Source organism: Somniosus microcephalus, chromosome 3 (assembly GCF_052327205.1).
Source record: "Somniosus microcephalus isolate GS21.2 chromosome 3, FLI_Smic_1.0, whole genome shotgun sequence".
NCBI lineage: Eukaryota > Metazoa > Chordata > Chondrichthyes > Squaliformes > Somniosidae > Somniosus > Somniosus microcephalus.
This window is the reverse complement of record NC_140989.1, coordinates 325,355,967-326,360,350: the sequence shown is the minus strand read 5'-3', so window position 1 is coordinate 326,360,350 and position 1,004,384 is coordinate 325,355,967. Positions and strand designations below refer to the sequence as shown.

The 1,004,384-nt window shown below is 45.5% G+C and overlaps 4 protein-coding genes across 7 annotated transcripts; 2 read left to right on the top strand and 2 right to left on the bottom strand.

Annotated features, from left to right (window-relative positions):
- Positions 1-109,212: 109,212 nt before the first annotated feature.
- On the top strand, positions 109,213-697,109 carry b4galt2 (UDP-Gal:betaGlcNAc beta 1,4- galactosyltransferase, polypeptide 2). 2 transcript variants are annotated; one of them, XM_085983110.1, is made up of 7 exons: positions 109,216-109,652; positions 180,190-180,596; positions 423,034-423,269; positions 576,956-577,143; positions 608,153-608,275; positions 674,426-674,530; positions 696,237-697,109. In XM_085983110.1, the coding sequence occupies exons 2-7, from the start codon at positions 180,284-180,286 to the stop codon at positions 696,385-696,387; spliced, it is 1,116 nt and encodes a 371-aa protein (XP_085839236.1). In that variant the 5' UTR covers positions 109,216-109,652; positions 180,190-180,283; the 3' UTR covers positions 696,388-697,109. The 2 variants fall into 2 exon arrangements, with proteins under 2 accessions (XP_085839238.1, XP_085839236.1); XM_085983112.1 differs by lacking the exon at positions 674,426-674,530 and having other exon boundaries at positions 109,213-109,652.
- On the bottom strand, positions 210,567-215,933 carry LOC147122204 (protein NYNRIN-like). Of its 3 annotated transcripts, XM_085983109.1 has the most exons (3): positions 211,934-215,933; positions 211,292-211,346; positions 210,567-210,964 (listed from the first exon to the last, which is right to left on the bottom strand). In XM_085983109.1, the coding sequence occupies exon 1, from the start codon at positions 215,931-215,933 to the stop codon at positions 213,909-213,911; it is 2,025 nt and encodes a 674-aa protein (XP_085839235.1). In that variant the 3' UTR covers positions 210,567-210,964; positions 211,292-211,346; positions 211,934-213,908. The 3 variants fall into 3 exon arrangements, with proteins under 3 accessions (XP_085839235.1, XP_085839233.1, XP_085839234.1); XM_085983107.1 differs by having other exon boundaries at positions 211,292-215,933; XM_085983108.1 differs by having other exon boundaries at positions 210,567-211,346.
- A 58,741-nt stretch (positions 697,110-755,850) lies between the features above and the next one.
- LOC147122202 (von Willebrand factor C domain-containing protein 2-like) lies at positions 755,851-784,411 on the bottom strand. Its single transcript, XM_085983106.1, has 3 exons — positions 783,523-784,411; positions 760,783-760,912; positions 755,851-759,576 (listed from the first exon to the last, which is right to left on the bottom strand). The coding sequence occupies exons 1-3, from the start codon at positions 783,841-783,843 to the stop codon at positions 759,392-759,394; spliced, it is 636 nt and encodes a 211-aa protein (XP_085839232.1). The 5' UTR covers positions 783,844-784,411; the 3' UTR covers positions 755,851-759,391.
- Positions 784,412-808,180: 23,769 nt separating this feature from the next.
- On the top strand, positions 808,181-952,750 carry ccdc24 (coiled-coil domain containing 24). The gene is made up of 9 exons (XM_085983105.1): positions 808,181-808,306; positions 815,883-816,144; positions 850,063-850,235; positions 875,799-875,966; positions 896,848-896,940; positions 916,141-916,195; positions 940,071-940,140; positions 941,336-941,450; positions 951,809-952,750. Exons 2-9 carry the CDS (start codon positions 815,974-815,976, stop codon positions 952,533-952,535), a joined length of 1,572 nt encoding a protein of 523 aa, XP_085839231.1. The 5' UTR covers positions 808,181-808,306; positions 815,883-815,973; the 3' UTR covers positions 952,536-952,750.
- The last annotated feature ends 51,634 nt before the right edge of the window (positions 952,751-1,004,384 follow it).

Sequence of the window (1,004,384 nt, the reverse complement as noted above, 5' to 3'; positions counted from 1 at the left end):
ATTTTGCTGTGTGTCCCCAGATTCGGTTTAGAAAATATGGTCACCCTATCATATCTCCTCCTGTCCTCTGTTTAGGACCAGGACATGCCTCTCCTAATCTCTGCCATACCTATCTAACCTGAAAACCCTCTGTGCCCATTCGCACACTCACTAGTGACAATGTGAGGCCTGAACCACTTTGAGGCCTAGGCCGCTTGGCAAACCGTTGGCCCCAAGCATGGGCCGCGGCTGCAATTCGTCAGTTCTGGGAGGGTGGGAAACTGGCTGCTCCCACATTGAGCCGGCCAGCAGGACAGGCCTGGGAAAGGAAAGGTGAACCGGGAGGGTGGGGGTGACGGTGGGTTTAGGCGGCCACAGACGGGCCGGCAGCGGGCCATAGTTTTTGTGGCCCAAGAAGACCAGGATTGCTCCTCCTGGGCCGACCAAAGAAATAATTGAAAGCTTCCTGAGCTGTTTTCTGACAGGCTTCCAGAGGCCCCTTTTATGGAGCATTGGTTAGTCTGCTCCACGCCTGGGAAAACTGGACAGTGTTTGCACAGCACATATTTTGCCCATTTGTACCTGAAAATTGCAATTAGCAGCCGACAACCAGCATACGGCACTGGTTTGCATATTTAAGCAGCCTCCTGCCTGTTTCAGTCAGACAGTTTGCTCGCCCATATACAGGCCCACCTGAAAATGACATCCTACGACCCCTGGTCATCAGTGTGGCCGCCAAGGTGCACTCTCCCTGATTTTCAATTTCTGGCTGGATGTTTTTCAGGTGAGAAATGGGGAGCTGGCAGTAGAAAATGCCCCCTTATATCTTTATGATGGTAGGCAGGAGGAAGACAGGCACATATCTCAGAAGCAGTCTGCTTAAGGAGGCAACAGTTCAGTAAGGAGACATGGAAGGAACTCTGCTTCTCATTAAAAACTGACCCCAAAACATCTTCTCAAACACAAATTGCAAAGAACACCATGCTTCAGCACTCTGGATTTCATATCACAAAATGGATATATTGCACGCTTTTTATTACCAACCTGCCTACCTCAGTGCCTCGCGGTACCTATCCCGATATTGCATCAAGGAGCTACCTGAAGGCTAGTGGTGCTTGGCTATGCTGTGGTATCATGAGCCTCTTTGGACCAAGATGACCCTTGTCTTAGGGCTTCTGAGTCCTGGGAAGACTGCAACACCACTGCAGGTGCATTTGCAGCATGCTCCTGTATCCTGATACCTGCATGACTAGGCAGCTGAGGGAGCTGGCTAGAAAGATCACACGAGATATCATCAGGCAAGAACATGGCATCATGAAGGTAGGCGCTAGCTAGACTACTTGTGCTGGGGCCTGGATCTCGCTGCCCACTGATCAGCAGAAAGGCAGACCTGATGGTATCAGTTAGATGTTGCAGATTCTGAGAGATGTCACCCTGAAGCTCTTGGAAACTGCTTTCCATCGTTCTCTTTAAACGGTCCTTGAAGGTCTAAAGGACAGTGGTCAAAGCATCCACTTTGGATGTGCTGCATGGTCTGGATGCAGATGTTTGCGGGGCCATCACCTGCTCCAGATAGCATTGCATTATGCCAAATACTTCTTGGATATTAGCACTGAGGCTTGCATTGCACTTCGTCATGACCCCTGCCATCTATTTACATGCAAGTGTGATGCTCATCCAAAGAAATGAGTGCTGGCTTGAGAGCCAATGGTTGATTTCTACAGAGCCTTCGCTTCTCACTATCAGATTCCACTTTCACCTCTGTCTCCTCTGCCACTGGGAACGTAATGCATGGGGGAGTGCCACACACCTAAAGAGGTTGCAAGGAAAGGTCAAGGGAAGCAGGTAGCTTACCTTAACTGCTCTGGTAGGATTATTAAACTCCTTTCTGCACAACAAAAGAGTCATTGGGTTCAAGGAAGTGGCACTCACTGTCACAGCTACCTCCCTCCACATATTGCATACCACATTCTTGGTGGGTCTTCAGTCCCAAACAGACTGTCCCTCCTGCTCTGTATCTCCATTACAAGGACATGCAAGGCCAGCTCCCTGGTTTACTGCTCAGTTCTTTGACCTGGCTGCCATCCTTGTTAGCTATGTTCTCTGCTTCCTCCAGTGCTGCCATTGCCCCTTTAAGCAGTAGTAAATTTTATATCCTGCTGCTGCACCAGGTTTCTGTGTCTTCTCCAGGTTTATACGACAATGCAAGTGTGGAACTGGTCAGGACTTACACTATATACAGAGGGAAAATATATTTCTGTCTGTAGAGATCCAAATATAATAAAATTTCCATTGATCGATTAATGAAACAATCCACTTAGATATTTGGTTTAAAAGACTCTGCCTTGTTTTTAATTAAAAATCCAATATGCAATTCAAAAATAAAGACAGGTATTAAAGTAGACTCAAATATAATTTATACTGCTATAAAATTAAATATTCTTGTATTGTTATTATTGTGTAAACAGAATATTGAACAGTAAGCAAACTGCGTATTCAATAACATGCCACTAAATAGCATTAGAAATACACTGAATGAAAGGTAATGGTTCTGTCCGAGTCTTGCACGTATTGTGTGCTGTAAACCCAGTAACATGTACACCCACTGACACTGTAACAAATGAACTGGTATTTTACAGCAGAACAAACTGTTTGGATGGAGGAGCTGGTATTTTACATATTGGCCCAGATATTCCGATCCCTATGGGTGGGTATGTGCCGTGTTCCCACCCGTAGGGACATCGGAAATGCCAGTTTCAGTCATGCACTGCACATGCGCTGAAAACTGGCATTTCCGATCTGTCAAGAATGGTCTTGACAGAGCCTCCGGCTGCCCTGGAGAAGGGCCTCTGCGGGCGGATAGTTCCGCTTTTTGGAGACCCTCCGCCCGCAGAAAACCCTTACAATTCTTACACCTGGTAAAAGCAGGTGTAAGGCCTGCTTTTACCAGGGTAAGAGTTCAAAAAAAGTAAAAAAAAAAAATTTCACTGATTTATCATTTAAAAATACTTAAAAAAAAGTACGTTTATTTTTAGCCCCGTAAAAAACTTCAATTATTTTTTCCAAAAAATTAAATTTTTGTTTAAAATACTTAATTTATTAATTTATTAATGTTTTTGGGGTGATCTCCATTCATATATTTGACAGGTCTTCCTGTCAAGTGTATGAAGGGAGATTCCCTTCTTTGATTGGCTCCCCATGGCCCACGTGATCCCAGGGACGCTGCGAACTACCTGCGCCTCTGGGATACGTGGGCCCTGCGCACTTGGAGTTTGGGGAGACCGAGGATTGGAAGTGTGTGCATCCCGGGAGCCCTCAGGTAAGGGCGTAGATTTTTCCAGATCGCAGGCCTCCGTCCGCGGAAGGCCTGCGATCGGAAAATACGGGCCTTATCTCCAATAAGGTCCAGCAGCATTCTTCTAAAGAAGTGGTGACAAATTGTGATTTATAGGCACTTCATGAGTGGTTACCTCATTTTTAGTAGATTTACAACAGAAAATAAAATAATTTAGTTTTAAGTTACTTCCTGGTCTGATTGATATCGTGCTCTGAATTTGCCACACTTGACTTGTGGCGTGGATTCACAGTATCTGCTGCGAAACTGAAACAACTGTGCTTAAACAAGATGTACACACACACAAGTATTTTGTTGAGTCTGAGTGTCCCAGATATGCTTATTCTAAATCACTGGACACAGACAACAAGAATAACTTAAACAGGTCTTTACTAATCGAAGGTCAGGGCTGAACTGCTTAGCAAATTACTACACAGAGTTTATATACCGGTGTGGTCACCACCGGTACTACAATATACAGTAGCCAAGAGAAAGTAGTCCATCTCTTAAGGTAGTCTCTTAAGGTGGTACAGGTTACATACACCACAATTCCTCCCTTTTTAGCTTAACAGTGTACATCCCAATTTAAACATAACATGGATAACATATATACAACTTCATGCAAAACTGTTCAAAGATTCAGTCTCTGAGGAGGCCTCCTGATCCGAGTTGGATAACGCCTTTCAGGGGTCTCTGATTCTCGTTGCTGGGGTGACTCATCTAGTTGATCTCTTATGGGTTGGACATCATCAGATACATTGGCGTCTGAGGTAGATGCTTCAGGTTCACTAACTTCTTTCACTGGTGTCTCTGTCGTAGTCATGGGTTCGACCCTTGTTCTTGGTTCTACAAGTTGGTCAGCATGACGTCGTATTACGTTTTCACCAATATCTACCGTGTACATCAGGGGTCCTTGTCTGGCACGAATTGTTCCAGATTGCCATTTCTCATTCTTATAGTCCCGGGCTAACACTGGTTGTCCTATTTTGAAACTCCGAGTGGTCTTGTTATTTATATGCTGGAACTGTTTGTTTTCGACTTCCCTCCGCACATTTGGTTTTAACAAGTCCAACCTGGACCGCAACCTCCTGTTATAGAACATCATGGCAGGGCTTTGATTTGTCACTGCATGAGTGGCGTTTCGATATGCCATTAGGAAATTGTCCACCTTGTGTTGTAGTGGAATCTGGTCTTCGCTCATGGCCTTTATCGCCTTTTTGAACGTTTGTACAAATCTCTCGACCAACCCATTTGTAGCCGGATGATATGGGGCAGAGGTATAATGTTTCACCCCATTCTTCTTCATGAATTTCTGGAATTCTTCTGACACGAACTGCGGTCCGTTGTCTGAACATATTTGTTCTGGCAATCCATTTCTTGCAAATATCGTTCTTAGAACTGCGATCGTCTTTTCCGAGGTAGTGGTCGCCATCTTAATCACTTCTGGCCATTTAGAATGTGCGTCTACCGCAATTAAAAACATGGAGTCCATGAATGGACCTGCGAAGTCAATATGTACACGTTGCCATGGGGTTGAAGGCCATTCCCATGGATGCAGCGGTGCAATTGGAGGTGCATTTTGAACTTTTTGGCACCCTGAGCAGCTTTGTCAGATCCTCTATTTGTTGGTCGATACCTGGCCACCACACATAAGCCCTAGCAAGGCTTTTCATCTTGACTCCCCCCAGATGACCTTCATGCAGTTCCTTTAGAACTCTCTCCCTTAATTTAGGAGGAATAATCACCCTTGTTCCATACATCAATGTTCCTTGACAGACGGACAGCTGTTCTCGTCTGGCTGAGAATGCCAGTAACAGTGGTTCACCATGAGCTGGCCATCCCTTCACTGTCAATTCGTAGACCCGAGACAGTGTCGGGTCGTTCCTGGTTTCTCTCTCAATACTTGCATTGGTGACTGGTAAACATTCGATGATGGTCGAGTGAAATAACTCAACAGGGTCAACTGTCGGTGCCTCTTCCGCTGTAGGTAGTGGCAGGCGCGACAGCCCATCAGCATTACCATGTTGCTTTGTACCTTTGAATTCGATCTGACATTGATGTGCCCCTAGGAAAAGGGACCATCTCTGGAGCCTCTGCGCTGTCATCACCGAAACACCCTTCTTAGGGTTAAAAATGGAAACCAACGGCTGGTGGTCTGTCAGCAGCGTAAACTTTTGCCCTTGCAGGTAATGATTAAATTTTTTTACTCCCCACACAAGGCTGAGAGCCTCCCTATCTATCTGAGCATAGTTGCGCTCAGTGGAGGTCAATGATCTGGATGCGAATGCGACTGGTCTTTCCAAGCCATTTGGCAACTTATGTGAGAGCACTGCCCCAATACCATATGGAGAAGCATCACAAGCTAAATGAATAGGCAGCGTTGGGTTAAAGTGAGCCAACACTTCCTTAGAGGTGATCAATGCCTTGCTTTTGTGAAAGGCCCGCTTACAGTCCTCGCTCCACTTCCATGGCACTCCCTTCTGCAAAAGAGCGTTCAGCGGGTGTAGCACCGTGGATAAATTTGGCAGAAACTTATGGTAATAGTTAATCAACCCTAGGAACGACCTCAACTGGGATACATTTTCCGGAGCGGGAGCCTTCACAACAGCTTCGATCTTGTCAGGTGACTTGTGAAGCCCCTCCTGGTCAATGATGTGACCACAGTACGAGATTTGCTTCTGAAAGAACTCACATTTCTGGCGATTAACTCGAAGTCCATATTCTTTCAATCTGGTGAGCACCTGTTCCAAATTTGCAAGGTGTTCCTCATCATCATCTCCTGTAATCAGAATGTCGTCCAGGTAGCATTGTGTGCCTGGAATTCCCTGTAATACCTGCTCCATGGCCCTTTGCCAAATCGCTGGAGCCGATGCCACTCCAAAAACCAGTCTATTATACCGATATAAGCCCTTATGCGTGTTGATCATGAGATACTGGCGTGACGCTTCATCAACTTCCATCTGTAAGTACGCCTGCGCCAGGTCTATCTTGGTGAAGTGTTTCCCGCCAGACAACGAAGCAAAGATATCCTCAATCCGTGGAAGCGGATATTGCACCGTGTGAAGCACCGGATTAACAGTGATCTTGAAATCGCCACAGATGCGAACCTTCCCCGGTTCCCCCGGCTTGTTACTCGATGAACGCTTCATGACGGGAACAATGGGCGTGGCCCATTCACTCCAGTCCACCTTTGACAGTACTCTGGAACGTTCTAGTCCTTCCAGCTCAGCTTCCACAGCAGGTCGTATCGCATAAGGTACCGGTCTAGCTTTGAAAAATTTTGGGTTTGCATGTTCTTCAACCTTGATGTTTGCCGTAATTCCTTTCAGTGTTCCCAGTCCCTGCTGGAACACCTCTTTAGCATCGTCCAATATTCTGGACAGTCGTTTAGGTTTGACATGGTCCTTTTTACCAGAATCTACAGTTAGTGCTTTTAAGGAATGCCAGTCCATATTTATTCTCCTGATCCATTCCCATCCCAGTAGTGGTGGACCTCCCTCAGGTAACACATATAAGTCCATTCCTCGGCTTTCTTTACCCTTGTGGACCACCTTTACCTTTATCTTTCCAATGGGGTATACTCTTTGCCCCGTGTATGTTTTCAATACAATCTCTGTATCCCTTAGGGGAATGTGTGGAAATAACCTTTTGTAATCTTGCTTATTCATGACCGTCAATGCCGATCCAGTGTCCAATTCCATCTTCACTTGGACTCCTGCTATCTGAAGTGTGACCCAGATAGTTTGGTGGTCTGCTGTGTTACCCACATTATGTATTCTTAGACAACCCAGTTCCTTACTGCTGGAGTCTGAATCCGTCTTCTGTTCATCCGAACTGTTCTCTGTCACCTTGTGTACCTTTTTGCACTTTTCCTGCGGTGACTTTTTGTTGCTGGTCTTCTTTCCTGACCGGCATACTTTAGCTATGTGACCGAGCTTGCCACATTTTCTGCATTCCTGATTTTTGAACCAGCACTGCTTCTGATCGTGGGTTGTCCTTCCGCAACGATAACACTTTACTGCACCCAATGCCATTTGATTGGTGCTGAGTTCCGATGACCTTAGCTGCATTTCCGCGGTGCCTCTTGCCGCGGCCTCGTGCGATGCTGCAATGGTGACAGCTTTATCAAGCGTAAGGTCCTTTTCCTCTAGCAGTCGCTTTTGTGTTCCTTCTTTTAATAATCCACACACGAATTTATCTCTCAGAGCATCTGCTAGTCCTGTACCAAACTGACAGTACTTTGATAGCTTGCGCAGTTCAATTAAGAATTCAGCGTTGCTTTCCTCTTTCAGCTGCGTTCTTCTGTAAAATTTAAATCGTTCCGCTATCAGCAGCGGTGTGGGGTTTAAATGTTCTTGCAGGATATTAACAATATTCGCGAAAGTCTGATCCGCCGGTTTATCTGGTGTTACAAGGTGCCTCAATAACCCGTACGTCTTCGCACCCATTGAGTTTAATAAGGTTAGTGCTTTCTTATCATCTGGTACCTCATTTACTGTACAATAAACTTCAATGCGTTCTACATACGTGGCCCAATCTTCAGCATCGCTATCAAAAGCAGTGATGTTACCGTGTTTAGGCATCCTTGAGAGTTTCTTTAAATATTTTATTTTTCCAAAATGGCGGCTTCCCGCGCTTGTCTTCTTCCCCCGCCTACTAAAATGGCGGCTTCCCGCGCTTGGCAGCTTTTCCCGCGCTTGTCTTCTTCCCCCGCCGACTACAATGGCGGCTTCCCGCGCTTGTCTTCTTCCCCCGCTGGCTACAATGGCGATGACCACGCTGTTGCCGTTCTCGCCTCCCAGCGGTTCTTAATTTCCCCGACACTGCTTTTGCTCCCCCGCGGTTCTCGTGGGCATTAACGCCTCCCTCGTTGCTGCGCCTCTCAGCCCCGATTGCAGCCCGGCCCTTTACACCGGCTGCGGTCGAGTTCTCCGCGGTTCTCATGGCATTAACGCTGCCCTTGTCGCTGCGCCTCTCGGCCCCAATTGCAGCCCGGCCCTTTTCACCGGCTGTGGTCGAGTTCTCCACCCTTTTTCCTCCGGTTTCTCTCCCCTTCTCCACTGACAACGCGGCCGACTTTCTGCCCGTGTTGCTAGATTGGCTTACCCACCACCGTGGTAGAAGGATGATCACTGCCTGTCGCTGATGGAGGACTTCGTGGTCAGTAATTTCAACCCGGGTTCTCGATGCCTCCCGTGCGATGCGGTGCTCAGCAGGATGATGAGGGCGGATGCCTCTTCTCGACGCCCGTTCTGAGGACGAAGCTGCCTTGGATGCAAAACTGCCGCAGGGTAAGATCGGACTCGTCGCCACTGTTGAGTCTGAGTGTCCCAGATATGCTTATTCTAAATCACTGGACACAGACAACAAGAATAACTTAAACAGGTCTTTACTAATCGAAGGTCAGGGCTGAACTGCTTAGCAAATTACTACACAGAGTTTATATACCGGTGTGGTCACCACCGGTACTACAATATACAGTAGCCAAGAGAAAGTAGTCCATCTCTTAAGGTAGTCTCTTAAGGTGGTACAGGTTACATACACCACATATTTCAAAAGCCGTGATTGTGATTTTAAGTTTCAGTGATGGCGATGTCAAAACTACTCTGGTGATCTTTGCTACCAGAGGCCCTTTAGAAACCCACTCAGTCAGGTGCGTCTTGAGTCTCCGCAGACATGCCTGTGCGACCTGATTTGTGATATTTGGAGGTACTGCTATGCAAGCAGCTTCTGAGCAGGTACTGACCAAAACATGAGCTGGTAAACAAGAAGAATGGCTATTAGATTAATCCTGTTTATGCAAGCAGGATCAGGGAGAGTAATCAGTGATTAATTATTTAGGCAACTAAATTGGATTCTGTGACAAATCTGGTGATTTATTTATTGTATTCAGGAAGTAATTTATTTAGAACAGTTGGGAATTTATTTATTCCAGGCAATGAATTAAGTATTTATTTGTCTCAGTCAATTGATCATTCATTTATTTGTTTCAGGCAATTAATTATGTATAAATGTCAATCGATTGTTTAATTATTTATTTAAGTCAGTGGAATGATAATTTACTTGAGGTTTGCCAGTTGTTAAGTGCAAGGGCTATGAAATTCCTTCAAAAATGTCTGTGTAATCGCTGCATTTGCACAGCAACTTACTTATTGAACAACCTCTGCCAAGCCAAAACAAAAACAAAAATTGCTGGAAAGACGCAGCAGGACAGCCAGCATTTGTAGAGAGAACAGGCAAGTTAATAATATTTCAGGTGTGGTCCCTTTGTCAGAACTGGAAGATATTACCGATAAACATTTAAAAAAAGGAACAGAATAAATGGAAGGGGGAAGAGAAAGAAACACACGCACAAGAAAAAAAATAGAAATCGACATTGCAAATGGTTCCCTCTCCTCAAATACTTTCAAAACCTCTGTCATCACTTCTGAAAAAACAAACACCCTTGATCCCCCTACTTGCAAACTACTGCTTCATCTGTAGCCTTGCTCTCCTCTCCAAAGTCCTTGAATGTGTTGTCGCCTACCAAATCCATGTTCACTTTTCTCACAACTCTGTCTGAAGCTCTCCAATCAGGTTTCCATCCCTACCACTGCACCAAAACGGTACTAACAGGTCACAAATGAGAACCTCTGAGAGTTAGCATAATGCATCTGTTAGAGATTGTTTTTATTTATGATCAGGTGTTCTATCTGCTCCTCAAATCAATAAGGTTCTTACACGTTGAGATCAGCATTCATAGTTTATTAATCATACAGTACATGCAATAGCACTTAACAGATAGTACTTAGAACTGCACTAGGACATGGATAGGCTGGGGACTCAAACACTTGACAGTTCCAATTTCAGTATACAGGTTGATTAGACCTTTATCGAATCCAAGATATCGGTACAAACTGCCACTTATACATTTCTCTCACCCCCTTTACGTGACAATCCACATACTTCTGCATTGCACGATTGTACAAAAGTTTGTTTCAGGAGAATTTAATTGAATTTGTCCCTTATCAATAGCTTTAGTTAATAAACTAGTTTCCTTACTTAACAAGTTATTTTTCTGTTGGGCTAGCTGATTGGTATACTCCCTTACTTTGTTACCTTATCAATAGTTTTCATTCTTGTTACATTTAATTGCTATTCCACCAAGTGAAACCTTTACTTATAAGTCTGTCTTTGACCAGTACCGAATGATACAGAATCAATCTCCCGATTCTACAGAAACCCCAATTAAAAAGGATTATGTATACCTGGATGTTTCCCTTTTACAGGGCTAACTATTTTCCCTGAAACGTATCGATGATTACAGCTCCCTGAAACTTAGGAACCAGCATGCAATGGAATGTAGCGGTTCGTGTAGATCGCCACTAAATAAGAGAGTTTGACTTCGACGAACTATAAACAAGTTGTTTATTTACTGGAACAGACTAATTACATCAGGTAAGATGGCAGGTAAGATGGCTGACTGTAGGAGCACCGTGGTGTAGGTCTTGTCCCAGTGGGGACTCCACGAGGACTGAGTTCGCAGTCCTGTGGAGAGCGTGATGACGTCATCACGCTCTGCTGTGTGTTCCCGCGCTTTGGGCGTCACGTGACCGCGTCGTGGCGTCAGCACGTTCGCGTGCGCTTAGGCGGTCACGTGACCTGCGCCGTTGCATCGGTGCATCTCCCCGGTACGGAGGCTGGCCGTTGAGGCCGAGGTCGCGAGGCCAGGCTGTGCCGGTGCTTGTCGCGGGAGCGGGAGATCGCGTCGCTCCCGTCGGCTGGCCGATGCGGCCGAAGTCGCGGTAGGCCGGGCTGTGCTGGCGGCTGTCTTGGAAGATGGAGTCGGGCCGGCGGCCGGCGCACGTGCGTCACGTGATGCGTGACGTCAGCGCGTTAGGTCGCCTCTTAAAGGGGCAACGGCCGAACAGGTAAGTTAAAGGGGCAACGGCCCCAACAGGTAAGTTATACATACATAAGTAAGTTAAAGGGAATTATGTGTCTCAATGTAAGGGACAACCAGTGGTACCGCCACAGGAACATCTTTAAGTCCCTCATTACTCAGATGATTACTTCATCTTGAAAGTGACTATTGCTGTAGGGTCAGCCTTGATTCAACAGCTCAGTGGTCACTACTTTATATTGACTTGTACCTTCCTGGTTCTGACTGGTCATCCTTTTGAATATTGGCACAATAAGACCCTCACTCCAATTCTTGAGAACAGTCCCTAACCCTACCCCTGAACTGTTAAACATAGAAATAAGGCTCTCACTGAGCAAAGCTCCCAGTTCTTCGAGTACCCTGGGGTGAATGCCATCAGGACCAGTAGCCTGATCTGTTTTGAGACTTCTCATTCTATCAAAAGAGGTAATTCTAAACTACATTAATTGGTTAGGCCACAATTAGAATATTGTATCCAGTTTTGGGCTCCTTACTTTAGGAAAGATATCCACACCATAGAGAGTGTAGGAGACTCTGTAAGATGATACCAGGATGAGAGATTTTAATTATGAGGAGAGACTAGAGAAACTGAGATCATTTACATTAAAACAAAGAAGGTTAAGATCTGATTCATAATTCCAAGGAGTTTTGATAAGGTAAATTGGGTAAATTATTTCCACTGCTTGGTGAGTCAATAACGAGAGACATAAACTTAAGATCACCACCAAAAGAACAAAGGGAGAGGTTAGGAGATTTATTTTACACAGATGGTTGGTAAGCAAGACTTACCTAAAATAGTGGTAGAAACAGAGTCCATAATAGCTGTTAAAAGGGAAGTGGATAAATATTTGAAAAAGAGGAATTTAAAAGGGCACGGGGAAAGGGCACAGGCATGGGATTAAATGATTATCTGTTTCAGAGAGCAGGCAGAGGCATAATGAGCTGATTGCACTTCTTCTGTACCATAGAACTCCATGATTCTATGAACAACACTCTCTTTTAAACACTTTGTTATAGTTTGTACAAAAGCAAAAATACTGTGGATGCTGGAAATCTGAAACAAAAACAGAAAATGCTGGATATACTCAGCAGGTGAGGCAGCATCTGTGGAGCGAGAAGCAGAGTTAACGTTTCAGGTCGATCACCTTTCATCAGAACTGGAAAATGTTACAGATGTAACAGGTTTTAAGCAAGTACAGAGGCAGGGAAAGGTGGGAGGGGAGGAAAGAACAAAAGGGAAGGTCTGTGACAGGGTGGAAGGCAGGAGTGATTGAATGACAAAAGGGATGATGGTGCAAGACAAAAGGGGATGGTAATGGGACAAGTAAAGAAACTAAAGATGGGTCTAGGAGAGGTGTAAATTTGAATATCAGAATCAGCACCTGCTGTCCAAAGATATATAGGCAGAGGTTATGGTCTGAAATTGTTGAACTCAATGTTGAGTCCAGAAGGCTGGAAAGTGCCTAACCGAAAGATGAGGTGCTGTTCCTCGAGCTTATGTTGAGCTTCATTGGAACAGTGAAAAAGGCCAAGGATGGAGAGTGGAGTTAAAAAAATAAAAATCTGAGGGTTTCTCTTGGCTCTTCTTGCAGACATCCTGACAATCTGCTAGAGTGGCATTGGCATAGATCTGAGAGCAGATCACGAGTGCATTCTTGGCCAGAGAACGATGTGTGCTGAGAAGGAAATAAAGTCAAAAATTAAGTGAGACAAGAGAAAGAGGAAAAACAGTATACAAATCATTATATTACAAAGTACCCCCTTCCTATCACATGGCAAATGCAGGGGCTGTTCAACTAAATGTTCAATGGCTTCAACAAATTCAGGATTAGGACAGTGTTATGGCTGCAACACCTTCTTTAGATTCAATCAAATATCTCAGTCAAGTAAAATCTTAAATTTTTTTTTTTTAAATCGTTACCTCCCTGAACCTTCACTTGTTCCTGCGCCTTTATTGCCACGTTATTATTTTTTTCATTTCCTGAGTTCCCTTTATCAGATGATTCTATTGCTGAGTGCCTTTTTGGTTGGTTTACCCAGTCTCTATTCTTGTGTTGAGAGTAAATCAGCCATATACTGGAGCCTTTATCATCACTTTCAGCAATTTTGTAACAAAAAAACCTGGGAAAAAGTGCAGGGTAGGGTCGCAGAAGACAAATGAATTTGGAATACCTGTGTAAAGCAGCAGGTCACTGAACTAGTGTCTGATCATTTCAGTTAGCATGTATGCAGAGCTGTGTAAAACAGAGTCTGTACAATGGATGCAGGAGTGTTTGAATGATGTAGAAGAGGGCATCACATAACCTGTGCAGTCTTTTAAAAAATATATAAATTTATCAAGGACAGGCAGAATTGACAACAATTGCAAGCAGCCAGTAATGAGGGGACATAGTGGGCGGAATAGGGAATAGCGGGTGTGGCAGGAGAAATGGAATAAAGGCAGCTGCATAAATACACCGTTAATATTGGATTGCCTCCAAGTGTTTCTGGCATGAAACTTAAAACCAGAGCTGGTGACACTTTATGCCACAATTTGTTGGTCACACAAAAAAAATCCCCACAGATTGGTCCAAACCTACTTCAAATTTCTGGTATAAGATTAAATAAAGTACTAAAGTTCAGATCCTGGATTGTTGACCCGATGCTGATACAGGTACAAAAGTTGGAATATTTTTTATTCTTTGGATGGACATTTCAGATTTCAGTGCAGAATGGAACAGCAATTTCAAATCACTTAGTACAATTCTCAACAGAATCAACAAATTCCCATAGTAGGATTCTACTAATGTCATCCCTCCATTGGATTCCAATAAAGCCATTCCCAAGAGTGGGTTTGAATAAAATGAATCCCATCATTGAAATTTAATAAAAATCAATCCCATTTTTCAATTCTGCTAAAGCCAATCTCATCATAAGTTTCCAACAAAACGAATTCCACCACTGCATTCTTGTGATGTCAATGTTACTAATTTAACAATAACCTCATTGGAATTCTAATAAAGCTGATCTCATAACTTGATTCCAAAAATCAATTCCACTGTTACAATATTGTGTAGGCAATCTCAACACTGGTGGCTGATCCTTGCGTTCAAATCCCTTAATGGCATCACCCCTCCCTATCTCTGTAACTTTCTCCAGCTCTATAACCCTCTGAGACCTCTGCATTCCTCCAACTCTGACTTATTGTGCATCCCCAAATCCCTTTGCTCCATCATTGGCAGCCGTGCCTTCAGCTGCCTTAAGCCCTGAACTCAGGAGTTCCCTCCCTACATCTATCTTTCTCCTCCTTGGAGACCCTCCTTAAACCCCACCTCTTTGACCAAGCTTTTAGTCACCCCTCCTAATATCTCCTTCTTTGGCGTTGAGTTTTGTCTGATTACGTTCGTGAAATGCTTTGGGACCGTTTTCCATGTTAAAAGGGGCTACACAAATGCAAGTTATTGTATTCTAATAAAGCCCATTCAGTTGTTAGATTACGTAGGCAATTACCTTATTGGTTCCTAATGTAGCCAATCACACCGTATAAATTTAATAAAATCAATCCCATCATTATATTTTAATAATCCCCATCCAATTTCCCCACTGATTTCTAATAAATAAGAAAGCCAATCCAATACAAAAGCAAAATACTGCGAGTGCTGGAAATCAATAACAGATAATGCTAGAAATACTCAGCAGGTCAGGCAGCACCTGTGAAGAGACAAACAGAGTTAACAGGCTGGATTTTGCAGGGGTCAGCGGGCACGATTGGTGGTGGGTTGGGTGGGAAAGTGTTTTTTTCCCCCCAGCGGGACGGGACCCCGCTGTCAACCCGCCGCCGTGTGCCTTTACCAAATGTCGGGTCTGTCAGCGCTGAGCAGACCCGACACGCAGCGGCAGGGGAGGCAATTAAAATCATTAGTGGCTTGTTTACAGCCAGTTATCAATGATTTTTCCCCAGCTTTTTGGATTTGACAGGTTGCCCACCAGTTTCCCGCTGTGCCTAGACCTCGTCTATGAAGCTGAGGCGGGGAGTCAGTGGCAATTGAATCAGCTGATGAGTTGACAGCTTGAAATGTCAAGTTAAAGCTCCCAGCTGATTGAGATTACGCAGGATTACATAGGATATATGGCACAGAAACAGGCCATTTGGCCGAACCAGTCCATGCTGACGTTTATGCTCCACTCGAGCCTCCTCCCGTCTTCCCTCATCTGAATCTATCAACATAACCTTCGATTCCCGCCTCCCTCATAGGCTTGTCCAGCCTCCCCTTAAATATCTTTCACTTCAACCACTCCCTGTGGTAGCGAGTTCCACATTCTCACCAATCTTTGGGTAAAGAAGTTTCTTCTGAATTCCCTATTGGATTTCTTGGTGACTATCTTATATTGATGGCCTCTAGTTATGCTCTTCTCCACAAGTGGAAACATTCTCTCTGTATCCACTCTATCAAAACCTTTCATCATTTTTAAAGAGGTCACCCCTCAGCCTTCTTTTTTCAAGAGAAAAGAGACCCAGTCTGTTCATCCTTTCCTGATATGTATACCCTCGCATTTCTGGTATCATCCATGTAAATCTTCTCTGTATCCTCTCCAGTGCCTCTATATCCTTTTTATAATATGGCGACCAGAACTGCACGCAGTACTCTAAGTGTGGTCTAACCAAGGTTCGATACAGGTTTAGCATAACTTCCCTACTTTTCAATTCTATACCTCTAAAAAAAAACCTTAGTGCTTGGTTTGCTTTTTTTTATGGCCTTGCTAACCTGTGTTGCAACTTTTAGTGATTTGTGTATTTGTACTCCGAGAACCCTTTGTTCCTCTACCCCACCTAGACTCGTACCCTCCAAGTAATAAGTGACCTCCTTATTCTTCCTACCAAAGTGCAATACCTCACATTTATTTGTGTTGAACTTCATTTGCCAATTATATGCCCATTCTGCAAGTTTATTAATGTCCTCCTGTAATTTGTTGCAGTCCTCCTCAGTATTGACTATCCCCCCCCCCCCAATTTGGTGTCATCCGCAAATTTAGAAATTGTGTTTTTGATTCCAAATTCTAAATCATTAATATACATTGTGAACAACAGTGGTCCCAGCACTGATCCTTGAGGAACACCACTACCCATCTTCTGTCACTGTGAATAGTTACCTTTTACTCCTACTCTCTGCTTTCTGTCTTGAAGCCAGCTAGCTATCCATTCTGCTACTTGTCCCCTGACTCCACATTCTCTGACCTTGTTCATCAATCTATTATTGAGTACCTTATTGAAGGCCTTTTGAAAATCTAGATAAATTACATCTACTGCATTACCATTGTCTACTCTCTCTGTTACCTCTTCAAAAAATTCAACGAGGTTGGTCAAGCAAGACATTCCCTTTTGAAATCCATGCAGACTATTCATTAGTGTTTCTGGTTTCTCGATATTCTTCTATTTTCTCCTTTAGTAGGGATTCCATTATTTTTCCGACCACTGACTGGTCTATAATTCCCTGGACATGTTCTATCCCCCTTCTTAAATATAGGTATTATGTTAGCTATCCACCAGTTCTCTGGCACTATACCTTTTTCTAATGAATTATTAAATATGTGTAGTATAAAGATGCCTCTGCTATCTTTTCCGTAGATTCTTTTAAAATATGTGGATGCAATCCATCCGGGTCAGGGGTTTTATCCTCTTTGAGTTTGATTAGTTATTTTAATATAGCTCCTCCTTTTATTTTAAATGCACTTATCTCATTATTAATCTCATCATCCAATATCATGTCCACTTGTTCTGTCTCCCTGGTAAATACTGAAGCAAAATAATTATTTAATATTTCTGCCATCTCTCTATCGTTACCTGTGGTATTACCCTGTCTATCCCTTAATGACCCTATTCCCATCCTGACCTTCCTTTTTTATTGATGTGCCTGTAAAATATTTTACTATTTTGTTTTATGTTCCTTGATAATTTAATTTCATAGTTCCTCTTTGCCTTCCTAATTGTTTTTTTGACTTCTCACCTAATCTCTTCATATTCTCCCTTATCATGCTTTCTATGTACTTAATGTATACCTCTTTCCTTACCCTGAATTGTTCCCTTATGGCTTTATTCATCCATGGAGTCTCATTAGTGTTTAGTTTGTTCTTTCCTTTTAGCGGAATATATTGTTCCTGTACTCTATTGAACACCATTTTAAATGTTTCACATTGCTGTTCTACATCGTTGTTTGCCAATATTGTTGCCCATTTTATTTTCCAAGTTCTATTCTCAGCCCCTCAAAATCAGCTTTTCTCCAATCTATTACCCTGGTTTTCGTCATATTTATGTCCTTCTTAATTATCACCTTAAAGCATATTCTATTATGATCACTATTTCCTATATGTTCCCCTACATTTACTTTTCTTATCTGCTCTGGTTCATTCCCCATTACTAGATCCAATAGCGAATCCTCCCTTGTTGGGCTTTTTACATATTGGGTTAGAAAGGAGTCTGTATACATTGTAGGAACTCCATTCCCTTATCCCTTTTACCTACCTCTTCTGTCCAATTAATATCTGGGTAGTTGAAATCCCCCATGATTATTATTCTTTTTTTTTACTCATTTCCCTAATTTGTCTGCATATTTCTTCCTCCACCTCCCTTCCACTATTAGGTGGCCTGTAGACTACACCTATTAGTGTGATTGATCCTTTATCTTTTATCTTTATCCATATGGATTCTATTTTTGTCTTGCTAATAGTTGTGTCACTTTTTTCTACTGCCATTATGTTATCCCTAATAAGTACAGCTACTCCCCCTCCCCCTTTCCCCCTCTATCTTTTCTAAATATGTTATACTGTGAAGGAATATGCCATATTTCAAAAAGATACACCATAATATGAACAGAATACTGATATTAATACATTAAAAATCTAAAGCCTCAGAGACACAGGCTGCAAACAGAAATACAGGCTTCTGAGATAAAGATCAGTTGTTTAACAAAGTTGTAAAAACCAAACAAGCTTTGAAATGGGAATTAGTTAAATATATTAAAACAATTACCCTATTGAAATGGCAGTTTGGCGCTTCCGAAAGGTCTAGAGTTTGGAGGGAACACAATGAAAATGCCCAGTTTAAAGTGTTAAGAACTAACACGTAAAACAGAAACACAAATATTAAAAGAGGCATGTGCCTTTGAAAAGATAACATCAAGTAAAAGAAACACCTGCTGGTCAAATAGTTTTTATATTAAACTTGGAAGACAGGAAACACGATTAAATATGCAACCAATTGAGATAGTTGGAAATGCATGAACCACCCTAGTTGAAGTGTCTTTAATATATACATAGTAAATATGATACCAACAAGAACACTTTGAAGATATGACTTCAATAGATGCACCAAGCAATTACATTGTTTTTGTATTGAACTTGGAACACCACGGAGTCACAATGTCTGCTAAAAACCAGTAAAGCCACTATTAAGAATTGAATGAAAGTATTTTGTAAGAATGGCATCAAACAGAAACCATAGCTGTCATATTGTTTTTATGATGGTTTTTGAAACACCTAAAGGTAGAGACATAATTATGCATGCAATAGTTGAATTGACAGTAAGATAGAAAGCATTCAAAAGAGAGAATGAATAAGTCAATTAGCTGACATCAGCAGAGAACTTCAAAGAATAAACCACTGCAAAAAGGGTATAAACATAGACCTTTTCAACAGAAAGGCAGAACTCGCTGAATGGGCCAAGCGTTTCTCAACTTCACAGGCACGATCTGTAAGTTTTTAACTTTGAGTCTCAGGTAATCAAAGTAATTGATTTTGGTGGATGTTCTGAAGTAAAGATTTGAGAGTAAGAAATAAGAAATGTAATGAAGTAAAGATTTGAGAATAAGGATCTCTGAGAAATAAGAAATGTAAGCTATCTGTATTTGAATTGTTAATGTTGCGACTGATTCAGCAGCTGTTAAATGAATGTCGGCTCTTAAATAAAACTATATATTGTTAGAATTGTCTCAGAGTATTTCTGTATAAATTCTCAAACCCAATTTCTATACACTCTTTTGTAAGGAGTTGCAGAATTCTCGGGGGTATTCCGGACCCTCATAATATCCGGAAGGTTACAGCCTAATTAAACTTATTAAAAATGCTATCTGGAGGATGGTAACATCTTCAGTCATTCCTTTCCTTTAGGGAGAGATAGCCTGAAACTTTAGACCCATATTAAGCGTCTTATAGAATTCGGCTATCTCTAACTTAAGTTGAAGGTGAACGTCTGGGGAATACACCTCATCTGGGGTAGCCTGGGAAGGGCTAGGACTTGTAATTATCCCTTCAATACCCTGCAATGTTTAATTCCTAGTCTTGATTTTTCTGTAGCCATGTCTCAGTAATCTCTACTATGTCTGGTTCCTCCCAACGCATGATTGCCTCCAGTTCCCCTGTTTTATTACGGACACTGTGTGCATTACTGTACAGACAGTTTAACTCATTTTTAATAGGATTTCCTCTCACTTTATGTTTAAGCATCTTTTTAGACTCCTGTTCTATAATTCTTTTCTCCCTTGCCATCAATGTCTTCCCTTACTTTATTCTTTCCTATGCTCACTTTTCCTGTTTTGTTTATAATTAGGCTGGTTACGTTTCTTGTAGATCCCTCACCCCATCTTACTAGTTTAAAGCTTTTGCCACCTCCCTATTTACCCTTTCCGCTTGGATACGGGTCCCATCCCGGTTCAGGTGGAGCCCGTCCCATCAGTACAGATCCTTCCTGTCCCAGAACTGGTGCCAGTGTCCCATGAAAAGGAACCCCTCTTTCCCACACCAGCCCTTTAGCCTTGTGTTATTTCTCCTGATCTGACTGTTTCTATGCCAATTTGCACGTGGTACGGGCAATAATTCAGAGGTTATTACCCTCGAAGTCCTGCTTTTTAATTTAGAGTCTAACTCCTGATACTCTTTCAGCAGGACCTCCTCCCTGTTCCTACCGAAGTAGTTTGTTCCAACATGGATTTACCCCCTCACTTTCCAAGTCCCGCTCCAGCTGCCGTGAGATATCTGTTACCCTGGCACCGGGTAGGTAACATAGCCTTCGGGATTCTCTATCCCCCTAATTATAGAATCCCCTATCACTACCACAGTTCTATTCTGCTCTTCCTCCCCTTGGACAGCCTTCTGAGCCAGGGTGCCTTGGTCTGCATTGTGGCTGTCCTCCCTGCAGTCTTTCTCCTTGTCCTCACAGGTAGCGAATACTACGTACCTGTTGGACAGGAACAGTGTCTGCGGGATCTCCTTCTCAACCTCTCCTAAATCCCCACTACCCGGCTCCCTAAAAGTCACAACCTTCCCTTCCTGAACATAGAAACATAGAAGATAGGAGCAGGAGTAGGCCATTCGGCCCCTTGAGCCTGTTCCGCCATTTAATGAGATCATGGCTGATCATTCAAATTCAGTACCCTGTCCCTGCTTTCTCCCCATATCCCTTGATCCCTTTAGCCTTAAGAAATATATCTAACTCCTTCTTGAATATATTTAATGAATTGGTTCTCAACTGCCTTGTGTGGTAGAGAATTCCACAGGTTCACCACTCTCTGGGTGAAGAAATTCCTCCTCATCTCAGTCCCAAATGGCTTACCCTGACGAAGGAGCAGCGCTCCGAAAGCTTGTGACTTCAAATAAAGCTGTTGGACTATAACCTGGTGTTGTGTGACTTCTTACATTTGTCCACCCCAGTCCAACTCCGGCATCTCCACACCCTTATCCTTAGACTGTGACCCCTAGTTCTGGACTCCCCCACCATCGGGAACATTCTGCATTTAGTCTGTCTAGTCCTGTTAGAATTTTATAAGTTTCAATGAGATCCCCTCTCATTCTTCTAAACTCCAGCGAGTATAAGCCCAATCGACCCAATCGCTCTGCAGACATTATTCCTGCCATCCCAGGTATCAGTCTGGTGAATCTTTGCTGCACTCTCTCCATGGCAAGATCATCCTTCCTCAGATAAGGTGACCAAAACTGCACACAATGCTCAAGGTGTGGTCTCACCAAGGCCCTGTACAACTGCAGCAAGACATCCTTGCTCCTGTACTCGAATCATCTCACTATGAAGGCCAACATAACATTTGCCTTCTTAACCGCCTGCTGCACCTGCATGCTTGCCTTCAGCAACTGGTGCACAAGGACACCCAGGTCTCAATGCACTTCCCCTTTCCCAATCTATTGCCGTTCAGCTAATAACCTGTCTTCCTGTTTTTGCCACCGAAGTGGATAACCTCGCATTTATCCACATTATACTGCATTTGCCATGCATCTGCCCAATCACACAACCTGTCCAAATCATACCTGTGCTTTCCTCTGGGGTGTGACTGTATTCTGGATAAAACTGTCCAGAAATTCCCCCCCCCACTTATGTTTCGGAGTGTCTCCAACTCGCACTCCAGCTCAATGAATCTGAGCCGGAGAGATTAGTGATGGAGACATCTCCTGCAGACGTGTTCACTCGGGACAGTCTTGCTATCCACAAACTCTGACATACTGCAGTCCAGACACAACCTGCCCTGCCATATCTTAGTCTAGCCTTATTTTATTTATTTAAATAGTTAAAGTCTTTATTCAATGATTATTTATAGTTATATTAATTAGTGTAACTAGTTAAGCTATACATTTAATACAGTGCTTTGTAGTTTCCCGCACCTAATTTAAACAACTGTCCTAGGTTAGAGAGAAAAGAGAGAAAAAAACCCTTAATACTCACCAACCAATTACCTACCTGCTGTCCTGTGACCCGAGCGTGGGTAGGCCTCAGTGCGGCAGCGGCGGGAATCCGAGCGGCAGCAGTATTTAAGTGAGCCCGAGCACGGGTAGGCCTCAGTGCAGCAGCGGCGGGAATCCGAGCGGCAGCAGTATTTAAGGTGAGCCCGAGCGTGGGTAGGCGTACTAATCTCCAATCTCAGAGGAAGAGAAGTAAAAAGTAATCGAGGTGTGATGTCACCACAAAGCAGGTAAGTGATTGGTTGGTGAGTATTTCTCTTTTTTTAAACTTTAACTGTTCTGGACCATGTTTACATGCAGATAGCACCCTCTGGTGGTGGTTATTGTGTTAGCAGTGTGTTTGTATGAAGCAGAGATCATTTGACCTTTGTTCCTTTCTTCCTGTGTGAGGTCATTTGACCTTCGTACCTTTCTTCCTGTGTAACCCAGGAAGTAGAATCCCAGGAAGAACCTGGCAGTAATGGAGGATTCCATAAGGGATGCACAATCCTATGTAATCTGATTTCATATGTTAGGCCAAGCGCAATATCTGTGAGTATCTTTGTTTGTTAGCATAATAGCAACATTGTCAGAGTAGTATTTTGACAATAATATGTTTATAAAAGGTTAATATTTGATAGTTACAGAAGTGAGTCCAAATGTTAGTTAGTTATACAATTAATCTATTCTACTGTTGTAAATATGTTTATATCTTATGTAATATCGAATGTATAGTACTCAGTTTATGTACAAAACATACTTTATCTTTGTTTACAGTTTCACAAAATTTGTTCAAGTAAAGGCTTCAAACAGCAAATGGCTTCACGAAGAATTATTTTGAATAAGTGTTTAACTTGCTGGATAACTAGATAGGAGCACGTCTAGCACGGCCAGTACAGTGAAAAGATAGCAATACGGCTAGCTGTGATGAGCGGAGAAGGAGGAACCCAGAGTAAGCCTTAACCCCATAGAGCACATCTACCTCACATCAACATGCCAGAAGATAATAACGAAAATGCTTTGCAGCGAGGAGAAGACCTTAAACAGGCAGACAAAACTGTAGAAGCTGACAATCGGTCTATAAGCTCTGGTTACGTCAGATCGCAAGCTGGTTCACGGTCATCAGGTGGTTCTAGAGTAAGCGTGACCATCACCAGAGCACGAGCTAAGCTAGTGGCAGCTCAAGCCAGAGCTGCGCATGCGAACAGTGAAATAGAAATAAAAGTAAGACAGGCCCGACTCCAAGCTGAATCATAAGCCGAACAGGCCCGACTCCAAGCCGAACAGGCCCGTCAGCAAGTTGAACGCCAGGCTGAACAGGCCCGTCACCAAGTTGAATGCCAGGCTGAACAGGCCCGCCTCCAAGCCACATTAGACGCTCTGCAGCAACAAAAAGAGATAGATGCTGCATTAGCCGAGACACAAGTGTTCGAGGCAATTTTGGAGGGAGCTGATCCCGAGACAGCTTACAAACCTTTAATTCCCGTTTCGTGGCAGAGTCCACGACAGCGCACCATAGATTACGTGAGCGACCATGCCGACATACAGTTTACATGTAACCCCTTCACGGTTCTCTAGATATATGTGAGATGTGGTCTCTGTTGTAGACAGTATTCTATAGTCCAGTAAGGAGATCACTACTACAATGGCTTAATTCTAATTATCTTACTTTATAGTTTTAACGTCAGACAGTATAAGAAGATTACGGGTCAATGACCTAAATTAGACATTTGCATACATTAGAATGAATCTAGACGTAATAAACATACATTCTCCATTTATATGGATTCAAAGGAGAATCTGTCCCTGTGTCCAAATTCGAGTGCGCTCTTTCGTTGGCGCGCTTAAGTTGGAGCTCATGGTATGTATAATGTCTGCAAAACTTACGACTCCGAACCCCTTCGTTGAATTCTCTTCACGATCACTGAATCCCACTTTGAGTTCTGGATGCAGAGCTACTAATACGAAGGGCGGCGGCCGAGTTTGGAAGCCCAGGACGGGATGCGGCAGCCATTTGCCTCCTGAGCCCTCTTTTCAGAGCTCCTGCCCTCTTCTTCCAGTCGCTCGTGTTTCCCGCTCGAAAAAACCCGACTCCACCCCTTCCTCCTGGGGTTTCTGCCTGGAGACTGCGCAGCCTCACTGTCTGCAACAGTTGATACTGGTGCAGAATTATGGAAAGTCTGCTCTTAGTCACATTGTGTCCTTAAAAGTTCTTGGCGTACCTTCACATGGGCAACTTTAACCCAGGGATTTATAACAATGATAATACAGTGTCTAAGTTAAAGATTGATAACCATACTTAGCGTACATAACATTTCCAGTGGGTATTACACCCCCCCCTACCAAATATAGGCATGTCCCCATGACTAATGAACTTTACACATAAGTGGTTGCATGCTTCCCAACCATGTATAAAGGGAGGTAACATATCGAACCGTAGGGGCTATCATTACACTTGGCACTCCTAATGTACTGTATGTCAATCTTTCAGGAACCTTCTTAACTCGCTGTGAGCTCCTTATTTCGGATACCCGGTCTTCAGTTCCTTCAACTACGTTGGAGGCGTTGGTTCCTTTGTTATCATGCCTTTCAGTCTCTTTTATCTCCTTCTCGGAAGCATCTGGTTCTTCCCAGACCATGTCCAAGTCTGAACTAAATGGTTCAGACAATTCATCCAGATTCTGTCTTATGCGTCTTTCTGGGAGGTCGTACCATAGATCCCATTCTTCATCTTCCGACTCATCAGGTTCCTCATGATCCACACACTGTGTCATGGGTTTTCTGTCTTCTGGAACAAAGTTTTCCTGGTTTCTCGTTTTTTTCCTTCTTCTTCTCTGCAGGGTTCTCCTACTAGGTGTCGGCTCATTATCCGCTGGCGGATCCAGACGCACTTGCTGTCCCAATGGCAGGATATGATTCCGGTGCAGTATTTTTATGGGTCCATTCCCACCTGCAGGTTTTAGCCGAAACACAGGTAGTTGTGACATTTGACTTTCAACAATGTAAGGTGTAGAAGCCCAGCGGTCTGCTAACTTATGTTTCCCTTGAAGTCCTAGGTTCCGTATGAGAACTCGGTCACCAGGCATGAGTTGGGAAAAACGGATCTTCTGGTCATACCTCTGCTTATTTCCTTTATTCTGTTTGGCAGAAACAGACTCGGCAAGTTCATAAGCAGCTTGCAATTCCTTTCTCATGTCAGATACATACTTGAGGTAAGTTCTCTGTGATGTGCCATCACTGGATAATCCGAAACACAAATCCACCGGCATCCTCGCTTCACGTCCAAACATGAGGTAGTACGGTGAAAAACCAGTAGCGTCATTTCGGGTACAATTATAAGAATGAACAAGATGTCCAATGTGCCGACTCCACTTGTTCTTTCGCTTCGAATCCAGCGTTCCAAGCATGTCTAACAAAGTACAGTTAAACCGCTCAGGTTTAGGATCTCCCTGAGGATGGTATGGAGTTGTTCTTGACTTCTCAATCCCGAGCATGGACAACAACTCATGTATAAGTCTACTTTCAAAGTCTCTACCTTGATCACTGTGTATTCGCTTTGGCAGTCCATAGTGGATGAAGTATTTCTCCCACAACACTTTGGCAACGGTGGATGCTTTCTGATCCTTTGTGGGAAAAGCTTGGGCATAGCGAGTATAATGATCTGTAATGACCAAGACATTTACGGTATTGCTGGAATCGGGTTCGATGGACAGAAAATCCATACAGACAAGGTCTAGAGGTCCATCACTTTGCATGTGAAACAGAGGAGCAACTCTTTTAGGTAAAGTCTTTCTCTGGACACAACGTGCACAGGACTTGCAGAACTCCTCAACCGCAGACTTCATACGCGGCCAATAGAATCTGTCCTTGACTAACCCATAGGTCTTATCTACTCCCAGATGACCTGCGTCATCATGCAAAGACTTCATCACTATTTCCCTGTACTTTTCAGGCAGGACCAACTGTGAATGACATGGTTTAGTGGGTGGGTGAGTGATTCTACACAACACTCCCTCTTTAATTTCCAAGTGGTCCCATTCTCTTAGGAGCAGACGACAGTCAGGATGTTTTGATTTGTCGATCTGTGTAATATCACCCAGACGGAGAGCTGAAAACACCTCCTGAATACAGGGATCCTCCTGTTGTGCTTTGGATATTTCAGATGAACACAACATGGGTAAGTTTTGTACATCCAAACTGGAAAGGTTGCAAAATGCCTGGGGAACAGCATGCATTGACGCTCCCAAGTGGTCAATCTCTCGGGCATGAAATGAATTCTTTGGTCCAGATACCACGGACATCTGACACATTACTTTCACATCTGCTGAAGCAACATCTTTCCACTCTGGTTTCTGGTAGTGTGGGCGACGAGACAGAGCATCTGCGTCAATGTTCTGGTTCCCAGGTCTGTACCTGAGACTAAAGTCGTAAGCAGATAGTGCAGCAAGCCAGCGGTGGCCGGTGGCATCAAGTTTTGCCGAAGTCAACACATAGGTTAATGGATTATTGTCTGTCCTCACTTCAAACTTCGCTCCATACAGATAATCCTGCAGCTTATCCACCACCCCCCACTTCAACGCCAAGAATTCTAGCTTATGAGCTGGGTAGTTACGCTCTGATGGCGTAAGACTGCGACTGATGAACGCTACAGGTCTCAGTCCTGCTCCTAGGTCCTGATACAACACACCACCCAACCCTTCTTGACTGGCATCCACGTGTAGCACATATGGCAGCTGTGGGTTTGCAAAAGCCAATACGGGGGCTTGAGTAAGACTTTGCTTTAAGGTGTGGAAGGCCTCTTCGCATTTCTCATCCCATCTAACACCAAAAGGCTCAGAGGGTTTGAAGTAGTCCTTGTTCTCTTTACCTTTAGCCTTTTTCTTCCTCTCGGCTGGTGGGAGGTAACCAGCCAGCAGCTGATTCAGAGGATGGGCCACTTTGGAGTAATCCTGCACAAAGCGCCTGTAATATCCGCAGAACCCAAGAAATGACCGCAAGGCAGTCACTGTGTTCGGTTTGGGCCATGTGGTAACAGCTTCGATCTTGGATGGATCTGTGGCTACTCCATCCTGTGATACAATATGCCCCACATAGGACACGGATGTTTGGCAAAACTGACACTTGTCCAATGATAGCTTGAGACCTTCATCCTCCAGGCGACCAAGCACTTTCAGCAACTGAGCTTCGTGTTCTTCAAGGGTTGCCCCAAACACAATGATATCATCCAAGTACACCAATACTTCGAGCAAGTTCATGTCCCCAACTGTTTGTTCCATTATTCTTTGAAAAGTTGCTGGAGCGCCTGAAACTCCCTGTGGCATCCTTTCAAATTGGTAGAACCCAACTGGACATATAAAGGCTGTCTTTTCTTTGTCCGATTCACTCATCGGTATTTGGTAGTATCCACTTCTGAGATCCAACACACTGAACCACTTGCTTCCATTAAGACAAGCCAGTGCATCCTCAATTCTTGGAACGGTGTATTGGTCGGGAATAGTACGTCTGTTAAGCGTCCTAAAGTCCACACACATCCGAATCTTTCCGTTCTTTTTCCTCACCACCACTATAGGAGATGCATAAGGACTCCTGGACTCGGTAATGATCTCAGCTTCTTTTAACTGCGACAGGTGCTGTCTCACTGCTTCGATGTCAGCTGGTGCCAGCCGTCGAGACCTCTCCCGAAAGGGTTTATCCTCGGTAATTCTGATAGAATGGCGAGTACTCTTACTACAACCAACATCAAACTCATGAGTAGAGAAAACTCCTCTCCGCTCCATCATCTTCCTGACTAATCGGTCCTTCCATTCTTTAGGAACGAATGAATCTCCAAAGTTGAAGGAGGAGGGTGTCAGATCTCCGGTTGAGTTAACTTTGGACTCTTCCTTCACATGTGACGACAGTACATTTACAGGAAACAGATGCGCAATCGCCATTCCTTTCCTCAATGTGATTCCTTTGCCTGACATATTCCTCACGGTCACTGTAACTCTCCTTGACATCACAGCTGTCGGGGTCTGCAACTCTGGTCTCACCAGAAGCTCGTTTGGAAACCGTGACTCTTCTGCAGGATCATCAGGTGACTCTGTCAGAATGGCTTCAGTACCTGGCGTTCCAGGGAATTTTGGTATCCCAGGGATTCTAGCCACTCCTCCAGGACGCAGGGTGATAGGTTTGGCTCGAACGTACCACACAGTTCCTCTTTTGCTATCATCTACATCGGAAGAAAGTTCAGGCAGTTTCTCAAAAGCCTTTTTGAAAACAGGGTGAATGTGTCTGGTGCTCAAGAAGTTTTCACCTCCCTGCTCTTTGCAGCTTGTCAGGAGTCGTCTCACTATGGGTGTATTACTGCCAACCAGTATGGAAACCTCACCTTTCACCATGGGGTCAGGGCAAACCAACACAAGTGCATCAATGGTCTCAGTGGTCCCTACATCAGCTTCCAAGAACTCCAACCTCAGCGACAAATAGCCATCATATGGGTAATCAGCAGGACTAAGGCCCCAGATCTGCAGAAGATTGATTGGGGTTAACGGCAAATGCGTCAGGTATCGGTCATAGAAGGATCTGTACAGTATGATAACCTGAGAACCCGTGTCGAGGATAGCTTTAGTATAAATGCCTTCAATCTGTATTGATACAGCAGAACTCGGCCCTACTAAACCTTCAGGTATGATGTCTTTCATATCCCCTCGTCTATTATTGCACTTAGCGGAATGTGTCTTAACTACAGGGACAGCAGGCCGTTCCGTTACTGTGCCCCTTTGTAGTTTCCTGACTTCTTGGTAAGTTTTATGAGACGGTCATTTACTTTTTTTAGATTTTCCTCACCTCTACATTCTCGCTTGAAATGTCCATCCTTTCCACAGTTATAACAAAAGACTCCAGGTCTATCTCCTTCATGGGGATATCCTTTAGAGGAATCATTCATTTTGCTGTTAGACTTCGCAGGGTGTTCAACCTTTTGCACCCGTGCGTCATCCCTTTCTGTGTTGGGCTTAGACCGAAAATATGTCATCTCGGCTCTCATGACATTTATTTCCTTCTTCAGCTGTTCCATCTCAGGGTTGACATCACCCTTAGGAGTAGGAACTGTAACAGGAGTCACAAGCTTGGACATCACAGCACTCTTTGCTACATTCCGGGCCTGAAGCATATCCTCCTCCTCTCTGACTTCCCTTAGCAGCTCAGTGAAGGTAGGTGGATCTCGCAACTTATGGGTCATGCGTATGCGAAGAGCAGTCACGTCTTCGAGCAATGCACCTCGCACAACCTGTTCAATGCAGAACCGATTCATTTCAGGCAACTCAATCCCTCTTTTCCGTAACATACAATGCAGCAGTTTGTCTATTCTCAGCAGATAACTGGACAGCTTCTCTCCCTCACACTGGAATGTGCTTCTGAATCTGACCGCCTGCTGCACCTGCATGCTTACCTTCAGCAACTAGTGCACAAGGACACCCAGCTCTCAATGCACTTCCCCCTTTCCCAATCTATTGCCGTTCAGCTAATAACCTGTCTTCCTGTTTTTGCCACCGAAGTGGATAACCTCGCATTTATCCACATTATACTGCATTTGCCATGCACCTGCCCAATCACACAACCTGTCCAAATCATACCTGTGCTTTCCTCTGGGGTGTGACTGTATTCTGGATAAAACTGTCCAGAAATTCCCCCCCCCACTTATGTTTCGGAGTGTCTCCAACTCGCACTCCAGCTCAATGAATCTGAGCCGGAGAGATTAGTGATGGAAACATCTCCTGCAGACGTGTTCACTCGGGACAGTCTTGCTATCCACAAACTCTGACATACTGCAGTCCAGACACAACCTGCCCTGCCATATCTTAGTCTAGCCTTATTTTATTTATTTAAATAGTTAAAGTCTTTATTCAATGATTATTTATAGTTATATTAATTAGTGTAACTAGTTAAGCTATAAATTTAATACAGTACTTTGTAGTTTCCCGCACCTAATTTAAACAACTGTCCTAGGTTAGAGAGAAAAGAGAGAAAAAAAACCCTTAATACTCACCAACCAATTACCTACCTGCTGTCCTGTGACCCGAGCGTGGGTAGGCCTCAGTGCGGCAGCGGCGGGAATCCAAGCGGCAGCAGTATTTAAGGTGAGCCCGAGCAGGGGTAGGCCTCAATGCAGCAGCGGCGGGAATCCGAGCGGCAGCAGTATTTAAGGTTAGCCTGAGCACGGGTAGGCCTCAGTGCAGCAGCGGTGGGAATCCGAGCGGCAGCAGTATTTAAGGTGAGCCCGAGCACGGGTAGGCCTCAGTGCAGCAGCGGTGGGAATCCGAGCGGCAGCAGTATTTAAGGTGAGCCCGAGCGCGGATAGGCCTCAGTGCTTCAGCGGCGGGAATCCGAGCGGCAGCAGTATTTAAGTGAGCCCGAGCACGGGTAGACCTCAGTGCAGCGGCGGTGGGAATCCGAGCGGCAGCAGTATTTAAGGTGAGCCCGAGCGCGGGTAGGCCTCAGTGCAGCAGCGGCGGGAATCCGAGCGGCAGCAGTATTTAAGGTGAGCCCGAGCGTGGGTAGGCCTCAGTGCAGCAGCGGCGGGAATCCGAGCGGCAGCAGTATTTAAGGTGAGCCCGAGCGTGGGTAGGCCTCAGTGCAGCAGCAGCGGGAATCCGAGCGGCAGCAGTATTTAAGGTGAGCCCGAGCGTGGGTAGGCGTACTAATCTCCAATCTCAGAGGAAGAGAAGTAAAAAGTAATCGAGGTGTGATGTCACCACAAAGCAGGTAAGTGATTGGTTGGTGAGTATTTCTCTCTTTTTTTAAACTTTAACTGTTCTGGACCATGTTTACATGCAGATAGCACCCTCTGGTGGTGGTTATTGTGTTAGCAGTGTGTTTGTATGAAGCAGAGATCATTTGACCTTTGTTCCTTTCTTCCTGTGTGAGGTCATTTGACTTTCGTACCTTTCTTCCTGTGTAACCCAGGAAGTAGAATCCCAGGAAGAACCTGGCAGTAATGGAGGATTCCATAAGGGATGCACAATCCTATGTAATCTGATTTCATATGTTAGGCCAAGCGCAATATCTGTGAGTATCTTTGTTTGTTAGCATAATAGCAACATTGTCAGAGTAGTATTTTGACAATAATATGTTTATAAAAGGTTAATATTTGATAGTTACAGAAGTGAGTCCAAATGTTAGTTAGTTATACAATTAATCTATTCTACTGTTGTAAATATGTTTATATCTTATGTAATATCGAATGTATAGTACTCAGTTTATGTACAAAACATACTTTATCTTTGTTTACAGTTTCACAAAATTTGTTCAAGTAAAGGCTTCAAACAGCAAATGGCTTCACGAAGAATTATTTTGAATAAGTGTTTAACTTGCTGGATAACTAGATAGGAGCACGTCTAGCACGGCCAGTACAGTGAAAAGATAGCAATACGGCTAGCTGTGATGAGCGGAGAAGGAGGAACCCAGAGTAAGCCTTAACCTCATAGAGCACATCTACCTCACATCAACATGCCAGAAGATAATAACGAAAATGCTTTGCAGCGAGGAGAAGACCTTAAACAGGCAGACAAAACTGTAGAAGCTGACAATCGGTCTATAAGCTCTGGTTACGTCAGATCGCAAGCTGGTTCACGGTCATCAGGTGGTTCTAGAGTAAGCGTGACCATCACCAGAGCACGCGCTAAGCTAGTGGCAGCTCAAGCCAGAGCTGCGCATGCGAACAGTGAAATAGAAATAAAAGTAAGACAGGCCCGACTCCAAGCTGAATCATAAGCCGAACAGGCCCGACTCCAAGCCGAACAGGCCCGTCACCAAGTTGAACGCCAGGCTGAACAGGCCCGTCACCAAGTTGAACGCCAGGCTGAACAGGCCCGCCTCCAAGCCACATTAGACGCTCTGCAGCAACAAAAAGAGATAGATGCTGCATTAGCCGAGACACAAGTGTTCGAGGCAATTTTGGAGGGAGCTGATCCCGAGACAGCTTACAAACCTTTAATTCCCATTTCGTGGCAGAGTCCACGACAGCGCACCATAGATTACGTGAGCGACCATGCCGACATACAGTTTACATGTAACCCCTTCACGGTTCTCTAGATATATGTGAGATGTGGTCTCTGTTGTAGACAGTATTCTATAGTCCAGTAAGGAGATCACTACTACAATGGCTTAATTCTAATTATCTTACTTTATAGTTTTAACGTCAGACAGTATAAGAAGATTACGGGTCAATGACCTAAATTAGACATTTGCATACATTAGAATGAATCTAGACGTAATAAACATACATTCTCCATTTATATGGATTCAAAGGAGAATCTGTCCCTGTGTCCAAATTCGAGTGCACTCTTTCGTTGGCGCGCTTAAGTTGGAGCTCATGGTATGTATAATGTCTGCAAGACTTACGACTCCGAACCCCTTCGTTGAATTCTCTTCACGATCACTGAATCACACTTTGAGTTCTGGATGCAGAGCTCCTAATATGAAGGGCGGCGGCCGAGTTTGGAAGCCCGGGATGGGATGCGGCAGCCATTTGCCTCCTGAGCCCTCTTTTCAGAGCTCCTGCCCTCTTCTTCCAGTCGCTCGTGTTTCCCGCTCGAAAAAACCCGACTCCACCCCTTCCTCCTGGGGTTTCTGCCTGGAGACTGCGCAGCCTCACTGCAACAGTTGATACTGGTGCAGAATTATGGAAAGTCTGCTCTTAGTCACATTGTGTCCTTAAAAGTTCTTGCCGTACCTTCACATGGGCAACTTTAACCCAGGGATTTATAACAATGATAATACAGTGTCTAAGTTAAAGATTGATAACCATACTTAGCGTACATAACATTTCCAGTGGGTATTACATACAGGAGAAAGGGATGGAGGCCCGCACATCTCTTCAGACACAAGCACTTCGTATAACATGCCACAAATTGCCAATCAAGTTCAAAGCAGATGGCGTGCCTCAAGCCGCAGAGTCTCCCCCAGCAGAACGGAAGACACGGTGCAGAGGAATAGGATGCCGAATAGAGAAAGTCAGAGGCAAATCCCCTCTCGGTTCCTTGAGACCCCCAACAGAGCCCCTAGCCAAGGCAACCCTGGCACAGGTCCCAGCACCTACGGCCTCGCCAAATACCTTGCACGCACCCAGCTGGTGACTTCGGGGTTAATTAAGTTTGATGACAGGCCAGAGAATTATCGAGCTTGGAAGTCCTGCTTCCACGATGCCATATCGGGCTTAGACCTGTCGGCAGGAGAAGAGCTCGGCCTCCTTATCAAATGGCTCGGCCCAGAGTCCACCGGACAGGCCTGCAGGATAAAAGCGGCCAATGTGGGACAGCTGCCAGAGGGGTTGAAGAAGGCTTGGGCGAGGCTGGAAGAAAGCTACGGCTCGCCCGAAGCCATTGAAAGGGCTCTCTTTGACAGGTTGGAGAACTTTCCGAGGTTGACGAGTAAGGAACCCCAGAAGATCCGCGACCTTGGAGATCTGCTGTCGGAACTCGAAGCCGCAAAGCAGGACGGCTACCTACCCGGTCTATCGTACTTAGACACTTCCAGAGGGGTAAGTCCCATCATTAAGAAGCTTCCATTTAACCTGCAGGAGAAGTGGATAACGTTTGGATCAAAGTTCAAGCTAAAGCACAACGTGGCGTTCCCACCATTCTCTGCGTTCGTTAAATTCATCCGTAAAGAAGCCAAAGTCAGGAACGACCCCAGCTTCAACTTCTTCTCCTCCCACCCAGCACTTGCCAGAAGAGACAAGTTCGACAGACATGGAAAGACACCAATATCTGTCCACAAAATGCAAGTGTCCTCAACTGAGCACATAAAGATTCAGAAGAAACCTGAGGTAATGAGCAAACAATGCCCTATCCACAACAAGCCCCATCCTTTAAAGAAGTGCAGAGGCTTCAGGGAGATGTCCCTGGAAGATCGGAAACAATATCTTAAAGAGAACTCTATGGCCTAGAAATTCAGTTGGTTGCGCCAGCCGGTAGCGCCTTAGGAGGAGTAGATGTTGGGCGCTAGGCGGCTAGCGGCCGGGCGCAGCGCGATCTGCGCTTCGCCCCAACTTCACTCAAGATTTAGCGGCGGCGCAAAGTCTTTGCGCGCGCTCAGCTGCGCGCGCAGATCCTGACGTCATTTCCTCGTGCAATGCCCTTTGTGCGCCCCAAACCGGAAATTCAGTCGCTTCGCCCCATTGTGCGCTTGGCGCCCCTAGCGACTGTTACAGTGGAACGGTGCTCAGTCGATGCGGGGCGCGGGGGGCGCAAATTAAAGGGCACTCCTCCTGCACTATAAAAGGCTGCCATTTCGCAGCACTCCTTCTTGAGAGACGGATCTTTGCAGAGAGACCAAGGTAGAGAGCTTGCTGCTTTGGCTCATCACTCGGACCGGTACTTGTGGCTTCAGGCCACAGCTTTCCACTTGTCTTTGCCTTCATTGACATCTCATTGTTTGCCAGCATATTATGGGGGCTGCAATGGGTGTAAACGCTGGCTTTCTCAATTACATCCAAAGGGCTCACAGACGCCGTGAGAGAGTGGCAGCCCTGGCTAGACGGAGAGGGGGCAACAGGCGTCGGTAAAGGAGGCCTTACCCACCCAGGGTATACCGCCAGCAGTTCTCCTATCTCAACATGTCTGAAGAGCAGTGTGTTCGGAGGCTGCGATTCCGAAGGGAGGTGGTCACAGAGATCTGCCACCTGCTTGGCGGTGATCTGCAGCCACAGCTGAGGTGCAGGACGTCTCTGTCGGTGGCAGTGAAGGTGACGGTGGCTCTCAACTTCTATGCCACCGGCTCCTTCCAATCCGCTGCTGGGGACATTGCCAACATCTCCCAGTTCGCCGTGCATTGCTGCATCCGCCAGGTCACCAATGCCCTTTTCAAAAGGAGACGTCAGTTCATCTCCTTCTCCATGGCCCTTGCCAAGCAGCAACAGCGTGCAATGGGCTTTGCAGCATTCGCGGGCTTCCCCATGGTGCAGGGCGCAATTGACTGCACGCATGTGGCTTTGCGGGCACCTCTGGAGAATGCAGAGGATTACCGCAACCGGAAGGGCTACCATTCGCTGAACGTCCAGCTGGTGTGTGACCACAGGCAGCTCATCCTAGCTGTCAATGCCCGCTTTCCAGGCAGCAGCCACGATGCCTTCATCCTGCGACAGACTTCTGTGGCAGACATGTTCCAGGCCCAGCCTCACCCACGAGGATGGCTTATCGGGGACAAAGGCTATCCTTTGTGTACCTGGCTGATGACCCCGCTCCGTGCGCCCAGCACCCCTGCTGAAGAGGGATACAACGATAGCCATCAAGCGACCAGGAACATCATCGAACAAACAATCGGCGTCCTGAAGCAACGGTTCCGCTGTCTGGATCGTTCCGGTGGAGCCCTACAATATTCACCGGAGTGAGTCTCCCATTTCGTGGTCGTTTGCTGCATGCTGCACAACCTGGCTATCCGCAGGACTCAGCCACTGCCACCAGAGATTGGAGGAGGAGGAGGAGGAGGACCAGCACAGGAGGGAGGCAGAAAGTGCAAGGGCCGCCCGTCGGCGGCTTATTGAACGTCGGTTCTAGGCCCCCTCTCAGGGAATGGCTTGTGCCAATGTCAGCAGATGAATGTAGCCGCTCCACAAGCCCTCAGCCGAGCAGGGCAACCAGGACTTTACCAAAAAACCATGCACAGTGCAATTTAACAACAATTTATTGAAAACCTCTGTCCTTCCCACATTACATCCTCATGTGGAGAAGCCCCCTCCAAAAACACAAAACTACCAGTCTCGGCCTTACAAAAAGAAAGAAAGACACCAGTCTCGGCCTTACAAAAACACAACTGCACCAGTCTCGGCCTTACAAAAAGAAAGAAAGACACCAGTCTCGGCCTTACAAAAACACAACAGGCATTTGAGCATACCTTCTACTTTTTGCCCTGCAAGGACGATGCCTTTCGCATCCTTGCCTGGCCCCTGCCCGCCCTGCAGCTCCTCCTCAATGGGAGCCCAGTGGCTGCAGCAAGGCTGGGGGAAGGCTGCTGAGGGGCAGATGGCGTGACGGCAGATGCCCTTGGGGGTCGGCCTGCACCAGCTCTGGCCTTGGAGTGGCCAGCTGCTGACTGCTCCAACTCTGGCTGGGTGGCAGCAGTCTGTCCAGCGGCTCGTAGCAGCTGCAATGGCGGAGTGGCAGTGTCGGCTGCAGGAATGGTGCCAACCTGGCAGATCGCAGGTGCTCGCTGGGCGCCTGATAGTGGCACTCGCACGGGCCAGCACTGCAGCATGCGCAGCAAACAGCTGAAGGACAGACTGCTGGGCTGCTGCTGCGCGGCGGGTGCCGTGGCGATGCCTGGCTGATCCAGCGAGGGTGGCAGCAGTTAGTGCCCGTGTGGCCCTGGTCTGTGTCCGCATGACAACAGCCAGTGAATGGACGGCACGACTGAGCACTTGGCTCGAAGCCGCCTGTGCTGCCGCGAAGTCCTGCAGACTCCTGGCCTGTGCTGCTCCAAATTGCTGCACACTCCTTGACAAAGACTCAATGGAGTCAGGCATCCTTGCCACTGCAGCCATGAGCTCATTGTGCCTGCGCTCAGCCTGGACGGCCATTTCCTCCAGGAGCCGCACCTCCTCTGCGCTCACCGTCGCAGGACTGGAGGCCGCACTCACCCTCTGGGGAGAAGTCCGCCGAGCTTCCCCACCCCTCCCGCGTTGCTGCAGGCCGCTGTTCCCCGGAGCTTCACTCTCCTCCGACCCTTCCCCCCCGGCTCCCCTCCAGGGAAGACGTGTCCCCTACATCGCCATGGGCTGGCGCGGCTGAGGGTGACACTGATGGACCGGCTTCCTCTTCCTCCTCCTCGTCTTCCGAAGGGCTGACAGTGGCAGCTTGAGGGCCCGCCTCCTCACCTGATGATTCACCATCTGAAAGCAGGAAGGCACAAGAGTAGCTTTAGAGTGAGGACAGGGCGGCAGCGAGGGAGGCATGAGTGCTGCCATTCACCGCATTGGTCAGACAGTGGCAAAGGATGCTGATCTCATGCGCAAGTGGAACGAGAGAGGTCCAAAAGGTGATGCCCTTACCATTGGTGCCCAGAACAGGGTCGGCATCTCCACTGGCGACGGGGCCAATCAGCCGGCCTGCCATAATGCGCTCCACACGCTGGTCGAGGTCGGAGAGCTCTTTGAGGTCAGGACGGCCTCCCCTGGTCTCAGTTCGGTTGCGCCGGTTGTGTGCCACCTTGGCCTGCAAGAGAAAGGACGGCCTCTAAGTACAGTGTGAAGCCCTGATCTTGTCTGCACTGCCTCCCATGGTCGAATAGCTTGTACAGTGTGTAGCCCTGATCTTGTCTGCAATGCCTCCCATGGTCGAATAGCTTGTACCGTGTGTAAAGTGCTGAATGTGCAAGTGATTTTCATGCCAGTCCCATAGCTGCTGGATGAGGGCTGGCCATTAGGGCTTTCAGGTCCCTTTGCCCATAAAGTGAGGTGCACATGCAAGGATGAGGAGGACACTGGAAAGGGTACTCACCCTGACAACCCGAGTGAGGTCGTTGAACTTCTTCCGGCATTGCACAGGAGTCCTGGCAACCACGCTGTTGGAAGACACCCTGTTGGAGACCTCCCTCCAGGCTTTCCGGTAGGCGCTGGGCAGCGGCCTCTTGCCACCTTCTGGGAACAGAACATGGCGCCTGCGCTCCACTCCGCCAACCAGCAGCCTCAGGTCACCGTCGCTGAAGCGCTGCGCTCTCTCCCTGGCCTTCTCCATAGCCCTGGGCGTTGTGCAGGTGAAGCTGAAGTGGTCAGGCCTAGGTTGAGGGCTGCAGTGTGCAGGGCGTGGCAGGCAAACAAATCCACCCTCCCCCTTTAAGAGCTGACCGGAGCCAGAGTGTCTGCCGTCAATCAAGAACTCGCCGCACCGGTGCTGCGCCCGGCCTCGGGGGTATCGCTCAGCACCGCCGGCATAGCACCTAAAGATAGTCGTGCATCGCCTGTTTTAGCGCAGCAGCAACCTCTTGGGGCTATGCGACTGAATATCGGCGAAGGGGGCGCGACTTTGCGCCGGGCGCAAACTTTAGCGGCCGCCCGACTTTACCGCCCCAAAAGTGGCTATACTGAATTTCTAGGCCTATATGTTTCAAGTGCTGCTCTTCCACGAGCCATCGCGCCAAGAACTGCAAGGTAGATGTAAAATGCACAGAATGTGAAAGTGATCGGCACATTTCAGCACTCCACCCAGGCCCAGCTCCTTGGGAGTCAGAGTCGCCTCTTCCCGCTTCAGAGCACGGTGGGGAGAGAGAGGGAGCTGCTGGTCTGGAGATTACATCCAGGTGCACCGAGGCGTGTGGAGAAGGAGTGAGCGCAAGAGCATGCTCCAAGGTATGCCTCGTTAATGTGTACCCTGCAGGATGTCGCCAGAAATATGAAAAGATGTATGCCATACTAGATGAACAAAGCAATCGTTCTCTAGCAAGATCCGAGTTCTTCAACATCTTCAAGGTCAAAGGAAGTCCGTCGCCTTACACGCTGAAGACGTGTGCTGGACTTTCAGAGACAGCCGGCAGGAGGGCCTACGGTTACGTTGTTGAGTCAGCCGATGGGAAGATTAGTCTCCCCCTTCCTACACTCATCGAATGTAATCAAGTCCCCGACAACCATTCTGAGATTCCCTCTCCGAATGCAGCTCGTCATCACCGTCATCTGAGATGCATTGCAGACGAGATCCCACCTCTTGATCCAGATGCAAGCATACTTCTGTTGTTGGGAAGAGACATCCTGAGGGTACATAAGATAAGGGAACAGATCAACGGTCCACATGACGCCCCTTTCGCCCAAAGGCTAGACCTCGGCTGGGTCGTTGTTGGAGATGTGTGCCTCAAGGGCGCTCACAAGCCATCTCAGGTGAGCACACTCAAGACTTCCATCTTGGAGAATGGTCGTCCAAGCTACCTTACCCCATGCAGTAGTCAGATCCGAGTGACAGAGAAGTTCAGTCATACGGCTCAGCCTCAGAACCCCCCAGCGCTGATCTCCGCAGACAGCACACAGATGATGCTCACTGGAGAGAACCCGGGTCAGTCAGTCTTCTGTCGCACCGCCAATGACCACAAACTTGCTCCATCGATCGACGACATGAGGTTCCTCCAGATTATGGAAAATGAGGTCTCTCGTGACAGCTCTAACAGCTGGGTTGCATCCTTACCCTTCCGGAACCCCAGACGACGGCTGCCAAACAACAGGGGGTATGCCTATAATCGTCTTAACTCACTCCGTCGCACACTAGAGAAGAAGCCAGAGATGAAAGCACACTTCCTAGAATTTGTCAAGAAAATGCTTGTCAACGATCATGCAGAGATAGCTCCTCCACTCCAGGAAGGCCAAGAGTGTTGGTACCTCCCTTCCTTCGGAGTCTATCACCCCAAAAAGTCGGAACAGATCCGCGTGGTGTTTGACTCCAGTGCACCATGTCAGGGAGTCTCTCTCAACGACATACTCCTCACAGGGCCTGATCTTAACAACAGCCTCTTGGGAGTGCTCATGAGATTCCGGAAAGAGCCCGTCGCCATCACTGCCGATATCCAGCACATGTTTCATTGCTTCGTAGTGAGAGAAGACCACAGAGACTTCCTCCGCTTCCTGTGGTATCGGGACAATGACCCCAATAGAGACATTGTGGACTACAGAATGCGTGTCCATGTCTTTGGGAATAGCCCATCCCTTGCTGTCGCCATATACGGACTAAGGAGGGCTGCCAAGGAAGACGACGACTTTGGCAGTGATGTGAGAGGGTTCATCGAACGAGAGTTCTATGTCGACGACGCACTGAAGTCATTCCTGACCAAAGCAGAGGCCATCAGTACCCTCGGACGAGCCCAGGAACTACTTGCACTATCCAACCTCAGGCTGCATAAGATAGCCTCTAACAGACCAGCAGTGATGGAGGCATTCCCCCCTGAAGATCGTGCTAAGGACGTCAAGGACCTAGACCTCTTCACTGATGACCTCCCCTTACAGCGTAGCCTAGGGGTGTCGTGGAACATAGCAACAGACACGTTCACGTTCCAAGTCTTAGATGTCAAGAAACCCTTCACACGTAGAGGAATGCTCTCTACAGTCAACAGCCTATACGACCCTCTCGGCTTCTTAGCCCCTGTCACCATACAAGGCAGGCTGCTCCTCAGGGAACTCTCCACACGTGCTGAAGAGTGGGATTCACCTCTCCCTGAAGAGATGGAAGCAGAGTGGGACAGATGGAGAGACTCACTCCAAGACTTACAGGAGATCTGAATACCTCGCTGCTATTCATCTTTCTCTCCTTTAAATGCCCAATTCAAAGAGCTTTGCGTCTTTGCAGATGCATCCGCTAAGGCCATGGCAAGTGTGGCTTATCTGAAGGTCACCACTCAAGAAGGACAAAGCAAAATGGGCTTCGTCTTTGATAGAGGCAAGTTGGCACCCCAGCCAGACCTCACCATACCCAGATTGGAACTGTGTGTAGCAGAACAAAACCTATCCCCTCATAGCAGTCCAAGGAAGCTGCATCCTATCATCGACACCGACGGACCGTCTCCGAGGTGGTTCTTCTTTTGTCGCCAGAGGACTCCAGTGACAAGTAGAGTTCGGACTATGTGGAGTCGTTAACGACCCCAGACGGGGAGTGTTCTGGATCATGTTTACATGCAGATAGCACCCTCTGGTGGTGGTTATTGTGTTAGCAGTGTGTTTGTATGAAGCAGAGGTCATTTGACCTTTGTTCGTTTCTTCCTGTGTGAGCTCATTTGACCTTTGTTCCTTTCTTCCTGTGTGAGGTCATTTGACCTTTGTTCCTTTCTTCCTGTGTGAGGTCATTTGACCCTTGTTCCTTTCTTCCTGTGTGAGGTCATTTGACCTTCGTACCTTTCTTCCTGTGTAACCCAGGAAGTAGAATCCCAGGAAGTAGAATTCCAGGAAGAACCTGGCAGTAATGGAGGATTCCATAAGGGATTCACAATCCAATGTAATCTGATTTCATATGTTAGGCCAAGCGCAATATCTGTGAGTATCTTTGTTTGTTAGCATAATAGCAACATTGTCAGAGTAGTATTTTGACAATAATATGTTTCTAAAAGGTTAATATTTGATAGTTACAGAAGTGAGTCCAAATGTTAGTTAGTTATACAATTAATCTATTCTACTGTTGTAAATATGTTTATATCTTATGTAATATCGAATGTATAGTACTCAGTTTATGTACAAAACATACTTTATCTTTGTTTACAGTTTCACAAGTAAAGGCTTCAAACAGCAAATGGCTTCACGAAGAATTATTTTGAATAAGTGTTTAACTTGCTGGATAACTAGATAGGAGCACGTCTAGCATGGCCAGTACATTAACTCTGTGGTTTATAGTTTTTAAGCTCTCTGTGGTGTAGTGGGGACAGTTTGTAAACCAGGGCCCTTAAATATATCATTTAACTGTCGTGAAATTGGTGGGATTCATTTGTATAATTGAATTTGAATTAATTAAAGGGTAAGTCATGGCAGGACAGCCCGGTGCCATGGTATGCTCCTCCTGCGCTATGTGGGAACTCGGACACTTCCTGTGTCCCTGACAACCATGTGTGCAGGAAGTGTGTCCAGCTGCAGCTACTGGCAGACCACATTATGGTGCTGGAGCAGCGATTGGATACATACTGGACCATTCGCGATGCTGAGGACGTCGTGAATAGCACATTTAATCAGTTGGTCACACCGCAGGTAAAGGTGGCACAGGCAGAGAGGGAACGGGTGACCAACTGGCAGAGTAGTAGGTGCAGGCAGGTAGTGCAGGGGTCCCCTGTGGCCATTCCCCTCTCAAACAGATATACCGTTTTGGATATTGTTGAGGGGGATGGCTTACCAGGGGAAGGCAGCAGCAGCGAACTTCCTGGCACCAGGGGTGGCTCTGCTGCACAGGACGGGAGGAAAAAGACTGGGAGAGCTATAGTGATAGGGGATTCTATTGTAAGGGGAATAGATAGGCGTTTCTGCGGCCGCAAACGAGACTCCAGGATGGTATGTTGCCTCCCTGGTGCAAGGGTCAAGGATGTCTCTGAGCGGCTGCAGAACATTTTGGAAGGGGAGGGTGAACAGCCAGTTGTCGTGGTGCATATAGGTACCAACGATATAGGTAAAAACCAGGCTGAGGTCCTAAAAGCTGAATATAGGGAGTTAGGAGGTAAATTTAAAAATAGTGTAGGAGTGCTTGAAGTCCTAACGAAAGTACTGAGACTGAAACTAGCAGTTAACCAAATGTGGTTTAATGCACTAGTAAAAGTTACAAACAAAAACGCAGGAGAAACTCTATACAGGTCTGTACACCAACTGGTTCCACGAGGACAGAGGGGGAACGCCTCTCCCCTCTGACGTCATGACGTTTCCCGCCGTTGGGAACGTCACGTGACCTGCGTGATGACGTCATCGCGCTGGATCGCCATTTTACCGAACCCGCGCTGTTTATACAGAGCAAACACTTAAAGGTAACAAGCCCCTGTTAAAGGCAATTATATACATTATTACTGCAAGAGTCTCTTGGTGGCTTTGTCACATACGCCCCCCCAGAATTGTCTTTAATAAGGAAAGTCAATCGCAGAGGAGGTCGGACACGCCTGTTTGAACGACTCCTAAATTCCCGGAGAGGAAAACGCTGAGCAGCTGGTGAGCTGGAGGGGATAGCGGCCTGGTCAGGTGCGGCAGCAGCCGGCGGTCGACCCCTACGCGGTGGCTGAGCGGGCTCGACTGGCTGTTCAAGGTCCAAGTGCGCGGGCTTGAGGCGATCAACGGAGATGTGGTCCGGCCTGCCCCCGAGATCAACCAAAAAAGTCTTAGCCCCTGTCTGTAAAACCCGGAAAGGACCCGTATAGGGAGGCTGGAGCGGGCTGCGATGGGCGTCTTGACGAACGAACACGAATTTGGCCTTCATCAACTCCACTGGAATGTGGGAGGCAGGAAAACCGTGTTGCGACGTCGGAACTGGGCGGAAGCACTGGGCCGCTTCCCGGTGGGCTTCCCGCTGAGTGGCTGCGGATCACAGCTGTGTAGGGGACAGCAGGAATTCACCTGGTACCCAGAGCGCTGGCCGTAAACCATTTCCATGGCCGAAGCCTGCAGGTCCTCCTTTGGCGCCGTGCGCAACCCCAGCATAACCCAAGGCAGTTTATCGACCCATGCCGCGTCCAGGAGGTTGGCCCTGAGCGACGCCTTCAATGAACGATGAAAACGCTCACACAGCCCATTCGCCTGCGGGCGGTGCGATGGAGTTTGGTGCCGAAGGCTGAGGCCACCGCGTTCCGAAGCTCGGATGAGAATTGTGGACCGCGGTCGGACGAAATATCCATCGGAACCCCAAAGTGTGCTACCCATGATGAGATAAAGGCTCGAGCGACATCCACAGAGGTGGTAGGCGTCAGGGGAGCCACCTCTGGCCATCTTGTGGTGCGATCTACCATCGTCAGAAGGTGTGTGAAACCCCGCGACGGCGGGAGTGGCCCCACAAGGTCGACGTGGACGTGGTCGAACTGACGTTCCGGTACCTCGAAGGTGGCCAAGGGGGCCCTGACGTGTCGTTGTACTTTGGCTCATTGACAAACCACACATGTGTTCGCCCAGTCGCGGATGTCCTTGCGCATCCCTCTCCAGACGAATTTGGATGCTAGCAACTTCTGCGATGCCCTCACACCAGGATGCGAAAGTTCGTGTATGGCGTCGAAAACTTTCCGACGCCAGGTGGACGGAACAATCGGACGGGGGTCTCCCAAGGAGACGTCACAGAGTAAAGTGGTGCCCGCCGAATGGAACGGCACATCCTTCGGTTGAAGGCTGGCGGAGTCAGAACAAAAGGCTTGAGTGTCCGGGTCGGCAGCTTGGTCGGCCGCCATTCTCGCATAATCGATCCCCAACTGCACGACTTGGACGGTGGTGCGGGAAAGGTAATCCATTACCACGTTGTCCTTGCCGGCCATGTGCCGGATGTTGGTGGTAAATTCAGAAATAAATGTAAGCTGTCGCTGCTGTCGAGCCGACCACGGTTTGGCAGTCTTGGCCATCGCGAATGTCAGCGGTTTGTGGTTGACAAACGCAGTGAAGTGGCGCCCTTCGAGCAGAAAACGAAAATGGCAAATGGCCAAAAACGCCAACAGCTCCCTGTCAAAGGTACTGTACTGGCGTTCGTGCTGTCGCAGCTGGCGGCTAAAAAACGCCAGTGGTTGCCACGTGCCGTCGACCCATTGCTCTTGGATGGCCCCTATGGCGTAGTCCGACGCGTCAGTTGTGAGAGCGATGGTAGCTCCTGGCAGGGGGTGTGCCAACATTGTCGCATTTGCGAGGGTGGTCTTCGTGTCCCCGAAAGCGCGGTCCATTTCCGGCGTCCAAACTATGGGCTCCTTTCCCGGCTTCCCTCTGAGGGCCTCGTAGAGCGGCCGCATGAGCTGTGCAGCCCTGGGAACAAAACGATGGTAAAAATTTACCATACCCAGGAACTCCTGGAGTGCCTTCACGGACTGCGGCCGCGGGAATGCGGCAATCACCTCCACCTTAGCCCGAAGCGGCATTGCCCCCTCTGAAGTGATGCGGTGGCCTAAGAAGTTGATTTGCTGCAGGCCGAACTGGCATTTGGCCGGGTTGACAATGAGGCCGTGCTGCTGAAGGCGACGAAAGAGAATGCGCAGATGCTTGAGATGGTCCTCCTTTGTGGCGCTGGCGATCAGTATGTCATCCAGATAGACGAACAAAAATTTGAGATCCCGCAGCACCGAATCCATTAGGCATTAGAATGCCTGCGCCGCGTTTTTAAGTCCGAAAGGCACGCGGAGGAACTCAAACAGGCCAAAAGGGGTGATGACCGCTGTCTTTTGGACGTCCTGGGGATGCACCGGTACCTGATGGTACCCACGGACGAGGTCGACCTTGGAGAAGATCGAATTCCCTGCCAAATGTGCGGAGAAATCCTGTATGTGCGGTATGGGGTACCGGTCGGGGGTTGTGACATCATTGAGGCGGCGGTAGTCGCCGCAGGGCCGCCATCCACCCCCGGGCTTAGGGACGATGTGGAGGGGTGAGGACCAGGGACTATTCGACCGGCGAATAATCCCCAACTTTTCCATGGTGGCGAACTCTGCCTTAGCAGCCGCGAGCTTGCTGGGCTCTAGCCACCGTGCCCTGGCATAGACGGGAGAGCCGGTCGTCGTTATATGGTGCTCCACCCTATGTTTGGCGGTCGAAGCCGAGAAGGTGGGCTTAGTCAGCTCTGGAAAGTCCCCGAGGAGGCGGGAGAAAACGTCGGGGGGTGGCCGAGCGCAGGAGACCGAGACCGAGTGCGGTGCAACCGTGCCGCGCATACAGGGAATGCAGTCGAACGTGGCGGCGTGAACGAGCCGATGATTTTTTAAATCAACCAACAGGCCGTTGGCGCATAAAAAGTCGGCGCCTAGGAGTGCCTGTGAAATTTTGGCGGTGATGAAGTCCCATATAAAGCGTTGGCCACTGAAGCAGACCTGGACCCGCCATGTCCCGCAAGTACGAATCGCACCCCCGTTGGCAGCTTGGAGGGGAGAACCACGCCTGCTGGACCGAAGGTCGAGGACTGACGCGGGAAGGATGCTGCACTGCGCCCCTGTGTCGCACAAAAAACGACGGCCCGAGATGGAGTCGGTTAAATAAAGTAGTTTCCCGGAATCGCCGATCGCCATCGTGGCCGCGGGGCACGCCCCGGAGTCGGCGTTTTTGACGCGCAGTTGCTTGTTCGGTGTTTTGGGCACGAAACTGCAAGGTGGACGGCAGCTTCTGGCCTTCACGCCAAACCGAGCGTGGTAATAACAGAAACCGGTTGTTGGAGGCATCGAGGCATGGCCCTTTGGGGCGGGGCATCTCGCGACGGCGCAATTTGTCGTTGGACCGCATATATTTTATCCGCCTCTTTGGCGCGCACTATGCAATCCCCGGCGTCCGATCTGGCGAGGGCCACCTGCACCTGTTCGGGCAGTTGACTGAGGAACAGTTCGCGGAACAGGAAACATTGCGGTTCAGACCCCAGGAGTGTGAGCATCTGGCTCATCAACTCCGAAGGTTTGGAGTCTCCTAACCCGGGCAGCGTGAGTAGGCGGCGTGCGCGCTCTGCCTTCGTAAGGCCGAATACCTGCATTAGCCGTGCCTTAATGGCGACATACTTGTCGGTGGCCGGGGGGTTCTCTAGTAGGCTGATGATCCTCGACGCCGTCGAGCTGTCGAGTGTGGAGACCACGTAAAGATAACGGGTCTGATCCTGCACGACGTGGCGGAGCTCGAACTGCGCCTCCACTTGTACGAACCAGGAGGCCGCCTCAAAGCCACTGCGTTGGCTTCCATCATGGCCCTGCGTTCCGTTTCCGCCGCGAAGAACGTCCACGAGGATTCGGGGTCACCAATGCTCAAAGTACTGAGACTGAAACTAGCAGTTAACCAAACGTGGTTTAATGCACTAGTAAAAGTTACAAACAAAAACGCAGGAGAAACTCTATACAGGTTTGTACACCAACTGGTTCCACGAGGACAGAGGGGGAACGCCTCTCCCCTCTGACGTCATGACGTCATAAGAACATAAGAACATAAGAAGTAGGAGCAGGAGTAGGCCATACGGCCCCCCGGGCCTGCTCCGCCATTCAATAGGATCATGGCTGATCCGAATCTAGACTCACGTCCACTTCCCTGCCCTCTCCCCGTAACCCCTAATTCCCTTATCTGCTAGGAAACTGTCTATCTCCATTTTAAATTTATTTAATGTTGCAGCTTCCACAGCTCTCTGGGGTAGCAAATTCCATAGATTTACTACCCTCTGAGTGAAGAAGTTTCTCCTCATCTCAGTTTTGAAAGCGCAGCCCCTTATTCTTAGATTATGCCCCCTAGTTCTAGTCTCACCCATCAGTGGAAACATCCTCCCCGCATCCACCCGATCAAGCCCCCTCACAATCTTATATGTTTCGATAAGATCGCCTCTCATTCTTCTGAACTCCAATGAGTAGAGTCCCAACCTACTCGACCTTTCCTCATACGTCAACCCCCTCATCTCCGGAATCAACCGAGTGAACCTTCTCTGAACCGCCTCGAGAGCAAGTATATCTTTTCTTAAATATGGAAACCAAAACTGTACGCAGTATTCCAGGTGTGGCCTCACCAATACCCTGTATAACTGAAGCAAGACTTCCCTGCTTTTATACTCCATCCCCCTTGCAATAAAAGCCAAGATTCCATTGGCCTTCCTGATCACCTGCTGCACCTGCATACTAACTTTTTGTGTTTCATGCACCAGGACCCCCAGATCCCTTTGTACTGTAGCACTTTGCAGTTTCTCTCCATTTAGATAATAACTTGCTCTTTGATTTTTTCTGCCAAAGTGCATAACCTCACACTTTCCAACATTATATTGCATCTGCCAAATCTCTGCCCACTCACTTAGCCTGTCTATGTCCTTTTGCAGGTTTTTTATGTCCTCCTCACTCATTGCTTTCCCTCCCATCTTTGTATCGTCGGCAAACTTGGATATGTTGCACTCGGTCCCTTCCTCCAAATTGTTAATATAGATTGTAAAGAGTTGGGGACCCAGCACTGACCCCTGCGGAACACCACTAGTTACTGATTGCCAGCACGAGAATGAACCATTTATCCCAACTCTTTGTTTTCTGTTAGATAGCCAATCTTCCACCCATGCCAGTATATTACCCCCAATCCCGTGATTTCTTATCTTGATCAGTAATCTTTTGTGTGGAACCTTGTCAAATGCCTTTTGGAAGTCCAAATACACTACATCCACTGGTTTCCCTTTATCCACCCTGTATGTTACATCCTCAAAGAATTCGAGCAAATTTGTCAAACATGACTTCCCCTTCATAAAACCATGCTGACTCTGTCCTATTAAATTATGTTTATCCAAATGCTCTGTTACTGTTTCCTTAATAATGGACTCCAACATTTTGCCAACCACAGATGTTAGGCTAACTGGTCTATAGTTTCCAACTTTTTGTCTACTTCCCTTCTTAAATAAGGGTGTTACATTAGCAGTTTTCCAATCTGCCGGGACCTTTCCTGAGTCCAGGGAGTTCTGGAAAATAATCACCAATGCATCCACAATCCCTACCGCCACTTCTCTCAAGACCCTAGGATGTAGGCCATCAGGTCCGGGGGATTTATCCGCCTTAAGTCCCATTATTTTACTGAGTACCATCTCCTTAGTGATTTTAATCGTCTTTAGCTCCTCCCCCCCCCATTGCCCCCTGTTTGTCCAGTGTTGGGATATTTTTAGTGTCCTCTACAAAATATTTGTTCAGCGTCTTTGCCATCTCCATGTTCCTCCCACTAGTTTCCCGGTCCCATCCTCTAAGGGACCAATGTTCACTTTAGCCACCCTTTTTCTTTTTATATAGCTGTAGAAACTCTTGCTATCTGTTTTTATATTTTTTGCTAGTTTACTTTCATAATCTATATTCCCTTTCTTAATTAATCTTTTAGTTATTGTTTGCTGACTTTTAAATGCTTCCCAATCTTCTATCCTCCCACTAGATTTGGCTACTTTATATGCCCTTGTTTTCAGTTGGATACTATCCTTTATTACTTTTCTAAGCCACGGATGGCTGTCTTTTCTTTTACTCCCCTTTTTCCTCAGTGGAATATATTTATCTTGAAAGATGTGAAGTATCTCCTTGAATGTAGACCACTGCTCTTGTACCGTCTTACACTTTAATCTGTTTTCCCAGTCCACTTTAGTCAATTCTACTCTCATACCTTCATAGTCTCCTTTATTTAAGCTCAGTATGCTGGTTTGAGATCCAACTCTCTCACCCTCAAACTGAATTTGGAATTCAACCATATTATGGTCACTCATTCCAAGGGGATCCTTTACTAGGACATTTTTTATTAATCCTGTTTCATTACACAGGACCAGATCTAAGATTGCCTGCCCCTTGGTTGGTTCAGTTACATACTGCTCAAGGAACCCGTCCCTAATACACTCTATGAACTCTTCCTCAAGGCTGCCATGCCCAACTTGATTAGTCCAGTCAATATGAAAGTTAAAATCCCCCATGATTATAGCTGTTCCCTTATTACAAGCCCCAACTAGGGGGATTAAATCTGTGGGGTTACGGGGATAGGGTGGGATATGTGTTGGTACAGGGGTTACGGGGATCGGGTGGGATATGTGTCGGTGCAGGCTCGATGGGCCGAAATGGCCTCTATCTGTACTGTGGGGTTTCTGTGATTTCTGTGATTTCTGTGAACTATTTCCTGATTTATACTCTGACCAACAGAGTTGCCACTGTTAGGAGGCCTATAGACTATGCCCACTAGTGACTTTTTCCCCTTCTTATTCCTTATCTCCACCCAAACTATTTCACTATCCTGATCCTTTGACCCAATATCATTTCTGACTATTGCAGTGATTCCATCCTTGATTAACATAGCAACCCCACCTCCCTTTCCTTCCTGTCTGTCCTTCCTAATTGTCAAATACCCTTGTATGTTTAGTTCCCAGTCATGATTATCTTGCAGCCATGTTTCCGTAATGGCCACCAGATCATACCCATGTGTAGTTATTTGTACCGTCAACTCGTCAATTTTGTTACGAATGCTGCGTGCATTCAGATAAAGAACCCGCCGTTGGGAACGTCAAGTGACCTGCGTGATGACGTCATCGCGCTGGATCGCCATTTTACCGAACCCACGCTGTTTATACAGAACAAACACTTAAAGGTAACAAGCCCCTGTTAAAGGCAATTATATACATTACTGCAAGAGTCTCTTGGTGGCTTTGCCACAATAGGACCTCAAAGGTAGTAATCTCAGGATTGCTACCAGTGCCACGTGCTAGTCAGAGTAGAAATAGAAAGATATTTCAGATGAATACGTGGCTAGAGGAATGGTGCAAGGGGGAGGGATTCAAATTCCTGGGACATTGGAACCGGTTCTGGGGGAGGTGGGACCAGTACAAAACGGACGGTTTGCACGAGGGCAGGGCCAGGACCGATGTCCTAGGGGGAGTGTTTGCTAATGCTCTGGAGGAGGGTTTAAACTAAAATGGCAGGGGGTTGGGAACCTGAGCGGAGAGACAGAGGAAAGGGAAACAAGGATAAAAGCAATAGACAGGAAGGAGAAAAACAAAAGTGGCAGGCAGAGAAATCAAGTGTTTAAATCAAACATGGCCACAGTAAATAACGATTATGGAAACATGGCTCCAGGGTGGCCAAGGCTGGGAACTCAACAGCCAGGGGTATTCAATATTCAGGAAAGATAGGCGAAAAGGAGGTGGGGTAGCATTGCTGGTTAAAGAGGGGATTAACACAATTGAAATATTAGATCTGATGATGTGGAATCTGTATGGGTAGAACTGAAAAATACCAAGGGGCAGAAAACGTTAGTGGGAGTGGTATATAGACCTCCAAACAGTAATGCGGAGGTCAGGGACGGCATTAACAGGAAATTAGAGAAGCGTGCAATAAGGGCACAGCAGTTATCATGGGTGACTTTAATCTACATATAGATTGGGCTAACCAAATTAGTAACAATACTGTGGAGGAGGAATTCCTGGAGTGTATACAGGATGGTTTCCTGGACCAATATGTCGAAGAACCAACTAGAGATCAGGCCATCTTAGACTGGGTATTATGTAATGAGAAAGGATTAATTAGCAATCTTGTTGTGCGAGGCCCCTTGGGTCAGAGCGATCATAATATGATAGACTTCTTCATTAAGATGGAGAGTGAAATAGTTGACTCAGAGACTAGGGTCCTAAATTTAAATAAAGGGGACTACGATGGTATGAGGTGCGAGTTGGGTAGGATTGATTGGGGAATGACACTCAAAGGGTTGACGGTGGATGGGCAATGGCAAACATTCAAAGATCACATGGATGAACTACAGAATTTGTTCATTCCAATTTGGCATAAAAATAAAACAAAAAAGGTGACTCAACCGTGGCTAACAAGGGAAATTAGGGATAGCATAAGATCCAAGGAGAGGACATATAAATTGGCCAGAAAAAGCAGTAAACCTGAGGATTGGGAGCAGTTTAGGATTCAACAAAGGAGGACAAAGGGATTAATTAAGAGGGGCAAAATAGAGTATGAGAGTAAGCTTTCAGGGAACATAAAAACTGACTGTAAAAGCTTTTATAGATATGTGAAGAGAAAAAGATTGGTGAAGTCAAGCATAGGTCCCTTGCAGTCAGAATCAGGGGAATTTATAATGGGGAACAAAGAAATGGCAGACCAATTAAATACATACTTTGGTTCTGTCTTCACAAAGGAGGACACAAATAACCTCCCAGAGATGTTGGGGAACATAGGGTCTAATGACAGGGAGGAACTGATAGAAATCAGTATTTGTAGGGAAATGGTGTTAGGGAAATTGATGGGATTGAGGGCCGATAAATCCCCAGGGCCTGATAATCTACATCCTAGGGTACTTAAGGAAGTGGCCCTAGAAATTGTAGATGCATTGCTGGTCATCTTCCAAAATTCTATAGACTCTGGCACAGTTCCCATGGACTGGAGGGTAGCTAATGTTACCCCACTGTTCAAAAAGGGTGGTAGAGAGAAAACGGGGAATTACAGACCGGTAAGCCTGACATCGGTAGTGGGGAAAATGCTAGATTCCATTATAAAGGATGTAATAGCAGAGCACTTGGAAAAAAGTGAGCGGATCGGACAAAGTCAACATGGATTTACAAAAGGTAAATCGTGCTTGACTAATCTACTGGAATTTTTTGAGGATGTAACTGGTAAAATAGATAAGGGAGAACCAGTGGATGTGGTGTATTTGGATTTTCAAAAGGTTTTCGATAAAGTCCTGCATAAGAGCTTAGCGTGCAAAATTAAGGCACATGGGATTGGGGGCAAGGTATTGACTTGGATAGAGTACTGGTTGGCAGACAGAAAGCAAAGAGTTGGAATAAACGGGTCTTTTTCCGAGTGGCAGGCAGTGACTAGTGGGGTACCGCAAGGATCAATCCTTGGACCCCAGCTATTCACAATATATATTAATGATCTGGATGAGGGAACTAGATGTAATATCTCCAAGTTTGCAGACAACACAAAGCTGGGTGAGTGTGTGTGCTGTGAGGAGGGTACCGAGAAACTCCAGTATGATTTGGACAGGTTGGGTGATTGGGCAGAAGCATGGCAGATGCAGTATAATGTGGATAAATGCGAGGTTATCCACTTTGGTGTCAAAAACAGGAAGGCAGATTATTATCTGAATGGCAATAGATTGGGAGAAGGGGAAGTGCAACAAGACCTGGGCATCCTTGTGCACCAGTCGCTGAAAGTAAGCATGCAGGTGCAGCAGGTGTTTAGGAAGGCAAATGGTATGTTGGCCTTCGTAGGGAGAGGGTTTGAGTACAGGAACAAGGATGTCTTGCTGCAGTTGTACAGGGCCTTGGTGAGACCACATCTGGAGTATCGTGTGCAGTTTTGGTCGCCTTATCTGTGGAAGGATGTTCTTGCCATGGAAGGAGTGCAGCGAAGATTCACCAGGCTGATACCTGGGATGGCAGGAATGATGTATGAGGAGAGATTGAGTCGATTTGGCTTATACTCTGTTATGTCTGACATTTGGTGACAGGTACTCGATTGCCTTGGCCTGAGCACATGGAGTTTGATAGTGCTGTGATCATTGTATTGTGTATAGGTATTCGATTGCTTGTGCCTGGAAGTGTGTGTGTGTGGCAGCCATATTAAAAGCAGCATGAACTGAACTCACTGACGGTCTCTGGATTATCTTTGCAAACGCAACATTTGCCGACAAGGATGGCTGAAATCTCTCTTCCACCGCCTCCTCCCTTCCTTGCAGTACCCGGTGAGCCCCCGATCCCATGGGTTCGCTGGTTACAGTCCTTTGAAACCTACCTCATTGCTCTTGGACTAGAAACTGTGAGTATGGCTCGGAAAAAGGCACTGTTATCCCATTGCTTGGGAGCGGAGGGCCAGCGTGTTCTTGGGACATTATGCACAGCAGACTCAATCCAAACATATGATGAGGTTGTGGCTCTGTTAAGCACACACTTCTCTGCCCCACTAAGTGCCCTCCTGCGGCGATTCATTTTTAGACAGCTTCACCAACTCCTCGGCGAGTCAGTGCGTCAATACGTGGCTAATTTGAGGGGGTTAGCTAGCTCGTGCAAGTTCGGTGCATTACAAGATGAGATGGTGTGTGATCAACTAATAGAGCACACAAACAACGTGAGAGTGCGTGAAAGACTGTTACTCGAGTCCGACGATCTGTCGTTGTCACAGGCAGTCAACATTGCCTTTCAAGTGGAGTCTGCAGCCGAATGTGCAGCGAAACTAGCACACACACCCAGTGACAGCGCCCTCGGCCCCGACAGCTCTGACACGGTAATGCTCGCGCGACGGCAGCAACGCGCGCTACCGCGGCAACAGTGTGGAAACTGCGGATCTCGTTCACATGCTACCAGAGTGCAGAATTGCCCCGCGCGCGGCCAAGCCTGTCGCAATTGTGGAAAACAAAATCACTTTGCCAATGTCTGCCGCTCTGCCCCGGTTGCTACAAATGAACACTCTCAGTCCTCAAGCACTATAATTCACAACGTGAGCTCTGGGCCAGTAGTGGCTTTCAAATCATGCACAATTAACCTGAATGATGTGTGCATCCCGCTGTTGTTGGAAACGATCACCAGGCTCTCACTGCCCTGCTGTCGACATCCGTCACGGGCCACAGACCACTGCGTCTACACCGCTGGTCTGACCGCCTCCGCCAATACAATTTCAGTCTCCAGTTCACACCAGGACGTGACAATGTTGTTGCAGATCTGCTCTCCCACACTGTCTCTGCCCCAGCCCCACTTGTCGGGTCTGAACAAGTGGAACAGGACATCATCCAAACCACAGTCTCTCTCCAGGAGCTCAAAGAGGCCTCTGAACAGGATCCGGCCCTCTCCCAGCTGTGCACCTTCATCAGAGATGGCTGGCCTCGCAAGGTGCCTGAGGAACTGTCTGCCTACTCCAGAGTTAAAGAGGAGCTCTCCTACTGGAATGACTCCTGTGTTGCACGTGGGCTCTGCATTGTGGTCCCAAGTGCCCTTCGTGCGTGTGTTTTATCCATGGCGCATGAGGGCCACTTGGGCATAGTGAAGCTGAAACAACGATGCCGAGACCTAGTGTGGTGGCCGGGTATCGACAGGAAAATCAAGGCCCTGGTCAAGGACTGTGCAGCCTGCCTTGTAAGTGGCAAAACTGGCCACCAAGCTCTCCCACCCCTGCAACCCCTTGCCTGGCCCTCTCAGCCCTGGGAGCACCTGCAGCTGGACGTCTGCGGGGAGATCCATGGTGTCCCCCACCATCAACGGTTCCTAGTGGTGACCTATGACCTGCACTCAAAATGGCCAGAGGTCACTGCCGTGGGCTCCGTCACCTCTCGGGTCATCATTGATATCCTTGAGTCCCTCTTCTCCCGCTGGGGGCATCCAAAGGCCATCACCACAGACAATGGCCCCCAAATGGTCTCTCCGGAACTCTCCTCTTACCTTGAGAGCAAGGGCATCCGTCACATTCGCACAGCGTACTACCACCCCGAGTCAAATGGGGGGGGTGGAGCGTTTTAACCAGACACTGAAAAATGGCCTCAGAGCACACCTATCCCAGGGGTGTGCGTTTGACAAGGCCCTCCTCCACACACTGCTGCACTACAGAGCCTCCCAGCATTCCACTACAGGGGTCTCACCCGCATCCCTCATGCTAGGCCGTGAGCTCATGCTGCCCCTTGGCAGGCTCCGCCCCTCGCTAGCTCAGAGCCCTGCTCCACCGGCTCAAGCCACAGTCGCTAGACAGCAGGAGAAGATGAAACTCCGCTTCGGCCAGTCGAAGAGGGCCAAGGCGCCCAACATTTCAGTCTCCGATTGGGTCAGAGTCCACAGGCCTCACCGCAATAATAAGATGGCGTCATTCTGGTCCTCCCCTCTCCAAATCAGCCGCCAACTTGGACCAGCCACTTTCTGCCTCACTGACGGCTCTCGGTGGCATGCCAGCCGCCTTCGGAAGGTGCCAGCACCCCCTGATGCGGGATTATACGGACCTAACCCCCAAGCCTTACCCCCAGAGTGGCGGGATGCACATGTGGCTCAGCCAGCTAACCCTCAAGCAGACGTTGTGCCTCAGCCTGCTCCTCACCAGTCCACACCTCGGCTTGTTCGTACACGTTCTCGCCCTGGCCACCTACAGGACTTTGTCACTACATTTCATGTTTGAAATTCTGTGAGGGGGGAGGAAATGTTATGTCTGACATTTGGTGATAGGTACTCGATTGCCTTGGCCTGAGCACATGGAGTTTGATAGTGCTGTGATCATTATATTGTGTATAGGTATTCGATTGCTTGTGCCTGGAAGTGTGTGTGTGTGGCAGCCATATTAAAAGCAACATGAACTGAACTCACTGACGGTCTCTGGATTATCTTTGCAAACGCAACATACTCGCTGGAGTTTAGAAGAATGAGAGGGGATCTCATCGAAACTTATAAAATTCTAACAGGACTAGACAGACTAGATGCTGGAAGGATGTTCCCGATGGTCGGGGAGTCCAGAACCAGGGGTCACAGTCTAAGGATAAGGGGTAAGCCATTTAGGACAGAGATGAGGAGGAATTTCTTCACCCAGAGAGTGGTGAACCTGTGGAATTCTCTATCAAAGAAGGCAGTGGAGGCCGATTCATTAAATATATTCAAGAAGGAATTGGATATATTTCTTAAGGCTAAAGGGATCAAGGGATATGGAGAGAAGGCAGGAACAGGGTACTGAATTTGGACGATCAGCCATGATCTGATTGAATGGCGGAGCAGGCTCGAGGGGCCGAATGGCCTACTCCTGCTCCTATCTTCTATGTTTCTATCACTCCTTGTTTTTTCTAAATCGTCGAAGGTTCCGCCGCCGCTGATACCGCCTCCAATTATGTTCCCTTAAGCACTAGCTTCTCTAAACTGTGTTTCCACTACAGATTCAGGATGCTGCAAGTCTTTACACAAATCTCCATCCAGTCTGACCTCAATACCTCTCCCACCATTGACAGATCGCTTCTGTCATCTCTACTTCACTTGCTATCTATTCCATCAGCATGGGTGCCCTTGAAACTCTCTCACCTTGGTCCTCAGAATCCCATCGTGTTCAGCCCCAACAACAGCATCACCAGGCACACCAGCAGCACCAGGCACACCGGCAGCACCAACAACAACAACAACAACACCAACCTTCTCCGCAATCAACTGATACTGTACAGGACACAGGGTATCAGCACCCGACCACATTGCTGCCTGGGAGGCCAGGGATGGCCTCACCATGGCCAGCTTTACTTCACTTGATGCTGTGCACCCTGGCTACCACGTGATGCGCCAGGTTGGTGCCACCCCTCACCAACACCATAAAGCATCTCTACAATGCCCAAGCCTTTCCTTTCACAGTCATCACCATTGCGGGGGTACTGTTATGTCTCATCATTCACTGCAACTCACTAAGCCACTTCCAATGGCGCACACAAATCAGTCCAAGAACGCAAAGTGTTGAAAATAAAGGTTTCAATGTTTGACACCACATTAAAATAAACTTTACATGAACATTGCATAAAACACCCAAGTGCCTACTCTTGTGTGTTGTTAGTTGGTATGATTACACTAGGATGAGGGTGAGTGTGAGGGGTGGCTAGTGAGATGGGGATGTGATAATATAGATAGAGAGGGACGAGTGGAGGTGCAAGGTAAGTTGGTGTGAGTAAGGATGTGCAGGAGTAGGGTAGGGAAGGCAGAGTGATGAGGATGTGATGAGAGGCACAGCAGGATGAGGTTAAGTGTGGCTTTGTACTAAAGTTTTGTGATCTATTGAGATCATTGAAATGTTTGCGGCACTGCACCCAGGTCCTCCTGACCACATCCCTGCTTGTGACTTCCTCTGCAATGTGCAACCAGTCTGTGTTGATCTCCTAGGGATGTCTCTTCCACCCATGGGAAGGGAAGAGGACCTCCCTGTGTGCTGTGACTCCCTCCATAAGCATATGGAGAGAGTCATGGGAGAGCCTGGGTGCAGCCCTGCACCTCTGTGCAGTGATTGTCAGTGTTTGAAGCACCTCAATGCTGTAGAACACTGACAGCATAAATGTCAAAAGAAAGTTGGCCATGGTCCCTTGAAGGAAACCGGCTGATGAACATAAGAACATAAGAAGTAGGAGCAGGAGTAGGCCATACAGCCCCTCGGGCCTGCTCCGCCATTCAATAGGATCATGGCTGATCCGAATTTAGACTCACGTCCACTTCCCTGCCCGCTCCCCGTAACCCCTAATTCCCTTATCAGCTAGGAAACTGTCCATCTCCGTTTTAAATTTATTTAATGTCGCAGCTTCCACAGCTCTCTGAGGTAGCAAATTCCTTAGATTTACTACCCTCTGAGTGAAGAAGTTTCTCCTCATCTCAGTTTTGAAAGGGCAGCCCCTTATTCTAAGATTATGCCCCCTAGTTCTAGTCTCACCCATCAGTGGAAACATCCTCACCGCATCCACCCGATCAAGCCCCCTCACTATCTTATATGTTTTGATAAGATCGCCTCTCATTCTTCTGAATTCCAATGAGTAGAGGCCCAACCTACTCAACCTTTCCTCATACGTCAACCCCCTCATCTCCGGAATCAACCGAGTGAACCTTCTCTGAACTGCCTCGAGAGCAAGTATATCTTTTCTTAAATATGGAAACCAAAACTGTACGCAGTATTCCAGGTGTGGCCTCACCAGTATCCTGTATAACTGAAGCAAGACTTCCCTGCTTTTATACTCCATCCCCCTTGCAATAAAAGCCAAGATTCCATTGGCCTTCCTGATCACCTGCTGTACCTGCATACTAACCTTCTGTGTTTCATGCACCAGGACCCCCAGATCCCTTTGTACTGTAGCACTTTGCAGTTTTTCTCCATTTAGATAATAACTTGCTCTTTGATTTTTTCTGCCAAAGTGCATAACCTCACACTTTCCAACATTATATTCCATCTGTCAAATTTCTGCCCACTCACTTAGCCTGTCTATGTCCTTTTGCAGGTTTTTTATGTTCTCCTCACTCACTGCTTTCCCTCCCATCTTTGTATCGTCGGCAAACTTGGATATGTTGCACTCGGTCCCTTCCTCCAAATTGTTAATATAGATTGTAAAGAGTTGGGGTCCCAGCACTGACCGCTGCGGAACACCACTAGTCACTGCTTGCCAACCCGAGAATGAACCATTTATCCCAACTCTCTGTTTTCTGTTAGATAGCCAATCTTCCACCCATGCCAGTATATTACCCCCAATCCCGTGATTTTTTATCTTGTGCAGTAATCTTTTGTGTGGCACCTTGTCAAATGCCTTTTGGAAGTCCAAATACACCACATCCACTGGTTCCCCTTTGTCCACCCTGTTTGTTACGTCCTCAAAGAATTCGAGCAAATTTGTCAAACATGACTTCCCCTTCATAAAACCATGCTGACTCTGTCCGATTAAATTATGCTTATCCAAATGTCCTGTTACTGCTTCCTTAATAATGGACTCCAACATTTTACCAACCACAGATGTTAGGCTAACTGGTCTATAGTTTCCAGCCTTTTGTCTACTTCCCTTGATCAAATGACGTCACCAGACCCGCTTTCTCTAATTGGCCAGGAAACGCATTGGGCGGGCTTAACAAGCCCAATGAAAGGAAATTCATTTCAGAGGCCGGGATGGAGCCAGCAGCGGGGTCGGGACCCGCCACCGACGTCGCCCGGCATGGACCCGCCAAGGTTCGTAACATTGCGACCATTGTTTAAGGTCAATGACCTTTTATCAGAACTGGAAAAAGTTAGAGATGTAACAGATTTTAAGCAAGTGCAGGGCAGTCCTGTTTGTGGATCTTGGGAAGGAGGTAGAAGCAAGCTGCACATGGTTGGGGAACTGTGAGGTTGGCGGCCATGGAGGGAAGAGCTCCAGATAAGATGAGGCCAGTGGCAGCCTTGGAAAGTATGGCTTCATGTTCGGTAGTGGGGTCATGGTCCAGAGGGAGATAGGAGGAGTTCAGCATTCTGAAGGGACTGTTCCATCCACGGCACCCTGGTCCACTCCTCAATCACCCCCAATACTCCCTCCTCTTCCCTTTCCCATGGCACCTTCCCGTGCAAGCGCAGGAGATGTAACACCTGCCCTTTTACCTCCTTCCTTCCCACTGTCCAGGGCCCCAAACACTTCTTCCAGGTGAAACAGCGATGTACTTATACTTCTTGCAATTTAGTATACTGTATTCGCTGCTCACGATGTGGTCTCCTCTACACTGGGGAGACCAAACACAGATTGGATGACCACTTTGCGGAACACCTCCGTTCAGTCTGTAAGCCTGACCCCGAGCTTCTGGTCGCCTGTCACTTTAATTCTCTGCTCCATTCCCACTCTGACTTCTCTGTCACTGTTCCAATGAAGCTCAACACCAGCTCGAGGAACAGCACCTCATCTTTCGATTAGGCACTTTACAGCCTTCCGGACTCAACATTGAGTTCAACAATATCAGATCATAACCTCTGCTTCCATTTTTTCAGACAGCAGGTGCTGATTCTGCTATTCCCATTTATACCTCTTCTAGACTCATCTTTTGCTTCTTTACTTGTCCCATTACCATCTCCTTTTGCTTTGTACCATCATACCTTTTGTCTTTTAATCACTCCTGCTTTCCACCCAGTCACAAACCTTCCTTTTTGATCTTTCCTCCCCTCCCCACTTTCCCTGCCCCTGCACTTGCTTAAAATCTGTAACTTTTTCCAGTTCTGACAAAAGGTCATCGACCTGAAATGTTAACTCTGTTTCTATCCCCACAGATGCTGCTGGACCTGCTGAGTATTTCCTGCATTTTCTGTTTTTATTAAAGCCAATCCAATAATTGGAAACTTACAAAAAGTCAACCTCAACATTATAACTGCAATTCCCTCACTGGATTCAAATAAAGCCAGTCCCATCACTGGGTTCTAAAAGCCAATCTCAGTTTTGGATTCTATTAACATTTATCCCACTGTTGAGAACTAATGAAGTCAAGCCCTTTGTTGGATTCTGAAAACATCAATCCCATTATCATATTCTAAGAAAGCCCGTATTACTATTGAATCCTAATGAAGTTAATCCCTTCAATGTATTCTGATCATGCCAACACTATTACTGAATGCTAATGAAGTCAATACCTTAAATGGATTTGAATAAAGCTAATCCAATCCCTAAATTCCATTAATCCTATAGTAAGATTCCAATAAAGCCAATCCGATCATTGGATTCCAATTAAGCCAATCCCATCACTGGATGTGAATAAAGTGAATTCCATCATTAATTTAACATAACACCAATCCCATCATTAAATGCTCAAGTCCCACTCCAGGGACTTGAGCACATAAATCTAGGCTGACACACCAAAACCAATCCCATCACTAGATTCTAATAAAACCAATCCAATCACTAGATTTTAATAAAGCCAATCTCTTCACTTGTTTCTAATAAAACCAGTTGTAGGGGGGCATCCTTTACCTGGTTTATGGTAATTTACCTGGTCAGGCAGCCTTGCCACTGCACTGTGACCAATTCCAATCAGCGGTTTCGAATCGCTAAACCCCTCCTTCCAGTTCTGACTGGAGGAACTTATAATTAATGATATATTAAAATGGACAAATGGTCTGGATGCAAGAAAGTCAAATTTTATTAAAACTAAAGAAACTACACCACACAATCAAAGTAATCACGGTAAAATTGCTTGAATAGGGGAGGAAAAACGGACACAACGAGGGAAAATGACTAAAATCACAATTTCTAATGAAATTCCCACTTTACTCCCACCCTTATGCCTCTCCTAAGTTGCCTTGTGGAAGGCCAGAAAAATATATGCTCACCACTGCAATGCCAGCTCCGTGCCCTACGAGATCTTCACTGCCCTGAAGTAAAGAAACACCCAGGCCTAGAAATTCATTAAGGCGCCGGCAGCTTTGCGGCCAGTTACCGCCTAAAGAGGGCTTCTGCGCCAATACAGGAGTTTGCGCGGATATTCAGCGCAGCGGTAATGGCGGCGGTAGCCATTAGCGCTGCGCCGGCACCGATGACGTCATCGGTGTGCGCAGTGCCCCGGTTCTGCCCCGATACCGGCCCGATCCCCATATTTAGTTGCAGCCGCCTCTTCCGCAGCGGCCGCAAACAGCGACCAGAAAACGGGGCCGTACTGTAGCCTTAGTGGGGCGCTTTAAGGTGGAGGTGCGGCCGGCCGCTTTTTCGGCGGCCGCCTGCCCGCACCTCCTTCCCCGGCCTCCTCCACCCCCCCCGCGGCATTGCCGGCTGCTTTCCGCGAACCCGGCACTTCTCCGTGGTGCTGGGCTCATTTGCCGGCACTATCCAGCGGCGATCTCCCCGTGGCAGGCACCTCCCCCTTAAGAGAAGGAGGAGGCCTGCAGTACCGCAGCCTGCCGCTTCACAGCGGGTGGCGCAGCAGCGCCTAGAGCGCTGAAATTCAGTTTCAGCGCCCCAAGCGGGGGCGGGCACACCCTGGAATAGCGCCCGGTTCCGACTTGGGGTGCAAAAACTGAATATCTGACGGCCACAACTGGCTCCGCACCCAGCGCTAACTTTTGGGCGCTAGCCAGCTGGCGGGGCCATAGTGAATTTCTAGACCCCAGTGTTTTAAAAGTAAACTGCTGGTGTTTTACTTCTTCAGACAGACTCCCATGCTGTAGAGGGCACATGGAGGCAGGCCAGAGAGAGAGAGAGATGCTTCTGGGAAGCTATCTCTTATACCCCAATTTTGGGGCCGAAATGTTCCCGCCCAGATCCGGAGGTTTCTGGGCTAAAACAAAAGGGATCCAACTGCCCTATTGTCCAGTAATGGGTGATTCATCCAAACCCATTCAATTTTAAACTGTTCCTTTTCTCAGTTTAAGTGTCTCTTTTCAAATGTTTGTGCTGAGCCTTGAATGTAAAGCTGCAGTTTAAACAGCTTGGGAGGAGTGTAAACAGAAACCCATTGTCTTGTGGTCGGTTGAAACTGCAGTCTGAAGTGGATAATCCTTTGTGTACACAAAGTAGCAGTTTCTGTAAACAAACATCGATTTCCTCTGCAGGGAGGGAACTTCCGAACTGCCTTTCATTGGCAGTTTAGTCAGCCATCTTTGATCCTCCCCTTTTCACAGACACACATGAGCTGCTTCCAAGTCCTTTGTCCTTGGCCATGCGGTAGGATGGCCATTTTTATTCCTGGGCAATTTAAACCGTTCAAAACTCAAGAGTACATCCTTTAATAAAATGTACAATCTTAAAGTGTGCGATTTTCACAAAGTTCTTTGATTCCAGTGTCCAAGCGCTGCCCAGCCCACGAGCTTTTTTTTTAATGCAGCCTTTTTTTTTCCCGTTCTGGGTATGTTTTAAAACATTGTCCAACCCAGAGACAATTTAAATCCCACAAGTCTTCGTCCACGATGTGGATTAATATTTCCCGATCTTTGGGGGCTGAGGGGATTTTGTGACCCCTACATTCCACCCTTGGATACTTCCAACTTGCTTGTAGTATCCTCTTGAAGAAGTGAGCAAAATTTTCTGGCTCCCGACAAACAACCATTCCCTGTATTTACCTATAGCTACCTATCACTGATCCCCCAACCTGTTTATTCCCCTCAAATCCGAGAAAAACTGTGGTACAGTAGGCATGTACAGATACATCAATTGCAAAATGTTACAATAGGGGGTCTCATACCCCTGCACCACTTATTACATTATAGCATATTACAAAGTGTTGCAATCTTGGTTCTACAATGTAATCAAAATGATCCCAAGCACGGAGAGGGTCCTACGCCTCTGCACCGCTTGGAACTGTAAAACAAAATACAAAATCTTCATTAAACATTTGAAACAAAATGCTGAAACATTTGAAACAAAATGCTGAAATAAACCCCGACCATCACGTGCCAATGATGGGTCACGAAATTCGAGTGGGTATTGCTCCTCCCACCCGGGCAGTAAATGTTCCTTCCACCCCCCCTTTTAATGGTCTTAAATTTTTAAAACATACAGAATGGATTTTACAGAACAGTCTGATCTGCCAGCCCCGAGCCATTCCCTTGTCCCTCTGTGGAGGCGGGGTACCCCTCATGTTTCACAGACCAAGACTGGGGAGTATGGGATCACGACTCCCAGTCCCTCCCCCTCCCGTCTTCCCTCGACTGGCTGCAGAAAATGATGGGTGCCTGTGTGGTGGCTCTCACTGGCTCCACACTCAAACTTGGATCCCAGATCCGGCCACCCACTCATCCTTCCCAGCCACACTTACACTCTAACCTTGCCCGTGGGCCCCGGGTGAGTTCCTCCCTTCCCCGAACGCACCCACGCGACTCTTGGGTGTCCCCCTCCCCTTTACAATCTTTCCCGGGCCATCACCACCAACTCCCGGGGAACGCGTCCCTATCTGACAAGGCGCCCGCACTTCCCCACCATGACTCCTCAATAGCGAGGTCTCCCACAAGTGAAATTCGGTCAGGATAGTGCTGGGTTGGGGCCGTGCTGGGGCCATCTCTTCCGCGTAGGATGAGTAGGCAGGTTCCTCCAGACCCTGTCCGGTTTCTCCTGAAGGTCGCTGCGGGGTCTCCTCCTGGATTTGTCCAGTGGCGAGGTGATCCCCAACATTCTGTATAACCATATCTTCATTCGATGCCCAGCTCAGGCTGGGCGAAGAGGGCTGCTCCTTTATCCACTCTCCTGCAAAAGAACTTAAAAGGACATGCAGCCAGGTCATTCACTGACCTGCTGCCTTAGGTGGAGACATGGTCGGGTCCCTCGACCTCGGACCAAACTACAAGCATTTGGCACACTTATAAACTTAAACTTTAAATAAACCGAAAACTACTAGTTACATTCTAAACTTAAAATTTAAACACCTTCAAAGCACGCTATAAACATTGGTAACAACACAAAGCTATAATACAAATGCCGCCCGTCTCCGGACGGCCAGGCTAATCTCTGGTGTCACTGTTGCAGATTACTGCTGCCTGCAGCAAAGCTGGACTGCCTCCTGCTTCTAGTTCCTGGCAGCTTATGGCTGCTAGTTGGGGACCTCTGTGATCTGTTTCCTCCCGGGCTCGGGAGATTGCCCTTTGTGGCGGGTACTCTGGTGACCATCTTATCTTGGGCTTGCGGACCCGCTGAGACCTTCTGAGGGGCGTCTCTGTGGGGGAAACTTTGGCTGACGGACCCAGAGCCTGGGTCATAGCCCTAGCTGGCTGGGAACCTTCTCCCCCTGATGCAAACAGCCCGCACTGTTTAATATACCTGGCAGCCTACCAGTAATCTGGGTTTGTCTCCTTTTTCCTACCCACTCCTGTACTGGGGGCAGGTATCCCCTCACCACCCGCTGCTGGTGGCTGAAAATCTTCCTCTCCAGTTCCAAAACCTGGTACCGGCTCCTTCCATATGTCCCCTGCAAGATGAATTGCTATCCCTTCCTCCCCAGAGTCCCACACCATAGGGGGAACCACTCTAGAAGCGGGCTGGGAAGCTTGTCCCTTTAAACAGGTGACTGCACCTGCGTGAACCTCCTCCCCAGAGTCCCACGGCAGAGGCTGTGAAACCTCTGTATTCAAACAGGCGACTGCGCCTGCGCAGGAAAACTGAAGAGGAGCCGCTGTGGTCACGGGCTGGGGAACTGCGCCTGCGTCAACAGACCATTCAAAAGACTGGGGAATTCCTGTCTCCAGACCAGCGACTACGCATGCGTGGGCAGTCTCTTCACAGGGCGGCTCCTCCCTGGGGCCCCCCAAGCGATTTTCTGTGAAGGAACTCGCAGCAGCCTGCAGATTTCTACTCTTAGGCTGCGGTTTCTCTGTTTCTGAACTAAATAAATGGTTCAAATTTAAACTTTGGCCAAAACTTAGGTCCCACTGGGGTGGGGAAGTGTCCCAATTGGTGGGCTGGACAACTTTTCCCTTGAAACAAGCCACAGCGCCTGTCTTTACAGCCTGTGAACTTGAACTTGTATGGCCAGATTTATACAATTTACATTGGTTGGCGTGTAACCACTTTGTGCACCGGGGTAGTTTTACTGCATAGACCATGGGGCTGGCCCTATCAGCTATACTATAGGGTCCCATGTAGAGTGGCTCTAAACTTTCCACCCAGGCATAGTTTCTTACCATCACTAGGTCTCCTATCTCCCACTGGTGGCTCTTGCTAGGCTCGAGCAGCAGCCGATTATTCTGATGCTGCTTCCCCATGCTGTCTGCTGCCTGCCCATAAATTCGTACCCCCGCCTGCTCCTGACCGGTGAATCCCGATAGTATGTATGGAACCCTGTTAGACAGAGGTGAGGTGGTGAGATTATCCATATGGATCATGGTGCATGATGCCCCCGTATCCAATAGATAAGTCCCTGTAACCTTCCCTACTTCCATCTGTACGAGCGGTCTCTTCCATTCATCGTACCGGAGATTACACAGACGGACAGGCTGCGCGGGCTCCAGTCATAGTGGGGAGGCAGAGGTGGGCGAGGGGGCTGCAGCACCACTGATGGCTGCTACCTTTCCCTGATTGGCCCTGAGGAAAGATTTTATCGACTCCATGACAGACTCGACTGTAGCGGGAGGAGTTTCTGTCTCTGCCTTCTGAGTTGGGGCTGCGGGGGTCCTGGCTTTATCGTCTCTCCCAGGCTTTTTACAATCCCTGCGCCAGTGGCCATCCTCCCCGCACCTGTAACAAGTGACCTTGTTCTGGGAGGGACGGCTCCCCTCCTGGTACCACTCTTTCTTGTATTGAGCCCCAGGTTTAACCTCGTGGACCTTACCCTTTTGCTGGGGGGTCCCACTATTCCTACCATTCCTATATGCTACCGTGAGCTGCTGGATTACAGTCTCTTCGGTTGCTAGGGGGTCTCGGTGGTCAAACCAAGTATCAGCCTTTGCTTTTATCTGGGGCAGGCAATTGGACACCAGGCAACGAAGCCATTGGGTCTGCTGCCGCTGGTTCAGGTGTGCCCTATCTTGTCCCCCTGTACACGCGCTGTTGTAGACTGGCCACAGCCTGTCTGCAAATGCATGTGGGGTCTCCCCTTCCTTCTGCAGTGTTTTCCCTACGCGATCGAACGGACTGCCGTTGTTCGCACCCATGGCTTCCAGTATTTCCTCCTTTAGGTCCTCAAAACCCTTCTGCCCTCTCTTAGCCTCATCTGGAAGGGTCTGATAGAGCTTACTATCTACAGAGAAAAGCAACATTTTGACTTTCTCTTCCTCATCACAGCCATTAACACAGGCTGCCTGTTCTATCCCTTGGAAGTGCATTGAGGGGTCTCCCTTTTCAGAGAGCAGGGGAATATGTTTCACCAGGCCTCTGAGCTGTTGGGTATCATAGGGTACCAGATAGGTATGCTGAACAGCCCCTGAGTCATTATTGTTCACGGGCGGACCGTACCTCCGTTGTCGGAGGGGGTACACTGGTCCTGGACCCCGCCTGCCTAGCGGGACCTGCTGGCGTTCTCCTACCACCCCATTGTCCACCCCCTCTTGCTGCCAGAGCTCCTCAAAACTCGGAGCTGTGGGCTGCGGTCTTGGGATCTCTAATTCCCTAGCCAGCTCTTTTCTGGGTGCTGCCTGTGGGGCGGTTTGATTTGGGCTGCTGGTACTGTCCGACGGACTTCCCTTCGGACTTATGAGACATACCATCCCTTTAGTCCTTCTTAACTCCATACCCAAACTCTCTATCTTTCTGTTACATGGGGTATGATCTGCTCCACTAAACCTTTGGTCGCAGGCCAGCTTATAAGCTGCCTTTACCTCCCTAACCTTTTCCTCCTGCTCTGTTACTTCTGAGATGAGGCGGGCATTCTCTTGCCGCAGTCTCATCTCATTACTCTTTGCTTCTGTAATTTGGCACTTTAGGAACTCTATCTTGTGCCTCGCGTGGCTTTTGCCCTCGCTAGCTTCTCGGGTGAGGTGTGCGTTTTCCTCCTGTAGCCTCATCTCACTGTCCCTGGCCTCTGTGACTTCCTGCACAAGGTGCTCTATCTCTGCCTGGTATTTCGTGACCTCTAATGTGAGGCGTGCATTTTCTTCCCGCACCCTCATCCCACTATCTCTGGCCTCATTCACCTCTCTTATGAGGCGTTCTACCTCCACCTGGCATTTTTCAAACTCTGACTCCCGATTCTTGGCCTCTGTAACCTCCTCCCGCACCCTCATGTCACCCTTCTTAACCCAGCCACCTATACCATAATAGGTCAGCTTACATGCTGCCGCTAAATTCTGCAGGGCTACCCACAGACTGAAAGCAAGAAAAGCAAGAACTGATGCTTTCTCCAGATCCAGACCACTTAGCATATCAAAAACTGCCTCCAGTCCCTTTGTGGTCGCCAATTTGTAGGGGGGCATCCTTTACCTGGTTTACGGTAATTTACCTGGTCAGGCAGCCTTGCCACTGCACTGTGACCAATTCCAATCAGCGGTTTCGAATCGCTAAACCCCTCCTGCCAGTTCTGACTGGAGGAACTTATAACTAATGATATATTAAAACGGACAAATGGTCTGGATGCAAGAAAGTCAAATTTTATTAAAACTAAAGAAACTACACCACACGATCAAAGTAATCGCGGTAAAATTGCTTGAATAGGGGAGGAAAAACGGACACAATGAGGGAAAACGATTAAAATCACAATTTCTAACAAAATTCCCACTTTACTCCCACCCTTATGCCTATTCTAAGTTGCCTTGTGGAAGGCCAGAAAAATATATGTTCACCACTGCAATGCCAGCTCCGTGCCCTACGAGATCGTCACTGCCCTGAAGTAAAGAAACAACCCAGCGTTTTAAAAATAAACTGCTGGTGTTTTTCTTCTTCAGACAGACTCCCACGCTGTAGAGGGCACACGGAGGCAGGCCAGAGAGAGAGAGAGATGCTTCTGGGAAGCTATCTCTCATACCCCAATTTTGGGGCCGGAATGTTCCCGCGCAGATCCGGAGGTTTCTGGGCTAAAACAAAAGGGATCCAACTGCCCTATTGTCCAGTGATGGGTGATTCATCCAAACCCATTCAATTTTAAACTGTTCCTTTTCTCAGTTTAAGTGTCTCTTTTCAAATGTTTGTGCTGAGCCTTGAATGTAAAGCTGCAATTTAAACAGTTTGGGAGGAGTATAAACAGAAACCCATTGTCTTGTGGTCGGTTGAAACCGCAGTCTGAAGTGGATAATCCTTTGTGTACACAAAGTAACAGTTTCTATAAACAAACATCGATTTCCTCTGCAGGGAGGGAACTCCCGAACTGCCTCTGATTGGCAGTTTAGTCAGCCAGCTTTGATCCTCCCCTTTTCACAGACACACACGAGCTGCTACCAAGTCCTTTGTCCTTGGCCATGCGGTAGGATGGCCATTTTTATTCCTGGGCAAATTAAACCGTTCAAAACTCAAGAGTACATCCTTTAATAAAATGTACAATCTTAAAGTGTGCGATTTTCACAAAGTTCTTTGATTCCAGTGTCCAAGCGCTGCCCAGCCCATGAGTTTTTTTTAACGCAGCCTTATTTTTCTGGTTCTGGGTATGTTTTAAAACATTGTCCAACCCAGAGACAATTTAAATACCACAAGTCTTCGTCCATGATGTGGATTAATATTTCCCAATCTTCGGGGGCTGAGGGGATTTTGGGACTCCTACACAGTCCCATCACTAGATTCTAATAAAGACAATCCTATCATGAGCTTCTAATAAAAACAATCTCATCATTAGATACTAATAAAGACAATCCCATCACTAGATTCTAATAAAGACAATCCAATCACTAGATTCTAATAAAGACAATCCCATCACTAGATTTGAATAAAACCAAATGCATCACTAGATTCTAAAAAAGGACAATCCCATTACTAGATTTTAATAAAACAAATCCGATCTCTAGATTCTAATAAAACCAATCCCATCACTAGATTCTGATAAAGACAATCCCATCACTAGATTCTAATAAGGACAATCCTATGACTAGATTCTAATAAAGACAATCCCATCACTAGATTTTAATAAAACCAATCTGATCTCTAGATTCGAATAAAACCAATCCCATCACTAGATTCTAATAAGGACAATCCCATGACTAGATTCTGATAAAGACAATCCCATCACTAGATTCTGATAAAGACAATCCCATCATTAGATTCTAATAAAACAATCTCATCATTAGATTCTAATAAAGACAATCCCATCCCTAGATTCAAATAAAACCAATCCCATCACTAGATTCTAAAAAAAAAATCCCATCACTAGATTCTAATAAAACAAATCTCATCACTAGATTCTAATAAAACCAACCCCCTCAATAGATTCTAATAAAACCAATCACTTCACTAGATTCTAATAAAAGCAATCTCATCACTAGATTTTAATAAAACCAATGCAATCACCAACTTCTAATTAAATGAATCCCATCACTAGATTCTAATAAAATAATCTCACCTCTAGATTCTAATAAAACAATCCCATCACTAGATTCTAATAAAACAATCCCATCGATAGATTCTAAAAAAACCAATCCCATCACTAGTTTCTAAAAAAAACAATCCCAGCAGTAGATTCTAATAAAAACAATCCGATCACTAGATTCTAATGAAACCAATCCCGTCACTAGATTCTAATAAAGACAGTCCCATCACTAGATTCTAATAAAACAAATCCCCTCACTAGATTCCAATAAAAACAATCCTATCACTAGAATCTAATAAAATCAATCCCATCACTAGATTCTAATAAAGAAAATCCCATCACTAGTTTCTAATAAGGCAATCCCATCATTAGATTCTAATCAAGACAATCCCATCACGACATTCTAATAAAGACACTCCCATCAATAAAGACAATCCCATCACTAGATTTTAATAAAAACAACCCCAGCTCTAGATTCTAATAAAAACAATCCCATCACCAGATTTTAATAAAACCAATCCCATCACTGCATTCTAATAAAGACAATCCCCTCAATAGATTCTAATGAAACAAAACCCATCATTAGATTCTGATGAAGACAATCCCATCACAAGATTCTAATAAAGACAATCCCCTCAATAGATTCTAATAAAATAAAATCCCATCATTAGATTCCAATAAAGACAATCAATCACTAGATTTTAATAAAACCAGTCCCATCACTAGATTCTAATAAAGACAATCCCATGACTAGATTTTAATAAAACCAATCCCATCACTAGATTCTAAGAGAATCCCATCACTAGATTCTGATAAAGACAATCCCGTCATTAGATTTTAATAAATACAATCCCATCACCAGATTCTAATAAAGTGAACCCCATCAGTAGATTTTAACATAACCAACCCCACCACTTGATTCAAATAAAGACAATCCCATCGCTAGAGTCTAATAAAGACAATCTCATCACTAGATTCTAATAAAACCAATCCCATCACTAGATTCTAATAAAGACAATCCCATCACTAGATTCTAATAAAACCCATCTGATCTCTAGATTCTAATAAAAGCAATCCCATCACTAGATTCTAATAAAGACAATCCCATCATTTGATTCTAGTAAAGACAATCCCATCACTAGATTCTAATAAAGACAATCCCATCACTAGATTCTAATAAAGACAACCCCATCACCAGATTTTAATAAATCCTATCCCCTCACTAGATTCTAATAAAAACATTCCAATCCCATCACTAGATTCCAATAAAGACAATCCCATCATTGGATTCTAATAAAACCAATGCCATCACCAACTTCTAATAAAATGTATCCCATCACTAGATCCTAATAAAATAATCTCATCTCAAGATTCTAATAAAACGAATCACATCACTAGATTCTAATAAACCCAATCCCATCACTAGATTTAAATAAAGAAAATCCCATCACTAGATTCTAATAAAGACAATCCCATCACTAGATTCTAATAAAACCAATCCCATTACTAGATTTTAATAAAGGAAATCCCATCACTAGATTCTAATAAAGACAATCCCATCATTAGATTATAATAAAATAATCTCATCATTAGATTCTAATAAAGACAATCCCATCACTAGATTCCAATAAAACAATCTCATCATTAGATTCTAATAAAACAGTCCCATCACTAGATTCTAATAAAGACAACCCCATCACTAGATTCCCATAAAACAATCTCATCACTAGATTCTAATAAAACCAATCCCATCACTAGATTCTAATAAAACCAATCCCATCACTAGATTCTAATAAAACAGTCCCATCACTAGATTCTAATAAAGACAATCCCATCACTAGATTCCCATAAAACAATCTCATCATTAGATTCTAATAAAACAATCCTATCACTAGATTCTAATAAAATAATCCCATCTTTAGATTCTAATAAAACCAATCCCATCACTAGTTTCTAATAAAACCAATCCCATCACTAGATTCTAATAAAGACAATCCCATCACTAGATTCCAATAAAACAATCTCATCATTTGATTCTAATAAAACAATCCTATCATTAGATTCTAATAAAACAATCCCATCTTTAGATTCTAATATCATAATCCCATCTTTAGATTCTAATAAAACCAATCCCATCACTAGATGCTAATGAAAACAATCCCATCACAAGATTCTAATAAAATAATCTCATCACTAGATTCCAATAAAACAAATCCCATCATTAGATTCTAATAAGGACAATCCCATCACTAGATTTTAATAAAACCAGTCCCATCACTAGATTCTAATAAAACCAATCCCATCACTAGATTCTAATAAAGACAACCCCATCACTAGATTCTAATAAAACCAATCCCATCACTAGATTCTAATAAAGACACTCCCATCACTAGGTTCTAATAAAGACAATCTGATCCCTAGATTCTAATAAAGACAGCTCCATCACTAGATTCTACTAAAACCAATCCCATCACTAGATTCTAATAAAGACAATCCCATCACTAGATTCTAATAAAGACAATCCCATCACCAGATTTTAATAAAACCAATCCCATCACTAGATTTGAAAAAAATAATCTCATCACTAGATTCTAATAAAGACAATTCCATCTCTAGATTCTAATAAAACCAATCCCATCACTAGATTCTAAAAAAACCAAACCCAGCGGTAGATTCTAATAAATCCTATCCCCTCACTAGATTCTAATAAAAACATTCCAATCCCATCACTAGATTCCAATAAAGACAATCCCATCACTGGATTCTAATCAAACCAATCCCATCACTGGATTCAAATAAAACCAATCCCATCACTAGATTCTAATAAAACCAATCCCATCTCTAGATTTTAATAAAACCAATCCCATCTCTAGATTCTAATAAAACCAATCCCATCACTAGATTCTAATAAAACCAATCCCATCATTAGATTCTAATAAAGACAATCCCATCACTGGATTCTAATAAAGACAATCATATCACTAGATTCTAATAAAGACAATCCCCTCAATAGATTCTAATGAAACAAAACCCATCATTAGATTCTGATGCAGACAATCCCATCACAAGATTCTAATAAAATAATCTCATCTCTAGATTCTAATAAAACGAATCCCATCATTAGATTCTAATAAAGACAATCCCATCATTAGATTTTAATAAAACCAATCCCATCACTAGATTCTAATAAAACCAATCCCATCACTAGATTCTAAAAAATCAAACCCATCACTAGATTCTAATAAAGACAATCCCATCATTAGATTATAATAAAATAATCTCATCATTAGATTCTAATAAAGACAATCCCATCACTAGATTCCAATAAAACAATCTCATCATTAGATTCTAATAAAACAGTCCCATCACTAGATTCTAATAAAGACAATCCCATCACTAGATTCCCATAAAACAATCTCATCATTAGATTCTAATAAAACAATCCTATCACTAGATTCTAATAAAACAATCCCATCTTTAGATTGTAATAAAATAATCCCATCTTTAGATTCTAATAAAACCAATCCCATCACTAGTTTCTAATAAAACCAATCCCATCACTAGATTCTAATAAAGACAATCCCATCACTAGATTCCAATAAAACAATCTCATAATTTGATTCTAATAAAACAATCCTATCATTAGATTCTAATAAAACAATCCCATCTTTAGATTCTAATATCACAATCCCATCTTTAGATTCTAATAAAACCAATCCCATCACTAGATGCTAATGAAAACAATCCCATCACAAGATTCTAATAAAATAATCTCATCACTAGATTCCAATAAAACAAATCCCATCATTAGATTCTAATAAAGACAATCCCATCACTAGATTTTAATAAAACCAGTCCCATCACTAGATTCTAATAAAACCAATCCCATCACTAGATTCTAATAAAGACAGCTCCATCACTAGATTCTACTAAAACCAATCCCATCACTAGATTCTAATAAAGACAATCCCATCACTAGATTCTAATAAAGACAATCCCATCACCAGATTTTAATAAAACCAATCCCATCACTAGATTTGAAAAAAATAATCTCATCACTAGATTCTAATAAAGACAATTCCATCTCTAGATTCTAATAAAACCAATCCCATCACTAGATTCTAAAAAAAACAAACCCAGCGGTAGATTCTAATAAATCCTATCCCCTCACTAGATTCTAATAAAAACATTCCAATCCCATCACTAGATTCCAATAAAGACAATCCCATCACTGGATTCTAATCAAACCAATCCCATCACTGGATTCAAATAAAACCAATCCCATCACTAGATTCTAATAAAACCAATCCCATCTCTAGATTTTAATAAAACCAATCCCATCTCTAGATTCTAATAAAACCAATCCCATCACTAGATTCTAATAAAACCAATCCCATCATTAGATTCTAATAAAGACAATCCCATCACTGGATTCTAATAAAGACAATCATATCACTAGATTCTAATAAAGACAATCCCCTCAATAGATTCTAATGAAACAAAACCCATCATTAGATTCTGATGCAGACAATCCCATCACAAGATTCTAATAAAATAATCTCATCTCTAGATTCTAATAAAACGAATCCCATCATTAGATTCTAATAAAGACAATCCCATCATTAGATTTTAATAAAACCAATCCCATCACTAGATTCTAATAAAACCAATCCCATCACTAGATTCTAAAAAATCAATCCCATCACTAGATTCTAATGAAGACAATCCCATCACTAGATTCTGATAAAGACAATCCCATCACTAGATTCTAATAAAATCAATCCCATCACTAGATTCTAATAAAACCAATTTCATCAAAAGATTCTAATAAAGACAATCCCATCGCTAGATTCTAATAAAACCAATCCCATCACTGGATTCTAATAAAACCAATCCCATCACTAGATTTTAATAAAATCAATCCCATCACTAGATTCTGATAAAGACAATCCCATCACTAGATTCTAATAAAATCAATCCCATCACTAGATTCTAATAAAGAAAATCTCATCACCAGATTCTAATAAAATCAATCCCATCACTAGATTCTAATGAAGACAATCCCATCACTTGATTCTAATAAAGACAATCCTCTCACTAGATTCTAATAAAGACAATTGCATCACTAGCTTCTAATAAAGCCAATCTCATCACTAGATTCTAATAAAATCATTCCCATCACTAGATTGTGATAAAGACAATCCCATCACTAGATTCTAATAAAAACAATCCCATCACTTGATTCTAATAAGACCAACCTCATCATTAGAGTCTAATAAAGACAATCCGATCACTAGATTCTAATAAAACCAATCCCATCACTAGGTTCTAATAAAGACAATCCCCTCACTAGATTCTAATAAAAACAATACCATCACTAGATTCTAATAAAGACAATCCCATCACTAGATTATAATAAGACCAACCTCATCATTAGATTCTAATAAAGAAACTCCCATCACTAGAATCTAATAAATCCAATCCCATCACTAGATTCTAATAAAACCAATCCCCTCACTAGATTCTAATAAAAACAACCCCAACAGTAGATTCTAAAAAATAATATAATTAGATTCTAATAATCCAATCCCATCACTAGATTCTAATAAAACCAATCCCCTCACTAGATTCTAATAAAAACAATCCCAACAGTAGATTCTAATAAAATAATATTAGATTCTAATAAACCAATCCCATCACTAGTTTCTAATAAAACGAATCCCATCACTAGATTCTAAAAAATCCAATCCCATTACTAGATTCTAATAAAAACAATCCCAACAGTAGATTCTAATAAAATAATATCATTAGATTCTAATAAACCAATCCCATCACTAGATTCTAATAAAATGAATCCCATCGATAGATTCTAATAAAGAAAATCCCTTCACTAAATACAAAAAAAACCAACTTCATCATTAGATTCTAATAAGGACAATCCCATCACTAGATTCTAATAAAATGAATCCCATCACTAGATTCTAATAAAGACAATCCCATCACTAGATTTTAATAAAACCAATCCCTTCACTAGATTCTAATAAAGACAATCCAATCACTAGCTTCTAATAAAGACAATCCCATCACTAGATTCTAATTTAAAAAATCCCATCACTAGATTCTAATAAAACGAAACACATCACTAGATTCTAATAAAGACAATCCCATCACTAGATTCTAATAAGGAAAATCCCATCACTGGATTCTAATAAAGACAATCCCATCACTAGATTCTAATAAAATAAAACCCATCATTAGATTCTGATAAAGACAATCTCATCATTAGATTCTAATAAAACCAATCCCATCACTGGATTCTAATAAAGACAATCCCATCACTAGATTCTGATAAAGACAATCCCATCTCTAGATTCTAATAAAACCAATCCCATCACTAGATTCTCAAAAAACCAATCCCATCATTAGATTGTAATACAGACAATCCCATCACTAGATTCTAATAAAGACAATCCCATCACTAGATTCTAAAAAAACTAATCCCATCACCACATTCTAAAAAAATGAATCCCATTACTAGATTCTAATAAAATAATCTCATCTCTAGTTTCTAATAAAACGAATTCCATCACTAGATTCTAATAAAGACAATCGCATCACTAGATTCTAATAAAAACCAATCCCATCACTAGATTCTAATAAAGACAATCGCATCACTCGATTCTAATAAAAACCAATCCCATCACTAGATTCTAATAAAGACAATCGCATCACTCGATTCTAATAAAACCAATCCCATCACTAGATTCTAATAAAACCCATCTCATCACTAGATTCTAAAAAAAACCAATCCCAGCGGTTGATTTTAATAAAAACAATCCCATCACTTGATTCTAATAACACAATCTCATCATTACATTCTAATGAAGACAATCCCATCACTAGATTCTAATAAAACCAATCCCATCACTGGATTCTAATAAAAACAATCCCATCACTAGATTCTAATAAAGACAATCCCATCACTAGATTCTAATAAAACCAATCCCATCACTAGATTCTAATAAGACCAACCTCATCATTAGATTCTAATAAATCCAATCCCATCACTAGATTCTAATAAAACCAATCCCCTCACTAGATTCTAATAAAAACAATCCCATCACTAGAATCTAATAAATCCAATCCCATCACTAGATTCTAATAAGACCAACCTCATCATTAGATTCTAATAAAGACAATCCCATCACTAGATTCTAATAAAACCAATGCCATCACTAGAATCTAATAAATCCAATCGCATCACTAGATTCTAATCAGACCAACCTCATCATTAGATTCTAATAAAGACAATCCCATCACTAGATTCTAATAAAACCAATCCCATCACTAGAATCTAATAAATCCAATCCCATCATTAGATTCTAATAAAGACAATCCCATCACTAGATTCAAATTTAAAAAAATCCCATCTCTAGATTCTAATAAAACCTATCCCATCATTGGATACTAATAAAACCAATGCCATCATTAGATTCTAATAAAGACAATCCCATCACTAGATTCTAATTAATACAATCCCATCACTAGATTCTAATAAAGACAATCCCATCACTAGATTCTAAAAAAACTAATCACATCACCACATTCTAATAAAATGAATCCCATCACTAGATTCTAATAAAATAATCTCATCTCTAGTTTCTAATAAAACGAATTCCATCACTAGACTCTAACAAAGACAATCGCATCACTAGATTCTAACAAAAACCAATCCCATCACTAGATTCTAATAAAGACAATCGCATCACTCGATTCTAATAAAACCAATCCCATCACTAGATTCTAATAAAGACAATCGCATCACTCGATTCTAATAAAACCAATCCCATCACTAGATTCTAATAAAACCAATCCCATCAATAGTTTCTAATAAAATGAATCCCATCGATAGATTCTAATAATGCCAATCCGATCACTAGATTCTAATAAAGACAATCCCATCACTAGATTCTAATAAAACCAATTTCATCAATAGATTCTAATAAAGACAATCCCATCACTGGATTCTAATAAAACCAATCCCATCACTAGATAGTAATAAAAAAATTCCCATCACTAGATTCCAATAAAACCAATCCCATCACTAAATTCTAATAAAACCAACCTCATCATTATATTCGAATAAAGACAATGCCATCACTAGATTCTAATAAGACAATCCCATCGCTAGATTCTAATAAAGACAATCCCATCACTAGATTTTAATAAAACCAATCCCATCACTAGATTCTAATAAAGACAATCCCATCGCTAGATACTAAAAAAGACAATCCCATCACTAGATTATAATAAAACCAATCCCACCACTAGATTCGAATAAAGACAATCCCATCACTAGCTTTTAATAAAGCCAATCACATCACTAGATTTTAATAAAACCAATCCCATCACTAGATTTTAATAAAACCATTCCCATCACTAGATTTTAATAAAATGAATCCCATCACTAGATTTTTTAAAAAACAATCCCATCACTAGATTCTAATAAAACCAATCTCATCTTTAGATTTTAATAAAACCGAACTCATCACTAGATTCTAATAAAACCAATTTCATCAATAGATTCTAATAAAGACAATCCCATCACTAGATTCTAATAAAACCAATCGCATCACTAGATTCTAATAAAGACAATCCCTTCACTAAATTCTAATAAAACCAACCTCATCATTAGATTCTAATAAAGACAATCCTATTACGTCCGTGAATAATTGAGACACGGACTGCAGGAGTGGAACAAAATAAGTCTTTACTGGTGGAAGTCAATAGTGAAACTAAAAACAGAGGCTCACTAGTGCCTTTTATACAGGGATGGTCACTGCCGGTACTGCAGTCTGAGACCAGTTATTCTCTTAAAGGTACATACACAACAATTCCTCCCCTTTTAGATAAACAGTACATAACATTCATTTACAACTAAATGATAACTAATTACAATCACAATTACTGTTGCTAGATACATCGGTTAAGTTTAAGCAATTATAAGTTCAGTCTTTGAGGAGGCTTCCTGATTCTGTCTGGATAACGCCTCTTTGGGGTATCAGGTTCTTCTGGCAATGTTGAGTCGGGATCAAGGCCGTTGTTTGGTTCATCTTCCAATATTACCGGTTCTGCGGTAGCTGCAATTGGAACGTCGATTTCATTACCAGGTGTATCAAATCGTGGTGTGGAGTTGACGTTTTCCAGTGACTCTAGAATCTGGTCAACATGGCGTCTTACAATGCTCTCCCCAATGTCCACGGTATACATGAGAGGTCCTTGTCATGTACAAATCGTTCCTGGCTGCCATTTCTCAGTGCGGTAGTCCCGGGGCAAAACTGGTTGACCTATCTTAAAACTCCTGGTCGGCCTTTCATTCATATTCTGAAACTGCCTGTTCTCCACATCTCTTCGGACGTTTGGCTTAACCAAATCCAAGCAGCATCGTGGTCTTCGATTGAAGAACATCATGGCTGGAGTTTGGTTGGTAACCGCATGTGTCGCATTCCGGTAGGCAAACAAGAAGTTGTCCACCTTGTGTTGTAGGGGTATATCTTCATTACACATTGCCTTGATAGCCTTCTTGAATGTTTGGACAAACCTCTCGGCCAATCCATTAGTGGCTGGATGATATGGGGCAGATGTGTAATGCTTAACACCATTGTTCTTTAAGAACCTCCGGAACTCTTCAGACACAAACTGTGGTCCATTGTCAGAGCAAATCTGTTCAGGCAGCCCATTCCTGGTGAATATGGTTCGTAAAACTGTGATAGTTTTTTCCGTGGTGGTTGAGGACATTTTTATTACCTCTGGCCACTTTGAATGTGCATCCACCGCAATTAAAAACATCGAGTCCATAAAGGGACCAGCAAAATCAATGTGCACCCTTTGCCATGGAGATGAGGGCCACTCCCATGGATGCAGAGGAGCTTGTGGTGGGGCGTTTTGGACCTTCTGGCATCCTGCACAGCTCTTGGTCATCTCTTCGATTTCTCTATCGATTCCCGGCCACCACACAAACGCTCTGGCTAAGTTCTTCATTTTTACCCCACCCAGATGACCCTCATAAAGCTCATTGAGCACTCTACCCGTCAACTTAGGTGGAATTACTACTCTGGATCCACACATCAAGGTTCCTCTGCACACTGACAACTGTTCTCTTCTCGGCGAGAATGCTGGCAGCAATGGTTCGCCATGTGCTGGCCATCCTTTCACCGTTAAATCATAGACCCGTGATAGTGTCGGGTCATTCCGTGTTTCCTTTTCTATGTTTGCATTCGTCACAGGGAGACATTCGACTATGGTCGAGTGGAATAACTCCATTGGATCCACTGCAAGGTCTTCTTCCACCATCGGCAACGGTAGACGTGACAATCCATCAGCATTTCCATGCTGTTTAGTTCCTTTGTACTCGATGTCATATTGGTGTGCCCCTAGGAAAAGGGACCATCTCTGCAGCCGTTGTGCTGTCATTATCGGTACGCCCTTCTGAGGGTTGAAAATGGAGACAAGAGGTTGATGATCGGTTAGTAGAGTAAATTTTTGACCGTGCAGGTAGTGATTGAACTTCTTCACCCCCCACACTAGGCTGAGGGCCTCTCTGTCAATCTGGGCGTAGTTACGCTCGGCAGAAGTTAACGAGCGTGACGCAAAAGCTATCGGCCTCTCTAAACCATCAAGGAATTTATGTGACAGTACCGCCCCAATGCCGTAGGGAGATGCATCACACGCCAGTCTGATCGGCAGTGCTGGGTTGTAGTGAGCCAATACTTCCCTTGAAGTGATTAAGTCCTTACTCTTCTGAAAAGCATGCTTACAATCATCACTCCATTTCCATGCTACCCCGATTCGTAGCAGGGCATTCAGTGGGTGTAGAATTGTCGACAAATTCGGCAAAAACTTATGATAGTAATTCACCAATCCGAGGAATGACCTCAGTTGCGACACATTTTCAGGCGCTGGGGCCTTAACAACTGCTTCAATTTTGTCAGGGGACTTATGTAACCCCTCTTCATCAATCACGTGGCCACAATACGATATCTGTTTCTTAAAAAACTCGCACTTGGGGCGGTTGGCTTGAAATCCCCACAGATGCGAATCTTCCTTGGCTCCCCGTACTTATTGCTTAACGTTTTCTTCATGACAGGAACGATGGGTGTCGCCCACTCGCTCCAGTCGACCTTAGACAACATGCCCGCCTTCTCCAGATTCTCCAGCTCTGCCTCGACGGCTGGGCGAATTGCATATGGTACCGGTCTTGCTTTGAAAAACTTGGGAACTGCATTCTCTTCTATTTTTATCGAGGCGGTTACGCCTTTAAGCGTGCCCAGTTCTTGTTGAAATACCTCTTTGGCGTTAGCTAAGATTGTTGACAATCGTCCAGGAGTGACGTCTTCATCTTTTTTACCGTCCACCGTCATTGCATGAATGGCGTGCCAATCTAAGTTTATCTTCCTGATCCATTCCCGTCCCAATAACGGTGGTCCACCATTTGGCAGTATGTAGAGATACAATTTCCGTATTTTCTTGCCATTGTATTCGACAGGCACCCTTATTTTTCCTCTGGGGTATACTTTTTGCCCTGTATACGTCGTCAAGATGATGGATGTCTCTCTCCAGGGTATGTGTGAAAATAGCCGCTCATAGTCTCGTCGATTCATGACGGTTAGCGCTGATCCTGTATCCAATTCCATTTTACTTGGGACCCTGCTATCGTGAGGGTGACCCAAATGGTTCAGTGATCCTCTTTTGCGATTACATTGTGAAGTTTGAGACAGCTTAGTCTCCTGTTCCCGGATTCACTATCGCTCATCTGGTCTTCGGAACTACTGTCCATCATCTTTTGTACTTCCTTGTACGATTCCTTAGTAGCCTTTTTGTTGTCGCTGGTCTTCTTCCCAGACCTGCAAACTCGTGCAATGTGTCCCATCTTCCCGCATTGCCTGCATATTTTGTCTTTGGACCAGCAGTCCTTCTGGTCATGGTTAGTTCTGCCGCAGCGATAAAATTTTGCAAATCCCCGTGTCATTTCGTGGGTGCCGTATTCCTGTAGTTTTTGTTGAATTTCTGCAGCTCCCCTGGCTGCTGCTTCATACGATACTGCCACGCTGAAAGCCTTATCTAGCGTCAGCTCTTTCTCTGCGAGTAACTTCTTCTGTGTTCCTTCACTCAGGAGTCCACAGACAAATTTGTCCCGTAGGGTATCTGCCAGTCCTGCTCCGAACTGGCAGTGCTTTGATAGCTTGCGTAGTTCCGTAAGATACTCAGCATTGCTCTCATCTTTGTGCTGAGTTCTCCTGTGGAATTTAAATCTTTCTGCTATCAACAGAGGTGCAGGGTTTAGGTGTTCCTGTAGGACAGCAACAATTTTGTTAAAACTCTTCGCCTTCGGTTTGGCTGGAGTAATCAGGTCCCGCAATAGGCCGTACGTTCTAGCGCCCATTAAGTTTAGCAATATCGATGCCTTTTTCTCCTCCGCTATTTCGTTTGCCTCGAAATATACCTCGACTCTTTCCACATATGTGGTCCAGTCCTCTATTGTATTATCAAAAGCAGTGATACAGCCAGTCTTCGGCATCTTGCAAATCTAAAATGGCGCCTCCCGCGCTTTGCCTTCTTCCCCGATTTAACAAAATGGCGCCTCCCATGCTTTGCCTTATTCCCCGCTGTTGTTAGCGCTGCTTTACACGGTTTCTTGCGCGTTTAATATTTTTAAAAAAAAAATGATTTTCCCGTCATGGAGCGGACCCTCTGGGATACTTTCCTCCCTCTTCTTAGGTCCGAACGCTGCCCGGCTTCGAAGCACCCTGTGTGCTCCTCCCTCTCTCTCTCTCTTTGCTTCCCGACTCGCTGCCCGGCCCTGTTACAGAGCCACCCGATCGAGCTCTAGCCCGCCGCAGCCCAGGAAGGATCAGTGCACTACCTGCCACCAGCCCGATTAGCTGGGAAACCACAGACTGGGGAACCAAGCCTGGCTCTTGACAGTCTCTCCTGCAAGTTTTCAATCCGACGATTTGGAGGGCGGTTGCCCACGGTCGACGCCCGTTTCTCGAGTTTCTTTGGATTCTATTTTTTTTTCTTTCTTCTGGCTTCGACCTTCAAAAACGTCGTCTGAGGTGCTGCCGAGTTGCAGGTAAGTTTGTTTCTTACTCGTCGCCAGTATTACGTCCGTGAATAATTGAGACACGGACTGCAGGAGTGGAACAAAATAAGTCTTTACTGGTGGAAGTCAATAGCGAAACTAAAAACACAGAGGCTCAGTAGCGCCTTTTATACAGGGATGGTGACTGCCGGTACAACAAATCCCATCAACAGATTCTAATAAAGACAATCCAATCACTAGCTTCTAATAAAGACAATCCCATCACTAGATTCTAATAAAATCAATCCCATCATTAGATTCTGATAAAGACAATCTCATCATTAGATTCTAATAAAACCAATCCCATCACTGGATTCTAATAAAGACAATCCCATCACTAGATTCTAATTGATACAATCCCATCACAATATTCTAATAAAGACAATCGCATCACTAGATTCTAACAAAAACCAATCCCATCACTAGATTCTAATAAAGACAATCGCATCACTAGATTCTAATAAAACCAATCCCATTCGTAGATTCTAATAAAGACAATCGCATCACTGGATTCTAATAAAACCAATCTCAACAATAGTTTCTTTTAAAGACAATCCCATCACTAGATTCTAAGAAAACCAATCCCATCACTAGATTCTAATAAAACCAATCCCATCACTAGTTTCTAATAAAACGAATCCCATCGATAGATTCTAATAATGCCAATCCGATCACTAGATTCTAATAAAGACAATCCCATCACTAGATTCTAATAAAACCAATTTCATCATTAGATTCTAATAAAGACAATCCCATCACTAGATTCTAATAAAACCAATCCCATCACTAGATTCTAATAAAAACAATCCCATCACTAGATTCTAATAAATCCAATCCCATCACTAGATTCTAATAAAACCAATGCCATCACTAGATTCTAATAAAACCAATCCCATCACTAGATTCTAATCAAATAAATCCCATCACTAGAGTTTAATAAAACCAATCCCATCACTAGATTCTAATAAACACAATCCCATCACTAGATTCTAATAAAACCAATCCCAGCAGTAGATTCTAATAAAGACAATCCCATCACTAGATTCTAATAAAACCAATCCCATCACAAGATTCTAATAAAAACAATCCCATCACTAGAATCTAACAAATCCAATCCCATCACTAGATTCTAATAAAACCAATCCCATCACTAGATTCTAATAAAGACAATCCCATCACTAGATTCTAATAAAGACAATCTCATCACTAGATTCTAATAAAACCAATCCCATCACTAGATTTTAATAAAGACAATTTCATCAATAGATTCTAATAAAGACAATCCCATCACTAGATTCTAATAACGAAAATCCCTTCACTAAATTCTAGTAAAACCAACCTCATCATTAGATTCTAATAAAGACAATCCCATCACGAGATTCTAATAAAACCAATCCCATCACCAGATTCTAATAAAACGAATCCCATCACTAGATTCTAATAACAAAAATCCCATCACTAGATTCTAATAAAACCAATCCCATCACAAGGTTCTAATAAAACGAATCCCATCACTAGATTCTAATAAAATAATATCATTAGATTCTAATAAACCAATCCCATCACTAGATTCTAATAAAACGAATCCCATCGCTAATGGGCAGCATGGTGGCATAGTGCTTAGCACTGTTGCCTCACAGCACCAGGGACCCGGGTTCAAATACGGCCTCGGGTGACTGTCTGTGTGGAGTTTGCACTTTCTCCCCGTGTTTGCGTGGGTTTTCTCCGGGTGCTCCGGTTTCCTCCCACAGTCCAAAGATGTGCGGGTTAGGTTGATTGGCCATGATAAAAATTGGCCCTTAGTGTTAGGGGGGATTAAATACGTGGGGTTACGGGGTTGCGGGGATAGGGCTTGGGTGGGATGGCTGTCGGTGTAGGGACCGGGTGCTCGGGTTTGGATGATCAGCCATGATCTCGTTGAAAGGCGGAGCAGGCTCGAAGGGCTGAATGGCCTACTCCTGCTCCTATCTTCTATGTTTCTAGAACCAATCCCATCACTAGATTCTAATAAAGACAATCCCAACACTATATTCTAAGACAACCAATCCCATCACTAAATTCTAATAAAACCAATCCCATCATTAGATTCTAATAAAGAAAATCCCTTCACTAAATTCTAAAAAAACCAATCCCATCACTAGGTTCTAATAAAGACAATCCCATCACTAGATTCTAATAAGACAATCCCATCACTAGATTCAAATAAAGACAATCCAATCACTAGCTTCTAATAAAACAATCCCATCACTAGATTCTAATTTAAAAAATCCCATCACTAGATTCTTATAAAACCAAATCCATCACTGGATTCTAATAAAGACAATCCCATCACTAGATTCTAATAAGGAAAATCCCATCACTGGATTCTAATAAAGACAATCCCATCACTAGATTCTAATAAAATCAATCCCATCATTTGATTCTGATAAAGACAATCTCATCTCTAGTTTCTAATAAAACGAATTCCATCACTAGATTCTAATAAAGACAATCGCATCACTGGATTCTAATAAAACCAATCTTAACAATAGATTCTAATAAAGACAATCCCATCACTAGATTCTAAGAAAACCAATCCCATCACTAGTTTCTAATAAGACAATCCCATCGATAGATTCTAATAATGCCAATCCCATCACTAGATTCTAATAAAAAAAATCCCATCACTAGTTTCTAATAAAACCAATCCCATCACGAAACTCTAAAAAAACCAACCTCATCATTATATTCGAATAAAGACAATGCCATCACTAGATTCTAATAATACAATCCCATCACTAGTTCAAATAAAGACAATCCCATCGCTAGATTCTAATAAAGACAATCCCATCACTAGATTTTAATAAAACCAATCCCATCACTAGATTCCAATACAACCAATCCCATCACTAGATTCTAATAAAGACAATCCCATCGCTAGATACTAAAAAAGACAATCCCATCACTAGATTATAATAAAACCAATCCCACCACTAGATTCGAATAAAGACAATCCCATCACTAGCTTCTAATAAAGCCAATCACATCACTAGATTCTAATAAAACCAATTCCATCACTAGATTTAAATAAAACCAATCCCATCACTAGATTTTAATAAAACCAATCTCATCATTAGATTCTAATAAAACCAATCCCATCACTAGATTCTAAAAAAGACAAGCCCATCACTAGATTCTAATAAAGAAAATCCCATCACTAGTTTCTAACAAAGACAATCCCATCACTGGATTCTAATAAGACAATCCCATCACTAGATTCTAATAAAACAATCCCTTCATGAGATTCTAATAATGACAATCCCATCACTAGATTCTAATAAAGACAATCCCATCACGAGATTCTAATAAAGCCAAGCTCATCAATAGATTCTAATAAAACGAATCTCATCACTAGATTTTAATAAAACCAATCTCATCACTAGATTCTGATAAAACCAATCTCAACATTAGATTTTAATGAAACCAAACCCATCACTAGATTCTAATAAAAGCAATCTAATCATTAGATTCTAATAAAGACAATCCCATCACTAGATTTAAATAGAGCCAATCACATCACTAGATTCTAATAAAGACAAACCCATCACTAGATTCTAATAAAACCAATCCCATCACTACATTCTAATAAAAGAAATCTCATCACTAGATTCTAATAAAACCAATCTCATCATTAGATTCTAATAAAGACAATCCCATCACTAGATTCTAATAAGACAATACCACCACTAGATTTAAATAGGACAATCCCATCACTAGACTCCAATAAAACCAATTCCATAACAAATTCAAGTAATGGCAATCCCATCACTAGATAATAATAAAATGAATCCCACCTCTAGATTCTAATTAAACCAATCCCATCACTAGATTCTAATAAAACAATCTCATCATTAGATTGTAATAAAGACAATCCCATCACGAGATTCTAATAAAGACAATCCCATCACTAGATTCTACTAAAACCAATTCCATCACTAGAATCTAATAAAACCAATACCATCACTAGATTCGAAAAAAACCAATCACATCAATAGATTCTCATAAAACCAATCCCATCACTCGATTCTAATAAAACCAGTCTCATCATTAGATTCTCATAAAACCAATCCCATCACTAGATTCTAATAAAACAATCTCATCATTAGATTGTAATAAAGACAATTCCATCACGAGATTCTAATAAAGACAATCCCATCACTAGATTCTAATAAAACCAATCCCATCACTAGATTCGAAAAAAACCATTCCCATCATTAGATTCTCATAAAACCAATCCCATCACTAGATTCTAAAAAGACAACCCCAACACTAGATTTAAATAGGACAATCCCATCACTAGATTCTAATAAAACCAATCCCATCACTCGATTTGAATAAAGACAATCCCATCACTGGATTCTAATAAAACCAATCCCATCACTAGATTCTAATAAAACCAATCCCATCACTAGATTCTAAAAAAACGAATCCCATCACTAGATTCTAATAAAACCAATCCCATCACTAGATTCTAATAAAACCAATCCCATAACTAGATTCTAATAAGACAATCCCTCCACCAGATTTAAATAGGACAATCCCATCACTAGAATCTAATAAAGGCAACCCCATCACCAATCTCTAATAAAACCAATCGCATAACAAATTCAAATAAAGGCAATCCCATCACTACATAATAATAAAAAGAATCCCATCACTAAATTCTAATAAAACCAATCCCATCACTAGATTCTAATAAAGACAATCCCATCACGAGATTCTAATAAAGACAATCCCATCACTAGATTCTAATAAAACCAATCCCATCACTAGATTCTAATAAAGACAATCCCATCACTAGATTCTAAAAAAGACAACCCCATCACTATATTCTAATAAAGACAATCCCATCACTAGATTCTAATAAAACCAATTCCATCACTAGAATCTAATAAAACCAATACCATCACTAGATTCGAAAAAAACCAATCACATCAATAGATTCTCATAAAACCAATCCCATCACTCGATTCTAATAAAACCAGTCTCATCATTAGATTCTCATAAAACCAATCCCATCACTAGATTCTAATAAAACAATCTCATCATTAGATTGTAATAAAGACAATTCCATCACGAGATTCTAATAAAGACAATCCCATCACTACATTCTAATAAAACCAATCCCATCACTAGATTCTAATAAAACCAATCCCATCACTAGATTCTAATAAAACCAATCTCACCATTAGTTCTAATCAAACCAATCCCATCATTAGTTCTAATCAAACCAATCCCATCACTAGATTCAAATAGAGCCAATCACATCACTAGATTCTAATAAAGACAATACCATCACTAGATTTTAATAAAACCAATCGCATCACTAGATTCTAATAAAACCAATGAATTTGTTCATCCCAGTTTGGCATAAAAATAAAACAAAAAAGGTGACTCAACTGTGGCAAACAAGGGAAATTAGGGATAGCATAAGATCCAAGGAGATGACATATAAATTGGCCAGAAAAAGCAATAATCCTGAGGATTGGGAGCAGTTTAGGATTCAACAAAGGAGGACAAAGGGATTAATTAAGAAAGGGAAAATAGAATATGAGAGTAAGCTTGCTGGGAACATAAAAACTGACTGTAAAAGTTTTTATAGATATGTGAAGAGAAAAAGATTGGTGAAGTCAAGCGTAGGTCCCTTACAGTCAGAATCAGGGGAATTTATAATGGGGAACAAAGAAATGGCAGACCAACTAAATTCACACTTTGGTTCTGTCTTCACAAAGGAGGACACAAATAGCCTCCCAGAGATGCCGGGGAACATAGGGCCTGATGAAAGGGTGGAACTGAAAGAAATCAGTATTTGTCGGGAAATGGTGTTAGGAAAATTGATGGGACTAAAGGCCGATAAATCCCCAGGGCCTGATAATCTACATCCCAGGGTACTTAAGGAAGTGGCCCTAGAAATAGTAGATGCATTGCTGGTCATCTTCCAGAACTCGATAGACTCTGGAACAGTACCCATGGATGGGAGGGTTGCTAATGTTACCCCACTATTCAAAAAAGGTGTTCGAGTAAAAGCGGGGAATTATAGACCGGTAAGCCTGACATCGGTAGTGGGGAAAATGCTAGAATCTATTATAAAAGGTGTAATAGCAGAGCACTTGGTAAGCAGTGACAGGATCGGACAAAGTCAACATGGATTTACAGAAGTTAAATCATGCTTGACTAATCTACTGGAATTTTTTGAGGATGTAACTGGTAAAATAGATAAGGGAGAACCAGTGGATGTGGTGTATTTGGACTTTCAGAAGGCTTTCGATAAGGTCCCACATAAGAGATTAGCGTGCAAAATTAAGGCACATGGGATTGGGGGCAAGGTATTGACTTGGATAGAGAACTGGTTGGCGGACAGAAAGCAAAGAGTTGGAATAAATGGATCGTTTTCCGAGTGGCAGGCAGTGACTAGTGGGGTACCACAAGGATCGGTCCTAGGACCCCAGCTGTTCAAAATATATATTAATGATCTGGACGAGGGAATTGGATGTAATATCTCCAAATTTGCAGACGACACAAAGCTGGGTGGGAGGGTAAGCTGTGAGGAGGATGTCGTGAAACTCCAGTACGATTTGGACAGATTGGGTGATTGGGCAGAAACATGGCAAATGCACTATAATGTGGCTAAATGTGAGGTTATCCACTTTGGTGGCAAAAACAGGAAGGCAGATTATTATTTGAATGGCAATAGATTGGGAGAAGGGGAAGTGCAAAGAGACCTGGGTGTTCTTGTGCACCAGTCGCTAAAGGTAAGCATGCAGGTGCAGCAGGCGGTTAAGAAGGCAAATGGTATGTTGGCCTTTGTAGCAAGAGGGTTCGAGTACAGGAACAAGGATATCTTGCTACAGTTGTACAGGGCCTTGGTGAGGCCGCACCTTGAGTATTGTGTGCAGTTTTGGTCGCCTTACCTGAGGAAGGACATTCTTGCCATGGAAGGAGTGCAGCGAAGATTCACCAGGCTGCTACCTGGGATGGCAGGAATGACGTATGAGGAGAGATTGTGTCGATTGGGCTTATACTCACTGGAGTTTAGAAGATTGAGAGGGGATCTCATCGAAACTTATAAAGTTCTGACAGGCCTGGACAGACTAGATGAAGGAAGGATGTTTATGATGGCCGGGGAGTCCAGAACCAGGGGTCATAGTCTAAGGATAAGGGGTAAGCCATTTAGGACTGAAATGAGGAGGAATTTCTTCACCCAGAGAGTGGTGAACCTGTGGAATTCTCTGCCACAGAGGGCGGTGGAGGCCAGTTCATTAAATATATTCAAAAAAGAGTTGGATATATTTCTTAAGGCTAAAGGGATCAAGGGATATGGAGAGAAGGCAGGGACAGGGTACTGAATTTGGATGATCAGCCATGATCTCATTGAATGGCGGAGCAGGCTCGAAGGGCTGAATGGCCTACTCCTGCTCCTATCTTCTATGTTTCTATGTTTCTTTCACTAGATTCTAATAAAACCAATCCCATCATTAGTTCTAATCAAACCAATCCCATCACTAGATTCAAATAGAGCCAATCACATCACTAGACTCTAATAAAGACAATACCATCACTAGATTCTAATAAAACCAATCTCATCACTAGATTCTTATAAAACCAATCCCATCACTAGATTCTAATAAAACCAATCTCATCACTAGATTCTAATAAAACCAATTCCATCACTAGATTCTAATAAAGACAATCCCATCACCAGATTCTAATAAAGACAATCCCATCACTAGATTCTAATAAAGACAATCCCATCACTAGATTCTAATAAAGACAATCCCATCACTAGATTCTAATAAAGACAATCCCATCACTAGATTCTAAAAAAGCCAATCTCATCACCAGATTCTAATGAAGACAATCCCATCACTAGATTCTAATAAAGACAATCCCATCACTAGATTCTAATAAAGACAATCCCATCACAAATTCAAATAAAGACAATCCCATCACTAGATTCTAATAAAACCAATCCCATCATTAAATTCAATAATGACAATCCCATCACCAGATTCCAATAAAACCAATCCCATCACTAGATTCTAATAAAAACAATTTCATCTTAGATTCTAATAAAACCAAACCCATCACTAGATTCTAATAAAACCAATCTCATCATTAGATTCTAATAAAACCAATCCCATCACTAGATTCTAATAAAACCAAACCCTCACTAGATTCTAATAAAACCAATCTCATCATTAGATTCTAATAAAACCAATCCCATCACTAGATTCTAATAAAGACAATCCCATCTCTAGACTCTAACAAAACCAATCCGGTCACTAGATAATAATAAAAATAATCCAATCAACAGATTCTAATAAAACCAATCCCATCACTAGATTCTAATAAAACCAATCCCATCACTAGATTCTAATAAAGACAATCCCATCACGAGATTCTAATAAAGACAATCCCATCACTAGATTTTAAAAAAAACAATCCCATCACTATATTCTAATAAAGACAAGCCCATCACTAGATTCTAATGAAGACAATCCCATCACTGAGATTCTAATAAAACCAATCCCATCACTAGATTCTAATAAAGACAATCCCATCACTAGATTCTAATAAAACCAACCCCTTCATGAGATTCTAAAATGACAATCCCATCACTAGATTGTAGTAAAGACAATCCCATCACTAGATTCTAATAAAGACAATCCCATCACGAGATACTAATAAAGACAATCCCATCACGAGATACTAATAAAGACAATCCCATCACTAGATTCTAATAAAACCAATCCCATCACTAGATTCTAATAATAAAGCCAATCTCATCACCAGATTCTAATAAAGACAATCCCATCACTAGATTCTAATAAAGACAATCCCATCACTAGATTCTAATAATAAAGACAATCCCATCACTAGATTCTAATAAAGACAATCCCATCACTAGATACTAATAAAACCAGTCCCAGCATTAGATTCTAATAAAGACAATCCCAGCATTAGATTCTAATAAAGACAATCCCATCACAAATTCAAATAAAGACAATCCCATCACTAGATTCCAATAAAACCAATCCCATCACTAGATTCTAATAAAGACAATCCCATCACTAGCTTCTAATAAAGACAATCCCATCACTAGATTCTAATAAAGGCAATCCCATCACTAGATTCTAAAAAAGACAATCCCATCACTAGATTCTAATAAAACCAATCCCATCATTAAATTCAATAATAACAATTCCATCACCAGATTCCAATAAAACGAATCCCATCACTAGATTCTAATAAAGCCAATCTCATCACCAGATTCAAATAAAGACAATCCCATCACTGGATTCTAATAAAACCAATCCCATCATTAAATTCAATAATGACAATCCCATCACCAGATTCCAATAAAACCAATCCCATCACTAGATTCTAATAAAGCCAATCTCATCTCCAGATTCTAATAAACACAATCCCATCACTAGATTCTAATAAAGACAATCCCATCACTAGATTCTAATAATAAAGCCAATCTCATCACCAGATTCTAATAAAGACAATCTCATCACTAGATTCTAATAAAGACAATCCCATTAGAAATTCAAATAAAGACAATCCCATCTCTAGATTCTAATAAAACCAATCCCATCATTAAATTCAATAATGACAATCCCATCACCAGATTCCAATAAAACCAATCCCATCACTAGATTCTAATAAAGACAATCCCATCACCAGATTCTAATAAAACCATACCCATCACTAGATTCTAATAAAACCAATCTCATCATTAGATTCTGTTATGTATTGTGTGTTCTCCTCCCACCTATGGTGGCGCTGTCACAGCAGATAAATGGTTGGGTGTTCTCTTGGTTAAGTTTAGCTCTCTTTGTTCAGAACTTGCCAGAACTTCATTTCCTTCCTGAATAAAGCACGTCATGTTTGAATCTCTGAGTTCTGAGTCCTAAATTGTGTTTACGTAGAACAAGTGACGACGAGGATCGGATGAATCTGCGTTGTGGGAACTTTCTTGTTTTCGACTACAGAACACTCGGAACAGAGATTGCAGCATCACATTAATGTTACGGCAGTGAGTAAACAGAAATTTTAATTTGAAATGTGAGATGGCTACTATATTAGGAAACATCGGTGATTTTGATGAAAATGTGGGGCAATGGAGCGCATATACAGAACGTTTTGACTATTTTGTCTTGGTGAATGCGGTGGCAAAGGAAAAGATCGTGTCTATCTTTTTGAGTGTAATGGGGCCAAAGACATTCAATTTACTTCGCAGCCTCGTGCAGCCAGATAAGCCAAGAACTAAAACATATAAGCAACTAGTGGAAATTATTGGAGCACATTTTTCACCAAAATCTCTGGTTATTGCTGAGAGATTTAGATTTCACAAACGGAATCAAGAGGAGGGGGAATCAGTGACGATGTTTATTGCTGCTTTAAAAAGGTTGTCGGAACACTGCCAGTTCAAGGAGGTGCTGAATGACACCATTAGAGACAGACTCGTGTGTGGTCTGCAAAATGCAGCCACACAGAAGCACCTTCTTACTGAGGACAACCTTACTCTTGAAAAGGCCATTGAAGTTAGTGTCTCCATGGAGATGGCAGAAAAGGAGGCTCACCAGTTGAGTTCAACAGGGAGAGTTCACAAGGTGTCATCTGAGCCTAAAGGTGCGCGGAACGGCACATGTTACCATTGTGGGAAAAAAGGCCATCACGCTAATGACTGCTGGTGTATGGAGCTGGAATGACGAAATTGTGGCAAAAAGGGTCACATGGAACACGCCTGTAGAGGTAAAACAAGAACAGACAGAGCTGGGAAGCATGAAAGCAAAATGTCTGTATTTGGACAAGAGAGGAAAAGGAGTGTTCATTCAGTGCAGTATGATGGAACAAGCAAAACAGAGGGGAGCGACACCTCTGAGGAGGAAGAGGTGCACATACTGACGGTTGCAGGTGGTTCAAATGGCTACTGGGTGTCACCACTGGCGGAGGGACAATCAGTGCGGATGGAGGTAGACACAGCCGCGGCTGTGTCCCTTGTTTCAGACACTGTCTGCAACAAAATGCTAAAGCATCTTACCCTTCAGCCAACAAACATTGTGCTAAAGATGTATACCGGCGAACCTGTGGCCATGAGAGGCGCCATTGAGGTGACAGTTAAATTGAACGGACAGACTGCAAAACTCCCACTATATGTGGTAAAGGGAAATTACCCATCGCTACTGGGACGTGCGTGGCTAGAGAAAATCACACTGGACTGGCCTGCAGTCCGCATGATGTCAAAAGGGGAGTCAGGTCTGACTGCAGTGTTAAACAAACATGCAGAACTCTTCAATGGGGAACTTGGGAGCATGAAAAAGATCAGCATGAGACTGGACATTAAACCTGACAGCAAGCCGAAGTTTCATAAAGCCCGACCTGTACCCTATGCAATTAGGCCAAAAGTTGAGGCTAACTTGGAGGCCTTAGTCGAGAATGGAGTCCTGGAGCCTGTGAGCGTGAGCAAATGGGCCACACCCATTGTTCCTGTCCTGAAAAAGGATGGATCTGTTCGAATCTGCGGGGATTTTAAACTGACTATTAACCCGGTGCTGTCTGCGGAACAGTACCCTCTTCCCCTTATTGATGATCTTTTTACGGGCCTGGCCGGAGGGCAAAAGTTCAGCAAAATAGACTTATGCCAGGCTTATCTACAAATGCATGTCGATGACAAATCAAAGGAGCTGCTGACAATTGTGACACACAAGGGGCTATACAGGTACTGCCACCTTCCGTTTGGAATTACGTCGGCCCCTGCTCTATTCCAAAGGGCAATGGATCAGATTTTGAGTGGACTGCCAGGAGTCCAGTGCTACCTGGATGACATCCTTGTCACTGGGACAAATGAGGAGGATCATCTTCTGAACTTGGATGCGACACTACAACGACTGAAAGAGTATGGACTCAGAGTTCGTAAGGACAAATGTGAATTCTTTCAGTCTTCAGTTGAGTACCTGGGGCATGTGATTGACGCTACTGGCCTGCATAAGGCGCCGTCAAATGTCAAGGCGATCGTGGAGGCCCCAGCACCCCAGAATATGAGCCAGTTACGTTCATTTCTGGGGCTACTTAACTACTATGGGAAGTTTATTCCAGACTTAGCAACATTGCTGAAGCCGTTACATCAGTTGCTATGTCAAGGCAAAACATGGAAATGGACTGAACTGTGCAACGAAGCTTTCGCCCAAGTAAAGAAAGCATTGCTGAAATCGGAGGTCCTGACACACTTCGACCCAAAGCTACCCATGCAGCTAGCATGTGATGCGTCACCATATGGTGTGGGAGCAGTCATATCCCACATCATGCCTTCTGGTGAAGAGAAACCTATCGCCTTCGCATCACGCACCTTGAACAAGGCCGAGAGTAACTATGCACAGGTTGAGCACGAGGCCTTGGGAATCGTTTTTGGAATTCGAAAATTTCATCAGTACCTGTTTGGGAGAAGGTTCACACTTCTGACGGACCACCGTCCATTGACTTCAATCTTCGGGCCCCACACCGGAATTCTGTCTCTTGCTGCAAGCAGGATGCAAAGGTGGGCTTTACTGTTGTCAGGACACACATACGACATCAAATATCGCAAATCAGACTTGCACGGCAATGCAGACGGTCTCTCGAGGCTACCCTTGCCTGTTACTCCCCCAGAGCCTCATCAGATAGACATCTTCTACTTTAGACAAGTGGAACGAGCACCTGTCACGGCAGTTCAGGTGCAAAAGTACACCTGCAACGATCCAGTCCTGTCTGAGGTAATGGACAATGTCATTTGAGGGAGAGCTATAGGAGATTCTCCTAGTGTGAAACCTTACGTTTCAAAAAGAAATGAGCTCTCCGTCCAGGCAGGTTGTCTTCTTTGGGGATGCCGTGTCATCATTCCGCCAACTCTGAGGGAACCTATACTGCAACAACTTCATACAGGCCACAGTGGGATGGTTCGGATGAAGGAAATGGCAAGAAGCTACTTCTGGTGGCCAGGTCTTGATGGAAATATTGAGGAGAAAGCCAAAACATGTTCCCCATGTCAAAGGGTCCGGAATGTTCCACAGTTGGCAATCCTACACCCCTGGGATTGGCCTGCAGAAGTGTGGCAGCGAGTACATGTGGACTTCGCCGGTCCTTTCGAAGAGAAGATGTTTATGGTGGTTGTGGACGCACGTAGCAAGTGGCCGGAGGTCGCTGTGATGAGGATTACCACGGCAGAGAAAACAATTGAGAAACTTGGTGAGATGTTCAGCCGTTATGGCTCACCGGAACAACTCGTAAGTGACAACGGTCCACAATTTGTATCACAGGAGTTTGCAACCTTCCTGCATGTGAATGGTGTCCAACACATCAGGTCTGCACCCTATCATCCCTCTACTAACGGCCTGGCAGAAAGGTTCGTGCAAACTTTGAAGCACGCCTTGAAGGCATCGCAAGGTCAGGGCTCCATCCACCAACATCTGAACAGCTTCCTGTTGTCCTACAGGAACGAACCGCATGCCACAACCAAAACTTCCCCCGCTTCGCTCATGATGAAGAGGCAGTTGCGGACAAGTTTTGACTTACTCAAACCTCCAAGGGCAGAACAGGTTGTCCATTGTCAACAACAAGCTCAAGTTGAAAAGAGAGAGAAAAGAGCCAAGGAGAGACGGTTTCACCCTGGAGAGCACGTCCTAGCTCGAAACTACAACACTGGACCAAAATGGGTTCCTGCTACGGTGATCACGCATACAGGCTCTCTGTCTTACACGGTTGAGACTGCCGAGGACGTCATCTGGAGAAGACACACAGATCAATGTTGCTAGGAGCAGAGACAGCCACAGAGGCTCCAACAGCTGGTTGGCCTGAACTGTTTACGGATGATACCGCAAACCAGCATCCTTTGCCACAGTGCTCTTCTCCAACACAGGAAGTCATAGAGACTGTTCCACCTGTGCAAACTCCTGACTTTCAACTGACACAGGCACCTTCTCCATCCAGGCCTGTGTCAATACCTACTGCTGTGGAAGCCAGCGATGACCGCCGGTATCCTGTCAGAGAGCGGCGGCCTCCAAGACACTTGGATCTGTAGGCTTAGTGACTTACCCACAAGACTGGGGCAGAATAAAACCCAGGGTAAAGTCAGGGTTTGAGGCAGTCTACCTCTACCCTTGGTTAGTTGAGTGCATTGAAAGTAATTACCTGTTGAGGAATAATGTGGACCTTTCATTTAAGAGGGGAGGAATATGTTGGGCCAGAAATTCCAGAACGGGGCTTGCAGCGCGTGCAAGCCCCGTATTTGCACTTACCCCGCGCTCCTGCCGATCAGCTCCAGGGACGCCTGCACTTGCAGAAACTGAAAGAAGAATCCCGGGCAGCGTATGACGTCACGCCGCCCAGGAGTGCAGCCAGCGCGGAGCCAGGAGCGTGCAGTGTAAGTGAGACACGCCCCTTGAGGTCTCAGTTTCACTGGACACGCCCCCAATGTTTCTGTCAAGCTGCTTTGCTTTTTTACATGCAAAGCAGCAGTTTAAATAGGTTTTTGGAAGTTTTTTGAAGATTTTGGTAACTTTTATAAACTTTTTAAAATGTTTACATTATTTTGAGTAATCTGAAGTAGTTTTAAAGAGAATTAAAGCAATTTAAAGACTTTTAAAAGCCCTAAAAGAATTTTTTAAATTCCATTTATTTATTTAGCAATGTCGTCGTCATACGTGTCTTCACACTGTTCCCTTTGGGGAACTGTATGAAGTGGTGGAAGGATTTATGGCCGTGATTAACGCTCATTCCGTGACCGTAACCATCTTTGAACCAGCCATTAGGGCAGTTAGTCCTATGGCGGGAGGGTTTTACGGGCTCCCACAAGCTATACAAGGAGGGGGGGCCACCCACACCCACGGACGCAAATATCCCACTGGATGTCAACCCAGAATTTAGAGCCGGAGCTCCGACTCCACTTGCCGGGACTGTCTGGAGCGGGGTTCGAAACCCTACCCTGATCTGGCCCAGCGGCGGGGATCCTACCGCTATGACAAAGGCCCAATCCGATTAGCAATGTGAAATGGCAGCATAGGGCTCCAGTCACGGGGAGGGAAAAGGCGCAGGAAACGTATGGGTGTCACCTTTTGTGCGGAGTGGGCCTTTTGCGTAGCAGTAAGCATCCCCGCCGCTGGGCCAGAAGGAGTAGGGTTTTGAACCCCACTCCAGACAGTCCCGGCAAGTGGAGTCGGAGCTCCAACTTTAAATTCTGGGTGGACATCCAGCGGGATACTTGCGTCCGTGGGTGTTGGTGGCCCCCCCCCCTCAGATGGGTTGTGGGAGCCCGTAAAACCCTCCCGCCATAGGACTAACCACCCTAATGGCTGGTTCAAAGATGGTTACGGTCACGGAATGAGCGTTAATCACGGCCATAAATCCTTCCACCACTTCATACAGTTCCCCAAAGGGAACAGTGTGAGGATACGTACGATGATGACCTCTTGCGTAATGCACCTCCTTGGACCCTCAGTCGCAGATGCGAGGGGGCAAGTCGTGCAATTGTTAAATTTTTTATTTTATTGACATGTAAAATGTTGGCCCAATAATTCCCTTCCAAATGCGCTAGTACGGTCGGGGTACTCACGCATCAGGCCGGATGAAATGCCGGTTTTCAGCATGCACAGTGCATGTGGGGAAAACCGGCATTTCCTGTCCTCTGAACGAAGGGGTTCAGAGGCAGAACGCGTGCGACTGCACAGGCAGCGCGTGCGCAGTATAATTCGCCGCTTTCATTAATGCTTTCAGTGAGGTCCAGTCATTACAACTTACACATGAAAAAAGCATGGGTACAGTTGCTACAGAGGCTGCGGAGGAAGATATTCCTTATCGTGGAGCTTCTGAAAGTATGTATGTCTGTATATATTCCTTTGCGTGTTATGTATATATTCCTTTACTTATGTGTATGAATGTATTATTTAATTATGACTTTCAGAGAAAGTAACTTATTGGAAAATCATAATTAAAAACATACATTCATACACATTAGTAAAGGAATATAAAACATACATACATATACGTAAAGGAATATATGTGGACATACATACATAACTCATTCTCACATTCCATTCACACAGCCACAATTGCTCCTTCTACCTACCGTTCTGAAAACCCTTTTAAAAAAAAAATTTAAACTTTTAAACTTACTTAAAATTTCTTAAAATAACTTCCCTCCCTTTCCCAAACAAAAATATTGCATTTCAAAAGCTCCACGATAAAATATATCTTCCTCCGCAGCCAATTAACAACTTTACACTTGCTTTTTTCAAGTGTAACTTCTAAGGACTTAACCTCACGGATTTCATGAATGAAATCCACGAAGTTCACTGCGCAAGCGCTGCCTGTGCAGTCGCACGCGCTCGAGGTCTGGAAATGCCGGCGTTCCCCGCATGTGCTGTTCATGCTGAACGCCGGCATTTCCAACGGCCAGAAGCGTGAGTAAGCCGACCGTACTCACGCTTCTGGCCTGGAATTTCTGGCCCGTTATGTATTGTGTGTTCTCGTCCCACCTGTGGTGGCGCTGTCACAGCAGATAAATGGTTGGGTGTTCTCTTGGGTAAGTTTGGCTCTCTTTGTTCGGAACTTGCCAGAAATTCCTTTCCTTCCTGAATAAAGCACTTCATGTTTGAATCTCTGAGTTTTGAGTCCTAAATTGTGTCTAGGTAGAAAGGTACCGACACAACAGATTCTAATAAAACCAATCCAATCACTAGATTCTAATAAAGACAATCCCATCACTAGATTCTAACAAAACCAATCCCATCATTAAATTCAATAATGACAATCCCATCACCAGATTCCAATAAAACCAATCCCATCACTAGATTCTAATAAAACCAATCCCATCACTAGATGCTAATAAAACCAAACCCATCACTAGATGCTAATAAAGACAATCCCTTCACTAGATTCTAATAAGACAATCCCATTGCTAGATTCTAATAAAACAATCTCATCATTAGATTCTAATAATGACAATCCCATCACAAATCCAAATAAAGGCAATCCCATCACTAGAGTATAATAAAACAAATCCCATCACTAGATTCTAATAAAACCAATCCCGCCACTAGATTCAAAGAAAGACAATCCCGTCACTAGATTCTAATAAAATCAATCCCATCACTAGATTCTAATAAAGACAATCCCATCACTAGATTATAATAAAATCAATCCCATCACTAGATTCTAATAAAGACAATCCCATCACTAGATTCTAATAAAACCAATCTCATCACTAGATTTTAATAAATCCAATCCCATCACCTTATATTCTAATAAAATGAATCCTATCACTAGATTCTAATAAAGACAATTCCATCACTAGATTCTAATAAAGACAATCCATCACTAGATTCTAATAAATCCAATCCTATCACTAGATCCTAATAAGACAATCCCATCACTAGATTCTAATAAAGACAAACCATCACTAGATTCTAATAAAACCAATCTCATCATTACAGCCTAATAAAGACAATCCCATCACTAGATTCTAATAAAAGAATCCCATCACTTGATTTTAATAAAACCAATCCCATCACTAGATTCTAATAAGAAAATTGCATCACTACATTCTAATAAAACCAATCCCATCACTAGATTCTAATAAAGACAATCCCATCACTAGATTCTAATAAAGACAATCCCATCACTAGATTCTAATAAAGACAATCCCATCACTAGATTCTAATAAAACCAATTCCACCACTAGATTCTAATAAAACAATCCCATCACTAGATTCTAATAAAGACAATCCCATCATTAGATTCTAATAAAGACAATCCCATCACTAGATTCTAATAAATTCATCCCCATCATTAGATTCTAATGAATCCAATCCCAACATTAGATTCTAATAAAATCAACCCCATCATTAGATTCCAATAAAACCATCTGATCATTAGATTCTAATAAAGACAATCCCATCGTTATATTCTAGTAAAGTCATCCCCATCATTAGATTCTAATGAATTCAACCCCATCCCTAGATTCTATTAAAATGAATCTCATCACTAGTTTCTAATAAAACCAAACCCATCATTAGGTTCTAATTAAAACAATCTCATCACTTGATTCTACTAAAATCAAACTCATCATTAGATTCTAATAAATCAATCTCATGATTGGATTCTAATAAAGCCAATCCTATCATTAGATTCTAATAAAACCAATCCCATCACAAGATTCTAATAAAAAGAATCTCATCACTAGATTCTATTGAAACCAATCCCATCATTAGCTTCTAATTCTCTTCTCTTAGGCAGTCCCTCGGAACCGAGGATGACTTACTTCCACATTAAAATGAGCTCTCAGGTGACTGACGAGTCCAATGCGGGACCTACAGTCTCTGTCACAGGTGGGGCAGACGGTGATTGAAGGGGTGGGTGGGTGGGGTGCTTGGGTTGACGTGTGCGGCTTGCGCTTGGCTTCCGCTTGCTCCCGGCGAAGAGACTCAAGGTGTTCGGCGCCTTCCTGGATGCTTCTCCTCCACTTTGTACAGCCTTGGGCCAGGGATTCCCAGGTGTCAATGGGGATATTGCACTTTTTCAAGGAGGCTTTGCAGATGTCCTTGAAGCGTTTCCTCTGCCCACCTGGGGCTCTCTTGCTGTGCCGGAGCTCCGAGTAGAGCGTTTGTTTTGGGTGTCTCATATCAGGCATGCGGACGATGTGACCCGTCCATCGGAGCTGATTGAGCGTGGTCAAAGCTTCGATGCTGGGAATGTTGGCCTGAGCAAGAACACTGATGTTGGTGCGCCTATCCTGCCCATGGATTTGCAGGATCTTGCGGAGGCAGCGTTGGTGGTACCTCTCCAGTGCTTTGAGCTGCCTGCTGTACATGGTCCATGTTTCTCTGGCATACAGCAGGGCGGGTATCACTGCTGCTCTGTAGACCATGAGCTTAGTGCTGGGTTTGAGGTCCTGGTCTTCAAACACTCTCTTCCTCAGGCGAACGAAGGCTGCACTGGCACACTGAAGGCGGTGTTGGACTTCGTCATCGACATTCTAATAAAACCAACCTCATTAGATTCTAATAAAGACAATCCAATCACTAGATTCTATGAAAAGCAATCCCATCATTAGATTCTAACAAAAGCAATCTCACCACTAGATTATAATAAAATCAATCTGATCATTAGATTCTAATAAAACCAATCCCATCTTCAGATTCTAATAAAACCAATCCCATCTTCAGAGTCTAATAAAAACCAATCCCATCACTCGATTCTAATAAAACCAATCCCATCATTAGATTCTAATTAAGCCAATCCCATTTTTCGATTCCAGTAAAGCCAATCTTATCATTGGACTGTAATAATGCAAATTTCATCACTGAACTCCAGTAAAATCAAACCTGTTTTTTGGTGTTTTTACTATCAGTATCCCTCAATGGATTCCGATTTAGCCGCTCCCATTATTGGATTTTACTACAGCCAATTCTGTCATTGGAATCTTATGTAGCAATCCCATTGTTAATTGCTAATAAAATCAGTTTCAATTTTGGATTCTAGTAACAAAGTCGAAAAAGTTGATGTAGTTACAGTGCTGTGTGTACATTTGACTAAAACAACAAATATGTACCATCATCAGCCATTGATCACACTACCCCATTTAATTCAGACATGGCATTATGGAACTAAAAATGCTCCTTTCAGGATACGTGCTCTCTTGAGGGATATATGCTCCTAATTATTTCAGTTATTAGTACTTTCACTTCTGAGTCAGAGGCTGAGTTTAAGCCTATTCCAGGACTGGAGCACTGATCTAAACTGACACTTCAGTGCAATACAAAGGGAGTGTTGCATATTCAGAGGTGCAGTCTTTTGAATGAAACATTAAGCTACTGCCCCATTTGCTTGTTTCTGTGGTTTAGGTCGCTGTAAAAAAAATCCCATGGGATTCTTCAAAGAAGGACAAAACGTTCTCTGGCCAATATTCCTTTCTCAACCAATGCCATTAAAAATAAATGAACTGGCCAGTCAGCTCAATTGCTGTTTATGGTATCTTGCTGTATGCAAATTGACTGACAAGAGGCAACGTGTAGATGAGAAACAGGAAGGAGTCCAAGATAGAACTCTGGGTCACTCAATTCAATTCAATTCAAATTGCTTTATTGGCATGATGATGACAAGATACATCTTATGTTGCCAAAGCACAGAAATACATGTATGATTGACCACATAAACACAGATCTAGACATACAGTGTATAGACAAGTATACCCATGTATACATAGATATACACACATATAATATGCATATAATCTTTTCTTAGATTTAATGGTCACTGGTTGTCCCTCTGCTTGTGGCAAGCTGTAACATAGTTTGCCGCTATACTTACACATTTTCTCTGTTCCCCCAATAGATATGGGAGTTTTTGGTGGTCATTCAAATTTTTGAATTCAGGGCATATTTTTGTGAATTTTGGGTAGAAATTCTCCCTTATGTCCTGATAGTTTCCATAAGTTGTGAGGAAGTGCATCTCTGTCTCCACCACTCCCTGACTGCAGTGAGAGCATATCCTGTTCTCTCTGGGCAGCCAGGTCTGCCTTTTTCGATGGCCAGGCTATGTTCACTAAGTCTGTACATTGTCAAGGCTTTTCTCAGTTTGCTATCCTTTACCATGGTCAGGTATTCAGCCATGGTGTATTGTCTGTTTAGGGCCAAATCGCAATCGAGTTTGTTTTGGGTTTTTGTCGTTTCTGTCCAATAGGTCAAATATTTTTCCTTTTGTTTAGTGATAATTGTGTTGGGTCAAATTCTCTGTGCTAGGATGTCACTGTCCTGGGGCTGATTATTATTAGTAGTGTTGGTAGTTACTTCACTGAGTCCCAGGGCTAGTTGACTGAGGGGACTCTTCTCTATGATCATCTCTTGGCATTTCAAGGCTTCATAATGATAGCAGTGGGGGTTGCTCATTTTTAGGTGTTTCCAATATTTGATGGCTCTTTTTTGGATATTAATTAGTACAGGTAGACTATCCTTTATCCGAAAACCTCGGGACCAGCCGTGTTTCGGTTTTCGGAAAATTTCGGATTTCGGAAGGTATTTTATAAGACTGGGAAATTTGTCAGGGGTGGGTCGGCGGGGGGGTTGGCGGGGGTCCGCGGGGGGGTCGGCGGGGGGTCGGGGGTCGTCGGGGTCGACGGTGGGGGTCGGCGGGGGTCGGGGTCGGCGGGGGTCCGCGGGGGGGTCGGCGGGAGTCGGGGTCGGCGGGGGGGTCGGCGGGGGTCCGCGGGGGGGTCGGCGGGAGTCGGGATCGGCGGGGGGGTCGGCGGGGGTCCGCGGGGGGTCGGCGGGGGGGGTCAGCGGGGGTCGGGGTCGGCGGGGGTCCGCGGGGGGTCGGCGGCGGGGGTCGGGGTCGTGTGCATGACTTACGCTGACCCTCTGCTCAGCGTAAGTCGTGCGCCACTCTGGTCATGTCGTGCGCACGACTTACGCTGAACGAAAAAACCTTCGGTTTTTAGAGGGTTTCGGTTTTCGGAAGTTCGGATAAAAGGTAGTCTACCTGTAGTGGATATTGGCCTAGTTCTGCCCTGCATGCATTGTTTGTGGTTTTCCTCTGAGTCCAGAGGATACTTTTACAGAATTCTGCATGCAGGATCTCAATTGGGTGTTTGTCCCATTTTGCGAATTCTTGTTATGTTAGCGGACCCCACACCTCACTGCCATAGAGTGCAATTGGTTCAAGTACTGATTTAAAAATTTTGAGCCAAATGCCAATTGGAATTTCTATTTGGGTTGACTTTTTAATGGCATAGAAAGCCTTTCTTGCTTTCTCTTTCAGTTCATTCACAAGGTAACTGTGCTGGGTTGGGTGTAGAAGCCACTGCAGGAAATGTGCTGGCTGCATTCAGACAGATAAGAGTGGAACCAAATGAGGGTGGTGAAAAACAATTAAGCAGTAGTTTTGTACATGATGTTTAAATCCTTCTCCCTATTGGCTGTAGGTGGAGCAGTGGTTCAATAATTCACCAATGTGTTATAAATCAGAATGCTGCTCCTATTGATTAGATGTACTGTTTCTGACTTCACAAAACAATCTTATTGCACAGAAGATGCCTGGAAAATTTACTCTCAATTGGAGGGTGTCTTGTCTGCCTGGCATCGCCTCTTACATTCCAATACTTGAGACTGTTTGTTATTCCATTATAAATTTTGATGTGCATATTTAATTTGCAAGAAAAATATCAACAATGAATGCGTCAAAATGTAGGATTTCAATTCACTGTTCTATTAGCTAAATAATGGAAGTTCATTTGAATGAAGTTGTGGGTTCAAGTCCCACTCCAGAGATTTGAGCACATAATTGAGGCTGACACTTCAGTGCAGTACTGAGGGAGAGCAGGGGAGTTCTCCCGGTGTCCTGGTGAATATTTATCACTCAACCATCATCACTAAAACAGATTATCGGGCCATTATCTCATTGCTGTTTGTAGGACTTTGCCGTGCGTAAATTGGCTGCTGCGTTTCCTACAACAGCAAGTTACATTTATATAGCTCCTTTAACGTAGTAAAACATCCCAAGGCGCTTCACAGGAGCGTTATCAAACAGAAGTTGACACCAAGCCACAAAAGGAGATATTGGAACAGGTGACCAAAAGCTTGGTCAAAGAGGTAGGTTTTAAGGAGCGTCTTAAAGGAGGTGAGAGATAGAGAGGTTTCGGGAGGGAATTCCAGAACTTTGGGCCTAGGCAGCTGAAAGCATGGGCACCAATGGTGGAGTGATTAAAATACATTACAACAGTGACTACATTTCAAAAGTATTTCACTGGCTGTAAAGCACTTTCAGACCTCCTGAGGTGCTATATAAATGCAAGTTCTTTCTTCCTTTCTTTACTTAAAACACTACTTTTTGTTTCTTGTCAGAGATCAGACTCCCTCTTCTAAGTTTTATTCATTCCTATTTTTTGTGCCCTCTGTGCCACATAGCATTCGTATACTTGAAAATGAATGTACAATCCTCTTGCAGGCTGGTGCCAATGCCACTGTTTGATAGGAGGAGACTCTCCCTGTGGATACGGATCTCACTGAGGTGCTTCTGCTGGTGGTATAGCTGAAATCAGGACTCAGCTTGTCGGAGATAGTGGGTGTAAACACAAGCCACCACTGTGTGGCTCTGCACATTTAATTACAACAGCATATGTAGATTTTCCATCTTGAGAATCCCTCCTCAAGGCTCCCTAAATGCCTATGCCTCACAGATCCAAATAGCGAGAAGGCACTCTTAAAGCACGTGTTTCTGTGAGCTGTTATCAAATTATTTAACTCTTGTTGTGGAATTGTTTAAAAAACACCTGTGTAGGAACTGACGAGGTGCTGAGTTCCTGTTGCACTATGGTATCAGTATTATTGTCAAGCGGTCTGGCTAATATTTTATATCAAAATCAATCACTTAACAATTGAAAGTTCACTTTTTCTAATTTCTCCCCTTGTCTGCCCTCTTCCCCTGAAAGTTGTTGACTCCGACTGTGGCGTGGTTTATGGATACAGTACAGGCAGTCCTCCAGGGCCTTGTCCAAATGGTCACTCTTGCTGAGTGATTCTAGACACTGCGGCTGGATTTTGTCAATCTTGAGCGTTTGGAGGCGGGACTCCCACTTGTTGGGTTTTAGTCCCGCCTCCATCGACTTGTGGCCAACCCACGCTATTTTCCCTGGATTGACCTTGTTAAGCCTGCCCAGTGGGTTTAGCAGGCCAATTAAGGGAAAGCCAGTTACAGGTGACGTCAGCAAGTGCCGTTTCATCTGTCAAGAGCTTTTGACAGATGAAATGTCATCATTTGACAGCTCTGTGAAGCTGTCAAACACTGACAATCTGTCTTCTAAGTTGGGTCTTTACTCAAGACTCAATTAGAAAGCCTTCCTGACCAGAAAGCAGAAGGCTGCAGCTTTTGACAGTTCAGCGGCCATTCTGCTTTCTGTGCCGGTGAGCTGAGGGACTCCCGAGACCTGAAGGGAGGAAGTCTGCAGGAAGAAGTAAAGGTAAGTAAAACTTATTGAAACACTTTACACACACCTCACACACTTACCTCTGCACACATGCACCCATTACTCACCTGCACAGCGGACATCTCGGCCCCTCTGACCCCCGCAGACTGACAGCCCGCCTCGCTGACTCAGGCGAGGTTCGGAGCCGTCGGGAAGCCCACACTTCAGGGCTCAAAATAGGGATTAGCCAAAAAACTGCCTGTTAAGTACCTGTTAACAGGCAGTTAATTGGCATTAATCCACTTCCCGCTTCGAGGAGGCGGGACCCGGCGCAGGTCGGCTACCCGCCTCCTGGCAAGATGGCATGGAGGCGGGTTGGGGGGCGGGTTGGGCACCCACTCCCAAATTCTGCCATTTTCCCGGCAGTCCCGCCTCCAAACCCGTCTCCCCAGGGCTGGCAAAATCCAGCCCTGTGTGTTAACATGGTGTGGAGGGCATCAGACCTGGTCTCAATCTTACTGAACTGGGGGGCCCAACAATTTTTATATAGGTCTGACTTTTATTTTGTTGCTAAAATTAGCAAAGACAGAAAAATCAGCCCCCCAATATCCACTTTCCAACAGACATCATTAGATAGCAACAAGGAGCAGGACCCCATAGATTAACTAAACCATTGATTAACTTTAACAATAATGCACTGTGGAGACCATTTTAAGTAGTTTTAGATTAAAAACAATTCACATATTAAATCCAGTAACCATAGGCATTCACATTTCCAGTCTGAAAAACTGAAAGTTCAGAAATTAATTTCAGTAAGATCACAGGCCATGGCGAGTCCTATTCCTGTTCTCCAGGCTAAACATACCAAGTTGCAGAAATTAATTTCAATGAAAACTAATTCTAAAACTCTCTTCAATCCAGTAAAAAAATAAGACCTGCATTTATATAGGGCCTTATCCCTTGAGAAATGTCTCAAATTGCCTCTCAAAATGAGTTTTGAAACACAGTTACTATTTTTACATAGGCAAGAATTGGCAGCTAATATGCACACAGTAAGATCCCATAAACACCACTGCGATAAATAACCAATTAATCTGTTTTGATGATGCTGATTTAGGGAAGAATCTTCACCAAGACATGGGACAACTTAATCTACTTCAAATAGTGCCATGGGATCTTTAATGTCTACCTGAACAAGCAGAGTCTCGCATTATAATCTCATCTGAAGGAGAGGCTAAAATATTTTATTGGGTTATTTGCGTGATGATAATGTTAAATTTTATACATCGGCGGTTAAGAAGGCAAATGGTATGTTGGCCTTCGTAGCGAGAGGGTTCGAGTACAGGAGCAAGGATGTCTTGCTGCAGTTGTACAGGGCCTTGGTGAGACCACATCTTGAGTATTGTGTGCAGTTTTGGTCGCCTTATCTGAAGAAGGATGTTCTTGCCATGGAGGGAGTGCAGCGAAGATTCACCAGACTGGTACCTGGGATGGCAGGAATGACGTATGAGGAGAGATTGGGTCGATTGGGCTTATACTCGCTGGAGTTTAGAAGAATGAGAGGGGATCTCATTGAAACTTATAAAATTCTAACAGGACTAGACACACTAGATGCAGGAAGGATGTTCCCGATGGCGGGGAAGTCCAGAACCAGGGGTCACAGTCTAAGGATAAGGGGTAAGCCATTTAGGACAGAGATGAGGAGGAATTTCTTCACCCAGAGAGTGGTGAACCTGTAGAATTCTCTACCACAGAAGGCAGTTGAGGCCAATTCATTAAATATATTCAAGAAGGAGTTAGATATATTTCTTAAGGCTAAAGGGATCAAGGGATATGGGGAGAAGGCAGGGACAGGGTACTGAATTTGGATGATCAGCCATGATCTCATTAAATGGTGGAGCAGGCTCGAGGGGCCGAATGGCCTACTCCTGCTCCTATCTACTATGTTTCTATGTCAATATGTAGTATTTTCTTTTTAGGTTTGGAAAATAGAAGGCCAGATCACAAGGATTCACAATCAAGTACAAAATTATGTTTCATTTAAAGTGAATTAATCCATGAAAATGTAGGGAGGGAAGGTGAACAGACTATCCATTTACATATTATGATTACACCCCTGTGCAAGCAACACAAAATGTTGTCAAACAACAACAGAAAATGCTGGAAACACTCAGCAGTTCAGGCAGCATCGTGGAGAGAGAAACAGGGTCAACGTTTCATGTCGATAACCCTTCATCAGAACTACCAGTCAGAACTTCGCCAGTTCTGATGAAGGGTCCTCGACCTGAAACGTTGACCCTGTTTTTCTCTCCACGATGCTGCCTGACCTGCTGAGTGTTTCCAGCATTTTCTGTTCTTGTTTCAGATTTCCAGCATCCGCAGTATTTTGCTATTGCAAAATGTTCTCATTTGGATTTTTTAAAAAAGAAAATGCAAATTATATATTTGCAAAACTAAGTACGTCTCTCAGTCCTTGTGTTTAAAAGACTTGCATTTATATAGCGCCTTTCACGACCATCGGACGTCTCAAAGCGCTTTACAGCCAATGAAGTACTTTTGAAGTGGAGTCACTGTTGTAATGTGGGAAAACAAGGCATTAGAGAGAGAGAGAACGCTATGCTGTATACTTTTCAGGAGTGACTATGCTTCTTCCCATTTAAAAAAAAGAGACTTAAAATAAAAGTTGAGCCAAAGTAAGGAAAGGGTTAAGTGGAACAGTCTTACTCCCCTTACACATCGCACCCCCTGGTGGCAGATTTGGGTTTGATCCTTGCAGGATTCCGTACCCTTTTTGCGGACAGTTATCTATCAGCTCCAAGGCAAATGGTAACATTATAACCAGCCGCTGGGAGTGAGCCCTGGCTTCAGCTCCGCGCTGATACAATCACTGCTCCTGTTGGACAGCGCTTTGCTGTTCCTTCGTTTCTCCTTCCTCGGCCGCAACCTCCAACCAATACAATGTAGTGGATTATAGCAAAGATTTTTTTTTACGTGGAATGTGTAAGATTTTATTTTCATGCTGTTGTCCTCCACCCCCCTCCTCATTTCTAAATGCCTTGTGTCTTTTCTGTCTGAGTGCCTTCGTCTGGCGGCGGATGATTGCACTGGGTGTTTTTATTCACGCTGCAATCTCTATCTAGTTCATCTTGATCAATGAAGAGGTGAAGACAAAGACTGAAGATTTATTTCTTGTAGGAGATGTATCGGTGCTACATTTTACAGTGGGAAAACAGGCGAGTTAATTTTTATATTGTATACGGGTCTATAAATATATACGCATGTTATTTTTCTTATTTATAAAATGAATATAACATATTACAACCCTTGGGAACCCCCCCGTTCCCAGATTTATGAGGGCCCGATGAGTTAATATCGGGATGTTTCACCTTACTATTTAGATAGCATTGATCCTGTTAAATGTAACTCAATTTTCATTAAGTCTGTTTCAGGTGTCAGTTTCACATCAATAGTGTATTTGTTCATATATTTTTCTGCTACCAAAATTTTTGCATTCAATTAACTATTGTTTTATTTGAGTGTTTTTTGCAATCCTACTTCATCCATTTTAGTTTATTTACTGTTGCCTACAGTGTTTTTTCTGATTAATATTTGCACCAGTACAATGAATTTGTAGCCAGGTACCCGTGGTCCAATCATTAACAGTATGTTAGACATATCAATTTTTTCAATATTTTCTCTACATTTCTCATACCTATAATTATTTTTCCAGCTAGTAGATTTTTTTTTAAATGAACAATTTAAGTGAGCTTTCCTCCTAGTTTTTGGTAACTGCACTGCTTTGTTGGTGCAAATGGATTTATTTCATAATTTGTTGCATATAAGTTCTACTCATTGCTTTTGTTCTTGGGCTTCTGTAGCTATATGTATTTTGCATTGGATGACATGGTGACTATGTGTAATTTAAAATGATGATTAATATATTTATCAGACCGTGTCAAATGTCTGCTGGTGTTGCATTAATTTGCAGACTTCTTTGTGCTGTTGTCCAGTGTTTTGTTTTATTTATTTACTCAGTCACCATGATAGATTTGACATTTGCTATGGAAGCTTTCTCTTGACATGCAAGAGGTGAAACCATGTGTTATGTTTTTAAGTTTTAAGTGGAGTGTGCTGCAGGGGTGAAGGAAAGGTAAGGTAACTCTCAAATTAATCTTCCTTCCCCTGCCTCACGGTTGGAAGAGTCACCAATCTCTCAACAGTTGCGATTCTTTGACACTGCTCCACCACTGCAGTCCAAGTGAGACAGGGTGGATGCTATCATTTTGTTCTCTTGCCTCTCCATCACCCTACCTCTTGACACCATCTAATGGCGAAGCTGAGAACTGATCAGTCTTAAGTTCCTTTGTTTTTGCTGCGGTTTATTTACTTTCAGTGAGATTTGTGATGGTTCTGTGTTAAATGGTTGTGTTGTCCCACGTGGAACTGTGCAATTGAGACAGAAGAGTGTAAAAAATATAGCCTCATCGACAAAATAATCACAATGGAGTGTGCTGCTGGGGTAATCACAATGTATTGTATTGGTTCTGGGACTCGCACTGTTAAACTGCCAGATTTTTAAACCTCTCTTCGTTTGAGAAGTGAATGGTATGAATACTGTAACTCAGTGCTTTCTGCTGTTCATTCTCTATTTGTTTTCTTTCCCACCACCCAATCCATAGCGCATCACTTATGCTTCACAAAAGATAAGGTTTTCAAGTTCATTCAGGAACTCGGAGAAATAAACAATATAGTGATGTCCTTCTTTAACTGAAATCTCAACCTCTCTGGTTAGTTTCCTTCCTTAAACACAACACAGCAAGCTACTTAATTGAGGGCTTGAATATCCTAGGGTAGGGACTACCCATTTAATTACACATGCATCACAAAGCTCCCATAATTTAGTCACTGTTATATATGACCAGCATCAATGCACCCAACAATTATAATCATAAGTCGCCTTACAAAGCCCAGGGAAAAACAAACTGTTGGAAGCAATTCTACGGCAAGGTCCTTAATTGGTCACATGGGATAACTGAAGTCAAGGCTTCAATTAACAAAACACTTTGTGACTGAAGTAAATAACAAACCCCGTTTTAAATAAAATGGAACAGCTTTTAAGCATTTGCCTCCAACTGCAGTAACACCCCAGCTCACCTCCCGCTGGGTGCATGCTACCTCGTGAATTCACCCGTGAGATAGATGAATTTGACACTGCTGGTGGGAGTAAAATAAAATAAAACTGTAATTTTATACTAAATTTCCAACACTGGTGTTTTCCCTTTGGATATACTAGTCAGCTGTTGGTTTGGGTGTGGGCTGTGAGTGCTCCGACATTACTTGAATACTAGCAGCTTTGTGACTACTTCAATATTATTTGAATACTAGCAGATCTGTCATGCCGTTGCTTACGATAAGACAGGAGTGCTATGTAAAGTAATATTTTCATGGTCACTGACATATTAGCATGGGAGCAGCTCTAGGATCTGACCGTACTGGGATGAGGTATCATGGCTTAGCAGCATCCTGAGGTGGACTCTCAGGACCTGGGAGCATTGGGAGGGGTGTCCCAGGGATCCAGGAACACTGGAAATGGAGGTTATACGAACACCGAGGAAAGTCCTAGGATCTAGAATTTCTGCGGAGGGAACTTGGGATCTGGGGGGATTGGCCTGGGAGTTCATCAAGGTCCAGGAAATTGGAGCAATTCTGGGATCAGGGAGCACTGGAATTATGGTAAAGGGTTTATGAGCACTGAGATGAGAGGGGGTCATGAGATCTAGGGGTGGGAGGGAGAAAAACAGCTCGATTTTCCAAGCCCCGAGGAGGCGGGTTTGGAGGCGGGAGTGGTGGGAAAATTGCAGAATTGGGGGCAGGAACCCATCCCGCCCCCAACCTGCCTCCGTGCCAATGTCCCAGGAGGCAGCTACCCGACCTGTGCTGGGAGCCGCCTCCCCAAGGCGGGAAGTGGATTAGTGCCAATTAACTACCTGTTAACAGGTAGTTAACATGCAGTTTTTTACCTAATCCCTATTTTTAGCCCTGAAGTGTGGGCTGTCCGACAGCTCCGAACCACGCCAAGTTAGCGAGGCGGACCGTCGGTCTGCAGGGGTTGGAGGGGTCGAGATGTTCGTTGTGCAGGTGAGTGATGGGTGCATGTGTGCAGAGGTAAGTGTGTGAGGTAAGTGTAAAGTGTTTTAATAAGTTTTACTTACCTTTACTTTCTCCTGCAGGCTTCCTTCCTTCAGTTCTCGGGAGTCCCTCAGCTCACCGGCACAGAAAGCAGAATGGCCGCTGAACTGTCAAAAGCTGCAGCCTCTGCTTTCTGGTCTGGAGAGATCTCTAACTGAGTCTGAGTAGAAGGACTCAAGTTAGAAGACAGATTGTCAGTGTTTGACAGCTTTACAGAGCTGTCAAACGCTGATTTTTCATCTGTCAAAAGCTCTTGACAGATGAAATGTCAATCGCTGGCGTTACCAGTAACCAGGTGTCCCTTAATTGGCCTGCTGAGCCCGCTAGGCGGGCTTAACAAGGTCAATCAAGGGAAAATAGCGTGGGTTGGCCACAAGTCGATGGAGACAGGACTACAACCCAAAAAGTGGGAGTCCCGCCTCCATCACGTCCCCATTGACAAAATCGAGCCCAAAGTCTGAGGCGCAAGATCCTTGGGTGCAGTAGACCTCAGATTGAGTTTTGGAGCGTTGGTGGTTGCTAAGGTCTTCTAGTATTGGGGGAAGCAGGGTCCCCACTCCCTTGTGGGGGTGGGGCCCAGGAAAATGGGACCCAAAATGCTGTTTGCCCCATTTGAAGCATTGGGCCCCAACCCCTCACATGTTTGGTACCACCACTTTCCTGATTGTTGGCCAGTTCCTATCTATGTTTTTGCCTTAAAGCATTTAAGCATAAATGTTTTGCTTGTTAAAATTAATAGAAGGAAAATCATAGGCTGGCAGTGTGCAATTTCTTGATATGCACTTGGTGTGCAGCTGGAGTGGATTATTAGTGAGTTTGCCAATTTATGCAGTCTTTAATAAACATAAATTTCCATAAACAAATAAAAATGACCTCATAGAATGCTCACTCGTTTTTATGTGTAAAATATTGTTAAGCTCAAAAAATGGTTCAGGAGAGATTTTTGTCACTGAATGTATGCAACCAAAAGTAACTACTGCCATAAGAAAAATCAGTCAAAATTAAAATGGGCCATGGGTGGCGCTGGCAAGAGTGCGGTTATTGCTCATACCTAGTTGCCCTGAGAGGGTGATGGTAGACCATTCCTTGAACCGCAGTAGTCCTTCTGATTTTGGTGCTCTCATAATTATATTACATAGGATATTGACCCTGCAACAATAAAGGAACGATGATATATGTTCAAATCTGGATGATGTAAAAGAAAGACTTGCATTTATATAGCGACTTTCACGACCACCAGACGTCCCAAAAAGCTTTACAGCCAATGAAGTACTATTTGAAGTGTAGCCACTGTTGTAATGTAGGAAACGCGGCAGCCAATTTGCGCACAGCAAGCTCCCACAAACGGCAATGTGATAATGACCAGATGATCTGTTTTTGTGATGTCGATTGAGGGACAAATATTGGCTCGGACACTGGGGATAACTCCCCTGCTCTTCTTTGAAGTAGTATCATGGGATCTTTTACGTCCACCCGAGAGAGCAGACGGGGCCTCGGTTTAACGTAACATCTGAAAGACGGCACCTCCGCCAGTGCAGCACTCCCTCAGCACTGCACTGGAATGTCAGCCTGGATTTTTGTGCTCAAGTCTCTGGAGTGGGACTTAAACCCACAACCTTCTGACTCAGAGGTGAGGGTGCTACCAACTGCGCCACAGCTGACACACGATGACTTGGAGTGGAATTTGGAGGTGATAGTGTTACCTACCACTTACGTGGCATGAATGTTACCTGGCACATGTCAGTCCAAACCTAGACGTTATCGAGGTCCTGCTGTCAGCTGGTGTGGGCTGCTTCATTATCAGATGAGTTGTGAATGGAGCTGAACACTGTCGGATCATCAGTGAGCAGCCCCACTTCTGACTTTGACATATAGAAGGTAATTGATGAAGTAGCTGGACTCTCCTTGAGGAAATTCAGAACATTGTCCTGGGTCTGTGATGACTTGCCGCTGACAATCACAATCATCTTCCTTTGCGCCAGGTGTGACTCCAGTCTCTGGAGGATTTCCCCTCTTACCTTGATTGAAGGCTCCATAGTGCCATACTTGGTTAAATGCTGCCTTGTTGTTGAAGGCAGCTACTCTCACCTCTCCTCTGGTACTCAGCTCTTGTATCTATGTTTAGATCAAGGGTGTGATGAGATCTAAAGCCGAGTGGTTCTAAAAGAACCGGAACTTTGTATCACTTAGCAGGTTATTGGTGACTAGGCGTTGCTTGATGGCAGTATTGATGACTCCTTTCGTCACTTTGATGACGGTGGCATAGTGGTTAGCACTGTTGCCTCACAGCGCCAGGGACCCGGGTTCGAATCCGGCCTCGGGTGACTGTCTGTGTGGAGTTTGCACATTCTCCCCGTGTTTGCGTGGGTTTTCTCCGGGTGCTCCGGTTTTCTCCCACAGTCCAAAGATGTGCGGGGTTAGGTTGATTGGCCATGATAAAAATTGACCCTTAGTGTTAGGGGGATTAAATACGTGGGGTTACGGGGATAGGGTGGGATATGTGTTGGTGTAGGGGTTACGGGGATCGGGTGGGATCTGTGTCAGTGCAGGCTCGATGGGCCGAAGTGGCCTCTATCTGTACTGTGAGGTTTCTGTGATTTCTGTGATTTGGGAGGGGTCTAAAAGGGTAATTAGCTGGATTACATTGATCTTTTTTCCATATAACAGCAACTTGCATTTATATAGCACCTTTAACGTAGTAAAATGTCCCAAGGTGCTTCACAGGAGCGTTATCAGGCAATAGTTGACACCGAACTGCATAAAAAGATATTGGGCCGTATTTTCCGATCGGAGGCTTCCCGCGTGAGGAGGCCTCCGATCTGGAAAAAATCGACGCCCTTGCCTGAGGGCTTCTGAGGTGCATCTGGTTCTGATGCTGGGCCTCTCCAACTCCAAGTGCGCAGGGTCTACGTATCCCAGAGGAGCATGCGGTTCGCAAGCGTCCCTGGGATCACGCGGCCATGGGGAACCAATCAAAGAAGGGAATCTCCCTTCATACACTTGACAGATAGACCTGTCAAATATATGAATGGAGATCACCCCAAAAACACATTAAAACATTAAATAAATGTAAACAAAAATCACATTTTTAAAATTAGTTGAAATTACAATAAATTAAATATTTTAAACAAATTTAAATTTTTGAAAAAAAATTAAGTTTTTTACGGGGCTAAAAATAAACTTACGTTTTTTTAAAGTATTTTAAAATGATAAATGAGTGAATTTAAAAAAAAACTTTTCTCAAATCTTATGCTGATAAAAACAGGCCTTGCGCCTGCTTTTACCAGGCGTAAGATTGCTAAGGGTTTTCTGTGGGCAGAGGTTCTCCCGAAAGCGGAACTCTCCCCCCGCAGAGGCCCTTCTCTAGGGCAGGCGTCCTGCGCTGTGCATGCCTGAAACGACATTTCCGATGTCCCTATGGGTGTGTACACAGTGCGTACACACCCGTAGGCATCGGAATATCTGGCCCATTAGGACAGGTGACCAAAAGCTTGGTTAATGAGCTAGGTTTTAAGGAGCGACTTCAACAACAACGACGTGTATTTACATAGCACCTTTAATGTAGTGAAACTTCCCAAGGACATATGTGAGCAATCTTCCACTTTTGTCAAGTAGGTGCCACTGTCATAGCTGTACTGTACTCCATAAACAATCTTTTTTTTTTCTAACCAGCAAGTAAGATCGCACAATTACAGCTGCTCCTGTTTCCACGTGCAGGCTCTTAGACAATAACAGCTGTTGTTGTTCATAACAAGTCTGTTTTTCTGTGAGGCGTTCACAACAGAACCGCACAATTATAATACAGGAAACTTTCGTTTAAACGGCACCTAAATATCCGGAATTCTCTATTAACCGGCAAAATTCTCACTCCGAAAACAACACCTCAATAACCAGCAATGTTGCCGAGTCCGAGTCTCCCGCGGTGGCTGAGCTAGTCAGTGGGGGTAGTTCTCCAAACTGCCACTACTCGGCTTCTTGGCGCTGTCGGAAGTCGGAACACCTCAATACCCCTGCAACAGGAGTCTGACTCTCCTGTGCTGTCGGTAGTCTCTTCTGATCTTCCATTTTACAGGGGTACTGTGTGTCTCCCACGCTGCTGGTAGTCATTGCATTGCATTACCCTCAACTGGCAGTACTGTAGTACTGGCAGCATCTTCCACCATTCATTTAACACAACATTCTGCAGGTGAGTACCCAATTACTGTATATTGCACATTTCTTGATTTAAAAAAAATGTTCTTTGTTAAAAATAGCCTTGGTAGATAACCCTCTCCATCATCCGGACTTTTTGATCAACCGGCATACCAAAGAGTTTCCTGTATATTGATAGAAACTGATCACTTGCTTGAAATAAAAACTTTGATGATTCAACCTCCAGTTTCTTTTGGGGGAGAAAAAAACGAAGAAAGTTGCAAATCCTCGCAGGATGAGGGGACATTTCTTTCCATCCTTCAACTGCTGCTGATGCACATGTTAGGAACTTCAGCAAGTGGCAAATGCTCAGAATGTACAGCTACGATTGAAAGCTCTCAACTGTTGTAAGGTAGCAAATATTCATTTAAAGCCCAGACTTTTGGGACAGGCTGAGGCGTTCAGTGCAAACTCTAATGAAGGCGTTAAAAGACATAAGAAAATGTTACTTCCACTGAAGATGGGGTCTGATTACAGCGTGACAAGTTTAGATAGCCAATTTCCATTATAAATGTGTCCGTACAAATTTATAATAGCAAAGGTTGACAGGAGGTGGTTGAGGCAAAGACTCTTGCATCTTTTAAGGCAAAATTGGATAAATATTTGAAGCAGACAAAATATACAAGACTGTTGGAAGAAAGCAGGGCAGTGGAATTAGTTTTAATTGCTTTAGCAAACTGTACTTTTCAAAGAAATAGCACTGAGAAATATCAGGCAGAATAATTTGCTAGTACATCCCCACCCAGTTATACTGCCCACACTTATGGCGAGCAACCATCTATACTAGGCAATTGACAATAACAATTTTATATCACTATAGAAATCAATTACATAGGTGCCACTTACAATGTAATTTCATCTTCCACATTGCTGATACGAGACTCCCAAAACAAGCGCTCTACTCGGAGCTCCGACAGGGCAAGAGAGCCCCAGGTGGGCAGAGGAAACGCTTCAAGGACACCCTCAAAGCCTCCTTGAAAAAGTGCAACATCCCCACCGACACCTGGGAATCCCTGGCCCAAGACCGCACAAAGTGGAGGAGAAGCATCCGGGAAGGCGCCGAACACCTCGAGTCTCTTTGCTGGGAGCAAGCGCAAGCCGCACACGTCAACCCAAGCACCCCACCCACCCGCCCCTTCAACCACCGTCTGCCCCACCTGTGACAGAGACTGTAGGTCCCGCATTGAACTCATCAGTCACCCGAGAACTCATTTTTAATGTGGAAGCAAGTCATCCTTGGTTCCGAGGGACTGCCTAAGAATTAAAAGCGCCGGCTATTTGAGGCAATTAATTAAGCTCTTCGCTCCTCGTTGGCATGCAATTACCTTAATTACTTAATCCTCTGTATTTACCATGTTTAAAAATTCTGCAAAGCAAACATTTTGTTGTTCTGGTTCTGAGCATGTATATCCATCTAGTACCTTAGCTATGGGCTTTCAGACTCCTTGGAAGAGGTATCGTAAACCTAAAAATAGATATTTAACGGCTTGTACGCGGAGCTCTTACAATAAGATAATTTTGGTGCCATTTCCTTCAAAACAAACTTTTCGTTGCATTTGGGGTCGGCCACTTAGGACTGAGATGATGAAAAAATGTCTTCACTCAGAGGGTTGTGAACAACGTTCTCTCTGAGCTGCATGGCCCTGCAGCTGTCTGCCGGTCTCGCACAGCCTGGGACCAGCTTTTCCAATGTGAAATTTCATGCATGCGCGAAACTCTGAATGGGCCGCACAGCCTGTTAAAGGGACTGCGTATCCCCTCCAAAAAATTAGGGAGAATATTGGTTGTGAATCTTTGGAATTTTCTACCCCAGAGGGCTGTGGATACTCAGAGTATATTCAAGACTGAGATGGATAAAATTTTGGGCACTAAAGGGAATCAAGGGATATGGGGATAGGGCGGGAAAATGGAGTTGAGGTAGAAGATCAGCCATGATCTTATTGAATGGCGGAGCAGTCTCCAGGGGCCATATGGCCTACTCCTGCTCCTATTTCTTACGTTCTTATCTACACACTATTCCTGAATACCTGTTAAAATTACTTCTTGGGTCTTTTTTTCGTGCATTTGTATCTCCTCCTTTGCTTAACTTGAGAAATTTCAGATACATTGTCCACCGCTTATAGCAGGCAAATTGTGTTAACAACAATGTTATAAGTAGTGGGTACTTTATTACCAAGTTCAGACTATTCGAAGTAGTGAGGTTGTCAGAAAATTAACATGGAATATAAATGCTTTCCAATGAATGAAGTGCAGTTATTTATTTTGTAGTGCACAGAAAGAGTTTACACTTTTTTTCCCTTACAAAAATCTTGTGACCATCAGGACTGACTCTATATTGTTGTATTTAAAACCTACTTCACTAACTCAGGGACCATTTTGTTCTTGTATATCATTGTGTTTCAGTTCATGTACACACTGAATGCTTGTCAGTTTAACAGATTTTTAGTCTGTAACCTCCCTCGTACAGGAACCTGTTGAAAGTAGTGAGGTCCGGTATTCTGCACTCAAGCTAAGGATAAAATGAATCAAGGTGTATATGGCAAGTTTTTATTTCACTACCAGTTTAACATGAGACCGAATCCAGTGCAGGAATGAAACTGATATTGTAGAGTCCTAGATTCTAACCACCACAGACGTGCAGCTCTTCAGAAGTAGGTTTTATGCCAATATGCCCTAATAAGTGCAATGGTGCAAATCGTTTCTGGGCTTCAATCCAGAATTTCTGTCCCTGAAGACATCGTTGTTACCTGGCAACACAGATGCAGACAAAAGGTGATGTCAACTGTGCCACATGCTATCTTGTTGGCATCTATTGGAATAATTTCTCAATATCTGAGCTTACAATGTGCTGTTATCTGGCAATAGAGATGTTGATAGATGTGATGTTAGTTGGTGTCACCTACTAAGAGTCAATTTGCTTATTATGTTTATTGTGTAAATAGGGTAACATCTCTATTCAATCTCTTCCTTCCCAATTAATGCGTTGTTTGCTCCCATATGTTTTTGACACCTGACCAATTACTACAACGAGTGCAGGTAACCTTTACCAGGCTTCTGGCAGTGACGATCTGGAACTGTTTACTAGGAGGTTTGTCAGTTTTTTTTTTGCAGGTTGCCTCTTTCTTTCCTCTCCTTTGTGGGAACTCAACTTATGTGGGGTTGAGGGGGAGAACTCATGTCCCTGCATGGTGTGGTACGTCACTAGGCTGACTCCCAGGATGAGTGGGTTGCTCAATGCAATTAAAGTAAATTTTACAAATCATTCCAAGTATTGGTACTGGTACAACAACTTTATATAGCACCTTTAACGTAGTAAAACACACCAAGGTGCTTCACAGTAGTGTTAGCAAACAAAGATTGACACCGAACCAAAGAAGGAGATATAGGACAGGCGTGGTTGAAGAGGTAGATTTTAAGAAGTGTACCAAGGATAGCGTTGCAGAGAACAGGAACCCAGTAAGGAGCTGCCAGCACAGGAGCCATCTTGTACCAGCAGTCAATTAATTTAATAGTTAACCTGTTCTGTCCTGCTTACTGATTTTGATTACCCAGAGTATCTTGCTCCCTCTGTAGAGATTTTAACTCCCACGTGAAATCGTTAGTTGCTGGCATTTAGAGTTAGACTGCACCATTTATCATTGCAGTCGATGAAAATTGACAAAGCTCAATTTCTCAGTGTGCTGCTGGCAGATTGCATTGCTGCTGCAATCGGGTGGCACTCAATACAATGCATTCAATCTTTGTTCAAGGATGAAGGGCACTAATGACTTGGGGCACTTTTGTTTGAGTGGTCATTGGTTCACAGTCGAAGGGTGTATAACAATCTCAAACATGCAAAGCAGTGCCAGTGTAGTAGTCAATCAAATGTGGGGAGGCAGCTGTTAGTATCAGGGCCCTTTTTAAACTCATTGCCATAAATAATTTTGATTAACTTTATTCTTCTTTTGTGTTTGTTGATGAGATTATTGTTGCAAGCAAGCTGAATTAACACACACGAACACCCACCCTGAAATGATGCGGCACTGACATACCCCATGTTATTGGTTTCATGTCTATTGATGTTCTAGAGGAAAGTATAGTTGGTGTAGATGTAAATATTAGAAATAATGAGAACTTAATGTAACATAAATCCTAGTCAAGTTAAAATATTGCTTTCTTCTTTTAAATCCATTGTTACCAAAATAATCTTAGTTAGAAAGTTCCTCCAGGCAGCCAAATGTTCACTCATTTCAGAGGAGTGAACCTGCTGGAGTGATACAAGGCAAGGCAATCCTGTTGCTTATTACCATTTATCTCAGTAAAATTGTTTTTTTTTCTCTTCAGTCTTCATTAGGTGGTTATGCTACATTGGTGGAGACGGTTATTAAAGGGGAACCTTCTTGCTGAAAATTTGTTTTGCAAACCATGGGACACGGGCAAATCATACAGGAATATGTCACTGCATCACCTTTGTGTGGTGTCGCCACAATGAAAATGAGACCAGAGTCATGGAATCATAGACTGATGCAGCAGAGAAGGAGGCCATTCGGCCCATCGTGCCTGTGCTGGATCTTTGGTAGAGCTATCCAATTAACCCCACTCCCCTACTCTTTCCCCATAGCCCTGTAATTTTTTTCCCTTCAAGTATTTTACCAATTCTCTTTTGAATGGCACCATTGAATCTGCTTCCTCCACCCTTTCAGGCAGTGCATTCCAGATCAGAACAACTCGTTTGTAAAAAGAATTTTCCTCATGTCGGCTCTGGTTCTTTTGCCAATCACATTCAATCTGTGTCCTCTGGTTACCGACCCTTCTGCCACTGTAAATAGTTTCTCCTTATTTATTCTTATCAAGGAGTGTTACAAATAAGATTGATGAGTTACAGGCACAAATTGCCACATGGGGTTATGATGTAGTGGCCATAACGGAAACCTGGCTTAAAGATGGACAGGAATGGGATCTGAACATTCCTGGCTACAATGTATTCAGGAGGGATAGGGAAGGAAAAAAATGGGGGGCGGTGGGTGGTAGTATTGATCAAGGGTAATATTACAGTTCTACAGAGGGACAACTTACTAGAGGGTTCAAAGACTGAATCTATTTGGTTAAAGTTAAGGAACAGAAAAGGAGCGGTTACATTGCTGGTGTTTGCTATAGACCCCCAAATAGTGAGAAGGAGATAGAAGAGCAAATCTGCAGGCAAATTTCAGAGAAATATAAAAGTTATGGAACAGAAATAGTAGGGGATGTCAATTACCCTAATATAGACTGGGAAGAAACAGAGTAAAGGACAAGGAGGGTGAAGAATTCCTAAAATGTGTACAGGAGAACTTCCTTAATCAGTATGTTTCTAGCCCAATGAGGAAGGAAGCAGTGTTGGATCTAGTTCTGGGGAATGAAGTAGGGCAAGTGGAGTGTGTTTCAGTGGGAGAACATCTGGGTAATAGTGATTATAATATAATTAGGTTTAAAGTAGTTATGGAAAGTGACAAAGAAAAATCAAAGGTGAAAATACCCAACTGGAAGAGAACCAATTACAGTGATTTGAGAACGAATTTAAAAGGGAAAAAGGAGGTTTTTCACAAATGTCAGGTACAGAATACAGTCGAAAACCAGGCAGAATATAGAGAATGCAGGGAGAAACTGAAGAAGGATATAAGAAGGGCAACATCTTTTATAAACATATAAAAAGTAAAAGGCTAGTTAAAGGAATGGTGGGGCCCATTAGGGACAGAAAAAATAAATCTTTTGGAGGCAGAGGGCATGACAGGTACTGAATGAGTACTTTGCATCTGTCTTCACAAAAGAAGAGGATGAAGTTAATGTTAGAATAGGGGATATTGGATAGGATAAAAATAGATACAAAGGAGGTGCAAAATAGGTGAGCATCACTCAAAGTTAACAAAGCACCTGGTCCAGATGGGAAGCATCCTCGGTTGCTGAGGGAAGCCAGGGTGGAGATAGCAGAAGCTCTGACCACATTATTTCAATCTTCCTTGGATATGGGAGTCCCTGTTCAAAAAAGGGGAAAGGAATACAGGCTAACTACAGGCTAATTAGTCTAACGTCAGTGGTGGGGAAAAATGCTGGAGATCATTGCCAAGGACAAAATTAATTCTCACTTGGAGAAGCATTGGTTATTAAGGGACAGCATGCATGGATTTGTTAAAGGCAAATCATGTCTTATGTAAGAATTTGCAATAATTTACAGCTCCGAAGATTAATTTTTTTTGAGTAAAGAATCCCTGGGTGATATACCTTTAAATATTTCAGGGATCAAAAATGGCCATCAGACCGCATGGCTGAAGACAAAGGACTTGGAAAACAGCTTTCTGTGTCTGTGGAAGAAAGGTTCAATGGAGCTGCCAATCAAAAGGGAGTTCCTACCCCCCTGCAGCAGATAATCGATATGTCTACAGAAACTGCTACAAGATGTTTGCATAAAGGATCAACCACTTGACTGCTTTCAGCCTGACCACAAGAACAATTAAACAATGGCTTCTGTTTACTATAGCCTCCCAAGTTGTTTACATAGTAATACAGCTCCATTCAAAACCCATCAGGATGAATGGAAATGGTTCAATAGCCCATCACACACAATGAAGAGACATTTAAACTGCAGCTTCATTCAAAGCTCAGCACAGACAATTTGAAGAGACATTTAAACTGAGAAAAGGAACAGTTTAAAATGTATGGGTGATTCATCCAAACCCATTACTGGACAATGGGGCAGTTGGATCCCTTTTGTTTTAGCCCAGAAACATCCAGATCTGGGCGGGCCCCAAAAGGGGGTATAAAAGATAGCTTCCCAGAAACACACTCTCTCTCTCTCTCTCTCTCTCTGGCCTTGCCTCCATGTCCCTCTACAGCGTGGGAGCCTGCCTGAAGAAGTGAAACAACAGCAGTTTACTTTTAAAACACTGGGGTGTTTTTACTTCGGGGCAGTGAAGATCTAAGTTCACAGGGCACGGAGCAGGCATTTCCAGTGGTGAGAATATATTTTTCTGGCCCTTCCACAAGGCAACTTAGGATAGGTATAAGGGTGGGAGTAAAGTAGGAATTTTGTTAAGAACTGTAATTTTAGTCGATCTTCCGTCGTTGTGTCCGTTCCTCTTCCCCTATTTAAGTAAGACGGTGTTGCACTGAGCAGAGGAAGTGCTTCAGTTGGACACTGAATTCTGTATTTAAAACTATTAAAAGGGAGTAGCTGTTTTAAAGTACTGTATTTAAAACTATTAAGAGGGGTGTTGCATCAAGCTGAAGTGCTGTGGTGAACACTGTAGCTGTTTTAAAGTACTGTATTTAAAACTGTATTAAAAGGGGTGTTGCACCTAGCAGAGAAGTGCTGTGGTGAACGCTGTTGTGTATTTTGAATGTGTATTAGAATTGTCCCACATGGGATACCGTAGTGGTGATTTGCAATGCACTATGGGAAATGCAGTTCATTGAGTGAAGAAGCACATTGTAAATAAAATAGCCGTTAACTAAACTCTCCACCCCGGAGTCCTTCTTAATTGTTATATAGGTAAGGGTATAAAACCCCTTGAGACACAACAAAACTGGCGATGAGGACGATGGACTTGCGCATCACTTTGCACTGGAATCGGCGATGTTTAAAGTAAGAAGTTCCTGTCTTTTCTTAATGGCGTGCCCGCAGTTTAGTGCTAATGCAATCACCTCATAAAGGTGGCGGTTCATGTGTTACACAAATAAGAAGGGGGAGAGTAACGATACAGTGAAACGAAGTGGAGGAAAAGGACTGTAAAGAAAAAATAAAAATAAAAAATGGCTAGCTAACCGGAGAGTTTGGACCATTTGATGAAACGGCGGAGCAATGGAGTGCTTATACAGTGCGTTTCAGATTTTTCGTGACTGCAAATGGCATTAAAGATGACGTGAAAGTGGCAACGTTCCTCAGTGTGATCGGAGCAAAAACATTTGGCTTGTTACGGAGTTTGATGCATCTGGATAAGCCCGGCGCTAAGACATATGATCAGATTGTGGAAGTTTTGGAAACACATTTCGCACCCAAGCCGCTGCTGATTGCTGAGAGGTTCAGGTTTCACAAACGAAACCAAGGGGAGGGTGAGTCCATAGCCGAATATGTTGCAGTGCTAAAGAAGCTAACTGAGCATTGTGAGTTTGGTGAAACTCTAAATGACACTGTCCATGATGGGTTTGTGTGTGGATTAAGATGTGAAGCAACACAGAAGCGCTTGCTCACGACTGACAAACTGACGCTTAAATCAGCAGTGGAGCTCGCTGTGTCTATGGAGTTAGCAGCTAAAGATGCACAGCTGTTGGGCACTGCAACAAGAGTGCACAGGGTAGCAGCTACACCGGATAAGCATGCAAGGGGCGCCAGAGAGCGTTACAGATGTGGAAGCTCAGGTCATCAGCCATCTGACTGCTGGTGTAAAGACCTGACCTGTCAAAAATGTGAAAAGAAAGGACACATTGAACGTGTATGTAAAGGGCAAAGCAAACAATCCTACACAGAGACACACAAAAACAAACAAGGAAACACATCCAACTGGCGTTCTAAAAAGAAAAACCTACACATGGTGAAACAAGAACAGGAAGACAGTGACACAGACTCTGATGGGGAGCTGAATCTCCATGTGTTAACGGTGAATGGAGGCTCATCAGGCTATGGCGTCACTCCACTATTAGAGGGAATACCGGTCAAAATGGAGCTGGATACGGGGGCCGCTGTCTCCTTGATTTCAGTGAAGCTATTCAAAGAAAAACTGAACCACCTATCACTGATGCCGGCCAAGCTCATCTTAAAGACCTACACTGGGGAAACAGTCCCAATGCTGGGTAAGACGGAGGTCAAGGTGGAGCTTAATGGACAAACCGTGATGTTGCCAGTTTACGTGGTCAAGGGTGACTATCCATCCCTGATGGGCAGGCCATGGTTGGAGAAAATTCATCTGGATTGGAAAAAAGTGAATGTGGTGTCCGTCGAAGAGGCGGGGCTAGTGGCAGTGTTGACAAAGCATGCAGCTGTCTTTGACGGAGAATTGGGGAGTATGAAGGGGATTACGGTCAAACTCAAGGTGAAGCCTGACAGCCAGCCACGATTCCTGAAGGCCAGGAATGTTCCCTACACCCTCAGACCAAAGGTGGAGGCTGACCTGGAGCGTCTGGTCAAGATAGGGGTCCTGGTGCCGGTTTCGCACAGTGAGTGGGCCACGCCCGTGGTACCAGTGATGAAGAGTGATGGCGCGGTTCGCTTATGTGGAGCTTTCAAAGTAACAGTGAATCCTGTGCGCTCAGCTGAACAGTACCCCATCCCCATTATTGAAGATCTTTTCGTGGGTCTAGCAGGCGGTCAGAAGTTTAGCAAGATTGATCTATGCCAAGCCTACTTGCAGATGCACGTAGAAGAGGACTCGCAGAAGTACCTCACCATCACCACCCACAAGGGCCTCTACAGGTACTGCCGCCTACCCTTTGGTATAACGTCAGCACCAACATTGTTTCAGCGGGCTATGGACCAGATCTTAAGCGGCATTCCAGGGGTATAATGTTATGTTGACGATATCCTTGTCACAGGAAAGGACGACAACGAGCATCTGCAGAACCTGACGAAGACACTGGGAAGACTTGAAGAATATGGCTTACGCGTTCGCAAGGACAAATGCGAATTTTTCAAACCATCAGTGGAGTACCTAGGCCATGTCATCGACGTGGACGGCCTACACACAGCACCGTCGAAAGTGAAAGCCATTGCCGACGCTCCTGCACCTACAAATGTCAGCCAGCTGCGGTCATTCTTAGGTCTCCTGAACTATTACAGAAAGTTTATTCCACAGCTGGCATCACTGTTGAAGCCATTACATGAGTTGCTGTGTCAGGGCAAGGCCTGGGCATGGACGAAGGAGTGCGAAGCTGCATTCAAGAAAGCCAAAGCAGCTTTGACTGACCCCAGAGTGTTGACGCACTTTGACCCATCGTTGCAGATTCAGCTGGCCTGTGACGCGTCGCCTTATGGTTTCGGCGCGGTCGTGTCCCACATCTTTCCCTCAGGCGAAGAGAAGCCGATTGCATTCTCGTCAAGGTCCCTGAGCAAGGCGGAGTTGAAATACCCGCAGATCGAAAAAGAGGCTTTGGGCATCATCTTTGGAATCAAAAAGTTCCATCACTACTTGTTCGGAAGGAAATTCACCTTGCTGACGGATTATCATCCTCTGACATCGATCTTTGGTCCACACAGGAACACCCTCCCTGGCAGCGTGCAGGATGCAGCGCTGGGCGCTGATGTTAAGCGCTCACAATTACAACATCAAATACCGGAGGTCAGCAGCACATGGCAATGCGGACGGATTGTCAAGACCTCCGCTGCCTGTGCCCTCTGAAGGCTGTGAGCAGAAGATTTTCTACTTTGACATGGTGAGCAATGCCCCTGTCACGGCCCGGCAGGTCAAGAAAGAGACCAGAGTGGACCCTACGCTATCCAAGGTGCTGGATAGGGTGATGCGAGGAGATGGATCACGGGTGTCAGACGCACCACCTGAGCTCCTACCTTACCTGTCAAGAGGGAAGGAGTTGTCTGTCACGTCAGGATGCCTCCTTTTGAGGCATGCGAGTGATCATATTACCAAAGCTGCGGAAACATGTCCTCAACGAGCTGCACTCAGGACATTGTGATATTGTCTGGATGAAGGAGCTGGCACGAAGCTACTTCTGGTGGCCCGGTCTGGATCATGAAATTGAAGTTGAAGCGAAATCATGCCCATCATGCGAGACAACCAGGGATACGCCAAGAGCAGCGCCACTGCATCCATGGGAATGGCTGGCGACACCGTGGCAACGGATCCATCTGGACTTCGCGGGACCAGTGGAAGGAGCGATGTTCCTGGTCGCGGTGGACTCCCATTCCAAATGGCCGGAGGTTGCAGTAATGTCCACTACCACTACGGAGAAAACCATCGAGACTCAGATGTTCGGGCGATTTGGTCTGCCGGAGCAGATCGTAACCGACAATGGAACACAGTTCACATCCCAGGAGATGGAGGAGTTCCTCGAGCAATGGAATCCAGCACACGTTCTCCGCGCCTTACCATCCATCCACGAATGGATTGGCGGAGAGATTTGTCAGAATGCTGAAATGCGCGTTGAAAGCGGCAAGAAGTGATGCTCCTCTAAAGCAGCGCCTGAATGCTTTCTTGCTGAAATACCGAAACACGCCTCATGCTACGACTGGAGCATCTCCTGCTTACCTACTCATGGGAAGGCAGCTACGGACACACCTTGACCTGCTGAGGCCAATGTCCACAGAAGCAGTGGTGCACGCCAATCAGCATGATCAAGTCAGCAGACGAGCTCAGAGGTCCAAAGAACGACACTTTGTGGTGGGGGGCAAAGTCCTCACGCGTAACTACACCACCCCGGAGCGGTGGGTCCCGGCTACGGTCATTCAAAAGACGGGCCCCGTTTCATACCGAGTCCGCACCGGAGATGACCGAACATGGAGACGGCATGTAGACCAGTTACTGCCAAGACAGTCGCCACAGGTAACCCAAGAAACAGAGGATCAAGGACCTGCTGGGGGCTCCAGCAGGGACTGGTCGTCCGACCCTGAGGCGGTGGCACCATCCACTCTTGTGTCATCGAGGGAGGAAGCCACGCCTGCAGGGTCACTGGCGAGCCAGCCAGAGCCTGCTCCTGAGACTAGGCGTTACCCCGAAAGAGAAAGGCAGCCTCCAGAGCGCCTTAGTTACAGTTAGTGCTAACCTGTGTGCATGGGGCAGAATAATCCCCAGGGTTAGTGGAATGTAGAGGCAGTCTACCCTCGCTTCCAAAGTTATAGTCATTTTCAGTTATTCTGTTTTGTGGACATTCTATTTTAAGGGGGAGGAAATATGTTGTGTATTTTGAATGTGTATTAGAATTGTCCCACATGGGATACCGTAGTGGTGATTTGCAATGCACTACGGGAAATGTAGTGCATTGAGTGAAGAAGCACATTGTAAATAAAATGGCCGTTAACTAAACTCTCCACCCCGGAGTCCTTCTTAATTGTTATGTAGGTAAGGGTATAAAACCCCTTGAGACACAACAGCTGTGTTTCGATATTTAAAGTATTGTATTTAAAGGAGTGTTGCGCTAAGCAGAGAAGTGCTTCAGTGAACACTGTACAGCTGTATTAAAGTGCGGTTTTTAAGTAGAAGCCACTAAGCTAAGGTGCTGTAGTGCGCAAAGGGTTTTTAAGTAAAAAGTGCTGGATTTAAAATAAAGGAGTGTTGCACTGAGCAGGGAGCGCTCTAGTGGACACTGAGGGTACTGCATTAAGCAAAAGTGCTGTACCAGGCATAAGAGCTATATCGATTATTTTAAGTTGTTTCTTTCTTTTGTTTTCAATAAATACTGGTCTGTTTTGCACCCAAACCATGAGTCACGTTTTTTTCTGTCTACATCGCTACCGAAATAAGTCCGGCGGTCAGAACTCAGGAATAGGGGAGCGCTTTGAAACCGCAAGGGGGTCCCTGGAGCAGCTCAGAGGCTTCTGACTGGCCAGAGACAAATAACCCCAACCCTGCTAGCGTGTGCTAATTCCTTACACTTACTAACCTAATTAAGTTCTTTGAAGGAACCGACAGGGTTGAATTAAGAGTGTGTGTGTGTGCTTTCAAAAGGCATTTGCTTAAGTATCACATAACAGACTTATTCGTAAAATAGAAGCACATGGTATTAAAGGGGCAGTGGTAACTTTGGTACGTCATTGGCTGAGGAACAGGAGGCAGAGAGTAGTGATGAACAGATGTTTTTCTGACTGGAGAGAAGTATGCAGTGGGGTCCCCCAGGAGTCGATATTGGGACCATTGCTTTTAATGTTATATATAAATGACCTGGACTTCGGTATAGGGAGTACAATTTCAAAGTTTGCGGCTAATGCAAAGCTTGGCAATGTAGAATATAGTGAGCAGGATAGTAGCAGACTTCAGGAGGACATAGACAAATTGGTGAAATGGCAGACACATGGGAGATGCAGTTTAATGCAGATAAGTGTGAAGTGATGCACTTTGGGAGAAACTACATGGAGAGGCAGTAAAATCTAAATGGTACTATTTTGAGGGGGTGGGGTGCAAGAGCAGAGGGACCTGGGGGGGGCATATTCACAAATCCGTGAAGGTGGTTGAGCAAGTTGAGAAGGTGGTTAAGAAAGTGTATGGGATACTTGGTTTTGTAAATAGGGGCATTGAATACAAAAACAAGGAAGTCATGCTAAACCTTCACAAATCACTGGTTAAATCAGCTGGAGTATTGTGTATAATTCTGGGCAGCACTCTTTAGGAAGACCTTGAGAGGATACAGAAGAGGTTTACCAGTATGATACCAGGGATGAGTGACTTCAGTTATGCGGAGATCTAATAAAGGTATTCAAAATTATGAGGGGTTATGATGAAGCAAGTAGGAAAGAAACTATTTCTTCTGGCAAGTGGGTCGATAACCAGAGGTCACAGATTTAAAATAATTGGCAAACGAACGAGAGGGGAAATGAAGAAGGTTTTTTCACACGGGGTTATGATGTTCTGGAACGCACTACCTGAAAGGTTGGTGTAATCAGATTCCATAGGAACTTTCAAAAGGCAATTGGACTTGTATTTGAAGAGAACTAATTTGGGGAAAAAGCTGGGTGGTGGGACTAAATTGGACAGCTCTTTCAAAGAGCTGGCACAGATATGACTGGTTGAATGGCCCCCTTTTGTGCTGTAAGATTCTTTGATTCTATGATTCTACCCTAATGAAATCAATTTATCATTTTAAACACCTCAATTAGATCACCTCTCAACTGTCTAAACCCAAGGGAATGCAAGCCTAATTTATGCAACATGTCCCCATAATTTATCCCTTTAAGTTCTGGTATTCTGGTTAATCTGCACTGTAACCTCCTCCAAGGCCAATATATCTTGAAGTTCAGTCTCCAAAACTGAATGCTGTGCTCCAGATGGGGTCTGACCAAGGTTCTGTACCTCTGAAGCATCACGCCCTCGCTTTTGTGTTTCAATACCCTTGAGATAAAGGCCAACATTCCATTAACCTTTTTGATTACTTTTTGTACCTGACTTAGTGATCTGTGCACATGGACACCGAAATCCCTTTGCGCCTCCACAGCATCTCACTATTGAGGAATTATTCTGATTTGTCTTTCTCGGATCCAAAGTAGATGACCTCACTCTTCCCACATTAAACTCCATCTACCATAGTTTTGCACACAAACTTAGCCTGGCGATGTACTTTTTATAATTTCCTACTTCCATTTATACAACTTATTGTGCCACGTAACTTAGTGTCATCTGCAAACTTGGATATACAACTCTCTCTTCATCCAAGTCATTGATATACGGTGAAAAGCTGAGGCTCCAGTACTCCACTTGTCATATCCCGCCAATCGGAGAAGGTTCCCTTTAGCCCTATTTGTCTCTGTCTCCCAACCAGTTACAAGTTTACCTCCCAATTCCATGTGCTTTCATTTTTGCTAATAATCCCTTGTGCAGAACATTATCAAGTGTCTTGTGGAAGTCCATATAAACACTCCCTTATCCACCATGCTAGTGGTTTCCTCAAAAAATTCAACGAGATTCATCAGAAATGAACTACCCTTCACAAATCCATGCTGACTCTTTTTGCTAGCTCGTACTTGTCCATGTGCTCTGTCACTGTGTCTGATGATTAGTTTTTTAGAGGGGGTGCAACAAAGGTTCACTAGATTGATTCCTGGGATAAGTGGATTGCCCTATGAGGAGAGATTGAGTAGAATGGACCTACCCCTACCACTTCACCCTAACTCCATGTCAAGGAACCGTCTGGGGTTCATCACCCAGTCTATGCCTAAGAGTGAATGACACTAAAATTTGGCTCACCAAACTGCCTTGCATCAACCAGTTTGGATTATATTAGCATGTACATGACTGACCTCCCACCAGGATCCACACAAGCTACTGAGTAAATGAATGAACTCTTTCTTGTCAGTTATCAAAGAAGGAGCCAGACAACAAAGTCAAGAACTGATAATTCTTTATGAATTTTAAAATCAGAGTTAGCAGCGCTAAACAGTCAGCATGTAAATAATTAGTAGTTGAAATAAATTACAAGAACAGTTAGTTATGTTAGTAATTCAGCATTAACTGCTTGCTGATTATGAATTTACAGTTGAGATCAGTTTCCGAGATTGATCTAAATTGGTGAGATTAATTTAGGATTAAAGTCCTTGAATAGCTGACAAGTTAATAGCGTTAGAGAGACAGTCTATTTCATACATTAAACTCTGTGGCCTAGAAATTCGGTTGTGGGTCCGCCAGGGCTTTAGCGCCCGAAATTTTGCGCCGGCGTTAATGCCGCTGCGCCCGACGAAAATTCGGTTGCCCCGGGCCCAGACGGCAGCGGGCGCTAATGGAGGGTTTTAGCGCCTCACTATGGGCGTTCAGTGCAGTTTTGAGGCGCTAATCCCCCGCTGCGGCACCCGAGGCGGTGCGGCAGGCTGGGGTACTGCAGGCCTCCTCCTTCTGTTAAGGAGGAGCTGCCTGCAGCCGACCGCTGGCCGGTCGATTCGCCCGACAAATGAGCCCGGCACCTCGGGGAAGAGCCGGACTCGCGGGCCACACACATCAGTGCCGCGGGGGGGTGGTGGAGGAGTCCGGGGAGGGAGGTGCGGGCAGGCGGCCACCGGGAAAGCGGCCGGCCGCCGCTCCACCTTTATGCGCCGGCGCAAAGGAGTGTAACATCCCGTTGAACAATCGTTGGTTGCGGCTGCCACGGGCGAGGCGGCCGCAACTGAATTTGGGCTTGGGGCCGGGTTACCACGGCAACCGGGACGCTGCGCACACCGATGACGTCATCGGTGCCGGCGCAGCGCTACCGGCTAATGCCGATGGTAGGGCCCAACGCAATTTCGTTACCAGCTATAATTCCGGCGCAAGACCCTCTAACGCCTCTAATTGGGCGCTAACCCCACCGAATTTCTAGGCCTATATACCTATAGTTAGCAATATTTCCAGATGTTATACAAGCCCGTCCTTATGGGTTGGCATGGAGGAGCTGTTTGCCTCGTCTTCCTCTGGGAGAATAGTGTTAGCCTTCTGAGGCATCAGAGTGAACCTCTGTCTGTAGAGGTGCTACCTGTTTCCTCTTAGATCCTCTGCTCCTGGGTAAATTCACCTTCTGTGCTAGTAGCTGAATTTGGAATAGCTAGCTTAAATCTCACCTCTCAGGGAAACTTGTACATCTGTGAGAGACACACTTGTAACTGGCTGGTATAGCCATACAATCTTAACTTCTATATCCTCTTTCTCTGTTGGAGATGCAATTTTCGATTTTACAGAGACACCCTTCTACATGTAATAGACAAAGAACTGGCACACCTTCTACTACAACGACTACTACAGAAAGTAGAATTAAACTAACGATGGAGGAGTGAAAATAGAAGACTTTTTAGTGTCAAAAGCACTATCATACATCTCTTCAATTTCCAAAGAAACCACTTCAATTCTATTGAGCAATCTGAGTAACACCAGAAGGGCTAAACTCTTCTAGCACGTATCAGTTACCTCATACAGTCCTGTTGCCACCCCTAATAACCTCCAAACCAATGCAGCATTGGTACCTAGACATGCCAGGCTGCTCATTTACTCTTTAGCTTCTCGGGCCTTTGTTAACAAAAAGAGTTCACACAGGTCCAGATAAGGCAGGACATCTTTATGTCTCCCTTAACAAGCCATCTGAGAGCTTATGGTTTTGATGGCTTGTTTACTATCCTAGGTAAGGAATGTTTTGATTACGCAATTCTTTGTGGTTTACTTGTCATTAGCTCTTTCCCTTTCCAGCATTCAGTCTGTCTACTAACTCCATTCTGAGGAGGCATTTAAGGCAATTCTTGGGGCGTTTCTCATACAATTCCCAGCATTTTCTGTGTCCGTTCTAAATGTAACGTTTATTTATATGCTTAAATTTAAAAATTGTCTCTCCATTTCCAGACATCTGGTTGGTCCATGGAAACCCATGTGGCCAGCAACTCCCTTATGATTGGTCCATGCTAATTATGTTGGGGGGGTGGCTGGCCTACTCCTGTTCTTATCTTCCCCAACATGTAGCTGGCTGAAGCTATTTTTCAACAGGATTTATCCTATTTGACATCACATGTCTTCACAAAGGAGGACACCGGTAACCTCCCAGAGATGTCGGGGAACATAGGGTCTGATGAAAGGGAGGAACTGAAAGAAATCAGTATTTGTAGGGAAATGGGGCAATTGACGGGATTGAAGGCCAATAAATCCCCAGGGCCCGATAATCTACATCCTAGGGTACTTAAGGAAGTGGCCCTAGAAATAGTAGATGCACTGCTGATCATCTTCCAACATTCGATGGAATCTGGAACAGTACCCATGGATTGGAGGGTAGCTAATGTTACCCCACTATTCAAACAAGGTGGTAGAGAGAAAATGGGGAATTACAGACCGGTAAGCCTGACACCGGTAGTGGGAAAAATGCTAGAGTCCATTATAAAAGATGTAATAGCAGAGCACTTGGAAAACAGTGACAGGACCGGACAAAGTCAACATGGATTTACAAAAGGTAAATCGTGCTTGACTAACCTACTGGAATTTTTTGAGGATGTAACTGGTAAAATAGATAAGGGAGAACCAGTGGATGTGGTGTATTTGGACTTTCAGAAGGCTTTCGATAAGGTCCCGCATAAGAGATTAGCGTGTAAAATTAAGCCACATGGGATTGGGGGCAAGGTATTGGCTTGGATAGAGAACTGGTTGGCAGACAGAAAGCAAAGAGTTGGAATAAGCTGGTCTTTTTCCGAGTGGCAGGCAGTGACTAGTGGGGTACCGCAGGGATCGGTCCTTGGACCCCAGCTATTCACAATATATATTAATGATCTAGACAAGGGAACTAGATGTAATATCTCCAAGTTTGCAGACGACACAAAGCTGGGTGGGCGTGTGTGCTGTGAGGAGGATGCCGAGAAACTCCAGGATGATTTGGACAGGTTGGGTGATTGGGCAGAAGCATGGCAGATGCAAAATAACGTGGATAAATGCGAGGTTATCCACTTTGGTGTCAAAAACAGGAAGGCAGATTATTATCTGAATGGCAATAGATTGGGAGAAGGGGAAGTGCAACGAGACCTGGGTGTCCTTGTGCACCAGTCGCTGAAGGCAAGCATGCAGGTGCAGCAGGCGGTTAAGAAAGCAAATGGTATGTTGGCCTTCGTAGCGAGAGGGTTTGAGTACAGGAACAAAGATGTCTTGCTGCAGTTGTACAGGGCCTTGGTGAGACCACATCTTGAGTATTGTGTGCAGTTTTGGTCACCTTTTCTGAGGAAGGATGTTCTTGCCATGGAGGGAGTTTAGTGAAGATTCACCAGGCTGATACCTGGGATGGCAGGAATGACGTATGAGAAGAGATTGGATCGATTGGGCTTATACTCGCTGGAGTTTAGAAGAATGAGAGGGGATCTCATTGAAACTTATAAAATTCTGACAGGACTGGACAGACTAGATGCAGGAAGGATGTTCCCGATGGTCGGGGAGTCCAGAACCAGGGGTCACGGTCTAAGGATAAGGGGTAAGCCATTTAGGACAGAAATGAGAAATTTCTTCACCCAGAGAGTGGTGAACCTGTAGAATTCTCTACCAGAGAAGGCAGTAGAGGCCAATTCATTAAATATATTCAAGAAGGAGTTAGATATATTTCTTAAGGCTAAAGGGATCAAGGGATATGGGGAGAAAGCAGGGACAGGGTACTGAATTTGGATGATCAGCCATAATCGCATTGAATGGTGGAGCAGGCTAGAGGGGCTGAATGGCCTACTCCTGCTCCTATCTTCTATGTTTCTATGAAATACAGGTGTCCCTTTAGTTGCCATACATAATTCTCTGTGGTAGTTAGAAGATAAGGACAGAGAAAGTGTGTGAGAATTATACAGAGAGAATGAGAGACACGGAGTAGACAAAGTGGAGCAAATGGAGAGATTCTTGTGTTTTATTTTATGTGATGTCAGATAGTCAGGGTAAATCCAATTTAAAAATAGCTTCACAGATGTATAAAAAGAGGGAGGTAGTGAGAAATAGATACAGAAAGGAGAATAACAAGAAGTGTGGGAGAGGAGACATAGGGAGGAAAGAAACTGACAGAGAAAAATGAAAAGAATGAAGCGTGGGAGACGAGCAGAAAGAGTTACAGTAAAAGAAATATTAAAATTTCAGTATAGTCATGGAAGATAAAACTGTTATAATACAGTAATAGAGCTACTCTTCACATCTTGGTAGTATTACTGTAATATTGGGTGATTCTTCATCACGGAGCATGAACAGACATTGCATATTTGTTGCTCATGGTACCACCTTGATTTAGTCAGGGTTGACTTTGGTGAACGTATCTATTTTGTCTTGCTGGCTTCTTTCTGATTTCCATGTGGCTTGGCACTTCTACCCCTCCCATTCTCATCCTGACATTTCCATCTTTTGGCCTATAACACTGTTCCAACCAATCTCAATGCAAACTTCAGTATTTCTTTTTCTGTCTGGTTACTCGGCTTTGAACATTGATGCCTTAATTGTCACCCATATAATATCCCATTAATATTCCACTTGGTCTATCTTCTATTTTGGAATAATTTAACTCACTGTCTTTCTAATGCATTTTCACAGTTTGACTGAGATGAAACTTTACATATCATTTCGTACTTTTCACCTATTGCCGGCTTTCTACAAAAATCCATACACCTGCTATTAGATGTTTCTTTCCCTCCCCTCACACCTTTTGTTCTTGTCAATCCTGTACAGGAGCTTGACTGCTTTCCTTCCTTCAGTTCAGGATCTCTATTTGTAATATCATCCTGTCTTTTCTCCTTTCAGATGCTGACAGACCTGCTTTGTATTTCCAGCATCGTATTGTTATCATGTTTGCCAATATTTGTCTACAAAATTTGGACCACAGGTGGCTGGGTGAAAATAGGCAAAAGCAAGACTGGGTAATGGTTTGAGGGGTGGTAATCATCCACTTGGTAAGATGAACTCAGTGGTAGCAGTCTCGTCTCTGAGTCAGAAGGTTATTAGTTCAAGTCCCACTGCAGCGATTCGAGCACATAACCTTGGCTGATACTTCAGTGCAGTACTGAGGGAATGCTGCACTGTCTGAGGTGCTGTCTTTTGGATGAGACGTTAAACGGATGAGACGTTAAACTGATGCCCCATCTGCATGACATGGCACTATTCGTAGAGAAGTGGGGTAGTTCCCTTCACCCCCCACCCCACCTCCACGGGTGTCCTGGCCAATATTTATCCCTCCGCCAATGTCACTCAAACAGATGATCTGGTCATTATCTCATTGCTGTCTATGGTAACTCGCTGTACACAAAATGGCTGCTGCGTTCCCTATGTTACAACAGTGACTGCATTTCACAAAGTACTTCACTGGCTATAAAGTGCTTTGGAACGTCTGGAGGTTGTGAAAGGCGCTATACAAATGCAAGTTCTATCCTTTGTTTTCCTTTCCCATTACAAAGTGCTTCTCCTCTCTTTCTCTCTCCCTCCCCCGCCCCCAGCACCTCTCCTAACCTTTCCTGTTTTTCTTCCTCCCTCTTTCCCTAAGGCCACTGTTGCTCACTTCCTTTCCCACCCTAACCTCCCAAAGTCTCTCCTGCTATCTTCTTCCACCCTCCTGAAATTGCCAGTCCCAGTTTCTCCCCTCTACTCCTTTTCTACCAAGGCATGCGATTTGGCTCCTGCCCTTTCTTTCTCCCCCCATTCCACCCCCCCCCCCCACCGCGGCTCCCAGCGTCAGCCCTCTTCATATTCTGTTTCTCCTCTCTTCTCCCCCAAGTAGTGCTGCTCCTACATAAATCTTGCTGCTGCTGTAAGTGATTCTGGTTGTTGTGTACTGTGGGTAGGATTCCTGATCTCTCAAATGTCTATGCAAAATGTCTAGATTCACTTGCATTAGCAGCACTATTTGGGTAGTAGTGACATGGGGGAAGAGAGGGCCTGGTTTGTGCTGACTTTCATCTATACATGTAGACTGTGGCCCCAAGGTACTTACTGCCCACATCAGTCATGGACAGCTGACGAGTATAGATTCCCAGCCCTCCTCTCATTAAATCATTGAAGCCATGGTGAGCTGTAGTTTCATGGGCTTCCTCTGGTAGCCTGCTCAAATGGCATTATTCTGATAACATTGGCAGATGATTTGACTGTTCCGCTGCAGGGGCAGAGGGTGAGAGGGGTCTGCAATTCCAGCAAGGCACACAGGATAATGACCAGGAGTGGAAATCCTCGCTGATTTATTTATTTTTCCTTCTTTTCACCCCCTTCCTAACCCAGAGCACTGAAGGCAATTGCAGTACCATCACCACTGCCCCGGCTGACATCAGCTAAATCAGCACAGATTGTGATTGAGCCTGGGCCTTCCTGATCGATATGGCTCAGCTACTCACCGAGCAATTGGAAAAAGACAGCGTTGGATGGACCTATTCCTTTATTACAAAAGCAAAATACTGCGGATGCTGGAGATCTGAAATAAAAACAGAAAATGCTGGAAATACTCAGCATCTGTGAAGAGAGAAGCAGTTAATATTTCAGGTCGATGACCCTTCGTCAGAACTGGAAAATGTTACAGGTGCAAGTACAGAGGCAGGGAAAGTGGGGAGGGAAGGAAAGAACAAAAGGGAAGGGCTGTGATAGGGTGGCAGGCAGGAGAGATTAAATGACAAAAGGAATGAGGGTGTAAGGCAAGACAGGGTGGTAATGGGACAAGTACAGAAACAGAAGATGGGTCTAGAAGAGGTGTAAATGGGAATATCAGAATCATCAGCAACAGCTGCCAACCGAAAAAATGGGGACAGAGTTTATGATCTGAAATTGTTGAACTCCATGTTAAGTCTGGAAGGCTGTAAAGTGCCTAATCAAAAGATGAGGGGCTGTTCCTCGAGCTTACATTGAGCTTCATTGGAACAGTGTAGGAGGGCCGAGGTTAGAGTGGGAGTGGGGTGGAAAATTAAAATGACAGGCGACTGGAAGCTCGGGGTCACGCTTGCGGACTGAACGGAGGTGTTCCGCAAAGCGGTCGCCCAATCTGCGTTTTAGTCTCCCCAATGTAGAGGAGACTGCGTCGTGAGCAACGAATACAGTATACTAAATTGAAAGAAGTACAAGTAAATCGCTGTTTCACCTGGAAGGAGTGTTTGGGGCGCTCGTCAGTGGGCAGGGAGGAGGAGGTAAAAGGGCAGGTGTTGCATCTCCTGCGCTTGCACGGGAAGGTGCCGTGGGAAGGGGAGTGGATATTGGGAGTGATAGAGGAGTGGACCAGGGTGTCGCGGAGGGAACGGTCCCTTTGGAATGCTGAAAGGGAAGGGGAAGAGAAGATGCGTTTGGTGGTGGGGTCACATTGGAGGCGGCGGAAATTCCTTTACGTTAGTAGAAGTGAATGCAGAGAGTGCGGACAGAAATCCATGTGTGATTTTTGGATTAACATTCACCTAATAAAAGTTTGTTTTAGTGGATGTAACTAAGAGGACTGTATTCTAAATTATTTTTTAAGATTTATTTTGGAACAAGTCTACAGTAATTTGAGTGGCTTACAGTTTCAGTGGTTTGTGTATGGGCGGGGGGCGGGGGAGGTCCAAATCCAAGTGAATGAATTTCATGCAGTCTCACACATTGAAATTATGAGCTCGACCCCTAACCCCTAACTCCTGAATGCTCAATGAAGCATGACGTGAGATTTTTAACTGGAGATGACAATTTTCCTTCACTCGCCTGTAGCCTTTAACAACCGGTTATTGAGACTTGAATCATCTCAGCAGCTTCCTCCGTCTACTCCAGCTGTCACATAATGCTCTAATATTTCAAACAAAATTTAATTATCAGAGATAATGACAGAACTGGAAAGGTCACCACAACCATAAATTACTTTTTAAACTAAATTACTTTGAAGTGATACAATGACATTTTCATATTGCTGGATTTCACAGTGGGCATATCACTGTGTTCAAATCCAGCTCAGACAGATGAAAGTCATCTCTCTTTCTGGGTGTCAATTTTAAAATGGTTTGCACAGTCTCAATACAGTTCATTGCAGCCGTGAGTCCACAGCACAAAACTGCTCATACTTCAGCAGTAATTGGCATTAACTTGAAAAGCTAAGGTGTTGGAAATGGGGAAAATTCACAGGAGTGCAATTGGAGTTTGTTGAGTCAACCTGATTGGGCTCTTGAAATGTGGTTACGTGCCTCAATTCCCAATACAGTAGATCATCATTGCTTTTCAACTACAGTTAGGCTACTTTAAGAAGTTGACCTGATGTGTCACAACTTGGGAGAGACACATTTCTATGTCCAGTCAAAGGTTGATGAAGCTAAGTGTTTTATTCTGGGTTCTCAGACTATGATCTATATTTCAAAAATTTTCCTTTGCTTCTTCCAGATTGCATTATTACTTAATGCTCTTGGAAAAAGTAACAAGTTGTCCTCAGATCAGCTATGATCTTATTGACTGATGGAGCAGGCTCCAGGGGCCAAATGGCCTACTCCTGCTCCTATTTCTTATGTTCTTACGCGTCAGTTTTGTGTCATGTAATAGCAACGTATTAATATATCTAGATATTTGTTTACAAGATATTTGATGGATTAGTATCTGCTATAAATGCATTTGTGTTTTGTGCTCCTGTTTTTTTTAAATTTGTTTACGGGATGTGGGCGTCGCTGGCAAGGCCAGCATTTATTGCCCATCCCTAGTTGCCCTTGAGAAGGTGGTGGTAAGTCACCTTCTTGAATCGCTGCAGTCCGTGTGGTGATGGTACTCCCACAGTGCTGTTAGGTAGGGAGTTCCAGTAATTTGACCCAGCAACGATGAAGGATCGGCGATATACTTCTAAGTCAGGATGGTGTGTGACTTGGAGGTAGTGGTGTTCCCATGCACCTGCTGCCCTTGTCCTTCTAGGTGGAAGAGGTCGCGGATTTGGGAGGTGCTGCCGAAGAAGCCTTGGCTAGTTGCTGCAGTGCATGTTGTAGATGGTACATGTTGTATCCGTGTGTTAATGGAGACACGGAATGCAGGAGTTGGTTTCACAGGTGTTTACTGAACAAAGTCTGGAGGTGAACTAATAGATACAAGACACTATATAGGCTTATATAGCCCGAGTGGCCATTACCGGCATTACAGTACACAGGGGGCTCTTAAAGGCACATACACCACAATTCCTCCCCTTTTAGACAACCAGTACATAACATTTTAAGTAATCATTAATCAACATATTACAAGAACAATAATCTACACATTTGCTGCAGTTAATCAATTATAAGTCAGTCTCTCTGGAGGCTTCCTGACTCGGTCCAGATAACGCCTCGGTGGTGTAGTAGTTTTCGGTGGTGTAGTAGGTTCTTTTGGCAAGGTCGATTCGGCTTGAATGCCAGTGTCGGGTTCATCTGGTTCCAGTATCACCGGATCGGAGGTAGATACTATGGGTATCTCTGCTTCATCATTAGGTGTATAGAGTTGTGTAGGTTGTCCCTTTTCGGATGACTCTATGATCTGGTCAGCATGGCTCCTTATTATGCTTTCTCCAATGTCCACGGTATACATCAGCGGTCCTAGTCGTGTGCCAATAGTTCCAGGCTGCCATTTCTCGGTACGGTAGTCCCGGGCCAAAACTTGTTGACCTATCTGGAAGGTTCTAGTTAGCCTTTCATTCATGCCTTGAAATTGCCGGTTCTCCATGTCCCTTCTGATGTTTGGTTTGATCAAATCCAGCCGGCATCTTAGGCTTCCATTGAAGAACATCATGGCGGGAGTTTGGTTTGTAACCACATGTGTTGCATTCCTGTATGCAAACAAGAAGTTATCTACCTTATGCTGAAGATTTATGTCTTCAAGAAGGCCATAATGGCCATAAAGGCCATGGGTAATGAAGGTCTGGACAAACCTTTCAGCCAATCCATTGGTGGCGGGATGGTATGGGGCGGACGTGTAGTGCTTAACCCCATTGTTTTTTAAGAACTTCCTGAATTCTTCGGACACAAATTGCGGTCCATTATCAGAACAGATCTGTTCCGGCAGCCCATTCCTGGCAAATATGGTCCTTAATACTGTGATGGTTTTTTCCGTGGTGGTGGAGGACATCTTTATTACCTCCGGCCACTTGGAGTGTGCATCAACCGCGATTAAGAACATTGAGTCCATAAATGGACCAGCAAAGTCGATGCGTACCCTTTGCCAGGGAGATGAGGGCCACTCCCATGGATGTAGAGGGGCTTGTGGTGGGGCGTTTTGGACCTTCTGGCATCCTAGGCAGCTCTTGGTCATTTCTTCGATGTCTCCATCGATACCTGGCCACCACACAAACGCTCTGGCTAGGTTCTTCATTTTCACTCCACCCAGATGCCCCTCGTGAAGCTCCTTTAGCACTTTATCCTGGAGTTTGGGTGGAATCACCACTCTGGATCCACACATCAAAGTTCCTCGGCACACTGACAGCTGTTCTCTTCTTTGCGAGAATGCTGGCAACAGTGGTTCGCCATGTGCTGGCCATCACTTCACCGTTAAATCGTAGACTCGTGAGAGAGTCGGGTCATTTCTCGTTTCCTTTTCAATGGCAGAATTTGTTACTGGTAGACATTCCACTATGGTTGAGTGGAACATCTCCACTGGGTCCACTGTAGGTGCCTCTTCTACCATTGGCAACGGTAGGCGCGATAAACGTCAGCATTCCCATGCTGTTTTGATCCTTTGTATTCTATGTCATATTGGTGTGCCCCTAGGAAAAGGGACCACCTCTGTAGCCTTTGCGCTGTCATAATGGGAACACCCTTTTTAGGGTTGAATATGGAGACGAGGGGTTGATGGTCAGTCAACAAGGTAAATTTTTGTCCGTGTAGGTAATGGCTGAATTTCTTCACTCCCCATACCAGGCTGAGTGCTTCCCTGTCGATCTGGGCATAGTTACGCTCAGCTGAGTTCAATGAGCGTGACGCAAAAGCTATCGGCTGCTCCGAGCCATCAGGGAATCTATGCGATAATACCGCTCCTACGCCGTAAGGGGATGCATCGCACGCCAGTCTGATTGGCAGTGATGGGTTGTAATGAGCCAAAACTTCCTTGGACGTGATCAAGCCTTTGCATTTATGGAAGGCACGTTTACAGTCTTCGCTCCATTTCCAAATTACTCCCGTTTGTAGCAGTTCGTTAAGAGGGTGCAGAAGAGTTGACAAGTTCGGTAAAAATTTATGATAGTAATTTATCAATCCCAGGAACGATCTTAATTGTGAGACATTTTCAGGTGCTGGGGCTTTTATGACCGCTTCAATTTTTTCAGGTGACTTATGCAACCCTTCCTCGTTAATTATGTGGCCACAATATGATATTTGTTTCTGGAAAAATTCGCACTTGGGGCGATTTGCTCGTAGGCCCCGTTCTCTCAGCCCAGTGAGCACCTGCTCCAAATTGGCAAGGTGCTCGTTGTCGTTTTCTCCTGTTACAAGGATGTCGTCTAGGTAGTATTGAGTCCCCGGAATCCCTTGCAGGACTTGCTCCATAGCTCTTTGCCAGATAGCTGGAGCTGATGCTACTCCGAAAACCAGTCGATTGTACTGGTACAGGTCTTTGTGTGTATTTATCGTGAGATACTTTTAAGAGGCCTCTTCAACCTCCATCTGTAGATATGCCTGTGCCAAGTCAATTTTGGTGAAAATATCTTCTATCCTCTGAAGAGGATACTGTACCGTGTGAAGGACCGGGTTTACAGTCACCTTGAAGTTCCCACAGATGCAAATTTTTCTCTGTTCTTCAGATTTATCATTATTCAACGTTTTCTTCATGACCGGGATGATGGGTGTTGCCCACTCGCTCCAATCTATCTTGGATAATACGCCTGCTTTTTCCAAATTCTCCAGCTCTGCCTCGACTGCTGGACGAATTGTGTATGGCACCGGCCTTGCCTTAAAAAACTTGGGAATTGCCGCATCTTCCACTTTTATTGAGGCGGTGACACCTTTCAAGGTTCCTAGTTCCTGTTGAAACACTTCCTTGGCGTTGGCCAAGATGTCTTTTAATCGTTCAGGTATGACGTCATCATCATTTTTTTTCTTACTGGTCACCGTCAGTGCCTGACTGGAGTGCCAGTCTAAACGTATCTTCCTGATCCATTCACATCCCAACAGCGGTGGACCACCATCTTGCAGAACGTATCAATACAACTTCTGTATTTCCTTGCCGTTGTATACAACAGGCACCTTTATTTTCCCTTTGGGGTATACTTTCTGCCCCGTATATGTTTTCAAGATAATGGATGTGTCTTTCAAAGGTATATGCGGAAATAGCCGCTTGTAATCCCGTCGACTTATGACGGTCAGAGCTGATCCTGTATCTAGCTCCATTTTAACTGGGGACCCCGCTATCGTGAGGGTAACCCAAATGGTCTGGTAATCTTCTTTGGCAGTTACATTATGTAATTTGAGACAGCTTAGTCTCTTGTTTCCGGAGTCGCTATCGCTCTTCTGGTCTTCGGAACTACTGTCCGTAATCATTTGTACCTTTCTGTACTTTTCCTTATTGATTTTTTTCCTGTCCGTGGATTTTTTGTGTCCAGATCGGCATACACGTGCAATGTGTCCAATCTTTCCGCATTGCCTGCATGCTTTGTCCTTGAACCAGCAGTCCCTCTGGTCATGGGTGGATCTGCTGCAGCGATAACATCTCTCGAAACCCTGTGTCATTTCATGGGTGCCGAAGTCCTGTGGCTTTTGCTGTATCTCTGCAGCTCCTCTTGCGGCTGCTTCGTATGATACAGCCATACTGAAAGCCTTGTCCAGTGTCAAATCTTTCTCAGAAAGTAGCCTTTTCTGTGTTCCTTCACTTAGGAGACCGCAGACGAATTTGTCTCGAAAAGAATCTGCCAGTCCTGCCCCGAATTGGCAGTGCTTTGACAGCTTCCTTAATTTGGTGAGGTAATCAGCGTTACTTTCATTCTTGTGCTGATTCCTCTTGAAGAATTTGAATCGTTCCGCTATCAGCAGCGGTGTTGGGTTTAAGTGCTCCTGTCGGGTATCAACAATCTCCTTAAAATTTTTGTCCATCGGTTTGGCTGGAGTGATTAAATTTCGTAACAGCCCGTATGTCCTTGCGCCCATTAGATTTAGAAGTACTGATGCCTTTTTATCATCTTCTATTTCATTTGCTGTGCAATATACCTCCACTCTTTCCACATATGTGGTCCAATCCTCTATATCGCTATCGAAAGCATTAATATTGCCAGCCTTAGGCATCCTGAAAAAAAATGGCGCCTCCCGCGCTTTCCTTTCTTCCCTGCAGAAAAAAATGGCGCTTCCCGCGCTTTCCCGCCACTGCTGCTGCTGACAACGCTGTTCTCCGCGGTTTTTATTTACATAGGTTTTTTTTTCAATAGGTGGAGACTCGTTCCCGCCGGACTCTCTGGGACTTTTCCCTCCCTCTGCTTGGTCCAAACGCCGACCTGCTTTGCAGCGCCGGCCGTCTCCCGAGTGCTCCCCCACTCTGTCTCTGTTTGCCTCCGCCTTCGCTGCTCGGCCCCGCTGCAGAGCCAGCCGATGGAGCTCCAGCCCGCCGCCCAGGAAGGATTATTGCAGTACCTGCCACCAGCTCGGCTAGCTGGTGAAACCACAGTTTTTTTTTCTTTCTTGTTTTTCTTCGATCTCCTTGAGGTGCTGCCGAATTGCAGGTAAGTCCGTTTCCAATTCGTCGCCACTGTTGTATCCGTGTGTTAATGGAGACACGAAATGCAGGAGTTGGTTTCACAGGTGTTTACTGAACAAAGTCTGGAGGTGAACTAACAGATACAAGACACTATACAGGCTAAAGGCACATACACCACAGTACACACTGCAGCCACGGTACGCCAGTGGTGGAGGGAGTGAATGTTTAAAGTGGTGGATGGGGTGCCAATCAAGCAGGCTGCTTTGTCCTGGATGGTGTCGAGTTTCTTGAGTGTTGTTGGAGCTGCACTCATCCAAGCAAGTGGAGAGTATTCCATCACACTCCTGACTTGTGCCTGGTATATAGTGGAAAGGCTTTGGGGAGTCAGGAGGTGAGACACTCGCTGCAGAATACCCAGCCTCTGACCTCTTGTTGCCACAGTATTTATGTGGCTGGTCCAGTTAAGTTTCTGGTTAATGGTGACCCCCAGAATGTTGATAGTGGGGGCTTCGGCGATGGTAATGCCATTGAATGTCAAGGGGAGGTGGTTAGACTCTTGCTTGTTGGAGATAGTCATTGCCTGGCACTTCTGTGGCGTGAATGTTACCTGCCACTTATCAGTCCAAGCCTGAACATCGTCCAGGTCTTGTTGCATGCAGGCATGGATTGCTTCATTATCTGTGGAGATGTGAATGGCGCTGAACACTGTGCAGTCATCAGCGAACATCCCCATTTCTGACCTTATGTTGGAGGGAAGGTCATTGATGAAGCAGCTGAAGATGGTTGGGCCTAGGACACTGCCCTGAGGAACTCCTGCAGTGATGTCTTGGGGCTGTGATGATTCAACCATCTTCCTTTGTGCTAGGTATGACTCCAGCCACTGGAGCGTTTTCCCTCTGATTCCAATTGACTTCAGTTTTACTAGGGCTCCTTGATGCCAGGCTCGGACAAATGCTGCCTTCGTGTCAAGGGCAGTCACTCTCATCTCACCTCACCTCTGGAATTCAGCTCCTTTGTCCATGTTTGAACCAAGGCTGTAATGAGGTCGGGAGCCGAGTGGTCTTGGCGGAACCCAAACTGGGCATCGGTGAGCAGGTTATTGGTGAGTAAGTGCCGCTTGATAACACTGTCGATGACACCTTTCATCACTTTGCTGATGATTGAGAGTAGACTGATGGGGTGGTAATTGGCCGGGTTGGATTTGTCCTTTTTGTGGACAGGACATACTTGGGCAGTTTTCCATATTGTCGGATAGATGCCAGTGTTGTAGCTGTACTGGAACAGCTTGGCTAGAGGCGCGGCTAGTTCTGGAGCACAAGTCTTCAGCATGATAGCCGGTATGTTGTCGGGGCCCGTAGCCTTTGCTGTATCCAGTGCGCTCAGCCGTTTCTTGATATAACATGGAGTGAATCGAATTGGCTGAAGACTGGCTTCTGTGATGGTGGGGATCTCTGGTGTATGCCGATATGGATCATCCACTCGGCACTTCTGGCTGAAGTTGGTTGCAAATGCTTCAGCCTTGTCTTTTGCACTCACGTGCTGGGTTCCACCATCATTGAGGATGGGGATATTCTTGGAGCCTCCTCCTCCCGTTAATTGTTTAATGGTCCGCCACCATTCACGACTAGATGTGGCCGGACTGCAGAGCTTTGATCTGGTCCGTTGATTGTGGGATCGCTTAGCCCTGTCTATAGCATGCTGCTTCTGCTTTTTAGCATGCTTGTCGTCCTGTGTTGCAGCTTCCCCAGGTTGGCACCTCATTTTTAGGTACGCCTGGTGCTGCTCATGGCATGCTCTTCTACACTTGTTGTTGAACCAGGGTTGGTCCCCTGGCATGGTGGTAATGGTAGAGTGAGGGATATGCCGGGCCATGAGGTTACAGATTGTGGTGGAATACAATTCTGCTGCTGCTGATGGCCCACAGTGCCTCATGGATGCCCAGTTTTGAGCTGCTAGATCTGTTCTGAATCTATCCCATTTAGCATGGTGGTAGTGCCACACAACATGCTGGAGGGTCTTAATAGAAATGTAGAAATTCCGCTTGGCAGGGCAGAACTTTTTTAAAATTTGTTCCGGGGATGTGGGCGTTGCTGGCAAGGCCAGCATTTATTGCCCATCCCTAACTAACCATGAGAAGTTGGTGGTGAGCCGCCACCTTGAGCCGCTGCAGTCCCTGAAGTGAAGGTACTCCCTCAGTGCTGTACGGGAGCGAGTTCCAGGATTTTGACCCAGCGACGATGAAGGAACTTCCGCCTGATATCTTGACTCTATCGTGGCCCCGTCCCAAATTCTGGGAATGCCGTCCCAAATCGTGGGAACGGAGTCTTTATTATATTAGGGGCAAGTGCCCATGCCAGCAGCAGTATTACAGGGCCGCCCACCCTGCTTACCAATTGGAATGACACGCTGCCGCTCTGAAGGGGAATGTATCAAAGTCCCACAAGCAGCAAATGAATGAATTTTTTTTGGTGGTGCCTGTTGAGGGAAGATTGTCGGCTAGGACATCAGGAGAGCTCCCTGTACTTCTTCAAATGGCGCAGTGGGACCCTTTATGTCCACCTGAGTAGGCAAAGGGGTCCTCCGTTTAAGATGGCTTTTCCAACAATGCAAAAATCCCTCGGTACAGTGTTGAAGTGTTACCCCCGTTTATGTACCCACATCTGTAGTGGAGTTTGAACCCACAATCTTCTGACTCGAAGGTGAGAGTACTACTAACTGTGCCAAGCTGACATCTGGTTTAGTTGGTGCAACTTAAAACCTTTGCAATTCCAATCATAAAAGTTGGATATCTTTACTCACAAAAGGGCTTCATTCAGAGAATATTGTTTATTGAGAAATGTTTCCATGGTTTGTATAGTTACCTCGACTGTTAATTGAATTCTATGTTTGCACTATACTTGACTTAAAGGTGCCTGATGTTGATTCTGGATGTAAAAAGTAGCAAAATATGTTGTAACCTTAGGAGGATACTATTTAAAATAAAAAGTTGTTGTATACTGCACTCGCTGAAGATACGTATGTCAGTATTTCGATAATTTTGACACCAAGTCAGCATCAAACACCTCCAACTCAAGTATAGCACAACAGAATGCAATTAACAATTGACAATTGTAAACAACCCACAGGAACATTGATGCTTCACGTTACCTCCAGATGCTGCTCCCTCGAAGTTTGGCCCAGAATCAGAAGGCAATTACTGTTCAATTCCTGCTTGGTGAGGCTCGCATGTAGCCCAGAACGGCACCTAAAACTGTTTTCTGTAGATACAGTAGTAACTTTCAAAATGGAATTGGATATATAGTTGAAGGGGAAAGACTTGCTGGGCTATGGGGAAAGAGCAGGGGAATGGGACGACTAGGACAGCTCTTTTAAAAGCTGTCACAGGCATGAATGGCTTCCTTCTGTGCTGTAAGATTCTAGATTTGGAAGCATACTTAGTAGATTTCTAGGATAGTCCGGGAATACCTCCAGACCCATGCTCAAACTGCTCTAAGGATGTGGGGATGGAGGAAGAAACCTACATGACCCCACATTGGAATTTTCAGTGGCTGAACTGAAGGGGTGGACACACAGGTCTGCCCCAACTGCCAGTCCCTCCATCGAGCCTGCGCCTGAATTCTGCCACAGGAGAAAGGAATTTAACATAAGAAGTAGGAGCAGGAGTAGGCCATACGGCTCCTCGGGCCTGCTCCGCCATTCAATAGGATCATGGCTGATCAGAACCTAGACTCACTTCCCTGCCTGCTCCCCGTAACCCCTAATTCCCTTATCAGCTAGGAAACTGTCTGTCTCCGTTTTAAATTTATTTAATGTCGCAGCTTCCACAGCTCTCTGAGGTAGCAAATTCCATAGATTTACCACCCTCTGAGTGAAGAAGTTTCTCCTCTTCTCTGTTTTGAAAGGGCAGCCCCTTATTCTAAGATTATGCCCCCTAGTTCTAGTCTCACCCATCAGTGGAAACATCCTCCCCTCATCCACCCAATCAAGCCCCCTCACAATCTTATATGTTTCGATAAGATCGCCTCTCATTCTTCTGAATTCCAATGAGTAGAGGCCCAACCTACTCAACCTTTCCTCATAAGTCAACCCCCTCATCTCCGGAATCAGCCAAGTGAACCTTCTCTGAACTGTCTCGAGAGCAAGTATATCTTTTCTTAAATATGGAAACCAAAACTGTACGCAGTATTCTAGGTGTGGCTTCACCAGTACCCTGTATAACTGAAGCAAGACTTCCCTGCTTTTATACTCCATCCCCCTTGCAATAAAAGCCAAGATTCCATTGGCCTTCCTGATCACCTGCTGTACCTGCATACTAACCTTCTGTGTTTCATGCACCAGGACCCCCAGATCCCTTTGTACTGTAGCACTTTGCAGTTTCTCTCCATTTAGATAATGGGGCAGTAATTCCTCCCCAAACGCGTGAGTACGGAAGGGGTACTCGCGCGTCTGGCCGGAGGAAATGCCGGTTTTCAGCATGCACAGCGCATGCGCTGAAAACCGGCATTTCCTCTCCTCTAACCCAAGAGGTGAAGAGGCTAGCGCGTGCGCTGTAGGGGGCAGCGCGTGCGTCTTGGATTTCCTCTGTTTTGGGGGATTTGCGCATGTGTAAAGGCCTCCGGTCTTTACGCTTGTAAAAAGCACACGTAAGTATTTATTTTTACAGGTAAGTGGTGTTTTAGTGCAATTTAGAATTTTTTTTTCCCCACAGGTTTATTATTTTAAAGAATCTACAATAAGGTAAGTTTAGTTTTAGACCCTTTTTATTAAAAATTTATTTTTTTCAAAAAAAATAATTATTGTTTAAATTATTTTTTTAAACTTATTTATACTTAATTTAATGATTGGGATATTTTTTTAAATTTTATTTAAAATTTAAGTAGTGTTTTGGGGTGCAGTACTTTTCATGAGTTTGACAGTTCTTACTCTCAAACTTATGAATGAAGTTTCCCCTCCCCTGATTGGCTGCACAGTGCTCACCTGATCCCAACCGGCACATCGCACTAACTACGCCACTGGGTCAGGTTAGCACAGCGCGCTGACATCAGAACCGGGCCACTGAAAGGAAATCAGATGTCGGCGCGCCGGGTAAGTGCACATCGGGGGCTTGCACGCGCGGCAAGCCCCCGACACCAAGTTCTGGGCCAATAACTTGCTCTTTGATTTTTTCTGCCGAAGTGCATAACCTCACACTTTCCAACATTATATTCCATCTGCCAAATTTCTGCCCACTCACTTAGCCTGCCTATGTCCTTTTGCAGGTTTTTTATTTTCTCCTCACTCACTGCTTTCCCTCCCATCTTTGTATCGTCGGCAAACTTGGATATGTTGCACTTGGTCCCTTCCTCCAAATCGTTAATATAGATTGTAAAGAGTTGGGGTCCCAGCACTGACCCCTGCGGAACACCACTAGTTACTGATTGCCAACCCGAGAATGAACCATTTATCCCAACTCTCTGTTTTCTGTTAGATAGCCAATCTTCCACCCATGCCAGTATATTACCTCAATCCCGTGATTTTTTTATCTTGTGCAATAATCTTTTGTGTGGCACCTTGTCAAATGCCTTTTGGAAGTCCAAATACACCACATCCACTGGTTCCCCTTTATCCACCCTGCTTGTTACGTCCTCAAAGAATTCGAGCAAATTTGTCAAACATGACTTCCCCTTCATAAAACCATGCTGACTCTGTCCGATTAAATTATGCTTATCCAAATGTCCTGTTACTGCTCCCTTAATAATGGACTCCAACATTTTACCAACCACAGATGTTAGGCTAACTGGTCTATAGTTTCCAGCCTTTTGTCTACCTCCCTTTTTAAATAAGGGCATTACATTAGCAGTTTTCCAATCTGCTGGGACCTTTCCTGAATCCAGGGAGTTTTGGAAAATTACCACCAATGCATCCGCAATCCCTACCGCTACTTCTCTCAAGACCCTAGGATGTAAGCCATCAGGTCCAGGGGATTTATCCGCCTTTAGTCCCATTATCTTACCGAGTACCACCTCCTTAGTTATTTTAATCGTGTTTAGCTCCTCCTCCCCTATAGCCCCCTGTTTGTCCAGTGTTGGGATATTTTTAGTGTCCTCTACTGTAAAGACTGATACAAAATATTTGTTCAGTGTTTTTGCCATCTCCATGTTCCCCACCACTAATTTCCTGGTCTCGTGCTCTAAGGGACCAACATTCACTTTAGCCACCCTTTTTCTTTTTATATAACTGTAGAAACTCTTGCTATCTGTTTTTATATTTTTTGCTAGTTTACTTTCATAATCTATCTTCCCTTTCTTAATTAATCTTTTAGTTATTCTTTGCTGGCTTTTAAATGCTTCCCAATCTTCTATCCTCCCACTAGATTTGGCTGCTTCATATGTCCTTGTTTTCAGTCAGATACTATCCTTTATTACTTTACTTAGCCACGGATGGCTGTCTTCTTTTATGCCCCTTTTTCCTCAGTGGAATATATTTTTCTTGAAAGTTGTGAAATATCTCCTTGAATGTACACCACTGCTCATGTACTGTCTTACACCTTAATCTATTTTCCTAGTCCACTTTAGTCAACTCTGCTCTCATACATTCATAGTCTCCTTTATTTAAGCTTAGTACGCTGGTTTGAGATCCAAATCTCTCACCCTCCAACTAAATTTGGAATTCAACAATGTTATGGTCACTCATTCCAAGGGGATCCTTTACTGGGACATTTTTTATTAATCCTGTCTCATTACACAGGACCAGATCTAAGATTGCCTGCCCCCTGGTTGGTTCAGTAACATACTGCTCAAGGAACCCGTCCCTAATGCACTCTATGAACTCTTCCTCAAGGCTGCCCTGCCCAATTAGATTTGTCCAGTCATAATGAAAGTTAAAATCCCCCATAATTATAGCTGTTCCCTTATTACAAGCCCCAACTATTTCCTGACTTATATTCCAACCAATAGAGTTGCAACTGTTAGGCCTATAGACTACGCCCACTAGTGACTTTTCCCCCTTATTATTCCTTATCTCCACCCATACTGTTTCACTATCCTGATCCTTTGACCCAATATCATTTCTCACTATTGCAGTGATTCCATCCTTTATTAACATAGCCACCCCACCTCCCTTTCCTTCCTGTCTGTCCTTCCTAATTGTCAAATACCTCTGGATGTTTAGTTCCCAGTCATGGTCACCTTGCAGTCATGTTTCTGTAATGGCCACCAGATCATACCCATGTGTAGTTATTTGTACCGTCAACTCGTCTATTTTGTTACGAATGCTGCGTGCATTCAGATAAAGAACTTTTAAATATGTTTTGTGACAATTTATTCCTGTTTTTACCCCCTTTACTACTTTACCTTTATCTTTATACATTCTGTCCCTTCCTGACACGCTCTGGTTTTTAATTCCCCCACTGCTACCTTGCTCTATTGCCTTCTCCGCTGACATTTTTATTTTTCCTCTCTTGAAACCTTCCCCCCACTAATTAGTTTAAAGCCCTCTCTACAGCCCTAATTATTCGATTCGCCAGGATTCTAGTCCCAGCACTGGCCAAGTGAAGTCCGTCCCAACGGAACAGCTCTCTCCTGTCCCAGTAATGGTGCCAGTGTCCCAAGAAGCAAAACCCATTTCTCCCACACCAGTGTTTGAGCCACACTGTGGTGTATGTAACCTGTTCCACCTTAAGAGAACTTAAGCCTGGTCCACCTTAAGAAAGGTACTACTTTCTTTGGCTGCTGTATACGTAATACCGGTGGTGACCACACCGGTATATAAGCACAGTGTAATAATATTGTATTCAGTATAGTCCGACCTCCAACCAGTAAAAACCTGTTGAATTTACTCTTGTGGTCTGTGTAGTAATTCTCACTATAACACACAGACTTAACAGTGGCGACGAGTCCGATTCTTACCCTGCTCCAGTAATTTCCACGGCGACTTCGTCCACAGACAGGACGTCGAAGAGAGGTTTCCACCCTCATCACCTACGGGAAGACACGTCGAGCGGCAGGCATCGAGCAACCGGAGTGCAGAAGACATTCCGACCTCGAAGCCTCCATCAGCGACTGTCAGCTTCTTCTACTACCTCGTGGTGGGTAAGCCGGGCAGCAACGTGACAGAAAGTCAACCGCGTTGGCTGTACAGACGGGGCTGGGAAGACGGAGGAATAAGGGCGGTGAGGTCGATCGCGACCAGAGATAAGGGCCGGGCCGCTTTCGAGCAAGAGGCGCAGCGCGGGACATCGATCGCGACCGGAGATAAGGGCCGCATTCGGGCTAAAGGCGCAGCGTCTGGGGAAAGTGAAGGCGCGAGAGCCGCGGTGAAGCGGAGACAGCGTCGGGGGATGGGTGAAGACCGCCAAGCGCGGGAAAACCGCCATTTTGTGGGCGGAGGACGACGGCAAGAGCGGGAAGCCGCCATCTTAGATAACATTAAAAATCCGATAAATTGCTACGATGCCTAAACATGGGAACATTAATGCCTTCGACAGTGATATAGAAGACTGGGCTATGTATGTAGAACGCGTACAAAACTATTGTAAGGCAAATAAAATTCCTGAGACAGATAAAGCACTAACATTACTAAACTTAATGGGTGCGAAGACATACGGGCAATTGAAACACCTGTTATCACCAGATGAACCGGCGGATAAGACGTTCGAACAGATTGTTACTGTCCTAAAAAACTCATCTTAGCCCCACGCCGCTGATGCTAGCGGAACGATTTAAATTTTACGATAGAAGACAGCGGCAAAATGAAAGCAATGCTGAATATTTGATGGAATTACGTAAGCTAGCAAAATATTGTCAGTTTGGAACGGGACTGACAGAGGCACTTCGAGATAGATTTGTGTGTGGTTTATTTAAACAGGATTCACAAAGGCGACTGCTCGAGGAGAATGAACTGTCTCTCGAGAAGGCGGTCACTATGGCAGCAGCACACGAGACCGCAGCGAGAGGCACGGCAGTAATGCAGCTACGGCCACCGGAACTCGGTACAAACAAATTGGGTTTGAGTTCTGTCAAATGTTATCGTTGTGGAAAGACAACACATGATCAGAACCAGTGTTGGTTTAAAAACCAAGAATGCAGAACGTGTGGCAGGTTTGGCCACATAGCTAAAGTATGCCGGTCAGGAAAGAAGACCAGCAATAAAAAGTCACCGCAAGGAAAATATGCAAAGGTACACAAGGTGACAAAGAACAGTTTGACTGAACAGAAGTCAGATTCAGACGCTAGCAGTAATGAACTGGATAGCTTAAGAATACACAACGTTGGTAAGGATACAGACCTCCAGACAATTTGGGTCACTCTTAAGATAGCAGGAGTCCAAGTAAAAATGGAATTGGACACTGGATCGGCATTGATGGTCATGAATAAGAAAGATTACAGAAGGTTATTCCAACATATTCCCTTACAGGATACGGAGATTATACTGAAAACGTACACGGGGCAAAGAGTGTACCCCATCGGAAAAATAGAGGTAGAAGTGGTCCACAAGGGCGAAGGAAGCCAAGTAATGGACTTATATGTGCTACCTGAAGGAGGTCCACCACTACTAGGACGGGAGTGGATTAGGAAAATGAATATGGACTGGCACTCCTTGAAAGCAATAACGGTAGATTCCGGGGAAACAGCTGTCAAACCTAAACGATTGTCCAGAATATTGGATGAGGCTAAAGAGGTGTTCCAGCCGGGACTGGGAACACTGAGAGGAATTACGGCAAACATCAAGATTGATGAACATGCACAACCAAAATTTTTTAAAGCCAGACCGGTACCCTATGCAATACGACCTGCAGTTGAAGCGGAGCTGGAAGCACTAGAACGTTCAGGGGTACTGTCTAAAGTAGATTGGAGTGAGTGGGCTACGCCCATTGTTCCCGTTATGAAACGTCCTGCGAACAATAAGCCAGGAGATCCAGGGAAGGTTCGCATCTGTGGAGATTTCAAGATCACCGTTAATCCGGTGCTTCACACGGTGCAGTATCCGCTTCCACGGATTGAGGATATTTTCGCTTCACTGTCTGGCGGGAAACACTTCACCAAGATAGACCTGGCGCAGGCGTACTTGCAGATGGAGGTTGTAGAAGAGTCACGCCAATACCTCACGATCAACACGCATCGAGGGTGGTTTTTGGTGTGGCATCGGCTCCAGCAATTTGGCAGAGGGCCATGGAGCAGGTATTACAGGGAATTCCAGGCACACAATGTTACCTGGACGACATTCTGATCACAGGTGATGGTGATGAACAGCATCTCGCTAACTTGGAACTGGTGCTCAACAGACTGAAAGAGTATGGACTTAGGGTAAATCGGCAGAAATGTGAGTTCTTCCAGAAGCGGATCTCATACTGTGGTCATGTCATTGACCGGGAGGGGCTTCATAAGTCTCCTAACAAGATAGCGGCAGTTGTAAAGGCTCCCGCTCCGGAGAATGTCTCTCAGTTGAGGTCGTTTCTAGGATTAATTAACTACTACCATAAATTTCTGCCAAATCTATCCACGGTGCTGCATCCATTGAACGCTCTTTTACAGAAAGGGGTACCATGGGACTGGGGCGAAAACTGTAAGAAGGCATTTCGCAAAAGCAAAGAATTGATCACCTCAGAGGAAGTGTTGGCTCACTTCAACCCGACACTGCTTATTCGGTTGGCTTGTGATGCTTCTCCATATGGTATTGGGGCAGTACTCTCACATAAATTGCCAAATGGCACGGAAAGGCCAGTCGCGTTTGCATCCAGATCATTGACCTCCGCTGAGCGCAACTATGCGCAGATCGATAGGGAGGCCCCTAGCCTTGTATGGGGAGTGAAGAAGTTTAATCATTACCTACAGGGCCAAAAATTCACACTTCTGACGGACCATCAACCGTTGGTGTCCATTTTTAACCCTAAGAAGGGTGTTTCGGTGATGACAGCACAGCGTCTCCAGAGATGGTCTCTTTTCTTAGGGGCACATCAATATCAGATAGAATTCAAAGGTACGAAACAGCATGGCAATGCTGATGGCCTGTCGCGCCTGCCACTACCTGAAGATGAAGACACGACGGAAGTTGACCCTGTTGAGTTATTTCATTCGACCATTATCGAGTGTTTACCTGTCACCAACGCAAGTATTGAAAGAGAAACCAGGAACGACCCGACACTGTCCAGAGTCTACGAGGTGACAGTGAAAGGATGGCAACACGGGGTGATCCTCTGTTACCGACATTCTCGGCAAGGCGAGACCAGCTGTCCGTCTGCCATGGTACTTTGATGTACGGGACAAGAGTGATTATTCCTCCCAAGTTAAGGGAAAGAGTTTTAAAAGAACTACATGAAGGTCATCTGGGGGGAGTTAAAATGAAAAGTCTTGCTAGGGCTTACGTATGGTGGCCGGGTATTGACCAACAGATTGAGGAGTTAACGAAAAGCTGCGCTGGGTGTCAAAAAGTGCAAAATGCACCTCCGATAGCACCGCTACACCCATGGGAATGGCCTTCAGCCCCATGGCAACGCGTACACATTGACTTTGCTGGTCCATTCATGGACTCCATGTTCCTAATTGCGGTGGACGCACATTCCAAATGGCCAGAAGTCATCAAGATGAATACCACTACTTCAGAAAAGACAATTGCGGTGTTAAGAACAATATTCGCAAGGAACAGATTGCCAGAACAGATCTGTTCGGACAACGGACCACAGTTTGTATCGGAAGAATTCCAACAATTCTTAAAGAAGAATGGAGTTAAACATTATACCTCTGCCCCATATCATCCGGCGACAAACGGGTTGGCTGAAAGATTTGTCCAGACATTCAAAAAGGCTATTAAGGTCATGAATGATGATCAGATTCCGCTGCAACACAAGGTCGATAAGTTCCTGATGTCATATAGAAACGCCGATCATGCCGTGACTAACCAAAGTCCTGCTATGATGTTTTATAACAGGAGGTTGCGGTCCAAGTTGGACTTGTTAAAACCAAATGTGCGGAGGGAAGTGGAAAACAAACAGTTTCGGCATATTAACAGCAAGACCACTCGAACTTTCGACGTAGGACAACCAGTGATGGCAAGGGGCTATGGAAACGACAAATGGCAGTCCGGAACAATCCGGGCCAGACAAGGACCTCTGATGTACACCGTAGATATTGGTCATAATGTGATAAGGCGTCATGCGGATCAACTGGTAGAGTCGAGAGCAAGGGTCGAACACATGGTTGTGACAGAGACAGCTGTGGAAGACGTTCATGAGCCTGAAGCATCTACCTTGGCCGAGAATGTATTTGATGATGATGACACCCAATACATTGGCAACCAACTAGAGGAGGCACCTCAACAACAAGAATCAGAGACCACTGAAAGGCGTTATCCAAGCCGAATCAGAAAGCCTCCTGAGAGACTGAACCTTTGAACTGCTATACCTGAAGTTATATATGTATATATGTTATGTTTATTTGGGGATATGACTGTTAAGCTAAAAAGGGAGGATTGTGGTGTATGTAACCTGTTCCACCTTAAGAGAACTTAAGCCTGTTCCACCTTAAGAAAGGTACTACTTTCTTTGGCTGCTGTATACGTAATACCGGTGGTGACCACACCGGTATATAAGCACAGTGTAATAATATTGTATTCAGTATAGTCCGACCTCCAACCAGTAAAAACCTGTTGAATTTACTCTTGTGGTCTGTGTAGTAATTCTCACTATAACACACAGACTTAACACACACATTTAACACTCTGATTTTATTTACCCTAGCCAAATTTGCTCGTGGCTCAGGTAGTAATCCAGAGATTATTACCCTTGTGGTTCTGTTTTTTAATTTGGCCCCGAGCTGCTCATACTCCCTCAGCAGAACCTCTTTCCTTGTCCTATCTATGTCGTTGGTACCAACATGGACCATGACAACTGGATCCTCCCCCTCCCACTCCAAGTTTCTCTCCAGCCCAGAGGAGATGTCCTTAACCCTGGCACCGAGCAGGCAACACAGCCTTCGGGACTCTCGCTCTCGGCTGCAAAGAACCCTATCTATCCCCCTAATGATACTATCCCCTACCACTACAACATTTCTTTTTACTCCCCCCACTTGAATGGCCCCTCGTTCCATGGTGCTGTGGCCAGGTTGCTCATCCTCCCTGCAGTCCCCGTTCCCGTCCTCACAGGGAGCAAGAGCCTCGAACCTGTTGGACAAGAGCAAGAGCTGCGGCTCCTCCAACACTACCTCCTGGATCCCCGTAGCTGCCTCACTCATAGTCACACCCTCCTGTCCCTGACCACGGACTACATCTGAATTAGTTAATCTAATTGGTGTGACTACTTCCTGGAACACAGAGTCCAGGTAACTCTCCCCCTCCCTGATGTGTCGCAGTGTTTGAAGCTCGGACTCCAGCTCATCAACACGGAGCCAGAGTTCCTCGAGCAGCCAACACTTACTGCAAATGTGATCACTGTGAACATCAATGGTGTCCACCAGCTCCCACATATTGCAGCAGTAACACATCACCTGCTCTGCCATTCTATGTAATTAATTTAATTTATTATTATTTTTAAATACCCTCTGCCCCGATTCTAGATGATGAATATCACACCTCTATTTAATTGAACTTACCAACTTATAAAGGTTTAAAAGGGAAGGAAAAGTACTCCCCAACCAGCCAATCACCTACCAGCTTGGCTGTGATGTCACTTTTGAATTCTGACCTCCCTGTCGGGAATGTTGCCTGTGCAGCCTGTTTAGGCTGCCTCGCCTCGCTGCTCCGGCTCGACACCCGCTGCTGCTCCGGGCTGCCTTGACTGGGCCTCGCCTCGCTGCTCTGCCTCTGCGATGTTTGCTAATCCTGAGGCTGGCAGGAAAAACAAGACGAAAACAAAACAAAAAGCAGCACCTCACACCCCACTTGCCCAAACTCTCTCACTTGCCCACATTTCTTGCCTATAGTGTGTTAGTGGGTGCTTCTGTGAAGTTGGGGGGTAATATAGAGGGAATATTACCCTTTATGTTGTTCTGCTATACTTGACCTAGAAGTGTTTAATGTTGCTTCTTGGTGTAAAATACTGAAACAGTTATCTTTCACTTTGTTGAGCACATGATTCACCAAAACAGTTTTTCCATTTTAAAATGATCCTGCCACGGGTACAGTACATAACCCATTCCGTTTCAAAAATACTTAAAAGCATTGCAGTTTACACCATGTAAACCCATGTCCTGCACATCATTACTGTATGTAAGTGATTAATATATAAACTTCACTTGTGTCTTGCAAATCTCAATTGTGTAAATAATATATCAATGTGACAGGTAATCTCCATTGGACTGTTTGTTACTTTATACAAGGAAGATTCTAATAGGTTTTGAGATGATAAGTAATTAAATATTATTAGCACAGGTTGGCACATTGGTAAGAAGGGGCATAGACTCCGGAATATCATTGGAAGAACCAGAAGTTAGAAGAATTTATTTGAGTCTTAGTCGAACATGGAATGCTTTACCACAAGTGGTGATTGAGTCACCATTTGTAGCATCATTTTGGATAAGTATTTGAAAGGGGAGGTTGCAAATGGATACAGAGAAAGGGCAAGGAACTGGCAGTGTGTTAGGCCAATGACCTCCTGCTGTGCTGCAATTCTATTTCAGGTAGAGGTCGCGGGTTTGGGAGGTGCTGCCGAAGAAGCCTTGGCGAGTTGCTGCAGTGCATCTTGTAGATGGTACACACTGCAGCCACGGTACGCCGGTGGTGGAGGGACTGCATGTTTAAGGTGGTGGATGGGGTGCCAATCAAGTGTGATTGGTGTCAGCACCATTCATGTATGATGATCAGGATGGTGTATGGACCCAATATAAGTGGCACCCGCTTCAGTGAATCTGATATGAATTTGGCTGATGGATGGTACGGTATCAACTGTTGAGTATAATGGTGGGGAAGTGGTGGGCATGAATTGACTCCTGGATTTAGAATCCAAATCTATTTGTACTCCATCCATTTCTGTTAAGATGCTGTAGATTAAATGCCTGCAGAAGAATTTCCATTTCTCCGTTTCCGTGAAGAACTTGTACTAAAATGACACAGGCAGGCCCTAGGAAGAGTAAAGCAAAACAAGAGTCTTGCAGATAAAAGGCACTGCTTCAGAACCCAGTTACAGCTCTAATGTGTTATCCTGTCGACTGTATTGACATCCACATAAGCAAATATAAATGCTTATTGATGTTAAGTGATTATTCAGCCTGTCAATGTCTATGCCCCTGGGAATTAACCCTTTCTCTGACTTTGACCCAATCTAGTTCATCCTCATTCACTTTATTTGTTCAGTGTGAATGCTTTTCAGTAGGTAAGCTACTTGAACTTTCAAAGCATGATTCCATGAAAGTCCTGAACTGACAATATAGTGCTCATCACAACTGATACATCAACAAAGAAAGACTATTGAACATGGATACAGTACAGTAGGTTGTATTGATATACACATTGTGATACTGTGTTAGTCATAAGTTGTTGGATGTTAAGCTGTCAAGTGCAATAGTTAATAATCTTTCATTTAGGATATGTATTTTTCACATTTATTTCACCTTTGTAGTCCGGGAGTTCTGTAGGAGTATTGTCTTGTTTATGTAGGATTTTGTTCTGAGTTACCTTCCTCCAGTTACTTTAGCTTTGAACTACTTAAATCTGTCTCTGCACTACAGTCAGATTCATAACAGAGCTGGAAAGCAGTGGAGTTGGTGAGTTTTACTATTGGGATCTTTTTAAAAAGAAATGGTTTCGAGGTTTTCTCCCTTTTTCTCATCTTGAAGTTTACCTGCACCACACATCTGCCTGCAAGTTGGCGCCTCGCTCCCCTCTCCACTATGGGAAATAAAAACAATAATTTAAATCGAGTGGCATCATTAGGGTCACAAAGAAACAGCAACACATTCACAGCTGAGCAGTAACAACAGGAATCAAAACCCAAATTTACAAGTAAAGGTGACATTTATAACAACACAAAACTACGAAAAAGTTAAATTTCATTTTCTTGCCAATAGACCTACTTCCATAGTCTTCTAGATCCATGGGAAATGTTTTCTCCGAGGTCCACTGCTCACTTTGCATTCTCACAGTTTACTGATGTTTTTGTTCCTTCCCCATCCCAGTCTTTGCTCTTTCTGGCCACCCTCCACTCCTTCCATGCGCAGCTGGAGTCCGTTCTCCCTTCCACCACATGTCCATGTTTAGGCCTGCCGAACTCGCTCTTGCTGACGCCTGACCCCTGACCCCAGCCTTCCCTGCCAACTGCTTTTGACACTGTCCTTCCCCACCTGGGTTTCTCTGCCTGCTGCTCTTTTATTGCCATCCGATGCCTTTATGATTTATGCACCTGTAGTTCTTACAGCCCACCTCACCTCTAGCCCGCCCCCACATTGGCCAACCGATCCAGACATCTTCATAATCTCATTTTGGGACAAAACCTTTTATTTCCTGTAGAGTTGCTGCATTGTTTACTACTTCTACGCTTTCCAGTTATTCAATTTATACAAACTATTCTGTGTTCCATGATATCCTCCTATGATATAAATGTGTAACCTCTGATTCACCATAAGCAGCTCCAGGGAAGATTTGCTAGTACCTATATTTTAAGAACAGTACTCCTGAGTGCATAGATGTAACAGTCCAGGTTACCAATGCAAAAATCTTGGTGCTTCTGATCTGCACGTTGAACCTCCAGCTTGAAGCTAACGTATTCCAATCTGCAAAGTTTCCTGATCAAACAATAATTGAACTATGGACAACCTGAGCTTCTATTTACTGAACAGTGCTCCCAGATCCAAGAACTTTCCTCTTTCGTGTTTCCAGATTCTGAGTTACTTATTCCACCCTATGCTGCCAGACTGATGCATCTCCCCAGCACTGCCAGATATTGAAATCTCCTCCAGTGCAGCCTTGCTGCTGAACCCTAGGACCCCCCTCTCCCCCTTTGTCTGTGTTCCATACATGACACTATCCCGATACTGATGCCTCCTGTGATCCTGTGCTGCCAGACACCAGTACCTCCTCCCACAGTTCTTCTTTCCAAGAAGCCCTTGCCCAATACTGCCAGACTCCAACAATCACTCAATGGAATCTTGGCTTTTATTGCAAGGGGGCTGGAGTATAAAAAAAGCAGGGAAGTCCTGCTGCAGTTATACAGGGTATTGGTGAGGCCACACCTGGAATACTGCGTGCAGTTTTGGTTTCCATATTTAAGAAAATATATACTTGCTCTCGAGGCGGTTCAGAGAAGGTTCACTCGGTTGATTCCGGAGATGAGGGGGTTGACGTATGAGGAAAGGTTGAGTAGGTTGGGCCTCTACTCATTGGAGTTCAGAAGAATGAGAGGCGATCTTATCGAAACATATAAGATTGTGAGGGGGCTTGATCGGGTGGATGCGGTGAGGATGTTTCCACTGATGGGTGAGACTAGAACTAGGGGGCATAATCTTAGTGTGATGAAATATTTCCATTCATCACTGCCTGTGACTGAGATCGGTTTCAGTGTCATTTCCCTTCCCCCAGACCTCATTGTATTGTGTACTGGAATGTGCTGTATTGTATACTGGAATGTGCTGTGTGTAGGGCTCCGCCCATACCTGGCCCCGTTTGTAAGCTAGCTTTCAGTCTAGCCCCAGTCTCCAGAAGGACGACATCTCTCTCGCTTACGTGTTTCGTTCTAAGTTAATAAAAGCCTTGTTTTGTTCTGCTACCTTCGAGTCTCGGAATTATTGAGGCACATCAATTTTATTAACTTATTTTCAACACTATGGATCAACTCCTGAAACCCGAACGTTTGGATTTGGATCAACATGCTCCGGACGCATCAGCACGCTTCGGACACTGGTTTGAGTGTATGGAATTCTTCCTGGACAATTCCGCAGCCGTCAAAGACGCTACGGACGCTGCAAGGATGAGACTCGGAATTCTGCGGAATTGGGTAAGCCACCGGGTTTACCCCCTCATCCAAGACGCCGAGACGTACCTGGCCGCCTGCGACATCTTAAAGGCGCATTACCAGCAGCCTACGAATGAGTTGTATGCTAGGCACCTGCTCGCCACCCGCACACAGCGACCTGGGGAATCGGTGGAGGAGTTCCTAAGCACCCTGAAAATGCTTGGCAAAGACTGCAAGTGCCGAGATGTAAAAGCCGCAGTGTACACTGACGAGCTTGTTCGCGATGCCTTCATCACAGGCCTCAGCTCCACTTACATCCGGCAAAGACTGCTGGAAAAAACGGGGTTGGACCTGAAACAGGCTGCGGACACCGCGCGATCCCTGGATGTGGCCCAGAGAAACTCGGACGCCTACTCTTCAGCCCGCGCCGTCCACGCCACCACGTGTGCACCGAGGGCGCCGCCATCTTGGAAGGCATCTTCCCCGCCCGACAGCCCGACACCGGCTGGGCCCCGCTCTCCCCCCAGAAGCCCTACGACAGCCGCGACGCGTCAGGGACCCAACTGCTACTTCTGCGGGCAGCCAAAGCACACCAGAAACCTGTGCCCGGCGAAAGGCACCACCTGCTTTAAGTGTGGTAAGAAGGGGCACTTCGGGAAGGTGTGCAGAGGGAACCCTGCCGGAAAACCAACCGCCGGAAAACCCGCCACCGCCGCGTGTGCGCCGTGGGAGCAGCCATCTTGGACGCCATCTTGCCCAACCTCGTGGGGTCCGCCATCTTGTGAGCAGACAGCGTGGACGCCATCTTGTATCGATCAGGGCCCTACAGTGGCATCGGTCACAGTGGACCAGACCAGGCCGCACCCGCTATCCAGATCAATGGTGGACATCGAGGTAAACGGGTGCCGGGTTAAATGCATAATTGACAGTGGAAGCACGGAGAGCTTTATCCACCCAGAACTGGCACAACAACTCTCCCTAAAGGTGGTCCCTACTCAGGGTACCATCTCTATGGCTGACAAAACCCAGACATCGACCATTCTGGGTTACTGCACGGTACAATTGTGCGTTAACGGAACTGTATATGATAATTTTAAAGTATTAATCATGAAGAACCTATGTGCGAGTGTGATCTTGGGCCTGGATTTCCAGTGCAACCACCAAAGCATCACGCTCAAGTACGGTGGGTCCCAGCCGCCCCTCAGTGTGCGGTCTGGCTACCCTGAAGGTAAAGCCGCCTTCGCTATTCGCGAACCTTACCCCTAACTGCCGGCCAATAGCGACCAAAAGCAGGAGGTACAGCTGGGAGGACAGGCGGTTTATCGCGACCGAGGTAGACAGGCTCCTGAAAGAGCGCATTATTGAACGCAGCAACAGCCCGTGGCGCGCCCAAGTGGTAGTGGTAAGGGGTAGCGAGAAGAAACGGATGGTGATCGACTATAGTCAAACGATCAACAGGTACACCCTACTAGACGCCTACCCGCTACCCCGCATATCAGAAATGGTGAACCAAATCGCCCAATACTGGGTGTTCTCCACCATCGACCTCAAGTCAGCGTACCACCAGCTCCCTATCAGACCAGAGGACCGCCCGTACACCGCCTTCGAGGCGAACGGACGCCTCTACCAATTCCTCAGAGTCCCCTTTGGGGTGACGAATGGGGTCTCGGTCTTCCAGAGGGAGATGGACCGCATGGTCGATGACCACCACTTGCAGGCAACCTTCCCCTACCTCGACAACGTCACCATCTGCGGTCACAACCAGCAGGATCACGACTCGAACCTCGAGAGGTTCCTGAAAACCGCACAAAAACTCAACCTCCCCTACAACGAGGACAAGTGCGTTTACAACACCACGCGCCTCTGCATACTAGGCAGCGTGGTGGAGAATGGGGAAATCGGACCAGACCCCGACCGATTGCGTCCCCTACGGGAGCTGCCCCTGCCCAACACTCCCAAAGCCCTGAAAAGGTGCCTGGGGTTTTCTTATTATTCCCAATGGGTCCCCAACTACTCCGACAAAGCCCGCCCCCTCTTGAAAGCATCCTCTTTCCCGCTCTCTGCTGAGGCCCACGCCACCTTCAAAAGCATTAAGCAGGATATTGAGCGGGCCACGCTACAGGCAGTGGACGAGAACACTCCATTTCAAGTGGAAAGTGATGCGTCTGACTTCGCCTTGGCGGCCACCCTCAACCAGGCGGGGCGGCCCGTAGCTTTCTTCTCGAGGACCCTCCAAGGGCCCGAGATCAGACACTCCTCCGTGGAAAAGGAGGCCCAAGCCATCGTGGAGGCAGTGCGCCACTGGCGCCTCTACCTAGCCGGCAAACGCTTCACCCTACTTACCGACCAGCGGTCGGTAGCGTTTGTGTTCAATAATAAACAGAGGGGGAAGATTAAAAATGATAAGATTCTTAGGTGGTGGATTGAGCTCTCCACCTTCGAGTACGACATCATTTACCGGCCAGGGGCCCTTAACGAATCCCCTGACGCCCTCTCACGAGGGATGTGTGCCAGCGCCACCGGGGATCGGCTACAGACCCTCCACAACGACCTCTGCCACCCAGGGGTCACGCGGCTGTTCCACTTCATAAAGTCCCGTAACTTACCCTACTCGATTGAGGAAGTTCGGTCCCTGACCAGGAACTGCCGAACTTGCGCTGAGTGCAAGCCTCGGTTCTACCGCCCAGATAGAGCCCACTTAATCAAAGCTACACGGCCCTTTGAGCGGCTCAGCTTAGATTTCAAGGGCCCCCTCCCGTCCGTCGACCGCAATGTTTACTTCCTGAACATTGTGGACGAATACTCCCGTTTCCCATTTGCCTTCCCCTGCCCAGACATGACCAGCGCCACGGTCATTAAATGCCTCAACAGCCTGTTCGGTATGCCGAGCTACATCCATACGGATAGGGGGGCGTCCTTCATGAGTGAAGAGCTACGCCAGTACATGCTGTCCAGGGGGATCGCCACGAGCCGTACCACCAGCTACAACCCCCGGGGTAACGGCCAAGTGGAGCGAGAGAACGGGACAGTATGGAAAGCAGTCACTCTAGCTCTAAGGACCAAGGGCCTCCCTATCTCCCGCTGGCAGGAAGTCCTCTCAGATGTGCTCCATTCGATACGGTCGCTATTGTGTACGGCCACTAATACCACGCCTCATGAGCGAATGTTTGTCTTTCCCCGGAAATCCACCTCCGGCGTATCCATGCCGTCATGGCTCTCCACCCCAGGTCCGGTACTCGTGCGAAGGCATGTGAGGGGCCACAAGACGGACCCTCTCGTGGAGCCAGTACACCTACTCCACGCCAACCCCCAATACGCATATGTCCGGCACGCCGATGGAAGGGAGGACACCGTGTCCATTAAAGACGTCGCCCCAGCCGGCATCGACAACAACCACGGCAATAGCGGCAACAACGATCACAGCAACTCTTACCCACCCACTACTCTTTCATCACCCCCGGAAGAACACCGACCAACGGCACCCCCACCAACTACCCCTTCAACAACCCTGGCGGCACCCCCGGCAGAGACCCAGGAGGCTACCGGGGACACCCAGCCGACACCCGCGGCACCGCAACAGCCACGTCGGTCGCAGAGGACTATCAAACCCCCGAACAGACTAAATCTATAGAAGGGGTGAATGTGATGAAATATTTCCATTCATCACTGCCTGTGACTGAGATCGGTTTCAGTGTCATTTCCCTTCCCCCAGACCTCATTGTATTGTGTACTGGAATGTGCTGTGTGTAGGGCTCCGCCCATACCTGGCCCCGTTTGTAAGCTAGCTTTCAGTCTAGCCCCAGTCTCCAGAAGGACGACATCTCTCTCGCTTACATGTTTCGTTCTAAGTTAATAAAAGCCTTGTTTTGTTCTGCTACCTTCGAGTCTCGGAATTATTGAGGCACATCACTTAGAATAAGGGGCTGCCCTTTCAAAACTGAGATGAGAAACTTCTTTACTCAGAGGGTGGTGAATCTATGGAATTTGCTACCCCAGAGAGCTGTGGAAGCTGCAACATTAAATAGATTTAAAACAGAGATAGACAGTTTCCTAGCAGATAAGGAAATTAGGGGTTACGGGGAGAGGGCAGGGAAGTGGACGTGAGTCTAGGTTCGGATCAGCCATGATCCTATTGAATGGCGGAGCAGGCCCGAGGGGCCGTATGGCCTACTCCTGCTCCTACTTCTTATGTTCTTAATCACGTTCCCTTGAACCATCCCGCAATGTGACCAAAACCTCACTTCTGCAAAAACTCACAACTGTTGTACGTTGCCTATCATCTTCCTAGGATTGAAAGAGATTTTTTTTAAAAACATGCTTACAGGTAAAGGAACATAAAATGAAGGCCACTCATTCATGGTTTTCGTGCAAAAAAGAGTTGTGGAATTTAATCTTCAAAGCACTGAGAAAAATGCAGGAATCTTGTATAATAAAATTTGAATTTGATTTGTTCAGTCATTGGAAACTAGTAGCCTTGGTGCTGCAGTGTGTAATATTGCTATAGTTACAAAACAACACATCCCTTGACTAACAGTGAACAGTGTCCCTGGATCCAGGTTTCCACTGAGCACACATCCATCACACACCAGATGTCACATTATGTTGAGGATGCAAAGCACTCCCTTGATAAAGAAAGATAGTCATTGATCTGGAAACTGATATATACAAGCAATTACAGCTGCCCCCGATTGACCTTTTATAGTTTATAAGTAGCTGTGATTACTTGAATTTAACCATTGGCCCATAAACTGGCAAAGGCGTACGCCGCTGGTCCTGAAGAAAGTTGCCCACCGAGATCTTGTGATCTCTGTGGCGAGAAGTTTGCTTTTTTCAATGTTCAATTGATTGCAGTGCTGTGAATAGGGGATTCCTAGTACGATGCTGCAGTGATGTCAGCAAGCTGTCTAAGCAGACAATCACATTGAAGAGTTCTCACAGACAAGAAACCAGGAAATGAGACGCTGCTTTTATCCAGACTTTTAAAAAATGTTACAGGGAGTGAAATAAAAATTGGGACATTCACATGGGGATAAGGTAGAAGCTGAAATATCATGAACAAACTTTAAAAAATTTAGAAAGTTTAAAAAAAATTGTAATTTTTATCATAGTGGAGAAATTTGACACTCCACAAATATAAAATTAGTTTTTCAGGGCCAGAACATTTGTTTACCAGTCAATACGCTGTTAAAACCCCAGTTACATCTATTCCACCAAGGCTTAACATTTAATGGGATATTTAACAGCAATATTACTGTAGAAAGCTCAAGTTTTTGTCAGTTTCACTGATTTCACTGACTGCCGGCTATGCGGGGGGGAGGTCCACAGTGCAGCCTGTGTCGGGGTCCACAGTGCAGCCTGTGTCGGAGCAGTGAATGACCGACCGCAACTTCAGGATTTCCACGTTGAGATGCGCATGCGCTAAATCCTGAAGTTGCGATCTGTTTCAGAGGGGTAAAGACTGCGAAAGCTTACAGTTCGCCATCATTACCCACCGCAAAATCCATGCCATTGTCTTAAAAGCACAGGCCAGATTTGCAGCTAAATAACAGTTGTGCTCCAGATTACAGGCTGGCCATTGTCAATGTCTTAGTTAGAGAAGAGACCGAGGATAGCTATGATCCAAGTCTTCAAAATGCTGAAGGGAAATGATTCCTCTAATTTTTTTTGTACTGAGCGGGCCATGAACTCCTTTGAGCGCAACCTTTTCGTCTGAGCAAATTTAAAAAAAAAAAAAACTTTTACTTCAGCGACATCGACAGAAACCACTTAAAAGCATATATTGCCGTATTGCCACCCCACTGTCTCAAATCATGAGACAATTTGACAAGGTTCTGCACAAGTTTAACATAACTTCTCTGCTTTTGAATTCTATTCCTCTAGAAATGAACCCCAGTGCTTTATTTGTACTTTTATGACTTTTTTTAACCTTCGTTGCTACTTTTAATGATTTGTGAATCTATACCCCTTGATCCCTTTGCACCTCTACCCCATTTAGATCTTATTTTAGGTCGCCTCCTTATTCCTCCTACCAAAATGCACCACCTCACACTTATCTATATTGAAATTAATTTGTCATTTACATGCCCATTCTGCAAGTTTGTTTACGGTAGAATTAATTAAAAGCTTTTGGTTTGTCATGTACAAACTCTAATAAAAAATACTTGTCAGAAATGACTGGGATATAAAAGAACTGCATAATAATGCATTGAAACTTCAGAAACGTCACTCACTTACACGGTTATGCATCGACAAACAGTCCAAATGCCCAAGATGAGCTGAAAGAAGCATATCTATTCATGTAATTTGTATTAATTTTAAAGTTTTCAACGCATTAGCCCATCCCACATGTCACTATAGCAGTGGCTGCACAAGCAGCAGGAGCAGCGGCTTTCCTATGGCGCTGATGTGCTGGACGTCCACATAAGTAATTAGAATATTAATCACAATGCAACTAGACAACCAACAACTATAAAGTGCTTTAGTTCACAGTATTAAAAAGAATTGAACAAAAACGGGTATCTGTATTTCCAACTTCAATCACTTCCATTAATAAACATTGTCTTGAACCAGCACACTCCCCATGTACCGTAACATGTCAGAAATGCAGCACTTATTCACAAGTGCAGAAAAACACACACAATTTACGTCACCGAATTAAAAACAAAAAGCAGGAAAAGCTATGATTTAACAGAAATAAACATTCATCTTTCTTCCTGGACAGGAAAACCAATCAGACTGACTTGGAAATGTTTACTGATATGTTGACGTAAAGATGTTAATTTACGAATTTCGCTTCTAATGTTTTTCTCTCAAACATTCTCCACAATATTAATCCCTGCTCTTATCATGAAAAGTGTTGAATTAATTTAGGTACTTCCCAATTAAATAGTGGCAAAGAAACTTCATTGTACTTTCAATTTTTAATCTCCTATTTTAAACAATTATACCAAATCAGAATTGTACATTATCAGTTTAATCAAAGTATTTTCTGTGTCTTTCTCAATAAACAAATAGTAGTTTCTTCTGAAGTAGCTTCCTGCAATTTTTATACATTACATAGCTCGTGTTTCTATTAACACTCCACTAAATGTTTAAGAGGCTATCTATTCCTGGGATTTGTTAGGACTATGGAATGACAGACAAAATAAAATGGTTTGTGTTTTTCCCCTTTTTTGGTTCTCTTCCTAAACGTCTCAATGATACTTTTTATTGACTTTAAAAAAAATATGTGACTCCTACAAATTCCCCCCTACCCTTCCCCTCCTCAACAGCCTGGTTGCGTGTTTGTGTAAAGCGACTCACTTCAGTTGATCATTCAAAATCAAATATTGAGAAATTTCAATTTAAAAATGTTTTAAGCATTTCAGAAACTCTTTAAAAGCATTTGGACTTCAAGACCTGGTTGAAACTTATTTAGATGAGGGGAAAATTGATTTTTGTTTCTGTTTCTTCCAAAATCATATTCGAAACTTAGGGGGGAAAAAGTGTTTTTAACACTCATTTTTTGTGAAAAGTTCATTAAAAATCTTTAAATTCTTTCAAGTCTCGTTGCAGCTTTGATAGAAGTTTCTCCAATTTTCTCTTTCCCTCTTCAATGCTGTCATTAAACATACAACAAAAAATAATAAAATAAACTCTAATTCCAAACTGAGCTCAAATAAGAAAGTGAATAAAGTGGTTAAACTTCCTAAGAAGGCGGTGAGGTTATCTATCCCCAGCCTTGGCGATGAGTTGGGATCAGTGTCGGAGAAGTTGTTTCCTCTTTTTCTGCTGCCATTCCCTCCGTCTCTCACAGACTCTGAGGTACAAACAGGGGCATAAACTCATTCCCCTCTCATAACATGATTTAAATAACCCTGATAGATCCTTTCAAAAAGGGAGCAACATGTGGCAAAATTTAACTGGAAATTACCGCAGGACATTCAGCATACTTTCCGGTACTTTTTTCCGGCTTTATACAATTTTCTGAATTAAAAAAAAAATCATTTTTGTTTCACCGGAAGCCTAAAACGTGTTTGTTTTAATGGGACTTGAACCCACAACCTTCTGGCTCAGGCGAATGTGCTACCAACAAAGCCACAGCTAAGGGTTATTATAAATCTTAAATTAAAAATGTAAGAATAAAAAATGATGCACAAACACTTAATTAGTTTTTGCAAATATTGGCCTGGATTAAAATATTTAAAATTATTTTTCAAAAATTAAATTTTTTATTCTATTTGCTGTAATGATGAGACTTTTAATTAAATTTGAAAATCAGAACATTTGTATTTATTACAGTTGTTTAAATTGTTCAATTATTTGGGGATTTCAGTAGGGTTTATAGGGGATTCTGTTCAGAAATGGAATCCCCCTTTGTGATTGGTTGACTGGGCCCACGTGATCCCAGGGACGTTTCTGAACCTCCTGCGTCCCTGAAATCCGTGGGTCTTTACAGAGGCGTACGCCTGGAGGCCCAGGACCCGAACTCTCCGTAACTTTGGAGCCAGGTGGTAAGTTCGGAAATATTTTGTGGGTCGGAGGCATACTCCAGAGGTACACCTCTGACTGCAAATTCAGGGTTGATATGTTGGAATGGATGGATGCTGTGGAGCTTTTCTTGATTATCTTGGACATTCAAGAAGGCTAAATATAGCCGTGGCTCAGTGGGTAGCACCCTCGCCTCTCAGTCAGAATATTGTGGGTTCAAGTTCCACTCCAGAGACTTGAGCACAAAAATCTAAGCTGACACTCCAGTGCAGTACTGTGGGAGTTAAACCAAGGCCCCATCTGCTCTCTCAGGTGAACGTAAAAGATCCCATGGCACTATTTCGAAGAAGAGCAGGGGAGTTATCCCCAGTGTTGTGGCCAGTATTTATTCCTCAAGTGGCATCACTGACAGAAGAAAACTACTAGGCACTTGGTCTAAGTATTAAACAAGGCTTTAATCAACTGTTATTCAACATGGAGATCTAGTTGTGTTCACTAGTTCCTGTTAAAGAATGTCTTGAGCAAGCTGGGCCCATGCCTGAGTATTTATACTCTCCCTGGACAGCGCCACCAGCAGGCCGCCCAGTATCATTTCACAAGTCATTTCCACATGAATGACAAGATTCATGTCAATCACTAAAACAGATTATCTGGTCATTATCACATTGGTGATTGTGGGAGCTTTTTAAAAAATTTGTTCATGGGATGTGTGCAATGCTGGCAAGGCCAGCATTCATTGCCCATCCCGAGTTGCCCTTGAGAAGGTGGTGGTGAGCCGCCTTCTTGAGCCGCTGCAGTCCGTGTGGTGAGGGTACTCCCACAGTGCTGTTAGGGAGGGAGTTCCAGGATTTTACATAAGAACATAAGAAATAGGAGCAGGAGTAGGCCAGTCGGCCCCCTCGCGCCTGCTCCGCCATTCAATAAGATCATGGCTGATCTGATCCTAACCGCCAATCCACTATCACAGAACCATCTCCTGCATCTAACAGAATTAGACACACGAAATAGGAGCAGGATCAGGCTACACGGCCCCTGGGCCCGCTCCGCTATGCACAGGGCCATGACCGATCCGAACCTAGACTCATGTCCAAATTCCTGCCCGCTCCCCGTAACCCTTAATTCCCTTTACTTCTAGGAAACTGTCTATTTCTGTTTTAAATTTATGTAATGATGTAGCTTCTACAGTTTTTTGGGGCAGCATATTCCATGGACCTACCACCCTCTGAGTGAAGTAGTTCCTCCTCATCTCGGTTTTGAAAGAGCAGCCCCTTATTCTAAGACTATGCCCCCTAGTTCTAGTTTCATCCATCATCGGGAACATCTTCCCTGCATCCACCCGATCCAACCCCTTCACAATCTTATATGTTTCAATAAGATCGCCTCTCATTCTTCTGAACTCCAATGAGTAGAGTCCCAATCTACTCAACCTCTCCTCATATGTCCATCCCCTCAACCCCGGGATTAACCGAGTGAACCTTCTTTGTACTGACTCGAGAGCAAGTATGTCCTTTCTTAAGTATGGACACCAAAACTGTACGCAGTCTTCCAGGTGCAGTCTCACCAATACCTTGTACAACTGAAGCAATACCTCCCTATTTTTATATTCTATCCCCCTAGCAATGAAAGCCAACATTCCATTGGCCTTCTTAATCACTTGCTGCACCTGCATACTAACCTTTTGAGTTTCGTGCACCAGGACCCCCAGATCCCTTTGTACTTAAGTACTTTCCAGTTTCTTGCCATTAAGATAATAACTTGCTCTACGATTTTTCCTGCCAAAGTGCATAACCTCACACTTTCCAGTATTGTATTCCACCTGCCAAATCTCTGCCCACTTACTTAGCCTGTCTATGTCCCCTTGAAGGTTTTTTATGTCCTCCTCACTCACTACTTTGCCCCCATCTTAGTATCATCTGCAAACTTTGATATGTTACACTCGGTCCCCTCCTCCAAATCGTTAATATAGATTGTAAAGAGTTGGGGACCCAGCACTGACCCCTGCGGAACACCACTAGTTACTGATTGCCAGTCTGAGAATGAACCATTTATCCCAACTCTCTGCCTTCTGTTAGATAGCCAATCCTCTATCCATGCCAGAATATTACCCCCAATCCCGTGATTTTTTGTCTTAAGCAATAATCTTTTGTGTGGCACCTTGTCAAGTGCCTTTTGGAAGTCTAAATACACTACGTCCACTGGTTCCCCTTTATCCACCCTATATGTTACTTCCTCAAAGAACTCCAGCAAATTTGTCAAACATGACTTCCCCTTCATAAAACCATGCTGACTTTGTCCTATTAAATTATGATTATCCAAATGTCCTGTTACTGTCTCCTTAATAATGGACTCCAAAATTTTACCTACCACAGATGTTAGGCTAACCGGTCTATAGTTTCCAGCCTTCTGTCTACTGCCCTTTTTAAATAAGGGTGTTACATTAGCAGTTTTCCAGTCTGCCGGGACCATTGCCGAGTCCAGGGAGTTTTGGAAAATTATTACCAATGCATCCACAATCCCTACCGCCACTTCCCTCAAGACCCTAGGATGTAAGCCATCAGGTCCAGGTGATTTATCCACCTTGAGTCCCACTATTTTACCGAGTACCACTTCCTTAGTGATTTTGATCGTGTTTAGCTCCTCCCCCCCCCCTTTAGCCCCCTGTTTGTCCAGTGTTGGGATATTCTTAGTGTCTTCTACTGTAAAGACTGATGTAAAATATTCATTCAGTGTTTTTGCCATCTCCATATTTCCCACCATTAATTTCCCGGTCTCATCCTCTAAGGGACCAACATTTACTTTAGCCACCCTTTTTCTTTTTATATAACTATAAAAACTTTTACTATCTGTTTTTATATTTTTTGCTAATTTACTTTCATAATCTATCTTCCCTTTCTTAATCAATCTTTTTGTTACTTTTTGCTGTCTTTTAAAGTTTTCCCAATCCTCTATCCTCCCACTAGATTTGGCTACCTTATATGCCCTTGTTTTTAGTCGAATACTATCCTTAATTTCTTTACTTAGCCACGGATGGCTGTCTTTTACACCCTTTTCTTCTCAGTGGAATATATATTTTTTGGAAGTTGTAAAATAACTCCTTAAATGTACACCACTGATCATGTATCGTCTTACCCTTTAATCTATTTTCCCAATCCACTGTACTCAATTCCGCTCTCATACCTTCATAGTCTCCTTTATTCAAGCTTAGCACGCTTGTTTGAGATCCAACCTTCTCACCCTCTAATTGAATATGGAATTCAACCATTTTATGGTCACTCATTCCAAGGGGATCCTTTACTAGGACATTTTTAATTAATCCTGTCTCGTTACACAGGACCAGATCTAAGGTTGCTTGCCCCCTGGTCGGTTCAGTAACATACTGCTCAAGAAACCCATCCCTGATACACTCAATGAACTCATCCTCAAGGCAGCCCTGCCCAATTTGATTTGTCCAATTAATATGATAGTTAAAATCCCCCATAATTATAGATGTTCCCTTATTACAAGCCTCAACTATTTCCTGATTGATACTCCGTCCAACAGAGTTGCCACAGTTCGGAGGCCTATAGACTACACCCACTAGTGTTTTTTTCCCCTTATTATTCCTTACCTCCACCCAAACTGTTTCATTGTCCTGATCTTTTGATCCAATATCATTTCTCTGTATTAGTGATTCCTTCCTTTATTAACATAGCCACCCCACCTCCCCTTCCTTCCTGCCTGTCCTTCCTGATCGTTAAATAACCTGGTATGTTTAATTCCCAGGCATTGTCACCCTGCAGCCATGTTTCTGTAATGGCCACAAGATCATACCCATATGTAGTTATTTGTGCCATTAACTCATCTATTTTGTTACGAATGCTACGTGATGATGAAAGAACGGCGATATACTTCCAAGTCAGGATGGTGTGTGACTTGGATGGGAACTTGGAGGTGGTGGTGTTCCCATGCACCTGCTGACCTTGTCCTTCTAGGTGGTAGAGGTCGCGGGTTTGGGAGGTGCTGCCGAAGGAGCCTTGCAGTGCATCTTGTAGATGGTATACACGGCAGCCACGGTACGCCGGTGGTGGAGGGATTGAATGTTTAAGGTGGTGGATGTGGTGCCAATCAAGCAGGCTGCTTTGTCTTGGATGGTGTCAAGCTTCCTGAGAGTTGTTGGAGCTGCACTCCTCCAGGCAAGTGGAGAGTATTCCATCACACTCCTGACTTGTGCCTTGTAAATGGTGGAAAGGCTTTGGGGAGTCAGGAGGTAAGACACTCGCCGCAGAATACCCAGCCTCTGACCTCGTGTAGCCACAGTATTTATGTGGCTGGTCCAGTTAAGTTTCTGGTCAATGGTGACCCTCATAATGTTGATGGTGGGGGATTTGGCGATGGTAATGCTGTTGAATGTCAAGGGGCGGTGGTTAGACTCTCGCTTTTTGGAGATAGTCATTGCCTGACACTTGTGTGGAGCGAATGAACGTTACAACTGATCCATGGCTGACACTTAAAAGAATCCACTGCTTCCTGTGATTTCACCTTAAAAAGTATAAGTACACCCAGTAAGCAGTGAGGGAGCTATACTGTGCCTCCAATTATTGGTTGCTATTACTCAGTTTGTTTTGTTAAGCCCTTGGCTACGATATTAACGCAAGTTCAGGAGGACATAAAGGATCCCATGGCACTATTTGAGAAGAGGAGGGAGTTTCTCCTGGTGATTTGGCCAAGATTTTTATACCTCAATTGATGCCACTAAAAACCGATTAAGTGATCATTAGTCAATACTTTTGTGGAACATTGCTGTGGATCAATTGGGTGCCATGTTTGCCTACAAAATCCACTTCAAAAGCAATTAATTAGCTGTAAAGGACTTTGTAATGTCCTGACAGGGACACCACTTTCAGCCAATGAATTGGAGGCAGGGTGGGATTTATGGCAAGACTTGCAGCAAATGAAGTCTATTGGCTCAGCAAACTAAACAAAGTCTATTTTAAAAAGAGTCTCTATGAACTACAGCAAACACAAGTCAGCAACTTCTCCCAGTTAAAAGCAGGGTGATTTCTCCAGCAAAATGCAGTGAGTGGGGGATAGTTACAGAATTCAAATTATGTGCATAAAATCAATCCTTCACTTACAGCAGTGCGATCTTCAGGCGTGATTGATGGGGTAATTACCCAATCATCTCCATTCTGGTTGGGAATAGTGGTGTTACTAAATTCAGCCATGTTCTGCGGATTTGAGAGGCATATAAATGCAAGTTTATTGTTTATCTATCTATCTAGCAGCTAGGTGTGTGCTACCAAGTTTCATGATGTAAATGATTTTGTCATAAGGTGGAGGCATGGACTAAGTGAAATGGATGATTGTAACATGAAGAGATTAAATTGAATCAATGTTTTATTAAAATTGAGTAATCTGCATTAGATTTTAGTACAATTAAAAAGGTTACGACATTATTTTATTATTTTAATAGAGTTCGGTTATATAAGAACATTAGAACATAAGAATTAGGAGCAGGAGTAGGCCATGTGGCCCCCAGAGCCTGATCCGCCATTCAATAAGATCTTGGCTGATATTTGACCTCAACTCCACTTTCCCGCCCGATCCCCATATCCCTTGATTCTCCTAGAGTCCAAAAGTCTATTTATCTCAGCCTTGAATATACTCATCTACTGTGCTTTGGGGTAGAGAATTCCAAAGATTCACAACCCTCTGAGTGAAGAAATTCCTCCTCATCTTAGCCTTTAATGGCCGACCCCTTATCCTGAGACTATGCCTCCTAGTTCCAGACACTCCAGTCAGGGAAAACAACCTCTCAGCATCTACCCTATCAACCCCCCTCAGAATCTTATATGTTTCAATGAGATCACTTCTCATTCTTCTAAACTCCAGCGAGTATAGGCTCAATCTCTCCTCATAGGACAAACTTCTCATCCCAGGAATCAATCTTGTGAACCTTCGTTGCCACTGCCTCTAAGACAAGTATATTCTTCCTCTGATAAGGAGACCAAAACAGTGCTCAGTACTCCAAGTGTGGTCTCACCAAGGCCCTGTACAATTGTAGCAAGACTTCCTTACTCTTGTACTCCAACCCACTTGCAATAAAGGCCAACATGCCATTTGCCTTCCTAATTGCTTGCTGTACCTGCGTGCTAACTTTCTGTGTTTCCTGTACGAGGGCCCCTAAATCTCTCTGAACACCAACATTTAATAGTTTCTCACCATTTAAAGAATATTCTGTTTTTCTATCCTTCCTACTGAAGTGAATAACCACATATTTCCCCACATTATACTCCATCTGCCACCTTATTGCCCACTCATTTATATCTCTTTGTCAGCTCTTTGCCTCCTCCACAACTTACTTCCCACCTAGCTGTGTATCTTCAGCAAACTTGGATACATTAGACACTCGGTCCCTTCATCTAAGTCATTAATATAGATTGTAAATAGCTGAGGCCCAAGCTGATCCTTGCGGTACCCCACTAGCTACAGCCTGCCAATGTGAAAATGACCCGTTTATCCCTACTCTCGTTTTCTGTCTGTTAAGCAATCCTCTATCCGTGCTAATATATTAACTCCAACCCCACGAGCCCTTACCTTGCGTAGCAACCTTTTATGTGGCACCTTATCGAATGCCTTTTGGAAATCCAAATATACTACATCCATTGGTTTTCCTTTATCTACCCTGCTAGTTACATCCTCAAAAAACTCTAATAAATTTGTCAAACACGATTTCCCTTTCATAAAACCATGTTGACTCTGCCTAATCATATTATGCTTTTCTAAGTGCCCTATTACCACTTCCTTAATAATGGATTCCAGCATTTTCCCGGCGACTAATGTCGGCTAACTGACCTGTAGTTCGCTGTTTTCTCTCTTCCTCCTTTCTTGAATAGCGGGATTACATTTGCTACCTTCCAATCCGATGGGATCGTTCTAGAATCTAGGGAATTTTGGAAGATCACAACCAAGGAATCCACTATCCCTGCAGCCACCTCTTTTAGAACTCTAGGATGTAGGCCATCAGGTCCAGGGGATTTGTCAGATTTTAGCCCCATTAGTTTCTCAAGTACTTTTTCTCTACTGATCTTAATTACTTAAGTTCCTCACTCTCATTAGCACATTGGTTTCCCACAATTTTTGGTATGTTTTTTGTGTCTCCTACTGTGAAGGCAGTTACAAAATATTTGTTTAAAGTCTCTGCCATTTCCTCATTCCCCATTATAATTTCTCCTTTCTCAGCCTCTAAGGGACCAACGCTTACTTTTGCTACTCTTTTCCTTTTTATATACTGGGCGAAGCTCTAACAATCTGTTTTTATATTTCTTGCTGATTTGCTCTCATTCTATTTTCACTCTTTTTTATCAATTTTTTGGTCATCCTTTGCTGGTTTCTAAAGCTCTCCCAATCCTCAGGCTTACTACTATGCTTTGCAACATTATAAGCCTCTCTTTTAATCTAATACTATCCTTAACTTCTTTAGTTGGCCATGGTTGGAGCACTTTTCCTGTGGAGTTTTTATTTCTCAATGGAATGTATATTTGTTGAGAATTTTGAAATATTTTTTTTAATGTTTGCCACTGCTTATCTACCATCATACCTTTTAATCTAATTTCCCCACCTACCTTTGCCAACTCATCCCTCACACCTATGTAATTGGCTTTATTTAAGTTTAAGACTCTAGTTTCGGACTTAGAATTTCACATCAAGTTGGAGAGTGAAATACTTGTCGTCATCTGATCACTCTTCCGCAGACTATCCTTTACTATGAGCTTACTAGTTAACCCTGTCTCATTACACAATACAAGATTTAAAATAGCCTGTTCCCTGGTTGGTTCCACGACGTATGTAAAAAGGAAAAGAGTAGCAAAAGTAAGCGTTGGTCCCTTAGAGGCTGAGACAGGAGAAATTATAATGAGGAATGAGGAAATGGCAGAGGCTTTAAACAAATATTTTGTATCTGCCTTCACAGTAGAAGACACAAAAAACATACCAAAAACATACTTACATTACAACAGCCCTGCTCTGCCAAATATAAAGTCATTTTTTGCACTTTAGCTTCCACAGTCATTCACAATTTCTTTTCCGAGTCTCACTTAGGTTGACTGCATGAGGGAGAGGAACTGACCATGGTGGGGACAGTTTTTCTTTTCTTGAGTGAGAAGGTTAATGTAGATATAGGGAGCTAAATGAATGGGCCTTGCAGATTACAGGCTCTTTTCTATGGTGACCTTTATAGTCAACACATTAAAGAAAAATGTTTCCCTCTTCCCCCAAAAAACTACATTTTGATTAGCTTTTAACATCCTTTTTAAAAGTTCTGAAATTTGAAGTAGTTCTGGTGGCGATACTATCACTTCCCGCCCCCCTCCCCATGCTCCTGTTAAAATATTTGAAAGGTTTAATGAGTGCAATCTTTTCATTTCACAGGTAGTACTTGGAATGTGACAGAAGCTCTGGAATGTGACAGAAGCTCTGGAAGACAAGCTAATGTGCTGCTCCACTGACTTGCTGTGTACAGAAAATGTCCAGACTTATGTTAGGCAAGACTTTGGAAAGAATATGCAAAGCGGTACTCTTGCTGTGTCTAGTGCACTTTCTTATAATGACGATCTTCTACTTGGACGTCTACACCCAAAGGTTCGACATATTCAGCCGCTTTAACAATAGGAATTACTCCAAGATGCATCAGTACTTTAACATCTCAAAGCCCAATGGGACCTCATTGACTTTACTGGGGGGCGAAGATCATTTTGTGTCAAGCAGGAAGTTGGAAAGTAACCTTACAGTCACTAAGAAGCCTTTACCGATGTGCCCTGATGTCCCACAGGGGTTAGGTAGGATGCTGAATTCAATTTCTTTATTTAAAAAAAAAGCTTGTTATGGGTTGATCTGTTAAAATGCATTGTGATTTAAAGTTTTAAAGGTTGCTAATGCTGAGACCCTGTGCCAACAATCTGTTGTTCCTTTTTTAAAATTACATTATTGGTTCAAACTGGTACCTTTCTTGGGGCAATGTTTTGAACAGAGACGGAGCTGAACACACTGCTGCTTCCCATTCCTTATTTTGTTTTTTCAGCTTGTTAGGATACATCCATCATTCCAGTTGAGCTGCTGGAAGGCATGGAGAAGGTGGGTTCAAGATATATTTCAACAACTCTAGCAGAAATTGTTCAAAAGTATAAATTAAAAGAAAGGAGGGTTGAAGGTATGATGTACCAATTAAAGAGCAGAAATTATTTAAAGGGTGCTTCAACCAGACATCAAAATTTACAGTCACAGGTTATTAAATAGGAGTCTTGATTACTAAATATTAAATACTAATAACCAGAGTGACTCCCAAATGTATTTGCACCTTAAGGAGATCGTTGCTGTAACAATATACAGGAAACTTTGGTTTATCCGGAGGTTGTATGTCCGGAAACCTCGATCTAACGGCAGAAATCAGCAGCCGTTTTGTTAGGTTTTTTTTCTTCTCCTAGCATTTTTTTAAACAGTCAGTCTCTGGAAAGCCTCTCTGAAGCTGTTGCTAAGCTACAGAGACGCTTCCAAGGTACGGGCTGACTGTTTACAAGCTGTTGCTAAGCAACAGTGTTTGTTGTCAGATACAGAGATGAAAACCTCCGTATCCTTCAACATTAGCGCTGGTCTGTCCGGAAGTTTTCATAGATCGGCATCACGCCAGTCCCGTCGGTGCCGGATATCGCGAAGTTTCCTGTATACTGTTAATTTGACAATGTTGGATTTAAATCTACCATTTAAAAAAAGCATTGTTGTCACTGCCGTTGGAATCAGGAGCACGTCGTTTGTTCATGGGGTGACCATGGTGATGATGTGAACAATTCTGTGATTATGCATGTGAAGCTTTTGTGTAGACTATAAAATATAATGTGCAGATGAGCGTTGTGAATGATTGCCAATCGAGGTGATGTCTGAGGAATTACTGCCTTTGCAAAAGGCGGCGTCATCACGGTAATGTGTCTGGTGTGACATCTTTACCTTGTTTATAAACTGAGGGAGGGCGGAATCAATAATGTGCTGATGCCGAGCTAACAACCTGCTCCTCTCCACCACTGGCCAGTTGTTCTCTCTTATTAAAAAAAAGCTACAAACTGTGGCTACGAAATGTGAAAGTGGTATTCTAAGCATTTGTAGTACAGATTTGTTGCACGACATTGTAGCAGCAGAGTTTTTGGAGCAGGCCATTTCCGGACTCTGCCTATCGGAAAGCTTTGACCACAGTGACTTTCCGTTGACATTTGTCTGAAGCCGTTTGCAACAAAATCACTGCAGCTCCTCAGAATTTTATACTGGGGTGACTCCAAAGACTTGCTCCTTCCGATCACTTCTGTAGTGGACTGGATGTATTTTTTTTATATAAACAATTGTAACATAGCGATTGTTGGAAACCTATTCTAATATTCTTGTTTTTTTACCTCGATTCAACCAAGGTGTTAAAAAAATATAAATTTAATGATAAGCTCTAGAAAATTGTACACCAATCTCTCCTGGCTGTTTTCTCCTTGGTGGTGGAGGGGGCGGGGGGTGTAGAAACACAAGGTTTTTGTTCCTATGGCATGCAGTAAAATCATAATGGCCCAGATTTTCCATTGAGGTGGCGCATCTACGGTGCAGGGATCATTGAACGGCGCAAAAGAAAGAGGACATTATGGAACAAGTGACTTACGCTATTAATTATGCCACTCTGTATTTTCTTGGGACTTTTGTGCCGTTCCACCGTTACCCTTGCAGAAAACAGCGAGAGGTTCCTTATTATAGCTCCGCCCCTGTTAAAATCAACGGTGTTTGCGATTTTGCTGGCGTGACACCAGTTTTCACGCTGCTTCCACTTAAAAAATAATGGCACTGGTAGCCTGGCAGCAGTGTGATTTATTGCTCCAAGATCCGTTTCCTTTGTCACAACTTGGTGGAACTAATAAATATATTTGCCAATATCCTCACATGAATTCAAAGAGTACACTGACCTGTTAATTCTAACTGAGTAAGAAGCAGCAGCATCTGGCTTTCATGAGCACATACAGAGTTTGATGAGGGTCAAAGAGCAAGCTTTAATCCATTTTAAAAGTGGAAAGAGAGAAGCCATTGTTAAGCGAGGAATGGGAAGATTACTGGGCTAAAGATGAAAGGAAGAAATTAATCTCTGATAAAATAATTGCAGAAGCTGGTAGCGGATGGGCTGGTTCACACGCTGATGCTATAATTTGAGTATTGAGATAGCTGCCTGCTAAATCATATGAAATATATTTCTGATGAATTGCTTGCAATCTTTGGTTATACGGAGAGTCTTATTCCTAACTATGCTAGACCAGCGATCATTTTTAGTAATCATGTATCTTTGTCCATCAGACATTTTGGGCTGCATTTTCTGAATGGGAAGCTTTTGGAGGCAGGACTGCTGCTTGCCAGGTTTCAGTCCCGCCTTCATCAGCTTCTGGAAAAGCAGCGGGAATTTCCCCTGATTGACCTTGTTAAGCCCGCCCGGCGGGCTCAGCAGGCCAATTAGGGAGAAGTCAGTGACCGAGCATGTCAACGTATGACATGTCATCTGTCAAGAACTTTTGAAAGAAGAAATGTCATCGTTTGATAGCTCTGTGAAGCTGTCAAACACTGACTCTGTGTAGTTTGATGAGTCCTTGTGTTCAGGACTCATCAAACCTTTCTACTTTGCAGAAATCAGCTGGCTGTTGGATCGGAGGATGCAACAGCCAGTCTGTGGTCTCTACAATGGAGATATTGGGGACTCTGGCTCCACAGCGGCTGAAGGCTGTAGGTCGAAACAAAGGTAAGTTACACTCACCTCACATACTTACCACTCCACACTTGCACCCATCACTCACCTCTACATTACACTTTCAGACCCCTCCGACCCCCACAGATCTCCTATTCGCCTGCTACACCCCGGCAGGGTTCCCAAAAGTCGGGAAGCCCGCAGTTCAGCACGAAAAATGGGGATAATCCTATTTTCTGCCTGTTAACTACCTGTTAACAGGCAGTTAATAGGCTTTAATCCCTTCCCGCTTCCAAGGAGACGGGACCCGGGGCAGGACGGCTTCCCGCCTCCTGGCAAGAAGGCTCGGAGGTGGGTTGGGGGTGGGTTTGCCACCCGCTCCCAAGTTCTGCAACTTTCCCGGCAGTCCCACCTCCTCAGGGCTGAGAAAATCCAGCCCCTTGTGTTCGAAACAACCAGTTCCGACGAGAGTGGAATGGAGTTTAAGGTGGCGTTGGTACCAGCAATACTTGTGACAGTAAGAAAATGTGAAATTGTTTTTGCAAGGCAGGGATAAATCTAGCAATACATACATCGCAATGGGTTTTTACATTGGCCATTGGCTTCCCCACTATGCTTGGTGCCGCTTATTCCAATTAGAAAACCAGCAAAATAAGAAGCAAGTTACCAACAAAATTTAAGATTTATGTCGCCACTGTCACTCTTGCAGGAAGATCTAAACCAATAGGTGTGCTGACAGGTGGATGCAGCAAACAGTTGCATTCCACACAAGGCAGTTGCGAGGTGAATGTATATAAGAGCATGAGCGAAAGAACACTTTCAGGTAAAATGTTAAAAAGGCCCACTGTACTACAGGGCATTAATGGTACATTCTTGAAACACTTCAACACAGTGACAAGGAGTTGTTTGTATGTGGCAGATGTGCTTCGTATCTCATGGGAACAATAGGTTATTCTCATTTGTTCCATTCCTGCAAAGTGTGGTTGGCTCCTCTCACCTTCTCTGACATGGTGAGGTAATTAAATTATTTGTGCCATTGAGACGTCACACAGGATTACATAGGATATACAGCACAGAAACAGGCCATTCGATCCAATCCGTTCATGCCAGTGTTTATGCTCCACTCGAGCCTCCGCCCGTCTTTCCTCACCTAACTCTATCAGCATAACCCTCTATCCCCTTCTCTATTTGTACTCCTAGATCCCTTTGTTCCTCTACCCCGTTTAGATTCGTATTTTCCAAGTAATATGTGACCTCCTTATTTTTCTTACCAAAATGTAATACTCACATTTACCTGTGTTGAATTTCATTTGCCAATTATATGCCCATTCTTCAAGTTTATTAGTGTTTTCTTGTAATTTGTGCTGTCCTCCTCAGTATTGACTATCCTCACAATTTGGCGTCATCTGTAAATTTAGAAATTGTGATTGTGATTCCAAAGTCTAAATCGTTATTATAAATCGTGAACAGCACTGACCCTTGTGGAACACCACTTCCCACCTTCTGCCACTGTGAATAGCAACCCTTTACCCCTGCTCTCTGCTTTCTATCTTGAAGCCAGCTAGTTATCCATTCTGCTACTTGTCCCCTGACTCTGCATATTCATTAGTCTATTAAGTGGTACCTTATCAAAGGCCTTTTGAAAATCTGGATAAATTATATCTACTGCATTACTCTTGTCTACTCTCTCTATTACCTCTTCAAAAAATTCAACGAGGTTGGTCAAACAAGACTTTCCCTTTTGAAATCCATGCTGACTATTTATTATATTTTTGGTTTCTAGATGTTCTTCTATTTTCTCCTTTAGTAGGGATTCCATTATTTTTCCATTATTTTCCCAGCACTGATGCTAAGCTGACTGGTCTATAGTTCCCTGGACCTGTTCTACCTCCCTTCTTAAATATAGGTATTATGTTAGCTATCTGCCAGCCCTCTGGCACTACACAATAGTTCTAACGAATTATTAAATATGTGTAGTAATGCCTCTGCTATCTCTTCCTTAGATTCTTTTAATGTGTGGGAGTAATCCGTCCGGACCAGGGATCTTATCCTCTTTGATTAGTTTATTTACTATTTCTCCTCTTTTTATTTTAAATGCAGTTATCTCATTTCTAATCTCATCATCTGATGTCATCTCCGCCTGTTCTGTCTCCCTGGTAAATACTGAAGCAAAGTAATTATTTAATATTTCTGCCATCTTTCTCTCTTTGCCTGTGATATTATCCTGTCCATCCTTTAGTGGCCCTATTTCCATCCCGAAGTTCCTTTTTTTATTTGTGTCTGTAAAATATTTTACTGTTTTGTTTTATGTTCCTTGGTAATTTAATTTCATAGTTCCTTTTTGCCTTTCTAAATTTTTTTGACTTCTCTCTTAATTTCTTTGTATTCTCTCTTGTCATGCTCGCCTCTGCTATCCATGTACTTAGTGTCTGCTTCTTTCCTTACCCTCAATGTTTCCCTTATGTGTTTATTCATCCATGGTGTCTCATTAGTGTTTATCTTGTTCTTGTTTTCTAGCGGAATATATTTTTCTCAGACTCTGTTAAACACTGTTTCATATATTTCCCACTGCTGTTCTACATCATTGTTTGCCAGTATTGTTGTCCATTTTATTTTCCCAAGTTCTATTCTCAGCCCCACAAAATTGGCTTTACTCCAATCTATTACGCTGGTCTTCGCCATACTTATGTTCTTCTCAATTATTATCTTAAAGCGTATTATATGATGGTCACTATTGCCTATATGTTCCCCTACTTTTACTTCTTTTATCTGCTTTGGTTCATTCCCCATTACTAGATCCAATAGCGAATTGTCCCTTGTTGGTCTTCTTACATATTGGGTTAGAAAGGAGTCCTGTACACATTGTAGGAACTCCATTCCCTTATCCCCTTTACCTACCTCTTCTGGCCAATTAATATCAGGGTAGTTGAAATCCTCCATGATTATAATTCTATGTTTTTACGCAATTCCCTAATTTGTTTGCATATTTGTCCCTCCACCTCCCTTCCACTATTAGGTGGTCTGTAGACTACCCCTATTGGTGTGATTGATCCTTTATTATCTTTTATCTCTATCCACATGGATTCTATTTTTGTCTTGCTGATAGCTGCATCACTTTTTTCTACTGTCACGTGCCAAATTGTTGAATTAGCACTGACTGCTCTGGTCACCTCTCTTCAGTTATCTGCTGCAGTTTTCCTTGGGATCTTCCTTTTCTGTCATTTCCTGAGCCCAATCTCCTAAAACCTTAAATTCTCCGAAAACTAAACATAGGCACCCATAAAGTGGGAAGCTCTGTGCCCTGCAACAGCCCCCTCCAACATTTAAGAAACTTCACAGTTGCATGCAAAACAAAGTTTGGAACAGTGGCCTCTTCAAGCTGCTGTTGGCCTTCAAGCCTGGCGGTAACTTGTTATTTTCCACCCCATTCACAGGCATTTGCAGTGGCTGGAGCTCAAATTTATATTTAAGCTGATCCTGGAAAATACGACAGGATGGGTGCTGGTGCCACTGGGTGAGCGGAAGTCCTGCCCTGCCACACTTCTGGTGACGGCTGCGCCATGGCGGCAAATCCACTCTTGTGTGTCTGCTTTGGACATGATTTAGTTATTTTGGCAGCGTATTTATTTTTAGAGCCTAACTGGCAGCATTAATATTGATGGCTGGCAGCTGCATTTACAGTCAGATTTCTCATTGAAATGTAATTTGCACAGAGCCTTGCCATAGCATAGTTCCAGCCACGTGATGTCTCAATAACACTTCAAGCACTTTGGAGATTCAGCTGTCCGCGGCAGAAGTGGGCAGCTTTGTTCTGCAGCAATCTTTATCGTGCAGCAAGTGATCTAATGACAGGGTGAAGTGAAGCTGATGAGCAAGGTGACTTCCAACTAGGACATTCCTGGTTGCTGAGCTAATTATGCCATAGCAAACTGGTTCCTGTGAATGACGTGGTGATGTAATTTGTCCATTGCTATTCTTCTGATTTTGTGATCACTGCCGAGAGACGGTGAAAAGATTTCAAGGAAGCAAATGGTAACTAGGTTTAGGCTTCAGGCCACTGAGCTATAGCGAGAGACAAATGAGCTTAATATTTTCTCATTGGAAAAAAGATTAAGCTGGGGACGTGTGAGCAATGCTTTTTAAATTTTGACGGCAATCTGCAGATGGATGCAGACAGGTATTTTTAATGGAGCCAGGAAAGAATAATAATATAAACTATGAATCGGGATAAGGCCACTTGACCCATTGAATCTGCATCATCCAACAAATCACTGTCATGGATTCTTATTTCATTTCCTCAGTGACATAAATAAATGCAGATGCAATTTCCAGTGAGGTAAATTTTCTTGCGCTCTTGAGGAAATCGAGTTGGAGATCACTTTAATGCTACAGTCTACATTATTCAGCTCCAACAAGTAGCATTCGACAGATAACACTTTCATGGTTCCAGCAGTACCTGGATAGGAAGCACCTATTTCCCTTGGCAGAGAGGTCAATAACCAGGGGGGGCATAGATTTAAAGTAATTGGTAGAAGGATTCGAGGGGAGTTGAGCAGAGGGCGGTGGGGTCTGGAACTCACTGCCTCAAGGGGCTGAAGAGGCAGAAACCCTCATCGCATTTAAAAAGTACTTGGATATGCACTTGAAGTGCTGTAACCTGCAAGGCTACGGACCAACAGCTGGAAAGTGGGATTAGGCTGGATAGCTCTTTTTCGACCGGCGCAGACACGATGGGGCAAATGGCCTCTTTCTGTGCCATAAATTTCTATGATTCTATGAGCACGGGAACAATAGAATGTGTTCTCCGAGCTCACCTTGTCCATGAGACCCACTTCCTGCTCCCTCGACCCTATTCCTGACCACCCAGCTTGCCTGCCTGGCCCCCATGTTAGCTGATATTGCTAATGGTTCTTTCTGCTCAGGCACTGTCCCCCTCCATATCAAATCTGCTATCATCACACCTCTCCTCAAAAAAACCTACCCTTGACCCCTCTGTTCTTGCAAACTACCGCCCCATCTCCAACATCCTTTTTCTCTCAAGTCCTTGAACGTGCTGTCGTCTCCCAAATCCATGCCCATCTTTCCCGGAACTCCATGTTTGAATCCCTCCAATCAGGTTTCCACCCTTGTCACAGTACTGAAGCGGCTCTTATCAAAGTCACAAATGACATCCTATGTGACTGTGACCATGGTAAACTATCCCTCCTCATCCTTCTCGACGTGTCTGCAGCCTTTGACATGGTTGACCACACCATCCTCTGCCTCTCCTCTGTCGTCCAGCTGGGTGGGACTGCCCTCGCCTGGTTCTGTTCTTAGCCATCCATCCGTAGCCAGACAGTCGCCTACAGTGGCTTCTCTTCCTGCTCCTGCACAGTTAACTCTGTAGTCCTACAAGGATCCATCCTTGGCATCCTCCTGTTTCTCATCTACGTGCTGCCCCTTGGCGACATCATCCGAAAACACGACGTCAGGTTCCACCTGTACACTGATGACACGCAGTTCTACCTCACCACCACCTCTCTCGACCCCCTCCACGGTCTCTAAATTGACTGACTGCTTGTACGACATCCAGTACTGGATGAGCAAAAATTTCCTCCAAAAAATATTGGGAAGACCAAGCCATTGTCTTCAGTCCCTCCACAAACTTTGTTCCCGAGCCACCGACTCCACCCCTCTCCCTGGCAACTGTCTGAAGCTGAACCAGACCATTCACAACCTTGGTGCTGTATTTTACCCTCCAAGATGAGCTTCTGACCACATATCCACGCCATTATATTTTACCCTCCAAGATGAGCTTCTGACCACATATCCACGCCATTACCAAGACCGCCTACTTCCACCTCCATCCCTGCCTTAGCTCATCTGCTGCTGAAACGCTCATCCTTGCCTTCATTACCTTGAGACTTGACGATTCCAACGCTCTCCTGGCCAGCCTCCCATCTTCCATCCTCCATAAACTTGAGCTCATCCAAAACTCTGCTGTCCATATCCTAACTTGCACCAAGTCCCGTTCACCCATCACCCCTGTGCTCGCTGACCTACATTGGCTCCCGGTCTGGCAACGCCTCAGTTTTGAAATTCTCCTCCTCCTTTTCAAATCCCTCCATGGCCTCACCCGTCCCTATCTCTGTAACCTCCTCCAGCCCTACAACCATTCGAGATCTCTGGGCTCCTTCAATTCTGTCCTCTTGCGCATCCCCTATTTAAATCATTCCACCATTGGTGGCCATGTTTTCAGCTGCCTAGGCTCTAAACTCTGGAATTTCCTCTCTAAACCTCTCTGCCTCTCTACCTCTCCCTCTTCCTTTAAGACGCTCCCTAAAGCCTACCTCTTTGACCAAGCTTTTGGTCATTTGTCCTAATATCTCCTTATGTGGCTCAGTGTCAAAATTTGTTTTGATAACGCTCCTGTGAAGCGCCTTGGGACGTTTTACTACATGAAAGGCAAGTTGTTGTTGTTTTTGTTTGTTTTGTTTGTTTGTTATTTCTTTCAATTCCATTCATAACCAGATAGGGGTTGCAAGCTAGGGAAGATAACTTACATAGGATTACATAGGATATGCAGCAATGAAACAGGCCATTCGGCCCAACCAGTCTATGCCAGTGCTAATGCTCCATTTGAGCCTACTCCCATCTTTCCTCATTTAATTTTATTAGCATAACCCTCTATTCCCTTCTCCCTCATATGCTTATTTAGACTCCCCTTAAATGCATCTTTACTATTCGCTTCAACCACTCCCTGTGGTAGCGAGTTCCACATTCTCCCCACTCTCTGGGTAAAGAAGTTTCTTCTGAATTCCCTATTTGATTTCTTGGTACAGGAAACGTTGTGATATCCGGCACCGACGGGACCAAGCTGTTGCCGATCTATCAAAACTGCCGGACATACAAAGTTAATGTTGAAGCATACGGAGGTTTTCATCTCCGTATCTGACAACAAACACTGTTGCTTAGCAACAGCTTGTAAACAGTCGGCCCGTACCTTGGAAGCGTCTCTGTAGCTTAGCAACAGCTTCAGAGAGACTTTCCAGAGCCCGACTGTTGAAAACAAAGCCACGAGAAGAAAAAAAAACTAACAAAACAGCTCCTGATTTCTGCCGGTAGATCGAGGTTTCCGGACATACAACCTCCGGATAAACCAAAGTTTCCTGTAACTATCTTATATTGATGGCCTCTAGTTTTGCTCTTCCCCACAAGTAGAAACACTCTCTCTCTATTTACTCTATCAAAACCTTTCATAATTTTACAGACCTTTATTAGGTTACCCCTCAGCCTTCTCTTTTCAAGAGAAAAGAGACCCAGCTTGTTCATCCTTTCCTGATAGGTATACATTTGCATTTCTGGTATCATCCTTGTAAATCTTTTTTGCATCCTCTCCAATGCCTCTATATCCTTTTTATAATATGGCGACCAGAATTGTACACAGCACTCCAAGTGTGGTCTAACCAAGCTTCGATACAAGTTTAGCATAACTTCACTACTTTTCAAACTTGAGAGTTACTGTCATAACTCCATTGTTAATTTATGGAACAGACTGCCACCTAGCCCATTGGAAGCTGACATGGCATCATAGCAATCTCCTCCTCGTCCTGGCCGCACAAGCAATAGTTTTAGACGTTAAAAAAAAATAGCTACAATCCTTTATTGCCTCATTTCTGCAGTAACAGTGCAGCATTTAACAATTTATTTGTAAAAATAGTATTAACATGCACAACATGTTGAAAGTTCAACACCTTGCGGTAGTGTGGGAGAATGTAGGTCTGTGCCTGCGATTTCCCACAAGATGAGTTCTCGGTCTCAACTATTCTGCTGTGGAAAGGCACACATAGTAGATACCAGGTACTTTCCCAGAAGCAAGAAGGAAATGTAAATATCCAGTCACTCTAGCCTGCTTTCGCATATCTGCTAGAAGCCAACTAACTATACAGTGGTAATGACAGAGGTCAGGAGTAAGTCTCCAAGTTATCCTCTTATCCAAGGAAGTTGTGTAGAGTAGGAGACTTGAGAGAAAATACATAAGAAAATTAAAATTGGGGAATAGAAAATATAAAGTTGTGACACAATTTTTGTTGTTGAAAAGTAAGGTGTAATTTTTGAGTTGTGATCTGTAATGTGGGCAGAGATCCTAAAAGAAGGGTTGATGTATTTTTTTCATTTCATTTGATTGAAAAAACTAAAAGCCTATACTGTCCCATTTAAATTTTTTAACTTTATTTCCTTTATCTACTGTGGTGTGATGTACTGAGAAATCCATGTGCACGCATATAGAATCGTAGAAATTTATGGCATTGAAGGAGGCCATTTGACCCATCGTGTCCGTGCCAGCCGAAAAAGAGCTATCCAGCCTCATCCCATTTTCCAGCTCTTGGTCCATAGCCTTGTAGTTTACAGCACTTCAAGTGTATATCCAAGTACTTCTTAAATGCAATGATGGTTTCTGCCTCTACCACCCTTTCAGACAGTGGGTTCCAGATCCCCACCACCTTCTGGGTGAAAAAAGTTCTCCTTAACTCCCCTCTAATGCTTCTACCAATTATTTTAAACCTATGTCCCCTGGTTATTGACCTCTGCTAGGGGAAATAGGTCACTCTACTTAGGCCCCTCATAATTTTATAAACCTCAATCAAATCTCCCCTCAGCCTCCTCTGTTCCAAAGAAAACAACCCCAGCCTATCCAATCTTTCCTCATATCTAAAATTCTCCAGACTAGGCAACATCCTCGTAAATCTCCTCTGTACCCTCTCTAGTGCAATTACATCTTTCCTGTAATGTGGTGACTACAACTGTACGCAGTACTCTAGCTGTGGCCTAACTAGTGTTTTATACAGTTCAAGCATAACGTCTCTGCTCTTATATTCTGTGTCTCAGCTAATAAAGGAAAGTATCCCATATGCCGCCTTAACCACCTTATCTACCCGTCCTGCTACCTTCAGGGATCTGTGGACATGCACGCCAAGATCCCTCTACACTTCTCGGTATCCTACCATTTATTGTGGATTCCTTTGCCTTGTTTGCTCTCCCCAAATGCATTACCTCACAGTTCTCCGGATTGAATTCCATTTGCCACTTTTCTGCTCACCTGACCAGTCCATTGATATCTTCCTGCAGTCTACAGCTTTCTTCCTCACTATCAACCACATAGCCAATTTTTGTATCATCTGCAAACTTCTTAATCATGCCCCTTACATTAAAGTCTAAATCATTGATATATACCACAAAAAGCAGGGGACCTGGTACTGAGCCCTGCAAAACCCCACTGGAAGCGGCCTTCCAGTCACAAAAACTTCCATCGACCATTACCCTTTGCTTCCTGCTGCTGAGCCAGTTTTGGATCCAACTTGCCACATTCCCTTGGGCCCCATGGGCTTTTACTTTTCTGACCTTGTCAAAAGCCATGCTAAAATCCATGTAGACTACATCAAATGCACCACCCTCATCAACCCTCCTTGTTACCTCCTCAAAAAATTCAATCAAGTTAGTCAGACATGACCTTCCCATAACAAACCCATGCTGACTGTCCTTGATTAATCTGTGCCTTTCTAAATGACGATGAATACTGTCCCTCAGAATTTTTTCCAATAATTTACCCACCAACGAGGTTAGGCTGACTGACCTATAATTACTCGATCTATCCCTTTCTAAATAACGGTACAATGTTGGCAGTTCTCCAGCACCACACCTGTAGCCAAAGAGGATTGGAAAATGATGGTCAGAGCCTCTGCTATTTCCTCCCTTGTTTCTCTTAACAGCCTGGGATACATTTCATCCGAGCCTGGCGATTTATTTACTTTCAAAGATGCTAAACCCCTTAATACTTCCTCTCTCACTTTGTTTATCTCATCTAATATTTCACACTGCTCCTCCTTAACTACAATGTCTGCATTGTCCGTCTCTTTTGTAAAGACAGGCGCAAATTATTCATTAAGAACCATACCCACATCTTCTGCCTCCACATACAAGCTTCCTTTATGGTCTCTAATAAGCCCTACACTTTTAGTTATTTTCTTGCTCTTTATGTATTTATAAAACATCTTTGGGGTTTCCTTGATTTTACTTGCCAATATTTTTCATGCCCTCTCTTTGCTTTCCTTATTTTCTTTTTAATTTCACCCCTGCACCTTCTATACTCCTCTAGGCTTTCTGCAGTATTGAGCTCTCAGTATCTGACATAAGCTTCCCTTTTTTGCCTTATCCTACCCTGTATGCTCCTTGACATCCAGGGGACTCTAGATTTGGGAGTCCCATCCATTTTCTTAGTGGGAAAATATTTGCTCTGAACCCTCACCATCTCCTCCTTGAATGTCTCCCACTGCTCTGGCACTGATTTACCTTCAAGTAGCTGTTTCCAGTCCACGTTTGCTAAATCACCTCTCAGCTTAGTAAAATTAGCCTTTCCCCAATCGAGAACTTTTACTCTTGGTCTATCTTTGCCCTTTTCCATAACTACGCTAAACCTAAACGAATTATGATCATTGCCACCAAAATGCTTTCCCACTGACACCCTTCCACCTACCCAGCTTCATTCCCTAAAACTAAGTCCAGAACCTGCTCCTCTCTTGTTGGGCTTGCTATGCACTGACTAAAAAAGTTCTCCTGAATGCATTATAAGAATTCTGTGCCCTCTATACCTTTTACACTAATTCTTTCCAGTTAATATTAGGGTAGTTGAAATCCCCTACTATTACTGCCCTATTGTTGTTGCAATTCTCAGCAATTTGCCTACATATTTGCTATTCTATCTCCCTCTGGCTATTTAGGGGTCTGTAGTAAACTCCCAGCAGTGTGATTCCCCCTTTTTTGTTCTTCAGTTCAACCCATATGGCCTAATTTGATGATCCTTCTAGCATATCAACCCTCCTCAGGGCTATAAATGTTTCTTTAACCAATATTGCGATCTTTTTTTATCTGCCTCTCTATCTCTTCTGAAAACCCTGTAACCCTGTTGAGCTGCCATTCCTGCCCTTCTTTCAGCCATGTTTCAGTAATAGCTATGACATCATACTTCCACATGTCTATCTGTGCCCTCAGCTCATCTGCCTTATTTACTAGACTCCTTGTATTGAAGTATATATCATTAAGCACTGCCAAACCCCTTTTTTGACTTTATTCTAGTCTTTGTTTCCTCTGCCTTCCAAAATCACTTACTAATTTACTGCCTTCCATTTCCAGCTTTGCTTCTCTCCCTTCTGAATCTACGCTCAGGTGCCCATCCCCTACCAAGCTAGTTGAAACCCTTCCCAACAGCACTAGCAAACCTCCATTGTGAAGATATTGGACCCGGCCCTGTTGAGGTGAAACCCGTCTAGCTTGTACAGGTCCCACCGCCCCCAGAACTGGCCCCAATGCCTCAGGAATCTAAAGCCCTCCCTCCTGCATCAACTCTCCAGCCACGCATTCATCTGCTCTATCCTCCTACTTCTGTACTCAGCAGTTCGTGGCACCACTACCTTTTGAGGTTCTGCTTATTAATCTCTTTCCTAGCTCCCTGAAACCTGCCTGCAGAACCTCATCCCTCTTTCTACCTGTGTCGTTGGCACATACACATGTGACGTACTGATAAATCCATGTGCATGCACCTATATGTGATCATTTTTGTACCAAGGCCTTGAAAGGATTCTGTGAAAAGTAATCAGTTGCATTGTCATAGATGAATTGTCATCAATACAGTGATGAAATATATAAACCGAGATAATGAGGAAGTCTTTCATTCAGGCAGGATTGCTTTTCTTCTAGCCTTCAGATGATAGTTTTAGATTGCAAATCCAATTGAGGTACATAGAAAGTGAAAGTTTGGCAAAATAATACTACATAGTTAGGTGGCTATTAATGCATTTAACATTTTTATTTTCTCATTGTGTGACTAATGAATCAATATCTGATACAACCCAATAATTACATATCAATCACTTTCTGATGCATGTTATTAATCTGTTGTTCGGTAGTGATGTATGGGAGACATAAGAGGGGTTGATTTTCCTCATCACAGCACCCCGGGGAATGTTAAGTTTCCAAGCACTGAAAAGTTTCATGGGGCTTTCTTAAATGGATAAGCTTGCACCTTCAATCGGTGCAGGCCCAGTGTTATTATGGAAATAAGGTGGGGATGGGGTCCTTCCCATCCCTGCCACCTCGATTCCTTCCACTTTCATCAGTGAAGTACCCAAACATCCCAAAACTGCTAGTAATGGAGCTTGCACTGAGACCATCCTCTGACCAGAGCAACGTGAAGAGGACTAGAGCATCAGTTAACTTTCTCCTCATCTAGCAGGATCTTCAGGCATTGGGGCCTTCTGGCTGCTGCTGTCCAGATCAAGGCTAGCAGCCAGACTTACAGCTCCACTTCTGTTTATGACCTGGCTCCCAGTGCAGGGTCCTGCCAAGAGTGTAGTGGTGGCCTGTGCCATGGCCCGGGACAGGCGCAGCATATTTCGGGTGTGCTGTATCTGCCTGACTCCTGGCACAAGGGTGGAGAGAAGTCTTGTCTTTGACATGCAAACATACTGATACCTTCAGGAATGTACAGGACTGGAAAGGACCATTTTAGTCCATGTGGCCAGCTTCAAAGTATAAAAACAGACTTGTATCATTACTCTTATGCCTAAATTTATTTTCTTGCCAAATATCTGCCCCAAATTGCTAATATTTTCACCTTTCGATTGCTTTCCTTGGGGGTACAATTCAAACATTCACCACACTCTGTGAAATAGTGGCCTCAATATTAAGCCCCCCATGACGGGCGGGAGAGGGTCCGAGGGGGGTTGGTTTAAAAATGAAAAAACGGGGAAAGTGACCCGAACCCGTTGCGCACGTGCCCGCTGCAGTTTTTATGGCGGTGCGTTCTGTAGCGTTTCAGTGTCCCGCCATGGAGAGGTGGGACACTTCATTAACATACTTAAATTGGGCTCCAATTACAGTTGCTGCACGGGTTGCCCAGGCGTCAGGACACCCAGAAGTGAAAGGGGGGGCAGGAGCTTCTGGCTCCACAAGGTAAGTGCCTTTTGCAGCACTCTATGTGGGCGAGGAAGAGCAGGAGTGCTCCCTCCAGCCCCTCTGCTGATCGCGGCAAATCCTACCCCCTAACCCCCTCCACCCAAAGCTCTGAACGGCGACCTTTGCATGTTGCAACTGCCCCCCTCCCCCCATTACATTTGGTAGGACATCCACGTCTCTGGCCTAGCCGGGTTCTTTGTCCGTTTTTGGCTTCTCCCATACCCTCCCCATAAATACCGGGGCATTTATATCTGATGTGTCCATTTACTCATTCTGCGCTTTATCCCATACCCTTTCTTATTGTTCAGTTGATGCCCTTAATGATCTTGAATACCTCAATTGCATTTAGCCCAGCAATTTCATGGGAAGTCCAACATTGGTTTTGACCGTCACTTCCATGTACTCAGTAACACGCTTGATTTTTTTCCCCAGCTTAATAATTAGCGAATCTGATGCCTGACATCTTTGAAGTAGGGCCCCACCCCTCCAGTTTTTAGCAGCTGACTTCCAAAATATACCTGGTATGGAATGTTTCAATTCCTGACTTCTCCAAACTAGCATCCTGGTCATAAAATGATGGCGATCATCCGCTGAAAGCCAGTTCCTATAGACCTGCAGCTGACGCCAGCTAAGTAGCTCATGCTGATATAGCCAAAATGTTGCATCTCTGTGAAGCTCTGGGGAAGGGATTAAAAAAAAATCTAAACTAAAAGAGTTTTAAACTTTTTTTTATGATTAACAAAATCGCAGCATTTTACATTAAAATACTTTCTCCATCTTAATTATTTGAGAAAGTCATAGTGAAGTGTGTCAAGCACCATGTAGATGAGCTTTTCTCTACTAAAATATTCAAAACTCGTTAACCTCTTCAGTTTTTATATGGCTGGGATTTAAAAAGGAAATTCAGACTAAGTTGACTGTGTAACTACCACTAAATTCCCATCAGTCAGCTGAGCAGCGACAATGGGGCAGGATGAATTCACTCCACTGTTGTCAGTTCTGAATTAGCCTGGCTGCCTCAGACATCTGTAGCCATGTCTGTGACAAGTCGCTCTTGAGATTGTCTATCCAGCGCTTCCTTGATCTTCCACGGCTTCTTGTTCCATGTACCTCTGTGTTCAGGGCCATGGAAGGTATTCTGGCTCTTTCCATTCTTGAAACGTGGCCAAACCATCTTTCTTGGATCTTCTGTATAAGTTGTTTCTTGTCCAAACCACGTTCTTACTGTATTATTCTTGATTCTTTGCATCCTGGATACTCTCCGTTTCCTCCTGACCTTGCTGCCTCAGTCTTATTTCCACAGCAGTAATTGGTCTCCATAATCGCTTAATTGATTCAAATGGCTTCTGGAAACTTGAAGATGCAACTGTCCACACTGAGGAACACTTGAAGCCACAGAACCTGATGTATTGCCAAACCTTCCCTCCAATAATACAAAAAGAAAATACTGCAGATGCTGGAAATCTGACATAAAAACAGAAAATACTGGAGATACTCAGCAGGTCAGGCAGCATCTGTGAAGCGAGAAACAGAGTTTAAAAAAAAACATACTTAAGAAGAAAGAAAAAAATTACATTTATGACTCTTTTCACGTCCTCGGGATGTTCCAGAGTGCTGCAGAGCCAATGATTACACTTGAAGTGTAGCCACTGAAGTTATAAACACAGCAGCCAATCTGCACACAGCAGGGACCCACAAACAGCAAATGAGATACATGACCAGTTCATTTGTTTTGGTGATGTTGGTTGAGGGATAAATGTTGGCCAGGAGCATGGACACTGAGAGAACTCTGCTTTTGAATTGGGTCATGGGATCTTTCATGCCCACCAGACTTCAGTCTGGTGCATATTTTGCGTATAGGCATACTTGAAAATGAAAATGTAGTGTTATAATAACATATTGGCTCATTATTGTAAAAATAAATCTATAAGGGGGAAAAATTCAGTTGGTTGCGCCTTCCGTTAGCGCCTTAAGAGGGTGCTAACGGGACGCAAACCAACTAGCACCCGGGCGCGGCACTGCCCACGCCTCCCGCAAAATTCAGCGGGAGGTTAGTGGTGGCGCCTGCAATACCGCGGCGCGACGTGCCGCAGCGTGTGGCACTGCGGCACATAACGCCGCAATATTGACTCACAGCGCCCCAAGAGGGATGCGGGGTGCTTCCAGTAGCGCCCCTCTTCCCTCTTGGGGCGCAACCACTCAATTTCCAGTACGGGGACGCTAATTTTTCCGGGGCGCTACTGGGGCGCTACTCAATTTTTAGCCTAAGTGTTTGAGAACTGAAACTATATTGCAACTGCAGATCAGAACATTAGGTGTGGCACAAGGAAAGGGCATTTGACCCATTAAAGCCTGGCCCTTTTAAAATAGAATTTCTTATAAGGAACTGCTGAGCCTCCTTTGGAATGATGGTGTGAAATTTTTATAACCTTTTGACTTGGGTGTTTCTTGCTGCCTCTATGTTCCTTATTATGCGAGTCACAAGTATCCTCCAATATTGTTTTTTTTTAAAACCCTACCTGCCTGATGGAAACCGAGCGGGTGGGCAGTTAAAATGCCCGGGGTGACTTAGAGTCATAGAGTCATAGAGTTATACAGCACGGATAGAGGCCCTTCGGCCCATCGTGTCCGCGCCGGCCATCAAGCCCTGTCTAATCTAATCCCATATTCCAGCATTTGGTCTGTAGCCTTGTATGCTATGGCATTTCAAGTGCTCATCCAAATGCTTCTTAAATGTTGTGAGGGTTCCTGCCTCCACAACCCTTTCAGGCAGTGAGTTCCAGACTCCAACCACCCTCTGGGTGAAAAAGTTCTTTCTCAAATCCCCTCTAAACCTCCCACCCTTTACCTTGAATCTATGCCCCCTTGTTATTGACCCTTCTACTAAGGGAAAAAGCTCCTTAGTATCCATCCTATCTATGCCCCTCATAATTTTGTACACCTCAATCATGTCCCCCCTCAGCCTCCTCTGCGCCAAGGAAAACAAACCCAATCTGCCCAGTCTCTCTTCATAGCTGAAGCGCTCCAGCCCTGGTAACATCCTGGTGAATCTCCTCTGCACCCTCTCCAAAGCGATCACATCCTTCCTGTAGTGTGGCGACCAGAACTGCACACAGTATTCCGGCTGTGGCCTAACCAGTGTTTTATACAGCTCCATCATAACCTCCTTGCTCTTATATTCTATGCCTCGGCTAATGAAGGAAAGTATCCCATATGCCTTTTTTACCACCTTATCCACCTGTTCCGCCACCTTCAGGGATCTGTGTACTTGCACACCCAGATCCCTCTGACCCTCCGTCTTGCCTAGGGTCTTACCATTCATTGTGTATTCCCTTGCCTTGTTAGTCCCCCCAAAGTGCATCACCTCACACTTTTCCGGGTTAAATTCCATTTGCCACTGTTCCGCCCATCTGACCAACCCATCTATATCGTCCTGCAGACTGAGACTACCCGCCTCGCTATTTACCACCCTACCAATTTTTGTATCATCCGCGAACTTACTGATCATACCTTTTACATTCATATCCAAGTCATTAATGTAGACCACAAACAGCAAGGGACCCAGCACCGATCCCTGTGGTACCCCACTGGCCACAGGCTTCCAGTCACAAAAACAACCTTCGACCATCACCCTCTGCCTTCTGCCACTAAGCCAGTTTTGTATCCAATGTGCCAAGGCACCCTGGATTCCATGGGCTCTTACCTTCTTGACCAGTCTCCTGTGCGGGACTTTATCGAAGGCCTTACTGAAATCCATGTATACCACATCCACTGCGTTACCCTCATCCACACACCTAGTCACCCCCTCAAAAAATTCAATCAAATTAGTCAGACATGATCTTCCCTTGACAAAGCCATGTTGACTATCCCTGATTAATCCTTGCCTCTCCAAGTGGAGACTAATTTTGTCCCTCAGAATTTTTTCCAATAATTTTCCTACCACTGATGTTAGGCTCACTGGCCTGTAGTTCCCCGGTTTTTCCCTACTCCCCTTCTTGAATAATGGTACTACATTAGCGGTTCTCCAGTCCTCTGGCACATCCCCTGTGGCCAGAGAGGTTCTGAATATATGTGTTAGAGCCCCTGCAATCTCTTCCTTTGCCTCACACAGCAGCCTGGGATACATTTCGTCCGGGCCTGGGGATTTATCCATTTTTAGGCCTGCTAAAACCGCCAATACCTCCTCCCTCTCGATGTTAATATGTTCGAGCATATCACAGTCCCCCCCGCCCTATTTCTACATCGTCCTTCTCCATAGTGAAAACAGATGCAAAAAATTCATTTAGAAACCCTCCTACATCTTCCGGCTCCACACACAGATTGCCACTTTTGTCCCTAATGGGCCCTATTTTTTCCCTAGTTATCCTCTTACCCTTAATATACTTATAAAACATCTTCGGATTTTCCTTTATTTTGCTCGCCAGTGTTATTTCATGGCCCCTCCTTGATCTCCTAATTTCTTTTTTAAGTATCCCCCTGCACTTTTTGTACTCCCCTAGGGCTTCCTCCGTCTTTAGCCTTTTGTATCTGCCAAAAGCCCTCCTTTTTTTCCTAATCCATTCTCGTATATCCCCTGACATCCAAGGTTCCCTGTGGTTTTTGGAACCACCCTTGACCTTTACGGGAACATGTTGCCATTGTATGATCTCAATCTCCCTTCTGAAAGCCTCCCATTGCTCCGATGCGGATTTTCCTACAAGTAGCTGATCCCAGTCCATTTTGGCCAGATCCTGCCTTATCCTATTAAAATCGGCCTTCCCCCAATTTAGAACCTTTATTTCCGGCCCATCCCTGTCCTTTTCCATGACCACCTTAAATCTCACCATATTATGGTCACTGTCGCCAAAGTGCTCACCTACTAGCACTTCTTCCACTTGGCCGGCCACATTCCCTAGAATTAGGTCCAGTACCGCCCCCTCTCTTGTAGGACTTTCTACATGCTGGCTCAAAAAGCTCTCCTGGATGCACTTTAAGAATTCTACACCCTCTGAGCCTTTCACACTCTGACTATCCCAGTTAATATTGGGGAAGTTGAAATCCCCCATTATTATTTGCACATTTCTCTGAGATTTGCCTACATATCTGTTCCTCTATCTCCCCCTGACTGTTTGGAGGCCTATAGTACACTCCCAGCAAAGTGCTTGCCCCCTTTTTGTTTTTAAGCTCCACCCATATGGCCTCATTAGAGGAACCTGCTAATATATCATCCCTCCTTACTGCAGTAATTGACTCCTTAATTAATATTGCGACACCCCCTCCTTATACCTCCCCCTCTGTCTCGCCTGAAGATTCTGTACCCCGGAATATTGAGCTGCCAGTCTTGCCCCTCCCTCAACCATGTCTCCGTGATAGCAACAATATCATACTCCCATGTGTTTATCAACACCTTCAGTTCATCCACCTTATTTGCAAGACTCATTGCATTAAAATAGATGCCATCCAGCCTTGCCCTTATATATTTGCCCTGTCTACCAAGCTGACTTGTTTTTTTCTCTATAATTGGCAGCACATCACCCCCTATTTCAGCTCCCCTCTGTATCCCATCCCCCTGCCAAGTTAGTTTAAACCCCCCCCAACAGTGCTAGCAAACCTCCCCGCAAGGATATTTGTCCCGCTCTGGTTCAGGTGCAACCCGTCCGACTTGTACAAGTCCCACCTTTCCCAGAAGTAGGCCCAGTGATCCAGGAAACTAAAACCCTCCCTCCTGCACCAACTCTTTAGCCACGCATTCATCTGTTCTATCCTCCTATTCCTATACTCACTAGCACGTGGCACTGGGAGTAATCCAGAGATTACAACCTTTGAGGTACTGCTCTTTAATCTGCTACCTAGCTCCCTAAATTCTTGATGCAGGACCTCATCCCCCTTCCTACCTATGTCGTTGGTCCCAATGTGGACCACGACCTCTGCCTGCTCACCCTCCCCCTTAAGAATGCCCTGTAGCCGCTCAGTGACATCCATGACCCTGGCCCCAGGGAGGGAACAAACCATCCTGGAGTCACGTTTGCGGCCACAGAAACGCCTATCTGTTCCCCTTATGATAGAATCCCCTACCACTATTGCTCTCCCACTCTTTTTCCTCCCTTTCTGAGCAGCAGAAGCGTCCCTGGTGCCAGGAAGTTGGCTGCTGCTGCTTTCCCCTGGTGAGTCATCCCCCTCAACAGTATTCAACTTGGTATACCTGTTTGAAAGGGGGATGACCGCAGGGGTCCCCTGCACTTCCTGCCTGCCTCTGTTGCTCCGACTGATGGTCACCCAATTCCTTTCTGCCTGTGCAGCCCTACCCTGCGGCGTGAACAACTCGCTAAACGTGCTATCCACGACCCTCTCAGCATCGCGCATGCTCCAAAACTCATCCACCCGCAGCTCGAGCGCCGCAATGCGGTCTACAAGTAGCTGCAGCTGGATGCATTTCTTGCACACATGGTCGTCAGGAATACTGGCAGCGTCCCTGACTTCCCACATGGAGCAAGAGGAGCAGAACACGGGGCTGAGCTCTCCTGCCATGACTTACACCTTTAATTAATTTTAAAATTTATTCAGTACCCCAGTTACAGGTATACTCTAGGGCGCTTTATTTACCAACTGTCCCCACTACACCACAGAGACCCTAGAAATTTAACACCACAGAATTCAAGCTTGCCCGTTGATTCCCTACCAGCTTCGCGCCAATCCTGCTTTTAACATGATGTTCTGAGCAGGCGCCAAAGGCATGTGCCTGAAGCCGGTCAGGATCTGATGACGTCCTCAAGCCCAGTGATACAGGGAGCTTGCACTAAATAAGGTTCTTGACCTGGGCTCGCAGCATCCTGCAGGCCCAGGTCTCCACCGTTACATCACACACAAGAGGCCTGCGCAATTCAATCCCAATGGCTCTTCCGCCAAGAACACAAAATCCTTCCTGATATCCCACAGTGTAGTATAATATGCAGCTCACTCTTTATCACTTTCAGATCAGAATAGAAAACATGTTTGGAGAATAGGTGGAAAATCCATTAACACCAGCCATCAGACCAATATGAATGAACACGCATTATAGATAGAATATCTAGAAAGTGACAGACTTGAAAATGAGCTCCTTAACCCCTTGGGAATTACTGTATAACCACTGCTCCTTTCGAACCATTCTGCAACCATTGCTGTCATCATTCATCAAGAGGAGGCAGTGATTTAAAGCTGAAGTCTGTTGTACTGATTTTCTCCTGTAATTTTAAATGTTAGAAAGGGATATATTTATCGTTCAGTTATTCCTTTTTGCTTTACTAATTGCTGGTCAAAGGGAGGTTGGGACCGGATATTTTGTGTTGTACCTGTACCACCTTCTGTTGTGACACCATGAAGGTCCACTCCAATGACATCATGAATGAAATGCAGTTTATGGAACCAAAATATGCAGTTCATACAACCAAAACCTAATCCTGTTGTCACTAGTGCAGAACTCCAATCTCCTTGACCCTAGAGGGTGAGGCAGTTCAGTGGGTAAAGCCATCGCCATTGAGAGGGTCAGTGATGCTCTCTATCAAGGAGGAATCCACTTTTCAGAAAGCAGACATCCCTCTGCTAATTGAACTATTTTATACATGATAACCCTCTTGTACTCCATGACCTGAGCCATTAGTGTTTCATTCATCTTCCCCCTACTCCCACCACCCACAATTTCAAGAATCCTGTATACATTTCCCACATTGATTAAAAGGAAGAGCTTCATTTTACTTGGAAATTTTGACAGCCCTGTAAAATCTCATTATTTATGTGAGCGGTTCAGAAATGGAAATATAGCCATTCCAGCCCTTTCCTAACTTAAATTAAAGAGACACCTTGGAGCATCCACAAACCAGTATTCAGGTTCAGAGCTTCTTGTGGAGACGGGGTGGATCCAGGAGCTGTTTGAAGCGGAGGCTCTGATGGAGGTTGTGCAGTGAAAAGTTGACCATGAGCCAGCAGAGGTTATTTCTGGGGTCCAGTAGAGGTGGTTAGGGGCCTCGGGTGTTAGATCAATCAGTTCTCTTTTAAAGGCGTCAATTAACCTTGAGTCAACTACCTTCTCTGGGAGCCTGTTGACCATATCCACTCTCCTGTGAGGTGGGGAGGAGGACAGGGGGAGGAGAGGATGTTTTCTGCTCTCTGGCCTTGCTCAGTTTTTGTGAATTTTGTACTTGTGCACTCTAGGCTCATTGTCCAAGTTAAATATCTGAGTACAAGGTTGTGCTTAGTTTACCCGTTCTATGGCAAGAGTAAAGGAGACAAGTCACCATGGCACCTCCCAGAAGTGACACAGTTGGGCCTGAAGTTGGTGTCGTGTGTGTGTGGGGTGGAGGGAATTGTTTTTATTGGTACAAGAGGAGAAACCTGGAAAGAATAGGACGGGTAAATTAAAGGGGGGAAAGGGGCAGCGTATTGCAACTACTCCATTGGTACTATTTTGTTATTTGATTTATATCTGTAGCTTGCTTGGGTTTAGGCTGTTACATTTGGTGAGCAGGCTCTGGGAAAGTAATTTGGCAGTGGGAGACATAACATACTACCTGAGTGTTGGAATTATCACATAATGTCCAACAAGATGAAACAAATTAGGATCTGTCATCACTTTAAAGAGGGAAATCCACTTTGATGCCCCTGGCTGCCCTGAGCAGTGCTGTTACTCCTGTAATCACTTTATATATTGATTCCCAAGCAATTCTCCCCACTTGTTTTAAAGGCAAATGCATTAAAGCAAAGAATGTCTTCCTGCAGAACAAATTAGTAGCCAATAGCCACACCTTTTGATTGAATTATGTGGTACATAGAGAGCAAAAGGCTTTGTTACTTAATGGTTGAGTATGTGACATGAAAAGGAGGCTTTAGTAGACCTTGGTCTTGCTGCAGCTTTGCCAGATATCATTGACTGACTGGGTAATGTAGTGTATGTACCCGTCTACCTTTAAGGAAACTATTGTATGTAACCGTTCACCTTTAAGAGAACTACTTTAGGTGTGGCACTACTTGTTTGGCTTCTGTATACTGTAATACCGACAGTGACCACACCAGTATATAAGTGTTGTGGCAGGATTGCTGGGGCAGATTCGCCCTGACCTTTGAATAGTAAAGACCTGTTTGTTTGTTACTCCTGAAGTCTGTGTCGTTATTAACAGTACAACCCACAGACTTTACAGTGGCGACGAGTCCGATCGTACCCTGCGGCAAGATTACCAAAGCAACTAAAGAGCGTCGAAGAGAGGCAACCGCCCTCGTCGTTATGCTGGGAGAAAACACGAGGCTGCAGCAATAGAAAGGAAGAAGACTTAGCAACAAAAGCTTCCATCAGCAACAGGCACTGACTACCCTTCTACCACGGTGCGGAGTGAGCCGATCAGCAGGAAACAAGGCGGCCGCGGAGACTGTGAGTAGGGAAAAGTGTAACGAAATCCGGAGGATAAGGGCTGTGCACTCGACCACGGTCGAGGGGGAGCAGAGCTGGTCAGGAAGGCGGGTCCAACGGCATCGTGAGATAGCCGGACCGCGATCGGCGGGAAAAGCCGGGCAGCGACCGAAGCCACGAAGCGCTGAGACCGGGAGCAGGCGCGGGAAGAGAGAAACTCAGCCGCAGCCGGGGAGGGAAGCACCGGACTGCGTGAGGGCTGGGAGGCGAACGGGAGCCGGGCGTGTGGGAGAGGCAGAGCCGACCAAAGGAGGCTGCGCGAGAGCCAGTCCAGCGGCTGAACTGTTCTCCACCAACGGGGTACCCAGCGCCGGTAGAGCCGAACGTGGGGGAGAGAGAGACAGAGCCGAGCAAGGGGAGAGAGACTGCGCGAGAGCCAGTCCAGCGGCTGAACTGTTCTCCGTGAATGGGGTACCCAGCACCGGTAGAGCCGTGCGAGCGGGAGAGAAAGACAGAGCCGAGTAGGGGGAGCTGTGCGGAAGCCAGCCCAGCGGCTGAACCTGTCCGCTGTGGGGAAAGTGTACCCCTCCCACCAGGGAAGAAACGCGGGAAGCCGCCATTAGGCAGAGAAGACGACAGACGCGGGAGACCGCCATTGAAGGGGCGGGGAGAGAAGGAAAGAGCGGGAAACCACCATTTTCGCGGGAAAAACCGCCATCTTAGAAATAAATAAATAATAAATAAGAATTTAAAGAAATACTTGTGCTGCTCCCAAGGAAAGGAAGATGCCTAAGCGAGGGAATATTAACGATTTTAATTCTGAGATAGAAGACTGGGCCACGTACGTGGAACGCATCGAGATCTATTGTGAAGCCAACAAAATAGAGGAAGACGACAAAGCGATAACATTGCTAAACTCGATGGGCGCAAAGACATACGGGCTCTTGAAGCATCTACTAGCACCAGCTAAACTGGCGGATCAGACTTTCGAAGGGATTGTGGCTGTTCTGAAGGACCACTTGAACCCCACACCGTTGATGTTGGCTGAACGATTCAAATTCTATGCAAGAACGCAACGGAAAGACGAAAGCAACGCGGAATATTTGGTCGAACTGCGTAGGCTAGCGAAATGCTGCCAGTTCGGAGGGAATCTGACAGAGGCACTGCGAAACAAGTTCGTATGTGGATTGTCCAAAGAAGGGACGCAAAAGCGACTACTGGAAGAGAACGACCTCACACTAGACAGGGCTGTTCTTATAGCTGCATCGCACGAAGCCGCAGCGAAAGGAACGGCAGGAATGCAGCTGAAGGCGGTGGCACTCGGGGTGGACCAAATTACCTCGAATACAACAAAATGCTATAGTTGTGGGAAGACAACGCACGACCAGAATCAATGCTGGTTTAAGAACCAAGAATGTAGGAAATGTGGCAAACTGGGTCACATCGCAAAGGTATGCCGGTCAGGGAAGAAGACCAACAACCAAAGGAAGCCACCACAAGAAAAGTACAGCAAGGTACACAAGGTGGCTGAGAAGAGTTCAGACGAACAGAATTCAGACTCAGACCCAAACAACCAGGAGCTGGGTAGTCTGAGAATTCACAATGTGGGGAGGGAAGCTGATCTACAAACTATCTGGGTCATGCTAAGAATAGCTGGAGTCCAAGTAAGAATGGAGTTGGACACTGGATCAGCTCTATCAGTCATCAATCGAAGGGACTACCACCGGCTATTCTCTCACATACCCTTAAGGAATACCAAGTTCGTATTACAGACATACACGGGGCATAAGGTATACCCCATGGGGAAGATAAGAGTCAAGGTGAGAGATAGGGGTAAAGAACACCCAAGAATGAACTTGTACGTATTATCTGAGGGAGGACCACCACTTCTAGGACGAGAGTGGATCAAGAAAATAGACATGGAATGGCACTATCTAAAAGCCATAATGAGTGAGGACTCGGTGCAAGCTATCAGCTCAGATTCTGAAACGGATGACGATAAGACCAACTCAAATATGGAAGACAAGGCTAAAATTAACTTGCCGACTATGGTGGAGAAAACGAAGACATGCATAAAGGCTTATGCTACCGAGAAGAATAAAGCTTCAGAGCAGAACTCCAGTTTGACAGAGAATTCTGAGCCTGTCCAAGTTAAGGACTTATCCACGACGGAAGAACACCGAACTCGGACTCAAACTTATTTCAAAGTACGACAACAATTAGAACAGTTGCGTTACCGTCTCGTACAAGAGATGAAAACAATGGAAAAGTTCTGGGACACCGAATGGGAGAACCTGGAAAGACAGCAGAGGCAGCTAGCTCAAGCAAAGAGCGACCCTAGAGCCATCGTGACCAATTACCGATCACATCTCCCTTATGATGTTCAGGAGTTAGAATATTTGCATGATCTGGAGATACAGCATAAAGGCAAACCACGCTACACTGAGGATTTTGTTCTGCAATTGGAGACGGAGCTAGTGCAAGCAAGGTTAAGAGAAGCTGAATCGCAGTGTGCACTTAAAGATATGCAGAAAAAAATCTTGGACATGGAAAAGAGAAACGCTTCTTTACCTGATGTGAATAATGTGGCCATGTTGCAAGAGGAGCTTATAGGGGCGAAACTGAAAGAAGCTAAGCAAAGGATGTTGGAACTTGAAACACAGAACCAAATCAGCAGTAACCAGCTATGTCGAGCAGAGAAGGAGTGCAATGGTCTACAGGAGAAGGTGCAATATCTCTCAGCCCAGAATAAGGGACTACTCACTCAGTTAAATGAAAGTAATCGGAAAATGGCTGAGATAGACTGCAAGAATAAAGAAGATTTGATGGCAGTGAGACTTCGAGAGGCAGATAGCATAGCAGCCTTGGCTGAACTCCAACAGGAAATTGCGAAAGAAGCAAATGAAGAGGAATCTTCAGGAAGCCAGGATGTTATTCCAGTTCTTCTCTACGACTCCTTACAAGCAGAGTGTGAGAAGTTGAAAGAACAGTATGAACAGGCCCAGGCTACAATTCTGGAGGGGGTTAACTCGGCAACCTCCGAAAAGCTAGTTTCAGTAGAAGCATATGAACAACTAAAGGTTGAACATGAGCAAGAAGTCCAAAGGCTGCAGGAAATTCTTGATGAGCTCAAGGCCAAGACAGACTCATCGGTAGAAGTTCCATCCATAGATGAGAAATTAGAGGTGAAAAACATGGCAGAACATGAAAGACAAGATGTCCAAGAACTCATAAAAATATTGAAGGAAACCCAAGACAAATATGAGGCGGCAATGTCCGAGGTTCAACAACTTGAAGAACAGATTCAACTGGGAACCCTTTCAGTGGAAGAAAAGGAAACTAAGAAACACAGAGACTGTAAGAATGGTCCCTGAACATGAGCTAGAGAGCATCAGGGCGCAACTTTTCCGAGCGCTGAAAGCCAAAGTACAAGAGGAACAGAAGGTGGAAGCATTGGAGGAAAAGGTGGATGAAATGGAGAAGACTCTGATCCACAGTGTTCCCGTGGAAGAGTTAACGGTCAGCCAACTCCTTCATATGCTGAGGGAAAAGACTCTGCAATGGGAACAATCTGAACACGAGCTTCAATCTTCAACGGGAAGGAGTTCGGAGCTCTCAAAAGTTTGGGAAATAGCTGAGGTTGCAAAACAGACTTTACTGGGATGCCAAAAGTACGCTGAATCGCGTCTATGTGAACAACAGAATGTTGAAACAGCTGCTCCAGTAGAAGGATTGAATAGCCCGATCAATCAATCCCCGAGGGAAGGGGAAGTGTTGAAATCACAAATGAGGTCATTAGTGAAGGATTTGCAGGAAACCCAGGAAGAGCGGGATGAAGATGAATGCATGAAGAAGTCTTTTCAAGAAAGATGTCTAGGGAAGGAACCACAGTCAGCTAACGTCCAGATGGGTAAGGAGGAAGTAGAAGGCCCTCTCGCTGGCCTAACTCAGGACGAACCCGAATATTACCATGACCTGTTGAGTGACACTGAATATTACGAGGATGTGGTCTGCCCAAGTTGTGAGGAAAACTCCCAAAGTGCTGAAATCAGGATGAAACACTTAAGGTCTAAGGAACATAGAGAGTTGGTGGCGCTACAGCTGGCAGCCGAGAAAGGAGCCCCGAGAGTCTCAAAAAGGCAGAAAAGAAAAAGAAGAGGCAGAAGACAATAACTATCTAAAATATTATCACTTCTACTGATGTAAGCCCCCAAAGTGTGGACTGAGTGATATACAAAGTCGACAGCACTGGCTTGTTGTAAGAAAGACAGACCCAATAATTGAAGTAAAAACGGTTTATTCAGGCCTGGGGAGCTGTGGCTCTTGCGTCCCAACACAAGGCTCCAACTCCACCGAATCTCTTGAGGTTTACACAGTTATACACATATTCCGAGACCTCCTACTCCAGAGGCCCAATCGATTTAAAAGTCTATACATTAATCACTAACTAGGTGTGCCTAACTTCTACAAGGTAACCAATAACATAAGTTTCACTTTTCACTGTATGGGCCTGTGGCCCCTCTGATTTCTTGGAAATGAGTCATCAGGTCATGTGATTTCTGAGAAACGAGACCCTCTCTCTCTTGACCACTACTAAGTTTCGTTTTTCCAGAAAAGGGTTATGTCATTGATGTAAGCCCCCAAAGTGTGGACTGAGTGATATACACAGTCGACAACACTGGCTTGTTGTAAGAAAGACAGACCCAATAATTGAAGTAAAAACGGTTTATTCAGGCCTGGGGAGCTATGGCTCTTGCGTCCCAACACAAGGCTCCAACTCCACCGAATCTCTTGAGGTTCACACAGTTATACAAAAATTAAGGCCCTGCCCTAAAGGCGGGGATAAGCTTATTAACATATACAGAATTATAGTTAAATTGTAATTATAAAACCATGACATTCCATTCTTCTAGTCGCTTACAAATCTCACATTTCGTTATCAGTTGGTCTTGTTACTTTCTCATGACCCGGGCCTCAATTTTATTACTTTACGATCGTCCATTTGCTGTTGTCAGATGGCTTGGTCTTTCTAAGTATTTCTCTAAGATAGTAGATCTTTCCAAAGCGGGCAATCCGCAGACTTTCTGTCTCTCTCTCTTGAATTATTTCTACAGAGCAAAAACACTTTAGTTAGTTAAAAGAATAGAACCCTATTGAGCTTCACACTTAACAAACCCTTAAGTGCAAAGGTGTCGACTCGCGTGGCCGAACCCATATATCTCTCCCTCTTTCTAAGGGGTTGTTTTGACAGTTTTAATCTCTCCGCAGTTAACCCGTAGTCCTGTTTAAACCTTATCTGGGTTTATACAATTTTTACAGATTTCTATTGTTCAACTCAGAGCACAAATTAACCTATTCCCTCCATTTTATATATTGGTGTTATAGATGAATCCTGGTTTGTTTTACCTTATTAAATCCAATTTTTAATATCTTACTTCAGTCATTGTCTCTTTTTGTAAGTTTCATCTCTCTAAACTGGTATGGTCATTTCTGCAATTAAACATACGAATAATTAGTACATTTCATCTTTAAACATTTTGCTGCGCAATTGCGTTCTACTAAACGTGCCCTGTTACGCTCATTTTTAAATCTTACTTCAGTTCCTCCTTTTGACCTTTTGGACAATTGTTCCAAAACAGGTCAACAGGCATGTCCACTGCCTGGTGTCTGCCAGAGCGTGCACTCCCTGGCCTTCTACCAGTCTAGGTTATACATGTATATATCCTATCAATTTGGAGGCCGACTTCCCCCCTCTGTGGTATGGTGGTCTTTCCTCTACGGTGGGCTTTCCTTTAGGGTGGTCTTTCCTTTATGCACTCCTTCTGGTGTAACCATTCCCGGGGCCCCTTAGACCCTGCACTAATGGTTGAGGCTTTTCTGCTCAAGCCGGTCCCTCATTCCCACATGGGGTGTGTGACGTGCCAATTCGAGACTGTCATCACACACCAGTCCTCATTCACCACCCTCCTTCTGCCACCCTCCTTCTGCCACCTCCATCTTACGGTTGGCCGGCCCAGTCTTTAATTACCATGCCCAATTAATCCCATATAATTTCAGGGCTTCCCATCGCGTCTTACACCATTTGCCTTGGAGAGGCGGGGGAGTTGTCCATTCTTAACATCGCTTCCTGCCCCTCTTCAGGCTCTACTTCCTTCACCGCGCCAATTTCGGCCTTACTCATTCTGGCACAAAGGCACTGGAGAAATAAAAATACACAATATATCAGAATAACAATCAAGAGAAATATCATTATGCCTTGTACCACCGAGGCGCCCAAAGTCCCCGACCATCCTGATCCCCAATTATCAAAATATGAGGAAGTGGGGGGGCCTCTAGTTTTCCTGGCCACCTCCTGAATGTGATTGGCGAGATTTTCAATCTCTTCTGATGGCCCTATTAGAGCACACGTTCCTCCTTCTTTAGCCAATAAGTAGTCTAAGGCCATTCGGTTCTGCATTGATACAGTGCGCGTGGCCACCAGTTCCTCATTTATTGATCTGGCTATCCCGGCTGTATCATTGGCCACTTGTTCCAATAAGGTATTTAATTGATCTGTTTCATGAAGGGCCCTGTGTATCCCATAGAAAGGCCACATCATAGCCACCACCTTTTCCCAGGATTGTACCGCCCGCTTGCTCCTGCCCACCGAAACCCCTTGTTGTGCGTCGGTTAGGGTTCCATAGTGGGTTACATCTGGCCATACAAAGCCTAGGTAGCATGATCCTCTCCAGTCATGCGGCAGCCAGGGGTATGCTCTTTCCCCACATATAAAATATGTGCCATTATAGGCGTGTACGGTCTTATTGACTCTGAGCATGTCCTCCCATGAATGCTGTGCGGTTTTTCCTTTGCCCCACTTTCCTCCGCTGGTTTTATTAATCATATTAGTCCAATCTAAGGAAATAAGATCCCCTACTGGAGTGACCACTCCATTTCTGGTCCTAGAGATTGCCTCTACTTCAATGAAGTTATCACAAAGACTCCACCCCATGAACTGTCCCTTGCTCCTGGCTTTGTTTAGACACCACCCTCCCCGGTGCTCCCCCACCAGTATTAATGCGGGAGGTGGTTCGTTTGCATCGAAAGAAGTCAGGTACCAGCCCTCAAATCTGTTCATTGGGTATCCGGCTGTCCTCCACATCTTCGTGCACATGTTGTTTAACCAAGAATAGTTACCGGAACTTGTGTTCTGCCTGATCAGCCACTCGACTATTTCAGGATACTCATACCCCGTGCCCGCTACCAAGGGAATCCCTCCCTTTGAGTGTGTGGGGATCCTGGTGCAAACCCAACAACTCGAGAGGTTTAACTGACTGGCGTACTTCCAGGACATGTACAGGTAACTGTTCCCCGCGCTTGCGGGTTTCCCTTCCACATTGTCGGGCGCCCTTAGGCTCAAAAGGCCAAAAAATAAAAAGATAATCATTCTGTTTGTTGCCTGTTAGCTGTCTCTTTCGTTCTGGTTTCTTCTCCGATAGGTTCTGTGAAAATACAAGGCTGGTCGTCACCAGCAATTGGTTAATCCAATCCTATTATTCCTACTACTTCGGGCTCTATATCGCCCCAACATGCGCACCGCAATTCTACAGTCATTTAATTTATACTAAGACTTTCGGTTTCTCGGACTCCTATAATGAGTGGTTATACTTATTCTAGGTTTCAGTTTATCCTCACTAATTCCATCCTTTCTCCTGGTTGGTTCACTGGTGGTGGCACGCCCCTCTGTTCCTGGTTAACATCCCAGAGGTATTTAAATATATAAACTACAAAGAATACTACTACCACCACACAGCACGACGTTACTAATGCGAATCTGAAGTCGTTGCTCTCCTGCTGGACTCTAAGCCGGTAGTCCTCGCTCTCGCTGTAAAGTATAATTTCCGGATTACTCATTGGCTCCCTTATATAATTTCAGCTGTGTCCAGTGTTTCCACCTCCCTTTTCCCATGCCCTGTATATCTATATATGCACATGTATCACTGGTCATTAGCACCTCGTAGGGTCCTTCCCACCGGAGCCTTAGTCCCGGTTTTACCAGTAGGATTTTAGACATTACCTGGCTTCCCACCCCGGGTAATACCCTTTCTGTTCCTCTGCGTCCTTTTCTAGGTCCCGAATTATCTGCTGGTCTCTGGCCTCCTGTCTTAACCCATGTAGTTCCGTGCACAGTTGTTTCACGAACCTACCAATTCGGTCTTTTAAGGGTCCTACATCCCCCTCCCCGGTGGCTACTCCTTCGGGGAGGGCCATGGCCCGTCCGGTCATTAATTCGAAAGGGGTTAATCCGGTTATCCTATTTGGTGTAGCTCTCAGTCTCATTAAAATCGCGGGTAGCAGCTCTGCCCAACCTTGTCCTGTTTCTTCAATTGCTTTAGTGAGGGATCGCTTGAGTGTCCGATTCATCCTCTCTACCATGCCTGAACTCTCCGGATGGTACGGTATATGGAATCTCTGTTTTACTCCTAGCAGAGCACAGGCTTCCTTCATTACCCTGCCAGTGAAGTGTGTCCCATTATCTGAATCTACTTGTAAAGGGATTCCCCACCTGGGTATTATTTCTTCTGCCATGATCCGGGCTACTGTACTTGCCGTACAGTTCCAGGTGGCGAAAGCCTCCACCCACCGGGTAAACTGGTCAATTATCACCAAGCAATACATCCTTCCTTTGCTCTTAATTAGGGGTCCCGTGAAGTCAATTTGTATCTTCTCCCAGGGTCCCTTTGGCCTCGGCTGTCTACCCCACTTTACTTTCACTTGCTTCCCGGTATTGCATTGTGCACAGATGTGGCAATCCTTGCAATACTTTCTCACACTGTTTGAGAGTCCGGGCCACCACCAACATCGGCTCAAGTTCTCTGTCATTCGGCTGGTTCCTGTGTGGGCCAACCCATGATACAACCTCATTATTTCCTGTTGAATGCAGCTGGGTGCACAGACCCGACCTTCCTTTCTCCAGACCTCATCCCTTGATTGCTCCGCCCCTTTCTCTTTCCAGATTTTTAATTCGGTCTCTGGTGTGTTTTGGTGCAGTTTGACAATATTATACTCGACAGGCACAAGGGGTATTGGGGCGCTTTCGGTTGCTTTAGTGCAAGCACAGGACCCCTCAATTATGGCTTTGGTGGCTAAATCTGCTGCCCTGTTTCCCTGTTCTTGGGGGGTCTTGCCTTTGGTGTGTGCTTTGACCTTTACTACGGCTACTTCCATTGGCCCGTGCGCAGCTTCCACTAATGATTTTACTAAGTTTAAATGCTGGATGGGGGCTCCCCCAGAAGTGACATATCCCCTCCGACTCCAGGAGGCCATGTAGTCATGCACTACCCCAAAGGCGTAGCGGCTATCTGTGTATATATTGGCTCTTTTTCCCTCGGCCATCCTCAGGGCTTTCGTTAGAGCGGTCAGTTCGGCTGCTTGGGCGGAGTTATCCCCGGAGAGGGTCCCTGCTTGTAACACTGTCCCATCCACATCTACCACTGCCCAGCCTGTCCTCGGCTTTCCCTGCACGTACTTCCGGGATCCATCCACGTATAATTCTAAGTCTGCCTCAGCCAGGGGTATTTCCCTTATTCTATCTATATCATTTTCTGGCACCTCCTCATTCATACATTGGTGGTCCTCCCCTTCCAGGATCATCATGGAGGCGGGGTTCTGCCTCATGTCCCTGACTATCTGCACGGACTTGTTTCTGGGTAAGAGTACCGCCTCCCAGGCTGCTCGCCGTGCGGTCGAGACAGACTTTAGTCGTCCCTTATTTAGTAGTTCTACCAGGGTGTGCTGGGTGTGTAGCACAATCTCTCCGGCCATTATAATTGGTTCACTGATTTGTACTGCCCATCTGGCGCAGTCTATAGCGGCCACACAGCGGGGCATACCTGCCACGACGGGGGATCGCCTTGTTGAGTAATAGGCTACCGCTCTCATGCTTCCTCCGTGCTCCTGAGCTACTACGGCGCTATAATGTCCGTCATGGTTATGACAGAATATGTGATACGGTCTTCTCTGGTCCGGCAATCCTAGCGCGGGTGCGGCGGTTAAGGCGCGTTTAAGCTTTGAGAATGCTTCTTCCTGTATTGCCATCCACTCAATGGGTTCTTCCGCTGCCCTACCCAATACAATACAATACAAATCGCTTTATTGGCATGATAAGGTACATCTTATGTTGCCAAAGCATCAAAATACATTTATGGTTGAACACATAAACGCGGTTCCATTCATACAGTGTATAAACCCCCTTTTGTTAATTCATACAGGGGTGCTGCCATGCGCGAGAAGCCCTCTATAAAGTTCCTGCTGAAGTTAGAGACCGAGCACTGTCGTACTCCTCTCACATCTATGGGTCTAGGCATTCGGCTGATTGCCTCTTTCCTTTCCTCTGGCATAGCCCTCTTTCCCATACTGACCCTATACCCCAGGTACATGACTTCTGATTTCCCGATCTGAGCTTTGGCTGGGTTTGCCTTAAAACCCGCCTCCCGCAGGGCTGAGAGAACTTTTGTTAAAGCCTCCCTATGTCCTTCGTGGGTGTCAGATGCGATTAGGAGGTCATCTACATACTGCAGGAGGGTACTGTTTTCTTCCTCTAAATCTATGTTTTCCAAAGCTTTAGCCATGTGGCGATGAAAGATGGCGGGGCTATTATGGAATCCCTGTGGAACTCGCGTCCACGTATACTGCTTGTTGTCTACGGTAAAAGCAAACTTTTCTTGTGAGTCCTCATGCAGAGGAATCGACCAGAATCCGTTTGCGATGTCTAGCACAGTGAATATTTTATGCTCGGGCTTTAAACCGTTAAAGATAGTGGCTGGACTCGCCACAATTGGATATTCTTTGGGAGTTACTTTATTCAGGGCCGTATAATCGATTGAGAGTCGATATGAAGTGTCTGGTTTCTTTACGGGCCACACGGGAGAGTTAGTGTCAGATACTGTTTCTCGCAAGATTCCCTGCTTAACTAATTCCAATACAATGCCCCGCACGGCTATTTGTGCCTCCGCTTTGAGTGGATACTGTTTATGGGGTCGGTGGGATGGTCCGGGGACTCTAACGGGATTCATTTTAACCAGCCCGCAGTCCTGCTTATGTATGGCCCATACTTCGGGGAATTGATGGCACAATTCCTCCCACCTCCCCTTTTCATCCCACTTGGGGTCTATCACTTTGATAGCGCTGATGGCACACGCTGTCTTGGGTCCCTTGGACTTATTCCTCTCTTCCTTATGGTTATCTGGCCATAACAGCTTGTCCCGCTTGGGGTCGATTAAAACTCCCACTTCCCTTAATATATCTATTCCCATAATGGTTCCCTCAGCATTTTCACAGATCCAAAAACTTGTTGGTATAGCGATTTTCCCTAAATCTAACAATATTGTCTCACTTTTCCATGCTTTAATTTTAACTCCGCCTATGCCCGAAATAAACATGCTCGTCTTAGTTCGTGGCAAAGGCAAATTTGTCACCGATATCGAGGCCCCTGTGTCTACCAGCATATCGCACTGTCGGCCCCCTATCAGCGCGCCAATAAACATTCTCGGGTCCCCCTTTGCCGGGTTTCCGAGGGCCACTATCCTTCAGGCGTTGCCCTTTTTCATTTGCTTAGCCAGTTTCTCTACTTTCTTCGCCAATTCCTCTATGTCCTCTCCTTCTGAGGCGTCTGAAGAATCGTCTCTTTTAGACCTCCTACTCTTTCTTCTCTTTTCTTGTCGCTCCTTTTCATCTTCCCACTCCTGTATTCCCTTCTTAATCAATTTTGCCACGTTCTCCTCCCTAGTCACAGTCTCTCTAGTGTTAAACCCCGGCTTTCCTCCTTGTCTGGGTCCCTGACCTGTCATTCCTCCTCCTTTCCTCCAACACTGTTGCTGCCTATGTCCTGGTCTCCCACAATTATGGCAGGGTCCCTGCTTCTGTGATGTCTGGTTACCTCCCTCCTTTTGTTGCTTCTGGCAATCCTTTTTTATGTGGCCCTCCTGCCCGCACCCGTAACACGCCGCTACGTGTACTGCACCTTCCTCGTCGCTATCTGTCTTTAGGACAGCTATCTTTAGTTTAGATTGTTCTTGGGCCTGATTGTCTACTTCACACGCCCACTGGATTAAATCATCCCAAGTATTGTGGACCACTAGCCCCATCTTTATTGCATTCTGATGCATCGAACTTAATCCTTGTTTAAAGGTCTGCAGGAAGCAAGCGTTGTCTTTATTTAGGGGGCCCGGAATTCCACAGTTCCCCTCAAAGGCCGCCCACTTTCGTTTCCCATAATCGATGGCGCTTTCTCCCTTTTTTTGTGTGATTCCACTTATAGCTGCCCAATTGACGGGGGCTTGCCCCATAGCGGCCTCCACCGCCGCCTTATATTGATCGAATTCATTATTTAATTGCTGAAGTGTTTGTCCCGTTACTGTGGCCCACAGACCGTTCCCGTGATTTCCTGCTACCAGTCTCCACTGTTCTTCAGGGCATTTAGCTCGCACCAATTGGTCGATATCTATGTTATGTAGGGCATGATTTATGCGTATTTCGCGCAATTTGTGCCAAAACCCCTGATTATTCTGGCGGTGTCTCAAAGCTGGCAGGTCATTGAGGAGCGTTACCCGATCTTGCAAGCTCAATGGTGTATAAATCAGCGCTGTTGTAGCCGGTCTGGCTGGGACTGCTGGGTTCGCGCCTGCCGCCGGGACTGCCTGGACTGCTGGGGTATACTGCAAAGCTATCGGTGCCATTGGGGCCGATTCCTGGCCTCCCGAACTGGGTCCTACATACGGGGGAGGGCATTCGGTCGTCCCCCGCCTCGTGGTCTCTGGGTATAGGCTTTCCCGAGCGTCCCTCGGGGTAGGGGCTATCGCGGCTACTGGATAGTGTTTATGCTTCTCTCTTTGGAACAGGCATTCCCAATTATAGCATAATAAGGTGTGCCTTTTCTAATTTATCCTTTGTCTGTTTCTTCCACCAGTCTCTCTGTACCTCCGGTTTATCGTCCGGGTCCCACCCTGCCTTCTTCATTTTCTCTATGAGGTTTTTGTTTTTGTCAAAGACGTAGCGCGTTGCAGTTCCCGGGTCTCCCCATATTTCCCCCAGGGAAGCTTCGGTCCCCCTTCTAGTCATACTATCGGCTACGTTTCACGCGTAATTCACGATGTTGAGGAATTAGGTTTGTACGCTACGTTGTTCGCCCCTATAGCATCACCTTTGTTAGTTTCTGGCTTTCTATTAGTCACGTCGTTTCGTTAGACACACACCAACCCTTTAGTCCCGAGGTTTTGGTACTGTGGGGTCTGTAGCTCCCGGCGTCCTACTTGATCCTGGCCGTCACGTGGGACTACTGTCCTCTTAATTCAGGCTCAGGCTAGGTGCTGGGGACAGACCTCACCCTTGTCCGTTCTAACCTCTTTATGACCGTAGGGTTTTATCTCATTCACTCACCACGGTGCACCCATTCATTCAATTGTTGAGATTTCGCCGTCTCACGGATAAAGAGGATTTCCCGCCTCCCCGGGGTAGGGGTCTTTCCGCCCCTGTCGGTTCGCCTACCCACGGCTAAATGAGGACTTCTCTGCCTCCCTGGGGTTTTTCCGCCCCTGTCGGTTTGCCTACCCACGGCTAAATGAGGACTTCTCTGCCTCCCTGGGGTTTTTCCGCCCCTGTCGGTTCGCCTACCCACGGCTAAATGAGGACTTCTCTGCCTCCCTGGGGTTTTTCCGCCCCTGTCGGTTTGCCGCTATACGGCTTAGGGAACACCTTATCCCTATCTTTTTAACCGTCTTCAATTAAGGGTGTCTTTCTTTTTATAGTTCTTTTATACGTCGATTCTGACTCACCGTCTCGCCAGCGATTAACCCCTAATTTTACAGGTGGTAATTAAAACATACTCACCCGTCCTAGGTTAACGCTGTCCGAGAGTCTGGTTCAGAACGCGCATCCCATCCTCGTCGCCAATTGATGTAAGCCCCCAAAGTGTGGACTGAGTGATATACAAAGTCGACAGCACTGGCTTGTTGTAAGAAAGACAGACCCAATAATTGAGGTAAAACAGTTTATTCAGGCCTGGGGAGCTATGGCTCTTGCGTCCCAAGACAAGGCTCCAACTCCACCGAATCTCTTGAGGTTTACACAGTTATACACATATTCCGAGACCTCCTACTCCAGAGGTCCAATCGATTTAAAAGTCTATACATTAATCACTAACTAGGTGTGCCTAACTTCTACAAGGTAACCAATAACATAAGTTTCACTTTTCACTGTATGGGCCTGTGGCCCCTCTGATTTCTTGGAAATGAGTCATCAGGTCATGTGATTTCTGAGAAACGAGACCCTCTCTTGACCACTACTAAGTTTTGTTTTTCCAGAAAAGGGTTATGTCATTGTCTCTTTTTGTAAGTTTCATCTCTCTAAACTGGTATGGTCATTTCTGCAATTAAACATACGAATAATTAGTACATTTCATCTTTAAACATTTTGCTGCGCAATTGCGTTCTACTAAACGTGCCCTGTTACGCTCATTTTTAAATCTTCATCTACCAGCTCAGGAGGGGATCTACGAAAGGAGCTAAATTAGTTGAAAAGTGGGAAATTATCAAGACAGCCAGTTGGTTATAAAAGTCGGCATTGCCGGTTCAACAGGACGAAAGTTCAAGCTGTTACATCAAGGAAAAGGCTATGGAGGAGTCACACTATCCATGTGAACCGGCTACACCAAAGAGATGTTGTTCGGACCAAGTCAAGATCGGAGACTGAATCTGTGAACTGTTCCCGCAGAGACTGACTTTGTGGACTGTTTCCCACCGAGATTATATCTGTAAAGTGTTTTATATGAAGTTGAAGATATGTATGTTAATGGGACTCTGTAAGTAATAAGCTAAAAAGGGAGGATTGTAGTGTATGTACCCGTCTACCTTTAAGGAAACTATTGTATGTAACCGTTCACCTTTAAGAGAACTACTTTAGGTGTGGCACTACTTGTTTGGCTTCTGTATACTGTAATACCGACAGTGACCACACCAGTATATAAGTGTTGTGGCAGGATTGCTGGGGCAGATTCGCCCTGACCTTCGAATAGTAAAGACCCGTTTGTTTGTTACTCCTGAAGTCTGTGTCGTTATTAACAGTACAACCCACAGACTTTACAGGTAACTTGCTCATCAGAATGATGAGATTATTACAGGCGATTAATACAGAAGAAGACTAGAGAAGACAGATCGTGTTATTATAACTAAACAAAAAGAATCTAAAGAGTTTAAAGAAAGTTTGAGAACATTTTCCGAGAGGTGTGTCCAGCACCACCTTGTATGCCTTAAATTCAAAGGAAAAACCCCTTTCAATTCCATTGACTAATCGTGCCACGTGTCAGAGCAGTTCACCTCGTGTCAGCCGTGGCTCAGTTGGTAGCACCCTCGCCTCGGAGTTAAAAGGTTGTGGGTTCAAGTCCCACTCCAGAGACTTGAGCACAAAAATCTAGGCTGAAATGACACGCCAGTGTAGTGCTGATTGAGTGCTGCACTGTCGGAGGTGCCGTCTTCCGGATGAGACAATAAACCCTGTCTGCTCTCTCAGGTGGATGTTAAAGATCCGATGGCACTATTTCGAAGAAGAGCAGGGGAGTTATCCCTGGTGTCCTGGCCAATATTTATCCCTCAATCAACATCACTAAAACAGATTATCTGGTCATTATCACATTGCTGTTTGTGGGACCTTGCTGTGCTCAAATTGGCTGCCACGTTTCCCACATTACAACAGTGACTACACTTCAAAAAGCACTTCATTGGCTGTAAAGCGCTTTGGGACGCCTGATGGTTGTGAAAGGTGCTATATAAATGCAAGTCTTTTTTTTTTCTTTCTTTGTCAATCATCCCAAACAGATGTTTAGTGTCCTCTCAGTCATCCTTGTTGCAAACAAACCTCAGAATCCAGGCATGTCAGGTGGTAATTCACTCCCTTAATTTCTGTATCCAACGGAACAGAGAACTGGCGTTTGGTTGTCAGTTAGTTGTGAGTTTATCTCCTACCGATTTATCTCTGGTCTGTGGCGCTGCTGTTATCTTTCTCACTGTTCCATGAAAATACCTTGTTCTCACATACTTAGCCGTTTAGTCTTCCATAATTCTGTCTGGCTGCTGACTCTATTTAAGCTGTTTCAGAACTCATTTCAGGCAATTTACTGGTCATTTTCCTTTCAGCACTCAATTTCCATTAAGACAGAGTGACAGCTAAATGTAAATGTGACCAAAACACATCTTTTGTCTCAGCATTCTCCAGATCTCAAGTAGTCCTTCATGCCATATTCAGCAGCTGTTGTTTTGTGGTGACACTATTCTACTTTCACACCATAAATATTAATTCTGCCCATATCCACATTGCTGCTACTTTTTCACCATTTCCTTGTAGCAGTGAAAGCATCCAACTATACCTCGAATTCCTCTAATTCTTGGATTCCACTACCTTAACTGGCAGATATTCAAAATGTATTGTTTTTGCCTTGCTGGCCTCACTAACCTTTAAGTAATATCTTGGTTCAGTGTATCTTTTGCCATTTAATACTTCATATACCTCAGTGAGATTCCCGCCTTTAACCTTCTCTCTCTAGAACTTAAACTTCTCTACGCTTTCCTCAAAGCTCAGTCCCTGTATGCTTGCATCATTCTTGTTGCTATTCTCTGCACTCTTTCAAATGCATGCAAGTATGTATGCCCCTTTTGAAGTGTAGAGACTAGAGTTGTACACAGACTGCAAATGAAGTCTGTCCAGTGCATTATAAGCCACAACATCACCTCAATTCCACTGTTCTATTAGCGTGTTTAATTGCTTAACATTGACTCAACATTCAAAGTGACTAGTCTACTGTCACTCTCCGATCCCTTTCAAAGTACTGCAATAATTGGGTAGTGAACCAGTAATTTCCTCCTTAGTGAAATACTTCTGGAAAATATGTTATTTCTACTATTTTATTTCACCACTTTTGAGTTTTTAAGATCTAGGAGGAAAAATTGAGTCGCACCCCCTTAGGGGTGCTAACTTCGCCGAGGCGCTACCTTTGGAAGCGCCCCGCCTCCCTCTTGGGGCGCTGCGAGGGAATATCGCGGCGCTACGTGTCGCAATATTGCAGGCCAACCTCCCCTTCTTACAAGGGAGGGGCCTAGCGCAGCGCGACCCGGGGCCCAGCTGGGCCACCAGGGATTGGTATGCTGGCAAAAGAGCCCAGCACTCAACAGAAGTGCCGGGCTCATGGAGCGCAGCCGGCACTCCGCGGGGGGGCTGCAGAGGAGGCCGGTGACGGCAACGGGGGCAGGTGCTGGCAGGCGTCCAGCAACAAAAATGGCCGCCCGGCACCTCGCCTTTAATTAGCGCCGTCCCGGCCGCAGGTAGGCCCATCTGACCCCATCGGACATAGCGTCCGGTGGTAAGTCAGGGGGCACTATCGAAGATCGCGGCCGGGGCGCTGCGCATGGCGATGACGTCACCGCCGGCGGCGCAGCGCCGCGGGGCGCTAACGGTTACCGCCGCCACTAACCTCCCGCTGAATTACACGGGAGGCGTGGGCGGTGCTGCGCCTGGGCACTAGCTGCTTTGCGCCCTGTTAGTGCTAACGGGGCGCAAAGCAACTTAATTTTTCCTCCCTACTCTTTCACCATTATGATATTGACACACAGTGTTATTATTGTGCTTAATATCTTTTGCTGTGTTGTTTTCCCAGTGCCCCTTTTGCACCCAAATACGTTTTTAACCTATTCTCTTTCTGAAATTCTACCCCTCCCCTCTATGCATCACCTTTCTTCCTTCTTTCCATTTTAAGTTCTCTCCTCATCCATTTGGAAGAGTGATTGTTTAAATGGCACCTACTTCTCTTTGGTATATTCTGAAATGGTAACCTATTACAGTTTTAAAATGTTTCTATTATTCCTTGACTGAGCCCTCTCTCAGCAGCATACCCCACTTAATTTATTTGCTTACCCCTCATTATATTGGAGTTTGCTTTCTTGAGATCATGGGGCAGATTTTCAACTTGCGACCTGGGGATGAAGCTGCCGTTCTGGATTGGCCGCCCATTATAGAAAGCGCCCAATGTTCATCTCCATTAAAACGAATGGAAATAAAAGGCGGTCAGTGTCTAAAATGTGCGGATTATCTGCAACGCCAGTTTAAGGCCCGGGCAGCAAGTTGAAAATTTACTCCAATATATTTCTGTGCTGGCAATTTCTTGTGCTGAATGCCAGATGATCTCAAATTGTCAAGATTCCCCAGTGACGAGGGAAGTTGCTGGAGCCAAGCATATTTTAAAACTAATTAAACAGCCTTGTTTGTGAAAGACACTGTTGTTTGCGCACATGAAGTTGGCTTACGTTCTACCCTCCGTAAACTTGAGGTCATCCAAAAATCTGCTGCCCCTGTCCTAACTCGCACCAAGTCCCGTTCACCCATCACCCCTGTGTTCCCTGACCTACATTGGCTCCCGGTTAAACAACGCCTTGATTTTAAATTCTCATCCTTGTTTTCAAATCCCTCCATGGCTTCGCCCCTCGCTATCTCTGTAACCTCCTCCAGCCCCACAACCCTCCAAGATCTCTGCACTCCTCCAATTCTGCCCTCTTGAGCATCCCCGATTTCAATCGCTCCACCATTGGCGGCCTTGCCTTCAGCTGCCAAGGACCTAAGCTCTGGAATTCCCTTTCTAAACCTCTCTAGCTCTCTTTCCTCCTTTTAAGACACTCCTTAAAACTTACTTCTTTGACCAAGTTTTTGGTCTTCTGCCCTAATATCTCCTTCTGTGGCTCAGTGTCAAATTTTGTTTGATAACGCTCCTGACAAGCGCCTTGGGACGTTTTCCTACATTAAAGGCGGTATATAAATGCAAGTTGTTGGTTTTGTTTGTTTGGAAAAAAAAATTAAGTTTAAAATTCCAAAGCCCAAAACTCATACAAGCATAGTCATCGGCAGTTAATTTAACCATATGATGTTAAAAAGCATGACTATAGAAGGAAGAAGAATTCAGCACACTCAAGTTTTTCAGAGCCAACAAATTATCTTTGTCATGCAGGCAAACAGGGCAGCCAAAATGTGCATAGCAAAGTCCCACAAACAGCAATGTGATAAATGACCAGATAATCTGATTTTAGTGATGTCGATTGAGAGATAAATGTTGAGCAGGTTACCAGGAGAACTTTCTTGCTGTTCTTCATTTATTGCCATGGGATACTTCACAACCAATTGAACAGGCAGACAGGGCCTTAGTTTAATGTCTCAACTAAAAGATGAAGACTGAAGTGTCAGCTCAGAGTGGGGTTTGAACCCATAATCTTCTGAATTGATGGGGCAAGAGTGCTACCACTAAGCTAAGCTGATACTTAGTGCTATGGACTCCTGCACTTTATAACTCCCTATAGTGGGTTACCATATGTAGGTCTGATCAAAGTGTTGAAATCTAAGGACCAATGTTGGAGACAAACAAGCCATGAACACCTGCTGTGATCTAATATGTTTCATTAAACTTTAGCTTCAGATTTGCAGAATCCAAATGCTGGTACCTCCTGCACACCTGCTCCTGTCAGTCTCACTTAGGCTGCCCCACAGTGTCTCTAACACCTGTCTACGCTGCTGCCCTAGTTCAGCAACTATTTCACAGCGTGTCCAACCAACTTGGCACTGCTGACTTGCCCGCAGTGCAGCTTAGGTCACGGTGACTGTAACACACCCGATCCTCATTGCTAACCCTGTTCACAAACTCCCTCATGGCTTCTCATTGACCTGATCCATGGCGTTCTTCTTGCTCAAAAACTGGCAAAACTCCCCAAATCTTTTTCAAAGGGGTTCTGTACTACTGAAACAGCGTGCTCTTTTCACAAAATATTATTGAGAGTCACAAACGCACCCATCAGCCACCCTTCAGAGCTCAATTCTTTATCACTTGCTTTCAATTTAACCCTTTATAGAAGAAATTAATACGTTTCACAATTTTTTTGTTCTCGTAATGTGAATCAGCCACACTCCGGCTTTTGTCAATGTGTTATGACAAGTACGTGAAATGTGACCCAACCTCCCGAGCTGTGCAGCAAAGCCCCTGCTGCTGTTATCAGCTTTTACCAGCTGGGTACAGGTGCAGGAACTTGCACAGACCTGCACACAAGAGCTTGTACAATACCAAAGGGGAATGAATTGTCAGCTCTTTCTCAGTGTGTGCTGTATGTAACACATATAAAGAGCAAGAAAAAAAATAATGGAACCGAACACTTCCTTTATTAATGGAGCTTTAGGTAAGCCTCTGGATATTGCCAGTTTATTCTGTGAGCGTGATTGGTAATTTTATTGTCCACCACTTCCAGTACAGATCTTCACCTGCTGGGGGGTGAAGATCAGAAAAACCTGAGTATGCTTCCCATGGTTTTCCGTCTATTAGAATTAATGGACGGAAAAATCAAGGGGTGCACGCCTATGATTTCCCAGTGTATGCTCCTGGTCAACAATGAATGCTCCGTGCAGGGAACACACAATCAGAAAATCAACCCTTAACATTCTCGTGTATGAAAGCACTGAAAACAACAACAGTGAATACTAAAGATTGTTACAGAACATATACGAACAAAATATTTTGCCAGTTCCAGTAATTCCAGATTCCCTTTGATTCAGCACCAATATCATTAGTTCTTTGTTGTGCTCACCACGTTTGTAAGGTATGACTTTTTTCATTTTCATCATAAATCTGATCCCACACAGTGTGTGGGTGAGTCGTATCTTGCATTCGGATATTATTGGGAGCTATTTTTATTCTCCGGTACCAATCCCATGCTGCGAACACTCCTCAGACAGTTCATATCTCTCTGAATTTATATTATCTGTATTTTCTGACGAGGATTATATTCAGTCCCTCTGACATCCACAATTCTGGTCCTTTCCTCATTTGTTACGGGACAGGCTGTGAGCAAGTGACTAGCGCCTGGCACCGATCTGTCAGGGGGACTGTGGACCAGTGCTTGAGTGAGGGTGGCATCCTGGGCTTGGTCAATGGGTAAGGCTGGGTGGGGGGTGAGGAGGGTGAAGTTTTTGAGGAAGAGTAAAGTCAGCAGAATATTGATGAGGTCTGTGAACGAGACTGTTGGGTCATCACTGCAAAAGATCAGCAATGTGTAACAGACATTGCTGGGTAACCTATGAGAACGAATGACAGTGTAGGCGAGCTGATACAGAAGAGTAGTCCCCAAGTGAGAGCTTCGAGCAGGCGTGCAGGGTTACTAAAAAAAAATCTTCAATTGACTTGCATTTATATAGCGCCTTTCATGACCTCCGGATGTCCCAAAGCGCTTTACAGCCAATGAAGTACTTTTGAAGTGCAATCACTGTTGTAATGTAGGAAACGTGGCAGCCAATTTGCACACAGCAAGCTCCCACAAACAGCAATGAGATAAATTTTAGTTTGTGATGTCGGTTACTAATACTTTGATATTTGCAAGTTTGAAGATGAGGTTTCATTAAACATAATAGGTCATAGCAGGTGTTTGTGGCTGAGTTTCTTTACATTTATCCCTAGTTTTCAGCACTGTGATCAGACCTACATACGATAACTATTTGTAGTTATAAAGTTGAGCAATTCATGGCACCATAGGCATGTTTCTCACTGTCATGGTTAAGTGTGTGCAGGTTATACATTTGGGGGGGGAAATTTGGTTGCTTTGCACCTCGCATTAGTGCCCTGAGCACCTAGCTCCCGGGCGCGGCACTGCTAATGCCTCCCGTGAAATTCAGCGGGAGCTTAACAGCAGCGGTAGCTGGTAGCGCCCCGGAGCACTGTGCCTCCATCGATGATGTCATCGCCGTGTGCAGCGACCCCGCTCGCGCCTCGGCCGCAAACTTCGCTCGCGCCCCCTGACCTACCGCTGGATGCTATGTCCGACAGGGTCAGGGTACCGTGTTTGCGGCTCGGGCGGCCATTTTTTTGGGGCTGCCTGCCAGCACTTCTGCCTCTCGCCTCCTTCTGCGGGGTGCCGGCTGCAATCGGTCACCCCGGCACTCCTCTTGAATGCTCCCTGGTGGTCTAGCCGGGCCTCGGTGCACGCTGCACTAGGCCCATCCCCTTTAATTATGGGAGGGAGGCCTGCAGTACCACGGCTACTGCACGTAGCGCCGTGATATTCAATGGGAGTGCCCCAGCGTAATTAGCGCCCCAAAGGGGGCGCGAGCCAATTTTCCCCCCGTGGACTTTGGAATTTTATATATTAAAAAATGAGGCATTTGACTTGGTATTTTTGCATCCTCCAGCTATATGGGATGATCTGGCCTGAATATGCACCCTTCATTCCTATGATTACTAATTACTGCTTGTGAAACCATCAGAGCCGATCTAAGTTTATGCAATAAAAACAGAAAATGCTGGAAATACTCAGCAGGTCAGGCAGCATTTGTGGAGAGAGAAACAGAGTTAACGTTTCAGGTCCGTGACCCTTCGTCAGAACTGAGTTTATGCATCCTTGCTCTTTGGAACTCTCTTCCAAAATCTTGTTTAGTCTTCACCAATTTTTTCCCACTTATTTGGCACCTGTCTCTCGTACAACATTCATGTGCTTTTGTGAGGAGCACTGTATAAATGTATTTTTGTTTTGGTAGTCTTCTCAGTCCTGCTGCTATGTAGAGCACTTCATAATCTGCTGGTCCTAAACCGTGCAAGTGAAGTTAGGCCCTCTTTCCATCATGGGAGAGCACCTGTAAGGGGTAATTTTCCAGCTTTGCGCCCCTGGTAGGAGCCTCACCTGCTGGGAGCACAGAGCAGGAATTGGGGCATGCATTGAGCGTGGTTTTCTAACCATTTGTTGTGGTTTGCTATTGACCCAGCCACACCAGACTATCCATCTGATCCCACGCATCTTTTTAAAGTGAAGATTTACTGTAATCTGGATCTGTTCAAAATAATTGCTTTCCAATCCTGTATGTCTCAAGACTTTTGAACTTAGTAAATTACTTCTGATCTAGAAAGAAAATGATAAATGACAAAGGATGAAACTCTGTTTATAGTTATAATTACAGGAGAAGGAAGGAAAATCCTGATTTGCGTTTTCCAGCAGCACATTAGCGGTTTGGAGGACTGATTGATCTTCTCTGTGACCAAGGTTCAGATCAAGTACAGACCCTTGGGAAGGTGATTATTTGAGGCCTGTTCTGAATCATGAGAGAAATCATTCTGGGAGTTTCTCCGTTCAGTCCCTGATTTTGTAGTTCTATGATAATAACTCTCAATCAAGTCACTTCATTTCAAGAAGCTGCAAAGCTGATTTTCCAAGCATTGCTGTTACTACCTTGAATATTGCCCTGTTCCGGGTGCTACAATCACTTTTCATAGCTGCTGGGCTCATTATAATTCTTAATTCTTCCCACTACTTCATGTCTTCTTTCCCCCTCCCCCCTCCACATTTTAATTATTTGTTTGAGGTAAAGATTACTGTTTAATTCCCCTGTGGCTTATCTCCCTTTTTCTGAGCCATGCACCACTTGTAGCTGACTTGTTCGCTGGCCTCTGGCTCTGATTTTACACTTCTCTGTGGAAAGGCCCCTGAACTCCACTTTGAGCATCATTGTAATAAGCAGACTATAGGGTTGAATTTGTGTCCAATATGCTGTGATGTTGCAGCCCCTTTACCTCAAGCAAAGTGTTGGTTGTATTGATCGGATATTTCTGAGAAATTGAACAGGACAGAAGCAGGAGCCTCACCATCCATATCTGTCTCGCCAACTGATCTGGAGGGGAATGGGTCGAGGAGTGCACTGGACTAACATATTTCATTAAAAGGCACTTACTGGAGAGATGAGAATACATTTTACTCTTATTCAATACTATATAAAGATAACCCTTCTACTTCAAGTATCTTCATCAGATCAATCTGCTTTGTCCAACATATTTAATTAAGTTAGAATGGGCAACAATGATGCAAAATGGATGAGGCTATGAGAGATATTAATCATCTTGGAGTAGTCATCCTTCTTTATAAATTATTGCTTGTCCTTTCCAGTCAGGCTATGTGCGCACTCCGCCCCTTCAGCACCGGAGTCCATAACTTATAAAAGGAATCACTTGATATTTATGTACAATGTACAAATTCTGCCGCTATCTATCAATCAATGAATCTCTTCTGTCAAGTTTACTCTTCCCCCCCCCCCATCACCAGGTATAATTTTGTCCTTGGCTTCTCCAACACATGTTTGTGCTGTTTATTCTGTTTATTAACTTCAATGGATATGTTCTTGTCCATTTGCGCCACTGCCCAAGACCAATTCCTTCTTAATTTTGTTTTTAGAATGGCAGCACCTCCCAAACCCATGACCTCCACCGCCTGGAAGGACGAGGGCAGCAGGCGCATGGGCACACCATCCCCTCCAAGTTCACCTCCAAGTCACACACCATCCTGACTTGAAAATATATCGCCATTCCCTTATGGTCGCTGGGTCAAAATCCTGGAACTCACTCCCTAACAGCACTGTGGGAGTACCTTCACCACACGGACTGCAGCAGTTCAAGAAGGAAGCTCACCGCCACCACCTTTGGCAACTAGGGATGGGCAATAAATGCCAGTGATGCCCACATCCTAAGAATGAATTTAGAAAGAACATTACACTCAGTTGACAGATTTTGTAATTTTGTTGACAAACTTATTACTATTGTAATACAATGAATAAGTTAAAGAGGTGGAGCCACTATTTTTTACTGATATGCCAACAGCAAGTTAAAATTACAGCAATTGTGGTACAGGAAGTAATGGTTATCTCAATATCTCAACTTCTCCATTCAAATAACAGAGTTCCAGGAAACAATACTATCTGGGAGGGAGTTTGATGAGGAGGCAAAACAGTAGGTGAAGCTTCACCAAAATGATGTAATACTGAATTGCAGCTTTAGCAGCTCTTGTGTTCCCTGTATAAATGTGAAAGCCTATCTTAAGTGGTACGGAGGATCTCCCTGTAAAGGCCTGGTCACATCGCACCAGTGTTGTAGAGAGAGGTCTCCAACATGAAGTAAACAATCCTCATCAAGCCCACTGTTTCCATGGCTTTGGTCCGTACTGAATCCAAGAACAAGCAATGGGTTTTTTCTGCAACTTGCCGCAGAGTCCTACAATAATGAACATAGGTATGTAGAGCACAGCAGTTAACTGATAGCCAGTAGACAAGCTAGAATCTTCAAGAAAACTCAGACCTACCAAAGTCTCTAGCCCCACTTACACTTTTTTTTAATATTCGATCACTGGATGTCAGCGTTGGTGGCAAAGCCAGCATTTATTTCCCATCCCTAATTGCCCTTGAGAATGTGGTAGTGAGCCACCTTCTTGAACCGCTGCAGTCTGTGTGGTGTGTTGTAGCGGTTTAGTACAACTGAGTGACTTGCTGGGCCATTTCAGAGGACAGTTAAGAGTCAACCACATTGCTGTGGGTCTGGAGTCACATATAGGCCAGTCTGGGTAAGAACAGCAGATTTCCTTCCCTAAAGGGCATTAGTGAACCAGATGGGTTTTTATGACAATCTGATAGTTACATGGTCACCATTACTGATGCTAGATTTTTATTCCAGATTTATTTATTATTAAATTCCCTAGCTGCTGTGGTGGGATTTGAATTCATGTCTCCGGATCATTCATCCAGCCCTCTGGATTACTCGGCCAGTAACATAACCACTATGCTACCATTCCCTATTTGCCCCATTATAGATTGAATGTAATTGTAAAGCCGAGCTGAGTGTTTGCAATGTAGAGTCAATTTGGGTCAGTAACCCCTCAATTCATCTTTCTGGACGCAGTCATTGACTTGATTTTTTTCAGTTCTGGAGATAATGCGCCATTTATCTCTCCTCTGTCCAATTCCATTTATCTGCCTTTCAGTTGCTACGTGTTGTTCAGATGGGTAACTAACCATTTTATAGCAGGTTCTATCATCAGCAAAAGGGACACAGCGCTTTTAATGGCATCCACTAGGTCGTTGATGAAGGTGAATAGGGCCACGTGCAGTCTCCTGATAGTGAAGGACCCCATGATGGCATTACAATAAGTGGATGAGTGTCCATTTATCACAACCCCGTGCTTATCATCCAAGTTGTTTCTGTGTGTCATGAATTCATATAAAATAGTTGACCCAATCGCATTGTTTAAAAAATTGTTGTCAAAATTCATGTGCTTGGGTTTAGAAAGTCCTGGAAACTAGACACTGAATGAATACAGTGGTTTTGTTTGTATCAAAGAACATAAGAAATAGGAGCCGGAGTAGGCCATTCGGCCCTTTGAGCTTGCTCCGCCATTCAATGAGATCATGGCTGAAATCTGCTTCAATTCCATTCACCGGCCCTATCACCATATCCCTTGATGCCCTTACTACTCAGAAATCTATCGACTTCTGTTTTGAATATACCCAACGACTGAGCCTCCACAGCCCTCTGGGGTAGAGAATTCCAAAGATTCACCACCCTCTGTGTGAAGAAATTCCTTCTCATCTCAGTCCTGAATGGCCTACCCTTTATCTTGAGGCTGTGGCCCCTGGTTCTAGACTTCCCAGCCAAGGGAAACATTCTCCCAGCATCCACCCTATCAAGCCCTGTAATAATTTTGTATGCTTCAATGAGATCCCCTCTCATTCTTCTGAATTCAAGAGAATACAGGCCTAGTTTACTCAACCTCTTCTCATACGACAGTCCCGCCATCCCAGGAATCAATCTCGTGAACCTTCGTTGCACTCCCTCTATGGCAAGTATATTCTTCCTTAGGTAAAGAGACCAAAATTGTACACAGTACTCCAGATGTGGGCTCACCAAGGCCCTATATAATTGGAGTAAGACTTCTTTACTCCTGTACTCAAATCCTCTTGTAATGAAGGCCAGCATGCCATTTGCCTTCCTAATGGCTTGCTGCACCTGCGCATTCACTTTCAGTGACTCATATACAAGGACACCGTGGTCCCTTTGAGCATCTGCATTTCCCAATCTTTCACCATTTAGGAAATACTCTGCCTTTCTGTTTTTTCTACCAAGGTGGATAACTTCACATTTATCCACATTATATTCCATCTGCCATGTTCTCGCCCACCCACTGAGCCTGTCAAGATCCCCTTGAAGCCTCTTCACATCCTCTTTGCAACTGACACTGCCACCTAGCTTTGTATTATCAGCAAATTTGGAAATGTTACATTTAGTCCCCTCATTCAAATCATTGATATAGATTGTGAATAGCTGGGGCCCAAGCACCGATCCTTGCGGTACCCCACTAGTCACAGCCTGCCATCCTGAAAAAGACCCGTTTATCCCTACTCTTTGTTTTCTGTCTGTAAACCAATTCTCAATCCATGCTAGTATATTACCCCCAATTCCATGTGCCCTAATTTTGTTCACCAACCTCTTGTGTGGGACCTTACCGAAGGCCTTCTGAAAATCCAGATACACCACATCTACTGGTTCCCCTTTGTCTACTCCACTAGTTACATCCTTAAAGACCTCCAATAGGTTTGTCAAACAGGATTTCCCTTTCGTAAATCCATGTTGACTCTGCCCAATCTTACTATTAGTTTCTAAGTGCCCATTTATTGCATCCTTTATAATAGATTCCAACATTTTCCCAACTACTGACATGAGGCTAACAGGTCTGTAGTTCCCCGTTTTCTCTCTCCCTCATTTCTTAAATAGCGGGGTTACATTTGCTATCCTCCAATCTGCAGGAACCGTTCCAGAATCTATGGAATTTTGGAAGATGACAACCAATGCGTCCACTATCCCAATGGCCACCTCTTTCAAAACCCTAGGATGTAGGTCATCCGGTCTTTGGGATTTATCGACTTTTAGTCCCATTAATTTTGCTAGTACTGTTTTTTTACGAATAATAATTTCTTTAAGTTCCTCATTCTCGCCACACCTTTGGTTTTCTTGTATTTCTGGGACAATGGTTAAGTTTTCTATATAGACTTTATATAGACTACATATCTCAAGAAATTAACCAACATCCTGAGATTATCTGCAGATCTTTTTAAGTGCATGTACGTAGGCTGGAATATTATTTGAATCAAATAGCCAGATGAGAGAAAAAAAGTCAATATGCTTGACGAGAACCCAAAATCATTGACTTAATGGAAATAGAATCAATATGACAAAAGGTTCTAGAGTTTTACTTTTAACAGAATGTTAGTGGCATATCCCTTGTCTTTGTTTCAATAAGAATAAAACCAACAACTTGCTTTATACAGTAATCTTTAGCGCACAAAACATCCCATGCACTTGGCAAAAACTCCAGTTATAGAACCCTTAGATGGTGCCCTGATTCTTACTTTTTAAGGGAGCTAGGGATCTGAGAAAGTCCTTAGGTCCTAATTAACCACCTTGTATTTCCTAAAAGCAAAGCAAATTGCATTGTGCATCAGCGGCTGCTTCGGTATTGGGGATAGAAGGGAAGATAGCACAGAGAAACTTGCGTGTAATGCAAGAGTCTGACAGATATAGTACTCTGAATTAACCAAGGAAAGTGGTCAGAAGTGGGAGGGGGTTAGAGGTTGTAGGACGATAGGCAATTCCTCTTGTAACTGGGACATGCATATCCCTAATTAGCAAGCGTATCGATGTAATTGACCAGATCAATCTCCAATTTAAACAGTAAATTTAAAAGCATTAAAACCAGTACCTGGTAAATGCAGCATGACTTGCACAGCCGTTAAGCATTAGTACCATCTTGCAACAGAGGTGAAATGAGAAAATCTTAATTTGTTTCAACCTATTGTAACAAAAATGCATGAAATTAAATATTGCTCGAGTGTATTGGCATACTGAGAAACACATTCACAGAATCACAGAAACCCCACAGTGCAGATAGAGGCCATTTCGGCCCATCGAGCCTGCACCGACACATATCCCACCCTATCCCCGTAACCCCACATATTTTAATTCCCCTAACACTAATGGTCAATTTAGCATGGCCAATCAACCTAACCCGCACATCTTTGGACTGTGGGAGAAAATCCACGCAAACACGGGGAGAATGTGCAAACTCCACACAGACAGTCACCCGAGGCCGGATTCGAACACGGGTCCCTGGCGCTGTGAGGCAACAGTGCTAACCACTATGCCACCGTGCTGCCTTTAGAACCTTCAGAATATGCTAGGATGCAAGTGACATTTCTTTTCTGCTCTCTTACTTTTCAGTTCCTCACTTCCTCCTTGTTCTGTTACTCCAGATGTATCTTTCTAATAGACTGAAATATTAAATATTTCATCCTGCAGATGTTACTGAAGCTATTTCATATAGTATGAGTATGGCCCATAAATTGTGGGAAAAATGATGGTGAATTAACAGTGCCCGCCATTATTAGTTTCCCAAAAATATTTAGTAATTTGTGGGGAAGAAGAGATACGATATTCCGATTCTCCATTAGTCTTGACAAAACCGAAAAAATTGCAACCTCGCCATTGAAAATAATTGCATGTCATGAAATTGCTGGATTTGCACCATAAATGTGAATTAATCTCACCGCTGGTGTAAGGACCATGTTAGCGACATGATTTATGGCCCTGACATGAAGCTCAACCTTGGAAGCCCAGAAAGGGAACAAATTAAGCTGTGGAGTCTCACTCCAGCAGGCAGTGAATTGTTCCTAGAGGTCTTTTAAACTTTATTTTTTATCTTGTCTTGGCAATATTTTTGTGCCAGTCTTGCCAGCCATACTCCTGTTAGTGTCAAAAGGCAAGTATTTTCAGGATGCAAAGCTGTTTTGACACTCAGAAATGCAAATTATATAGATTTCATTCAGAAATAATTTTGGGATACAGTATATGAATAAAATTATTTGTACATTTTGCACACCTACCCTGTCATTCACTCATTATTAAGTTCTCCAGGACCAATACAGCAGTTCCCAAACACAACTGGGTTACAATGTCCTCTCCCTCTGTTTGTTCTTTATTTTTTTCTTAATTTTCCTTTTTGTCTCTTTTTCTCTCTCAATCCACTCTCTTTCTTTCCCTCTCTCTATTTCTCTTTCTGTATCTAATTTGACTCTAATTCACTCTATTTCCTTCTCAGTCGTTCGCTCTGTTTCTTTTTCTATCCCTTTTAATTGGCTAAGGAGATTTATCTACCGCAAGATCAGAACTATCCAAAGAACTATCTTTATGACTCCAGCCACAGAGAGGCCTTGAAGGTCTGAGTTGATTTTGGACATGTTCCATATATTGCCTGTTTCAATCGTCTTCAGCAAACATTGTCCTTCAATCACAAAACAGAGTCCTCAGATGGAACCCAAACACCATCTCATGCAGCATAGCTTTCCTAACAATCTTCCCTCTCTGATACCTATAGAAGCTTGAGTGTGATGGATTTGGGACATTCTCCATCCACTTTTCCATCCACACTTTTCCATCCACAAGCTCATAACAATGTGTAATTTAACACCAAATTTTTCATTGCCTCACCAAGAATTGGCATCAGAACTGTGCAGGCCAGTAAATGTTTGACAGGTTTACCACTTTCAACCTATTACTTTCCACTTTTGTTCATATGTTCTTCCTGCTTTGTTTTTGTACAGTTAAACATATTCCCTATGAAGACATTTCAAACTATCTTTTGCATTTCTTGTGGAATTTGCAGTAGTAGTAGATTCCAGAAAACACGGCAACTTTCACACTTCCTGACTTGTGTTTATATTTCAGACCAGACTTCAAAAAAAATGTAAACCCAAGTCACAAAGCCTCCTCTGGGCCCCACAAGGAAAGCTTAGGCCTCCTCTTCCTGAACACGAGACTCTTACGAGACAGCTGGGAAGCCAGTCCCGCCACCTACCTTGTGTTGGTGGGCGGCCTCTGGGCGGCGTGATTTTCTGCTGCTTTCTACTGACTTCCTGTCTAGAATGGGCAGGAGATCGGCCGGGGGGATTTAAATGAGGCCCGGGAGTTAAAATAGCCCGGGACTTATTTCTGGAGCAGCAGGTGAGTTTCCAATTTACCTCGCCACCCACACACCCAAAATCTACCCTGAGTTAAAATCGGGACACTATGCTACAGTGGCTTAATAAGGAAGTTGGAAGGAAAAAAAAGCAGTCCAAAATACTTAAAAAGATGCAAGGAAACTAAAAACAAAGGATGATTGGGATTTTTTACAAAAGCAATTACGAATAGCTAAAGGAGGTATGTAGAAGAAATAAGAGAGAAATAGACAAATTACAGAGCTTAGCAAGAGGGGCCCAAACTGTGTTTCAACAATGTAGAAGGGAGGTCAAAGAATTCATGGGTCTTTTAAAAGGATCATTTGGGTAAAACTATCATAGATGATTGGAATGTGGCAGATGCATTGAACAGATGCTTCATATTTTCATAAAGAAGGATTGTCGATAAGTTTGAGTCATAGTAAATGGGGCTAAGTGATCCATAGCACATAGTAAAGAGCATGTTATGCAAAAACTGGAAAGATGGGATACGATCTTGAAATCTCAAAATCTCAACAAATCAAAGGATGAAAATAGTGTTAGTTTGGTTGACATTTTTGAGAGCCTTCAAAATACTGAAGCAGTACCTGAGGTCTGGAAGATGACAAATATAGTTCCATTATTCAAAAAGGAATAAGGCACAAATCTGGTAATTATAGATTGGTTAGCCTAGAATCCATAGTGAGGAAAAATGCGAGAGGAATTCTCTAGAATGCTATAAATAAATATTGAAAAAAAACATGGGTATCTGAAGGAGCAGTCTTCCATTTGTTTTAGAAGAAATAGATCATACCTTACAGATTACTGGAATTATTTGGGAGGGGGTAACTAAACTAGTGCCTAAGGTAATGCAGTAGATGTCGCTTACTTGGATTTTCAAAGGGCTTTTGGGAAAATTCTTCGGGTGAGGCTAGACCTGTAACTGAGTGATGTGAAACAGATGTCTGCAGTGATGGTATTAAATTTGCTGATGACGCAAAGCTTTGTGGCAGGTATCAAGTAGAAAGAAAATTGGCTAATCTTCAGAGAGACTTGAACTAATCACTTAGATGAGTTGAATATGGTGGAAAAACAACCTATTCCAGAAAGCAAACCAGTGTCTCACCTTAAAGAGATAACAGGAAAGGATCTCTTGGCAGAAGCCAAAATGGATTTGGGAGTGATCATTAATCATACTCTGAAAGCATCTGGACAGTGTGAGGCAGCTGTCAAGAAGACAAATTGAGCACTGTGGTGTTTCTGGAGAGCGTTGGACTACAAGTCAGAACAACATGTACTAACATCGCAAAGTTCAATGTTGTGGCCAGTTCTGAAGTATGGCGTACAATTTTGGTCATCCTACCTCAAAGGCTCCAGCTGCATTTGTGGGTTAAGAAATGAGTGACCAGGATGACTCCAGGACTTTGCAGACAATGAAGAGTGGTCTAAGCAATAAACTTATTTCTGCTGGGAAAAAAAGTCAACAGGAGACATGATATAGATTTTCAAAATAAGCAAAGGTATAGATGAGGTGGAAGTAAATAAACTATTTATTTTGAACAACATGCATGGGACGAAAGGGCGTTAAGTGCAAAATTGAGAAGACTTGAGCAAGGGTAAAGCTTAGAAAAAACTCCCAACCCTCTCACAGAATTGTACATATCTGGAACACACTCCCAGACAAGATTAATTGAGTTGGGGGGGAGGGGATTTTCGATTTCCGCCCAAAACTGGCCTGAGTTCGGTGGAGTGGCTGCATCATTCACCCAAAGCTAGCATCAGGAGGCCTGAATCATTTTGTGTTTGGGCCTCATTACTCTGCTTCAATCACAGCAGTGTACTTCACTGAACAGCCTTTGGCTACTGGCACAATCTGCACCTGCTGCTGTCCTCACATTTGCACATTTCATCCTTTGGGAGTTGGGCGTCATTGACAGATGATGTTGCCAAGAGGCAGAATGTAGATTAGGATGAGGATAGGCAATTGGGAGTTTGGAAATGTGGCTGTAAACCACTTGGGCAAGAGTTTGTCCCATGAGCGGATCCTGAAGGAATTAGAGTAAAGATAAGGCAGGGAAATGGTCGTAGATAGACTTGTCCATGATCAAGAACATAGTAGAGAGGCTATGGAAGATAGCCAAGTCAAGGGAGTGGTCTTGAATATGGGCGAAAAGTTAACTTGTTATAGAGCAAAAGTTTAGTGGGGATAGGAGCGTGGTGAATTTGGAGGAGAGGGGGCAAGGCAAACTGAGGTAAAGATTAAGTTTGCTGAAGGTGAGTAGTTGCTCGGAGTAGAATCGAAGGGAAGACACCGTGGAAAGGAACTTGGGATCGGGCTTGGGCGTGGGACAGTAGCTGACAAGGATTTCAAAGCAGTGGTGAGAGGGGTAGAATAGTTTGATTCATGCCATGCCACCACCCAGACGGTTTTGGCGCGACAGGTGGTGGAAAGCATTGCCGAGCAAGGAGAAAGGTGTCACCTGTGAGGCAAGTTTAGATCAAAGCCAGGATGTCAACATTAACGCAGGTCTGCATATATTGGCCATCTACCTGAATTACATCTATCCATACAATAGCAAAATACTGCGGATGCTGGAAATCTGAAATAACAGAAAATGCTGGAAACACTCAGCGGGTCAGGCAGCATCGAGAAGAGAGAAACAGAGTTAATGTTTCGGGTCGAACTCTTCGTCGGAACATTTATCCATATTTTTGCATCAACAACTACAATGAGAGATATAAACAAAATCCTTTTTCTGTAGATATGAGTTAACTATAGTTAAATGTGATTCAAATTTGTGAGGCATACTGGCCCAGGAGCGGATTGACTGTTTTAATCTCTATGATTCAGTGAGTTTAACTTTAAGCTGATTTATATTGTGATTTATAAAGTGTTGTTTTTGGTCTGCATCCCTTAATTTGTACTTTTTACTTTCCTTATCTTCTGGCTTCGATTGGTGCCTGCTCTGCTTGAACAAGTGCACCCTGCAACTGGTTACGCTCTAATATTACCTCAATGTTAGTTTAAATGGCCATACTGAGTTTCCTCTCTGATGTCTGCTCATATTATTTAAATTCCTGAGATGACTTCTCTCGCTCATATTCTGTGCAGTGGAGTTTTTTCTCTTCACCAATCATATTTTGCATAATTACATTCAAGATCCTTCTTCCTCAACTGTGCAGTTGAGCGTCATTACTTCATGCAAATCATATAAGTCATCCAATACAAATATGAACACTATAACCTATAAGCTTTGCAAGATCAGCTCTTGATCCTCAGCAAGAGTTAAAATTAATTAGCTAGTAACTAAACTTGCCTACCTTGTACAATAATGATATCACTAATATTATGCCTGTTAAGTTCAGTTCCTGGAAGAACCCTCAATAATGTAAGAACGATTAATACATGTCTCAGATCTGAGTTACCGTTAAATTCAAATTCCAGTCCCAAATACCTATTAAGGTAGAGATAATTAGCTGGAAAATCCGAAGGTTATAATGCCCACTTGACAATGCAGGCAATATAATAGATTTAATCTTTGTTGAGGGCTAAATATATAATGCTGCATTAAACTCTTTCAAGCTGTTCAACACTAATCTATCCAAATAACATTAATAAAAATAAATATATATCTGCTAACAGCTTAAGTGACCTTCTCCAATTAGTTGGTTTCTCTCCTAACTTTCCTTCCCAGTAAAGTCTTGCATAGAGTTTCACAACTTGTTCAGCTACTTTCATTTTGATCTATGCATCCCAATTCACCTCCCACACACCAGGAAACACAAAGTATTAGGTCTTGAAAATTTATGAAACTGCTCTGCTGGCATAAGTGAGGCAGAGTGCGCTCCTGACCCCACCAAAATATCTGGGGTCAGAGGGAGGTCATCTTACCAGATAATTGTTGTCAGGCATCAATGACACTATAGACATATCTTGGGTGCTTGCCAGCAGAAAGACAGCAGCAAAAGTGGTGCTATCCGCATTGAAGCTGGCGTCACTGGCCTACAAATTTTGAGAGTGCAGCACACTCTGCCCTCATTATAAGCGAGCCAATGTAAGAAATAGAGCTGACTATTTTCTTGGGGTCCAGGTCAGGGCCCAGGCACGAAACCCCAGGAGAGCTCCACATGTGCCGCTCAGAGTGCTGGTCTGAGTTCATCCCAGTGTGCAGGGCTGTCAGCCATGAATATACTCCTTTCCCTGGCACCCCCTCCCCCACCCTCTAATATCATGGGTCTTGTTTGAGGCAGATGGAAGGTGTACCCCAAACATGGCCCCGACAGGGACTGGCAGCATAGCCTGGGACCCAGTATATCTGGATCCCAGATGATTTTCACCCCTCCGCTACACTCCTGGGAGACATGCGCCAGTTTTACCCTGCGGGGCCCCGTGAAAATCTGGGGCCCAGTACACTAATTCACTGCAACATGTTGCCTAATACAAACCTTTCTTCAGAACTCTTAATGACTTCAGACCTTTTCTTAATGTCCTATTTCCCATGACGTGTTGGTGCTCACTGCTTTTAATGCCATAGTTGACTACAGGGGATGTTGTAAATGGTGAAAGCAATGCTCGAGTGATCTGTTTGTCACATGAACCCTTAAATTGAGGATTGCCTTCTCAAAGGGAATTGCATGCCATAAATGCTGCCAGTTGTACTGAATAAATATTGTCTGAAGAAGGCTTTTCAACTGGAATGGTTACCAGTAACATTTTCAAGCATATTTCTTTTTGTATAATTTTTTCAATACAGATTTTTCAGCACAATACCAACCGCTAGTTTATAGCGGTGATAAAAGTGAGCCAAAAGTGTCTGCTAAAGTGCTTCAGCCCGTAAAAAATAGATTAGTGTCTGCACGGAACCTCAGCTGCTTACAGTCTATGTTCCGCCATGAAAAGTGTAAAAACAATCCCGACTCCAGGTGCAGAGCTGTTTTCCCATCAGACTGCAATTACTGAAAAGCCAATCCAGGCTGGGTATAGCATGCTGCTGTCACACTAAATTTGAACCTGCCAAACTGCAAGTTTACAAGCACTCACAATGATACCAGCCACTTCCTGAACCTGACGCAGGCATACAAGCCGTACTTGCGATATGACAGGAACCAGCCAACGTGGAGTTCAGTTAGTAGCTAGATTTAGAAGGTCCAAAAAAATGAATTGAGTAATGAGTTGCGCCATTTAGAGGGAAAGGGAAACAGACAGAGGGCTGGGGAGGAACCGCTAAATAGAAAGAGCAAAGATTGAGTGGTGAAACAGGGAGACAATTGGACATGGAAGAGAGCAATAATTGAATGGAATGTGGGAAGAATGGTAAAGATATGAAGCAAGAAATATAAAGCAAGAAAGCAGTGGGAGAGTTGTATTTGAGAAACATGATGATAGGGAAGGAGAGAGATTTTGGGGAACATAAAAGATGACCAGAAAGGGAAGAGTCGGATGGGTACATACACAAAGGAAATAAGGCTAAAAGTTATGGTGGTGTGGGGCTCAAGGGTTATGAGGCAGGGTCAAAGATTAAGCAGAAATGGTGAATACCCCTTAACAACTTCCACTTCAACCACTGTTTTTTAACAATATAATTTTAGAAAAAATGTTTAGTGACAAAAATGTTGTTGAATTTAATTAAGTCATATTGTTTCTTTATTAAACTTTCTGAGGCGTATCTGCCAAAATGCATAATGGGCATTTTTAGATATGTGATTTAAATTTTTTTTTTAAACTAATAAACTTGTTTGGTCCATGAGGTTGCTAAACTAAGACAAATCTCCGACTGCAGCATATCTGAGTGTTCCCGGGAGTCGGCAAGAATTCATTGATTTACTGTGTGAAGCTGTTCTGGGATTAACTGGTGTGACTTTTTGAAAGGAAAGGCCTTGATAGTGTGTTAAATGAAAATAATTACCTTCAGCGATGAATTTCAGCCTTAGTTTTCTGGAAACTAAAACGTTACAAAATTTAACTTAAACTTTAGACACAATTGATGGAACGAAAATCCGGTGGGCTCTGTAACAGGTGTTACGCTCTAGCAAGGCGCTGCTTAATGCTCAGGTGGTAAAGACACAAATCTATCCCAGTGTTCTTTGCTTAGCTGTTTTTGGCAAAATCACATTTTTGCTTTGGAGTGATGCACGTCACCATTACTCGTATTATGAGATCCCAGTGTTTAGCAAATGCAGGAGAAAGATTTGCCAAGCAATTTTATTTTTCTCACCAATTATCTCTGCTAGTTTTATCCCCTTTCTTTCTCTCCTAGATGGCATTGATATTTTGCCAGGGTGTCCTCCAGTATATCAGTATTCTTGCGCTTAGACCATGGATGTAGACAGGCTATTTGACTGCTGGGGGAATCACAGTTGAACCTGATCCTGCCTTCACCTGCATCCACACCTGCAACCTTCTAATGGGGTTGCTGGATGCTGATTTTCTTTTATCCTCCCCTCTCTCCAAAACAGCGCTGAGACAATTTACGACACCCTGTCCTGGCACAGATAAAGGATCGAACTTTCTTGATCTGTGTGGCTCAGCTGCTTAATGTGTAAAGGCCATTTTACGTTTAATGCTTTAAAGTTTAAGTCACAGGAGGGCAATCTCAGTGTTTTGCTTCCCTATGTTTACATTGCTAAAACTGACTCCCTTATTTTGATGGCAAAATCATAGACCCACAAGAATTCTGTGTTACAATGAGAGAATCAACTGTAGCACTGTAAGTAGAAAACTCAACACGTGGAAGTCAGTCTCTGTGATTTAAAGTACAGAAGCACTAAAGCAGCTAGCCAATGAAAGAGATGTCAAATACTTTAAAAAAATTAAGATGCCAGCCCTTTAGCATTCTTCTTTTGACTTGATTCAATCCATTTGTATTAATAAATTATGAGTATTGACGGAGCTCGCATTTTGTTACTAAGCCAGTGGTGAGAGGAAACTGGTTTAACGCGGATGGTTGTAGCAATTGGTTTAATTGTTGCACATCAGTTGATGTGAATTCGGTTTTGTCACATCATCATAACTACTGCCAGCCAGATTACCCCAGTAATGTCATCAGCACTTGCTGTCTCATCAAAATATTCTTGGATAATGTCAACTGGGACAAAAATAATGAGATGTTATAAGAACATAAGAAATAGCAGGAGTAGGCCATTTGGCACTTCGAGCCTGCTCCGCCATTCAATAAGATCATGCTGATCTTCTACCTCATCTCCACTTTCCTGCACTATCCCCATAGCCCTTGATTCCCTTAATATTCAAAAATCTATTGATCTCTGTCTTGAATATACTCAACGACTGAACCTCCACAGCTCTCTGGGGTAAAGAATTCCAAACATTCACCACCCTCTGAGTGAAGAAATTTTTCCTCATCTCAGTCCTAAATGGCTGACTCCTTATTCTGAGACTGTGATCCCTAGTTCTAGACTGCCCAGCCAGGGGAAACATCCTCCCTGCATCTACCCTGTCAAGCCCTGTAAGAATTTTGTATGTTTCAATGAGATCACCTCTCGTTCTTCTAAACCCTAGAGAATATAGACCTAGTCTACTCAATCTCTCCTCATAGGATAATCCCCCCATCCCAGGAATCAGTCTGGTGAACCTTTGTTGCACTCCCTCTATGGCAAGTATATCCTTCCTTAGATAAGGAGACCAAAACTGTACACAATACTCCAGGTGTGGTCTCACCAGGGCCCTATATAATTGCAGTAAAATGTCTTTACCCTTATACTGAAATCCTCTTGTAGTAAAGGCCAACATACCATTTGCTTTCCTAATTGCTTGCTGTACCTGCATGTTAACTATGCATGTTATAGTTCCTGATCACTCTTGATGACTTCCTAATTGTGACAATAGCTCAGTAAAGGAGCCATATGCTATAATTAAAAAAATCACTGACACTTTAAAGAAAAAAAAGTATTTGGATTTGTGTAGTGCATTTCACATCCTCAGGACATTCCAAAGTGCTTCACAGCCAATTCATTACTTTTGAAGTGACGTCATTGTTGTAATGTGACCATATGCAGCAGCCAGTTTGTGCACAGCAAGGTCCCACAACAGTAATGTGATAACTACATCACATCACATTAATCTGTTTTTGGTGGTGTTGATCAAGCGATAAATCTTGGCCAGGACATTGGGTGAGCTCTCCTGCTTCTCTTCGAATAATGCCATGGGATCTTTTGCATCCACGTGAACTTGCAGACTGGACCTCAGTCATACGAACATACAAAATTGACGGGCAGAGAAAGACCAGCTGGTCCATCAAGCCTGCCCCCCACCATGATGGCCGGACCATCGTGACTAAACACTTTAGACTCCTATACAGGGTTTACCTTGCTAAAATATTCCAAGTTTTACATGTTACAGGCGGTGGAGCGGAAAAAGTCCAATTTAGTCAATGCTGTATCATTGGTTCAGTTTGTGTATGTTTGACAGTTTCTTTTTAAATTTGACTGTCAGGTATTCAAAATTCAGAAACTACCAGTATTACTTTTCTGGGATATAAAAAGAGCCTTTCTGTTTTAGTCCAAGAATCGGCCGGGCCAGCTTAAAACTCCTAAAGGAGTGAACAATCAGTTTGAATGTTTCAAAAAACAGTTTTGATTAATTTAGGCACCGTCAGTGGTAAGAAATTGAAGAAGAAAAAGAATAGCTGTCTATATTTAAAAGTTTTTTTTACATGGGTTAGCTTAGGTGATGGATAATAGAAATTAGATTGTAAATATATAATTATACTATATTACAGAATATTTGCTTGTTCTTTGTTTAATGAATTCATTTTAATATTTTAAACTTACAAACACGGTCTGGTGTGATGCTCTATCACTCTCGAAGACAGGAGTGAGAATTTATGGAGGTAAAGGATAAATTCCAGTAGATTAAAAATATTGCGAGACAGTATTTGTTGTTTGTTTCCTGGTCACATTACTGAGAGCTTACCAAATTCACAAGGCAAGGAGAGACACTCTTGAAGGTATTAGGAGATGGGACTTGCTTTTAATAATTGTTATACAAGCAAGGTTATTAAACTCTTGAGATTTAACAAAAGTGGCGACGAGGACGTCTGAACTTGCGTGGCTCTGCTGTGCAGAAGATAGTCGGGTTTTACGTGTTTAAAACTGTTATTTGTGCCGTGGACAGTTAATTAAAATGAGGCTGGCTCGAGGATAAAGGAGCTTGCAATGGCGGGAAGACGAGACGGCGTATAAGGTACTAACAACTTGAGGGGGAGGAAAAGCAGTGAGTAAATCGGGAAGGACATTTATTCAACTGTGAAACAATCTGTGAATTGAAGCACTAAAATACTGATAGTGATTTTAGTTGAGTTCAACATTGGAAGGATCCTTAGTGAATGATAATTAGGAGCCTGAGAGAAGGAAAATGGCTGGAATTATCGGTAACATTGGACCGTTTGATGAGAATGTCGAACAATGGAGCTCATACACAGAACGATTTGAATACTTCACACAAGCAAATGACATTGGAGGGAACAAAGTAGTACCTACATTGTTAAGTGTGATGGGACCAAAGACTTTCAATCTTTTGCGTACTTTAGTGCACCCAGATAAACCAGGGACTAAACAATATAGCGAAATTGTGGAGATACTAAAAGGGCATTTTTCACCCAAACCCCTAGTCATAGCCGAGAGGTTTAGGTTCCACAGGCGTAACCAGAAAGAAGGAGAAACAGTGACCATGTTTGTAGCTGCACTAAAAAGACTATCAGAGCACTGTGAGTTTAATGACGTGCTAAATGATACGATAAGAGACAGGCTAGTATGTGGTATGAGAACTGAAGCCACACAGGAGAGACTATTAACGGAGAGTAATCTGACTCTACAAAAGACCATTGAAATCAGTATTTCTATGGAATTGGCAGCTAAGGAAGCTCAACAGTTGGGTGCAACAGAAAAAGTGCACAAAGTAAGAACAGAGAGCCAAGGGCCATGCTTCTGTTGTGGCAAAACGGGGCATCTTGTGTCTGCATGCTGGTGTGTGGACATGGATTGCCACAGCTGTGGTAAAAAGGAACATATTCAGCGCACATGCAGAAATAAAAAGGACACAGAGAAAACGTCAAAGACTGAAGGAAGAAAAAAACCATTCAGACAAAAGATAAAGAAGCATGTCCGCTCTGTAGAACAGGACAAAACAGAGGCAAGTGACACTTCAGAGGAGGAACTATCACTGAACGTGCTGACTGTAGCTGGGGATTCACATGGCTACTGGGTCTCAGCCTTGCTAGAGGGGCAGCCTGTGCGAATGCAGATCGATACCGGGGCAGCAGTATCTCTTATGTCAGAGACAGTCTACAAAAAGACATTAAAGCACCTTCCACTTCAGCCAGCTAACATAGCGTTAAAGACATATACCGGTGAAAGTGTAACCGTGAGCGGTATCACTGTGGTAAACCGCTGTCATACCTGTCTGTGTCTGTATGTGTATTCCACTAGGTACAGGTCTGGACATGCCTCGGCTGACTCCTCCCACTATTCCAGGTATATAAGTGACTACCTCCCAGTCCCTTAGTATTCTGGACGGGTCGACCACTCGAGACAAGACCTTCATTCTTTAGTTAATAAAAGCCTGATTGTTACTCGCTCAACTTCAGTCTTTTGAGTAATTGATGGCGCATCAATTTTATTAACTAAATTTTTTATAATGGAGAAGATCCTCACACCAGCATGCCTGGACCTGGACAGTCGGGAAGCGGACGCTTCCACCAAGTTTGCTCACTGGCTCACGTGCTTCGAGACATTCCTGACTGCCTCCACTGCGGTCGAAACGGATGCGGACAAACTGTCTGTCCTGTTCTCCAAGGTGAACCACCGAGTGTACTCAGTCATCCGGGATGCGACCTCGTACACAGCCGCCCTCCAGCTCCTCAAGACCCAGTACACGCGCCCTGTGAATGAAGTATACGCCAGGCACCTCCTGGGGAGTCGCAAGCAACAACCTGGGGAATCGACTGAGGAATACCTCCAAGCACTGTCCGTGCTTGGCCGGGCCTGTGGGTGTAAGGCGGTAACGCCCACTAAGTACACGGAGGAACTGATCCGGGATGCCTTCGTAGCGGGCCACAGGTCCAACTACACCAGACAGCGACTGCTGGAGCAGAGTGACCTCACCCTCGACAAAGCCTCCGACATCGCACTAACGCTGGACGCAGCCTTCCGGGGCATGGATGCCTACTCCTCTGCACCGTGGACGCCGCGGGGAACGACAACCTGGGACACGGTAGGACAGCCCCATAGCACCGTGCCACCCCAGCCACAGCCCAACAACGGCCCAACTACCGCAGCAGTGTCCCAAAGCCAGACAGCAGTATCCCAAGGCCAGAAATGCTACTTCTGTGGCCAGGCCAAACACCCCAGAGCGCGCTGCCCGGCGAAGAATGCAACCTGCTCGGGCTGCGGGAAAAAGGGACACTACGCCAGCGTCTGCAAGGCCAAAGCCACCCCGAACGCCAGCAGCGCCGCGTGTGGGCCGTGCGAGCCGCCATCTTGGGCCTCCCCAGCCATGTGCGAACCACCGCAGCAGCAGCCATCTTGGACGACTCCAGCCACATGGGAATCATGGGCGCCGCCATCTTGGACACCAGCCGGGACGCAGCAGACCGCCAACCCCCCCCATCTGATACTCGCAGCGACACACCGACCCCTACGCTGGCCTCTGTGACGCTGGACCAAACGAGACCGCACCAGCTAGCTCGGTCCAAAATGGACGTTAAGGTAAACGGCCATGCAATAAACTGCCTTTTTGACTCCGGGAGCACAGAGAGCTTCATCCACCCCGACACGGTGCGGCGTTGCTCTCTCCCAGTCCTGCCTGCGCACCAGCGGATTTCTATGGCCTCCGAGTCCCAGTCAGCGGACATTGGCGGCTACTGCGTGGTGACACTAGTAGTAGACGGGACTGTGTTCAATAATTTTAAACTCCTGGTCCTGCCCGACCTCTGCGCTGCCGTTCTACTGGGGTTGGATTTCCAGTGCCACCTCAAAAGCGTTACGATGGCGTACGGTGGCCCCCTCCCCCCACTCACAGTCCGCAGCCAGCAGCCTCCAAATTGCCCGCCGCGCACTAGATGCAACCTCTCCACACTCAGAGTCCCACCCCCCCCACTGTTTGCTAACCTCACCCCCGACTGTAAGCCCATCGCCACAAAGAGCAGGCGATACAGTGCCGGGGACAGGGTTTTCATCAAAACCGAAGTGGAACGGCTCCTGAAGGAGGGGATTATTGAGGGCAGCTCCAGCCCCTGGCGAGCCCAGGTTGTGGTCGTTAAGACCGGCGAGAAACAACGCCTGGTCATCGACTACAGCCAAACAATAAACCGCTACACCCTGCTGGACGCCTACCCACTCCCCCGCATAGCTGACATGGTCAACCAGATCGCGCAGTACCGCGTCTTTTCGACCATTGACCTGAAATCAGCGTACCACCAGCTCCCCATCAGCCCTGAAGACCGCCAGTATACTGCTTTTGAGGCAAACGGCCGCCTCTATCACTTCCTTAGGGTTCCCTTCGGCGTTACCAACGGGGTCTCCGTCTTCCAAAGGGAGATGGACCGGATGGTCGATCAAAACGAGCTGCAGGCCACTTTCCCTTACCTAGATAATGTGACCATCTGCGGCCATGACTTGCAGGACCATGACGCAAACCTCGAGAAATTCCTCCGCACCGCCCAACTCCTGAACCTGACATATAACAAGGAGAAGTGCATATTCCGCACAGACCGCCTCGCCATCCTTGGCTGTGTTGTAGAACACGGGGTCATCGGTCCCGACCCGGACCGGATGCGTCCCCTTATGGAACTCCCACTGCCCCACTGCCTAAAAGCTCTGAAGAGGTGCCTAGGGTTTTTTTCCTACTACGCTCAGTGGGTCCCCTACTATGCAGACAAAGCCCGTCCGCTGATCAAGTCCACCTCTTTTCCCGTGACGGCAGAGGCCCGCTTAGCCTTCCACCGTATCAAGGAAGACATTGCCAAAGCCACCATGCACGCAGTGGACGAATCCATCCCCTTCCAGGTGGAAAGCGATGCGTCCGACTTCGCTCTGGCCGCCACCCTTAATCAGGCGGGGAGACCTGTGGCATTCTTCTCACGAACCCTCCAGGGCCCGGAGACCAGACACTCCGCGGTCGAGAAGGAGGCCCAGGCTATCGTGGAGGCTGTGCGTCATTGGAGGCACTACCTGGCCGGAAAACGATTTACCCTGCTCACTGACCAGCGTTCAGTTGCTTTTATGTTCAACAACAAGCAGAGGGGCAAAATCAAAAATGACAAGATCTTGAGGTGGAGAATCGAACTTTCCACCTACAATTACGAGATCTTGTACCGGCCTGGGAAGCTCAATGAACCCCCAGATGCCCTATCGCGTGGCACCTGCGCCAGCGCGCAGATCGATAGGCTGAGGGCCCTCCACAATGACCTCTGCCACCCGGGGGTCACCAGGTTCTTCCACTTCATCAAGGCCCGCAACCTGCCTTACTCCATTGAGGAGGTCAGGACCATGACCAAGAACTGCCAAGTCTGCGCTGAGTGCAAACCGCACTTTTATAGACCAGACAGAGCCCACCTGATAAAAGCCACTCGCCCTTTCGAACGCCTGAGCGTCGATTTTAAAGGGCCTCTCCCCTCCTCCGACCGCAATGTGTACTTCCTCAACATCATTGACGAGTACTCCCGGTTCCCGTTCGCTATCCCCTGCCCGGACATGACCAGTGCCACGGTCATTAAATGTCTGAACAGCCTCTTCACCCTGTTCGGTTTCCCCAGCTATATCCATAGCGACCGGGGCTCATCGTTTATGAGCGACGAACTCCGCCAGTACCTGCTCGCTAGGGGTATAGCCACAAGCAGGACCACCAGTTACAACCCCCGGGGGAACGGACAGGTGGAAAGAGAGAATGCAACTGTTTGGAAGGCTGCCCTACTAGCCTTAAAGTCTAGGGGCCTTCCGACCTCCCGCTGGCAGGAGGTGCTCCCCGATGCGCTCCACTCGATTCGGTCACTTCTCTGCACTGCCACCAATGCCACCCCTCACGAGAAAATGTTTGTCTTCCCAAGGAAGTCCACATCGGGGACATCGTTACCGCCATGGCTGACGTCCCCAGGGCCGGTACTACTGAGAAGACACGTGAGGGCCAATAAAATGGACCCCCTGGTCGAGAGGGTCGACCTCCTCCACGCCAACCCCCAGTACGCTTACATTGCGTACCCGGACGGGCGGGAGGACACAGTCTCCATACGAGACCTCGCACCCTCGGGGACCGCTGTAACCCACTACCCATTACCACCCCCCCCCACGACCCGATATCCAACCCCAGCAGCCGGCTCGCCTTGGACCGTCACCCATGAGGACTACACTCCAGGGCCCCAGCCTACACGGGACGCGACGCCGGAAGCTCCACCACCCCTGCCGTCGCCACGTCGATCACAGCGGCAGACAAGACCTCCGGAGAGACTCCAATACACGAACTTTTAAATACACTTCACCCCGCCGGACTCATTTTTAAACAAGGGGTGAATGTGGTAAACCACTGTCATACCTGTCTGTGTCTGTATGTGTATTCCACTAGGTACAGGTCTGGACATGCCTCGGCTGACTCCTCCCACTATTCCAGGTATATAAGTGACTACCTCCCAGTCCCTTAGTATTCTGGACGGGTCGACCACTCGAGACAAGACCTTCATTCTTTAGTTAATAAAAGCCTGATTGTTACTCGCTCAACTTCAGTCTTTTGAGTAATTGATGGCGCATCAATCACTGAGGTCACAGTTTAGTTGAATGGACAAACTAGGAAGTTACCACTCTACGTAGTTAAAGGAGACTACCCCTCCCTGCTGGGACGTTCGTGGATGGAGAGAATAAAATTAGACTGGTCATCAGTCTACATGATGTCACACAATGATCCAGGCTTATCCGCCATCTTAAAGAAACATGCAGAAGTTTTTAATGGAGAACTGGGTAGCATGAAAGATATTACTGTGAAGCTTCGTATTAAGCAGGATAGCAAACCCAAGTTCATGAAGGCACGACCCGTACCTTATGCCGTCAGACCAAAAGTCGAAGCTGACTTAGAAGCCCTAGTTGAAAGCGGAGTACTGGAACCAGTTAGCGTGAGTGAATGGGCAATGCCCATCGTACCAGTGCTCAAGAAAGGGGGTGGAGTTAGGATATGTGGAGATTTTAAAGTAACTGTTAACCCTGTATTGTCAGTGGCGCAATATCCGCTCCCCCATATTGATGATTTGTTTGCGGGACTTGCTGGGGGCCAGAAGTTTAGCACAATCGACTTCTGTCAAGCCTACCTGCAAATGCATGTGGATGAACAGTCATGAGAAATGCTGACTATTGTGACGCACAAGGGCCTATTTAGGTATCGTCGACTTCCTTTCGGAATTACATCAGCTCCAGCGCTTTTCCAACATGCTATGGACCAGATCCTTAGTGGATTGCCTGGAGTCCAGTGCTACTTAGATGATATCTTAGTTACTGGGTGTGATGACCAAGACCATCTGCATAACTTGGACGCAACGCTACAGAGACTGAGGGATTACGGACTCGGAGTTCGCAGGGATAAATGCGATTTTTTTTCAGGCATCAGTTGAGTGCCTCGGTCAGGTGATCGATGCCACAGGCCTTCACAAGGCACCGTCCAAGACCAAGGCAATCGTGGATGCCCCAGCACCTGAAAATATCAGCCAGCTGCGTTCTTTTCTAGGGTTACTGAACTACTATGGACGGTTCATACCGAACCTAGTCTCGATGCTGAGGCCGCTGCATTGGTTGCTATGTAAAGACAAGAAGTGGGAATGGACTAACAAGTGCCAGGAGGCGTTCATGACAGCAAAGGACACGCTCCTGAAGTCAGAGGCTTTGACGCATTTTAACCCTTCATTACCAATACAGTTAGCTTGCGACGCATCGTCATATGGTGTGGGAGCGGTCGTTTCTCATATCATGCCAAACAGAGAAGAGAAGCCGATAGCATTCGCATCTAGGACTTTGAACAGAGCTGAAACTAACTACGCCCAAATAGAAGCACTGAGCATCGTTTTTGGCGTTCGCAAGTTTCACCAATATTTGTACGGGAGACAGTTCACCCTACTAACAGATCACCGCCCTCTCACGACCATCTTCGGGCCACATACAGGGATTCCGTCACTTGCTGCGAGTGGAATGCAAAGGTGGGCGCTGCTGTTGTCTGCACACACATTTGACATTAGATATCGTAAGTCTGACCTGCACGGCAACGCCGACGGTCTTTCCAGGTTACCGCTGCCTGTCACCAAGCCTATGACGCGTAGCATGGACATCTGCTATTTTAGGCAGGTGGAGAACGCGCCTGTTACTTTGACACAGGTCCAACGAAACACCAGAAATGACCCAGTGTTGTTTGCAGTGCTGGACATTATCGTCAGGGACAAGCTTGACAGCGATGACCCAAACCTGAAACCATGGCCTAGAAATTCAGTCGCGTTTGCGCCCACTTATCGGCTATAGAGTGGTTTGCGCCGGAAGTTTTTTAGCGCCCGAAATTCAGTTGGTCCCTAACATCGGCGTTAGCCGGTAGCGCTGCGCCGGCACCGATGACGTCATCGGTGTGCGCAGCGCCCCGGTTCCAATGCTATTCCGTGCCGATGGCCAAATTCAGTTGCGGCCGCCTCGCCCGTAGCGGCCGCAAACAGCGTTTGAAAAACGGTGCCTTGCAGCTCCGAGAGGCCGGCGCATAAAGGTGGAGGGGCGGCCGGCCGCTTTCCCGGTGGCCGCCTGGCCGCACCTCCCTCCCCGGACTCCTGCACCACCCCCCCGCGGCATTGGTGTCTGACTCCCGCGAGCCCGGCACTTCTCCGTGGTGCCGGGCTCATTTGCTGGGGGAATCCAGTGGCGATCTCACGGCTGCAGGCAGCTCCTCCTTAAGAGAAGGAGGAGGCCTGCAGTACCCCAGCCTGCCGCACCGCATCGGGTGCCGCAGCGGCAGCTGGACGCCTGAAACTGACTTTCATCGCCCCAAACGAGGCGGCCAAACCCTGCAATAGCGCCCGCCTCCGTCTTGGGGCGGCGCAACTGAATTTCAGGCGGGCGCTACGGGAATCCGGGCGAGCGCAAAATTTCAGGCACTAAAGACCTGGCGCGGCGATACCGAATTTTTAGCCCCATATCTCTTAAGGAGAAACGAACTGTCGGTGCAGTCTGGATGTTTGCTGTGGGGGAGGAGAGTGGTTATTCCACCATCGCTACGGAAACCAGTGTTACAGAAACTACACTCCGGACACTGCGGAATGGTTCGTATGAAATAAATAGCGAGGAGCTACTTCTGGTGGCCGGGTATGGATGGACAGATTGAGGACAAAGCTAAAACCTGTTCCTCGTGTCAGAGAGTTTGTAATGTGCCACAGCTTGCACCTCTTCACCCCTGGGACTTTTCGGAGGAAGCATGGCACCGCATTCATGTAGACTTTGCAGGTCCATTCGAGGAGAGAATGTTCCTGGTGGCTGTTGACGCGCACAGTAAGTGGCCAGAGGTTGTTATAATGAGGTCCACCACCGCTGAGAAGACCATCGAGAAGTTAGGTGAGGTGTTCAGCCGATTTGGATCTCCGATGCAACTTGTCTCAGACAACGGTCCACAGTGGGTGTCACAAGAAATGGCTACATTCCTGCAGGTGAATGGCGTACAACATATCAGGGCTGCACCCTGCGACCAATGGTCTAGCTGAGAGGTTTGTTCAGACCATGAAACACTCTCTAAAGCCATCACTTTCCAGAGAATCTTCTCAACTCCATGCACTCTATTTCCCATAGTGCAGTGCACATCACAACTATGGTAAGCTATGTGGGACAATTCAATTGCAACATTCAAAATACACAACAAGAAGGGTAGAAAAGACCCCAAAAAGTAACAATGCCCTGCCTTCACAACCTCTGCTTTAAAACATTCAGAAGAAGCGATTGATTTCGGCCTATTATTGGGTCCAAAATAGGCAACTTGTTGCAAAGACAGGCCAAAAGCCTGAGGCTCACCAGAAATTGGGCCTTGGGTCTCATTTTAATAATAGAGACGAGCTGTCGACGCCTGTCACGCCTTCATGGCATATTGCTGTATATCAGCGATTGAATTTAGGCCTGCTGTCTCGAAGGTGCCCTCCTAGCGCATGCTCCGCCTAGTTTTTCACACATTTTTCAGAAGCATCCTGAAACAGGCTTAGGAACCTTTGCATATTTAAATTGGTCTAATGATGCTTTCTGGCAGTCGCCTAGGGGCGCCTAAAAACAGCGATGACCAATATGGCAGCTGCCACACAGCCACTATAGACCAGGCACAGGACCCCATGTTCAGAAATTGGTATACATTACACCCGTTTTATGCCTGAAAAACAGGTGTTACACAAAATTTTTACTCCTTCATGTTTGGACCTGATCTTTTCTAAGCATTAACCGGACCAACCATTTTAGAATCTGAGCTCTAAACAGCTAGGCTTTACAGTTTCTTTTGAAAATGGATTCTATTTCTGGAAAATGCTAACGTTTACCGTACTAAGGATAACTCAGTAAATGTGGCCGACATCTTTTATAGTGAGAATTTAGCTCTTTTTAAAAGGAAACAAAGTGATATTGTTAAATTGTTGATTTCCAAAAAAGCAATTCTAATGTAAAAATAATTTCCCTCCTCCTTTCCAGCTTGATCATATTCATCTTCTGTGATGTTTTTCATGATGATTATTTTTGACATGTTTAACATTTTCATATCAACCAACTCTTCCCATTTATGTGGATTTGCAATGGACCGAATTACTTCGCACTCACTCTGTTGTATAGAATCCAACGCAGAGCTTTTAAGACAATTCATCAGGAATTTCAGTCACTTATTTTGGTGTCGTCTTGCTAGTTTTTTTTTACAAACATCAAACATAGGTCCATTCATTTAAATGTGTTTGTTATATATATGGTTTTAATTGTAGAGTCTAAAATGTTCCTGCTTACTCCCTACAAATGAAAAGCAACTGCAAATACTGGACATCTGAGATTGAAAAAAATATGTGGCAGGACCATCAGTATTTTTAAGGAGGAAAGACAAGTTAATATTGTGGGTCCAGATCCTTCAGCAGAGCTGGAAGATAGAGCTAGGTATGTCAAGGAACAAAACAAACCAAAAAGCGAGTGGCAGAAGGGTGGGAAAGGCGAGGGGAAGAAGGATGTGTTTTATTGAAACGGTAGAAAAAAGTGAGAAATGTCGGAGGCTGTATCAAATCCACTTGGGAATTGCTGCTGGGCTCAGGATCTGCTGTTTTGTCTCAAATTCATTTAAGAAATTGAGGTATGCTAGACTTTTCTCCATCTAGGGCTCACGATGATTTCACCACCTTTGAATATTTGTGAAGAAATCTCAGCATTTGGTGAGAATTGTCTTTTCAAGGCCTAAAGCTGATGTCACGAATGCTCATCATGAATGCCTCTGCCCATCTTTCATCCCCCATTAATGTCACTTGAAATACAAATTCCAGTTTTTTTTTCTTTAAGCTATTTTTGTTATTTCCATGATGGAAGCTAACCATATTTTTGAAAAAACCCTTCAATAAAAAGAGTATTGAACTTTAAAAACAGAATTCCTGATCTAAACATGGATAAATCCCTTGATAGTTGTTAATACTCAGCATTAGATTTAAATGGGTGATTCTGTAACCTGGCACTTAACATAAGAGCAGGAGTAGGCTATTTGGCCCTTCGAGCCTGCTCTGCCATTCAATAAGATCATGGCTGATCTTCTACCTCATCTCCACTTTCCTGCACTATCCCCATATCCCTTGATTCTCTTAATATCCCAAAATCTATTGATCTCTGTCTTGAATATACTCAACAACTGAGCCTCCACAGCCCTCTGGGGTAGAGAATTCCAAAGATTCACCACCCTCTGAGTGAAGAAAATGCTCCTCATCTCAGTCCTAAATGGCCGACACCTTATTCTGGACTGTGACCCCTGGTTCTAGACTCCCCATCAGGGGAAACAACCTCCCTGCATCTACTCTGTCAAGTCCTGTAAGAATTTTATATGTTTCAATGAGATCACACCTCATTCTTTGAAACTCTAGAGAGTATAGACCTAGTCTACTCAATCACTCTTCATAGGATAATCCCCCCATCCTAAGAACACGTCTGGTGATCCTTCATTGCACTCCCTCTATGGCAAGTTTATCCTTTGGTAAGGAGACCAAAACTGTAAACAACACTCCAGGTGTGGTCTCACCAGGGCCCTTTATAACAGGGCAGCACGGTGGCATAGTGGTTAGCACTGTTGCCTCACAGCGCCAGGGACCCGGGTTCGAATCCGGCCTCGGGTGACTGTCTGTGTGGAGTTTGCACATTCTCCCCGTGTTTGCATGGGTTTCCTCTGGGTGCTCCGGTTTCCTCCCACAATCCAAAGATGTGCGGGTTAGGTTGATTGGCTATGATAAATTGACCCTTAGTGTGTTAGGGGGATTAAATACGTGGGGTTACGGGGATAGGGTGGGATATGTGTTGGTGTAGGGGTTATGGGGATCGGGTGGGATATGTGTCGGTGCAGGCTCGATGGGCCGAAATGGCCTCTATTTGCACTGTGGGGTTTCTGTGATTCTGTGAATTGCAGTAACACGTCTTTACTCTTATACTCAAATCCTCTTGTAATAAAGGTCAACATACCATTTGCTTTCCTAATTGCTTGCTGTACCTGCATGTTAACTTTCAGTAATTCGTGTACAAGAACACCCAGGTCCCTCTGAACACCAACATTTCCCAATCTCTCTCTTTGATGGGTAATAGTACTCGGAGGTAACGGGCTGGATTTTGATACTGGAGGCATGTAGGAGGCGGGACTACAACTTTTGGGGTTGTAGTCCCGCCTCCATCGAGTTGTGGCCAACCCACGCGATTTTCACTTGATTGACCTTGTTGAGCCCACCCAGCGGGCTCAGCAGGCCAATTAAGGGCCACCTGGCAACAGGTGACATCACAGATTGCCATTTCATCTGACAAGAGCTTTTGACAGATGAAATATCAGCGTTTGACAGCTCTTTGAAGCTGTCAAACACTGACAATCTGTACACTAAGTTAATTCCTTCCTCTCAGGCTGATTTAGAGATCTCTTGAGAGCAGAAAGCTGAATGCTGCAACTTTTGACAGCTCGCGGCCATTCTGCTTTCTGTGTCAGTGAGATGAGGGACTCCCGAGACCTGAAGGAAGGAAGGCTGTAAAGGTAAGTAAAACTTCTTTAAACACTTTACACACACCAAACACACTTACCTCTGTACTCATACACACATCACTCACCTGAACACCGGACATCTCGAACCCTCCAAGCCCTTCAGCCCGACGGTCCGCCTCGCTAACTTGGCATGGTTTGGAGCCGTCGGGAATCCCACACTTCAGGAATAAAAATAGGGATTAGGCTAAAAACTGCCTGTTAACAAGCAGTTAATTGGCACTAATCCCCTTCCCGCCTTGGGGAGGCGGGTCCCAGCACAGGTCAGGTATCCGCCTCCTTTGAAACTGGCATGGAGGCGGGTTGGGGCGGGATGGGTTCGTGCCCCCCGATTTCGCGATTTTTAACTCCCCACACGCCTCCAATCCCGCTTCAACGGCCCAATGAAAATCCAGCCCACTGTGTCTTGGGAAGTTAAGTTGCCAGTTCCTGAGATGTGTTTGTGAAATGTTTAATCGTAGACTCACCAAAGGCGACCCACAGACAGCAACATATTTTGGAAGTGCAATGATAGATGTAAAATTTCTGTTTTGGTTAAATATTTGCCTTATGTTTATTGAAGTGATGAATTAATCATTTACTATGTTCTAAAGATTTATAAATTGTCTACTTTATGGTCCCTTAATAATATTGGGTGATATCGAGGCTTTGGAAAGGATTCAGAGGAGGGCCATAACAATGGTTTCCAGCTTAAACAAACTTTGTTACTCAGATAACCTTAAAAAGCTAGGTCTATTCACTTTAGACATGCGTAGACTTCGAGTGATTTGCTAGAGGTATAAAAGATAATTAAATGACTAGATTATGTTCCTATTGATATTATTTCAATTTGATTGATTGGGGAAGAGCAGGGGGTCATGTGTAGAAGTTACACAAGGGTAGAGCTAAGTTAGATGTTAGGCAATTTTTCTTTTCCCAGAGAATAGGAGACCTATTGAACAAGTTGCCATCTCATACAGTGAGTGATACCTTCAAACGAGAACTGGACTAGTTCTGAGTTGGCAGGATATCACATCTCATAAAAGGTAGGTGAAATATCAGCTAATATAAAAGCATGGTCAATGTCGTTTCCTGGAATAGTTTCAATCGCCTAACGAGGTCAGAGAGAAATGTTTCTGGTTTTTTTTCCTAATCGGTCTTGGGTTTTTATCTTTTTTTGCCTTTCCTAGAAGATGACATGGCTGCTGATGGGTAGGGGGTGCCTAATCATGATGCTTCAGTCATCATGACCGCGAGGCAGATGGTCTGTTCCTGCCCGTCATTTTCATATGTTCGTATGTACTTAAATTTGCAGAAGCACACATCTAGTCAGCTGATGAGAAATGAAAATGCAGGACTTTTGTTAGTATAATGAACTGATTTATTCAGAGAGGCAAATGCAACAATATTTAAGTTTCTGTTGTAGTGATATCTTCCTTTTAATTTTGACTTCAGTCGTAACTAATTGGGAAAAATTGAGGATATGCGGTGGGACAGCAGATTCTTGAAACATAAGCCACCAATTGCTGTTATGAAGATCAGCCTCGCTGGGGATCTTTTCTAAATTTAAACCAGCAGGACACTGTGATATTGAAGGAGTTTGAGGTTGACACTTGTGTCTTTCCAAACAAGTGGCTTGGCTGCAACAGAGGACATTTTTGTCACAGGTATTTTGCACTTTCACTGAGCACGTAGTTTGAGACCAAGGGGCAAGCAGAGGAAAGCAGACAGAATAATGCCGAGCTAATCCAAGGACCTGTGGTGGTCAGGAGAGTGAGTTACGAGGGTTTCTGAGAGAATGAGGGCAATAGAGCAAACGCAACAGAATGGGCAGGAAGAGAAGCACTGAAGCGAAGCCAGAACAAAGAGAACAATTGAAAGAAAGGAAAAGAATGGAAGAAAATACTTCACTGCAGGAGGAATTCCTATTGTGATTGGGACCAGTGTTTTTTTTTAAAGATCATTTATGATTGTGAAGTGATGCATTTTTCTTTACTGCCACGCTGCTCCATGCCATCATCATTTCGACACTTGGAGACCAGCTGAGCAGTGAATGTGAAATGTGAACCTTGGAAAACACGGCTGAGTTCCCACTGAAAATAAACACCAATATTTAGTCTGCACATGGGGTATGACAAATATGCAGTAATGAGATACTGTATCATGGAGATTTTAATTTCAAAAAATCAAATAATTCGAAGTCAATGCAAGTATAGCCAGCAGTCAGAACCTAGACCGAATCAAATAGTAAACATTAAAAGAAAGCCCAAGCCTATTGGTTTTAACTTGGTGTAAAAGTGCCTTGCAGACCACAGAGGTTGAATTCTCTCTCTCTTGCATTAGTAAATCAGATTGGCAATTTTGGATTGGTCTTACTCAGTATAAGAAAAGGAAGGCAGGAGGAAGAGAGAGTCATGAGTATTGATAGCAGAACGATTGCCAATTATAATAGGCTTAGTATTATAGTGATTAATGATTCATATCTGACCTAGAAGTACTATACTAAATCACCGTGACAGCAGAGTTGAAATTGCTCTGCTTCAGACCTCACTGTAGTTACTGTGCAGTTACTCTGCTAAACAATCTCCATAAATCTATTTCTGAATTCTCTACTGGTGTATGCTTATCAGGATAAAGAACGAAAAGTCTGGAATAGATCTTGCCTTTCCTCTTTCACCCCCTCCCTGAATACACACAGCTTCAAGTTGTGTAAGGCTCAGTTTACTGGCTGTGATTAGTTGGTTTAGTTCTTACTGATTTAACACCACTGTGTAAAAACATGCTCCATTCCTTAAGACTCTGCCAGTAACTCTGATTCAACAGCTTGGATTTCCCCCTATGACACATTTGCCACCAGAAATAAAGCAGGGCAGGGTTTTTAGCCCACCCAACTGTATTAGCACTGACCAAGGTTTCTGGCATCAGCCTAATTAGAATATTCTGAGTGAGCTTCTTGTGTTCTCAACTCATATGATTGGTAGTTTAGGGGTGGGAAACTGCATGCTGCTGCTAGATTTAAATGCCTGCAGCAGTTTAAAGGGACAGGCATCATCACTAAATGCATTGTTTGCAAGGAGCAGTGCCCCCGAGTTTTGAAGGATAACAGTGGAGGTGCTGTTAGCCTGAGTAAGGAGAGAACCTGTTTGGGGAAAACATAGAAACATAGAAACATAGAAAAATAGGAGCAGGAGTAGGCCCTTCGAGCCTGCTCTGCCATTCAATATGATCATGACTGATCCTCTATCGCAATACCATATTCCCGCTCTCCCCATACCCCTTGATGCCTTTTGTGTCTAGAAATCTATCTATCTCCTTCTTAAATATATTCAGTGACTTGGCCTCCACAGCCTTCTGTGGTAGAGAATTCCGCAGGTTCACCACCCTCTGAGTGAAGAAATTTCTCCTCATCTCAGCCCTAAATGTCCTACCCCTTATTCTGAGACTGTGACCCCTCGTTCTAGACCCCCCAGCCAGGGGAAACATCCTCCCTGCATCCAGTCTGTCTATCCCTGCCAGAATTTTATGCGTTTCAATGAGATCCCTCTCATTCTTCTAAACTCTAGTGGATACAGGCCTAGTCGACCCAATCTCTCCTCATACAACAGTCCTGCCATCCCAGGAATCAGTCTGATGAACCTTCGCTGCACTCCCTCTATGGCAAGTATATACTTTTTTCAGGTAAGGAGACCAAAACTGCACACAGTACTCCAGGTGTGGTCTCACCAAGGCTCTGTATAACTGTAGTAATGTAAGAAGTCACACAACACCAGGTTATAGTCCAACAGTTTTATTTGAAATCACAAGCTTTCGGAGCGCTGCTCCTTCATCAGGTGAAGTGGAGAGATGCATAAAGACACAGCTTATATAGTCAGAGAATAATGCCAGATGATTACAGGTAATCTTCCTAACTGCCATTTATCACACCTCGGCAGAGAGATAATCACAGCAATCAAAGGTGTGAATGGTGTCCAAACAGGTTAGGAAAACATTACATCAAAGAACAATGAGGTGGGGTCACAAGGGGTCAAATGTTGCAGATGCTGGGGTCTGTATGAAAAACAAAAAACAGACAAAAAAACATTTTTTTTGCTGGAAATTACAGCAGGTCGGCCGCATCTGTGTAGAGAGAACAAGCCAACAACGACTCGAGTCTGGATGACCCTACATCAGGTGGGGTTACATGTAGCATGACATGAACCCAAGATCCCGGTTGAGGCCGTCCTCATGGGTGCGGAACTTGGCTATCAGTTTCTGCTCTACGATTTTGCGTTGTCGTGTATCTCAAAGGCCGCCTTGGAGAATGCTTACCCGAAGATCGGAGGCTGAATGTCCTTGACTGCTGAAGTGTTCCCCGACTGGGAGGGAACACTCCTGCCTGGCGATTGTTGCACGGTGTCCGTTCATCTGTTGTCGCAGTGTCTGCATGGTCTCGCCGGTGTACCATGCTCCGGGGCATCCTTTCCTGCAACGTATGAGGTAGACAACGTTGGCCGAGTCACATGAGTATGTACCATGTACCTGCTGGGTGGTGTCCTCACGTGTGATGATGGTATCTGTGTTGATGATCTGGCATGTCTTGCAGAGGTTGCCGTGGCAGGGTTGTGTGGTGTCGTGGTCGCTGTTCTCCTGAAAGCTGGGTAATTTGCTGCGAACGATGGTCTGTTTGAGGTTAGGCGGCTGTTTGAAGGCGCGTAGTGGAGGCGTGGGGATGGCCTTAGTGAGGTGTTCATCGTCATCGATGACATGTTGAAGGCTGCAAAGAACATGGCGTAGTTTCTCCACTCTGGGGAAGTACTGGACGACGAAGGGTACTCTGTTGGTTGTGACCCGTGTTTGTCTTCTGAGGAGGTCTATGCGATTTTTTGCTGTCATCAAACCAGCAGACAAAGGAGGAGCCATCGTCATACAGAACAGAACGGACTATTGCAAAGAAGCATACCGACAACTGGACAACCAGGAGCACTACAGACAGTTTCCCGCAGATCCGACCAAAGAACACACCCACCAACTCAACAGACTGATCAAGACCTTCGATCCAGACCTTCAAAGCATCCTACGCACTCTCATCCCATGTACTCCCCGCGTGGGAGACTTCTACTGCCTCCCAAAGATACACAAAGCCAACACACCCGGACGTCCTATCGTATCAGGCAATGGAACCCTGTGTGAGAACCTCTCTGGATACGTCGAGGGCATCCTGAAACCCATCGTACAGGGAACCCCCAGCTTCTGTTGCGACACTACAGACTTCTTACAGAAACTCAGCACCCACGAACCAGTTGAACCAGGAACACTCCTCACCATGATGGACGTCTCGGCACTCTACACCAGTATCCCCCACGATGACGGCATGGCTGCGACAGCCTCAGTACTCAACACCAACAACAGCCGATCTCCAGACGCCATCCTATAACTCATCCGCTTCATCCTTGACCTCAATGTCTTCACCTTCGACAACCAGTTCTTTACCCAAACACACGGAACAGCCATGGGGACCAAATTCGCACCCCAATATGCCAACATCTTCATGCACAAGTTTGAGCGAGACTTCTTTGCTGCACAGGATCTCCAACCAACGCTATACACCAGATACATCGACGACATTTTCTTCCTATGGACCCACGGCGAAGAATCACTGAAAAGACTACACGATAACATCAACAAATTCCATCCCACCATCAAACTCACCATGGACTACTCCTCAGAATCAGTTTCATTCTTGGACATACGAATCTCCATCAAAGACGGACACCTCAGCACTTCACTCTACCGCAAGCCCACGGACAACCTCAGGATGCTCCACTTCTCCAGCTTCCACCCTAACCACGTTAAAGAAGCCATCCCCTATGGACAAGCCCTGCAAATACACAGGATCTGCTCAGACGAGGAGGAACGCGATGGACACCGACAGACGCTGAAAGACGCCCTCGTAAGAACGGGATATGACGCTCGACTCGTCGATTGACAGTTCCGACGGGCCACAGCAAAAAATCACATAGACCTCCTCAGAAGACAAACACGGGACACAACCAACAGAGTACCCTTCGTCATCCAGTACTTCCCCGGAGCGGAGAAACTACGCCATGTTCTTCGCAGCCTTCAACATGTCATCGATGACGAAGAACACCTCGCTAAGGCCATCCCCACGCCTCCACTACGCACCTTCAAACAGCCGCCTAACCTCAAACAGACCATCGCTCGCAGCAAATTACCCAGCTTTCAGGAGAACAGCGACCACGACACCACACAACCCTGCCACGGCAACCTCTGCAAGACATGCCAGATCATCAACACAGATACCATCATCACACATGAGGACACCACCCACCAGGTACATGGTACATACTCATGTGACTCGGCCAACGTTGTCTACCTCATACGTTGCAGGAAAGGATGCCCCGGAGCATGGTACATCGGCGAGACCATGCAGACACTGCGACAACGGATGAACGGACACTGCGCAACAATCGCCAGGCAGGAGTGTTCCCTCCCAGTCGGGGAACACTTCAGCAGTCAAGGACATTCAGCCTCCGATCTTCGGGTAAGCATTCTCCAAGGCGGCCTTTGAGACACACGACAACGCAAAATCGTAGAGCAGAAACTGATAGCCAAGTTCCGCACCCATGAGGACGGCCTCAACCGGGATCTTGGGTTCATGTCACGCTACATGTAACCCCACCTGACGTGGGTCATCCAGACTCGAGTCGTCGTTGGCTTGTTCTCGCTACACAGATGCGGCCGACCTGCTGTAATTTCCAGCAAAAAAAATGTTTTTTTGTTTTTCATACAGACCCCAGCATCTGCAACATTTGACCCCTTGTGACCCCACCTCACTGTTCTTTGATGTAATGTTTTATGAGTGACCTGTTAGGACACCATTCACACCTTTGATTGCTGTGATTATCTCTCTGCCGAGGTGTGATAAATGGCAGTTAGAAAGATTACCTGTAATCATCTGGCATTATTCTCTGACTATATAAGCTGTGTCTTTATGCATCTCTCCAGTTCACCTGACGAAAGAGCAGTGTTCTGAAAGCTTGTGATTTCAAATAAAACTGTTGGACTATAACCTGGTGCTGTGTGACTTCTTACATTTATCCACCCCAGTCCAACACCGGCATCTCCACACCATAACTGTAGTAAGACATCCTTGCTCCTTTACTCAAATCCTCTTGCAATGAAGGCCAACATACCATTTGCCTTCCTAACTGCTTGCTGCACCTGCATGTTTGCTTTCAGTGACTGGTGTACAAGGACACCCAGGTCCCTTTGTACATCAACATTTCCCAAAAGTGGAGAATCCCTTCAAAAAGAAACACTTGGGTACACCAGAGGGAGGTGGCCTGGGCAGGTGGCCTGGGCAATCGATGAAGAGAGGGAGGCGGTGAATCAGGAGAAAGATATTGCTGTCCAGATGGTCAGGTTGTGTAACTCCTCAGCTGAAGAGCGTAGACACCTAGGCCTAGAAATTCAGTTATTTGCGCCAGCCGCTAGCGCCTTAGGAGGAGGAGATGTGGGGCGCTAGGCGTCTAGCGGCCGGGCGCTGCGAGATCTGCGCCTCTCCCCAACTTCAGTAAAGATTTAGCGGTGGCGCAAAGCCTTTGCGCGCGCTCAGCTGTGCGCGCAGATCCTGACGTCATTTCATCGTGCAACGCCCTTTGTGCGCCCCAAACCGGAAATTCAGTGGCGCCGGCCTATTGCGTGCCTGGCGCCCCTAGCGACTGGTAGAGGGGAACGGTTCCGGGGCGCGGGGGGCGCTAATTAAAGGGCACTTCTCCTGCAGTAGAAATGGCAGCCATTTTGCAACACTCCTCCTTTGTGAGAGACGGATCTTTGCAGAGAGACAAAGGTAGAGAGCTTTCTGGTTTGGCTCAACACTCGCACAGGTACTTGTGGCTTCAGGCCACAGCTTTGCACTTGTCTTTAACTTCAGAGCCATAGCATTGATTGGAAACATATAATGGGGGCTGCAATGGGTGCAAACGTTGGCCTTCTGCATTGCATTCAAAGGGCTCAGAGACGCCGTGAGAGAGTGGCAGTCATGGCCAGAGGGAGAAGGGGCAACAGGCGTCGGCTAAGGAGGCCTTACCCACCCAGGGTATACCGCCAGCAGTTCTCATATCTGAACATGTCTGACGAGCAGTGTGTTCGGAGGCTACGATTCCGAAGGGCGGTGGTCACTGAGATCTGCCACCTGCTTCGCGGAGATCTGCAGCCACAGCTGAGGAGCAGGACGTCTGTCGGTGGCAGTGAAGGTGACGGTGTCTCTCAACTTCTATGCCACCGGCTCCTTCCAATCCGCTGCTGGGGACATTTCCAACATCTCCCAGTTTGCCGTACATTGCTGCATCCGCCAGGTGACCAATGCCCTTTTCAGAAGGAGACGTCAGTTCATCTCCTTCTCCATGGCCCTTGTCAAGCAGCAACAGCGTGCAATGGGCTTTGCAGCATTAGTGGGCTTCCCCATGGTGCAGGGCGCCATTGACTGCACGCATGTGGCTTTGCGGGCACCTCTAGAGCATGCCGAGGATTACCGCAACCGGAAGGGCTACCATTCGCTCAACGTGCAGTTGTTGTGTGACCACAGGCAGATCATCCTAGCTGTCAATGCCCGCTTTCCAGGCAGCAGCCACGATGCCTTCATCCTGCGCCAGACTTCTGTGGCAGACATGTTCCAGGCCCAGCCTCACCCACGAGGATGGCTTCTCGGGGACAAAGGCTATCCTTTGTGCACCTGGCTGATGACCCCGCTCCGTGCGCCCAGCACCCCTGCTGAAGAGGGATACAATGACAGCCATCAAGCAATCAGGAACCTCATTGAGCAAACAATCGGCGTCCTGAAGCAACGGTTCCGCTGTCTGGATCGTTCCGGAGGAGCCCTGCAGTACTCGCCTGAGCGGGTCTCCCGTTTCGTGGTCGTGTGCTGCATGCTGCACAACCTGGCTATCCGCAGGACTCAGCCACTGCCACCAGACATTGGAGGACCACCAGAGGAGGAGGAGGAGGAGGAGGAGGAGGACCAGCACAGGAGGGAGGCAGAAAGTGCAAGGGCCGCCCGTCGGCGGCTTATTGAATGTCGGTTCTAGGCCCCCTCTCGGAATGGCTTGGCACAAGATGAATGTAGCCGCTCCACAAGCCCTCAGCCGAGCAGGGCAACCAGGACTTCCAAAAGAAAGCATGGACAGTGCGATTTAAGAACATTTATTACTTTGATACCTCTGTGCCCTTCCCACATAACAAACTAATGGAGAGAAGCCCCCCCCCAAAAACACAAATCGAGCAGTCTCGGCCTTTCAAAAAACACAAATACACCAGTCTCGGCCTTTCAAAAAAACAAATCCACCCTCCCCCTTTAAGAGCTCACCGGCGCCAGAGTGTCTGCCGTCAATCAGCAACTCGCCGCACCTGCGCTGCGCCCGCCCTCGGGGGTTTCGCCCCGGGCCGCCGGCTTAGCGCCTAATGATAGTCGTGCATCGCCTGTTTTAGCGCAGCAGCAACCTCTTGGGGCGATGCCATTGAATATCGGCGAAGGTGGTGCAAAGTTGCGCCGGGCGCAAACTTTAGCGGCCGCCCGGCTGTAGCGCCCCAAACGTGGCTATACTGAATTTCTAGGCCCTAGATTTTAAGGGCCCTGTTTTTTAAAAGAAGGATGCTTGCAGGACATCAAACATATGTGCAGGCACTGGGGATGTTTTCCCAGAATAGAAAGAAAGACTTGCATTTATATAGCACCTTTCACGACCACTGGACATCTCAAAGCACTTTACAGCCAATGAAGTACTTTTGAAGTGGAGTCACTGTTGTAATGTAGGAAACACGGCAGCCAATTTGCACACAGCAAAGTCCCACAAACAGCAATGTGATAATGACCAAATAATCTGTTTTTGTTATGTTGGTTGAGAGATAAATATTGGCCAGGACACCAGGGATAACTCCCCTGCTCTTCTTTGAAATAGTGCCATGGGATCTTTTATGTCCACCTGAAAGAGCAGACCGGGCCTCGGTTTAATGTCTCATCTGAAAGACGGCACCTCCGACAGTGCAGCGCTCCCTCAGCATTGCACTGGAGTGTCAGCCTAGCTTTATGTGCTCAAGTTCCTGGACTGGGACTTGAACCCACAACCTTCTGACTCCGAGGCGAGTGTGCTACCCACTGAGCCACAGCTGACATTGAATATAAATATGCAGCCTATGGTGGCTCAATTGGAGGAGGCCACTCCAGAACCATGATGGATGGCCTTGAGCATCCTGGAGCATGTGGCTATCCAGGTAAATCTGCAACATAACATACCACAACTGAGAGCCTAAGAATAGTCATGGCGTCTGTCATGGATGCTCAAATTGCTGCCATAGAGGCTATGGGTGTCAGATTGGAGACGGTTGTCTCTTTTGACCTCCAAGCAATTGGAGCCAGCCTGCAGATAGATATATCTCAGGACTTCACTGATCTCATTAGTACCTTGAGGTCTACTTTTCCATGCTTGGTGCCAGTGGCACGGTAGGAATGCGCACAGATGATATTGCTATCACTTGGCAGAAAGGAGGTATGGCCAGGAGCACTAGATTAGGCCTAATAGGTCAAACATGACAAACTTCCACTAAGGGGAACCACATTAGTAAGAAGAGCTATGTATCTGCACATTATAGGTTTTCATTAACATTATGTTGTGTAAAAGTTGCTGTACATGCAGATATTGCTTTGGCAAGGTTTGGAAGTGGCTTTGATCATAGAATCATAGAAATTTACAGCACAGAAGGAGGCCATTTGGTCCATCTTGTCTGTGCCGGCCGACAAAGAGCTATCCACCCTAATCCCACTTTCCAGCACTTGATCTGTAGCCCTGTAGGTTACGGCACTTCAAGTGCATATCCAAGTACTTTTTAAATGTGATGAAGATTTCTACCTTTACCACCCTTTCAGGCAGTGAGTTCCAGACCCCCACCACCCTCTGGGTGAAATAATTTATCCTCAAATCTCCTCTAAACCTCTGACTGATTACTTTAAATTTATGCCCCCTGGTTATTGACCTTTCTGCTAAGGGAAATAGGTCCTTCCTATCCACTCTATCTGGGCCCCTCATAATTTTATACACCTCAATCAGATCTACCCTCAGCCTCCTCTGTTCCAAAGAAAACAATCCCAGCCTATCCAATCTTTCCTCATATCTAAAATTCCCCAGCCTAGGCAACATCCTCGTAAATCTCCTCTGTAACCCCTCTAGTGCAAGCACATCCTTCCTGTAATGGGGTGATCAGAAATGCACGCAGTATTCTAGCTGCGGCCTAACTAGTGTTTTATACAGTTCAAGCATAGCTTCCCTGCTCTTATATTCTATGCCTCGGCTAATAAAGGCAAGTATCCCGTATGCCTTCTTAACCACCTTATCTACCTCTCCTGCTACCTTCAGGGATCTGTGGACATGCACTCCAAGGTCCCTCTGATCTTCTGCATTTCTCAGTGTCCTACCATTTATCGTGTATTCCCTTGCCTTGTTAGCCCTCCCCAAATGCATTACCTCACATTTCTCCAGATTGAATTCCATTTGCCACTGTTCCGCCCATCTGACCTGCCCATTGATATCCTCCTGTAGTCTGCAGCTTTCTTCTTCATTATCAACCACATGGCCAATTTTGGTATCATTTGCAAACTTCTTAATCATACTTCCTACATTCAAGTCCAAATCATTGATATATACCACAAAAAGCAAAGGACCCAGTACTGAGCCCTGCGGAACCCCACTGGAAACAGCCTTCCAGTCACAAAAACACCCGCCTCTGAGCCAATTTTGGATCCAACTTGCCACTTTGCCCTGGATCCCATGGGCTTTTACTTTCGTGAGCAGTCTGCCATGCGGGACCTTATCAAAAGCCTTGCTAAAATCCATGTAGACTACATCAAATGCACTACCCTCATCGATCCTCCATGTTACCCCCTCAAAAAATGTAATCAAGTTAGTCAGACACTACCTTTCCTTAACAAATCCATGCTGACTGTCCCTGATTAATCCATGTCTTTCTAATGAAGATTTATCCTGTCCCTCAGAATATTTTCCAATAATTTTCCCACCACCGAGGTTAGGCTGACTGGCCTGTAATTACTCGGTCTATCCCTTTCTCCCTTTTTAAACAATGGTATCACATTAGCAGACCTCCAGTCCTCTGGCACCGCACCTGTAGCCAGAGAGGATTGGAAAATGATGGTCAGAGCCTCTGCTATTTCCTCTCTTACTTCTCTTAACGGTCTGGGATACATTTCATCTGGGCATGGGGATTTATCCACTTTCAAAGATGCTAAATCCCTTAATACTTCCTCTTTCACTATGTTTATTTCATCCAATATTTCACATTCCTCCTCCCTGATTGCAATGTCTGCATCGTCCCTCTCTTTTGTGAAAACATACGCAAATCATTAAGAACCATATCCATGTCTTCCGCTTCCACACACAGGTTACCTTTATGGTCTCTAATAGGCCCTACTCTTACTTCAGTTATCCTTAGTTATCCTCTTGCTCGTAATGTATTTATAAAACATCTTTGGGTTTTCCTTGGTTTTACTTGATAATATTTTTTCATGCCCTCTTTGTTTTCCTAATTTCCTTTTTAATTTCACCCCTGCACTTTCTATACTCCTCTAGGCTTTCTGCAGTATTGAGTCCTTGATATCTGTCATAAGCTGCTTTTTTTTTCTTTATCCTACCCTGTATGCCCCTTGACATCCTTGAAGAAGTGAAAGGAATGGAAGTTGGTTAATGTGCACGACAAAATATCTGTAGATTTTGGCATCTTTGTGTTAGGAAGAGGAAGATATAGACAGGACAGATGTGGTAGTTCCTCAGAGTAGTGACAGATGATGGACTTCAGTTACGTGACTAGACTAGAGAAGCTGCGGTTGTTCTCCTTAGAGCAGAGAAGATTGAGAGGAGATTTGCTGGAGGTATTCAAAATCATGGGTCTAGACAGAGTAGATAGAGAGAAACTGTTCTCATTAGCAGAAGGGTCAAGAACCAGTGGACACAGATTCAAGGTGATTAGCAAAAGAACCAAAGGCGACATGAGGAAAACCTTTTTTACACAGCGAGTGGTTAGGATCTGGAATGCACTGCCTGAAAGGGTGGTGGAGGCAGACTCAATTATGGCTTTCAAAAGGGAATTGGATAAGTATCTGAAGGAAAAAAAATTGCAGGGCTACGGGGAAAGGGTGGGGTGTGGGACTCGTTGAAGTGCTCTTGCAGAGAGCTGGCATAGGCTCAACGAGCCAAATGGCCTCCTTCTGTGCTGTAGCCATTCTATGATTTTATGAAATAGAGGTTTCCTGGATCAGATTGGCACAAATGTATCTTGCAGCCAGCAACAAATTGTCTTCTTTTTTTTAACGGCAACTGCTACTTCTGTGATGGATCCCTCGCCGCCCTTGGGTGCGTACCTCCTCTCGGGCCTTCATGATGAGGCTGTTTTCTAAAGCACAGTTGTGCAGCAAGCAACACAGAAACACAATCCTTGAGACCCTAATTGGACTATACTGCAGAGCAGCCTGGAATGAGCCAGGCATCCTGAGGTATGCCTTCAGAATTCCATTTGTGTGCACTGTGAGGAATATATCTCATTATAGTGGTGTTCAGTTGGAGTCTAGTGAAAGTGTACAAGTGTCATCAGCCATGGCTGTAGATAGTGGCCTTGATCTCAGAGGATCCGTAAGTGGCTTGACTTTCTGCATCAAAGATTACTGGCATGGTGGACTGCCTTAAAATGACAACATTGTGGTAGCTGCCAGGAAAATGATGCAGCTAGTAACAAACAAGTGCGACATTGAAAGTGGAATTTGTTCCTATTGATGTAGGTTACAGTCTAGGTACATTCCCACAAGGGGGAAAGGGAGGGCAACCAAAGCCAGAGCTCCCTGGATGACGAAGGAGTTAGAGAGTAGGATGAAGCAGAAAAAGCAGGGTGTATGACGAATGTCAGCTTGATAATACAAAGGAGAATCAGGCTGAATATAAAAAGTACAGTGGAGAAGTGGAAATGGAAATAAGAGCAACAAAGTGACAGTACGAGAATAGATTGGCGGCTAACATAAAGGGGAATCCAAAGGCCTTCTATAGGCATGTTAACAGTAAAAGGGGTGTCAGGAGCGGTGGGGCCGATTAGGGACCAAAATAGAGAACTATTGGTGGAGTCAGAAGGCATGGCTGAGCTACTAAATGAGTACTTTGCATCAGTGTTTACCAAGGAAGAGGACTTTTCCAAAGCTATGGTAAATGAGGAGGTTGCTAGGATACTGGATGAGATAAAAATAGATAAAGAGGAGGTACTGGAAAGGCTGGTGGTAATTAAAGTGGATAATCACCCAGTCCAGATGGGAAGCATCCTAGGTTACTGAGGGAAGTAAGGGTAGAAATTGCGGAGGTGCTGGCCACAATCTTCCAATCCTCCTTAGATACAGGGGTGGTGCCAAAGGACTGGAGGATTGCAAATGTTACACCCTTATTCAAAAAAAGGGGAGAAGGATAAACCTGGCAATTACAGGCCAGTCAGGTTGATGCCAGTGGTGGGGAAGCTTTTAGAAACAATAATCCAGGAGAAAATTAACAGCCACTTGGACAAGCATGGACTAATAAAGGAGAGTCAGCACAGATTTGTTAAGGGTAAATCGTGTTTGACTAACTTGATTTTTTTTTGATGAGATAACAGAAAGGGTAGAAGAGGGCAGTGCAGTTGATGTTGTGTATATGGACTTTCAAAAAGCGTTTGATAAAGTACCACATACTAGGCTTGTTAGCAAAATTAAAGCCTATGGGATAAAAGGGGCAGCAGCAGCATGAACACAAAATTGGCTAAGGGATAGAAAACAAAATTGTGGTGAATGGCTGTGTTTTGGACTGGAGAGAGGTATACAATAGAGTTTGCCATGGTTCAGTCCTAGGACCACTACTGTTCTTGATATACATTAATGACTTGGACTTGGGGATACAGGGCACAATTTAGAAATTTGCAGATGATGTGAAACTTGGAAGTATAGTAAACAGTGAGGAAGATAGCAATAGACTTCAAGAAGACTTAGACAGGCTGGTGGAATGGGCGGACACATGGCAGATGAAATTCAGTGCAGAGAAGTGTGAGGTGATACATATTGGTAGGAAGAATGAGGAGAGACAATACAGGCTAAATGGTACAATTTTAAAGGGGGTGCAAGAACAGAAAGACCTGGGGGTGTTTGTGCACAAATCTTTGAAGGTGGCAGGACAGGTTAACAAAGCAGTTAATAAAGCATATGGGATCCTGGGCTTTATAAATAGAGGCACAGAGTACAAAAGCCAGGGAGTTATGCTAAACCTATATCAAACACAAGTTCGGCCCCAGCTGGAACATTGAGCAGGATTTTCATTGGGCCGTGGAGGCAGGATTGGAGGTGTGTGGGGGGTTAAAATCTTGAAATCGGGGGGCAGGAACCCATCCCGCCCCCAACCCGCCTCCATGCCAGTTTCAAAGGAGGCGATACCCGACCTGTGCTGGGAGCCGCCTCCCCGAGGCGGGAAGGGGATTAGTGCCAATTAACTGCCTGTTTTTATCCCTGAAGTGTGGGATTCCCGACGGCTCCAAACCACGCCAAGTTAGCGAGGCGGACCGTCGGGCTGAAGGGCTTGGAGGGTTCGAGATGTCCGTTGTTCAGGTGAGTGATGGGTGCATGAGTGCAGAGGTAAGTGGGTTTGGTGTGTGTAAAGTGTTTCAAGAAGTTTTACATACCTTTTCTTACCTTTACAGCCTTCCTTCCTTCAGGTCTCGGGAGTCCCTCATCTCACCGGCACAGAAAGCAGAATGGCCACGAGCTGTCAAAAGTTGCAGCATTCAGCCTTCTGTTCTGGAGAGATCTCTAAATCAGCCTGAGAGGAAGGAATTAACTTGGAGTACAGATTGTCAGTGTTTGACAGCTTCAAAGAGCTGATATTTCATCTGTCAAAAGCTCTTGACAGATGAAATGTCAATCTGTGACATCACCTGTTGCCGGGTGGCCCTTAATTGGCCTGCTGAGCCCGCTGGGCGGGCTCAACAAGGTCAATCAAGTGAAAATCATGTGGGTTGGCCACAACTCGATGGAGGTGGGACTACTACCCCGAAAGTTGTAGTCCCACCTCCTACACACCTCCAGTATCAAAATCCAGCCCATTGGCCTAGAAATTGAGTTTGCGCTGCGCCAGGGCTTTAGCGCCGGAAGTTACCGCCGGCGCTAAGTCCCTTTGCGCGCGCCAAAAATTCAGTAGCGCCGCGCCCAAACGGCTGCCGGCGCTACTGAAGGGTTTTAGCGCCTGAAAACTGGCGCAACGCGCCGCATTGCGGCGCTATTCCGGCGCTGCGGCGCCCGCTGCGGTGCGGCAGGCTCGGGAAGTGCAGGCCTCCTCCTTCCGTTAAGGAGGAGCTGCCTGCACCCGGCCGCAGCCCGCGCAAATCTCTGCAAAAATGAGCCCGGCACCTCGGACAAGTGCCGGGCTTGCATCTGTTCCGGGCGGGGGGGGGGGGGAGAAGTCCGGGGAGGGAGCTGCGGGCAGGCGGCCGGCGGGAAAGCGGCCGGCCGGCGCGCCTCCTTAAAGCGCCGGCGCAGACTCCGGCAGCACTCGTTTGCCGGAGTCTTAGTTGCGGCTGCCACTGGCGAGGCGGCCGCAACTGAATTTCGGCTTGGGGCCGGGTTACCACGGCAACCGGGACGCTGCGCACACCGATGACGTCATCGGTGCCGGCGCAGCGCTACCGGTCTACCGCCGCGGAAGGGCCCCAGGCAATTTAGGAACCGGCGCCAATTGCAGCGCTAGGCCCTCTAGCGCCGCAAAATCGGTGCTAAGGGCACTGAATTTCTAGGCCATTGTGTCTAATTCTGGGCACCACACTTTAGGAAGGACGTGAAGGCCTTGGCGAGGGAACAGAAGAGATTTACTAGAATGGTTCCAGGCATGGGGGAATACTACGTGGATAGACCAGAGAAGCTGGGGTTGTTCTCCTTGGAGCAGAGAAGGCTAAGAGGAAATTTGATAGAGGTGTTCAAAATCATGAAGAATTTAATAGAGTAAATAAAAAGAATGGCTGAAGGGTTGATAACGAGAGGGCACAGATTTAAGGTGATTGGCTAAAGAACCAGCAGTGACATGAGGAAAAACTTTTTTTATGCAATGAGTGGTTAGGATTTGGAATGCACTACCTGATAGGATGGTGGATACAGATTCAATAGTAGCCTTCAAAAGGGAATTGGATGAATACGTGAAGGAAAAAAAATTGTAGGGATATGGGGAAATAGCGGGGACATGGGACTAACTGGATTGCTCGTCGAAAGAGCCGGCACAGACTCGATGGGCCGAATGGCCTCCTTCTGTGTTGTACTCATCTATGTAGGTGATGGGACTGATCAAGGGAGCTTGTATGACCATATTGGTGCAATCTATAACTCCTTGAACCATGGGGATCCTGCCATTGTGCAGGGTTATTTGAAATCTGTCCATCAGATCACTAGAAGCTTTTTGTGACTGTGTGTGTTTCTAAACGAAGTATTAGGCAGGGCTGCACCAAGCACGTCATTGTGCTCCGCTGTTGAGCTGCACACTCTCAAGGGGCCAAGCTACATTTGCTGGACAAGTTGCTATAAATATTGCAGTGTGTGATGTTCAAAATTCCCAGTCACTTAGGTCTTGTTCATGAGGGTTCACGTGAGTGCTCCACATTGTACTGACAAGCAGCTCTGGGATTTGAGAAAGATATGTTGCCAATAAAGAAGTGTTGGTGGAAGTTTATTTTAGTCTAGCTGATTTCAGAACATGTAATGTTAAAAGCAAAGCAGTCAAACATCTCACACAGCATGCAACAGTCACAGCACGTACTTAGTTCATATACCTCTGGAGGACTTCAGAAATATTACTGTACCAAAAATATAATTTGTAAAAGATTGTCTTGTGTGATTTTCCTTTTTTAACAGTAGTAACTGATCTTCTGTGGCATTGCTCAAAGCTACTCTGAGGGCTGAAGCTTGGTTGTAATGTTTCAGCACAGTCTCATTCTGATTTGGGGAATGGTACACAGTGGGAGACCAGGGAGTGGAGCAGAGAGAGGAGAGGGAGCCGGCAAGGTATGGCGGAGTTGTGTATGGAGCAATACAGAGTTGTTGCTCTGAGTTAGCATCATTAAGTGGTGAACAGTGATGGCAGCTATTACATGAACACTTGTTTTTCCTGATCCATTCTGAAAAGCTGAGGTTGAAAATTTTGTTTACCCAATTAGGAAATTGGAATGTTTAAAGCATCAGAATATATTAATCGATAACAAGACTGTTTGTGGGACGCATCCTCCTTGTTGAATACCATATTAGATGGTGGAGAGAAAGTGAGAGGCGGTGACCTTGAGTGATTTCTGGGAGTTGTAATCCATCAGTACGAAATGTGCAGTGATACTGCTGCATTCTGGGAGTTTGTTACTTGGTTGAGCCTCCTCACTGAGATCTGGGGAATTCAGTAATTCTCTCAAGGTTTCTTGCATAGAGGGGCAGATCTCAGAATAGAAACTTCAAACATTTAAAAAAAACAACTCAACGTGAGTTTAATGATGCGAATTATATAATTTTTTGTGTGTTTATGGTGTCAGATTTTTAATTGGAAATTTTAATTTCTCTTTACCACTATTGATTGGTATGTTCAATACCAGTTCAATTCAAAGCTGATTTTCTCCATTGTGTTTGGCTTGTCTATTATATTTGCTGCCGATAATTACAGCTGAGAGAAATGCATCTTATATATCTATCTATCTATCTTCTATATATATAAAGCGGTTCGTCCGTCTGTCTGTCCATCTAAAATTGTTCCGACAGTATACAAAAAACGTTCAAAAATCCGCTCATTAGCGGTTGACCAATCCTACCGCTCATTAGCGTTGAGTGACGTGATGGTTGACCAATCCTACAGTTCAGTGACCTGATGGTTGACCAATCGGTGCGTCACGGGCGGGACCTAATCCTGCAGCCTCCCGAAACTTCGCCACCATTTTTTCCCCTGCTTTTCCTCAACAGCAAGCGGGGCAGCTGTGTCGGCCCGCCGGAGCGGGAGGTGAGTTGGGGTCACTCGGGCCAGGCCTCACAACCGCTCGGCCCGAGACACAGAGCGGGGGAGCGTCAGCGGGCGGCCGCGAACCGTGCCACCCTGTAAACTGCCCTGGCAACGCCGGGCCCCCCTAGCTAGTATACTATATAATATATACTACTAGCTGGAGTGCCCGGCGGTGCCGAGGGAACTCAAGAACCCTGTGGCATGTTTATAAAACTTTTTTAAACTGTTGGGATTGAAGAACTCTTCCTAAGCACCCAGGAGTGATATTACATTATTCACAAAGTTTCAGTGTATGAGTTGAATAGGGAAATAAAAGATTCTATCTGAGGCATTTAGAGGTCAGTTTAGAAATCAACAGTGAACATTTATTCCAATAATGTAGAACAGAACATTTGACAATATGCTGGAGTTACAACCAAAGACTGAGTGAATACTCCCTCTGGTAAAGGTTTGCAAACCCAATAGGGTTGGTATTGTACAGAGTGATTTTTTAATCAATAAATGTATTCAACATTACACTGTTATATGTGTAATCTTGTAGTAGGTATGCAGCCTCTCAGATCTTGAAGAGTGCTGTTGAGTGCTTCAAGTGCCCTCTTTGGGCCTTTGCACACTCATCCCACACAATGAGTTTAGACTTTTGAAGCAGCTCAGCAGCAGCAGTTCCTTTGGTAATGTGACACACTGGGTGTTGTCTTGTCAGATCCAGAGGGCGAGCAAAGGTTGAGTGGGCAGTGCGATCTCCTTGGAGAAGAGTTGCAGCGATTCCTGATGAGGCAACAGCCAGTGCAATGAATCTCTTAGAGTGAAGGATGGCCACAAAGAGATTTCGTAGCCTTTTGGGGGAGTAAGACAGAGCAGCTTCTGTCATCGTTGCATGCCAATGAATGTCATCCTGAATGAGTCCTCTCCTGCGGCAAGCTTTTATAAAGGAGGCACAGAGATGGCCAGTGAGAGTTTTGAGGTGATTAAATGATGTTGGGCCAGCAACCTCATGGAGGAGTAGACGAAGGTGAAAGCACTCTGCGTTATTGGAGAGCCCGTTGATAGACAACATTTTCTGTTTTTCCTGAGGGTGTTAAAATAAACAGTTTCCTTGACGCACCAACTCTTGAACATGCCACGTACAACTGGCCATGTGAAAAACAGGGCGTGAGTACGTTGATGCCAGCAACCTTCAAAGTCTGCCCCTGTGCCTTGTTGATTGACATTGCAAAAGAAATTGTCACAGGAAACTGTTGCCTTCTGAATTGAAATGGCAAGTCAGTTGGTATCATTGGAATTCGAGGAATGAGAACATCCTCCCCTCTGGCACAGCCTGAGATGATGGTAGCCTCAATGATATTTGGTATGAGCTTTTTGACTGCCAGTCTGGTTCCATTGCACAACTTTGGTGGATATATGTTTCTTAGGAGCATGATGGGGGTGCCTTCCTTCAGTACCAGTTTGTGAGGAGGCGTTCCTGAAGGCTGCAATGAGTTGAGGAACTCCGTGGGATAGTGTACCCCATCAGCACTGTCACAAACCGTATCAACACTTTTATAAATTTGCTCTTGGCCAGGGAGTTTTTGAAGAAGTAGCATGTTGATGTTGTTGACAATATCATTCCTGGGTGCAAATATTGACCGTTCACACAGCCACCTGGGATCTTTGAAGTGATTGAGGAGGTCTGGATACACCTTTGAGATCAACTCATCAACTGTTCTGACCTGACTGCCAAAGCCTGGAGAAATTGTGATTTGACCACTGCTGTCAATTGGCAAGTTTCCTTCTCCCAATTGTAGCAAAAGTTGCGCAAAGGATTCTGTCATCTCGTCACCATGCATATGAACACGCATGTTTGTGGTCAAATGGACTGTTTGCACATTTGGCCACAGATGGAATGCCTTGAGACATGCATTGAGTTAATCTGCTGGAGTTACTCTGGGGACAACTGCCAGGATTTGCCGGAAATCACCTGCCAGCAACAGGGTGATGCCACCCATGTGTGCGTGACGTCCCTTCCGGCCGACGCCGTCGCCCCGGGTGACGCCAGCTTCCGCTCAGCTCCGTCCCGACCCGCCAGCCTTTACCAAGATGGCGGTGATGGTTCTGCTGGGCCCCGCCCCACCAGCCTTTACCAAGATGGCGGTGATCACGGGCCGCTGGTTTGGAATCGGGCCCAGTGGGACGGGCGGTGCCTAGCTCGGGCGTGGCTGGCGAGGAGAGTTCGAGGCCTGAGGCCTGCAGGCAGCTCATCCACCGCCGAGGGGGGGAAAGCCCGAGACCCCGGCGCGTGGCCGCAAACGGAGCCGAGCCCCGGGACCGGGCCGAGGGGGGGAAAGCCCGAGTCCCTGGCCCGCGGCCGCAAAGGGAGCCGAGCCCCGGGACCGGGCCGAGGTGGGGAAAGCCCGAGTCCCCGGCCCGCGGCCGCAAACGGATAAAGAGCTTACCTACAGGGTTCAGCTGGGGATCCGTTATCTTAAAATGCCTCATAAAACGTTAAACGCGAACTTAGTGTATCATGCACTCCTTTGCAAATGGATTTTTTTTTCTTTTAAAACCAACTTTTTTTTTGCTGGAAATCTATATTTCATATCATTTAATCCCCATTTGCATCATTTCTGGCATTGCCAATACTAATGAATCAACAATTTCCTCACCTCCATTACCATTTATTTTAGCTTGAGGCCCGGCAGGTGTTTAATGGCCGCCGCTCAGCTCCTGCTCCCGCACTAACGGCAGTTTGAAGGATTAGGCCCCGCCCACCCCATAGGATTGGTCAACCGCTAATGAGTGGATTTTTGAACGTTTTTTGTATACTGTCCGAACAATTTTTGTCTGACCAAAAAGTAAATACACCTATGAGACTCCCCTAATCATAAGCTTTCTTTTGATATAACATATGTGTAGGTACGCTCTATAACTTTTGAGTGTATAGCGGACAGACAAACGGACGGACCGATCCTTTATAGATACTAACTGATGTCCAACATATATAGTCAGAAACCGTAGTCAGAGAGCCAAACCAGATAGGTCTGAGGATGAACCCAGTGAGTGGGAAAGAACAAGTAACGCATTCGAAATGGTTAGGGCTGCTGTAGTCTGTGTTTATGTTTATAGGATCAATGGCTGTTTCTGAGGTTCGAGTATAAACGGTAGCAAAATTCCAGAAGGACTATACCATCCTTGTGGGCTCTTTTGATTGTAGTGGTAAGGGGGAAATTGGGGGGTGGCGGGGGGGCAACCAGTACAATTCTGCCCTTACCTGAGATCCACTCAGGCATTTCCAGCAAGGATTCTGGTTAATGATTACGAGCCAGACCAGTTTTGATTTTTTTTGCTTCTCCTCTTCAGCCTGGGGCAGCTGGGCACACTCGGAGCTTCTTCCCACTGCTGTCCTGGCTGACATCAGCGAGCTCTGCTTGGACCGAGCTGGGACTTGTATGACCCAGTGTCACACCGAGTGATGCACTTGCTCACTGAACCATTGAGTAGGTGATTTGAAAATCAGGTTGTTAAGCCACGCCACGCTGGAACTTCAGAATGTGGTTTTGCATGCACAATTCCTTACAGGGCAAGTTCTTGCTCCCAGCCATAGCATCAGGGTGAAGGGATAAGAGTAAAGTGTATTCTCCCTTGGCACAGGGAATGAAGGGAAATCTAAAGAAAGAAAGAAGAAAGAAAGACTTGCATTTATATAGCGCCTTTCACGACCACCGGACGTCCCAAAGCGCTTTACAGCCAATGAAGTACTCTTTGAAGTGTGGTCACTGTTATAATGTGGGAAATGCGGCAGCCAATTTGCACAGAGCAAGCTCCCACAAACAGCAATGTGATAAATGACCAGATACTCTGTTTTAGTGATGTTGATTGAGGGATAAATATTGGCCAGGGCACCGGGGATAACTCCCCTGCTCATCATCGAAATAGTACCATGGGAACTTTTACATCCACCTGAGAAAAACCGAGGCCCTGTCTGCTAACGTCACATTCGAAGGACGGCACCTCTGACAGTGCAGCACTCCCTCAGCACTGCACTGGAGTGTCAGCCTAGATTTTTGTGCTCAAGTCTCTGGAGTGGGACTTGAACCTACAACCTTCTGACTCCGAGGCGAGGGTGCTACCAGCTGAGCCACGGCTGACACTCTGAGGAACAGGAAAAGGTTTTGAACACGATTATTGACATTTATGGAAATTAGAGAGCTGATTTGCGCCCCCCTCCCCACCCTTCACTCTAGGTTCTAGAGTGATGCAGCACTCCCAAAGTATCGCCATTTCTCGAGGACTTTCTGCTCCAGATTTGTTGTCTTGTGTCATTAGCATGGCATAAGCTTGTCCCCTGACAGGGCCTTGTGCTGGGAGATGCCTACTGCTGTGGTCTTGAATGCTGGTCCCAGGAGCAGCCAGAAAGCCTTAAGGCCCAAAGATCATTATAGATGGGAATCTTATGAGGAGTGTCCCTGCACATTACCAGCTTTTTGGAGCTCCCCTGCATTTGGGTGCCCCATAGACCTACATGGCGGAAATTGAGATGGGAATGCTCCCTCCTGCCTTACTTCCTTAGCAATGCTGGGCCAGTGACTATTGCAAACACAGTCTGTCCACTAAGAATAGCCCCAGAAATCCTGAGGAATGTAAAAGTGGTGGAGACTTGATGTGGGGCTTCACTCACCTTTCCCCTCGGTGTGAAGGGGCTGTACCTTAAGGGTATTTCATTGTAATTTATTGGTACGGCCATGTTTGGAATATTGAGCACAATTCTGTGCATTAAACCTTCAAAACACTGATATATTGGAACGGTTTCAGAAACCAGTGGTAGCAGATGATTCCAGAACTAAGAGCTGCAATGAAAGATGAGGGAATCAAAGAACTAAACTTACTAAACCAGGGAAGAGATGATTGTGGGAGAACATAGTCAAGGTCTTTTTATAAAAGAAAAAGATTTGTGGGTAGTGTAGATGTTACTCAACCTTGACTGCGATTACAGGACTAGAAGACACGGATGCAACATTAGCAAGGTTCAAGCAAGATAAAAGTGGATTTTTTTTAGCAGAGTTGTGGATATATGGAACAGGAAAGCGGTCAATGCTATGTTAACTTTTGAAAAAATACTGGACACTTGTATATTTAAATATAAAGATTTAAGGTATCAAAAACTCTATCCCATTAGTTCCATTGCTGTTTGTGGAATATTGGCTCTGAGAATGTTCAGAAAAATCATAAATTCTGTTGACCAGCTGCGGAAGAAAACAAAATTAAACAATGAATGCCATTAACCTTCAGAGGCTGAACTGTTTTCTTTTTCAGTTCTGTTCCTTTGTACTGTGTCATATATGTGGTTTTGAGTAAGAGTTAGAAAGAACCATGAAACCTTGAACACAATTATTTCCAGAGCAAACATCAACTCTTTAAGCTTCTGAAAAGAGTGAAATAGAGAATATATAGAAACACACACAGTAATTTTATATATGTAATATATGATAATATATGTCATACATATATTACATTGAATTACATAGAATTTTACAGAGGAGAATAACAGGTCCATGGCAGTGTTTATGCTGCACTCAAGCCTCCTCCCACCTTACTTCATCTCACCCTATCAACATATCCTTCTATTCCTTTCTCCCTCATGTACTTATCTAGCTTCCCCTATATGTATTATGAAAGAAAGATATATGGATAGATGTTGAGGCGGTTACAATCGTAATCTGAGCAGGGAAAAGACATTGGTGTGAGTTGGTTGGTTTTAAAAAGAATTCCTACAGATACGATTCATTGGAAAGCGTTCTGACCGCTAATGGATTCCTGTTTTTTAATTGTCTTGCAAGTTCACACTAATTTCAGCTCTGAGTGCTCATAAGGAAAATCGATTTGAGTTTCAACACTATTCAGGTTGTTAAACAAAATCACTGCAGGCTAATGGAGCTAGTCAAAAATCATCTCCAGTTGAAAACACAAAAGATTCTATTTGTCAGAAGTGAGAAGTTCAAGAAAGGGGAGAAAGCAAACCAGAAGTTGCTCTATATCACTTCACTCAACAACAACAACTTGCATTTAGATAGCGCCTTTAACGTAGTAAGACATCCCAAGGTGCTTCACAGGAGCGGTAGTAAACAAAATTTGAACTCCTTTTAGAATGACATTCAGTGTCAGCTGCTAAGAGATTGTGCCATTGAAATATTCAGTGGGGCAGTGTCTCATCCTTGAAGTTGTTATATTGATCAGGAACTGGATTGAATTGGAAAATATTTGCATCTCCGTGATAAACTAAAGGATACCATTCTAGAGGAGGTGCAGGAACAGAGAGACCTGGGGGTATATGTGCACAAATCATTGAAGGCGGCAGGGCAGGTTGAGAAAGCAGTTAAAAATGCATACAGGCTCTTGGGCTTCATAAGTAGAGGCATAGAACACAAAAGCAAGGAAGTTATGATGAATCTTTATTATATAGTAATCTGGGATGTAATGTTTAAGTTATCCAGCAGATGGAGCCAAATATTAAGGGTTCACATTCACCAGTATTTAAGGTAATGGGTCATGTATTCAATGTCCTGGTACACCAGTTAATACGGTAATGTGGCATTGCATTATGGGTATGACTCAGAGGTTGATCCACCATCTTGTGCTCGTGCAATAAGAATTGTGTGCCTTGCCTCCAGCTTGTAAGAGATATGTTTCTCTGCTACACCGTGTAAATAAACAGTTGGGTTTTGTTCCTAATATCTCGCTTCTCTCAGTTTCTGACCTTACCACTCGGATATCACATATTGGCGACGAGGATAAACAGATCACATCTTGATGGAAAAAAAAGAAAAGGAACACTGAATAACGGATCATGGCTGCTACGGTAGGAAAGATCTCTGCTTTTGATGTTCAGACGCAGACCTGGGATGAATACTGCGAGGTGTTGATGCATTTCTTTGAAGCAAATGATATAAATGATGTCGGAAAAAGGAGAGCAATTTTGCTCACTTCCGTGGGAAGTCAGACGTATAGTTTAATGAGAAACTTATGCAGTCCTGCAAAGCCTGGAGACAGATCATTTGCTGACTTAGTGGCCTTGCTAAAGGACCATTTCAATCCCAGACCGAGTGAGATTGTACAGCGTTTCAAATTTAATTCAAGGAACAGAAAACTGGGAGAGGCTGTATTGGATTATGTAGCGGTGTTGCGGAAATTGGCACACAATTACAATTACAGCAACAGCCTGAAAGACATGCTGAGAGATAGGCTAGTTTGCGGGATAATGGATGATCGAATGCAGCAGAGATTATTGTCCGAGACTGGGCTTACGTATGAAAAAGCGTTGGAACTTGCTCAAGCCATAGAGACAGTGAACCGAGATGTAAAAGAAATACAAGGTTCAGACTGGGCTACTACAAAGCAAGTTGCAGGTCAGGTTATTGTGCACAAGTTAAACATGCATCAGAAACCACAACGTGAGCATGTAAAGGCATGTTATAGATGCAATGGCGATCACCTGGCGAGGGAATGCAGGTTTCTGGAGGAAATGTGCCACAAGTGTGGGAAAAAAGGACACACAAAACGTGCATGCAGGGCAAAAGCAACCGTGGAGGAATATAAACCAAAAGGGGGAGGAAAGCAAAACCTAGGAAGAGAAGTGAAAAAACAGGGAGCACATCACATCAGCGGAGAAGCTGAGAAAGAAGACGATATGTTCGTAATGCATAGTATGGTAGAGAACATTCCAAAAGTGGATCCTATCACTTTGCAACTGACAGTAAATGACTCTAAGGTCAACTTTGACGTGGATACAGGATGCGGTGTAACCATAATGAACAGGGAGGAGTACTCAAAGTTGTGGAACCGTGCAAAAGTTCCAGAGTTAAAGTCTTGCTCTATGCAGCTTAAAACATATACCGGTGAACGAGTGGTGACATTGGGTACAGCTACTGTAACTGTGCAACACAGGGACACCGTGGAACAGCTACCTGTAGTTGTAGTATCGGGTTCCGGACCAAACCTGTTAGGTCGGGGCTGGATACAAGAACTTAAATTAGATTGGGGAGCAATAAATCAAATAGAGGGAGGCAAACAGTTGTCTTTGCAAGAAGTGTTGATTGAACATGAGAACGTGTTCAAGGAAGAACTTGGCACATTTAATGGCCCCCCAGCTAAGATTTATGTAGACAAGGAGGCACTGCCAAGGTTTTTTAAACAACAACCTGTGCCGTATGCCATGAAACCGAAGGTAGAGGTTGAGCTTGATCGTCTTTTGAGAGAGAATATACTGGAACCCGTGAAATGTTCAGAATGGGCAGCTCCCATTGTACTGTTTTAAAACCGGACAATTCGGTAAGACTCTGTGGGGATTATAAATTGACAGTAAACAGGGTGTCTAAACTAGAACAGTATCCTATTCCCAAAACAGAGGATCTCTTTGCAAACCTGGCTGGAGAGAAGAAATTCACGAAGCTGGATATGAGTCATGCATACTTGCAGATTATATTAGATGAGGAATCCAAGAACGATGTAACCATAAATACACACAAGGGTTTGTTTACCTATAACCGCTTACCATTCAGTGTCTCATCTAGTCCAGCTATTTTCCAGAGGACTATCGAGGGTGTACTGCAAGGGATCCCACATGTTTCAATCTATCTGGATGACATTCTGGTGATGGGAAGAACCGACCAGGAGCATCTGAGCACTCTGAGAGAGGTACTACAAAGATTGGATAAGGCTGGGTTACGGCTCAAGAGGAGTAAGTGCACTTTCCTGGGGAATGAGGCCGTGTTCCTGGGACACAGAGTGGACGCCACCAGGCTCCATCCAATCAAGGAGAAGGTACAAGCACTGCAGGAGGCCCCAGCTCCTACAATGTGACTGAGTTAAAAGCTTACCTGGGACTGCTAAACTATTATAACAGATTTTTACCAAACTTGGCAACAGTGTTAGCACCTCTTCACAAACTTCTGCGCAAGGAGACACAGTGGCAGTGGGAAGAGGAACAGAGGGTTTCATTTGAACAGTCCAAGAAACTGATGCTGTCCTCGGATGTGCTGGCTCACTACAATGCAGAGAAAGACATCATTCTCTCTTGTGATGCTTCACCTTACGAGGTGGGGGCGGTTCTTTCACACAGCTTGGAAGATGGAACAGAAAGACCAATAGGGTTTATGTCTCGAACTCTGACACCAGCGGAAAAAAACTATTCCCAGTTAGATAAAGAGGGGTTAGCAGTAATGTTTGGGTTACGGAGGTTTCACAAGTACATATATGGCAGGAAATTCACCATATGCACCGATCATAAACCTCTTCTATCTCTTTTTAATGAAATGAAAGCAGTACCACAGATGGTGTCACCCCGGATCCAGAGGTGGGCAGTGACGTTGAGGGCATATGAGTATGTCATCGTTTACAAGGCGGGCAAGTACCATGGGAACGCAGATGCCTTGAGCCGTCTGCCACTGCCAGGTACATCTATCCGTGCAGCTCCAGAGGACAGAGTTTTGATGTTGGAGGACACGGACACGGCAATTGTGACCACAGAACAAGTAAGGATATGGACCGGTAAAGATCCAGTACTGTCTAGAGTCCGAGAATATGTGATGAGGGGCTGGCCACAGCATCCGGAAGGGACTGATTTCATACCTTACAGTGTCAGGAAGACAGAGCTGGGTGTGCAGGATGGTTGCGTGTTGTGGGGAGCACGAGTGATTATTCCACAGCCAGCACGACAGTCTATCCTAGGGCAACTACATCAGTGTCATCCTGGAGTTTCGCGTATGAAAGCCTTGGCAAGGAGTTACTTGTGGTGGCCAAAGCTAGATGAGGAGATAGAAAATCTAGTCAAGACATGCAGCACTTGTCAAGTACACAGGAAGGCACCAGCAGCGACTCCTCTCCACCCCTGGGAGTGGCCAGATAAACCATGGAGAAGATTACATGTAGATTATGCGGGTCCATTCATGGGAAAGATGTTCCTCATAATCATTGATGCCCATTCCAAATGGATGGATGTTTATCCTGTAAATTCTGCTTCATCTACTGTTACTATAGACTGCCTGCGTAGGAGTTTTAGTAATCAAGGGCTACCGGAGATCGTAGTAAGTGACAATGCCACGTGTTTTGTGAGTACAGAAACAAAAGAGTTCATGAGAAACAATGGCATAGTGCACGTGACCTCAGCTCCATATCATCCGTCTTCAAATGGACTTGCGGAGAGAGCCATACAAACATTTAAGGAGATGATGAAAAAAAGTGCGGAAGGGAGTTTGGCAGCCAAGGTGTCACGAGTTCTGTTCAGCTACAGAATAACACCTCAATCGACCACAGGACTCTCTCCTGCTGAGCTGTTAGGATGTCGACTACGCTCCACTCTTGACCTGGTTCACCCAGATCTAAAAAGGAAGGTGGAAAACCGACAAATCAAACAAAAGGAGAACCATGACAGAAGGACAAAGAGCCGCAGTTTTGGAGGAGGCGATGCGGTCCTTACCAGGAATTTCAGTTATGGTCCAAATTGGATTCCTGGCGTCATAGACTCAATGACCGGTCCAGTATCATATATGGTCATGGTGGGAACTGGTCAGGTAGTACGCAGACATGTAGATCAGATACTGACCAGACCAGGGGAAATCGAAATGGAGGTTCCAGAGGAGATGTTGGAGGACAAGTTGGCCCCCAGTTATCCAAATGCATCGGTGGTACCACCACCACGAACAGAGCTAGTTCCACCTGGACCCCTTCGTCAAGAGGTAACCATCGTAGCAGAGTCAGATACTCTGAGTACTGCTCAGGAGCAGCAGGTGGCTCTACCACAACCAAGCAGGGACTTGACTGTAAGACGTTCACCAAGGCCTCACAAGCCGCCAGAGAGCTTAATAATGACCTGCTAGATTCGTTCAGTATGGACTATCGTTAAAGGAGTTTCCTTATGGGACTTTTTAAGAATGTTGTTAAGAAATTAATGTTCAACTGAAGAGGGGAGGGATATAGTAATCTGGGATGTAATGTTTAAGTTATCCACCAGATGGAGCCAAATATTAAGGGTTCACATTCACCAGTATTTAAGGTAATGGGTCATGTATTGAATGTCCTGGTACACCAGTTAATACGGTAATGTGGCATTGCATTATGGGTATGACTCAGAGGTTGATCCACCATCTTGTGCTCGTGCAATAAGAATTGTGTGCCTTGCCTCCAGCTTGTAAGAGATATGTTTCTCTGCTGCACCGTGTAAATAAACAGTTGGGTTTTGTTCCTAATATCTCGCTTCTCTCAGTTTCTGACCTTACCACTCGGATATCACACTTTATAAAACACTGGCTCGGCCTTAACTGGAGTATTGTATCCTATTCTGGGCACCGTACTTTTGGAAGGATGTGAAGGGCTTAGAGAGGGCGCAGAAAAGATTTACAAGAATGGCTCCAGGGATGAGGGACTTCAGTTACGTGGATAGACTGGAGAAGCTGGGGTTGAGAGGAGATTTGATAGAGGTGTTCAAAATCATGAGGGGTCTAGACAGAGTAGAGAGAAACTGTTCCCATTGGCGGAAGGGTCAAGAACTAGAGGACACAGATTTAAGGTGACTGGCAGAAGACCTGAAGGAAAAACATTTGCAGTGCTACGGGGAAAGGGTGGGGGAGTGGGACTAGCTGAAGTGCTCTTGCAGAGAGCCGGCACGGGCTCGATGGGCTGTATGGCCTCCTTCTGTGCTGTAACCCATTCTATGATTCTAACTGATGGCGCGGCGTGGAGTTAATCATGTTTTCCTGCTAGCTTGTTAATGTCTTGTAATTACATTGGATTTGGCTTCCAATAGCATTATCCAGATCTAGTTAAGAATAGATTGCAATAACAACACTGCTTCAGTAATTGGACTGTCCGTTCGTTATCTGCAAAATACTATTAGCTTGCCGCTCTAGCCCTGAACTGGAAAATTGCTTCCAATCTCCACCCTCCCCTCGCCTTCACATGGTCCATCTTTCTTTCCCTTCCCTTCTCTTCCTCGACTTCTTAGCCTATCCCCAGAATTGGAGACAATCAACCAATATCCATTATAAGCCTATTCACTCCCACAGCTACCTTGACTACGCATCCTCCCACCCTGCATCCTATAAGGACTCTATTCCATTCTCCGAGTTTCTCGGTCTCCGTCGCATCTGTTCTGACGATGCCACCTTACATAGATACATAGATACATAGAAGATAGGAGCAGGAGTAGGCCATTCGGCCCTTCGTGCCTGCTCCGCCATTCGATGAGATCATGGCTGATCCTTTAATTCAGTATCCCGTCCCCGCCTTCTCTCCGTAACCCTTAACCCCTTTTGCCCGTAGAAATATATCTAATTCCCTCTTAAATATATTTAATGAGCTGGCGTACACTGCCCTCTGTGGCAATGAGTTCCACAGGTTCACCACTCTCTGAGTGAAGAAATTCCCCCTCATCTCTGTCCTAAATGGTTTAGCCCTTATCCTTAAATTATGTCCTCTAGTTCTGTTCTCACCCGCCAAGGGAAACATTCCTTCTGCATCCAGTCTGTCTAGACCTGTCAGAATTTTATACACTTCTATGAGGTCCCCTCTCAATCTTCTAAACTCCAGTGTGTACATCCCTAAACTACATAGTCTCTCCTCATAGGTCATTCCCGCCATTCCTGGTATCAGCCTGGTGAATCGCCGCTGCACCCCCTCCATGGCAAGAACATCCTTCCTCAGATGAGGCGACCAAAACTGTACACAGTACTCGAGGTGTGGTCTCACCAGTGCCCTGTACAGCTGCAGCAAGGTATCCCTGTTCCTGTATTCTAACCCTTTTGCTATGAAGGCCAGCATACCGTTTGCCTTCTTGACCGCCTGTTGCACCTGCATGCTCGCCTTCAGTGACTGGTGTACAAGAACACCCAGGTCTCTCTGTACTTCCCCCTCTCCCAATCTATTGCCATTTAAATAATAATTTGCCCTCCCGTTCCTGCACCCAAGGTGGATAACTTCGCACTTGTCCACATTATAGTGCATCTGCCATTTATCCGCCCAATCGCCCAGTCTGTCCAAATCGCTCTGGAGCTTCCTGGTCTCTTCCTCTGAGCCCACCCCCCCTCCTAGTTTAGTGTCGTCTGCAAATTTGGAAATGCTGCATCCGACTCCCTGATCCAGGTCATTAATGTAAATTGTGAACAGCTGGGGGCCCAGGACAGATCCCTGTGGTACCCCACTTGTTACTGCCTGCCATTCAGAAAATGAGCCGTTTATTCCAACTCTCTGTTTTCTATCTGACAGCCAGTTCCCTATCCACGCCAAAACTTTCCCCTTTATCCCATGAGCCTCAATTTTCCATGCTAATCTTTTATGTGGGACCTTATCGAAGGCCTTTTGGAAGTCCAGGTACACCACATCTACTGGCTCTCCCCCATCTATTCTACCAGTTACTCCCTCAAAAAATTCCAATAGATTAGTCAAGCACGATTTACCCTTTGTAAATCCATGTTGACTCTGTCCTATCCTGTCCCCATTTGCTAAGTGCTCCGCTATTTCATCCTTAATGATGGACTCCAGCATTTTGCCCACAACTGATGTAAGGCTTACAGGTCTGTAATTACCTGCTTTTTCCCTACCCCCCTTTTTGAATAGTGGGGTAACGTTAGCTACCCTCCAATCCATCGGCACTGTTCCCGAGTCTAATGAATTCTGAAAAATCATCCTTAGTGCATCCGCTATCTCTAGGGCCACCTCCTTCAGTACCCTAGGATGCATGTTATCAGGCCCTGGGGATTTGTCCACCTTCAATCCCTTTAGCTTCCTTAACACCATATCCTTAGAGATATTGATTTGCGTCAGTTCCTCCTTTGCCAATGTCCCTATTTTTCCCGATATCCCAGGGAGGTTTTATGTGTCTTCCTTCGTAAAGACTGACCCAAAGTATGCATTTAGTTGATCTGCCATTTCCTTATTTCCCATTATATATTCCCCCGTATCTGACTGCAATGGACCAACTTTGGTTTTCACCAGTCTTTTCCTTTTGATATATTTATAAAAGCTTTTGGAGTTAGTTTTTATATTTTCCGCCAGCTTGTTTTCGTAAGCTATTTTGCCCCTCTTGATCATGCCCTTTGCCCTCCTTTGCTCTATCTTAAACTGTTCCCAATCTTCCGCTCTGGCGCTTTTTTTGGCTATTTTATACGCCCTATCTTTGGATTTTATGCTGTCTCTAATTTCCCCTGTTATCCACGGTTGAGTCACCTTTTTAGATTTCCTTTTATGCCAGATTGGTATAAACAATTTTTGCAATTTTGTCATTCTATCTTTAAATGTTTGCCATTGTTTATCTACCTCCAGTCCTCCCAGGAACGTTGTCCAATCAGACCTACTCAGTTCCCGTCTCATGGCATCATAATTCCCCTTGTTTAAATTCAGGACCTTAGTCTCTGAGTCAATTTCTTCGCTCTCCATTTCGAGTGAGAAATCGATCATGTTATGATCGCTCTGACCCAAGGGTCCCCGTACAACAAGATTACTGATTAGTCCCTTCTCATTGCACAGTACCCAGTCCAATATAGCCTGTTCCCGAGTTGGTTCCTCGACATATTGATCCAGATAACCATCCCTTAAACACTCAAGGAATTCCTCCTCCTCATTATTTTTACTGATTAGGCTAGTCCAATCTATATGTAAGTTAAAGTCACCTATGATGACAGCTGTGCTCTTATTGCACGCTTCTCTAATTTCCCTCGTGATGCCCTCCCTAACCTCTATTTTACTATTTGGAGGCCTATATACCACTCCTATTAATGTTTTTCGCCCCTCGCTATTTCTTAGCTCCACCCATATAGATTCTGTATTAACTGAGTTAATATCCTTCTTTTCAATTGCATTTATCCCCTCTTTTACTAGCAATGCTACCCCTCCTCCCTTTCTTTTTTGTCGATCCTTCCTAAATACTGAATACCCCTGTATGTTAAGCTCCCAGCCCTGCTCACCCTGCAACCATGTTTCCGTAATCCCAATTAGATCATAATTATTAACCTCTATTTCCACAGCTAATTCATCTACCTTGTTCCTGATGCTTCTCGCATTAAGGTATAAAACCCTCAGGCTTTTTTTATGCTCACATTTTTTATGAATTAGTTTGGCCCTTTGTTTTTTGTTCCTCACCCTTTTACCATTTATTTCTGTCTGCCTTTCACTTTCCTCTATTTCACTACATAGGTTTCTAGCCCCCTGCCATACTAGTTTAAATGCTCCCGAACTGCTTTATCAAAAATTACCCCGAGAACATCAGTTCCATCTCTGCACAGGTGTAGACCGTCCCTTTTGTATAGGTCACACCTACCACAAAACTGGTTCCAATGCCTCAAAAATTTAAAACCCTCCCTCTTACACCACTGCTCAAGCCACGTATTTAGCCTAACTATCCTGTTCTCTGTACTCTTACTAGCACGTGGCACTGGTAGTAATCCAGAGATTACTACCTTCGAGGTCCTACTTTTTAGCTTGGCTCCTAACTCCCTAAATTCTGCTTGTAGGACCTCTTCCCTTTTTTTAGCTACGTCGTTGGTACCAACATGTATCACGACAACTGGCTGTTCCCCCTCCCCCTCCAGAATGTTCTGCACCCGCGCCGAGACATCCTTGACCCTTGCACCAGGGAGGCAACATACCATCCTGGAGTCTCGGTCGCGACCACAGAAACCCCTATCTATTCCCCTTACAATCGAATCCCCTATTACTATAGCCCTGCCACTCTTTTTCCCTCCCTTCTTTGCAACAGAGCCAGTCATGGTGCCATGAGCCTGGCTGCTGGTGCCTTCCCCCGATGCGTCACCCCCCCCGACAACAGTACCTAAGACGGTGAACCTGTTGCTAAGGGAGACAACCCCAGGGGATTTCTGCACTACCTTCCTGCCCTTGCTCTGCCTTTTGGTCACCCATGTACTGTCTACGCTGGCCTTAACCTGCGGTGTGACCAACTCACTAAATGTGCTATCCACACCCCTCTCAGAATCGTGGATGCTCCAAAGTGATTACATACCAGTATTTCTGATATGCCTTCCTTTTTCCTCAACCAAGGATTCCCCTCCACCGTGGCTGACAGGGCCCTCAACCATGTCTGTTCCACTTCCCTCACTTCTGCTCTCACACTTTCCCATCCCTCCCAGAGCCATTATAGGGTTCCCCTTGTCCTCACCTTCCACCCCACCAGCCTCCACATTCAACGGATCATTTTCCGCCACCTCCAGCGTGATACCACCACCACACACATCTTCCCCCTCACCACACACATCTTCCCCCTCCCCATCCCTTTCAGCATTCTGAAGGGCCCCTTCCCTCCTCAATCATCCCCAACAACCCCATCCCTTCCCACGGCACCTTCCCGTGCAAGTGCAGGAGATGCAACATCTGCACTTTTACCTCCTCCCTTCCCACAGTCCAGGGCCCCAAAAACTCCTTCCAGGTGATACAGCGATTTACTTGTACTTCTTACAATTTAGTATACTGTATTCGCTGCTCTCCTGATACGTATAACATCTCAATTCTGAATTAAACTGAGATGAAAGAATCCAAAGTGGTTGGCAGTGCCGTTCCAGCTACTCTTGCTAGAATAGTATAAGAACACTAGGATTGATATCCTTACAAGAATATTCATCAAAAACACCAAATGAATCCTCAAGCCCTTCATTTTAACTCCTCATCAAGGAACTGTCTGGGGTTTATCACCCAGTCTATGTCTCGGAGTTAATGATGTTGAAATTTGGCTCGCCAAACTGCATTGCAGCAACCAGTTTGGATTATATTAGCATTTATATTGCCAACCTCCCATCAGTATCTATTGAGCTATTGAGTGAATGAATGAATCCTTTCTTGCCAATTATGAAAGAAGAAGTCTGACAACAAAGTCATGAACTAACAATTGTTTATTAACTATGGAATCATAGTTAACAGCAGTTAAACATTGTGCATGCAAATAATTAGTAGATAGGGTTAATTCACAAAATAAATTGCGAGCTGTCACTCAGTTGGTAGCACTCTCGTCTCTGAGTCAGAAGGTTGTGGGTTCAAGTCTCACTCCAGGGATTTGAGCACAAAAATCTAGGCTGACAGTCCAGTGCTACACTGTCTGAGGTGCCGTCTTTCGGATGAGACATTAAATCAAGGCCCCATCTGCTATCTCAGGTAGATATAAAAGGTCCTCTGGCACTATTTTGAAGAAGAGCAGGTGAGTTATCCACGGTGTCCTGGCCAATATTTATCTCTCAATCAACATCACTAAAAATGGATTATCTGGTCATTATTACATTGCTGTTTGTGGGAGCTTGCTCTGTGCAAATTGGCTGCCCTGTTCCCTACAATACAATAGTGACTACACATCAAAAAGTACTTAATTGGCTAAAACGGCTGAGCGCACTGGATACAGCAAAGACTATGGGTCCCGACAACATCCCGGCTGTCGTGCTGCAGACTTGTGCTCTAGAACTAGATGTGTCTCTAGCCAAGCTGTTCCAATACAGCTACAACACTGGCATCTATCCGACAATGTGGAAAACTGCCCAGGTATGTCCTGTCCACAAAAAGCAGGACAAATCCAATCTGGCCATTTGTCGTCCTATCAGTCTACTCTCAATCATCAGCAAAGTGATGGAAGGTGTCATCGACAGTGCTATGAAGCGGCACTTACTTGCCAATAACCTGCTCACCAATGCTCAGTTTAGGTTCCACCATGACCACCCGGCTCCAGACCTCATTACAGCCTTGGTCCAAACTTGGATGAAAGAGCTGAATTCCAGAGGTGAGAGTGACTGCCTTTGATATCAAGACAGCATTTGATGTGGCATCAAGGAGCCCTAGTAAAACTGAAGTCAATGGGAATCGAGTGGAAAACTCTACATTGGCTGCAGTCATACCTAGCACAAAGGAAGATGGTTGTAGTTGTTGGAGGCCAATCATCTCAGCCCCAGGACATCATTGCAGGAGTTCTTCAGGGCAGTGTCCTAGGCCCAACCATCTTCAGCTGTTTCATCAATAACCTTTTCTCCATCATAAGGTCAGAAGTGGGGATGTTTGCTGATGAATGCACAGTGTTCAGTTCCATTCGCAACCCCTCCTCAGGTAATGAAGCAGTCCGTGCCCGCATGCAGCAAGACCTGGATGACATAAGTGGCAAGTAACATTCGCGCCACAGAAGTGTCAGGCAATGACCATCTCCAACAAGAGAGCATCTAACCACCTCCCCATGAAATTCAATGACATTACCATCATCGAATCCCCCACCAACATCATTCTGGGGTCACCATGTAAGCGGGGGCTTCTATTAACTGGTTTAAGGTAATTCACCTGGTCAGGCAGCCTTGCTGCTACACTGTAAACCAATTTCCAATAAACCAATTTTAAAACAGCGGTTTTGAATCACTACCCCACCTTCCAGTTCTGACTGCAGGACTTTATAATTAATGATATTAGAACGGACACGTGGTTTGGATGAGAGAAAAAAAGCAAGCTTTATTAACTAAATGAACTACAATCAAATTATAAACTATACCACACGAACACAGTAATTACAGTAAAATTGCTTAAATGGGGGAATGCAGACGGTAAAAATGAGGGGTAAGTGACTACAATGTTGATTAAACAATCTTAGCAATATCCCCTTAATTACCAGCCCCCAAACTCCTTACTAGGTTGCTTTGCTGAGGAGTCAGAAACTCTGCTCACATGTGGTCCAGCGAAGTGAGAGAGAGAGAGAGAGAGGCTCACCTGTGATCCCAGGAAGTAAAGAGAGTGATAGCTTCTCAGGAGCTATCATATATACCTTGTGAGCGCCTCCCCCGCTGCTGTTTGCCTGTCTGGAAAATTCGCGCCCAAAATGTTCCAATTCACAAGAGAAAAGCTGTGATTGGCTAACTCAAAGTGGTTGGACTGGGTTAGTGTGTCTGCACTGTGGGGCCAAAATGTTCCCGCCCACATCCAGAGCCCACCTGGGCTAAAACAAAAGGGAAATTCAACTGCTCTATTGTCCAGAATAATAAGTGATTTAAACCCATTCAGTTCTTAAACGGTTGCAGATCAAAAGTCCATTTCAGGGTTTCAGTCTCTCATTGTCTGTGAGGGAGCTCTGAATGGCTGTGTAAACAGAAGCAGTTTCAAATCGATTGTCCTATGGTTTTCTCAAGTGGGCTAATCTCTTAAGTAAATAAACAACTTCAAGTGCTTCTGGAGGGAACCTCCCTTTGATTGGCAGGTCTGAACACAGCCACTGCTAGATCCTCCCACTTTATACACACAGACCTCTCGAGCTGCTTGCTTGTCCTATTCTTCTTGGCCAATGCTTTCTGTGGCCATTTTAAAACCTTTTGTGATTGCCCAAACTCCAGGGAACGATTTTATTAATAAAGTACTGTCTCGAGGTGTGTGAATATTTTCCACAGAATCTACGACTCTGGTGTTGTCCACGTTCTGTCCATCTCAGCGCAGTCTTTTGCGGTTCTCGGCACATTTTTAAAACACTGCAGACCAGTCACATCACCCAATTCTTCATCCACGATGTGGACCAATATTTTCAATCTTCAGGGAAATAGGGGAAATTTTGCAACCCCTACAACCATTGACCAGAATCTTAACTAGAAAAGCCACACAAATACTGTGGCTATAAGAGCAGTTCAGAGACTGCATATTCTGTGGTGAGTGACTCACTTCCTGATTCCCCAAAGCCTTTCCACCATGTACAAGGCACAAGCCAGGAGTGTGAAAGAATACTCTCCACTTGCCAGGCTGAGTCCAGCTCCAACAATACTCAAGAAGTTCAACACCATCCAGGACAAAGCAGCCCACTTGATTGGCACCCCATCCAGCACCTTAAACATTCACTCCATTCACCACAGGCGTACCGTGGCTGCAGTGTGTACCACCTACAAGATGCACTGCAGCAACTCGCCAAGACTTCTTTGGCAGCACCTCCCAAACCCGCGACCTCTTCCACCTAGAAGGACAAGGGCAGCAGGTGCATGGGAACACCTCCCCTCCAAGTCACACACCATCCTGACTTGGAAATATATTGGGCTGGATTTTATCAATGGAGGCGAGTGGGAGGCGGGACTCCCACTTTTGGGGTTGTAGTCCCGCCTCCATCGAGTTGTGGCCAACCCACTCGATTTTCCCTTGATTGACCTTGTTGAGCCCGCCCAGCAGGCTCAGCAGGCCAATTAAGGGCCACCCGGCAACAGGTGACGTCACAGATTGACATTTCATCTGTCAAGAGCTTTTGACAGATGAAATATCAGCGTTTGACAGCTCTTTGAAGCTGTCAAACACTGACAATCTGTACACTAAGTTAATTCCTTCCTCTCAGGCTGATTTAGAGATCTCTCCAGAATAGAAAGCAGAGGCTGCAGCTTTTGACAGCTCGTGGCCATTCTGCTTTCTGTGCCGGTGGGCTGAGGGACTCCCGAGACCTGAAGGAAGGAAGCCTGCATTAGTAAGTAAAGGTAAGTAAAACTTATTTAAACACTTTACACACACCAAACACACTTACCTCTGCACTCATGCACCCATCACTCACCTGAACACCAGACATCTCGAACCCTCCAAGTCCTTCAGCCCGACGGTCCACCTCGCTAACTTGCCGTGGTTTGGAGCCGTTGTGCAGCCCACACTTCAGGGATAAAAATAGGGATTAGGCTAAAAACTGCCTGTTAACTATCTGTTAATAGGCAGTTAATTGGCACTAATCCCCTTCCCGCCTCGGGGAGGTGGCTCCCAGCACAGGTTGGGTACCCGCTGCCTGGGAAACGGGCATGGGGGCGGGATGGGTTCGTGCCCCCCGATTTCACGAATTTTAACACCCCACACGCCTCCATTCCCGCCTCCACGGCCCTGGGAAATTCTAGCCTATTGTCATTCCTTCATCGTCGCTCTGTTTGAGCCTTTCTGTACCCATTCCACAGGAATGAGCACCAAATGCATTTAAGAACTAAAAGCTTAGATTTTCCATTTGGGATACTCCCGATTCATTGAGCTCAAAGTTATTGACTATGATCAGGAAGTGGGGCATGGATAAAAGTTTTGCACCTACTTAATTTTCCATCATCATTTCTGGTGGCTGCAGGAAGCACCCACCTATCCTTGTGCAGTTCCCTGAAAATGTGGCTAAAATGATACCATGTGGCCCTTTTTCTGACATTTCTGCCTCATTTGCACTCTTTGTTTTTCTTGCCCATCCAAAACTGCCATCAGGGTTGCTTGGCACTCGGGTGAAGGTGGGTGAGCATTTAAATAGCCCAACAAGTATGTTCATAGTCATAGTTTATTGATAATTATGACCCTCTTTTGAGATTTTCTTTTCAGTAGGCAAGTATAATGTCATCTGATTTTGTGGCACTTGCTGTAGGGTTGTCATTTTGCCCCGACTGGTTTTTAGAGGGCAAAAGGAGTTTTCCGTCGAATATGCTCCAGTATCTTTGCTTTTTGGAAGTAGACGCTGAACAATTACATAGAATATACAGCACAGAAACAGGCCACTTGGCCCAACTAGTCTATGCCAGTGTTTATGCTCCACGCGAGCCTTCTCCCACCCTTCTTCATCTAACCCTTTCAGCATAACCTTCTATTACTTTCTCCCTTGTGTGTTTATCTAGCTTCCCCTTAAATACATGTATGCTCTTCACCTCAACTACTCCTTGTGGTAACAAGTTTCACATCCTAACCACTCTCTGGGTAAAGAAGTTTCTCCTGAATTACTTATTGGATTTTTTAGTGACTATCTTATATTTACGGCACCTAGTTTTGGTCTCCCCATAAGTTTTTTTTTATTCGTTCATGGGATGTAGGCATCGCTGGCAAGGCCAGCATTTATTGCCCATCCCTAATTGCCCTCGAGAAGGTGGTGGTGAGCTGCCGCCTTGAACCGATGCAGTCCGTGTGGTGAAGGTACTCCCACAGTGCTGTTAGGGAGGGAGTTCCAGGATTTTGACCCAGCGACGAAGAAGCCGGTGGTGGAGGGAGTGAATGTTTAAGGTGGTGGATGGGGTGCCAATCAAGCCGGCTGCTTTGTCCTGGATGGTGTCGAGCTTCTTGAGTGTTGTTGGAGCTGCACTCATCCAGGCAAGTGGAGAGAATTCCATCACACTCCTGACTTGTGCCTTGTAGATGGTGGAAAGGATTTGGGGAGCCAGGAGGTGAGACACTCGCTGCAGAATACCCAGCCTCTGACCTGCTCTTGTTGCCACAGTATTTATGTGGCTGGTCCAGTTAAGTTTCTGGTTAATGTAGACCCCCCAGGACGTTGATGGTGGGGGATATGGTGATGGTAATGCTGTTGAATGTCATGGGGCAGTGGTTAGACTCTCACTTGTTGGTGATAGTTATTGCCTGACACTTCTGTGGCGCGAATGTTACTTGCCACTTTTCAGCCCAAGCCTGAATGTCATCCAGGTCTTGCTGCATGACTTCTTCATTATCTGAGGAGTCGCGAACATCCTCACTTCTGACCTTCTGATGGAGGGAAGGTCATTGAGGAGAGATTGGGTCGATTGGGCTTGTACTCGCTGGAGTTTAGAAGAATGAAATTTATAAAATTCTGACAGGACTGGACAGACTAGATGCAGAAAGGATGTTCCCGATGGTCGGGGAGTCCAGAACCAGGAGTCACAGTCTAAGGATAAAGGGTATGCCATTTAGGACAGAAATGAGGAGGAATTTCTTCACCCAGAGAGTGGTGAACCTGTGGAATTCTCTACCACAGAAGGCAGTAGAGGTCAATTCATTAAATATATTCAAGAAGGAGTTGGATGTATTTCTTAAGGCTAAAGGGATCAAGGGGTATGGGGAGAAAGCAGGGATCGGGTACTGAATTTGGATGATCAGCCATGATCACATTGAATGGCGGAGCAGGCTCGAGGGGCCGAATGGCCTACTGCTCTTATCTTCTATGTTTCTGTTGATGAAGCGGCTGAAGATGATTGGCCCTAGGACACTGCCCTGAGGAACTCCTGCAATGATGTCCTGGAGCTGAGATGATTGACCTCCAACAATCACAACCATCTTCCTTTGTGCTAGGAATGACTCCAGCCAGTGGAGAGTTTTACTCTGATTCCCATTGACTTCAGTTTTACTGGGGCTCCTTGATGCTACATTCTGTCAAATGCTGCTTTGATGTCAAGGGCAGTCACACTCACCTCCCCTCTGGAATTCAGCTCTTTTGTCCATGTTTGGACCAAGGCTGTAATGAGGTCGGGAGCCGAGTGGTCCTGGCGGAACCCAAACTGAGCATCTGTGAGAAGTTTGTTGGTGAGTAAGTGCCGCTTGACAACATTGTCGACGACACCTTCCGTCACTATGCTGTTGATTGAGAGTAGGCATCAGCCTTGTCTTTTGCTTACACGTGCTGGGCTCAGCCATCATTGAGGATGGGGATGTTCATGGAGCCACCTCCTCCCGTTAGTTGTTTAATTGTCCGCCACGATTCACAACTGCTTTCTTTCGGATGTTGTATTTTATCTTGTCCTTCAAAAGGAATGTACAAAATGAGAATTACTTTTTTGTTACCATGACATGCAAAAAAAATACTAAATATTAGCACGGGGCCCATAAAGGCTATGGTAACAGCTGCATGCAACAAGCTGTTACATTCCCTTTACGGCTTTTTGTGAGGTGAAAACATGCAAAGATGAAAGTGAAGAAACAGTTCCAGTTGAAGACTCGTGCCATAAAAGTGTTGCCCCGTGGGCATTCATGGTAAGCAATTAAAATACTTCAACACAATGTGGGAGGAGGCCATTGTAAGTTGCAGATTAACAGTGCAGTATGTTCTTGGAAGGCTGATCTTACCTTGCCTGGTTTGGTAAAGCCATTAAACTTCTTCCCGCACTGCCCAGCTTTGCACGGTGTGGGAGATGTTGCCTTGGGCAGCACTTGGGGCCCTGCAGCACTCTATGCCAAATAGGGTATTGCTCCTCAGGCTAACCTTTCCATATTCTGCTGCTTCACCTGAGAAACTGGGGGCTCTTTACCATCCCACTGATCATAACAGACATTCTTTATTCTCTGAACTTTCTTTTCTTGACCAAAAGCAGGTGATGTGGCAATATGGTTTCCCCGCCCCCGTGCAAGTTTCAAGTCAGGATCTTTTTTCATGCCTGGAGTGTGGCCAAAAAAAATGATCGTGAGACTGAACCTGGAAATTACTGAGGAACCAGCGCTCATTTTGTTGGGTGGGCACATATTGTACTCTGTTCTCCTTCTGGTTGGGGCTTCCTCCCGATTGGAAAATCCAAGCTAAAGTGTATTTAGAGTGTATTGGAAGGGTGATTTACCCTTTTAAAACCCTGCAGTTTGCCCAGTTTATTACCCACCTGTTCCTTTTGTGGAGGAAGTGGGTGGGGAGGGGAGGGAAGCGTATGGTCCTGCTGTTCTTAGTCATCAACTTAAATGGAGCCGGGGATGAAAGTGGTCACCTGGTATTGATATTGGAACTGGTTTAAAGTGCATGCACGATGAGTTCGACCCTCCCTATTGCCGTCTCTGCTCTCTAGCTCTGAAGCAAGTCATCAGTGATGAATGCTCACACGATTCAGGCAGTATTTCGTCCGCTCTAAGAGGTGGGCTGGCTTATAACAGGAGCGACAAATTGAACTGATCTCTTTCCTTGCTGGCTTGAGAGTACCTTCAGTATTCAGCAGCTCAGACATGTCCTGTCCTTCTGCAGCATTTTGAAGTAGCCACCAAGGAAAAGTATAGAATGAGAGGTAGACCTGCTTCTGTCACTGAAGGTGAAATTGTTTACTTTGTTCGTCTTTGAGCCTCAGTCTTCACATAGGTCAGTGGTAATGCCTGTTACTTTTTGTATCACGGAGTGATGGCTCGTTCTGTCTGGAGACGCAATGTGAAATTTCCTTCGAAATGTCATATTTTTCTTGTTCTGCTCCCTGTTGATCTGGTTGTGAAAGCTTATTTGTTACTTTTTTTCCTGATGATTTGTTTGGGAGGAGCGAGGCTGGCGATAACTGGCAGCGTATTTCACCACTTTTTCTGGTAGTCTCGTGGGGGTGGGGGGAAGAATTATCTTCTTTCATGCAGAATACCTGATAGATTAGTGATACGGTATGGGGGTTGTTTTCGTATTTTCACGCCCTGCCCTTGGGGAATAGTGTGAAGTAGTGGAAGGATTTTGCAGGCTGATTAACAGTCTAACAGGCATAGACCCTGATGTAAGAAAACTACTAGGCACTTGGTCTAAGCATTAAACAAAGCTTTAATCAACTGTTTTACAACATGGAGGTCTAGTTGTGTCCTTCACTAGTTCCTGTTGAGAATGTCCTGCACAAGCTGGTCCTGTGCACGAGTATTTATACTCTCCCTGGACAGCGCCACCCGTAGGCCGCTCAGTATTATTTCGTAAGTCTTTCTTTCATGAGTGACTGATTCATGTCATTCCCTGCGATGAAGTGGGGGGTGGTGGGCACCAACACCCAATGGATGCAAGTATCCTACTGGATATCAACTCAGAATTCAGAGCCAGGGCTCCGGTCTCCACTCGCCGGCACAGTGGAGTGAGGATTGAACCCTGCACCTTCTGACTCCGAAGCAGGAATGCTGCCAATTAAGAGAAAGGCTCGCTCCACGTTTGTGGTGCGAGACCGCTAACATATCCTGTGCAAGTTTACTTATGTCAGTCAACCATTTAGTAGGGCTGGCAAATACCTTCCCCATCTCAGATAAGGCAAAGCAAACAAGGTAACAAGCTGTTCCTGTGACTAGAGAAAGGGAGAAATTAGCTATCATTTTACTTGGGGAGTGGGGGCGGGAGAGCTGGGTGTTGGTTGTGGATTGGGAACTGCACCGAAATATACCATCCAGTGGCCATTGGTAAAACAACATTGGCAGAATTCCTACCTTCTTGGTTGGGTATGGCGTATGGCGGACACAGACCACAAACAGATGGGAAAATACAGAAAAACCAGCATGCTTTAAAAAAGATCCTTGCAATTTCCCCCCTTGGCTTTTACATCCTAGCCCTTGATCATCCTTTGGAGCTTCTGAGAAAATGTTTAATTTTAGACGTTTGCACAAATTGGTAGATGGCGTTCAACAGTTACCTATCGTAATGTTCCTCAACAGTTGTGTGTTACGTTGTCTTAACATTATTGGAAAGAATCAATTGGTTGACCATTACAGCCAACTGAATATCATGACAAAATTAATTTAAAGTACAACATTTTTCCACCGATTTTTATGTTTTCACTCGGCACTCAAAAGTTTTTTTTAATGGAGGAAAGAGTATAAATTATTTTTTCATGATTATGGCCAAACATATGATTATCATATGTGGCACTTTGTTAAATTTTGTACAGCTGAGTACATGAATAGCACAAAAATAATTTTACCATGAAAATATTCATTTTGGAAGTATTAAAATATTTATTTTTATAATGCAAATTGCTAAAATAAGCTACATTATTTGTTTTTTCTTCAATGATGTAGAAACCTGAGGAGTATAAATGATCTTTCTGACCTCATCCACTGAGATAATGTTCAAGCTGCACACAGGAGAGTGTTCTGAGGTGGAGGCCTCCTTTCAGACTCCTGGCTATGATACAATAGCCATTGTACCCTTTGGAGGGAAAGTTCAAGCGGCCTTTTCTCTTTGTTGCAAAGCATTTTAGTTTTTCATTATCCTCTCCCCTTTCCACGCACCATCCTCGGTCACACATCATCCAGTTGTACTCTGATGATGCCACTTTATCATTGGTTGCAATGATACCTCAGAGCAGGCATCTGATGTGCAGGCTCCCCTCCACTCCCCCGCCTCCCTCTCTAACCACTATTAACGTAAAATGGACCTTTGCTCTGTCTGCTCTTTGATCCTCAAGTTCTGGCTCTGTGATGGATCGTCAAAAATTCAGACAGATGGGATTCTCAGAGTTTAATATACATTCTGGAAACTAGGGAAGTGCAATCAGGGACTAAAACTCAGCAGGTGAATTGGGTTGCTCATCCAGTAAGTTGGGCGACAGGCCTCAAACCATACTCTTTACTGCTGATGTTCTAGGCCTTTGGCTGAGCAGAACTGTATCCTGCATTCTAATAATAACGCTTAATTACACAATTCATCATGGACTGAGGCGAGCTGTTTTAGAACAACTAAATCCTCACAAGAATTATTTTGACCTTTCCCTCTGTATGTAGAGATATTCACCACCTCTATAGCGTCAGATATTATTTATGTTGCTTTTCCTGTGTCTGTACAGCATTAATCAGAAATGTATTGAACTTCTGTGACATAATCAAATTCCATTGTTCTCCTGAAAAGTGAAAAGTATGTGCCAGACTTGGTAGATGGATCATTCTCATTTGGATTAAGTATGGTAGTCCTATAAAGTGACCCAGTATCAGGAGAGTAATGGAATGTAGGTTCGATCCTCACGCTACCGAGTTCTGAATCTCAGCCACACTGAGGCTCTGCCCTCAGGCAGAGGGAAGATTGAAGCTAAGTTATCACAGGACCACTCTTGTGTACCTTCTAACGGAAGGCTGTAATCAGGGTAAAGGCCTTGGTGTAAGTCACCTATTTGCTGTCTTGGCCACAGCTATTGCTTTAAGTGTAGTGTACGTGATTCCCTATGTGGTAAATCACTGCAGGTTCATACCTAGGATTCCTTGTTCTTGATTGGAGGGTAGAGAGGAGATTTTAATGTTCTGATAGAAACTGGGCTGCTTATTGTTGCATCGATGTTTGGAAGTTTAGAATCTTTGAACTCCTTAAATTTTATTTCCAAAATGATGTTATTTCCCAGACTGATCTGTCGAATGATAATGTAGCAGGTAAGAAGAATATACTTATAGATTAATTGTATATTCCAGGATTTTAAACCCTTTGAATGTTATTTTAATAGTGCCTATTTCCTGTTAGAATTGCAAAATTTACAGCTCTTCCATATCTCAGCTGGGTAATACAGCCCAGGAAGGCTCAGTTCCATTGCTGATTTGAGTTAGTTCAGTTCAACTATGGTAGTGGTAAGGGTGCAACACTTGGTCTCCGCACTCTGAGTTGGGGAGGAGAGAATCAGCTACAGTTCCCATTCCTGACTGCTATTCAGAGACCCATGCTGGAAATGTGTTTTCATAGGTGTCAGATGAGGACAGCATTAGGCTCAGCTGTGATGCCCCACGCAGTCAAATAGCCTGATGGCACTCACTATCGAGGTTCATGTGAATAATAGCCACTTGGATGAGCTGCTCAAGATATTTTTATCAATAAAATTTTTGGCCCATATACTTGTATTTTAAATGCAAAAATAAAAAGCAAACCAAGACAGTAAATAACAGTAGAATAACTTGTTTAATACTTCAAATATTCTTTACAAGGTAGACTATATCGATCACTGTTTACACCTTTTATAGTTTCTGAGGAATGTTTATGATACCAAAGGACTTAGATACTTTAAATAGTACTTCATAACATGCACGTCAAGAAATAATTCATTGTATAAAGCCTTTCAAGAAATGTTGATGTGAAAGCCATTGTGTAAATGTAAGCATTTATTATTAATAAACCTATACACTTAAGATGAGGCTTTTTTCCCTCATTAAGAGTTTTATTCAGCTGTGAAATTGTAACAGGGTTTGTTCAAATCATTCTGACCAAAGGTAGATAAAGATTCATGAAATGAATGCAGCAAGGGCCTGTGATTTCCCCGAGGTCCTTTAAAAATGTTTATGCCTTCCCTTTTTTATATTACAAAGGAGTTTTGTATAAAGATATCACCATTCACTTTTTCTCATGCAAGCCCTCCATTAATTGTACCAATTGCTCCTTTATCCCTACTCATGGCCTTTACTCACTGCTGGAAGTGTCTCTTCAGGTAGTTGAAAGAAACCCTGTGGTATTGGACAACGTGGACCACTTTCCATACCTCGGGAGCCTACTGTCAACAGGGCAGACGTCGATGACGAAGTCTAACACCGCCTTCAGTGTGCCAATGCAGCCTTCGGTCACCTGAGGAAGAGAGTGTTTGAAGACCAGGACCTCAAACCCGGCACTAAGCTCATGGTCTACAGAGCAGCAGTGATACCCGCCCTGCTGTATGCCTCAGAGAAATGGACCATGTACAGCAGGCACTTCAAAGCACTGGAGAGGTACCACCAATGCTGCCTCTGCAAGATCCTGCAAATCCATTGGCAGGATAGGCACACCAACGTCGGTGTTCTTGCTCAGGCCAATATCCCCAGCATCGAAGCTTTGACCACGCGCGATCGGCTCCGATGGACGGGTCACATTGTCCGCATGCCCGATACGAGACTTCCAAAACAAGCGCTCTATTCGGAGCTCCGGCACGGCAAGAGAGCCCCAGGTGGGCAGAGGAAATGCTTCAGGGACACCCTCAAAGCCTCCTTGAAGAAGTGTAACATCCCCACCGACACCTGGGAATCCCTGGCCCAAGACCACACAAAGTGGAGGGGAAGCATCCAGGAAGGCGCTGAACACCTCGAGTCTCTTCGCCGGGAGCAAGCGGAAGCCAAGTGCAGGCAGCGCAAGGAGCGCACGTCAACCCAAGCACCCCACCCACCCGCCCCTTCAACCACCATCTGCCCCACCTGTGACAGAGACTGTAGGTCCCACATTGGACTCATCAGTCACCTGAGAACTCATTTTTAATGTGGAAGCAAGTCATCCTTGGTTCTGAGGGACTGCCTAAGAAGAAGAGGGTATTGGCCTGCACTGCACTTAGTCCATTCATACAGTCCGATTGCTGGATAAAATAAATTACTAATCTATTCTCAAGGACCTTTTATTTTATATTAATATTTGTCAAAAGAAGCAGCATCCATCTTGCAAACTGGTGGCAAGAAATACAATAAATAATTTAATCAATTTTCTGGAATGCATTCATTTTATTTTCAACGGTGATTTAGCTGAAGAGAGAAAATACCTTCTGTGAGTACTGGCGGTATTTGTTGAAAGATTTGCTGTACAAATCTCAGATTGTCTGCCTTCACTTAGTGGTTTATTCAGCTAGGGATCAGGACCAGCTTTCGGTGCTTTGAATGTATAAGGAAGGTCATTTGAATTTAACAAACTGAAGAATGGCCTCTGAAGACTTGGGGTAGCTTAGTCCTGAAAACAGACCAAGCAGATTTTAATTTTTACAGACTTCCCTACCCAGATGTTATAAAGCCAAAAACAAATCAGCCAATTTAAATTGTGTAGAATCTCTTGGTCTGGCAATAACTGTTTAATTACCACCGAAAGTCACCTTTTCCCTTTCCTACCCTGTGTGATGTTTTGTCTGTATGAACCTGTTGAATTATATGCAGTCATGTTGCAGAAATGTACCTGAACAAGTTTGTGTTGAATTCTTTCTTTGATGTTCAGTACACTGAAAGGGGTGTTATTGCCTCCTCAAGGTATTACAGACAGGCTCAGATCCAGCAAGTACCTCCTGCTTCCTTGTCACCATGCAGAGCCTCCAACTTGCCCACATTTCTGAACGACTACTCTTTTTTTTAAAATAAATGTGCATTTATTACTTAGTTTACTGATATTCTATCAAACACGAAAAATGACGGGTTTATGACTGCTAAACTGGTTTATGACAGGGCCTGAAGTAGTTTTGAATCCTCAACAAAGTTCCCCAACAAATATGACTAATCCTTGTGTCTTTAACACATATTTAAGCCTTTACCCTCATAATAACCTCATTTGGCTGAGGAGTTGGTGAAGATGGGTCACCAATTCAAAAGAGAGTGAGGACATAGGTTACATAAGAACATAATAAATAGGAGCAGGAATAGGCCACTTGGGCCTGCTCCGCCATTCAGTAAGATCATGGCTGATCTTGGGCTCAAAGCCACTTCCCTGCCTGCTTCCCATAACCCTTCACTCCCTTATCTTGTAAAAAATTATAGGGATATAAGTCCAGCACCTTACGAGAAATTTCTTTACACAGAGGATTGTTGGAGCAAGGAATGCTTGACCACAGGGAATGGTTGAGACCAAGACTATTGCTTCTTTTAAATCAGAAAATTCAGAAAAGATAAAATGTGTTTCGATGGATATGATTGGCTGTTCTTGTGGCATCCACGTGTAACATAGCTAATTAGGGAGCAGAAAAACCTAGACATTTAACCAATCACAAATAAGAGAATTAGACACAGACGCAAAACAAATTATAGGGAAAAGTCCAGCACCTAACCATTCTAAATGATTTATACAGATGTCTTTTTAAAAAAAATAATGCATATGGTAGTTTTAAGTTCAAGTGGCCCTGTCCTCATGAAAATACGTTGGGCCTTTTTCATTTGCCAATGCAAAATATAAGCTGTGTCAACACACATCCTTTTTATTTACTTATTTGTGAAATTATTATTGGCCCAGAAATTCGGGGCCCCACGGGTGAGTACGCACGGGGTACTCACCCGTAGGCCCAATGGAAGTGCCGGTTTCGTGCATGCACTGCGCATGCGCGGGAAACCGGAACTTCCATTCCCTTGAAAGAAGGGGTTCAGAGGTGGAATGCGTGTGCCGGAGAGGCAGCGCGTGCGCATTGAACTTGCGTTTTTTTTCCAGGTTTTTCCGGGAGGGTATGTCTCCAGGAGTTACACATATAAAAAGCAAGTGCAAGGCCTGCTTTTAACGAGGTAAGTGGTGAATTAATTAAAATTAAAACATTTTTTCCACAGGTTTATTCTTTTTAAATACTTTAAAGAAAGGTAAGTTTATTTTAAGCCCTGTTAGAAAATGTAATTAATTTTTTCAAAAATTTAAATTATTGTTTAAAATAGTTATTTTATATAATTTATAGTTATTTTAAAAATGTGATTTAAAAAAAAAATTATTTGAAGTTTTAGTGATGTTTTGGGACTTATAGTATTTATGGTTTTGACAGCTCTTCCTGTCAATTTTATGAATGGGCATTCCCTGCTACCATTGGCTCTCCGTGGCCCACGTGATCCCAGGGGACGCATCGAACTAACTGCGCCCCTGGGATACGCAGGCATTGCGCGCCGGCAGTTGAAGCAGGCCCAGGATCGGAATCCCACGCGGGCCCACAGCTCAATGGCCAGCGCGCTAGGTAAGTGCAGGTCGGAAGCCTCCGACCCAAATTTCTGGGCCATTATAAAAATGACACGCAGCCCTCTACAAGAAAAAAAATTGTTGACTACTTTCTCATGGAAGCAGTGCTCCATTAAATGCAGCATAGTACATTCCAATAACATTCTCCTCACACATCACTATATTTTGTAAAAATTACCCAACCATTACAGGTACAAAAACATGTTACATATCATCATTTACTGGACAATACACATCAAAAATTTCATACAAATCCCTCTAGTACTCTCCAGTGAGACCAGAGCAGAAACCCATTATTTATAACCATTCTTGCTCATGGAATAATAAAAGCTAAAGGGACCAACCACACAAATCTATGTATAATATATCAGGTGTATTAGGTAGAAAATCTACAATGGCTTGGACTGCTGTTAGATCTCGGATTCTGAAATTAGAATCCCCCCCCCGCAAGTCTAGTTCTCAGGACATAATTTGAATCAGAAACCTAGATTTTCCAATTAGGCATAAGCCTACGCAAAATTGAGGAGATGTGAGAAGAACACACATTACTTAGACCCCAAGTGCACTTCTGAGGTTAGTGTAATTTCCATTATGAAGGTGAGCTCCCGGCATGAAATACCTATCATTGGAAGCTCATCCATTGGTGAGTGGGAAATGCTTTGAATTTTTAATCCTGCGAGCTTTTTTAGTGGCTGGCAATATCTGGAGGAGTTCTGCAGCACAGAGAATACCTGTTTTTCCAGACAGATTATAGAAATTCTGCTGCAGGAAGTGAGTTACATTTTGGTATGGCGTGTCACGGGACCTCCAGGTAAGCTACCTAGAAGGAATGCATCCAGAGTCAATGCTGGAAGAAGTTTAATTACTTTATCAGGTCAGGCAATTTACGACAACCCACTTGTACCTTAATTCATTTTACAGAGCATCCATGGGACGTACAATTGCATCCCCTCACATTGTCTTTAAGTACTTTTAATGCCCACTTCTGTTTGGTGGGTTGATATACCTGGTCTTGCCAGATGTATCTTCACAGACCCTGCAGCGAGTGCCTCTAAAGGCTGAGAAAGTGGGAGGTCCCAATGTAAGGACTTTGCAGCCCCCTTTCCTCCCTCTTATGCCAGTGGCCTTATTTGGAGTGAGTGGAGGCTCTGCACAAAACAGACCATCCCAGAATCCCTGGTTTAAGACCAGGAGCTCCTGTATCGACGTCACGCCTGATTTACAGCAAATTCGGAGTGCTCCGAAAGGTCTTTGGATTTTTGGCCACACCATCTATTTTCTTGGCTCAGTGGTAGCACTCTCACCTCTGAGTCAGAAGGTCATGGGTTCAAGCCCCACTCCAAAGACTTGAGCACATAATCTAGGCTGACCCTTCAGAGCAATACTGAGGGAGTGCTGCTGTTTTGTCTTTCAGATGAATTGTTAAACTGAGGTTCCATCCACCCACACACTCCGGTGGATGTAAAAGATTCTGTTTGGTGGGTAGATATACCTGGCTTTGCCAGGCGTATCTACACTGACTTTACATTGAGTGCCTCTAATGGCTGAGAAAGTGGGAGCTCACAACATAAGGACTTCACAGCCCCACTCCTCCTTGTGCCTGCAGCACTGTGGGAGTAGCTTCACCACACAGGCTGTGTAGTGTCCGAGGATCAATAATACTCAGACTGCAGGAGAACAATAAAACAGGTATTTACTGAACAGAGAGTAATTCAAGACTGAAATACAGAAGCCTGCTATGGCTTTATATACAGGGGTGGTCACTGCCGGTACTGCAGTATAGAATCAGTTCTTCTCTTAAAGGCACATACACAACAATTCCTCCCATTTTAGATAAACAGTACATAACAGTCATTAAACAACTAAATAATAACTAATTACAATTATAATTTTCTCTGTACTATATACATCAACTGAAATAATCATTTATAAGTTCAATCTTTGAGGAGGCTTCCTGATCCTGACTGGATAGCGCCTTTCTCGAGTATCCTGTTCTTGCGGCGGAGTTGATTCTGGCTCATTGTCATTGGTTGGTTCGTCAGCTTCCAATACCACTGCTTCTGAGGTAGACGCAATCTGTACTTCGGGTTGATTACCAGGTGCACATGCTCGTGGTATGGGTTTGGCTTGTTCCTGTGACTCTAGAATCTGGTCAGCATGGCGTCTCACGATGCTCTCTCCAACATCCACTGTGTACATTAGTGGTCCCTGCTGTGTGCATATCGTTCCTGGCTGCCATTTTTCTGTTCGGTAGTCGCGGGCCAAGACTGGTTGCCCTATCTTGAAGCTCCTGGTTGGCTTCTCATTTATGTGCTGGAATTGCTTATCCTCAACATCTCGTCTTATGTTTGGTTTGAGCAAATCCAGGTGACATCTTAGCCTTCGGTTGAAGAACATTATGGCTGGAGCTTGGTTGGTGACTGCATGTGTCGCATTCCGGTAAGCAAACAAGAAATTATCCACCTTGTGTTGTAGTGGTATGTCGTCATTATGCATTGCCTTTATGGCCTTTTTAAAGGTCTGAACAAACCTCTCAGCCAATCCATTTGTGGCTGGATGATATGGGGCAGATGTGTAATGCTTCACCCCATTATTCCTCAGAAACCTCCGGAAATCCTCTGACACAAACTGTGGCCCATTGTCGGAGTAAATCTGTTCTGGCAAGCCATTCCTGGCGAAGATGGTCCGTAGGACTGCAATAGTTTTCTCCGTGGTGGTGGAGGACATTTTGATGACCTCTGGCCATTTCGAATGGGCGTCCACAGTGATTAGGAACATTGAGTCCATAAATGGACCAGCAAAATCAATGTGTACCCGTTGCCATGGAGATGAGGGCCACTCCCATGGATGTAGCGGGGCCTGTGGTGGAGCGTTTTGGACCTTCTGGCATCCTGTGCATCTCTTGGTCATATCCGCGATCTCTTTATCGATTCCCGGCCACCACACAAACGCCCTGGCTAGGCTCTTCATTTTTACCCCTCCCAGATGACCCTCATGAAGCTCATTGAGCACTCTACCTCTCAACTTGGGTGGAATTACCACTCGGGATCCACACATCAAGGTCCCCCGGCACATTGACAGCAGTTCTCTCCTTGGCGAGAATGCTGGCAACAGTGAGTCGCCATGTGCTGGCCATCCCTTCACCGTCAAATCATAGACCCGAGAGAGTGTCGGGTCATTTCGGGTTTCCTTCTCTATACTTGAGTTTGTAACAGGTAGACATTCGACGATGGTCGCATGGAATATCTCAACAGGGTCCACTGCAGGTGCTTCCTCTACCGTAGGCAACGGTAGGCGCGACAGCCCATCAGCGTTTCCATGCTGTTTCGTACCCTTGTACTCGATGTCGTACTGATGTGCCCCTAGAAAAAGTGACCATCTTTGCAGCCGTTGCGCCGTCATCACCGGAACGCCCTCCTTTGGGTTAAAAATGGAGACCAGGGGCTGATCAGCCAGTAGGGTGAATTTCTGCCCGTGCAGATAGTGATTGAACTTCTTCGCCCCCCACACCAGGCTGAGGGCCTCCCTGTCAATCTGGGCGTAGTTACGCTCGGCTGAGGTTAACGAGCGCGACGCAAAGGCTATTGGCCTCTCTGAACCGTCAGGGAATTTGTGTGACAGCACCGCTCCGATGCCGTAGGGAGATGCATCACATGCTAACCGAATCGGTAGTGTTGGATTGTAGTGGGCCAATACTTCTTTTGAAGTGATTAGGCACTTACATTTCTGAAAGGCACGCTTACACTCATCACTCCATCTCCATGTTACTCCAGTTTGCAGTAGGGCGTTCAGTGGGTGCAGAATTGTAGATAAATTCGGCAAGAACTTATGGCAGTATTTCACCAACTCGAGGAACGACCTCAGTTGCGACACATTTTCCGGTGCTGGAGCCTTGACTACAGCCTCAATCTTGTCCGGCGACTTATGCAACCCTTCCTCATCAATCATGTGGCCACAATACGAGATTTGTCTCCTGAAGAACTCGCATTTGGGGCGGTTGGCTCATAGCCCATATTCCTGTAATCTCGTGAGCGCCTGCACCAGGTTGGCAAGGTGTTCACTGTCATTTTCGCCCGTAACCAGGATGTCGTCCAAATAACACTGGGTCCCCGGGATCCCTTGCAGGATTTGTTCCATCGCCCTCTGCCAAATAGCCGGGGCTGATGCTACCCGGAATACCAGTCGATTGTACTGGTAAAGGCCTTTGTGAGTGTTTATCATGAGGTATTTCCTAGACGCTTCTTCCACCTCCATTTGTAGATACGCTTGGGCCAGATCAATCTTTGTAAAGCGTTTCCCTCCAGATAGTGAGGCGAAAATATCTTCTAGCCGTGGAAGTGGATATTGTACTGTGTGCAGGACTGGGTTCACAGTTACCTTGAAGTCCCCACAAATGCGAACCTTCGGTTCCCCAGGCGTGCTGCTCAATGATTTCTTCATTACAGGAACGATGGGTGTGGCCCACTCGCTCCAGTCCACCTTGGACAGTACACCCGAACGCTCCAGACTCTCCAGCTCTGCTTCAACGGCTGGGCGGATCGCGTAAGGTACCGGTCTGGCCTTAAAACATTTTGGGTTTGCGTTATCTTCGATTTTTATCGTTGCCGTTACTCCTTTTGGAGTCCCAAGTCCTTGTTGGAACACCTCTTTCGCGTCAGTTAGAATTTTTGACAGTCGCCCAGGTGTGACGTCATCATCCTTTTTATCAGTCACAGTTAGCGCCTGAATGGAATGCCAATCCAATTGTATTTTTCGGATCCATTCACGTCCCAATAATGGTGGTCCTCCATCTGGTAGTATATATAGATACAGTTTCTGTGTTTCCTTGCCGTTGTATTCAACTGGCACCCTTATTTTTCCTCTGGGGTAGACTTTTTGCCCCGTGTATGTCTTCAATACAATGGACGTGTCCTTCAAGGGTATGTGTGAGAATAGCCGCTCATAGTCTTGTCGATTCATGACAGTTAGGGCTGATCCTGTGTCCAATTCCATCTTTACTGGGGACCCTGCTATCATGAGGGTGACCCAAATGGTTCGGTGATCCTCCTTTGCGATCACGTTGTGTAACTTTAGACAACTTAGTCTCCTGCTCCCGGAGTCCTTATCACTCTCCTGATCTTCCGAACTACTGTTTGTCAATTTCTTTACTTTCTTGTACTTTTCCTTAGTAGTTCTTGTAGTGTTGGTTTTCTTTCCCGACCTGCAAACTCTTGCTATGTGTCCCATTTTCCCACATTGCCTGCATACTTTGTCATTAACCTAGCAGTCCTTCTGATCATGGGTTGTTCTGCCGCAGCGATAGCACTTTTCTGTTCCATACGCCATTTCGTTAGCGCTGTATTCCTGTGGTTTCTGTTGTATTTCCGCAGCTCCCCGTGCTGCTGCTTCGTAGGATACTGCCACGCTGAAAGCCTGTTCTAGCGTCAGGTCCTTTTCCGAAAGTAGTCGTTTCTGGGTTCCTTCAGTCTGGAGCCCGCAGACAAACTTATCCCGCAAGGTGTCTGCCAGTCTTGCTCCGAACTGGCAGTGCTTCGATAACTTGCATAGTTCCGTAAGATAGTCAGCATTGTTCTCATCTTTGTGCTGGTTTCTTTTATGGAACTTGAATCTTTCTGCTATCAGCAGCGGTGTAGGGTTTAGGCGTTCCTGTAAGATATTAACAATCTCTTCAAAACTTTTCTCCATTGGTTTAGCTGGGGTAATTAAATTCCGCAATAGGCCGTACGTTCTCGCGCCCATCAAATTTAATAATACCGACGCCTTCTTTCCATTGGCCACCTCATTGGCATTGCAGTACACTTCAATTCTTTCCACATACGTGGTCCAGTCTTCTACCTCGTTGTCGAAAGCAGTGATACTGCCACTCTTCGGCATCTTGGGTGATTTAAAATGGCGCCTCCCGCGCTTTTTCTTCTTCCCCAATGTAATAAAATGGCGCCTCCCGCGCTTTTCCTTCTTCCCCAATGTAATAAAATGGCGCCTTCCGCGCTTTTCCTTCTTCCCCTTGCTGCCACGCTGCTCCTAGCGTTCTACAGGGTAATGGCGGCGACCCGCGGCTTCGGCGCGTCTCACTTTTCCTTCCCCGCGTTCTATCCTCTCCACGCTGCCCTGTTCTTGAGCACCGACCGCGCCCTGTGCGCTCCACCCTCTCTCTCTTCCTCCCGACGATGCTGCACGGCCCCTTTGCAGAGCCCGCCGCAGTCCGGAAGGGTCAGCGCGCTACCTGCTACCAGCACGACTTGCTGGAACACCTCGACTGGGGAGCCAGGCCCAGCTCTCCACAGCCTCCCCTGCAACTCTCCGATGGATCCCTGGGCGGTTGCCCACGGTCGACACCCGCCGTTCTGACTTCGACCTCCAAGAAGCTTCTCTTCAGGGAAAAGATCCCCGTGAGGTGATGCAGTAGTGCAGGTGAGTTCAAACCTGCCCGTCGCCAGTGTAGTGTCCGAGGATCAATAATACTCAGACTGCAGGAGAACAATAAAACAGGTATTTACTGAACAGAGAGTCATTCAAGACTGAAATACAGAAGCCTGCTATGGCTTTATATACAGGGGTGGTCACTGCCGGTACTGCAGTATAGAATCAGTTCTTCTCTTCACAGAATCACAGAAATCACAGAAACCCCACAGTGCAGATAGAGGCCATTTCGGCCCATCGAGCCTGCACCGACACATATCCCACCCTATCCCCGTAACCCCTCGTATTTAATCCCCTAACACTAAGGGTCAATTTATCATAACTTGGCTGATGAACCGAGGGATCTGGACTTCACAGGGTCTGTAATTAAAAGAAGGATGCTTTCTGAGCATTGTGAATTGGTGCATTCATTGGGGAGCATGCCAAGCAGCTTGCAGCAAGTGGGTAGCTCAGTTAGATGAATCTACTAATTACATGTACGCGTGGCACTTTCACCACACCAGTCTGCCATGGAGCATTTTTCAACTCCAGGGATCTGAAGCACAGCCCACTACGTCAGAGGCCCTAATGCTTCCCCCTCCCCCGGATGCTCAGACTGCTTCCGCAGAAGCTTGAGGCTCCAGAGTAGAACAGGCTATCTCTTCTGGCTTCAACCGGCTTAGAGAAAACTGAGGCAGGGCATTTCTGACCTCATTATTACCATTGGGTCACACTGATCAGTGACCATGGAGTTCCCAACAGTAGGGTCTTGGCTGCAGTGGACACAGATACTGATGCTATCTCATGGAATGGCAGCACATCTTGACCCACCTGCCAACCCCGTCTGATGCCTGCACAAGTCGACAACACACAGGACTAGGCTGAACACACAGTTGCGGAAGTGCCAGAGGCTGCAGCTGATCCAGCTTGGCTAAGCTGCCAGGATTCCTTCTGTGCTCTAAACTTCTATGGTTTTATGGGTTGAGGGCCATCTCAATCTCGAGGTTCTTCTGGACACACCTCACCCCAGATTAGGTTTAAGAAGACATAGGTTGCACACTGTCACCAAGGGGTAGTACTGGCGAGCAAATCAATAGGTACAAAACACATACAAGAAGTTTCTGATGCTAACAAGTGTGGCGCTTCCTACCTTAAAAAGGTTTCCAAAAAATAAGAAAATAGTATTGAGATGCCCTGGTATTTTTCCATTTTTCTTCCTACCATTATGCTGTTTTAGTACAAAAAAATCAAGACTGTTAGTGGAGAAGCATTTAGATGAGCACTTGAAACGCCATAGCATACAAGGCTACGGACCAAGTGCTGGAAAATGGGATTAGAATAGACAGGGCTTGATGGCCGGCGTGGACACGATGGGCTGAAGGGCCTCTTTCCGTGCTGTATAACTCTATGGGCTGGATTTTATCATAGGAGGCGGGACTACAACTTTTGGGGTTGTAGTCCCGCCTCCATCGAGTTGTGGCCAATCCACTCGATTTTCACTTGATTGACCTTGTTGAGCCTGCCCAGCGGGCTCAGCAGGCCAATTAAGGGACACCCAGCAACAGGTGACGTCACAGATTGAGATTTCATCTGTCAAGACCTTTAGACAGTTCTTTGAAGCTATCAAACACTGACAATCTGTACTCAAAGTTAATTCCTTCCTCTCAGGCTGTTTTAGAGATCTCTCCAGAACAGAAAGCAGAATGCTGCAGATTTTGACAGCTCGCGGCCATTCTGCTTTCTGTGCCGGTGAGATGAGGGACCCCCGAGACCTGAAGGAAGGAAGGCTGCAAAGGTAAGTAAAACTTATTTAAACACTTTACACACACCAAACACACTTACCTCTGCACTCATGCACCCAACACTCACCTGAACACCAGACATCTCGAACCCTCCAAGTCCTTCAGCCCGACGGTCCGCCTCGCTAACTTGGCGTGGTTTGGAGCCGTTGGGAAGCTCACACTTCAGGGATAAAAATAGGGATTAGGCTAAAAACTAAAACTGTTAACAGGCAGTTAATTGGCACTAATCCCTGTGGTGTATGTAACCGTTCCACCTTTAAGAGAACTATTTTAAGAGTGGCACTACTTTATCTTGGCTGCTGTATACTGTAATACCGGTGGTGACCACACCGGTATATAAGTGCTGTGTAATGATTTATTGGGCAGTTCCGCCCTGACCTTCGACTAGTAAAGACCTGTTAAATGTTACTCTTGTGGCCTGTGTAGTAATTCTCATTATAACACACAGACTTAACAATCCCCTTCCCGCCTCGGGTACCTGCCTCCTGTGAAACGGGCATGGAGGCGGGTTGGGGGCGGGATGAGTTCGTGCCCCCCGATTTCGCGATTTTAACCTCTCGCCTCCAATCCCGCCTCAACGGCCCGATGAAATTCAAGCCCTGTGACTCTATGGGGGGAAAATTCAGTTGGTTTGCGCCTCCCATTGAGGCGCAAAGCAACTAGCGCCCGTGCGCGGCGATGTTTGCGCCGCTCGCAAAATTAACTAGTCATTTTGCGGCGGCGCTAAACACTACCGCCAAGATCTGCGCCGGCAGATCGTGACGTCAGTCGAGTGTGCAACGCCCCGGTACCGCCCAGGACCGGATATTGAGTGGCACTGCCTGCCGCTAGCAACGACAGGTTGAGGGGAGCGTTTTGCAGTCAGGAAGGGACTGGGGGAGCGCTATTTAAAGGCGACCACTTCCTGCCTTTTTTTGTTGGTGACATTTTTGCACCACGCATTCTGAGAGAGAGAGAGAGAGACTTCTGGAGGGATTCAATGCTGTGTGAAGGAGTTTTGGGTACTGAGCAGCACTTTGCAGGTTCATTTTGATTTGCCCTTCCTTATATCGATTTAGAAGAGACTGTGGGGGCTGCACTCTGAGCTCTTTCCCTGGGCCTCTCCATTGTTCTTTCCAGCAGATTTGATTTACAGGTCTCTCCAGGCCGAGATTCAAGGCTGCAATGAGCAGGATGTGGATGGAGAGCAAGATCAACCCTCCCCTTTAAGAACTGGCCGGCACCAGTGTGTCTGTGTTCCATTGCTGACTGACATCACATGAGCTTCGCCAGCGCTCTGAGGTAACCCCTCGCTCCTCGGCCTTTGCGACTTAAGACAGGTGTATAGCACCTGATTTAGCGCTCCAATCACCTCCAGGGGCGATAAAAGCCAAGTTTGCAGTCAGAGGCGATAATTAGCGCCAGGCGCTAATCTTTGCGCCCGGCCGATAATTGCGCCCCAAATGGTGCGATACTGAATTTCTCCCCCTATGATTCTGTAAAATAATACAGTTTGTTGCACTGAAATTGGATTGTATATCAAGAGAGTTCTTTCTTAGGTTTTGATTCTTTTTGAGCCACTGGCAGTAATAGGATTTTGGGAGCTCAGTGGCAAATGAAGACAGTGTAGGTGAAAGTCATGGGGAAGATGTAGGAGGGCTGGTGTACGAATCCTGCAATAGATTCTCTTCTGCAGCCTCTTCAGGCTCTTCCTGCCTTTCATGCTGGTCCCTTTGCTGATGATGGGGCATCTTCTAGGTCCTCAATGATAATACCTCTTTGCGGGGCAAAGTTGTGCAGCATGCAACAGATTATTATGATCCTTGATACCTTCGGTGGACTGTACTGCAGGACGCCTGCAGCCTGGTCAGTGGTGTGCTTTATGAATACCCTGCAGGGAGCATGTGCCCCTTGATACTGTGTCCTTGGATGATGCAAAGGTATCATTAGTCATAGCTGCAGAAGATTTCTTTGATTGCCCAAAGGCCTTTGTGCCATATAGCTGGGGTGGTAGACAACCTTAAAACAAACGGAGTGAATACTTGCAAGATGTTCTGTGTCCTTCTGCGCATGCGCACTGTATGGGCGGCAGAGCCTAAAAACCGTCCTGCCCCCACCGGAACCGTGCCTGCGCACCCAACATTGCAGCTGCACCTGTGTACTGGAGGTTCCAAATGTGCATTTGCCCAGCCGCAGGGCTGCGGCCTCGACCACGCTTTCCTCCCTGTGGAGACAGTCAGGAAATTGGAGGTGGGGAGAGGAGGGGGAATCGGAGTGGGGGGGCGGAGAGGAGGGGGAATCGGAGTGGGCAAGGGAGAGGAGGGGGAATCGGAGTGGGGGGGAGAGGAGGGGGAATCGGAGTGGGGGGGCGGAGAGGAGGGGGAATCGGAGTGGGCAAGGGAGAGGAGGGGGAATCGGAGTGGGGGGGAGAGGAGGGGGAATCGGAGTGGGGGGGAGAGGAGGGGGAATCGGAGTGGGGAGTGAGAGGAGGGGGAATCGGAGTGGGGAGGGAGAAGAGGGGGAATCGGAGTGGGGAGGGAGAGGAGGGGGAATCGGAGTGGGGAGGGAGAGGAGGAGGAATCGGAGTGGGGAGGGAGAGGAGGGGGAATCGGAGTGGGGAGGGAAAGGAGGGGGAATTGGAGTGGGGCGGGAGAGGAGGGGGAATCAGTGGGGAGGGTGGGGAGGGGGAATCGGAGTGGGGAGGGGGAATCGGAGTGGGGAGGGAGAATCGGAGTGGGGAGGGAGAGGAGGGGGAATCGGAGTGGGCGGGAGAGGAGGGGGAATCGGAGTGGGAGGGAGAGGAGGGGGAATCGGAGTGGGGGGAGAGGAGGGGGAGGAGGGGGAATCGGAGTGGGGGGGAGAGGAGGGGGAATCGGAGTGGGGGGGAGAGGAGGGGGAATCGGAGTGGGCGGGAGAGGAGGGGGAATCGGAGTGGGCGGGAGAGGAGGGGGAATCGGAGTGGGGGGGGAGAGGAGGGGGAATCGGAGTGGGGGGGAGAGGAGCGGGAATCGGAGTGGGGGAGAGGAGGGGGAATCGGAGTGGGGGTAAGAGGGGGGAATCGGAGTGGGGAGGGAGAAGAGGGGGAATCGGAGTGGCGAGGGAGAGGAGGGGGAATCGGAGTGGCGAGGGAGAGGAGGGGGAATCGGCGTGGCGAGGGAGAGGAGGGGGAATCGGAGTGGGGGGATGAGGGGGAATCGGAGTGGGGGGAGGAGGGGGAATCGGGGTGGGGGGGAGGAGGGGAAATCGGAGTGGGGGGAGGAGGGGGAGAGAGAGAGGAGCTTGCAGGGGATTGGGGGAAGGCAGAAGTGGAGCTCAAGGGGTGGGGGAGAGGAGAGGAGCTCGAGGGGGTGGGGGAAAGCCGCTCGGTGGGGGTGTAGAGGAGAGGAGCTGGGGGGTGGGGGAGATAGGAGCTCAGGGACGAGAGGAGAGGAGCTGGGGGGTGGGGGAGATAGGAGCTCGGGGACGAGAGGAGAGGAGCTCTGGGCGGGGTGGGTGGAGGAGCGGAGCTCGGGCGGAGGGAGAGGAGCTCGGGCAGGGGAAAGGAAGGATCTCTTGCGGGGTGGGGAGTTAGGAGCTCGGGGTGGGGGAGTGGAGCGGAGCTTGGAGGGGTGGGGGCGAGAGAGGATAGCAGCTCGGGGGCGGGGAGAGGAGACTAACTGAGCTCTGGTTGGGGAGGGAGGAGCTTGGCGGAGGGGGGAACGGGGAGAGGAGCTTTGAGGGACGGGGAGAGGAGAGAACCTCGGATGAGGAAGAGGAAAGGAGCTCTCGGTGGGGAGAGGAGAAGAGCTCGGGGATGGGGAGGAAGAGGAGCAGACCTCGGAGGGGCAGGGGGGGTAGAGGTGAGGAGCTCGGAGGGGCAGGTTGGGGGAAGAGGAGAGGAGCTCTGTCGAGGGTGGGGGAGAGGAGAGGAGCTCAGAGGTGGGTGAGGTGAGGGGTTCGGAGGGGGCAGTGGAGCGGGGACCGGAGGTGGGGAAGAGGAGAGAAGGTCAGGAACTCAGTGGAGGGGGCAGGTTTAGAGCATGGAGAGAATGGGGGGAGAACGTGATCCAGGTCTGAACGGAGGGGGCTGAGAGCGAGAATGTGATCCAGATGGGAAGACAGATCACATTCTCCCCCCTCTTTTTGACTTAAATCACGTTCTTCCCCTTCTGTTAGATGTGGATCATGTTCTTCCCTCCTGTTAGATGTGGATCACGCTCTTCCCCTTCTGTTAGATGTGGATCACGTTCTTCCCCTTCTGTTAGATGTGGATCACGCTCTTCCCTCCTGTTAGATGTGGATCACGCTCTTCCCTCCTATTAGATGTGGATCACGCTCTTCCCCTTCTGTTAGATGTGGATCACGTTCTTCCCCTTCTGTTAGATGTGGATCACGCTCTTCCCTCCTGTTAGATGTGGATCACGCTCTTCCCTCCTATTAGATGTGGATCACGCTCTTCCCTCCTGTTAGATGTGGATCACGCTCTTCCCTCCTGTTAGATGTGGATCACGCTCTTCCCTCCTGTTAGATGTGGATCACGCTCTTCCCTCCTGTTAGATGTGGATCACATTCTTCCCTCCTGTTAGATGTGGATCACGTTCTTCCCTCCTGTTAGATGTGGATCACGTTCTTCCCTCCTGTTAGATGTGGATCACGTTCTTCCAACCAGATGCATTAGTGAATCCCTTCTCACACGCAGAGTAGGTGAACGCTCTCTCTCCAGTGTGAACTTGCTGGTGTGTCAGACGTTTGGATAAGCGCCCTACACCCACACCCATTGGTTTATTGGTTGGCAAATCCTACGAGCTTCCTGCTATAGTAGCATTACCTGAGATCCGGAGGCCACTGAGTATTTGCACTTCTTGTTTTCTATTTCCTATTTTAATGAGCGTTTCTTAAAGTTGTAGTCTTGACCTTGGTCCCTTCATTCTGAATTGAAGAATTTTTATCACTTCCAGAAGGAAAAAAAACCCATAAAACTCCAAAGAAGTAACTAACCCACTAATTAGAGTATGATGTCTTTTATTTTACCAGCCAAGTACAACTATAATTACTATTGAAGAACACTGGATAACAGAGGATCTTCACAAAGCTAACTACACTTCCACTTTCTGTAGGCTGCCTGACAAGATGGGATCAAATTTCGCATTGCAGGGTTATCTACAGCAGGCAAATTACACATTCCAGACAACTGTTGGGTGTGTCTTGTCCTCCAATCACTGTGTTGCAAATAAACGCAGCCTAAAACAAAGGCCTTGTGACAGCTGTCTTGCGGTAGTCACTAATTTGTATAATCCTGTGATTTTGGCAAATGAACTGAAATTTAAAGAGCGTAAACTTTTTTGATTAATATATGGCATTTTGTAATGGAGCACTGTGATTATAAAATATGCATTTTTGCCTAGTTTTAGCTACTACCTGCTCTTTATATCCTGTCGCTGCACATTTGCAGTTTCTAAACAAAAACGACTGCAACTGTAGACTTGTGGGGAGGAACTATGATAACTTTGAACAACTGCAGAAGGTGTGAAAGGAAAAGATTAGGTAGACTAGCTAATTCCCTACTGAGAAAAGACTGTATGTCTGATAAGGACGATTATAAAAGTTACTTATGAAAGAAAGCTTAGTATTAGATTGCGCCTCTGTTATTTTCTTGACTCGGAGTTAGATAAAAAGACTTTCTACTGTAAGTATACCTGCATGATATTTTAAACTGAAAAGTAAATGAGGTCTGGTGTGAAGCTCTACTGATTTCAAAGACTGCATGAGATACTTCAGTGTCCAACAGCAATTACCAAACAGGATTTGCTGACACACAGGGCACATTACTGAAAGCTTACCTGGATGAAAAGGGCAAGGATAGTGATTCTCAAAGAATGGGGGGGGTAGGGACTCACTCATGAATGTGACGTAAGATCTGAAAGCTGAAATAATCTGAGTGAATAGGTTTAATAAGACCCAAAAACATAACGACTACATAGCCCCACAGTGCAATCTGGATCTTTAGAAATCCTCCCACTGTGTAAAATTCTACAACATCCTTCTGCTGTTGTCTGTTATCCATAGAGGAGGAGATGAAAATACCTGCTCAAAACAAGCAACAAATCCGTCGTTTAATTTATACATCTACGTACTTCAGATTGATGAATTCTGTTGCTATAGTGCAGCCACGTCCCTTTAAGGCCACAAGGTCCAATTGCTTTTAAGTAAGCATTGGGTGAGGTCTGAGTTTAATTGCTTTTTCAGGCCGCAGGTCATAGTCCTATTTGTTGTGTCCGTCAGTAGTAAGACACAGACTGCAGGGGAACGGTACAACAGGTGTTTACTCAACGTGGCTCACTCTGGAACTGAACTGTACAGATTACTACTCAGTGCTATATACAGGTGTGGTCACTGCCGGTAGTACAGTATACATGAGCTGTAAAAAGTAGTTCCCCCCTTAAAGGTATATACATTACAATTCCTCCCCTTTTAGATTAACAGTACCATAACACTCATTTAACAATTAAATATCAAAATAATTACAATTAACACTTTTAACATACAACGTTAGCTGAAAATAGTCCATTTATATATTCAGTCTTTGGGGAGGCTTTCTGATCCTTTCTGGATAGCGCCTTTCCCGAGTGTCTTGCTCTTGGTGCGGAGGCGATTCTGGCACCCTGTCGTCGGTTGGGGCATCAGCTTCCGATGCTACTGTTTCTGGGGTAGATGCGACCTGTACGTCGGGTTCCTCACCAGGTACGTATGGGCGAGGCATGGGGTTGACTTGTTCCTGTGACTCAAGGATCTGGTCAGCATGGCGTCTCACGATGTTCTCCCCAACGTCCACTGTGTACATTCGTGGGCCCTGCCGTGTGCATATCGTTCCTGGCTGCCATTTTTCTGTTCGGTAGTCGCGGCCAAGACTGGTTGCCCTACATTGAAGCTCCTTGTTGGCTTCTCATGGACGTGCTGGAATTGCTTACTCTCAACATCTCTTCGTACGTTTGGTCTGAGCAAATCCAGGCGAGATCTTAACCTTCGGTTAAAGAACATCATGGCCGGGGCCTGGTTGGTGACTGCATGTGTCGCATTCCGGTAGGCGAACAGGAAATTGTCCACCTTATGCTGCAGCGGAATGTTGTCATTGTACATAGCCTTTATTGCTTTCTTAAAGGTTTATACGAACCTCTCAGCCAATCCATTTGTGGCTGGATGATACGGGGCGGATGTGTAATGCCTTACCCCATTCTTCTTCATAAACCTCCGGAACTCTTCGGACACAAACTGTGGTCCGTTATCGGAGCAAATCTGTTCTGGCAAGCCGTTCCTGGCAAAAATGGTCCGTAGGACTGCAATAGTTTTCTCCGTGGTGGTGGAGGACATTTTGATGACCTCAGGCCATTTCGAGTGCGCATCCACGGCTATTAAAAACATTGAGTCCATGAATGGACCAGCAAAATCAATATGCACCCGTTGCCATGGAGATGAGGGCCACTCCCATGGGTGTAGAGGGGCATGTGGTGGTGCATTTTGGACTTTCTGGCATCCTGAGCAGCTCTTGGTCAGGTCCTCGATTTGTTTATCGATTCCCGGCCACCACACATAAGCCCTGGCAAGGCGCTTCATTTTTACCCCTCCCAGATGACCCTCATGAAGCTCATTGAGCACTCTATCCCTTAACTTGGGTGGAATTACCACTTGGGATCCACACATCAAGGTCCCCCGGCACACTGACAGCTGTTCCCTTCTTGTCGAGAATGCTGGCAACAGTGAGTCGCCATGTTCTGGCCATCCCTTCACCGTCAAATCATATACCCGAGACAGTGTCGGGTCATTTTGGGTCTCCTTTTCTATACGAGTGTTAGTTACCGGTAGGTATTCAACTATAGTCGAATGAAATATTTCGACAGGATCCACTGCTGGTGCTTCCTCCGCAGTAGGCAGTGGCAGGCGTGATAGCCCATCAGCATTTCCATGCTGTTTCGTGCCCTTATATTCAATCTCATAGTGGTGTGCCCCTAGAAAGAGTGACCATCTTTGTAATCGTTGCGCAGTCATCACCGGAACGCCTGTCTTCGGATTAAAAATGGAGACAAGAGGCTGGTGGTCAGTCAGCAAGGTGAATTTCTGCCCGTGCAGATAGTGATTGAACTTTTTCACTCCCCACACTAGGCTGAGGGCCTCCCTGTCAATCTGGGCGTAGTTACGCTCGGCTGAGGTTAGTGATCGTGACGCAAAGGCTATTGGCCTCTCTGAGCCGTCCGAGAATTTGTGCGACAGCACCGCTCCAATGCCGTAGGGTGACGCATCACACGTCAACCGAATTGGTAGTGCTGGGTTGAAATGGGCCAATACCTCTTTCGATGTGATTAGTGTTTTGCTCTTCTGGAAAGCTCGTTTACATTCGTCACTCCACTTCCATGGCACTCCAGTTCGCAGTAGGGTGTTCAGTGGGTGTAGCATTGTAGACAAATTTGGCAAGAACTTATGGTAGTAGTTTACCAGCCTGAGGAACGACCTCAGTTGTGACACGTTTTCCGGTGCTGGAGCCTTGACTACTGCCTCAACCTTTTCTGGGGACTTATGTAACCCCTCTTTATCGATAACGTGGCCACAATACGAGATCTGTTTTTTAAAAAACTCGCATTTGGGGCGGTTAGCTCGGAGCCCATATTCCTTCAATCTAGTGAGCACCTGCTCCAGGTTGGCGAGGTGATCACTGTCATTTTCGCCCATGACCAGGATGTCGTCCAAATAACACTGGGTCCCTGGGATCCCTTGCAGGACTTGTTCCATTGCCCTTTGCCAAATAGCCGGAGCTGATGCTACCCCGAATACCAGCCGGTTGTATTGGTAGAGACCTTTACGGGTGTTGATTGTGAGGTATTTTTTTGATGCTTCTTCTACCTCCATTTGCAGATACGCCTGGGCCAGATCAATCTAAGTGAAGCGTTTCCCTCCAGATAGGGAGGCGAAAATATCTTCAATCCGCGGAAGTGGATATTGCACGGTGTGAAGGACTGGGTTCACTGTTACCTTAAAGTCCCCACAGATGCGAACCGTGCTGCTCAACGACTTTTTCATCACAGGGACGATGGGTGTAGCCCACTCGCTCCAGTCTACCTTGGACAGTACTCCTGAACGTTCCAAACTCTCCAGCTCTGCTTCGACAGCTGGGCGGATCGCATAAGGTACTGGTCTGGCCTTGAAACATTTTGGGCTTGCATTTTCTTCGATTTTAATTGTTGCTGTCATGCCTTTTAGTGTTCCGAGTCCTTGCTGGAACACTTCTTGTGCGTCGGTTAGGATCTTTGACAGTCGCCCAGGTGTGACGTTGTCATCCTTTTTGTCAGCCACAGTCAGTGCTTGTATGGAATGCCAATCTAGCTGTATTTTCCGGATCCATTCACATCCCAGTAATGGTGGTCCTCCATCTTGCAATACATACAGGTCTAGTTTTGGTGTTTCCTTACCATTATATATAACGGTCACCCTTATTTTTCCTTTGGGGTAGACTTTTTGCCCCGTGTACGTCTCAAAATAATTTTTGTGTCTCTCAAGGGTATGTGTGAGAATAACCGCTCGTAGTCCCGTCGGTTTATGACTGTTAGGGCTGATCCTGTGTCCAATTCCATTTTTACCTGGACTCCTGCTATCTTGAGAGTGACCCAAATGGTTCGGTGATCCTCCGTTTTGATCACATTATGTAGTTTCAGACAACTTAGCTCCCTGCTTTCGGAGTCGGTATCACTCTTTTGTTCGTCTGAACTATTCTCCGTCACCTTATGTACCTTCTTGTAATTTTCTTTTGGAGATTTCTTATTGCTGGTTTTCTTTCCCGACCTGCAGACTCGTGCTATGTGTCCTACTTTTCCACACTGTCTGCACACTTTGTCTTTGAACCGGCAATCATTGTGGTCGTGTGTTGTTCTGCCGCAGTGATAGCACTTCTCTGTTCTGTATGACATTTCGTTTGTGCCATATTCTTGTGGTCTCTGTTGTATCTCTGCAGCGCCCCGTGCTGCTGCTTCATATGATACCGCAATTCTGAAAGCCTTGTCCAGCGTAAGGTCCTTTTCAGATAAAACCGTTTCTGGGTTCCTTCACTTTGAAGCCCACACACAAACTTGTCCCTTAAGGTATCTGCCAGTGCCGTTCCAAACTGGCAGTGTTTCGATAGTTTGCGCAGTTGTGTTAAATATTCAGCATTCCTTTCATCCTTATGCTGGTTCCGTTTGTGAAACTTGAATCTTTCTGCTATCAGCAGCGGTGTGGGGTTTAAATGTTCCTGTAGCATCGTCACTATGTCTCCAAAACTCTCTTCCACTGGCTTCGCTGGGGTTACTAGATTTCGTAATAAGCCATACGTCTTTGCACCCATTAAATTTAACAATACCGGCACTTTCTTGTCGTCTGACACCTCATTTGCCTTGCAGTATACCTCTATTCGTTCGACATATGTAGTCGAATCTTCGACTTCATTGTCAAATGCGGTGATGCTGCCACTCTTCGGCATTTTGGGTGTGGTTTAAAATGGCGTCTCCCGCGCTTTCCTTCCTCCCCCGCTGCTGCCAACGCCGCTCTCAGCGGTCCTCGTGGCAATGGCGGCGCCCTGTAGGTTTCGCGCGCTTCTCCTGCGCTGCTGCCAACGCCGCTCTCGGCGGTCCTCGTGGCAATGGCGACGCCTCGCGGGTTTCTGCGCGTCTCTCTCCCTCTCCTCGACGCTGCTCGGCCCCTGAACACCGGCTGTGCCCTGTGCGCTCTGCCCTCTCTCTCTCTCTCCCGTCGACGCTGCTCGGCCCTTTTGCTGTGCCGCTCGGTCGGGCTCTAGCCCGCCGCTGTCCGGGAAGGGTCTGCGCACTACCTGTTGCCAGCCCGTTTCGCTGGACCACCGCGACTGGAAAGCCAAGCCTGGCTCTCAACAGCCTCCCCCGCAATTCTCGAGTCTCTGCTGGATGACTGGGCGGTTGCCCGTGGTCAACGCCCGTGTCTCTGGCCTTGACCTCCAATCTACTGGTCTCCAGGAATGAATCCCTGGGAGGTGATGCAGAGTTGCAGGTAGGATCGAATTTGCCTCGTCACCAATGTTGTGTCTGTCAGTAGTAAGACACAGACTGCAGGAGAACGGTGCAACAGGTGTTTACTCAACATGGCTCACTCTGGAACTGAACTGTACAGATTACTACTCAGTGCTATATACAGGTGTGGTCACTGCCGGTACTACAGTATACATGAGCTGTAAAAAGTAGTTCCCCCCTTAAAGGTATATACATTACACTTTTTTTGGGTTTTTTTTAATGCAATTACTGAGATCACTCGGAGACTACAGACAATCTGGCGCCTGTGCCAAAGAATAATATACCAGCCTTTATGGGCACTTCGACAAATGCTGCACTGGGGGAATCTTAAAAGACTGAAAGTAGAATCGTTTGAAATAATGTCATCAACCAAAAGGGTGAACCTTGAGCAATTTGTACTGTCTGTCAAATTGTTATAGCTTTGAACATTCACCCAGATATGGTTACCATATATACAGTTAAATGACCTTTTCTTAGCTGTTTTATTTATTGTGCACAGTCTGAACGTTAACATTGACTGGCAAAGTATGCTGGTGCATATCTCCTCTTTTTAAATTACCAGCATTACAGCATTCATATATTATTCATACAAATTATTCATCTGTGAAATATTTACTATGTTATTACTTTGACATTATTTGTTAAATAATGAATGTGGGTAACTGTTCGTTTTTCATGTTGCTGGGAGCAGTTGGATTCCAAGGTTTATTGAGCACTTGCGAGAAGTGTGTAGGATATCATAGACCCTTCAGGAACTGATTGAGAAAAAAAGGTGAGACTCACACACATGCACCACACTCACTCGCACACATTATACCTGGGAATATTTGATACTGACTTCTCACAAAATTCCTCTGCTTCAGCAGAACTGCTCTCTTGCCCCGAAAGAACTAGAAAGAAATTGGATGGTCACAGAAAATAATGAGATAATCTGCTTATTTCTCTATGGAATCTTCATCAGAGATTAAGAAAAATATTCTTTAGCTCTTATAAATGAGCAATGAGGCTAAGAGCATCCCACTTTACCTGTAGGACCATTGTTGTGTACGAAATGCGTTCAAGAATGGTTGACGTTAATTTCTCAATATCCTTCACTAAGTAATTGGTTATTTGGACTTTTAGGTCTTTATATGGTTAAGGAAAAAAATCCCTTTCGGTCAGCAGGAGTCTGAAACCTGCTGGAGCTGAGAGTTGTTCAAGAAATTTTACTTCATTTATTGCATTAATATTCAGCCAAGTCCCAAAACCCATTATACTGATCTCTGGAGCACTAAGACAGAATCTGTTTTGAATTTTTTGTTCAGTTGTTTGAACAAAATTCTTTGAGCTGATGTTTTCTCTCTGCAGAGTGACAGTCAGATATGAAGGAGAGGAGAGTGAATGACCCACCATATGTTTTTGTCATGTTTAATTTGCTGTCCAGGAAAAACCGTTTTTGTTCTTGTCTCTCTGTTGTCGTGTTTATCCTTTTTCATATTTCAGTTTGTTATAATTATTAAGGCATGGTAGGTAAGGCAAGATTTCCTGATCTGTGATATAACTGAAGCTGTTTGCACATAAGATTATTTGAATTCTTTGTGCTTGTTTTTGGGCAATACTCAGTCGTTTTGAAACTGATTAACCGCTATTCCTGATGGGTGGTATACAAGATGTCAGCCGTGGCTCAGTGGTAGTACTCTTGCCTCAGAGTCAGAAGGTCATGGGTTCAAGTCCCACTTCATCAACTTGAGTACATAATCCAGGCTGACATTTCAAATGAAGTACTGAGGGAGTTCTGCACTCGCGGAGGTGCCGTCTTTCGGGAGTGACGTTAAACTGAGGCACAGTCTGCCCCCTCAGGTGGATGTAAATGATCCCATGGCGTTATTCGGATAAGAGTAGGAGAGTTCTCCTGGTGTCCTGGCCAATCTTTTCTTCTTAGGCAGTCCCTCGGAACTGAAGATGACTTGCTTCCACATTTAAAATTAGTTCTCAGGTGACTGATGAGTCCAATGCGGGACCTACAGTCTCTGTCACAATATTTATACCTCAACTAACATCATAAAAACAGATTCCTCCTTCCTCCCATCTGATTTACCCGAGGATAAAATGCGTTATATTGTAATCTATACTGTGCGAAAAGTTAGAAGTAGAAATGTTACCTCGTTCCATAAGATAGCATTTTCAAGATGGAGAAAATGGGCTGGATTTTCATTGAGGAGTCAGGTAGGAGGCAGGACTACAACTTTTGGGGTTGTAGTCCCGCCTCCATCGAGTTCTAGCCAACCCACGTGATTTAGACTTGATTGACCTTCCGCCCAGTGGGCTCAGCAGGCCAATTAAGGGCCACCCGGCAACAGGTGATGTCACAGATTGAAATTTCATCTGTCAAGACCTTTTGACAGATGAAATATCAGTGTTTGACAGCTCTTTGAAGCTGTCAAACACTGACAATCTGTACTCCAGGTTAATTCATTCCTCTCAGAATGATTTAGAGATCTCCCCAGAACAGAAAGCAGAGGCTGCAGATTTTGACAGCTGGCGGCCATTCTGCTTTCTGTGCCGGTGAGATGAGGGACTCCCGAGCCCTGAAAAAAGGAAGGCTGTAAAGGTAAGTAAAGCTTAGTAGAACTTCTTTAAACACTTTACACAGACCAAACATACTTACCTCTGCACTCATGCACCCATCACTCACCTGAACACCGGACATCTCGACCCCCTCCAAGCCCTTCATCCCGACGGCCCGCCTCGCTAACTTGGTGTGATTTGGAGCCGTCGGGAATCCCACATTTCAACAATGAAAATCGGGATTAGGCTAAAAACTGTCTGTTAACTACCTGTTAACAGGCAGTTAATTGGCACTAATCCCCTTCCCACCTCGGGGAGGCGGGTCCCAGTGCGGGGCGGGTACCCGCCTCCTTTGAAACTGGCATGGAGGCGGGATGGGGTCGGGACCCCCGATTTTGGGATTTTAAACCCCCACACGCCTCCAATCCTGACTCCACGGCCCAATGTAAATCCTGCCCAATGTGTCTGGAATGAAGGGGTAAAATATGATTTCTCTCAATTAGTGAAAAGAATATTTAGCTTTCTTTTTGGATTCCACATATATCTGGAAAAGAAATCGGCCCTGATTTTAACTTCAGGTCAGTTTTGGATAGGTGAGTTTTTGCTTCAGTTTAAAACACACCTGCTTCAGCCAAAAAACAGACCTCTGGGCTATTTTAACTCCCAGGTATCATTCTAATCTCACCAGTGAGTTTCACAGTGAACTAGCTGAGCTGACCAGAAACCCACCCACTTCCAGCGAGCAATTTCGGGAGGGTTAGCCAGAGGCCTATTCCATTGTGGCTTCCTTTTGTTTTTGAGAGACTGGAAGAAGAGGAATCTTCTATGAAATGATTCTCGTGATTTGTTTGTGGGATTTCACCTGTTGTGATGGTGGATTAAAATGCTATCGCTGATTATCGTTGTGTGATAAAATAGGCTGGCACTTGCATGCGTAAACCACATGTGGAAGAATGCTGACATTACAAGGTATCATCCCGTTATCTGCGCAGTTGCTATGAATGTTACAATTCTGTTTCTTCAAAAAAGTTCAGTAGAATATTGAATATAAAAATTGTAAGATGTTGCAGTTTAGGGAGCAACTTTTCAGCTGTTTTTATATTTTGTTAAGCACCTGTGGACATTTTACTATGTTAAAGGCACTCTATAAATGCATGTTGTTGTTAGTGCTGTGCTCGTGCTCCCGTTGCGTACCTTTTACATAACTGGCAGCAACGCCAAAATAAACTTGCCAGATTCGCTCAGGCCCAATTTTAAAAAAAAGACACAGTGGGAATCATAAGTAAAGTTCAGTAAGCAACTTCCTGAAAATGGTGTTAACTGTTAAGTCTGGACTATGCTCAGTTTTACAAGTCAGAAAGCTAATGACACAAAATTCATTTCAGGAGGCTGGGTCATTAAATACATTTAAAGTGGAGATAGACAAATTTTTGCAAGATAAGGGAGTAAAGGGTTATGGGGAGCGGGCTGGGAAGTGGCTTTGAGCCCATGATCAGCCATGGTCTTATTGAATGGCGGAGCAGGCTTGAGTGGCCAAGTGGCCTATTCCTGCTCCTATTTCTTATGTTCTTATGAGGGGTCGGATTTGATCACGAAATGTCATTAGGCCTTTGGAATGAGAAAATGGTGTTGCAAAACTATAACTACATAGCAATGTTGTAGATCATGTTTGAAATACATTGTTGCATTAGTTGTTTAAGACATCAGTGTGACCAGAATGATGCGTACTCCTCTGGCTCACCTCCCTTGCTAAATACACAAATAATTGGCCAAACACTGTTTCATGGAGACAGTGCCCTTTAGTTATAATCTGCAGCTAGAGTGCTGATATCCAGATTCTAATATCAATTATCAGATCAGTTTGACTTTGCATTTATAAGAACATAACAAGAAGTAAGAGCAGGAGTAGGCCACACGGCCCCTCGAGCCTGCTCCGCCATTCAATTAGATCATGGCTGATCTTCGACCTCAACTCCACTTTCCCGCCTGATCCCCATATCCCTTGATTCCCCTACAGTCCAAAATTCAATCTATCTAGCTCAGCTTTGAATTCTTCTTCTTCTTCTCTTCTTAGGCAGTCCCTCGGAACCGAGGATGACTTGCTTCCACATTAAAAATGAGTTCGCAGGTGACTGATGTTATGTTCATAAATAAATAGACGTTTTCATTATGAACAGCTAGCTTGAGCTAGTCATTTATTCAGCCATGTGGACTAGTGTACAGGCATCCATCTTGATTACTGCCTTGTGGGTAGCCCCCTACTAAACATACAGCTCCACCTAGTGTACCATTCTAGAATGACATGTTACTGATCATTACATCCCCCTTCCTTAGAGGTTAAACAAAATCAATATCAATCAATCATAACGACATAAACATCTTCACAACAGTCAACACATTTTCAAAGCTTTACTTTATGAACTCTAAGCTTTTCATTCTTTTATTATACTCCATACCAACCTTTTGCCATGGTGCTGTTAGTAAGTCAGCTACTAGCATTGGTTCCTTTGCTTGTTTGTTTTGGTGTTTCTGACATGTCTCACATATGCCTATCATGTTCTCAATGTCCTTATTTATGCCAGGCCAATAAACAGTGTCTCTTGCTCTCCTTTTGCATTTTTCAATTCTGAGGTGTCCCTCATGAATCCTTTTGAGCATGCCTTGACGTAGAGCCTGTGGAATGACTATTCTGTTCTGTTTTAGTAATAGTCCACTTGCGACACTTAACTCTGACCTGATGTGATAGTACTTTGGACAGGAACCTTTTGGCCAACCATGATGAATGTTCTCTATTACTGTTTGTAACACTGTATCTTTTACTGTTTCTTCTGCTATTTGCTTTGATTTTGTGTCTGACACGGGCAGCGCAGCAGTGACCATACTCACATGAACATCTACGTCTTCCTCAGTAGAGCTCACATGACTCATTGTGGGTGCTCAGGATAGTGCATCTGCTAACACTATGGGCTGGATTTTCCTAAGCCCCTGGAGTCGGGTTGGAGGCGTGCGGGCGATAAAAATCGGAGATCCGGGGGTCCCGACCCCATCCCGCCTCCAACCTGCCTCCATGTCAATTTCATAGGAGTCGGGTTCCCGACAAGTGCTGGAACCTGACTCCCAGAGGCGGGAAGGGATTAAAGGCAATTAAACTGCCTGTTAACAGGTAGTTAACAGGTAGTTTTTTGCCTATTCGCGATTTTTATTGCTGGTTTGTGGGCTTCCCGACAGCTCCAAACCACGAAAAGTTTTCGAGGCGGGATGTGGGTCTGAGGTCTTGGAGGGGTCGAGATGCCCAGTGTTCAGGTGAGTGAGGGGTGCAGGAGTGCAAAGGTAAGTGTTTAAATCAGTTTAACTTACTTTTACTTGCCTTTACAGGAGTCCTGCATTCCGGTGTCGGGAGTCGGCTGCAAGAACCACAGAAGCTCTGATTTAAAAAAAAAAATCAGCTTCTTGGTTTCAGCATCAAAATGATTTTAAAGTTATCCTGAGAAAGGACTGAGGCTGAATTAGCAGTTTTTCAGTGCTTGACAGCTTCAAACAGCTGTTAAATACTGATATTTCATGTGCCAAAAGCTTTTGACAGATGAAATGTCAATCTCTGACGTCACCTGTTGCCGGGTGGCCCTTAATTGGCCTGCTGAGCCCACAGGGCGGGCTCAACAAGGTCAATCAGAGGAAAATCCAGTGGGTTGGCCACATCTCCATGGAGGCGGGACAACAAGCCCGAATGTGGGTTTCCCACCTCCAACCCACCCCCGTAGCAAAATCCAGCCCTATGTGTTTGCCTGGTGTGTAGATCAGTTCAAAGTCATATCTTTGCAGCTTCATCATGAGTCGTTGAATCCTTGGAGACATCTCATTCAGATTTTTTTAATGATGGCAACGAGTGGGCAGTGGTCTGTCTCAACTGTGAAGGTGGGAAGTCCATATATGTAGCCATGGAACTTTTCTAGTCCAACTACCAAGCCTATAGACATTCCTTTTCAATCTGGGCGTATCGACACTCAGAATCAGTCATAGACCTGGAGGCATAGGCAACAGGCTTCCAATCTTCACCCTCTGCTTTTAGCAAGACCGCGCCTAGGCCATCTTTTGATGCATCCGTTGACACTTTGATTCTCTTTGTTGGGTCAAAGAAGGTGAGTACAGGTGTGGTTGTCAGCACTGTTTTGAGGTTCATCCACTCTTGTTCATGTCTTTCTGTCCATGTGAACTCATTTGTTTTATGTAGCAGGTCTCGCAGACAGGCTGTCTTGGCTGACAAGTTAGGAATGAACTTTCCAATGAAGTTTATCATCCCCATGATGCGTAGCACTCCTTTTTTGTCAGTGGGTTGAGCATGTTGAGTATGGCGTTTACTTTTTCCATATCTGGCTCTATTCCTTTACCAAATAGATTATCTCCTAGGAAAGTGACTTCCTGGATGCCAAACTGACACTTGGCTTTGTTGAGCTTCAGTCCATTCCGGCATATGCTCTGTAGCACTTTAGTCAGTCTCTCATTGTGTTCTTTCAGTGTGGAGCCCCAGATGATGATGTCATCACCATAGACCCGAACTCCTTCCAGACCTTCAATTATGTGTTCCATCGCTCTGAAAGATTTCAGATGCAGATATTATCCCGAAAGGCATTCTGAGGAAACAATACCTGCCAAATGGTGTGTTGAAGGTACAGTATTTGGTGCTCTCTTCATCCAGTTTTAGTTGCCAAAATCCTTATGAGGCGTCGAGCTTTGTGAAGTATCTGGCACCTGACATTTCACTGGTGATTTCTTCTCGCTTGGGAATCTGGTAGTGTTCACGTTTTATGTTTGCATTTAAGTCCTTTGGATCCATGCATACTCTTAGATCATTGTTCTTTTTCTTTACACATACCATGGAGTTAACCCAGTCTGTTGGCTCTTCGACTTTCCTGATGACTCCTAGTGTGGTCATTCTGTCCAGTTCATTCTTGAGCCGGTCACGCAGGGGTGCTGGAACTCTCCGTGGAGCATGTACCACTGGCTGAGCATCCTCCTTTAGCTGGATCTTGTAATTGAATGGTAGAACTCCAAATGCTTTGAACACATCCTGGAAATTACTCACTACAGAATCCACCGAGTCATCTGGTCTGCTTATGGCACAGTTTATACGGTAGACTCTCTTGACCAGTTCTAAGCCCTCACAAGCTTTGTCACCTAGTAGTTAGTGAATCAAGTCCTTCAACCACAACAGAAAACATGAGATGATGCACTTTGTCTTTGACTGTCACTTTAAGTGTGCATACACCTGAGCTATCTATTCTCTGTCCATTATAGTTCTTCAGTAGTACTGACTTTTTCTGTATTTTGGGCTTTTCTTTCATATTTATAATGTCACTCATACTGATTAAGTTTGCTTTTGCCCCAGTGTCTAGTTTCAATGTAACTAATGCTCCATTTACCTGCAGTGACATTATCCATTTGTCCTCTTTTACTGCATTAACTTTATGTTCAGCATTGTTCGTTCCTGAGGGCTGCACATTTTCTGTATCCTTTTCGATATTGTCATATGACACCATTCCTACAAAAAATGTCTCACTTAAATCAGTGTCCTCGATCACATTGACTTGTTGCCCTTTCTTTGTTTTTACTTTTGAAAAGCATTGTTTGGCAAAGTGATTCTTTCCATTACATTTTGTGCACATTTTTTCAAACGCTGGGCATTGTCTTGACTGGTGCTGGTAACCACAGCGTTTACAATTAAAAGTTCCATCCTCCGATTGCTTTGCATTTCTGTTCTGCCCATGTTTCTTCCCCTTGCAGAACACAGCACCGACAGCAGCACAGTCACTCATTACAGTCGCATTATTATTAATTTCACTGACAGTCTTTGCGTGCTGCCGAGCTAGCTCATTGGCATGGCATATTTTCACAGCATCCTCCAATGTTAGTTCAGTTACTCTCAACAAACGTTCCCTGACCTTTTTATCATGAATACCAAACACAATCTGGTCAAGAATCATGGATGATTTCAGTTCAGAGAAATTACATGTCTGTGCTTTCAGTTTCAGATTGGTCACAAAGCTATCAATAGTCTCATTTTGCTGCTGTGTCCATGAACGGAACACGTACCTCTCATAGGTCTCGTTCTTTTTGGGAGAACAATGTTTATCAAACTTCTTTAGCACATCGTCCATCTTTTCTCTGTCCTCCTCTTGATCAAATACAAACGTATTAAATACCTCTATTGTCTGCGGGCCTGCAACCGTGAGCAGTAATGCTATTTTCCTTGCGTCTGGCTTCGTACCGAACCCGATGGCAGCAATGTAGAGTTCGAATTGTTGTTTGAAAGTCCGCCAATTGCAGTCGACATTCCCCGTGAGTTTCAAACCCTCCAGTGGCTTCAAATTCTCCATGTCGCATTTCACAATATTCAGCAGATATTACCAATCCTGGTACCATGTTATGTTCATAAATAAATAGACGTTTTCATTATGAACAGCTAGCTTGAGCTAGTCATTTATTCAGCCATGTGGACTAGTGTACAGGCATCCATCTTGACTACTGCCTTGTGGGTAGCCCCCTACTAAACATACAGCTCCACCTAGTGTACCATTCTAGAATGACATGTTACTGATCATTACAACTGATGAGTCCAATGCGGGACCTACAGTCTCTGTCACAGGTGGGGCAGACGGTGGTTGAAGGGGCGGGTGGGTGTGGTGCTTGGGTTGACGTGCGCTGCCTGCGCTTGGCTTCCGCCTGCTCCCGGCGAAGAGACTCAAGGTGTTCGGCACCTTCCCGGATGCTTCTCCTCCACTTTGTGCAGTCTTGGGCCAGGGATTCCCAGGTGTCGGTGGGGATGCTACACTTTTTCAAGGAGGCTTTGAGGGTGTCCTTGAAGCGTTTCCTCTGCCCACCTGGGGCACTCTTGCCGTGCCGGAGCTCCGAGTAGAGCGCTTGTTTTGGGAGTCTCGTATCGGGCATGCGGACAATGTGACCCGTCCATCGGAGCTGATTGAGCATGGTCAGAGCTTCGATGCTGGGGATGTTGGCCTGAGCAAGAACGCTGACGTTGGTGCGCCTATCCTGCCAATGAATTTGCAGGATTTTGTGGCGGCAGCGTTGGTGGTACCTCTCCAGTGCTTTGAGGTACCTGCTGTACATGGTCCATGTCTCTGAGGCATACAGCAGGGCAGGTATCACTGCTGCCCTGTAGACCATGAGCTTAGTGCCGGGTTTGAGGTCCTGGTCTTCAAACGCTCTCTTCCTCAGGCGACCGAAGGCTGCACTGGCACACTGAAGGCAGTGTTGGACTTCGTCGTCGACGTCTGCCCTTGCTGACAGTAGGCTCCCGAGGTATGGAACGTGGTCTACGTTGTCCAAGGCCTTGTCGTGGATTTTGATAATCGGGGGGCAGCACTGTGTGGCGGGGGCAGGTTGGTAGAGGACCTTTGTCTTAACGGATGTTTAGCGTAAGGCCCATGCTCTCGTATGCTTCGGTGAAGGTGTTTACGATGGTTTGGAGTTCGACCTCCGAGTGAGCGCAGACGCAAGCATCGTCTGCGTACTGTAATTAGATGACAGAGGATGGGACGACCTTGGATCTGGACTGGAGGCGACGGAGGTTGAACAGTCTCGAATATCAATTCAATTCAATTCAATTCAATTTTATTTGCCATATGTAACTAGTACAATGGAATGCTTACTCCCCGTAGGGACACGTCAGCTATTCTTACAGCGCCGTGTTCAGAAAGTCAATTCTTTGGCATCCAGTGGCAGTGGGAGCACGATGTCCCTCAGCCGCTCCGTCCTCCTCGTCACCGCGGCCTCCTCCTCACTGTTGCCGGTTCGGCTCCACGTGTGGTGGCCTGCTTCTCCCACTCACCCTCTGGCCACCATTCCCGGCTCCCCTCCTCCCAGTCGGACTGCGAGTCGTCGTGGCTGCTGCTGCTGCTCGATGCACTGCGCTGCCTCCGCCCAACTTGCCGAACACATCCTCCGGTCGCCGCGGCCTCCACCTCACCGTCGCCGGCTCCACGGTCCAATGGCCCGGGGCCTGCTTCTCCCGCTTCCGGTCCGGCCTCTGGCCGCCATGCTTGGCTCCCCTCCTCCCAGTCGGAATGCCTTCCCGCTGAGGAGCTGCCGGCTGACGAGCTCTAGCGGGTCGACGTGGCTGCTGCTGCTCGATGCGCTGCGCTGCCTCCACCCGACTCGCGAACACCTCGCTCCGGTTGCGGGAGCGAGCGGCGAGAGTGGGCCACCCGAAGCAGGGAGAGCGCGCAAGCACCGGACCGTCTCGGTCGCCATCTTGACTTCAACGACTCAGCATCCACAGCCCTTTGGGGTAGAGAATCCCAAAGATTCCCAACCCTCTGAGTGAAGAAATTCCTCCTTATCTCAGTCCTAAATGGCTGACCCCTTATCCTGAGACAATGCCCCCTAGTTCTAGACTCTCCAGCCAGGGGAAACAACCTCTCAGCATCTACCCTGTCATTCCCCCCTCAGAATCTTACATGTTTCAATGAGATCACCTCTCATTGTTCTAAGCACCAGAGAGTATAGGCCCAATATACTCAACCTCTCCTCATAGGACAACCTTCTCATTCCAGGGATCAACCTAGTGAACCTTTGTTGCATCGCCTCAAAATTACTTCATGCATTCTGAATCGTACAGGTTTTCTTGGAAAATCATCTGTGGTTCATTAGCACATGTCCTGCTCATGATTATATTTTCAATCCAAGCAAAAATGGTTAAACGTGATAAATTGCCATTTTGACTGCCAGATCACTCGCTCAGGCTTCTTAAAGATCAATGTTTGCTATGATATAATAACATAAAAAGTGATTCAGAATTCTGACAGACACTGGTATTTTTCAAACCCAACTACCATTTCTCTTTTTGTTGAAGTATTAGCAAAGTGTGTTGAAGGGTTGGTGAATTGCCCAAGGTGGGTAATTTGCTGAACCTTCAATGTGCTATGGTGATTCATCAGCAGAAGTGAAAAAGCGATTGAGTTTATGTCTGTCAGTACTCCAAAGAAAGTATTGTGTTGGTGTTATCAATATTGTATTGATGCAACTATTGGCTGTGTATCCATATCAGTTGCATATGTCCACTCACAGCGTTTGAGTGAGTAAGAAGTAAGAAAGCAAATGAGCTACATGCCTGTAGCGTCTGCAGCTTATCTACTGGCAGTTACCTTTTAAATTGAAAAATTGTTGTTTAACCCTGCTTTGAAATTGAATGTAGGAAGTCACACAACACCAGGTTATAGTCCAACAGCTTTATTTGAAATCAAATAAAGCTGTTGGACTATAACCTGGTGTTGTGTGACTTCCTACATTTGTCCACCCCAGTCAAACACCGGCATCTCCACATCTTGAAATTGAATGTGTATCTTCGAGATACTTGAAACAATGCATCTCACCTGCAGTTACTATGCTGGCATTTGTACAAGGATGAAGGTGCGAATTACTCTAGACCGCACCCAAAGCACTCGTATAAGCCGTGGTCCATAATTGTAAAAATGTGGTAGTGAATTCTTCTACATCCTTCAACAAAATTTGCCTGGAACACTTCTTTGTTTAACATACGCAGGCCTGTTTACTGTCTTTTGTGCTAATGCTTCACGCCAGTAGAAAATTTGCTAAGTATGCTGCTATGTTCTATGTTTCTATAGGGACAGGGTACTGAATTTGGATGATCAGCCATGATCTCATTGAATGGCGGAGCAGGCTCGAGGGGTCGAATGGCCTACTCCTGCTCCTATCATCTATGTTTCTTCTATGTTTCTATATATTGCAGTGTAAAGAATTTGCATATCTAAATTGGAAGCAAAAAATAGATAATTTGGCTAGTAGACCAGAAGGACGAAAGTGGGGTGGAGAAAACAGGCATTCCAGAGGTCAAATTCATTGTTTCCGACAGAAATAAAAACAGAAAATGCTGGGAACACTCGGCAGGTCAGGCAGCATCTGTGGAGAGAGAAACAGAGTTAACGTTTCAGGTCGATGGCCCTTCGTCAGAATTGGAAAAATGTTAGAGATGTAACATTTTTAAGCAAGTGTAGGGGAAGGGAAAGGCGGAGGGGAGGAAAGAACAAAAGGGAAGGTCTGAAATGTTCTACGTATCAGAAGAGTTGAACAGGTCATCAGCCTGAAACGTTAACTCTGTTTCTCTTTCCACAGATGCTGCCTGACCTGCTGAGTGTTTCCAGCATTTTCTAATTAAATTTAACGTTTCAGGACTGGAAAAAGTTACAGATGTAACAGGTTTTAAGCAAGTACAGAAGCAAGGAGAGTGGGGAGGGAAGGTCTGTGATCGGGTGGAAGGCAGGAGAGATTAAGAGACAAAAGGGATGATGGTGCAAGGCAAAAGGTGATGGTAATGGGACAAGTTAAGAAACAAAAGATGACTCTAGAGGAGGTGTAAATGGCAATGGCAGAATCATCAACAGCTGCCATTGTGAGAGGGAAAAAAAGAGAAAATAGAAATAGGGGCAGGGGTTATAGTCTGAAATTGTTGAACTCAAATGTTGAGTCCAGAAGGCTGTAAAGTGCCTAATCGAAAGATGAGGTGCTGTTCCTCGAGCTTACGTTGAGCTTCATTGGAATAGTGTAAAAGGCCAAGGACAGAGAGATCAGAGTGGGAGTGGAGTGGAGAATTAAAGTGACAGGCAACCAATATTAATAAATGTAATTAATTACATAGAATGGGAGATCAGGTGATGTGTTACTGCTGCAATATGTGGGAGCTGGTGGACACCATTGATGCTCACGGTGATCACATTTGCAGTAAGTGTTGGCTGCTCGAGGAATTCCGGCTCCGTGTTGAAGAGCTGGAGTCCGAGCTTCAAATACTGAGACACATCAGGGAGGGGGAGAGTTACCTGGACTCTGTGTATCAGGAGGTAGTCACACCAATTAGATTAATTAATTCAGATGTAGTCCGTGGCCAGGGTCAGGATGGTGTGACTAGAAGTGAGGCAGGTACGGGGATCCAGGAGGTAGTGTTTTTTTTATTTTTTTTTATTCATTGATGGGATGTGGGCATCGCTGGCTAGGCCTGCATTTAGTGCCCATCCCTAATTGCCCTTGAGAAGATGGTGGTGAGCCGCCTTCTTGAACCGCTGCAGTCCATATGGTGTAGGTACACCCACAATGCTGTTAGGAAGGGAGTTCCAGGATTTTGGCCCAGCGACAGTGAAGGATCGGCGATACAGGTCCAAGTCAGGATGGTGTGTGGCTTGGAGGGGAACTTGTAGGTGGTGATGTTCCCATGCGTCTGCTGCCCTTGTCCTTCTAAGTGGTAGAGGTCGCGGGTTTGGAAGGTGCTGTTGAAGGAGCTTTGGCGAGTTGCTGCAGTGCATCTTGTAGATGGTACACACTGCAGCCACAGTGCGCCGGTGGTGGAGGGAGTGAATGTTGAAGGTGGTGGATGGAGTGCCAATCAAGCGGGCTGCTTTATCCTGAATGGTGTCAAGCTTCTTGAGTGTTGTTGGAGCTGCACTCATCCAGGCAAGTGGAGAGTATTCCATCACACTCCTGACTTGTGCCTTGTAGATGGTGGAAAGGCTTTGGGGAGTCAGGAGGTGAGACACTCGCCGCAGAATTCCCAGCCTCTGGCCTGCTCTTGTAGCCGTAGTATTTATATGGCTGGTCCAGTTCAGTTTCTGATCAATGGTAACCCCCAGGATGTTGATAGTGGGGGATTCAGCGATGGTAATGCCATTGAATGTCAAGGGGAGATGGTTAGAGTCTCGCGTGTTGGAGATGGTCATTGCCTGGCACTTGTGTGGTGCGAATGTTACTTGCCACTTGTCAGCCCAAGTCTGAATGTTGTCCTGGTCTTGCTGCATATGGACACGGACTGCGTCAGTATCTGACGAGTCTCGAATGGTGCTGAACAGTGTGCAATCATCAGCGAACATCCCCACTTCTGACCTTATGATGGAGGGAAGGTCATTGATGAAACAGCTGAAGATGGTTGGGCCTAGGACACTGCCCTGAGGAACTCCTGCAGTGATGTCATGTGATTGAGATGAATGACCTCCAACAACCACAGCCAACTTCCTTTGTGCTAGGTATGATTCCAACCAATGGAGAGTTTTCCCCTTGATTCCCATTGACTTCAGTTTTGCTAGGGCTCCTTGATGCCACACTCGATCAAATGCTGCCTTGATGTCAAGGGCAGTCACTCTCACCTCACCTCTTGAATTCAGCTCTTTTGTCCATGTTTGGACCAAGGCTGTAATGAGGTCAGGAGCTGAGTGGCCCTGGCGGAACCCAAACTGGGTGTCAGTTAGCAGGTTATTGCTGAGTAAGTGCCGCTTGATAGCACTGTCGACGACACCTTCCATCACTTTGCTGATGATTGAGAGTAGACTGATGGGACGGTAATTGGCCAGGTCGGATTTGTCCTGCTTTTTGCAGACAGGACATACTTGGGCAATTTTCCACATTGCCGGGTAGATGCCAGTGTTGTAGCTGTACTGGAACAGCTTGGCTAGGGGCGCTGCTAGTTCTGGAGCACAAGTCTTCAGTACTATTGCCGGAATGTTGTCACGGCCCATAGCCTTTGCAGTATCCAGTGTCTTCAGCCGTTTCTTGACATCACGTGGAGTGAATTGAATGGGCTGAAGACTGGCATCTGTGATGCTGGGGACCTCAAGAGGAGGCCGAGATGGATCACCCACTCGGCACTTCTGGCTGAAGATAGTTGCAAATGTTGGAGGAGCCGCAGCCCTTGCTCTTGTCCAACAGGTTTGAGGCTCTTACTCCCTGTGAGGATGGGAACAGGGACTGCAGGGAGGATGAGCAACCTGGCCACAGCACCGTGGAGCAGGGGGCCATTCAAGTGGGGGGAGTTAAAAGAAATTTTGTTATGGTAGGGGATAGTATCGTTAGGGGGATAGATAGAATCCTTTGCAGCCGAGAGCGAGAGTCCCGAAGGCTGTGTTGCCTGCCCGGGGCCAGGGTTAAGGACATCTCCTCTGGGCTGGAGAGAAACTTGGAGTGGGAGGGGGAGGATCCAGTTGTCGTGGTCCATGTTGGTGCCAACGACATAGATAGGACAAGGAAGGAGGTTCTGCTGAAGGAGTTTGAGCAGCTAGGGGCCAAATTAAAAAGCAGAACCACAAGGGTAACCATTATCTGTCTGCTCCGCCATTCAATAGGATCATGGCTGATCCGAACCTAGACTCACATCCACTTCCCTGCCCGCTCCCCATAACCCCTAATTCCCTTATCAGCTAGGAAACTGTGTATCTCCGTTTTAAATTTATTTAATGTCGCAGCTTCCACAGCTCTCTGAGGTAGCAAATTCCATAGATTTACTACCCTCTGAGTGAAGAAGTTTCTCCTCTTCTCAGTTTTGAAAGGGCAGCCCCTTATTCTAAGATTATGCCCCCTAGTTCTAGTCTCACCCATCAGTGGAAACATCCTCCCCGCATCCACCCGATCAAGCCCCCTCACAATCTTATATGTTTCGATAAGATCGCCTCTCATTCTTCTGAACTCCAATGAGTAGAGGCCCAACCTACTCAACCTTTCCTCATAAGTCAACCCCATCATCTCCGGAATCAGCCGAGTGAACCTTCTCTGAACTGCCTCGAGAGCAAGTATATCTTTTCTTAAATATGGAAACCAAAACTGCACGCAATATTCCAGGTGTGGCCTCACCAGTACCCTGTATAACTGAAGCAAGACTTCCCTGCTTTTATACTCCATCCCCCTTGCAATAAAAGCCAAGATTCCATTGGCCTTCCTGATCACCCACTGTACCTGCATACTAACCTCCTGTGTTTCATGCACCAGGACCCCCAGATCCCTTTGTACTGTAGCACTTTGCAGTTTCTCTCCATTTAGATAATAACTTGCTGTTTGATTTTTTTCTGCCAAAATGCATAACCTCACACTTTCCAACATTATATTCCATCTGCCAAATTTCTGCCCGCTCCCTTAGCCTGTCTGGCCTTTTGCAGGTTTTTTATGTTCTCCTCACTCACTGCTTTCCCTCCCATCTTTGTATCGTCGGCAAACTTGAATATGTTGCACTCACTCCCCTCCTCCAAATCGTTAATATAGATTGTAAAGAGTTGGGGTCCCAGCAGTGACCACTGCGGAACACCACTAGTTACTGATTGCCAACCCGAGAATGAACCATTTATCCCAACTCTCTCTTTTCTGTTAGATAGCCAATCTTCCACCCATGCCAGTATATTACCCCCAATCCCGTGATTTTTTATCTTGTGCAATAATCTTTTGTGTGGCACCTTGTCAAATGCCTTTTGGAAGTCCAAATACACCACATCCACTGGTTCCCCTTTATCCACCCTGCTTGTTACATCCTCAAAGAATTCGAGCAAATTTGTCAAACATGACTTCCCCTACATAAAACCATGCTGACTCTGTCCGATTAAATTATGCTTATCCAAATGTCCTGTTACTGCTTCCTTAATAATGGACTCCAACATTTTACCAACCACAGATGTTAGGCTAACTGGTCTATAGTTTCCAGCCTTTTGTCTACCTCCCTTTTTAAATAAGGGCATTACATTAGCCGTTTTCCAATCTGCTGGGACCTTTCCTGAATCCAGGGAGTTTTGGAAAATTACCACCAATGCATCCGCAATCCCTACCGCTACTTCGCTCAAGACCCTAGGATGTAAGCCATCAGGTCCAGGGGATTTATCCGCCTTAAGTCCCATTATCTTACCCAGTACCATCTCCTTAGTGATTTTAATCGTGTTTAGCTCCTCCCCCCTATAACCCCCTGTTTGTCCAGTGTTGGGATATTTTTAGTGTCCTCTACTGTAAAGACTGATACAAAATATTTGTTCAGCGTTTTTGCCATCTCCATGTTCCCCACGACTAATTTCCCGGTCTCGTCTTCTAAGGGACCAACATTCACTTTAGCCACCCTTTTTCTTTTTATATAACTGTAGAAACTCTTGCTATTTGTTTTTATATTTTTAGCTAGTTTACTTTCATAATCTATCTTCCCTTTCTTAATTAATCTTTTAGTTATTCTTTGCTGGCTTTTAAATGCTTTCCAATCTTCTATCCTCCCACTAGATTTGGCTACTTTATATGCCCTTGTTTTCAGTCGGATACTATCCTTTATTACTTTATTAGCCACGGATGGCTGTCTTTTCTTTTATGTCCCTTTTTCCTCAGTGGAATATATTTTTCTTGACAGTTGTGAAATATCTCCTTGAATGTACACCACTGCTCATGTACCGTCTTACACCTTAATTTATTTTCCCAGTCCACTTTAGTCAACTCTGCTCTCATACCTTCATAGTCTCCTTTATTTAAGCTTAGTATGCTGGTTTGAGATCCAACTCTCTCACCCTCCAACTGCATTTGGAATTCAACCATGTTATGGTCACTCATTCCAAGGGGATCCTTTACTAGGACATTTTTTATTAATCCTGTCTCATTGCACAGGACCAGATCTAAGATTGCCTGCCCCCAGGTTGGTTCAGTAACATACTGCTCAAGGAACCCATCCCTAATGCACTCTATGAACTCTTCCTCAAGGCTGCCCTGCCCAATTTGATTTGTCCAGTCAATATGAAAGTTAAAATCTCCCATGATTATAGCTGTTCCCTTATTACAAGCCCCAACTACTTCCTGATTTATACTCCGACCAATAGAGTTGCAACTGTTAGGAGGCCTATAGACTACGCCCACTAGTGACTTTTTCCCCTTTTATTCCTTATCTCCACCCAAACCGTTTCACTATCCTGATCCTTTGACCCAATATCATTTCTCACTATTGCAGTGATTCCATCCTTTATTAACACAGCCACCCCACCTCCCTTTCCTTCCTGTCTGTCCTTCCTAATAGTCAAATACCCCTGGATGTTTAGTTCCCAGTCATGGTCACCCTGCAGCCATGTCCCCGTAATGGCCACCAGATCATACCCATGTGTAGTTATATGTACCGTCAACTCGTCTATTTTGTTACGAATGCTGCGTGCATTCAGATAAAGAACTTTTAAATATGTTTTGTGACAATTTATTCCTGCTTTTACCCCCTTTACTACTTTACCTGTATCTTTAAATATTCTGTCCCTTCCTGACACGCTCTGGTTTTTAATTCCCCCACTGCTACCTTGCTTTGTTGCCTTCTCCGCTGACATTTTTATTTTTCGCTCTCTTGAAACCTCCCCCCCCACTAATTAGTTTAAAGCCCTCTCTACAGCCCTAGTTATTCTATTCCCAGCACTGGCCAAGTGAAGTCCGTCCCAACGGAACAGCTCTCTCCTGTCCCAGTACTGGTGCCAGTGTCCCAAGAAGCAAAACTCATTTCTCCCACACCAGTCTTTGAGCCACGCATTTAACTCTCTGATTTTATTTACCCTAGCCAAATTTGCTCGTGGCTCAGGTAGTAATCCAGAGATTATTACCCTTGTGGTTCTGCTTTTTAATTTGGCCCCTAGCTGCTCATACTCCCTCAGCAGAACCTCCTTCCTTGTCCTATCTATATCATTGGTACCAACATGGACCACGACAACTGGATCCTCCCCCTCCCACTCCAAGTTTCTCTCCAGCCCAGAGGAGATGTCCTTAACCCTGGCACCGGGCAGGCAACACAACCTTCGGGACTCTCGCTCTCGGCTGCAAAGAACCCTATCTATCCCCCTAATGATACTATCCCCTACCACTACAACATTTCTTTTTACTCCCCCCACTTGAATGGCCCCTCGTTCGATGGTGCTGTGGCCAGGTTGCTCATCCTCCCTGCAGTCCCCGTTCCCGTCCTCACAGGGAGTAAGAGCCTCGAACCTGTTGGACAAGAGCAAGGGCTGCGGCTCCTCCAACACTACCTCCTGGATCCCCGTACCTGCCTCACTCATAGTCACACGCTCCTGTCCCTGACCACGGACTACATCTGAATTAGTTAATCTAATTGGTGTGACTACTTCCTGGAACACAGAGTCCAGGTAACTCTTCCCCCTCCCTGATGTGTCGCAGTGTTTGAAGCTCGGACTCCAGCTCATCAACACGGAGCCAGAGTTCCTCGAGCAGCCAGCACTTACTGCAAATGTGATCACTGTGAACATCAATGGTGTCCACCAGCTCCCACATATTGCAGCAGTAACACATCACCTGCTCTCCCATTCTATGTAATTAATTAAATTTATTAATATTATTTTTAAATACCCTCTGCCCCGATTCCAGATGATGAATATCACACCTCTATTTAATTGAACTTACCAACTTATAAAGGTTTAAAAGGGAAGGAAAAGTACTCACCAACCAGCCAATCACCTACCAGCTTGGCTGAGATGTCACTTTTGAATTCTGACCTCCCTGTCGGGAATGTTGCCTGTGGAGCCTGTTTAGGCTGCCTCGCCTCGCTGCTCCGACTCGACTCAACACCCGCTGCTGCTCCCGGCTGCCTCGACTGGGCCTCGCTGCTCCGCCTCTGCAATGTCTGCTAATCCTGAGACTGGCAGGAAAAACATGGCCAGAAACAGCACCTAACACCCCACTTACCCGAACTCTCTCACTTACCCAAACTCTCTGCACTCGCATAGATTCTCTCAATTTAAATAATTGAAAGATCTTTCAATTTAAATAATGTAAAGGAGGCAACTAACTATAAGTAACAAGAGATATCTTTGATTTTGGGGGCAACAATGAATGTCACAATCAGATGGAAACTCCTGAAATGAATTGTAACATTGCCTAACCCTTGCCTGTACAAATGGCATTTCTGTAGATGGACAGCGTTGCAGCCATATGTTTGATCCTCTATGCTTCTATTTATCCGTGCGGCCTTCTATTCTTTTCAAAATATCTACATATTATTTGATTATGTAGAGTCGTCCTATGAAAAATCTGAAAATGCTGAAACTGGGGAGAGAGCCCTGCCTGCCCACAGGAGAGTTGGCAGTGCTGAGCATTGGAAGATCTGTATACAAAGGTGTACTGTTTTAAAAGTACAAATGCTAAAGATTAGGGGGTATAGTTTCTGCTTTGGGCGCAATCAATAATTGCGCTTAAAATGCACTTGAAATTGCACTGGTTAGGTTACAGTTCAAGTTTCCGCTAAACTTCATTTGCATAATCAGAAACGTAAACTCTTCCATGAACCATCGCAATCGGGCAGCGTAATAGAACATAATTGTTTTATTTTTCTTTCTTTCAATTAAAAAGTATTCTCTGATGTATTTAAGAGTGGTAACCTGGTGCAGTTTTATTAATACAGCTGAAAATGGGTTCACCAGCAAAAATAAACATTTTTAATAAGGGTGCCCAGTCCTCCACCTGTGAGTAATCTGATTTAAAAATCACTGAAAATGACTTTAAAAAAAAACCTATACTGAACCATTTAATAGTTTAGTGAATGTACATTAGTCAGTTTCTTAGTTTAAAAATAAGCGTGTGGGATGACATTGGACCTCTGACACTCTATTAAGGGATGAGGTGATGCTTCATATGGTGCTGTCGTTAAATACTTGTGCACAATGAATAAGGTAAGAAAATTCCAGTTCAGGAAGTTGCAGCATTGTTCCCAATTCATCACTGGCGCAGAGAGGTTGCACTGAAAATTCTGCGGCTGACCATTGGGAAATCTGCTGGAAACCTGGGAGCTGGTTGCCTTCTGTGCCATGGATGGCGTGCGTCATGGGAAACCTGAGTGTTAAGAAAAGGAAGGAATTAATAAATGCCATCCAAAGACAATTACATCACTGTTGCTCTGGCATAGCACTGTTTAAAAATTTTTTTAAAGCTATTAATATTCATTTGGTACAACAACAACAACAACTAGTATTTATATAGCACCTTTAACGTAGTAAAACGTCCCAAGGCGCTGCACAGGATTATTTTAAGACAAAAAATTTGACACCGATCCACATAAGGATAAATTAGGGCAGGTGACCAAAAGCTTGGTCAAAGAGGTAGGTTTTAAGGAGCGTCTTACAAGGAGGAAAGAGAGGTAGAGTGTGGTGTATGTGCCTTTAAGAGCAATTATGGTGTATGTGCCTTTAAGAGCCCCAGGTGTGCGTAATGCCGGTAATTGCCACTTGGGCTATATAAGCCTGTGTATTGTGTATATCCTTTAGAAACCCCCCCAGACTTGCTTAGTAAATACCTATGAACCAACTCCTGTCTTCAGTGTCTTTATCTACACACGGACACTACAGTGGCGACGAAGTGGAAACGGACTTACCTGCAATTCGGCAGCACCTCAAGGACATCGATTCCTCCAGCGTCCAAGCTGGTGACAGGTACTGCGCTAATCCTTCCTGGGCGTCAGGCTGGAGCTCCAGCGGCGGGCTCTACAGCTGAGACAGGCAGCGAAATCGGAGGCAAGCAATAACGGACTGGGAGGGTGCACTCGAGAGACGGCCGGCGCGGCAAGCAAGTCAGCGTTTAGACCTCCGTCGGGAACGAGTCTCCAACAGTGAATAAACGGAAACCACAGTAAAACAGCGTTGTTATCGGTAGCAGCGGCGGGAAAGCGCGGGAAGCGCCATATCGTTGCTACAGAGAGAAAAAAAAAGCACGGGAAGCGCCATATCTTTTCTGAAATGCCTAAATCTGGTAATATTGAGGCTTTTGATGGCGAAATAGAAGATTGGACCACATACGTGGAAAGAGTAGAGGTTTATTGCACTGCAAATGGAATAACAGATGAAAAAAAAGCTTCAGTACTTCTGAACTTAATGGGCGCGAAGACATATGGGCTGTTACGAAATTTAATCACTCCAGCCAAACCAAAGGACAAGACTTTTAAAGAAATTGTTGATACCCTGCAGGAGCATTTAAACCCAACACCGCTGCTGATAGCGGAACGATTCAAGTTCTTCAAGAGAAATCAACACAAGAATGAAAGTAACGCTGATTACCTAAACGAATTAAGAAAGCTATCAAAGTACTGCCAATTCGGAGCAGGACTATCGGATTATCTTCGAGACAAATTTGTTTGTGGTCTCTTAAGTGAAGGAACACAAAAAAGACTGCTTTCTGAAAAAGATTTAACATTGGACAAAGCTTTCAGTATGGCTGTATCATACGAAGCAGCAGCAAAAGGAGCTGCAGAGATACAACAAGAGACACAGGACTTCGGCACCCATAAAATGACACAGGAGTTCGGAAGATGTTATCGCTGCGGCAGATCCACCCATAACCAGAGGGACTGCTGGTTCAAGGGCAAAGCATGCAGGCAATGTGGTAAGATTGGACACATTGCACAGGTATGCCAATCTGGACAAAATAAATCCACTGACAGAAAACAAAAAATCAATAAAGAAAAGTACAGGAAGGTACAAATGATGACGGACAATAGCTCCGAAGACCAGAATAGCGATAGCGGCTCCGGAAACAAGAGACTAAGCTGTCTCAAATTACATAATGTACTTGCCAAAGAGGATTACCAAACCATTTGGGTTACCCTCACAATAGCAGGGTCCCCAGTTAAAATGGAGCTAGATACAGGATCAGCTCTAACCGTAATAAATCGACGAGATTACGAGAGGCTATTTTCGCATATACCTCTAAAAGACACATCCATTATCTTAAAAACATATACGGGGCAGAAAGTCTACCCCAAAGGAAAAATAAGGGTGCCTGTGGTATACAACGGCAAAGAAATACAAAAGTTGTATTTATACATTCTACAAGATGGTGGTCCACCGTTGTTGGGACGTGAATGGATAAGGAAGATACGTTTAGACTGGCACTCCATTCAGGCACTGACGGTGACCAGTAAGGAAAAAAACAATGATGACATCATACCTGAACGATTAAAAGACATCTTGGCCAACGCCAAAGAAGTGTTTCAAGAGAAACTAGGAACCTTGAAAGGCATCACCGCCTCAATAAAAGTGGAAGATACAGCAATTCCAAAATTTTTTAAGGCAAGACCGGTACCATACGCAATACGTCTGGCAGTCGAGGCAGAGCTGAAGAATTTGGAGAAGGCAGGCGTATTATCCAAAATAGATTGGAGCGAATGGGCAACACCCATCGTTCCAGTCATGAAAAAAACATTGAAAAATAACTCTGAGGAACAGAAAAAAATTCGCATCTGTGGGGACTTTAAGGTGACTGTAAACCCGGTCCTTCACACGGTACAGTATCCTCTTCCGAGGATAGAAGATATTTTCGCCTCACTATCCGAAGGGAAACGTTTCACAAAAATTGACTTGGCACAGGCATATCTACAGATGGAGGTTGAGGAGACCTCTAAAAAGTATCTCACAATAAACACACATAAAGGCCTGTACCAGTACAATCGACTGGTTTTTGGAATAGCATCAGCTCCAGCTATCTGGCAAAGAGCTATGGAGCAAGTCCTGCAAGGGATTCCGGGGACTCAATGCTACCTAGATGACATCCTTATAACAGGAGAAAATGACAACGAGCACCTTGCCAATTTGGAGCAGGTGCTCACTAGGCTGAAAGAACGGGGCCTACGAGCAAATCGCCCCAAGTGCGAATTTTTCCAAAATCAGATATCATATTGTGGCGACATAATTAATAAGGAAGGGTTGCATAAGTCACCTGAAAAAATTGAAGCAGTTATAAAAGCCCCAGCACCTGAAAATATTTCACAATTAAGGTCATTCCTGGGATTAATAAATTACTATCATAAATTTTTACCGAACTTATCAACTATTCTACACCCTCTTAATGATCTTCTACAGACAGGAGTGATTTGGAAATGGAACGAAGACTGTAAACGTGCCTTCCATAAATGTAAAGAATTAATCACATCCGAGAAAATTTTGGCTCATTACAATCCATCACTACCAATCAGACTGGCGTGCGATGCATCCCCTTACGGCATAGGAGCGGTATTGTCCCATAGATTCCCTGATGGCTCGGAACGGCCGATAGCTTTTGCGTCACGCTCATTGAACTCAGCTGAGCGTAACTATGCCCAGATAGACATGGAAGCACTCAGCCTGGTATGGGGAGTGAAGAAATTCAACCATTACCTACACGGACAAAAATTTACCTTGCTGACTGACCATCAACCCCTCATCTCCATATTCAACCCTAAAAAAGGTGTCCCCATTATGACGGCACAAAGACTACAGAGGTGGTCCCTTTTTCTAGGGGCACACCAATACAACATTGAATACAAAGGGTCAAAACAGCATGGGAATGCTGACGGTTTATCACGCCTACCGTTGCCAACGATAGAAGAGGCACCTACAGTAGACCCAGTAGAGATATTCCACTCTACCATAGTGGAATGTCTACCGGTGACAAATTCTGCCATTGAAAGGGAGACAAGAAATGACCCTACTCTCTCACGGGTCTACGATTTAACAGTGAAGGGATGGCCAGCACATGGCGAACCACTGTTGCCAGCATTCTCGCAAAGAAGAGAACAGCTCTCAGTGTGCCGAGGAACCTTGATGTGTGGATCCAGAGTGGTGATTCCACCCAAACTCCAGGATAAAGTGCTAAAGGAGCTTCACGAGGGGCATCTGGGTGGAGTGAAAATGAAGAACCTAGCTAGGGCGTTTGTATGGTGGCCAGGTATCGATGGAGACATCGAAGACATGACCAAGAGCTGCCTAGGATGCCAGAAGGTCCAAAATGCTCCACCACAGGCCCCTCTACATCCATGGGAGTGGCCCTCATCTCCCTGGCAAAGGGTGCACATCGACTTTGCTGGTCCATTTATGGACTCAATGTTCTTAATCGCGGTTGATGCACACTCCAAGTGGCCGGAGGTAATAAAGATGTCCTCCACCACCACGGAAAAAACCATCACAGTATTAAGGACCATATTTGCCAGGAATGGGCTGCCGGAGCAGATATGTTCTGATAATGGACCGCAATTTGTGTCCGAAGAATTCAGAAAGTTCTTAAAGAACAATGGGGTAAAGCACTACACATCCGCCCCATACCATCCCGCCACCAATGGATTGGCTGAAAGGTTTGTCCAGACCTTCAAGAAGGCCATCAAGGCCATGGGTAATGAAGACATAAAACTTCAGCACAAGGTGGATAACTTCTTATTTGCATATAGGAATGCAACGCATATGGTTACTAACCAAACTCCCGCCATGATGTTCTACAATAGAAACCTAAGATGCCGGTTGGATTTGGTCAAGCCCAACATCCGAAGGGACGTGGAGAACCGGCAGTTTCAGGGCATGAATGAAAGGCCAACTAGGGCCTTCCAGATAGGCCAACCGGGTTTGGCCCGGGACTACCGTACCGAGAAATGGCAGCCTGGAACTATCTGCACACGATTAGGACCACTGATGTATACCGTGGACATCGGAGACAGCATAATAAGGCGCCATGCTGACCAAATCATCAAGTCATCTGAAAAGGGACAACCTACACCACCACTCTATACATCTAACGATGAAGTAGAGATACCCATATCTACCTCCGATCCGGTGATACTGGAGCCCGATGAACCCGACACTGGCCTTCAAGCCGAATCAGCCTTGCCAGAAGAACCTACTACACCACTAGAAACTACTACACCCCCGAGGCGTTATCCGGACCGAGTCAGGAAGCCTCCTGAGAGACTAACTTATAATTAATTAATACAGCAATGTATATTATTTTGCATATAACATGTAATTAATAATTACTTAAAATATGATGTACTAGTTAGCTAGAAGGGGAGGAATTGTGGTGTATGTGCCTTTAAGAGCAATTATGGTGTATGTGCCTTTAAGAGCCCCAGGTGTGCGTAATGCCGGTAATTGCCACTTGGGCTATATAAGCCTGTGTATTGTGTATATCCTTTAGAACCCCCCCCCCCCAGACTTGCTTAGTAAATACCTATGAACCAACTCCTGTCTTCAGTGTCTTTATCTACACACGGACACTACATAGAGAGGCGGACAGGTTTAGGCAGGGAATTCCAGAGCTTAGGGCCTCGGCAACAGAAGGCACGGCCACCAAAGGGTAAGTGATTATAATCAGGGATACTCAAGAGGGCAGAATTAGAGGAGCGCAGATGTCTCAGGGGGGTTGTGGGACTGAAGGAGATGAGAGATAGGGAGGGACGAGGTCATGGAGGGATTTGAAAACAAGGATGAGAATTTTGAAATCGAGGCGCTGTTTAACCGGGAGCCAATGTAGGTCAGCGAGCACAGGGGTGATGGGCAAACAGGACTTGGTGCGAGTTAGGACACGAGCAGCCGAGTTTTGAATGACCTCAAGTTGATGTAGGGTGGAATGTGGGAGGCCAGCCAGGAGTGCCTTGGAATAGGTGATCACATTGCCTGTGGACTTGAATACCATTCAAGCTGTTTGTGCGTCACAACTGTTTAACAAATGCAAGAGCAGATCATAGAATTCTGCCTAAAATCTACTTCAGTGAGTTTTCCATGAAGTGAATTGCAAGACCATGTCCTTGATGTTGCCTACAAATATAGTGGCATCTTTATTTATGAGCCACCAAGACCAGATTATGCAGCATTTAAGATGAATTGTTAAAGAGGCAACGTGGCATTCTTTATGAAGTCTGGCCTACATGGGTGAACGGAAAGGCAGTACAGACTGTTTAAAATGTAAATAGCTGAATAATTGAAACCATTAATCAACTGGCTTTACTGCCATAGGCAATCTTGTACTCTTTTATAAAAAATAAAAAAAAATAAAAAAATGAATGGCAAATAGAACATAAGAAAAGAGGAAAGATACAGAGCAAGATAGGTACAAAAATTAATGCTAAATAATTGGACTGACATGAGTTCAGTGATCTGATTAGGGATTTTGGACACTGGCATTTGAAATCTGTAATTTGAATGAGGATCTGTCTTGGATGTACTCTGAACTGCAGCACTGAAGCCTTTGACTAATGATTAAGGGACCAGATTTTGAATCATTTGTCTGAATTTGACAGACTTCCTCTGGAGAGCTGGCGTACAGCTTCATCCATCTCAGAGGGTTAGAATGTATACGCCTCAGTATTACCAGGGGCTAATATGTATTGTGTGCTCTATTCAGACCGACGTGTGTGTGAATTTTTATAGTAACATTCATGAGGTTTATTCTTAGGCCCCAATTTTCCCTGCGATACTGCCCATGTACAAAAATGCCATTTGCCTCAGTTTTATGTTTGTTTACCCCACCCACCTTAAATTGTCAGAAGATATGGAGTGGAACAACGAGGGAGAGTGTGACACTGCAGTTTTTAATTTGCCCTGCAAGCAGCTGTTTAATGATGTCCATCACAAGACCCATGTTGTCTGTCTAGTGTCATGCCTTGATTTAATAAGATCACAAGGGCCCTGAATTTCCGATCGGAGGCTTCCTGCAGGCGGATGCCTTTGATCGGAAAAATTCTACGCACTTACCTGCTCTACGAAATGCACAGAGGCCCAGGTATTGCAGGGGTGCATGCAGTTCGCAAGTGTCCCTGGGATCACGTGGGCCATGGGAAACCAATCAAAGAAGGGAATCCCCCTTCACACTTTTGACAATTCTCTACGCACAGATCTGTCAAAAGTATGAATGGGGATCACTTAAAAACACTGTTAAACATTAAATAATTGTTTTAAATCACCTATTTAAAATTAGTTAAAATTACATGAAATTTAATATTTTAAACAAAAATTTTATTTTTTGAAAAAAATAATTAAAAAAATTTACTGGGCTGAAAATAAACTTACCTTTTTTTAAAGTATTTTTAAATTATAAATGAGTGAAATAATTTTATTTAAAATTTTTTTTTAAACTCTTATACTGGTAAAAGCAGGCTGGTAAAAGTTAGATTTTTAAAGGCTTTCAGCGGGCGGAGGTTGTGCAGAAAGCGGAACTCCCTGCCCGCGGAGGCCCTTCTCCCAGGCATGTCAAGAGGATTCTTGACAGATCGCAAGTGCCAGGTTTTAGCGCATGCACTTCGCATGCCTGAAACCGGCACTTGCGAGGTCCCTATGGGTGCTTACACACCTGTGGGGGGTCAGAAAATCCGGGCCAAGATGTTTAGGAACAGGAAAAAGGCATGATCTCCAGACAAACCTGTCCCTTTTCATAGATCAACCCCATCCACTCACCATCTCAAGATGTCTCCAGAAACAAATCCAATTATCTTTTGAAGACAGTTATACTCTCTTTTTCGATGACCATCTCTAGTAACTTATTCAGTGAGTTTTACCCTTTGGGTGAAAACGTTTTCCTTGACTTCCCTTTTGTCTTTTAACTTCCCAATTTTTTTTACTTGGTTTTTCCCCTGGTATTTTAACCCTTCACAGCAGTGACAAATTTGCCCATATCAGTCTTGTCAGTTCCTTTCATAATCTTGAAATGAGCTTATCTTGAAGACTCTTTTCAAAGAACACAAGACCAACCTTCTTAACCATCTACATAACAAAATCTTGATACAATAGCGAAATACTGCGGATGCTGGATATCTGAAATTAAAAACAGAAATTGCTGGAAATACTCAGCAGGTCAGGCAGAATCTGTGGCGAGAGAAACAGAGTTAACGTTTCAGGTCGATGAGCTTTGATCAGAACAGTTCTAATGAAAGGTCATCGACCTGAAATGTTAACTGTGTTTCTTGCTCCACAGGCGGTGCCTGACCTGAGTATTTTCAGCATTTTCTGTTTCTTTTTAAAATCTTGACAGTGGGAATCACCTTTGCTGCTCACCTCTCTGCCCCCTCAACGACAATTATATTTTACTTGAGCTTAAGTGACCAGAACGCCACACACTGCTCCAGATATGGTCTGGCCAGTGCCTTAACATAAAAAAAAAAAATTTTTAATCACATTTTTAAAATTAGTTGAAATTACAATAAATTTAATATTTTAAACAAAAATTAAATTTTTTGAAAAAATAATTAGTTTTTTACGGGGCTAAAAATAAACGTACCTTTTTAAAAGTATTTTTAAATGATAAATGAGTGAAAATTTTTTTTTTAACTTTTTTTCAACTCTTACTAGGCATAAGGGCCTAGAAATTGGGTTGGTAGCGCCGGTGCTGAGCGTCTAAAGAGACCTAGAATTGGGGCGAAGCCCAATGTTGGGGCGGACACTATGAAGATAGCGCCAACTCAGATATTGACTATACATTTAGCGCCTGCGCAAAGTGTTTGCGCGCGCCCGCGAGTGCAAGCGGCTCATGACGTCATTTCAGTGTGCAACGCCTTTTAGGAGCGCCTGAGCGCATATTGGGTGGCGCCCGGAGCCTTAGCGCCCAGCGCTATTAGTGACAGTTCGAGGGAGGGCTAACAGGCCCTTCTCTGAGTAGGGGGGCGCTATTTAAAGGGGACAGCTCTAGTGCAGAATCTTCTGCCACTTGGCCTGCTCATTGCGATCGCTGCTAGAGAGAGTTGGCGAGCTAATGTGGAGCGCAGTTCTGGGAATTTAGCTTTACAGTACTTGGGACCTTCAACCCTGTCCGAAGCACTTGCAGCACTACACCTAAAAGCCTTTTGACCAACTGGCATCGGAATGGGAGCTTGTTTGGAGGGCCACGGCCTCATCGCCCAACACTGTGAAGGGGCAGAGAGACGGCGGGAGAGAGGGCTGGGATTGGCCAGAAGGAGGAGGGGCAATGGAGGTCGGCCAATCCGACGGGATGCTGCGAGGGTCTTTTGGCAGCAGGTGACAAGCCTTGACATGTTGGAGGAGCAGTGTTTGGAAAGGCTCCGAATCTGGAGGGACATTGTTACTGATCTGTGCCACCTGCTTGGTCAGGATCTGCAGCCGCGTGAACGCTGCAGAACCTCTCTGTCCGTGATGGCTAAACTGACTGATGGCCTCCATTTTTATGCCAACGGATCCTTTCAGTCAGCCATTGGGGACAATGCGACTGCCACTCAGGCTGCAGTCCACTGTTGCATCCGGCAAGTGGCAGATGCCCTTTATAGGCGAACACGTCAATTCATTACCTTCCCTCGAACCCTGCACAAGCAGGCGGAGGAGGAGGAGTATGAGGAGGAGGAAGAGGAAGAGCAGGCGGAGGAGGAGGAAGATGGAAGGGCTGCTGAAAGTGGAAGGTCCATATGTTAGAGGCTCCTCTGGACTCCTGTCGACACCCCTGTGGCGGAATGATGAGAGTCTTAACTCATGCGCACTTTGGATGTTTGAGGGCCTCTGAATGGCAGCATCACTGAAAGTAGTCACATGCACCATGCCACATTGAAACTTCTGTTTATTGGCACGAAAGTTTTTCATTACAGCTAAACAACGTAATGTCAGCAGAAACCATAACTTTCAAAAAAAACTGTGAACTGTTCGGCAAAGCCGCAAAACTCAACCAACCTTCTGCAAATATAACAGCAGGTGAGGGTGTCCTTGAATTTGGACAAACAAATGTCTCAGCACCTCCGTCTACAACTGGCCCCTTGAGGGAGAACGACTTCTCTTTCGTGCCCGGCCCCTTCCCTCCCTGCTGCTCCTACGTAATTGGACCCCAGTGGCGGGCTCAAGGCTGGGGGACGCCTCCTGACTGTCTGGAAGCGCAGAAGCCCCTGAGGGACGGCCTGGCCGACCTCTGGGCTTGGAGGGTGCGGACGCAGGATGCTTGCTGTGACCATGGCTGGAAGCAGTGTGGCCTGCAGGTGGTGGCAGCTGCAATGCAGGCGTCCCAGCACTGGCATGTGCAATGGTCTCCTGCCGAGAGAGGACACCTGCACCATGGTTGGATGACACACTGGCTATCTGAGGGGAACGGCTCGGCTCACCCGCCACAATCGCATGCTCAACTGATTCCTGGCCTTGTACGGGAGTGGAAGGGCCCGGGGTGATCCTGTCTGATGCAGAGAGGGTGGCTGCAGTGAGAGATCGCGTTGCGTCAATCTGGCTGTGGAGGAGCCCAGCAAGTGACTGCGTGGCAACAGTGAAGACCTGTGTGCCACGTGCCAGTGCTTCGGAGAAGGCCTGGACAGTTCTTCCCATAGCTTTGGACAAGCCAGGTGCCGACCGCTCCACTGCCTCGGACAAGCCCTGCACAGACCTTTCCAGGGATTGTCCGAAGCCCTGAACAGTCCTTTCCATAGCCGACTCAAAGCCGTGGACAGTCCTCTCCATTGTTGGGCCGAAGCCCTGGATAGTCCTGTCCATTGTTGCCCCGAAGCCATGGATAGACCTGTCCATTGTTTCCCCGAACACCTGGAGAGTCCTCTCCATTGTTGCCCCGAAGTCCAACATACTCCTAGCCAATGAATCTATTGACTCGGGCATCTTCTCCACTGCAGCCATCAGCTCCGTGTGTCTGAGCCGGGCCTGTTTGCTCATCTCAGCCAGGCGACGGACCTCATCTGCACTCTGTGCAGCAGTCATTACGACCTGCCTTGCCCTGCGGGGAGACGGTGGCCACACTTGCCTATCCCCCGTGCGTGGCTGCATGCCGCTTGGTCCGGCAACTGGTTCATCCTCAGAGCCCCCCCACTCCCCTCCAGGGGACTACTATCCCCAGTCTGTAGATGTGTCAGCTCCCCGGATTCTGCAATGGCTGGTCCGGATTCCTCCTGGTCCTCGCCTCCGGTGGCACTGGCACTGGCAGCTTCAGCGCATTGAGCCCGAGTTAGTGCTGCTTCATCTGAAAGTGGGAGGTGGAAGAGTGGCTTTAGCAAAAGGACAGCTTTGCTGAAAGGCATGCCAGATTGCGGCAAGGCTCTGACATGGCTGCACACTGAGGATGCATGCTGGCGGGGGGACCAAGTGGAAGGCAACAGGTGAAAAAGCTGAGAGTCTTACCCTCGCTGTCGATAATGGGGTCGGCAGATGCAGTGGTCACAGGACCAGACAGACGTCCTCCAAGTATCTGGTGCACTCTCTCCTCCAGATCCGTGAGAGTGACCACTTGTGGAGGTCCGCCACCGGTTCGACGCTGCTCCTTTCGAATCATCGCCAGCTTGGACTGCAGGGGAAATAAGGGGAAGTTCTGTAACATGATGCCTTGAGACCTCATCGCATGCCCTCCATGGTGCAAGAGCCCTTACAGGAGGCCTTGAGACCTCATCGCATGCCCCCCATGGTGCAAGAGCCCTTACATGAGGCCTTGAGATATCTGTCCATGTGTGTGGCCAGAAAGGGCCATGGGTGCTTGCTGACAGATGGCCATTGGGGCATCATGGCAACAGGGTGGCCGAAGTCAGCTGCAGATGGAGGGAAGCACAAGTTTGGTAAACCATCACTCACCCTAACGATCCGTGTGAGGTCGTTGAATTTCTTCCTGCACTGAACAGGGGTCCTGGTCGCCATGCTGCTGGAGTTGACCCTCACAGCAACCTCCCTCCAAGATCGTCGTTAAGCCTTCTGATTCGGCCTCTTGCCATTATCCGGATACAGGACCTCTCGACGGTGTTCAACTGCAGCCACCAAGTGGTCCAGGGCCTCAGTGCTGAAGCGCTCTGCTCTCTGTCTAACCTTCTCCATGATGAACAAGTTTGTACTGCCAGACAAGGGTGAGCGCCGAATCTGAGGCCTACAGGGCGTTGGGTGTTGAAGCTCAGGCTGACTGACCCCCCCCTTTAAGAGCTGGCCGGCACCTGGAGGTCTCGTGCTTTCCCGTAATTGAGTTCACCTGCGCTGCGCCCGTCCGCGTCGATATTGAGTAGCGCCTGACCTTTTGCGCCTTAAGAGCACTGTGCAACGGCTGATTTAGCGCCTCAATCCCCTTTGGGGGCGATGCAACCCAATATCGCGCCAGGCGGCGATAAGTTTCGTCTGGCTATAAACTTTGCGCATCGCCAGTTCTAACGCCTCAAGCGGGGCTATACCCAATTTCTAGGCCAAGATTTCTAAAGGGTTTTCTGCAGGCGGAGGTTCTCTAGAAAGCAGAACACTCCACCCGCAGAGGCCCTTCTCCAGAGCAGGCGTCCGATCTGTCGAGCATTCTTGACGGATCAGAAATGCCGGTTATCAGCGCATGCACGTGGCATGCCTGAAACTGGTAGTTCGGATGACCCTATGGGTGTGTACGCAGCGCGTACACACCCGTAGGGATCGGAATATACGGCCCTATACCTCTTCCAATAGGAATAGATTTTATTTTAGTAACAGGAAAAGGCTAATCTCTTATTGATCAACCCCGCCTGAACTCCATATTCAAAACTCATTTTTCCAGAAATGAATTTAATTGCCTGTCACATCTCACTCCTTTCTTTCTCCAGAAACCCACCAGTTGTCTTTTGAACCCATTTATACTCTATACTTTATAGGCCTTTTCTGGTAACTTATTCCACAATTCTATTGGCCCAGAAATTTGGGTCGGGGGCTTCCTGCGGGTGCAAGCCCCCGATCTGCACTTACCTAGCGCGCCGGCCGTTGAGCTCTGGGCCCCCGTGGAATTCCGATCTGGGGCCTGGTCCAGCTGCCGGCGCACAGTGCTTGCGTATCCCAGGGGCGCAGTTAGCTCGATGCGTCCCCTGGGATCACGTGGGCCATGGGGAGCCAATTGGAGCAGGGAATGCTCCATTCATAAGTCTGACAGGAAGAGCTATCAAAACTTATAAATACTAAGGCCCTAAAACAGCACTAAATCTTCAAATAAATTTTTAAAAATCACATTTTTTAAATAAACTATAAATTACATGAAATAACTATTTGAAACAATAATTTAAATTTTTGAAAAAAATAATTTTATTTTCTAATGGGGCTAAAAATAAACTTACCTTGCTTTAAAGTATTTAAAAATAATAAACCTGTGGAAATTTTTTTTTAATTTTAATTAATTCACCACTTACCTTGTAAAAAGTAGGCCTTACGCCTGCTTTTTACATTTCTAAATTCTGGAGACTTACCCTCCCGGGAAAACCTGCAAAAAAAAAATGAAGTTCGATGCGCACACGCAGCCTCTCCTGCGCACGCTTTCGACCTCTGAACCCCTTCGTTCAAAGGAACGGAAGTGCCGGTTTCCCGCGCATGCGCAGTGCATGCAGGAAACCGGCACTTCCATTGGGCCTACGGGTGAGTACCTCGTGCATACTCACCCGTGGAGACCCAAATTTCTGGGCCAATATCTTTTAGGTGAAAAAGTTCGCCTGACTTCCCTGCTTGCTCTTGACTTCCATTTTTGAAACTTGCAATCCAGCATCTCTTTTTGCAACCAAGTTTGGTACATTTATCCACTATAACTCCTAGTTCTCATTCCTGAACCACACACGAAATTGCTGTTCCAATTTAACGCACATTCTGTTTTTTGATTCCTTGTTTCTTAATTATTAATTAATTAACCAAGGTGTCAGACTTGGCTCAGTGGTTGCACTCTCACCTCTGAGTCAGAAAGTTGTGGGATCATGCCCCACTCCAGAGACTTGAGCTCATAACCCAGGCTGACACTTCAGTGCAGTATTGAAGGAGTGCTGCGCTGTCAGTGGTGTCATCTTTTGGATGAGATGTTAAACCAAGGTCCCGTCTGCCCCTCAGGCAAAAGATACCATGACACTATTCAAAGAAGAGCTGGGAAGCTCTACCTCATGTTCTGGCCAATATTTATCCCTCAAACAACTTCGCTTAAATAGATTATCTGGTCATTACCTCATTGCTGTTTGTGGGACCTTGCTGTGCGCAAATTGGTTGCCATGTTTCCTACATTACAACAGTTGGGTGTAAAGCTCTTTGGGACATTCTGAGGTCGTGAAAGACGTTGGCCCAGAACTTGGTGTCGGGGGCTTGCCGCGCGTGCAAGCCCCTGATCTGCACTCACCCTGCGCGCTGACATCTGAAGCCCGGGCCTGCTTGCATTTCCTGTGACAGGCCCGGTTCAGATGTCAGCGCGCAGTGCTTACCTGATCCAGCGGCGTAGTTAGTGCGATGTGCCGGCTGGGATCAGGTGAGCACTGTACAACCAATCAGGGGAGGGGAAGGTACATTCATGAGTTTGAGAGTAAGAACTGTCAAACTCATGAAAACTACGGGGGCCCAAAACACTATTTAAACTTTAAATAAAAATTTAAAAAAACATCCCAATCATTAAATTAAGTATAAATAAGTTTAAAAAAATAATTTAAACAATTTTTTTTTTTGAAAAAAATAAATTTTTAATAAAAAGGGTCTAAAACTAAACTTACCTTATTGTAGATTCTTTAAAATAATAAACCTGTGGAAAAAAAATTCTAAATTACACTAAAACACCACTTACCTGTAAAAATAAATACTTACGTGTGCTTTTTACAAGCGTAAAGACCGGAGGCCTTTAGACATGCGCAAATCCCCCAAAACAGAGGAAATCCAAGACGCACGTGCTGCCCCCTACGCACGCACTAACTTCTTCAACTCTTGGGTTGGAGGAGAGGAAATGCCGGTTTTCAGCGCATGCGCTGTGCATGCTGAAAACCGGCATTTCCTCCAGCCAGACGCGTGAGTACCCCTTCCGTACTCACGCGTTTGGGGAGGAATTACTGCCCCGTTATATAAATGCAAGTCTGCTTTTTCCTCTAGAAATGAACTCCGGTGCTTTGTTTTCTTTTATGGCCTTATTAACCTGTGTTGCTACTGTTAGTGATTTGTGTACCTGTACCCCCAGATCCCTCTGTTCCTCCACCCCATTTAGACACTTATTTTCCAAGGAGTATGTGGCCTCCTTATTCCTCCTACCAAAATGTACTACAGCACACTTATCTACATTGAATGGAGCATGGAAGGTTGGCAAGGAGGACATTGGAGAAATCAAGTCTGGAGGTAATAAATGTATTAAGGGTTTCAGTGGTGGTGGAAGTGAGAGACAGGTGGAGACAGGCATTGTTAAGGAGGTGAGAATAAGCATAGAAACATAGAAGATAGGAGCAGGAGTAGTCCATTCAGCCCCTCGAGCCTGCTCCACCATTCAATGAAATCATGGCTGATCATCCAAATTCAGGACCCTGTCCCTGCTTTCTCTCCATATCCCTTGATCCCTTTAGCCTTAAGAAATATATCCAACTCCTTCTTGAATATATTTAATGAATTGGCCTCTACTGCCTTCTGTGGTAGAGAATTCCACAGGTTCACCACACTCTGGGTGAAGAAATTCCTCCTCATCTCTGTCCTAAATGGCTTACCCCTTATCCTTAGACTGTGACACCTGGTTCTGGACTCCCCCGCCATCGGGAGCATCCTTCCTGCATCTAGTCTGTCTAGTCCTGTTAGAATGTTATAATTTTATAAGTTTCAATTGGAGATGGATAGGATGTGGGATTTGAAGCTCAGCACAAGTTTTCATATTGCCTTTAAGTGGGCAGGGAGGGGCATCTAGTTAGTGACAAGGGATTGGAATTTTTGGCATTGGCCAAAATAATGGCTTTGGGCTTCCTGATTTTCGTTCATCCAGCACAGTGCAAGCGGTGGACAGGTAGATCTGGGTTAAAAACAGAAAATGCTGGCAATACTCAGCAGGTCAGGCAGCATCTGTGGAGAGAGAAATAGAATTAACGTTTCAGGTCGATGACCCTTCATCAGAACTGGAAAAAGCTGGAGATGGAACGGGTTTTTAAGCAAGTGTAGGCGCAGGGAAAGGGGGGAGGGGAGGAGAGAACAAAAGAGAAGGTCTGTGATCGGATGGAAGGCAGGAGAGATTAAGAGACATTGAGAGATTGAGATGGTACAAGGCAAAAGGAGATGGCAATGGGACAAGTTAAGAAACAAAAGATGGCTCTCGATGAAGTGTAAATAGAAAGAATGAAAGACAGCTGCCATGTGGGAAGAGAGAAAAAAATAAATGGAAAAAAAAAGGATTGGGGCCGAGGTTATGATCTGAAATTGTTGAACTCTATGTTGAGTCCAGAAGGCTCTAAAGTGCCTAATCGAAAGATGAGGTGCTGTTCCTCGAGCTTACGGTGAGCTTCATTGGAACAGTGTAAGATGCCAAGGACGGTGAGGTCTGAGTGGGAGAAGAGCAGAGAATTAAAGTGACAGGCGACCGGAAGCTCGGGGTCACCCTTGCGGACTGAACAGAGGTGTTCCACAAAGCGGCACCCAATCTGCGTTTGGTCTCCCCAATGTAGAGGAGACCGCATCATGAGCAACGAATACAGTATACTAAATTGCAAGAAGTAGAAGTAAATCGCTGTTTCACCTGGAAGGAGTGTTTGGGGCCCTGGACAGTGGGAAGGGATGAGGTAAAAGGGCAGGTGTTGCATCTCCTGCGCTTGCACGGGAAGGTACCAGGCGAAGGGGAAGGGAGTTGAGGGTGATAGAGGAGTGGACCAGGGTGTCGCAGAGGGAGCGGTCCCTTCAGAATGCTGAAAGGGGAGGTGAGGGGAAGATACGTTTGGTGGTGGGATCACGCTGGAAGTGACTGAAATGGTAGAGCATGATCCGTTGAATGTGGAGGCTGGTGGGGTTAAAGGTGAGGATAAGGGGAACCCTATCGTGGTACCGGGAGGGAGGGGAAGGGGTGAGAGCAGAAGTGTGGGAAATAGAACGGACACGGTCAAGGGCCATGTCAACCACAGTAGAGGGGAATCCTTGATTGAGGAAAAAGGAAGACATGTCGGAAGCACTAGTATGGAAGGTGGCATCGTCAGAGCAGATGTGGCGGAGACGGAGAAACTGGGAGAATGGAATAGAGTCCTTACAGGAAGCGGAGTGTAGTCTAGGTAGCTGTGGGAGTCAGTGGGCTTGTAGTGAATGTTTGGCAATAGCCTATCCCCAGAGAAGTCGAGGAAGGGAAAGGAAGAGTCAGAGATGGACCATGTGAAGGTGAGGGAAGGGTGTAAATTGGAAGCAAAGTGAATGAAATTTTCTAGTTTAGGGTGAGAGCAGGAAACGGCACCAATACAGTCATCAATGTACTGGAAAAAGAGGTGAGGGAGGGGACCTCAGTAGGACTGGAACAAAGAGTGTTCCACAGATCCCACGAAAAGGCAGGCATAGCTGGGGCCCATGCGGGTTCCCATAGCAACATCTTTAATTTGGAGGAAGTGAGTGGAGTCAAAGGAGAAGTTGTTCAATGTGAGAACAAGTTCAGCCAGGCGGAGGAGGGTGGTGGTGGATGGGGACTGGTTGGGCCTCTGTTCAAGGAAGAAGCGGAGTGGAGGTAGATCTGGGTGTTGTCAGCATATATATGGAAGCTGACCAGACACCTGCAGCTGATGTCACCAAGGGGTAGCATGTCTGTGAAGGAAATGAGGGATTAAGGATAGACAGACAGACTTCGCTACCACAAGGAGTAGTTGAGGCGACTAGCTTAGATGCATTTAAGGGGAAGCTAGATAAGCACACGAGAGATAAAGGAATAGAAGGGAATATTGATTGGGTTCGACGAAGGGTGGGAGGAGGCTCGAATGGAGCATAAACACCGGCATGGACGTGTTGGGCCAAATGGCTTTTTTCTGTGCTGTAAATACTTTGTAACACTCTCCATAAACTCCCAACTTGTTCAAAACCCAACTGACCATATTCTGTTCCGCAATAAATCTGGCGTGCTTCTCATCACCCCTCCACTGGCTCCCTGCCCCAGTGAATTTAAAATCCTCGCCCTTGTCTTCAAATCCTTCCATGGCCTTGCTCCTTCCTATCTCTGCAGCCTGGTCCAGCATTATTTCCTCTTTGACCCCTTTGACCAGAGATATTTTTGTCCAGTTTTGGTTTAATGGCTGTTACTATTAATCCAATCACAGCTTCAAAAAAACACTTCAGATTCCAGTAAGAAGCTTATTTCTGTACGATGTCGCCAGTTTTATCGATTACATGCTGGGGAGAGGATTATTTCTAATATGCTGTGATTGGCTATGTTTGTATATGGCTTGCAGCTCATTTTTAAATTTAAGTGCTGGAATATGCAAAGTGCAGCAAATTCTGTTAACTCTTCTGGGATATAAAAGGCAGATTCTGCTTGAATCAGAGGTCAGTTCGAAAATCTCAATTTGAAACTCTTCAAAGAGAGAAAACATGCTATGATCTTCAAGAAACAGCTTAAATTATTTAGGCTTCCACAGTGGTAAGACATTCATGGCACCCATTCCTTTTATCTATAATTTTATTTTTGCTGCCTCCCTGTGAGGTTTTCTACATTAATGCATGTTATTGCTGCTGCCACTTCTTTTTCCTGGTGCTTGTTGTAGTTGTATTGTAGGATGAAGAGCTTGGGACCCTGAATTTTCTCTGCCTTTACACTGAGAAACTGCTTCAGTTTGGATAAGCAGGGACATGAAATGGAATGGGGATCTGTTACCCTGGTTTATGCTGATTTTTGAACATATCTGCAGAAAGTAGGGGGCGAGCACATATACCTGTAGTAATATACCTGCCTACATATGGGTGGGCATAATATAATGAAATGAGAATGAGGGAAATGCATTTTTCAAAGTCTTTCCAGTCATTTGTGTCCTAGCAATGCTGGGTAAAATGGACCTCTGTGGGTCCCTGGTGTTCAGCGTTGCTAAGGGTATTAAAAAACGGTTTCCTGAAAGCAGGAACAATTGATTACTATTGGGAGAATGGGAAATTGGAACTCGGGACAATTAAAAAAAAAAACATTGAGCCAGAGCCAGGGCCAGCGATCCTTCCACCGTGCCCCCGCAACCCCCCTCCCACCGTCAAAACTGTTAAAATTACCTGGTTGTTGCTCGACCTTCCTGTTCCTGTTCCAGAATAGAAGACTGCTAAAGCTGCCTTAGCTTTGAGCTCTCTAAATGTCGTACCTACTGTGTCATGCAAACTAGCTATTTGAAGCTTTGAAGGTCAGCTCTTCCCCCCCCCCCCCCCCAACATGGATGTATTAATTAAGCAGATTTAATCCTTACAAAGGCAGCCCTGCTTATCACTGAAATCCTTCTTCTACAACATAGAACTCCATCTGATTAGTTTCTTTAACACTTGGCCATAATTACAAAGGATATATGGCTCATCAATCTTAAGAGCCGATGGAAAGCTTAGTAAGGGGAAGGATAAGACAAATTAAGTTTTATTTATCAAGATCTTTTCAGCACCAGATCTAAAATCTTTTATATAAAAAAAAAGGCTAATAAGGAAATACTCATTGTTAATACTCATAGTCCAAAGATGTGCAGGTTAGGTTGATTTGGCTATGATAAATTGACCCTTAGTGTTAGGGGATTAAATACGTGGGGTTACGGGGATAGGGTGGGATATGTGTCGGTGCAGGCTCGATGGGCCGAAATGGCCTCTATCTGCACTGTAGATTCTGTGATTCTGTGATTCTGTGAATTTAGTTGCTTAACAAAGTCAGCATTACTGCACAGTATATTACAACAGCGACTCCACTTCAAAAAAGTACTTCATTGACTGTAAAGCGCTTTGAGACGTCCGGTGGTCATGAAAGGTGCTATATAAATGTAGTGTATGTACCTTTACGAGAGAACTACTTTTACAGCTCCTGTATACTGTAGTACCGGCAGTGACCACACCTGTATATAAGCCTTGAGCATGCCTCTGTACCCCCAGTCTTGAGACTACCCTACTCCAGTAAACACCTGTTGATTGTTAAGTTACAGCATCCGTGCAGTTATTTGAAAACATCATACTCTCAGAATCACGGATCTAACAGTGGCGACGAGTGTCGATTCGAATCTACCTGCAACTCTGCATTTCCCTTCAAGGATTCGCTCCGGGAGGGCGGTGGAAGAAAGTCAAGGCCAGAAGCACGGGCGTCGACCACGAGCAACCGCCCAGTCGTCCGGCAGAAAGTGAACATCGCAGGGGAGGCTGTTGAGAGCCGGGCTTGGTTCCCCAGCCACGACGATCCAGCAACAGACTGACAACAAGTACAGCGCAGACCCTTCCCGGAGCGCGGCGGCTGGAGCCGACCGACGGCAGAGAAAAAGCCGAGCAGCGTCGACGGGATAAGAGAGAGGGTGAAGCGCACAGGGCGCAGCCGGGGGTTGAAAACCGAGCGGCGTCGAGGAAAAACAAAACGGAGATAAAGAGGGTAAAGCAGCAGCCGGGTTCAGGACCGAGCAGCGGAAACGGGGAAGGCGCACAGAAAAAAAAAATGCACAGAGCACAGCCAGGGCTCAAGGGCTTAACGGTGTCCGCAGGGAGAAGAAGGGAGAGCGCGGGAGACGCCATTGAGCCGCGGAGAAGGAAGAGCGCGGGAGACGCCATTTTTAGAAGCCGCAGCGGAGAAGAAGGGCGAGCGTGGGAAGAAAGGGAAGCGCGGGAGATGCCATTTTGTGCCAGCAGAGAAGAAGGGAGAGCGCGGGAGACGCCATTGTTGACCGTTAAATCACACCCAGGGATGCCGAAGAGTGGCAGTATCTCTACGTTCGACAATGAAGTCGAAGATTGGGCGACATATGTGGAACGTATTGAGGTGTACTGCAGGGCGAATGAAGTGCCAGATGCTAGGAAAGCACTGGTTTTGTTAAATTCCATGGGTGCAAAAACTTATGGCTTACTGCAAAACCTAATAACCCCAGAGAAGCCCGTGAATAAGAATTTCGAAAGCATACTAGAAATCCTACAGGACCACTTAAACCCCACACTGCTGCTGGGAGCAAGATTTAAGTTCCACAAAAGGAACCAGCATAAAGACGAAAGTAATGCTGAGTACTTAACGGAACTGCGCAAGCTATCGAAACACTGCCAGTTTGGAGTGGGACTAGCAGATACGTTAAGGGACAAGTTTGTGTGTGGGCTAAAAAGTGAAGGAACCCAGAAACGGCTTCTCTCAGAAAAGGATCTTACGCTGGACAAGGCTTTCAGCATGGCAGTATCACACGAAGCAGCCGCAAGGGGCGCTGCAGAGATACAACGGAGACCACAAGAATATGGCACCAATGAAATGTCATATGGAACAGGGAAGTGTTATCGCTGCGGCAGAACAACACACGACCAGAAGGATTGTTGGTTCAAGGACCAAGTGTGCAGACAGTGTGGAAAAGCAGGACACATAGCAAGAGTCTGCAGGTCAGGGAAGAAAACCAACAGCAAGAAATCTCCACAGGAGAAGTACAAAAAGGTACATAAGGTGATGGACAGTAGTTCAGACGAACAGAAAAGTGATACAGACTCCGGAAGCAAGGAGCTGGGTTGTCTGAAACTACATAAGGTAACCAAAATAGAGGATCACCAGACTATCTGGGTCACACTCAAGATAAACGGAGTCCAAGTGAAAATGGAATTGGACACAGGATCAGCCCTAACAGTCATAAACCAAAGGGACTACAAGCGGCTATTTTCACACATACCCTTGAAAGCTACAGAGATTGTCTTGAAGACGTACACGGGGCAAAAAGTCTACCCCAAAGGAAAAATAAGGGTGAAAGTGATATACAAAGGCCAGGAAATACCTAAAATGGACCTAATATGTATTGCCAGATGGAGGACCACCACTACTAGGACGTGAATGGATCCGGAAGATACAATTAGATTGGCATTCCATACAGGCACTGAAGGTTGAGGCCAAAAAGGATGACGACGTCACACCTGGAAGACTGTCAAAAATGCTAACTGACGCAAAAGAAGTGTTCCAGGAGGGACTCGGAACACTAAAAGGCATAACAGCAACGATTAAAATAGAGGAAAATGCAAGCCCAAAGTTTCTTAAGGCCAGACCAGTGCCTTATGCGATCAGACCAGCCGTCGAAGCAGAGCTGGAAGGGTTGGAACGTTCAGGAGTACTGTCCAAAATAGACTGGAGCGAGTGGGCTACACCCATCGTTCCTGTAATGAAGAGGTCGTTGAGTAATACGCCTGGGGAACCAAAGAAGGTCCGCATCTGTGGGGATTTTAAGGTGACAGTGAACCCAGTCCTTCACACGGTACAATATCCGCTTCCACGAATTGAGGATATTTTCGCCTCGCTATCTGGAGGTAAACGCTTCACCAAAATTGATCTAGCCCAGGCGTACTTGCAAATGGAGGTAGAAGAAGCCTCGAAACAATACCTCGCGATCAACACTCATAAAGGTCTCCACCAATACAACCGGCTGGTGTTCGGGGTAGCATCGGCTCCGGCTATTTGGCAAAGGGCGATGGATCAAGTCCTGCAAGGGATTCCAGGGACCCATATTTGGACGACATCCTGGTCACGGGCGAAAATGACAGTGATCACCTTGCCAACCTGGAGAAGGTGCTCACTAGATTAAAGGAATATGGGCTCCGAGCTAATCGCCACAAGTGCGAGTTTTTCCAGAAGCAGATCTCGTATTGTGGCCACGTTATCGATGAAGAGCGGTTACATAAGTCCCCTGAAAAGATTGAGGCAGTAGTCAAGGTTCCAGCACCAGAAAATGTGTCACAACTGAGGTCGTTCCTCGGGCTGGTAAACTACTACCATAAGTTCTTGCCAAATTTGTCTATGGTATTACACCCACTGAACACCCTACTGCAAACAGGGGTACCATGGAAGTGGAATGACGAACGTAAACGAGCTTTCCAGAAGTGCAAAGAATTGATCACATCAAAAGAGGTTTTGGCCCATTTCAACCCAGCACTACCAATTCGTTTGGCATGTGATGCATCACCCTACGGTATTGGAGCGGTGCTGTCGCACAAATTCCCAGACAGGTTGGAGAGGCCAGTAGCCTTTGCGTCTCGGTCACTAACCTCAGCCGAGCGCAACTACGCCCAGATTGACAGGGAGGCCCTCAGCCTAGTATGGGGAGTAAAAAAATTCAACCACTATCTGCATGGGCAGAAGTTCACCTTGCTGACTGACCACCAACCACTTGTCTCCATCTTTAATCCAAAGAAGGGCGTTCCAGTGATGACTGCACAACGGTTACAAAGATGGTCCCTGTTTCTAGGGGTGAATCAATATGAAATAGAATATAAAGGCACGAAACAGCATGGAAACGCTGATGGGCTATCACGCCTGCCACTGCCTACTGTGGAGGAAGCACCAGCAGTGGACCCTATCGAGATATTTTATTCGTCAATAATTGAACGATTGCCGGTAACTAACACGGATATAGAGAAGGAGACCCGCAATGATCCGACACTGTCTCGGGTATATGATTTGACGGTGAGGGGATGGCCAACACATGGCGACTCACTGTTGCCAGCATTCTCATCCAGAAGAGAACAGCTGTCAGTATGCCAGGGGACAGTGATGTGTGGATCCCGAGTGGTGATTCCACCCAAGTTAAGGGAGAGAGTGCTAAATGAGCTTCACGAAGGTAATCTGGGAGGGGTGAAAATGAAAAGCCTTGCTCGGGCTTATGTGTGGTGGCCGGGGATCGATCAACAAATCGAGGACCTAACCAAGAGCTGCTCAGGATGCCAGAAGGTCCAAAATGCACCACCACATGCCCCTCTACACTCATGGGAGTGGCCCTCCTCTCCATGGCAACGGGTGCATATTGATTTTGCTGGTCTATTCATGGACTCAATGTTCTTAATAGCAGTGGATACTCACTCGAAATGGCCTGAGGTGATAAAAATGTCCTCAGCCACTACAGAGAAAACGATTGCAGTCCTACGGACCATATTTGCCAGGAACGGCTTGCCAGAGCAGATTTGCTCTGATAATGGACCACAGTTTGTGTCCGAAGAGTTTCGGAAATTTATGAGAAGGAATGGGGTAAGACATTACACATCCATGTAAGGAGGGCATCTTTTAACTGGTTTATGGTAATTTACCTGGCCAGCAGCCTTTTGCTGCTGCACTCTAAACCAATTTACAAACAGCGGTTTTGAATCGCTACCCCTCCTTCAGTTCTGAGTGGAGGAACTTATAATTAATGATATTAAAACGGACAAGTGGTTTGAATGAGAGAAAAATCAAGTTTTATTACCTAAATAAACTACAATCAAAAGAATAAACTATACCACACGAACACAGTAATTACAGTAAAACTATATAACGGGGTTGCAGACGGCGAAAACGAGGGATAAAATGACTACAATGTTATTTAAACAATCTTAGCAATTCCCTTAAATCACCACCCCGAACTCCTGCTAGGTTGCCTTGCCGAGGAGTCAGAACACCCTGCTCACCTGTGGTCCAGCGAAGTAAAAAAAAAGAGATAGCTTCTCAGCAGCTATCTTTATACCTGGTGAGCCCACTGCCGTTCTGCCTTGCAAGGGCTGTGTGCAAAATTCCCACCCAAAGGGTCCAATACACAAGAGAAAGCTGTGATTGGCTAACTCAGAGTGGTTGGACTGGGTTAATGTGTCTTCCGGAGCTCCCTGGGCTGAAACAAAAGGGAAATACAACTGCTCTATTGTCCAGAATGCTAGGTGGTTTAAGCCCATTCAGTTCTTAAACGGATTCCCATTCAAGATCCAAAAGTCTCTTCTGCAGTTTAGATGTATCCACTCGATATACAAACAAATGCTAATAGCATTCAATTGCTTTGTAAACAAAGCATTGTCCTGTGGTAACGTTTTGTCTCCATTGAACCTTACTTCCAGACACACAAAGCTGCATTCCAAGCCCCTTTGTCTTCGGCCATGTGGTGTGACAGCCATTTTTATCCCTGGAAATTTAAAAGCACAATGCCCAGGGATTCTTTAATCAAAAAAAATTAATCTTCAGAACTGTATCATCCAGCCACAAATGGATTGGCTGAGAGGTTCGTACAAACCTTTAAAAAGGCGATAAAGGCCATGTGCGACGATGAAATTCCACTACAGCATAAGGTGGACAATTTCCTGTTAGCCTATGCAGTTACCAACCAGACCCCGGCCATGATGTTCTTTAACCGAAGGTTGAGATCTCGTCTGGATTTGCTCAGACCAAATGTGCGAAGAAATGTTGAGGATAAACAATTCCAGCACATCAATGAGAAACCGACAAGGAGCTTCAATGTAGGACAACCACTCTTGGCCCGTGACTACCGAACAGAGAAATGGCAACCTGGAACGATATGCACAAGGCAGGGGCCATTAATGTACACAGTGGATGTCGGGGAGAACATTGTGAGACGCCATGTTGACCAGATCCTAGCGTCACAGGAACGAGTCAACCCCATGTCTCGAGTACCTGGGGATGAACCCGACATACCGGTAGTATCTACCTCAGAACCAGTAGCAGTGGAAACTGATGAACTAACCGACGAAAAGGGGCCAGAATCGCCTCCGCACCAAGAACAAGAACCTCAGGAAAGGCGCTATCCAGAAAGGATCAGGAAGCCGCCCCAAAGACTGAATCTATAAATGGACTATTTTTGTTTAATGTGCATGTTAAAGTGTTAATTGTTATTTGAATATTATGGGTACTGCTAATCTAAAAGGGGAGGAATTGTAGTGTATGTACCTTTAAGAGAGAACTACTTTTACAGCTCCTGTATACTGTAGTACCGGCAGTGACCACACCTGTATATAAGCCTTGAGCATGCCTCTGTACCCCCAGTCTTGAGACTACCCTACTCCAGTAAACACCTGTTGATTGTTAAGTTACAGCATCCGTGTAGTTATTTGAAAACATCATACTCTCAGAATCACAGATCTAACAATAAATGCAAGTCTTTTTAGTATTGTGTCTTTGGAGAGGGAAGTCTGCATTCTTTGCTGCTGTTCACATGCTGGCACCTTCCTCCTCCTCCCCATCCCATTTGGTAAGTTGTTGATTTCCATTGCCTTGCTGTGTGAAAAGGTGTAAAATTCTATAATTTTTTTTAGATAAATCACGCATCCCACAGTTGGCATTGCCACTCACTTCTCTCTGGCGAATGAGAATGACTGCTTCAACAAGAAAACATTAGAGACTGTCATTTTACTTTCTCACCCATTCTCCTCTTTCAGGTTATATTAGGTACTATATTATACCCCACATTAAAGAGTATGCAAGAAAAATTCTCGAGGCAGCAGGACCGGAGCTGGGAGCAAGAGCAAGATAAAGAGCGTGGCAGAGGAGGCCCGAGAGCAGAGGCAGCGGACCTGAGTGGGACCGGAGCGCAAGCTGAGCAACTCAACATAGGCAGAATTTGAAAGAGTGACATCAGAGTAGAAACTCTAAAGTGACTTCAGCACAAGGGAAAGAGCTGATTGGTGAGTAGCTGGTGAGTGTTTTTTTTTTAAGTTCTATGTTTATTTCTACTAAGTTAGTTAATAGTCTATTAAATAGAGGCATGGCAGGGCACCTCAGTTCTGTGGAATGCACATCTTGTGCCATGTGGGAAATCCAGGACGCTTCCAGTGTCCTGGATAACCACATGTGCAGGAGGTGTCGTCAGCTGGAGGAGCTCGAGCTCTGGGTTTCGGAGCATGAACAGCAGGTGGCGTCACTGCGGTGCAGCCGTGAGGCTGAGAGCTACGTGGATAGCACATTTCCGGAGGTGGTCACCCTGCAGCTTAAGAGTGTGCAGGCAGAGAGGGAATGGGTGACTGCCAGAAAAAAAAGGAGAACCAAGCAGGTAGTACAGGAGTCCCCTTACTGCATCTCGCTCTCCAACCAGTATTACTGGGGAGGGCGATGGTTCCGCTGGAGAGTACAGCCAGAGCCAAGTCCACGGCACCATGGGTGACTCAGCTGTAAAGGTGTTTGGGGGGGTGGGGTGGGGGTGGGCGTGGGCGGAGGAGGGAGATCGGGAAAGCAATAGTGATAGGCAATTCAATAGTTAGGGGAACAGACAGGCGTTTCTGCAGCCGCAGACATGACTCCAGGATGGTACGTTGCCTCCCTGGTGCCAGGGTCAAGGATGTCACTGAGCGGCTGCGGAACATTCTGAAGGGGGAGGGTGAACAGCCAGAGGTCGTGGTCCATATCAGTATTAACCACATAGGTAGAAAGAGGGATGAGGTCCTGCAGGCAGATTTTAGGGAGCTAGGAAAGATATTATGAAGGAGGACCTCAAAGGTAGTAATCTCCAGATTACTCCCGGTGCCATGTGCGACTGAGTACAGGAATAGGAGGATAGAGCAGATGAATGCGTGGTTGGAGAGATGGTGCAGAAGGAAGGGCTTCAGATTCCTGGGATTTTTGGGACTGGTTCTGGGGGAAGTGGGACCTGTACAGGCTGGATGGGTTGCATCTCAACAGAGCTGGGACCAATATCCTCATGGTGGGAGGGGGGGAGGGGTTGCTAGTGCTGTTGGGGAGGGTTTAAACTAATTTGGCAGGGGTATGGGCACCAGGAAGTAGCATTAGAAAGGAGAAACATGGTGCACAGAAGAGTGGGAGGTCCAGATAGCACTAGAGTAAGAGCTAATGTGGTATTTGGTGGGGTCAGACTAAGAGAAAATACAAGAAGGTCTAAGATAGGTTTACAGTGCATGTGTGTAAATGCACGAGGCGTAGTAAATAAGGTTGGTGAGCTGTAGGTGCAAATAGCCACATGGGAATACGATGTTGTGGCGATAACGGAGACCTGGCTCAAAAAAGGGCAGGATTGGGTACTAAATATTCCTGGATATAAGGTGTTCAGGAAAGATAGGGAAGGAAAGAAAGGAGGTGGGGTGGCAGTATTGATTAAGGAGAATATTACAGTGCTGGAGAGAGAGGATGTCCTTGGTGGGTCAAGAACAGAATCTATTTGGCTAGAGTTAAGAAACAATAAAGGTGCCATTAAATACTAAATGTATCTGATAGGCCACCTACTAGTGGCAAGGATATAGAGGAGCAAATTTGCAGAGAGGTGCAAGAACTATAAAGTCGTGATAATGGGGGACTTCAATTATCCTAATATAGACTGGGATAGTAAAGGGCAGATAGGGGGAAGAATTTTTGAAGTGAGTTCAGGAGAACTTTCTTGATCAGTATGTTTCCGGGCCAATGAAGAAAGAGGCATTGCTGGATCTGGTTCTGGAGAATGAGATGAGTCAGGTGGATCAAGTTTCAGTAGGGGAACATATAAGGAACAGTGATCATAATATCATAAGGTTTAGGTTAGCTATAGAAAAGGACAGAATGCAACTTAGAGTCAAAACACTTAACTGGAGGAGGGCCAATTTCAGTGGGTTGAAAATGGAGCTGGCCATGGTAAATTGGAATCAAAGATTGGCAGGCAGAACTAATCAAACAGTGGGCTACCTTTAAAGAGGAGACGGTTCGGGTACATTGAGGTACATTCCCACAAGGGGGAAAGGTAGGGCAACCAAAGCCAAAGCTCCTTGGATGACGAAAAAGATAGAGAGTAAGATAAAGCAGAAAAAAGGGGCGTATGACTGATGTCAGGTTGAGAATGCAAGTGAGAACCAGGCTGAATACAGAAAGTTCAGAGAGGAAGTGAGGGGCAAAGAGGGATTATGAGAATAGATTGGCAGCTAACACAAAAAGAAATCCAAAAGACTTCTATAGGCACATAAATAGTAAACGAGTAGTAAGAGGAGGGGTGGGGCCGATTAGGAACCAAAAAGGAGACCTACGCATGGAGGCAGAGGGCATGGCTGAGGTACTAAATGAGTACTTTGCGTCTGTCTTTACCAAGGAAGAAGACGCTGCCAAAGTCATAGTGAAAGAGGAGGTAGTGGAGATATTGGATGGGATAAAAATTGATAAAGAGGAGGTACTAGAAAGGCTGGTTGTACTTAAAGTAGATAAGTTACCAGGACCGGATGGGATGCATCATAGGATGCTGAGGGAAGTAAAGGTGGAAATTGCGGAGGTACTGGCCATAATCTTCCAATCCTCCTTGGATACGGGGGTGGTGCCAGAGAACTGCAAATGTTACACCCTTGTTCAAAAAAGGGTGTAAGGATAAACCCAGCAACTACAGGCCAGCCAGCTTAACCTTGGTGGTGGGGAAGCTTTTAGAAACGATAATCCGGGAAAAAAATTAACAATCACTTGGACAACTGTGGATTAATTAAGGGAAGCCAGCACAGATTTGTTAAAGGCAAATCGCGTTTAACCAACTTGATTGAATTTTTTGATGAGTTAACAGAGAGGGTTGATGAGGGCAATGCGGTTGACGTTGTGTACACGGACTTCCAAAAGGCGTTTGATGAAGTGCCACATAATAGGCTTGCCAGCAAAGTTGAAGCCCATGGAATAAAAGGGACAGTGGCAGCATGGATACGAAATTGGCTAAGTAACTTTTCAAAATTTGCAGATGACACAAAACTTGGAAGTATAGTGAACTGTGAGGAGGATAGTGATAGACTTCAAGAGGACGTAGACAGGCTAGTGGAATGGGCGGACAAGTGGTAGATGAAGTTTAATGCAGAAAAGTGCAAAGTGATACATTTTGGTAGGAAGAATGAGGAGAGGCAGTATAAACTAAAGGATGCAATTCTAAAGGGGGTGCAGGAACTGAGAGACCTGGGGATATATGTGCACCAATCATTGAAGGTGGCAGGACAGGTTAAGAATGCGGTTAAAAAAGCATATGGGATCCTGGGTTTTATAAATAGAGGCATAGGGTACAAAAGCAAGGAAGTTATGATGAATCTTTATAAAACACTGGTTCGGCCACAACTGGAGTATTGTGTCCAATTCTGGGCACTGCACTTTAGGAAGGATGTGAAGGCTTTAGAGAAGGTGCAAAAAAGATTTACAATAATGGTTCCACGAAGAGGGACTTCAGTTACGTACATAGACTGGAGAAACTGGGGTTGTTCTCCTTAGAGCAGAGAAGGTTGAGAGGAGATTTGATAGAGGTGTTCAAAATCATGAGGGGTCTGGACAGAGTAGATAGAGAGAAACTGCTCTCATTGACGGATGGGTCGAGAACCAGAGGACACAGATTTACGGTGATTGGCAGAAGGTCCAAAGGCGACATGAGGAAAAGAAATTTTACACAGTGAGTGGTTATGATCTGGAATGCACTGCCTGAAAGGGTGGTGGAAGAGGATTCAACCTTGGCTTTCAAAAGGGAATTGGATAAATATCAGTAATGAAAAATATTGCAGGGCTACGGGGAAAGGGCGGGAGATTGGGGCTAGCTGAAGTGCTGTTACAGAGAGCTGGCACAAACTCAACGGGCCGAATGGCCTCCTGCTGTGCTGCAACCATTCTATGATTCTATAATTCTATGCTTCTATCTTTGTGAATGCTGGTCTGCGCCCATTGTTCACAGGTGTATGAGAGCATTGTGGGGTGACTCTTTGATTCTTCCCTGCATCCTCTTGATCACCTGGGCTGGACTAGAAATGTGGCCTACTTTGCCTCATGGTGACAAAACCCATGTTACTCCCACTGTACAACATTGCAGTATTGGATTGAAATCGTGATTTGAGGTTTGTAATGGATTTGCAGTTGCCAAAATTGGTAGTAAATTTGTTAACCATTCATCCTGGGGAAATCTTCAGGGAACAGTTCAGTCGTCTTCTATCTGTACTTGTCCTTAGAAGCTTTAGTTCTCTTCCAAAACAACAAGATTTCTTCTGAGTCTTGCTTTCCTGCTCCTTGCCATTTCACAGTCTTAGTGCGATTTTCTTTCTACTTCTTTTAGTCATCTTCAAACTACAAGCAATTAGGAAGGCAAATGTCATGTTAGTCTTTATTGCAAGGGGGTTGGAGTATAAAAGTAAGGAAGCTTTACTGCAATTATATAGGGCTTTGGTGAGACCACACCCTGGAGTATTGTGTACAGTTTTGGTCTCCTTACCTAAGGAAGGAGATACTTGCCTTGGAGTAGGTGCAACAAAGGTTCACTAGATTGATTCCTGGGATCAGAGGGCTGTCCTATGAGGAGAGATTGAGTAGGATGGGTCTATATTCTCTGGAGTTTAGAAGAATGAGAGGTGATCTCATTGAAACATGTAAAATTCTTCCGCGTCTTGACAGGGTAGATGCGGAGAGGCTGTTTCCCCTGGCTGGGGAGTCTAGAACTAGAGGTCATAGTCTCAGGATAAGGGGTTGGCCATTTAGGTCTGAGATGAGGAGAAATTTCTTCATTCAAAGGGCTGTGAATCTTTAGATTTCTCTACCCCAGAGGGCTGTGGATGCTCAGCTGTTGAGTATATTCAAGACAGAGATCGATAGATTTTTGGATACTCAGGAATCAAGGGATATGGGGATAGTGCAGGAAAGTGGAGTTGAGGCAGTAGATCAGCCATGATCTCATTGAATGGTGGAGCAGGCGCGAAAAGCCGAATGGCCTACTCCTGCTCCTATTTCTTATGTTCTTATGCTCTTATGTTCCAACTTCTATCATGAAGTGTCAGCTGTGGCTCAGTTGCTAGAACTCTTGCCTCTGAGTCAGAAGTTCATGGGTTCAAGTTCCACTCTAGACACTTGAGCACAAAAATCTAGGGTGACACTCCAATGCAGCACTGAGGGAGTGCTGCACTGTCAAGAGGTGCCGTCTTTCGGATGAGATATTAAACCGAGGCCCCGTCTGCCCTCTTAGGTGGACATAAAAGATCCACTGCCAGTATTGCCAAGAAGAGCAGGGGAGTTATCCCCAGTATCCTGGCCAATATTTATTCCTCAATCAACATTTCTTAAAAAAAGCAGATTATCTGGTCATTATCACATTGCTGCTTGTGCGACCTTACAAATTGGCTGCTGCGTTTCCTACATTATAACAGTGACTACACGTCAAAAAAAGTACTTCATTGAAACATAAAAACATAGAAGATAGGAGCAGGAGTAGGCCATTCGGCCCCTCGAGCCTGCTCCACCATTCAATGAGATCATGGCTGATCATCCAAACTCGGTACCCTGCCCCTGCTTTCTCCCCATATCCCTTGATCCCTTTAGCCTTAAGAAATATATCTAACTCCTTCTTGAATACATTTAATGACTTGGCCTCAACTGCCTTCTGTGGTAGAGAATTCCACAGGTTCACCACTCTCTGGGTGAAGAAATTCCTCCTCATCTCTCTCCTAAATGGCTTACCCCTTATCCTTAGCCTGTGACCCCTGGTTCTGGACTCCCCCGCCATCGGGAACATCTTTCCTGCATCGAGTCTGTCTAGTCCTGTTAGAATTTTATAAGTTTCAATGAGATCCCCTCTCATTCTTCTAAACACCAGCGAGTATAAGCCCAATCGACCCAATCTCTCCTCATACGTCATTCCTGCCATCCCAGGTATCAGTCTGGTGAATCTTCGCTGCACTCCCTCCATGGCAAGAACATCCTTCCTCAGATAAGGCGACCAAAACTGCACACAATACTCAAGATGTGGTCTCACCAAGGCCCTGTACAACTGCAGCAAGACATCCTTGTTCCTGTACTCGAATCCTCTTGCTACGAAGGCCAACATACCATTTGCCTTCTTAACCGCCTGCCGCACCTGCATGCTTACCTTCAGCGACTGGTGCACAAGGACACCCAGGTCTCGTTGCACTTCCCCTTCTCCCAATCTATTGCCATTCAGATAATAATCTGCCTTCCTGTTTTTACCACCAAAGTGGATAGTCTCGCATTTATCCACATTATACTGCATCTGCCATACATCTGCCCAATCACCCAAACTGTCCAAATCATACTGGAGTTTCTCGGCATCCTCCTCACAGCACACATGCCCACCCAGCTTTGTGTCGTCTGCAAACTTGGAGATATTACATCTAGTTCCCTCGTCTTGATCATTTATATATATTGTGAACAGCTGGGGTCCTAGCACTGATCCCTGCGGTACCCCACTAGTCACTGCCTGCCACTCGGAAAAAGAGCCGTTTATTCCAACTCTTTGCTTCCTGTTTGCCAGCCAGTTCTCTATCCAAGTCAGTACCTTGCCCCCAATCCCATGTGCTTTAAAGCATTTTGGGACGTCCTGAGGTTGTGAAAGACGCTATATAAATGCAGTTCTTTCAAATCTTTATTTGAATGTCCTACCTTTGATTTTAAGGTTATCATAGACTCAGAATGCTTACAGCATGGAAGGAGGCTGTTCGGCCCGTCGAGCCCGTGCCGGCTCTCTGCAAGAACACTTCAGCTAGTCCCACTCACCCGCCCTTTCCCCGTAGCCCTGCAAATTTCAGGTACTTATCCAATTCACTTTTGAAAGCCACGATTGAGTCTGCCTCCACCACCCTTTCAGGCAGTGCATTTCAGATCCTAACCATTCACTGCGTAAAAAAGTTTTTCCTTAGGTCACCTTTGGTTCTTCTGCCAATCACCTTAAATCTGTGTCCTCTGATTCTTGACTCTACCGCCAATGGGAACAGTTTCTCTCTACTCTGTCTAGACCCCTCATGATTTTGAACACCTCTGTCAAATCTCCTCTCAGTCTTCTCTGCTCCATGGGAAACAACCGCAGCTTCTCTCGTCTATCCGCGTAACTGAAGTCCCTCATCCCTGAAATCATTCGCGTAAATCTTTTCTGCACCCACTGTAAGGCCTTCACATCCTTCCTAAAGTGCGGTGCCCAGAATTGGACACAATACTCCAGTTGAGGCCAAACCAGTTTTATAAAGGTTCATCGTAACTTCCTTGCCTCTATGCCTCTATTTATGAAGCCCAGTGTCCCGTATGCTCTTTTGACCACTTTCTCAACCTGCCCTGCCTCCTTCAACGATTTGTGCACATATACCCCCAGGTCTCTCTGCTCATGCACCCCCTTTAGAATTGTACCCTTTAGTTTATATTGCCTCTCCTCATATTTCTTACCAAAATGTTATGTCTCCTTGTCCTAGGCTCCTCCAACAGCGTAAAAAGTTTGTCTCTATCTACCCTATCAATTCCTTTCAAAATCCTAAAAACTTCAATCAAATCACCCCTTAACTTTCTATATTCCAGGGAATACAAGCCTAGTTTATATAATCTCTCCTCATAATTTAACCCTTGGGTAACATTCTGGTGAACCTACACTGCACTCCTTCCAAGGCCAATATATCCTTCGATGGTGCAGTGTCCAGAACTGTACTCAGTACTCCAGATGTGTTCTAACCGGGGCTTTCCAGTTTCATTGGCAGAGGACACATTAGGTCATCCATCTGTCCTCTCGGGTTTGTGGTGTATGGCAATGAGGGGAAAGGACAAACTTTATTACTGGAATTAATCAGCTTGATTTCATCAGTGGTTTGCAAATATACCAAAATAATCTGAATTCACGTGTCACGACAAAAGCAACATTAGTGAGGCAAAATTGCGCGAAATCTAACCACTGCTCAAATTGGTTTATGTTCTTACAAATCATATACAATGAATTTATAAATTTTCTCTTGCAGGAATAATAGTAGCTAGGTGATAAGGAAGTAATTCAAGCAGTCACTCTTAATGAAATAAACATGTTCACACTGTTAAATCTAATCCTATGAGTGAAGCATAGTATCTTATTACTGCTCTGCTCCAATACTGATTTGAATTCAATCCAGGGAGAATTTAGTGATAATTCTTTTTTAAATGTGTTTACAGCTCAAATAAGTTCATCCTGGAATTCAGCCTCTTCATAAGTGAATAGAAAATATATTACTATTCAGCAAACGGGATGAATCTCCCTTGTACCTCCCCTTTTTCAAATTCCATTTTCACTCACTTTAATTACGTAACTTTTCTGTATCTCAACCTTGGTACAATTTTTAACTTTCCTTTTTGTTTGGATCGTTAACTGAGAAAGACATGAGGGCTGACAGAAATATACCCCGAAGGTCAAGAGGAAGAAAGAAGCCAGAAGAGAGAAGAGAAAGATTAGAGGATAGCGGTTCCAAAGATGGCAGCACAGGGAGAAGACAACTAGATAGAACTGTTGTAAAAATGATGGACAGGCAGAGGTAGAGCAGCTGAAAAGTAGGAGAAAGAGAATGGGAGGCAGAAGTTGCAAAGGCAGCAGAGAGAGAACCAGAAAACTGAGTCTCAGTAAGAAGAACATAAGAAATAGGAGGAGTAGCCCATACGGCCCCTCGCGCCTGCTCTGCCATTCAATAAGATCATGGCTGATCTTCTGCCTCAATGCCACTTTCCTGCCCTATCCCCATATCACTCAATTCCCTTAGTGCCCAAGATCTCTGTCTTGAATATACTCATCGACTGAGTGTCCACAGCACTCTAGGGTAGAGAATTCCAAAGCGAATAAATTTCTCCTCATCTCAGTCCTAAATGGACAACCCCATTTGTATGTATATTTATTGTATATTCGTTGCGAATTAGGAATTAGTTATTTAAATGGTTGCCATTGCTTATCTACCATCGTATCTTTTAATCTCGTTTCCCAATCTAGCTTAGCCCACTCGCCCCTCATAACTACGTAATTTTCTTTGTTCAGATTTAAGACTCTACTTTTGAATTTAACTAAATCACCCTCAAACTCACTATAAAATTCTATCATATTATGATCACATTTCCCCAGAGGCTCCTTTACTACAAGGTTATTAATTAACCCATTCTCATTGCATAATACTAGATCTAAAATAGCCTGTTCCCTAGTTGGTTTCTCGACACACTCATCTAGAAAACTATCCTGAAAACATTCCAGGAACTCGTCCTCCACATTATTACTGCAAATTTGGTTTGCCCAGTCTATATGAAGATTAAAGGCCCCCATGATTACTGTTTTACCCTTGTTACATGCACCTCTAATTTCCTGATTTATACTCTGCCTGACACTACAACTACTGGTGGGCCTATAAACTACGCCCACCAGCGTTTTCTGCCCCTTGTTTTTTTTTCTTAGCTCCACCCAAACTGATTCTACATCTTGATTTTTTGGAGCTAAGATCCTTTCTCTCTTCTTTGTTATCAGGGTTACCCCCCACTCCCCCCACCCCCCCCCCACCTACTTCCTTTTCCTTTTCGCCTATCTCTTCTAAAAGTCAAGTATTCTGGAATATTTAGTTCCCAACCTTGGTCACTCTGCAACCATGTCTCAGTAATGGCTATTAGGCTATTACTTTCTATCTGTGCTAATAATTCAGCCATTGTGTTGCGAACATTTCTTCATGCAAAGGGTGGTGGAAGTGTGGAACTCACTCCCACAAAAAGCAGTAAATGCTAGTTCAATTGATAATTTTAGTCCGAGATCGATATAGAGCCAAGGTGGGTAGATTGAGTTGATACAGATTAGCCATGATCTCATTGAATGGTGGAACAGGCTCGAGGGGCTGAATGGCCTACTTATGTTCTTATGTTACGATGTTTCCCCTTCCTTGGTGGAGTAACTGTTCTCCTATTGATGGAATGACCAAGTTCCAGGAATGGCTGTGTAAGCTTGAACCAATTTTTTACGACTCTGTGGCACTGTGCTTTGATACCCCAAACATCTGAACCCAGGAAGTAGAACATTTAACATGTCTGGGGCTATGCCTCCGGGTATTGAAAGTCCCTTAATTTCCTGGAATGAGGTGCAAGGCCAAATGCAGAAATCTGAGCAGTGGCACTTACATTTGCTGATTTTCTTTATTTTTTACTAATTTGTGGAAGGAATATTCTTTGGTAGGAAATAATAATTGCCTGCTCGTTGAATCCACTGTTCTAATGTAAACCAGAAATTTAGAAGCACTGGGGTAATGCTTTGGAGCTCAAACGTAGAACATAGATTGAACCCACCAACCCTCAGCAACCCAGGAATATGCATAAAATGTATTGACAAACAACTGGGAATGTGGAAGCACTCGTTCAGTCACCAACTGGAGAAATGTGATCCTAATCCATTTTACTATTCTCCCTAGATTACCAGACATAATTTATAGTTTTAATTTTATTTTAAATGATCTTTTGTTTCTGTGGCTGTAGCCATTGACCTGCCACCTGTCATGATGGCCGCAGTTTTTCCGGTTGATGCGGCTTCGGGACGGGACAGCGGCCTTCCGGGTTCCAGTCCCGACCCCAACGACGTCCGACGCACAGACGTGATTTTGCGTCAATTGGCCTTGTTAAGCCTGCCCTGTGGGCTTGCCGGCCAATTAAGATGAAGCCAGTTAGATGCGTCATCTGCCAGTTTTCTTAAAGGGGCCACGCACAATTTTCTTTGACAGCTGATTTTTTCAGTGTTTGACAGCATTGAGGTGCTGCAAACACTGACAATCACTGTACAAAGGTGAGCCCTTGCACCCAGGCTCTCCAGTGACTCCCTGCTTAAGCTAGAACAGATGGCAGCTGAAGGTGAGGTTACAGAAGCGATCTGTCACTGGTGAGAGAGGTTCTCCCAATGAGGTGTATTATGTCCGTGTATAATTGAGACACGGACTGCAGGAGTTGATCTTTACTGAATGGAGACAACCTGGAAGCTGAAACTACAGAAGCCTGCTAAGGCCTTTTATACAGGGGTGGTCACTGCCGGTACTGCAGTCTGAGACCAGTTATTCCCTTAAAGGTACATACACAACAATTCCTCCCCTTTTAGATAAACAGTACATAACATTCATTTAACAACTAAATAATAACTAATTACAATTACAATTACGGTTGCTAGATACATTGGTTGAAGTTAAGCAATTATAAGTTCAGTCTTTCAGGAGGCTTCCTGATTCTGTCTGGATAACGCCTCTTTGGGATATCAGGTTCTTCTGGCAAGGTTGAGTCGGGATCAATGTCGTTGTTTGGTTCGTCTGCTTCCAATATCACCGATTCTGCGGTAGATGCAATTGGTACTTCGGTTTCATCGCCAGGTGTATCAGATCGTGGTGTGGAGTTGACGTTTTCCAGTGACTCTAGAATCTGGTCAGCATGGCATCTTACAATGCTCTCCCCAATGTCCACGGTATACATTAGAGGTCCTTGCCGTGTACAGATCGTTCCTGGCTGCCATTTCTCTGCGGTAGTCCCGGGCCAAAACTGGTTGACCTATCTTAAAACTCCTGGTCGGCCTTTCATTCATATTCTGAAACTGCCTGTTCTCCACATCTCTTCTGACGTTTGGCTTAACCAAATCCAAGCGGCATCATAGTCTTTGATTGAAGAACATCATGGCTGGAGTTTGGTTGGTAACCGCATGTGTCGCATTCCGGTAGGCAAACAAGAAGTTATCCACCTTGTGTTGTAGGGGTATATCTTCATTACACATTGCCTTGATAGCCTTCTTGAATGTTTGAACAAACCTCTCGGCCAATCCATTAGTGGCTGGATGATATGGGGCGGATGTGCAATGCTTAACACCATTGTTCTTTAAGAACCTCCGGAACTCTTCAGACACAAACTGTGGTGCATTGTCAGAGCAAATCTGTTCAGGCAGCCCATTCCTGGTGAATATGGTTCGTAAGACTGTGATAGTTTTTTCTGTGGTGGTTGAGGACATTTTTATTACCTCTGGCCACTTTGAATGTGCATCCACCGCAATTAAAAACATCGAGTCCATAAAGGGACCAGCAAAATCAATGTGCACCCTTTGCCATGGAGATGAGGGCCACTCCCATGGATGTAGAGGGGCTTGTGGTGGGGCGTTTTGGACCTTCTGGCATCCTGTACAGCTCTTGGTCATCTCTTCGATTTCTCTATCGATTCCCGGCCACCACACAAACGCTCTGGCTAAGTTCTTCATTTTTACCCCTCCCAGATGACCCTCATGAAGCTCATTGAGCACTCTATCCTTCAATTTGGGTGGAATTACTACTCTGGATCCACACATCAAGGTTCCTCTGCACACTGACAGCTGTTCTCTTCTCGGCGAGAATGCTGGCAGCAGTGGTTCGCCATGTGCTGGCCATCCCTTCACCGTTAAATCATAGACCCAAGAGAGTGTCGGGTCATTTCGTGTTTCCTTTTCTATGTTTGCATTCGTCACAGGGAGACATTCGACTATAGTCGAGTGGAATAACTCCACTGGATCCACTGCCAGTTCTTCTTCCACCGTCGGCAACGGTAGGCGCGACAATCCATCAGCATTCCCATGCTGTTTAGTTCCTTTGTACTCGATATCATATTGGTGAGCCCCTAGGAAAAGGGACCACCTCTGTAGCCGTTGTGCCGTCATTATCGGTACGCCCTTCTGAGGGTTGAAAATGGAGACGAGAGGTGGTTGATCAGTTAGTAGAGTACATTTCTGACCGTACAGGTAGTGATTGAACTTCTTCACTCCCCACACCAGGCTGAGGGCCTCTCTGTCAATTTGGGCGTAGTTACGCTCGGCTGAAGTTAACGAGCGTGACGCAAAAGCTATCGGCCTCTCTGAACCATCAAGGAATTTATGTGACAGTACTGCCCCAATGCCGTAGGGGGACGCATCACACGCCAGTCTTATCGGTAGTGATGGGTTGTAGTGAGCCAATACTTCTCTTGAAGTGATTAGGTCCTTACTCTTCTGAAAGGCCCGCTTGCATTCACCGCTCCATTTCCATGCTACTCCCGTTCGTAGTAGGGCATTCAGTGGATGCAGAATTGTGGACAAATTCGGCAAAAACTTATGGTAGTAATTCATCAATCCGAGGAATGACCTCAGTTGCGACACATTTTCAGGCGCTGGAGCCTTAACAACCGCTTCAATTTTGTCAGGGGACTTATGCAACCTCTCTTTATCAATCACGTGGCCACAATACGATATCTGTTTCTTAAAAAACTCTCACTTGGGGCGATTGGCTCGTAGCCCATGTTCACGTAGTCTAGTGAGCACCTGCTCTAGGTTGGCAAGGTGTTCACTGTCATCTTCACCTGTCACTAGGATGTCGTCCAAGTAATACTGAGTCCCCGGAATCCCTTGCAGGACTTGTTCCATCGCTCTTTGCCATATCGCCGGAGCTGATGCTACTCCGAATACCAGTTGATTATACTGGTAAAGACCTTTGTGAGTGTTTATCGTGAGATACTTCCTAGAGGATTCTTCAACCTCCATCTGCAAATATGCTTGTGCTAGGTCAATTTTTGTAAAACGCTTCCCTCCAGATAGTGAGGCGAAGATATCTTCTATCCTTGGAAGAGGATATTGTACTGTGTGAAGGACTGGGTTCACCATCACCTTGAAGTCCCCACAGATGCGAACCTTCCTTGGCTCCTCAGACTTATTGTTTAACGTTTTTTTCATGACAGGAACGATGCGTGTCGCCCACTCGCTCCAGTCTACCTTAGATAACACGCCTGCATTCTCCAGATTCTCCAGCTCTGCCTCAACGGCTGGGCAAATTGCATATGGTACCGGTCTTGCTTTGAAAAACTTGGGAATTGCATTCTCCTCTATTTTGATCGAGGCGGTTACGCCTTTAAGAGTGCCCAGTTCTTGTTGAAATACCTCTTTGGCGTCAGCTAAGATTGTTGACAATCGTCCAGGAGTGACGTCGTCATCTTTTTTACCAGCCACCGTCAGTGCCTGAATGGAGTGCCAGTCTAAACTTATCTTTCTGATCCATTCACGTCCCAATAACGGTGGTCCACCATCTTGCAGAATGTAGAGATACAATTTCCGCATTTTCTTGCCGTTGTATTCGACAGGCACCCTTATTTTTCCTCTGGGGTATACTTTTTGCCCCGTATACGTCCTCAAGACAATGGATGTCTCTCTCAAGGGTATGTGTGAGAATAGCCGCTCGTAGTCTCGTCGATTCATGACGGTTAGAGCTGATCCTGTATCCAATTCCATTTTGACTTGGGACCCTGCTATCGTGAGGGTGACCCAAATGGTTCGGTGATCCTCTTTAGCGATTACGTTGTGAAGTTTGAGACAGCTTAGTCTCTTGTTCCCGGATTCACTGTCGCTCATCTGGTCTTCGGAACTACTGTCCGTCATCTTTTGTACTTTCCTGTACGGTTCCTTAGTAGCCTTTTTGTTGTCGTTGGTCTTCTTCCCAGACCTGCAAACTCGTGCAATGTGTCCCATCTTTCCGCATTGCCGGCATATTTTGTCCTTGGACCAGCAGTCCTTCTGGTCATGGTTTGTTCTGCCGCAGCGATAACATTTTGCAAATCCCCGTGTCATTTCGTGGGTGCCGTATTCCTGTGGCTTTTGTTGTATTTCCGCAGCTCCCCTTGCTGCTGCTTCGTACGATACTGCCACGCTGAAAGCCTTATCTAGCATCAGCTCTTTCTCTGAGAGTAACCTCTTCTGGGTTCCTTCACTCAGGAGTCCACAGACAAATTTGTCCCGTAGGGTATCTGCCAGTCCTGCTCCGAACTGGCAGTGCTTTGATAGCTTGCGTAGTTCCGTAAGGTAATCAGCATTGCTCTCATTTCTATGCTGATTTCTCCTGTGGAATTTAAATCTTTCTGCTATCAGCAGCGGTGTAGGATTTAGGTGTTCCTGTAGGATAGCAACAATTTCGTTAATACTCTTCGCCTTCGGTTTGGCTGGAGTAATCAGGTCCCGCAATAGGCCGTACGTTCTTGCGCCCATTAAATTTAGCAATACCGTTGCCTTTTTCTCATCGGCTATTTCGTTTGCCTCGCAATATACGTCGACTCTTTCCACATACGTGGTCCAGTCTTCTATTGCATTATCGAAGGCAGTGATATCGCCAGTCTTTGGCATCTTGAAAATCTAAGATGGCACCTCCCGCGCTTTTCCTTCTTCCCCGCCGAGTTAAGATGGCGCCTCCCGCGCTTTCCCGCCGCTGCCGCTGCTGCCAACGCTGTTGCTGGCGATTATAATTACTTTACTATCCTGTAATGGCGACGCCCTATGGTCTTCGCGCCTCCCCGATCGCTGCTGCCAACGCCGCTCTCCGCGGTATTTTTATTTTTCTATCGCGCTTCAATATTTGCTCCGTTCATTGAAGAACCGTTCCCTTCGTGGAGCGGACCCTCCCTCTTCTTAGATCCGAACGCTGCCCGGCTTCGAAGCACCGGCCGCGCCCTGTGTGCTCCACCCTCTCTCTCTTTGCTTCCCGACTCGCTGCCTGGCCCCGTTGCAGAGCCACCCGATCGAGCTCTAGCCCGCCGCAGCCCAGGAAGGATCAGTGCACTACCTGCCACCAGCCCAATTAGCTGGGAAACCACAGACTGGAGAACCAAGCCTGGCTCTCGACAGTCTCTCCTGCAATTTTTCAATTCGATGATTTGGAGGGCGGTTGCCCACGGTCGACGCCCGTTTCTCGAGTTTCTTTGGATTATTTTTTTTTTCTTCTGGCTCCGACCTTCAATAACGTTGTCTGAGGTGCTGCCGAGTTGCAGGTAAGTTCGTTTCTTACTCGTCGCCAGTATTATGTCCGTGTATAATTGAGACACGGACTGCAGTAGTTGATTGTAACAAGTCTTTACTGAATGGAGACAACCTGGAAACTGAAACTACAGAAGCCTGCTAGGGCCTTTTATACAGGGGTGGTCACTGCCGGTACTGCAGTCTGAGACCAGTTATTCCCTTAAAGGTACATACACAACAAGGTGGGATTACACAAACAATTCAAAACTTGTCACCTACAGAAAAGTCTAAATACATTAAAAATGATTTTCCCAACATTTTCTTACCTCTGAAACTCACCACTTCTGCAGCTGTCATCAATGCACAAACATTACAGTAGACACACAGCACGCCACACTTACCTGGCGTGGTGTTTGGATGTCGGGAAGCCCGCAGTACACCTGTCAAAATTGCAAAAAGCCTCTTAACTGTCTGTTAACAACCTATAATCCTCGTCCCACCGCCAGGTGTCAGGTCCATGCGCAAATCGGGGACCCGACACCTGGGAATATTGTTTGGAGGCAGGTTGACAGCGGGTTTCCGACCCGCTTTCAATCTTTGCGATTTTGCCGGATGTCCCGCCTCCAAACCCGTCCCCTGAGCGCTGGCAAAATTCTGGCCGATGTTGTCAAAGGATGGCGATACTGGTGGATATGTGCTGCTGTTCTTTTGCTACCTGAAGTGATTTGGAACTCCTTGGTATGACTTGGGCCCAATTGAGAAATTTACAAAGAAACCCATGGCACAATTTCAGACATCTGATTTGTTTCTTATTGCTTTAATCTATACACTTGGAAGATTATACCCAGTTTGATCAGCACCCTTTAGAAAGCATTCAATATTGTTTCCTAACTTGGATCCAAGAGCTTCAAGGATAAATGAGGGAGACTTGGGTTCTTCTACTTATATTCAAGAAAGGTTAAGAGGGATGTGACAGAGCATTTAAAATGATGAGAGGAATTTATCAAATTTTAACAATTTGAAGTCTGATCATTTTATGCAAACGTGCACATTATTTTGCTTCCTCGCTTGGTAAAATTGGAAACTAACTCATCCTGGTAAACAGAATTCTTCAGCCCTGCAGTATAACCACCAGTGTCCCCACCCATACAAACTCACCTTTGCAGTCTCATTAACACCGAGTATGGTATTGGCTGTTACTAGTCCTGTTACCTAGCAACACTTTCTTGGATCAGATGATGCCGGCAGCTTCTGATCTTATTACCAGCTAGCCCATCAAATAGGAAATAGGAATGCACAGATTATGAGCTCTGCTCCAGAATTGCTCCCCCCGCTCCTGCCTCTCTGTGAAAATGTAATTGAGACACCCAAAACGTGTGGAGCAAGCCTTTGGCTCAGTGCTGACATTCCCACCTCTGATTCAAAAGGCTCACAGTCCCGACGAGTGGAGCTCTGGCTCTGAATTCTGGGAAACCCAGAATTGCCGGGAATGCGGAGAACATGTCGAATTTAATGGCAGGGCCTCATTAGAATTAATTTATACCGTTTCCCTGCGGTTCAAGGCCACAGCCAGGGACTACTGGGGATGGGGTGTCTGGAGATCGTGGCAGGTTTGCTTGTGGGGGCCAGGGGAACTACTCCTGCTCTTCCTGGTTCACAAGCAATGCTGGAAAAGCACTTACCCGCTGGAGCTGGCAGCTCTGCCTCCCTTTAGCTGCCTGGTTTCCCGAGCCCCAGGAAACCCATGCTGGAGGCATTAAATCCAAATGGCCGACAGAACCTCATTTAAACCGCCCCTGTTAAACCGGAAGTGTAGTGTCCGGGTATCAATAATACTCGGACTGCAGGAGAACAATAAAACAGGTATTTACTGAACAGAGGGGAACTCAAGACTGAAGTACAGAAGCCTGCTATGGCTTTATATACAGGGGTGGTCACTGCCGGTACTGCAGTATAGAATCAGTTCTTCTCTTAAAAGGTACATACACAACAATTACTCCCCTTTTAGATAAACAGTACATAACATTCATTTAACAACTAAATAATAACTAATTACAATTACAATTTTCTCTGTACTATATACATCAACTGAAATAATCATTTATAAGTTCACTCTTTGAAGAGGCTTCCTGATCCTGACTGGATAACGCCTTTCTCGAGTATCCTGTTCTTGCGGCGGAGTTGATTCTGGCTCATTGTCATTGGTTGGTTCGTCAGCTTCCAATACCACTGCTTCTGAGGTAGACGCAATCTGTACTTCGGGTTGATTACCAGGTGCACCTGCTCGTGGTATGGGTTTGGCTTGTTCCTGTGACTCTAGAATCTGGTCAGCATGGAGTCTCACGATGCTCTCTCCAACGTCCACTGTGTACATTAGTGGTCCCTGCTGTGTGCATATCGTTCCTGGCTGCCATTTTTCTGTTCGGTAGTCACGGGCCAAGACTGGTTGCCCTATCTTGAAGCTCCTGGTTGGCTTCTCATTTATGTGCTGGAATTGCTTATCCTCAACATCTCGTCTTATGTTTGGTTTGAGCAAATCCAGGCGACGTCTTAGCCTTCGGTTGAAGAACATTATGGCTGGAGTTTGGTTGGTGACTGCATGTGACACATTCCGGTAAGCAAACAAGAAATTATCCACCTTGTGTTGTAGTGGTATGTCGTCATTATGCATTGCCTTTATTGCCTTTTTAAAGGTCTGAACAAACCTCTCAGCCAATCCATTTGTGGCTGGATGATATGGGGCAGATGTGTAATGTTTCACCCCATTATTCCTCAGAAACCTCCGGAAATCCTCGGACACAAACTGTGGCCCATTGTCGGAGCAAATCTGTTCTGGCAAGCCATTCCTGGCGAAGATGGTCCGTAGGACTGCAAGAGTTTTCTCCGTGGTGGTGGAGGACATTTTGATGACTGCTGGCCATTTTGAATGGGCGTCCACAGCGATTAGGAACATTGAGTCCATAAATGGACCAGCAAAATCGATGTGTACCCGTTGCCATGGAGATGAGGGCCACTCCCATGGATGTAGCGGGGCCTGTGGTGGAGCGTTTTGGACCTTCTGGCATCCTGTGCATCTCTTGGTCATATCCTTGATTTCTTTATCGATTCCCGGCCACCACACAAACGCCCTGGCTAGGCTCTTCAATTTTACCCCTCCCAGATGACCCTCATGAAGCTCATTGAGCACTCTATCTCTCAACTTGGGTGGAATTACCACTTGGGATCCACACATCAAGGTCCCCCGGCACACTGACAGCTGTTCTCTCCTTGGCGAGAATGCTGGCAACAGTGAGTCACCATGTGCTGGCCATCCCTTCACCGTCAAATCATAGACCCGAGAGAGTGTCGGGTCATTTGGGTTTCCTTCTCTATACTTGAGTTTGTAACAGGTAGACATTCGACTATGGTCACATGGAATATCTCAACAGGGTCCACTGCAGGTGCTTCCTCTACCGTAGGCAACAGTAGGCGCGACAGCCCATCAGTGTTTCCATGCTGTTTCGTACCCTTGGACTCGATGTCGTACTGATGTGCCCCTAGAAAAAGTGACCATCTTTGCAGCCGTTGCGCCGTCATCACCGGAACGCCCTTCTTTGGGTTAAAAATGGAGACCAGGGGCTGATGATCAGTCAGTAGGGTGAATTTCTGCCCGTGCGGATAGTGATTGAACTTCTTCACCCCCCACACCAGGCTGAGGGCCTCCCTGTCAATCTGGGTGTAGTTACGCTCGGCTGAGGTTAACGAGCGCGATGCAAAGGCTATTGGCCTCTCTGAACCGTCAAGGAATTTGTGTGACAGCACTGCTCCGATGCCGTAGGGAGACGCATCACATGCTAACCGAATCGGTAGTGTTGGATTGTAGTGGGCCAATATTTCTTTTGAAGTGATTAGGCATTTACATTTCTGAAAGGCACGCTTACACTCATCACTCCATTTCCATGTTACTCCAGTTTGCAGTAGGGTGTTCAGTGGGTGCAGAATTGTAGATAAATTCGGCAAGAACTTATGGTAGTAGTTCACCAACCCGAGGAACGACCTCAGTTGCGACACATTTTCCGGTGCTGGAGCCTTGACTACAGCCTCAATATTGTCCGGCGACTTATGCAGCCCTTCCTCATCAATCATGTGGCCACAATACGAGATTTGTCTCCTGAAGAACTCGCATTTGAGGCGGTTGGCTCGTAGCCCATATTCCTGTAATCTCGTGAGCACCTGCTCCAGGTTGGCAAGGTGTTCACTGTCATTTTCACCCGTAACCAGGATGTCGTCCAAATAACACTGGGTCCCCGGGATCCCTTGCAGGACTTGTTCCATCGCCCTCTGCCAAATAGCCGGGGCTGATGCTACCCCGAATACCAGTCGATTGTACTGGTAAAGGCCTTTGTGAGTGTTTATCGTGAGGTATTTCCTAGATGCTTCTTCCACCTCCATTTGTAGATACGCTTGGGCCAGATCAATCTTTGTAAAGCGTTTCCCTCCAGATAGTGAGGCGAAAATATCTTCTATCCATGGAAGTGGATATTGTACTGTGTGCAGGACTGGGTTCACAGTTACCTTGAAGTCCCCACAGATGCGAACCTTCTTCGGTTCCCCAGGCGTGCTGCTCAATGATTTCTTCATTACAGGAACGATGGGTGTGGCCCACTCGCTCCAGTCCACCTTGGACAGCACACCCGAACGCTCCAGACTCTCCAGCTCTGCTTCAACGGCTGGGCGGATCACGCAAGGTACCGGTCTGGCCTTAAAAAAATGTTGGGTTTGCGTTATCTTCGATTTTTATCGTTGCTGTTACTCCTTTTAGAGTCCCAAGTCCTTGTTGGAACACCTCTTTCGCGTCAGTTAGAATTTTTGACAGTAATCCAGGTGTGACATCATCATCCTTTTTATCAGTCACAGTTAGCGCCTGAATCAAATGCCAATTTTTCAGATCCATTCACGTCCCAATAGTGGTGGTCCTCCATCCAGTAGTATATATAGATACAGTTTCTGTGTTTCCTTGCCGTTGTATTCAACTGGCTCCCTTATTTTTCCTCTGGGGTAGACTTTTTGCCCCGTGTATGTCTTCAATACAATGGATGTGATAATAATAATAACTTCCGGGAAGTTATGCGCACATCACTTCCTGTGAACTGTGAACTTTGTACATACATCACTTCCTGTCATACGTCACTTCCTGTTGGACTGGTATAAATACTGAACTGCTCAGTATTGTAAGGGGCTTCTACCAGAGGCATGGTGAAGACCTCTCTTGTATATAGTGTGATTATAAGTTGCTTAAAGCTTACTTTAAATTTACTTGATGTGTGAGACTCCTTTTTCTTACATCAATGGACGTGTCCTTCAGGGGTATGTGTGAGAATAGCCGCTCATAGTCTCGTTGATTCATGACAGTTAGGGCTGATCCTGTGTCCAATTCCATCTTTACTGGGGACCCTGCTATCATGAGGGTGACCCAAATGGTTCGGTGATCCTCCTTTGCGATCACGTTGTGTAACTTTAGACAACTTAGTCTCCTGCTCCTGGAGTCCTTATCACTCTCCTGATCTTCTGAACTACTGTCTGTCAATTTCTTTACTTTCTTGTACTTGTCCTTAGTAGTTCTTGTAGTGTTGGTTTTCTTTCCCGACCTGCAGACTCTTGCTATGTGTCCCATTTTCCCACATTGCCTGCATACTTTGTCCTTAACCCAGCAGTCCTTCTGATCATGGGTTGTTCTGCCGCAGTGATAGCACTTTTCTGCTCCATACGCCATTTCGTTAGCGCTGTATTCTTGTGGTTTCTGTTGTATTTCCGCAGCTCCCCGTGCTGCTGCTTCGTAGGATACTGCCACGCTGAAAGCCTGTTCTAGCGTCAGGTCCTTTTCCGAAAGTAGTCGTTTCTGGGTTCCTTCACTCTGGAGCCCGCAGACAAACTTATCCCGTAAGGTGTCTGCCAGTCCTGCTCCGAACTGGCAGTGCTTCGATAACTTGCGTAATTCCGTAAGATAGTCAGCATTGCTCTCATCTTTGTGCTGGTTTCTTTTATGGAACTTGAATCTTTCTGCTATCAGCAGCGGTGTAGGGTTTAGGTGTTCCTGTAAGATATTAACAATCTCTTCAAAACTTTTCTCCATTGGTTTAGCTGGGGTAATTAAATTCTGCAATAGGCCGTACGTTCTCGCGCCCATCAAATTTCCATCGGCCACCTCATTTGCCTCGCAGTACACTTCAATTCTTTCCACATACGTGGTCCAGTCTTCTACCTCGTTGTCGAAAGCAGTGATACTGCCACTCTTCGGCATCTTGAGTGATTTAAAATGGTGCCTCCCGCGCTTTTTCTTCTTCCCCAGTGGAATAAAATGGCGCCTCCCGCGCTTTTGCTTCTTCCCCAGTGGAATAAAATGGCGCCTCCCGCGCTTTTGCTTCTTCCCCAATGGAATAAAATGGTGCCTCCCGCGCTTTTCCTTCTTCCCCTTGCTGCCACGCTGCTCCTAGCGTTCTACAGGGTAATGGTGGTGACCAGCGGCTTTGGCGCGTATCACTTTTCCTTCCCCTCATTCTATCCTCTCCACGCTGCCCGGTTCTTGAGCACCGACCGCGCCCTGTGCGCTCCACCCTCTCTCTCTCTCTCTTCCTCCCGACGACGCTGCACGGCCCCTTTGCAGAGCCGCTCAATCGAGCCCGAGCCCGCCGCAGTCCGGAAGGGTCAGCGCACTACCTGCTACCAGCACGACTTGCTGGAACACCTCGACTGGGGAGCCTGGCCCAGCTCTCCACAGCCTCCCCTGCAACTCTCCGATGGATCCCTGGGCGGTTGCCCGCGGTCGACGCCCGCCGTTCTGACTTCGACCTCCAAGAAGCTTCTCTTCAGGGAAAAGATCCCCGTGAGGTGATGCAGTACTGCAGGTGAGTTCGAACCAGCCCGTCGCCAATGTAGTGTCCGGGTATCAATAATACTCGGACTGCAGGAGAACAATAAAACAGGTATTTACTGAACAGAGGGGAACTCAAGACTGAAGTACAGAAGCCTGCTATGGCTTTATATACAGGGGTGGTCACTGCCGGTACTGCAGTATAGAATCAGTTCTTCTCTTAAAGGTACATACACAACAGGAAGTAGGCGCATTCGTGGCAGGCTGGGGTCGGGTTTCCTATTCCTAACAATTTAAAACAACACCCCTTCCCATTCCACCCCCCCCTCCCCCCCCCCCCCGACACTATCCCGCTCGTCCTGTGGGGTGTTAAAATTACCCCCATAGTTCCTTCATAAAGGGAGTATAAATGAAGAGGTAAATTCCAGGTTATAATGAGACAGCTTATGTCTTCCCTACAGTCTGAATAAAGATTAATGCCATTTTCCTTAAAGGACTGCTGGATAGGCTGCTGAGTGCCTGGTTAACAATGGGCAGAGTGTATGTGGCTTATGCTCCACACGTGGCAACTGGTACTTGAAAATTGCCGCAGGGTCCCACAACTAGCTTAAGACCTATTCTAATAAGGCTCCTGTTGCCTATTTCAAGATGCAGTCAAAAATTGAGTCAGGTGGGCCTTGGGAAGCCAATGGACAGGACCGTTTCTTTTCAATTTTCAAATGTTCTTCCATGAACTGTTTCAAACCTGCTGCGTTATTTAAACTGACTTCAACAACTTTTTGTTACTCCTTCCTTCTGTGAATGACTGCCCGTGAATAAACCTATTTGGTCTGTTTCAAAATGATCTAATGGTGTTTTCTTGCTCCTATTTTCCCCCTTCTGATTGGTAAAATCTTGACCCGGTGACTTTATAGCTTCCTTGTTTTAGGTATCTGTAGGCGCCGTCAATGGATAAACGCTATGTGGCTTGGAGCATTTGGTAGCTGGAGTTCCTGGTTAAAGTTTCTCAAGTAGTTTAAATGCAAAGTTGTGTCTATTTTACAGCTCTAGGGAGTGAAATTAATCTTCGGCAGAAGAGTGAAACAGGCGATAGCGAATCGGCCGACTGAAGTCAACGGAAAAGAAAATGTGGTTCGGTGTGAAATGGGCTGGTGAATCGCTGCAAGCCCATTTAGCACTTTTGCCCGAGACCAATTTCACCCCCAGAGGTTTTATGGAATATAAAAAAATAAACAAATGAAAGATTGAACGGAAGTTTACCGAATTTCATTCCCTTCAAAACCAATCATTTTAAGCACATTATATACGCATTCACAGTCTGATGTATTTCAAAGCACAGTTGCCAGCAGTCTGCGGAGTGGAAATTGGTTACAGCTTGTTTTGGGCCCATAACCAGCGGTTCACTCATCCAGGAGACCCAAGGCCGGCCCAAAATTGGTCCTCGGGCTTCATTAACATTTTTTGCGCAAGTGGCCGTTGGCTGTCGCGCCTCCAGCTTATTCACGAAGAAGAATGTTGCCCACTGCTGGTGAGCAGATTGGAACGGCATTGGGGAGGGACGGCTGTGAGGATTATGGAGTCGGGGGAAGTACAGGAACTTAAAAAAATTTAAACTTGCCTATTGGTCGCAGCTTAGGCCGCAGTGACCATTGAACAATCCCGAGAGGAGCAGGCCCGGGTCCTGCTCTGCTCAGTCAAAACCAGTCTCTGCAAGGGGGTCTTATACAGGCAGTGGGCCCCTCATTTACATATGTAAGAAACCAAATGCCCGTTTTAATCAGCCGTGCAGGAAGTCTGCAAAGCACCAGGAACAGGGATGGGTGCTGAACATTGCGCCCCGAAATGAGGACCAATTTCTACCCCGATGTACCTTAAGGAAAATTACGTAACATTTTATTCAGATTGTAGGTTCTTCAAGCTAAAACCTAATTATTTTTATTTGTAAGTAGATCGCGAGCTCTTAGTATTTGACACACAAAAGCAGAACGTACAAACTGTTGTCTTCTCAGATTTTGACTATTCCATTTCTTTCAAAGAGTAAAATTGGGTGGCATGTAAAAAGGGCAGCTGACCTGAACCCATTCAATTCCCGCCCAGCGAGTTAGATTAAAATGACCCCAATTGATTGGGGTGGCACAAAGAACTTTAAAAGCTTTAGAACTTTTAGATCTCTATTTGTGACCTTCATTATACAACATACGTGGTCTCTAAACTGCTGGTTCATGTTGGATGGTTTGTGCTTCCCACTGGAACTCTTTGTACTCATTATCATGTGACCAATACACACAGTGGCAAATAAATACATTAAAGCGACAATAATGTCGATAACATTGCAGATGTGATTACATGAAGATGGGCATAAAAACACCGAGACTAAAACAGTTGTTACAGCATTAAGGGGGAAAAATTCGGTATCGCCCCATTTGGGGCGCCATTATCGGCCGTGCGCAAAGTTTAGAACCTGGCGCTATTTATCGCCTCTAACATCAAACTTGGCTTTTATCGCCCCTGTAGGTGATTGGAGTGCTAAATCAGGCGCTTCACACCTGTCTTAAGGCGCAAAGGCCGAGGAGCGAGGCGCTACCTCAGAGCGCTGGCGAAGCAAGGAAGGGCAAAACAAAATAAACCTGCAAAGTGCTGCTCAGTACTCAAAACTCCTTCACACAGCGTTGAATCTTTCCAGAAGTCAGTCTCTCTCTCTCTCTCTCTCTCTCTCTCTCAGAATGCGTGGTGCAAAAATGTCACTGACCAAAAAAGGCAGGAAGCGGTCGCCTTTAAATAACGCTCCCCTAGTCCCTTTCTGACAGCATAACGCTCCCCTCAACCTGTCGTTGCTAGTGGCAGGCGGTAAGACAGGGGGCGCCACTCAGTATCCAGTCCGGGGCGCTAACGGGGCATTGCGCACTCGACTGACGTCAAAATCTGCCGGCGCAGGAGATCGTGGCGGTAGTGTTTAGCGCCGCCGCAAAATGTCTAGTTAATTTCGCGAGCGGCGCAAGCATTGCCGCGCTCGGGCGCTAGTTGCTTTGCACCCCCATTAGCAACCTTTTAAGGCGCTAACGAGAGGCGCAAACAACTGAATTTTTCCCCCTAAAACTTTTTGTTAGAGCTGTATATTCTTGTTTTGTGGTAATTGAATGAGCATTTGCATCAGGGTGATTGGGGGACTGGCTCCGCAACCTAATAATATATATTGCTCCACACAATGCAAAAGGCAGAAGCTTTGAAAGAGACAGGGAAATAATCCTGCATCCTCTTACCCATTGCAGAATTGATTAATACGTATTGGCTTTTAACTCATTTACTTTGATTCTGTATTAACCACTATGTTTGTCATATTGCCTTTAAATGGCAATTTATTTTCCACTCTCTCTCTCTGTCTGTCTACATTTATCCAGTGGCTAAAAGCCTGTTTTGGAGTAAGATTCCCTTTTTATCAGAAACTGAGGAGCTACTATTGAAAAAATAATGAAAACCAAATGATTTTTGAAACCCTTGCCCAGTTCCATCACCCTCCTCATTGACCACGTAAACAGCAGCAGCTGCTGAACCTGGAGAAATGCCAGGATGTTAAAAAATGTGTTTACTAATTGTCTATTTTGCTGTGTGTGCATTGGCTTTATCCCGTGGAATCAGTCTCACCCAGAGTTCAATTAAGCAGAAGTTTCCTGCTAACTAATGAAAATCCAGTTCAATGCCTGCATTGGCAACTTGGTACTCATGTGCAAGTGACTCATGGGAGATTGTGATCTCCCATCTTCCTGCTTGTAGATCATTAACTTCCACTTGTTTTGGCCCCATTGGTAGATCCTAGCATTTCTCCTGTTTTCGCAAATATGAAAGTCAGTGACAAATCTATGGATGCAGGGCTATCCAAGCATCCAAAACAATAAGGACAGTTTTCCATTAAATCGATGTACCCAACAGTTTTAATAGAGGATTTTCATTATGACTAACAATACTGGAATAGCCTCACTGAAGAGAAAACACCTGTATACGCCACAGATGGGTGGCTTGTGAGAAGAGAGTGAAAAAAAGTGAGAAAAAAAGTAAGAGATAAAGAGGAACGCAGGGCATAAAAAAGATAAAGCAGACCGAATGAAGAATATATTAATGCCACTTAACATTTTCTCATGGGCCATGTTACTGATGCAGCTTACTGCTTTTAATCATGTTTATGCTTTTGGCACAGGTTACTGTCTTGGGTATATGACTTGTGGCTGAAAATCCCACACTTGGGATTTGTCCAATTTTGATATCTCTGCTGAAACCCATTGTGAAAATGATGATCCAAATTATCTGGAAAGCACAGACACCAACTTTCTTTAGGGGCCACTTCTAATGGCCAAATCCAGCAAGCACTTACACCTTCCAAAGTAGCTATCTTGAGTAGCATCTGGGTCAGCTAATTGGGGCTGTTTGCCTCCCTGAATGGTGATTTCCTACAGTGGAAGTTGTATCCATAGACTTCGAGTACTAGACTCTGAGAGCTCTGATCTGCAGCTGGGTTCCCGTTAGACATAATTACGACACTCTGTTCCTCACCAACATCCAAAAGGTGCAGTTAAAAATTACAGGTTGGCATGACTGTAAATTAGTTAACAAAAAAAATAAAAGCAGGATAACAAAGAAAAATGGCCTGTACAAATCCTGCAGGGAGAAAGGAGAAGGGGCTGACTAGGATGAATATAAGAAAATGCAGAAACATGTTAAAAGGGAGATCGGAGGGGCAAAGAGAGCCCTGGAAAAATGAATATCCCCTGAAGCTAGGCATAACAGTACATACATAGGATTACATAGGATATACGGCACAGAAACAGGCCATTCGGCCCAACCAGTCCATGCCGGCGTTTATGCTCCACTCGAGCCTCCTCCCGTCTTTCCACATCTAAATCTATCAGCATAACCCTCTATTCCCTTCTCCCTCATATGCTTGTCCAGCCTCCCCTTAAATGCATCTATACTATTCGCTTCAACCACTCCTGTGGTAGCGAGTTCCACATTCTCACCACTCTCTGGGTAAAAAAGTTTCTTCTGAATTCCCTGTTGGATTTCTTGGTGACTATCTTATATTGATGGCCTCTAGTTATGCTCTTCCCAACAACAACAACAACTTGTATTTATATAGCGCAGTGGAAACATTCTCTATCCACTCTATCAAAACCTTTCATAATTTTTAAAGACCTCTATTAGGTCACCCCCTCAGCCTTTTTTCAAGAGAAAAGAGACCCAGCCAGTTCATCCTTTCCTGATATATATACCCTTGCATTTCTGGTATCATCCTTGTAAATCTTCTCTGCACCCTCTCCAGTGCCTCTATATCCTTTTTATAATATGGCGACCAGAACTGCATAGAGTACTCCAAGTGTGGTCTAACCAAAGTTCGATACAGGTTAAGCATAACTTCCCTACTTTTCAATTCTATCCCTCTAGAAATAAACCCTAGTGCTTGGTTTGCTTTTTTATGGCCTTGCTAACCTGTGTCACAACTTTTATGTATTTATACTCTGAGATGTCTTTGTTCCTCTACCCCACCTAGACTCACACCCTCCAAGTGATGTGACCTCCCTATTCTTCCTACCAATATGTAATACCTCACATTTATCTGTGTTGAACTTAATTTGCCCATTCTGCAAGTTTATTAATGTCCTCCTGTAATTTTTTGCAGTCCTCCTCAGTATTGACTATCCCCTCCCAATTTGGTATCATCTGCAAATTTAGAAATTGTGTTTTTGATTCCAAAGTCTAAATCGTTAATGTAAATTGTGAACAGCAGTGGTCCCAGCACTGATCCTTGTGGAACACCACTACCCACCTTCTGCCACTGTAAATAGCTACCCTTTACTCCCACTCTGCTTTCTGTCATGAAGCCAGTTAGCAATCCATTTTGCTACTTGTCCCCTGACTCCGCATTCTCTGACCTTATTCATTAGTCCATTATGTGGTACCTTATCGAAGGCCTTTTGAAAATCTAGATAAATTACATCTACTGCATTACCATTGTCTAATCTCTCTTTTACCTCTTCAAAAGATTCAATAAGGTTGGTCAAGCAAGATTTTCCCTTTTAAAATCCATGCTGACTATTCATTATTATACTTTTTGTTTCTAGATGTTCTTCTATTCTCTCCTTTAGCAGGGATTTCATTATTTTTCCTACCACCGATGCTAAGCTGACTGGTCTATAATTCCCTGGACATGTTCTATCTCCCTTCTTAAATATAGGTATTATGTTAACTGTCCGCCAGTCCTCTGGCACTACACCTTTTTCTAACGAATTATTAAATAAGTGTAGTAATGCCTCTGTTATCTCTTCCCTAGATTCTTTTAAAATACGTGGATGCAATCCATCCGGACCAGGGGTTTTATTCACTTTAAGTTTGATTAATTTATTTGATTAGTTTATTTAATATATCCCCTTTTTTATTTTAAGTGCACTTATCTCATTACTCATCTCATCATCCAATGTCATGTCCACCTGTTCTATCTCCCTGGTAAATACCGAAGCGAAATAATTATTTAATATTTCTGCCATCTCTCTATCGTTACCTGTGGTATTGTCCTGACTATCCCTTAATGGCCCTATTACCATCCCAACCTTCCTTTTCTTATTGATGTGCCTGTAAAATATTTTACTATTTTGTTTTATGTTCCTTGATAATTTAATTTTATAGTTTCTCTTTGCCTTCCTAATTGTTTTTTTGACTTCTCTCCTAATCCCTTCATATTCTTTCTTATCATGCACTCCTCTGCTGTCTCTGTACTTAATGTCTGCCTCTTTCCTTACCCTCAATTGTTCCCTTATGTTTTTATTCATCCATGGAGTCTCATTAGTGTTTAGTTTGTTCTTTCCTTTTAGTGGAATATATTTTTCCTGCACTCTGTTGAACACCGTTTTAAATGCTTCCCATTGTTGTTCTACATCATTGTTTTCCAATATTGTTGCCCGTTTTATCTTCCCAAGTTTTATTCTCAGCCCCTGAAAATCAGCTTTTCTCCAATCTATTAACCTGGTTTTTGTCATACTTATGTCCTTCTCTATTATCATCTTAAAGCGTATTATATTATGGTCACTATTGCCTGTATGTTCCCCTACTTTTACTTATCTGATCTGGCTCATTCCCCATAACTAGATCCAATACCAAATCCTCCCTTGTTGGGCTTTTTACATACTGGGTTAGAAAGGAGTCCTGTAGACATTGTAAGAACTCCATTCCCTTATCCCCTTTACCTACCTCTTCTGTCCAATTAATATAGGGGTAGTTGGTATCTCCCATGATTATTATTCTATGTTTTTTACTCATTTCTCTCATTTATCTGTATATTTCTTTCTTTACCTCCCTTCCACTATTAGGTGGTCTGTAGACTACACCTATTAGTGTGATTGATCCTTTATTATCTTTTATCTCTATCCATAAGGTTTCTATTTTTGTCTTACTGTTATATATGTCCCTTTTATCTACTGCCATTATGTTATCCCTAATAAGTACAGCTACTTCACCTCCCCTTTTCCCCTCTATCTTTTCTAAATATGTTATACCCTGCAATGTTTAATTCCCAGTCCTGATTTTTCTGTAGCCATGTCTCAGTAATCTCTACTATGTCTGGTTCCTCCCAACGCATGATTGCCTCCAGCTCCCCTGTTTTATTACGGACACTGTGTGCATTGCTGTACAGACAGATTAACTCATTTTTAATAGGATTTCCTCTCTCTTTATGTTTAACCATCTTTTTAGACTCCTGTTCTATAACTCTTTTCTCCCTTGCCGTCAATGTCTTCCCTTACTTTATTCTTTCCTATGCTCACTTTTCCTGATTTGTTTATATTTAGGCTGCTTACGTTTCTTGTAGATTCCATTTCCCCTTCTTACTAGTTTAAATCCTTTGCCACCTCCCTATTTACTCTTTCTGCTAGGACACTGGACCCATCCCGGTTCAGGTGGAGCCCGTCCCATCGGTACATCTCCTTCCTGTCCCAGAACTGGTGCCAGTATCCCATGAAAAGGAACCCCTCTTTCCTACACCAGCCCTTTAGCCATGTGTTAATTCTCCTGATCTGTCTGCTTCTATGCCAATTTGCACATGGCTCGGGCAATAATCCAGAGATTATTACCCTTGAGGTCTTGCTTTTTAATTTACAGCCTAACTTTCAGTACCATAGTAGTAAGAGAGCAGAGAGAGAAGAGATGAAAACCGTAAAAGACACAAACTGTCTTGAAAATAAAAGTGAGCACATATTCTGAATAACTATTTCCTCCAAGTATCCACAAGGGAAGACATGAGCAACATGCCCTAGCCAGTCTAAGATGTCCCAATCAATAACTTCACAATAAATGAGATGGAAATCAGAGACAGGTTAAATAGGCTCCAAGCAAATAAATCCACAGTGATCAATGGTATTCATCCCAGAGTGTTGAGAAAGACTAGGGAGGAGATTCGTGAGGTACTGACAACTGTTATGCGGGCGTCAGTGGACACTGGGGAGATATCAGTAGATTGAGGACAGGCTAATGTGGTGTCTATATTCAAAAGAGGGTGACCCAACAGAGGATGTTACACAAGATTAGGGCTCATGGGATTTGGGGGGTAATATATTAGCATGGATTGAGGATTGGTTAACGGACAGAAAACAGAGAGTAGCAATAAATGGGTCATTTTCAGGATGGCAGGTGTAACTGGTGGAGTGCCACAAGGATCAATGCTTGGGCCTCAGCTATTTACAATCTATATCAATCACTTAGATGAGGGGACCGAGTGTAATATATCCAAGTTTGCTGATGATACAAAGCTAGGTGTGAAAGTAAGCTGTGAGGAGGATGCAAAGAGGCTGCAAAGGGATACAGGCAGGTTAAGTGTTTGAGCAATAAGGCGGCAGATGGCGTATAATGAGGGGAAGTGTGAAAATATCTACTTTGGTAGGAAAAATAGAAAAGCAGAATATTTTTTAAAAGATGAGAGACTAGTTAATTTTATTCAGAGGGATTTGGGTGTCCTTGTACACGAATCACAGAAAATTAACATGCAGGTACAGCAAGCAATTAGGAAGGCAAATTGTATGTTAGCCTTTATTGCAAGGGGGTTGCAGTACAGGAGTAAGGAAGTCTTGCTGCAAATATATAGGGCTTTGGTGAGACCACACCTGAACCTGGAGTACTGTGCACAGTTTTGGTCTCCTTACCTAAGGAAGGATATACTTGCCTTAGAGAAGACAAAACGAAGGTTCACTACATTGATTCCTGGGATGAGAGGGCTGTCCTACGAGAAAAGATTGAGTAGAATGAGTCTATATTCTCTGGAGTTTAGAAGAATGAGAGGTGATCTCATTGAAACATATAAAATTGTTAAGGGGCTTGACAGGGTAGATGCTGAGGGGCTGTTTCCCCTGGCTGGGGAGTCTAGAACCCCTAATTCTATTCCCAAATTAAATTATGGGAATAGAACTCAGACACAGTTTCCAACCAGTAAAAATTAATTTTAGGACTGATGGCTGAATTATGATAGATGGAATGACCTTCCTCACCTGTAATTATCTTTGAATCATAGAATGATACAGTACAGAAGGTGGCCATTCAGTCCATGGTGCCTGTGCCAGCTCATTGCAAGAGCTATCCAATTTTTCCTATTCCCCTGCCCTTTTCCCATAGCCCTGCAAATTTTTCCCCTTCAACTATTTATCCAATATCTTGTGATCTTGTGAGGAGAACAGTAATGGGCATGCGAAATGCCAGTGTCAACGTGATTATGCACCTACCTGAGCTGGATTCTAATTAAAACTCTTGATAGTCACTGTTGTCCTTTCATTCCCTGCGGAGAATAATTGCTCAATTGAAATGCATGATGCACAAAAGAGAGAATTCTGTGCAAAAAAAATTGGTAGGAACCAGGGATAAATTTATGTCCTTGCTATTACCTTAGAATGAGATAATGGAAACAATGGTGCTTTTGGGTTGACCCGCTTCCTGAAGAGCTGTATGTGAATAAAGGGCATTGAATAAATACTGGCTTATATTTATCTGCCGATTAGTCTATCTAAAGTGATCGTGATCAGAATGACTTGCGGAAACTTTGTAATTGAAAACTGCAATGTAGTTGAAGCTTCATACAGGGTCATTGTTGCCATGTAATTAGTTAGGAGGAGGAGGAATATTTTTTTTTAATGAATTCAACTTGGCTCTAAATGGGTTTTAATTTTGGAGACAGCAGTCAGCCTCTCTCTGTCCTTTTGATTGCCATTTGAATTCAAATCAAATCTTTGAAACGGTCAACCATTACCTTGGTTATTTTAAGAGTTTCTATAAAGGTGACATCTGTCCCTTAGAGCCAGTTACACAAAATTCTCCTTATCTTTAAATATGCAGTTGTTGATCCTGTTTCGTAAAACAGTGCCGATGACGTTACTGGAGTAATTGTCTTGGTGAAGTTACAGAGCCTAACAGTGCGCGTGAGTCGAATTAACATTCAATAGAGATATAGTCATTAACCTGGCATAGACTGTAGGTTAACTGTCAGAGAATGGTACTTATGCTTGGATGTAGCTGATCCAGCACAGACTGTGCACTAGATTAGGCTGTGCTGAGCGAGCTGTCACATACCAGTTTTAAGCAGCAAGCAATTCGAGTAATCCCTGCACAAATCTATTTATAATCTCACCACTGTTACGAGTTTGTTGCAGTTCTTCTGACTAGGCTGGAGCCAAGTCCCACAAGAACATTTGAGTTAGTGTGAAAGAGCCAGATTTCCATAAATTGCATTTTAAGTCATAAAATCATTAATAAAGTAGGCAAAGGTGTGATGGGATTTTTCATCTTAATGGGTTACAGAATCTCTGCTGCTCTGTGTGTAGCTCTCCAACCAGTGCCTCTCCAACCAGTGCCTTAAGTTTCAACAAGTAGCAAAATATAACATTGTTTTTCAAAATACGTAAATTGATTTAAATGCATTATATTCTGGAAACTGCTGTTGAATTTTGAAAGAACATATCAGTAAAATAAATCTTTAGGAAGCACTGTTGCCTCATGAGTGTGTAAAGTTACAATAGTGTGATCAGTGATGTGATGGCATCTATCTGTCACTGTTTTGTGTCTTCCCACAAAAGAGAATGGCCTAGAAATTCAGTGCCCTTAGCACCGATTTTGCGGCGCTAGAGGGCCTAGCGCTGCAATTGGCGCCGGTTCCTAAATTGCCTGGCGCCCTTCCGCGGCGGTAGACCGGTAGCGCTGCGCCGGCACCGATGACGTCATCGGTGTGCACAGCGTCCCGGTTGCCGTGGTAACCCGGCCCCAAGCCGAAATTCAGTTGCAGCCGCCTCGCCAGTGGCAGCCGCAACTAAGACTCCGGCAAACGAGTGTTGCCGGAGTCTGCGCCGGCGCTTTAAGGAGGCGCGACGGCCGGCCGCTTTCCCGCCGGCCGCCTGCCCGCAGCTCCCTCCCCGGACTTCTCCCCCCCCCCCCGGAACAGATGCAAGCCCGGCACTTGTCCGAGGTGCCGGGCTCATTTTTGAAGAGATTTGCGCGGGCCGCGGCCGGGTGCAGGCAGCTCCTCCTTAACGGAAGGAGGAGGCCTGCACTTCCCGAGCCTGCCGCACCGCAGCGCCGGAATAGCGCCGCAATGCGGCGCGTTGCGCCAGTTTTCAGGCGCTAAAACCCTTCAGTAGCGCCGGCAGCCGTTTGGGCGTGGCGCTACTGAATTTTTGGCGCGCGCAAAGGGACTTAGCGCCGGCGCTAACTTCCGGCGCTAAAGCCCTGGCGCAGCGCAAACTCAATTTCTAGGCCAATGTTTTTTTTCTTTTATTCTGCTCATTAAGATTGGCGTGTGCCAGTTGTGGGGATCAGAACATATTTCTGCTTTTTGCACCCTTGTCGGTATGGAGCATAGCATGGGCTACACAGAGTAAAGTTCCCTGTAGCTGCACCTTCATTGTACTAACCCTAACCTCAGAACAGCTCTTCCTAGTGCACTACTCTCATTCTGCTTTCCCATATTAACCATCTGTGTGCAATTATCAGTTTGTGACAAATTATAGGCCGTTTTGTGGTACTCACTATAAACTGGGTTCAGACTGTCTAAACTCATGGTACTCAGCAACACCACAACCAGTAGAGGGAGGCTTTCAGACTATAACCCCTGCTCCCATTTTTCATGCTGTATGATTTTGTTAGCCCCATTTGCAACATTTTATCTTTCCTGCCTTACCTCAGCACAGAATGTTCCTTCAATTCCTTCTTCCCCTCCCACCATCCCCTCTCCCTGTCTCTGCACCTGCTTAATATCTGTTACATTTCCAGCTTTTTCCAGTTCTGATAAAGGGTCCCAGACCTGAAACGTTAACTCTGTTTCTCTCTCCATGGATGCTGCCTGGCCTGCTGAGTGTTTCCAGCATTTTCTGTTGTTATTTCAGATTTCCAACATCCGCAGTATGTTGCTATTGTATTAGTGTTTGGTTCACTGCCACCTCTCTTCTAGGAATGCCCACCTTGAAGAAGTTCTGCTCTTCTCTCCAATGAGATTTACGTTTGTCTCTTCAACCTTGTTCATCTTCATTGCTTTTAATGCCTTCTCATGTTTGATCAGGTATCTGCCAAGACTCAGTTTCACAGCCACATCTCTTTCCTCAGCAACTGTCTCTGGTTCCAACTTATTCCACGTAGATTCCAACTGAAATTCCACCCTTTGTGTTTCGGATCCACCCAGGATTACAAATATCTCCTCGATATTTAGCGTTCCTCAAACTACTGCTCTCGCTGCATCCTGAGATCCACGCTCAATGCCATGCGCCGCCACATGAACATTCTCGACCTCTCTCTTCAGCAGCACTGACGCACTCTTTCTCAAAGCTGTCCGGGTCCACAGTTCTATTTCATCCTTCGACTAATCTGACGCTTCAACAAAAAACTTTTTTTCTTCCTTTCTGATGTCAAGGATCGCAAGCTTCATCAACTCTTGGACACCAACGCCCCTCTGGAACCTTCTTCCCCTTCACTTTTCTCTGACCCCATCCCTTCTTCCAATCTCACCCCCTGCCGTGTTTTCACTATCCCCTCTGACCTTCCCCTCCCTGACCCCGAACGATCAGTCCTCAGCAAAGGCCTGTGCTTCATCCCCTTATGCTCCCATTTCAATGAATTTCGAGCTCGGGATGATGCTGAGCTCTTTTTCCGTCGCCTTTGTCTCCGTGCCCACTTCTTTGGCCAGGAGTCTTCCCCTTGCACGGCTAACCCTTTCTCCCGCTTTCAGAATTCTCGTTTTACCTGGACCCCTCCCTCTGGCCTCTTACCTTCTCTAGATCTTTTCATTGCTAACTGCCAGCGGGACATCGGCTGTCTCAATTTCTCTGCTCCCCTATCTCACTCCAACCTACCTCCCTCTGAACTTGCAGCACTCCGTTCTCTCCGATCCACAGAAGAAATCACAGAAACCCTACAGTGCAGATAGAGGCCATTTCGGCCCATCGAGCCTGCACCGACACATATCCCACCCGATCCCCGTAACCCCTACACCAACACATATCCCACCCTATCCCCGTAACCCCACGTATTTAATCCCCCTAACACTAAGGGTCAATTTATCATAGCCAATCAACCTAACCCGCACATCTTTGGACTGTGGGAGGAAACCGGAGCACCCGGAGGAAACCCACGCAAACACGGGGAGAATGTGCAAACTCCACACAGACAGTCACCCGAGGCCGGATTCGAACCCGGGTCCCTGGCGCTGTGAGGCAACAGTGCCAACAGTGCTAACCACTATGCCACCGTGCTGCCTTAGGTTAGGGATCCAACCCTAACATTATCATTAAACCTGCTGACAAGGGTGGTGCTGTTGTTGTTTGGTGAACCGACCTCTACTGTGCGGAAGCTGAATGCCAACTCTCCGACACCTCCTCCTATCTCCGCCTGGACCATGACCCCACTAGCAAACATCAAGCCATTGTTTCCAAGACTGTCACTGACCTCATCTCCTCTGGAGATCTTCCCTCCATGGCCGTCAACCTCAGACCCCCAACCTTCTACCTCCTTCCCAAGATCCACAAACAGGACTGCCCTGGTAGACCCATCGTTTCAGCCTGTTCTTGCCCACGGAACTTATCTCTTCCTATCTCGACTCTGTTCTCCCCTTGTCCAGTTTCTTCCTACCTACATTCGCGACTCCTCCAGTGCCCTCCGCCACTTTAACAGTTTCCAGTTTCCTGGCCCCAACTGTCTCCTTTTCACTATGGACGTCCAATCCCTCTACACCTCCATCCCCCACCAGGACGGCCTGAGGGCGTTCCACTTCTTCCTTGAACAGAGGCCCAACCAGTCCCAATCCACCACCACCCTCCTCCGCCTTGCTAAATTTGTTCTCACATTGAACAACTTCTCCTTTGACTCCACTCACTTCCTCCAAATTAAAGGTGTTTCTATGGGAACCCACATGGGCCCTAGCTGTGCCTGCCTTTTCATGGGATATGTGGAACACTCTTTGTTCCAGTCCTACTTGGGTCCCCTCCCTCAGCTCTTTTTCTGGTACATCGATGACTGTATTGGTGCCGTTTCCTGCTCTCGCCCTGAACTAGAAAAGTTCATTTACTTTACTTCCAATTTCCACCCTTCCCTCACCTTCACATGGTCCATCTCCAACTCTTCTTTTCCCTTCCTTGACTTCTTTGTCTCCATTTCTGGCGATAGGCTATCGACAAACATTCATTACAAGCCCACTGACTCCCACAGCTACCTGGAATACACTTCCTCCCCCCGCTTCCTGTAAGGACTCTATTCCATTCTCCCAGTTTCTCCGTCTCCGCCGCATCTGTTCTGACGATGTCACCTTCCATACCAGTGCTTCCGACATATCTTCCTTTTTCCTCAACTGAGGATTCCCCTCTACTGTGGTTGACACGCCCCTTGACCGTGTCCGTTCCATCTCCCGCACTTCTGCCCTCACCCCTGCTCCTCCCTCCCGGAACCACAATAGAGTTCCCCTTGTCCTCACCTTTCACCCCACCAGCCTCCACATTCAACGGATCATCCTCCGCCATTTCCGCCACCTCCAACGTGATTCCAGTACCAAACGCATCTTCCCCTCACCTCCCCTTTCAGCATTCCGAAGGGACCGCTCCCTCCGTGACACCCTGGTCCACTCCTCATTCACCCCTAACAGCCCTTCCCCTTCGCCCGGCACCTTCCCGTGCAAGCACAGGAGATGCAACACCTGCCCTTTTCCCTCCTCCCTTCCCACTGTCCAGGGCCCCAAACACTCCTTCCAGGTGAAACAGCGATTCACTTGTACTTCTTGCAATTTAATATACTGTATTCGCTGCTCACGATGTGGTCTCCTCTACATTGGGGAGACCAAACGCAGATTGGGCGACCACTTTGCGGAACACCTCCTTTAGTCCGTAAGGGTGACCCTGAGCTTCCGGTCGCCTGTCACTTTAATTCTCCGCTTCACTCCCACTCTGATCTCTCTGTCCTCGGCCTCTTACATTGTTCCAATGAAGCTCAACATAAGCTCGAGGAACAGCACCTCATCTTTCGATTAGGCACTTTACAGCCTTCTGGACTCAACATAGAGTTCAACAATTTCAGACTATAACCCCATCTCCCATTTTTCAGCTGTATGATTTTGCTATCCCCATTTGCAACATTTTATCTTTCCTGCCTTTTACCTCAGCACAGAATGTTCCTTCAATTCCTTCTTCTCCTCCCAACACCCTCCCCCCTCCTCCTGTCTCTGCACCTGCTTAATATCTGTTACATCTCCAGCTTTTTCCAGTTCTGATGAAGTGTCCCAGACCTGAAACATTAACTCTGTTTCTCTCTCCACGGATGCTGCCTGGCTTGCTGAGTGTTTCCAGCATTTTCTGTTGTTGTTTCAGATTTCCAGCATCCGCAGTATTTTGCTATTGTATGAGGGAGGCTTTCATCCCACCAGTTTCAGCTGCATTTGAAACCAGGCTGTGGAGGTGAAGAGACAACGGATTATACCATTCAGGTCCCAAAAGTCTGATACAACTTGATGGAGAGTCACAGCTGGCTGTTGTCAGCATATGCTTGGAAGGCAACCCTGCCTGTATGTCAGTACAAAGATGAGGAAGACCAGGGAGCTAAAGATGGATCCTTGGGGAGCTCTGGAAGTGACCATGTGGGAGCTGAAGATAAAACCATTGCTGGAGATGCACTGGTGCATTGAGAATGGAATGGAACGAGGCAAGGGCCACCCTTTGGAGTTGGACCACAGAGGAAAGACATTAGGGGATGGACTGTTCAGACTTTCCTGGTAGTTATAGCCTCTCCATTCTGGTTATCACCCTTGTAAATCATTTTTTGCACCTTCCACAGTGCCTCTATATCCTTTTTGTAATATGGAGACCAGAACTGCGCACATTACTCCAAGTGTGGTCTAACCATTGTTCTATACATGTTTAACATAACTTCTCTGCTTTTCAATTCTATTCCTCTAGAAATGTTTTATTTGCACTTTTTAATGGCCTTGTAAACCTGCGTCACTACTTTTACTGATTTGTGAATCTGTACCCCTAGATTCCTTTGCTCCTCTACTCCATTTAGACTCTTATTTTCCAAGGAGTAGGTGGCCTCATTATTCCTCCTACCAGAATGCACCACCTCACATATCTATATTGAAATTCATTTGCCATTTACATGGCCATTCTGCAAGTTTATTAACATTACCTTGTATTTTGTCGCAGTCATCCTCTCTATTAACTATACCCCCCAATTTGGTGTCATCCGCAAATTTTGAAATGATACTTCCGATTCCCGAGTCCAAACCGTTTTTGTAAAGGGTGCCCAACAGTGGTCCCAGCACCGATTCCTGTGGAACACCACTTCTTACTTTCTGGGTGTCTGAGTAAATACGTTGAATCCCTGCTCTATGTTTTCTGTTTTGTAGCCAGCTTGGTATGCATTCTGCTACTTGCCACCTGACTGCACATGCTCTGACTTTAGTCATGAGTATACTATGCAGTACCTTAAAGAAGACTTTTTGAAAATCCAAGTCCATTACGTCTACATAGGGGACAGGAAAGATTATTGAGTGACTAGGAGTTGGGTGTAGAAAAAAATTGAGGGAACTGTGAAGGTGGGCCTAATGGAAGAGATGAGCTTGATGAAGGCAGGATGGTTGATGTAATAGCAGAGCACTTGGAAAGCAGTGACAGGATCGGACAAAGTCAACATGGATTTACAAAAGGTAAATCATGCTTGACTAATCTACTGGAATTTTTTGAGGATGTAACGGGTAAAATAGATAAGGGAGAACCAGTGGATGTGGTGTATTTGGACTTTCAGAAGGCTTTCGATAAGGTCCCGCATAAGAGATTAGCGTGCAAAATTAAGGCACATGGGATTGGGGGCAAGGTATTGACTTGGATAGAGAACTGGTTGGCGGACAGAAAGCAAAGAGTTGGAATAAACGGGTCGTTTTCCGAGTGGCAGGCAGTGACTAGTGGGGTACCACAAGGATCGGTCCTTGGACCCCAGCTGTTCACAATATATATTAATGATCTGGACGAGGGAATTGGATGTAATATCTCCAAATTTGCAGACGACACAAAGCTGGGTAGGAGGGTATGCTGTGAGGAGGAGGTCATGAAACTCCAGTACGATTTGGACAGGTTAGGTGATTGGGCAGAAACATGGCAAATGCACTATAATGTGGATAAATGCGAGGTTATCCACTTTGGTGACAAAAACAGGAAGGCAGATTATTATTTGAATGGCAATAGATTGGGAGAAGGGGAAGTGCAAAGAGAGCTGGGTGTTCTTGTGCACCAGTCGCTGAAGGTAAGCATGCAGATGCAGCAGGCGGTTAAGAAGGCAAATGGAATGTTGGCCTTCGTAGCAAGAGGGTTCGAGTACAGGAACAAGGATGTCTTGCTACAGTTGTACAGGGTCTTGGTGAGACCGCACCTTGAGTATTGTGTGCAGTTTTGGTCGCCTTATCTGAGGAAGGACGTTCTTGCCATGGAAGGAGTGCAGCGAAGATTCACCAGGCTGATACCTGGGATGGCAGGAATGACGTATGAGGAGAGATTGTGTCGATTGGGCTTATACTCACTGGAGTTTAGAAGATTGAGAGGGGATCTCATCGAAACCTATAAAATTCTGTCAGGCATGGACAGACTAGATGCTGGAAGGATGTTCCCGATGGTCGGGGAGTCCAGAACCAGGGGTCATAGTCTAAGGATAAGGGGTAGGCCATTTAGGACTGAAATGAGGAGGAATTTCTTCACCCAGAGAGTGGTGAACCTGTGGAATTCTCTGCCACAGAGGGCGGTGGAGGCCAGTTCATTAAATATATTCAAGAAAGAGTTGGATATATTTCTTAAGGCTAAAGGGATCAAGGGATATGGGAAGAAGGCAGGGACAGGGTACTGAATTTGGATGATCAGCCATGATCTCATTGAATGGCGGAGCAGGCTCGAGGGGCCGAATGGCCTACTCCTGCTCCTATCTTCTATGTTTCTATGAGAGAGAAATGCTGCAGAGTTGTGGAGGGGGATTGAGGAGTGGTCAATGGCAGAGCAGTTTGGAGGGGCAGGTGAGTGCTGAGATAGAGAAATGAAGTAATTAATGAGCTCCTCACATAGTGTTGAAGTGGGAATAGAGGGGCAAAGCAAGGCGGTTTGAAGAAACAGTTTGTCATGGAGAAAAGGAGTGGCAGGTTGTTTTTACTCTCCTGGATGATCCTGGAATGTAGAAGAGCTTGGTGGAGAAATTCAGTATCACCCCGTTTGGGGCGCCGTTATCGGCCGTGCGCAAAGTTTAGCGCCTGGCACTAATTATCGCCTCCGACGGCAAACTTGGCTTTTATCGCCCCTGGAGGTGATTGGAGCGCTAAATCAGGCACTTCACACCTGTCTTAAGGCGCAAAGGCCGAGGAGCGAGGCGCTACCTCAGAGGGCTGGCGAAGCAAGGAAGGGCAAATCAAAATAAACCTGCAAAGTGCTGCTCAGTACTCAAAACTCCTTCACACAGTGTTGAATCTCTCCAGAAGTCTCTCTCTCTCTCTCTCTCTCTCAGAATGCATGGTGCAAAAATGTCACCGACAAAAAAAGGCAGGAAGCGGTCGCCTTTAAATAGCGCTCCCCTAGTCCCTTTCTGACCGCAAAACGCTCCCCTCGTTGCTAGCGGCAGACAGTAAGGCAGGGGGCACCACTCAATATCTGGTCTGGGGCGCTAACGGGGCATTGCGCACTCGACTGATGTCATGATCTGCCGGCGCAGGAGATCGTGGCGGTAGTGTTTAGCGCCGCCGCAAAATGTCTAGTTAATTTTGCGAGTGGCGCAAACATCGCCGCGTCCGGGCGTTAGTTGCTTTGCGCCCAATTAGCGCCCTCTTAAGGCGCTAACGGGAGGCGCAAACAACTGAATTTTTCCCCCCTTATGTTTGATAAGTTCCCTTTTCAGAAAAGGATCTTGCAGTAAGATGCATGACTATTATTCATGTCTCAGAAGATTATCTTAACTGGTAGATCATCTGTATAGCCCACTGGCACTTTACTGTGAATCATTTATTGGATCTGGTGGAGTGTTGCATCCAGAGGATTGTTGGACCCAGTGCATTATGATTATTTTAATTAGCTTTTATTTTAATAAAAGTTTACTCAGTCCAGACTTGTGATGCAGTGGTTTAGAATGCTGTTCTTTCATCTCCAAGGCCTTTGTTTGAATCTAAATCAGATCAAGGAAATGAAAGTCTCTTGTGTTACTAGTTCATTGGAGTTGGGACCCAGATAACTCTGAAGAGCTCATACTTGTATTTAACCTAACAACACTTCTTAAATATTTTGTTCTTGGTTCAAATTAATTTACTCATTTCTTTTCCACATAGATTTCAGTCTAAATTGGTTGCTTTTTTGCAAAAGAATTTAATTGGTTTCAAGAGATTATCAACAGACACTCGCCCCAAATCATGAATAAGATTCCAGAAGTGAACGTGGGGGGGTAAGGCAAAAGAAGGAGGAGATTTTCAGGCAAAGTGGCATTCTAGCTTTGTATATATTGTAACGGATATAATGAACTCTAAAAAGTACATTACAGTCAATGCATTTACACTCCGCCTTACTCTGCCATATGCAAAATACAGCTTTTGTGCTTGTTTGCTCATCAGCTGCTTTGCTTTAACAAACTTTCTCAAAAAACAAGTTCCATGGACGTCTAGTCCTGTTTGTTTTACTTTATGTTTTTTTGCCAAAGTGTTTTACTTTATGTTTTTTTGCCAAAGTGTATGACAGTCATTAAAGTACAGAAAACTCGAGCACGAATTTTAACCTGGGTGGAAATCAGGCCGGCGGCGTCCAAGATAGGCAGACCTCGACAGACCGAAGGAACGGTCTCTGGCACTCGGGGGTGGGGGGTGCCCGGGACAAGGGAGCCTTAAACTTTACCTTGTGGGACCTGGAGGAGTTTGGAAAAAAAAAAGTGTGAAAGATTTCACTTTTTGAGCCTCTTCTGGGCCCAACTCTTCTAGGTGGACCTAGCGGGAAAGTTACAACTATTTCCCCGCTCAGGCCCACAGTTAAAAATAACAGTCGCACCCCAATGTTGTAATCGGAGCCTGAGCTGCATATTTAAAGAAAGACTCTGCTGGTTTCTGGGCCGTGTCCCTCTTGCCTGCTAAGAAGAGTAAGTTAAAATTGTAGCCGGCAGGATCGGTGTGGGATGTTGGCGGATGAGTCCCATGGGCGATTTTAACTGCCCGCCTGCCTGGTTTCTACAAACTGATTAAAATTACCTCTTCACTAGTAAAAACTTGTTTTTGTGAAATTTTAATTTTAAGAATTTTATGCCCTGCATTGACATTCATAGATTACTGTATAAAATCGTGTGACATAATCAGTAGCAAGTAGGACTGATGTAATCGGACCAATTTGTAGCAGAAAGCTGGCAAATGTCAGCAGTTCTTGCCTCGAAGAGCACTGAAGCAGTTGTTGTTGCTCCTCTCAGTAAGTGCAAAACTTTCATTTTGAATTAATTTTAACCTAACCGGCCCAGTGGGAAACTGGATTGGATCGGCCGCTTGTTTTACGCCTCTCCCAATATCAATGGAAAGTAAAAGCACGCGGAGTATAAAATGGGCACCGATCTGATCCTATCACTTTCCCACCAAGCGAATTCCCTGCTGGTATTTTTACTTGGCATGGACAGGACAATGCCATCGCTGTGGGATTTGGCTTTGTACTGCCGTCGGAAATCACTGGGAAAAAAAAAGATAGTCTTGATAAACTCATTGCTAGCTTGCCAACAAGAAAACAGGCCACAGAGTGGGAAAATGATGATTTGGTCAGTGTGCTAATTTTAGAGAAACTGCCACAATCCCTGTCACAATCCATGTTAGTTTTCTATAGTCTACAGTTAATGAAGAATTGAATTGCTCTCTGGGCTATATTTGGAATTTAATAACAATTGCTGCTTTTTTACGCATTTGAATTTGCAAGGGATGCAGAGGAATTTTTTTTAAGTAGATCCCTGTCAGAAACCTCAGTAAACTGGTGGAAAATACAGAAAGGCAGGAAGTGGTTTTTTTTACAATCCGACAAATGTTCTCTTGTTGAAATATCCAATTAGCTAATTGGTTAAATTGTTTATGTGGTGGTAGCCCCTTGAGGGAAATAAAGGTAAATTAACTTGTTTTTGTAACATTAATGTCAATTTGTCAATTTTTTAGTTTGTCATGATCTATTGCTTTAAACATGGGCTTTTGGTCATTGTAAGCGAATTTTTAATTAATGACACTTTGTGTTTGACAGAAATATTTGCAGGGAATAAATAATTTCCGCAGTTGCTGTGGCCCCAAAGTTATCTTACTGTGTGGGTGACGCAATTTACATAACCAGATCCGACTTAATTACATAATTTACATAATGTGCTCAGCAAACATCCTGTGAGACTATTCTTCTTGCACACAGTAGGCAAAACATGGGAACGGCAGAACTGAATACAGTAGCTATAAGATCAAAACAACTGACCAGTGTAATGTAGGACATCCCACATCATTATTATTACTATATATTCTGACCCTGAGCTCAGCATACATGTTCAAGTCTTGCTGCCGTCAGACACTGGAAATTAATTGGAGCACAGTTTGTGGAAGTTTGAATTGGAAGGAAATATAATGGTCTTGTTATTATGTGATAGAAATAAATCTCTATTCTCTTAATCCTCAGGAACATAGCAATTCTCTGTGTTCTGTTGAGTTTCGCATCATATGAATGTCCTGTAATGTTTGCATGAAATATAACTTGAAGAATAGGTAGTCTCATAGCAAAGAAAGTGTTAGTCCCGGGAGCCTCATAATGAGGGCACAGTTAACAGATGTGTTATACTGAGATCTCGATAATGACATTGTGGTGTGTAATACATTGAAGTACTTCGAATTCAAGTTGGCTCACTACTGTTGAGCTGTTTTCATTCTTTTTTTTAAACTTTATTGTCACGATGCCACACTTACAAGCCTAGTTTTGGTGGTGTGGCTGGGGAAATTACTATTAACAACGTTATTATTTTTTGCCTGCAAAGCAAGATTTCTCATCACCATTGGGACAAGGTGCAAAAGAGTGGCCAGGTAACCTGCTTCTAGACCTCTGCCAATGCTGCTCTCATAACTGGCAGCTAGGAGAGATGCACAAGAGGGTCTTGGAATGACTTGTCCACTACACGGTTACTTCCCCAATGCCATGGCTAGGATTAGCAACTTTCATCCCATATCATAGTGAGCTGACGCTCTAATGCCCTATCTCGAAGAGCTGCTTGTTGATGGTAGTAATTCTGACTAGTCAGCTGGGTAGTGGCGTCCCCAGAGATTGTTCTTCATAGTATTTATTGACCTCAATGATATTTTAAACAGAATTATACCAAGTATTTTGTGAAAGCAGCCTGTTCAGAGAACAGGAATATGATTCTTGAGTCCACATACACAGCTGTATTGTCCCATTTCAATAAAGAGGTCTAATCAATGATGCTAAGTAGTGTGCCTGAATAATCCACATTTCCTCCTACAATATTACATTTCAAAGCACATTGCATGTCGATAAAGTAACATAAAGGCCGGAATTTAACCGGCGCTCAGAGTGTGGGTTTGGAGGCGGGTCCGTTGTCAAAATCGCAAAGATTGACAGCAGGTCGGAATCCCGCCTCCTTGCCAGTTTCCCAAGTGTCGGGTCTGTCATCCTTGAACAGACCTGACGCCAAGCGGCGGGTCAGCCAATTTAGATAGTTAAATGTTTATTAAAAGGTAGTTAAGAACCATTTTCTCATGTACTTACCATTTTACCAGATTTTCAACGAGGTTTCTGCGGAGCGGCTATCACGTCAGGTAAGTATGTCGGGTTCTCAAGGACTGTGGATTGCTGTGAATAGGTGACAGCTGCAAAAGTGGTCTAAAACCTACCATTTCACAGCTGGTCACTTCCCAATCTTAGAAGCTGGAGCATTAATGACTTGGGACCCACTTTTGAGCTTTATGCACTTTTGAAGTGTTTGGAGTAATCTCTCTATCCACTGTCATCTCCTTGGAACAACCTATCTCAACATTGATAGATTACTTCTGTTATCTCAACTTCACCTGCCATCTATTCCATCAGCATCGGTGCCCTTGAAAAAATCTCACCTTGGTCCTCAGAATCCCAACACGATCAGCCCCAACACCAGCATCATCGAGCACACCAGCAGCACCAACATCCACACCAACCTTCTCCGCAATCAACTGATGCTGCAGGGCATCATCACCTGTGCACATTGCTGCCCGGGACACCAGTGATGTCCTCACCATGTCCAGATTTGCTTCATGTAACACTGTACACCCTGGCTGCCACATGATGCACCAGGTTGGCACCACCCCACGCCAGCACCATAAAGCATCCCTACAATGTCCAAGCCATTCCTTTCACACTCACCACCATTGGGGGGGACATTATGTCTCACCATTTACTGGAACTCACTAAGACACTTTCAAAGGTGCACACAAATTTGTCCAAGAAGGCAAAGTGGTGACAATAAGGATTTCAATGCTTGACAGCACATTAACAGAAAGTTTACACGGACATTGGCTAAAACATCCAAGTGCCTACCCTTATGTGTTGTTAGTTGATATGATTGGACTAGGATGGGGGTGAGTGTGAGGGATGGCTAGTGAGATGGGGAAGTGATAATGTAGATAGAGAGCAATGGGTGGAGGTGCAAGATAAGTTGGTGTGAGTAAGGATGTGCAGGAGTAGGGTAGGGAAGGCAGAGTGATGGGGATGTGATGAGTGGCACAGGAGGATGAGGTTGAGTGTGGCTTTGCAGTAACGTTTCGTGATCTATTGTGATTATTGAAAGGTTTGCGCCACTGCAGCCTGGTTCTCCGAATGACATCCCTGTGTTGGTGTCCTGGGGAGGTCTCTTCCGCCCATTGGAATGGAAAAGAACCGCCCTGCGTGCTGTGACTCCCTCCATAAGCATATGGAGGGAGTCATGGGAGAGCCTAAGTGCAGCCTTGCACTTCTGTGCAGTATTTGCAGCATCTCAATGCTGTAGAACACTGACAGCACAACTGTCAAAATGAATGTGGATATGACCCCTTTAAGGAAACCGGCTGGTTACGTCATCAGACCCACTTCCTTTTAATTGGCCGGGAACCTCGCAGGGCGGGCTTAACAGGCCCAATCAGGGCAAAATCACTTGGAGGAGGCGGGATGAAGACAGGTGCGGAGTTTGAGGCCACACCAGACTCGCCACAGCTGGTGAAATTCTTCCTAGTAACTGGAGAAATATTGACACTGCCAATGGCCTGTGTGGTTACCAGTTTTTACTGTCTTACTTACGATTTCCTATTACAAATGTACATGTGGAAAATAACAGCTTTTCCTTTTTTTTTAAATTATGTTGCAGTTGGAAGATTGCTGATAGAATTCAGCTCTCTGTTGACAATGGAGAAGGTTCAGCGAGAGAACCCAGATGTACGAGAGGGAGGCAAATACAAACCTTCAGACTGTATAGCTAAGCAAAGAGTTGCCATCATAATTCCATTCAGGCACAGGGAACATCACTTGAAGTTCTGGCTGCATTACTTGCATCCCATTCTCCGCAGGCAGAAGATCAACTATGGGATTTATATCATAAACCAAGTGAGTACCCAACCATACAGTTCTATTTGAGGCAGTTACATCTTTTATTACAAGCCAAGGATTTCATTTGAGCTAATTATGAGTCTGTTCATGCTGTTTGTTTTACATGATTCCTCGTTGTGGTATCACAATTCTAGCCCTTATTATGCTGTTGAATATCAAAACACTAGTTATAATCTAAATCAACTATAATGAATAAGCACTTGAGCTATCTTCTTCACTCCTTGATACTATAGTCTATCTGCATCAAAGATCAAAATTATGGGGATGCTTCAGGTTCTTCAGGTTTGATGCTTCAGCTTTACTCAATTGCAAGTTTTAGTTCCTTGGATCAGTGCTACGTGTCTGCTCTAATTCTGAGGGAACTTACTGTAGGAGGGAAATACTTTCAATCCAAATTACTCTGCTGGTATTAACTCCGAAGAGTGCCAGTATTGGATTCTCATCCAGGAATAAAAAAGGTGCCAGTCCCTGGTGATTCACCAGAGGCTGAGGTCAGCTGTGCCCTTTCACATGAGCTAAAATGGGAGGGTGGAAAATGATAACAGGGAAAGTGCTAATTACTACGGATTCTAAATGTTATAAAGGGAGACGTGCATACCCTTGGTAATGCCACTCCTTATGTCCCCTTGTTCCTGTGTTTTATGTTTCAGAATTGCTTGTCAGAGACAGCCTGTGAGCAGACATCTTATGTAAAATCCCCTCGGGTGATACCACAAGTTGCTTTCCAGTGACAGCGGCAATATGGATCGGCACCTATGAGCAGTACACCCAGTTTGTTATACATATTGCCCAGAAATTTCCTCGGGTGTTCTCCAAATCGACCACTGTAACTTCAATGGAAGATCAGCGGAATGCCTGAAGTTACGGCGGCCAATCGGGAGAATCCCCGAGAAAATTCCCAGCGAATATATCTGCTTCTGGGCTGCCTTTCATCAGGAGTTTAAAAGCAATATATTTAACTCTGGAAGAATGGGGGCTGTTAGATACCTATATTAAGAATATATGGCAATTCTTTCACTATAAAACAGACTTTTTCTTACCAGGTAGGAAGTATTTTCAAAAGCCGTGTATGGGAGGGAAAATGTGGGAGTATTTTGCTTCTTTAGTTTTAGTAAAGCTTCATCAATCAGAGAAGCAGCTTGACACTAATTGTCTGTGGATGCTCTACACTTGGCTGGCAATTACATGGCTACTCAAGTGAATCCAATTCCCTTTAACTGCCTTGAACACTGACAGGCTTTTTGAGTTTTCACAATATAGGTGACCCCCCAGACCCAAATAATATTTTTGGCAGGTGTCAATTATTGTTACAAAGGAGAAGAGGTGTGGTTGTAATGGTTGCTTGTTCAGGAAGGTGTAAGAATGTGGCACATCAAAAATATCTTCTGTATTAAATATTTATATTTGTAACAAGCACAATTGATTTCGTTGTACATTTTTAACCATCAGTATTATGAAGTAAAATTAGTGAACTCCCTGGTGGGAATCAGTGGGTTAATAAAAACGTCCATTGATATAAAGCACGTTATCAGTCCTCCGCATGTCCCAAAATGCTTCACAACCAGTTAATTAATCTTGAAGTGCAGTCAGTGTTGTTATGTAAGCAAACACAATTTCTGCACACCAAAGTCACACAAATAGCAAGTGAGATGAAATCGTTTTTGGTGGTGTTGATTGAAGGAGGAATATTGGCATGCACATTTTGAGAAGGCCATGGTCATCTTTGAATAGTGCCATAGGATCTGTAACATCCCTCTGAAGAGGCAGTTGGGCCCTTGGTTTACCAGCTCATTTGAAGGATGGCAGCTTCGATAATGCAGCAGTTCTTCAGCAATATCGGTGTCAGCTTGGTTCAATGGTAGTACTCTCACCTCTGAGTCAGAAGGTTGTGGGACCAAGCTCCACTACAGAGGTAAGCACAAAGGGAGTTAATTTTTACTGGGGTTCGCAAGTTCATCTGCTGTAACTTTGGCGGAAGAGCCCTGGAAACTCCTGAAAAACGGTGTAACCTGTGTTTATGTCATTTTGGGGGTTTCTGCTGTGCTTCTGCCAAAGATACGGAGGGCAACTGGCAGAACCCTTATGGAATTTCACCCCCCATAGTCTAAGGTGACACTTCACTATTGTACTGTTCAGTTGGGCGTACAGCACTTTATCGAAGAACAGGGAGTCCTCCCAGTGTCCTGGCCAAATCTATCCCTCAACCAACATCTCTAAAACAGATTAACTGGTCATTCATCTCATTGCTGTTTGTGGGACCTTCCTGTGCAAAAATTGGCTGCTGCGTTTGCCTACATTACAACTGTGACTACACTTCAAAAGTACTTCTTTGGCTGTAAAGTGCTGTCCTGAGGATATGAAAGGCACTACATAAATTGCAAGTCAGTTTGTTTGTCTGTCTTTATTTTTTCTTTCTTTAGTGGGCTCACACACTGCATCATAGAGTGATTGTCTTAGGTTTAGAAGCTGGAGCCACATATAGGCCAGACCAGATAAGGACGGCATGTTTCCTTCCCTGACATTAGTGAACCAGTTGGGTTTTTACAACAATCCAACAGCTTAATGGTCACTTTTACTGATAGCAGCTTTTAATTTATTTCCAAATTTTAAACTGAATTCAAATTCTCAAACTATTCTAGTGGGAATTGATCTCGCATTCTCTGAATTAGTCCAGGCCTCGGGATTACTAGTCCGGTAACTACTACACTATTGTATGGCAACTCATATTATTCCATATAAGGGAATTGCTCAATTTACTTTCCAACAATTGTATCATAAAATGGCTTACAATGTGTTCCTTTAACATTTGTCTTACTAATTATGCTCTCAATGGTGGCACAGAAATTTATATTTATAATAAATATAATGCGTGGAGAAATAATTCCCCTAACTCCAGATTGAGATTGCTGTTAATGCCTTCAGTCCAGCCGAACTCAAACCTGAAATGACAGGAATCAGAATCGGGAGTTAACGTTTTCCCTTCCTCACTGTGTTATTAAAGAATATATTTTCTCCCCTTCCCCTCTTTAGGTTTCCATGCAACATGGATCATAGCCTGACTGAGCGGGTGGGCAGATATTCTTCTCTCAGCCCTCTGACAATGCTGCTCTGTTAACTGCCAGCTAGGAGATGCACAAGAGGGTCTGGGGTGACTCGTCCACTACTTGGTGCCTTCCCTAAAGGCACGGCTGAGATTAGGAACTTGGCATGCGGGGAATGGCAGGCACAAATTCCATCCTCTGTCACAGTGAGTTGAAGTTCTAAATGCCCCATCCCAGTTGATCGAAATAGTTGTAGCTGGGCAATGGGGTTCCCAGAGTTTGTCCTAGGATTCCTGCTGCTCATAATATTTATTGACCTCAATGGACATATTGTAAGTAGAGTGTCTGTGTTTGCCAAATACACCCAAGTTGTTCATGAAAGCAATATGTTAAACGAACAGGAATATAATTTAAAGAGATTTAGAATCGGGAAGGTCGGGCAAATGCCTTATAATGTACAGAAGTAAATGGCTGAAAATGGAAAACACAATGAAAGATGAAAGGTATAAAAGATTTGTGTGTACTAGTTGATGAAATGTTGGCAGTGGCATCGCATTGTATGGCAATGATGGCCAAGGCAAAAAAGTAAAAAAACGATGTATAGCAAATAGAATGTTAAGATGTATAGGGGGAGGATTTCGGTATTGCCCCGTTTGGGGCGTGAGTATCGGCCAGACGCGAAATTTTGCGCCCGGCGCAAATTATCGCCACCTACTGGTAAATTGGCCTGTTTCGCCCCAGGAGGTGCTTGGAGCGCTAAAACAGGCGCTGCACGACTGTCTTAAGGCGCTAAGCCGGAGGAGCGAGGCGCTACCTCCGAGGGCGGGCGCTGCGCAGGTGCGGCCAGTTAGCGATTGGACACAGATACGCTGGCGCCGGTCAGCTCTTAAAGGGGAGGGTCGATCTGGAATTGCAGCCACACCCTGCGCTTCGGAGCCCTGAATCTCGGCCTGGACAGACCTGTTGCCACATCCTTAAGCCAAGGATCATGGAGAGGGCCAGGGAGCGAGCGCAGCGTTTCAGCGAGGGGGCCATGGAGGCTCTGGTTGGTGCAGTGGAGCGCAGGCGATCTCTCCTGTACCCGGACAGTGGCAGGAGGCTGCTGCCCAGCGAATATCGAAAAGCTTGGAGGGAGGTGGCTTACAGAGTGACCTCCAGCAGCATGGTGCCTAGGGCCCCTGTGCAATGCAGTAAGAAGTTCAACGACCTCACTCAGGTCGTCCGGGTGAGTGCCCTTTTCAGAATCCTCTTCATCCCTGCATGTCGACCTCACTTTATGGCCAAAGGGTCCTGAAAGCCCCAATGCCCAGCCCTCATCCAGCACCTATGGCCCTTTCAGGAAACTCACACGCACATTCAGCACTTTACACACTGTAAGGGCTATTTGACCATGGGAGGCATTGCAGCCAAGATCAGGGCTGCACACTGTAAGGGCTATTCGACCATGGGAGGTATTGCAGCCAAGATCAGGGCTGCACACTGTACTCAGAGCCCGTCCTTTCTCTTGCAGGGCAAGCTGGCACATAATAGGAGGCAGCAGCAACGGACCGGAGGAGGCCGGCCTCACCTTCAAGCCCTGACCGATCTGGAGCAGCGGGTCCAGCGGATTATGGCAGGCCGGATGATTGGCCCCGTCGCCTCTGGAGATGCTGACCCCGTTATGGACAGCAATGGTAAGGTCATCACCTTTTTGACCTCTCTCCTTCCACTTGTTCCTCACACCAGCATCCTTTGCCACCTTCGAGCCAAATCAGTACATTGCCGCACTCATGCCTCCCTTGCTGCCAACCTGTCCTCACGCTAAAGCCACTCTTGTACCTCCCTGCTTTCAGATGCTGATTCGCCAGGTGAGGAGGCGGGCCCTCAAGCTGCCACGGTGAGTGATTCTGAAGGCGACGACGAGGAGGAAGCCGGACCATCAGTGCCACCCTCAGCCGAGGCAGCCCATGGCCATAATGGGGACTCGTCTTCCCTGGAGGGGAGTGGGGGGGAATGGTCTGATGAGGGTGAAGCTCCAGGACCCAGCAGGCTGCAGCAACGCGAAGGGGGTAGGGAAGCTCGGCGGCCTTCTCCCCAGAGGGAGAGTCTGGCCTTGAGTCCTGCTACAGTGAGCGCAGAAGAGGTGCGGCTCCTCGCTGAAATGAGTGCCCAGGCGGAGCACAGGCAAACTGAGCTCATGGCTGCAGTGGCAAGGATGCCCAAATCCATTGAGTCACTGGCAAGGAGTGTCCAGGACTTCGGTGCAGCACAGGCAAGGAGTCTCCAGGACTTTGGCGCAGCACAGACGGCTGCCACGCAATTGCTTAGTGCTGCAATGCAGTCAGTGGCTGGTCTCATGCAGACGCAGATTAAGACCACACGAGCACTGACTGCTGCCACCCTCGCTGGATCGGGCAGGATTCGCCGGGGCCCTCATCGCGCCGCAGCAGGCCAGCAATCTGTGCTTCAGCAGATTGCTCCGCACGATGACAGCATTCCTGCTGTCAGCACTGTGACTTCTCCACTGTAGCTGCCACCACCTGTAGGACAGACTGGTGCCGCCCATGCAGAGTTGGAGCAGTCAGCAGCTGGGCCCTCCAGGCCCAGAGCTGGTCCAGGCGTCCCTCAAGGGCATCTGCAGTCTCAGTTTCTGACACTCAGCAGCCTTCCCCCAGCCTTGCTGCAGCCACTGGGGTCCTATTGCGGAGGAGCTGCAGGGTGGGAAGGGGACAATCTCGCAAGCGAAGCAGATCACCCTCGAAGGGCAAAAAGTAGGAGGTGTGGCAAAATGTTGTTAATTGTTTAATTGAAGGCCGAGGATCGTGGTCATATTTTTGTTACTGTTTTGGTCATTGTCTCCAGGTTGTGAGAGCCAGTTATGTGACTGACTGACTGTTTTTTGGGGGGTTTCTCTCTGTTACTTTGTCATGCGGGAAGGGCACATAGTTTGTTAAATAAAGAAGTGTCTTTATTCAGAATGTGCATGTTTGCTCTTTGAACTATTTGTTGCCTTGACCGGCTTAGGGGTTGCGGCACGGTTCCATTCAGGTTCTTTGAATGGCAGAAGCCATTCCCTCAGAGGGAGCCTAGAAGCGACTTGCTATAAGCCGCTGACGGACGGCCCTTGCACTCTGTGCCTCCCTCCCGTCTTGGTGCTGCTGCTCCTCCTACTCCTCCTCCTCCTCCTCTGCTGGTGCTCCAATATCTGGTGGCAGTGGCTGAGTCCTGAGGATTGCCAGGTTATGCAGCATGCAGCACACAACAACGAAATGGGAGACTCACTCAGGTGAGTACTGAAGGGCTCCTCCAGAATGGTCCCGATAGCGGAACCGTTGCTTGAGCACGCCGATTGTGTGCTCAATGATGTTCCTGGTAGCTTGATGGCTCTCATGGTATCATTCTTCAGCAGGGGTGCTGGGCGCACGGAGCGGGGTCATCAGCCAGGTGCACAGAGGATAGCCCTTGTCCCCGAGAAGCCAGCCTCCTGGGTGAGCTGGGGCCTCGAAAAGGCCTGCCACAGAAGTCTGGCGCAGGATGAAGGCATTGTGGCTGCTGCCTGGAAAGTGGGCATTGACAGCGAGTATCAGCTGTCTGTGGTCACAGACCAACTGGACGTTCAACGAATGGAACCCCTTCCGGTTGCGGTAATCCTCGGCATTCTCTTGCGGCGCCCGCAAAGCCACATGCGTGAAGTCAGTGGCGCCCTGGACCATGGGGAATCCCGCTATTCTTTCAAAGCCCATTGCGCGCTCTTGCTGCTTATCCGGGGTCATGGGGAAGGAGATGTACTGACCTCTCCTTTTAAAGAGGGCATTCGTGACTTGACGGATGCAGCAATGCACCACGAACTGGGAGATATTGGCAATGTCCCCAGTAGCAGATTGAAAGGAGCCGGTGGCATAGAAGTTGAGAGGCACTGTTACCTTCACTGCCACCGACAGAGACGTCCTGCTCCTCAGTTAAGGCTGCAGATCTGGCTGAAGCAGGTGGCAGAGCTCAGTGACCACCTCCCTGCTGAATCGCAGCCTCCGAAAACACTGCTCCTCAGACATGTTGAGGTATGAGAACTGTTGGCGGAAAACCCTGGGACGGTAAGGTCTCGTGTGCCGATGCCTGTTGGCCCTCCTCCGTCTGGCCATGATTGGCACTCTCTGCGTCTCTGTGCCCTCTCAATGTAATGGAGAAGCCCGACGTTCCCATCCATTGCAGCCCCCATAGTATGTGGCCACTTAAAGTTATGCCGGTGAAAAAGCAAATCAACTACAAAGTTCTGGTCAGAAGCCAAAAGTACCTCAGCGAGCGCTGACTCAATGCAGAAAGCTCTCTCCCTTTGTCTCTCTGCAAATCTCTCTCTCTCTCAGAAGGTGTGGTCCAAAAATGGCTACCACAAAGAAGCCAGGAAGAGCCCCCTTTAAATAGCGCCCCCCCAGCCCCACAGCGACTGGGAACCGTTCCAGTCAACCAGTCGTTGGGAGCGACAGGCGGAAAGGAGGGGGGCGCCACTAAATTTCCGGTCCGGGGCACCCCAAGGGCGTTGCACTCTGAAATGACGTCAGGATCTGCGTGCACAGCTGAGTGGGCATTGCGGTTTAGTGCTGCCGCTAAATGTCCGCTCAATTTTGTGAGAGGCGCAGGTCTCGCCGCGCCCGGGCGCTAGCTGGCTCGCGCCCCACTTATCGCCCTCTTAAGGTGCTAACGGGTGGCGCAACCAACTGAATTTCTCCCCCATAGACTCTTAATTTCAAGAAGACTGTATTTATTTACACTCTATAAAGCATTATTACGTTGCTATGTATTGTATCTGGTTTTGAACACCACATTGCTGTATCGAGGGGCCAAGTGGAGGTAAAATGTTTCTCCAAGGCGGGAAGGGGTAGTTTCAGCAAGCTTGCAGGTCTTCTGGTATTTGCAACATTTCTGCTTTTCAGCCAGTGCATGTTCCCAGGGGCAAGTGTAGAGGGGAAATAGCAGCAGAGATGGAATGAAAGAATAGTTTTAACCCCTCTATAGAACATACATAAGAAATTAGTGGATGCACTGGTATTAATCTTACAGAATTCCCTAGATTCTAGAACAGTCCCCAAGGATTGGAAGGTAGCATACATAACCCCGCTATTTAAGAAAGGAGGAAGAGAAAAAACGGGGAACTATAGGCCAGTTAGCCCGACATCAGTAGTAGGGAAAATTCTAGAATCTATTATTAGGAATGTGGTAACTGCACTTAGAAAATCATAACATGATTAGGCGGAGTCAACACGGTTTTATGAAAGGGAAATCGTGTTTAACAAATCTGTTAGTTTTTTGAAGATGGATAAGGGGGAACCAGTGGATGTAGTGTATTTGGATTTTCAAAAAGCATTCGATAAGGTGCCACACAAGAGGTTACAGGAAACTTTGGTTTATCCGGAGGTTAACTGTCCGGAATGCTCGATCCACCGCCAAAATTCAGGAGTCGGTTCAGTAAGTTTTTTTTCTTTTCGTTGCTTTTTTTTCACCAGTCAGGCTCTGCAAGGTCTAGCTAAAGCTGTTGATTAGCCACAGAGACGCTTGCAAGCTACGGCCGACTGTTTAGAAGCTGTTGCTAAGCAACAGGGTTTGTTGCTAGATACGGAGCTCAAAAGCTCCGTATGTTTTAACATTACCGCTGGTTTGTCCAGCAGTTTTGATGGGACGGCAACAACTCGGTCCCGTTGGTGCCGGATATCACAAAGTTTCCTGTATTACACAAAATTATGACTCATGGTATTGGGGGTAATATATTAGCATGGATTGAGGATTGGTTAATGGACAGAAAACAGAGAGTAAGAATAAACGGGACTTTTTCAGGTTGGCAGGCTGTAACTAGTGGGGTACCACAAAGATCAGTGCTTGGGCCTCAGCTATTTACAATCTATATTAATGACTTAGATGAAGGGACTGAATGTAACATATCCAAGTTTGCTGATGATACAAAGTTAGGTGGGAAAGTAAGCTGCAAGGAGGACGCAAAGAGGCTGCAGCGAGATATAGACAGGTTGACTGAGTGGGCAAGAACATGTCAAATGGAATATAATGTGGGGAAGTGTGAAATTATCCACTTTGGTCGGAAAAACAAAAAAGCAGAATATTTTTTTGAATGGTGAGAGACTGGGAAATGTTTGCACTCAGAGGGACCTGGGTATCATTGTACATGAATCACAGAAAGTTAAGATGCAGGTGTAGCAAGCAATTAGGAAAGCAAATGGTATGTTAGCTTTTGTTACAAAGGGATTAGCGTATTAGAGTAAAGCGGCTAGATTTTCAGTATAGACAGTTTTGGGGCGCTAACCTTAGCGCCCGCCCCAAAGTAGCGCCCCGTTGCCGGAAATTCAGTGGCTTCGCCCTAAGAGAGTGGTGGAGCGCTAAAAGAGACGTTCCACTCCTACCTTTAGGCGCTAAGCCGGCGGTCCAGAGGGATAGCGCCCAGGCGGGGCGCAGCGCGGGTGCGGTCATTTTTGCACTGACAGCAGACCCCGTGGTGCCGACCAGCTGTTAAAGGGGGAAGGGACGAATTGGTCTGCTGCCACGCCCTGCACACTGCAGCCTTGCAAAGAGGCCTCAACACTGCTGCTCAGCCCCAGGGAGTCATGGCAACGCCAGAGAAGGCCCGTCAGCGTGCCCTGCGCTTCTCAGAGGGTGATCTGGACATAATGGTCACAGCTCTGGAGGTGAGGCGCAAGATCTTGTTTCCAGAGAGTGGGAGGAATCCAACCCACCATGACTACACCAAAGCCTGGAAGCAGATCGCCCAGAGGGTGACGTTCACCGGCGATGCCCCCAGGACCCACAAACAATGTCGTAAAAAATACAACGATCTGACCAGGATTGTGAAGGTGAGTAGCCTTTCCAGTCTCCTCCTCATTCTTGAATGTACACCTGACATGATGGGCAAAGGGAGCTGAAAGTCCTATTGGCCAGCCCTCAGCCAGCAGCATTGGGACAGTCATGAGCATCAAATGGCCATTCGGCACTCTACACTTTGGCCAAGCTATTCCACCATGGGAGGCAGTGCACACTACATCAGGGCTTCACTCTGTCCAAGCTATTCCACCATGGGAGGCAGTGCACTCTACATCAGGGCTTCACTCTGTCCAAGCTATTCCACCATGGGAGGCAGTGCACTCTACATCAGGGCTTCACTCTGTCCAAGCTATTCCACCATGGGAGGCAGTGCACTCTACATCAGGGCTTCACTCTGTCCAAGCTATTCCACCATGGGAGGCAGTGCACTCTACATCAGGGCTTCACTCTGTCCAAGCTATTCCACCATGGGAGGCAGTGCACTCTACATCAGGGCTTCACTCTGTCCAAGCTATTCCACCATGGGAGGCAGTGCACACTACATCAGGGCTTCACTGCGCACTTACAGCCCGTCCTTTCTCTTGCAGGCTAAAGTAGCGTTTAATCGCCAGGCCCGTGCCAGGGGTGGCCACGCCAAGCTGCAGAAGCTCACTCGGCTGGAGGAGCGCGTGTGTGTGCTCATGGGAGCCCGTGTGATTGTCCCCACAGCGTGCGGTGTATCCGACCCTCCACTGCCCGGCAATGGTAAGGACCTCGCCTTTTGGCCCTCTCGCGTCGCACTGGCCCATCCGAGCTACCTCCTTTGCCACTGTCCCACCAATGCGCTGAATCCCACCAGTCCTAACTCCCTCGCTGACGCCGTCTCCTCACTCTGAAGCTACTCTTGTGCATTCCTGCTTTCAGCTGTTGACGACCAGGACCCTGAAGCTGCCAGTGACAGCACCTCCGACCAGGAGGAGGAGGAGGAGCAACCCGGAACTTCGGGGGAACAGTCACGTCCCGCAGGAGAGGAGGAAATGCTTGACACCTCCTCACTGGACGAGTGCCTGGAGGAACTGTCGCAGGGCAATGCAGCTTCTGGGACCAGTGGCGTCCAGCCACCCAGCAGCCGTGCGCGCGGCCCGCGGCCTTCCCCCCAAAGGGGGGAAGGATCAGAGGGGAGTGCTGCTGCTCGGCACACTCGCCGTCACCAACGCGGCAAGGGTCCCCTAGTTCGGCCCCCTCCTCCCCAGCGGGAGAGTCGCGACTCCAGTCCGGACACCTTCACTTCGGAGGAGGTGCGGAAGCTGGATAAGATGGCCGACGACTCGGACCGGCGCCACACGGAGCTCATGAGCGTGGTGGGGCGCATGCCTGAGGCCATCGAGTCGCTGGCGACCAGTGTGCGCGAGTTCGGGGCAGCAACTGCCGCGAGTGGCCGCATGCTGACTGATGCCGTCAAGACCCTGGCGGATGTGATGCGCGCGCACACCAGGACCACAGGGGCACTCACTGCTGCCACACGCGCTGTCTCAGGCAGGCATCGCCAGGGCAGCCGCCGCGCTGGACCATCCCAGCAAGCCGCCCCTCGGCTGATTGCTGCGGATCCTGCAGTGCGGGCCCGGCCGAGTGCCACCGCGCCACAGCACCAGCCAGCGCATCCCAGACGCCAGCTGGCCCACATTGCGCCATCCGTCACCGCCATTCCCCCACTGGGGCATCAAGGGCAAGCGGCTGCAGCTGATGGTGGCCAGGCTCAGGTGCGCCACTCAGCAGACGGCCCCTCGAGGCCCAAACGCCGTGTAGGCCGCCCCCCAGCGGCATCTGGCGGAAGGGCATCTGAGCCTCAGGCGCCTTCCCCCAGCCTCGCAGCAGCCACTGGGCAGAGCTTGCGAAGGAGCAGCAGGCCGGGCAGGGGAGGCAAAAGGCTGGCCAAGGTCTCGCCCTCGCGGGCCACTCAGTAGAGGGTGTGGGCAGCTTTCCTTTAATATGGCGGTGGCCATCTTTATTTTGCCCATGGTTGTGCTTTTGGAGGGCTTATTTTTTGCGTTAGGCCGACGTTGAGGCCCGGTTTGAAGAAAGGTGGAGTGACTCCTCCCCAGTTTGTGGGAGTGAGTCGTTTGTTGGGCTTTTTGTGGGGCCCGTTTATTGTTTTTGGGGATTCATGTGGGAAGGGCATGCAGTCTCCATGGTTGTTCTTCTTAGTGTTTGTTGGCTTCGCCGGCTGAGGGCTTGCGGAGCGGCTGCATTCATCTTCCCTCATGGCCCCTGGCCATTCCCTGACAGGGGGCTTAGAAGTACCGTGTAATAAGGTGGCGTCGTGCGGCCCTTGGCCCTGGTCGCTCCCTCCTGGGAACGTACTCCTGCTCCTCCTCCTCCTCCTCCTCCTCCTCCTGAGGTGCTGGTCCAACGTCAGGTGGCAGTGCCTGAGTCCTGCGGATAGCCAGGTTGTGTAGCATGCAGCAAACCACCACAAATTGGGAGACCCAGTCCGGCGAATACTGGAGAGCTCCTCCGGAGCGATCAAGGCAGCGGAACCGCTGCTTGAGGACCCCAATAGTTAGCTCGATGATGTTGCGGGTGGTTTGATGGCTCTCGTTGTAGGCCTCTTCAGCAGCGGTCCTGGGCGCGCGGAGCGGGGCCATGAGCCAGGTGCACAAAGGATAGCCTTTGTCCCCGATGAGCCATCCTCTTGGGGGAGGCTGTGCCTGGAACATGTCATGCACAGTACTCTGCCGCAGGATAAAGGCATCGTGGCTGCTGCCTGGGAAGCTGGCATTGACTGCCATGATGCGCTGCTTGTGGTCACATACCAGCTGCACATTCAGAGAATGGTAGCCCTTCCTGTTGCGATACTGCTCGCCATGCTCCAGAGGGGCCCGCAAAGCCACATGCGTACAGTCAATGGCGCCCTGCACCAAGGGGAATTCCCCGAGTCTGGCAAATCCCAATGCGCGCTGATGCTGGCTCTCGAGGGCCATGGGGAAGGAGATGAATTGGCTTCTCCTTCTGAACAGTGCTTCGGTCACGTGGCGGATGCAGCGATGCGCGCCATACTGGGAGATGTTTGCTATGTCCCCAGCAGCGTATTGGAAGGAGCCGGTGGCATAGAAGTTCAATGCCACCGTCACCTTCACTTCCACCGACAGAGACGTCCTGCACCTGAGCTTTGGCCGCAGATCTCGGCGAAGCAGGTGGCAGATCTCTGCAATCGCCTCCTTTCGGAATCGGAGCCTTCTAACACATCGCGCGGCACTCATGTTTAGGTAGGAGCGCTGCTGGCGGTATAGCCTGACTGGGTAAGGCCTACGTGGCCGACGCCTGTAGCCCCCTCTGCCTCTAGCCAGGGCTGCCCCTCTCACAATGCGTCTGCGAGCCCTACGGACATGGCGCTGCAGTTCCGCGTTGGCACCCCATGCAGCCCCCATCAAATCCTGGCAAACAGTCTACAAATGGCCACTTGCAGCGCTATGGCCTGAGTCCAAAAATACCTGGCTCTTGCTGCTTGAAACCAGTTAGCTATCCTCCTCGTTGTGTCTCCAGAAATGCGTTGCACAAGACTGTTTTCTGAAAAAAGGCTGGCCTTTATACTGGAGAGGACGTTCCCTTTAATTAGCGCGCTGGTTGTGTTGCGTTCCTTTTTCCAAACGCTCCGGCCGCCCGCCGCACAATGGGGCGGTCCGACTGAAGTTTGCAATCGGGGCGGCCAAAGGGCGTTGCACGAGGATGTGACGTCATTTTCTGCGCGCGCATCCGGGCGGGCGCTAAACTTTGCGCCGGCGCTAACAGGCAATTTAATTTGGGGTGGGGCGCAAACTGCGCTGCGCCCGGGCGCTACACGCATAGCGCCCGGAAATCACTTCTCTTAAGGCGCTAACTGCTGGCGCAAGCGACTGAAAATCTAGCCCAAGAAGTCTTACTACAATTATACAGGGCATTGGTGAGGCCACACGTGGAGTACAGTGTACAGTTCTGGTCTCCTTACCTAAGGAAAGACATACTTGCCATAGAGGGAGTGCAACGAAGGTTCACTAGACTGGTTCCTGGGATGAGGGATTGCCCTATGAGGAGAGATTGAGTAGACTAGGCCTATATTCCTTAGAGTTTAGAAGAATGAGAGGTGATCGAATTGAAACATATACAATTCTTAATGGGCTTGACAGGGTTAATGCTGGAAAAATGTTTCCCCTGGCTGGGGAATCTAGAACACGGGGTCACAGCCACAGAATAAGGGGTAGGCCATTTAGGACTGAGATGAGAAGAAATTTCTTCACTCAAAGGATTGTGAATCTTTGGAATTCTCTACCCCAGAGAGCTGTGGATGCTCAGTCGTTGAATATATATAAGACAGTGGTCGCTAAAGTTTTGGGAACAATGGGAATTACGTGATATGGGGATAGTGCGGGAAGGTGGATTTGAGGTAGAAGATCAGTCACGATCTTGTTGAATGGCGGAGCAGGCTTGAAGGGCCAAATGGCTGACTCCTGCTCCAATTTCTTATGTTCTTATAAGCACTTGCATTTTGGAAATTTTAAAGCTATATTTATAACTGAAAATCGAATTCTGCCTTTAAAGGGATTAATGACATTCCTGTATTCCTCACAAAATTATTGAGGGTATAGGGAACTTTTAAAAAAATTTAGACAAAGGCTCCAGTCTTGTCTGTTTACCAATAATAAGTTGAAAACACAGAGTCAAACACTTGGAGGTTAAATGAACAAACATGCTCACAGCTAACACCGAGATTACACAAGATTCTGGCCGCAGAATAATGCGCGTTACAGCCAGTTGAACTCGATTTTCAGCTCAGCTAAAAGGCCATTACTTCACCTCTTCCATGACCTTCAGTCTTGGTTTTACATTGGTATGTTGAGCTCATAATACCTAAAGATGCAAAAAGGCTCCACAGCGCGATCTCTAGACATTACATAAACTACCGTATCTACTTGCGTGTACAGAAAAGAATAAGCATATAGATCTTTCCATGAGAAGATTAGAACTATCCAAGCCTATTTTCTGTGATAACAGTTACAGCCGTACAAACATGTTGACATTCTACAGATATTGCCTGTCAGGTATATTTGCAGGTCATTAGTTTTATGTTTTTAACAATAGAACAAATATAAAATAGAATATAGTATAAATTATTCTTTATTTGTAACATGGATTCCTTTACTATTTCTCAACCTCGAACAAGGGCCACATAATAGAGTATTTGTTATCTCTCTTAAGGTATTTTTAATGTCACTTTGTTACAGGAAGAGCTTGTCTCACTTTTACAAAGCTGTAAATATTATATTGGTTCCAAATGAGCAATTGTATCAATATATTTTATAACAATCATGAAAGCTCACTTTTAACAAATATTGGTAATGGAATATGATTTCCCTGAGGGAGCCAGCTCTGAAAGGTTTAATCAGTGCACATTTGTAGTTCCTAGAACTATTGTTTAAGAACATAAGAACATAAGAAATAGGAGCAGGAGTAGGCCAATCGGCCCCTCGAGCCTGCTCCGCCATTCAATAAGATCATGGCTGATCTGATCCTAACCGCCAATCTACTATCACAGAACCATCTCCTGAATCTAACAGAATTAGACACACGAAATAGGAGCAGGATCAGGCTACACGGCCCCTGGGCCCGCTCCGCTACCCACAGGGCCATGACCAATCCGAACCTAGACTCATGTCCAAATTCCTGCCCGCTCCCCGTAACCCTTAATTCCCTTTACTTCTAGGAAACTGTCTATTTCTGTTTTAAATTTATGTAATGATGTAGCTTCTACAGCTTTTTGGGGCAGCATATTCCATGGACCTACCACCCTCTGAGTGAAGTAGTTCCTCCTCATCTCAGTTTTGAAAGAGCAGCCCCTTATTCTAAGACTATGCCCCCTAGTTCTAGTTTCACCCATCATCGGGAACATCCTCCCCGCATCCACCCGATCCAACCCCTTCACAATCTTATATGTTTCAATAAGATCGCCTCTCATTCTTCTGAACTCCAATGAGTAGAGTCCCAATCTACTCAACCTCTCCTCAGATGTCCATCCCCTCATCCCCGGGATTAACCGAGTGAACCTTCTTTGTACTGACTCGAGAGCAAGTATGTCCTTTCTTAAGTATGGACACCAAAACTGTACGCAGTATTCCAGGTGCGGTCTCACCAATACCTTGTACAACTGAAGCAATACCTCCCTATTTTTATATTCTATCCCCCTAGCAATGAAAGCCAACATTCCATTGGCCTCCTTAATCACTTGCTGCACCTGCATACTAACCTTTTGAGTTTCGTGCACCAGGACCCTTAGATCCCTTTGTACTTCAGTACTTTCCAGTTTCTTGCCATCAAGATAATAACTTGCTCTACGATTTTTCCTGCCAAAGTGCATAACCTCACACTTTCCAGTATTGTATTCCATCTGCCAAATCTCTGCCCACTTACTTAGCCTGTCTATGTCCCCTTGCAGGTTTTTTATGTCCTCCTCACTCATTACTTTCCCTCCCATCTTAGTATCATCTGCAAACTTTGATATGTTACACTCGGTCCCCTCCTCCAAATCGTTAATATAGATTGTGAAGAGTTGGGGACCCAGCACTGACCCCTGCGGAACACCACTAGTTACTGATTGCCAGTCTGAGAATGAACCATTTATCCCAACTCTCTGCCTTCTGTTAGATAGCCAATCCTCTATCCATGTCAGAATATTACCCCCAATCCCGTGATTTTTTATCTTAAGCAATAATCTTTTGTGTGGCACCTTGTCAAATGCCTTTTGGAAGTCTAAATACACTACGTCCACTGGTTCCCCTTTATCCACCCTATATGTTACTTCCTCAAAGAACTCCAGCAAATTTGTCAAACATGACTTCCCCTTCATAAAACCATGCTGACTTTGTCCTATTAAATTATGATTATCTAAATGTCCTGTTACTGTCTCCTTAATAATGGACTCCAAAATTTTACCTACCACAGATGTTAGGCTAACCGGTCTATAGTTTCCAGCCTTCTGTCTACTGCCCTTTTTAAATAAGGGTGTTACATTAGCAGTTTTCCAGTCTGCCGGGACCTTTGCCGAGTCCAGGGAGTTTTGGAAAATTATTACCAATGCATCCACAATCCCTACCGCCACTTCCCTCAAGACCCTAGGATGTAAGCCATCAGGTCCAGGTAATTTATCCGCCTTGAGTCCCATTATTTTACTGAGTACCACTTCCTTAGTGATTTTGATCGTGTTTAGCTCCTCCCCCCCTTTAGCCCCCTGTTTGTCCAGTGTTGGGATATTCTTAGTGTCTTCTACTGTAAAGACTGATATAAAATATTCATTCAGTGTTTTTGCCATCTCCATATTTCCCACCATTAATTTCCCGGTCTCATCCTCTAAGGGACCAACATTTACTTTAGCCACTGATGTGCCTCAATAATTCCGAGACTCGAAGGTAGCAGAACAAAACAAGGCTTTTATTAACTTAGAACGAAACACGTAAGCGAGAGAGATGTCGTCCTTCTGGAGATTGGGGCTAGACTGAAGCTAGCTTACAAACGGGGCCAGGTATGGGCGGAGCCCTACACACAGCACATTCCAGCACATTCCAGTATACAATACAGCACATTCCAGTACACAATACAATGAGGTCTGGGGGAAGGGAAATGACACTGAAACCGATCTCAGTCACAGGCAGTGATGAATGGAAATATTTCATCACATTCACCCCTTCTATAGATTTAGTCTGTTCGGGGGTTTGATAGTCCTCTGCGACCGACGTGGCTGTTGCGGTGCCGCGGGTGTCGGCTGGGTGTCCCCGGTAGCCTCCTGGGTCTCTGCCGGGGGTGCCGCCAGGGTTGTTGAAGGGGTAGTTGGTGGGGGTGCCGTTGGTCGGTGTTCTTCCGGGGGTGATGAAAGAGTAGTGGGTGGGTAAGAGTTGCTGTGATCGTCGTTGCCGCTATTGCCGCGGTTGTTGTCGATGCCGGCTGGGGCGACGTCTTTTATGGACACGGTGTCCTCCCTTCCGTCGGCGTGCCGGACATATGCGTATTGGGGGTTGGCGTGGAGTAGGTGTACTGGCTCCACAAGAGGGTCCGTCTTGTGGCCCCTCACATGCCTTCGCACGAGTACCGGACCTGGGGTGGAGAGCCATGACGGCATGGATACGCCTGAGGTGGATTTCCGGGTAAAGACAAACATTCGTTCATGAGGCGTGGTATTAGTGGCCGTACACAATAACGACCGTATCGAATGGAGCACATCCGAGAGGACTTCCTGCCAGCGGGAGATAGGGAGGCCCTTGGTCCTTAGAGCTAGAGTGACTGCTTTCCATACTGTCCCGTTCTCTCGCTCCACTTGGCCGTTACCCCGGGGGTTGTAGCTGGTGGTACGGCTCGTGGCGATCCCCCTGGACAGCATGTACTGGCGTAGCTCTTCACTCATGAAGGACGCCCCCCTATCCGTATGGATGTAGCTCGGCATACCGAACAGGCAGAACAGGCTGTTGAGGCATTTAATGACCGTGGCGCTGGTCATGTCTGGGCAGGGGAAGGTGAATGGGAAACGGGAGTATTCATCCACAATGTTCAGGAAGTAAACATTGCGGTCGACGGACGGGAGGGGGCCCTTGAAATCTAAGCTGAGCCGCTCAAAGGGCCGTGTAGCTTTGATTAAGTGGGCTCTATCTGGGCGGTAGAACCGAGGCTTGCACTCAGCGCAAGTGCGGCAGTTCCTGGTGAGAGACCGAACTTCCTCAATCGAGTAGGGTAAGTTACGGGACTTTATGAAGTGGAACAGCCGCGTGACCCCTGGGTGGCAGAGGTCGTTGTGGAGGGTCTGTAGCCGATCCCCGGTGGCGCTGGCACACATCCCTCATGAGAGGGCGTCAGGGGATTCGTTAAGGGCCCCTGGCCGGTAAATGATGTCGTACTCGAAGGTGGAGAGCTCGATCCGCCACCTAAGAATCTTATCATTTTTAATCTTCCCCCTCTGTTTATTATTGAACATAAACGCTACCGACCGCTGGTCGGTAAGTAGGGTGAAGCGTTTGCCGGCTAGGTAGTGGCGCCAGTGGCGCACTGCCTCCACGATGGCTTGGGCCTCCTTTTCCACGGAGGAGTGTCTGATCTCGGGCCCTTGGAGGATCCTCGAGAAGAAAGCTACAGGCCGCCCCGCCTGGTTGAGGGTGGCCGCCAAGGCGAAGTCAGACGCATCACTTTCCACTTGAAATGGAGTGTTCTTGTCCACTGCCTGTAGCGTGGCCCGCTCAATATCCTGCTTAATGCTTTTGAAGGCGGCGTGGGCCTCAGCAGAGAGCGGGAAAGAGGATGCTTTCAAGAGGGGGCGGGCTTTGTCGGAGTAGTTGGGGACCCATTGGGAATAATAAGAAAATAACCCCAGGCATCTTTTCAGGGCTTTGGGAATGTTGGGCAGGGGCAGCTCCCGTAGGGGGCGCAATCGGTCGGGGTCTGGTCCGATTTCCCCATTCTCCACCACACTGCCTAGTATGCAGAGGCGCGTGGTGTTGTAAACGCACTTGTCCTCGTTGTAGGTGAGGTTGAGTTTTTGTGCGGTTTTCAGGAACCTCTCGAGGTTCGAGTCGTGATCCTGCTGGTTGTGACCGCAGATGGTGACGTTGTCGAGGTAGGGGAAGGTTGCCTGCAAGTGGTGGTCATCGACCATGCGGTCCATCTCCCTCTGGAAGACCGAGACCCCATTCGTCACCCCAAAGGGGACTCTGAGGAATTGGTAGAGGCGTCCGTTCGCCTCGAAGGCGGTGTACGGGCGGTCCTCTGGTCTGATAGGGAGCTGGTGGTACGCTGACTTGAGGTCGATGGTGGAGAACACCCGGTATTGGGCGATTTGGTTCACCATTTCTGATATGCGGGGTAGCGGGTAGGCGTCTAGTAGGGTGTACCTGTTGATCGTTTGACTATAGTCGATCACCATCCGTTTCTTCTCGCTACCCCTTACCACTACCACTTGGGCGCGCCACGGGCTGTTGCTGCGTTCAATAATGCGCTCTTTCAGGAGCCTGTCTACCTCGGTCGCGATAAACCGCCTGTCCTCCCAGCTGTACCTCCTGCTTTTGGTCGCTATTGGCCGGCAGTTAGGGGTAAGGTTCGCGAATAGCGAAGGCGGCTTTACCTTCAGGGTAGCCAGACCGCACACTGAGGGGCGGCTGGGACCCACCGTACTTGAGCGTGATGCTTTGGTGGTTGCACTGGAAATCCAGGCCCAAGATCACGCTCGCACATAGGTTCTTCATGATTAATACTTTAAAATTATCATATACAGTTCCGTTAACACACAATTGTACCGTGCAGTAACCCAGAATGGTCGATGTCTGGGTTTTGTCAGCCATAGAGATGGTACCCTGAGTAGGGACCACCTTTAGGGAGAGTTGTTGTGCCAGTTCTGGGTGGATAAAGCTCTCCGTGCTTCCACTGTCAATTAAGCATTTAACCCGGCACCCGTTTACCTCGATGTCCACCATTGATCTGGATAGCGGGTGCGGCCTGGTCTGGTCCACTGTGACCGATGCCACTGTAGGGCCCTGATCGATACAAGATGGCGTCCACGCTGTCTGCTCACAAGATGGCGGACCCCACGAGGTCGGGCAAGATGGCGTCCAAGATGGCCGCTCCCACGGCGCACACGCGGCGGTGGCGGGTTTTCCGGCGGGGTTCCCTCTGCACACCTTCCCGAAGTGCCCCTTCTTACCGCACTTAAAGCAGGTGGTGCCTTTCGCCGGGCACAGGTTTCTGGTGTGCTTTGGCTGCCCGCAGAAGTAGCAGTTGGGTCCCTGACGCGTCGCGGCTGTCGTAGGGCTTCTGGGGGGAGAGCGGGGCCCAGCCGGTGTCGGGCTGTCGGGCGGGGAAGATGCCTTCCAAGATGGCGGCGCCCTCGGTGCACACGTGGCGGCGTGGACGGCGCGGGCTGAAGAGTAGGCGTCCGAGTTTCTGTGGGCCACATCCAGGGATCGCGCGGTGTCCGCAGCCTGTTTCAGGTCCAACCCCATTTTTTCCAGCAGTCTTTGCCGGATGTAAGTGGAGCTGAGGCCTGTGATGAAGGCATCGCGAACAAGCTCGTCAGTGTACACCGCGGCTTTTACATCTCGGCACTTGCAGTCTTTGCCAAGCATTTTCAGGGTGCTTGGGAACTCCTCCACCGATTCCCCAGGTCGCTGTGCGCGGGTGGCGAGCAGGTGCCTAGCATACACCTCATTCGTAGGCTGCTGGTAATGCGCCTTTAAGATGTCGCAGGCGGCCAGGTACGCCTCGGCGTCTTGGATGAGGGGGTAAACCCGGTAGCTTACCCAATTCCGCAGAATTCCGAGTCTCATCCTTGCAGCGTCCGTAGCGTCTTTGACGGCTGCGGAATTGTCCAGGAAGAATTCCATACACTCAAACCAGTGTCCGAAGCGTGCTGATGCATCCGGAGCATGTTGATCCAAATCCAAACGTTCGGGTTTCAGGAGTTGATCCATAGTGTTGAAAAAATAAGTTAATAAAATTGATGTGCCTCAATAATTCCGAGACTCGAAGGTAGCAGAACAAAACAAGGCTTTTATTAACTTAGAACGAAACACGTAAGCGAGAGAGATGTCGTCCTTCTGGAGATTGGGGCTAGACTGAAGCTAGCTTACAAACGGGGCCAGGTGTGGGCGGAGCCCTACACACAGCACATTCCAGCACATTCCAGTATACAATACAGCACATTCCAGTACACAATACAATGAGGTCTGGGGGAAGGGAAATGACACTGAAACCGATCTCAGTCACGGGCAGTGATGAATGGAAATATTTCATCACAGCCACCCTTTTTCTTTTTATATAAGTATAAAAACTCTTACTATCTGTTTTTATATTTTTTGCTAATTTACTTTCATAATCTATCTTCCCTTTCTTAATCAATCTTTTTGTTATTTTTTGCTGTCTTTTAAAGTTTTCCCAATCCTCTATCCTCCCACTAGATTTGGCTGCCTTATATGCCCTTGTTTTTAGTCGAATACTATCCTTAATTTCTTTACTTAGCCACAGATTTTGCCTGTTTCGTGCTTGCTCTTATTGTTTCTGTCACAATGTCTTGAATAAGATTTTCTCTTTTCTTCTTAGGCAGTCCCTCGGAACCGAGGATGACTTGCTTCCACATTAAAAATGAGTTCTCAGGTGACTGATGAGTCCAATGCGGGACCTACAGTCTCTGTCACAGGTGGGGCATACGGTGGTTGAAGGGGCAGGTGGGTGGGGTGCTTGGGTTGACGTGCACTTCTTGCGCTGCCTGCGCTTGGCTTCCACTTGCTCCCGGCGAAGAGACTCGAGGTGTTCGGCGCCTTCCCGGATGCTTCTCCTCCACTTTGTGCGGTCTTGGGCCAGGGATTTCCAGGTGTTGGTGGGGATGTTACACTTTTTCAAGGAGGCTTTGAGGGTGTCCTTGAACTGTTTCCTGTGCCCACTTGGGGCTCTCTTGCCGTGCCGGAGCTCTGAGTAGAGTGCTTGTTTTGGGAATCTCGTATCGGGCATGCGGACGATGTGGCCCGTCCATCGGAGCTGATCGAGCATGGTGAAAGCTTCGATGCTGGGGATGTTGGCCTGAGCAAGAACAATAAGATTTTATTGTTTCTGTGGCTAACTCTTGGATCAGGTTTTATTTAAAGGAGATGTGAATCTGCATGTGACTGAGCCTCTTTCTTCCTCCCATCTTATTTTCGTCTGTTATCAAAGGAACAGCATGGTGTAAATTCTCTTTAATTCATAGAATCATAGAATAGTACAGCACAGAAGGAGACTATTCAGTCCATCTAATCCGTGCCGGCTCTTTCGAAGAGCAATCCAGTTAGTCCCACTCCCTCGCTCTTTCCCCATATCCCTGCAATTTTTTTCTCCTTCAAGCATTTATCCAATTCCCTTGTTCCTGTTAGGTTAACGGGCTAGTTACCTCCTTCTGGGGAAAGGCCAGGGACAGGGTGCTGCAAACATTACACTGTGAGACCACCATGCTGGCTACTGGGTGATGTGTGCTACAGACTCTACTACAATGTGAAGTGTTTTGTTCTCCTGTACTTATGGACCCATTGAATACTCTTGTTTGGTAAATGATTTTAAAATTCCTCTTGAAATAGTAGTTATAGTCACCCTGAGTATTTTAATTAGTGTGCTTTTTTTTAAATGTAGTAATAATAATTAGCATCCCACTGGCTTCCATGTTCTCCCAGAGTCACGACCAGTGAAAGTCACGAGGGTGAGAATATCATATCACAGTTGTATTCCGAAATGATGACCGCAGTAGAGAGTACCTGAAGTGCTCCTCTGCTTATTGTTTAATAAGTGTCGGTTAATTTGGCAAAGTGCTATTGGTAGAGTTATAATACGATGTACTATGTTGCATCTCTTCTCTTGCCTGCACCCCCCCACCCCCCATGTCACAAAATTTGCTGACAGATATTTCTTTCTCGTTATTGAATACGATGCATGGAGACTCAAGAAATGGTGAATCAGGCGGCGGGGGGTTGGGGGGGGGGGCGGGCAAGGCAACAAATTGCCTCTCCAATCTTCCCTGTACTTCCCCCTTCCATGATTCTGATAGCTTACCACTAATACTACTCCACTGCCTAGCTTATTGGATTTGTCTTTATTAAATACTGTTGCAACCCTCTCAGTTCCAGCTTTTGTCCAATTTCTGCTCACGAGGATGTTCCCCTTGCCAATATTTTCACTAACTGTGTATACCTTGAATTTCAATATTTCTTACTCTGCATTAGTATTGGAGCCTCTCCTTCAACACCTATTTATCCTTGTATAAAAGTTTTATTGGTCTAGAAATTGCGGTCGGAAGTGTACCGCCGGAGTACGCCTCCGACCCACGAAACCATTCTGCAAGTACCTCCTGGCGTCCAGGCTGCGAAGAGTTGCAGTCTCGGGCCTCCAGACGGATGGCAGCATAAAGGCCCATGGGATCCCAGGGACCCAGGCGGTTCGGAAGCGTCCTTGGGATCACGTGAGCCCGGTCCTCCAATGACGAAGGAGGAATCCATTGCAATCATTTACGAAGGAAAGTCCCCTGATGATATGCAATGGCATCCCCAAGTAATGATACAATGTACAGAATTCTAATAATTCTACAATTTATGAATTGCAATTTTATTCTTAAGTTCTTTCATTGCACCAACCTCAATAAAAATTTAATTTTTTGATAAATAATTTTAAACATCTCAATCCTGGCCAATATTTTCAAAAACTCATTTAAAGTGTATGTGCATAATTTTGGATTTTTAAATGTTTTATTTAAGCCTTATATATACCCTTTACCAGCCATAGGAGTTGCGTGGGATATTGCTGGGCAGTTGTTGGGTAAATAGCCCAACTCTGCGCCAGCAATGCTCAGTTTTCAGGCGGTTCGGATGATCTGTCAAGGCGTACCTTGACAGATCTCAAGTTCCGGATTTCACACAAGCACGCACAATTTCAGGACCAATATGTACTAGCAGGTCTCCTGTGCCATTGCTCATGATAAGTTGGATCAGACAATATTTTATAAGGACGTGAGCATTATACCATGTGATGTGCAACGTATTATTCTGATGAGGTCAGGGTTTGACTGCTTTACAGGTTTCAGGTCAGAACCCTTGCTTTTTCTTTTTTTCAAAAAAGTGTGATTTTGTAAGGTCAGTCATGGCTCCTGACACTTTGACTCCTGTGTCAATTAAGGTATTTTAAATTCTGGGATACTTTCTACATTCTGAATTACCACATTTGTTTCTTTAGAGTATTTTTAAGTGCGACATAGAAGCTTGCAATGTAACACTTGAAATGTGATGGACAGGATATATGTGCTAGACATTTTTATTGTTTTATAACAGATCACAGTAAATTGAATGATATGCTATTTTTATAATGACAGGATTATTGTCTCGTGTAATGAACAATACACTATTCTGCTACTAAGGTACAGCTGCGTTTACGTGGGCCTATCGGCCTAACTGCCAGAGGTATTTCAATGTTTAATTGTTGCTTGTAATGAACGTTGTCGAATGAAAATGTATTTGTCAATTTCAGCTTGCAGCTGAAAAGCACCCAGCTTGTTTTAAAATAGTTTTGCATTAGTAATTGAATGTAACATCTGGGTGCACAGATATACTGCTTTTAATATATTCCGAGCGCATGGTGTTTCTCTTGGTGAATCAGAGGTTCTATAAAAATAGGCAAAGTAATATTATCAGGAACACTGAATCAACAGCATTTCTTTTTTTTTAAATTGTTAACATTGGTCCCTTTGAGGGTAATAAAAACATTTCAGGGTAATAAAAATATTTCTTGGGGTGGGGAGAGGGCCTGAGGAACACATAGCAGCAGATGCAAACCAGCTGGTTTCTGTGTTGTCATTTCTGTGTAATTCTGAGATATTTTATGGGATAGATAAAGCGAACCTCAAACAACAGTCTCAGATGTGCCAGCGCACAGATTCAGGATTGTGAAGAACAAATTTAGGTACAGATGTCACATGTATTTTGTTACACTGAGCGTGATACCAGCTGGAATGGGTCATCAGGTAGTTAAATCCAGGAAGCTGGAGTTATTTATGAAACTGTTCGGTACTGTAATGGGAAGAGGGTAAACATAGAAACATAGAAGATAGGAGCAGGAGTAGGCCATTCGGCCCCTCGAGCCTGCTCCGCCATTCAATGAGATCATGGCTGATCATCCAAACTCAGTACCCTGTCCCTGCCTTCTCCCCATATCCCTTGGTCCCTTTAGCCTTAAGAAATATATCTAACACCTTCTTGAATATATTTAATGAATTGGCTTCAACTGCCTTCTGTGGTAGAGAATTCTACAGGTTCACCACTCTCTGGGTGAAGAAATTCCTCCTTATCTCTGCCCTAAATGGCTTACCCCTTATCTTTAGACTGTCACCCCTGGTTCTGGACTCCCCCGCCATCGGGAACATCCTTCCTGCATCTAGTCTGTCTAGTCCTGTTAGAATTTTATAAGTTTAAATGAGATCCCCTCTCATTCTTCTAAACTCCAGCGAGTATAAGCCCAATCGACCCAATCTCTCCTCATACGTCATTCCTGCCATCCCAGGTATCAGTCTGGTGAACCTTCGCTGCACTCCCTCCATGGCAAGAACATCCTTCCTCAGATAGTGCGACCAAAACTGCACACAATACTCAAGGTGTGGTCTCACCAAGGCCCTGTACAACTGCAGCAAGACATTCTTGCTCCTGTACTCGAATCCTCTCGCTATGAAGGCCAACATACCATTTGCCTTCTTAACTGCCTGCTGCACATACATGCTTACCTTCAGCAACTGATGCACAAGGACACCCAGGTCTCCTTGCACTTCCCCTTCTCCCAATCTATTGTCTAGAGTAGGGTTAGTCGATTAGTATTCTGGAAGAATGAGATCCAGTGGGCTAAAGGTCCTTCTTCATTTAGTCCTATCCTTTGTTAGCTATCATCTTGACCACTTACTTCTGTTGAGCTTAAACTGTAACCCTCTGATTAGAATGGCAATTGTTTTGTTTTTGCAACTTCGTTGTGCAGTGCAGTTGGTCCCATCCACTCCATTTGGAGCCTGATTCCTCTTTTTAATTTCATGTATATTTCTTGCATTGCCGTTATGTAGCATTTCAGGAATTTAAGATGGTTAAGGACTTGTTTTCTCTTGTGTTTCAGTCTTCACACATTTCAGGGTCGATTTTTAACCTGTCCAGCCAACAGTTGGCACACACCCCACCCACCATCTTAACTCATCTCAGAGCAGGCACGGAAGGGCTGAACAGAAAAACTACCACAATCGTGAGCCCCAAAACACTGGGTTAAGAAATCTCAAAATCCAATGTAAAAGAAACAGAAACTGGCTTATTCAGTCATTGCAAGCAAATAACTCCAGTGATCAGTGTTGGGTGCAAGGGATTTGTCATAGAGTTATACAGCACAGAAAGAGGCCCTTCGGCCCATCACCTTCATAGAGTAAACTGAAGTGTAGTGTGCCAGAGGAAGCACATTTACACACGCACATTTACACAGCTTCTGGTGGCAGTGACCTGCTACCACCACATTAGTATCAAGGCGACCCTTGCAAGGTGCCTGAAGAACAAATTATTTTAACACGGTTAGGTCCTCAGCTGTACACCACCCCCGGTTAAATCGTAAAACTTAAAGAAACCACTGAAAATGTATCCATTACAAGACTCTTACTAAACAAGTTACAAAAGTTCTGAGATTAAATAAAATCAAATTTCTATCTGATTCAACGCAATTTCCTTTTTTCATCATCCAGCAGTTTGCATCCACAATTTGGCCTGCTATTTTTTTTTAAAGAATGTAAATGGGAGAAGATACTGGCTCCAATATCAAAGTGTGACTATTATCAGGAAAATGAACCTATTGGCTGCATCAAGCATTTCCATGTCAGGTAGAGTACAGCCCACGTACGGAATAAAGGTTCCATTGCTCAGCTCTCGGCTCAGAAAGACCTCCCTGTTGCTTCAGTGTGAATTTTTCTATTTCACGCATCAACCACCATCATTATCTCTCTAACTGAGATTGCCAACATAGTGCCAATTTGCATAGTGTGGACTCCCAAACCCTCCCTACTTGTGCTGCAGCTGCCCAATTAATTTCACACAGGAGCCTGACAGCCAGCACGAAGGTGCAACTTCCATCCTATCAGTATTGACTGGATGCCAATCCGAGGTGAAAGGACGGTTTGCTTCCCCACTGCAACACCCAGCCCACAACTGATTTTTGTCCAGCTGCTATCTCCATGATGTGTCCTGCGGTGAAGGGAAAGGTAGCATTTTCCCAGGGTCAGAGGCAGAAGTGTGTTTGTAAGTTCTGCTTATAACTGTATAATTTTTTTAAACAGGTTATGAAAAATCTCCAGTTTCACATTATTCCTGCCAGCAGCTGTCAAACAGCTGATCGTGAACTTTACTGGACATTTATCTGATAATGTGGAGGCTGGGAGGGAGACTAAGTGAGAGGTTTCGTCAACATTTAAAAAATTTTTATTTAGTCATTGGGGATGCAGGCGTTGCTGGCAAGGCCAGCATTTATTGCCCATCCTTAGTTGCCTTGAGAAGTTGGTGGCAATCCAACTTCTTGAACCGCTGCAGTCCGTGTGGTGAAGGTACTCCTACTGTGCTGTTAGGGAGGGAGTTCCAGGATTTTGACCCAGCGACGATGAGGAAACGGAGATATATATCCAAGTCAGAATCATAGAATAGTACAGAAGGAGGCCATTCAGCCCATCAAGTCTGCGCCGGCTCTTTCAAAGAGCAAATCATTTAGTCCCACTCCCCCGGTCTTTCCCCATATTGCTGCAATTTTTTCTCCTTCAAGTATTTATCCAATTCCCTTGGATGGTGTGTGACTTGGGGGGAACTTGGAGGTGATGGTGTTCCCATGCGCCTGCTGTCCTGCTCCTTCCAGGCGGTAGAGGTGCTGTCGAAGAAGCCTTGGTGAGTTGCTGCAGTGCATATTGTAGATGGTACACACTGCAGCCCTGGTACACTGGTGGTGGAGGGAGTGAATGTTTAAGGTGGTGGATTGGGTGCCAAACAAGCGGGCTGCTTTGTCCTGGATGTTGTCAAGCTTCTTGAGAGTTGTTGGAGCAGCACTCATCCAGGCAAGTGGAGAGTATTCCATCACACTCCTTACTTGTGCCTTGTAGATGATGGAAAGGCTTTGGGGAGTCAGGAGGTGAGCCACTAGTTGCAGAATACCCAGCCTCTGAACTGCTCTTGCAGCCATAGTAATTATGTGGCTAGTTCAGTTAAGTTTCTGGTCAATGATAACTCCCAGGATGTTGATGGTGGGGGATTCAACAATGGTAATGCCATTGAATATCATGGGGAGGTGGTGAGATTCATTCTTGTTGGAGTTGGTCACTGCCTGGCACTTGTGTGGCGCGAATGTTACTTGCCACGTATCAGCCCAAGCCTAGATATTGCCCAGGTCTTGCTGCATGCGGGCATGGACTGCTTTATCATCTGAGGAATTGCAAATGGAACTGAACACTGTGCAATCATCAGCAAACATCCCCACTTCTGACCTTTTGATGGAGGGAAGGTCATTGATGAAGCAGCTGAAAATGGTTGGGCCTAGGACACTGCCCTGAAGAACCTGACATAAGAAAACTACTAGGCACTTGGTCTAAGCGTTAAACAAAGCTTTAATCAACTGTTTTACAACATGGAGGTCTAGTTGTGTCCTTCACTAGTTCCTGTTAAGAATGTCCTGTGCAAGCTGGGCCCTTGCCCGAGTATTTATACTCTCCCTGGACAGCGCCACCCATAGGCCGTCGGTCAACTGCTGTCTTGATGTCAAGGGCAGTCACTCTCACCTCACCTCTGGAATTAAGCTATTTTTTCCATGTTTGGACCAAGGCTGTAATGAGGTCTGGAGCCGAGTGGTCCTGGCGGAACCCAAACTGAGCAATTTTTCCACATTGTCGGGTAGATGCCAGTGCTGTAGCTGCACTGGAACAGCTTGGCTAGAGGTGCGGCTAGTTCTGGAGCACAGGTCTTCAGCACAACAGCCTTTGCTGTATCCAGTGCGTTCAGCTGTTTCTTGATACCCCGTGGAGTGAATCCAATTGGCAGAAGACTGGCTTCTGTGATGGTGGGTCATCCACTTGGCACTTCTGGCTGAAGATGATTGCGAATGCTTCAGCCTTGTCTTTTGCACTCGTGTGCTGCGAGTGACCCTCTCAAACCAGAATGAATGATAACCTGTATGAAACTTGGGAGTAAGGAAAGGACCTGGATACGATGTAATCAAATTACAAGAAACACTTCTTTATTGGCAGAGGGTTTAGTTCTTGCACTTTAATCCCTTGAAAATTCCATCAACTGCAGTTGACACTTGTGATTTTCTTAACCTACACTGTGCATGCAACAGCCACTAATCTTACTCGAGTCAATGTTACAGCTCTGGAGTGTATATAGGTGGATCATCTTGGGCAGAACTGGATCCTGTGCAGTAAGTATTGCAAAGCCTTAGTTGAATTTTTAGTGGCTACCTGATCAGGTTGTGACTTTTAACACCAAGTATTTGTGACAGATGTGATGCTGTTTAAATACCAGACCATAAGGATTAATGGTCCCTATTACAGCCTATTTATAGTGGCAAAATGATGCCACTGTAAACTGCCCAAATGACAAGATCTGGAATCACTTCACGATTGATGCAGATTGCTGCAGGACTTTCACCCATGCATTCACCTCTCCTGGACCTACATGTACAGACATTTTAGAAAACACGTGATCATTTCATGAAGGTGCCCAACAGTACAAACCGCTCAGCTTCACTCTGTTCTTCTATGTTGATTTAAATGTTCACCTCAAATTGTCGCAACAGATCTTGGCATAAACAAGGTAAACACTTGCATTTTTATACCACCTTTCACATCCACAGGGCACCCAAAATGATTCACAACAAATGAACTATTTTGAAGTGTAAAAACATAGAAACGGGTGGAGCATTCAGCCCCTTGAGCCTGTTCTGCCATTCATGGCTGATGATCTGTTTCTCATCTACATGTTGCCCCTTGGCGATATCATCTGAAAACACAGCGTCAGTTTCCACATGCATGCTGACGACACCCAGCTCTACCTCACTACCCTCTCATCTCTCATGACCCCTCCACCATCTCTAAATTTTCAGACTGCTTGACCGACATCCAGTTCTGGGTGAGCAGAAATTTCCTCCAACTAAATATTGGGAAGAGAGAAGCCATTATCTTTGGTCCCTGCCACAAACTCCGTTCTAAGGATAAGGGGTAAGCCCTTTAGGACAGAAATGAGGAGGAATTTCTTCACCCAGAGAGTGGTGAACCTGTGGAATTCTCTACCACAGAAGGCAGTAGAGGCCAATTCATTAAATATATTCAAGAAGGAGTTGGATATATTTCTTAAGGCTAAAGGGATCAAGGGATATGGGGAGAAAGCAGGGACCGGGTACTGAATTTGGATGATCAGCCATGATCTCATTGAATGGCGGAGCAGGCTCAAGGGGCCGAATGGCCTACTCCTGCTCCTATCTTCTATGTTTCTATGTTTCAATGGGGATAGTGTAGCAGATGCAATTGTTGTTATTTTATAGCAGGTCGAGGAGAGATAGTGAAGGTTACAAAGTGTATTGGTGCTGCTGTTCACTTATCTAACTCTTTTATCAAACTGTTTGGCAATTTATATTCTAAGCTACAGTGTGTTGAGTGTTTTATTTGACTGCCTTCTGAAGTTGAAGAAGATCATGTGAGGGTATGTGACATAACCACTGAGCCAAAATACAGTAATGAGGGTCTCCTGTTTGATATTTGGGCATGCAAAAAATTACCTAGATATTGGACAGGTAAAGGCATATTCTGGGCCATAAGGAGCAAAGGTTCACCTATAGGAGTGGCCTGCGATCCTGCCAGGAGAAAGTCCTAAATAATAGACTATAGTTCTATGCACCTTTTTTCTTTCTCCATAAATATATATATCTTTAGTGTATGCATTTTTAATATGGCATCCCAATTACAGCCCCATTTATTTAACATCTTCCAATTCTGGCCTCTTGAGCACCCCTGATTTTCATCACTTCGCTATTGGTGGCCGTGCCTTCAGCTGTCTAGGCCCTAAGCTCTGGGATTCCCTCCTAAACCTCACCACTTCTCTCTCTTCCATCAAGTTGCTTCTCACAACCTACCTCTTTGACCGAGCTTTTGGCCACCTTTCCTAATATCTCCTTATGTGGCTCAGTGTCAAATTTTGTTTGATAAAGCTCCTGTGAAGCAATTTGGGATGCTTTTACTGTGTTAAAAGTGCTATATAAGTACATTATTGTAATATATGTGGGTAAAACAAATGAAGGACAGAGACACGATGAGTTGCTAGTCAAGGTGCTTGTTTACTAGGCCAGAGCGAACTGAGCATGCTCATACTAAACCATGTGACAATACATTACACTGCTTTTCCCTTTAAAAAAATATACATATTCCCTTCTCAAATACAACAGAACTATGGTCCCACCTTTCCCAGCATTACAGGTACCATGTAACAAAAACTCCTGGCTTTTTTTCTTTTAAATCAACTACAAATGCTACAAATAAACTTCTTCTTCTTCTTAGGCAGTCCCTCGGAACCGAGGATGACTTGCTTCCACATTAAAAATGAGCTCGCAGGTGAATGATTAGTCCAATGCGGGACCTACAGTCTCTGTCACAGGTGAGGCAGACGGTGGTTGAAGGGGTGGGTGGGTGGGGTGCTTGGGTTGACGTGCGCTCCTTGCGCTGCCTGCACTTGGCTTCCGCTTGCTCCCGGCGAAGAGACTCGAGGTGTTCGGCGCCTTCCCGGATGCTTCTCCTCCACTTTGTGCGGTCTTGGGCCAGGGATTCCCAGGTGTCGGTGGGGATGTTACACTTTTTCAAGAAGGCTTTGAGGGTGTCCTTGAAGCGTTTCCTCTGCCCACCTGGGGCTCTCTTGCCGTGTCGGAGCTCCGAGTAGAGCACTTGTTTTGGGAGTCTCGTATCGGGCATGCAGACAATGTGACCCGTCCATCGGAGCTGATTGAGCGTGGTCAGAGCTTCGATGCTGGGGATGTTGGCCTTAGCAAGAACACTGACGTTGGTGCGCCTATCCTGCCAGTGGATTTGCAGGATCTTGCGGAGGCAGCGTTGGTGGTACCTCTCCAGTGCTTTGAGGTGCCTGCTGTACATGGTCCATGTCTCTGAGGCATACAGCAGGGCAGGTATCACTGCTGCCCTGTAGACCATGAGCTTAGTGCCGGGTTTGAGGTCCTGGTCTTCAAACACTCTCTTCCTCAGGCGACCGAAGGCTGTACTGGCACACTGAAGGCGGTGTTGGACTTCGTCGTCGACGTCTACCCTTGTTGACAGTAGGCTCCCGAGGTATGGAAAGTGGTCCACGTTGTCCAAGGCCTTGTCATGGATTTTGATAATCGGGGGGCAGCACTGTGTGGCGGGGGCAGGTTGGTAGAGGACCTTTGTCTTATGGATGTTTAGTGTAAGGCCCATGCTCTCGTATGCTTCGGTGAAGGTGTTTACGATGGTTTGGAGTTCGACCTCCGAGTGAGCGCAGACGCAAGCATCGTCTGCATACTGTAATTCGACGACAGAGGATGGGATGACCTTGGATCTGGACTGGAGGCGACGGAGGTTGAACAGTTTCCTGTTTGTTCTGTAAATTAGCTCCACTCCAGTGGGGAACTACAAATCCAGTTTAAATAACAGGTTTGCGGAGCCTTCCTGATCTCCTTACAGAAGGTTTTGGTGTTGAACCAATTTTCGGGCTGTTTTGTTTTGGTTCCAAAGTCAAAGATGATCCTGTTTCTATCTCAGATTTGTTTGAACCTGGTACTTCAGTTTCTGAAGTCTGAACGGAGTCAAACTCATGTATGTGTTCATGATCAAGTGGTTTGAGATCACGTCTTAATTCATCTCTAGCAGAGATCATTTGATCTACATGAACACTTCGGATGTTGTCACCAATTTCCACCAACCTCTGCTATGGTTCCTATATCCCACTTATGTGAACTCGACTTTGCCAGGGGAATACGAACATGAACACATTCATTTTGTTTGAAACTGTGTTCTTTCTGATTGCTGTCAATAACGTTTCTGACTCAACTGTTTCTGTTCAACACTTGAGGCCAAATTTGGTTGAACAAGACTCCGTTGTGTTCTCAATCTCCTCTTCATCAAGAGTTCTGCTGGGGTATATCCAGTTGTAGTGTGCGGATTAGTCCTGTCCTTCAGCAAGAAATTTGCCAAACGTTGCTTCATGCTGAGTCCCGAACAACCCTGCAACACTTGCTTTTTGAGAGCTTCTTTTACTATTCTGACTGACCTTTCGGCTGTTCCGTTTGAAGCTGGATGATATGGCGGAACAAGAGTGTGTTCCATTTCGTGAACTCTTGGAATAGAGCAGAACAGAACTGCGGACCATTGTCAGAAACAAGCTTTACATGCAAAGATAGACCTCAACTCACCTATGGTACGTTCAGTTGTAGTATTTGAACCCATGTATTTCACTTCAATCCACTTTGAGTGACTATCTACAAGTACCAGGAAATAATTATTTGCTTTCTCACAGAAGTCTACATGTACTCTCTGAAAAGGCCTACTTAGCCATGACCAGGGTTGTAGTGGAGTTTTGGGTGGTTTGTTTTTGCAATTTTGGCAAACACGGCGTTGCTTACAAGTGATTCAAGATCACTGTCCAATCCAGGCCAGTAAACAAAGCTTCTTGCAATTGATTTCATACTGACTCTCCCTGGATGTTCAGTATGAAGTTCGGCCAGAATTCTATTTCTCAAAGAAGTAGATACAGGTTGAGCGTCCCAAATCCGGAATCCGGAATGTTCCGGAATCCGGCGGGACGCTTGGTGGCAGGGGTCCGGAATCCGTAAAATGTTCTGGAATCTGGACACCCTGAGGGAGGCTTACCAAATGTGCAACCTGGGCCCAGGCATTTCCGGACTCGGCACGTGTTTCTGATGTCCGGAAATATCGCAACCTGGGCTCGGGCGTTTCCAGACTTCGGACATCAGAAACACGTTCCGAAGTCCGGAAAAACCCGAAAACCGGCTCGGCCTCGGTCCCGAGGTTGCCGGATTTGGGACGTTCTACCTGTACCACCATTCTGTTTCCCCACTTGATACAACCTTGCTCACAAGACAATTCAGTACGACGGTTATGGAATGGTTTCAACTCTGTCCAGACACTGATCAGTCCATCATTCAGTACTGAGTCTTTTTGAGTCTCATTTGCTATCTCAGTTGCATTCACTGGAAAGTCTTTGTCAACTGCACCTAGCGTGAAAAATCTCACCTTCACTCCCAACACGAGTCTTCATGTGGCAACCTCAACAAGGCATCTGCGATTGCGTTTTGCTTTGAAGTGCGATATTCAATCGTGTAGTCTTATTGTGACAACAACACTGCACACCGTTGCATTCTTGATGCGGCCATTGCAGGGATGGCAGATTTGTGCCCCAATATTGCTAGGAGCGGTTTGTGATCAGTTGTCAGGGTAAAGTTTCTGCCGATCAGGAACTGTTGGAATTTCTTGATTCCAAACACTATGGCGAGTGCTTCCTTTTCAATTTGCACGCAGTTTCTTTCGCTCTTTGTGAGGGTTCGTGATGCAAACACAATTGGTTTGTCTTGGCCGTCATCCATTACGTGGCTTATGACAGCTCCCACACCATAGCTAGAAGCATCACACGCTAACTTGAGCTCACACTCTGTGTCGTATTGCACAAGTAGAGCATCGCTGGAGAGACTTCTGTTACAAGCGTCGTAAGCTTCCTGTTGCGCTTTTGTCCACTTCCACTGGACATCCTTCTTGAGGAGTTTGTGCAATGGAGCTAACATGGTCGCTAACTCAGACCATTCCAAGAAAAGATCTTAACTCAGACACATTCTGTGGCTTTAGAGCATTGAAGATAGCATCAACCTTTTCCTTAACTGGTTGCAAGCCATTTGCATCAACTTTCAGACCAAGGTACACAGCCTCGGGCTGCACAAAAGCACATTTGCTCCTTTTCAATCTGACATTGTGGGAATTCAACCTTTGAAGCACTAAATCTAACACTTCTAGATTTTCTTTCTCGCTGCTTGTTGTAATCAGCTCATTGTCTTGATTGCATAAGCAATTTGGAATTCCTAGCAAAATCTTATCCATCGTAGCCTGAAATAGGAGCTGGAGTAGACCATTCGACCCCTCGAGCCTGCTGCGCCATTCAATAAAATCATGGCTGATCTTCTACCTCAACTCCACCTTCCCGCACTATCCCCATATCCCTTGATTCCCTTAATATCCCAAAATCTATCGCGCTCTGTCTTGAATATACTCAACGACTGAGCCTCCACAGCCCTCTGGGTTAGAGAATTCCAAAGATTCACCACCCTCTGAGTGAAGACATTTCTCCTCATCTCAGTCCTAAATGGCTGACCCCTTATTCTGAGACTGTGACCCCTGATTCTAGACTCCCCAGCCAGGGGAAACATCCTCCCTGTATCTACCCTGTCAAGCCCTGTAAGAATTGTGTATGTTTCAATGAGATCACCTCTCATTCTTCTAAACTCCAGAGAATATAAGCCTAGTCTACTCAATCTCTCCTCATAGGACAACCCCCACCATCCCAGGAATCAGTCTGGTGAACCTTCGTTGCACTCCCTCTATGGCAAGTATATCCTTCCTTAGGTAAGGAGACCAAAACTGTACACAATACTCCAAGTGTGATATCACCAGGGCCCTATATAATTGCAGTAAGACATCTGGGCCTAGAAATTCAGTTGTTTGCGCCAGCTGCTAGCGCCTTAGGAGGAGGAGAAGTAGGGCGCTAAGCAGCTAGCGCCCGGGCACGGAGCGATCTGCGTCTCTCGCGAAATTCAGTTAGGATTTAGCGGCGGCGTAAAACCTTTGCGCGCGCTCAGCTGCGCACGCAGATCCTGACGTCATTTCATGGTGCAACGCCCTTTGTGCGCTCCGAACCGGAAATTCAGTGGCGCCAGCCTATTGTACGCCTGGCGCCCCCCGCGACTGGTAGAGGGGAACGGTTCCCAGTCGCTGTGGGGCGCGGGGGGCGCTAATTAAAGGGGACTCCTCCTGCCGTATAAATGGCAGCCATTTTGCTCCACTCCTTCTTTGTGAGAGACGGATATTTGGAGAGAGACAAAGGTAGAGAGCTTTCTGGTTTGGCTCAACACTCGCACAGGTACTTGTGGCTTCAGGCCAGAGCTTTGCACTTGTCTTTAACTTCAGTGTCATAGCATTGATTGGAAACATATAATGGGGGCTGCAATGGGTGGAAACGTTGGGCTTCTCCATTGCATTCAAAGAGCTCAGAGACGCCGTGAGAGAGTGCCAGTCATGGCCAGACGGAGAAGGGCCAACAGGCGTCGGCAAAGGAGGCCTTACCCACCCAGGGTATACCGCCAGCAGTTCTCATATCTGAACATGTCTGAGGAGCAGTGTGTTCGGAGGCTGCGATTCAGAAGGGCGGTGGTCACTGAGATCTGCCACCTGCTTCGCGGAGATCTGCAGCCACAGCTGAGGAGCAGGACGTCTCTGTCGGTGGCAGTGAAGGTGATGGTGGCTCTCAACTTCTATGCCACCGGCTCCATCCAGTCCACTACTGGGGACATTTCCAACATCTCCCAGTTCGCGGTACATTGCTGCATCCGCCAGGCGACCAATGCCCTTTTCAGAAGGAGACGTCAGTTCATCTCCTTCCCCGTGACACTGGATAGGCAGCAAGAGCGTGCAATGTGCTTTGCAGTATTAGCGGGCTTCCCCATGGTGCAGGGCGCCATTGACTGCACGCATGTGGCTTTGCGGGCACCTTTAAAGAATGCTGAGGATTACCACAACCGGAAGGGCTACCATTCGCTTAACGTGCAGTTGTTGTGTGACCACAGGCAGCTCATCCTAGCTGTCAATGCCCGCTTTCCAGGCAGCAGCCACGATGACTTCATCCTGCACCAGACTTCTGTGGCAGACATGTTCGAGGCCCAGCCTCACCCACGAGGATGGCTTCTCGGGGACAAAGGCTATCCTTTGTGCATCTGGCTGATGACCCCGCTCCATGCTGAAGAGCGATACAATGACAGCCATCAAGCAACCAGGAACATCATTGAGCAAACAATCGGCGTGCTGAAGCAACGGTTCCGTTGTCTGGATCGTTCCGGGGGAGCCCTACGGTACTCACCTGAGCGAGTCTCCCATTTCATTGTCATGTGCTGCATGCTGCACAACCTGGCTATCTGCAGGACTCAGCCACTGCCAGCAGACATTGGAGGACCACCAGAGGAGGAGGAGGACCAGCACGGGAGGGAGGCAGAAAGTGCAAGGGCTGCCCGTCGGCGGCTTATTGCAACTCGGTTCTAGGCCCCCTCTCAGGGAATGGCTTGTGCCAATGGCAGAAGATGAATGTAGCCACTCCACAAGCCCTCAGCCGAGCAGGGCAACCAGGACTTCCAAAAGAAAACATGGACAGTGCGATTTAAGACATTTTTTTTACTGTGATACCTCTGTGCCCTTCCCACATGACAAACTAATGGAGAGAAACCACCCCCCCCCAAAAAAACACAAATACACCAGTCTCGGCCTTTATATATAAAAGAAATACACCAGTCTCGGCCTTTAAATATAAAAGAAATATATCAGTCTCGGCCTTTATATCTAAAACAAATACAGCAGTCTCGGCCTTTATAAATAAAACAAAACATTTGGCCACACCTTCTACTTTTTCCCCTGCAAGGGTGATCCGCCTCGCTTCCGTGACTGGCTCCTACCCGCCCTGCAGCTCCTCCTCAATGGGACCCCAGTGGCTGTAGCAAGGCTGGGGGAAGGCTGCTGAGGGTCAGATGGTGAGACAGCAGATACCCTTGGGGGTCGGCCTGGACCAGCTCTAGGCCTGGAGGGGCCGGCTGCTGACTGCTCCAACTCTGCTTGGGCGGCATCAGTCTGTCCAACAGCTGGTGGCAGCTGCAATGGAGGAGTGTCAGTGTTGGCTGCAGGAATGCTGCCAACCTGACAGATCACAGGCACTCCCTGGTCGGCTGATACATTGGCACTCGCACGGGCCAGCACTGCAGCATGCGCAGCAATCTGCTGAAGCACAGACTGCTGGGCTGCTGCGGTGCGGCGAGTGCCCCGGCGATGCCTGGCCGATCCCGCGAGGGTGGCAGCAGTTAGTGCCCGTGTGATCTTGGTCTGTGTCTGCATGACACCAGCCAGTGAATGCACGGCACGACTGAGCACTTGGCTAGAAGCCGCCTGTGATGCAGCGAAGTCCTGCTGACTCCTAGCCTGTGCTGCCGTGAAGTCCTGCAGACTCCTGGCCTGTGCTGCACTGAATTGTTGCAGACTCCTGGCCTGTGCTGCCCCGAATTCCTGCACACTCCTTGCCAGTGACTCTATGGAGTCAGGCATCCTTGCCACTGCAGCCATGAGCTCAGTGTGCCTGCGCTCAGCCTGGGCGCCCATTTCCACTAGGAGCCGCGCCTCCTCTGCGCTCACCATAGCAGGACTGGAGGCCGCACTCACCCTCCGGGGAGAAGGCCGCCGAGCTTCCCACCCCTCCTGTGTTGCTGCAGCCCGCTGGTCCCCGGAGCTTCACTCTCCTCCGACCCTTCTCCCCTGCTCCCCTCCAGGGAAGACGTGTCACCATCATGGCCATGGGCTGCCTCGGCTGAGGGTGTCCCTGATGGGCCGGCTTCCGCTTCCTCCTCCTCTATGTCTGACTCGGACACAGTGCCAGCTTGAGGGGTCGCCTCCTCACCTGGCGAGTCACCATCTGAAAGCAGGGAGGCACAAGAGTTGCTTTAGAGTGAGGACAGGGCGGCAGCGAGGGAGGCATGAGTGCTGCTGTGCACTGCATTGGTTCGATAGTGGCAAAGGATGCTGGTGTGAGGTGCAAGTGGAAAGAGAGAGGTCAAAAAGGTGATGACCTTACCATTGGTGCCCAGAACAGGGTCAGCATCTCCAGTGGCGACGGGGGCACTCAGCCGGCCTGCCATGATCCGCTCCACTCGCTGCTCGAGGTCGCTCAGCTGTTTCAGGTCAGGACGGCCTCCCCCGGTCTGTCGCTGCTGTCTTCTGTTATGCGCCAGCTTGCCCTGCAAGATAAAGGACGGCCTCTAAGTACAGTGCCAAACCCTGATCTTGCCCGTACTGCCTCCCATGGTTGACTAGCCCTGACAGTGTCACGCCCTGATCTCGCCTGCACTGCCTCCCATGGCCGAATAGCCCTGACAGTGTCTAAAGTCCTGAATGTGCAAGTGCTTTTCATGACAGTCCCATAGCTGCTGGATGAGGGCTGGCCATTAGGGCTTTCAGGCCCCTTTGGCCATAAAGTGAGGTGCACATGCAGGGATGAGGAGGATACTGGAAAGGGTACTCACCCTGACAACCCGAGTGAGGTCGTTGAATTTTTTCCGGCATTGGGTTGGTGTCCTGCCAACCATGCTGTTGGGCGTGACCCTGTTTGCCACCTCCCTCCATGCTTTCCGATATTCGGCAGGCAACGGCCTCCTGCCACCCTCAGGGAAGAGGATATGGCGCCTGCGGTCCACTGCACCAACCAGCAGCCTGAGGTCACCCTCGCCGAAGCGCTGCGCTCTCTCCCTGGCCTTCTCCATTCTCCTGGGCGTGGAGCAGTTCCAGAAGCAGTGTTCAGGCCTTGCCTTTGGGCTGCAGTGCGCAGGGCGTGGCAGCCAAACAATTCCACCCTCCCCCTTTAAGTGCTGACCGGCGCCTGACTGTCTGCCCTCAATGAGCAACTCGCCGCACCTGCGCTGCGCCCGCCTTCGGTGTTTGCGCCCCGGATCGCCAGCTTAGCACCTAATGATAGTCGTGCATCGCCTGCTTTAGCGCAGCAGCAACCTCTTGGGGCGATGCAACTGAATATCGGCGAAGGTGGCGCCATGTTGCGCCGGGCGCAAAAGTTAGCGAACGCCATGCTGTAGCGCCCCAAACGTGGCTATATTGAATTTCTAGGCCCTTTACTCTTATACTCAACGGCAGCTTGGTGTATGAGTACAGTCCCTTGTGTATGTTGATAGTGAGATACTGTTGACTCTCTTTATCAACATTCAGCTGAGCGTAAGTGTGCGACAGGCCAAGCTTGGAGATAACCTTTGACCCAGAGAGTGCTGCATATAAATCTTGGGATGTAGGTAACGGGTACTGCTCATCGTCGACTGCTTGGTTGATAGTAACTTTGTAGTCATCGCACAAGCGTACAGTTTTATCTGCTTTGGGCACTACCACAATCTGGGTAGCCCATTCACTTTTGTCAGTTTTTACTTGCACTCCGTTCTCTCTCAGTTTCTCTAGCTCTTCTTCCACCTGACTTTTCAAACCATAGGGGACCGGCCTTTCCTTCCAATAGACAGGCTTCGTATTGGACAATACAGATATTGCGCATCATACCCAGTGATGTCCTCATAACTGTCTGAGAACATGCTTTCATACTTGTTCAGCATTGTGTCGAGTCACTTCTTTTGAAGCATCTATACTGAAGATGTTTTTCCAGTCTAGTTTTAACTTTCTCAACCAGTCTTTGCCCAGGAGAGTTGGCCTGTTGTTGTAACTTGCTACAATAATAGGCAGCTTTACTGACTGGCCATTGTGTTGATCTGTACATTCCATTTGGCCACATGTGTCCAGGATTTCTCCGGAGTAGGTTTTTAACTCTACGGTACTCTTTGTAAGTGGTATTTGATTAAATTTACTCTCATATGTGTCCTTACTCATGATAGAGCAGTCCGTCGCTGTGTCGCTACACATATCAATATATTGGTCATTGATCAAATGTTTTGTACAGAAGTCTTTCTCACGACTGCTGGCATTACCATTAGTGGCATAGATACTGTAGATGCCTAGTCCTTCAACATCAGATGTGTTCACTTCAATATTGTGAAATCCTCCCTTTTGTTGTCGCTACTTTACATTACCACTAGAATGGTTCTTAGTTCCTACTTTAGATCTAGCTCTGCAAGCTGTTAAAATATTACCTTGCTTCTAGCAGTGAAAACACTTCACATTTCTGTATTGACAGGACTGTGGTGAGTGATTTCCATTGCAGCAATAACAATTCACGGAACTGCTCGCACCGACATGCTTTTGATTTGGTCTCACAACATTAGGTTTGGCGGTGGCTTTGTGACTGTAGACCTCAGCTGCACTAGTCACTTGAGTTGGACGGAGCTCCCTAGCATTCTTACATGCCATCTCCATAGATAGGGCAGTTTTGCATGCTATGTCAAACGTTAGTGTAGTGTATGTACCTTTAAGAGGAACTATGTTTTTGAAGCCCTTGTATACTGTAGTACCAGTAGTGACCACTCGGGTATATAAGCCTGTGTAGCGTCTTGTGTTGTTAGTTCACCTCCAGACTTTGTTCAGTAAACACTTGTTAAATCAACTCCTGCATTCCGTGTCTCCATTAACACACGGATCTAACAGTGGCGACAAGTTAGAAACGAACTTACCTGCAATTCGGCAGCACCTCAAGGGGATCGATTCCTCAGACGAAGGTCGAAGCCAGAAGCAAGAAAAAAAAAATAATAATAACTCGAAGAAACTCGAAAACGAGGGCCAGGCTTGGTCTCCAGTCTGTGGTTTCCCCAGCTAAACGGGCTGGTGGCAGGTAGTGCACTGATCCTTCCTGGGCTGCGGCGGGCTAGAACTCGATCGGGTGGCTCTGCAACGGGGCCGGGCAGCGAGTCGGGAAGCAGAAGCAAAGAGAGAGAGAGGGTGGAGCACTCAGGGCGCGGCCGGTGCTGCAAAGCAGGTCGGTGTTCGGACCGAGCAGAGGGAGGGGAAAGTCCCAGAGGGTCCGCTCCATGACGGGAACGGTTCTCCAAGTAACGGAGAAACTATTGAAGCGATATATTAAAAAAAAAATAGAAATACCGTGAAAAGCTGCAGGTCGCAACGGGAACCGCGGAGAACAGCGTTGGCAGCAGCGGCGGCGGCGGGAAAGCGCGGGAGGCGCCATCTTAACTCGGCGGGGAAGAAAGAAAAGCGCGGGAAGCGCCATTTTAGATTTTCAAGATGCCAAAGACTGGCAATATTACTGCTTTCGATAGTGATATAGAAGATTGGACCACATATGTGGAAAGAGTGGAGGTATATTGCAAGGCGAATGAAGTAGCGGATGATAAAAAGGCATTGGTACTTCTAAATCTGATGGGCGCAAGGACATACGGGCTGTTATGAAACTTGATCACTCCAGCCAAACCGATGGACAAGAATTTTAAGGAGATTGTTGATGCCTTACAGGAGCACTTAAACCCAACACCGCTGCTGATAGCGAAACGATTCAAATTCTTCAGGAGGAATCAGCACAAGAATGAAAGTAACGCTGATTACCTCACCGAATTACGAAAGCTGTCAAAGCACTGCCAATTCGGGGCAGGACTGGCAGATTCTCTATGAGACAAATTCGTCTGCGGTCTCCTAAGCGAAGGAACACAGAAAAGACTACTTTCTGAGAAAGACTTGACACTGGACCAGGCTTTCAGTGTGGCTGTATCATACGAAGCAGCAGCAAGAGGAGCTGCAGAGATACAGCAAAAGCCACAGGACTTCGGCACCCATGAAATGACACGGCGTTTCGAGAGATGTTACCGCTGCGGCAGATCCACCCATGACCAGAAGGACTACTGGTTCAAGGACAAAGCATGCAGGCAATGCGGAAAGATGGGACACATTGCACGTGTATGCAGATCTGGAAAGAAATCCGCTGACAGTAAAAAGGTCAATAAGGAAAAGTACAGAAAGGTACAAATGATGACGGACAGTAGCTCCGAAGACCAGAAGAGTGATAGCGACTCTGGAAACAAGAGACTAAACTGTCTCAAATTACATAATGTAATTGCCAAAGAAGATTACCAGACCATTTGGGTTACCCTCACGATAGCGGGGTCCCCAGTCAAAATGGAGCTAGATACAGGATCAGCTCTGACCGCCATGAGTCGACGGGATTACGAGCGGCTATTTCCGCATATACCTTTGAAAGACACATCCATTGTCTTGAAGACATATACGGGGCAGAAAGTATACCCCAGAGGGAAAATAAGGGTGCCTGTTGTATACAACGGCAAGGAAATACAGAAGTTGTATTTATACGTTCTGCAAGATGGTGGTCCACCGTTGTTGGGACGTGAATGGATCAGAAAGATACGTTTAGACTGGCACTCCATTCAGGCACTGACGGTGACCAGTAAGAAAAAAAACGATGATGACGTCATACCTGGACGAGTAAAAGAAATCTTGGCTAATGCCAAAGAAGTGTTTCAGCAGGAACTAGGAACCCTGAAAGGCGCCACCGCCTCAATAAAAGTGGAAGATGTGGCAATTCCCAAGTTTTTTAAGGCAAGGCCGGTGCCATACGCAATTCGTCCAGTCGTCGAGGCAGAGCTGGAGAATTTGGAAAAAGCAGGCGTGTTATCCAAGGTAGATTGGAGCGAGTGGGCAACACCCATCGTCCCGGTCATGAAGAAAACGTTGAATAATGATAAATCTGAAGAACAGAGAAAAGTTCGCATCTGTGGGGACTTCAAGGTGACTGTAAACCCGGTTCTTCACACGGTACAGTATCCTCTTCCGAGGATAGAAGATATTTTTGCCTCACTATCCGGAGGGAAACGTTTCACCAAAATTGACTTAGCACAGGCATATCTACAGATGGAGGTTGAGGAGGCCTCTAAAAAGTATCTCACGATAAACACACACAAAGGCCTGTACCAGTACAATCGACTGGTTTTCGGAGTGGCATCAGCTCCGGCTATCTGGCAAAGAGCTATGGAGCAAGTCCTGCAAGGGATTCTGGGGACTCAATGCTACGTAGACGACATCCTTGTAACAGGAGAAAGCGACAACGAGCACCTTGCCAACTTGGAGCAGGTGCTCACGAGGCTGAGAGAACGGGGCCTACGAGCAAATCGCCCCAAATGCGAATTTTTCCAGAAACAAATATCATATTGTGGCCATGTCATTAACGAAGAAGGGTTGCATAAGTCACCTGAAAAAATTGAAGCGGTCGTAAAGGCCCCAGCGCCTGAAAATGTCTCACAATTAAGATCGTTCCTGGGATTAGTAAATTACTGTAATAAATTTTTACCAAACTTGTCGACGGTTCTGCACCCGCTTAACACACTGCTACAAACGGGAGTAGTTTGGAAATGGAGCGAAGACTGTAAACGTGCCTTCGATAAATGCAAAGGCTTGATCACGTCCAGGGAAGTGTTGGCTCATTACAACCCATCACTGCCAATCAGACTGGCGTGCGATGCATCCCCTTACGGCATGGGAGCGGTATTATCGCATAGATTTCCTGATGGCTCGGAGCGGCCGATAGCTTTTGCGTCACGCTCATTGAACTCAGCTGAGCGTAACTATGCCCAGATCGACAGGGAGGCACTCAGCCTGGTGTGGGGGGTGAAGAAATTCAACCATTACCTACACGGACAAAAGTTTACCTTGTTGACTGACCATCAACCCCTCGTCTCCATATTCAACCCTAAAAAGGGCGTTCCCATTATGACAGCGCAAAGGCTACAGAGGCGGTCCCTTTTCCTAGGGGCACACCAATATGACATAGAATACAAAGGATCAAAACAGCATGGGAATGCTGACGGGTTATCGCGCCTACCGTTGCCAACGGTGGAAGAGGCGCCTACAGTGGACCCAGTGGAGATATTCCACTTGACCATAGTAGAATGTCTACCGGTGACAAATTCTACCATTGAAAAGGAAACGCGAAATGACCCGACTCTCTCGAGTCTACGATTTAACGGTGAAGGGATGGCCAGCACATGGTGAACCACTGTTGCCAGCATTCTCGCAAAGAAGAGAACAGCTGTCAGTGTGCCGAGGAACCTTGATGTGTGGATCCAGAGTGGTGATTCCACCCAAACTCAAGGATAAAGTGCTAAAGGAGCTTCACGAGGGGCATCTGGGTGAAGTGAAAATGAAGAACTTAGCCAGAGCATTTGTGTGGTGGCCAGGTATCGATGGAGACATCGAAGAAATGACCAAGAGCTGTCTAGGATGCCAGAAGGTCCAAAACGCCCCACCACAAGCCCCTCTACATCCATGGGAGTGGCCCTCATCTCCATGGCAAAGGGTACATATCGACTTTGCTGGTCCATTTATGGACTCAATGTTCTTAATCGCGGTGGATGCACACTCCAAGTGGCCGGAGGTAATAAAGATGTCCTCCACCACCACGGAAAAAACCATCACAGTATTAAGGACCATATTCACCAGGAATGGGCTGCCTGAACAGATCTGTTCTGATAATGGACCGCAATTTGTATCCGAAGAATTCAGGAAGTTCTTAAAAAACAATGGGGTTAAGCACTACAAGTCCGCCCCATACCATCCCGCCACCAATGGATTGGCTGACAGGTTTGTCCAGACCTTCAAGAAGGCCATAAAGGCCATGGGTAATGAAGACATAAATCTACAACATAAGGTAGATAACTTCTTGTTTGCGTACAGGAATGCAACACACGTGGTTACAAACCAAACCCCCGCCATGATGTTTTTCAATAGAAGACTAAGATGCCGGCTGGATTTGGTCAAGCCAAACGTCAGAAGGGACGTAGAGAACCGGCAATTTTAAAGCATGAATGAAAGGCCAACTAGAACCCTCCAGATAGGTCAACCAGTTTTGGCCCGGGACTAGCGTACCGAGAAATGGCAGCCTGGAACTATTTGCACACGACTAGGACCGCTGATGTATACCGTGGACATTGGAGAAAGCATAATAAGGCGCCATGCTGACCAGATCATAGAGTCATCCGAAAAGGGACAACCTACACCATAACTCTATATGCCTAATGATGAAGCAGAGATACCCATAGTATCTACCTCCGCGGTGATACTGGAACCAGATGAACCCGACACTAGCATTGAAGCCGAATCGACCTTGCCAAAAGAACCTACTACACCACCGAGGCATTATCCGGACCGAGTCAGGAAGCCTCCAGAGAGACTGAATTTGTAATTGATTAACTTCAGCAAATGTGTATATTATTGTTCTTGTAAAAATGTTATTTAATGATTACTTAAAATGTTATGTACTATTTATCTAAAAGGGGAGGAATTGTAGTGTATGTACCTTTAAGAGGAACTATGTTTTTGAAGCCCTTGTATACTGTAGTACCAGTAGTGACCACTCGGGTATATAAGCCTGTGCAGCGTCTTGTGTTGTTAGTTCACCTCCAGACTTTGTTCAGTAAACACTTGTTAAATCAACTCCTGCATTCCATGTCTCCATTAACACACGGATCTAACAGTTAGGTTTGGATTATTCAGTAATTTGTCTGTGTGCGCTCATCCACCAGTTCTCACACAAACTTATCTCGCAATGCACGATCCAAAAACGTGTTGAAGTTACAATGCAAAGACAGGTTTTTAAGAACTACAATGTACTAACTGATGGTTTCACTTTGTTTTTGGTTTCTGGTACCAAACTTATAGCTCTCTGCTATTTCTAATGGCATTGGGTCGAAATGGTCCTCAGGTTTCTTGACAATGTCTTCAAAAGACACATCCTTCGTTTTCCCTAGCACGAATAGATTTGTCAACGCTCTGTAGACATCTGGCCCGATCTCCATTAGAAAAATTACTTTTTTACATTCACGAATTACTTTATTTTGAGCCTGAACATTCTCGTCTACACCTTCGGTCTCAATAATGTTATTGGCCTTAAAAAAACATCTCCATCCGCTCAGTGTAAGAACTAAATGGTTCACGAGCTCGGTCATACATGCCAAGGCATCTGATGAATCCCGTAGGCATGGCCATGATTGTCCCGATCCCATTGTACAGTGACTCAGCACGTTACCTGTGTACCAAAGAATCAACGCCACTGTTGCTGCGTCTACATACCCATCAAGGCGAAGCACAGACAATTCTGCGTCAGCATTAACAGTAAAACATCGCAAAAAAATCCAGTTTAGGTGTCACAAATTCACCGTAAGCTTTTCCACTCAAAGGTTGAACACTGTGTCCTTCCATGATCCCTAAAAATGGCTTTGGGATCCCATTCTCGTCACCAAAAATGTAATTCATGTGGGTAGAACAAATGAAGGACTGAGACATCATGAGTTGCTAGTCAAGGTGCTTGTTTAATAGGCCAAAGCGAACTGAGCATGCTCATAATAAACCATGTGACAAACCATGTGATAATACATTAGTTATTATTGTTAACTGTACCTACTTATTTATATTACATACTGTTGGGCTCAGTAACCTTTCCAGACAGTTTCAGCGGAAACATGTCCAGACTCATTTAAGATTTGTTAACAAAATGGCTGCTTGTGATTATATATGAATGAAAGCAGGTCTCCAGGTTAAATGGTAGATTTTATTTGTTAACATTAATTATTAGGTTTATGAGGTGCTGGGAACTTCTAGCACTGGTTGTAAACTAAGATTTAGCAAGAAATAATTAACAACACAGATCCAATCAACAGCATATCAGCTAAAGAGGTTAGAATAATTTATCAACTAAAATAAACTAGCATGGTAGACTTCATGAATATGGGGTCACTTTTTATGGGTGAAGGGCCAAGACCCATAATGCAGGATACCACGAAGGCTGAATAGAGTAGGAAAAAAATGAGAAAAATTACTAAGTATGGATAAGGTGATGCCAAATTTGGGTTTAAAATCCTATGAGGAATGTGAAAACTGAGAGGTGAGGATTCCCATTTTGAAGTCTATGGAAAGAATGATTTAGTGTAGGAAATAATGCAATTTAGATAGTAAATTGTTTCCCAGTAGGAGAGAAGAGGGTAGAAATTCCAGTTGGTGAAGTTTATGTACAGGCACTTAAAATCATAGATAATAAAAACAGAAAATGCTGGAGATACTTAGCAGGCCAGGCAGCATCTGTGAAGAGAGAAACAGAGCTAACGTTTCAGGTCGATGACCTTTCGTCAGAACTGGAAAAAAGCAGGAAATGGAACAGATTTTTAAGCAAGTGTTGGGGCTGGGAAATGGGGGAGGGGATGAAAGAACAAAAGGGAAGATCTGTGATAGGCTAGAAGGCAGGAGAAGTTAAGGGGCATTAAGAGATATTCAAGGCAAAAGGAGATGGTAATGGGACAGGTTAAGAAACAAATCATAGAACGATTCAGCACAGAGAGAGGCCATTTGGCCCATCATGCCTGAGCTGGCTCTTTGTAAGAGCTATCCCATTAGTCCCATTCCCCTGCCCTTTCCCCATAGTCCAGCACATGTTTCCCCTTCAAGTATTTATCCAATTCCCTTTTGAAAGTTACTATTGAATCTGCTTCCACCACCCTTTCAAGCAGTGCATTACAGGTCATAACAACTCGCTGTGCAAACAAAAATTCTTGTCATCGAGCCTCTGGTTCTTTTGCCAGTTACCTTAAATTTGTGTCCTCTGGTTACAGACCCTTCTGCCACTGGAAACTGTTTCCCCTTATTTACTCTTATCGAAACCCTTCATGATTTTGAACACCTCTCTTAAATCTCCCTTTAATCTTGTTTGCTCTAAGGAGAACAACCTCAGCTTCTCCAGTCTCTTCACGTAACTGAAGACCCTCATCCCTGGTATCATTCCATTAAATCTCCTCTGCAACCTCTCTAAGGCCTTGACATCCTTCCTAAAGTGTGGTGCCCAGAATTGGATATAATACTTCAGTTGGAGCCTAACCTGTGACTTATAAAGGTTAAGCATAACTTCCTTCCTTTTGTACTCTATGCCACTGCTTATAAAGCCAAGGATCCTGTATGCTTTTTTAACAGCCTTCTCAACTTGTCCTGCCACCTTCAAAGATTTGTGTATGTACACTCCCAAGTCTCTCTGTTCCTGTACCCTCTTTAAAATTATACCATTTAGTTTATATTGCCTCTCCTCATTCTTCCTACCAACTCTTTACAATCTATATTAACGATTTGGAGGAAGGGACCGAGTGCAACATATCCAAGTTTGCCGACGATACAAAGATGGGAGGGAAAGCAGTGAGCGAGGAGGACATAAAAAACCTGCAAAAGGACATAGACAGGCTAAGTGAGTGGGCAGAGATTTGGCAGATGCAATAAAATGTTGGAAAGTGTGAGGTTATGCACTTTGGCAGAAAAAATCAAAGAGCAAGTTATTATCTAAATGGAGAGAAACTGCAAAGTGCTACAGTACAAAGGGATCTGGGGGTCCTGGTGCATGAAACACAAAAAGTTAGTATGCAGGTGCAGCAGGTGATCAGGAAGGCCAATGGAATCTTGGCTTTTATTGCGAGGGGGATGGAGTATAAAAACAGGGAAGTCTTGCTGCTGTTATACAGGGTATTGGTGAGGCCACACCTGGAATACTGCGTGCAGTTTTGGTTTCCATATTTAAGAAAAGATATACTTGCTCTCGAGGCAGTTCAGAGAAGGTTCACTCGGTTGATTCCGGAGATGAGGGGGTTGACGTATGAGGAAAGGTTGAGTAGGTTGGGACTCTACTCATTGGAGTTCAGAAGAATGAGAGGCGATCTTATTGAAACATATAAGATTGTAAGGGGGCTTGATCGGGTGGATGCGGTGAGGATGTTTCCACTGATGGGTGAGACTAAAACTAGGGGGCATAATCTAAGAATAAGGGGCTGCCCTTTCAAAACTGAGATGAGGAGAAACTTCTTCACTCAGAGGGTAGTAAATCTATGGAATTTGCTACCCCAGAGAGCTGCGGAAGCTGCAACATTAAATAAATTTAAAACGGAGATAGACAGTTTCCTAGCTGATAAGGGAATTAGGGGTTACGGGGAGAGAGCAGGGAAGTGGACGTGAGTCTAGATTCGGATCAGCCATGATCCTGTTGAATGGCGGAGCAGGCCCAAGGGGCCGTATGGCCTACTCCTGCTCCTACTTCTTATGTTCTTAATGCATCACTTCCCACTTCTCTGTTAAATTGCATCTGCCATGTGTCTGGCCATTTCACCAGTCTGTCCAGATCCTTCTGAAGTCTGTTATCCTCCTCACTGTTTACTACATTTCCGAGTTTCATGTCATCTGCAAACTTTGAAATTATGCCCTGTATACCCAAGTCCAGGTCACGAATGTGCATCAAAAGAGCCGTGGTCCTAATACCGACTCCTGGGGAACACCAATGTACACGTTCCTCCAATCAGAAAAACAACTGTTCACCACTACGTTGCTTTTCTTTTAGACAATTTTGTACCTTTTTTTAATTCATTCTCAGGATGTGGGCTTCGCTGGCAAGGCCAGCATTTATTGCCCATCCATAATTGTCCTTGAGAAGGTGCTGGTGAGCCGCTGCCTTGAACCTCTGCAGTCCGTGTGGTGAAGATACTCTGACAGTACTGGGAGTAGGGAGTTCCAGGATTTAGGAACGGCGATATATTTTCCAAGTCAGGATGGTGTGTGCTGCCACTGCCCCTTTAATCTCATGGGCTTCAATTTTCCTGGGATGAGGGAATTGCCCTATGAGGAGAGATTGAGCAGATTAGGCCTATATTCTTAGAGTTGATAAGAATGAGAGGTGATCTAATTGAAACATCAAATTCTTAAGGGGCTTGACAGGGTTAATGCTGGGAAAATGTTTCCCCTGGCTGGGGAATCTAGAGCACGGGGTCACAGTCACAGAATAAGGGGTAGGTCATTTAGGACTGAGATGAGAAGAAATTTCTTCACTCAAAGGGTTGTGAATCTTTGGAATTCTCTCCCCCAGAGAGCTGTGGATGCTCTGTCTTTGAGTATATTCAAGACAGAGGTTGATAAATTTTTGGGAACGAAGGGAATTAAGGGATATGGGGCTAGTGCGGGAATTTATGTGACCAAAATGAAGACACAAAAAGGAAATTCCTAAGCTAAATCATTCCGGAAACTAGCTTTGTTCATTCATAGTCATTTTTTGGATCCTGGCTGGACTGAACTGGGTTGAAAAAGGCATTAAGCAGAGCTGAGAGACTTACAATGAAGGAGAGAAAATTGAAAGTTTGTCTACCTCGAACAGCTACTGTGCAACTTTTACTGGCCAGTTGTAGAGCAGCCTTGGTACAAGTTTTGAGTAAAGGTCAGTCTGTCTGTCCTTTCAGCTAGACAACAGGGAACATTAAGAAAGTGTTAAGAGAAATAATGGCATATTAAACGGGAAGTGTATTTTACTTAATTGTCATATATATGCTAAATGTTCTAAAGGGGGATATCTGTACACATACTGGGCTCTTTTTCATCCCTATTTACCTTGCTTTGGAATTGTTTCAGGATGTCTAGAAGCAGACATGGATGTAGGACAACGTCTCGAGATAGCATGAAGTTTCACTCCAGTGCCATCATGAATGGGGACTGCTAATCACAACTAACTGTCCCCATTCATGATGCCACATGACTGGGGATTTTTTTCACGGAATGTCTGCTCCTACATTGCTTCCAACCTGACTGAGCCACACTGGTGAATGTGCAGATATCTCCTTTCATCACTTTTAACATTATGGGACAATTCAGTAACCTGTCGAGGTTTTTTTTCCACAGGTGAGAAATACCTTTAATTTTCCCTTCATTGACTGTACAAGAAATGTTAATAGTGGAGGTCTAATGTCTTAATTTGACAATTCAGGATAAAAATAATTGGAAAAGTGTATTCTCAGTCTTATTTTGTGTGTTTGTATATCAGAGATCCACATCACACTTTGGAGCTTCAGATGTGCTGTGTCACCACATCTGCACCTGCCCTTACATTTTGCTGTTACTGAAAATGAGCTTTTGTGCTTTCATTCTATTAGACTGGGAAAGGAGTAATTGGCCCTTTAGATCCTATCAATTTCAGGCCCTTGTCAATATGATTCCACCTGTTAAATGTCAGTGGCAGTACAATTACTTTTAGATGAGAATTGAATGGAAAGGGCAGAGTGGGCCCTTTTCTGGTGTCTATTCAATGCAGCTGTAGGGATATATAATTAAACACTTCAGTCTCATCCATTCCATCTTCTGTCGAACTGTCTCCCCAGGATGTTGTTAGAATGAACTGTTGATGATATTGGCGACTGTTGCAGGAACACATTTAAAGCTACATTATTGGGGGCATTTTAGGCCAAAGAATGTGTCTTTTTTTTAAATTAGTTTATGGGAGGTGGGCGTCTCTGACAAGGCCAGCATTTATTGCCCATCTCTAATTGCCCTCGAGAAGGTGGTAGTGGTGAGCTGAAAAAGTTGAATGAGACAATTGGCAGCTAGGTAACCAATGATTATAAATTGAAAAGTAAACCTTAGAATTTATTAATCACCAAATCGAGTGGGTCCTTTTACTTAGGATCCCTGCATCTAGCCGAGGCAGCAGACTTTCATCTCAAACTCGAGACTCAAGGCAAAGGACTGAATTTTAAATTCACAGACTTGGAGGGGGCGATTTTGTCAATGGGGGCGCTTTGGAGGCGGAACTGCTGCTTGTCGGGTTTTAGTCTCGCCTCCATCGACTTGTGACCAACCCACGCTATTTTCCCTTGATTGACCTTGTTAAGCCTGCCCAGTGGGCTTAGCAGGCCAATTAAGGGGAAGCCGGTCACAGAGAACGTCGGCGTATGACGTTTCATCTGTCAAAAAACTTTCACAGATGCATTGTCATCGTTTGACAACTCTGTGAAGCTGTCAAACACTGACGTTCTCTGTTGTTTGATGAGTTCTTGTATTCAAGACTCATCAAACCTCTTTTGTGAGCAGAAATTAGATGGCTGTATCGGAGGATTCAGCAGCCATCTGTCATCTCTGCCGGTGAGATGCGAGACTCTCCGCATCATAGAGTCACAGGGGGAAAAATTCAGTTGTTTGCACCTCCCGTTAGCGCCTTAAGAGGGCGCTAATGGGGCACAAAGCAACTAGCGCCCAGGCGCAGCGATGTTTGCACCGCTTGCGAAATTAACTAGACATTTTGCGGCGCTGGTAAACACTATCGCCACGATCTCCTGCGCCGGCAGATTGTGACGTCAGTCGAGTGCGCAACGCACCGTTAGTGCCCCGGACCGGATATTGAGTGGCGCCCCCTACCTTACCGCCTGCCGCTAGCAACGGCAGGTTGAGGGGAGCGTTATGCTGTCAGAAAGGGACTAGGGGAGCGCTATTTAAAGGCGACCGCTTCCTGCCTTTTTTTGTCGGTGACATTTTTGCACCACACATTCTGAGAGAGAGAACTTCTGGGGAGATTCAACGCTGTGTGAAGGAGTTTTGAGTACTGAGCAGCACTTTGCAGGTTTATTTTGATTTGCCCTTCCTTGCTTCGCCAGCGCTCTGAGGTAGCGCCTCGCTCCTCGGCCTTTACGCCTTAAGACAGGTGTGAAGCACCTGATTTAGCGCTCCAATCGCCTCCAGGGGCGATAAAAGCGAAGTTTGCTGTCAGAGGCGATAATTAGCGCCAGGCACTAAACTTTGCGCACAGCCGATAATGGCGCCCCAAATGAGGCGATACCGAATTTTTCCCCCATAGAGTTATACAGCACAGAAAGAGGCCCTTCGGCCCATTGTGTCCATGCCGGCCATCAAGCCCTGTCTATTCTAATCCCATTTTCCAACACTTGGTCCGTAACCTTGTATGCTATGGCATTTCAAGTGCTTATCTAAATGCTTCTTGAATGTTGTGAGGGTTCCTGCCTCTACCACCCTTTCAGGCAGTGAGTTCCAGATTCCAACCACCCTCTGGGTGAAAAATTTTTTCCTCAAATCCCCTCTAAACCTCCTGCCCCTTACCTTGAAACTATGCCCTCTGGTTATTGACCCCTCTACTAAGGGGAAAAGTTCCTTTCTATCTACCCTATCTATGCCCCTTATAATTTTGTACACCTCAATCAGGTCCCCACTCAGCCTTCTCTGCTCTAAGGAAAACAACCCCAACCTGTCCAGTCTTTCTTCATAGCTGAAGCGCTCCAGCCCAGGTAACATCCTGGTGAACCTCCTCTGCACCCTCTCTAATGTAATCACATCCCTCTTATAGTGTGGCGACCAGAACTGCACATAGTATTCCAGCTGTGGCCTAACTAGCGTTTTGTACAGCTCCATCATAACCTCCCTGCTCTTGCCTTCATTAGCCGAGGCATAGAATATAAGTATCCCATATGCCGCCTTAACCATTTTATCTACCTGTCCTGCTGCCTTCAGGGATCTATGTACATGCACACCAAGGTCCCTCTGACCCCCTTGCCTTCCTAGGGTCCTACCATTCATTGTGTATTCCCTTGCCTTGTTAGTCCTCCCAAAATGCATCACCTCACACTTTTCAGGGTTAAATTCAATTTGCCACTGATCTGCCCATCTGACCAACCCGTCTATATCGTCCTGTAGCCTGAGGCTTCCCTCCTCACTATTTACCACTCCACCAATTATCGTGTCATCTGTGAACTTACTGATCATACCTCCTACATTCATATCTAAATCATTAATGTACACTACAAACAGCATGGGACCCAGCACCGATCCCTGCGGTACACCACTGGACACAGGCTTCCAGTCACGAAAACAACCTTCGACCATCACCCTCTGCCTCCTGCCACTAAGCCAATTTTGGATCCAATGTGCCAATTTGCCCTGGATCCCATGGGCTCTTACCTTCTTGACCAGTCTCCCATGCGGGACTTTGTCAAAAGCCTTACTGAAGTCCATGTAGACTACATCAACTACCCTACACTCATCCACACACCTAGTCACCCCCTCGAAAAATTCAATCAAATTGATTAGACATGATCTCCACCCGACAAAGCCATGCTGACTATCCTTGATTAATCCATGCCTCTCCAAGTGGAGACTAATTCTGTCCCTCAGAATTTTTTCCAATAATTTCCCTGATACGCTTATCAATTACTTCATAAAAGGTGATGAGTCGAAGAAGAGATGATGAGTCGAAAGAAGAGATGAATAAGGCTTTTATTAGCTAAGAAGAGACCATGCTTCTTCGTGAGTGACTGAACAAGTCTGAACGAAACCCACACAGTGGTGGGTGGAGTCAGCTGAGGCATGCCTCCATACACAGCGCCACCCAGAGGTGGCAATATACAATACAGTGGTTTACCACATTCACCCCTTGTTTAATGTGAAGTCCGGCGGGGTGAAGGGTACTACAAGTTAAGTCTATCAGGAGGCCTTGTCTGACGTCCTGATCGTCGTGGTGGCGGCGGTGGTGTTGCAGCATCCGACGTCGGGTCTGGTGTCTGGGTGGTTGGCGAAGATTCCTGGGGCTTTGGCATGCCGTCTGCAGGGGTTGGGTTGGGAGGGGTGGTGGGGGATAACAGTGGTAAGGGGGATAACGGTGGTAAGGGGGATAACGGTGGTAATTCAGGGGTACCCGAGGGTGCGAGATCTCGTATGGAGACCGTGTCCTCCCGCCCGTCTGGGTATGTCACCCAGGCATACTGGGGGTTGGCGTGTAGGAGTTGCACCCGCTCGACCAGGGGGTCCGTTTTATGCGTCCTCACGTGCCTCCGCAGTAGGACGGGCCCAGGAGAAGTCAACCATGCCGGTAGCGAGGTTCCCGATGTAGACTTCCGGGGGAAAACGAACATTTTCTCATGAGGGGTCGCATTAGTGGCAGTACAAAGCAGTGACCGAATGGAGTGAAGCGCTGCAGGGAGGACCTCCTGCCAGCGGGAGGTCGGAAGGCCCTTAGATTTTAGTGCTAAGAGGACTGCCTTCCAAACCGTCGCGTTCTCCCTTTCCACCTGGCCGTTCCCCCGGGGGTTGTAACTGGTGGTCCTGCTCGTGGCGATACCTCTTGTTAGCAGGTACTGCCGAAGTTCGTCGCTCATGAACGATGAGCCCCTGTCGCTATGTATATAGCTGGGGAACCCGAACAGAGCGAAGATGTCATTCAGACACTTGATGACCGTGGTACTGGTCATGTCTGGGCAAGGGATGGCAAAGGGGAAACGGGAGTACTCATCAACTATGTTGAGGAAGTACACATTGCGGTCAGCGGAGGGGAGGGGCCCTTTAAAATCGACGCTCAGGCGTTCGAAGGGGCGGGTGGCCTTGATCAGGCTTGCTCTGTCCGGCCTATAGAAGTGCGGTTTGCACTCGGCGCAGATTTGGCAGCTCTTGGTCATGGTCCTGACCTCCTCGATGGAGTAGGGCAGGTTACGGGATTTGATAAAATGGAAAAACCTGGTGACCCCCGGGTGGCAGAGGTCATTGTGGAGGGACTGCAGCCTATCACTCTGCGTGTTGGCGCATGTACCACGTGATAGGGCATCTGGGGGCTCATTGAGTTTCCCTGGCCGATACAAGATATCATAATTGTAGGTGGAGAGTTCGATTCTCCACCTCAAGATCTTGTCGTTCTTGATTTTACCCCTCTGCTTATTATTAAACATAAAAGCTACTGAACGCTGGTCAGTGAGCAGGGTAAATCGTTTCCCGGCCAGGTAATGCCTCCAGTGACGCACCGCTTCTACAATAGCCTGGGCCTCCTTTTCGACGGAGGAGTGTCTCGTCTCGGGGCCCTGGAGGGTCCTTGAGAAAAAGGCCACGGGTCTGCCCGCCTGGTTAAGGGTCGCGGCTAGGGCGAAGTCGGAGGCATCGCTCTCCACTTGGAAGGGGATGGACTCATCCACCGCGTGCATTGCGGCCTTCGCGATATCGTTCTTGATAAGAGTGAAGGCTGCACACGCCTCTGGTGTCAGGGGGAAGGAGGTGGCTTTGATGAGGGGCCTGGCTTTGTCTGCATAGAGGGGCACCCACTGGGCGTAGTAGGAGAAAAACCCCAGGCATCTCTTCAGTGCTTTTTGGCAGTGGGGAAGGGGTAGCTCCATTAGGGGGCGCATTCTGTTGGGGTCGGGCCCGATGACTCCATTCTCCACCACGCAGCCGAGGATGGCCAGGCGCTTGGTGTGAAACATACATTTTTCCTTATTGTACGTTAGGTTCAGCCGTTGGGCCGTACGGAGGAAATTTGCTAGATTAACGTCGTGGTCCTGCTGGTCGTGGCCGCAGATGGTGACGTTATCCAAATAGGGGAAGGTTGCCCGCAGCGCGTTCTGGTCAACCATTCGGTCCATCTCCCTTTGGAAGACCGAAACCCCGTTGGTGACGCCGAAGGGGACCCTAAGGAAGTGGTAGAGGCGGCCGTTTGCCTCGAAGGCAGTATACTGGCGGTCCTCATGGCGGATGGGCAGCTGGTGGTACGCTGACTTAAGGTCGATGGTGGAGAATACTTTGTATTGCGCAATCTGATTGACCATATCAGATATGCGAGGGAGGGGGTACGCGTCCAGCTGGGTGTACCGGTTTATGGTTTGGCTGTAGTCGATTACCATGCGGCGTTTTGCAGTGGTTTTAACGACTACAACCTGGGCTCGCCAGGGGCTAGTGCTACCTTCGATAATGCCCTCCTTCAAGAGCCGCTCCACCTCAGAGCTGATAAAAGCTCTGTCCCCGGCACTGTACCGCCTGCTTTTGGTAGCGATGGGTTTACAGTCGCGGGTGAGGTTAGCGAACAGGGGAGGGGGGGGGACTTTTAATGTGGAAAGGCTGCAGGTGGTTTGCAGCGGGCGATTTAAAAGTTGTTGGTTGCAGACTGTGAGTGGGGGGAGGGGTCCACCGTATGCTAGTGTGACACTCTTAAGGTGGCACTGAAAATCCAACCCTAGCAGGACGGCAGCGCAAAGACGGGGCAGGACTAGCAGTTTAAATTTTTGATATTCAGTGCCCCCTACTGACAGGGTCACCACACAGTAGCCGCTGATGTCCATTGACTGGGACTTGGACGCCATAGAAATGCGATGGTGCGTTGGCAGAATCGTGAGGGAGTGGCTACGTACCGTGTCGGGGTGGACGAAACTCTCTGTGCTCCCGCTGTCGATCAGGCAACTGGTGGCGCGGCCGTTTACCGCGATATCCATCATGGAGCTGGATAGATGGTGAGGGTGGCCTTGATCCAGCGTCACGGAGGCCAGTATGTGGCTTAGTGAGTCACTATAGTCATCCGCCGAGACGGTGGTCGGTTCCGGTGACGAAATGGCGGTTGAGTGCGTTGGATACGATGGCGGCGGATGCCATGCGGCCGGGGGTACACAAAATGGCAGATAAGATGGCTGCTCCCACGGCCCGCACGCTGCGCTGCTGGCTGGCTTCCCCTTGCAGGCGTTAGCGTAATGGCCTTTCTTCCCGCAGCCCGAGCAGGTAGCTGTCTTAGCTGGGCAGTGCGCTCTGGGATGTTTTAACTGGCCACAGAAATAGCATTTTTGGGCCTGGTTACTGGGCATCGAAGCAGTTCTTACCGGAGGCTGCTGTCTCGGTTGGGTCGCTGCAGCGGTTGGTGCCGGGGGCGGCGGTCCCGTGTCCCACGGTTTCGATTGCCATGTCTCGGCGCCGTTACGGGGGTATGCCTCGAGGTTTCGGTGGGCCTCCTCTGACGAGAGCGCAAGGGCAATGGCCGTCTTCAGGTCGGGTTCCTTGCTTTCTAGCAGTCTCTGCCGGGTGTGGTCTGACTGGAGGCCCCTGACGAAGGCATCACAGGCGAGTCCCTGCGCGTGCTCCACAGCCGTTACCGCTTTACAATCGCAGTCTCTGCAGAGTGCCAGTAGCGCCCGTGCAAATGCCCCTACCGATTCTCCCGGTTGCTGCCTGCGGGATCCCAAGAGGTGTCGGGCGTAAATTGTGTTCACTGGGCGCGTATATTGCCCTTTTAGTAGCTCGAGGGCCGCCACGTACGTATTAGAGTCCCGGATTAGCATATATACTTGATGGCTCACCTGGGCGGTCAAAATTTTCAGTTTGTGATCCTCCTCTGTAACCTGTGAGATTGCGAGGAAGGATTCAAAGCAGCTCAGCCAGTGTTCAAACTTGGCTGATGCACCCACATCTTGAGGGTCGAGGTCCAGGCGTGGTGGTCTGAGGGCTCTCAGCAATGTCTGCTGTATCCGTTGCTGTTGTTGCTCCTCAGGTGTCGCCATTTAACTTTTAGCTAATAAAATTGATACGCTTATCAATTACTTCATAAAAGGTGATGAGTCGAAGAAGAGATGATGAGTCGAAAGAAGAGATGAATAAGGCTTTTATTAGCTAAGAAGAGACCATGCTTCTTCGTGAGTGACTGAACAAGTCTGAACGAAACCCACACAGTGGTGGGTGGAGTCAGCTGAGGCATGCCTCCATACACAGCGCCACCCAGAGGTGGCAATATACAATACAGTGGTTTACCACATTCCCTACCACTGATGTTAGGCTCACTGGCCTGTAATTCCCTGGTTTATCCCTACTACCCTTCTTGAATAATGGTACAACGTTAGCTGTCCCCCAATCCTCTGGCACATCCCCTGTGGCCAGCAAGGTTCTAAAAATTTGTGTCAGAGCCCCTGCAATCTCCTCCCTTGTCTCACACAGCAGCCTGGGATACATCTCGTCTGGGCCTGGGGATTTATCCACTATTGAGCCCGCTAAAACCGCTAGTACCTCCCCCCTCTCAATGCTAATTTGTTCAAGTATATCACAATCCCCCTGCCTGATTTCTATGCCTACATCGAACTTCTCCATAGTGAACATAGATGCAAAATATTCATTTAAAATCTCATCTACGTCTTCCGGCTCTACACACAGATTGCCACTTTGGTCCCTAATGGACCCTACTCTTTCCCTGGTTATCCTCTTGCCCTTAATATACTTATAAAACACCTTGGGATTTTCCTTTATTTTGCCCGCCAGTGTTTTTTCATGCCCCCTCTTCGCTCTCCTAATTTCTTTTTTTAAGTACACCCCTGCACTTTCTATACTCCTCTGGGGCTTCCACTGTTTTTAGTCCTTTGTATCTGCCAAAAGCCTCCCTTTTTTTCCTGTACCATTCTTGTATATCCCTTGACATCCAGGGTTCCCTGGACTTGTTGGTCCCACCCTTGACGTTTACAGGAACATGTTGGCGCTGTACTCTCTCCATTTCCTTTCTGAATGACTCCCACTGCTCTGATGTGGATTTTCCTACAAGTAGCTGATCCCAGTCCACTTTGGCCAGATCCTGCCTTATCATATTAAAATCGTCCTTCCCCCAATTTAGAACCTTTATTTCCGGTCCATCTTTGTCCTTTTCTAAGACTACCTTAAATGTCACCGAATTATGGTCACTGTCACCAAAATGCTCTCCTACTGACACTTCTACCACTTGCCCGGCTACATTCCCTAGAATTAGGTCCAGTACCGCCCCCTCTTTTGTAGGACTTTCTACATGCTGGCTCAAAAAGCTCTCCTGGATGCACTTTAAGAATTCCACACCCTCGAAGCCTTTCACACTCTGACTATCTCAGTTAATACTGGGGAAGTTGAAATCCCCTACTATTATTACCCTATTATTTCAACACTTCTGAGATTTGCCTACATATCTGTTCTTCTATCTCCCCCTGACTGTTTGGGGGCCTATAGTACACTCCCAGCAAAGTGCTTGCCCCCTTTTTGTTTTTAAGTTCTACCCATATGGCCTCATTAGAGGAACCTGCATCCCCAACGGTTGAAGCCTGCAGGAAGAAACAAAGTTAAATAAACATTTTCTATCACTTTCCACTCACCCCACATACTTACCTCTCCACCTTACACCCATCACTCAGCTCCACAGCACACTTTTGCACCCCTCCGACCCCCGCAGACCCACTGCTCGTCTCGGTGACCCTGGCGGGGTTTTCCGACGTCGGGAAGCCCGTGCCTCTGGTGGAAAAATGGGGATATTCCACTTAACTGCCTGTTAAAGACCTGTTAACAGGCAGTTAAGTGGCTGTAATCCCCTTCCCGCCTCCAGGGGACGGGACCTGGCGCGGGTCGGCTACCCGCCTCCTGGGAAGATGGCACGGAGGCGGGTTGGAGGCAGGATGGGCACCTGCCCCCAGATTCTGCCATTTTCCCACCTCCCCAGGGCTGGCAAGATCGCGCCCTGAATATCCACAAGCTTTATAGAAACATAGAAGATAGGAGCAGGAGTAGGCCATTCGGCCCCTCGAGCCTGCTCCGCCATTCAATGAGATCATGGCTGATCATCCAAATTCAGTACCCTGTCCCTGCCTTGTCCCCATATCCCTTGATCCCTTTAGCCTTAAGAAATATATCTAACTCCTTCTTGAATATATTTAATGAATTGGCCTCAACTGCCTTCTGTGGTAGAGAATTCCACAGGTTCCCCAATCTCTGGGTGAAGAAATTCCTCCTCATCTCTGTCCTAAATGGCTTACCCCTTATCCTTAGACTGTGACCCCTGGTTCTGGACTCCCCGGCCATCGGGAACATCCTTCCTGCATTTAGTCTGTCTAGTCCTGTTAGAATTTTATAAGTTTCAATGAGATCCCCTCTCATTCTTCTAAACTCCAGCGAGTATAAGCCCAATCGACCCAATCTCTCCTCATACTTCATTCCTGCCATCCTAGGTATCAGTCTGGTGAACCTTCGCTGCACTCTCTCCATGGCAAGAACACCCTTCCTCAGATAAGGCGACCAAAACTGCACACAATATTCGCGGTGTGGTCGCACCAAGGCCCTGTACAACTGCAGCAAGACATCCTTGTTCCTGTACTCGAACCCTCTCGCTACGAAGGCCAACATACCATTTGCCTTCTTAACTGCCTGTTGTACCTGCATACTTACCTTCAGCGACTGGTGCACAAGGACACCCAGGTCTCGTTGCACTTCCCCTTCTCCCAATCTATTGCCATTCAGATAATCTGCCTTCCTGTTTTTGCCACCAAAGTGGATAACCTCGCATTTATCCACATTATATTGCATCTGCCATGCATCTGCCCAATTGCATAGGCAATGGGCCGAATGCTAGTTTCAGGACCAGCCCTTATCATGGAATTCACTATGGCACAATGTGAATCCCATTATACGTCCTGAAACATCAGCTTTGACAAGTGATTAGAAGCTTCTTTTCTCAGCTAAGCTGCCAAGAAAAGATTCTGTAAGCTGCCGTTCAGTTTTAGGCAGGAAAATCTTTTTCTTCCCACCCTTCTGTCATGAGCCCTTATCATGGAATTCACTATGGCACAATGGGAATCCCATTATACATCCTTATAATTGATGCAGAGCAGTTACAGGAGGAAGAGGAAATGACAGAGGTGTAATTGTTAGTTCAGTTCAGTTGACCGAGCAATTGCGCAGGGAAGAATATCAACTCGAGACACAGGTCTTTTCATAGAGTAAAAATGTTAATAAGCAACACAAGACAGTTACCAATACCATGTCATTTTTATGTGATTTATTATGTTTCATGTTACAAACTTTATTTTCAACCTCATGGATGTAGTCAGTTGGCTATCGAAAAAAAATGTTTGAACAAGTATTTTGGGTAATTTGGTTGAGCTTCTTTGTTTTATTGATAGATTTTGCTTGCTGCTAATCATTAATTTATTGCTTTCATATATGTGCAAAGGACTTCCTGATTGATAGATTTGTAATTGGTTTCCTCACAGTTGATTCATACATTCCTGCCCCACTGAGTTCTGATTTATTTCTGTTTTATGAATATGATATTTGAGCCAGTCAAAAAAGGGTGATGTGATGGACAGGAAATATACACTACTAGGCCATTTTGATAGAATTAATGGTAGGTCGCTTCTGGCAGTACTCAAAGTGAATTGGCATTACTCAAGTGCTGCTTTATAACAATAATAAATATGTTATCCCGTCTAATACGTGAGTTACCATTTGTATTATCGGCACGATTTAAGGTGACTAAATAAGCCAAATTAGGTGCTCTAACCACCCACCCCTGTGCCTCTCTTTCTCCTTCTGAGCTAGGCTTTAGAAATAAATATTTGAAAATAGTTTGTTAAAATCTTACCTTAAAAAGTTTCTAAGATTCATGCTACTGTTTGTTTTCAAATCATTTGGGAAAACCGATTCATAAATAGCATTATAAAGGAGGACACAAATAACCTCCCAGAGATGTCGGGGAACATAGGGTCTGATGAAAGGGAGGAACTGAAAGAAATCAGTATTTGTAGGGAAATGGTGTTAGGGAAATTGATGGGATTGAAGGCTGATAAATCCCCAGGACCTGATAATCTACATCCTAGGGTGCTTAAGGAAGTGGCCCTAGAAATAGTTGATGCATTGCTGATCATCTTCCAACATTCGATGGAATCTGGAAGAGTACCCATGGATTGGAGGGTAGCTAATGTTACCCCACTATTCAAAAAAGGTGGTAGAGAGAAAACAGGGAATTACAGACCGGTAAGCCTGACATCAGTAGTGGGGAAAATGCTAGAGTCCATTATAAAAGATGTAATAGCAGAGCACTTGGAAAACGGTGACAGGATCGGACAAAGTCAACATGGATTTACAAAAGGTAAATCGTGCTTGACTAATCTACTGGAATTTTTTGAGGATGTAACTGGTAAAATAGATAAGGGAGAACCAGTGGATATGGTATATTTGGACTTTCAGAAGGCTTTCGATAAGGTCCCGCATAAGAGATTAGCGTGTAAAGTTAAGGCACATGGGATTGGGGGTAAGGTACTGACTTGGATAGAGAACTGGTTGGCAGACAGAAAGCAAAGAGTTGGAATAAACGGGTCTTTTTCCGAGTGGCAGGCAGTGACTAGTGGGGTACCGCAGGGATCAGTCCTTGGACCCCAGCTATTCACAATATATATTAATTGTTGTGTATGTACCTTTAAGAGAATAACTGGTCTCAGACTGCAGTACCGGCAGTGACCACCCCTGCATAAAAGGCGCTAGTGAGCCTCTGTGTTTTCAGTTTCCCTATTGACTTCAATCAGTAAAGACTTGTTTTGTTCAACTCCTGCTGCCCGTGTCTCAATCATTCACGGACATAATACTGGCGACAAGCAGATACGAACTTACCTACAGTCTGCACCACCTCCTGGGATCCATTCCTGCAGCGAAGTGAGCAGAGGTCGAGGCCAGAAGGAAGAAAGAAGCAGTAGAAACGGGCGTCGACCGTGGGCATCCGCCCCTGTGTTAGCGGAGTTGAAGATTGCTGGAGAAGCTGTCGAAAGCGGGGCCTGATTCCTGTCAACGGTGCTTCAGCTAATCGGGCTGGTGGCAGGTAGTACACTGATCCTTCCTGGGCTTGCAACGGGGCCGAGCAGCATTGTCGGGAAGAGGAGAGAGAGAGGGTGGAGCACACAGGGCGCGGCCGGTGCTACGAAGTCGGGCTGCGTATAGACCCGAGAAGAGGCAGGCAAGAGTCCCACAGGGTTGTTCCACGACAGGAAAATAATAAAAAAAGAAATATTAAACGCGCAAGAAACCGCGAGGAGCTGCAGGTTGCAACGGGAACCGCGGAAAGCAGCGCTAGCAACAGCGGGGAAGAAGGCAAAGCGCGGGAGGCACCATCTTAATCAGCGGGGAAGAAGGCAAAGCGCGGGAGGCACCATTTTGTTAAATCGGGGAAGAAGACAAAGCGCGGGAAGCGCCATTTTAGATTTTCAAGATGCCGAAGACTGGCTGTATCACTGCCTTTGGTAATACAATAGAGGACTGGACCACGTATGTGGAAAGAGTCGAGGTATATTGCGAGGCAAACGAAATAGCCGAGGAGAAAAAGGCATCGGTATTGCTAAACTTAATGGGCGCTAGAACGTACGGCCTATTGCGGGACCTGATTACTCCAGCCAAACCGAAGGCGAAGAGTTTTAACGAAATTGTTGCTGTCCTACAGGAACACCTAAACCCTGCACCGCTGTTGATAGCAGAAAGATTTAAATTCCAGAGGAGAACTCAGCATAAAGATGAGAGCAATGCTGAGTACCTTACGGAACTACGCAAGCTATCAAAGCACTGCCAGTTCGGAGCAGGACTGGCAGATACCCTACGGGACAAATTTGTCTGTGGACTCCTGAGTGAAGGAACACAGAAGAAGTTACTCTCAGAGAAAGAGCTGACGCTAGATAAGGCTTTCAGCGTGGCAGTATCGTATGAAGCAGCAGCCAGGGGAGCTGCGGAAATTCAACAAAAGCCACAGGAATACGGCACCCACGAAATGACACGGGGATTTGCAAAATGTTATCGCTGTGGCAGAACTAACCATGACCAGAAGAACTGCTGGTCCAAAGACAAAATATGCAGGCAATGCGGAAAGATGGGACACATTGCACGAGTTTGCAGGTCTGGGAAGAAGACCAGCAACAACAAAAAGGCTACTAAGGAACCGTACAAGAAAGTACAAAAGATGACGGACAGTAGTTCCGAAGACCAGATGAGCGATAGTGAATCCGGGAACAGGAGACTAAGCTGTCTCAAACTTCACAATGTAATCGCAAAAGAGGATCACCGAACCATTTGGGTCACCCTCACGATAGCAGGGTCCCAAGTTAAAATGGAATTGGATACAGGATCAGCGCTAACCGTCATGAATCGACGAGACTACGAGCGGCTACTCTCACACATACCCTTGGGAGAGACATCCATCGTCTTGACGACGTATACGGGGCAAAAAGAATACCCCAGAGGAAAAATAAGGGTGCCTGTCGAATACAACGGCAAGAAAATACGGAAATTGTATCTCTACATACTGCAAAATGGTGGACCACCGTCATTGGGACGTGAATGGATCAGGAAGATAAGCTTAGATTGGCACTCCATTCATGCAATGACGGTGGATGGTAAAAAAGATGACGACGTCACTCCTGGACGATTGTCAACAATCTTAGCTAACGCCAAAGAGGTATTTCAACAAGAACTGGGCACTCTTAAAGGCGTAACCGCCTCGATAAAAATAGAAGAGAATGCAATTCCCAAGTTTTTTAAAGCAAGACCGGTACCATATGCAATTCGTCCAGCCGTCGAGGCAGAGCTGGAGAATCTGGAGAAGGCAGGCGTGTTGTCTAAGGTCGACTGGAGCGAGTGGGCGACACCCATCGTTCCTGTCATGAAGAAAACGTTAAGCAATAAGTCTGAGGAGCCAAGGAAGGTTCGCATCTGTGGTAATTTCAAGGTGACGGTGAACCCAGTCCTTCACACAGTACAATATCCTCTTCCAAGGATAGAAGACATCTTCGCCTCACTATCTGGAGGGAAGCGTTTTACAAAAATTGACCTAGCACAAGCATATTTGCAGATGGAGGTTGAAGAATCCCCTAAGAAGTATCTCACGATAAACACTCACAAAGGTCTTTACCAGTATCATCGATTGGTATTCGGAGTAGCATCGGCTCCGGCGATATGGCAAAGAGCGATGGAACAAGTCCTGCAAGGGATTCCGGGAACTCAGTGTTACTTGGACGACATCCTTGTGACAGGTGAAGATGACAGTGAACACCTTAACAACCTAGAACAGGTGCTCACTAGACTACGGGAACATGGGCTACGAGCCAACCACCCCAAGTGCGAGTTTTTTAAGAAACAGATATCGTATTGTGGCCACGTGATTGATGAAGAGGGGTTACACAAGTCCCCTGACAAAATTGAAGCTGTTGTTAAGGCCCCAGCGCCTGAAAATGTGTCACAACTGAGGTCATTACTCGGATTGGTGAATTACTACCATAAGTTTTTGCCGAATTTGTCCACAATTCTGCACCCACTGAACGCCCTGCTACGAACGGGAGTAGCATGGAAATGGAGCAATGATTGTAAGCAGGCCTTTCAGAAGAGTAAGGACTTAATCACTTCAAGAGAAGTATTGGCTCACTACAACCCAGCACTGCCGATCAGACTGGTGTGTGATGCGTCTCCCTACGGCATTGGGGCGGTACTGTCACATAAATTCCTTGATGGTTTAGAGAGGCCGATAGCTTTTGCGTCACACTCGTTAACTTCAGCCGAGCGTAACTACGCCCAGATTGACAGAGAGGCCCTCAGCCTGCTGTGGGGGGTGAAGAAGTTCAATCACTACCTGCACGGTCAAAAATTTACTCTACTAACCGATCATCAACCTCTTGTCTCCATTTTCAACCCTCAGAAGGGCGTACCGATAATGACAGCACAACGGCTGCAGAGGTGGTCCCTTTTCCTAGGGGCACACCAATATGACATCGAGTACAAAGGAACTAAACAGCATGGGAATGCTGATGGATTGTCACGCCTACCGTTGCCGACGGTGGAAGAAGAAGACCTTGCAGTGGATCCAATGGAGTTATTCCACTCGACCATAGTCGAATGTCTCCCTGTGATGAATGCAAACATAGAAAAGGAAACACGGAATGACCCGACACTATCACGGGTCTATGATATAACGGTTAAGGGATGGCCAGCACATGGCGAACCACTGCTGCCAGCATTCTCGCCGAGAAGAGAACAGCTGTCAGTGTGCAGAGGAACCTTGATGTGTGGATCCAGAGTAGTAATTCCACCGAAGTTGATGGATAGAGTGCTCAATGAGCTTCATGAGGGTCATCTGGGTGGGGTAAAAATGAAGAACTTAGCCAGAGCGTTTGTGTGGTGGCCGGGAATCGATAGAGAAATCGAAGAGATGACCAAGAGCTGTGCAGGATGCCAGAAGGTCCAAAACGCCCCACCACAAGCTCCTCTGCATACATGGGAGTGGCCCTCATCTCCATGGCAAAGGGTGCACATTGATTTTGCTGGTCCCTTCATGGACTCGATGTTTTTAATTGCGGTGGATGCACATTCAAAGTGGCCAGAGGTAATAAAAATTTCCTCAACCACCACGGAAAAAACTATCACAGTTTTACGAACCATATTCGCCAGGAATGGGCTGCCTGAACAGATTTGCTCTGACAATGGACCACAGTTTGTGTCTGAAGAGTTCCGGAGGTTCTTAAAGAACAATGGTGTTACAAAGCATTACACATCTGCCCCATATCATCCAGCCACTAATGGATTGGCCAAGAGGTTTGTTCAAACATTCAAGAAGGCTATCAAGGCAATGTGTAATGAAGATATACCCCTACAACACAAGGTGGACAACTTCTTGTTTGCCTACCGGAATGCGACACATGCGGTTACCAACCAAAGTCCAGCCATGATGTTCTTCAATCGAAGACTACGATGCCACTTGGATTTGGTTAAGCCAAACGTCCGAAGAGATGTGGAGAACAGGCAGTTTCAGAATATGAATGAAAGGCCGACCAGGAGTTTTAAGATAGGTCAACCAGTTTTGGCCCGGGACTACCGCACTGAGAAATGGCAGCCAGGAACGATTTGTACACGGCAAGGACCTCTCATGTATACCATGGACGTTGGAGAGAGCATTGTAAGACGCCATGCTGACCAGATTCTAGAGTCACTGGAAAACGTCAACTCCACACCACGATCTGATACACCTGGCAATGAAATCGACGTACCAATTGCAGCTACCGCAGAATCGGTGATATTGGAAGCAGATGAACCAAACAACGACATTGATCCCGACTCAACCTTGCCAGAAGAACCTGATACCCCAAAGAGGCGTTATCCAGACAGAATCAGGAAGCCTCCTCAAAGACTGAACTTATAATTGCTTAAACTTAACCAATGTATCTAGCAACCGTAATTGTGATTGTAATTAGTTATCATTTAGTTGTTAAATGAATGTTATGTACCGTTTATCTAAAAGGGGAGGAATTGTTGTGTATGTACCTTTAAGAGAATAACTGGTCTCAGACTGCAGTACCGGCAGTGACCACCCCTGTATAAAAGACGCTAGTGAGCCTCTGTGTTTTCAGTTTCCCAATTGACTTCAATCAGTAAAGACTTGTTTTGTTCAACTCCTGCTGTCCGTGTCTCAATCATTCACGGACATAATATTAATGATCTAGACAAGGGAACTAGATGTACTATCTCCAAATTTGCAGACGACACAAAGCTGGGTGGGCGTGTGTGCTGTGAGGAGGATGCCGAGTAACTCCAGGATGATTTGGACAGGTTGGGTGATTGGGCAGAAGCATGGCAGATGCAATATAACATGGATAAATGTGAGGTTATCCACTTTGGTGGCAAAAACAGGAAGGCAGATTATTATCTGAATGGCAATAGATTGGGAGAAGGGGAAGTGCAACGAGACCGGAGTGTCCTTGTGCACCAGTCGCTGAAGGTAAGCATGCAGGTGCAGCAGGCGGTTAAGAAGGCAAATGGTATGTTGGCCTTCGTAGCGAGAGGGTTTGAGTACAGGAACAAGGATGTCTTGCTGCAGTTGTACAGGGCCTTGGTGAGACCACACCTTGAGTATTGTGTGCAGTTTTGGTCGCCTTATCTGAGGAAGGATGTTGTTGCCATGGAAGGAGTTCAGCGAAGATTCACCAGGCTGGTACCTGGGATGGCAGGAATGACGTATGAGGAGAGATTAGGTTGATTTGGCTTGTACTCGCTGGAGTTTAGAAGAATGAGAGGGGATCTCATTGAAACTTATAAAATTCTGACAGGACTGGACAGACTAGATGCAGGAAGGATGTTCTCGATGGCCGGGGAGTCCAGAACCAGGGGTCGCAGTCTAAGGATAAGGGGTAGGCCATTTAGGACAGAAATGAGGAGGAATTTCTTCACCCAGAGAGTGGTAACCTGTGGAATTCTCTACCACAGAAGGCAGTAGAGGCCAATTCATTAAATATATTCAAGAAGGAGTTGGATATATTTCTTAAGGCTAAAGGGATCAAGGGGTATGGGGAGAAAGCAGGGACCGGGTACTGAATTTGGATGATCAGCCATGATCTCATTGAATGGCGGAGCAGGCTCGAGGGGCCGAATGGCCTACTCCTGCTCCTCTCATCTATGTTTCTATTATAGCTCAAGGAAATACACGCTTTGTCTTTTGCACTGAGCAAAAATAAACAATCATTGGGTTTCCATTCTCATTATAAATATAATGAAGCATTGGTGCCCGAATCATCCCCTTTCTGTTAACCTTTCTCTCTCACATGTCTGTCTGTTTATCTGTCTGTCAAAAAGCTTCTTTCTATAGTTTAAAAAAAAGTAAGCAGTTGAAAATATATTTTGCGTGACATCTTTTCACAAAGTTCTAAAATTCCTGCTCCAGCTAGTTATGAAACCAATTAGGAAAGCGAACTCAAATACTTTTGTAGCCTTTGGAGAACATTCTTCCAGTTGCTGCACTGAGAGAATCATACTGATACATGGCGGGGTGCTGTTCCATTCAGCAAATTCTCAGATTGCAGCCTCTAGGGAATTGTAGGCATGAGTATATTGGTAACTCCTTTCAGTTGATGAGTTATAGCTCTGGAAAGAATATTATCTACAGTACCAGGCTTTTGAGAGTCATAGGGCTCGATTTTCCAAGCCCCGAGGAGGCGGGTTTGGAGGCGGGAGTGGTGGGAAAATTGCAGAATCGGGGGGCAGGAACTCATCCCGCCCCCAACCCGCCTCCATGCCAATGTCCCAGGAGGCGTGTACCTGACCTGTGCTGGGAGCCGCCTCCCCGAGGCGGGAAGGGGATTAGTGCCAATTAACTCTCTGTTAACAGGTAGTTAACGAGCAGTTTTTTGCCTAATCCCTATTTTTAGCCCTGAAGTGTGGGCTGTCCGACGGCTCCGAACCACGCCAAGTTAGCGAGGCGGACTGTCGGTCTGTTGAGATGTCCGTTGTGCAGGTGAGTGATGGGTGCATGTGTGCAGAGGTAAGTGTGTGAGGTAAGTGTAAAGTTTTTTAATAAGTTTTACTTACCTTTACTTTCTCCTGCAGGCTTCCTTCCTTCAGTTCTCGGGAGTCCCTCAGCTCACCTGCACAGAAAGCAGAATGGCCGCTGAACTGTCAAAACCTGCAGCCTCTGCTTTCTGGTCTGGAGAGCTCTCTAACTGAGTCTGAAGACAGATTGTCCGTGTTTGACAGCTTCACAGAGCTGTTAAACGCTGATTTTTTCATCTGTCAAAAGCTCTTGACAGATGAAATGTCAATCGCTGACGTCATCAGTAACCAGGTGTCTCTTAATTGGCCTGCTAAACCCGCTGGGCGGGCTTAACAAGGTCAATCAAGGGAAAATAGCTTGGGTTGGCCACAAGTCGATGGAGGCGGGACTACAACCCAAAAAGTGGGAGTCCCGCCTCCAAAAGCTCCCCATTGACAAAATCGAGCCCATAGAGTCATAACAGCAGAGAAGGAGGCCATTCGGCCCATCGAGTCTGTGTCGGCTCTCTAGTGCAATCCAGTCAGTCCCATTCTCCCGCTCTATCCCTGTAGCCCTGCAAGTTTATTTCCCTCAAGTGCCTATCCAGTCTCCCCTTGAAAACATTGAGTGTCTCCGCTTCCACCACTTCCGTCGGCAGCGAGTTCCAGGTCCTCACCACTCGCTGCGTAAAAAAGTTTTTCCTCACGTCCCCCCTGTATCTCTTGCCCAAAACCTTAAATCTGTGTCTCCTTGTCCTTGTACCATCAACTAGTGGGAACAGCCTTTCCCCGTCTAGCAGATTCAAACTCGTCATAATCTTGTACAACTTGTACAGAGTCTCAGTCTTCCGAGTAAAGATGTTAATGAAGGTACTCAAAGAGATAAAAGACAATTTCATAGGTTTAAAAAAAGCATATGGGATCCTTGGCTTTACTAATAGAGACATAGGGCCGGATTTTCATTCAGCAGTCGGGAAGGAGGCGGGACTAAAACTTTCGGCGTTGTAGTCCTGCCTCCATCGACGTCCAGCCAATCCACGCGATTTTCCCTTGATTGACCTTGTTGAGCCCGCGAGAGGATTCGAGTACAGGAACAAGGGTGTCTTGCTGCAGTTGTACAGGGCCTTGGTGAGACCACACCTTGAGTATTGTTATTAAATCCGTGTGTTAATGGAGACACGGAATGCAGGAGTTGGTTTAACAAGTCTTTACTGAATGGAGACAATCTGGAAACTGAAACTACAGAAGCCTGCTAGGGCCTTTTATACAGGGGTGGGCACTGCCGGTTCTGCAGTCTGAGACCAGTTATTCCCTTAAAGGGACATACACAACAATTCCTCCTTTTAGATAAACAGTACATAACATGCATTTAACAACTAAATAATAACTAATTACAATTACAATTACGGTTGCTAGATACATTAGTTGAAGTTAAGCAATTATAAGTTCAGTCTTTGAGGAGGCTTCCTGATTCTGTCTGGATAACGCCTCTTTGGGATATCAGGTTCTTCTGGCAAGGTTGAGTCGAGATCAATGTCGTTGTTTGGTTCGTCTGCTTCCAATATCACCGATTCTGCGGTAGATGCAATTGGTACTTCGGTTTCATCGCCAGGTGTATCAGATCATGGTGTGGAGTTGAGGTTTTCCAGTGACTCTAGAATCTGGTCAGCATGGCATCTTACAATGCTCTCTCCAACGTCCACGGTATACATTAGAGGTCCTTGCCGTGTACAGATCGTTCCTGGCTGCCATTTCTCTGTGCGGTAGTCCCGGGCCAAAACTGGTTGACCTATCTTAAAACTCCTGGTCGGCCTTTCATTCATATTCTGAAACTGCCTGTTCTCCACATCTCTTCTAACGTTTGGCTTAACCAAATCCAAGCGGCATCGTAGTCTTCGATTGAAGAACATCATGGCTGGACTTTGGTTGGTAACCGCATGTGTCGCATTCCGGTAGGCAAACAAGAAGTTATCCACCTTGTGTTGTAGGGGTATATCTTCATTACACATTGCCTTGATAGCCTTCTTGAATGTTTGAACAAACCTCTCGGCCAACCCATTAGTGGCTGGATGATATGGGGCGGATGTGTAATGCTTAACACCATTGTTCTTTAAGAACCTCCGGAACTCTTCAGACGCAAACTGTGGTCCATTGTCAGAGCAAATCTGTTCAGGCAGCCCATTCCTGGCGAACATGGTTCGTAAGACTGTGATAGTTTTTTCTGTGGTGGTTGAGGACATTTTTATTACCTCTGGCCACTTTGAATGTGCATCCACCGCAATTAAAAACATTGAGTCCATAAAGGGACCAGCAAAATCAAAGTGCACCCTTTGCCATGGAGATGAGGGCCACTTCCATGGATGTAGAGGGGCTTGTGGTGGGGCATTTTGGACCTTCTGGCATCCTGTACAGCTCTTGGTCATCTCTTCGATTTCTCTATCGATTCCCGGCCACCACACAAACGCTCTGGCTAAGTTCTTCATTTTTACCCCTCCCAGATGACCCTCATGAAGCTCATTGAGCACTCTATCCTTCAATTTGGGTGGAATTACTACTCTGGATCCACACATCAAGGTTCCTCTGCACACTGACAGCTGTTCTCTTCTCGGCGAGAATGCTGGCAGCAGTGGTTCGCCATGTGCTGGCCATCCCTTCACCGTTAAATCATAGACCCAGGAGAGTGTCGGGTCATTTTGTGTTTCCTTTTCTATGTTTGCATTCGTCACAGGGAGACATTCGACAATAGTCGAGTGGAATAACTCCACTGGATCCACTGCCAGTTCTTCTTCCACCGTCGGCAACGGTAGGCGCGACAATCCATCAGCATTCCCATGCTGTTTAGTTCCTTTGTACTCGATGTCATATTGGTGTGCCCCTAGGAAAAGGGACCACCTCTGTAGCCGTTGTGCCGTCATTATCGGTACGCCCTTCTGAGGGTTGAAAATGGAGACGAGGGGTTGATGATCAGTTAGTAGAGTAAATTTTTGACCGTGCAGGTAGTGATTGAACTTCTTCACCCCCCACACCAGGCTGAGGGCCTCTCTGTCAATCTGGGCGTAGTTACGCTCGGCTGAAGTTAACGAGCGTGACGCAAAAGCTATCGGCCTCCCTGAACCATCAAGGAATTTATGTGACAGTACCGCCCCAATGCCGTAGGGAGACGCATCACATGCCAGTCTTATCGGTAGTGATGGGTTGTAGTGAGCCAATACTTCTCTTGAAGTGATTAGGCCCTTACTCTTCTGAAAGGCCCGCTTACATTCATCGCTCCATTTCCATGCTACTCCCGTTCGTAGCAGGGCGTTCAGTGGATGCAGAATTGTGGACAAATTCGGCAAAAACTTATGATAGTAATTCACCAATCCGAGGAATGACCTCAGTTGCGACACATTTTCAGGCGCTGGAGCCTTAACTACCGCTTCAATTTTGTCAGGGGACTTATGCAACCCCTCTTCATCAATCACGTGGCCACAATACGATATCTGTTTCTTAAAAAACTCGCACTTGGGGCGATTGGCTCGTAGCCCATGTTCACGTAGTCTAGTGAGCACCTGCTCTAGGTTGGCAAGGTGTTCACTGTCATCTTCACCTGTCACTAGGATGTCGTCCAAGTAACACTGAGTCCTCGGAATCCCTTGCAGGACTTGTTCCATCGCTCTTTGCCATATCGCCGGAGCTGATGCTACTCCGAATACCAGTCGATTATACTGGTAAAGACCTTTGTGAGTGTTTATCGTGAGATACTTCCTAGAGGATTCTTCAACCTCCATCTGCAAATATGCTTGTGCTAGGTCAATTTTTGTAAAACGCTTCCCTCCAGATAGTGAGGCGAAGATATCTTCTATCCTTGGAAGAGGATATTGTACTGTGTGAAGGACTGGGTTCACTGTCACCTTGAAGTCCCCACAGATGCGAACCTTCCTTGGCTCCTCAGACTTATTGTTTAACGTTTTCTTAATGACAGAAACGATGGGTGTCGCCCACTCGCTCCAGTCTACCTTAGATAACACGCCTGCATTCTCCAGATTCTCTAGCTCTGCCTCAACGGCTGGGCGAATTGCATATGGTACCGGTCTTGCTTTGAAAAACTTGGGAATTGCATTCTCCTCTATTTTTATCGAGGCGGTTACGCCTTTAAGAGTTCCCAGTTCTTGTTGAAATACCTCTTTGGCGTCAGCTAAGATTGTTGACAATCGTCCAGGAGTGACGTCGTCATCCTTTTTACCAGCCACCGTCAGTGCCTGAATGGAGTGCCAGTCTAAACTTATCTTTCTGATCCATTCACATCCCAATAATGGTGGTCCACCATCTTGCAGAATGTAGAGATACAATTTCCGTATTTTCTTGCCGTTGTATTCGACAGGCACCCTTATTTTTCCTCTGGGGTATTCTTTTTGCCCCGTATACGTCCTCAAGACAATGGATGTCTCTCTCAAGGGTATGTGTGAGAATAGCCGCTCGTAGTCTCGTCGATTCATGACGGTTAGAGCTGATCCTGTATCCAATTCCATTTTGACTTGGGACCCTGCTACCGTGAGGGTGACCCAAATGGTTCGGTTATCCTCTTTTGCGATTACATTGTGAAGTTTGAGACAGCTTAGTCTCTTGTTCCCGGATTCACTATCGCTCATCTGGTCTTCGGAACTACTGTCCGTCATCTTTTGTACTTTCCTGTACGGTTCCTTAGTAGCCTTTTTATTGTCGTTGGTCTTCTTCTCAGACCTGCAAACTCGTGCAATGTGTCCCATCTTTCCGCATTGCCTGCATATTTTGTCCTTGGACCAGCAGTCCTTCTGGTCATGGTTTGTTCTGCCGCAGCGATAACATTTTGCAAATCCCCGTGTCATTTCGTGGGTGCCGTATTCCTGTGGCTTTTGTTGTATTTCCGCAGCTCCCCTTGCTGCTGCTTCGTACGATACTGCCACGCTGAAAGCCTTATCTAGCGTCAGCTCTTTCTCTGAGAGTAACCTCTTCTGGGTTCCTTCACTCAGGAGTCCACAGACAAATTTGTCCCGTAAGGTATCGGCCAGTCCTGCTCCGAACTGGCAGTGCTTTGATAGCTTGCGTAGTTCCGTAAGGTAATCAGCATTGCTCTCATTTCTATGCTGATTTCTCCTGTGGAATTTAAATCTTTCTGCTATCAGCAGCGGTGTAGGATTTAGGTGTTCCTGTAGGATAGCAACAATTTCGTTAAAACTCTTCGCCTTCGGTTTGGCTGGAGTAATCAGGTCCCGCAATAGGCCATACGTTCTTGCGCCCATTAAATTTAGCAATGCCGATGCCTTTTTCTCCTCGGCTATTTCGTTTGCCTCGCAATATACCTCGACTCTTTCCACATACGTGGTCCAGTCTTCTATTGCATTATCGAAGGCAGTGATATCGCCAGTCCTTGGCATCTTGAAAATCTAAGATGGCGTCTCCCGCGCTTTTCATTTGTCCCCGATGGATCAAAATGGCGCCTCCCGCTCTTTTCCTTCTTCCCCGCCGAGTTAAGATGGCGCCTCCCGCGCTTTCCCGCCGCTGCCGCTGCTGTCAACGCCGCTCTCCGTGGTATTTTTATTTTTAAACGTTCCCGTCGTGGAGCGGACCCTCTGGGACACTTCCCTCCCTCTTCTTAGGTCCGAACGCTGCCCGGCTGTGAAGCACCGGCCGCGCCCTGTGTGCTCCACCCTCTCTCTCTTTGCTTCCCGACTCGCTGCTCGGCCCCGTTGCAGAGCCACCCGATCGAGCTCTAGCCCGCCGCAGCCCAGGAAGGATCAGTGCACTACCTGCCACCAGCCCGATTAGCTGCGAAACCACAGACTGGGGAACCAAGCCTGGCTCTTGACAGTCTCTCCTGCAAGTTTTCAATCCGATGATTTGGAGGGCGGTTGCCCACGGTCGACGCCCGTTTCTTGAGTTTCTTTGGATTTTTTTTTTCTTTCTTCTGGCTTCGACCTTCAATAACGTCGTCTGAGGTGCTGCCGAGTTGCAGGTAAGTTCGTTTCTTACTCGTCGCCAGTATTAAATCCGTGTGTTAATGGAGACACGGAATGCAGGAGTCGGTTTAACAAGTCTTTACTGAATGGAGACAATCTGAAAACTGAAACTACAGAAGCCTGCTAGGGCCTTTTATACAGGGGTGGTCACTGCCGGTACTGCAGTCTGAGACCAGTTATTCCCTTAAAGGGACATACACAAGAATTGTGTGCAGTTTTGGTCACCTTATCTGAGGAAGGATGTTCTTGCCATGGAGGGAGTGCAGCGAAGATTCACCAGACTGATGCCTGGGATGTCAGGAATGACGTATGAGGAGAGATTGGGTCAATTAGAGTTATATTCGCTAGAGTTTAGAAGAATGAGAGGGGATCTCATTGAAACTTATAAAATTCTAACAGGACTAGACAGACTAGATGCAGGAAGGATGTTCCCGATGGCGGGGGTGTCCAGAACCAGGGGTCATAGTCTAAGGATAAGGGGTAGGACATTTAGGACTGAGATGAGGAGGAATTTCTTCACCCAGAGAGTGGTGAACCTGTGGAATTCTCTGCCACAGAAGGCAGTTGAGGCCAATTCATTAAATATATTCAAGAAGGAGTTAGATATATTTCTTAAGGCTAAAGGGAGCAAGGGACATGGTGAGAAAGCAGGGAAAGGGTACTGAATTTGGATGATCAGCCATGATCTCATTAAATGGCGGAACAGGCTCGAGGGGCCGAATGGCCTACTCCTGCTCCTATCTTCTATGTTACTCGATGTTAATTCTGGGCACCACACTTTAGGAAGGATGTCAAGGCCTTAGCGAGGGTGCAGAAGAGATTTACTGGAATGGTACCAGGGATGAGGGACTGCAGTTATGTAGAGTCTGGCAGAGCTGGGGTTGTTGTGGAGTTGAGGTCGATGATCAGCCATGATATTATTGAATGGTGGAGCAGGCTCGAGGGGCCATAAGGCCTAATCCTGCTCTTATTTCTTATGTTCTCCTTAGAGCAGAGAAGGTTAGGAGGAAATTTGATTGAGGTTTTGATAGAGTAACTGAGGAGAAATTGTTTCCAGTGGCAGAAGGATTGGTAACCAGAGGACTCAGATGTGAGGTGATTGGCAAAAGAATCCGAGGCGACATGAGGAAGGAAGCACGTTTTACGCAGTGAGTTGTTGTGATCGGGAATGCACTGCCTGAAAGGGTGACGGAAGCAGACTCAATCGTAACATTCAAAAGAGAATTGGATAAATACTTGAATTTACAGGGCTGTGGGGAAAGAGCAGAGGAGTGGGACTAACTCGATTGCTCTACCAAAGAGGCAGCACAGGCACAATGGGCCGAATGGCCGTCTTCTGTACTGTATCATTCTATGATTCTAAGTTTAAATATGTTACGATGAAATATGTATTCTTTTTCCATTATTGTGTTACATGTGTAATTTGAAATTTCAGTTGCTAAGAAAAACCTGGTGGCCAACAAGATTTGGAATTTTTTGGGTGCTTGAGTCATTTTCTCTTTTATTGGTAGATTTTCCTCATTGGTCACAGTGGGAAATGTTCTGAATTGTTGCTGGTTACATTTTTGGAAGAAATTTGCATGAAAGTAAATGATACCAAATTGTGATGACATACAGATTGAGGTATCATTTTTTAATACGTTACCAACAAGTCGGCCATGCTATTAGTCAGCAATTACACAGTTGCAAGGCTGGGTTGCGAATGTAGGGAGGAGCGCACATCTCCAGTGAGAAAATTTGGAAAGAAGATTCTAAAAATTCTGCCCAGAGACTATATCAAGTATTTCTTGATGGTTTCCATGAAAATAAGTAGCTGTTTCCTTACCCACTGTGGCTAGATAAATAAATTGTTTACTTTTTAAAAATTCTCCCGATAAAGAAAATAAAGCACAAGCACTGTAACCATCACTGTATGTATGTGTGTCTGTCTTCTCACTCTCACTCATTCAGCAGCCTTTCTGTTTTCCTATGGAACTGTCCTAACTCGCACCAAGTCCCGTTCACCCTATGCTCCCTGACCTACATTGGCTCCCGGTTAAGCAATGCCTCGCTTTAAAAATTCTCATCCTTGTTTTCAAATCACTCCATGGCCTCGCCTCTCCTATCTCTGTAATCTCCTCCAGCCCCACAACCCTCTGAGATATCTGCGCTTTTCTAATTCTGGCCTCTTAAACATAAGAACATAAGAAATGGAGCAGGAGTAGGCCATACGGGCCCTCGAGCCTGCTCCGCCATTCAATAAGATCATGGCTGATCATCGACGTCAACTCCACTTTCCCGCCCAATCTCCATATCCCTTGATTCCCCTAGAGTCCAAAAATCTATCGATCTCAGCCTTGAATATATTCACAGACTCAGCCATCTGGGGCAGAGAATTCCAAAGATTCACAATCCTCTGAGTGAAGAAATTCCTCCTCATCTTGGTCTTAAATGGCCTACCCCTTATCCTGAGACTATGCCCCCTAGTTCTAGACACTCCAGCCAGGGGAAACAACCTCTCAGCATCTACCCTGTCAATCCCCTTCAGAATCTTGTATGTTTCAATGAGATCACCTCTCTTCTAAACTCCAGAGAGTATAGGCCCATTCTGCACAATCTCTCATCCTAGGACAGCCCTCTCATCCCAGGAATCAATCTCGTGAACCTTCGTTGCACTGCCTCCAAGGCAAGTATCTCCTTCCTTAGATAAGGAGACCAAAACTGTGCACAGTACTCCAGGTGTGGTCTCACCAAGGTCCTGTACAATTGTAGCAAGACTTCCTTACTCTTATACTCCAACCCCCTTGCAATAAAGGTCAACATGACATTTGCCTTCCTTATTGCTTGCTGTACCTGCATTGTAGCTTTCTGTGTTTCTTGCACGAGGACACCCAAATCCCTCTGAACACCAACATTTGAAAGTTTCTCACCATTTAAAAAATATTCTGTTTTTCTATTCTTCTTACCAAAGTGAATAACCTCACATTTTCCTACATTATACTCCATCTGCCACCTTACTGCCCACTCACTTAGTCTATCTATATCCCTTTGCAGACTCCTTGTGTTCTCCTCACAGCTTACTGTCCCACCTAGCTTTGTATCATCAGCAAACTTGGATACCTTACACTCGGTCCCTTCATCAAGGTCATTAATATAGATTGTAAATAGCTGAGGCCCCAACACTGATCTTTGCGGCACCCCACTAGTTACAGCCTGCCAACCTGACAAAGATCCATTTATCCCTACACTCTATTTTCTGTCCGTTAAGCAATCCTCTATCCGTGCTACTATATAACCCCCAACCCCATGAGCCCTAATCTTGTGTAATAACCTTTTATGTGGCACCTTATCGAATGCCTTTTGGAAGCCCAAATATACTACATCCAATGGTTCCCTTTTATCTACCATGCTAATTATATCCTCAAAAAACTCCAATAAATTTGTCAAACACGATTTCCCTTTCATAAAACCAAGTTGACTCTGTCTAATCAAGTTACGATTTTCTAAGTGACTTGATACCACTTCCTTAACGATGGATTTCAGCTTTTTCCCAACGACTGATGTCAGGCTAACTGGCCTGTAGTTCCAAGTATTTTCTCTTCCTCCTTTCTTGAATAGCGGTGTTACATTTGTGACCTTCCAATCCGCTTGGACCATTCTAGAATTTAGGGAATTTTGGAGGATCAAAACCAATAAAGTTTCTCTAGTACTTTTTCACTACTTATATTAATTACGTTAAGTTCCTCACCCTCATTAGACCCTTAGTTCCCCACCAAGGCGTCCCTAATTATAATCGCTCAAACATTGGTGGCCGTGCTTTCTGTTGCCTAGGCCCTAAGCTCTGGAATTCCCTCCCTAAACCTCTACACCTCTTTCCTCCTTTAAGACACTCTTTAAAACTTACCTCTCATCTGCCCTAACATCTCATGTGGCTCAGTGTCAAATTTTGTTTTATAACGTTCCTGTGAAGCGCCTTGGGACGTTTTACTATGTTAAAGGTGCGATATAAATATCAGATGTTCTTGTTATAATTCATGTTCCAGCTGGTTTACAAATTACAATGCAGCAAGAGCAAGTCCGTGGCACTACGAGTGGCTCAGCTGCACAGGAGGGGAGGAAAAAGAGTGGGAGAGCAATAGTGATAGGGTATCCTATCGTAAGGGGAACAGATAGATGTTTCTGTGGCTGCAGACGCGACTCCAGGATGGTATGTTGCCTCCCTGATGCCAGGGTCAAGGATGTCACTGAACGGCTGCAGGGCATTCTAAAGGGGGAGAGCGAACAGTCAGAGGTCGTGGTTCACATTGGTACCAACGACATGGGTAGAAAGAAGGATGCGGTCCTGCAACAAGAATTTAGGGAGCTAGGTAGCAGATTAAAAAGCAGGACCTCAAAGGTTGTAATCTCTGGATGTTCTTGCCATGGAAAGAGTGCAGCGGCGATTCACCAGGCTGATACCTGGAATGGCGGGAATGACCTACGAGGAGAGATTGAATAGTTTGGGCTTGTACTCACTGGAGTTTAGAAGATTGCGAGGGGATCTCATCGAAACATATAAAATTATGGCAGGCCTGGACAGGCTGAATTCAGAGAGAATGTTTCCAATGGCAGGGGAGCACAGAACCAGGGGCCACAGTCTAAAAATAGCAGGCAAATCATTTAAAACAGAGATGAGGAAGAATTTCTTCACTCAAAGAGTGGTGAGCCTGTGGAATTCCCTGCCACAGAGGGCTGTGAAGGCTAATTCAATAAATATTTTCAAGAGAGAATTGGATATATTTCTGAAGGCTAAGGGGATTAAGGGTTACGGAGAAAAGGCGGGGACGGGGTACTGAACTGGTAAGATCAGCTATGATCTCAGACGAAGATCAGCCATGATCTCATTGAATGGCGGAGCAGGCTCGAAGGGCCGAATGGCCTACTCCTGTTCCTATCTCTATGTTTCTATGTTACTCCCAGTGCCACGTGCTAGTGACTATAGGAATAGGAGGATAGAGCAGATGAATGTGTGGCTAAAGAGTTGGTGCAGGAGGGAGGACTTTAGTTTCCTGGATCACTGGGTCTGCTTCTGGGGAAGGTGGGACCGGTACAAGTCGGACAGTTTGCACCTGAACCAGAACAGGACCAACATCCTTGCGGGGAGGTTTACTAGTGCTGTTGTGGGGGGGGGGGTTAAACTAACTTGGCAGGGGGATGGGATACGGAGTGGAGCTATAGTAGGGGGTGATGCACAGCCAAATATAGAGGAAAAAACAAGTTAGCCTGGAAGGCAGAGCAAATATGTAACGGCACAAGGGAGTATGGCAAGGCTGGATGGCATTTAATTTAATGCAAGGAGTCTTGTGAGTAAGGTAGATGAATTGAAGGTGTTGATGAACACATGGGAGTATGATATTGTTGCTATCACAGAGACATGGTTGAGGGAGGGTCAGGACTGGCAGCTCAATATTCTGGGGTATAGAATCTTCAGGCGAGACAGAGGGAGGTGTAAAAAAGTAGGGGGTGTTGCAATATTAATCAAGGAGTCAATTACTGCTGTAAGGAGGGATGATATCTTAGCAGGTTCCTCTAATGAGGCCATATGGGTAGAACTTAAAAACAAAAAGGGGGCAAGCACATTGCTGGGAGTGTACTATAGGCCCCCAAACAGTCAGGGGGAGATAGAGGAACAGTTATGTAAGCAAATCTCAGAGAAGTGTAGAAATAATAGGGTAATAATAGTAGGGGATTTCAACTTCCCCAATACAGTAATAACTGGGATAGTCAGAGTGTGAAAGGCTTCGAGGGTGCGGAATTCTTAAAGTGCATCCAGGAGAGCTTTTTGAGCCAGCATGTAGAAAGTCCGACAAGAGAGGGGGCGGTACTGGACCTAATTCTAGGGAATGTAACCAGGCAAGTGGTAGAAGTGTCAGTAGGAGAGCATTTTGGTGACAGTGACCATAATTCGGTGAGATTTAAGGTAGTCATGGAAAAGGACAAAGATGGACCGGAAATAAAGGTTCTAAATTGGGGGAAGGCCGATTTTAATATGATAAGGCAGGATCTGGCCAAAGTGGACTGGGATCAGCTACTTGTAGGAAAATCCACATCAGAGCAGTGGGAGTCATTCAGAAAGGAAATGGAGAGAGTACAGCGCCAACATGTTCCCGTAAAGGTCAAGGGTGGGACCAACAAGTCCAGGGAACCCTGGATGTCAAAGGATATACAAGAATGGATTAGGAAAAAAAGGGAGGCTTTTGGCAGATACAAAGGACTAAAAACAGTGGAAGCCCTAGAGGAGTATAGAAAGTGCAGGGGGGTACTTAAAAAAGAAATTAGGAGAGCGAAGAGGGGGCATGAAAAAACACTGGCGGGCAAAATAAAGGAAAATCCCAAGGTGTTTTATAAGTATATTAAGGGCAAGAGGATAACCAGGGAAAGAGTAGGGCCCATTAGGGACCAAAGTGACAATCTGTGTGTAGAGCCGAAAGATGTGGGTGAGGTTTTAAATGAATATTTTGCATCTGTGTTCACTATGGAGAAGGACGATGTAGGCATAGAAATCAGGCAGGGGGATTGTGATATACTTGAACAAATTAGTATTGAGAGGGAGGAGGTACTAGCGGTTTTAGTGGGCTTAAAAGTGGATAATTCCCCAGGCCCAGACGAGATGTATCCCAGGCTGCTGTGTGAGGCAAGGGAGGAGATTGCAGGGGCTCTAATACAAATTTTCAGATCCTCTCTGGCCACAGGGGAGGTGCCAGAGGACTGAAGGACAGCTAACGTTGTACCATTATTCAAGAAGGGTAGTAGGGATAAACCAGGGAATTACAGGCCAGAGAGCCTAACATCAGTGGTAGGGAAATTATTGGAAAAAATTCTGAGGGACAGAATTAGTCTCCACTTGGAGAGGCAAGGATTAATCAAGGATAGTCAGCATGGCTTTGTCAGGGGGAGATCATGTCTAACCAATTTGATTGAATTTTTCGAGGGGTTGACTAGGTGCGTGGATGAGGGTAGTGCAGTTGATGTAGTCTACATGGACTTCAGTAAGGCTTTTGACAAAGTCCCGGATGGGAGACTGGTCAAGAACGTAAGAGCCCATCGGATCCAAGGCAATTTGGCACATTGGATCCAAAATTGGCTTAGTGGCAGGAGGCAGAGGGTGATGGTCGAAGGTTGTTTTTGTGACAGGAAGCCCGTGTCCAGTGGTGTACCGCAGGGATCGGTGCTGGGTCCCTTGCTGTTTGTAGTGTACATTAGTGACTTAGATATGAATGTAGGAGGTATGATCAGTAAGTTCGCAGATGACACGAAAATTGGTGGAATTGTAAATAGCGAGGAGGGAAGCCTCAGGCTACAGGACGATATAGACGGGTTGGTCAGATGGGCAGAACAGTGGCAAATGGAATTTAACCCTGAAAAGTGTGAGGTGATGCATTTTGGGAGGACTAACAAGGCAAGGGAATACCCAATGAATGGTAGGACCCTAGGAAGGACAAGGGATCAGAGGGACCTTGGTGTGCATGTACATAGATCCCTGAAGGCAGCAGGACAGGTAGATAAGGTGGTTAAAAAGGCATATGGGATACTTGCCTTCATTAGCCGAGGCATAGAATATAAGAGCAGGGAGGTTATGATGGAGCTGTACAAAACGCTAGTTAGGCCACAGCTGGAATACTGTGTGCAATTCTGGTCGCCACACTATAGGAAGGATGTGATTACATTGGAGAGGGTGCAGAGGAGATTTACCAGGATGTTACCTGGACTGGAGCGCTTCAGCTATGAATGGAGACTGGACAGGCTGGGGTTGTTTTCCTTGGAGCAGAGAAGGCTGAGGGGGGACCTGATTGAGGTGTACAAAATTATGAGGGGCATAGATAGGGTAGAAAGAAAGGAACTTTTCCCCTTAGTAGAGGGGTCAATAACCAGGGGGCATAGTTTCAAGGTAAGGGGCAGGAAGTTTAGAGGGGATTCGAGGAAAAACTTTTTCACCCCGAGGGTGGTTGGAATCTGGAACTCACTGCCTGAAAGGGTGGTAGAGGCAGGAACCCTCACAACATTCAAGAAGCATTTAGATGAGCACTTGAAACGCCATAGCATACAAGGCTACGGACCAAGTGCTGGAAAATGGGATTGGAATAGATAGGGCTTGATGGCCGGCGTGGACATGATAGGCCGCAGGGCCTCTTTCTGTGCTGTATAACTCTATGGGGGAGAAATTGAGTATAGCCCCGTTTGGGGCACTAACCTTGCCAGGGCGCTAAAAGTAGCGCCCCGGAAACATTCGTGCCCCCGCACCGGAAATTGGTCATTTGCGCCCCAAAGGGAAGCGTGGCGCTACTGGAGGCGCCCCGCATCCCTCTTGGGGCGCTGCGAGTGAATATCGTGGCGCAACGTGCCGCAGCGCCACACGCTGCCGCAAGTGACGCTGCGGTATTGCAGGCCTTCCTCCCCTTCTTAAAGGCCCTGTGCAGCGCGATCTGGGGCCCAGCTGGGCCCCCGAGGATCGGGAGTGCAGGCAAAAGAGCCCGGCACCTAAGAGAAGTGCCGGGCTCTTGGAGCGCAGCCGGCACTCCACGGGGGGTGGGGGGTTCAGGAGGCCTGGGACGGGAGCGCAGGCAGGTGCTGGCAGGTGGCCAACAACAAAAATGGCCACCCTGCACCTCGCCTTCAATTTGCGCCTCCCCGGCCGCTGGTAGACCCCCCTGACCCCGTCGGACATAGCGTCTGGTGGTAAATCATGGGGCGCTGCCGAATATCGCAGCCGGGGCATCAGTGGGGCGCTGCGCACACCGATGACATCATCGGCAGCGGCACAGCGCTAACGGTTAGCGCCACCACTAACGTCCTGCGGAATTTAGCGGGAGGTGTGGGTAGTGCCGTGCCCGGGCGCTAGTTGGCTTGCGCCCCACTTAGCGCCCTCTTAAGGCGTTAATGGGTGGCGCAACCAACCGAATTTTGCCCCCGATGACTATGAATAAGAATTGCCCGTTTGATTTTCTAAATGATTTGAAAACAAGCTGGAAGTTCGTATGAAAATTGCCAACTTTTTTTTTACTTCAGAGAGCTTAGCTTTTAAAGAGACATCTTTTGTATAAAACTGGCTGATGAAGAAATGTCTGTTACCATATGAGCCTCCTGCCTCACCAGCTTCAGCTGGAAAGATTCTATCTGCTATCTAATCAGCAAAGCCAAGAAAAAGATCCCCAGGCCTTCTCTTGTCCTGAAGATCTGTAAATCAGCTCTCATCTGTGCTATCTGCAGAGTATAAACCAGTGGAATTACACACTGATAAAATCCAGATGGGAATTTCAACCAAAAGATAAACTATGGCACTGAGTAGATGCTATGTTACTGAGGCAGAAGAGAAGTTTATCTCTGTGGTACTGTGAGATTAATTATAGTTTACTCAGGAAATAAAGGTGCATGTAATGACCTGTTTGTTTTATATCATTCATAGCCACAGCCAGGTATTGCAGTGTAACCGAGTTCAAATGATTGTAAAATTGTAAAGCAATTGATTTTAGGATTGTGTCCTTTATATAGAGTCCATTTTACTTAGCTTGAAGTACAGTGAAGAGAAAGGGCCTTTCATATTTTCTGATTATTCATCAGCACCTTGTTGATTTGCCAGACAAATGTGCCTGGATTCTTCTCTGAAATTGCACTTGTTTTGGGACAAAAAAAAAATTAAAAAATTGAGTTTTTAATGGCTACTGCCTCAAATCCACCAAACTTCACCAGCATTCTCCTCCCAAAAAACCACCAGTTCCCTTTAAGGCCCACCAAAAGCTTGCTCCACCACTTTTAAATGGGATCAATGGGGCGCGGCTAATTCTTTTGCCCCATTCCCCTCCATTTCCACCCACCTCCACCCAAAATAATTATTGCTGCTATATCAGGGATGGTAGGAGCTGCGGCAAGGTATCTGTGAGGTGGATACCACGTTGAGGAGGCCATTTTGTGTGCTGCTGTTGAAGGTTGTTGTTTCTTTGCCTGCAGAGCAATCTTTTTAGTACTTTCGGGGTTGAGTCGGTACTTTTGCTGAAATTTGCACTCCGCTCTGCTCAAAAAACTGCTTTGCACTCTAGATGCAGATTTGTCGATAAGAATACCTTTATTATGGTGTTATGACGAGGAAGAGGATGAAGACGTGGAAGAGGTTATATTGGAAGCTGTTAGTCAGGCATCAAAGGTATCTCTTCCATACACATAGACACTCACTCACTCACCAGGGTCTACTGATCAAAGGCATCTTACTTGGGCATCCCCACAGCACAAGGAGGGTGCCAAAAAAAGGGAGGAAGTAGAACAGGAGAAGCAGCTGTCAGAGCAAGGAGGACACAACGGTAGCTCAGCAATGGGAGGATTAGAAATTATCAAAAAAATAACTATTCAGTTTCTTCTCTCATTTTCTGTCAGTCCTTCTTCTTGTCTTTTAAGGCACGGAGTCTCTCCAGAAGAGGAGTGTGGGAATAATGCCACTTGGAATACAGCCAGTCGGTGACTGGGAAACCTAGGTTATCCTTGTTCAGTTTTATCATTGCTGAGTCCAGGTCTGTAGCTTTTCGCTGATCCTTTGCAAATGCATCAGCCTGGAATTCAAATCTTCTTAGTACAGTCAGGCTCAAGGATTGCACCTCATTGTAGGGGGAGAAAATGAACTGAAATATGATCATTAACCCAATTAGAGCCATGTCTTCCTAAAGGTGATGCTCTGATATATACAAGGATTTGTTTGTAATTTGTCCCTCAGTTAGATATTGAAAGGAAAACAGGCAGTTTTTTGCTTACTGTTCTTTTCGCCTCGTGTTTTAAACTGGATTCCTCATATTTCTAGAATTGTAAGCCATGTTGCAAGTTCTGTGTGCTATTAAAGTGAAATTGCAGGTAGGTTTGTGTGTTTGGAACACACGGAACAGATTTTCTCACTTTGTTTTAGCCAAACATCATTGCTTGCTTACTTTGCTTACTGCTTTTTCATTTAGAATAATGGAAGTTACAGCACAGAAGGAAACTGTTCAGTCCAAAGACTGTGCCTGTGCTGTTCCTTAACTGGAGCTATCTACTCTAATTTGCTTTCATTGTACTGTATTCTTTAATATTCTTCCTGTTCAAATACTTCTCCCGTCCCCTTTCAGAAAGTGCAGACCGATAAATGAACGCTTCCTTTCTTTGGCTGTAATGGTCCAAGCGGAAGAAATCTTCAGGCAAATTTACTGTTCCCACTGGATGTGAGTTCACGGCAACAACTGCCTGTCTCTGTTTCTCTTACTCTCTTGACTCTCCCTCCATCCCCCAGGTCACAAGACTCGTCGCTTTGCAGATTGGAGATGTTTGGTTTATTCAGTAGGAATCGCTCTCCTAATAGATCAAAGCACAGTTTTTGGCAGCCTGAGGTAATTCTGAACTGTGTCAGGGTTGTACTGAAACTGACCTGGAGGGAGTGCTCAATGCTGACATTACATGACAAAAAGAAGAAAAATGGTTCATTTCTCAACTGATGAATACATTTGTGTTTATTCCCCATTGTGGACTGTATATGTGATAATGATCAGCTGGCATCAGGAGTGCCAGCAATAGGCACATTCCTTTCCTTCGCATTGTATTCTGCATTCAGACCTGGCAAGGTTTTTACAGTCTATATAATAGAGGCAGGACTGGAGGCTGAACAAGCAGATTATTGTGGCTCTGTCAGCAGTTGTATCTTGTTCCGTAGTATCTGCATATTCTGTCTTTCCTACAGCCAATTATCTTGGCTATGTCGACTCTCACTGGCAAACTTGCGATCAGTGAGATTTGTCAGATGTCTATTTTCCAGATGCTGATTTCTGTTAAGTAACAGAGTTTATTTGCTGCAGCCATTCGCAGCCTCTCAACAGTCAATCCCAGCAGATAACCAGGATTAAATTAAATGCATGCACTGTTTATTCCTATCCAGTATTCTGGGGTTTGTGTGTGATTTAGTAGCAACTCCCGGTACACTGGGCGGTGATGAAGAATGGGTCTTACCGCAGCCCCCCACCCCCACCCCCACCCCTCCCCCCTTCCACAGGCTGCCCTGGGTGAGATTTGCCAGCTGAACAAAGACTACAGAATATGTATATGATTTTATATTTGGTGCTTCTGTGGTTCGAATCATTGGAGAACAATATCTGTGCATTAGCTCCCTGTGCTTATATTGTTAAAACTGGCTCCTTTGTCCCAGTAGTAGAATTGTAGATCCAAAAAGATGACATGATTGTACCACTGGGACAAGGTAGACAACTTTAGCAATATATACACGAAGAGCTGGCACATAGACATCACTCACTCAAACTACAGAAAATACCAAATATAAAAGAGCCTTGTATCAGGCAGACAGCACACAGTACAGTTACTAATTGAGCAATTGGGGAGAGAGGGATTGGTTCCATACGCAGCCAGTTGGACGGTTGGTCGTATTAGTAATAATATAAAATGTCTCCTCATTTGCCAGGCTTTTGCACTGTGGCTAATATTTGCATAAAATATTTCCAGGATGCCATCAGTCCCTACAGAAAATCAGCCCAATATCTGGTTAAGAACAGGATTGAATTTTATGAGGATGAATATCTATCAAATAGTCTATAGAACAGAGTATTTAATGTGCTGCTGGGACTGGACATGTCATGTAGAAAGCAACAGGTTGTAGGATTAAATGGGAATTGCAGAGTCTTGTGTGATTATTGTCATTGCAGAGAAGTTTTGCAGAACATACAGTCAGGAGGTGAAATACTTGGGCAGAACCCATGCTGGAGTAGATTGTACATGATCTGTGGAAGAATTTTGCTTATTGGGCCTAATGATCTTTTCTTATCCGTGCTTTCTTATGTATGTTACTCAGCACAGCTGTTTGTCTTTGCAACTTCACAGCTGTATAGCAGCCTGCAAATGAAATATTCGGAAAACTCAATAACATGCCCGACAAATTTTTTATTATAAACTACTCACAAAATAAAAGTAAACCATACGCATAATTTCATTGCAGTCAAAACCCAATAAATAAAGACTGCTATAAACTAAAGGGAAGGAGAAGGAATCATTTTGATTTCTGGTCCTTTTTAGGTAAAGTGGGATGAGAGAGAAAGACTAGTTCAGATTGGTTGTGTCCCTTTCAAGTGCAGTAAGATGGGGGAGGAAATGGTTCAATCTATGTGGAAGTATGTTGTGGTGCTATGTGGTTAAAAAAGTCATCAAGTTGCTTCCTAACAGGTGAGAGCAGCTCTAGTCACTACCCCTGAATTGGTGGCTGTTGCTGTCTCTCGAGCAACTTTGGATATGCAAAGTTTGACCATTCAGTTCAAATTCTCACTCACTCTCACTCCCTCCTTCCCAGTGAAACGTGTGCTTTAAAATAATAGAAAATCAATAAAATTAAGTGTTAGCAGCACCTTGGCTTCAGTATTTGTGTTTGCTGGGGAGGAGAGAAAGGAAGAAAAGTATCAGATCTTCTGCACATTTGTGTGGAATCAAATTAAAAAACAACCCAATGAGAGGGAAATAGAAATATGAACTATTAACGCAGCTGTCATGCATTCAGGGCAGACAAGCTCGCATGTTTGATCCCAGTCCGCTCCATTCCCATAGTGGCTCCTGAAATAGCATTTCCCAATTCTAATTCTTGCATCAAAAACAAAAAAATTGCCACCAATATGCATGCACAGAAGCAGCAAATTACAAACTTTATGGAGTGAGAAAAGCTATTTCAGGAACCACCCTATGTGAATGGGTACCTGGAACCAAGAATGGCTCATGGCATCAATATTTTTGAAAGTTGATAAATCTATAGGACTTTGAGAGAGATTGCAATAAATGTGTTCAGGAAGTTGGTTTCGTGTTTTAACTTAGCTGTGCTCCTTTTTTGCATCACTGAAACCATATGATACTGATTGCCTAGGCATAAATTGGTGGGGTCACCATGATTACAGTTTACCATAGCACATAGATTCATCATACAAAGCTTCTATCAAATAACAATCTTTCTAGAATTCCATAATTTAAAAAAAATTCATTTATGGGATGTGGGCGTCACTGGCAAGGCCAGCATTTATTGCCTATCCCTAATTGCCCTTGAGAAGGTGGTGGTGAGCCGCCGCCTTGAACCGCTGCAGTCCGTGTGGTGAAGGTACTCCCACAGTGCTGTTGGGGAGGGAGTTCCAGGATTTTGACCCAGCGACGATGAAGGATCGCCGATATACTTCTAAGCCAGGATGGTGTGTGACTTGGAGGGGAATTTGGAAGTGGTGGTGTTCCCATACGCTTGCTGCCCTTGTCCTTCTAGGTGGAAGAGGTCGTGGGTTTGGGAGGTGCTGCCGAAGCAGCCTTGGTGAGTTGCTGCAGTGCATCTTGTGGATGGTACACACTGCAGCCACGGTACGCCGGTGGTGGAGGGAGTGAATGTTTAAGGTGGTGGATGGGGTGCCAATCAAGCGGGCTGCTTTGTCCTGGATGGTGTCGAGCTTCTTGAGAGTTGTTGGAGCTGCACTCATCCAGGCAAGTGGAGAGTATTCCATCACACTCCTGACTTGTGCCTTGTAGATGATGGAAAGGCTTTGGAGAGTCAGGAGGTGAGACACTCGTCACAGAATACCTAGCCTCTGACCTGCTCTTGTTGCCACAGTATTTATGTGGCTGGTCCAGTTAAGTTTCTGGTCAATGATGACCCCCAGGATGTTGATGGTGGGGGATTCGGCGATTGGTAATTCCGTTGAATGTCATGGGACGGTGGTTAGACTCTCGCTTGTTGGAGATAGTCATTGCCTGGCACTTCTGTGGCGCGAATGTTAATGTCTCCGGATCATCCAGAGTGCTTCTCTGTGGGCGCTATCAAATGCTTTTGTAAAATCAATGAATTTAAAAACCATCTTTCACTGGTAATCTAAGCACTTTCTTGATAAATCTTCTCAAGTAGAAAATCTCATCTGAACACAACCTACCTGATGGAATTGCAGCTCGTTCGTTCTGAGCACTTTGTCAACAGCAGTTCTCAACTTTTCAAATTGATGGTGCAAAACACTTTTCCAGGTGCAGATAAGAGTGTCAACCCTCTCCAGTCATCACAAATAAGCTGGTCCCCCTTTTTAGGGATTTTATAGATGACGCCTCTTCTCCAGTTTTAGGACAGATCTCCTTTTCTCAAACCATTCTACACAACTGGCACATATCATTCGCCATTTATTCCCCTCCAGTTTTTAGCATTTTGGTGTCTATCTAATCATAGCCTGAGGCTATTCCACTCCTCAGTTGGTTTATGACTTGGTTACTTCTTCCTTACTTCCAGTGATGTAGGTAAATCCACTATTTCTTCACATCTCTCAGTGTGTGTTAGTGGTTCTGGCTAGTTGAGCACAGACTGGAAATGCTCCATCCAACTGTCTATTTGTCCTACCTCTGTGGTTAAAATTGTACCCAAACAAAGCAGTGTCCACAACAATCTCCTCTTCTTCTTCTTAGGCAGTCCCTCGGAACCGAGGATGACCACAGCAATCACAATGCAGAAGAGAAGTGGCGATCGTATGCAACCTTACCTTACACAATGCCACAACAGTTTGAGAATCATGATTAGGTGTTTGGATACTAGGAAAACCTTTTTAGAATCCCCTCTCTTATGCTTCCTCAGCTTTTCTTGTTTTGTTTTCTATATTTTTTCACAAATTTCTTGCTGATCTTTGCATTTTTGGGATGCCGGCGTCACTGGCAAGGTCAGCATTTACTGCCCATCCCTAGCTGTCCTGAGAAGGTGGCGGTGGGCCACCTTCTGGAACCACTGCAATCCGTAGGCGCTCCAGCAATGCCGATAGGCGTTCCAGCATTTTGACCCAGCAACGATGAAGGAATGGTGATCTATGTCCAAGTCAGGATGGTGATTGACTTGGAGGTGGTGGTGTTCCCACTCCAGCTGCCGCCCTTGTCCTTCTAGTGGTGGCTGGAAAAACTATGTTTAAAATGTGAGACACTCCCCTTGTTTGTTGTCTTCAAAAAATCAAGAGCATTTTCTTTTTGCAGTTATATTTTGTAGACGACACAAAGCTGGGTGGGAGGGTAAGCTGTGAGGAGGATGTCGTGAAACTCCAGTACGATTTGGACAGGTTGGGTGATTGGGCAGAAACATGGCAAATGCGCTATAATGTGGATAAATGTGAGGTTATCCACTTTGGTGGCAAAAACAGGAAGGCAGATTATTATTTGAATGGCAGTAGATTGGGAGAAGGGGAAGTGTAAAGAGACCTGGGTGTTCTTGTGCACCAGTCGCTGAAGGTAAGCATGCAGGTGCAGCAGGCGGTTAAGAAGGCAAATGGTATGTTGGCCTTCGTAGCAAGAGGGTTCGAGTACAGGAACAAGGATGTCTTGCTACAGTTGTACAGGGCCTTGGTGAGACCACACCTTGAGTATTGTGTGCAGTTTTGGTCGCCTTACCTGAGGAAGGACGTTCTTGCCATGGAAGGAGTGCAGCGAAGAATCACCAGGCTGATACCTGGGATGGCAGGAATGACGTATGAGGAGAGATTGTGTCGATTGGGCTTATACTCACTGGAGTTTAGAAGATTGAGAGGGGATCTCATCGAAACCTATAAAATTCTGTCAGGCCTGGACAGACTAGATGCAGGAAGGATGTTTCTGATGGCCGGGGAGTCCAGAACCAGGGGTCATAGTCTAAGGATAAGGGGTAAGCCATTTAGGACTGAAATGAGGAGGAATTTCTTCACCCAGAGAGTGGTGAATCTGTGGAATTCTCTGCCACAGAGGGCGGTGGAGACCAGTTCATTAAATATATTCAAGAAAGAGTCGGATATATTTCTTAAGGCTAAAGGGATCAAGGGATATGGGGAAAAGGCAGGGACAGGGTACTGAATTTGGATGATCAGCCATAATCTCATTGAATGGCGGAGCAGGCTCGAAGGGCCGAATGGCCTACTCCTGCTTCTATCTTCTATGTTTCTATAACATTGTAATACAGCACATTGTATACATAGTTGTGAGCTGTTCAGTTCTTGTGCTATTCATTGTGATGCGATTTAAAACAATTTGGGGAAATTTCACACTTGTATTCTCTTGTTGCTTACCACCACTTTTGAAAATTACAGAACCAGAACCCCAGAAATGAAGAGTGAAAATATTCATGATCCTTACATGGATCCATACAGTGTAAATATGGAACATTATGGTTTTAACTGATTAATTGTCGCTGGTCAAAAATGGGAATCCCTCAAAAAACAGAATCTATAATCGCCCGTATTTTCCGATGCCTACGGGTGTGTACCCACCCGTAGGGACGTCAGAAATGCCGGTTTCAGGCATGCGAAGTGCATGCGCTGAAAAACAGCATTTCCGATCTGTCAAGAATGCTCTTGACAGATCGGATGCCTGCCCTGGAGAAGGGCCTCTGCGGGGGGAGAGTTCCGCTTTCTGCAGAACCTCCGCCCGCTGAAAACCCTTAAAAATCTTACGCCTGGTAAAAGCAGGCGTATGGTTCCCCCGTGCCACATTAGCTCTTCTCTCGACACGTCTAGAATGCTGACTCAAGCTTGTCCACCTTCAGGATGCTGGAAAGAGAATCAGTGCTGAAAATTAAAGTAACAATTTTAATGACAGTTGAATTAAAGTGAGCCTTGGCCTCAGTAAAATGTTAACAACACTGTATATAAAATCTCTTGGGTTATTTGATTTCAAACTTACTCAAACCACAGATTAATGTAATTGTTACAGATTATAATTTTTTTTCAATGGCATTTTTTTCTTAACAATGTGCAGGACATTTTGTGTTTTTGTTTCTTTCATCTCTGACACACCCACTTTGGATTATATCGAGTCTTCTAATTCAACTAGTTCAAGTCCCATGCTAGCACTCACGGGTTGAAAAAATGGGACGCATGTGCGGAAGGTGGTAAAGATCACAATTGGGCTGAATTTTAACATCAGGATAAAAGATTGCAAAATTATATGGAAAAGATTCAAAATTCTATAGACTCTGGAATAGCTCCCAGGGATTGGAGGGTAGCTAATGTTACCCCACTATTTAAAAAAGGTGGTAGAGAGAAAACAGGGAATTGTAGACCAGTAAGCCTGACATCGGTAGTGGGGAAAATGCTAGAGTCCATTATAAAAGATGTAATAGCACAGCACTTGGAAAAGAGTGACAGGATCGGACAAAGTCAACATGGATTTACAAAAGGTAAATCATGCTTGACTAATCTACTGGAATTTTTTGAGGATGTAACTGGTAGAATAGATAAGGGAGAACCAGTGGATGTGGTGTATTTGGACTTTCAGAAGGCTTTCGATAAGGTCCCGCATAAGAGATTGGCGTGCAAAGTTAAGGTACATGGGATTGGGGGTAAGGTACTGACTTGGATAGAGAACTGGTTGGCAGACAGGAAACAAAAAGTTGGAATAAACAGGTCTTTTTCCGAGTGGCAGGCAGTGACTAGTGGGGTACCGCAGGGATCGGTGCTAGGACCTCAGCTATTTACAATATATATTAATGATCTAGACGAGGGAACTAGATGTAATATCTCCAAGTTTGCAGACGACACAAAGCTGGGTAGGCGTGTGTGCTGTGAGGAGGATGCCGAGAAACTCCAGTATGATTTGGACAGGTTGGGTGATTGGGCAGATGCATGGCAGATGCAGTATAATGTGGATAAATGCGAGTTTATCCACTTTGGTGGCAAAAACAGGAAGACAGATTATTATCTGAACGGCAATAGTTTGGGAAAAGGGGAAGTGCAACGAGACCTGGGTATCCTTGAACACCAGTCGCTGAAGGTAATCATGCAGGTGCAGCAGGCGGTTAAGAAGGCAAATAGTATGTTGGCCTTCATAGCGAGAGGATTCGAGTACAGGAGCAAGGATGTCTTGCTGCAGTTGTACAGGGCCTTGGTGAGACCACACCTTGAGTATTGTGTGCAGTTTTGGTCGCCTTACCTGAGGAAAGATGTTCTTGCCATGGAGGGTGTGCAGCAAAGATTCACCAGACTGATACCTGGGATGGCAGGAATGACGTATGAAGAGAGAGACTGAGTTGATTAGGCTTATATTCGCTAGATTTTAGAAGAATGAGAGGGGATCTCATTGAAACTTATAAAATTCTAACAGGACTCTGTGGTGTATGTGCCTTTAAGAGCCCCCTGTGTACTGTAATGCACCACTCGGGCTATATAAGCCTGTATAGTGCCTTGTATCTGTTAGTTCACCTCCATACTTTGTTCAGTAAACACCTGTGAAAACAACTCCTGCATTCTGTGTCTCCATTAACACACGGATACAACAGTGGCGACGAATTGGAAACGGACTTACCTGCAATTCGGCAGCACCTCAAGGAGATCGATTCCTCAGACGAAAGTCGAAGAAAAACAAGAAAGAAAAAAAAAAACTGTGGTTTCACCAGCTAGTCGAGCTGGTGGCAGGTACTGCAATAATCCTTCCTGGGCGGCGGGCTGGGGCTCCATCGGCTGGCTCTGCAGCGGGGCCGAGCAGCGAAGGTGGAGGCAAACAGAGACAGAGGGTGGAGCACTCGGGAGACAGCCGGCGCTACAAAGCAGGTCGGCGTTCGGACCAAGCAGAGGGAGGGAAAAGTCCCAGAGAGTCCGGCGGGAACGAGTTTCCACCTATTAAAAATACCTATGTAAATAAAAACCATGGAGAACAGCGTTGTAAGCGCGGGAGGCGCCATTTTTTTTCTGCGGGGAAGAAAGGAAAGCGCGGGAGGCGCCATTTTTTTTCAGGATGCCTAAGACTGGCAATATTACTGCTTTCGATAGCGATATAGAGGATTGGACCACATATGTGGAAAGAGTGGAGGTATATTGCACAGCAAATGAAATAGAGGATGATAAAAAGGCATCAGTACTTCTAAATCTAATGGGCGCAAGGACATACGGGCTGTTACGAAACTTAATCACTCCAGCCAAACCGAAGGACAAGAATTTTAAGGAGATTGTTGATACCCTACAGGAGCACTTAAACCCAACACCGCTGCTGATAGCGGAACGATTCAAATTCTTCAGGAGGAATCAGCACAAGAATGAAAGTAACGCTGATTACCTCACCGAATTAAGGAAGCTGTCAAAGCACTGCCAATTCGGGGCAGGACTGGCAGATTCTCTTCGAGACAAATTCGTCTGCGGTCTCCTAAGTGAAGGAACACTGAAAAGGCTACTTTCTGAGAAAGATTTGACACTGGACAAGGCTTTCAGTGTGGCTGTATCATACGAAGCAGCCGCAAGAGGAGCTGCAGAGATACAGCAAAAGCCACAGGACTTCGGCACCCATGAAATGACACGGGGTTTCGAGAGATGTTATCGCTGCGGCAGATCCACCCATGACCAGAGGGACTGCTGGTTCAAGGACAAAGCATGCAGGCAATGCGGAAAGATTGGACACATTGCACGTGTATGCCGATCTGGAAACAAAAAATCCACGGACAGGAAAAAAGTCAATAAGGAAAAGTACAGAAAGGTACAAATGATGACGGACAGTAGCTCCGAAGACCAGAAGAGCGATAGCGACTCCGGAAACAAGAGACTAAGCTGTCTCAAATTACATAATGTAATTGCCAAAGAAGATTACCAGACCATTTGGGTTACCCTCACGATAGCAGGGTCCCCAGTTATAATGGAGCTAGATACAGGATCAGCTCTGACCGTCATAAGTCGACGGGATTACGAGCGGCTATTTCCACATATACCTTTGAAAGACACATCCATTATCTTGAAAACATATACGGGGCAGAAAGTATACCCCAAAGGGAAAATAAGGGTGCCTGTTGTATACAACGGCAAGGAAATATAGAAGTTGTATTTATACGTTCTGCAAGATGGTGGTCCACCGCTGTTGGGACGTGAATGGATCAGGAAGATACGTTTAGACTGGCACTCCATTCAGGCACTGACGGTGACCAGTAAGAAAAATAATGATGATGACGTCATACCTGAACGATTAAAAGACATCTTGGCCAACGCCAAGGAAGTATTTCAACAGGAACTAGGAACCTTGAAAGGCGTCACCGCCTCAATAAAAGTGGAAGATGCAGCAATTCCCAAGTTTTTTAAGGCAAGGCAATTCGTCCAGCAGTCGAAGCAGAGCTGGAGAATTTGGAAAAGGCAGGCGTATTATCCAAGATAGATTGGAGCGAGTGGGCAACACCCATCGTCCCGGTCATGAAGAAAACGTTGAATAATGATAAATCTGAAGAACAGAGAAAAATTCGCATCTGTGGGGACTTCAAGGTGACTGTAAACCCGGCTCTTCACACGGTACAGTATCCTCTTGCGAGGATAGAAGATATTTTCGCCTCACTATCTGGAGGGAAACGTTTCACCAAAATTGACTTGGCACAGGCATATCTACAGATGGAGGTTGAAGAGGCCTCTAAAAAGTATCTCACGATAAATACACACAAATGTACCAGTACAATCGACTGGTTTTCGGAGTAGCATCAGCTCCAGCTATCTGGCAAAGAGCTATGGAGCAAGTCCTCCAAGGGATTCCGGGGACTCAATGCTACCTAGACGACATCCTTGTAACAGGAGAAAACGACAACGAGCACCTTGCCAATTTGGAACAGGTGCTCACTAGGCTGAGAGAACGGGGCCTACGAGAAAATCGCCCCCAGTGCGAATTTTTCCAGAAACAAATATCATAGTGTGGCCACATAATTAACGAGGAAGGGTTGCATAAGTCACCTGAAAAAATTGAAGCGGTCATAAAAGCCCCAGCACCTGAAAATGTCTCACAATTAAGGTCGTTCCTGGGATTGATAAATTACTATCATAAATTTTTACCGAACTTGTCAACTCTTCTGCACCCTCTTAACGAACTGCTACAAACAGGAGTAATTTGGAAATGGAGCGAAGACTGTAAACGTGCCTTCCATAAATGCAAAGGCTTGATCACGTCCAAGGAAGTTTTGGCTCATTACAACCCATCACTGCCAATCAGACTGGCGTGCGATGCATCCCCTTATGGCGTAGGAGCGGTATTATCGCATAGATTCCCTGATGGCTCGGAGTGGCCGATAACTTTTGCGTCACGCTCATTGAACTCAGCTGAGCGTAACTATGCCCAGATCGACAGGGAAGCACTCCGCCTGATATGGGGAGTGAAGAAATTCAACCATTACCTACACGGACAAAAATTTACCTTGTTGACTGACCATCAACCCCTCGTCTCCATATTCAACCCTAAAAAGGGCATTCCCATTATGACCGCACAAAGGCTACAGAGGTGGTCCCTTTTCCTAGGGGCACACCAATATGACATAGGATACAAAGGATCAAAACAGCATGAGATGCTGACAGTTTATCGTGCCTACCGTTGCCAACGGTAGAAGAGGCACCTACAGTGGACCCAGTGGAGATGTTCCACTCAACCATAGTGGAATGTCTACCAGTAACAAATTCTGCCATTGAAAAGGAAACGAGAAATGACCCGACTCTCTCTCTCTCGAGTCTACGATTTAACGGTGAAGGGATGGCCAGCACATGGCGAACCACTGTTGCCAGCATTCTCGCAAAGAAGAGAACAGCTGTCAGTGTGCCGAGGAACCTTGATGTGTGGATCCAGAGTGGTGATTCCACCCAAACTCCAGGATAAAGTGCTAAAGGAGCTTCACGAGGGGCATCTGGGTGGAGTGAAAATGAAGAACCTAGCCAGAGCGTTTGTGTGGTGGCCAGGTATCGATGGAGACATCGAAGAAATGACCAAGAGCTGCCTAGGATGCCAGAAGGTCCAAAACGCCCCACCACAAGCCCCTCTACATCCATGGGAGTGGCCCTCATCTCCATGGCAAAGGGTACACATCGACTTTGCTGGTCCATTTATGGACTCAATGTTCTTAATCGCAGTTGATGCACACTCCAAGTGGCCGGAGGTAATAAAGATGTCCTCCGCCACCACGGAAAAAACCATCACAGTATTAAGGACCATATTTGCCAGGAATGGGCTGCCTGAACAGATCTGTTCTGATAATGGACCGCAATTTGTGTCCGAAGAATTCAGGAAGTTCTTAAAAAACAATGGGTTAAGCACTACACGTCCGCCCCATACCATCCCACCACCAATGGATTGGCTGACAGGTTTGTCCAGACCTTCAAGAAGGCCATAAAGGCCATGGGTAATGAAGACATAAATCTACAGCATAAGGTAGATAACTTCTTGTTTGCATACAGGAATGCAACACGTGGTTACAAACCAAACTCCCGCCATGATGTTCTTCAATAGAAGCCTAAGATGCCGGCTGGATTTGATCAAGCCAAACATCAGAAGGGACGTGGAGAACCGGCAATTTCAAGGCATGAATGAAAGGCCAACTAGAACCTTCCAGATAGGTCAACAAGTTTTGGCCCGGGACTACCGTACCGGGAAATGGCAGCCTGGAACTATTTGCACACGACTAGGACCGTTGATGTATACCGTGGACATTGGAGAAAGCATAATAAGGCGCCATGCTGACCAGATCATAGAGTCATCCGAAAAGGGACAACCTACACCATAACTCTATACGCCTAATGATGAAGCAGAGATACCCATAGTATCTACCTCCGATCCGGTGATACTGGAACCAGATGAACCCGACACTGGCATTCAAGCCGAATCGACCTTGCCAAAAGAACCTACTACACCACCAAAAACGACTACACCACCAAGGCGTTATCCAGACCAAGTCAGGAAGCCTCCAGAGAGACTGACTTATAATTGATTAACTGCAGCAAATATGTAGATTATTGTTCTTGTAACATGTTAATTCATGATTACTTAAAATGTTATGTACTGGTTGTCTAAAAGGGGAGGAATTGTGGTGTATGTGCCTTTAAGAGCCCCCTGTGTACTGTAATGCCGGTAATGGCCACTCGGGCTATATAAGCCTGTATAGTGTCTTGTATCTGTTAGTTCACCTCCAGACTTTGTTCAGTAAACACCTCTGAAACCAACTCCTGCATTCCGTGTCTCCATTAACACACGGATACAACAGACTCGACAGACTAGATGCAGAAAGGATGTTCCCAATGGCGGGGGAGTCCAGAACCAGGGGTCACAGTCTAAGGATAAGGGGTAAGCCATTTAGGACTGAGATGAGGAGGAATTTCTTCACCCAGAGTGGTGAACCTGTGGAATTCTCTACCAGAGAAGGCAGTAGAGGCCAATTCATTAAATATATTCAAGAAGGAGTTAGATATATTTCTTAAGGCTAAAGGGATCAAGGGATATGGGGAGAAAGCAGGGACAGGGTACTGAATTTGGATGATCAGCCATGATCTCATTAAATGGCGGAACAGGCTCGAGGGGCCAAATGGCCTACTCCTGCTCCTACCTTTTATGTTTCTATGTTTCTAAGAGCGCAGCAAAGATTGGGAAAAGCATGCAAAGAAAAGAATCGCAATACACTTCGAAATGTTGGTATGTGCATCAAAGTGTCAAAAATTCCTGTGGGGAGCATGCCCCCAAATCCCCATGAAAATAAATGTTGCACCACAAGAACTCACTTCCCCAATTTGTGTACTTCAGTTTTTCTCCCCCTATATAATAAAATGATGATAGAATATTGGGCGTAGCTGTGGCTTCAGTCAAGACCCACTGCACTCCCGCTGGAACTAATTCTTTTTGTCATATATGAGACCATTAGGTTTCAGTATACATGGGGGAAAAAAACAGAATTGCAGAATGCCTTCCCAAAGCACCAATGTAGATTCTGAAATCCAGTGTAGAACAAAAACAATTTAACTTATTTAGTCTCCTTGGGGGTGATTTTCTGAGCCCCGAGGAGGTGGTTTTGGAGGCGGGAAAAATGAGTGCGGATTCAGAACCCGCCTCCAACCAGCCTCCATGGGATTTTGCCGGTACCGATTTTGCAGGGCGGGAAACGGTCCCGCCTCCAGCTGGCCAGAGAGGTTGTTAAGAGGCTTAAATTCTCGTTAAGGGCCTCTCTAAGCCTATCTTGAGAGGCCCTCATTATTTTTCGACCATTTCAGCATGTTCCACGACCCTCCTAAACCACGCCAGCTAAACCTGGCGGGTTGACAAGTGGGTGGTCTCCTCACAGCTGCAGCTCAAACATTAAATCGGAGATTTCATCAGGGATTCGTTGCAGGTGGCAGAACTTTGCTTTAAAAGGTCTTTGAGCACTTTTAGAAGGCCTTCCGAAGTCCGAGGTGCTGCAGCTTGAATCTATCAACTGTGGGACCTCCTTTGAAGACCCTCTCCCCGCTTGCAATGAGCGCTTCCCCAACCCAACGGAGGCATCTGCAAGCAGCATGGGAACCATTCATTTTCTTTCACCATGGACCTCAGATTCGGATGAGGAGCATCCACGGCAGCAGCAGAACCAGGCACAACAGCAGCAACAACAGCAGGAGCCCCAACCTCCTGCTCAGCCACCTGTTGCTGCACAGGGCAGAAGGCGCCAGTGCATCGAGTCACCTCGCCGCAGGAGATACCCCCGACAGAGGGTTTACAGACAGAGTGTGAGCTACCTCAACATGAGTGAGCAGCAGTGCCAAAGGTGGCTGAGACTTTCGCGAGAGGTTGTCTGAGAAATCTGCAGACTGCTGCAGCAAGACCTGGTGCCCAGAGGAACGGGTGGACACCCCTTACCAGTGGCTATCAAAGTCACCACCGCACTCAACTTCTTTGCCTCAGGCTCCTTCCAGGGATCATCAGCAGACATTAGCGGTATCTCCCAGTCGGCCGCCCACAGTTGCATCACGCAGGTTACCGATGCCCTTTTCGCTAAGGCCTACAATTACATCCACTTCTCAAGGGATCAAGCAAGTATAACCTCGCGTTCGGTTGGCTTTGCAAATATGGCAGGCATGCCAATCGTGCAGGGCCTCATAGACTGCACCCCATCACAACCCAACTATCTTTGTCAACCGAAAGGACTTCCACTCCCTCAGTGTACAGCTGGTGTGTAACCACAAGAAGGAGTTTTTGCATGTTTGTGCCAAGTCCTGTGGTAGTTGTCATGACACTAGAATCCTATGGCACTCTAGTGTTCCTCCGCTTTTCAATCTGCCAAACCAACTTAACGGATGGCTCCTTGGTGACAAAGGCTAGCCCCTGAAGAAGTGGCTAATGATGCCGATCAGAAGGCCAGCTAACGAGGCTTAAGAGCGCTACAACGCCAGCCACACTTCGACCGGGTCCATCATCGAGCAAACCATTGGGTTGTTGAAGATGCGCTTCCGATGCCTTGACCGATCAAGTGGAGCCCGGCAGTATACACCATACAGGGTCTCCAGAATGGTTGTGGTCTGCTGTGCACTGCACAACATCGCACAGCGTCGTGGCTTGCAGCTTCCTGATGAGCAAGTGGTTCAGTTCCAGGCCTCCTCAGATGAGGAGGAGGATGATCTGGAGGAGGTGGAGGAGCAGGAGGAGGAGAGCGCGCCGGTCTATTGACCAGCAGCAGCACGAGAGCACATGGCTGCCCATGATGCAAGGGATGAGCTTATCCTGGCCAGATTTACATAGGTTGCCCAAGTTGGCACATGTCCTTGGCTCCATCTTAAGACATTATAGACAATGGACATGACTCTCTGGCCTCCTTTCACTCTGGCCGCCAATCTGACAATGCAAGTGTTGCGGAGCCCACAATGTGGAGCTGCCTAAGGCGAAAGAACAGATGCCATGACACCAACATTTTGCCATCAAATCATTTTAATGCTTTCCAACAGGGATGGCATTTCATCAATACACAAACATTCACCCAATCTGCACACAGATCTGGAGGTTATATCCCTTGCCAGCTGGACCCACACAGCCTCGATTTCTTTGGGAGGCCTCTTCCTCCCAGATGAGTGGAAGAGCACCTCCCTGCTAGCTGCCACCCCCTCAACCAACATTTGCAGCGCTTCATCCGAGAACCTCGGGGAGGCCCTTGCCTTGGAATTGGACATAGTGGTTTCTCAAAAAATGCTGCAGGTGGTGCAGCATTGGCAGAAATCCAGTGGAATGATACAAGGCAGCAAGCAGCCCTTAAATCAAACTGGAAAAGTGATGTCAGCAGAGGCGAGTTTCAGTCCCAAAACACTAACTGACCAAGGGTAACCCACACCTCTGAAATCAAGTGGCCAATCAGGGGGGGAAAAATCGCAATTTTTTCATAACTATCAGTGGAGGCACCCACCCAAACCGAAAACCGCCTCCAGTGAGAAAATCGCCCCCCTTGAAGCAGTGGACTCAGTCAGAGGCCTTTGTTAAGGGCCACTTTTGAAAGAAAAAGAAAGGCTTGCATTTATATAGCGCCTTTCATGACCTCAGAATGTCCCAAAGCACTTTACAGCCAATGAAGTACTTTGTTTGAAGTGTAGTCATTGTGGTAATGTAGGTTGCTCAATATGTTTATGTTTGTCAGCTTTTCTGAATTTTGTAGGCTGACAAGTATGATATATTAAGAATTTCATATTTGTGGATGGAGATTGCATATTATGGTGTTTCAGAAGGACTGTGCAAAGTAACTTGTACTTTATAGTATGAGTGCAGGTGAACTCCTCTCTGTCAGGATATTAATAAGGATAGTAGTTAATATCCCAGCCCAGAATCACAAGATATTTTAACATGGTTTTCACTGTACGGGTTAATGCCCATCATTTTAATTAGTTGCTAATGGACGGTCATTGTCAGTGATGTAGGACTCACTATTTCATACAACACATTCCCAGGCAGCCTGCGAGCTTGACTAAATACTTGGCTCTGAGCCAAAGGTCACAGTTTGAAATCCCAGGGCTGCCTGTCACTCGAGCTCACTTATCTTGGTTGGGTAAATTCTATCAGCTGAGAGTGGAGTTGCTGTGGATGGTGAAATGTAGTAAAATAAGGCATTCCCTCTCAGTAGTGGGAAGTTGCTGTTACAGGCTAACTCATCATGTTAAACTGTGTCCTCTATTGGCTGTTAATGGAGCAGGGATGCCATTAGCTGCAGACAAAAGGCCATAATCCAGATTCCAGACTCTAGGGATGATTTTAATCCTGCCTGTCCAGTAGAAACCGGGCAGGTGGGCAGTTCAAATTGCCTGGGGGACTGACCTGCCAACATCCCACTCTCTGCAGGCTACGATTTTAACCTGTTTTTCTGAGCAGGCAAGAAGGATACCTGCTGGAAACTGGTGGGGTCCTTCGTCAATTATGCAGATGATGTAATCAGGGCTCTACTGCTATTTTAACCATGGGTCTGAGCGGGTAAGTGGTTGTGGCTTTCCTGCCAGGCCAACGTAGCGGGAAGAGGAGTCGGGTCAGAACTGGCCACAGGAAAGTTTAGGCTTCTCCTGCCCTGGAGTCCTGCTCTCCCCCGATCGCGAGGCCCTGCCTAAAACCCCTCCCCACGACTTATTTGAGTGCCCGGGGTCCTCTTGACGCCCGACATTGTTCTCCTACCCACCAGCTACCTTTCATTTCCTGACATATTTGGGCGGGAAACTGACCAGAGAAATGCAGACGAGTTTAAATCTCCCGGGCCTCGTGTTGCCATGGTCAGGAGGGTTTACCACCCACCTTGGACCCTGCCCGTCTGATTCCCACCCAAGTTAAAATTGGGGCTTTTGTCTCTCTCCCATTATGAAGAGGAATATTTATGTAACATCACTGGATCTTTGGAGATAAAATGGAGTTGGGTAAGATTTTGGTAAAACACTGAATTAAGCAGCTGGTCTATCACCAATTGACTGATGACTGTTCTGCAGTTTAGATTTCTACAGTCTCTTTTTTATGCTCTCGCTCTGCATCGTCATTTCACACCCTTATTGTTTCACTTTTACTCATTGCTCTCTCCTCTTGCATATGCTTTCACTGTGGCTCCCTCTTGTAGTGTATGTACCTTTAAGACAGAACTACTTTTACAGCTCCTGTATACTGTAGTACCGGCAGTGACCACACCTGTATATAAGCCTTGCGCATGCCTCTGTACCCCCAGTCTTGAGACTACCCTCCTCCAGTAAATACCTGTTTATTGTTAAGTTACAGCATCCGTGTGGTTATTGAAAAACATCATACTCTCAGAATCACGGATCTAACAGTGGCGACGAGTGTCGATTCGAATCTACCTGTAACTCTGCATTTCCCTTCGAGGATTCGCTCCGGGAGGGCGGTGTAAGAAAGTTGAGGCCAGGAACACGGGCGTCGACCACGAGCAACCGCCCAGTCGTCCGGCAGAGAGTGAACATCGCCGGGGAGGCTGTGGAGAGCCGGGCTTGGTTCCCCAGCCATGACGATCAGCAAGAGACTGACGACAGGTCCAGCGCAGACCCTTCCCGGACAGCGGCGGCTGGAGCTGACCGACGGCGGAGAGAAAGCCGAGCAGCGTCGACGGGGTAAGACAGAGGGTGAAGCGCACAGGGCGCAGCCGGGGGTTGAAAACCGAGTGGCGTCGAGAGAAAAAAAAAAAAAAACGGAGAGAGAGAGGGTAAAGAAACAGCCGGGTTCAGGACCGAGCGGCGTTGGAAAAAAAAAAGAACGCACAGAGCACAGCCAGGGCTCAAGGGCTGAACAGTGTCCACGGGGAGAAGAAGGGAGAGCGCGGGAGACGCCATTGAGCCGCGGAGAAGAAGGAAGAGCGCAGGAGACGCCATTTTTAGAAGCCGCAGCGGAGAAGAAGGGCGAGCGCGGGAAGGAAGGAAAGTGCGGGAGACGCCATTTTGTGCCAGCAGAGAAGAAGGGGAAGCGCGGGAGACACCATTTTTGACAGTTAAATCACACCCAGGGATGCCGAAGAGTGGCAGTATCTCTACGTTCGACAATGAAGTCGAAGATTGGGCGACATATGTGGAACGTATTGAGGTGTACTGCAGGGCGAATGAAGTGCCAGATGCTAGGAAAGCTCTGGTTTTGTTAAATTCCATGGGTGCAAAAACTTATGGGTTACTGCGAAATCTAATAACCCCAGAGAAGCCGGTGAACAAGAATTTCGAAAGCATAGTAGAAATCCTACAGGACCGCTTAAACCCCACACCGCTGCTGATAGCAGAACGATTTAAGTTCCATAAAAGGAACCAACACAAAGACGAAAGCAATGCTGAGCACCTAACGGAACTGTGCAAGCTATCGAAACACTGCCAGTTTGGAGCGGGACTAGCAGATACGTTAAGGGACAAGTTTGTGTGTGGGCTAAAAAGTGAAGGAACCCAGAAACGGCTTCTATCAGAAAAGGATCCGCAGCCCTTGCACTTGTCCAACAGGTTCGAGGCTCTTACTCCCTGTGGGGACAGGAGCAGGGACTGCAGGGAGGATGAGCAACCTGGCCACAGCACCGTGGAGCAGGGGGCCATTCAAGTGGGGGGAGTTAAAAGAAATGTTGTAGTGGTAGGGGATAGTATCGTTAGGGGGATAGATAGAGTTCTTTGCAGCCGAGAGCGAGAGTCCCGAAGGCTGTGTTGCCTGCCCGGTGCCAGGGTTAAGGACATCTCCTCTGGACTGGAGAGAAACTTGGAGTGGGAGGGGGAGGATCCAGTTGTCGTGGTCCATGTTGGTACCAATGACATAGATAGGACAAGGAAGGAGGTTCTGCTGAGGGAGTTTGAGCAGCTAGGGGCCAAATTAAAAAGCAGAACCACAAGGGTAATAATCTCTGGATTATTACCTGAGCCACGAGCGAATTTGGCTAGGACAAATAAAATTAGAGAGTTAAATGCGTGGCCCAAAGACTGGTGTGGGAGAAATGGGTTTTGCTTCCTGGGACACTGGCATCAGTACTGGGGCAGGAGGGAGCTGTTCCGTTGGGACGGACTTCACTTGGCCAGTGCTGGGACTAGAGTCCTGGCGGATCATATAACTAGGGCTGTAGAGAGGGCTTTAAACTAACTAGTGGGGGGGGGAGGTTCCAAGAGAGCAAATAATAAAAATGACAACAGAGAAGGTCATAGACTTAGGTAGCAGTGGGGAAATTAAAAACCAGAGCGTGTCAGGAAGGGGCAGAAGGTATGGAGTAAAAGGTAAAGTAATAAAAAGGGCAAAAGCAGGAACTAAGTGTCACAAAACATCTTTGAAAGATCTCTATCTGAATGCACGTAGCATTCGTAACAAAATAGACGAGTTAATGGCACAAATAACTACATATGGGTATGATCTTGTGGCCATTACAGAAACATGGCTGCAGGGTGACAATGCCTGGGAATTAAACATACCAGGTTATTTAACGATCAGGAAGGACAGGCAGGAAGGAAGGGTAGGTGGGGTGGCTATGTTAATAAAGGAAGGAATCACTGTAATACAGAGAAATGATATTGGGTCAAAAGATCAGGATAATGAAACAGTTTGGGTGGAGGTAAGGAATAATAAGGGGAAAGAAACACTAGTGGGCGTAGTCTATAGGCCTCCGAACAGTGGCAACTCTGTTGGACGGAGTATCAATCAGGAAATAGTTGAGGCTTGTAATAAGGGAACATCTATAATTATGGGGGATTTTAACTATCATATTAATTGGACAAATCAAATTGGGCAGGGCTGCCTTGAGGATGAGTTAATTGAGTGTATTAGGGATGGGTTTCTTGAGCAGTATGTAACTGAACCGACCAGGGGGCAAGCAACCTTAGATCTGGTCCTGTGTAATGAGACAGGATTAATTAAAAATGTCCTAGTAAAGGATCCCCTTGGAATGAGTGACCATAACATGGTTGAATTCCATGTTCAATTAGAGGGTGAGAAGGTTGGATCTCAAACGAGCGTGCTAAGCTTGAATAAAGGAGACTATGAAGGTATGAGAGCGGAATTGAGTAGAGTGGATTGGGAAAATAGATTAAAGGGTAAGACGATACATGATCAGTGGTGTACATTTAAGGAGTTATTTTACAACTTCCAAAAAAAATATATTCCACTGAGAAGAAAAGGGTGTAAAAGAAAAGACAGCCATTCGTGGCTAAGTAAAGAAATTAAGGATAGTATTCGACTAAAAACAAGGGCATATAAGGTAGCCAAATCTAGTGGGAGGATAGAGGATTGGGAAAACTTTAAAAGACAGCAAAAAGTAACAAAAAGATTGATTAAGAAAGGGAAGATAGATTATGAAAGTAAATTAGCAAAAAATATAAAAACAGATAGTAAGAGTTTTTATAGTTATATAAAAAGAAAAAGGGTGGCTAAAGTAAATGTTGGTCCCTTAGAGGATGAGACCGGGGAAATTAATGGTGGGAAATATGGAGATGGCTAAAACACTGAATGAATATTTTATATCAGTCTTTACAGTAGAAGACACTAAGAATATCCCAACACTGGACAAACAGGGGGCTAAAGGGGGGGAGGAGCTAAACACGATCAAAATCACTAAGGAAGTGGTACTCGGTAAAATAATGGGACTCAAGGCGGATAAATCACCTGGACCTGATGGCTTACATCCTAGGGTCTTGAGGGAAGTGGCGGTAGGGATTGTGGATGCATTGGTAATAATTTTCCAAAGCTCCCTGGACTCGGCAAAGGTCCCAGCAGACTGGAAAACTGCTAATGTAACACCCTTATTTAAAAAGGGCAGTAGACAGAAGGCTGGAAACTATAGACCGGTTAGCCTAACATCTGTGGTAGGTAAAATTTTGGAGTCCATTATTAAGGAGACAGTAACAGGACATTTGGATAATCATAATTTAATAGGACAAAGTCAGCATGGTTTTATGAAGGGGAAGTCATGTTTGACAAATTTGCTGGAGTTCTTTGAGGAAGTAACGTATAGGGTGGATAAAGGGGAACCAGTGGACATAGTGTATTTAGACTTCCAAAAGGCATTTGACAAGGTGCCACACAAAAGATTATTGCTTAAGATAAAAAATCACGGGATTGGGGGTAATATTCTGGCATGGATAGAGGATTGGCTATCTAACAGAAGGCAGAGAGTTGGGATAAATGGTTCATTCTCAGACTGGCAATCAGTAACTAGTGGTGTTCCGCAGGGGTCAGTGCTGGGTCCCCAACTCTTTACAATCTATATTAATGATTTGGAGGAGGGGACCGAGTGTAACATATCAAAGTTTGCAGATGATACTAAGATGGGAGGGAAAGTAGTGAGTGAGGAGGACATAAAAAACCTGCAAGTGGACATCGACAGGCTAAGTAAGTGGGCAGAGATTTGGCAGATGGAATACAATACTGGAAAGTGTGAGGTTATGCACTTTGGCAGGAAAAATCGTAGAGCAAGTTATTATCTTAATGGCAAGAAACTGGAAAGTACTTAAGTACAAAGGGATCTGGGGGTCCTGGTGCACGAAACTCAAAAGGTTAGTATGCAGGTGCAGCAAGTGATTAAGAAGGCCAATGGAATGTTGGCTTTCATTGCTAGGGGGATAGAATATAAAAATAGGGAGGTATTGCTTCAGTTGCACAAGGTATTGGTGAGACCGCACCTGGAATACTGCGTACAGTTTTGGTGTCCATACTTAAGAAAGGACATACTTGCTCTCGAGTCAGTACAAAGAAGGTTCACTCAGTTAATCCCGGGGATGGACATATGAGGAGAGGTTGAGTAGATTGGGACTCTACTCATTGGAGTTCAGAAGAAAGAGAGGCGATCTTATTGAAACACATAAGATTGTGAAGGGGTTGGATCGGGTGGATGCGGGAAGATGTTCCCGATGATGGGTGAAACTAGAACTAGGGGGCATAGTCTTAGAATAAGGGGCTGCTCTTTCAAAACTGAGATGAGGAGGAACTACTTCACTCAGAGGGTGGTAGGTCCATGGAATATGCTGCCCCAAAAAGCTGTAGAAGCTACATCATTACATAAATTTAAAACAGAAATAGACAGTTTCCTCAAAGTAAAGGGAATTAAGGGTTACGGGGAGCGGGCAGGAATTTGGACATGAGTCTAGGTTCGGATCGGTCATGGCCCTGTGGGTAGCGGAGTGGGCCCAGGGGCCGTGTAGCCTGATCCTGCTCCTATTTCATGTGTCTAATTCTGTTAGATTCAGGAGATGGTTCTGTGATAGTGGATTGGCGGTTAGGATCAGATCAGCCATGATCTTATTGAATGGCGGAGCAGGCTCGAGGGGCTGATTGGCCTACTCCTGCTCCTATTTCTTATGTTCTTATGTTATGATCTTGCGCTGGACAAGGCTTTCAGTATGGCAGTATCACACGACGCAGCCGCAAGGGGCGCTGCAGAGATACAACGGAGACCGCAAGAATATGGCACCAATGAAATGTCCTATGGAACAGGGAAGTGCTATCGCTGCGGCAGAGCAACACATGACCAGAAGGATTGTTGGTTCAAGGACCAAGTGTGCAGACAGTGTGGAAAAGCAGGACACATAGCAAGAGTCTGCAGGTCTGGGAAGAAAACCTATCGTAAGAAATCTCCACAGGAGAAGTACAAGCAGGTACACCAGGTGTTGGACAGTGGTTCAGACGAACAGATAAGTGACACAGACTCTGGAAGCAAGGAGCTGGGTTGTCTGAAACTACATAAGGTAACCAAAATGGAGGATCACCAGACTATCTGGGTTATACTCAAGATAGACGGAGTCCAAGTGAAAATGGAATTGGACACAGGATCAGCCCTAACAGTCATAAACCAAAGGGACTACAAGCGGCTATTTTCACATATACCCTTGAAAGCTACAGAGATTGTCTTGAAGATGTACACGGGGCAAAAAGTCTACCCGAAAGGAAAAATAAGGGTGAAAGTGATATATAAAGGCCAGGAAATACCTAAAATGGATATATATGTATTGCCAGATGGAGGACCACCACTGCTAGGACGTGAATGGATCCGGAAGATACAATTAGATTGGCATTCCATACAGGCACTGAAGGTTGAGGCCAAAAAGGATGACGACGTCACACCTGGACGACTGTCAAAAATGCTAACTGACGCAAAAGAAGTGTTCCAGGAGGGACTCGGAACACTAAAAGGCATAACAGCAACGATTAAAATCGAGGAAAATGCAAGCCCAAAGTTTCTTAAGGCCAGACCAGTGCCTTATGCGATCAGACCAGCTGTCGAAGCAGAGCTGGAAGGGTTGGAACGTTCAGGAGTGCTGTCCAAAGTGGACTGGAGCGAGTGGGCTACACCCATTGTTCCTGTAATGAAGAGGTCGTTGAGTAATATGCCTGGGGAACCAAAGAAGGTCCGCATCTGTGGGGATTTTAAGGTGACAGTGAACCCAGTCCTTCACACGGTACAATATCCGCTTCCACGAATTGAGGATATTTTCGCCTCGCTATCTGGAGGTAAATGCTTCACCAAAATTGATCTAGCCCAGGCGTACTTGCAAATGGAGGTAGAAGAAGCTTCGAAACAATACCTTACGATTAACACTCATAAAGGTCTCTATCAATACAACCGGCTGGTGTTCGGGGTAGCCTCGGCTCCGGCTATCTGGCAAAGGGCAATGGATCAAGTCCTGCAAGGGATTCCAGGGACCCAGTGTTATTTGGACGACATCCTGGTCACGGGCGAAAATGACAGTGATCACCTCGCCAACTTGGAGAAGGTGCTCACCAGATTAAAGGAGTATGGGCTACGAGCTAATCGCCACAAGTGCGAGTTTTTCCAGAAACAGATCTCGTATTGTGGCCACGTCATCGATGAAGAGGGGTTACATAAGTCCCCTGAAAAGATTGAGGCAGTAGTCAAGGCTCCAGCACCGGAAAATGTGTCACAACTGAGGTCGTTCCTCAGGCTGGTAAACTACTACCACAAGTTCTTACCAAATTTGTCCACGGTATTACACCCACTGAACACACTACTGCAAACAGGGGTACCATGGAAGTGGAATGACGAACGTAGACGAGCTTTCCAGAAGTGTAAAGAATTGATCACATCAAAAGAGGTGTTGGCCCATTTCAACCCAGCACTACCAATTCGTTTGGCATGTGATGCATCACCCTATGGCATTGGAGCGGTGCTGTTGCACAAATTCCCAGACGGGTTGGAGAGGCCAGTAGCTTTTGCGTCTCGGTCACTAACCTCAGCCGAGCGCAACTACGCCCAGATTGACAGGGAGGCCCTCAGCCTAGTATGGGGAGTAAAAAAATTCAACCACTATCTGCATGGTCAGAAGTTCACCTTGCTGACTGACCACCAACCACTTGTCTCCATCTTTAATCCTAAGAAGGGCGTTCCAGTGATGACTGCACAACGGTTACAAAGATGGTCCCTGTTTCTAGGGGCGAATCAATATGAAATAGAATATAAAGGCACGAAACAGCATGGGAACGCTGATGGGCTACCGCGCCTGCCACTGCCTACTGTGGAGGAAGCACCAGCAGTGGACCCTATCGAGATATTTTATTCGTCAATAATTGAACGATTGCCAGTAACGAACGCGGATATAGAGAAGGAGACCCGCAATGATCCGACACTGTCTCGGGTATATGATTTGACGGTGAGGGGATGGCCAACACATGGCGACTCACTGTTGCCAGCATTCTCATCCAGAAGAGAACAGCTGTCAGTATGCCAGGGGACAGTGATGTGTGGATCCAGAGTGGTGATTCCACCCAAGTTAAGGGAGAGAGTGCTAAATGAGCTACATGAAGGTCATCTGGGGGGAGTGAAAATGAAAAGCCTTGCTAGGGCTTATGTGTGGTGGCCGGGAATCGATCAACAAATCGAAGACCTAACTAAGAGCTGCTCAGGATGCCAGAAGGTCCAAAATGCACCACCACATGCCCCTCTACACCCATGGGAGTGGCCCTCCTCTCCATGGCAACGGGTGCATATTGATTTTGCTGGTCCATTCATGGACTCAATGTTCTTAATAGCAGTGGATGCTCATTCGAAGTGGCCTGAGGTGATAAAAATGTCCTCAACCACTACAGAGAAAACGATTGCAGTCCTATGGACCATATTTGCCAGAAACGGTTTGCCAGAGCAGATTTGCTCTGATAATGGACCACAGTTTGTGTCCGAAGAGTTTCGAAAATTTATGAGAAGGAATGGGGTAAGGCATTACACATCTGCCCCGTATCATCCAGCCACAAATGGATTGGCTGAGAGGTTCGTACAAACCTTTAAGAAGGCGATAAAGGCCATGTGCGACGATGAAATTCCACTACAGCATAAGGTGGACAATTTCTTATTAGCCTACCGAAACGCGACACATGCAGTTACCAACCAGACCCCAGCCATGATGTTCTTTAACCGAAGGTTAAGATCTCGTCTGGACTTGCTCAGACCAAATGTGCGAAGAAACGTTGAGGACAAACAATTCCAGCAAATCAATGAGAAGCCGACAAGGAGCTTCAATGTAGGACAACCAGTCTTGGCCCGTGACTATCGAACAGAGAAATGGCAACCCGGAATGATATGCACAAGGCAGGGGCCATTAATGTACACAGTGGATGTCGGGGAGAACATTGTGAGACGCCACGTCGATCAGATCTTAGCGTCACAGGAATGAGTCAACCCCATGTCTCGAGTACCTGGGGATGAACACAACATACCGGTAGTATCTACCTCGGAACCAGTAGCAGTGGAACCCGATGAAAGGGGCCAGAATCGCCTCTGCACCAAGAACAAGAACCTCAGGAAAGGTGCTATCCCGAAAGGGTCAGGAAGCCGCCCCAAACACTGAATCTATAAATGGACTATTGTTGTTTAATGTACATGTTAAAGTGTTAATTGTTATTTGAATATTAGGGGTACTATTAATCTAAAAGGGGAGGAATTGTAGTGTATGTACCTTTAAGACAGAACTACTTTTACAGCTCCTGTATACTGTAGTACCGGCAGTGACCACACCTGTATATAAGCCTTGCGCATGCCTCTGTACCCCCAGTCTTGAGACTACCCTCCTCCAGTAAATGCCTGTTTATTGTTAAGTTACAGCATCCGTGTGGTTATTGAAAAACATCATACTCTCAGAATCACGGATCTAACACCTCTCTTTCACATGTTCATTCTCACCCTCCCTCTTCCCCTGTCTCACACGTATGTCTACAGTTGTATACTCTCTCATGGAGCTGCTAATCTTGAAGAGTTCTTTTGTGTGGCAGTAAATGTCAAGAAGAAACTTCATGTGAGAACTTGGGTCTATAATAGCCAAACACAGAAGCAGAAAGTTTGTTCTCACTTCCCTGTTCATGGAGTGACAGTGGTGCCCCTTTGTCATTGTCTTAATATCTGTCAACAATTTGACTGAAAATATGCTCACGTATACAGAGGCATGTATATTAAATTGATTGGTCCCGCCATTGCAATGTTACATTATTATCACTTTAGAAATGTATTCTTGTTATTTTAAATGTCTTCTTGCTGAAGACCAGCATTAATTGCAGTATAGTGTGCCTTCAGGCCTTTTTAACATCCGTGTTAGTTTATACAATGAAAGACAGTCATTTACTTCAGATCTTAATCCCTTACTGTGCAAACTAAAAAGATCTTTATCATCTGAAATAGTTAGGTTTTATGGAAATATTGATCTCTATGTGCTCATACATGTCTACTTCTATTTTTACACTGTTACATTCCTAGTTCTCACCTCATTTTAGTCCCAAATCCTCATTCCACCCTGCTATTTCCCACATGGTAGAATTCTGGGGTAGTGCGCTCAAAAAGCACCCTTCCTGGTCTCTTGCCCCCAGAAGTTCAGTATTTCATTTCCTCCTCTCCACTTTGACTCTCCTTCAGCTCACTACTTGTCCCGATCTGGAGCTTAGATTCTGAGAAACAAAGACAAGTCCAGCTGTTGTGTGCTTGCTTCTCTGATAATGCACTGTTACCACTAGCCAACATCATTGTTGAATTTAGTAAATCATCTGGTCTCTAGTGACTTCTAGTGACAGAAACAGAGAACTTCAGTCACATTGTCAAAGGTGAGTCGACCCTTTCTGATTGAGCATTATTCTCGAATATTAATTGTTTGTGGGTTTTTTTAAAGTTTAAAAAAGTGTGATGTCTGCATCTGAGGAGGAGGATCAGGCAAGGCAACAACAGTGCATTTTGTTAGCATGGCAGAAGCTCCGAAAAATCAGAGCAGAGGGAGGAAAATGGCAGTGCAGACCCAGGCCTAGAAATTGAGTAGCCTTAGCGCCGCATTTGAGGCGCTAGAGGGCCTAGCGCCGGAGTTATGGCCAGTTTAGAAATTCCCTGGGGCCCTAGAATCGGCGGTAGACCGGTTGCGCTGCGCCGGCACCGATGACGTCATCAGTGTGCGCAGCGTCCCGGTTGCCGTGGTGACGGGCCCCAGCGCCGAAATTGAGTTGCGGCCGCCTCGCCCGTGGCAGCCGCAACTAAGATTTTTTCAACCGAGTCTTCCCCGAGTTAGCGCCGGCGCATTAAGGTCGCGCGGCGGCCGGCCGCTTTCCCGCCGGCCGCCTGCCCGCACCTCCCTCCCTGGACTTCTCCACCCCCCCCCCGCGGAACAGATGCGTCTGGCCTGCAAGCCCGGCACTTGTCCGAGGTGCCGGGCTCATTTTTTTCAATATTTGAACGGACAGCGGGCGGGTGCAGGCAGCTCCTCCTTAACTGAAGGAGGAGGCCTGCACTTCCCCAGCCTGCCGCACCGCATCGGGTCCCGCAGCGCCGGATTAGCGCCGCAATGCGGCAGTCAGAGCCCATTGGGAGGCGCTCACGCCCGCCAGTAGCGCCGGCAGCCGTCTGGGCACGGCGCTACTGAATTTTTGGCGCGCGCAGGGGGACTTAGCGCCGGCGCTAAATTTCCGGCGCTAAAGCCCTGGCGCGGCGCCAACTCAATTTCTAGGCCCCAGAGTTTAAGTAAATGATTAACATTTTCTGTACAAAACAATTGCAGAAATACTGCATAGTCCATGTTATAGTTCCAGAGTCTTATTTTAAAATTGATTCACCCTTTTAAAAAGAAGCCTGGGTTTATGGAAAGGTTGAAAGTTATAGGGAGAAGTACAGGTGCATAAGATCAATTATTCTAAGCAACACTCAGGTTCCAGCACTGATTTTTTAAACACTCATTCTTGGGATGTGGCCATCACTGGTAAGGCCAGCAATTATTGCCCATCCCTAACTGTTATTGAGAAGGTGGTGGTGAGCTGCCTTCCACTTGAACCGCTGCAGTCCGTGTGGTGAAGGTACTCCCACAGTGCTGTTAGGGAGGGAGTTCCAGGAATTTGACCCAGCGACGATGAAGGAACGGCGATATATTTCCAAGTCAGGCTGGTGTGTGACTTGGCGGGGAACCTGGATGTGATGGTGTTCCCAGGCACCTACTGCTCTTGTCCTTCTAGAGGGTAGAGCTTGGGGGTTTGGGAGGTGATGATATGTTGAGAGTGTCGATTATGGAATGAAATACGTTATATTGATGCCCTTCATTTTTCATTTCACAAGGAGAGCTTTTACAGTTCCTCCTCTTGTACTTTGCAATTATTCAACTCCCTCTGGAAATTAAATAAATTGGCCAGAGTTCATTGCCATGCAAATTGCATATGGTCTGTTTAAAGACGTCGTCTCAATTGCAAAAGCTTATTACCATCTTTTACTGAGAATGACGCAACTGATAGATTACACAGATAACACATGTAAAATATATAGGTTAGATTTAACTTTAGGGTGGCCGTCTGGTGAAGCGCGCCAGCTGCCCACCCCGTTCCAGCAGCGAAGAGGCCAGAGCCATTTTGCGGTATGAGCCAAATAGAACCAGCACGCTGCGGGTGTCCCGGTGCAGCTCTTTGGATTCGGGCCATTGCAATATCCGGTGAGCCAGTGGAGAGCCTGGAGAGGCTTCTCCTGGCCCCACAAAAATAATTTAAAACTTACCTTTTTGGGACCTCTTCGGTGGTACCACCAGTGGCTGGAGAATGCACGGCTCTGACCAGTTATCAACTAAAATAGTAATCGGGGTCCTAAGCATGTAATAGGACCCTGATTTGCATATTAGAAGGGGACTACTGCCTGAAACACATTGGCCACCCAGCATTCGGCCTCGGTAAATATGGCGGTGGCCGGAGCGTTGGCATTAACGGGGCAGTAAGTTTACTGTCCCCATTTTGAGGCCGTTAACGCCAATTTTGCTGAGATAAAGTCGGCTGTATGTCTGTATGTGTTTGAGATTATTCCGCATTAGTAAACATTTAACAATTTGACTCATTTTTATTGTTGCGCAAAGGTATTTGTTAGAAACAATGTAAAATAATTAAATTATGTTCTTGCAATTGTATTGGCAATTCTACCATTAGGACTCTTCCTGACAATTTGGTCATTTAAAGAAAGGATTGTTTGGAAAAACATTTGAAAGAGAAATGTTATAATTCTAGGAGATTGTTGCCCACAGTGCACTGCAGCCTTTATTCTTTATACTTGTTCACATTTCGTGCCCTTTTTAAAAAGCTCTAAGAGATTCATTCAGGTTTTACTACTGCTACATTATCTCCATTTTAGGACTGCCTCTAAAGCAGGATCTCAACAACCAGCCCTTCCAATCTCCTTATAGGTTGTAATAGAGATAGGCAGTGTCTGTGAGCAATACTTCTATCAATTTGATTTATGTGCCCAGCTACTTCAGCTTACATTGGGGATGTGATTAGGTGACTCAGCCTTTGAATTTAATGAGAGACATTAAACTTGATGTTTTCTTTTCCACGTAATGGCATTATTTAGAACGCAGCACGAGACTGTCTGACTGATAGTCACTTCACATTTGTCAGAACTAAAGGGAAAGTTTTCTAGAGCAGTACTCCACATTAAGGAAGCATCAGAACTCAAAAACAAAACCTGTCAACCTCCTGAATGATTCAGTTCCTTTCTTTCACTTTTGTGTTCCTTTTATTTTCTTTCCTCTTTCAATTTTTCTTTCTTGAATGTCTTTTTAAAAGTAGCATTGTTCTCCTTAAAGTTGTGAGAGAAGTTTTGTTCCAATGTATCATACATGTGCAATACAATAACATCATTTGCATTAAAAACATCATTGATATCACTTATAAGCTAAACAATGTGACAAGAAAGAACTTACATTTATAATTTGCCAGTTAAGTTGCCATCTTTGAAGTGTAGTCACTGTTGTAATGTAGGAAATGCTGCAGTCAATTGCACACAGCAAGGTCCCACAAACAGCAATGCAATAAATTACCAGATTATCTGTTTTAGTGGTATTGGTTGAGGGATAAATGTTGGCCAGGATACAGGATACTGAACTCCCCTGCTTGAATAGTGCTGTGAAATCTTTTACTGGAGAGGGCAGACAGGGACTCGGTTTAACATCTTGTCTGAAAGATGGCACCTCCAACAGTGCAGTGTTACCTCAGTCCTGCACTGAAGTGTCAATCTAGATTATGTGCTCAAGTTTCTGGAGTAGGACATCAACCCATGACCTTCAGTGCTATCACTGAGCCAAGGCTAACACCTGATGCACACCCTTTTGGGATCATTCCCTCCCAAAAATGGCACCAATCCCCCTTAAAGGAGAAAAATTACACCAAGGTTTAGGACTGACTAATAAATAGAACATCTCTCTGGTTTAATAGCATTTAGAAAAATATATGCACATATTTTTCTCTGCAGACTTCCAGCTGCTGCAGCTCTGAGCAGAGTGACTGCACTGCAGTGATGTAGGGAACGGGCTTGGAAGCATTGCTGATAGGATTTATAATTTCTTCAGAGACCTATCACAGGCCATTAGTTGTTCTAGTAAATACTTAATGACTGCAACAGATGCTGCCATCCACACATTTTACGTGTGTTTATTGTAGATATTCCATACTTCCAAATTGCCAACATGTATGTACCGCAGGTTAAAAAAGGAGACAATAAAGAATTTAGCGTGGAGCTGCCATATTAAGTAACATGGCATAACTGGAAGATATCTATTTGTATACTGCAGAGACTACATTTCTCCCACTTAAATTTAATTTGCATGTCCCATCCCCCATATGGGCAGGTGGATTTTAGACCACCGGGTGTGTCCACCATGGAATGGGGGGAGTTGGGGACACAATGTAGTACGTCCTGGAGAAGGATTCCACCTATGCTTGCCCAAGATTCACCAAAACATTGGCAGGTGGCAGGAAATAAAAATTAGCTCAACGTCTCCATATAACTATGGCTTAAACCTCTCATACAGTGGCATGATTTGCTATTTATGTTAATGGGAGGTTTAGTTCATTTCAGATGTCAATGATCCAGTCATTTGCTGAGCACTTAAGTCAAAGAAAATTGGGCGGCATGTAAAATGGGCTGCTGTTTCACCGCCGGTCGTTTTTCACTACCACACAAGACCAATTTCACCCCCGTGGTGTCACGATAAATGAGTGTTCATTATTTTATCAGAACACCAATATTCTGGTCTCTTAGGGAAACGGACTTTCTGTCGTCACGGATAACCTCATTGATGTCTTTAAATGAGCTCTGCCGAATGGTTAACTCCCCATTGAAAGACAAGCAACAACTATAACACCAGGAGTAGAACTAGACCGAGGTTGGACGAAGAATAGCATTTTCAGGGCTGAAAGGACTAAATTAATAGCTGTGAAAAAAGATTGACAATGATGCCTACCTCTAAGGGTGCCAAGGACTTTTCAGTTACTGTCATTCACCTCCTCGGGTTGGTGATCACATCTGATCTACGCTGGAGCAAACAAGTGAGTGAAGATGGTGGGAAAGGTTGGCAGTGGAGTTGCAATTCTGAAAAATTACAGCTTGCTGCTGTTGGTAACTTTACTGTTTATCAAAGCCTATATCTGATGGAATAGACAGCCTATTATGCAGGCTGCAGAGAAATTCAATTTCTTATTCCTGGATTCAGTACAATCCAAGGCATGCAGCCCAGTTGACTTGATGAGGGAAGCCTACTCCATGCCAGAGAACACACCATGCAGCATCAGAGGGATATTGTTGAGCTGTCTGCCCTCTACATGGTTGTGACTGCAGCAGAACTTAAACTAAACCTCCATTTTTAAACCAGAAATGCTACAGCTATGCCTCAACAAAAATTAGCAAGAAAGCTTATAGCTTTGCTTCCCTTTCTTGGAACTGCTCCTAAAGTGATACTGATGCCGGGAAGTGTGTCCTTTGTGAGCCAAAGTTGATCATTCTTTTGTAACAATAGAGTTCTTTGTTCCTCTTTTGATAGGACCAGTCAAAAATAAACAAATAGACTGTAACTAATAAAACTTTAAATAATCCTTAGCAAATCAAATTAAAATTTGGTTATCCAATCCAATTATGCACTCCAGTCCCCGCGGCGCCCACCGGTCACGCAAGTGCTCGAGCGCGCCGGCGGACACCGCGCGCTCCATCTCCAGGGCCACCCGGGCGCGAACATGGCCGTGGAAGAGAGGGAGGCAATCTGGCTGGACGACCCCCTCGACCGCCCGCTGCCTGGACCAATTGATGGCTTTTTTAGCCAGGCCCAGGAGTAGACCCACGAGGAGGTCCTCCAACCTGCCCGGTCCCCTCCGCACCGGGTGACCGTAGATCAAGAGCGTGGGACTGAAGTGCAACCAAAAATCGAGGAGCAGCCCCTTCAAATAATGGAAGAGGGGCTGCAACCTCTCACATTCAACATATATGTGAAACACGGACTCCTCCAGGCCGCAGAACAAACAGGCGGCCTGGGAGTCCGTGAACCTACTTAACAATATATTGCTCGGGACTGCTCCATGCAGCACCCTCCAGGCCAAGTCCCCAATAGAGCAAGGGAGGACTCCCGCATAGAGAGCCCTCCATTGGGGACCTCCGCCTCCGCCGGAAGGGAAGACGGCGTGTCCGGATGGCAGGCTAAGATGACAAAGTGGAAAGTGTGCAGGAGCAGCCCGTATAGGAAACCCCTCCGTGCGGAATGAAAAGGCACAGAGGGTATTTCCTCGAGACGGCTCAAGTTATGAGGCGCCGGTTCCCGAGGGGAGTTTCGGGGCTGGGCGCCGATAAGGAATTCCGTCCGAACGGGGGAAAGCTCGGACGGGATCGCCCCACACACTTGAGCCGCCTCGATGCACCTTGTGGCACCGGGGCGCAGTTCCGCTTTTATCGACTCGATGGCTTTGACCGCGAGCCGGATGTTGGCCCAAGACATGCGCCGCGCCAACTCCTCCGGCGCCATCCAGCCCGCTCCTCCGCCATCGAGCAGGTCCCCGACTCTAGTCACCTTGCCAGGCACAGCCCTGCGTTCCGCCAGCCACCCGAACCCGCGGACGTGGAGGTGCGGATTCCTGAACAGCGGCTCCCGAAGGACAGCCGCCATTCCTGACGGGGGAGAGCTCCGCCTGGAAGCGACGTAGTTCCAAACCCATAGCAGTTCCTGGTAGAAAACAGGCAGCTCCCGCAGGCCGGCACGCATGCCGCCCACTTTCACAAACAGGAGCTGCATGTCATAATTGAGGCCGTGCAGCTGGCGGAAAAAATACGTCGCCAGCGCACACCATCTTGGAGGATTCTCGACGTACAGGTATCTCTGCAGCGTCTGAAGACGGAAAGTCGCAGCCTGGGTGCGAAGGCACACCAGCGCCTGACCGCCCTCCCTAAGCGGGAGACTCAGAACCGTGGCAGAGACCCAGTGCTTCCTTTTGTCCCAGAAGAAGTCGACGAGCTTCTTCTGTACCTTGGTGACAAACGCAGGGGGAGGGATCAAAGTGACAAACCGGTACCACACCATGGCGGCCACCAGTTGGTTTATGACCATCACTCGACCCCTGTAGGACAACACTCGGAGCAGTCCTGTCCAGCGTCCTAAGCGAGTGGTGACTTTGGCCTCCAACTCTTGCCAGTTCGCCGGCCAGGCGTCCTCGGCAGGGCTAAGGTAGACTCCCAAGTAGAGGAGGTGCGTGGTGCTCCAGGCAAAGGGCCTGAACTCCTCCGGCAGGGAGTCCACCCGCCACTGACCCACCAGGAGTCCGGAACATTTCTCCCAGTTGATCTTGGCGGAGGATGCGTCCGAGTAAATCTGCTGGCATTCTCGCATCCTCCGCAAGTCAGCGGGATCCGTGACCGTGAGGAGCACGTCATCGGCGTAAGCCGAGAGGACCACCTCCACGCCCGGCCCTTGCAGAGCCAGTCCCGTCAACCTCTTCCGCAAGAGGCGCAGGAAAGGCTCTACGCAAACGGCATATAACTGACCGGACATGGGGCATCCCTGACGCACTCCCCTCCCGAAGCGAAGGGGCGCCGTCAAGGACCCGTTAACTTTAATCAGACGCTCTGCGGCAGCGTACAGAAGTCGGATCCGGGCGACAAAATGCGCCCCGAACCCGAATGCGCGCAGAGTCCCGAAGAGATACTCGTGATCCACCCTGTCGAACGCCTTCTCCTGATCCAGGGAAAGGAAGGCAACCGACAGACCAGCCCTCTGGGAGTGGTGGACCAGGTCCCGGACCAGATGGATGTTATCGTGGATAGTCCGGCCCGGGACCGTGTAGGACTGGTTGGGGTGGATCATGTGGGCCAGCATGGCGCCAAGGCGAGCAGACATGGCCCTGGCAAAAATTTTGTAGTCCGTGCTGAGGAGGGAGACCGGGCGCCAGTTCTTAAGGAGGCGGAGATCGCCCTTCTTAGGCAGCAGGACAATAACCGCCCTGCGCCAAGAGAGGGGCATCTCCCCGGTCGCCAAACTTTCCCCCAGGACCCGCGCGTAGTCGCCCCCCAAGACGTCCCAGAATGCCCTGTGGAACTCCACGGTCAGCCCGTCCAGCCCTGGGGACTTTCCCCTGGAGAGCTGGCGGAGGGCGCCGGTCAGCTCCTCCAGACTCAGAGGAGCATACAATTTTTCGGCGCCCTCCAGGCCGACCTTCGGCAGGTCCTCCCACAAAACTCTGCGCGCATCCTCGCTGGACGGATCCGGAGAGAACAGAGCCCCGTAATAGGCGCGGGTCTCCGCGCGGATTCCCTCCGGATCCGAGACCGGAGAGCCGTCGTCGGCCAGCAGCCCCAAGAGCTGCTTACGGACCCCCCGTCTTTTTTCCAGCGAGTAGAAGAAGGGGGAGCCGCGGTCCACGTCCCGCAGGAACTGGATCCGCGACCTCACGTACGCGCCTCGGGACCCGACCAGCTGCAGGTCCTTCAGCGCGCCCTTCTTCACTTCGTACACCTTCCGCAGGGCCGGGTCCTCGACGACTTGACCGAGACGGGACTCCAGGTCAAGCACCTCCTTCGCCAACCGCCCGACCCGGGCCTCCCGCCTCTTGGTCGACCCCTTCGCGTACTCCTGACAGAAGAGACGGACGTGAGCCTTGCCCACGTCCCACCATAGCCTCAAGGAGGGGAAGCCCCCCTGCTTCCTTCTCCAGTCGGCCCAGAACCGACTAAACAAATCCCGGAACCGTGCGTCCTCCAGCAGCAGGTTGTTAAAGTGCCAGTACGCGGACACCCCCCCGCGCGCGCAGCGGAACGAGCTCCGCCCACACCAGGTGGTGGTCCGTGCACGGCACCGGCCGCATGGAAGCCGCCGGAACGCAGGAGACGTACGCCCGGGAAATGTAGAGGCGGTCGATTCTGGACCCTCCTCCTCCAGACCTCACGCTAGTGAAGGCGCTGGAGTCGGGATGGAGATTTCACCAGACGTCCACCAAGCCGAAGGACCCGACCAGGTCCCTCAACTTCTCCATCGCCGCCAGGCATCGCGGGGGACCGTTACGGTCCCTCGCCTCGAGGGTGCAGTTAAAATCCCCCCCCGAGGATGACGCACTCGCCCGCGTCGATGGAGCCCAGAAGAGCGGACACTTCTTCAAAGAAGCGCACTTGCTGCGCACCGCCCTGAGGGGCGTACACGTTCACTAGATGGAGCGGCACGCCCCCCAGGCGAACAGTGACCTGGAGCAAGCGGCCCGGCACGTGCTCCTTGACCCCCAAGATCTCCGGCTGAAAATGCGGGGCCAGCAAGATAGCCACCCCGCTGGAAGCGCTGGAGAGGTGACTCATGCTGACCCCTCCTTGCCACTCCAGGAGCCACGTGGCCTCGTCTCCCGGAACGGTGTGGGTTTCTTGCAGGAAGCACACCGCATACTTCCCGCCCCGAAGGACCGAAAGGTTATTAAATCTGCGGCGAGCCTCCCTGCTGCCGTTGATGTTGAGGCTGGCTATGGTTATCTTCATCTCAGAAGCATAGTGCAACCTCTACCTACAACTAACAGGGGGAGGGAGTGCAGCCGCTAGTCGACCGCCACTCCCTCAGCAGCCCAGTGAGGAACGACCTGAGCCGACACAACTCAAGCGGGCTCACGTCCGCGTCCGCGCCCATGGTCTTGACGGCGGCGCGGACCGACCCGATGAGCAGCGCCAGCTCCGACCACCTGGCGAGGGCCAGCCGGGTCTTGTTCTGACGACCCTGGCGCACGGCCACAAAATCCTGGAGTTCCCCGACGGGAATGAGGGGAGACTCGGCGAGGGGCACGAGGTCATCCATCGCCTCGTCGGCGATGGAATCCAACTCGTCCTCCGCGCCATCACCGAGTCCCCGTCCTCCTCCGGGGGGTCGCCACCAGCGGCCGACCCGTCCGTCGCGCAGTGCGCAGCGAACGGCTCGGCCGCATCGGCCGGCCCCGCCTCTGCCCGGATCCCACCCCCAGGATCGGTGGCAGAGGAATCCTCCTTGGGCTCCTCTGGGGGTGCCGGGCCAGAAGACGGCGGCGGTTCGAAGCCCCCCTCCGCCTCAGACGCCGAAACGACCAGAGAAATCGGAGAAAAAACAAAACCGAATTCCTCCAAGACGTCCGGCGCCGGAGACACAGTCAGAGGGCCTTCCTCTTCCCCGCCACCGGCCTCTGACCCAGCAGATGGGGTGTCTTCGGCTAAAACCTCGACCAGGTCGAGCAGCCCCTGGGAAATGTCCGGGTCGCTTTGGGCGAGCTCACTTTCCTCGAACTCGCCCGACCCAGACCCCAGGCCGCCCGACCCGTCGAGAGGTAACGGCACCGAAAGAAGGTCAATCTCAGCCGCGGGTTGTTCCGCGACCCCCCCCACGGGCAGGGTCTCGTCCCCATCCCCGGGAGGCACGTGCTGGATAGACACATCTGCCTCAGCCTCCCGAGGGACAGGCGACCCCTGCCGAACGCTGGAGATGGTGACAGCGGGGGGTGGGGGCGCAGTACCCGCGGCGGGCGACGACTCCCCCTGTTCGGAGGGACCTTCCTCCTCCCGGTCCTCCTCCTCTTCCAGGGGGTCGCTCCTTTTTAGCGCGGAGGGAGCGAGGGAGACCTCCATGCCTGCAGGGGCCTCCTCCTCTGCTCCCTCCGGCGGGGCAGGTTCGTCGGGTCCCTCGGGCCCGAGCCCGGCCACAGGTATTAACGTTTCCGCCTCGGCGGTCGTGACCACAGGCTCGGGCACGAGGTCCCTCCCACCCTTGTCTGCCCCGACCAACTCCGCGATGAGCACGGGTGTCAGGGGCTCCAGATCCAGGGGCTCGCCCTCCGCGGCGTGACCCACCCTAAGGTGTTTGACTTTCCCCCGCGCCTTCCTTCCGCCCGGATGCACTCCCTCCCCCCCGCCGGAGGCCTTGATGGCAGCGGCCTCCGACGACGACCGCGCATCGGTTGTTCGGGGGACGCGGCCAGACCCGGGGAGAGGAGCGGCGGCGGCACCAGCCTCGGCCACGCCAGATGATCTGGCGGCCTTGGAGGCGGGGCAGTTCTTTCTGATGTGCCCCACCTCCTTGCAGGCGTGGCACCACACACCGTCCGCCGTCCAAAAGGCGCGGTAGGCGGTCCCCTCATGGAGGATGACAAATGCCCTGTCGGTGTCCTCCTCCCGCGCCAGCTGAATGAAGACCTGGCACCGGAAGGAGAAGACGTGTCGAAGGCTGGCTTCCCGGCAGCCGAGCGGGATAGGTGCAATCCCCGACCTCACCTCCCCAAGTTGGCGCAAGTGGGGGAGGAGGAGCTCACCAGAAATATAGGGCGGGACGTTGGAAATAACGATCCTCTGCGCGGTGGCCTCAAGAGGATCCACCGGCAGGAAGGTCCCGCCCACGGTGAGCCCCTTGGCGACGGCCAGGGACACCGCCCGCTCCAACCCCAGGAAGAACACAGCCTTCCCGTACATTTTTGAGGCGGCGAGGATGGCTGAAGGGCCGACAACCCCAGCCATGGCCTTTACGCACGCCTCAATTGTCATGGTGGGGTGGGTGTAGCTCTTCACCCCAAGCTTTTTCGTGATCAGTTTGAAAGGTGACGGAGCAGCAGAAGAAGCGGGAAAGAGTTCTTTGTTACTTCTACTGGAAGTAAAGTTAGTAGCAATCCATAATTGGATTAGGCTTGATAATGGTCCACATCAGAATTAGATGCTGCAATCCTTAGTGGGAGTAGTTGGTAGCACAGGGAGCACAGCTGATTCTGGTGTGCAACCACACTTGAGCTGATGATATTGTTTAATGGGAGTAGATTTGATGGTAGGACAACAGGTTGGCACCACGAGTTAGAGAACTAAAGCAAAGGATCATAAAGTAGTAGGGAATAGGATGTTGTCTGTGATCCTATATTCAGGAATATGAAAGAAAGAAAGGAATATAGATTATAATAGAAGTAAAGCTGAAATCATAGTCCGTATTTGAATTAGGGTTGACAGTTGTTCTATATCTGTAACAGATCTAGGCCCTATTTTCCTAAAGGTACAAGATAATAAATGTTAATTGTGATGGGACAAACTGTTTGTTTGTCATGCTCATAAGTCATATACCTGTTTTTAAACTTCTTCCCTCCTACCCAAGTGTAGATGGTAGGAACGTAATATCTTGCCTTTGCAGAAATCATGTTGGTTGTATATGGGACAGCTTGGAGCTCCAGCCACCTCAACTTAAAAATGATATACTGTTGAGATTAACCAAAAGCAGCATTTAATTGCTATAGAACTGAAATAGTACCCATTGGTGGGTAATATCTGGGTGAGGCCCTGCTCCCTGTGGAGATGAAATCTTGTTAATGGAGACCACTGTGGATGCACCATTAAAATACTTGGCTCTCCTCAGCATTTGGAGTTAAAAGATAGAAGGTATGTAAAATGTTACTATGCTGGGGGAAACCAGATAAGATTTCTCATATGACTTGGGCTCTGTGTCTCAAACACATTGTCATCATTAACTAGGCTTAATTGTTGGTTGGCTTAAATGCTGTAACCAATTGATGGGGAAAGTGGGAGAGAATATGACAAAACAGGAGCAAATAGATTTTTTTGCTCAGCGTTCTTCCTCATATTATAGGTTCCTTTCATTGTAACCATGGTGACGTGAAGTTAATTACTTGTATTAGTAAAGCCTGGAAGAGACAATTTGGGCTAACAGGAGTTTAAGTGAAAGACTATAAAAACCAGGTTAAGAAATGTAATACTCCTTTCTCGTAATGAGAATGGTGACTCGTGTGAACTGCATGTATCCTTTTTTAATAAAATAAAATATTATTACAAGGAGTTTTTATTTTATTGTATGTGTTGAGGATTGATAAAACAATTGAAAATGCTGGAAACACTGTTTCCAGCGTCCGCAGTATTTTGCTATTGATGAAACAATTATCCAACGGACAAACATTCTCGGCAAATACGTGGAAAACTCAATTGCCCATGGGGACTTTGCTGTTCAGTTGGATAAATAATGCAGAAAATAAGATGCAGCTATTGCTTTAATGTATGCCCAATTTGATCATAAAATCATAGAAATTTACAGCACAGAAGGAGGCCATTCAGCCCATCTTGTCTGTGCCAGCCGACAAAGAGCTATCCACCCTAATCCCACTTTCCAGCACTTGGTCCATATCCTTGTAGGTTAGGGCACTTCAAGTGCATATCCAAGTACTTTTTAAATGTGATGAGGGTCTCTACCTCTATCTCTACAACCCTTTCAGGCAGTGAGTTCCAGACCCCCACCACCCTCTGGGTGAAAACATTTCTCCTCTAAATCTCCGACCAACTACTTTAAATCTATGCCCCCTGGTTATTGACCCCTCTGCTAAGGGAAATAGGTCCTTCCTATCCACTCTATCTAGGCCCCTCATAATTTTATACACCTCAATTAGGTCTCCCCTCATCCTCCTGTTCCAAAGAATACAACCCCAGCCTATCTAATCTTTCCTCATAGCTAAAATTCCCCAGCCCAGGCAACATCCTCGTAAATCTCCTCTGCACCCCCTCTTGTGCAATCACATCCTTCCTATAATGTGGTGACCAGAACTGCACACAGTACTCTAGCTGCGGCCTAACTAGTGTTTTATACAGTTCAAGCATAACCTCCCTGCTCTTATATTCTGTGCCTTGGCTATTAAAGGCAAGTATCCTGTATGCCTTCTTAACCACCTTATCTATCTGTCCAGCTACCTTCAGGGATCTGTGGACATGCACTCCAAGGTCCCTCTGATCTTGATGGCATGAACATACAGAGGAGAAGCATTCCCAATGGTGACCTATGTATGTGCTAAACATTGTTTACACAACTAGAGTATTGCTCCTTTAAGACCCAGCTTCCAATTAAGCAATGACAGTGGAAATTGTACTCATTACCACTTGATGTTTTGAGAGCAGCCTGAGCAGGAACCTGACCCGCCACAGTGTGTTTTATGGTACGCTGTAAGAGGTGAGCACATGACATCCCTACATTGCCTGATAATGAGCTGGTCAGATGTTAATTGGTTCCCCCTGAGAAGACAAGAGGAGAAAAGAACATTTAGTATTAATAAGCCAATGCATGCATTTTGTCAATCTTTTTCTAGGCTGATTTAATTGTCATTGGGAAATTTATTTTTCCACACAAAGTGTAGTGGGAATCTGGAAGTCGCTCCCACAAAATTCTGTGGATGCTGGATCAATTGGTGTTTTCAATACTGAGGTTGATAGATTTTTGTTGGATAAGGGTATCAAGGGATATGAAACAAAGTCGGGTAAATGGAATTGAGGTACAGATCAGTCGTGATCTAATTGAATGGTGGACAGGCTCGAGGGCTGAATGGCCTACTCCAATTCCTATGTTTCATCCTCCATAGTCTTTCTGGTGTGTTGACTGTACTGTTGTGATTGGTAACATTCTGATGTGTGTTTCATCAATTGTAGAGGAGTGTTTGGTTGGATGGATGGCTATTAGGCAGTGGGTGGAGCAGAGGGAGGTGGAAAAGTTGGTGGAAGTGCCTGCGCTCTTGAGCATCCAGTGATTTGCATTTACCTGTACAAACACTCAATGTTGTCACAAGGTCTGGTGAAAATTCTAACTGTAAATTACATAATGTGATAAGTGTACATGTATTAGAAAACACAGGTGAGATTGGTCAGAATGCAAAGTGAAGGTAAGCTGGAAGATATTAAGCAGTTTTCATAGTTTTTTTCTTAATTATACGAACGATTAACTGGAAGATGGCTTTCAGTGTATAAATGCCGCAGTGCACACTGCTGAAAGGAAATGAGTTTCAATGGAATTTAATTCTGCAGCAAGCATTGTGACATCATCATCTAATGACAAAAGGCTACTGATGGTCCCTACAAAACAGCATTGGCTGCTCTCAGAGAGTGAAAAACATGCACTTTGAAACTGACTTTTGCTGTGGGTTAAGTAGTAAAAATGAATGTGTACTGGGAACCAGACACTAGATGTTGGTAACATGCATTAAAGAGAAGTAATATGAAACCTGGAGTTTTCTTTATAAGGAAGTGAAGGAAGATATAAGACAGACAGTGTTGGCAGAAATCTTTGCTAATGCCTTGGAGACAAGAGAGATACTATGGGCTGGAAAATAATGAATGTGTTAACTTTTTTTTTAAAGAGACAGAAATGTGACCCTGGGAACCACAGAACTGGGAGCTTCACACTATCTAAAAGTGAAGTACTGGAGACCATCATAAAAGAAACAGTTCAGGAACAGCTGCCTAATGAAACATAGTACATGAGAGTCAGCCTAAGAGAAGGTAAACCATGCTGAATTAATAGCTGCATTTGAAATAAACGCTACAGGAGATGGGGGGCTTTTTAACCAGCATTCAGACAGGGGTGTGCTCTGGGAACATAGGAACAGGCCGTTTAGACCCTCTAACCTGTTCCGCCATTGAATGAGTTCATAGAATCATGGAAATTTATGACACAGGATGAGGCCATTCGGCCATCGTGTCTGTGCCAGCCAAAAAAGAGCTATCCAGCCAAATCCCACTTTCCAGCACTTGCTCTGTAGCCTTGTAGGTTACAGCAGTTCAAGTACATAGCCAAGTACTTTTTAAATGCGATGAGGCTTTCTGCCTCTACCACCATTTCAGGCAGTGAGTTCCAGACCCCCACCACCCTATGGGTGAAAAAAGTTCTCAACTCCACTCTAATCCTTCAACCAATTACTTTAAATCTATGCTCTTTGGTACTTGACCTCGCTGCTCGGGGAAATAGGTCCTTCCTATCCACTCTATCTAGGCCCCTCATAATTTTATACACCTCAATCAAATCTCCCCTCAGTCAAATCTCCCCTCAGCCTCCTCTCTTCCAAAGAAAACAACCCCAACCTATCCAATCTCTCCTCATAGCTAAAATTCTCCAGTCCCGACAACATCCTCGTAAATCTCCTCTGTACCCTCTCTAGTGCAATCACATGTTTCCTGTAATGTGGTGACCAGAACTATATCAGTACTCCAGCTTTGGCCTAACTAGTGTTTTATAAAGTTCAAGCATAACCTCCCTGCTCTTGTATTCTATGCCTCGGCTAATAAAGGAAAGTATTCTGTATGCCTTCTTAACCACCTAATCTACCTGTCCTGCTACCTTCATGGATCTGTGGACATGCACTCCAAAGTCCCTCTGTTCCTCTACACTTCTCAATATCCTAATATTTATTCTGTATTCCCTTGCCTTGTCAGCCCTCCCCAAGTGCATTACCTCACACTTCTCTGGATTGAATTCCATTTGCCACTTTTCTGTCCACCTGACCAGTCCATTGATATTTTCCTGCAGTTTACAGCTTTCTTCCTCACTATCAACCACACGGCTGAATTTTGTATCATCTGCAAACTTCTTAATCATGCCCCCTACATTGAAGTCTAAATCATTGATATATGCCACAAAAAGCAAGGGACCTAGTACTGAGTCCTGCGTAACCCCACTGGAAACAGCCTTCTAGTCACAAAAACATCCGTCTGTGGTAAAACCACCAATGAACTCTTGTACAAATGAATAACTGTCTTTAAAGCAATGTTACAGCACCTATGTCCGTTTGCTGAGTGTAAACAAGCTTTCTGTAAAAACCCTGAAACAACGCGATGACGTCATCACGTTGGTCACGTGGTGCCCCGAGTGGCGGGAAACGTCATGACGTCAGAGGTGGGAGGTTCTGAGTTCAGATCTCATGGAACAAGCTACTGTATAGACCTGTTTGCTGTTGCTCCTGCATGTTTTTGTTTTGTTCACCAGTTTAATTAAATTCGGTTAATTTACTGAATGGACTCGACCTCCGTGATTTAGATAGGAATCCGTTGATTCCTACATTGGTGACCCCGAAGCTTCGCGGACGATTTTCACGGAGGCAAGCTCGAGAACAAGATGGATGTAAATGCAGCGAGTTTGAAGCTCCCTCAATTTTGGGAACAACAGGCAGCCTCCTGGTTCGTTCAAGCGGAGGCTCAGTTCCAACTGCGAAACATAGTGCTGGATCAGACCCGTTACCTGTATGTGGTCTCCGCACTGGACAGCTCGACAGCTTCCCGCATTATCAGCCTGCTGGAGACCCCGCCCGTGGAGAACAAGTACGAAACGCTCAAGGCGCGCCTCATGCAAGTATTCGGTCTCACAAAGGCGGAGCGCGCACGACGCTTGCTCGCACTCCCTGGATTAGGCGATGCTAAGCCTTCCGAGTTGATGAGCCACATGCTCACCCTCCTCGGGTCTGAGCCGCAGTGTTTTATATTTCGTGAACTGTTCCTGAGCCAGCTCCCTGAGCAGGTACAAGCAGCCCTGGCCAGGTCGACGGCTACGGATGGTGTGGCGCTCGCAGCCGAAGCCGACACCATTTACGCGGTGATGCAACAGTATTGCGCCACCTCGACGCGCCCCGCCTCCAAGAACCCCGCCTCGGCACCTCCACAGACTGGCCTTTGCTACTACCACACCCGTTTCGGTCAGAAAGCCAGATGCTGCCGACCCCCGTGTAAATTCGTGCCGCCGGCACCGAGAAAGCAGCAACACCGATTGCACGACCGGAAGGGAAGCCCTGAGGTCGGTTTCGCCTCCACAATGACAGTTGGTGATTCCGGGAAATTGTTGTACATCACCGACTCCATTTCGGGCCGGCGTTTCTTATGCGACACGGGCGCTCAGTGCAGCATCCTCCCCGCTTCGGTTCTCGACGTCCGATCTGGGCGGCGCGGTCCTCCACTACAGGCCGCCAATGGCAGCGCCATCCGTACGTACGGGAAGCGGCGTATCCGATTGTGTCTCGGCGGCCAACTCTTCCACTGGGAGTTTATCACCGCCACAATACCACTGGCAATCCTCGGTGCAGATTTTTTCTGCGCGCATGACCTACTGGTCGACGTACATAATCGCCGCCTGATCCATGCCGCCTCACGAGCCCCCATCCCCTGTTTTCGAGGCTCCGGCACGACCCACGCGGTTGCCCGCACCGAGTCGCCGCCCAACGAGTTCGCCCGCCTGCTCAAGGAATTTCCGGAGCTCGCTCGACCCACTTTCTCTGCGACGACCGCCAAACACGGTGTTGAGCACCACATCGCGAGACCGGCCCCCCGGTTTATGCCCGGGCTCGGCGATTAGAGGCCAGTAAACTCGAGGCCGCGAAGGTGGAATTCGCCACTATGGAGCGGTTGGGCATCGTTCGCCGATCTGATAGTCCCTGGTCTTCTCCGCTACACATCGTGCCAAAGCCCGGCGGTGGGTGGCGGCCCTGTGGTGATTATCGGCGCCTCAACGAGGTCACAACTCCAGACCGGTACCCGATACCGTATATTCAAAATTTTTCCGCCCATTTGGCCGGCACGTCGTGGTTCTCCAAGATCGACCTCGTCCGCGGATACCACCAGGTGCCCGTCCACCCTCAGGACGTCCAGAAAACGGCAGTCATTACCCCATTTGGCCTTTTTGAATTTTTATGGATGCCTTTTGGGCTTAAAAATGCGGCGCAGGCGTTCCAACGCCTCATGGATTCGGTGCTCCGGGATCTCAAATTCCTTTTCGTATACCTCGATGACATCCTCGTTGCCAGCGCGTCAAAGGAAGAACACCTACGTCACCTGCGTGTCCTTTTCCGCCGTCTCCAGGAGCATGGCCTTATAGTTAACCCAAACAAGTGCCAATTTGGACTGAGGCAGATCGATTTTCTGGGCCACCGCATCACCGCGGAAGGGGCACTGCCACTCAGGGCGAAAGTGGCAGCCATCGCGGCGTTCCCACGGCCGCAATCCGTCAAGGCACTCCAAGAATTCCTCGGCATGGTAAACTTTTACCATCGCTTTGTCCCCCGGGCCGCCCAGCTCATGCGGCCGCTCTACGAGGCACTCCGAGGGAAACCGGGGAAAGAACCGGTGATCTGGTCGTCGGTCATGGACCGCGCATTTGGAGACACGAAGGAGGCCCTCGCCAATGCGACGATGTTAGTGCACCCGCTGCCCGGCGCCACCATCGCGCTCACGACAGATGCGTCAGACTACGCCGTCGGCGCCGTGCAAGAGCAATGGGTCGATGGGGCATGGCAACCGCTGGCGTTTTTTAGCCGCCAGTTACGTAGTAACGAACGTAGCTATAGCACATTTGACCGAGAGCTGTTGGCGTTGTTCCTGGCCATCCGCCACTTTCGTTTTTTATTCGAAGGACGCCAATTCGTCGCTTTCGTGGATCACAAGCCCCTGACGTTTGCCATGGCCAAGACGACTGAGCCGTGGTCGGCCCGACAGCAACGGCAACTCACTTTCATCTCCGAGTTTACCACCGACACCCGTCATGTGGCCGGCAAGGACAACGTGGTTGCCGACTGCCTTTTGCGTGCGGCCGTCCAACTGGGTCTCGACTATTCACTAATGGCGGTCGACCAAGCGGCTGACCCGGAGACGCACGCTTTCCGTTCCGATTCGTCCGGCCTGCGGCCAGTGGACGTACTTTTCCACTCAGACGGCACATCCTTGCTCTGCGATGTCTCCCTGGGAGACCCACGCCCGATCGTTCTGTCATCCTGGCGCAGGAAAGTCTTCGATATCATGCACAACCTCGCCCATCCGGGTGTGCGGGCTTCACAGAAGTTGTTAGCATCCAAGTTTGTCTGGAGGGGAATGCGAAAAGATGTGCGCGACTGGGCCAACACCTGTGTCATGTGCCAGAGAGCGAAGGTGCAGCGCCACGCTAAAGCTCCTGTCGCCGTTTTCGAGGGCCCACTACCACCGTCACAAGGGTTCACGCATCTGCTGATGATCGTCGACCGTACCACCAGATGGCCGGAGGCCATTCCATTGACGTCCACCACCTCTGCGGACGTCGCCCGGGCTTTACTTTCGTCCTGGGTTGCCCGTTTCGGCATGCCGTCGGACATTTCATCGGACTGCGGGCCACAGTTCTCCTCTGCTTTGTGGAACGCCGTGGCTTCAGAATTGGGCGCCAAGCTCCATCGCACCACGGCTTACCACCCGCAGGCCAATGGGTTATGCGAACGCTTCCATCGTTCTCTGAAGGCATCGCTGCGGGCCACCCTCCAAGGGACCGCGTGGATGGATAAGTTGCCATGGATAATGCTCGGGTTGCGCACGGCGCCTAAAGCGGACCTGCAGGCGTCGGCCGCCGAACTGGTCTACGGCCAGCCGCTCAGGGTCCCCGGCGAGTTTCTCCCGTCGCCGACGCGTCCGTGGTCCGCCACTGAACAACTGGAGGCTCACCGAGCCGCGGCGCACGCTTTCCGGCCCATTCCGACTTCACAACATGGACTGCCTGCGTCACATGTTCCGCCAACGCTCATGAGGGCTAAATTCGTTTTTGTATGGCACGATGCCCACCGTAGTCCCCTCATGCCTCCATACACGGGCCCCTTCCGGGTACTGAAGGCGGGCGCCAAGAGTTTTCTGGTAGACGTCGGCGGGACGCCCGACTACATTTCCGTGGACCGCCTCAAGGCTGCACACCTGGACCTCGGCCAGCCAGTCGAAACAGCGCAGCCGCCGCGTCGTGGGCGACCGCCCGCGGCCGCTACGCCTGGCCCATCGGCCCCGCGGCCCAGCTCCTCTCCTGCACCATCTATTATTCCTCTCCAGGAATATCGGAGTCGCTCTGACAGGATTGTCCGACCTCCTCTGCAATTGACTTTGATGATTAAAGACACTTCTGGGGGGGCGCATGTGGCAAAACCACCAATGAACTCCTGTACAAATGAATAACTGTCTTTAAAGCAATGTTACAGCACCTATGTCCGTTTGCTGAGTGTAAACAAGCTTTCTGTAAAAACCCTGAAACAACGCGATGACGTCATCACGTTGGTCACGTGGTGCCCCGAGTGGCGGGAAACGTCATGACGTCAGAGGTGGGAGGTTCTGAGTTCAGACCTCGTGGAACAAGCTACTGTATAGACCTGTTTGCTGTTGCTCCTGCATGTTTTTGTTTTGTTCACCAGTTTAATTAAATTCGGTTAATTTACTGAACGGACTCGACCTTGGTGATTTAGATAGGAATCCGTTGATTCCCACACGTCGACCATTACCCTTTGCTTCCTGCCACTCAGCCAATTTTGGATTCAATTTGTCACTTTCCCTTGGATCCCATGGGCTTTTACTTTTCTGACCAGTCTGCCATAGGAGACCTTGTCAAAAGCCATGCTAAAATCTATGTAGACTACATCAAACGCACTACCCTTATCAACCTACCTTGTTACCCTCAAAAAATTCAATGAAGTTAGTCAGACACGACCTTCCCATAACAAACCCATGCTGACTGTCCTTGATTAAAACGTGCTTTTAAAACGTGCTTTTCTGAATGACGATTAATACTGTCCCTCAGAATTTTTTCTAATAATTTCCCACCAACGAGGTTAGGCTGACTGGCCTGTAATTACTCAGTCTATCTCTTTCTCCCTTTCTAAATAACGGTACAATGTTAGCAGTCCCCCAGTTCTCCGGCACCACACCTGTAGCCAGAGAGGATTAGAAAATGATGGTCAGAACCGCCACTATTTCTTCCCTTGCTTCTCTTAACAGCTTGAGATACATTTCATCCAGGATTGGCGATTTATTTACTTTCAAAGGTGCTAAACCCCTTAATACTTCCTCTCTCACTTTATTTATCTCATCTAATATTTCACACTCCTCCTCCTTAACTACAGTGTCTGCATCGTCCCTCTCTTTTGTGAAGACAGACACAAAGGGGTCGATTTTCCCGAAGCTGTCAGGAAGAAGGCAGGACTACAACTTTCAGGTTTTAGACCCGCCTACATCGACGTCCGGCCAATCCGCGCGATTTTCCCTTGATTGACCTTGTTGAGCCTGCCCAGAGGGCTCAGCAGGCCAATTAAGGGCCACCCGGCAACAGGTGATGTCACAGACTGCAATTTCATCTGTCAAGAGTTCTTGACAGATGAAATATCAGTGCTTCACAGCTGTTTGAAGCTGTCAAACACTGACAGTCTGAGTTCTAACATGAGTCCTTCTGCACAGACTCAGTTAGAACTCTCAGCAGCACTCAAAGCTGAAGGCTGTCACTTTTCACAGATCGCAGCCATTCAGCTTTAAGTGCTGGCTGAGTGATGCGCTCCCGATGTCTACAGGAAGAAAGGCTGTTAAGGTAAGTACAGGTAAGTAAAAGTACTTTACACACTTTAGACACACCAAACACACTTACCTTTGCACTCATGCACCCATCACTCACCTGAACACGGACATCGCGACCCCTCCAACTACTCCTTCAACCCGACGGCCCGCCTGCTCTAACCTGGCGTGGTTTGGAGCCGTCGGGAATCCCACACGACACCCCTCAAAATAGGGATTAGGCTAAAAACTGCCTGTTAACTACCTGTTAACAGGCAGTTAATTGGCACTAATCCCTTCCTGCCTGGGGTCGGCGGGTCCCAGTGCGGGGCGGGTACCCGCCGCCTCTGAAACTTGCGTGGAGCGGGGTTTTGGGCGGGATGGTGTCGGGACCCCCGAATTCGGGATCCCCCCCCCACAACACGCCTGAAACCCCGCCTGACGGCTCCAGGAAAATCGACCCCAAAGTATTAATTAAGAACCATACCCACGTCTTCCGCCTCCACACACAAGCTTCCTTTTTGGTCTCTAATAAGTCCTACACTTTCTTAGTTATCTTCTTGCTCTTTATGTATTTATAAAATATCTTTGGGTTTTCCTTGATTTTACTTGCCAATATTTTTTCTTGCCCTCTCTTTGCTTTTCTAATTTCCTTTTTAATTTCACCCCTGCACTTTCTAGACTCCTCTTGGCTTTCTGCAGTATTGAGCTCTCGGTATCTGACATAAGCTTCCCTTTTTTGTCTTGTCCTACCCTGTATGCCCCTTGACATCCAGGGGGCTCTAGATTTGGGAGTCCCACCATCCTTCTTTGTGGGAACATATTTGCCCTGGACCCTCACCATCTCCTCCTTGAATGTCTCCCACTGCTCTGACACTGATTTACATTCAAGTAGCTGTTTTCAGTCCACTTTTGCTAAATCACATCTCAGCTTAGTAAAATTGGCCTTTTCCCCAATCGAGAACTTTTACTCCTGGTCTATCTTTGTCCTTTTCCATAACGATGCTAAATCTAACTGAATTATGATCACTACCACCAAAATGCGCTCCCACTGATACCCCTTCCACCTGCCCAGCTTCATTTCCTAAAAGTTGCTGTAATGTATCCCAACTGCACCCACCCGCCTTGGCTCCATATCCCTTAATACCCTTGGCTAGCAAACATCTATCGATCTCCGATTTAAAGAGATTAAATGAGCATCTACTGTTTTTTGTGGTACAGAGTTCCACGCTGCTACCACCCTTTGCATGAGAAGTGTTTCCTAACTTCTCTTCTGAATGGCCTGGCTCTGATTTTAAAGTGATGTCCCCTTGTTCTCACCCACCAGCAGGAAAAGTTTCTCTCTGTCTACTCTATCAATTCATTTCAAAATCCTATAAACCTCAATCACATCACCTATTAACCTTCTAGATTCCAGGGAATACAAGCCTAGTTTATGTAATCCTAATAATTTAACCCTTGGAGCCCTGGTAATATTCAGCGCTGCACTCCTTCCCAGGCCACTATATCCTTTCTAAGGTGTAGTGCCTAGAATTGTACACACTACTCCAGATGTGGTCTAACCAGGGCTTTGGATAGCTGTAACAAGACTTCCTCCCCGTTTATATTCTAGCCCTCTTGTTATAAAGGCTAACATTCCATTAGCCTTTTAAGATTTTTTTTTTTTGCATTTTAGTGATCTGTGTACGTGGACCCCTAAATCTCTTTGGAGCTCCACTGTTCCTAGCTTTTCACCATTTAAATAATACTAGGATTTTTCCGTTTTTGGTCCATAATGATGACCTCACACTTACCTGCATTGAAATCCATCTACCACAGTTTTGCTCACTCACTTAACCTATATTTATGCTCCTGTCTACACTACTTACTATGCCACCAACCTTTGTGTCATCGGCAAACCTGGATATATGCCTCGCTGAAATAACAACAGAAAATGCTGGAAATACTCAGCAGGCCAGGCAGCATCCGTGGAGAGCGAAACAGGGTTAACGTTTCAGGTCTGGGACCCTTCATCAGAACTGGAAAAAGCTGGAAATGTAACATATTAAGCAGGTTTAATATACTGTATTCGCTGCTCACGCTGCAGTCTCCTCTACATTGGGGAGACCAAACGCAGATTGGGCGACCACTTTGCAGAACACCTCCATTCAGTCTGTAAGGGTGACCCTGAGCTTCCGGTCGCCTGTCACTTTAATTCTCCACTTCACTCCCACTCTGATCTCTCTGTCCTCGGCCTATTACATTGTTCTAATGAAGCTCAACGTAAGCTCGAGGAACAGCACCTCATCTTTCGATTGGGCACTTTGCAACTTGCCGGGCTCAACGTAGAGTTCAACAATTTCAGATAATAATCCCTGCCCCCATTTTTTATGCAGTATGATTTTGCCATTCCCATTTGCAACATTTTCACAGCATGTTCTTTCAATTCCTTCCTCCCCTCCTAAACTCCACCCCCCGTCGCTGCACCTGCTTAATATCTGTTACATTTCCAGCTTTTTCCAGTTCTGATGAAAGGTCCCAGACCTGAAATGTTAACCCTGTTTCTCTCTCCACGGATGCTGCCTGGCCTGCTGAGTATTTCCAGCATTTTCTGTTGTTATTTCAGATTTCCAGCATCCGCAGTATTTTGCTATTATATATATGGCTCTCTATTGTGTTATCTAAGTCATTAATAAATCGTTACATTTTTATGTAGAAACTTAGGGCAGGATTTTCATTGGGCCGTGGAGGCGGGATTGGAGGCGTGTGGGGGGTTAAAATCGCGAAATCGGGGGGTACGAACCCATCCCGCCCCCAACCCGCCTCCATGCCAGTTTCAAAGGAGGCAGATACCTGACCTGTGCTGGGAGCCGCCTCCCCGAGGCGGGAAGGGGATTAGTGCCAACCTAATCACTATTTTTATTCCTGAAGTGTGGGATTCCTGACGGCTCCAAACCACGCCAAGTTAGCGAGGCGGACCGTCAGGCTGAAGGGCTTGGAGGGGTCGAGTGTTCAGGTGAGTGATGGGTGCATGGGTGCAGAGGTAAGTGTGTTTGGTGTGTGTAAAGTGTTTAAATAAGTTTAATTACCTTTAATTACCTTTACAGCCTTCCTTCCTTCAGGTCTCGGGAGTCCCTCATCTCACCGGCACAGAAAGCAGAATGGCCGCGAGCTGTCATAAGTTGCAGCATTCAGCTTTCTGTTCCGGAGAGATCTCTAAATCAGCCTGAGAGGAAGGAATTAACTTAGCGTACAGATTGTCAGTGTTTGACAGCTCTTGACAGATGAAATGTCAATCTGTGATGTCACCTGTTGCCGGGTTGCCCTTAATTGGCCTGCTGAGCCCACTGGGCGAGCTCAACAAGATCAATCAAGTGAAAATCGCGTGGGTTGGCCACAACTCGATGGAGGCAGGACTATAACCCCAAAAGTTGTAGTCCTACCTCCTACACGCCTCCAGTATCAAAATCCAGCCCTTAAAGTTGGATTTACTATTACCTGCCTGGTATATAAGCGGGATTATTGGAGAAACAGTTTGTGTATAGCTGGAACCTGGAATAGGTTCCAAGTTGATTGCTTGATCTGTTATAGGTCTCTAGGGCAACAGGGTAAGAGGACAGGGAACTTTGCAAGCAAATTAGCAAAGGAAATTGTTAAAATTTACTGAAACTATCAATGACCTTTTCTCACAGGTCCGCAGCGGTGGCAGCGGACCTGTGAGGAGTGGCGAGGCGGCGGCGGTGATTTAAAACGAGGCGGCGGAGCAGGTAGGCCCCACAGTGGCGGCGGCGGTGGACCTGTGAGGAGTGGCGAGGCAGCGGTGGTGATTTAAAACGAGGCGGCGAAGCAGGTAGGCCCCACAGCGGCGGCGGCGGTGGACCTGTGAGGAGCGGCGAGGCGGCGGCGGTGGTGATTTAAAACGAGGCGGTGGAGCAGCTAGGCCCCACAGCGGCGGCGGCGGTGGACCTGTGAGGAGCGGCGAGGCGGCGGTGGTGATTTAAAATGAGGCGGCGGAGCAGGTAAGTTTACCAATCTCAGAGAGAGGGAGAGAGAGAAGTAAAAAGTAATCGAAGTGTGACATCACCAGAAAGCAGGTAAGTGATTGGTTGGTGAGTATTTCGCTTTTTCTCCTTTTTTCCAAACTTAAATTTTGGTTTATAGTTTCTAGGGTGTCTGTGGTGTAGCGGGAACTGCTGGTAAACAAGGACCCTTCAGTATATCATTTAATTGTAGTGTAATTGGTGGGATTGATTTGATTTAAATTAATTTGAATTAATTAAAGGGTAAGTCATGACAGGAGAGCTCTGTGCCGTGGTATGCTCCTCCTGCACTATGTGAGAAATCAGGGACACTTCCTGTGTACCTGACGACCATGTGTGCGGGAAGTGTATCCAGCTGCAGCTACTGACAGACCGCATTGCGGCACTGGAGCTGCGAGTGGATACATACTGGGGCATTCGTGATGCTGAGGACATCGTGGATAACATGTTTAGGGAGTTGGTCACACCGCAGGTAAAGGCTGCACAGGCAGGAAGAGAATGGGTGACCACCAGGCAGAGTAGTAAGCGCAGGCAGGTAGTGCAGGGATCCCCTGTGGCCATCCCCCTCTCAAACAGATATACCACTTTGGATATTGTTGGGGAGGGTGGCTTATCAGAGGAAGGCAGCAGCAGCCAACTTCCTGGCACTGTGGGTGGTTCTGCTGCACAGGACGGGAGGAAAAAGAGTGGGAGAGCTATAGTAATAGAGGATTCTATTGTAAGGGGAATAGATAGGTGTTTCTGCGGCCGCAAACGTGACTCCAGGATGGTATGTTGCCTCCCTGGTGCAAGGGTCAAGGATGTCTCCGAGCGGCTGCAGAACATTTTGGAAGGGGAGAGTGAACAGCCAGTTGTCGTGGTGCATATAGGTACCAACGATATAGGTAAAAAACGGGATGAGGCCCTAAAAGCTGAATATAGGGAGTTAGGAGGTAAATTTAAAAATAGGACCTCGAAGGTAGTAATCTCAGGATTGCTACCAGTGCCACGTGCTAGTCAGAGTAGAAATAGAAGGATATTTCAGATGAATACGTGGCTAGAGGAATGGTGCAAGGGGGAGGGATTCAAATTCCTGGGACATTGGAACCGGTTCTGGGGGAGGTGGGACCAGTACTAACCGGACGGTTTGCACCTTGGCAGGACCGGGACCGATATCCTAGGGGGAGTGTTTGCTAGTGCTCTGGGGGAGGGTTTAAACTAAAATGGCAGGGGGTTGGGAACCTGAGCAGGGAGACAGAGGAAAGGGAAACAAGGATAGAAGCAAAAGACAGGAAGGAAAAAAACAAAGGTGGCAGTCAGAGAAATCAAGGATTTAAATCAAACATGGCCACAGTAAATAATAATTCTAAAAGGTGTAAGAGTGTTAAAAAAACAAGCCTGGAGGCCTTGTGTCTTAATGCGAGGAGCATTCGTAATAAGGTGAATGAATTAACTGCGCAAATAGAGGTAAACGAATATGATATGATTGGGATTACGGAGACATGGCTCCAGGGTGACCAAAACTGGGAATTCAACATCCAGGGGTATTCAATATTCAGGAAAGATAGGCAAAAAGGAAAAGTAAGTGGTGGGCGGCCATTTTTGTTGCTGGCCGCCTGCCAGCACCTGCCACTGTTGCTGTCCCCGGCCCCCGTGAAGCCCCCCCGGCAGGGTGCCGGCTGCTCTTGTTTGCCGGCACTCCCGATCCCTGGTGACCCAGCTGGGGAGGAAGGGGAGGAAGGCCTGCAGTACTGCGGCGCAATGTTGGCTCGCAGCGCCCCAAGAGGGACGCGGGGCACTTCCAGTAGCGCCTCTCCTCCCCTCTCGGGGCGCTACCTAGGAAAATCGACCGCGGGGGCGCTAACTTTTTCGGGGCGCTAATTTTAGCGCCCTGGCGAAGGTAGGGGCACTACCCAATTTTTACCACTGTAAGTATTAAGAAAGACTCGGATAAGGTAGGGGATCAGTGTTGGGTAATCATTGTTGCAAGAGGTAATATTTTTAAACAACTTTAAATTTTTCGTGCTCATCCAGATGAGGGATGTTGGTCATGGGGAATGGAGTGTGAAGCACTTGCTAAAGTTCCACCTTTAAATGTTCGTTGAAGGACAAAGAAGCCTTACATAGCCACAGGAAAAAGAAAAGGATTGAAGCTAAGGTGAAGCTTGCTTGGTACAGTAAAGTTCAATTTATTGTAATGTACTCAGGAAATAGGAGGGGTTATACTGATATTTTCACCAGTGCTTTGTGCTCTGGGATGTTTCCTGAAGATTGCAGGGTGGCTCATGCTTCCGTTGGTTATAAAAGGAACCATATGCCAGTGAGTTTAACTTCATTTATAGGGACGATATTAGATGGGACCTGTTACATGTGACCTACTATAATTGAACATCATAGGGGGTAGCCATTCAAGGCTTTAGAAGGTACAGTCCATCCCTCACTTACTTGATAGAGTTGTTTGAGAATATCCACGAACAATTAGATGATTAGTGGCAAATGAACTTCAATATAGATAAGTGTGAGGTAGTACATTTTGGTAGGAAGAATAAGGCCACATACTCCTTGGAAAATAAACATCTAAATGGAGTAGAGGAACAGAGGGATCTGGAGGCACAGATACACAAATCACTAAAAGTAGCAAGGCAGGTTAATGAAGCCATTAAAAAAGCAGACAAGTTATGTCAAACTTGCATCGAACCTTGGTTAGACCACCCTTGGAGTACTGTGAACAGTTCTGGTCTCCATATTATAAAAAGGACATGGAGGCACTGGAGAAGGTGCAAAAAAGATTTACTAGAATGATACCAGAACTGAGAGGTTATACCTATCAGGAAAGATTGAACAGGCTTGGGGCTCTTTTCTTTAGAAAAGAGAAGACTGAGGGGTGACCTGATCGAGGTCTTTAAGATTATGAAAGGGTTTGATAGGGTTGATGTACGGAAGATGTTTCCACTTGCAGGCAAGACCAGAATTAGGGGCCATAAATATAAGATGGTCACTAATATATCCAATAGGGAATTTAGGAGAATCTTCTTTACCCAGACAGTGGTGAGAATGTGGAACTCATTACCACAGGGAGTGGTTGAGGCGAATAGCATAGATGCATTTAAGGGGAAGCTAGATAAACACATGAGGGAGAAAGGAATTGCAGGATATGTTGATGGGGTTAGATGAAGAAGGATGGGAGGAGGCTGTGTGGAGCCTAAACCCCAGTATGGACCTGTTGGGCCACATGAACATGCAGCTGAGCAGAGCTAGGAGCATCCAGCGCCCTCCTACAAGAACTCTCCACTGCTGTCACTGTCTCCACCATCTGCTGATGCCCACTTGTGAGCTGTGATACACCAGGTGACAACGCTACTCTATGTCGCGTAGGCCCTGCAGAGGTATGCGCTGCTGCACTGGTGCTGGGTGCGCTGAGTCCTGGTGACGCTGCTCCCTCTGAGGCTCCAGGTTCCTCTGAGGAGTCATCTGGCTCTTCCTCCTGGACAGTGAGGAGGGGGGCTCTCGATGGTCCTGTGAGAGAGTAAAGGCATGAGTTAGACATCAGATTTTTAGATAGCAGACACGTCCTTTTGTGCAGATGATCAGAAGTCAATCTTTATGAGCATCAGATGCCATTGCAGTCAATCATGAATTATAAATGCGAGGGATGAAAATGCATTCCGTCACCAGCTTTCTCAACTGCGCCTGCCTCTCCTTCCAGCTCCTCGCCATCTCCCACGATGTCGTGAGCAGTCTCCTCAGCATTTGTTAATTTGGTCAGGGATTGTGTGCATCCTCCTATCTTTGCTCTTTTCCTCTTATTGTGGGCTAGCTTTTCCTGCAAGGAGGGACACAAGTGGAGTTTCAGTGAGAATGATGGAGTGAGTGTGAAGAATCCAAAACCTAGAAGCTTAGAGGGAGACCAAGATGGAGTGAGGTGGCAAGAGGAAGCTGCATCCCTGTGTGTTGTTAGTTGTTGTCATTGCATAACAGTGAGAGCGAGTGTGAGGCCTGCATAGTAGGATGGTGAAGTGATTCAGTACAGAGAGAGAGATGGATAGGTAAGGGTGAAAAGGAAGTAAGGGGGGATGTGGAGGAGCAGGCTGACAATGCAGAGTGCTGGTGATGAGAAGAGAAGGGAAGCAGTTTGAAGGTAAGTGTGATGTGACACTCACTTTTGATGTTTGCAGAAGATCATTGAAGCATTTTTGGCACTGGACCCAGGTGCGTGCACATAGCGACCTTGCGCTTACCTCCTCAGCAATCTGCAGCCAGGCTGCCTTTGTCTGCTGAGGAGGCTTCCTCCGGCCAACGGGAAGGAACAGAATCTCCCTGCGTCCTCTTACTCCCTGCACAAGAGTTTGCAGGGAGTCCTCAGTGAATCGGGGAGCAGCCTTGGATTTTGCAGCACTCATGGTCACCTTGGCCCATTCAAGCTGCAGCAGCAACGAGAAATGAGAGGCTGAGGCTACACGGAGCCCTTAAAAACAAGTGCAGCAATGACCTCATCAGTACAGACCCACTCCCAGTCATTGCAGCAGACAGCACACACAGCAGGACTAATTGGTCCACCAGGCAGCCGGCCCTCAACCCACCTCCATTAGTAAAATCGAGCCCATAGACTTGGAAGCAATATGTGGTTTTAGGAACATATGAACGGGAGTAGGCCATTCAGCCCCTTGAGTCTGTTCTGCCACTCAGTGAGATCATGGCTGATCTGTGACCTAACTCCATATACCTGCCTTTTCCCCATATCCCTTAATAACTTTGGTTAACAAAAATCTATCAATCTCAGATTTAAAATTAACAATTGACCTAGCATCAAATGCTGTTTGTGAAAGAGAGTTGCAAACTTCTACCACCCCTTTATTAACATATGATAAATGAATAAACAGTACACAGTTTAACGCAATGAGATACATATTTTTCTACACTCCCTAATAAAACAACAAAGACACAGTTGTTTTCTCTATAAACATGGACCTTTAAACAGGACACTACCTATTGTAAACTCTACAGTAATAACACCCTGGCATAGGTGACTCAGACATTTAAAATATGGACAGCCTTTGCCCCCACCACCACCCCCCCCCGCTGCAAAAAAAAAACAGATCCTAAAATAAAGACAGCAGACAATAGTCCTCTTAAGATTTAATTAAGCCAAATAACTATCCATCGATATCGGAAGAAGTCAATCTCTGATAATGGCATAAGATGCTTGTCATTGAATGTGACCATCCTGGTTAATTGATACCTGGAACTTTCTATTGTTCTCAGCTTATCAATTTGCATTTATGAAGAATGCCACTACCAGTTTGTCTTTGAGAAATGCCCTATGTGTTGCTGTTTTAATCCTATATATGCTGATTTTAACAATATGCAAATACTAGTTAAAACATTTGATGCTGGCAAGGACCCATTTTGCACAGTATGCAAGGATTGGCAGTAAGAATGAGTCCAGTAGGTTTTACATAGAATTTTACAGCACCGAAACAGGCTGTTTGGCCCAACAGGTCTATGCCGGTGTTTATGCACCACACCAGCCTCCTCCCACCTTCATCTCACTCTGTCAAAAAGCAGGCGGTACTTGTAAAGGTACAGAGCTTGTGGTGGGAGTTGATAACAATTGCTTTGATTTTCACAATGCTTAATTGGAGGAAATTGCAGCTCATCCATGACTGGATGTTGGACAAGCTGAGCAAACTGATTATAAGATGGGCTCATTAATGGTAGGTGTCATTTAATGAGGGGGCAAGGCAACTCAAGGCATGTATGATAAGAGTGACAGACCAGGAAAGAGAACCATCATTAAACAACAACAACAACTTGTATTTATATAGCGCCTTTAACGTAGTAAAACGTCCGAAGGCGCTTCACAGGAGTATTATAAGACAAAAATTTGACACCGAGCCACATAACGGGAAATTAGGGCAGACAAAGAGTTAGGTTTTAAGAAGCGTCTTAAAGAAGAAAAGAGAGGCGGACAGGTTTCGGGAGGGAATTCCAGAGCATAGGGCCTAGGCAGCAGAAGGCACGGCCACCAATGATTGAGCGATTATAATCAGGGATGCTGAAGAGGGCAGAATTAGAGGTGCGCAGATATCTTTGGGGCGGGGGGGGGTGGTTTGTGGGGCTGGAGGACATTAGAGATAGGGAGGGGCGAGGCCATGGAGGGATTTGAAAGCAAGGATGAGAATTTAAAAATCAAGGGGTTACTTAACCGGGAGCCAATGTAGCTCAGCGAGCACAGGGGTGATGGGTGAACAGGTCTTGGTGCGAGTTAGGACACGGGCAGCCGAGTTTTGGATGACCTCAAGTTTACGTAGGGTAGAACATGGGAGACCAGCCAGGAGTGCGTTGGAATAGTCAAGTCTAGAGGTAACAAAGGCATGGATGAGGGATTCAGCAGCGGATGAGCTGAGGCAAGGACGGAGACGGGCAATGTTACAGACGTGGAAATAGGCAGCCTTAGTTATGCCGTGGATATGTGGTCGGAAGCTAATTTCAGGGTCAAATATGACACCAAGGTTGCGAACAGCGTGGTTCAACCTCAGACAGATGTAGGTAGAGGGATGGAGTCAGTGGCTAGGGAGCAGAGTTTGTGGTGGGGACACATCATGGAAGACCTCTCCTGGTCCCTCAATACCTCCTCTTTGGTGAAGGCGGCCCAGCAGCGCCTATATTTCCTAAGGAGGCTGAAGGGATGCAACCTGTCACCCCGGATCCTCTCTAACTTTTACCACTGCACAATAGAGAGCATCCTGACGAACTGTATCACAGTGTGGTATAGCAGCTGTACCTCCTATGACCGGAAAGCCCTGCAGCGGGTAGTCAAAACTGCCCAACGCATTACCGGCACCCGGCTACCGACCATTGAGAACATATACCAGAAACGCTGTCTACGGAGGTCACTGACCATCATCAAAGACCCTACCCACCCCAGCCACAGCTTGTTCGCCCCCCTGCCATCTGGGAGACGCTACAGATGCATTCGCACCCGCACGACCAGATTTAGGAACAGCTTCTTTCCCAGGGCTGTCATCCTACTGAACTCTGCTAATAAACTCTAAAGCCTGCACATCTGTCAATGCACTTTATTATGTTTATGTTTATGTTACAAGCCAAATGTATGTTAAATGTCTTAATCAAAATGTACACTCTCGGGAGCCGCAAGCTTACATTTCGTTGTACTGCACTTGTGCACTAACAATGACAATAAAGTTGATTATTATCATTATTATTATTATTAAAACCCATGGCTTCGGTCTTCCCAATATTTAATAGGAGAAAATTTCTGCTCATCCAGTGCTGCATGTAATTTAGAGACCATGGAGGGGTCGAGAGAAGTGGTGGTGAGGTAGAGCTGGGTGTCGTCAGCGTACATGTGGAAACTGTCGCTGTGTTTTTGGATGATGTCGCCAAGGGGCATCATGTAGGTGAAAAATAGGAGGGGGCCAAGGATAGATCCTTGGGGGGACTCCAGAGGTAACGATGCGGGAGTGAGAAGAGAGGCCATTGCAGGTGATTCTCTGGTGACGATTAGATAAATAAAGAATGGAACCAGGCGAGTGCAGTCCCACCCAGCTGGACGACTGTGGAGAGGCGTTGGAGGAGGATAGCGTGGTCAATCATGCCAAAGGTTGCAGACAAGTTGAGAAGGACGAGGAGGGATAGTTTACCTTTGTCACAGTCACAAACATTTTTTGAGCCGTTTCGGTACTATGGCAGGGGCGGAAACCTAGTTGGAGGGATGCAAACATGGAGTTGCGGGAAAGATGGGTATGGATTTGGGAGGTGACAACACGTTCAAGGACTTTGGAAACAATCAATCAATGTGAGGTGGCTATAAATAAAAAAGGGATTTAGTTTCCATTATTAGGCCAATAACAGTAAAAACTAAGAGCACTATACTTTTTTTATACAAGCCTTTGGTATATCTGCACTTGGAGTAATGTGCCTAGGTTTGGTCGCCACACCTGGTGATAGATATTTAGGATCTGGAGAAGGTGCAGAGAAGGGCACAAGGATAATAATACCTAAAACTAGATCTTTTATTAGAAACATAGAAAAATAGGAGCAGGAGTAGGCCATTCAGCCCTTCAAGCCTGCTCCACCATTCAATATGATCATGGCTAATCCTCTATCTCAATACCATATTCCCGCTCTCTCCCCATACCCCATGATGCCTTTTGTGTCTAGAAATCTATCTATCTCCTTCTTAAATATATTCAGTGACTTGGCCTCCGCAGCCTTCTGTGGTAGAGAATTCCACAGGTTCACCACACTGAGTGAAGAAATTTCTCCTCATCTCAGTCCTAAATGTCCTACCCCGTATCCTGAGACTGTGACCCCTCGTTCTAGACCCCCCAGCCAGGGGAAACATCCTCCCTGCATCCAGTCTGTCTAGCCCTGTCAGAATTTTATACATTTCAATGAGATCCCCTCTCATTTTTCTAAACTCTAGTGAATACAGGCCTAGTCGACCCAATCTCTCCTCATACGACAGTCCTGCCATCCCAGGAATCAGTCTGGTGAACCTTTGCTGCACTCCCTCTATGGCAAGTATATCCTTTCTTAGGTAAGGAGACCAAAATGGCACACAGTACTCCAGGTGTGGTCTCACCAAGGCTCTGTATAACTGTAGTAAGACATCCTTGCTCCTGTACTCTCATCCTCTTGCAATGAAGGCCAACATACCATTTGCCTTCCTAACTGCATGTTTGCTTTCAGTGACTGGTGTACAAGGACACCCAGGTCCCTTTGTACATTATCATTTCCCAATCTATCACCATTTAAATAATACTCTGCTTTTCTGTTTTTCCTACCAAAGTGGATAACTTCACATTTATCCACATTATACTGCATCTGCCATCTCACTCAACTTGTCTAAATCGCCTTGAAGCCTCTTTGCATCCTGCTCAGAACCCCACCTAGTTCCGTGTCGTCCGCAAACTTGGAAATATTACCTTTGGTTCCCTCATCCAAATCATTGATATATATTGTGAATAGCTGGGGCCCAAGCACTGATCCCTGCGGTACCCCACTAGTCACCGCCTGCCACCCCGAAAAAGACCCATTTATTCCTACTCTGTTTCCTGTCTGTTAACCAATTTTCAATCCATGTAGGTATATTACCCCCAATCCCATGTGCTTTAATTTTGCACACTAACCTCTTATGTGGGACTTTATCAAAGGCCTTCTGAAAATCCAAATACACCACATCCACTTGTTCTCCCTTATCTATTCTACCAATTACATCCTCAAAAAAACTCCAGTAGGTTTGTCAAACACGATTTCCCTTTCATAAATCCATGTTGACTTTGTCTAATCCCGTTGATATTTTCTAAGTATTCTGTTATCACACCCTTTATAATAGACTCTAGCATTTTCCCTACTACTGATGTTAGGCTAACCGGTCTGTAGTTGCCTGTTTTCTCTCTCCCTTTTTTAAATAGTGGGGTTACATTTGCCACCCTCCAATCTGCAGGAACTGTTCCATAATCTATAGAATTTTGGAAGATGACAACAAATGCATCCACTATTTCCATGGCTACCTCTTTTAGTACTCTGGGATGCAGATTATCAGGTCCAGGGGATTTATCGGCTTTCAGTCCCATTAATTCTCCAGCACTATTTTTTTACTAATACTAATTTCTTTTAATTCCTCCTTCTCACTAGACCCTTGGTTCCCTAGCATTTCTGGGAAGTTATTTGTGTCCTCTTCCGTGAAGACAGAACCAAAGTATTTGTTTAATTGCTCTGCCATTTCCTTGTTCCCCATTATAAATTCTCCTGTTTCTGACTGTAAGGGACCTACATTTGTCCTCACTAATCTTTTTCTTTTTACATACTTGTAGAAGCTTTTGCAATTGGCTTAATGACGATGGGCTTGTAGAATTCGATGTTTTCACTTTGGAGAAACAGCATTAGAAGAGATATGATAGTTATCTTTAAAATTATGAAAGGATTAGATACAGTGAATTTAGACAAGATATTCAAAATGGATAGTAGTAGTGATATTAAAGGGCCTGCCTATAAAATAACTAGCATGAGTCGAGGTTGATGCGAGGAAGTATTCTCTCAGAGGGATAATATCGTAAATATGGATACACTACAGTCTTTAAGAAATGACGATAAGTGCTTAAGGGAAGAGTATTTGGGATGTGTCGATTAGTTGAGTTCACCTAGTAATGCATCATGGGTAACCATGGCCACCTGGAGTTAGCTTCATTGGCTTAGAGTTGGGAAGGTGTTTACCAGAGGCTTTGCTGAACTGGCTTTCGATTTAAAAATAAGTATTGTATTCCCAGGAATTAACATTATTATAAGTTTGGAGGGTGGTGCATAAGGTCTATTGAATGGGGCAAGCATCAATCGGTCGGATGGCCCTTTCTCTTTTCATATATTTGTATATTCAAAGGGTTGTTATAAATGGAAGACGATTTCTATCACTCTTGGGTCTTCTACCCATCTTCATTATTTGTGTGGACACCGAGATGATTAACATAATGAGATTTTTAGATGAAATCACATAATGTCGGAAGGATGGTTGGGTATAAAGAGCAGCTAATTTGCATGAAGATACGGAATGTTTGGGTATCTGACAGATGTTTGACAAATTACCATTAATATTGAAAAATGTAAAGTGATGCATATTGGATCTAGTATTATTTTCAATGAGCATAACATCAGGGAATCTTATCCAAAAAGTAGAATCTGAAAACGATTTGGGGTGTGATAAAATTATAGGATGTTGAAATCATATTGTAATTGCAATGCTGAAAGAGTGGATAGAATGATTGGATGTATATCAAGGAATATAGCAAGTAAAACGAGGGGATATTGAAGCTGTATAGTGCTTTAGTTAGGCAACAGCTGGAATATTGCCTGCTTTAGGCTTTGTCTTCCAGGATGTCTTGGAGAGAGCACACTACAGAGCAGAATGCTGCTTCCTGGGCTCACAGAACTAGATTAGGTTATTCTCATTAAAGCAAAGGTTAAACTATAAGGATATGAGTGACTAGGATTAAGTTGATGCATGTAGTTAAATTTACAAGAGGAATTAATTAAAATATAAATACTGTGCATTCAGTACAGAATTTATAAAACAAGGCTTAATAGCAAGATTTGAATCAAAATGTTTAATAAGGGAATGAGATGAAAGTATTTTCTCAGAGAATTGTATAACACTAGATATGGAATGCACTGCTAAATAAAATGTATTTTTATAATAGATTAATTTTAAAGGATTAATTCCCCTCTGATGAGGATTTACAAGGGTCTTCCATATGTTTAATTATATTTTTGCTATTAAAATAGTAATTTTGTACGGTTAAAAGTCAGAAACCAAAGTGTTTGTCGCTGATTGTGCAATATACTGGTATTGGGACTTATCAGTAGGAAATAATGATGATCCCCACTACTACTATTTTCCATTGAGGTAGGTAAAGAATCTATTTGTGTATATTTTAATTTGTTGCCAGTAATATTCAGGAGTTTTTCTTCCTGGGGAGAAATTGTTGATCAACCGGTAGCAAAAGTGAATTTATCTGGGTCAACTATTGCTTCACTGAGGACATGGATTCAGCTGTGTTGAAGGACAGGTTTTATTTATGTTAACTTTTACCAGGTGATGCAGTGATGAGGACTGTCTTTTGAATCTTTCTTAATAGGCAAAGTCTAGGTTGCAATATACTTCCTCCCCCGACCCTCCAAAGTGGGCAACGGTCACATAAATGCCTTGAAAATTCAGCAGTACGAAGTGTTTATAACCTTGTAACAAATAAAAACAAGTTGCTCCTCTGTATTACAATCTGAAGTTACAATTTACAATTTCTGCTTCAGCCCCATGTTAAATATACTTTTTATATGATTCAATCATCTGTTACACTCTTGGCGAGTGTATCATCTTCAAACCATGTTTGTCCAGTAAACATTGTTAATCTTGCCTGTATTTTACAATACAAGAAGTTACTAATCTGTGTGTTCAGTGGACAACCATTATCTTGCACCTTCCGATGTGTAACTGAATTAATGTATGTAGGGTATGCTGTATCCATGCACTGCACTGCATTAGAAGCTGATACCAGTGCAGTTCCAGTGACGTGCTTCAATATCATGATTTGGACGTAGGCACTCGCTATCTTTCCTATACTATCATAATATCTACTGTCAGAAGGGGAAAAAACTGAATGAAAATAGAATTAAACCACCCCCACGAGCCCTAGTTTATATAAAATAACAAAAGGCTGGAGAGAAGTTCAGGGATTTTGTGCATTTCAGCATTCACAGGGTGCCGACAAATAGATTGAACTCATTGTTTTTTCTTTAAGATATTGTGCGAACTCCTGAATGTGTTAGTGCCTTAGGACACATTCCAGTATATTTATTGTCCTACATAATATACACTCCTAACTTGTATATCCATGAGCTCAGAGTGCACATGACGTGCATTTTACATGTGTTTTTCTGCTTACTTGTGTCTTGCAGCACGGTGAAGGCATGTTCAACAGAGCAAAGTTGCTGAATATTGGCTACATGGAGGTACTGAAGGATGAAGAGTATGACTGCTTTGTATTCAGTGATGTAGACTTAATCCCGATGGATGACAGAAACCTCTACCACTGTTATGACCAGCCGCGACATTTTGCCATTGCAATGGACAAATTTGGATTCAGGTGAGATCATTATTAAATCTTATTCTGACAAGAAAATGTTTCTAATGTTTAATTAATTTAAAGAACATTGCTAGCAACATCTATTGGGACTTGCTCACTGCAATATCAGCCTTGATTCCCAGTAAGCCTAGCAGAGCTGGGCTGCTGGCAAGCCTGCGATTCATAATCAAAAATGGCACAATTTCTACAGTGGGTACACCAGTTAGCAGAGCGTAGTGAATCTGCATCTTATTTTATAGGTCTCTTGTTAAGATTTTAGTACCATAACTTTCACAGAATCACAGAAACCCCACAGTGCAGATAGAGGCCATTTCGGCCCATCGAGCCTGCACCGACACATATCCCACCCGATCCCCGTAACCCCTACACCAACACATATCCCACCCTATCCCCACGTATTTAATCCCCCCCTAACACTAAGGGTCAATTTATCATAGCCAATCAACCTAACCCGCACATCTTTGGACTGTGGGAGGAAACCGGAGCACCCGGAGAAAACCCACGCAAACACGGGGAGAATGTGCAAACCCCACACAGATAGTCCCCTGAGGCCGGATTCGAACCCGGGTCCCTGGCGCTGTGAGGCAACAGTGCTAACCACTATGCCACCGTGCTTCCCCTTTGTCACAAACTTTTTAGTTCTCGTTCTTCTGAACATAAAACCTTCCTCAATTATGCATGTACAAGTTCTGGCGAATACTAGCAGAGGATTAGTAGATTAATTACAGATACAAGAGTCTCTTGCTGGTTATGGCCTTGTATGTGCACTCATGCTTGTGCACAAATGGTCTGCCAACTATTTTAGGCTACAACATTGATTACACCCTGACCACCCATTCTTCTGTGTTTAATTTCACTGGTGCAAATAGTTCTGTCAGAAGGAGAAACATTGTGGACTATTAAATACAATATATAATGGATAGTTTGGAGAGTTTTATAAGGCCATTACCTAATTAAGGAGTTAGCATTATTAATAAATTATGAGAGTGAAGTTTGAGATTCATACTAGTTGTCTAAATCCTCAGTTTATGTGATTGTCTATAACTCTCTTGCACTCCTTTGTACTACCAGATTTATGCACACTTATGTGTTGCGAGGCCCCAAACGAAAAGTTCCTATCGGACACTGCGGAATAGAGAGTAGCGTAGTGGCCCACGGATCCCAGGGGCACATCGTGTGTGGAAGCATAACTGGGATCACGTGAGCCGGTGCTCCAATCAGATTGTACACCTTCCAGTGACTCAGAAGAAGTGGCTTTGGAGAAAGGCCAGGGAGCAGGTCACTTGTCTACCCTCTTGGCTGTAGATGGTTCATGGCCAGCTGGTTCCAGTTTGGAAAAAGGGAGAAGTTAGATTGCTGTGGAGACCTCACAATAAAACAATTCATATGATGCAATAATATTCATTGCTGAACTGATTTTTTTTCTAAATCCTGCTTAAGTGTCAAAGTCTGCAGACAGCTAATAACCATTAAAGGAAATGATTTTCACCAAAATGAAGATTTTTTGTTGACGGGCATCCCCTCACGCTGTGCAAACAGGCTGCTGCGCCTGTTGCCACCAGCCGTAAAATTTTCAGGCGTAATTGCTGGGCAGTGGTGGGCAATTAGCCCAACTCTGTGCCAGCAATTAGGATTTCCATGTCAGTGTGGATCATCTGTTAAGTCGGAACTTGACAGATTGCAAGTTCAGAATTTAGCGCATGTGCTGGAAATCCCAAACTTGCTGTCCATTTCAAAGGCGGTATGACAGCGTACTCTTACCGACCGCAAAACCCAGGCCAATGTTTTTTTACTTACTGTTTCCTCACTTTATACTTCTGTGAAGGTGAATCGGGCTGTGGATGCTCAGTCGATGAGTATATTCAAGACTGAGATTGATAGATTTTTGGGCACTAAGGGAGTCGAGGGATATGGGGATAGGGTGGGAAAGCAGAGTTGATGTAGAAGTTCAGCCATGATCTTATTGAATGGCGGAGCAGGCTCAAGGGGCCAAATGGCCGACTCCTGCTCCTATTTCTTATGTTCTAGATGCCCCACCTATGTTTCTGGCACCATCTCATATTTTCCTCATCTGTTCTTATGCCTGCTTGTCACCAAATGTCCTTCTTTCCCCTTCCATTTTGCTTGAAAGATCCTAAATACCTCTGCATTAAATAGTGTTGTCTCAGAGGGAGATAGTCAGAAAATGCTACTGGGAATTTGCACAATAAAATGTCAACAGGGCTACCAACTCTTCCATGTTTGGCAGGAGTCTCACACAGAAGATGCAATTTCCTGCCCTCTTGCCTGTGGATTGTGATATCCCTTGTGTGGGACTGTGTTGATGTTACAAATTTGGGTTCTTCTCTTTCCTGTGAATTTTCTTGGGGCTTCTCCCACTCCATTGCCATAACATCAGGAGAAACCCCATTTATGCCCGTTTCCACCAAAGTTACGCCGGTGGAGTGGGAGTACCCCGAAGGAAATTCCCGATACAGTGATACTCATCATTAGATAAGCAGCCTGAGCATTTTATGTTTTCAGTTACGTGGATAGACTGGAGAAGCTGGGGTTGTTCTCCTTAGAGCAGAGAAGGTTGAGAGAAGATTTGATAGAGGTGTTCAAAATCATAAGGAGTCTGGACAGAGTAGGTAGTGAGAAATAACAACAGAAAATGCTGGAAAAACTCAGCAGGCCAGGCAACATCCGTGAAGAGAGAAATAGAGTCAACGTTTCAGGTCGAAACCCTTTGTCAAGACTGAAGAAGCACAGGAAATGAAATAGATTAAAAGGCCAGTTTGGGGGCTGGGAGAGAACAAAAGAGAAGTGAAGAGACATTAAGAGATATTCAAAATGAGACGAGATGGTGATAGGACTAGTGGAGACAGAAGACGGCTCTAGATTAGGTGTGAAATTCGCTGGCAGAATGGGAGACAGCTGCCATGTGGGAGAAAAAAAAGGGGGGGAGGGCCAAAACAAAGGTGTGGATAAAAAATATAAGTAAAAATGTAATGGGGGCCTAGATAGAGAGAAACTGTTCCCAATGGCGGAAGGGTCGAGAACCAGAGGACACAGATTCAAGGTGATTGACAAAAAAAACAAAGGTGACATGAGGAAAAATTTTATTACACAGCGAGTGGTTAGGATCTGGAATGCGCGGCCTGAAAGGGTGGTGATGGCAGACTCGATCATGGCTTTCAAAAGGGAATTCGATAAGTACCTGAAGGAAAAGAATTTGAAGGGCTATGGGGAAAGGGCGGGGGAGTGGGACTAGCTGAAGTGCTCTTGCAGAGAGCAAACACGGGCTTGACTGGTCGAATGGCCTCCTTCAGTGCTGTAACCATTCTATGTTTTAGAGTATGCCTGTGCTGCCCAATAACATACTACAAAATAGTGTAACTGTAGGGTGTAAAAATAGTACCCCTTTGTGATCTTTACTGGATATACATGACTTTAACCTATGCGTTTCTTCAATCTTTTTGATGGTGGATTAAGTGAACTCTTGGTGAGATGAGACCAGATATTCACAGCGAGTACAGCTTGTGTTCACATAATAATACAAAACAATGAATATGTTACACTTCCCCACATTAATGCTTGACTCAAACAAAAGTAAATTCTAGCTATTCTCCTCCATTCTAACTTTCTCAGAGGCTTTGCGGGAACTGACTGACTACCTGAGTCTCTGTCTCTTTTTTATTTTCTCCTTTTCACAGCTGAAAGCGAAAGCCTGCCCAGGACCAGAGACTTCCCAGTACAATGAGTGTGAAATGTATGTCGACTCTCGAATCAGGCTAAGGAATTGCTTACTTTTAACAGTCATTGGGGGGGAAAAAAATTCCACTAGCATTTTAACCACCTTTTATCCGTGTGCCTTTTTGTAAATTTTCCAAACCCTTTCTCTGGAAAAATGGTTAAAAAATACTGAGAAGTGACAGCTGGTAAATTCCTGGCATTTCAATCTCCAGGAACAGAGAAAAAGCAAGAGAATGCCATGGAGCAGGAATGATCCCAGCTGTCAAGTGTTTTTCAATTTTCTGGCCATTTTTCAGTGAAAAGGATCTACGTATGTTTTATTTTAAAATGATGAAAGATAGATATATGCTATTCAGAAGATAGTTGCCCCTGCAGAACAAATAATAAGCAATTTGATGATAACACCTTGCACCCATTGTGCAGGAAGGTATTGATCTCTTCCTGATTCTAAACAAAGCAGAATCTTGGACGCCTAAAAAGGGAGTCTGGCTTTTGGAGAGGAAAAGGGAAAAGAGGATGAGAAGGCGAATATATGAATTCCCATTGAGTCATTATATTTGGCACATGTGACAGACGGAGGTTGCTACTTTAAATCATATTTGTTTTTGATATGAGTGGATGTTGCAGGTATATCGCTTACAGTTGAAAATCTCATACTGGGATTTACCCAATACTGGTAGCCCTGAAGTAAACTGATTTCAATAGCAGGTGCCTTGATCTTTGGCTTGTCCTTGTGCTGCTCTTGAAGCATAGACCAGGAGATAAATGGTGTGGATTGAGTTGTTCTCTGGTCATTAAAGCATAAAGCATTAAACACTGAATAGTAAATAAGCGTATAGGTCATTCATCTTGTAACAGTTAAGATGACATGGCAATTCTGACTAAGTTCTTCATTCATACCAAGGTTAGGTCACTCTCAAGTTTGTGGCATTATAGCACCTAAGGACATGTTGTCCAAAAATATTGCCAATAATGAGAATTGTGCAAGAGTAACTAGTACATGTAAATTGGTGATTCAAACAGTCTGCCTGTCTTGCCTGGATAGTGCGGGTCTGCAAAGCAATATACTCACCAAAACTGCACTTAAGCAAGTAAAAGGAAAGAGACCCTCATTTTAATTAGAAAACATTACAGTTAAAGGAAAACAGATACAAGGGAGTTAGTGCATGGAAAATAATTGACACCTGGGAGTGACTACATAACAAATAGTGGATAACTGGGAATTACTGTAGAGTAAATAGTGGCTATAAGGGTGTGTTTACATCGCAGACAGGTTCCAGCAATAATTATATCAGATGATGCTGCAAGCCAGAAGCACTTTATATTTGGGGTGTGCAGCCAATGACAGGCGCACAGAACTTTCTCTCTAAGTGTAAACTGCAGCTGGTAATGCATGTCTGAACTTCTCTACAGGTGGGTCTCCATATCACACGGTGGCGTCCAGCTGTCCTGAAGAGACTGGCACATAGTGACAAAACTAAATGGGGGAAAGTGGGGCACACAGGCCACTCCTTGCAGACTGAAGCAAAAAAACAAAATGTAAACACACCTTCTGAGAACGATTGCCGATTGTGCCCCGAGATTGTCAACACAGGGCGATTTTAACCCTACTTGCTCAGCAGAAACCGGGCGGGTGGACAGTTAAAATCGTCCTGACTCTTGCCTGTCCAAAAGCTGCCATGATCGCAACATCTGCAATTTAAACCTGCTCTCCTGAGCAGGCAGCAAGGACACGCGCCCGGAGCCAACAGGGTCCTTCTTTACATATGCACATTGCAGCCCAATTACATCAGTGAGAACGGACTGTAATTTAACTTGGGCCTGAGCGAGGAATCCACCTGGAGTTAAAATCGAGGCCACAATATAACAGGTAACCTACCATTACTTTAACATCATATTTATAAGGGAGGAATATACATGTATGGGAAACTAACTTCTCAATTCACAATGCTTTTAGAAAATAAACTTAGTGGAGTAATTAATTACATCTTGAGTTTAAAGGAAGCACTCTGACTGCAGCCCTCACAAGAATATTGACTGTTCGATGTGACAAGAGCTTCACTGGGGCTGCGTTATAATAGAATCCCTTGTTCATTGGGGATTGTTATTCAAATTAAGCCCTGGCCATGACCTGCCTCTTGAAATAATTAGTATTCCTGGCAGTAGATTCCTCTCCCGATAAATAAATTGAATGTAAGCCTTGCAGATGTTGCTGTCGCAAGGAGTGCTGCATAACACAACTTCTCATTCAGCGAGATTTCAAACACATTGAAACAGTTTGATCAATCAAATTTGTCTCCGGGGCTCAATATTATAAGCTAAAGAATTGTGTGCTATTAGCAGAAAGAACTAAAAAAAAAAAAAAAAAAATTTTTTTTAATTAATATAATCATAAAAGATAGGATTGTGCCAGCATTGAATAATTAGGCTTGTTTAAAAAAAACTTGCTTACTGTGTTCTAAATTGCTCCCCCTATTTTAATGTTGTCATATTGGTAAAATACCTGTGTGTCATATTGGCCAATAAGTTGTGCTCTTATATTTGGAGGATATAAGGAGCATTAATGTTATTTGAAGAATGTTACACCCATGTAGACAAGTCCAATCTTAGGCTTTTCAGGACAGTCGGTGAGCAACACTAAAAGGAGGCCCCTTTGAACTTTTTACACCGTTGCAAAATTAGTACACGAAAGCACAGACCCCATCCAATCCTACTAATTCCAAATACAAACAGAGTATCTGAGTGTCTGTTTGAAATTTCTTAAGCTACTGGGAATTTTAATCAACTTAATAGGCTGAATTTATGCAAATGTTGCCACTGACCACTGAAGAATTGTACTCCACTGCTTTCCTGTACCTTTAGACAAGATGGTGCTGGATTGGGAAGCTGTGAAGTTATTGATTATAGGGATCCCTTACCATTTGAGGGCCCCTTATAGTTGCATGGTTTACAGACTTGGACATACTTCAAATACTGAAGGAACAACTGTTTTGGCAGCAAGTAGTTGACTACTTTAAGGGACTTTGTTAAACATTTCCACACCTTTTGAAACATGGGGGTAGATTTTCAACTTGCCGCCCAGCCACCCATTATAGAAACTGCCCAATTTTCATATCCATTGAATGGAAAGTCAGGCAGTTTCCATAATGGGTGGCAAATCCGCAACATAGGAACATTTTTTTTATTATCCGTCCCTGGGATGTGGGTGTCGCTGGCAAGGCCAGCATTTTTTGCCCATCCCTAATTGCCCTTGAGAAGGTGGTGGTGAGCCACTTTCTTGAACCACTGCAGTCCTTGTGGTGAAGGTACTTCCACAGTGCCGTTAGGGAGGGTGTTCCAGGATTTTGACCCAGCAACGATGAAGGAACAGCAAAATATTTCCAAGTTGGGATCATGTGTAACTTGGAGGGGAACTGGCAGGTGATGTTGTTCCCATCTACCTGCTGCCCTTGTCCTTCTAGGTGGTAGAGGTCGCGGGTTTGGGAGGTGCCGTCGAAGAAGCCTTGGCGCGTTGCTGCAGTGCATCTTGTAGATGGTGCACACTGCAGCCACGGTGGTGGAGGGAGTGAATGATTAAGGTGGTGGTGTAGGGGGTGGCACATGAGCCCAGTCAGTTATGCCTCTGACTGCCCGTGAGCGGTTCAAATCGCTCCCACGCCCCTGAGATTCTCAACACCGGACTTAGGTACAGGTAGCGATACAGAAAAGACTCGAGTAGACAGGTGGTTTGGATGTAAGCAAAACTCAGGATTTTATAAAACAGGAAAAATGAATACAGTCTTAGGAGAAGTTACCAGGATATAAAAATTACAGGCAAATACAAATAACTATACTTATACACGGAATGGGGAACACACGGCACATCGAGGGAAAACAACTATCTTAACAATCCCCTTATCTTTATCCCACCCCCTATACCTAACTAGATTAAGCTATGAAGGGCCAGAATTTATGATCACCAATCAAAAGGGTTTGCTGAACTCAAAACAGCGGTGGGGTTCGGGGTTCGCTCTTGGTGCTCTCTGGAGCCTGCCGTCGCCATGTGGTCTCCGGGCGCTGCAAGGGCGTTGTCCAGGTTCGAGTACCCCAAAGTTAAAGTCTCTGTTTGGGTACTTTACCTTGCAGGGATGATTCTTCTTCTTCAGCCGACAGCTTGAGTTTGCATGAAGATAGTCGCAGGTTGACTGAGGCTGAAGGCCCGATGATTTGAAGCCTACCCTCAGTTCGTCTCCTCAGTTGGTCTTCTTCAGTTGGTCTTCCCCCCCCCCTCCCCTTGTCGCGTCCCGCCTCACCTGGCCTGAGTTGTCCGTGTCCGCCCGATGCAGTGCCTGGGCGATTTCCAGATGGAGTGGCAAAAGGCACGGGCAAAGGCCAGGGGGTAAGCGCGGGACGGGGAAAGAGCGGCAGCCACGAGGGCGAGCAGAGGGAGAAGCGAAGAGAGCGATTGCTACCCGGGGCCTTCAATTATACTCTTTTCGAAAAACCCTTATCTGCGTGCCAAATCAGGTTAGTTCTTTGCCTTAATCTTGGCGGGCCATTTTACATAATGGTAGCAATCCGTACTAACTGTTTTTAGATGGCCGGTAATCGCATCTACCGGCCCGATAATTGACTTGTTTTGTCATGAACGTTCCTTGATGGGCCTGTCCAGCCTCGATGGCTCTTTTAATCTGTTTCCAATTACAGGAAACTTTGTGCTATCCGGCACCGACGGGACGGAGCTGTTGCCGTTCCCTCAAAACTGCCGGACACACCAGCGTTAATGTTGAAGCATACGGAGCTTTTCATCTCCGTATCTGACAACAAACACTGTTGCTTAGCAACAGCTTCTAAACAGTCAGTTCGTACCTTGGAAGCGTCTCTGTAGCTTAGCAACAGCTTCAGAGAGACTTTCCAGAGCCTGACTGTTGGAAAAAAAAGCCACGAGATGAAAAAAAAGCCACGAGAAGAAAAAAAACCTAACAAAACGGCTCCTGATTTTTGCCGGTGGCTCGAGCTTGCTGGACATTTAGCCTCCAGATAACACAAAGTTTCCTGTATATATGTAAACTGCTTGATGGCCTTAACTATAGGCCTAACTGAATTTAGATTTGTCTCCAATTCGGTCTAATACATAATTCAAAGTCCTGTCTGGTTTCAAAATACAAAGTCTCTTCACAGACACTGCAGCTTTGGTTTCGACCCACAAGCTGTCTGCGTTGCAGAGTCCATTTTAAAATCTCGCCATCTTGGGTACCCCTTTTGATTTAAAATGTCCACGCAGGGTCCCGTTTATTAATAACAACCTTCGGGGAAAAGTAGAAATTTTGCAAATCTTACACTCCCCCCTGTGATACTAAAACTTGCTTGAAGTATCATTTTTAAGGTGAGCAAAATTTTTCTGACCCTCCATAGTCAACCTTCCCCTGTGATTACCTATCTAATATACCCACGACACATGCACTTCCCATTCCGCGAAAATGTAGTGTACATCAGCATACAGAGAGTAAAATTACAGACTTTACACACACATCCAAGCATGGAGGGGGTCCAACACCGCTGCACCACTTGGTACACATATCTTTATTAAACCGCGTCGCAAAAACAAAAGAAAAACCTTTATTAAAAATAACAAACACAAAAGAAACCACAATCCTTTAATCAAAAATACAGGGAAAAAAACTTAAACCAGCATATCTCCCCCCACCTTTACATAATGTTCCTTCCAGATCCTCTGGTTTCAGAATTCCGACCACCGACCTTTTCCCTTACACTGAATACAAACTAAATACAACACTATCCCTAACTGACAAACCACGAGAATGTGGGAAGCCAGTCTGATCCACGAAGGGACCTCTATATTATTGAAAATGTTCCACCAGGGTGGATTCACAATATCCAATATCTTAGTCCCTATCTCTACTGTTTTCTGTTCGAGAGTGTAAAACTGCTTCTGCGAAACTATAACGGCTTTGAGTATTTTGGTAAGGTGTTCAGGGAGAGGGGGAATTTCATAACCAAAGTGTGCTACGTACTTTTGTAAATTCGTAAAATTCTCCTTCACAGTGAGGTGAACAGTGGAGGGTTCAGGAATGGGGACAATTCACTCCTGGGCCACTTGAACTTCTACCTCGGGTTTAAAACAGAAACTGCTGTCACTAACCGGACACCAGCTATGCTGTCCATGCTGGTAGTGGGACGCGCCGGTGGTGACACAATATGTCCCACCTCCTATATATGCTACCTGCGGGGGAACATGGCCTTGTGCCATTGCCTCCATGGTACAATTTATAGGCTTTGCGCCAGCAGCTTTGAACCCACACTGCGGTTTTGAATAGGCATTCAAGTGCTGGGGACACAGGATTATGTGTGCTCCCCGGCTCCGGCACCCTGAGAGGTCAGTACCTGTCATAGCATGCTCCCACTTAATGATGTAAGGCGGGACCGCTGTGAAACGAATGTGTGCACCCCCTTGAATGACTCCAATGTTCTCCACCCTGTATACCGGCGCGGGTCGGGCTGTGCTACCCATGACCGGCATCCTAACTACTACTCCCATGATTGTGTAGTTGGACCGCCCACGATCTACGGGGACTGGATAGGCTTCGGAGGCTAGCTGGAGTTGGCACGGGCTCAATGCATTCTCAAAAGGGTGGAGGGCTGCGAGGTGCTTGTTGCTAATCCAGGAGGGGACCAAACCCTGTTTTAAATCCTCCAGATTACTGCGGCCCTCGCCCAGTAACCACGCCCCGTATAACACGCACACCTCATTCTGCGCAGCCTGGTCAGATGCATTTCTGTCCTCCCTTATGAGAGCATTTACCGTCTTTGCGTGCTTTTCCAACTCGGCTATGATCTCCTTTAAATGGACCGTCATGGCCTGGTCCTCATGCAACTCCGAGCCCACTACCTTGTTCTCATCCAGTAATATCCTCTATCACTGTGTTTTTAAACCGTTTATCTGGGTCTGCAGCTCTATGTCATCCAAGCTGTTGATGACAGAGGACCCAGTATTAAACGCAGTAAAAACATAATTCCATACTCCCCTTCTTTTCCTCCCTGCATTACCCAAAAATTCTCGGTGTGTGGTGTACACTTCGGTCTTGTCCACGTGGGCAAAATCGAACTCGTAAAACTTTTTGAATATGTCCTTCAATAGGGCCTGGTATAGCTGCTCTGTTTCTTTGGGGCACCACCCCGGTAAATGTATCTCGGTGAGATTTAAAATCACAGAGGCTACCGCGTAGTGTACCCCCTGGTACAGCATCTGATCGGTGGGGACGAGTACCAACCCATTCCCTGGTCCCTTGGTGGCGGTGGGGCAACCTTCCCTGGATAACCTCGCCGCCTGCGCCGTGGGCAGGGGCCTACAGGGGCGGGTTACCAGCTCAGTGGCATTGACTGGGATCTGGGAGTATGGGACCGCACACACCTTCCGGCTGGCATCCCACCTTATCCCCTTCCCGGTGTCGTGCCACTGCCGGTGGAACATAATGGATACGCCTGCGGGGCAGACCGTCTCTGACCCCCACATACAGATGTAAATCCCTTGATCCGACTCCCACCACTTGTCCCAACACACGCTTATTCCTACATGAGTCCCTGTAATCGTCCGATGGGTGTTTCCCAACCGTTCCCACTCGACTTCGGGGTTCCTCATGTCCTTGCTCAACTTTCTGAGCCACCACCACCTATCCAGTGGAATGTGTCCTTTACACGTCAAACATATTCGCTTTCCAACGGTGACGCTGACCCTCGTGGTAACGACTCGTACCCTGGGGCACAGGAGGGAGGCCGCCTTGTACGTGAATCTGGTTTGGCTGGAGTACTGAGACGAATTGGACACCAGCCATCCTGGCCACCTCCCCTCGTGGAAGTTGACGGCGGTTTCCTCCGCATCCTGTTCACCGTTCCCATCGATCGCCAGGGGCGCCTTGTCTCCCGAACACCCGTAGATGTGGGAGTCTTGGACGACACCCCTCCTCCCCACACTCATCCCGATCAGGGCAAATAGGATCACGATCCAGTCCATCCCGAAAATCTTTCTGCAAAAAGATGTAAAAGAACATGCAGCCAGGTCCCCAAGAGATTCTCTGGCTTGGTGAAGCATGGTCGGGTCCCGCGACCTCGACCCAAAGATACACTCTTAACAGACTACTTAACTTAAAACTACCCATCACCTTATTTAACTTAAATTATAAACACCCAAACTTAAGCTAAATAATTACACTTAAAACTTAAACTAAACTATATACATGCGCCGCCCATCTCCGGGCGACCAGGCTAATCCCTGGTCGGACTGCGGCTCGCCGCTACCCCCCGGCGTGACCGCACCGTCCTTCGCTGTTGGTCCCTCGCAGCCCATGGCTGCTGGCTGAGGACCTGTGTCCCTGGGGCTCTCCCTGACTCGAGGGGCGGCCCTTGGTAACTGGAAGGGCTGGTGCCCATGGCTTTCTCGGCTGGGGCGTCCATGGGGACCTTCTAGGGGCTTTGACAGGTGGGGCTTTCTTGGCCGATGGGCCTTTTACCCGAACCGCTGCTTCCCCAGGCTTGACCCCTCCCGAACCCAAGCTGGGGGCAGGTAACTCTTCGCAACCTGCTGCTGTGAGCTGAGAGTCTCCGCCCCCGGGTCCCATGGCTGGGTCCGGGGCGGGGTTTTCGACCTCAGGTCCCTCCCTCTCTACACCTGGGGTAGGGGCGGGGTTTTCGCCCTCCAGTCCCTCCCCCTCGTCTGGGTCCCAGAAGAGTGGGGGAGTGTCCCAATCGATGGGCAGGATGGCCCCTCCCTTCAAGCAAGCCACAGCGCCTGCTTGTGCAGTCTGTGAACTCGCTCCTGCTGCAGGCTGAGGATCTTTATCCTCAGACCTTACCCCAACTGGCTGTTTTCCCCTTTCAGGTGTAAGCAGCTTACACTGGTGGCTATAACCAGCAGCCTGTTTTAAAACCTCGTCCGCTGCCCCGAACGGGCCTTCTAGGGATTCCCCGCTCTGTTTCCTTACCGGGACGGCTTCACAGACGGGATCTTGGGCTTGGACCTGCTTTAGGTCCGGGGCCAAAGCTACCCCCTGTGTGCCTCCCTTGTCCCGGACTGCTGCTACCGGGCCTGCTCTACAGGGATCCCATAACTCTCCTTCTCTAGCCCTCTGCTCGGCCACCTCGTTAGTCCTTTGGTTACCCTCCCACGTGGTAGGGAGGGATCCCAAATCTATGGCCAGAGGTTTGGCCATTTCCCCAGCCTGTTCGTTCCCTGTGGCTCCCATTAGGCTAAATGGGGCCTCGTTAGACCTGGGTGGATTGGTCGGGTCTTCCGAATGGACCACCGTGCTGGAAGCCCCAGTGTCCACCGAATATCTTCCCTGCACCGTCTCCACCCACATCTTAACACAGGGCCTGTTCCCCTCATTGTTTTCAAGGGGACACAGGTCGACAGGCTGCGCTGGCTCTAGTCACGGCTGTGGGTTGGATGGGGCTGACGGGGTGAGAGCACCGGTGGCGGCTGCTACTCTCCCCTGGCCAGTCAGTAAGGACCTCATGGCGTCCAAAAGTGACTCGACCTCTGCGGAAGGGATCCCTGCCCCCGCCTTTTGGGCTGGGGCCGTGGGATGATTTTGCTTGTTATCTTTCCAAGGGTTTTTGCACTCCTTCTGCCAGTGACCATCCTTCCCACACCCGTGACAATTCGCCTTTGTATTGGGGGGGTTACTCCCTTCCTGGTGCCACTCTTTCCTACCCGGTCCGGGTTTTACCTCATGCACCTTCCCCTTGGGTTGGTGTGCATCGGCTCCCCTACCGTTTTTGTAAGCCAGAGTGAGCTGCCTAATTACCGTGAGTTCTTTGGTCTGGGGATCTTTGGGGTTGAATCAGGCTTCTGCCTTGGCCCGGACCTGTGGCAAGCTGTTCGCCACCAGACAATGGAGCCAATGCGTGAGGGAATCCCCGTTCAGGAACGCCTGGCCCAGCGTCCCCGGGCAAGCCTTCCGGTACACCGGCCACAGCCAGTCCGCAAAAGCCTGCGGGGTTTCCCCAGAAAGCTGGATCGTCTTCTCCACATGGGAGAAGGGACTTCCCTCATCTATCCCCATGGCCTCTATAACCACATCTCTAAGCTCCTCATACCCACTCTGCCCCCTTTTACACTCGTCAGAGAGGGATTGGAAGAGATTACTCTCCAGGGAGAATAGCAGCATCTTGGCCTTCTCAGCGTCATCGCAGTCATTGACGCTGGCGGTCTGCTCTATTTCCCTGAAGTGGATCGAGGGGTCTCCCTTTGCGGAAAGCTTCGGGAATATGGTTGACCATAACCCTGAGCTGTTGGGTGTTAAAGGGTAATACGAATTGGTTTTGGAGGGGTCCCTCATTGTCGCCATTGGTGGGTGGGCCGAACCTCCGATGCCGCGCTGGGCACATCGGTCCCAGCTCCGGCCTCTCGGGCGGGGGTTGCTCTACCTCCGCCTCCACCTTTAGCTCCACTTCGGGTTCCACCCCCAGTTCCACCACCCCTTGCTGCCAAACCTCACTGAAACTTGGCGCTACGGGTGGTGGCCGTGAGGTCTCCTCTCTCTCAACCGGGTCGTCCCTAAGCACTACCGGTGATGTTGGAACTGTCCTCCCCTCGTTCCCCATAAAATCTGCCTGGCCTGCCTTTTGCCTTCCGGAGGGCCCGGCTCAGATTTTCTATCCTCTCTCTACAGGGGCCGTGGTCTGCCTCCTCAAACCCCTGTTCACTCGCTAGCTTGTAAGCGGCTTTTACCTCCTGCACTCTCTCTTCCTGTTACCTAATCTGCCTTGCCAAGCGGGCGTTTTTCTCCCGCAAACTTAACTCATTTCCCTTGGCCTCGGTGACTTGGCACCGTAGGTATTCCAACTGGGCCTTGTGTTTTCCCACTAAATGCACTCTTTCTTGGTTCAAAGCCTGCAAAGCTACTAATAACTTCTCCCCTGTGAGAGCCTTATCCTGGATCTCCAGGGCTGACTCCCTTATCTCGACTGCCTGTGCTGCAACAAGCCTGTCCAAAAGCTGGACCTGCTTTTTAAAGCACATCAGCCAAACTGCCTTCTCTAAGGACTTCTTGTGTTCTTTTCCCTTTGTCCACTTAGTTGCAGCATCTACCGCACGCCCAGCCTTTAACAGAGTGGTGATCCACTTCTTAGTGATATTCACCTTGCTAAACACATAATCAGAAATCCTTTCCTCCATCACGGTTCGCTCATCCGAACCATTGTCTACTGTATCGCAACCCTGTTGCCGGTGTCCTGCCACGGTCGCCATTCTGTAGGGGGTGGCGCACGAGCCCAGTCAGTTATGCCTCTGACTGCCCGTGAGCGGTTCAAATCGCTCCCACGCCCCTGAGATTCTCGACACCGGACTTAGGTACAGGTAGCGATACAGAAAAGACTCGAGTGGACAGGTGGTTTGGATATAAGCAAAACTCAGGATTTAATTAAACAGGAAAAATGAATACAGTCTTAAGAGAAGTTACCAGGATATAAAAATTACAGGCAAATACAAATAACTATATTTATACAGGGAATGGGGAACACACGGCACATCGAGGGAAAACAACTATCTTAACAATCCCCTTATCTTTATCCCACCCCCTATACCTAACTAGATTAAGCTATGAGGGGCCAGAATTTATGATCACCAATCAAAAGGGTTTGCTGAACTCAAAACAGCAGTGGGGTTCGGGGTTCGCTCTTGGTGCTCTCTGGAGCCTGCCGTCATCATGTGGTCTCCGGGCGCTGCAAGGGCGTTGTCCCAAAGTTAAAGTCTCTGTTTGGGTACTTTACCTTGCAGGGATGATGATTCTTCTTCAGCCAACAGCTTGAGTTTGCATGAAGATAGTCGCAGGTTGGCTGAGGCTGAAGGCCCGATGATTCGAAGCCTACCCTCAGTTCGTCTCCTCAGTTGGTCTTCCTCAGTTGGTCTTCCCCCCCTCCTCTCGTCGCGTCCCGCCTTGCCTTGCCTGAGTTGTCCGTGTCCGCCCGATGCAGTGCCTGGGCAATTTCCAGGTGGAGTGGCAAAAGGCACGGGCAAAGGCCAGGGGGTAAGCGCAGGACAGGGAAAGAGCGGCAGCCACAAGGGCGAGCAGAGGGAGAAGAGAAGAGAAGAGAGCGATTGCTACCCGGGGCCTTCAATTATACTCTTTTCGAAAAACCCTTATCTGCGCGCCAAATCAGGTTAGTTCTTTGTCTTAATCTTGGCGGGCCATTTTCCTGTCTGGTTTCAAAATGCAAAGTCTCTCTTCACAGACACCGCAGCTTTGGTTTCGATCCACAAGCTGTCTGCGTTGCAGAGTACATTTTAAAATCTCACGGGCTTTCTGCCACGAGGCACGGACGCCATCTTGGGTACCCCTTTTGCTTGATTTATAAAGCAGGATCCCGTTTATTAATAACAACCTTTGGGGAAATGTAGAAATTTTGCAAATCTTACAGTGGATGGGGTGCTAATTGTGTGGGCTACTTTGTCCTGGATGGTGTTGAGCTTCTTGAGTGTTGTTGGAGCTGCAGTCATCCAGGCAAGTGGAGAGTATTCCATCACACTCCTTACTTGTGCCTTGTAGATGGTGGAAAGGCTTTGGGGAGTCAGGAGTGAGTCACTCGCTGCAGAATACCCAGCCTCTGACCTGCTCTTTTGGCCACATTATTTATGTTTCTGGTCAATGATGACCCCCAGGATGCTGATGCTGGGGGATTCGGCAATGGTCATGCCGTTGAATGTCAAGGGGTGGTGGTTAGTCTCTCACTTGTTAGAGATAGTCATTGCCTGGCACTTGTGTGATGCGAATGTTACTTGCCACTTATCAGCCCAATCCTGAATGTTGTCCAGGTCTTGCTGCATATGGGCATGGACTGCTTCCTTATCTGAGGATTTGCGAATGGAACTGAACACTCTGCAATCATCAGCGAACATCCCCACTTCTGGCCTTATGTTGGAGGGAAGGTCATTGATGAAGCAGCTGAAGATAGTTGGGCCTGGATCACTGGACTGAGGAACTCCTGCAGCGATGTCCTGTGGCTGAGATGATTGACCTCCAACAACCACAACCACCTTCCTTTGTGCTAGGTATGACTCCAGCCAGTGGAGAGTTTTCCCCGATTCCCATTGACTTCAATTTTACTAAGGCTCCTTGATGCCACACTCGGTCAAATACTGCCTTGATGTCAAGTGCAGCCACTCTCACCTCACCTCTGGAATTCAGCTCTTTTGTCCATGTTTGGACCAAGGCTGTAATGAGGTCTGGAGCTGAGTGGTCCTGCCGGAACCCAAACTGAGCATCAGTGAGTAAGTGCCGCTTGATAGCACTGTCAACAACACATTCAATCACTTTGCTGTTGATTGAGAATGGACTGATGGGGCGGTAATTGGCCGGATTAGTTCTGGAGCACAAATCTTTAGCACGATAGCCGGGATGTTGTCGGTGCCCATAGCCTTTGCTGTATCCAGTGCGCTCAGCCGCTTCTTGATATCACGTGGAGTGAATCGAATTGGCTGAAGACTAGCTTCTGTGATGGTGTGGACATCGGGAGGAGGCCGATATGGATCATCCACTTGGCACTTCTGGCTGAAGATTGTTGCAAATGCTTCAGCCTTGTCTTTTGCACTCGTGCTGGGCTCCGCCATCTTTGAGGATGGGGATATTCATGGAGCCTCCTCCTCCCATTAGTTGTTTAATTGTCCACCACCATTCAAGACTGGATGTGGCAGTACTGCAGAGCATTGACCTGATCTGCTGATTGTGGGATTGACAGGGTAAATGCTGAGAGACTGTTTCCCCTGGCTGGAGAGTCATAGGGCTCGATTTTCCAAGCCCCGTGGAGGTGGGTTTGGAGGCGGGAGTGGTGGGAAAATTGCAGAATTGGGGGGCAGGAACCCATCCCGCCCCAACCCGCCTCCGTGCCAATGTCCCAGGAGGCGGGTATCCGACCTGTGCTGGGAGCCGCCTCCCCGAGGCGGGAAGGGGATTAGTGCCAATTAACTGCCTGTTAACAGGTAGTTAACAGACAGTTTTTTACCTAATCCCTATTTTTAGCCCTGAAGTGTGGGCTTCCCGACAGCTCCAAACCACGCCAGTGTTAGCGAGGCGGACCATCGGTCTGAAGGGGTTGGAGGGGTCGAGATGTTCATTGTGCAGGTGAGTGATGAGTGCATGTGTGCAGAGGTAAGTGTGTGAGGTAAGTGTAAAGTGTTTTAATAAGTTTTACTTACCTTTACTTTCTCCTGCAGGCTTCCTTCCTTCATTTCTTGGGAGTCCCTCATCTCACCGGCACAGAAAGCAGAATGGCCGCTGAACTATCAAAAGCTGCAGCCTTCTGCTTTCTGGTCTGGAGAGATTTCTAACTGAGTCTGAGTAGAAGGACTCAAGTTAGAAGACAGATTGTCAGTGTTTGACAGCTTCACAGATCTGTCAAAAGCTCTTGACAGATGAAATGTCAATCACTGACGTCACCAGTAACCAGGTGTCCCTTAATTGGCCTGCTGAGCCCGCTGGGTGGGCTTAATAAGGTCAGTCGAGGGATAATAGCGTGGGTTGACCACAAGTCGACAGAGGCGGGACTACAACCCAAAAAGTGGGCGTCCCGCCTCCATCACGTCCCCATTAACAAAATCCAGTCCATAGTCTCAGGATAAGGGGTCAGCCTTTTAAGACTGAGATGAGCAGGAATTTCTTCACTGAGGATTGTGAATCTTTAGCATTCTCTGCCCCAAAGAGCTGTGGATGCTCAGTCATTGAGTATATTCAAGGCTGAGATAGATAGATTTTTGCACTCTAAAGGAATCAAAGGATATGGGGATAGGGCAGGAAAGTTGAGTTGAGGTTGAAGATCAGCCATGATCATATTGAATGGCGGAGCAGGCTCAGATTTCAAGCTCAAGCACTGCCCCCTGGTTTTTTTTGGCTGGTAGATTGTGTTACCCTTCATTTGGGAGTTGGCAATTGAAAAGGGGACTTTTAAATTGTAATTTTAGTGTTGTGGACTGATTTCACGGACAGCTCAAACTCCCATTGGGCCCTTAACCAATGTATTGCAACCATACAATTCCTTGTATAAAGAAGGTGGGTGCTGTGAATAGTAAATTATTGCACATTGATGTGCCCCAGTTATGATTGATTAATTTTATAAATAATTCCGCTTGCAAGTTTATCCAGTAATGTAAACCAAGGGATTCTCTTGAACCCTGTCTGTTTATATCACTGCTACCAGTTTGATTAGATCCGGGAAGTCTTTTTCTTCCTTATCACTGCCAAGATTTTACTATGTTGCAGCAAACAGTTGGCAGAAAAAGAAAAGATGCCTGAAAGTATGCTGATCACGTGGAAATAAATGGGCATGCTTCAGTAGACCTGCAGTGTTGCTTCCTAGCTGCCAAACAATCCCCCTATTATACCCTACTGCAAATCACATTTCAACTCAAACAAGCTGTATATTAAAGGGCTTGTTTAGTGCCGTTGAGTGAAACGTTGATAGCTGTTCTGGTACAAAAGTATCAGTCTTTTTTTTAAATAGCAAATTATACCCTGAATTTTGACAGTCAAGGTGAATAATTAAGAGCTTCCTGAGTGCAACTATTTGTGGCAAATGATGACCAAACATTAGATTGCTTTATATCTCTGACTAAAGTCTCCATTCTAAGCTGTAAAAAGCCCAAGTTTAGTCAGTCTAGTGGCTGCACATGCTAACGGGGAGGTTTGCTGGGAGTTGTGAGGCCATAATTACTGCTGATCAGATTTGACAGGTGTAAGTCACTTGGGCTGGGAATTTCCTCTCCACCACCTTAACTGTGGCAGAAACCTAGTTTACAAACTGGATATCCGCCACAGTTATGGTGTCAGAGTGGGAGAAGTCCTGAGGAAATTCCTGGCATTAGAGGTCATAGATTTAAAATTATTGGCAAAAGACCTAGAAGGGAGATGAGGAGAAAGGTTTTCACTCAGAGTTGTCGGGATCTGGAATGCTCTACCTGAAAAGGTGGTGGAAGCCGATACCATAAATAATTTAAAAAGGGAGTTGGACAGGCTCTTGAGGATGAGCAACTTACAGGGGTACGGAGAAAAAGCAGGGGGTGTGGGACTAAGCATGACTGCTCTTTCAAATAGCCAGCCAGGCACAACAGGCCGAATGGCCTCCTTCTGTGCTGTAAGTATCTATGATTCTATGATTAGTGTTTAAGCCCCGCAAAGCAGCCCGATCCTCGCCTTTGTATATCATACTCGTCCCGATTTTAGAAACCCTGATGTATAATACAGTTCGTACACATTTTATCTGTTGCACGTTATGTCATACTGTCAGTATGCTCATTTGTTGTCATGCTTACACTTGATTGCCTCAAATCTTTTATTCCTAAAACTGTAGCAAATCACAAGTGAGGAGATTAGCTATTTGCCAGCAACAATAAGTCAATTAGGAAGGGCTAAGTATAGAAGAGTGCATCAACAATGTCCAGTCTGTGAATTCTGCCAGTATTAGCAGAGCCACTCAAATTGCTGTAAATTAGTTTTTGAAAACACTTTTCAACTGCCACGGTTATTTCCTCATTAGCCAAAATACATGAGTCCTGAAAACAACTATGTAACATAATTAAATGAATAATAGATTAGATCTTTCACATCAACATAATTAAATTTACCCGTTCAATTCTATTTTCTGTTATTGAATCAGTTTCTCAACATTTTTGCTCAAAGTCTTTTCTCATCTCAGAAAAGCACGGTGCTATAGTTTCGGGTTCAATCCTCATGTTGCAGCTGTTTATATTTTCTAGCCCTTTGCACTCCTACCAATTTACATGGCATACAGTCCACACATGTGCTCTAGCGTTTTCTGTGTGCTAGTTTTTCCCTACAGCTATTTTTTTTTCCTGTTTTCTCCTTTGCTCTCTTCCCCGTTGTTCATGCCTGCCCACCAGCCACGCAGTTGGCATGTGAACTCTAACACTCTTTTGTGTGGGTTTTCCCATCTGCCCATTTTATTCCTCAAGCGTTCAATCATGCATGCAGGACCTCTGACCATGCCAAGTTTTGCCCATGCCTGATTGGAGCCCTATTTTAATTCAGGTTTGCTCAACATTACTCTTTTCAACTTATTGGCTACTTCCTGGAATTTTTTGTTCGCGGTTTATAAAGTTTTTTTTGCATCTTTTTAAAAAATGTTTTAAAAATCACTAAATGAATAAAAATGCTCTCTCTCAATTTACTCATTTATTGGTCAATCTTCCGTTAAGACCACGTGTCATCTTCACGTGAAGCGAGGTTAAAAACCGGGGGATAATTGGACCAAACTGCACAGACACAATTCAATCCCTATTTTAAATTCATACATTCTGTCCTTATATTTTTATATTTTCATCATAAACTTTCGCAGGCTTTGAATGTCCACAAATCTCACCTGTAAAGACCGTGCCTCAATAATACACGGACTTCGGGAGAACAGTTTAACAGGTACTTTACTGAACAGGAGGCAACATCAGACTAGGGCCTTTTATACAGGGGTGGTCACTGCCGGTACTGCAGTCTAAAACCAGCATATACATGGTGCATATACAACAATTCCTCCCCTTTTAGATAAACAGTACATAACATTCATTTAAGAACTAAATAATAACTAATTACAATTACAATTTTCTCGGTACTATATACATTAACTGAAATAGTCATTTATAAGTTCAGTCTTTGAGGAGGCTTCCTGATCCTGACTGGATAGCGCCTTTCTCGAGTATCCTGTTCTTGCGGTGGAGTCGATTCTGGCTCATTGTCATTGGTTGGTTCGTCAGCTTCCAATACCCCTGCTTCTGAGGTAGATGCAATCTGTACTTCGGGCTCATTACCAGGTGCACATGCTTGTGGTATAGGTTTGGCTTGTTCCTGTGACTCTAGAACCTGGTCAGCATGGCGTCTCACGATGCTCTCTCCAACGTCCACTGTGTACATTAGTCGTCCCTGCTGTGTGCATATCGTTCCTGGCTGCCATTTTTCTGTTCGGTAGTCACGGGCCAAGACTGGTTGCCCTATCTTGAAGCTCCTGGTTGGCTTCTCATTTATGTGCTGGAACTGCTTATCCTCAACATCTCGTCTTATGTTTGGTTTGAGCAAATCCAAGCGACATCTTAGTCTCCGGTTGAAAAACAGTACGGCTGGAATTTGGTTGGTCACTGCATGTGTCGCATTCCGGTAAGCAAACAAGAAATTATCCACTTTGTGTTGCAGTGGTGTGTCATCATTATACATTGCCTTTATGGCCTTTTTAAAGGTCTGAACAAACCTCTCAGCCAATCCATTTGTGGCTGGATGATATGGGGCAGATGTGTAGTGTTTCACCCCATTATTCTTCAGGAACCTCCGGAAATCCTCAGACACAAACTGTGGGCCATTGTCGGAGCAAATCTGTTCTGGCAACCCATTCCTGGCGAAGATGGTCCTTAGGACTGCAATAGTTTTCTCCGTGGTGGTGGAGGACATTTTAATGACCTCCGGCCATTTCGAATGGGCGTCCACAGCGATTAGAAACATTGGGCTGGATTTTCCTAAGCCCCTGGAGTCGGGTTGGAGGCGTGCGGGCGATAAAAATCGGAAATCCGGGGGTCCCGACCCCATCCCGCCTCCAACCCGCCTCCATGTCAATTTCATAGGAGTCGGGTTCCCGACAAGTCCTGGAACCCGACTCCCAGAGGCGGGAAGGGATTAAAGGCAATTAAACTGCCTGTTAACAGGTAGTTAACAGGTAGTTTTTTGCCTATTCGCGATTTTTATTGCTGGTTTGTGGGCTTCCCGACAGCTCCAAACCACGAAAAGTTTTCGAGGCGGGACGTGGGTCTGAGGTCTTGGAGGGGTCGAGATGCCCAGTGTTCAGGTGAGTGAGGGGTGCAGGAGTGCAAAGGTAAGTGTTTTGCAAGTGTTTAAATAAGTTTAACTTTTACTTACCTTTACAGGAGTCCTGCATTCCGGTGTCGGGAGTCGGCTGCAAGAACCACAGAAGCTCCGATTTTTAAAAAAAAATCAGCTTCTTTGTTTCTGCAGCAAAATGATTTTAAAGTTATCCTGAGAAAGGACTGAGGCTGAATTAGCAGTTTTTCAGTGCTTGACAGCTTCAAACAGCTGTTAAATACTGATATTTCATGTGCCAAAAGCTTTTGACAGATGAAATGTCAATCTCTGACGTCACCTGTTGCCGGGTGGCCCTTAATTGGCCTGCTGAGCCCACAGGGCGGGCTCAACAAGGTCAATCAGAGGAAAATCCAGTGGGTTGGCCACATCTCCATGGAGGCGGGACAACAAGCCCGAATGTGGGTTTCCCACCTCCAACCCGCCCCCGTAGCAAAATCCAGCCCATTGAGTCCATAAATGGACCAGCGAAATCAATGTGTACCCGTTGCCATGGAGATGAGGGCCACTCCCATGTATGTAGCGGGGCCTGTGGTGGAGCGTTTTGGACCTTCTGGCATCCTGTGCATCTCTTGGTCATATCCTCGATTTCTTTATCGATTCCCGGCCACCACACAAACGCCCTGGCTAGGCTCTTCATTTTTACCCCTCCCAGATGACCCTCATGAAGCTCATTGAGCACTCTACCTCTCAACTTGGGTGGAATTACCACTCGGGATCCACACATCAAGCTCCCCCGGCACACTGACAGCTGTTCTCTCCTTGGCGAGAATGCTGGCAACAGTGAGTCGCCATGTGCTGGCCATCCCTTCACCGTCAAATCATAGACCCGAGAGAGTGTCGGGTCATTTCGGGTTTCCTTCTCTATACTTGAGTTTGTAACAGGTAGACATTCGACTATGGTCGAATGGAATATCTCAACAGGGTCCACTGCAGGTGCTTCTTCCGCCGTAGGCAACGGTAGGCGCGACAGCCCATCAGCGTTTCCATGCTGTTTCGTACCTTTGTACTCTATGTCATACTGATGTGCCCCTAGAAAAAGTGACCATCTTTGCAGCCGTTGCGCCGTCATCACCGGAACGCCCTTCTTTGGGTTAAAAATTGAGACCAGGGGTTGATGATCAGTCAGTAGGGTGAATTTCTGCCCGTGCAGATAGTGATTGAACTTCTTCACCCCCCACACCAGGCTGAGGGCCTCCCTGTCAATCTGGGCGTAGTTACGCTCGGCTGAGGTTAGCGAGCGCGATGCAAAGGCTATTGGCCTCTCTGAACCGTCACGGAATTTGTGTGACAGCACCGCTCCAATGCCGTAAGGTGACATATCACATGCCAACCGAATCGGTAGTGTTGGGTTGTAGTGGGCCAATACTTCTTTGGAAGTGATTAGGCATTTACATTCCTGAAAGGCACGCTTACACTCATCACTCCATTTCCATGTTACACCAGTTTGAAGCAGGCCGTTCAGTGGGTGCAGAATTGTAGATAAATTCGGCAAGAACTTATGGTAGTAGTTCACCAACCCGAAGAACGACCTCAGTTGCGACACATTTTCCGGTGCTGGAGCCTTGACTACAGCCTCAATCTTGTCCGGCGACTTATGCAACCCTTCCTCATCAATCATGTGGCCACAATACAAGATTTGTCTCCTGAAGAACTCTCATTTGGGGCGGTTGGCTCGTAGCCCATATTCCTGCAATCTCGTGAGCACCTGTTCCAGGTTGGCAAGGTGTTTATTGTCATTTTCGCCCGTAATCAGGATGTCGTCCACATAACACTGGGTCCCCGGGATCCCTTGCAGGACTTGTTCCATTGCCCTCTGCCAAATAGCCGGGGCCGATGCTACCCCGAATACCAGTCGATTGTACTGGTAAAGGCCTTTGTGAGTGTTTATCGTGAGGTATTTCCTAGATGCTTCTTCCACCTCCATTTGTAGATACGCTTGAGCCAGATCAATCTTTGTAAAACGTTTCCCTCCAGATAGTGAGTGGATACTGTACTGTGTGCAGGACTGGGTTCACAGTCACCTTGAAGTCTCCACAGATGCGAACCTTCCTTGGCTCCCCAGGCGTGCTGCTCAATGCTTTCTTCATTACAGGAACGATGGGTGTGGCCCACTCGCTCCAGTCCACCTTAGACAGCACCCCAGAACGCTCCAGACTCTCCAGTTCAGCTTCAACGGCTGGGCGGATCGCGTATGGCACCGGTCTGGCCTTGAAAAATTTTGGGGTTGCGTTATCCTCAATCTTTATGGTTGCCTTTACTCCTTTTAGCGTCCCAAGTCCTTGTTGGAATACCTCTTCCGCGTCAGATAGAATTTGTGACAGACGTCCAGGTGCGACATCATCATCTTTTTTGTCAGTCACAGTTAGTGCCTGAATGGAATGCCAATCCAATTGTATTTTTCGGATCCATTCACGTCCCAATAATGGTGGTCCTCCATCTCGTAGTATATACATGTATAGTTTCTGTGTTTCCTTTCCGTTATATTCAACTGGTGTGATGAAATATTCCATTCATCACTCATCAGTATTTCTCTGCCTGTGACTGTGGTTGGTTTCAGTTTCATTTCCATTGTATTGTACTGTGTGTAGGGCTCCGCCCATACCTGGCTCCTATGTAAGCTGGCCCAGCCTGCAGCACATCCAGTACGGCAGACCTCTGGATGGAAGATACATTCTCCTCTGTGTGTTACCTTCTAAGTCAATAAAAGCCTTGTTTTGTTTCGCTGACATCGAGTCTCGGATTTATTGAGGCACATCAACTGGCACCCTTATTTTTCCTCTAGGGTAGACCTTTTGCCCCGTGTATGCCTTCAATACAATGGACGTGTCCTTTAAGGGTATGTGTGAGAATAGCCGCTCATAGTCTCGTCGATTCATGACAGTTAGGGCTGATCCTGTGTCCAATTCCATCATTACTGGGGACCCTGCTATCATGAGGGTGACCCAAATGGTTCGGTGATCTTCCTTTGCGATCACGTTGTGTAACTTTAAACAACTTAGTCTCCTGCTCCCGGAGTCCTTATCACTCTCCTGATCTTCTGAACTACTGTCTGTCAGTTTCTTTACTTTCCTGTACTGTTCCTTAGTAGTTCTTGTCGTGTTGGTTTTCTTTCCCGACCTGCAGACTCTTGCTATATGTCCCATTTTTCCGCATTGCCTGCATATTTTGTCTTTAAACCAGCAGTCCTTCTGCTCATGGGTTGTTCTGCCGCAGCGATAGCACTTTTCTGCTCCATACGCCATTTCGTTAGCGCTGTATTCTTGTGGTTTCTGTTGTATTTCCGCAGCTCCCTGTGCTGCTGCTTCGTAGGATACTGCCACGCTGAAAGCCTGTTCTAGCGTCCGGTCCTTTTTTGAAAGTAGTCGTTTCTGGGTTCCTTCAGTCTGGAGCCCGCAGACAAACTTATCCCGTAAGGTGTCTGCCAGTCCTGCTCCGAACTGGCAGTGCTTCGATAACTTGCGTAGTTCTATAAGATAGTCAGCATTGCTCTCATCTTTGTGCTGGTTTCTTTTATGGAACTTGAATCTTTCTGCTATCAGCAGTGATGTAGGGCTTAGGTGTTCCTGTAAGATATGAACAATCTCCTCAAAACTTTTCTCCATTGGTTTAGCTGCGGTAATTAAATTCCGCAATAGGCCGTACGTACTCGCACCCATCAGATTTAATAATACCGACGCCCTCTTTCCATCGGCCACCTCATTTGCCTTGCAGTACACTTCAATTCTTTCCACATACGTGGTCCAGTCTTCTACCTCGTTGTCGAAAGCAGTGATACTGCCACTTTTCGGCATCTTGGGTGATTTAAAATGGCGCCTCCCGCGCTTTTGCTTCTTCCCCAATGGAATAAAATGGTGCCTCCCACGCTTTTGCTTCTTCCCCAACGGGATAAAATGGCGCCTCCCGCGCTTTTGCTTCTTCCCCTTGCTGCCACGCTGCTCCTAGCGTTCTACGGGGTAATGGCGGCAACCCGCAGCTTCGGCGCATCTCGCTTTCCTTCCCCCCGTTTAGTTTCTCTCCGCTGCCCTGTTCTTGAGCACCGACCGCGCCCTGTGCGCTCCACCCTCTTTCTCTCTTGTTTTCTTTTCCCGGCGACGCTGCGCGGCCCGTTTTGTAGAGCCGCTCGATCGAGCTTGAGCCCGCCGCAGTCCGGAAGGGTCAGCGCGCTACCTGCTACCAGCACGATTTGCTGGAACACCTTAACTGGGGAGCCAAGCACAGCTCTCCACAGCCTCTCCCGCAATTCTCCGAACACCGATGAATTCTTTGGGCGGTTGCCCTCGGTCGATGCCCGTTGCTCAGACTACGACCTTCCAGAACCCTCCTCTCAGGGCGAAATCCCCGTGAGATGATGCCACACTGCAGGTGAGTTCGAACTTACTCATCGCCACTGTAAAGCCCGCGCCTCAATAATAGACGGACTTCGGGAGAACAGTTTAACAGGTACTTTATTGAACAGGAAGCAACGTCAGACTGAAATACAGAAGCCTGCTAGGGCCTTTTATACAGGGGTGGTCACTGCCGGTACTGCAGTCTAAAACCAGTTATTCCCTTAAAGGTGCATACACAACATCACCTTTGATTGAAACAATCAGAAAATCTATTCTCAGCTGTGCGACTAAGGAAGAATGAAAGAACTTGCATTTATAGTCTCAGCCTTTCGCAACCTCAGGACATCCCAAAATGTTTTACAGCCAATTAAGTACCTTTTAAAGTATGGTCACTTAAAATGTATGGGAGGATTCTGCAAGCTGCCTTTAGCAGTTGCATGCTGGGCAACCTTTTGCTTCCCCCCTTTCTGGCATGGAGCTTTTACCTGTGCCTCGACATGAGTGTAATGCTCATCAGCATCTTTCTTTTTAGAGCAGGACCCAGGGACCTGAGTCCACATGGTTGAGTGCTGGGGGCTGACTTCTGTAGAGCCTCCAGTTCCCATTGTCAGATCCCAATTTCACTTCTCCTATGGCACTGTGAGGATAATGAACGAAAGTGCTACACACAGAAAAAGATTGCAAAGATGGATCAGAGATAGCAGGGTAGCTTACGTTGGCTGCTCCAGTGAGGCTATTAAATGTCTTCCTGCGCTACAAAGGAGTCCTGGGGTACAAGAAAGTGGCATTCACTGTCACAATCACATCCCTTATCAAAGTGCATACCATATTCTTGGGGGATCTCTGGTCCCTGGCCCCAAACAGACCGTCCCTCCTGCTCCATATCTCTTTTAGGAGGACATGTTCTGTGAAGTTTGTTGCTTGGTTCTTCGACCTGACTGCTATCCTTCTTGCCCAGATTGTCTGTTTCCTCCATTGCTTCGTTAAGCAGAAGGAGCTTCTATATCTTGCTGCTGTATCAGGTGTCTTCCTTTACTCCAGGTGTTTTTTGGCCCCCACCTACAACATCCATTCCACCCCCACTGCTGCACAATGTCCGCCATGTCCTCCTTCAGACATTTTCTGAGACCTGCCCTCTAACATCTTTTTCAGGCCACTCTCTTGTCTGCTCTGATGTTTTCTGCGCACCCTCTACATAGTCTACAGACTTCTTACTATTTAAATTAGCTAATCTCGCAAGTTATGGATGGGGTCAGTGCCACAAGCTGAAGGTACGTGGAGGTACCGCTCTGCCTCGCAATGGCACTGTCAGAATTTTGGGCCTTTTGAGTTTACGGTAGTCTTAACCCACTTGTTAGCGTCACAAATTGACAGCACAAAACTTCCCATAGTTCAGAACAAATAGGCAGAAAATCGAGCCTCATTTAAAGTGCCATAAGCACGACCAGTCTAAATAATGGAAATGTCAAAGCGATGTATTTGGGGACAAATACAAAATGCTTTATTCGATATCCGGTCTGTATTATACTTGTCCGTAGTGTGCTTTGTGCTGGCACTAGAAAACATGGCCAGAAATTTCCACTTTCTTGACCGTTAGTTTTAAAGAGTGGGAACTCACAGGTTGGGGATGTGCAATTTCTTGATATGAGCTCCTGGCATGTACCAGGAGCACTAAAGTAGAAACCCCTGATTCATAATTACAAAGTGTACTACTCCTTAACTCGGGCATCCAATATCTTTATCAGCACACTATCATCACAAAGTACAGCCTTGAAAAAGAAAATGCAGGTAAAGGGAGTTTTAATGACTGCATCTCGGAATGATTCATAGTGATTGAGAGTTGCTGGATTGCTTGTGCAGGGAGTGTTCAAAAATTGTTAGAAAGAATACTCAAGTGCAAGATTATTGTAGGTACTTGTCCAGGAGTATTTCTTTTATGGTGTTTGAAGTAAAATAATATTGAAGGCAGTTAGGCTAGTTTGTAAAATGTCATGAGGGGGCAGAAGTGACACCAACGCAGATAACATAACCTCATAAAGTATGCAAAGTATGGAATGCAGGCAGACTATCATACCCCATATATATAAGATGTTTGTTCCCCATAGGCATTGTGCAAACTGCAAAAACACTCACTGTTAATGCGCTCGAGACGTATAAGCTATGTATGTAAGAAAAAGCAATGGACAGATTACATGTTTTTTGCCTTGAAGTGATGTCATTGTGAGTTAATATGAAAGCAGAAAGAAATGCAGATGCACCAAAGAGAATGTTGTGAAACTTTCAATGCTTTTGAAGATTGCTTTGTGTGTGGCAAAAGAACTGCCAAAAATCATGTAAAAATCCCTTTCCATAACCAACATACTTGAAATGACACAGTCGGTGAGCTGCCCAATAATGCCGTAGGCCTTCTCCGCTTAATCGTCTGCAATTGCACATTTGGAGGAAACTGTTTTCATCTTATTCTCACTACCCTCAACTATCTTGACAGCAAGTCAAACCTGAAGATGAATTGCGGCCTAAGAATGAAAAAAGACTGACGGAGCTTTGTGGTTGTCTCTGATGGATGTAATGGCGTTCACTACTTTGAGTATCCAGATTGTAATCTGAGGATCCCTTGTATCTCTGCTTGTTAAAGCAGGATGATTACTGCCAGTATGCTGCTTGTTATAAACCTCAAGCAGAGAGAGAGAAATCACTGCTGATGGGGCAAAATTTTTTTCCCCAGAAACAATATATCCCTTTATTTTAAATGTTTTAAGCTGGTTTCAGGCTCTCAATAGTTTTCATAAATCTTGTGTTCCATTTGGTGCCATTTGACCTGGAATAAATGCCAAAAAGATGCAGCATGATTCTGTCTGGCAAGTGATTTTACAAGAGTCTGTGATCCCCTTTGTACCTGTGCTGATTTAGAAGTGCGCTGTCACTCCATGAAAATAGAATGGCCCAAATTTTGCTGGGAAAAGAACGATGAGTTCACACTGTTATTAATGCGCAAATTTCTCAATCCTTAAATCTCATTGGTTAAGGAGATACGCTGTTAGCCCCGTCATTCACTAAGGTCCCAGATGCCCCGTTGCCCTCGCCACGCCGTTAACCAGCTCGCACTCCCAGCAACTTAAAGGACAAAATTTTTTCGAGTTGTAGGGTGCAGGACAAGTAAATCTAACTAATGGCGCACGCTGCAAGTTGCCCCACTCCAGCAAGATGTGGTCATTATTGCATTCACCATTTAAAAAAAAAAAAAAATTGGGGTGCAATAAACAGTTTTTTTTAGAAAGGACAATGTATAATATAGGAATGTGTCCCGGCTCCAGCATGCTATGCCATGCAGTGGTAGGACATAAGCTCATCCCAGTGATTCGCAGCACCTGGACATACTGTCAGCAGCACATGTGAGCTGAGACCATGCGCTTCCTTGTGACTGTTTCCAGAGTGGCATAAGATGGCACTGCTGAAATTAGTAACTCTCAGAGTAATTGTAGACACAAGTCTGTGCCAGGGTACCGGTGCCCTGTGTGGCTGGGTCAGCTCTAGGGGAAAATGATTTATGTTTAAATATTGTTCGGAAGAAAGGGAATAATCAGTAATTTAAAAAAGAAGAAAGAAAGATAGACTTGCATATATAGCGCCTTTCACGACCGCCGGACGTCTCAAAGCGCTTTAGCTATTGAAGTACTTTTGAAGTGGAGTCACTGTTGTAATGTGGGAAACCCGGCAGCCAGTTTGCGCACAGCAAGCTCCCACAAACAGCAATGTGATAATGACCAGATAATCTGTTTTTGTTACGTTGGTTGAGGGAGAAATATTGGCCAGGACACCGGGGATAACTCCCCTACTCTTCTTCAAAATAGTGCCATGGGATCTTTTACGTCCACATGAGAAAGCAGACGGGGCCTCAGTTTAACGTCACATCCGAAAGAATACTCAAACATAAAATGCCAGACATCAAGCTTCTGAAATGTCGACAGATAATTTTGAAAGGATGAAAATGAACCTGTCACTCTGAACATTGAAATTGCATTGCAAAGAAAGGTTTGCTTAAGTGTTGCTGATTCTCGCTAACTTTCTCCTTTTTCCTGTTAGGCTACCATACAGTGGCTACTTTGGTGGGGTCTCGGGACTGAGCAAGGAACAGTTTTTAAAAATCAATGGCTTCCCAAACGAGTACTGGGGCTGGGGCGGTGAGGACGATGATATTTATAACAGGTAAGGCAGTACTTAAACCTTTAATATCACTGAATTATTCAAACTGTTTTGATTTGGAAAGATAACTTGGATGCCATAATTAGAGGAACCTTGTCTGAGTTTTTATTTAATGTTGGTTTATGGCTTTCTCTAAGTTTAGCTCCTTAACAATTTTACAAAAAGAAACTTCACAGCTTGGATTGTTACTGTTTTTTGGTTCTTTCTTACCAATTGCTTTAACTAATTATGTCAGCATTGTTTGATTTCTTTCTTTGTCTTTCTCTCTCTTGCCCTCTTTTTCTCTCTACCTTCTCTCTCGCTCTCTCTCTCTCTCTCTCTCTCTTGTAAATAGGTACATAGAGTGTGTGTAAAGGGATAATGATTCATTTATACACACCATTGATTAGGCCACAGTTAGAGTACTGTGTGTAGTTAAGTGTGCCCCATTATCAAAAAGACATTAAAGTCATAGAAAGTGTTCAGGATGATGCCAGGGATGGGAAACTAGTTATGAAGAGAAACTTGAGATACTGAACTACTATACACTAGATCAGAGAAGTCTGAAAGAAGATTTAATGGGGTTTTTTAAATTATGAAGAGTTTTGATAAATTGAATAGCGAAAGACTGTTTTCTTTGGTGGGAAGTTAGTGACGAGGAGTCATTTATTTAAATTATCACTAAAAGCATGAGAAGAGAAGTTTGGAGAATTTTGTTATGCAGAGTTGTTGGAGGTGGTATGCTTTACCATAGGGAGTGGTAAAAGCAGACACCATTGCTTCTTTTAAGGGAAAATTGGATAAATATTTGAAGCCGAGGAAGATACAAGGCTATGGGTAGAGAGCGGGGCAATGGGATTAGTTTTAGATTGCTCCAGCAAAAAGCTGGCAGAGATATGATGGGCAGAATGACCTCCTTCTGTGCTGTAAATTTCTATGGTTCCCCTCCTATTTCTATCTCCCTCTCTGTTCCTCTATATCGACTCCTCTCATTCCCCTTGTTTTCCCTTTTGCCTTTTATCTCAATCTCTTTTCCCCCTCTATTTCTCTTTCTAAACGCCTTGTAGGATAAAAGAGATGCCATTTCAGGAAAGTGCTGTATTGTTAAATAGGGATAAATGCTGGAGATAAGCTGGCTGTATATTGAAATTGCTCCACAAGTACGAGAAACCATATGAATGCAGTGAACTCTAAATACAATCCCTCTCCAGTATGGACAATTCAATCCTGATGAGCACTTATCTAGTTCTGCCAATAAATATGGTTAGATCAACCTTTTTCCTGACAGTGGCTATGAAGCAAGAGTTGGTTTGTGATGATCAATGTGGCAACTGTCACTATGGGTAAGACCAGGCATCAGAACAGCTGAGTGGAGCTTCCAGCCAAGGTCTGATTGTGCCACTGTATGATTGAAGTCTGTGTCACAGTGGACAGTGAAAAACACTGCAATAGTGGAAGATCCAAAAATGATCAAACTGAACATTTATTTTATTCATTCATGGGATGTGGGCATCACTGGCAAGGCCAGCATTTATTACCCACCCCTAGTTGCCCTTGAGAAGGTGGTGGTGAGCTGCCTTCTTGAACCGCTGCAATCCGTGTGGTGAAGGTACTCCCACAGTGCTGTTACGGAGGGAGTTCCAGAATTTTGACCCAGGAACGGCGGTATATTTCCAAGTCAGGATGGTGTGTGACTTGGAGGGGAACTTGGAGGTGGTGGTGTTCCCATGTGCCTGCTATCCTGGTCCTTCTAGGTGGAAGAGGTCGCGGGTTTGGGAGGTGCTGCCAAAGAAGCCTTGGCGAGTTGCTGCAGTGTATCTTGCAGATGGTACACACTGCAGCCATGGTACGCCGGTGGTGGAGGGAGTGAATGTTTAAGGTGGTGGATGGGCTGCTTTGTCTTGGATGGTGTTGAGCTTCTTGAGTGTTTTTGGAGCTGCAGTCATCCAGGCAAGTGGAGAGTATTCCATCACACTCTTGACTTGTGCCTTTTAGGCCTTGGAAGGCTTTGGGGAGTCAGGAGGTGAGACACTCACTGCAGAATACCCAGCCTCTGACCTGCTCTTGTTGCCACAATATCCAGTTAAGTTTCTGGTCAATGGTGACCCCCAGGATGTTGATGGTGGGGGATTCGGCGATGGTAATGCCGTTGAATGTCAAGGGGGGTTGGTTAGATGCTCACTTTTTGGAGATAGTCATTGCCTGGCATTTGTGTGGCGCAAATGTTACCTGCCACTTATCAGCCCAAGCCTGCATGTCGTCCAGGCCTTGCTGCATGCGGGCATGGACTGCTCCATTATCTGAGAAGTTGCGAATGGCACTGAACACTGCAGTCATCAGCGAACATCCCCACTTCTGACCTTATGATGGAGGGAAGGTCATTGATGAGGCAGCTGAAGATGGTTGGGCCTAGGACACTGCCCTGAGGAACTCTTGCAACAATGTCCTGGGGCTATGATGATTGACCTCCAACCACCACAACCATCTTCCTTTGGGCTATGTATGACTCCAGCCAGTGGAGAGTTCCACCCCCCCCCCCCGATTCTCATTGACTTCAGTTTTACTAGGGCTCCTCGATACTACACTCGGTCAAATGCTGCCTTGATGTCAAGGGCAGTCACTCTCACCTCACCTCTGGAATTCAGCTCTTTTGTCCTTGTTCGGACCAAGACTGTAATGAGGTCTGGAGCCGAGTGATCCTGGCAGAACCCAAACTGGGCATCAGTGAGCAGGTTATTGTTGAGTAAGTGCCGTTTGATAGCGCTGTCGACGACACCTTCCATCACTTTGCTGATGATTGAGAGTAGACCGATGGGACGGTAATTGGCTGGATTGGATTTCTCCTGCTTTTTGTGAACAGGACATACCTCGGCAGTTTTCCACATTGTCGGATAGATGCCAGTGTTGTAGCTGTACTAGAACAGCTTGGCTAGAGGCGCGGCTACTTCTGGAGCACAAGTCTTAAGCACGATAGCCGGGATGTTGTCGGGGCCCATAGCCTTTGCTGTATCCAGTGCGCTCAGCCGCTTCTTGATATCACATGGTAAATATCGAATTTACTGAAGATTGGCTTCTGTGACGGTGGAGACCTCAGGAGGAGGCCAATATGAATCATCCACTTGGCACTTCTGGCTGAAGATGGTTGCAAACGCTTCAGCTTTGTCTTTTGCACTCACGTGCTGGGCTCCACCATCATTGAGGATGGGGATATTCATGGAGCCTCCTCCTCCTGTTAGTTGTTTAATGGTCCACCACCATTCATGATTGGGTGTGGCAGGACTGCAAAGCTTTGATCTGATCCGTTGATTGTGGGATCACTTAGCCCTGTCTATAGCATGCTGCTTCCACCTTTTAGCATGCATGTAGTCCTGTGTTGCAGCTTCCCCAGGTTGGCACTGCATTTTTAGGTATGCCTGGTGCTGCTCCTGGCATGCTCTTCTACACTCCTTATTGAACTAGGATTGCTCCCCTGGCTTGATGGTAATGGTAGAGTGAGGGATATGCTGGGCCATGAGGTTACAGATTGTGGTGGAATACAATTCTGCTGCTGGTGATGACCCACAGTGCCTCATGGATGCCCAGTTTTGAGCTGCTAGATCTGTTCTGAATCTATCCCATTTAGCACAGTGGTAGTGCCACACAACACGATGGGGGGTGTCCTCTCGGTGCTTCTTCCAAGTGGTGTTCAACATGGAGGAGTACTGATTCATCAGCTGAGGGAGGGCAGTAGGTGGTAATCAGCAGGAGGTTTCCTTGCCCATGCTTGACGTGAAGCCATGAGACTTCATGGGGTCCAGAGTCAATGTTGAGGACACCCAGGGACCCACTCCTTCCCGACTGTATACCACTGTGCCGCCACCCTTGGTGGGTCTGTTCTGCCGGTGTGACGGAGGGGTTTGGGACATTGGCTGAAAGGTATGATTCTGTGAGTATGACTATGTCAGGCTGTTGCTTAACTTGTATGTGGGACAGCTCTCCCAATTTTGGCACAAGTCCCCAGATGTTGGTGAGGAGGACTTTGCAGGGTCGACTGGGCTGGGTGTGCCTTTGTCGTGTCCGAAGCCAGTGCCGAGGTCGATATCCGGTTTTATTCTTATTGTTTTTCGTAGCGGTTTGTTGCAACTGACTAGGTGAGGCTATTGCTGTGGGGCCAGACCAGGTAAGGATGGCGGATTTCCTTCCCTGAAGGACATTAGTGAACCAGATGGGTTTTTACGACAATCCGATAGTTTAATACTCACCATTATTGATACTAGCTTTTTATTCCAGATTTATTTAATTAACTCACGTCTCCGGATCATTAGTCCAGTAACATAACCACTTTGCTACTATTCCCCCTGAACTATTTGTATCTACATTTATTTAAAACATTACAGCTGAATCTAAATTAGGCACTTTATTGACAAGAAATGTTTTTTAAAAAGTTCTAATGAGTAAAATATAACTCGTGCGGAACAATGAAAACATAAATAAATATGAGACATTATTCACACTTGGAAGAGGAGACTACATTTAAGTGTTGCATGTGGATCAGAAATTCTGTCTGATGGGAAGTAATTTGCTGTGTTCCAACGAGAGTGAATGGAAATGATTTGGTCCATTGGAATTCTGTAGTGAATACAGGTTCATCTCTTTGAACTGAGGAGTTGTGTACTGAAGAAACTCCCATGTCTTAAATTCCTTCAGTTAGGTCCGAGGATCCGCGACACTAACTTATGCCATTGTGGCAGGGAATTTCCTCGGCGCAGTTCCCAACTGTGACGTGCCTTTGCTGGCTGTGCAGTGGAAACCCTATTTACGTGTGAAAGCAGGGCTTCTGCTGCACTTTCAGCAATGGTACGGTGGCAGAGCGGGAGCAGCTCCAAGGGAATTCCTAGCCATATGTAAAACACGGGTAACTTAAAACAGCAGCTGAGGAAAACTGATCCTGGGATCTTATCGATGAATTGCTGTGTTTCAATGTAATGTTAGATAGAGACTCAATTGGTATTTTGTCAATTTCTTTTGTTCTTTTTTTGGGAGCTTTTAGCTTCATTTATAAATCTCCCTTGAGACTGTTTCTTGTTTGGGAATTTCCCTAAAATGAAGGCGATCGCTAGAAAATGTTTTCCCCTATTCCGACTTATTTGCTGGGAGTGGAAAAGGAGAAGGAATAGAAAAGGACCCCAGAGATCAGGCTTATGACAGCACCGTAGAAGATCTGGATCCTCCTGGAGATGCCCAGCCACCAGATGTATAGACCCAGAAGATATTAGTTGAATATCTCCCTGGAGTTATGTCTAAAGAGGCTAATATCCACTCCAGAAGCCGTGGAAGAACTTTGCAGCATCCGACAGGGAGATCCTCAAGAAACAGAACAGCGATAACTATGGCTCAGAAAGTTACTACTGTGCTTAATTTTTTGACCACCGGCTCATTCAAGGGGGAACATGCAACATCAGCCAGGTAAGTCCATTCTTGCATAAGAAAAGTCATTAATTCGCTGTTGCCAGCGCAGCCTAGTTCATTACGTCTGGCACAGGAGTGATACAATTGATTAAGAGGGCTATAAATTTTCATCATATTGCTGGGTTTCCATGAGTGCTTGGACCTAAAGACTGCATTTATATTGTCATATACAAGCCTTGACTATCAATCCATACCAGTATTTCAACCGAAAAGGGCTTCACTCCCTTTAATATTTAATTAGTGTGCAATTACAGGCACAGGTTTCTGCACTTCAGTGCCTGGAATGTAGGAGCTGCTATGATTCATTCATATTTCGACAGTCCTGTGTCCCTACAGACATTATTGAATTACTAATATCCCTTAATCTCTGGGAGAGAGTATCCGAATATCCTGCAAACCCTCTTGAATTGGTGCTCTGGAATCTTGGAATCCAGTAGATATTTCTCTCTCCTTTCTCTCCATTCTGTCACCCAAAATCTGAAAGCCACCATTCAATGCCTGCACGTTGGAGGTGCTGAATGTAACAGTAGAATTTGTACATGGTGTGGGGGGCTGGTGAGGAAGCAGCTTCCGTAAGCTGAAAGACCTTCTATAATTTCTTATATTCTTAATGCCTTCTTTATACTGTTTGTACTGGTTCAGTACTGTGGTGCAGGCAGAAAGGGTGGAGTTATATTGGCTCCTCATCCTGTTTTTGATGGAGTGAAGCTTTGGCTTAGTGGTTGCATTCCTGACTCTGAGTCAGAAGGTGCAGGGTTTGAACCCCACTCCTGACAGTCCTGGCGAGTGGAGACTGGAGCTTCGGGGAGTAACGGGATAGTCGTCTCCCACCCCTCATCGTATGCGCTGTAGGAGTCTATAAAACCCTCCCACCATATAGGTCTAACCACCCTATTGGCTGGTATAAAGATGATTGTGACCATGGAAGGAGCACTCACATCGGGGAATCATAGAATGGTTACAGCACAGAAGGTGGCCATTTGGCCCATCGAGCCTGTGCCGGCTCTCTGCAAGAGCATTTCAGCTAGTCCCACTCCCCCATCCTTTCCCCGTAGCCCTGCAAATTTTTTCCCTTCAGGTACTGATCCAATTCCCTTTTGAAAGGTGTGACTGAGTCTGTCTCCATCACCCTTTCAGGCAGTGCATTCCAGATTCTAACCAGTCGCCGAGTAAAAAAACTTTTTCCTCATGTCACCTTTGGTTCTTCTGCCAATCACCTTAAATGCATGTCCTCTGGTTCTCAACCCTTCTACCAATGGGAACAGTTTCTCTATATCTACTCTGTCCAGTCCCCTCATGATTTTGAACACCTCTATCAAATCTCCTCTCAATTTTCTCTGCTCTAAGGAGAACAATCCCAGCTTCTCCAGTCTATCTACGCAACTGAAGTCCCTCATTCCTGGAATAATTCTCGTAAATCTTTTCTGCACCCTCTCTAAGGCCTTCACATCCTTCCTAAAGTTGAGGCTGAACTAGTGTGTTATACAGGTTCATCATAATTTCCACACTTTTGTACTCTATACCTCTATTCATGAAGCCCAGGATCCCATAAGCTTTTTTAACTGCTTTCTCAACCTGCCCTGCCACCTTCAATGATTTGTGCACATATACCCCCAGGTCTTTCTGTTCATGCACCCACTTTAGGATTGTACACATTAGTTTATATTTCCTCTCTCCATTCTTTCTACCAAAATATATCACTTTGCACGTTTCTGCATTAAATTTCATCTGCCACATGTCCGCCCATTCCACCAGCCTGTCTATGTCCTCTTGAAGTCTATCACTATCCTCCTCACTGTTCACTATACTTCAAAGTTCTGTGTCATCTGCAAATTTTGACATTGTGCCCTGTACACCCACCTCCAAGTCGTTAATATATATCAAGAAAAGCAATGGTCCTAGAACTGACCCCTGGGGAACACCACTGTGCACCTTCCTCCAGTCTGAAAAACAACCGTTCACCACTACTCTCTCTTTCCTGTCACTTAGCCAATTTCGTATCCGTGCTGCCACTGTCCCTTTTATTCCATGGGCTTCAACTTTGCTGGCAAGCCTATTATGTGGCACTTTGTTGAACGCCTTTTGGAAATCCATATACACCACATCAACCCTCTCTATTACCTCATCCAAAAACTCAATCAAGTTGGTGAAACACGATTTGCCTTTAACAAATTCATGTTGGCTTTCCCTAATTATTCCACACTTGTCCAAGTGACTGTTAACTTTGTCCCTGATTATTGTTTTTAAAAGCTTCCCCACTACCAAGGTTAAACTGACTGGCCTGTAGTTGCTGGGTTTATCTTTACACCCTTTTTTGAACGAGGGTGTAACATTTGCACCGCGGCCTGTCAGACCCTCAATCAGCCTGTGAATCCTCCTGCTATTTCACACCATTCTCCAAGGGAAGAATGTGAAGATACGAAAACAACAGCGCCCCTGCTTCTGATGGGGCAGTTTCATGGTCCTGTAGGTTTGCTTATATATTTTGTTTTGATGTGATATCAACAGGTGTGCACTCTGGGATGAAAGTCTGCAGCAGTTTTCCTGACTGCGAATACACTGTGCTAAGATCACAGTGCTATCGACACAAAACTATTGATTGGAGATAATTTTGAAGATTAAGGAAGCAAATTGTAGGTGTTACCATGTTACCAACTCTATTGCCACCGATGCCAGTTAGAGGATGCCCACTTCTTTAATCTGCTTCCAATCATAAATTTATGATTGCCGCAGAGTAGGGTTAAGCACGTAGCCTGTTAGCCTCCTGGGGAGGGAACCGTCTATAATTAACAATGATACAAATTAATTACAAGCTGTTGTACAGAATGCGTATTATTATTTTGAGTTAAGTGCAAGCATGATGTCTTATCTTAATTAACCAATATGTATAAATTTCAGTAATTATTGCTACTATTGCCTTAACTTGATTAACTATACTTTGAGACAATTACTAATTTATTAATTGAAACAGTTTAAAGCAGTTGGTATTCCTTAATTAACTTTGGTTGCAATAAAAGCAACAACATTATGATGCAATCACCAGCAGTTTGTTTCCGAATCTTCAAAATGGTACCAGCCGTGAAATCAGCTCCAATCAATGACATAATGGCTTAAATATGTTGGGGAGAATACATTAAATTTCCAATTAGAAATAGCAGGCTCAATGGTCCAATAAATATATATTAATGGGATTTTCTTCTTCCGCACTTTGTATTGCTGTATGAGTGAGGCTTCTGACAGCCTTGGTTCCTGAAAGGCTTTGAACCTGCCCCAAAGACTATGGAAAGAAGAAAGAACTTGCATTTATATAGCGCCTTTCACAATTTCAGGGTGTTCCAAAGCAATTTACAGCCAATGAAGCACTTTTGAAGTGGAGTCACTGTTGTAATGTAGGAAAAGCGGCAACCAATTTCTGCACGGCAAGCTCCCACAAACAGCAATGAAATAAATGACCAGATTATGTGCTTTAATGATGTTGGGATAAATGTTGGCCAGGACACTGGGCAAGATCTCCTTCGAATAGCGCCGTGGGATTTTTTACATCCACCTGAGACGGGACCTCAGTTTAACATCTCGTGATAAATAGATGCACTGTGCTGTACTTGTTGGAATAAACGGGTCTTTTTCCGAGTGGCAGGCAGTGACTAGTGGGGTACCGCAGGGATCAGTGCTAGGACCCCAGCTATTCACAATATATATTAATGATCTAGACGAGGGAACTAGATGTAATATCTCCAAGTTTGCAGACGACACAAAGCTGGGTGGGCGTGTGTGTTGTGAGGAGGATGCCGAGAAACTCCAGTATGATTTGGACAGGTTGGGTGATTGGGCAGATGCATGGCAGATACAATATAACATGGATAAATGTGAGGTTATCCACTTTGGTGGCAAAAACAGGAAGACAGATTATTATCTGAACGGCAATAGATTGGGAGAAGGGGAAGTGCAACGAGACCTGGGTGTCCTTGTGCACCAGTCACTGAAGGTAAGCATGCAGGTGCAGCAGGCGGTTAAGAAGGCAAATGGTATGTTGGCCTTCGTAGCGAGAGGATTCGAGTACAGGAACAAGGATGTCTTGCTGCAGTTGTTCAGGGCCTTGGTGAGACCACATCTTGAGTATTGTGTGCAGTTTTGGTCGCCTTATCTGAGGAAGGATGTTCTTGCCATGGAGGGAGTGCAGCGAAGTTTCACCAGACTGATACCTGGGATGGCAGGAATGACGTATGAGGAGAGATTGGGTCGATTGGGCTTGTACTCGCTGGAGTTTAGAAGAATGAGAGGGGATCTCATTGAAACTTATAAAATTCTAACAGAACTAGACAGACTAGTTGCAGGAAGGATGATCCCGATGGCGGGGGAGTCCAGAACCAGGGGTCACAGCCTAAAGATAAGGGGTAAGCCATTTAGGACAGAGATGAGGAATTTCTTCACCCAGAGAGTGGTGAACCTGTGGAATTCTCTACCACAGAAGGCAGTTGAGGCCAATTCATTAAATATATTCAAGAAGGAGTTAGATAGATATATTTCTTAAGGCTAAAGGGATCAAGGGATATGGGGAGAAAGCAGGGACAGGGTACTGAGTTTGGATGATCAGCCATGATCTCATTGAATGGCAGAGCAGGCTTGAGGGGCCGAATGGCTTACTCCTGCTCCTATCTTCTATGTTTCTAAGACTGTCCATTGGCTGCTGCCAACATACACAGTGCTCTAGTATAGCACAGTCCCCAATGATGGAAGGTAGCAAACATAACCCCGCTATTTAAGAAAGGAGGAATGGAAAAAACAGGGAGCCAGTTAGCCTGACATCATTCGTAGGCAAAATTCTAGAATCTATTATGGACGTGGTAACAGGGCACTTAGAAAATCATAATATGATTAGGCAAAGTCAACATGGTTTAATGAAAGGAAAATCGTGTTTGACAAATCTGTTAAGAGTTTTTTGATGATGCAACTAGTAGGATGGATAAGGGGGAAACCAGTGGATGTAGTGTATTTGGATTTTCAAAAAGCATTCAATAAGGTGCCACAGAAGAGGTTATTACACAAAATTAGGACTCATGGTATTGAGGGTAATATATTAGCATGGATTGAGACTTGGTTAATGGACAGAAAACAGAGAGTAGGAATAAACTGGACTTTTTCAGGTTGGTAGGCTGTAACTAGCGGGGTACCGCAAGGACCAGTGCTTGGGCCTCAGCTATTTACCATCTATATTAATGATTTGATGAAGGGACTGAGTGTAATGTATCCAAGTTTTCTGATGATACAAAGTTAGGTGGGAAAGTAAGCTGTGAGGAGGATGTAAAGAGGCTGCAGAGAGATATAGACAGGTGACTGAGTGGGCAAGAACATGGCAAATGGAATACAATGTGGGGAAGTGTGAAGTTATCCACTTTGGTAGGAAGAACAAATAAGCAGAACATTTTTTGAATGATGAGAGACTGGGAAATATTTGCACTCAGAGGGACCTGGGTGTCCTTGTACATGCATCACAAAAAGTTAACATGCAGGTACAGCAAGCAATTAGGAAAGCAAATGGTATGTTAGCTTATGTTACAAAGGAATTAGAGTACAAGAGTAAAGAAGTCTCAATACAATTATACAGGGCATTGGTGAGGCCACACCTGGAGTACTGTGTACAGTTCTGGTCTCCTTACTGTTATGTTCATTAATAAATAGACATTCTTATTATGAACACAGCTAGCTTTTGCTAGTTACTTTATTGAGCACATGTGGACTTGTACAGCATCTTGTAGAGGCTTCCATCTTGACTGTTGCCTTGTGGGTAGCCTAGTGCCTCATGGGTAATGTAGTCTTAATATCATACAGCTGGGTAGTGTAGTCTTATACATACAGCTATATACAGCTCTACAGCTCCACCTAGTGTCCACTATAGAATGACATGTTATTGATCGTTACATCCCCCTTTCTTTGAGGTTTAACAAAATCAATATCAATCAACTTTCAAGAAAACAATAAAGATAATATCAGTAACACTTTTGTTAGTGCTCTATAAACATAAACATTTTCAAAACAGTCAACACATTTTCAAAGCTTTACATTGTACTCAAAGATTAAGTCTATCAGGCTCTTTTACTTCACGTGTGGATCTTCTCAACACGGGTAAGTCTGATGTGTCTTCATGAGATTGTTCTGGCGGTGAATGACAAGATGCAGTTGCGGCATTGTCATCAATCTGCTCTTGTATAGATCGAGGTCTCCTTGCGATCTTTGCTTGGAGAGGGTTTCAGTGTTTCCTTCACTCTTCATGCCATAACTCTCAATGTAGTCAATGCACTCTTGAAAAACTGCTGGCAGCTGGATCCCATCATACAGCATAGTCCTCTCAGCAGCCTCGGCTAATGGAACACCAAAGATTGGCCTGAGGGAAGAAGGAGTATCCACCGGAACTGGTGTTTGTAACCACAGCGTTTACAATTTAAAATTTCATCCTCCGATTGCTTTTCATTTCTGTTCTGCCCATGTTTCTTCCCCTTATAGGACACAGCACCGACAGCAGCATTATCACTCATTACAATCGCATCATTATTGATTTCACTGAAAGTCTGCACATGCTTTCGAGCTAGCTCGCTGGCTTGGCATATTTTCACCGCATTTTCCAAATTTAGTTCGGTTTCTATCAACAGACGTTCCCTGACTTTTTTATCATGAATACCAAACACAATCTGGTCACGAATCATGGATGCTTTGAGCTCAGAGAAATTATATGTCTGTGCTTTCAGTTTCAGATCAGTTATAAAGCTATCAAAAGTCTCATTTTGTTGCTGTGTCTGAGAACGGAAGATGTATCTTTCATACGTCTCATTCTTTTTGGGAGAACAATGTGCATCAAATTTCTGTAGCACATCGTCTAATTTGTCTCTGTTCTCCGCTGGATTAAATACAAATGTATTAAATACCTCTATCGCCTGTGGGCCTGCAACCGTAAGCAGCAACGCTATCTTCCTTGCGTCTGGCTTCATACCGAATCCGATGGCTGCAATGTAGAGTTCGAATTGCTGTTTAAAAGTCTGCCAATTGTAGTCGATTTTTTCTGTGAGTTTCAAACGCTCTGGTGTCTTCAAATTCTCCATGTCGCTTTTCACAATTTTCAGCAGATCTTCACCACCCTGGTACCATGTTATGTTCATTAATAAATAGACATTCTTATTATGAACACAGCTAGCTTTTGCTAGTTACTTTATTGAGCACATGTGGACTTGTACAGCATCTTGTAGAGGCTTCCATCTTGACTGTTGCCTTGTGGGTAGCCTAGTGCCTCATGGGTAATGTAGTCTTAATATCATACAGCTGGGTAGTGTAGTCTTATACATACAGCTATATACAGCTCTACGGCTCCACCTAGTGTTCACTATAGAATGACATGTTATTGATCGTTACACCTACCTAAGGAAAGACATACTTGCCTTAGAGGGAGTGCAGCGAAGGTTCACTAGACTGGTTCCTGGGATGAGGGGGATGAGGGGATTGCCCTTTGAGGAGAGATTGAGTAGACTAGGCCTATATTCTTTAGAGTTTAGACGAATGAGAGGTGATCTAATTGAAACATATACAATTCTTAAGGGGCTTGACGGGAAAATGTTTATTAGTTTTTATTAATAGTACACATTAAACATAAATTTGTAAAGTCATATTCATGTATGATATCACTGTGGCCTCCATCATTTAGAAATGTAACAGTAATAAATATTAATAGAGAGAAACTGTTCCCATTGGTGGAAGGGTCGAGAACCAGAGGACACAGATTTAAGGTGATTGGCAAAAAAAACAAAGGCAACATGAGGAATAACATTTTTACGCAGTGAGTGAGCAGGATCTGGAAAGCACTGCCTGAAAGGGTGGTGGAGGCACACTCAATCGTGGCTTTCAAAGGGGAATTGGATAAGTACCTGAAGGAAATTTTTTTTGCAGGGCTACGGGGAAAGGGCGGGGGCAGTGGGACCAGCTGAGGTGCTCTTGCAGAGAGCCAGCATGGGCTCAATGGGCCGAATTACCACCTCCTGTGCTGTAACCATTCTATGATTCTATTAATGTCAAAACCAATGCTGTGATATTGCAGTAAAACACAGCAAAGCGGATGTGGTATGATGCAGATCTGTGCCCACAATACCGCTTAATGCTAAACTGCTAATCTCACTTGTACCATCAAAGGGAAGCTCTGAGTGAAGGCCAGGCAATTCTATTAAGTACGAGTTGGGAAAATTGGAAAGAGAGTCATCACCAGGATACTATCCTGCTTCTCCAGGTGGCTAGGTCATAACCTGAGAACAGGGTGCGGGCTGCAAATAGTGTGTGGCCTGGAAAGGAAGGAATGATAAACATACAGGGCTACGTACGTTCATCAATCCTGTGCTCCGCAATAGTCTTTGTTTAAGGAGCTTGTCCTATTGCAGCTGTCCCTAACTTCAGCATAATGCCACCATTATGATTCAAGCTTTTACCAACGTTGTTTTCTTGTGTAAACAGCCTGACAACAATTTCCCTAAGTAGGGTGCAATCCTTACGATCTGAAAACTGTGGGTTAAATTTTCAACTTGCCGCCTGGGCGTAAAACTGGTGTTGCAGATTGACGTCTTCAATGGAATTGAAAATTGGGCCGTTTCTATACTGGGTGGCCAATCCGTAACACCAGTTTGACACCCGAGCAGCAAGTTGAAAATCTACTCCTGTCTCTTTCACTTTCTGTCACCCTGAGTTAGCAGAGCCAGAGCTAACAGTTACCCTCTTTACCAACAATACTGTGCAGTGGAACTTATATGGGCTTTCCACTATGTCTCCTCCCAATCTGGAAAGTTGACGATGTCAAATGCTAGACCAAGCTAAAACTACTGATCAAACTTATTTACAATTAGGTGATTTACAGAGATAAAGACATAGAGAATTGCAGCACACATACTAATTTACAATAAATATGGCTAGGATAACAGTTTATACAGTCCGACATTCTACCAGCTCCTTCAGACAAACTCTTGAAATACACAATCTCTTGTTTTAATATGTAAAACGCCTGCTTATGATCGATGCACTCAAATGTATATTGGTACTGCCGTAGAACTGACGATCATTAATTCCTTTGCAGTAAAAATAATTCCTCTGAAAATTGTTCATATCACTGAAATTTGATGAACTTAGCGATGTTACCTAATGAGATATGTAGTTAATGAGCTGACATGTGATCACATAAATCCCAGGAAATCTTATCACCGTGGGCTGTGTTTTAGGAGACCAGATTGGTGTGCCGCACCAATTATGAAACATTCCTCTGAGGAGCAGCTGGTGACTGAATACACACACACACTTGTTTTAAATGCATTGTCCCCATCAAACAGAGCCTTTACCTCCAAAGTTCCCGCTAAGGTGCATGCATGTGTGGCCACGCAGTAATCTCAAAGGTCCTGCGCAGGCCACTCATTGGTTTTTACATTGTAAATACCGCGCATGCGCAGAAATTTAAAGGGACCGCGTATTAAAAGAAAGAGGCCACGCAGGAGCCGTGGCTGAATCTTCTGCCTGACTCCCCTCCCCTCCCCACCCCCCACTACAAGCGAGCATATCCAGAGGAACTCTCAGGCTATCCCATTATTCCACTCCGTACACCTTTATAAGCCCTCAGGGGAACTCATCAGCTGAGAGCTGTTGAGTCCCACTGAGAATCTTATAAAGGCCCCCATACCTAACTATGGAAAGGTAACTGATCCCAGAAGAGGGGATCCATTACCTTCTGCAAGAGGCCCGCTTGCTGCATTGGAAGCAGAAGATGTAAAAAAAACATTTTCTTCAGCTGGGTCCTTGTCAGGCCTTCTCTCCACTGTCAGATTGGCACAGCACCACTCTGTCATTCCTGCTGGCACTTCAGGCTGGGTGTCCATGATGCCCAATAGAGGTGCAGATCACCCGGCCCTGACTTGGATGTCCAATTGGCTCATAGCTGACCTGTCTTTAAATGAAAGATTGGAACCGAGTCAACATTCTTTAACTGACTTAGTAACCTGATAACCTGAGCCAGGTTCCCAGTACTCTGCTGGGGTTGAGATTCTTCTCATTTAACTCCAGATAACCCTGAAACCCAGTGCACTAACAGGTAGGTAGCCCAGCTGGACAAACAGCAGGAAGCTTAGCAATACTTTGTGTTGCTTGCACAAAATTTGGAGTTCCTGGGCCTTAATATTGCCAACCTGTGCCGAAGCTCTCTAGATACAGATACTCTCTTGTCTGGATTTCCTGGTTTGAAGACTCGAGCATGTTGTTGGGTTTCCATGAATGTCAGAACCGGATGATTGAAGAAAATTGTTGGCTGTGACAGGATACAAAATTAAGAGCAGTTAAAAATAGTTCATTCATTGAGATTTATATATCCTTATGTTAATTTAGGATGAGATAGTTGCATCACTTTGAAGTATAGATCATAGGCTGAAAATCCAGAACAAATCAACCCTTGACTGACCATTTTTTTTTTTGCTAGCAGATCTCCCAAGGCATTGCTTACAATGAGTATGAGGACATATTGTTTGATTTAAAATAGGAGTGTTTATGCCAAGTAGCAGATAACATCAGAGCTACTGGTTTACAGAATAAGTCAAATTCCATATGCATTAAATTAGTGGCCTTTTTAAATATATTTTTATATATAAATTCAACTCATTTGTTGTGTTTTTTTAATAACTCAAATTAGGTTAAGGAAAGGCACTCTTTCTGTCTAAATTAGGGTAATTTAAACCTAACCCACTTGGCGGGGGGGGACTGATGCAATCAGATTGACCACCCATTTTACACCCCGTCTGAATTTTACTTTCCATTGAAGTCAACAAAACATGAGGGCCTAGAAATTGGGTTTTGGCTTAGCCAGGGCTTTAGTGCCGGAAGTTAGTGCTGGCGCTAAGTCCCCCTGCGCGCGCCAAAAATTCAGCAGGGCCGCGCCCAAACGGCTGCCGGCGCTACTGAAGGGTCTTTGCGGCGGTAAATCGGCGCTAACTGCCGTTTCGCGCCGCAATTCCGGCGCTGCGGCACCCGATGCGGTGCGGCAGGCTCGGGAAGTGCAGGCCTCCTCCTTCCGTTAAGGAGGAGCTGCCTGCACCCGGCCGCGGCCCGCGCAAATCTGTCTAAAAATGAGCCCGGCACCTCGGACAAGTGCCGGGCTTGCATCTGTTCCGGGGGGTGGGGGGGAGAAGTCCGGGGAGGGAGCTGCGGGCAGGCGGCCGGCGGGAAAGCGGCCGGCCGCCGCGGGGCCTTTAATGCGCCGGCGCAAACTCATGCAAGACTCTGTTGCCAGAGTCTTAGTTGCGGCTGCCACGGGCGAGGCGGCCGCAACTGAATTTCGGCGCTAGGGCCCGTCGGCATGGCAACCGGGACGCTGCGCACACCGATGACGTCATCGGTGCCGGCGCAGCGCTACCGGTGCAACGCCGATTTAGGGCCCCAGGGAATTTTTAAACTGGCCATAACTCTGGCGCTAGTCCCTCTAGCGCCTCAAAAGCGGCGCTAAGGCAACTGAATTTCTAGGCCGAGGTAATTAGTTTGTTTCAAAATCCAATTTATTTTGAAAATTGAAGTAAAAAATAAAAAATGACACACTTTCTCCCCTTCACACCTCTGTAGCTCTCTCTTTCCCTGACCCCAGTCTCTCTCTCACTTTCTGAAGTTTATAGAACAGAAACAAAGGCTTCAACAGGTATGTAATCAGAACACTTTTTTTTCTGTCACACAGGCACACAGTCTCTGTTGGAAAAAAAACACTTGCGTTTTACCTCAGTAAAGCTTTTGAAATTTGTCCCCCAGGTTTTCTTAAAATAATTCTTTAAAAATTTTGAGCAAAAACTACTAGAAGCTAAAGAAAAAATATTCCTCCGTGTAGCTGACTGGTACTGATGCATCAAGGGAAATTAGATACTCTGCACATGCTCAGATGGCATAATCCAAATTCAGTTCACAATGTCACAGTTCTGGGCCAAAATATCAACTCCAAGGCCAGGCTTTTGAATGAGGCAGAGGCCTTCAAATTACAGTACAGTGGATACATTGAATCATGCTATTGTGAATTGTGTATTTTTTGATTTAAAAAAAAATATATATATTTTTGACATTAGGAATTTCAGTTACTGAGGGAAAAAAATGATCAGAACAGGTTTTGAGACATTTGTGGGAACCCAGAAGCCAGATTGCACAATCAGTGACGCGTTTACGTAGATGTTTTCCATTGTAAGTGAAGACTAAAGAACTTATTTGACACAAAAATTGGCATATATGAACAATGTTGTCTAATGCCCATTATAACATTCAACTGTGATTTATTTTAAGCATCTCTTAACCATTCATATTTAAAATATAACTTTTTCTTGAAGGAAGTAGTATCTTCAGGAATTTTTTTTTAACATACGGCATGACTGTGCTGACTATTCCCCTCCGCCCCCCCCCCCCCCCACCCCACCCCGCCCCGCCCCTAATGGAATTGCTTATGCTCTCTGTGAGGATCTGTGTGTGATTTGATGAATGCAATGGGTCAGTGTTTGTAATGAAGTGAGCTGAGGTGTGATTTATCTATGTGAGGAGCAGTGGTCGTGTGGAATAAGAATGGCACCTGATTGCATCACTACAATGCACAAAGCAGTAATGAACCTTGTGAACCAATTCACTTCTCAGTGATTGCTGGCATGGAGCAGTTGAACCCCCCCAAAGGGTTTGTCTGTCAGGCACTGATTTAAGAAGCTGAAGCTTCTGTATTGCAAGTATGTGATTCTACCAATTCTATGGTGTTTTGCACAGGGGTGCCGGGCTGAGCAATAGTATATTTTAATGCAGTAAAACAGTCGGTGAGGAAATTATTATTTTTGAATGTCATTTACATTTTGAAAATATTCTTTTATTTATACACGGACGAGGTTGGTTGGTGATTTCCTGATATTTGTGTCTGAAGGGGAAGACTCCCCACTAGTAATATGCATATGGGAAATTATTCCTGTGGTGTAGCAGAGAAGGGTTCAGATTTCTGGGTATTAGATATTGTTAAGAGGCAGGAGTGAACTGTTCTCCAATGCCCATTATAACATTCAACTGTGATTTATTTTAAGCATCTCTAACCATTCATATTTAAAATATAACTTTTTTTTGAAGGAAGTAGTATCTTCAGGAATTACAGGAGTGAACTGTATTGGTTTACACCTCGTAGGGAGGTTAAGTAGAGCTATGGTGGAGGGTTTAAACTAATATGGTGTGGAAGGGAAAAGAAATAGAGTAGAGCAGATAGCTTAGCAGGAAAAGAAAGATTTAGGCATATGGATAATAATGAGGTAGAAATATTGAAAAAAAGCAAAACAGGACAAGCTTTTTTTTTTAACATCAGTACTTAGAAAGGCAAAAGGAGAAAAATTACCAAACCAAGGGAATCTAGACTCAAATGTGTATTAATGCATGGAGTATAAGAAACACAATTGGGGAACTTGAGTCACTGATTAAAATACAAAATGATGACATAATAGAAACATAGAAACATAGAAGATAGGAGCAGGATTATGCCATTCGGCCCCTCGAGCCTGCTCCGCCATTCAATGAGATCATGGCTGATCATCCAAATTCAGTACCCTGTCCCTGCCTTCTCCCCATATCCCTTGATCCCTTTAGCCTTAAGAAATATATCCAACTCCTTCTTGAATATATTTAATGAACTGGCCTCCACTGCCCTCTGTGGCAGAGAATTCCACAGGTTCACCACTCTCTGGGTGAAGAAATTCCTCCTCATCTCAGTCCTAAATGGCTTACCCCTTATCCTTAGACTATGACCCCTGGTTCTGGACTCCCCAGCCATCGGAAACATCCTTCCTGCATCTAGTCTGTCCAGGCCTGACAGAATGTTATAGGTTTCGATGAGATCCCCTCTCAATCTTCTAAACTCCAGCGAGTACAAGCCCAATCGACACAATCTCTCCTCATACCTCATTCCTGCCATCCCAGGTATCAGCCTGGTGAATCTTCGCTGCACTCCCTCCATGGCAAGAACGTCCTTCCTCAGGTAAGGCGACCAAAACTGCACACAATACTCAAGGTGCGGTCTCACCAAGGCCCTGTACAATTGCAGCAAGACATCCTTGTTCCTGTACTCAAACCCTCTCGCTACGAAGGCCAACATACCATTTGCCTTCTTAACCGCCTGCTGCACCTGCATGCTTACCTTCAGCGACTGGTGCACAAGGACGCCCAGGTCTCGTTGCACTTCCCCTTCTCCCAATCTATTGCCATTCAAATAATAATTCAAATAATATCTGTAACTGTAATGTGGCTGAAGCTGGGTCAGGATTGGCAATTAAATATTCCTAGGCGTAAAAACTTCGGGAGGGATAACGGAAGAAGAAAGGGAGCAGGGATAATGGTATTAATTATTAACTTGGATTCAGGAATTGAAGTAGAGAAGTGATTCAAACAGATTCTCTGGGTTTATTTTAGGAAAGCAAGGGATCAGTTACATTCCTGGGAGTACGTTATAGACTAAAACAGTGGAAACAAAATTGAGGATGAAATTTCTGGACAAATTGAAGATATGTTAACAATTGAATTATAATTGTAGAACATTTTAATTATCCAAAAATAATCTGGGCTAGAAAAATGTTTGTTCTGCGAAAACCTTTATCCCCGTGTGTTCAGGACTGTTTTCTTGGTCAATATGTTGCAACTCCAACAAAGAATTAATCAATATTTGACCTGGTTCAGAATAATGAAGCGTAGCAAGTAGGTGAATATTTGGTAAGCAGTGGCCACAATATAGTTAGGTTAATTAAAAGAATCAAAAAGGAAGCGGAAAATCAGTTAATGATGCAGTAAACAAACTTAATTTTGTTGCATGGTTCTGATGTTCCTTCATTTCAGGAGCCAAAAGAAGTTAATTAAATAGTGGAATTTTCAAGTGTTTTGCCAATGTGCAAGTCACTAATCTTAGCCATTAAAGCATTTGAATTCTAATATGTCATTTTACATGAATGGACTCTGAAATTTCTGTCATTATCATTCAGGAGCAAATACTTATTTTTAAAAAAGTTTTATGCCTTTTTTGACACCCGCATGCTTTCTTGATTTGCCCTGAAGCTTTATTTGATTTAATTTGACTCCATAACAATCATATTGGTTTGGTTTTGTTGGTGGAGGACAGAGGAACGAGTTGCAGCTTATGGTTTAATAGAATAATTGATGCACAAGAAATAATTAAAACTTCGTAGCAACTGGCAACACCAATGTTCATAACGTTCAATGATATGCGCTAACTAGCTGTGTCATTTTTGAGGAGATAATGGGCTTCCGCGGTAGAAAAATTCCAGTTTGCAATTTAATCAGGTAATAGCTTGATGAGAACTTAAGATGTGTTGTTCCACATCAGCAGAATAATATCTGTGGGATATTGATTTCTTTATGTCAGAATTACTTTGACATGTTCCCAAATATTAAAAATAGTTATATGGGTCCTTGGCATGGAGCAATGGGTATTTTTAATGGTTGATATGTGACTACAATATTGATCCCATGACAGTGCTAGTCAGGATTATTTCTAACGCGTATAGGTTTTCCTATTGCTCTTCCCTTAGAATATTCCTCAGAAAGGCATATTCCCATTTCTTTTTCACATGGGTTTTCAGTCACACACCTCATCCCTTGCAAGGAATCTTTGCCTATATTGTGAGGAGTTACCAAAGCGCTACCTGGGTGATTGGCTCTTAGACTTTCTCGAGGAGTTTTCCATCTAAAGTCAGTGGCTTGCTGTACAGGGAATTATGGACCCGAACCTACATTATACCACTCTGCCATCTATATCTAAACTCATTTTAATTACAAAAGGTTTTAAAACATTTATTTCTATGCAGATTCTGATTGTGTAAGGAGTATCTTGCGTGATGCTCCTCGACAACTGCTGAGCTGATTATTAGTTAGGCTTTAGAACAAACCTATTAGCATTTGAGAGCCTCAAGTCTGGATGTAGGAGGGTAATCGGGAGGATGACAGTTGGGTCGTAGTTTATGGGGAAGAGAGAAGACTGGTGAGTTCAGAAATTTTAATCCTTTGGCTGGTTGGGAAATCCGGGAGAACGGGTTTCCCGCAGGCTCTGCTGAATGTAACGGCAGGGCCTGATCTGCATTTGAAACCTCTGGTTTCACACCCGCAGTCAGCCAGATGGAGAGGCAGGCTGGCTGCGGGCAGGTAGGCCTGTGGCACGAGGCTGCTGAGCAGAGGGAGGGAGGGATCGAGTGGGTGTGGGGGGGTGGAGGATGATCAAAGGGGGGCAGAGGATGATTGGGGGGCCAGGGACTGATTTGGGGTGGGGGGTGGGGTGCAGGTGGTGGGGACAGAGGCTAATCGGGTGGGGGGGGGAGGGAGGCGGCGGCCAGAGGATGATCGGGAATGGGGGGGGGTGGTCGGAGGATGATCGGGAAGTGACTTACTTGAGCATCGGGGGGCGAAGGGGAGGACAGGCTCCAATATCGGGGTGCCAGAGAAACATGGGGGGGTGGGGAGAAAACATCAGGGGCCGGAGGAGCATGGGTGCAGGGGGAGGCAGAAAGGAGCGGGGTGTCGGGAGGGGGGAGGGGGTGAGGCAGAAAACATCGTGGGGGGGGGTGGCGGTGGTCGGCAGAAAACATTGGGGGCAGCCTGAAGACCATCTTGGGGGTAGTCCAGGAAGGTGATTGACGGCCTCGTGGGGGGGCGGGTGGGTCTCCGATCGCGGGGGTGGGTGAAGCAGGAACGCTGGATCCAGGAGGTAAAGGCACTTACCTCCTCGCCTTCCATTAGTTGTTGGGTTTCCTGAGGCCTGCAAAACCTGACCAGCCACTGTTAAAAATGGTGGTTAAATCTAGGGTTGCAAAATTCCGGGAATTTTTAAAAGAGGAAACTTTCCATGGGAATTTTTGGGAATTTATGGGAATTTTGAGTTTTTTTGCACACTGATGATTTTCTTGATGGTGGTTTCCATATCCCCAGACTGGGATATTGCCATTTCTTGCAGCGACTCCTTACCCTCCAGAAGGCTGTTGTACATTATGACAACGCCACCCCATCTAGTGTTGCTGGGCAGCTTCAGTGTGGTGTTCTTCTTCTTTGTCATTTGCTTGGAGTTGTAGGTTGTTGCAACTAGCTGTTTTCCCCTGACATACTTAACAACTTGCTTGGCTCTCTTGTACAGTGTTTCCATGGTTCTCAAACCCATGATGTCCTTGAGGAGCAGGTTGAGCCCATGAGCTGCGCCCCCAATAGACGTAATATGAGGGTAGGCCGCCTTCATATTCGCAGCATTGTCAGTAACTACTGCAAAGACCTTTTGTGATCCAAGATCATTGATGACCGCTTTCAGCTCATTAGCAATGTATGTGACTGTTGTCCTTCGTGTCTGTGCTCTATAAGAGGAGTACAGTATACATTGGTCTAAGTAAGCTTCGGGAAAACAAAAGTCGATAAATAAACTAAAACTAGAAAATTAAAAGTAATATAAGGGTTAAGTCATGGCAGTAGAGCTCGGACCTGTGTCATGCTCCTCCTGTAACATGTGGGAAATCAGGGACGCTTCCTGTGTCCCTGACGACTATGTGTGCGGGAAGTGTGTCCAGCTGCAGCTCATGTGGGACCGCATGACGGCCCTTGAGCTGCAGATGGACTCACTTTGGAGCATCCACGATTCTGAGAGGGGTGTGGATAGCACATTTAGTGAGTTGGTCACACCGCAGGTTAAGGCCAGCGTAGACAGTACATGGGTGACCAAAAGGCAGAGCAAGGGCAGGAAGGTAGTGCAGAAATCCCCTGGGGTTGTCTCCCTTAGCAACAGGTTCACCGTCTTAGGTACTGTTGTCGGGGGGGGTGACGCATCGGGGGAAGGCACCAGCAGCCAGGCTCATGGCACCATGACTGGCTCTGTTGCAAAGAAGGGAGGGAAAAAGAGTGGCAGGGCTATAGTAATAGGGGATTCGATTGTAAGGGGAATAGATAGGGGTTTCTGTGGTCGCGACCGAGACTCCAGGATGGTATGTTGCCTCCCTGGTGCAAGGGTCAAGGATGTCTCGGCGCGGGTGCAGAACATTCTGGAGGGGGAGGGGGAACAGCCAGTTGTCGTGATACATGTTGGTACCAACGACGTAGCTAAAAAAAGGGAAGAGGTCCTACAAGTAGAATTTAGGGAGTTAGGAGCCAAGCTAAAAAGTAGGACCTCGAAGGTAGTAATCTCTGGATTACTACCAGTGCCACGTGCTAGTAAGAGTACAGAGAACAGGATAGTTAGGCTAAATACGTGGCTTGAGCAGTGGTGTAAGAGGGAGGGTTTTAAATTTTTGAGGCATTGGAACCAGTTTTGTGGTAGGTGTGACCTATACAAAAGGGACGGTCTACACCTGTGCAGAGATGGAACTGATGTTCTCGGGGTAATTTTTGATAAAGCAGTTCGGGAGCATTTAAACTAGTATGGCAGGGGGCTAGAAACCTATGTAGTGAAATAGAGGAAAGTGAAAGGCAGACAGAAATAAATGGTAAAAGGGTGAGGAACAAAAAACAAAGGGCCAAACTAATTCATAAAAAATGTGAGCATAAAAAAAGCCTGAGGGTTTTATACCTTAATGCGAGAAGCATCAGGAACAAGGTAGATGAATTAGCTGTGGAAATAGAGGTTAATAATTATGATCTAATTGGGATTACGGAAACATGGTTGCAGGGTGAGCAGGGCTGGGAGCTTAACATACAGGGGTATTCAGTATTTAGGAAGGATCGACAAAAAAGAAAGGGAGGAGGGGTAGCATTGCTAGTAAAAGAGGGGATAAATACAATTGAAAAGAAGGATATTAACTCAGTTAATACAGAATCTATATGGGTGGAGCTAAGAAATAGCGAGGGGCGAAAAACATTAATAGGAGTGGTATATAGGCCTCCAAATAGTAAAATAGAGGTTAGGGAGGGCATCACGAGGGAAATTAGAGAAGCGTGCAATAAGAGCACAGCTGTCATCATAGGTGACTTTAACTTACATATAGATTGGACTAGCCTAATCAGTAAAAATAATGAGGAGGAGGAATTCCTTGAGTGTTTAAGGGATGGTTATCTGGATCAATATGTCGAGGAACCAACTCGGGAACAGGCTATATTGGACTGGGTACTGTGCAATGAGAAGGGACTAATCAGTAATCTTGTTGTACGGGGACCCTTGGGTCAGAGCGATCATAACATGATCGATTTCTCACTCGAAATGGAGAGCGAAGAAATTGACTCAGAGACTAAGGTCCTGAATTTAAACAAGGGGAATTATGATGCCATGAGACGGGAACTGAGTAGGTCTGATTGGACAACGTTCCTGGGAGGACTGGAGGTAGATAAACAATGGCAAACATTTAAAGATAGAATGACAAAATTGCAAAAATTGTTTATACCAATCTGGCATAAAAGGAAATCTAAAAAGGTGACTCAACCGTGGATAACAGGGGAAATTAGAGACAGCATAAAATCCAAAGATAGGGCGTATAAAATAGCCAAAAAAAGCGCCAGAGCGGAAGATTGGGAACAGTTTAAGATAGAGCAAAGGAGGGCAAAGGGCATGATCAAGAGGGGCAAAATAGCTTACGAAAACAAGCTGGCGGAAAATATAAAAACTAACTCCAAAAGCTTTTATAAATATATCAAAAGGAAAAGACTGGTGAAAACCAAAGTTGGTCCATTGCAGTCAGATACGGGGGAATATATAATGGGAAATAAGGAAATGGCAGATCAACTAAATGCATACTTTGGGTCAGTCTTTACGAAGGAAGACACAAAAAACCTCCCTGGGATATCGGGAAAAATAGGGACATTGGCAAAGGAGGAACTGACGCAAATCAATATCTCTAAGGATATGGTGTTAAGGAAGCTAAAGGGATTGAAGGTGGACAAATCCCCAGGGCCTGATAACATGCATCCTAGGGTACTGAAGGAGGTGGCCCTAGAGATAGCGGATGCACTAAGGATGATTTTTCAGAATTCATTAGACTCGGGAACAGTGCCGATGGATTGGAGGGTAGCTAACGTTACCCCACTATTCAAAAAGGGGGGTAGGGAAAAAGCAGGTAATTACAGACCTGTAAGCCTTACATCAGTTGTGGGCAAAATGCTGGAGTCCATCATTAAGGATGAAATAGCGGAGCACTTAGCAAATGGGGACAGGATAGGACAGAGTCAACATGGATTTACAAAGGGTAAATCGTGCTTGACTAATCTATTGGAATTTTTTGAGGGAGTAACTGGTAGAATAGATGGGGGAGAGCCAGTAGATGTGGTGTACCTGGACTTCCAAAAGGCCTTCGATAAGGTCCCACATAAAAGATTAGCATGGAAAATTGAGGCTCATGGGATAAAGGGGAAAGTTTTGGCGTGGATAGGGAACTGGCTGTCAGATAGAAAACAGAGAGTTGGAATAAACGGCTCATTTTCTGAATGGCAGGCAGTAACAAGTGGGGTACCACAGGGATCTGTCCTGGGCCCCCAGCTGTTCACAATTTACATTAATGACCTGGATCAGGGAGTCGGATGCAGCATTTCCAAATTTGCAGACGACACTAAACTAGGAGGGGGGGTGGGCTCAGAGGAAGAGACCAGGAAGCTCCAGAGCGATTTGGACAGACTGGGCGATTGGGCGGATAAATGGCAGATGCACTATAATGTGGACAAGTGCGAAGTTATCCACCTTGGGTGCAGGAACGGGAGGGCAAATTATTATTTAAATGGCAATAGATTGGGAGAGGGGGAAGTACAGAGAGACCTGGGTGTTCTTGTACACCAGTCACTGAAGGCGAGCATGCAGGTGCAACAGGCGGTCAAGAAGGCAAACGGTATGCTGGCCTTCATAGCAAAAGGGTTAGAATACAGGAACAGGGATACCTTGCTGCAGCTGTACAGGGCACTGGTGAGACCACACCTCGAGTACTGTGTACAGTTTTGGTCGCCTCATCTGAGGAAGGATGTTCTTGCCATGGAGGGGGTGCAGCGGCGATTCACCAGGCTGATACCAGGAATGGCGGGAATGACCTATGAGGAGAGACTATGTAGTTTAGGGATGTACACACTGGAGTTTAGAAGATTGAGAGGGGACCTCATAGAAGTGTATAAAATTCTGACAGGTCTAGACAGACTGGATGCAGAAGGAATGTTTCCCTTGGCGGGTGAGAACAGAACTAGAGGACATAATTTAAGGATAAGGGCTAAACCATTTAGGACAGAGATGAGGGGGAATTTCTTCACTCAGAGAGTGGTGAACCTGTGGAACTCATTGCCACAGAGGGCAGTGTACGCCAGCTCATTAAATATATTTAAGAGGGAATTAGATATATTTCTACGGGCAAAAGGGGTTAAGGGTTACGGAGAGAAGGCGGGGACGGGATACTGAATTAAAGGATCAGCCATGATCTCATCGAATGGCGGAGCAGGCACGAAGGGCCGAATGGCCTACTCCTGCTCCTATCTTCTATGTATCTATGTATGTATCTCTATCGATTCTTTGAGCTTTCCTTGGACTCTGTTATACTCAGCCTCCAGCAAATAAGTAGACAAAGCATGTCTGGTGGGAGGACAGTATGCAGGGCGAATAACATTGAAAAATCTCTTCCAGTACACATTGGCTGTGAGCATGAGGGGTGAGCCTGTCGCATATACAGCTCGAGCAAGGCACTCATCTGCATTCTTCTGGCTATGGTTAACCATTGTATCAAAGAACCTTCCAAGTGGGCCAGGAGTTGCTGCTGATAAGGAGCCTGATGCTGAATGAGAACCATCATCTTCTTGAATGGAAGCAGAGGAACTCTGGGCTGACTGCTGTGAGCTTTGAGTGAAGTTGTTGCATTTGGATAAATGCTGCTGCATCTTTGTGGCATTCTTTACATATGGCTTTGTACAGTGTTTGCACATGTACACAGTCTTTCCATCTTTAATGCCTGGGGTAAAATGCTTCCACACATCCGACAGTAAACGTGGCATTGTTCTATGCAGAGAAATAAAGGGCATTCGTCTCTGTGTCAAACTGCAGTCGATCAGCACAATTGCAACAGGGTGAGTACATTTTTCCTGATGCTCCATGTGATGGAAGCATGACCTGTGCACACATAACGCTACATCACCAATAGAGGGAGCTAATCGCTCATCCACTCATCCAACCAATCAGGACACATTTTTTCACAGTCACACACAACTTGTAATTATTAAAACAAGCCAAGTAAGAAGATAAACATATATTGATTAAGAAATTCATTAATAATTAAGATTCCATCTCTGTTAGTAATTTTAAGAGAGCACCTGTGGAAAAAAAAGAAAGAAATACAAAAAAAAACAATATTATGCTAGCATGTGATTTTTTGGGCAAAATTCCCAAGCTAAACTTCCCGTGGAAAATTTCCGGAAATTTACCGGAAACTTTCCACCCCTTCACAACCCTAGTTAAATCTGAGGCATGCCAGCCTCATTATTAAATGAATGATCTGCCTCCTGGGAGCGGGTTGGCTGCCTGCCCCCTGTCCCGCCTCCTTTAAAACCGGAAGTGGGCGGGTTAGGGTCGGGGTTTAGATTTTTAACACTTTAACTTCCCAACTTGACCCCAACCCACCTGTTTTTTGTGGTTAAAATTCCCCCCATGGTGTTCGTAAGTCAGTGAGTTGTGGAAATGTTTAAGTGAGGCCAATTAAAAAGGGTTTTTAAAAAAAATAAGCTTACAGTTATGAAAATCAGGACAAGGCAAGATAAACTTAGGATAAATGTTGAGCATTAGAACTGTCTGGGGAGAAAATATATTTCTAGCAATTAGAAAGAAAGATTGGACTCTAAAGGAGCAAATTGAGAGATTACTTTATATCCTAGAATAATTCAACATCCTACATGCTCATGATCAAGATAAATGATGATGGATTCATGTCCTGAAAATTTCTTCTTAAATTAAGCCTTGCCCACCTGTACCTCGGCTCCTGATGGCCATCTTTCTATCGTCAGTAGTTGCCCATACGCGGTCTTTCTGATTTTAGAAGCAATCAATGATGGGGCATGGGCAGAGTACACCAGGCAGGAAATGTCAGCTAGGCGCACCCATGTAATGCAAACTGACACTGCCTATTGAGGATTTAGCTAGTTCATTATACTTGAGGAAAGTAAAAGCATTCCATCTGTTTTTCTGGAGCAGTTCCTGCAGAAACCTGCTGTCTCTCTCACACACGGCTATGCAACAAGAATTGCCACGCATATATTTTGAGCCAGATAGTTTGTTTTTTAGTAGTGAGCTGTGCAGAGATCTCCAATGAAAGTTGGACACCAAAGGCTTTTTAAAAAAAAAAGCAAGACCATCGTTATCTACTTATGATGCAGAAGAATTAGTTATTTTGGTTTTCAAAAAATGTTCATCTTCAATAAAGCAAACATCAGAACTCAAAGCATGATTCCGGTCCCTGTTCTTTAGATGGGGGGTTGAGCTTGGGTGCGGTGACCGACGTGCGTGTGTGTGTATGAGCGCATGTAAAATACTGTGTGATCCAGCATTCTAAATTCGAGTCTCAGACTGCCGTATCCAATTATCAGAACTACAATACTGTACCAAACTTCAATCTTTATTACAAAAACAAAAAATGCCGGAAATGCACAGCAAGTCAGTCACCATCTGAAGGAGAAGAACAGGTTCATCTTTCAGGTGCTATCTTTTTTGTAAAGTTTAGACAATTTGGATTATTTCTATGCAGTTTAATTGGAAAAGTAAAACAATTTATTACAACAACATTATCACCATCAATTACAAATGCCAAGATGTGAGGGCAGACAGACTGAGCCCTGTGATATTCAGCATCCACTAAAATTAACCCTGGCTCGATCCTTGCTGCTGATTTTCTAAGGCTGTCTACAAAGTGCCCAATCAGCAGAGAGAAACAGATGTGTACTCGCCCTGAAGGATAGAAACTGTTATGTTTCGTCACAGTTGAAGCATTAAAAGCTGTCAAGTGGGAGCCTCCTCAGCAGACTGTAAATGCGTGCTCTGTGAAGTAGAAGATAAATTGCAAGCATTACCTGAGTTTATTGCCCATTTTATCATTTTCATCCTTGATCATCTTTAGGATGAGCAGTCAAAAAAATATGTCGTGCTGAATAAATTTGAATAATGATTCCTGTGTATTTTATTTTTTTAATATATATTTTTATATGTTTAACCTTGAGAATGCCAGCTGCTTCTAGGAATATTACTCTCCAAGGGTTAGCCATTTTTTGTATGGATATCCACTCACATACTGTGACTGAAAAATCCCTTATTATAGTGGTAATAATGAGATGTCATGAGTGGCCTTAATACTGGAATAGTGCTATATCACCAAACATACACTTTCAAACAATTTTACATAAAGTTTCTAAATCTTTACATCTGCATTGCCTGCCTCATCCTTTCTTCCTAGAATGATACAGCACAGAAGGAGGCCATTCGACCCATCGTGCCTGTGCCGGCTCTTTGATAGGGCTATCCAAGTAGTCCCACTCCCCTGCTCTTTCTCCATAACCCTGCAAATTTTTCCTTTTCAAGTATATATCCAATTCCCTTTCAAAAGTTACTTTTGAATCTGCTCCCACCACCCTTTCAGACAATGAATGCTCCCCCTTTTGTCTCTTATATCCCTGTTCTCTTTTTCTTCAGTGTTTACTTTTACTCAAAATGTATTTGAACCAACCTACTTATGGGTGTCTTGACTAATCCATCTGTTCAGGTTCAGCCTGATTCTGTCCTATATATAGCATGTATGGCTGTGACTGCTTACTCTCAGGTGTCTGCCTATGCCATTCTGAACCAACTGCTAAGATGTGTAGAAGAACAACCTGGAGATGATCATCCTCATGATTTTCTTCTCCCTCCCGGTGGGAAATCGTCTGGCCTCTGTATTACCCTTCCCCATAGCCATGCAGCTGAGACCGAGAGCTCAGCAGGTAGAGAATCATGAGTGAAGCGCCCACATCCCCTATCTCTGCTGTGTCACATTAGTGCTCCACCGCAATGCCTCACTGGATTTTACCATCATTTCATAAATGTCCTCCCCTTAATAAGGAAGGAGTTCATTTTTTTTTAATGATAAATTCAACAGTGAATCCAGCTCTGCTGCTCACTACACTGGTCGAGAATTTCCTGGGCAGTACCACCATGGTAATGACAAAATTACAATGATCACCATTATTACAACTACAATCATCCCAGTAAATTATGGCGTTAGTAGATTCTCGCAACTTCAACATTTCCTGGGACTTTTGTACTGCTCCACCAGAACCAATGGCGAGACCCTGAGATGTTGATCATGCAAGCTCTTTTCTGCACCCCCCGCCCCCCCCCCCCCATTCAAAACAGCGGCGATCGTGAATCTCCGGAATTTGCACTCATTTTCATGCCACTTGCAGAAATGCTGTTAAATAAAGGTGTTGGTGGGCACTAATGATTGCAGAGGTTAATTCTGGGCACTGAAAAGATTGTTAACCTTTTCGTCCCACTTTGTACAATTGCCTGTTAATGAATAGAATGATCAGCAGGGCAATGGGTTCAAGCAATTACTTGTGGGTTGATATCGATGAGTAATCTCATTTTAATTACGTTGTGAACAAACGTTGCACAACTTGCTATTACTATTTCAGATATTCACAAAGCACTTATATATTTTTGAATACTTCTTTAAAATAGGTCATCACAGATTATACAGGGAGTCATTGCAATCACACGTTGGATATCAAAATACAACTTAACTGTGAGGATCTTGAAATTGAGCAACTTTTTAAAGCAGCGGCAGCATTAGCATTGAGTAAAAGAATGCTTTTGAGCGGTAGCGCCGTTTCTGAGGCCCTGATTGACCACTATGCTCGCCGTGGCGAGCTCATAATGTTTTCTAGTAAACTTTGGAGTGAGGTCGCCACTGGAGGATCGAGTCTCACTTGTAGCGTTTGTCGTCAATCTCGCCGTTGCAGGAAATTCCCGGCCATTATCAATTTCAGTTACAGTCACTTTGTGGGACCACATGCTAGTGAAGAAATAATTATTTATTTGTGTGAAATTGGTGCCAGAGGAAATGCAGCCAACAAATGTATTCTTTGGAAAGAAAGAAAGACTTAGAAACATAGAAACATAGAAGATAGGAGCAGGAGTAGGCCATTCGGCCCTTCGAGCCTGCTCCGCCATTCAACGAGATCATGGCTGATCATCCAAACCCTAGCACCCGGTCCCTACACCGACAGCCATCCCACCCAAGCCCTATCCCCGTAACCCCATGTATTTAATCCCCCCCTAACACTAAGGGTCAATTTTTATCATGGCCAATCAACCTAACCCGCACATCTTTGGACTGTGGGAGGAAACCGGAGCACCCGGAGAAAACCCACGCAAACACAGGGAGAATGTGCAAACTCCACACAGACAGTCACCCGAGGCCGGATTTGAACCCGGGTCCCTGGCGCTGTGAGGCAACAGTGCTAACCACGATGCCACCGTGCTGCTCCTTGCATTTATATAACGCGTTTCACGACCATCGGACGTCTCAAAACACTTTCCAGCCAATGAAGTACTTTTGGAGTGTAGTCATTGTTGTAATGTGGGAAACGCGGCAGCCAATTTGTGCACAGCAAACTCCCACAAACAGCAATGTGATAATGACCAGATAATGTTTTTGTTATGTTGATTAAGGGATAAATATTGGCCAGGACACCGGGATAACTCCCCTACTCCTCTTCGAAATAGTGCCATGGGATCTTTTACATCCACCTGAGAAAGCAGACAAGGCCTCGGTTTAATCTGAGGGCTCAACTCGAATCAAATCAATAATGGTATGAGTCTAGCAATTCTTCAAAAATGTCATTTACCTCTTCGTTGCTATTCTATCGATCTGCATTGCACACTGATGATGAGCCTATCTTACCAGAAATACTGCATTCAAATACTCTAGGAATGGCATATTATTCAAAGTTTGTTATCATGGCACTGTGAGCTTGAGATCTACTCTAATGATACTGTGCAATTGGGCAGCTTTTTTGGCATGCTATTTTGGGGCAAAGTGGACTTACTGTCAGTATCTACTGCAGAAGAAATTTACATGTGTGTACCTTGAAAATTTTGTTTTTGTGGCAAACAGGAAACTACATATATTAAAGACATGGTAGACTTACTGCTATTTGTGAGAGAACCTTTATCGTTAAATTTGAATCTCCAGCCTTTATTCAGCAGCTTCCTATTGTACAGCTTTGCGGAACACCTCCATTCAGTCCGTAAGGGGGACCCCGAGCTTCCGGTCGCCTGTCACTTTAATTCACCGCCCCATTCCCACTCAGACCTCACTGTCCTTGGCCTCTTGCATTGTTCCACGGAAGCTCAACGTAAACTCGAGGAACAGCACCTCATCTTCCGATTAGGCACTTTACAGCCTTCCGGACTCAATATCGAGTTCAACAATTTCAGATCATAACCTCGGCCCCCATTACATTTTGGCTTATATTTTATCCACATCTTTGTTTTGGCCCTTCCCCCCACCCCCACTATTTTTTCTCTCCCACACGGCAGCTGTCTCTCGTTCTGCCAGAACATTTCACACCTAATCTAAAGCCGTCTTTTGTCTCCACTAGTCCCATCACCATCTCATCTCGTTTTGAATACCTCTTAATGTCTCTTCACTTCTTTTGTTCTCTCCCAGCCCTGCCTTTCGATCTATTTCATTTCCTTTCCAGTTTTGAAAAAGGGTTAGACCCGAAACGTCGACTCTATTTTCTCTCCACGGATGTTGCCTGGCCTGCTGAGTTTTTCCAGCATTTTCTGTTGTTATTTCCTATTGTACTGTGTCAGCCCTGGCTCAGTGGTAGCACTCTTGTCTCGAAGTCAGAGGTTATGGGTTCAAGCATCACTCCAGAAAGCTTGAATCCAGGTTGAGTCTTCAGTGCAGTACTGAGGAAGTACTGCACTGTTTGGGGTGCCATCTTTTGGATGAGACATTAAACTGAAGCTTCATCTGCCCCCTCCAGTGGATGTAAAAGATCCTAAGGCACTATTCAAAGAAGAACAGGGGAGTTATCCCTGTGTTTTGGCCATCATTTATTCCGCTGCCATCATCACTTTAAAAAAAAAACAGATTAACTCGTCTTTTATGGATCTTGTACACAAATTGGTTGCCATGTTTCCAAAGGGACTGCACTTCAAAAACGACGTCATTAGCTGTTAAGTGCTTTGGATATCATGAGGTCTTGAAAGGTGCTATATAACTGCAAGTTCTTTTTTAACCATTTTAGTTCACTTTAAGGAAATAAGGAAGGTAAAACTAGTGTCCAAAGAATTTATTGCACTCTCATTACAAATTTTGAATCTTTTGTAATGCCATTATATACTTCTGTAGATTGTGTCAGTACTCTAGTTGGTAAAAATCATTACTGGTTGGTGGGTGGCACTTTATCATGCTGCCAAATCATGGCATTCATAACACAAACTTTTTCTGGACATCTTTCAAAGAGTAGACTCATGCACAGGAATTGCCAACAGAAATGTGATATTTATAGTTACATTCTGAGCTTAAAGATCACATATGTTTAAATGAAGCTTTAAGACAGAATTACATTTAGAATCAAAAGAATTTTTAAATTCCGTTTCTGCCACCGTACATTTTCTCTCCATTGATAATATTGGTTGCACAATGATGGTGACTGCTATACAGTCCTGACAAGTCATTGTCTGAGAAAGCCAATGACTAGTCCTGATCCTAATGGCATGGAGCATGAGGTAATTGATGGATAGCTTGTTTTGTGCCCACTGAGCCATTTAGTAGTGTGGGCTTGCTGACAGCTGGCTCTTAGAATGATTACTGAAATGGGAATCGGCAAGCAGTTCAATGAAAGCTTTCTTGCTGAGCTGATGGATCTAGTCTTGTGACTCAGTTATTAATCAAAGATGGTCCTGAAAAATTATGTATCAATATCAAATCAGTTATGTTATTTGTCACATTGGAACATGTAGCACTTTCTCAATATGCAGAGGTTTAACATATTTAAAATCTTTAGCCTGACCCAATAAACCATGGTTAGGATCCACAGACTAAGACACACCAAGTGCCTACTTGGGCCCTAGCAACAGATGTCATCTGAAGCAGGACTATTTGAGGCATGGTGATCAGCATCTGATCATAACATCCTTCACTTTCAGTTATTTTTCAGCTTTTTATTTGAGCCCTTGATGGGGGGGGGGGGGGGAATTAATTAGTTTTATCTTCCTCTTTAAAGAGTTTTGTAAGATACAGTGCTTGAAGACAGAAGTGCTGCTGATGGTCTGATACCACATTACCAATGTAGATCTGCTGTTTTTAATTTGGATTAAAAAGCAATTGATTTCAGCCAAGATTGCTTCTTCTGATTACCATTCAGTGACCCCCCTGCTAAAGAATGTGTATATATGCATGAGGACAGGATTGAGCTCTATCGTAATGCACCTCACAGCCGAATATTGGCCAACCCGCATTGCCTGAGTCTCCTGTGAAGAATGGCTACCTGGGTGAGCTACAAGGGGGCTGGTATCATATATGGAATTGTACCCCAGCATGTTATTGCCTTCAGGAAAGGATGGAAGAAAAGGTGGGGAGGATTTTGGAAGAGCCAGCAACATTTTTATTATGGCACATGATGACTGGGATTTTAACACCCCAACTTTTACACCAGACAACTGAGTGGTGTAATGTTAGAGTGTGATTCAGTATCACAGTTGTGAGCTGAACACTTTCATTTCAAAACAAGGTCGGCTGAAGAAGACTAGAATTCCTTTTGACAGGCTGGCTGGCATAACAGTGAAATTCACGCTACAAGATGACTATGATAACTGTTTAAAGGAGAAGAACATAACATAAGAAATAGGAGCAGGAGTAGGCCCTTCGAGCCTGCTCCGCCATTCAATAAGATCATGGCTGATCTTCTGCCTCAACTACATTCACCGGCCCTATCGCCATATCCCTTGATGCCCTTACTACTCAGAAATCTATCGACTACTATTTTGAATATACCCAATGACTGAGCCTCCACAGCCCTCTGGGGTAGAGAATTCTAAAGATTCACCACCCTCTGTGTGAAGAAATTTCTTCTCATCTCAGTCCTGAATGGCCTACCCTTTATCCTGAGGCTGTGGCCCCTGGTTCTAGACTGCCCAGCCAAGGGAAACATTCTCCTAGCATCCACCCTAATAATTTTGTATGCTTCAATGAGATCCCCTCTCGTTCTTCTGAATTCAAGAGAATACAGGCCTAGTTTACTCAATCTCTTCTCATACGACAGTCCCGCCATCCCAGAAATCAATCTCATGAACCTTCATTGCACTCCCTCTATGGCAAGTATATCCTTCCTTGGGTAAGGAGACCAAAATTGTACACAGTACTCCAGATGTGGTCTCACCAAGGCCCTATATTTGGAGTAAGACTTCTTTACTCCTGTGCTCAAATCCTCTTGTAATGAAGGCCAGCATACCATGTGCCTTCCTAATGGCTTGCTGCACCTGCACATTCACTTTCAGTGACTCATATACAAGGACACCCAGGTCCCTTTGAGCATCTGCATTCCCCAATCTTTCACCATTTAGGAAATACTCTGCCTTTCTGTTTTTTCTACCAAAGTGGATAACTTCACATTTATCCACATTATATTCCATCTGCCATGTTCTCGCCCACTCACTGAGCCTGTCGAGATCCCCCCCTGAAGCCTCTTCACATCCTTTTCACAACTGACACTGCCACTTAGCTTTGTATCATCAGCAAATTTGGAAATGTTACATTTAGTCCCCTCATCCAAATCGTTGATATAGATTGTGAATAGCTGGGGCCCAAGCACCGATCCTTGTGGTACCCAACTAGTCACAGCCTGCCATCCTGAAAAAGACCCGTTTATCCCTACTCTTTGTTTTCTGTCTGTTAACCAATTCTCAATCCATGCTAGTATATTACCCCCAATTCAATGTACCCTAATTTTGTTCACCAACTTCTTGTGTGGGACCTTATCGAAGGCCTTCTGAAAATCTAAATACACCACATCTACCGGTTCCCCTTTGTCTACTCCATTAGTTACATCCTCAAAGAACTCCAATAGGTTTGTTAAACAGGATTTTCCTTTCATAAATCCATGTTGACTCTGCCCAATCTTATTATTAGTTTCTAAGTGCCCAGTTATTGCACCCTTTATATTAGATTCCAGCATTTTCCCAACTACTGATGTGAGGCTAACAGGTCTGTAGTTCCCCGTTTTCTCTCTCCCTCCTTTCTTAAATAGCGGGGTTACATTTGCTATCCTCCAATCTGCAGGAACCGTTCCACAATCTATAGAATTTTGGAAGATGACAACCAATGCGTCCACTATCCCAATGACCACCTCTTTCAAAACCCTAGGATGTAGGTCATCCGGTCCTTGGGATTTATCGACTTTTAGTTCCATTAATTTTGCTAGTATTGTTTTTTTTACTAATAATTTCTTTAAGCTCCTAATTTTTGCCACGCCCTTGGTTTTCTCGTATTTCTGGGATTTTTTTGTGTCATCCTCCATGAAGACAGAAACAAAGTATTTATTTAATTTCTCTGCCATTTCCTCATTCCCCATTATAAATTCTCCCGTCTCTGACTGTAAGGGACCTACATTTACCTTTGCCAGTCTTTTCCTTTTCACATACCTATAAAAGCTTTTATAATCTGTTTTTATATTTTTCTCTAGTTTGTGCTCATATTCCATTTTCTCTTTCTTCAGCAATTTCTTGGTCCTCCTCAGGCTGGCCGCTTTTTCTGGCAACTTTATAAGCTTCCCCCTTTGATTTAATACTAGCTTTAATTAATTTTGTTAGCCATGGTTGGATCACTTTTCCTTTTGGGTTTTTATGCCCTAGAGGAATATGTGTTTGTTGCATTATTTCCTTGAATGTTAGCCATTGTATGTCCACCTTCATACCTTTTAGTGCAGTCTCCCAGCTTGTCTCTCATACCCTTGTAGTTTCCTCTGTTTAGATTGAAGACCTTTGTTTCAGATTGGACTACACCACTCTCAAAGTTAATGTAAAATTCAATCATATTATGGTAACTTGTCCCTAAAGGCCCCTTTACCACAAGATTATTGATTTAGCCCTTTCTCATTACACAGTACCAGATCCAGAATAGCCTGTTCCCTGGTTGGTTCCTCCACATACTGATCCAGGAAACCATCTCGCATGCATTCCAAGAATTCATCCTCCACACCATTCGTGGTCATTTGATTTGCCCAGTCAATATGTAGATTAAAGTCCCCCATGATTACCGTATTGCCCTTGTTACATGCACTTCTAATTTCTTGATTGATATTGTGCCCTACATTACCACTACTGTTTGGTGGCCTATATACAACTCCCACCAATGTTTTCCGCCCTTTGCTGTTTCTTAGCTCCTTAGGAGGTAATACTAGTGAGTGATGCTATCAGTGATAACTACCTACTATGTCTATTATATGTATTTTGTTATTTTTCTGCACAATTCTTTTCTGAATATCCCCAATTCTAGAACTGTGTGGGCTGGAAATTTGTCACGGGCGATATCAGATCAGCCGCCCATTACACGCAGTGCCTGATATTCAGTTCCATTGAAGTCAATGCACTGAATATCAGGCGCTGTGTATAACAGGCGGCCGATCCAATACCGCCTGCTTTGCGCCACTGTCCGAGACAAATTTCTAGTCCTGTATATCCTTTCATTCTGTCAGTCAGACAGTGAAGCAGAAGTTTTGGGATAATGTTTTTGGATGGACCACAGCTATCTCTTATTTCTTCAGTGTCTGTTATGTAGTTGTTGTATGAAAACACATTGATCACGCCAGCATTGATATCTAGAAGCTCCAACAAGATTGCCTCAGGCAATTTTACCCAAGCACATTTGCTCCACTATTTGAGTAAGGGGAGGATATACAGGGCACAGCATAATAATTTTGTGTTTTTTTTGTATCTTCAATTGAAACCAAGTCATATATGTGTGTGTGTGTGTGTGTGTGTGTATATATATTATGAACTGAAAAATGTTACATACAATAATGCAGCTATCCAAGCATTTCAAAACTGCAACCACTGTGCCAGAACTAGTCCCTAATTGTTAAATGAATGTAATAGTTCAATGTAGATGAGAGGCAGGTGATCTGAGAACATTTTGTCACTTATGTGCTGTTGAGGGATCTTTGTATTATGAACAGAAGTCATTGCACTTTTGCCACTCCAGTGAACCGTGGAGATTACATGGTGTGCTACAGCTGACAGATTCTAACACTGATGGTGGAACAATTCCATTTTACATAAGAAGCTGCTTTTCCCATCAGCCGTCGAGAGCCAAGCATACAGCATTTGAACCTGAGCAAAGCAATTATTCTCGACTGTCTGATTCCATTTTCACTCTTGAGTGATTCAAGATATACCAACTCCCATCGTAGCACAGACGACAGGAGATAAACAAGCACTTTCCATACTACAACAAAGCGTGAGCTACAGTGCTTATAACTATACATAAAATGTAATTGGTTGGTGGGAGGGGTACAGAAAAAATTGCACATCAATATCTAGTTGAGAAAGTTAGTACGTAACACAAATACTATTCTAGTGTAAAAATAAATTCTGGGTGCATTTTGTTTTGCTGATCAAAATGAGGAATGTCACGGTTGAATGGAAAATTATCTCAATTTTGACACCTGTTGCCAGAAGCAAGGGCTAACATTAGTCCTACTCTAGTATGGTTATGATGTATAACTGTGATCCTTCAACTGAAAGGACTCCATTGTGTCCTAGCAATGTGCATTGACCTTCATCTCATACGAGTACACCTGCTGCATTAGTGTATATGTTCCTGGTGGCCAGCAGTGCGAATCATCCAAAGAGTGAATGTTACCATGACTACCCCTAATAAAGAGGAGTCTTGGCATTGGTAGCTGTCTTGAAAGTGTACCCCACCCATCAGTTCCCCTTTAAAGAGGAAGTTTCACCTTTAGCACCTCTTTAAAGGAACTATTTGGGATTGTTTCGGTAAAACTTACAGTAGAATTTCAGGCAAAAATCCACTGGGACAAGTTCAAAAATAAAATAATGGATCTGAATGCAAGCAAACTCAGTGTTGGCTAGCAGCCATATTCCGCGGGGCTTTCCCCACCTTGTGTTTATCTCAGCATGCTGGTATTGACGATGCTGGATTAAAATAAGAGACTGGGGATTTATGGAAGAGCCACTCAACAGAAGATCAGTATAAAATAGTCTAACTAATTTATAAACCTCTTGAAGTGAGACATGTCCATGGTAAGGACCTGACATAATAATAATAATAATAATAATTCAACTTTATTGTCATTGTACAATGCACAAGTACAACGAAATGTGATCTTGCAAGCTCCCATGAGTCCAGTATAAATAACATTAACATTAACGTAAATAGCACCGTCCTGGGAGAAGCAAAGCCGCTGCATCTGTGCGTGCCGCCATTCCATTTCCACCATTCCTCCTGTCCGACAATCTTCAGGCCAAGCAGTTACCTATTCAAATACTAAGAGGAACTCTACTGCATCTGTTGGGATACTAGAAAGTTTTGGAGTACGGTTATTTCCTGGAGCAGCTTGGGTCAGTTAACATAAGAAATAGGAGCAGGAGTAGGCCAATCGGCCCTCGAGCCTGCTCCGCCATTCAATAAGATCATGGCTGATCTGATCCTAACTGCCAATCCACTATCACAGAACCATCTCCTGCATCTAACAGAATTAGACACACGAAATAGGAGCAGGATCAGGCTACACGGCCCCTGGGCCCGCTCCGCTACCCACAGGGCCATGACCGATCCAAACCTAGACTCATGTCCAAATTCCTGCCCGCTCCCCGTAACCCTTAATTCCCTTTACTTCTAGGAAACTGTCTATTTCTGTTTTAAATTTATGTAATGATGTAGCTTCTACAGTTTTTGGGGCAGCATATTCCATGGACCTACCACCCTCTGAGTGAAGTAGTTCCTCCTCATCTCAGTTTTGAAAGAGCAGCCCCTTATTCTAAGACTATGCCCCCTAGTTCTAGTTTCACCCATCATCGGGAACATCTTCCCTCAATCCACCCGATCCAACCCCTTCACAATCTTATATGTTTCAATAAGATCGCCTCTCATTCTTCTGAACTCCAATGAGTAGAGTCCCAATCTACTCAACCTCTCCTCATATGTCCATCCCCTCATCCCCGGGATTAACCGAGTGAACCTTCTTTGTACTGACTCGAGAGCAAGTATGTCCTTTCTTAAGTATGGACACCAAAACTGTACGCAGTATTCCAGGTGCGGTCTCACCAATACCTTGTACAACTGAAGCAATACCTCCCTATTTTTATATTCTATCCCCCTAGCAATGAAAGCCAACATTCCATTGGCCTTCTTAATCACTTGCTGCACCTGCATACTAACCTTTTGAGTTTCGTGCACCAGGACCCCCAGATCCCTTTGTACTTCAGTACTTTCCACTTTCTTGCCATTAAGATAATAACTTGCTCTACGATTTTTCCTGCCAAAGTGCATAACCTCACACTTTCCAGTATTGTATTCCATCTGCCAAATCTCTGCCCACTTACTTAGCCTGTCTATGTCCCCTTGAAGGTTTTTTATGTCCTCCTCACTCATTACTTTCCCTCCCATCTTAGTATCATCTGCAAACTTTGATATGTTACACTCGGTCCCCTCCTCCAAATTGTTAATATAGATTGTAAAGAGTTGGGGACCCAGCACTGACCCCTGTGGAACACCACTAGTTACTGATTGCCAGTCTGAGAATGAACCATTTATCACAACTCTCTGCCAATCCTCTATCCATGCCAGAATATTACCCCCAATCCCGTGATTTTTTATCTTAAGCAATAATCTTTTGTGTGGCACCTTGTCAAATGCCTTTTGGAAGTCTAAATACACTACGTCCACTGGTTCCCCTTTATCCACCCTGTATGTTACTTCCTCAAAGAACTCCAGCAAATTTGTCAAACATGACTTCCCCTTCATAAAACCATGCTGACTTTGTCCTATTAAATTATGATTATCCAAATGTCCTGTTACTGTCTCCTTAATAATGGACTCCAAAATTTTACCTACCACAGATGTTAGGCTAACCGGTCTATAGTTTCCAGCCTTCTGTCTACTGCCCTTTTTAAATAAGGGTGTTACATTAGCAGTTTTCCAGTCTGCCGGGACCATTGCCGAGTCCAGGGAGTTTTGGAAAATTATTACCAATGCATCCACAATCCCTACCGCCACTTCCCTCAAGACCCTAGGATGTAAGCCATCAGGTCCAGGTGATTTATCCGCCTTGAGTCCCATTATTTTACCGAGTACCACTTCCTTAGTGATTTTGATCGTGTTTAGCTCCTCCCCCCCTTTAGCCCCCTGTTTGTCCAGTGTTGGGATATTCTTAGTGTCTTCTACTGTAAAGACTGATGTAAAATATTCATTCAGTGTTTTTGCCATCTCCATATTTCCCACCATTAATTTCCCGGTCTCATCCTCTAAGGGACCAACATTTACTTTAGCCACCCTTTTTCTTTTTATATAACTATAAAAACTCTTTGATGCGCCATCAATTACTCAAAAGACTGAGGTTGAGCGAGTAACAATCAGGCTTTTATTAACTAAAGAATGAAGGTCTTGTCTCGAGTGGTCGACCCGTCCAGAATACTAAGGGACTGGGAGGTAGTCACTTATATACCTGGAATAGTGGGAGAAGTCAGCCGAGGCATGTCCAGACCTGTACCTAGTGGAATACACATACAGATCCAGACAGGTATGACAGTGGTTTACCACACTCTTACTATCTGTTTTTATATTTTTTGCTAATTTACTTTCATAATCTATCTTCCCTTTCTTAATCAATCTTTTTGTTATTTTTTGCTGTCTTTTAAAGTTTTCCCAATCCTCTATCCTCCCACTAGATTTGGCTACCTTATATGCCCTTGTTTTTAGTCGAATACTATCCTTAATTTCTTTACTTAGCCACGGATGGCTGTCTTTTCTTTTACACCCTTTTCTTCTCAGTGGAATATATATTTTTTGGAAGTTGTAAAATAACTCCTTAAATGTACACCACTGATCATGTATCGTCTTACCCTTTAATCTATTTTCCCAATCCACTCTACTCAATTCCGCTGTCATACCTTCATAGTCTCCTTTATTCAAGCTTAGCACGCTTGTTTGAGATCCAACCTTCTCACCCTCTAATTGAATATGGAATTCAACCATGTTATGGTCACTCATTCCAAGGGGATCCTTTACTAGGACATTTTTAATTAATCTTGTCTCGTTACACAGGACCAGATCTAAGGTTGCCTGCCCCCTGGTCGGTTCAGTTACATACTGCTCAAGAAACCCATCCCTAATACACTCAATGAACTCATCCTCAAGGCAGCCCTGCCCAATTTGATTTGTCCAATTAATATGATAGTTAAAATCCCCCATAATTATAGATGTTCCCTTATTACAAGCCTCAGCTATTTCCTGATTGATACTCCGTCCAACAGAGTTGCCACAGTTCGGAGGCCTATAGACTACGCCCACTAGTGTTTTTTTCCCCTTATTATTCCTTACCTCCACCCAAACTGTTTCATTGTCCTGATCTTTTGACCCAATATCATTTCTCTGTATTACAGTGATTCCTCCCTTTATTAACATAGCCACCCCACCTCCCCTTCCTTCCTGCCTGTCCTTCCTAATCGTTAAATAACCTGGTATGTTTAATTCCCAGGCATTGTCACCCTGCAGCCATGTTTCTGTAATGGCCACAAGATCATACCCATATGTAGTTATTTGTAAGTACTCCACCCCGTTGATATAGTGCAATCATTTATTCCATAATAAAATCCTCTCATGAGTGTTCAGAGCTGTGAGCAATAGTGTTGTGATGAAATCCAGGTCATTATATTTTATCCGTGGCTAAAGGAAGAGCTACCATTGGTTCTCTTGATCAATGTCCACAGTGATAATTTTATGTCTGTAAAAATCAAATGCTAAAACTCTGCAACATAAAACAGAAAATGCTGAAGCACATAGCAGGTCAGTCAGCATCTGTGGAAGGAACAAAGATGTCAACATTTAGGGCTGGGCCTTCTTCAGAACTGAACTAGCTGTAATTATGCTGCAACGCTTTCCAAAACTGTGGTTCCCAAAGGAAAAGGAAAAATATTAATAAAATTATAGGATACAGTTATCAAAATTGTAAGTATAGGCTGAATTTTTAACACATAAATGTCTCATTTATATATTTTTTTATCATCTTTTGGGTAGCTTGGCCATTACCTCTAATTTGTTTTATTCTAATGTTACTACAGAAGAAACCTATCTCCTTGACGAGGCAATATGAATAGTTTCACTGTATCAGTTTAATTAAATGTAACTCTTCACCTTGTAGCATATCTATCATATTAAAAATGTTGAGCAATCTCATAATAAATGTGGTGCTGTGAATGCAACATCATGTGACTAATCGAGAACAATGGAGCAACGCCTAATGTTATGTGACAGCCCCAAACTGCATCTTCAGTAATCCAGATACTCCCTTATTAAAAGTATTGCAATTGCCACTGCCCAGAAATTGAAAAATCAAACAGACAATACTTGAAAACAACCTGTGTGGTTTAAATTCGATAGCTGTCAATTCAGACTGTAAAGAAACTTGCCAAAGTAAATGCACATCTGTTAAGGTATGTCCACAGATTTTGTGAAGGTGGTCTTTTTTGTAAGAGTTCATGATCATTGGAATAACGTCAAGCAAAAAAACAACGAAAATAAATAACCTTTCCTAGTACTATCTTCTCTTGAAATATTTTCACATCCTCTCAATTCCACTTCTTTTTTTCTGGTGCTTTGTGTTGTTTAAGAATCCACGTACCACACTATGGTAGATTGACTATATATTATGAAAAGTGAAACTAGGCCAGTCACGTCTTGTTGGATCCTTGTGCTGGCGTAGGGATTTATAGACATTTGCCCATTTATAGAGAAACACCCCCAATAATCATAGAAGGAGGCCATTCAGCCCATTGGCCGCGATCTTACCTGAGGCTCTAGTCCCGCCCCCAGCGACGTCTGATGACCTGACGCTATTTTCCCAATTGGCCTTGTTAAGCCCGCCCTGCGGGCTTGCCAGCCAATTAAGGGAAAGCCAGTGTCAGATGACGTCAGTGCATGACGCTTCAGCTGCTAGTTTTGTTAAAGTGATAGGCACCATAATTTTTTGACAGATGAATTGTCAGTGTTTGACAGCATTTAGGTGCTGTCAAACACTGACAATCACTGTCCAAAGGTGAACCCATGCACCCAGGTTCACCAATGACTCTCTCCTGAGGAGAAAACAGATGGCAGCTGCATGTGAGATTGCAGAAGCCATCTGTCAATTCTCCCGATCAGATGAGGCTTCACAGAAACATCAAATCTTGTCACCTGCAGATGCATATAAACAAAATAAAATATTTCTCACTACATTCTCTCACCTGTCATACTTACCTGTGCACCATTGCACCCATCACACTACCTCTGCAGCTGTCATTTGCACACTTCCACTGCAGCAGACCCACAGCTCGCCTCGCTGACCCTGGCGGATTTCTCCGACGTCAGGAAGGCCGCATCAGCAGGCGGAAAATGGTGAAAAGCCTCTTAACTGCCTGTTAACAGGCAGTTAATTGGCTTTAGTCCCCTTCCTGCTGCTAGGAGACAGGTCCCTGTGCGAGTCGGGGACCCGCCTCCCGGGAAGATGGTTCAGAGGCAGGTTGGTTGCGGGGTTGGGATCCGCTCCCAATTATTCCCATTTTCCCAGCAGTCCTGCCTCCTCAGGGCTGGTAAAATCCAGCCCCATGTGTTTGCCTGCTCTTTGAAAGAGCTATCCAATTAGTCCCACTTCCCCGCTCTTTCCCATTGTCCTGCAAATTTTTCTTTTCAAGTGTATATCCAATTTCCTATTGTAAGTTACTGTTGAATCTGCTTCCACCACTCTTTCAGGTAGTGCATTCCAGGTCATCATAACTCGCTGCATAATTTTTTTTTTCTTTTTACCAATTATCTTAAATCTGTGTCCTTTGGGTACCAACCCTCTTGCCAGTAGAAACAGTTTCTCCCTATCTACTCTATCAAAACCCCTCATAATTTTGAACACCTCGATTAAATCTCCCCTTCATCTTCTCTGCTCTAAGGAGAACAATCCCAGCTTCTCTAGTCCCTTCACATTACTGAAGCCCCTCATCCCTGGTACTATTCTGGTAAATCTTCTCTACACCCTCTCCAAGGCCTAGACATCCTTCCGAAAGTGTAATGCCCAGAATTGGACACAATACTCTAGCTGAGGCATAACGAGTGATTTATAATTGTTTACCATAATTTCTTTGCTTTTGTACTCTATGGGCTGGATTTTCATTGAGGAGGCGGGACTACAACTTTCGGGGCTGTAGTCCCGCCTCCATCGAGTTCTAGCCAACCCATGCAATTTTGACTTGATTGACCTTGGTGAGCCCGCCCAGCGGACTCAGCAGGCCAATTAAGGGCCACCCGGCAACAGGTGACATCACAGATTGATATTTCATCTGTCAAGACCTTTTGACAGATGAAATATCAGCGTTTGACAGCTGTTTGAAGCTATCAAACACTGACAATCTGTACTCCAGGTTAATTCCTTCCTCTCAGGATGATTTAGAGATCTCCCCGGAGCAGTAAGCTGAATGCTGGAACTTTTGACAGCTCGCGGCCATTCTGCTTTCTGTGCCGGTGAGATGAGGGACTCCCGAGACCTGAAGGAAGGAAGGCTATAAAGGTAAGTAAAACTTCTTTAAGCGCTTTACACACACCAAACATACTTACCTCTGCACTCATGCACCCATCACTCACCTGAACACCGGACATCTCGACCCCTCCAAGCCCTTCATTCCGACGGCGCGCCTCGCTAACTTGGCGTGGTTTAGAGCCGTCGGGAATCCCATATTTCACCAATGAAAATAGGGATTAGGCTAATTGGCACTAATCCCCTTCCCGCCTCGGGGAGGTGGGTCCCAGTGTGGGTCGGGTACCCGCCTCCTTTGAAACTAGCATGGAGGCGGGTTGGGGGCAGGATGGGTTCGTGCCCCCCCATTTCGGGATTTTAACCCCCCACACGCCTCCAATCCCGAATCCACGGCCCAATGAAAATCCTGCCCTATGCCTCTATTTATAAAACTAAGGCAAGCCGAGCATCAGGCAGTAATCTTTGACTGATTATGGGAACTGCCTAAGACCAATTAGCTTCTGATTGATCTCAGAATGTGCCTATTCACAAAAAAATGGACCTTGTGGCCCTAAAGCGACACACTGTTACACTTTACTCCATCTTGGCAGTGGAATGATGCATTGTGCATTACATGGTATAATGCTTCTGATCTTATAAAACATTGTATCATCTATCTTGCCATGAATAATAGTAACAGGAGATCCTCTAATACAAGAATAAAATTGAGCTTCAATCTCATGGTTTCTAACCAAATACTTGAATGACCATTCTGTAGCTCAGTGTCAATTATCTATTACAGTTAGATCATATAGACTAGCGGTTCCCAACCTTTTCCTTTATGCGGACCACTACATCGTCATCAAAAGCTTTTGCGGACCACAATGTAAGCAAGCCATTTAAAACATTTTTAACATAGCCTGTGGCTGACGGGAGTCAAACTTATATATCAACAGGTATTAAAAACGCAGCTGTTTCTAATCATTTATTATGCTCACTCACAAATACATTGCACCTCGTCACAGCACATTTACCTGCAGTTGGCCTACCAGTAGGGAAAAGTTAACACTTACCTAATGAGAAGGCTGATGTTGTTTCGCAGACGTCAAACACTGGATGTCAGGTTCCAGCGATTCCAGTCTCGATCGGAGATCTGGTTTGACGTGAAGTTTATTCCGATATTTGGTCTTCAATGCGACAAACGCAGAAAATCCAGTTTCGCAAAGGTAGGTTGTGGGAAAAGGCATTAGAAACTTTACTGCCTTGTCGGACAGTGCTGGGTATTCCGAAGCAACTTTAAGCCAAAAGTCAGTCAGGTATTGCCGAGAAAAATCCTGCTTTAAAGCACTGTCACAGGACAGTTCCACAAGGGTTTCTTGCTCTGTCGAGGTCAGGCTTGCGAGGCTGTTATCATCAAGGCTCGCAAAGGGATTTCATATCCAGTTGAATTTTGTGTCGGGCACAGGGAAGTACTCGCGTAGGTTTATTTTTAAACTTTGGAGGTGCGCTCTGATGATATGTTTCACACTGTTTGGAAGCTGCATCTCTGCCGTGACCAAAAAATCAGACAGATTCGCAAATGAGTCTTAATTTGACTGCTCAAATTGTTTGGCCCACATCTCTATTTTCTTGATCATCGCTTTTATTTTGTCCTGCACATGAAAGAGTGTCACTGATTTTCCCTGAAGATGCAGATTGAGACCATTCAAGTGATCAAAAATATCTGCCATATATGCCAATTTGGCAAGCCACTGAAAATCACCAAAGTCATGTGAAAGGTCAAACTTTGAGTCCAGTAAAAAAAAAAATCACCTCATCATGCAACTCTAAAAGACGAGTGAGTACCTTTCCTCGGGACAGTCAGCGGGACAGTGTGCAGAAGTAGTTGATGGTGATCACTGCCCATCTCGTCACATAGAGCTGCAAATATTCCCAAATTCAGTGGATGATGGGCCTTGATATAATTAACTGTTTTAACGGCTTCCTCCAAAACGGTCTTGAGATCAGCAGGCATTTTCTTTGCAGCTAACGCCTCCCTATGGATGCTGCAGTGAATGGATGATGCTAGCGGAGCCACTGCTCTTACACGCATAACAACCCCACTGTGTTGGCCTAACATCGCACGGGACCCATCTGTGCTAAGTCCGACACATTTTGACCAATCAGTCCCATTTTCAATAATGAAACTGTTCAGCATGCCAAAAAATAGCCTCTGCAGTTGAGCGTGTGGGTAACGATTTACAAAAGAGAAAGTCCTCATGTATCTCTCCATTGTGTTCATACTTTACATAGGTGATCAGGTTTGAAAGGTTTGCAATGTCCGTTGATTCATCCAGTTGAAGTGCATAAAAACGACTCGCTTTCATTCTCGCTATTAGCTGATCACATCAATTCTGCGTTGAACTGTGTTATCCGACAATGAAATCATGTTAATTTGCTTGCAGGCCCCCTCTCCCAGCATAACACCCACCATCTCCTTAGCCGCTGGCAATATCAACTCCTCCCCGATTGTGTGCGACTTCCCTGTCTTTGCTATGAGCCTAGCTACCCGGTACAAGGCCTCCACCGCATTAGCATTATCACTGCCTTTAGCTGTGCATTCCATGATTGTCTTGCTACGTTGAAATTCTTTGAGCTGGTTGTAAAAAAAAATCCAATTGGCATGAACACGTATTCCCCATGCTTAGTCTCAAGACGACGGTGAAGATTAGCGGGCTTTAGGCTTTCATTCGACAGAACATCATAGCACACGACACATACTGGTAACGGTTCGTTCTCAGTTCCAGTGTAAGTAAATCCCAGTTTTAAGTATTCACTGCTGTATTTTCTCCTCACTTTTCGCTTACTTTTGTTGTGCTGAGTTTCATTTGCTGATGTCTCACTGTCATTTTGACCATATGTCTCTTTTCGCTTAAGCGTGCCAGATAAAAGCCACCGATCCATTTTTTGATTCCCACGGTCTAACCATCGAATTTTCTAAGAGCGTCGGTTTACATTGACGTCACGCAAAAGCACCACACTATTTAAATTCAAAGAATGATATATATCACCAGGATGTTTGTGAATGATATATATCACCAGGATGTTTGTGAATGATATATATCACCAGGATGTTTGTGAATGATATATATCACCAGGATGTTTGTGGATGATATATATCACCAGGATGTTTGTGAATGATATATATCACCAGGATGTTTGTGAATGATATATATCACCAGGATGTTTGTGAATGATATATATCACCAGGATGTTTGTGAATGATATATATCACCAGGATGTTTGTGAATGATATATATCACCAGGATGTTTGTGAATGATATATATCACCAGGATGTTTGTGAATGATATATATCACCAGGATGTTTGTGAATGATATATATCACCAGGATGTTTGTGAATGATATATATCACCAGGATCTTTGTGAATGATATATATCACCAGGATGTTTGTGAATGATATATATCACCAGGATCTTTGTGAATGATATATATCACCAGGATGTTTGTGAATGATATATATCACCAGGATGTTTGTGAATGATATATATCACCAGGATCTTTGTGAATGATATATATCACCAGGATGTTTGTGAATGATATATATCACCAGGATGTTCGTGAATGATATATGTCACAAGGATGTTCGTGAATGATATATATCACCAGGATGTTTGTGAATGATATATATCACAAGGATGTTCGTGAATGATATATATCACCAGGATGTTTGTGAATGATATATATCACCAGGATGTTTGTGAATGATATATATCACAAGGATGTTTGTGAATGATATATATCACCAGGATGTTTGTGAATGATATATATCACCAGGATGTTTGTGAATGATATATATCACCAGGATGTTTGTGAATGATATATATCACCAGGATGTTTGTGAATGATATATATCACCAGGATGTTTGTGAATGATATCTATCACAGGATGTTTGTGAATGATATATATTACAAGGGTGTTTGTGAAGCATATTACATTGCGGATAATAATGTAATATCGAATATGATACATATGAGGTACATGTGATTATATTATTATTTACCGTCCACAAGGTTCAGATAAGGAGGGTGATAGAGTACTCACCGCTCACCTGGATGGGTGCAGACCCAACAACGCTTAAGAAGATCGACCCCATCCAGAGCATAGCAGTTTGCTTGACTGGCAACCCCACCACTATATTCGGTATCTACACTCTCCACCAAAAGCACACTGCGGATGTAGTCATTAAGCTTACTTCAAAAGCACCTCCCAATCCTGTGACCTCTGGCAGTGAGAATGCCAAGAGTAGCAGAATCATGAGCACACCATCACTTCCCAGTTTCCCTCCAAGTCACACACCTGGCATGACTTGAAAATCTTGTAATTCCCAACCTAACACTATTGATGCATCTTTTAATGTTTAATGCCTTTGTTACTACAGGGTGATAGCCTATGAAACCCAGGCAGAGATATATTAATGATCTGGACGAGGGAATTGGATGTAATATCTCCAAATTTGCAGATGACACAAAGCTGGGGGGGAGGGTATGCTGTGAGGAGGATGTCGTGAAACTCCAGCACGATTTGGACAGGTTGGGTGATTGGGCAGAAACATGGCAAATGCACTATAATGTGGATAAATGTGAGGTTATCCACTTTGGTGGCAAAAACAGGAAGACAGATTATTATTTGAATGGCAATAGATTGGGAGAAGGGGAAGTGCAAAGAGACCTGGGTGTTCTTGTGCACCAGTCGCTGAAGGTAAGCATGCAGGTGCAGCAGGCGGTTAAGAAGGCAAATGGTATGTTGGCCTTCGTAGCAAGAGGGTTCGAGTACAGGAACAAGGATGTCTTGCTACAGTTGTACAGGGCCTTGGTGAGACCGCACCTTGAGTATTGTGTGCAGTTTTGGTCGCCTTACCTGAGGAAGGACGTTCTTGCCATGGAAGGAGTGCAGCAAAGAATCACCAGGCTGATACCTGGGATGGCAGGAATGACGTATGAGGAGAGATTGTGTCGATTGGGCTTATACTCACTGGAGTTTAGAAGATTGAGAGGGGATCTCATCGAAACCTATAACATTCTGTCAGGCCTGGACAGACTAGATGCAGGAAGGATGTTTCTGATGGCCGGGGAGTCCAGAACCAGGGGTCATAGTCTAAGGATAAGGGGTAAGCCATTTAGGACTGAAATGAGGAGGAATTTCTTCACCCAGAGAGTGGTGAACCTGTGGAATTCTCTGCCACAGAGGGCGGTGGAGGCCAGTTCATTAAATATATTCAAGAAAGAGTTGGATATATTTCTTAAGGCTAAAGGGATCAAGGGATATGGGGAGAAAGCAGGGACAGGGTACTGAATTTGGATGATCAGCCATGATCTCATTGAATGGCGGAGCAGGCTCGAAGGGCCGAATGGCCTACTCCTGCTCCTATCTTCTATGTTTCTATGACCTGCGGGAAGGGGGGAGGAAGACAGTAGGAGTATGTTTGTGTGTGTGTGCTAGGCCGATGTAGCAGAGCCTGGTCTCCAATCGTCTTGGATCCCCTTGCCATTGGACCAAGACCTTGCTCTGTCAAGCCCGTGTGGTAGCTGGTGTGCAACGGCCACCCCATGTTAAAATAACTCACGCACAGGCATCTTCCACCTTTTAAAATGAAGTTCGGGACCTGGAATGTCAGGACCCTCATGAACAACCCAAAAGCGATGGAGACTGTAGGTCCTGCATTGGACTCATCAGTCACCTGAGAACTCATTTTTAGTTTGTAAGCAAGTCATCCTCGGTTCCGAGGGACTGCCAAAGAAGAGCAGAGATTATTACATTATCATTAATTTTTTTCACGGACCACCTGCAGTACCCTCGCGGACCACTGGTTGGGAACCACTGATATAGACTATATTATCCAGGTGCATAGTGAAATATATAGTGTGTCGCATAATGGGTATACTATACAATATGATATTTTAGAGGGTGCAAAGTAAATTGGATGAAGCATTGGGTAGTACATAAAGTATACAGTATAATATGTTAGATAGCATAGGAAATATTTCTGGACAATTTACTATCCAACAAATGTTAAGTACCAATCCTATGATGCCACTTATCCTCAGGCACTCCATTATCATCATTATTATTCTTTCACTTGTATCATGCTACTTTTAACAGGCATAACTTCCCTTATAGTGATAGTTATTTATAATGTGCTGGCCACATTTATAAAGAATAAGAGGTGTAAGAGCTATCCAATTAGTCCTACTGCTCTGTTGTTTCCCCATAGCCCTGCAATTTTTTTTGTTTTATTCTGACTGATATTGTAAAACTAAAGTGGTCCTGCCCCACTAGGATAAGTGGCACAAATCCAATTATCATTCAGAGCATTATTTCTACTTCTACTGCAGGTAGCTGGCCTCAGATGGTCTGTATACTGGCTGGCTGTTGGCAGCTGACTGCTGGTGCTGAATAGCTGACTGCCTGTGGTTTGAGTGACTATAGCTGGTTTTCTAACTTTTCTAGTAGCCAGCTGCTCGCTGTGGTTTGGGTGACTGGCTGCTGGAGGTGACTGGATGGCAGGAAGCTTGGCTGGGTTCTGCTGGTTTGCTGCTGACCATTGCCAGCTGTTATTTAGCTGGTTACTGATAGTAGATGAGTGGCTCCTGGTGGCTGTTTACTGTTGATTGCTGGGTTTTGGTGATTGGTTATAGTTTGGCCAGCTACTGGCGGAGGCTAGCTGGCAAGTTAGCTGGGCTTCCTGATCCGTATTGTAGGGATTTCACAATAATTCCGAAATTTCCTACAGTTCCGAAGATTAATTTTGATTAAAGAATACTTGGGTGATATACCTTTAAAAATCCAGGGACCAAAATGGCCGTCGGACCACATGGCAGAAGACAAAAGGACTTGAAAAAGCAGCCTGCTGTGTCTGTGAGAGGTTCAATGGAGCAGTCAATCTGCCAATCAAAGGGGAGTTCCCCTCCCTGCAGGAGACAATCGACAGAAACTGTGTTTATTTATTCAAAGGATTAACCACTTGACTGCGGTTTCAGTTTGACCGCAGGACAAAGACTTTTGTTTACCCAAGCAATCAAGGAAATAGTTCAAACCACTGCAGCTTTATTCGATAGTCCATCACAGACAATGAGGACACATTTCAAACCACTGCAGCTTTATTCAAAGCCATCACAGACAATGAGGACACATTTAAACTGCAACTTTATTCAAAACCCATTACAGACAATGGGGTATAAAAGATAGCTTCTCAGAAGCCATCTTTCTCTCTCTCTCTGTGTGGCCTCGCCTCCGTGCCTCTACAATGTGGGAGCCTGCCTAAAGGAGTGGAACACCAGCAGTTTACTTTTAAAATACTGGGGTGTTTTTACTTCGGGGCAGTGAAGATCAAAGATCGCAGGGCACGGAGCAGGCATTTTCATTGGTGAGCATATATTTTTCTGGCTTTTTACAAGACAACTTAGAATAGGTATAGGGGTGGGAATTAAGTGGGAATTTTGTTAGAACTGTGATTTTAGTCAATTTTCCCTCGTTGTGTCCATTTCTCCTCCCCTATTTTAAGTAAGACAGTGTTGCACTAGCAGAGAAGTGCTATAGTGAACACTGAGTTCTGTATTGAAACTGTATTTAAAAAGGGTGTTGCACTAGCAGAGAAATGCTATAGTGAATACTGAGTTCTATATTGAAACTGTATTTAAAAAGGGGTGTTGCACTAGCAGAGAAGTGCTATAGTGAACACAGTTCTATATTGAAACTGTATTAAAAGGGGTGTTGCACCAAGCAGAGAAGTGCTGTGGTGAACACTGTAGCTGTTTTTTTTTTTTAAGTGCTGTGTTTAAATAAAGGAGTGTTGCACTGAGCAAAGAGCGCTCTAGTGGACACGAAGTGTACTGCGTTGAGTAAAAGTGCTGTATCGAGCATAGGAGTGTTGTATTGTTTATTTTTAAGTTGTTTCTTTCCTTTTGTTTCAATAAATACTGGTCTGTTTTGCACCCAAACCACGAGTCACGTTTTCAGTCTACATCGCTACCGAATAAGTCCGGTGGTCAGAACCAGGAATAGGGGAGCGCTTCGAAACCGCACGGGGGTCCCTGGAGCAGCTCAGAGGCTTCTGACTGGCCAGAGACAATAACCCCAACCCCGCTGTTTAATTCCTACAGTATTTCTCAATTACTCATTGGATAAACTCATTAAACCATCAGAAGAGCCTGTTCTGTATGTCATAATTAGATTATGTGCTCAAGTCTCTGGAATAAGATGTGAACCCACAATTTTCTGACAAAGGCAAGAGTGCTAACATTGAGCCAAGGATGACCCTCAAAAATCAACATTTTCTAGGGGCGGTATGCCTCGAGACACCCCTAGAAAATAAATATGCATGCTATACAGTATTATTTCTACAATTGTCACTATACCGGTGAAGATAGCAAACACAACAGAAAGGCTAGAAAATATAGTGTCAAAAATAGAAAGAAAAATTACAAATTGTTTCCAAAATTTATTTTTTATTTTAAGGAGAGATAAGAGGCCACTCAGGAAGTGATGGAAAATTGGAGGGCAAGTCAATTCTAATGCTGTCATCAAGAGCAACTCTGGGCACATTGCTTGGCTGTTCAATCATCAGGGTAATGTTGCCTTAGAGCAGGAAGTAACCTAAGGAATAAAGGGAAATGGGGCAGAAAAGTGTGCTAAGGATATTTCAGTGATGGCTGCTTTTTCCAATTCACCTTGTGAATGTGGTATGGCTGATCAGATAATGTTAAGCCTGGTCCTTCACGTTTTATCCTCAATGTACTGAAGAACGGATATATCACTAGGAGCTTTCACATGATGAGGGAAGGCTGCCGCCTCGGCTGTTATTTGCTATCGTGCATCATCCATTGGCTGATTAGGGATTGCTTCTGGCGGAGGCCTAGGAAGGGGCTCAGTCTGCCTGCCCCCTCAAGTGGGGGAAAGGCACACAAGCTGGAAGTTCCCAAAAGCAGAAAAGGGAGGTTTTTTTTAAGTTTTGCCTTGTGGATTAGTAGGGACGCATGCCACTGTATTATTTTTGCATTCCTCTTAAATTTTGCATTTTAATCCCTATTGTATGAGTTTAAAAACAGCAGCAGTATCAGTGATTGCATTTTGAGCGCTTTACTGTTTCAGCAACATGCATGACTAGTTTAAACTGTTCATCCATGAATGAATATCTGATGTTCAAGCACTCTGCCTCCCATGTACTCTGCGAATGAAGACTCAGTTGAGTGTGGAATATTGCAACATTAAAGAGTGTTTGTGTCCAGCTGCTTTTGTGTGACACACAACATGCTGATACACAGAGCCAGACGGGGCAGCCCTGGTATCATTACAGAGAGAGTCAACATCACTTTGCAGCCAGCAAGCAGCTTATTGATCCTCTTCTCAAAAAGATGCCACCATTTATATTCATCTTCCTGTTATCAGTGTTGCTGAGGAGAATAAGCGGTAAATGGCTGCTTGTCGACACAAAGAAGCTTTCTCATTTTTTCCCTGTCTCTGATGTTGAACAGATTATATATCCTGATTTGTTAGCTTACTGGGAATCCGTTCCAGGTAGAGCGTTGAGAGGTGAAACCACATTGTTATTATTAGATGCACTTTTTGGATTGAATATCATAATTGGCATTCACTCTCATTCTGCAAATGTTACGTCATTTCTGCTGCACTCTGCATGCCCACTGCACAACAGAATAAAGAGGAGCTTTTTTAAATGAATGATTTGGTGTATATGCACAATACGAAAAGGCTGGCAGTGCATTTAAGGTTGTTTTTCGATCCCAGGATGCATGAGCAACGCCAGTGGGTAGAAGTGGAAAGTAGGTCCACTTGCAGTCTATGACAGAACTCAGTGACAGCTTCCTTTGAAACAAAGCCTCGGCAGGCACTGCACCTTGCTTGCATGCAGCTAGGAGTGTCTTTGCCTTTATTCTCTGGTGTGGGGGTACCAGCAGGTGCCATGTGCCCGCCTGTACAGCTTCACCAACCTGCTACCCCTCAGCTGTTGCTCCTCCTCTTCTTCCAAGATGCTTATGGGAACGAGGAATGCTTTATTACCACAAGGGGGCTATTGAGGCACAGGCTATAACAACGTGTAAAAGGGAACTGGATAAGTATTTCAAAAGGAAGAATACAAACGGATATGGGAAAGGGCAGGGAAATAGGATTAAAGTAGATAGCTCCCATTGAAGAGCTAGCGTCGACTCGGGAACAATCCGTCATATGACGTCCTTCTACGCTATAACTCCTATAATTATGTGAGCCTTCTGGTGATTAGTTTGGTAGAAACCTCAAGAACTGTTGAATGCAAAGGGAGACGTAATCAGTACAACCTTCCTGCAGGAATGCACACTGCATTATATTTTTCATGCATGCTACATTGTCATATCTGACTTATTCTTGGTCTTTGCAGATAATTAGCTCATTAAAAACACAGGTCAGTTTTTCCCAGCCTTGTTTTTATAGTTGTGCAAAGGAATACTCTTGCACAGCTGTGGGGCAGTGAGGTATCTATTGTGTGCTGTGCCACAGAATGATAGGATGTGGATTTGCACCGTAACTAAGTGGTCAGGAGGAGCTGGGGATAAGGCAGACAATGGGGCAGGTGTTAAAGTGGGTGGAGATCAAGTACAACTATTTTTATCATGAGTTGAATTGAAGATTCAGTGTTAGTGATCAGCATATGTACTGGCATGGGTGGAAGATTAGCTATCTAACAGAAAACAAAGAGTTGGGATAAATGGTTCGTTCTCGGGCTGGCAATCAGTAACTAGTGGTGTCCCACAGGGATCAGTGCTGGGACCCCAACTCTTTACAATCTATATTAACGATTTGGAGGAAGGGACCGAGTGCAACATATCCAAGTTTGCCAACGATACAAAGATGGGAGGGAAAGCAATGAGTGAGGAGGACATAAAAAACCTGCAAAAGGACATAGACAGGCTAAGTGAGTGGGCAGAGATTTGGCAGATGCAATATAATGTTGGAAAGTGTGAGGTTATGCACTTTGGCAGAAAAAATCAAAGAGCAAGTTATTATCTAAATGGAGAGAAACTGCAAAGTGCTACAGTACAAAGGGATCTGGGGGTCCTGGTACATGAAACACAAAAAGTTAGTATGCAGGTGCAGCAGGTGATCAGGAAGGCCAATGGAATCTTGGCTTTTATTGCAAGGGGGATGGAGTATAAAAACAGGGAAGTCTTGCTGCAGTTATACAGGGTATTGGTGAGGCCACACCTGGAATACTGCGTGCAGTTTTGGTTTCCATATTTAAGAAAAGATATACTTGCTCTCGAGGCGGTTCAGAGAAGGTTCACTCGGTTGATTCCAGAGATGAGGGGGTTGACTTATGAGGAAAGGTTGAATAGGTTGGGACTCTACTCATTGGAGTTCAGAAGAATGAGAGGCGATCTTATCGAAACATATAAGATTGTGAGGGGGCTTGATCGGGTGGATGCGGTGAGGATGTTTCCACTGATGGGTGAGACTAGAACTAGGGGGCATAATCTTAGAATAAGGGGCTGCCCTTTCAAAACTGAGATGAGGAGAAACTTCTTCACTCAGAGGGTAGTAAATCTATGGAATTTGCTACCCCAGAGAGCTGTGGAAGCTGCAACATTAAATAAATTTAAAATGGAGATCAACATTGTCCTAGCAGATAAGGGAATTAGGGGTTATGGGGAGAGGGCAGGGAAGTGGATGTGAGTCTAGATTCAGATCAGCCATGATCCTATTGAATGGCGGAGCAGGCCCGAGGGGCCGTATGGCCTACTCCTGCTCCTATTTCTTATGTTCTTATATCTTGTTTTCCAAAAGTTTCACTGTCGAGGGCAATAGTTGAGAATATATTTTCTTGACGGGTGCTGTCTTGAAAATCTTGCATTAAGAAGGGAACTAATGTAAAGACAGATGAAATAACAACAGAAAACACTGGAAAAACTCAGCAGGCCAGGGCAGCATCCGTGGAGAGAGAAACAGAGTTGACGTTTCAGGTCCAAGACCCTTTGTTAGAACTGGAAAAAAAGCAGGAAAAGGAATACATTTTAAAGCAAGTGGGGGCTGGGTAAAGAGGGAATCCCAGCTCGTCAGTCACCAGCACAGCTTGTCCTGATCTTGCATATCAATAGCTGTGATGGGTGTATAACTTGTATGCAGAGAAGCTGAAACACAGGAGGCGTCCGACCCAATTTTAACTGGAGGTGGGAGTCGAGGGGCTGAGGTAGTTTTAGCTCCCGGGCGTGATCTGCATAGGCACCGTAAGTCTCTCCCCACTAACCCCCCCCCCGCCCGCCCTCCCCCCCACCCTTTCCCAAAACCTAGTGGGAAGTGGCAGTTGGCCAGTGGGTGGAATTGGGATGTCGGGTTGCAGCTGGGGACCCAAAGGAATGGTCCCTGGCACTCGGGTAGGCGGTTGGCAGGGAGTTCGGGAGGGTCTTGCGGCCGGGCCCAGTTTCCACCAGGAGGGCAGGGTTAAAATCGGCCATTTACAATACTGGATATAAACAAATACTCTGCTTTTACCCAGTGTGCACTGTACAAGCCAGAAAATAATAAGGGACCCTTTGCACCTCTCTCATGAATTGCATGAACATCTGTTATTTTACATAATATATGTATAGATTATGTTTTTGCATTTGTCTTCATCCATATTTAAATCAAAGGACTGAAAACACTGACGAGCACTAATGCATAAATACAATAGTACAGTCCTCTTGAATATACACCACACACAGAGGAATGACTGTGATTTGTGCAGTTTAATGCAAACTAGGCATCTTGTGCTGTATTTATATTGCAGAACTGCTTCCTGAAGGAGTTCAGCAGTAGGGGCTGCCAGTCCCTTGGATGTTGAAAGTGGCCTTTTATTTTGATTCAGTTAGCAAAACCAAATGGTGCGCCAACAATCATTAAAGCAAATAGATTGCCCAGTCAGTAGATTTTAATTCACCTGAGGTCATGCTGAACCTGTACAGGCACAACTGGGCCACATGTGGATTATTCTATATAGGCTGGTGCGACATGAAGGGGCCATCCAGGTCCTGGAGGCAGCGCCACAACAATTACATTTCTAGTCCAGGAAGACATCTCAGAGCCCTTCACATGAAGGAGGAAAAACCAGCAGGATGGAAAAAGGGAGAGTGTGTGCATGGAGGGAGGGCTGAAAACACAGTTAGAGAAGAGTGCAGGAAGTTTTTGAAATCCCAGAGAGATAGCAAGGCGCAGAGAGCATTGGCAGGCGTTCTAGAGAACAGGAGTGTGTGTAGGGGCTGAACAAGTGGTCTGCAAAGGTGGAGCAGAGAGAGTTGGGTGTAATGATCAGTAACATGTCATTCTAGAATGGTGCACTAGGTGGAGCAGTATGTTTAGGGGGGCTACCCACAAGGCAGTAGTCAAGATGGATGCCTGTACACTAGTCCACATGGCTGAATAAATGACTAACTCAAGCTAGCTGTTCATAATGAAAACGTCTATTTATTTATGAACATAACATGGTACCAGGATTGGTAATATCTGCTGAATATTGTGAAACGCGACACGGAGAATTTGAAGCCACCGGAGGGTTTGAAACTCACGGGGAATGTCGACTGCAATTGGTGGACTTTCAAACAACAATCCGAACTCTACATTGCTGCCATCGGGTTCGGTACGATGCCAAATGCAAGGAAAATAGCGTTGCTGCTCATGGTTGCAGGCCCGCAGGCGATAGTGGTATTAAATACGTTTGTATTTGATCAAGAGGAGGACAGACAAAAAATGGACGATGTGCTAAAGAAGTTTGATATACATTGTTCTCCCAAAAAGAACGAGACCTATGAGAGGTATGTGTTCTGTTCACGGACACAGCAGCAAAATGAGACTTTTGATAGCTTTGTGACCGATCTGAAACTGAAAGCACAGACATGTAATTTCTCTGAACTGAAATCACCCATGATTCGTGACCAGATTATGTTTGGTATTCATGATAAAAAGGTCAGGGAACGTTTGTTGAGAGAAACTGAACTAACATTGGAGAAAGCTGTGAAAATATGCCATGCCAGTGAGCTAGCTCAACAGCCGCAAAACTTTCAGTGAAATTAATAATGATGCGACTGTAATGAGTGACTGTGCTGCTGTCGGTGCTGTGTCCTACAAAGGGAAGAAACATGGGCAGAACAGAAATGCAAAGCAATCGGAGGATGGAACTTTCAATTGTAAATGCTGTGGTTACCAGCACCAGTCAAGACAATGCCCAGCGTTTGGGAAAATGTGCACAAAATGTAATGGAAAGAATCACTTTGCCAAACAATGCTTTTCAAAAGTAAAAACAAAAAGAACATAAAGTTAATGCAGTAAAAGAGGACACTGATTTAAGTGAGACATTTTTTGTAGGAATGGTGTCATGTGACAATATAGAAAAGGATACAGAAAATGTGCAGCCCTCAGGAATGGACAATGCTGAACATAAAGTTAATGCAGTAAAAGAGGACAAATGGATAATGTCACTGCAGGTAAATGGAGCATTAGTTACATTGAAACTAGACACTGGGGCAAAAGCAAACTTAATCAGTATGAGTGACATTAAAAATATGAAAGAAAAGCCCAAAATACAGAAAAAGTCAGTACTACTGAAGAACTATAATGGACAGGAAATAGATAGCTTAAGTGTATGCACACTTAAAGTGACAGTCAAAGACAAAGTGCATCATCTCATGTTTTCTGTTGTGGCTGAAGGACTTGATTCATTACTAGGTGACAAAGCTTGTGAGGACTTAGAATTGGTCAAGAGAGTCTACCGTATAAACTGTGCCATAAGCAGACCAGATGACTCGGTGGATTCTGTAGTGAATAATTTCTAGGATGTGTTCAAAGCATTTGGAGTTCTACCAGGGCAGCACGGTGGCATAGTGGTTAGCACTGTTGCCTCACAGCGCCAGGGACCCGGGTTCGAATCCGGCCTCGGGTGACTGTCTGTGTGGAGTTTGCACATTCTCCCCGTGTTTGCGTGGGTTTCCTCCGGGTGCTCCGGTTTCCTCCCACAGTCCAAAGATGTGCGGGTTAGGTTGATTGGCTATGATAAATTGACCCTTAGTGTTAGGGGGATTAAATACGTGGGGTTACGGGGATAGGGTGGGATATGTGTTGGTGTAGGGGTTACGGGGATCGGGTGGGATATGTGTCGGTGCAGGCTCGATGGGCCGAAATGGCCTCTATCTGCACTGTGGGGTTTCTGTGATTCTGTGATTCACCTACAAGATCCAGCTAAAGGAGGATGCTCAGCCAGTGGTACATGCTCCGCGGAGAGTTCCAGCACCACTGCGTGACCGGCTCAAGAAAGAACTGGACAGAATGACCACACTAGGAGTCATCAGGAAAGTCGAAGAGCCAACAGACTGGGTCAACTCCATGGTATGTGTAAAGAAAAAGAACAATGATCTAAGAGTATGCATGGATCCAAAGGACTTAAATGCAAACATAAAACGTGAACACTACCAGATTCCCAAGCGAGAAGAAATCACCAGTGAAATGTCAGGTGCCAGAAACTTCACAAAGCTCGATGCCTCAAGGATTTTGGCAACTAAAACTGGATGAAGAGAGCACCAAATACTGTACCTTCAACACACCATTTGGCAGGTATTGTTTCCTCAGAATGCCTTTCGGGATAATATCTGCATCTGAAATCTTTCATAGAGTGATGGAACACATAATTGAAGGTCTGGAAGGAGTTCGGGTCTATGTTGATGACATCATCATCTGGGGTTCCACACTGAAAGAACACAATGAGAGACTGACTAAAGTGCTACAGAGCACACGCCGGAATGGACTGAAGCTCAACAAAGCCAAGTGTCAGTTTGGCATCCAGGAAGTCACTTTCCTAGGAGATAATCTATCTGGTAAAGGAATAGAGCCAGATATGGAAAAAGTAAACGCCATACTCAACATGCCCCGACCCACTGACAAAAAAGGAGTGCTACGCATCATGGGGATGATAAACTTCATTGGAAAGTTCATTCCTAACTTGTCAGCCAAGACAGCCTGTCTGCGAGACCTGCTACATAAAACAAATGAGTTCGCATGGACAGAAAGACATGAACAAGAGTGGATGAACCTCAAAACAGTGCTGACAACCACACCTGTACTCACCTTCTTTGACCCAACAAAGAGAATCAAAGTGTCAACGGATGCATCAAAAGATGGCCTAGGCGCGGTCTTGCTACAAGCAGAGGGTGAAGATTGGAAGCCTGTTGCCTATGCCTCCAGGTCTATGACTGATTCTGAGTGTCGATACGCCCAGATTGAAAAGGAATGTCTATAGGTTTGGTAGTTGGACTAGAAAAGTTCCATGGCTACATATATGGACTTCCCACCTTCACAGTTGAGACAGACCACTGCCCACTGGTTGCCATCATTAAAAAAAATCTGAATGAGATGTCTCCAAGGATTCAACGACTCATGATGAAGCTGCAAAGATATGACTTTGAACTGATCTACACACCAGGCAAACACATAGTGTTAGCAGATGCACTATCCGGAGCACCCACAATGAGTCATGTGAGCTCTACTGAGGAAGACGTGGATGTTCATGTGAGTATGGTCACCGCTGCGCTGCCCGTGTCAGACACAAAATCAAAGCAAATAGCAGAAGAAACAGTAAAGGATACGGTGTTACAAACAGTAATAGAGAACATTCATCATGGTTGGCCAAAAGGTTCCTGTCCAAAGTACTATCACATCAGGTCAAAGTTAAGTGTCGCAAGTGGACTATTACTAAAACAGAACAGAATAGTCATTCCACAGGCTCTACGTCAAGACATGCTCAAAAGGATTCATGAGGGACACCTCGGAATTGAAAAATGCAAAAGGAGAGCAAGAGACACTGTTTATTGGCCTGGCATAAATAAGGACATTGAGAACATGATAGGCATATGTGAGACATGTCAGAAACACCAAAACAAACAAGCAAAGGAACCAATGATAGTAGCTGACTTACCAACAGCACCATGGCAAAAGGTTGGTATGGACCTCTTTCATTTGAATGGTAAAGACTATCTAATAGTGATTGACCACTATTCTAACTATCCTGAGATGGCGCTGCTCTCAAGCACATCAGCAAGCAGTGTCATAATGCATGTTAAATCCATCTTCGCCAGACATGGAATTCCCAGGATTGCCGTTAGCGACAATGGTCCATGCTTCAACTGTAAGGAGTGGCAACAGTTTGCAGCACATTATGGCTTTCAGCACATCACATCCAGTCCTCTGTATGCTCAGTCGAATGGTAAGGCAGAGAAAGGTGTTCAAGTTCTCAAACAGCTACTGAAGAAAGCAACAGAAAGCAAGTCTGATCCTTATCTCGCCCTGCTGAGCTACCGAGCCTCCCCTTTAGACTGTGGTTCTTCACCTGCTGAACTCCTAATGGGTTGCAAGTTGCGCACCACGCTACCCTGCTGTGCAAAAGAAAAGCAGAGTAAGGAACTGAGACAGAGACTTCAACTGTTAAAGCTGAAACAGAAATCACACTATGACAAGTCATCCAAAACTCTGAAACCATTGACAAGGGATGATGTTGTCAGGATTGAGGATCCAGATGCATGGAACAGGAAAGCTACAGTACTTGAGGAAGTAGGACCAAGGTCATACACTGTTAGAACTGAGGAAGGACAGATTCTCAGGAGGAACCGCCGTTCTCTCCTGAAAACACAAGAAACTATCCAAGAGCAAATCGATGACAATGCCGCAACTGAATCTTGTCACTCACCACCAGAACAATCTAACACAAACACACATACAGGCTCTCATGAAAACACATCAGACTTACCTGTGCTGAGAAGATCCACACGTGAAGTAAAAAAGCCTGATAGACTTAATCTTTGAGTACAAAGAAAACTATAATAAAGAATTAAAAGCTTAGAGTTCATAAAGTAAAGTATGAAAATGTGTTGACTATTGTGAAGATGTTTATGTCGTTATGATTGATTGATATTGATTTTGTTTAACCTCTAAGGAAGGGGGATGTAATGATCAGTAACATGTCATTCTAGAATGGTACACTAGGTGGAGCTGTATGTTTAGGGGGGCTACCCACAAGGCAGTAGTCAAGATGGATGCCTGTACACTAGTCCACATGGCTGAATAAATGACTCGCTCAAGCTAGCTGTTCATAATGAAAACGTCTATTTATTTATGAACATAACATTGGGGACAAAGAGTAGCCCAGTTTTAGAGGAGCAGATGGTGTGTGCGGGGACACAGGGGATCACTGAGGTAGTGTGAGGTGAGACAACGGAGGGGCTTAAATTAAAAATGAGAATTTTATAGTCAATTTACTGAGGCACAGGGAGGTTCGATAGGATGGTGGTGTGGGGCTTTGTGCAGGTAAGGACAATATTCAGAAAAATAAGTGTTTTCCAGGGGGATGAAGGTGAATATTATTTGCAATAATAAAAATGATGGTATACCCCCTGCCCCTTCAACTAAAGAAGGACGGAGACGCCCTTTAACATAACAGGATAAAACTCATTCCAGCGATACTAGCTTCACAGACTTCCAAATCTATTTCACAAGAAAGCTTGCATGGCATAATACATAATGAATAATTTTCACCTGGGAGTGATTCAAAAGATGTATTGAGTAGCTTGGATGATTTCTATATAGAACTAAAAAATAACAAAAGTCTCGCTTGCAGAAAATTGTTTTGTATTTACATACTTTCCATTTGTCGTACATAAACTGTCCTTGCTCTGAGATCCTGTGACTCTGCCCTCTGTGTCTCTGACAGCCCCTGTCTCTGCCCTCTCTGTACCTCTGACAGCCCCTGTCTCTGCCCTCACTGTGTCTCTCACAGCCCCTGTCTCTGCCCTCACTGTACCTCTGACAGCCCCTGTCTCTGCCCTCTCTGTGTCTCTGACAGCCCCTGTCTCTGCCCTCACTGTACCTCTGACAGCCCCTGTCTCTGCCCTCTCTGTACCTCTGACAGCCCCTGTCTCTGCCCTCTCTGTACCTCTGACAGCCCCTGTCTCTGCCCTCTCTGTACCTCTGACAGCCCCTGTCTCTGCCCTCTCTGTACCTCTGACAGCCCCTGTCTCTGCCCTCTCTGTACCTCTGACAGCCCCTGTCTCTGCCCTCTCTGTACCTCTGACAGCCCCTGTCTCTGCCCTCTCTGTACCTCTGACAGCCCCTGTCTCTGCCCTCTCTGTACCTCTGACAGCCCCGTCTCTGCCCTCTCTGTACCTCTGACAGCCCCTGTCTCTGCCCTCTCTGTGTCTCTGACAGCCCCTGTCTCTGCCCTCTCTGTACCTCTGACAGCCCCTGTCTCTGCCCTCTCTGTACCTCTGACAGCCCCTGTCTCTGCCCTCTCTGTACCTCTGACAGCCCCTGTCTCTGCCCTCACTGTACCTCTGACAGCCCCTGTCTCTGCCCTCTCTGTGTCTCTGGCAGCCCCTGTCTCTGCCCTTTGTACCTCTGACAGCCCCTGTCTCTGCCCTCTCTCTGTACCTCTGACAGCCTCTGTCGCTGCCCTCTCTGAGCTTCTCACATCTCTGTCTTTTCCCAATCTGTTGAAGTGTATTGCAGCACAATAGGTACATGGATTGATAACGGGCAGCTATTCAAGGTATTGATAATACTTCGTGAATAATTATAATTTTCATCTGAACCCAGAGATTAGAGTCCTGACTTAAAATACTCCAGCATATCAATTACTTTCTATAACATATATTGGTGATTTTTGACTTCTTGGTGGGTTTTGGGCACACAGTGACAGCCAGTGGGAATGCATTGTACCACTGTGTTCCTTGTCATTGCTGTGTTCTGATTGTTGCACTAAAGAATTATTGATTCTGGCGTCATTACTGTAAATTATTGAGAAGTAATTAGCAGCCATTTACCAGGGAGTTCTTTGGGCAGTATATATGTTGTATACATTATTATTATTTGCTCCTGAGGTACTCCTCTACCTGCTTTTCTGTGATGCATTTTTTTTTCTATCTGTCGTTATTCTTCAGAATAACACTGAAAGGTATGAAAGTCTCCCGACCAGACTCCAGGATTGGAAAATACCGAATGATAAAGCACGAACGAGACAAGCACAACGAGCCCAACCCCCAGAGGTAAGTTTGACACAGACATTTGTGTCTGTTCACATTACAACTCCATTATGTGGTGCAGTTGGTCTGATGGCGTTGAGCATTTTGGTCTGCCATTTTGGACTGGGACAGAAGAAACAGTCGCCGAACCTCAAGTACATCGTGGGGAGAGGGTTTCAGGGAGGGTCTCGCGCTCAGGAAAGTGGGGAGCCCAGGAGAGGGGAGGCCTAAACTTTCCTGTGGGCTCCTGCCCCTCCAGTCTTTGCAACACTATTGGGGAGTGGGTGTCTCAAAGCTCAAGGAAGTGTGCAGTGTATAGTGTCGAAGAAAATATGTAATTGTCCTCGAGCTTCACGGTGGTGTCATCTTTTTTCGTAGACCTCTCTTATGCAAGGAGTGCTGAGTAAGGAACATAAAGATGAGTGCAATGCCACAACCAGTATGTGGTCTCATTTAGGGCACCACAGTCGAGTTTGTAATTTATACTATGTCTTTTGAAACTGGCAGGAGAGTCTCCATGTGGTCCCAATGATTGTACTGAACTATTCTAATCTTTGTTCCAGTAACTTCTGCACTTTTTTGGTTGACAAACACATTTTGTTATCTGAAGAGGAAATCATAAAGACAGATCATGTATGGCAGCTTCTTAAAAGGAGCAGAGGTTTCCAGGTATCCAGAGAGGCTAATGAGATGTGAAGCCATTCCCTGAAATTAGTGAAAAAAAGTAATGAGATTCCAGATGGGCAGTGCTAGTGCTTATCTTCCAAGCCACCCCAAGCTGACACGAAGGCATTCTGCTGTACCAGCACTGTCACTTCCCTGTATATGAGAAATGATACACTTACGGCATCACAAGAACAGCACCTGGCAAATCTATAGCTTCAGGTAATACTGTCTCTCACTCTTGCTTTTAGGGATCTAACAAGGGAGCGAGTGATGGGCAGTATTGAGTAACTCAAGATAATTAGCTAATCTGCATGAAAAGTCAGTTTTATTCTCTCATCTTGCACTTCCATTCCATTCTGATAATTATGATTTTCGACTTAAACATGTTAATGAAATGAGGTGGTAGAGTAACATTTCTTTTTAAGCTGGCATGCCTAATTAATATAGGTGACACCATCTGGAAAGAATGAAAGAACTTGCATTTATATAGCGCCACCTTATGTCCCAAAGTGCTTCACGACCAATAAATTATTTTGAAATGCAGTCACTGCTGTTATTTAGGCAAACACGGCAGCCAGAAAATCTGGACTTATAACTCAAACAACAACAACTTGTATTTATATAGTGCCTTTAATGTAGTTAAACATCCCAAGGCGCTGCACAGGAGTATTTTAATACAAATTTTATTGACTCTGAGCCACATAAGGAGAAATTAGGGCAGGTGACCAAAAGCTTGGTCAAAGAGGTAGGTTTTAAGGCACGCCTTAAAGGAGGAAAGAGAGGTAGCAAGGCGGAGAGGTTTAGGCAGGGAATTCCAGAGCTTAGGGCCTCGGCAACAGAAGGCACGGCCACCAATTGTTGTGCGATTATAATCAGGGATGCTCAAGAGGGCAGAATTAGAGGAGCACAGATATCTCGGGGATGGGGGGTGGTGGTGGGGCTGAAGGAGATTACAGAGATAGGAAGGGGTGAGGCCATGGAGGGATTTGAAAACAAGGATGAGAATTTTGAAATCGAGGTGTTGCTTAACCGGGAGCCAATGTAGGTCAGCGAGCACAGGGGTGATGGGTGAGCGGGACTTGGTGCAAATTAGGACACGGGCAGCCAAGTTTTGGATCACCTCACGTTTATGTAGGGTAGAATGCGGGAGGCCAGCCAGGAGTGTGTTGGAATAGTCATGTCTAGAGATAACAAAGGCATGGATGAGGGTTTCAGCAGCGGATGAGCAGAGGCAAGGGCGGAGACAGGCGATGTTACAGAGGTTGTTATAGGTGGTTTTAGTTATGCTGTGGATATGTGGTCGGAAGCTCATTTCAGGGTCAAATATGACACCAAGGTTGCGAACAGTGTGGTTCAACCTCAGACAGATGTTAGGGAGAGGGATGGAGTCAGTGGCTAGGGAACGGAGTTTGTGGCAGGGACCAAAAACAATGGCTTCGGTCTTCCCAATATTTAATTGGAGAAAATTTCTGCTCATCCAGAACTGGATGTCGGACAAGCAGTCTGACAATTTAGAGACCGTGGATGGGTCAAGAGAAGTGGTGGTGAGATAGAGCTGGGTGTTGTCAGCATACATGTGGAAACTAACGCTGTGTTTTCAGATGATGTCGCCAAGGGGCAGCATCTAGATGAGAAATAGGAGGGGACCAAGGATAGATCCTTGGGAGACACCAGAGGTAACGATGTGGGAGCAGGAAGAGAAGCCATTGCATGTAATTCTCTGGCTACGATTAGATAGATAAGATTGGAACCAGGCAACTGCAGTCCCACCCAGCTGGACGACACTGGAGAGGTGTTGGAGGAGGATGGAGTGGTCAACCATGTCAAAGGCTCAGAAGTAAGGGTTATACCAACTAAGCCAAGCAGACACAGGGGAAGGCGTTTTCTGTTTACGGTTAATTTACACTGCAAGCATCACATGTGGCCAGCATCTGCAGTTTGGATTGAAAGCAGGCAGAACTTCATTCACATTGTCTTGCTCCTGTCCAATGCAAGCTAGAGCCGTGTTGCCCAGGAGAGAGCAGTGTGCCTTTATACGGGCTTGGGCAGAGCTCTCTCCCAGCAATGAAAAAGTGAAATGTTCAGGAAGTGGGGAAGGGAGCATCCTCACTTTCTAAACATTTAAATTGTGGTGAGGGATTTAACTTCATGTGGTGTCAAATCAAAGTGGCGTGAGGATATTCACTCCAGGAATTCACAATCCACTTTACTCTGGAGTCAGGCTAAGCTTGACTATAAACTTAAATTGCCGGTTTAGCATTGGTGCAAAGCCAACACTATATTAGCAGCGTGAAGGCTAATATACCCTTGGTCGTCGTCGTACGTGTCTTCACACTGTTCCCTTTGGGGAACTGTATGAAGTGGTGGAAGGATTTCTGGCCGCGATTAACGCTCCTTCCGTGACCATAACCATCTTCATACCAGCCATTAGGGTGGTTAGTCCTATGGCGGGAGGGTTTTACGGGCTCCCACAACCCATACGAGGGGTGGGGCCACCCACAACCACGGATGCAAGTATCCCGCTGGATGTCAACCCAGAATTTAGAGCCGGAACTCCGACTCCACTTGCCAGGACTGTCTGGAGTGGGGTTCGAAACCCTATGCCTTCTGGCCCAGTGGCGGGGATGCTACCGCTACGCCAAAGGCCCACTCCATACCCTTGGTGAACCTCCATCTTCCATTGATCATCTACTGGGCAGAAAACTTCATTTTAAGAAGGAAAATCTAAGGGAAATAATCTTTGATTTAAGTGCTCCCATTTTTAGAGAAGAATATGGCAGGCTCCCCAGAAATTTACCAGGTAAAAGCCTAGCGTTATTACCAGAGGGAAAGCACTCGGTGTAAGGAACATTAGGACTAACTAGCTTACATTTAGGGTTGTAAATTAAAGCTGTACTTAGGCTCCTGGAATCAAAAGAAGAACATAAGCCCGTGATCCTGCTCCACATGTTTGTGTGGTTAAATCCATTTTCTCTCTTCCAGGAGTAGACTTGTAAACCCAGGTAAAGCTAATTCTATGATTCTATCCATGGGTTACACACTATGGATTTAACCACATAAATTACATTACATAGAATATACCGCACAGAAAAAGGCCATTTGGCCCAACTCGTCTGTGCTGGTGTTTATACTCCACACGAGTCTCCTCCCATTCCATCTACCTCATCTCCGCTTTTCAGCATAACTTTCTGCTCCCTTTTCTCTCATGTGCTCATCGAGTTTCCTTTTGAAAGCATCTAAGCTATTTGCCTCAACCACTTCCTGTGGTAGTGAGTTCCATATTCTAACCACTCTGAATAAAGAAACATCTCCATATTTCCCTATTGGATTTATTAGTAATTATCTTGTATTTATGGCCCCTAGTTTTGGATTCTCCCACAAGTGGAAACATTCTCTCTATATCTACCTTGTCCAACCCATTCATTATTTTAAAGACCTCTATCAGGTCTCCTCTAAGTCTTCTGTTTTCTAAAGAAAAAAACCCCAACCTGTTCAATCCTTCCTGATAGATGCCTGTAGCCAGCTTCTGGAATCCATTGTAAAGGGATATAAAAAAGGCTTCATGGTTTTTATAACTGTTGGCGTTGTTGCTAAGGCAGAGTGTTGAATGGTTGTTATACTTTGAGATTAAATGGGGAATCAGTTGATGGTAGTGTTTGTAATGTTTATTTCTTGAGTGATTAAATTATAGGGGCCTTTACACAAACACAATTATCCTTTAATCCAAACATGTTATTTCTGGCTGTGACGGTGACCACTGCATTCAAATGTTATAGCACCAACTCATTTCAGGCAACCAGGGGAGAACTCTGTAATCTCAAATGTTGGTATTCAGAGGGACCTGGGTGTCCTTGTACACAAATCACAGAAAGCAAACATGCAGGTACAGCAAGCAATTAGGAAGCAAATGGTTTGTTAGCCTTTATTACAAAAGGATTGGAGTCGAAGAGTAGAGAAGTCTTACTGCAATTATGTAGGGCCTTGCTGAGACCACACCTGGAGTACTGTGTACAGTCTTGGAGCTGGATTTTGTCAATGGAGGCAACTTGGAGGCAGGACTGCTGCTTGTCGTGTCAATGTCCCGCCTCCATCCTCACCTTCAGAGGGATTTTCCCCTGATTGAGCTCATTAAGCCCGCCCTGCAGGCTCAGCAAGCCAATTAGGGAAGAAGTCACTGACAGATCACGTCAACGTCAGACGTGCTATCTGTCAAGACTTCTTGAAAGAAGAAATGACAGCGTTTGACAACTCTGTGAAGCTGTCAAACACTGACATTCTCTTGAGTTTGATTAGTTTTTGTGGTGAGGAATGAAAAACCACTGTAAAAAAGTAAATTTCAGATGTTTGATGGATCGGAGGGTCCATCAGCCATTACCTGAAATTGACAAGGTGGATGTCCGCTCTCCCGATCCAGCACGGCTAAAGGCTATAGAAGTAAAAAAAAGGTAAGTGAATACTTTTTTAAACTTATCACTCACCTTGCATACTTACCATTCCACACTTGCACCCATCACTCACCTCTACACCTTACTTCCAGGTGCCTCCAATCGCCGTAGACCTCCTCCACGTCTCCTTCAACCCGGCGGGGTTCTCCGAGGTCGGGAAGCCTTCACCTGTGAAGGTAAAATGGCACTGATCCCTTTTTCTGCCTGTTAACAGGCAGTTAAAAGGATTAAAAGCCTTTCCTGCCTCCAGCAGACGGGACCCGAAGCTGCACATCCTCCCACCTCCTGGCAAAAGGGCACAGAGGCGGGATGGGGGCGGGTTTGCCACCCGCCCCCAATTTCTCCGATTTTATGTGCTGTACCGCCTCCATACCCGCCTCCACGAGGCTTGGAAAATTGAGCCCTTGGTTTTCTTACCTAAGGAAGGATACACTTGCCTTAGAGGGAGTACAGCAAAAGTTCACCAGACTGATTCCTGGGATGCGGGGATTGTCCTATGAGGTGAGACTGAGGAGACTAGGCCTATATTCCCTAGAATTTAGAAGAATGAGAGGTGATCTCATTGAAACATATGAAATTCTTACAGGGCTTGACAGAATAGATGCTGGGAGGATGTTTCCCCGGCTGGGGAGTCTAGAACCAGGGGTCACTCTCTCAGAATAAGGGGTCAGCCATTTTGGACTGAGAGGAGGAGAAATTTCTTCACTCAGAGGTTTGTGAATCTTTGGAATTCTCTACCCCCAGAGGGCTGTGGAGGCTCAGTCGTTGAGTATATTCAAGACAGAAATCAATAGATTTTTGGATATTAAGGGAATCAAGGGATATGGGGATAGTGCGGGAAGGTGGAGTTGTGGTAGAAGATCACCCATGATCTTATTGAATGGCGGAGCAGGCTCAAAGGGCCAAATGGCCTACTCCTGCTCTTATTTCTTATGTTCTTATGTAATATCATCCAGGGTGCAGTACAGACATGTATTTATCAGGTGACTGTCTCACTTTACAGAAGAATTCGGAATTCATCACCTTTGGCATCACAGCAAAGTAGCAGCGAGATAGGACCATCCAGTTTTATGGGGTTGCTGGCTTTCCCAAGGTAATCGACGGTGCCCATGTTGCTTTGTGAACTTCTATAGAAAATCCCCATAACTAGCTAAACAGGAAGAGCTTCCATTCCTTCAATGTACAGATTGTGTGTGACAGCATGCAAAGATCCTGCATGTCAATTGCAGATATGCTACAATTTGTCACGATTCATTCATTCATCCTTTGAAATTTGACCCTCCCGGACCTCTTCAAGGAAGAAAATTACGACAATGGATGGCTTGTGGGTGACAAAGCCTACCCATTGGTCCCATGGATAATGACACCACCAAGAGTAGCCCAAACAGCAGCATAGGAGCACTACAGTGAGGCACAGGCTTCTACGAGATTGGGCATCAATAGGACAGATCAGCGTGGACTCTGCTATATGCTGCAGATTGTGCGTCAAGCATAGTTGTAGTCTGCTGTGCCATGTACACCTTTGGCATACAAAACCGTCTGAACTTTGACATTGCTGGTAATATGCCCTAGCTTCATTGGAGGCAGAACTATATGAAGGAGAGCATCACAATGATCTGCACTCGGAGGACTCCTCACTGACTGCTGCAAGGGGCATCAGAGCACATCTCATCACTGAAGTCTTCTCTTCTGTGTAACACCGTCTACCTTTGACACCAGAGCCGTACATCCTCCTCCCCACCGTTTAAAAAAAAAATTCCCTCTTTCCTAGAACATGACAACACATCAGCCCTCTTTACCCCTACATAACCATGCCAATAATCAGCACCTGATTGAATAAACCAGCATCAAATAAGTGCACCTTTCCTGGTATGTGTCTAAACTCCCTGAATAACAAAACATGACCTCCGTGCATAATCTATTTTATTACAATATAAAGTCCAAAGTGAACACAAGCCAACGTACTCTTTCCGAACACCGTGCTTCCCCTGCGTGGCTACATGTGCTTTTCTTTCACCTCTACAAAAAGTTAATAGGACAGAGATGGCCTTCCTCTCATGACACCTTGCTTCTGGCAGGGAGCTGTTTCTGGCTGCATCTCTGGAGGTTGCTCTTGAGCAGCCTGGTTTCACCTCCCATGTCTTACTGGAGAGGCCTGGCATGTACTGCTATTATAAGAGATGGTAGTATCAGGCAGGTGGACTCCAGCCATCACCACTGGGCTCTGGATCTGTATCCCCACTTGATCGGCAGGATGGCTGGTCTAAAGGTAGCTATCCGAGCCTGCAAGCCCATTGCGGTCTCCATGGTCTGGAAGTTTGTATGCAGGGTGTTGTCTATTCTCTCCCAATTGCCTCCAGAGCTTCTGTGGAGGTTGAGGCACTGACTGCTCCCTGATATCCCTGCAAATGTGAGCTTTAGGTTGAAGAGGCACATCCTTGGAGACTGACCTCAGAGTCTGTACATAGGTGTGATGTTCTGTGAACATCCTTCTTTTCAGGGGAGTACCTAGGAGTTTGAGTCCCATGGCACAGACAGCCTTCTCCACATCACCCATTTCCTAGTCCTTCAACTCCCTCGTGCTCTGTGAATCACCAGGTGCCACATCCACATCAACATAATCTAATTCCCTCCTAGCATATCAAAGTGAGCAGGAGGTGAATTGTAGGCAGTTGGGGCAGAGGAAAATTGGCCCGGAGGTCTCTGCAGGAACTCATGGGTGCAGGTGATCAGACTTTATCACTTGTCTCTCTTCTTCATCATCATAGTTCACAAGCAAGTTGTTCTAGTTCTTCCTCCTCCTCCTCCTCCTCAACATCTTCCTCCTCCTATCCCCACTGTCACTGTGGTAGATTTGCAGGAAAGGAGAGTTCAAGCTAAGAATGGGTGAAAGGGGTGGAAGTTTGTGGCTATGTCGTGCTTCACAGCGATGCCAGGGTGATAATGTTGGTCTTCAGTCACTAACCTGGTGCCCATGACCTTACCATTGCCAGTGGCATGAACTTCATGGCCGCCTTCTTGTAAGGTATGAGGTATTTAAGGTTGGGTGGCTTGTCTTTCGTGAACATTGCATGCATTTTCTCCTGCTACAAGATTGAGTGAATTAGGGGACGGCTAGCAGCTGAGTATGTGCCAAATGGCATAGGAGAGCTGAAGTTAGAGATGTGGAGGTATCAGACTTAAAACGGTAGAAGGGACTTTAGGGTTGTGCCTGCAAGTAATTGCTGTAAGGGAAGATGGGTAGCCACAGTGTAAGATCACAATTTAGTGCCCCATTTAACCAGAATGTATTGGGAAGGGTTAGCTACAGCTGTTACTGTAAGAGGGTGAAGAGTGTGCTGGTGCGCAGGGTGGACAAGGAAATAAAAGAGCAGCTGGTGTGTTACCTTGCCTGCCCTAGACAGGTCTTTGAATTTCTTGTATCACTGGTCTGCAGTCCTGGGGGTGAGTTGGCACTCCATGCAAGTCCCACCTCCCTCCACGTGGTACAAGTCATATTTTTGGCACATTTGCTGACACAGACACCCAGCAATCTGTATCTCCTGGTCTCAGTCAGGCTTGCCAGGCAGACTCTGTGAAATTGTGATATTTTCTCTGCCTGAGTGTGTGCCCTTGTGCATTGTTTGGATGGGTGTGCCAGCTGCTCCTGTAGTCGACAAAAGTGGCACAAAAAGATTCCTGAGACAGGCAGTCAAACTAGCTGACAGTCAAGCGAGTGAGCCAAGCACTGTTCCTTACTTCAACAAGAAGTAAAATACCGCAGATGCTGGAAATCCAAAACAAAAACAGAAAATGCTGAAGACACTCAACAGGTCAAGCAGCATCTAGCGAGAGAATGCAAATCAGTTAGTTCTGAGGAAGGGTCCATACCTGAAACGTCGACTGATTTGCTTTCTCGCGATAGACGCTGCCTGACCTGCTGAGTGTCTCCAGCGGTTTCTGTTTCCGTTACTGTTTCTTACTGAACCAGCTGCTCCCCCAGGCTGCTGATGCAGTCTTCAACCAGAAGCTTTCTAAAGGCAGCGCCCTAATTTCCATGTACCCCAGCAGATTACACCTGTTTTACACAAGATTTACACCAATCACTACTCCAGTGTCCAGTGGATATGCAGAGGAGCTGACCCAGGAAACTCCTGTGTAAATGTTTCTCCACACCATTGATGTAAAAGTGGTACAACTCACCTTATGGAAATTCTCCCCCAGTTGTTAAACAGTGGGGTAACATCAGCCATAGGGATTTCCCCAGATCACATTGGTTTCTCATTGTAGACTGATTGAAGGTCTCATTGTAGACTGATTGAAGGTCTCATTGTAGACTGATTGAAGGCCTCAGTGTAGACTGATTGAAGGTCTCAGTGTAGACTGATTGAAGGTCTCAGTGTAGACTGATTGAAGGTCTCATTGTAGACTGATTGAAGGTCTCATTGTAGACTGATTGAAGGTCTCATTGTAGACTGATTGAAGGTCTCAGTGTAGACTGATTGAAGGTCTCAGTGTAGATTGATTGAAGGTCTCATTGTAGACTGATTGAAGGTCTCAGTGTAGACTGATTGAAGGTCTCATTGTAGACTGATTGAAGGTCTCAGTGTAGACTGATTGAAGGTCTCATTGTAGACTGATTGAAGGTCTCGGTGTAGACTGATTGAAGGTCTCATTGTAGACTGATTGAAGGACTCATTGTAGACTGATTGAAGGTCTCAGTGTAGACTGATTGAAGGTCTCAGTGTAGACTGATTGAAGGTCTCATTGTAAACTGATTGAAGGTCTCATTGTAGACTGATTGAAGGTCTCAGTGTAGACTGATTGAAGGTCTCATTGTAGACTGATTGAAGGACATTTATTTTGGTCCAGGATGTATTTGCTAAAATCGACTGTGCCCAGTGCTGAGCGATAGGCATCCATCCCAGGAAATACCCCCATCTCTCCCTGTACCAGCACCATTTTTATGATACAATGGCCCGATATTTATGAGAATGCGTGGAGGAAGCATCGGCCGGGAAACCCGGGAACGAGGAGGTCCTGCCGAATTCAATGGCAGGACCCCCTTAGTATTATTTTGCTCTGTTTCCCACCCGGCAGCCGGCCAGATTGAAGGTTGGCTGGCTGCCAGGCGGAAAAGCCTGCGGTACAAGGCAGCAGCTGGGGACTGTTGGAGATGGTCCCTGGCAATCGAGAAGATTGGGGATTGGTGGGGCAGGGGGGGCTTGGAGTGTGGTGGAGAGAGCGAGAGATCGCGGTGGGGGGGGGTATAGAGTTGGGGGAGAGATTGTGGGGGCTCATCGTGGGGCAGGGGTAGTTGACCGAGGGGAAGTCATACCTAGCACAAAGGAAGATGGTTGTAGTGGTTGAAGGTCAATCATCACAGCCCCAGGACATCGCTGCAGGAGTTCCTCAGGGCAGTGTCCTAGGCCCAACCATTTTCAGCTGCTTCATCAATGACCTTCCCTCCAACATAAGGTCAGAAATGGGGATGTTCACTGATGACTGCACTGTGTTCAGTGCCATTCACAACTCCTCATAATGAAGCAGTCCATGCCTGCATGCAACAAGACCTGGACGACGTTCAGGCTTAGGCTGATAAGTGGCAGGTAACATTCGCGCCACAGAAGTGCCAGGCAATGACTATCTCCAACAAGCGAGAGTCTAACCACCTCTCCTTGACATTCAACGGCATTACCATCACCGAATCCCCCTCATCAACATCCTGGGGGTCACCATTGACCAGAAACATAACTGGACCAGCCGTAAATACTGTGGCAACAAGAGCAGGTCAGAGGTTGGGTATTCTGTGGCGAGTGTTTCACCTCCTGACTCCCCAAAGCCTTTCTACCATCTACAAAGCAGTGCCTGGATGATTGCAGCTCTAACAACACTCAAGAAGCTCGACACCATCCAGGACAAAGCAGCCCGCTTGATTGGCACCCCATCCACCACCTTAAACATTCACTCCTCCACCACCGGCGTACCGTGGCTGCAGTATGTACCATCTACAAGATGCACTGCAACAACTCGCCAAGGCTTCTTCGGCAGCACCTCCCAAACCCATGACCTCTACCACCTAGAAGGACAAGGGCAGCAGGTGCATGGGAACACCGCCACCTCCAAGCTCCCCTCCAAGTCACACACCATCCTGACTTAGAAGCATATCGCCGATCCTTCATCGTCACTGTGTCAAAATCCTGGAACTCCCTCCCTAACAGCAATGTGGGAGTACCTTCACCACACGGACTGCAGCGGTTCAAGAAAGCGGCTCACCACCACCTTCTCAAGGGCAATTAGGGATGGGCAATAAATGCTAGCCTTGCCAGCAATGCCCACATCCCATAAACGAATTATAGTTTTTTAAAAATCACTGCAAGTTTGATTGAGAGGCCGGGAGAAGCACTGCTGCTCCTCCTGGGAAAACACTTGCCTGCTGGATCTGGTAGGGCCTGTCTCTCTCTCTTCAGCTGCCGGGTTTCCCGCGCAACAGGACACCCAAGCCGGAGGCATTAAATCCAAATCGCTGACAAAATCTAAAACACAGGGCTTCATTTAAATATTATAATTATGATCCACCTTTCAGAAGCGAGTTACTCGGCCGACCCCAAACCCGCCCTAATTAAACTGGAAGTAGGCGCATTTGTGGCGGGTTGGGTTCAGGTTTCCAATTTTTAACAATTTAATCCCCCTCCTGCTCCATCCCAACACTGTCCTGCCCATCCTGTTGGGGGGGGGGCGGGGGCGGTTAAAATGACCCCCAGTGTATTTCAGCTCTACTCATTAAATCTGTGCAGGTAGCTTATGATGTCTGTCTGCTTTAAATCCAACTTTTTTAAAATAGTTTTAAAAAATCAGAACTGCACTACCTGTGACTTTTGTACTTCTTCAACACTTCTCATCTCCCAGACAGGAAACAGTGCTGCGAAGGTGGCGGAAATGGCTCTTTTCAGCTACGACTCAACAGCATCATCTACTGTTATATTTTGGTAATGAGTCTAAGTGTGGTTCAGGTCTCCCTGGATCAGCCAAAAGACACTCTGGTATTAATGAAAGCCTGTTAAGTGGAAGGAAGAACTTGTTTCTTAGAATCATAAATGGTCACTGGAAGTCATGAAATTCTTTTGAAAAATAAATTGGGTGGGAAAGTGAATATTTGCACCAGTACCAATTTCTTCTCTGTATTAATCTTCAATGGATAAAAAGATATTTTGCTTACTGGGCTGTTTTCATTAACTCGATTACCACCTTCACCCGCTCTGGCAGGATATCTTGAATTTTGCAGTGAGTCATGGTATTATAGTTAGTGGGTAGCTGTGGATTCACTACCAGTTTCTGGGGGGGGGGTTTCTTCCCTGATTTGGAGATGCACAATTTATAGGCTCTGTGGCCATATCGACTTGAATAAGGACTGGAAATTCCTGTTACCCTAAGTAACTTGGTAGTGTAGGAATTAACGAATTCCAATGAATAACGGAGATCGACACAAGAGAACAACTAAACAGGTCTTTACTCAACGGGGATGCCACGGGGACTGCCTGGGCAGCCCCGTGGTTTGCGACGTGACGTCATTGCGTTTGCCCGCGTTTTCCCACGCTCTTAAAGGGGCCATGCCCCGTACATGCAAACTCTATATACAAAACACAGTAATGCCTAACACAATGGTACAGGTTTAGGCTGGTGTTAGAACATCGTTAAAGAGAATTATATACAGTTAGCCAGAGTCATTCAGTGGTTCTGCCACAGCAGTTACTTTTCAGATTTGCAAGGCTGAAATAAAAACTCAACTTGTGAATGAGATCAGTGTGCCTATCCCTACATCTCCAATCTGTTGTATCTTTCTTCACTTGCTAGCTCCATCTCATCAACTGCACCCTGTTATACCTCTTCCTTGTTTGGATCAGTAGTTGGAGAAAAAATGTAAGTGGAATATTGGAAAGGGAAAAAGAAAGAAACAGGAATTTGGGTTTTAGTGAGCAATGGCTGATGAGGGCCGGCTGACTAGAGATGGAAATAGGCATAATTAAGATTTTAGGAGGTCCACGAAAATGGAAGCAGCGGATATGATGGTACAATTTTAGGGGTCATACAGGCCACAATGCGATGCAAATCTTGAGGTTGCATTTAATTATTGTTCATGATTTTGATGAGAGCGAGAGAAAAAACCAGGCCAGTGGGCTATCATCATTGAACCATGAGAGGAATGTGCTGGGGGAGCAGCTTCCCAAAGCAGAACTCATTTGTCCAGAGCCTTAATGATCATTTGGTCATGTTTGACCATGCTGTCCTGCTCTATTAGCCCCCTCAAGCAGTGCTGGAGGAGAGAGAGAAGTTAAAATAGAGGGCTGAGGGACAATAGAAGAGAAGAGGAAAATTGGTTGAAAAACTGAGGGGTTTAGAAGAAGTGAGGTAGGATAAGGTTCGAAAAAGTGATTAGAATAATGAGACAAAGGAAAGAGAGAGAGAAATAAGTGAATGAGCGTGTAAAAGGAAAACTGGTAACCACCCCAGGATAGTGGAACATCTTTGAAGGTCTTGGGCGAGTGTAGAAGAGTTGGTGATGATACTATCCCAAGTGACTTGCATGACAATTGTAGTGATTAATGTGTCCCAGCTAACGACACTATCCCCATACCAGAAATGTGATTCCAATAAGTGCCAATTTGGCTCAGTTGCTTATACACTTGCCTCTGAATCAGATGTTTGTGGATTCAAATCCTACTCCAGAACCTGAGCACATATTAAGCACCACACTGGAGCAGCATTTGGGCATGATGATAAACCAAGGCCCTCTCCTGTGGTTCAGATGCTTTTAATGCAACGTTGGCACTTGTTGAAAGAAGACCAAGACGTTCTCTTGGCATCCAGGCTAACATTCCTCCTTTGGCCAACACCACCATAGAACAGAAAAACTGATCATTCCCTCATTGCTGTTTGTGGGATCTTGCTGTGTGCAGGATGGCTTCTACTCTTTTCACCCTTTTATCTATGCCAATGAATAATTTGTTGTTCTATTGTGTAAGTTTCATATTTCACACTTACTCTTCCATCACATCTAGTACTACATCATGACTCATTCATGCCTGCCATTCTGCCATCCCTGCTTCCTGTACTTGGCATCTGATCAATATGAAGCATCCTCGACCTACTCTATCTCTGCTCATAACCATTGCAAATCCACCACTAGAGCTCCTAAATGCAATTTCATTAACTTTTGCAACCTTTGACCCTGACCTTGTTATTTTGTTCTGTGAGTTCACCTTTCCAATATAGCAGCTAATGCTTTATTTGGGGGAAAATAAGTTTTACAGTTTAGAAAAAAATATAATCTTTAGTTTTCCTTAACAAGAAATAATGAATTCAATCTTCTGCCTTTGGCATCCGTAGGATTCTATTCCTATTTGCCATTGAAGATTGTTACCCAGGCCCAGACAGTGAAGTCAGTCTCTTATGCTTGGAAGTGTTACTCCACGTGCATAACACACATCACTGCAGATGGTAGCATCTCTGTGGTGGAGGGGGTTCCTAGCATTTAGAAAGTACTCATCTGTGTCATGAGGTACCTCCATAGGCCTGCCCCAGGTGCTAACCTTGACTTGGAGCACCGTCACTGGTAACCAATCTCAGCCATTGCTTTCCTGTTCCCGGTTCTGCTATCTGTCACTCTCCACTCTCCTTGCAGTTGGGAACCAAGAATTACAGTGCGGTAGGTAAAGCTCACTAAAATAGCTGGTCTCCAATGACCAGCTCTGTTCTTTGAATACATGGGTCAGATGCAGCCTCTCCTAATAAAGGTGCATCCCACCCTGGTAAATGGGCTAGTTGACAAGGATCAGGTCAATCTATTGGTGAATACAGTGGCTTACAAGCATCAGAAAATTTACAGATAAATAGGAGCCTAAAAACTTTGCTTCCGTGGATATATGTGCTTCACATTTTAAAAATTTCCAGATGGGTTGAGTATTCAGCAGAAGTTGGATAGCAGAGCTTGGTTCCTCCTCAATGGACATGTGGCTTCAACTGAGTCAAAGGTGACTGATCTGATCACAGGTGCTCTTGAGAAGCACCCTGAGGAAACTTCAGTGCAAACTCCATCATCTGATGCAGTCAGCTAGCCCTGGCACCTGAAAGGTTTAGATTTGAGATTTGGATTGGAGAGGGAGAGGGAATAGAAACTCATGTTCAATCTGTTTAAAGCTATTTGTCACAAACACAGGTGGGACCTGTGTTCACAGGGTGCTAAATCAGCCAATATCCTTAACATAGCTCCACCATGAAAGCATAAAAAGATTGAACTCTTTTTCACCACCTGAAACAGCAAAGTCTTGGATCGTGAGAAGCCCATGTTTGGACTTTTCCTTTCCCAAGAATGGATTTCTATCCTTGTCCTACAGGAAACTGTGAAATGGTCAATGAGCAGCACCTCTGGTTCCATGATTATAAAGTAGTTGAAGGGCCTATTGATCCATATACTAACTGGGAACTGGAGTGTGGCTTTGAGCAGTGGAAGTCAAGCATAACTTCCTAACCCTTTGTGAACAAAGATGCTCTTTATAAGAGGTCTAGACCTTGACTTGTGGGATGTGTGTACGTTACTCAGAAGCTGTATGCTGTTCAGAGCTGCATAGAATGCCGCATCATCTTCAAGACCCTTGTCTCTGGATGAGCCATCCATTGCTCCTCATGAGTAATTGGAACGTGTCAGGGCTGAAGCTTCAGACATGGCATAAATCCCTCCAGCTGCAATGTCCTTATTTTCCTTTCCAATGATCACAAATAGCGTTAGACGGTATTCAGAGCAGCACACCGACTGATTATGTAATTGTCAGCAGTTTGGTGTGTCCTTTGTTTTCCAATTTCATTATTGGATGTTGCTAGGAAACTTTAGACCACTGGCAGTTACTCACCTGTCTTGGACAAGATACTAGTCTTACGACAAAGGGTAACTGATAAGTCAAAGTGGCTGATGGCTTCTGTGCCATGAATGATTGTGCTAAGGTGCTTGACAACAAGTAGGATATTACCAACCACGAAGTCTGGAGCCGGGTTGGTGTTGCTGCTGATTGGGCAGATGATGTGGCCAACGATTTCCTAGCCTCTGTAGCCAAACTCATAAAGAAACTAAACTAGAGCTTTCTGGCAGCTCATTTACTAAGCAACACAGCAAAGGGAAGTATAGCTCCTCGGCAAAGGCTTTAAAGTAGCACTTGATGCCTCTTTGGAGCAATCGAGAGCAGTTGCAAATTAGATCATAATGCAAAGCACCAGAAGGCCAGGAGGGACATTAGGGAAATAAAGGGGGAGTAATGGGTTGCGTTCAACCACTATTGCACAAGACTTACCTTAAAATTGTTTTTCTTTTGTTTAAAGTTTGTCAATAATCATGGTCAAAAGGGTTCCTCTGATATACTCCCAATGACTGCCACATTTGGTGCTCTCCAGTCAACCCACAAGGGCATCCTTTCGGATCTAGAGGAGGAATATCTTGAGTTGGTGTCTGACTGAACAGGCTGTAGTAAGAACCCATCTGCATGAAGATTGGAAAAGCCGATGCATTACACAGATAAGCCTTAATTAAACTGTTCACTGGGAGGAAGTGAACTCCCCACTGTGTTGCCTAGCTAATAGTAAGGTTGCAGGTGTAGATAGTATTCATGCCAAGTTCCTAAAAGCTACTCTAGGCCAGTGAGATGAGGGGAGGCAATGTCAATGGTCTTGGAGAACAGTGCCAGGAAGCAACAACTCAGTTGGGAACAGTAGTGTAGTGGTAATGTCACTGGGCTAGTAATCCAGAGACATGGATAAATGATCCAGAGACGTGGCATAGTGGTTAGCACTGTTGCCTCACAGCGCCAGGGACCCGGGTTCGAATCCAGCCTCGGGCGACTGTCTGTGTGGAGTTTGCACATTCTCCCCGTGTTTGCGTGGGTTTCCTCCGAGTGCTCCGGTTTCCTCCCACAGTCCAAAGATGTGCGGGTTAGGTTGATTGGCTGTGATAAATTGACCCTTAGTGTTAGGGGGATTAAATGCGTGGGGTTACAGGGATAGGGTGGGATATGTGTTGGTGTAGGGGTTACGGGGATCGGGTGGGATATGTGTCGGTGCAGGCTCGATGGGCTGAAATGGCCTCTATCTGCACTGTAGGGTTTCTGTGATGGTTCTGTGATGGCAGCTGGGGAATTTAAATTCAGTTAATTAAATAAATCTGAAATAATTACTAGTATCAGTAATGGTAACACTGAAACTATCGGATTGTCAAAAAAAAACATCTGGTTCACTAATGTCCTTTAGGGAAGGAAATCTGCCGTCCTTATCTGGTCTGGCCTATATGTGACTCCAGCAATGTGGTTGACTCTTAACTGCCCTCTGAAATGGCCTAGCAAGCCACTCAGTTGTAACTAACTGCAAAACATAACACCCTACCTAACAGCATTGTGGGAGCACCTTCACCACATGGACTGCAGCGGTTCAAGAAGGTGGCTCACCACCACCTTCTCAAGGGCAATTAGGGATGGGCAATATATATCCCTAACACCCACAACGAATTTTTAAAAAAAAAGTTTTCAGCTGCCCTTCAGAGGCTGGTGAATTGGATTTCACATGTGGCTCATGTACTTTCGATGGTCTCAATAGCAATTATGGTTCTATTTACGTGCAGAGGGAACCCCAGTGAAAACAAAAACTACTGAGGAATTTCATGGTATCAGTGGCTATTGAAGTGTTTCTTCAGGTTGTTCTGGCTTCTATTTCAGATGCTTTTGGATGCCAACGATAAAAGGAACAGTGTAGATTTTGCTCTTATGATGAAATTAGAAGGGATTGTAGCTTTATACAGATTGAGGTTGGTAGTAATGATTGGTGAAGTCTACTTGTATTGCTTTTATCGATTTTTTTTGTAAGGCTTTCAAGCTCATGACTTGTGGCTCTGATGATTAAGCTGTAAGCTATGGGAATATATAGCTAAATCTTGGAGTTTATCCAGGATGTGTACTCCAACACCTGGATCAGTGTATGGGCAAGTGGGAGACTTGCTGTACCTATTTCTCTCAAAAGAAAGTGAGGTAAGATTGTCCACAGCCACCCACCGTATTCAATGTCTTCATCAACTTAAATAGATGCAAAATCACTGGCTGTGGGACCGCAATTTCCTGACATGTTCTAACAATCTGTGTGACGTAATTTCTCGTCACTCACTTGGTGACAAATTTAAATTGCTAACCCCTTGTTATCAACTCCCCAGCAAGAAGAAATAATCTTTCCCTACTCAACTGATATAAACCTCTGTTAATATCCTCTTAATTTTCTCTGCTGCAGTGAAAATATCTGTTTCTCCAGTCTCCCCTCATAACTATAGCTTTTCACCCCTGATGTCACCCTGGTGAACCTGTGCTGCTTGCTCTGTATGGCGTTACTGTCCTTTCTTTAATGGGGCAAGCAAAACTGCACACGGTACTCTTAACTGTTGCCAAACCACTGCCTTGTAAAGATTTAATTATAATCTCTTTAGCTCTTGTACTCTACGCTCCTACTTATAAAACCCCAAATGCTATTGGGCTTTTTATGGTTTTATCTACCTGTAATCGCACTTTCATGGAATTATATATTATTACCCTCCTGCACACCTTTTAGCATCTTTCCATTGAGTTTATACTCCCTTTTGTTACTTTTCCTTCAAAAAAGCTCTATCTACACTGCTCCCCATTAACTTGCATTTGCCACCTTCCTGATCATTCTACTAAACTGTGTATGGCCTTGAGTCTTTTACAGTCCTCCTTACTGTTTACTAAACTCCTTACTTTTCTACAATTATCAATTTTTGTTTTAAAATTATCTCAAACAGTGTCTCCACATCATCCTCTATATACCTATATTCTCACTTCCACCATCATTTGTGTTATCAGCTAGGCTTTTTCATATTTCCTTTTAATCCTTCTGATCTCTCAATCTGTTATTTTCTATTACCACTCCCTATTATCCAATGTAGAAAGATGTTGAAATTATCATTATCAGATTTACCAAATATCCTTTTTAATATTTCCTAATCCTCATGTTGATGATGTGCCATCCAGAGGGTCAAAATTAAATGTTTGCGGTTGCAATTCAGCCAGGGGAAGCTCTCTGCATAAACTGAGCCAAGGTACTGATTTTCCCATCTGGAGTATTCAGCTTTCATTGCTCTTACTGCACATAGAATAATGAATTAGCAGTATTATTTCTAAAAGCTGTAGCGCTGATTTAGTATGAGCCAGAATTTAAATCTGAAGACTTTGATAGGCAGCACTGTGGGAGTGTGGGTGCAGTTTGACAGGCGTGCAGACACATTTTGTTTCATTTGTGGAAATGTTGGTAGATTGGTGGGTGGGCATTGGCATGTCTTTTGATGAACAGGACGGTGCATTTTTACAGGTGTATTTTGGTGATTTACAGGTGTATTTGGGTGATTTACAGGTGTATTTGGGTGATTTACAGGTGTATTTGGGTGATTTATAGGTGTGTTTGGGTGATTTACAGGTGTATTTGGGTGATTTACAGGTGTATTTGGGTGATTTACAGGTGTGTTTGGGTGATTTACAGGTGTATTTTGGTGATTTACAGGTGTATTTGGGTGATTTACAGATGTATTTGGGTGATTTACAGGTGTATTTTGGTGATTTACAGATGTATTTGGGTGATTTACAGGTGTATTTTGGTGATTTACAGATGTATTTGGGTGATTTACAGGTGTATTTTGGTGATTTACAGGTGTATTTGGGTGATTTACAGGCGTATTTTGGTGATTTACAGGTGTATTTTGGTGATTTACAGGTGTATTTGGGTGATTTACAGGTGTATTTGGGTGATTTACAGGTGTATTTGGGTGATTTACAGGTGTATTTTGGTGATTTACAGGTGTATTTGGGTGATTTACAGGTGTATTTTGGTGATTTACAGATGTATTTGGGTGATTTACAGGTGTGTTTGGGTGATTTACAGATGTATTTGGGTGATTTACAGGTGTGTTTGGGTGATTTACAGATGTATTTGGGTGATTTACAGGTGTATTTTGGTTTGTGTGCATGCAGATTTCCTGGTGGATTTTGGTCATTTACAATTGTATTTTGATGGATTTGGGGGTGTTTCTTTGCACCAATGGTTTTACTGCCATGTGTTTAATAGTAATGAAATTTTTTCTCAAGTATTCTGTTCCCCTTGCCACGCAGCATGAGATAGAGCTTCAAGGAATGAGTTTTGTGCTATAAAGTCTGGATTTTCAAACTTTTTCTCCCAACCCATTTATTCACCCGCTTCTCCCAGCTCCTGAAGGCGTTTTCATGCTGGGTACAATTCCTCAAGTAACTCTGTGTAAGCCTATCCAATGGGGTCAATTTTCATTTCTATCACCTGGCATTAACAGGGGGTTAAGGACATCAAAACAGGGTCGATAGCCTTACTGCCCTGTTATCATTGATGAAGAGGCTGACAACATTTTGAAAGGGGCCTACCATTTACTGCCCAAAGTACCTGCCTATCGCAGGTGGGAGATCCCTTTGAACATGCAAATCAGGGTCCTAAGACCCCGGTTTCCATTAAAGATTCATAGAATCCTGCCGCACAGAAGGAGACCATTCAACTATCCAATTAGCCCCACTCCCCTACTCTTTCCCCATAGCCCTGCAAATTTTTCCCCTTCAAGTACTTATCCAATTCCCATTTGAAAGTTATTATTGAATCTGCTTCCACCACCCTTTCAGGCAGTGCATTAGGTCGGAACTGGTCAGAGTGTATGCCGTGCACACTCCGACCAGTGGGTGATGCAGCCGGATAGACGCAACCAAGGTAAGTGTGGAATTACTTTACTTGGAATAATCTGGGCCGCTACCACCCCGAGGCCCGCACCCCGTTTACCTTGCTGGTGGCCAGGAAGGGGAGGCCTCAATCCGGCGAGCTGCATTGGGAAGCCCATTTGGTGCCCCACAGCTCATCGGCCCATTGTAAATGAGGCCGTTGCCTCAAAATCACGTCCGTCTCTTCACCGCGGGTACAGGCGATCGGCCGGCACACTCTGCCAGTTGGTCGCCAAAATGTCGAAGTCAACCCCGGTGAGTTTGCCAAGGGGGAGTATCACAGATGAACCCGACTCAACCCTCGTTAAGTGCACTTTCCAGCAAGGGTCACTGCTTGCCTACTTGTAATTCCCCTACTGGTGCACAGGCTCAAATCGGCTGGAACATGTACTTTCTTGCCTTAATTCCACACGGGGCAGTGCATTTAACTAAGTTATTTTGAACAATGATTGACAGATAATTTACTGCCAGCTTTTTTTTTTCTTAAATGGTTTACTCGTATCTCATGTGGGTTCTGAAGAATATTAATGACTATATACAAACTCAGGGAATTCTCAGGGAGGCACTAGTAATTTTTAAATACAGGTGGATATTCCCTCACTGTAATGTTCCAACACACACTGGTCAAGCTTTTGAAAGACATCAGGAGCAAAAGTTGGTTCTTAAGAGATGAGACATGTATTTTGAAAGTTTGATAATAGGTCGGAAAGCCACGGTGAGATAAAACTCATTCATATTTAAATTATTAAAGGGAATTGTTTGACATACCTAATCGTCTTGATTACATATTTAAATATTAAAAACTTTCTCTTTCAGGTTTACAAAAATCCAGAACACTAAGATTACCATGAAGCGAGATGGGATTAACTCCTTGAAGTACAAACTGGTGAATGTAGCCAAGTACCCGATGTACACAAACATCACAGTGGACATTGGCACACCGCCACCTCGGGCTTCAAGAGGATAACGGGTCAAACTGTTCTCACGCATAGACAGCTCTCTCGTGACTCTTTGCCTCACAATGGACAGTCTTTCTTTCTGCCTGTCTTTCTCTGTCTTTCTCTTTCTGTCTCTCCAAAGAATTATGGTGACTAAAATTTAAAAAGAAAACTAACAAAGCATGTGGAAGTGAGAGGAAAGAAAAAAATCCTCTTGCTCTATAAAATTGCTAAAATACTGCCTTCTGGAATTGAGAGATGTAAACCAGACAAGACCAGGATGCACTGATCTGGGAGGATTTATTCTTTTTAAGCTCTTTTTTGTGTGAAAACAAGTGGAAAATGCAGTTCTATACAATCTCTTTAGTACTCTTAACAAAATTCTTGGCCTATTTGAAGATGGCTTCCTCTAACAAAAAAAACTTACTCTGTCTGGATCTGGCTCACTGGAGAATCATTGCCACAGAATCTTGGGCCAGATTCTTTTTGTTGCTGGCAAGACCTTACATTACAAGAATATGTGCCTGCAAGGTCATTATGGGTCACAGCTATTTTAACTCTTTGAGTGCTGAATATTCTTGCAGCTTTCAGAATCATTGTATGCTCAAGTTTTCTACCATATAACATAAGGAGTTTCTTGTAAATTTCTAATATTGAATGTTATAAAGTTATTTAAAAAAATGAAACCATTAAAGGAAAACAAAAGAAGAAAAAAATGCCTGGATTTACAGAATTTTCTGAATAAATAGAAAGAAATTCTAGTCTTGTAATTTAATTTTTTTCACAGTCCTCTATTGGTTATATCCCTCATCAGATAAGTGATGTTTGCTGTCAAATGTGGTAACATACTACCGATCTTTGTGGATTTGCAAAAAATATTTTTTTCACGACCTCAGGATGTCCCAAGCTGCTTTACAGCCAATGAAGTATTTTTTTGAAGTGTAGTCTCTGTTGTAATGTAGGAAACCATAGCAGGCAATTTGCACATGTCAAGGTCCCACAAATAGCAATGTGATAATGGCCACATAATCTGTTTTAGTGATGTTGGGTGAGGGATAAATATTGACCAAAACAACAGGAGAATTCCCCAATTCTTTGGATAGTGCACTGGGATCTTCTACATCCATCCAACTTCCAACAGTGCAGCACTGAGTGTCAGCCTAGATTATGGGCAGGATTTTCACTGGGCCATGGAGTCGGGATTGGAGGCGTGTGGGGGGTTAAAATCCCGAAATCAGGGGTCGCAACCCCATCCCGCACCCAACCCGCCTCCAAGCCAGTTTCAAAGGAGGTGGGTACCCGCCCCGCACTGGGACCCGCCTACCCGTGGCAGGAAGGGATTAGTGCCAATTAACTGCCTATTAACAGGTAGTTAACAGGCAGTTTTTAGCCTAATCCCTATTTTTAATGCTGAAGTGTGGGATTCCCGACGGCTCCAAACCACGCCAAGTTTGCGAGGCGGGCCGTTGGGTTGAAGGACTTGGAGGGGTCGAGATGTCGGTGTTCAGGTGAGTGATGTGTGCATGAGTGCAAAGGTAAGTGTGTTTGGTGTGTCTAAAGTGTTTAAAGAAGTTTAAATTACCTTTTCTTACCTTTTCAGCCTTCCTTCCTTTAGGTCTCGGGAGTCCCTCATCTCACCGGCACAGAAAGCAGAATGGCTGTGAACTGTCAAAAGTGACAGCCTTCAGCTTTCTGTGCAGGAGAGATTTCTAACTGAGTCTGTGGAGAAGGACTCATGTTAGAAGTAAGACCGTCAGTGTTTGACAGCTTCAAACAGCTGTGAAACGCTGATATTTCATCTGTCAAAACCTCTTGACAGATGAAATTTCGGTCGGTGACGTCACCTGTTGCCCCTTATTTGGCCTGCTGAGCGGGCTCAACAAGGTCAATCAAGTTAAAATCGCGTGGATTGGCCACATCTTGATGGAGGCGGGACTACAACCCCGAAAGTTGCAGTCCCGCCTCCTACCCGACTCCTGAATGAAAATCCAGCCCCTTGTGTACAAGACTCTGGAGTGAGACTTGAACCCACAACCTTCTGACTTAGAGGCAAGTGTGCTACCACTGAGCCACAGCTGACAATTTTATTTTTATTACTTAGTTCAAGGATTGCATTAAGACCATTGGAAATACAGGGATAAGTTTTCATAATTAATGCTTTGGGTGACAGCGTTTCATATGCCAGGAACATGTATCAGAAATGCTTTTTCTGCCAGCTTCAGAGAAGTCTTATGAAATAAATTGGGATGTCAGTTAGGTTTGTGTTGGAGGTGAGTCCACAGTGGAATTTGATACTGAGCTGCCAGTCTTATTCAGAAGTTGCACAGAAATAGCTGACACAAGAAATAGAAATGTCATACTGGTTGTGGTAAAACTGCTGAGAGTGTAGAGCAGAAGACTTGAACAACTTCTTGCTGTGCACTCAAACTTTGGAAGTCGGGTGTTCATCCTCCTGCTGCATTTCTTTCTCTGGTTGTTTGCAACTATTTCCTTTGCAAGGAGAGAACACAGTGACGAAGGAATCTGAAAGGCAATCACACTTCACCCAGGTGCTTACAACCATCCCATGATCCATTAGAAATTCTAGCTTAATGGCCCATGTGATTGGTGTTGAATAGGGTTTCCCCGGATTCAACCAGGGATCCTTAGTGGAGGGAGCGATAACAGTAAAAATCAAACATAACAGAACTTAACCCAGATCTATAGCTATATTTATATATTTTTTTACTTCATTAAAACCGTACTTTTTAATTTTTTATTCAAAATTTCAAGCAGTTGCTCAAAAGGAAATTCCTCTGCTAAGTGTTTAAAACTGCATTCTGCAGTGTTGTGGAGAAATCCAGCTCACTCATTGCTTCTTCATTAAGCAATGCATTTTACAAAGAAGTACTTAATTCTGGTCAGTTCCAGAATTAACAGTGGCCCTTAGGTGAATTGAGAGGTGGTGGGGTGGGGAGGTGACTGTCCCCTTTATTGTTTTGTCCCAATCACCATGGCCCCACTAAAACCTCTTTCCAATGGCAAGTCAGAGATGGGAACTTGGCATGCAGGCAAATCAGACATCAAAAGGCTCAATTTATTTTATGTGAGCAAGATCGGCAAAGCACAAGTTAGTTGCAATAATGTCATCTTACCCAGAATGCAATGCAGGAAATAGAAGTAATGCTGTCTCCCAGTAGAAAAACTGGCAGTGTTTTAAGCAAAACATTTCCACAACACAGCAAGATATGGTTCAGAAATTTGTGGAGGATTATAATTGTGACTAAAGAAACAAATTTGAAATTCTGATGTAACAAATTAATTTGGCTTGTGTCCCAAGTGGCTGTCAATCTGGTCTTCTGAAGCTGTACTTTGGATGGGGAAGAAAAAAGGATTTGAGCTGCAAAGTGTTTAAACGGCATTTTTCACTGTATTGTTCCAGTTTCTTATGAAGAGGATGATCAATCATTGCATAAATGAACAATGTCGTGCAAAGCAGGTCCACCGAGAAGACCTTCAGTAAATGTGACTATGCATAATTATACAACAGTACTCAGTTGGCATTGAATTTCAAAATGGCTAACCTTTTTGGATCAGTATCTAGAAAAAAGGAAACTGCCAGTTCCTGCAGATGTGATACAGTTGTGATTTTCACGTGAAGTAAGTGAAAGGTGGGATTATTCTTTGTTTGATTTAATCCTGGCACTGGCAAAGCCAGGAAAATATTCCACTCCCCACAGTTGACATTCCATGAATTGACGAGCAGGAATTTCACCAAGAAAAAGTTACTCAACCATTAAAAATTGAATTTTGTGAAAATCCATAGGTGAGCGTGACAGATTGAGTGGTATGCTTTATAGAAGCAGCGACCATGGCATTATAGAATACCACCTGGACCTGTCAGTAAGTGATGATGCCATTGCCTTGAAGGAGAGCCTGGAGAATGTTGAGGAAAAAGATCTGGTGCCAGGCAATTTTCAGCATTGAGAGAGAAATCAGATGGTAGATTTTACTTCGCTTTTCAAATAATGCAGTAGTTTTCAGTGGGTCCCAGCAATCAAAGTAGTTACGAATCAACATGGTAAAAGATCAAAATTAGAGCATTTTCTCAATAGTTTTTTTTAAAGAACTGATATTGTTGAATTTGACATGGGCTGATTAAAGAATGAAAACCCTCTTTTGTTCTCCAACTGTGCAGTTAATTGTATTTTAGCTGACGGTACCCTAACCATTCTGTTTTATGACAGCGTTTGCTGAAAATTGTTTTAAAATGCATTAGTTGAGTTTATTTTTTTGAATCATCTCAATTCCCTTGAAAGTTGAAAATTGTGATTCAGAATGATCTACACCAACATTTATAGACCAGGTAAAGGTGGTAAGTGGTAATTCATTCAAGAAGTTACTTCAGGGCTTTGGTATGTCTCAGTGTCAATTATTGGACATGTACAGTAAAACCAAATAATTCACTCTTATCTCCTGCTATATAGATATTTATTTCTTACTGTTATCTCTTGCACATGTGCAGGAATCACTAGGTAAAAGCAAGCATTTCATTCACATTTGGTGCTGTGTCTCAGCAGCAATCCTGTCTATGTGGAGTGCAAACTGCATTAAAGTGAACAGTTCACTGACGTGTAGTACTTTGGGTTATGTATAGGCTCCTGTACATGTAAAACTGAACAGTTTTTTCATATATGGTGCTTTTTGGCTTAAGTATGTTTCATTGTCAGCTCCTATACACTTATGGTGTAAAAATAGTGAATTTTATACCTAATATAGTAGAGGAGCTAATTTTAAGCTGTCTTAATGCTGTAGGAGCAAATGTTAATTTGTGATTAATATTTCTGATAGATGCAGCGCTCTTACAATAGGCTACAGCTCCTGCACTAACCATGTACAGCACCTCTGTGATGTGTGTATGATTAGAGCTAATCTTTTCTTAAAGACTCCATAAATTCTGTAAAAATTTACTGGTTTCAGCTGCAATATCAAATTTTGTGAAAATTATTGGAGTTTTTATTTCATTTCCCTAGCTGATTAATCTGGGAATTCCATTGTCCTCCAGACACCTTGTTCAGTTTGTATGGAAAGTCTCTTGGACAATGACAGCCCAACTCTCCTAACTCCCATTATATGGGAGGGGGAAATATTTGAGGATGTTTTGATAAAATAGTGTGATGTTCCCTATCTCCCCTGCCCACCCCAACCCCCATTTTTTTTTTTTTACAAGTTACTTCATTAAGCCCATAAACCAATTAAAAGATGGCCAGGAAAGATTTGAAAGTGGCACCCATCCCTTTCAATTTTCCCTGTGGAAAAGCAATCTGATAAATGTGACGAACACTAGGGGGGAAAAAAGAGGGCGCTGAGTGGGGCGTAAAGCAACTAGCGCCGGGGCGCGGCGATATCTGCGCCTCTCGTGAAATTGACCGGACATTTTGCGGTGGCGCTAAACAATACCGCCACAATCTCCTGCGCCGGCAGATCGTGACGTCAGTCGAGTGCGCAACGCCCCATTAGCGCCCCGGACCGGAAATTGAGTGGCGCCCCCTGCCTTACCGCCTGCCGCTAGCAACGACAGGTTGAGGGGAGCGTTCTGCTGTCAGAAAGGGACTAGGGGAGTGCTGTTTAAAGGCGACCACTTCCTGCCTTTTTTGTTGGTGACATTTTTGCACCACACATTCTGAGAGGGAGAGACAGACTTCTGGAGAGATTCAATGCTGTGTGAAGGAGTTTTGGGTACTGAGCAGCACTTTGCAGGTGGGTTTTGATTTGACCTTCTTTGTATCGATTTAGAAGAGATTATGGGGTCTGCACTCTGAGCTGTTCCCCTGGTTCTCTCCATTGTTCTTTCCAGCAGATTTGATGTACAGGTCTCTCCAGGCCGAGATTCAAGGCTGCAATGAGCAGGATGTGGATGCAGAGCAAGATCATCCCTCCCCTTTAAGATAAAAACAGAAAATGCAGGAGAAACTCAACAAGTCAAGCAGCATCTGTGAAGAGAGAAACAGATTTAACGTTTCAGGTCGATGACCATTCATCAGAACTCCCCTTTAAGAACTGGATGGTGCCAGTGTGTCTGTGTTACATTGCTGACTGAAATCACATGAGCTTCGCCAGCGCTGTGAGGTAGCGCCTCGCTCCTCTGCCTTAGCGCCTTAAGAGAGGTGTGTAGCGCCTGATTTAGAAACATAGAAGATAGGAGCAGGAGTAGGCCATTCGGCCCTTCGAGCCTGCTCCGCCATTCAATGAGATCATAGCTGATCATCCAAATTCAGTACCCTGTCCCTGCCTTCTCCCCATATCCCTTGATCCCTTTAGCCTTAAGAAATATATCCAACTCTTTCTTGAATATATTTAATGAACTGGCCTCCACTGCCCTCTGTGGCAGAGAATGCCACAGGTTCACCACTCTGTGGGTGAAGAAATTCCTCCTCATTTCAGTCCTAAATGGCTTACCCCTTATCCTTAGACTATGACCCCTGGTTCTGGACTCCCCGGCCATCAGAAACATCCTTCCTGCATCTAGTCTGTCCAGGCCTGACAGAATTTTATAGGTTTCGATGAGATCCCCTCTCAAACTTCTAAACTCCAGTGAGTATAAGCCCAATCGACACAATCTCTCATCATACATCATTCCTGCCATCCCAGGTATCAGCCTGGTGAATCTTCGCTGCACTCCCTCCATGGCAAGAACGTCCTTCCTCAGGTAAGGCGACCAAAACTGCACACAATACTCAAGGTGTGGTCTCACCAAGGCCCTGTACAACTGTAGCAATGTAAGGCGGGGCTTCTTTTAACTGGTTTAAGGTAATTCACCTGGTCTGCAGCCTTTGCCTGCACTCTGACCAATTCCAAATAAACCAATTTTAAAACCGGTTTCGAATCGCTACCCCACCTTCCAGTTCTGACTGCAGGACTTAAAATTAATGATATTAAAACGGACACGTGGTTTGGATGAGAGAAAAATCAAGTTTTATTAACTACAAGAAACTATAATCAAATATCAAACTATACCACACGAACACAGTAATTACAGTAAAATTGCTTAAATGGGGGAATGCAGACAGTAAAAACGAGGGGTAAGTGACTACAATGTTGATTAAACAATCTTAGCAATATCCCCTTAATTACCATCCCCCAAACTCCTTACTAGGTTGCTTTACTGAGGAGTCAGAAACTCTGCTCACATGTGGTCCAGCGAAGTGAGAGAGAGAGGCTCACCTGTGGTCCCAGGAAGTAAAAAGAGAGCGATAGCTTCTCAGGAGCTATCATATATATCTTGTGAGCCACCCGCATCCCCCCCCCCCCCGCCCTGCTGTTTGCCTGTCTGGAAAATTCACGCCCAAAAAGTTCCAATTCACAAGAGAAAAGCTGTGATTGGCTAACTCAAAGTGGTTGGACTGGGTTAGTATGTCTGCACTGTGGGGCCGAAATGTTCCCGCCCACATCCGGAGCTTACCTGGGCTGAAACAAAAGAGAATACAACTGCTCTATTGTCCAGAATGATAGGTGATTTAAACCCATTCAGTTCTTAAACGGTTGCAGATCCAAAGTCCATTTCAGGGTTTCAGTCTCTCATTGTCTGTGAGGGAGCTCTGAATGGCTGTGTAAACAGAAGCAGTTTCAAATCGATTGTCCTGCGGTCAGTTCTCAAGTGGGCAATTGCTTAAGTCAATAAACAACTTCAAGTGCTGAGAGGGAACCTCCCTTTGATTGGCAGGTCTGACTCAGCCACTGCTAGATCCTCCCACTTTATACACAGACATCCTTGCTGCGAGCTGCTTGTCCTTTTGCCATGCTTTCTCTGGCCATTTTAAAACCTTTTATGATTGCCCAACCTCCAGGGAACGATTTTATCAATAAAGTACTGTCTTAAGGTGTGTGAATATTTTCCACAGAGCTCCTTGACTCCCGTGTTGTCCACGTTCTTTCCATCTCAGAGCAGTCTTTTGGGGTTCTCGGCACATATTAAAACACTGTAGACCAGTCACATCACCCAATTCTTCGTCCATGATGTGGACCAATATTTTCAATCTTCAGGGAAATAGGGGAAATTTTGCAACCCCTACATTCCCCCCTTTTGCTACTCCCAACTTGCTTGTAGTATCAACTCGAAGGAGTGAGCAAAATTTTCAGAACCCCTCACAAACAACCATCCCCTGTATTTACCTAACAACTATCTGCCACTGATCCCCCGAACCGTCCTTTCCCCTAAAATTCGAGAAAAACCATGGTACAGTAGGCATCTTACAGATACATCAATTTACAATAAAGGGTCACATACCCCTGCATCACTTTGTAAATTTTGATTGCATTGTAATTTTACAATTTACAATCACTTTTTACATTATAGCTTATTACAAAAATGTTGCAACCTTAGTTACACAATGTAATCAAAATGATCCCAAGCACGGAGAGAGTCCTACGCCTCTGCTCAACTTGGGGCTGTAACATAAAATACAAAAAAACTTGAACAACATGCTTAAATAAACCCTGACCATCATGTGCCAATGATGGGTCGCAAAATTCGAGTGGGTGTTGCTCCTTCCACCCGGGCAGTAAATGTACCTTCCACCCCCTTTGAACGTCTTAACTTTAAAACAGACAGAATGGATTTACAGACCAGCCTGCTCCGCCAGACCCGAGCCGTTCCCTTGTCCCTTTGTGGAGGCGGGATACCCCTCATGTTTAAAATTACCTTGGCACAGACCGAGACCGGGGAGTATGGGATCGTGACTCCCAGTCCCTCCCCCTCCCATCTTCCCTCGACTGGCTGCAGAAAATGATGGGTGCCTGTGTGGTGGCTCTCCCTGGCCCCACACTGAAACTTAGATCCCAGATCCGGCCACCCACTCATCCTTCCCAGCCACACTTACCCTCTTTGCCCGTGGGCCCCAGGGTGTGTTCCTCCCTCCCCCGACCGCACCCACGTGACTCTTGTCTCCCCCTCCTCTATACAATCTTTCCCGGGCCATCACCACCCACCCCCCAGGGAACACATCCCTATCAGACAAGGCGCCCGCGCTTCCCCATCATGACTCCGCAACAGCGAGGTCTCCCGCAAGTGAACTTCGGTCAGGATAGTGCTGGGTTGGGGGCCGTGCCCCACCCAGCTGGGGCCATCTCCTCCCCGTAGGAGAAGTAGGCAAGTTCCTCTGGACTCTGTCCATTTTTTCCCGAAGATCGCTGCGGGGTCTCCTGGATTCGTCCAGTGGCGAGGTGATCCCCAACATTCCGTATCCGTATCTTCATTCGATGCCCAGCTCGGGCTGGGTGAACATGGTTGCTTCATGGTCCAATCTCCTGCAAAACTTAAAAGGACATGCAGCTAGGTCTCACTGACCTGCTGTCTTAGGTGGAGACATGGTTCTGGTCCCTTGACCTCGGACCAAAATACAAACATTCGGCACACATGTAAACTTAAATTCTTTAAACTTAAACTCAAAACATTTGAAACATTCTAAACTTAAAATACAAACCTATAAAGCAAGCTATATACACTCACATAGCTATAATACAAATGCCACCCGTCTCCGGATGGCCAGGCTAATCTCTGGCACTGTCGCAGATTGCTGCTGGCTGCAGCGAAGCTGGACTGCCTCCTGTCTCTGGTCCCCCGCAGCTTATGGCTGTTGAGTGGGGACCCCTGCCCTTTGGCTTCTCCCCGGTTTGGGAGATTGCTCTTTGTGGCAGGTACGCTGGTGACCACCTTTTCTTGGACTTGCGGGCCCGCTGAGACCTTCTGAGGGGCGTCTCAGTGGGGGAAACTTTGGCTGGCGGAACCTGAGCCAGGGTCGCAGCCGTAGCTGGCTGGGAACCTTCTCCCCCATGTCCAAAGCCTGTTACCAGCTTCCCTGCAAGAGGAATTGCTATCCCTGCCCCCCCCCCCCCAGTGTCCCACATCATGGGGGGAACCATTCTAGAGGCTGGCTGGGAAGCTGGTCCCTTTAAACAGGCGAGTGCACCTGCGCAAACCTTCTACCCTGAGTCCCGTGGCAGAGGCTGTGAAGCCTGTGTCTTCAAACAAGCAGGTGCGCCTGCTTGAAAAAATTGAGGAAGAGCCGCTGTGGTCCCGCAGGCAAATGCGCCTGCGCGAACAATCTTTTCGGAGTCCCTCGGCAGAGGCTGTGAAGCCTCTGTATTCAAACAGGCGGGCGTGCCTGCGCAAACCTCCTCCCCCTTGTCCCACGGCAGAGGCTGTGAAGCCTTTGGCTTCAAACAGGCAATCGCGCCTGCGGGGAAAATAGAAGAGGGGCCGCTAGGGTCCCACAGGAACCGCGCCTGCGCGTCCGATTTGTTTGAAAAGGGTTGGAAGAACCGCTGAGACTTTCAAGCAGGCCTGTGCACCTGCACGTAAAAACTGAGCAGCAGGGATCTTTAAATGGCCGACTGCGCCTGCGCGCTCAGCCTCGCTGTGAGCAAGAGCCGCTGGGGGTTCCGGGTCCGCGACTGCACCTGCGCGAACCCGGTGTTGGGGAACCTTTTCCCTCAGCCGTGCGGCTGCGCCTGCATGGCCCTCCTGTTGGCAAAGCTCTCCCCTCAGGCGCGCGACTCTGCCTGTGCGGGAAAACTGAAAAGGATCCGCTGGGGGTACCGGCTGGGGAGCCGTGCCTGCGCAGGCAGTTTCAGTGAATGGAGTGGCAGCAGCCTGCAGATTTCTGATCCCAGGCTGCTGTTTCTCTGTTTCTGAGCCACCTAACCTTTCCAAATTTAAACTTTGGGCAAAACTAGGGTCCCACTGGGGCGGGGAAGTGTCCCAATTTGTCTGACCTGCCTTCGGGCTGATCATGCAAATCATCCCCCTTGCTATTAAAGCCATGTTAAGGCTTTCTATCTCTGCCCTACAGGTGCCATGATCTGCTTCACTAAACCTTTGGGCGCAGGCCAGCTTATAGGCTGCCTTTACTTCCCTAAACCTTTCCTCCTGCTCTTTTACTTCTGAGATGAGGCGGGCATTCTCTTCCCGAGGTCTCATCTCACTTTCCCTGGTCTCAGTGACTTCATGCACCAGGCGCTCTATAAATGCCTGGCATTTCTCAAACTGGGACTCCTGATTCTTGGCCTCTTTAAACTCCTCCTGCTCCCTCGTCTCACCCTTCCTAGCCCAGCCACCTATACCCTGATAGGTCAGCCTACACACTGCCGCTAAAATTCGCAGGGCTACCCGCATACTGAAAACGAGAGAAACAAGAGCTGGTACTTTCTCCAGATCCAAACCACTCATCAAATCAAAAACAGCCTGCAGTCCTGCCGCGGTCGCCATTTTGTAAGGCGGGGCTTCTTTTAACTGGTTTAAGGTAATTCACCTGGTCTGCAGCCTTTGCCTGCATTCTGACCAATTCCAAATAAACCAATTTTAAAACAGCGGTTTCGAATCGCTACCCCCCCCCCCCTTCCAGGTCTGACTGCAGGACTTACAATTAATGATATTAAAATGGACATGTGGTTTGGATGAGAGAAAAATCAAGTTTTATTAACTACAAGAAACTATAATCAAATATCAAACTATACCACACGAACACAGTAATTACAGTAAAATTGCTTAAATGGGGGAATGCAGATGGTAAAAATGAGGGGTAAGTGACTACAATGTTGATTAAACAATCTTAGCAATATCCCCTTAATTACCATCCCCCCAAACTCCTTACTAGGTTGCTTTGCTGAGGAGTCAGAAACTCTGCTCACATGTGGTCCAGCGAAGTGAGAGAGAGAGAGAGAGAGAGGCTCACCTGTGGTCCCAGGAAGTAAAAAGAGAGTGTTAGCTTCTCAGGAGCTATCATATATATCTTGTGAGCCACCCCCACCCGCACCGCCCCCCCCCCCCCGCCCCCTGCTGTTTGCCTGTCTGGAAAATTCGCACCCAAAAAGTTCCAATTCACAAGAGAAAAGCTGTGATTGGCTAACTCAAAGTGGTTGGACTGGGTTAGTATGTCTGCACTGTGGGGCCGAAATGTTCCCGCCCACATCCGGAGCTTACCTGGGCTGAAACAAAAGAGAATACAACTGCTCTATTGTCCAGAATGATAGGTGATTTAAATCCATTCAGTTCTTAAACGGTTGCAGATCCAAAGTCCATTTCAGGGTTTCAGTCTCTCATTGTCTGTGAGGGAGCTCTGAATGGCTGTGTAAACAGAAGCAGTTTCAAATCGATTGTCCTGCGTCAGTTCTCAAGTGGGCAATTGCTTAAGTCAATAAACAACTTCAAGTGCTGAGAGGGAACCTCCCTTTGATTGGCAGGTCTGACTCAGCCACTGCTAGATCCTCCCACTTTATACACAGACATCCTTGCTGCGAGCTGCTTGTCCTTTTGCCATGCTTTCTCTGGCCATTTTAAAACCTTTTATGATTGCCCAACCTCCAGGGAACGATTTTATCAATAAAGTACTGTCTTAAGGTGTGTGAATATTTTCCACAGAGCTCCTCGACTCCCGTGTTGTCCATGTCCTTTCCATCTCAGAGCAGTCTTTTAGGTTTCTCGGCACATTTTAAAACACTGTAGACGAGTCACATCACCCAATTCTTCGTCCACGATGTGGACCAATATTTTCAATCTTCAGGGAAATAGGGGAAATTTTGCAACCCCTACAGCAAGACATCCTTGTTCCTGTACTCGAACCCTCTTGCTACGAAGGCCAACATACCACTTGCCTTCTTAACCGCCTGCTGCACCTGCATGCTTACCTTCAGCAACTGGTGCACAAGAACACCCAGGTCGCTTTGCACTTCCCCTTCTCCCAATCTATTGCCATTCAAATAATAATCTGCCTTCCTGTTTTTGCCACCAAAGCGGATAACCTCACATTTATCCACATTATAATGCATTTGCCATGTTTCTGCCCAATCACCCAACCTGTCCAAATCGTACTGGAGTTTCACGACATCCTCCTCACAGTTTACCCTCCCACCCAGCTTTGTGTTGTCTGCAAATTTGGAGATATTACATCCAATTCCCCCGTCCAGATCATTAATATATATTGTGAACAGCTGGGGTCCTAGGACCGATCCTTGCGGTACCCGACTAGTCACTGCCTGCCACTCGGAAAACGACCCGTTTATTCCAACTCTTTGCTTTCTATCCGCCAACCAGTTCTCTATCCAAGTCAATACCTTGCCCCCAATCCCATGTGCCTTAATTTTGCACACTAATCTCTTATGTGGGACCTTATCGAAAGCCTTCTGAAAGTCCAAATACACCACATCCACTGGTTCTCCCTTATCTATTTTACCAGTTACATCCTTAAAAAATTCCAGTAGATTAGTCAAGCATGATCTACCTTTTGTAAATCCATGTTGACTTTGTCCGATCCTGTCACTGCTTTCCAAGTGCTCTGCTATTACATCTTTTATAATACACTCTAGCATTTTCCCCACTACCGATGTCAGGCTTACTGGTCTATAATTCCCCGTTTTTTCTCTACCACCTTTTTTGAATAGTGGGGTAACATTAGCTACCCTCCAATCCATGGGTACTGTTCCAGAGTCTATCGAGTTCTGGAAGATGACCAGCAATGCATCTACTATTTCTAGGGCCACTTCCTTAAGTACCCTGGGATGTAGATTATCAGGCCCTGGGGATTTATCGGCCTTCAGTCCCATCAATTTTCCTAACACCATTTCCCTACAAATACTGATTTCTTTCAGTTCCACCCTTTCATCAGATCCTATGTTCCCCGGCATCTCTGGGAGGTTATTTGTGTCCTCCTTTGTGAAGACAGAACCAAAGTATGTATTTAGTTGGTCTGCCATTTCTTTGTTTCCCATTATAAATTCCCCTGATTCTGACTGCAAGGGACCTACGCTTGACTTCACCAATCTTTTTCTCTTCACATATCTATAAAAGCTTTTACAGTCAGTTTTTATGTTCCCTGCTAGGTTACTCTCATATTCTATTTTCCCTTTCTTAATTAATCCCTTTGTCCTCCTTTGTTGAATCCTAATCTGCTCCCAATCCTCAGGATTATTGCTTTTTCTGGCCAATTTATATGTCCTCTCCTTGGATCTTATGCTATCCCTAATTTCCCTTGTTAGCCACGGTTGAGTCACCTTTTTTGTTTTACTTTATGCCAAACTGGGATGAACAAATTCTGTAGCTCATCCATTCGGTCTTTGAATGTTTGCCATTGCCTATCCACCGTCAACCCTTTGAGTGCCATTCCCCAATCAATCCTACCCAACTCGCTCCTCAGACCATCATAGTTTCCTTTATTTAAATTGAGGACCCTAGTCTCTGAGTCAACTACTTCATTCTCCATCTTAATGAAGAATTCGATCATATTATGATCGCTCCGACCCAAGGGGCCTCGTACAACAAGATTGCTAATTAATCCTTTCTCGTTACATAATACCCAGTCTAAGATGGCCTAATCTCTGGTTGGTTCCTCAACATATTGGTCCAGGAAACCATCCCGTTAACACTCCAGGAATTCCTCCTCCACAGTATTGTTACTAATTTGGTTGGCCCAATCTATATGTAGATTAAAGTCACCCATGATGACTGCTGTGCCCTTATTGCACGCTTCTTTAATTTCCCTTTTAATGCCATCCCCAACCTCCGCCTTACTGTTTGGAGGTCAAAATACCACTCCCACTAATGTTTTTTTCCCCTTCGTATTTCTCAATTCTACCCATACAGATTCTACATCATCAGAGCTAATATCCTTCATTACAATTGTATTAATCCCTTCTTTAACCAGTAATGCTACCCCACCTCCCTTTCCTTTTTGCCTATCTTTCCTGAATATCGAATACCCCTGGATGTTGAGTTCCCAGTCTTGGCCATCCTTGAGCCACGTTTCCGTAATCCCAACTGTTGGAGGAGATTTTAAAATGGCACTGTAGTGCCTGCTGAAATACTTGACATTCATTGACATTTTGCAGACACTGGCATAACAGACAGCTGACTTGATCTGCTTACACCAAACGTGTGATGTCACTTGTACAGAACAGTAATATAATTAAGTTGTTTGCTAACGGTATAATAATATAATCAACTTGTTTTTGACAGGATGTGATTAAGGGTTGCTAAGGTATCGGATTGGCCAAAGTTAAAGGATGCTAAAGTACCAGGTTGGCCAAGGAATTAATGTAATATGGTATCTTTCCTGTTTTTAAATTGTATAAAAGGAGCGTGGCTGCTATTGTAAAGCTGAGAAGCTGGCGATTGCACCAAGGGGGTGTATAGCACTTCTCCCAGAGCGCTCTGTAAATAAAAGTGTACTCGCACATTCCAGCAAGGTCCGCAGTAGTCTGAGTTTATTGCTCTATAAGTCGAAGTTGGGTATACGTCGACCCTGTATATCACTGGGTCCGTTCAGGCTCCAATTTGGCGGTAATAAATTGGCGCTGCGAGCAAGGTCACCGGTGTTTTAGTACTCTGATCAAGTATAAGGACGCCGAGTGATCAAAGAATAAGTAAGTGGACTAGTGGAGTGTGGGACTACACTTGACATTTGTCTGTGATGAACTTATATCCGTATCTGTATTGACAAAATTTTAATCCTCAGGTCTTATTCGGGACTAACAGACTGATGTTAGGAACTTGTGGAGCGGGGTAAAATGTTACACGTCCGGGCACTCTTGAAAGACAGAGAAACCCAGACCTCTGAGAACGCCGTTTCGAGTACGTTAAAACACCCGGGTATTCTTAGAAGAAGACAATAGGGGGGCTTTCAAAAACGTGACTCCAGACAAAGAGGAAAGGTCGGCGGACTACTGATGTCAGGTAAGGAGATTTAGAGGGGGCCCCCGGGCTCCCTCATCGATTCTTATATGACAGACAGGCATTCACTAATTTTAAAAATGCAGAAGGATGGATGGGACGTATCACAGACATTAGAACTTCAGAGAAATTGGCTGAGTTAACAGAAAAAGGATAAAACTAAAAAGGCGGGCATGTTACTAGTACACCAATTGTCAGGACTGATGGAACAAGTAAATGTAATTAAGAAAATTGTTAAAGATAAAACACAGGACATTAAAACTCTCGAAACAAAGATAACTTGCCAAGATAAGGTAATTAAGGATTTAGAAAAGAGGGCTACATGTGAGGGCGGACGAATGAGTGGTTGGATGGATACTACTTCCCTTCCCCCATACGAGACACTAGATCCAACGGCTCCCATGTTTGAAGAAAAGGTCGAATGTGTCGACATGGCCCCAGTAACCTGGGGTGGAACCGACGCTGCACCAACAGCGAGTTATAAACCCTTTACCCCCGGGGAGAGACAACAAATCATGACAGTCCTGGGAAAACTCCAGACCCGTAGCCTGAACGCAAAGTTTTGGGCAGAACTCAACACCGTTTGGGTGGGGCATCAGTTACATCTAAGAGACATCCATCAGTTAGTTCGGGCAGCCTGTCCGGCGGACAGGTGGCGACTTGTGGCGGGCGATCCCGGTGCGGGCGCCGCCGCAGCCGCAAGGGATTACAGTGGGGGACGCTGGACACATGCAGTAGCCCTCACTGCCGAAGTAGACACCCAACAGGCACCCTTTGTTCTCTTTAAAACTGAAGTCCAACGGGTTTTAGGTGACTCCCCCACTAATTGGAGTAAAATTACAGCGACTAAACAACAAAAGGGAGAAGGGGCCTCAGAATATGGCGAGCGACTATTTAGTATTTACCAGGAAAGTTCGGGCCAACCAAACGCAGTCAGGACAGATCCGGCATTTATACAAGCATTTAAGGACGGCTTATCACCGGCACACCAAACAATCATAAAAATGGGAGTAGTGACCGCAAGAAATTATGATGACCTGGTAGAATGGGCATGTGAAATAGACGGAAACGGGATGAAGGATGAGATAGTGACAAAAGTTAAACAAGAAAAAATAGCTGCGGTCGGCCAATTGGAAACTGGAGCAAGACCCAAAAAGGGACCATGCCATAATTGTGGAAAGATGGGTCACTTTGCAAAAGAATGCAAGGGCAAAAAGAATGAGAGACAATGTAACTATTGTGGAAAAAGGGGACACTTGGAAGCCACTTGTTATAGCAAACATGGCAGGCCAACTAGCGGGCAAAATACGATGTCCGCCGAAGACTACAGGGAGTGGCAGGAGTATAAACGACAGCAACAGAATATGTGACGTCCAGCGGCCCCCGTAAAAAGCAAAAAGGAGGGTAGGATTTATGTGTCTGCACTAGTAGGGGTCTGACAGTGTGAAATGCTAGTGGACACGGGAGCGTCAATATCCGTAATAGACCTTCCCCTCCCTACAACCAGTAAGATGATATATTTAACAGGGATCGGCGGCACCAAGGTGCGCGCCTTCCTAAGTACCACCCAAATGGTAGAAATAGACAATCTTTACATCCCGATGAGATTCTACGTATGTAAAAATAACGAGGGCACAATAATGGGTAATGATCTTATGAAAGAATACGAAATATTAATCGATTGTGGCAAGGGAAAACTAATGTGGCCAAAAACAGACGGCCACATAGCAAAGGTAGGACGACTCGCAAATAATACCGGCACGATTGGAGTAGCCACAGTAACCAAAAGAAACTGGCAATTAGATACAGGTGATTACGGGGCCATTTGCGCCTCCGTCCCCGGAGTTTGGGCAGAAACAAAACTAGACACAGGAAAAGCTGGTATTGACCCTATCAAGATCTCCGGACCAGAACATAAGCCACACCGCCAGTACCCCATAAAAACCGAGGCAAGAAAGGCAGTCATAGACATAGTAAAAGGACTTGTAGAGAAAGGCATCCTGAGAGAAACAACAAGTACCACCAATTCCCCTACATGGCCAGTAGGAAAACCTGACGGAAGCTATAGGTTAACTATAGATTACACTGCCCTCAACAAGGTCACCCCTAAGTTACACCCTATCGTCGCCAGCCCCTCAACCATCTTAAACGGTCTAGCCCCAGAACACCAAATCTTCACGGTCCTGGACATAGCCAACGGATTCTGGGCCTTACCCTTGGACCCAGAATCACAGGAAAAATTTGCGTTTACGGTAGGGGACAAACAGTATACCTGGACCCGGCTCCCACAGGGGTTTCACAATAGCCCGGCTATCTTTCACCGAGTCATGAGCGACATCTTAAAAAGGGTAGAACTGCCCAGCGGGAGTACGATTCTCCAGTATGTTGATGACATACCAAGAGCTTCGGAAACGAAAGAAGGGCACCAGATGACCCTGTACCTAGTATTAAAAACATTGGAGACGGCTGGCCTAAAGGTGAGCCCCAAAAAGGCACAGATAGGAAAAACCCAGGTATTGTATCTGGGACACCTTATCTCCCAGGGACTTAAAGAAATGCCACCGGACAGAAAGGACGCTGTCCAGAGTATGCCCAGGCCCGTAACAGTGAGGGGAGTAAGGAAGGTATTAGGCCTCTTTAATTATAGGAGAAATTTTATCCCAGGGTTCGCTAAAATAGCAGAACCCATACAGCGGCTAGTGAAAGGGGGCAAACCAGCATTGGACTCAATAGAATGGGGCCCAGAGCAGGAGGAAGCTTATATCCAACTGAAGTCAGAATTAATATCAGCCCCAGGATTGGGATTACCAGACATGTGCAAAGACTTCCACATACACTGCAATAATGAAGGGGGATTTTATACCGCGGTGGTAACACAGGATCATGGGGACAAGCGCAGGCTGCAGAAGGACCTGTAGTAACCGGGCTTTCACGGTGTATAGCCGCATTAGATTGTGCTGCCTGGGCCATAAAGGTCAGCGAGCCAATTGTGATGACAGGAAACATTATCCTTCACACCAAACACACCTTGGTAGAAATGCTGAACACGGGAAAATTGAGATCCGTCTCAAATATGAGACGAGCAAAATGGGAAGCGGTCCTCCTCCCTCCGAGTAAAGCAGTAACCATCATTAGGGATATGGGGGACAATCCGGCAGAAGGAATATTAGGAACCGGAGAGCCTCATAATTGTGGGGATGTAGATATGAACTTAGAAGAAGATAGAATAAAGGATACCCCTCTGGCGACGGCCGAAGGAACACTTTATGTAGCTGGGTCGCGCAAATATATGGATGGACTACCCCGCACAGGGTGGGCCGTAGTTAATGACCGCCTGGGGTCGGAGAGGATTCATTACGACAGGAGGCAATCCTATAAAACATCAGAGAAGGATAGAGGCCCTCCTTGAGGCTAGTAATAAGCCCCAACAAGTTGCAGTAATAAAAATCAAGGCACACCAGAGAGAGCCGGACAGAACTAGCCCAGATTGGTTAAACCACCAGGGGAACCAAGCAGCGGACAAAGCTGCACAATTCGCGTTAGAACAAGAGGAGATTAGCGACACACCAGTGGCTAGCATAAGTAACCCAGGAGATGAGATAAGTATTGAAGAACTGCACGAGGACACACCAGATGTTGAGAAAGGTACGTGGGCGAAACAAGGCACTATACGAGGAAGCGATAACGTCTGGCGAAAGGATGATAAGGTAATGGCCCCAGAGTGCATACAAAACACTCTGTTGGAAATTCACCACAGGCTCTCTCACTCGGGAAGAGAGGCAATGACAGGAAGTCTCGATACAGAATGGTGGTGGAAAGGGATGGGAAGAGATATTGCTAAACACTGCCACCGGTGTGTTACGTGTGCACAGTACAATCCAGGCAGGCCAATAAAGGTTAATATGGGACATCAACCCAGGCCGCGAGGCCCATGGGAACGTTTGCAAATCGATTTTACCGGCCCTCTACCCCCGTCCCACAGTAAAACATACTGCCTGGTAATCATAGACCAATTCACTCGATGGGTGGAGGCTTTTCCAACACGGAACTGCACCGCCCTGACGGTTGCCAGAATCCTAGCAGAAGAAGTAATTCCCCGATGGGGAGTGCCCCTTCAAATCGACTCCGATCAAGGCACTCACTTTACTGGTAGTGTCATAAAAAACGTATGTCAATTAATGGGTATAAAACAGAAGTTCCACCTCCCCTATCACCCACAAAGTTCAGGAATGGTGGAACGGATGAACCGTACCCTTAAAAATGCATTGGCCAAGGCGATGCAAACATCAGGAAAAACATGGACTGAAGTGCTGCCCATCATCCTGATGAAACTTCGGGCCACTACAAACCGAACGACTGGCCTTACCCCTTATGAACTAATGACAGGAAGGGCGATGCAATTACCCGAAGGCATCATGACAGGTGGGGCCGATGTAGGTCCTCTAAAAGATAAATTAAAACGATACGTTTTGGAACTCAGCACTCAATTAAAGGAGATGCGTAAAAATATCTGTGACCAACAGCGGGAAAGGGACAAGGAGCTAGAACTTAACACGCTCCCGGACGTTCCCCCCGCCGGAGCGCGGGTCATGGTAAGAAATCTACCTGGCAAACCGGGGTTCGCGCCGAAATGGAGCAGACCCTATGAGATCATAATCAGTGGGGACACCTGTGCCTGTCTGGACATAAGGGAAAAGGGCATATGGAAACATTGGACTCAGTTGAAGTTATATAAAGGACATGAACGTGAATAATTACCCCCACTGTTCTGAATCTGTTCCACAGAAAAAAAAAGGGAGACCCCTTCGGCAATAACTGGAAGAAGAATATTGCATCAAAAACATGTATAAGTTACTGTGTATAGTTGCGTTGATACGTATTGTCACGGGAGATGCGGCGACAGGACCGCATAGAAAACGGGGATTGCATGTAAATACGTTTTTATCTGTGTCATATAAGTATGCCAAACGGAGTGGGATAGATGCCTGTTGGGTATGTAGCCATACTCCCACTCATGCGAAAGGAGGGATACCCTTGCGACCAATACCCTTGAACCTCACAGATATGGCAGAATGGATAAGTAATAGAAATCATACGAAACAGAAAAATACCACTTTATCCACCTTCGGAAAAACCTGGGAACAGAAATGGACTAGCCTAAGGAATGAGTTCCGGGGGGGAGGATATTCGTTAGAAAATTTTAAAGAATGGTATAAGCCAACATATAATTATACGAAAGAACCCCCCTTTTTAGTTCTTACCAATACGTCAGGAAAGGGCCAGCCGATCGGGGAGATATGTTGAGAGCGCGGTACAGAACAGACTGAAGGGATCACAATTGATGTGGGGAAAAGTCATTGTATACAAAATTTTACCACATATAATGCAGGAAATTCCATGGAAAGCTGGTGGTTCAATACCACCAATTTGATGAATTTGACCAATAATAAACCATGGAATGGGACCAGGCGAACAAATACTGACAACCAGATGGGTTTTACCGTCTTCCGCGCCAACATAAACCCCGAACAACCGGGACAGATAATGACAGCCTATAATGGGACATACTTCATATGCGGTCATAGAGCATACCCCTGGCTACCAGAGAATTGGGCAGGATCATGCTATTTGGGGTATGTAGTACCATATATACACCACATAAAGGAATTGAAAGACCACCACAAGCATAGTGTTTACTTCTCAAGAAATATGGTTATTGGCAACCATAATTGAGGGAGTAGCCAATGACACGGCTGAATCCCTGAGAGAGATGAGTGCCGAAATGGTAGCCCTAAGAATTGTCGCCCTACAAAATAGAATGGCACTAGATTACCTACTAGCTGCACAGGGAGGTACATGTGCCATGATCAGAGCAGAATGCTGTACATACATCCCAGACAGTTCTGAAAATATTACCAACCTAGCGGACCATATTCAAAAACAAGTAGCTTTGCTCCATCAATCCAATATTGGAGGGGGATGGTTTGATTGGTTACTGGGAGGATCAGGCTGGGGTGCTTGGCTAGTGCAAATGATATTGATCATGGTTGTGATATGTATACTGCTGTGCTGTGCATTGAGTATCATTAAAATGTGCTGTCAAACTGCTGTGAAAGCTGTGCTGCCAGTAGCTTCTGTCGAAGAATACACCGACCTCCTGCCCAGAAATATGGGTGAAGAAGAAGAAACGTATGATGACGTGGCCGGAACGGCCAGTTCTCACGAGATGAGTCAATGGTTGTAAACCAACCCTGTGAAGAAATGAAGAACGATGGTCATCTGGGAGCAAGAGGATCGTGCTCCAGGCCCAAAAGGAGGGGCTGTTGGAGGACATTTTAAAATGGCACCGTAGTGCCTGCTGAAATACTTGACATTCATTGACATTTTGCAGACACTGGCATAACAGACAGCTGACTTGATCTGCTTACACCAAACGTGTGATGTCACTTGTACAGAACAGTAATATAATTAAGCTGTTTGCTAACAGTATAATAATATAATCAACTTGTTTTTGACAGAATGTGATTAAGGGTTGCTAAGGTATCGGATTGGCCAAAGTTAAAGGATGCTAAAGTACCAGATTGGCCAAGGAATTAATGTAATATGGTATCTTTCCTGTTTTTAAATTGTATAAAAGGAGCGCGGCTGCTATTGTAAAGCTGAGAAGCTGGCGATTGCACCAAGGGGGTGTATAGCACTTCTCCCAGAGCGCTCTGTAAATAAAAGTGTACTCGCACATTCCAGCAAGGTCCGCAGTAGTCTGAGTTTATTGCTCTATAAGTCGAAGTTGGGTATACGTCGACCCTGTATATCACTGGGTCCGTTCAGGCTCCAATTCGGCGGTAACACAACCAAATCATATTCATTTACCTCTATTTGCGCAGCCAATTCGTCCACCTTATTACAAATGCTCCTCACATTAAGACACAAAGCCTTCAGGCTTGTTTTTTTAACGCTCTTAGACCTATTCGAATTATTATTTACTGTGGCCACGTTTGATTTAAACCATTGATTTCTCTGACTGCCACTTTTGTTTTTCTCCTTCCTATCTTTTGCTTTTATCCCTGTTTCCCTTTCCTCTGTCTCCCTGCTCAGGTTCCCAACCCCCTGCCATTTTAGTTTAAACCCCCCCGAACAGTGCTAGCAAACCTCCCCGCAAGGATATTTATCCCGTTCTGATTCAGGTGCAACCCGTCTGACTTGTACAAGTCCCACCTTCCCCAGAAGCAGGCCCAGTGATCCAGGAAACTAAAGCCCTCCCTCCTGCACCAACTCTTTAGCCACGCATTCATCTGCTCTATCCTCCTATTCCTATACTCACTAGCACGTGGCACCGGGAGTAATCCAGAGATTATAACCTTTGAAGTCCTGCTCTTTAATCTGCTACCTAGCTCCCTAAATTCTTGCTGCAGGACCTCATCCCTCTTCCTACCCATGCTGTTGGCCCCAATGTGAACCACGACCTCTGACTGTTCACCCTCCCCCTTCAGAATGCCCTGAAGCCATTCAGTGACATCCTTGACCCTGGCACCAGGGAGGCAACAAACCATCCTGGAGTCACGTCTATGGCCACAGAAACGCCTATCTGTTCCCCTTACGATAGAATCCCCTACCACTATTGCTCTCCCACTCTTTTTCCTCCCTTCCTGAGCAGCAGAAGCACCCCTGGTGCCAGGAAGTTGGCTGCTGCTGCCTTCCTCTGGTAAGTCATCCCCCTCAACAGTATCCAAATCGGTATACCTGTTTGAGAGGGGGATGGCCACAGGGGTCCCCTGCACTAACTGCCTGCCTCTACTGCTCTGCCTGATGGTCACCCATTTCCCTTCTGCCTGTGCAGCCCTTACCTGCGGTGTGACCAACTCAGTAAACGTGTTTTCCACGACCTTCTCAGCATCGTGAATGCTCCAAAGCCCATCCATCCACAGCTCCAGCACTGCAATGCGGTCTGCTAGTAGCTGCAGCTGGATGCATTTCTGGCACACATGGTCATCAGGGACACAGGCAGCATCCCTGAATTCCCACATAGAGCAAGAGGAGCATAACACGGGGCTGGGCTGTCCTGACATGACTTACCCTTTAATTAATTTAAATTAATTCACTACCACCAATTAAAGATAAACTCTAGGGCACTTGTATGGTTTACCAACAGTCCCCGCTACACCAGAAAGACCTTATCAACTATAAACCACAGAGTTAAAGTTTAAAAAATAGAGAAATACTCACCAACCAATCACTTACCTGCTCCCTGGTGACGTCACACTCTGATTACTTTTTACCTCTCTCCCCGCTGCTGAGTTGGTAAGCCTCGCTGCTCGCGCCGGTTTTTACACCACGCCCCTCGCCTCGCCTTGCTGCTCCCTGGAACTGGTCGGGCCTCACTGCTCGCGCCGGTTTTTACACCGCGCTCCTCACCTCGCTGCTCCCTGGAACTGGTCAGGCCTCGCTGCTCACGCCGGTTTTTATACCGCACTCCTCGCCTCGCTGCTCCCTGGAACTGGTCGGGCCTCACTGCTCGCGCCGGTTTTTATACTGCGCTCCTCGCCTCGCTGCTCCCTGGAACTGGTCGGGCCTCGCTGCTCGCACCGGTTTTTATACCGCGCTCCTCGCCTCGCTGCTCCCTGGAACTGGTCGGGCCTCCAATCACCTCCAGGGGCGATAAAAGCCAAGTTTGCTGTCGGAGGCGATAATTAGCACCAGGCGCTAAACTTTGCGCACCGCCTATAATAGCGCCCCAAACAGGGCGATACTGAATTTCTCCCCCTATGAGACTACAGTACACAATTCTCCATGATTCACGACAAATTGTGCTAAATTGATAATCTCAGTGAAATCTCAGCAGGACCTTCATTCTGGGAATTACACATTGGCGCAGTACGGGTGCTTTCCTCATTGTTGGGATTAATAGGCCATTTCCAGTACAGAGTCACATTGAAAAAGCATCTCTGTAAATGTGGGTGTCCACCCCCCTGCTGCTATAAGCAGACGATTTATAATCTGGATGTTTTTGCCAATAGCTGAAAAAGGGAGTCAAAAACTATTAGCCTGTGTGGCTGAAGTCCTTTCCCCTCCCCCCACCCCCAAATGCAGAAAATACAGTGGTTCACTATCACTTAACCTGTAAGGAGCATTCTTAGGGATTGATGGAGTTTGGAGTGTTAAAAAAAGAAATGAGCCTTTCCTTGAACAACTTTTAGAATCTCCATACAGATAAGTGTTGGTGAAACACTACCTGTATTAGGAAATGGAAGGCTACATCCACTTAGGATGGGGGCAGCCATATTTTTTGGCCACCACGGCCATCATTTTAGACTCCATTTCTGTTTATAGTAGCTTGAAAATGAAGATAGGGACTCACATTTGTATTTTTGAGTTTCAGAAATGTATCCCATAGATGGGTTTCTGATGGATCAAGTGCAATATATTAACACATTTATAGTGGCAAGTAGGTACCAAATTGGTGTGCTAATTCATATTCCTTATTTTAAAAATTGAGAAATCAAGATCCAGGCCCATAGTGCAGAACAGTCACTCAGGTTGAAAGAATAAAAGAACCCAGGAAAATCAGCAAGCAATGATTAAGTATCCAATGTTTTTCTCCATGTTAAAGGAGCTACATAAATGCAAGTGGTTGTTGTTGAAAAGAATGCAAGAGGAAAGTTAAGGGAGGTAAGGAATTTTATAGTTTTAAGGCCCTGGGAAAGAATGAGTTACAGTATGAGACATTGTGCCAAGTCTTGCTTTTAACACAATGAGGGTACGGAGAGGAGGAAGAGCATGGAGTGTGGTCCGACAACACTTTAATTTTAAAATTCTCATCCTTGTTTTCAAATCTTTCCTTGGCCTCGCCTTTCCCTATCTGTAACCTCCTCCAGCCCTGCAGCCTCCTGAGATCTCTGCACTCCTCCAATTCTGGCCTCTTGCGCATCCCTAATTTTAATCGCTGCACCATTGGCAATTTTTTCTTCAGCTGCCTAGGTCCTAAGCTCTGGAATTCCCTCCCTAAATCCCTCCACTTCTCCTCCTTAAAGACGCTCCTTAAAACCTACCTCTTTGACAAAGCTTTTGGTCACCCGTCCTATTATCTCAAGTGGATCGGTGCCAAATTTTGTTTGATAACAGTCCTGTGAAGCGCCTTGAGATGTACGTTAAAGGACTGATATAAATGCAAGTTGTTGTTGTAGTGTAGTTACTGCTATTGTAAATGGGAGTGATGCTGAAACTGAGCGTGAGACTGTTCCATTACTTAAGAATGACATTCCTTACTTTGGTGAGCACAGAAGTTTCCAAAAATGAAAATTTTTAAATATTATCATCTCATTATGAACAAAATAAAGAAAAAAACACAAGCAATGGGAAATATAAAGGAAGACAGTACAGTGAAAGCATCTTCCAGTAATATGCTCCTTTAAATTACATAGAAATGAAATATATTAGAAATATATTTCTCATACCTCCCAACCAATTAACAAAAGGTTACCTCCAGTTCCATGCACTTTCATTTTTGCTAATAATCTCTTATGCGGAACCTCATCAAATGCCTTCTGAAAGTCCATATAGACAACATCCATGGACATTCCCCTATCCACCATGCTAGTAACATTTTCAAGAAAGTTAACCAGATTAGTCAGACATGACTTACCTGTGACAAATCCATTCTCTCTTTGTTGAGCTGATACTTGTCCAAATGCTCGGTCTCTCTGTCTCTGATGTTAGATTCCAGTAACTTCCGCACAATTGATGTTAAACTGACAGGTCTGTAGTTACCTGGTTTCTCACTCCCTCCCTCTCTTAAATAATGGAGTGACATTTGCAATTTTCAAATTAGAGAGCTTTAGAAAATTATGACCAATGCATCTGCAATTTCCTCAACTATTTATTTTAATACCCTGGGATGGAAACCATCAGGTCCTGGAGATTTGTCTATCTTGAGTCCCATTATTTTCTCCATTACCATAATTTTACTTAGATTAAATTAATTATGTTCCTCCATTTCACATATTTTCATTTGTACAGCTGGTATTTTATCCTCTTCCTCCACTGTGAAAACAGATACAAAGTACTCTTAACAAGTCTACCATTTCCTTATAATACATTATAGTCATGCGCTCATCCGCCTTCAAAGGGCCCACATTCCCCGTTACCATTTTCTTTCCCTTAATACATTTGGAAAACTTGGCAAATGTAGCGCGCCAACAGCATGCATATAAATGAGGCCCGGACCTCAAAATGCCTGGGCCTCACTGTCGCAACAATGGTGGGTCATGGGCATGCTCAGCCCACCCGTTATCTGTCTGAAGTTGAAGTCTGTCCTCGTATAAAACCTCCTGGCATTGGATGGCGTATTAACAGTACTGATGTTAAGTGGCCATTGAAAGAAACTCTGTGATCAGCTCTATTGCGCTTGACTTAATTTTGTATTTCTACATTTATTTAAATTTAATTTCACCCCACATCCTCGCAACCCTCCTTTGTTTGTTCTGGAACTTTTTCCACTTCTGGTTTTGTCCAAATGGAAAAGCTAGTGAGAGGGTTGTGGTCTTTGTTACGTGTGATACTAATGTTACATTTCATTCAGCTGGCTGTAGGTGTCGGATAGCCAATATCTGACACTTGTGAAGCAGTCCACAATAACTGAGGCCAAGAAGCGTCTAACCACCTACATATGTTGATAGAATTTTGAATCAATTGTCCTGAGTCTTGTTTTTGTCCATTTGTGTCCTGCTTTTTGTACTTGTACCTCAAAATCAAAATGTTTTATCTTTTCTCTATTTTAAAAATGCGAGATGCTTGCATTATTATTTTCCCTGTACCTGTGGGCACCCTGCTTGTTTGAAATTGGACTGCTCACTCTTTTTTCATTTTTGCAGCTTGCATTGAGAAAGTAATATATTGAGAGGCCTACCTGAAGATTAGAGCATCTGTGACCTTTATATCGTGGTGAACTGCTGCTGGACTAATGTGACAAGGATTACGCAAGGCTGTCTGGAAAGATCCAGTGGCAAAAAAAACATTAAATGCAGTGGTCACTTTCTCTGCTACAGACAATGCAGTGCTCCTTACGGAAGTGGGCTTCAGTTCTTCAACTAACAGCTGCCATAACTTCCCAATTGTCTCTGGGGGGGAAAGCATTGACTTCTTATACATTCAGGGGCTGAGAAATCTACGTATAAGACCTTTAAGGTATGGGTATCTATGCATTAGGCTTTTGTGGCTAATTTCCTTCATCCTAATCTCTTCCAGATCCTTCTCATTTCAAATTGTTGGGCAACAACAACAACAATGACCTTGCAAACTACCGCCCCATCTCCAACCTCCCTTTCCTCTCCAAGGTCCTTGAACGTGTTGTCGCCTCCCAAATCCGTGCTCATCTCTCCCGCAACTCCAATCCCTCCAATCAGGTTTCCGCCCCGCCACAGTACCGAAACGGCTCTCATCAAAGTCACAAATGACACCCTTTGTGACTGCGACAAAGGTAAATTATCCTTCCTCGTCCTTCTTGACTTGTCTGCAGCCTTTGACACAGTTGACCACTCCATCCTCCTCCAACGCCTCTCCACCGTCGTCCAGCTGGGTGGGACTGCACTCGCCTGGTTCCATTCTTATCTATCTAATCATAGCCAGAGAATCACCTGCAACGGCTTCTCCTCCCGCTCCCGCATTGTTCCCTCTGGTGTCCCCCAAGGATCTATCCTTAGCCCCCTCCTATTTCTCATCTATATGCTGCCTCTTGGCGACATCATCTGAAAACACAGCGTTAGTTTTACATGTACACTGACAACACCCTGCTCTACCTCACCACCACTTCTCTCGACCCCTCCACAGTCTCTAAATTGTCAGACTGCTTGTCCAACATCCAGTTCTGGATGAGCAGAAATTTTCTCCAATTAAATATTGGGAAGACCGAAGCCATTGTTTTCGGTCCCCACCACACACTCCGTTCCCTAGCCATTGACTCCATCCTTCTCCCTAACATCTGTCTGAGGCTGAACCACACTGTTCGCAACCTTGGTGTCATATTTGACCCTGAAATGAGCTTCCGACTACATATCCACAGCATAACTAAGACCGCCTATTTCCACCTCCGTAACATCGGCCGTCTCCGCCCTTGCCTCAGCTCATCCGCTGCTGAAACCCTCATCTATGCCTTTGTTACCTCTAGACTTGACTATTCCAATGCACTCTTGGCTGGCCTCCCACATTCTACCCTATGTAAACTTGAGGTGATCCAAAACTTGGCTGCATGTGTGCTAACTCGCACCAAGTCCCGTTCACCCATCTCCCCTGTGCTCATTGACCTACATTGGCTCCCGGTTAAGCAACGCCTCGATTTCAAAATTCTCATCCTTGTTTTCAAATCCCTCCATGGCCTTGCCCCTCCCTATCTCTGTAATCTCCTCCAACCCCACAACCCCCGCCCCCCCCACCCTGAGATATCTGCACTCCTCTAATTCTGCCTTCTTGAGCATCCCTGATAACAATCGCTCAACCATTGGTGGCCGTGCCTTCTGTTGCCTAAGCCCTAGAATTCCCTCCATAAACCTCTCTACCTCTCTTTCTTCCTTTTAATATGCTGCTTAAAACCTACCTCTTTTTGGTCATCTGCTCTAATTTCTCTTTGTGGCTCGGTGTTATTTTTTTTTAATACTGTGAAGCGCTTTGGGATGTTTTACTACATTAAAAGCGCTATATAAATACTAGTTGTTGTTGTTGTTGTATTACCCTGAAAGAACATGCCACTGCTAAACTAGCTATTCTCCTTTCTTCCCACATCACCCTAGCCACTCTCTAGTACCACTTCCCCACTCCTCCTGTTATGTACCTCCACTTGTTGTGACCATTTATGGTCTCCTCTTATCCACTATCAGTCTTTGTACCCTCCTCTATCAGGACCAAAGTGAAGCACGCGCTTCTAAATCCAGCTACTCTCTTTCCAAACAATATGGCAGCACTCTGAGTAAGAACATCATACAGAGGTAACCAGGTTATCAGTAAAACCAAATATCTTTCAAGATAAATATATTCCACTGAGGAAAAAGGGGAGTAAAAGAAAAGACAGCCATCCGTGGCTTAGTAAAGTAATAAAGGATAGTATTCGACTGAAAACAAGGGCATATAAATTAGCCAAATCTAGTGGGAGGATAGAAGATTGGGAAGCATTTAAAAGCCAGCAAACAATAACTAAAAGATTAATTAAGAAAGGGAAGATAGATTATGAAAGTAAACTAGCAAAAAATATTAAAACAGATAGCAAGAGTTTCTACAGCTATATAAAAAGAAAAAGGGTGGCTAAAGTGAACGTTGGTCCCTTAGAGGATGGGACTGGGAAACTAGTGGTGGGGAACATGGAGATGGCAAAGACGCTGAACAAATATTTTGTATCAGTCTTTACAGTAGAGGACACTAAAAACATCCCAACACTGGACAAACAGGGGGCAATGGGGGGGGAGGAGCTAAACACGATTAAAATCACTAAGGAGATGGTACTCAGTAAAATAATGGGACTTAAGGCGGATAAATCCCCTAGACCTGATGGCCTACATCCTAGGGTCTTGAGAGAAGTGGCGGTAGGGATTGTGGATGCATTGATGATTATTTTCCAGAACTCCCTGGACTCAGGAAAGGTCCCGGCAGATTGGAAAACTGCTAATGTAACACCCTTATTTAAGAAGGGAAGTAGACAAAACGCTGGAAACTATAGACCAGTTAGCCTAACATCTGTGGTTGGCAAAATGTTGGAGTCCATTATTAAGGAAACAGTAACAGAGCATTTGGATAAACATAATTTAATAGGACAGAGTCAGCATGGTTTTATGAAGGGGAAGTCATGTTTGACAAATTTGCTCGAATTCTTTGAGGATGTAACATAAAAGGTGGATAAAGGGGAACCAGTGGATGTAGTGTATTTGGACTTCCGAAAGGCATTTGACAAGGTTCCACACAAAAGATTACTGATCAAGATAAAAAATCACGGGATTGGGGGTAATATACTGGCATGGGTGGAAGATTGGCTATCTAACAGAAAACAAAGAGTTGGGATAAATGGTTCATTCTCAGACTGGCAATCAGTAACTAGTGGCGTTCCGCAGGGGTCAGTGCTGGGACCCCAACTCTTTACAATCTATATTAACGATATGGAGGAAGGGACCGAGTGCAACATATCCAAGTTTGCCGACGATACAAAGATGGGAGGGAAAGCAGTGAGTGAGGAGGACATAAAAAACCTGCAAAAGGACATAGACAGGCTAAGTGAGTGGGCAGAGATTTGGCAGATGCAATATAATGTTGGAAAGTGTGAGGTTATGCACTTTGGCAGAAAAAATCAAAGAGCAAGTTATTATCTAAATGGAGAGAAACTGCAAAGTGCTACAGTACAAAGTGATCTGGGGGTCCTGGTGCATGAAACACAAAAAGTTAGTATGCAGGTGCAGCAGTTGATCAGGAAGGCCAATGGAATCTTGGCTTTTATTGCAAGGGGGATGGAGTATAAAAACAGGGAAGTCTTGCTGCAGTTATACAGGGTATTGGTGAGGCCACACCTGGAATACTGTGTGCAGTTTTGGTTTCCATATTTAAGAAAAGATATACTTGCTCTCGAGGCAGTTCAGAGAAGGTTCACTCTGTTGATTCCAGAGATGAGGGGGTTGACGTATGAGGAAAGGTTGAGTAGGTTGGGACTCTACTTATTGGAGTTCAGAAGAATGAGAGGCGATCTTATCGAAACATATAAGATTGTGAGGGGGCTTGATCGGGTGGATGCAGTGAGGATGTTTCCACTGATGGGTGAGACTAGAACTAGGGGGCATAATCTTAGAATAAGGGGCTGCCGTTTCAAAACTGAGATGAGGAGAAACTTCTTCACTCAGAGGGTAGTAAATCTATGGAATTTGCTACCCCAGAGAGCTGTGGAAGCTGCAACATTAAATAAATTTAAAATGGAGATAGACATTTTCCTAGCAGATAAGGGAATTAGGGGTTACGGGGAGAGGGCAGGGAAGTGGACGTGAGTCTAGATTTGGATCAGCCATGATCCTATTGAATGGCGGAGCAGGCCCGAGGGGCCGTATGGCCTACTCCTGCTCCTATTTCTTATGTTCTTATAAAGGATGCTGCCCCTTGTGATCGCAATGAATCCTTTTTGAAAGAGTACTGTAAATAAAATGCCCCCATTACCTGCTGCAAGCAATTCCCTTGTCATTCTGTAGTAATGACATACACAGGAGGTCAATGCCACCTTGTGAAGGTCACAACGCAGATATTGGAATGCTCCCGACAGCAGCAAGAAATGCAAATTATCATTTTCATGTGGAAAGCAGAAAAAGCAAGGTTTGAAATAGCTTGGATTACATGTAGGTCACCTATAAACCTCTGTTATTTATTGTAGGACACTGGTTATCAGCAAGTGATTAATCAGAATGTGACCTTGTTATGGTTATTATATTCTATAAAACTGCATACTTTCACAGCAAACTATTTTTCACTGTGTACAAGTCCCACCGAACACAAGTTTTCTTTTCAGTTGACATTACATTAATATACAGTACTATAAAATGTTAGCTGTTTTGCCCAGCAACAACCAAGCTTGTCTGCAAATAAACTATCCTTTCAGATTCATACCTTCTAAACCGAATAATTGGACTTTTGAATCTGATTCTTTAAATGAATCTGAAATAAAATGACCAGATTTTTCCTGTTCTATTGCTGGGTTAAGTTTTAACAGTGCATTTTGTTAAAATATGTTTATGCAAAATATTAGATATCAATAAACTAATTAAAAGATTTTGATTTTTAAATATCTAATTTATTGTATAAATAGCCGTATAGCTCACCTGTAGACAGGGTTAGATACAGAATTTTGGAACTAGGGAAAAAAATGAATTAAACCACCATTTTAGGATAGCGAAGGTAATACTTTGCCCCATCTGTAAATCAGTTACACAGACGTTTAGCAGTTGTAATTACATGGAGAATAATAGATGCATATTTGGTGGTATTTACAAACCGGGTATGTGATTCCAAGCTGGTTTCCGGCCAGTTCTAAGCATGGGTGGTACAGCCATGACTGCGTATTTTAGCCCAGAACCAGCTAATTTCTTGTTCACCCACTCAATCCCATAGGTCCCGACACTTGATTTTCCATACGTTTTATGTCAAATATATTTTCTCCGCTTTCAAAAACATGATTTAAAAAAAGGCTGACTTTGTTATTAGGAGCAGCAGACTGCAAAAGTAAGAAAGTTGTCAGTAACAAAGAAGAGTATGTGCCAGTGTGCATCTGGCATTAGAGACACAAATTTACAGGAACACAATCAGCACATAATAAACTAGGAATGTGAAATTATCAAGGAATATCATTTTCAGAACGTACAGAAGTGTAATATTTAAATAAGGACAGAAAAAGCCAGCTGTTCCATTGATCTTGTCCTGTCCCTCCAGTATGTTACAACTTGCAGCCCCCACCACCCAACTCCAGCGGCCCAGAGTCACACAATCTCCTAGGAGAGGAAAAAGAATAGTAGTGGAATAAAGGACTTGATTATAATGTAGTAAAGGAGCATGTCCAAACAGAAACATTCCAGATGTCCTCTTTCAGACACAAGCAATGCCTGGCTAGCATCATAACTGGAAATGTTTACAGCACTTGTCTGTCTTCAAAAAAGGGATAATTTGGGGCAATAATGTTAGATCAAGTTTATAATCCAAATGCTTAACAAGAGTTGGCATTCTAATAAAATGAAGGGGGTAAAATTCAACTTTGGCAGGAACGCACAGTGGGCAGTAGCAGAAGTCAACAAATCTGCTACTGCCTATTTTGTGCCCCCCACCAAAGTTCAATTTCACCCCCCAGGTGTCCAAACTGGGCAGCCTGTCCACGTCATAAAAAAACCGAAGGTTGCACAGCTTTGATGTTCTGTCTCACATGCACACATCAAAGCTTCTGGAAGACAACTAGAGGCAGAATATTACTGCATGAACATTTTTCTGCTTTAACTCCTTATATCTTTTATTGGACATCTGTAAACCAAATGTGGAATCTGTGTAGATTTATGAATCCCAGATTCTATAATAGGTAGAGTGCTAGTCATCCTTTTGAAGGCTAGAAGGCATGTTCTTTATTATTTTGGACACATTCCATGATGTATCTGATTCTAACAAAATGTTAGGGGGATTTACAAACTCTTTTCCAGCTATCATTTGACAGTTTTACAGCATTTCAACTCTTCATCTATATATATAAAAGAGCTCTTCTGTCTGTCCCGATGTCTGTCTGTCCCGATGTCTGTCCGTGTTCTATACGTTTGAAAGTTACAGAGCGTACCGACGCGCGCGTTGCCTCAAAAGAAAGCTTGCGATTCCGGACCGGTCATAGGCGTATTTACGTTTCGGCCGGACAAAAACCGCACCCGCGGTATCCGAAAAACGTTCAGCGTTCCGCTCATTAGCATCTCATTAGCGACCGTGTGACGTCGAGGTCGACCAATCGGACGGGCGCGTGCCATCCTACAGTTGAGTGTCGAGTGACTCGACGATTGACCAATCCTACGCTTCGGTGACCTGACCGGTCGACCAATCGGTGCGTGTGTGGGCGGGCGTTATCCTTCTGAACCGAGGTGAGTGGCCGCCATCTTGATTTTTCACAATTTTTTCCCCCACACTTTCTGTGTGTTAGGGAACTAAGGTAAATATTTTAATGATGTGTTAGGGAATTAAATAACAATTTAATAGGGGGGGGGAGAGCCTCGGGAAATCACGGGGGGGGAGAGCCTCGGGAAATCGCGCGGGGGGGGAGAGCCTTGGGAAATCGCGGGGGGGGGAGAGCCTCGGTAAATCGCGGGGGGGGAGAGCCTCGGGAAATTGTGGGGGGGAGAGCCTCGGGAAATCGCGGGGGGGGGGGAGAGCCTCGGGAAATCGCAGGGGGGGGAGAGCTGATGAGTTTAAAAAAAAGAAGAGGCCGCCAGTTGCGCGGCCGCCTTGACGACGGCACGCATTTGCACGGCCCCCGTTACCCCGGCAACGGGGCACGCCGGCGGTCTTGAAACCACGCATGCGCACGGCCCGCCACCCCGTCACGCCAGTTCCGCAGCCGCCTTGACGCCGGCACGCATGCGCACGGCCCCCGTGACGCCAGCACACAGCCTCGGGAGATCGCGGGGGGGGGGCGAGCCTCGGGAAATCATGGGGGGGGAGAGCCTCGGGAAATCGCGGGGGGGGGGAGAGCCTCGGGAAATCGCGGGGGGGGCGAGCCTCGGGAAATCACGGGGGGGGAGGGGAGGGGAGGGGGTGGGTGAGGGGAGGGGGTGGGGGAGGGTAGGTGTGGGGGTGGGGGAGGGAGGGAGGGAGACAGGGGAGGGGAGGGGAGGGAGAGGAGGGGAGGGAGAGAGGGGAGGGGAGGGAGGGATAGGACAGGGAGAGGACATGACAGGGAGAGGGGGGACACACAGGGGCAGGGAGACCAAGCGCCCCAAAATTGCCCTCGCAACGCAGGGCTCCCCAGCTAGTATAGGTATATATTAATCTAAAAAATGTAAAGAAAGCATACTGCTAATGCTGGAGCATTATTCTGTCATTTTGTATAAAGACGTGACTGCTTTGTGACCAGATCATGATGCCTCTGATTAGTTCTACTACAAATTATTTTGTCATAAAGCCTTGATCAAACTATTTCAAAATCTAAAATCTTGATTGAGAAACAGAGTAGGCTGCTCCTGCTGTTCCAGGAACTCTGCCATTCTGGAAATTCCTTAATATGCTGGCACCACCTAATAAATTAGGTGCAACCCATTGATTTTTTGAGAAAAGTTGTGTTTGAACCTTCTGCTAACCTTGGTAATTTACCTGGTCTCGGCATGATGACTGATATCTAAGAGTTTCATTGGTCAATATTTTGGTTTACTTGAAATACAGTAATCATGGGCGTTCAGTACCTATTACCATGAATATTGTCTGAATTTAGCGATGACAATTTAATCTACAGCAAAACTTTATGTTCTGTGTGTGTGTGCCATTTAAAAGTACTGTAGTTGGAATGAGTTCTTTGACCAGAAAAGTCTCAGTTGGTTTTGTATAACCTCTCCACTCCCAAGTTCTACGAACTTCAAGACAGATTTTGTTGAATTTTAATGTTTTTGTATATTGTTTGATTCCTATAATCTTAAAGACATAATGGCCTAGAAATTGGGTTTTGGCGCAGCGACGGCTTTAGCGCCGGAAGTTAGTGCCGGAGCTAAGTCGCGCTGGGCGGGCCAAAAATTCACTAGTTCTGCGCCCAAACGGCTGCCGGCGCTGCTGAAAGCTGTTTGCGCCTGAAAACTGGCGCTACGCGCTGAATTGCGGCGCTATTCCGACGCTGCGGCGCCCGCTGCGGTGCGGCAGGTTCGGGAAGTGCAGGCCTCCTCCTTCCCTTAAGGAGGAGCTGCCTGCACCCGACCGCGGCCCGCGAAAATCATTGTAAAAATGAGCCCGGCACCTCGGACAAGTGCCGGGCTTGCATCTGTCCCGGGGGGGGGGGGGGGAGAAGTCCGGGGAGGGAGCTGCGGCCAGGCGGCCGGCGGGAAAGCGGCCGGCCGCCGCGGGGCCTTTAATGCGCCGGCGCAAAGTCCAGTAAGGCACCTCTGCCAGAACGTTGCTTGCGGCTGCCACGGGCGAGGCGGCCGCAAGTCAATTTCGGAGTTCGGGCGGGTTACCATGGCAACCGGGACGCTGCGCACACCGATGACGTCATCGGTGCCGGCGCTGCGCTAACGGCCTAACGCCGATTTAGGGACCCACTCAATTTCCAAACTGGCCATAACTCTGGCGCTAGGCCCTCTAGCGCCTCAAAAGCGGCGCTAAGCCTACCGAATTTCTAGGCCAATATATAACGTGTATGCATATCAACAGTTAACATTTTAAACTTTGTTTTGTGGCAGTGTGGTTATTTTATTGCAACATTATCACTAACCTGCTCTTACTCAACATAGGTGTCACAGATTTTCCTAGAGATTGCACAGATAGAAGGCATTTGCAAGGGGTGCTGATGGATACAATATTTTTCTAACCAGTAAACTATAACACTATTAGCAAGCCAGCCATTGGTTCAACTTGTTATGGCTAACAGGATTTTGAAGGTATGAAATATATAAGTGCTATGAAATCTGTGGGAGTGCAATCTCAGCAGTTACTGAGGTCAGAGGGAGGGGCCTCCATGCTTAAACAGTTTTCAAACATAAACTAAAATAGATTGACAGTTCGTTTAGTGGCTTTATTTAATCTCTAATAGGTCACAGCTCTTTACAAAAACTATATTACTGCACCTGAAAATGCTTTACAAAAAACTTTTTAAAAATCCTACCCGTTCTCCCCACCCCTCACCTGGTGCCCAACACAACCACCACGCAATGCAGTCCCTGCAGCTGCCAACCAAACATCAATAACTTGTATTTATATAGCACCTTTAATGTAGTAAAACATCCCACGGTGCTTCACAGGAGTGTTTTAAGACAAAAATTTGACACTGAGCCACATAAGGAGAAATTAGGGCTGATGACCAAAAGTTTGGTCAAAGAGGTAGGTTTTAAGGAGCGTCTTAAAGGAGAATAGAGAGGCGGAGAGGCTTAAGCAGGGAATTCCAGAGCTTAGGGCCTAGGCAGCTGAAGGCACGGCCACCAGTGGTTGAGCGATTATAATCAGGGATGCTCAAGAGGGCAGAATTAGAGAAGCACAGATATCTCGGGGGGGGGGTGCTGGGGGGGCTGGGCTGGAGGAAATTGCATAGATAGGGAGGGGCGAGGGCATGGGGGGATTTGAAAATAAGGATGAGAATTTTAAAATTGAGGTGTTGCTTAACCGGGGACCAAAGGTCATGAAAGCTTATCCCTCTCGAACACTAGCCTGTCCATCCAACTTTAGTTTGAACTATAAAATCAATTAAGTCATAGAAATGATAGCAGTGATGGAGACTATTTGCTCCATTGTGCCATATTATGATGGTAACCTTTCAACTGGACCTATCTTAATCCCATTTCTTTTACCCATATGATTTTGTATTCATTCCTTTTCAAATACTTATCCAATTTCCTTCTAAGTAATCTTACAGTGCCTATCTCAGTAGCCACTTGTGGTAAAGCACCCTATCTTCCAACTATCCTGTGTGAAAACATTTCTAATTTTGTTTTTGATATTAATAATTACGATTGTTATCAATTCACCAATCTTTCACTATTTACCCTCTCAAACCGTTCATAATTTTGAAAACCCTTTATTAGATTCCTCTTTAACCTGGAGTGAGAAAACCTCTAATTTATTTAAAGCTAGAACATGGCAGCACATTACAGTACCCACGACCTGGGCTCCTACCTCACAAGGCTCAGCACTGAGTGCTGCTGGGGGTCAGGGCATGCTGGTCTCTGCATAATACTGTACTCTCCATAAACCGGATTAATTGAAGGCTTAATATGGTTCCAAAAAAAGATAGGCTCCACTCTGATGGTAAAATACGATTTATTTTATTCATTCACGGGATGTGGGCGTCACTGGCAAAGCCAGTACTTATTGCCCATCTCTAATTGCCCTCGAGAAGGTAGTGGTGAGCCACCTTCTTGAAAACTGAATGACTTGCTAGGCCATTTCAGAGGGCAGTTAAGAGTCAACCACATTGCTGTGGGTCTGGAGTCACATATAGGCCAGATCAGGTAAGGACGGCAGATTTCCTTCCCAAAAGGACATTAGTGAACCAGTTGAGATTTTACGGCAATCCAATAGTTTCTATGGTCATCATTACTGATACTAGCTTTTTTTTAAATTACAGATTTATTTAATTAACTGAATTTAAATTCCCTAGCTGCCGTGGTGGAATTTGAACTCATGTCTCCGGATTACTAGTCCAGGCCTCTGGATTACGAGTCCAGTAACATAACCACTATGCTACCGTTCCCATAGAGTTCTTCTGTCCGACCCACTTTGTGCTCCAGCCGCTTCACAGTGCCCTGCCGTTACCACGGCAACCCTGCATGAGGCGCAAGATAGTGCGAGATCTCTTTGCATTCGCAAGAAGAAGAAGGGATCCAAGGTCACGGAGCCAATCGACGCAACAGGGACCACGGCACTGTGATCAGCCGGGGCCGGAGGGGAGGGAGCTGAGCACAGTCGATTGTTCACTCTGGTTAATCCTGGCCCTTGCCTCTGCCTGTTTATATATGACGGCGGCCGGGCCGAGCTGAGCCCACGGACTCCGATGCAGCAGAGTGTGGAGGAACTCAATGGATGTTATGGAAAGCCATCTGAACCTGGTGTTCTTTGCGAATGTGCAAATCGCATATTTTTTTTCCAACGAAAAAAGCGTTCCATTGCGAGTGAAGCTTTATTTCACTCGGAAATCTCGCAGTTGCCAATGCTGAATGATTTCTGGCGTGGGCTGGCTGGGAATTTTAGCAATAGGACTTAGATTTTTGGTTGCATGCAGCCCATTCAATGGTTGTGCCATATGGAGCCAGCCCCTGCTCCAAAAGGTTCAACATGCTTAATGTAAAGAAATTCTTCAAAATTTTTGGTGATAAACCATTATTCTATGTGTACTTGAGTGCCGTTGTCATAGCAACAAGTTTCTGTGACCTGCTGACCTAGACTGAATCAAGTAAGCCATCACTGGGTCTGCCATATCATTTAAATTTATTTTGGGTTGCATGCTTTTAAAATCGTTCTGGAAAATGTTATTCATCGGGTCAAAAGGCTGCAATCTCATTTTACAACATTTGCAAGAAACATTCCTTTGATTATTGTGCTGCCACCAATGAATGTGTTAACAATTTAAATTGACAATAAAAATGGTCCCTACAGCCATGATGTTCACACAGCAAATAAAATAGCATGAATCATACAGTGATCAAATTATATTCTTGTCTGTGATTATGTCAGTAGATCCTCTGCCTGTATCCTTTATTTTGTAATAGACAAATTAGTTTAGCCACTGTGCATTCAGCTTTTTTTTGCTTGTTTTGGCGTCATTTCCTAACTATTCCTGAAATATTGACTAATTCTGCAATTTCTTGAAAATGTTTTCTGGCTGAATTCAATGAAAAGCATAATGACTAATATCTACCTAAAAAAACAGAATCTGTTGGTCAGTTGAGTGACTTGTTATCTGTATGTAAATTCAAGCTGCCAATTTTATTATCAACGAAACTAATCTAACATGTTTTCTGAATTTGATAGTCAACTTTTGATTACTATATTGTGAATAAATCACCCACCAGCATCAAAATACCTCCTCAAAATCCTTCTCTTCAACCTTGCTCATGGCCCATTTTCCATTTTTGCCATTCACGCTCTCCTTTCCGCCTTGTATAACACTTTAACATCTCTCTGTACTTGAAGACAGATATAGAAATGAAACTACATGTTGCCCAGTTATGATTCGAGTTCAATTCAGCTATTTTTCTTGTGCCCAATGCAACAAGTTTGTAGCCATGGACAAACCTTGAATCCCTTTGAACTGAAGCATAAAGTAACCTGGGATAACACACTTGAGGTAAGAACCCTTTTTATTGTTACCAGATATCACACAGGAATTCCATTACATCCCACATCACTTCAGAAAAGGATAGGTTAATAGCTACATCAGATACATTTTACCAAACTTAGCTATTAAACAGGTTTTCTCAATGGTAGACTTATTTACAGTAGCAAATAGTAAAGGCAAGGTAGTGAAATTAGTGCAGAAATAAACAATAATCTTCATAAACCATACAGCTGAAGTCACTTGATAGCTTCCTTGTAGAATTTGGATTAAAAATTAATGCTTTTCTGAGAGAGATAATAGTCTTTGACATAAGAAAACTACTAGGCACTTGGTCTAAGCATTAAACAAAGCTTTAATCAACTGTTTTACAACATGGAGGTCTAGTTGTGTCCTTCACTAGTTCCTGTTAAGAATGTCCTGCGCAAGCTGGGCCCGTGCCCGAGAATTTATACTCTCCCTGGACAGCGTCACCCGCAGGCCGCTCAGTATTATTTCATAAGTCTTTGGCCTAGAAATTGGGTATAGCCCCGCTTGAGGCGCTAGAACTGGCGGTGCGCAAAGTTTATAGCCAGACGAAACTTATCGCTGCCTGGCGAGATATTGGGTTGCATCGCCCCCAAAGGGGATTGAGGCGCGAATTCAGCCATTGCACGGTGCTCCTAAGGCGCAAAAGTTCAGGCGCTACTCAATATCGACGTGGACAGGCACAGCGCAGGTGATCTCAATTACGGGAAACCACGAGACTTCCAGGCGCCGGCCGGCTCTTAAAGGGGTGGGTCAGTCAGCCTGAGCTGCCACACCCAACGCCCTGTAGGCCTCAGAATCGGCGCTCGCCCTTCTCTGGCGTTAGAAACTTGGTGAGCATGGAGAAGGTTAGACAGAGAGCAGAGCGCTTCAGTACTGAGGCTCTGGACCACTTGGTGGCTGCAGTTGAGCGCCGTCGAGATGTCCTGTATCTGGACAATGGCAAGAGGCCGAATCAGAAGGCTTACCGACGATCTTGGAGGGAGTTTGCTGTGAGGGTCAACTCCAGCAGCATGGCGACCAGGACCCCTGTTCAGTGCAGGAAGAAATTCAACGACCTCACACGGATCATTAGGGTGCGTGATGGTTTAGCAAACTTCTGATTCCCTCCATCTGCAGCTGACTTCGGGCACCCTGTTGCCATGATGCCCCAATGGCCATCTGTCAGCAAGCACCCATGGCCCTTTCTGGGCATACACATGGACAGATGTCTCAAGGCCTCATGTAAGGGCTCTTTCACCATGGGGGGCATGCGATGATGTCTCAAGGCCTCATGTAAGGGCTCTTTCACCATGGGGGGCATGCGATGATGTCTCAAGGCCTCATGTAAGGGCTCTTTCACCATGGGGGGCATGCGATGATGTCTCAAGGCATCATGTAAGGGCTCAGTCACCATGGGGGGCATGCGATGATGTCTCAGGGCCTCATGTGAGGGCTCATTCACCATGGGTGGCATGCGATGATGTCTCAAGGCCTCATGTGAGGGCTCTTTCACCATGGGGGGCATGCGATGATGTCTCAAGGCCTCATGTAAGGGCTCATTCACCATGGGGGGCATGCGATGATGTCTCAAGGCCTCATGTGAGGGCTCTTTCACCATGGGGGGCATGCGATGATGTCTCAAGGCCTCATGTAAGGGCTCTTTCACCATGGGGGGCATGCGATGATCTCTCAAGGCCTCATGTAACACAACTTCCCCTTCTTTCCTCTCCAGGCCAAGCTGGCGGCCAGGCGAAGGGACCACGTTCAAACCGGTGGCGGGCCTCCACAAGTGGTCCCTCTCACGGATCTGGAGGAGAGAGTGCACCAGATTCTTGGAGGACGTCTGTCTGGTCCTGTGACCACTGCATCTGCCGACTCCATTTCCGACAGCGAGGGTAAGACTCTCACCTTTTTCACCTGTTGCCTTCCACTTGGTCCCCCCGCCAGCATGCTTCCTCAGTGTGCAGCCATGTCAGAGCCTTGCCGCAATCTGGCATGCCTTTCCGCAAACCTGTCCTTTTGCTAAAGCCACTCTTCCACCTCCCTGCTTTCAGATGAATCAGCACCAACTCGGGCTCAACGCACTGAAGCTGCCAGTGCCAGTGCCACCGGAGGCGAGGAGCAGGAGGAATCCGGACCAGCCGTTGCAGAATCCGGGGAGCGGACACATCTACAGACTGGGGATAGTAGTCCCCTGGAGGGGAGGGGGGGGGGCTCTGAGGATGAACCAGTTGCCGGAACAAGCGGCATGCAGCAACGCAAGGGGGATAGGCAAGTTCGGCCACCGTCTCCCCGGAGGGCAAGGCAGGTAGTTATGACTGCTGCTCAGAGTGCAGAGGAGGCGCGTCGCCTGGGTGAAATGAGCAAACAGGCCCGGCTCAGACACACAGAGCTGATGGCTGCAGTGGAGAAGATGCCTCAATCAATAGATACATTGGCTAAGAGTATGTTGGACTTCGGGGCAACAACGGAGAGGACTCTCCAGGGCTTTGGGGCAACAATGGACAGGACTTTCCAGGGCTTCGGGCCAACAATGGACAGGTCTATCCAGGGCTTCGGGGCAACAATGGACAGGTCTATCCAGGGCTTCGGGCCAACAATGGAGAGGACTATCCAGGGCTTCGGGCCAACAATGGAGAGGACTGTCCAGGGCTTTGAGGCCGCTATGGAAAGGACTGTTCAGGGCTTCGGACAATCCCTGGAAAGGTCTGTCCAGGGCTTGTCCGAGGCAGTGGAGCGGTCGGCACCTGCCTTGTCCAAAGCAATGGAAAGAACTGTCCAGGGCTTCTCCGAAGCACTGGCACCTGGCACACAGGTCCTCACTGTTGCCACGCAGTCACTTGCTGGCCTCGTCCATACCCAGATTGAGGCAACGCGATCTCTCACTGCAGCCACCCTCTCTGCATCAGTTAGGATCACCCCGGGCCCTTCCAGTCCCATACAAGGACAGGAATCAGTGGAGCATGCGATTGTGGCGGATGAGCCGAGCCGGTCCCCTCAGATAGCCAGTGTGTCGTCCGACCATGGTGCAGGTGTCCTCTCTCGGCAGGAGACCATTGCACATGCCAGCGCTGGGACGTCTGCAGTGCAGCTGCCACCACCTGCAGTGCACACTGCTTCCAGCCATGCTCAGATCAAGCATCCTGCGTCCGCACCCTCCAAGCCCAGAGGTCGGCCAGGCCGTCCCTCAGGGGCTTCTGTGCTTCCACACAGTCAGCAGGCGTCCCCCAGCCTTGAGCCCGCCACTGGGGTCCAATTACGTAGGTGCAGCAGGGAGGGAAGGGGCCGGCCGTGAAAGAGAAGTCGTTCTCCCTCAAGGGGCCACTTGTAGAGGGAGGTGATGAGACGTTTCTTTGTCCAAATTCAAGGACACCCTCACCTGTTGTAACATTTGCAGAAGTTTTGTTGAGTTTTGCAGCTTTGCCGAAGAGTTCACAGTTATTTTGTTAGTTATGGTTTCTGTTGACATGACGTTGTTTTGCTGTAATGAAAGACTTTTGTGACAATAAACAGAAGTTTCAATGTGGCATGGTGCACGTGACTACTTTCAGTGATGCTGGCATTCAGAGGCCGTCAAACATCCAAAGTGCGCAGGAGTTAAGAATCTCATCATTCCGCCAGAGGGGTCTCGAAACGAGTCCTGATGAGCCTCTGACGTATGGCCCTTCCACTTTCAGGAGCCCTTCCATCTTCCTCCTGCTCCTCCTCCTCATCCTCCTCCTCCGCCTGCTCTTCGTCCTCCTCCTCCTCCTCCTCCTCCTCCGCCTGCTCTTCCTCCTCCTCCTCCTCCTCATCCTCCTCCTCCGCCTGCTCTTCGTCCTCCTCCTCCTCCTCCTCCTCCTCCGCCTGCTCTTCGTCGTCCTCCTCCTCCTCCTCCTCCTCCTCCACCTGCTCTTCCTCCTCCTCCTCATCCTCCTCCTCCGCCTGCTCTTCCTCATCCTCCTCCTCCTCCGCCTGCTCTTCCTCCTCCTCCTCCTCCTCCTCCTCCGCCCGCTCTGCTGGTCGTTGAGGGACAGTTGGAATTGGCTGGGTGCGTCGAATCGCCAAGTTGTGGAGCATGCAGCAGACGACGATGATGTGTCCCACTTGCTCTGGCGAGTACTGCAGGGATCCCCCCGAATGTTCCAGACATCGGAAACGCTTTTTGAGAACACCAATAGTGTGCTGTTCACTGTGCCTGGTTGCCTGATGGTCGCTGTTGATCAGCTCTTCTGCTGGGGTGTCGGCCACACGGAGTGTTGTCATCAGCCATGGGCAGAGAGGATAGCCCTTGTCCCCAGTAAGCCAGCCTCGTGTTCGAGCCAGCCCCTCAAAAAGGTAACAAACTGAGGTCAACCGTAGGATAAAGGCATCGTGGCTGCACCCTGGGAAATGCGCGTTGACTGCCATGATGATTTGGCGGTGGTCACAGACCAGCTGCACGTTGAGGGAGTGGAACCCCTTGCGGTTGCGGAAGTCCTAAGGATGCTGGCATGGCGTCCTCAAAGCCACGTGTGTGCTGTCAGTCGCCCCCTGCACCATGGGGAAGTCCGCAATAGAAGCGATACCCTGCGCGTGCTCCGCCTGCTTGTGCAGGGTCAGAGGGAAGGTGATGAATTGACGCCTTCGCCTATAAAGGGCATCTGTAACTTGCCGGATGCAACAGTGGACTGCAACCTGAGCGATAGTCGCAATGTCCCCAATGGCTGACTGAAAGGATCCGTTGGCATAAAAACTGAGGCCACCAGTCAGTTTAGCGAACACGGACAGAGAGGTCCTGCACCGTTCACGCGGCTGCAGATCCTCAGCAAGCAGGTGGCACAGATCAGTAACAATGTCCCTCCCGATTCGGAGCCTTCGCAAACACTGCTCCTCCGACATGTCAAGGCTTGACACCTGCTGCCTAAAGACCCTCGCAGCATACCGTCGGATTGGCCGACCTCCATTGCCCCTCCTCCTTCTGGCCAATCCCAGCCCTCTCTCCCGCCGTCTCTCTGCCCCTTCACAGTGTTCGGCCATGAGGCCGCCGCCCTCCAAAGCAGCTCCCATTCCGATGCCAGTTGGTCAAAAGGCTTTTAGGTGTAGTGCTGCAAGTGCTTCGGACAGGTTTGAAGGTCCCAAGTACTCTAAAGCTAAATTCCCAAAACTCTGCTCCACAGTAGCTCGCCAACTCTCTCCAGCAACGATCGCAATGAGCAGGCCAAGTGGCGGAAGCTTCTGCACTAGAGCTGTCCCCTTTAAATAGCGCCCCCCTACTCCGAGAAGGGCCTGCTAGCGCTCCCTCGAACTGTCACTAATAGCGCTAGGCGTTAAGGCTCCGGGCGCCACCCAATATGCGCTCAGGCGCTCCTAAAAGGCGTTGCACACTGAAATGACGTCATGATCTGCTTGCGCTCGTGGGCGCGCGCAAACACTTAGCGCAGGCGTTAAATGTATAGTCAATATGCGAGTTGTCGCTATCTTCATAGCGATCGCCCCAACATAGGGTATCGCCCCAATTCTAGGTCTCTTTAGGCGCTCAACACCGGCGCTACCAACCGAATTTCTAGGCCTTTCTTTCATGAATGACTGATTCATGTCAGTCTTCATTTCTTATAAGGAAACAGGGGCCAAAATGTCTGCTGTAACTTAAGTATCCTGGAATGCCCATTATGGGTGGAGCCTTTGCCCGCCTCAAACATTGGTGCAACAGGGGCCACAGCCAGGGCAGGGAATACCCATGTTAGGAGTTCCCACGTCCCCAGCCCTCAGAAGGATCTGGAATAGGGTTAAGGGAGGTATGCCAGACCAGAGATACTACATGGACCACTGGCAGAAGTGGGGCCCAGAGCAGGATTATGGCCAGGAGCCCTAAAGAGGAACGGTGTTGTTTAAAATATATGTAAATGAGTGGTTTCCAGGTGGCCCAACCACCCCTCAGCCCAGCAATCTCTGCCAGACGTTCCTCGCTCTTTCCTGGAGCGGGCGCTCCAGTTGTGACTAGGGGACACCTCTCCTGACTGCAGAGTTTGGCCGGATGAGGTCCGCTGAAGGTCCCCAGGATGGGTGCACCTTGGCACTTAATGCTAGGATGTCACCAGCTCCGCCACCCCACCCCCTTAATCCCATGGATTTCTGGCCCCACAGCCTTTACGAGGTTTACATATGGTGCTGCGTTTCTGTCTCCATGGCTACATCTCAACATAGTAGAAAATAGGTGTCACACTTTTTCCTAAAGGGGTTCAACAAAGATCTCAAAAGAAAGCAGGAAGAGTTCTGGTGAGACATCAACCCTAACAACTTTGCAGTAAACCATCAGTATATTAAGGGTATTTTGTTCCATCACAATCATTTTTATGGTGTGGAGATGCCGGTGTTGGACTGGGGTGGACAAATGTAAGAAGTCACACAACACCAGGTTATAGTCCAACAGTTTTAGTTGAAATCACAAGCTTTCGGAGCGCTGCTCCTTCGTCAGGTGAAGTGGAGAGATGCATAAAGACACAGCTTATATAGTCAGAGAATAATGCCAGATGATTACAGGTAATCTTTCTAACTCCATTTCTCACACCTCGGCAGAGAGATAATTGTAGTGTATGTACCTTTAAGGGGAGAACAACTTTTTACAGCTCCTGTATACTGTAGTACCGGCAGTGACCACACCTGTATATAAACCCTGAGTAGGGATCTGTACTATTAGTTTTTGGAGTGACCCTCATCCAGTAAACACCTGTTGATTGTTCCTCTGCAGTCTCTGTCTATTTGTTGAAGGACACCATACATCAAGATTCACGGATTTAACATTGGCGACGAGTCGATTCGAACCTACCTGCAACTCTGCAGAAGAAGGCCGATTCCAGAGGCACGGGCGTCGACCATCCGGCGGAGACTTCAGCGAGACGGGCTGGCAGCAGGTACGGCGCAGACCCTTCCCGGACGGCGGCGGCTGGAGCCGACCGACGGCACAGGAGAAGGCCGAGCAGTGTCGACGGGGTAAGAGAGAGGGTAAAGCGCACAGGGCGCAGCCGGGGTTGAAGACCGAGCGGCGTCAACGAGAGAGGCGCGCAGGAAAACGCGCAGAGCGCGGCCGGTATTCAAGGGCTGAGCAGCGTCCGCGGGGGGGGGAAGAAAGGAAAGCGCGGGAGACGCCATTTGAGCCGCAGCGGAGAAGAAGGGAGAGCGCGGGAGATGCCATTTTTGAGCCGCAGCGGAGAAGAAGGGAGAGCGCGGGAGACGCCATTTTTGAGCCGCAGCGGAGAAGAAGGGAGAGCGTGGGAGACACTATTTTTAGCCAGTCTAACCACACCCAGGGATGCCGAAGAGTGGCAGCATCACAGCGTTCGACAATGAAGTCGAAGATTGGGCGACATATGTAGAACGCATAGAAGTGTACTGCAAGGTGAATGAAGTGCCAGATGCCAGGAAAGCACTGGTATTGTTGAATTCCATGGGTGCAAAAACGTATGGCTTACTGCGAAACCTAGTAACCCCAGAGAAGCCAGTGGAAAAGGATTTTGAAAGCATAGTGGCAATCCTACAGGACCACTTAAACCCCACACCACTGCTGATAGCAGAAAGATTTAAGTTTCACAAAAGGAACCAGCATAAAGACGAAAGTAATGCTGAGTATTTAACGGAACTGCGCAAGCTATCAAAACACTGCCAGTTTGGAACGGGACTAGCAGATACTTTAAGGGACAAGTTTGTGTGTGGGCTTCAAAGTGAAGGAAGCCAGAAACGGCTTCTATCAGAAAAGGATCTTACGCTGGACAAGGCTTTCAGCATGGCAGTATCACATGAAGCAGCCACACGGGGCGCTGCAGAGATACAATGGAGACCGCAAGAATATGGCACAAATTAAATGTCATATGGAGCAGTGAAGTGTTATCGCTGCGGCAGAACAACACACGACCATAAGGATTGTTGGTTCAAGGACCAAGTGTGCAGACAGTGTGGAAAAGTAGGACACGTAGCAAGAGTCTGCAGGTCGGGAAAGAAAACCAGCAGCAAGAAATCTCCACAGGAGAAGTACAAAAAGGTACATAAGGTGACGGAGAGTAGTTCAGACGAACAGAAAAGTGATACAGACTCCGGAAGCAAGGAGCTGGGTTGTCTGAAGCTACATAATGTAATCAAAATGGAGGATCACCAAACTATCTGGGTCACGCTCAAGATCGACGGAGTCCAAGTGAAAATGGAATTGGACACAGGATCAGCCCTAACAGTCATAAACCGAAGGGACTAATCATAATCATAATCATAATCAACTTTATTGTCATTGTTAGTGCACAAGTGCAGTACAACGAAATGTAGGCTTGCGGCTCCCGACAGTGTACATTTAGATTAAGACATTTAAACATTCAACATACATTTGGCTTGTACTACATTAACATAAACATAACCATAATAAAGTGCATTGGCAGATGTGCAGGCTTTAGAGTTTATTTGTGGAGTTCAGTAGGATGACAGCCCTGGGAAAGAAGCTGTTCCTAAATCTGGTCGTACGTGTGCGAATGCATCTGTAGCGTCTCCCATATACCCTTGAGAGATACAGAGATTGTCTTGAAGACGTACACGGGGCAAAAAGTCTACCCCAAAGGAAAAATAAGGGTGAACATTATATATAATGGCAAGGAAACACCAAAAATGGACCTATATGTATTGCCAGATGGAGGACCACCACTACTAGGACGTGAATGGATCCAGAAGATACAGCTAGATTGGCATTCTATACAAGCACTGACTGTAGATGCCAAAAAAGATGACGACGTCACACCTGGACGACTGTCAAAAATGCTAACTGACGCACAAGAAGTGTTCCAGGAGGGACTCGGAACACTAAAAGGCATAACAGCGACGATCAAAATAGAGGAAAATGCAAGCCCAAAGTTTTTTAAGGCCAGACCGATGCCTTATGCGATCCGCCCAGCCGTCGAAGCAGAGCTGGAAGGTTTGGAACGTTCTGGAGTACTGTCCAAAGTGGACTGGAGCGAGTGGGCTACACCCATCGTTCCTGTAATGAAGAGGTCGTTGAGTAATACGCCTGGGGAACCAAAGAAGGTTCGCATCTGTGGGGACTTTAAGGTGACAGTGAACCCAGTCCTTCACACGGAACAATATCCGCTTCCGTGGATTGAAGATATTTTTGCCTCGCTATCTGGAGGAAAACGCTTCACTAAGATTGATCTGGCCCAGGCGTACCTGCAAATGGAGGCAGAAGAAGCCTCGAAACAGTACCTCACAATCAACACTCATAAAGGTCTCTACCAATACAACCGGCTGGTGTTCGGGGTAGCATCAGCTCCGGTTATTTGGCAAAGGGCAATGGATCAAGTCCTACAAGGGATTCCAGGGACCCAGTGTTATTTGGACAACATCCTGGTCACGGGCGAAAATGACAGTGATCACCTCGCCAACCTGGAGCAGGTGCTCACTAGATTGAAGGAATATAGGCTCCGAGCTAATCACCACAAATGCGAGTTTTTCCAGAAGCAGATCTCGTATTGTGGCCACGTTATTGATGAAGAGGGGTTACATAAGTCCCCTGAAAAGATTGAGGCAGTAGTCAAGGCTCCAGCACCGGAAAATGTGTCACAACTGAGGTCGTTCCTCGGGCTGGTGAACTACTACCATAAGTTCTTGCCGAATTTGTCTACAGTACTACACCCACTGAACACCCTACTGCAAACGGGGGTACCATGGAAGTGGAATGACGAATGTAAACGAGCTTTCCAGAAGTGCAAACAATTGATCACATCAAAAGAGGTGTTGGCTCATTTCAACCCAGCACTACCAATTCGGTTGGCGTGTGATGCATCACCCTATGGTATTGGAGCGGTGCTGTCGCACAAATTCCCGGACGGCTCGGAGAGGCCAGTAGCCTTTGCGTCTCGGTCACTAACCTCAGCCAAGCGTAACTACGCCCAGATTGACAGGGAGGCCCTCAGCCTAGTGTGGGGAGTGAAAAAGTTCAACCACTATCTGCACGGGCAGAAGTTCACCTTGCTGACTGACCACCAACCACTTGTCTCCATCTTTAATCCAAAGAAGGGCGTTCCGGTGATGACTGCGCAACGGCTACAAAGATGGTCCCTTTTTCTAGGGGCGAACCAATATGAAATAGAGTATAAGGGCACGAAACAGCATGGAAACGCTGATGGGCTATCACACCTGCCACTGCCTACTGCGGAGGAAGCACCAGCAGTGGACCCTGTCGAAATATTTTATTCGACTATAATTGAACGCTTTCCAGTAACTAACGCGGATATAGAGAAGGAGACCCGAAATGACCCGACACTGTCTCGGGTATATGACTTGACGGTGAAGGGATGGCCAACACATGGCGACTCACTGTTGCCAGCATTCTCATCCAGAAGAGAACAGCTGTCAGTATGCCAGGGGACCTTGATGTGTGGATCCCGAGTGGTAATTCCACCCAAGTTAAGGGAGAGAGTGCTCAATGAGCTTCACGAAGGCCATCTGGGAGGGGTGAAAATGAAAAGCCTTGCTAGGGCTTATGTGTGGTGGCCGGGGATCGATCAGCAAATCGAGGACCTGACAAAGAGCAAGACACTCAGGAAAGGCGCTATCCAGAAAGGATCAGGAAGCCGCCCCAAAGACTGAATTTATAAATGGACTATTTTCAGTTAATATTGCATGTTAAAAGTGTTAATTGTTAAATGAATGTTATGGTACTGTTAATCTAAAAGGGGAGGAATTGTAGTGTATGTACCTTTAAGGGGAGAACTACTTTTTACAGCTCCTGTATACTATAGTACCGGCAGTGACCACACCTGTATATAAACCCTGAGTAGGGATCTGTACTGTTAGTTTTTGGAGTGACCCTCATCCAGTAAACACCTGTTGATTGTTCCTCTGCAGTCTCTGTCTAGTTGTTGAAGGACACCATACATCAAGATTCACGGATTTAACAATAATCACAGCAATCAAAGGTGTGAATGGTGTCCAAACAGGTTAGTCAGGAAAACATTACATCAAAGAACAATGAGGTGGGGTCACAAGGGGTCAAATGTTGCAGATGCTGGGGCCTGTATGAAAAACAAAAAACAGACGAAAAAACATTTTTTTTGCTGGTAATCACAGCAGATCCGGCCGCATCTGTGTAGAGAGAACAAGCCACCGACAACTCGAGTCTGGATGACCCTACGTCAGGTGGGGTTACATGTAGTGTGACATGAACCTAAGATCCCGGTTGAGGCCGTCCTCATGAGTGCGGGACTTGGCTATCAGTTTCTGCTCTACGGTTTTGCGTTGTCGTGTGTCTCGAAGGCCACCTTGGAGAATGCTTACCCGAAGATCGGAGGCTGAATGTCCTTGACTGCTGAAGTGTTCCCTGACTGGGAGGGAACACTCCTGCCTGGTGATTGTTGCGGGGTGTCCGTTCATCCGTTGTCGCAGTGTCTGCATGGTCTCGCCGATGTACCATGCTCCGGGTCATCCTTTCCTGCAACGTATGAGGTAGACAACGTTGACCGAGTCACATGAGTATTTACCATGTACCTGGTGGGTGGTGTCCTCATGTGTGATGATGGTATCTGTGTTGATGATCTGGCATGTCTTGCAGAGGTTGCCGTGGCAGGGTTGTGTGGTGTCGTGGTCGCTGTTCTCCTGAAAGCTGGGTAATTTGCTGCGAACGATGGTCTGTTTGAGGTTAGGCGGCTGTTTGAAGGCACGTAGTGGAGGCGTGGGGATGGCCTTAGCGAGGTGTTCATTGTCATCGATGACATGTTGAAGGCTGTGAAGAACATGGCGTAGTTTTTCCGCTCCGGGGAAGTACTGGACGACGAAGGGTACTCTGTTGGTTGTGTCCCATGTTTGTCTTCTGAGGAAGTCTATGTGATTTTTTGCTGTGGCCCGTCGGAACTGTCGATCGACGAGTCGAGCGTCATATCCCGTTCTTACGAGGGCGTCTTTCAGCATCTGTAGGTGTCCATCGCGTTCCTCCTCGTCTGAGCAGATCCTGTGTATTCGCAGGGCTTGTCCATAGGGGATGGCTTCTTTAACGTGGTTAGGGTGGAAGCTGGAGAAGTGGAGCATCCTGAGGTTGTCCGTGGGCTTGCGGTAGAGTGAAGTGCTGAGGTGTCCGTCTTTGATGGAGATTCGTGTGTCCAAGAATGAAACCGATTCTGAGGAGTAGTCCATGGTGAGTTTGATGGTGGGATGGAACTTGTTGATGTTATCGTGTTGTCTTTTCAGTGATTCTTCGCCGTGGGTCCATAGGAAGAAAATGTCGTCGATGTATCTGGTGTATAGTGTTGGTTGGAGGTCCTGTGCAACGAAGAAGTCTTGCTCGAACTTGTGCATGAAGATGTGCGTATTGGGGTGCGAATTTGGTCCCCATGGCTGTTCCGTGTGTTTGGGTAAAGAACTGGTTGTCGAAGGTGAAGACATTGTGGTCAAGGATGAAGCGGATGAGTTGTAGAATGGCGTCTGGAGATTGGCTGTTGTTGGTGTTGAGTACTGAGGCTGTCGCAGCGATGCCGTCATCGTGGGGGATACTGGTGTAGAGTGCCGAGATGTCCATCGTGGTGAGGAGTGTTCCTGGTTCAACTGGTCCGTGGGTGCTGAGTTTCTGTAAGAAGTCTGTAGTGTCGCGACAGAAGCTGGGGTTCCCTGTATGATGGGTTTCAGGATGCCCTCGACGTATCCAGAGAGGTTCTCACACAGGATTCCGTTGCCTGATACGATAGGACGTCCGGGTGTGTTGGCTTTGTGTATGGACGCGATGGACACCTACAGACGTTGAAAGACGCCCTCGTAAGAACGGGATATGACGCTCGACTCGTCGATCGACAGTTCCGACGGGTCACAGCAAAAAATCGCATAGACCTCAGAAGACAAACACAGGACACAACCAACAGAGTACCCTTCGTCGTCCAGTACTTCCCCGGAGCGGAAAAACTACGCCATGTTCTTCGCAAACTTGAACATGTCATCGATGACGACGAACACCTCGCTAAGGCCATCCCCACACCTCCACTACATGCCTTCAAACAGCCGCCTAACCTCAAACAGACCATCATTCACAGCAAATTACCCAGCTTTCAGGAGAACAGCGACCACGACACCACACAACCCTGCCACGGCAACCTCTGCAAGACATGCCAGATCATCAACACAGATACCATCATCACACATGAGGACACCACCCACCAGGTACATGGTACATACTCATGTGACTTGGCCAACGTTGTCTACCTCATACGTTGCAGGAAAGGATGCCCTGGAGCATGGTACATCGGCGAGACCATGCAGACACTGCGACAACGGATGAACGGACACCGCGCAACAATCACCAGGCAGGAGTGTTCCTTCCCAGTTGGTGAACACTTCAGCAGGTAAGGACATTCAGCCTCCAATCTTCGGGTAAGCATTCTCCAAGGCGGCCTTCGAGACACACGACAACGCAAAATCGTAGAGCAGAAACTGATAGCCAAGTTCCGCACTCATGAGGACGGCCTCAACTGGGATCTTGGGTTCATGTCACGCTACCTGTAACCCCACCTGACGTAGGGTCATCCAGACTCGAGTCATCGTTGGCTTGTTCTCTCTACACAGATGCGGCCGGACCTGCTGTGATTTCCAGCAAGAAAAATGTTTTTTTGTCTGTTTTTTGTTTTTCATACAGACCCCAGCATCTGCAACATTTGACCCCTTGTGACCCCACCTCATTGTTCTTTGATGTAATGTTTTCCTAACCTGTTTGGACACCATTCACACCTTTGATTGCTGTGATTATCTCTCTGCCGAAGTGTGATAAATGGCAGTTAGAAAGATTACCTGTAATCATCTGGCATTATTCTCTGACTATATAAGCTGTGTCTTTATGCATCTCTCCACTTCACCTGATGAAGGAGCAGCGCTCCGAAAGCTTGTGATTTCAAATAAAACTGTTGGACTATAACCTGGTGTTGTGTGACTTCTTACGTTAATTGTTTTTATAGCCAGCTTGACTTGAATCAATACGCTGGCTTTTTAATAAAACTGCAGATTCCATTGAGTTTTTTTATTTAAAAATCTATTTTAATCCAAGACAGTGCAGAGAAAAAACCTATGGACAAAACATTCCATTTTGTCACAGCCATCACATTGTGTATCAAGTGAACCAGCCAGTGAAACCTAAAAAAGTGGAGTATAAACAAGCTGACTGAAAATTGGCAACTGTACAATAGCTTGGTGCACATAGAAATCTTGAGGTATGCTTTGTAGTAGGTATATGAATAAATCGCAATGTTCGCTAACATCTGTACTCAACTTTTATTATAGATAGTTAATACATTTGTACCAGTGTAATTCAGTGTTTGCAGAAATAGAGATGGTTTCTGAATGAATGGTACATTGAGATTTCCAAAGAAACAATCTATTCTAGGTTGAAAATGAACACTGTCAATGCTAGAAGGATGAAGTAATTGTTTATTCATTAAGTGAGGTCATTCTAATAATAGACTTTACAAATGGAAAACTAAGCTTTGAGTGAGGTTAGCGCATAGGTAGTGCCAGGCTGCTGTTGGGTCAGTTGCAACATGTTTTATTAAAACTAATCGAGCAGTTGAGTCTGATTACAATTTCTGGTTCGATAGCAATGTGTTATTGTACTATACACTCTTTTTATAATTTTTGGGAAGTGGTGACATTTTAAAACAAAGGTGAAAAATGTACACTCCCATTTTAAGGTGGAACTGCAGCCTGAAGTTGGGCAATATGGCTACACTGTTTAATGACTGGGATCAAGTACACATCTTTCTTTGGAATTCACTGTTGTATGGGCTGAGGTGAAGAATACAGAACCATATGCAGCAGAACCAATAGCTGGAAACTATAAATTCTGCAGCAAAAAACACAGGCGCACCAACATAATAGAAATGAGAAGAACGTAAAGCTTATTGTGTATATACAAATATAAGAACATAAGAACATAAGAAGTAGGAGCAGGAGTAGGCCATACGGCCCCTCGGGCCTGCTCCGCCATTCAATAGGATCATGGCTGATCCGAATCTAGACTCACGTCCACTTCCCTGCCCTCTCCCCGTAACCCCTAATTCCCTTATCTGCTAGGAAACTGTCTATCTCCATTTTAAATTTATTTAATGTTGCAGCATCCGCAGCTCTCTGGGGTAGCAAATTCCATAGATTTACTACCCTCTGAGTGAAGAAGTTTCTCCTCATCTCAGTTTTGAAAGGGCAGCCCCTTATTCTTAGATTATGCCCCCTAGTTCTAGTCTCACCCATCAGTGGAAACATCCTCACCGCATCCACCCGATCAAGCCCCCTCATAATCTTATATGTTTCGATAAGATCGCCTCTCATTCTTCTGAACTCCAATGAGTAGAGTCCCAACCTACTCAACCTTTCCTCATACGTCAACCCCCTCATCTCCGGAATCAACCGAGTGAACCTTCTCTGAACCGCCTCGAGAGCAAGTATATCTTTCCTTAAATATGGAAACCAAAACTGCACGCAGTATTCCAGGTGTGGCCTCACCAATACCCTGTGTAACTGCAGCAAGACTTCCCTGTTTTTATACTCCATCCCCCTTGCAATAAAAGCCAAGATTCCATTGGCCTTCCTGATCACCTGCTGCACCTGCATACTAACTTTTTGTGTTTCATGCACCAGGACCCCCAGATCCCTTTGTACTGTAGCACTTTGCAGTTTTTCTCCATTTAGATAATAACTTGCTCTTTGATTTTTTCTGCCAAAGTGCATAACCTCACACTTTCCAACATTATATTGCATCTGCCAAATCTCTGCCCACTCACTTAGCCTGTCTATGTCCTTTTGCAGGTTTTTTATGTCCTCCTCACTCACTGCTTTCCCTCCCATCTTTGTATCGTCGGCAAACTTGGATATGTTGCACTCGGTCCCTTCCTCCAAATCGTTAATATAGATTGTAAAGAGTTGGGGTCCCAGCACTGACCTCTGCGGAACACCACTAGTTACTGATTGCCAGCCCGAGAATGAACCATTTATCCCAACTCTTTGTTTTCTGTTAGATAGCCAATCTTCCACCCATGCCAGTATATTACCCCCAATCCCGTGATTTCTTATCTTGATCAGTAATCTTTTGTGTGGAACCTTGTCAAATGCCTTTTGGAAGTCCAAATACACTACATCCACTGGTTCCCCTTTATCCACCCTGTATGTTACATCCTCAAAGAATTCGAGCAAATTTGTCAAACATGACTTCCCCTTCATAAAACCATGCTGACTCTGTCCTATTAAATTATGTTTATCCAAATGCTCTGTTACTGTTTCCTTAATAATGGACTCCAACATTTTGCCAACCACAGATGTTAGGCTAACTGGTCTATAGTTTCCAGCTTTTTGTCTACTTCCCTTCTTAAATAAGGGTGTTACATTAGCAGTTTTCCAATCTGCCGGGACCTTTCCTGAGTCCAGGGAGTTCTGGAAAATGATCACCAATGCATCCACAATCCCTACCGCCACTTCTCTCAAGACCCTAGGATGAAGGCCACCAGGTCCAGGGGATTTGTCCGCCTTAAGTCCCATTATTGTACTGAGTACCGTCTCCTTAGTGATTTTAATCGTGTTTAGCTCCTCCCCCCCCCCCCCCATTGCCCCCTGTTTGTCCAGTGTTGGGATATTTTTAGTGTCCTCTACTGTAAAGACTGATACAAAATATTTGTTCAGCATCTTTGCCGTCTCCATGTTCCCCGCCACTAGTTTCCCGGTCCCATCCTCTAAGGGACCAACGTTCACTTTAGCCACCCTTTTTGTTTTTATATAGCTGTAGAAACTCTTGCTATCTGTTTTGATGTTTTTTGCTAGTTTACTTTCATAATCTATCTTCCCTTCCTTAATCAATCTTTTAGTTATTCTTTGCTGGCTTTTAAATGCTTCCCAATCTTCTATCCTCCCACTAGATTTGGCTACTTTATATGCCCTTGTTTTCAGTCGGATACTATCCTTTATTACTTTACTAAGCCACGGATGGCTGTCTTTTCTTTTATTCCCCTTTTTCCTCAGTGGAATATATTTATCTTGAAAGATGTGAAATATCTCCTTAAATGTAGACCACTGCTCTTGTACCATCTTACACTTTAATCTGTTTTCCCAGTCCACTTTAGTCAATTCTACTCTCATACCTTCATAGTCTCCTTTATTTAAGCTCAGTACGCTGGTTTGAGATCCAACTCTCTCATCCTCAAACTGAATTTGTAATTCAACCATATTATGGTCACTCATTCCAAGGGGATCCTTTACTAGGACATTTTTTATTAATCCTGTCTCATTACACAGGACCAGATCTATGATTGCCTGCCCCCTGGTTGGTTCAGTTACATATTGCTCAAGGAACCCGTCCCTAATACACTCTATGAACTCTTCCTCAAGGCTGCCATGCCCAATTTGATTAGTCCAGTCAATATGAAAGTTAAAATCCCCCATGATTATAGCTGTTCCCTTATTACAAGCCCCAACTATTTCCTGATTTATACTCCGACCAACAGAGTTGCAACTGTTAGGAGGCCTATAGACTACGCCCACTAGTGACTTTTTCCCCTTATTATTCCTTATCTCCACCCAAACTATTTCACTATCCTGATCCTTTGACCCAATATCATTTCTGACTATTGCAGTGATTCCATCCTTGATTAACATAGCAACCCCACCTCCCTTTCCTTCCTGTCTGTCCTTCCTAATTGTCAAATACCCTTGTATGTTTAGTTCTCAGTCATGATTATCTTGCAGCCATGTTTCCGTAATGGCCACCAGATCATACCCATGTGTAGTTATTTGTACCGTTAACTCGTCAATTTTGTTATGAATGCTGCGTGCATTCAGATAAAGAACTTTCAAATATGTTTTCTGACAATTTATTCCTGCTTTTACCCCTTTTACTACTTTACCTTTATCATTATACATTCTGTCCCTTCCTGACACGCTCTGGTTTTTAATTCCCCCACTGCTACCTTGCTCTATTGCCTTCTCCGCTGTAATTTTTATTTTTCGCTCTCTTAAAACCTCCCCCCCACTAATTAGTTTAAAGATGTTGTCTGGACATGGTCTACATTAAAAGTTCCCCATACACGTAGCGTGTGACTTGGAACTCACTGCTCTGTTAGATCAGTCACATTCCCACTGTGGCTCTCCCAATGCTAAAAGTACTAGTCTCTGTTCGGCAGACCGGTATTAATTTCTAACCCTGCATCATTATCACATGTATACATTGTTATTTAGGTTTATTTTCTCAGTAAGTTCTTTCACAGTTGGCTTTATAACTGAACAAACTCTATGGGGGGAATTTTAACCTAAAATAAAGAGTGGGTTGGGGCGTGTGGGAAGTTAAAGTGTTAAAAATCTGAATCCCGACCTGAACTTGCCCACTTCTGGTTTTAACAGAATCGAACAGGAGATGGGATGGGGGCGGGCAGCCAACCCGCTGCCAGGAGGTGGGCCATCTATTTAAATATTATAATGAGGCTGGAAGTCTCTCCTTTAACCTCCATTTTGCGTTTAACTGTAGCTGGTTGGGTTTTTGCACACCTTGTAAAACTCACCAGCTATAGCATGGCGAGGATTGCTGCAACCAGGAGGTAAGTGCCTCTACACCTACCTCCTGGATCCAGGGTCCCTGCCTATCCCCGCGATTGCAGACCCCCCCTCACGAAGCCTCCCCCCCGCCCACTGATTTCCCTTCCCCCCCACCCCACGACGCCTCCCCCAGGCCGCCGATTCCTCCACGAGGTCGCCCCTTCCTCCAGCCCTCACTGTGCTACTCCTCCAGCCCCCGATCATCCTCTGACCCCAGCCCCCGATCATCCTCTGACCCCCCCCAATCCTCCTCCGGCCCCCTGACTCTCTTCGGACCCCCCCCCCGATCTTCTCCCGGCCCCCAACCCCTTGATCTTCTCCCTGCACGATCCCCATATAATCCTTCCCTCCCTCCCTCCTCTCTGCGGCCTAGTGCCACAGACATACCCACCCGGAGCCAGTCAGCGTCAATCTGGCTGGCTGCGGGTGGGAAACAGAGGCTTCCAATTCAGGTGAGAGAGAGAGGCCCTGGCGTTAAAATCGGAAGCAAGAGAAAATCATCAAAGGAGGTCATCTCTGGTCACACTTTAGCATCCCTATTGACTGATTAGAGTGAAGAGTCGTGGAAAGGTCTGTAGTTACTTTTCTGCTCTCCATCCAGGAAAGCATAACAGGTGAGCATGCAAGGCAGAGCAAACCGAGATTGAATACTTAAAAATAGTGATAGCATCAGTGGCCCAGTGAATCTGTTTCCCTGTAAACTAACACAAGACCAGCTTGATTTTTATGAAGTTTTGCAATTGATCACCATAAAACTCAAGGTATGTGTTATTTGTAGTTTATAACCAAAATGGTAAGCACTGAAGTTTTACACACAGATATATTTTATGGTACACTACAGCGAACCACAAATACTATTATCTTTCTACTTTTTGGAACAATACTAGCTTAGCTATCCTGTGAGTCTGTAAAAGATCAGACGCAAATACTGTGAAACTGAAATGCCCTCACAAAAATAGGAAAGGTAACTTTACATGGGAAAATGAAAACTCTTCTTTCTCTCTTTTCTCAGGACCAAGATTCGGTACAACATGAGTTTCACTTTTGTTTGTTGTTAGCTTCAGAAATGCTGAAGCTTAGAACCCAGCAATATTTCCAAATCCACTTTGCAGGAGACCAATATTAGATTGAATTCCAGCAAGTGGTGAGATGGAGAAAAAGTTGGTGCAGTAATGATGGTTCTCCTTAGAGGTCTGTAACTTGATTTGAATACAGTGCACCTTAACAGGTTGTCACATTTTAGGCAGAAAAATTATTTGTCTCAAATATCATTTATAATGAAACAAAAACACAACTGAACAGGGAACATACCAATGAATAAGTAGCAAGCAGATAGTAAAACTACCAATCCAATGCCTACCAAGGAGGTACAAAAACTGAGTCTAATGGACATTCCACATTTTCGAGTAGGGAGCAGGTACATAACACACCAGGATTTTTTTAATGTATTATCGCCAGAAAAGGAATCCTGGAACTTGCTGCCCAGCGATGGAAAAGAATTGATGGCCATTATCAGAACCAGTGAAACCCTTCTAAAGGTAGCTGTTCCACCCCCCACCCCCGCCACAATGGGGCTTCCCATAGTTGTAACTGCATCAGCTATCAGCAATCTTGCATGAAGACATTCAACCAGAAGATTAATTACTTCTGAAGGTTGCTGTGGTTTTTCTTTGTGTAAGAACAATAAAAGCGTTTACTTTTAAACAACTATCTGGAGAACTTTGACAGGAAAAACAATATAACTATGTATAGGAACGCATAATATATAATAAGCAATAGTGCAAACATGCTAATTGTTTTACAGAACCAATCCTCCTGCTCCCACCAGCCTCCATCCCAGGTTCAACCCAGCGACTGCCTCAGCATAGGGCCACCTCCACTCGTGTCAGCTTGGCTCAGTATTGGCACTCTTGCCTCTGAATCAGAAGGTTGTGGGTTCATACCCCACTCTCCATGTACTTAATCGAGAAATCTGGACTGACACTTCAGTGCAGCACTGAGGAGACATTAAATAGCAGCACCGTCCACCTATAAAAGTGGATGTAAAAGATCCTGGCACTATTCAAAGAAAAGCAGGGGAATTCTCCTGTTGCCCTGCCTAACATTTAACCCTCTACCAATAGCACCAAAAACATATTAACTGGTTACCTTCTTGTTCTTTGTAGGATATTAGTGTGTGCAAACTGGCTGCTGCATTTCCCCGCATAGCAACAGTGATAACACTTCAAAATAATTCACTGGTTTATGAAGTGCTTTGGGATCTCCCAAGGATGTGACAGGTGCTATTTAAACACAAGAAGTTCTTTCTTACTTTTCTTTCCAAGCCTCAGTCCAAGGAATGCTTCTGCTACTTCAGGCCTCAGACTTTGATGCTCCCAGTTTCCATATAAAAGGAATCTGATTCCTCTTCATCCCTTCTTCAAATCATGCCATATTCAACTCATTCGCTGCCCCAATTCTTATGTTCCCCTTCTCCTTGGCTCCTGTTTCATTTCCCACTCGCCTGCTCTGCTTTGCATCCCATGCACTATTCCCTAGCTGGCTGTTCCCTGACCCTGGACTACCTCCGAGCAACACCACAGGAGATGTAAATATCAAAAGTCTTGCATATAGCATGCATCACTTACAAAATGTGTCCATTGCACTATATTGCTGCACTTTTCTATTGGCTCAAATTTTCCAAGAAACTATTAACACTGTACCCATATACATGTACTTCACTGTCTCACTATATTTTTCATAAACTTTTACCATATCACCTGACTCACCATGAGCGTTGCCAAGCACTATATTAATCAATACTGTATGCCAAGTATTAATTTAACAGTTGATTGAAAAGGGGCACAGACTTGAATTAGTGCTAAATTTGACTTCAATTGAAATATTGGTCCCAAATCAGTAATTATACAGTTGCTGGAGCTGAGCTCCTTTTCAGCTTGGAATGAAAATCACTCTAGCACACCTTTTGCCTTCCTGAATGAAACAAAAAGTGATCAATTCGAACACTAACTGATACTGTAATCAATCATATCCGGAAAAAACTTCAATCAAATTGGAGTTTCTTGTTTGTCTAGACAGTTTGTTTCAACTAAATAGGTTAGAGAGGACTGGGGTCAATCTCAAGTTATGTAAGGACAGAATTAGGTTAGATGTTAGGAGGTGGTTCTATTCCCAGAGAATAGTGGACCTGCGGAGCAGGCTGCCGGCTCATGTGGTGAATGCTGATTTGCTGAATTTATTCAAGCAAGAGCTGGAGTTGTTCCTGGCTGGGGTGGAGATCACCTCGCACAAAAGATAGTTATTGTATAACATTAATCAGGGTCAGAGTGGTGTCCTGGACTAGTTTGGATCACCTAAGGAAGACAGAGAGGAATTTTCCAGATTTTTTCCCCTAATTTGCTTGGTTTTTATTTGATTTTTTGCCTCTCCCAGGAGATTACATGGCTTTCAGGTAAGATGGGGAGTGCATATATTGCGATGCACAGGGCATTGCAGTTGTGTGGGACACGTTGGACGGACCATTGGGTCTTTGCCTGTCATTTTTTGTATGTTCATAAATTCTTCGCTCCAAACACTAAAGAGAAATGGTTGGCCAACTATAGGAAACATGTTTTGGAGCTAAAGAATTAATTCCTTTGGCTTCAAAGTGGCAGCATAACCAACGGTGGATGCAAAGCTGTTGCCTTCTTGGTTCCAGCTGTGGTCCCATGTTTTCACCATGGCAGAATCATTGGTAAGGACAATCCTGCTCGAAGCATCAAATTATAATTCGTTGGGGAGGGGGGAAATTCCCACAGAATTCTTGTTGGCATTTAAGATACCAGTGGCTCTCCCATTGCAATGCTTATGCAGAATAAGTTCTGAATAATCACAAACATCACAACAGAGTTTACTACTCCCATCCTTTCCAAGCAACAGAACTTTTTACAGGAAACGTTCCATGTTACGTCCAATGCATTCCATTCAGATGAACGGTTTGTTGTCAACCTTAATTCAGTGGAAATTTCTCTTCCTCCCTCCACCACCACCACCAATGTGATGCACCAACTACTGCATGTAAAAGTGCCATATTGTAAAAAGGAACCTTATCTGAAAACCAGGAAGTCTAAGGAAACAGGGTATAATATGTAGAAGAGTCATAATGGAGAAAGGTATTTATTGTGCACAGTTGTTTCATTAAGCTTCAGTTTGCAATAATAGAATTGTTGCATTTTTAACATCAGTGACCAAATATCCTGGCCAGCGGTATGCATCACAGAATTGAAGAGATGTGAAAGTATCAACGCTGTCGACAGTCTCATGGTTACTGATTGTGATCATCATTTAGAGTGCAATGATGAACCATCACGCACTTGGCTACACGATTGCCTTCCCAGTAACCAACGTCCTGACCATCGTGGCAGTGGCAGTAGGTGCACTTGTCAACCCACACAGTGGTCCCTCCTGGGATCACCTGACTTTGAGTGGAGTCGCTGTAACAATTTGGACCTTAAAAATTAAAATAGTGGGGAAAAAAGTTCAAGTTATTCAGTTTTGATCTATAAATTGGAGATGGTAGCACAAAGTTATCAGATTACAACTATTAAAGAATTATATTAAAGTCACACAAATAGAAAATGCTGGAAACAAACAAAGATTAGTCAGCTTCTGTGGAGAGGTAAGAGAAGTTAATGTTTTGGGCGGGGCATTTCTTCAGCACTGAAAAATGAAAGATAAGCAAGCATTTTAATAAAATCAGAAAAAAAGGACGGTGAGGGAAAAAATAGACAAAGATACTCCAAGCACAGAGAGTTAGTGAAATACCTGTAAAGCAGGAGATTGTTAAGCAATGTAAAGGATTACTTCAGTCAGGCAATAGAGAGAAGCATTAAAGGCATCAAAGATGTGTGAATAGCTGAGGCAGTAAGAGGCCCACACAAGAGAAAAAGTGAGAAACTGGAGACATAGAAAGCCTGCCAATCAGGTCTGCAATTAAAGTAAAAAATGCTGGCAAACATAGTGCATCCGTCAGTCCCGAGAAGAAAAGAAACAGGTCAACACCAAGGGGGCAAATCCCCCCAACCACCTGCGTTGTGAATAATGGACTCCATCCTAAGTGTCAACCTAAGCTCCCCCCACATCACCAGTGTCCTCTGCTAGAGAGAAAACAAAGGATACGGTTTGATGTTACTGAAGTCCATGTTCAGGCCAGGGGACTGCAGGCTGCCCACAAGAAAGATAAGATGGTGTTCCTGAAGCTCGTGTTGAGCTTGGTTGGGTAGAATGGAAGTGTTCAGCAAAGCAGACCCTAATCTGCATTTGGTCTCCCCAGATTAAAGGAGACTGCTCCATGAGCAGCGTATACAGTCTGCTACATTTTACTTAAATTTCTGTCGCACCTGGACAATGGTGTGAGATCAGGGCAAAGAACAGATGTTGTATCGCCTGCAGTTGCACAGGAAGGTGTCAGGCAAGGACAGCTGGTGGTGGAAAAGTAAGCTACGGAGGGCATAGTCCCTCCTAAAATCGTCTAATCCAGGATTGGAAGGGCCCTTCTCTCACCTTACATCTCTGCAGTGTGAAGTGTTTGAAGTGAGTCACAAGATTACTGGCACTTCAAATAGGGATAATTATATTCCCACATGATTATTGCTAGACAAATGTAATTTTCAATGTCTGCCCATTCTGTGATCTGCATTTTTGTTTAATTCTTACCATCCTTGCACTCTGGGCAACACTTTCCTTTCTCGTACACTGGATTAACACATGGGGGTGGAGCACAATCAGCGACTAGACAGCGTGCAATCCCATCCATATCACAGATGCACTGTTCACACTCTGATGGCTGAAATACAATGAGAAAAAATGATTTACTGGCATCATGGCTATGCAAGCAATCTGTCATAAAAGGAATTAATGGCCTGAAAGGAGCATAGGAACAGAAGTAGGCCATTCAGCCCCTCAAGCCTGTTCTACCATTCAGTTAGATCATGGCAGATCAGTACCTCGACTCCATTTACCCGCCTGTGCTCCATATCCCTTGTACCTTTACCTAACAAAAATCTAGCAGTCTCAGTCTTGAAAGCGTCAATTGACCTAGCATCCACAGACTTTTGGGAGGACAGAGTTCCAGATTTCCACTAACCTTTATGTGAAAACGTACTCCCTGATTTCAGTCCTAAATGATCTAACTCTAATTTTAAAATGATGCCGCCTTGTTCTGGATTCCCCCATCAGAGGAAATCAATTTTTCTGTATTTACCCTATTGAATTAGGGATGGGCAATAAATGCTGGCCTTGCCAGCGACGCCCACATCCCATGAACGAATTTTTAAAAATCCCTTTATCAGTCAAAGACCTTGATTAGATCACTCTTCAACCTTCTAAACTCAAAAGGAATATAAACCAAGTTTATGCAACCTGTCTAGGGTTGCAAAGGGGTGGAAAGTTTCCAGTAAATTTCCGGAAATTTTCCACGGGAAGTTTAGCTTGGGAATTTTGCCCAAAAAAGCACATGCTAGCATAATATTGTTTTTTTTGTATTTCTTTCTTTTTTTTCCACAGGTCCTCTCTTAAAATTACTAACAGAGATGGAATATTAATTATTAAGGAATTTCTTAATCAATATATGTTTATCTTCTTACTTGGCTTGTTTTAATAATTACAAGTTTTGTGTGTGACTGTGAACAAATGTGTCCTGATTGGTTGGATGAGTGGATGAGCGATTAGCTCCCTCTATTTGTAGTATTTGCATATCGAATTGTGATTGGCCTGCAGGCATCTGTAAGACTGCTATAGTTTTTTTAAGATCCAGGTTAGGGGTCCTGAGGGAAGTCATTTTGTTTTCTGCTGATGTTGTGATGATGCTGTAAGTAAATCAGACTTTATACCAAATAAACCAGTTACTTGTTGAACTCTGTTGTCCTTCAATTAAAAATATACAAAATAATACACTATTGGTGATGTAGCGTCGTGTGTGTACAGGTCATGCTTCCATCACATGGAGCATCAGCAAAAATGTACTCACCCTGTTGCAATCGTGCTGATCGACCGCAGTTCGACACAGAGATGAATGCCCTTTATTTCTCTGCATAGAACAATGCCACGTTTACCGTCGGATGTGTGGAAGCATTTTACCCCAGGCATTAAAGATGGAAAGACTGTGTACATGTGCAAACACTGTAGAAAGCCATATGTAAAGAATGCCACAAAGATGCAGCAGCATTTATCCAAATGCAACAACTTCACTCAAAGCTCACAGCAGTCAGCCCAGAGTTCCTCTGCTTCCATTCAAGAAGATGATGGTTCTCATTCAGCATCAGGCTCCTTATCATCAGCAACTCCTGGCCCACTTGGAAGGTTCTTTGATACAATGGATAACCATAGCCAGAAGCATGCAGATGAGTGCCTTGCTCGAGCTGTATATGCGACAGGCTCACCCCTCATGCTCACAGCCAATGTGTACTGGAAGAGATTTTTCAATGTTATTCGCCCTGCATACTGTCCTCCCACCAGACATGCTTTGTCTACTTATTTGCTGGAGGCTGAGTATAACAGAGTCCAAGGAAAGCTCAAAGAAACGATAGCGATGGCAGACTGTGTTGCAGTTATCTCAGATGGGTGGTCAAATGTACGAGGGGAGGGCATCATAAACTACATCGTCTCCACTCCTCTCCCAGTGTTCTTCAAGAGCACAGACACAAAGGACAACAGACACACAGGCACATACATTGCTGATGAGCTGAAAGCGGTCATCAACGATCTTGGATCACAAAAGGTCTTTGCAGTAGTTACTGACAATGCTGTGAATATGAAGGCTGCTTGGGCTCAAGTGGAGGAGGCCGACCCTCATATTACGTCTATTGGGTGCGCAGCTCATGGGCTTAACCTGCTCCTCAAGGACATCATGGGTTTGAGAACCATGGAAGCACTGTACAAGAGAGCCAAGCAAGTTGTTAAGTATGTCAGGGGAAAACAGGTAGTTGCAGCAACCTACAACTCCAAGCAAATGACAAAGAACAAGAACACCACACTGAAGCTGCCCAACAACACTAGATGGGGTGTCATAGAGTCATAGAGTCATAGAGTTTTACAGCACAGAAAGAGGCCCTTCGGCCCATCGTGTCTGCGCCGCCCATCCATCCCTGTCCAGTCTAATCCCATTTTCCAGCATTTGGTCCATAGCCTTGTATGCAATGGCATTTCAAGTGCTCATCCAAATGCTTCTTGAATGTTGTGAGGGTTCCTGCCTCCACCACCCTTTCAGGCATTGAGTTCCACATTCCAACCACCCTCTGGGTGAAAAAGTTCCTCCTCAAATCCCCTCTAAATCTCCTGCCCCTTACCCTGAATCTATGCCCCCTTGTTATTGACCCCCCCACTAAGGGGAAAAATTCCTCTTTATCTACCCTATCTATGCCCCTCATTATTTTGTACACCTCAATCAGGTCCCCCCTCAGCCTTCTCTGCTCCAAGGAAAACAACTCCAGCCTGTCCAGCCTCTCTTCATAGCTGAGGCGCTCCATCCCAGGTAACATCCTGGTGAATCTTCTCTGCACCCTCTCCAAAGCAATCACATCCTTCCTATAGTGAGGCGACCAGAACTGCACACAGTACTCCAGCTGTGGCCTCACCAGCGTTTTGTACAGCTCCATCATAACCTCCCTGCTCTTATATTCTATGCCTCGGCTAATGAAGGCAAGTATCCCATATGCCTTTTTAACCACCTTATCTACCTGCTCCGCTGCCTTCAGGGATCTATGTACATGTACACCAAGGTCCCTCTGACCCTCTGTACTTCCTAGGGTCCTACCACTCATTGTGTATTCCCTTGCCTTATTTGTCCGTCCAAAATGCATCACCTCGCACTTTTCAGGGTTAAATTCCATTTGCCACTTTTCCGCCCATCTGACCAACCCGTTTATATCGTCCTGTAGCCGGAGGCTTTCCTCCTCGCAATTTACCACCCCACCAATTTTCGTGTCATCTGCAAACTTACTGATCATACCTTTTACATTCTCATCCAAATCATTTATGTAGATCACAAACAATAAGGGACCCAGCACCGATCCCTGAGGTACCCCACTGGACACAGGCTTCCAGTCACAAAAGCAACCTTCGACCATCACCCTCTGCCTCCTGCCACTCAGCCAGTTTAGGATCCAACGCGCCAAGGCACCCTGGATCCCATGGGCTCTTACCTTCTTGACCAGTCTTCTCTGCGGGACTTTGTCAAAAGCTTTACTGAAGTCCATGTAAACCACATCCACAGCATTTCCCTCATCCACCCCACTAGTCACCCCCTCGAAAAATTCGATCAGATTTGTTAGACATGATTTACCCTTGACAAAGCCATGCTGACTATCCCCGATTAATCCTTGCCTCTCCAAGTGGAGATTAATTTTGTCCCTCAGAATTTTTTCCAATAATTTCCCCACCACAGATGTTAGACTCACTGGCCTGTAATTCCCTGGTTTATCCCTGCTACCCTTTTTGAATAATGGTACTACGTTAGCTGTTCTCCAGTCCTCTGGTACATCCCCTGTGGCCAGAGAGGTTCTGAAAATTAGTGTCAGAGCCCCTGCAATCTCCTCCCTTGCCTCCCACAGCAGCCTGGGATACATCTCGTCTGGGCCTGGGGATTTATCCACTTTTTGGCCCGCTAAAACCGCTAGCACCTCCTCCCTCTCGATGCTAATATGTTCAAGTATGTCACAGTCCCCTTGCCCGATTTCTATGTCTGCATCGTCTTTCTCCATAGTGAACACAGATGCAAAAAATTCATTTAAAACCCCGCCTACATCCTCTGGCTCTACACACAGATTGCCACTTTTGTCCCTAATGGGCCCTACCCTTTCCCTGGTTATCCTCTTGCCCTTAATATACTTATAAAACATCTTAGGATTTTCCTTTATTTTGCTCGCCAGTGTTATTTCATGGCCCCTCCTCGCCCTCCTAATTTCTTTTTTAAGTATGCCCCTGCACTTTTTATACTCCTCTAGGGCTTCTTCTGTCTTTAGTCTTTTGTAACTGCCAAAAGCCCCCCTTTTATTTCTAATGCATTTTTGTATATCCCTTGTCATCCAAGGTTCCCTTTGCTTGTTGGTCCCACCCTTGACCTTTACAGGAACATGTTGGCGTTGTACTCTCTCTATTTCCCTTCTGAAAGTCTCCCACTGTTTTGATGTGGATTTTCCTATAAGCAGCTGCTCCCAGTCCACTTTGGCCAGATCCTGCCTTATCATATTAAAATCGGCCTTCCCCCAATTTAGAACCCTTATTTCCGGGCCGTCTTTGTCTTTTTCCATGACCACCTTAAATCTCACCGAATTATGGTCACTGTCGCCAAAATGCTCTCCTACTGACACTTCCACCACTTGCCCGGCTACATTCCCCAGAATTAGGTCCAGTACCGCCCCCTCTCTTGTAGGACTTTCTACATGTTGGCTCAAAAAGCTCTCCTGGATGCACTTTAAGAATTCTGCACCCTCTAAGCCTTTCACACTCTGACTGGTGTTGTCATAATGTACAACAGCCTTCTGGAGGGTAAGGAGTCGCTGCAAGAAATGGCAATATCCCAATCTGGGGATATGGAAACCACCATCAAGAAAATACTGCTGGATGATGTGTTTTGGGAGAGAGTGGTTAGCAGCCTTAAAATACTCTCACCAGTAGCATCTGCAATTGCTCAGATTGAAGGAGATGACGCTGTCTTGTCAGATGTTCTCAGGCGTTTTACTGATTTAAAAGAACAAATCAGCATTGCCCTACCCACATCCCTGCTGCTCAAAGCAGAGGAGAAGGCAATTGTTCAATTCATACAGACGCGTCAAGAATTTTGTGTCAAGCCGATTCATGCTGCAGCATACATGCTGGACCCAAAGCATGTTGGGAGACCAATACTTTCTGGAGAACAGATCAACAGCGCTTACAGTGTGATTTCTACTCTCTCACGCCATCTCAATCTGGATGTGGGCAAAGTTCTGGGAAGTCTGGCAAAGTTCTCTACCAAGCAAGGTCTTTGGAATGGGGATGGGATATGGGAATCATGCAAGCATATCAGTGCACATACCTGGTGGAAGGGACTTTGTGCATCTGAGGCCCTGTCACCTATTGCATCGGTGATACTCCAAATCCCACCTTCATCAGCGGCCTCTGAACGAAACTGGTCACTTTTTGGGAATACGCATACAAAGGTGCACAACAGGCTGACTAACAAGAGAGTGGAGAAACTAGTGGCTATCCGGGCGAACCTACAACTTATTGAGCCAGATGCAGAAGTGTCCACCGCACAGCTAGACACTGACACAGAGGAGGAAATGGACACGTCAGAGCCAGAGTCAGAGAATCAGGAGGAGCAATGAGGAGTAGAAGACTCAGAAGACTCATGAGTAGAAGACTCAAAGGGACAAAATAAGGACAAATTACAGGCTAAATAAGCTGACGCTCTTTTTATTTTATTTTAGATGGGTCTTTTTTGTGGGGGTTCAATAAAGTTCAAAATTATAACCTAAATAAAGTTTTGAAAGCCTGTTTTTATTTGTATGGAACAGTATGTCTATTTTGACGACAAAGGTAATATAAGGGTCAGAGACAAAAACCATCAGTGTGCAAAAAAACTCAAAATTCCCATAAATTCCCCAAATTCCCATAAATTCCCAAAAATTCCCATGGAAAGTTTCCTCTTTTAAAAATTCCCAGAATTTTGCAACCCTAAACCTGTCCTCATAATTTAAACCTTTAAGACCTGGTATTATTCTGGTGAATATGCACTGTACGCCCTCCAAGGCCAATATATATTTCCTGAGGTTCGGTGCCCAAAACTCAATGCAGTACTCCCGATGGAGTCTGACCAAAGCTTTGTACAACTGAAGCATCGCTTCCCCACTTTTGTATTCGAACCCCCTTGAGATAAAGGCCAACATTCCATTAGCCTTTTTGATTCCCTGTCAACTAGCTTTTATTGATTTGTGTACATGAACACCTAAATCCCTTTGCTCCTCCACAGCTCCTAGTTTCTCACCATTAAGAAAATATTCCAATTTGTCTTTCTGGGATCCAAAGCGGATGACCTCACACTTCCCCACATTGAACTCCATCTGCCATAGTTTGTCCTACTCACTTGTAGCCGGCTCTTAAACCGCCATTGAAATGGCGTCATGCTAGCCCTGGGAAAGTTCACAGCAGCAGACACCACTAAATTGAAGGTCAAACTTTACAATGTGTTTTTTTTACTTATTTCTTAAGTATTAGAGTAATAGAGATTAGTATTAGAGATGCATGTTGTATCTGTAACAACTGACACAGTTGGTGATATGATGAATTCATCTGACTGCTCTTTGTATTTTTGTATACCATTCTGCATACCAGCATGGCCAACAGTTATGTTTAAAGCTGTTAGTGGGGCTAAAATTCCCTGAGGTTTTTGTTGAGTCTGTGTTTCCAAATGTAGTTATGCTGAATAACTGGACACAGACTACAGAAATAATTTAACAGGTCTTTAGTAATTGAGGGTCAGGGCTGAACTGGAATACACTTTGCTCCACAGGGTTTATATACCGGTGTGGTCACCACCGGTACTACCATGTACAGGAGCCATCAAAAAGTAGTCCATCACCTTAAGGTATCCTCTTAAGGTGGTACAGGTTACATACACTACAGTTTTTGTCGGTCTTCCACCTTAACTGCAGTAGGAGACCTGCAGAACTCCCGAGGGAAACGGGACTCTGCCAGTTCCAGGAGTTTCCTCAGTATTTGTAAGAGGCAGAACTTCAGCCCATCCTTTACAAGGCAAATGATGGGAAGGGGGCAGGGTTTCTGGGAGGAACTCCCTAAGCCAGGAGTTCCTGCTCCTGCTCAAGGTTTGTGTGACAGCCAGTATGCCGAATGAATGGAGAAATACCGTCCTCCATAAGGGTGCATGTGGGCCCCATGGTGGTATCCAGGCTAGGCAAGCAGTCTGGACCCTTGAAAATCGCCCAATTATGTTGGAAGTATGGCTCTCTTACTCAGCGGACCAAAGGTATAATGACCGAGGTTTTGGGGCAGGGGGGATGCAGCTGCCAGTTTCCTGCAGGCATAGCCAGGTGGGTGCCAGAGATTTGCCCAAGGTGGCGTTTGCACCTACATGTCACATGCAAGTGAGATGCCCTCCCACTAAAGGTCGAGTGGAGTCAACGCTGGAGGGAACTGGAGCTTAACTGGGAATTTCAAAGCCACTAATTTTCGCGCAATTTCTGGCACTTACCCCGATTGGCTCATTCTTCCCAGATGACTGGAGGGGGAGGGTGAACAGCCAGAGGTCGTGGTCCACATTGGTACCAACGACATAGGTAAAAAGAGGGATGAGGTCCTGCAGCAAGAATTTAGGGAGCTAGGTGAAGGATTAAAGAGCAGGACCTCAAAGGTTGTAATCTCTGGATTACTCCCGGTGCCACGTGCTAGTGAGTATAGGAATAGGAAGATAGAACAGATGAATGCGTGGCTAAAGGGATGGTGCAGGAGGGAGGGCTTTAGTTTCCTGGATCACTGGGTCTGCTTCTGGGAAAGGTGGGACTTGTACAAGTCGGACGGTTTACACCTGAACCAGAGGGGAACCAATATCCTTGCGGGGAGGTTTGCTAGCACTGCTGGGGGGGGTTTAAACTAACTTGGCAGGGGGATGGGGTACAGAGTGGAGCTATAGTAGGGGGTGATTTACAGCCAAATACAGAGGAAAAAACAAGTCAGCTGGGAAGGCAGAGCAAATATGTGAAGGCAAAAGGGAATATGGCAGGGCTGGAAGGCATTTATTTTAATGCAAGGAGTCTTGCAAATAAGGTGGATGAACTGAAGTTGTTGTTGAACACATGGGAGTACGATATTGTTGCCATCACGGAGACATGGTTGAGGGAGGGTCAGGACTGGCAGCTCAATATTCCGGGGTATAGAATCTTCAGGCGAGACAGAGGGGGGTGTAAAAGGGGAGGGGGTGTTGCAATATTAATTAAGGAGTCAATTACTGTTGTAAGGAGGGATGATATATTAGCGGGTTCCTCAAATGAGGCCATATGGGTAGAACTTAAAAACAAAAAGGGGGCAAGCACTTTGCTGGGAATGTACTATAGGCCCCCAAACAGTCAGGGGGAGATAGAGGAACAGATATGTAGGCAAATCTCAGAGAAGTGTGAAAATAATAGGGTAATAATAGTGGGGGATTTCAACTTCCCCAATATAAATTGGGACAGTCAGAGTGTGAAAGGCTTAGAGGGTGCAGAATTCTTAAAGTGCATCCAGGAGAGCTTTTTGAGCCAACATGTAGAAAGTCCTACAAGAGAGGGGGCGGTACTGGACCTAATTCTGGGGAATGTAGCCGGGCAAGTGGTGGAAGTATCAGTAGGAGAGCATTTTGGCGACAGTGACCATAATTCGGTGAAATTTAAGGTGGTCATGGAAAAAGACAAAGACGGCCCGGAAATAAGGGTTCTAAATTGGGGGAAGGCCGATTTTAATATGATAAGGCAGGATCTGGCCAAAGTGGACTGGGAGCAGCTACTTATAGGAAAATCCACATCAAAACAGTGGGAGACTTTCAGAAGGGAAATAGAGAGAGTACAGCGCCAACATGTTCCTGTAAAGGTCAAGGGTGGGACCAACAAGCAAAGGGAACCTTGGATGACAAGGGAGATACAAAAATGCATTAGAAATAAAAGGGGGGCTTTTGGCAGTTACAAAAGACTAAAGACGGAAGAAGCCCTAGAGGAGTATAAAAAGTGCAGGGGCATACTTAAAAAAGAAATTAGGAGGGCGAGGAGGGGCCATGAAATAACACTGGCGAGCAAAATAAAGGAAAATCCTAAGATGTTTTATAAGTATATTAAGGGCAAGAGGATAACCAGGGAAAGGGTAGGGCCCATTAGGGACCAAAGTGGCAATCTGTGTGTAGAACCAGATGATGTAGGCGGGGTTTTAAATGAATTTTTTGCATCTGTGTTCACTATGGAGAAAGACGATGCAGACATAGAAATCGGGCAAGGGGATTGTGACATACTTGAACATATTAGCATCGAGAGGGAGGAGGTGCTAGCGGTTTTAGCAGGCCAAAAAGTGGATAAATCCCCAGGCCCGGACGAGATGTATCCCAGGCTGCTGTGGGAGGCAAAGGAGGAGATTGCAGGGGCTCTGACACAAATTTTCAGAACCTCTCTGGCCACAGGGGATGTACCAGAGGACTGGAGAACAGCTAATGTAGTACCATTATACAAGAAGGGTAGCAGGGATAAACCAGGGAATTACAGGCCAGTGAGCCTAACATCTGTGGTAGGGAAATTATTGGAAAAAATTCTGAGGGACAAAATTAGTCTCCACTTGGAGAGGCAAGGATTAATCGGGGATAGTCAGCATGGCTTTGTCAAGGGTAAATCATGTCTGACAAATCTGATTGAATTTTTTGAGGGGGTGACTAGGGAGGTGGATGAGGGAAATGCTGTGGATGTGGTTTACATGGACTTCAGTAAAGCTTTTGACAAAGTCCCGCATAGGAGACTGGTCAAGAAGGTAAGAGCCCATGGGATCCAGGGTGCCTTGGCGCGTTGGATCCTAAACTGGCTGAGTGGCAGGAGGCAGAGGGTGATGGTCGAAGGTTGCTTTTGTGACTGGAAGCCTGTGTCCAGTGGGGTACCTCAGGGATCGGTGCTGGGTCCCTTGTTGTTTGTGATCTACATAAATGATTTGGATGAGAATGTAAAAGGGATGATCAGTAAGTTTGCAGATGACACGAAAATTGGTGGGGTGGTAAATTGCAAGGAGGAAAGCCTCAGGCTACAGGACGATATAGACGGGTTGGTCAGATGGGCGGGAAAGTGGCAAATGGAATTTAACCCTGAAAAGTGCGAGGTGATGCATTTTGGACGGACAAATAAGGCAAGGGAATACACAATGAGTGGTAGGACCCTAGGAAGTACAGAGGGTCAGAGGGACCTCGGTGTACATGTACATAGATCTCTGAAGGCAGCGGAACAAGTAGATAAGGTGGTTAAAAAGGCATATGGGATACTTGCCTTCATTAGCCGAGGCACAGAATATAAGAGCAGGGAGGTTATGATGGAGCTGTACAAAACGCTGGTGAGTCCACAGCTGGAGTACTGTGTGCAGTTCTGGTCGCCTCACTATAGGAAGGATGTGATTGCTTTGGAGAGGGTGCAGAGAAGATTCACCAGGATGTTACCTGGGATGGAGCGCCTCAGCTATGAAGAAAGACTAAACAGGCTGGGGTTGTTTTCCTTGGAGCAAAGAAGGCTGAGGGGGGACCTGATTGAGGTGTACAAAATGATGAGGGGCATAGATAGGATAGACAAAGAGGAACTTTTCCCCTTAGTAGGGGGGTCAATAACAAGGGGGCATAGATTCAGGGTAAGGGGCAGGAGATTTAGAGGGGATTTGAGGAGGAACTTTTTCACCCAGAGGGTGGTTGGAATGTGGAACTCAATGCCTAAAAGGGTGGTAGAGGCAGGAACCCTCACAACATTCAAGAAGCATTTGGATGAGCACTTGAAATGCCATTGCATACAAGGCTATGGACCAAATGCTGGAAAATGGGATTAGACTGGACAGGGATGGGTGGGCGGCGCAGACACGATGGGCCGAAGGGCCTCTTTCTGTGCTGTAAAACTCTATGACTCTATGACTCTATGACTCTGGTACTTCAGACTCCCAAGTTGCATCACCCAGCTTCAGATGCAATATTGTTGCCTGATGACTGTGAAGGTTATGCTTCTCACTCAACACAGTCTTCACCCACCCCCTCCTGCCACTGGCCATTCCCAGCCAGCAATGATTTTCCCAGCACTGAGCTGGGAGCCATCTTTTAATTATATAGTTGGCAAATACAATAGAAGTGCTTCAACATTTTAAGCAATTAATAGCCAATTCCCAGTTCAGCGCTGCCACCTCCTAGGGCCCAACATCCTTCAACAACATCAACTTGCAGCATCATTAATGCAGTAAAACATCCCAAGGCACTTCAACAGGAGCGTTATCAAACAAAATTTGACATTAAGTCACATGAGATATTAGGACAGATGACCTTGGTCAAAGAGGTAGATTTTAAAGAGCGTCATAAAGGAGGAGAGCGAGGTAGAGAGGTTTAGGGAGGGAATTCCAGAGCTTCGGGCCTAGGCAGCTGAAAACACAGCCGCCAATGGTGGAGCGATTAAAATCAGGGATGCGCAAGAAGCCAGAATTGGAGGAGCGCAGACATTTTGGAGGTTTTTGGGCTGGAGGAGGTTACAGAGATAGGGAGAGGTGAGGACATGGAGGGAGTTGAAAACAAGGTTGAGAATTTTAAAATCCAGGCGTTGCCGGAACGGAAGCCCTTGTGGGTCAGCGAGCACAGGGTGATGAGTCAATGGAACTTGGTGCGAGTTAGGATACGGGCAACAGTTTTGGATGAGCTCAAGTTTATGGAGGGTAGAAGATGGGAAGCTGGCCAGGAGACTACTGGAATAGTCAAGTCTGGAGGTACAAAGACATGGATGAGAGTTTCAACAGCAGATGAGTTGAGGCAGGGGCAGAGATGAGTGATGTTGCAGAGGTGGAAGTAGGCAGTTTTGGTGACAGGGTGCATAGGGGTCAGAAGCTCAGCTCAGGGTCAAATAGGACACCAAGGTTGCAAACAGTCTGGTTCAGCATCAGACAGCAGCCAGGGAGAGGGATGGAGTCGGTGGCTAGGGAATGGAGTTTGTGATGGGGATCGAAGACAATAATGTCAATCTTCCAATATTTAGTTGAAGGAAATTTCTGCTCATCCCGTGCAACACTGGGTTAGTCTGGGAAAATATATTTTATGTAGATTTCCCTCTGCCGTGACATCAAGAGAGCCTCAGCAGTCCACTGGATCCAGAGTGAACGCCATTCCCTGTTCATGATGTTGCGAGAACAAAACCTCATGTCACTAAAGGAGAAATTTCAGCCAACCTCTGACCACCACTGTAAAACAGAGAACGCAGAAGAAAGGGACTAAGGCACCTAAGTAAGTATATAGGTCTCCCTTTGGATTATTTGCCAATTCAGATGTAGTTGTTTTTCTATAGTTCAAGAAGAAATTCCTGGAATTACTGCCCTTTGATTTATAGATATGATGAAATACAATAGAATCCTTTCATAATGCTGTTTTGTGTTAAGTCCGTGAATGATTGAGACACGGACTAGCAGGAGTGAAAACAAATAGATCTTTACTGGTGAAAGGCAATAACGAAACTAACAAACAGAGGCTCTCTAGCGCCTTTTATACAGGGGTGGTCACTGCCGGTACTGCAGTCTGAGACCAGTTATTCTCTTAAAGGTACATACACAACAATTCCTCCCCTTTTAGATAAACAGTACATAACATTCATTTAACAACTAAAGGATAACGAATTACAATCACAATTACGGTTGCTAGATACATTGGTTAAGTTTAAGCAATTATAAGTTCAGTCTTTGAGGAGGCTTCCTGATTCTGTCTGGATAACGCCTCTTTGGGATATCAGGTTCTTCTGGCAATGTTGAGTCGGAATCAATGTCGTTGTTTGGTTCATCTGCTTCCAATATTACCGGTTCTGCGGTAGCTGCAATTGGAACGTCGATTTCATTACCAGGTGTATCAGATCGTGGTGTGGAGTTGACGTTTTCCAGTGACTCTAGAATCTGGTCAGCATGGCGTCTTACAATGCTCTCCCCAACGTCCACGGTATACATGAGAGGTCCTTGTCGTGTACAAATCGTTCCTGGCTGCCATTTCTCAGTGCGGTAGTCCCGGGCCAAAACTGGTTGACCTATCTTAAAACTCCTGGTCGGCCTTTCATTCATATTCTGAAACTGCCTGGTCTCCACATCTCTTCGGACGTTTGGCTTAACCAAATCCAAGCGGCATCGTAGTCTTCGATTGAAGAACATCATGGCTGGAGTTTGGTTGGTAACCGCATGTGTCGCATTCCGGTAGGCAAACAAGAAGTTGTCCACCTTGTGTTGTAGGGGTATATCTTCATTACACATTGCCTTGATAGCCTTCTTGAATGTTTGGACAAACCTCTCGGCCAATCCATTAGTGGCTGGATGATATGGGGCAGATGTGTAATGCTTAACACCATTGTTCTTTAAGAACCTCCGGAGCTCTTCAGACACAAACTGTGGTCCATTGTCAGAGCAAATCTGTTCAGGCAGCCCATTCCTGGCAAATATGGTTCGGAAAACTGAGATAGTTTTTTCCGCGGTGGTTGAGGACATTTTTATTACCTCTGGCCACTTTGAATGTGCATCCACCGCAATTAAAAACATCGAGTCCATGAAGGGACCAGCAAAATCAATGTGCACCCTTTGGCATGGAGATGAGGGCCACTCCCATGGATGCAGAGGAGCTTGTGGTGGGGCGTTTTGGACCTTCTGGCATCCTGCACAGCTCTTGGTCATCTCTTCGATTTCTCTATCGATTCCCGGCCACCACACAAACGCTCTGGCTAAGCTCTTCATTTTTACCTCACCCAGATGACCCTCATGAAGCTCATTGAGCACTCTATCCGTCAACTTAGGTGGAATTACTACTCTGGATCCACATATCAAGGTTCCTCTGCACACTGACAGCTGTTCTCTTCTCGGCGAGAATGCTGGCAGCAGTGGTTCTCCATGTGCTGGCCATCCGTTCACCGTTAAATCATAGACCCGTGATAGTGTCGGGTTATTCCGTGTTTCCTTTTCTATGTTTGCATTCGTCACAGGGAGACATTCGACTATGGTCGAGTGGAATAACTCCATTGGATCCACTGCAAGGTCTTCTTCTTCCACCGTCGGCAACGGTAGACGTGACAATCCATCAGCATTTCCATGCTGTTTAGTTCCTTTGTACTCGATGTCATATTGGTGTGCCCCTAGGAAAAGGGACCATCTCTGCAGCCATTGTGCTGTCATTATCGGTACGCCCTTCTGAGGGTTGAAAATGGAGACAAGAGGTTGATGATCGGTTAGTAGAGTAAATTTTTGACCGTGCAGATAGTGATTGAACTTCTTCACCCCCCACACTAGGCTGAGGGCCTCTCTGTCAATCTGGGCGTAGTTACGCTCGGCAGAAGTTAACGAGCGTGACGCAAAAGCTATCGGCCTCTCCAAACCATCAAGGAATTTATGTGACAGTACCACCCCAATGCCGTAGGGAGACGCATCACACGCCAGCCTGATTGGGAGTGCTGGGTTGTAGTGAGCCAATACTGCCTTTGAAGTGATTAAGTCCTTACTCTTCTGAAAAGCACGTTTACAATCATCGCTCCATTTCCATGCTACCCCCGTTCGTAGCAGGGCGTTCAGCGGGTGCAGAATTGTCGACAAATTCGGCAAAAACTTATGATAGTAATTCACCAACCCAAGGAATGACCTCAGTTGCGACACATTTTCAGGCGCTGGGGCCTTAACAACCGCTTCAATTTTGTCAGGGGACTTATGTAACCCCTCTTCATCAATCACGTGGCCACAATACGATATCTGTTTCTTAAAAAATTCGCACTTGGGGCGGTTGGCTCGCAGCCCATGTTCCCGTAGTCTAGTGAGCACCTGTTCTAGGTTGTTAAGGTGTTCACTGTCATCTTCACCTGTTACAAGGATGTCGTCCAAGTAACACTGAGTCCCCGGAATTCCTTGCAGGACTTGTTCCATCGCTCTTTGCCATATCGCCGGAGCCGATGCTACTCCGAATACCAATCAATGATACTGGTAAAGACCTTTGTGAGTGTTTATCGTGAGATACTTCCTAGAGGACTCTTCAACCTCCATCTGCAAATATGCTTGTGCTAGGTCAATTTTTGTAAAACGCTTCCCTCCAGACAGCGAGGCGAAGATGTCTTCTATCCTTGGAAGAGGATATTGTACTGTGTGAAGGACAGGGTTCACCGTCACCTTGAAATCCCCACAGATGCGAATCTTCCTTGGCTCTCCGGACTTATTGCTTAACGTTTTCTTCATGATAGGAACGATGGGTGTCGCCCACTCGCTCCAGTCGACCTTAGACAACACGCCCGCCTTCTCCAGATTCTCCAGCTCTGCCTCGACGGCTGGGCGAATTGCATATGGTACCAGTCTCGCTTTGAAAAACTTGGGAACTGCATTCTCTTCTATTTTTAACGAGGCGGTTACGCCTTTAAGTGTGCCCAGTTCTTGTTGAAATACCTCTTTGGCGTTAGCTAAGATTGTTGACAATCGTCTAGGAGTAACGTCTTCATCTTCTTTACCGTCCACCGTCATTGCATGAATGGAATGCCAATCTAAGTTTATCTTCCTGATCCATTCCTGTCCCAATAACGGTGGTCCACCATTTGGCAGTATGTAGAGATACAATTTCCGTATTTTCTTGCCATTGTATTCGACAGGCACCCTTATTTTTCCTCTGGGGTATACTTTTTGCCCCGTATACGTCGTCAAGATGATGGATGTCTCTCTCAAGGGTATGTGTGAAAATAGCCGCTCGTAGTCTCGTCGATTCATGACGGTTAGCGCTGATCCTGTATCCAATTCCATTTTAACCTGGGACCCTGTTATCGTGAGAGTGACCCAAATGGTTCGGTGATCCTCTTTTGCGATTACATTGTGAAGTTTGAGACAGCTTAGTCTCCTGTTTCCGAATTCACTATCGCTCATCTGGTCTTCGGAACTACTGTCCGTCATCTTTTGTACTTTCTTGTACGGTTCCTTAGTAGCCTTTTTGTTGTTGCTGGTCTTCTTCCCAGACCTACAAACTCGTGCAATGTGTCCAATCTTCCCGCATTGTCTGCATATTTTGTCTTTGGACCAGCAGTCCTTCTGGTCATGGTTAGTTCTGCCGCAGCAATAACATTTTGCAAATCCCCGTGTCATTTTGTGGGTGCCGTATTCCTGTGGTTTTTGTTGAATTTCTGCAGCTCCCCTGGCTGCTGCTTCATACGATACTGCCACGCTGAAAGCCTTATCTAGCGTCAGCTCTTTTTCTGCGAGTAACTTCTTCTGTGTTCCTTCACTCAGGAGTCCACAGACAAATTTGTCCTGTAGGGTATCTGCCAGTCCTGCTCCAAACTGGCAGTGCTTTGATAGCTTGCGTAGTTCCGTAAGATACTCAGCATTGCTCTCATCTTTGTGCTGAGTTCTCCTGTGGAATTTAAATCTTTCTGCTATCAACAGCGGTGCAGGGTTTAAGTGTTCCTGTAGGACAGCAACAATTTCGTTAAAACTCTTCGCCTTCGGTTTGGCTGGAGTAATCAGGTCCCGCAATAGGCCGTACGTTCTAGCGCCCATTAAGTTTAGCAATATCGATGCCTTTTTCCCCTCCGCTATATCGTTTGCCTCGAAATATACCTCGACTCTTTCCACATACGTGGTCCAGTCCTCTAATGTATTATCAAAAGCAGTGATACAGCCAGTCTTCGGCATCTTGCAAATCTAAAATGGCGCCTCCCGCGCTTTGCCTTCTTCCCCGATTTAACAAAATGGTGCCTCCCGCGCTTTGCCTTCTTCCCCGCTGTTGTTAGCGCTGCTTTCCACGGTTTCTTGCGCGTATTCTTGTTCTTTTATTATTTTCCCGTCGTGGAGCGGACCCTCTGGGACACTTCCCTCCCTCTTCTTAGGTCCGAATGCTGTCCGGCTTCGAAACACCGGCCGCGCCCTGTATGCTCCACCCTCTCTCTCTTTGCTTCCCGACTCGCTGCCCGGCCCCATTGAAAGGCCACCCGATCGAGCTTCAGCCCGCCGCAGCCCAGGAAGGATCAGAGCACTACCTGCCACCAGCCCGATTAGCTGGGAAACCACGGACCGAGGAACCCAGCCTGGCTCTGGAAAGTCGCTCCTGCAAGTTTTTAACCCGATGATTGACGGTCGACGCCCGTTTCTCGAGTTTCAATGGACTCTATTTTTTTTTCTTTCTTCTGGCTCTGACCTTCAACAACGTCGTCAGAGCTGCTGCCAAGTTGCAGGTAAGTATGTTTCTTACTCGTCGCCAGTGTTAGGTCCGTGAATGATTGAGACACGGACTAGCAGGAGTGAAAACAAATAGATCTTTACTGGTGAAAGGCAATAACGAAACTAACAAACAGAGGCTCTCTAGCGCCTTTTATACAGGGGTGGTCACTGCCGGTACTGCAGTCTGAGACCAGTTATTCTCTTAAAGGTACATACACAACATTTTGGAAGTCATACAAAATATTGAGTGGGAGCTCTATAATACTTGCCAAGAATGTGAATCATTCTAATGACAACTGAAGAAAATCAGTGACTTAAGAGTGACTGCATTAGTAGCAATGAACAGTAAACTCAGCTTAAAGCACAGACAGATCCCCGAGACCCATGTGGAAGATTCATCTTGCTGCTGGTAACTACTTTATGTTTTTGGCAAGGTCTTGAGTATAGGGCTGATTCCTGATTGAAAATTTCACACTTCAGATTTGTCCAATGCTGACAATCCTTCATTTAGCCATCAAATCTTCTATCACAGAACATATATAAATTAGCCTGTCATCGATGTCTCAACTCTTCAACACTGGCCTTAACTACCTGTTTTAGACAATGCTCCTGGTCCCCAGCAATACAAGAAATATCACATTCTCTGGAGTATGTGATGATCTCAGGCTATCAGAGCTTTGAAATAATGATCTTAAATAAAATAACCCATGTATCTACTGCTTAAAGCAATATGGTGTGACTTCTATCGTGACTCTTATCTGTTTCCCATTTTTCATTTTTCTCTCATCCTTTTTGGATCCTCAACCACCATTAATTAATGAGAAGGCAGGCAGGTGACCTGCTTTCAGGTCTTTCCAAGTTTTCCTCTTTAGTTGGTTGTCAGGAAGTGCATGCGATTAGTTATCTGATGATTTTCTTTCCCTATTCCTTCTCATTAGGAGTTGCCTAATCTCAATTTTGCATCTCTACATTCTGACAGCATAAGTAAGCTTGGAAGCTCTCCATATGTGGGCTATCGTACCATCTTACTGCAGCATTCTATCAATTTTACTTTTGGGGTGTTGAAGTAAGAATGTCTTTTCAAAATGATATACAGTTAATGAAAATATTTTGAAAAATAGTAAACTTTTTTGGTATCACTGAATAATGAAATTCTGGTATTTTATTCAAATTTCCTTACCCATTTTATCTCTCTTAAGTTCTTCTAGGTCGGTTAGAGTCCGTGGTCAGCTAGATTCTATACGATGTGGAAGAGGTGGGCTTCATTAGCCTAACGACCTTTTCTTGTTCCATGCTTTCTTAAAGCCTAAGTAAGTTCTCCCCTACATGCGATGTACTACTGCTCCCGCTCTAAACCAGCCAGTAAGGGGTGGGCATGAGTAACACATTCCCCTCACTCCATGCAAGTCATCTGCCTTCTCGCATCTCCTCACACAACCTTGCCTGAGTAAACTGTGGTAGAGAGGTTCAGTTCTACCAATTGTCGCACACTGTATCACTGTGAAAACACTATCATCAGAACTGTTAATATACCTGCTTCACTTAGGGCCATCTTGGCCATATGGGTTGAGGTAAGGGCAGAGGCAAAGGTGCAAGTAGGCACTCTTAGTGATGGAGAGGATATGGGATCAGAAACTCAGCTTAGGCTTGAATAGGATGCCGAGGTTGCAAATGGACTGGTTCAGCCTGAGATGGTGACTAGGAAGGGGGATGGAGTCAGTAGCAACGGTACAAAGTTTCTTCTGGAGGCCAAAGAATTATAGAAATTTATGGCACAGAAGGAGGCCATTCTGCCCATTGTGTCTCTGCCGGCCGAAAAAGAGCTATCCAGCCTAATCCCACTTTCCAGTGTTGGTCCAAAGCCCTCTGAGTTACAGCACTTCAAGTGCACATCCAAGCACTTTTTAAATGCGATTAGGGTTTCTGCCATTACCACCCTTTCAGACAGTGAGTTCCAGACCCCCACCACCCTCTGGGTGAAAAAAGTTCTCCTCAATTCCCCTCTAATCCTTCTACCAATTACTTTAAATCTATGACCACTGGTTATTGACCTCTCTGCTAAGGGAAATAGGTCCTTCCTATCCATTCTATCTAGACCCCTCATAATTTTATACGCCTCAATTAAATCTCCCCTCAGCCTCCTCTGTTCCAAAGAAAACAACTCCAGCCTATCCAATCTTTCCTCATAGCTAAAATGCTTCAGTCTTGGCAACATCCTCGTAAATCTCCTCTGAACCCTCTCTAATGCAATCACATCTTTCCTGTAATGTGGTGACCAGAACTGTACGCAGTACTCTAGCTGTGGCCAAACTAGTGTTTTATACAGTTCAGGCATAACCTCCCTGCTCTTATATTCTGTGCATCAACTAATAAAGGAAAGTATCCCATATGCCTTCTTTACCACCTTATCTACCTGTCCTGCTACCTTCAGGGATCTGTGGACATGCACTCCAAGGTCCCTCTGTTCCTGTACACCTCTCAGTATTCTACCATTTATTGTCTATTCCCATGTCTTGTTAGCCCTCCCCAAATGCATTATCTCACACTTCTCCAGATTGAATTCCATTTGCCACTTTTCTGCACACCTGACCAGTCCATTGATATCTTCCTGCAGTCTTCAGCTTTCTTCCTCACTATCAACCACACGGCCAATTTTTGTATCATCTGCAAACTTCTTAATCATGCCCTTTACGTTGAAGTCGAAATCATTGATATATACCACAAAAAGCAAGGGTCCTAGTACTGAGCCCTGCGCAACCCCACTGGAAACAGCCTTCCAGTCACAAAAACACCCGTCGACCATTACCCTTTGCTTCATGCCACTGAGCCAATTCTGGATCCAACTTGCCACTTTCCCTTGACTCCCATGGGCTTTTACTTTTCTGACCAGTCTGCCATGTGGGACCTTGTCAAAAGTCTTGCTAAAATCCATGTAGACTACATCAAATGCGCTACACTCATCGACCCTCCTTAGCTCCTCAAAAAATTCAATCAAGTTAGTCAGACACGACTTTCCCTTAACAAATCCATGCTGACTGTCCCTGATTAATCCGTGCCTTTCTAAATGACAATTAATACTGTCACTCAGAATTTTTTCCATTAATTTGCCCACCACCGAAGTTACTCGGTCTATCCCTTTCTCCCTTTTTAAACAACAGCACAATGTTAGCAGTCCTCCGGCACCACACCGGTAGCCAAAGAGGATTGCAAAATGATGGTCAGAGCCTCCGCTATTTCCTCCCTTGCTTCTCTTAACAGCCTGGGATGCATTTCATCCAGGCCTGGCGATTTATCTCCTTTAAAGATGCTAATCCCCTTAATACTGCCTCTTTCATTATGAGCTTTGGTCTTTCCAATGTTTAGTTGGAGGGAATTATGGCTCATCCAAGATTGGATGTCAGAGGCAGTGGAGGGGTCAAGAGGCATGGTGAAGAGAGAGTTGGATGTCATCAGCGTACATTTGGAAGTTGACCCCATGTCAGTGTATGATGTTACCATTGAGCAACATGTAGGTGAGGAAGAGGATTGGAACAAGGATGGATCCTTGAGGGGCTCCTGAATTGACAGCGCAGGGGTGGGAAGAGAAGCCATCATTACAGATCTCTGCCTATGATTGGATAGGTATGAGTGGAACAAAGCAAAAGCAGTGCCACTGAGCTATACAATAAAACAGGATGGCATGATTGATTGTGTCAAAGGCTGAAAGAAGGGTGAGGAGTGATGACGCACAATGGTCAGTTACCAGAAAATATCATTCATGACTTTGTTTAGGGCCATTTTGGTGCTGTGGGAGGGGCACAAGCCTGACTGGAGAGCTTCATACAGAGAGTTGCGTGAGAGATGGGATCAGATCTGGGTGACAACACGTTCAAGGAATTTGCTGAGGAAAGGGAATTGGGCAATATTTAATGAGTGCAGTGGGGTCAAGAGTGGGATATCCCAAAGCATTTCAAAGGCAGTGATTACTTTTGAAGTGTAGTCAATGTTGTTATGCATCAACTTGCTTTTACCTGCAAGCACATCTGTATTTCAGGCAGCCCTTTATGTTTGGACACAAAACAATAAATACAACGACGTATTTATATAGCGCCTTTAAAGTAGTAAAACGTCCCAAGGCACTTCACAGGAGTATTAAAAGACAAAAAATTTGACACTGTGCCACATAAGGAGGAATTAGGGTAGGTGACCAAAAGCTTGGTCAAAGAGGTAGGTTTTAAGGAGCTTCCGAAAGGAGGAAGGAGAGGTAATGAGGCGGAAAGGTTTAGGCAGGGAATTTCAGAGCTTAGGGCCTCGGCAACAGAAGGCACGGCCAACAATGGTTGAGTGATTATAATCAGGGATGCTCAAGAGGGTAGAATTAGAGGAGCGCAGATATCTCGGGGGGTTGTGGGGCTGAAGGAGATTACAGAGATAGGAAGGGGCGATGCCATGGAGGGATTTGAAAACAAGGATGAGAATTTTGAAATTGAGGCGTTGCTTAACCGGGAGCCAATGTAAATCAGCGAGCACAGGGGTGATGGGTGAACGGGACTTGGTGCGAGTTAGGACACAGGCAGCTGAGTTTTGGATCACCTCAAATATCACTATTCTTTCAGAGAATGCAGTTAATTTAATAATGATGTACTGTTACTCATACATCTGATTCATAGTCTTCTGTGGTCAGCATTAACAGAAAAGTTTTTTTAATTTTTGTGTACTAGTGTCTTTAGAATAGAATAAGGCTAAATCTTGAAAAGGATTGTCAGCATTCAAAGGATTAAACTGATTGCTTACCAATACAGTCTAACAGAATGAAAGACAAAAGGAAAAGAAAACTGGGGGGAAAAGATGAGAAAGAACATGAATGGAAGACTAGAAAAGGACCAAAACAGAAAAGTAGGTTGAGAGCAAGAAAATGGGACCGTGAAAGATGAAAGCAAAGGGCTGTGCCAGCCTAGAGAGATTAGAGAAAGACAGAAAGTAAATGTAAACCTCGATTGGAGAAGATAGGATGGAAATAGAATGTGACTGAGAATGTGTGACCAAGAAAGAAGGGAACAGAAAAATATTGAAGAAAATGGAATGAGCAAAGTGGAAAGGAAGAGAAGGGGGCGGGGCCATAAGAGAAAACAACAACTTGTATTTATATAGTGCCTTTAACATAGTAAAATGTCCCAAGGTGCCTCACAGGAGTATTATAAGACAAAAAATTTGACACCCAGCCACATAAGGAGGAATTAGAGCAGGTGATCAAAAGCTTGGTCAAAGAGGTAGGTTTTAAGGAGTGTCTTGAAGGAGGAAAGAGGTAGAGAGGTTTAAGGAGGGAATTAAGGGAAAACATCAGAAAGAGGGGTTGGACAGAAGGGGAAGGAATAGAAACATTAACAAGAGAGACCGACAGAAATCATCTTTCTTGAACCCGGCTACAGTTGATCATCTAATTGTGAATTGTCCCTGTGTTTTTTTCCCCCCCACCCTCACACACTTTTTCCTTAAAGAAACCAGCAAGAGACTCCCACCAATGCACGTTGATGTTGTCCCCAAGTTCACCTGGAACTGCTGCCCGAGCTCGTACACGTCGCCCCGGTACTCGCAGCCGATCCTCTCGCAGCGGGGGCAGCAGTCGCTCGGGTAGTGGCTGACGTGGATGCAGGGGGGCGGCAGCGGCACGCAGTGGGTGCGGGCACACGCCGCCCCCTCCGGGGTGCACTCGCACTGCGTGCACTGATCCGAGTCCAGGAAGTACCACTCGCCCACATAGTACACGCTGCCGTTCGCCTCGCAAGTGCTGGGCACCGAGAATGCCAGCCTCCCTCTTACCAACAGCGCCAAGAGCAGCGAGACAAGCAGCCCGTCCGCCTGCACTGCCATGCTCCTTTCTGTTGCTGGTGCGATCTGGGTGTTGAGATTCGGATCAATATTTATATTTCAAATCTGGGATGAGAGGCACCTTCGATCGAAATCCCCGGGACCGCCGCTATATCGATCGTGTCTTCGCTCCACAGCAGACGCCTTTTTGTCTCCGTTTTCAGACGTTTTGATGCAGCGATTTGTCACTCTCAAAAACTTCACTGTTCTTTTATTTTTTTTAAATCAGCATATGTCAAATACTTGTATATACAATTTTAAAAAACAAAAGTTTGTTGAACGAACTCCCAGTATTATTTTGCAATCCTTTGTGGATTTGGGGGAGGGAGATTGAAGCACTAGAAATAAGTATAGGTTTGCAAAACCTTCAGATTCCAGCTGCAAACAAATTGCAAAAGACCATATATTGGGGCCCCCAAAATCCTTCCTTCGTTCAGGGAGTGCAAAACGCTGCGACCCCTCTCCTCCAGTGATGGGTTTAATTGCTCCTTTCAGAGCCGAAATTCTGTTTCTGTGCCCAGATATATCTGGCTGCTGAGCTCCTGATTTTCCCAACTGGATCTTGTCTAACTCTGTAGCGACCTTTAATACTTCGAGTCGCCCCGACGCACGTGATTGGACCAACAAAAAAGCATGGATTGGGATAGTCCATCCCACTGATGGAACTGAATCGCAGATCGGGCCCAACATGTCTAATTATAGAACTTTTCAAAACTCACGTCAACTACTATTAATCTCTTACAAAAGCAAAATACTGCAGATGCTGGAAATCTGAAATAAAAACAGAAAATGCTGGAAATATTCAGCAGGTCAGGCAGCATCTTTGGAGAGAGAAATGCTGCCTGACCTGCTGAGTATTTCCAGCATTTTCTGTTTTTATTTCACTATACATTATAGTGTTGCCTAGGCCCTCAGCTCTGGAATTCCCTGCCTAAACCTCTCTGCCTCGCTACCTCTCTTTCCTCCTTTAAGACGCTCCTTAAAATCTACCTCTTTGACCAAGCTTTTGGTCACCTGCCCTAATCAAATCCATCACTAGAGGAGAAGGGACGCAGCATTTTGCAGTTCCTGGGTTTAAATAAATGTTAAAATAATTGTTTTAAAATGATTTAATCATTCACTTACATTTAAAATTAGTTTAGGTCAATTTTGACCTGGTGAAAAATGTTTAAATTTGTTTTTCAAAAAATTAATTATTTATTTCAAATGTTTAATTAAATGGTATTTTAATTTTCAACTTGTGACCATTTATTTTTATTTCAGTGTGAAATTGTATTTATTAGGTGATTTCTATTATGCTTATGGGGATTCCGTACATAAATGGAATCCCTATAAGCATCATAGGAATCTCCCTTTGTCATTGGTTGGCCTGTCCACGTGCTCCCAGGGACGCTTGTGAACCGCATGCGCCCCTGGGATGCGTGGGTCTTTATGTAGGCGTATGCCTGCAGGCCCAGGACCGCAAAGGTCTGAAGCTCTGGAGACAGCACGTAAGTGTGTAGTTTTCTTGTGGTTCGGAGGCGTACGGGGGCGGCAATCTTCAGGCCATTGTATACATGCACGAGTTGGACGAATATGTTGTCGGTCTCGAGTTACATTCATTGAACAGGGGTGTTTTTTTAACCTCGGGGAAGCAGTGGCGGACCACAAAGCAAAATTCCTTTCCTGCTCCACTCATCGATTTCTGTATTTTGCCACGTGCCCACACGCCCGGATAAAAAACAGAAGGCTACAGTTTTATTCCTTGTATTTTTATTGGGGTGAATTTTCATGTTTGTACAATTTCACAGACTCTTGTTTTTCTTTGTAGTTCATTATTCAAATACATCCATATTTTACAAAGGAAGGGCATGGTCCCAAAGCAACATTAGTTAATTAAATGGTATTGATAATTACAGTTAAATCACGTACATGAAAGCATCAATGTGAATTGTTTCCTAGAGTAAATCTAGTTCATTAAAATTAATTATTTAGCAGTCTATCCCATTTACAACTGACAATTAAATATGTATCTGTTTACCCTGTACTACCCATTATGAAATCAGACAACATTAAACCAGAAATGAAAATGTCTTATTGTGCTCCAAACTAGGCAACAATTATACAAACAACCCCTGAAGCCACAATTTAGCTTACCATATGATTCCATGTACCACCAGATTTACAAATCTTTTTTTCACAAGTATTTGGCCCTGTCCTTTTCCATAAAGCACAACTCAGTGTCAACACAGGCAATCATCCATTACTATTTAATGTGAAGGGATATTGATAAAATTGTGTTGTGCTCTTTTGTGGAGTTTGGCAATAAATTTGGAAAATTGTTGGCTGCTATAGATCATGGTTCTACTTGGCTATATGGTAAGTAAAACCACCAATCCCAGTGTGACTTGTGTGTTTTTATGTTAATCTGCATTTGTATTAAAGAGCTGAGCTGTGGGATTATTTTTATTTGAGGAATGCTTGAAAAGATGAAAAAAGTGGCAATGTTTCCTTTGAAAACACTGACCAATTCCATTCATTGGCAGTTTTTATATGTGGAAAGGAATGGATGTGGGACAATATGTGCACATGGAAGTTTATATTTGATGATTTTTTAAGTGTGTTATGGAGTTTATTCTGTGATAGTTTACCCAACTGATGCAGAACTGATGAGTAATTTGATATAATCAGATTCCATATGCTATATACACAAGGCACTAAATAATTCAGTGACACACTGAAAAGAAAACATATATTCTAATGCTGCTGCATCTAATCAGAAGTCCAGCAAAGGAGCAGCCATATGTACACTGCAGTGCTTGGGAAACAGTGTGATTTTATTGTATAGATGAAAAGAAAACTGAGTGCTGAAAAGTCTGAAACAAAAATAGGAAACACAGGAACCAGTTATGCTCAGGAAATCCTTGTCTGGTGTCACAGCTGATATAAATGGATGCCCTGAATTACTTAGCTATCAGAACACAAGGCAATTTGTAACTGAAGGAAATAATATCAGTTTTTACCTCAGCAGTTATCAGTACTTTTTCAACTGAGTGAATAACAGCACTTAACAGTTTGCTTATGATACTTTAGTAGGAGTTGTGTGAAATCATACCGGTTCAGTTATAACATCATGCACTTTTAAGGTTCATTGGGGGAAAAATTCAGTATCGCTCCATTTGGGGCGCCATTATCGGCCATGCGCAAAGTTTAGCTGGAGATATCTCTCTCCCTGTCCCATTCTGAGAAGTCTGGGGCTTGAGTTTGAGGTATCTCAGAGCTACCACTCTGTCAGCTGAATGAAGAGGCTGGTGCTGTCACCCTCCCACTTCTGCTCCATCCTTGCCATCATCAGAGTCTTCATCTGGTAAGGTAGGGAATGTGGCAGCCAATTTGCACACAGCAAGGTCCCACAAACAACACTGAGATAAATGGGCAGTTAATCTGTTTTAAATGTTGGCTGAGGACTAAATATTGGCTAGGACACTGGGAGAACTTCCCTGTTCTTTTTCGAAAAGTGCCATGGGATCTTTTATGTCATAGAAACATAGAAACATAGAAGATAGGAGCAGGAGTAGGCCATTCGGCCCCTCGAGCCTGCTCCGCCATTCGATGAGATCATGGCTGATCATCCAAATTCAGTACCCGGTCCCTGCCTTCTCCCCATATCCCTTGATACCTTTAGCTCTAAGAAATATATCTAACTCCTTCTTGAATATATTTAAAGACTTGGCCTCAACCGCCTTCTGTGGTAGAGAATTCCACAGGTTCACCACTCTCTGGGTGAAGAAATTCTTCCTCATCTCTGTCCTAAATGGCTTACCCCTTATCCTTAGACTATGACCCATGGTTCTGGACTCTCCGACCATCAGGAACATTCTACCTGCATCTAGTTTGTCCAGACCTGTCAGAATTTTATAAGTTTCGATGAGATCCCCTCTCATTCTTCTAAACTCCAGCGAGTATAAGCCCAATCGACCCAATCTTTCCTCATACATCATTCCTGCCATCCCAGGGATCAGCCTTGTGAATCTTCGCTGAACTCCTTCCATGGCAAGAACATCCTTCCTCAGATAAGGTGACCAAAACTGCACATAGTACTCAAGGTGTGGTCTCACCAAGGCCCTGTACAATTGCAGCAGGACATCCTTGCTCCTGTACTCAAACCCTTTTGCTATGAAGGCCAACATACCATTTGCCTTCTTCACCGCCTGCTGCACCTGCATGCTTACCTTCAGCGACTGGTGCACAAGGACACCCAGGTCTCGTTGCACTTCCCCTTCTCCCAATCTATTGCCATTCAGATAATAGTCTGCCTTTCTGTTTTTGACACCAAAGTGGATAACCTCACATGTATCCACATTATATTGCATCTGCCATGCTTCTGCCCAATCAACCAACCTGTCCAAATCATCCTGGAGTTTCTCAGTATCCTCCTCGCAGCACACATGCCCACCTAGCGTTGTGTCGTCTGCAAACTTGGAGATATTACATCTAGTTCCCTTATCTAGATCATTAATGTATACTGTGAATAGCTGGGGTCCAAGGACCGATCCCTGCGGTACCCCACTAGTCACTGCCTGCCACTCGGAAAAAGACCCGTTAATTCCTACTCTCTGCTTTCTGTCCGCCAACCAGTTCTCTATCCAAGTCAGTACCTTGCCCCCAATCCCTTGTGCCTTAACTTTACACGCTAATCTCTTATGCGGGACCTTATCGAAAGCCTTTTGAAAGTCCAAATACACCACATCTACTGGTTCTCCCTTATCTATTTTCCCAGTTGATGCGCTATCGATTCTAATAAAAGGCCGAGTAGAGTTCAGAACAACAGGCTTTTATTAACTACTGAATGCAACTACAAACAGATCAGGACTATGCCTCTAGTGGACGACCGAATGGCAGAGAGCTGCCGTGCAGCCGTCCTTATACCAGGTAGCCAAGGGCGGAGTCAGCTGAGGCATAGTCAGGTATAACAGTGAAACAAGAGTGAACGACAACAACAACAACAACAACAACAACAATAGTGAACACAGTGAACGACAGTGGTTTACCACATTCACCCCTCGTTTAAAATTAAGTCCGGCGGGGTGAAGTGTATCAAAAGTTCGAGTAGGTGAGTCTGTCGGGTGGCCTCGTTTGCTGTCGAGATCTTCGTGATGACGGTTGAGATGGTACAGCTTCCAACGACGCATCTTGAACGGGATCGAGCACCGGCGTATCGTCCCCTTTGGTGTTGGGTGGGCGAGTGGACTCCGGCGGGTCCTGGGGTCGCGGCATGCCGTCTACTGGGGTGGAATGGACAGGGGTGAGAATTGGGTCTACTGAATTTTGGGCCGTGTCGAAGGGGGTCGTGGTGGAGGGCAATGGTGACGGGCCAGATCTCTAATGGAGACTGTATCCTCCCGCCCGTCCGAGTATGCCACGTAGGCGTACTGGGGGTTGGCATGGAGGAGGTGAACCTTCTCTACCAGGGGAGCCGTTTTGTGGGCCCTTACATGCTTCCTCAGCAGGACGGGCCCTGGGGACGTCAGCCAGTGTGGTAGTGAGGTACCGGATGTGGACCTCCGGGGAAAAACGAACATTCGCTCATGGGGGGTGGCGTTGGTGGCAGTGCACAGCAGTGACCGGATGGAGTGGAGCGCGTCAGGTAGGACATCCTGCCAACGGGAGGTCGGAAGGCCCCTAGATTTTAAGGCTAGGAGGGCCGCCTTCCAGACCGTCGCGTTCTCTCTTTCAACCTGTCCGTTCCCCCGGGGGTTGTAGCTGGTGGTCCGGCTTGAGGCAATACCTCTCATGAGCAGGTACTGACGGAGTTCGTCGCTCATGAAGGACGAGCCCCGGTCGCTATGAATATAGCTGGGAAAACCGAACAAAGCAAAGAGGTTGTGCAGGCATTTAATGACCGTAGCGGTGGTCATGTCCAGGCAGGGGATGGCGAAAGGGAAACGGGAGTACTCATCAACTATGTTGAGGAAGTACACATTACGGTCAGAGGAGGGGAGGGGCCCTTTAAAGTCAACACTCAGGCGCTCAAAGGGGCGGGTGGCCTTGATCAGGTTTGCTCTGTCAGGCATATAGAAGCGCGGCTTGCACTCTGCACAGACTGGGCAGCTCCTGGTCATGGTCCTGACCTCCTCGATGGAGTAAGGCAGGTTGCGGGCCTTGATGAAGTGGAAGAACCTGGTGACCCCCGGGTGGCAGAGGTCGTTGTGGAGGCCCCGTAGTCTATCGATCTGCGCGTTGGCGCATGTGCCTCACGATAGAGCATCTGAGGGTTCGTTGAGTTTCCCGGGCCGGTACAAGATGTCGTAATTGTAGGTGGAAAGTTCAATTCTCCACCTCAAAATCTTGTCATTTTTGATTTTGCCCCTCTGCTTATTATTGAACATGAAAGCGACTGAACGCTGGTCAGTAAGCAGGGTAAATCATTTTCCAGCCAGGTAGTGCCGCCAGTGGCGCACCGCCTCCACAATGGCCTGGGCCTTCTTTTCCACAGAGGAGTGTCTGAGTTCGGAGCCCTGGAGGGTTCGTGAAAAGAAGGCCACGGGTCTTCCCGCCTGGTTAAGGGTAGCGCCCAGGGCAAAGTCGGATGCATCGCTCTCCACCTGGAAGGGGATGGACTCGTCCACCGAGTGCATGGTGGCCTTGGCAATGTCATCTTTTATACGGTGAAAGGCTGAGCGGGCCTCCGCCGTCAGGGGAAAGGAAGTGGACTTGATAAGTGGCCGGGCTTTGTCCGCATAATGAGGGACCCACTGGGCGTAATAGGAAAAGAAGCCCAGGCACCTTTTGAGGGCCTTGAGACAGTGGGGCAGGGGAAGTTCCATCAGGGGGCGCATCCGGTCAGGGTCAGGACCGATGACTCCGTGTTCCACCATGCAGCCAAGGATAGCGAGGCGGGTTGTGCGGAATATGCACTTTTCCTTGTTGTACGTGAGGTTTAGGAGTTGGGCCGTGCGAAGGAACTTATCAAGGTTGGCGTCATGGTCCTACAGGTCATGGCCGCAGATGGTCACGTTGTCCAGGTAGGGAAACATGGCCTGTAACGCATTCTCGTCGACCATCCGGTCCATCTCCCTCTGGAAGACGGAGACATCGTTGGTGACGCCGAAAGGAACCCTGAGGAAGTGAAAAAGACGGCCGTTTGCCTCGAAAGCTGTGTACTGGTGGTCCTCAGGGCGGATAGGGATTTGGTGGTATGCTGCCTTGAGGTCAATGGTCGAGAAAACGCGATATTGCGCTATCTTATTAACCATGTCGGCTATGCGGGGGAGAGGGTATGCGTCCGACTGGGTGTACTTGTTGATTGTCTGGCTGTAGTCGATGACCAGGCGCTGCTTGTTGCCGGTCTTAACGACTACCACCTGAGCTCGCCAGGGGCTGGTACTACCCTCAATAATCCCCTCCTTCAGGGGCCGCGTCACCTCAGATCTTATAAAGGATCTGTCCCCGGTGCTGTATCACCTGCTCTTTGTAGCGATAGGCTTGCAGTCGCGGGTAAGGTTAGCGAACGGGGGGGGGGGTGATTTTGAGGGTGGAGAGACTACAGGTGGGGCGCGGTGGGCAATTTAAAAACTGCTGGTTGCAGACAGTGAGTGGGGGAAAAGGTCCACCATATGTCAAGGTGACACTCTTAAAGTGACAATGAAAGTCCAACCCCAGCAGAACGGCAGCGCAGAGATGTGGCAGGACGAAGAGCTTTACATTTTTATAAACGGAGCCCCTCACCGAAAGGGTCACTACGCAGTAGCCGCCGAAGTCTGCTGAGTGAGATTTTGAGGCCATGGCGATCCGATGGCGCGCTGGCAGGACCGAGAGGGAATAATGCCGTACCGTATCAGGGTGTATGAAGCTCTCCGTGCTCCCGGAATCAAAAAGGCAAGTTGTGGCGCGGCCATTTACCTGGATGTCCATCGTGGACCTGGCTAGCTGATGGGGTCTGGATTGATCCAGCGTAATGGAGGCCGCTGTGGAGTCGGGTGCGTCGCTGTAAAACCCCGGTGAGGCGGTGGGTGAGTCGGGGGCCCGTTGGCAAAATGGCGGACAAAATGGCGGCGTCGGAGAAGAAGGACAAAATGGCGGCGCCCATGACGATCCCGATCCCCACGAGGCTGGAGGAAGGCAAGATGGCCGCTCCCACGAATTGCAAGCGGCGCTGCTGAAGGTAGGGGTCTTCTGACTTCTGCAGACGCCAGCGTAGTGTCCCTTCTTACCGCAGGCAGAGCAGACAGCATTTTTCGTCGGGCAGCGCGCCCTGGGGTGTTTGGTTTGGCCACAGAAATAACATTTCTGGCTCGGGCGGGACATCGCTGCAGCAGTTGGGGCCGGGGCCCGGGGCGGCGCCACGTCCCAAGATGGCGGCGGCCGCGACATCCACGAGGCGGCCGCGCGGTCCGGGGAGTAGGCCTCCATGTTCCGATGGGCTACGTCCAACGAAAGGGTGAGTGAAATCGCCTTCTTCAGGTCGAGCTCGCTACTTTCCAGCAGTCGCTGCCGTGTGTGAGTGGACCTGAGGCCCGCAACGAGGGCGTCCCGGATGAGCTCCTCCGTATGTTCCGTGGCTGATACTTGCTTGCATTCGCAGGCTCGGCCGAGTTCCTTCAGCGCCCGTATGTATGCTTCTGTGGGTTCCCCAGGCTGTTGTTTGCGGGACCCCAGGAGATGTCTTGCATAAACATAGTTGACCGGGCGTGCATATTGTTCCTTTAAAATGTCGATAGCCCCCTGGTAGCTCGTAGCGTCCCGGATAAGGGCAAAAGCTCGGTGGTTTACTTTCGAATTCAGCACCCTGAGCTTGTCGGCGTCGGTGGCGACGGTCTCGCCGGATGCAGCCAGAAAAGACTCAAAACAGTTCAACCAGTGTGAGAACTTAGCAGGCAAGTCCGGTTCTTGCGGGTCGAGTTCCAGGCACTTGATCTTAAGTATCTGCAGCATCGTTATTTTTTTTTTGTGTCAGTAGTTAATAAAATTGATGCGCTATCGATTCTAATAAAAGGCCGAGTAGAGTTCAGAACAACAGGCTTTTATTAACTACTGAATGCAACTACAAACAGATCAGGACTATGCCTCTAGTGGATGACCGAATGGCAGAGAGCTGCCGTGCAGCCGTCCTTATACCAGGTAGCCAAGGGCGGAGTCAGCTGAGGCATAGTCAGGTATAACAGTGAAACAAGAGTGAACGACAACAACAACAACAACAACAACAATAGTGAACACAGTGAACGACAGTGGTTTACCACACCAGTTACATCCTCAAAAAATTCCAGTAGATTAGTCAAGCACGATTTACCTTTTGTAAATCCATATTGACTTTGTCCGATCCAGTCACTGTTTCCCAAGTGCTCAGCTATTACATCCTTTATAATGGACTCTAGCATTTTCCCCACTACCGATGTCAGGCTTACCGGTCTGTAATTCCCCGCTTTCTCTCTACCACCCTTTTTGAATAGTGGGGTAACATTAGCTACCCTCCAATCCATGGGTACAGTTTCAGATTCCAGCGAATTTTGGAAGATGATCAGCAATGCATCTACTATTTCTAGGGCCACTTCCTTAAGTGCCCTAGGATGTAGATTATCAGGCCCTGGGGATTTATCGGCCTTCAATCCCATCAATTTCCCCAACGCCATTTCCCTACAAATACTGATTTCTTTCAGTTCCTCCCTCTCATCAGACCCTATGCTCTCCAACATCTCTAGAAGGTTATTTGTGTCGTCCTTTGTGAAGACAGAACCAAAATATGCATTTAATTGGTCTGCCATTTCTTTGTTCCCCATTATAACTTCCCCTGCTTCTGACTGCAAGGGACCTACACTTGATTTCACGAATCTTTTTCTCTTCACATATCTATAAAAGCTCTTACAGTCAGTTTTTATGTTTCCTGAAAGCTTACTTTCATATTCTATTTTCCCCTTCTTAATTAATCCCTTTGTCCTCCTTTGTTGAATCCTAAACTGCTCCCAATCCTCAGGGTTACTGCTTTTTCTGGCCAATTTATATGCCCTCTCCTTGGATCTTATGCTATCCCTAATTTCCCTTGTTAGCCACGGTTGAGTCACCCTTTTTGTTTTATTCTTATCCCAAACTGGGATGAACAACTTCTGTAGTTCATCCATGCGGTCTTTGAATGTTTGCCATTGCCTATCCACCGTCAACCCTTTGAGTGACATTCCCCAATCAATCCTACCCAATTCGCACCTCATACCATCGTAGTTTCCTTTATTTAAATTCAGGACTCTAGTCTCCGAGTCAACTACTTCATTTTCCATCCTAATGAAGAATTCTATCATATTATGATCGCTCTGACCCAAGGGGCCTCGTACAACAAGATTGCTAATTAATCCTCTCTCATTACATAATACCCAGTCTAAGATGGCCTGATCTCTGGTTGGTTCCTCGACATATTGTTCCAGAAAACCATCCCGTAAACATTCTAGGAATTCCTCCTCCACAGTATTTTTACTAATTTGGTTAGCCCAATCTATATGTAAATTAAAGTCACCCATGATGACTGCTGTGCCCTTATTGCATGCGTCTCTAATTTCCCATTTAATGCCATCCCCAACCTCCGTATTACTGTTTGGAGGTCTATATACCACTCCCACTAACGTTTTCTGCCCCTTGATATTTCTCAGTTCTACCCATACAGATTCCGCATCATCAGAGTTAATATCCTTCCTTTCAATTGTGTTAATCCCCTCTTTAACCAGCAATGCTACCCCACCTCCCTTTCTTTTTTGCCTATCCTTCCTAAATATTGAATACCCCTGGATGTTGAGTTCCCAGCCTTGGCCATCCTGGAGCCATGTTTCTGTAATCCCAATCAAATCATATTCGTTTACCTCTATTTGCACAGCTAATTCATCCACCTTGTTCCGAATGCTCCTTGCATTAAGACACAAAGCCTTCAGGCTTGTTTTTTTAACGCTCTCAGACCTACATGAATTATTATTTACTGTGAGCATGTTTGATTTAAACTGTTGAGTTCTTTGCCTTCTAATTTTGTTTTTCTCCTTCCTGTCTTTTGCTTTTTTCCTTGTTTCCCTTTCCTCTGTCTCCCTGCTCAGGTTCCCAACCCCCTGCCACTTTAGTTTAAACCCTCCCCAACAGCACTAGCAAACACTCCCCCTAGGACATCGATCCCGGCCCTGCCCAGGTGCAAACCATCCCGTTTGTACTGGTCCCACCTCTCCCAGAACCGGTTCCAATGTCCAAGGAATTTGAATCCCTCCCCCTTGCACCATTCCTCTAGCCACGTATTCATTTGAAATAACCTCCTATTTCTACTCTGACTAGCACGTGGCACTGGTAGCAATCCTGAGATTACTACCTTTGAGGTTATATTTTTTAATTTACCTCCTAACTCCCTATATTCTGCTTTTAGGACCTCATCCCATTTTTTACCTATATCGTTGGTGCCTATGTGCACCATGACAACAACTTGAGAGGGCAGACACAGCTTCGGTTTAACGTCTCATCTGAAAGAAGCATCTCTGACAGCGCAGCACTCCCTCAGTACTGCACTGGAAAGTCAGCCTGGTTTATGCACTCAAATCTCTGGAGTGGGAATTGAACCCATGACCATCTGACTCACAGGCATGAATGCTACCACTAAGCCACAGCTGATACTGTTTAAATATCACTTCTAATTGCCATTTCACGCTTGTCCTGCCTATACTGTGTGCTACTTCCTCATTCAAATGTAAAAATGGCGTTGGGTCCTCCATCATAGGACCTCGATTTACATACATCAGGTGGACACCTAAACCGCCTATGTGAAGGCTCTGGGCAAAATGGGAGTAGACAGGTTTGGAGTTGGAATGGAGCAGTAAGTGCAGCACTCCAATGTTAGGGCTGCTATGTTACAATTGGCCTGCATGCCTTTGTTCTCGGCTGGGGGGGGGGGGTGGAAATCTTTGATTTTAACACTGGCCAGTTCAGAAAAATAATTTGCCTATTTATTTATATCTATCCATCCCTCCATCCCTTCCTCCCTCCCTCCATCCATATCCATCCATCCCTCCCTCCCTCCATCCATCCATATCCATCCATCCATTCCTCCATCAAAACCCACCCATCCCTCCATCAATACCCACCCATCTCTCCCTCCCTCCCTCCATCCATCCCTCCCTCCATCCATTCATCACTCCCTCCCTCCCTCCCTCCCTCCATCCATATCCATCCATCCCTCCCTCCCTCCCTCCATCCATCCATATCCATCCATCCATTCCTCCATCAATACCCACCCATCCCTCCCTCCCTCCATCCATCCCTCCCTCCATCCATTCATCCCTCCCTCCCTCCCTCCCTCCATCCATATCCATCGACCCCTCCCTCCCTCCCTCATCCATTCCTCCATCCCTCCCTCCATTCCTCCCTCCCTCCATCTATCCATCCCTCCCTCCCTCCCTCCATCCATATCCATCCCTCCCTCCCCCCATCCATCCATCCCTCCCTCCCTCCCTCCATCCATCTATCCATCCATCCCTCCTTCCCTTCATCCATCCATCCATCCATCCATCCCTCCCTCCCTCCCTCCATCCATCCATCCACCATCCCTCCCTCTCTCCATATCTGTCCGTCTTATCTTTGAAGAAAAAAAGGAAGACTTGCATTTATATAGCGCCTTTCACAACCAACGGACATCCCAAAGCACTTTACAGCCAATGAAGTACTGTTGAAGTGTAGTCACTGTTGTAATGTAGGAAACACGGCAGCCAATCTGCACACAGCAAGCTCCCACAAACAGCAATGTGATAATGACCAGATAATCTGTTTTTTAGTGATGTTGATTGAGGGAAGAATATTGGCCAGGATACCAGGGATAACTCCCCTGCTCTTCTTCGAAATAGTTCCATGGGATCTTTTACACCTGCCTGAGTCATCCGAAAGACGGCACCTCCGACAGTGCAGCACTGCACTGGAGTGTCAGCCCCGACTTTTGTACTCAAGCATCTGGAGTGGGACTTGAAAAAAAGGGAAAAAAATACCACCATTTTCTAATTTGAACCAGGACAGTTAGAGTTCCCTTAAAGCAGTGCTCTAGATTTACCTCTTCTATTCTGGTCAGTATCCCTCTCATTCACCTTTTAATGCCAAGAAATCCAAATTTCTTGTCCTCATAAAATATCTGACAATAGGGCCGCGATTTTGCCGGTGCTCAGAGGGCGGGTTTGGAGGCGGAGTTAAAATCAAAATGATTGATGGCGGGTTGCAAACATTATGCATGTTTGTGCCAAGTTCCCTGGCAGCTGCCATGACTTGTTCATCCTGTGGCAGTTCACTGTGCCTCAGCTGTTCAATCTGCCAACCCAACTTTCCGGGTGGCTGCTTGGAGACAAGTGTTATCCCCTGAAGACGTGGCTAATGACACCGATGAGGAGGCCATCAAATGAAGCTGAGGAGCGCTACAATGAGAGCCATATTTCCACCAGAAGCATCATAGAGCAACCCATCAGCTTGCTCAAAATGCGATTCAGATGCCTCGACAGATCTGGTAGAGCCCTACAGTACACACCAGCCAGGGTGTCCAGAATCATCGTGGTCTGCTGTGCCCTGCACAACATCACACAGCAGCGTGGCTTACCGCTGCCAGAGGAACAAGTGGCTCAATGCACAGCCTCCTCCTTCTCAGAGGAGGAGCCAAATGAGGTGGCAGATGAGGAAGGCCTTGCAGAGGTGGCTGTACCAGTGCCATCAGCACACAAGCACATTGCTGGCCGTGAGGCAAGGGATACACTAATCCATGCCAGATTCGCGTAACTTTACACAGTAAACACATGTGGTGGCACATGGATATGAGTGTTTGCATGACCTTCATTACACACCATACAGCATCTGTTCAATAAACTGTGCATTCCTATCACTCTCCCCACCATCACTGCAGATGAAATGTGTCCTGACCCCACACTGTGCAACTTCCATTTTTGAGCACACATAGGCCAACTCTTTGAATCTTTGACATCGCATTTCTTTAATACAATTGAAATAATGATGACAAACGTAACTTTGTATTATATCAAAACACCCAAGTGACTACCCTTGTGACTATTTGTGTGTTAACTTTCTCTTACACGTGCTTCTACATGGTGCTTCCCCATGTGGCTTCAGCAGATGTAGAGGCAGCTTGCTCACTTCTCTGCTGCACCTGCTTAGATGCCTTTGGTGGGCATCTTCTGGGTTTGGGAGACTGGGAGGGCTCTGCAAAAGTCTGCTCCTCCTGCAGCTGTGCAGGGGCTGAAACAGCCATCTCAGTTGGGTGAGGAATCTGGGGCTCTGACCGAGGGCTCCACAGTGGCATGGGAGTGTGAGCGCTTGGAGAGGAGCCCACACTTCCTTATTGTCGACCACCAACATCCCTCTCATGGGTCACCTGCACTTCATTGCTAGCAAGTAGCTGGAGAGCACCTTGCTGCACATCAGTGGGGCCATGAGGACCCATTTCTGTGCTAACATTCCTCATAACAAGGACGTCCATGAACCTCTGGTTTCTCTCCTCAATAGATGCCCATCTATTCTCCATAGATGACCATCTATTTAGAAGTGTTACCATGTTCTGCTGTGTCTGGCGATTTATGTCCTCCATGGAGGTTGCCATCCTTTCCATGGCGGCACCTACATTTGCCACTGTGTGCACCACGACATTGCTCATGTTTGACATGGTCTCCATTCTCTGCACACTCGCAGTTACCGTGGTTGCAAACCCTGTCAGCGCCTCCTGCACTTGTTCCTGAAGCTCCAGCTCTCTTTCTGGAGCGCCCCAGAGGCACAGCGTCCAGACGCAGCTGAGCAGAGCTAGGAGCATACAGTGGCCTCCAACGAGGACTCTCCTCTGCTGTTCCTATCTTCACCATCTTGTGATTCTCACTTGTGAGCTGTGCTACACCAGGTGACAACATTAATCTATCTCGCGAATGACCCACCGAGGTGTGCGTCTCTGCGCTGGTGCTAATTTCTGCTGATGCTGCTCCCTCAGAGGCTGCAGCTTCCTCTGAGGAGTCGTCCGGTTCTTCCTCCTGGACAGTGTAGTGGGGGGCTCTCGATGGTCCTGTGGGGGAGTAAAGGCATGGGTTAGACATGTGATATTTAGGTAGCCGACACATCCCATTGTACAAATGATCAGTACTCAATTTCTATGAACATCAGATGCCATATGAGTCACTCATGAAATCTAAATGAGAGGGTTGCAAATCTATTCTGTCACTAGCTTGCTCTACTGCGCTTGTCTCTCCATTCCCCACTTCTAGGTCCTCTGCACCTTCGATGATCTCGATAGCAGCCTCCTCAGTGTTAGTTAAATGCGTCATGGAAGGTGGGCCCCCTCCTGTCCTCCCTCTCTCCCTCTTATTGTGGCTCTGTTTTCCTGCAATGAGGGACACAAGTGGAGTTTGAGCGAGAATGTTGGAGTGAATGTAGAGAATCCATAGCATAGATGTTTAGAGGGAGACAAAAATGGAGTGAGGTGCCAATACCAACGGCCCTCCCTGTGTGTTGTTAGTTGTTGTCATTGCACAACAGTGTGAGCGAGTGTGAGGGGTGCATAGTAGAATGGTGGAGTGCATCTGTACATGGAGAGAGAGGGATGGTTAAGGGTGCAAGGGATGTAAGGGTAAGTTGAGATGTGCAGGAGTAGGTTGACAATGCAGCGTGCTGGTGATGAGAAGAGATGGGGAGCAGATTGAAGGTAAGTGTGATGTTATACTCACTTTTGCTGAGCGCAGCAGATCATTGAACCTTTTCCTGCACTGAACCCAGGTGTGTGAGCACAAAGACCTGGCGCTAACCTCCTCAGCAAGTTGCAGCCAGGCTGCTTTGGTTTGCTGAGGAGGCTTCCTCCGTCTATTGGAGGGGAACAGAAGCTCCTTGCGCCCTCTCACTCCCCCCACAAGAGCATGGAGGGAGTCATCATCAAAGCGGGGAGAATCTAGCCTATCCAACCCATCATAATCTTGTACACCTCTATCAAATCACCCCTCAACCTTCTTTGCTCTAATGAAAACAAATCCAGCTTCTCCAACCTGTCCTTGTAGCTAAGATCCCCCATCCCCGGAACCATTCTGGTAAATCTCCTCTGCACCCTCTCAAGGGCCTTCACATCCTTCCTAAAGTGTGGTGACCAGAACTGGATGCAATACTCCAGTTGTAGCCTAACCAGCGCTTTATAAAGGTTCAGCATAACTTCTCTACTTTTGTACTCAATATCTCTATTTATGAAGCCCAAGGTCCCATATTCTTTGCTAACCACTCTCTTAATATGTCCTGCCACCTTCAGGGATTTATGCACATTAACTCCCAGGTCCCTCTGTCCCTGCACACTCTTTAAAACTGTGCCGTGGCAGCCTCATGGCACTCCCTTGCATTGCTCCAGGTTTTAATGTGTCTCGGTGAACACCAAAGCTGAATCCAGCACTCAACGTGAGGCCTGTCCAAAGTACTGCAGAGTTTCAGCATGACAATCACAGACTTGATTGGTAATACAGATTAACATTTTGTTAGCTTTGTTTTTTGCTGCTTTGCATCCAGTGGACGTGCTGCGTCTTGAGTTTATTATCACTCCCAAATTTATTTCAGCTCGTTCAACACCATTCACTGAATAAGTTTGTTTTGCATTCTTTCTTCCAATGTGTAATTCTTTGCATTTAACTGTTTTGAAGTTCATCTGCTACAGTTGTGCCAACTTGCAAATTTAATCAATCGTATCAGATAAATGAGTGAACTGGTTTCTAACTCACTGCAAAAATATGTGATGAATTAGAAGCTCCATCTCACTTCAAACTATAATGTTTCTGTGTTATATTTTTTCAAATGAACTTTCAGCTAGGCTGAGCATTGTGAATTTTAAATAGAACTTTATTGCTTAATTTTCAAAGCAATGTTTTTGAACTAAGTTTAATAAACACACAATAATGTCTGGTGTTAGCAATTAGTTTCAAAGGAATGCAGCCTGCCCCTGTTTATGTGATTTCTTGTAATCAGATCAAACTTGTTTGGCTACTACCTCCGGTTGTTGAAATGGTAATATATGTGAGTTATTCACTGTGCTCGTAGACATAACTTGGTTGTCAGATATTGGCTCAACCTTGAAAGGGACGCTACAGATGCATTCGCACCCGTACGACCAGATTTAGGAACAGCTTCTTTCCCAGGGCTGTCATCCTACTGAACTCCACAAATAAACTCTAAAGCCTGCACATCTGCCAATGCACTTTATTATGGTTATGTTTATGTTAATGTATTACAAGCCAAATGTATGTTGAATGTTTAAATGTCTTAATCTAAATGTACACTCTCGGGAGCTGCAAGCCTACATTTCGTTGTACTGCACTTGTGCACTAACAATGACAATAAAAGTTGATTTGATTTGATTTTGATTTGATGACAGATGAAAATTCCAAAAAGTTTTGTTTCAGGCTTGACCAAGGAAACATCTCTACAGACAGTGACAGGGCTGCTACCATCCATTCAGGTGACAGAAACCATTTGTATTACAATTACCAGCCTGTTAAGAAAGAACCAGGGGACTTCTTCAAAGGAACTGGACAGTGTGAACAGTCTTCTTTGATCTGCCTTGATTGACAGCTCTGTGCTCCAAGCATTCTAAGGCTGGAATATATTTTCCAGGCTGTTGGCTAGTTCCTCAGTTCTGTCTAAGGTGGCCAAATGGGAAATTGGGAGATTTCCCGAGTTACCCTGTGAATGATTCCACGGTGCTGTATTATTGGCACCCCCTTTTTTCCATGAGGATCTCGAAAACTCCTTTGTGAGCAGTCCGCCCCCCCGCCGCCCCCCCGGTCCAAGACAATTTCTGTGCCCTGTGATGCCAGGCCAGGGCATCAGCTCAGCCAAGTATAAGTATCATACCAGGAAGTCTTGCAGTTTATTGGAGTATGTAAGAATTATGTTTAAAGAAGATATTTTTCAACACCTGTGATCTGAATTCAGTCTTTGCTGTTGTAGTGTATGTAACGTTCCACCTTTAAGAGAACTATTTTAAGGGTTGCACTACTTTATCTTGGCTACTGTATACTGTAATACCGGTGGTGACCACACCAGTATATAAGTGCTGTGTAAGGATTTATTGGGCAGATTCGCCCTGACCTTCGAATAGTAAAGTCCTGTTAAAGTTACTCTTGTAGTCTGTGTATTAATTCACCATATACCCACAGACTTTACAGTGGCGACGAATTCGATCTTACCCTGCGGCAGTGATACATCCGAAGCAGTTAACAAGCGTCGAGAGGAGGCACCCGCCCTCGTCATTCTGCTGAGAGAAGACTCGAGTCTGCAGAGCAAGGAAGAAGGAAGAATTCAGACACGAAGCCTTCCATCAGCAACAGGCAGTGATCGTCCCTTCTGCCACGGTGGTGAGTGAGCTGATCAGCCACGAGAAGCAAGTCGGCCACGTTGACTGTGAGTAGGGGGAAAATAAAAAAAAAAAGAACGGAGGAAGGGCGGTGAACTCGACCACGGTCGGGGGGAAAGGAGCCGGACAGAAGTCGGGCCCAGAGGCGCTGAGACTGGGGCAGCATGGGGCACGGAAGCCGCGGTGCAAGCGGGAACGCAGCCGGTGTGAGAGACCGGGCTACCAGCGGGAACGCAGCCGGTGTGAGAGACCGGGCTACAAGCGGGCTGGGAGACGCAACAGCGCCGTGAGACAGCTCGACCACGACCGGCGAAAGGCCGGGCAGCTACCGAGGCCGCGAGGCGCTGTGACCGGGATCGTAAGGCGCAGGAAGAAATAAAATAAGAAACCGCGGAGAACTCAGCCGCAGCCGGGGGAGGAAAGGACCGGACTGCGAGAGGGCTGGGAGGCGCGATTGGAAGCCGCTGAGGGATAGACAGAGCCCGAGCGAGCGGGAGAGACAGAGCTGAGTGAGGGAGACCGAGGAGATTCAGCCAGCGGCTGGAACTGTTCACCGTCAACGGGTTGTCCCCAGCGCCGGTTGCCCTGCCGAGAAAAGGGAACAAAGAACGCACTGAAGCCGGCGCGCAGGCTGCGAACCCCAAAAGCCAGCGGTCGTCGCCCGAGGGAAAAGCTTACCCCTCCCACCAGTAGGTGGAGAAGAAGACAGGAGCGGGAAACCGCCATTTTGAAAGTGGGCGGGGAAGAAGACAAGCGCGGGAAACCGCCATTTTTGGAAAAAAAAAAGAAAAAAAAAAGTTAAAGAAAAATTTCGTTGTTGTTTCTCAGGAAGATTGTGAAGATGCCTAAGCATGGCAACATCAACGAATTCGATTCTGATGTGGAAGATTGGACCACGTATGTAGAACGCATCGAGATATATTGTAAGGTCAATAAGATAGCAAATTATGATAAAGCTCTAACCTTACTAAACTCAATGGGTGCGAAGACATACGGGTTATTGAAGCATCTTCTATCACCAGCTAAACCGGCGGATCAGTCTTTCGCTAATATTGTTGTTGTCCTGAAGGATCATGTGAACCCCACACCGCTGATGTTAGCGGAACGAGCTACATTTTACGGGAGAACGCAACTAAAGGAGGAAAGCAACGCGGAGTACCTGGTTGAACTGCGTAGGCTAGCAAAATTCTGTCAGTTTGGGGTAAATCTGACAGAGGCACTGAGAGACAAGTTCGTGTGCGGGATGTCGAAGGAAGGAACACAAAAGCGACTGCTCGAAGAGAACGATCTTACACTTGATAAGGCTGTCCTTATTGCAGCATCGCACGAAGCCGCAGCGAGAGGCACGGCGGAAATGCAGCTGAAGACAGTGGTACTCTGTGTGGATCAAATGACTTCGGGTACAACGAAATGTTACCGTTGTGGGAAGACAACACACGACCAGAACCAATGCTGGTTTAAAAACCAGGAATGTAGAAAATGTGGCAAACTTGGTCACATAGCTAAAGTATGCCGGTCAGGAAAGAAGACCAGCAACAATAAGTCACCGCAGAAGAAGTACAGAAAGGTACATAAGATGACTGTGAAGAGTCCGGATGAACTGAATTCGGATTCAGACCCCAACAGCAAGGAACTGGGTAGTCTGAGGATTCACAATGTGAGTAAAGAAGCTGACCGACAAACTATCTGGGTCACACTGCAGATTGCAAAAGTCCAAGTGAAGATGGAAGTGGACACCGGATCGGCGTTGACGGTCATGAATAAACAAGATTACAAAAAGTTATTCAAACATATTCCCCTACGGGATACGGAGATAGTATTGCAGACATACACAGGGCATAAAGTATACCCCATCGGAAAGATAATAGTCAAGGTGAGACACAAGGGCAAAGATCACCAAGGAATGGACTTATATGTACTACCCAAGGGAGGTCCACCACTTCTGGGACGGGAGTGGATCAGGAAAATAAAGATAGACTGGCACTCACTAAACACAATGACGGTAGATTTCAGATAGAAAGATGTCAAACCTGAACGGTTGTCCAGAATATTGGACGAGGCTAAAGAGGTATTCCAGCAGGGACTGGGAACACTGAGAGGAATTAAGGCAAAAATCAAGATTGCAGAACATGCAAGCCCAAAATTTTTCAAAGCCAGATCGGTACCTTACGCGATACGACCTGCTGTGGAGGCAGAACTGGAAGAGCTTGAATGTTCAGGGGTACTGTCTAAGGTGGACTGGAGTGAGTGGGCCACGCCCATTGTTCCCGTCATGAAGTCTTCATCAAGTAACAAGTCAGGGGGACCGGGGAAGGTCCGCATCTGCGGAGACTTCAAGATCACAGTTAATCCGGTGCTTCACACGGTACAATACCCGCTTCCGCGGATTGAGGATATCTTTGCTTCATTGTCTGGCGGGAAACACTTCACCAAGATAGACCTGGCACAAGCATATTTACAGATGGAGGTCGAGGAAGAGTCACGCCAGTATCTCACAATCAACACGCACAGAGGCTTGTATCGATATAATAGACTGGTTTTTGGAGTAGCTTCGGCTCCAGCAATTTGGCAGAGGGCCATGGAGCAGGTCTTACAGGGTATTCCAAGCACTCAGTGTTACTTGGACGATATCCTGATTACGGGAGAAGACGAGGAGGAACACCTCACAAATTTGAAACTGGTGCTCACCAGGTTGAAGGAATATGGCCTTCGAGTTAATCGCCAGAAATGTGAGTTCTTCCAGAAACGGATCTCGTACTGTGGTCATGTCATTGACCAAGAGGGGCTGCACAAGTCACCTGACAAGATCGAAGCGGTCGTGAAGGCCCCCGCTCCGGAAAATGTATCACAGTTGAGGTCGTTTCTGGGGTTGATTAATTATTACCATAAGTTTCTGCCAAATCTATCCACGGTGCTGCATCCGCTGAATGCTCTGTTGCGGAAAGAAGTACCATGGAAGTGGAGCGAGGACTGTAAGAAGGCCTTTCGCAGAAGCAAGGCGTTGATTACCTCTGAGGAAGTGTTGGCTCACTTCAACCCAACGCTACCTCTTCGTCTAGCTTGTGATGCTTCCCCTTATGGTATTGGAGCTGTACTCTCACACAAGTTACCAAATGGCTCGGAAAGGCCAGTCACATTTGCGTCCCGATCATTGACCTCCGCTGAGCAAAATTATGCTCAGATAGATAGGGAGGCTCTCAGCCTTGTGTGGGGAGTAAAGAAATTCAATCATTACCTGCAGGGCAAGAAGTTTACATTGCTGACAGACCACCAGCCGTTGGTGTCCATATTCAACCCTAGCAAGGCCGTTTCCACTATGACAGCACAAAGGCTACAGAGGTGGTCCGTTCTACTAGGGGCACACCAATATGACATCGAATACAAAAGGTCCAAACAGCATGGAAATGCTGATGGGTTATCGCGCCTACCGTTGCCAGTGGAAGAAGAGGTGACTACAGTGGACCCAGTGGAGATGTTCCACTCAACCATAATGGAATGTCTACCAGTAACAAATTCCATGATCGAAAAGGAAACAAGAAATGACCCGACTCTCTCACGAGTCTACGATTTAACGGTGGAGGGATGGCCAGTACATGGCGAACCAATGCTGCCAGCATTTTCACACAGAAGAGAACAGCTGTCAGTGTGCCGAGGAACCTTGATGTGTGGATCTAGAGTGGTGATTCCACCCAAACTCCAGCAGAAAGTACTAAAGGAGCTTCACGAGGGGCATCTGGGTGGAGTGAAAATGAAGAACCTAGCCAGAGCGTTTGTGTGGTGGCCAGGTATTGATGGAGACATCGAAGAAATAACCAAGAGCTGTCTAGGATGCCAGAAGGTCCAAAATGCACCACCACAAGCTCCTCTACATCCATGGGAGTGGCCCTCATCTCCATGGCAAAGGGTACATATCGACTTTGCTGGTCCATTTATGGACTCAATGTTTTTAATCGCGGTGGATGCACACTCCAAGTGGCCGGAGGTAATAAAAATGTCCTCCACCACCACGGAAAAAACCATCACAGTATTAAGGACCATATTTGCCAGGAATGGGCTGCCGGAACAGATCTGTTCTGATAATGGACCGCAATTTGTGTCCGAAGAATTCAGGAAGTTCTTAAAAAGCAATGGGGTTAAGCACTATACGTCCGCCCCATACCATCCCGCCACCAATGGATTAGCTGAAAGGTTTGTCCAGACCTTCAAGAAGGCCATAAAGGCCATGGGTAATGAAGACATAAATCTACAACATAAGGTAGATAACTTCTTGTTGGCGTACAGGAATGCAACACATGCGGTCACAAACCAAACTCCCGCCATGATGTTTTTCAATAGAAGAATAAGATGCCGGCTGGATTTGATTAAGCCAAACGTCAGAAGGGACGTAGAGAACCGGCAATTTCAAGGCATGAATGAAAGGCCAACTAGATCCTTTCAGATAGGTCAACAAGTTTTGGCCTGGGACTACCGTACCGAGAAATGGCAGCCGGGAACTATTGGAAAAAGGCTAGGACCGTTGATGTATACCGTGGACATTGGTGAAAGCATAATAAGGCGCCATGTTGACCAGATCATAGTATCATCCACAAAGGCCCAACCTACTCCACAACTCTATACATCTAATGTTGAAGCAGAGATACCCAGAGCATCTACCTCCGATCCGGTAATACTGGAATCCGATGAACCTGAAACGGTCCTTCAAGCCGAATCGACCTTGCCAGAAGAACCTACTACACCACCGAAAACGACTACACCACCGAGGCGTTATCCGGACAGAGTCCGGAAGCCTCCAGAGAGACTGAATCTGTGAACTGTTTCACATAAAGTTGTATATATGTTAAGATGTTATATTAATGGGAATATGTATATATTGTTAACCTAAAAAGGGAGGATTGTAGTGTATGTAACGTTCCACCTTTAAGAGAACTATTTTAAGGGTTGCACTACTTTATCTTGGCTACTGTATACTGTAATACCGGTGGTGACCACACCGGTATATAAGTGCTGTGTAAGGATTTATTGGGCAGATTCGCCCTGACCTTCGAATAGTAAAGTCCTGTTAAAGTTACTCTTGTAGTCTGTGTATTAATTCACCATATACCCACAGACTTTACAGCTGTCTTCTAAGTATTTATATGGTCAGTATTTTGCAGTATTCTTTTGTTTCTGCGCAATCCTAATCATTGTAGTAGCTGTAATTTATAGTTTTAACCTGAACAATACCGCCTGACTATGTTATTTTCCAATCTATCAGAGAGCACAGGAGCACATTGTGCCCAATTTGTGTAACTTTTAGGGCAAAATACCTTTAAAAGGATAATTATTAATCCTGAAGCATGCTACTGTCATTCACAGCACACTTAAGATTGTAAATTTCAGAGCACATGACATATGGATCTGTTGATGGAAACTGTACCTCACCCTGAACACGCATAAAGGGAGTTGGAGGAAAGTTTGAAATGTAATACTGATTATACAGATTTCTATTATTTATGACATTTATTTTGTCATAATATAATGGTGTTTCCCTCTTACTGAGTTCTGCAACCATCGATATTGCATTTCCCCTAATGCACTTTTTAGTTTCATGCTATTAAAAGACCAGACTTATGGGTTACGGTCCATAAACTGAAAACTTTCTGAGTTTGATACTGGACCAAAGTAAGTCTTCATTATGCAACTGCATGTTTGGGTAAACTGATTTTGTAAATTTTAAAAAGGAGTAACTTTAAGAATGAGAAATCATAACAGCTGCATTATGAAAAGTATAACTCTGAAACTGATCCAATTGTTTATCCTGGTGCTCGCACCGGTAACTTTGTTTTTAAGTTTTGAACAGCACGTTACTGTTTTGACGCTATATTTGATTTCACGATTTCCGATGTTTGTCACCGCGTGTCGCTTTAAGGTGAGCTTGGTGTTTGTATTTTGAGTTGCGGGACGGTAAATCCAGCTTTAAGAGAGGCTGTTCTCGCGAGGCGTGGGCCTTGGAGATGAGAGTTTGTGATGGCGACGGTGGGTGGGGGTGTCAGGGAGGTGGTTGGTGCGCGGAGAGAGCCCCGGACAGCTGCGCTGAGCTGAGCTGAAGGGCCGCTGGCCGGCCCTGCCCTGCCCGCCGAGCGGGAGGTGAGTGCGGCCTGTTCCCCGCTGTAGCGGTGGCGGTCGATATTGACCGTCAGTCGCTGCGGTTCACTTTCCGCGCCTGTCACCTTCTGGTTGACATGGCTCTCTGTCTCTGGTCAGTCTGCGGGGGGCCATTGGAGCTGGGGGGAGGGGCAGTCTTGTAGAGGGAGTGTGCTTTGGTCGGCTTCATTAGCAGTTTCAGAGCCTGCAGTCAGCAGAGGGCAGGGGAACAACAAGTGACTGCAGCCCTTTAAAGACTGCTGCTGCTGTTTAAAGGGCTTGAGCATGGTGCACATACGCATCATGCCCATTTAAAAAAAAATTGTTCATGGGATGTGAGCGTTGCTGGCAAGGCCAGCATTTATTGCCCATCCCTAATTGCCCTTGAGAAGGTGATGGTGAGCCACCGCTGCAGTCCGTCTGGTGAAGGTACTCCCACAGTCCTGTTAGGGAGGGAGTTCAAGGATTTTGATCCAGCGACGAAGAGGCGGGTTTGGAGGTGTTTCAACAACCCTGCAACTCTTGTATTAAGAGATTTGTTTTTAACCAGTTTTGAAAGTAACTAAAAAAAAGTCAGATGGGTTACAAACAATTTGAACTTTTCTCTTAAGGTTTATTATAATATGTGAATGGGACTGACTGGATTGCTCTACAGAGAGCCAGCACAGACTCGATGGGCCGAATGGCCTCCTTCATGTGCTGTTATGACTAAACGCCTTGAGATTATTTCTTTGCATCCATCCATTATTCTCTCTGTAATTTCATTTGAACAAACCAGAACCTTCTCGTCCTTTCTTTTGTTTAAACCTCTATTAAGTGGATGTTGGCTGCTGATTATGCCATTCTTTTCATTAAACATCTACGTGTTACGATGTGCAAAGTAAGATGGGAGGAGGGATCTACAAGAAATGTAACCAGCCTAATTATCAACAAAACAGGAAAAGAGACCATAGGAAAGAATAAAGTAAGGGAAGACATTGATGGCAAGGGAGAAAAGTGAGTTATAGAACAGGAGTCTAAAAAGATGGTTAAAAATAAAGTGAGGCAATCCTATTAAAAGTGAGTTAAACTGTCTGTACAGCACTGCACACAGTGTCCATAATAAAACAGGGGAGCTGGAGACAATCATACGTTGTGAGGAACCGGACATAGTAGGGATTACTGAGATATTGCTACAGAAAAATCAGGACTGTGAATTAAACATTGCAGGGTCTAACATATTTAGAAAAGATAGAGGGGGGGGGGGAAGAGGCGGTGGAGTAGATGTACTTGCTTTTTATAGATAACATAATGGCAGTAGAAAAAAAGTGACACAGCTATCAACAAGACAAAAATAGAATCCATATGGATAGACATAAAAGATAATAAAGGATCAATCACACTAATAGGTGTAGTCTACAGACCACCTAATAGTGGAAGGGAGGTGGAGGAAGAAATATGCAGACAAATTAGGGAAATGAGTAAAAACATAGAATAATAATCATGGGGGATTTCAATTACCCCAATATTAATTGGACAAAAGAGGTAGGTAAAACGGATAAGGGAATGGAGTTTCTACAACATGTACAGGACTTCTTTCTAACCCAATATGTAAAAAGCCCAACAAGGGAGGATTCACCATTCAGCCCATCGAGTCTGTGCTGGCTCGCTCTCTAGCGCAATCCAGTCAGTCCCATTCACATATGATAATAAACCTTAAGAGAAAAGTTCAAATTGTTTGTAACCCATCTAGTAATGGGAAATGAACTAGAGCAGATAAGGAAGTAAAAGTAGGGGAACATCTAGGCAATAGTGACCATAATATAATACGCTTTAAGATGATAATTGAGAAGGACTTAAGTATGATGAAAACCAGGGTAATAGATTGGAGAAAAGCGGATCTTGAGGGGCTGAGAATAGAACTTGGGGAAAATAAAATGGGCAATAATATTGGCAAACAACGATGTAGAACAGCAATGGGAAACAATTTCAAACGGTGTTCAACAGAGTGCAGGAACATTATATTCTGCTAAAAGGAAAGAACAAACTAAACACTAATGAGACTCCATGGATGAATAAAGCCATAAGGGAAAAATTGAGGCTAAGGAAAGAGTACATTAAGTACATCGACAGCAGGGGAGTGCATGATAAAGGAGAATACGAAGAGATTAGGAGAGAAGTCAAAAAACAATTAGGAAGGCAGAGGAACTATGAAATTAAATTATCAAGGAACATAAAACAAAATAGTAAAATATTTTACAGGCACATCAATTAAAAAAAGGAAGGTTGGGATGGAATAAGATCATTAAGGGATAGACAGGATAATACCACAGGTAACGAAAGAGAGATGGCAGAAATATTAAATAATTATTTTGCTTCAGTATTTACCAGGGATATAGAACAGGTGGACATGACATTGGATGATGAGATTAGTAATGAGATAAGTGCATTTAAAATAAAAAGAGGTGATATATTAAATAAACTAATCAAACTCAGAGGATAAAACCCTTGGTCCGGATGGAATGCATCCACGCATTTTAAAAGAATCTAGGGGAGAGATAGCAGAGGCATTACTACACATATTTAATAATTCGTTAGAAAAAGGTGTAGTGCCAGAGGACTGGCGGACAGCTAACATATAATAGCTATATTTAAGAAGGGGGATAGAACATGTCCAGGGAATTATAGACCAGTCAGCTTAACATTGGTGGCAGGAACAATAATGGAATCCCTACTAAAGGAGAAAATAGAAGAACATCTAGCAACCAAAAACATAGTAATGAATAGTCAGCATGGATTTCAAAAGGGAAAGTCTTGCTTGACCAACCTCATTGAATTTTTTTGAAGAGGTAACAGAGAGAGTAGACAATGGTAATGTAGTAGATGTAATTTATCTGGATTTTCAAAAGTTCTTTAAGGTACCCCATAATAGACTGATGAACAAGGTTAGAGAATGTGGAGTCGGGACAAGTAGCAGAATGGGTAGATAGCTGGCTTCAAGGCAGAGAGTAGGGGTAAAAGGTAGCTATTCACAGTGGCAGAAGGTGGGTAGTGGTGTTCCACAAGGATCAGTGCTGGGACCACTGTTGTTCACAATTTATATTAACAATTTAGACTTTGGAATCAAAAACACAATTTCTAAATTTGCGGATGACACCAAATTTGGGGGGAAAGTCAATACTGAGGAGGACTGCAACAAATTACAGGAGGACATTAATAAACTTGCAGAATGGGCATATAATTGGCAAATGAAGTTCAACACAGATAAATGTGAGGTATTACATTTTGGGTAGGAAGAATAGGAAGGTCACTTATTACTTGGAGGGTGCGAGTCTAGGTGGGGTAGAGGAACAAAGGGTTCTCTGAGTACAAATACACAAATCATAGGTTAGCAAAGCCATAAAAAAAAGTAAACCAAGCACTCAGGTTTATTTCTAGAGGTATAGAATTGAAAAGTAGGGACGTTCTGGAGGGGGAGGGTGAACAACCAGCTGTCGTGGTGCCTATAGGTACCTACGATATAGGTTAAAAAATGAGATGAGGTCCTAAAAGCTGAAAATAGGGAGTTAGGAGGTAAATTTAAAAAATAGGACCGCAAAGGTAGTAATCTCAGGATTGCTACCAGTGCCACGTGCTAGTCAGAGTAGAAATAGAAGTATATTTCAGATGAATACGTGGCTAGAGGAATGGTGCAAGGGGGCGGGATTCAAATTCCTGGGAAATTGGAACCGGTTCTGGGGGAGGTGGGACCAGTACAAACTGGACGGTTTGCACCTGGGCGGGACCGGGACCGATGTCCTAGGGGGAGTGTTTGTTAGTGCTGTTGGGGAGTGTTTAAACTAAAATGGCAGGGGGTTGGGAACCTGTGCAGGGAGACAGGGGAAAGGGAAGCAAGGATAGAAACAAAAGACAGGAAGGAGAAAAGCAAAAGTGGCAGTCAGAGAAATCAAGGGTGTAAATCAAACAGGGCTACAGTAAATAATAATTCAAAAGGACGAAGAGTGTTAAAAAAACAAGCCTGAAGGCTTTGTGTCTTAATGCGAGGAGCATTCGTAATAAGGTGGATGAATTAGCTGCGCAAATAGATGTAAACGGATATGATGTAATTGGAATTACGGAGACATGGCTCCAGGGTGACCAAGACTGGGAATTCAACATCCAGGGGTATTCAATATTCAGGAAGGACAGGCAAAAAGGACAAGGAGGTGGGGCAGCATTGCTGGTTAAAGAGATTAAGACAATAGTAAGGAAGGATATTAGCTCTGATGATGTAGAATCTGTATGGGTAGAGCTGAGAAATACCAAGGGGCAGAAAACGTTGGTGGGAGTTGTATACAGACCCCCAAACAGTAATGCTGAGGTTGGGGATGGTATTAAACGGGAAATTAGAGACACGTGCAATAAGGGCACAGCAGTTATCATGGGTGACTTTAATCTACATATAGATTGGGCTAACCAAATTAGTAACAATACTTTGGAGGAGGAATTCCTAGAGTGTATGGTTTCCTGGACCAATATGTCAAGGAGCCAACTAGAGATCAGGCCATCTTAGACTGGGTATTATGTAATGAGCGGATTAATTAGCAATGTTGTGCGAGGCCCCTTGGGGAGGAGCGATCATAATATGATAGAATTCTTCATTTAAGATGGAGAGTGAAGTTGTTGACTCAGAGACTAGGGTCCTGAATTTAAATAAAGGAAACTATGATGGTATGAGGCACGAGTTGGCTAGGATAGATTGGGGAACGTTACTTAAAGGGTTGACGGTGGATAGGCAATGGCAAACATTTAAAGATCGCATGGATGAACTACAGATTTGTTCATCCCTGTCTGGCATAAACATAAAACAAAAAAGGTGACTTAACCGTAGCTAACAAGGGATATTAGGGATAGCATAAGATCCAAGGAGAGGACATATAAATTGGCCAGAAAAAGCAACAAACCTGAGGATTGGGAGCAGTTTAGGATTCAGCAAAGGAGGACAAAGAGATTAATTAAGAGGGGGAAAATAGAATGAGAGTAAGCTTGCAGGGAACATAAAAACTGACTGTAAAAGCTTCTATAGATATGTGAAGAGAAAAAGATTGGTGAAGTCAAGTGTAGGTCCCTTGCAGTCAGATTCAGGGGAATTTATAATGCGGAACAAAGAAATGGCAGACCAATTAGATACATACTTTGGTTCTGTCTTCACAAAGGAGGACACAAATAACCTCCCAGAGATGTTGGGGAACATAGGGTCTAATGAGAGGGATCAGTATTTGTAGGGAAATGGTGTTAGGGAAATTGATGGCATTGAAGGCCGATAAATCCCCAGGGTCTGATAATCTACATCCTAGGGTACTTAAGGAAGTGGCCCTAGAAATAGTAGATGCATTGCTGGTCATCTTCCAAAATTCTATAGACTCTGGAATAGTTCCCATGGATTGGAGGGTAACTAATGTAACCCACTATTTAAAAAAGGTGGTAGAGAGAAAACGGGGAATTATAGACCAGTAAGCCTGACATCGGTATTGGGGAAAATGCTAGAGTCCATTATAAAAGATGTAATAGCAGAGCACTTGGAAAACAGTGACAGGATTGGACAAAGTCAACATGTATTTACAAAAGGTAAATCATGCTTGACTAATTACTGGAATTTTGAAGATGTAAAAGGTAGAATTGATAAGGGAGAACCAGTGGATGTGGTGTATTTGGACTTTCAGAAGCCTTTCGATAAGGTCCCGCATAAGAGATTGGCGTGCAAAGTTAAAGCACCTGGGATTGGGGGTAAAGTACAGTCTTGGATAGAGAACTGGTTGGCAGACAGGAAGCAAAGAGTTGGAATAAACGGGCAGGCAGTGACTAGGGGGGTACCGCAGGGATCGGTGCTAGGACCCCAGCTATTCACAATATATATTAATGATCTAGACAAGGGAACGAGATGTAATATCTCCAAGTTTGCAGATGACACAAAGTTGGGTGGGCGTGTGTGCTGTGAGGAGGATGCAGAGAAACTCCAGTATGATTTGGACAGGTTGGGTGATTGGGCAGATGCATGGCAGATGCAGTATAATGTGGATAAATGCAAGGTTATTCACTTTGGTGGCAAAAACAGGAAGACAGATCATTATCTGAATGGCAAGAGATTGGGAAAAGGGGAAGTGCAACGAGACCTGGGTGTCCTTGTGCACCAGTCACTGAAGGTAAGTATACAGGTGCAGCAGGCGTTAAGAAGGCAAATGGTATGTTGGCCTTCATAGCGAGAGGATTCGAGTACAGGAGCAAGAATGTCTTGCTGCAGTTGTACAGGGCCTTGGTGAGACCACACCTTGAGTATTGTGTACAGTTTCAGTCGCCTTATCTGAAGAAGGATGTTCTTGACATGGAGGGAGTGCAGCAAAGATTCACCAGACTGATAGCTGGGATGGCAGGAATGACGTATGAAGAGAGATTGGGTCGATTAGACTTCTATTCGCTAGTGTTTAGAAGAATGAGAGGGGATCTCATTGAAACTTATAAAATTCTAACAGGACTAGACGACTAGATGCAGGAAGGATGTTCCCGATGGCGGGGGAGTCCAGAACCAAGGGTCACAGTCTAAGGATAAGGGATAAGCCATTTAGGACTGAGATGAGGAGGAATTTCTTCACCCAGCGAGTGGTGAACCTGTGGAATTCTCTACCACAGAAGGCAGTTGAGGCCAACTTATTAAATATATTCAAGAAGGAGTTAGATATATTTCTTAAGGCTAAAGGGATATGGGGAGAAAGCAGGGATGGGGTACTAAATTTTGATGATCAGCCATGATCTCATTAAATGGCGGAACAGGCTTGAGGGGCCGAATGGCCTACTACTCCTGCTCCTATCTTCTATGTTTCTAATATCCCACCTTATACAGGACCTTGGTGAGACCACACCTGGAGTACTGTGTGCAGTTTTGGTCTCCTTACCTAAGAAAGAATATACTTGCCATAGAGGGAGTGCAGCAAAGGTTCACCAGACTGATTTCTGGGATGACAGGACTGTCGTATGAGGAGAGATTGGGTCGACTAGGCCTGTATTCACTAGAGTTTAGAAGAATGAGCGGTGATCTCATTGAAACGTATAAAATTCTGACGGGGCTAGACAGAATAGATGCAGGGAGGATGTTTCCCCTGGCTGGGGCGTCTAGAACGAGGGGTCACAGTCTCAGGATACGGGGTAGGACATTTAGGACTGAGATGAGGAGAAATTTCTTCACTCAGAGGGTGGTGAACCTGTAGAATTCTCTACCCTAGAAGGCTGTGGAGGCCAAGTCACTGAATATATTTAAGAAGGAGTAGATAGATTTCGAGACGCTAAAGGCGTCAAGGGGTATGGGGAGAGAGCGGGAATATGGTATTGAGATAGAGGATCAGCCATGATCATATTGAATGGCGGAGCATGTTTCTCTCATCCATACTTACAGCCTCTCTAACAAAATCCCTGAAGACAAATTTTACCTAAATAAAGGTTTTATAAATTGCTAGCTTATCTTCAAATAATTTTGAACAACCTTTGAGCAGAAGCTGCTAGGATATCCATCAGTACATTGGCTGGTATTGGTGTGTTTATTTATCCCTCTGATTGTTTTCCTTTGCAGATTCTGTGAGGAATTAGTGGAAAGATTTTATGAACTCTCGAATGAGACAATCGTCCCCGAATTCTAATGCCTCTGGATTTGACACACAGCTATGAATCTGAAGTGTGCGGAAGGAGACAATGTATTTGCTGATGACTATTATGCACAACCTTCATCACTATGGAAACTAGTTGAGGAATGTGTCCCTACAAGTGAGAGAAATGAAATTAGGGAGATTCTGGGAGAAACTGCAGTGGACCTCAGCCTGGACTTGCATGCAGAGGTGAGAAAAATCTGTTCCATCTATCAATGCCATGCTCTGGGTAAAAATCTGCTTGACTGTATAGGTATTTCAGACATGGAATCATAGAAACCTACAGCCCAGAAGAAGGCCATTCGGCCTGTCGTGCTTCTGCAGGCTCTTTGAAAGAGCAGCCGTGCTATAATATAGTCCCAAACCTCACTTTTTGTCCGTAACCCTGTAAGTTCCTTAACCTCAAGTACCTGTTCAACTCCCTTTTAAAATTATTTATGGAATCAGCTTCCACCACCTTTTCAGGGGGAGTGTGGAGGGGGGGGAGGGGAGGGGGGAGTGGGAGTGGAGAGGGGGGGGGAGGGAGGGAGGGAGGGGGGAGTGGGGGGAGGGAGGGGAGTGGGGGAAGGGGCGGGGGTAGTGGGGGGGAGGGGGGGAGGGAGAGGTTGTGGGTGGGGGACAAACAAAAATCAAATATTTAATTACTTTTAGCATCTTAAGATTAAATTTAAGTCATTTAATAAAAATGGTTAAGATGCACTTTTTATGGACTGATGTTTCTGAGGCACTTTTTAAGATGGCCCGCTCCATGTCAAATTAGAACATTTTCAGGAGCTGATCATTGGAGACTTGACACAAGTGCGAGTGGGAACCTTCCTGGGAAGTGCAATAGCAACAAGAAGGTTCAGGTAGAACTACAAATTGGCTATGGGAAGCAAGGTTGAGAAAAAGTAACTTTTATAATTATATACAATAGCAAAATACTGCAGATGCTGGAAATCTGAAATAACAACAGAAAATGCTGGAAACACTCAGCAGGTCAGGTAGCATCGAGGGGAGAGAAACAGAGTTAACGTTTCGGGTCGAGGTCCCTTCGTCAGAACAGGAAAAGATTAGAGAAGAGAGATTTTTAAGCAAGGGCAGGGACAGGGAGGAGGGGAGGAAAGAACAAAGGAAGAGAATAAGCTGCAAGGCAGGAGAGATTGACTGACAAAAGGGATGATGGTGCAAGGCAAAAAGAGAAGGTAATGGGACAAGTTAAGAAACAAAAGATGACTCTAGATGAGGGGTAAATGGCAATGGCAGAGTCATTAACAGCTACCATGTGAGGAAAAAAAATATAGGGGACGAGGTTATAATGTGAAATTATTGAACTCGATGTTAAGTCCAGAAGGCTGTAAAGTGCCTAATCGAAAGATGAGGTGCTGTTCCTCGAGCTTACATTGAGCTTCATTGGAACAGTGTAAGAGGCCGAGGATAGAGAAATCAGAGTGGCAGTGGAGCAGCGAATTAAAGTGACAGGCGACTGGAAGCTCGGGGTCATGCTTACGGACTGAACGGAGGTGTTATGCCAGCGATCACCCAATGAGCGCTTGGTCTCCCCAATGTAGAAGAGACCGCATTGCGAGCAGCGAATACAGTATACTAAATTGTAAGCAGTACAAGTAAATCGCTATTTCACCTGGAAGGGGTGTTTGGGGCCCTGAACAGTGGGAAGGGAGGAGGCAAAAGGGCAGGTGTTGCATCTCCTGCGCTTGCATGAAAAGGTGCCAGGCAAAGGGGAAGGGGTGTTGGGGGTGAAAGAGGAGCGGACCAGGGTGTCGCGGAGGGAGTGGTCCCTTCAGAATGCTGAAAGGGGAGGCGGGGGGAGAAGATGTGTTTGGTGGTAGCATCATGCTGGAGGTGGCAGAAATGGCGCAGGATGATCCGTTGAATGTGGAGGCTGATGGGGTGAAAGGTGAGGACAAGGGGAACCCTATTGTGGTTCTGGGAGGGAGGGGAAGGGGTCAGAGCAAAAGTGTGGAAAATGGAATGGACACGGTCGAGAGCCATGTCAACCACGGTAGAGGGGAATCCGCGGTTGAGGAGAAAGGAAGACATATCAGAAGCACTTGTATGGAAGGTGGCATCGTCAGAACAGATGTGGCGGAGACGGAGAAACTGGGAGAATGGAATAGAGTTCTTACAGGAAGTGAGGTGGAAGGAAGTGTAGTCCCGGTAGCTGTGGGAGTCGTGGACTTATAGTGGATGTTGGTCGATAGCCTAGCCCTAGAAATGGAGACAGAGAAGTCGAGGAAGAGAAGGGAAGAGTCTGAGATGGACCATGTGAAGGGTGGAAATTGGAAGCAAAGTGAATGAAATTTTCTTGTTCAGGGCGAGAGCAGGAAACGGCACCAATACAGTCATCAATATACCGGAAAAAGAGCTGAAGGAGGGGACCTGAGTAGGACTGGAACAAAGAAATTTCCACATATCCCACAAAAAAGCAGGCACAGCTAGGGCCCATGCGGGTTCCCATAGCAACACCTTTAATTTGGATGCTGCCTGACCTGCTGAGTGTTTCTAGCATTTTCTGTTATTTTATAATATGACTAACTGAAGGGAAGTTTTGTGGAGGGGAGAAGAAAGAATAAACAAGGATGGAACAGGGCCACAGTTAACACTCTACCCACAAGCAATGTCATGGTAAATCGCTAATATTGTGGAAAATGAATGATCAAATCAGCACCCAGCAAAATGTTGAATCCTCTCATTTGTTCCCAGTTTCAAACTTCTCTTGGAACTCAGCTAGCCCTTCCATTTTAAGTTTCTTGCATACAGTAAAGGTGGTACAGAAAATTGTGTTTATAAAAAAAAAAAATACTAGTTGGAATTTGAAGCCAGATAATTACCTTGCCTGTGTTTTTGTTAGTAGAAAAGGTTAATATTAATGCCTCACACGTGGGAGACAAATTCTACTTTCTAACACCTTTGAGACAGGAGGAAAGAGAGAAACACAAACAGTGAGAAAGGTCAGGCAATTTGAATTTAAAAGCAAACACAACCTCTTTGATGGTAACAAATAGAAAGGGAGTGGAGGAGGGAAAATGGTTGAAGGTGAGGGGGACTCTGGCTTCAGCACATAATCTTGGATGAGTGGGAGTGGGGGAAAGTGGAGGGAGGGTTTGGGGTGAGGCGAGGCAACCACGTAGTATGGGACTGGAATCATGAAGGCCAGACTAGGTAAGAGTGGCAAGTTCTTCTCTTCCCTGAAGGACATTAGTGAACCAGTTGGTTTAAAAAAAAAATAATAATAATTCTGGCACCAACCCATACATTACCAGATTTATTGAATTGCCAAGGTTTCCTTGAACTCCATGACATCTGGGTTGCTAGTCCAGTATCATACTGATATACCTATCAATTCGTCCAATAAAAGGCGACGAGTTAGGAACGTAACTAAAGGTTTTTATTGACTAAATAACAGAGCCCACCCTCGTGGGTGATCGGGTCCAACAAGGAGGAATACCAGCCAGTCGACTACCTTTATACCTGGGCAGGTAGGTGGAGCCATGGGCGGAGTCGGAGGTGGTCAGCCCAGGTATAACAGCACGACAAGAGGCGACCTCGTATCGTGATACAACGGTGATAACAATACAACAGTGATAACTATAGTGTAACGATAAAGTGGTTTACCACATTCACCCCTTGTTTAGATTTGAGTCCGGCGGGGTGAAGTGTACTACCAGTTCTGGTATGTCAGTCTGTCCGGAGGCCTCGTAAGCCTCTCCGATCGTCGCAGCGGCGGTGCTGCATTATCCGGTGTTAGTGCTGGTGTCTGCGTGGTCGGCGAAGGCTCGTGGGGTTCCGGCATGCCGTCTACCTGGGCTGGAATTGGGGGGGTGGTGGGGGGGGGTAAAGGTGGTGTCTCCGGAGTGCCCGAGGGTGCGAGGTCTCGTAAGGAGACAGTGTCCTCCCGCCCGTCTGGGTAAGCCACGTAGGCGTACTGGGGGTTGGCGTGCAGGAGGTTCACCCTTTCGACCAGGGGGTCTGTTTTATGGGCCCTCACGTGCTTTCGCAGCAAGACGGGCCCCGGAGAGGTCAGCCAGGTTGGTAGAGTGGTTCCCGTAGTCGACTTCCTGGGGAAAACAAACATTCGTTCATGGGGGGTGGCGTTAACGGCAGTGCAAAGTAGTGACCGGATGGAGTGCAGCGCTGTCGGGAGGACTTCCTGCCAGCGGGAGGTTGGGAGGCCCTTAGACTTTAAGGCTAAGAGGACGGCCTTCCATACCGTCGCGTTCTCTCTTTCCACCTGGCCGTTCCCTTGGGGGTTGTAGCTGGTGGTCCTACTTGCTGCAATACCTCTCGCTAGTAGGAACTGACGGAGTTCCTCGCTCATGAAAGAGGAGCCCCGGTCACTATGTATATAGTTTGGGAACCCGAACAAGGCGAAGAGGTCGTTCAGGCATTTAATGACCGTGGTACTGGTCATGTCTGGGCAGGGGAAGGCAAAGGGGAAACGGGAGTACTCATCAACAATGTTGAGGAAGTACACATTACGGTCAGAGGACGGGAGGGGCCCCTTAAAGTCGATGCTCAGGCGCTCGAAGGGGCGGGTGGCCTTGATCAGGCTTGCTCTGTCCGGCCTAAAGAAGTGCGGTTTGCACTCGGCGCAGGTCTGGCAGTTCCTGGTTATGGTCCTGACCTCCTCGATGGAGTAGGGCAGGTTGCGGGCCTTAATGAAGTGGTAAAGTCTGGTGACCCCGGGGTGGCAGAGGTCGTTGTGGAGGGTCTGAAGTCTATCACTTTGCGCGCTGGCGCATGTAATTCGTGACAGAGCATCGGGGGGTTCGTTCAGCTTACCTGGCCGGTACAAGATATCATAATTGTAGGTGGAGAGCTCGATTCTCCACCTCAAGATCTTGTCATTCTTGATTTTGCCCCTCAGCTTGTTATTAAACATAAAAGCGACCGAACGTTGGTCGGTAAGGAGGGTAAATCGTTTGCCTGCCAGGTAGTGCCTCCAGCGTCGTACCGCCTCCACAATCGCCTGGGCCTCCTTCTCGACCGACGAGTGTCGGATCTCAGGGCCCTGTAGGGTCCTTGAGAAGAAGGCCACCGGTCTCCCCTCCTGGTTAAGGGTGGCGGCTAGGGCGAAGTCGGATGCATCGCTCTCGACTTGGAAGGGGATGGACTCATCCACTGCGTGCATAGTGGCCTTGGCAATGTCTCCCTTAATGAGGGAGAAGGCTGCGCACGCTTCCTCCGTAAGGGGGAAGGATGTGGACTTCATGAGGGGTCTGGCTTTGTCCGCATAATTGGGCACCCATTGGGCATAGTAGGCGAAGAGCCCCAGGGTTCTCTTAAGTGCCTTAGGGCAGTGGGGGAGGGGTAGCTCCATGAGGGGGCGCATTCTTTCGGGGTCGGGGCCGATGAGTCCGTTCTCTACTACACAGCCAAGGATGGCAAGGCGCGAGGTGTTAAACACACATTTCTCCTTATTGTAGGTGAGGTTCAGCCGTTGGGCTGTACGGAGGAATTTCTCCAGATTCACGTCGTGGTCCTGCCGGTCGCGGCCGCAGATGGTGACGTTATCTAGGTAGGGGAATGTGGCCTGCAGTCCGTTCTGGTCAACCATCCGGTCCATCTCCCTTTGGAAGACCGAGACCCCGTTGGTGACACCGAAGGGGACCCTAAGGAAGTGGTATAGGCGCCCATTCGCCTCGAAGGCGGTGTACTGGCGGTCCTCGGGGTGGATAGGGAGTTGGTGGTAGGCCGACTTAAGGTCGATGGTCGAGAATATGCGGTATTGTGCAATCTGATTGACCATGTCAGATATGCGGGGAAGGGGGTATGCGTCCAGCTGGGTGTATCTGTTTATGGTCTGGCTGTAGTCGATGACCAGGCGATTTTTATCGCCGGTCTTAACGACCACGACCTGGGCACGCCAGGGGCTGTTGCTCCCCTCGATGATGCCCTCCTTCAGGAGACGCTGCACCTCAGAGCAAATGAAAGCTCTGTCCCCAGCGCTGTACCGCCTGCTCTTGGTAGCGACGGGTTTGCAGTCGGGGGTGAGGTTAGCGAACAGGGAAGGTGGCGGCACCTTGAGGGTGGATAGGCTGCAGGTGTTACGCGGTGGGCGGTTTAACCTTCGCTGGTTGTCGACTGTGAGTGGGGGGAGGGGTCCACCGTATGCTAGGGTTACACTTTGGAGGTGGGATTGGAAGTCCAGCCCTAGTAGGACGGCAGCGCAGAGCTGGGGGAGGACGAGGAGTTTAAAGTTTTTATACTCTGTACCCTTAACCGACAAGGTCACAGCACAGTAGCCGCTAATGTCCGTGGCGTGGGACCTCGATGCCATCGAGATTCGGTTGCGCGTTGGCAGGACAGGGAGGGAGTAGTGGCTCACCGTGTCTGGGTGGATGAAGCTCTCCGTGCTTCCGCTGTCGAACAGGCAGGTCGTGGCGTGGCCGTTTACTTTGATGTCCATCATCGACTTGGACAGGTGGTGTGGGCGGGCTTGATCCAGAGTGACGGAGGCTAGCGTGTAGGTAAGCGAGTCGTTGTCGTCTGCGGGCGAGGCGGTCGTCGGGTCCGGGGGCCCGGTGGCAGTCGGGCGTGGTGGGTAAAATGGCGTCTCCCACGAGGTAGGACAAAATGGCGGAGAAGATGGCTGCCCCCATAACTCACATGAGGCACTATTGGGGTCGGTTGCCTTGATCAAAGATGGCCGCCCCCATGACTCACGTGTGGGGATACTGGCCTCAGTTGCCGTGAAAGAAGATGGCCGCCCCCACAGTTCGCATGAGGCACTGCTGGCCTCTGAAGATCCGCTCCTGCAGGCCTTAGAGAAATGGCCTTTCTTCCTGCAGGTTGTGCAGGTAGAGTTCCTGGCTGGGCAGCGCGACCTCGGGTGCTTCTCCTGGCCGCAAAAGAAGCAGCCGGCGGCCCGATCGCGGGTGCCCGATGTCGGAGCCGGTACCGGGGGTGGCGGGCCCGGTCGGGTCCGGGACGCCGACGCTGAGGTAGGTCCCGGGGGCGGCGCTGCGAAGGGTATTGCGGTAGGGGTCGGGCCCGAGTCCCAGGGTCGTGAGCAGTACCTGGAAAACGCCTCCTGGTCCTGATGGGCCACCTCCAGGGAGAGAGCGAGGGCTTCAGCTTTGTCCAGGTCGAGGTCTTTAGCTTCAAGCAGTCTTTGCCGTGAGTAGTCGGACCGTAGGCCTTTCACAAAGGCATCGCGGATATTATCTTCCGTATTTTCAACAGCCGTCACCGCTTTAAAGTCACAGTTCCTGCCGAGTGCTCTTAGCGCCCGTAAAAATTCAGCTACAGACTCTCCTGGCTGTTGCGGGCGGGATCTTAGGAGGTGCCTGGTGTACATGTAATTTACCGGGCTGCGGTACTGCTGTTTCAGTAGGTTGATAGCGGCCTCGTACGTAGTCGTGTCCTGTATGAGTGCGTATACTCTCGGGCTCGCTTGGGCGTTCAGAAGTCTTAGTTTGGATCTCTGCGGGGTGCCGGATTCTTCCAGGTAGGATTCGAAGCAGTCCAGCCAGTGTTTGAAGTTGAGGGCTGCGTTTGCTGCCTGTGGGTTTAGATCCAGGTACGGTGGTTTGAGGGCTTGCAGCCAAGCCGGCTGGTGTGGCTGTGCTTCTGGGAGGGCTTCTGGCTGGCCAGTAGTAGACATCTTTAAAATTTAGTCAATAAAATTGATATACCTATCAATTCGTCCAATAAAAGGCGACGAGTTAGGAACGTAACTAAAGGTTTTTATTGACTAAATAACAGAGCCCACCCTCGTGGGTGATCGGGTCCAACAAGGAGGAATACCAGCCAGTCGACTACCTTTATACCTGGGCAGGTAGGTGGAGCCATGGGCGGAGTCGGAGGTGGTCAGCCCAGGTATAACAGCGCGACAAGAGGCGACCTCGTATCGTGATACAACGGTGATAACAATACAACAGTGATAACTATAGTGTAACGATAAAGTGGTTTACCACACATACCCATGACATTGTGAGGGGGAAAAAAAGAGTGAAACTCTTCTCTTGGATTCAAGGGGCTGGATTTTGATACTGGAGGCGTGTTGGAGGCGGGACTACAACTTTTGGGGTTGTAGTCCCACCTCCATCGAGTTGTGGCCAACCCACGCGATTTTCACTTGATTGACCTTGTTGAGCCCGCCCAGCGGGCTAAGCAGGCCAATTAAGGGCCACCCGGCAACAGGTGACGTCACAGATTGACATTTCATCTGTCAAGAGCTTTTGACAGATAAAATATCAGCGTTTGACAGCTCTGTGAAGCTGTCAAACACTGACAAGTCTGTGCACTAAGTTAATTCCTTCCTCTCAGGCTGATTTAGAGATCTTTCCAGAACAGAAAGCTGAATGCTGCAACTTTTGACAGCTTGCGGCCATTCTGCTTTCTGTGCCGGTGAGATGAGGGACTCCCGAGATCTGAAGGAAGAAAGGCAGTAAAGGTAATTAAACTTCTTTAAACACTTTATACACACACCAAACACACTTACCTCTGCACTCACCTGAACACCGGACATCTCGAACCCTCCAAGCCCTGAACACCGGACATCTCGAACCCTCCAAGCCCTTCAGCCCGACGGTCCGCTTCGCTAACTTGGCGTGGTTTGGAGCCGTTGGGAATCCCACACTTCAGGAATCAAAATAGGGATTAGGCTGAAAACTGCCTGTTAACGGGCAGTTAATTGGCGCTAATCCCCTTCCCGCCTCGGGGAGGCGACTCCCAGCACAGGTCGGATATTCGCCTCCTTTGAAACTGGCATGGGGGCGAGATGGGTTCGTGCCCCCCAATTTCGTGATTTTTAACCCCCCACACGCCTCCAATCCCGCCTCCACGGCCCAATATAAATCCTGCCCAAGGTCTCTATCACAGGTGAAAATACATTTTTGGCAAAAGTTTTGATAGCTTTTGACACCATGCCATCTTGCCCACCTCACTCTCTATCACATTTGGTGAGCATGAATGGACTGAATGCAGAAACAGACTGATTTCACCAGACTTTGTGGAACTTTTCCAATCTGTGCTCAGGAAGGAGTGTTGCCTTCAACAGGAGTACGGCTGTATTCAACTTAACACATGCCCCTTTCCCCCCCCCCCCCCCCCCCTGCTGACAGGTTAAGAGTACAAACGACTACAATGTTAATTTTTAAAGCTGTATTCTAATTGAGCAGCTCCTGGAACATATCCTGGAAAAGCATGAGAGTTTGGAATAGTTCATTCCTTCAGTCATTTGTGGTTTACAGTAGCTTAATGACTTCTTTCCTGAAGTGATTCGCCGCCTTGTAATCTAAATAACATGTTCCTGAGGCATTTCTGCCTTTCGTGAGACTGAAGTTAAATACTGTAATTGCACAGGATGCAACCAAACTAATGATCGACATGCTGAAGATTGTTTGCTTTTTATACTGAAAGACTGGCAAATGATTGTAGACTTTCTCCTTGGACATGTGCAGTTAGGATTTGAGTGAGGCAAATCACAAGCTGATTTGATTGTCAGTTTATTTATTTAAATTTTAAATAAGAGCAAGAGTGGGCCATACGGCCCCTCAAACCTGCTCCGCCATTCAATAGATCATGGCTGATCTTCTACCTCAACTCTTTTCCCGCACTATCCCATATCCCTTGATTCCCTTAATGTCTAAAACTCTATTAATCTCTGTCTTGAATATACTCAACAACTAAGCATCCACAGCCATATGGGATAGAGAATTTCAAAGATTCACAGCCCTCTGAGTGAAGAAATTTTCCTCACCTCAGTCCAAAATGGCCGACCCCTTATCTTGAGACTATGACACTCCTGCCCCCCCATCGTTCTAGACTCTCCAGCCAGGGGAAACAGCTTCTCAGCATCTAACCTGTCAAGTCCTCTAATGGTATAGCAAAATACTGCGCATGCTGGAAATCTGAAATAACAGCAGAAAATGCTGGAAATACTCAGCAGGCCAGGCAGCATCCGTGGAGAGAGAAACAGAGACGTTTCAGGTCTGGGACCCTTCATCAGAAGTCCTCTAATGGTATGTGATGGTATCGTTTGAAGGCTTTTAATTCTGAGGGTGGCTCAACTTTAAAAGATTTGTGTGAATAGTGCATGGATGAAGATTTTGTTGCATTGAACATAAGAAATAGGAGCAGGAGTAGGCCATTCGGCCCCTCGAGCCTGCCCCGCCATTCAATAAGATCATGGCTGATCTGATCTTGGCCTCAACACCACTTTCCCGCCCGCTCCCCATAACCCTTGACTCTCTGTAGCTCAAATATATGTCTATCTCTGCCTTAAATATATTCAATGACTCTGCCTCCACAGCTCTCTTGGGTAGAGAATTCCAAAGATTCTCTACCCTCTGAGAGAAGAAATTCCTCCTCATCTCCGTTTTAAATGGGCGACCCCTTATCCTGAAACTGTGCCCCCTAGTTCTAGATTCCCCCACTAGGGGAAACATCCTCCCTGCATCTACCCTGTCGAGCTGCCTCAGAATCTTCTATGTTTCAATAAGATCACCTCTCATTCTTCTAAATTCCAATGCGTATAGGTCCAACCTGCTCAACCTTTCTTCATAAGACAGCCCCTTCATCTCGGGAATTAGCCTAGTGAACCTTCTCTGAACTGCCTCCAATGCAAGTATATCCCTCAAATAAGGCGACTAAAACTGCATGCAGTACTCCAGGTGTGGTCTCACCAGCGCCCTGTACAGTTGTAGATAGACTTCCTTACTTTTATACTCCATCCCCCTTGCAATAAAGGCCAACATTCCATTTGCCTTCCTAATTACTTGCTGAATCTGCATGCTAACTTTTTGTGTTTCATGTATGAGGATCCCCAGATCCCTCTGTACCGCAGCATTATGTAGTCTCTCACCATTTAAATAATAATTTGCTTTTTTATTTTTCCTACCAAAGTGGATAACCTCACATTTTCCCACATTATACTACAATTGTACAGGGTATTGGTGAGACCGCACCTGGAGTACTGCGTGCAGATCTGGAAATCCAAATACGTTACATCTACTGGTTCCCCTTTATCCACCCTGTTCATTACATCCTTAAAGAACTCTAGTAAATTTGTCAAACACAATTTCCCTTTCATAAAACCATGTTGACTCTGCTTGATTGCATTATGATTTTCTAAATGTCCTGCTATTAGTTCCTTAATAATGGATTCCAGCATTTTCCTAATAACAGATGTTAGGCTAACTGGCCTATAGTTTCCTGCTTTTTGCCTCTCCTTTCTTGAATAGGGGCGTTACATTTGCAGTTTTCCAATCCGCTGGGACCTCTCCAGAATCCAGGGAATTTTGGTAGATTACAAACAACGCATCCACTATCTCTGCAGCCAGTTCTTTTAAGACCCTAGGATGTAGGCCATCTGGTCCAGGGGACTGGTCAGCCTTTCACCCCATGAGTTTGCCTAGTACTTTTTCTCTAGTGATAGTCATTGTTTTAACTTTCTCCCTTCCTATAGCCCCTTGATTATCAATTATTGTTGGGATGCTTTTAGTGTTTTCTACCGTGAAGACCAATACAAAATATTTGTTCAAAGTCTCTGCCATTTCCCTGTTTCCCATTATTAATTCCCCAGTACCATCCTCTAAGGGACAAACGTTTACTTTAGCTACTCTCTTCCCTTTTACATACCTGTAGAAGCTCTTACTGTCTTTATATTTTTTGCAAGTTTGCTTTCATAATCTATCTTCTCCCTCTTTATTTTTAGTCATCCTTTGCTGGTTTCTAAAAATTTCCCAATCCTCTGGCTTACCACTTATCAACATTGTATGCCTTTTCTTTCAAATTGATACCATCCTTAACTTCCTTAGTTAGCCACGGATGGTTCATCCTTCTCGTAGAGTCTTTCTTTCTCACTGGAATAAACCTTTGCTGAGAGTTATGAAATATCTCCTTAAATGTCTGCCGTCTTACCCTTTAATCTACTTCCCCAGTCCACTTTAGCCAACTCTGCCTTCATACCTTTGTAATTGCCTTTATTTAAGTTTAGGAAACTAGTTTCAGACCCAAGTTTCTCACCCTCAAACTGAATTTGAAATTCTATCATGCTATGATCACTCTTCCCTAGAGGATCCTTTACTATGAGATCATTAATTAATACTGTCTCATTACGCATTACCTGATCTAAAATAGCCTTCTCCCTGGTTGGTTCCACAATGTATGTTCTAAGGAACCATCCCGAATACATTCTATGAACTTGTCCTCAAGGCTACCCATGCCAATTTGATTTGTCCAATCTATATGAAGATGAAAATCGCCCATGATTATTGCAGTACCTTTCTTACAAGCCCCTATTATTTCTTGATTTATACTCTGTCCTACAGTGTAGCTACTGTTAGGGGGCCTATAGACTACTCCCACCAGTGACTTCTTTTCCTTGCTATTTCTTATCTCCACCCAAACTGATTCTACATCTTGATCTTCTGAGCCAATATCATTTCTCACCGCTGCCCTGATCTCAACCTTTATTAACAGAGCTACCCCACCTCCTTTTCCTTTCTACCTATCCCTCCGAAATGTCAAACACCCCTGAATATTCAGTTCCCAGCCTTGGTCACCTTACAACCACGTCTCTGTACTGGCTATCAGATCATACCCATTTATTTCTATTTGTGCCGCCAACTCATCTATCTTGTTATGAATGTTGTGTGCATTCAGATAAAGAGCTTTTAACTTTTTCTTTATCATTTTTACCTACTCTGAAACTACTTGCTGGTGCACGCTTATGTTCGTACGCCCTGTCTCCTCCTGTCACAGTCTGGTTATCATTACCCCTATCGCTACCTGGCACTATTGCCTTCTCCTTTCTCTTTGACTTTCTAAATTCCCCTTCACCTGAACCCTCCTCCCCACTATTTAGTTTAAAGCCCTATTGGCTGAAGTTTAAGGATTGGGCTGTGTTTAATGATCTAGATAAATAATCGATAAATTGCAGGCCAGCAAGAACTTGGGGAAGGCAGCAGAGTCTGTAGTACAGCTGTGACTAGATTATTGATTGTTGTATAAACCTAGGACTGCTTTCTAGTTTTGTTTTGTCTCGTCTTGCTTTAATTATACAACTTGCACTGCTATACCTGACTCCAATCAGCCCATTAAGAGGTGATGTTTTGTTCTATGTATGCTGTGTCACCTTTACTTTTGTGTACTGCCATCACTGGTAATTTCATCAGTTGCTGGGTTGTAAAATTAATGAGGTGCCTCTGGAGGGGCTGAAGTTGATCTGAAGAAGTGAGAGGCAGTGGAACCCCAAGTGGCAAATAGAAATATTGCTGCCAGAGTCAAGTCACCACCTTTCCTGTCCGTTGGTGGACTGAGTGGCTCAGCTCATAGGAACATTAGGAACAGGAGTACGTCTTTTAGCCGCTCAAGCTTGCTCCACCATTCAGTTAGATCATGGCTGATCTGCACCTCAACCCCAATTACCTGCATTTGCTCCATATCCCTTGATGTACTCTTACCTAACAAAAATCTATATCTCGATATTGAAAATTTCAATTATCTCAGCATCGACAGCCTTTTGGGGAGAGTTCCAGATTTCTACTACCCTTTGTGTGGAAAAACTCCACAGATAATGAAGCAGTCCATGCCCACATGCAACAAGACCTGGACGACGTTCAAGCTTGGTTGATAAGTGGCAGGTAACATTCGCGCCACAGAAGTGGCAGGCAATGACTATCTTCAACAAGCGAGAGTCTAAACACTGCCCCTTGACATTCAATGGCATTACCATCGCCAAATCCCCCACTATCAACATCCTGAGGGTCACCATTGAACAGAATCTTAACTGGACCAGCCACATAAATACTGTGGCAACAAGAGCAGGTCAGAGGCTAGGTATTCTGCGGCGAGTGCCTTACCTCCTGACTTCCCAAAGCCTTTCCACCATCTACAAGGCACAAGTAAGGAGTGTGATGGAATACTCTCCACTTGCCTGGATGAATGCAGCTCCAACAACACTCAAGAAGCTCAACACCATCCAACAAAGCAGCCTGCTTGATTGGCACCCCATCCACCACCCTAAACATTCACTCCCTCCACCGCCGGTGTACCGTGGCTGCAGTGTGTACCGTCTACAAGATGCACTGCAGCAACTCGCCAAGACTGCTTCGGCAGCACCTCCCAAACCCGCGACCTCTTCCACCTAGAAGGACAAGGGCAGCAGGTGTATGGGAACACCACCGCCTCCAAGTTCCTCTCCAAGTCACACACCATCCTGACTTGGAAGTATATTGCCGATCCTTCATCGTCGCTGGGTCAAAATCCTGGAACTCCCTATCTAACAACACTGTGGGAGTACCATCACCACACGGACTGCAGCGGTTCAAGAAGGCGACTTACCACCACCTTCTCAAGGGCAATTAGAGATGGGCGATAAATGCTGGCATTGCCAGCGACCCCGATCCCATAAACAAATTAAAAAAAAAAAAAAAAAGTGCTTCCTGCTTTTGCTCCTGAATGGCCGAGCTCTAATTTTAAGGTTATGTCCCCTTGTTCTTGATTTCTCACACCAGAGGAAATAGTTTCTCCGCATCTACCCTATCAGATCCTTTTAAATCTTTTAAATGCCTTGATCAGATGACCCCGCAATATTCTAAACTCGTGAGTACAAGCCAAGTTTATGCAACCTGTCTTCATAATTTAACCCTCTGTCGCAGCTCATCCAAAATCTGCGACCCCATCCTAACGCATCCATCACCCCTGTACTCACTGTCCAACATTGGCTTCTGATTCCCCAACGTCTCCAATTTAAAATTCTCATCCTTATGTTAAAAAAGGCAATGACCTCTGCCTCAATCACTCCCTCTGGCAAAGCATTTTATGTTCCAACAACTCCTTATGTAAAGATTTGTCTCCTAACCTCTCGCCTCACTCTCTTAGTGATAATTTTTAATTGATGACCCCTCGTCACTGGCTCCCCATTCAGAAAAAATAGTCTTTCCTTATTTACTTTATTAAAATGCTCATAATTTTAAAGACTTCTGTTAAATCTCCTCCAGTATCTCAAGTTTATCTCCTCATAAGTATAGAGTCATAGGGGGGAAAATGTGGTTGCTTTGCGCCTCATGTTAGTGCCCTAAGAGGGAGCTGATGGGGTGCAAAGCAACTAATGCCCGGGCGCGGCGATGTTTGCGGCGCTCGCAAAATTGACCAGACATTTTGCGGCGGCGCTAAACACTATCGCCACGATCTCCTGCGCCCACAGATCATGACGACAGTCGAGCGTGCAACGCCCCGGTAGCTTCCCAGACCGGATATTGAGTGGCGCCCCCCTGCCTTTCTACCTGCTGCTAGCAACCACAGGTTGAGGGGAACGTTTTGCAGTCGGGAAGGGACTGGAGGAGTGCTATTTAAAGGCGACCACTTCCTGCCTTTTTTTGTTGGCGACATTTTTGCACCACGCATTCTGCGAGAGAGAGAGAGAGAGGGAGACTTCTGGAAAGATGCAACGCTGTGTGAAGGAGTTTTGGGTACTGAACAGCACTTTGTAGGTTCATTTTGATTTGACCTTGCATCGATTTAGAAGAGACTGTGGGGACTGCACTCTGAGCTCTTTCCCTGGGCCCCTCCATTGTTCTTTCCAGCAGATTTGATGTACAGGTCTCTCCAGGCTGAGATTCAAGGCTGCAATGAGCAGGGTGTGGATGGAGAGCATGATCGACCCTCCCCTTTAAGAACTGGCCAGCGCCAGTGTGTCTGTGTTCCATTGCTGACTGACATCACATGAGCTTCACCAGCGCTCTGAGGTAGCGCCTCGCTCCTCAGCGTTAGCGCTTTAAGAGGTGTGTAGTGTTAGATCCGTGGTTCAGTGGATAAATAATTACACGGATGCTGTACATAAACAAATAACAGGTCTTTACTGGAGGAGGGTAATCTCTAGACTGGGGTACAGAGGCATGCGCACAGCTTATATACCGGTGTGGTCACTGCCGGTACTACAGTATACAGGAGCTGTAAAAAGTAGTTCTGACTTAAAGCACATACACTAGAATTCCTCCCTTTTTAGATTAATAATACCCCCTTAATATTCAAATAACAATTACATTTTTACATGTACATTCAATAACAAAAGTCCATTTATAGATTCAGTCTTTGGGGCGGCTTCCTGACCCTTTCGGGATAGCGCCTTTCCGGAGGTTCTTGTTCTTGGTGCAGAGGCGATTCTGACCCCCTTTCATCGGGTAGTTCATCGGGTTCCACTTTCACTGGGTCTGAAGTAGGTACTACCGGTATCTTGGGTTCATCCCCAGGTACTCGAGACATGGGTTTGACGCATTCCTGTGATGCTAAGATCTGATCGACGTGGCGTCTCACAATGTTCTCCCCGACATCCACTGTGTACATTAATGGCCCCTGCCTTGTACATATCGTTCCGGGTTGCCACTTCTCTGTTCGATAGTCCCGGGCCAAGACTGGTTGCCCTACATTGAAGCTCCTTGACGGCTTCTCGCTGATGTGCTGGAATTGTTTGTCCTCAACATTTCTTCGCACATTTGGTCTGAGCAAGTCCAGACGAGATCTCAACCTTCGGTTAAAGAACATCATGGCCGGGGTCTGGTTGGTAGGCTAATAAGAAATTATCCATCTTATGCTGTAGTGGAATTTCCTCGTCGCACATGGCCTTTATCGCCTTCTTAAAGGTTTGTACGAACCTCTCAGCCAATCCATTGGTGGCTGGATGATACGGGGCGGATGTGTAATGCCTTACCCCATTCCTTTTCATGAATTTTTGGAACTCGTCGGACACAAACTGTGGTCCATTATCAGAGCAGATCTGCTCTGGCAACCCGTTTCTGGCAAATATGGTCCACAGGACTGCAATCGTTTTCTCTGTAGTGGTTGAAGACATCTTTACCACCTCAGGCCACTTTGAATGAGCATCCACTGCTATTAAGAACATTGAGTCCACGAATGGACCAGCGAAATCAATGTGCACCCGTTGCCATGGAGAGGAGGGCCACTCCCATGGGTGTAGAGGGGCATGTGGTGGTGCATTTCGGACCTTCTGGCATCCTAAGCAGCTCTTAGTTAGGCCTTCGATTTGTTGATCGATTCCCGGCCGCCACACATAAGCCCTAGCTAGGCTTTTCATTTTCACTCCCCCCAGATGACCTTCATGTAGCTCATTTAGCACTCTCTCCCTCAACTTGGGTGGAATCACCACTCTGGATCCACACATCACTGTCCCCTGGCATACTGACAGCTGTTCTCTTCTGGATGAGAATGCTGGCAACAGTGAGTCGCCATGTGTTGGCCATCCCCTCACCGTCAATTCATATACCCGTGACAGCGTCAGATCATTGCGGGTCTCCTTCTCTATATCCGCGTTTGTTACTGGCAATCGTTCAATTATTGACGAATAAAATATCTCGATCGGGTCCACTGCTGGTGCTTCCTCCACAGTAGGCAGTGGCAGGCGCGATAGCCCATCAGCGTTCCCATGCTGTCTCGTGCCTTTATATTCTATTTCATATTGATTCGCCCCTAGAAACAGGGACCATCTTTGTAACCGCTGTGCAGTCATTACTGGCACGCCCTTCTTAGGATTAAAGATGGAGACAAGTGGTTGGTGGTCAGTCAGCAAGGTGAACTTCTGTCCATGCAGATAGTGGTTGAATTTTTTTACTCCCCATACTAGGCCGAGGGCCTCCCTGTCAATCTGGGCGTAGTTGCACTTGGCTGAGGTTAGTGACCGAGACGCAAAGGCTACTGGCTCTCCAACCCGTCTGGGAATTTGTGCGACAGCACCGCTCCAATGCCGTAGGGTGATGCATCACATGCCAAACGAATTGGTAGTGCTGGGTTGAAATGGGCCAACACCTCTTTTGATGTGATCAATTCTTTACACTTCTGGAAAGCTCGTCTATGTTCGTCATCCCACTTCCATGGTACCCCTGTTTGCAGTAGGGTGTTCAGCGGGTGTAATACCATAGACAAATTTGGTAAGAACTTGTGGTAATAGTTTACCAGCCTGAGGAACGACCTCAGTTGTGACACATTTTCCGGTGCTGGAGCCTTGACTACTGCCTCTATCTTGTCAGGGGACTTATGTAACCCCTCTTCATCGATGACGTGGCCGCAAAATGAGATCTGTTTCTGGAAAAACTCGCACTTGAGGCGATTAGCTTGTAGCCCATATTCCTTTAATCTGGCGAGCACCTTCTCCAAGTTAGCGAGGTGATCACCGTCATTTTCGCCCGTGACCAAGATGTCGTCCAAATAACACTGGGTCCCTGGAATCCCTTGCAGGACCTGATCCATCGCCCTTTGCCAGATAGCCGGAGCCGAGGCTACTCCAAACACCAGCCGGTTGTATTGATAGAGGCCTTTATGGGTGTTGATCGTAAGGTAATGTTTCGAAGCTGCTTCTACTTCCATTTGCAAGTACGCCTGGGCAAGATCAATTTTGGTGAAGCGTTTACCACCAGATAGCGAGGCGAAAATATCCTCAATTCGTGGAAGCAGATAGTGCACCGTGTGAAGGACTGGGTTCACTGTCACCTTAAAATCCCCACAGATGCGGACCTTCTTTGGTTCCCCAGGCGTATTACTCAACGACCTCTTCATTACAGGAACGATGGGTGTAGCCCACTCGCTTCAGTCCACTTTGGACAGTACTCCTGAACGTTCCAACCCTTCCAGCTCTGCTTCAACCGCTGGTCTGATCACATAAGGCACTGGTCTGGCCTTCAGAAACTTTGGGCTTGCATTATCCTCTATTTTAATTGTTGCTGTTATTCCTTTTAGTGTTCCTAGTCCCTCCTGGAACACTTCTTTTGCGTCAGTTAGCATTTTTGACAGTCGGCCAGATGTGACGTCGTCATCCTTTTTGGCCTCCACCTTCAGTGCCTGTATGGAATGCCAATCTAAATGTATCTTCCGGATCCATTCACGTCCTAGCAGTGGTGGTCCTCCATTTGGCAATACATATATATCCATTTTAGGTATTTCCTAACCTTTATATGTCACTTTCACCCTTATTTTTCCTTTTGCCCCATATACGTCTTCAAGACAATCTCTGTAGCTTTCAAGGGTATGTGTGAAAATAGCCGCTTGTAGTCTCTTTGATTTATGACTGTTAGAGCTGACCCTGTGTCCAATTCCATTTCCACTTGGGCTCCGTCTATCTTGAGTGTAACCCAGATAGTCTGGTGATCCTCCATTTCGGTTACATTATGTAGTTTCAGACAACCCAGCTCCTTGCTTCCGGAGTCTGTGTCACTTTTCTGTTCGTCTGAACCACTGTCCATCACCTGGTGTACCTTTTTGTACTTCTCCTGTGGAGATTTCTTACTGTTGGTTTTCTTCCCAGACCTGCAGACTCTTGCTATGTGTCCTGCTTTCCCACACTGTCTGCACACTTGGTCCTTGAACCAACAATCTTTCTGGTCATGTGTTGTTCTGCCGCAGCGATAGCACTTCCCTGTTCCATAGGTCATTTCGTTGGTGCCATATTCTTGCGGTCTCCGTTGTATCTCTGCAGCGCCCCTTGCGGCTGTTTCGTGTGATACTGCCATACTGAAAGCTTTGTCCAGCGTAAGGTCCTTTTCTGATAGAAGCCATTTCTGGGTTCCTTCACCTTGTAGCCCACACACAAACTTGTCCCTTAACGTGTCTGCTAGTCCCGCTCCAAACTGGCAGTATTTCGATAGCTTGCGCAGTTCCGTTAGGTACTCAGCATTGCTTTTGTCTTTGTGTTGGTTCCTTTTATGGAACTTAAATCGTTTTGCTATCAGCAACGGTGTGGGGTTTAAGTGGTCCTGTAGGATTTCTACTATGCTTTCAAAATTCTTGTTTACCGGCTTCTCTGGGGTTATTAGATTTTGCAGTAACCCATAAGTTTTTGCACCCATGGAATTTAACAGAACCAGTGCTTTATTAGCATCTGGCACTTCATTCGCCCTGCAGTACACCTCAATACGTTCCAGATATGTCGCCCAATCTTCGACTTCATTGTCGAACGTAGAGATACTGCCACTCTTCGGCATCCTTGGTTGTGCGTTAACTATCACCAATGGCGCTTCCCGCGCTTCCCCTTCTTCTCCGCTGGCACAAAATGGCGTCTCCCACGCTTTCCTTCCTTCCTGCGCTCGCCCGTCTTCTCCGCTGCGGCTTCGCAAAATGGCGTCTGCCGCGCTCTTCCTTCTTCTCCGCGGCTCAATGGCGCCTCCCGCGCTCTCCCTGCTTCTCCGCGGCTCAGTGGCGTCTCCCGCGCTCTCCCTGCTTCTCAATGGCGTCTCCCCTTGCTTCGCCCCGCGGACCCTGATCAGCCCGTGATCCCTGGCTGTGCTCTGCACGTTCTTCTCTTGATATTTGTCGACGCCGCTCAGTCTAGAACCCGGCTGTTTCTTACCCTCTCCGGTTTGCAGTATTTTTCCTCGACGCCGCTCGGTGATCAACCCCCGGCTGTGCCCTGCTCTCTTCACCCTCTTTCTTACCCCATCGACGCTGCCCGGCTCTCTTTCTCTGCCGTCGGTCGGCTCCAGCCGCCGCTGCTCGGGAAGGGTCTGCTCTGGACCTGTCATCGGTCTCTTACTGCTCGTTGTGGCTGGGGAACCAAGCCCGGCTCTCCACAGCCTCCCCAGCAAAGTTGGATCTCTGCCTGACTGCTGGGCGGTTGCTCGCGGTCGACGCCCGTGTTCCTGGACTCGACTTTTTTTTTAATGTTGCAGCTAGATTCGCATCAACACTCGTCGCCACTGTTGGATCCGTGGTTCAGTGGATAAATAATTACACGGATGCTGTACATAAACAAATAACAGGTTTTTACTGGAGGAGGGTAATCTCTAGACTGGGGTACAGGGGCATGCGCACAGCTTATATACCGGTGTGGTGACTGCCGGTACTACAGTATGCAGGAGCTGTAAAAAGTAGTTCTGACTTAAAACACATACACTACATGTAGTGCCTGATTTAGCGCTCCAATCATCTCCAAGGGCGATAGAAATCAAGTTTGCAGTCGGAGGCGATAATTAGCGCCAGGCGCTAAACTTTGTGCCCGGCCGATAATTGCGTCCCAAACGGGGCAATACCAAAGTTCTCCCCCATAGAGTCATACGGCACATTTGACCCATCGAGTCCGTCTCTGTAGAGCAATCCAGTCAGTCCCATTCCCCCGCCCTATCCCCGTAGCCCTGAAAGTTTATTTTCCTCAAGTGTCTATCCAGTCTCACTTTGAAAATATTGAGTGTCTCCGCTTCCACCACTTCCGTCGGTGGCGAATTCCAGGTCCTCACCACTCACTGCGTAAAAACGTTTTTCCTCATGTCCCCATAGTTTCCCGTCGCTGGCATCATCTCGCGCTGTATGCTCTCTATGGCTTTAATGTCCTTTCTATATTGGGGCATCCAAAATTACACAATGTAATCTAACTGGACTAAAGAATGTTTGGTATAAATTCATTATTACCTCTTACTCTTTTACTCTATGCCCCTATTTCTAAAAGCAGCAAACCTACTGGTCTCTTTATGGTTTAATCTACCTGCACTCTCACTTTCATGGAATCATGTATTTGAATCCCTTGGTGTCTCTGTTCATCCACACCCTTCAGTATTTTTTCATTAAATGTATACTCTCATTCCTTGTTTTTTTTCCCCACATTAAATTGCGTCTGACGCTTGTCTACCTAGATGTAGAATAAGTTACTGGGAAAGCTACTGATGAACGCAGTATAAATGGGTTCAAGAAACAATCTCATGCATTTCTGATTGATTAATGGGTTAATTTATAGTGGGTAGAGCTATGAAAAAGATATTTGTTGGGCCTAATGGCTTTTCCCCATCTGTCTCTTCCAGTTACTTTACCAGTTGGTCTTTTGCTCTGAAAATTTGACTGAAACAATGATTTTAATGAGGACTTGGTACTAAGCAGTAAATGAAAAATGTGATGCACATAATGGAATAAAACTTGTAATGAAAACCATATGGAACATGTATGAGTTATTTATGAGGGGAGAATTGTTTTGGGGTGAAGAGAAGGCAACTGTGCAAGTATGATCTGCAACTTGATAAGTTGGAATTTGTGATTTAATTGTACAGTAATGAAATCTTGATGAGAACAGAGCCAATAGTTCCAATTCCTTTTTGAAAAGCACAATAAAGCCTTTCAAGAGTCCTGTTGGGCTTACTGAATAAACATTTAGTATAGCTTGGAGTTCGAGCTGTTTAAAATATGTTTGATCTCTTGTTCACTGTATAGCTTTTGTACAGTGGGTTGATTGAAGTCTTTGAGGAAATGTATGAGATTCTCATACTGTTCAGTCACAGAACACATACAGATGTGAAACTTAGTGAGCTGAAGAATGAAGAGCGGCAGCCATGGAAATTTGCTGACTTTATATAATTGATTCTAGAAATGCAACTAGACTAGATGGATTCAATTTCAATTATGAAGTGTTTTGGAGCATCAGAATGCTGTGGTGTGGTTGGATGTGGTTTTATTACCATGATGATCTCCCACTTGATAAGTTCCTGCTACCAGAGAGGTGGGGATGGTCAGGCATCTCATCCAAGGGAGGAAGATTTGGACAGCTAATTACTCTAGGTTGCTTTGTGAGCCTCCCTACAGCTGACCATGATGATTGACTGATACAGTAAAGAGGTTAATCCTCTTAAAAATTAGAAGCAATCAATAAAGAAGAAAAACCTGATGGTACAGGTTATTGATGTAATGATACGACAACATGTAGGACTTGAGTTAGTAGTCCCACCCTTCCCCACATCATGGGGGGCGGATTTTAATCCCCCAAAATGGGTGGGTTGGGGTCGGGTAGGAAGTTAGTGTTAAAAGTCTGAATCCCAACCAGAACCCGCCTCCAACCCGCCCACTTCCAGTTTTAATGGAGGCGGGACAGGGGGAGGGCAGCCATCCTGCACCTGGGCGGTGGGTCTCCCATTTAACTATTATAATGAGGCTGCCGTGCCTCAGATTTAACCTCCATTTTAAGTTTAACTCTGGCTGGTTGGGTTTTGCAGGCTTCGTGAAACCCGCCAGCTAAAGTAAGGCAAGGACTGCTGGACCCAGGAGACAAGTGCTTTTAAATGCAGCCAGTATAAAGCAGCCTTATTGATAAAGCACATCAGTTCTGTAACTGTAAAAGAGCTTTGTTATATTAAAATTCAAGAGTTTGTGATAGTCGCACCTGCTTAGTGACACATCACTTTGTGGAGACAGTAGTTATGAACCAGGTACGTTCCTATCTGGAAGGAGGGAGCATCATCTCTGTGCCAGAGATTTATAACTTTTGATAGATGGTTCAGACCAACATTGGCAGAGATCTGGGAGCAGGACATAACACGAGACCAGCAAAGAAGAGAACATATTTGAAAAAAGATTGTTACTCTTCACTATTTATTTATATTTCTTGAAATGTTACATTTACCTGATGTTGGCTAGAATATAGAGAAAGGCCACTGTGGGAAAAAATAGGTGTAGGCTAAACAGTTTTGTTCATGCATTCCTTAAACAAAATGCTGTTTGGCCTGAGTTGGATTAACAATCTGAATTGCTTTTCACACAACCAGAAAACATCCCTCCTCTACAACAACCACCCGCCCCCCCCTAATATTTCATTTGACACAAGTTAAAACAGTGACACAAGGCTCACATTGATCTAGCAGTGCTGGTGAGCTATGGGATTGACGTTCAAATTGCAGTTTGGAATGCAGACAACACATGATTATTTTTCAATCAGTTATTGTATTTACAGTACAATTAATTCCATTCAGCAAAATAATTGGGACACTAATAAATATTAAGTGGCTCCTCATAAATATTTGTTTTCCTGAAATGTTTTGCTATCAATTTATCATTGGACAGTAAGTAATTCTGCATATATAGAATATATAATAATGCATATAGTGGTGGGTTACGATGTTAATAAAACACTTGAACTTTTCTTCTGCTTTGCCTTCCTGCCTTGTACAGTAGATGCATGTCATATATTACTTGGGTAAATGTTAACTTTGAGTGATGGTGTAAAACGGGTGATAGCGAATTGGCAGCTTGTTTCACATCTCTCCCGAAAATAGAAATAAAAAATTGGGAGAGTTGTAAAATGGACTGATTCGCTATCACTCGCTTTACACTATCGCACAAAGTCAAACTCTGCCCCCGTGACTATATATTAACTCTTACCTAGCCAATTGTAGCCAGAGCATCTCCAGCAATTGCTTCTCATCCTGCCTGCACACCTTTACCTCTCGAGTTCTCCAAGAATGTATCCTTGGCCATTTCCTCTACATGCTGCCCCTTGGTGACATCATCTGAAGATATGTTGTCCGATTCCCCATGTACGCTGATGACACACACTTTTATTTCTTGACTTCTCCACTGCCCGGCTGCTTCTGATATTCAGTATTGGATGAACTGCAATTTTGTCCAGTTAAATATTGGGCAGACTTCAGCTGATCCAAAACTCTGTTACCCCATCCTATCCCACACCAAGTCCCGCTCACCAGTCACTCCTGTGCTTGCTTACCTACATTGACTCCCAACTCCTCCAATTTAAGTTCTCATCCTCATGTTTAAATCTCTTCATGGATTTGTGACTCTCTATCTCTAACTGCCTCCAACCGAACTCTCTCTCTCTCTGACTCTGACCTCTTGTGCACCCTTCCTCCCTTCACCCTACCATTGGCAGCTGTGCAATCAGCTCTTTAGGCCCCATGCTGTGGAATTCCCTCCCTGAACTTCTCTGTTTCTCCCCTTTGCTCTCATCCTTTTAAGATCCCCCTTCGAACCCACCGCTTTGACCAAGCATTTGGTCACACCTCCTAATATTTCCTTTTTTTCTTGCTTGGCATCCATTTTTGTCTGACTGCGTTTCTGTAAAGCGCCTTGTTGTTTTCTGTGTTAAAGGCACTATATAAATGCAAGTTGTTCATGCTAAACGGAAAAGTTATACACCAGACCAGTATATTAAAAAAGGAAATGTTAAAAAGAGGCATCCATTCAAGACTGAGAAAGTTGGCTTTTAGTTTGGTAGGGTATCAAGAGATATGGAACAATGGCAGGTAAGCCATGATCTAAATGAATGGGGGAAACAGGTTGAGGAGCTAAATCGCCTACTCCTGTTTCTGTTTTAAATAGAGAATATAACAGCTACAGAAATGTCTGAAGTGAACTTAAACCTGAGCATAAGGTGCAAAGGGTATGATGTTTCTTAATAAAACATCTTTTCCCCAAGTGCTCCAGGTTAAAGACAGTTCCCATGTAAGTGGAATACAATCTGGTTGAGAGTGAAAGTTTCACCGTCTCTGAGCATTAAAAGTGTAATTTGAAACTGGAAACTGTTCTCTTGATGTATCAGGAATGTTGTGATGATCTGTAAGAATCCTTCCCTGGGATGGATGCAAGGTTTTTTTTCAGCTGTCATTCCTCTCTCTGGAATTTTACTTAAAGCTGGTCCAACCTTTTACCATTTGGATTTTTTTAACTTGGTTATTTTTGTCTGGTTTGGATTTGAACCCAAGGTCCAGAAGTGAAGTTTCCTCCTAATGTATTTTATTAGTTTAAATCCTTTAAAAGTACCTATTTTAAACTGCTGTCTTATATTTAATTTGGGAGGACCGGAGATGTATTTACAAACCTGCTGTGACCACATCAGTAGATGTTTGATTAATGGGGACATATTTGCATGTAAACGACAGCCAGTTGGAGTTATTGAATGAAGGGATTTGAATGAGATCAATGTGTTTATCACAAAAGCATTATTTTTTAGAGGGGAGGTGTGGGGGGGAGCAGTGGGTTGGGGTGTGAGACTGAACAGAGGAGGGGAGTGAGTGAGAGATACAGGGGAAAGGGTGAGGGGGGCCAAGGATGAGGGGGGAAGAGGGAGAGAGTAGTGTTCTCTTCTCTTTCCCCTCCTCCCTTTAAAAAAAAAAAAAAAAATTGGTTTCTTGATTTAAGACAAAATACTCTTAAAGTATGTTCTTTGTTGTGTCATTTACTGTGTCTAATTTGTCCCAGACTTTCCTGAAATTCACCTCTAAAATTATATTTTACTCTTTGATGTATATTGCACATTTTTGTTTTTACAATGAGTTGTTTTGTTTGACCATTTTCTAACAATCTTTTTAGGCAGTCCCTCGAAACCGAGGATGACTTGCTTCCACATTAAAAATGAGTTCGCAGGTGACTGATGAGTCCAATGCGGGACCTACAGTCTCTGTCACAGGTGGGGCAGACGGTGGTTGAAAGGGCGGGTGGGTGAGGTGCTTGGGTTGACGTGCGCTCCTTGCGCTGCCTGTGCTTGGCTTCCACTTGCTCCCGGCGAAGAGACTCGGTGTTCGGCGCCTTCCCGGATGCTTCCCCACTTTGTGTGGTCTTGGGCCAGGGATTCCCAGGTGTCGGTGGGGATGTTACACTTTTTCAAGGAGGCTTTGAGGGTGTCTTTGAAGCGTTTCCTCTGCCCACCTGGGGTTCTCTTGCTGTGCTGGAGCTCCGAGTAGAGCGCTTGTTTTGGGAGTCTCGTATCGGGCATGCGGACAATGTGACCCGTCCATCGGAGCTGATCGAGCGTGGTCAAAGCTTCGACGCTGGGGATGTTGGCCTGAGCAAGAACACTGACGTTGGTGCGCCTATCCTGCCAATGGATTTGCAGGATCGTGCAGAGGCAGCGTTGGTGGTACCTCTCCAGTGCTTTGAGGTGCCTGCTGTACATGGTCCATGTCTCTGAGGCATACAGCAGGGCGGGTATCACTGCTGCTCTGTAGACCATGAGCTTAGTGCCGGGTTTGAGGTCCTGGTCTTCAAACACTCTCTTCCTCAGGCGACCGACGGCTACACTGGCACACTGAAGGCGGTGTTGGACTTCGTCGTCGACGTCTGCCCTTGTTGACAGTAGGCTCCCGAGGTATGGAAAGTGGTCCACCTTGTCCAAGGCCTTGTCATGGATTTTGATAATCGGGGGGGCAGCACTGTGTGGCGGGGGCAGGTTGGTAGAGGACCTTTGTCTTACGGATGCTTAGTGTAAGGCCCATGCTCTCGTACGCTTCGGTGAAGGTGTTGACGATGGTTTGGAGTTCGACCTCCGAGTGAGTGCAGACGCAAGCGTCGTCTGCATACTGTAATTCGATGACAGAGGATGGGACGACCTTGGATCTGGATTGGAGGCGACGGAGGTTGAACAGTTTCCCGTTTGTTCTGTAAATTAGGTCCACTCCAGTGGGGAGCTTACTGAGGGTGAGATGGAGCATTGCAGCAAGGAAGATTGAGAAGAGCGTTGGTGCGATGACAATACTGAATCATTGCATCTCTCAGCCCAGGTGGAGTTTTCTCATAAACAGATTCTGACCTTCCCTTTGTTTCTAGAAATCTACCAGGATCAGCTTTCTGAGTTCTCTGTCTGGTCCACACGTAGAGGAGATTAGATACAAACACTGTTGATTTAAAATGTCAGTCAGTGCATCAAACTTAAAATTGCAGTTATGACACTACTTTAACAAAGGTCTAAGGTAGATTGTAGCTCAAATCTATCCTAAGCTTGGCCACATCTCCAGTGCAGCTGTTGGGAGGAGGGCTGAAAAATGGGGCAGAAACCAGTTCCTCGTGATTCTACCTTGTGGAGAGTGGCAGGGCTTCACTCCAATTTTCTGGAACTCTGTCGGGGCAGGCACTGCTCATGCACCCTAACCCTTACAGACGAGGGCTGCTTACCCTAAATATGCTGATGACCTTGTCTCCAGATTTGGGACAGGGTCTGTCTCTTTGCACTTTGGCACACTTAAAGCCTGCAGTTTCACCACCAGGGCAGGCTGTTTGGAATTTTGGGCTCCATATCTCTTAGTTATATAGCTAATAGAACAGATGCAATCAAATGATCTGTACAGAATTAAAATAGACTGACTGATACTGATGACATCAGGCTTGTTACTTAAATGTTTATTATCAGTTCGTTTTCTGACTGATTATCCACAGCAGCACCTTTGGTGATTTAACATGGAATCATATCTAGGGTAACCACGCTTAAACCAGTTGTAAACACACATGTATAAATCTGTGTGACTGCCTCCTGATCCCTTACCATGTATGAAAGACAAATAAAAATCCTTTTGAAAACTTTTTTGCAGCTTTTGAAAACTTTTTTTTTTACCAGAGTTCCAAGCAGTAATTTAAAAAAAAAAAATTGCTGAATTTAGGTGGAAAAGATCAACCAGTTTGATTTGGACCAGAAGTCATTGTCTTCTTACTTGCATACTACAGTACTACTCACACTTGTGTAAATAGATTCTCGGCTAGCTCTGTATTTTTGGCAATGTTATAGTTGTGGGTAATTCCAAAGTTTAAAAAAATATATATTTATAAACTTTATCAGCGGTTGTTCATGAGTTTCTAAAACTTTTAAAGTCATGAGCAACTTGCATCTATATACTGCCTTTAACGTGGAAAAGCATCCCAAGGTGCTTCAGAGGCACAAAGGATGCCGAACCAAAGAAGGAGCTATTAAGAGGGGAAACCAAAAGCTTGGTCGAAGAGGTGGTTATTGAGGAGAGGGAAGTGGAAACACTGAAGGGTTCATGGAGGGAATTCTGATCAGGGGGCCTAGACTGCTGAAAGCATGGCTGCTAATGGAAGAGTAAAGGGAGGGGTATGCACAAAAGACTGGGGTCTGAGAAATGGAAAATTTGGTGAGGGGGATGTAGCGCTGGAGGGATGCTAGAGCGAATAAGGAGTGGCAACGTAGGTCAGTGAGGATGGGGATGATGGGCAAGTGGAACTTGGTGCGAGATAGGATACAGGCAGCAGAGTTTTGAATGAGCTGAAGGTGAAGGATAGGAGACCAGCCAGGGGAGCATTAGAATAGTTGAATTTGGAGGTGACCAAAGCATGAATGAGGATTTCAGAGGCAGATGCACTGAGATAGAAAGGGCGTAGGTGCTGTTAAAGAATAAGATTGTATTTATACAGCACTTTCATGTCCTTGGGATGTCACAGAATGCTTCCGAACCAATTAAGTACTTTTGAAATGTACTCACTGTTGTAATATAGGCAAATGTGGCAGCCAATTTGACAATAGTAAAGCCTCACAATGGCAATGATCTGTTTTAGTGGCGGGATAAATGACTGACTAGGGATTTAAATGCCAACATCGTTCCTGTAGCTAGAGTCCATGGCCCCAACATCTGGCCAAGCTCGAGCCGGAAAGTGGGCCGATTGGCTGTCCTTTTTTTGAGATAGTAAACCGTGTGGAGTACAGTATCAGATGTCAGGAGGACCTAGACGGACTGGGCAGACACATGCCAGATAAAATTTAACGCAGAGAAGTGTGAAGTGATTCATTTTGGTAGGACAAATGAGAGGCAATATAAACTAAATGGTACAATTTTAAAGGGGTTGAAGGAACAGACACCTGGGGGTGTAGGTACAAGTTGAGAAAGCTGTTAAAAGGCATACGGGATCCTTGGCTTTAATAAATCGTGGCATAGAGTACAAAAGCAAGGAAGTTATGCTAACCCTTTATAAAACACTGGTTCGGCCCCAGCTGATGTATTGTGTTCAATTCTGGGCAGCACACTTTAGGAAGGATGTCAAGGCCTTTGACAGGGTGCAGAGGAGATTTACTAGAATGGTACCAAGAATGGAAGACTTCAGTTAAGTGGAGAGATTGGAGAAACTGGGGTTGTTCTCCTTCGAGCAGAGCAGCTTAAGGGGAGATTTAATACAGGGGTTCAAAATCAAGAGGAGTTTTGACAGTAAATAAGGGGAAACTGTTTCCAGTGGCAGAAGGGTCGGTGACCAGAGGACACAGATTTAAGGTGATTGGCAAAAGAACCAGAGGCGACATGATGGAAAAAATATTTACACGGCGATCTGGAATACACTGCCTGAAAGGGTGGCGGATTCAATAATAACTTCAAAAGGGAATTAGGTAAATACTTGAAGTGGAAAAATTTGCAGGGCTATTGTGAAGAGCAGGTAATGGGACTAATTGGATAGCTCTTTCAAAGAACAGGCACGATGGGCGGAATGGCCTCCTTCTCTGCTGTATCATTCTATGAGAACCCAGTTCCATTGGGACTCAGCCCCATCTTTTGTTGGCAGCCATTTTATAATGGGGAGGGGGGTGGGTCTATAGATCAATCTTCTAGCCGTGCTCCACAACAAGTGGGTGTGCCGGGCAAGTTTTTATGCCCTCAAAAGGCCTCGGCAGTGTCAGTGCAAGTCTCTTTAAGATCTTTATAATGGCCCCAAACCTTATCTAGGTTAAGGTAATCAATCCCACAGGGCACAGATTGCTATCTGTCTGGAGTCAGAATGGTTCTTTTTGCTTGGCTGCTGAGGGCCTGTGGGCACTTCAGCCTGAGCTGCTGTGGGCGGTTCCACCTTACAAGGCTGGATCGGAGAGGGTGCCAGCAACCCATCTAACCATACAAACTATCCTGTCCCCAGGATATGGGATGGTCCTGGGGCTATGGTGGGAGGGGGTTCTGATACTCTTCCATCAGGGGAGTGGCCCATGAAATTTTGGACTCAGAGTACAAATCTTTACCGACTCTGTCCTTCCCCCCCACTCCATACTCGTAGATCCAAAGACCCTTTTTCCACATGCTAGGAGCCCTATCCTCAGTAAACCCACAGCCAGGAGTTGCTACGTCTCGTCCCAGACCAAGGCACTCGATCCCCATTTCTCCCAAATCCCAGACACACTCATGTTCACACATCACATGGCCTCTTTTCTACCACTACTGGTCTCCGAAACATAATTTCCAGTTCTTCTACACTCCAGAACTCCCATCCTAGTACTCGTGGACTCAAATACCATTCTCTCCAATGTCTTTGATTCCAGCAGCTGCTCTGCAGCTGCCAAACCTCTGCAACCTTTTCCACCACTAGATTAGGTGCTGTCAGCCCCCATAACCAACTTCCCAGCACGTCCCTATCCCATGAGCCCCTCCGCCCACTACCAGACTCTCTGAAACACGTGAACTAACCGTACTCTCATGTCCCAGATCACTCCTAGATGCACAAAACTCTCTCCCAATGTTCTTAGTCCCTAAGATCACCCTCTCAGCATTACATAGAATGACATAGAATTTACAGCACAGAAACGGGCCATTCAGCCCACTGGTCTGGGCCGTTGTTTATGCTCCACAGGAGCCTCCTCCCATCCTACTTCATCTAATCGTATTTGCATATCTTTCTACTTGCATATCTTTCTATTCCTTTCTCCCTAATGTGTTTATCTAGCTTCCCCTTAAAGGCATCTATGCTATTTGCCTCAATTACTCAATGTGGTAGTAAGTTACAAATTCTAACCACTCTGAGTAAAGAAGTTTCTCTTGAAATCTTTATTGGATTTATTAGTGACTATCGTATATTTTTAGTTTGGACTTCCAACAAGTAGAAACATCATCTCTACGTCTACTCTATCATGCCCCTTCATAACTTTAAAGACCTTTTATTAGGTCACCCCTCAGCCTTCTACTTTCTGGAGAAAAGAACCCCAGCCTATTCAGTCTTTCCTGATAGTTGTTTATTGTAAACTAGCTGGGGGGGGGCCGGCGTTGCCAGGGCAGTTTAGAGGGCCGCGCGGTTGATGGCCGGCCGCTGCTGCTCCCCTGCTCTGTGTCTCGGGCCGCGCGGTTGACGGCCGCCCGCTGCTGCTCCCCCGCTCTGTGTCTCAGGCCAAGCGGTTGTGAGGCCCGGCCCGAGTGACCCCCAACTCAGCTCCCGCTCCGGCGGGCCGACGCAGCTGCCCCGCTCGCTGTTGAGGAAAAGCAGGGGAAAAAATGGCGGCGAGGTTTCGGGAGGCTGCAAGATTAGGTCCCGCCCGTGACGCACCGATTGGGCAACCATCAGGTCACTGAACTGTAGGATTGGTCAACCATCACGTCACTCAACGCTAATGAGCGGTAGGATTGGTCAACCGCTAATGAGCGGATTTTTGAACGTTTTTTGTATACTGTCTGAACAATTCTTGTCTGACCAAAAAGTACATACACCTATGACACTCCCCTGATCATCAGCTTTCTTTTGATATAACATATGTGTAGGTACGCTCTATAACTTTTGAATGTATAGCGGACAGACAGACATATTTTTTGCACCTTTGCCAGTGCTTCTCTATCCTTTTTGTAATATGGTGAGCAGAACTGTGCACAGTACTCTAAATATGGTCTAACCAATGTTCCATACAAATTTAACATAACTTCCCTGCTTTTCAAATCTATTCCTATAGAAATGAACCCCAGTGCTTTTTTTGCTTTTTTATGCATTGTTAACTTGCGTTGCTACTTCTAATGATTTATGAATGTGTACCTGTGTACCTCTACATCGCTTTGCTCCTCTACCCCATATTGCAGTACTACAACTGAGTCTGAGGGCTCCCAAGTGCCTGGATCCTCTACCTCATTGACACAGGAGCCAGAATGTCTGTACCCATAATTGATCTTCGTGATTATGCTTTAAAAATAGAGAAAGAAGCCAGCTTTTTACTGCAAAGAACTTGTGACCTGCAATCAGAAACTTACAAACACTATCCCATCTGCATGGCTCTCTGATCCGACAATTATTAATAATAATAATAATAATCAACTTTATTGTCATTGTTAGTGCACAAGTGCAGTACAACGAAATGTAGGCTTGCGGCTCCCGAGAGTGTACATTTAGATTAAGACATTTAAACATTCAACATTCATTTGGCTTGTAATACATTAACATAAACATAACCATAATAAAGTGCATTGGCAGATGTGCAGGCTTTAGAGTTTATTTGTGGAGTTCAGTAGGATGACAGCCCTGGGAAAGAAGCTGTTCCTAAATCTGGTCGTTCGGGTGCGAATGCATCTGTAGCGTCTCCCAGATGGCAGGAGGGCAAACAGACTGTGGCTGGGGTGGGTAGGGTCTTTGATGATGGTCCGTGACCTCCGTAAACAGCGTTTCTGGTATATGTGCTCTATGGTCGGTAGCCGGGTGCCGGTAATGCGTTGGGCAGTTTTGACTACCCGCTGCAGGGCTTTCCGGTCATAGTAGCTACAGCTGCCATACCATACTGTGATACAGTTCGTCAGGATGCTCTCTATTGTGCAGCGGTAGAAGTTAGAGAGGATCAGGGGTGACAGGTTACATCCCTTCAGCCTCCTTAAGAAATATAGGCGCTGCTGGGCCTTCTTCACCAGAGAGGAGGTATTGAGGGACCAGGAGAGGTCTTCCGTGATGTGGACTCCGAGGAACTTAAAGCTGTCCACCCTTTCCACCACAGCCCCATGGATGTGGATGGGGGTGTGACTTCCGCCTTTAGACTTCCTGAAGTCCACAATGATTTCTTTGGTTTTCTTGATGTTAAGGGCCAGGTTGTTATCGGCGCACCACTTCACGAGATGCTGGACCTCCTCCCTGTAGGCTGACTCATCGTTGTTGGTGATCTGGCCTACTACCATGGTATCATCCGCAAACTTGATGGTGTTGGAACCATGAACAGCCACACAGTCGTGGGTGAAGAGGGAGTAGAGGAGGGGGCTCAGCACACATCCTTGTGGGGCCCCCGTGTTCAGGGTCAGGGGGGCGGAGGTGTGGTTACCTAATTTGTCAGACTGGGGTCTGTTTGTTAGGAATTATACTCTGCTTGGCAGTTTTCTTAAAGGGATACAGCTTTACCTTAGCAGCAGAATAGTACATGACATGGATATCATGCTCCTTTGCTTATAAAACAACTTATGATTTGCTGTGAATGATACTGTGGGAGATTTGCCAGTGTATAAAAACATTGTTGCAGGTGAACAGTTTCAAGGCTCTAATCTCATTTTGGGTTTAGGTGATTGTTAATCATGTTGGTTTACATGTTGTCATGTTTCAACTTTGTGATCATAGAAACCTGTTGAAAGTCACTGTTTGTCATGGCACCCACTTTCAGTAAATCAAACTCCAAAAGTAGAATAAATCAATAGAATTATATATTATATAGAATAATGTAGCCTGGTCCATGCATCACAGTACATGGGTCAGATCACGTTAATAAACTGCTGGAGCTTAACTCCTCTGATTTATGATGTTATGTGACTTCTTGATATGTTACTAATTTGTAACATGACCCAGCCTATGCCTTAACTGATATGCCATCATTCTTGGTGAACCATTATTCTCGTATTTATTTATTTATTGCTGCAATGAACTCCTTCATTTATTTACAGCTTTTAATATTGGTCTTAATTTTAGGTGGCCACTTTGTTGGAAATCTGGCAATTGATGAGAGCAACCAGATTGACTCTCTCTCGATCACAAGCCTCACATGCAGTGCTACCAGAGGCTCCTGCCATCAAGGACCTGCTTCGACAAGAAATTCAGCTTCTGCTTTTAAATATTCAAAAGAGAGCACATAAGGAGGGCAGGTAGAGTATTCACAAGATTTCTGTATTCCATGGGTTTGTCAAAATCCTGTAAGAATGTTGTACATACTGGTTTGGTGTTCTGCTGCGAATATTGTTGTGCAATATGTGAGAAAAGACAGAAATTACTAACCTGTTACAGGGGAGGCATGACCAGCAGGGATTAGCTAAAAGGTGCTTTCAAAATCTAAATGCATTAATGTTGAGGTGCATGGAATTTATCCAAATGTGTTTATTTTGGATAAGCGTGGCTGACTCAGCTGAGAGCAATTTAAATGAGAACTAACTCATTTTTAAATTTTTTTAATCAAAATTGGAAGGAAACACCAAAATTCCTGGTCAAAATTAATAAAAACATGTATTCAACCCTAGCATGTGTCACAGCCTTCAGGAGTGGAGGGAATTAATAATGAGAAAGGATGTTTAAGAATATGATTTCAAGAGTCTACGACTAGACACAGATGATCAAGTACCATACAGAATAGAATGATTCCTGATCTGTTGGGCCTCTGTGCCATCAGTAGAATGCAGCTGGTTAATGTTGAATAATATGGGTTGCTTTAATATCCTGGAGCCTTGCTTTATATTTGGAGTGCAGGGAGAAATTTCATACAGTTTAATCTTCTTGGAGGTGCAATCCATGGTTGTATGTCACCCTCAGGAGATTGATCATAGGGAGTGGACTTGATGGGCCAAATTACTTTTTCTATTTCTACAGTTTCTTATAATACATTTAAAAAGATTTTACACAAATTAAAGGGAGCCAGGTACTGGAGCTTGAAGATTCAAGTATTCTGTGCTTTAAGCTGTTGTCCTGAAGAAACTACTGATCCTGAGCCTTGCTGTAGAGGTGCTTCTCTGTGGCGCTGTAGTCTTCATTTCTCCTACTCAAAACTCTAATGAGATTTCTCTCTCTCGCCACCACCCCCCATTCCACACACTCTTTAAAGTGTCTCTAAGTGACTGACAGTTTGCTGAGCAGTTCTATGTTGTGGACTAATGCCTAAGAAGAACTGTACAGTCTGCTTAAATACATTGCACTTAGCACCCTTTCCTCCAGCAGAGAGAAGAAAAAGGAAAGATTTGCATTTATATAGCGCCTTTCACAACCTCAGACCTTTATACTATTGATATGTATTAGCTTCAAACCTGGAGATGAAAGATCAGTGAGTGTAATCCACTGTGCCAGCCAGACTCCCAGACCAAGATTCACTGATCTTACCCATTTTATTACTTTTTTTAAAAATCTGTGTATTGTTACAAATCAGGACAACCTTTGTACAATTATGCATCCATGAAATGCATGCAAAGATTTGCAAATCTTGAAGATGTTGAACTAATTTAAATACTTGATCTTGGGACATGAGTTGCAGTAAGTCTTAAAGGGAAAAAAAAAGACTTGCATTTGTGTAGCGCCTTTCATGACCTCAGGACGTTCCAAAGCTCTTTACCGCCAATGAAGTACATTTGAAGCGTAGTCACTGTTGTAATGTAGGAATGTTGTAATTAATGAATATATGATTTTAAGAGTTGATTAGAATTGTTGAAATTATGGAGAAAACCATCAAAGAAGAAATGGAATGTTTTTAATGGTGTATTGTGTAGGGTGCAAACTAAATATGTGTCTTATGGAAGCAGAAGATTAATATCAAAATCAAGATCCAATGGTTAAATTGGAAGACTAAAGTGCACTGTACATTGATGCATCGAAGTGCAGATGTATTTCTTCTCCAGGAAGGCAATGTGGCCTAAACTGTCCACGAGCAACTCCTGATTCAAGTGGTGTTGGGGGATTCCAGGGAGAAGATTATCTGCCTAAAATCCTGTGAACAGTTGGGGTGTTGTGAGGAAAGCTGGAACAGAAAATAAATGCATTAAAACAATATTTAAAAAGAAACTGAACTTCTTACTTTGATGTCTCTTATTTTTACTGATGTTGTATAATTCTGAAAAAATAAGTATCCAGATGGTTGGTTTGAAGTACTGCAGGACACAAATTGCTCCACACCAGTTGTTTTGGCTCATTTCCAACAAGAAAGGATTTCTCTTGATTGAGTACTAATGCAGTCTGAATCCTTTAGCTTTAATGAAGAGCAAGAAACTTACACTGAACTATTCATATAGGCTAGAAGATTAATAAGTATGAAATTGCTTTGATGGTTGCCCTGGGATTTAAAGGATTCTTTCTTCCATGTTTTTGATCTACAATTTGGGAGGGAAAACAACAGCTGATCGAAGAGGTGGGGGAAGTCCTCCTTCCTTTTGCCTGTATTCTTTGGTCTTTTTTTGATACTAATGGTGATGGAATTTGTTCAATTACAGAGAAGAGCAAAACATTCTAGAAGGATGTTGCTTTTTATAGTCAGATTAGAGAGGGTTAACCAAAGTTAGTTTTTAATCAATCAATGGGGAAGACTCCATCTCGGCCTCCTCCTGAGGTCCCCCACCATCACAGAAGCCGGTCTTCAGCCAATTCAGTTCACTCCACGTGATATCAAGAGATGGCTGAGCGCACTGGATACAGCAAAAGCTATGGGCCCTGACAACATCCCGGCTATCATGCTGAAGACTTGTGCTCCAACACTAGCCGCGCCTCTAGCCAAGCTGTTCCAGTACAGCTACAACACTGGCATCTACCCGACAATGTGGAAAACTGCCCAGGTATGTCCTGACCACAAAAAGCAGGACAAATCCAATCCGGCCAATTACTGCCCCGCCAGTCTACTCTGAATCATCAGCAAAGTGACGGAAGGTGTCGTCGACAGGGCTATCAAGCGGTACTTGCTCACCAATGCTCAGTTTGGGTTCCGCCAGGACCACTCGGCTCCAGCCCTCATTATAACCTTGGTCCAAACATGGACAAAGGAGCTTAATTCCACAGGTGAGGTGAGAGTGACTGCCCTTGACCGAGTGTGGCATCAAGGAGCCCTAGTAAAATTGAAGTCGGTGGGAATCGGGGAAAACTCTCCACTGGCTGGAGTCATACCTAGCACAAAGGAAGATGGTTGTAGTTGGAGGGCAATCCTCCCCGCCCCAGGACATCGCTGTAGGAGTTCCTCAGGACAGTGTCCTAGGCCCAACCATCTTCAGCTGCTTCGTCAATGACTTCCCTCCATTATAAGGTCAGAAGTGGGGATGTTCGCTGATAATTGCCCAGTGTTCAGTTCCATTTGCAACTCCTCAGATAATGAAGCAGTCCGTGCCCGAATGCAGCAAGACCTGGATGACATTCAGGCTTGGGCTGATAAGTGGCAAGTAACATGCGCGCCACAAGTGCCAGGCAATGACAATCTCCAACAAGCGAGAATCTAACCACCGCCCCTTGACATTCAACGGCATTACCATCGCTGAATCCCCCACTATCAACATCCTGGATAACAACAGAAAACGCTGGAAAAACTCAGCAGGCCAGGCAACATCCGTGGAGAGAGAAACAGAGTTAACGTTTCAGGTCGAAACCCTTCTTCAGAACTGAGAAAAAAGCAGGAAATGAAACAGGTTGAAAATCTGGTTTGGGGGCTGGGAAATGGGGGAGGAGATGAAAGAACAAAAAGGAAGTTCTGTGGGAGGTGAAGAGACATTAAGAGATATTCAAGGCAAGACGAGATGGTAATAGGACAGGTAAAGAGACAAAGGATGGCTGTAGATGAAGTGTGAAATGCGCTGGCAGAATGAGAGACAGCTGCCATGTGGGAGAGAAAAAAAGGAAAAGGCACAAACCAAAGGTGTGGATAAAAAATATAATGGCCGAGGTTATGATCTGAAATTGTTGAACTCGATATTGAGTCCTCCGGAAGGCTGTAAAGTGCCTAATCGGAAGATGAGGTGCTGTTCCTCGAGTTTACGCTGAGCTTCCGTGGAACAATGCAAGAGGCTGCGGACGGTGAGGTCTGAGTGGGAATGGAGCGGTGAATTGAAATGACAGGCGACCGGAAGCTCGGGGTCACCCTTACGGACTGAACGGAGGTGTTCCACAAAACAGTCACCCAATCTGCGTTTGGTCTCCCCAATGTAGAGGAGACCACATCGTGAGCAGCGAATACAGTATACTAGATTGCAAGAAGTACAGGTAAATCGCTGTTTCACCTGGAAGGGGTGTTTGGGGCCCTGGACAGTGGGAAGGGGGGAGCTATAAGGGCAGGTGTTGCATCTTCTGCATTAACATCCTGGGGGTCATCATTGTCCAGAAACTTAACTGGACCAGCCACATAAATACTGTGGCCACAAGAGCAGGTCAGAGGCTGGGTATTCTGCGGAGAGTACCTCACCACCTCAAAGCCTTTTTACCATCTACAAGGCACAAGTCAGGAGTGTGATGGAATACTCCCCACTTGCCATGATGAGTGCAGCTCCAACAACAATCAAGAAGCTTGACACCATCCAGAACAAAGCAGTCCGCTTGATTGACACCCCCTTTACCACCTTAAACATTCACTCCCTCCACCACCGGCGCACCGTGGCTGCAGTGTGTACCATCTACAAGATGCACTGCAGCAACTCACTAAGACTTCTTCGGCAACACCTCCCAAACCCGCGACCTCTACCACCTAGAAGGACAAGGGCAGAAGGCGCAAGGGAACACCATCACCTACAAGTTCCCCTCCAAGTTACACATCATCCTGACTTGGAAATATATCGCTGTTCCTTCATTGTCGCTGGGTCAAAATCCTGGAACTCCCTCCCTAACAGCACTGTGGGAGTACCTTCACCACATGGACTGCAGCGGTTCAAGAAGGCGGTTCACCACCACCTTCTCAAGGGCATCTAGGGATGGGCAATAAATGCTGGCCTTGCCAGAGACGCCGACATCCTAGGAATGAATAAAAAACTCACATTGCAGGATTAGTGAATGTTGCTTATAATCCACAATCATGTGTGTAGCTTCAACAGTAACTTTGAAAAGGGAATTGGATAAATACCTGTAGGGGAAAAATTGGCAGGACTATGTGGAAAGAGCAGGGGAGTCGGACTAATTGGATAGCTCTTTCATAAAGCCGGCACAGGCACAATGGGCCGACTGGCCTCCCTCTGTGCTGTATCATTCTATGATTCTTTTATAGCTACTTGAGAGGAGGCAACTGAGGGGAGGTTCCAGCCTGGCACATGCTGTTAACCAAATGAAAAGTACATGGAACAGAAAGGGAATGATCCATTCCTATCTTCCACCATTACCCACAGACATTTGGCTATGTAAAGACTAGTGTAGTTAGCCTGGGATGTGTAGAGATCAGTAATGAGAATTGCTGTGAGTCTACAGACTAAATGTCGACAACAATTTTACTGTTTGTGTTTTTAAATCCTTGCAGCTTAGACCTGTTAGGATGCAGTAACTACGTCACGTTTGGGGAAGATTTTCTCTGAACGAATTTATAAATAAGTTCTTTATAATTTTCTTTATACAATGTGAGTTGAGGAAATCGCTTCTCTTTTTTCCCCCCGTCCTGCCTCCCCCAGCCAAAAAAAGTGAGGTTTCTTTTTTATTTAAGAAAAGTGGTGAGCTAGCTGGGAGAAACAACTCAAACATATAGGCACAACATTTGTGATCGGAGGCTTCCTGCGGGCCGATGCCTCCGACCTGTAAAATATCTGGTGGCCCGGGAGGTATGGAGACTTGCGATCCTGGGCCTCTCTGGGTCCGCGTGGGCAGAAGCCCACATATCCCAGGGGCGCAGGCAGTTCGCAAGCGCCCCTGGGATCACGTGTGCCCAACTAATAAAAGAAGGGAATCCCTATTCATACTTATGGGAGTTCTGTACGTACGGACCTCCCATAAGTATGAATGATGATCAGTTAAAAAATGCACGAACACATTAAATAATTTTTTTTATTACATATTTAAAATGAATTAAAATGCCATTTAATTAAATATTTTAAACAAAAGTTTAATTTTGGGGGAGGGGAAATTATAGGCCCAGAAATTCGGGTCCCAACGCGCGAGTACGCACGGGGTACTCACCCGTAGGTCCAACGAAGGTGCCGGTTTCGTGCATGCGTGGGAAACCAGCACTTCCGTTCCCCTGAAAGAAGGGGTTCAGAGGGTAAGTCTCCAGGAGTTACACTTTTAAAAAGCAGGCGCAAGGCCTGCTTTTAGCAAGGCAAGTGGTGAATTAATTAAAATTAAAACATTTTTTCCACAGGTTTATTATTTTTAAATACTTTAAAGAAATGTAAGTTTATTTTTAGTCCCGTTAGAAGATGTAAAATGGGCCAGTAATTCCGGTCCCAACGCGCGAGTACGGACGGGGTACTCACGCGTGGGCCCGTTGGAAGTGCCGGATTTCAGCATGCGCGAGAAACCGGCATTTCCTCCAAGGGGTTCAGAGGTCCAACGCGTGCGCGTTGAACTTCCTTCTTTTTGACAGGTTTGCCCGTGTGTAAAGGCCTGAACTTTTTAGAAAGGAGACGTAAGGACTTGATTCTTTAAGGTAAGTGGTCTATTATTTAAAATTATAACATTTTTTCCACAGCTTTATTGTTTTTAAGGACTTTACAGTAAGGTAAGTTTATTTTTAGACACGATTTCTTAAAAAATTATTTTTTTCAAAAATTTGATTAATTTTTTAAACTAGTTTTTTAAAGTTATTTATAGTTCATTTAATTAGTGGGATGTTTTTTTAAATTTTATTTAAAGTTTAAGTAGTGTTTTGGGTGCCTGTAGTTTTCATGAGTTTGACCGTTCTTACTATCAAACTCATGAATGAATTTTTCCCTCCCCTGATTGGCTGCCCAGTGCTCACCTGATCCCAGCCGGCACATCGAACTAACTATGCCGTTGGATCAGGCAAGCACAGCGCGCCGACAGCTGAACCGGGCCAGTGACAGGAATTCCAAGCAGGCCCAGGCTTCAGCTGTCAGCGCACCGGGTAAATGCACATCGGGGGCTTGCACGCGCGGCAAGCCCCCGAACCTAATTTCTGGGCCATTGTTTAAAATAGTTATTTTATGTAATTTTCAGTTATTTTAAAAATGTGATGTTTTTAAAAAAAAATTATTTGAAGTTTAATGATGTTTTGGGGCTTATTATATTTATAGGTTTGACAGCTCTTCCTGTCAAACTTATGAATGAAGCATTCCCTGCTACCATTGGCTCTCCATGGCCCACGTGATCCCAGGGGACGTATCGAACTAACTGCGCCCCTGGGATATGCAAGCACTGCGCGCCGGCAGTTGGAGGAGGCCCAGGATCGGAATCCCACACGGGCCCACAGCTCAACGGCCGGCGCGCAAGGTAAGTGCCGGTCGGGGGCCGAATTTCTGGGCCTATATGTTTTAATGGGGCTAAAAATAAACTTACCTTATTGGACAGGGTTTTTAATGTATAACAGTGATAATATTTTATTTTTCTTTTTTTTTAAACTCTTATGTTGGTAAAAGCAGGCTTTTACCAGGCGTAAGAATTTCACGGGCATTCAGCGGGCGGAAGTTGGGCAAATAGCACAACTCTCCACCCGCAGAGGCCCATCTCCCAGGGATGCAGAGGCTCTGTCAAGAGAATTCTTGACAGATCGCAAGTTCTGGGTTTTAGCGCTTGTGCTTTGCATGCCTAAACCCGGAATGCGCTTCGCATGCCTAAACCCGGAACTTGCGCAGCCCCTACGGGCGCATGCGCACCTCGTAACCACTCGGGGTCACAAAATATGGCCCATAGTAACCATGACCTGAATTTTTCACACAGGCTGCTGATGGGGAAATATTGAATGCTACTGTCACAGCTATTTTTCAATTCAAGAACGTTGTTCCATTAGTGTACAGGAGTGTTGATTGGAATTCTGTGTACTTCTGGACAGAACAATATCAGTTGACTCAACATCAAAATGTAAACCAGTTATAAGTTCTTTTTATAAAAAAAAAACAAAAAAAAAACTTTTCCCTCCTCTCCCTCACTGCCATACATTTGAAAACACCGGCCTGGCATCCTGACCTCAGTGTTGGCATGACTGCAGCTGTGTCTGGGAGGAAAATATTTATAAATAAAACATTTAAATTGGTCGATACAGTACTTTTTTAGATTTTTGTCACCAATGCTTTTTAAAATGGTTAAAATTGGAGGCAGGAAAGTAGTTCCATCGATGAGCTGCCCTGCACCTGAAATTGCCCTATTCTGCCTGAGCATACAATGATTGAGTTGTGAGACGGGCGGCGGTTTTCAGAACCTTTTCTGTCGGAGGTGCGCTCTCCGATTTTACAGAGACAGCCTTCTACAGATGCTAGACAAAGAACTCCTACACCTTTCACAACAAATACTACTATAAGAACTACTAATAAAATGAGAATTAAGCTGAGGGCTGAAGACTGCAGACTTCAGTGTCTGCAGCATCATCTTGTATATCCTGAAAAGGACCGATCCTTGCGGTACCCCACTAGTCACTGCCTGCCACTCGGAAAACGACCCGTTTATTCCAACTCTTTGCTTTCTGTCCGCCAACCAGTTCTCTATCCAAGTCAATACCTTGCCCCCAATCCCATGTGCCTTAATTTTGCACGCTAATCTCTTATGCGGGACCTTATCGAAAGCCTTCTGAAAGTCCAAATACACCACAGGGCTGGAACCAATGTCCTAGGGGGAGTGTTTGCTAGTGCTGTGGGGGAGGGTTTAAACTAAAATGGCAGGGGGTTGGGAACCTGAGCAGGGAGACAGAGGAAAGGGAAACAAGGATAAAAGCAAAAGATAGGAAGGAGAAAAACAAAAGTGGCAGTCAGAGAAATCAACGGTTTAAATCAAACATGGCCACAGTAAATAATAATTCTAATAGGTCTAAGAGCGTTAAAAAAACAAGCCTGAAGGCTTTGTGTCTTAATGCAAGGAGCATTTGTAATAAGGTGGATGAATTGGCTGCGCAAATAGAAGTAAACAAATATGATTTGGTTGGGATTACGGAAACGTGGCTCAAGGAAGGCCAGGACTGGGAACTCAACATCCAGGGGTATTCAATATTCAGGAAAGATAGGCAAAAAGGAAAGGGAGGTGGGGTAGCATTACTGGTTAAAGAAGGGATTAACACAATTGTAATGAAGGATATTAGCTCTGATGAGGTGGAATCTGTATGGGTAGAATTGAGAAATACTAAGGGGAAAAAAACATTAGTGGGAGTGGTTTATAGACCTCCAAACAGTAAGGCGGAGGTTGGGGATGGCATTCAAAGAGAAATTAAAGAGGCATGCAATAAGGGCACAGCAGTCAATTCAATTCAATTCAATTCAAGTCATCATGGGTGACTTTAATCTACATATAGATTGGGCCAACCAAATGAGTAACAATACTGTGGAGGAGGAATTCCTGGAGTGTTTACGGGATGGTTTCCTGGACCAATATGTCGAGGAACCAACCAGAGATCAGGCCATCTTAGACTGGGTATTATGTAACGAGAAAGGATTAATTAGCAATCTTGTTGTAAGAGGCCCCTTGGGTCGGAGCAATCATAATATGATCGAATTCTTCATTAAGATGGAGAATGAAGTAGTTGACTCGGAGACTAGGGGCCTCAATTTAAATAAAGGAAACTCTGATGGTCTGAGGAGCGAGTTGGGTAGGATTGATTGGGGAATGGCACTCAAAGGGTTGACGGTGGATAGGCAATGGCAAACATTCAAAGACCGAATGGATGAACTACAGAATTTGTTCATCCCAGTTTGGCATAAAAATAAAACAAAAAAGGTGACCCAACCGTGGCTAACAAGGGAAATTAGGGATAGCATAAGGTCCAAGGAGAGGGCATATAAATTGGCCAGAAAAAGCAATAACCCTGAGGATTGGGAGCAGTTTAGGATTCAACAAAGGAGGACAAAGGGATTAATTAAGAAAGGGAAAATAGAATGTGAGAGTAAGCTTGCAGAGAACATAAAAACTGACTAAAAGCTTTTATAGATATGTGAAGAGAAAAAGATTGCTGAAGTCAAGTGTAGGTCCCTTGCAGTCAGAATCGGGGGAATTTATAATGGGGAACAAAGAAATGGCAGACCAACTAAATACATATTTTGGTTCTGTCTTCACAAAGGAGGACACAAATAACCTCCCAGAGATGCCGGGGAACATAGGGTCTGATGAAAGGGTGGAACTGAAAGAAATCAGTATTTGTAGGGAAATGGTGTTAGGAAAATTGATGGGACTGAAGGCCGATAAATCCCCAGGGCCTGATAATCTACATCCCAGGGTACTTAAGGAAGTGGCCCTAGAAATAGTAGATGCATTGCTGGTCATCTTCCAGAACTCGATAGACTCTGGAACGGTACCCATGGATTGGTGGGTAGCTAATGTTACCCCACTATTCAAAAAAGGTGGTAGAGAAAAGGCGGGGAATTATAGACCGGTAAGCTTGACATCGGTAGTGGGGAAAATGCTAGAGTCCATTATAAAAGATTTAATAGCAGAGCACTTGGAAAGCAGTGACTGGATCGGACAAAGTCAACATGGATTTACAAAAGGTAAATCATGCTTGACTAATCTACTGGAATTTTTTGAGGATGTAACTGGTAAAATAGATAAGGGAGAACCAGTGGATGTGGTGTATTTGGACTTTCAGAAGGCTTTCGATAAGGTCCCGCGTAAGAGATTAGCGTGCAAAATTAAGGCACATGGGATTGGGGGCAAGGTATTGACTTGGATAGAGAACTGGTTGGCGGACAGAAAGCAAAGAATTGGAATAAACGGGTCGTTTTCCGAGTGGCAGGCAGTGACTAGTGGGGTGCCGCAAGGATCGGTCCCAGGACCCCAGCTGTTCACAATATATATTAATGATCTGGACGAGGGAATTGGATGTAATATCTCCAAATTTGCAGACGACACAAAGCTGGGGAGGAGGATGTCGTGAAACTCCAGCACGATTTGGACAGGTTGGGTGATTGGGCAGAAACATGGCAAATCCACTATAATGTGGATAAATGTGAGGTTATCCACTTTGGTGGCAAAAACAGGAAGGCAGATTATTATTTGAATGGTAATAGTTTGGGAGAAGGGGAAGTGCAAAGAGACCTGGGTGTTCTTGTACACCAGTCGCTGAAGGTAAGCATGCAGGTGCAGCAGGCGGTTAAGAAGGCAAATGGTATGTTGGCCTTCGTAGCAAGAGGTTTCGATTACGGAACAAGGATGTCTTGCTACAGTTGTACAGGGCCTTGGTGAGACCACACCTTGAGTATTGTGTGCAGTTTTGGTCGCCTCACCTGAGGAAGGACGTTCTTGCCATGGAAGGAGTGCAGCGAAGATTCACCAGGCTGATACCTGGGATGGCAGGAATGACGTACGAGGAGAGATTGTGTCGATTGGGCTTATACTCACTGGAGTTTAGAAGATTGAGAGGGGATCTCATCGAAACCTATAAAATTCTGTCAGGCCTGGACAGACTAGATGCAGGGAGGATGTTTCTGATGGCCGGGGAGTCCAGAACCAGGGGTCATAGTCTAAGGATAAGGGGTAAGCCATTTAGGACTGAAATGAGGAGGAATTTCTTCACCCAGAGAGTGGTGAACCTGTGGAATTCTCTGCCACAGAGGGCGGTGGAGGCCAGTTCATTAAGTATATTCAAGAAAGAGTTGGATATATTTCTTAAGGCTAAAGGGATCAAGGGATATTGGGAGAAGGCAGGGACTGGGTACTGAATTTGGATGATCAGCCATGCTCTCATTGAATGGCGGAGCAGGCTCGAAGGGCCGAATGGCCTACTCCTGCTCCTATCTTCTATGTATCTATGAATTTCCAAAGAAGCTTCCTCAATTCTATTGACCAATCTGAATGATACGTATTGGAAGAGTTGAGCCCTTCTGGTGTCAACCACCCTGATAACACCAAATCAACAAAGCACTGGCACTTAGACGTGCCAATTCAATGATTTACTCCTTAGCTTCTCGGGTCTTTGCTAACAAAGGGGTTGCTCGCGGGTTGAGATAAGGCAGGACATCATTATCCCCCACTTAACAAGCTATCTCTGGGCCTGTGGCCTGAATGGTTTGTCTTCTATCCTTGTTGAAAAAAAATATTTGTATAAGCCTCCATGATTTAATAAGCATTGGTCTTTACCTTTTTTAGCATTCAGTCTGACTATTGATTCCATTTTGAGTACACATTTCAGGCAATTCTTAGGGCATCTCTCCTACAGTTCACTGGATAGCAATCAGGAGTGAGAATCCTGGCACTTTTTCATTGATTTTGTAAATGCTGCTCCCCTCAGTGTGGGGGCGGGGGGGTGGTGGTGATTCGTTAAATTGAGGGACTTTTGCAATGTTCTATCATATTGTGCTATGGAGAAAAGCCCACAGTCTCATCTCTACTGTTTAGGTTTCTTGGCCGCTCTGGACTTTTACCCAGCTGAGTGATCTTGCCTTGCGATCAGAATTAAAGAAAAATAAACAGCTACTTCAACGTTGTGAGCCTTGGGCTGCTGTAAACTTTAATCTAATTTACATTTGATTTTCTGATTAGCAAGTAGGTCTGAAACATTAGCACAAGAAAGGAGCTAAAGGCAGCTTGGTTGAAGCTGAAGCATTAATGAAAATTACATTTAACCCCATGAAATAGATGTGTTAAAATACTTAATGAATATATACAGTATAAAACAGTGAGTCATACACCACTATTCTCTTTACACAGAAATTCATTGCTTATGTTGTGAAAATTACCCCAGTTTCAAACTGGCCTAGCTACTCTGCTGGCCGGCATATCCTGAGACTGACCAATGGGTCAGACAGGCTTCCCAAGCCATGTGCTTGGGAAACTCCCTCTCAAGTAAGCAGGGAATTAAAATTAAAATCCAAATCCCTTTGAAGTTGAAAGGGATACAAAAGGTATAATTTCCCAAATGGAAACATCTTGAGGGGAAAAATTGGGTTACTTTGCGTCTCCTATTAGCGCTTCTGCTAACGGGGCACAAAGCCCCTAGCACCTAGGCGCAGCGCCGCAAACGCCTCCCGCATAATTCAGTGGGAGGTTAGCAGTGGCGGTAGGCAGTAGCGCCTCGTGGCACTGCGCCTCCGGCGATGATGTCATCGCCATGCGCAGCACTCCGCTCGCGCCCCGGTCGCAAACTTCAGCTGTGTCCCCTGACCTATCGCCGGACGATATGTCCGACAGGGTCAGGGTGGCGTTTGTGCAGCTGCGGCGGCAGTATTTAAAGGGGCAGGTGTTTGGCGGCCATTTTTTTTCTGGCCGACAGCCAGCACCTGCCCCCTTCCCCTCTTTCATTCGGGATGCCGGCCGCGATTGCTCAGCCCGGCACTCCTCTTGAGTGCTGGGCTGCTTTCCCAGCACCTCGCTCCCTGGTGGTCCAGCAGGGCCCTGGTGCGCACAGCGCTAGGCCCCTCCCATTTAATCAGGGGAGGGAGGCCTGCCATACCGCGGCGCTGTTGCACATAGCATCACGATATTCAGTGGAAGAAGGGGGGAGAGCTTCCAGTAGCGCCCCGCCTCCTGCTTGGAGTGCTACCACTGAATTTACGGCGCTGGGCGCTAACTTTTTCGGGGCACTAAAAGTAGCGCCCCGGCGAAGTTAGCACCCCAAAGTGGGCGCCACCGAATTTTTCCCCCCTTCTCTACGTCTACTCTATCAAACTTTCCTAATTCTAAAGACTTCTATCGGGTCACCCCTCATTCTTTTTTCTAGAGAAAAGAGCCCCAGCCTGTTCAGTCTTTCCTGATAGTTGTACCCCCTCAGTTCTGCTATCATACTTGTCAATCTTCTTTTCACTTTCTCTAGTGCTTCCATATCCTTTTTAGCAAGTATATGCGAATGCCCAAGATTAGCTATATATTCTGTCCCCTTCCCCATTAAATATGGTGTCATACAAAGATATGTGCTTGTATCATCACTCTTCAGCGTTTTGTTTGGTGCTACACTTGTTATGGCTTTCAATAATCTCGAAATCAGATTCAGGACTGATGGGCAGCTCTTCAGCCTTAGTCTATAAGCTCAAACAAAGGTGCTGGAAGAACTTGCTCCTGAACTCCTATTTGCTGATGACTGTGCTCTTGTGGCCCACTCCCAGGATAGTGCAAACAATGATGAACCACCTTGATGAAAGGTCATCGACCTGAAACGTTAACTCTGTGTCTCTCTCCACAGATGCTGCCTGACCTGCTGAGTATTTGCAGCATTTTCTGTTTTTATTTTATGAACCACCTTGTAACAGCTTGCCTGCAAATTGGCAGGACGTAAAGCCTTAAAAAGACGGTGTTACCCTTCAAACCAGCCGCAGGCAAGAATTACAGTCCACCTATCAACACAATCTGTGATCAAACATTTTATCCTGTGATCAGATTCACCCTGTCTAGAGAAAGCCATCTTGATATAGAAGCATCCTGCAGAGTCGCTAAAGTTAGCTTAGTTTTTGGCAAACTCCGTGAGCGCCTCTGTGACAAGAGAGGCATCAACCTGCAGAACAAGATCAAAGTATACGGGAGACGACCCTGCTTTATGCCTGTGACACTTGGATAACGTATGCATGCGACATTAAGAAACTGGATCACTTTCACTTACACTGTCTGAGACAACGAAGATCAGATAGCAAGACAAGATTCCTGAAACTGAGTTTCTTAAAAAGCTGACGTGCCAAGCATAGATACCCTGATCATGGAGGCATGACTATGATGGTCAGGTCATGTGGTGCGAATGTCTGATGAATGAGTCTTGAAGAATATTTTTTATGGCGCATTGGCAGCTGGGAAGTGATTTTGTGGTGGATAGCAAAAGAGATTGCTTAAAAGCGATTCTGAAACAGTGCAAAATAGACGTCCATAAGTGGGAACTGTAGTGTCCGCGTATCAATAATACACGGACTGCAGGAGAACAATAATAACAGGTATTTACTGAACAGAGGGTAAGCTTAAACTGAAAGTACAGAAGCCTGCTATGGCTTTATATACAGGTGTGGTCACTGCCGGTACTACAGTATAAAATCAGTTCTCTCTTAAAGGTACATACACAGCAATTCCTCCCCTTTTAGATAAACAGTACATAACATTCATTTAACAAATAATAACTAATTACAATTACAATTTTCTCTGTACTATATACATCAACTGAAATAATCATTTATAAGTTCAGTCTTTGAGGAGGCTTCCTGATCCTGACTGGATAGCGCCTTTCTCGAGTATCCTGTTCTTGCGGCGGAGTCGATTCTGGCTCATTGTCATTGGTTGGTTCGTCAGCTTCCAATACCACTGATTCTGAGGTAGACGCAATCTGTACTTCGGGTTCATTACCAGGTGCACATGCTCGTGGTATGGGTTTGGCTTGTTCCTGTGACTCTAGAATCTGGTCAGCATGGTGTCTCACGATGCTCTCTCCAATGTCCACTGTGTACATTAGTGGTCCCTGCTGTGTGCACATCGTTCCTGGCTGCCATTTTTCTGTTCGGTAGTTGCGGGCCAAGACTGGTTGCCCTATCTTGAAGCTCCTGGTTGGCTTCTCATTGATGTGCTGGAATTGCTTATCCTCAACATCTCGTCTTATGTTTGGTTTGAGCAAATCCAGGCGACATCTTAGCCTTCGGTTGAAGAACATTATGGCTGGAGCTTGGTTGGTGACTGCATGTGTCGCATTCCGGTAAGCAAACAAGAAATTATCCATCTTGTGTTGTAGTGGTATGTTGTCGTTATACATCGCCTTTATTGCCTTTTTAAAGGTCTGAACAAACCTCTCAGCCAATCCATTTGTGGCTGGATGATATGGGGCAGATGTGTAATGTTTCACCCCGTTATTCCTCAGAAACCTCCGGAAATCCTCGGACACAAACTGTGGTCCATTGTCGGAGCAAATCTGTTCTGGCAAGCCATTCCTGGCGAAGATGGTCCGTAGGACTGCAATAGTTTTCTCCGTGGTGGTGGAGGACATTTTGATGACCTCTGGCCATTTCGAATGGGCATCCACGGCGATTAAAAACATTGAGTCCATAAATGGACCAGCAAAATCAATGTGTACCCGTTGCCATGGAGATGAGGGCCACTCCCATGGGTGTAGCGGGGCCTGTGGTGGAGCGTTTTGGACCTTCTGGCATCCTGTGCATCTCTTGGTCATATCCTCGATTTCTTTATCGATTCCCGGCCACCACACAAACGCCCTGGCTAGGCTCTTCATTTTTACCCCTCCCAGATGACCCTCATGAAGCTCATTGAGCACTCTACCTCTCAACTTGGGTGGAATTACCACTCGGGATCCACACATCAAGCTCCCCCGGCACACTGACAGCTGTTCTCTCCTTGGCGAGAATGCTGGCAACAGTGAGTCGCCATGTGCTGGCCATCCCTTCACCGTCAAATCATAGACCCGAGAGAGTGTCGGGTCATTTCGGGTTTCCTTCTCTATACTTGAGTTTGTAACAGGTAGACATTCGACTATGGTCGAATGGAATATCTCAACAGGGTCCACTGCAGGTGCTTCCTCCACCGTAGGCAACGGTAGGCGCGACAGCCCATCAGCGTTTCCATGCTGTTTCGTACCCTTGTACTCTATGTCGTACTGATGTGCCCCTAGAAAAAGTGACCATCTTTGCAGCCGTTGCGCCGTCATCACCGGAACGCCCTTCTTTGGGTTAAAAATGGAGACCAGAGGCTGATGATCAGTCAGTAGGGTGAATTTCTGCCCGTGCAGATAGTGATTAAACTTCTTCACCCCCCACACCAGGCTGAGGGCCTCCCTGTCAATCTGGGCGTAGTTACGCTCGGCTGAGGTTAACGAGCGCGACGCAAAGACTGTTGGCCTCTCTGAACCGTCAAGGAATTTGTGTGACAGCACCGCTCCAATGCCGTAGGGAGACGGATCACATGCCAACCGAATCGGTAGTGTTGGATTGTAGTGGGCCAATACTATTTTTGAAGTGATTAGGCATTTACATTTCTGAAAGGCACGCTTACACTCATCACTCCATTTCCATGTTACTCCAGTTTGCAGCAGGGCATTCAGTGGGTGCGGAATTGTAGATAAATTCGGCAAGAACTTATGGTAGTAGTTCACCAACCCGAGGAACGACCTCAGTTGCGACACATTTTCCGGTGCTGGAGCCTTGACTACTGCCTCAATCTTGTCTGGGGACTTATGCAACCCTTCTTCATCAATCATGTGGCCACAATACGAGATTTCTCTCCTGAAGAACTCGCATTTGGGGCGGTTGGCTCGTAGCCCATATTCTTGTAATCTAGTGAGCACCTGCTCCAGGTTGGCAAGGTGTTCACTGTCATTTTCGCCCGTAACCAGGATGTCGTCCAAATAACACTGGGTCCCCGGGATCCCTTGCAGGACTTGTTCCATCGCCCTCTGCCAAATAGCCGGGGCTGATGCTACCCCGAATACCAGTCGGTTGTACTGGTAAAGACCTTTGTGAGTGTTTATCGTGAGCTGTTTCCTAGATGCTTCTTCCACCTCCATTTGTAGATACGCTTGGGCCAGATCAATCTTCGTAAAGCGTTTCCCTCCAGATAGTGAGGCGAAAATATCTTCTATCTGTGGAAGTGGATATTGTACTGTGTGCAGGACTGGGTTCACAGTTACCTTGAAGTCCCCACAGATGCGAACCTTCTTCGGCTCCCCAGGCGTGCTGCTCAATGATTTCTTCATTACAGGAACGATGGGTGTGGCCCACTCGCTCCAGTCCACCTTGGACAGCACACCCGAACGCTCCAGACTCTCCAGCTCTGCGTCAACGGCTGGGCGGATCGCGTGCGGTACCGGTCTGGCCTTAAAACATTTTGGGTTTGCGTTATCTTCGATTTTTATTGTTGCCTTTACTCCTTTTAGAGTCCCAAGTCCTTGTTGGAACACCTCTTTCGTGTCAGTTAGAATTTTTGACAGTCATCCAGGTGTGACGTCGTCATCCTTGTTAGCGCCTGAATGGAATGCCAATCCAATTGTATTTTTCGGATCCATTCACGTCCCAATAATGGTGGTCCTCCATCTTGTAGTATATATAGATACAGTTTCTGTGTTTCCTTGCCGTTGTATTTAACTGGCACCCTTATTTTTCCTCTGGGGTAGACTTTTTGCCCCGTGTATGTCTTCAGTACAATGGACGTGTCCTTCAAGGGTATGTGTGAGAATAGCCGCTCATAGTCTCATCGATTCATGACAGTTAGGGATGATCCTGTGTCCAATTCCATCTTTACTTGGGACCCTGCTATCATGAGGGTGACCCAAATGGTTCGGTGATCCTCCTTTGCGATCACGTTGTGTAACTTTAGACAACTTAGTCTCCTGCTCCCGGAGTCATTATCACTCTCCTGATCTTCTGAACTACTGTCTGTCATTTTTTTTACTTTCATGTACTTTTCCTTAGTAGTTCTTTTAGTGTTGGTTTTCTTTCCCGACCTGCAGACTCTTGCTATGTGTCCCATTTTCCCACATTGCCTGCATACTTTGTCCTTAAACCAGCAGTCATTCTGATCATGGGTTGTTCTGCCGCAGCGATAGCACTTTTTTGCTCCATATGCCATTTTGTTAGCGCTGTATTCTTGTGGTTTCTGTTGTATTTCCGCAGCTCCCCGTGCTGCTGCTTCGTAGGATACTGCCACGCTGAAAGCCTGTTCTAGCGTCCGGTCCTTTTCCGAAAGTAGTCGTTTCTGGGTTCCTTCACTCTGGAGCCCGCAGACAAAGTTATCCCTTAAGGTGCCTGCCAGTCATAGACATAGAAGATAGAAGCAGGAGTAGGCCATTCGGCCCTTCGAGCCTGCTCCGCCATTCAATGAGATCATGGCTGATCATCCAAATTCAGTACCCTGTCCCTGCCTTCTCCCCATATCCCTTGATCCCTTTAGCCTCAAGAAATATATCCAACTCTTTCTTGAATATATTTAATGAACTGGCCTCCACCGCCCTCTGTGGCAGAGAATTCCACAGGTTCACCACTCTTTGGGTGAAGAAGTTCCTCCTCATTTCAGTCCTAAATGGCTTACCCCTTATCCTTAGACTATGACCCCTGGTTCTGGACTCCCCGGCCATCCAAAACATCTTTCCTGCATCTAGTCTGTCCAGACCTGACAGAATTTTATCGGTTTCGATGAGATCCCCTCTCAATCTTCTAAACTCCAGTGAGTATAAGCCCAATCGACACAATCTCTCGTCATACGTCATTCCTGCCATCCCACGTATCAGCCTGGTGAATCTTCGCTGCACTCCCTCCATGGCAAGAACGTCCTTCCTCAGGTAAGGTGACCAAAACTGCACACAATACTCAAGGTGCGGTCTCACCAAGGCCCTGTACAACTGTAGCAAGACATCCTTGTTCCTGTACTTGAACCGTCTTGCTACGAAGGCCAGCATACCATTTGCCTTCTTAACCGCCTGCTGCACCTGCATGCTTACCTTCAGCGACTGGTGCACAATAACACCCAGGTCTCTTTGCACTTCCCCTTCTCCCAATCTATTGCCATTCAAATAATAACCTGCCTTCCTGTTTTTGCCACCAAAGTGGATAACCTCACATTTATCCACATTATAGTGCATTTGCCATGTTTCTGCCCAATCACCCAACCTGTCCAAATCGTACTGGAGTTTCACGACATCCTCCTCACAGCTTACCCTCCCACCCAGCTTTGTGTCGTCTGCAAATTTGGAGATATTACATCCAATTCCCTCGTCCAGATCATTAATATATATTGTGAAAAGCTGGGGTCCTAGGACCGATCCTTGCGGTACCCCACTAGTCACTGCCTGCCACTCGGAAAACGACCCGTTTATTCCAACTCTTTGCTTTCTGTCCGCCAACCAGTTCTATCCAAGTCAATACCTTGCCCCCAATCCCATGTGCCTTAATTTTGCACGCTAATCTCTTATGTGGGACCTTATTGAAAGCCTTCTGAAAGTCCAAATACACCACATCCACTGGTTCTCCCTTATCTATTTTACCAGTTACATCCTCAAAAAATTCCAGTAGATTAGTCAAGCATGATTTACCTTTTGTAAATCCATGTTGACGTTTCCGATCCTGTCCCTGCTTTCCAAGTGCTCTGCTATTACATCTTTTATAATAGACTCCAGCATTTTCCCCACTACCGATGTCAGGCTTACCGGTCTATAATTCCCCACTTTTTCTCTACCACCTTTTTTGAATAGTGGGGTAACATTAGCTACCCTCCAATCCATGGGTACCGTTCCAGAGTCTATCGAGTTCTGGAAGATGACCAGCAATGCATCTACTATCTCTAGGGCCACTTCCTTAAGTATCACAGATCACAGAATCACAGAAACCCCACAGTGCAGATAGAGGCCATTTCGGCCCATCGAGCCTGCACCGACACATATCCCACCCGATCCCCGTAACCCCTACACCAACACATATCCCACCCTATCCCCGTAACCCCACGTATTTAATCCCCTAACACTAAGGGTCAATTTATCATGGCCAATCAACCTAACCCGCACATCTTTGGACTGTGGGAGGAAACCGGAGCACCCGGAGGAAACCCACGCAAACACGGGGAGAATGTGCAAACTCCACACAGACAGTCGCCCGAGGCCGGATTCGAACCCGGGTCCCTGGCGCTGTGAGGCAACAGTGCTAACCACTATGCCACCGTGCTGCCCTGGGATGTAGACCATCAGGCCCTGGGGATTTATCAGCCTTCAGTCCCATCAATTTTCCTAACACCATTTCCCTACAAATACTGATTTCTTTCAGTTCCTCCCTTTCATCAGACCCTATGTTCCCCGACATCTCTGGGAGGTTATTTGTGTCCTCCTTTGTGAAGACAGAACCAAAGTATGTATTTAGTTGGTCTGCCATTTCCTTGTTTCCCATTATAAATTCCCCTGATTCTGACTGTAAGGGACCTACGCTTGACTTCACCAATCTTTTTCTCTTCACACATCTATAAAAGCTTTGTCATTTTTTATGTTCCCTGCAAGCTTACTCTCATATTCTATTTTCCCTCTCTTAATTAATCCCTTTGTCCTCCTTTGTTGACTCCTAAACTGCTCCCAATCCTCAGAATTATTGCTTTTTCTAGCCAATTTATATGTCCTCTCCTTGGATCTTATGCTATCCCTAATTTCCCTTGTTAGCCACGGTCGAGTCACCTTTTTTGTTTTATTTTTATGCCAAACTGGGATGAACAAATTCTGTAGCTCATCCATTCGGTCTTTGAATGTTTGCCATTGTCTATCCACTGTCAACCCTTTCCCCGAGTGCCATTCCCCAATCAATCCTACCCAACTCGCTCCTCAGACCATCGTAGTTTCCTTTATTTAAATTGAGGACCCTTGTTTCTGAGTCAACTACTTCATTCTCCATCTTAATGAAGAATTCGATCATATTATGATCGCTCCGACCCAAGGGGCCTCGTACAACAAGATTGCTAATTAATCCTTTCTCGTTACATAATCCCTAGTCTAAGATGGCCTGATCTCTGGTTGGTTCCTCGACATATTGTTCCAGGAAACCATCCCGTAAACACTCCAGGAATTCCTCCTCCACAGTATTGTTACTAATTTGGTTGGCCCAATCTATATGTAGATTAAAGTCACCCATGATGACTGCTGTGCCCTTATTGCACGCTACTTTAATTTCCCTTTTAATGCCATCCCCAACCTCTGCCTTACTGTTTGGAGGTCTATATTCCACTCCCACTAATGTTTTTTTCCCCTTAGTATTTCTCAATTCTACCCATACAGATTCCACGTCATCAGAGCTAATATCCTTCATTACAATTGTATTAATCCCTTCTTTAACCAGTAATGCTACCCCACCTCCCTTTCCTTTTTGCCTATCTTTCCTGAATATCGAATACCCCTGGATGTTGAGTTCCTAGTCTTGGCCATCCTTGAGCCACGTTTCCGTAATCCCAACCAAATCATATTTGTTTACTTCTATTTGCGCAGCCAATTCATCCACCTTATTACAAATGCTCCTCACATTAAGACACAAAGCCTTCAGGCTTGTTTTTTTAATGCTCTTAGACCTATTAGAATTATTATTTACTGTGGCCACGTTTGATTTAAACTGTTGATTTCTCTGACTGCCACTTTTGTTTTTCTCCTTCCTGTCTTTTGCTTTTATCCCTGTTTTCCTTTCCTCTGTCTCCATGCTCAGGTTCCCAACCCCCTGCCATTTTAGTTTAAACCCCCCCGAACAGCACTAGCAAACACTCCCCCTAGGACATCGGTCCCGGCCCTGCCCAGGTGCAAACTGTCCCGTTTGTACTGGTCCCACCTCTCCCAGAACCGGTTCCAATGTCCAAGGAATTTGAATCCCTCCTCCTTGCACCATTCCTCTAGCCACGTATTCATTTGAAATATCCTCCTATTTCTACTCTGACTAGCACGTGGCACTGGTAGCAATCCTGAGATTACTACCTTCGAGGTCCTATTTTTTAATTTACCTCCTAACTCCCTATATTCTGCTTTTAGGACCTCATCCCGTTTTTTACCTATACCAGTCCTGCTCCGAACTGGCAGTGCTTCGATAACTTGCGTAGTTCCGTAAGATAGTCAGCATTGCTCTCATCTTTGTGCTGGTTTCTTTTATGGAACTTGAATCTTTCTGCTATCAGCAGCGGTGTATGGTTTAGGTGTTCCTGTAAGATATTAACAATCTCTTCAAAACTTTTCTCCATTGGTTTAGCTGGGGTAATTAAATTCCGCAATAGGCCGTACGTTCTCGCGCCCATCAAATTTAATAATACCGACGCCTTCTTTCCATCGGCCACCTCATTTGCCTTGCAGTACACTTCAATTCTTTCCACATACGTGGTCCAGTCTTCTACCTCGTTGTCGAAAGCAGTGATACTGCCACTCTTCAGCATCTTGGGTGGTTTAAAATGGCGCCTCCAGCGCTTTTTCTTCTTCCCCAATGGATTAAAATGGCGCCTCCCGCGCTTTTCCTTCTTCCCCAATGGAATAAAATGGCGCTTCTCGCGCTTTTCCTTCTTACCCTTGCTGCCAACGCTGCTCCTAGCGTTCTACAGGGTAATGGCGGCGACCCGCGGCTTCGGTGCGTCTCACTTTTCCTTCCCCTCGTTTTATTTTCTCTATGCTGCCCGGTTCTTGAGCACCGACCGCGCCCTGTGCGCTCCACCCTCTCTCTCTCTTCCTCCCGACGACGCTGCACGGCTCCTTTTTGCAGAGCCGCTCGATCGAGCTTGAGCCCGCCGCAGTCCGGAAGGGTCAGCGCACTACCTGCTACCAGCACGATTTGCTGGAACACCTTGACTGGGGACCCAAGCCCAGCTCTCCACAGCCTCCCCTGCAATTCTCCGAACTCCGATGGATCACTGGGCGGTTGCCCGCGGTCGACGCCCGTTGCTCTGACTTTGCCTCCAAGAAGCTTCTTTTCAGGGAAAGATCCCCGTGAGGTGATGCAGTACTGCAGGTGAGTTCAAACCTGCTCGTCGCCAGTGTAGTGTCCGCGTATCAATAATACACAGACTGCAGGAGAACAATAATAACAGGTATTTACTGAACAGAGGGTAAGCTTAAACTGAAAGTACAGAAGCCTGCTATGGCTTTATATACAGGTGTGGTCACTGCCGGTACTACAGTATAAAATCAGTTCTCTCTTAAAGGTACATACACAACAGGAACAACTTGCTCAAGATAAGAAAGCATGTCGACAAACCATCCATGAAGGCACCTCCTACTATGAGAACTGTCTCGTTGCTGATGCTGAATGTAAATGCCAGCTGAGGAAGTCTCATTTAAAAAATCAATATTCCCAACATGGTGTATCCGGGATCCACTGTTCAATCTGTGGATGCTCATTCCGAGTAAAAATAGGTTTCATCGGTCATCGAAGAACTCACTACAAAAAGTTAGATGATATTCTGGCTGTCTTCATTGATATCGAAGGAGGAACAATGGTGATGTGAAACTGCAGTCATTTAACTCAATTAGCTCCTTAGACTTCCTATTATACTTTTCCTAAAGTTCATACCTTGTGAACATTACTGCAGCCAGAAAGCCTGCATTTCTTTTAAGAAATACCCTGTGACTGTGGGTCATTATCCCTCCATGTTGTTTAGAACGATACACGTTTGCAGCACTAGCATTGATTCCTGGGTAGACCTAGGGCTGCCAACTCTGGTTGGAGGTATTTCTGGAGATTTAAATTTAAAGTTCACAATTCTCTCGTGCTGCTAGCTGCAGTGCTCGGGAGATTCAAGCCCCATTCCGGGAGACTCCTGGGCACTCTGGAAGACTCCGAGACAATCAGGGAGGGTTGGCAACCCTAGGTACACAAATTCCAACCATTCTCCAGTTTAGTGAAACACCCATTTACTCCAACTGTTTTTACTTTTGGACAACTAATTTTTAATCCATACTGCTACTTTTTCTCTTCTATCATATGCCTGAATTTTTCTAACAAATCTCCAGTGAGACACCTCATCAAATATCTTCTGAAAATCCATATACACTGTATCTACTACATTTCATTTATCTGTTCAACAGTCATTTCTTCCTAAAGCTCTCAAGTTTGTCAAACAAAACATGTCTTTAACAAATCTATGCTGGCTGCCCTTGATTAATCCATGCTTGCTACTTTTGTTTTCCTACAACTGATGATGGACTATCTGGTGAATAGTTACTCGGTTCATCTTCTCTCTGTTTTAAACAAAAATGTTAAATCAGCTACTCTCCAGTCTTGTGGCTCAATTTGCATATTTGAAAACTTGTGGCCAGAGCCTCTGCTATCTTCTCTTGTCTTTATTCAACAGCCGAGGGTGCATGTCCTGAGGGCCCAATGATTTATCCACCTTCAGTTCAGTTTTTTATTAGAACCAATTCCTTTTCAATAGTTTGATCTATCAATTGTTTCATAGCCTCCTCTAGGACATTTATGTTCTCACTTCCATTATCATTTGTAAAGGCCAATGCAAAATATTCCTTTAATATCTCTGCCATACCGTCATCCTCCACAATTAGACGGTCTCTTTCATCTCTGAATGGTCCTACACTCTCTAACTATTCTTTTACTTTCACCTGCTTACTATTTCCTTTTATATTATTTATTTGTTTTTTCATATTTCCTTTTAGCCCATCTAATCTTCCTTTTTTACATCCTTACTACACTTTCTACATTTCTTAATGTGATCTTAGTACTGTTAACCCTAACTTCAACATTCACCATGTTTAGCTTTAATCTTGCTAATTATTCATAAAACTCTACTTTGATGAACTCCCTTTCACCCTATAAGAAAAACAGAGTTAACGTTTCAGATCGATGACCCTTCGTCATTGACCTGAAGCGTTAACTCTGTTTCTCTCTCTACAGATGCTGCCTGACCTGCTGAGTATTTTCAGCATTTTCTGTTTTTATTTCAGATTTCCAGCAGTATTTTGCTTTTGTATTAGCAGCTATTAGTATGTTAGGTTCTGACTATCCAAGTAGTTTAGGTTTAAATATCTGTTCAGGCTATGCTGTGGGATGTGGTACTGCAACACTGAAATTATTTCCAAATTGACATCTGTTGTAATGCTTAAAAGGGTTTGAGACTCCCAAAAGGTTGAATTTCCCACAGATGGAGAAAAAGTGTGGAAAAGTAGAGATGAGATTAAGCCTTGTTCCTTACTTATTACCGTAGTCATTCATAAATCTTTGGATAATAGGTTAGCTGCTTTCTGTGCCTGAGTCATGATGGATGCACTTTCTTTACTTTAGGGATGAGAATGATGCCCTTTCATCTTACAATCCTGATGTTGTCAGTTTTGCACTGGGACAGAGTCAAGCTGGAAGAACACCGAATAGACCTGCAAGCGCAGAGAATTTGAAAGAAAAATGGATGGTACAAAGAAGCTCTCAAACAGGCAGCAGCAGTGAGAATGAAAGGTTGGTACTGTTAGATCCGTGTATCTTGATGTTGTGTCCTTCAATAATCAGACAACAGACTGCAGGGAACAATCAACAGATGTTTACTGAATGAGGGGTTCTCTAGAACTAACTGTACAGATCCCTACTCAGGGTTTATATACAGGTGTGGTCACTGCCGGTACTACAGTATACAGGAGCTGTAAAAGGTAGTTCTCCCCTTAAAGGTACATACATTACAATTCCTCCCCTTTTAGATTAACAGTACCATAACACTCATTTAACAATTAAATATCAAACTAATTACAATTAACACTTTTAACATGCAACATTAACTGAAAATAGTCTATTTATAAATTCAGTCTTTGGGGAGGCTTCCTGATCCTTTCTGGATAGCGCCTTTCCCGAGTGTCTTGCTCTTGGTGCGGAGGCGATTCTGACCCCCTGTCGTCGGTTGGTTCAGCCGCTTCCGATGCTACTGTTTCTGGGGTAGATGCTACCTGTACGTTGGGTTCATCACCAGGTACGTATGGGCGAGACATGGGGTTGACTCGTTCCTGTGACTCTAGGATCTAGTCAACATGGCATCTCACAATGTTCTCCCCAACATCCACTGTGTACATTAGTGGCCCCTGCCGTGTGCATATCGTTCCTGGTTGCCATTTCTCTGTTCGGTAGTCGCGGGCCAAGACTGGTTGCCCTACATTGAAGCTCCTTGTCGGCTTCTCATTGATGTGCTGGAATTGCTTATTCTCAACATCTCTTTGTACATTTGGTCTGAGCAAATCCAGACGAGATCTCAACCTTCGGTTAAAGAACATCATGGCCGGGGTCTGGTTGGTGACTGCATGTGTCGCATTTCTGTAGGCTAACAGGAAATTGTCCACCTTATGCTGCAGTGGAATGTCGTCATTGCACATGGCCTTTACTGCTTTTTTTAAAGGTTTGTACGAACCTCTCAGCCAATCCATTTGTGGCTGGATGATACGGGGCGGATGTGTAATGCCTTACCTCATTCCTTTTCATAAATCTTCGAAACTCTTCGGACACAAACTGTGGTCCGTTATCAGAGCAAATCTGCTCTGGCAAGCCGTTCCTGGCAAAAATGGTCCGTAGGACTGCAATAGTTTTCTCCGTGGTGGTGGAGGACATTTTGATCACCTCAGGCCATTTCGAGTGCGCATCCACGGCTATTAAAAACATTGAGTCCATGACTGAACCAGCAAAATCAATATGCACCCGTTGCCATGGGTGTAGAGGGGCATGTGGTGGTGCATTTTGGACCTTCTGGCATCCTGAGCAGCTCTTTGTCAGGTCCTCGATTTGCTGATCGATCCCCGGCCACCACACATAAGCCCTAGCAAGGCTTTTCATTTTCACCCCTCCCAGATGACCTTCGTGAAGCTCATTGAGCACTCTCTCCCTTAACTTGGATGGAATTACCACTTGGGATCCACACATCAAGGTCCCCTGACATACTGACAGCTGTTCTCTTCTGGGTGAGAATGCTGGCAACAGTGAGTCGCCATGTGCTGGCCATCCCTTCACCGTCAAATCATATATTCGAGACAGTGTCGGGTCATTTCGGGTCTCCTTCTCTATACCAGCGTTAGTTACTGGCAAGCATTCAATTATAGTCGAATGAAATATTTCGACAGGATCCACTGCTGGTGCTTCCTCTGCAGTAGGCAGTGGCTGGCGTGATAGCCCATCAGTGTTTCCATGCTGTTTCGTGCCCTTATACTCGATTTCATATTGGTGCGCCCCTAGAAAAAGGGACCATCTTTGTAGCCGTTGCGCAGTCATCACCAGAATGCCCTTCTTTGGATTAAAGATGGAGACAAGTGGTTGGTGGTCAGTCAGCAAGGTGAACTTCTGCCCATGCAGATAGTGGTTGAACTTTTTCACTCCCCACACTAGGCTGAGGGCCTCCCTGTCAATCTGGGCGTAGTTACGCTCGGCTGAGGTTAGTGACCGAGACGCAAAGGCTACTGGCCTCTCCGAGCCGTCCGGGAATTTGTGCGACAGCACCGCTCCAATGCCATAGGGTGATGCATCACACGCCAACCGAATTGGTAGTGCTGGGTTGAAATGAGCCAACACCTCTTTTGATGTGATCAATTCTTTGCTCTTCTGGAAAGCTCGTTTACATTCGTCATTCCACTTCCATGGTACCCCCGTTTGCAGTAGTTCACCAGCCCGAGGAACGACCTCAGTTGTGACACATTTTCCGGTGCCGGAGCCTTGACTACTGCCTCAATCTTTTCAGGGGACTTGTATAACCCCTCTATCAATAACATGGCCACAATACGAGATCTGCTTCTGGAAAAACTCGCATTTGTGGCGATTAGCTCGGAGCCCATATTCCTTCAATCTAGTGAGCACCTGCTCCAGGTTGGCGAGGTGATCACTGTCATTTTCGCCCGTGACCAGGATGTCGTCCAAATAACACTGGGTCCCTGGAATCCCTTGCAGGACTTGATCCATTGCCCTTTGCCAAATAGCCGGAGCTGATGCTACCCCGAACACCAGCCGGTTGTATTGGTAGAGACCTTTGAGTGTTGATCGTGAGGTACTGTTTCGAGGCTTCTTCTACCTCCATTTGCAGATATGCCTGGGCCAGATCAATCTTCGTGAAGCGTTTCCCTCCAGATAGCGAGGCGAAAATATCTTCAATCCGCGGAAGCGGATATTGTACAGTGTGAAGGACTGGGTTCACTGTCACCTTAAAGTCCCCACAGATGCGAACCTTCTTTGGTTCCCCAGGCGTATTACTCAACGACCTCTTCATTACAGGAACGATGGGTGTAGCCCACTCGCTCCAGTCCACTTTGAACAGTACTCCTGAATGTTCCAAACCTTCCAGCTCTGCTTCGACGGCTGGACGGATCGCATAAGGTACCGGTCTGGCCTTAAAAAAAAAAAAAAAAAAAAAAAAAACTTTGGGCTTGCATTTTCTTCTATTTTGATCGTCGCTGTTATGCCTTTCAGTGTTCCGAGTCCCTGCTGGAACACTTGTGTGTCAGTTAGCTTTTTTGACAGTCATCCAGGTGTGACGTCGTCATCCTTTTTGGCATCTACAGTCAGTGCTTGTATGGAATGCCAATCTAGCTGTATCTTCCGGATCCATTCACGTCCTATTAGTGGTGGTCCTCCATCTGGCAATACATATAGGTCCATTTTTGGTGTTTCCTTGCCGTTATATATAACGTTCACCCTTATTTTTCTTTTGGGGTAGACTTTTTGCCCCGTGTACGTCTTCAAGACAGTCTTTGTATCTCTCAAGGGTATATGTGAGAATAGCCGCTTGTAGTCTCTTCGGTTTATGACTGTTAGGGCTGATCCTGTGTCCAATTCCATTTTCACTTGGACTCCTGCTATCTTGAGCGTGACCCAGATAGTTTGGTGATCCTCCGTTTTGATCACATTATGTAGTTTCAGACAACCCAGCTCCTTGCTTCCGGAGTCTGTATCACTTTTCTGTTCGTCTGAACTACTCTCCGTCACCTTATGTACCTTCTTGTACTTCTCCTGTGGAGATTTCTTGCTGTTGGTTTTCTTTGCCGACCTGCAGACTCTTGCTATGTGTCCTACTTTTCCACACTGTCTGCACACTTTGTCCTTGAACCAGCAATCCTTATGGTCGTGTGTTGTTCTGCCACAGTGAAAGCACTTCACTGTTCCGTATGACATTTCATTTGTGCCATATTCTTGCGGTCTCCGTTGTATCTCTGCCGCGCCCCGTGCTGCTACTTCGTGTGATACTGCCATGCTGAAAGCCTTGTCCAGCGTAAGATCCTTTTCTGATAGAAGCCATTTCTGGGTTCCTTCACTTTGAAGCCCACATACAAACTTGTCCCTTAAAGTGTCTGCTAGTCCCGTTCCAAACTGGCAGTGTTTCGATAGCTTGCGCAGTTCCGTTAAATACTCAGCATTACTTTCATCTTCATGCTGGTTCCTTTTGTGAAACTTAAATCTTCCTGCTATCAGCAGCGGTGTGGGGTCTAAGTGGTCCTGTTGGATTGACACTGTTTTCAAAATCCTTTTCCACTGGCTTCTCTGGGGTTACTAGGTTTCGCAGTAAGCCATACGTTTTTGCACCCATTGAATTCAACAATACCAGCGCTTTCCTGTCATCTGGCACTTCATTCGCCTTGCAGTACACTTCTATGCATTCGACATATGTCGTCCAATCTTCGACTTCATTGTCGAACGCTGTGACACTGCCACTCTTCGGCATCCCTGGGTGCGGTTAGACTGGCTCAAAATGGCGTCTCCCGCGCTCTCCCTTCTTCCCCGCTGCGGCTCAAAATGGCGTCTCCCGCGCTTTCCTTTCTTCCCCGCTGACGCTGCTCGGCCCTTGAACACCGGCTGCGCTCTGCGCGTTTTCCTGCGCGCCTCTCTCTCCCATTGACGCTGCTCAGCCCTTGAACACTGGCTGCGCTCTGCTCTCTCTCGTTGACGCCGCTCGGTCCTGAACACCAGCTGCGCCCTGTGCGCTCTACCCTCCCTCTCTCCCCCGTCGACGATGCTCGGCCTTTTTCTGTGCCGTCGGTTGGCTCTAGCCGCCGCTGTCCAGGAAGGGTCTGCGCAGTACCTGTTGCCAGCCTGTTTCGCTGGACCACCGTGCTGGAAAGCCAAGCCTGGCTCTCGACAGCCTCCCCTGCGATGCTCAATCTCCGCTGGATGACTGGGGGGTTTCCCGTGGTCGACGCCCGTGCTTCTGGACTCGGCCTTCTTCCACTGTTCTCCAGGAGCGAATCCCTGGGAGGTGATGCAGAGTTGCAGGTAGGTTTGAATCTGCTCGTCGCCAATGTTAGACCCGTGTATCTTGATGTTGTGTCCTTCAATAGTTAGACAAGAGACTGCAGGGAACAATCAATAGGTGTTTACTGAATGAGGGTTACTCTAGAACTACTGTACAGATCCCTACTCCGGGTTTATATACAGGTGTGGTCACTGCCGGTACTACAGTATACAGGAGCTGTAAAAAGTAGTTCTCCCCTTAAAGGTACATACATTACAGGTACAATATTATTATACTATATTACAGGTTGGTGCAATGTATTATATATTATGTTACATTAGTATGCCTAGTATTGAATAAGGTTAAATTTTGTTTGATTTTGTTCTCAGGATCTGGGCAATACTGGCAAGGCAGCATTTATTGCTCATTTCTAGCTGCCCTGAGGGTATTTATTTAGAGTCAATATATAGTGTGGGGCTGTAGAACATTAGTGAGCTTTCATGTATTTTTTCTAGTGCTAGCCTACAAAATACCAAATTTATTGAGCTCAATTTCACAACTTGCCATGGTGGGAATTGAATCTGAACCTTTGGGTTGCTAGTCCAGCACTATAAACTACTCTAGGTTTATGTCAACAGTGTGACTTTTTAATCAATGATTTATGATTGAGGTTAGTGAAAATCCAAGGGTCCAATTTAATAATTTGTGTTTGTGGTAATCTTTTATGGTGTTCATTATTTTCTACCCATTTTGCCCTGTTGCAAGTACCCCCGGCCAAGTGTCACTGACCACTGGGAGGTACTCTCGCTCACATCTACAGGCAAAGGTGCGCATTCCTTGCTTTATCTGCGTTTTAGTATAAGGGAAGCTGTGACAGCAGACCTGATGGCATGAATAGGATATATGAAGGTCTCAGTAACCTTCATGTTGGATGGTTTTTGGAAACACTCAATCACAGTATTTCATGCTTTAAGTGATACTGGATGAAAGAAGGTATTTGAGGATGATCAACAGCCAGCAGAACCTAAATGGCCACACCTGCCAAGACACCACCATATCTGCAAGCTCTGACACATCTGGCAGTAACTGGAGAGAATTGGTTTCCCTGGCTGCAGGTCAGCAGAGAGCCAGATGGAGATTGGTGCCACCTTCTTCAAGGACACTGATACAAATGCAGGTCTGCTGTAGGTACTTCCTCTTGTTCAGTGATGTCGCTCTTATTAGTGGTCTAAGCATCTTACTTTTTATGGGAGTTGACTTACACTGCCTTACAGCTACTTAGCATCCCCTTGGTGATTTGAACTGGATACTCGTGTCCTCCTTTTAATCTCTCTGAAAGCAGACTGAGCAAACTTGGTATGACGAGGGCTGATACAAATCAATAAGCTGCTTTATTTCACAATAATACAGAATGGCAATTATGATTGGACTCACTTAATTTGAACAGTACTACTTATCTTTGCATAATGATACAAAATATCAGTGGGTCAACAAGATGACTTTCACACCACTGGGAGTAGGAAAAGAGCAGCAATGTGAATCAAATAACTTCATAACACAGAAGGCCTTCCATTTGGCTCATCATATATGTGCCAGCTCTTTTCCAGAGCAATTCAAAACTAATCCCACTGCCCTACTCTCTACACAGCTCTACATCCCTCTGCTTCAAATGTTCATCTGCTCTTCCGTTAAGAGGTGCAACAGTCTATCTTAACTACTCTCAGTGGCAAAGCAATCCATGCTCGAACAACTCTCTGCATAAGTTTCCCCTAACCTCATTCTGTGAGTGGCAATTTTAAATTGATGTTCGCTCGTCACTGACTAATTGCTACACACACAAAATTAAAAAGGGTCCGTCAGAAAAGGTGTGTTCTGGCAAATTGCTATTACAGTCTTTGCACTTTTTTTTTTAGCATTATTAATATAAAGAAAAATGCAGGGAATTTTACAGTCTAGTTTCACTAGTCCTGATTGCATCACATTTTATGGAACATGTCAGGCAAGTAGAATAGGCCCATTTATATTTTATCATCAATAAAGCACGTGTACAGTGATTTGGAATTGTGTTCTGGGTACGTGAATTAATTCATGACTGTTAGTTTATACAGAAATCATATCATTCTATAGCGCTTTTACTATGTTAGCACTGTGGTTAAGAGTGCTGCTAAATTGAAGTCTATGCAACATCGGTTTTGTTCAAGAATTGTTTGTGGCAACAAATTACACTTAAATTGACAGATGCCTGACCTCTTTGGCACAACCAAATATCTATTCAAAAAGAGCTAATGCAATTTGATGGCACTAAAAGAACAGAATCCTGGCCAGTGTTGGATAGCGTTTGATGATCTATGGCTACACAGTCTTGTCTTACCGAGTGTTTATAATGGGAATGAATTTGCGGTCGGAGGCTTCCCGCGGGCGAGTGCCTCCGAACCGCAAGAAAAGTACGAACCTACCTGATGGTCCCAGAGGTTCGAACACTTGCACTCCTGGGTCTCTAAGCATGCGTAAAGGCCCACATATCCCAGGGGCGCACGTGGTTCATAAGCGCCCCTGGGATCACGTGAGCCAGGCCAACCAATCAAAAAGGCGGATCCCCATTATGCTTACGGGGATTCCATTTATGTACAGAATCCCCATAAGTATGAATAGGAATCCCCTTAAAAAAACACAATTACACACATACCCTTCTTGAAGACTTTGGGAAAAGCTTTAATTTGATACTTTGATATTGAGCTGTTTAACCTCCTGTAAATATTCCAAAAGGCTGCAAACCCATTGCTTGTCTGTAGACAGAGGAAACAGATGAGCACATTCCCAGATGTGGGAGGGGAGAGCAGCAGGCTGAGGTCTGTCACTGCTCACTGGATTATGAAACTTTTCAATCAGTTCACACAAGGTCCAGATGTGAACTATCACGGTTTCTTCTTTTGGACTGTTCTTATTTAAATGAGCTGCCCTGTCCAGGTAAAATATATATTATCGTAAGCAGCGCTATAATGACATTGGCCTGTAATAATGTGCAACTATAATAATTCACTTCTAAGTTTTATACAAGTGTAAAGAATAGGTGTCGTAATCACTACTGTGCTATTTAACTTTATTTTTGGAATTACATAGAAATGGCTACAACATGCAATAGGGAAAAAGGAGTGTAAGAAAAATTACAAATAAAGAAAAAGATAATGTAGCTGAATAGCAATACTGCAGCAAAGAGGTTAAATAGAAGTTTGCAATATTTAAATACCTGAGGCAAGATTATGCCGATCAGTAGTAATATTGAATGAGAATAGTGCGGTCTCAACAAAAACTAAGCTGAGGGGAATCATAGACCCAGTGAGGCCCAAAATTGGCAACGTTGATTGGGATTAGGACAACAAGTTATAGAATTTACACTAGGAAATGTGCTAAGCGTGATTTTCAGGGTTCCCAACAAGAGGAGACGATCCTTCAGTTCACACAAATGAGCATCACACATGCAGGAGGATTAAAATCAGAGGAAAATGGCCCAACAATACAAGAACATAAGACGTAGGAGCAGGAGTAGGTCATTTGGCCCCTCGAGACTGCTCCGCCATTCAATAAGATCATGGCTGATCTGATCTTGGCCTCAACTCCACTTCCCTGGGGAATCATGGGGAATGATTTTAACTATACCAGCCTGGTGAAAACTGGGTGGGTAGGATCCTGCCAAGCGATTTTAACCTGCTTTCCAGGACAAACGACAAGGACACCTGCCCACAGCCGCAGGATCCTTCTTTACATGTGCATGTCTGGTCCCAATTATATCATCGGGAACCAGCTGCAATTTTTTAACTCTGGTCTGAGTGGAGAAGCCGCCACACTTTTCCCATCAGGTGAGGACCAGTTAGGACCTGCTACGAAGAGGAGGCCAAAAATAGTACGTTTTTGTTTTCCTTATTGGGTCCAAGAGGAGCAGGATTGCTCCTTTGGGCCCCACAAAGAAAGCTGAGGCCTCCCCTGCCCCAGACCTGCTCCCTCCCTGAACCCGAGTTCCCTGCAAATTGCCCCTGGAACCTGATCCTTCCATCTACTTTGTGTTGGTGAGGCTGAGAGATTTTTCTACCACTTCTGTTCCGGGGTGGATGGGAGGTTGGGGGCGGGGGGGTTGGTGGGGGGCTGGCAGCAAGTTGGGGTGAGTCAGCCGGCAGGAATTAAATGAGGCCCTAGAGTTAAAATAGCTCGGGCCTCATTTCTGCAGCAGCGAGTGACTTTTGCACTCCCCACGCTACCCACCTGGAAAGCACGTTAAAGTCGCTTGGCAGGATCCTACCCACCCACCCAGTCAGTCAGTTTTAACCAGGCTGGTATGGTTAAAATTAGGGCCATGAGGTAGGAACAGATGCAGCCAACAGTGCTTATGACATCTTTCCTGTATAATGACATTTGGGAGGAGGTGAGAAAGAACTATCCTTTTTAAAAAAAAAAAAAATAAAAAAAAAAAAATAATTACAAAGAATTAAAGTTTAATAGTTTTTGTTCTTGTATAATTCATAATATACTCGTAGCTTTTCAGTGGCACTTCCACTTGTAGTTTGGGGCCACAGTATTACATGGAGTCATAACGGCACAGAAGGAGGCCATTCGGCCCATCGAGTCCGTGCCGGCTCTCTGTAGAGCAATCCAGTCAGTTCTATTCCCCGCTCTATCCCCGTAGCCCTGCAATGTTATTTCCCTCAAGTGCCTATCCAGTCTCCCCTTGAAAACATGGAGTGTCTCTGCTTCCATCACTTCCGTCAGCAGCGAGTTCCAGGTTCTCACCACTTGCTGCGTAAAAAAGTTTTTCCTCACATCCCCCCCTATATCTCTTGCCCAAAACCTTAAATCTGTGTCCCCTAGTCCTTGTACGATCAACTAGTGGGAACAGCCTTTCCCCGTCTAGCCTATTCAAACCCATCATAATCTTGTACACCTCTATCAAATCACCCCTCAACCTCCTTTGCTCTAATGAAAACAAATCCAGCTTCTCCAACCTGTCCTTGTACCTAAGATCCCCCATCCCCAGAACCATGCTGGTGAATCTCTGCTGCACCCTCTCAAGGGTCTTCACATCCTTCCTAAAGTGTGGTGACCAGAACTGGACGCAATACTCCAGTTGTGGCCTAACCAACGCTTTAAAGGTTCAGCATAACTTCTCTACTTTTGTACTCGATACCTCTATTTATGAAACCCAAGATCCCATATGCTTTGCTAGCCACTCTCAATATGTCCTGCCACCTTCAGGGACCTATGCACATTAATTCCCAGGTCCCTCTGTCCCTGCACAGTCTTTAAAACTGTGCCATTAAGTGTATATTGCCTCTCCCTGTTCCTTCTGCCAAAATGCATCACCTCACACTTCTCTGTATTAAATTCCATCTGCCACTTGTCTGCCCATTCTGCAAGCCTTTCTAGATGCAGAGAGGATGTTTCCCCTCGTGGGGGAATCTAGAACTAGGGGACATAATTTCAGAATAAGGGGGCACCCTTTAAAATCTGAAATGAGGAAGAATTTCCTCTCTGAGCGTCGTGAATCTTTGGAATTCTCTTCCCCAGAGAGCTGTGGAGGCTGGGTCATTGAATATATTTAAGGTGGGGATAGACAGATTTTTGAACGATAAGGGAGTCGAGGGTTATGGGGAGTGGGCAGGGAAGTGGAGTTGAGGCCAAGATCAGATCAGCCATGATCTTACTGAATGGCGGAGCAGGCTCGAGGGGCCAAATTACCTATTCCTGCTCCTATGTCTTATGTTCTTATGTTCTATCATCCTCACTGTTTGCCACACCCCCAAGTTTGGTGTCATCGGCAAATTTAGAAATTCTACTTTGTATTCCAATATCCAGGTCATTTATATACATCAAAAAAAGCAGTGACCCCAGCACTGACCCTTGGGGAATACCACTGTCTACCATCCTCCAGTCTGAAAAACAGCCATTTACCACAACTTGCTGTTTTCTGTCCTTAAGCCAATTCCTTATCCAAGCTGCCACTGACCCACCTATTCAGTGAGCCTCAATTTTGTTACCCAGCCTTCTACAGGAAACTCTCGTTTAAACGGCACCTAATTATCCGGAATTCTCTAAAAACCGGCAAAATTCAGGAGTAGGTTTTGAGGCTTCCGTATACTGTATAACTGCGGCTGTGTAACCGGGGATCTCGTACTTTTTGCTGTGTAACCATGGCTCCTGCACCTCTGGTTGTGTAACCGGCTCCCCTGTACCTGTGTTACAGGGCTGCAGCACTTCTGGCTGTGTTACGGGGCTCCAGCACTTCTGGCTGTGCTACGGGGCTCCAGCACTTCTGGCTGTGCTACGGGGCTCCAGCATTTCTGGCTGTGCTACGGGGCTGCAGCACTTCTGGCTGTGCTACGGGGCTCCAGCATTTCTGGCTCTGCTACGGGGCTCCAGCCCTTCTGGCTGTGTGATTGGGGCTCCAGCATTTCTGGCTGTGCTACGGGGCTCCAGCACTTCTGGCTGTGCTACGGGGCTCCAGCCCTTCTGGCTGTGCTACGGGGCTCCAGCCCTTCTGGCTGTGTGATCGGGGCTCCAGCATTTCTGGCTGTGCTACGGGGCTCCAGCATTTCTGGCTGTGCTACGGGGCTCCAGCCCTTCTGGCTGTGCTACGGGGCTCTTGTACCTTGGACCATTGTCACTCCATGTCCCTTCTTCCTTATCCGGAATTTTTAATCAACCGGCACCATCCCGGTCCCGTTGGTGCCGGATACCAAAGAGTTTCCTGTATGTGGTACTTTGTCAAATGCCTTCCTAAAATCCATGTAGACAACATCCATTGCATTCCCTTCATCAATCCTCCCTGTTACTTCATCAAAAAATTCAATTAGATTAGTCAAACATAATCTGCCTTTTACAAGTCTGTGTTGGCTCTCCTTAATTAGCATAAGCCTCTCCAAGTGCCCGTTAATTTTTAGGGAAGATTGGAAAATTATGGCGAGCTCTTCCGCTATCTCCTCCCCAATTCCCTTAGCAATCTGGGATGCAAGCCATCTGGACCAGGCGACTTATCCACTCTAAGCATACCCAGCCTTTCTAGTACATCCTGTCTATCAATTTTCACCCCTTCCATTGCTTCTACCTTTTCCACTTCTACCGATATTTTGTCAGCATCCACCTCCTTAGTAAACACTGATACAAAGTACTCATTGAGTATTCTAGCCTTGCCCCCTGCGCCTCTAATCATATATTACCTTCTTTGTCTCTAATAGGCCCCACACCGATTCTTACTACCTGCTTACTGTTTACATGCCGGTAGAAGATTTTTGGGTTCCCTTTTATGTTAACCACCATTCTACTCTCATATTCTCTCTTTGCCAATCTTATTTTCATCTTCACTTCCCCTCTCAACTTATTGTATTTGGTCTGGTTCTCCCTTGAAGAATTCACCTGACATGCATCATACACCCTCTTTTTGTTTCATCATCTTCTCTATCTCCCTTGTCATCGAAGGAGCCCTTGCTTTGGTTCCCTTACCCTTCCCTCTTGTTGGAATGTACCTAGCCTGTACTTGGAACATCTTCTCCTTAAAGATCACCCATTGTTCTGTTACAGTTTTTCCTGTCAGTCTTTGGTTCCATTTTACCCTGGCTAGATCCCTTCGCATCCCATTGAAGTTAGCCCTATTCCAGTTTAAAAGTTCCACTCTAGATTGTTCCTTGCTCCTCTCCATTGCTAATCTAAATCTTATGATACGATGATCACTCGTACCCAAGTGTTCTCCCACAGACACTTGGTCAACCTGGCCCACCTCATTCCCCAGCACCAGATCCAGCAATGCCTCCTTCCTAGTTGGGCCAAGAACATACTGGTCAAGGAAATTCTCCTGAACACATTTCAGAAATTCCTCCCTCTCCCTTTACCCTAGCATTATCCCAATCGATATTTGATTCATTAAAGTCCCCCAATATCACCACTCTATAGCTCTGGCACATCGCTGCGATTTCCCTGCAGATTTGCTCCTCTACCTCCTTCTCACTTTTTGGAGGCCTATAGAATACCCCCAATAGTGTGATCATACTCTTTTTGCTCCTCAACTCTAACCAAATGGATTTTGTCCTTGTTCCCTCAAGAACATCCTCCCTTTCCAACACTACAATGTCTTCATTAATCAGCACTGCCACCCCACTCCCCTTTTTCCTTCTCTATCTTTTCTGAACACCTTGAATATTAAGTGCCCAGTCCTCAATAATAGAGAGAGAAGATGAATTATGAGAGTAAGCTGGCAAGAAACATTAAAACAAAAGGAAGAGGGTAGCTAAAGTAAACATTGGTCCTTTAGAGGATGAGACTGGGGAATTAATAATGGGGAACGGGGAAATGGCAGAGACACTGAACAAATATTTTGCATCTGTCTTCACTGTAGACGACACTAACAACATCCCAATAATGGATAATCAAAGGGCAACAGGGAGTGGGGAACTAAAGACAATCACTATCACTAAGGAAATAATACTCGGTAAAATAATGGGACTAAAAGACAACAAGTCCCCTGGACCAGATGGCCTGCATCCCAGGGTCTTAAAAGAAGTGGCTGCAGATTTGGTGGATGCATTGGTTACAATATACCAAAATTCCCTGGACTCTGGAGAGGTCCGAGCAGATTGGAAAAACGCTAATGTAACAACCCTATTTAAGAAAGGAGGGAGACAGAAAGCAGGAAACTATAGACCAGTTAGCCTAACATCTGTCGTTGGGAAAATGCTGGAGTCCTTCATTAAGGAAGCAGTAGCAGGGCATTTAGAAAAACATATTGCAGTCAAACAGAGTCAGCATGGTTTTAGGAAAGGGAAATCATGTTTAACAAATTTGCTGGAGTTCTTTGAGGATGTAACAAGCAGGGTGGACAAGTGTGAGCCAGTGGATGTGGTGTATTTGGATTTCCAGAAGGCATTCGATAAGGTGCCACATAAAAGGTTACTGCATAAGATAAGAGCTCACAGAGTTGGGGATAATATATTAGCATGGATAGAGAATTGGCTAACTAACAGAAAGCAGATGGTCGGGATAAATGGGTCATTTTCTGGTTGGCAAACCGTAACTAGTGGGGTGCCACAAGGATCGGCGCTGAGGCCCCAACTATTTACAATCTACATTAATGACTTGGATGACGGGATCGAGTGTATTGTAGCCAAGTTTGCATATGATACAAAGATGGGTGGGAAAGCAAGTTGTGCAGAGGACTCAAAAGAATCTGCAAATGGATATAGACAGGCTAGGCGAGTGGGCAAACATTTGGCAGATGGAATATAAAGGAAAGTGCGAGGTTATCCACTTTGGCAGGAAAAATAAAAAAGCAAACTATTATTTAAATGGAGAGAGATTACAAAATGCTACAGTTCAGAGGGACATGAAACACAAAGCTAACATGCAGGTACAGCAAGTAATCAAAAAGGCAAATGGAATGTTGGCCTTTATTTCAAGGGGGTTGGAGTTTAAAAGCAGGGAAGTCCTGCTACAACTGTACAAGGTATTGGTGAGACCACACCTGGAGTACTGCGTACAGTTTTGGTCTCCTTATTTAAAGGAAGGATATACTTGCATTGGAGGCAGTTCAGAGACAATTCACTAAGTTAATTCCAGAGATGAGGGGTTTGACTTATGAAGGCAGGCTGGGCCTATACTCATTGGAATTTAGAAGAATGAAAGGTGATTTTATCGAAAAATATAAGATACTGAGGGGGCTCGACAAGGTAGATGCAGAGAGGATGTTTCCCCTCATGGGGAAATCTGAACTCGGGGGCACAGTCTCAGAATAAAGGGTCGCCCTTTTAGAACTGAGATGAGGAGGAACTTCTTCTCTCAGAGGGTCGTAAATTTGTGGAATTCTCTGCCCCAGAGAGCTGTGGAGACTGGGTCATTGAATACATTTAAAGTGGAGATAGACAAATTTTTGCAAGATAAGGAAGTGAAGGGTTATGGGGAGTGGGCTGGGAAGTGGCTTTGAGCCCTAGATCAGCCATAATCTTATTGAATGGCGGAGCAGGCTCGAGGGGCCAAGTGGCCTATTCCTGCTCCTATTTCTTATGTTCTCACCATTTTTAAGCCACGTTTCTGTTATTGCCACAACATCATATTGCCACATGGCTAATTGTGCTTGTAGCTCACCAACCTTATTCACCACACTTTGTGCGTTTACGCATATGCATTCTAAACCCATTTTTGAATTTTTCTTGGTCTTTCTTACTCTGCTATCTAATGCGGTACTATTTCTGCCTCTAGTACTACTTTCTTCTCTAGTATTATCCAACACACTCACTCTTTTATGCACCTTATTCCTCTTTTCTACTCCTATATGCTGGTGCCCATCCCCCTGCCAAGCTAGTTTAAACCCTCCCCAACAGCACTAGCACCAGCAAACCCCCCCAAGAGAATATTGGTCCTGGCTCTGTTGAGGCGTAACCTGTCGAGCTTGTACAGGTCTCTTCTTCCCCAGAAACGGTCCCAATGCCTCAGGAATCTAAAGCCCTCCCTCCCGCACCATCTCTCCAGCCACGTATTCATCTGTTCTATCCTCCTATTCCTGTACTCACTAGCATGTGGCACCGGGAGTCATCCGGAGATTACTACCTTTCGAGTTCCTGCTTTTTAATCTCTCTCCTAGCTCCCTAAACTCTGCCTGCAGGGCCTCACCCCCACTTTCTGCCTATGTCATTGGTACCGATATGGACAATGACGCCTGGCTGTTCACCCTCCCCCCCTCAGAGTGCCCTGCAGCCGCTCAGTGACACCCTTGACTCTGGCACCAGGGAGGCAACATACCATCCTGGAGTCACGTCTGCGGCCGCAGAAATGCCTATCTGCTCCCCTAACTATCGAATCCCCTACCACTATTGCTCTTCCACTCTTTTTCCTCCCTGTGCAGCTGCGCCACCCGTGGTGCCGTGGACTTGTCTCTGGCTGCACTCCCCAGAGGAACCATCATCCTCACCAGTACGCAGTAGAATACTGGTTGGAGAGCGAGATGCACTCTGGGGGCTCCTGCACTACCTGCCTGGTCCTCCTCTTCTGTCTAGCGGCCACCCATTTCTTCTCTGCCTGCGCACTCTTAAGCTGTGGGGTGACCACCTCCTGAAATGTGCTATCCACGTAACTCTCAGCCTCACGGATGCACCGCAGTGACTCCAGCTGCCGTTCAAGCTCCAAATCCCGGAGCTCGAGTTGCTGTAGCTGGCGACACTTCCTGCACATGTGGTCGTCCAGGCTACACGAAGCGTTCAGGACTTCCCACATGGCACAGCATGTGCACTCCACGGGACCGAGCTGCCCTGCCATGCCTCTAATTATTAGATTAATTAACTAATGTATTTAGTATAACCCTCTGCCCTTAGTTAAAGACTAAAAGGCTACAGCCAAAAAAAAAGTGATGCTCAAAAAAAGAAATAAACTTCTAAAACTTAAAAAATACTCACCAATCAGCCCCTTCCCTAGTGCCGACGTCACTTTTTTCACACTGACGTCACTTTTTTGAATTTTGCCTTGGGTCCCGCTGCCACTCCCACACAGGTCCGCCTCCTCCGGTGTCGGGTCTCCTCTGCCGCTCCGCCTTCTCTCAGGTCCCGCTGCCGCTCCCACACAGGTCCGCCTTCTCCGGATACATATATGTTACCTGCACTAAGCTGATCAGGTTCACATTTTAATGGCTAACAAAATGTCTTAAAGCTCAGTTCTATTTTATCACCATATAAGCAATCAAATCTTCTACGTGTTGAACTTCAACAAATTTTACTAGCACCATATAAATTACTTGCCATCCCTATCTAAATATAATTTTTCCCCTCATGCGAATGCTGACTGATGCTGGAGTATGATTCCATTCCATGGGCATTGGAAGCCCTGTAACTGGTCATTCTTCATGTGCAACCTAGAGAACATCAGCAAGCGATTTGACTCTATGGAGTGATCACAGTTGAAAATAGTTCTTTCTTCATCTGATGTCTATTACATGCACACTTTTTATTGGGGGGCAGCTCATATACTGTGGAATAGTTTTGCTGGAGAGGATTCCTCCTGCTGGACATCAATCCAGTCCATCAGTTTTGAGAGTTTTGGCCTCGCACCAAAATGGCCTGCTGAAAACTGGCTTGGAGCGAAAACAGGGCACTTTTTGTTCCTATTTTTTCCTTAATGGTATATTTTTCTATACTTCTTGCTGTCGTGTCTCATCCCTATCTTGGAAGGGAGTTGTGTGTAATCAATCACAGGCTTATGTCAGTGTAGCTTAAAGCTGTCTGTTGGAAGATGTATAAGAACAGTTGAAGATGACTTTCTCCTGTGAAGAAGCAACTGCCCTCTGCTCAGCATCTCTCCAGAACGACTGCTGAGATTGAAGACAGTATGGGGAAGCAGATCACAAACATAACCGATGATTCTACCATTCCATGATGCTGCTTGTCGAAATGATCTTCATTTTACAGAGCAGCTCAGTGGAAGCCTATCAACATCCATTTTGGCAACAGCACACAAAACTGATGGACTGGATTGATGTCCAGCAGGAGGCATCCTCTCCAGCAAAACTATTCCACAGCATATGAGTGTTTACTGATCTCATCCACAGCACACATCATTTTCAATTCATGGGGCAATGGCACCAGTACTGGGGAAAGAGAGAGCTGTTCCATGGGGATGGGCTCCACTTAAATTGGGCTGGGACCAGTGTCCTGGTGAATCGAATAACTGGGGCGGTATAAAGGGCTTTAAACTAATGAAGGGGGGGGGGGGAATGGTGGGAGGATTCAGGAAAAGGTAAATTCAAAAGCAGCAAGAGAAATGTCAAAGCTGTAGAGCAGAGTAGTGATCTGGGTAAAGATAAGCAGAGTGGGACAGGAAGGAACAGAAAGGTTAATAAAGGTAATAGGGCATTAGTGACTAAAGTGACATCAGGGGAAATAGAAAAAAGTTAAAGCAACAGGTACTGACATAATAAAACTCACTGCACTTGGTTTGAGTATAAAGCAAGGCTTTAATCAACTTGTTTCAAAACATGGAGGTCTAGTTGTACTTCACTAGTTCCTGTCTTACAAAATGTCCCTGGGCAAGCTGGGCCCACGCCCAAGTATTTATACTCCTTGGACAGCGCCACCAGCTGGCCGTCCAGTGTTATTTCATGAGTCGTTTCTTCATGATAATGAGATTTATAACATTCTTCCTGCCTAAAAGAATTGGAAGTCCAACGACTTCCTCCTAACGGATTAGACGGACCATGAATAGCCGCAGTCTTTTAGATCTTTGTTTATGGCTAGAAGGCGCGTCTCCCCGGACTGTGTCTTGGTCCCTGGGCCGCTTGATCCGTACCGGTGGATCGACAGGGCCCGTGTTGCCCTGATCGACCCGAGGGTGGCTGGGGAGATCGGGACTCTGGGTGTGGGTCCCCACAGGTGCAGAGCTGGCTTCATCCTGTTTGATAGCCAGGGATTTACCGGCGTCCTGGCCTCGGGTGGCCATCCCACGGGGAGCGCTCAGCCCCCGAGTGGATCCGGTGGGGCAGCCGGCAGATCTCTCGATGTCCCAGGTAGGACGTCATCTTCGAGGGAGCGCAGAGTGTCGGCATCATCACCGGGGGTCCCTCTATCAGTTGGGTCCGTGGGACCAGCTGGACAGGAAGCCAGGTCCCGGAGCGAAACGGTGGACTCCCGGCCATCAGGGTACCGCACGTGCGCGTACGTGGGATTAACGTCTGTGAATTCTACCTCGTCGACGAGGAGATCGTTTTTAGAAGATCGGACGAATCTTCGGAGCAGCATGGGGCCGGGAGCTGCCAACCATGAGGAAGAACATGGCAAATGGACTATAATGTGGAGAAATGTGAAGTTATCCACTTTGGTTGGAAAAATAGAAAAGCAGAGTATTTTTTAAATGGTGAGGGATTGGAAAATGTTGGTGTTCAGAGGGACCTGGGTGTCCTTGTACACGAATCACTGAAAGTTAATATTGCAGGCACAGCAAGCAATTAGGAAAGCAAAAGGTATGTTGGCCCTTATTACAAAAGGATTTGCGTATAAGAGTAAAGATATCTTACTGCAATTATATAGGGCCTTGGTGAGACCACATCTGGAGTATTGTGTACAGTTTTGCTCTCCTTACCTAAGGAAGGATATACTTGCCATCGAGGAAGTGCAACGAAGGTTCATCAGACTGATTCCTGTGACGGGGGGATTGTCCTATGAGGAGAGATTGAGTATACTAGGCCTATATTCTCTGGAGTTTAAAAGAATGAGAGGTGATCTCATTGAAACATACAAAATTCTTACAGGGCTTGACAGGGTAGATGCAGGAAGGATGTTTCCCCTGGTTGTGGAGTCTAGAGCCAGGGATCACAATCTCAGAATAAGGGGTCGGCCATTTAGGACTGAGATGAGGAGAAATTTCTTCACTCAGACAGTGGTAAATCTTTGAAATTCTCTATCCCAGAGGGCTGTGGAGACTCAGTCGTTGAATATATTCAAGACAGAGATCGATAGATTTTTGGATATTAAGGGAAACAAGGGATATGGGGATAGTGCAGGAAAGTGGAGATGAGGTAGAAGATCAGCCATGATCTTATTGCATGGCGGAGCAGGGCCGAATGGCCTACTCCTGCTCCTATTTCTTATGTTCTTATCAGTGTTTACTGATCTCATCCACTGCACGCATCGGTGTTTACTGATCTCATTGGTCCCAATTAGCCTTATTTTTGCTATATTTACTTAGAAGTACACTTTGTTACTTCATAAACAGATTTTGAAAAAATGTTAATTTTATCTGGTACCTGCTGAGCTACAAATAAATAAAGTATTTGTATCAATGCCCGTTAATTTTCAACTAAAACTACTAAAGAATTCCTGTATGAATGCAAAGTTGTGTGTACAGAATGTTGTTTCAATTTGTGATTATAAGGCTTGTTATGGATTGCTTTACATGCAGGTTCAGGTGAAAAGAATTAACCTGTTAATACTGACCCACTCAAGTGTATCTGGAGTTCAGTGTTTTGACGAGTACTCATTCAGGCAGTAATCCTTTCTTAATCTCTCCGGTTGCAGCTGCAGATATATGGGTCCCATCTGTGCTGTTTAGTAATATGTCTTTTCGGAGCTCCTTACTCTAAATGTCTGTGACACTGGGTGCTTTGAATGTAATCCTGATAGTATTGACTCGCCTACCTCCCTTTGAAAAAATTCCTTCAATGTTTGTTTTTTTTTAAATTGCCACTCATCTGAATTGAAGTGAGAAAAAGTGCATACTAATAAGTATGTAAGCAAGCATAAGCATTGACCGGCTCCCAAATCTTTCCATTATCATTTAATGATTTGAACCTTGTATCTCAACTTGTTAACCAGCCAATCAAGAGGCAACTGACCAAAATCAGGGGCAGCTGGGTTTGATTGCATGTACTACCTCGAGTCTGTCTTGAACTCGATTTTCAGATCTCTGCATTTCATTCTCTTGGATTGCTAATTTGTGTATTTCAAAATGATATAATTTACTATTTTAATATTGTAACCTAGGGTGATTTTCACAAAGAACAGAAAATGTATCATAACGCAGCCTGGCCTGTGACGGGTTCTTTGGTAACAGCATCTTTAGCCTGTGTTCCAGTTGTTTCCACCTTCCTATCTCACTGTAAATCTGCTATATTTTCCTTTTTATTCAGGTAGAAAAGTAGGATTTCAGCTGATTTTTTACCAGTAGAATTCAGTTTTTTATTTCTCTGACATAAACTGTTATTAGTGAGCGACATGCACCCGTGGGCTTATAATATTCTACAAGCCTTGTGGGATTGGGGTGATGTACATGAGGTGCTTTTACATGGGGTCATTTAGTGTTGTCTCATTTTCAGAGACTCGGGTTAAAGGTTGCATTACAGAATTTCTGGATTTAGTTGGAATTGCAGGAAAATTGAGCAGCAGACTTACTGGTGGATCAGTAGCCATTGTGTGGCTTTGTGTAAATGGGAGCAAAGGGAACAAAAGGTTCAGATCAATCCGAAATCTCAGTGTTACTTTGGAGTGACATCACAAAGCCAACATAAGTAATGGAGACTGTTGAAACAGCAATTAAGAGAATTTTAATTGTGTAAGTCCAAGATTGCGTAAGAAGTTATTAATGAAAATGCCTGTAGATTTTCAGAAAAATGTTGTCCTTAACTTTGATTCATTCCTCTTCTAGCCTTTTCACTCTTTCCAACTTCAAGGATAATGTAGAAGGCATAAAAGACAAGGTTAATGTTACAAATATTGATGAGATTGTGGCACATTTACAGTGAGTATCATTTCCCTTTTTAAAAAATCTTAAATGTTTACTAAAACATTACTTAAAAAGCCACAATGTGGATAGAGAAAATGTTGGTCTTTACTGTTTCTCACGTCTGCTGAAAGATAAAGGTGTAGTCCCAGTTATATTTAGGAACCTTTTCTAAACCTGCACTATTTTGGATGATGTCGTGCAGTTGTGTATCATTATGCTGATCCTTAGAAGATTCCCAAACAGGGGCTTGGTGTTATCTCCACCAGGAGAGAAGGAGCCTGCCATTATTTCAAAAAGTGCTTCCCATTTTGCTTTCTCCGTGGGCTCATCCCAAACTCTCAAATTGGGGCTGTTGATTTGAGGCCTTGTATATAGGATATCTCCTGCTGCCCCAATTCAGACAGCTTGACTATTAAAGTAAAGTTGGTCCTGGCCATTCACGTAGATCTAGAGCCAGCTACAAAGCCGCTTTGGTAGTTTGCCTGTACTCTTGGCCAACATGGTGTTCTGTTTAAGGGAGTCTCTGAAAGGGAAAGGAAGGGGACTTTTTTTTTTAAAGGAAATTAAAAATACATAATGTTCTGTTGAGAAAATGATTCAGAATTTTAAAATGTCAGTTTGCAAATTACAGGAAACTTTTTTTTTATCTGGCACCGACGGGACTGGCGTGTTGCCGGTTGATCAAAAAGTCCGGATTACAGAGAGGTATACTTACTAAGGTACGAGAGCCCTGTAGACAGCCACAGATCCAGGCGTCCCTGTTGCACTGCAACAGGTGCAGGAACCCCGGTTACACGGCCACAGATCCAGGAACCCCGGTTACACGGCCACTAATATGAAGTAAAACTTACCTGAACCTACTCCTGAATTTTGCTGGTTAAGAGAGATATCCGGTTATTTAGGTGCCGGTGAGTTTCCTGTATATTGTATTGTTATGACTACCAGTGCGTGGGTGTGGGGCAGAAGGAGGAATGGGATAAAATGCTCATGCATACTGATGCTCTTGGGGTGGGTGGGTTAAAAAGCAACAGTGAAAGGTTTCAAAATGACTATAGCTTTGGGTCTGAAATGGCAGCAGCCATAGGCCTGTTGCTTCAGGCAGTAGTCCCAAGAATAAGTCGCACCTGAATCTAGCTAAATCACTGTGTCAAAATATAATGTCACAATGATAAATCAAGAAGCTTGCCTTGTGTCAGGAATGTTTCTCTGTACTTCAGTCTGTACTAGGGTGTAATGTTATGGGAATTTATAATGGGGAACAAAGAAATGGCAGACCAATTAAATACATACTTTGGTTCTGTCTTCACAAAGGAGGACACAAATAACCTCCCAGAGATGTCGGGGAACATAGGGTCTAATGAGAGGGAGGAACTGAATGAAATCAGTATTTGTAGGGAAATGGTGTTAGGGAAATTGATGGGATTGAAGGCCGATAAATCCCCAGGGCCTGATAATCTACATCCTAGGGTACTTAAGGAAGTGGCCCTAGAAATAGTAGATGCATTGCTGGTCATCTTCCAAAATTCGATAGACTCTGGAACAGTACCCATGGATTGGAGGGTAGCTAATGTTACCCCACTATTCAAAAAAGGTGGTAAAGAGAAAACAGGGAATTATAGACCTGACATCGGTAGTGGGGAAAATGCTAGAGTCCATTATAAAAGATGTAATAGCAGAGCACTTGGAAAACAGTGACAGGATCGGACAAAGTCAACATGGATTTACAAATGGTAAATCGTGCTTGACTAATCTACTGGAATTTTTTGAGGATGTAACTGGTAAAATAGATAATGGAGAACCAGTGGATGTGGTGTATTTGGACTTTCAGAAGGCTTTCGATAAGGTCCCGCATAAGAGATTAGCGTGTAAAGTTAAGGCACATGGGATTGGGGGCAAGGTATTGACTTGGATGGAGAACTGGTTGGCAGACAGAAAGCAAAGAGTTGGAATAAACGGGTCTTTTTCCGAGTGGCAGGCAGTGATCAAAACTGACACCACTAATCGGGATTGACTGAGTGCTTGCAATTATTTTGAGGAGAGCATTGGCTGTTGATGCACATTTGAGGCTGGAGAAGACGGGCATGACTTTTGTATGTCGTGCTAATCAGGCAGGTAGTAGGCACCATGACTGCGCTGCCCACCTGATTGCACCAGTGAGGGGCCCAAACTATCCTAGTTGTTGGGACTCAGTTGCAAGCACTGAACGGGTGCTCCGAGGAAGCTTGCCGGGGGAGCAGAAAATCACCCATCTTCTACACCTAGCCGGTCGACAGCCTGGTCCTGTGGATGGGGTGGGCAGGGGTTATCCTGTGGGGAAATGCTGGAGTATTTTGGGGGGGCCAGGAGGAACATTCCTGCTCTTCCTGACTGCAAAATTGAAAGACATTTAAAGGCCGCTGGTTAGGTTGATCCGCCCTGCCCTTTGGTACACAAAAATGTCGTTGGGGTCCTACAAGAGGCATAAAACCGGGATTTACATAGTGAAATAAGGCTCCATCCTGTTTCAGGCAGGAGCCTTGGTCAACCCATTTCGAGGCCCGCTTGAAAATTGGGTCACAATGGCCTCGGGCGGACAATGGGCAGAACTTATTTTTAAATTTGTGGTTTGCCTACGTCTCTGTTTTCCAGCGTAAACAAGGTGGTAGGTGTACAAAAAATTGGCCCTCATTACTGCAAAATGGAATAATTTTCTGCACCCATCAACATAACTGACTCCAAGGTCGGTTATAATATGTACTAGATGCTGGGTAAAGCTTCCGTCACTACCCCAACTTCAGAAAAGCATCCCTTAATGCACCAGTGTGGATTCTCCATTGTCCACACCTCCCATCTTTTTGGCCTCTCTGAACAAGAAAGCCACCTTACTATTTATTGCATTATCAGCACTTTTGTGTTGTATATTTATATCTAAGACCATCTAGAAATTAGTTTGAGACTGTCCAAACTTAGTTAAGGTCCCCAACAATCGACCAAAAGAAAAGTTTCCTGTCAGTTTGCGTTGCATTCAATGGAAATTAGAGTTGCATTGTAGTAATCTGCTATATTACCAATCCTCATTGGCGATGATGTTGAACAGAAAGTATTGGTGATGTGATCTCTGAAATAACTACATCACTGCAAAGTAACAAAGTTTCTAGCCAGAATAAAAGTCAGTGAGAACATTTTGAATCTGAAACACTGCACAGAAGGTATGGAATAAAAGATCTTTTTTCCTCTATTCGTGCGTGATCTATACATGAGACAATGTTCCCTCCATTCAGTCAAACATACAAAAAACTGAAAGTTTGTTTTTAAGTATGTTGTAGTCCATAGGAGAAACCCAACTGCTATCTTTAATTCTCATTTATATTGGCTGTTGCCAAGTGTAATAACTGCCATCTGGATTACACTGAGCTTCCCAGACTGACCGAAGGAATGCATACAGCAAATTAAAGTGCCAGACTCTAAAGGGAATTCAGGGCAGAAAAAGACAGAAAACCCTGCTTCAGCAACAAAGAAGCTATTGTTGTGAAATGAGACACATATTCTGATGAAGTGAGTAAGAATCAAGACATGTGCTTGCTTTTGTTCACCTGTTTTAAATAGAGAAATAAACCTTTACTTCAAACCCTTTTAATTATAATCATCAGGTCAGTATGAAAAGTGGAGAAGGTAGGCTGCACAGTGGTGCAGTTTTAGATACAGAGTGGCAAGAAGTGGGCTTGCAGCCATAATTTCTCACGTGAATTCCCAATCTTTGCTTCAGAGAGACTACTAAATAAATAGACAGCCAAACCTCAAATAGCAAACTTGACTGATACCCAGATTTGTCTGATTTATGGCTCAATTTGTTCAGTTGTGAGCCAAGCATTAGATGAAGTGCTTTGAGTTTCCGGACCCTGAACCGGGCACACGGGTCAAATGCAATCTTTAATCCAAGCCTGCCCCATTCGTCAACATTTTGCATTGATCTCAGCTAGTGCAAGATTATTTAGCCACGGCAACTTTTATAGCTGAATTTACAATATTAATTATTATTGCAGTAGATTAATTTTAAGGCATCCCATGACCTGTAGTTATGTCCATTTTTAAACTTAATGACAGATTTAATATTTTAAAAAAGTAAGTTTTCATATAGTCTTATCATTATGAGACTTCAAAGTAACATTTGAAACTGGCATTTGCTTAATTTTGTTCATATATAAAAGTAGAGTGAAAGACCGAGTAGGTACGGAGTTTATTGCTCTGGGGTCAATTAAATCCTCACAGTATCTCTCTTGGGATAAGCCCAGCATCCCTTGGTTCCTCATTGCATTTCCTCTTTGTAGCATATACCTTTGTAAAATAAGGCAATAGAGCTGTCAACATTGAGATTATGAATTGTGAGTGACCTGCATATCTGAGAAGTTGTCTTGTTCCAGAAACATAAACACAGTTAAAAGTAGCAAACCGTGCCCATCAGATGTATTGCAAAGGATAGCCTGTCCACAGTTTAATCTAAATTCCCTGACCTATTTTCACTGATGCAGCTAGTCAATGAAAATTATGTCACAACCCACACTACACTGGTATATACAGAATATAAATGTTGCAGTGTGGGACTGTCAAAGCACCTTTATTTTCTTCCACTCAGTGAAAACCGCTCACAGTTATACAACTCACTTCTTCAGATAGCTTAGCTGTCATATATTGCATACTTCCCACTCTACCCACATCCCCAAGAGTGAGTTTGTCTTAAAAGATTCTTTCACAAAAAAGAAGGTAGTTACAACTTTGGATGTGTAATACAAGTAATTTCCTCCAGTGCTTGTTTTTGAGATGGTGCATTTCTTGTTCTGGAACATTACCATAGTTGGTTAGGAGTCTCCACGGCAATACTAGCAATGAAATTACTCAAATCCAAAAGCGGCAAAGAGCACTTGCATCCCTGTTCCAAGTTACACAGATGATCAAATTTGTTGTCCATTTCAACCCACGCCATGGTTCAGTGGGTAGCACTGTCACCTCAGAGTCAGAAGGTTGTGGGTTCAATTCCCACTCCAGAGACTTGAACACAAAAATCTAGGCTGACACGCCAGTGCAGTACTGAGGGTGTGCTGCACTGTTGGAGGTGCTGTCTTTCAGATGAGACATTAAACCGAGGCCCTGTCTGCGCTCTCAGGTGGACGTAAAAGATTCCATGGCACTATTTTGAAGAGGAGCAGGCGAGTTATCCCCGATGTCCTGGTCAATATTTATCTCTCAATGAACATCACAAAAAAACAGATTATCTGGCCATTATCACATTGCTGTTTGTGGGAGCTTGTTGTGCGTAAATTGGCTACCCATTACAATAGCGACTACACTTCAAAAAGTACTTAATTAGCTGTAAAGTGCTTTGGGAAGTCCTGAAGTCGTGCAAGGCGCTACACGAATCATAGAATAGTACAGCACAGAAGGAGGCCATTCGGCCCATTGAGTCTCACTCCCCCGGCTCTTTCCCCATATCCCTGCAATTCTTTCTCCTTCAAGTATTTATCCAATTCCCTTTTGAAGTCTGCTATTGATTCTGATCCCAGCACCCTCTCAGGCAGTGCATTACTTAGGAGTGAGTAGGGAAGCCAGATGGAACATTTTTACCCAAAGAGTAATAAAGCAGTGAAACAAATTACCGGGAGAAGATATTGAATAGATATGTGAAGAGAAAAAGATTGGAGAAATCAAGCGTAGGTCCCTTGCAGTCCAAATCAGGAGAATTTATAATGGGGAATAAAGAAATGACAGACCAATTATAAATACATATTTTGGTTCTGTCTTCACAAAGGAGGACACAAATAACCTGCCAGAGATGTCGGGGAACATAGGGTCTAATGAGAGGGAGGAATTGAATGAAATCAGTATTTGTAGGGAAATAGTGTTAGGGAAATTGACGGGATTGAAGGCCGATAAATCCCCAGGGCCTGATAATCTTCATCCTAGGTTACTTAAGGAAGTGGCCCTAGAAATAGTAGATGCATTGCTGGTCATCTTCCAAAATTCTATGGACTCTGGAACAGTTCCCATGGATTGGAAGGTAGCTAATGTAACCCCACTATTTAAAAAAGGTGGTAGAGAGAAAACGGGGAATTATAGACCGGTAAGCCTGACATCGGTAGTGGGGAAAATGCTAGAGTCCATTATAAAAGATGTAATAGCAGAGCACTTGGAAAACAGTGACAGGATCAGACAAAGTCAACATGGATTTACAAAAGGTAAATCATGATTGACTAATCTACTGGAACTTTTTGAGGATGTAACTGGTAGAATAGATAAGGGAGAACCAGTGGATGTGGTGCATTTGGACTTTCGATAAGGTCCCGCATAAGAGATTAACGTGCAAAGTTAAAGCACATGGGATTGGGGGTAAGGTACTGACTCGGATAGAGAACTGGTTGGCAGACGGGAAGCAAAGAGTTGGAATAAATGGGTCTTTTTCCGAGTGGCAGGCAGTGACTAGTGGGGTACCGCAGGGATCGGTGCTAGGACCCCAGCTATTCACAATATATATAAATGATCAAGACGAGGGAACTAGATGTAATATCTCCAAGTTTGCAGACGACACAAAGCTGGGTGGGCGTGTGTGCTGTGAGGAGGATGCAGAGAAACTCCAGTATGATTTGGACAGGTTGGGTGATTGGGCAGATGCAGTATAATGTGGATAAATGTGAAGTTATCCACACTGGTGGCAAAAACAGGAAGGCAGATTATTAGCTGAACGGCAATAGATTGGGAGAAGGGGAAGTGCAACAAGACCTGGGTGTCCTTGTGCACCAGTCGCTGAAGGTAAGCATGCAGGTGCAGCAGGCGGTTAAGAAGGCAAATGGTATGTTGGCCTTCATAGCGAGAGGATTCGAGTACAGGAGCAAGGATGTCTTGCTCCAGTTTTGCAGGGCCTTGGTGAGATCACACCTTGAGTATTGTGTGCAGTTTTGGTCGCCTTATCTGAGGAAGGATGTTCTTGCCATGGAGGGAGTGCAGCGAAGATTCACCAGACTGATACCTGGGATGGCAGGAATGACTTATGAAGAGAGATTGGGTCGATTAGGCTTATATTCGCTAGAGTTTAGAAGAATGCGAGGGGATCTCATTGAAACTTATAAAATTCTAACAGGACTAGACAGACTAGATGCAGGAAGGATGTTCCCGATGGCGGGGGAGTCCAGAACTAGGGGTCACAGTCTAAGGATAAGGGGTAAGCCATTTAGGACAGAGATGAGGAGGAATTTCTTCACCCAGAGAGTGGTGAACCTGTGGAATTCTCTACCACAGAAGGCAGTTGAAGCCAATTCATTAAATATATTCAAGAAGGAGTTCGATATATTTCTTAAGGCTAAAGGGATATGGGGAGAAAGCAGGGACAGGGTACTGAATTTGGATGATCAGCCATGATCTCATTAAATGGCGGAACAGGCTTGAGGGGCCAAATGGCCTACTCCTGCTCCTATCTTCTATGTTTCTATGAAGAGGACAGTACAAATGGGACAACCAGGTGTGATGCAGGAGAGGGAAAGGCTTGAGTGGTGTGACGAGATGGTGTATGAACAAATTACATGCTTATGTGGCCTAAAGATTATTTTCATACAGACGTATGTACTCCCTATCGCACTGAGTCACTTTTACACACACACGATCACTCAAACACACGACGACACAAAATAAGTCATCCTGACATATACGTACTCATGTAGGCTTGTTCATTCTCTGCAAGTCTTTTCTGGCACAAATGTTCAAAATAACTTCTTATTGTTAGTTCTTCCTTTATCTCCACCCCTACTCTCAAAGACATTTCAGTGCACAAATGCAAGTATTGGAGGTTATTGCAACACAACTGTTCACAGCCTTACCGTTCCAGGAGTCCCAGTAAGGATGGATGTACAGCTATTGAAAAATTGGGAATTCGTGATTTGAGGAATAGCTAGTTTCAATTACATGCAAATCAAGGTGCATAGTTGTCATGATTTAGTTAGCAGAAAGTAGAAATTATTTTTGGCAATGTTAGTGTAAAAATGCTTAATGTGTTTGTAACCAAATCCTTAACCTGTTGTGTTAATAGGTTTTAAAATAAATTAACATACAAAATTCAAGAAAGATCATGAATTTGAGTGTAAAGTAGATCAGTTTATAATCATTTGAACAACAACAACTTGTATTTATATAGCACCTTTAACGTAATAAAACGTCCCAAGGCACTTCACAGGTGTATTAAAAAGACAAAATATTTGACACCGAGCCACATAAGGATAAATTAGGGCAGGTGACCAAAAGCTTGGTCAAAGAGGTAGGTTTTCAGGAGCATCTTAAAGGAGGAAAGAGAGGTAACGAGGCAGACAGGTTTAGGCAGGGAATTTCAGAGCTTAGGGTCTAGGCAACAGAAGGCACAGCCACCAATGGGTGAGCGATTATAATCAGGGATGCTCGAGGGCAGAATTAGAGGAGCACAGATATCTCGGGGCGGGGTTGTGGGGCTGAAGGAGATTACAGAGATGGAGAGGGGCAAGGCCATTGAGGGATTTGAAAACAAGCATGAGAATTTTGAAATCGAGGCGTTGCTTAACCGGGAGCCACTGTAGGTCAGCGAGCACAGGGATGATGGGTGAACGGCACTTGGTGCAAGTTAGGACACGGGCAGCTGAGTTTTGGATCACCTCAAGTTTACGTAGGGTAGAATGTGGGAGGCCAGCCAGGAGTGCGTTGGTATAGTCAAGTCTAGAGGTAACAAAGGCATAGATGAGGGTTTCAGCAGCAGATGAGCTGAGGCAAGGGCGGAGACGGACGATGTTACGGAGATGGAAATAGGCGGTCTTAGTTATGCTGCGGTATGTGGTCGGAAACTCATTTCGGGGTCAATTATGATACCAATGTTGCGAACAGTGTGGTTCAGCCTCAGGCAGCTGTTATGGAGAGGGATTAGATTATTGGAACCCTGAGATTAGATTACTCTGTTAAATTCACCCCTATGTAACCAGGCATTTTATAAAATTATTTATATGTGCAGTTTTATTTGATTTTCACTCCTTTTTTTGGGTGGGGATGCTGGGGGGAAGTGGTCTGGATTGGCGTCAATGCTGCAACATACATCGAGAAGAATACTCAATGACATCCTTATTGAAGAGTTAACAGCATTTCTAATGCAATTGAGCTTGCAGTTAATTAGCAGAAAGTAACAGTGGGCATTTTAGAGACAATTGGCAGCAGGGAATGAATTATACTAATCAAGTGCTCAACACCATAAACAATGATAGAAGAACTTCAGCAGTTTAGGAATTTCATCTGAACGCCTAAGGTTAGAATACAGCCTTGAACTTAGTTTCAATTGTTTATATGCCATTTATGGTCTGTAAAATGTTGCAATGCCCAGCACATCTTATGGTCTCATGACTGGCAGCTCTGAGGTGAAGAAGCTGCAAAGATGCAGATTTCTTGTCCCAATTGAAAGCTTCTAACAGCTCTTCTGTTGGTGCATCAAACAATCTGCCTCATAGGTGAACATAATAGGATTTCATGAGACTGACTGAAGCAATTAATTGTGGTCTTTTTTAAAATCATGTGGCTTGAGATAATTGTTTTAAATGAGAATTCTTTCTTATGTTGCCATTTCGGAAAGACCCTAGTTTCTGTGGTAAATTTACGTAAGAATAAAGTACTGCAGGGAATCCATATTCCCAGATGATTAGGATTCTTACTGTACATAGTGTATATTTATTTCCTTGATGTGTTTTATTTTAGTTTCCAGGTAATCAACTGGAAATTAAAAATAAACCCGAAACAATGGTTAGTTATTGTATATTTGGTAATGTCATCGTGCCTCTATCTATAATACATTAAGTGGTAGATCAATACGCCAGACGTCAACTCCAGATGTCATAAACTGTCTAATGCAAATTTCTATATCACATTTAATATCCAAGCCAAATAGCTGCAGTCTTTTAATTGAGCTTCCCACAAACAAAGCCGGGGTTCTGATCTGCAGCCTGATCTGTAACTGACCAGTCGGGAGCAGCGAGGAGGAGCTCGGGAGAAAACCCGGCGACCAGCGAGGCCCGAGACCAGTCGGGAGCAGCGTGGTGAGACCGGTATAAAAACCGGAGAGAGGCGAGGCCCGAGACCAGTCGGGACCAGCGGGAGCAGCGAGGAGGAGCTCGGGAGAAAACCCGGCAACCAGCGAGGCCCGAGACCAGTCGGGAGCAGCGTGGTGAGACCGGTATAAAAACCGGAGAGAGGCGAGGCATACCAACTCAGCAGCGGGGAGAGAGGTAAAAAGTAATCATTGTGTGACGTCACCAGGGAGCAGGTAGGTGATTGGTTGGTGAGTATTTCTCTTTTTTCAATACAAGCTTGAATTCTGTGGTGTTAAATTTCTGTGGTGTAGTGGGGATAGTTGGTAAATAAAGCGCCCTAGAGCATACCTGTAACTGGGGTATTGAATAAATTTTTTAAAGTAATTAAAGGGGTAAGTCATGGCAGGAGAGTTCAGACCCGTGCTCTGCTCCTCCTGCTCTATGTGGGAAGTCAGGGATGCTGCCAGTGTCCCTGACGACCATGTGTGCGGGAAATGCATCCAGCTGCAGCTACTTGTAGACCGCATTGCGGCGCTCGAGCTGCGGGTGGATGAATTTTGGAGCGTGCGCGATGCTGAAAGGCTCGTGGATAACACGTTTAGCGAGTTGTGCACGCCTCAGGGTAGGGCAGCACAGGGGGTGACCATCAGACGGAGCAACAAAGGCAGGCAGGTAGTGCAGGGAACCCCTGCGGACATCCCCCTTTCAAACAAGTATACCGCTTTGGATACTGTTGAGAGGGATGACTCACCAGGGGAAGGCAGCAGCGGCCAACTTCCTGGCACTGGGGGTGCTCCTGCTGCCCAGGAAGGGGGGAAAAAGAGTGGGAGAGCAATAGTGGTAGGGGATTCTATAGTAAGGGGAACAGATAGGCGTTTCTGTGGCCGTAGACGTGAATCCAGGATGGTTTGTTGCCTCCCTGGTGCCAGGGTCAAGGATGCCACTGAGCGGCTGCAGGGCATTCTGGAGGGGGAGGGAGAACAGCCAGTGGTCGTGGTCCACATTGGTACCAACGACATAGGTAAAAAGAGGGATGAGGTCCTGCAGCAAGAATTTAGGGAGCTAGGTGAAGGATTAAGGAGCAGGACCTCAAAGGTTGTAATCTCTGGATTACTCCCGGTGCCACGTGCTAGTAAGTATAGGAATAGGAAGATAGAACAGATGAATGCGTGGCTAAAGGGATGGTGCAGGGGGGAGGGCTTTAGTTTCCTGGATCACTGGGTCTGCTTCTGGGAAAGGTGGGACTTGTACAAGTCGGACGGTTTACACCTGAACCAGGGGGGAACCAATATCCTTGCGGGGAGGTTTGCTAGCACTGCTGGGGAGGGTTTAAACTAACTTGGCAGGGGGTTGGGGTACAGAGTGGAGCTATAGTAGGGGGTGATTTACGGCCAAATACAGAGGGAAAAACAAGTCAGCTGGGAAGGCAGAGCAAATATGTGAAGGCAAAAGAGAATATGGCAGGGCTGGAAGGCATTTATTTTAATGCAAGGAGTCTTGCAAATAAGGTGGATGAACTGAAGTTGTTGTTGAACACATGGGAGTACGATATTGTTGCTATCACGGAGACATGGTTGAGGGAGGGTCAGGACTGGCAGCTCAATATTCCGGGGTATAGAATCTTCAGGCGAGACAGAGGGGGGTGTAAAAGGGGAGGGGGTGTTGCAATATTAATTAAGGAGTCAATTACTGCTGTAAGGAGGGATGATATATTAGCGGGTTCCTCTAATGAGGCCATATGGGTAGAACTTAAAAACAAAAAGGGGGCAAGCACTTTGCTGGGAGTGTACTATAGGCCCCCAAACAGTCAGGGGGAGATAGAGGAACAGATATGTAGGCAAATCTCAGAGAAGTGCGAAAATAATAGGGTAATAATAGTGGGGGATTTCAACTTCCCCAATATAAATTGGGACAGTCAGAGTGTGAAAGGCTTAGAGGGTGCAGAATTCTTAAAGTGCATCCAGGAGAGCTTTTTGAGCCAACATGTAGAAAGTCCTACAAGAGAGGGGGCGGTATTGGACCTAATTCTGGGGAATGTAGCCGGGCAAGTGGTGGAAGTGTCAGTAGGAGAGCATTTTGGCGACAGTGACCATAATTCGGTGAGATTTAAGGTGGTCATGGAAAAAGACAAAGACGGCCCGGAAATAAGGGTTCTAAATTGGGGGAAGGCCGATTTTAATATGATAAGGCAGGATCTGGCCAAAGTGGACTGGGAGCAGCTGCTTATAGGAAAATCCACATCAAAACAGTGGGAGACTTTCAGAAGGGAAATAGAGAGAGTACAACGCCAACATGTTCCTGTAAAGGTCAAGGGTGGGACCAACAAGCAAAGGGAACCTTGGATGACAAGGGATATACAAAAATGCATTAGAAATAAAAGGGGGGCTTTTGGCAGTTACAAAAGACTAAAGACAGAAGAAGCCCTAGAGGAGTATAAAAAGTGCAGGGGCATACTTAAAAAAGAAATTAGGAGGGCGAGGAGGGGCCATGAAATAACACTGGCGAGCAAAATAAAGGAAAATCCTAAGATGTTTTATAAGTATATTAAGGGCAAGAGGATAACCAGGGAAAGGGTAGGGCCCATTAGGGACCAAAGTGGCAATCTGTGTGTAGAGCCAGAGGATGTAGGCGGGGTTTTAAATGAATTTTTTGCATCTGTGTTCACTATGGAGAAAGACGATGCAGACATAGAAATCGAGCAAGGGGACTGTGACATACTTGAACATATTAGCATCGAGAGGGAGGAGGTGCTAGCGGTTTTAGCAGGCCAAAAAGTGGATAAATCCCCAGGCCCGGACGAGATGTATCCCAGGCTGCTGTGGGAGGCAAGGGAGGAGATTGCAGGGGCTCTGACACTAATTTTCAGAACCTCTCTGGCCACAGGGGATGTACCAGAGGACTGGAGAACAGCTAACGTAGTACCATTATTCAAGAAGGGTAGCAGGGATAAACCAGGGAATTACAGGCCAGTGAGTCTAACATCTGTGGTGGGGAAATTATTGGAAAAAATTCTGAGGGACAAAATTAATCTCCACTTGGAGAGGCAAGGATTAATCGGGGATAGTCAGCATGGCTTTGTCAAGGGTAAATCATGTCTAACAAATCTGATCGAATTTTTCGAGGGGGTGACTAGGGGGGTGGATGAGGGAAATGCTGTGGATGTGGTTTACATGGACTTCAGTAAAGCTTTTGACAAAGTCCCGCATAGGAGACTGGTCAAGAAGGTAAGAGCCCATGGGATCCAGGGTGCCTTGGCGCGTTGGATCCTAAACTGGCTGAGTGGCAGGAGGCAGAGGGTGATGGTCGAAGGTTGCTTTTGTGACTGGAAGCCTGTGTCCAGTGGGGTACCTCAGGGATCGGTGCTGGGTCCCTTATTGTTTGTGATCTACATAAATGATTTGGATGAGAATGTAAAAGGTATGATCAGTAAGTTCGCAGATGACACGAAAATTGCGAGGAGGAAAGCCTCCGGCTACAGGACGATATAAACGGGTTGGTCAGATGGGCGGAAAAGTGGCAAATGGAATTTAACCCTGAAAAGTGCGAGGTGATGCATTTTGGACGGACAAATAAGGCAAGGGAATACACAATGAGTGGTAGGACCCTAGGAAGTACAGAGGGTCAGAGGGACCTTGGTGTACATGTACATAGATCCCTGAAGGCAGCGGAGCAGGTAGATAAGGTGGTTAAAAAGGCATATGGGATACTTGCCTTCATTAGCCGAGGCATAGAATATAAGAGCAGGGAGGTTATGATGGAGCTGTACAAAACGCTGGTGAGGCCACAGCTGGAGTACTGTGTGCAGTTCTGGTCGCCTCACTATAGGAAGGATGTGATTGCTTTGGAGAGGGTGCAGAGAAGATTCACCAGGATGTTACCTGGGATGGAGCGCCTCAGCTATGAAGAGAGGCTGGACAGGCTGGAGTTGTTTTCCTTGGAGCAGAGAAGGCTGAGGGGGGACCTGATTGAGGTGTACAAAATAATGAGGGGCACAGATAGGGTAGATAAAGAGGAACTTTTCCCCTTAGTGGGGGGGTCAATAACAAGGGGGCATAGATTCAGGGTAAGGGGCAGGAGATTTAGAGGGGATTTGAGGAGGAACTTTTTCACCCAGAGGGTGGTTGGAATGTGGAACTCAATGCCTGAAAGGGTGGTGGAGGCAGGAACCCTCACAACATTCAAGAAGCATTTGGATGAGCACTTGAAATGCCATTGCATACAAGGCTATGGACCAAATGCTGGAAAATGGGATTAGACTGGACAGGGATGGATGGGCGGCGCAGACACGATGGGCCGAAGGGCCTCTTTCTGTGCTGTAAAACTCTATGACTCTATGACCTAGGCATTCATTTCAACAATGCAGAGCAATCGTACCTTGTAGTCTTAAAGAGACACAACAACAAAACTTGCATTTATCTAGTTCCTTTAACCTAGTGAAATGTCCCAAGGAACTTCACAGGAGCATTCTAAGACAAAATTTGACACCGAGCCACGTAAGGAGATATTATGACAGGTGACCAAAAGCTTGGTCAAAGAGGTATCAACGATGTTCTTAAAGGAGGGTGGAGAGGTTTAGAGTGAGGATGCCAGAGCTTAGGGCCTAGATAGAGATGAAGGAACGGCAGCCAATGGTGGGGCAAAGGAAATCGGGGACGCACAAGAGGCCAGAATTGGAGGAACGTAGAGTTCTTGGAGGGTTGTAGTGCAGGAGGAGGTTACAGAGATAGGGAGGGGCAAGGCCATGGAGGGATTTGAACACAGGATGAGAATTTTAAAAGCGAGGCATTGCTGAACCCAATGTAGGTCAGCGAGCACAGGGGTGATGGGTGAACAGGCCTACACTTCAGCAGCAGAGTAATACATTGTTTTACATAGTGTAATGCATTTGTTTTTATAAAACAGAACATTCTCTGACCTATTGTGAGCAGCACCAAGGGAAATGTGGTGGTAATGCAAAAATGGTACATTTAGCACACGTATCATGTTTGCTAAACTTCAAATGTTGCAGTTAAGTTTCTGTATCATACTTAAGAAGTATAAGGAAATAAGGCAGTCATTTGGAAGGAATAGAAAATCTCCCCAGGAATAAAAAATACTAGTCAGAATGTTTGCAGCTTCTTAATTGTTCTTACAAATGACAAACAAGGCAAGGATTCTGACCAGTTAAACCCTGAATGAACTCGCGCATTGTTTTCTTAACAGCAGTTAAACTTCTGTGACATTAAATGGACACGATTTCATTTAAGTAGCAGAATAATTAGTGTTACTAACTCTGGCTGGAAGCATCCCTGGAGGTTTCACCATGTGACGTTCTGATCACGTGATGTCGAACCATGTAATGCCTGCAAATGTTATTTTGTTTACCATATAAAGATTGGGATTTCGCGCCAGCAGCTGCCATTTGGGACCTGGTGCCTGTGCCAATGCTGGCGCTCCTGTAACCCCATTCACCCCAGATCCTTTTATATCCCCCATTGCTCAGTTTCCCTGACTCCCTCTGACCCCCATTCCTGAGTCTCTTTCTCTCACTCCCGAGACCACACCCACACCGACTGCCAACAGTTCCCGGCATACCATCGGTCCCGGTTCTTTGCGGGCAGTGGGGGTGGGGGGTTGGAAGGTGTTGATATCATGGAGCGGGGGGAGAGCCACAACTGCGGCGGGAAATTTAAAGCACGACGGTCTCCTGGGCCGCTAGCAGCAACGCCCGCAAAATCCATGCATTATTCCGGGAGACTCCCGGGCAATCTGTGAGTGTTGGCAAACCCAAGAATAATACATTTTTCATTGCAATACGTTACTCTTTAAATAAAGCTTCAGAACAACTCCTTTAGATTACAGCTTTGTAACTCATTCATGTCTCCATTATTGCCTATATGATCTTTCAGTCCCCATATACTAATTTTCAGTGTACTTACTTAATGCACCGTAATTACAGAAGTCATTTAGAATTGTATGTTTAAAAAATAGCAATGCAAAAAGAAAGAATTTGCATTTATATAGCAGCTTTCTCATCCTCCGGACGTTCCAAAGTGCTTTAGAACCAATGATGTGTCATCGTTGTTGTAATGTAGGGAAACACAGCAGCCAATTCATGCACAGCAAAGTCCCACAAGCAGCAATGAGATAAATGACCAGATAATCTGTTTGTGGTGGTACTGGTTGAGGGATAAATATTGGCCAAGACACCAGGCGAACTACCCTGATCTTCAAATAGTCCCATGGGATCTTTTACGCCCACCTGAAAGGGCCGAGGGGGCTTTGGTTTAATGTCTCATCTGAAAGATGACACCTTCAACCGTGCAGCACTCCATCAGTACTGTACTGACGTGCCAGCCTAGATTACATGCGCAGGTCTCTGGTGTGGGGCTTGAAGCCATGACCTTCTGATTTGGAGGCAAGTGAGCTACCACTGAGGCTGACACATCACCATAAAACGCTCTGATCGGTAAAATTACAACTACAAGCAGATCAAAATTTGCCTGTTGTTAAGAGTGTTCCTCTATGTTAACAGAGGCCACAAAATTCCCCCTCTTAGTGCTGGCATTTAAGGTCAGTTTTGGCAGGAAAATGGTGGCGGACTCATTTCCGGCCACTTCCAGCGTGGACCGTGGTGGCCGCCATTTTGAGCAGGTTGGTAGCGTGGCTGTTGCCTGCGTTCACCAGAAAAATGTTAATCAGTCAGATCGTGACGTCACTCGGCGTACAACTTGATTTGACGCACGACCTGCTATTTTGTACGTCATCACTCAACTGCACGCCCTCTGCAAATCTCTCACAGCAGAATGTGCGTTCAGCTGCATGAGGGACCCCCCACACCAGTGGAATTTAAAGGGATCATCAACAACTTGCAGGTGACTTGCTTTTTGATTTGTACAGGCTCTGTGTAAGTTTGTGCAACTGTTTTGAAGGCCACCCCATCGAAGTCATCAGCTGAGCCCTGTGCAGCAGAACCTGTGTGCGAACTCGTGCCCAGTGACTCGCCACGTGCAGATCCCATCTCTATACTACCCTCTAAAGTTCGTGCAGTGCCATTTTCTGAGCTGGTGCCTGGGAGTGTCAGAATGAGTGACTGTGCCTCCTCTTCTCCATCACTCTCCTGCTCTACTAGGTCGGGGACAGGCTGGGCTGCTGGCAGTTCTTGGATATCTGAAAGGCATAAGGGTTCGGTTGTGGTAAGGGGGGGAAAGCAAGACGTGCATACTTATGCCATCAGCAGCTTGTAAGTGAGAAGAGATTGTGCCATGAGGGGGAAGTGGGACGTGAGAAGAAGGATTACGTATTAACATACCGTAATCAGCAATGCTTTAAACCTCACCGCATGCCACGGCCTCGGTGACGGCCCATCCAATGATATCCAGCACTGTCTCCTCCAGCACAGTAGGTTTTTGAAGATGTGCTTCACCCCTGCCTGTCTGCTGCTGTTCACGGCGGTTGTGTGCCACCTTGGCCTGCAAGAGAAAGGAAAATGTGTCAGTGAGTGTGGTGCAATGCGTTTGGGTTATGTGCCTGTCATGGTTGAATAGCTGACTTTGTGTGCAATGTGTGATATGTGGGTGTGAGGCTTGCAGCAGTGGTAAGTGTGTGAGGGTGAGGTGAAGCTCTGATTGTAAGGTATGAGTCGTGATTGTTAGAGATTGTTGGTAAGTGAATGATGGGGGTGTGGTGCATTTAGCAGTGTGTGAAGCTAGTTGTGCAGATGGTGAAATATGGCATTTGAAGATGCATTCACTCACTTTAACCACTCGTGTGAGGTCATTAAACTTCTTGCGGCACTGGATCCAGGTCCTGGGGGCAACACACATGGCACTGCCGACTTGTGCTATCTCCTCCCACTGCCTTCTGGCATTCTGCCTGGAAGGCCTCCTGCCCCTCTGTGGGTAGAGGACCTGTCGTCTTTTGTGTACCCCCAGGACCAAGGCCTCCAGTGCTGCATCAGAAGTGTCTTGCCCTTTCTCTTCCCTGTTGCGACATGGTTGCATCCAGAGTGACAATGAGGTGCTTTTGCAACAAAGCACTTCCCCTTGAAGTGCAGCGAGCCTAGGCAAAATTCTATTGGTCAGTAGACTGCACTCCATATTGGCCCCCATCTTGAGCACTGAGCCAACCAACAGTTGGTTGGCTCAGTGCTCCAGTCATTATAATGAACAGGCAGCACGAATTTTGCGTGCTACCTGCACCACTTTGGGCATGGGCAAATTGCGCTTCACGCTACTTGTGCCCATTTTCGGGCCCAATGCAATGTCCCCCACAGAGTGTATTGGAGAAATAGAGTAATAAAAAATGCAATAACATAAGCTTTGTACTGAAGTGTTGTGTGTCAGTCAATGCAGAGTGTTCAAATAAAAAAAAAACTGCTTTTGATTTAGTCTGGCCTATCCGAGCCACATGCCTTCAGTATTGCAGGCGCGACGTGGAACTCCTTATAGAGGCTACCACTTGCCATATATCTGGTTACATTCAGTTTAAAGCACTGAAATTTTATTTACACCAGTGTGAGAAGGTGTTTCCACTAGTTGGCATCTACTGCCATGACAATGTTGTAGACTGTAAAATAGGCCTTTAAGAAAAAAATAATAAAATTTGAGTCTGATGCATACCATTTTATAGCTGCAACTACTGTGAATGTTGGACAGGATAATCTGAAGAGAATCCAGGTAATTGCTGAGTGTTTTAATCAAATCTGCAAAGATAATATGCACAAAACCATTACCACTGATGATTTTCAGGCTTGTACATCTAAGAACTCATGAGGAGTTACATTTTCCTGTCCTTTGGTCATCCCATTTTTGGTCAATGTCCAGGTGCATATGGAAGAGTCCATAAACAGGCAGGTTCTGCAGGGATGTGTTCTATTAGGTTGTAATGGTGAGGGCACAAATAGAGTAAAAGCATACATATGCTGTGATATTTATATTATTGAAGTTCAGAGTACCAGTCAATGGCATCTAATTGCCCATGTCAGTAGAACCTCAAATCAGCAATATTTGTTATTGAAGATTATCTACTATGGAAATTTAAGAGATGCATTAAGTTAGCAGATTGTTGCTATCCAAAAGAATGTTTCAGTAACGATCTGAGTACTTCAGCTCCCATGTTTAGATATTTCAAGCAATTCTTTTAAGTTTTAAAGATATGTATGTATCCTTATCTTCTACAGGTCCATTTTACAAGAGGAATGCAATACTTTGGAGAAACATATTCAGTTCTTACAGGTAAATGGTCTTTAAAAAATCTGGTACAATTCACTAGTTACTCGTACCCTATGATGCTGATTTATTTATAAATTCACCTATTCACAAATCTTTGGTGGATCTGGTTTAAAAAAATTAAAAAAAAATCCCATTTTCTCTGCAGTTTATCTGAAGGAGTAGAATTTCCTGCACAAATTTACAAGTAGTTGGTTTTCAGTGAAGTACAATGTTTGAAGATTCCCATATCTGTGTAGAATTACTGTTGCTTGTAAAACACAGGAATTCCTGTAAATATGGGATCACTATTCCATGCCCAACTGCATTTTTACCATTACCTAGCAACCTCGCACACTTCATGTCACAGTGGCATGACTTAGAAATGACATCCTGCATGCCATGCCAGGAAATATGGTTCTACCTTGGATCTGTTTTCTTAATGATTTAACCTCAACAGCTGTCTAAAATCATAAAATTAAGAAAGTTGAACTGGCAAATCAGTAGCTAAAAATTTATAGAGTCTGTGTATTGCTTCGCTGCCACTGATTTGACCAGACAGCGATCTTTTAATTTGTCTTATAATTTCAGGATAATGGTTTGTATTATGGGAATAAATAGATTTCTTTGGGCAGTTTATCTCAGTGAGAAAAGGATGAATGATATATGACAGCCATTGGGTAAACATTGACTCATGAGACCATTCTCGGTATCAAATATTTAGATAAATGGAGAGGGGATGGGAGCGGAGAAGATGAGAGATTCCAGAAATATCACGTATTGATTTTTTAAAAATAGAAGATTGCAACAATGCATATCTAGTTCATTTTGCTTCAGTTCTTTCCAACAGGCCAGATGTGTAGTACTTCTGCCACAAAATGCTAGATACAGAAATTTTGAGACTGGAAAAGTAATTTGAGTCGCAGTGTAATTACATCATGTAATACATTTAATATTTCAACATCATTTTATATCTTAATATAATCAACATATAGCCATTTCTGTTGCGTTCACTTCAGATCCGAGATTTCCAGTCTGCTACATATCCTGTATCCACTGCCCATCATTTGTAATCATACTTCTACCAATAAAATGTTGCCAAATCAAGATCAGGCTTTTCCTGTAGATCATACATTTTCCTCACAAGGATGAAAACAGTAAAATCATAAGTGTTACAGCACTAAAATAGGTCATTTGGTTCACCAAGACTCCCCCAGTATTTTTCTCTACACGAGCCACTCCTACACCACCTCCATACCTTTTAATACTCCTGTCCTTCTGAATTGTGATAGTTCCACATGATTGAAACAAGTAAGCCTTGTTTACTGACAACTACCACATTTGTAAAGAGACCACTCCCCCCCGCCCCCCCACGCCAGTGCACTGAAAATTGCTAGCATAGCGATGCCCAGGAATGCAGATGACCTGCCTGTTCTGTTTAATGCATTCTGTAATGTACTCGTTTTAAAATCACAACAACCTTGAATGGATTAGGCACAGGCATGTGCACAGGCAAATCGATATAGCTACCACCTGTCCTTATTTCCCATTTCTGTATAGAAATTTTGTTTTTGTCCATTTGCCACTTTCTGCTCTCAACTATATTTACTGTGCCACGTAACTTTGTCAGCAAACTTAAATATACACTCTTTATTCCTTCATCTAAGCCATTTATAAATAAAGTGAAAAGCTGATGCTCCAGTACAGATCCCGGGGTATGCCACTAGTCTTTCCTGTAATTTTTTTTCGGGCTGTGCGGCCCCTTCAAAATACCATGCAAGCGCATTTTTTCTATTGAAAAGCCGGCTGCACGGACCCCTGGAGCACTACGCAGCTTACAGGGAACATTGGTCACAACCTGCCAATTTGAGTACATATACATGCTCTCGACTCTCGGTCAGTTTACTTGCAGACCAATTAAAGATTTCCTACTTACTACTTGTGACTGACCAATTCATTTATTTCTTGAAAATTAATAACTCTAATGTTACTGAGTAGCAACTTTGCATTGCAGTGAATTGAATTCCCCATTTTTGATTTACTTGTGGGAATTTTAACCCCTAAGAACGGGTAGATTGAGGGTGGGTGGGTAATTAAAATAGGCACTTTTTAGATCACAACTGCAACGTGGCTCCAACGTGTTATATAATATTTAGGAAAATGTTTGTCTACCTCTAAAATATGACTTCAAATCAAACCCATGGCCATTTAGATTTTGCAATCAAGTTTTTGATATATATATTAATGAGCTGGACTTGGGCATAATTTCAAAGTTTGCAGATGACATGAAACTCGGAAATATTGTTAACAGTGAGGAGGATAGCAGCAGATTTCAGGAGGGCATAGACAGACTGGTGAAATTGAGAGACATATGGCAGATGAAATTTAATGCAGAGAAGAGTGAGGTGATGCGTATTGGAAGGAAGAATTAGGAAAGGCAATATAAACTAAATGGTACAGTTTTAAAGAGGGTGCAGGGTCCTGGGAGTTTACGTACACAGTGTTAATTTGCCTCTTACTTCCAATTTTAAAGCATGGTAACAATGGGTTCTAAGGAATGCCCTTTAGGACTTCTAGAATTTCTGGACCTTTGTGTAGACCACTCCTCCTTTAAGCAATCCTGTATTTGTAGCCTGTGGGAAGATTAATCTATACCTCTTTGGTCATGGGTTGAAGTTCCAGGAACAACTGTGGTATTTTCCAGTCTTATTCATTTATGTGTTGAGTACTGATCAGTTGATGTAAATAATGGACCTGAACCAAGCAGCCCAATAATCAAGCAGTAAGAAAATTAACTTTGACCTTCTGTGGTTATGAATGTAAACCCCAAAACAGTCCACAACTAAATTGCAAGCAGTGGAGATTTCAGTGGATCCTTTTACCTCTGGAATTGGGTTATAATCCAGCCAGACTGATGGATGAGTATCCTCTCTCAACAATGTGTTTGGGACAATCTAACTCCCATTTCCTAGGTGGCACAAGTCAATAGTGCAAAGCTACCCCTTAACTCAGCATTGCATTTCTTTATTTTTGAGCTGTGAGTTTTTATAGCAGTGAAATGCAAAGAGGGATATGGTTTTTTGATGCTTTACAATATCTTCTTTGAATTCTAAAATTACATTTGCTTTTGTCAGACTGTACTTAAGTGAATAGTCAGATGTGAAACTCAGACAAAAAAGCCTTAGAAATCTCCACAAAGAAACTATATATAGAGGAAAGTACCAGAGTTTTCCAACTACTGTCAACAGCTGAATGTTTTCTTAAATGGTCATCCAGACATAATCCCTCTGGTCTTGGTAAAAGTACATTTAGCACAAGGGAGCTATATGTTTTTGAACAGTGTGGACGTTTGCAATATTTATATAATTGAAATAGCTTCTATATAGTGTGTACTGTACCAGAATAAGAGCTGGCACTGAAAGATACAGTACAAGACAGAAATGAATTCATGTACCTTTTCCACTTTATTTTTTATGTTGATTTTCACACCGTCTTTATCTCCCTCATCCACATCAAAATCCAGTATTACGTACCAGAGATCTCTACTTCAGTATTGCTTTCTGACACACCAGAAAATGCTGGTGGTTTTCAGACACCAATCAATGCAGCCTCAGGACATCGCTTCAGGAGTTTCTCAGGGAAGCATCCTTGGCCCAACCATCTTCTGCTACTTTATCAATGACCTTCCCTTCATCATAAGGTCAGGAGTGGGGCTGTTCACTGATGATTCCACAATGTTGAGCTCCATAATATCCATATTTAGGCTTCACAAGTAGGAGTTATCATTCATACCGCCAAGTGTCAGATAATCATCCTTGCTTGACCTTCAACGGCACCACCATCATTGAGTCCCCCAACATCAACAACTTGGTGGTCACTATTGACCAGAAGTTTAACCAAATCAGCCATATCAATGCTGGCTACAGAGCTGGACGGAAGCTTTATACTCTCCATCGAGTGCCTCACCACCTGATCCTGCAAAGCCTCACTACCATCTACAAGGCTCACCTCTCACCTGGGTGCAGCTGCAACAACAATTAAGCAGCTCAACACTATCAGCATAGGGTAGTTTGCTTGATTGGCACCCCACCACCAGATTCAATATTCGCTGATATGGTGTAGCTGTAGTATGTATGATCTACAGGATGCACTGGAGTGACTCTGCAAGCTTACTTCAAAAGCGCCTTCCTACCCTGAAACCTCTACCACCAAGAAGGACAAGAACAGCAGTGTCATGGGAATAGCATCATCTTCCAAGTTCCTCTCCAAGTCACACACCATCCTGGCTTGGACATGTATCTCCATTGCTTCATCGTCACTGGGTCAATGTCTTGATATTCCCCATCTAACACCATTGCTGGAACAGCACCAGCAGAAGAACTGTAGTGGTTCAAGGCGAAGACCCACCACCACCTTGCCAGGGTAACCATGGACAGGCAATAAATATGGCCTTGCGAGCATCACCCAAAGCCTGAGAACAAATATTAAAAAATACCCATTAATGGAGCCTTAAGCAACTTCTGGTCTCTGGCATTGTACTTTAACAAGATTCTTCTATGTTCCATGTCACCATTTAATTGATGGTTCCGTGAATGCATCTCCCACCTGAGAATGGAGCCTAGAGATTTTAATTTTTGAGATAAGCGGATATGTTTCTTAACTACCATCACTACATATTCTGGAAACCATATTGGAAAATAGGTGGGAAAGCTTTAAACCAAACCAAAAAGGTGTTATTTGTGAGTTCTTCATCTGAGACTATTGTGCACCGAATACCACTGGCTATATTACTACTATAATCAATGGAATGTGGTGTTTCATCACGTCACATTTTAAGTATCCAACTAATTTGTGACCCTTAGGACTTTTAAGTAAAGATGGATTTATGCTGCCAGAATGCAATACCTTTTCCCTACTCAAAAATTATGGAAATAGTTGGATTTTAAAGGAATACAACAAGATATAACAGCAACCATATCAGCTGAATATTTACCTACTCCTCCCCCATATTTAGTTTGAAGCCGTATTAGATTTATCTTTTCTATACTGTTTACTATTTAATGTACCTCTTTAAGGACTCCTTTATTTGCTTCCTTTCAAGGCTGGAAAACCTTGGTAATTCCCAGTTTTTCCTCATAACTTAGTCTTCTGATACTAAGGATTATTCTCATGCTTTTCTCAAAACTGTATCCAGGGTTTGAGTCTTGCCAACCAAAACTGGATGCTAAAATTGGAACACTGCTTCAAAGTGCAGTGTGATTAGAACACCGTACAGTTTTAACACAACATCCTATGGCTTGTATTTCACTGTTTTGCTCATATAATTCAGCATTATATTTGCTTTATTGATTGTTGTTTTACAGTGACTGGACATGCCTAAGTGCTGAGTCTACTAATACCCAGATCGCTCTCAACTTCACCCTGGGCTATTTCAACTCTATATTGATGAATTTTAAAAGAACATATTTGGGAGCTGCTATGTCCATAAAGTCTCAGTAGAATTTCCAGATGTTTTAAATCCATTAAGGTGCATTTATAGGAATGACTATGATGCTTTAGTGAAGAATATTAGACCCATTAGTTTTACAGTCCCCACTTGGATGACAGTCACTAAATTATGTTGCAGTTGAACAATAATACCAGCCATGGACTTTGAATGGAAACTGTTCTTTTTTGAACTTGCAACTCCAGCAGCTGCAACTTGTCAGTACAGCTTGTAAGCATATAGATTGGACTATTAATGTGGTTGGCAAGGTTCTCCAATGTTTTTCCATCATTACACAGGAAACCTTTCACAAATGGAAAGACACTTTTGACTAATGCCAAGTCCAACTCTCGCTGTACGTGACAAATAATTTGCAATTTTTTTTTAATAGACTATGGATTTTAGAGTGTTGTCAGCCCACCAATTGAGATTGTAGGTAATATCCCAATTTGATAAGTATTCAAACTAGACATAGCTCTCAAGTGCTATCGTTTTTGTATCCGTAGATTAAATCCCCAGACCATGGCGCTCAACAGCAGCTGTTATCTATCTTATACTGGCTAAGATAACAATTTGCTCTCTTCAGCCTCCATTGGCAATTGGTCATGGGAATAATCTGAATGCCTCTGTGATGTCAATTAATCACGACTGTGGTAATACACCAGGCATCCTTAAAACCTGCTGTATCCTATTGATGTCATTTCATTTCAGCTCTTCAGGATAGCTGATGATAAAATGTTTTGATAGAACTACTTTGACACTCAGCAAAACCTCTTTTCAGCAAAACATTTTTATTAAGATAACCTGACTACTGTATTGCTAAAATAATGTGTAGTTTTTTGACCTATGAATGTCTTCTAATTTCTACAAACAGCAGAAGAAAGGGGCTAGTACCCCAATATATACCAGATCTGAGCACGGGTATTTGAAGATTACAGTATCCATTTTTTTTATTCATTCGGGGAATCTGGGCATCACTGGCGAGGCCAGCATTTATTGCCCATCCCTAGTTGCCCTTGAGAAGATGGTGCTGAGCTGCCTCCTTAAACCGCTGCAGTCCGTGTGGTGAAGGTACTCCCACAGTGCTGAGAGTTAGTGGGTTACAGGATTTTGACTCGGCGACAAAGGAACGGTGATATATTTCCAAGTCGGGATGGTGTGTGACTTGGAGGAGAACTTGGAGGTGGTGGTGTTCCCATGTGTCCATTGCCCATGCCCTTCTAGGTGGTAGAGGTCGCGGGTTTGGGAGGTGCTGCCGAAGAAGCCTTGGCGAGTTGCTGCAAGCGTGTCTTGTAGATGGTACACACTGCAGCCACGGTACGCCAGTGGTGGAGGGAGTGAATGTTTAAGGTGGTGAATGGGGTACCAATCAAGTGGGTTGGATTATGGGAAGTGTAATGGGATAGAAACAAGCCAAGATCTTGGCATATGAGACTCAAGAAGAGTTAGCACACTCAAGACAAGATGAAATTCAGAAAGAGGAGATGGTCAATTAGAGCATGGGTCTGACTGTAAAATGTCTTTAGAAGATAGTGGAAAGAAAATGGACAAAAAGGCTGGAAGCAAACGGGGGAAAGAGAATCCTAGATAGGGCAAGAACTGAAAAGAGTTCAACAAAAAAAAAGACAGCAGAGTAATAAGAACATAAGAAATAGGAGCAGGAGTAGGCCAATCGGCCCCTCGAGCCTGCTCCGCCATTCAATAAGATCATGGCTGATCTGATCCTAACCGCCAATCCACTATCACAGAACCATCTCCTGAATCTAACAGAATTAGACACACGAAATAGGAGCAGGATCAGGCTACACGGCCCCTGGCCCGCTCCGCTACCCACAGGGCCATGACCGATCCGAACCTAGACTCATGTCCAAATTCCTGCCCGCTCCCCGTAACCCTTAATTCCCCTTTACTTCTAGAAAACTGTGTATTTCTGTTTTAAATTTATGTAATGATGTAGCTTCTACAGCTTTTTGGGGCAGCATATTCCATGGACCTACCACCCTCTGAGTGAAGTAGTTCCTCCTCATCTCAGTTTTGAAAGAGCAGCCCCTTATTCTAAGATTATGCCCCCTAGTTCTAGTTTCACCCATCATCGGGAACATCTTCCCCGCATCCACCCGATCCAACCCCTTCACAATCTTATATGTTTCAATGAGATCGCCTCTCATTCTTCTGAACTCCAATGAGTAGAGTCCCAATCTACTCAACCTCTCCTCATATGTCCATCCCCTCATCCCCGGGATTAACCGAGTGAACCTTCTTTGTACTGACTCGAGAGCAAGTATGTCCTTTCTTAAGTATGGACACCAAAACTGTACGCAGTATTCCAGGTGCGGTCTCACCAATACCTTGTACAACTGAAGCAATACCTCCCTATTTTTATATTCTATCCCCCTAGCAATGAAAGCCAACATTCCATTGGCCGCCTTAATCACTTGCTGCACCTGCATACTAGCCTTTTGAGTTTCGTGCACCAGGACTCCCAGATCCCTTTGTACTTAAGTACTTTCCAGTTTCTTGCCATTAAGATAATAACTTGCTCTACGATTTTTCCTGCCAAAGTGCATAACCTCACACTTTCCAGTATTGTATTCCATCTGCCAAATCTCTGACCACTTACTTAGCCTGTCTATGTCCCCTTGCATGTTTTATATGTCCTCTTCACTCAGTACTTTCCCTCCCATCTTAGTATCATCTGCAAACTTTGATATGTTACACTCGGTCCCCTCCTCCAAATCGTTAATATAGATTGTAAAGAGTTGGGGACCCAGCACTGACCCCTGCGGAACACCACTAGTTACTGATTGCCAGTCTGAGAATGAACCATTTATCCCAACTCTCTGCCTTCTGTTAGATAGCCAATCCTCTATCCATGTCAGAATATTACCCCCAATCCTGTGATTTTTTATCTTAAGCAATAATCTTTTGTGTGGCACCTTGTCAAATGCCTTTTGGAAGTCTAAATACACTACGTCCACTGGTTCCCCTTTATCCACCCTATATGCTACTTCCTCAAAGAACTCCAGCAAATTTGTCAAACATGACTTCCCCTTCATAAAACCATGCTGACTTTGTCCTATTAAATTATGATTATCTAAATGTCCTGTTACTGTCTCCTTAATAATGGACTCCAAAATTTTACCTACCACAGATGTTAGGCTAACCGGTCTATAGTTTCCAGCCTTCTGTCTACTGCCCTTTTTAAATAAGGGTGTTACATTAGCAGTTTTCCAGTCGGCCGGGACCTTTGCCGAGTCCAGGGAGTTTTGGAAAATTATTACCAATGCATCCACAATCCCTACCGCCACTTCCCTCAAGACCCTAGGATGTAAGCCATCAGGTCCAGGTGATTTATCCGCCTTGAGTCCCATTATTTTACCGAGTACCACTTCCTTAGTGATTTTGATCGTGTTTAGCTCCTCCCCCCCCATAGTCCCCTGTTTGTCCAGTGTTGGGATATTCTTAGTGTCCTCTACTGTAAAGACTGATACAAAATATTCATTCAGTGTTTTTGCCATCTCCATATTTCCCACCACTAATTTCCCGGTCTCATCCTCTAAGGGACCAACATTTACTTTAGCCACCCTTTTTCTTTTTATATAACTATAAAAACTCTTACTATCTGTTTTTATATTTTTTGCTAATTTACTTTCATAATCTATCTTCCCTTTCTTAATCAATCTTTTTGTTATTTTTTGCTGTCTTTTAAAGTTTTCCCAATCCTCTATCCTCCCACTAGATTTGGCTACCTTATATGCCCTTGTTTTTAGTCGAATACTATCCTTAATTTCTTTACTTAGCCACGGATGGCTGTCTTTTCTTTTACACCCTTTTCTTCTCAGTGGAATATATATTTTTTGGAAGTTGTAAAATAACTCCTTAAATGTACACCACTGATCATGTATCGTCTTACCCTTTAATTTATTTTCCCAGTCCACTCTACTCAATTCCGCTCTCATACCTTCATAGTCTCCTTTATTCAAGCTTAGCATGCTTGTTTGAGATCCAACCTTCTCACCCTCTAATTGAATATGGAATTCAACCATGTTATGGTCACTCATTCCAAGGGGATCCTTTACTAGGACATTTTTAATTAATCCTGTCTCGTTACACAGGACCAGATCTAAGGTTGCCTGCCCCCTGGTCGGTTCAGTTACATACTGCTCAAGAAACCCATCCCTAATACACTCAATGAACTCATCCTCAAGGCAGCCCTGCCCAATTTGATTTGTCCAATTAATATGATAGTTAAAATCCCCCATAATTATAGATGTTCCCTTATTACAAGCCTCAACTATTTCCTGATTGATACTCCGTCCAACAGAGTTGCCACTGTTCGGAGGCCTATAGACTATGCCCACTAGTGTTTTTTTCCCCTTATTATTCCTTACCTCCACCCAAACTGTTTCATTATCCTGATCTTTTGACCCAATATCATTTCTCTGTATTACAGTGATTCCTTCCTTTATTAACATAGCCACCCCACCTCCCCTTCCTTCCTGCCTGTCCTTCCTGATCGTTAAATAACCTGGTATGTTTAATTCCCAGGCATTGTCACCCTGCAGCCATGTTTCTGTAATGGCCACAAGATCATACCCATATGTAGGAGTAATAGGAGAATGGTGGAAGAAAAAGAGAAACTGAAGTTGAACTGTTATTCAAAGGAGAACAACAGAATAACAGAAATCCTAAGGCTTAAAATATCTTTCAGTAGCAAAATAGAAGAAAAAATTACAAACCAGAAACAGAAGAGAATTTGGATAAATTGATGGAGAAATGCAATAGAAGATGAAAAATAAGAGTAAATAAAACACATGCTGGGAGGAAACTAAAAACAGGGAATAAAACAAGAGCTAATGTAATGGGATCAGTTATTACAAGAGGAGCTGAAGGTGGTTTAAAAAAATAAATGGAGGCAAGTGGATGTTGGAGTAGCTACACGAGAAGTTCTGCAGTAAAACACGAAGTGGAATTGTTCAAAAGGCAAAGTTTTCACATGTATAAAACCGTTCATTATATTACATTACAAAATAATATTTTGTTAAATTTCATCTCATTGGAAGTACATGTCAAACTTGTAAAGTGAAAGGCATCAACAGCATTCCGTCACCAAATTACAGAATGCACTGTTAGATTTATAATCTTTAAATAAAGAACTAGCATTTATATTGGGGAAAGGGCAGAGAGCTGACACGGGCTGAATGGCCTCCTTCTGTGCTGTAACCATTCTATGATCCTATATCGCACCTTTCACAACCTCAGGACATCACAAAGTGCTTTGCAGCCAATGAAGTACTTTTTTTTGAAGTGTAGACACTGTTGTAATGAAGGAAATGCTGCAGCCAGTTTGCACACAGCAAGGTCCCATAAACAGCAATGTGATGATGACCAGTTAATCTGTTTTAGTAATGTTGGTTGAGGAATAAATATTGGCCAGGACACTGGGGAGAACTGCCCTGCTCTTCTTCAAAATAGTGCCATGGATCTTTTATGCCCAACAAAGCAGGTCAAAAGACAGTGCAGCACTCCCTCAGTACTGCATTGAAGTGTCAGACTAGATTGGAGTGAGACTTATACCCATAAACCCTTTTGACTCGGAGGCGTGAGCGCTACCACTAAGCCACAGCTGACACCATTAAGGACAGGGCTCCAGAATCTGTAAATAGATGGAGAGCAAATGGTGAGTCCTACAGTGGGCACAATTATGAATGCTGAGGGAGGCGCAAAGGGAAGCTGCGGGCTCATCCAGGAGGCATTTGAGCCTTGGATAATTGTAGGAGAAAAGGTTTACTGGGGAGTAATGATGGTTGGGAAGAGAGATCAAGGAAGGTGTGGTTGTGGAGAAGGGAAGATAAAAGCTGGCATTGCTGGATGAGAGAAAAGGAGGAAAGTGGAACACGACAGCTGAAAGAGAAAGGGGAGTAATAGGCTTGGGTCTGGAGCGGCATTATCTAGCTCTACTTATCTACCACTTCTGCAGATTCTGGTAAGAAAAATCTTTTAGAATTTAGAGATGTAAGCGGTTTTTGATCCTAGCCCAATTGCTAGACGGATGGTTCAAATCACCCCCGCCTTACGAAAGTTCTATACCCGGGAATAATTATTCAGAGTGTAAATGAAATAAGTCACGGACAGGAATGCTTCGGTGAAAAATCAAACTTATATTTATTTGGTCTAACATACACTGGCTAAAACATGCACTACTAAACGAAATCACTGTCCCTGTGGAGAATAAAATCCAGATTTCAATCAACATACATACAGTACAAAACTGGGGACTATAACCAGCAGTAATTCCTTGTTGCTATGGTGGACTATAATTCCACCCCTATCAACGAATTACCCAGTTGCATAAACCCCTTCACCTGGCTGAACCAAACGAAGCTCCCACCCTCGGAATAGCCCAAAAGCTTCACTTCTGAGAGACTATGCTTACCCCCACATGCGGTCGGTTTCGATCGCTCTGCTCGTTGGCTTCTCTGGTAGTTCGATCTTGTAAGAGCAGGAAGCGAGAGAGAGAGAGAGTGTGGTGGAAAAGAGTCTATCTTTATAGTAGTCCCTATCTTTTCCCGCCAATCTTTAAAATCCATTTGCTTCTAAGCACTCCGGTGCTTAATCAGTGATGAGTCATCCTCGGACCCATGCATATTGGGTTAATGGCCCTAAATCTGGGACATATCTTTCGGTCTTTGTGTTGGGGAAAAAAACTGGCTCCCTTTTGGTTGGGTGAGGCCAGTGGGTTCATTGTTCTGCTTGTCTTCTGAGATGGAGGTGAGAAGTGCTTTGCATATTAAAGTGGTTTTTCTAATCAAGTTCAATGGCCCCCTTCCTTTTTCCAGGACTGTCGGGTGAACCCATACATACTGGATGACGGACAGTCCTTTTGTTACAGCCAACTGCCATGCGTTCTCTTGAGTTTTAACAAACCAGTCTTTCACGTATCTGCACAGGGTGTTCCCATAACAGGGAAAATACACTCAGAAAAATCCCATAAAGTCCACAAAAATATTCTTGACTGAGTCCATTCTTCAGAGACTTTGCGATCTCTTCAGAGAATACCTACCATTTCTGAATGTGTGGATGGAGGAGGGAGTGTGCTGCAGGCTGGTGCGTAGTGTTGGGTGGAACCCCTACTGTAATCAACGAGTCACAACATTCAGGGGTATTACCATTAGAATCCTGAGATCATGTATTGTTTTATTGATATAATAATCAATTGATCTATCTCTGATCAAGCAGGGCTAGAGTGCAGGAGGATAATTGGAGTGGATGGGGGAGTGGGGAGGAATGGGACTGGGGGAGTGGAGGAGGGGGAGAAAGGAAGAGAGGCGAAAGATAAAGGTAGAGTGAGTGGAAAAGAGAGGGGTGGGTAAAGGGTGAGAGAAGGAGAGGGGGAAATGAATGGAAGACTGGACTGAGGGATGGGGGAATGAGAACAATGGTAGACTCTCTCTGGGTCTGGTGCTCGTTGGGAAACTGGTTAGGTGCCGAGCGATTGGCTGAGAAGTGCCTCAGGAGAGGATTGGAGATTAAAGGGTGTCTCAACAGGAATGTGGTTTGAAGGGCTGATCAGTACCTCAGTGGAGAAGGAGTGCATACCTGGAAGATGTTTCAGTTTGTGGGAAGGTAGAAGGGGCCACAGAGTGGGGAACATCGGAAGTAAATGAAGTGGCAAATAGGTGGTAGGGGAAGAAAAATGGCAGATGTGGCAAGAGCTAGTGCGTGACGGCAAGAAATGCAAGAGCAGCTGGCAGATTTAAAGAACAGTAAAGTGGCCAACAGTGGTTGGGGTATCTCTACTGCATGGCATCTTTTAATGAAAACCTGCAGTACACAAAATGGCCTCATCAGTGTGGTATCTGCCTCCGGGGATACCTTACTGCAGCTCCTATTACCACTTGTATAGTGATGGTAATTATTTGGGGAGGGTTTGGGGCATAAGTTGGGGGAAATGGGTTGAAGGAATTAGCCACATTCTCTACTCCATTTACCACACGCTCTACTCCATTTACATGTGGTGAATTGGGCTCTCCACAGGCCTTAAAGGGATTTCTTGGAAAGATGTATTTTTGAGGTGATGGCCTTTAAGAAGTCCTTTTACACCTCAAATCTGCCACAAAATAGATGTGAAATCAGAGGAGAATTCATCCTTACGTCAGTGGAATATCAATTTTGCTTGCTGCAAAGTGTTTTTTCTGGTTCTATCTTAAGCATCTTGTCACTGAGACTGAAGCTTTTCCACGCCTATGATACAAAAGTGCACTTTACTGTTTAAGTTTTAATAATTTCCTACATTTCTGACAATTTTTGCCATACTTACCACAAATACTTGATGTGCACTTGGGGCACTGTTTAAATATTGCAAATTTTATTCATATATTATGCCCCAAACCCATCTCGAATAATTACTGTCACTATACAAGTGGCAGTAGGAGCTGTAGTAAGCTATCTCTTAGGCACATACCATACTGATGAGACCATTTTTGTGTGCTGCTACTGAAGGTTCGTGTTATTTTCCCTGTATATTCATTTTAGTGCTTTGGAGGTTCAGCTAGGACTCTTGCTGCTAGTTTTAATCAGCTTTGTTCAATGTATTGCTTTCCATGGGGGAAATGGATTTCTCAGTGGGAATCCCTCTATTCTTATGCTACGAAGAGGAGGAGGAGGATGGGGAAATGGAAGAGACTATATTGGAAGCTTTTAGACAGTTGCCACAGAAAGCATCTCTTCCCTACATGCATATACCTACTCACCAGGCTCTACAAACCAAAAAGGGCTTTTCTGACCGAGGAGAAATTATAATGGGGAATAAGGAAATGGCAGAGAAATTAAACCAATATTTTGTGTCTGTCTTCACCGAAGAAGACGCAAAAAACCTCCCGGAAATAGTGGAGAGCCAAGCGAGAATGAGGAAGTGAAAAAATTAGTATTAGTAAGAAAATAGTACTGGAGAAATTAATGGGACTGAAAGCCTATAAATTCCCTGGACCTGATGGCCTATATCCTAGGGTGTTGAAAGAGAATAGCAATGCATTGGTTGTCATCTTCCAAAATTCCATAGATTGTAGACCGGTTCCTGCGGATTGGAAGGTAGCAAATGTAACCCCACTATTTAAGAAAGGAGGGGGAGAGAAAATAGGGAACTGCAGACCAGTTAGCCTGATATCAGTAGTTGGGAAAATGCTGGACTCTGGGAAATCATGTTTGATGAATCTGTTAGAGTTTTTTTAGGTAACTAGCAGAATAGATGAGGGGGGACCAGTGGATGTGATGTATTTGGATTTTCAGAAGGCATTCTGTCAGGTGCCACCGAAGAGGTTATTAAATAAAAAATAAAAGCATGAGATTGGGGATAATATACTAGCATGGATTGAGGGTGGTTAATGAACAGAAAACAGTAGGAATAAACTGGTCATTTTCAGGGTGGCAGGCTGTAACTAGTGGGGTACCGCAAGGATCAGTGCTTGGTCCTCAGCTATTCACAATCTATATCAATGATTTGGATGAGGGGACCAAATGTAATGGCCCAGAAATTCGGGTCGGGGGCTTCCAGCGGGTGTAAGCCCCCAACCTACACTTACCTAGTGCGCCGGCTGTTGAGCTGTGGGCCCCCGTGGAATTCCGATCCTGGGCCTGCTCCAGCTGCCGGCGCGCAGTGTTTGTGTATCCCAGGGGCGCAGTTAGTTCAATGCGTCCCGTGGGATCACGTGGGCCATGGGGAGCCAATCGGAGCAGGGAATGCTCTATTCATAAGTTTGACAGGAAGTGCTGTCAAAACTTAGAAATACTACGGGCCCCAAAACATCACTAAATCTTCAAATAATTTTTTTTTTAAATCACATTTTTTAAATAAATTATAAATTACATGAAATAACTATTTTAAACAATAATTTAAATTTTTGAAAAAAATAATTTTATTTTCTAACGGGGCTAAAAATAAACTTACCTTTCTTTAAAGTATTTAAAAATAATAAACCTGTGGGGAAAAAATGTTTTAATTTTAATTAATTCACCACTTACCTTGTAAAAAGCAGGCCTTGCGTCTGCTTTTTAAATATGTAACTTATGAAGACTTGCCCTCCCGGGAAAAACTGCAAAAGAAAACGTAAGTTCGATACGCACGCGCAGCCTCTCCCACGCACGCGTTCGAACTCTGAACCCCTTTCAGGGGAACGGAAGTGCCGATTTCCCGCGCATGCGCAGTGCATGCAGGAAACCGGCACTTCCATTGGACCTACGGGTGAGTACCCCGTGCGTACTCACCCGTGGAGACCCGAAGTTCTGGGCCATTTAATATATCCAAGTTTGCTGATGATACAAAGCTAGGTGGGAATGTAAGTTGTGAGGAGGATGCAAAGAGGCTTCAAGGGGATATAGACAGGCTAAGTGAGTGGGCAATAACATGGCAAATGGAATATAATGTGGAGAAATACGAAGTTATCCACTTTGGTAGTAAAAATAGAAAAGCAGAGTATTTTTTAAATGGTGAGAGATTGGAATATGTTGGTGTTCAGAGGGACCTGGGTGTCCTTGTACACGAATCACTGAAAGTTAACATGCAGGTACAGCAAGTAATTAGGAAAGCAAATGGTATGTTGGCCTTTATTACAAGAGGATTTGAGTATAAGAGTAAAGATGTCTTACTGCAATTATATAGGGCCTTGGTGAGAACACACTTGGAGTATTTGTACAGATTTGGTCCCTTTACCTAAGGAAGGATATACTTGCAATAGAGGGAGTGCAATGAAGGTTCACCAGACTGATTCCTGGGATGGGGGGATTGTCCTATGAGGAGAGATGGAGTAGACTAGGTGTATATTCTCTAGCATTTAGAAGAATGAGAGGTGATCTCATTGAAACATACAAAATTCTTACAGGGCTTGACTGGGTAGATGCAGGGAGGATGTTTTCCCTGGCTGGGGAGTCTAGAACCAGGGGTCACAGTCTCAGAATAAGGGGTCGGCCATGTAGGACTGAGATGAGGAGAAACTTCTTCACTCAGAGGGTGGTGAATCTTTGGAATTCTCTACCCCAGAGGGCTGTGGAGGCTCAGTTGTTGAGTATATTCAAGACAGAGATCAGTATATTTTTGGATATTAAGCAAATCAAGGGATATGGGGATAGTGCAGGAAATTAGAGTTGAGGTAGAAGATCGGCCATGATCTTGTTGAATGGCGGAGCAGGCTCGACAACAGCATTGGCTGTACCAGTCAAGATCCGAACTGCCTTGTATTTCTTTGCAATTGGATCCTTCCAGGCAGCATCAAGTGGCTTTTGCCACGTTAGTCAGCCAGTAGCTCACAAATGGACCAAGAGGTCACTCATGCTTTATTCAGGAATGCTACATAATTCATATCCTTCCCAATGGCAGTAGAGTAACAGTGAGATAGAGCTATCCCGCTACAGACTGGCAACATTCTCACAGGTGCAAAGAGCAATTGACACAATGCATGTGCCAAATCACTTTATCCTACACATCAATGCTAGAAATTCTGGAACTTGCCATGATGCTTTCTTGACGCAGTAGTCTACTATACCAGCCCTCATGAGTCAGAGCCATGTAACAGAATGATGACCAGGGCTATGACTCTAGTAAGACTTCTGCAGACAAAGTGGGACAACCGATATAAGGATCATGCCACTACAAGGTGTGATCAAGCAGACTAAAAGCATTCACCAGCTGCCTTTAAGGTACCTGGATAAATCTGATGAAGCCCTGTAGTACAAGCCAGAGTGACTCTCAATAATTATTGTAAACTTCTGGGTACTTCAAAACTTTGCAATAAAAAAAAGATTGCTGCTTCTGGAAGGTGAAGGCAATGATGATGAAGAGGGTACACAGGAAGGAGTGGACATGGAACAGGACATCCATCAGCCAGAGAAAGGCAAAGACAACTGATAGCCTAATGCTTTCAATAAATAAAAACTGACTCCACAAATAATGTTGCCACACCTGCCTACTATCTCCTTGCATGCTTACAAAATTCATTATGATCAAGGACTTGATCCTTTGTAGGATGGATGTCTACATTTCCCCTGCTATCATCCAAACTCCCAAAATGAAAGCATGCATAGAAATGCACTCAACTGTATGCGTACAAGCCATGTTTACAGAACAAAAAGTGCCATAAATTCCTCAGCCTGTCTACACCTACTTAATAACACTGTGCTACCTCACTTCCAACTTTGCCATCTCCAACAGCCTCTCCTGTCTGACTGCCTATAATGTCTAAGGCCTCCTCTTCCTGCAGACTTAGGGTGCAAAATTAAGATTCACAGAGCCTGTCTTTTGGGTACTACATGTGGCCTTGGAGGTCCAAAATGGTGTCTGTGGCATGCGCGCGCACTTTTGATGCGAGTTGCTCTGGACGCCATATTGGTGAGGGCATTGGCGCGTGCCTGCCGGAGGTATGCAGAGTACATAGATACATAGATACATAGAAGATAGGAGCAGGAGTAGGCCATTCGGCCCTTCGAGCCTGCTCCGCCATTCAATGAGATCATGGCTGATCATCCAAATTCAGTACCCGGTCCCTGCCTTCTCCCCATATCCCTTGATCCCTTTAGCCTTAAGAAATATATCCAACTTTTTCTTGAATATACTTAATGAACTGGCCTCCACCGCCCTCTGTGGCAGAGAATTCCACAGGTTCACCACTCTGGGTGAAGAAATTCCTCCTCATTTCAGTCCTAAATGGCTTACCCCTTATCCTTAGACTATGACCCCTGGTTCTGGACTCCCCGGCCATCAGAAACATCCTTCCTGCATCTAGTCTGTCCAGGCCTGACAGAATTTTATAGGTTTCGATGAGATCCCCTCTCAATCTTCTAAACTCCAGTGAGTATAAGCCCAATCGACACAATCTCTCCTCATACGTCATTCCTGCCATCCCAGGTATCAGCCTGCTGAATCTTCGCTGCACTCCTTCCATGGCAAGAACGTCCTTCCTCAGGTAAGGCGACCAAAACTGCACACAATACTCAAGGTGTGGTCTCACCAAGGCCCTGTACAACTGCAGCAAGACATCCTTGCTCCTGTACTCGAACCCTCTTGCTACGAAGGCCAACATACCATTTGCCTTCTTAACCGCCTGCTGCACCTGCATGCTTACCTTCAGCGACTGGTGTACAAGAACACCCAGGTCTCTTTGCACTTCCCCTTCTCCCAATCTATTACCATTCAAATAATAATCTGCCTTCCTGTTTTTGCCACCAAAGTGGATAACCTCACATTTATCCACATTATAGTGCATTTGCCATGTTTCTGCCCAATCACCCAACCTGTCCAAATCGTGCTGGAGTTTCACGACATCCTCCTCACAGCATACCCTCCCCCCCAGCTTTGTGTCGTCTGCAAATTTGGAGATATTACATCCAATTCCCTCGTCCAGATCATTAATATATATTGTGAACAGCTGGGGTCCCAGGACCGATCCCTGCGGTACCCCACTAGTCACTGCCCGTCACTCGGAAAATGACCCGTTTATTCCAACTCTTTGCTTTCTGTCCGCCAACCAGTTCTCTATCCAAGTCAATACCTTGCCCTCAATCCCATGTGCCTTAATTTTGCACGCTAATCTCTTACGCGGGACCTTATCGAAAGCCTTCTGAAAGTCCAAATACACCACATCCACTGGTTCTCCCTTATCTATTTTACCAGTTACATCCTCAAAAAATTCCAGTAGATTAGTCAAGCATGATTTACCTTTTGTAAATCCATGTTGACTTTGTCCGATCCAGTCACTGCTTTCCAAGTGCTCTGCTATTACATCTTTTATAATGGACTCTAGCATTTTCCCCACTACCGATGTCAAGCTTACCAGTCTATAATTCCCCGCCTTTTCTCTACCACCTTTTTTGAATAGTGGGGTAACATTAGCTACCTGCCAATCCATGGGTACCGTTCCAGAGTCTATCGAGTTCTGGAAGATGACCAGCAATGCATCTACTATTTCTAGGGCCACTTCCTTAAGTACCCTGGGATGTAGATTATCAGGCCCTGGGGATTTATCGGCCTTCAGTCCCATCAATTTTCCTAACACCATTTCCCTACAAATACTGATTTCTTTCAGTTCCACCCTTTCATCAGACCCTATGTTCCCCGGCATCTCTGGGAGATTATTTGTGTCCTCCTTTGTGAAGACAGAACCAAAATATGTATTTAGTTGGTCTGCCATTTCTTTGTTCCCCATTATAAATTCCCCCGATTCTGACTGCAAGGGACCTACACTTGACTTCACCAATCTTTTTCTCTTCACATATCTATAAAAGCTTTTACAGTCAGTTTTTATGTTCTCTGCAAGCTTACTCTCATATATTCTATTTTCCCTTTCTTAATTAATCCCTTTGTCCTCCTTTGTTGAATCCTAAACTGCTCCCAATCCTCAGGATTATTGCTTTTTCTGACCAATTTATATGCCCTCTCCTTGGACCTTATGCTATCCCTAATTTACCTTGTTAGCCACGGTTGGGTCACCTTTTTTGTTTTATTTTTATGCCAAACTGGGATGAACAAATTCTGTAGTTCATCCATTCAGTCTTTGAATGTTTGCCATTGCCTATCCACCGTCAACCCTTTGAGTGCCATTCCCCAATCAATCCTACCCAACTCGCTCCTCAGACCATCATAGTTTCCTTTATTTAAATTGAGGACCCTAGTCTCCGAGTCAACTACTTCATTCTCCATCTTAATGAAGAATTTGATCATACTATGATCGCTCCGACCCAAGGGGCCTCGTACAACAAGATTGCTAATTAATCCTTTCTCGTTACATAATACCCAGTCTAAGATGGCCTGATCTCTGGTTGGTTCCTCGACATATTGGTCCAGCAAACCATCCCGTAAACACTCCAGGAATTCCTCCTCCACAGTATTGTTACTCATTTGCTTGGCCCAATCTATATGTAGATTAAAGTCACCCATGATGACTGTTGTGCCCTTATTGCACGCTTCTTTAATTTCTCTTTTAATGCCATCCCCAACCTCCGCCTTACTGTTTGGAGGTCTATAAACCAATCCCACGAATGTTTTTTTCCCCTTAGTATTTCTCAATTCTACCCATACAGATTCCACCTCATCAGAGCTAATATCCTTCATTACAATTGTGTTAATCCCTTCTTTAACCAGTAATGCTACCCCACCTCCCTTTCCTTTTTGCCTATCTTTCCTGAATATCGAATACCCCTGGATGTTGAGTTCCCAGTCCTGGCCTTCCTTGAGCCACGTTTCCGTAATCCCAACCAAATCGTATTTGTTTACTTCTATTTGCGCAGCCAATTCATCCACCTTATTACAAATGCTCCTCGCATTAAGACACAAAGCCTTCAGGCTTGTTTTTTTAACGCTCTTAGACCTATTAGAATTATTATTTACTGTGGCCATGTTTGATTTAAACCGTTGATTTCTCTGACTGCCACTTTTGTTTTTCTCCTTCCTATCTTTTGCTTTTATCCTTCTTTCCCTTTCCTCTGTCTCCCTGCTCAGGTTCCCAACCCCCTGCCATTTAGTTTAAACTAAAGTAGGCAAATCAACCTGCAGTTTTATGTGCAAGAACAAATTAGTTAGGCTTTATTTGTTCAGTGTAATTTAATCAGTCGATTGGGAACTTTGCCATTTGTTGACTCATTTAGTCACAGCCAATGGTTTACAGTGGTGCTTTGTTTTTCCAGTTGAAAGCAAAATAATCATAAGGCACAGGCAAGTAGCATCCTGTACAGCCAAGATACATACGATAGCAAAATACTGCGGATGCTGGAAATCCGAAATAACAACAGGAAACGCTGGAAAAACTCAGCAGGCCAGGCAGCATCGGTGGAGAGAGAAACAGAGTTAATGTTTCAGGTCGATGACATTTCGTCAGAACTGGGGAAAAAAGCAGGAAATGGAAAGCAAGTTTGGGGGCTGGGAAAAGGGGGAGGGGATGATAGAACAAAAGGGAAGGTCAGTGATGGGATAGGAAGCAGGAGACATTGAGAGACATTAAGAGATATCCAAGGCAGGGGGAGGTGGAAATGGGACAGGCTAAGGAATAAAGGATGGCTCTAGATAGGGTGTGAATTGAGTTGGCAGAATGAAGGACAGCTGAAGGGAGGGAAGAAAAAACAAAAAGTGTGGATAAAGAAGCCAAGATACATAGTTCCCGCCCTTAAGCGCTTAATCGTTCCAAAGTGCTCCACATAGAACAGCACGAACATCAAGCAGGGGTAGGAGAGATGATTGAATGCACAGTTGAAAAGATAGGTTTTGATGAGAATTTTAAAGCAAAGCAAAAGAGGTTTAGAGAAGGAATTCCAAAGAGTTGCACCAAAACAGTTGAAGGTTCTACCACCAACAGGGGAATGGTGGAAGGGAGAGTACACAAGAAATCAGAGTCCGAGGACCATAAAGTACAGGTGGGGATGTGGGGCTGGAGGGGTTTAGAGCTACCAAACAGGAATTGCCACAAAGCAGACCAAATTGCCCAAATAAGTTCTTCATATTGTTTACCTATGTATTTTATTCTCATGTCTGTATAGAAAGCTAAAAAAATAATTATAGCATAACAAACATAAAAGATTATGCAAGTATGGAAAAGTCACTAAGCCTACACACACAGAGGTTTGCTATTCTCTAAGTCTGCTTCAGTCCCCGAGTTAGAATTTTCACCTGGGTTTTGGATATTGGGAATTTCTAGCTCTTGTGAGAGGACACTGTGCAAAAGAGGTGAATCACGGGAGTTGGAGTTTCCTCTCTGCTCCTGTGGAACTACAATACCCAGAGTGCATCATGACAACCCATAGTATATGACCATAAGATAGAAAAGAATCCTTGAACTGGGCTGGATTTGCAGTCCTTGTTGAGAAAGGCTATGTGAGATGCATGGTGGGAGTTGTAGTTTTCACCCGGCTGCTGTGGAACTACAGTACCCAGAGCAGCATGACAATATGTGTTGCATGACAACCGTGCAGAGCATTTTCAAATAAAAGCTGAGGGATGAGCAGCAGTGGGAGAAAAAAAATAAAAAATAACAATTTTTTCAGAATTATATTTAGTATAAGTCATCAAATTTTGAATCCGATCTGAGACTCTGAAGCCAGAGTCGATCTGTCTGTCGGTCAGGCTCGGACCATGGCAAATAAGCAACTGTTAAAGGTCCTGGTCATTTTGAAAAATTGGTGGTGGGAAAAGCCTTGCTGGTGGGTAAACCCTCCCCCCTGGTGCATATGCCAATGACATCTTTCACAAGAATTACAAATCCACCATCTTTTAGAATCATGCATGTTACTAAGAAAAAGAAACAAGGAGGAAAGAAAGAGTAAACAAATAAAGTACTTTCAGCTGAGGTAAACATTGCAAATCCATTGTGAGGATAAAGCAAAGAAAATATAAAGTAAGTAACTGAGAATAAGAAGTTTTGCGGAGAGAAGAACAAAGAAAGTATTTACATCTTGCCAGTTTTGCGAAGTGGTAGGTAAATAGTATAAATGTTACATCTCTGGGACCTGTATGTTTCGGTATCATAAAACGGATAATATTTTACCTTGTATCAGTAAATATCATAAAACACACTCAAGTTCCTGAACTATGGGAGATCTAGGAGATATGAAAAAAATGCACACATTATTTTCACTGCCCTTGTTTATCCTGCGTCTCAACTTGCTGTTTTTTTTTTCTGTTACAGCTATCCTTCCTTAATCAGTAGCAGGCCACACTAAAGTTAATGGGGTATAAATTTGTCTTGGGCGTTGGTACAAAACAGGCAATAGAAAGTATTTGGCTGAACACCAATTCTGCTAAAATAATTGCTGTGTTCAACTAAAATCCACAATAATCTAATGTTAATTATTAGTAGTGTGGAAAAAAGAAGTGAAATGTCATTACATGCTCTGTCGGCAAGAAAAATAATCTATCCAATATTCAGGAATTCCTAGTACGATAGCAAAATACTGCAGATGCTGGAAATCCGAAATAACAACAGAAAATGCTGGAAAAACTCAGCAGGCCAGGCAACATCCGTGAAGAGAAATTAGAGTCAACGTTTCTGGTCTAACCCTTTGTAAAAAAAAAAAAAAAAGGGTTAGACTCGAAACGTCGACTCTAATTTCTCTCCACGGATGTTGCCTGGTCTGCTGAGTTTTTCCAGCATTTTCTGTTGCTATTTCAGGAATTCCTATATGAGTTCACTTTGATCCTAATGGCGAATACTGAACAAATGTAAAAGAAAGACGATCAATGCCTATGATGAAATGAAATAAAAAGTAAACAACACAATTGAAAATTACAAAAATAATAAATAACATTTTTAAAACAAAATTATTAAAATAAAATCTAATTTGGTATCAAAAGCTTATTGTTACTTTAGAATTGGAGGAACAGATATTCACTTCGTTAAGGAATGATAATTGTGGGACTTTAACCCTTCTTCATGTTATCTGCAGGAGTACTTAGAAGAAGAGCATAAGTACAGCTTGAACCTTATGACGCAAAGTGTAGTGCCATCAATTGCAGGTATGTTCTTTTCCACTGTGTGGGTTCTGAGCTCCAAGTTATACTGGCAAGTATCCAATATATGTCAACAAAATACTCTACATTGGAAACAGTGGTATATGTGCAAAGATTAGCTTACAATGAAAGGATGAGGATTTTCTGTAAAACATGTGTTTAATAATAACATTAAAATACAGGAAACTTTGTGTTATCCGGAGGCTAAATGTCCGGCAAGCTCGAGCCACCAGCAAAAATCAGGAGCCATTTTGTTAGGTTTTTTTTCTTCTCGTGGCTTTTTTTTTTTCCAACAGTCAGGCTCTGCAAAGTCTCTGTAGCTTAGCAACAGCTTCAGAGAGACGCTTCCAAGGTACGGGCCGACTGTTTAGAAGCTGTTGCTAAGCAACAGTGTTTGTTGTCAGATACGGAGATGAAAAGCTCCGTATGCTTCAACATTAACGCTGGTGTGTCCGGCAGTTTTGAGGGAACGGCAACAGCTCGGTCCCGTCGGTGCCGGATAGAACAAAGTTTCCTGTAATAGTTCCCCTTCATGATTTTTACATCTCCTAAATTCCATAAATCTATAAACTCATGAGTGGTTGCTGATAGGTTTGTGGATTTTTATATAATTATTCTCTTTGCAAACTCCCAGTATATATAACCGTGTCAGGCAATAACAATATAGAATCAGAAAGGATACATGAATCAAAATAGAGGCACTTACTCTATGGCTAATGATCCTCCTGCTTTCCAACTTCACAAAATAAAAACCGTGCAGAATATGAATAGTCTTGAATGCAGAATTGGCCGAGAATCAGTAGAAAATGTGATGACCTAACTGTGGGGTGCATTGTATGTGTCAGAAGATCTTCCGGTTTTGTCTATCTAGGACCAGCTTTTCTTGCCCTGTTTTATGAAAATACTTCAGAAGAATTATGATGACTTCAATAAATTCAATCTTTAAATCAATAACCGTATTTACCTCAAGTAAATGCTAAAAACCATTTTATCATTACTTAATATGTACCAAATACTACCCTCCACCTAGCCTGTGTTATGTCTGAACTAGATGCTTATGCTGTTTGGAATAAAAGGTAAGTGATTTTTTTTTCTCCTCCTCTAAGTTCTCACTCTCCCTTCATGTAACTCATACCACACTGTTTGAGAGGGAGCATTCGGTGCGTCTGAATGTTCTTAAAGCTTTTGTTTTCATCTTCAGAACTGAAAGAGGAACGGAAAATCCTAGAACGGGATCTGCAGCTGACGCCATCAATACAAAGCCTGGTACAGATTCAGAAACCACCTGGGTGCAGGTCCTCACAGAGATCCTCCAGGTAACACATATTCAGAGCTCAGTTTCCTCCTCAGATCATAGATGAGCATGGAGTCTCTGCTGTTTTACGGCCACAGTGCTCTGCTTGGCTGAACGCTATACCTTGAGATTCAGCTGATGTTGGTCAGATTCAATTTGAAAATCCCCAAACTAACCAATCAGAACTCTCAGAATGACATTCGTGTTAATAAAGCATTCCCTCCCTTTTGGTCAAGAACATACTAGAAAGTCAGAGACCCCAGTCTTGGGAAATCTCTCATATTGATCAAAAGAAATGTGAGCTATCCCAAGGTCCTGAAAAACAACCACATCTGTATCTTTAAGTGGTTTTGACATTTGCATTTCTGTTTAAATGAGTGTTTTGAATTAAACTCTTTCTAACTCTTCTAGCAAAAGCCTACCCTTCACATCTGTAAACCTAACAAATTGATAACTATTTTAAATCAAGAGTAAATAAATAACATGAGGAACTTCATGAGTGCTGCTTCATGATGTTTATGGTAGGGGACTCAGCAATAGTAGTACCCTTGAAAGTCAGGGGTCAAGGAGCTGATTGGATCTTTTCTTGTTGGAGATGGTCATTACTTGGCACTTACATAGCATAAATGTTACCTGCTACTTGTCAGCTCAAGCTTGGGTGTTGTCCCGCTGTAGGCTGGCTTGGAGTGCATCATTATTGGAGGAGTTGTGAATGAAGCTGAACACTGTAGAATTGTCATCCTCATCTTATAATGGAACCAATGTCATTGATGAAGCAGTGGAAGATAGTTGGGCTGAGGATTCTTCCCCAAAGAACACCTGCAGCAATGCCCTGGGGCTGCAATGGTCACCCTCTGGCAACCGTGACAATCTTACTTTATGTCAGTATAACTCCAGCCATTGGAGGGTGTTCTCATTGGTCCCGAGTGACCTAATATTTCTAGGGCTACTTGGTCCAAACTCGATCGAATGTTGCCTTGATGTTGAGGGCAGCTCTTCAAACCTTTCCTCTGGCATCTAGCTCTGTGATAAGATGTGGAGTCAATATTCCCGGTGAAACACCAACAGAGCATCAGTGAGCTGCTTATTGGTGAGTAGGTGTCACTTGATGGTACTATTAGTTATTTCTTCCATCACATTACTGGTGCTTTGGAGGAGGTTGATAGGGTAGTAATTAGCTGGGTTAGATTTGTCCTGTTTGACATACCTATCCACAACACATCTCATCTGAAAGTCAGCACCTCTGACAGTGTAGCATTCCCTCAGTACTGCACTGAAGTATCAGCCTAGATTATGTTTCTTGAATGGGGCTTGAGCCCACAACGTTCTGAATCAGAGGTGAAAGTGCTATCACTGAGCCAAGTCTGACATCTTTTTATATTAAAATCATAATGTGAGCATGTGCATGAGAAATGACTTCCCAACTTACTTGAGAGTATGAAATCTTTTTGTTTTACCTTTCTATTAGTCCTGTATTGCTCTCACTAGATTACTCGCATCAGGAGGGCGCGGGGACACAAGTGGACTGATCTTGGGTGTTCATCAAAGTTGATGATCAGCCAGGCAGTAGTGAGCATGTAGAAGCACCCCAGAAACGGGCATCATTCCAAGCTTCTCTTGCTCAGCACTTCACAGTAACAAAGCTAAGATCTATACTTTGCACCTTTGCTGTGCTTGTGCAGTTTATGATGTTCTGTGGTGGTGCTTTGTAACACATCCCAATCCATATGCAGCGCATCGAAGAAGCTATAGATGCATGCCAATACTTAAGCATCATACACTGATAAATTGAGCTCTGGACTTCTTGAATTTTCAGTCTTGAGCTCACTGGCATGGCCGGCATTTATTGCGCATCCTTAGTTGCCCTGACAAGGTGCTGGTGTGCCTTTTTCTTGAACCGCTGCTGTCTATGTGGTGAAGATGTTCCCACAATGCTTTTGAGCGGGGAAATCCAGAATTTTAACCCAACGATGATAAAAAAAAAAAAGGCAATAGATGTCCAAGTCAGGCTGCTGAGTGACTTGGAGGTGATGGTGTTCCTATGTACCTGCTGCCCATGTCCGTCTAGGTGGTGGAGGCAACGGGTTTGAGAGGTGCAGCCAAAGAAGCCTTGGTGACTTTCTGCAGTGCATCCAGTAGATTGTGCACAATGAGCCACAATTCGCTGGTGGTGGAGGGAGTGGATATTTAAGCTAGTGGATGAGGTGCTGATCAAATGAACTTCTTTGTCCTGGATGGTACCGAGCTTCTGGAGTGTTGTTGTAGCTGCACCCATCCAGACAAATAGAGAGTACTCCATCACACTTGTGACTTGCGTCTTGAAGGTGATGAAGAGAATTTGAGGAGTCAGGAGGTGAGACACTCTCCAGCCGTTGATCTTCTCTAGGAGCCACAGCATTTATCTAGTTGAATTTTTTGAGCAGGTTACTAGCATGGTGGGTAGGGGAATGTCTATGGATGTTGTCTGTATGGACTTCCAGAAGGCATTTGATAAGGTTCGCACAAGAGATAATTAGCAAACGTTAAGAGTGCACAGAATTGGAAGTAACCTTGTGTCGGTAATTGGTTGGGAGGCAGGAGACAGAGAGTAGGGATTAAAGGGTTTGTTCTCTGATTAGCATAATGTGACAAGTGGTGATCTCCAGGGATCTGTTATGGGGCATCAGATTTTTAACATATATATTAATGACTTGGATGTAGGAATAAAGAGTTGTATATCTAAGTTTGCAGATAACACTAAGTTAGGAGGCACAGTAAGTCCTGTAGATGAGAGGAAGAAGTTACAAAGGGGCATAGACAGACTAAGTGAGTGGGCAAAACTATGGCAGGTGGTATTCAGTGTGGGAGGTGTGAGGTCATCCACTTTGGATCTGAGAAAGTCAATTTGGAATATTTTCTTGCTGGTGAGAGACTAGGAGCTGTGGAGGAGCAAAGGGATTGGGGTGTTCATGTGCATACATTACTAAAAGCTAGTACACAAGTACAAAAAGTAATCAAAAAGGCTAATAGAATGTTGACCTGTATCTCAAGAGTTGGAATTCAAAAATAACAAAGTTATGATTCAGTTGTATAGAGCTTCGGTTAGACCCCATCTGCAGCACTGCTTTCAGTTTTGGGTACCAAACCTCAGAATAGATATATTGGCTTTGGAGGGGGTACAGTGCAGATTTACCGGAATGATACCAGTGCTTAAATGGTTAAATTATGAGGACAGGTTGCATAAACGTGGTTTGCATTCCCCTGACGTGATCGAATCAAGGTGTTTAAAATGATAAAGGTTTGATAGGGTAGATATAGAGAAACTCTTTCCTCTGGTGTGCGAATGTAGAAAAAGAGGACATGATCTTAAAATTAGAGTTAGGCTATTTAGGAGTGAAATCAGGAAGCATTTTTTCACACAACGGGTAGTGGAAATCTGGAAAACTCTTCCCTGATAGGCTGTGGATGCTGGATCATTGGAAATTTTCAAGGCTGTGATCAGTAGATTTTTGTTAGGTAAGGGTATGAAGGGATATGGAGCAAAGGCAGGAAAATGGAGTTATAGAGTCATAATGGCACAGAAGGAGGCTATTCGGCCCCTCGAGTCCGTGCTGGCTCTCTGTAGAGTCCCATTCCCCCTCTCTATCCCCGTAGCCCTGCAAGTTTATTTCCCTCAAGCACCTATCCAGTCTCCCCTTGAAAACATTGAGGGCTGGATTTTACTTGCCGAGACGAATTGGGGCGGGGCTGCTGCCTTCCGGGTTCTTGTCCCGCCCCCAGTGACGTCCGATGCACAGACGCTATTTTCCCCTGATTGGCCTTGTTAAGCCCGCCTTGCCGGTTTTCTCAAAGGGACATGAACCATCTATTTTTGACAGTGTTTGACAGCATTGAGGTGCTGTCAAACACTGACAATCACTGTACAAAGGTGAGCCCTTTCACCCAGGCTCTCCAGTGGTTCTCTCCTTAGGATAAAACAGATGGCAACTACAGGTGAGGGTACAGAAGCGATCTGTCACTTCTCCCAATGAAGTGAGGCCACACAAACACTTCAAAGCTTGTCACCTACAGAAAAATCTAAACATATTAAAAATTACTTTCCCAACATTTCCTTACTTCTGATACTCACCAGTGTCCCATTGGATCCTTCACACCACTTCTGCAGCTGTCATCTATACACAAACATTACAACAGACCCACAGCATGCCTCACTTATCCAGGCGGAGTTCCCCGACGTCAGGAAGCCCGCAGCAGAAGTCGCAAAATGGGAAAAAGCCTCTTAACTACCTGTTAACAGGCAGTTAAGTGGCAATAACCCTCTTCCCACCACTAGGAGTCATGTCCCTGCGCAAATCAGGGACCCGACTCCCGGGAAGATTGGTAAAATCCAGCCCTGAGTGTCTCCACTTCCACCACTTCCGTCAGCAGCGAGTTCAGGTCCTCGCCACTTGCTGCGTAAAAAGGTTTTTCCTCACATCCCCCTGTATCTCTTGCCCAAAACCTTAAATCTGTGTCCCCTAGTCCTTGTACCATGAACTAGTGGGAACAGCCTTTCCCCGTCTAGTCTATCCAAACCCGTCATAATCTTGTACACCTCTATCAAATCACCCCTCAACCTCCTTTGCTCTAATGAAAACAAATCCAGCTTCTCCAACTTGTCCTTGTAGCTAAGATCCCCCATCCCCGGAACCATTCTGGTATATCTCCTCTGCACCCTCTCATGTGCCTTCACATCCTTCCTAAAGTGTGGGGACCAGAACTGGATGCAATACTCCAGTTGTGGCCTAACCAGCGCTTTATAAAAGTTCAGCATAACTTCTCTACTTTTGTACTCAACACCTCTATTTATGAAACCCAAGATCCCATATGCTTTGCTAACCGCTCTCTCAATATGTCCCGCCACCTTCAGGGACCTATGCACATTAACTCCCAAGTCCCCCTGTCCCTGCACACTCTTTAAAACTGTGCCATTAAGTATATATTGCCTCTCCCTGTTCCTTCTGCCAAAATGCATCACCTCACACTTCTCTGCATTAAATTCCATCTGCCACTTGTCTGCCCATTCTACTAGCCTTTCTATGTCCTGTTGCAGTCGATTGGTATCATCCTCACTGTTTGCCACACCCCCAAGTTTGGTGTCATCGGCAAATTTAGAAATTCTATTCTGTATTCCAATATCCAGGTCATTTATTTATATCAAAAAAGCAGTGGCCCCAGCACTGATCCCTGGGGAACACCACTGTCTACCATCCTCCAGTCTGAAAAACAGCCATTTACCACATCGCGCTGCTTTCTGTCCTTAAGTCAATTCCTTATCCAATTTGCCACTCACCCACCTATTCCTTGAGCCTTAATTTTGTTAACCAGCCTTCCATGTGGTACTTTGGCCGAAAATCCATGTAGACAACATCCATTGCATTTCCTTCACCAATCCTCCCTGTTACTTCATCAAAAAATTCAATTAGATTAGTCAAACACGATCTGTCTTTTACAAATCTCTGTTGGCTCTCCTTAATTAGCTTAAACCTCCAAATGCCCGTTCATTTTTTCCTTGATTATTGTTTCTAAAACTTTACCCACCACTGATGTTAAACTGACCGGCCTGTAGTTACTAGGATTGTTCTTACAGCCTTTCTTGAACAATGGTGACACATTTGCCACTTTCCAATCCTCAGGCACCTCCCTCGCATCCAGGGAAGATTGGAAAATTATGGCAAGCCCTTCCGCTATCTCCTCCCCCAATTCCCTTAGCAACCTGGGATGCAAGCCGTCTGGACCAGGCGACTTATCCACTCTAAGCATACCCAGCCTTTCTAGTACATCCTGTCCATCAATTTTCACCCCTTCCATTGCTTCTACCTTTTCCACTTCTACCGATATTTTGTCACCATCTACCTCCTTAGTAAACACCAATACAAAGTACTCATTGAGTATTCTAGCCTTGCTCTGCGCCTCTAAGCATATATGAGCTTCTTTGTCCCTAATAGGCCCCACCCTGCCTCTTACTACCCACTTACTGTTTAAATGCCGGTAGAAGATTTTTGGGTTCCCTTTTATGTTAACCGCCATTCTACTCTCATATTCCCTCTTTGCCAATCTTATTTTCATCTTCACATCCCCTCTCAACTTATTGTATTTGGTCTGGTTCTTCCTTGAAGAATTCACCTGACATGCATCATACACCCTCTTTTTTTGTTTCATCATCTTCTCTATCTCCCTCGTCATCCAAGGAGCCCTTGCTTTGGTTCCCTTACCCTTCCCTCTTGTTGGAATGTACCTAGCCTGAACTTGGAACATCTCCTCCTTAAAGATCGCCCATTGTTTCGTTACAGTTTTTTCTATCAGTCTGTGGTTCCATTTTACTCTGGCTAGATCCTTTCGCATCCCATTGGAATTAGCCCTATTCCAGTTTAGAAGTTCCACTCTAGATTGTTCCTTGCTCCTCTCCATTGCTAATCTAAATCTTATGATACGATGATCACTCGTACCCAAGTGTTCCCCCACAGACACTTGGTCGACATGGCCCACCTCATTCCCCAGCACCAGATTCAGCAATGCCTCCTTCCTAGTTGGGCGAAGAACATACTGGTGAAAGATTTTCTCCTGAACACATTTCAGAAATTCCTCCCACTCCTTTCCCTTTACCCTAGCATTATCCCAATCGATATTTGGCAATTAAAGTCCCCCCATATCACCACTCTATAGTTCTTGCATATCTCTGCAATTTCCCTGCAGATTTGCTTCTCTACCTCCCTCTCACTATTTGGAGGCCTGTAAAATACCCCCAATTGTGTGATCATACCCTTTTTGCTCCTCAACTCTAACCAAATGGATTCTGTCCTTGGCCCCTCAAGAACATCCTCCCTTTCCAACACTACAATGCCTTCCTTAATCAGCACTGCCACCCCACCTCCCTTTTTTCCTTCCCTATCTTTTCTGAACACCTTGTACCCTTGAATATTAAGTGCCCAGTCTTCACCGTTTTTAAGCCATGTTTCCATTATGGCCACACGGCTAATTGTGCTTGTAGCTCACCAACCTTATTCACCACACTTTGTGCGTTTACGTACATGCATTCTAAACCCATTTTTGAATTTTTCGTAGTCTTTCTTAGTATGCTCCTACCTAATATGGTACTACTTCCGCCTCTAGTACTGCTTTCTTCTCTAGTACTATTCAACACACTCACTCATTTATGCACCTTATTCCTCTTTTCTACTCCTATATGCTGGTGCCCATCCCTAGTTGAGGTGCAGATCCACCATAACCAAATTGAATGGTGGAACAGGAGCTGAATGTCCTGCTCCTATTGCTACCTTTCTATTACATGAATACCTTTTCCTCTCTCTCTCTGCCTTTACTCCATTTTTTTTGTGGAAAAAATCCAGTGATTACAGAATTTTTTGTCCGAGCTTAAGAGTCAGTGGTACCAAGTGATGGAAGACCAAGTTTCAGATATCTTACAAAAGAAGTGCATAAAACAAATACCTTATTGTGGCGTACCGATCACAGAACGGACACAATCCGCTTTCCGGTCCGTAGACTATAAATCAGGCGTCATGCCTTTAAGAAGGATCACACCTTTAAGAAACTCGATCTGCAACATAGTTAAGCCCAGAGCGGGGGAGGAGCAGTCGAAGCTGTGCACTGATGAAAGGCAGTCGTACTTTGTGTAGTCTCTGACTCCATTTTGTGTTCAGCATGCAGCCTCAACAATTAAACCTTTTCTGTTGAACCTCTCCGAGTTCAGTATTTTTTGCTAGGAGTACGTAGACTCCTACATTATATATATCCATCCGTCTGTCTGTATGTCTTTCTGTTTGTCTGTATGTCTTTCTGTATGTCTGTCTGTCTGTATGTCTGTCTGTCCGCTATACACTCAAAAGTTATAGAGCGTACCTACACATATGTTATATCAAAAGAAAGCTTATGATTAGGGGAGTCTCATAGGCGTATTTACTTTTTGGTCAGACAAAAATTGTTCGGACAATATACAAAAACCGTTCAAAAATCCGCTCATTAGCGGTTGACCGATTCTACCGCTCATTAGCGTTGAGTGGCGTGATGGTTGACCAATCCTACGGGGTGGGCGGGGCCTAATCCTTCAAACTGCCGTTAGTGCGGGAGCGGGAGCTGAGCGGCGGCCATTAAACACCTGCCGGGCCTCAAGCTAAAAAAATGGTAATGGAGGTGAGGAAATTGTTGATTCATTAGTATTGACACATTAACCACTGGAGGCAATGCCAGAAACGACGCAAATGGAGATTAAATGATATGAAATATAGATTTCCAGCAAAAAAAAAAGTTGGTTTTAAAAGAAAAAAAAATCCATTTGCAAAGGAGTGCATGATACACTAAGTTCGCGTTTAACGTTTTATGAGGCATTTTAAGATAACGGATCCCCAGCTGAACCCTGTAGGTAAGCTCTTTTTCCATTTGCGGCCGGGGACTCAGGCTTTCCCCCCTCTCGGCCCGGTCCCGGGGCTCGGCTCTGTTTGTGGCCGGGGACTCGGGCTTTCCCCCCCTCGGTGGTGGATGAGCTGCCTGCAGGCCTCAGGCCTCGAAGCCTCGGCCTCTCCTCGCCAGCCATGCCCGAGCTAGGCACCGCCCGTCCCGCTGGGCCCGATTCCAAACCAGCGGCCCGCGATCGTCGCCATCTTGGTAAAGGCTGGCGGGCAGGGCGGAGCCATCGCCGCCATCTTGGTAAAGGCTGGCGGGATGGAGCCGAGCGGGGCCGTCGCCGCCATCTTGGTAAAGGCTGGCGGGGCGGGACAGAGCCAAGCGGAAGCTGGCGTCACCCGGGGCGACGGCATCGGCCGGAAGGGACGTCACGAACACACGGGACAGGCACAGGGTGCGCGCGCAGCAGGCGACACACCCCATCACCAAGAATGAGACCAGCCCAAGGCAGTGCCGCACAAGAGGGCGCCTGACCAAGCACACCAAGTTTGTCAGAGATCTGATCCGTGAGGTATGTGGTTTTGCCCCCTATGAAAGGCGTGCAATGGAATTGCTGAAGGTCTCTAAAGACAAGTGTGCACTCAAATTCATCAAAAAGCGAGTTGGTACCCACATCTGTGCCAAGAGGAAGAGAGAAGAACTGAGCAATGTGCTGGCAGCAATGAGAAAGGCAGCTGTAAAGAAAGATTAATCTGTACAAATTTGCTACCATTAAAGTTATTTCAAAGTTTAAAAAAAAAAAAAAAAAAAATTAGACATGGGAGAGTGACAGCTAATAATCCAGTGTGCAAATAGAGGGGAATGCAATTGATCAAACAAATGGACTGATCCTTTTATTTATATATAAAAATTATTTCTACTTTTCATAACATGCCCTCAAAAAACCCTCGGCACTGCCGGGCACTCCAGCTAGTATTGCAATGTAATCGAAACCAAACATTAGCACAGATAATGAAGTGTAATAGATCACTTTTGCTACCCAATTTGTGTTTCAAGGCTGAGGAAGATAGATTATTTTATCTACTTTTAGAGCTATGCCTGACTTTCCCAGATCAAATGGCCAGTGGAATTGCACTGTTTTGCAGATCAAATGGCCAATGGAAGTGTGGTGTGCCACAAAAAAAAACCAGGCCCCGAAATTCTTGCAGGGCTGCTCTGCTTGTGGAAGAGTAGCGAAAGGTCCTCCCGAAAAGTCAGGCCCAGCCCTGTTCTAAATCCTCGGACATCCGTCTAACATCACTCCAGAATATTGAATGGTACCATCCCGGTAGCTCCCCCACACTTGCTTCCTTAACGTGGGAGGGTGTAGGCAGAAGAACATCCCATGCCCCGATCCATTGAAATTTAAAGGGGCACTATAAATGCGATTGAATTCTGGCAGAACTGGGATAGCAATCTTCTTTTCTGTCCTTCTCAAACCCTGGAATTTCAAGGCCGATGTGTTTTTTTTTCCCTTTATCTTCTTGCTGGTGTTTCTCTAGCCCTGATGAGAACTATGCCCAGAAAGAACAGATTGGAGATCTGCTATTATTCTTCCAACTACGTGATGCAACTGACTGCTAGGAGGTGCATGAGGCTAGCTTTCTGGAATGACAACCCTTTGATTTTGTTTCCCACTCTGTGAGGAAAGGTGGGTGACCCCTGATTGCTGCCTCTCCATGATGGCAATACTTGAGATCAACAACTCACTAAATGAGCAGTTGCAGATGTGAAACTGTGAACTACTAGTCTGCGGAACTATGTGCTAGAGCTCCAGTGCACCATACCATTATGTTGCCTCTTAACATGGCTTCCACTAAATTGGTAAATTCACATACAAATATATCTTGCATCACTTGCTTAGAAGAAGGACCACTTCGTCAGGCCAGAAAGTGTTGATTATAGAAAGATTTTACTCTACTATCACATTCCACATAAAATGTTCTTCTTTGTTTGATATAGGAAGACAGTGAGATGTGGCAACGCAACAGCAGACCCATCAGAAAGAATTCACTCCTCAACATTAACATCTGGCCTGTCAGAAGCAGATCTAGAACAGAGAATGAAAAAACACAGTATATCATCTGTGGGTGGATCCAGTGCCAATGGAACTAGGAACTGTTCTATAAAATTGAGACATTCTGGAATACACGCTGCATCACCACACAGAACCTCTTCAAGGGCTGTGGACTTTTCAGCACCCACTTACCATGGCAAGGGAGCATCAGCAAGGTGTCTTGCACCAGAAAGTGCATGTACTCCTGTTCCTCACTCTAAGGTAAAAAGTCAGAGTAAAGTTCAACCAGATCTAAGGGATGATGTGTCAAGAACTTTCAGTATAAGCGAAATCGAGCCTACACATGATAGAACTTGCATAGAAGAAACGGCATCTTTACAAGAGGAAGTTCAGGAGTCACTGATATATTCAGAGTCCACCAATAGCTTATCAATTGGGCAACAGTCAATCTCTTCCTCCATTCAGACAGAAGCTCATTGCACCACAGAAAGCAAGAGGACTTTGTCATCAAGTTTGAGAAGCCCAGTTGAGGTGTTATCTTCAACACCTAAACAGGATGGTCATATTCTTATCCCAGCACCACCTTCCACTGAAAAGCCCTTTGGTGCTCAGCCCAGGTCCACACACAGAGTGAGAAGAGCCCGAGTAAACAGCCTTGCTGGCAGTGCATAAAGAGTGAGGCCAGCCTCAGTTTAGAAGTTTGGTTTGATTTGAAATAACCTAAGTCTATTGATTACCATTAAAAATATACACACAGGTTCTACCCAAAGTTCCCAATACCCTGGTGCTTTGATTAATTTACTTCCATCTTGCTACCTCATGTTTTACTTTAAGATGTGTGCTAAGTAAAGTACAATAAAACTAAAAGAAAACTAGATACCAAAGAAGTTTATTTTCTTATGATTTGAAAGAAAGCATGGAAAATTAAATACATTTTAAATGTTTTTAAATAAAACATTATTTCTGAGAACTTAACTTTTTAAGTGCTGACAGGAACTGTGCATCTGCTGTTATCTAAAATGCCCTAAAGCCTTTTTATTAAGAGTGGCACAACATATTGAAGTCATTGTAAATGAAAATCGAGAGAGATGTAAAATGAGTTACCGATTCGTCAGCGCCCATTTTACACTATATCGCTCAAAGTCAAAATGAACCCTTTGAGTTGGAGTTGTAGGCTTTGGCCACTAGGTGTTACTGTAGAGCAGCCGAAGGTTCTGCGCCTCCAGCACAGTCAAGCATTTTGGAAAAGGTAAGGTAAAAGATGAGGAGGAAATGCTAACTGAAGATGTCATTCCACGTTTATAAAATTTAGCTGGCATGCAAGTCACTTGGAGCTTCCCAGTGCTTTTCGAGTCTCATCATCTCTTGCTCTGAAGTACCAACCTCTGGAAAGTTCCAAATGGTTAGCATGCATTTTCCCTTTCCTGAACAGAGCTGGGACCAATATCCTTACGAACAGGTTAACTATTGTTGTGGGGGAAGTTTAAACTAATTCAGCAGGGGTTTGAGCACCAAGATGTAGTATTAAAAAGTAGAAACAAGGTGCACAAAGGACTGGGATAGAGAGTTAGAAATAATACAGAATTAGGTGGCATCATAGAAAATACAAAGAGTTAGGTATGGAGTGCATGTGTGTAAATGCTAAAAGTGTGGTCAATGAGGTTGGCGAGCTATAGGCGCAAATAGCCATGTGGGAATATGATGTAGTGGGGATAATTGAGACCTGGCTCAGAAAAGGGGAGGATTGGATGCTTAATATTCCTGGGTACAAGGTATTCTCCTTAGATACAGGGGTGGTGCCAAAGGACTGGCGGATTGCAAATGTTACACCCTTATTTAAAAAAGGGTCCTGAATTTAAATAAAGGAAACTACGATGGTATGAGGCGTGAGTTGGCTAGGATGGATTGGGGAACGTTAGTTAAAGGGTTGATGGTGGATAGGCAATGGCAAACATTTAAAGAACGTATGGATGAACTACAGAATTTGTTCATCCGTGTCTGGCATAAAAATAAAACAAAAAAGATGGCTCAACTGTGGCTAAGAAGGGAAATTAGGGATAGCATAAGACCCAAGGAGAGGACATATAAATTGGCCAGAAAAAGCAGCAAACCTGAGGATTAGGAGCAGTTTAGGATTCAGCAAAGGAGGACAAAGGGATTAATTAAGAGGGGAAAATAGAGTATGGGAGTAAGCTTGCAGGGAACATAAAAACTGACTGTAAAAGCTTCTATAGATATGTGAAGAGAAAAAGATTGGTAAAGTCAAGCATAGGTCCCTTGCAGTCAGAATCAGGTGAATTTATAATGGGGAAAGAAGAAATGGCAGACCAATTAAATACATACTTTGGTTCTGTCTTCACAAAGGAGGACACAAATAATCTCCCAGAGATGTCGGGGAACATAGGGTCTAATGAGAGGGAGGAACTGAATGAAATCAGTATTTGTAGGGAAATGGTGTTTGGGAAATTGACGGGATTGAAGGCCGATAAATCGCCAGGGCCTGATCATCTACATCCTAGGGTACTTAAGGAAGTGGCCCTAGAAATAGTAGATGCATTGCTGGTCATCTTCCAAAATTCTATAGATTCTGGAACAGTTCCCATGGATTGGAAGGTAGCTAATGTAACCCCACTATTTAAAAAAGGTGGTAGAGAGAAAACGGGGAATTATAGACCGGTAAGCCTGACATCGGTAGTGGGGAAAATGCTAGAGTCCATTATAAAAGATGTAATAGCAGAGCACTTGGAAAACAGTAACAGTATCGGACAAAGCCAACGTGGATTTACAAAAGGTAAATCATGATTGACTAATCTACTGGAATTTTTTGAGGATATAATTGGTAGAATAGATAAGGGAGAACCAGTGGATGTGGTGTATTTGGACTTTCAGAAGGCTTTCGATAAGGTCCCGCATAAGCGATTGGCGTGCAAAGTTAAAGCACATGGGATTGGGGGTAAGGTACTGACTTGGATAGAGAACTGGTTGGCAGACAGGAAGCAAAGAGTTGGAATAAACGGGTCTTTTTCCGAGTGGCAGGCAGTGACTAGTGGGGTACCACAGGGATCGGTGCTTGGACCCCAGCTATTCACAATATATATTAATGATCTAAACGAGGGAACTAGATGCAATATCTCCAAGTTTGCAGATGACACAAAGCTGGGTGGGCATGTATGCTGTGAGGAGGATGCAGAGAAACTCCAGTATGATTTGGACAGGGTGGGTGATTGGGCAGATGCAGTTTAATGTGGATAAATGCGAGGTTATCCACTTTGGTGGCAAAAACAGGAAGGCAGATTATTATCTGAATGGCAATAGATTGGGAGAAGGGGAAGTGCAACGAGACCTGGGTGTCCTTGTGCACCAGTCGCTGAAGGTAAGCATGCAGGTGCAGCAGGCGGTTAAGAAGACAAATGGTATGTTGGCCTTCATAACGAGAGGATTCGAGTACAGGAGCAAGGATGTCTTGCTGCAGTTGTACAGGGCCTTGGTGAGACCACACCTTGAGTATTGTGTGCAGTTTTGGTCACCTTATCTGAGGAAGGGTGTTCTTGCTATGGAGGGAGTGCAGCGAAGATTCACCAGACTGATACCTGGGATGGCAGGAATGACGTATGAAGAGCGATTGGGTCGATTAGGCTTATATTCGCTAGAGTTTAGAAGAATGAGAGGGGATCTCATTGAAGCTTATAAAATTCTAACAGGACTAGACAGACTAGATGCAGGAAGGATGTTCCCAATGGTTGGGGAATCCAGAACCAGAGGTCTAAGGATAAGGGGTAAGCCATTTAGGACTGAGATGAGGAGGAATTTCTTCACCCAGAGTGGTGAACTTGTGGAATTCTCTACCACAGAAGGCAGTTGAGGCCAATTCATTAAATATATTCAAGAAGGAGTTAGATATATTTCTTAAGGCTAAAGGGATATGGGGAGAAAGCGGGGACAGGGTACTGAATTTGGATGATCAGCCATGATCTCATTAAATGGCGGAGCAGGCTCGAGGGGCCGAATGGCCTACTCCTGCTCCTATCTTCTATGTTTCTAAGATAAACCTGCCAATTGCAGGTCAGTCAGTTTAATGTTGGTGGTGGGGAAGCTTTTAGAGACAATAATCTGGGGAAAAAATTAACAGCCACTTGGACAAGCATGGACTAATAAAGGAGAACCAGCACAGATTTGTTAAGGGAAAATTGTGTTTGACTAACTTGATTTTTTTTTGATGAGGTAGCAGAGAGGGTGGATGAGGGCAGTGCATTTGATGTAGTGTATATGGAATTTCAAAAAGCATTTGATAAAGTACCACATATTAGGCATGTTAGCAAAATTGAAGCCCATGGGATAAAAGGGGCAGTAGCAGCATGGATACAAAATTGGCTAAGGGATAGAAAGCAGAGTTGTGGTGAATGGCTGTTTTTCGGACTGGAGGGAGAAATGCAGTGGCGTTCTCAAGGTTAAGTACTAGGACCACTGCTGTTTTTGATACACATTAATAACTTGGACTTGGGGGTACAGGGCACAATTTTGAAATTTGCAGATGACACAAAACTTGGAAATGTAATTATCAGTTATCAGTGAGGACGATAGTAATAGACTTCAAGAGGACATAGACAGGCTGGTGGAATGGCAGACACATGGCAGATAAAAATCAGTGCAGAAAATTGTGAGGTGATACATTTTGATAGGAAGAATGAAGAGAGACAATACATGCTAAATGGTACAATTTTAAAGGGGGTGCAAGAGTAGAAAGACCTGGGGCTGTTTGTGCACAAATCTTTGAAGGTGGCAGGACAGGTTAGCAAAGCAGTTAATAAAGCATATGGGAACCTGGGCTTTATAAACAGAGGCACAGAGTACAAAAGCCAGGAAGTTATGCTAAACCTATATAGTTTGGCCCCAGCTGGAGTATTGTGTCCAATTCTGGGCACCACACTTTAGGAAGGATGTGAAGGCTTTGGTGAGGATACAGAAGATACACCATGGCTATTGGTTGCTGTGCCGTCGGCTTTCAGGCCCCTGGGCTCTGGAATTCCATCCCTAAACCTCTCCGCCTCTCTACCTCTCTTTCCTCCTTTGGGACGCTCCTTGAGGCCTGCCTCTTTGGCTGGGCTTTTGGTCATCTGCTCTAGTGTCTCCTTTTGAGGCTCGGTGTCAAATTTTGTTTTGTCGTACTCCTGTGAGGCATCCAGGGACGTTTTGCTGCATTAAAGGCGCTATATGAAAAAAAGTTGCTGTCTAGACTTGACTATTCCAATGCACACCTGGCTGGCCTCCCACATTCTAACCTACGCAAACTTGAGGTCATCCAAAACTCAGCTGCCCATGTCCTAACTCACACCAAGTCCTGTTCACCCATCTTCTTCTTCTTAGGCAGTCTCTCCGGAACCGAGGATGACTTGCTTCCACATTAAAAATGAGTTCTCAGGTGACTGATGAGTCCAATGCGGGACCTACAGTCTCTGTCACAGGTGGGACAGATGGTGGTTGAAGGGGCGGGTGGGTGGGGTGCTTGGGTTGACTTGCGCTGCTTGCACTTGGCTTCTGCTTGCTCCCAGTGAAGAGACTTGAGGTGTTCGGCGCCTTCCTGGATGCTTCTCCTCCACTTCGTGCGGTCTTGTGCCAGGGATTCCCAGGTGTCGGTGGGGATGTTGCACTTTTTCAAGGAGGCTTTGAGGGTGTCCTTGAAGCATTTCCTCTGCCCACCTGGGGCTCTCTTGCCGTGTTGGAGCTCCGAGTAGAGCGCTTGTTTTGGGAGTCTTGTATCGGGCATGCGGACAATGTGACCCGTCCATCGGAGCTGATCGAGCATGGTCAAAGCTTCGATGCTGGGGATGTTGGCCTGAGTGAGTTGGTGCACCTATCCTGCCAATTGATTTGCAGGATCTTGCAGAGGCAGCGTTGGTGGTACCTCTCCAGTGCTTTGAGGTGCCTGCTGTACATGGTCCATGTCTCTGAGACATACAGCAGGGCGGGTATCACTGCTGCTCTGTAGACCATGAGCTTAGTGCCTGTGCTCGCTGACATACATTAGCTCCCGGTTAAGCAACGCCTCGATTTCAAAATTCTCATCCTTGTTTTCAAAACCCTACATGGCCTCACCCCTCCCTATCTCAGTAATCTCCTCCAGCCCCATAACCCCTCAAGATATCTGCGCTCCTCTAATTCTGCCCTCTTGAGCAACCCTGATTATAATCGCTCGACCATTGGTGGCCATGCCTTCTTTTGCCTAGGCCCTAAGCTCTGGAATTCCCTGCCTAAACCTCTCCACTTCTCTTTCCTCCTTTAAGACACACCTTAAAACCTACCTCTTTGCCCTAATTTTCTCCTTATGTGGCTCGGTGTCAAAGTGTTTGACTTATAATACTCCTGTGAAGTGCCATGGGACGTTTTACTATGTTAAAGGCGCTATATAAATACAAGTTGTTGTTGTTGTTTGACAACATACCACATAATAGACTTGCTAGCAAAAATGAAGCATATTAAAGGGACAATGGCAGTGTGGATACAAAATTGGCTAGGGGAAAGAAAGCAGAGTAGTGGAGAACGGTTGTTTTTCAGACTGGAGGGAAGTATACAGTAGTGTTCCCCAGGGATCGGGATTAAGACCACGTCCCCTGTAAATTGCACTGCCTTCTGCGCAGCTTGCCTCCCCCAATGCGCGGCCCTTTCAAATTTTTGCGCATGGAAAAGCCGGCGAGCGGCCTGTGTGGGATCTTGCAGATAACTGCGCAACCACGCAGCTTAGCAGGTATATTGATTCGGACCACCGCTCTTTTTGATATATTAATGACCTGGCCTTGGGTATACAGGGCATCATTTCAAAGTTTGCAGATGATGTGAAACTCGGAAGAATGAGGAGGTGCAGGAACAAAAAGACCTGGGGGTGTATGTACACAAAACTTTGAAGGTGACAGGACAAGTTTAGAAGGCTGCTAAAATAAGCAAATGGGATTCTTGGCTTTATTAATAGAAGCATGGGGGGGATTTTTACTTCCTGACGCGCTGGGAGCAGTGGGATCCAGACATCTGCGGGGGGGGGTCCAATCCCGGGGGGCTCTGATGGTGGGGGAGATGGTGGGCCGGGAAAAAGCGCTCGTGCTCCTGCTGGCCCACAAGGAGTGCTCCCCGAGGCTGTCCTCGCCTCGCTGTAGCTGTCAGATTTCCCAAGGCCCGGGAAAGCCGGCTGGCCACAGTTAAAGCTGCATAGCTGATTAAATCCGAAGCTTCCAGCCTCATTAACATATTGGGAGCGGATTGGCGTCCTGCCTCAGTAAAATCCGGAAGCCAGTGGATTGGAGCAGGCTTCCCGACACGCTTCAATTTTTTTTTGCCCATTTAACCCCCCCACACACGCACCCACTCCCACCCCATTTTAAAATTCCCCCATAGAGTACAAAAGCAAGGAAGTTATGTTAAACCTTTATAAAACACTGTTTGGGCCTCAGCTGGAGTATTGTGTTCAATTCTGGGAAATGCACTTTAGGAAGGCCTTATAGAGGGTGCAGAAGAGATTTACTGGAATGGTACCAGGGATGAGGGACTTCAGTTATGTGGAATGATTGGAGAAGCTGGGGTTGTTCTCCTTGGAGCAGAGAAGGTTAAGAGGAGATTTAATAGAAGTATTCAAAATCATGAAGGGTTTTGATGGAGTAAATAAGGAGAAACTGTTTCAAGTGGCAGAAGGGTCTGTAACTAGAGGACACAGATTTAAGGTGATTGGCAACATGAGGAAACATTTTTTTACACAGCAAGTTGTGATCTGGATTGCACTACCTGTAAGAGAGGTGGAAGCAGATTCAATAGTAACTTTCAAAAGGGAATTGGATAAATAGGATTACATAGGATATATGGCACAGAAACAGGCCAATCGGCCCAACCAGTCCACGTCGGTGTTTTTGCTCCACACGAGCCTCCTCCCGTCTATCCTCATCTAACTCTATCAGCGTAACCCTCGATTCCCTTTTCCCTCATATGCTTGTCTAGCCTGCCCTATGGTAGCGAGTTCCACATTCTCACCACTCTTTGGGTAAAGAAGTTTCTTCTGAATTCCCTATTGGATTTCTTGATGACTATCTTATATTGATGGCCTCTAATTATGCTCTTCCCCATAAGTGGAAACATTCTCTCTGTATCCACTCTACCAAAACCTTTCATAATTTTAAAGACCTCTATTAGGTCACCCCTCAGCCTTTTTTTCAAGAGAAAAGAGACCCAGCCTGTTCATCCTTTCCTGATATGTATACCCTCGCATTTCTGGTATCATCCTTGTAAATCTTCTCTGCACCCTCTCCAGTGCCTCTATATCCTTTTTATAATATGGCGACCAGAACTGTACGCAGTACTCCAAGTGTGGCCTAACCAAGGTTGGATACAGGTTTAGCATAACTTCCCTACTTTTCAATTCTATCCCTCTAGAAATAAACCCTAGTGCTTGGTTTGCTTTTTTATGGCCTTGCTAACCTGTGTTGCAACTTTTAGTGATTTGTGTATTTGTACTCCTAGATCCCTTTGTTCCTTTACCCCACCTAAACTCATACTCTCCAAGTGAGGTGACCTCCCTATTCTTCCTACCAAAATGTAATACCTCACATTTATCTGTGTTGAACTTCATTTGCCAATTATATGCCCATTCTGCAAGTTTATTAATGTCCTCCTGTAACTTGTTGCAGTCCTCCTCAGTATTGACTATCCCCCCCAATTTGGTGTCATCTGCAAATTTAGAAATTGTGTTTTTGATTCCAAAGTCTAAATCGTTAATGTAAATTGTGAACAGCAGTGGTCCCAGCACTGATCCTTGTGGAACACCACTACCCACCTTCTGCCACTGTGAATAGCTACCCTTTACTCCCACTCTCTTGAAGCCAGCCAGCAATCCATTCTGCTACTTGTCTCCTGACTCCGCATTCTCTGACCTTGTTCATCAGTCTGTTATGGGGCACCTTATCGAAGGCCTTTTGAAAATCCAGATAAATTACATCATCTGCATTACCCTTGTCTACTCTCTCTGTTACCTCTTCAAAAAATTCAATAAGGTTGGTCAAGCAAGACTTTCTCTTTTTGAAATCCATGCTGACTATTCATTATTATACTTTTGGTTTCTAGATGTTCTTCTATTTTCTCCTTTAGTAGGGACTCCATTATTTTTCCTACCACTGATGTTAAGCTGACTGATCTATAATTCCCTGGACATGTTCTATCCCCCTTCTTAAATATCGGTTTACATTAGTTATCTGCCAATCCTCTGGCACTATACCTTTTTCTAACGAATTATTGGCTATGTGTAGTAATGCCTCTGCTGCCTCTTCCCTAGATTCTTTTAAAATGCGTGGATGCAATCCATCCAGATCAGGGGTTTTATCCTCTTTGAGTTTGACTAATTTATATAATATACCCCCTTTTTAAATTTTAAATGCACTTATATCATTACTAATCTCATCATCCAATGTCATGTTCACCTGTTCTATCTCCCTGGTAAATACTGAAGCAAAATAATTATTTAATCTTTCTGCCATCTCTCCATCGTTACCTGTGGTATTATCCTGACTATCCTTTAATGGCCCTATTCCCATCCCAACCTTCCTTTTTTTTATTGATGTGCCTATAAAATCTGTTACTGTTTTGTTTTATGTTCCTTGATAATTTAATGTCATAGTTCCGCTTTGCCTCCCTAATTGTTATTTTGACTTCTCTCCTAATCTTTTCATATTCTCTCTTGTCATGCACTCCCCTGCTGTCTGTGTACTTAATGTATGCCTCTTTCCTTACCCTCAATTGTTCCCTTATGGCTTTCTTCATCCATGGAGTCTCATTATTGCTAAGTTTGTTCTTTCCTTTTAGCGGAATATATTTTTCCTGCACTCTGTTGAACACCGTTTTAAATGTTTCCCATTGCTGTTCTAAATACTTGAAGGAAAAAAAGTTGCAGGGCTATGGGAAAAGATCAGGGGAGTGGAACTGGTTGGACAGCTCTACCAAAGGCACGATGGGCCAAATGGCTTCCTTCTGTGCTGTATGATTCTATGAGATGTACTAGAATGGTTACAGGGATAAGGGATTACAGTTACTTGGATAGACTGGAGAAGCTGGGGTTGTTCTCCTTTGAAAGAAAGAAAGACTTGCATTTATATAGCACCTTTCGTGACCACTGGATGTCCCAAAGCACTTTGCAGCCAATGTAGTATTTTGGAAGTATAGTCACTGTTGTAATGTAGGAAACACGGTAGCCAATTTGCACACAGCAAGCTCCCACAAACAGCAATGTAATAATGACCACATAATCTGTTTTTGTTACGTTGATTGAGGGATAAATATTGGCCAGGAAACCAGGGATAACTTCCCTGCTCTTCTTCAGAATAGTGCCATGGGATCTTTTACATCCACTTGAGAGCAGACGTGGCCTCTGTTTAACGTCTAATCCGAAAGACAGTCCCTCCAACGGTGCAGCACTCCCTCAGCACTGCACTTAGTCTAGATTTTGTGCTCAAGCCTCTGGAGTGGGACTTGAACCCACAAATTTCTGACTTGGAGGCAAGAGTGCTACCCACTTTTTTTAAATATTATTTATTGAACATTAAAAACATTTACAACATCGTGATTATTCCATTGTATTGTAGAAATCCATTCCTCTGCACAGCCATTCCTCCATCACGTATTAACATCAAAACCTGAAATTTAATTTGTCTCCCATAACATATACTAATCTTTTGTACTTTAAAAATTGATCAGTAATCATGGCTCTGAATAAGGGAAGTGTGCCTGATAATCCCCCCATCATTTTGTCTCCGGCCTTTCCCTCCTCTCATGGTCCTTCCCAACTTTTTGGACAGCTGTTGCTTTCTCCTGCAGCCTCCGGCTCTTTTTTGTCTCCTGTCTGAACCTTCCCTGCAGTTTCAGCCTCTTCCTTACATTAGGTTTGGGCCGAGGAACTGCCCCTTTTCCCTCCTGCCCCTCACTAACCTTTCTCTTTCCACACGATGCCACCCCACCCTCACTTCCATGTCTCTGTCCCCGTCTGACCCCTCACTCTCGAGCTCTTCTGTAACCTCCCATCCCTGCTCCCCCTCAGATACATAATCTCCCTTAGAAAGTCTTCCTGCTATCATGGTTTCTCCAACAGTGCCACTCCCTTCAGTCTCATCTCCATCGCTGACTCTTGCTCCCTGTTTCTTCTCTCTCTGGGACAATGGCGCATCTGCACCTATCTTGCTCCCTTCTGGCATCTTTGTCTCCCCGCTCCCATCCTGCTGCCCCTTTAAGGCTCCTGCCTCTTGCATCCTCTCCTTGTCTTGCCCCCTCCTGCTCACCGAGATGTCTGACTCCCCGTCTTTCTTTGGAGTACTTACACTTACCCCGCTTCCTCTCCCCCCATGGACACCAGCTTCTTTAGGGATAGCCAAGCCGTATTATGGCCTGATTCTGCTCTCGACCTGTGCTGCCCGCTGCTGTCTTTGTCCTTTTCCACCGTATTTGGCGTGTTTTCCACCATCTCCATCATGTTCTCTGCTCTGCAATTTTCTGCCTCTTCCTACGCTCTTTTCTCCTTCCATTCACCAGCCTTGTCCTCCGACTGCTCTGCTCTTCCAGCCGCTCCACTCAAACCTCCTGCTCCTTCTCCTTCTCCCATCTCCTCATCACTCAAGGGGCTTCCTTCTGCCTCACACTCACAACGGGTGGGGCCTTTGTGACACAGCCCACAGCACTTTGCCTTGCAGCTCCGAGCGATGTGTTCAGACTTGCCGCAGTTATAACAGTACAAGTCTGGACAGCTTCTTACAAGATGACCGTGTCCAAGACAATAATAACAAACCTTCAACTGGTTATCATGCAGTACCCGGAAGTACTGCACTCCTTCCATTGTCTCAAATTTCATGCTATACGACAATGACTACACCCACTCTGGGAACTGCACCTTTGGGTTCCATCTGCTACCCGTGTTCCTGGATAGTATCTCCTCTTTATTGCCGAGCAAATTTTAATGTCCCACGACTCCAACTTTTTTATTAGCACATCGTCCTCAATATAAACTGGCAGGTTTAAGAATGAGACCACCACCTCTTCAGAACATAGCAGAGATACCTCCAAGAACTTATCTCCAACCTTCAAACTCAGTAAAAGTCTTTCCACCTCCTATCGGCCACGGGCCATCACCTCAAACCCAACATTCGACTTTGGTCGGCAGGCAAAGCAGCTTCCCTTGCCATAGTCCTCATGTACTGCCTGGATAATATCCCAAGCTCGTATCTCCTTATCCTCGCACTGAACCACCACCATGTTTTCTTTTCCAAACCTCCTGGGGTCTCGGCCCAAATCTTTGGGCCTTTTTTTCTCCCTTCCCCCAACATTTTCTCCCCTGATTAAATTCACCCTGGGAACATTGCCCTCTGAGGGGCCCGGCACTCTGGCTGCTGTTTAAGGACCAAAAAGGCCCTAAAACTTGAAAACAAAAACCTACCACCAACTTTTTACAAACTCACTCCAACTCCCTGCAGTAATCAAGCACCCAGCAGCACCTGCTCACTCCTAGCCCCTCCCACCTAGAGAGTGCTACCCACTGAGACACGGCTGACACTCAGAGCAGAGAAGCAGAGGAGATTTGATAGATGTGGTTAAAACCATGAACGGTTTAGATAGAGTAAATTAAAAGAAACTGTTTTTAATGGCTGAAGGGTCGAGAGGGCACAGATTTAAGGTGATTAGCAAAAGAACCAGAGGCAACATGAGGAAAAACTTTTTTATACAACAAGTGGTTAGGATTTGGAATGCACTGCCTGATAGGGTGGTGGATACAGATTCAATAGTAGCCTTTAAAAGATAATTGGATAAATACTTGAAGGAGAAAAAATTGCAGGGATATGTGGAAGAGCGGGTGAGTGGGACTAACTGGATTGCTCTTCGAAAGAGCCAGTGCAGACTCAATGGGCCAAATGACCACCTTCTGTGCTGTACTATTCTAGGATTCTATGATTCGTTGCTGTGATTCCCCAGCAAACCCCCCCTCCACCTTTCCATTTTCACCATGTGTAGAGAACAGCTCCTCAACATCACTAGTTGCTCCCCCTCAAAGCATGTTTTGAGCCCCGCAGCCTGATCCCGAGACAGAAACCAAAATCCCATGCAGCCTGGTTTTGGCTTGTTTCCATTGTATGAGCTTCCCCTCCCCCCCACCCCCTGCAAATTCAGCCTTTATGTGACCCAAACCCTGGCATCCCCATTCCTTCCAGCAAGCATTAATTGGACTGTTGGGCATTTTTCTAAGTTAGCCACTATTCTCCCTCACACCCATTGTGTGCATTTTAGGCAGCTGAATTCTCCACTTGAATATTTATTGGACCCCTATATTTGGATCCCTCAAGCTGCAACCATCTCTCCTCCCCGAAAAGTGTGTGTTTCTGGGCCTGGCCTCTAATCCCAGGCCAGTTTCTCCCTCTCAACCTACTGTTTTCTCAAGGCCTGTCTTTCAATCATTTACCAGCGCGCCCCCCACCCCACCAACCCCACCACCTTCTGCTGAGTGGGTCCCATGGCCTAATCCCAATTCCTATCGCCCTCCCCAATCCCTGTCACTGTCCCATGCTCCTTCCCCATCCCCCATCCTTTTCCTCTCCCCTCTTGTCCTCTTCCCTCTCCGTCCTCTTCTCTCTCCCTTCACCTTTCTTCTCTTCCCCCACCCATCTCTATTCTCTCCTTCTCTGCCGTCCCTCTCCTCTTCCTCCCAACTCCATCTTCTCCCAAATCCCCCTCTCATGTCCCTCTCCTTTCATCCACCTCTCCCACCTCTCTCTCCTCCCATCACTCGCTCTCTCTTTCTTTCTCCATCTAATGCCTCACCCTCTCATCTGCTGTTTCCTCCCTCCATTTTTGAAAAATTACCCCCCTGACCTTGTACCCTGCTTCACCTGAACACTGCACTTGGTCTTAAGATACCATGGGAGGTCAAGTAATGAATTAAAATAATTGGCTTTGTAAATCACACATCGTGAAACATGAACCTTGCAATAGAAAATATAGAGTATCAATGATAGCAGAGAGCCCCACAACTTGTACTGTCTCAGTTAATGATATGGAAAAAATAAATCCACAAAATTGCTTTAAACCAACTTGTAAGAGTAGAACAGGGGGACAATGGTTAAATCTAGTACAAGGTAAATTTATGGCTAACATCAGGAAGTTCTTCACACACAGTTATCAATCATAGAAATTTATGGCACAGAAGGAGGCCATTTGTCCCATCAGCTCTTGGTCCGTAGCCCTGCAGATTACGACACTTCAAGTGCATATCCAAGTATATTTTAAATGTGATTAGGGTTTCTGCCTTTACCACCCTTTCCGGCAGTGAGTTCCAGAACCTTATCACCCTCTAGGTGAAAAAAGTTCCCCTCAACTCCCCTCTAATCCTTCCACCAATTACTTTAAATCTGTGCCCTTTGGTTATTGACCTCTCTGCTAAGGGAAATAGGTCCTTCCTATCCATTCCATCTAGGCCCCTCATAATTTTATACACCTCAATTAAGTCTCCCCTCAGCCTTCTCTGTTCCAAAGAAAATAACCCCAGCCTGTCCAATCTTTCCCCGTAGCTAAAATTCTCCAATCCTGGCAACATCCTCGTAAATCGCCTCTGTACCCTCGCTAGTGCAATCACATCTTTCCTGTAATGTGCTGACTAGAATTGTACACAGTACTCTAGCTGTGGCCTAACTAGTGTTTTATACAGTTCAAGCATAACCTCCCTGCTCTTATAGTCTATGCCTCAGCTAATAAAGGAAAGTATCCCGTATGTCTTCTTAACCACCTTACCTACCTGTCATGCTACCTTCAGGGATCTGTGGACATGCACTCCAAGGTCCCTCTGTTCCTCTACACTTCTCAGTATTCTACCATTTATTGTGTATTCCCTTGCCTTGTTAGCCCTCCCCAGATGCATTACCTCACACTTCTCCAGATTGAATTCCATTTGGCACTTTTCTGCCCACCTGACCAGTCCATTGATATCTTCCTGCAGTCTACAGCTTTCCTCCTCACTATCAACCACACGGCCAATTTTTGTATCATCTGCAAACTTCTTAATCATGCCCCCTACATGGAAGTCTAAATCATTGATATATACCACAAAAAGCAAAGGACCCAGTATTGAGCCCTGCGAAACCCCACTGGAAACAGCCTTCCAGTCACAAAAACACCCATCGACCACTACCCTTTGCTTTCTGCCACTGAGCCAATTTTGGATTCAGCTTGCCACTTTCCCTTAGACCCCATAGGCTTTTACTTTTCTGACCAGTCTGCCATAGGAGACCTTATCAAAAGCCTTGCTAAAATCTATGTAGGTGACATCAAACGCACTACCCTCATCGACCCTCGTTGCCTCCTCAAAAAATTCAATGAAGTTAGTCAGACACGACCTTCCCTTAACAAATCCACATTGGTTGTCCTTGATTAATCCGTGCCTTTCTAAATGACGATTAATTCTGTCCCTCAGAATTTTTTCCAATAATTTTCACACCACCGAGGTTAGGCTGACTGGCCTGTAATTACTCGTCTATCCTTTTTTCCCTTTTTAAACAACGGTACAATGTTAGCAGTCCTCCAGTTCTCTGGCACCACACCTGTAGCCAGAGAGGATTGCAAAATGATGGTCAGAGCCTCCGCTATTTCCTCCCTTGCTTCTCTTAACAGCCTGAGATGCATTTCATCCGGGCATGGTGACTTATCTGCATGAATTGAATTTCCAGATTGGCTGGTGGAGGTGAAAACCCTGGACTCATTTAAGAAATTATTGGATGCTGCAATAGAGGAACTCTAGGGTTTCTCTGGATGGATTAACTAAAATTGGTTTGATCCGTATTGATCCATATTTATTTTGCGATTTCCCCCAAAGAGGTTGTGTGAAGTCAAATGCTTGGGGGAGAGAGGGAAGGGATATGGAACCTTGCTGAACCTAATCTTGCAGCTTCATAATCAGTTACAGGATCATAGTTCTTGCTGAATTTGTATAGAAATATTATACTGTGTCTTTAGATGTAATAGTTTTGTCAACAAGCGTCACTGACATTCATATTTGTGCATGTGTGATAATAATTGTGAAATCAGCTCAAGTGCTTTCAAAGTCTGTGGGACGACAACACCTTCCATTCAATGTATTCTGCCTCCACATGTTCTCTCAAAAATCTCATTCCTAGGAAATTGAAGGTTGATCTTTGCTGGCTTCAGTGATCAGTGGGTTATGTTGCTTGACTAAAATTAACTTATTAACTCCTCTCTCCTGCATTGGATCCTTCTTGCAGCCCTTTGCTGAGTGTGCCATAGCATTGTTTCAAACAAAAAGTTATTATGTGTCTCATTTTTATCTCTTGCTGCTTTCAGCCATAAGAAAGAAATCAGAGATTTTCCAATATAGTAGTGGTTGAGTGTTTTTCAATTGCCGAGGCAAGCTAATGAATTACTTATTATTTACAGTCTATGAGAATGCAATCAAAAATCAAAAAAATCAAAATCAACTTTTATTGTCATTGTTAGTGCACAAGTGCAGTACAACGAAATGTAGGCTTGCGGCTCCCTAGAGTGTACATTTAGATTAAGACATTTAAACATTCAACATACATTTGGCTTGTAATACATTAACATAAACATAACCATAATAAAGTGCATTGGCAGATGTGCAGGCTTTAGAGTTTATTTGTGGAGTTCAGTAGGATGACAGCCCTGGGAAAGAAGCTGTTCCTAAATCTGGTCGTACGGGTGCGAATGCATCTGTAGCGTCTCCCAGATGGCAGGAGGGCGAACAGACTGTGGCTGGGGTGGGTAGGGTCTTTGATGATGGACCGTGACCTCCGTAAACAGCGTTTCTGGTATATGTGCTCTATGGTCGGTAGCCGGGTGCCGGTAATGCGTTGGGCAGTTTTGACTACCCGCTGCAGGGCTTTCCGGTCATAGTAGCTACAGCTGCCATACCATACTGTGATACAGTTCGTCAGGATGCTCTCTATTGTGCAGCGGTAAAAGTTAGAGAGGATCAGGGGTGACAGGTTACATCCCTTCAGCCTCCTTAGGAAATATAGGCGCTGCTGGGCCTTCTTCACCAGAGAGGAGGTATTGAGGGACCAGGAGAGGTCTTCCGTGATGTGGACTCCGAGGAACTTAAAGCTGTCCACCCTTTCCACCACAGCCCCATGGATGTGGATGGGGGTGTGACTTCCGCCTTTAGACTTCCTGAAGTCCACAATGATTTCTTTGGTTTTCTTGATGTTAAGGGCCAGGTTGTTATCGGCGCACCACTTCACGAGATGCTGGACCTCCTCCCTGTAGGCTGACTCATCGTAGGCTGACTAAGCTAGCTCATTAGCATCATAACTGTATATTGTCTCCGCCTTTTAACTTGTCTGAATATACTTAGGTTTTTAAAAGCAAACATTAAATGCAACTTTTTCTCATTTTCTGTAGAAAAATTGTTGAAAATCCTGAAACATGATACTCCTTCCATTAACCAACATTCTATCCATGCTCTTCCTCTTGTACCATATTTCCTCTTATACCAAATCACTGAATTTTTCGAACATCAACAAATAATGTCCATTTCTACCTCACTACAACTTTTTGCAAGTCTACCCTTGCTTCCAGGAAACACACATTAAATTCACAAGACGTCTACGACCTAGTAGTAACAATAATAATACTACTAAATTCCCATCCGTCAACTCAGCAACGATTAAAGTAATGGGCCTGGATTTTCCGGGGCCCATGACTGCATATGTGTCGTAAATGCCCCGCGAGTTCCAGGTTTCTGTGTGCACTGGGCATGTGCGAAAACCCGGAACTTGCAAGTTGTCATGTTTCAGCTTGCAAGATCCACCGCATCCCCGGGAAATGGACATTCGTAGGCGCAGGGTTGGGCTACTTGCCGAACTACTGCCCAGCAAATGCCCACGGAACTCTTGCACCTGGTAAAAGCAGGCGTAGGGCCTTCTTTTACCAGCGTAAGGGCTTAAATAAATATTTAAAAAAAATTTTTTTAATGATTTAAGCATTCTAAAAACTTTAAAATTAGTTTAGGTTATTTTTGGCCCCTTGAAAATTGTTTAAATTTATTTTTCAAAAAATTACATTTTTGTTTTAAATGTTTAATTAAATTGTATTTTAATTAATTTTGACTGTGATGATTTATTTTAAAATAACTGCTGTGAAGTGTATTTTTTGGGTGATTTCTATTATGCTTATGGGGATTCCATATGTAAATGGAAGCATCATGGAAATCCCCGTTTGTGATTGGTTGGGCCGGCCCACGTGATCCCAGGGACGCTTGCGAACCGCGTGCGCCCCTGGGATACGTGGGCCTTTGTGCAGACGTACGCCGGCAGGCCCAGGAGCGCGAGTCTGTGAAGCTCCAGTGGCACCAGGTAGGTGCAGAGTATTCTTGCGGTTCAGGGGCATTCGCCCACGGGAAGCCTCCGACCGCAATTTCCAGCCCACTACATAATAATAAAGTTTTTTGGGCACCAGAACTACATATTAGTCATGGAAAATATAGTTATGAGGCGAGACATGAGATATGCTTAATTCCATTGGAGCAGGGAAGGCTAAGAAGAAATTTAATTGAGGTTTTTTACAAGTTTGAAGGGTTTTGATGGAATGAATAGGGAAAGACTTGTTCCTCTTCACCACTGCTCCCAATTTTTCGGACAGCAGATGCAGTAATGATTCTGCTATTGCCATTTACAACTGCTCTAGACACATCTTTTGTTTCTTTACTTGTCCCATTACCACTCCTTTTTGTCTTGCACCATCACCCCTTTTGTCATTTAATCACTCCATGCTATCACAGGCCTTCCCTTTGGTTCTTTCTTCATTCCCCCCTTCCCCTGGCACTGCACTTGCTTAAAACCTGTTTACATTTTCCAGTTCTGACGAAAGGCCACCAACCTGAAACTTGGAAAACCGCAAATGTAACGCTACTGTTCAAGAAAGGAGGGAGACAGAAAGCAGGAAACTATAGGCCAGTTAGCCTAACATTTGTCATCGGGAGAATGCTGGAATCCATTATTAAGGCGGTAATAGCAGGACATTTAGAAAATCATAAGACAATCAAGCAGAGTCAACATGGTTTTATGAAAAGGAAATCATGTTTGACAAGTTTGTTAGAGTTCTTTGAGGATGTAACAAACAGGGTGGATAAAGGGGAACCAGTAGATGTAGTGTATTTGGATTTCCAGAAGGCATTCGATAAGGTGCCACATAAAAGGTTACTGCACAAGATAAGGGCTCACGGTGTTGGAGGTAATATATTGGCATGGATAAGAGGATTGGCTAACTAACAGAAAACAGAGAGTCTGGATAAATGGGTCATTTTCCGGTTGGCAATCAGTAACTAGTAGGGTGCCACAGGGATCAGTGCTGGGGCCTCAACTATTTAGATCTATATTAATGACTTGGATGAAGGGACCGAGTATACTGTAGCCAAATTTGCTGATGATACAAAGATAGATGGGTTAGCAAGTTGTGAGGAGGACACAAAGGGGGTGATTTTAGCTCAGGTGCGGGCTGTTGTCGTGTTATCCGAATTTCGTGTTTCCCACACGAATCTAAATGGATGTGGGAGATTGATGCAATTTTAACTCAATTGGCCAATTGATTTCCAATGTGTGGGAAGCCTTTGCAAGGGGGTTTTTCATGACTGAAAGTCCCCTCCGATGATGTCATCATTGCTGCTGCATTTAAGGTCCACAGCAAGCCTTGCTTCTTATGCAGGCTTCCAAGCTTCCTCCATTTGGTGTCAGAGGGACCTGCAGGAGAGATGACAAGCGGGATGGCAAGAGCAGCTCCTCGCTTTGACGAGGCGGCACTTCAGGCATTGGTGGATGTGGCTAGGGCCAACAGGAAGGTCCTGTTCCCTTCATCAGGGAGGAAGAGGCCTTCCACTCAGACCAAGGCTGTGTGGATGCAGGCGGCTGAGGAGGTCAATTCCTTGGAAGTCAACCTGGATACAGTGCAGGAAAAGATTTCATGACCTTCCGCGCACTGGAAAAGTGACTATGAATTTCCCATCACCCTCAATCTGATCCTCATTGCCTCTCCTCACCAGCACTCAGCTTCAGCAATCTCTTCCTCCACATCCCACTTGACACTGACATCCATGCACCCTTACCCATTCCCTCTCTATGCTCACATTCACATAACTATTCCACCATGCAGCCCTCACACCCCCTCTCACTCTGATGCTTTGAACACAACTGACAACACACAGGGAGGGCCCTTGGTCTTGCAACCTCACTCCATCTTTGTCTTCTAAGTATCTATGCTATGCAATCTCTACACTCACTCCTTCATTCTCACTCAACCTCCACTTGTCTCCCTCATTGCAGGAAAAGAGAGCTCGCAACAATAGAGAGCGAGCCAGGAGGAGGGCCACCCTCAATAGCCCACCTGACCCCCTAGGAGGAGGCTGTCCTGGAAATTATGGGCATTGAGGATGATTCGCGCATGGGTGACGGACAGACGGGTGCAACACAGCAAGCTGCTGACAGAAAAGTTTCCCATCTCTCTGACATTGCATGAGTCACTGATAATGATTGTCAAGCTGTGACAGATGGACTTATGAGCATCTGCAAAAAGCTATGTGCATGTAGCCTTGGCATCACATCTGTAACTCTTTCCTTTACTCCCCCACAGGACCATCACAAGCATCCGTCCCCCCTAGCCAGGAAGAAGAAGCTGAGCAGCCAGACTCCTCAGAGGAAGCTGCAACCTCTGAGGGCGCAACATCAGCAGAATTCTGCGCACCCAGCACTAGTGCAGACACTCACACCTCGGTGGGACCTTTGGGACATAGAGTAGTGTTGTCACCTGCTGTATCACAACTCACAAGTGAGCATCAGCAGATTGTGGAGACAGGGACTGTTGTATCCGTGTGTTAATGGAGACACGGAATGCAGGAGTAGGTTTCACAGGTGTTTACTGAACAAAGTCTGGAGGTGAACTAACAGATACAAGACACTATACAGGCTTATATAGCCCGAGTGGCCACTACCGGCATTACAGTATACAGGGGTTCTTAAAGGCACATACACCACAATTCCTCCCCTTTTAGACAACCAGTACATAATATTTTAAGTAATCATTAATTAACATATTACAAGAACAATAATCTACACATTTGCTGCAGTTAATCAATTATAAGTCAGTCTCTCTGGAGGCTTCCTGACTCGGTCCAGATAACGCCTTGGTGGTGCAGTAGGTTTTGGTGGTGTAGTAGGTTCTTTTGGCAAGGTCGATTTGGCTTGAATGCCAGTGTCGGGATCATCTGGTTCCAGTATCACCGGATCGGAGGTAGATACTATGGGTATCTCTGCTTCATCATTAGGCGTATAGAGTTGTGGTGTAGGTTGTTCTTTTTCGGATGACTCTATGATCTGGTCAGCATGGCGCCTTATTATGCTTTCTCCAATGTCCACGGTATACATCAGCGGTCCTAGTCGTGTGCAAATAGTTCCAGGCTGCCATTTCTCGGTACGGTAGTCCCGGGCCAAAACTTGTTGACCTATCTGGAAGGTTCTAGTTGGCCTTTCATTCATGCCTTGAAATTGCCGGTTCTCCACGTCCCTTCTGATGTTTGGCTTGATCAAATCCAGCCGGCATCTTAGGCTTCTATTGAAGAACATCATGGCGGGAGTTTGGTTTGTAACCACATGTGTTGCATTCCTGTATGCAAACAAGAAGTTATCTACCTTATGCTGAAGTTTTATGTCTTCATTACCCATGGCCTTTATGGCCTTCTTGAAGGTCTGGACAAACCTTTCAGCCAATCCATTGGTGGCGGGATGGTATGGGGCGGACGTGTAGTGCTTAACCCCATTGTTTTTTAAGAACTTCCTGAATTCTTCGGACACAGATTGCGGTCCATTATCAGAACAGATCTGTTCCGGCAGCCCATTCCTGGCAAATATGGTCCTTAATACTGTGATGGTTTTTTCCGTGGTGGTGGAGGACATCTTTATTACCTCCGGCCACTTGGAGTGTGCATCAACCGCGATTAAGAACATTGAGTCCATAAATGGACCAGCAAAGTCGATGTGTACCCTTTGCCATGGAGATGAGGGCCACTCCCATGGATGTAGAGAGGCTTGTGGTGGGGCGTTTTGGACCTTCTGGCATCCTAGGCAGCTCTTGGTCATTTCTTCGATGTCTCCATCGATACCTGGCCACCACACAAACGCTCTGGCTAGGTTCTTCATTTTCACTCCACCCAGATGCCCCTCATGAAGCTCCTTTAGCACTTTATCCTGGAGTTTGGGTGGAATCGCCACTCTGGATCCACACATCAAGGTTCCTCGGCACACTGACAGCTGTTCTCTTCTTTGCGAGAATGCTGGCAACAGTGGTTCGCCATGTGCTGGCCATCCTTTCACCGTTAAATCGTAGACTCGTGAGAGAGTCGGGTCATTTCTTGTTTCCTTTTCAATGGCAGAATTTGTTACTGGTAGACAATCCACTATGGTAGAGTGGAACATCTCCACTGGGTCCACTGTAGGTGCCTCTTCTACCGTTGGCAACGGTAGGCGCGATAACCTGTCAGCATTCCCATGCTGTTTTGATCCTTTGTATTCTATGTCATATTGATGTGCCCCTAGGAAAAGGGACCACCTCTGTAGCCTTTGCGCTGTCATAATGGGAACACCCTTTTTAGGGTTGAATATGGAGACGAGGGGTTGATGGTCAGTCAACAAGGTAATTTTTTGTCCGTGTAGGTAATGGTTGAATTTCTTCACTCCCCATACCAGGCTAAGTGCTTCCCTGTCGATCTGGGCATAGTTACGCTCAGCTGAGTTCAATGAGCGTGACGCAAAAGCTATCGGCCGCTCCGAGCCATCAGGGAATCTATGCGATAATACCGCTCCTACGCCGTAAGGGGATGCATCGCATGCCAGTCTGATTGGCAGTGATGGGTTGTAATGAGCCAAAACTTCCTTGGATGTGATCAAGCCTTTGCATTTATGGAAGGCACGTTTACAGTCTTCGCTCCATTTCCAAATTACTCCCGTTTGTAGCAGTTAGTTAAGAGGGTGCAGAAGAGTTGACAAGTTCGGTAAAAATTTATGATAGTAATTTATCAATTCCAGGAACGACCTTAATTGTGAGACATTTTCAGGTGCTGGGGCTTTTATGACCGCTTCAATTTTTTCAGGTGACTTATGCAACCCTTCCTCGTTAATTATGTGGCCACAATATGATATTTGTTTCTGGAAAAATTCGCACTTGGGGCGATTTGCTCGTAGGCCCCGTTCTCTCAGCCTAGTGAGCACCTGCTCCAAATTGGCAAGGCGCTCGTTGTCGTTTTTTCCTGTTACAAGGATGTCGTCTGGGTAGCATTGAGTTCCCGGAATCCCTTGGAGGACTTGCTCCATAGCTCTTTGCCAGATAGCTGGAGCTGATGCTACTCCGAAAACTAGTCGATTGTACTGGTACAGGCCTTTGTGTGTATTTATTGTGAGATACTTTTTAGAGGCCTCTTCAACCTCCATCTGTAGATATGCCTGAGCCAAGTCAATTTTGGTGAAACGTTTTCCTCCGGATAGTGAGGCGAAAATATCTTCTATCCTCGGAAGAGGATACTGTACCCGTGTGAAGGACCGGGTTTACAGTCACCTTGAAGTCCCCACAGATGCAAATTTTTCTCTGTTCTTCAGATTTATCATTATTCAATGTTTTCTTCATGACCGGGATGATGGGTGTTGCCCACTCGCTCCAATCTATCTTGGATAATACGCCTGCCTTTTCCAAATTCTCCAGCTCTGCCTCGACTGCTGGACGAATTGCGTATGGCACCGGCCTTGCCTTAAAAAACTTGGGAATTGCCGCATCTTCCACTTTTATTGAGGCGGTGATGCCTTTCAAGGTTCCTAGTTCCTGTTGAAACACTTCCTTGGCATTGGCCAAGATGTCTTTTAATCGTTCAGGTATGACGTCATCATCATTTTTTTTCTTACTGGTCACCGTTAGTGCCTGAATGGAGTGCCAGTCTAAACGTATCTTCCTGATCCATTCACGTCCCAACAGCAGTGGACCACCATCTTGCAGAACGTATAAATACAACTTCTGTATTTCCTTGCCGTTGTATACAACAGGCATCTTTATTTTTCCTTTGGGGTATACTTTCTGCCCCGTATATGTTTTCAAGATAATGGATGTGTCTTTCAAAGGTATATGCGGAAATAGCCGCTCATAATCCCGTCGACTTATGACGGTCAGAGCTGATCCTGTATCTAGCTCCATTTTAACTGGGGACCCCGCTATCGTGAGGGTAACCCAAATGGTCTGGTAATCTTCTTTGGCAATTACATTATGTAATTTGAGACAGCTTAGTCTCTTGTTTCCGGAGTCGCTATCGCTCTTCTGGTCTTCGGAGCTACTGTCCGTCATCATTTGTACCTTTCTGTACTTTTCCTTATTGATTTTTTTTTCTGTCCGTGGATTTTTTGTGTCCAGATCGGCATACACGTGCAATGTGTCCAATCTTTCCGCATTGCCTGCATGCTTTGTCCTTGAACCAGCAGTCCCTCTGGTCATGGGTGGATCTGCCGCAGCGATAACATCTCTCGAAACCCTGTGACATTGCATGGGTGCCGAAGTCCTGTGGCTTTTGCTGTATCTCTGCAGCTCCTCTTGCGGCTGCTTCGTATGATACAGCCATACTGAAAGCCTTGTCCAGTGTCAAATCTTTCTCGGAAAGTAGCCTTTTCTGTGTTGCTTCACTTAGGAGACCGCAGACGAATTTGTCTCGAAGAGAATCTGCCAGTCCTGCCCCGAATTGGCAGTGCTTTGACAGCTTCCTTAATTTGGTGAGGTAATCAGCGTTACTTTCATTCTTGTGCTGATTCCTCCTGAAGAATTTGAATCGTTCCGCTATCAGCAGCGGTGTTGGGTTTAAGTGCTCCTGTAGGGTATCAACAATCTCCTTAAAATTCTTGTCCTTTGGTTTGGTTGGAGTGATTAAGTTTCGTAACAGCCCGTATGTCCTTGTGCCCATTAGATTTAGAAGTACTGATGCCTTTTTATCATCTATTTCATTTGCTGTGCAATATACCTCCTCTTTCCACATATGTGGTCCAATCCTCTATATCGCTATCGAAAGCATTAATATTGCCAGCCTTAGGCATCCTGAAAAAAAAATGGCACCTCCCGCGCTTTCCTTCCCTGCAGAAAGAAAATGGCGCTTCCCGCGCTTTCCCGCTGCTGCTGCTGCTGACGCTGTTCTTCGCGGTTTTTATTCACATAGGGTTTTTTTTTCAATAGGTGGAGACTCGTTCCCGCCGGACTCTCTGGGACATTTCCCTCCCTCTGCTTGGTACGAACACCGACCTGCTTTGCAGCGCCGGCCGTCTCCCGAGTGCTCCCCCCTCTGTCTCTGTTTGCCTCCGCCTTCGCTGCTCGGCTCCGCTGCAGAGCCAGCCGATGGAGCCCCAGCCCGCCGCCCAGGAAGGACCACTGCAGTACCTGCCACCAGCTCGGCCAGCCGGTGAAACCACAGCATTTCACTTTTTTCTTTCTTGTTTTTCTTCGACTTTCGTCTGAGGAATCGATCTCCTTCAGGTGCTGCCGAATTGCAGGTAAGTCCGTTTCCAACTCATCGCCACTGTTGTATCCGTGTGTTAATGGAGACATGGAATGCAGGAGTAGGTTTCACAGGTGTTTACTGAACAAAGTCTGGAGATGCACTAACAGATACAAGACACTATACAGGCTTATATAGCCCGAGTGGCCACTACCGGCATTACAGTATACAGGGGCTCTTAAAGGCACATACACCACAGGGACAGCAGTGGAGAGTCCTAGTTGGAGGGCGCAGGACTCTGCCAGCTCGGCTCAGCAGCATGTCGACCCTCTGCCTCTGGATCCATCCATGAGATCAGCGGTGATGGAACTCCAGGCACAGATGCAGGCGTCTCTGGCAGGTTTTGTCTCTAGGGTCGCTGCGAGTGTGGAGCGAATGGAGGAGTCCATAGCGAACATGAGTAGAGCCTTTGTGGAGTCATTGGCGCATGAACGCATCAACACGGAAAGGATGGCTACCTCCGTGTTAAGGCTGGCTACCGTGCAGGAGAGGATGGCTATGGTAGAGCAGAGGAGGGCTACGGCCATGGAGGAGCTTAGTCGTCAGGGTATGGAAAACATGGTCATTGTTCAGAATAGAATGACATCTCTTGAGGAGCGATGGGCATCTATTGAACAGAGAAACCAGACCTTCATGGAAGTCCTTCTGAGTTGGACTGCCATTGCAGATATGGGTCCCCATGGCCTCCCTGATGTGCAGCAAGGTGCTCTCCAGCCACTTGCAGGCGCTGAGGGGGACCTGACCTATGAGAGGGAGGTTGGTGGCAGACCTCAAGGAAGTGGGGGCTCCGCTCCAAGCGCTCACACTTCCATGCCACTGCAGAGCCCTCAGTCAGAGCCCCACCGGAGTCCACACCCAAGTGAGATAGACGTCTCAACCCCTGCACAGCCGCAGGAGCAGCAGACTGTTGACGAGCCCTCACAGGCTCGCAACCCCAGAGGACGCCCGCCAAAAGTGTCAAGACAGGAGCAGCAGGAAAGTGAGCAAGGGACCTCCACATCTGCTGAAGCCACAGGGAAAGCACTACGTAGGAACACGCGTTCGAGGAAAATTCTGCACAAGTAGTCACAAGGGTAGTCACTTGGGTGAAATGTGTTTATTGTAAAAATGCCATCAGTTGGTTCTTGTACATAAAAATTCTGATGGCAACTGTTGCAGTTGTGGCGTGTGTCATTTTGCGAATGGGACTTTCACATTGAGGGCTTAGGATTACTTGCAGTTGGCAGTATGCTGGTCAAATAGCTAGGAATCTGCAGGGTCTTGGCCATTGTCGATGCTCAGGTAAGAAGCTACGAAGCAAAAGTGTTTGATTGACTAGGCTAAGCAAATCTGGCCAGGATGAGTGCGTTCCTTGCATCCCGGGCAGCAGTGTTCTTGCATAATGCTGCCGCTGGTTGATGGGCCTCTGCAGGATCTTCGTTTTCGCCCTCCTCCTCCTCCTCCTCAGGAGGATATGTGAGGAGCCACTTGGTCCTCAGGAATCTGCAAGCCATGACGCTGTGCCATGTTGTGAAGTACACAGCAAACCACGACGATTCTGGAGACCCTGGCTGCTGAGTACTGTAGGGCTCCACCTGATCTATCCAGGCATCTGATGCGCATCTTCAGCAAACCGATGGTTTGCTCGATAATGGATCTGGTGGAAATGTGGCTGGAGTTGTAGTGCGCCTCAGCTTCGTTGGCTGGCCTCCTCAATGGCATCATTAGCCACGTCCTCAGGAGATAGCCCTTGTCTCCAAGTAGCCATTGGTTAAGTTGGTCTGGCGGACTGAATAGCGGAGGCACACTAGACTGGTGCAGTATGAAGAAGTCAAGACAACTGCCAGGGTACTTGGCACAAACATGCAAAATTTCCTCCTTGTGGTCACACACCAGCTGAACGTTGAGGGAGTGGAAGCCCTTGCGGTTGACAAAAACACCTGGATTGCAATGGGGTGCCCTAAGGGCCACGTGTGCAGTCAACGACGCCCTGTACCCTTGGAAAGCCTACCAGATGAGCTAATCCAACCGCTCGCGCCATGACACTTGCTCGATCCTTGGTGAAATGGATGTGATTGTGCGCGAGGGCAAAGAGGGCATCAGTTACCTGCGTGATGCATGTGTGTGCGGCCGCCTGGGAGATGCCGCTGATGTCTGCTGCTGATCCCTGGAATGAGCCTGAGGCAAAAAATTTGAGTGCGGTGGTGACTTTGATGGCCACTGGTAAGGGTTGTTCACCTGGTCCTCTGGGCAGCAGGTCTTGCTGCAGCATTGCGCAGATGTCACCCACTACCTCTCGCGAAAGTCGGAGCCACCTTTGGCACTGCTGCTCAGTCATGTTGAGGTAGCTGACCCTGCGTCTGTAGACCCTGTTTGGGGGGTATCTCCTGCGCCGATGGGCTTCCAGGCGCTGGCCCCTTCTGGCCTATGCAGCTTCAGGTGGGTGAGCAGCAGCCTGGCACTCCTGCTGCTGGTGCTGCTGTTGTTCCTGGTTCTGCGGCTGGTGCTCGAGCTCCTCTAATGCCCAGATGGGAAGGAAATAAATGGCTCCCATGCTTCTGGTATATGCCTCCATTGAGAAAGCGCTGAGTGAAGGTCGCGAGAGGGGTTTCCCAGGAGGTCACAATGGAGATGGGTGTGAGGCACCAACGTTCCACAGGTGTGGTTAAGCCTTGTATAAGTTGCCCCAGACCTGAGACCACGAAGTCCTGCCACCTGTAAATCATGGCTGATCAAATCTCAACTTTAATGGTTGACCTGCAGTTGAAAGTCACCAATGCAATAGTGCTCCCGCCAGATTTCACATTCGTGATTCTCACCAGGCATGTTTTACGTGGGAAAAGGGTTAAAGTTGCAAGGGCCTGTTAAAATAGGATTATAGAGGCCATTTAGTGGTAATTAAGGGCCTTAAAGACCAGTCCCTCCTGTTGGATGCGGGACGGAGTCAGGACCATCAGACATGCCTGAGTTAAAATTGCTTGGAGTCGGGAACCAGGCGGGGGGGCTCCTGCCTGCCATTTTTTGCGATTTTAACCCCCCGCCCGCCTCACGGCCCAATGAAAATCGAGGCCAAAGAGTCTGCAAAGGGATATAGATAGGTTAAGGGAGTGGGCAAAAAAAGGCAGATGGCGTATAATGTGGGAAAATGTAAGGTTATCCATGTATCGATTTCTTGTGTGGGTTCAATGATGACACATTGATGAAAGAGAATGTCTTTTAATCTAAAGTTTGTTCACGGTGGCACGGTGGCATAGTGGTTAGCACTGTTGCCTCACAGTGCCAGTGACCCGGGTTCGAATCCGGCCTCGGGCGACTGTCTGTGTGGAGTTTGCACATTCTCCCCGTGTTTGCGTGGGTTTTCTCCGGGTGCTCCGGTTTCCTCCCACAGTCCAAAGATGTGCGGGTTAGGTTGATTGGCTATGATAAATTGACCCTTAGTGTTAGGGGGATTAAATACGTGGGGTTACAGGGATAGGGTGAGATATGTGTTGGTGTAGGGGTTACGGGGATTGGGTGGGATATGTGTCGGTGCAGGCTCGATGGGCCGAAATGGCCTCTATCTGCACTGTGGGGTTTCTGTGATTCTGTGATTCTGTGAACTAAGTTAACAGCATTACAGGAGACACCATCTTAGAGATCCATCTAAAACTAAACTAAAACTAAACTACTTCTCTCACATGCCCTCTGCTGGTAAGGCATAAATAATCAAACAGGCAAATATGCTGGTAAGGCATAATAATCAAACAGGCAAATACCATCACTATTTGCTGATATCATTACATCTCTCTTTCTTAAAACAAAAGTATTTTACTTTTATCTAACAACATGTTTTCTTTGTATTACTCTGCATTTTAACTGTAACACTTAATGAACTTACATTATCATTATCATGATCAAGGTTTTTTAACCTTGTTTTGTGTGTTCACATGAAATCTGTAAGTACACTAGAACTTGAAGAGAGAATAAGATAACATTACTTCCTCTATAACAATAGTCCTTAAACTTGCTCAATGAGTCTCTCAGGAGGCTTCACGTGTCTTGAGGATTTTCTGATTGATTGTCCTTGAATCTGAGTTGTTGCCTCAGATGATGGTTTCTCAGCTGTGTGATCAGGTTGTTCAACAGTATCAGTCTTTTGACCTGCTGTGTGATCAGGTTGTTCAACAGTATCAGTCTTTTGACCTGCTGTGGCTGGTCTCATGAGAAGATCCCGACGATTTCTTCGCAGAATAGCACCCTCATCTGTCTGAATGGTGTATGATCTTGGTTGGACTTCACTCAGGACAGTTCCCTTCTGAGTCCATATGTTTGTTTTGCCTTTGAACCTTACTTGGTCACCAGTGTGGAGTTCAGGTAGGTTTTGTGTTCCTCTGTCATAGTAGTACTTTTGCTTTTCTTTCTGTTGTTCTTTGAACTTCCTCACTTTCTCCCCCTCTTTTGTTTTCAGGAGGTTCTCCGGGATGGGTAGGTTTGACCTTAACAGACGTCCCATAAGGAGTTGGGCTGGTGACATACCACACTCGAGCGGCGTTGTGCGGTATACAAGCATGCTCTGGTAGAAGTCAGTTCCACTGTCTTTTGCCTTGTACATCAGTCTTTTCACTGTCTGGACCGATTTTTCCACTAGTCCATTGGACTGTGGAAAGTGAGGACTTGACGTTGTGTGGACAAAGTCCCACTCTTTGGCAAAGTGTCGGAAACTTGCATTGTAAAACTGGGGTCCGTTGTCTGTGAAGACCTCGCTTGCCACGCCATGTCTGGAGAATATGGCTTTCATACATGTTATCACAGCATCTGCAGTGGTGGTGTACAGTCTACAAACCTCTGGATACAGGGAATAATAGTCTGTGACTACAAGATAGTCCTTCCCTTTACATACGAATAGGTCAGCGCCTACCTTCTGGTAAGGTCTGTCTGGCGCTGGGTGTGGCTTTAGTGGTTCTACCGGATTGCTTGCTCGATATTTCAGGCATATTGTGCAGTTTGACACCTCATTTGTCACATCTTGGTTGATTCGTGGCCAGTACATCACCTCTCGTGCTCTTTTCTTACACTTTTCGATTCCCAGATGTCCTCCATGGATCCTTTTTAGCATCTCTTTTCTCAGACTCTTTGGGATAACTATTTTACTTCCTTTGTAGATGATGTCTTCGACCAGTGATAGTTCCGCCCTGCAGTTCCAGTACTCTGCCATGTCAGGTGAGCAGTCTTGCTTCATGTTGGGCCATCCATCCAAGATGCTTTTCCTCAGTCGTCTCATTGTTTCATCTTTGTTTGTCTCAGTCTTTATGAGCTCCATTTTTGCATCTGCTATGGGCAGTGCACTTGTGATCATGTCCACGTAGGCGTTCACTTTTTCATCCATTTTGGTGTTTGCGGGCTCTCTTGGGTCAACAGCTCTGGACAACGTGTCTGCTGTATACATCAGCTTACCCGGAGTGTACGCAACATTCAGTGTATAGCGTTGCAGCCTGATCATCATTCTTTGTATTCTAAGCGGACAGCTATTTAATGGCTTTTGGAACAATGCAATCAAGGGCTTATGGTCAGTCTCTACACTGATTGCTTGTCCTGACACAAACTGGTGAAATCTTTCACAGGCGTATGTGATGCTGAGCAGCTCCTTTTCTATTTGAGCATATCGCGTCTCCGCATCTGTCACTGAGCGCGATGCATATGCAATAGGTTGCCAGTAGTCATATTGTTGCAGAAGAACGGCACCGAGCCCACTCTGTGATGCATCTGATGATATCTTGATGGGTCTCGCTGGGTCATAAAACCTCAGAACTGGTTCCTCTGTGAGCAGTTTCTTTAGATCGCTCCATGACTTCTCATGCTCATGATTCCATTCCCATTCTATGTTCTTTTCAGTTAGTTGTCTCAGTGGCACCATCTTTTCTGAGAGGTTGGATATGAATTTACCCATGTAATTGATCATTCCATTAAACCTCTGCACGTCCTTTTTGCATTGTGGCTTTGGCATATTCTCAATGGCGGACACCTTTCTGGGATCTGGTCTGATGCCCTCACTGCTAAGGATATCTCCCACGAATGTCAGTTCTGTCACCCCGAGCTGGCATTTCTCTCTATTCGGCTTCAGGTTTGTTTTCCTTGTTGCTTCCAACACTTTTTTCAGTCTCTCGTCATGCTCAGTTCTTGTGGTTCCCCATACTATGATGTCATCCATTGATGTATCAACTCCCTCCAGGTGCTCATAGATCATATGGATAGTTTTGTGATACACTTCAGGAGCTGAGGCAATGCCAAATGGTAACCTTAGGAATCTGTATCTGCCAAATGGAGTGTTGAACGTGCACAGTCTTGAACTTGCCTCGTCCAATTTCATCTGCCAAAATCCTGATGATGCATCTAACTTGCTGAAATACTTTGCATTAGCAAACTGTGACATGATTTCCTCACGTGTAGGAAGCTTGAAGTGCTCTCTCTTTATTGCTCTGTTTAGATCTCTTGGATCCAGGCAAATTCTGAGCTTTCCATTCTTTTTGTCCAAAACGACGAGGGAACTCACCCACTCAGTTGGCTCATCTATCTTCTGAATCACGTTCAGGCTTTCCATCCTGTCCAACTCTGCCTTCAGTTGCTTTTGAAGAGCAAACGGAACTTTTCTGCATGGATGTATGACCGTTGGCATACTTTTATCTACTCTGATCGTGTGTTCTCCTGGAAGGCAGCCTAGACCCTGAAATAGGTCATTGTACTCTTTCATGAGTTCATCATAGACTGTCTCTCCTTCGCTTTCCACAACGAGGACTCTCTTTACCAGGTTCAGTCTCTCACAGGCTATTAAACCTAGTATGGCTTGCACATCCTTTGGCACCACGATTAATGCTAACGTGTGCTCTCTGTCCTTGTGTGTCACTTTGACAATGCATATTCCTTTCACTGGTATATCAGTACCTGAGTATCCGGTCACTTTCACTTTTATTCCATGTATCTTTGGTCTGGGTCTAATTTTCTTAAAATCAGTCTCTGATATCACATTAACTTGTGCTCCAGTATCCAATTTAAATGGAATGTGTATGTCATTCACTTTTAGTGTCAACATCCAGTCTCTTTTTTTCTTTTTTGTTTTCAGACACAACATCCACATAGAACTCCTCTATCCCACTTTCATCTACTGCTTGGACCTTGCTTTGTTGCGCTTGGTTCTTACAGCAATGGGCATAATGGTTGTTTTTGTTGCAACTATTGCATGTTTTACCATATGCTGGACACTTTCTTGGTGGATGCTGTGTACCACATCGACTACATGACTTTCGATTGATCCTTTCATTTTTTTTCGCTGGCCACGCCTCTGTTTTCACATTGGCGCTCTTTTTGTTAAACGGTTTGTGTCCGTTCTTTCTCACTGCATCCACGTTGCAGCTACTGTCACTGAACAGCTCCTTTGCCTGCGACTTCACAGTCTCTGTAGCCCTACACAGTGCTATGGCTTTTCCCAGGTCTAGATTTTGCTCTCTTAGCAGTCTTTCCCTTAGACCACTATCTGGAATACCACACACCAGTCTGTCTTTTATCAGCAAGTCAGTCAGTCCCCCAAATTCACACGTTTTGCTTCTGTTTCTCTGTTCAGTCACATACTGATCAATAGTCTCACCCGTTTTCTGTACACATGTGAAAAATCTGTGCCTCTCAAACGTCACGTTACGTTTAGGTATGCAGTAGGCCTCAAACTGTTCCATTATTTTATCCAGCTTCATTTTGTCTCCATCAGCAGCGAATGTGAAGTTATTATACACCTCCAGCGCTTCATCACCCACGACATGTAAGAACACTGACGCTTTCATTTTATCACTTTTCTCATCAGCTCCGATTGCTGCTAAATACAACTCCAAATGTTGTTTGAATCTCCTCCAATTTTCAGCCACATTACCTGTCAACTGAAGCTTCGCCGGTGGGTGTAAACCTTCCATTTTTCACTTCGTTAGCTATTCTCCAAAGGTAAGTAACGATGTTCTCTTTTGGCTTGCTAATATGTGGAGAGCTGATTTAACTTCAGATTTTTCCTCTTCATCTCTTTCAATCCCACTTCTGACACCATGTATTGATTTCTTGTGTGGGTTCAATGACGACACATTGATGAAAGAGAATGTCTTTTAATCTAAAGTTTGTTCAACTAAGTTAACAGCATTACAGGAGACACCATCTTAGAGATCCATCTAAAACGAAACTAAAACTAAACTGCTTCTCTCACATGCCCTCTGCTGGTAAGGCATAAATAATCAAACAGGCAAATATGCTGGTAAGGCATAATAATCAAACAGGCAAATACCATCACTATTTGCTGATATCATTACAATCCACTTTGGAAGGAAGAATGAAAAAGCAAATTATTATTTAAATAGAGTGAGACTACAAAATGCTGCGGTACAAAGGGATCTGGGGTTCCTAGTACATGAAACACAAAAAGTTAGCATGCAGGCACAGCAAGTAATTAGGAAGGCTAATGGAATGTTGGCCTTTATTGCAAGAGGTATGGAGTATAAAAGTAGGGACGTTTTGATGCAACTTTACAGGGCGCTGGTAAGACTGCACCTAGAGTACTGCGTACAAAGGAAGGATATACTTGCATTGGAGGCAGTGCAGAGAAGGTTCACTAAGTTGATTCCTGGGATGAAGGGGTTGACGTATGACGAAAGGTTGAGCAGGTTGGGCCTATACTCATTGGAGTTTAGAAGAATGAGAGGTGATCTTATTGAAACATATAAGATTCTGAGGGGGATTGACAGGGTGGATGCTGAGAGGATGTTTCCCCTAGTGGGGGTATCTAGAACTAGGGGGCATAGTTTCAGAATAAGGGGTCGCCCATTTAAGACAGAGATGAGGGGGAATTTCTTCTCAAGAGGGTTGTGAATCTTTGGAATTCTCTACCCCAGAGAGCTGTGGAGGCGGAGTCATTGAATATATTCGAGGCGGAGATTGACAGACATTTGAACTACAGGGGAGTCAAGGGGTATGGGGAGAGAGCGGGAAAGTGGTGTTGAGGCCAAGATTGGATCTTATTGCATGGCGGAGCAGGTTCGAGGGGCCGATTGGCCGACTCCTGCTCCTGTTTCTTATGTTGTTATGTTCTTAGCTAAGGTCTGGTACTGGGATACCACTTACATAACTCCCAATGTCACAGCAGGTTGGAACTCTCGTGTGTCATTCTTTGACTGCACTTTTAATAGAACTACTTGTGCTTTTTCATTATTTAAACATTTTGCTTCGGGTAAAATTTAAAAGAATTGCTCACTGACCTTCAGCTGATTTGCAGCAGCCCTTTACTTCAGGATGACTGAATGTTCACCCAGCTCTGAAGGTCCAGCACTATAGCTGAAGGTAGGGAAGAATGAAGCTTAGAAAGGGATGTTTGACCTTCGCTGAGCAGTTAAATACTTGATAAAATATTTTCACTACCAAAACCTTCTGGTCCACGGCCGGTCCTTTCATGCAGCACCCCACCCCCCACCTCATCTCTGATTGCCTTCCCTCCCCCCCTTTAAGTTTTGACTTCAAGCTCGGCAGTCGAATCGCTCCGCCTGCCCAATACCCGTCAATAATGAAAATCGTTCTAATCATGTCTTCCTGAACGTTCGTTAAATAATGTTTATAGAATCATGGAACGGTTACAGCACCGAAGGAGGCCATTCGGCCCGTCAAGCCCATGCCAGCTCTCTGCAAGAGCACTTCAGCTAGTCCCACTCTCTCACCCTTTCCCCGTAGCCCTACAATTTTTTTCCTTCAGGTACTTATCCAATTCTCTTTTGAAAGCCACCATTGAGTCTGCCTCCACCACCCTTTCAGGCAGTGCCTTCCAGGTCCTAACCACTCGCTGCGTAAAAAAGTTTTTCCTCGTGTCACCTCTGGTTCTTCTGCCAATCACCTTAAATCTGTGTCCTCTGGTTCTCGACCCTTCCGCCAATGGGAACAGTTTCTCTCTGTCTACTCTGTCTAGAAGTCTCATGACTTTGAACACCTCTATCAAATCTCCTCTCAACCTTCTCTGCTCTAAGGAGAACAACCCCAGTTTCTCCAGTCTATCCACGTAACTGAAGTCCCTCATCCCTGGAACCATTCTCGTAAATCTTTTCTGCACCCTCTCTAAGGCCTTCACATCCTTCCTAAAGTGCGGTGACCAGAATTGGACACAATACTCCAGTTGAGGCCAAACCAGCGTTTAATGAGGGTTAATCATAACTTTCTTGCTTTTGTACTTTATGCCTCTATTTATGAAGCTCAGTATCCCGTATGCTTTTTTAACTGCGTTCTCAACCTGTCCTGCCACCTTCAACGATTTGTGCACATATACCCCCAGGTCTCTCTGTTCATGCATGCCGTATAGTCAGCTGTGGCTCAGTTTGTAGCACACTCACCTCTGAGTCAGAAGGTTGTGGGTTCAAGTCCCACTCCAGTGCAGTGCTGAGGAAGTGCTGCACTGTCAGAGGTGCCGTCTTTCGGATGAGACGTTAAACCGAGGCCCCGTCTGCTCTCTCATGTGGATGTAAAAGAGCCCATGGCACTATTTCAAAGAAGAGCAAGGGAGTTATCCCCAGTGTCCTGGCCAATATTTATCCCTCAACCAACATAACAAAAACAGATTATCTTGTCATTTTCAAGCTGTTTGTGGGAGCTTGCTGTGTGCAAATTGGCTGCCGCTGTTTCCCACATTACAACAGTGACTACACTTCAAAAGTACTTCATTGGCTGTAAAGCGCTTTGAGACATCCGGTGGTCATGAAAGGCGCTATATAAATGCAAGTCTTTCTTTCTTAAACATAATGTTACGTGTAGATTATTGTAAGAAAGAAAGACTTGCATTTATATAGTGCCTTTCATGACCACTGGACGTCTCAAAGCGTGTAAGGCGTGATTCTGATCTGAAGTTTGCAGTAATCTATTCTCAGGTTTAAGGTGGTATCTTAAATTGTGAGACCACAAATCCAGGGATTTGACTGGTGGCCAGAAGCGCCCACACAAAGGGTGAGAAAACTGTCGGGAGAGTCAACCACAGGGGTTTCTACTCTCCAACAGAACCCTGTGAAGAGGCTGGCTGCCTGGTATCGCTGACGTTGTGGTAGCTAGCAATGGAAGAAAAATGTGCCAAATAATTAAAAGCCTACACTTACATTTTTATTGACTTGACGCTGTACTGTATTACCTCAAGACTTTCAAGTAAGGTGATACTTGGTTAGTTACATCAACATGTATCACATTTGCAATGCATTTAATTGAGCATGTAAAACACAGGGAGGCCACTAGGTGGCAGGAGAATACTGCAAATCAATTAAAGGGAAGCAAATGTTTTAATGGTGTTGCTTGAATCCATGTTTGTCAATATCTTTTTTAAAAAGTTAATTATAGTTAATTGAAGCCCATAGGATTAAAGGGACAGTGGCAGCATGGATACGAAATTGGCTAAGGAACAGAGAGCAGTGGTGAAGTATACAGTGGTGTCACCCAGGGATCGGTATTAGGACCACTGCTCTTTATGACCTGGACTTTGGACTTGGGTATACAGGGCACAATTTCAAAGTTTGCAGATGACACGAAACTCGGAAATGTAGTAAACAGTGAGGAGGATAGTAACAGACTTCAGGGGGACAGACTGGTGAAATGGGCAGATACTGGGCCGATGCCATTTAACACAGAGAAGTGTGAAGTGATTCCTCTTGGGTAGGAAGAATGAGGAGTGGCAATATAAACAAATTGGTTCAATTTTAAAGGTGCAGGAACAGAGAGACCTGGGTGTGTATGTACACAAATCTTTGAAGGTGGCAGGACAAGTTGAGAAGGCTGTTATAAAAGCATACGGGATCCTGGGCTTATTAATAGAGGCATTAGAGTACAAAGAAAGAGGAGAAGAAAGGAAGAAAGACTTAGGGTCGATTTTAACTGTTTTGAGGAGGCAAGTTTGGAGGCGGGTCGGCAGCGAAAATCGGAAAAAATGGCTTCAGACTGCCAACCCGCCTCCATCCCACCCCCAACCCAATTATCGTGAGTGTCGGGTCAACCGCTCCCAAACTGACCCAACTGGAACCGGTGGGACAGGTAGTTAAGGTAATTAACAGTCTGTTAACTGCCTTGCTAATCCTATTTTTATAGCGGTTTCCCATTTTCGTGCTTCTGGCTCCTGTTTCCCGTCATGTCCGAAACAGGCCAGCTCCAAAGAGACGAGTTTCTCGAGGACATGATTTGTAGTCATTAGTGGAGCACTTTAAAAGTGCTCCTGTAACTTGGCTGACATTCAAATGCAACAACTTTGTTGTTGGAGGTTTGGGATAAGATTTTGCGAATCTACTGACCTTGTGACTGTTCAAGGTGACACCCATCTGCAGTGTGACCTGATTGGAATTATTTCAGACCACTTTGAGGCAAGCTTCTTGCCTCAAGTGAAATCTATAGCAACGGGATGGGAACCATTTACATCCTCTCCTCCTGGTCGTCAGATTCGGAGGAAGAGCAGCACCACAACCAGCCACAACAGCAGCACCAGCACCAGGAGCGCCAGCCTCCTCCTCGCCCACCTGATGATGCACAGGGCAGAGGGCCTCAGCGCAGGGCTGCACCGCACCGCAGGAGATACCCCCAACACAGGCTTTACAGGCAGAGGATCAGCTTCCTCAGCATGACTGAGCAGCAGTGCCAAAGGAGGCTGAGACTTTTGAAAGACATAGTCGCTGACATCTGTACAATGCTGTACCAACACCTGGAGCCCCGAGGAGCGTGTGGACACTCCTTACCAGTTGCTGACAAAGTCACCAATGCACTCAACTTCTTTGCTTCAGGCTCCTTCCAGGGATCAGCAGCAGACACCAGCGGTATCTCCCAGTCGGCCGCACGCACCTGCATCACGCAGGTTACCAATGTCCTCTTTGCAAAGGCCCACAATTACATCCACTTCTCCACGGATGGCCCAAGTGTGACGACGTGTGCGGTTAGCTTTGCCAATATGGCAGGCTTGCCAATGGTGCAGGGCGTCATTGACTGCACACATGTAGCCATTAGGGCCCCCTATCACAACACAGCTGTATTTGTCAACCACAAGGGATTCCACTCCCTGAATGTCCAGCTGGTGTGTAACCATAGGAAGATTATCATGCATGTTTGCGCAAAGTACCCTGGCAGTTGCCATGACTCCTTCATCCTGCACCAGTCTACTGTGCCTCAGCTCTTCAATCCGGCAACCCAACTTTGTGGATGGCTTCTTGGCGACAAGGGCTATCCCCTGAAAAAGTGACTTATGACACCAATGAGGAGACCATGAAACGATGCTGAGGGAGCGGTACAATGTGAGTCACATATCCACCAGAAGCATCATCGCGCGCGATTCAGATGCCTAGACAGATCTGGTGGAGCCTTGCAGTGTGCACCAGCCAGGGTGTCCAGAATCGGCGTGATCTGCTGTGCCCTGCACAACATCGCACAGCAGCGCGGCTTAGTGCTGCTGGATAAACAAGTGGCTCAGCACACAGGAGGAAGAAGAATTGGATGAGGAGGAGGACGAGGAGCGATGCCTTGCGGGGCCGGATGTGGACAATCCAGCAGCAGGCGACCACATTGCTGGCCGTCAGGCAAGGGATGCACTCATCCATGCCAGATTCACGTAAGCTTATGCTTCAACCACAGGTGGCTGGCAGATGGAGATGAATATAAGTCCGACATTCTCAAAACCCCAGGCATCATCTGTCCAATAAACAGTGGTTTACGCTCAGTGTCACCACCAACATTCTACATGGAATTCTCCCTGAGCCCTCACTCTTGAACTTCCATTCCCCAGAACACAGAGGCCACACTTTAGGTGATCTCAGCAGATCATTAAACCTTTTTCCACACTGAACCCATGTGCGTCTGCACACAGGCCTCGAGCTCACCTCCTCAGCAACTTGCAGCCAAGCTGCCTTGGTTTGCTGAGGAGGCTTCCTCCTTCCATTTCCAGGGAAGAGGACCTCCTGACATCCTCTAACTCCCTCCACAAGAGCATGGAGGGAGCCCTCATTGAACCTGGGTGCAGCCTTAGTTATTGGGGCTGCCATTCCTGCAGCAGCCAGCACCTTTACCAGAAATAGCTAATGCTTCTGCAAAGGGGACATGGCCCCTTTACATCTTTCCTGAAACAACGCGCCATCAGAGGCGAGAATCTGACACTCTGCAAGCAATTGCCTGGAGGGACCCGCACGTTGGCCGTAATAAGGCCAATCAAGGTAAAATCGTAACTGCTGGCCAGGAGCGTGTCCAGAAGACGCCGAGCAGCGGGCCCGCCCTCAACCTGCCTCCTTCAATAAAAAATCGAGCCCTTACATTTATATAGCGCCTTTCATGACCACCGGACGTCTCAAAGCGCCTTACAGCCAATTAAGTACTTTTTTGGAGGGAGTGTCATCACTGTTGTAATGTGGGCAACGCGGCAGCCAATTTGCGCACAGCAAGCTCCCACAAACAGCAATGTGATAATGACCAGATAATCTGTTTTAGTGATGTTGATTGAGGGATAAATATTGGCCAGGACACCGGGGATAACTCCCCTGCTCTTCTTCGAAATAGTGCCTTGGGATCTTTTTTTATTCGTTTATGGGATGTGGGCATCGCTGGCAAGGCCAACATTTATTGCCCATCCCTAATTGCCCACTGGAGTGTCAGCCTAGCTTTATGTGCTCAAGTCTCTGGAGTGGGACTTGAACCCACAACCCTCTGACTCAGAGGCGAGGGCGCTACCAACTGAGCCACAGCTGAAACTAAAAGCAAGGAGGTTATGCCTCAGCTGGGGTATTGTGTTAATTCTGGACACCACACTTTTGGAAGGATGTAAAGGCCTTCGAGAGGATGCAGAGAGATTTATTAGAATGGTACCAGGGATGAGGGACTTCATTTATGTGGAGAAACTGGGGTTGTTCTCCTTAGAGCAGAGAGATTAAGGGGTTAATTAAAAGAGGCGTTCAAAATCATGAAGGGTTTCGGTTGGGTAAATAAGGAGAAACTGTTTCCAGTGGCAGAAGGGTAAATAAACAGAGGTGGTGAAAACAGACTTAATAGTAACTTTCAAAAGGGAATTGGATAAATACTTGAAGGGGAAAAATTGCAGGGCTATGGGGAAAGAGCAGGGGAGCGGGCTTAATTGGATAGTTCTTTCAAAGTGATGGGCCAAAGGGCCTCCTTCTCTGCTGTATCATTTTACGATTCTATGATAGGTTCACAAATTTAATTGAGTAAATGTGAAGATATTTACATTAAAATAAACATATAAGCCTATAAATCCTATTCATTTGCAATTGCCCCAACCCTGCCAAACTACCTAACTTAGATCATGTCTGTGAGGATCATTTGTCTACATAGATCTGGCTGGTCTGTGCTAACCATATTATTGTTAGTGCCCTGGACTCCCCTGTAACCAGCAGCTGGCTTTCTTATCCCCCCTCACAGCCTGAGCCACAGCTTACCAGACACAAAACCCCAACCCCACCCCCTCCCCCCCTCCCTCCCCCTTTCAGCCTAGGTCCCAGTCCAACACTTGCTCCTGGGCGTTTAGTTATTTGTCTCACCTATGTGTTGCTTCAAGACACACCAATAGTAGTCTGGCTGTGGGTCGAGTACATGTGTTCTCCAATACATTAGCCACATGTGGCTAATTGAGAATCCAGATGTGGATAATTGCATTTTTGATTAGCAAATAAAAATAGAGTAATAGATATCACTGGGCATGTGATCTCAATACTCATACTCACATGGCGTATGCATGCGTACTTTAAACCTTTTTATGCATTTGTTGGTAAAATGGTAAGATGATAAGCGAGTGCGAGTGTTTTTTGGTTGTCGTGTGTGTGCTTTACTTCCTTGGTTGCTGCTTATTGTTTATCTGTGAAATTGGTGTTGAACACGGGTGAAAACCAGCACCACAGAACCACCAGCAACATTGTATGGAGAGGGGTGCTGTCACCACGGTCAGCTTGACCAATCAGGATAACTGCTCCAGGCCCACAGAAGAAAGCGAGCCCAACCAATAAAGGGGACCAAATGTGGCAATCTGTGTGTAGAGCCGGAAGATGTAGGTGAGGTTTTAAATGAATATTTTGCATCTGTGTTCACTATGGAAAAGGGTGATGTAGGCATAGAAATCAGGCAGGGGAATTGTGATATACTTGAACAAACTAGTATTGAGAGGGAGGAGGTACTAGTGGTTTTAGCGGGCTTAAAAGTGGATAAATCCCCAGGCCCTGACAAGATGTATCCCAGGCTGCTGTGTGAGGCAAGGGAGGAGATTGCAGGGGCTCTGACACAAATTTTCAGAACCTCTCTGGCCACAGGGGAGGTGCCAGAGGACTGGAGAACAGCTACCGTAGTACCATTATTCAAGAAGGGTAGTAGGGATAAACCAGGGAATTACAGGCCAGTGAGCCTATCATCAGTGGTAGGGAAATTATTGGAAAAAATTCTGAGGGACAGAATTAGTCTCCACTTGGAGAGGCAGGGATTAATCAGGGATAGTCAGCATGGCTTTGTCAGGGGGAGATCATGTCTGACCAATTTGATTGAACTTTTCGAGGGGGTGACTAGGTGTGTGGATGAGGGTAGTGCCGTTGATGTAGTCTACATGGACTTCATTAACGCTTTTGACAAAGTCCCACATGGGAGACTGGTCAAGAAGGTAAGAGCCCATGGGATCCAGGGCAATTTGGCACATTGGATCCAAAATTGGCTTAGTGGCAGGAGGCAGAGGGTGATGGTTGAAGGTTGTTTTTGTGACTGGAAGCCTGTGTCCAGGGGTGTACCGCAGGGATCGGTGCTGGGTCCTTTGCTGTTTGTAGTGTACATTAATGATTTAGATATGAATGTAGGAGGTATGATCAGTAAGTTCGCAGATGACACGAAAATTGGTGAAGTGGTAAATAGTGAGGAGGGAAGCCTCAGGCTACAGGACGATATAGATAGGATGGTTAGATGGGCAGAACAGTGGCAAATGGAATTTAACCCTGAAGTGTGAGGTGATGCATTTTGGGAGGAATAACAAGGCAAGGGAATACACAATGAATAGTAGGATCCTAGGAAGGACAGAGGATCAGAGGGACCTTGGTGTGCATGTACATAGATCCCTGAAGGCAGCAGGACAGGTAGATAATGTGATTAAAAAGGCATATGGGATACTTGCCTTCATTAGCCGAGGCATAGAATATAAGAGCAGGGAGGTTATGATGGAGCTGTACAAAAAGCTAGTTAGGCCACAGCTGGAATATTGTGTGCAGTTCTGGTCACCACACTATAGGAAGGATGTAATTGCATTGGAGAGGGTACAGAGGAGATTCACCACGATGTTACCTGGGCTGGAGCGCTTCAGCTATGAATAGAGACTGGACAGGCTGGGGTTGTTTTCCTTAGAGCAGAGAAGGCTGAGGGGGGACCTGATTGAGGTGTACAAAATTGTGAGGGGCATAGATAGGGTAGATAGAAAGGAACTTTTCCCCTTAGTAGAGGGGTCAATAACCAAGGGGCATAGTTTCAAGGTAAGGGGCAGGAGATTTAGAGGGGATTTGAGGAAAAACTTTTTCACCCAGAGGGTGGTTGGAATCTGGAACTCACTGCCTGAAAGGGTGGTAGAGGCAGGAACCCTCACAACATTCAAGAAGCATTTAGATGAGCACTTGAAATGCCATAGCCTACAAGGCTACGGACCAAGTGCTGGAAAATGGGATTAGAATAGACAGGGCTTGATGGCCGGTGTGGACACGATGGGCCGAAGGGCATCTTTCTGTGCTGTATGACTCTATGGGGAGAAATGTGGTTGTTAGTGCCACCGATTAACGCCTAAAGAGGCCGAGAAGTGGGGCGCTAGCCAATTTCCGGGTGGGCGCAGGGCGCTTAGCGCCTCGCCCCATATTGAGCATGCATTTAGCGCCGGCGCTAAATCTTAGCGCCCGCTCATGGGCGCAGGCTGATTATGACATAATTTGAGTGTGCAACGCCTTTTGGGTGCCCCGGACCGGAAATTCAGTGGCCCCCCCTCCGTAGCGCCTGGCGCTAATAGTGACAGCTTACCTGGAACCTTACCAAGTCGCTCTCGGGCTGGAGGAGCGTTATTTAAAGGGGACTGGTGTGGTTTAAAAGCGGCAGCCATTTTTGGAGCACAACTTCCTCGAGAGCTACAAAGAGTTGCTGAGCTGCACACTGAGAGCCATTTGACCACTGAGCCAGCGCAGGCAGACAATCTTCAGCCTTCTGACCATCACCTTGCTGTTGGTGAGCCTTGACAACGGGGAACCTTCCTGTGGGCACTTATTATGGGGGCTGCATTGGAGGGGAACGTCCTGCTGCTGAATCATCTGGAAAGGGCACTGAGACGCTGGGAGAGGGGGGCGGGCATGGCCAGACGGAGGAGGGCCAACAGACGTCGCCACAGCAGACCTTACGCTGGCAGGGTTTTCCGACAGCAGTTTTCCTACATGAACATGCCGGAGGAGCAGTGTGGCAGAAGGCTGCGATTTAGAAAGGAGGTGGTGACTGAGCTGTGCCAGCTGCTTCAGCCAGATCTGCAGCCTCAGATAAGGTGCAGGACATCTCTGTCGGTGGCTGAGAAGATGCCTGCTGGCCTGAACTTCTACGCGAGCGGCTCTTCTCAGGCTGCGCGTCAGAGGCTGATCAGAAGTAGCTTCTAGGCCCCTCTCACAGAATGCTTGCTGCCATTCCAAGAACAGGAATGGAACCGGTCTGATACCCCCAAGCCTGTGAAGGGCAAGATGCATGTAAATAGCAGGCATAGCCATTGTAAATGAAGAAAGTGTTTCACTGCACAAAATGTGGTTCCTTCAAACATGAGAAAGCTATGGCAACAGAAAGAAAAACTAATACACTGACACATAACTGCCTCTCACAACCGGGAGACTGTCCAAAACAAAAATCACATTCCGACCATCTTCCTTGGCCTTAATTCCACTGCGCCAACCAAAGCATCCAATGCCCCATCAGTGAGGTGTTCCGCCCTCTGCCTCACCCTTTCCATGTCTTGCTAGGCTGGTGCGCCACAGGTAGGCTCCCACCGCTTTGAAGGCCTACAAGGCAGTGAGTGTGTCTGGTGATGCCAATTGACCTGCCCCTTTAAGAGCTGGCCGGCGCCAGCGTGTCTCAGGGAAAGTGATTATTGACAGCACCTTCGCTGCGCCCCGCCACCGTGAATTTGGGTTGCGCCGCCGGGTTAGCGCCTTAAGAGTAGCGTGCAGCGCCTGATTTAGCGCCGCAATCACCTTTAGGGGTGCTGCAACCCAATATCGCGCTAGGTGGCGCTAAATTGCGCCTGGCGCTAAACTTTGCGCATCGCCAGGACTAGCGCCCCAAATGCGGCTATACCGAATTTCTAGGCCCATGACTCTAATAATGAGCAACTCCAACAGGGCACGTCATGGCAACAGCCAAACAGCTGCCAACCGCGTTCTGGATGAAGAGCAGGGGTGGCTCTGGCGTGTCTCATTGTGCGAGTCAACAGTCTCGGCAACCACTTTGAAACAAAATACTTCCTGCAACTGCTGGACAAAAATCTACAAACTGCACTAAGATGTGCCAGGATTCCAAACTTTGGTGAAGGCAAGTCTTGTACTGAATGGTGGTAGATGTTTTTTAAGTAAATATACACATCAAGGACATTTATCTGTGTTTTGTGTAAGGCGGTTTCTACTAAAATTAGTGCCCGTGTCTAAAAAAAAATGTCGCCATAGCCAAACCTGTGGCTAGTCAATGATTTTTATTGGACACCGTTGGTTCAGCATAACACCCACAGAAAGGCAGAGAGAGGAGACAGAGTAAAGAGTAAGAAGCAAACAGAGACAAAATTACAGAGATAGAAACCATTTAAAAAAATATTTGTCTATCGTGCCCCACAGATCCAATTACTCCGTGCTAACCGGTGACTATTAATGTAATTTCAGTCATGCTTATTAAGAAGTAATCGCTCTGCTCCCATCTGAACGCACAGTCTGCAAAGTCACTGGAGATCAACTAGTCGATGACATAGTGTACGGAGTAGCCAGGCGGCCAATCATGAACACTTTACAGCGATAGTAATTTGCGTCAGGGTTTAGACATTTCCTAAAAATCAGTTTACGAGGTAGACTGTGCCTCATTCAACGAAATAGCAGGGCTGTCAGGAAAGATAAGGCCCTTGAGATCACTTTCACAGAAATGTTAATGGCCAGCAGTACTGGGGAAGTAGGGACAAACAAATACTCTCTCAGCTCGCAACAGAACCCCAGACTAGATGAAAGGCTATCTGGTAAAAAAAAAACACTTCTAGGTCAATTCCCTGCTGGGAAATGACCAAAGTCATCCTTTTATCGCCCTGTTTGCCTGACTGAGTTTCAACAGCAAAGTAAACGTGCTGAATATCACTGCAGAAATGGGCAGTCAACACTGGCCAGTGTCTTTGAAAAGAAAATTGTCAGCAGCAGCATGGAACTTGTGTTTTTTACTGTCAAATTGTTGAAAAGATGCAGGGCCAGCTTTGAAGAGGCATGTTGTCAGCAGACCCCTTTTTACAAATCAAATAAAAATGATCATTATGACCAAAAAAAATCATGTGGGGTGTGAAACGGGCTGTCGATTTGCTATTGTCCATATTTGCGCCACCGCCAAAGCCCATATTCACCTATGTTTGATAGTCTAATCTGCCCTTCTGCTCTCGCACCACGAACTCATAAAACTTATCCTAACGTCTGGTGAACTTGAGGTACTTTAAAAGCAAATTTAACTTCAGGAATTTTTTTTTAATGGACTTCTAAAATGAATGAAAATATAAGTAAAAATTTCAGAAAGAAATGTCTAATAAAAAATGTACCGTGGTAAAAAAAAGTACGATAAACATTATAAAAATAGGCATACAAAGCCTGTGGCAATTTATGAATTCCTTCAACCCATGGAACTCTTCTTACTCCTGTTCCAAATAGACGCAGAGGGAAACCGAGAAAACCCGTCACAAATACAAAAGAATTGTACTAGGTATTCATTTGAATACTTCTGCTTGAGATCTGGGAGCTTTACGAGGCTAAGGCATGAATTGGGTAAGAACATAAGAACATAAGAAATAGGAGCAGGAGTAGGCCAATCGGCCCCTCGAGCCTGCTCCGCCATTCAATAAGATCATGGCTGATCTGATCCTAACCGCCAATCTACTATCACAGAACCATCTCCTGAATCTAACAGAATTAGACACACGAAATAGGAGCAGGATCAGGCTACACGGCCCCTGGGCCCGCTCCGCTACCCCCAGGGCCATGACCGATCCGAACCTAGACTCATGTCCAAATTCCTGCCCGCTCCCCATAACCCTTTATTCCCTTTACTTCTAGGAAACTGAAGTACAAAGACTCTAACACTCAGAACGCAGCAGACTACAGAATTTAGCTCGGATGAAACTGGATGTTGGGCCTGCTCTCCCAATTCTGCCATCCCCTGCATCACTGGCACACCTGCCAGTGTACACTGGTACACTAGCAGGTACACTGGCAGGAAGCGTATGAGAGCATAGGCCTTACACTAAACATCCGTAAGACAAAGATCCTCTACCAACCTGCCCCCCGCCACACAGTACTGCCCCCCGATTATCAAAATCCACGACAAGGCCTTGGACAATGTGGACCACTTTCCATACCTCGGGAGCTTACTGTCAACAAGGGCAGATGTCGATGACGAAGTCCAACACCGCCTTCAGTGTGCCAGTGCAACCTTCAGCCACCTGAGGGAGAGAGTGTTTGAAGACCAGGACCTCAAACCCGGCACTAAGCTCATGGTCTACAGAGCAGCAGTGATACCCGCCCTGCTATATGCCTCAGAGACATGGACCATGTACAGCAGGCACCTCAAAGCACTGGTGAGGTACCACCAATGCTGCCTCCATAAGATCCTGCAAATCCATTGGCAGGATAGGCGCACCAACGTCAGTGTTCTCGCTCAGGCCAACATCCCCAGCATCGAAGCTTTGACCACGCTCGATCAGCTCCAATGGATGGGTCACATCATCCGCATGCCTGATACGAGACTCCCAAAACAAGCACTTGGAGCTCCGAAGCGGCAAGAGAGCCCCAGGTGGGCAGAGGAAACACTTCAAGGACACCCTCAAAGCCTCCTTGAAAAAGTGTAACATCCCCACCGACACCTGGAAATCCCTGGCCCAAGACCGCACAAAGTGGAGGAGAAGCATCCGGGAAGGCGCCGAACACCTCGAGTCTCTTCGCCGGGAACAAGCGGAAGCCAAGCGCAAGGAGCGCACGTCAACCCAAGCACCCCACCCACCCGCCCCTTCAACCACCATCTGCCCCACCTGTGACAGAGACTGTAGGCCCCGCATTGGACTCATCAGTCACCTGCAAACTCATTTTTAATGTGGAAGCAAGTCATCCTCGGTTCCCGAGGGACTGCCTAAGAAGAAGAAGGTACACCTGCCAGAATCGTATATTCGCAATCAATTAAAAAAATAATGTTTATATTTTGGGGCAAGTTTTGTACTCATCTGGCTGAAGATAAATGCAAAATGTCCACTTTTCCCATGACTGAACACTCCCAAATCAGCTCTCCAAGGTCGAAGCCCCTGTACTCTGTCCCAGCAATGTGCCTTAATCCCAGCCTCAGAAATGCACTGCCACTGCATCTGTCAGACATCTCCATTAATGGAATTTTCTGCCACTTCTTTTCATATCACTGGTTAGAGTAATGACACAGGATATTGGACTTTGAAGTAGAATATTGGGTGATGATATGTTGTATATATTAATATTGTAAAATTTTATGCTGCGATGTAGGCTATGGGGCACGGTGGCATAGTGGTTAGCACTGTTGCCTCACAGCGCCAGGGACCCGGGTTCAAATCTGGCCTCGGGCGACTGTCTGTGTGGAGTTTGCACATTCTCCCTGTGTCTGCGTGGGTTTCCTCCGGGTGCTCCGGTTTCCTCCCACAGTCCAAAGATGTGCGGGTTAGGTTGATTTGGCTATAATAAATTGACCCTTAGTGTTAGGGGATTAAATGCGTGGGGTTACGGGGATAGGGTGGGATATGTATCGGTGCAGGCTCGATGGGCCGAAATGGCCTCTATCTGCACTGTGGGGATTCTGTGATTCTGTGATTCTGTGATTGTGAACTGTGATGGAAGATATTGGGCAGCGTTGAGATAATCTGAGGGTAAATTACAACGTGTCGATGCACAAAGGTAATTAAGTAAAACGTCACAATATTCATCTATTCCCATATCACAACTATTCAACCCTAGCTGCTGCCCTCTACAAACAGCCCTCCTCCCCCAGCCCCAGAGAGGATCAGACGCCATGAATTTTTGTTTCCATTTTTTTTGGTACATAGAATGGGGAAATATTCCATAAATGATATAATCCATGAAAATAAAGTTCCATCATTTTGTAACCTTGAAATCGCTCTCGATAACCTGCTATTCATGGGCTGGGCCATTTTTCAGGCGTCCCCGTCGACTGCCTGAAACAGGCGTTAGGCTAGGGTTGGCACCTCTGGCTGGACATAGTCCTGGAGGTTTGGTCACATGATATCCAGTCATGCGGTACCCAATTGCTGCAGTTTGCAAATGTTATTGCACCCACCTTGAAAAGGTTGGGTCCCCTGTAGTTGACTGCCTTTGCTCGCAGTTTCTTTCTTAAACCGAGCAGGGGTAGGGGTTCCAGAACCAGGTACAAGAAAGGAACAAAGAATGTGCTATTAAATTCACTGGGCATGTAACAGGAGCTGGTTGCCAGGTTTTCATGATCCCCCCCTTTTAATTTAGCTAGCCTACTTTAACAATTCATGCATTCTCTGCATCTCATATATGCCTTTGATCACCCTCATCTCTCTCTCCATGTCACCTATTGTCTTATGCTATTAACAGTTCTGACAGTCAGCCAGCTCCTCTTCTCCACCCAATCAATTTTTTTCTTTGTATATGTGGTCTCCTTTCCCCCCCACCCACCTTTCCCTCGACCCTTATTACATTCCTTCTTGGAAGCTGTGACACCTACATGAAGGGCTAAGCCTGAAACATTGATATTTTCCATTCCTTACAGATGCTGCCTGGCTTGCTGAGCATTTTCAGCATTTTCTACACACTAGGTCTTCCTTATCTGAAGATTACATTGGATTTGTGATTCCCTGCTTTGCAATTCTTGCTCCAACTTGACGCAGGGCGGGAATTGAGAGTCTGGGCTACAAAGGTGCCCAGGTGAAAAAGTGCGGATACAAAAGTAATCTTCTCCTGGGTCACCATTAATATGTGTTTAAAAAAATTATATTCCTCCCCACGTTAAAGATAATTAGAGTGAAATTGTAAAAGACAGAGTAGATGAAAAGAAAGACTTGCTTTTATATAGCGCCTTTCACAACCACCGGATGTCTCAAAGCGCTTTACAGCCAATTAAGTACTATTTGAAGTGTAGTCACTGTTGTAATGTGGGAAATGCGGCAGCCAATTTGCGCACAGCAAGCTCCCACAAACAGCAATGTGATAATGACCAGATAATCTGTTTGTTATTGAGGGATAAATATTGGCCAGGACACCGGGGATAACGCCATTCTTCTTCGAAATTGTGTCATGGGATCTTTTAGGTCCACCTGAGAGAAGACGGGGCACTCTGGAGGCGAGTAGCCAATTCCGGGAGACTCCTAAGCAAAGCGGGAGGATTGGCAACTCTACGTCGGGACCCTTGCGTATATTTTATGTAAACTTCCTTCGAAGATACGGCAGTCAGGAGAACCTCTGTGTAAATTCCCGGCATTTATGTCCAATACTATGAGCTCAGTTTACTAAGAAATGGCTGGAAAAATTTCTTTTCCTTCTTTATTGGTAGTTGTTTGCAGTCTGCCCACTTTTGATTCATAGTTTTGACCTTTTGGTAGGTTTTGTTCTTGCTTGCTATGTTCCAACATTGGCTCAAATTTCAAATTTATAAAACAGCAATTCAGTAAGACATAGACATTTGCAGATATGATGCCAATGGGTGATGGGTGATGGGTCTTGTAAGAAATCAAGAGGGTCTTGCAGCTTTGGGAACTACGTATTGAGAATTAAAAGTAACCCAGAGTAGAATCCACTAATAAAGCCAGAACGAGCTAGACCCAACATTTGATAAGTTTTCCCTCCCGCAGAATTAAGAGTTCAGTGCTGAGGCCTATCCAATGTTCACATTGTCGGCAAGTTGAACTGGCTGACGGCTCCATTTTCTATTTCATTTGACAAGTCCTGTACATTATGGGATGGATTGAATATCCCTCCTCTGCTGGAGTTGGTGTACTCTTCTGTCACATAGCCCCAGCTATCAGCCTTGACCAGTCCCCACAAATTCCACCCACTGGGACTTTGGACACCAAGGGGGTGAATTTCCACCACGGTGGCATAGTGGTTAGCACTGTTGCCTCACAGCGCCAGGGACCCAGGTTCGAATCCGGCCTCAGGTGACTGTGTGGAGTTTGTACATTCTCCCCGTGTTTGCGTGGGTTTCCTCCGGGTGCTCCGGTTTCCTCCCACAGTCCAAAGATGTGCGGGTTAGGATGATTGGCTATGATAAATTGACCCTTAGTATTAGGGGGATTAAATACGTGGGGTTATGGGGATAGGGTGGGATATGTGTCGGTGCAGGCTCGATGGGCCGAAATGGCCTCTATCTGCACTGTGGGGTTTCTGTGATTTCTGTGAACTTCAGCCAAAGAGCCGTGGAATCCCTGGGAAAATGATGCCATTTTTCTGGGGTTTCCGAGGTTCTTCGCCGAAGTTACGGGGAACTCCTGTGAAAATTCACTCTCCCAACTACTAATAGAGGCATGCCAAACTAAAATGGAGTTGAGGTCGAAGATCAGCCATGATCTTATTGATTGACGGAGCAGGCTTGAGGGGCTGTATGGTCTATTCCTGCTCCTACTTCTTATGAGGCCGAGACTTAAACCGGTGGTGAAATTCTCTATCACAGTAACTGTCAGATCTCCACCCTCCCCATACAGGGCCATTTTAAAATGGGTGGTCAGGAACACTAGATTAGAAGTTGCTGTATGAAAATCCTGAACAAGGGACTCGTGCTGCGTGAAAAAGAAAATGTGTTGGTGAGGTTTCACATGCAGCAGGAACTATTACCGAGGCACACCACAAGTATGTCCATGGTACTTTCCAGCAGCTCCGATCTCCCTCAGTCAGACTTTTCATACAGCACTATTACACAGAGATGGGAGTCGGTAAGTCACAAATACTTTCAGATATTCCAGAAGAGAGCAAAAGTGTCTATTGATGGGGTCGATTTTAACCCTACACAAGATGACAGTTAAAAACAGGTTTCTTATCCTCTCCCAATGCAGCCCTTTCCTGCCATTTGCGATTTTAACCTTACACAGTGGTGTTCAGCTGGATGAGCTGGCCACCTAAAGCAGGCGATGGCCTCGTGAATTCATGCCACTCGAGGCGCTATTACACCAATGACTCAAGTGGGGATGCTGTCTTCCCCGCCAGGCTGAATCAGGTTGGCAGCTGGTGGGAAGGACGAAGACTCCCTCCAGGGTAAGTGCAAAACTTTCTTTGTGGGGCCAGGAGCGCTCCTCTGGGCACCACCAGGAAAGTCACAGCTTTCCCTACCCTGGAATCCTTCCCTCCCTCCTCCCCACCACTTACCTGAGAGCCCAAGGGCCGGCCGGATCTTCCCCTGCCGGTGGCCGCTCTGCGACCTCTTCTTCCGTGTGTGAAGTGGACTGGTGGCATTTAAATGAGGCCTGGAAGGAGGGAGAAATTCAGTATTGCCCCATTTGGGGCGCAATTATCGGCCGGGCGCAAAGATTAGCGCCTGGCGTTAATTATCGCCTCCAACTGCAAACTTGGCTTTTATCGCCCCTGGAGGTGATTGGAGTGCTAAATCAGGCGCTACACACCTGTCTTATGGCGCAAAGGTCGAGGAGCGAGGTGCTACCTCAGAGCGCTGGCGAAGCTCATGTGATGTCAGTCAGCAAT

What these genes read in the sequence shown, in the direction of transcription:
- b4galt2 (XM_085983110.1), top strand. Translation starts at nt 180,284, where the DNA reads ATGTCCAGACTTATGTTAGGCAAGACTTTGGAAAGAATATGCAAAGCG. An exon ending in ATGGACAAATTTGGATTCAG is followed by an intron (nt 577,144 to 608,152) that starts GTGAGATCATTA and finishes TTTTCCTGTTAG; the next exon opens with GCTACCATACAGTGGCTACT. An exon ending in AACGAGCCCAACCCCCAGAG is followed by an intron (nt 674,531 to 696,236) that starts GTAAGTTTGACA and finishes TTTCTCTTTCAG; the next exon opens with GTTTACAAAAATCCAGAACA.
- LOC147122204 (XM_085983107.1), bottom strand. Translation starts at nt 215,933, where the DNA reads ATGGCAATACAGGAAGAAGCATTCTCAAAGCTTAAACGCGCCTTAACC.
- LOC147122202 (XM_085983106.1), bottom strand. Translation starts at nt 783,843, where the DNA reads ATGGCAGTGCAGGCGGACGGGCTGCTTGTCTCGCTGCTCTTGGCGCTG. An exon ending in AGCTCGGGCAGCAGTTCCAG is followed by an intron (nt 760,913 to 783,522) that starts GTGAACTTGGGG and finishes ATTGTATTTCAG; the next exon opens with CCATCAGAGTGTGAACAGTG. An exon ending in TTGCCCAGAGTGCAAGGATG is followed by an intron (nt 759,577 to 760,782) that starts GTAAGAATTAAA and finishes TTAATTTTTAAG; the next exon opens with GTCCAAATTGTTACAGCGAC.
- ccdc24 (XM_085983105.1), top strand. Translation starts at nt 815,974, where the DNA reads ATGAATCTGAAGTGTGCGGAAGGAGACAATGTATTTGCTGATGACTAT. An exon ending in AGAGCACATAAGGAGGGCAG is followed by an intron (nt 850,236 to 875,798) that starts GTAGAGTATTCA and finishes TCTTTACTTTAG; the next exon opens with GGATGAGAATGATGCCCTTT. An exon ending in TCCTCACAGAGATCCTCCAG is followed by an intron (nt 941,451 to 951,808) that starts GTAACACATATT and finishes TGTTTGATATAG; the next exon opens with GAAGACAGTGAGATGTGGCA.